General features: G+C 47.8%; 328 protein-coding genes across 328 annotated transcripts; 177 read left to right on the top strand and 151 right to left on the bottom strand.

The window, feature by feature from the left end:
* Positions 1–6,927: 6,927 nt before the first annotated feature.
* N7487_010364 (MBL fold metallo-hydrolase) lies at positions 6,928–8,256 on the bottom strand (the record flags this gene model as incomplete). The annotated part of the gene is made up of 5 exons (XM_056878094.1): positions 6,928–7,220; positions 7,275–7,640; positions 7,710–7,857; positions 7,919–8,159; positions 8,213–8,256. 5 exons carry the CDS (start codon positions 8,254–8,256, stop codon positions 6,928–6,930), a joined length of 1,092 nt encoding a protein of 363 aa, XP_056726674.1.
* Positions 8,257–8,436: 180 nt separating this feature from the next.
* N7487_010365 (uncharacterized protein) lies at positions 8,437–9,012 on the top strand (the record flags this gene model as incomplete). Its single annotated transcript, XM_056878095.1, has 1 exon — positions 8,437–9,012. One exon carries the CDS (start codon positions 8,437–8,439, stop codon positions 9,010–9,012), a length of 576 nt encoding a protein of 191 aa, XP_056726675.1.
* Positions 9,013–9,111: 99 nt separating this feature from the next.
* N7487_010366 (ABC1 kinase family protein) lies at positions 9,112–11,397 on the top strand (the record flags this gene model as incomplete). Its single annotated transcript, XM_056878096.1, has 3 exons — positions 9,112–9,117; positions 9,378–10,138; positions 10,197–11,397. The coding sequence occupies 3 exons, from the start codon at positions 9,112–9,114 to the stop codon at positions 11,395–11,397; spliced, it is 1,968 nt and encodes a 655-aa protein (XP_056726676.1).
* A 148-nt stretch (positions 11,398–11,545) lies between these two features.
* Positions 11,546–12,097, bottom strand: N7487_010367 (uncharacterized protein; the record flags this gene model as incomplete). Its single annotated transcript, XM_056878097.1, has 1 exon — positions 11,546–12,097. One exon carries the CDS (start codon positions 12,095–12,097, stop codon positions 11,546–11,548), a length of 552 nt encoding a protein of 183 aa, XP_056726677.1.
* A 476-nt stretch (positions 12,098–12,573) lies between these two features.
* Positions 12,574–13,494, bottom strand: N7487_010368 (transcription elongation factor DST1; the record flags this gene model as incomplete). The annotated part of the gene is made up of 1 exon (XM_056878098.1): positions 12,574–13,494. The coding sequence occupies one exon, from the start codon at positions 13,492–13,494 to the stop codon at positions 12,574–12,576; it is 921 nt and encodes a 306-aa protein (XP_056726678.1).
* A 1,145-nt stretch (positions 13,495–14,639) lies between these two features.
* On the bottom strand, positions 14,640–15,896 carry N7487_010369 (GTPase-activating protein RNA1; the record flags this gene model as incomplete). Its single annotated transcript, XM_056878099.1, has 1 exon — positions 14,640–15,896. One exon carries the CDS (start codon positions 15,894–15,896, stop codon positions 14,640–14,642), a length of 1,257 nt encoding a protein of 418 aa, XP_056726679.1.
* Positions 15,897–16,277: 381 nt separating this feature from the next.
* N7487_010370 (copper metallochaperone COX17) lies at positions 16,278–16,675 on the top strand (the record flags this gene model as incomplete). Its single annotated transcript, XM_056878100.1, has 3 exons — positions 16,278–16,305; positions 16,414–16,475; positions 16,535–16,675. 3 exons carry the CDS (start codon positions 16,278–16,280, stop codon positions 16,673–16,675), a joined length of 231 nt encoding a protein of 76 aa, XP_056726680.1.
* Positions 16,676–17,004: 329 nt separating this feature from the next.
* N7487_010371 (dolichyl-P-Glc:Man(9)GlcNAc(2)-PP-dolichol alpha-1,3-glucosyltransferase ALG6) lies at positions 17,005–18,911 on the bottom strand (the record flags this gene model as incomplete). The annotated part of the gene is made up of 3 exons (XM_056878101.1): positions 17,005–18,388; positions 18,458–18,620; positions 18,674–18,911. The coding sequence occupies 3 exons, from the start codon at positions 18,909–18,911 to the stop codon at positions 17,005–17,007; spliced, it is 1,785 nt and encodes a 594-aa protein (XP_056726681.1).
* Positions 18,912–19,806: 895 nt separating this feature from the next.
* N7487_010372 (putative nucleolin protein Nsr1) lies at positions 19,807–21,309 on the top strand (the record flags this gene model as incomplete). The annotated part of the gene is made up of 1 exon (XM_056878102.1): positions 19,807–21,309. One exon carries the CDS (start codon positions 19,807–19,809, stop codon positions 21,307–21,309), a length of 1,503 nt encoding a protein of 500 aa, XP_056726682.1.
* Positions 21,310–22,084: 775 nt separating this feature from the next.
* N7487_010373 (uncharacterized protein) lies at positions 22,085–23,574 on the top strand (the record flags this gene model as incomplete). The annotated part of the gene is made up of 2 exons (XM_056878103.1): positions 22,085–22,223; positions 22,337–23,574. The coding sequence occupies 2 exons, from the start codon at positions 22,085–22,087 to the stop codon at positions 23,572–23,574; spliced, it is 1,377 nt and encodes a 458-aa protein (XP_056726683.1).
* Positions 23,575–25,679: 2,105 nt separating this feature from the next.
* On the top strand, positions 25,680–26,447 carry N7487_010374 (FMN-binding negative transcriptional regulator; the record flags this gene model as incomplete). Its single annotated transcript, XM_056878104.1, has 1 exon — positions 25,680–26,447. One exon carries the CDS (start codon positions 25,680–25,682, stop codon positions 26,445–26,447), a length of 768 nt encoding a protein of 255 aa, XP_056726684.1.
* Positions 26,448–26,564: 117 nt separating this feature from the next.
* On the bottom strand, positions 26,565–27,260 carry N7487_010375 (O-methyltransferase; the record flags this gene model as incomplete). The annotated part of the gene is made up of 1 exon (XM_056878105.1): positions 26,565–27,260. One exon carries the CDS (start codon positions 27,258–27,260, stop codon positions 26,565–26,567), a length of 696 nt encoding a protein of 231 aa, XP_056726685.1.
* A 1,261-nt stretch (positions 27,261–28,521) lies between these two features.
* On the top strand, positions 28,522–29,817 carry N7487_010376 (aromatic ring-hydroxylating oxygenase subunit alpha; the record flags this gene model as incomplete). Its single annotated transcript, XM_056878106.1, has 2 exons — positions 28,522–29,348; positions 29,403–29,817. 2 exons carry the CDS (start codon positions 28,522–28,524, stop codon positions 29,815–29,817), a joined length of 1,242 nt encoding a protein of 413 aa, XP_056726686.1.
* Positions 29,818–30,644: 827 nt separating this feature from the next.
* Positions 30,645–31,222, top strand: N7487_010377 (uncharacterized protein; the record flags this gene model as incomplete). Its single annotated transcript, XM_056878107.1, has 3 exons — positions 30,645–30,764; positions 30,840–30,890; positions 30,947–31,222. 3 exons carry the CDS (start codon positions 30,645–30,647, stop codon positions 31,220–31,222), a joined length of 447 nt encoding a protein of 148 aa, XP_056726687.1.
* Positions 31,223–31,966: 744 nt separating this feature from the next.
* Positions 31,967–33,025, top strand: N7487_010378 (putative catechol dioxygenase; the record flags this gene model as incomplete). Its single annotated transcript, XM_056878108.1, has 2 exons — positions 31,967–32,217; positions 32,320–33,025. The coding sequence occupies 2 exons, from the start codon at positions 31,967–31,969 to the stop codon at positions 33,023–33,025; spliced, it is 957 nt and encodes a 318-aa protein (XP_056726688.1).
* Positions 33,026–33,591: 566 nt separating this feature from the next.
* N7487_010379 (uncharacterized protein) lies at positions 33,592–33,951 on the bottom strand (the record flags this gene model as incomplete). Its single annotated transcript, XM_056878109.1, has 2 exons — positions 33,592–33,755; positions 33,840–33,951. 2 exons carry the CDS (start codon positions 33,949–33,951, stop codon positions 33,592–33,594), a joined length of 276 nt encoding a protein of 91 aa, XP_056726689.1.
* An 829-nt stretch (positions 33,952–34,780) lies between these two features.
* Positions 34,781–35,522, bottom strand: N7487_010380 (uncharacterized protein; the record flags this gene model as incomplete). Its single annotated transcript, XM_056878110.1, has 3 exons — positions 34,781–34,975; positions 35,035–35,239; positions 35,299–35,522. The coding sequence occupies 3 exons, from the start codon at positions 35,520–35,522 to the stop codon at positions 34,781–34,783; spliced, it is 624 nt and encodes a 207-aa protein (XP_056726690.1).
* Positions 35,523–36,319: 797 nt separating this feature from the next.
* On the top strand, positions 36,320–37,230 carry N7487_010381 (uncharacterized protein; the record flags this gene model as incomplete). The annotated part of the gene is made up of 2 exons (XM_056878111.1): positions 36,320–36,876; positions 37,041–37,230. The coding sequence occupies 2 exons, from the start codon at positions 36,320–36,322 to the stop codon at positions 37,228–37,230; spliced, it is 747 nt and encodes a 248-aa protein (XP_056726691.1).
* A 910-nt stretch (positions 37,231–38,140) lies between these two features.
* On the top strand, positions 38,141–41,007 carry N7487_010382 (beta-glucosidase; the record flags this gene model as incomplete). Its single annotated transcript, XM_056878112.1, has 10 exons — positions 38,141–38,570; positions 38,628–38,676; positions 38,727–38,843; positions 38,897–39,156; positions 39,208–40,155; positions 40,209–40,343; positions 40,401–40,609; positions 40,661–40,764; positions 40,818–40,929; positions 40,981–41,007. The coding sequence occupies 10 exons, from the start codon at positions 38,141–38,143 to the stop codon at positions 41,005–41,007; spliced, it is 2,391 nt and encodes a 796-aa protein (XP_056726692.1).
* A 1,041-nt stretch (positions 41,008–42,048) lies between these two features.
* On the bottom strand, positions 42,049–43,740 carry N7487_010383 (uncharacterized protein; the record flags this gene model as incomplete). The annotated part of the gene is made up of 5 exons (XM_056878113.1): positions 42,049–42,610; positions 42,666–43,194; positions 43,251–43,408; positions 43,467–43,661; positions 43,727–43,740. 5 exons carry the CDS (start codon positions 43,738–43,740, stop codon positions 42,049–42,051), a joined length of 1,458 nt encoding a protein of 485 aa, XP_056726693.1.
* A 378-nt stretch (positions 43,741–44,118) lies between these two features.
* On the top strand, positions 44,119–44,936 carry N7487_010384 (alpha/beta hydrolase; the record flags this gene model as incomplete). The annotated part of the gene is made up of 3 exons (XM_056878114.1): positions 44,119–44,196; positions 44,257–44,692; positions 44,746–44,936. 3 exons carry the CDS (start codon positions 44,119–44,121, stop codon positions 44,934–44,936), a joined length of 705 nt encoding a protein of 234 aa, XP_056726694.1.
* A 1,431-nt stretch (positions 44,937–46,367) lies between these two features.
* Positions 46,368–48,184, bottom strand: N7487_010385 (uncharacterized protein; the record flags this gene model as incomplete). Its single annotated transcript, XM_056878115.1, has 6 exons — positions 46,368–46,447; positions 46,515–46,635; positions 46,690–46,853; positions 46,913–47,152; positions 47,221–47,822; positions 47,886–48,184. The coding sequence occupies 6 exons, from the start codon at positions 48,182–48,184 to the stop codon at positions 46,368–46,370; spliced, it is 1,506 nt and encodes a 501-aa protein (XP_056726695.1).
* A 593-nt stretch (positions 48,185–48,777) lies between these two features.
* On the top strand, positions 48,778–49,977 carry N7487_010386 (uncharacterized protein; the record flags this gene model as incomplete). Its single annotated transcript, XM_056878116.1, has 6 exons — positions 48,778–48,814; positions 48,867–49,072; positions 49,129–49,282; positions 49,353–49,664; positions 49,734–49,875; positions 49,932–49,977. The coding sequence occupies 6 exons, from the start codon at positions 48,778–48,780 to the stop codon at positions 49,975–49,977; spliced, it is 897 nt and encodes a 298-aa protein (XP_056726696.1).
* Positions 49,978–50,457: 480 nt separating this feature from the next.
* Positions 50,458–52,828, top strand: N7487_010387 (uncharacterized protein; the record flags this gene model as incomplete). The annotated part of the gene is made up of 4 exons (XM_056878117.1): positions 50,458–50,842; positions 50,902–51,101; positions 51,159–51,565; positions 51,628–52,828. 4 exons carry the CDS (start codon positions 50,458–50,460, stop codon positions 52,826–52,828), a joined length of 2,193 nt encoding a protein of 730 aa, XP_056726697.1.
* A 353-nt stretch (positions 52,829–53,181) lies between these two features.
* Positions 53,182–53,406, top strand: N7487_010388 (uncharacterized protein; the record flags this gene model as incomplete). The annotated part of the gene is made up of 1 exon (XM_056878118.1): positions 53,182–53,406. One exon carries the CDS (start codon positions 53,182–53,184, stop codon positions 53,404–53,406), a length of 225 nt encoding a protein of 74 aa, XP_056726698.1.
* A 1,881-nt stretch (positions 53,407–55,287) lies between these two features.
* On the top strand, positions 55,288–57,304 carry N7487_010389 (Zn(II)2Cys6 transcription factor; the record flags this gene model as incomplete). Its single annotated transcript, XM_056878119.1, has 5 exons — positions 55,288–55,317; positions 55,371–55,527; positions 55,578–55,827; positions 55,878–56,394; positions 56,459–57,304. The coding sequence occupies 5 exons, from the start codon at positions 55,288–55,290 to the stop codon at positions 57,302–57,304; spliced, it is 1,800 nt and encodes a 599-aa protein (XP_056726699.1).
* Positions 57,305–58,678: 1,374 nt separating this feature from the next.
* Positions 58,679–59,121, bottom strand: N7487_010390 (uncharacterized protein; the record flags this gene model as incomplete). Its single annotated transcript, XM_056878120.1, has 2 exons — positions 58,679–58,819; positions 58,888–59,121. The coding sequence occupies 2 exons, from the start codon at positions 59,119–59,121 to the stop codon at positions 58,679–58,681; spliced, it is 375 nt and encodes a 124-aa protein (XP_056726700.1).
* Positions 59,122–61,135: 2,014 nt separating this feature from the next.
* N7487_010391 (uncharacterized protein) lies at positions 61,136–62,841 on the top strand (the record flags this gene model as incomplete). Its single annotated transcript, XM_056878121.1, has 3 exons — positions 61,136–61,225; positions 61,288–61,791; positions 61,849–62,841. 3 exons carry the CDS (start codon positions 61,136–61,138, stop codon positions 62,839–62,841), a joined length of 1,587 nt encoding a protein of 528 aa, XP_056726701.1.
* A 124-nt stretch (positions 62,842–62,965) lies between these two features.
* N7487_010392 (uncharacterized protein) lies at positions 62,966–64,467 on the bottom strand (the record flags this gene model as incomplete). The annotated part of the gene is made up of 2 exons (XM_056878122.1): positions 62,966–64,204; positions 64,255–64,467. 2 exons carry the CDS (start codon positions 64,465–64,467, stop codon positions 62,966–62,968), a joined length of 1,452 nt encoding a protein of 483 aa, XP_056726702.1.
* Positions 64,468–64,820: 353 nt separating this feature from the next.
* Positions 64,821–66,358, top strand: N7487_010393 (uncharacterized protein; the record flags this gene model as incomplete). The annotated part of the gene is made up of 3 exons (XM_056878123.1): positions 64,821–64,879; positions 64,937–65,510; positions 65,561–66,358. 3 exons carry the CDS (start codon positions 64,821–64,823, stop codon positions 66,356–66,358), a joined length of 1,431 nt encoding a protein of 476 aa, XP_056726703.1.
* Positions 66,359–66,459: 101 nt separating this feature from the next.
* N7487_010394 (uncharacterized protein) lies at positions 66,460–68,421 on the bottom strand (the record flags this gene model as incomplete). The annotated part of the gene is made up of 1 exon (XM_056878124.1): positions 66,460–68,421. One exon carries the CDS (start codon positions 68,419–68,421, stop codon positions 66,460–66,462), a length of 1,962 nt encoding a protein of 653 aa, XP_056726704.1.
* Positions 68,422–68,604: 183 nt separating this feature from the next.
* On the top strand, positions 68,605–69,603 carry N7487_010395 (uncharacterized protein; the record flags this gene model as incomplete). The annotated part of the gene is made up of 1 exon (XM_056878125.1): positions 68,605–69,603. One exon carries the CDS (start codon positions 68,605–68,607, stop codon positions 69,601–69,603), a length of 999 nt encoding a protein of 332 aa, XP_056726705.1.
* A 201-nt stretch (positions 69,604–69,804) lies between these two features.
* On the bottom strand, positions 69,805–73,672 carry N7487_010396 (uncharacterized protein; the record flags this gene model as incomplete). Its single annotated transcript, XM_056878126.1, has 2 exons — positions 69,805–73,583; positions 73,639–73,672. 2 exons carry the CDS (start codon positions 73,670–73,672, stop codon positions 69,805–69,807), a joined length of 3,813 nt encoding a protein of 1,270 aa, XP_056726706.1.
* A 573-nt stretch (positions 73,673–74,245) lies between these two features.
* N7487_010397 (alpha/beta fold hydrolase) lies at positions 74,246–75,288 on the bottom strand (the record flags this gene model as incomplete). Its single annotated transcript, XM_056878127.1, has 4 exons — positions 74,246–74,484; positions 74,531–74,746; positions 74,832–75,116; positions 75,186–75,288. 4 exons carry the CDS (start codon positions 75,286–75,288, stop codon positions 74,246–74,248), a joined length of 843 nt encoding a protein of 280 aa, XP_056726707.1.
* Positions 75,289–75,721: 433 nt separating this feature from the next.
* On the top strand, positions 75,722–77,260 carry N7487_010398 (uncharacterized protein; the record flags this gene model as incomplete). Its single annotated transcript, XM_056878128.1, has 1 exon — positions 75,722–77,260. The coding sequence occupies one exon, from the start codon at positions 75,722–75,724 to the stop codon at positions 77,258–77,260; it is 1,539 nt and encodes a 512-aa protein (XP_056726708.1).
* A 465-nt stretch (positions 77,261–77,725) lies between these two features.
* Positions 77,726–79,119, top strand: N7487_010399 (uncharacterized protein; the record flags this gene model as incomplete). The annotated part of the gene is made up of 3 exons (XM_056878129.1): positions 77,726–78,261; positions 78,296–78,424; positions 78,492–79,119. The coding sequence occupies 3 exons, from the start codon at positions 77,726–77,728 to the stop codon at positions 79,117–79,119; spliced, it is 1,293 nt and encodes a 430-aa protein (XP_056726709.1).
* A 1,069-nt stretch (positions 79,120–80,188) lies between these two features.
* Positions 80,189–81,196, top strand: N7487_010400 (uncharacterized protein; the record flags this gene model as incomplete). Its single annotated transcript, XM_056878130.1, has 1 exon — positions 80,189–81,196. One exon carries the CDS (start codon positions 80,189–80,191, stop codon positions 81,194–81,196), a length of 1,008 nt encoding a protein of 335 aa, XP_056726710.1.
* A 763-nt stretch (positions 81,197–81,959) lies between these two features.
* N7487_010401 (TauD/TfdA dioxygenase family protein) lies at positions 81,960–83,690 on the top strand (the record flags this gene model as incomplete). The annotated part of the gene is made up of 10 exons (XM_056878131.1): positions 81,960–82,188; positions 82,261–82,370; positions 82,431–82,523; positions 82,575–82,648; positions 82,709–82,877; positions 82,956–83,053; positions 83,152–83,273; positions 83,358–83,436; positions 83,503–83,529; positions 83,582–83,690. The coding sequence occupies 10 exons, from the start codon at positions 81,960–81,962 to the stop codon at positions 83,688–83,690; spliced, it is 1,110 nt and encodes a 369-aa protein (XP_056726711.1).
* Positions 83,691–83,993: 303 nt separating this feature from the next.
* Positions 83,994–85,373, bottom strand: gel1 (1,3-beta-glucanosyltransferase gel1; the record flags this gene model as incomplete). The annotated part of the gene is made up of 1 exon (XM_056878132.1): positions 83,994–85,373. The coding sequence occupies one exon, from the start codon at positions 85,371–85,373 to the stop codon at positions 83,994–83,996; it is 1,380 nt and encodes a 459-aa protein (XP_056726712.1).
* Positions 85,374–86,876: 1,503 nt separating this feature from the next.
* N7487_010403 (sterol desaturase family protein) lies at positions 86,877–87,662 on the bottom strand (the record flags this gene model as incomplete). The annotated part of the gene is made up of 1 exon (XM_056878133.1): positions 86,877–87,662. One exon carries the CDS (start codon positions 87,660–87,662, stop codon positions 86,877–86,879), a length of 786 nt encoding a protein of 261 aa, XP_056726713.1.
* A 2,180-nt stretch (positions 87,663–89,842) lies between these two features.
* On the top strand, positions 89,843–91,117 carry N7487_010404 (tyrosinase family protein; the record flags this gene model as incomplete). Its single annotated transcript, XM_056878134.1, has 4 exons — positions 89,843–89,988; positions 90,046–90,171; positions 90,231–90,353; positions 90,409–91,117. 4 exons carry the CDS (start codon positions 89,843–89,845, stop codon positions 91,115–91,117), a joined length of 1,104 nt encoding a protein of 367 aa, XP_056726714.1.
* A 644-nt stretch (positions 91,118–91,761) lies between these two features.
* N7487_010405 (putative GPI anchored cell wall protein (Dan4)) lies at positions 91,762–92,730 on the top strand (the record flags this gene model as incomplete). Its single annotated transcript, XM_056878135.1, has 1 exon — positions 91,762–92,730. One exon carries the CDS (start codon positions 91,762–91,764, stop codon positions 92,728–92,730), a length of 969 nt encoding a protein of 322 aa, XP_056726715.1.
* A 472-nt stretch (positions 92,731–93,202) lies between these two features.
* Positions 93,203–93,762, bottom strand: pex4 (putative ubiquitin conjugating enzyme (UbcJ); the record flags this gene model as incomplete). The annotated part of the gene is made up of 2 exons (XM_056878136.1): positions 93,203–93,537; positions 93,600–93,762. The coding sequence occupies 2 exons, from the start codon at positions 93,760–93,762 to the stop codon at positions 93,203–93,205; spliced, it is 498 nt and encodes a 165-aa protein (XP_056726716.1).
* Positions 93,763–94,003: 241 nt separating this feature from the next.
* On the top strand, positions 94,004–95,279 carry N7487_010407 (endonuclease III domain-containing protein; the record flags this gene model as incomplete). The annotated part of the gene is made up of 2 exons (XM_056878137.1): positions 94,004–94,280; positions 94,348–95,279. 2 exons carry the CDS (start codon positions 94,004–94,006, stop codon positions 95,277–95,279), a joined length of 1,209 nt encoding a protein of 402 aa, XP_056726717.1.
* A 1,126-nt stretch (positions 95,280–96,405) lies between these two features.
* Positions 96,406–98,809, top strand: N7487_010408 (putative DNA helicase; the record flags this gene model as incomplete). The annotated part of the gene is made up of 4 exons (XM_056878138.1): positions 96,406–96,968; positions 97,046–98,526; positions 98,579–98,639; positions 98,725–98,809. The coding sequence occupies 4 exons, from the start codon at positions 96,406–96,408 to the stop codon at positions 98,807–98,809; spliced, it is 2,190 nt and encodes a 729-aa protein (XP_056726718.1).
* Positions 98,810–99,976: 1,167 nt separating this feature from the next.
* On the top strand, positions 99,977–101,629 carry N7487_010409 (uncharacterized protein; the record flags this gene model as incomplete). Its single annotated transcript, XM_056878139.1, has 1 exon — positions 99,977–101,629. The coding sequence occupies one exon, from the start codon at positions 99,977–99,979 to the stop codon at positions 101,627–101,629; it is 1,653 nt and encodes a 550-aa protein (XP_056726719.1).
* Positions 101,630–102,433: 804 nt separating this feature from the next.
* Positions 102,434–103,785, top strand: N7487_010410 (uncharacterized protein; the record flags this gene model as incomplete). Its single annotated transcript, XM_056878140.1, has 2 exons — positions 102,434–103,273; positions 103,336–103,785. 2 exons carry the CDS (start codon positions 102,434–102,436, stop codon positions 103,783–103,785), a joined length of 1,290 nt encoding a protein of 429 aa, XP_056726720.1.
* A 680-nt stretch (positions 103,786–104,465) lies between these two features.
* Positions 104,466–106,527, top strand: N7487_010411 (uncharacterized protein; the record flags this gene model as incomplete). The annotated part of the gene is made up of 8 exons (XM_056878141.1): positions 104,466–104,805; positions 104,852–104,956; positions 105,017–105,133; positions 105,183–105,306; positions 105,368–105,383; positions 105,433–105,600; positions 105,656–105,809; positions 105,872–106,527. The coding sequence occupies 8 exons, from the start codon at positions 104,466–104,468 to the stop codon at positions 106,525–106,527; spliced, it is 1,680 nt and encodes a 559-aa protein (XP_056726721.1).
* A 414-nt stretch (positions 106,528–106,941) lies between these two features.
* Positions 106,942–108,102, bottom strand: N7487_010412 (uncharacterized protein; the record flags this gene model as incomplete). The annotated part of the gene is made up of 1 exon (XM_056878142.1): positions 106,942–108,102. One exon carries the CDS (start codon positions 108,100–108,102, stop codon positions 106,942–106,944), a length of 1,161 nt encoding a protein of 386 aa, XP_056726722.1.
* A 3,247-nt stretch (positions 108,103–111,349) lies between these two features.
* N7487_010413 (uncharacterized protein) lies at positions 111,350–112,566 on the top strand (the record flags this gene model as incomplete). Its single annotated transcript, XM_056878143.1, has 2 exons — positions 111,350–111,837; positions 111,918–112,566. The coding sequence occupies 2 exons, from the start codon at positions 111,350–111,352 to the stop codon at positions 112,564–112,566; spliced, it is 1,137 nt and encodes a 378-aa protein (XP_056726723.1).
* A 928-nt stretch (positions 112,567–113,494) lies between these two features.
* On the bottom strand, positions 113,495–118,633 carry N7487_010414 (ABC multidrug transporter; the record flags this gene model as incomplete). Its single annotated transcript, XM_056878144.1, has 13 exons — positions 113,495–114,662; positions 114,719–114,844; positions 114,899–114,938; positions 114,992–115,056; positions 115,179–115,229; positions 115,289–115,360; positions 115,414–115,537; positions 115,592–115,921; positions 115,975–116,137; positions 116,204–116,958; positions 117,019–117,168; positions 117,236–118,346; positions 118,403–118,633. The coding sequence occupies 13 exons, from the start codon at positions 118,631–118,633 to the stop codon at positions 113,495–113,497; spliced, it is 4,386 nt and encodes a 1,461-aa protein (XP_056726724.1).
* Positions 118,634–120,242: 1,609 nt separating this feature from the next.
* N7487_010415 (oxidase ustYa family protein) lies at positions 120,243–121,405 on the bottom strand (the record flags this gene model as incomplete). The annotated part of the gene is made up of 6 exons (XM_056878145.1): positions 120,243–120,346; positions 120,404–120,565; positions 120,679–120,763; positions 120,811–120,926; positions 120,987–121,112; positions 121,168–121,405. The coding sequence occupies 6 exons, from the start codon at positions 121,403–121,405 to the stop codon at positions 120,243–120,245; spliced, it is 831 nt and encodes a 276-aa protein (XP_056726725.1).
* An 876-nt stretch (positions 121,406–122,281) lies between these two features.
* Positions 122,282–123,198, top strand: N7487_010416 (oxidase ustYa family protein; the record flags this gene model as incomplete). Its single annotated transcript, XM_056878146.1, has 5 exons — positions 122,282–122,435; positions 122,506–122,627; positions 122,725–122,809; positions 122,872–123,078; positions 123,131–123,198. 5 exons carry the CDS (start codon positions 122,282–122,284, stop codon positions 123,196–123,198), a joined length of 636 nt encoding a protein of 211 aa, XP_056726726.1.
* A 2,693-nt stretch (positions 123,199–125,891) lies between these two features.
* Positions 125,892–126,321, top strand: N7487_010417 (uncharacterized protein; the record flags this gene model as incomplete). Its single annotated transcript, XM_056878147.1, has 2 exons — positions 125,892–125,973; positions 126,029–126,321. 2 exons carry the CDS (start codon positions 125,892–125,894, stop codon positions 126,319–126,321), a joined length of 375 nt encoding a protein of 124 aa, XP_056726727.1.
* Positions 126,322–134,256: 7,935 nt separating this feature from the next.
* N7487_010418 (GFA family protein) lies at positions 134,257–134,720 on the top strand (the record flags this gene model as incomplete). The annotated part of the gene is made up of 2 exons (XM_056878148.1): positions 134,257–134,322; positions 134,379–134,720. 2 exons carry the CDS (start codon positions 134,257–134,259, stop codon positions 134,718–134,720), a joined length of 408 nt encoding a protein of 135 aa, XP_056726728.1.
* A 475-nt stretch (positions 134,721–135,195) lies between these two features.
* On the bottom strand, positions 135,196–136,315 carry N7487_010419 (glycosyltransferase family 2 protein; the record flags this gene model as incomplete). The annotated part of the gene is made up of 4 exons (XM_056878149.1): positions 135,196–135,384; positions 135,444–135,674; positions 135,725–136,039; positions 136,106–136,315. The coding sequence occupies 4 exons, from the start codon at positions 136,313–136,315 to the stop codon at positions 135,196–135,198; spliced, it is 945 nt and encodes a 314-aa protein (XP_056726729.1).
* A 713-nt stretch (positions 136,316–137,028) lies between these two features.
* N7487_010420 (putative glycosyl transferase family 8 family) lies at positions 137,029–138,021 on the top strand (the record flags this gene model as incomplete). The annotated part of the gene is made up of 1 exon (XM_056878150.1): positions 137,029–138,021. One exon carries the CDS (start codon positions 137,029–137,031, stop codon positions 138,019–138,021), a length of 993 nt encoding a protein of 330 aa, XP_056726730.1.
* A 259-nt stretch (positions 138,022–138,280) lies between these two features.
* On the top strand, positions 138,281–139,018 carry N7487_010421 (uncharacterized protein; the record flags this gene model as incomplete). Its single annotated transcript, XM_056878151.1, has 1 exon — positions 138,281–139,018. One exon carries the CDS (start codon positions 138,281–138,283, stop codon positions 139,016–139,018), a length of 738 nt encoding a protein of 245 aa, XP_056726731.1.
* A 132-nt stretch (positions 139,019–139,150) lies between these two features.
* Positions 139,151–141,457, bottom strand: N7487_010422 (Zn(II)2Cys6 transcription factor; the record flags this gene model as incomplete). Its single annotated transcript, XM_056878152.1, has 3 exons — positions 139,151–139,410; positions 139,478–139,959; positions 140,010–141,457. 3 exons carry the CDS (start codon positions 141,455–141,457, stop codon positions 139,151–139,153), a joined length of 2,190 nt encoding a protein of 729 aa, XP_056726732.1.
* Positions 141,458–141,929: 472 nt separating this feature from the next.
* N7487_010423 (uncharacterized protein) lies at positions 141,930–144,166 on the bottom strand (the record flags this gene model as incomplete). Its single annotated transcript, XM_056878153.1, has 13 exons — positions 141,930–142,129; positions 142,182–142,248; positions 142,305–142,364; positions 142,420–142,723; positions 142,776–142,870; positions 142,929–143,024; positions 143,078–143,196; positions 143,247–143,273; positions 143,325–143,367; positions 143,414–143,781; positions 143,834–143,898; positions 143,959–144,054; positions 144,105–144,166. 13 exons carry the CDS (start codon positions 144,164–144,166, stop codon positions 141,930–141,932), a joined length of 1,602 nt encoding a protein of 533 aa, XP_056726733.1.
* A 459-nt stretch (positions 144,167–144,625) lies between these two features.
* Positions 144,626–146,875, bottom strand: N7487_010424 (nucleobase cation symporter-1 family protein; the record flags this gene model as incomplete). The annotated part of the gene is made up of 10 exons (XM_056878154.1): positions 144,626–145,091; positions 145,148–145,238; positions 145,299–145,431; positions 145,489–145,584; positions 145,647–145,907; positions 145,959–146,128; positions 146,178–146,283; positions 146,339–146,417; positions 146,473–146,530; positions 146,584–146,875. The coding sequence occupies 10 exons, from the start codon at positions 146,873–146,875 to the stop codon at positions 144,626–144,628; spliced, it is 1,752 nt and encodes a 583-aa protein (XP_056726734.1).
* Positions 146,876–147,277: 402 nt separating this feature from the next.
* Positions 147,278–148,006, top strand: N7487_010425 (maleate cis-trans isomerase family protein; the record flags this gene model as incomplete). The annotated part of the gene is made up of 1 exon (XM_056878155.1): positions 147,278–148,006. One exon carries the CDS (start codon positions 147,278–147,280, stop codon positions 148,004–148,006), a length of 729 nt encoding a protein of 242 aa, XP_056726735.1.
* Positions 148,007–149,892: 1,886 nt separating this feature from the next.
* Positions 149,893–150,831, top strand: N7487_010426 (uncharacterized protein; the record flags this gene model as incomplete). The annotated part of the gene is made up of 1 exon (XM_056878156.1): positions 149,893–150,831. One exon carries the CDS (start codon positions 149,893–149,895, stop codon positions 150,829–150,831), a length of 939 nt encoding a protein of 312 aa, XP_056726736.1.
* A 1,059-nt stretch (positions 150,832–151,890) lies between these two features.
* Positions 151,891–152,162, top strand: N7487_010427 (uncharacterized protein; the record flags this gene model as incomplete). The annotated part of the gene is made up of 2 exons (XM_056878157.1): positions 151,891–151,989; positions 152,079–152,162. The coding sequence occupies 2 exons, from the start codon at positions 151,891–151,893 to the stop codon at positions 152,160–152,162; spliced, it is 183 nt and encodes a 60-aa protein (XP_056726737.1).
* Positions 152,163–162,772: 10,610 nt separating this feature from the next.
* Positions 162,773–164,038, bottom strand: N7487_010428 (DUF3712 domain-containing protein; the record flags this gene model as incomplete). The annotated part of the gene is made up of 4 exons (XM_056878158.1): positions 162,773–163,093; positions 163,157–163,278; positions 163,357–163,772; positions 163,878–164,038. The coding sequence occupies 4 exons, from the start codon at positions 164,036–164,038 to the stop codon at positions 162,773–162,775; spliced, it is 1,020 nt and encodes a 339-aa protein (XP_056726738.1).
* Positions 164,039–165,693: 1,655 nt separating this feature from the next.
* Positions 165,694–168,012, bottom strand: N7487_010429 (tetratricopeptide repeat protein; the record flags this gene model as incomplete). Its single annotated transcript, XM_056878159.1, has 3 exons — positions 165,694–165,862; positions 165,918–166,612; positions 166,735–168,012. 3 exons carry the CDS (start codon positions 168,010–168,012, stop codon positions 165,694–165,696), a joined length of 2,142 nt encoding a protein of 713 aa, XP_056726739.1.
* A 3,846-nt stretch (positions 168,013–171,858) lies between these two features.
* On the bottom strand, positions 171,859–172,088 carry N7487_010430 (uncharacterized protein; the record flags this gene model as incomplete). The annotated part of the gene is made up of 2 exons (XM_056878160.1): positions 171,859–171,932; positions 171,959–172,088. The coding sequence occupies 2 exons, from the start codon at positions 172,086–172,088 to the stop codon at positions 171,859–171,861; spliced, it is 204 nt and encodes a 67-aa protein (XP_056726740.1).
* A 132-nt stretch (positions 172,089–172,220) lies between these two features.
* Positions 172,221–173,322, top strand: N7487_010431 (uncharacterized protein; the record flags this gene model as incomplete). Its single annotated transcript, XM_056878161.1, has 2 exons — positions 172,221–172,670; positions 172,921–173,322. The coding sequence occupies 2 exons, from the start codon at positions 172,221–172,223 to the stop codon at positions 173,320–173,322; spliced, it is 852 nt and encodes a 283-aa protein (XP_056726741.1).
* Positions 173,323–173,617: 295 nt separating this feature from the next.
* Positions 173,618–175,175, bottom strand: N7487_010432 (DUF1776 domain-containing protein; the record flags this gene model as incomplete). The annotated part of the gene is made up of 4 exons (XM_056878162.1): positions 173,618–174,460; positions 174,518–174,681; positions 174,746–175,085; positions 175,143–175,175. 4 exons carry the CDS (start codon positions 175,173–175,175, stop codon positions 173,618–173,620), a joined length of 1,380 nt encoding a protein of 459 aa, XP_056726742.1.
* Positions 175,176–175,949: 774 nt separating this feature from the next.
* On the top strand, positions 175,950–177,314 carry N7487_010433 (metalloendopeptidase WSS1; the record flags this gene model as incomplete). The annotated part of the gene is made up of 3 exons (XM_056878163.1): positions 175,950–176,233; positions 176,287–176,621; positions 176,770–177,314. 3 exons carry the CDS (start codon positions 175,950–175,952, stop codon positions 177,312–177,314), a joined length of 1,164 nt encoding a protein of 387 aa, XP_056726743.1.
* Positions 177,315–178,265: 951 nt separating this feature from the next.
* On the bottom strand, positions 178,266–181,257 carry N7487_010434 (snoRNA-binding rRNA-processing protein DIP2; the record flags this gene model as incomplete). The annotated part of the gene is made up of 3 exons (XM_056878164.1): positions 178,266–180,867; positions 180,931–181,182; positions 181,241–181,257. 3 exons carry the CDS (start codon positions 181,255–181,257, stop codon positions 178,266–178,268), a joined length of 2,871 nt encoding a protein of 956 aa, XP_056726744.1.
* Positions 181,258–181,360: 103 nt separating this feature from the next.
* N7487_010435 (actin-related protein 2/3 complex subunit 2) lies at positions 181,361–182,729 on the top strand (the record flags this gene model as incomplete). The annotated part of the gene is made up of 6 exons (XM_056878165.1): positions 181,361–181,491; positions 181,583–182,111; positions 182,172–182,310; positions 182,376–182,476; positions 182,551–182,599; positions 182,650–182,729. 6 exons carry the CDS (start codon positions 181,361–181,363, stop codon positions 182,727–182,729), a joined length of 1,029 nt encoding a protein of 342 aa, XP_056726745.1.
* Positions 182,730–183,583: 854 nt separating this feature from the next.
* N7487_010436 (uncharacterized protein) lies at positions 183,584–185,644 on the top strand (the record flags this gene model as incomplete). Its single annotated transcript, XM_056878166.1, has 3 exons — positions 183,584–184,219; positions 184,283–184,510; positions 184,604–185,644. 3 exons carry the CDS (start codon positions 183,584–183,586, stop codon positions 185,642–185,644), a joined length of 1,905 nt encoding a protein of 634 aa, XP_056726746.1.
* A 1,348-nt stretch (positions 185,645–186,992) lies between these two features.
* Positions 186,993–188,384, top strand: N7487_010437 (PP2C family serine/threonine-protein phosphatase; the record flags this gene model as incomplete). Its single annotated transcript, XM_056878167.1, has 2 exons — positions 186,993–187,598; positions 187,667–188,384. The coding sequence occupies exons 1-2, from the start codon at positions 187,123–187,125 to the stop codon at positions 188,382–188,384; spliced, it is 1,194 nt and encodes a 397-aa protein (XP_056726747.1). The 5' UTR covers positions 186,993–187,122.
* An 899-nt stretch (positions 188,385–189,283) lies between these two features.
* On the top strand, positions 189,284–190,375 carry N7487_010438 (rRNA-binding ribosome biosynthesis protein UTP23; the record flags this gene model as incomplete). Its single annotated transcript, XM_056878168.1, has 3 exons — positions 189,284–189,371; positions 189,428–189,517; positions 189,582–190,375. The coding sequence occupies 3 exons, from the start codon at positions 189,284–189,286 to the stop codon at positions 190,373–190,375; spliced, it is 972 nt and encodes a 323-aa protein (XP_056726748.1).
* A 529-nt stretch (positions 190,376–190,904) lies between these two features.
* Positions 190,905–191,277, bottom strand: N7487_010439 (COX assembly mitochondrial protein; the record flags this gene model as incomplete). The annotated part of the gene is made up of 2 exons (XM_056878169.1): positions 190,905–191,158; positions 191,244–191,277. 2 exons carry the CDS (start codon positions 191,275–191,277, stop codon positions 190,905–190,907), a joined length of 288 nt encoding a protein of 95 aa, XP_056726749.1.
* Positions 191,278–191,508: 231 nt separating this feature from the next.
* Positions 191,509–193,163, top strand: N7487_010440 (rRNA-processing protein PWP1; the record flags this gene model as incomplete). Its single annotated transcript, XM_056878170.1, has 2 exons — positions 191,509–191,747; positions 191,801–193,163. 2 exons carry the CDS (start codon positions 191,509–191,511, stop codon positions 193,161–193,163), a joined length of 1,602 nt encoding a protein of 533 aa, XP_056726750.1.
* Positions 193,164–195,060: 1,897 nt separating this feature from the next.
* Positions 195,061–196,260, top strand: N7487_010441 (serine hydrolase domain-containing protein; the record flags this gene model as incomplete). The annotated part of the gene is made up of 1 exon (XM_056878171.1): positions 195,061–196,260. One exon carries the CDS (start codon positions 195,061–195,063, stop codon positions 196,258–196,260), a length of 1,200 nt encoding a protein of 399 aa, XP_056726751.1.
* Positions 196,261–196,572: 312 nt separating this feature from the next.
* Positions 196,573–198,709, bottom strand: alg10 (dolichyl-P-Glc:Glc(2)Man(9)GlcNAc(2)-PP-dolichol alpha-1,2- glucosyltransferase; the record flags this gene model as incomplete). The annotated part of the gene is made up of 3 exons (XM_056878172.1): positions 196,573–197,657; positions 197,720–197,857; positions 197,911–198,709. The coding sequence occupies 3 exons, from the start codon at positions 198,707–198,709 to the stop codon at positions 196,573–196,575; spliced, it is 2,022 nt and encodes a 673-aa protein (XP_056726752.1).
* Positions 198,710–199,081: 372 nt separating this feature from the next.
* Positions 199,082–200,028, top strand: psf2 (DNA replication protein PSF2; the record flags this gene model as incomplete). The annotated part of the gene is given in 4 exon segments (XM_056878173.1): positions 199,082–199,195; positions 199,252–199,496; positions 199,508–199,837; positions 199,911–200,028. The coding sequence occupies 4 exon segments, from the start codon at positions 199,082–199,084 to the stop codon at positions 200,026–200,028; spliced, it is 807 nt and encodes a 268-aa protein (XP_056726753.1).
* A 360-nt stretch (positions 200,029–200,388) lies between these two features.
* N7487_010444 (uncharacterized protein) lies at positions 200,389–201,091 on the bottom strand (the record flags this gene model as incomplete). The annotated part of the gene is made up of 2 exons (XM_056878174.1): positions 200,389–200,682; positions 200,813–201,091. 2 exons carry the CDS (start codon positions 201,089–201,091, stop codon positions 200,389–200,391), a joined length of 573 nt encoding a protein of 190 aa, XP_056726754.1.
* A 481-nt stretch (positions 201,092–201,572) lies between these two features.
* On the bottom strand, positions 201,573–205,357 carry N7487_010445 (condensin subunit SMC2; the record flags this gene model as incomplete). The annotated part of the gene is made up of 5 exons (XM_056878175.1): positions 201,573–202,511; positions 202,565–202,939; positions 202,992–205,149; positions 205,238–205,278; positions 205,331–205,357. 5 exons carry the CDS (start codon positions 205,355–205,357, stop codon positions 201,573–201,575), a joined length of 3,540 nt encoding a protein of 1,179 aa, XP_056726755.1.
* Positions 205,358–206,127: 770 nt separating this feature from the next.
* On the top strand, positions 206,128–207,183 carry gtmA (gliotoxin thiomethyltransferase; the record flags this gene model as incomplete). Its single annotated transcript, XM_056878176.1, has 4 exons — positions 206,128–206,521; positions 206,589–206,627; positions 206,687–206,743; positions 206,795–207,183. The coding sequence occupies 4 exons, from the start codon at positions 206,128–206,130 to the stop codon at positions 207,181–207,183; spliced, it is 879 nt and encodes a 292-aa protein (XP_056726756.1).
* Positions 207,184–207,456: 273 nt separating this feature from the next.
* N7487_010447 (NOT2/NOT3/NOT5 family protein) lies at positions 207,457–209,556 on the bottom strand (the record flags this gene model as incomplete). The annotated part of the gene is made up of 7 exons (XM_056878177.1): positions 207,457–207,552; positions 207,614–207,968; positions 208,029–208,294; positions 208,347–208,827; positions 208,917–209,058; positions 209,139–209,246; positions 209,544–209,556. The coding sequence occupies 7 exons, from the start codon at positions 209,554–209,556 to the stop codon at positions 207,457–207,459; spliced, it is 1,461 nt and encodes a 486-aa protein (XP_056726757.1).
* Positions 209,557–210,042: 486 nt separating this feature from the next.
* Positions 210,043–210,942, top strand: mrpl4 (mitochondrial 54S ribosomal protein uL29m; the record flags this gene model as incomplete). The annotated part of the gene is made up of 3 exons (XM_056878178.1): positions 210,043–210,405; positions 210,482–210,640; positions 210,787–210,942. The coding sequence occupies 3 exons, from the start codon at positions 210,043–210,045 to the stop codon at positions 210,940–210,942; spliced, it is 678 nt and encodes a 225-aa protein (XP_056726758.1).
* A 452-nt stretch (positions 210,943–211,394) lies between these two features.
* On the top strand, positions 211,395–213,393 carry N7487_010449 (secretory pathway gdp dissociation inhibitor). Its single transcript, XM_056878179.1, has 8 exons — positions 211,395–211,449; positions 211,507–211,531; positions 211,592–211,651; positions 211,712–211,739; positions 211,790–212,135; positions 212,199–212,750; positions 212,800–213,057; positions 213,113–213,393. The coding sequence occupies exons 1-8, from the start codon at positions 211,404–211,406 to the stop codon at positions 213,199–213,201; spliced, it is 1,404 nt and encodes a 467-aa protein (XP_056726759.1). The 5' UTR covers positions 211,395–211,403; the 3' UTR covers positions 213,202–213,393.
* Positions 213,394–213,476: 83 nt separating this feature from the next.
* On the bottom strand, positions 213,477–214,109 carry N7487_010450 (PaaI family thioesterase; the record flags this gene model as incomplete). Its single annotated transcript, XM_056878180.1, has 2 exons — positions 213,477–213,890; positions 214,011–214,109. The coding sequence occupies 2 exons, from the start codon at positions 214,107–214,109 to the stop codon at positions 213,477–213,479; spliced, it is 513 nt and encodes a 170-aa protein (XP_056726760.1).
* Positions 214,110–215,487: 1,378 nt separating this feature from the next.
* On the top strand, positions 215,488–217,160 carry N7487_010451 (uncharacterized protein; the record flags this gene model as incomplete). The annotated part of the gene is made up of 3 exons (XM_056878181.1): positions 215,488–215,987; positions 216,041–216,557; positions 216,642–217,160. 3 exons carry the CDS (start codon positions 215,488–215,490, stop codon positions 217,158–217,160), a joined length of 1,536 nt encoding a protein of 511 aa, XP_056726761.1.
* Positions 217,161–218,268: 1,108 nt separating this feature from the next.
* N7487_010452 (opsin family protein) lies at positions 218,269–219,965 on the top strand (the record flags this gene model as incomplete). The annotated part of the gene is made up of 4 exons (XM_056878182.1): positions 218,269–218,394; positions 218,473–219,152; positions 219,589–219,805; positions 219,879–219,965. The coding sequence occupies 4 exons, from the start codon at positions 218,269–218,271 to the stop codon at positions 219,963–219,965; spliced, it is 1,110 nt and encodes a 369-aa protein (XP_056726762.1).
* A 42-nt stretch (positions 219,966–220,007) lies between these two features.
* On the top strand, positions 220,008–222,244 carry N7487_010453 (origin recognition complex subunit 4; the record flags this gene model as incomplete). The annotated part of the gene is made up of 2 exons (XM_056878183.1): positions 220,008–221,555; positions 221,624–222,244. The coding sequence occupies 2 exons, from the start codon at positions 220,008–220,010 to the stop codon at positions 222,242–222,244; spliced, it is 2,169 nt and encodes a 722-aa protein (XP_056726763.1).
* Positions 222,245–231,339: 9,095 nt separating this feature from the next.
* Positions 231,340–231,700, top strand: N7487_010454 (uncharacterized protein; the record flags this gene model as incomplete). Its single annotated transcript, XM_056878184.1, has 2 exons — positions 231,340–231,361; positions 231,486–231,700. 2 exons carry the CDS (start codon positions 231,340–231,342, stop codon positions 231,698–231,700), a joined length of 237 nt encoding a protein of 78 aa, XP_056726764.1.
* A 208-nt stretch (positions 231,701–231,908) lies between these two features.
* Positions 231,909–232,114, top strand: N7487_010455 (uncharacterized protein; the record flags this gene model as incomplete). Its single annotated transcript, XM_056878185.1, has 2 exons — positions 231,909–231,921; positions 231,972–232,114. The coding sequence occupies 2 exons, from the start codon at positions 231,909–231,911 to the stop codon at positions 232,112–232,114; spliced, it is 156 nt and encodes a 51-aa protein (XP_056726765.1).
* A 2,308-nt stretch (positions 232,115–234,422) lies between these two features.
* Positions 234,423–236,488, top strand: flbA (developmental regulator FlbA; the record flags this gene model as incomplete). Its single annotated transcript, XM_056878186.1, has 2 exons — positions 234,423–234,956; positions 235,016–236,488. The coding sequence occupies exons 1-2, from the start codon at positions 234,513–234,515 to the stop codon at positions 236,486–236,488; spliced, it is 1,917 nt and encodes a 638-aa protein (XP_056726766.1). The 5' UTR covers positions 234,423–234,512.
* A 1,351-nt stretch (positions 236,489–237,839) lies between these two features.
* N7487_010457 (RNA polymerase II accessory factor CDC73 family protein) lies at positions 237,840–239,315 on the bottom strand (the record flags this gene model as incomplete). Its single annotated transcript, XM_056878187.1, has 2 exons — positions 237,840–238,574; positions 238,629–239,315. The coding sequence occupies 2 exons, from the start codon at positions 239,313–239,315 to the stop codon at positions 237,840–237,842; spliced, it is 1,422 nt and encodes a 473-aa protein (XP_056726767.1).
* A 307-nt stretch (positions 239,316–239,622) lies between these two features.
* N7487_010458 (putative MFS monocarboxylate transporter) lies at positions 239,623–241,265 on the bottom strand (the record flags this gene model as incomplete). Its single annotated transcript, XM_056878188.1, has 4 exons — positions 239,623–240,372; positions 240,521–240,883; positions 240,941–241,041; positions 241,103–241,265. The coding sequence occupies 4 exons, from the start codon at positions 241,263–241,265 to the stop codon at positions 239,623–239,625; spliced, it is 1,377 nt and encodes a 458-aa protein (XP_056726768.1).
* A 12-nt stretch (positions 241,266–241,277) lies between these two features.
* Positions 241,278–241,590, bottom strand: N7487_010459 (uncharacterized protein; the record flags this gene model as incomplete). Its single annotated transcript, XM_056878189.1, has 2 exons — positions 241,278–241,439; positions 241,549–241,590. 2 exons carry the CDS (start codon positions 241,588–241,590, stop codon positions 241,278–241,280), a joined length of 204 nt encoding a protein of 67 aa, XP_056726769.1.
* Positions 241,591–241,977: 387 nt separating this feature from the next.
* N7487_010460 (putative PHD finger and SET domain protein) lies at positions 241,978–244,881 on the bottom strand (the record flags this gene model as incomplete). Its single annotated transcript, XM_056878190.1, has 1 exon — positions 241,978–244,881. One exon carries the CDS (start codon positions 244,879–244,881, stop codon positions 241,978–241,980), a length of 2,904 nt encoding a protein of 967 aa, XP_056726770.1.
* Positions 244,882–246,771: 1,890 nt separating this feature from the next.
* On the bottom strand, positions 246,772–248,373 carry N7487_010461 (putative proline permease; the record flags this gene model as incomplete). The annotated part of the gene is made up of 1 exon (XM_056878191.1): positions 246,772–248,373. One exon carries the CDS (start codon positions 248,371–248,373, stop codon positions 246,772–246,774), a length of 1,602 nt encoding a protein of 533 aa, XP_056726771.1.
* Positions 248,374–248,759: 386 nt separating this feature from the next.
* Positions 248,760–250,064, bottom strand: N7487_010462 (putative nuclear pore protein (SEH1); the record flags this gene model as incomplete). Its single annotated transcript, XM_056878192.1, has 3 exons — positions 248,760–248,866; positions 248,926–249,781; positions 249,855–250,064. The coding sequence occupies 3 exons, from the start codon at positions 250,062–250,064 to the stop codon at positions 248,760–248,762; spliced, it is 1,173 nt and encodes a 390-aa protein (XP_056726772.1).
* A 332-nt stretch (positions 250,065–250,396) lies between these two features.
* On the top strand, positions 250,397–251,910 carry N7487_010463 (UDP-N-acetylglucosamine--dolichyl-phosphate N-acetylglucosaminephosphotransferase; the record flags this gene model as incomplete). The annotated part of the gene is made up of 4 exons (XM_056878193.1): positions 250,397–250,635; positions 250,692–250,872; positions 250,931–251,458; positions 251,482–251,910. 4 exons carry the CDS (start codon positions 250,397–250,399, stop codon positions 251,908–251,910), a joined length of 1,377 nt encoding a protein of 458 aa, XP_056726773.1.
* Positions 251,911–252,096: 186 nt separating this feature from the next.
* On the bottom strand, positions 252,097–253,653 carry N7487_010464 (DUF895 domain membrane protein; the record flags this gene model as incomplete). Its single annotated transcript, XM_056878194.1, has 4 exons — positions 252,097–252,276; positions 252,335–252,431; positions 252,486–253,555; positions 253,606–253,653. The coding sequence occupies 4 exons, from the start codon at positions 253,651–253,653 to the stop codon at positions 252,097–252,099; spliced, it is 1,395 nt and encodes a 464-aa protein (XP_056726774.1).
* A 1,314-nt stretch (positions 253,654–254,967) lies between these two features.
* Positions 254,968–256,457, top strand: N7487_010465 (zinc-binding alcohol dehydrogenase family protein; the record flags this gene model as incomplete). Its single annotated transcript, XM_056878195.1, is given in 5 exon segments — positions 254,968–255,178; positions 255,193–255,242; positions 255,305–255,345; positions 255,423–255,868; positions 255,925–256,457. 5 exon segments carry the CDS (start codon positions 254,968–254,970, stop codon positions 256,455–256,457), a joined length of 1,281 nt encoding a protein of 426 aa, XP_056726775.1.
* Positions 256,458–257,219: 762 nt separating this feature from the next.
* Positions 257,220–259,540, top strand: luA (3-isopropylmalate dehydratase LEU1; the record flags this gene model as incomplete). The annotated part of the gene is made up of 3 exons (XM_056878196.1): positions 257,220–257,446; positions 257,508–258,884; positions 258,908–259,540. The coding sequence occupies exons 1-3, from the start codon at positions 257,240–257,242 to the stop codon at positions 259,538–259,540; spliced, it is 2,217 nt and encodes a 738-aa protein (XP_056726776.1). The 5' UTR covers positions 257,220–257,239.
* A 921-nt stretch (positions 259,541–260,461) lies between these two features.
* Positions 260,462–261,702, bottom strand: N7487_010467 (uncharacterized protein; the record flags this gene model as incomplete). Its single annotated transcript, XM_056878197.1, has 2 exons — positions 260,462–261,518; positions 261,569–261,702. 2 exons carry the CDS (start codon positions 261,700–261,702, stop codon positions 260,462–260,464), a joined length of 1,191 nt encoding a protein of 396 aa, XP_056726777.1.
* Positions 261,703–263,394: 1,692 nt separating this feature from the next.
* ags2 (alpha-1,3-glucan synthase Ags2) lies at positions 263,395–270,949 on the bottom strand (the record flags this gene model as incomplete). The annotated part of the gene is given in 7 exon segments (XM_056878198.1): positions 263,395–263,443; positions 263,497–263,639; positions 263,656–264,008; positions 264,088–264,293; positions 264,355–270,312; positions 270,362–270,537; positions 270,599–270,949. The coding sequence occupies 7 exon segments, from the start codon at positions 270,947–270,949 to the stop codon at positions 263,395–263,397; spliced, it is 7,236 nt and encodes a 2,411-aa protein (XP_056726778.1).
* Positions 270,950–274,642: 3,693 nt separating this feature from the next.
* On the bottom strand, positions 274,643–275,380 carry N7487_010469 (orotate phosphoribosyltransferase; the record flags this gene model as incomplete). The annotated part of the gene is made up of 1 exon (XM_056878199.1): positions 274,643–275,380. One exon carries the CDS (start codon positions 275,378–275,380, stop codon positions 274,643–274,645), a length of 738 nt encoding a protein of 245 aa, XP_056726779.1.
* Positions 275,381–275,979: 599 nt separating this feature from the next.
* On the top strand, positions 275,980–277,992 carry N7487_010470 (methylenetetrahydrofolate reductase (NAD(P)H) MET13; the record flags this gene model as incomplete). Its single annotated transcript, XM_056878200.1, has 3 exons — positions 275,980–275,998; positions 276,083–276,921; positions 276,984–277,992. Exons 2-3 carry the CDS (start codon positions 276,098–276,100, stop codon positions 277,990–277,992), a joined length of 1,833 nt encoding a protein of 610 aa, XP_056726780.1. The 5' UTR covers positions 275,980–275,998; positions 276,083–276,097.
* A 1,314-nt stretch (positions 277,993–279,306) lies between these two features.
* N7487_010471 (putative NTP binding protein) lies at positions 279,307–282,555 on the bottom strand (the record flags this gene model as incomplete). The annotated part of the gene is made up of 1 exon (XM_056878201.1): positions 279,307–282,555. The coding sequence occupies one exon, from the start codon at positions 282,553–282,555 to the stop codon at positions 279,307–279,309; it is 3,249 nt and encodes a 1,082-aa protein (XP_056726781.1).
* An 859-nt stretch (positions 282,556–283,414) lies between these two features.
* Positions 283,415–284,891, bottom strand: N7487_010472 (Nur1/Mug154 family protein; the record flags this gene model as incomplete). Its single annotated transcript, XM_056878202.1, has 2 exons — positions 284,619–284,891; positions 283,415–284,521 (listed from the first exon to the last, which is right to left on the bottom strand). The coding sequence occupies exons 1-2, from the start codon at positions 284,874–284,876 to the stop codon at positions 283,415–283,417; spliced, it is 1,365 nt and encodes a 454-aa protein (XP_056726782.1). The 5' UTR covers positions 284,877–284,891.
* Positions 284,892–285,200: 309 nt separating this feature from the next.
* On the top strand, positions 285,201–285,883 carry N7487_010473 (H(+)-transporting V1 sector ATPase subunit F; the record flags this gene model as incomplete). Its single annotated transcript, XM_056878203.1, has 5 exons — positions 285,201–285,227; positions 285,285–285,319; positions 285,394–285,427; positions 285,515–285,652; positions 285,743–285,883. The coding sequence occupies 5 exons, from the start codon at positions 285,201–285,203 to the stop codon at positions 285,881–285,883; spliced, it is 375 nt and encodes a 124-aa protein (XP_056726783.1).
* A 602-nt stretch (positions 285,884–286,485) lies between these two features.
* On the bottom strand, positions 286,486–287,136 carry N7487_010474 (ML domain-containing protein; the record flags this gene model as incomplete). The annotated part of the gene is made up of 3 exons (XM_056878204.1): positions 286,486–286,575; positions 286,633–286,849; positions 286,919–287,136. 3 exons carry the CDS (start codon positions 287,134–287,136, stop codon positions 286,486–286,488), a joined length of 525 nt encoding a protein of 174 aa, XP_056726784.1.
* A 4,278-nt stretch (positions 287,137–291,414) lies between these two features.
* N7487_010475 (putative bifunctional fatty acid transporter/acyl-CoA synthetase (FAT1)) lies at positions 291,415–293,561 on the bottom strand (the record flags this gene model as incomplete). Its single annotated transcript, XM_056878205.1, has 6 exons — positions 291,415–291,586; positions 291,646–291,789; positions 291,855–292,537; positions 292,648–293,000; positions 293,057–293,212; positions 293,276–293,561. The coding sequence occupies 6 exons, from the start codon at positions 293,559–293,561 to the stop codon at positions 291,415–291,417; spliced, it is 1,794 nt and encodes a 597-aa protein (XP_056726785.1).
* A 769-nt stretch (positions 293,562–294,330) lies between these two features.
* N7487_010476 (putative peroxisomal 3-ketoacyl-coA thiolase (Kat1)) lies at positions 294,331–295,873 on the top strand (the record flags this gene model as incomplete). The annotated part of the gene is made up of 6 exons (XM_056878206.1): positions 294,331–294,429; positions 294,488–294,583; positions 294,643–295,491; positions 295,549–295,613; positions 295,664–295,775; positions 295,835–295,873. The coding sequence occupies 6 exons, from the start codon at positions 294,331–294,333 to the stop codon at positions 295,871–295,873; spliced, it is 1,260 nt and encodes a 419-aa protein (XP_056726786.1).
* Positions 295,874–296,773: 900 nt separating this feature from the next.
* On the bottom strand, positions 296,774–297,216 carry N7487_010477 (uncharacterized protein; the record flags this gene model as incomplete). Its single annotated transcript, XM_056878207.1, has 3 exons — positions 296,774–296,913; positions 296,967–297,027; positions 297,097–297,216. The coding sequence occupies 3 exons, from the start codon at positions 297,214–297,216 to the stop codon at positions 296,774–296,776; spliced, it is 321 nt and encodes a 106-aa protein (XP_056726787.1).
* Positions 297,217–299,409: 2,193 nt separating this feature from the next.
* Positions 299,410–300,459, top strand: N7487_010478 (SDR family oxidoreductase; the record flags this gene model as incomplete). Its single annotated transcript, XM_056878208.1, has 1 exon — positions 299,410–300,459. One exon carries the CDS (start codon positions 299,410–299,412, stop codon positions 300,457–300,459), a length of 1,050 nt encoding a protein of 349 aa, XP_056726788.1.
* A 1,304-nt stretch (positions 300,460–301,763) lies between these two features.
* bgt2 (GPI-anchored beta-1,3-endoglucanase EglC) lies at positions 301,764–303,269 on the bottom strand (the record flags this gene model as incomplete). Its single annotated transcript, XM_056878209.1, has 1 exon — positions 301,764–303,269. The coding sequence occupies one exon, from the start codon at positions 303,267–303,269 to the stop codon at positions 301,764–301,766; it is 1,506 nt and encodes a 501-aa protein (XP_056726789.1).
* Positions 303,270–304,976: 1,707 nt separating this feature from the next.
* On the top strand, positions 304,977–306,593 carry N7487_010480 (uncharacterized protein; the record flags this gene model as incomplete). The annotated part of the gene is made up of 1 exon (XM_056878210.1): positions 304,977–306,593. One exon carries the CDS (start codon positions 304,977–304,979, stop codon positions 306,591–306,593), a length of 1,617 nt encoding a protein of 538 aa, XP_056726790.1.
* Positions 306,594–306,905: 312 nt separating this feature from the next.
* On the top strand, positions 306,906–307,501 carry N7487_010481 (uncharacterized protein; the record flags this gene model as incomplete). Its single annotated transcript, XM_056878211.1, has 3 exons — positions 306,906–307,046; positions 307,116–307,194; positions 307,248–307,501. The coding sequence occupies 3 exons, from the start codon at positions 306,906–306,908 to the stop codon at positions 307,499–307,501; spliced, it is 474 nt and encodes a 157-aa protein (XP_056726791.1).
* Positions 307,502–308,319: 818 nt separating this feature from the next.
* On the top strand, positions 308,320–310,204 carry N7487_010482 (putative autophagy protein (Atg22); the record flags this gene model as incomplete). Its single annotated transcript, XM_056878212.1, has 6 exons — positions 308,320–308,465; positions 308,519–308,553; positions 308,625–309,380; positions 309,445–309,569; positions 309,623–309,784; positions 309,842–310,204. 6 exons carry the CDS (start codon positions 308,320–308,322, stop codon positions 310,202–310,204), a joined length of 1,587 nt encoding a protein of 528 aa, XP_056726792.1.
* A 403-nt stretch (positions 310,205–310,607) lies between these two features.
* N7487_010483 (KRR1 small subunit processome component) lies at positions 310,608–311,802 on the bottom strand (the record flags this gene model as incomplete). Its single annotated transcript, XM_056878213.1, has 2 exons — positions 310,608–311,669; positions 311,743–311,802. The coding sequence occupies 2 exons, from the start codon at positions 311,800–311,802 to the stop codon at positions 310,608–310,610; spliced, it is 1,122 nt and encodes a 373-aa protein (XP_056726793.1).
* A 2,170-nt stretch (positions 311,803–313,972) lies between these two features.
* Positions 313,973–315,370, bottom strand: N7487_010484 (class I SAM-dependent methyltransferase; the record flags this gene model as incomplete). The annotated part of the gene is made up of 7 exons (XM_056878214.1): positions 313,973–314,154; positions 314,210–314,448; positions 314,544–314,665; positions 314,851–314,916; positions 314,972–315,133; positions 315,184–315,304; positions 315,366–315,370. 7 exons carry the CDS (start codon positions 315,368–315,370, stop codon positions 313,973–313,975), a joined length of 897 nt encoding a protein of 298 aa, XP_056726794.1.
* A 414-nt stretch (positions 315,371–315,784) lies between these two features.
* N7487_010485 (uncharacterized protein) lies at positions 315,785–315,967 on the top strand (the record flags this gene model as incomplete). The annotated part of the gene is made up of 1 exon (XM_056878215.1): positions 315,785–315,967. One exon carries the CDS (start codon positions 315,785–315,787, stop codon positions 315,965–315,967), a length of 183 nt encoding a protein of 60 aa, XP_056726795.1.
* Positions 315,968–319,284: 3,317 nt separating this feature from the next.
* N7487_010486 (uncharacterized protein) lies at positions 319,285–320,290 on the bottom strand (the record flags this gene model as incomplete). The annotated part of the gene is made up of 3 exons (XM_056878216.1): positions 319,285–319,493; positions 319,550–319,757; positions 319,871–320,290. The coding sequence occupies 3 exons, from the start codon at positions 320,288–320,290 to the stop codon at positions 319,285–319,287; spliced, it is 837 nt and encodes a 278-aa protein (XP_056726796.1).
* A 658-nt stretch (positions 320,291–320,948) lies between these two features.
* On the bottom strand, positions 320,949–323,794 carry N7487_010487 (gamma-tubulin-complex subunit SPC97; the record flags this gene model as incomplete). The annotated part of the gene is made up of 4 exons (XM_056878217.1): positions 320,949–321,042; positions 321,103–321,320; positions 321,369–323,353; positions 323,428–323,794. The coding sequence occupies 4 exons, from the start codon at positions 323,792–323,794 to the stop codon at positions 320,949–320,951; spliced, it is 2,664 nt and encodes an 887-aa protein (XP_056726797.1).
* Positions 323,795–324,016: 222 nt separating this feature from the next.
* Positions 324,017–325,305, top strand: pup2 (proteasome core particle subunit alpha 5). Its single transcript, XM_056878218.1, has 5 exons — positions 324,017–324,161; positions 324,217–324,229; positions 324,296–324,374; positions 324,520–324,863; positions 324,921–325,305. The coding sequence occupies exons 1-5, from the start codon at positions 324,137–324,139 to the stop codon at positions 325,198–325,200; spliced, it is 741 nt and encodes a 246-aa protein (XP_056726798.1). The 5' UTR covers positions 324,017–324,136; the 3' UTR covers positions 325,201–325,305.
* Positions 325,306–325,449: 144 nt separating this feature from the next.
* On the bottom strand, positions 325,450–326,955 carry N7487_010489 (25S rRNA (adenine645-N1)-methyltransferase; the record flags this gene model as incomplete). The annotated part of the gene is made up of 1 exon (XM_056878219.1): positions 325,450–326,955. The coding sequence occupies one exon, from the start codon at positions 326,953–326,955 to the stop codon at positions 325,450–325,452; it is 1,506 nt and encodes a 501-aa protein (XP_056726799.1).
* A 481-nt stretch (positions 326,956–327,436) lies between these two features.
* Positions 327,437–330,966, top strand: N7487_010490 (uncharacterized protein; the record flags this gene model as incomplete). Its single annotated transcript, XM_056878220.1, is given in 7 exon segments — positions 327,437–327,566; positions 327,618–328,279; positions 328,340–329,442; positions 329,499–329,824; positions 329,836–330,611; positions 330,672–330,749; positions 330,922–330,966. The coding sequence occupies 7 exon segments, from the start codon at positions 327,437–327,439 to the stop codon at positions 330,964–330,966; spliced, it is 3,120 nt and encodes a 1,039-aa protein (XP_056726800.1).
* Positions 330,967–331,244: 278 nt separating this feature from the next.
* On the top strand, positions 331,245–331,442 carry N7487_010491 (uncharacterized protein; the record flags this gene model as incomplete). Its single annotated transcript, XM_056878221.1, has 1 exon — positions 331,245–331,442. The coding sequence occupies one exon, from the start codon at positions 331,245–331,247 to the stop codon at positions 331,440–331,442; it is 198 nt and encodes a 65-aa protein (XP_056726801.1).
* Positions 331,443–331,459: 17 nt separating this feature from the next.
* On the top strand, positions 331,460–332,721 carry N7487_010492 (uncharacterized protein; the record flags this gene model as incomplete). The annotated part of the gene is made up of 4 exons (XM_056878222.1): positions 331,460–331,906; positions 331,958–332,054; positions 332,123–332,623; positions 332,675–332,721. 4 exons carry the CDS (start codon positions 331,460–331,462, stop codon positions 332,719–332,721), a joined length of 1,092 nt encoding a protein of 363 aa, XP_056726802.1.
* Positions 332,722–333,173: 452 nt separating this feature from the next.
* N7487_010493 (BAR domain-containing protein) lies at positions 333,174–334,408 on the top strand (the record flags this gene model as incomplete). The annotated part of the gene is made up of 5 exons (XM_056878223.1): positions 333,174–333,208; positions 333,320–333,475; positions 333,556–334,117; positions 334,184–334,315; positions 334,376–334,408. The coding sequence occupies 5 exons, from the start codon at positions 333,174–333,176 to the stop codon at positions 334,406–334,408; spliced, it is 918 nt and encodes a 305-aa protein (XP_056726803.1).
* Positions 334,409–335,134: 726 nt separating this feature from the next.
* N7487_010494 (uncharacterized protein) lies at positions 335,135–335,723 on the top strand (the record flags this gene model as incomplete). Its single annotated transcript, XM_056878224.1, has 4 exons — positions 335,135–335,145; positions 335,327–335,410; positions 335,509–335,561; positions 335,644–335,723. The coding sequence occupies 4 exons, from the start codon at positions 335,135–335,137 to the stop codon at positions 335,721–335,723; spliced, it is 228 nt and encodes a 75-aa protein (XP_056726804.1).
* Positions 335,724–336,300: 577 nt separating this feature from the next.
* Positions 336,301–337,744, bottom strand: N7487_010495 (sterol homeostasis protein ARV1; the record flags this gene model as incomplete). The annotated part of the gene is made up of 3 exons (XM_056878225.1): positions 336,301–337,389; positions 337,446–337,499; positions 337,556–337,744. The coding sequence occupies 3 exons, from the start codon at positions 337,742–337,744 to the stop codon at positions 336,301–336,303; spliced, it is 1,332 nt and encodes a 443-aa protein (XP_056726805.1).
* Positions 337,745–339,462: 1,718 nt separating this feature from the next.
* On the bottom strand, positions 339,463–342,296 carry N7487_010496 (uncharacterized protein; the record flags this gene model as incomplete). Its single annotated transcript, XM_056878226.1, has 4 exons — positions 339,463–340,888; positions 340,936–341,701; positions 341,762–341,838; positions 341,890–342,296. 4 exons carry the CDS (start codon positions 342,294–342,296, stop codon positions 339,463–339,465), a joined length of 2,676 nt encoding a protein of 891 aa, XP_056726806.1.
* Position 342,297: 1 nt separating this feature from the next.
* Positions 342,298–342,525, top strand: N7487_010497 (uncharacterized protein; the record flags this gene model as incomplete). The annotated part of the gene is made up of 1 exon (XM_056878227.1): positions 342,298–342,525. The coding sequence occupies one exon, from the start codon at positions 342,298–342,300 to the stop codon at positions 342,523–342,525; it is 228 nt and encodes a 75-aa protein (XP_056726807.1).
* A 1,518-nt stretch (positions 342,526–344,043) lies between these two features.
* On the bottom strand, positions 344,044–348,811 carry N7487_010498 (uncharacterized protein; the record flags this gene model as incomplete). Its single annotated transcript, XM_056878228.1, has 4 exons — positions 344,044–344,106; positions 344,180–348,052; positions 348,113–348,319; positions 348,380–348,811. The coding sequence occupies 4 exons, from the start codon at positions 348,809–348,811 to the stop codon at positions 344,044–344,046; spliced, it is 4,575 nt and encodes a 1,524-aa protein (XP_056726808.1).
* Positions 348,812–348,822: 11 nt separating this feature from the next.
* Positions 348,823–349,945, bottom strand: N7487_010499 (beta-ketoacyl [acyl carrier protein] synthase domain-containing protein; the record flags this gene model as incomplete). Its single annotated transcript, XM_056878229.1, has 2 exons — positions 348,823–349,311; positions 349,373–349,945. 2 exons carry the CDS (start codon positions 349,943–349,945, stop codon positions 348,823–348,825), a joined length of 1,062 nt encoding a protein of 353 aa, XP_056726809.1.
* Positions 349,946–351,362: 1,417 nt separating this feature from the next.
* Positions 351,363–351,764, top strand: N7487_010500 (uncharacterized protein; the record flags this gene model as incomplete). Its single annotated transcript, XM_056878230.1, has 2 exons — positions 351,363–351,623; positions 351,678–351,764. The coding sequence occupies 2 exons, from the start codon at positions 351,363–351,365 to the stop codon at positions 351,762–351,764; spliced, it is 348 nt and encodes a 115-aa protein (XP_056726810.1).
* A 704-nt stretch (positions 351,765–352,468) lies between these two features.
* On the top strand, positions 352,469–353,458 carry N7487_010501 (major facilitator superfamily domain-containing protein; the record flags this gene model as incomplete). The annotated part of the gene is made up of 5 exons (XM_056878231.1): positions 352,469–352,524; positions 352,668–352,998; positions 353,053–353,157; positions 353,223–353,328; positions 353,424–353,458. The coding sequence occupies 5 exons, from the start codon at positions 352,469–352,471 to the stop codon at positions 353,456–353,458; spliced, it is 633 nt and encodes a 210-aa protein (XP_056726811.1).
* A 1,096-nt stretch (positions 353,459–354,554) lies between these two features.
* Positions 354,555–356,115, top strand: N7487_010502 (aminotransferase classes I and II family protein; the record flags this gene model as incomplete). Its single annotated transcript, XM_056878232.1, has 5 exons — positions 354,555–354,710; positions 354,777–355,306; positions 355,377–355,770; positions 355,836–355,941; positions 356,012–356,115. The coding sequence occupies 5 exons, from the start codon at positions 354,555–354,557 to the stop codon at positions 356,113–356,115; spliced, it is 1,290 nt and encodes a 429-aa protein (XP_056726812.1).
* Positions 356,116–357,110: 995 nt separating this feature from the next.
* Positions 357,111–358,043, bottom strand: N7487_010503 (HpcH/HpaI aldolase family protein; the record flags this gene model as incomplete). Its single annotated transcript, XM_056878233.1, has 4 exons — positions 357,111–357,296; positions 357,354–357,562; positions 357,640–357,713; positions 357,850–358,043. 4 exons carry the CDS (start codon positions 358,041–358,043, stop codon positions 357,111–357,113), a joined length of 663 nt encoding a protein of 220 aa, XP_056726813.1.
* A 1,282-nt stretch (positions 358,044–359,325) lies between these two features.
* Positions 359,326–360,946, top strand: N7487_010504 (aminotransferase-like domain-containing protein; the record flags this gene model as incomplete). The annotated part of the gene is made up of 4 exons (XM_056878234.1): positions 359,326–359,395; positions 359,461–359,610; positions 359,684–360,639; positions 360,695–360,946. 4 exons carry the CDS (start codon positions 359,326–359,328, stop codon positions 360,944–360,946), a joined length of 1,428 nt encoding a protein of 475 aa, XP_056726814.1.
* Positions 360,947–361,683: 737 nt separating this feature from the next.
* N7487_010505 (fungal specific transcription factor domain-containing protein) lies at positions 361,684–363,147 on the bottom strand (the record flags this gene model as incomplete). The annotated part of the gene is made up of 1 exon (XM_056878235.1): positions 361,684–363,147. The coding sequence occupies one exon, from the start codon at positions 363,145–363,147 to the stop codon at positions 361,684–361,686; it is 1,464 nt and encodes a 487-aa protein (XP_056726815.1).
* Positions 363,148–364,263: 1,116 nt separating this feature from the next.
* N7487_010506 (uncharacterized protein) lies at positions 364,264–365,862 on the bottom strand (the record flags this gene model as incomplete). The annotated part of the gene is made up of 1 exon (XM_056878236.1): positions 364,264–365,862. The coding sequence occupies one exon, from the start codon at positions 365,860–365,862 to the stop codon at positions 364,264–364,266; it is 1,599 nt and encodes a 532-aa protein (XP_056726816.1).
* Positions 365,863–366,413: 551 nt separating this feature from the next.
* On the top strand, positions 366,414–367,611 carry N7487_010507 (isoflavone reductase family protein; the record flags this gene model as incomplete). The annotated part of the gene is made up of 4 exons (XM_056878237.1): positions 366,414–366,565; positions 366,598–366,841; positions 366,910–367,239; positions 367,306–367,611. The coding sequence occupies 4 exons, from the start codon at positions 366,414–366,416 to the stop codon at positions 367,609–367,611; spliced, it is 1,032 nt and encodes a 343-aa protein (XP_056726817.1).
* Positions 367,612–369,502: 1,891 nt separating this feature from the next.
* Positions 369,503–370,886, bottom strand: N7487_010508 (uncharacterized protein; the record flags this gene model as incomplete). Its single annotated transcript, XM_056878238.1, has 6 exons — positions 369,503–369,941; positions 370,004–370,084; positions 370,144–370,266; positions 370,322–370,512; positions 370,565–370,681; positions 370,737–370,886. The coding sequence occupies 6 exons, from the start codon at positions 370,884–370,886 to the stop codon at positions 369,503–369,505; spliced, it is 1,101 nt and encodes a 366-aa protein (XP_056726818.1).
* Positions 370,887–372,959: 2,073 nt separating this feature from the next.
* On the bottom strand, positions 372,960–373,215 carry N7487_010509 (uncharacterized protein; the record flags this gene model as incomplete). The annotated part of the gene is made up of 2 exons (XM_056878239.1): positions 372,960–373,140; positions 373,199–373,215. 2 exons carry the CDS (start codon positions 373,213–373,215, stop codon positions 372,960–372,962), a joined length of 198 nt encoding a protein of 65 aa, XP_056726819.1.
* Positions 373,216–373,430: 215 nt separating this feature from the next.
* N7487_010510 (uncharacterized protein) lies at positions 373,431–373,751 on the bottom strand (the record flags this gene model as incomplete). Its single annotated transcript, XM_056878240.1, has 1 exon — positions 373,431–373,751. The coding sequence occupies one exon, from the start codon at positions 373,749–373,751 to the stop codon at positions 373,431–373,433; it is 321 nt and encodes a 106-aa protein (XP_056726820.1).
* Positions 373,752–374,193: 442 nt separating this feature from the next.
* Positions 374,194–374,655, top strand: N7487_010511 (uncharacterized protein; the record flags this gene model as incomplete). The annotated part of the gene is made up of 1 exon (XM_056878241.1): positions 374,194–374,655. One exon carries the CDS (start codon positions 374,194–374,196, stop codon positions 374,653–374,655), a length of 462 nt encoding a protein of 153 aa, XP_056726821.1.
* A 1,086-nt stretch (positions 374,656–375,741) lies between these two features.
* Positions 375,742–376,884, top strand: N7487_010512 (uncharacterized protein; the record flags this gene model as incomplete). Its single annotated transcript, XM_056878242.1, has 3 exons — positions 375,742–375,890; positions 375,950–376,267; positions 376,332–376,884. 3 exons carry the CDS (start codon positions 375,742–375,744, stop codon positions 376,882–376,884), a joined length of 1,020 nt encoding a protein of 339 aa, XP_056726822.1.
* A 639-nt stretch (positions 376,885–377,523) lies between these two features.
* Positions 377,524–378,025, bottom strand: N7487_010513 (uncharacterized protein; the record flags this gene model as incomplete). The annotated part of the gene is made up of 3 exons (XM_056878243.1): positions 377,524–377,554; positions 377,589–377,965; positions 378,020–378,025. The coding sequence occupies 3 exons, from the start codon at positions 378,023–378,025 to the stop codon at positions 377,524–377,526; spliced, it is 414 nt and encodes a 137-aa protein (XP_056726823.1).
* Positions 378,026–381,679: 3,654 nt separating this feature from the next.
* N7487_010514 (uncharacterized protein) lies at positions 381,680–382,090 on the top strand (the record flags this gene model as incomplete). Its single annotated transcript, XM_056878244.1, has 2 exons — positions 381,680–382,021; positions 382,064–382,090. 2 exons carry the CDS (start codon positions 381,680–381,682, stop codon positions 382,088–382,090), a joined length of 369 nt encoding a protein of 122 aa, XP_056726824.1.
* Positions 382,091–383,219: 1,129 nt separating this feature from the next.
* On the bottom strand, positions 383,220–384,975 carry N7487_010515 (fungal specific transcription factor domain-containing protein; the record flags this gene model as incomplete). The annotated part of the gene is made up of 2 exons (XM_056878245.1): positions 383,220–383,300; positions 383,356–384,975. The coding sequence occupies 2 exons, from the start codon at positions 384,973–384,975 to the stop codon at positions 383,220–383,222; spliced, it is 1,701 nt and encodes a 566-aa protein (XP_056726825.1).
* A 1,073-nt stretch (positions 384,976–386,048) lies between these two features.
* On the top strand, positions 386,049–387,395 carry N7487_010516 (MCT family MFS transporter; the record flags this gene model as incomplete). Its single annotated transcript, XM_056878246.1, has 2 exons — positions 386,049–386,381; positions 386,436–387,395. 2 exons carry the CDS (start codon positions 386,049–386,051, stop codon positions 387,393–387,395), a joined length of 1,293 nt encoding a protein of 430 aa, XP_056726826.1.
* Positions 387,396–387,744: 349 nt separating this feature from the next.
* On the bottom strand, positions 387,745–388,529 carry N7487_010517 (uncharacterized protein; the record flags this gene model as incomplete). The annotated part of the gene is made up of 3 exons (XM_056878247.1): positions 387,745–388,039; positions 388,098–388,342; positions 388,392–388,529. The coding sequence occupies 3 exons, from the start codon at positions 388,527–388,529 to the stop codon at positions 387,745–387,747; spliced, it is 678 nt and encodes a 225-aa protein (XP_056726827.1).
* Positions 388,530–390,222: 1,693 nt separating this feature from the next.
* Positions 390,223–390,459, top strand: N7487_010518 (glutamyl-tRNA amidotransferase subunit A; the record flags this gene model as incomplete). Its single annotated transcript, XM_056878248.1, has 2 exons — positions 390,223–390,391; positions 390,449–390,459. 2 exons carry the CDS (start codon positions 390,223–390,225, stop codon positions 390,457–390,459), a joined length of 180 nt encoding a protein of 59 aa, XP_056726828.1.
* A 662-nt stretch (positions 390,460–391,121) lies between these two features.
* On the top strand, positions 391,122–392,580 carry N7487_010519 (class I SAM-dependent methyltransferase; the record flags this gene model as incomplete). Its single annotated transcript, XM_056878249.1, has 8 exons — positions 391,122–391,253; positions 391,304–391,408; positions 391,475–391,485; positions 391,538–391,577; positions 391,639–391,658; positions 391,705–391,812; positions 391,873–392,028; positions 392,094–392,580. The coding sequence occupies 8 exons, from the start codon at positions 391,122–391,124 to the stop codon at positions 392,578–392,580; spliced, it is 1,059 nt and encodes a 352-aa protein (XP_056726829.1).
* A 346-nt stretch (positions 392,581–392,926) lies between these two features.
* N7487_010520 (SDR family NAD(P)-dependent oxidoreductase) lies at positions 392,927–393,980 on the bottom strand (the record flags this gene model as incomplete). The annotated part of the gene is made up of 2 exons (XM_056878250.1): positions 392,927–393,412; positions 393,525–393,980. 2 exons carry the CDS (start codon positions 393,978–393,980, stop codon positions 392,927–392,929), a joined length of 942 nt encoding a protein of 313 aa, XP_056726830.1.
* Positions 393,981–394,487: 507 nt separating this feature from the next.
* Positions 394,488–396,741, top strand: N7487_010521 (uncharacterized protein; the record flags this gene model as incomplete). Its single annotated transcript, XM_056878251.1, has 3 exons — positions 394,488–394,566; positions 394,613–395,541; positions 395,590–396,741. The coding sequence occupies 3 exons, from the start codon at positions 394,488–394,490 to the stop codon at positions 396,739–396,741; spliced, it is 2,160 nt and encodes a 719-aa protein (XP_056726831.1).
* Positions 396,742–397,043: 302 nt separating this feature from the next.
* Positions 397,044–399,866, bottom strand: N7487_010522 (uncharacterized protein; the record flags this gene model as incomplete). The annotated part of the gene is made up of 3 exons (XM_056878252.1): positions 397,044–398,068; positions 398,175–399,520; positions 399,619–399,866. 3 exons carry the CDS (start codon positions 399,864–399,866, stop codon positions 397,044–397,046), a joined length of 2,619 nt encoding a protein of 872 aa, XP_056726832.1.
* Positions 399,867–401,088: 1,222 nt separating this feature from the next.
* N7487_010523 (homocysteine S-methyltransferase family protein) lies at positions 401,089–402,048 on the bottom strand (the record flags this gene model as incomplete). Its single annotated transcript, XM_056878253.1, has 1 exon — positions 401,089–402,048. One exon carries the CDS (start codon positions 402,046–402,048, stop codon positions 401,089–401,091), a length of 960 nt encoding a protein of 319 aa, XP_056726833.1.
* Positions 402,049–403,118: 1,070 nt separating this feature from the next.
* On the bottom strand, positions 403,119–404,632 carry N7487_010524 (beta-xylosidase; the record flags this gene model as incomplete). The annotated part of the gene is made up of 3 exons (XM_056878254.1): positions 403,119–403,849; positions 403,902–404,309; positions 404,362–404,632. The coding sequence occupies 3 exons, from the start codon at positions 404,630–404,632 to the stop codon at positions 403,119–403,121; spliced, it is 1,410 nt and encodes a 469-aa protein (XP_056726834.1).
* A 731-nt stretch (positions 404,633–405,363) lies between these two features.
* On the top strand, positions 405,364–406,713 carry N7487_010525 (putative endo-polygalacturonase; the record flags this gene model as incomplete). The annotated part of the gene is made up of 1 exon (XM_056878255.1): positions 405,364–406,713. The coding sequence occupies one exon, from the start codon at positions 405,364–405,366 to the stop codon at positions 406,711–406,713; it is 1,350 nt and encodes a 449-aa protein (XP_056726835.1).
* A 3,228-nt stretch (positions 406,714–409,941) lies between these two features.
* On the top strand, positions 409,942–411,567 carry mfsA (glucose-inactivated glycerol proton symporter STL1; the record flags this gene model as incomplete). The annotated part of the gene is made up of 1 exon (XM_056878256.1): positions 409,942–411,567. The coding sequence occupies one exon, from the start codon at positions 409,942–409,944 to the stop codon at positions 411,565–411,567; it is 1,626 nt and encodes a 541-aa protein (XP_056726836.1).
* A 789-nt stretch (positions 411,568–412,356) lies between these two features.
* On the bottom strand, positions 412,357–412,814 carry N7487_010527 (uncharacterized protein; the record flags this gene model as incomplete). The annotated part of the gene is made up of 2 exons (XM_056878257.1): positions 412,357–412,586; positions 412,640–412,814. The coding sequence occupies 2 exons, from the start codon at positions 412,812–412,814 to the stop codon at positions 412,357–412,359; spliced, it is 405 nt and encodes a 134-aa protein (XP_056726837.1).
* Positions 412,815–413,805: 991 nt separating this feature from the next.
* Positions 413,806–414,646, bottom strand: N7487_010528 (type 1 glutamine amidotransferase; the record flags this gene model as incomplete). The annotated part of the gene is made up of 3 exons (XM_056878258.1): positions 413,806–414,090; positions 414,149–414,217; positions 414,281–414,646. The coding sequence occupies 3 exons, from the start codon at positions 414,644–414,646 to the stop codon at positions 413,806–413,808; spliced, it is 720 nt and encodes a 239-aa protein (XP_056726838.1).
* A 1,015-nt stretch (positions 414,647–415,661) lies between these two features.
* Positions 415,662–415,890, top strand: N7487_010529 (uncharacterized protein; the record flags this gene model as incomplete). The annotated part of the gene is made up of 2 exons (XM_056878259.1): positions 415,662–415,790; positions 415,813–415,890. 2 exons carry the CDS (start codon positions 415,662–415,664, stop codon positions 415,888–415,890), a joined length of 207 nt encoding a protein of 68 aa, XP_056726839.1.
* A 192-nt stretch (positions 415,891–416,082) lies between these two features.
* N7487_010530 (uncharacterized protein) lies at positions 416,083–418,418 on the top strand (the record flags this gene model as incomplete). The annotated part of the gene is made up of 2 exons (XM_056878260.1): positions 416,083–416,174; positions 416,231–418,418. 2 exons carry the CDS (start codon positions 416,083–416,085, stop codon positions 418,416–418,418), a joined length of 2,280 nt encoding a protein of 759 aa, XP_056726840.1.
* Positions 418,419–418,583: 165 nt separating this feature from the next.
* N7487_010531 (uncharacterized protein) lies at positions 418,584–418,976 on the bottom strand (the record flags this gene model as incomplete). The annotated part of the gene is made up of 1 exon (XM_056878261.1): positions 418,584–418,976. One exon carries the CDS (start codon positions 418,974–418,976, stop codon positions 418,584–418,586), a length of 393 nt encoding a protein of 130 aa, XP_056726841.1.
* A 1,569-nt stretch (positions 418,977–420,545) lies between these two features.
* On the bottom strand, positions 420,546–421,785 carry N7487_010532 (zinc-dependent alcohol dehydrogenase; the record flags this gene model as incomplete). Its single annotated transcript, XM_056878262.1, has 3 exons — positions 420,546–421,124; positions 421,185–421,634; positions 421,714–421,785. Coding segments are annotated over 3 exons (1,101 nt in total), but the record flags the coding sequence as incomplete, so codon positions are not given.
* A 550-nt stretch (positions 421,786–422,335) lies between these two features.
* Positions 422,336–427,282, top strand: N7487_010533 (uncharacterized protein; the record flags this gene model as incomplete). Its single annotated transcript, XM_056878263.1, has 1 exon — positions 422,336–427,282. One exon carries the CDS (start codon positions 422,336–422,338, stop codon positions 427,280–427,282), a length of 4,947 nt encoding a protein of 1,648 aa, XP_056726843.1.
* Positions 427,283–429,363: 2,081 nt separating this feature from the next.
* N7487_010534 (Major facilitator superfamily domain general substrate transporter) lies at positions 429,364–431,275 on the top strand (the record flags this gene model as incomplete). Its single annotated transcript, XM_056878264.1, has 7 exons — positions 429,364–429,654; positions 429,703–429,778; positions 429,835–430,121; positions 430,180–430,401; positions 430,457–430,754; positions 430,815–430,892; positions 430,950–431,275. The coding sequence occupies 7 exons, from the start codon at positions 429,364–429,366 to the stop codon at positions 431,273–431,275; spliced, it is 1,578 nt and encodes a 525-aa protein (XP_056726844.1).
* Positions 431,276–431,523: 248 nt separating this feature from the next.
* Positions 431,524–431,902, bottom strand: N7487_010535 (uncharacterized protein; the record flags this gene model as incomplete). Its single annotated transcript, XM_056878265.1, has 3 exons — positions 431,524–431,682; positions 431,703–431,752; positions 431,830–431,902. The coding sequence occupies 3 exons, from the start codon at positions 431,900–431,902 to the stop codon at positions 431,524–431,526; spliced, it is 282 nt and encodes a 93-aa protein (XP_056726845.1).
* A 739-nt stretch (positions 431,903–432,641) lies between these two features.
* On the top strand, positions 432,642–437,457 carry N7487_010536 (ABC transporter; the record flags this gene model as incomplete). The annotated part of the gene is made up of 15 exons (XM_056878266.1): positions 432,642–432,668; positions 432,843–432,900; positions 432,972–433,294; positions 433,369–433,594; positions 433,676–433,740; positions 433,915–434,121; positions 434,179–434,462; positions 434,521–434,759; positions 434,837–434,939; positions 435,233–435,662; positions 435,768–435,930; positions 436,004–436,339; positions 436,404–436,527; positions 436,733–436,848; positions 436,904–437,457. The coding sequence occupies 15 exons, from the start codon at positions 432,642–432,644 to the stop codon at positions 437,455–437,457; spliced, it is 3,255 nt and encodes a 1,084-aa protein (XP_056726846.1).
* Positions 437,458–438,798: 1,341 nt separating this feature from the next.
* N7487_010537 (uncharacterized protein) lies at positions 438,799–439,116 on the top strand (the record flags this gene model as incomplete). The annotated part of the gene is made up of 1 exon (XM_056878267.1): positions 438,799–439,116. The coding sequence occupies one exon, from the start codon at positions 438,799–438,801 to the stop codon at positions 439,114–439,116; it is 318 nt and encodes a 105-aa protein (XP_056726847.1).
* Positions 439,117–439,790: 674 nt separating this feature from the next.
* N7487_010538 (putative alpha-glucosidase) lies at positions 439,791–442,331 on the bottom strand (the record flags this gene model as incomplete). Its single annotated transcript, XM_056878268.1, has 1 exon — positions 439,791–442,331. The coding sequence occupies one exon, from the start codon at positions 442,329–442,331 to the stop codon at positions 439,791–439,793; it is 2,541 nt and encodes an 846-aa protein (XP_056726848.1).
* Positions 442,332–443,269: 938 nt separating this feature from the next.
* Positions 443,270–445,266, top strand: N7487_010539 (uncharacterized protein; the record flags this gene model as incomplete). The annotated part of the gene is made up of 9 exons (XM_056878269.1): positions 443,270–443,609; positions 443,665–443,762; positions 443,817–443,879; positions 443,934–443,986; positions 444,041–444,226; positions 444,289–444,639; positions 444,689–444,907; positions 444,961–444,996; positions 445,053–445,266. Coding segments are annotated over 9 exons (1,560 nt in total), but the record flags the coding sequence as incomplete, so codon positions are not given.
* Positions 445,267–445,557: 291 nt separating this feature from the next.
* Positions 445,558–448,371, top strand: N7487_010540 (uncharacterized protein; the record flags this gene model as incomplete). The annotated part of the gene is made up of 13 exons (XM_056878270.1): positions 445,558–445,653; positions 445,820–445,851; positions 445,914–445,973; positions 446,022–446,495; positions 446,557–446,572; positions 446,636–446,747; positions 446,813–447,143; positions 447,201–447,324; positions 447,377–447,392; positions 447,444–447,543; positions 447,594–447,613; positions 447,663–447,786; positions 447,840–448,371. 13 exons carry the CDS (start codon positions 445,558–445,560, stop codon positions 448,369–448,371), a joined length of 2,037 nt encoding a protein of 678 aa, XP_056726850.1.
* A 1,805-nt stretch (positions 448,372–450,176) lies between these two features.
* On the bottom strand, positions 450,177–451,632 carry N7487_010541 (uncharacterized protein; the record flags this gene model as incomplete). Its single annotated transcript, XM_056878271.1, has 5 exons — positions 450,177–450,708; positions 450,784–450,926; positions 451,003–451,227; positions 451,281–451,385; positions 451,438–451,632. The coding sequence occupies 5 exons, from the start codon at positions 451,630–451,632 to the stop codon at positions 450,177–450,179; spliced, it is 1,200 nt and encodes a 399-aa protein (XP_056726851.1).
* A 1,241-nt stretch (positions 451,633–452,873) lies between these two features.
* N7487_010542 (uncharacterized protein) lies at positions 452,874–454,707 on the bottom strand (the record flags this gene model as incomplete). Its single annotated transcript, XM_056878272.1, has 7 exons — positions 452,874–453,308; positions 453,357–453,682; positions 453,732–454,133; positions 454,181–454,263; positions 454,315–454,428; positions 454,475–454,545; positions 454,597–454,707. The coding sequence occupies 7 exons, from the start codon at positions 454,705–454,707 to the stop codon at positions 452,874–452,876; spliced, it is 1,542 nt and encodes a 513-aa protein (XP_056726852.1).
* A 1,543-nt stretch (positions 454,708–456,250) lies between these two features.
* Positions 456,251–457,796, top strand: N7487_010543 (cytochrome P450; the record flags this gene model as incomplete). The annotated part of the gene is made up of 2 exons (XM_056878273.1): positions 456,251–457,607; positions 457,654–457,796. 2 exons carry the CDS (start codon positions 456,251–456,253, stop codon positions 457,794–457,796), a joined length of 1,500 nt encoding a protein of 499 aa, XP_056726853.1.
* A 438-nt stretch (positions 457,797–458,234) lies between these two features.
* Positions 458,235–459,422, top strand: N7487_010544 (uncharacterized protein; the record flags this gene model as incomplete). The annotated part of the gene is made up of 3 exons (XM_056878274.1): positions 458,235–458,748; positions 458,815–458,952; positions 459,076–459,422. The coding sequence occupies 3 exons, from the start codon at positions 458,235–458,237 to the stop codon at positions 459,420–459,422; spliced, it is 999 nt and encodes a 332-aa protein (XP_056726854.1).
* Positions 459,423–459,996: 574 nt separating this feature from the next.
* Positions 459,997–462,468, bottom strand: N7487_010545 (Zn(II)2Cys6 transcription factor domain-containing protein; the record flags this gene model as incomplete). The annotated part of the gene is made up of 2 exons (XM_056878275.1): positions 459,997–462,339; positions 462,394–462,468. 2 exons carry the CDS (start codon positions 462,466–462,468, stop codon positions 459,997–459,999), a joined length of 2,418 nt encoding a protein of 805 aa, XP_056726855.1.
* Positions 462,469–463,324: 856 nt separating this feature from the next.
* N7487_010546 (aldehyde dehydrogenase family protein) lies at positions 463,325–465,004 on the bottom strand (the record flags this gene model as incomplete). The annotated part of the gene is made up of 4 exons (XM_056878276.1): positions 463,325–463,475; positions 463,544–463,613; positions 463,679–464,880; positions 464,946–465,004. The coding sequence occupies 4 exons, from the start codon at positions 465,002–465,004 to the stop codon at positions 463,325–463,327; spliced, it is 1,482 nt and encodes a 493-aa protein (XP_056726856.1).
* Positions 465,005–465,954: 950 nt separating this feature from the next.
* Positions 465,955–467,135, bottom strand: N7487_010547 (zinc-dependent alcohol dehydrogenase; the record flags this gene model as incomplete). The annotated part of the gene is made up of 3 exons (XM_056878277.1): positions 465,955–466,001; positions 466,057–466,411; positions 466,485–467,135. The coding sequence occupies 3 exons, from the start codon at positions 467,133–467,135 to the stop codon at positions 465,955–465,957; spliced, it is 1,053 nt and encodes a 350-aa protein (XP_056726857.1).
* Positions 467,136–467,942: 807 nt separating this feature from the next.
* On the bottom strand, positions 467,943–468,567 carry N7487_010548 (uncharacterized protein; the record flags this gene model as incomplete). The annotated part of the gene is made up of 2 exons (XM_056878278.1): positions 467,943–468,357; positions 468,413–468,567. 2 exons carry the CDS (start codon positions 468,565–468,567, stop codon positions 467,943–467,945), a joined length of 570 nt encoding a protein of 189 aa, XP_056726858.1.
* Positions 468,568–469,809: 1,242 nt separating this feature from the next.
* N7487_010549 (uncharacterized protein) lies at positions 469,810–471,009 on the top strand (the record flags this gene model as incomplete). The annotated part of the gene is made up of 7 exons (XM_056878279.1): positions 469,810–470,000; positions 470,067–470,135; positions 470,210–470,310; positions 470,376–470,429; positions 470,498–470,566; positions 470,619–470,794; positions 470,869–471,009. The coding sequence occupies 7 exons, from the start codon at positions 469,810–469,812 to the stop codon at positions 471,007–471,009; spliced, it is 801 nt and encodes a 266-aa protein (XP_056726859.1).
* Positions 471,010–472,092: 1,083 nt separating this feature from the next.
* On the top strand, positions 472,093–474,237 carry N7487_010550 (uncharacterized protein; the record flags this gene model as incomplete). Its single annotated transcript, XM_056878280.1, has 1 exon — positions 472,093–474,237. One exon carries the CDS (start codon positions 472,093–472,095, stop codon positions 474,235–474,237), a length of 2,145 nt encoding a protein of 714 aa, XP_056726860.1.
* A 1,459-nt stretch (positions 474,238–475,696) lies between these two features.
* Positions 475,697–478,170, top strand: N7487_010551 (uncharacterized protein; the record flags this gene model as incomplete). Its single annotated transcript, XM_056878281.1, has 3 exons — positions 475,697–476,415; positions 476,488–477,384; positions 477,453–478,170. 3 exons carry the CDS (start codon positions 475,697–475,699, stop codon positions 478,168–478,170), a joined length of 2,334 nt encoding a protein of 777 aa, XP_056726861.1.
* Positions 478,171–479,109: 939 nt separating this feature from the next.
* Positions 479,110–480,231, top strand: N7487_010552 (uncharacterized protein; the record flags this gene model as incomplete). The annotated part of the gene is made up of 2 exons (XM_056878282.1): positions 479,110–479,125; positions 479,198–480,231. The coding sequence occupies 2 exons, from the start codon at positions 479,110–479,112 to the stop codon at positions 480,229–480,231; spliced, it is 1,050 nt and encodes a 349-aa protein (XP_056726862.1).
* Positions 480,232–481,616: 1,385 nt separating this feature from the next.
* On the top strand, positions 481,617–482,450 carry N7487_010553 (glutathione S-transferase family protein; the record flags this gene model as incomplete). The annotated part of the gene is made up of 1 exon (XM_056878283.1): positions 481,617–482,450. One exon carries the CDS (start codon positions 481,617–481,619, stop codon positions 482,448–482,450), a length of 834 nt encoding a protein of 277 aa, XP_056726863.1.
* Positions 482,451–486,801: 4,351 nt separating this feature from the next.
* On the top strand, positions 486,802–490,911 carry N7487_010554 (uncharacterized protein; the record flags this gene model as incomplete). The annotated part of the gene is made up of 5 exons (XM_056878284.1): positions 486,802–487,057; positions 487,108–487,463; positions 487,518–487,752; positions 487,806–489,111; positions 489,189–490,911. 5 exons carry the CDS (start codon positions 486,802–486,804, stop codon positions 490,909–490,911), a joined length of 3,876 nt encoding a protein of 1,291 aa, XP_056726864.1.
* Positions 490,912–492,933: 2,022 nt separating this feature from the next.
* N7487_010555 (alpha/beta hydrolase) lies at positions 492,934–493,823 on the top strand (the record flags this gene model as incomplete). The annotated part of the gene is made up of 2 exons (XM_056878285.1): positions 492,934–493,390; positions 493,441–493,823. The coding sequence occupies 2 exons, from the start codon at positions 492,934–492,936 to the stop codon at positions 493,821–493,823; spliced, it is 840 nt and encodes a 279-aa protein (XP_056726865.1).
* Positions 493,824–495,235: 1,412 nt separating this feature from the next.
* On the bottom strand, positions 495,236–499,942 carry N7487_010556 (uncharacterized protein; the record flags this gene model as incomplete). The annotated part of the gene is made up of 6 exons (XM_056878286.1): positions 495,236–495,532; positions 495,588–496,486; positions 496,579–498,207; positions 498,293–498,410; positions 498,485–499,636; positions 499,766–499,942. The coding sequence occupies 6 exons, from the start codon at positions 499,940–499,942 to the stop codon at positions 495,236–495,238; spliced, it is 4,272 nt and encodes a 1,423-aa protein (XP_056726866.1).
* A 1,586-nt stretch (positions 499,943–501,528) lies between these two features.
* Positions 501,529–503,094, top strand: N7487_010557 (Aminoglycoside phosphotransferase; the record flags this gene model as incomplete). Its single annotated transcript, XM_056878287.1, has 1 exon — positions 501,529–503,094. One exon carries the CDS (start codon positions 501,529–501,531, stop codon positions 503,092–503,094), a length of 1,566 nt encoding a protein of 521 aa, XP_056726867.1.
* Positions 503,095–503,519: 425 nt separating this feature from the next.
* Positions 503,520–504,081, top strand: N7487_010558 (40S ribosomal protein eS25; the record flags this gene model as incomplete). The annotated part of the gene is made up of 4 exons (XM_056878288.1): positions 503,520–503,522; positions 503,589–503,643; positions 503,786–503,995; positions 504,059–504,081. 4 exons carry the CDS (start codon positions 503,520–503,522, stop codon positions 504,079–504,081), a joined length of 291 nt encoding a protein of 96 aa, XP_056726868.1.
* A 288-nt stretch (positions 504,082–504,369) lies between these two features.
* On the bottom strand, positions 504,370–505,204 carry N7487_010559 (putative heme/steroid binding domain protein; the record flags this gene model as incomplete). Its single annotated transcript, XM_056878289.1, has 2 exons — positions 504,370–504,867; positions 504,950–505,204. 2 exons carry the CDS (start codon positions 505,202–505,204, stop codon positions 504,370–504,372), a joined length of 753 nt encoding a protein of 250 aa, XP_056726869.1.
* Positions 505,205–505,502: 298 nt separating this feature from the next.
* N7487_010560 (GTR/RAG family Ras-related GTP-binding protein) lies at positions 505,503–506,859 on the bottom strand (the record flags this gene model as incomplete). The annotated part of the gene is made up of 4 exons (XM_056878290.1): positions 505,503–505,671; positions 505,723–506,406; positions 506,464–506,555; positions 506,653–506,859. The coding sequence occupies 4 exons, from the start codon at positions 506,857–506,859 to the stop codon at positions 505,503–505,505; spliced, it is 1,152 nt and encodes a 383-aa protein (XP_056726870.1).
* A 1,368-nt stretch (positions 506,860–508,227) lies between these two features.
* N7487_010561 (uncharacterized protein) lies at positions 508,228–510,184 on the bottom strand (the record flags this gene model as incomplete). The annotated part of the gene is made up of 5 exons (XM_056878291.1): positions 508,228–509,008; positions 509,057–509,506; positions 509,571–509,864; positions 509,923–510,011; positions 510,077–510,184. The coding sequence occupies 5 exons, from the start codon at positions 510,182–510,184 to the stop codon at positions 508,228–508,230; spliced, it is 1,722 nt and encodes a 573-aa protein (XP_056726871.1).
* Positions 510,185–510,376: 192 nt separating this feature from the next.
* On the bottom strand, positions 510,377–510,723 carry N7487_010562 (uncharacterized protein; the record flags this gene model as incomplete). Its single annotated transcript, XM_056878292.1, has 2 exons — positions 510,377–510,631; positions 510,691–510,723. The coding sequence occupies 2 exons, from the start codon at positions 510,721–510,723 to the stop codon at positions 510,377–510,379; spliced, it is 288 nt and encodes a 95-aa protein (XP_056726872.1).
* A 324-nt stretch (positions 510,724–511,047) lies between these two features.
* N7487_010563 (putative short chain dehydrogenase/reductase) lies at positions 511,048–512,019 on the top strand (the record flags this gene model as incomplete). Its single annotated transcript, XM_056878293.1, has 1 exon — positions 511,048–512,019. One exon carries the CDS (start codon positions 511,048–511,050, stop codon positions 512,017–512,019), a length of 972 nt encoding a protein of 323 aa, XP_056726873.1.
* Positions 512,020–512,159: 140 nt separating this feature from the next.
* N7487_010564 (putative acid phosphatase) lies at positions 512,160–514,087 on the bottom strand (the record flags this gene model as incomplete). The annotated part of the gene is made up of 7 exons (XM_056878294.1): positions 512,160–513,073; positions 513,132–513,466; positions 513,527–513,692; positions 513,754–513,769; positions 513,842–513,876; positions 513,930–513,942; positions 513,998–514,087. The coding sequence occupies 7 exons, from the start codon at positions 514,085–514,087 to the stop codon at positions 512,160–512,162; spliced, it is 1,569 nt and encodes a 522-aa protein (XP_056726874.1).
* Positions 514,088–514,499: 412 nt separating this feature from the next.
* N7487_010565 (ribonuclease Z) lies at positions 514,500–517,603 on the bottom strand (the record flags this gene model as incomplete). The annotated part of the gene is made up of 2 exons (XM_056878295.1): positions 514,500–515,333; positions 515,441–517,603. 2 exons carry the CDS (start codon positions 517,601–517,603, stop codon positions 514,500–514,502), a joined length of 2,997 nt encoding a protein of 998 aa, XP_056726875.1.
* Positions 517,604–518,721: 1,118 nt separating this feature from the next.
* N7487_010566 (bZIP transcription factor) lies at positions 518,722–520,557 on the bottom strand (the record flags this gene model as incomplete). The annotated part of the gene is made up of 2 exons (XM_056878296.1): positions 518,722–519,545; positions 519,606–520,557. The coding sequence occupies 2 exons, from the start codon at positions 520,555–520,557 to the stop codon at positions 518,722–518,724; spliced, it is 1,776 nt and encodes a 591-aa protein (XP_056726876.1).
* A 3,469-nt stretch (positions 520,558–524,026) lies between these two features.
* On the top strand, positions 524,027–526,571 carry N7487_010567 (ABC-F family ATP-binding cassette domain-containing protein; the record flags this gene model as incomplete). The annotated part of the gene is made up of 6 exons (XM_056878297.1): positions 524,027–524,104; positions 524,167–524,359; positions 524,416–524,608; positions 524,892–524,991; positions 525,042–526,136; positions 526,200–526,571. The coding sequence occupies 6 exons, from the start codon at positions 524,027–524,029 to the stop codon at positions 526,569–526,571; spliced, it is 2,031 nt and encodes a 676-aa protein (XP_056726877.1).
* Positions 526,572–526,747: 176 nt separating this feature from the next.
* Positions 526,748–528,892, top strand: N7487_010568 (molybdopterin cofactor biosynthetic protein; the record flags this gene model as incomplete). The annotated part of the gene is made up of 2 exons (XM_056878298.1): positions 526,748–528,035; positions 528,219–528,892. The coding sequence occupies 2 exons, from the start codon at positions 526,748–526,750 to the stop codon at positions 528,890–528,892; spliced, it is 1,962 nt and encodes a 653-aa protein (XP_056726878.1).
* Positions 528,893–529,701: 809 nt separating this feature from the next.
* On the top strand, positions 529,702–531,501 carry N7487_010569 (uncharacterized protein; the record flags this gene model as incomplete). Its single annotated transcript, XM_056878299.1, has 1 exon — positions 529,702–531,501. One exon carries the CDS (start codon positions 529,702–529,704, stop codon positions 531,499–531,501), a length of 1,800 nt encoding a protein of 599 aa, XP_056726879.1.
* A 908-nt stretch (positions 531,502–532,409) lies between these two features.
* Positions 532,410–533,714, top strand: N7487_010570 (uncharacterized protein; the record flags this gene model as incomplete). The annotated part of the gene is made up of 2 exons (XM_056878300.1): positions 532,410–532,479; positions 532,552–533,714. 2 exons carry the CDS (start codon positions 532,410–532,412, stop codon positions 533,712–533,714), a joined length of 1,233 nt encoding a protein of 410 aa, XP_056726880.1.
* An 824-nt stretch (positions 533,715–534,538) lies between these two features.
* On the bottom strand, positions 534,539–535,794 carry N7487_010571 (Norsolorinic acid reductase B; the record flags this gene model as incomplete). The annotated part of the gene is made up of 5 exons (XM_056878301.1): positions 534,539–534,984; positions 535,041–535,179; positions 535,242–535,464; positions 535,519–535,605; positions 535,676–535,794. 5 exons carry the CDS (start codon positions 535,792–535,794, stop codon positions 534,539–534,541), a joined length of 1,014 nt encoding a protein of 337 aa, XP_056726881.1.
* A 754-nt stretch (positions 535,795–536,548) lies between these two features.
* Positions 536,549–537,357, top strand: N7487_010572 (sugar O-acetyltransferase; the record flags this gene model as incomplete). The annotated part of the gene is made up of 3 exons (XM_056878302.1): positions 536,549–536,709; positions 536,803–537,202; positions 537,259–537,357. The coding sequence occupies 3 exons, from the start codon at positions 536,549–536,551 to the stop codon at positions 537,355–537,357; spliced, it is 660 nt and encodes a 219-aa protein (XP_056726882.1).
* A 213-nt stretch (positions 537,358–537,570) lies between these two features.
* N7487_010573 (uncharacterized protein) lies at positions 537,571–537,906 on the bottom strand (the record flags this gene model as incomplete). Its single annotated transcript, XM_056878303.1, has 1 exon — positions 537,571–537,906. The coding sequence occupies one exon, from the start codon at positions 537,904–537,906 to the stop codon at positions 537,571–537,573; it is 336 nt and encodes a 111-aa protein (XP_056726883.1).
* A 48-nt stretch (positions 537,907–537,954) lies between these two features.
* N7487_010574 (alpha glucosidase II alpha subunit) lies at positions 537,955–538,515 on the bottom strand (the record flags this gene model as incomplete). The annotated part of the gene is made up of 1 exon (XM_056878304.1): positions 537,955–538,515. One exon carries the CDS (start codon positions 538,513–538,515, stop codon positions 537,955–537,957), a length of 561 nt encoding a protein of 186 aa, XP_056726884.1.
* A 21-nt stretch (positions 538,516–538,536) lies between these two features.
* On the bottom strand, positions 538,537–539,250 carry N7487_010575 (uncharacterized protein; the record flags this gene model as incomplete). The annotated part of the gene is made up of 1 exon (XM_056878305.1): positions 538,537–539,250. The coding sequence occupies one exon, from the start codon at positions 539,248–539,250 to the stop codon at positions 538,537–538,539; it is 714 nt and encodes a 237-aa protein (XP_056726885.1).
* A 1,901-nt stretch (positions 539,251–541,151) lies between these two features.
* On the top strand, positions 541,152–543,706 carry N7487_010576 (uncharacterized protein; the record flags this gene model as incomplete). The annotated part of the gene is made up of 8 exons (XM_056878306.1): positions 541,152–541,170; positions 541,232–541,440; positions 541,496–542,328; positions 542,384–542,549; positions 542,609–542,777; positions 542,844–542,912; positions 542,997–543,084; positions 543,145–543,706. 8 exons carry the CDS (start codon positions 541,152–541,154, stop codon positions 543,704–543,706), a joined length of 2,115 nt encoding a protein of 704 aa, XP_056726886.1.
* A 263-nt stretch (positions 543,707–543,969) lies between these two features.
* Positions 543,970–546,267, bottom strand: N7487_010577 (mRNA-binding ribosome synthesis protein NOC2; the record flags this gene model as incomplete). Its single annotated transcript, XM_056878307.1, has 1 exon — positions 543,970–546,267. One exon carries the CDS (start codon positions 546,265–546,267, stop codon positions 543,970–543,972), a length of 2,298 nt encoding a protein of 765 aa, XP_056726887.1.
* Positions 546,268–546,489: 222 nt separating this feature from the next.
* Positions 546,490–547,344, top strand: N7487_010578 (ESCRT-I subunit protein VPS28; the record flags this gene model as incomplete). The annotated part of the gene is made up of 3 exons (XM_056878308.1): positions 546,490–546,579; positions 546,636–546,872; positions 546,937–547,344. 3 exons carry the CDS (start codon positions 546,490–546,492, stop codon positions 547,342–547,344), a joined length of 735 nt encoding a protein of 244 aa, XP_056726888.1.
* Positions 547,345–547,716: 372 nt separating this feature from the next.
* Positions 547,717–548,887, top strand: N7487_010579 (S-adenosylmethionine-dependent methyltransferase; the record flags this gene model as incomplete). Its single annotated transcript, XM_056878309.1, has 3 exons — positions 547,717–547,747; positions 547,814–548,071; positions 548,139–548,887. 3 exons carry the CDS (start codon positions 547,717–547,719, stop codon positions 548,885–548,887), a joined length of 1,038 nt encoding a protein of 345 aa, XP_056726889.1.
* A 644-nt stretch (positions 548,888–549,531) lies between these two features.
* On the top strand, positions 549,532–550,354 carry N7487_010580 (uncharacterized protein; the record flags this gene model as incomplete). The annotated part of the gene is made up of 2 exons (XM_056878310.1): positions 549,532–549,729; positions 549,842–550,354. 2 exons carry the CDS (start codon positions 549,532–549,534, stop codon positions 550,352–550,354), a joined length of 711 nt encoding a protein of 236 aa, XP_056726890.1.
* A 161-nt stretch (positions 550,355–550,515) lies between these two features.
* rok1 (RNA-dependent ATPase ROK1) lies at positions 550,516–553,985 on the bottom strand (the record flags this gene model as incomplete). The annotated part of the gene is made up of 4 exons (XM_056878311.1): positions 550,516–552,635; positions 553,191–553,399; positions 553,455–553,558; positions 553,758–553,985. The coding sequence occupies 4 exons, from the start codon at positions 553,983–553,985 to the stop codon at positions 550,516–550,518; spliced, it is 2,661 nt and encodes an 886-aa protein (XP_056726891.1).
* Positions 553,986–555,701: 1,716 nt separating this feature from the next.
* N7487_010582 (NAD(P)-dependent alcohol dehydrogenase) lies at positions 555,702–556,859 on the top strand (the record flags this gene model as incomplete). The annotated part of the gene is made up of 1 exon (XM_056878312.1): positions 555,702–556,859. The coding sequence occupies one exon, from the start codon at positions 555,702–555,704 to the stop codon at positions 556,857–556,859; it is 1,158 nt and encodes a 385-aa protein (XP_056726892.1).
* A 665-nt stretch (positions 556,860–557,524) lies between these two features.
* agdC (putative alpha-glucosidase) lies at positions 557,525–560,585 on the top strand (the record flags this gene model as incomplete). The annotated part of the gene is made up of 7 exons (XM_056878313.1): positions 557,525–557,735; positions 557,795–558,402; positions 558,459–558,702; positions 558,763–558,840; positions 558,894–559,424; positions 559,473–559,581; positions 559,658–560,585. The coding sequence occupies 7 exons, from the start codon at positions 557,525–557,527 to the stop codon at positions 560,583–560,585; spliced, it is 2,709 nt and encodes a 902-aa protein (XP_056726893.1).
* A 1,992-nt stretch (positions 560,586–562,577) lies between these two features.
* On the top strand, positions 562,578–563,937 carry N7487_010584 (glycoside hydrolase family 16 protein; the record flags this gene model as incomplete). The annotated part of the gene is made up of 2 exons (XM_056878314.1): positions 562,578–562,949; positions 563,008–563,937. The coding sequence occupies 2 exons, from the start codon at positions 562,578–562,580 to the stop codon at positions 563,935–563,937; spliced, it is 1,302 nt and encodes a 433-aa protein (XP_056726894.1).
* Positions 563,938–565,091: 1,154 nt separating this feature from the next.
* On the bottom strand, positions 565,092–566,558 carry N7487_010585 (uncharacterized protein; the record flags this gene model as incomplete). The annotated part of the gene is made up of 1 exon (XM_056878315.1): positions 565,092–566,558. The coding sequence occupies one exon, from the start codon at positions 566,556–566,558 to the stop codon at positions 565,092–565,094; it is 1,467 nt and encodes a 488-aa protein (XP_056726895.1).
* A 194-nt stretch (positions 566,559–566,752) lies between these two features.
* On the top strand, positions 566,753–568,300 carry N7487_010586 (threonine--tRNA ligase MST1; the record flags this gene model as incomplete). The annotated part of the gene is made up of 1 exon (XM_056878316.1): positions 566,753–568,300. The coding sequence occupies one exon, from the start codon at positions 566,753–566,755 to the stop codon at positions 568,298–568,300; it is 1,548 nt and encodes a 515-aa protein (XP_056726896.1).
* Positions 568,301–568,865: 565 nt separating this feature from the next.
* N7487_010587 (2-isopropylmalate synthase) lies at positions 568,866–571,122 on the top strand. Its single transcript, XM_056878317.1, has 6 exons — positions 568,866–568,940; positions 569,001–569,145; positions 569,205–570,079; positions 570,138–570,487; positions 570,511–570,842; positions 570,896–571,122. Exons 1-6 carry the CDS (start codon positions 568,933–568,935, stop codon positions 571,076–571,078), a joined length of 1,893 nt encoding a protein of 630 aa, XP_056726897.1. The 5' UTR covers positions 568,866–568,932; the 3' UTR covers positions 571,079–571,122.
* A 185-nt stretch (positions 571,123–571,307) lies between these two features.
* On the bottom strand, positions 571,308–573,257 carry N7487_010588 (sulfatase family protein; the record flags this gene model as incomplete). The annotated part of the gene is made up of 5 exons (XM_056878318.1): positions 571,308–571,670; positions 571,732–571,893; positions 571,950–572,167; positions 572,221–573,070; positions 573,132–573,257. The coding sequence occupies 5 exons, from the start codon at positions 573,255–573,257 to the stop codon at positions 571,308–571,310; spliced, it is 1,719 nt and encodes a 572-aa protein (XP_056726898.1).
* Positions 573,258–573,800: 543 nt separating this feature from the next.
* Positions 573,801–579,877, bottom strand: N7487_010589 (putative AMP binding domain protein; the record flags this gene model as incomplete). The annotated part of the gene is made up of 6 exons (XM_056878319.1): positions 573,801–574,755; positions 574,812–575,415; positions 575,468–575,677; positions 575,729–579,603; positions 579,739–579,761; positions 579,818–579,877. 6 exons carry the CDS (start codon positions 579,875–579,877, stop codon positions 573,801–573,803), a joined length of 5,727 nt encoding a protein of 1,908 aa, XP_056726899.1.
* An 801-nt stretch (positions 579,878–580,678) lies between these two features.
* Positions 580,679–582,036, top strand: N7487_010590 (40S ribosomal protein uS7). The gene is made up of 4 exons (XM_056878320.1): positions 580,679–580,896; positions 581,150–581,333; positions 581,403–581,517; positions 581,575–582,036. Exons 1-4 carry the CDS (start codon positions 580,763–580,765, stop codon positions 581,775–581,777), a joined length of 636 nt encoding a protein of 211 aa, XP_056726900.1. The 5' UTR covers positions 580,679–580,762; the 3' UTR covers positions 581,778–582,036.
* Positions 582,037–582,282: 246 nt separating this feature from the next.
* On the top strand, positions 582,283–584,748 carry N7487_010591 (SDA1 family protein; the record flags this gene model as incomplete). The annotated part of the gene is made up of 4 exons (XM_056878321.1): positions 582,283–582,329; positions 582,423–582,458; positions 582,533–582,820; positions 582,876–584,748. 4 exons carry the CDS (start codon positions 582,283–582,285, stop codon positions 584,746–584,748), a joined length of 2,244 nt encoding a protein of 747 aa, XP_056726901.1.
* Positions 584,749–585,209: 461 nt separating this feature from the next.
* N7487_010592 (uncharacterized protein) lies at positions 585,210–585,935 on the top strand (the record flags this gene model as incomplete). The annotated part of the gene is made up of 1 exon (XM_056878322.1): positions 585,210–585,935. One exon carries the CDS (start codon positions 585,210–585,212, stop codon positions 585,933–585,935), a length of 726 nt encoding a protein of 241 aa, XP_056726902.1.
* A 1,558-nt stretch (positions 585,936–587,493) lies between these two features.
* On the top strand, positions 587,494–588,171 carry N7487_010593 (glutathione S-transferase family protein; the record flags this gene model as incomplete). Its single annotated transcript, XM_056878323.1, has 1 exon — positions 587,494–588,171. The coding sequence occupies one exon, from the start codon at positions 587,494–587,496 to the stop codon at positions 588,169–588,171; it is 678 nt and encodes a 225-aa protein (XP_056726903.1).
* Positions 588,172–588,809: 638 nt separating this feature from the next.
* Positions 588,810–589,203, bottom strand: N7487_010594 (uncharacterized protein; the record flags this gene model as incomplete). Its single annotated transcript, XM_056878324.1, has 2 exons — positions 588,810–589,076; positions 589,198–589,203. 2 exons carry the CDS (start codon positions 589,201–589,203, stop codon positions 588,810–588,812), a joined length of 273 nt encoding a protein of 90 aa, XP_056726904.1.
* Positions 589,204–590,419: 1,216 nt separating this feature from the next.
* Positions 590,420–592,360, bottom strand: N7487_010595 (flavin-containing monooxygenase; the record flags this gene model as incomplete). The annotated part of the gene is made up of 1 exon (XM_056878325.1): positions 590,420–592,360. One exon carries the CDS (start codon positions 592,358–592,360, stop codon positions 590,420–590,422), a length of 1,941 nt encoding a protein of 646 aa, XP_056726905.1.
* Positions 592,361–595,105: 2,745 nt separating this feature from the next.
* On the bottom strand, positions 595,106–596,392 carry N7487_010596 (uncharacterized protein; the record flags this gene model as incomplete). The annotated part of the gene is made up of 2 exons (XM_056878326.1): positions 595,106–595,945; positions 596,027–596,392. The coding sequence occupies 2 exons, from the start codon at positions 596,390–596,392 to the stop codon at positions 595,106–595,108; spliced, it is 1,206 nt and encodes a 401-aa protein (XP_056726906.1).
* Positions 596,393–597,270: 878 nt separating this feature from the next.
* On the top strand, positions 597,271–597,909 carry N7487_010597 (uncharacterized protein; the record flags this gene model as incomplete). The annotated part of the gene is made up of 1 exon (XM_056878327.1): positions 597,271–597,909. The coding sequence occupies one exon, from the start codon at positions 597,271–597,273 to the stop codon at positions 597,907–597,909; it is 639 nt and encodes a 212-aa protein (XP_056726907.1).
* A 476-nt stretch (positions 597,910–598,385) lies between these two features.
* Positions 598,386–599,283, bottom strand: N7487_010598 (DUF2293 domain-containing protein; the record flags this gene model as incomplete). Its single annotated transcript, XM_056878328.1, has 3 exons — positions 598,386–598,835; positions 598,895–599,017; positions 599,095–599,283. 3 exons carry the CDS (start codon positions 599,281–599,283, stop codon positions 598,386–598,388), a joined length of 762 nt encoding a protein of 253 aa, XP_056726908.1.
* A 1,913-nt stretch (positions 599,284–601,196) lies between these two features.
* Positions 601,197–603,479, top strand: N7487_010599 (PHD finger domain protein; the record flags this gene model as incomplete). Its single annotated transcript, XM_056878329.1, has 2 exons — positions 601,197–603,235; positions 603,293–603,479. The coding sequence occupies 2 exons, from the start codon at positions 601,197–601,199 to the stop codon at positions 603,477–603,479; spliced, it is 2,226 nt and encodes a 741-aa protein (XP_056726909.1).
* Positions 603,480–604,580: 1,101 nt separating this feature from the next.
* On the top strand, positions 604,581–606,569 carry N7487_010600 (S9 family peptidase; the record flags this gene model as incomplete). The annotated part of the gene is made up of 1 exon (XM_056878330.1): positions 604,581–606,569. The coding sequence occupies one exon, from the start codon at positions 604,581–604,583 to the stop codon at positions 606,567–606,569; it is 1,989 nt and encodes a 662-aa protein (XP_056726910.1).
* Positions 606,570–607,183: 614 nt separating this feature from the next.
* N7487_010601 (uncharacterized protein) lies at positions 607,184–608,485 on the bottom strand (the record flags this gene model as incomplete). Its single annotated transcript, XM_056878331.1, has 1 exon — positions 607,184–608,485. One exon carries the CDS (start codon positions 608,483–608,485, stop codon positions 607,184–607,186), a length of 1,302 nt encoding a protein of 433 aa, XP_056726911.1.
* A 1,190-nt stretch (positions 608,486–609,675) lies between these two features.
* Positions 609,676–610,885, top strand: N7487_010602 (sideroflexin family transporter; the record flags this gene model as incomplete). The annotated part of the gene is made up of 4 exons (XM_056878332.1): positions 609,676–609,779; positions 609,853–609,986; positions 610,042–610,136; positions 610,199–610,885. 4 exons carry the CDS (start codon positions 609,676–609,678, stop codon positions 610,883–610,885), a joined length of 1,020 nt encoding a protein of 339 aa, XP_056726912.1.
* A 116-nt stretch (positions 610,886–611,001) lies between these two features.
* Positions 611,002–612,575, bottom strand: N7487_010603 (amidase; the record flags this gene model as incomplete). The annotated part of the gene is made up of 2 exons (XM_056878333.1): positions 611,002–611,153; positions 611,204–612,575. 2 exons carry the CDS (start codon positions 612,573–612,575, stop codon positions 611,002–611,004), a joined length of 1,524 nt encoding a protein of 507 aa, XP_056726913.1.
* Positions 612,576–613,516: 941 nt separating this feature from the next.
* N7487_010604 (putative protein kinase (Lkh1)) lies at positions 613,517–615,774 on the bottom strand (the record flags this gene model as incomplete). Its single annotated transcript, XM_056878334.1, has 6 exons — positions 613,517–613,711; positions 613,774–613,861; positions 613,911–614,370; positions 614,421–614,768; positions 614,824–614,905; positions 614,968–615,774. 6 exons carry the CDS (start codon positions 615,772–615,774, stop codon positions 613,517–613,519), a joined length of 1,980 nt encoding a protein of 659 aa, XP_056726914.1.
* A 70-nt stretch (positions 615,775–615,844) lies between these two features.
* On the top strand, positions 615,845–616,063 carry N7487_010605 (uncharacterized protein; the record flags this gene model as incomplete). Its single annotated transcript, XM_056878335.1, has 1 exon — positions 615,845–616,063. The coding sequence occupies one exon, from the start codon at positions 615,845–615,847 to the stop codon at positions 616,061–616,063; it is 219 nt and encodes a 72-aa protein (XP_056726915.1).
* A 1,668-nt stretch (positions 616,064–617,731) lies between these two features.
* N7487_010606 (uncharacterized protein) lies at positions 617,732–619,503 on the bottom strand (the record flags this gene model as incomplete). The annotated part of the gene is made up of 2 exons (XM_056878336.1): positions 617,732–618,369; positions 618,426–619,503. 2 exons carry the CDS (start codon positions 619,501–619,503, stop codon positions 617,732–617,734), a joined length of 1,716 nt encoding a protein of 571 aa, XP_056726916.1.
* Positions 619,504–620,108: 605 nt separating this feature from the next.
* Positions 620,109–623,247, top strand: ysh1 (cleavage polyadenylation factor subunit YSH1; the record flags this gene model as incomplete). The annotated part of the gene is made up of 6 exons (XM_056878337.1): positions 620,109–620,261; positions 620,335–620,432; positions 620,725–621,059; positions 621,134–621,945; positions 621,996–622,644; positions 622,700–623,247. The coding sequence occupies 6 exons, from the start codon at positions 620,109–620,111 to the stop codon at positions 623,245–623,247; spliced, it is 2,595 nt and encodes an 864-aa protein (XP_056726917.1).
* Positions 623,248–623,434: 187 nt separating this feature from the next.
* On the bottom strand, positions 623,435–625,042 carry N7487_010608 (aminotransferase, class III; the record flags this gene model as incomplete). Its single annotated transcript, XM_056878338.1, has 5 exons — positions 623,435–623,683; positions 623,755–624,207; positions 624,260–624,606; positions 624,674–624,976; positions 625,033–625,042. The coding sequence occupies 5 exons, from the start codon at positions 625,040–625,042 to the stop codon at positions 623,435–623,437; spliced, it is 1,362 nt and encodes a 453-aa protein (XP_056726918.1).
* A 621-nt stretch (positions 625,043–625,663) lies between these two features.
* On the top strand, positions 625,664–626,608 carry N7487_010609 (RNA-binding signal recognition particle subunit SEC65; the record flags this gene model as incomplete). The annotated part of the gene is made up of 2 exons (XM_056878339.1): positions 625,664–626,120; positions 626,193–626,608. 2 exons carry the CDS (start codon positions 625,664–625,666, stop codon positions 626,606–626,608), a joined length of 873 nt encoding a protein of 290 aa, XP_056726919.1.
* Positions 626,609–627,025: 417 nt separating this feature from the next.
* On the bottom strand, positions 627,026–627,854 carry N7487_010610 (Cytochrome P450 E-class group I; the record flags this gene model as incomplete). Its single annotated transcript, XM_056878340.1, has 4 exons — positions 627,026–627,209; positions 627,231–627,397; positions 627,468–627,674; positions 627,708–627,854. 4 exons carry the CDS (start codon positions 627,852–627,854, stop codon positions 627,026–627,028), a joined length of 705 nt encoding a protein of 234 aa, XP_056726920.1.
* A 2-nt stretch (positions 627,855–627,856) lies between these two features.
* On the bottom strand, positions 627,857–628,075 carry N7487_010611 (uncharacterized protein; the record flags this gene model as incomplete). Its single annotated transcript, XM_056878341.1, has 1 exon — positions 627,857–628,075. One exon carries the CDS (start codon positions 628,073–628,075, stop codon positions 627,857–627,859), a length of 219 nt encoding a protein of 72 aa, XP_056726921.1.
* A 655-nt stretch (positions 628,076–628,730) lies between these two features.
* Positions 628,731–630,147, bottom strand: N7487_010612 (uncharacterized protein; the record flags this gene model as incomplete). The annotated part of the gene is made up of 3 exons (XM_056878342.1): positions 628,731–629,529; positions 629,578–629,655; positions 629,714–630,147. The coding sequence occupies 3 exons, from the start codon at positions 630,145–630,147 to the stop codon at positions 628,731–628,733; spliced, it is 1,311 nt and encodes a 436-aa protein (XP_056726922.1).
* Positions 630,148–630,561: 414 nt separating this feature from the next.
* On the bottom strand, positions 630,562–631,014 carry N7487_010613 (uncharacterized protein; the record flags this gene model as incomplete). The annotated part of the gene is made up of 1 exon (XM_056878343.1): positions 630,562–631,014. The coding sequence occupies one exon, from the start codon at positions 631,012–631,014 to the stop codon at positions 630,562–630,564; it is 453 nt and encodes a 150-aa protein (XP_056726923.1).
* Positions 631,015–631,620: 606 nt separating this feature from the next.
* On the top strand, positions 631,621–633,056 carry N7487_010614 (uncharacterized protein; the record flags this gene model as incomplete). The annotated part of the gene is made up of 3 exons (XM_056878344.1): positions 631,621–631,696; positions 631,756–632,521; positions 632,582–633,056. 3 exons carry the CDS (start codon positions 631,621–631,623, stop codon positions 633,054–633,056), a joined length of 1,317 nt encoding a protein of 438 aa, XP_056726924.1.
* Positions 633,057–633,263: 207 nt separating this feature from the next.
* Positions 633,264–634,884, bottom strand: sur2 (sphingosine hydroxylase). Its single transcript, XM_056878345.1, has 2 exons — positions 634,133–634,884; positions 633,264–634,079 (listed from the first exon to the last, which is right to left on the bottom strand). The coding sequence occupies exons 1-2, from the start codon at positions 634,821–634,823 to the stop codon at positions 633,502–633,504; spliced, it is 1,269 nt and encodes a 422-aa protein (XP_056726925.1). The 5' UTR covers positions 634,824–634,884; the 3' UTR covers positions 633,264–633,501.
* A 756-nt stretch (positions 634,885–635,640) lies between these two features.
* N7487_010616 (translationally-controlled tumor protein) lies at positions 635,641–636,702 on the top strand. Its single transcript, XM_056878346.1, has 4 exons — positions 635,641–635,740; positions 635,816–636,098; positions 636,170–636,341; positions 636,393–636,702. The coding sequence occupies exons 1-4, from the start codon at positions 635,726–635,728 to the stop codon at positions 636,475–636,477; spliced, it is 555 nt and encodes a 184-aa protein (XP_056726926.1). The 5' UTR covers positions 635,641–635,725; the 3' UTR covers positions 636,478–636,702.
* Positions 636,703–636,920: 218 nt separating this feature from the next.
* On the bottom strand, positions 636,921–640,649 carry N7487_010617 (putative C6 transcription factor; the record flags this gene model as incomplete). The annotated part of the gene is made up of 8 exons (XM_056878347.1): positions 636,921–637,941; positions 638,086–638,175; positions 638,223–638,293; positions 638,345–638,664; positions 638,712–639,729; positions 639,787–639,826; positions 639,878–640,419; positions 640,488–640,649. 8 exons carry the CDS (start codon positions 640,647–640,649, stop codon positions 636,921–636,923), a joined length of 3,264 nt encoding a protein of 1,087 aa, XP_056726927.1.
* Positions 640,650–642,082: 1,433 nt separating this feature from the next.
* On the top strand, positions 642,083–644,625 carry N7487_010618 (ankyrin repeat domain-containing protein; the record flags this gene model as incomplete). The annotated part of the gene is made up of 2 exons (XM_056878348.1): positions 642,083–642,885; positions 642,948–644,625. 2 exons carry the CDS (start codon positions 642,083–642,085, stop codon positions 644,623–644,625), a joined length of 2,481 nt encoding a protein of 826 aa, XP_056726928.1.
* A 256-nt stretch (positions 644,626–644,881) lies between these two features.
* N7487_010619 (uncharacterized protein) lies at positions 644,882–646,204 on the top strand (the record flags this gene model as incomplete). Its single annotated transcript, XM_056878349.1, has 3 exons — positions 644,882–645,025; positions 645,101–645,230; positions 645,381–646,204. 3 exons carry the CDS (start codon positions 644,882–644,884, stop codon positions 646,202–646,204), a joined length of 1,098 nt encoding a protein of 365 aa, XP_056726929.1.
* A 423-nt stretch (positions 646,205–646,627) lies between these two features.
* Positions 646,628–649,006, bottom strand: xlnD (beta-xylosidase XylA; the record flags this gene model as incomplete). Its single annotated transcript, XM_056878350.1, has 1 exon — positions 646,628–649,006. One exon carries the CDS (start codon positions 649,004–649,006, stop codon positions 646,628–646,630), a length of 2,379 nt encoding a protein of 792 aa, XP_056726930.1.
* Positions 649,007–650,021: 1,015 nt separating this feature from the next.
* Positions 650,022–652,505, bottom strand: N7487_010621 (putative ATP-dependent RNA helicase DBP6; the record flags this gene model as incomplete). Its single annotated transcript, XM_056878351.1, has 1 exon — positions 650,022–652,505. The coding sequence occupies one exon, from the start codon at positions 652,503–652,505 to the stop codon at positions 650,022–650,024; it is 2,484 nt and encodes an 827-aa protein (XP_056726931.1).
* A 290-nt stretch (positions 652,506–652,795) lies between these two features.
* N7487_010622 (phosphatidylinositol N-acetylglucosaminyltransferase subunit A/GPI3) lies at positions 652,796–654,463 on the top strand (the record flags this gene model as incomplete). Its single annotated transcript, XM_056878352.1, has 5 exons — positions 652,796–652,812; positions 652,871–652,902; positions 652,955–652,989; positions 653,042–653,430; positions 653,479–654,463. The coding sequence occupies 5 exons, from the start codon at positions 652,796–652,798 to the stop codon at positions 654,461–654,463; spliced, it is 1,458 nt and encodes a 485-aa protein (XP_056726932.1).
* Positions 654,464–654,877: 414 nt separating this feature from the next.
* Positions 654,878–655,694, bottom strand: N7487_010623 (ADP-ribosylation factor family protein; the record flags this gene model as incomplete). The annotated part of the gene is made up of 2 exons (XM_056878353.1): positions 654,878–655,590; positions 655,646–655,694. The coding sequence occupies 2 exons, from the start codon at positions 655,692–655,694 to the stop codon at positions 654,878–654,880; spliced, it is 762 nt and encodes a 253-aa protein (XP_056726933.1).
* A 609-nt stretch (positions 655,695–656,303) lies between these two features.
* Positions 656,304–658,154, top strand: N7487_010624 (uncharacterized protein; the record flags this gene model as incomplete). The annotated part of the gene is made up of 2 exons (XM_056878354.1): positions 656,304–656,413; positions 656,578–658,154. The coding sequence occupies exons 1-2, from the start codon at positions 656,389–656,391 to the stop codon at positions 658,152–658,154; spliced, it is 1,602 nt and encodes a 533-aa protein (XP_056726934.1). The 5' UTR covers positions 656,304–656,388.
* A 284-nt stretch (positions 658,155–658,438) lies between these two features.
* On the bottom strand, positions 658,439–660,196 carry N7487_010625 (FAD-binding oxidoreductase; the record flags this gene model as incomplete). The annotated part of the gene is made up of 1 exon (XM_056878355.1): positions 658,439–660,196. One exon carries the CDS (start codon positions 660,194–660,196, stop codon positions 658,439–658,441), a length of 1,758 nt encoding a protein of 585 aa, XP_056726935.1.
* Positions 660,197–660,957: 761 nt separating this feature from the next.
* Positions 660,958–662,018, top strand: N7487_010626 (uncharacterized protein; the record flags this gene model as incomplete). The annotated part of the gene is made up of 3 exons (XM_056878356.1): positions 660,958–661,163; positions 661,225–661,320; positions 661,388–662,018. 3 exons carry the CDS (start codon positions 660,958–660,960, stop codon positions 662,016–662,018), a joined length of 933 nt encoding a protein of 310 aa, XP_056726936.1.
* A 540-nt stretch (positions 662,019–662,558) lies between these two features.
* Positions 662,559–664,503, bottom strand: N7487_010627 (Zn(II)2Cys6 transcription factor; the record flags this gene model as incomplete). The annotated part of the gene is made up of 4 exons (XM_056878357.1): positions 662,559–663,611; positions 663,636–663,779; positions 663,843–664,391; positions 664,444–664,503. 4 exons carry the CDS (start codon positions 664,501–664,503, stop codon positions 662,559–662,561), a joined length of 1,806 nt encoding a protein of 601 aa, XP_056726937.1.
* Positions 664,504–665,538: 1,035 nt separating this feature from the next.
* On the top strand, positions 665,539–666,474 carry N7487_010628 (alpha/beta hydrolase; the record flags this gene model as incomplete). The annotated part of the gene is made up of 2 exons (XM_056878358.1): positions 665,539–666,285; positions 666,445–666,474. 2 exons carry the CDS (start codon positions 665,539–665,541, stop codon positions 666,472–666,474), a joined length of 777 nt encoding a protein of 258 aa, XP_056726938.1.
* A 378-nt stretch (positions 666,475–666,852) lies between these two features.
* Positions 666,853–667,686, top strand: N7487_010629 (cyanamide hydratase; the record flags this gene model as incomplete). Its single annotated transcript, XM_056878359.1, has 2 exons — positions 666,853–667,393; positions 667,478–667,686. 2 exons carry the CDS (start codon positions 666,853–666,855, stop codon positions 667,684–667,686), a joined length of 750 nt encoding a protein of 249 aa, XP_056726939.1.
* A 264-nt stretch (positions 667,687–667,950) lies between these two features.
* N7487_010630 (chitin deacetylase CDA4) lies at positions 667,951–668,673 on the top strand (the record flags this gene model as incomplete). The annotated part of the gene is made up of 1 exon (XM_056878360.1): positions 667,951–668,673. One exon carries the CDS (start codon positions 667,951–667,953, stop codon positions 668,671–668,673), a length of 723 nt encoding a protein of 240 aa, XP_056726940.1.
* Positions 668,674–668,773: 100 nt separating this feature from the next.
* On the bottom strand, positions 668,774–669,938 carry N7487_010631 (mRNA splicing protein PRP18; the record flags this gene model as incomplete). The annotated part of the gene is made up of 2 exons (XM_056878361.1): positions 668,774–668,966; positions 669,022–669,938. 2 exons carry the CDS (start codon positions 669,936–669,938, stop codon positions 668,774–668,776), a joined length of 1,110 nt encoding a protein of 369 aa, XP_056726941.1.
* A 342-nt stretch (positions 669,939–670,280) lies between these two features.
* N7487_010632 (SAP18 family protein) lies at positions 670,281–671,108 on the top strand (the record flags this gene model as incomplete). Its single annotated transcript, XM_056878362.1, has 1 exon — positions 670,281–671,108. One exon carries the CDS (start codon positions 670,281–670,283, stop codon positions 671,106–671,108), a length of 828 nt encoding a protein of 275 aa, XP_056726942.1.
* A 723-nt stretch (positions 671,109–671,831) lies between these two features.
* On the bottom strand, positions 671,832–672,354 carry N7487_010633 (uncharacterized protein; the record flags this gene model as incomplete). Its single annotated transcript, XM_056878363.1, has 4 exons — positions 671,832–671,885; positions 671,962–672,077; positions 672,243–672,278; positions 672,336–672,354. 4 exons carry the CDS (start codon positions 672,352–672,354, stop codon positions 671,832–671,834), a joined length of 225 nt encoding a protein of 74 aa, XP_056726943.1.
* Positions 672,355–672,758: 404 nt separating this feature from the next.
* On the bottom strand, positions 672,759–673,681 carry N7487_010634 (glutathione S-transferase; the record flags this gene model as incomplete). Its single annotated transcript, XM_056878364.1, has 3 exons — positions 672,759–673,114; positions 673,209–673,594; positions 673,644–673,681. 3 exons carry the CDS (start codon positions 673,679–673,681, stop codon positions 672,759–672,761), a joined length of 780 nt encoding a protein of 259 aa, XP_056726944.1.
* A 1,213-nt stretch (positions 673,682–674,894) lies between these two features.
* N7487_010635 (glycosyltransferase family 4 protein) lies at positions 674,895–676,355 on the top strand (the record flags this gene model as incomplete). Its single annotated transcript, XM_056878365.1, has 1 exon — positions 674,895–676,355. One exon carries the CDS (start codon positions 674,895–674,897, stop codon positions 676,353–676,355), a length of 1,461 nt encoding a protein of 486 aa, XP_056726945.1.
* Positions 676,356–676,513: 158 nt separating this feature from the next.
* N7487_010636 (2-hydroxyacid dehydrogenase) lies at positions 676,514–677,557 on the bottom strand (the record flags this gene model as incomplete). Its single annotated transcript, XM_056878366.1, has 1 exon — positions 676,514–677,557. The coding sequence occupies one exon, from the start codon at positions 677,555–677,557 to the stop codon at positions 676,514–676,516; it is 1,044 nt and encodes a 347-aa protein (XP_056726946.1).
* A 1,917-nt stretch (positions 677,558–679,474) lies between these two features.
* N7487_010637 (FYVE zinc finger domain-containing protein) lies at positions 679,475–680,640 on the top strand. The gene is made up of 2 exons (XM_056878367.1): positions 679,475–679,917; positions 680,154–680,640. The coding sequence occupies exons 1-2, from the start codon at positions 679,492–679,494 to the stop codon at positions 680,532–680,534; spliced, it is 807 nt and encodes a 268-aa protein (XP_056726947.1). The 5' UTR covers positions 679,475–679,491; the 3' UTR covers positions 680,535–680,640.
* Positions 680,641–681,140: 500 nt separating this feature from the next.
* Positions 681,141–681,812, bottom strand: N7487_010638 (GNAT family N-acetyltransferase; the record flags this gene model as incomplete). The annotated part of the gene is made up of 1 exon (XM_056878368.1): positions 681,141–681,812. One exon carries the CDS (start codon positions 681,810–681,812, stop codon positions 681,141–681,143), a length of 672 nt encoding a protein of 223 aa, XP_056726948.1.
* A 384-nt stretch (positions 681,813–682,196) lies between these two features.
* On the top strand, positions 682,197–683,999 carry N7487_010639 (rRNA (cytosine-C5-)-methyltransferase RCM1; the record flags this gene model as incomplete). Its single annotated transcript, XM_056878369.1, has 2 exons — positions 682,197–682,394; positions 682,458–683,999. 2 exons carry the CDS (start codon positions 682,197–682,199, stop codon positions 683,997–683,999), a joined length of 1,740 nt encoding a protein of 579 aa, XP_056726949.1.
* A 124-nt stretch (positions 684,000–684,123) lies between these two features.
* Positions 684,124–684,456, bottom strand: N7487_010640 (uncharacterized protein; the record flags this gene model as incomplete). Its single annotated transcript, XM_056878370.1, has 1 exon — positions 684,124–684,456. The coding sequence occupies one exon, from the start codon at positions 684,454–684,456 to the stop codon at positions 684,124–684,126; it is 333 nt and encodes a 110-aa protein (XP_056726950.1).
* Positions 684,457–684,506: 50 nt separating this feature from the next.
* N7487_010641 (uncharacterized protein) lies at positions 684,507–685,581 on the bottom strand (the record flags this gene model as incomplete). The annotated part of the gene is made up of 4 exons (XM_056878371.1): positions 684,507–685,105; positions 685,155–685,223; positions 685,284–685,409; positions 685,464–685,581. 4 exons carry the CDS (start codon positions 685,579–685,581, stop codon positions 684,507–684,509), a joined length of 912 nt encoding a protein of 303 aa, XP_056726951.1.
* An 812-nt stretch (positions 685,582–686,393) lies between these two features.
* On the top strand, positions 686,394–688,710 carry N7487_010642 (GMC family oxidoreductase; the record flags this gene model as incomplete). Its single annotated transcript, XM_056878372.1, has 2 exons — positions 686,394–687,879; positions 687,941–688,710. 2 exons carry the CDS (start codon positions 686,394–686,396, stop codon positions 688,708–688,710), a joined length of 2,256 nt encoding a protein of 751 aa, XP_056726952.1.
* Positions 688,711–688,931: 221 nt separating this feature from the next.
* Positions 688,932–689,656, bottom strand: N7487_010643 (glutathione S-transferase family protein; the record flags this gene model as incomplete). The annotated part of the gene is made up of 2 exons (XM_056878373.1): positions 688,932–689,543; positions 689,603–689,656. 2 exons carry the CDS (start codon positions 689,654–689,656, stop codon positions 688,932–688,934), a joined length of 666 nt encoding a protein of 221 aa, XP_056726953.1.
* A 787-nt stretch (positions 689,657–690,443) lies between these two features.
* N7487_010644 (putative pyridine nucleotide-disulfide oxidoreductase AMID-like) lies at positions 690,444–691,930 on the bottom strand (the record flags this gene model as incomplete). The annotated part of the gene is made up of 5 exons (XM_056878374.1): positions 690,444–690,481; positions 690,537–690,844; positions 690,900–691,257; positions 691,322–691,663; positions 691,723–691,930. 5 exons carry the CDS (start codon positions 691,928–691,930, stop codon positions 690,444–690,446), a joined length of 1,254 nt encoding a protein of 417 aa, XP_056726954.1.
* Positions 691,931–692,950: 1,020 nt separating this feature from the next.
* sidI (putative long-chain-fatty-acid-CoA ligase) lies at positions 692,951–694,939 on the bottom strand (the record flags this gene model as incomplete). The annotated part of the gene is made up of 5 exons (XM_056878375.1): positions 692,951–693,285; positions 693,345–693,674; positions 693,725–694,104; positions 694,160–694,457; positions 694,528–694,939. 5 exons carry the CDS (start codon positions 694,937–694,939, stop codon positions 692,951–692,953), a joined length of 1,755 nt encoding a protein of 584 aa, XP_056726955.1.
* A 1,566-nt stretch (positions 694,940–696,505) lies between these two features.
* On the bottom strand, positions 696,506–699,274 carry N7487_010646 (uncharacterized protein; the record flags this gene model as incomplete). Its single annotated transcript, XM_056878376.1, has 10 exons — positions 696,506–696,574; positions 696,621–697,196; positions 697,247–697,429; positions 697,488–697,820; positions 697,887–697,984; positions 698,040–698,198; positions 698,249–698,451; positions 698,504–698,778; positions 698,807–699,126; positions 699,187–699,274. 10 exons carry the CDS (start codon positions 699,272–699,274, stop codon positions 696,506–696,508), a joined length of 2,304 nt encoding a protein of 767 aa, XP_056726956.1.
* A 1,257-nt stretch (positions 699,275–700,531) lies between these two features.
* Positions 700,532–702,271, top strand: N7487_010647 (sialidase family protein; the record flags this gene model as incomplete). The annotated part of the gene is made up of 1 exon (XM_056878377.1): positions 700,532–702,271. The coding sequence occupies one exon, from the start codon at positions 700,532–700,534 to the stop codon at positions 702,269–702,271; it is 1,740 nt and encodes a 579-aa protein (XP_056726957.1).
* A 421-nt stretch (positions 702,272–702,692) lies between these two features.
* Positions 702,693–704,578, bottom strand: N7487_010648 (putative transcription regulator (RTG2); the record flags this gene model as incomplete). The annotated part of the gene is made up of 2 exons (XM_056878378.1): positions 704,463–704,578; positions 702,693–704,382 (listed from the first exon to the last, which is right to left on the bottom strand). The coding sequence occupies exons 1-2, from the start codon at positions 704,558–704,560 to the stop codon at positions 702,693–702,695; spliced, it is 1,788 nt and encodes a 595-aa protein (XP_056726958.1). The 5' UTR covers positions 704,561–704,578.
* A 1,045-nt stretch (positions 704,579–705,623) lies between these two features.
* N7487_010649 (ferric reductase family protein) lies at positions 705,624–708,271 on the top strand (the record flags this gene model as incomplete). The annotated part of the gene is made up of 7 exons (XM_056878379.1): positions 705,624–706,049; positions 706,108–706,148; positions 706,199–706,540; positions 706,595–706,824; positions 706,886–706,938; positions 706,999–707,120; positions 707,173–708,271. The coding sequence occupies 7 exons, from the start codon at positions 705,624–705,626 to the stop codon at positions 708,269–708,271; spliced, it is 2,313 nt and encodes a 770-aa protein (XP_056726959.1).
* A 1,066-nt stretch (positions 708,272–709,337) lies between these two features.
* N7487_010650 (hydrophobin family protein) lies at positions 709,338–709,867 on the top strand (the record flags this gene model as incomplete). The annotated part of the gene is made up of 3 exons (XM_056878380.1): positions 709,338–709,617; positions 709,672–709,757; positions 709,811–709,867. 3 exons carry the CDS (start codon positions 709,338–709,340, stop codon positions 709,865–709,867), a joined length of 423 nt encoding a protein of 140 aa, XP_056726960.1.
* A 585-nt stretch (positions 709,868–710,452) lies between these two features.
* Positions 710,453–712,611, bottom strand: rglB (polysaccharide lyase family 4 protein; the record flags this gene model as incomplete). The annotated part of the gene is made up of 4 exons (XM_056878381.1): positions 710,453–711,670; positions 711,718–711,732; positions 711,793–711,884; positions 711,954–712,611. 4 exons carry the CDS (start codon positions 712,609–712,611, stop codon positions 710,453–710,455), a joined length of 1,983 nt encoding a protein of 660 aa, XP_056726961.1.
* Positions 712,612–714,024: 1,413 nt separating this feature from the next.
* Positions 714,025–714,316, top strand: N7487_010652 (Major facilitator superfamily domain general substrate transporter; the record flags this gene model as incomplete). The annotated part of the gene is made up of 2 exons (XM_056878382.1): positions 714,025–714,090; positions 714,173–714,316. The coding sequence occupies 2 exons, from the start codon at positions 714,025–714,027 to the stop codon at positions 714,314–714,316; spliced, it is 210 nt and encodes a 69-aa protein (XP_056726962.1).
* A 196-nt stretch (positions 714,317–714,512) lies between these two features.
* Positions 714,513–716,192, bottom strand: N7487_010653 (transcription factor domain-containing protein; the record flags this gene model as incomplete). Its single annotated transcript, XM_056878383.1, has 4 exons — positions 714,513–714,877; positions 714,929–715,167; positions 715,231–715,644; positions 715,711–716,192. The coding sequence occupies 4 exons, from the start codon at positions 716,190–716,192 to the stop codon at positions 714,513–714,515; spliced, it is 1,500 nt and encodes a 499-aa protein (XP_056726963.1).
* An 11,288-nt stretch (positions 716,193–727,480) lies between these two features.
* Positions 727,481–729,861, bottom strand: N7487_010654 (uncharacterized protein; the record flags this gene model as incomplete). Its single annotated transcript, XM_056878384.1, has 5 exons — positions 727,481–727,885; positions 727,952–728,240; positions 728,295–728,712; positions 728,763–729,725; positions 729,753–729,861. Coding segments are annotated over 5 exons (2,184 nt in total), but the record flags the coding sequence as incomplete, so codon positions are not given.
* Positions 729,862–730,561: 700 nt separating this feature from the next.
* N7487_010655 (CRAL-TRIO domain-containing protein) lies at positions 730,562–732,232 on the bottom strand (the record flags this gene model as incomplete). Its single annotated transcript, XM_056878385.1, has 3 exons — positions 730,562–731,293; positions 731,374–731,415; positions 731,471–732,232. 3 exons carry the CDS (start codon positions 732,230–732,232, stop codon positions 730,562–730,564), a joined length of 1,536 nt encoding a protein of 511 aa, XP_056726965.1.
* A 988-nt stretch (positions 732,233–733,220) lies between these two features.
* N7487_010656 (uncharacterized protein) lies at positions 733,221–735,435 on the top strand (the record flags this gene model as incomplete). Its single annotated transcript, XM_056878386.1, has 6 exons — positions 733,221–733,351; positions 733,505–733,523; positions 733,735–734,008; positions 734,070–734,331; positions 734,386–735,030; positions 735,084–735,435. The coding sequence occupies 6 exons, from the start codon at positions 733,221–733,223 to the stop codon at positions 735,433–735,435; spliced, it is 1,683 nt and encodes a 560-aa protein (XP_056726966.1).
* A 127-nt stretch (positions 735,436–735,562) lies between these two features.
* N7487_010657 (uncharacterized protein) lies at positions 735,563–736,309 on the bottom strand (the record flags this gene model as incomplete). The annotated part of the gene is made up of 2 exons (XM_056878387.1): positions 735,563–735,831; positions 735,913–736,309. 2 exons carry the CDS (start codon positions 736,307–736,309, stop codon positions 735,563–735,565), a joined length of 666 nt encoding a protein of 221 aa, XP_056726967.1.
* A 2,141-nt stretch (positions 736,310–738,450) lies between these two features.
* On the bottom strand, positions 738,451–738,946 carry N7487_010658 (uncharacterized protein; the record flags this gene model as incomplete). Its single annotated transcript, XM_056878388.1, has 2 exons — positions 738,451–738,819; positions 738,893–738,946. The coding sequence occupies 2 exons, from the start codon at positions 738,944–738,946 to the stop codon at positions 738,451–738,453; spliced, it is 423 nt and encodes a 140-aa protein (XP_056726968.1).
* Positions 738,947–739,825: 879 nt separating this feature from the next.
* Positions 739,826–741,869, bottom strand: N7487_010659 (uncharacterized protein; the record flags this gene model as incomplete). The annotated part of the gene is made up of 2 exons (XM_056878389.1): positions 739,826–741,684; positions 741,848–741,869. 2 exons carry the CDS (start codon positions 741,867–741,869, stop codon positions 739,826–739,828), a joined length of 1,881 nt encoding a protein of 626 aa, XP_056726969.1.
* A 1,095-nt stretch (positions 741,870–742,964) lies between these two features.
* On the top strand, positions 742,965–747,457 carry N7487_010660 (ABC transporter ATP-binding protein; the record flags this gene model as incomplete). The annotated part of the gene is made up of 8 exons (XM_056878390.1): positions 742,965–743,189; positions 743,275–744,343; positions 744,388–744,823; positions 744,873–745,289; positions 745,345–746,652; positions 746,757–747,004; positions 747,055–747,118; positions 747,445–747,457. The coding sequence occupies 8 exons, from the start codon at positions 742,965–742,967 to the stop codon at positions 747,455–747,457; spliced, it is 3,780 nt and encodes a 1,259-aa protein (XP_056726970.1).
* Positions 747,458–748,469: 1,012 nt separating this feature from the next.
* N7487_010661 (uncharacterized protein) lies at positions 748,470–750,622 on the top strand (the record flags this gene model as incomplete). The annotated part of the gene is made up of 2 exons (XM_056878391.1): positions 748,470–748,776; positions 748,836–750,622. The coding sequence occupies 2 exons, from the start codon at positions 748,470–748,472 to the stop codon at positions 750,620–750,622; spliced, it is 2,094 nt and encodes a 697-aa protein (XP_056726971.1).
* Positions 750,623–751,738: 1,116 nt separating this feature from the next.
* Positions 751,739–753,349, top strand: N7487_010662 (Zn(II)2Cys6 transcription factor domain-containing protein; the record flags this gene model as incomplete). Its single annotated transcript, XM_056878392.1, has 3 exons — positions 751,739–751,806; positions 751,856–751,861; positions 751,921–753,349. The coding sequence occupies 3 exons, from the start codon at positions 751,739–751,741 to the stop codon at positions 753,347–753,349; spliced, it is 1,503 nt and encodes a 500-aa protein (XP_056726972.1).
* A 2,337-nt stretch (positions 753,350–755,686) lies between these two features.
* On the top strand, positions 755,687–757,054 carry N7487_010663 (putative MFS monocarboxylate transporter; the record flags this gene model as incomplete). Its single annotated transcript, XM_056878393.1, has 2 exons — positions 755,687–755,867; positions 755,934–757,054. 2 exons carry the CDS (start codon positions 755,687–755,689, stop codon positions 757,052–757,054), a joined length of 1,302 nt encoding a protein of 433 aa, XP_056726973.1.
* Positions 757,055–758,620: 1,566 nt separating this feature from the next.
* On the bottom strand, positions 758,621–759,112 carry N7487_010664 (uncharacterized protein; the record flags this gene model as incomplete). Its single annotated transcript, XM_056878394.1, has 2 exons — positions 758,621–758,925; positions 758,998–759,112. The coding sequence occupies 2 exons, from the start codon at positions 759,110–759,112 to the stop codon at positions 758,621–758,623; spliced, it is 420 nt and encodes a 139-aa protein (XP_056726974.1).
* Positions 759,113–759,807: 695 nt separating this feature from the next.
* On the top strand, positions 759,808–760,743 carry N7487_010665 (PEX11 family protein; the record flags this gene model as incomplete). The annotated part of the gene is made up of 3 exons (XM_056878395.1): positions 759,808–759,874; positions 760,024–760,501; positions 760,563–760,743. The coding sequence occupies 3 exons, from the start codon at positions 759,808–759,810 to the stop codon at positions 760,741–760,743; spliced, it is 726 nt and encodes a 241-aa protein (XP_056726975.1).
* A 1,102-nt stretch (positions 760,744–761,845) lies between these two features.
* On the top strand, positions 761,846–762,746 carry N7487_010666 (superoxide dismutase; the record flags this gene model as incomplete). The annotated part of the gene is made up of 4 exons (XM_056878396.1): positions 761,846–761,858; positions 762,026–762,205; positions 762,256–762,407; positions 762,471–762,746. 4 exons carry the CDS (start codon positions 761,846–761,848, stop codon positions 762,744–762,746), a joined length of 621 nt encoding a protein of 206 aa, XP_056726976.1.
* A 2,395-nt stretch (positions 762,747–765,141) lies between these two features.
* N7487_010667 (carbonic anhydrase) lies at positions 765,142–766,017 on the top strand (the record flags this gene model as incomplete). The annotated part of the gene is made up of 3 exons (XM_056878397.1): positions 765,142–765,310; positions 765,380–765,390; positions 765,427–766,017. The coding sequence occupies 3 exons, from the start codon at positions 765,142–765,144 to the stop codon at positions 766,015–766,017; spliced, it is 771 nt and encodes a 256-aa protein (XP_056726977.1).
* A 3,505-nt stretch (positions 766,018–769,522) lies between these two features.
* On the bottom strand, positions 769,523–770,069 carry N7487_010668 (uncharacterized protein; the record flags this gene model as incomplete). Its single annotated transcript, XM_056878398.1, has 3 exons — positions 769,523–769,693; positions 769,773–769,958; positions 769,980–770,069. 3 exons carry the CDS (start codon positions 770,067–770,069, stop codon positions 769,523–769,525), a joined length of 447 nt encoding a protein of 148 aa, XP_056726978.1.
* Positions 770,070–773,805: 3,736 nt separating this feature from the next.
* N7487_010669 (uncharacterized protein) lies at positions 773,806–775,882 on the top strand (the record flags this gene model as incomplete). The annotated part of the gene is made up of 8 exons (XM_056878399.1): positions 773,806–773,832; positions 773,961–774,059; positions 774,238–774,249; positions 774,450–774,606; positions 774,718–774,752; positions 774,774–775,227; positions 775,484–775,494; positions 775,607–775,882. The coding sequence occupies 8 exons, from the start codon at positions 773,806–773,808 to the stop codon at positions 775,880–775,882; spliced, it is 1,071 nt and encodes a 356-aa protein (XP_056726979.1).
* A 3,029-nt stretch (positions 775,883–778,911) lies between these two features.
* Positions 778,912–779,458, bottom strand: N7487_010670 (uncharacterized protein; the record flags this gene model as incomplete). Its single annotated transcript, XM_056878400.1, has 3 exons — positions 778,912–779,082; positions 779,162–779,347; positions 779,369–779,458. 3 exons carry the CDS (start codon positions 779,456–779,458, stop codon positions 778,912–778,914), a joined length of 447 nt encoding a protein of 148 aa, XP_056726980.1.
* Positions 779,459–783,197: 3,739 nt separating this feature from the next.
* On the top strand, positions 783,198–785,275 carry N7487_010671 (uncharacterized protein; the record flags this gene model as incomplete). Its single annotated transcript, XM_056878401.1, has 8 exons — positions 783,198–783,224; positions 783,353–783,451; positions 783,630–783,641; positions 783,842–783,998; positions 784,110–784,144; positions 784,166–784,555; positions 784,802–784,972; positions 785,000–785,275. The coding sequence occupies 8 exons, from the start codon at positions 783,198–783,200 to the stop codon at positions 785,273–785,275; spliced, it is 1,167 nt and encodes a 388-aa protein (XP_056726981.1).
* A 3,028-nt stretch (positions 785,276–788,303) lies between these two features.
* On the bottom strand, positions 788,304–788,850 carry N7487_010672 (uncharacterized protein; the record flags this gene model as incomplete). The annotated part of the gene is made up of 3 exons (XM_056878402.1): positions 788,304–788,474; positions 788,554–788,739; positions 788,761–788,850. 3 exons carry the CDS (start codon positions 788,848–788,850, stop codon positions 788,304–788,306), a joined length of 447 nt encoding a protein of 148 aa, XP_056726982.1.
* Positions 788,851–792,588: 3,738 nt separating this feature from the next.
* Positions 792,589–794,666, top strand: N7487_010673 (uncharacterized protein; the record flags this gene model as incomplete). Its single annotated transcript, XM_056878403.1, has 8 exons — positions 792,589–792,615; positions 792,744–792,842; positions 793,021–793,032; positions 793,233–793,389; positions 793,501–793,535; positions 793,557–793,946; positions 794,193–794,363; positions 794,391–794,666. The coding sequence occupies 8 exons, from the start codon at positions 792,589–792,591 to the stop codon at positions 794,664–794,666; spliced, it is 1,167 nt and encodes a 388-aa protein (XP_056726983.1).
* A 1,620-nt stretch (positions 794,667–796,286) lies between these two features.
* Positions 796,287–799,051, bottom strand: N7487_010674 (uncharacterized protein; the record flags this gene model as incomplete). The annotated part of the gene is made up of 2 exons (XM_056878404.1): positions 796,287–797,170; positions 797,197–799,051. The coding sequence occupies 2 exons, from the start codon at positions 799,049–799,051 to the stop codon at positions 796,287–796,289; spliced, it is 2,739 nt and encodes a 912-aa protein (XP_056726984.1).
* A 1,965-nt stretch (positions 799,052–801,016) lies between these two features.
* N7487_010675 (uncharacterized protein) lies at positions 801,017–801,385 on the top strand (the record flags this gene model as incomplete). The annotated part of the gene is made up of 2 exons (XM_056878405.1): positions 801,017–801,124; positions 801,176–801,385. 2 exons carry the CDS (start codon positions 801,017–801,019, stop codon positions 801,383–801,385), a joined length of 318 nt encoding a protein of 105 aa, XP_056726985.1.
* Positions 801,386–801,779: 394 nt separating this feature from the next.
* N7487_010676 (uncharacterized protein) lies at positions 801,780–802,949 on the top strand (the record flags this gene model as incomplete). Its single annotated transcript, XM_056878406.1, has 3 exons — positions 801,780–801,968; positions 802,317–802,592; positions 802,674–802,949. 3 exons carry the CDS (start codon positions 801,780–801,782, stop codon positions 802,947–802,949), a joined length of 741 nt encoding a protein of 246 aa, XP_056726986.1.
* A 474-nt stretch (positions 802,950–803,423) lies between these two features.
* On the bottom strand, positions 803,424–803,642 carry N7487_010677 (uncharacterized protein; the record flags this gene model as incomplete). Its single annotated transcript, XM_056878407.1, has 1 exon — positions 803,424–803,642. One exon carries the CDS (start codon positions 803,640–803,642, stop codon positions 803,424–803,426), a length of 219 nt encoding a protein of 72 aa, XP_056726987.1.
* Positions 803,643–804,007: 365 nt separating this feature from the next.
* On the top strand, positions 804,008–804,256 carry N7487_010678 (uncharacterized protein; the record flags this gene model as incomplete). The annotated part of the gene is made up of 1 exon (XM_056878408.1): positions 804,008–804,256. One exon carries the CDS (start codon positions 804,008–804,010, stop codon positions 804,254–804,256), a length of 249 nt encoding a protein of 82 aa, XP_056726988.1.
* A 965-nt stretch (positions 804,257–805,221) lies between these two features.
* On the top strand, positions 805,222–805,591 carry N7487_010679 (uncharacterized protein; the record flags this gene model as incomplete). The annotated part of the gene is made up of 2 exons (XM_056878409.1): positions 805,222–805,225; positions 805,383–805,591. The coding sequence occupies 2 exons, from the start codon at positions 805,222–805,224 to the stop codon at positions 805,589–805,591; spliced, it is 213 nt and encodes a 70-aa protein (XP_056726989.1).
* Positions 805,592–806,312: 721 nt separating this feature from the next.
* Positions 806,313–806,927, bottom strand: N7487_010680 (uncharacterized protein; the record flags this gene model as incomplete). Its single annotated transcript, XM_056878410.1, has 2 exons — positions 806,313–806,571; positions 806,629–806,927. 2 exons carry the CDS (start codon positions 806,925–806,927, stop codon positions 806,313–806,315), a joined length of 558 nt encoding a protein of 185 aa, XP_056726990.1.
* A 234-nt stretch (positions 806,928–807,161) lies between these two features.
* Positions 807,162–807,800, top strand: N7487_010681 (uncharacterized protein; the record flags this gene model as incomplete). The annotated part of the gene is made up of 3 exons (XM_056878411.1): positions 807,162–807,236; positions 807,330–807,538; positions 807,680–807,800. 3 exons carry the CDS (start codon positions 807,162–807,164, stop codon positions 807,798–807,800), a joined length of 405 nt encoding a protein of 134 aa, XP_056726991.1.
* Positions 807,801–809,393: 1,593 nt separating this feature from the next.
* N7487_010682 (uncharacterized protein) lies at positions 809,394–812,160 on the top strand (the record flags this gene model as incomplete). The annotated part of the gene is made up of 7 exons (XM_056878412.1): positions 809,394–809,537; positions 809,639–809,796; positions 809,857–810,022; positions 810,064–810,070; positions 810,126–810,253; positions 811,393–811,904; positions 811,959–812,160. The coding sequence occupies 7 exons, from the start codon at positions 809,394–809,396 to the stop codon at positions 812,158–812,160; spliced, it is 1,317 nt and encodes a 438-aa protein (XP_056726992.1).
* Positions 812,161–815,608: 3,448 nt separating this feature from the next.
* N7487_010683 (uncharacterized protein) lies at positions 815,609–816,118 on the top strand (the record flags this gene model as incomplete). The annotated part of the gene is made up of 1 exon (XM_056878413.1): positions 815,609–816,118. The coding sequence occupies one exon, from the start codon at positions 815,609–815,611 to the stop codon at positions 816,116–816,118; it is 510 nt and encodes a 169-aa protein (XP_056726993.1).
* Positions 816,119–817,747: 1,629 nt separating this feature from the next.
* N7487_010684 (uncharacterized protein) lies at positions 817,748–819,163 on the top strand (the record flags this gene model as incomplete). Its single annotated transcript, XM_056878414.1, has 1 exon — positions 817,748–819,163. One exon carries the CDS (start codon positions 817,748–817,750, stop codon positions 819,161–819,163), a length of 1,416 nt encoding a protein of 471 aa, XP_056726994.1.
* Positions 819,164–821,509: 2,346 nt separating this feature from the next.
* Positions 821,510–821,953, top strand: N7487_010685 (uncharacterized protein; the record flags this gene model as incomplete). The annotated part of the gene is made up of 2 exons (XM_056878415.1): positions 821,510–821,662; positions 821,777–821,953. 2 exons carry the CDS (start codon positions 821,510–821,512, stop codon positions 821,951–821,953), a joined length of 330 nt encoding a protein of 109 aa, XP_056726995.1.
* A 621-nt stretch (positions 821,954–822,574) lies between these two features.
* Positions 822,575–823,655, bottom strand: N7487_010686 (uncharacterized protein; the record flags this gene model as incomplete). The annotated part of the gene is given in 3 exon segments (XM_056878416.1): positions 822,575–823,198; positions 823,212–823,476; positions 823,624–823,655. 3 exon segments carry the CDS (start codon positions 823,653–823,655, stop codon positions 822,575–822,577), a joined length of 921 nt encoding a protein of 306 aa, XP_056726996.1.
* A 400-nt stretch (positions 823,656–824,055) lies between these two features.
* Positions 824,056–824,910, top strand: N7487_010687 (uncharacterized protein; the record flags this gene model as incomplete). The annotated part of the gene is made up of 3 exons (XM_056878417.1): positions 824,056–824,262; positions 824,320–824,499; positions 824,596–824,910. The coding sequence occupies 3 exons, from the start codon at positions 824,056–824,058 to the stop codon at positions 824,908–824,910; spliced, it is 702 nt and encodes a 233-aa protein (XP_056726997.1).
* Positions 824,911–825,651: 741 nt separating this feature from the next.
* Positions 825,652–826,014, top strand: N7487_010688 (uncharacterized protein; the record flags this gene model as incomplete). Its single annotated transcript, XM_056878418.1, has 1 exon — positions 825,652–826,014. One exon carries the CDS (start codon positions 825,652–825,654, stop codon positions 826,012–826,014), a length of 363 nt encoding a protein of 120 aa, XP_056726998.1.
* A 143-nt stretch (positions 826,015–826,157) lies between these two features.
* Positions 826,158–827,486, bottom strand: N7487_010689 (uncharacterized protein; the record flags this gene model as incomplete). Its single annotated transcript, XM_056878419.1, has 1 exon — positions 826,158–827,486. The coding sequence occupies one exon, from the start codon at positions 827,484–827,486 to the stop codon at positions 826,158–826,160; it is 1,329 nt and encodes a 442-aa protein (XP_056726999.1).
* A 256-nt stretch (positions 827,487–827,742) lies between these two features.
* Positions 827,743–829,095, top strand: N7487_010690 (uncharacterized protein; the record flags this gene model as incomplete). The annotated part of the gene is made up of 1 exon (XM_056878420.1): positions 827,743–829,095. The coding sequence occupies one exon, from the start codon at positions 827,743–827,745 to the stop codon at positions 829,093–829,095; it is 1,353 nt and encodes a 450-aa protein (XP_056727000.1).
* A 35-nt stretch (positions 829,096–829,130) lies between these two features.
* Positions 829,131–833,169, top strand: N7487_010691 (uncharacterized protein; the record flags this gene model as incomplete). The annotated part of the gene is made up of 3 exons (XM_056878421.1): positions 829,131–830,050; positions 830,134–830,959; positions 831,016–833,169. The coding sequence occupies 3 exons, from the start codon at positions 829,131–829,133 to the stop codon at positions 833,167–833,169; spliced, it is 3,900 nt and encodes a 1,299-aa protein (XP_056727001.1).
* Positions 833,170–833,262: the final 93 nt, after the last annotated feature.

Below are 833,262 nucleotides of genomic sequence, written 5' to 3' on the forward strand. Positions count from 1 at the left end.
GTAATAGCCAACTCGACTTGTTCCAATAATATAACAGACGTAATGATAATCGGGGATTCACGGTATGTCCGCATGTGGTTGCAATTTTTGGGGGCTGGGAACATGTTTCACGATCTCTCCCATCCCATCGGATGCTACTCCGTACAACAAACACAATTACCGCAACAACAAGTACCTACAACTAAATCCTATTGTTCAAGACTATTTTAATCTACATTTGCCTGTGACCAACCGCTCATCTCTCCTCGGTCGGACATGTGCTCAATCGTAGCCGCCAGGAATCCCTTCTACACGTGAAGCACGATACCACATACCCAAGCGGGAGAGACAGGAGGATCGGACATTCCTCGCATTTTCGGGCGATCGTGCCGCTGATGCCGTCTGGCTTGGAGGGGTTGATCTGGGGAAGTACCAAAGGATCAGTATTCAGTGTGCTGACGGCGAGAAGCACGGACTTTTTCGATCGTGTTGTTTTTTTTCCTGCGTCATGCAACAAAATGCCTCAAATTTTGCTTCTCGTTTTCCGAGTTGATGAAGTTGCCACTCCGGATCGGACCGGGCAAACCCAGGGGGAAAAAATTGAGGCTTGTTAGCTATCGTAAAAGGACGGTGAGCACGGTGAAGCCGTGTTTTCTCCGATATCAAAACTGCTGCGTGTAGAGTAAACTGGAGGCTGGCCCTAATGGGGTTTCGGTGCCGAGTTGATCATCTCCATTTGGAAGGGCATTTCTCGGAGTGGACCCAGCGAGTTCGGTGCGTGTGGTTATAGATTTAGGGTGTTCTGGACGTCTTCTAGAAGGCTTCCTTGGAGGTCACCGTACCATGGATGCAATGCAGCTTACTGCGTGAAATTTTTATTTTTCATATTTTCCTTACCTTTTTTTTTATCCATTTGACGGATGTCGGCACAAACAATAATGTTCATAATATGGATGATAAGAATAACAGTATCACGTCATGACTCTTATCATGCCGCTTTCGCTATGCCTTTGTTAGACTAACCCAATTGTTCCTAATATTACGCACATACCACATTGAAAATACTAGTACTCCGTACTCTGTATCCGAAAACGAATACTAAATGAAACCTCCCATTCGGGTAAAGTCCGAATAGCGAGATTACCCCAGTCTATCCACCAATCACAGTCCTTATAAACCGCTGAGTCAGTTAATTACCGCCGCCCAAGCTCAGGTGCATGGCTTATTGAAATACGTAAAATACGTACGAACTTGTAACTCACACCCAGCTTGGACAAGCCGTGTTCTCCCTAGCCCTAAGAGAAAAAGAAAAGTCTGCATATTGTAGAAGCATGAATATAAATGTCACCACATGTGATGATGAGGACAACACAACCTAATCTCCCTCCCCGTCTAAATGATCTAAATCCAGATCCCGAATCCACAGTAATTACATTGGCATTACTTTTATCGGCATCTACTGGTCAGGTATCGACCAAATATCCTAGCCCGGTCTTGGCTTTCACCTCGCAGCCGTGTACCTACAGTAGCGCAAGTAGCGCGATGGGGGGAGACATAGCTCCATCCAGCAATCAGAAGTCCCCAAATACGCTTAGAAGAGCTCCTACCATCTGAATCAAACCCTCACCGGTGGGCGGACCCACTGAATGATCGCCCGCCTGCCAAAATCGTTCCTTGATTACGGAGTATACGCTTACCACATACGGTGTATAATAGTACGCCTAGCTCCGCGTACCTTGTACGGTCAGAACTGGGACTGGTCTCCGAGGACTTTTGCCGATCTCAGATCGTGAGGCATTTTCCTGTCGTTTTGCTAGTTTTCTAGCTCATTTCACGCACACACCGACAAGGGTTCACTTTATTATCATCCTTTGACCTAAACTGCTAGCTGTCCGCGGAGGACCCCTCGTCTGACGACGCTACTGTCAATTTTTGGTCACTTCTCCTAATGCGTATGCATCCATGGATTTAATGAACGAAAACCAAAGTACCACCGTAAACTGTTCTTAGACAAAGCGCGGTTCGCCAAGCCATCCCAGCTTTTGGTCACCCCAGAATTGACTGCCCATGGAGAAACAAAGACCGAGGAGAAACACCAAAAAAAAAGAAAAAAACGCGGGTTGAAGAGACAGTCAATCCCCCGTGCACGGGGGTACCTCACCCCAAGGCCGATTTAGGAATAGTCTCATGTGGTTCCCGCACCTGCAGGAGAGCTTTAAGTCTTTTTCTTTTTTGAAACGAGAAATATCGTGTCTACCCGTGTTGGAATGGAAATTGAGCATAGTCTAGATGCAGTATATTAAAAATATCCTTTTGAACTGTACGGAGTAATCTCCAGATTTGGCGGCTATATGGAGGTACATATGATGGAGGTTTCCCGGGGCGTGGGATGGTGGTGGTCATAGCTTGAGAAATGATTATCACCGGGGTGCTCTTTCACCTTCTAGCTACGTAGCACTCTGTATTATTCCATTTGAACAGCCAATTCGAACCCCATGGAATCAATAACTACTTACTCCGTATACAACATACGTACCTTGGAAACTAGCCCCGCGTGTCTGTGCTTTCGAGACTACTGCCCGTTCAGGATTGAATTACTGCCCGTCCAGGATTGAATGTCTCGATGTTACCTTAACCAGTTAATCCCCCGAATATTGAGGTTTCTCGTTCAGGACACATCATTGGATCAGTGATTTTGGATTATATCGGACCCCTCTCGGTCTTGGCTCGTGTGCATTTCTCGCCGAGGTGCAAAAATCGGCCAGCCTCGGTGATCCCGTGTCGAATGTGCCCCGACTCGGGCGACGCGGCACGCGGGAATTCGGCACGTCACGGTTTCACATCCAGTTTTTTGAAATTTGTACTCCATAGATGTCTATACAACATACTATGGTTATGTACCATATCAAAAATTAATTTCTCATCCTTTAACTCTGGATTCCTGGTTCACCTTTCCCTGGATCTTCATCTTCATTTCAGCCGAAATATCGGGTAATTTGTCCCTTTCTTTGTTTATTCATCATTAATTTTATGGATGAATCAATTCCTGCACGCCACCAAGTAATAGTGGGAAAAAAAAATTATTTGCCCTAATCAGCCCTATCCATCATGCTGAATCGTGCAAGCTGAATTATTTACCCAGCTATCCTCGACTGAATCGTGCGCATCGTACATATTATATGTCGAGATCGAATGCTATCTTCCACCTTTCTCTTGGCTGCATACGAACCCTGTGTCGATCAGATCCTAGTAATCACATGCGGACACGCCTCCCAATACGCACAGTCCGCTATGAAAAGCGAAGGTGAACAATGAGCAATATCCTGGAACAACTCTTTGTCTCTAGCTTCGGAGTTTAACACTTTTAGTCGAGATAACTGCCAATCCGAATCCTTTTGAATGGTGTTTGAGATTGACCGTGGAGATTACACGGAGAAATATACTATACAGGGTAGCTCGTGTGATAACGCACAAAATCACTCTATCTAAACCTTTTCAAGATAGCTATGATGACATACATTATATTATACTCCCTAGTTACCACACGATACCTAAATAAGCAATAAACAAACAACACTCATCATACAACCTCAAATGATAATCCAGGGCCTATAAGAGACCAGATTACCCCATCCAAGACAGACCACATGCTTAGCTAGTCTTCCCCTTCCGGTCGCGATCGACAGGAGAAACAAACACCCCACACGCGCTGGACGCGAACCGTCACAACAGACAAGTGATATTCTCGGGGGGCTCATACAAAGGGATATTTCCCGCGCTTACTACTGGTCCCCGTATACAGCAATTGCACATCATTATTTAATTAAAAAACCGGGATTAGCGCGACCTGTGTCCGGTGTCGGGAAGGCTTTGTGCTATCTATGTTATATCTAACCATATTAGATTGGAAAATAACAAATCACTACTTAAAGACATACGCGCGCTTTGTTGTTCTTCCTTTCCCCCCTGTGACGCAAGGCAAGTATGCACGTACAACATAATTACCCCGTTTAGTATGGCTCCGGGGTAATACACCCGGTCAAGTAGTTTCGTGGGATATGTACGGATAGTGTTTCCTGTCCCCTGTCCCCTGTCCCCTGTGCAGAGAGAGAGAGAGAGAGAGAGAGAGAGACGTTATGGGTAGGGTAAGTATCCCGAACTTTGACCCTGTACGCGAAAAAAAAAAATACAGTCCGATTTGCAATGCACACGCTCCCTGTCTCCCCGTGCTGCACTGACGATGTACTCAATAATTGTACTCCGGATGGAGTATTGATATTCCTCTTTTCCTCTTGGCTGTGTTATATTGATACAATATTGAAATACAGAGTGTAGACTGCTTCTCGAGACCGAATTAAACGTTACAGTATTTTGTCTCGGACTGGCTGTAACTGCCACTCGGGCACAATTGATCGGCGGTGTTCACGATACCTGCTGGTTTTCTCCAGGATCGGAGGTTATTATGATGAGTATGACGAATTGGATACAGTAGAGCTGTTGCTATTTGCTTCTCTGTTACTATTGTTAGAAGAAATATATGAGACTGCCTGCTAGGCTACGAGATATCTCTCTTTCTTTGTATGCACCTGTCGGCAGATCTGCATAGCCACCGTTAAACTCCCCGATCAGTACCGGATATCAATATCTACCGGTGCCTGGTGAAATCTGGGGGCGCAGTCGAGGCTGCATAATATAGCTCAAACACTGTTTTGGTATAATTTTTGTTGCTATGTTCTAAATCTTACAGATACCGTATACCTGGGGTACTCCTGGGATACTGTACCAGGTCCGGGTATGCCAAGCAAGACAGGGATGGATTCGTGGGGGATGCTGGGGGATCGACATGCTGCCTGGCGTGCAGTGTGTTATTGTCTATACATAGATAACATTCGTCGCGGTGAGTGGATGGACAATGCTGTGATGGCACCAATGTGGGATTAAACTCTATGATCGACGATAGACAGGCAAAAGCCAAGATCCAACAACAGAAGGGGAGCGCACTCATGCTCGAGTTTCACTGCTCTGTTTCACTAGAGTTTCTTGGCTACGCTGTATCAACACTGGGCATTGCCCATTTATGAGAGTGAGAGGTTAGAACGGGATGAATGATCGACTTCGCATCCTTGTCTTCATTGTCTTGGACTGTCAATAGTCCGTTATGAATCGGAGGATCAATGACATGCATCGTCAAATACGACTTGCCCCATAAGGGAAGATTCTCTGATAGTACAGATCACACCTGCGCATGTATCCAAATAGCAAAAAGAGAACAGAAACTAGCGACCAGGAGCCATCAACAAGTCTCAAAAAATCAATGCGCGCAAATCATCCCGGCTATTGCGTTTCATCCCTGTTTCCTCTAAACATTCGATCTTGGCGCCGAGCGTCAAAAAAAGGAAGACTGACACTATTCAAATATAGTCTTGGCATGCTTCTACAATGTTATACGATAGACAACATGATAAAGTCATTGAATGATGTCAAGTCTTTTGCTTATCGCGTCAAACACCATGCGAGGAATTTTCCCCCTCCCTTGATCTGCTGATCGCCCTCATCCTGTACCTGTCCACCGACGCCAAGCCACGCTGTGCATCCCTTCCTCCCGCATTATCGTCTTGGCGAGCATTTGGTCTCTGACCAGCCCCTTTTTTTCTGTCGAGTCGGCGTGAGGTCATGGAGTCGGGCTTTGGTGATCGTGGGGCGGGGTGGAGAGGAGAGGGGAGTTGACAAGCGCAAGGGTCGTTGTCGGTAATGCTTGTTGTGCTTGCGTCTTGGCGGGGGCAGTGTGCATGCTTGTACGGAGTACTCCGTACAAGTACTCCATACGTGGAGTAATGCACATGAGTATGTAGCAATGTGAAATGTAGGGTCGTGTTTCTTATCAGAGGTGTCGTCTGTGAGGGGTGTGGTGCTGTCAGGGGGCGCATTTGGATCTGTTTGACGTCGATACGCCGATACTTGGGCTTACTCTATCACTGAGGTAATTTCTTGGGCCAAGACGGCGACTGACTGTTTTGCTCATATCTGTATGCTATATCTTAGGGATTCGGTGGATATTTACTACCAAGGGATCTTGGCTGTAGAACAATACACAACGGAGAGGTGGAGGATTGGTCCAGCTGACATCGGGCGTCCTTGGATGTAGTTGCTGCTTTGATGGTTACACTGTATCCTATCTGTATCTTGTGGATGGCGTGCTTTTTGACTAATCGGGATGTGGGTATGGGAGTAAATGTGCATGGAATTCAATACAAGTTTGTGAGACTTGATGAAGGTTTGATGTAGTGGATAGAAGTTATACATCCTTTGCATGGTATATAGAATACACACATATATATAATATTGACAATTCTTTAGACTACGCTGAATATTATAGATCAATCACAGTAAATTTGAACATCCAGGTCTAATCACCGAAAGGAAATATATATTAGTAGCATACAATTGCTGTTGAATATTGAAGATATATATCAGATTCGATCCTTCAACCACAAATCTCATGCTGCTCTAAATTTTCAAATTTTTAATTACAATTACAATTGCTATTCCGAAATATATAATATCCAAAAGTGCGATATAAGTTATGGCTACAACCAGGCTCAGAATCATCAACGCCTACGCTGCTTGACTGTATGAGTTTCAGTATTACTATTACCATTATCGCGTTTACTACCATACGTCTAGAAACAGTCATTCGCATCCATCCCGCATTGTTCCGATCGCAAGAAAATGCAGCAAGGAGATAGAGTGATGTCAGGAATCGGAATCCGATCAACGAAACCAGTCATGCCGAGCCGATGACGAGATAACCCCTTGATGAGATCCGTTGCTCGAGCAACCCATGCCATGCGGTTTCGCATCAAGACCCTGCATCCACGTGGGGAACAAGACTGTAAGGAACAGCTTCAGAAAGTATCAATGTCTCGGATGAAACCAATACGACAGGTATCAAAATGTGATTCTTGATCCGACAGTGCAGGGCACCAATGACCCGGGTATGTGTTTCTCAATCGCAAACTTGGCCCGCCAGCCCGAACAGTGACCCGGCATGAGCACGGCGGGATCGAGCCGTTTGAGATCGGCGACGGTGTTTTGGATTTGGTCCGCGTCGCTTGTGGCGAGATGAAACCCACCGACGACGGCATGGACGGGTACCGACCCACCGGTGAGTTCGACGGCGTGTTTGGTGGTGTTGACTACGCCAGCGTGACTACATCCAGTGAAGACAACAAGACCCTTTCCTAAAGAACATGTTAGCTCAATAAGGCTGTGAGCGGGTTTTAGGGAGCATATACCCTTGAGATTGCAGATGAGGGAACGCTCATCGAGGATGACTTCGTCAGAGAACCAGTCATTCTCATCAGGGTCATATCGCACTGAATTCTTCAGACCTGTCTCGTACGGTGTCACCCGTGGAATCTCCCCAGAGACAAGAAAGAAGTCATCAAGTACGGTGTGTGGCTCGCTTCGCTTGTCGACCACCGCACCCGCGCTTCTAATCTCCTCGAAGGTAGGATCAGCCTCGAGGGAGATGATATGCTCCGGGAGAGCAATGCCTCGGTAGGCGGGTCGATCTGGGTGCAAGTCCGCGACGAGGTCCTCGGCGTGGCTCTCCGCTTGTTTGGCATCTTTTATCATGCGGATTGCTTGTAGAAGCCCACCTACGTGAATGTCAGAACCGTTGAAGAGAATACGCGTCAATACGTCCATCTTTGCTCAGAATAACGAACCGGAGTGGTCTCGATGCCAATGTGATAGATGAATCACTTCCACGGAGGAGAGATTTGGTCGCAGCCGCTTCACGTTTCTCTCCCATGCCTCCTCTTCAGGACCAGCATCGAAGAGAATAGTGTGCTTCTTGTCACCTTTAGTGGCAGTCTATATGATAGGCTTAATACAAAACCATATCCAAGGGCCCAATGGCAGAGCATCGCCTTACCACCAGAATTGACAAGCCATGTGCAGCGCAGCAGACATCTTCCAGCCTCAATTCCTTGCAGGCTTCCCCACGATCTGTCAATGTATGCTTTGAGTTCATGGCAATTGATCCCAGATTCCCTGAGATTTGGACAGTACCCAGGGCTGGGGGTGAGAGCGGATCTAGCTCATTGTCGATGATAACAATGGCTTCGAGAGAGTCTACCTCTTCTATGTTTATGGGCATTTCCATAGAGTCATCACTAGATTGGTAATTAGAGGCTTTCGCGACTTGGGAAGGGGATATAGGAAATACCTGAAAGGATCATGGCGACTATCCAAATTCATTGCAGACGCCATGTTGTATACAAAGTACAACGTACAAACAATGAAGTTGAAGTTCCGAGTTCTCCACAAATGCGGGGGAATCACATTCACCTCTCCCCCTGAAACTACAAAACTACAAAACCTCAAAACTGCAATTAGAAGACTTCAATCGATCTCGGTCTTCTCGTCCTCATCCTCCCGTCTTCTCGCATGATGCGGTTTTCCCTCGATCGCCTCTTCCTCGTCCTTATCTTGTTATTCTCCCCCGTCACAGCACTCGGTACATCATGCTTCAAAGTCGTCTCCGCACTGGTTAGCCGACCGGCCTACCTCTTCGATAAATTCCAGAGTGAAATCTGTGATGTTGGATGCCAGCCGACCGTCCCGCATTGGGATCTATGGACGCGCAATAACACCTTTGTCCCCGCCGTTCGCAGTCTGGTGCAGCGCATGAATGTACCCCACAAAGAGGAGGCTCTGTTGAAAATGGGCGACGATGTTGCGCTCAACATCAAGGAAAGCTGTGGACCGATGCTGGGTGGTGGAGTACATATCTGCTCGGATTCGGAGACTCTGGCTGGGTTTGGGAACTGCTTCAAGCGCAATTTCCTCAAGGCTTCGATCAAACATCTTCCTGCTTTGATCCCAATGGCCTCAGAGGAATCGTGTAAGGAGCAACTAAGGTTCTTGGAGAGTGATGAACTGTGGGATATTACGATTCCTCAGAATATGAGGGATTATGCGAAAGCGTGTGACAGTTTGGGTCCTAATGACCATGATGAATTATGAATTATGTCTGGATTTAACTGTAAATAGTGTTAAACTTGTAATTAATACCACTTATATATACCGATTCCACTTCATATTTTCCCATATCACGGAAATTAGATGCGAGTATGGAGTTTAGTGTCGGAAATAAGGACATCGCTGAATTCCGTCTCCGTCTCCGCGCGGAGCTACCACGGATGACGACAAGCCCCGGGGCTATCTCCAGGGCTTACTTGATACTCAACACTCATCACTCATCACTCAACACACAACACACAACACACAACACACAACACACAACACACAACATTTCTACTTCTCACTAATCTACCTTGCACCTCAGATCAGACTCTATTTGATTGCCAACACCACCATGCAGTGATTAGGCATTCGCCTTTCCACAACTTCACATGGCGCACGCGACCTTCCTCCGCTCTCTGCGGCCCACCATCCGTCCCTCAATCTGGCGCCCGCACCGATATGCCCATTCAAGCCAATTCCAACCCTTTGTACCACCGTCACCAAGTTCCCTAGGGAAACCCACAGAAGCAAAGACCTATAAACGAACCATCAAATGGTTACGCCGAATCATCTACGTCTCACTGGCAACAGGCGTCGTCTACGGCATTGACAACCAGTTCTACGCCTCATCGCTGACCCGAACAGCCCGGACCTTTTCTCTCGGTCTCTTCGTCGCCCTCGACTACAAAATCAACTTTCGCCCAAACCCGCCACTGGCCAGCTCTATTGCTGCTGTGCACGCCCGAAATGCAGAACGCTTGTCGGATCTGTTGAGGCATAATGGCGGTCTCTACTTGAAGATGGGACAGGCGATTGCGATGCAATCTGCCATCCTGCCCCCTGAGTTCCAGCATATGTTCGCCCGCATGTTCGATGATGCGCCTCAGAATGACTGGAAGGACATCGAGAAGGTCATCCGTGAGGATTTTGGGAAGTCGCCTGAGGAGGTATTCGGTATCTCATTTACGGGTGCCCCCGACAAAGGTGTAATGGAGCGTAAAGCACGAGCCAGCGCCAGTGTTGCCCAGGTTCACTGGGCTCGTCTACAGGATGGCAGGGAGGTCGCCATCAAAATCCAAAAACGGGAGATCGTGCAGCAATTAGCATGGGATCTTTGGGCTTTCAAGTGAGTTTGTCCAAGTTCGAGCCGCGAGAGGACGTTATGCTGACATTGAAACCACTAGAGTCGTGACCTTTATCTACAGCAAATTGTTCGACATCCCCTTCTACAGTCTCGTTCCCTACATCAGTGAAAGACTATCGCTCGAAACAGACTTCGTAAATGAAGCAGATAACTCGGAAAATATGGCTAAGCTAGTGGCCGGTGAACCTCGTCTGCGCGATCGCGTGTACATTCCTCGTGTATACCGCGAACTGAGCTCGAAGCGCGTCATGACCGCTGAATGGGTAGAAGGCGTACGGCTCTGGGACAAAGACGCCATCACGCGGCCCTGGCGCGGCGGCTGGCGCCAGGGAAGTCCAGGCTGTCACGGCACACCCCTTGACCAACCGGAGACGAATTCTGCGGGGCGAAACCTGCGCGCGTCAAGGACCAAGCCAGAGCGCGACTACTGGCGAGGCCGCAATAACCGCGGCGGACTGGGACTATCTCTCAAGGACGTGATGACGACTATGGTAGACCTGTTCTCTGCTCAAATGTTCTTGTGGGGATACGTCCACTGCGATCCGCACCCGGGTAATATTTTCATCCGCCGCAAGCCGTCCGGAGAGCCAGAGCTGGTTCTGATCGACCACGGCCTGTACATCCACATGGAACCAGGATTCCGACATCAATACGCGCGCTTCTGGAAAGCCCTTCTCACCTTCGACAATCGCACGCTGAGCGAGATTGTCAAGGGCTGGGGCGTGAACAACCCAGATTTCTTCGCGTCCGCAACATTAATGCGTCCCTACACTGGCGGGGACAGGTCTACGCACCGCGGTCTCCAGGGCCTGAGCAAGTCACAGCGTGCAGAGCGACACTACGAGATGCAGCAGGCCATGCGCAAGGCGATCCGCGAGATGCTGGGTGATGAAACCAAGTGGCCGCAGGAGTTGATCTTCATCGGTCGCAATCTGCGCATCGTGCAAGGGAATAATCAGTTCCTGGGCTCGCCAGTAAACCGCGTTAAAATTACTGGTATCTGGGCTTCGCGTGCTCTTATTGAGTCACCGGATCTGCCGCTGGCCGAGAAGATCCGGAACATCGGTCGTCATTTTATCTTCCGCATGGTGCTGTTTAGTACTGATATCTTCTTCTATTTCACCAAGGTGCGACAGTTCTTGCATCTGGGTGGTGGTATGGAGGATGATATCGAGGCTCAGATGCAGAATATGGCGAAGGATATGGGGGTTGAGCTCAACCACAGCGTCTTCGAGGGATAGACTCCCTCTGGTTTTTTAGAATAATGTGGATGGAAGATTTGATGTAGAGTATGTGCATATCGTCTGCGTCTATCTAGAAAAATCTCCAAAATAATGATACTCTCCTTATGATTGACACTCCTCACTGTTGGCTGATATATATATCCTCCTACTCTTTTTTACCCTCTGCATCAAAATCAACATAAATCCCCTCACCACCGCCAGCGTCAACCCCAGACCCTATCAAATCCCCCAACTTCCCAAGCCTAGCAAGATACGCAGCCCCCGTATCTGCCCAAATCTGATACTCACAAACTGCCAACCTCCCCTCCCTGGATCCACTCTCGTCGAAAGCAAGCTTAATCCGATAAACGAACGTCTCATCCCACGCCTGCCGCGTCTCTTTCCAGACGAACGTGGCGGACCCGCGAAACGAAACAGCCATACAGCTCGCATCAACCACCCAGTTCTCTTCGGGCTCGAAGACCATGTTCTTGATAGAAAGTAGGGAGGAGATAAGTTCGAAGTATGTTGCTATTCCGTCTTGGCCGGTGAATGGTCGGCCAAGGAAGGGGGCTAGTTGGGGGAGACCATGTTCGTGGACTAGGGGGTTTGGGGAAGTTGTGAAGGTTGAGAGGATGTTGTCGGGGTTTGGGGATGGGTTTGTTAAAGCTTGTAGTAAAGCATGGATTGGTTTTATAAGGTCTGCGCGGGTGGCCATGATAGGGATATTTGTTTTGGAGGTGTAGATGTGGGATATATATAGATGCGGGTTTGATATCCTTCAGGTGATGGAGGTGAATATTGACATCAACATGACGTTGATATATATTTGTTGATATACCAATATGCTACTGTTTATTTATGTAGTATCAAAAACAACCATCTATACTTGGGTAATCTATACTTGTTTAAGAGTCGGGATCAATCATTGGGATATCTGAATTTTGGTAGATAGTTCACGACTGTTTTCCATCCATTTGCCCAGACGAGCTTCGCCCCCGAAAGGGAAACAGATGTAAAGGAAAACATAAATCAAAGGCCCACAGTAGAACTCCAGCGTTGGCTTTCATAGCCTTCGCTTGATGGGAAGGATGAAAACAGGAGAAAGAGAAAAGGAAAAAAAGAGAAAGAAAGAAACACCGAGTCCCCAAAGAATAATACATTTCCGCTCCAGCTCTCAAACGTTCCCCAAGCTCACTGTCGCCAGGACTTGCCGCAGTTCAGACACGTACAGAACAGAGTCATCGGTTCATCAGCTGCACGAGTCTGGGCCTCGGTGTAGGTAACCTTGCGCTGACCACACTTTCCGCACTGCAAGCTCTTACTGATACTGCGTTCCTGCTGGGCAACCATAGCCTTGTCCATATTCTCCTTCTGAATCTTGGCATCCGCCTCACGCTGCTCAACGGAGCGCAGCTCATCGTGCGTCATGCGCACAAATTGGTCAGCGGTAATTTCTCCCTCGACAACGCGCACCCGCAGCTTCGGGTTCGACTTGTTCTTCAGGTTCTGGAAAAGACTGCGGATCTTCGTGCGGTATTCCTCCTTCGTCTCCGGTCCAAGGTACTTGTAGGCGGAGATCTCCACTGCAATGGCGCGCGATAGAACAGTCTTTGGAGACTCGGTTGATCCAACACACAATCCATCGTACATCAGCCCCGTGCAGCTGTCACGCACTCGGTTTCCGGTATGATTGATCTCCGCCCCATCTGCCTTCCAGGTTCGCTTATCCGGAGGCACGGATAGCTTTGACGCCTTGTCTGAGGGTGTAGCAGCGGCTGGGGTGGACGCTCCTGTACCGTTTTGCGCTGGTCGTGGAGATCCGCTCGAGCCACGACTGGCTGCTGTACCACCGCCCTGTTTCTGCTTGTTCACCTCAGTCCGCCACTTGGAGACGATCTCACTGGAGAGCCGTGCGACTTCGGGAGACTTGCTTTGCTTGAACTTGTTGACGATGATTCCGATGCGCGTCTGTCGGAGGAGGTCTTCGGTTGCCCGGACGCCAGTTTGGATGTCCTTCAGGAGCCCCAGGATCACAGCTGGAGACTCGTTCGATGTCGCGGCTTTGCCCAGGGCCTTGGCCTTAGCTTCGATCTCTTTGGCGTCCATCGCCATGTTGTGCGGGGTAGAGGGATAGCGCGATCAGAGTGAGTAGCGAGGTCAATGGAGGACCGGGTGAGAAAGTTCTAGGAGACCTATAAGCCACAACTGTTAGCATGTTATCTCAAAAGCTTAGAGGCAGGGTCTTTATAAGCCCCGGATGCCGGCGCATTCTGCAGAACCACGCCATGCAAATTTGTCCCTCTGGGATCACAGAACATGGAGCACATATGCTTTCAGCAAAGGTCACACGAAACATCGTCCTCAAAATACCCCGCCATAGAGACTCATGCGGCGGAAGGTGGTACGCTGTCAATTTGCACGTGTCCACCTTCTCCCTCATTTGCTCTCGGAAACTTGACCAAAACAAACAAAAAAGCTTGGAAACAATGACATGAGAGCTGCTATACAAATTGCGCCTTAAAAAACAATGCGGAATTGCGCAGAAGTAAGATGTAGTGAGGGGTGTTTTGCGCGGGCACTCACCTAGAGATAATTCACGGTCGCGTCAACGGTATAGTGTTGCGAGATGGGACCGGTAAAGAAGACAAAGAGCGGAAAGGCGACGGCAATGGAAGCGCCAGTAGTGACATGTATGGTAGATGGGGTAATGTCAAAGCCGACGAGGTAAAGGGAATTTGATGAGCTGCGAAGTCCGAGGTTTGCGCCAAGCCTTGAATTCCATTTTCGGAAATTATTTTCCCTTCAATTTATGCAATTTTGTATATACAACTACTTGCCGCATTTTTCGCAAATTTATCATTATGTGAATGGTCCTGCTTGTCCAGATATGTATTCCATCTATAGGGTTGTGTAGTCCTCTGCAAGAAAACATGAAGAGTTCATGGCTATGCAAACAGAAAGTGGATCAAAGCAAGAGGAAATTATGTGCAGCTAGGGTTTCATCATTGTAGATTGGGGTATAACAAATGGGGGTCTTTTTTGAAGGTAAAGCGTAAGCGTCGTCAGTCAGATCCTCATACCCGAAGCTTGTGAGTGGCTGTGGACATAGAAAGGGATCATGGATAGCCAGGACACCAATAAGCCAACGGCGCGGGTCGCAGCCATTGGTGATATCAACGTGGCGTTGGATCCATGATCCGTCCGTGATGGAAGGCAGGTACTGATGGGAGTGACAATTGTCCAACAGCTCCAGAGGTTTAGATAGCCGTCTTGCCCAGAACATCGGCCAGGTCATCGACGTCCTGGTCCTCTCTCTGAGCAACCTTCTCTTCCTCAGCAAGCTCGGCATCCTTGAGGTCCTTCTCAGCCTTGGCCTCTTCCTCCTCTTCCTCGTCTTCTTCTTCATCCTCTTCTTCCGAATCTTCCTCCTCGAGTTCATCCAACTCATCAACACCCCAGCTATCCTCGGGGTCCTCGTCGGTGCCATGCTCCTCCTGTCGAGCCTCCAAGAGCTCACGCAGTTCAACGATGTTAGGGTCATCCTCGGAGAAGATGTTTCCGTTGAGCTCGATGCGACGGAGGCTGGGAAGCGCGGTCTTGGCTGCGTGGGTGAAGCCCTTGACGGCTTCCGCCTTCATCTCGTTGTACTGCAGACGCAGAGTCTGGAGCTTCTGGTTCTTGTTCGCGGCCAAAGCCTGGGCAACCTTCACACCACCACGGGCAGAGAGCAGACAGTCGCCGACACCAAGCTCGCGCAGAGAGGGCCAGCCAGACAAGGCGTTTGACAGAGCAGTGGAGCCCACATTGGTGAAAGTGTTGTCCTGCAGATCGAGAACCTCCAGGGAATGCGCGTGGTAGAGACCCTGGGTCAAGAGGTGAGAGATACCCTCCGATCGGATACCGTTCTGTGTCATCTTAACTGACTTCAGGCCGGCAGCGTGGGCCTTGTAGGCCCGAGCCCATGCCTCCATACTGCCGTTCTCCAAGCGGTTACGTCCGCAGACAACACTCTCCAGCAGCGCAACCTCCTCGCCACAGTTGCGAGCCTCCTCCTTGCGCTCAGCCAGCTTTGATAGCGCATCGGCGACCTGAGATCCGGCGGCAGGGCCGAGTCCATTGTTGTTCAGAATGAGGTGACGGAGGGGCACGTGGCGCGAGAGGAATTCGATAAGCGGGGCCTGAGTTCTGAGACCAAAAGCATTGTCGTTAAGGTTAACGGTGTGGACGGTCGAGATCTTGAGAATGGCGTTCAGGAGAGAGTTCAAAGCAGTGGGGATTTCAGTCAGGAGACGACCGGTGAAGATGTCATCGAGGTAGGCGGCTTCGAGGCACTTTTGAGTCTGCAAGACCTCGGCAAGGCGCTTGGAGGCCTCAATGCCCAGGGTGTTTCCACCGAGACGGATTTCAGTGTAGTCGGTGTTGTCAATCAAGGGCTGAATGTGCGCATTCATGTCCTCGGCGCTGTCGAGCTTGAGGACCTTGCCCTCGAGGGAGAAGACTTTGGGAGGGGCCATGGCGGGGTAGTTGTTGAAGTGGGATATTGAGATAAGAAAAAGAAATAAAATAGGATAAGCGTGAGGTCAATGGCAGACAATATCCCAACAATGAGGAGACCCAAATAGACCCAAGGATAGAAAGAAAGAAAACCGGAACAGTCTGTAGTGTAGCAGAAAAGGAGACGACCCCGAAGAGGCAAGTTTGTTGATAACAAAAAAAATAATAACTACGGCGCAGCATAGAGACCAGTTACGCCGCACGCGCCATTAATAATGTCCGATGGTGTCAGCCATGGAGGTCACCTGTAAGGACTTGTTCGCAACCCTTGTACTTAACACTCCCTTTCTGTCTTTCGTTTACCTCAAATATTCATCAAGCACATCTGCATATCCATCACAATGTCCTGGCTCTTCGGTTCCTCAAATGGTAAGCACCAATGTCTATTTCCATCTACCTAACCTGAATACTTGCGCAATGCGCCGGTCCTATATGTCGGAGAAAGACCTCGACCCTTGCTTACACATTGCTTCACAGAGAAAAGCGTCGCTGCCCCCGAGCAAGCGCCCGCTCAGCCTGCCCAGTCCGAGAAGCCCAAGGTACGACCCGATACTACCGGACCAACAAGCGCAAGCGATTAATAATGCTTTCATTCTAGCCCTGCTGCGTCTGCAAACCCGAGAAGACCGCTCGTGATGACTGCATGCTTTTCTCCAAGTCCGACAACCCCGAGCAGGAGTGCAAATCCACCATTGAGCAGTACAAGACTTGCATGGCCGGATTTGGTTTCAAGGTCTAGACTTGATCTCTGACCGAATGGCCTCGGTTGTACTATCACTATACAACATTGTACAATATAGCATTCATTGGCGGGAGTTTCTTGTTTTCTCTGGATATCGTCTGTTTTTAGGGCATGTTTGCTCGTGTTGTGACATATTGGAATCTAGAGTTTGGGCTCCAGATGAAATAAGTTTCCCAATACAACGTCTCACCTCTCATAAAGAACGAATTTCAAATCGAATCAATCATATTAATAAAGTAATCTAGCAGCTATACTGCCTCATTTTGGATAATCACATAATATGGGGTATCACTGAAACTCATACAGCCATCCACCTAGGCAAACAATCACTGCTTCTTTTTCTGGCTTTCCTCCTCGGTTGCCTGCCGACTGATCTGGCGACATTGGGTATATAGTTTCCACATACACCACAGATAGGCAATCCCGAACCCACCTGCTCCGATCAGGGCATTCAAGACTACCCAAAGATCTGGTTTTCCGGGCGGCGGAGGCACGTATGCCTCAAGGATATGCCAGGCAATCATGGCCAAATAGAAACCAGAGTGTAGGAGAGTTGTGAGAGTACCGGGCTCGAAGTGAGCATTGGAGTCTTCAGGGGATGCCCGATTTCGGTAGGTCTCGAAAGAGGTAGGAGGCAAGCCGAGGAGATACGCCCAAAGCAAAGTCATAACTATGTAAGGAACGCGGAGCTCGTCGCGCTTAAGGAGGGGGTACATGGTCCACGAGCCAAGCACATTGGCCCAGCCCACCCAGGCGCGTGTTTCTTTGCTCAGTCCACCGTTACCAGCAAGTAGTAGGGTCATTGGTAGCAGAGGCAGCAACACACTCTTTTCATGGACCTGGAAAGAGAACAAGAAGAATCCCCAGGAGACGGTAGAGAGGGCCGGAAGGAGAAGCGAGGCCCGGGGGTGGCGGAAGATGATAGCACAGGGAACAACGATTGACGCCAATGTGGCACCAAGCGATGCTCGCTGCAACAACGTAGCATCAAAGCGGGTAAGTTTGTAGAAAGTGTGAATGGCGCACCAAGCGTTGGCAACTTTGTCCTCGAAGAGCCCACGCGCAAAGGGGAACACCCGATGAATGATCTGCGTGAGTTGGAATAATAGGCCATATGTAACGGAGTTCTTGTCCATCTGGATAGGAAGTGCCTGCAACAGAGGTGGCACTGGAGAAGATGCAAATGCCTTTCGAGCTTCGGCATTGGAGCCACCAACTATAAGAGGGGCCAACAGCAAAGCAAAAGTAGCTAATGTGATGAGGGCTATGCTCACAAGGCGGGGGATGTTAATTCGAGGGAATGTGCAGACACCGAGAAGATAGGCGAACATGACTGGTGCATAGTACAGCGCCATCTGTTTGAATCCCAGTGCACCAACGAAGAAAATGCAAGCCCAGAGCATACGTCCCGCCAAGATGGCATCCAAGCTCGCAACTACCAATCCCAACATGACTGTGTTATACTGGAAATGGCCATGGTCAATGAGGATGTTCGCTGGTTGAAGGAGGATTGCCACGAGCGCAATTGAGGCGGACCATGCATGAACATCCTGCATCCGAGTGTAGCGGCGGAGGAAATTGACCACGGCCGGGATGAAGACGAAGTATTCAGATACAACAACGGTGGCGCGCATATATACCTTCAAACGGGGGTCTTCAACACCTCGGGAGGCATCCAAGGCGAACCAGGTTGGATCAAAGGCGGAGCCACTAGACAGGCCGATAGGTTAGCCGGAGGTCATGATAATTCCACAATGAATGGGATATAGGGATATATACATCTTTCCGAGTAGCCAGCTGTGATATGCAGTCAATGGTGGATAATCGAGACCCCAATATTGCAGATCGTATGTGTACCACTTCGCCAAAGGCAGATGTGTGGTAATTTCCATCCAATGTCTCTGTGCCTCAAAATCACCGTGCATCGGGGGAACCTGGAAGCCTAAATGGGGTCAATTATTGGATACACCTGGAAAGAGAGACAACGTCGCATACCAGAGTAACCCCATAAACTCACAGCCCATCGGAACAGGCCAACGGCCATAAGGACAAGTGGTAGGATCAGCCATTGAGACACACCGGCCCGAGCAGCCCACAGAAATGAGACCAGTGGAAATGCTGGAGATTGCTTCCCCTCGCCTAGATCCAAGATCAGATTATTGTTGGAGCCGGGAGAGATCGCAACCTTTCTCTTCTTGCGGGGGCGGTGCGAGGAGGGTGTCGGAGGGGCCATCACGATAAAGGCCAAAAGGGGAACTTATATTCCCATTGACCGAGTTAAAGAAAAGTTGGAATAGTGTCTGAAAGAGTAGAAGTGATAGTACTCCGTAGAAGAATTGACGTAGTACAACGTAGACAAAAGCAGAAGACACCGCCAATTGACACGCGATTGTGAGTCGTCAACAACCACTGGGCAGGTACCCACATCGTTTTGAGACTAAGTGCCTGGTCTAACTCTCTTTGGAAGGCGGAGTAGTTCTGCCAGCCTCTGAATTTTTTTTCAGAAAATTTTCCTTATCAGAGCTGCTGGTCCCCCAGCTCTTCACTTTTTTTTCTTCTTCTTCCCATCCTCTCTACTTCCTTTCCTCATTCCCCTTTCAAAAAAGCAGTCTGTTTCAGGTTGCTTTCTTTATCTCATCTCTTGAATACTCAAGAGATCTTTATACACACTAACTAACGCAGTCGCGTGGGTTTTATCTCGTAAGTTCGTTCGGATACTCTGAGGGCTTCTTATCACTCTGAGGGCTGTGGGCTTGATATACATCTATTCTGTGGGCTCTGTGGGACATTTTCCTCGTGGGTTACATATTCTAGACAGTATTGGCTGTCGGTTGCTTGTGGGCTTGAAAACTTGTCCGTCCGTGGGTAGTGGGTTAACGTCCAGCTGTGATTTAGTTCACTTCTGGCAGTTCTTCTGAGGGCTGTTGTTCCATTTTACACATCCAAAACACGGGTGCTTTGAGGGATCGTGGGCTTTGCCGCACATACTACAAGAATTTCACTTGTCACTACAGTATGTGCCACCCTACCCAAGCTACAAGCCTGCCTCCAAGCCCTCTCTACCAATGAGTCCCCTCAAATTTTGTCAAAGACCAAAGGCTAACATTTCATCTCGCCTCCAGTTCAAAATGTCCAAGACATCTACCAAGAGTGCCGATAAGGCCAGCAAGGCCAGCAAGGCCTTGAACAAGGTCAAGGATGCCGGTGTCACCAAGGCTTCCCAGTCCCCCGCCGCCAAGAGCAAGGCCGTTGCCAGCAAGGTCGCCGCTAAGGAGAAGGCCTCCAAGAAGAACAAGAAGAAGGAGCCTACTCCCAGCTCCTCCGAGTCTGAGTCCGAATCTGATGAGGACATGAAGGATGCTTCCTCCAGCTCCGAGTCCGAGTCCGAGTCTGAGGAGGAGAAGCCCGCCCCCAAGAAGGCCGAGAAGAAGGCCGCTGCCAAGGCTGAGTCCTCCGACTCTTCCGACTCTTCCGACTCTGAGTCTGACTCTTCTGAGTCCGAGGAGGAGAAGCCCGCTCCCAAGAAGGCCGAGAAGAAGGTCGCTGCCAAGGCTGAGTCCTCCGACTCCGAGTCCTCTGACTCTGACTCTTCCGAGTCTGAGGATGAGAAGCCCGCCACCAAGAAGACCGAGAAGAAGGCCGAGTCTTCCGACTCTTCCGACTCTGAGTCCTCTGAGTCCGAGTCCGAGGCCAAGAAGGCTTCTTCCGACTCCGAGTCTGGTTCCGACTCTGACAGCTCTGACTCTGACTCTTCTGACTCCGAGGAGACCCCTGTCTCCAAGAAGCGCAAGGCTGATGAGGAGCCTGCTGCCACTGCCAAGAAGTCCAAGACCGAGGAGGTCCCCGAGGGTGCTGTCGCCAACCTGTTCATTGGTAACCTGTCCTGGAACGTTGATGAGGAGTGGCTCCAGCGTGAGTTCTCCGAGTTCGGTGAGCTCGCCGGTGTCCGCATTGTCACCGACCGCGAGTCTGGCCGCTCCCGTGGTTTCGGCTACGTTGAGTACAACAGCGCCGCCGATGCCGCTAAGGCCATGGAGGCCAAGAAGGGTACCGATCTTGATGGCCGCACCATCAACCTTGACTACGCCGCTCCCCGTCAGGCCAACCCCCCTGCCGACCGCTCCCAGGATCGTGCTCGCTCCTACGGTGACCAGACCAGCCCCGAGAGTGACACTCTCTTCGTTGGCAACCTTCCCTTCAGCGCCACTGAGGATGCTCTCCACGAGGTCTTCGGCGCTCAGGGCTCCGTTCTCGGAATCCGTCTCCCCACTGAGCAGGAGACTGGCCGCCCCAAGGGCTTCGGTTACGTTCAGTTCTCTTCCATCGATGAGGCCAAGGCTGCCCACAGTGCTCTCAACGGACACGAGCTCGAGGGCCGTGCTATCCGTCTTGACTTCTCTACCCCCCGCCCTGCCGGTGGTGACCGTGGTGGCTTCGGCGGCCGTGGTGGTGGTCGTGGTGGTGGCCGTGGTGGCTTCGGTGGTCGCGGCGGCGGCGGTGGTTTCGGTGGACGCGGTGGTGGCCGTGGTGGTGGCCGTGGTGGCTTCGGCGACCGTGGCGGCCGTGGTGGTGCCCTCAACAAGGGTAAGGGCGCCATCCCCGAGTACAAGGGTACCAAGGTCACCTTCTAAGCTTGAGGTTCTTTCCTGCATACGTTTGATTTCCGCAACATATTGGTGTCCATGGGTCTCAGGTTTTCTTTGAGAGAAAAAAGTTCGTGTTTAATTACGTGTAATATGATCTTAGCTAGCTCAGGTATCTCTAATTTGATACATTTCAATTTTTAATTTTGGTCAACTTAATCTGCTTCTTTCATCTTTGTTTGTGTAGCCGTCGGTGAGTATATTGCCGCTGGATGCCGCCTTCCCCGCAATATTCTTTGTTTTGCCTACTAAGCACATTTAGATCATTGATCTATGCTTCTTTGATCGAACTATTGATGAAAGAAGGTCTCTTTGCAAGTGTCTTGAACCCCAAAATTCTACAATAAGAACCTCAATATTCGTCCTTCCTCACTGACAACCCCTCGCATCGTCTTTCACCCTCTGCCTCGTCACGGGCTGCAAATCACCTGTTCGGTCTGCTGATCACCTCATCATCTCGAACCTTTCCACCTGGGGGATCTCTTCATCTTTCACTTTTCACTCTTCTTTTCGATTCTGCAAGATTAATCTAACCGTTTTAATCTCCTTTTAACTCCTTTTATCTCCTGGTTTTTGTGAGCAGAAAGGAGTATAGACTCCCTTGGGCATCAGTGATCGTCGACTCCACATTTGATAAGATAATCTTCCCCCCACCCACGTTGACCGCTCTCTTGTACTCCAGGGTGGCCTGATCCCCTCTCTTTCTATATTTCTATTTCTATTCACATACTCCCTTCCCCCATATTATTGCAACTCTTCGGCTATGCAACCAAATCACTGCGACCTGCTGGGTCAGGTGCGCGAGCCTGGAGCCGCAAGTCGGATGACGCGCGATGGCCATCAGCCGCTTCGGGATAACGGTCAGCCTCAGCAATCCGGTGCGGCGCCCATGAGATCAGAGGGTATGTAGTCCTTTTTATAATCTGACTGGTACCTTCCCTGCCGATGAACTTTTCAATATGCATACAAAATCCCTCTCATATCTCCATAATGTACTCACTACGATACTACATAGATTCCTGGATCGACGTGTCCTCGCAACCGTCCTCTTCCTCCTTCTCCTCTGCTGCCACGAATGAAGACATAATCACCACAGGCTTGCAGGTCGAGCGTGGGGAAGCGGGCGCATATCAACGCCGTAATCGGCGACGCCGCCTACAGCATCTTGCTGCTATCACCGCAGCCCAGGTGGACTATGCATCGCGGGATGCTAGCCAAGCCAGTAGCAGTCAAGAGGAATACGAGGAGAGCGAAAGCGAGTCTGACCGCGTTCTCAGCAGCTCAAATGAAGATATAGCCCGCCCAACGCTCCCAGCTGCATTATCTGCGCGCTCTGCACCGCTATCATCAAGTTCAGACGCTGCCTCCAGCGATGATGAAGATGATAGTTCTACTGCCCTAGGAATGGGCATCAGCCCATCCCCTTTCGTACCTCAACCGAACATATTTACACACCCACCGGCCACGTCGGAACCTGGATGGACTGCACGGCGCCCTCAGCCCAGTGTCCCGTCTACCTCTACTCACCGTGCAGCTTCTCGAAGAGAATCATACCCTAGCCCACGATCATCGCGGAGAACTCAATACCAGCACAGCCCTTACAATATGATCTCCCCTTCCCATCATGCTGACCACGATGCTGCCCTTCGTGCTAGTCTATCCACACTTCTTTCATGTGCGGCTGCCGCCAGAGGTCTCCCGAAGAACGATAACCGACCACCATCCACCCCAGCTGCTCCCTCTGGAGGCGGACAACCCGCTTCATTTCGACTTGTAGGCCCTTCAGTTGCTATGGGAGAGGAGAGCAGCGACGAAGAGGACTTATCCTCGCCGCAGTATGCAGAACCAAGTCCGTCTATAGGGGCACCACAGAGGCATCTAAGAGCCCCAACGGTGCGATCTGATCCCACTGTCACCAAGGCAAAGCGCCGTTCAAGTTCCCCTAAAGAGCACGGTGCTGCCTCGAAGAAGAGTCGTCGTGTGAGCATGACAGATTCAACAATGGCTGTTAGCCCCACGATCATGACATGGGTCATCAGCGCTGGGGTTGTCGTTCTATTCTCTGCAATCAGCTTTTCTGCGGGGTACATGATCGGCCGTGAGGTCGGGCGAGCTGAGGTCGGAATGATGGGAGATGGTGTTCCTAGTCCTCGCCCCTCAGCAGCGTGTGGTCAGGAAGCGGTCCGCGGCGGACTTCGAAAACTGCGCTGGGGATCTGCGGCTGCAGGTTCTGCCAGTCTTGCATCAATGTAATGTTCTATGAAGAATGGCGATGATGATGATGCCAAAGAATTACGATACGTGACGCTCGAGTTACGTCCATGCTTCTGAACGTGGACACGTATGCCGGAACGTCCTCATGTTTCTCTGTTTGATTGATATTCTACTCTCGTCTCATTGACCGATTGTCATTGGGATTCGGTTGTTATATGCCGGGAGGTCTTGCGACCTTCTGACCATCAAAAATCGGCGCATCCTTATCTTTTACGCAAATGGCTTTTGTTTTGGAGCGATGGAGTCTTGGTTCTAGCCCCCCTTGGGGCTTTTGTGATGGTTTCTTTCCTATTTCTTGCCCCGTTCAGTCTATACCCTCTTTTTATCACCCCATATTATATACATGCGTCGAATGAATAATTCTCTTACAAAATTGGACTTCTATTGGTAGTATATCAAGTGGTGTCTCAAGTATTGTCTCACGTGCTGTCCAAAGCCGCCATTAGGATACCAAAAACTCATTTATCCTCGCTTTCTCTTTCATATCTCATCATCCCATACTGTAGAGATAGCGGGAGCTCCCTCAGCAGTGCTACCTTCCCAGGTCTGGACTTTGCCCCCCCTTTCATGCGCTGATCCTCTCACAAGTTCCCAAACTAAGTCGGATTGATCATTGGAAAAATCACACTGGCTCAAGTGATTAGAATGTATAGCGGACTTGTGGCTTTTTGCAATGTTAGCTCTACCTAATCTAACCCTCAGACATCTAGAATTGACTTTGCACCAGGCAAGCTCCCGTGGTATCCACCACGCTAGTGAGCCTCAAATCGTCGATCTTGGAGCATTTTAGAAAGGAATTATCTCATTTTTGTCTGTATGTATGTGCAAATGACAAAATCTGCATTTTTTGGATCAAAAATAAGAGAAACGGGCTGTAGGTTGATCTATGCATCTCCCTCCATGCTGGTACTTCCCGATGACTCGAATCGTATGAGTAACAGCTCCCCTGAACCATTCGCTACTGCTTCCCTATTCAAAAAAGCAGGGCTGAAAACCCGGACCTACAGCTTGCATTAGTGTGGCCATACTGAGAATCAAACTGGAAAATTCCAATTGGACAGCATGAGCCGAATCATGCGCCGCACTAGACCCAGAGGAATTGCGAGGGCAGCTAGGACATGCTGGCTCCAAGCCCAGGAACTACATGTGATTTGCCAAAGATATTAATCCTAAATCCTACATTCTACAATGGCATACAGCAGACTATTATAGATCATGGCTCCCTTAAGCCAGGCCGCAAGTGTGACCAACTGCTCTGAAATTGGCAACACAGAGTTGCACATTAACCTACAACTTCATTCCTAGACCTAGATATAAGGTGGGGCGTGAGCGTATTGATCTAAAAGAAAGTCTCCTGGATACTGAAATTGATAGGATATACACTTGCTGGACTTCTTTTTTCCGATACCTTGAGCTGTTAGTTCGACAAGCTTCGAGAAGGCAGCATCGAACAAATATAGGCGTAGACATCGCTCTGATAGGTCAAACTGGGTTAGGTGACTTCGATGTCACTGGCGAAAAGTTCCTCTATGTGAATGAACGAAGCAAATTAGAGTATCGTCCACTACCTAGGTATGTATAGAGTAAAGTAGGTTCCAAGGTTGTCAACAGAGCTAGCCAATAGCAGCCAGTAATCTTCCCCAATAAATTCCAAGATTGCGCTATACCTAACCCGGTTCAAGTGAAGGATACTAACCAGAATAGGTTAGACTGTCACTATCCACTATCCTTCCAGGACAACAGCTTTTCTCTTTTTTGGAGTGCGATCATGAATCTCAGGTGTTTCGTTGTCAATATTGAACGATGGATGTGATCTGAATTCATTTGAATTCTCTCCCTGGCCTTCGGGAATTTGATAATCCGGTGGGGAAAATGTCAAAGGCCAATGCGCCTTCTGGCCCCGCTGGGTCTCTGCAGCCGGTTGTACATGCCTTTAGTGGACGAATCCTTGGCTACGGATAACAAATCAGCAATAATGTGAGATTTTGGGGATCTTGACTTCGGTCATTATTTTGTTTCTACGCAATTGGCTTCACAACTCTCTCCTCCCTCCTCTGACACCTACCTTTCAGCTGCTATTCGACATGTTCTTTCAAAGCGCTCATGAGGAGAAAGACAAAGAGGTCTTGCTCCATTTCATCCGGCAAAATCCACTCGGTATTTTGATCACTGGAATGAACTCCTCTCAGCAAGACTTCCTACAATGCACCCATGCCCCATTCGTGGTAGATTTCCCAGAGGAAACAGGCAAGACGGATCCCTATCTTCGCGCCCACATCGCCAAGCAGAACCCACAAGTTAAGACTATGATGGAAGCCGTGGACGACAAGCCACCAAACGTTCTCGAACTCGACGATGACGTCCTAGTGCTATTCAATGGCAAACACGACCATTACGTGACTCCGAAATACTACGTCGAGACAAAGCCAGATACAGGGAAGGTCGTGCCCACATGGAATTACTCCGCCGTTCAAGCGTATGGCAAGATGTCGCTGTACTATGATTCCAAAACACCCGAGACCGGCGAATTCCTCGCCAAGCAACTGCATGATCTTTCGCAACATACCGAGAAGTCAATTATGGGATACACTGGTGGCGAGAAACCGGAGCCGTGGGAGGTTTCTGAGGCGCCTCAGTCATACACTGACCTGCTGAAGAAGAACATTGTTGGGATTGAGATTCGAATCACTAAGCTTCAGGGGAAGTTTAAGATGAGTCAAGAAATGCGGCCCGGGGACCGTGAGGGTGTGATCCAGGGTTTCGCGAAGCTTGGAGGTGATACTGCCACTGCGATTTCGAATTTAGTGAAGGAGCGAGGTGAATTGCGTGATGCGAAGAAGGGAGACTCTTGACAGTCTACTGAAGACCTCTTTCAACTCGCTTGATCTGGAATTTTCATAGCCATTGATACCATGATTCCTTTGCTTAAAGTTGTTCGCATAACCTAGAGGCACCTCCGAAACCCTCGACTATTTGACAACAGCCAACAAAAAGCCATCGTAGCCCTTTGCCCCAACAGTTTGCATAACTACGGAGTCGACTCTCCCATCCTTTCCTACCTCCCTGACCAAGTCAATTGCCTCGCCATTCCTTTTCTGTGACCCAACAATCCCACTCTCCAACATGCCCTTTACGGCGTTATCGACATAGATAACACTACCTTTCCCACCAGAGAGCTTTACCCCCCAGTCAAAATAATTCCATTGATTATTGCGATCGGCATCAATAAAAACAAAATCAAACCTCTCCCTCTTCCCTTCCTGTATCTCCATCTCAAGCATCGGCAGAACGTCCAATGCAACTCCGAGAGTCACATCCACTTCCTCTGGAACTTTCACGCCCGCAACACGGAGGTTGTCGACCGCAACATCGCGTCTATGTGCATCGATCTCGATGCTAGTGATTTTGCCCTTTCCTTGAACGCCTTTTGCGAACCAGATAGTGGAGTACCCGCCCAGCGTGCCGATTTCGAGCACGTTGCGCGCTCCGGTTGCGGCAGTGAGCAGAGAAGTGAAGCGGCCCAGTACAGGCGAGACGGCAATTGAGGGAAGGCCTTGCTTAGTGCTATTTTCGTAGGCATGTGTAAGACCGGCTTCGACGGGAATCAGGTGCGATTTCACGTGGGATTCAATTTCCTCGCAGTGCTCGATATTGTTGAGGGACATGATTGCTTCGTGAGTTTGAATATGCCCGGTTGTGATATCAATGTTAGGGAAAACATTGAAAAGATTAGCTTTGAACGGAGAACGGGAGATAGGTCCAGCACAATTCTACGAGGCTTAGGAGCTTTTATATCTTGTAGTGGCGAAGGACAAGTCTCGAGTGAGGAGACGGTTATTTGGCGTATACCCGAGAAGAAGCCGGAAGGGGGTTTTGACAATCAGCCGACTGCGTAACAGAATTCGTTTGGTCCACTGCACCACTCACTTACATACGTACGGGATTATATCACCCTCCTGACTTCCTCTATTGTCAGATTTTTCTGTATCAATGTCAATGAGGCTATTCTTTCCTCGCTACACCTAAGAATCTACTAGGACTTGCATGATAAGAGGAATTTTCCGGTGGACTGTTAAGATGGCTAATTCTCTACAACGTTCAGACGGAGCAGTCCATCCGTCAACAGAAGCCGCGTATAGTCAGATGGATAATTACTTACGCCATCTGGTCTGCAATCTGCAAGAGGTGCTGAAAGACAATCTGTTGGCTGTCTACCTCTTAGGCTCTGCTGGGGCCGGCGCATACCAGCCTGGTATCAGTGACGTTGACGTTTATGCGATTATCCACGAGTCAACACTGGACTATCAGAGGCTTTTTTTGCATCATAAGCTGGTTTTGTTAGACATTGGACATGATAAAGAAGCCAGGGCTATGCATAGCACTCCACTCCGATAGCAAGTGTTTGTTTTTTAATTGCAGAAGTCAGTTATCTCCACAACTCGAGGAATCCGAGGCCTCGTGATTTTATCAGTACTATATCTTGACAATTAGGGATTATGCAGCTTATTTATGCGAACTTCTATTGGCCACCGGATCCGATCGGCGTTCGAAGTATGTCTGCTCAGCTCCAAATAATGCGCTGTAGCGTGGACTACGGAATACCTGCCCGAGTATATGTCAGGTTTGATAACATTTTGGCCCAATAATATGATCATGGTGCCAAATCCCCCGCGTTGTAGTACGGATTGTAGTACTGTGGTGGCGGGTTGGCGGGTTGGCGGGTTCGATGTCTGTTTTTGGAAGATCCACCCGCCTCACGATGGGTTGCCCTACCAAACTAGAGCCAGGCCGTCCATATGATCGGAGTATAGACATGGCTGCCAGTCCGATATCAGACTGCCCCAGAGCATATAAAGGAGTCCTCCTGATCATGAGTACAGCAACAAACAGTCAAAGATCATTTCCATTGTACCTTCTTACTGCATCATGTCTTCAATGTTCAACTACTTTGGCTTCAATGCCCCTGCCTCCAAGGAGGATACCAAAGATTCCCCCGTTCGAGCCTTGCCTGCATCATGGTACACTTCACCAGAGATGTACGAGCTGGAGCGTCGAGCTATATTCTCAAAGAGATGGCTCTTCATCACCCACAGCATGCGGTTGAAGAAGACCGGCGACTGGCTTCGTTATGAGATTGCCGGTTTCGACTTCATCATCACTCGTGACCGACAGGGCGACATCAACGCATTCCACAACGTGTGCAGACACCGTGCGTACCCGGTCGTTGAGAAAGAGGGCTCAGGAAATTCCCAAATACTCGCCTGTCGATACCACGGCTGGTCTTACGGACTGAATGGCAAACTCGCCAAAGCTACGAAATACCAAGAGCTGAGCAACTTTGACAAGGAGCAGAACGGTCTTTTCAGAATCCACCTCAAGGTCGACGTTAATGGCTTTATCTGGGTCAATATGGATGCGAATGAAGTCCCAGAAGTGTCATGGGAGGAACATTTCCGGGACGTGGACAAGCAAGAACGCTACAAAGCCTACAACTTTGACGACTACGATCTTGACCACGATTATGCGCTCGAAGGCGAATACAACTGGAAGATCCTGGCTGATAATTTCAACGAATGCTACCACTGCCCTACGACACACGCCGATATTCCTGAATTCCTCAACCTCGAGTCGTTCGACAGCGATCTCAAGGATGGACATATCCAACACCACTGCGAGTCTACACCAGAGCAAATCGAAAAGGGTCTTTACACTGCCAGTACCTACTACTTCCCCATGTCTGCCATGGTTGTCTCGTAAGTGCTCCTAGTTCATAATTTCTAAAATAGATCATCCTCTAACATATATAGGCCACACTTCATCATGATCCAGAAATTCCTCCCTTCAAGCGCAAAGAGCTCCAGGATGGCCTACGAAGTCTACCGAAACCGAAACTCCTCCGATGCTGACTTCAAGCTTATCAGTGACATGTATGCGCGTGTCATGGGGGAAGATAAAGTCCTCTGCAACAACGCACAGAAGAACCTCGACCGGAATGTCTTCACGAGTGGCGAGCTTCACCCCAAGTACGAGAAGGCGCCGCTGTTCTTCCAGAGCACAGTCCGCGATGTCATCACTGAGCACTTTGAGCGTGAGAAATCCGCGGGGCGGGAGATCTGGCCGGCGAAACCGAAGGTGGCATGCAATGCAGATACTAATGAGAAGGATGAGCAGATTTGTGCTTCTCTGGCCTGTGGAGCGCAGAAGGAGGTTTTGGCTTGGTAATTGTTTTGAGAAGCGCTTTTGCTATTGCATTGGTTTCTTTGTGATTAGTATACGATTTTTGAACTTTCTTAAATTGAATTTAGCCTTGTTATTTGCTGAGATTATGGCTGTGATGATATTCGATTTAAAAGACGACCATAATGATTAACATTCGTTATGAGCATATATATCATGCTGACTCTTATCTTTCCTCGATCATATTTCTTGCTCCCTCCTCATGCCATGAACCCTTAACTAGCATAATAAAGGTCATCTGCGGCCTTTCTTAGCTGAGATTAAATTGTCTTCATTGTTTCATGATGTTCTTGAGAACTAAGGTGCAACCGTGGCGAAAGTAGACGTATCTATCACGTCAATATCCACATCTAGAGCTCACATTTGCAGTCATTACACTACTCGTCATGGTGTATGATGAGAAGTACTCTGATAAAGAAGGGAGATCTATGTGTGACACTGGCATATACCTACAGCAGAGCAAATGGAAGCCTTGCGGCCTGAGAAACCAGGCATTGAAGGCCCATTCGAGAATTGGCCAATAGGGCACGAACGTTTGCACAAAAAATCAGAACAAGCGAAATCACAGTTGATATGTGGGTTGATTTGAGGCCACCAAATCCGTGAAAGGAATCAAAAAGGGCAAAAATTGACTATCGGACAAATCTGAAAATATTGCGACATGTTGGAATTCTTCGACCCCTTCTGCCTAAAGATGCCTGGAAAACAGTGCCAAGAAAATGGTATCGGGTCTAGCATGTTGGACTCGAAGTTTCATAAGGCCGGACGCGCTATTTCCTGACTGACAATTATGTTTCTACGTAACTAAGAACATGACCTCATTCAATGTCCCTCCAGAGGTAATTGTGATCATCGCGTCTCTGTCGGACACGGAAACCCTCAAGGCCTTGAGGCTAACAAACCACATGCTATGCGCCTTCGCAACCAAGAGTGTGATCTCTACGGTCTCACTATACACTGATGATCAAAGCTGAGAAGCTTTCGAGTCTGTCATAACAGATCTGCAGTTAAAACAACACGTGCACAAGGTTCGCCTCAATACTGTCGAAGTCGACTATGTAAGTGATATATCGAACCGACGTGGAGCAATATGTACTCCGCGTACATTCGATAGTTGGTTGATGCCTGGTCCTACCATTATTCACGCCGGTGGAATGTCTATTTTGCTTCATTTAGGACAGGTCTTCCACACCTCCGTCGGTTTGCAATTGGTCGTAATGTAGGATCGGATTCGTATACATATGAGGTGCCTTTTGAGAAAGAACTGGACCTTGTGCCGGCTTTGATGCGTGACCGCTACATGGAATTTGATGGCGGTATGGGACATGCTCAGTTTATCCTCAGGCGGAGCATTGGCCATAATGCGATGACGAGGATCGTGAAGCTTTGAAGGCACTGTATCAGAAGATCAAGCAGCAGGTAGATTGTGGGGGGTTTGATGGAGGAGATTACGAGGTGAACGATTTGATAGAACTTCGCTTTTGACGATGTATCAAAACCAATAGTGAATGAGCCAAATGAGAACGAAACAAGTAACGATTCTGGATTTCTTCAATAAGCTATGAATTTTTGTGTCTTGTGGATTTCTATCAAGGAAAATCGCCCCGGATTTTCCAGATTCTACATATCCTGGAGACGTGGGTCTATCCTAATCCACAGTGAATGTTTTGCATCTATACTTATAAATATTTGTTGTATCATTGGCCTCTCCATGATAATCCATACCTCGTAGATAGAACAGTAAGCCGGCACGTGAGCCGGAAGTTCTGGAAAAGTCAAAGCCGAACCAATCAAAAGGCGGTGAAAGCGGGTATGTGAAAGGGGACTCACATACCGGGGCTTACCCGCGGATAAGAGCTACCCCGGGCTCCCCGCGCTGATATAATAGCGGACCAGCCGCCACTCGGCTGTTGAGGGCTGACCGATGCCAGAATGGAACCATCTTGCATTCACGCGATCGCAACATTCGGCAGGTGGCAACGGGATTTTTGGCGGTTTGGCACCGTCGCGGTTTCCCCACATTCATGACCAGCCGAACGATATGCCGTCGCGCGACATGTATATAGACCCTTGAAGGTCGCGCTGACCTTCTTGACTTCTTAACTTTTTTTACAACTCTCTTCAATAATACAAAATGTCTTCCACACGCCAGTTTGACCCCACTTTCACTGCCTCTGTCATCAATGGCATGGGCCCCAAGACCCCCGAGCGTGCTCGCGTGGTCTTGGGTTCTCTGATTAAGCACATCCACGATTTCGCTCGTGAGGTTGAGCTGACCTCCGCTGAGTGGATGCTCGGCGTTGAGTTCATCAACTCTATCGGTCAAATCAGCACTCCTATCCGCAACGAAGGTCACCGCATCTGCGACGTGATTGGCCTAGAGTCGTAAGTTTTTCACATCTGGCTTTATTTTTATTTTTTACTTTAAGAATAAAAAATAAAGCACCGCAAGAAAAGAAAAAAGTGAAAGCTAACTGATTTCATTAGTCTCGTCGATGAGATCGCCAACAAGATCGTCACTGAGGATGGTGTCTCCCCCACCTCCAACGTCATTCTCGGTCCCTTCTGGTCTCCCAACGCTCCCTTCCGCGCTCTCGGCGACAGCATCATTCAAGACCCGAAGCCCAATGGCCGCGTTACTTTCATGCACGGTGTGATCAGAGATATGGAGAGTGGCAAGCCGATCGTCGGCGCCGTCCTGGACATCTGGCAAGCCTCGGCCAACGGCCAATACGATTTCCAGGACCCCACCCAGACCGACAACAACCTCCGCGGCAAGTTCCGCTCGAACGAGAAGGGAGAATTCAACTGGTACTGCTACCACCCCACTCCCTACTCTCTGCCGACCGATGGCCCCGCCGGTGTCCTTCTCAACCTCATGGACCGCTCGCCCATGCGTCCCGCTCACATCCACCTCATGATCACCCACCCCGAATATGCGACCGTCATCAACCAGATCTACCCCAGCGACGACCCCCACCTCGCGATCGACTCCGTCTTCGCTGTCAAGGATGATCTCGTTGTGGACTTCAAGCCCAAGACCGACGACCCCAAGGCCACTCTCGACTTGGAGTACAACGTCAAGATGGCACTCAAGAAGCACCACCCCAACCCCAACTCCGCTCCCCCCGTGTCCTCCTTCGAGCGCCACGCCAAGGCGGCCAAGGAGGCCCAGGCCCAGGGAAAGCTTTGAGCGAGAGGGAAACGATTGCACAATTGGGACGGCGTTCGACATGACAAATGTATATAAGCATTTACTTGAATTTCCACGAGATACTCTCACGTTTTCACGATTTATTTGTCCCTCCAGCTGCATTTTCCCATATTAATGTCTCGTAGAAGGCCTGTGTTATCACCTTAAGGTTTCAAGGTTCGCACCCTGGTTCGGCGCGTGTAACGTTTTAGATCGCGTAGATCTCCCGATATGCAGGCGAAATCTTAATCTGCATGTCCCCGCCTGCATGATGACGCTGGCTTGGAATCCGGGGTCAGAACATCTGGACCAGTAGGATTTAACGTCGATTTGGCCACTAAACATTCTCCCTCCAATTAATATATGGAGGCTATGTCATTACACCCTTCTTACTAGGATCAAGTGCCCTACAACTAGTCCCACAATAGTCTAGGGCTATGGAGACTCCCGAGTATTCAGCTGTCTACCCCCCCCATACGACGATGCCAACAGACGTAAAACGAGAAATATGTCGTTCATTCCCTAGTATCAACGGAGAAGGAACCAACAAAACTCTTGTACAGCTACTAGAAAGTCCTCCGCGGATGTCCCGATGGATCAGGCCGCCAAGAAATATCAATTTCTTCTTCGGACGGTTGGCGGTAGGCTGTGGAGGACTGGGGTACCACGCGGCGAAGACGTTCTTCGTTGATGATGTTGGTTTTATCAATGGCCTCCTTATAATCTCGGGCTAGGGTTGGTGTTAGCAGGTTTGGAAAGGATAGCCCCAAAATATAGGGAATATGTGAGGAATGGTGTGAGGAAAGCTGCGTACTCATTCTTTCATCGAGGTCAGAGGAACCGGCCTGAACGGGATCTTTCATCTCTGGAGCATCATCCGGATCGGCCTCGGGATAGAAGTTTTTGGATTGCGAGCGGTTGGCCATTTTGAGAACTTGAATTATCGTCAGATGCAGAATATGGAATATGGGTTCAGCAATGTACAATGATGGTGTTGTTCAGAATTATCTGGTGTTTGGAGATGTGGCTATAGTTATATGCTTGGATGGTTCTACGTCGTCATCATGACTATTCATGACATTTTGTAGGTCGCCCGCGTGAAATTCGCCTCTCAGTAGGGAACGTTGTTTGAACTAGAAATTGATTCATGGGTTGGCTTTGTTGTTATAATGTGGTCTTGGGTTTAGGTGAAATATAGGTCGAACAGCGTGTCTGTGGTCGATGTTGGAAACCTTGCAACATACAAAAGGCTAATACTGTCATCAAATTCCATCTCCAGGGAGATTTGCCTCAAATACCATTGGATCAGGATTGGCCACTCGTGGTGAGTTCATAAAATACGTCCACTTGTTTACTTATGCTCTGGGTATGTCTAGGTACAAGGAGTAGATAAATCGCGGAACAATTAGGTTCGATTAGAGCCTCCATACCTCATAATAGGTTGTGCTCTCCAAAACGAGACCAACCGCGATAGGAAAGGATTGGCCGTGTGGGTTGCCACTAACGCCTCCTTTGGGGTAGGGAATAGTGATACTTCAAGCCACAAAAGGTAGAGACAAAGTCACACTCTATCAATGCAAGTTGAGCCTCCCGGTAAAGGGGAGGCCCACTCCGATCCCTGCTGAAGTGATTGATCTTTCCCAGGAATGATTTATGAAAGCCGAGGCATACTGCGAAATTTCAGCTCCCTTCGGCCCAGTCGAACGAGATCAGCGTTCAGGAGAGTTCTCTTCTCTAATCCATCCATGGCCTGGTTTAGCACTGCCGCTGCGAGTTCACTTCGTTGTATAGTTGGAAGGGTCCGTCCAAATCGATTGATGATACGAAAAGTTTGGCCACCAAGGTGTTTGACCAAGTCGTGGAGTTAGCAATAACACCAGGCCGAGCGATGCAAACCTCAACTCCTTGCTTTCCCCGGGGAAACTTTTGAACCATGAGCTCTGTATTGCGCTAACCAAAAGACAAATCAGTGTACGATCCACAAAAAATTATAGGGATCCGATTATTACCCGCATGAGGAAGAAGTCTGGTAGGATTACTGGATCCTTTGTTGGCTCTTGAGGTGTTCCCTCCGCACTTAGGTATATGAAGCGAAAGGGACGCGCTGGTCCAGCCTCGCACATGGCCTCAAACCCGAGCTTGGTGTAGTCATGGCATACGCGCTTGACCTCAGCAAAGTCAACGCCGGGTTCGAGGGGTGTGAGGGTCACAGTCCTAGAGTACCACAATGTTATTGTCACCCTTTAGAAGACAACAAGGGTGTTGAAACATACCAAATACAAGCGTCAGCCCCGGCAAACTCCGCCGTCACGTCGTCAGGGTATTCGCCATAATTGTCAATCACAACGCTTCTCACCTTTGATGAGTCGATACTTTCGTCAAGGTGCACCGTCTCGTGAGCCAAAGCAACCACCTGAGTGATCTCGGGGATCTGCAAGCTTTGCCTTACGATCTCGGCACCCAAGAGGCCGGTTGCGCCAGCTATGATGACCTTCATGCTTGCCTTGTTAGATGCTGGTGTAGAAGAAATTTTGTGTGCGGGGCAGAGAAGACCTGTGGTGCATTCTTGGAAGGTTTGGAGTTGGGATAAGTGTCGGGATCTGGGGACCGCAATGAGTTGAGATCGATGGTGACTTCCCTAAAGCATAACTACGCTCCTTCCCCGCATACCCGTACTCGTCTCTCTCACATTCAACATTAACCTCCAGACTGTTCAGTCTTGACAACCTTGGAACTCTTTGCAACGTTCTAACCTTGGAAGGTTGTATATGCGGATCCACCTGCAGACCATCGGCCCATGAGCCTATTTGCCGGCCCCACTTCCCGAGGTCGGTATGCTGTTAGATCTTCGGGTAATACATATAAGAAGCGTGATGGAGGCTAGAAGCGCTATTTCTTGCCGGGTTTGCTAAAAAATATATTACCTCGAAAGAAGGGAGAGGAAAATGTGTGACTTCATAGAAACGCATTCAGTCATGGGCTAGAAAAGGCTAATATGACAAATGAGTGTCTGACTAAAAAGCAATTGTGCCGGCGAATGATAAGTCTGCGCAGAATCCCACATGAACAACTCAATTAGTGAAATATACATATATACCCCATCGGGAGGTATGGGTGACACCGAGACATCATTCTGAATTCTGAACAACCTTCTTCACGTTAACATAGGTAGGCCATGCATGCTATTAATGTTCGAATGCTGAGCAATTGGAACATATTGACATCAATTGAATACGATGAGGTGGTTCTCGAATGATGTATTTGTGAGAATTCCTGCCCGTAATCGCGTGTTGGATGGTCGTGGCAGTCCCTACCAATGTGTTTGACCCCGAGAATTATGCAAAAGTAGATGTAATATTCTCCGATGTTGTCGTGGCTGGATTATACCTGGAAAATCCTGCAGCCTATTGCTTCAGATCTGCTCCAGCCACTGGGACACTTTCTTTCAAATATGACTTCTCCGATGCTGCTTTCAACCTTTCTTTCGGCTCCCAGGGAATTTCAAATCCACTACAGCAGTCAACAGTCAACGTGATGAAGATGGTAGACCCTGCACACCTGCGTGAAGTATTAGGTGCTGTGCTCAGAACCGCGAATAACAGCAACTCTGAGATATATACCAAGGCTCTTACCGAACTGGGATTAAATGCCTTGGTCTCCTCGACTGTGACGGCTGCTGCAAGGCCACAAGAAGGCCGAGGCATCTCAATGGTCGTCAAGACGCCCATGGGATCTAAACTCGTTGAAGCGTCCAAGCTTCTAATTACCGTTTCCCCAACTTTAGACAATATGAGGCCGTTTAACTTGAACCTAGAGGAACTTCAAATTTTCTCGCAGTGGACCTCTATGGGGTACTATATAGTACCCTGGTAGTCAATAATACCGGCTGATCTGAAGGATGCCAGTGGATCAACGTGAACGACTCATTTGCGACATACCACATTCCTCAGTAACCAGGAGCTTCTGGGATTGCGCGCACCCGAATTCCAGAAGTATTCTACGTCTGGTACCGTAGCCCGTCACATATGACGCAGTTGGCAGTCGAGCAAGCGGCTATTCGGGCCATTCAGAACCTACAGAAAGCACAGAACTTTACAATTACAACCCCCAGCTTTATAAAATTCAAATCTCACACGCCTTTCAAGCTGGGTGCGTCAGCCCAGGCTATCCGAGATGGTTTCTACCGTGACCTATATGCGCTATAGGGGAAACATAGCACTTGGTACACTGGCGCTGCAATTATCTCTCATAACGGAGGGGTTCTTTGGAAATTTACGCAGGCATTATTGCCCCGGATTGTTATAGCCTGATATGGAAGTGCCCTAGGCTGGGTATGAGGTGGTGCCGATGAATATAATTTGCAAGGGCTGAAATATACCTTAGAGTTGCCGACAAATCCAATCCATCTATGCCACATTAGAAGATAAGCGAGCATGATAGGCATTCATCTAAAGGATTTCTTTACACGCTATAACCCGAGACACTACTTAGCGTCTTACAATATCCGAGAGTGTTATAGCATCGGCGATGATAACTATGGAGGTGATAAACATGATGAATTAGGTGGCTGAACTTTCCATAAATACATTTCAAACCATACATACATATATAGGTATCGGAAATGTACTCATGTACCTGTCGGCTATCCACCGTTTCGGCAAGACCCCTGTAGTGCATCGTAATATCTGTATTACCCCGCACAAGTGCCTCGTCTACCTAGGTACGCATTACATTACTCACCTCTAAATATAAAATCGCAATAATATATACTGAATATTAGTTCTACGAATTATTTCGCTGTAAGAAAGGTAGAGTGCAACAATTCCGAAAGGCAGTATGTAATCAATGAATGCAAGATCATCATAGATACGCCAGGATAGGCTATCTTACCTATCTCGGCAAAAGTAACGGGCTTATGAATCAAGGTTTATTTAATTAAATGAAGCTTCTTTTAGGGTTTCTACCATTCTGCATTGGATAGAGAATCGACCGAAAGAGATAAAGTCTAGTAGCTATAAGTAATGAGCTTCACCGTGAGGTCTAGTAGCTAAAAAGTCCTTAAAACACCATCAGAACTTTCTGTCGCAGTATCCCGAATCTACATGTCATTGCGCGATGGTCAAAATATCGCTGTTCGTATCGACATGCCTCTCGTTGGCCTTTCCATGTAGTGCATTGGCACCGGCTGCAACGGGCTTGTCCTATGTCGTTCCGCCTCCTGCCGGAGATGGGGGAAAGGCATGGAAGGCAGCCCATTCACGTGCACAAGGGCTGATTGCCCAAATGACATTACAAGATAAGGTGGACCTTGTAACTGGCCAGGAAGGAGATTGTGCAGGTCAAACAGGAAACATCACACGGCTTGGAATTCCACAGATGTGTTTTCAGGATGGTCCTGCAGGACCTCGACCTGGAACTATCCAATTTCCTTCCGGTGTGACTACAGCTGCTACCTGGGATGTGGATTTGATTTACGCAAGGTCCTTGGCCATGGGTAAAGAATTCTACGACCTGGGAATCCACGTGGCTATGGGTATCATTACTGGTGAGTGCGACAGTCACGTTCCTCCTTGGTTGCAATGCCAGTTGCTAATTTCACAAGGTGGACCGCTTGGCCGTTCTCCGAGAGGTGGTCGGAACTGGGAAGGATGGTAGGTTACTATTCCCAGTGAGATATTCCTAAGCTAATGTTTTATGGTAGGTATGCTGATCCGTATGGTACCGGAATCGCATCTTGGCATGGCGTTAAAGGCATGCGAGACTCGGGTGTCCAGACCCTAGCAAAGCATTTCATTGGATACGAACAGGAGACTTACAGGTATTGTTCTCAGCATTCTCCTGTTTGAAGTTTGTTACACTAATACCACAAAGGAACCCGTTCAATTTCACAGAACCATATAGCATCTACAACGCATCTGAACAGGTCCCTATCTCCAGCAACATCGACGATAAGACAACCCACGAGATATACATGTGGTCATTTGCCGAGGCTATTCGTGCTGGTGTAACACATATCATGTGCGGGTATAATGCTGTCAACGGGACTCATTCGTGTGCCAATTCCGAGTCTAATAACAAGCTGTTGAAGACGGAATTGAATTTCCAAGGGGCTCTCGTCAGTGATTGGGGAGGTGAGTAAATCCTAGTATTCCAAGAAAAAGAAACTGACTTACCCGATTAAGCCACCTGGGGAACCCAAGGATTTGTTGAAGGCGGACTCGACGCTAATATGCCAGGCTCGGGCTTTGGTAGCATTCTTGGGAAATTCTACGACAAGGAGCTCTACAATATGGTCCAGAATGGAACAATCAAACAAGCTCGCTTAGATGATATGGTTACTCGAATGCTCATTCCATTTATCGTGTCGGGTCAGATCGACAAACCTCTTCCATCCACTATCACCACAATTCCAGGGATGATCAACCGCCCGGTTACTGCATCTGCTGAGGTTGATGGAAAGACGTTATCAGCCGTTGAAATAGCGCGGAAGATCTCTGCTGATGGAACTGTTATGCTGAAAAATACTGGCGCACTGCCTCTCCGCAGCCCTCGGAACATTGCAATCATTGGCCAAGATGCGGGACCGAATCCTCTTGGTATCCAAGGGTGTGGTGCATTATACCGTAACTGTGGCATCCTGCAGAATAACGGAACACTTAGCCTTGGTGGCGGATCTGGATACACTTGGGCAATCAACCTGGTCACACCCCTGGAGGCAATCCAAGCCAAAGCACGAGAAACCAACACTTTCCTCCAATATGTGATTGATAATACTGCTGAGGATCTAGTATATGACACCTTGACTGGCAATGGGCTTGCGATAACTCCTCCCGATGTTTGCCTTGTCTTCGCCGACAGATATCAACGGGAGAATATGGATCGCAACGATCTTGGCCTGAACATCGGAAACTGGACACGGTCGGAAGATATTATTCTGGAAACCGCGGCCAATTGCAACAACACGATTGTGGTGCTTCATGTTGGCGGCCCGGTGATCATGGAAGCCTGGATCGACAACCCCAATGTAACTGCTGTGCTTGCTCCTCTCTATCCTGGCGAGCAAACGGGACCTGGCTTGGTTGATATTCTCTGGGGTGATGTTTCTCCAAGTGCCAAGTTGCCCTTTACAGGTATGAATGTCATCAAATTGCTCTATGTGCACATTTCATCTGACCATATATAGTGGGCAAAAGCGAGTCAGATTATCCTCCACACACCATATCGGAAGATCACAGCATTGCACCCCAGGCAGACTTTACTGAAAAGCTGAAGATAGACTATCGGTGGTTTGATACGTACAACATTACCCCTCGCTTTGGTGAGTCGACTTTCTATCATGTGTTTGAATGCTATGAGCATTATACTGACTGAGCAGAATTTGGCTTTGGTCTGTCTTACACTGCATTTAAGTACTCCAACATCAACATCGATTCGAAGGAATCTCCGGATAAACACTCTATCCAGGCCACCAACGAAGAGTTCGTCGGTCAAACCGCTGGCCAATCTATTTACGATGTTATTGCTACGGTGACAGCTGATATCACTAATACTGGAAAGCATACTGGCTCCGAGGTAGCCCAACTGGTAAGTTTATAGCCCCCTATAACGCATGCTTAGATACTCACCACATCGCAGTACGTGGAGTTCCCCGAGAGCGAAGAGGAACCTCCGAAACAGCTTCGAGGTTTCACGAAGATCAAGAATATGGAACCTGGCCATCGTCGGAAGGCATCATTCCCGTAAGAATACAAGATCAGAGATACTTGGTATTGAACTAACTTGTATCTTGCAGTATCCGCCGGAAGGATGTTATGATCTGGGACGTGACAGAACAGAAATGGCGGTTCCCGAAAGGTGAAACTGTCAAGTTCTATGTCGGCGCTTCCTCGCGCAACCTGCCCCTTGTGAGTCGATTACCCCCGTCATCTGAAGCTAACTCGGCTAATATCTTGTAGGAAATTGCACACAGTCTGAGTGGTTGATAGTGACCGATATTTAGGGAGGGCTTTTGGTGTGTGGTTTATAGTGTTTAGTCAAATGCATCTCACTCACTTTTATCTTTGAGTAACGATTGACATAAGGCTCCTGAGCCATAGTATTCATTGTGTCTGGGATAGAGAGAGGATCGTATGCTTTTTTAAAGAACTCGAGGCATCGAGTATGGGCCACGGTCGCTGATGAGGGCGAGAAGTATTCGTGTGAGAACAAAATGAACGTAGTTGACTAAACCTCGGGGTACCGATATACAATCGCGCCCTTAGAAGTAGACTTATGACAGTGCAATGAGAGTGCGACATTTTTAATTTTTTAAATCATACGAAGTAGATAGGACAGGAATATATATAATCATCATAGCAAGGTCAATGGTGTTTCCTAAGTTCGGGCACTCGGGCACTCGGGCCGATGGCCGAACCCCGGCCCTTTCCCTATCCGGCACGTAGTAGCGATAGAAGATACAGAGGATAGTTAGAAGATAGCACATGTCCACGGATAATATGTGGTGACAACTGAGAATGACAAAGAATAACACGCTATCGAGATTTATATGGTGGAAAATGGCTTCTTGATATATGTGGTCTAGATATGAGCCACTTTCCTACTTCATTCATGAATATTGAGGTAATGTTATGAAGACAGTCCGAACACCCAACCTCAGATACTAATAATATGTACCTAAACGTATGTAAAAGGGCTGTCATATTTTGGGTCATTTGAAAGACCGAGGAGGTCGCTAAATCCTTGATTGTAAGACTTGGGCGTTGAAAGCATGTATCGAATAGTTCAGAAGGAGGTGCTAGGTGGAGAGAGAATACAATGCTGCATATATGAATACAGTATATCGCCCTAGACCATTGTAATAAATCGGATCATCTGGGGGACTTCACAACTCCTAATATTACAGATTAAACTGGATGATGGGAAAATCCGATGATCACTTTTCACACTTTGAAAAAAGGCTTATTGTAAAATACACAGAATATATCTTCACCAAAGAGGGGTTTTATTGACTAGAGTAACATAAATCACAAGACTGATCGTGCATATGAATATAGTGACGAAGTTTCAACCTGTGATAGCACCAACATTAGCTTCCACTCTTCTGTAATAGTTGATTTCAGAAATTCATCACTCACATAAGACGGATTTAATTGATCAAGGGATGTAACGCCCAACAATGCCATGGTAGTCTCAATCTCATGCTTCAAAATTCGGATAGCTTTGCTTGCTCCAGCCTCGCCAAATACGAGAGAGTACAAGAATGGCCTTCCAAGGCCAACGCCCTTTGCTCCGAGTGCAAGAGCCTTGACTACATCGGAGCCTCGGGTAACACCACCATCGACGATGACCTCACATTTGTCGAAGACCTCAGGGCAATTCTTTCGGATGGACAAAAGAGTGTCCATGGCAGATGGTGCTGAGTCCAATTGACGACCACCGTGGTTAGAGAGCCACGGGTGGACTCCATATTCCATGCATAACAATGCATCCTCCCAACATTGAATACCCTTGATGGCAATAGGTAGATTCGTCATTTTCCGGAGCCACTCGATAGAAGACTTCCAGTCGAAACTCGACCAGACGGGTCTATAGGTATATTAGTTTCACGAACATTCCACAAATGGGGGTAGGAATCATTTACGGTCGCTGCACACTTGGCTCCTTTGCAAAGCTCTCTTCGGCTTCCAGGTCATCGCCTTCATCTTCCTCTGTATCCACAATCGCCATCCGTAAATCCCGTTCTCGCTTTCCGGCTCGGATTGCATCAACAGTCAATGCGAAACCCTTGTATCCTAGTCTGACAGCCTCCTTGATTTGCTTTTCAGTAACTTCCAAATCAGTCATGGGATATATCTGCCAATATAAAGTTTGATCTGGCGCACGTGCATTGGCCATATCTTGCTGAGAAATGGCCGAATTGTTACAAACCCAGTGTAGGATTCCATGACGAGCAGCAGCTTTGACTAAACACAGGTCGCCCTTGGTGTTGGCTAGCTTTGCACCGCCTGCTGGGCAAATGAAGAAAGGTGCTGAAAGCTTAGTGCCCAAAAGAGTACATGAGATATCAACACTGTCAATTGGTCGTAGGACACGCGGGCGGAATCGAAGTGCTTTCCAGCTATCACGATTCCAGTTGGATGCATACTCATCCTCGGCGCCAGATTTTAGGACTAGTATGGCTTGTCAGAGAATGGAAATCCTAATTTATGATGGGAGCAGTGCTTACATGCAAATGAACTGCCGGGAAGACTCTTTGAAGCCGCATGTTCGAAGTCAGAAAGACTAATGACAGATGATAGCTTAGGCTTTGGCCGAGGTGGCTCAATCATTGCGTCAGATTGGCTGGTGGCAGAGTCGTCTTGGGTGACGGTGCCTAGGATTTTACTTTGGTTTTAATTAGTTAGGCTGTTGGCATTGAGTGCATCAGAGGGGGTGTGTGTACTCTGGGCCAAGGTTCTGATCGATTATCTCTGCTTGATGAAAGGATTCAAATGCTTTCGTGGCATCACGACCTGCATGTGCAAGAATGATTTTTGCTCCTCCAGGATGCTTCTTGAGAAACTCTGAAACATCATAAACATTATCGTTGATGATTACCCAACAGTTATTGATGGTGGTATGCTTTGCAACCTCGGATCTGGTCAATATTAGTATCACAAGAAGTTTACAATTTGAGCATAGTAATGGCACAGGTGGTTTTACCTATCGAGCTTCATAATGAATGAGAGGAGGGAATGAGGAATCTCTCTTGGCACGTGAGGGTGTAGCGTAGTGTAGAGTATTTACCCCAGGTTCAACCAATAGCAAAAATTAACCTTAAGCAGCCTCAAGGTTTAATAGATCAAAGGTTCGAAGACTATAATGGCCTTCCCCGCTTATCGGCTATGACATTACTTAACTGTAAGTACATATCCTTCCGATTCGAGCGATCTCGGCTATGGGCCTCAGCTTATCCGGCTATGTTCCTCTGTTGCCGAAGAGCACGGAGTGACTGAAGATATCCAATTTCAGTTCAAGTGGTTTATTTTCCCCTCTCTGTGTATTGGATCATTATCTACAGTATCCGTACGTTTGCAATTTTCAAACTCAACACTATGTCGCCCAATCGCATGGATACGGTTTTTGCTAAGATCGCGGAAGAGACTTCAAAATTTCAACTTGGCGACGAAGAGGTAAGTGAAACTAGCCTGCTCTCAATTGTTTTCAGTTATAATACTGATATTATTCAATAGATTTGGCGCAAGCTATATGACCCTTTGTATCCCGAGCCACCACAGAATGTAACGGTCATCCGTGATGAGCGATATGGACCTTCGGACAGAAACCTCTTGGATGTCTTTGTGCCACATGGAAATGAATCAAACCGACCAGTCATGATGTATGTCCACGGAGGAGGATTCTTCTCTGGAGATAAATTGTGGACCGAGCAGGTCTATTCCAATATTGGGTGGTTTTTCGCTCAACGGGGCATCATCACGGTGGTGATAAACCATCGTCTTGTGCCACACGTGCAGTACCCTGGAGGTGCAGATGATATACAGTTGGCGCGCGAATGGATTTTCAATCATATCTCCTCTACTAAATATGGTTGTGGGTCGGTCGATAAGGTTATACTGTTTGGTCACTCGTCTGGCGGTGCGCATATCGCGATGAACCTTTATGCTGCCGGTAAGAAAATCCTATTTCTACGACAACCTTCGATATTAAACTAAAATAAACAGGCGATCCGGAACGCGCCTCTCAGTCCCCTCTTTTTCCTCCAGTGGCCGGAGTGATGTATCTTAGTGTGCCATTTTGGTATGACCGGACGAAGCCAGTCCGCCAAAAGACCATTCGTTCCTATTATGGATCTGATGCTGAAGATGTCTGGGGGGTAATATCAATCCGTGCCTTTGGACGCGTATCCAAATAATCCAGATTGCTGACGCTTATTGGCAGCCGAAATCTGCTTTGGGGTTATTTGAAAGATTACCCGACGACTCACCACTACTGTAAGTGTTGTGAATATCTTTTGAAATAACCCATTTAACCAAGATTACGCTTTCATAGAAACTCTCAGAAGATACCCGTGTACTTGGGATCCGTCGAGTGGGAAGTGTAAGTACAAGCATGTCCTCTCTAAAGAATTCTTTTGCTTATAATTACACCAATGGTAGACCGGAAACAATCGACGCAACCATGAAGTTTTTCAATGCATACAGATCACGAAGCAAACCTTCTGGGACACTCCCTGTGTTCCATGTGCTGAAAAGGCACAACCATCTAAGGTGAGATTCAATTCAACCTAATCTATCTTATTAAGTTCCAGCATCTAAAAGTTTCCTCTACTATAGCAATATTTTGTCAATTGGGACAGAGGACACCGTACAAGGTGACCATCTGGTCAGCTTTATTCAGTCATGTGTGGGGTTACAGGAAGGAAATAGTAAGCTCCAGGTGCAATCACTCATTTGTGGCTAGGTGCACTAATAAGGATCGAAGCAGGGCCGAAAGAACGACTATAATGTACATAAATTGGAGCTAGCGGGCAGAAAATGTGAGCCCGTAACCTATATATCAGATATATTTAAATAAAACCAATCTTCTTGGATTTATTCGCATTTCTTTGGCGTATGACCAATGCTCTCCTAATCATTTTTGCCATCTTCCCTCTTGTTTAGGCATCTACTAATAGTATGAGACCAGAAGTGGGGAGGGAGAGGGTTCATTGCTACTGAGCTATATCTACCGACTACTAATACCCGCGTGGGGTTGGCGCCTAAAACACCACCTATGTGGCCTTAGGCCACCCCGACACCTTTGACGTGACTAAGACGAAGCTTGGTAACAAGCTGTGGTAAGAGAGGCCGTAGAGGGGAAGGCATGTGTTACTTTCCTATATCTGCCGCCTTTCACAAACCCTCCTACCAAACATAGGATATCGCTGTTTGACTCGTGTTGTAGTCGAGTACTACGTATAGTAAAAATAGTAGAAGAAGAATAAGAAGTTGTTTAATTGTAAAAACTGATAATTGAGGGTTTAAACACCATATTCATCAAACTCCATCCGAAGGTCGTCCAGTCTGCAAACAAACATGTATGGCTTCATACCTGCATGTACAACAACTCTTACAGCCGACAGAATCAGCGAACAGACAAGCAGCTAAGATAGGATCAAGTCAACACATTTTGATTATTAATCTCCATTGCATGCTATCTGAATATTGTGTACATAACATTTGGACAAACAATTCCTGCCATATCTCCAACCAAAAACGAACAAAATGAAAAGTATAGATTTCTTGAAAACTTTGAGTAACAGCTGATTCCGATCCCCTAAGATCTGTGCATATCAATATAGAGCCTAAATCGGATACCGGAAGGACTTCAACTGGAAGTCAGTGAAGTCGGCAAATTCTTCGTTCTCCGTAGTGTCGGCTGGGTCTAACAAGTAATAAATCAGCCAAACTGTTTTCCTGAATGATAAATACTATCAACGAAGGTTGATTACCTTGTGGCTGAGTGGAAATTTCCTTCTCTCTCTTCTGGTTCCAGGTGTGATGGATCCAGCCGTAAATGCCGATCAAAACCGCAGTGACAACGAAAAATGCAAGCATAGTGTATTTTGCGGTCTGGAAAATAATCATATTAACACAATACAAACGCAAAAGATTCGATGTACCCACATAATAATTTGGTGCATCGTTGGCCCTGTAAGTTTGGGGGCCAATGATGTTGCCAACAGCATATCCCAATTGATAGACACAGCCGAAAGCGAACTTCTTTGTCGAACCAGCCACACCTGCAGTTAAAAAGGTGATGATAAAAAGAATACAGATTGGGACTGTTACTGTCAGTATATCGCTGCTGGTGTAAGGGTAGTGGAGATTAGAAGTATGGGCCACGAACATTGATAGACCAGGACATATCCGCCATACCGAGCACTGTTATTGGAGCTCGGAATTCCAAGCATCATAGCGCAACCGACACATGCAAGCAAAAGTGTGCATATACCAGCAAAGGTACGATTGGTCCATTTGGCAAGGTAGAGAGCAAGGAAAGTGCCAACAACCTGAGCCGCACCGGAGCCCATATTCAAAAGTTGGGTAGTAGGGACATCATAGCCAAAGCCATCCACAATAGTTGGGCCTATACGAAATGTCAGTTCAGTATAATTGGTTGGAAATGACAGGTGAGCTGTAGATTGCTCTACATACCGAAGGCAGTCAAGCCGCCATTAGGCATTCCAGTCGAGACCAACATGAAAAATAGCAGGTATAGGCGAACGTCGAGGAGCGCCTCTCGAAGCTGAGGCCAGCTAAAGTTCCAAACTTCAGTGCCTGTTTTATTTCCCCGAACGCGTTCGAGGGCAATTATTTTTTCCTCTTCCGTCAGCCACTTGGCATCTGTCGGAGACGAGGCAAGGAAAAAGAAGAGGAAAACTCCAGTCGCAAATGTCATGGCGCCATATAAAACGAACAGACCTTGCCAGCGGAAGTTCTCAGCATGATACATGCACCATGCAAGGAAGCCACCGAAGATAGCTGCCCAGCCGGATGTAGTGTACCACAATGCCACTCGTGTGAGTTGCTCTTCCTTTGTATAAAATGCGCCAGTGATGTATATAGCTACAGGCACTGTTGAGACTTCAATGGCACCCAGGAAAAATCGCACTGCAGCTAGACTAGAAAAGTCATGGCAGACTGCATGTAACGCGACGATAACTCCCCATACCATACACATGACAGCGAGATATTTAGACAGAGGGAACCGTTGCATAAGGTATGTCGCCGGGATATCACCCCCGAGATATCCAAAGCTAGGGAAATATTTTTGTCAGTTCACATATTTTGCGACACTTGATTATTAAATGTCATCTTACTAAACAAGTGATCCAAGCCAAGAATACTCTGCAGATGAAAGATTGGTTTCTTGCTTGATGCCCATAATCGCAGCGAACGACAGACTATTTTTGTCCATGAGTTGAAGGCAGTATACGACGAAGATCATCGGCATAATTCGCATGTCGATCTTCCATCTGACCCGTCTTGCCTCTGGTGAGTTGGGGTCAAAGGTAGTGTGGCGATTCGCAAGCAAATTCAGAGCTTTGTCTCTGCTTGCCGTTTCAATGTATTTACCAGGGAGTTGCTCGCCCGCGCCCTCAAGCTTGGTGTCCTCCATCTAGCATGTTACTGTCAGCGGTCGCCTCTTTTTTTCCAAACAGGCATAGGAGTGTTGTCTAATTTTTACCTTCGCCGATTTCATATCGTACTCAGTCATGATGCTGTGTCAAACTGAACAGCAGAACGATGGCTTTACTAATAGGCAATATTTCAATGGCTCTGATGTCAACGCTGATTGTACCTCTGGGCATCTTGAATAAGGATAAACTCATATCGTGCACTCCCGGAGCTGATAGTATGTGGGGTACATTTCCGAGCACATGGAAGATAAGGAGATTGAATAAACGGCTTAGATTGGACACCATTCGGCTATTCCACTTTTCTTGTCTAAACTTTGTTTCTCACCCGACAAATTAGTTTGTAATATCTTGATATCCCATTTGCTGTAAGATGAGGGGAATCCCACCCGATCCGAGTCAATTATTCATGTTTCTCTTAGAACGGTACATTTCCGACAGTAAGCTTCATCCGATAGAATTGATAAACAAGCACTCCATGGCTAGAAAAGGCGAATGGAAATTACCACAGAAATCAGGAAAACACTAAAAACGCCCACTACGATCGAGAACCCAATCTTCAAAGTGAACAGATATGGCGGAAAGAATTGTTCCTGTTATCTCCCTCAAAGGTGAGCACAGTCAGTAGTTGAAATCGCAATAGTCTACTAATAGAGTTTCAAGACTTTGATAAACGCAAAGAGGAAATCATTGTGCAGCTACTCAATGCGGCGGAGAATGCTGGATTCTTTACCTTGGTAGACCACGGTATCTCAAAGGAGGAGATCGAAGCCCAGTTTGCCATTTCAAAGGCATTCTTTGACCTCCCGGCTGAGGACAAAGCTAAGACACCTCATAACCCCAAAACCAATAATGGGTGGGAGTACAAGGTGGGTGGACACTGGCTTACTGGAGAAGTGAATGTCATATTGATTTTACTATATAGGCTCAATTGCGCGCCAGCACTGGCACCTACGACCAGAAGGAATCCCTTTGGCTGCAGCGTAACTCGGAATGGCCAAGTGATGGTGATGTTCCCCAATTTAGGGAATCCACGACTCAATTCATGACTAAGTGTGCTGGTATTTCAGACCAAGTTTGTATGTTTGCCTTTCAACCTGAAAATAACGAAAGGATTGTTACCCAGATTGCGACTAACATGGAGTTAAGTGTCTTGTTTCGCCATTGCCCTCGGATTTGGGGAGGATTATTTCAGGACCGCGAACGATCCAAACCAAGCCGACTGTCTGACGCAGCTCCGCCTGATTCACTATCCCGCATCTGAAAATGCCGTCGGCACCTGGAGAGCGGGAAGCCATACCGATATCGGCTGTCTCACACTTCTATTCCAGCGAGATGGAGAAGATGGACTGGAAATTTGCCCAGGCAGAGAGACCCATTCTAGCTTTGCTAGCGGCGATGTCTTCACACCCCTTCCTGCCGAGACCGGACCCATTGTTGTCAACATTGGCGACATGCTCAGTACGTATTATAAGAGGACAAATTGCTCGTCTTCCCATTCCAGTCGTCAGTATCTAACATAATCTTTAGTGGCTTGGTCGGATGATCGCTTGAAATCCAACTATCACCGAGTACGCGCCAAGGATGTTGGAAAGTCACCTTCTAGATACTCAATTGCATATTTCAACCAAGCTAGGCGTGACATTTTGCTGCAGGGCCCATTGAAGAAATAGTACGTCACCGCTTCCATTTCCCTTTGTGACTGGACTTGACTAACTCTTGTTCCAGCCCCCCCGATGACTGTGGGAGAGTGGTTTGCCCAGTCTGTGGCTAGAAACTTTAGCCAACAGGCGGCAATCAAGGCCTAAGAGGTTATGTTTGATTGATTTGAAAGCACGAGAAATGTAGTGTTACTTCAAAGAAGAGTGTTAGGAATATTTTACAAAGAGTATTTTTGAGCAAGTGTCGTATATATTTGCTATATGAGCCACATAATGCACATGGAATTCATTTAGGTTGAAATAAAAAAGAAGGAAAACCCTAATTTATTAAAATTTCACCTCCACAATGCGATCAGATCTTGAGTTTCCTCATTTGCTCACCAATGTCTCGTATTCCTCCACCACAGGGCTGGACAGTTTCTTCCGAGCTCCCCCGGGGCCCAAGAGAAAGCCTGAGATAAGGAGGACGTATCAGCTCCGCTCCGATTACCATTCCCCGCACTTTTGCTTCCAATTTCACTGATTCTGTCTCTGTAAACCCTTTCAATCAAGCTTAATTTTCTTCCTAAACATCTCTATGAGCCATTTTCTCAATGCCACGGCCTAAAGTACGCCCCGAAAACCGCCAAAGATCTTATCGCGCTTGTGTCGCGTGCAAATCCTCAAAGATAAGATGCGATGCACAGCGCCCCTGCGGGTCATGCGTTAGACGCGACCAGGCCAGTACATGCGTATATTCCGGAGTTGATCGTCGACGGAAAGTGAAAGGCGATGGTTTTCATGTCCGTTCCAATTCGGACGCATCGTTGCCGTCTAATGTAGTTGCGAGTTCCCCGACATCCCCGAATGACTATGCTGTCCCAATCAGGGCTTCATCTTATGTGAATCCACCCACTACTGCTCCTAGCTGCAGCGAAGATCTAAGTATCCCTACGGCAGCTAGCCGGGTAACTTCCCGATCAGAAACTCGTGAAAAATGTTAGGATATTGTTTCATAGCATGCCACTTATCAACGCGCTGACCACCATTCTTTCTAGTGTATGTGGGAGAAACATCTTCACGCTCATTTCTTCATTTCTTGAGAAGAACGATAAAAGGCTACATTGGATCGGTTCCCTTCACTGATGAGGAGCGACACCATGTCGCCATTGAACCACAATCGCCTACTTCAGAAATGAGTCCCCCGCATCCATCGCCAGAACAGGCATACTTGCTGCTCAGTTCTTATCTCGAGGCAGTACGTGAATCAATTAGTGAATGAAAATGCACATTTCAAAATTAACATTTATTCCAGACCAGTGGCGTGTTGGATTTGTTCACCCCAGACGAGCTAGACAGGCTTATGGTCGAGAGAACATCATCAGAGAATGGCACCGCTCAATATTCTTCGAAAGTCGACATAGAAGCTGCTTTCAATCTTGCTCTCGCGATTGGTGCTCAAGTTCGAGGCCAGGCCGAAGATTTGCAACTTTCGAAGGCTTATTTTCTTCGCGCCCGCGAAATTGCTTTCGACGGCATGCTGATGTCACAAAACCTCAACACAGTGCGACATTTTGTTCTTTTGGCATTCTACACACTTGGTGCCTGTAATCGAAATGCAGCATCGATGTTCCTCACGATTGCAGCCAAGGCTGCTGTTATACTAGGGCTTCATAGCTCGGAGAATGACACAGACCTCTCCGAAGAAGAGCAGTCCACCAGGTGAGAGCTTCATTCATATTTCCGTCTTCAAACCCACCGAGGATACTAAAACGCCTTTCTAGATTCCGGGTATGGAACAGTGTTCAGAATCTTGATGTTTTAAGCAGCTTTCTTCACGGCAGACTCAGAAGTTCACCAGTGATACGCCAGAACATAAGTGATACCGCGCTATTTAGTGGGGATAACCATAATGCACAGTCTCTCTTTACGGCCATGGCGAGGGCATGCATTCTTCTGGAAGAAACCGTCGACACGCTTGGAAAAAGTAATAATATACTTCACGTCCCCACTGCAGAAACCGTGCTTGAAAGGCTCCGCCAATGGAGCCGGGGATTGCCTCAGAATATACGACGATTTGTGTGTCCTCCTGGAACTAATCGACCTCTCGATGCAGAAAATCGACGAGGGCTTCTTGGGAGCATACATGTCTCATGCGTGTATTATTTCGCAGTGATACTGATTACTCGACCATTCCTTGTCGCCTACCTGATGTCTAGACTTCGTGGCAAAGCTCCGGATCACCTCATCAGTGACCCCGACGAAGCATCGGATATCAACATCAAAAATAACAAAGTGTCAAGGTTAGCTCAAGTTTGTGTCAGCTCAGCTATCACAATGGTTGAGATGTGTGTCAAAGCAAAAGCTTTGAATTTTAGTTTCGGGAACCTCTGTCTCCTTGAGTATGTGACTTCAGCTTTCCAACAGACTGGGATAAAAATGACTTGGACATTTAAGCTAACAGTGGGTTTTAACAGAGCATGGATATTTGGCGCAGGTCTGGTTCTCGGATTTTCAATGTTCGCGGGCGAACCTCGAAAAGACATTCAGGCAGCTTTCGCAGATGCTCAAGATATCCTGGGTGACATCGCTTTAGCAAGCCCACAAGCCCAACTCTACTATAACATGCTCACCGACTTCGCCGAGGCTATTACCAAATACCGCCAACGTGTGTCTGACGAGACGCATTACACTGTTCAACACTACATGGACCGAATTCTGACTTTTGAGCCGCCAACCCACAGGAATGATCTTGGCCAACCAGATGACTATGATGGTCGAAATGTTGATGAGAACTGGGGATTTTCTCTATCTAATCCTGCGCAGCCGAGTCCCCTTGTGTTTCCGATGGGCCTCCCCACGGCTAATGCAGACGAAATTATGCGAGATCAACATGATGGTTGGTTGGATGGTAGCATTCCCTTTCCGGAGTTCTTTGTACCTGAGCTTGAGCCTTTCGATCAGCTATTTTACACTGTCGAATGAGATTAATGTATTATCACTTCCTTCACGTATCAGATGTGCAAATAAATCTTACATCCAGCGAGGTTGACCAGAAGTATAGATCAGTAGCATGGGCTACCGTCACGCGATAAAAACAGATTTGGCAACCCCAAACTTCCCCCAGTTTGGTAACTCCGGGCGTACTTACCAACAGTCCGGCGCTAGCAGGCTCAAAACGTTGGTTATCGGAGGTTATCCCAAAACTTATTCAGTCTGTGGTGAGATATCAGATACGAGTGGCAAGCTTGGCCTCCAAATTCCGCGCCTGAGAATGGGACATAATGTTTTGAAAAGCTATATAAACTGAGTCTGTCGCCGTGTTGATCAGCCATAAGATGACTGCATTCGTTGCTGGTTGTTTCGAGCCAGACATGCTACGGGACCCTTTACGCCTAGTATTTGTGAAAATTGGTACACCTCTCATTGCCCCTGGAACTTGCCGTTTGACCGAACTCCAAAATCGCAATGGTGTGGCTGGATCACCCCTATTGGGACACTCCATATCGACGGAGATCCTGCAGAAACCGAATCTGGCCAGTCAAGATCCCAATAATGACTGATGAGTAAGCGTTATGTTACTGCTCCGATGCACGTTGGGGAGCAGAGCCGCGTTCCGGAAGTCACATGGCGGTCAGGCACTATAACCGTTTAACAATTCCAAATACAATACAACCTTGTTCGGCCCGGGGAGAGATAGTGAGCCTATCAATATCGCAATCTCGCAATATTTACAGCCCTGGCCAGCTGCCGTGAGTAGCTGCCGTGTACCAGCCCTGGAGATAAGCCCCACCTAGTCATGGTGCTGGCAGCATGATGACGCAGGAGGTCTGGCAGGCTGATGCATGTAGATGTAGCCCATAACGCTTAGCACTTAATTACCTTTATGGTTAATTCAGCCCCTGGATAAATGGTGTATTGAAATGAATAAACTGTCAACTACTACCTAGGATGGCATGATTACATCTTTATGCCACGCTGTTGAAGTTACTATATTTGGTTAGTGTAGCCCCCAGTGTATGCGACAGTCTCGCGTGGTTCTTTCAGGGGATTATTAACCAATAATAGAAGAGTTGAATTTGCAATGTGGGGCGAAGGGAGTACAATGTACGCATATTTCTTGTTACTATGGTCAGTCGACCCGGCTAAGTCACATCCAAGCTTTCCCCCTGGAAGGCACAATGGGCCGATGTTGCTGGTTGCAACGATATCAAGTGCTGTCTTCTATGGCTGCGAAGGGAATGTACTAGGTTCCATTGGGTTTACAACAAGAAACTCTTTTGATCGAGTTCAAGCTATCACATCGCCGAGGTGCAGGTCAATGTGTGAGATTTCCGGATGTTCGGCTCTACCTGGTCTATCTGTAACCCAACCCATTTGCTGATAAGTTCTAGCCACGGATCTAGATCCCCATCCTGTGTATTTACTTTTATAAAGTCAATGAGTTTCAAATAAAGATACAATATCCTCTAAGCATGTATCTCAGTCATGGAAGATATAACGATTTTACCAAACACTGTATATATACTTCTTCGTACTAGGTATTGAAGGCATTCTGAAACCAGGCAATGACACAATTAATGCCCCGTACATTCTGGCTTGGCAAAGCACGGATCAAAACTCCTTTGTGCTACACTCCTGGCTCCACTAGACCGAGAAGAAGTTCTAGCTCGAGTTCAGCTTGCCTTGTAGGAGGTGTTATTTGGAATCCCAATTCCAAATAATTGTCCACGTGCTGCATGTGCCGCGGTTGACAACAATATGTAGCAGCCATTCGGTGTACCATATCCACACGACAACCTGCCACACTTTGAACAATTTAAGGATCCAAGCCTCAATCTTGATCAGCAACTAACCGATTTGGCAAATAAACCCAACATCGGAATGACAGCCCATTCAACTTCTGCTCAGCAATTGACAAATATGGCTAACAGACTGGTACATTCTACCACCATCCAGCTTATCTATACTACCCAAATGGCGTGATAAAAATGGTAACGGTGCAGCCAACGCAGGGACAGAAGTTTATTCCAAGCTATAAAGATATATAGGCGTTTAGCCTTGACAACCCACTATCTTGGCTACCTCGAAATAGCAAGAGAGTCGTGACTATAGGATCATTTAGGATGTAGTGCTGATCACACCATGCGCATGTTGTCCTTGTTGGGCTTTGTCGGGGAACAAGGGTGGACTTTCGACAAGTACACATTGCTAGAGGTGGAAGATCGTGAAAGAACCTTTCTACAAGGGAGGGTGTCTGGCGAAACAAACAGTTAATTTGTAATTGCCGATGCTTGAGCGACACTAGCTCGAGTGCGCTGAATGGTCTTAGTTAATGGGTATAAATACCCCCTACAAATACCTGTCTCATTATTTCGGGTAGCTTTGTTCTTCCTGGAGACGTAGGGGTATCAAAATATCAGCACTTTGTTCCACTCTTCAATATGTCAGCTTCACGACAGCAACCCGGACTGGTGAGACAATGGCCATCTAGCTCATAAAATGACGCTTGGCGCTGATCACTCAGGCTTGCGAGGAATGCCGCAAAAAGAAACTTCGATGCGATAGACGACGGCCTCAATGTGATCAGTGCGAAGACTCTGGGACAACATGCCTTGTAAATCAGGTTCGCTCACCACGGGGGCCTAAGAAGGGACATCTCAAGGCTTTGCGCAATCGCATTGGTTTGTTGAATATATGATTTATATATCTTCTTTGCTAATCCAATTTCTAGCCACACTGGAAAGCATAATCAATTGTGATCAGGGCAATCCCGACCCCAAGGAAGTGCTGGACAGCAGCGAGAAATATAACTCTGACGAGACAGCGCAAATGCTCAGCCCACCTCAAGAATGTATCCCCAGTGTCATGAAGACTGAATATCGTGACATTCCCTACTCCATTGAGACATCAGCAATAATCTCACCTATTACACCAATGACTCCACCTGATATTGAAAGCTTGGATATAATCGAGGCAGACCTGTACGTAAATCGCATTGTCCGAATCTAGACATATCTAACACCCAGTGAAGCGACCAATTATATTTCGACAGAGTACATCCCGTAGCACCGATGCTCCATCAGGGCCGGTATTTCTCCTGGGCACAGAGCTTTAATAAATCAGCTTCTCACATCTGCTTGCAATTTTCAATGTGGGCGCTGGCAGCAGCCTCATCCGCCCATTTACAGCACATGCGGCAATCTCTTTACATCCGTGCGCGGTCCGCGATTGACGCTTTAGATCAAGATATCGAATCCAGCAGTGCGGCCTGTCCCCAGATAGCCCAAGCATGGCTTCTTCTAACTCACTACGAGTTCCGCTACATGAGCTACCGAAGAGCATGGCTTACTGCCGGACGTGCCTTTCGAATTATCCAACTCGCCAAATTACACGAGATTGATAGGCTCAATGACGTTAGTATTAACATGGCGCACCCCGAAGGATGGGCCGAGGCCGAGGAAAAACGTCGGACATACTGGCTCGCATATTGTCTAGACCGGTTCCTCAATATCTCTGACGAGTGGCCTCTAAGTCTACACGAGGAAGCAGTGAGCAGTTACTTTTTTTTTTTTTTTGACAGAATGCTCCGAGTAATGCTGATATCTACTCCAGCTCTACATCTATCTTCCCGTTTCAGAGTCGGACTTCCAGCATAGCAGGCCCGTCCTTATGAACTCCTTATATGACGAGATCGAGGCCTCCGGACAGAAAATGTTACCGCCTTTCGCGGAGACAATCGTCCTGATCACGATGTGCTGGCACAGCGTTGCATTCCAGCGCGCCACACACGGCGACATAACATCTCCGACAGACGGAGATACCTGGAAACGCCATGCCCGACTATACCAAATGGTACAACAGCGGTTGTTGCTGGTCTCACTACCCCCATCCTCGCCGGAACTCCAAGATCCCATGCGTCTGTTTACAAACATGTTCGCCAATGCCGCGGTGATATGGCTCTACAATATCATGGAGACCCTGCATGTAGTGATTGACGAGGAGATTATCTTGGTTCCTCTCTACTCCGCGTACGAGATAGTAGGTTTGGCAAAGCCGCTCACCCGAGCCAGCTTTTTCAAGGTGAGACCACCCGCTTTCCCTCCCCGCGAATTGGCGGTGGCTTGTGTGTCTCACGATGTTACACAGGCGCATGCGTTTTCTCCCATGCTACTCTATCTCTCGGCAAAGTTTCTCAAGACACATGCCGATCAAGTCAGTACGTGTGTCTCCGCATCGGAGGATAAACATCAGAAGTTGGAGGATTTGAAGAAGGCTTTGCGGGTTTTGCAGGGTGGGAATAATTTAGCTATGAGCTATTTGGAGCTGCTTGGCTCGGACTCGGACTCGGACTCGTTCGACAAATTGTGCAACTTGGCGACTGCTCAGGGGTGTACTATGTCTGATGTCACAGGTCAGCCGGAGCCATCTTTCTTTTTGGACATGATGAATCTCTTCTAGTGCGCCGTATTATGGGATACTTCTCCTTTAATTTTCTGTATTGAGTCTTGTATGCGTGTAAATGTGTAGTATTCGAGTGCAAACGGTCGGTGCGTTTGAATGAAGTGCCTTCCAATATGTTTTTATCATAAGGCGGGTTTTCCTTGACATCGGATTCACTTCTCTATAGATACGGCCTCAGACTTTAATGTTACTCACTTTACATCCATTACCAAAGGGTTAACTGATTAGTTAGATTGAAATTGGGGTTTCATTGGTCGTTCTGTGCCCGCGCGGGCACAGGCTGGAGGAAACAAAACCAGGACCTGGAGGCACGCTCACCTTCTCCCTAACAAGATCCTTCTGCAGCCCATCAACGGACTGTAGAAATCGGCTCAAAAACAAATTCAAAGTGAGACAACAACTTTTTGGGCCGATGAGAATCATGGGTTCAACACAGCGGCTGCAAAATCCCAAGATATTCGTAAGTTGTTACAAGTGCAATTGGCAATTAAACACTCAATTATATTCCGGGATAAAGAGCCCCGTTTGTAGGGATGCATGATCCTGGTTAAACGGGCTGTATGGGTACCTGCCTACATAGTAGGTGTAGGAAAGGACTATAAGAGCGGGGTTATATGAAGTATTCTTTGGCGAAGATCTACTTTCCAACTCCTAGATAGTAGGGGCCTCCCGGTGGTTGCCAAACTCCATTAAATGGACCAAGTTCTCGAGGCATTGATATAGTCGTTGCTCTTTTAACCATCTCCGCTAAAGACAGTTGGCCATTGGTTGGTTCGACTTGTAAAGAGTAAAGATCTGGCCGAGGATGGAAATGAGCGAGACAGGAGCTGCAGAGTCCAATCGAAAGGGAAATCACACATTTGGACTCGAAGAAAGCCAGAATGTAAGCGTGAAGACTTGGGGAAGATAAGAATGACGTTATATTGTAGCTTACCTGGGCCTATCTAAGGCTCCGCAATTGCGGCAAAGACACTTGGCGACAAGAGAACGAGACCACGTAACAGGGCCTACTCCGGGTCGACCCTGACTAGCCTGGCTAAATGTAAATACAACTCACAGGAAATTAGAATAATAGAAGGTTAATGATCTAACTACAAGCAGACCGTCCAGACTCCGATATATATAGTGCGTGTCATGACATTATCTCCCTTTTTCTCCAGGGTATGACCCCATACCCAATTAGATATGGTATAACTCAGAGGTATTTTTAACATGTTCAGATCAAAAACTATGTAAATGTATCTATCATACCGTTGGCCCCAAAGGGTAATGTTGATTAATTAAACAGAGCACGCCTTGTCAGCCAGGCGAGCGAAAAAGGACTCCCATGAGCAGATTCGAACATCCCACCGGTAATGCTCAGATATATTGTTACAACCTGCACCTGGGCTCGCGAGATCTAACCTCGTTTGCCAATTTCTCCCAGTCGTGGGCCGAAGATGGCAAGGCAGCAGGTTGGACCACCAACGAAGCGCAAGTGGAAACCCATTGTGCATAGACATCGAGGGTCGCCTAAAAATCAAGAAAAATCAGTAATGAAACACTACCGATAAGGACCCGAGTCAAGAAGGAAAACCAACCTGGGGCACGTACGTTCCGGTAAGGGAGTGGGCACGTCGGTGCGACTTGACAAAATTATCGAAGCTCGCGACTAGGTGGCGAAACGCCGCTGCAACGGCCATCACAAGGCCATAGCTCAGCGTGAAAGCGGTCGACTCGTCATCTGCATCGATTCCAAGCCTGTCATCAGTGTTCGTCCAGAACTGCTCCACCCAAATCTGGACAGCGAAGAACCCATAACGGTTCCCTTCCATCCCCTTAGGGACCTAAGAAACAGACGAGATTAGCCCGAATCACCCTGGGGCCATTATATTAGCCGATGGACGGCTAAACAGAAGATGAAAGTCGTCAAAAAACTCGGAAATACCAGACTGGATGGTAGTTGAAACCTATAGCTGCCCCGTGTCAAGCGTAGATTGATTCCTCTGAACGAACAAGGTGAAGCCAGTCCGAGACATCAACAGCCCACTCATCCCATTCGTTGAAGACGGTACGGATATCGTGCAAAATGGGAGAACGACAAGAAGACACCGGCTAAGTTTAGGAATCGTGCATGGCCCAAGGAACGCGCAAAGCATTAGCAGATACTCAACGAATGATGGCGTTCTGGAGGAAGCCGAGACGCTTCATGGATAATCACCAAGAGGGAGGTATGGTTTTTGAAAGATGAAATATTGTCGAAACTGGCGACGAACCCCCCCCCTCCCATCAACCAGCTTCTGTAGGCCCCTTCGATTCATTTGCTTGGCTCTGATTTGGCTCTGATAGAGTCCGAGTCCGAGTTGGTTCTCCAATCCTTATACAGCAGGGACGATCGATCCGCTTGGCCCATGAATTTATTCAACGAAGTCCAGTATCATGGCTGCTTCCTCCAAAATTTTCCCGACTGGATGGGAACTGTCCGCAATCCTTCTGTGTAGGTTTGAAAGGGTTTCACATTCTTCTTTCCTGAATTAAGGACCGGTGTCACTCATGTCTTCTTGGATAGGTGACTGCCGATGTAGTTATATAATTCATAATATGAATTAAATATATAAGCTCGGGGCGAAATATTCAAATAACTATATATAGTCATAATTGAATGAAATCTCAAGTGCAAATGAAATCGAAATGAAATGACAGTTAAGTGAAGTGAGGCAACACCTGGTGTGATATTTAAAAGAAAATAAAAGCCCGAGAGAGGCAATATAATGAGCCAAGTCTAAATTCAGATGGTTTCATCACCGCCTAAAGTATTTTCTATACTAGAGGGTCTATATCCTATCACCCAACACCGAGGGACGTTCACTGATCGTGGATCGGTACCTGCTTCAAGCTGGGGCTGGATACTATTTACACCTGGCGTAGTACATTTTGAATTTTTTGTTGGTAGCAGGGAGTATATATTCATCGTCACATTCTTCTTTCCTCGTTGTCAGGGTTTTTAATATTACCAATTAAGATGGATGGCTCAGGTTCAATGAGATGTCTGAAACCATGTCCCTTCGCACCCTTGAACTGTGACACAAAGCCGATAAGCCCTCAGCTAATCTTGTTACTCCAATTCCCAGGGATTTGTTATTTGACTCAGTGCACGCACTGAACTCGTTGGTGATATAATTCACGATATTCTCTGATGTTCAAGGTGCCTAAAGATATGGTGTTGAACTCCCAAGAATGAGCGCTATTCTTTGGTGACATCCGCCCTATACAAGCAATATTTTGAGGTTAACTTAGAAAGAAATTCTAGATGGTCGCAAAATCTCTATCTTGCTCTCATTGGGTCATTCTTTTATTCCTTTGTTTTGGTTGCATGAAACCCCAACAACCGGTGGCTTTGATGCGGGTATCTGCCACCCCAGCAGCCTAGACCCGTAGCCGCACGATGTGTTGGATCGGTTGTTGAAAGAAAAAATGTCATGCCAACTCCGAATAGGAAAGAGATATACTCGAACAAAGGTCATTCGGGGTCACATTTGCACTGGGAGGGGTACAACTTTCTTTGTTGGCTGTGGCAGAGGAGACACTTTGGCTTGTTCTTTACAACAATCCAAAATGGTGTCCTCGACAACGAATGTTTTTAAGTGGCTCTTCAGATACTCTCAGATCCTATATGTTACTGTAAAGAGCATATATGAGTTTCACATGATTCACTGGCTGCATGAATGTATATTGCCTCCGCAGTGCTACTCTCAAGTGTGACATTCATGATAGAGTACTTTGGTGATATATATAAAGCCGCACGTTGTTCTTCAAAGACTGTCATCCCCTCAGCCAAATCAACACAAGATGGGGTCTTTTCAGAAGGGTGTCTTCATCGTCCTGTGCGGTCTCTGTTTGATTCATGGGACAGTTGCGTTGTCAGTATCTGAATCTGAGGTTAGTGCCTACTTCCCCTAACCCCTGACATTGCCGGTAGCTCAAATTTTAACCCAAGATAGTACAACCGACTTGAGGACCGGTCCCAGTACACTTACCCCTACACCTGTCCTTCTATTCTTGTCGGCACTGGGGATACATGCGACAATTTGGCTTCCAGGTGTAGTATCTCGAAAGAATTGTTCACTTCCTTCAACCCGAACACTGCGTGCTCCTCTTTGTCTCACGGAACACCTGTATGCTGCGGGGCGGGAACAACTCTCTTTCCACCGGACAGTGGTGGTTACTGCTACGCTTATACTATCCGCGATAGCGATACTTGCGCGAAGATTGCCGAGGGGTACAAGATCACTGAAGCCAAGATCGAGACTTGGAACACCCATACCACGGCATGGTACGGGTGTAACAAGCTCCAGATTGGTGGCCAGATGTGTCTTAGCGAGGGTCAACCCCCAATGCCAGTTGCAATCAGTGATGCAATCTGTGGTCCCCAGGTGCCTGGAACGGCACGTCCCAAGTTGTGGACCGAGATTGCTTCTTTGAACCCGTGCCCTGCGGGTCAATGTGTGAGTTTAATCAAGATTCAATTTCAATCCCGCGGCTAAGACTAACCATATCTTCAGTGCTCTACAAAGGGTAAATGTGGTACTGGGGCAGACTTCTGTGGCTCATCCGCACCCGCCGCCGTTGTGCCTCCTGCGTCTGCAACTAAACCTACATCTGCTAAATCCAAAGCTACATCTAAAGCCACATCTGCCACGTCTGCCACATCTATAGCTACATCCGCGAAGACCAAATCCACAGCTAAGGTTACGTCAGCTACAACTGAAACAAAAGGCATACCGTTATCAGCTAGAAGTGTTGTAACAATGACAGCCGAGGCTGTGACAGTTACAGCTAAAGCTCAAGCTGCAAAGAACGCGGATCCACACGCTTTCACGACAGATATACCTTTGGTAGATGTGCCCTTGACATTCCAACACTCAGAAGATACCATGTCCACGACAGCCGCAGCTCCAACCAAGGTTACTACTGGTTCTGGTGACTTCCTGAAACCGGCCGAGAAGATCAGTGCTTTGGCGAGCCAACTTCGGAATACAATAGTCTCCACCACCACAACCACTACCAAGGCCAAACCTGCTACAACGGCTAAGACGTCAGCCAAAAGCACCACAACCAAAGCTGCCGCTACCAAGACTGTGAATGGTGTTGTCACCGTACCCGGCGGGTGGTCACTGAAAATGTTCGATGGCATAGGTTGCACTGGCAGCTACGTATTGCTTCAAGGCCACAACAAGAATTTAGAGGACAGTGACTGTATGAAGTTTCGCAGCGCGAGCAAGCTCAAGACTGATGTTACCGACACGTCCGTTTCGTGTCGTTGGTGGACTATACCATCAAGCGGTAATTGGGAGTGGAGGGACTGTAAAAGTGATTCTCTCAATAAACCCAAATCATGGATTATGTCGAATGGTCTGTGTACTGTCTCTCCTAATACACAGTGCGACCTTGTCAGCGATCTTTCCCAAACTTATGGCTGGCGCGGTCCTGGTTTATGCCATGAGCGCCAAACGGTGGATCCAACATTTGGATCTTTGAAGTGTTATGTTGGATAAGGTGGACATTTCTGTAAATATACTTTCTGTTTCAAATTAGACACGCAAGGCTTTATGACTTTTTTCCTAATTTTTGAACTTTGCAATCAAATTATCATAAGCAGCTACCAACTGGCCGAACTTATTATACAGTACTAGATGCTTGCTTGTCTTTTACCAGACTCCGAGCTGGCCATCGTTTCTCAACCGCGGCAATAACGACCGTCAAAACAAGCTCGACTGCAAAGAACATGGCAGCAATCTGGTACCCCACTTTGAAATGCGGCGCTTGGCTGCTATTATAGGCCAACAGAGGCACCCAAGCATTGAATGTGAAAGCAACCGCCTCCATCACTCCAATAACAACAATACGATGCTCAGCCGAGAAACCGCACGTCTCACTAACCCAAGAAGTGAAAATGATTCCCGCGCCAGTCTCAACATAAGTCAACAACCAGCCCGCCATCATCGCTGCGGTGTTGTGTGCTGGCCAAACAGAGAGAATGATAGTCCCAACCAATGCTGGAACACAAGCAAACACAATCACTGGCCAACGCATCTGCAGATAATCACTCGTCCACGCATAGAGGAGTGTGAAAATAATCTGCAGCCCATATCCGGCAGAGGGGATAACATTGACCTGTTCAACTGTGTATCTTTTAGTTGACTTCAGCCACACGTTGAAATATGAGTAGATTCGTAAACCGCAAACATGTGCAATGAAGACTGTAGAAAATAGGTAGACTGGCCATGAGCGAAAGACATCCACAAATGTTCTCCATGTGAGCTTGGCCGCTGGCGCACGCCCAACGGCCTTCATTCTTCGCTCGGCATATTCAGTGTCCTCTTTGCTGAGCCATCGGGTCTTCGAGTCGCTGGGAGAATCAGGGATAGCCCAGAAGCCATACAAAGCAATGGGAATACCGAGAATTCCATCAAAAATAAACAGCCACCGCCAAGCGGCCAGGCCTGCACGGCCATCCATGCCAGAGTACAGCGCCGCTTGGAGATAGCCTGAAAACATGTTTGCCGCGCTAGAAGAGGCCTGGAAGATGGCGCTTCGTTTTGCGAGTTCTTGTGGCGTATACCAGTTTCCGAGCAGCGTAATGATTCCTGGATACGCGGAGGCTTCGAAGAGGCCGATGAAAAACCGGAGTGCAAATATGGTTTTGGGGCCCTTTGCGCCCGCAAGAGCCATGACGAGAATACTCCACAGGATTTCAAGAACTGGTAGCCAGATTGACGGGCGGATTTTGGTGAGGATCAACTGCGATGGGATCTGTCCGACAATGTAGCCGATGTTCCAGTATGTTGTCAAGTAATTCAGGTCATTTCCTTTCAGGTCGAGTGCCTCTTTCATCCCTGAAACGTAGGCATTGGAGGTCTGTATATGTCAGTCCACAAATTCATTTTCACAACTTGTGGCTTCCTTACATTGGATTGATCCAAAGACTTGATGAAGTATGCGGTACAGGCATAGCTCAGGAGCCACCAGTCTACTTTCTGAACAAGCTTGCGCTCTCGAGGCGACTTATCCCAGGTGTCCCATATTGAAGCCTTGAGGCGAGCTCGTCTGGTCTGCTGTATCGGCCCCACCTCCGACTGTTCACTTGGGGCATCGAGCTCCTGGCCCTTGACCTCAGGCATCGGTTTTGGTTGATCAGCGTGGTCGAACACCATGGTCGCTCAAATCAGCAGTGACTATGGGAAACGGACCAGTTCATAAATCTAACATACTCTAATATTTATATACTTACTAAACTTGGAAGGATGTATCAATTCTTCGAGCCAAGCACATCATCCAGCCCTATATCGGGGCGACACCGCTCGCTTTTACCCGATCGGGACTAACCTACGCGTTATCATGGGCTGATATGGCGTGAGCGGTTTCTGCCGCGTAGATTATCTTAACAACTTCACATTCCAAATTTCAAATCTTAAAAGAGCCCTGGTAGTCGATACATTTTTGCTATATTTTCGATTTGTTTATACGAATCACCATGCAAGTTGAACGGGTGGCTGTTATCGGCGCAGGGCCTTGTGGCCTGGGAGTCGCAAAGTACGTTTGTCTACGCCTTGTAGGACAGAACATGCATAATTGATGGATTATATGCAGATATCTTCTTGCCGAACAAAAATTTAAGACCATCACCATCTTTGAACAGCGCGACAAACCTGGAGGTGTATGGAATTACACTGGCGATCAAGGCGTCAGCAATGCATCGGTGCTTTCTCATTCTAAGCCAAGCCAGGAGCCTCAACAGCCCGTGAACGGGACATTTATTTCCCCTGTATATGACTCTCTCGAAACAAACATTCCAAATTCGATGATGCAGTTCACCGAGTGTCCGTTCCCTAAAGGAACCGCGCTATTTCCAAGCCATGTCGTTGTCAAAGACTATCTCCATCAATATGCAGAGGAGTTGAAGCCGCTCATACGTTTGCAATCCTTAATTTTGGATGTGGTACTATCGAAGAAGCACCCAAATCCAGAATGGACTGTGACGTGGCGCGATTTGAAGACTGGCGGTACCTTGGTGGAGCAGTTCGATGCAGTTGTAGTCGCGAATGGACACCACAATGACCCTTATATCCCTGAGATCACTGGATTAGCTGAGTGGAATCGAGCCTACCCCGGCTCCATCATTCATTCTTCCTCTTATAGGCGTCCTGAATCGTTTGCGAACAAGGTATGTCACCCTCCGCCCACAAAGCACTCCATGTACTCAGACAGCAACAGAAAGTGATTGTCGTTGGCCACTCCGCCTCGGGAATTGACATCGCCACTCAAATTGGTCGTGTGTCAAAACATCCGCTGCTAATTTCCGAACGAACAGCAACAACAACTCTCTCCCCAGAACAAGCTGCCGTTGCCCAAACCCTCCCGGAAATCAGCCAAATCAGTGCCGAAGGGGGTCGTGTGGAATTTGTGGACGGTCACGAGGAGCGAGATGTCGATCACATTATCTTCTGCACAGGCTATCACTTTTCCATTCCATTCTTATCATCTCTCCAGCCGCCTCTTATCACGGATGGTGTACGCCCTCATCATTTGTACCAGCATGTCTTCTTCAGCAAAGAGCCCACCCTCGCTCTAATCGGCTTCCCTCAACGGATTGTCCCATTCCCTTTTAGTCAGGCACAAGGAGCCTGGGTTGCCCGGGTACTCTCGGGGCGAGTAGCGCTGCCTTCTGAGGCCGAAATGGAGCGGTGGATTGGGGAGTGGACTGTCGAGCGTGGCGAAGGACATAGCTTCAATATCCTCGCTTTCCCGCTTGATGCAACTTACATCAACTCCCTGTATGAGTTAAGTTCACATGCGACGCGAAAGGATGGGTTGGAAAACGATGGGCAGGGTAGAAGACCACCCTTCTGGGGCGAGAAAGAGAAGTGGACGCGTGCAAGATTCCCGTTGATCAAGAAGGCGGCGCAGGCACTTGGTGATCGGCGAGCTCAGGTTAAGAGTTTGGAACAGCTTGGGTTCGACTTTGAGAAGGAGATTTCTCAGGAAGCTGAGGTTGGGAATCCGCGTCTATAGACGAACATGGGGGTATCGCATATAGAAGATCGATATTCCGATACATTTCGATCAAAAATAGGAAAGAAGCAAAATGACTCTCATTCAGAGCATTTCAGATCCTACATTACCCAAAGATTCGTCCACTGCGTGTCTAATAGGCTTTCGCCCATCTCGTTCTCTGCTGGGGTCAAAGTTCCGTCGTTTGTAACGCTGATCCGATTGACTGGGATTCCACTCTCTAGTCCAGCATTCAAACCATCCATAGTAAAGGATTGATGCGAAACCCTTCGCTCCCCAACCTTTGACCTCAGGGGCCAGATATAAAAGCTTGCCTCGCCCATCGTTTGGCTGAGCAATGCTTCCAGTTCATCTTGAACAGATTGTAGCCTCATTTCAGTATCCAAGGCTGAAGTGTCTATGACAGAAGACCCGGACAATTGACTTCGTGCTATCAACGGGCTATTTTGTTTTGTAATGATATCTGCAAGGCGCCGCAGAATTCGAGACGCGTCATGTGCAGCGACCCAGGAGGATGGAAAGAATTCAAGCAAGGTTGCGAGAAGGGAAATCTCGGGGATATCGTCAAAGGACGGGGCCCATTGACGAGTACAGTAGAGAAATATTGCAGCCAATGAAAGCAGGCGACAGAGCGTAATCCAGTTCATGGGCAGATGTCGGTGGTCATGTAATATAAGGCTCAACCGGATATACTGCTGCGCGGCACCCTGCAGATTCGGCACATTTTCTTCTGTTGCAGAATCCCCTTGTGCAGGAGCGTACAATAGGAGGAGTAGATTCTGGTAGCGGACATTAAGCCAGGTGATGGTGGTATGAAAGGGAAGCTGGTCTGGTTCGCACAAAGTGGAGCTGGATAATAGACAGCCCTGTGTATACCAGTCTTCGATTTGGATTCGGAGCTCTTGGGGACTTGTAGAGGGGTTGGGATCATAAATCGCGTTGATAATTCGTGTCTCGAGTTGTCGCAGAGAAATCACATGCCGGCTGACCTGCAAGGCTATTGCGTATTGATGTCCTTCCTCAGAGCCGTATTCGTGAATCATGATGCTGGGTAGTGGGACTTTCATTATATTGTCGGGAAAAGCAAATGGTAGTCCGTAGGATATGCTTATCATTCGTGTAAACACATATACTGACCAACCGAGCCGGCGACGGAGCTCCAGTGCCCGAGGGGAAAGAGTCCTGCAACTGGGAGACTCATTCATTAGTCCGACTGCCAGAGCATGATTGGTGAGAACACCGGCGATGGCTCGTGGATCTTGGTCGCCGGGTTTGAACAAGAGATACAACCCAAGGAGAAGCAAAGTGCCGGCTGATTCCTCGTCTACTCGAGAGACACACTCACAGAGTACCCCCTTGAGACACGGTTGTAAATCTTGCTCCTCAATGTTTTCCACTTCTCCAGCCCGCTGCAGGGTTGTGAAACCGATAGCCATTATCATATAGAGACGGTTTGGCACAGCCGATTGTGGAAGAAGGTCATTATCTGCCTCTTTATTGCAAAGGGTATTGAAATCTTGAAGAACGAACTCGCTATCCATAAATGGGTAGCTTCGATGAACGTGTCGAAAATAGGCCTGTAAGCATTTGCGACTCGCTGCAACAGAAAGGCACACGTTCTCTTCAGGTTTGAGAGTACGGCTCTCTTCAAAGCCACTCTCGCTACAATCAATCTCTATGGTCGCCTCAGCTGATGGAGATTGTATTGGACTGTCCAGGGCCATATCCCGACCAGTCTCGATAGACTCGATCGGCGATCTCCCAACGGGAAGTGCATCATTCACAAGCCGGCTCAGCCAGTCAATACGCGATCGCAACTCGCGCTCACGCGTGTGTGGACTGACAGATTCCTCCATCAAAGAGCAAGGCACCCAAGCAATCTGGCATTGCTCGCAGGATCCGTCAGCAGTTCGGGAGCACCGCTTCTTGTGTTGGCGACAACGGCGACACGCCGGCATAGAGGATCGTCGACCATTGGCAATTGTGGGTTTGCCCTGTCGGGTTATTCTCTCCGGTTTTGAATTATTTCGATGGACCCGGAATCGATGCACGGCGCCCTCCATGGTTGTTGGATGGAAAGGGTCATCGGGGAGATAGCGCGATAATCAACCAACGGAGCACGTCATTTCTCCCCCAAACTGGAAATATCCATCGGTGCCGCACCGCGTTGTATATTCAAAAGGACATGAAGGGTTCTTCAAAATGGCTTCTCAAAATCACGTCTCTCATTCAGAAGGAATCTCATCATGGTATCGGAAACCGAAGCGCTGGAAATCTATCGCACCGCGATCCACTTTGACGGGCTGAACATCGCCAACTGGTCACGCGAGATCTTCGAAGCCTGGCAACAAGGCGGCATCACCGGTGTGTCATGCACATGCGGTATCTGGGAAGGGTTTCGCGGTGCCATTGCCAACGTGGTACAATGGAAAAAATGGTTCGAAGAGCACTCCGACCTCATCGTACAAGCGCATTCTGTCCGTGATATTCGCCAGGCAAAGCGCGATGGAAGAACGGCAGTTCTACTCTCCTGGCAAAATACAGCCGGCATCGAAGACCAAATCGACTATCTACGCGTTTTCCGTGATCTAGGCGTGCGCAAGATGCAACTCACCTACAACACGCAGAATTACTCTGGAGCTGGATACACCGAGATCCGCGACTCGGGTCTCACTGGCTTCGGTCGACAGGTTGTTGATGAGATGGGTCGATTGGGTATTGTCGTTGATTTATCGCATGTCGGACCAGTCACTAGCGAAGATGTTATCGAATATGCGACTAAACCCCCTTGCTTCAGCCATGTGTTGCCGGGTGGTCTACGCGATCATCCGCGCAACAAATCGAACCATCTTCTCCAGCTCATTGGTAAGAAGGGAGGTTTTGTTGGAATCAGTCAATTTGGACCGCACATGGCCAAGGGGAATGAGTCGACTATTGACGATTACGTTTCCGCGATGGACTTCGTTATCGACTTGGTTGGTGAGGACCTGGTCGGCGTGGGTTCAGATGCCAGTGAAGGTCATGCTCGACCAAGTGATTTCATGGCCTGGTGCAATCTCGACAAGGGTTATGCGCGTCAGCTTACACCCTGGGGCAGTCAGACTGTTGTCAAGCCTCTAGGTCCATTGAAGGAACGCCCGGAACTGGCCAAGGCTATGGCTCGGGCAGGGTGGTCGAAATCAAAGATAGAGAAAGTGTTGGGAGAGAACTGGCTAAATTACTTGGAGAAGATTATCGGGGAGTAATGGACAGAAATACCAGGGAGTTTTGTGTGAACAATTAATAGTCCATTTCATCAATCTTTAATGAACCCCTAGTCCTCGGGAGCGTTTATGTTTCATAAGACCTTCTTAAACATCTAAAAAGAATATCCAAAATTCATGATAGGCCACATAAGGGAATATTCTTATTTCTATATATTAGAAGCTCTTTTATATCATATTTCATCACTCAGTGGCGCCCCAACCTCCTCCACCAGGACTGTTTATTTGCATCATTTCCCCAGCCTGGAGGGCGAGAGCTGCTTTTCCAGTCAGGGAAAGTCTCTCCAAAGCTGTTTTATCATCATTCCACTTGAACGCGTAGTTCTTACCCACAGAACCAGGCTGACCCCCACTCATTCCATAGGGAGAAAAGACTCGTCGATCACTGAGAATGCTGAATTTGAGTGGAATCCTAGCCTCAATCTCACGGACCGCACCATTCCCCCCTTTATACCTGCCATCTCCTCCGGTATTGGGATTGATTGCGTGTTTGCGGATGATGACAGGAGTTCTCTTTTCAACAACCTCTGCATCTGTAATTTTCGTATTCGTGGAATGAGCCTGAACGGCATGTTCACCGTGCCAGCTAGGACCGGCACCGCAACCGCCCCCTACTGTTTCACCATAGTTCCATCCAGGTTCAATGATCCCAGTAGCAGGGTTTCTGCCTCCCATACCCCAGCCGAAGCTGTTTGCACAACCAGAGAAAGCTGCGCAACACTCGAATGCTCGCAGGATTGTGTCGATAACGCGCTGGCTTGCTAACGTACTGCCACATATGGCCACGGAAGCACTGGGTCGTAGAATTGATCCTTTGGGGATACGAATGTCTATCGGCGATAGACAGCCATCATTTAGAGGGATATCTGCATCGAGTAGACACCTGATACTGTAGATGACGGCGGAATGGGTGATGGATATTGGGCAATTATAATTTCCCCACATTTGAGGACCAGTTCCCGCGAAATCAAATACTGCTCCACCGGCTTCGTCGATTGAAATTGACACTTTGAGGACAGTCCCATCGTCGAAGTAGTCACTGGCCGCCAAGGGCAGGGCCCGGGTTCGGGAAATATTCTTGAGGTATTCTCTGACAGCGGTTTCCGAACTCATCTGGATGGCATTCATGTAACGGTGCACAGAGGTGAAACTGAATTCGGCACACATCTTCTGCAGAAGAAGAATACCACGCTGGTTGGCTGAGATTTGCGCCTTAATGTCGGAGATGTTATCGTCCAATCGGCGAGTTGGGCTGCAGCCAGGGAGATCACCCGCGGCCAAGAAAGCTTTTCGCACATCGTTCTCGAGGAAAACACCATTGTCAACTATTTTCATCGAGCGAACGTTGAATCCTTCTTGCCATAGCTCCTTAGAGTCTGGCATCATAGATGTGATTCCCTGGCCACCGATGTCAGTGTGGTGGCCACGGGCTGCGACATAGAAAGCAACAGTGGACTCGCCATCTACGAAGACCGGGGTGATGATAGTCAGGTCCGGAAGATGGGTTCCACCGCATTCAGGGTGATTACTGAGAAGGACATCACCGGCCTTTAATTTTCCTTCCCATAGACGGTGCTGATATTGGATTGCGTATTGCATGCTTCCAAGATGAATTGGAATATGCGGGGCGTTGGCCACTAACTTTCCTTCTCTTGAAAATATCGCACAAGAAAAGTCCAGTCGCTCTTTGATACTGGTTGAAATAGACGTGCGCTGCAGTGTGTGGCCCATCTGCTCGGCAATTGCCATGAACCGATGAGATAGAATAGAAAGTTGGATTGGGTCAACAGTTTCAGAAGAATGAGAGATTTCGGTACTTAAAATGCCAGTCTGCGACTTCTCGAGTACTAAATGATTCGATAGGAGGTAGGCATCGAAGCCAGGCTCCACGAAGATCGTCTGGGTCGCATCGATCAGCAGGGCAGGACCTTGCACCTGACCGGTACGCTTGAATGAATCAAGCTCAAAGATCGGAACGTCACACCACTTGGTCCCGAAAAATACAGGCTGAGTCTGATCAGACTGCAGGTATTCCTTTCGAGACTTGACTTCTTCTAGCATAGCATATGGGGATGCTGTCTGGGTAGGAACACCACTTCGCCCAACGCCACGGACCTTGATCGAGTCGATGTGTATTTTTCTTTCGAGGACAAAAGCAAACTCTCGTAGATGAGTGGCTATGAAGGAGGCTCCGTAGTCCTCATCCTCTGGTTTGGGGATAACAATGTTGGTGTCTGTGCCTGCGTATCTCAAACTCAGAGATTCTTCGAAAACGACAGTAGAGGGATCCGCGCCCTGTGATAAGAGTGAAGATTCCACTTGGGACTTGAGCTTGTTAATCTGAGCTCGAACGTCGTCTAGCACTTCAAAATCAAAGAAACCAACGAAAGGAACTGTGTTCTCAACCTGCAGGTCCGCCTGAGAAATCCCGACAGCTGATAGCAGTGAAGAGTGCTTGTGGATGAGAACCCGCGTAATACCGAGCTTATTGGCAATAGAGCAAGCATGTTGGCCACCAGCGCCTCCAAAACTGACCAAAGTATGGCTGCTTGGGGCGAACCCTCGTACTTCTGTAGCGTTACGCATCGGCCGGGTCATAGTCTCGTTTGCAACATCAAGGAACCCGAAAGCGACCTCTTCTGCGGTGAGCATTTGGCCAGTCTGTTCATTGATCTCGCGAGTGATATCATGGAACTTTTGCTTGGTGATATCGAGATCCAGGTGTTGGTCTGCGTTCGGCCCGAAGATGGCTGGAAAAGAAGAGCGGACCAGTCTTCCCAGGAACAAATTTGCGTCTGTCACGGTAAGAGGTCCTCCCTTTCGGTAGCATGCAGGACCCGGGTGAGCGCCCGCACTCTCAGGCCCGACAACAAACAATCCATGACGAGCAAACAGCATCGAACCTCCGCCGGCCGCGACAGTCGCAATATTCAACATCGGCGCTGTAATCTTTCGGCCGGCAACCGTTGTCTCGGTCAAGTAATCATACTTGCCGTCATAGCGACAAACATCTGTGCTGGTTCCTCCCATATCGAATCCGAGAACAGGGGTCCCTTCCGCAGCATCGAAGCAAGTTCGAGCGATTCCAACAACACCGCCAGCCGGTCCACTCAGAAGAGCTTCATTGCCACGGAACTTGTCAGCTTGTCTCAAGCCTCCGTCGGATCCCATGAACTCCACACGTTGAGGGAGTACACTAAACCCGGCCTGGAATGCTGTGACATAATCTCTGACAATTGGGTACAGATATGCTTCGGAAGAAGCCGATGTGCTGCGTTGCAAGAATTTGATAACGGGGCTGACATCGGAAGCTTTGATCACGGTTTCAAAGCCCATCTCTTGTGCGATCTGCGCTACCTGCTCCTCATGGGCAGGGTACAGATATGAATGCACGAAGGAAATAACCAAAGATGTATAGCCTGCTGATTGCAGCCCGCTCAATACATCTCGAACCTCGACCGGATCGAGGGCCTTTAAGATCCTTATCACTTCCCCGCTAGGCGTTCGTACCAGTGCGGGATCTGTGATTTCGGCTGTCTTGTCCAAAGGGAATGGATTGAGATCGTAGTCCTCGATCGTGATGCGTTCGTCAATTTCTGCTGAAATTGCATATAATGCAGGAGGTTTTCGGACATTCAACGCGAACAATTTCGGTCGTGTCTGGTCATCGATAACGCAGACATCTTTGAAGCCTTTGGTCGTGACAAATGCAAATTCTCGACCTTTGCCTTCCAGCAATGCATTTGTCGCAATCGTTGTCCCGATACGACAGGATGCTATCTGGGACCCGTCTAGCTGTTCGCCAACGGGTATTTGGCGTCCTTCTATAATCTCTAGCGCCCTTCTGATTGCCTCTGTGGGGGCATCACGATAGTTCTGCGGATCTTCTGATAGCAGTTTGAATACAAGGTCATCGCGACCGGGTACTTGTACTAGGACATCGCAAAATGTGCCCCCGCGATCTGAATAAACAATTAACTTGTGTCTTTAGTTTAATGGCATAGCGAAAGTACGTACCGATAGAGATGTTTATGCCTGGGTTGGTTGCCATTGCTGGGTATGTGTGACAGACCTCAGCAGTAAATGTCAATACCAAAAGGAATCGATCTTCGATATCTTCATCACAAATTAATATCGCTACATATGTACGATACTTCAAAATGACATTTAAATCACGCATTATTTACGGGTTGTTAGGTGATGCGACTCAACGGCCACCAGTCCCAAAGTGGAAATTATTTTCGGAAGTTCGCCGAGCATCATCGCGATTTCTTTCACCCATGCGAAATGCCGAACAGTCTCAACGTGGAAATCCTTTTCGGAAACTTGCCGAGCATTATCTCAATGTATCTCTTCCTAGATGGGAAAAAGCTACCGAGAAATGGTGTATCATCTACTTTTTCTACAGCACATCATAATTTGTGAACATTTCGAGTTATTTTTACGAGAATAGTCGCCCATGTCTTGCGGGTTGTCTTTTTGGATGCTCTCTTTAGGTGTTTCCTTGGATGCCTCTTTTCTATGTATAACTAGGGACCATAAAACTACTATAAAAACAATTAGGAGTACAGGCGTACAGAGACATAATCAGAGTGGAATGTATATCTGACTAGTTAACTAAATCTCATGAAACATGTTTCTTAATGAGCTCAATCACTTCCGCATTTTTTTCTAGATGCACGCCATGATTGGCATTCTCAATAACCTTCAGGTCCGCACCAGGAATCTTCGAAGCAATGGTTTTGGATTGCTCCGGCGGGCAAATCCAGTCACGATCACCTACAATAACCAGAGTATTCGCTGTGATTGAGTGAAGTTGATCTCTGTAATCGAAGTATTTTTCCTGTTCGGAATAAAGATCATCTTTTGGTGGTCAGTTTGAATTCGTGGCAATCGGATAGCCACTCACTATGGGACTTTGCATAAAACACGGTTTCAATGTTGTGTTTCAAGGCTATATTGGGATCGAAGTGCTCGCTATATAGCGGTGCAGCTGCGTACATAACGAGTCGGAATTCGAGATCGCTTTCAAATCGACCAAATATCTTGTCTTTCAGAAATGTGATGGAAAGACCCGGGGCTTTAGATGCTCTTTGCTCCAGAGTCTGAATAGCCGTTTCTTCATCTAAGTTCAGTTAGCATAAATATCATGTTAATATTTGAAATTCATCCTGAAAATCCCACGAGATCAAATCCAAGATGGTACTTACGGTGGTGCGAAGGAGCCGTTCCTCGAAGAATCAAATGTGAAAGTCGAGATGGATACGTGATTGCATACTGTTGAGCCAGGAATCCACCGAAGCTACCACCGCATACAATACAGGGTTGATCGGCTCCAAGGAAATGCCGCCGTATTCCCTCAATATCTTCAACTAGTTGATGAAAGGTAAAAGGCTCTGTTCGTGAACTTTGACCATGTCCTCGAAAGTCGAAGGAAAGTACCCGATAGGAAGAGGAGAGTGGTGAGTATGCTTTGAAGTCTGATTTATGGTCTCCTGTTACAGTTGTAAAGCAGCTTATCAGCGATCCATAGACATTTACAGGTGGATGTTATGGAGGCTCACCAAACCCTCGGCCGCCGTGCAGGGTGATTATCAGAGGTGCATTCTCAGGACCGATCAAACGGTATGCTAACTGGGCACCATTGATAGAAACAAATTCAACCATACTGTGTTGGTATACAAAGATATTTGAAAAAAAAGGAAGTTAAATCGGATCGAGAGGAATGAGCAAACCAGTGACAAAGTGTATGTATTGATCCCAATTCAGGACAAAATACTGCAAGGACAGGATGTACAACTTTCAAATTCCAGGAACAAAATCCCAGAGAGAGAAGAACGTGTCAAACAAGCTCCTGTCGCGATGTCGCGATCTCGCGATGTCGGCCCCGCACCGAGAAATGTTTCCGTTTGAGGAAGAGAATCCACACTCCCCCTGATGTTTAAAGAGGAGAATCTACGCAACTGTTGTCACAAATGTCGTAATAACCTTATTTGGACTTTTTTCTTTGCTATCGTTCTAGATTGTTAGTTTCTTATAGTTGCTATCTCGCTCGTAATTATTCTCAGCATGGACTCTTGCGCATCGGATTTTGTTCGTAATGCCTATCTCAACCGAAGAGACAGAGGTTCAAAAGCCAACTCCAATTCCTAGAGAGTTGAATAACGCCTCAGATGTACAAGATCGCAAAAATACCATGACGGGTTCATCTCACAGCTTGGAGAGGTCGACAGTCCAAACTGAGAATGTTCAGGAGCCTCAGCGTTGGTTCCATTGGCATGAACCGGGTACTTCCAAAGCCGACAAAAAACTCATCTTCAAACTCGACTTCTTTCTTCTCAGCTACAGTTGTTTATGCTTTTTCATCAAGCAGCTAGATGGCAACAATGTGTCCAATGCCTACGTCTCCGGCATGAAAGAAGAACTTGGATTCGGACCAGGCAATGAATTGAGCTGGATGAACACATACTTCAGTATTGGTGCAATCCTCGGAGGACCAATTTCCAATCTCGCCTTAACTGTTGTTCGACCGAGGATCTTGCTCCCTAGTGTTTTGTTCACCTGGTCGCTCTTCGTACTTTTCATGTACAAGTGCAACCACGCATCTCAGCTCTACGGTCTTCGATTTTGTATTGGATTTTTCGAGTCCGCCGCATGGCCTGGAATTCAGTATGTTCTTGGATGTTGGTATCGCAAGTCTGAACTCTCGCGTCGAAGTGGTCTTTTCGTGATGTCCGGAGTCCTGGGACAGATGTTTTCAGGATACTTGCAAGCAGCACTGTTCAAAGACATGGATGGAAAAGGTGGATTATCCGCATGGAGATGGCTCTTCATTTTTGATTTCATCCTTGCCATTCCAGTCGCCCTCTACGGTTTTATATTTTACCCCGATACGCCTCAGAACACTACCGCATTCTATCTCTCCGAATGGGAAAGAAATCGGGCGAGAGAGAGAATCGACGAAGAAGGTCGCACGCCCGTTGGAAAACTGGACACCACTGTTTTCAAACGCGTCCTGCTATCCTGGCAATTCTATACTTTTTCCCTCGCCTACGCCTTCTGGTCTCTCACCTGCGGGTCCTATGTGATGCAGTACTTCGGGATTTGGCTCAAGTCTCTGAAAGTATACTCCGTACCTCAAATCAACAACATTCCCACATCCATGGGCGCGATCAATTTTACTTTCATGGTTGGGACGGGATATGTCGCCGATAAGCTCGGCCGACGAGGACCCGTCTGTTTCGCAGTTGGATGTCTCCTCACCTTCTGCTATGCTATCTTCACGGCCTGGCCTGAATCAAGAGGGTTGAAGATGGCTGCGTTCATTATCACGGGATGTTATGGATGTTATACACCCCTTCTGGCAGGTTGGGTCAACGCGTCATGCGGTGGAGATCAACAGTTACGAGCATTTGTTCTGGCGTTCATGGTCAGTCTTGGATCGGCTGTTGTCATCCCCTTCCAACAGCTGCAATTTCCTAGCGGACAAGCGCCAACATTCACAAAAACACACGGCTGGGTCAGCGGGTTGTGTTTTGTTTTGGCATTGACTCTCTGGACTGGGTTCGGAATCGATATCGTTGAACGGGTTTTCACCCGGAAGCGCAAGGAGCATCTACCCAAAGAAACTGATGTTTAGTGTTTGATGCCATACGACATTGGAGAAATTCATCTCGAGCTGTATATAGATCGATAATTTGACTATAAAGACCATTTTACTTGTTACACTAGCTTTTCCTGGAATAGGTCTTCCAACGCCATTATATTCGAGTAGATAGTCCAGTATATAAGCAAGTTGCTATATATTTCATCATAGCTTGGAGTTAGTACCTGTTTCAATGTACTATATGATCCGATGGGTCTTTATAACACAACAAGGCAGAAACTCCCAAAAGAGGCCCGACTGTTGCCTTCACCAAGCCCCCGATGTTTAGCGCCAAAGAGCAATAGGCCTGAGAGCCTCAAAACCTTGAAAATCTGGAAATCCCTCTTTCCCATCTCAACATCTTTGTTTTCGTTTCTTCTTTTTATTTTCTTTTTTTAAATCTTTTCTCTCTTTACTTATTTTGATCACTTTCATTACTTTCCCCAAACTATCAAAGTCATGGGTCGCCTCCACCAGGCCGATCCCCCTGCGTCATCATCGCACTCCCTCCACTCTCTCGACGACGCGCCGCCTCCATACACAGATGACCCCGAACCCATTCTTGCCCCTGTCCAACATGCCCAACCTATCCGACCAGTCCAGCCCCCCACAAGCATCCGACCCCTCCGTCTAATCGACTCAGCCTATGTCCTCCCCGGCAGCAAAGACATCAGACCCACCGACAAGGTCTCTCTCACCCTCGAACCATCACTCTCAAGCGACCCCGAGGAGCTCTACGATGTAATCCGCCGGCAAGTTAAGCTGCCACCACGGCCGCTGCTCTACGTCCACGGCACCCACACCGAATCTAGCAATGACAAAAAGAAAGAGAGAAGCAACACTCACACAGACTTCAAGTTCAAGCTGGATCTGGCCGAGACCATGCTGACCGGCTGGGAAGGCGTCCCCCTGGAAACAAACTGGAGGGAAATAGAAATCCTCACAGATGAGGACCTCAAACCCGCGTATCGGGGAGGAATCCTCCGCTCACGCACGTACAAACCCCCCCAAGTCGCGTGCTGCTATTAGTCTCACGGCGGACACCGATGCCCTCCTATCCCGCGATGACGCCGACGAGAGGTATAACACCTCTCCGGAAGCGAAAAACTTGAGGATGTGGTGCGAGCGGTTCTGTCGTGACCCCGCCTCGGTGAAATCGTATGCTTTAAATACTCCCCCTACTCGCACACAAATTACCCTGCTAATCTCAATCATCATCATATAGATTCACTCTGCACCGCGAACTTGCCGGGTTCGACTGTAACGCCATGCGCAACGTCCTCTCCTCCCATATCCGCGAACTCAACTACCGCGGCTCCATAGGCTTCAAGCTATTCATCGCTCAACGCTCTGTCACAATCTACTCGCCTCACTGGATTAACCGGCTCCGCGCGAACCGCTACGTCTGGTGGGCTGTTGTCCTTCTCCAGCTCTGGATCATCGCGTGGCCGGTTATCTTCTTTATGGAGAAGAGGTACGAACTCGTCCACACACGCTGGAATGCATCGCTTAGACCCGAGTCTGACTCTGCACTGGATAAATGCTACGCGTTTAATCGCGATGAGTCTTCTTTGGCGGAGTACTGGGCTCCGGCTGTTAAGCAGGCGGCGTGGACTCGGCGACAGGGTGAAGGTGATGTTTTGACGAGGATGGATGCGGATCGTTTGCAGGGGTATAGTACGCAGCAGTTGCTTGGTCTTCGTGGTGCTGCTTCGGATGCTGAGCTCGAGCGTCGAGGGAGGGTTAATAATGGCGAGGCTGGGTTTGTTGATAATGTTGTAGGTCTGGTGAGAGGGATTGGAGAGGTTAGCCAGGATTGGAGGTTTTCTGCGGGATGGGGTGCTAACTCTTAATTTGTGAGTCTGTTCTCGTTGGCCTTTGATGCTGCAGTGTGGCCGACAGACTAATCAAGTCGTCTACGTACAGTCCTCCAGGGCTAACGAGATGTCTGTCAATCTTTTTATAATTTTCCTTTTTCTCAATATGATATCCGTCACGAATTCGATTTACCTACTTCTACCCATGCACATTACCTACATAGGCATCTATGAGTTCGTGAACTTCCGTTCTGGGGCACTTTGTCCTACTTGAAATAGGGTTTCTTCTCCAGGTGACACCATTGGCCTCGAGGGGGGTCGAGCTCTTTCATCTCAGGTTCATTGTTATAGTAGACTCTTGGCTTCAAACTAAATTTAGCCATGCACTTAGGGTCGAGGGATTTATCTCCCGTCCATTTGATCCAAATGCTCTACTTCGGTTCCATTTTGTTATACCTGCAGGCAATGTTTGACAGACTGAGCGATCTTCGGATGGATTTTGATGGAGTTTGATAGAGTAGTTGACCCCTGAATTACCAGTTCTAACAATCAAGAACTTCAAGGTTCTTCTTCTACTTTTACCCCTCGTAGTACTTCATTGCAACAGATTATGAAGCCCCCTCTCTACCCCTGATTCATCATTTTCCATCATGGCGACTTCAGAGTCGCAGGCACAACTGCCGCCAGATGACAACAAATAGTATGATGAAGATCTTCTTGTATCTGACCGATCGGTTGGTCTCCCAGAAGTTGGGACATTTAATCTGTATAAGATTACCCCACCTCTCAAAGAGAGGGTCTCTTTGTTCTATTGTTAAATCACTTGTTCAAACCGACCCATTCTCCCCATCTATATTTGAATCCCCTTGTTGTTCGAGTTTCTATACATATCCATTGCATTATCTGTTTCATTTTAATATAGACCCCTGACTCGGTCAAGGGCCTGGCTCTCTTACATGGCCCTTTGTACAAAACTATATAATATCTGCTTGGTCCAGTATCTAGCTAAGCCAGTCAAGTATATCAATTCCTGAATCACAAGATCAGAACCCCTCCAGGACTTCCGAATCCACATCTATTACTTTCATTCGAAATTTTTCACGCGATGTCTGAATCTACACCTTCCCCCATCAAGCAGAAAATCAAAAGTTTCTTTGGTATTGGTAACGCTGACGGTGGAGATGATCCCAAAGAACCTCCCTCTACTCCCAAGGCCTCAAAACGGAAACGTACAAGTAGCGTCGATCTCCGCCTAGCTAAAAGGCTCAACCGTGCTCGAGAAAGATATCCCAATCCAGACACCCTCGACTTACCTGAGAGTCCCAGGACAATGCGGATGTACGCGAGTAATGCTTCTGCGTTCATAAACCCAGACAAAATTCACATAGTAGAGAAAACACCTCCAAGGGAAACAGTCAACCGTTATCAAGCGACAGGGGCTCAGTTCGAAGACTGGATGGCCAACACCAACCCAACTGGTCCTGCATGTCCAGTGGTCCAGTCCACACTAACCCTTGACGATCTAGTCAGGGATAATCCCCCAAGGAAGGCTATATTTGATCTATGGGAAGTCGGCTTCGTTGCCCCACCGGCTGAAATCAGGGGGACTCTAAAATCGGCAGGCCTCCCACATGATACGAGAGTGAAGAATTACCGCTATTCAAAAATGAACAGCAGTGAGGCAATGAGGAAGGTGCCCAGTTACGAGCATTATATTGTAGAGGGTGCTATCATTGTTAAAGCGGTTTACAGAAAGGAACGGGGACCCCAATGGAATGACGTTGCTCTAGCTTTATACAAACATGAGGCCGCGATCGACACTCTTCGGTATGTTTACTACACGACGGTTGAGAATACGGAGACACAACCCTTGGTGGGGAAGGTGCTTTACAAAAATATTCCCGGTCCTGGTAGTGAAACCGAATCAACATTTCGAATTTGGCGCATGCATACTCCGGAGGTCCAGCAAATCTTAGGAACAAAGCTGGGGAGGGCAACATCTCGTCTTGTTCTAGCCGCTTGGCCCAGAGGTACTCGTCAGATCCCTAGAATCAATACTTGGTTTTTGTCAGGTAACCTACATATGCGTTTTGATATTGAGCCGATTGGCTGAGCCAGTTCTCATCCCTCTCAGTCGTCTCAGGCTTCTCCCCACTCCTAGTTCTCGTCGTGTTCATCGTTCGGGTTTAGGGGCAGCTTGATTTGCTTTCCTGGGTTTTTATCTAATATCCGAGTATATAGATCACACTGGTGAGCTCCCTGATGGCTGATTTGCAGATTTATATATCTATTTCTATAGCGTTGTGGTGGATAGGAGTTGGCTTTGTCTATCGAGTCTATATAGTTGATGTTTTAGTCACAACGATATGTGGATTTTTATACAACAAAAGATGGACTATCAATAAATATGTTTCGCGCACAATCCTCCAAACAACTTTTGTCTGTAAACTATAAACTCGCTGGGTTACCCGTAACATTATTAAGCCTGTCAATAGTATGAAGTGAAATCCGGATTTTGCACTAGGTCCAACCCTCTCATACGCCATATCCGACGCAAATTGCTACACATATACACGGATAGGAACCCTCAATTGACCAACTCAACGGCATGGATATCACACCATCCCACCACAACAATATCCAAAGTGTCAGTGCTGTGTCGTGATCACGAGATAGGCCAATCCGTGCCTCGAAGATGAAACTTTAGAGGCGATGATGCAAGATCACAGCCCGGGATAGACAACCGTATTTACGGATTCTGAGGGGAAATATGGGAAGTATACTTGGCGTATCGCACATATAAGGAGCATATACTCCTGGAGATAGGCGATACAATTCATTCTGTAACACACATAAGATATATCATAAACAGCACAATGTCACCAGCTCTCGATACTCAGAACGTTTCCGAGGTTCTAGATCTCAAAGCCAAGAACATCAATACCCCGCAAGCCAGTCTTCTCCGGGAGCCACTCAAGTCATCGGGAAGCTTGAAAGAGTATGAGAACTTCGATTCGACACCCATTATTGGGACAGAATTCCCCCATGTGCAACTGACCGAGATTCTGAAAGATGAGACCAAAGTTCGGGACTTGGCAATTCTTGGTGAGTTCAATTCACTATACCTCATACTGATCCGAAGTTCACTAGAACAAAACAAACATTAACGCTACCTAGTCTCCCAACGAGGAGTCGTTTTCTTCCGCGACCAGGATATCTCTTCCGAGGAGCAAAAGGTTCTTGGACAGAAGCTGGGCGAATTGAGTGGGAAGCCGAGTACATCAAAGGTGATTAGACCCTCCCATTGTCCTTGATATATATTGGAAAGCATATACTAAAACCAACAGCTTCACCGTCACGCGGTCTCAAACAGCAAGAGAGGAATTGCCGTCGACGAGAACGGCCGTCTAGACGATGAAATCTCCGTCATTTCATCCGAGGTATGACCTCTCCCCCAATTTCCTCTCGGTAAATCTAACCAACCACTATAGTCCTACCGCAAACTATACGGCGACAGGTACAAGCCAAATAGCGGTCGTCTGGCAAGCGAAGGATGGCACGCAGAGTATGTCATCCTCCAATTTCCAACCCTGAATTTTTATCAAAAAGCTAACCATTTTTAAAGTATAACATTCGAACACGTCCCATCCGACTACGCTTTACTGAAGATCACAGAGCTCCCCGAAGACCAATCTGGCGGTGATACCCTCTGGGCTTCGGGATATGAGCTGTATGATAGACTGTCGCCGACTATCCAGAAGTTAGCGGAGGAGTTGAAGGTCGTGCATCACCAGGTACGCAGAAGCACTCTATTCTCCCGACTTTCCCAAAACAATATATAGAAAGACAGCAAATGTACTGACAACACCCAGCCTTCGTTCAACAAGATCGCCAAAGAACAAGGTATAGAGCTCATCGAGGGTGATAGAGGCGCACCGGAGAATACAGGATTTGATTTCAAGGCGACGCAGTAAGATACACTACTCACCCATGCGCTAACTATTTTGTGTCCTTTCTAATCCACCAATTGCAATTGCAATTGGTTTAACTGACCATTATATCAAATAGTCCCCTCATCAGAACAAACCCCGTAACAGGCTGGAAGAGTCTCTTCGGTGCGGGACAGCAGGTCGAGCACGGCTGGATTGAAGGTGTGACGCAGCTCGAAAGTCAGGTTTTGAAGAAACTATGTGAGTTCATCTATATCCTGGAGACTGGAAACTGGAAACTGGAAACTGGAAAATAGTTCGCTAACGAATCTTTGAAATATATAGTCAACAAGCTTCTCTTCGAGAACCATGATTTGCAGGTTCGGTTTAGATGGGGGAAGAATGATCTTGCTATTTGGGATAAGTATGATACTTCTTGAAGATTACACCAGTAATCATACTAGTAATATACTGACGTTTATGTGTTTAGTCGGTCAGTTTATCATACTGCTACCAAGTGAGTACTAGTTTCTGCTTTGTTTTATAGCTACAATGCTAATTGAGGACAGTGACTACGGCGGGAAGCGTCAGGGTAATCGGGTTGTTTCACTTGGGGAGATCCCATACTTTGATCCGTTGTCCAAGTCGCGGAGAGAAGCTCTTGCGGAGGCTGTTTGAAGGTTGGAATTACTGAGTGGAATACGGATTGAAAAGGAGGGGTTGTTCTTCTACCACATCTGACTAGCAAGTATGAGAATATATGAGCAGTTCAGCTCCGTTTCATTTAACACTAGGCGTAGATACTAAGGACTGCTATACACCAACTAGAAAGCATCTCGCCATCCTCCAATTTGCAAAGCCCAAGCGATAATCATCACAGGGTAAAAGATGAAAGCCAGTTTAAAAAAAGATACATGTCAGGGAGAATCGAAAAAGACGTGAAGCCCCTTCAAAAAAAAAAAAAAAATAAAGGTAGGAGCATTACAGGAGGATGAAGCTGGCACCGAAGACGGTGGACAGGACAGTGACGAGGCCGACGGTGGCGGGAGCGAAGCTGAACTGGAAAGGCTTGAGGCTAGGGGCGGCACCGGTGGAGCTGGTGCCGGAGGCAGCAGAGCTGCTGCCAGTAGCAGCGGCGACCTCACCAGAGCCCTGGGTGGCAGTGCCGGAGGACTTGGTGCCGGAGTTCTGGCTACCCTTGCCGGCGAAACCAACACCCTTGCCGGCACCCTCGGTCAGGTACTTCTTGGCGGGGGCGGGCATGGCAGGGAGAGAGTCGGAGTCGACATCCCAGTTGGGCTTCTGCATCTTGGGGCAGCCGGAGGCACCGCCGGTGGAGTTGTAGCCGCCGTTGCCGGTGGGGTTCTTGGTGCCCTCGAAGGCGGTCTTGAGAGCATCGTAGTCCTTGTTGGTGGTGACCTTGTCACCGCTGATCTTGACCAGACCGTACTTGTTGCCAGCCTCGGTGTACTCGTAGACGAGACCGCCGGAGTAGACGGGGGTCATCTCGGTGGAGTAGAGGGCCTTGACCTCCTGGAACTTGCGGGTGTTGATGTTGCAACCGTACTCGGAGAGGAAGAGGGGGAGACCGTAACCGGTGAAGTTCTTAACCTTCTGGTCCCAGCCGGAGGTGGTGAAGGAAGAGGGGTCGCACCAGGAGTAGTCGTTGAAGGCGAAGAAGTCACTGCGCTCATCATCGGTACCGCAGTTCATGTACTCGGCCATCTCGAGACGGTTGGTGTCGACATCAGCGGCAGAGTAACCGACGGGGACCTCACGGAGCTTGCGAGCGCGGAGGTAAGTACGCATGTCACGGGTGACGGCCTTGACGTAAGGAGCGGCCTTGGAGGAGGGACCGTCGTTGATGACCTCGTTACCGGAGAAGAAGGCCAGGGTGTTGTCGTACTTGGCGAACTTCTCCATGGTGGCGAAGATGTACTGGAGGTAGACATCGTTGTAGGACATCTCGGGCTCGGCACGGTTGATGGAGTACTTGGGGGTGTTGACATCGAGAACAAGGTAGATGCCGGCCTCAGCGAGGGCAGTCATGCACTCATCGTGGTCCTTGGAGTTATCGACAGAGTACACACGGATGGTGTTCAGGCCCAATTCCTTGAAGTTCTCGATGTCACGCTTGCAACCATCGGCATCAGCAATCGGATCGCTGAGGTCGGAAGAACCACCGGGCTGGTAGTCGACACCACGCATGTAGAAGCGGTCGCTGCCCTTGAAGAAGGCGTTACCCTTGACAGTGATGGGGGTGATATCGCTGGCGCGGGCCTTGATGTTGGTTGCGGCACCGAGGACGGTCGAGGCGCCCAGGGTAATGGCCGTGGCCATGGAGGCTACGGAAGACTTCATTGTGAGAATAAGTGAAAACGAGCGAAAATTGGGATGAACGAGAGTGGGAAAAAATAGATGCGCTCAGAGTATTAAAAGAGAGTGAATGACAGACTGAGAAACGAAAGTGAGGTCAGAAAGAATGAAAAGAAAGAGAGAAAAGGCAAGGGATGAAAGGGTTATGAGGCCAAGGCCCCCTCCAAGCGGCAAAGGGCTGGGCTGTGCTACCGCCAAGGGACCGGCAGGGTACTATGTACATTGGCTGTCTGCTTTGTCCTGATCAGCAAGGGTCATTATTGCAGTGGATTTAATGTGGATTTTATGTGGGGATGACCCTGAATCAATGCCTTTGATTGGTTCGTTTGGGCTTGTTATTTATTTATTCGATTCTTTGGATCGTCAGGTCCCTTGGTATTTAACATATGATGGAAAGATACATTAACTATGTATAAATGTACGGACATTTATATAATAAGAGGTATGTATCACTACCTTGGTATATCAAACATGTTCAATGTACTCCGTAGATATAACCTATATACATCTTATACTACTAACACACACTAACTATAACCCCGAATTATCCTGCTGCCTCCATGAAACCCTGAGTGGACCCTGGCTTGGCAATGACGCGCTTCTGGGCAAGTCGATCGCACTTCAGGGGTCTTTTTTATTATTTCTAAGGGTCTAAGGGGGCAAGACTATAGGGGTTCAACGTCAAACGCGTTCAAATTCTAGAAATCCAATCAAAACTCAATTCGATCCGGGTCTTTTTTAATTCGCTAAATCCCTTTGTCTGGGCGCCAACCCACCTAGATGCCCATGGCTCTCACTTTCAAACGGTCTATACATAGACCTGAGACACTGCCAAAACTTCCCATACATCAAACTGATCTATTATTTCCCGCGTACTTTGTACAACGCATCCCCGTGGCATGGTTGGATGTACATGGTACATCGTACATGGTACGCACCACAACAATAACTTCGACCAGATCGACAAATCATGATGAATCCTGTAGATCTGGCCCATATTCTAAAGTTCCGACGGTCTCATTAATTCGGCATTCTTGCCATTGTTAGACGCGGTATGGAGTACATAAACTCCATCCGCCCCCAGACTTGACCGCTATGCTGTATATCTCTAGACAGTGACCAGTTCAGCAGCATCTGAATGAGCTTGAATAATATTTTGGGTGCCCAAATGAACCTGAGCCTTGCCAAGACTAAGATAATTGAAATGCGACTGCGATCTTTTTCTGTAATTGTCTTACCCGGGTATTTATAGTCGGATTTGTTTTCTCTTGGCTTTTTCAGGTTTTTGGGACTTGGGGTGTTTATAACCGAGTATTCCCTCACCGCCTTACAACCATGGAACACCATCGTATTCGTGTGTCTTCGGAGACCCCGGAACATCACAAGAAAGTTATATATGAGACAACCCCACGATGTACCATTGGCCGCAACTGTCGATACGGTCTCCAGATTTATGTACACAATTGGACCCAAAACAATAACCGAGGTTTACCCAGTACGACGCTTCTTCAATTGATCCGTTCCATGCACCCAATCCAACAACCCCAACGATCCATAATTCAAATTGAACTTCTCATGATGAAGATCATGCGCTCTAGCCTTGTGACAAAAGAAATCATATCCACTGTGAACCGTCGCCGTATTGACAAGCTCATAAGCCAAGAATACCCAGAAGGTCACAACATGGCTTCCCAACAACTGCGGCGGCAGGGAGATAGGCAATGTATTAGCGAAGATGTGTTCAATCGGATGGGCGAACTGCGCAGCCAGAGCGATCGGAGCAGTGAATCGGTGATGTTTCTTATGGATGCGGATGTAGAGAGTGGGTATATGTAAGATTCGGTGACTGTAGTAGAATAAAGCTTCCCGCATCAACAGACTGAGAAAGACATCCCGGATGATCTCGACTGGACCTGGCAGAGAGGTTTCGATTCGATATGTTGATTTAAGGCCAGCGTAGCTGGCTGCGGACAGCAATGTCAGATGAAGTATCGACGATATGATCTGGTTTTGTACCACGACCGTAAAGCAGCGTGCGATGTCACGACGGCTTGGTTGTCTGGGTGCCGGTTGAATTTTGTGGCGCTGGGAGAATGAAGGCGCTACCACCTCAAGGAGCATGTAGCATATTGATGGTAGCCAGAAGGTAAGCACCTGGGCGAGAAGTGTACCCACAAACTCGATTCTCTGAGGCGAGTATTTGGTCACGATGTGAGCCCAGGAGGCTGTGGCTTGAGGTAGAACCTGATCCAGAAGGCTTTTTGGGACATCCATGGTGGTTTGTGCATGTAGAAGTTTTGTCTGAGAACAGGATCTGGGGTCGATTAAATCTGCATTCTTCACACCCTTGATATATCTGCCTCGGTTAGTTCCCCACAATATTTCCCCCGCACGCGGTATCGCCACCAATGATCGTTCTGCTATATACCATGTGAAAAAAGCTTAAAGCTCGGGTATCTGTAGCTCGTGAAGGCCTCCTGAACTAGCTCAAAGGCACAGGAGGATAATGCACTAAAAAAAGGGAAAACAGAGTGGAAGATAACCAGAGAGGAAGGATCTATGAAGCCGTGAACGTATGAGGGACCAGGTTGAGAAATTTAGAAATCTACACTGCAAGTGGACACGAGAGATCAACCTTCCAAGGTTGGCATGCAGTTCCAGGGTCGGTTTTCGAAATAAACATCAAAAATACACCCCACGAGTTCCCCATAGCGCCATCGATATCCGAATCACCCACAAAGATATCCAACTACCCAGAACACAGCCCGAGTTCTCTTCTCCAAAGCTGCAGCATTTTTCAAATTCCTCAAACCCACCATCGAGCTCCAGTATCAAAGAGTGGGCCCATCCGGATCGCAACTAGACGCACAGCGCAGAGCACAAGCAGAAGAGGTAGGCCGCTTCTCAATGCTAATTAGCCATCTACCTCACCAGAGATCAAGCGTTATCTTCTCGCCAGTGCAGGTCTGGGAGCACTTCTCCCTAGCACAATCATCCATGAGGGCTAGTATGGCATTCGCACCACATAGACAGGGTAGACTCGTGCAAATCTCGAGGGTATCCGGTGCTCCGAAGGATATTTCTCGATATGGGCCGACACGTAAAAGTGCTGTTTATATCTTGCCTAGACCGTTGCTTGGCCACGGGCCACAAGGGTACTTTTTCACGCTGATGCTCTTACCGCATGCGTACGACCTAGTGACCATTCGGGACATAGAGGGGCAGAGTGGTGAGATAGGGGGGATAGTTCAGATTTTACGAGAGAAAATGGAGTTGGCTCCCCTTTCGGGGTTTGGTGATGCTTGCTTGCTGGGATAGTGGCAGGGTTTGTTGTGGACTGTGGACACACCCTTTTGAGTGCTGTCACATGCTTACATTGATTGCTGAAGCTACGCTTATACCCAACTAGTTTGGATAGGAGCTATGCACTTATAACTAACCATATCTGCCTTGGGGTATGGATGGATTTGCACTTGGTGGTACATATTGAGCATGTATACGAGCGTTGTCATTGTCTAATACAAAAAATGGGTTCAATCCTGTGTAAAAAGTTCACGTACTTCTTGACTTTCTACGACATATAGAGCAATGCATGTTTCACACACTCTATGTGGACTTATAATTGTGGAGAGAACTGGTCTAACGCGGTACGGCGTAGTTCCCACTACAACGTACCTCGGTCCAGGTTAATTGATCACTCACATTGACTTGACAAGAGTGAAAATAGCTGATTACCTAAAGAGATAATAATGTCATGCTACTACTTTATCTGAGTGCCTGCTTGTGTAGGTACGATGTACGTCGTCGGTCGCTTACGAACATAATCAAAGTCTTCCCTCGAGGGCCCGGAACCATTGGCCGTGGCCCTGCAGACGGTTCCATAACAAATGCAGCTATAATTTCAAGATCAACTAGAACACCCCTCTCCCCCACTGCTCAAAGACGGGGCCAAGGACGGACAATGCACTCCAAATCTAGACAGAGTTCGTCTGGGTACGACATAGTAGATTACCTGGGTGCAACATATATCTCGCCGATAAACTCCCTCGTAAACAAGTAGATTCATTTGGTTGGAGCTCTGCATCGCTAAGCTTTGGGAACGGTCTATGTCTAGAACATTTATCGCCCCATGTCATGCAGGGGAAAACACGCACCGCCACTAATGGAGTATAATGGAGGCACTTGGACCCCCGTAAAGTGACAGCTCACACACCGACAGGCTTGGAACCTGCATAGCCAAGTTTTTTTTTTTCGGAGTTCACCAAAATAGGCTAATCTAAAATGCTCCGTCTACTTACAGATCATACAAGGGATGCCATCAAGATTTATTCGCTTGTTAGTGGGGGGTCGGTGGTTACCTATAAACAGTGTTCATGGACCAGGAAGGGAGGGAGATTCTGCGGGAATTTTATTAACTCCTGCTAATCGGGATTTTGTTCATTGGAATTGATAGGATGGTTGGGTTTTATCGGTCTTTCTTGGTCATTGCCTTGGGGGTTTTGGGTTCGACAGCCGATTCCTCCTTATTCGATATCAACGTCGACATTGCCCTGCCCGAGCAATTGTGTGGAACTCGTAATACTACTGTCCGGAAGGAATGGTCTGTATTTTTTTTCCTTAAGTTTCCTAGGGCCAATTGAGAACTGACATTACATAGGGGAGAGTTGAAGAAGGCTGAGCGGATCGACTATATTGATGCGGTGTTGTGCATGCAGGGGAAGCCTCAGCAACTTTCAAGAAAAGAGTACCCAGGAGTGCAGAACCGGTTTGACGATTTTGTGGCGTAGGTTCCCTATACCCTCATTTTATATATTAAGGACTGGGTGCTAACATAGGATGTAGAACCCATATCAACTACACACTCAATGTCCACCTTAGTGGTCTGTTCCTTCCGTGGCACCGTCACTTCCTCTGGCTCTGGGAGACAGCCCTGCGAGACGAGTGTGGTTACTCTGGCCATCTCCCGTAAGTGCCATTCATTTATTACCCCGAACCATAATAACACGAACCACTTGTGCAGGTACTGGAACTGGCCATTATGGTCAGAAAACCTAAAAGCCAGCCCTCTCTTCGACTGCAGCGACAGCTCCCTTTCCGGTGATGGAAATTACAACCCAGGCGAACAAAGCCTCTCCGGCGGCACAGTGACCATACCACGAGGATCGGGCGGCGGCTGTGTGCGCTGCGGACCCTTCAAAGACATGGAAATCCACATGGGACCATTCGACCGCAACATTGTCTCATTTGACAAACTCCCCGCCCCAGGCTTCGACTACAACCCGCGCTGTTTCAACCGAAGTCTGAATAATTTCGTCAGCAGCAACTACGATAATGAGACCATTGTCGACCGACTCCTGTCCGCGGCTAATATCTCCGATTTTCAGACCGTCATGGACTATTGGCCCGCACGGCCCGGCGGAGTGTTAGGCGTGCATGGCGGCGGGCATTTCAGCCTCGGAGCCACCCTCCAAGACCTGTTCACGTCGCCGCAAGACCCGGCTTTCATGCTACACCATAGTATGATCGATCGGCTATGGAGTATGTGGCAGGCCAATGATGAGGACCGTCGTCGGTTCGCACTTAATGGTACGAATAGGCTCTCTAATCCGCCAAATGCGCCGCTTGTCACGGTCGATATGGAGATGGAATTTGGTGTTCTGGATCGGCCTCGACCGGTCGGCGAAGTTATGGATCCGACTAGATACCAGTATTGTTATTCATACACCTGAGGTTTATTGCTTCAGTGAACCGGTGAAGTTATGAATTTGGGATATTTATACAGTAACAATTAATGATATAGAACCATGGAAGTTCCAGGGGAAGTACAGCCCCTTTCTCCTTTTTACCAAATGGAGTTAAAAAGCAATAATGCATGACAACACGACTCTGACCATTTCCAAGGTTACTATTGTTAGCCCTGAGACCGGGCCAATAAGAGATGAGAATGAACTTTTCTTACTTTTTTTGATTTTGTGGCCCAGTTCGTTTACTCCATAGACTTACCTAAATAGATGATTACTATGTACATAAGGTCTAAAATAGTTCATGGATGGATATATCAAGCCTTGTTTTAGGCCGATCCGAGACATTTAAGTGGCCGTAAAAAATCAGCCACGCCGATGATTCTCGGCATTATGTTGGTATCTTTGTACTAGTGTGGAAAAATCAAGAAAAACGCATCCAAAAAAAAATACGAAGAGAAATAAAAAAAGATTAGAATTGCCACTCTGGGACTTGTGTGGTGCCTTCCAGTTATCTTTCACCTTTTCTTTAATAATCTCACCTGCTTTGTTGTTCTTCCTCCCCTCTCTTCATCGTCTTTACCCAACTCCTCACCTTATCAGCAAGCTCCGCCGATCGCCAACCTATCATAATGTTGCGTATCAGCTTTCTTCAATTGCTCTTTGTGACACTGTTCGCTCTGTCTGCGGTCTTCGCAGCAGACGCAGTGCAGGGGACTTCGTCAAGTGAGTCTTTCCAAGATGCGCTCGCCGACATCAAGGCAGTCAAGCTCCATGATGCTTTGCATGCTCTCTCCGCCAAATTCCGTCATGGAATCTTCCCGACTGACCTTCAAGCCGCCGAGGCTCTGCAAGCTGAAGAACCCACTATTGCCAGCCTTATCAAGCTCGCCAAGCGTCAGGATAATGCCACTGCCAGCACCCCAGCAACGGTTCCTACTGTGACTACTGCCAGTACCGAATCAACCTCTGAGCCCGCCACCACCTCAGCTGCCGAGACCAGTCAGACCAGTGAGACTACCTCGGCCTCTAGCGCTGAGCCGACTACCACCACTCAGCCAACCGTCACCTCTGCCACATCGGCTAGTGAGACCAGCACCAGCGAGACGACCAGTGAAACGACCAGTGAGACTACCAGCGAGACCAGCTCTGCCACCTCTGCATCTGTCCCAACCGAGACCTCTAGCACGGTCTCGACCCAGACTACTGCTCAGCCGACCACTACCACTACCGAATCTTCGACTGCTGAGACCACTCAGACTACTCAAACGACCACTAGTGTTCCTTCGACCCTCTCGACTACCCGGAGCACTTCGTCCACCTCGTCTGCCTCAACCACCAGTGAGCAATCAACTACCTCTACCCGCGCCACCAGCTTGAGCACTTCCACCTTCGAGAGCACGACCACCATGCCCGACGGCAGTCTGAGCACCATCACCTCTATCACGGTGATCACCCCCTCAGCAACCGGCGGAGCCGCATCCGCAACCACCGCTGGCAAGCCCGGTCTGCAGACCAACGTCGCGGCCATGGCTACCGGTATGGCCCGTGAGGTTGTCGCCATCGTCGGTGGCGCCGTCGTGGTCGCAATGGCTCTGTAATGGATGATCAGTTTTGCCTCATCGCCTGCTTGCATTTTTATCTTTTTGATCGGCGTTCTTCAGCACATCGCATTGGCTCTGCATCTTCATGACATTCGTCATTGTACTATCTTTTCCGCATGACCCGTGACGACCCTACTCATGTCTCTCCTTATCTCTCTTGGGCGTTCAATCCGGCATTCATTACTGCCTCATTAGGCCTTTTAATCGCGTTTTACACAGCGGTTTTGAACATTTATGGCGCGAAGCACACGCTAATATTTTCATGTGATTAACTTTTAGTCCATGTTTACTCTTCACTTTGAAGATAATGCAAAAATTGTGCTCCATTATTAGACTTCTTGGCTTATTGGCCGTAGAGATTCGTGGATTCGTATATATAGTATGTACAAGGTATCTTAGATGATCGGAATGTGCACAGTGGTATGGTATGCGTGGTCCGAATGTCTCAGCTGGCTCCGAGAAACCATCATCACCGCACAAGGTTCTGAGCATCTTCCAAGCGCATCTCCTCGGTCAAGTACCGGACAACACTCTCATAACCAGCCATATCCCCTTTACGCAGTAGAACCGATATTTCAACATTCAGCGGCGAATCCGGATTCGGATACCTCAAAAGCCACTGAATAGACTTGAGTGTGGTCTGGAGAGTCATAACCGCAGACCATTCCTCATCCAAGAGTGAAAAACAGAGTTTGCCATTCTCGAAGTCGATGTTTGGGTGGATTATCTTAGTGGTGAAGTGGATGGTCGGCGGCTTGAGGGGGTATTCTGGCGGGATTGCAATGTTAAGGTGCCAAAGTCCACCTGTTGCCGCATTAGATTGACTGGAATAACCACAGCAGGCAAGTTGGGGTTCGTGAGCATACCCTCGTATGGTGTATCATCTGGCCCCTTCAATACGGCTTCCCAGAGCAGAATGTCATCTCCATCGACCGGCCGGAGGTACAGGTAGGTTTCATTTTCCGGTTCCTTAATAGAAGCCTTCAACTCTGCCCTGAGTCGGGACATCGCAGAAACAGAAGAGGCCATGTAGAATGTAGTAGATTCTATAGATTAGATGTGTATGCTGTAGTTGAAGTGCACCCCCCTCACGGAGTTGGGAAAGTCGGTCGGCACTGCGATCGCCGAGGTTGGGGAAATTCTGCCCGACCCACCACCCATGGATCGATCATCCTCTCACGTGAAATTGCTTTTGGATTGGCTCTCCTGCTCTCCTGGTCCCGAGGTCATTTTCAGTTTTGTCTGTTTGTTTAGTCTCTGTTAATTGATCATGCGCACTTCTCGCACTTCCAGGGACACTGCCAAGGTGCTGGAGGCACTCACACCCCCTATCCGACGACAGACGCGTAACTCCAATGTGAACGCTCTGAAAAGTTTCACCTACGACGAAAATGCAACTCCGACCGTCAAGGCAGAGCCGAAGACAGAAGATGTCTCCGTAGCGCCCAGTCTGTGTCCCGTCAAAAGCGACGATGAATCTTCCCTTTCCGAGGCCGACACGGCCGATATCGAAGACCTCCTTGAACCGCCATCGAAGCGCCGAAAACGTAACGCGAGCCCCCCTAAATCCGCGATCCCTCAAGCAAAGCGCAAGTCCTCGCATACCCCGCAAAGTCATTGTGAAGGATGAGCCCGACCAAAAGCCGCCAGCGGCACCTAAACAAAGACGACTCCCGGCCCGAACAACCCGCGACATCGACGGCTCTGTTAAGGTCGAGCCCCCGTCCAACTGGGAAACAATGTATGACATCGTGAAAAGGATGAGGGCAGCCAACCCGACTGCACCGGTAGATACAATGGGCTGCTCGGAGCTATACTGGCGTGCCTCGTCACCAAAAGACCGTCGATTCCAGACCCTCATCGCATTGATGCTCTCATCCCAGACGAAAGATACAGTCACCGCGGTAGCGATGCAACGCCTTCACACAGAACTCGGAGATGGCACTGCGCCGGCTGAAGATATCAAAATCAAACAAGAAGACCAAGATTCAAAACCTGTCGACAGTACCCTCAACCTAGCCAACATTTTAGCGGTGGATCCAACGCGACTAAACGAATTAATCCGCACAGTCGGCTTCCACAACAACAAAACAAAATACATCAAAGCGGCCGCGCTGATATTGCGAGACCAGCACGGCGGAGATATCCCCTCAACCCCGGATGGCCTCATGGCGCTTCCGGGTGTCGGACCGAAAATGGCTTACCTCTGTATGAGCGCAGCATGGGGGAAACACCTGGGGATCGGTGTTGATGTGCATGTTCATCGCATTACCAACCTCTGGGGTTGGAATAAAACCAAGACACCGGAGGAGACGAGGAAAGCGCTGCAGTCGTGGTTGCCAATTGAAAAGTGGCATGAGATTAATAAGTTGCTTGTTGGGCTCGGGCAGACAGTTTGTTTGCCCGTCAAGCGTCGCTGCGGAGATTGCGATCTGGCTGGCTTAAGGCTTTGCAAGAGTGAGATTCGGGGCCTTGAGCCGACAATGCCGAAGGTTAAGAAAAGTCCTGAGATTGATGAGCCCAAGGTCAAGATTGAGGCTCTTTGATTCCAATTTGTCTGCCTATGGATTACTGGTCGAATTTATACAGTCCATCCTTCCCTGGATGAGAGAACGTGGCTCCGGCGCACCTGCTTAATATGGTTTTCCTATAATGGTCCGATATAATTATTCTTCGTCACATAAACTCCGGCCTCTGGAAAGGTGTGGCTTGGATCATAATTATCTCCAAGGCGCACGGGCCAAACACCGCTAATCTCTCTTTGATGCGACCTTCTATGATTTCTTTGTTTGGAGGGTTTTGTCTACTTGGGTAATCACTGGCTGGAGGTGCTCTATTCCTGAATTATCGTTGCCGCCATTGGCCCTCAGGCACAATTTTCGGCGGCTCACCATCGCCTGTCACAGGCGATAATAAGCCAAGACAAATTCGATTTTTCGAGTGCTAGGACTGACCCCCTTCTCGCTCGCCAGTAGCGGCTTGCTTGAATGTGATTCTCTATACGGACGCTCTAACGACCGGGTATATGTCGGAAGATCTGTTGCGAAGCATTATTGAGCGTTTCCTTTTGACTTAGGGACATTTCACTGTAAGATCTTTTAGAGACTGATTGATTGAGGGTAAAGGACTTACTATAGTCTGTTGCAGATGGCTGTCTTTCACCCTTGTTTGATATTGACTTTTGCATTTAACTCACGTTAAAGGGTGGGCTTCAATCCACCTGGAGGCATTTTAGATGCGAAGTGATAGGAGACTAGTTCTAGAAGGTCGCAGCAGGAGATATCTACTAGGTTAAAAATTTATTCGCAGCGGTTATAGATATCTGTTATATATCCAAGTAGCATACCAAATCCGACAGAGCATTGGAAGCGCATCCAAGCCTATTCATTTTGCCAGTAAATCAGGACGATAATATTTGAATATATCGGATGCTAGTACACCTGAGGATAGCATTGAAGCCTGCAAATCTACAGCCAATCAAATACTGACATCGGCGATAAGCGACTTGAAGCTTCTTTATCCCCGGTCCCTCCCCGAACCAAGCTCCAACCACCAACCCGTGGAAGTCCATCGGCATCAACCAAACGGAGAACCTCCAATCCATTTATCAGACCACCCATTTACTCTCCAAATATCTCAACTCTAAGCTCCACACATCACGCGCCGCTCAAAATGCCCCCTCCAACCCCAATCCCAATCCCCCTCTTCGCCTCAACCCAACTCACCCTCCTCCACGAAGAACACGCCGCCGAAGTCTCCTCCTCAAAACTTGCCAGCACAGCTGCATCGGTCTCCCCCGCAACCCGTCGAACCCTTCAAGCGACCGGCTACGCCCTCACAGGCCTCATCCTCTCACAATGCCGAACTGGTCTCGGCGGCCGCGTCGTCGGCGAGTTCGCCCCGGACCCAGCAGTCGCGTCAGAAGAGTCCCGAGCTGCAGATGGAACGCCTCGTCTTGGGTCACATGGGATTCGCGTCGGGGATGTTGTGAGAGTTAGTGATGTGGCGGGGGCGGGGAAGAAGATCGGCGGGAAAGACAAAGATAAGGAGAAAGACAAAGATGCGGAGAAGGGGGTTGAGGGCGTTGTTACGCGTACCGGTGATCGCGCTGTGTGGATTGCGTTTGGGCGGCAGGGTGGTGGGGGGATGTCGAAGGAGGATGATGAGGCTGTTGAGGAGCTTTGGGGGAAGAAGGTGTGGGCTATTAAGCTTGCTAATGATGTTACGTACAGGAGGTATGTTGGTCGGAGTTTTGGATTTGGAGTTCGATTTTGATTTAGGATTACTGGATGAGCTACTGACTTCGGACTAGGATGAGACAAACTATGGAGAAGATGGTCAAGATCATTCCGACTGAGTACTCGCATTTCATGCGCGTTGCGTTTGGGTATACGACGCCGCTGCAGCCGGATGCTGAGGCTTGTGGGCCTGTGGAGTTTACTGACCCCACGCTAAATGATTCACAGAAGGATGCTATTCGGTTTGCATTGGCTTCGCGCGATATTGCTTTGATTCATGGTCCGCCTGGGACGGGAAAGACGCATACGCTCATTGAATTGATTTTGCAATTTGTTCAGCGGAACAAGCGGGTTCTTGTCTGTGGACCATCAAACGTTTCTGTTGATAATATTGTGGAACGACTGGCCCCCAAGAAGGTTCCCGTTGTGCGCATCGGGCATCCGGCTCGTTTGCTTCCTTCTGTCCTTGAGCATTCCCTTGAAGTTCTTACACAGACCTCCGATGCTGGGGGTATTGTGAAGGATATTCGCAAGGAGATTGATGAAAAACAGGCCAGTATTCGCAAGACTAGGTCTGGTCGCGAACGTCGGGGTATTTATGACGAGTTGAAGCTGCTCCGGAAGGAGTTCCGGCAGCGCGAGTCTAAATGCGTGGATAACCTAGTGCGCGAGAGTAGCGTGGTATTAGCTACTCTTCACGGGGCTGGAGGCCACCAACTTAAGAACCAGAAGTTCGATGTTGTGATTATTGACGAGGCGAGTCAAGCCCTCGAAGCACAATGTTGGATTTCACTTCTAGGTGCAGAGAAAGTGGTCCTTGCCGGTGACCATCTGCAATTACCACCTACCGTCAAATCTACTGGACATAAGTCTAAGGATGAAGCTTCCAAAGGCACCGATGAAAGGACAGACAGTGACACTGAGACATTAAAAGGTGTCTCTCTTGAACGCACATTATTCGATCGTTTATTGGCCCTGCACGGACCGGGGATCAAACGCATGTTAACCACCCAATATCGCATGCATGAGAAGATCATGCGATTCCCCTCTGACGAATTATATGAGGGCAAGCTGATCGCCAGCGACGCGGTCAAAGCCCGTCTACTGATCGACCTACCATACGAGGTAGAAGGCACAGACGACACGCAGGAACCCCTGGTATTCTGGGACACGCAAGGCGGGGATTTCCCCGAAAAGGCAGAGGATGAGATCAGCAAGAAGGGCGCCTTGCTTAGCGACAGCAAAAGCAACGAGATGGAAGCCATGGTCGTTGCTAGGCACGTGGACAATCTGATTGACGCGGGTGTCAGACCCGAGAGCATTGCCGTGATCACCCCTTACAATGGGCAATTGGCGCTACTGTCGCGGATGTTACGGGAGAAATACCCCGGCCTTGAACTTGGCAGTGTGGATGGATTCCAGGGCCGCGAGAAAGAGGCCGTTGTGGTGAGCTTAGTGCGCAGCAATGGGGAACACGAAGTGGGGTTCCTTGGCGAGAAGCGACGATTAAATGGCATGCTTTCCCCCTTTTTTCTTCTTGCGGGTGTTGTCCTCTGTACGGAGTACCTGCAGGGCATTTGATATATTGCTAACTATGCTGCATGTAGTTGCCATGACGCGGCCTAAGCGGCATTTGTGTATTTGCGGAGATTCGGAGACGATCAGTCAGTAAGTGCGGGATGAGCCATTGAGCCATTGAGCCATTGAGTTTGAGAGTTTAATGCTGATCAATTTCCTTTTTTTGTTTTTATAGTGGGAGTAGCTTCTTGAAACACTGGATGGATTTCCTGGAAGAACACGCCGACTTACGATACCCCGACGCTGGAGATTTGCTATAGACCTCGGGAATTTTCGGTGCAGATCGAGAAGCCCCATTTGCTTGTTCCAGAACCATGTCGATCTCTTAGAAGCGGCATAGAACGGGATATTCTCCAAGGTTAAATTTAGTCCCGGGTGCACGGCCTATGTAAGGGATGACCAGGGGGATAGACCTAACTTAAACAACTCAAATACTTTTCCCTCCCCCAAAACCATTTGGGAGACGCAGATAAGGTATTTTGAAACGTCCAGTTAGACGATCATTTCTGCAAATGAAGTGTCGGAGATGCATTTCCCAAAACAGAATAGGGCGGACTCTTTTTCTTTCTCCCGCCAATCCAGGAATGAGGGACAGCCACGGCTGAGGGGTTGTGTTGGCACAAAACAAAACAGACGTGGGCTAATGGGGCAACTGATGAGCTGATGGGCTGCTAGACTCATGGGCTAATCGAAGTTGAAACTGTTGAAACTGTGTCGTGTCACTTTGAGTTAGTGCGGATAATAGCATCTGTGTTTCAGAAACATTCCACTTTCCTTCGTTTCGGTGTGTGGAAGGTGAAGTAGAAAGTAGAACATAGGTAGAAGGTAGAAGGTACAACATATAAACAATATACATAACAAATCATTCTATGTTTGAATATCCGATTCCACTTGTTCCCTTTGCCTACAAAAGTCGGCTGTGGCGTGAAGAACTCCCGCTGTGGGGATAATAGCTTTCTCTCTCTTTCGCTCTCCTCTCCTCTTTTCCTCTCCTCTCTTGTTTCTCCCTAATCTCCAACTTCTCTCCCCTTTGTTTTTTTTTCTCCCCACTCAACCTTTGTCCTTTTTTTTTCTCCATTCTCTCTTTGTTTCTTATGAGACTGGCAAACCGGAACAACTGTGATCATTATGTTCTTGATCATATCCGACACTGTATGTTCCGTTTGTATCACCTTGGTTCTTCAGCTAACATGCGTTTGATAGCTTTCTACAGTCTCAGTCGACTAAATCCAGCCTTTATTCGAATTCGTTAATACCCTCTGATACCCTTGGATATTTATTTTCCGACACTCGCTTGAAATCTCTCTTTTTTTTTCCTTTTCTTTTGCGCCATATACCCATATTGCTTGTAATGATCAGACTCGATATCTTACCCGTACCTTCTATGCCCACTAGTTGTCCATTGCGACTTTCAATACCCCGTCGCCATGTCAAGACAACCACAATCCATAGCGAGCGCTGGCAGCGAGTCTGTTCGGAGTATTCCACAACGATCTTCTCCCCGCGAAGAGCGCTCCGGCTCGAACCCTGCATCTTACATGGGAGACAATGATGATACGGCGCTGCCATCAATGGAATTCCACTCGCAATGCCACTCCCAGCCGTCTATTGCCCATCGCCGAACGGGGAGCACCTTGAAAACGGTCATGCGCAAGATCTTCAACCGCAAAAGACAAAGTCAGGCCGATGAACTGGAGGAGAACCCATACGAATCCACTTTTGCGATGCCACCGATGCGAAAATCAGGACCAGCGAAGGGAAAAGCATTGTTGGCGGTTCCGCCTCCTCTGAATTTGAATTCACACCGGGGCAGTCCACTCTCGGCGGAGAACCTGCAGCTCGCAGAAACACATCTGTCTCCGCTTCTGTCTCCACTATCTCCCCTTTCCTCTGCAACGCTGCGCGATTCAATGCCGGGTAGCATGCAGCCACGCCGAAGACGAGCGACTCTTCCTAGCGTGGTTTTTTCAGACGATGAATCACGGTTTGCCGTGGCGTCAATAGCAGTATCCGATCCGCAAGAGGATAGGAGCCATATCCCAGAGCGCAGACACAGCTTGCTCTCCCACCGCCTATCAAGGAGCACAGATGCATTGCGCGAAATGACAGATAACGTGCCAGAGATCATGACAGCTTGGCCACAGCGCACATCATCCGCGCCTAGGCCAGCTTCGGTTCCTGACTCGCAATCCCCGCCGTTAGATGAAAGCTCTAATAGTGGACACTCGGGGCGGCCCTCATCGGGGACAACGGTAACCAGTGTGACCCGAATGTCCGCCGAACCATCTTTGATGGAAGTCGACCCAGCACCACAACAACCCAGCCTCCCATCGAACCTCGCAAGTCTAGTCAACACGATGCAGCAAGATGACAGCGTCACCCTGGAACAGCGGTTGACTACACTCGAAGTGAAACTAATTGATTTGGAATTCGCCATTGCGCGAATGCAAACCAACGGCCCCGAAAACCCCACCGAAAAACCATCACGCCCCCGACACCCTCCTTCAGCAGACTCCTTCCCTCCTCACATGCGCAACAAACCCACCGCATTCTTATCCTCAATCGACCGTGACGATTCCCCAAGCCCCCTCCCAAACGTCTCCACCCGCCCCTCCAGCACAAACACAATCCGCGCAGACACAATGGCCCCGCGCACCCTCCGCCCCGCCCCATCCGCCTCATCCCTGTCTGACTACCAAGGCGTTTCAATCGAGCAATACAGCACGCTAGTTACGCTCCTGCGTCGTGAACAAACGGCCCGCAGAAACCTCGAGACACAAGTCGGCAGTTTGCGCGATGACATCCGTGATCTGCAGCGCGCAGCTCTTGGGTCCATGCAGTCGGGTATAAGTGTGGGCATGGTGCAGCCCGCGCATTCCACGCAGTCGCAGCAGTTCCTGCGCTTCCGTCGCGCACTAGATGACTCTGATAACTCTTCAGCGCTGAGATCAGATGATAAGCGCACCGGTATTGATGACACCGACTCCGATTGGGATCGGTCAGATATCTATTCCCGTGATGATCCGTTCGGTCCTCCGAAGTGGGAGCGTCAGCGGGTTGTCACCGCCCCTATGATTTGATTTCATTTTTATGTTGCACAATATGCAATTTTTTTTCTACCGTATTCTTTCTAGCGGGTTTCATTTTTTTCTCCATATATTCTAGACTGCCTAAATGGGTATGTACCCTAGGCTTGTCGATTCTTTTACACATGTCAATGCACCATTTCGGATTCCCAGGGGCATCCCCGCGACAGGATCGCGACTTTGACCAAGGCCACTGCGCTGAGCTACATGTGAAGTGCATGTCCGCTCTCTCGTCTCATGGAAAGGGACAGATATGACAGATTTAGAGTTGCACATGCAAACGCACAATTTGTGACGATTGGCGCTATCTCGTACCCTACCAACTTTAATGTCAATATACTATATTTCTCTATTCAAGACGATCCCTGTAACTACCGTGGATATCAATGCGTACCCCACGATGTAGGACGCCTTATCCATGCCGTGCATTTCTCAGCAAACTATACCCACGCCGCTAACAGTGCAGATCAAGGACCACCGCGGGATGCCTGATAGCCCACTTCGCTGACGCCTGTCCAATCACCCATCTTCCATTCCAAAGCTCCCGTATTTGTAGGTTTGTACCCCTCTGTCTGACTCCCCGACGTCGGACAAACAGTCATTGTCGTACTAATCACCGGGGTTCCATGCCACCACATACGCCCATGTGGCTGCTTGATGCATGCATACACTACACCCCGCAGCCTTATCGACATACAATCAGTAAAAGTATCTGACAAATAAAGAAAACTATTTAAACTCGAACCCCAATCATCAATCTAATCCTATCCCATCCCATCCCAACTCCAATCACCAAACATGTCACCCAAACCAACAATAACAATAATCGGTGGCGGAATAGGCGGCCTAACCCTCGCAGCCGGCCTCCACCTCCGCAAAATCCCAGTCCAAATCTACGAAGCAGCCCCAACCTTCAAAGAAATTGGCCTAGGAATCTCCCTAGGCCCAGCAGCCTACCGCGCAATACCCCTAATCCACCCCTCCATCCAAAAAATCTACAACTCCCTCATAACAACCCACGCAGACAGTCCAGGCTACGAAGAATACCTCCAAACCTGGTTCGAGCTCGTCTGGGCAACAGGCGCACAAGAAGGTGATGTCCTAATGGATCTGAAAGCATTACCATCCGGCCAGACGGCGCTGCGAAGAGCCGATTTCTTAAATGCGCTTGTTGAGCTTGTCCCTGCTGACATCGTGCATTTCGGGAAGAGGTTGAGTAGTCTTGTTGAGAATGAGAATGGGGTCGTGTTGGGGTTTGAGGATGGGGAAGTTGTTAATGCTGATGTTGTTGTTGGTTGTGATGGTATTCGGTCGAGAGTCAAGGAGTGTATGATTCCGATTGAATCGTTGCGCACGAAGCCTGTTTATAGTGGGATGTATGGGTATCGGGCGGTTTTGGAGATGGGGGATATGATTGAGGCGGTTGGGGAGAAGAGGGCGCGTGTTGCGACGATTTATGTTGGACGAGGCGTTTATGCTATTTCGTATCCTATTATGCGGGCTCGATTGGTCAATGTTGGGATTTACGTTTTGAGTGATGAGGATTGGGGATATGATTCTTGGGTTAGGCCTGCGAGGAGGGAGGATATTGAACGGGATACGAGGGATATGGGGCGGTATGTGAAGGCCCTTGTTGAGGTATGTTTTACCATTCTAGTTTCTTTTTTTCTGGGTGTCGAGTTACTTACCTTGTGTCTTAGCGTATGCCTGACCCTTCTCAATGGGCCATCTTCGAGCACCCACATATCTCAACCTACACTCGCTCCAAGGTAGCTATACTCGGCGATGCGGCGCATGCATCTACGCCGCACCAGGGTGCTGGAGCTGGTCAGGCTATTGAGGATGCACATGTTCTCGCGGAACTATTGAGTGATTCCCGTATTAGCTCTGCTGACCATGTTGTTGCGGCTTTCAAGGCATACGATGATATTCGTCGGCCTCGGAGCCAGAGGGTTGTTACTAGCAGTAAGGAGAATGCGGATATCTTTTGTCTATGTTTTGATGGGGTTCGCGATGATCCGGTGAAACTGAAGGAAACGCTTAATCAACGTCTGAAGTGGCTTTGGGATCTCGATGTGCAGGATCAGGTTGAGCGTGCCAGGGACAAGATGGTTGAGTATTTGGGTATCCCAGTAACATTCAAGGATTGATTATATCGAAATAATGAAATCTTCACTTGGTGCGATCTTTGTTCCGTTGTATCTATCAAATGACAGTTGATACCTTCCAATGAGCAGCTTGGCAGAGTCCGTCTCCGTATAGTTCATTGGTATTTGAGCCAAGCACGCCACGTATTGGGCTCTGGAGCGAGGAAATATCTGCCCGGCATAAGAAATACATATCGTGCCTCAAATATTGTACTTCCGTTCAAAAAAACATTCACGCCCCTTCAAAGTACAAGAACTCTAACATCTAAGCCTCCTAGTCTAATTTAAAACGTTCACTAAGCCCATATTACATCTGGCGCATAGTTATTCTAAATCTGGGATCAATCAACATGCAGCCCATAATCTTGGCATCGTGGCTTATTCGCATCGCCTCCATGGGGCCGGCGCACGATATTACCCGATTAGGTTATGGATCGCCAGCCAAGAGCGGCGTTGGCACTTATTATACTTCAACATCGATTTTCATTTTCAGCTATTCAGACACCGCCATACTCCCTTCTCGTATGCGACAATCACTGCTAATTCATTAGCTGGGCTTTATTTCAGCCTGACTCAATGGCGTCTTTGGCTTATTGGAGACGAATATATAAGTAGACAATGTAGGTCAACCTATTTGTTTCCATCACATCCGACTCACCCAGCACCCAATCCACCGAAACAAGATGTACTTAACAGCTTGGATCCCGCTTTTGCTCCCACTTCTTGGAACAAGCGAGGCATCAAACCCGGATCTGAATTTCTTCAACCGCCGCCAGCTGCCCGATGAACCCACGGGTGTGAAGACCATCCAGACTGGAAATAATGTTACTATTCGCTACAAGGAGCCTAATATCTGCGAGACTACCAAAGGTGTCAAGTCGTACTCGGGCTATGTGGATCTTGCACCAGACTCGCATACTTTCTTCTGGTTCTTTGAGGCCCGGCATGAACCAGAGAATGCACCGATTACCCTGTGGCTTAATGGGGGACCTGGTAGTGACTCTTTGATTGGATTGTTCCAAGGTATATCGTACTTGAATATATGGGAAGCTAAGCTAATTGAGTATAGAACTAGGACCATGTTTTATCAACGAGGAGCTGGAGACATACCTTAATCCCCACTCGTGGAATGAACTTTCGAATGTTCTCTTTATATCCCAGCCCGTGGGTGTCGGTATGATTCATATTCCCTGTTTAAATCTCAAGGAATCACTTCGCTAATATTGCTACACAGGGTTCTCGTATGCCGAGAAAGCACCGGGCTCTTTTGACCCTATTACCGGATCTTATAAGAATGCTTCTTATGGGGATGTCGTCGGCCGCTACCCCGTGATAGACGCTTCAGATATCAGTAAGTGATCCAGTTTTGATCCCATGGCCCGCTATCTAATATTGTCAAGCTACGACCGATCTCGCCGCTGAAGCCACTTGGGAGGTAGTTCAAGGGTTCCTTTCTGGTCTACCAAAAATTGACTCAAAGATCAACTCGCGAAGTTTTAACCTCTGGACTGAGAGCTATGGAGGGTAAGTTTATCTTGAACAGTACAGCGGAAGCCTGATCTAACATCTTTCTTGTTGCGTTCAGTCATTGGGGTCCTGCTGTAAGTGTGACCAACTTGGAATGATACTTTACCTATCTGACTAGTATAGTTCTTCGACCACTTCTATGAAGAAAACCAGAAGATTGCAAACGGTACCATCGACGGTGTTCAGCTCGAGTTCAATACCCTTGGGATAATCAATGGCCTCATCGACCTGGGTATCCAATCGAGTTTCTATCCCGAATTTGCCGTCAACAACACCTATGGAATCCAAAGTGTAAGGGCTCATATAGTTCAAGTGAGACATCCGCTTACAAAAGAATCATGCATAGGTTAACGACACGGTATACAATTACATGAAATTCGCTAATGAAATGCCAAAGGGCTGCCAGACTTTGATCGCAGTGTGCAAAGCCACGAAACGAGCTTCAATCGCAGACCTCTCGCTTTGTTCCGAGGCTACAAACATGTGTCGCGATAACGTTGGTATGTCTCGACTCACATCGCTCTTTCCTTTCTTTTCATAGCTTTCTCACACTTTCCTACAGAGGGTCCGTACCATTTCCTCAGCGGACGTGGAAGCTACGATATCCGTCACCCTACCAACGACCCAACCCCTCCAAAATACTACCTTGAATACCTCAACCAAGCTTCCGTACTAGACGCCATCGGTGTCGACGTAAACTACACCAACTCCAACGCCGATATCCTCTACTCATTCACACAAACCGGAGACTTCGCATACCCCAATTTCCTTGAAGACCTAGAAGCCATCCTCTCACGACCTGTACGCGTTGCACTGATCTACGGTGACGCAGACTATGTCTGTAATTGGTTTGGTGGCGAGGCAGTCTCCCTCGCGACGGAATACGAACATTCAAAACAGTTCCGCTCCGCTGGATACACACCATTTGTTGTGGATGGGAAGGAGTACGGTGTGACTCGCGAATATGGTAATTTCTCGTTTACTCGCGTCTATGATGCCGGTCATATGGTGCCGTTTTATCATCCTGCAGCATCGTTGCAGCTGTTCAATCGTACTTTGAATGGTTGGGAGATTGCGACTGGTGAGGAGAGGATCAAACCGGGTGCTGGGAGTCACGGTCCGGCTAGTGCTACGCATACGCAGTCTTCTGTGGCGCTTCCTTCTTCGACGGTGAGACCTTCAGCTTCGGCTTCGGTGGCGAGGCGACGGTGGTCTTGAGTGCCCTTTTAAAACGAATATATGTCTATTTTGTGGTTGAGAGGAATTCAGTATTGTATTGTGTTGGAATGCAATATCTTATGAAGGATACATACTTCTAGTTGATACCGTCATGGATAAGAACTATATTTCTTCCTAAAATTCGAGGTCAACCTAGGCTATACAAGGAATTATTTGTCTTTAATACCGTACAATGAGCAGCTGCGTGTGTAACGTCTGTCCTTCTCTGTCTTCGGCGATACAAGACTGTAATGATGAGCTCTAACTTTTCTGGCTACTGAAATTTTCGCGAACTATGTCTATTTACTAGCTATTAAAAAGAGAAGAAAGAAGCAATTTAAGATGGCGGAAATCTGGCGGTACGACAACATGTGGTATTGTATGGTATGCTTTGTACAAGCTATCTTACAACACTCAGTTATCGCTGGTGTGTCCATTGTCGACGAAATACTCATAGTTCCAATAATCGCCCTGAGTCCCCTGTCCCCCAATAGTATCATTTCCACCGAACTTCCAAGACCAGTAGGATGAGCCCTGGCCATAGTGGTGGAAAGCCTTCAATCCATAGTTCAGATTTTGCGCACGCAGTGAAAATGTATTGTTGTACAAAGCTTGGATAGACCATTCTCCAACAAATACGGGGAACTTCTTGTCACCAGTCATCGTCCTGGCATCGGAATGCAAGAACGATGGAAGATTTAAAGAGGTGGTGTTTCGGCCGGCGAAGTAGTAGTTGTGCACGTCGAAAATCAGATTCTCGTGGCCAGTGAAGTTGCCGGACCAATACTTCTCGTTCTTGAAACTTCCCTGGAACATGACCGGAATTTTGCTATTCACACTAGCCACACGATCAAGCACAGCATGGATATACTTCAAGATCCACGCGGCGCCCTTATCAGAAAGAGCAGCAGGGGTTCCAAAAACCGCCTGGTTTCGGTTATCGGTTGGTTCGTTGATCGGTTCGAGAGTGTAAGACTCTGGGTGACCGGAGTTTTGGATGAATGAAATCATAGCGTCAATGACTTGCATCGAGTAGTCGAAATTGGTCTGATTATGGAACCAACCCCAATGACCCTCAGCTTCGCCCATGGTATGTCCATTGATGCCACCAGGAAGCCCATGCACATCGACAATAATATGCATTCCATGCTTTTCAATGGCGTATGTGGCGATGTCATTCAGGTATGAAGTCTGGTTGCCCGAGTAAAGCTGGGAGCCCGGGAGTTGGATCCATGCCGAATAGGTGGTAGGAATCCGTAACAATGTGATTCCTGAGCGGGCTAGCTTGTCGATCTCAGATGTTGTGATCCAGGTCGCGTAACGCTCCTCCAAGACTGGCCCACATTGGGAGCCTAGGTTCTTGCAGAAAGTCCATTCGTCTGAAGCCCCTCCAGAATAGGTATTCCACCAAGTAGGATCGATGTTGGGTTCTTGGACGAGCCAGCCTCCGAGGTTCACGCCATTTGCTTTGAAGGTCTTCCAATCAACATAATCGGAGGCCTCTACCTGACGGCTTGGTTTGCCCCAGGCACGAGAAGCAAAAATCGACACAAGAGCAGCTGTCTTCCAGAGCATGATGAAGGAGTGGTGACAGAGAAACAAAAATGATGCTGTTGTTTTCTTTCACAAAATGTCCGTGCGGGATCGAGATTTTATATCTCGCAGGCCTCCATTTTTACCAACTACGCTACCGAGTTCAGGGTTTATCTGTGTACGCTCCACCACACCCGTGGAGTTTTACATAAATTGCTAGTTTCGATCTACCGCCACTGCCGTTCTAATTTCCCTGAGAATTCATTCTAGCTCCTCAATCTGAAAACTACTGCGGTCTGCCCTCGGGTTGACCGAAACCTAAAACGCATCGCTCGGATTTTCCGAGACTCTTGAGATCAGCACTAATCCCCATAAATTAGGTATAGACTTAGGTGCTTCCAAGGTTCATAGTTCATCATCATTTTACGATAGACTATATGAAACAAGCAGGCTCCGCCCAAGGATAATCTATGATTTCCACTGTTATCCAAAAACATATAGACATTTCACCGCAGCCCTCGATTTGATACGAGTCATCCAAAAACAAACAGACATTTCATCGCAGCCCTCGATTTGACACGACTCGTACAAACTCAGCACTTTGCTTCTTCAGTACCCCGGATGTGAGAAAATAGCACGCGCACCCCGCACCCGCACTCTGCAGGGATGTTGTTAGTTTTGACCCTGCATGACCCCACATCTTGACTGCCCAAAAACGTGGAGTCATTCTGCTACAATGCCAAGACTTATCTATACGCAATAGCTTAAAAGGCTAATTACTTTTACATAATCATGTTGGGTCAACCTTGGAAGGTTAAATTGCGGAACGCCTACCTAGGTACAGGTGATATCATAGTCTAGAGTAGCTATATCAGAAATAGACGGGTACGACAATGTATGGTAAAAAATGACATATGTAAAATTCTCTAACGTATTTCACCAGTGAATGGGCTGCTACTAGTGAGTGAGCCACCCAAAACACCATAGTAAATGCGATATATTCCACATTTATATCTCAACAACTATATATTTATTCTATCTCCCCGTTTGTCGATAGCTACTGATAAGGATTGTTGGCACTATATATTAATTTTAAAGAGAGTAGAATACTATAATACTGTCATTTCAAAAATTATCGAAAATTACATTCTAAAACTCTAGAAATATATATATCGCTGCCATAAAGATATGAACTTTCCCCAAACTCCCCAGTTATACTAGATATCACCTATAAAGTAGTATACTATAAGGCAAAGTCCCTATAGACCACGGTTGTCCAGGTATCAAGCTATAATATATCGCATTTACTATGGTGTTTTTGGTGGCCCATTCACTGGTGAAATACGTTAACTAACTAAATTGACAAATTCCGCTCTTTTTTCAATTTGTGCGGACATAGCTGATTAAGCAATGTATGTACTATTGTATGGTACCGTTATCATGACGGTCCATTGATTTTCCGGTTTGTAAAGACTTGGTAATTTCATTCTCGACAGATATCATAGTCTAGATTAGCTATATCACGTATACAGATTAACTTTTTCAACACGTGCGGTTTAGATCCTATGGAAGCCCCACTAAGGAACCAACAGTTACACTTACATGTTATAATAGCCCTAACTTAAGTGAAGGTGGTGGGTCTAAATGGGTGGTGGATTCGGGGTCTATTTCACCGAAAGCCGAAAAAGATCATCACTGTTTGAATATGCTCCATCCAGTATTCAACGGCATAGTTGATGTTACCCATTGATTTATAGCTCACAAGCAGTCCTAGCACAGTACACGCATTAATAGATCGATGCCCTCTTTGTACTCTAGTGGTGTCTATATAGCGGGACATTGGTATCACCCACCTTATTTCATAGCCTTGTCTGAAGATATATACCGTTATACTGCAAAGTGAGACATTAGAGGCCTATTAGACTTTCTGCTCGGAATCTTTCTTCAATCTCCGACAGTCGCTCTCACGCGGTTTCGTAATATCATTCTTTTAACTTTAAAATTTGGCTGGGCAGGTTTTGGTAGTTGGTCTTCGGGCATTTCAGATCAATATATTCATCATTTCATCTCTTGTTATCAGGATATCCAATTCATTTATCCACACACTGATCATACCAATTAACCTAACGTTGGTAACATCGATTTACGGTTCCCCTTAGAAAGGAAGGCTCCAGGGAGCTTCGGCATCGGGCTTATCAAGGCCCGAGGTCGCAGAGCTAAGCGCCGAACACCGGTGAGATCGACAATCAGATACTTAAAGACAATCTATCAAATGGGCTTGACACTTCATACTACCCTCCCTAGGCAGAATTCTGTCAATGTGTATCTGCCAAGTCCACGCTAAATTTCGCTAGTGTGGTGTATTGCGTATACTATCTACACCAATCTGCAAGTGATTTAGTAGCAAAAACACGGTATGCGGATGTAATAAAATGCTAACTCTATAGTTAGTGGATATATATGTTTTGGCCCCACATCCCTATAATTATATAATATACTGCCGGTCAGAAACCTCATGAATTCAAATTTAGTATGGTGAGTGTCACCGTGTTATGTAAGCGGTATGTATTTGTCATGGCGGTGAGCTGGGTGGGGCTAGGGGTGCAGAAACTCATCTCACTGTACTAGTGTAAAGATAGATGTAGGTTCCACATTGACAGAATTCTGACTAGGGAGGGTAAACAATCCAAGCCATTTGGTAAGTGTTCTGTAGCAATTTCTGGGTAATCTTTTTGCTTCTGTGAACTTTTGTAATCTTTGGGCAACCTTCGTTTTGACAGTTTGAAGCTAGATGGGGCGATATTTCCCTGAAACCCCCTGTCGGAATTTCCGGGCCATGACATATTGGTAGCACGCCTCCAGTATTTTGTATGATTCCCTGGTCCAAAATATATGGAAGGGGGGGATACCCATCAGCAAAATCTCCGAAGCGCATCCAATCCTGAACTTTAACATTGTGAAAATTAACATCTAGCGTCACTCTGGCCCCTCCTGGAGGATATCGAGATATCGAGTAATCGAGTCGGCATTCGTAGTCCACCCTCATGCCGCTGAGTCAGCTCAGTGAAGACGAATGTGGCAAGTCAGCGACAAATTATGTGGGCCAAAGGCATTCAGTGACTTCAAGGACAAATTACGAATATAATTAAAACGTACTAGGGAATATATCTAGCGGCTCACGGGTCCCGATCACGGCAAAATTCCGGCTTCTGCAGTCCCTTTATAGTTATATAAAACCCACCTTCCCTCCCTAAATGTGATCAATCTATCCTCTGCAATACACTTCACCATGTACTTTCTCTTGGCCATTTTTATAACCTTTGCTGCTGGAATTCCCCATGGTCAATCTTCGACCTCTCCAGGCAAACTCAGCACGGGATCACTTTCCGATCTCTATGTTGAAAACGCCCCCGACTATCTTCGACCATATGTGATTCCGCACTATGCGAACTCTCATGCAGTCTCCGTTGGCAGCCAAGTGTACAGATTCATGGTAACGGGTCCATCCTCCGACAATGCCTTCACTCTGATGAGCACAAGCGCTCCCGTGAGCACAGAACTGGGTGTCCTACCGCATATCCACCAGAGGCACTATGAAAACTTCTATAACTTGAAGGGCCGCTTTCAACTGTGGGCGGAGAAAGGAGATAGTGGGCAACAAGCTCGTCTTTTGTCTCAAGGAGATTACGGCTCGGTGCCTCGTAATACGACCCATACCTTCCAAGTGTTGGATCCAGATACTGAAATGATCGGTGCTATTGTTCCCGGAGGCTTCGAGTGAGTACCAACCCGTTACCGCGTATTCCCTAGCTGGGAAAACAAGCCAGTAGTGAACCTTAAAGTTGACACTTGAATAGGGATTTGTTCTACGCACTGGGCACTAATTTCACTTCGTCAACAAACACTCCTTATGTTCCGGCAGCTAGCGATGCTTCGACCTCTGGCGGTAACGATGCTAGCACCATCTCCGCCCTTGAACAGTTTGACGTCTATTCGCAACTGGATTTCGTCCCTCGCCGCGATTTGATTAATGGAACCGCACCTTCTGGAACCGAATGGCACACTGGCTCGAACTCATTGGGAGCTCCCGCTACACCATATTTCATTGCCAATGGGTATGGGCAAAAGTATCTCAACTCTCAATATGGGTACCAAATTGTGCAACCGCTTGTCACACCCACTCAGGCTCAGGATGTCAATTTCACTCAGTCCACGATCACGATTTCCAGATTGCAAAGCAATATCACCGCACCAGTTTACCGCCAGTCTGGCTCCAGCGCATTCCAGGTTGTTGAAGGAATCCTCAAAATAAAGATTGGGAACTACCCAACTGCAACTTTGACCACGGGTGATGTGGCCTTCATCCCCGGAAACGTGTCTTACAGCTACTGGAGCGATGTCTTCTTCACCAAGGTACTCTATGTGAGCCGTGGAACTGATGGATTGGACCGGAAGCTGATCAAAGGCGGCAAACAATGGGATTTCGTTACATTTCCCAAGGAGTGAGCCAGGTGGTATAGAGGAAGGTAGAATGGGCTAGTGCCGGCGAGGAGAGTTTGGAATGCCGATTGACCCTTCGTCGAAAAATTTGGATAGTCACAATCTACATTGTCACATGCTTTGCATAGGGAACCATGTACATACACACCGGATTTTAGGCCGCGCGATATGGCTTTCCCTTTCCGTTTTAGTGCTCACTCCTTGCCGCTTTTTGCTCACTGAGTAAAGCTGAGCACTCCCCTGGGTATTACGTAATCGTTAAACCCGACCTCTCGATCTTTGCAGCTCGAGACCAGTAGTTCTGGTCAAACAGACCTGAAGGGTTCCATTCTTTGTGGGCAAAAAGAATGTCGCGCTCGACATTGACTTTTCTTTTCTTCAACACCTTGATCGTATCGGACCCAGAGGTTCCGAGTGACTCTACCGAGTTGCAGAGGTCTGCAATTAGTGGATGTGAAGTCATCTTGATGAGTATAGAAGGGGTTGGGCTTGATGGATGGATGGTTAAAGAATAAACATTCTAATGTTGCTATATTTACTATACGATGCAACTTTGGCAAGGTACGGGTATGACTGAGAACTAAACCACATACGGAGTAGATCCCGTCATTATTATCTAATACTCGAGACCAGCTGCCCAGATGCCACCCATCGAACCGTGGACCCGTGGAAGTTTATTTACCGGCTATACCATGGATGTACATGTATATATTCAAGCTCACTAGGTGGACAACCTGCCATCAAGGGCTATTTGATGCTGTTGCGACGAGTCATGAACAAAACTGAAGCCCTGACATGCCGCCGGAAACATGCGCCATGCGTCAAAAGCACGCATACAAGTTATCACGCAAAGCCAGCCAGAAACATATTTCCTTCATCTTACATTTCTTCCAGTACACGACAAAAGCGACACTAGGATTTCCATCTGATACCTTCACGTAGAATCCAGCATTGTCCCAAATATGCCGTCTTGTTCACGTAACTCTTCTGGTGTGCCCATCTGCACGACCCGACCTTCCTCCAGTACCACAACAAGATCCAAGTCCAAAATGGATTGGATATCATGCATCACAACTATCACCGTCCGTTCCCGAAAATTGTCCGTAATGACCCGTCGGACCACCTTCGTCGTTTCCACCGTGAGATGGCTCGTCGGCTCATCTAGGACAACAACAGAGCCCGTACGAAGGAGGGCACGCGCGCATGCAAATAGTTGACTCTGCCCTGCGGATAAGCTCTGGCTTTGGTCGTCAAGCACGGCAGATAGCCCTCCACGTTCCTCGATCGCGTCCCACAGCTGTACAGTCTGCAGAGCATCAATGAGCTGGATATCATCGTCGCACAGATCCTGCTGCTGCCGCTGACACCCCAGCAGAAGGTTTTCACGCACAGTCAGCCCGGGGACAATGTAGCTTTCTTGGGCAATACCAATGAGCGCAGCGCGTAGGGTATCTGGATGCAGATGAGCAAGGTTCAGCCCATCGATTGTCACGGTGCCGTCTGTGACGGACACCATGCCGAATAGCGTCGCCAAGAGTGTGCTCTTCCCACTACCCGTGCGGCCACAAATGCCAAGTTTTGCGCCAGGCGGGATTGTAAAAGAAATGTCTTGCAGAGCTGCAGGGCCATCGGCCGTATACCTAGCGGTCAAATGCGTGATCTCGATGTGTCCCTGTGTGGGCCAGGACGATTGAGACTGGGGCAGCGTAGTAAGGGAGTCCTTGGAAGAAGCCTCCGACTGTGCAGCCATAGCATGATGATTAAAAGCCTCCAGCCGACTTATAGATCCTAGAGAAATTTCCATGACTGCCCACTGAAGTACCAGGAGCTGTAGACTCTCACTTAACGAAATCACATTTACAAGGGCAAGGCCGATCAATGCTGAGCGCGTGCGTAGGGCGATCGCAGTACCCACAACGAGGACCGCCAATCCCGCAGCAATCATGTCCAGTACTAGGGTAAGCCAGCGTTGCAGCATAAAGCGCTGGTAGTATGGTCGCTGTGATGCGCTGAGGTGGCTTTGGTATACTGCTTGTGTCCTATGCTGCCAGCCAAATGCACGAATCGTCTGAAGGCCGTCAATAGTTTCTAAAAAGTGGTTTCTGCACTCAGTTAGATGTGGATTGGGTTAGAACGTTGTGAGAGGGCTGAGGCATACAGGAGGGGAGATTTAGCCTCAATATCCATAGAACGTAGTTGCCGTGATGTGCGAAGATAGAACCGCTGGACAGCAATGACGGTGGCGAATATGAACGGGAACGCTATGAGGAGATAAGGAGAAGCACTAGAGAAGGTTAGTGGATGTTGATACTCTCATAGCGCAAGTCGCAGCCCGTACCTGGAAATGATTAATACTTGAGCCAGTGTCCCCAATGCACCTGGACTGGTCAGTTATTTGCTGCACATCTGGATCTAGCATTCAATAACTTACCCTCAGACGCGTTGAGAAAAGTCAAAGGCAGTGTCCAGTCAACCAACTGTAAATCTTGGCTGAAACTACTCTGGATGTTAGTTTTGATTAAGCCAATGGATGAGCGGTAGCGAAGGGAATCCATCTGTCCCTTATCCCCAACCGTATAGTCAAGGACAGGAAGGAGACACGAAGGAACATATCTTACCGGTTTGCAATGGACCCTGTGCTCATTATGCTGAAACAGGGAAAGGGGAGACTGTTCAAATGTTGCCATTAGCTCGAATTTTGAAAATGATGTGGAGTACAGGTTCTTACGACATCACCGCGCTTAGGAGACGCGTATGGAAATAGCGACTCGCGTGGGGCATAGTGACTCGAAACTGCTGGCTAAATGTTTCGTTAGACACGATCCTCAGTATCCCGTTGTTAAATATACTCACAACGCAGCAACCAACGTAAAACTCAAACCCAGAGCTTGGAAGACACTGTATATCCCGATATACCTTGCATATAGCCGTCCCATCTCCTGCGAGTTACCATCGAGCCACCACTGGAGCCACACAGCTATATCTTTGTAAGTTATTCTGTCTCATATTTGGGGAATAGGACCCAACAGACTCGGAAATTTGGAGAAGAAGGTCTGAAGAGTGAGTAGTGCACCCAGAGTCAATCCCTTGCAGAGACCTATAGATTTGAAATACGATCTATAAGGTGATCCTTTCGCTGAAGAGATTTCAAGGTCATTGCTCTTGGATTGCGTCGATAGCTCTTTCGATGCGACAGGCTCCAATGGGGAGGTGCCCTCTAATGTAGGTTCAAATTTCTCTTCTTCGACAGCGCTGAGACTATCAGGAAGCAGATGTGACATTTGTCGCATTGGTCCATGCGCTTTTAAGGCTCCATTATCATCGAGAATGATTAAAAAGTCGGCATAAGGCACCAAGCGGTCTATAGTTCACATGTTGTTAATCAAGTGACTATAGAACCATGACTGGACGTACCTGTGCTTGAAGTAATAACCACAGTCTGGTCATTACTTCTCATCAAACCATTTGGGCCCAGGAGACGTCGAACGACGGTTTGCTCGGTTCGAGAATCAAGGGCACAGAAACTATCATCCAGTATGATAACTTTTTGCTGAGAATATGCGGCCCGTGCTAGAGACTATTTGCATCAAGAATGTGAGTCCTGCATTCTTAGTAGAGCCATGTTGTCAATAATTGCACATACGATCCTCTGCTTCTGTCCTCCACTCAGTGTAGCGCCACCACTTCCAACATTGGTAAGATCATGCTCCAGCATAGACTCGAGGTCACGTTCCAATTCACAAGCCCAAACCGTTTCATCGTATAATCTCTTTTGATAATCTTCGAGGTGGCCGGCAATATTAGCTCGGATAGATTGATTGCCGATCCACGGCGTTTGATCACAGTAAGCACAGCAATCGAACCCTCTAGTGGAGACCCCTTGAGAAATATTCAATTCACCAAGTATTGCCTTCACTAAAGCTGACTTTCCACTACCGGTCGGCCCCATTACCAAAGTCACCTTGGACCACGGGATATTGATAGTCAAGCTCTGGAGGGTAGGGAAAGAAGAACCTGGGTAAGAAAAGGTTGCATTGTGAGATGTGAATGCAAAGTGAGGCTTTGAATTGCTTTGGTATTCCACCAAGGGAATACTCAAAGCAATTGGTTGTTTTTCTGGGCCCATTGTGAGCTGTGTCTCAGATTCTCTGTCCATGATGGCTTTCCGATCCGTCATATTTGGCTGTTTGAGGAAGTTCTCCACCCGATTTAGACAGCTAAAAGCTGCGATGATAGCAGGTATTTGTTGAAAAACAGCCGCAAGAGGCGATGTGACAAGGCCAATTAGCGACAAAGCTGTGAATATTCTGGCAGTACTGGAACTGTCCCAAATATTATGTTGAGTGGCAGCATAGATCACCAGGGTAATAACGGGAGATATCGCGGATGGAGCATATGCTTATGCAAATCGTCAAACCAGTACTCTGTGAATTTGCCCAGGGTGGAGCTCATGCTCACCTAAACCCATGACCCACACAAGTAAGCCTCGATAGCTCTTGGCAGAATCCAGCTCGGCATCTCGAAATTTGAAGATCATATCGAAGATAGGTCTACCTAATCCGGACATCTGAATGATCTTCATGTTCGATAACATTGACGTGGTAGCATCTATGGCGATACGCAAGACGAGATCAGAGATGCCAGATGGAGATTAACCACCTTGATCATGACTTACTTAGACGTGTCTGGACACTTTCTAGCCATCCCTTCTGACATATCCCAACGCGCTGGGATATCTTATAGGTGGCCACCGCACAAACAGCCGCGACAATCATAGGAGCTATACAAGCTACCCCTACCTGCTGCTCCAGGAGCCAGGTCCCGATCCCAATTTGAAGCAAACTTGAATACAGTTCGTGCAGCTGATCCAGCCCCGTACATGCCATTTCAATATCTGTGCTGACAAGTGACACGGGTGTCTTTTTCGCATCCATTGGATGGATTGAAAGGGTTTTTTGGAAGACAGCAGAGAGGAGGACACCGCGAAGCAGGGTGATGAATTGCAGCTGAAAGCGCCAGTAGGCGCCAGTTGCAATTGCTAGACCGATGTAAATAATGCCGTATCCACCCAATATACCATAGCCGAGATCTTCTGCTGATGTGTCTTCCAGCCACCGAAGAAGCTTGAGCATTAGAATTGGTTGAAGTAAGGTGAATGTCAAAACACACAATCGCGGGATAACTGGGCACATCAGCCTGTGCCAGAAGGATTTAAGGATTGTCCTCACAAGACTGTGTCGATGTGCTTTCTCTTTTTCGAAGATCTGTGTAAATTGTGACTCCATGTTCGTAACAGTACAGCTTTTCGGCAACTGGTTAAGATCACTCAGTGTGAGGACATTCTTGAAGCCGGTCCAAAGGAATGGAAGAAGCCAAGAAAAAAGACCATTGCTGAATATCCCACCAGTTTCTTCCGGCGACCGAGTTTTATCCTCCTTGTTGATGAAGTATTTTGCCTTCCTTGAAGATTCGACAGTCAACAAAGCCAGCTTTACGGCAAGACTCGACGACGAAACAATTTTAAGTACAAGCTTTTCAGACTTGAGTAGCCAGAGGGTCCGAAGAGATGTTGCATCAAGCAAGACTGATGTAGAGAGGTAGGTGAGCAGGAGACTAGATGGACGAATGGTTTTGGTGTGTTCCAGGTGAGAGAGCACGCATATCAAAAGTACATCTGCTACAGAAAGGGATAAGGAGGCAATTGAACTCGGCCGGCTGTTACTTCCCAGTGTAATGGATAACACAAGCAAACACAGCTGCAAGATGCCCAGAATCGCCCCGAGTGACTAGCTGGACGTTAACATGCGCAATTTTATTGCCCGATGCTGGGCAAGAGACTTACCTGCTTGACCCAGCGAAGCGACGTCGCTGAGACTCGATACCTTGCATGATAAAGATGAACAATGCGAGCAGCAGCACATAAAATGAATAACGATGAGGGTAGAATGGAGAAAATGCTTTGTTCGAATTCGACGGTAAAGTCAAAGTTGCGGCACTGAGCCTTGACACGAGGTCCGAACTGGTCATCCGCCGATAGGCAATCACTATCATTCAGGAAAGTGAAGGTCTCCATTGTAGCTATTCTGTCCTCTGAAAATATTAACAAGCTAGTTAGGTAAAAGGGGGTGAACGGTAACCATTTAATTTGAGGTTCACGTGTTTTGGACACGCTAACCGAGATTCTGACTAGCTAATAAGCTATTTGGATACATATCGTGTCAATCCAATCACAAATCTGTCAGTTATCTTCCATTCAGGTTTAAGGATGAACCAATCACTGGTGCTATCTGCTCACGACCTAAAGATCCCTGCAAACTAACTAGGGTGGTAGCTTCCTACCCACACCGTGTTTAATTATACTACCTTAGCGTCGGGGTTAGGGGTTAGTTTGCCCGATAAAAAAAAAAAAAAAAACAAATTCCCCGCCCATAAGACGGGACGGGACGGGACGGGACGGGGCGGATAATCCCTTTCAACTTTTGGTGTCTGAAAATGTTGAAATCTAAAGGGATATAAGCGGCTATTTACACCCAACTGATTGTTTCAGGGAGTGGAAGCTGGGAATAAAGCGGAGAATATACTCATATATATAGATGAGGTTGTCGTCGGTAGGATCAAGTCATCGGGTACGGTAATGTGGCCGTAGATAGCAGACGCAGATCCCGCATTCGCTAAGAAACGCCATATTTAGCGAAAGGTAAGACACTGAATCAGCCAGTAAATATAACTACGGAGTAGAGTGGCAATTAATATCATTCGATTGCGGAAAGCAGGCTTTGCCACGGTCGTTTAATTAAAACCTAACCAATTAGTATCACGTACGCTTGATGGAATTGCTCGATCAAACTCCAACCAATCTATACTAAGAGCGGTCGGCATGATCTGTTAATACCGGATATATTACATTTCTCTTCTGTGAGACTCACTTTTCAGGGTTAAAGGGGGTTACCGCATTCCATTGTTGCATATCTGTTTTTATTTACCGCACCGCAAGATCCCTAATCTCAGGCACTATGGACGATCATCCTCCCCTAGCGGAACCACTATTATAATGGGAAGCTGTGACGAACTGTTTGGGTGAACAGACAGGTCCAATTATATAGGGATATGAGCAGCAATTTCCGAGCAGTACATCTTACCAGCTAACAAACGAAGGGTAGTAAGGAGGATCCTAAGAAGAACCGTAGTAAACGGGATTGTTTTTTGAATAGTGTTTATTGTTGTGTCTAATTCTCTGGATATTTCCTGGGAGGTCCATCGTAAATAGTATAGAGTGTTTGGTCATCTAACAAAACCATTCTATTTCCGTATATGTCAACATGTAGGAGGCTACTGGTTAACGTTCCCACTATAACATGTAAGTACTAAATAACTAGTTATCATAAGGAACGCTCCCCATGTCATCTTTCACCAGGGTAGGGCTCCTTTCCACAAGAAAATGGGATTTATTTTCAATACGTAGGCGGTTTTAAAATTGTCAAAAGGCTTTCAACTAGGAAGATTTATCATTTAAAATTGAAATAAACTAACATAATATGATAAACTGGCTCTGCACTAGTGAGGTGATACCCCTTACCGATGAGGCGGCATACAGTGCTTCGAGGTCATCTACTTCCGCTGTTATCGTCGCTATCAGGGTGATCTGAAAGGACCGCTTTTGATGAGATAAGAAACATCAGGCACTATGGCAGTCGACTAGGGCCCTCGAACGGAACGAACGGTAAGGTTTCAGGGATCCGGCCTTGGTCGTCTTCGACCTTTCTGTGTCCATTCGGGTAGGTTTGGCCTAGTCTCACTTGTCAGAAGTACACCGACGTTAGTTTGCGATAGACCGTGGACATACCGTATTTGGGATGGTTTAAAATGCCGGTCTCATAGACATTGACATAACGCTCCTTGAACCATGTCATCAAGAGATCCCAATTCACGCACTGATGATAGCCGAAAAAGTCGGTCTCGGGAACTCGGCTCACATCCGTCCACCAATATGTAATCATGGAGGTATCTGCTCGGCAAATAGTAGCTTGGCGTAGAATATCGATACAGTGTTCTGCCAGTGGGTATGAGATTCTTGGGTCATTCTCATTAAGAATACACATGCTACCAGTGAACACTTACCAACATGGGCATCCAGATCAATCAAATCCTGTTGTGACCATCTGTCCTGGTACTCATCGCGATGATAGCCCCATCGAATTTGTTTCTGATTCTCCGTTAGAACTACCTTGATGATTGAGGGGCTGGTCTTACCAGACAATGAAGCTCATGGTACACGGTTGGCATGGCCAAATATCCACCATCCCCGAGCTCCACTGATGTCTGATTCATTGCCAACATCTCCTCTGGTGTCAATCGCACATTGTTATCTAAGAGGTAGTCATTATTTGTAGGCTCTTAGATCCATAACGGGACTGGAAAATACTTACATTCCATCATATCATGCCATGCTTTGTCGACTTCAGGCGTTCGGTGAGTACTCATGTACTTGTTCAAATGTCGGCCGGAGGTGTCCATCTGAACCTTTTGGTATTCCAGATAATCACTTGTCGGGGCTCCAGACAATTTAGCATCAATTGGATTCAAGGGCGGAAGCGAGGAAAGACATACTGTAAATCAAACTATGCGGTTTACTCAAAACTCCCAGGCGACTTCCATGATTGAATAGCAATAGCGCTACAAAAATGAGGGTTGTCGAACAGTTGAAGGCAATACTTTTCCAATTGCGGTAAAACCATGTTGTCCTCTTATAGGAAGATTGGTAAACTTCGAAATCTTCACTTACCTTTGGCGACTCATCATCAACCAAAGGCGAAACCTCTTGATCTTTGTGCTCAATGTTTATCATTTTTCAGGCTCTCGAGATGTAAGACGAAGAAGAGAAAATTGAATACAGAACACTGGAATGTAGCAGTCATAAGAAATTTAGATAAGGGGGTAACAGGCGACACCGGGTCAGAAAGCCATTTCTTTGGAGAGGTGGCTGTATCATGGTCCAACGGAGATACCCCTCATCTTTTACTAGGCATGGTAATAGTGTCCCTATCATGATGTGGGTGAATGTTACATCAGATTCATTAACACAAGCCCCTTTCGGTAGCCTAGACCTCCAGTAAGTAGAAAAATTGACCTACTATTTCCGCATATCTATTTTTGAATGAATTCATTGGTGAAGTATTGGGCGGGGATAACACTAACGTACTATATGCACATGGGTGCCTGCATGAAGACCCTGGTCCCCGACCCCGGTATGGGTCACATCGGCTTAGCGAACGGCTAATTAAAAAGAACAAAAGAACCCCGTGGTAAGTTACGCGACATTGAAAAATACGCTTCGACGTACTAGTAATATACTAATACGTTCCGTGGCACATTCCCGTGTGTCTTGTTTCCGAGTACCATCTTCTTCTCCTTTTCTCTTCATCTCCAAATCTCGGTAGCCAAAACTCGGCCATCTGTCCGATTTAGTGTGACGATGAGGTTTCTACAGTTTCTTACTTCGAAAGAGATTCGATTTGAACAGCTTCCCTCGATAGAGAACCCCCCAATTCCGATGAAGGCACTGTTTATCTTAACCAAACTCGACGGAAGTATCACTTCGCGTCATGGTGGGCTCATCTGGTGCTTTTTACGTTCAACATTTTTCTCTTCTTGTTCATCGTCTTGAAAGGCCAGACCGATCAATATACTATTTGTTAGTGAACTTCTGATAAACGCTACAGATATGAAGAACTCTTTATCTAATCCCAATTCAGCACCCGCGAACGATGCCATCTCGTACGAAGATGTATACTACAACGCATCGTTAATCATCAAAAGCCCATTTACTGGCAAGCCTCGTGCAGAACTGGACCATGCCTGGTCAGATTTACTCCAATGTGAGACTCTTCCCTGTGTTGCCACACAATGCCATAGGAAAAAAAAAGCCTAACCAAATATCTCATCTAGATTCCAGTATTATCGTATCTGAAGCAGATCTAAAAAATGTGAATAAAACATCCATTCCAATTCCAGGCATGGATGATGCCTATTGGGTCGATCTCAGTGTCACTCACGAATTGCACTGCATTGTATGTGGTTCATCCCAACAAAGTCGAGTATAATTGCCAGATGGTGGCAAGTTTTACAGCAGTTCTGTCTTACTTACATTTGTCATTTTTTTGTTAGAAACGACTCTACCAGTATTTTCACAAAGAAACTTACTTTGCTAGTCTTTCTCCCGAGGATGAAGAACTGAACTTCATGCACACCGGTACGCCGAAGCTACATCGCCCAGAAGTGATGATGAATAAAGTACTGACATTAAGCTCTCAGATCACTGTTTGGAGATCCTCCGACAAGCAGCTATGTGCCATGCCGATACCTCGCTGATCCCAATGCGGTGGAGTGCCCACTCGCCTGTTCCGGAAGCAGACTTCTCGGTTCCACACAAGTGTGTCAACTGGGAAAAGTTGCGTATGTGGACCCGCGACCACTCGATCGATGTTATGAAGCCCGGTTTCTTACAACATCCAACCTTGGGTAGGTTTTCTTTCATCTTAGTGCAGGGTTCCTGATTAACTAACATATATAGGTCCTGCATTCCCAGATGGCAGTAATAAGGGAATAGGCGTAGAGCATAATCATACCCATGGTAATTGATTATTATAAGAGAATTAATATTGGAATTGTATATTCCCATCCTAGGTAGATGAGTTGCAATGCAAAGTTTGCCTCTTGCCGAGAAATCTTTATGACACGTCATATTTGTTAGTTTGTTAGTAGTATAACTATAGACTGACCATGGAATCCGACAATTCTTTTCAGTTCTAATATTTCAGAAATATTAGAGTTTCTGGTTAGAAATAAATTGTCATCAGTAGACTCGTTGGCAGGAACTACGTAATATTGAAAACCGGGGGGTAAAAGTCGACGGCTTGCTGTTTTAATTTGCTTGTATACAATTAACTACCCGGGAATTGAAGTTCTTCTAATAGACCTAGAAAGGCCAGGGACCATTTCATGAAAGATTTACCGTTGACATATGTATATATGTTAACTAGTATGGACCTACATACATAGTAGGAGATTCTCCAGCGAGCTATGAGATGTAAAGAGAAATATATCTCACTCGGTATACCTATAGCACAGAAAGTCCGATTCAGTATTCATGATGTCCATCACCCGCAGTGGTTCCACGAAATCCGACATTGGCAGCAGATCATAAACGCTCGCTTTTTGATCACTACCCATGGCTTTAGGACCGGTATATTCGAAATGTCTTTGCCGCGGACTGCGCTCCTGCCACAGCCACCACAGACGGTCCAGCTGAGTGTGATGGAGGTAGAAGACTGGATCTAGAACAAGGAGTCAGGCGAGCCATTATCACCTCCCTCACGGGGCACCAAGAAAAAACATAAATTAGCAGCGACTAACCATATGGAGCTGTGAAGCTGAAAAAAATCCCCTCGGACACCGTTTGGAATCAGATCATGTGGGCCCTTCTCTAACGCCCAGAAGAAGGATTCGAAGTCTTCCTGTGAGAGGATATCTTCTAATTGTTCGGGATGAACTCCATCTCCGGAGATAGAGCCGTTGTGGCCGTGGCCATCAGTGAACCCTCGTGAGAGACAGTGAGGCCGGCTCTTGGCCCCATAAAACAGGTTGGTGTGTCCAGCAAAAGGCCCATCTGTGACACACCTTCCTTCGCCAACCCCCTCCTCACCATTCACAAGCCCGTCCCCCCCCAAAGCCAGTCTCAGGACTCCAGACAGGAGACCCAGTCAGGTTAGCCCAGTCCAGAGACCAGTCCCAATACCTGAAGTTTAAAAATGTGAGAGATCAGTTTGGCCATTATATCTTGATGGTGTTGCCTACTCACGCTAATGCTCCATGATATCCACATTCAATTTTGAGTGTATTCTCATAAGTGTGGATGAAGTATCGATGCCACGATAGAAAAGCGGCCGAGTGATGGGCTGGGCATTATTTCACGCTTATTAGCAACAGATTGTTTCAAAGTAACGAGTATTCACGTAGAAATAAGAAATTAGCATACTGGCCGAGCCCGAGGTTGTATGGATCCAAGGAAAATCATCGTACAGGGTCCCATTTGTGCGAATCTTTGAAGGCCGCTGCATGAGGCATTTCACTGCCTGAATATAGTGTTGCTGCTCAGCCGTAGTCAACGTGCGCCATTCCTGTCGCACGGACGGCTCCTTACATGCTTTGGCAGGTTGAAAAGGATTCGCAGTTAAAACCACTTTTTGGCCTAGTTTTGTCACATCCCATGTGTGAAAAAGATTTCCTGCTGCATAGATCAACAGGCCAGTCAAAGTAAGAATAGGTATTCCCGACACGATAAATGGCAAATAACGCTTCACCCGGAACCTCTTGGTCGCTTTTTCCCATTGATGTCCGTCAACCAAATCATCGGTAAGAATTGAGGAATATTCCTCACTTTGTTGCCAGAATCGTATCCAGCTGACTTTAGCTGAAATACTTTTGATCTGTTTGGGAAGCTTCATTGGAAACGCTGAGGATGCACGCTTGGGGGAGGATTGGATTTGCAAATCGATACACAAAATAATTGAATGATCAACGGATATGTCGTGGTTACAGGGCTAGGATAGGAAATCAAGATGATAGAAATGTGTAGGTTCGACGCATGAGAAGGAGAGATGGGGTTGAAGATACATTCAATAGATTAGTACATATAGAAATTTGCAAAATACAAGATAAAATAACCTAAAATGGAAAATACGAGCAATTATTACATACGGTACATGATCAACATCCCAAGTGGGTTCCAAAGCGAAGCATTGCCAAGAAAACCAAAATTTTTGCCTGCACGATCTCCGCCTGCCCCGAAAAAAATCCCACGAATCGCAAGAGCTCTAATAGAGAAGACTCAATCTCGATTGCGTGCAGTGACTGCTTTGCTTGCACCATTTCCCTGGCATGAAAGCTGCCCCGGCGGACCTCCGCACAGACAGTCCAATATTTGTGCCGAAGTTTTGCCGTGATGCTACAGCGCCTCAGGGGACATGGTCAAGGGAGCAACTTCAGAGATAGGCGTGTTACATTGACAGCTCGCGTACCGGCAACGATGTCTCAGTAACCCTGCAAGGCAGAATAATTGTTTTCGTGAACTAACATGCATATGCAGGCCACGTATTCGAGGAGGAAGGGTTTGATCTTGAACACTGTGAGGGTAGCTGAAGATCAAGGTATAAGTATGCCATCATGAATTGCTTCCCATCAAGGAGAATAGTCAATATCGGTTCTATCTCGTTTGAGCCACTAAAAGTACACTTTCGATCCAGTCAAACTCCCTCCCCTCTTCTACCTACAAGATGATTTCTAAGAAGATCCTCCTTGGATTGGCCTTGTGTCTCTTAGGTGCAAGCTCTGCTCCCACTCCTTCGTCCGAGGGCGGTACATATTCCTGGTCTTTCCCACTGCGAATGTATTATTCTAACTAGCTCCTTAGGTGCTACACAGGCGAAACGGGATGACGCCGATGCCGCCTACGGAATTGGCTATCCTGCCAAGCGGGACGACGCCGATGCCGCCTACGGAATTGGCTATCCTGCCAAGCGGGATGACGCCGATGCTGCCTACTTGATAGGCTATCCTGCCAAGCGGGACGACGCCGATGCTGCCTACTTGATAGGCTATCCTGCCAAGCGGGATGACGCCGATGCTGCCTACTTGATAGGCTATCCTGCCAAGCGGGATGATGCCGATGCTGCCTACGGAATAGGGTATCCTTCTAAGGCCTAGAGTTGTCAGAATTTTGAGTTCTATGTGGTGGTAGCTGCTAGTAGTCTTGAAATTGATACGTCCATATTTTCTGTTCATGCTGCGTACCTCCGACCTACGGTTACTTTCTGAGAAGGACAACAGGCAAAACTAGCTTAGGCAGGAACTAATAGACTAATTAATTGAACTTTGACTGATTGATTGATAGTAAATTACGTATAATTCTCTAAGATGTGAAGCCCCACTATGCAGGGGCCCCGGTTTAATCGATCAGAGTGACAGGGTGCATACAATACTACTGCGAAGGTCAATACATATAGTACTGCCTATATTCAAACTGAACTCTGAGCTTCTAATATGTTCCGAGTTCCACTATATATAGTAGTGTTCATTAAACGAGATCATATAACTATGATCTTTATCTATATATATGCCTCCGGGGGTTATATAGATCCACTTCGAGTCCTACGACTAGACCTTGCCAACTCCCATGGGACCACTCCCATGGGAGTGCTAAGAATGGGACTAAGCGGTCCAGTCCGCTCCCATGGGACTTTGATGGGACTCCTATGGGACTGTAAACAGTGCAAACATGTAGAAAAATGTGACCTGCATAACTTATGAAGAATGCCACTGTTTTTTTGGGTATTTTAATTACTCAAAGAATAGAGATAATAATACTTTGGGCTTGGTATTAGGACAAAAATAGTAGATTTGCAGTGCTATATCTAGAGCGCAATTTCTGATAGACAGTAGAATTTGATATTTTAACAGCTGTTAAAAAATTCTATACTAATCTATCTCTATTATGTATAAGTATACAAATCATTATCTCTTCGTCGCTTACGTTCTCTTTGGGGACGTTGTTGACTGAACGGAATCACTGGTAATTGGTGGCGTATAGAATAATCTGGCTCTGCCTCTTCTGTGGCGGTATCTATATTGTCTAGATTAACGTTGTCGGCTTTATCGTCTATTAGACTGCGACATCGCCCATGGACGGGCGGGTGGGCAGTGCCCACGGGCCTTATGTAAGCGGGCGATGGGCACTATGTAAGCGGGCGATGGGCACTATCAATACGCCCATGGACGGGCCCTACCCTTAGGGCCCATTGTCCATGGACACCGTGGGCGCCCGTGGGCCTTTTTAGTAAGCAAAATTAGCGCAACACGTGATTTTAATTGACAGATTTCAAAATATTTCAACTAAATTTATATTTTTTATATATTTACAATCATAATTCCGGATTTTTAATAAGATATATATAAATATATATACTATAATTTACTATATATCTAATTTTTATATATATTTAAGACAACTTTATATAATGGTGGGCATCGTGGGCATGCCCGCCGTGGGCATGCCCGTGGGCCTTGGGCGTTATGGACGGGCACTCGAAAATCCAAATAGCCCAAGGCCCACCGTGGACGGGCCTTGGGCACCTCCTAGGTGCCCATGGACGGGCGATGTCGCAGTCTATTAGCGATGATAAGGAACTTGATTCTGAAACCGAATACGTATCTGAAGCCGATAATATGGACGCCTATGATCATAATGCTTCACCTGGTCTCTAGGACCCAGACCTACCTCTGGATCAGGAGACTCTGGATCAAGAGATTGACTCAGTTGAACTTCTAAATCATCACCCAATAGTTAGAATTGTACAAAGCGATAGCCAGCGTCCACATAGGGAACGGAAGCGTCGGAGAGATGATGATGAATATGTATATACTAAGAGGACCAAATAAAGCGCAAATAATCGAACAAATATAATAATGATCTTTTCCAGATTTCCAGATTATTGTAAATAAAATACCCCAAAATTACTGGCTTTTCTACATAACTTATGCATGTCACGAGGTTAGTCGTGTTTGCACTGTTTACAGTGCTGCAGCACCGAACCAAAGGCCTAGTGCTGCCGCAGCACTGGTGCTGCAGGACTTGTCAAGGCCTAAGAGGGCCGGGGGCTGCTCCACGAGAATCCATAAAGATAATCTATTTTTGAAGTGATTCCTCTTCAATTTCTATCAATTTCTAACTATTAGCGCGGGTTTCAGCACGAAAGGTAGTCCCACGAAGACACGCCCGGAGGGTTCATTGGGGCACGTTAAAACAGCGCGCTGCTTCGCGAATAGCGCTGATTTCTTGCTTCTTAATAGCCTGGATAGCTAATAAGACCCTACCCTCTTGCTCTATTGAATTTTTAGAGCTTCGGGAGCGTATTGGTGGCATGGTAGGTGGTTGAAGAAGAAAGGGTTAAATTAATTGACGCGTTTTGGGTGGGGTGCGCAGCTCGCCCGGGAAATACGTTAGTTATTTAAGACAACTTTATATAACGGTGGGTATAGTGGGCATGCCCGCGATAGGTATGCCTATAGGCGGTGGGCGTTATGGACAGGCACTCGAAAATCCAAATAGCCCACCGTCCACCGTGGACGGGCGATGTCGTAGTCTACCCCGAGCGCTCACTGAGTAAACCTGAGTGCTCACTGAGCATACCCTGAACTTTCACTGAGTAATATTTGAGAAATACTAGACAATATTTTTTTATATTACTAAGCATACATGTGCTGTGAAATACTCAGTGAGCAGGACCCTGAGCGCCCTCATAAAGCGGCGGCACCCCGATCGGGAAATTCGCATTCGCGGCCTAAATTCCGGTACATACAGGTGTATGTATTATTCATATTTATTTTAGTAAATAATTTAATAGGATTAGTACCACATATGCACCCGATTTTAGGCCGCGCAAGTTGGATTTCCCTGTCCGTTTTAATGGTCACCCCTTGCCGCTATTTGTTCACTGGAGGGTTTTAAGTTATTAGTTTTTAAGTTTAATTTAAGGAATCTTTAATTAAACGTATCTCTCTCATCCTTTTTATTTAGTTCATAACCTAGTTTAGGGCCCTAAACCTAGTACTAGGTTACCTAGTCCGATCCAGACCTACTACTAGGTCGAAGTAGACCTGGCTTTGAACCTCCGCATGGGTCCCTACCCCGGAACCTCGAACCTCACCTCTTGAGGTGAGGTTCCAACCTTACTAACCTCCAACCGCCCATTAACCTCCAGAGGTTCTTTGAGGTTCAACCTCCATCGACCCGCATGAACCTGCATATACATAATTTCTTGACGCCTTTCCTCTTTTGGCTGGATAAAATTGATGATTCATCTCTGTTTTTTACAGCTGTTCCGTTAAACTATAGACTTTCCACTGAATACTCTATCAATATAATGAATTATAAAGATATAGTCATTGAAAAGTAAATAGGAGGCGTGGTCACCTATAAATTATAGGTAATATCCGATGATATCGACGTGGTGGGTGGTCAATAGAGGTCATCGATAAAATAGCATGTAAAGTTGTAGATATATATATCGCAGACACTGTAAAGTATGTGTATCTTTATTAGTAGAACTACAGTTCTTTAAGAAAACTATAAAGATGCAGTTTAATTCCCCCTCATTTTAATATCATTCAAACCATTATATCTTCTTCTATTACTTTGTCTTTTAGAATTCATGTTAATTGGTCTAGATATACCGTGAATCCGGATTAAATGTCCCAATTGTTAGACTTAGACATTCTATTTTTCCTACATTGAGGTTCTCGTTGAGGTTCGTTGAGGTTCATTGAGGTTCGTTGAGGTTCGTTGAGGTTTATTGAGGTTTATTGAGGTTCGTTGAGGTTTATTGAGGTTCGTTGAGGTTTATTGAGGTTCGTTTCTATAGTGATCCACTATACTAGCGAATCAGATATAGATAGGGCTTTATAAAAGTTGATATATCAATTTAAGCATTATGGAACAGGGATAAACAGATGCCCCAAGAAGACCCCGTAACTTCTACAGAATAACTAGTGAGTTCCTTATTATCTTCCCTAAGTTGTACTGGTTTACTAAAGTTATCATGTCTCAGATTACCGACGGCTACGGCTACGCATCATCTAGCTTCGAAGGGTTACCGCTAGACGCGCTACAGTACCTTACCCCTGACGATACGCTATACCAACGCGAAAGCCAGTTTGATTCAGTTCTGGACCTTCCAGACCTTCTAGACAACCAAGTCCGATCTCGTGCAGGACCTCGGGCCCTAGACACCCTTACGCGAATCAAGCCAGATAGTATTAACGAGTATATCGTCTTTACTACCGACATGTCCGCGGAATTCGTTAAGTGGTGGCTTCAAACTGATTTTGGTAAGAAGAAGCGGCTAAACTGGGAGGTCAGCCGTCGCGCAGACTGCTGGACTGGGTTTCAACAAGTTGCACATACTAAAGATGGAAAGCCTGGCGTTATGTGCAATCGGTGCCGTACAGTTCTTACGCATCCAGCTACAAATCATACTGGAAACTCATCGATGCAGAAGCATCTTGATGGGCCAAGGTGTCGACAGCGAATTACGAAGAAGGGTAATATCCAGCAACTACTTAGCGACGCGGTATGTTCGAAATAGCCTATACTCAATATCAATACTAATAATAAATTCACTATATTTTAGGCCGAGAGAAGACCAGCGCCTCTCTTTACCCAACAAACATGGGAACAGAAGATTCTAAACCTAATCACTGTATCACATTTACCCTTTCTCTTCGTCGAGCACCAAGAATTCCATGATCTCATTTCCTACGCACGGCTAGCACCTACACTACCGAGCGTTCCATCAAGAAAGGTGATTCGCGACCGCCTCCGGGGTTTCGTTACAGAGTATCAACAAGAGACACTACAACAGCTGCCATCTGGTGCAAAAATGTCGATTGCGCTTGACTGCTGGACTTCACCATTCAAGCACGCATTTATGGCTATCACAGGATACTTTCTAGACCAGGAATGGGAGTATCGTGAGGTCCTACTTGGGTTTGAGCCAATTTCTGGATCTCATACTGGCGTGAACCTCGGGGACGTAGTTATCCAGATCCTACAAAAGCACCAAATCGCTGACCGAGTGCTGGCGGTGACAACTGATAATGCGTCTAACAATAAGACACTTATCGCAGCAGTGAATGATTCAATCAAGAAGCTACATATGGAGACGGATTCTACGATTGTCCAAGTGCCTTGCCTTGCGCATGTTATTCAATTAAGTCTAGTTGATTTACTTGGTAAAATCAAGGCTTCGCCAAAGAATGATAACGCCGAGATAGAATGGTCTGATGATCGTGTACGTTTACTTCGTGCGCGCCAGCAGAAACATGAGATCGCCGATACTCTGAACAAGGTATGCTTCTATTTAGAAATCATGAATTATGATTCAATAACACTAACTATTCTGATTTCTAATAGGTCCGAGGTCTTGCGGTTTATATCAACGGAAGCCCTCAACGTAAGGAAGCCTTCCTAAATACCCAGCCTAGTAATACGCTCCGGCTTCTTCTAATCCAAGATGTTCGTACACGGTGGAATTCGACATTTCTAATGCTCCGACGGGCGAAGAGGCTTCATATCGCATTCAACAAGTTCTGTTCCGACTATGATCAACACCATTTTACATTAAGTGCAGAGGGGTGGCGACAGATTGACTATTTACTTTGCATTCTTCAGCCCTTTTTCACGCTCACTACGCTAGTTTGTCGTACTAAAGACTCGAGTATCCACCTTGTCTTTAGGATTTACAATAAGCTCTTCGATCATCTTGAAAGATCAATGGGTCAGCTTCGTCGAAAGAAGGTTCCCTGGAAACAGCTAATGCTTTCCTCCCTCGATGCTGCGAAAGAGAAACTGAAGAAATACTACGGCGAGACAGATGGTATCGAAGGCAATCTCTATGCAATTGGGACGATCTTAGCGCCGTCGAGCAAGATGGAGTTCTTTTCAACAAGTGATTGGGACCCAGATCCTAAGACAGGAAAGGACTATAGAAAAGAATACCGCGAGAGTCTTCAGTCTTTTTTTGAGAGATACAGCCAACGTATACCATCAGAGATGATGCAATCTGATAGCCAGTTATTCACAACTGAATCGGAGCTTGAGAAGGCTCTTGACGGCGATTCTTCACAACGATTAACTGCTCCGCAGTACGACGAGCTCACCAAATATCTCCAGAGTGGTAAGTAAGTAAGCCTACTTTATAAATCATATAACTAACCTTACCTAATTAGAAACTATTAAAGGATCTATTCGGATCTTCTGGAAAGATCATCAGAGGGAATTCCCTATTCTTGCAAGCATTGCCCGTGATATCATGTCAATTCCAGCGACTGGTGCCGGAGTTGAGCGTCTTTTTAACTCTGCCCGCGATGTATGCCACTACCGCCGGGGGTCGTTAAACCCAGAGACTGTTCGCGATATTATGTTATACATGTGTACAACAAGATTCGATATCAAGGAGGAGCAGCGGCTGATTCTCCAAGAGTATCTTTTAGACCATGAGATAGCCGCTTCGACCGAAGCACTTGATGTCCAGACACATGCTTTCGAGGCTATTAGTGATGATGAGGAGGATGTCGAGATATGTCTTGATGCAACCCCGGACGCACCGCTACTCTCAGTAGTCGCCGCTGGAAAGCGGCCTGCGGTTAATTCTGACGATGAGGAAGAATCTGATGCCGATGAATTTGCGGATCTAGATAAGAATAGGGCATCACCCTTACCTGACTTCCCTGATACGCAGCATCGTGCATCCGGTAGAATAAGGAAGAAGTCGAGACTACTAGATGGGTATATAGCTTGATTACTTGAATCTTGACTCTTGAGAACTATAACCCGACACTGAACTATAGATATAATATAAACCATTGATGATTGAAAGTTGAAACCCTAATTCGACGCTGAGCCAGTGAACCCATAATATGCACTAAATCCTCCTGCAAGGGCATACATTAATGAAGTGTTGTTTTATAATTACGAGAGAATACAGCCTATTTCTACATAATTTATGTAGTTGACCCTAAGTCACGTTTTTTACCTATTTGTCATGCTTGTTGAACCTCAGGTTCACCCGCGGGTAACCTCCATGAGGTTCGGTCCAAGATAGAACCGCCCGGAGGTTCTAGGTCATGGAACCTTAACCTCCGGGTGGGTGAACCTCCTTGAGGTTCGTGAGGTTCACCCGTGGTTCCTGGCCAGGTCTAGGTCGAAGGTATCGACAACCCAGACTGGATTAGGCCTGGGTTGGGTCTGGGTTTTACTGGGTCGTGCGGAAGACTAATTATCCGATATCACCGGTATTAGATTATTGATTCGTTGATTAGTCTAGTCTATAGTTAATCTAGACCCTCGATGATTAATTAAATAGACCCGATAATTACAGATTGGAATGAATATTGTACGTATAATAAAAAAAGGGTGTGCAGTACTAATTAGGTTGTAGACATCCATAGTTACAGGTCGATGTCTATGGATTGAAGCATAAATCGCATTGCCAGCTATTTTCGAACATACATACATATATATGTTTACATTGGATTTTAGGCCGCGATCCACGGTTATACCTTTCCGGTTTATTGCCCACCCATAATGCAATTTTGAGGCTACCATAAGACAAATATGTATAATTTCGGTCAAAATAACATTATTTAAGGGTATGATTTTTTTTAAAGAAAAGAATTCCTACCACACGTTACCCTAGATACAAGTCGTCTGCGTAATAGATGCGGCTAGCCCTCAGGGCTGAAATAAGGTTGCACGATACGATGCGATCCATGGCTCCAACTTCGTCTCTTCCAACTTATCCCTATAACTGTGCCTTTGTCTAGAACTCATACTTCTCGTATTCAAACGGACTGCGATAGCAGCATGATACAAAATGATCAGGTGAGTGTCACTTGCCACAATTTGCCACGGGTATTCAATGTGTAATGACGCAAGGATTACGCTGTCTGTTATTTACTAGGTATGAGAAAGCCTTAAATATTTACATATATCTTCCAAGAATATATGATCATATTCGAGGTTTTATAATTAAGCCGATCGACCTTAAGCTTGCCCTAGTATAAGTATAACTATTCACAGTCACAATGCCTACAGGATCATGTCTATGTCAGACCCTCAAGTATGATTATACCTCAGAGCCTATAATGAAGGTAAGCAGCTTGACTATTTCTCAAAGGTTCTATAATTAAACTATGTTTTTATTTAGGCAACATGCCACTGTCTATCCTGTCGAAAGATTAGCGGTGGAACACACACATTGAATTTATTGATTCCAGAGGACAAATTCCGTGTCACGGATGGCCCTGCCACGCAATATACCCAGATGCACGAAAGTGGCATGAAATTGACAATCAACTTCTGCAGCAAATGTGGCTGTGCTATCTATAAGACGCATGAGAAGTTCCCAGGGATGGTTGTTATCCTGGCAGGAACGCTCGATGGGCCCGATCCACTTGAACAATCTAAGCCACAGGCAGAGTTGTATTCTCAACATCGTGTTGGATGGCTACCAACTTTTGGTTGGGCGGAAGAGAGAGTGGAGTTTTAAAAGTTAAGCTTAGCTCGCCCTGCTTCTTTTATGATGAAATTGGTCTCTATATGCTTGGCACTTTCTGGTATGCATACTTTTAGTCCGCTATACTCATAATTTTCATCAACACGAAATTCTTCGACATATTATCGGTGCCTAGTCCACAATGCTATACCTTTTGGATCACCACAAAATTCCTTGCAGGCCAAATCAATGCCGATATAAAGATTATTGAATGCGCGAATTGCACAAATGGTGCCCAAAGCAATGTCAAAATGATATGCAAAATCATGGAAACCAGAGGGGTGTCACCAAGGTGTAAGTCCTGGAACACACTCCCCACAATAAGACCATGCGTGTCCACGGCGATGTTACACAGATTCCACACGAAGAACCAATGTGAAACGGATATGTTCCACCCGATAACCAATGTATATAGATTGCTAAATGCGGTCGATATTAGTGTCAGAACTAGCAAGACTTTTCGAAATACTTACACGCTTCCATAAGCTAACGGTCCCATCATGGGGATCGCGAGAACCAATTTAACCAACCAGCTATCCATTGACATGATCCCCGTGTACCACCTTCTACGTTGCTTAATCAAGTCCGAAACACTAACGGGAGGCTGTTCTCGTGCGATTGCGTGAATCCAACCGAACTTGACTCCTCGGCGTGCAGCCTGCTCGGTAAGATATTCTATATTAGCAACTGACTTCTTGATGTAATCGGATCACATACGTGGAATGCAAACCAAAAGTCTTCAGCAAGACATCTAGTATCCCAGGTGACCTTGTTCTCTACACCACCATTGATCAATATAAAGGAGCCATGCATCCAGCCAAGGAAAGGGCGTTTGAAAAGTCGGATTGGAAGTTGAAATCGGCCAAAATCCTCTGCCACTCTGAAAATCTCAGCAGTGGTCAAGAATGGATTCTTCCAATAATTATGCGATGTGTAGTAGATTGTTCCCTGCATATGTTTTAGCGTGTGTAAGATAATAATTCAAGCAGAACATATACCATTCCGACGTCTTCTGTTCCTCGCTCGATGAAGTCAAGGCAGGATTGTACCAGGTACTCATCAATCTCGGTCTCTTCGTCTAGATGAAGTACCCAATCAAGATCGGATAGTTTCCAATGCAGGCGGCACCATTCCAATGCCCGTCCTTTATATTTTGCATGGGTGGGTTGAAATGAGACTGGCACACTCACCACATTGACAAAATCAGGAAGTGCAGCCTGGAAATTATCATCGGCGGAATCTAACGCCACATGAAATGTGACATTCGGATATTGCCTGCAATTTTTCCATGGCCTGATAGAGTTTACCACGGTCTATCACTAATGCATGAGCTTTGATATAGTGTTAAAGAATGTCAAGGGGAGACAAAGGTAGCTTACCTGAACATTTGTTCCCTTCGTAACCAAGCATACTTTGAGTTCGCGGAAATATCGTCCCTTAGGTAACTTTTTATATGCAAACGGCCGCATCGGTAGACAAAGACCCCATAATATCGAGTATGGTGGAAGCTGCCCTAGCACGAATGGAGCGTAGATAATGGCTAGAATGGTGCAGTCGGGAGTCCAGAGCACCCCTGGCTTGACAACCATGTCATAAAAGCCAGCCCAAGTACTTACTCGATATAAAGCTGTGTCGTTTAGGTACATATATTTTGCAATGTGCTAATGGGGAAAGACGTACCAACGAAGCAGATAGGAGCTGTTAGAGGAAAGATTGCCCAATTATATTTTAGACGGTCGTAGAAAATTCTAGTATGTTTCGCAGAAGAGTGAATGTTTCGGGGGTTGACGTGATGTCTGTTATTGTGGTAATGGCCGTTCATCGCCATACCGAAGATGTAGAAACGTGTGTGTGTATAAAGAGCAGGAAAGAGACAAAACAAGCTCTAGAGCCATCTCAACTTTAAGGTCCTTAGTTTATATTCAATTAATCCTTTGGTGTACAGTCATCCGTGCAACTGGATGTATTAGTTGTTATAGATATATCGCATTCAGCAATGACCAGGGACCCTTATCCTACTGGGATTGTCCTTACAAGATGAACAGCATCAGCCTTGAATTGATAAAAGTCCAGCAAATAGGTTGGAATTATCTCTTTACCAAGGATTGAACGACTAGGTATTGATTGCTCTTTATTTAGACAAATCTAAAAGGAAACTGAGACAAACAGCGATATTGGGTTGTGCAGAGAGAACAATGAGAGGAGCTCACACTCTCTCCAGGTACTCTAGTTTGATTTATATAAAGATGCGCCCGTGACCGACCATGGGTATTACCGTTCAATAATCCCGACTGTGATGAGAATGAAGCACCTAGTCGGCTCCATTGGGCTTTTCGGTGGCTTTATGCTGTTTCTGTCGTGGTTTTGGAATGTTTACCTGCCTCGAAGTGAAAGACTAGGAGTCACTAAAAACCAACAAATAATTTACGCGACATATCTGAGCGCGCCCACCGAACAGAAAGATCATTTCATCTCCGAATTCCGCAACACCAGCGATCCATATTTTGACGCGGCTCGAATCCTCACATACCAGTTCCTCCACGCACCGGAAACGCGAACCAGGTTGGCCATCCCTTTCGTGGTCTTTGTTCACCAGAATGTCGACCAAGAAAAGAGAGACCGTCTCCGATCCGACGGTGCACAAGTCATCGAGTGGTCCGATTTCCGAGTGGGCTGGGTTCGACCGACGGATTCTCGATGGGCCGATGTTCTGACGAAACTGCGGCTGTGGGAGATGGTCCAGTACGACTTGATTGTGTTTTTGGATGGTGATTCCGTGCTGACAAGATGTCTTGACGGAATTCTCAGCGCCCCTGTGACTTGGCTTTCAACATCCACACAAACCTCATTATCCATTAACGGGGTTGAAATATCCCTACCAGAGACTTACATTGCTGCTGGCTTGCCGCAACTCAGGACAAATCACTCGTCGCATCCTTCGCGTGTTCCAGAGGACTTTTGGGACTGGGACACCTTGAATGCTGGCTTTATGATTCTGCAGCCGTCACTGAAGTTGTTCCGCTACTTCGAGGCGTTGTTGGCAGTCGAGGATAGTTTTGATACCAGCGTGGCTGACCAGAATGTCCTGAACGTTGCCCTTTCTCATGAAGGCCCCACCCCATGGACTGCCGTGGACTTCTCATGGAATATTCAGTGGCCATGGCCGGAGGATATAAAGACGGGTTATGCGGTTCTTCATGAGAAATGGTGGGCACCTATGCACTGGGAATCCAGGGAGTATTTACTCTCTTGGTACTGGCGAATGATTGGGTATTATTCGGCTTCTGGATTATGATTCCCACGAAATTGGAGAATACGAGAATTTCCTATTTTGGCACTTCTTGGCGTTGCTTACTCTGAAACTGAGATGTGCCGCACAGACTGGCCGCTATCGATTGGGTCATCCGGCGCTATTTTTGCGCCCTTCGGTTTACTCCATGTCTATCACGCCCTTCCCCTGACAAGTTACATTCTTTTGGATTCTCCAAGAACTAAAATATTATCTATATCAATTGTTGAATGTTGGTTTTTTATGTATTTTTTTCATCCTCAAAATGTCTACTACCACCATGGAAGGCCCACTACAGGCTCCGGAGGTTATAACAATCATCCCGTCTTCACAAGCTCCCTCCTACAGAATTGAAACCTACACTCAAAGCGATCTTCTCAGGCAGCCTTTCCTGCCAGAGCTCCGGGACATCATCAACGTCAGCTACTATGATACCACTGGCACTTCTTTCGTAAAAAGCGGACCCCGGCTCATGAGCGACACGCAACTTGCGGAAGAACTTGAGGAAACTGGCTTCACTGCGATTGCATTCGCTGAAAATGCGATCATCGGTACTGCGAGTTTGAAAGTCTGCTTGTCAGATTCCGAAGGATCCCCGTGGAAGCTACCGGGCCATTTTGAGCAATTCAGTGCGGAGGAGATCTTCTCCGGCAGCTCTACGGTACTCGATAGCCTCCATGAGAAATCTCAAAATACGCACTGCGAGGGAGGTTTCGAACTTGTAGCTGTCGCAATCACGCCCGATCCTCGGTATAGGAGGAAAGGCATTGGGGAAGCCTTGGCCAAGGCGTGTGAAAACGAACTGAAGAGGAGAGTGTCTCTTGCGGGTTGCACTGAATTATCTCGCTCGTGCATGATGCTCAGGTCTGTTCGCGAGCTCCGAGGTGCTTATTGGCTGAAAAGGGGGTTCCGCGTCGTAGGGGAACAATATTGCCCTCCTTTGACCTGGGGTTATAGCAAAGGGTTTGTTCTATGGGCTATGGAGAGAGAGTTATCTGTTTAAATGTACATATTATCTGTTGCATCTCTCAGGCAAAAGTCGTTTCATCATGCTTTGGCCGCCCCCAAACCGCGGAGTAGCTTGCCGGTCTTGTCATCCTTTTTATTTTACATCCTATATCCGAAAGCCATACCCCTAATTATGCTGTTTATCCCTTAAAATATCGGATACATGCGCAGGCAAATTGAAAATGTTCTCCAGTCCTTCGATCTGCATCTGATTTAGCCGCACTAGACCGAGCTTCATTAGGCTCTCATGGCTCCGGTGCTGGTAACGAAGCGTATGTGACCACAGATCAAGCAAATCCTTCGATCTCAATGCATGTTGCCTGGTGGGTGCTTGGACAAGAAGCAGAGTGATAAAGTTGGATACTGCGGCAAAACAGATTCGATTCCCTGACGGGCAGACTTGTCAATATCCTGTTCGAAAATTGGTTTCAAACCACAGGAACAGATGACTTACAGGGATGCCAGAATGATCCAAATTCATGCGGCACTAACGCCCCTACAAAATTGACGATGATGGCCGCACACTTTTCAGCAGCCTTGAGGGTAGCCTCTTCAGCCTCGCCAAGCTGCATGGAATTCATGAGTGGGAGTTGATCGAAGACATGTCTATCGAATGTCAAGTCTTCAACAAGCCAGGAAGAGCCCATCGAAGTTGGGTCTGTGTCATCTGATATCGGTGGCGGTGGTGGTGATCTGGCAAGAGGACGCAGAATAGCACGATAAAGGAACATCTCAAGAACCAAGTATGAAAAATGAAGGTCAGCGGCACCCTCAACTGGGTTAGACGCTGGGTGGCTATTTCCCCCAGAGCTGCGCTTGAGTCTAAGATTATCAGGAAGCGATAAGTACCATTGCTGAAGCTGGGCGCGGATCGGTCTTGCAGCATCGATAGATGCACGAAAGTCATCTGAAAGTCTCTGCGAGGCTTTTATGGTGCTGTATAATCAATAGCAGAATTAACCTGATTGGGGGAGAACTTTGCTTACTAAAATGTCCGATGCAGATTCTCTACGATACGAGCCAAGCCTGTGCCATAGTAGAAAAATGGCTGGCAATCAAGGTCGTGTTCTTGTGGTTTCTCATCTTGGATGAAATCATTGGCGCTAAGCTCAAAGATGTCAAACTCCTCAGGGTGGATAAATGAAGGCCGACCCGTAAGAAGACTCCGCCATTTGTCTTCGACGTAAACTGCCCACCACAGTCTTCTCCGTAGGCGCTTCTCCCACGGAGGGATCCCCCATGGCCGGGGTTCAACATGTATACCGAGAGAAACAGCCAGGGCCACCGTAGACCCAAGGAAAGACCAAATGAATGGGCCATCTGGGAGTGCTTCCAGGCTTCCGGCGGGGATTTGCTGCAGATATAGCAACGATGCTTGCAGAACCGCCAGCTTTGGCGTGTGAGTCTCCTTGAGAATGAGCTCGTAGACCATACCCCACAATTTATCGCACAAGAGCTCCCCATATGCAGCAGAAATACACAGCACTGGGTCATGAACCGCAAATGGGGTGGCGGAGGCATAAATTGCAGCAAGCAAATGAACGGGGATCTTCTCCAAAGCCGCAGTCGACACTGATGAACAAATACCCAGCTGTGACCTGGATATTATTGGAATTGCTGGGAACACAAATCGAAGAAATAAAGATAGAAGCCGCTCGCCATGTGTAGGCGAGACCATGGCATCGAGCTCGTTCCGGTAATGCATGGTGTCCTTCCGGGAGCAGGTATCCATCTCTGGGCTTTGGGGGAGCATGAGATCCCTCTCGGTCTCGAGAAAATGAACCGGTACCAACCCGTCAACTGGGACGCCACCGACATTACGAATCTGAGTCCGATGCATGCTGCGCATGCCATATTCATCGTATCGGCAATGTCGAAGCAGCCACGGATCGGATTCTGAAGACATGCCGTAAAACTGCGCGATTGATCCTTCAATGAGATCTAGGGACCGAATGCGCTGAACCGGTTGCGATGCAGGACTGGTAATGGCCCCAAGCTGCTGTAATGAATCTACATCCGGACTGATAGGGTGGTCATCCATATATTCCATTGAAGGATGACGGCCCATCAGCTCAGATTGAGGGTCATTCCGAGTGCTGTGCCCCGGCCCCACTTGGTTTGGATCATTGTAGGAGTATTCCATGTCTCGGTCCAATGGTTCGTGGTGCAACTGGCTATTACCAGGGCTAAATCCCATTGTCGTCATTGGAATCTCCTGAGAGGTAGTAGTGTGGGAAGCCTGATTTTCTGCACTCATGCGCCGCGTCTTCAATCTGGGACGCAAATTGAAGGAGCATTCTTTGCCATTATTCAAGCAACTCCTGCAAGGTGGGCCCTCTGGAAGGACGCATGCTGTCTTTCTGACTCGACAGCGATCGCACGGCCGGTTGACCTTCGATCTATATGCACGCCCGGTTGGACTAGGGTGATTCATTTGGACGGGCCATAGACAACACGAATGAAGACGGGAGATCCGATGGTCTAGGGACTGCTACGCAATCAAGAATCTCTGTTGGGAGAAAGACTGTGTATCGCAATCGCTACCTATGTAGTAGAGCGGACGAACGGGAAGAAAAGCAAGAAACTACGGGAGCCTGAGGCTACCAAACAGTTGTGCAGCCGGCATAAACGTATTTAGTAAGCGAGCTGGCCACCCGTGGACATGACACGACACGCGTCTAATTTTGAGCGTTTTGGAGCTCGCATCAGTGGAAGTATCGCGACTAATTCATACTAGTAAGATATTCAATTGAATGACGCTTCCCTTTTTTGACGAGTTGCTAACTATTATTACGGGTGCGGGTAAAATGATCGGGCGATAGGCTTTTATGTTTCGGGCGATATGGATCGGGCGATGGCCTTTCTATCTCCATATATACATATTTATCGCAGCCCACCACATCATTTCATTCATATAACCAAGCTGCAACGCGTCGTGGATCCCGATCGGCCCCGGGAAGACCCTGGCTTAGTTGGCTCGGCCCACGCTTCACGTAACGGCCATCTCGGACCTTGCCAACTATCTTACCGTTGGCCCACATCACTTTGCCTCGAAGAATCGTATAGCGAGGCCAATTGGTCATCTTAAATCCTTCGTATGGTGTATCTGTGGGAAAACAGTCAACTAAATGTAGAATTGCATTGGGTGTATCTCTTACAATCGACATTGTGGTGGAGTTGGGCATTAGTGAGATGGAATGGCTCAAACGTCTTCTGTGGGTGCCACTGATTTTCACAATGTTAAAAGCTTGGCTTGCTTGTAGCAGGAAATAGAAACTCACAATAACCAAATCGGCGTCAGATCCCGGCATCAATGTGCCCTTCTTGGGATATAACCCGTACTATATTGAATTAGTGATGCTCATATGTTGACAGACCAAGTTGAAGAATATTCACCAGTTTCGCTGGATTTGTAGATGTAAGCTCCACAAATCGTTGTGGCGATATGCGACCAGTTGCTAGTGCGCCAGTGTAGAGTAGTGGGAGTCGGGTTTCAACTCCCGGAATGCCGTTTGGAATCAATTTAAATGACCCTTCCTTGCGTGTCAAGAGGGCATGAAGATCCTCGCAGGCATCTGGCGACTCCCCTTCCATGCTCTTAGCATGCTCAAGCACACCAGAAGCCTTGCCGTGGGGGTCGTCATAACGGAAAGGGCAGTGATCGGATGAGTAGATCGTAAAGGTTCCATTGTGGAGACCACTATTCAAATTAGATGGCTTTCATTGATCAGGTCCTTGTAGACGAAACTTACACAAATAGATCTTCCTGGTCAGAAGCATCCGGTGGAGGGGGAGGCGAGCAAATCATTTTGCTGTTTTCGAAACAAGTCGGCGAATGGAACCGTTTCTAGAGAAGTACATTCTCTTAGGACTTGTGAATAGTCGATTGATGTAGGAGGACTTACCAGGTCGTTCCATGTCAGATGGAAATATTGAGGACATGTTTCTGCGTACACTGGCAATCCTATATTTTGAGCCCGTCGTACATTGGCCGCCCCAAGCTGATGAAATTCCAACGTTAGTTTCAGCCTTAGATAAGAAGAGGTAGACATACTGCAGATCCGACATGCACGAAAAGGATTGGATTTTGAATCAATTGCGCTAGGGCAATGGCGCGATTAGTTGCTTCCCCCTCGACAAGAGGTGGGCGAGACAAAGCGTGGTAGTACGGAGCTACAACAAGTCAGCAGCTGTGAAGTAGATCAGAGTATCAACAGACATACCATTCATCCCCTTCTCCTCGAGTTTCTCTGTTACTCAATTAGCTTTCATCGTCCCTTGGCGTGCTCGATCACTCGTACTTGTAAGCCACCCAATCATGTCCCCATTCTCTGCATGAATCATCTATAAAATCAGCCTTTGATCGTCTTCTCCGAAGGAATTTACTTACCGTGGTGATCGAATTTTTCCTGGCAGCCCACATGACATCCAAAAGTTGCGAATCCGTCAATCGCTGTGTTTCATACGTCAGAAAGAGCTTGCAGCTGCTAATGCCCCAGTCATTGATCAAAACCGGGAGTTCGCTCTCCAGCACGTCGGCATCATTGCGAACAATAATGATATGGAACCCATAGTCCACGTAGCTGCCCGTCTCTTCGGCCCGTGCATTATAAGACTCAACGACCTTGATAAGACTTCGATCTTCATCTGCTCTGGTCTGCGTCGCAAAAGTAATAATGGTAGTTGTACCACCGGCCACTGCACTCCGTGAGCCTGTTTCAAAATTATCGGCACATTCGCCTCCCAGACCGTGTGGTCCTGTAGATAAAATTGTCAGCGCAGCTCGAGTATAACTGAGTTACTGACTCACCAGTTTTTAGGTCTTGACATAAATGGACGTGAGCGTCGATTCCTCCAGGCATCACATATGCTCCTCTATAGATGCAGTGGTTAGACTTCCATATCCACATCTAATGAAACATACTTGGCACGGACTCAGCATCGATCACCTCGGCCCCTGCTATCTCCTCTTCCGAAAAGCTCTCGGCGAGGGCTTGGATTTTCCCATTTTTAATGCCAATGCAATAGTCGCTTTCGTTTTATTAGTATTTTATGGACAGTCTGAGGAGAGAACAACATACTTGATATCACTAGCAGTGACTACCTTCCCATTGAGGACCACCAGGTCGAATTTGTTAGTCATTTTGCTCAATGAAGGTTGTTTTTGGAACATTGAAAGAGTACTTGGCTTTTTGGTCTTATTAATGCTAAATGCCCCTCAAATCCGATATCGACACAATTATCTACACGATTATCAATTTACTCCGGGTTTCCCCAGTCGGTCGCCCGATCGCCCGATCGTCCACCAAGGACCAAGCTCGGATGTCTTATCTCCACGAAAACGCCCGATTACTACATGCGGGCGTGGTAATTAGTCATTTCATTTGGCGGCCTCAAGACATTCTTACCATCAGAACGGGCAGAGTGAAGTCGATGGAAATTCGTAACAACATGAGGATGCCTCAGACCCCGAAAATCAGATTAATAAACAAGTAAACTATGTATGAAGGAAACGCGACTGACTCTTATTATTGCATACTGATTCAAAGCGTAGAGCTATACAAAAAATTATTTCTAAACACAGAAAATCACTTTCAAAGTCTCAAATCATTCCTTCCTTTCGCATGTTCACAGTGTCTTCCAAAGAACATTTTGGCGGCTTCACTGTCACTCCCTCGATAACAGTTTCTTGCAAATAGTCCGGCACAATTTCATCTTCTGGGAAAAAGCCCTCCGTATACCTCATAACCTCCCAACTCGCGTCTTTCGTCCCAAGCTCGGTAGGATAAATCTGAACTGGCCAGATCCTGCAAGATATGTAGTAGGCCAGCGCCGCGAAAGCGGTAGAAATAAGGAAGCCCATGTTGTATATCTTGACGGCGGCATCTGCGACTGATCCGGGGTTAAGAGCTCCAGAGACACCGGGGATGACAAGAGCGATTGCTCCGAGCCAGGCGGCAAACGCACGTAGATTGAATCCACCGGTGTAGAAGTACGGAGAGCCCGCTTGTGTGTTGTAGAGGGAAGGAACATGAATGTTTCCTTTGCGAGCGATCCAGTAATCGACACTGATTGTAGTAATGCATTAGTGATTGGATTTTTCAGGGCAAATATTGGAACTTACATCATCATGGCTACAATGGGGCACATGAAACACAGGTATGAGTTGAGGAAGGTCAGGAAGGATGAGGCGGAATAAGTCAATTTCCATGGAACTGTAAGGTATTATTAGCTTGAGCCGGATGGATTTAGATGGTGAAAGTCTGATTTCTTACCCACTACCCATGCTAATAACAGGCAGAGGATCTGGCCACGGACGATTGTCATGTACCGTGGGAATAGACCAGCGAGATCGCATCCGACTGGAATCGAGTTACTACTGAGGTTTGTGGCAATGGTAGCAAACGCCTATCAAATTCATTGTCAGTAGGTGGCATTGGATCTTGCTGGCTTGGAATTACAAACCTGAATACCCGCAGCAAGGAACACAACTGCTCGGGTTCCTGGGCCCCAGTAATGGTCTAGAATACTGGAATAGAGATCCCACATGTTCCAATATGCCTGTTATCAAAGTCAGCATTAGACGTTCCTGAAGCACGCACTGCCGGGTGTATAGAAATTACCTCTCCAAACTGCTTGTATCCAGCGGCTGTGATAACCATCCCCAGAAACACGACAAGTGGTTTGCTCAAGACTAACCCAATTGGCAAGGGCAACGTGTCTCGTGGACACTTTGCATATCTCGTCAAATCAGAACTGTTGACCAATGGAGGAATCACATTAGAAACAATACTGTTGATAGCTTTCATGAAAGACCAGCCTAGGACAGCCCCAGATACATTGCTAGGCCCTAGTCCCTGAAAATCAACGCCATGGCTGGAGACCTAGTAAATGGTAAGCCACGACACTATTAGTAAGACCCGAAATATACTTACAATTGCCCAGATCATTGTTGCAATCATCCCAATTGGTGCAAGAATTGACTTCACCATGAACACGGTTGACATTTTGCTCGGGTGGACAAATGCAAACGGGAACTGCATGAGCCAAATAATAAGGAACGAAGTCAGTTTGCCTGAGGTAATACCGGCTGACTCGGGGAGGTCTGAGGAGATAGTTAGCTCTGTAACGAATGACAAGATGGACAAGCGTACGATTGGGAAGTTCAGTCCAGTCATGACCGAAAACACAACGAAGCATCACGTTCACAAAATAACTGGCGTATAGCGTCTGGATTCCCATGTATAAAATAGCGACCACCTGCCGATTGGAATCAGATATGCTCTCAAGTCTCGCTAGTGCTCCAACAACGTACCCCTCGGAGGAAGATGAACACGAGTGATCCATATATACCGGCGGAAAGCCGAACGAAAGTCGGATACCCCAAATGATACCTGTAGAAACCATCGTTAGACATGGAATACTGGACTTAGATGTAAAATCACATACAAGGCGGCTGCACGAGAGTTCAACAAAAGCAGTCCACCCACTAAGAAAGATACGATGACTGTTTCTGAGTTAGCGACCTTTACCAACATGACAGGCGGAAAATAGGCTCACAGGAAGCTATCAAAATGGTCCACCAATTCAGACCCGTAGCGTAGAGGCTAGCCCCGACATTGTATGTGGTTGGCGAAAAGGCGATGCTAAACTGAAAAGCAAAAAAGGACCAAGGTGTCCATACTCGCTGGGAAGGAGGAGACGGATCCAAATCCTTGTTTGACCAGCTCCCAAATAGTCCTGTCTCCTCTTGGGTCTCCTTGTCGTTTTCTAATCGAACGGATTCCAGCAAGGTGCGCGGGCTGGAGATGGCCTGCTTAGCACCTGTGAAGCGCTGCTTTATTGTTGACATGTTGGTAACTTGTTCAATTCAATAAACCGTAAGTCTCCCGACAGAGGAGGGGGTGATTCTTATAAAATCATTCCTAGAACTCATTATCACCACACCTTCTAAAAGAACGATTGGTGCCACTCTGAAAACTTTGTGGTTTGACTGTGGTTTGAGTACCGATAGTAGCATGGAGAGACCAATCAGAGTAGAGGGAAATTGATATCTCGCCTAAAAACGAAGATTAAAAGATCGGGCGATAGACATCGCCCGATCGTAGGGAATGCGCCAATCCAGCGAAATATTTTAGCTTATCGGTGACAAGATCTTGTTTTGATTACAATCGTATTTATATTTCTTCTTCTTTTTCTACATTCTTAAACACCAATAGAGTTGCAACTACATTCATACAATCATCACTTCACAATGTCCAAACGTATCCGTCTTGGCATTCTCACGCCTTCTTCCAATACCAGCCTTGAGCCATTGTCGCAAGCAATCATCGCTCAACTTCCCAATGTCTCCGTCCACTTTTCTCGGTTTACTGTTTTGAAGATCAGCCTCGAGCAGGATGCCCTCCAACAATTTCAAAATGAAGCAATCTTAACCGCGGCCAAGCTACTGGCGGACGCCAACGTCGACATCATTGGTTGGAGTGGCACTTCGTCTGGGTGGCTAGGCTTTCCCGCCGACAAAGAGCTGTGTGAAATCATTACTGCAGCGACGGGTATCCCCGCTACGACGTCCGTGTTGGCCTTGAATAAAGCTCTTAAGCTGGTCTCTGCTACAGAACTAGGGCTTGTGACACCATACATGGACAACGTACAGGAAGCCATTATAAAGACATACCAGACAATTGGCGTTGACTGCAGCAAGGAACGACATCTACAATTGTCGAAGAACTCTTCATTTGCCGATGTCGAAGAGTCTACGCTCGATGAAATGGTGGCTGACCTGGCGGGCCGCCAGGTGCAGGTGATTTCTACTTTCTGTACCAACCTTCGAGCTGCTCAGAGGGTGGAATACTGGGAAAAGACGCACGGCATCACGGTGTTAGATACGGTGAACACAGTCATTTGGGACATGTTGTTATTGTGTGAGATAGATCCAACCGCAGTTCAGGGGTGGGGACGGCTGTTCCAATTGAAAGGATGAGTAGTGGGCGACTACATATACAACAGATTTTACCCTGCCATGCTAGTCCGGTCGCGAACTACGCTAATGTACATGCACGTACTTGCTTTTTTGGTAATACCAATACTAATAATTATTCGTAATCAACCGTCAGTATGTTTCTCGTAGCTTATTTTGTAATTAATCACTTGTATACATTTGAAAGAAACTCGTATTTATTACTCGTGGCGTGCATGCATTAGCGTATGTAGTTCTGACACTTGAGAATCAAAATACAACATAGGTGCCTGGTGTCCGGAACTCCCCCGACTTTTTTAATTTAGTAGAGGCCTGGTTCAACCGAATGATACCAGAAACGGGTCCTGTTTTATGCGACTGTAACGATGTGTCGCTTCTGCATTGGCGGGTATCCTTGCGTTTGGTCTGAGGCAATTGAACGGAAAGCATGGGTTGACCGGCTGGAGATGGATTTTCATCCTTGAGGGAGTGGTATGCAGAGTTGGGTCGACCAAAACAAAACCACCGAGCTAACAAGCAATATAGATCACCGGATTTATCGGCATCCTGTGATTATTCTTCCTCGTCGACTTCCCTGACCGCGCACACCAGTCATGCTTCAATTTTAAGGCCGTGAGTGATCCTTTGTGTGAGATTCCAAATCATAGTCGACAAAGTCAAGAGGAAACTTTTCCAAGTTGGTTTAAAGTCCAAGTAGCTTCGTATTCTAGTCCTGGTAAACATGGCATCGCCAACTCGCCAACAACCTTTCGGCCAATTTGCATCATCACACAGAACGTTGCAAAGTTGACAGACGAAAGTTGATAGGGCAGAAATTTGAATGAACCATCGCCGGCGCAAGGCCATGTGATTCGTTAAGTTATTATGATTCACCAAGGAGCCCCGAAAGGGCGTTGGTTTTCCATCTAATAAATACACCCTCTCCTGAACAAGTGGTTATACAGTTTCCTGGTCTAGCGGTTATGATTTTCCGTTAACAAATGCGATTAGCATATGTTCCGGAAAGGTTCTGGGTTCGATTCCCAGGGAAACTATTTTTTTTGTGTTTTTGGTCTTTTTTTATTTTAGGCAAAACAAGCTTTAATTCCTGTTAAACCACAATGTTGAATAAGTGAGGTTAAAACACTCTTACAATCGGATAAATTGAACATCTTCCCCTATTCTGTTGAGGCTATTTTCCCTTCTTTACACTTCTGTACTTCTTGATCTTCAAAGTAATGCAAATGCAGCTAATTGCGGTGGGATAACCCCGGAGTACGATATACTCTTTTTAAAAAAAATCAACTTCAATTATTGACAGAAGGGACTTATAAACGAGAGCGACTCGCACAGCAACAGTAGTTTCCGTTACTGCGCCGTACTTTTCTGATATGGGATAACGGCTGATCGATTGTTCATTGTCATCCGCTGACTTTTTATATAAAATTGCAGGACTTAGCGTACACTTCTGGTATCGGCGGCTGTTGTGAATAGCGAATTTGTCTCACCAAAAGAACTGGGGAGCCTCTCTTGGTCCTGTTCTGGTTTTACGTAATGCTTTTGTTTGTTTCTTTTCTAAATTTGGTGTTTCAATCTTATAAATAGCAAATTAGCTAAGTCAAGGACGTAGTATAACTACCTAGTTAACTAAATGGTGGGGGCCTGAAGGCCTGGTATATTAGGTAGACATCAAGGCTTTAAGGCAGATGACCTGATTCAACAGAGCTAAGCCTCGCCCCGGCCCGTGTATGATCCTCCACGAAATGACCCCTCATCCTTTTGAGAGGTGAGGGGTCGTATATAGGAGTGGAAGCAAAATCTATAAATATGGAGTTCTATTCCCACAATGAAGAGACTACACAGCTTTACTACGTATTTACTTCTGATACATTCACCACATATCTTTAACCATGGCGGCCATACAAATCTCCGACGATATCTTCGAGGAAATGAAGGATAAAGTAATTTTCATCACTGGTATGCATGTTTCACATTCTATCGCCACAAATAATAAGCCAGAAATGTTGATAAAATCAGGCGGTGCGTCGGGAATCGGAAAGGCAACTGCAGAGTTGTGTCTGAAACACGGCGCCATTGTAATCATCGGCGACGTAAACCACCTACCCTCCGATCTCGAGATCTCAGAAAAGCTCAAATTTATACAACTGGACGTCTCCTCATGGGAAAATCAACGCGATGCTTTTATTCAGGTTGAAGAATGGTTTGGTCGTATTGACCATGTCTTCGCCAATGCAGGCATCGGACCAACGACTAATTTCCTGGACGACAACCTTGACGAAAATGGCCAACTTACCCCTCCTGATCTGCGGACGATCAATGTCAACCTTCTCGGTGTTATCTTCACGGTTCGTCTAGCCGCATATTACATACAGAAGCACTCGGCACATCGTGCATCTGGTGAACTTGGCAGTATTGTGGTCACTGCTTCTACGGCTTCGTTCCAAAACTTCAGTGCTGGTGATTACACGGTCACAAAACATGGTGTTCTGGGGCTTATCCGCGGGATCGGGTATCAACTTGAGGGGAAGGTACGACTGAATGCTGTTGCGCCTTCTTGGACCGCAACTGGCGTGGTTCCTACTCCTTTTATTGAGGATCTTGGTGTCGCTGTCCAAGGGCCGGAGGCTGTAGCCAACAGTGTGGGGCTTCTTTTTAGCGACCAGCAGCGTCATCAAGATGTTATATACAGCTGGGACTGGAAGTATCTGGAGGTTAACAATGCAAAAGGTGGATTGCTGGCAGCTACCAATGGGATCCTTGTGAATTCAGCTAATGAGGAATCTGTTATGAGGAAAATGGTGGAAGAGAGTGCACTAGACAAGATCTAGTCCTTTATAGCTACCCTCAATAGCATATCAATGACCATTTCAAATTCCTTTCTACATTCGGGCTACTATACTGTTGTACATGACGTCATCTCACTCCCCAGTTGGGCGTCTTTCACCGCAGATATCTTCACTCCCCCGCTCTTCTTCCCAGTTTGGGTGTGGTGCATGGTTTATACTATCCGAGGCATTGTAAGATCGAACGATGCGGTGGCCAAAGGATTGCATAATGCAGTCAGTCGCCAAATTTTCGCGCATCAGCGACATTTAAAACACTGTCTCCCGGCTTCAGACTCAGGACTTGACCGTTGACCGAGAGCCTTGTCATCTTATCACCTTGCAGTAGTCAAATATGATACATTGCTTTGTGTAATCCTGGCAAAAGAGCGGCTATCTAGTTTTCCAGCTCAAATAATTAAATTCGAACCTCTTGCTCCCTATGCATAGTGGATATTCTTTGTTGTAGAGCCAATTGTCTCTTCTAGCGCGCCCAATAAAGAGAAAATGATTCTGTAGACAACTACTGATTCTTGCCTAAGCACTTTGAAACTGTCTAATAGAAATTACTATGTCTCCACTAACTTTACTGAAAATCTAAGACGCCAACCCATGCTGGTCCAACATCTAGAGCGTACAGCATTTAGTGTTGAAAATCAGAGAACTGAATACTGGGGTCACCGTCTTTCGGGCGTAACCATAAGTGATGCGATGAACAGTTCAAATAATTCAGCGCCGCCCTGAATATGCAGGCTACCATGGAATACCAAACTTCCGCGGACAACTACATATGATCCAGATCACCCCTAATTTACCTGGGTTTCACATTGCCCATGTGAAAGAAAAACGACACTTAAGATAATGTCATGTTTGCCTGGTTTCCCAGATGCCCTCCGCCATATGAACACCTTCTCCCTGGGTTTGAATTTCTTCATCTTTCACATCATCATCATTCCCTTCCTTTCCTATTTTGCCGTTGATGCCGTTATATTTCATCTCCAAGGGACACTGTTCAGCCTTTGCCTAAAGCCACGTGGTGTGCTTTTAAAGTTGTATAAAGGAATCATGGTACCTAGAGACAGCGGGAATTCGAGCCTTTCCTCCGTCCCTGCTGGAGTTCAAGGATGGTCGACTAGCACCTGGCCTGGAACTCCCATGGACATGGTACGTTATCACTAACTATACCAGTCAAGAGATAAGTGCTAATATGTTGATTATTAAAAGACCTATAGCACTATACACAATTGTGAAAGACTATTGTCGACAACCTTGCCTTGAACAACACTTTTCTGTACTACATCCTCGTTCTACCTACAGGAACAACCATGGAAGAGTGAGAAAAAGTGAGGATTAGTTGCAGGTTCATGACTCGTTGATTTATCGCTCTTAGCTCACTCCTGTTTTTACACACTCAAAATTTCTCCTCGAGGTTCGCCTCACAAGTTGGAGGGTTCCAATTTTTGTGGAAACACACCTAGTGTATGACCTATCTTCGGGTAAAAGGGAGGAACACTGGACCGAGGGCGATTCGGCTGCGTTGGACCCCATTGTCGTGCAATGTTATGCAGAGACCCACGGCGGCAAAAATCTCAAGGACTCCATAGGCCTTGCGAATCCGTACTTTGCCGCTATGGATTATATCTGCTTTCGGTGTTGATTGGTTCTAATATCGCTTGCCCTAGGTCCCTGAGAGTGTTGGAAGGAACCGATACAAACTCCTCGCTTGCCTATCTTGGGCTGAACAGTTAACAGAAGTGTTATCCCAGAGTCAACAAGGGTGATACTCGGATCTACTAATCTCACACCTAAACACATTCTGGCTCTGTGCCCAAAGGTCATTTTCTATTGCGCATACGACTCGAATGGATAAAAGACATGAGACATGACTCTCGGCTTGTAGGGTACGTCAAAGGAAACTTAACAAGGAAGCCAAGCAGAACAACTATCCAAATCTGATATGTTTAAGCTTTGAAAGTCTAGTTCTAACTAGACCTGGCCCGGACTTTCTGCAACTTTAACATGTTAAAATTGGATAGTTATTTTGTTCAGTTTCCTTGCTTTGGATTTCTTTCATGCATTGCGCAGGATGATCCCACTTTTCCTGGTTTTTGTTTCCGTTTGAGTTGTACACGCAAGATAATGTCCTTGGAGGTCGGGGTTGTATATGATTATACCATGAGGGGAGGAATAACGCGAACAACGCCACCTCCCTCTCTGACAACTTCCGGATGAGAGCATTGATTATAATTATAATTTTGTACCAGAGTTACCAGAAAGTCTTAGATAATCCATTCCATGCTGTCTGCTTCTCACTGTACAGCTGAGTCTTCGTGTGAACTCCGACATGGTCAGGAACTCAATCTGCCCGATTATCAAAGCCATTGTACTCCAGGAGTTGATTTACAAGCCGGGAATTTTTGGATCTCCAAGTTTTTGAGATTTCCACGTATACTTTGTGCCATTCATCGAAGAGTCGGGGGTTGTCTGTGGTCAAATGAAAGCCCCACAAAAAGCTGTCAAGACGACGTGTCTGGCTGGCCAGCCTGTATACTTTCAGTGTCCTGAACACCACCAGCCAATATCTCACTTGTAATCCACCCCATGACCTGGTATGTCTTCTTCCATTGGTGGTATGAATAGGAGTCCCCGAGCACCGACTCAAAGCCTCATCAATGGCAGTCGGCTCCAGATAATCCCATACGGTGATAGGTCCAAAAATGTCACGTTTCCCAGTACTAAAGACTCATTATCCCAAGTTGACACTACGCCGTGTGGGATATTATGCACGGATTCATGTTAATCAATGAAAGATCCTGCAAATCTATTGTAGTAGAATACTACGAGATAGGGAGAGATGATGAAGAAGGAAGAAGTTGTTGAATTGTCAAACTAGTAAATCGGGGTATAAATACCCTGTACAATAAACACCACCGAAGGTTGCTCAGTCTGTCAACAAACATGTAGCTTCATGCCTAAAGTGTACAACAAAACCTTTATTCGTACACTCAAACCCCAAAAGTAATCAATGAATGAAATGAAATCAATGCAGAGAAGAGTGGAAGGTAAAAATACGATTAAAAATTAATTTTGACAGAGTTCTACATTTTACTAGGAGTGGTTAGTTTGGGGTCTGAACGCGGCTATAATGAAGATTAGATGATCAAGATACCAAAGGTAAAGAAAATGCAAGTCGTAATTAAGGTAAAATGTAGGAATCTCAATCGGAGGAGAGGCAGAAGTAGAGTTGAGAAAGATAGATGAAACGAGACATCTACCGAGAAGGTATTACTGCACAGAAGAGCGGGATAATATTCTCACCAGATGGCCACAAGATAACAATTCTTGAAAATTCTCCAAGCAAGAAAATCTTGAACCGGTAAACATATAGTCCTGCGTGATCTGCGAATAATTCGCCGACATGAAATCTCCGCACTCAGCGTCCAACTCAACCATTGCGAGGTAATAAAATTTCGAGGCCAGAGCGCCGGCAGATCAAACCGTACTTACTAATCTCTGATTGAAGGATATACCACGTTGGTGGCAAGACCGAACCCGTAGAAGCTTGTCCAATTCCGTTTGGTTAAGTAGCCAGTTTTCAGGATGTCGATGTGGGATCCTGTGAAGGGTGGCTCCGTTGGCGATTAGGAGGGCGCTGGTGTCATTGGTCTTGGCGGAATAGGAGATGTGTGGGGTGCGGTCACACTCTTGTTCTCGATTATGGTGACGGCTAGGACTTGGTGGCTATTAGTACTGCGTCATTGAGCATGAAGAGAGATGCACGTACTGACTCCTGGCTGCACCGAGCTAAAGGCAATGCTGTAGTTTGCAACCAGCGCATCGTCCAATTTCCAAAATATGGGGTTGATCATATTGAATAGATCATCTATTATGAGTGAGACCATAAAGGCAGCTGGCCAGAGGAGGAATAGTTACTTATTGAGCATATTGGAGATTGCTGGAATTATCGAGTTGAGAGAATTGCTTTCCTTCTTGCTGTCACGGTTCCCAATAGGTCATCGAAATCATCGAAGCTTTATACCTCATAGCTCAATGATTAACAGAGGGCGCGCAATGCTTTCTCTTGCATGAAGCTCTCAAGGCGAAGGATCGGGATGATGTGAAGAAGAATAGGCAAGGGATCGGGCCTCGGGAACTTTCTGGGGAAATAAACCAAATCTGGGGAAGCGGGCCTGTGGGTCCACATCATCCATATTAACGACAACTTGGAAGTTGGTTTCTCATTTTTTATTTGATATAAATGCTATTTTTGCATGTATGAGTTGAGTGACGTTTCGAATTTCTACAAAATTCAGTATACAGCTTCGGTGGACGGTAGTTCACCTTCCGACTTTGAAGATTCGACAGAATCAATACATCTTAATTTCTTTTTCTTTCTTCAAAAGAAGATTTTTTTTAAAAAAAACGTATTGGCCTAACCCCGTTTGTATCACAGGCGAGGGCCCCGAAGGGATAGCTCAAACCCGTCTTCACCGGCTGGGAAGCAGATATTTACGGTGTGTTGTTAGCGAACCTCAATCGCTCCTACCCCCTCGGGCCAGGCGGGCCAAACGCCTGTTAGGAATGCTATGTTCAGAGAGATCTCGCCCTTGGCTCGAACACACACGCTCTGCTCTCCCAGTCAATCGGAAGGTGTCTCGCCTAGTAACCGTTTTCCAGTCTGACACCAACGGATGCTTGTTTCCACCGAGCTAAGTGGGGCTTGGAGTTGAAAACCGGTTCAGGATCTTCATGGTAACACCCCTTTTTGGCTCTTTCTAGTGATCTGATTGGCTAGATTCCATGTGTCTCAATTAGGTGATCATGAAGCTATTCAGAGTCCCGAGATCCACTTTTTCCAGATACCTTCTGAAGCTATTCCTTGCTACACTGTGAATTTATATATTGATCCTTTCCCCGTATTCCCTTGAAATCACCACTCCGTTTATGAGGTTATCCCCACCTGCCTCTCTGAGGTAACTCGCATCTCACCCACTCCTACGGTTCATGGTTGGACCTATTCCCAACTTCCTGACCCTTCCTCGATTATCCGATCCTTCTTGGATCTTCCTCTTTATTCTCACAACGGCGCTTTTGAAATTATCCACGTCTCTTCTTCCCCCCAATTCAATTCCAACCATTTTGACCCTATTCCCTCCTTCCCTTTCCTTCCTTCTCATCTTCGCCAACCCCATTATTTTCCTTTCCCCTTTCTCGTCTTATTCCTATTGATGATTTACACAGTTCTCTCTTGTCCTTTTGATTTTCTTCTTTCTCAGGGGAAGCAGTTTTTCCTATCACATCATCTCCTGGTCCTCCTTATTTGATTTTTTTCTACTCCTCCTCCAAACCCTTTCTCCCCTCGATCAATAACACATAAATAAATCCCATATACATACATATATACACACACACACATAGCTAACCTCCCATATCTAATAAAAAAGACTTGAAACTCGAAACAATAGCATTGGGGGTAGTTATACTTCGGACGGCCGCTAGCCGAAAAGGGAATGTTAATGCCTGAGGCTCAGAACACAAGACCCACTTCCAAGGTTGTTTGTTGCCTTGGCTGCCCAACTTTATCCGTGGAGTTTCTTCGCACTACACGATTCCTGTGTGTCCCTTACGACTTCCGGATGACCCATTTTGAGTTAAAAGTCTCGACCCAGAGCCCCAGTTTAAGCCCAGTTCGACCCAGTTCGACCCAGTTTTTGCATAACAGGAGGTCTTGGCGGTCATAAACCAGCTAAATCAGCTAAATTATGTACATAATTAGCATGTTTGTATAATTTGTTACTCAGTTTGGGGCCCCAGACCCAAAACCCAACCCAGTCTGGGTTGGGTCTGGGTTTTACTGGGTCGAGCGGAAGACTACTTACTCCCTTATCAGTCATTCTTGTTCTTTTCTCAGCACCACCTACAATATCCCCCTGTCTAGACTTATTGACAGAAATAGACGGATACGACAATGTATGGTAAATCTGACATATGTAAATTCTCTAACTAACTAAAATGACAAGATCCGCTCTTTTCCAATCTCGGCGGACATAGCTGATTAAGCAATGTATGTATTTTTGTATGGTACCGTTATCATGACGGTCCATTGATTTTCCGGTTTGTAAAGACCTGGTAATTTCAGCATGCATAAATGCATAGTACTTGACACACCCCCCCAGTTCTTGAAGCTATTCAAAGCTCTCAAGGACTGCCTTTCTTCCAACTGTTTCGCAGCTGCTTCGCAACCGCTTCGCAAATGATTCGCAAGTGATTCCAACTTACCTCACCTGTCTCCTCACTGATCTCGGCTCAAATCGTCGATTTATGCAGTTTCCGCAAAACAGCCTCTGTTCTCAGAGGTCATGTGACGAATCATGTGACCTACGTCCCTCATTCCAACCAACTCTCTGAAGTGTCCCTGCTTCTGCTTCGTCAGAGCTTTGGTGAGCCCATCTGCTGGCATCGCAGCAGTTGGTACCCAGTCCACATATACTCGACCTGCGCTAACTTCTTGCTTCATCCAGCATCGATTGATGTCAACATGCCGGAGCTTCGTATGCATCGCGGCCCCTTCCTTCGTCAATAAATCGACAGTTTGCTGGTTGTCACACATGATGGATAGTGGGTGATCTGGTTCGAAGCCTAGTGCATTAAGCACTCGTCGCCACCACTGTACGGTTTTTCCTGCCTCTGCTAAAGCTAGTAGTTCGGCCTCGGTAGTCGATGTGGTGACAGTCTTCTGCTTAGTGGCCTTCCAATCGATTGGGCCACCATATAACTTGCAGATATACCCTTCGGAGCTCTTTCGATCTTTATGGTCTCCGAACGACGCATCGCTTGCAAATTCAACCGATTTCGCCGCCATCGTCAGGGTCGTATCTCGATTTCTAGGTTGTTTGTTTGGTGTTCTGATGCTGTTTGGTGTTCTGATGCCGTATTCAATGGCCCAAAAGCGTGTCTCATAGATACTGTATGATGCGATCGACTGCATCTATATGCTTTGGTCCTGGATTTATAAGGAATTCAGCCACTTTGGAGGTTGCTTTTGCAGCATCTACCCGGGTAATGGTGGTGGCATACTGCGCAGATCCAACCTTGGCCTGGAAACCATGAATCTGTTGCGGTGATGCCACCCCATCATAGGGTACTAGAGGCTCAATGCTCAGTGGGGACCCTATTTTTCTCTCTGTGACGAGATTGTATTTGTGTGCCATGCTCTCGATGTAGCTATCTTGGCATAACCAGAGCTTCTTCTGCTCTCTATCACGTATAATACGTATATTCAAGAACCAGCTTGCATCCAGTTCTCGAAGCTCCCATTGCTTCTTTAGATTTTGATCTAGTAAAGCGGCTTCTTTAGCCTGTTTGGGGTGATTGACGATGATGATATCGTCCACGTAGAAAAAGACAATAATGCCTTTGGTTGTAAAGATGCATGGATCTTCTTCCACTGGGGTAAGGCCTAGTTTTACTAGCACCTTTGTAGCTTCTTGCTGCCAAAGCCTTGGTGACATGCGCAATCCGTAGAGGGCTCTATGCAGGAGCCAGCACTGATTTAGTGCTTCGAAGCCTGGTGGACACTTGGTATAAACCTCGCTTTCTAGCATTGAATTCAGGAATGCGGTAACCACATCTCTCTGAATCATATCTAGATCAAAGGCGGCAACTAGTGCGAATACTGCTCTCGCTGTTTTGACAGCTAGTGTAGCAGCTCTCTTTTCTTCAGTTGACATCCACTGTAGATCTCCTCTCACGCAGATTCTTGCTTTGAACTTCTCGAGCATACCATCTGCATCAAATTTGTATGTAAATACCCACTTCAATGGCAAGATCTGGGTGCTCTTTTTGTTCGGTAATGCAACCTGAGAGAAGGTCTCTTTAGCCTTTAAGGTCTCAATTTCAAACTCCGCAGCTGCCTTCAATTGCGTGGCAAAGGGATGGATTTTTAGCTGCTTCCAGTTCTCTAGTGGTGGAGGCATCTGATCTCTATGCAGTCTGTTTTGCATATTGAGCTTCTTCGTAATACCTGTTGTAAAGGCATATAGAAGGCTTAGTGGCTCGGCTAGCTGTTTCTCGTCTAGCGATAGATATGCAGTGTAGTCTGGATCTGCCTTTGGCTTCCGTATTCTGGGGCCTGAGATGATGTTAGATTCATCAATTGACGCAGAGATCTCTCTAGTAGGCCGATCTTCTGGCTCTGGAGTAGGCGTATACTGCATCTCTTATTGCAATTGACGCTCTATCTCTGCTTCATCTTCATCATATTGATCTCCCTCTCCCCCTTCAGCTTCGATCGACTGTATGACATTGATCGGATCTGGCGAAGATAGCGAGGTAGGAGATCTCTCATGTGGCGTACTCTCAATCGTAGCAATCGACGATAGTGCTCTTTGTGGTGAGGCTCTCTGTGGTGACATAGGGAAGCTCCCAGGGATCTGTTCTTAATCCCTTACCTCTATCATTGAGATATGTTCTACCACTGAAGCAGGGCCTGCCATTGAAGCCGGTGTTAAAGGTAAAACAGGTGTTTCCTTTAAAGGGGGGACCCTTGGTGTCTCCTCCCTACTATCTAGAGTTTGAGCTTGCTCCACAACTCTAGATTCCTGGATTTCTTCATTTACCGCCTCTGGTGCAGTACCTTGTTCTCGGTTTTCGACGTCATCATTGAGAGTTATGCGAGCAATTGACATCGGCATACGCATCTCTATGCTCAATTCTGACTGCGCTTCTTCCATTGAGAGCACTTAGGGCCAGTTCTTAGCGCTTAGTCCATTTGTCATAGTACTAATTGCATCTTCTTCTTGCGGTAAAGGCTTCGTTTTAGAGTACTGTCTCGATTCATCGAATACAGCATCTCTTACAACTTCAACTCTGCCTATGCCTGCTCGCCCTTTGTATGGAAACCAGATCTTGTATAGGCTCTTTGAAACATAGCCTACAAGATAGCCGATCTCTGCTCTCGGAGCCATCTTGTTAGATTGTACTCTCTTCAGAAGCCTTGAGTACGTTAAGCACCCATATAGCCTCATATTCGACAGGTTGACAATTTGATCTTTTAAGCCATCTGGAGCCGCATAGCGCATCAATTCCTTCCATGGTATGATCCACTTGCCATCCATCTTTGTAGGGGTACGATTCATCATATATGCAGATGCATACATCGTCTCTGGCCATAGATTGTGGGGTAGGTTCGTACCATTGAGCAATGCTCTGCCGTTCCTTACTATCATGCCTCCAGATCTCTCTGCTGGTCTATTCATCTCTGGCAAGCCAGGTGGTGCATGCTCAATGGTACACCCTTCGTCTTCAATCATAGATTCAACCTCATTGCCGGCGCTTCTCTCATTATCATAATGAAATACCCTGATCTCGATTTTCAACCAGTTTCGGATCAATGCTAAGAATTTACGAACTGCCATCTGACACTCGCTCTTCTTTATATGGGTAAATACGAAGTGACACCTTATTCCATCGAGATAGAAGTGCGTCATCCATATATGACCGTTGTAGGCAGGCTGGTTTTGTACTAGATCGAAGTGTACTCTCCCTAATATACCATATGCCTGGCCTATCTTCCGGCGAGAGATTTGCCTAGGTGCATCTGCCAATTGACAAGCTTCACATACCTGCATTTCTTTGCCTGGGTTGCTTGCAATAGTGATTCCTTCAGTTATCTCTGCCAGTTTGACAATTCGCGCCTTGCCAATGTGGCCTAATCGACGATGCCAGAGCTCAATTGAAGCCTCAGATTTTGGCTCCTGATTGGATTTCTTAGTGGCAAACGTCATTTCAGGCTTCAAATCTGATGCCTTTTGGGTTATAAAACCCCTTATCTGGGTGAGCCATAATAGCTTCTGATCGTGGTAGATCTTATAGATCTGACGATGGCCATCAATTGTCTCAATGCAGTTTGCTCTGAGATTCATTAATAGGCCCCCCTTCATCATCAATCCATGAGATATCAGATTACTATGGAAGTTTGGCGAGTACCTAGTTTGAAATAGGTTCATCTTAACGGCGCTTCCAGTGGTAGGGTTTACACCATAGATGACCACAGTGCCTATACCGGCCACCTTCGTCTCTGTATCTCCCACTTTGACGTTGCTCTGTACGCTTTTAAAGGTGCTAAACAAGCTCCGATTGTTGCATACGTGGATTTGAGCACCTGTATCAACTACCCATCTGTCTTCTGTAGGTGTAGTTGTGGCTTCAAAATCCTTGATTTTTGTTGACATAACGGTGTCAATTTTGACTGCGTTGGTTGTCAAGAAGCCAAAGGCTTCATCGTCGAGGGTTGTATTCGCTTGCTCTTTAGCAAGGGTCCCCCTTGGCCTTCTGCATATGCAGCTCGCTTCTTGTCGACAATTGCCTTCCATCTAGGATTAGCCTTCATGGCCTTCTCCCACTTCTGTTTCAATGCCGGTGAGGGCTGGTAATTAGCAGGCCTTCTATCTTCATAGATTTCCCAGCAGGCCCAAGGCATATAAACTCTCGATTTTACCCTGCCACATGGACATAGCCTTCTTTCTAGGCCATCATTCCTTGCCTCTATAGGCTTTGCTTCTTCATTGCCTTGCCATGTCGAGAAAGCAGCCTTTGAGATGCCTCTTTGCGCAGCCGGCCTGCCATGGGTAATCTTCCAGTGGGCTTTGTACCGAGTCATGATTTCGAAGAAAGGGATATCCTGATTATCCTGTACTCTGAGAGCCCATGTTTCATAGAATCCAGGCGACATTATAGAGATTGCTTCAAGGAATTGATTCGTGGCATCCTCTGCTTCTGGCATCCTTGCCTTCTTACACGATTGGTAAAGCGATTCCCAGTTTAGAAGCCATTTCTCGATGTCGGTGTTCCGATCTAGGCCTCTATCTAGGTTCCGCCACTGTTGACGGAGCTTAGTTTTGTATGTAGGATCGCTCTCTGGTGCAAATCGTTTGTGGAGATTGAGCATCAGCTCCAAAGGTGATAGTATATCAATGATAAAGGGCTGGTAGGGAGTATCAACTGACTGCCTAATTGCCACCGCCACTAGATCTAATGCCTGTAGTTTCGACTGATAGGCTCTGTTCTCTGCATCCCAATCTGCTTTTAGGGATAGCCTCACATTGAACCAGTGTTCTGGGTATTCTTTTATGGCATCTTTGACAGAGATGATCTCTTCAGGTGGTTCCAATTTAGGACGTTCTTCCTCCTTAAGAGACGGATTGCATTGATCCCATACTTTATATGCAACTGCAATTGCTTTAATATATGAGAGCCATGCATCCCATGATTCTGTATCCTTCAAAATGACGCGGGAGGAGGCCGCGGAGAGGCTTGACATGATATTCATTATTGTCGATTTTCGTCGATGAATCTGATCTTCTTCGAAGGAGATAGGGGTGCTTCGACGATTCAGGGGTTGACCGTTGTCAAAACCACTGTGAATCGGCGACAGCTAGGTAAAAGATGGTCTATATGTTGTAGACAGATCTTAATTGGAACGAAGCCGGGCTCATAACTGACAGAAATAGACGGATACGACAATGTATGGTAAATCTGACATATGTAAATTCTCTAACTAACTAAAATGACAAGATCCGCTCTTTTCCAATCTCGGCGGACATAGCTGATTAAGCAATGTATGTATTTTTGTATGGTACCGTTATCATGACGGTCCATTGATTTTCCGGTTTGTAAAGACCTGGTAATTTCAGCATGCATAAATGCATAGTACTTGACACTTATTATAGAACCAAATCCATAGATAGTGGAAATTATATTCATCCCGCAACCTTATAACAAAAAAAGGGTATTAAAGACACACAAAAGTGGACCACCAAACAGCAACATAGAAATCACCGAATCCCATTACCGGTGATGGTAATAAAATATAGAAATGTCGAACGTCGAGCATAAACCATGAGCATAAACAGAAACGGTATAACCACCCACAAAACATAAAACCCCACTACAGGGACAGATTAACACCAGCCTCGCTCAGTGCAGACTTAACATCCAGCTTGATAGACAGCTTGTTCGCAGCCAGCGCCTTGCTGAAATACGGCAGTTCCTTGCCGTTGTATGTTGATGTCGCGTTTCCGGTGATGTCGAAGGGCATGATGCCGTCTTTGTAAGGGCTAGACTTTGATGCGAGCAGAGTAATGATAGTGGCTTGGTCGACCTTGCCGATCATTGGCACGGTGTTGTTGCCTGGCTTGAGAGTTAGGTCGGTCAGGTAGGTTGTTCCCACTGATTTGCCAGCTAGCTCGAGGTTCAGGGTTACGTTGCCCTATTTGTTTGCATTAGCATTGTGGGGGATGGGGATGTGATATATAGAAAGAGGAATAATTACCAATGGGATCGTCATGACGGAGGCATTGGGGATGATGACGGTGCCGTTCATCCCGTATCCGTTGACTGGTGGGTACATGATGTAGAACTTGGATACGGTAAAGCCCTTAAGTTTGTTCAGGCCTGGTTTATCGAGTTAGTACATCTTGCTCTTTCAATCATACACTGTGTGTATTCAAGAAACCAGGTACAGAGACATACCCTTCATAACAACAGTCTTGTTATAAGTAACCGTGGTCTTAGGCAAACCACCCTGCTTCAAACCGGGTCTTCCGTAGATATTCATCGAAATCTCCTCGTTCAACATAACAGCGGTAGTAAAGTCCGCAAATGCAGAAGCATCAGTCAAAGCAACATCCTGCTTGAAGTGAATCTCCGCCCCATCCTTTGACTTCACAGCCGGGACGGTAACATAAGCGAAAGGATCATTTCCGGCCAGCGAGACCGAGGAATTGAAAGCGTAGATCTGGGGGTGATAAGAGCTATCCGAGCCGAGGACCTGGTTCTGCTCGAGACGGAATGATTCGGGTGTGGGGTTGCTGAGGATCATCTCTGTGATCTTGAGGGTTGAGTCGTTGACAGCATCTTGTGCGATCTTGGGATAGGCGACGTAGACACTAGATGATGCAATGCAGGGTGAGTGGAATGTTCATGTTGCGGTCCGGACCGTGTGGCGTCCGCGTGGTCAAGACGGATTTAAAATAAGGATGGAGTGGACTTACACCGGCAGTAGGATAATGAGGAAACAGGCGATGAATATAATCAAGTGCACCCACCACCATTTCTTGAAATGAGCGCCAACACGCGCGCCGAAGCTCTTCTTGGTTGGGATTGGGGTTATGTGGGATTCCTCCTCGACGAATTCGGGCTTTGCGGACGACATTTTGGTACTGTGGTTTATATTAGGGATTAGGGGCTGGAAGATGGTTCTGGACCAGACATATACATACCGAGTGGAACAAACACCTAGGGAAAAGAGAAGAGCCTCGAAGCCAGAAAGAAAATGGGAATGAATGAAAGTAATACAAGCACAGGCTCTAGAAGGGTGTGGGTAGTACTCGATACTTTATATTAAAAATCCAAAAATCCACCTTTTGGAAAAAGAATATTTGGGACCTTGGAAAATGAAGAAGCCGACAAGGTATATTCTAGCGTCACATGTTATGCAGGCAAAAAGCCACCAAAATGCAATCCGAAAAAGAAAGGGGAAATATAATGCACCTAGGTACGATATACGGAGTAGCCCTCATCTCATTTCCTTTTTATTTTTAGTTACTTTTAGTGCTTTTAGCTCTTTTTTTTTGTCATTTGACTAATTCAATATGTAGATTATAGTAACTCCATGTCTCATTTTAGCGTCTGGGGAACTCCGGATTTCCGGGGAGATACGATCAATCAGTCTGGGGTGTATAGAACGTTTCAAATTAAGAGTGTATAAGTCTAATCATCATCGCCACATGAAAGAGAAGAGCCGAGGTGGACCAAAATACCAAGAATGACTGTTCTAATAAGCGGCATGCGTCGGAGCGGGTGCATTCGTCCTACCAAAGCCTTTTCCTAAATGATGTATGAGAGATTTGGGGGCACCATTTCAAGAGATACTCATATGGAGCACGGTTGCACTAGATTGTCGAATAACAGGCTGCTTATTGGTGGACGATGAGACTAGCAAGATAGCGTGTTGCCAAGGAGGGGCGACCCTGGATGCAAGGAGTGTGCACCCCCGTATTCAGAGGTGCTATACGTCTATACGCAAAAGGCGAAAGCCAGAAAAGCCGAACTGGTTCTGTCAATCCCCGCTAAATCCCCCGCTAAACCAAAAGATGCCAATAGATTTTGGGGGGCAAGGCCGGAGATGTAGCCATTTTAGGCAATTGAGAGACATTCGGGTTAATGCTCCGAGACAAAAGCCGGGGAACAAATGCGGGGGTCTAGAACTTCCAAGGGTATTACTTTGTCTTTATATATTGGAATGGAAAAAACTGGAGAATATCAAGGAAATGATCCTACAAGTCCAAAAAGATACAGATCAACGCTGTCTTGATTCTGTCATGAGTTCATGAATCGCCACACTGAGGCATCAAGCAAATATGGGTCAAAATAGGAGTCAAAATATGAACAAAATTGTTCAGGGGATCATATCCAATAAATATGACCAAGAAAAGAAATGAAAAAAGAGGGTGCCATGAAAATAAAGAAAAAAAAATTTGGCGAAATGATGGGAAGAAATGAAAAGGGTATACACGAAGAATTGAAGTATTAAGCGAGACACGTGAACCAGACTAGGTCCATGCTCGATAACAGCTGCCCAGGCGGCTCGGGAAAGGAGAAACGAGAACAAGAAAAAGTTTAGACATGAGAAAGTGAAGGAATGTAAGTCGAAGAATCGAGTTGAAAAAAAAAAAAAAGCGAATAAATCAAAGATCGGGGCTCAGAACGCTCCAAGCATAATGCAAAATGCAAAATGGATGGTTCTTCCACAACTCCAAGGGGAACGCGTTGAGACGGAAAGCAAAGTGAATAAAACAGACAGATAGTCTATGCCTCTGACACGTTGGACTTCTTGCGTTGGAAGATACTGCGAGTGCGGGACTTGCTGCGCGGCTTCTTGTCCTTCTCTCCTCCGCTGGCATTTCGGCCACGGGAGCGTCCAGTGGAGGTGGACGTGGATGTGGACTCAACCTCGTTGTATTTGTCCTTGTAGATCCTGCAGATACTCGTTAGTACGGTCGAATGGAATGTAACGACTAAGAAAAACGTACCAGCTGTTTCCAACCATACTCATACCCTTGGCTTCAGCCTGGCGATAAAAGCGTGCCGCCTTCTTCATATCCTTTTTACAGCCAACACCCTCCGCATAGCAGAATCCGGCTTCGGCCATGGCGTCAACATCACCCCATTGACCGGCGATCTCGAAGCAGCGCAGGGCAAGAGACTTGTCCTGCTCGATACCCCAGCCATTCAAGTAGCTGACGCCCAGTTCATAAATGCTCAAAGCAAATTGAGCTCGGTATGCCTTTTGCAATTCCTTCGCCTTCGACGCACCGGGAGCATCCGGATCAGCCAACATTTCCAATCCGACGGAATCCACAGCTTTGCGTAACCATCGTACACCCTCCTTCTCATTGGATCGCATGCCCCAACCGTGCCGACAGGCCAGCGCATAAAGCAGCATTCCCGTCGGGTGGTCCTGCTTCGCGGCAACTCGCAGATGATACGTCGATTCGCTCAGGGATCCTCGCTCGTGACACTCAATGCCCTTAGCGACATGGTCATCAGCCGTGAGGCCGGAAGCTGTCACCTGAGCGGCAGTGGTTTGGGGTCGCATGGTGCTGGCCGAATCCGCAGAAGAGACGGGTTCATCCTTGTCGCTAGTCGTCTGGCGGGTGTTCTCAACAGAGGGCCGTGGTGCGGGCTCCACTGGCGAGTCGGGCACAGGAGGGGGTTGTGGGACTCGCTGAGACTTGGGGGTTTGAGGTTGAAGTTGAGGTTGGGGTTGAGGCTGAGGGGGGATTGAGGTGGAGATTGGGGTTGGAATGTCGGCATCGGGGTCGGGATTTCAGGATTAGAAGCTGGAACTTCGTGCATCGAGTGAGGCTTCGGTGAGTGCTCAAATTGACGGTGGTGAGTAGGAGATGGTGTTCGTGCCATCCGCGGCGGCTCCTCTGAGTGCCGAGGAGGGGTTTTCTCAAATAGGGGCTCCTCCCACTCGAAATGGGGCGTTTGCAAGCCCGCAAAAACCACAGAATCCCGTGAAAGGAAGCGTCCGCGCGGAAGCGCATACTTGGCATAAACATAAGACGAGACGGCGGACGACGGCTCACCCTCCATGGCTGCCGCGGCAGCAGCATCTTCGGTAGAAAGTTGCAAGAGGAGTGGAGTCGGCCTGCTGCGGCGATACATCTGGTTCGATCCAGAAGCAAGGATCGGTTCTGTAGGCGTCGAAGCTCCAGGAGCAGACAGGCTCGTACTGGACCGACTCAGCGGTCGAGAGAAATTGAACGAAGGGCGGGGGAGGTGGTTCGTTCCTGTTCCTGATGTCTCCGAACTCAAGGATGGCGATCGAGGGTGTGGTCGTGCAGGGAATGTCGACATAGGAGAATATGGCAATGACACAGCACTTCCAGAGGACAGCTTTCGGGGTTGGGAGAATGTCGACCCACCATTAGAGCTGCTGTAGTCATCATCAGAACTCTCGGGGTGTGTCACTTTGGCACTACTGGATGGGCGCGACCGCGGTGACACTGGTGGTGCCAAGGTGCGTGGGATGTCCAGTCGCGAAGCTGAGTCGATCGATGAACCTTGCGGCTTAGCAACCGCCACACCAGCAGGCGCATCCTCCGCTCCACTTGCGTGTGATGTAACCTCCTCTGGTGACTCGGCGCGCGGCATCCCATACGTCTCCGGACCAGTGTTATACATCGTTGTCCGAGGTGTCGCATTGTCATCATCCTCGTAATAGCTAGCTTCGGTGCTAGCATGGGAAATTGAGCTCAAGCGGGGATGTTCGGAGACAGGACGGTACTTGGGGTCTTCGAACTCCGGCAATCCCTTCTGCGTGGGTTTCCGAGTCAGTTCTGTGCGGGATTCAGTCGATGATTTGGAACGGTAGAAGCCCGGGCGGCCTTGCGAAAGCGATCGAGCCACACTCGCCGGCGGTAACCGACTCATGCGGCGGTCTCCTCGTCGAGACTCATCGAGTTGTCGGGCGAGAAATCGGCTTTGAGCAGCGAATGCATCGAGGGGGGAGAGTGCGGGAGGAACCTCGCCGTCAAAATGCGCCACCCGTGGCGAGCCACTCCGCAGGGTGTCGTGGGATATGGAGCGGCATTCGCTCAGTTTCCCTCGCATGTCCATGATAGATAGGTGAATATGAAATGGTCGGCTATTGAATCATTTATCCTGAGTCGGTTGGATCTTTCGAGATTTGCGCAGGAAGCATCGGAGTAGTCTTTGAAGTTCTGAGTTGAGGGCGGAGGGCGGAGTTGCGGATAACACACAAAGGGGGGTTCGGGCGGGGAGGCGAGATTATAGAGCCAAAGGAATGACAGCCCTACAGACAGTATTGAAGCAAGGAATAAGGAGTTTCAGGGCATTGGAAAGGAGGAGAGTATACTCCGTAGAGAGATGAGAAAGGAGAAAGGAGAAAAACGGAGGGCACTGACGATCACAATTGCAAACCTTGGAACGAGACTATGACAAGGTGTAAATAGAAGCGTCCCGTGCACTAAAATAAAACAGTCGCTCCACCGGGTCTCGACGTTTGACAAGGGATCGTCTCAGGGGGAGAGAACTGCTCAGGGGGTCGCCAAGAATACAGGAATAACATCAAGCATACTATGTATTGTTATTGGCTATAACTATTCTTTAATTGAATATATAACCCTTGGGAATCTACTATTGATTTCACTAAACATTTCACTATAACTGACCTCGGGAGTGTTTTCTTTGACCCGCTATCTTCTAGAATTCTAGTTCCAGTCCTAGTTCCTCTGCCGTCTCTCCCCACACGGGTGGTTTCACCATTTGCTGATCTGAAGAAACCACATGCATGAGCGATTGCGTTTTATGTTTAGAATTTATGACAGCCTTGGAAGCAGCTGGTGCCTAGTTACGGAGTATATAAAGCTAGGATGGGCCAGATTTCCAGATTCGCACCAATAGCCGAGAGCAGTGAAACCACCCCCTACTTATATTGCAAGCCACGAGAGCGGATACCACAGTCCGAAAAGGGTTGAAAATATGTCATAATGGGATAAATATATAACCCGGTGGAATCTCTCCAGGGAACCGTTGTATAATGATTTGTTTTATATCTTAGTAGTAAAATCACTAAATTGAAGGTCTCTTGGGAGATGAAAGGACAAATATACATACGCGGCCTTTTGAGTCAACTCAACCATGGTTTGTGATTTGCACTATCCCTAGTTGGGAATAGTATCACATGTTACTCAGCATGCACTTCCGGGTCCACGGTTAGACTGAACCTTGCGCTATACATAGGCCCTGGGGAACATTAAACTCGACCTTGGAAGAAGAGTATATCAAGAGTCCTTAAGAAGAGCGCATCTCCCTCATTACTTCTCTTTTGAATACAATTTCTTCAAAATATATTCGCTCTAGATTCTCCTAGCTTTCTATTTTCACAGTCTGTCTCCGAGCATGATGAAGCACATGTGATCTCGATGAGCTCGATTGGAATGTTTTTCTCATTAACTACACGCGGCAGCTAATAGTGGATTTCGGATTTACTGATGTTGCAAGATGTATCTAAATGACATGATACATCGCTTTGGACGAAAGTTGGTGCCCATGTCCTGATAGCACTTACGCATGTGGCCTACGAATCGGATAACGAAGTGGCTCTTCGGGCAACGGCATTCGTCCTTCTAATTGGGAATATCCTGACTACTGACTACCTCTACAAAGACAGTCTGCGCGCTGGAACCGTACGGAAACACTTGGGATAACTGGATAAAATCCAGCGGCTAGGCAGGGCTCTGGGCAGTCACTGCTCGCACGCCCTTGGCCACGACCATTTTTTTATATAGAATGCCATGTGCGCTTAACAAATATAAAGTGTGGTCTTTCTTCAGATTGGGCCTCGGTTTGAGGTACTATCCTTTTCGTTGCCCAAAGGCTAGACACCAGACTACATAAGGTCAGCTCTATAGGTAAGAGGGCACGCACCTATTATTAAAATTCATACTCCGTAACTACTCCGTAATGATTACGCAAATCACTATGTGGGTTTTTACCTAAGTCAAGAAGGGTACCTAACTAGGTACACTAAAAATATTACACACACACACACACATCACCCATCAATACGGAGCTAGTAAGACATGTTTTGATGCGATTTAGAAACTGCGTCTTGGCAATACTTGGCAACACTTAGCAACGCTTAGCAAACTACGAAAAAAAAACACTTGTTTTGACTCTCTTTCTCTTCGGATATTTGCAGGCTCTTCTATCCTTTCGCAAATATATACCATTGGGCTGCAAAGACTGCAATGCCTAAGCAGAATGAATCATCTTCTACCGGAACTCTTGCACCAGATGTCTCAGTGTATGTCACATCGCGCTCTCTTTTCTCGTAAGACACTAAAACCTTTAGCTTCATGCTGATGGTCTGGATTCACGCACGGCCCTCTCAACTTTCAGTCGGCCTAATCGCACTTGTTATGGAATAGCAGCCCCCTCTTTTTACCAAGACCTTCCCGTCATCTGCTAGGGCCTTCAAATCCTCCGAGAAACCGTCTCAGATTTGACAGGGGAGGGCTTGGGACGTCAGTTCGTAAAGGATGCTAGGGAATTATCTATGATATATCTCAAACCAGCATTCCGGCAATCCAACACAAGACCGTCTTTAACAATTGGACGGCTGCGAGTTAGGGTTATCTCGTTATAAGCAAGACGAGCTAGCTGCAAATGACAGCTTTCTCAAGTCTCACTTAGCAGATCCTAGTTTATATCTTACTATATAGTTTGATACCATGCAGGATTAGTCGAGCTATACGAAATAGGAAAGAGACCAGACACCACTTGCTAAATTTTTAGTAGCCGCAGAACGTAAGTGCATCCTACAAAGTTTAAACAAGCAGACTAGTCCTCGAGTGAAGGATCAAATTCTTGCCATTGCTTATAGTCTCTCGGCGGATACAGCTGAGAGTATGACACGAGATCAAATCCTCATGAAATCAGTTCTATGGGCTACATTTACAAATCGATGGATAACATATTAGTTTATCCTACAGCGTATATGACTGCAGATTGCTACATGTATCTACATACTGAATCTTTTTTTTTTTTTTTTTAACTTGCTTAGCAGCCGGCATCAAAAATATTAAGCATCATCTGGTTGCAAAGGGAGGCTGCTGCGAGTCAACTCCTAGTACTTCTCTCCAGGCTCTGGCGGCCATATATCAGAAAGAAACCATGCTAGTCTCTCGGGGATGCATCTTTTATGTGAGCTTTTATGGAGCGACTGATGCCGTATCTCTATTGTCGTATTTACGAATATCTCTAGAAGAATAGATGTCTCGAATACTAGAATCGGCCCCGTTACCTTACTCTTATCCTAGGTACATGGCATAATAATAAGACCCTTTAGAGAAGAGCCGTAGCGCCAGATAATTCGATAGAAAGACAAGACGCTGCGAAAGCCGCGAAGATGGAGGTATTGTAAGGGATTAAATGTCCTTATTACGGCTATTCTAACATTGTCGTTAGTACTAATATTAGGATAGTACCAACCGAATCTATTTATCAAGATAAAAAGCGGTTTGAGATCGGGGGAAAGCGTCCACTAACTACCCGTATAAGCGAAGCTGAATCGAATAAATAATCAATTTAAAAGGGTCGGAGTTAGAAGACATCTATGATATCCGCTAGACTTAGTAGGGTATCTTTATATGCCCTTATTTTATTAACTGAAATTGATTGTACAGGGGATATTGGAATTGGCTGGGTGGCAGTAGCGAGATTGTGCTATTCTTTAATGTGGTGATTGGGAATCGGTAGCATGTGTCATTTTTCTGTGGGAGGGATATTTCAATTAAGAGCTAGAATAAAAAGAAGGTAACATCTCGTCCAGCTCTATCTAACTGGATTTATGATCGAATTTACCGAGAACTGGGACGGCAATGTATGCAGCGACTGGTGACGTAGAAGATTGAAATCGATACCGATTCAACGTTACCTTCAACCACAAGCCTTCAAACTCTTCTCCTTCAAATTCTTCTCCTTCAAACTCTTCTCGTTCTGTAGAGCCATTGCTTGTGGGAGGAAAAATGAATCGAACATGAGACTGAAAGCAAAGCTGCCTGCATGACTGGCTCTGGTCCTCCTAATCGATCCGTAAGGGCGCAGAACGGCTTGCGAGTTCGCTCTATATCACGGTGGAGAATCAGGCATCCAATGCCCCAGTCCATTTTTAGTCTAGCTAGCGACTAACTGCCCGTTTGAGCTAGTATATACACAGCTGAATTTTCTTTTTCTTGCTTTTTAGCCTCTTTGGCTTCAATTCTCCGGAGATACAACGAAAGCATAAGGCACAAACCAACATGCCACGACTCTCACTAACCACTCTCTTCGGAGTCGACCCGACTACCGATGACAAGCACCACTTCGAAACGTCTTGGATCTTACCCCCCGCCATCCTCGCCGGTCTTCGCGCTCTGATCTCACTATACATTTTCACCTCCATCTTCGTCTTTTGGGGCTGGTTTGGCACCCACAATGACCACGCTTCGATTGGCCACTCCTTCAGCTACTTCACCTGGCTGACTTACTGGGGTATTGGCTTCTATATGCTATTCGCTGCGATCCACACAGCCTTCTATGCACGAACAGGCCACTCGGTTCTCTTCGACCGCTGGCCGCGAGCCTTTCGAGTGCTACACAGCCTGTTGTATGTGACAATTACGACGTACCCGTTTCTCGTTACAATTGTCTTCTGGGCTGTACTGTTCACTCCGCCTTGGTACAAGAAGACATTCACCGGCTGGCAAAATGTATGTGTCTGACTTTTTTTTTTTTTTTTTCTTTTTTTTTTTATCTATACTTTCTTTCCGACCCACCACAAAGATATGGATCAGCCCTCTTATTAAAGCTTATTAATCCAAAACAAAAACCTTCCTGAGCATCGACATTGTCATATCACAAGCTCTACCCTCCATTCCGCAGATATAGAGCGAAAAAGCGAAAAAAAAAAAAAAAACACTTGCGAAAATCCACAGTTCAAGCTAACCCACCAACCTCCAGATCTCCCAACACTCCCTAAACTCTGTCTACGCCCTACTGGAAATTATTATCACAGCCACAGCGCCGCACCCATTCATTGCAATCCCATTCCTAATCTTCATGCTCCTGTTATATCTCTGTGTCGCATACATCACCCATGAAACTGAGGGCTGGTACCCATACTCCTTTCTCGACGTCGGCGAGCACGGAGAGAAGAGCAAGCGTGTGGTGGGGTACTGCTTTGGCATCTTGGCTGCGGTTCTGGTTATCTTTCTCCTTTCCTGGGTGCTGATTTATTTGCGTCGCCGATTGACGCATGGCAAGATTAAGCGAGCGAGACGGGATCCGCTGTGCGCGCATGATGCTTTTGCTGAGCAGTGTGGTGGTGAGCAATCGAATGAAATGAAGGATGTGCCAGTTTAGGGGAAGGTGATGGGTCGATTTTCTTCTTCTGGGGGGAAATCTCTAGGTGTATAGGGAGGGGATGGTGCCGCGTAAGCCTAATGATATCCTAGTAGGTAACTGCTAATCTAATAATTGTATCGCTTTGAGACTATGTCTTGGTATGTGATGGTTTGAACAAAACAGTGCTATTAAGAGTGAAGAGTATTTCCAATGAAATTATGTACAGAAAAAACATTATTCAAAGCGAGTGCTTTTGATATATTAAAAATGAGAATTTCATGAAGGGAGATGTGTCAGAACATAGTGCACGAGCTTAAACTCTCTCCCAGCTGGTTTCACTGCCACTGCCACTCGGGGTCTCCGAGTTCATCCCATTCCCACTGCGGTACCCCATCATCAGCGCCACGAGTCCACTGGGAACCCAGGCCCCGATCAGGCTGTACGATCGAGCTCCCCGGCCCACATACATGACACGTTTCTTGGACACTTTTCGGCCGAACATATCCCGCGATGTGGGCTCCAAAGCATCCAAAATAGCGTAGTGGAGATTCCGCGCCGGAGACCCGCGTACTGTGCTAGGACCAGCAGAGGCAACTGGGCGCTGCTCAACACTGGACAGATACTGTGAGGCATAAAGGGCTCGCTGCTGGGTACTCCATGCGAGGACTTCTGTGCCTGCTATCTGATTCTGACCATTTCGGTATGTAGGTCCTAAGTCGATATTTCCCAGCTGCAGCTCAACGACGTCAACATTGCCTTGTTCGAGGAGACGAAGTTCCTGGCGAAGCGAGGCTGCGAAGCCTGAGATTGCTCGGGTTGTGGCAACTTCAGGTCCGGCAAATGGCGCGGAAAGGGAAGATGATATGGAAGGATTGGCAAAGACAATAGTGCTATTATTGCTGCGGAGGGTCAGCAGGGGGAGGAAGGCCTGCACTGTGAGGATAGGCGAAAGGAGGCGGGTGTTGACCGTGTCGGCCCACGATGACGGCGGGATGGTTGCGACAGGGCCTGCGCTATAGTTGGGTGACGGGACCACGATAAGGCCACTCAATATGCAGGTGTGCGGAGGCACTCCGGCGATAGGCGACTGTGGTTGAGTGATCAAGGAGCGAAGCTCTTGCAGCGAGGGATGGATTTCGGACGGCGAGGAGGTTGTCTAGTGTACAATGTTAGTTGGGTTCTCCCGTATAAGAGATACACGGACAACACTTACAGTTGTAAGGTCCAACCAGAGAGCCTTGATGTCAACACGGTTCTCGGACTTGACGATATGCTCTTCATCCGCGGAAGAAACGGTCACATATACGATATATCCTCGACGTTCCAAATCCATGGCAATAGCCCTTGTCATCGGCTCATGGGGCGATCCAGCAACGACTATAATCGCAGAATCAGCACTCAGATCCTAGTACAGATTAAATGCGGGCATTATGACACATACCAACAATCTCTTTCCTTGCACCGTTGCTCGCCCTTCTGGCCTTTCTCCGTTTTCCGTGTAATTTCTTGTTTCCATAGTATAAGACAACGCCGGTTCCAATAAAGGCGAGCATGGCCGCCGTCCACGCGCGATTCCGAGCCATCCAGCTTTGGATCCGGTCCGTCAGGCCTTGCGATGACCGCATTCTCGGGGAAACACGAGCCGGGCGAACAGTGGGTGGTAGCCATGATTGCTGGGCCAGCGTATCCTTGATCGCGTGCGCGGCATAGTCGACTTGCCGGTCGATGGAGTCTGCGACTTCGAGGGAATACCGCCTTACGTCATGGGGTATAGACGCAAGCTAGATGAGAAAGTATCAGCACCGAGGGTATTCTTTGTCTCCTTCCATGATACTTACGTAGTCAAAAAAGAACAGGTCGTCGCTCGTCATTTTGTTTGTTTGGGAAGTAGCTGGAAAGAAGAAGAAGAGCGAAAGTTCGATAAGATGGATGCTGATAACACCGAGAGTGTTATCGGAAAGGTCACATGAGCAGCGCTTTGTACCTATAAAACATCCAAGGGCGGGGAGTATGCAGGATTACTTAGGCTGTTTATGATTTTTCATTTTATTCCTCTAGGATCTATATGTATTTCTGTGACCAGAAACAGGGAGAAACTAGCAAGATATTGTTTTTAACAACTTGGCTATTGTATTAACGTAGGTTACTGTGAATATATATCTTGACCCGGTATGATACTATAAGCATAAAATTAAACGAAAATCATCTCTTTGGGTAATATTAATATTACCCAGGATATACTGTTCCAATTACCTCCTCCCTACCACCATTGTACATTATTGACAAAACACTATTCCGCTACAACTAGTTGTGTAGAACCAAGACACGTGATTGTATTGGAGGCCTTAAATATCAGGCGTCAGTTTGTGCCTTGCTTGATTATCAATGCCAAAAGGCCATCCATGGATGCTCCGAACTTGGATTGATTCTGGAATTTCCATCACTGGCTATGTTCCCTTGACTGTTCCTAGCTACCCGCGCGGTTATCTGTGTAATGCCATTGTTTTATCATGTTCTGATGTGAAATCCTCTTGCTTAGACCCTGGCCTCGGAGGAGGCCATCCAAACGAAGACAGTAACATCTCACCTGTTCGTGCCATCCTGTTTTACCGTGCAGTGGAAGTTCTTGATCAAAAATCTCGAAAATGCGGGAGCTAGACCCTCTGATCTCAGAATACCGCCATGAAAAGAAACGCCCCCGAGAAGCAGAGGCCTTGCTGATCCTGCGCAAGGTCGCATCGTTGGTCAAACCGATCATGCGACAGCGCGCCTGGAGAGTTGGCGCGCTCTGTGAATTTTATCCGCAGCAGCGAAACCTGCTGGGGCTGAATGTCAACTCGGGCCAGAAGATCTGTCTAAGATTACGGTATCCCTCCGATCAACGGCAATTTCTCCCCATCGAGGAGGTTTTGGATACTATGCTTCACGAGTGAGTGATTTTACGTCTAAATATCCCAAAATACAAACTCTGATAAAGTTTAGACTCGCCCACAATGTGATTGGTCCTCACAACCAACAGTTTCATGCACTGTGGAATCAACTTCGTGATGAGCATGAGGAACTAGCCCGAAAAGGCTACACCGGAGAGGGCTTCTTATCCCAAGGAAAGCGTCTGGGTGGCCAAAGAATTCCGCTGGATGAAGCTCGACGTCAAGCTCGTGCGGCTGCTGAAAAGCGAAGGGTTCTTACTAAAAATTCTGGCAAAAAGCTCGGCGGTACCCGCGTGCTCCGCGGAACAGATATACGGAAGCTCCGGGCTGACGCTGCCCAGCGGCGTATTGAAGTGACCCAGGGTTGTGCTTCTGGCACAGACCGAAGTACTGAGCTTGCGGAAGAGGCCTCGCATGGGTTCAGAACCCAAGCCGAGGAAGATGACGCAAACGAGAGGGCCATCATGGAGGCATTTATCGAAATGATACAAGAAGAAGAAAGGGAGAAATATGAGTCGTCTTATGTTCCGCCAAGTCAAGAAAACCCAGCAGGACCTCGAACAAAATCGACACTGCCATCTACTACTTCCGACATCTCGCCTGTTATCCCCGAAACTCTGCCTGTGCTTCAAAAAAGAAGCTCCTTCACCGACTCGCAATGAAACTGTTGATCTTACAGCCGATAACAGCTCATACGAGACACCCTGGATCTGCCCAATGTGCACTCTCGAGAACCCATCTACCTTCTTATGTTGTGATGTTTGTGCAGCAGAACGACCGCCTCCGACCAACACGCTATCCACATCTACCTCTGCCCGAAACAATAGCCAACCAGTGCGTTCAGAGTCACGAAACTCGAAGAAAAGGCCTTTAACTCTTGATCGAAAGGAAGAGAAGGACGTGAATCCTGGTGATCCATTTCTTTTCAAGAACCGCACCCGTGCACTGGATACCCTTAAGTCCTTGGATCGGGGTGCAGATAAGAAGCCCCTTGGATGGGTTTGCACCTCGTGTAGTAGTTTTATGGAGACTCAGTGGTGGACATGTTCTTGCTGTGGGACAATGAAGCCATCCTCTTGATCAAATCTGGAGATGTTTCACCCCACATGCTTTAAACAGCACCGAGAGAATCATGACCGTTATGAAATTGATACCAGTATGAAAATGAACATTGATTGAATATTAAATATTATACAGAATTTTTATACAAATCCCGTACCTATTACCCAGGGGTAGACTCGAGCCCCATACAAAAACAACACGTGACTTAAATGACTAATAGAGCTCCACCGGGCCAAATTTTCTCACAAAACTCCAACCTGAATTCTTTCCTCTTCTCCAGCTCCAACCAACACCAATGTCCAGTGTGGACCAAGGCCAATAAATGAGATTGATTTTTGGTCCATGCTGGAACAAAACACTAATAGGTATGTTGCACTAAGCTCCCCTGACAGGACCACAAGTGAGGAAACAACAAACATCCACCAAACAGACTCTATCATGATGAGATTCGCATTAGAACCGGAATTTTAATAGGAAGAGCCGGAAGAGGTATGACAGGGGCTGAAATCCCTGTCGTCGATGCTTACATTGGTTCTCCTGAGTAGAGTCTTCGGATGCTTGTTGTTTCTTTTCTTGGTTCTGGTCTTGGAAAGATCAATGTGTCGTTGCTAGGAGTAAATCGCTAACGATGTCTCTTTGCAATACAGATTCTATATTTTTTATCGGTATCGTCGACTGCTTGGATTGTTGCATATGGAAGGGTATAATAGCTAGACCACTCGAATGAATTATTCTGTTCTATTACTTTGATACATTTCGCTTTGTGAAAATTCAGTAAACAATTATCCCAGGGAAAAGATTATATTTTACTTCGAAATTGAACTATCATACATTCCTTATATTCTCTTCAACTCCCAAGGATATAAAACTTTTATATGGAAAACAAGATAGAGAAGACCTCCAAGGTAACAAGGTCGAAAATGATCATAACGCCAATAGACATGCTTGTACACAAACCTAATCTTAAACTCAGGCAACGCTGACGAACTGGCGCTTCTTGCCCGTACCCTTGGAGGTCTGCTGCTCCTCCCAGGTATCCTCATCAACGTAGTCCGTGGTACTCTGCTCGCGGATCTGGTTGCCGATGAACTGCAGCGCGGAAAGGTTGAAGCCCATCTCGTCCTTCTGGCGGGCAAGAACCCGACGCAGAGATACCCGAATGCTGTCAAGCATAGGGCGCATCATCTTGCTGCTAACAATCTGGCGGTGGTGGGTCTTCAGAATGAAGAACAACACGCGGCAGGTGAGGGGCACGTTCCATTCGCGATCGGCCCAGATGTTGAGGAAGGTGAAGAGAGCGGAGAGTTTGGAGAATGGCAGAACCAAGAGAGCGTCCTGGAGGGCAGCTGCGGGGATCTTCTGGACGGTGTTCAGAACGTGCTGCTCGGCGGAAATGTTGTTGAGAGCCAGGTAGACGGGGTTACGATCGGGCGCGGCGGCATTGGGGTTGGCGGCCTTAACCTTACGCCAGTCGCGTACGACTTCGAGATCCTCGAGGCCTAGTTCCAGAGCTTCCATGATCTTTTCTCCGGCCATGAGAGTGCCGGTCGTCTGCTTGCCAGCATCGACGGCCTCGGCCTTCTCGCCATCTTCACCATCCTCCTCCTGCTCGAGAGACGCGGTGAGTGTGTTGTCGTAGGCCTCTTCCATCTCCTTCTCACGTTCTTCCTCCAGGAACAACGGCTCGTCGGTTTGTTGCCAGATGCGGATGCTCTTGTCGTGACTGGCACTGACAATGAAATCACCAGTGTGACTCATGGCAAGTGCCCAGATCTCACCGTGGTGACCAACGAGGCGCTGGATTTGCTCGAACTTGTCACCGTCCCAGTATTTGATGATACGGTCCTTGCTTGCGCTGAAGAAGTTGTGACCGTTTCCATCCTTGTTGTGGGGAACGAATGCCACTGCCATGATACTGTCCTCGTGGGCCAAGAAAGCCTTGTGGCAGTCACCAAAGTCCAAGCCCCAGAGTCGAACAGTCTTATCAGCTGAGCAGGTGACAATGAGTTTGCTGTCGTAGGAAATATCCATGCTCAAGACAGGAAGCTTGTGTCCGTAAAGGTTGAGGAATAGCTTCAGCGAGTCGACGAAGAAGACCTTCACGGTGTTGTCCAAGAGGGAAACTGCTAGAAGCCGTGCATCCGGGGAGAAACGAAGGTTGAGGATATCGTCGTTAACCTTCAGAGTCCTTGTGTGTGCCAGCTTGAGGCGGGGAGTGGTACGTTTGGTTCCTGGGATCTCCTCCTGGACAACCTGGAAATTCCAAAACTTGGCTGTCTTGTCTGCACTTCCACTGACCATAGACTTGCCATCTGGGTGCACGTGAAGTGACCACACGGGTCCATCGTGGGCTTTGATGGTGTCGAGCAATGTTGAGGATGCGATATCAAACACCTCGAGTTCTCCGTTCTTGTTACCAACAACGACAATCTTATCACCAGGAAGGAATGCGGAACACAGGGAATATCCACACTCGAGTGTTCGTAGACAACTCTCGGTGCGAACGTTCCAGATCTTGAGAGTGCCATTCGAAGCAGAGGCAAGCATTCGGTCGTCGGAGCTCAATGCAATCGACCGGATATCTGTTCGGTGACCAGGAATGTCCACTGCCAAGCTCCGAGTGTAGTCCGGATCCTCGCTGTCGGTGTTCTTCTTGTTCGCTGGCACAACGTTGTAGGCCTCAAGCTGGTTGTTTGTTGTTGCCACAAGCAGGTTCAGGCCAGTTGATTTGTTGGTCATCCAGTCGAATGAACGGACCTTTCCACCAGTGCGCACGATAACATGTTGGACAAAGACTTCAGATACAGGAGCGGCGGAAACATCCTCAGGCTTGTCGTTATCCTCTTCCGCTCCGTTTTCCTCGGTGCGAGCCTCCTTCTCCTTTCTTCTCTTCTTCTTCCGGGCCATACTCTTTTGTACCTCCGACTGAGAGCGAATGCGCCAAACTTCGACCGACTTGTCGGAACCGTGGAATCCAACGTAGTCTGAACGGGGGTGGAATCGGATGCCAAGTGTGCGGTCCTTGCCATGTCGGTAGAAAGTTCCTCGTTCTGTGAGGATTCGGCGACCATCGGCGCCCACCTTCTCCTTGGAAATCTCCATCATAGCCGCCTCGTCGATCGACCAGACTCTGAGCTCACCATCGTTGCCGGCTGTGATACATCCGCCCTGGTCAGGTGAAAGACCCAAGCTCCAGCACTCGCCATTTGACTGTGCCACATGTGTTTCAATGCAGTGCTGAGAGGCAAGATCCCAGACTTTGATCAATGCATCCTTTCCGGTGGTCAATAGGAATCCTGGGTGTTCATTCAATCCGGAAGCAGTAAGCAATTCTGGGGAAGGGAATAGGAAATGTAGCGATGTGATCTGATCGGTGTGTCCGCGAAGTCTGAAAAGACCGGTCTCAGTGATCAAATCCCAGAGGATGATATCGGTATCTTTTGAACCACTGGCGAGGCGTACGCCTGCGTTGTCGAAAGCCAACTTGGTGACGGCGGATTTGTGACCGTTGAAAGAAATAATGACCGTGGCGGTCCGGGAATCCCAAAGACGAATACTTCCATCCTCGTAGCTGAGAAGGTACATAATAGTTAGAGGAAAATCATCCCACTAGGTCACACCGGAGGACACTCACCCAACTGCGAAGATATCTTCATCTGTCATGCTCTGAGTGACCACACTAACCTGCGCTCTGCAGGCAGAATCGCGCCATCTTCCAAGGAGTTCGCCCTTTTTCACATCCCAACACAGAACTTCCTCACTTGCGCCGACAATGGCTCGCCCAGCGCCCGTCTGGCGCGCAATGTTGGCCTGGTCATCTTTAGCCCAAACCGCATTCGAGGACGCCGAGGCGACGAGCCCGAATGTATTCGAATGCTCGAATTTACTGTATAGGAGTTAGCGCCCAGATCAGAGGATCCCAAATCACAAAAATTCGCACGTACAAGTATGATTTCACCATCGTTGAGGGTGGATGGGAAAATTTTTGGAATCTCCGATTGCTATCGATAGGACAAAATTAATACGGGCGGTGACAGCGACCTCTACGGCTCCCCCCACCGCCCATGACGATCACGGGCAACCTCACAACAGCCACCCACCTGCACTGCATACCATCCATTGTCCTGCCCGTCATGCTTCTCTTAGATTATCAGAATGCTTTGATCCAGTCGCTCCTTACGGAGCGTTTTTCTGGGTACGATTCGTTCCTCTCCCCCGCACTGCCATCCCGCGCATTGTATACACATACCCCCGAAGCAGGCACCCGGCTAACAAGCTGAATTCAGAGCACCCCCCGCCTCCATTGACCAAGTGGTTTCCGACTTCGACGGTGTGACATTCCACCTCTCCACTCCCGAGTCTAAGACGAAGATCCTTATCTCGATCAATGTGAAGTGCTACAAGGAACTGGTGCAGTACGGAGCCCAGGAGGTGTTGGAGAGAGAATACGGTCCCTACATTGTATCTCCAGAGCCGGGATATGATTTCTCAGTACAAGTCGATCTCGAAAACCTGCCCGCAGAGGAGGAGGCCCGGAATGACCTGATTATGAAGCTTGCCCTCCTGAAACGGAACGCAATGGCTGCTCCTTTCGAGAAGGCATTCGATGAGTTCAACAAGCTCGCCGAGGAGGCTTCCAGATACACCTCAGAATCAGCACCGCAGGGTATCCAAGAAGGCGGTGAAGTTATGGCAATTCACTACCGTGAAGAAGAGGCCATCTATATCAAAGCCAACTGGGACCGAGTCACAGTGATCTTCAGCACCGTGTTCCGTGAAGAGACAGACCGGATCTTTGGCAAGGTCTTCCTGCAGGTTCGTACTTTGCCACGATTGGCCCGCGCATCACGGGGAGCCCCTACTAACAGCCTATAGGAATTTGTGGACGCCCGGCGACGTGTCTTGACGCTCCAGAATGCCCCTCAAGTCCTGTTCCGTAACGACCCTCCCCTTGAGCTTGCAAATGTTCCTGGTCTGAACGCTTCTGGGGGCGAAGTTAGCTATGTCACCTTTGGTATGAATGCACAATGCGCTATCAACCTCTATCTTGCATAAGTACTGACTCGACTCGGCTTGTAGTTCTGTTCCCTCGACACTTGACCCCGCAGCGTCGTTATGAAAACATCTCTCATATCCAAACCTTCCGCGATTATTTCCATTACCACATCAAAGCTTCAAAGGTATGTGGTTCCTCTGAGTCTTGTTTACATTCATGGATGATTGCAAAACAGCAATGGCTAACCGTGCATCGCAGGCCTACATCCACACTCGAATGAGGAAGAGAACAGCGGACTTCCTCCAGGGTATGAATCTTCCAATTCAACAAAGTATACTTATCGCTAACTCACGACAGTGCTCAACCGAGCCCGTCCGGAGAATGAAGAACGAGAGCGCAAGACTGCTAGTGGTCGCACATTCCGAGTGCAGGGGTAGAGCTTCGGATTTCTTTGTTTGTATGAGCCAATTCAAGTCTATTGTTGATATGCCTTTTCTTTGGCGACATGCTCCAGGCATCCGTTCATGGATGTATATAGCAAACACTCTTCAGCCACCTAGGTATGTAAGTACTTGCCCAGGTGCAGGTAGACCCAGGTAGCAAGCCATCCGTCCGTTTAGCTCGTTAACTGTCCTGTTGAACATTGTGGTACGCTACCTTTATAAACTGAAAACCTAGTGGGCACAGGTTTGATTCCCGTTACTGGCTCGACGTATCTACCAACCGACTATCCTAGACTTCGTCTCGAAATAAATTGTCGTGACGCATGTCATGTGGGTACAGGTTTGACAGCCGTACCTACCTAGGTATATATGAATGAACCAATTTTACCCAATTTTACCCAACGAATCCCCAGCCGCTCCCAATATTGTTTTCTCAACGCGCGTGATAAAGTAATAACCTTATATAGATCAGGTAGATGAATGAACCAATGATTCGCAACGAATCCCCAGCCGCTTTTAATATTTGTTTGCTCAACGCGCGAGCAATAAGTGATACAACTACTTTACCTAACTAGGTGCTTGGGTTTCTTAGAAGGTTAGTACTGTACACTAGCGGATTGGTCTATTTACATTTTAAAGTATCCGCGGTCTGCGTCGCACCTTCCAAATGTGGAGCGTTATACTTCGATTGTTATATGAAAGATTATATGAAAGAAACGAAGACTCTAGGAATTGAAATAAATCATATAAATGCTCTTATTCCTGTTTGTCGCCTTTCTTTTCTTTCTTCTTTCTACAATAATCTCATACTTCGGATCATCTTGCGATGAAAATACGTGAAGCACAACATGGCACCAAAAACCGGCTTATGGGGGGCTGCCCTGTCCAAACTACGAAAGGCACACACACAGTCTGCCCAACCTACACATGAGCCAGAGCTTCCCCATGAGTCGACCCAGGACGAGGTGGTCTATCCTCGTTTCAAACGGCCCGTGTCGAATGAGTCCCCCATTTATTCTGAATTCATGTTCCCACCCACTCCCCTCCCAACTCTCCCCATGGCATCCGATTCCAACCTGAATCCTCTGGCAATGGCTTCTACCATTTCCCAGGCCCGCCTGGATGCTCTGCGCTCAGGAAAGGACTTGGACTTGTTTTTCCAACGGGGTAAGGACTGTATTGATGCCTATGCCCAGGCCACCAAGGCTATGATGGAAGATGCTTGTGCCCGCGTCAAAGAGGGAGAGGATCCTCCGTATGAAGAGATTGAACAGATGAAACAACGATTCTTCAAATACTGCCAGTCAATCGTGGAGGAAGCATTGTCCCTGATATCAGGCGGTGCCACCAGTCAGCCCCGGCAGGTCAGCAACTCGACCATGCCTTCCATGGTCTCCTCAACTTCTGCTGCCACTGAGTCTGAGCCGAAAACGCCCCAGGAGTTTGGCTCGTTTGGCGACAGATGGGAGTTTTCTGAGGCATTGGTAAGTGACTCGACTCTATGCATGGCTTTGAATTTTCAAAAATCTGACCCTAACCTGTGATAGCTCGCGTCTAGCGGCCAGCGCCACCTTCGTCTCTACACTGTCAGCAGCGACGACTGGGTCATGGTCCCATCGATGCCCTCGCCCACCTCTCCAACCAAGGTTGTGGCCCCCGAGAACATGGACCCTGTGGAAGAATCAATTCATCTCGGTGTCATCGTGCGCATTTTCGGCAAGTTGTACACTGTGTCGAAGATGATGGAGACAATCATCTTGTATTACGGTGCTGAGGTATGTCTTTAGATTATAACTTTCCTCTTTCTCCATACTTCTATCGCCTGATTCTTGGGGATATAACTGCTAACACTGCCTTTCTTCTCTTAGTCTGACAACTCCGAGACCAGCCTGCGATACTGGATCAAACGTAGCGAGCAAAACTTGCGCACCCAGAAGATTGCTGTGCTGATTGACACTGTCGAAAATCTCTATTACGCCCTCTACGCCTGCATTACAATTGAGCTGGCCAGCATTGAGCTCTGCGGTTCCTTCCGAATCAACACTAGTGCATTGCGAATCGAGCTTCCATTCCTTATGCCAGAGGCTGATCATCTCTACCGCATCGTCATGGCGTTCAAGGATGTACTGGACTCTCCGGAGATTTGCGCAATCCGTCGCAGAGACGTCATTGACCACTTTCAGCAAGGATACATCAAACAGGTTGTTGCGAAAAAGCCAAATCCGGATGATCTCCCCTTCGACGCCCTCGGATATCGCCCATTTGCGAAGAGAACTGTTGCTTATCGACACGGATCCTATTGTCAGAAATGGAAAGGACTGATTCCATGCTTTGACTCTATCCCAGCAGAGACCATGGCAGCGATGTCGGAGAAGTATTTCACCATGTGTCCAGTCACTATTCTGCGTGCCGACATTCTAGTCGAAGAGCTTCCATGGATCTACCCGGAAGATATTGGCATGGCTGTCTGGGACACACATATTGTGGCGGATAAGCGTTTGTCTAAGCGTGCCCAAGAACTGGGAACATGCATCGGAGAAGAGCGCAAGAAGTCATCCACCCCTGGTCTTTACCACCTTGTCAGACAGCAAAAGTGCATTTGCAACTCCATCTGTTCATGCTCCTTGGAGTGTACCCTAGAGGTGCAGCGCTCTTGCCCTTGTGCAGAACGTCTTGTACGCATCATGTCAACCAAGCGTGGTCTTGCATACAGAAAGAATGGACCTACTTTCGCCGCTACTGCTTCTACTACTGCTCGCATGTTCTTCGATGGCTTAGCTCAGCTCAACCGTGATGTTAAGGCCACCGATATTGCCACTGAATTGGGCAATGCTTTCGATTTGTTCTCTCTGTTAATCTCCACGGAACGCGAGATGATTCCCAGGGATGGCACCCAGGAAAATCTCTAAAATCGCAGTCCTATGACCCCCGCCACGACTTACGATTACGATTACGGCTACACTTACGGCTACGATTCACGACTCACGAGTTCTAGTTCAGTCGATGAACTAAAACGATAATCCAAGTGGAGGAGGGATATCCAGAACAGTGGGTATTCTGTCATCCAAGTCTCATGAGGATTATCCAAAAGGAATTCAACTTGCAACTCGAAAATGACCCCCCCCCAAAAAAACAACAGAGGAAAAAGCGAGAATGACAAAAAAAACGTGACAATGAAAAGGAGGAAAGGTTCGTCAACTCCACAGGAAAAGTGAAAGGTGCTCGATGAGGAGAAACCATCGAAGGGAAGTAATAATGGGAGGAAGCCGAAGGGCGAATAACATCATTTGACAGATATCGGAAGCTGATCATGAGCCATGTCATTTATTTGATGGAAGCCACCACGAGAGGTCTACATATCCAGTCTCCAAATGAAATTAGTTCAGCCCCAGCTGCTACCTAATGTTTCGTACAGACTCGCCTATCCCATATCCGATAGCCCGAGCTCATCAACAACAAGAACAGATAGCTGCACCTTCAGGAACCCATCATAAGTGATATATTTTGGATCACCTGGCTTCATGGGGCCCCTACCTTGGTAATAATACCTCCACATGCATCGATATATCCAACCACCACCGCATTAACTAGCAACCCATCTTCGCCAGTATCTCGGAGTATTTTAAAGTATTCCCCAGCTCGGCGATTGGTGCCAGGCCGGCTAACATTATTTTCACTCTAATAATCCCATAGTGGACATATCAATCAGATTCCGCTCTCTAGACTCCTTGCTAACCATGTGCTTTTTGCAGTATGTTTTGAGGGCATTTTGCATCTCCTCGCTAGCTTAGCTAATAGCTTTTAAACAAACCTTGGAGGAGATTGTTCTAGTTTGTCTTTTGGAACAATACATGTAAATAGAGCCACATCAATAACTGTAATTTAGAGGGAAATATCATCTTCAGGGATATAGACATGTTATGAGAGAGGATCATGAGATCGACAAGGATATAGATAAGTAAACATAGCCCTAAGAGCCGCGGGGTTTTTGTATTATCGACTATTCTTTTTAATAAAACAGATGGATGGACAAATTAAACAAAATAAACAAAAATAAGGAAATATAGAAGTATTTTTGAAAAAGGGATAAATGTCAGGAATAGCGAGTTGAATGATTTTCATATTCTCAAAGATACTCCGTAGTGTTAGGTACAGTGTAAGGTACAGTCGGCGGCGCAGACCAGTGAAATCTTCGAGACATTCTCGGCCTTTATCGGTGAGTCGCACTTTTTCTTTTCTCGGTGCTCTCAAGCCCAAGTCTGAGTCAACACTTCGTTTTCTTCTCTCTTCTCGTATTCTGTCTCATTCATTTCTTCACTTTTCATGTCTTAATGCCCCAGAACCCATTCGCCGAGCCCATCTTGGTGCACAGAGAGCCAAGTTAGGGATGGTGACCAAACCAGCGGCCGTGTCACATTCATTATCATCATCATGGATGTCCATTAGCAAGTGGATCGCAAACATAAGCATAAATCAAGCCCCGATCCAGGGTGCCCGCCTCCGACAACCGAGTACCGCACGGCCATATCACGCGGCAGTGTGGCCCTCCTACGGCATCACCACTCCCGTCCCCGATCAGCCATTCCTTTCCCCCAAATCGCCCTTTCGATTCGAGACTGGCTACGCTTTATGTGCCAAACGACCCTCACGACCCTTCCCTCCACCTTTCCTTTCCCCTCCGTCTTCGTCCTTCTCCGATCCCTTGACAACACACGGGCTAAGCCAGGATAAGAGATTATCCGTCAAGGGCGAGCTAGTCCGCGGCTTGAATAACGGAGACGATGCGATTATCGTTGCGGAGAACTTCATAGGCGTCGACGATGGAGTAGGCGCATGGGCTACCAAACCTCGTGGTCATGCTGCGTGAGTGGTCTCAATCTCAATTTGCACATCATGCCACCCTCGCTAACTTTTTTAATTGCCAAATACAGACTCTGGTCTAGACTCCTATTACATTTCTGGGCCCTCGAAGTTGAAAAGAATGTCGACCACTGCATATCTACCCTCGACCCAGTCGGATACTTGCAGTATGCATACGAGGAGACCTTGCGGGCAACCACATCTCCTACCGAGTGGCTGGGAACGACAACCTCGGCCACTGCCATACTACACTGGACCAAGGAACAAGACGGTGCACAGAAGCCATTGCTTTACGTTACGAACCTCGGTGATTGTAAGATCCTCGTGATTCGACCAAGCGAGAAAAAAGTCATTTTCCGCACTGCTGAACAGTGGCATTGGTTCGATTGTCCCATGCAGCTTGGGACAAACAGTATCGACACCCCCCGGAAAGATGCAGTTCTGTCAAAAATCGCGGTACAGGAAGATGACGTGGTCCTGGCCCTCTCAGATGGCGTTATGGATAACCTCTGGGAGCATGAAGTCTTGAAAATCATTATGGACAGTATTGGCAAATGGGAGGAAGCGCGTGCGGCACCAGAAGATGTTGCGCAACATGATAATCTGTCTGACGAGCGCAATGTCTATATCGCCAGGGAACTGCTTAATGCTGCTCTGACGATCGCCCGGGATCCCTTTGCGGAGAGTCCCTTCATGGAGAAGGCAGTGGAAGAGGGTCTGGCTATTGAAGGAGGCAAAATGGACGATATTTCTGTCGTGGTCGCATCCTGCAAGAAACGTGACGGATGAGACGCAGCCACTGGGTTTCGATCAGATTCTCCTTCATAAGATATCCGCCGATCTTGAATTCCGCACCTGTCTCAGACTTGCTCCAATCTTCATTGATATCGAGTCTTGGGCCACGAGGCAGGCTTCTATTCTTGGTCTAGCATCAATGCTAGATGCTCATATCTACCGCCAAAGGTTTGTCCAACTACATCGCTATTGCGCAGCTATGATGCCTTGCAAGTGTCAAATCAGGAGCCAGATGTGCATTGCAGTCAGACACTCACCCCACCGAGGATCGGCAAATGACTTCTACCTCGGCTGGATTTCTTCATATCTTTTCCCCGGTCCTTCAGTACAATTTGACTGCTTGGCCTAGCCTCGCCTGGTCATCATCATACTCCCCATCCATTCGTGTCTTCCACCCACTCAGACAACTCTATGGCCAGCGCAGAATGCGCATTTGTGGCTTACCAACACATGAAATCCCTCCTGTCAACCTATAAAGCTGGTGATTCCTACATGCCTACACCCAAATATCCCATCTACCATATTTGAGACCTTTTCCCTTCTGCATTCGCCCTATGATGGATTCCATCACTGGCACGGTGTCGCTTGTCTGTCCATGGTTTAATAGTCATCCTCAGTCTAAACAGAACAATTAATGTAATATCTTCAACTCAATACATAGTATGCTGTATTCTCATCTTCAAGCCTACGGATATCAGTAAATGCGAAGTATAGGGTACATAATTTCAAGGCTAGACGCCCCACTTGAAGAAAGTACTGGGTACCTCACCCTCAGCACAGACCACAACACCGCCTGCTCCCGCCCGGCAGAATGAAAAAAAGTTTCGGTCGACATACAAGCTCATGTCTATTGCTGCATTCAATCTTCAAATACTTGACATTCACCATTCACAATGAGGGCCAAACGTTCAAAGAAGTATCGCAAGCTTATGCACCAGTATGAGCTTACTTTCGGTTTCCGAGAGGCCTACCAGGTCCTGGGTATGTTCCATTCAATGCATTACTCTGATGTACAGTACTGACTTGCGCTCGAACAGTTGACTCGAATTTCCTTCGCGCCACCGACTCCTTCAAAATGGAACTAATTCCTGCACTTGAACGAACAGTCCAAGGCAAGGTCAAGCCTCGTGAGTCGCACCGAACACCAAAGTCCCCATCCGCCAAGACGCATCCAATCTAACCATCTCACAGTATTGACAAAGTGCTCTCTCGCCGCTATTATGGCCGCACAGCCCATCAACCCCAAAACAGAAAAGCCATACAGACCTCTCTTCCTTCCCCCTCCCACAGAACTCCCGCTCCGCCACTGCTCGCACAATGCGGACTCCACGCCCATCGACGAAATCGAGTGTCTCCTCTCACTGCTTTCACCAAACGCAGACCAGAAGAAGAACAAGGAGCACTACATTCTCGCAAGCGCTGATCCAATCTTGAGAAAGACGAACAATAGCGAGAACCAGCCCCGCAGACGGAAGACGGAGGAGGATCGTAAAGAAGAGGAAGCTATGCGCCGTTCTCACGCACTGCGCTCCGCTGCCCGCTCTATACCCGGTGTGCCTATCATCTACGTTAAGCGCTCGGTTATGGTCCTCGAGCCGATGAGCGGTCCCTCCGAGATGGTGCGGGACGGCCATGAGCGTGGGAAGTTCCGCGCTGGATTGGACGTGGATCCTATGCTTGGCAAGCGCAAGAGAGATGGCGAGGCTGATGACCAAAGTGCTGATGAGGAGGAACCTAAGAAGAAGCGCGGTCCTAAGGTCAAGGCGCCTAATCCTCTCAGTGTGAAGAAGAAGAAGAAGGTTGATACGCCTGCACCGAAGAAGGATAAGGCTGTTCGGAAGGAGGTTGATGCTACTGAGCAACATGATGGCGAGGATACTGCCGCGGCCAAGCCCAAGAGGAAACGTCGTCATGCTAAGAGTGGTCCTCGTGAAGACTTCGAGGAGACTGCCGAGCCGAATGAGGCTATGGAGGTTGACGCTTGATTGAATCTTTACGGCACAGGCGACTCATGATGCTGGTTATCATTGCATGCATTCTCAACCTTATTTCACTCTTAGGGTGCGGCGTTCAGATCGGATGGGTTATATCTAAAAGTTCAGCTGATGTATAGAATAGTAATGTACATCTGATATCATTCAAGAGATACTATAATCCTCATTACATCGTAGATTAAACGTTCCGCATTGGTGCCATGTGAAACGCAGGAAAGATGAAAGAGTAAAGGCCAGTCGGTCGTATATATATTTACATGTGCAGATATCGTACAAGTTTTCTTCCCCGATGAAATGAGAGGAGATAATTTGACCTCGGTTTGCTTGTCCCCGTGCATTCTCATGAGAACATCTCCCAGTCGAATTGCAATATCGAGGCCATGTGGAGATGCTGCCACTCATTCCAAGCAGCAGTGCTGTCTTTTCGGGTATGAGCCAAATCAAAGAATAGCCATAGAAAGCACACCCCAAACTCCAGTCCCAAATATGATGGCATATGCTCATCTCACGGCACGGTCTATTACTTCGCAGCATTCGCAGCTGCTGCTGCTGCCACCGCGGGCCCTTGGTCAAGCTCGCGCTCTTTAGCCCAGATCTCCTCGATACGTCGGCGGTTGCTGCGCGCCTCTTCTCGGTTGCGCTTTGCGCGGTCGAATCGCTCCGCGGAGAGACATTTGTTCACTTCGACTTTGATATCGTTGCAGCTTCCAATAGCTTTGTGTATGAATCCCTTGGCATGACACTCATCGAGAGCAGTCATGATCTCTTCGCAATCTGTGTGATATGCGTCAGTATTGGCAGTTATAAAGCGGGATGGGATGGCTGGATAGATCTTCCGGGTATGGGGGATTCGACGTACTGACGTTGTAAGAGGTGTGGAGGTGAGAATGCATGATTGCGGTGGTATTAGGCTGAAAATCAGAACAACTTGAAAGACAATTTGCAGGTTCAATCGTACGATCAACTCAAAGGAAGAACATGGCGGTTCCGCAAAACGCCCGGGCGGTAAGGAGATCGGCCAGATTTTGCCGGGCGGACAGCCCCTCAGGCACACCGATAAAAAAAAATATCGCCCGATAAAAAAAGTGGACGGGTGTGATCAGTTTTGTCACAACACTTTCACAATGTCTTCCATGATTACGACTACGACATGGGTGAAGCGCGGTGTCGCTGCCCAGTTCCCTACCAAATATGAGATTGACGAGGCCGAGATGGGTCGTATATCCAAGCTTGCGCGCATGCAGCTTGAGGATGCGAAGGACGATATGAATGCTGCCCAGGAAGGATCTGGAGATGAGGCTGATGATGCTATGGAGGATGATACTGAGGAGAAGCCCTCTGCCAATGGTACCGAGGCAAAGGAGTGAGTAGTGTTGAGCGCCGTGAGGATTTAACTCGTGCTAATCGGATTTACAGCGATGATGATGTGTTGAAGGAATTCGACATGGATAACTACGACAAGGAGGATGTTGATGAGGATGGCGAGAAGGTCACCATGTTCGGCAATGTCCAATCCCTGGCCTACCACCAGCCCAACGAGGAGGACCCATACCTTGTGATCCCCGAGGACGAGGATGATGAAGAACGCGAGGAGCTCCAGATTATGCCCCACGACAACCTTCTATTGGCCGGAAAGGTGGAAGACGAAGTTGCGCACTTGGAGGTCTACGTCTACGAAGACAAGGCAGACAACCTCTATGTGCACCACGACATCATGCTGCCCGGAATCCCGCTTTGCACCGAGTGGATTGATCTCCCCGTTGGCAAGAACCCAGAAGGTCGGACACAAGGAAACTTCGTAGCTATCGGAACCATGGAGCCCGATATCGAGATCTGGGATCTGGATGTCGTGGACTGCATGTACCCCAACGCCATTCTCGGACAGGGTGGCCAGGACGCCGAGAAGCCCAAGAAGAAGCAAAAGAAGAAGGCCAAGGCCAACGACGAGTACCACATCGATGCCGTCCTGGCGCTGGCCGCCAACCGTCAGCACCGCAACCTGCTTGCCTCCGCCTCCGCTGATAAGACCGTCAAGCTCTGGGATCTCAACACCGCCACCTGCGCCAAGTCCTACTCCAACCACAAGGACAAGGTCTGCTCACTAGACTGGCACCCAACCGAGTCCACCATCCTGCTGAGCGGCAGTTACGACCGCACCGTCGTGGCAGCAGATATGCGTGCACCGGACGCACAGGCCCGCTGGGGCGTCGACGCAGACGTCGAGTGTGTCCGCTGGGACTCGCACGACTCCAACTACTTCTACGTGACTACCGACGGCGGTATGGTCTACCGCTACGATATGCGCAATGTCCCCGCCACCCCCGCCGAGTCCAAGCCCGTCTGGTCTCTGCAAGCACACGACTCCTCCGTTTCATCCTTCGACATCAACCGCTCCATCCCCGGCTTCCTGGTGACCGGTTCAACAGACAAGACCGTTAAGCTGTGGAGCGTCGAGAATGACAAGCCCACTCTTGTTGTTACGCGCAAGCTTGAGGTCGGAAAGGTGTTCTCTACTACCTTCGCCCCCGACCAGGAGGTCAGCTTCCGGTTGGCGGTTGCTGGTAGCAAGGGTAATGTACAGATCTGGGATGCTTCGACTAACGGTGCTGTTCGTCGTGCGTTTGTGTCTCGTCTCCCTGACCTTGCTGGTGATGTCCAGGAGCGCACTATTGGTATCAACGCTGATGATGATGATGAGTCTGATGATGACGAGGAGGTGGATGGTGATGAGGGCGAGCCTCGTGGTGGTGATGGATGGGAATCGATGGATGAGGACTAGATGGACACAGATACCCGTGGATCCTTCCGTTTCATATGCGTCAAAAAATAGATTTACTGGGGGGTTTTGCATGTTAATGACTAGTCTGTTATGAGGTTTTGGAAATATGAGAACAATTTCTATGACATTTAAGGGAGTGTAGAAGTCTTTTTTGGGATAACTAGCAAGTACAAATACTGTCGTGAGAGAATATTCAATATATATTCTATGATAGTCTAACTATTTCACGCAATGCACTTGTGACTCTACCATGACGCGGTACCTGGTCATTGCTTTTACCTTGCTACTACCTCTACCTGGCTATACGTATTACCCTTTCCTGGGGAATACCCGTGGACCTTCCGATGTTAACTTCATGGAAATCGAGGTACCACATGATCCTAGGTAGATAGCTTGGTTCGATCCTTTTTAGCGGACCCACATACACAACCTTATATTAAAAGAGACCCCATGTGGCATACATCGTATCACACCAAAAGAGAGACAAACAGGTCGTTACCGCTCCGCGTCATGGTAGCCCCCAGTATAAAGAGTCCAAACCTCACTATGCGCCTCGCATGTTCAAGTCACCCTAACCTCTGCCGACTGACATCCGGCCTTGATCCCGCAGGTGCATACTTTGATTGCATCTCGCAACGCTATCGATTTTATCATCTATCAGGCTTGCCACCGAACGACCCTCTAGTCACCATACCCTCCTTTGAGATTCTGAACGAACTTACGCACTCTGAGAAGGTTATCTCTTAGGTTCCTGCCCCTGTGTTGGATTGTATGAGAAATGGGACACGATTTCCTTCATCAAGTGGATTGACGAGCTCCAGTTTTCCCTCCGATAGCTTCTAGCAGTGTTCCCTTTGCCAGGACGGTAGTATAGGGCTGACCTATAACTGACCCTCACGTGTGCTTTTTGTTAATTCCTGAATTCAATCAACTTAATTCAGCTTTAAAAAATAATAATAACACTCAAGTAGATCCTGTTTAGTCACGAGCGAGTACTATCCGAAGGGTTTCACTTAGAATATATATAATCGCGACTTAGGGCTACGGCACCCGTTGACTCGAGGAAACCAAAAAAAATGGACTCGCGGGGAATCGAACCCCGGACCACTCCCATGCTAAGGGAGTATTATACCACTAAACCACAAGCCCAGTTGATTGGTTGTTGGACCAGAATAGTGCATTAATAGCCAAAAGACAAGGTCAGGGCAAACCGAATTCTATTCAAATCAGCATTAAAAAAAATATAGCTTGGTTGATTGTTGCTTGCTCTGATATTATATTCTTCGTGATTTCATAATAAAACATCTACATATAAATTTATATTCTAAATACATTATGACTTGTAAATTTATATCAAATTCAGGAGGGTTAAGGTACATATGCTCTCCAAAAAAACAACCGCACAACCACAACGCGCAAGGGTTGAACGGCGACAGCACGTGACCTATATACAACTGCATTATGTAGAAAGCCGATACTTTATCATCTTATATGAGGTCGCGTGAATTTTTTTTAAAAAAATGGGTATCTTCTCTTTGATCATGCATGTCAACCTAGTGCACGGGACATGCTAATCTTCTCTGTATATTTTCATTTGACCAGTATGCCCCGAAGGGCGACAAATGATGCGTTTGGTTCATTTTAACCTCACTTTACGGCAGAAAGATACCGCTTTCCCATTTAGGACAATATAGTTGGCGGGTGGGGGAGGATAAGACCGCCTACTGTTCTAGTCTGTGATGCCCCAGGCCCGACCCCGAGTATCCAAAAAGAGACCCCGAACTAACTAGTTACTCGGATTTTATGTATTCCGTACATAGCCTAACTACTATTTAAACCTCCCTCCTGCTAACCAAATAACCCCTCTGAATCAGTATTATTTTCTCCAAAAACAAACATGGAAGCTAGCTTTCAATCCGCTATCGACGCTGGCAAGATCAACGGCGCTGTAGTATGTGCCACTGATGCCGAAGGCCACTTCGTGTACAACAAGGCATCCGGAGAGCGCACTCTACTCTCAGGTGAGAAGAAGCCACAGCAGCTCGACGATGTGCTATACACAGCCTCGGCCACCAAATTGTTTGCAACCATCGCCGCCCTACAGTGCGTCGAAGATGGCCTTCTAACCCTAGACGGCGACCTGTCATCCATCGCCCCAGAACTCGCGGCTAAGCATGTTCTCACCGGCTTTGCCGATGATGGAAGTCCTCAGTTCGACCCACCAGCCCGTCCCATCACCCTCAAAATGCTGCTCACACACACCTCCGGCACTACCTACTTCTTCCTGAACCCGATGATCGCCAAGTGGCGTGCGCAGTTCGGTAATTCCGAGAATCAAGAACCTCGTCCCGTCGAGGAACTATTCAACTACCCGCTCAGCTTCCAGCCCGGTACTGGCTGGATGTACGGGCCTGGTCTTGACTGGGCTGGTCGTATCGTGGAGCGAGTCACTGGCGGCACGTTGTTGGAATTCATGCAGAAGCGTATCTTTGACCCGCTCGGTATCTCAGATGCCCAGTTCTATCCTGTTACCCGTGAGGATCTGCGCGCCCGTCTCGTCGATCTTAACCCCAGTGACCCCGGTGCTCTTGGTAGTGCCGTGCTCGGTGGTGGTGGCGATATGAACTTGCGTGGCCGTGGTGACTTTGGTGGCCATGGGTTGTTCATGACCGGGTTGGATTTTGTCAAGGTTCTGCGCTCGCTGTTGGCTAATGATGGCAAGTTGCTCAATACTGCTACCGTCGACAATATGTTCCAGCAACACCTTGGCCCCGAAGCGGCGGCTAGTCATAAGGCTGCGCTTGCTGGTCCTATCGGGCCCTCCTTCCGCGTTGGGACTGATCTGGAATCGAAGGTTGGGTATGGTTTGGGCGGTTTGCTGACGCTTGAGGATGTTGATGGTTGGTATGGCGAGGGCACGTTGACCTGGGGTGGTGGCTTGACGCTCACTTGGTTTATTGACCGGAAGAACAACCTCTGTGGTGTTGGTGCTATCCAGGCTGCGCTGCCGGTCGATGGGGACTTCATGGCCGAACTGAAGCAAACCTTCCGCCGTGATATTTACACCAAATATACCACGTGGAAGGAGCAGCAGTAGATATGATTGACGATGGGAGAAGGAAGGGTGTCTCGTTTCGCACTTGGCACATATGTATAATTTATTGCAATACGGGATATGTACGTATCGCTCTTTCTTCGTCGAGGATGAGATCTACAGTCTACGGTCCCCTCGAGCGATGATGAAGCTCGCCTTGGGTACATGATATACCAAATCTAGGTTCAATAACACACTACATAAAAGTCATTGGCTTTTCAAAGATTACTCGAGCAAATTTCTATTTCTATTATACAAGCGACCAAACCAAGGCAGGTCAAAAGAAATATTATAATGAAACAAAAGGTAGAAGGATCACCACATGAAGCGCTGAGTCTTGCCAGGCTCCTGTGGCCACTCAAAACCCTTGTACAGGAAGACATACCCAGTGATGAAATTAATGGTCAAGAACCAAACCGTCTCCACAAACTTTGGGGTGTTGATAATGAGGTCGGAGCGGCGCTTAGCTTCCTCTGTCCGGGGACGAGTCTCCCGGTCCCTGAGCAGACACGGCAGAGGAGGAAGATGAACACGCCACATAACCCACGGGATGATGAAGTAGCGGGGTTCGACAAGGGGTGCTGTGATGAGCGAAAGAGAAGTAGCGGCCAGCCAAATAAGGACGAAGCTAACGCGCGGTGCCTCTAGTAATTCTCTCTGCCGCGTGAAGATGTGTTGCTGGACCCTAGCCAGGACCGCGGGATCATTTGGATCCGTAACCGCTGCTGGTAGCTGAGATGGATCACTGTTCTTGGTCCCTGATACCGGCTCAGCCATCTTGGTCTCTGCTGGTGGATCGGCCTTTTTGGTCTTCTTATTAATGGGTCGGTTGGGTTTCTTTGTTCCCTTTGGTGGTTGTTGGTGCGCCTCTAAAGGCTTGCGCACAGAAGGCTTGGTGGGTTTAGGCTCTTGAGCTGCTGGAGCTGCTGGGGTTGGAACTGGAGCCGGAGTTGGAGCCGGGGGCACAGCTGGGGCAGATCTCTGAACTCGTAGGGTTTTGGGTGGACGTTGGATGGTGGTAAATCCAAAGGCGGAGATCACGACCCATCCGCAGAGGAAATAGACTGGCACTGCAGCATACTTGACTGCTGGGTGAAGCAAAAGAATCCGGAACACGTAGAATACATAGTGGCGGTTATCAGCAAGGGTGAAGGGGTGCACAATGGTGTTGAAATGGACCACGGCAAGCATAAGCGGAATCACAATCAGGGCTGCCATGAGCTTGGGATATTTTCTCTGTTTCGGCGGGAAGCCGAGGTTCAAATATTGAGGAAGTGGCTTTGGGGCTAAAATGTTGATCAGGGGAATGACGAAAAGCGGCCATGAGAAGAAGGTGAAATACGGCCAGATGTAGAGCATCTGAGCCAGGTGGATACCTGCGGTATGGAATTCCTTGTGGCCTATTGAATAACAGGTGTCAGTAAAAAACCGCATTTGATGTAATAAGACAAGTCGCTCTTACCTAGGACGACTCCGTTGTTCCAAAGTACAAATGCACCAAAGGCCGCAAGGACGATGATGTGAGGGATGAGAGAAACGAGGAGAGAGAAAGGCTGTCTCAGGCCGACAGTCGCAAGTGAAATAGCGGTCTTCAGGTAATCTAGATGTTAGGTTAGCATAATTCCCTGATTGCTTCATATCAGATCAATTTACCTTCCAAGGAAGCCTCCGAAACGAGAGGATCATACACCTCATTCTGCATGCCTTGCTTCACGATAGTTGCCACTTTGGATGACATGCAGGGCGTGGAAGACTTTCGAATCTTGCGGACCACCTGAAGTCCACCTAGGAAAACCGAGACCCAGAAGATATTGGTTTGTCGGAAAACCAGTGCAGCCAGCGCGAAAGCCAGGAATCCCAATGTCTCCAAAAACTCATTGCGAGGCGGTTTTTTCGTGTCTTCACCAGAATCGGTTTGCTGATCTCTCTCTGCATCTCTTTTCAAGTCCCAATTGTATGCCTCCACGACAACCAGCAAAGCAAGAACATCGGTGTAGTAGAGGCCAGAGAAGAAGAACAGCGGGGGGAACAAGCAGATGTTCAGCACGGTATGAGACACGTTCGCTCCCAATGGCCGAGTATTGGTTGTTTTCTGTAGGGTATCAAGCAACTTTTGTAGTCTCCAAGGGAAAACAACTGTTGTTGCACCAACATTCGTCATGCGCAGGACATCCGGGGTGAGCTTTGTCGGGGATCCGCGTAGCAGCAGCACAATAGCGAAGATGATATACGAGCACAAATACAGGCCCGGCGGTGTCGTGAGCTTCGGATCCCATTGCGTCCACTTATGCGACCAGTATGCTTGTGCTTGCGGGACATGAAAGACTTCGTCGAGGTAGGGTTCGGGGACAGCCTTATTGACAAGACTCACCCAGAGAGGAATCAAGACCAAGCAAAACGGAACCAACCATCGAGCACTCCGGCTGCGATCCGATTCTGGAGGATTGGCCATGCTATCCAAATAATCATCCGCAGCAAACAAGTGAAGTTGCCAGACGATCTGCAGTTCGTCGGCCTCGGAGTCCTAGTCGGAGGTTGCGGAGCTCGACCGATGCAAACGTTTCAAACCTTTTGAACGTTTCGAAGTGACCATCTCGACGCGACTTGAAAGAAGACATTTAATAAAATCCAATTGAGCATTTGAGAAGCAGAAACATAATCATCAAATAAGAAGGAACAGAAAAAAAAAAGCCGAAACGAAAGGAAACGCAAAGCAAACAGTCAAGACCACGATCAAGACGACCTATATCATCCCAAGAAAAACGATGAGATCGCGACTCTCATAACAATTTAAATCGCCTTTACCTCCTTATACACACCATCAATGGCTTTCCCTCTTCCTCGGGGCGTCACAGCCTCAGAAATCGCCTTCCTGGCAGAGATGGAAACAGTGACAATTGTGCCCCGCCAGCGTCTAGAAGGCCTCGAACTATTAGGAGTGAATGCGCCCCCCAACTACTTCATCTGAACTCCCCCAAAGCTAACATTGCCCAGGGACCTATTGAACCTCTCCTCCCACCCCGACGCGCGTCCCTCCCTCTCTGGCTCGCCCTCCTCCTCAAACGCCAACGCCGCGCAAACATTATCCCACCAACATGGCTACACCCAGAGCCATTAGCCCTCATCCTCGAAGTAGAGTCCCAGCACCAAGACTACAAAAACGCTTTCTCCCCGCCTCCGCCCCTGCCCGGCCAACCTAGCATTTTGGACCGCGATGCCCTGCCATCTGCTCGGCCGCAGTATACCCCAGATGGCAATCGATACTATCCCGCGCCGCCTTTCCTACCTCAAAACACAGCCCAGACAGTGACCTCTTCGCGGGATCCCCCTCACTACCGTTTCACTGGGTTGAGGTTGGGAATATGCTGCTTGACGCCGCGAGTGATGATCTCGTGGATCCGGATCAGATTCGGAGACTGCTAAAGGACCTGCGTGAGGTGCGCATGGCGAAAATGAGGTCTGGTGTTGATGTGCTAGATGCTGCGGCGACCGGTGGCGGTGGTGTTGCTTTGACGGGTGTCGGTTCTATGGAGCTGGGAGAAGAGCGAGGATTTATCACTGGCGTGGTGGATGGCCTTCGGTATGTTTGGTCTCTTTCTCGGATACTTATATATTCGAGTATATAGGGAAATTTTTTGCTAACTGGCTCATAGGAGAATTGGGTCCTCCAAGGAACAGGCTCGACGTGAACAGATGGCCGAGCAGAGAGCAAACGGTGGTTACGATGGCACCCAGGACGACGACGAAGAAGAAGATTATATGGAGTTCTAAGCATTTGAGACCATTTTTGTTTTTTTTTTTCCTGTTTTGGGGGTATCTTTCATTTGGAGTTATTCGGTGCATATGTGACGCAGACCAATGCCCAAAACGACTTTCATGTATATAATCCAATATACCCTCCGGATCCAATGACCAACGGTTATAATCGAAACTGTTCCAATTTGAACTAACACCATACAGCATGCGAACGCTTTAATACAATAATGATGCCGCGAAATCAAATCGAAAGAATGGAGAGGGTATATCAGCCTCGAGGAAACACTGGTGCCGAGTTTGGCCAGGTTTATCGACGTCAAAAAGCAGTGTACAGAAAGTCACATTGTCGAACAGGCGAGCATAATAATTCTCATATCATTGAACATCGCCCTGGTTCTTTTGCATCATCTTCCTCCGCGCTGCTAAGATCATATCATCCCGACGCTTCTGCAGGATCCGCTGGCGCTCTTCCTTATTCTGAGACCAGGAGGACTTGGAAGGTGTCTCGGGTTGTGACTCTGTAGGAGGGCTCTCGGCCTTTGCACTCAGATTATACCGAGATATCAAGTCTTGTGCGTCTGCTTTGGGCACGGGTGCGGCCGTGGCGGTCTGCGTCGGCGGGATGTTGGTGGGGGGAATTGCGACCTGAGGCTGGAAGGAAGGAGGGGGCTAAGAGATTGGATTAGCTACTGTTTATTTATCAATTCAAAGTTGATGTTTGAGGCCTGCAACCAAATCGCCTTGTCTTGGAGAAGACCGAGGCGGGGAAGATTAATGACAGCATCAGCGTAGCACGTACCGTTTCCAGGCCCCGTCCAGTCAGAACCCGCTCTGTCGTTGCGGCAACACTTCCCCCATTACGCTGCAGATCCCACATTATATCCCGTGTGCTCAGTTGAGGGAACATCTGCGCGATCTGTTCCACCTGTGCCGGATCGACAACATTGCCACGCCCCCGACCTCGGTTTCCTCCCGCGGAGCTATCATCGCGGTTAAAGAACCACCGGAGAACAAAGTACGATACAACCGCTAGAGTGAGAAGCGACGGTATGTTCAGCGAAGGTTCCTCGTCTGTCATCTTGTGTCTTGGGTTGGCGGAGCGCAAGTTGAGTCAGGCGTTCAGGGTCCCCGATGTTGGTATCTGACTGTAGAGAGTCTGCGAGAGTCAAGACCTCGAGTTGGATATGATTTAATATAAGTGATGCCCAGGTGAGATACTTAGGTATGGGCGCAATGGGGGGAAGTTTCAACAAAATCGCAATGCGCGTTGGAAGGTGGCACGGATCAGGTCGAGAATCGGGCACGTGCCGGTTATCGGGGTTTCCGAGTTTGGAAGCTTGTCTTCCACGACTAGTTATTATATTAACAATGGCACTTACTTTGTACGCTTATATTGTATATTCATGAACAAATCGAAATAGTCTTTACCATGCGTTATTCATAAGACAGAGATCCATTCCCATCCAAAAACAACCAAACACCAAAGGCCAGACATAATCATCTCACACTCCACCGGCACCAAGAAAGAAACTATAGACAAACCAACCTCATGTGCATGCTTATTTCAAATCCGCAGGAGTCAACGCTTGAACAATACTGGTACCCTCACTGAACCGTGTGCGGAAGATGCGGTTGGCGTTTTGGAACATGCCATCCTTCAACGAGACAACGATGAACTGAGAACCCTTGAAACGGGTCTTGATCAGTCGACCAATGTTTTGTGTGTGTGACAGATCGAGCGCGGCATCGACCTCGTCTAGAATGTACATTGGCGCGGGCTTGAATTGCAAGAGCGCCATGATCAACGAGAGAGCAATGAGTGATCGTTGGCCTCCACTCAGTTCTGTCAGACTCTGCTTCCAGACCTTGCCCAGGGACACCTTGACCTCGAGACCGTCTGTGATGTCTTTGCCCTCGGGAGGGTCGAGCTTGGCAAAACTTCCCGGTAGGAGCTCGTTGAAGATCTGTCCGAAGTCGCCATTCACCTTGACCCACGTCTTGTGGAGAGCTTCCTTTTTGTATTCGTTCAGGTTCATGATGGTTTCCTCGATCTTTCGCTTGTCGCGGATGACTGTCTTCATCATGTTCTTCAAAGCAGCCTCCTTCTTCTCGACGCTGTCAATCATGTTCATGACCTTCGGGTTGATTTTCTTTTTCATGCCTTGGGATCGCTCTGTCAAGTTGCGTAGGGTAGATTTGCACTCGGCAATGTTCTGGTTCTGGAAATCGTAGGGAGTGTTGGCACGTCCGAAATTTTCCCTCTCATCCGCAATCCACTCATGTTCCTGCTCCATGTATGTCACGGCCTGGCTAGCAGTGTGCTGATCCTTTTGGAGCTTTTCGAGCTGATGGCCGAGCTTCTGCGCCTCGAGTCCATCTTCGGTGATCTGAGAGGACTTGCTCTTCATGGCTTGTTCTAATTCTCGCAACTCCTCGTCAAAGCCGGTCAGCTTGGCCCTCTCGTCGTCAAGCTGAGCCTGTGCAATGTCATGGGCATCCTAGAATTGTCAATTATATGGTTATCAAGTAGTGCTGGAAGGGCATCACATACCTTCAGTCGCGCTTGCTCTCGTTTTTGTGATTCAATCTCTTCTATTTGAGCACTGAGGGTGTTGTCTGACTCGACCAATTGCTCTTCGGCCGCGGATAAGTCGCTTCCAACTTGTTCAGAGTCTAATCTGGAAGTCTGCAATTCTTTCTGCAGCTCTTTGACCGAGCTAGAATTTTTGGTGTAGCTCTTCTTGAGTTTATCGAGCGTTGTCTGTAGCTCCTCCAACTTGCTATCCTTGTTGTTGCTGAATTCACTCATGTCTTTCTCAATTTGCTTGATATCCTTGGATGCCTCAGCCTGGCGAGACTTGGCGTCGGCGATGTCTTTCTTGAGTTGTTCAATGTTTGCTCTCATCTCCTCAACAGCTTGAATGATCTAGTTCGGGTTAGTTGCAAGTTGCGAGGAACAGGTTAGGAGGAAGACATACCGAAGACGAAGAGTTGCTATTAATTTGCTCCTCGGTGAGCTTAATCTCGTGGTTCTTGAGATCAAGGTGTTGTTTGATAGAGCGAACGGAATCGAGCTTCTTCTTTTCCCTCTTCATGTGATCTTCTAAAGTCGCGAGCTGTCGTTCTTTGGTCCGTAGCTCCTTGGTGATATCATTGAGCTTTTGCAAAGTAACGAGAACACCGCTGGAATTAGGGGAGCTTCCACCAGAAAGTGTTCCCGACGGATCATACACATCTCCCTCTAGCGTGACACTCTTCATCCGAACTGACGGATCAAATGTTACCTTCTTAGCTGTGTCGGCATCCTGGCAGATAAGGGTGTTGCCGAAGACATAGTTCATCGCCGCTAGAACTTCCTCGTCGTATCCAACCAAGGATAGAGCGAGGTCAACCTTTCCAGGGGCAAGGTTCTGTGCAGCTCCGATCTTTTCCACAGAGGCCTTGAAGGCAGAGATCTTATTAAGGGGAATGATAGTCACACGCTTACGCAGCTTTCCTCTCTGAAGGAGCTGGGTACCGGTTTCTGCGCTGTCCACAACCACGTTGTAAAGACGACCACCGGCGCAGATCTCCAGAGCGGTCGCAGCCGGGACTTGATCCTTGTTGAGGGTGAAAAGCTGGGCAACCAAACCCTTGACCTTTGACCGGTCAAAGTTGGGGTGAGGGTCTGCGTAGTTGAAATCGATGTTCGCTGCCTGCCGCTTGAGGCCATCAGCCCGCTGGCGGAGTTCGCGAATTTCCCGTTGAAGCTCAGTCTGCTCCTGGTATATTTGCTCTTCCTTCCCAGGCTCAAATCCAAGCCGGGTCAACTCTGACTCCAGCTTGCTAGCTTGAGACTTTAACCCTTCGAGATCACGCAAAAGCCCCAAGTTTTGCTCCTTTGCCTTCTTTGCGCGAGGCTCCTCTTCTTTGATTCGCTTCTCAAGATGGTTGATTTTGAGTTTTCCTTGCTCTTGTTCTGTGGCGGCATTGCTTGCACGATTACGGGCATCTTGCAGTTGACCCTGGTAACCACTCTCTTGGCCCTCCTTTGATGCGACACCAGTCTGCAATGTCTGAAGCAGTTCCTCTTTTTGCTCCACTTCCACATTCTGTGCATCCAACTCGGCCTTGGCCATATCGTACTGGGCCTGTAGCTTCTCGTAGATCTTGCGCTTTTCCTTCAAGACTTTCTCAAGATCAGTGACAGTATTTTGAATGGTCTGTCGTTTCTCTTTCTCTTCGTCCATGCTTGCATTCTTCAGATCAAAGACCGTGGTCAGTCGGACCAACTCGTGCGAGTAGTTCTTGACCTCATCTTCAAGCCCCTGGAATTTTCCGCCTTTTCGGAGTTCCTTGTCGCGAGCTGTGCGCACCCGTTTCACGTCCTCCTCCAAATGAGCAATTTCACTCTTCAGTTTGTTCGCGTTATCTTCGAGTGCTTGTGCTTTGTTGCGTTTGTTTTCGCACTCTTCGCCCGCAATTCTCAACCGCTCGCCGCCACGAACATAGTCATGGGCAACAACAAGTCGGGTCAAGCGCTCGAGGTCATTTTGCGTCTGTTGAAAGTCGAGGAAGGCGCGCTTCTCTGACCGAAGCTTCTCGAGCTTAGGCTCAATCTCTTCCTTCAGCAGCTCTTCGATCTCGCGCAGCTTCAGCTCTTTCTTTCCCATTGTCCTGTTCGCCTTCTCTCTTCGATCCTCGAACATTCGTGTACCAGCTGCCTCCTCGATCATCGACAAGATCTCGACCGATTTCATATTCAAGACTTTCGTAATGCGGCCTTGCATAATGAGGAAGTTGGGGTTATTGATGTTCAACTGGACACTCTGGAACAGGTTCTGAACAGTCTGCTGTTGCGCACGGTGGCCGTTAATCAAGTATTTGCTTGTGCCGCCTAGTACAATCTGTCGAGTGACAGAGATATTCGCATATTCCTCGAATCCGATCGGCGACTTCGCGGTATCCCGGTTGTCGAAAACGATTGTAACACTGGCTTTCGTGACACCGGCTTGGCCGCGCTTGTAGATGAGATCTTGGAGGTTTTGCGCGCGAACTGTGGTCATGTTGGTGATACCAAGCACGAAGCAAATAGCATCGAGAATGTTAGATTTACCACTACCGTTCAGGCCGGTGATCGAGTTGAAGGCTTCGTCCCTGCATTGCGCAATTAGTAAATCCGATCACCCCAAGACTGCATCAAAGCCATGGTTTAACTCATGCTTTGACGCGGAGGATTGCATACCATCCCGAAATCACCGTACGCACAGCGTACGATTTGAAGCCCTGACAATCTAGTTAGCGCAGTTAATAGCCAGGGAACAATGTTGAGACTCACATCTATGACAATTTCGGTAATCCTCATGGTTGCGACTCCGAAACGGCGTTCTGCGCGCTAGCAGAGTGCATAGGTCGGCCAGGTGTGAAGTGGAGGGGATTGATTGTTTTGCCGCAGCCGCTGTTGATGGTTTGCCCATTTGGGTCTGGCGTCGTGTTGCTGATGTCAGCGCGGGGGCTTTATTCTCACGTGATATCGAAGTATGGAAAAATGACACTCGGCGACTTGAGATTAAATCTCTCCGATAGCCAAGATTTGTTCATTGGCTGACATTCAGAAGCTTGATTCTGTATATTTGAGATGGAATGTCAGCCAAGGAATTTGTCACGTTCATATTGACTCTGCAAGGCTCCTTTTTTTGCCAATTCACTCATAATGATCAGGAACCACCACAAGAGAACCTTGGAAGTTTCAACTGCATAAAGCCCACCCCTAGCCAATCATTACCATTAATAGCGCTTAAATACGATGTAGCAGGACGTGTGTTTGCAGCTACTGTCTCCCCCTTGAAGGGGCATTTTTTTAGAAATTGACTCAACTGAAACCCACCCTCGGAGATATTCTCGGACACTTTCTATGGTTATCGTACAGCACTTGATAGTACCATATTAGGCGAGCCATGGGAGCTCCATCGTAACTCCAGTCTATTTAAAGGGCCGTTTTTACCTGGCAAAAACATCTATTTTTCTATCATCTCAGCTTTGTGTCGCTCCACTCAAGGTTTCTTTCTATACAGATATATACACCCATCAACTTCAATCATCACGACACCCAACAACCTTACACCTTTACCAACCATGGCTAACAAACTCGACCTCGAAGCTCACTTTAAGAGTGAAGCCTATGCTAGCTCATTCAAGCGCGGAGAGATGGTCACCCGCCCATTCGCTGAAATGCTAGTTGACCAGAGCAAGGTGGCAGTCGAGTCCAAGGCCAACCCCGACAAGCCTCTAGTGGTCCTTGACAATGCTTGCGGCACTGGTGTCATCTCCAGCTCCCTCAATAACAAGCTCGATGACGCTGTCAAGAAGACGTGGAAGCTGACTTGCGGGGACATCTCGTCGGCAATGATCGAGTATACTACACGCCGTATACAAGAAGAGGGTTGGCAGAACGCGGAGACAAAGATCGTGGATGCACAGAAGCCTGAGTTAGCTAGTGCTCAGTTCTCTCACATCTTTACTGCTTTCGGTGAGATCCTCTCTCGATGCACTTTGATTTTATTTGACTGTGGCTAACTACTATATTCCTTCTACAGCCTATATGGCACTCCCTGAGTCTGTTAAGGCTCTCGATGGTAAGGATACCATAGCTTCCTTTCTGATTATATCCCAGACTAATAGAGACTACCGCTAGAAACCGTCCGAATGCTGCAACCTGGCGGTACTATTGCTTTCTCAACCTGGATCGAGCGTGAGTATCGAAACAATTATCACAGCAACAAATTTACTGACATTGAAACAGCCGGCTGGATCGCCATCGCCCGAGAAGCAATTAAAAGAATGCCAGGCAACCTGCCATTTTTTGAGCCCGAACAGTTCCTGACGGCCGTGACTGATGGGAAATGGCACTCGAAGCCTTGGATCGAGTCCCAGCTCGAGGAGCGTGGGTTTCAGGACATCGATGTCCGCCCAACGACAATAAAGCTGGCCCTCGCATGCCCTGTATTTGTTGAGATGACTATGTTGGCTCTTCCCATGGTGATGAAGTCCTTCTGGAATGAGAAGCAACAGGAGGAAAACCAGGATAAGCTTCGTCCCGCCCTCGAGAAGTACGTGGAAGACACCTACGGGAATGGGACCATGGACACCGATTGGGTTGCTATTCTGTCGACTGCACGCAAGTCTTCATAGATGGAGAATTCATTCAGACGGTGAATAGAGGGAGCTACAGAAATCTATAGCATTTTACAACATTGTGACAAGATCATCCAGGGCATTGATTTTCAAATATCGTATCCTGGTTTCCCACATAGCTCGTTTAATACCAAAGAAATCAAACGCGCCTTGCTCCCGAAGGTTAATGTACTATCGGCCATCCCCGAGCAATATAACACAGACCAGTAAACCGAACGCCATGGTTGATTGATTGTATTCTGCGTGCGCCTAGGTCGTATTAACTTCAAATCATGAGGCATGATGCACCACGCCAGGTGGGCGGGCGGCGCCTCGGTTAGGATCCAACCGGTTGTCCAAGTCTTCATATCGAAGGATGAATTCACGCTGCGATCACAGTTAGCTTGACCAGTTCTTAAAACCCCAAAAAAAGATGAAAGTCACTTACTCGAACCTTCTTCCAGGCGGACGAATCCCACAGAAGATACACTCCGCGTTCTGTCACACCACGCTCCACATCAACGGGCCCAGGATATGTCTCATCACGAGTTAGCCAGCACCGTTCGAGCTTGTGGTACCGCCATTTGCGGCCCATCAATTCCTCGGCTACCAGTTCCTGCATGATATCCCGAGGCATACTGTAGAAGATGAAAAAGAGAGTCTCATCGCTGAACCCAGGAATGCGAGACTGGAGGGGTTGGATATTGGCGACATTATAACAACCCGGCAAGGAGAAGTCTTGTTCCAAAGGGACTGCTGACATTGAGGACACGAATGGTGAAGCAAACGATGTGTGCAAAGGCCTATGCAGAGAAGAATATTATTAGTATGTGTCAATAGTGTGGGAACAAAGGAAGTCATACTCCGCCTGGTTTAAATCCAACCCTAGTGTCATCAAATCTTGGCCAACAGCGAGACTTGCGACATCAGGACTCTCGCTGTGAATCATACGCAGAAGACCCGCCAACCCAAACCTGTCAAGTTCACTCATCTGTGCGAGGGGCGGTTGCTCAGTGCTCTGAGGCGCATTAGAAACATCTTGTCCATCGTTATTTTCTGGCTGTCTTTGCTGTAGCTGTTGAGGGTCGCTAAAGTTACGCTGGCCTGGAAGCACACCGTTGTTCAAGTCCTGCTGCAAAGTTAGTACTGCCTAAAAAGTGAGTATGATTGCAGGGACGTACGTCTTTCTCTTGTCCCAAAATGCCATTAGGCACTTGGCTGACTGGTGACCTCGGTCCCCCCAGACCAGCTCCATAACCCCCAAACCCTGCACCTTGCATCAACGAACCAGTTCGACCGAGAGGAAGCTCAGCAGCAGCATTACGACCCAAAGGGGGAAACTCTTCAATATTGCCTGTCTGGGGCTGGCCACCCGCACCGAGTTGGCTACTAATACCCTGGCCACCATTTCTGAAGTCATCAAGTCGATTGGCAAACTGCGAACCAGAAGGGAACATGTCATCATGCGGTGGTTGAGATTGTTGAGGTGTAGGAAGACCCTGGGGTTGGGAGGAACGGGAGGGGGTTTGTGATGGCTGAGGGAGCTGCTGTCTTTGCACAGGTGTTTGCTGAGCAGCGCGTTGACTTGCGTTGGCCCACATTAGCTGACCGGGAGTTTGTGACTGTGATTGCTGTGATGCTCCTGATAGCGAAGGGAACTCCCTAGAATCACCGACTTCGTCAGTTCGGAGACAAATTGGAAGGCCTAAAGACACAGGAGACCACCGCGAACCATGGCAAAGAGTACTTACGAGAGATCAAGTGGTGCCGCAGATTGAGATCCTCCAAGACTTTGCGCAAAACTTCCCATGGTGCCCATGGTGCGCTGCTGAGTGCCCGGTAGGCCAGATGTTCCGTTAACAGGTAGATTGAAGCTCCAATTCGCACCGGCGCCTGTTGATACTCCTACGTTAGCATGCCTTTCATAAGAATAATATTGAGTGTCCAGAAGGTATGACTCGAGACAATCGCACCCAGTTTCCCGTTCGACAATCGCGCGGAGGCTAATGATGCAGTTCGAGCTTGTGCTTGCTGTTGTGTGGGGAATCCGGACATGCCTTTCAGCGGCTGTGGGCCAGGTCCTGACACAAGCGTGACAAGTCAGCACGATCGTCGCATCAAGAGCTGCTCAGATCAACACCACAGGAATGTGAGGGCATGTCCTCGCAAATGTCTCGGTCGCAAATGTAAAACCATCTGCACCAAGGCTTGCCATTGGATCCCCCGATGCTTCCACAGTTTTGGGGCAACTCTCACTTGCGAATGAGAGTATAGCCAAGCGCAACAGCAAGTCCGACTGTATCAAGTAGTCCGCGGAGGTAGGTGAAAGATAAGAAAGGCACAAGGGTTCGCGAAGGCATTGAAGGAAAATGACGAACCTGGCCTATTCATAGTCGATATTTCTTAAAAAAGAAGGTAATTTCCGATATCCCGGGATATGTCAAAAATCAAAAGCAGACTGCCCGAGTAATAGACCGGAGGTGAATCTGTGGAGGGGAGAGCAATCCACAAGGCCTCTTGGTCACGCTTGATGCGGCACTCCTCCGCCGAGTAATCGATTGGTGGTTAGACGCGCGGGTGCGAAAGAATGCACAGGCCAAGTCCGCAATTAGCCGCGGTGGAAGGTGTAAGAGGTAAAGATAAGATATATCTCTAATGATACGTATTTGGGATTGTCGATTACTGAATTAAAGAAAAAAAAGTAGAAGAGACAAGATGGCTTGAAAAAAAGAAGATGTAGAACCCGATGAACCCGAGGCTGGAAGCATCTCAGCTCATCTCGAGTTGGTCGTGGCACGTGACCACCCTTGCCGCCTTTGCGAAAAGAAAGACCATCAATCTCCGACTCCGACCATCCTGGGGAAAGCCATCACAATAATGCAGCAGGTTCCACGCATTGCTAGCCGCCTGAGAGGGCTGGCTATGGCCGAATTGCCTCCTACCTACCTCGCGCCATCACTTCACCCTTCCGTGACCCTGTCAGCCATCCAGTCTTCAAGCTTTTCTTCCACTGCCTCCGTCGGCGCCAACCCTCGACGCGACAAGAGCAAAAACCGTGGTGTATCGGCCATTAATCGAACCGGTCCCCGAACCCCATTCGCCGTGTCAAGATGGCCATTGCCCAAGCCTGTGTCGCCAAAAGATATGCAGCCACGTGAAACAAACCCCAACCATGGACTCTGGGCCTTCTTCCCCCTAACCGGGAAGCATTGCCTACCCCATCTTATGACAACACTCATGGTTAGTTTCATGGCTCTCTAATCTACAGAATGAATGTTCGATGAGCAATGCTGATGTTGGCAATCTAGGTCGTCAGTGGGGTATCCAGGAACTCCGTGAAAGGAGTTGGGAGGACCTCCACGGTCTGTGGCATGTATGCGTTCGGGAACGAAACCGCATTGCCACGTCGGATTTCGAGAGAGAAAGAATTCAGGCTGGTTACGGTGGATTTGAATCCCAGGAACGGGACAAGGTGGTGAGTTTTCCCCCGGCTGTATAAGCCGTCTCGTTTATCTATATCTCTTGGAAAGCTGCGTGGGGACTTTTTTTCTTCGTTACTTCTGAGACGACAATCAATGATTGAAATTGTCTGAACCCGACTGACCCGTTTGATCTTGTTAGATTCGAGGCACCATGAAGAACATCAAGCACGTTCTACGTGAACGCTGGTATGCTTGGGAGGACGCCTCACGAATGTACAAGCGTGGATACCGCCCTGAGAACTTTTACGGACTCGATGACGTGGAGGTCGAGCAAGAGGGCAAGGGAGCAGCCTAAGTCAAGGAACAATAAGCATGAGAAGAGGTTTTAGACAAACCCGGTCGAGTGAGACTTCCGACAAGTCTCCAAGGGTCAATTAAGTATGTAACATTAGCTTTTCAAGGTGATTTTAGTAGTGCGCATGTCAAATTATACATTGGATATATAAGAGATGGTTCATCATCCGACACAAACCTCCTTTAATTTAACCCTGTAGCTAAAAAAAATTGTTGGGAACTGATCATATTTTACCCCTGAGATGAAAGAACCCAAGCATGTACATATTCAGGGGCTCATTGAAGCCAAATTGTCCATGTCATTAATATCGTGAGGTAACTCACTAGTGGCGGATCCGTCAAATAGTTCCCCTTTCTTACCGCTTCGTTGATCCGCGGGGAGGTAGTCAACTTTCTTTTCTTCCTCATTTTCTTGAATCTTCTTCCTATCTTTTTCTACACCTAGAACTTTCGATATTCATTATGGACGAGATTGCCCCAGAGTACGATGTTGTGGTGCTGGGCACTGGTATGTTGCTACCCCGCCATCCCCCCCAAACGTCAACAACTGACCATTTTCTTTTAGGCCTGACCGAGTGTGTTTTGTCTGGGTAGGTCTTTGAGCTTGGATTTTAATAATTCTACCGTTTTCTCATTGTTTTCGACTACAGTGTCCTTAGTGTCAAGGGCAACAAGGTCCTTCACATCGATCGCAATGATCACTATGGAGGGTAAGTCGGAGAAGCTCACGATGACGGCACCAAGAGCAAAATAGCTAACATTAGCCACAGAGAAGCAGCTTCCGTCAACATCGAAGCAGTATGTGCACCGATTCATTTCCACCTTACAATATTGACACCATTTTGCAGCTGTTCAAGAAATACGGCAACGTCAGCCCCGGCGAGGAGCCATGGAAGAAATACGGGAGGGTCAATGACTGGAACATCGACTTGGTCCCCAAGCTGCTCATGTCCAACGGAGAGTTGACCAACATTTTGGTGTCCACCGATGTTACCCGGTACCTCGAGTTCAAGCAGATTGCTGGCAGCTATGTCCAGCAAGGCAAGGGCCCCAAGGCGACCGTGGCTAAGGTGCCTTCGGATGCTGGTGAAGCTCTCCGCTCATCGCTCATGGGCTTGTTCGAGAAGCGACGTGCCAAGAAGTTCCTCGAGTGGGTTGGTGAATTCAAGGAGGACGACCCAGCCAGTCACCAGGGTGAGTATTTGCAGCCTGAGTCAGTTTGGCGGTTTGTCAAAGCGGATAGCTAATAGAGACCAGGATTGAACATCCACACTTGCACTATGAAGGAGGTCTACGACAAGTTCGGCCTCGAGGATAACACCCGCGATTTTGTCGGTCACTCTATGGCTTTGTACCCCTCCGACGAATATATCAACCAGAACGGTGCCGCCGTCGAAACCATTAACCGCATCCGCCTGTATGTCAACTCTATGGCACGCTACGGAAAATCGCCTTACATCTACCCTCTCTACGGTCTCGGCGAGCTGCCCCAGGGCTTCGCTCGTCTGTCTGCCATCTACGGCGGTACCTACATGTTGAACACCGACGTTGACGAGGTGCTTTACGAGAATGGCAAGGTTTCCGGCATCAAGGCGACCATGAAGGACCGTGATGACCAATCCGAGGCCATGAAGTTTGAGACCAAGACCAAGAAGATCATCGCTGATCCTTCCTACTTCCCAAGCAAGTCTAAGGTCACCGGATACTTGCTCAAGGCCATCTGCATTCTGAACCACCCCATCGATAAGACCGACGGCAGCGACTCTGTGCAGCTGATCATCCCCCAGTCCCAGGTTGGACGCAAGCACGGTAAGTTCTATACTGTCCCGATGTATTAACAGGGCACTAACCTCTTCAGATATTTACATTGCTATGGTCTCATCCGCGCATAACGTCTGCCCCAAGGGTTACTACGTCGCCATTGTGTCCACCATCGCCGAGAACGATGCCAACCACCACCTTGAGCTTGAGGCTGGCTTCGAGCGTCTGGGCAAGATTGAGGAGAAGTTCATGGGACCTCCTATTCCTCTCTACGAGCCCATCGACAATGGCGAGGAGTCCAACATCTTCATCTCTAAGAGCTATGACGCGACATCACACTTCGAGACTACGACCGGTAAGCTGTCTTATGATTGAAAGTTTATAAATTGTCAACTAATCATTTCTCCCAGACGATGTCCGTGATGTGTACCGCCGTGCCACTGGCGAGGAGTTGAAGGTTGAGGGTCTCCGGGAAGACCAGCAACTAGCCGCCGAGTAAAAAGGCGTCGCCTTGACAATCGGATAATCTAGTACTACTTAGATTGCTTATATTTCTCTTGGACATGTGCGATAGTCTCTCTGTTCATTGTCCGCTCTTCCCTATCATAACAAACGAAGCACAATATCTCTGGTCAATACCATGCTCTTCGCTCGTACGATGGATAGAATTTGCCAACTTTATTGATGCAAATTGAGATCTATACAACTTGATCTTCAAGTACCTTCTAAAACCCTGAGAATATATATGGTCTCTTCCTTCTACACATACCCAAATCAAATCCTCTGCGTCACCTCCGGATCGGTATTTGCCTTCTCATGTTCGCCAATCACACAAACGTCCCGACTCTCTGCCCTCTGAATCTCCGCCCGAAGCAAAGCCAACCTCTTCCCAACATGAATAACCTCACAAACAAGCCGCACTTCAGTTCCCGTCGGTACAGGCCGCAGATAAGTCACCTTGAGATTGCGACTAACGCCACCGAAAGAGAACTTCCCCGGCTCGGAAATGCCCAACAAGATAGTCGTTGATAGAACATCGATCAAAGTAGCAGCACAGCCTCCGTGGAGATTACCCATGTAATTACTCAGCGCGGGAGTAATCGTCAACAGGAACGAGACTGTAGCCGGAGGACCACGGGTCGCGGATTCGAAGCGGAGGTTACAGCTGCGGGCGTCGACGTCCCAGTGCTTTATTGAAATAAGAGGTAAGCGCTGGATTCCCCTGGGCAATTATGCGTAATCGGTGGTGTGTAGGGGAAATGTAATTCATATGTAATATTGCGGCATGTGGGTACGGAGTGTACTTACTGCTTCGTTCCCTAGGCCCATTCGCGCCGTATACTCGTAGACGAGTTCCTCGAACTCGTCCAGTTTCCTGGACGGTGCGCCTATTGCGTTCCCTGACATTGTATCTAAAAGAAATGACAAATGCGAAAGTCAAAATGGGATGGAAAGAAGTGTTGGAAGTAGAGGTAGCTTAGGCTAAGTATCACAGCCGTAGCTCGGATCGCCCATATTGGACCTCGGCTGTGGTGAAGCCGACCATGTTACTTACTATTGAATCAGAATAATGCTTAAATCCGAGGAATATGTTCATCTTTCTATCTCTTATATTTTATGTTATATAGTACCACATATATAATATTCAACCATTTTTCATTGAAAGTGTGATATTATTGACGGTGGCTGCTTTGGGTTGTCACACCTAGAGCCCCCTGGGTTACCCACGAAGGCTGATGCTTGAGATGATATGGGTTAACATATTCATTCCATCAGTATCAATTTCTGCACAAGTGGGCATGCTTGTTACTTTATCTCTTTCAAGCTCTTTACTTAAGTATTTTCTAATCCCTAGACGTCAAACAGTCAGGGAATACTGCAAATGGCTGGGGTAATATGCTCACAAGGCAAACAAAGCGGATTTCACAGATGTTCGTTCTTTGTTTTCCCAATTTCTCTCTTCAATATACCCACTTTTTCCGAGGAATTCACTTCGTGTTTTTGACTGAAATAAAAATTATATAACCTCTATTCCCTGCCATATAAACAAATTAATATTTCAATCTTGCATCAAACAGCCCGGCTGGCGCAATGGCTAGCGCGCAAGACTTCTACTTTGAAATTAAGTAATCTTGAGGTTGCCGGTTCGACCCCGGCGTTGGGCTTTAATTTTTTTTTTTTTGCACGGATTAGATAGCCAGACCATTTCTCTTCAATTTATACCCAAAAGCGAAGCAATTGGTCCAGGACTGGTGGGGTTACGGTTGTTTTTAAAAGAGCGGAAAACAAGGGATTTAATTGGACACTCGAGGGACTCGACCTTGGGAAAGTGATGGCGTCACCTTTCTACCTTAAGCACTTTTGTGGCCGAGTATTCTCTAGTCGTGATCCACTCTCGTGCTGAAATTCTTTAGGTTTATACATACAGAGTACGGGGTAGTTGGTGCTCAATCATCCTTAGATATTTCTTTAGGCCGAGTGCCGGGGTTATTACGGAGTATTTATTGTGGTCATCGGAGTATATATTTACACTCTGCACGGGCGGTACTGTGCCGATTAGTAGAACATATCAAACAAGATCGCTAAGTTGTTTATCGTGTCATTCGTTGTACTGGTTCAATGAGTTGGAATTATGCAGGAAGCCTAAAGGATTGTGGCTTTCTCTCTACCCTGCTGCCTATCAACCCACTGGCTCTAGCCCATAGTCATCTCAAAGAGGGGAAAGAAAAAGAAACTCCGTCACTTCAAATTCATATCCATGTCATTCAATATCGATACAGAAGTAATGTCAAGTATAACACGCGGGCGCCAGCGCCCGGGTTCAGCGTGTGACGAGTGTCGGCGCCGCAAGCTGCGCTGCGATGGGCAGCAACCGCAATGCGGGGTCTGCCAGGAGACAGACATTGTATGTGAAGTCACACCGCGTGGGACCAGAGGACCAAAAAAGGGACACCTAAAGGCCCTGAAGAACCGAGTCGAACAACTGGAGGCTATGCTGGAGAGCAGTCTCTCGGCCCAGGAACCAGATGACCTCCATATCCAAAACCGAAGCAACGCCCAAAGCAGTAGCGAGGGGACTGTCACAGCATCACCTGTAGATGCGATACGACCTACTACACTCAATATCGCGGAGCCATGGCAGCCGACGGTGACGTCTTCTGTTCCGGAGCCAGGGGCTTTCGGATTCCTGTCTGACTCCCCTTCTCTTTCCCATGGATTGTCATCATCGTCGACCCTGTCAATTAACATCTGTCTGCCTCCCACGGATATCGTGCGGGCAGAATTGTAAGTAACAGATTCGCGGGACATGTACATGGACTCTAACAAATCTTCACTAGAGACCAGCTCTACTTAGACCGTGTGCACCATTCGATCCCCATTCTCCATCAGCGACGGTATCTATCCTGGTCCAAATCTACTACCAAATGTGCATCCCGTACATGTTTACAGTATGCCATGTGGGCATTGGCTTCCCTTCTGTCAACCCAGTTCCGCCATATGATCGAGCCACTGTACCAGAAGACAAAGCAGATGCTGGAGCATCTCAGCCTGGAAGCCAATGAAAAGATCAACTTGACTACAGAGCTTGCTCAAGCGTGGGTGCTTGTTGTAATATTCGAGTCCATGCGAACATATCATCAACAGGCGTGGATGAGTGTCGGTCGAGCTTTTCGCTTAGTCCAAGCCATGCGGTATCATGAAATCGACAGCCCTCATGATAGAAAAGGGTCTTCTTCTCAGATGGGCGACTTTACTGAGATCGAAGAGAAACGTCGGGTATTTTGGATGGCCTACTTCCTTGATCATGTTATCAGCATACGCGATGACTGGCCAATCACGTTAAATGAACATGTGGTAAGGAGTCCAATCTGAGATGAAAGAATGCCAGAGATTCTCCAAGTCATGAACTAACCGAGGAACCCGCTCTATAATTGTCAGATCTGCACCCGACTTCCAGCTCCAGATGCAGAGTTTCAAGCCGGGCACCATCAGCTGGGACCTTTCCTATCGGAAGCTATGACAGACCCTGATCTCAAAGTCCGCTCACCATTCAACGAATGTCTCATTTTAGTTACTATTTGTGGACGTAGTCTGCTCCAGAGTCAGCAGCACCATATATCTAAGGCCTACGGAGGAATGACAATAAACTACATGGAGCAGCGTCTATGGTTGGAAACCCTCCTGACGACAAGACTTCAGGTCTTGTCTCAGTGTTATCCATCCCCTACAGAGGCCTATGATCCCCTGCTATTATTCGCCAGCATCCTTGGCCAAGCTACCGTTATCTACTTCTGCAAAATGATAATGGACTCAACCATAATTCCCAACAGCGAGTCGGAGGTCAATGTTGATCTATTTGATCCTCAAAATCGGGCCCTTGATGCTTCTACGAACATCATCCGTCTCGCCTCGACATTGCACGACTTACCATTTGCTAAGGTAGGTCTTTTTCTCTGATCATACATAGCCTGCTAATTATTTACGGCTAGGTTCATCCACTGATGCCTATTCCACTCTTCTTGTGCGCTGAGTTTCTCTACGATGGCATGCATACTGGTGAACCCTTTCAAAGCCGTCTCCAGGAGCTATTCCATATTCTCCGAGAACTGAAAAATGTCAATAACCATGAGCAAAGCTATTTGGATTTGCTGCCACGGTCTTGTATATCTAAAACAAATGATTTATTTAGTCACAGTGGTGAAGGGACCGCTGCAAACTAACGTATAATAATTATGAGTCTGTTGGCGCTTGTCAGGTTAATGGCACTATAATACACGCGGGAGGGGAGAATAGAGAGCAAAGCAAAGAATCAATGATAGGGCTATCCTTTTAGGCTCGGTTCAAATATATTATGTATTTTCTCTCTTCTAAAATGTACACTATAAGCATAGCAGCTTTGCTATCTATTACGCCGACCTATAGTCTGCAAGCTCGAGACAAGAGGTCCACGGCATAATATATCCTACAATACACTATGTTAAGCACGGGCGTTGATTTATTAGTCTATATCCCCGATATTGACTTAATTGAGAATTCCAGCTCACCGCAGAAGTAGAGTCGTGTTAGTTTACTGCAACATCAAATGCCTCGGAACAATAGTCGGAGAAAAGTTTCTATAGGCCCAACCCGCGACAAGAAACAATTCGCCGATCAATCAGCTAAGAAATAAGATAGGCGACCAATGATAAAGCTGTATCTCTAGGCTGTAGTATATAGTTTCACTCCTATAGAGCACAATAAATTTAGAAGCTCCACCACAAATATGCCAGCTCGGTGTTAGGACCATCATCCACGGCACAATAGATCCCACACACAAGCATGGGCATCGGTCAATCGGTCTCCGTGTTCCCGATAATATTACTTAGTTCAGATTTGACGCATACAGAGCCAGGTCATGCTGGTGCCATCCTTATAAGAAGCACCCCTTTGCTCGCCGAAATACTCACTCATCCATCTTTATATCTTTCCTGAGAACATTCTCACATCTTTGATATACACGGCTAAGGGAAGGGGTTTATTCTTTTCGTAAAGAGGTCACGAGGCCAAATCCCTTGAAAATCCCAAGATGAGTCTCATTGGGCGAGCAAACACCGCTCTCGACATCAATACCGTCACAGGTGTCGATGAAGCTCTTTCCGTGCACGGGTCCGACTGGCTCTGGGCTGTCACAGCCATCTATGTTCTATCATTTGTGAGTTTATTGTAACTCCCAGCACTAATACTGACATTGTTGCACCTGACTACTTTACTCACACATCGAATTCCACAGATTATACTTCTAGTACTCTCCTTCGCAGCAAAGGAAAGTGAACGAGTCTTCCACTACCTCTTCACCTTCGCCCTTCTAGTCGGCGCCATAACCTACTACGCCCAGGCATCCGATCTTGGCTGGAGTGCTGTTGAGCAAACCGAACATCTCAGCAATGGCGTCGTCCGTCAGATGTTCTACGCCAAATATATAAACTGGGTCGTTGCCTTCCCGTCCCTCGTACTCGGCCTTGGTCTGATATCAGGTGTCTCCTGGACTACTATCTTCTGCAATATCGCTCTCGCCTGGTATTGGGTTATAAGCTACCTTGTATCGGCCTACACAACTACAGCTTACAAATGGGGGTTCTTTGCCTTCGGCACGTTCTCGTGGCTCATTCTCGCTATGAGCACTATCAACGAAAGTCGTGAGGCTGCTGCTTTGCTTGGTATTGAGAGGGATTATCTTTTCCTTGCTGGGTGGCTGAATCTATTATGGTTGTTGTATCCAATCGCCTTTGGTCTGACTGATGGTGGTAATTTGATTGGCGTTACCGGGGGATTCATCTTCTTTGGTGTACTCGATCTGCTGATGGTACCAGTTTTGACATTTGCTGTGTTGTTTTTCGCTCGTAACTGGGATTATCGCAAGTTGAATATCGCTTTCAGTGATAGTCGTCCTAGTCGAGAGAGTGGGGATGTGTGGAAGGGAGCTCCTCCGGCTTCTGCTGATGTTTCTATGGCTTCCTAGAGATTATCTAGAATGCTTTAATCGTGGGGGACGACATTGGTCTTAAATGACTCGGCCATTTAGATCGATCTGCTTTTTTGGTCTTGTCTTGTTTTGTCTTGTTTTGTCTTTCTTCTTTCCTTTTTCTTTTGTTTTCCGATTTTTTTTTACTTGAATCTTTATATCTACAGCAGGATACTTTATTTTGCAAAGTCGGTATTATGTACCTGTTAATTCCCTTTTCAGTTACTACATAGTGCGCAACATTCCACTCAATCGTACAGCTCGGCGAGGACTATTAAAGCCCACTCCAGTTCTTCATGTTTGTCTTGTTTGAACTCCGACTGAAAGTTCCGGCAATTCCATACAGTAAGACGATATTAAAGGATAATTCCAAGTCTTTGCAAGTCAAGGGAGAACTCCTTGTCAAAGTGACCTCGGGAAGCACCTGACTTCGCGTCACGCGTCTCGGCCTGAGGCGAAAATCGGCCAATTGTTGTCCAGCCGACCCTTTGAGCGATTGAACCAACAATTGAACCACGCAGGACTTCTGTTCAAATTGGAATTGGATGGGTTGCGCTTGTTGGCCTTGATTAGTGACAGACGCGCCATTGATTTTCTAATTGTAAGTCCATGTATTCGGGGCGAAAGCTCCTAGGCTCAAGCTCGTCGGCAATCAACAATTCTAATTGACACAGGCGCAAACACTTATCCAACAGGGCAACCACGAGGAATTCCTGTTTGAGATCCTTTGCCCTGACGAAATTCCCTTTTCGTCGAATTGAAATCTCCCGGACACCAGCGATTCTATTCTTCAAACTACAGCCATGGCCCCAGCATCCAAGAGGAGAAGGGTCTCCGAGGACGTTGATGGGGACATCGAGATGGGAAATGATAACCAAGATGTATTCTCCGTCCCATCATCTCCCGACAACAACAGAACTTCCCCCACACCGGTGAAAAGCGCATCACGGCGTCGACCTACCCACGGAGACAATGCAGACCCCGAAACGACAGGCCAAGATGGCGAGGACAAGAAAGAGGAGACACAAACCCCCGCACGGGTTGGGACACGAACAAGTGGGCGGCAGCGCAAAACACCAAAGAGATACGAGGAGGAAGCCGTGACACCCTCATCGAGAAGGAAACCAGCTGCCACTCCTTCGCGAAGTGCGCGTGCCACCCGAAGCGCGAAAAAGCCGCCACAATCTCCGGTGGAAGACGAAGATGAGCCTGAATTTGAAGAAGAAGAGGAGGAGGATGATGACGATGACGATGATGATGACATGGACCTCGATGAGCCGTCCCCGGAACCCGCCCCTCGGACAATCACAAGGACTAGATCGAAGCGAAGCATCGCGAAACCCAGATCCAGGAAAGCTGCGGCTGCAGAGCCGAAAGAGAAGTCTCCTTCGCCTGAATATCAGGACGGTTTGGATGACCTCGTTACGATGCAACTCCAGCAAGACCTTTATCATGACCCGCCGGAGGCGCATGAGACCGCTGATGTCTCCGAGCCGTTACCGGAATATGCTGAAAATTTCCAAGCGCTCTGTCAGACGGGCCTTGGAGACGAAATGCGTATTCTCTCGACTATTCTTCTCGAAAAGCTGTCAGGGAAACGACAGATTCCAGTTCGAGGACTCGAACCCGAATACCAAAAAGTTCATCAGCTCATTGAACAGACCGTCTCTATGGGTGAGGGTAACTCCATGCTTCTTCTTGGATCTAGAGGATGCGGCAAGACTGCGATTGTGGAATCTATCATTTCCTCCCTTAGAAAGGAGCACAGCAACGATTTCCACGTCGTTCGTCTCAATGGATTCTTGCACACAGACGACCGTCTCGCGTTGCGCGAGATGTGGCGTCAACTTGGCCGTGAAATGAATACCGAGGACGATGCGGCCAAGGTCAGTTCTTATGCGGATACGATGGCGACGCTCTTGGCTTTATTGTCGCACCCAGAGGAGCTCTTTGGGGCTTCTGGGGACCCGGGATCAAAGACTGCTGCGAAATCCATTGTGATCTTGTTGGATGAGTTCGACCTATTCGTCACCCACCCCCGGCAGACTCTGTTGTATAATCTTTTTGATATTGCCCAGGCCCGCAAAGCCCCCATCGCGGTCATTGGGCTCACGACAAAGGTCGATGTAACCGAAATGCTCGAGAAGCGTGTCAAGAGTCGATTTAGTCATCGTTATACTTACGTTCCTCTACCTCGATCCTTCGAGACCTTTTCAGATATCTGCTTAGGGAGTCTGGATCTCAGCGACGCTGAAATAGTCGATATTGCAGATGAACTTGGGTCCGAACGCACTCTAGTAGAGTCAGGCAAATGGAATACCCTGCTTGGGGGATGGAAGGAATATTTGAAGGTAAGATCTATCCTATTTCCCTTTATCCAGTCCATTGAATCTTTGCTAACCCTTGCTCTTGAAAATAGCATATGTGGAACGACAAAGAATTCCAATTCCATCTCAAGCGTATCTACAACCAAACCAAATCAGCAAAGGAGTTCTTCAACAGCGCACTTATCCCCATCAGCGACTTGCTACAAAGTGTATCGACGCCTGACACACCCATACCCGAAGTTCCAACCCCGAAAACCTTCGCTTCCCAATCCCTCGATTGCCCTGACCCAGCACCTCTCCCCTTCTCCACATCCATCACATCATCCAGTCCCTCATCACTGCCACTGGCTTTGCTGGTAGCCGCAACTCGCTTGTCAGCCCTATTCGACCCCGGAAACGACGGTTCTCAGTCACAGAGCATGTCGCCCCTTGCGCTTTCTTTCCCTGCCGCATACGCAGAATACGTTCGGCTCCTGACCTCTGCAAAGATATCCGCCTCGGTGTCCGGAGCTGCTGCCACCCCTGGTCGTGTCTGGGGCCGAGATGTGGCCCGAGAGTCCTGGGAGAAGCTGCTCAGCTGGGGACTCGTGACTCCCGTCGGCAGTGGGAACGGCACTGCTGACGGACAGATGTTCCGTGTGGAAATCAGTTTCGAGGAAGTCATTGAAATGGCGGGCTCTGGTGGTGCTTTGGGTCAGTGGTGGCGTGAATAGACCTGTCAGCAAATTGGATATATTGCGAGCATGTCTTACTGTGTTGCTTTTTTTGCGCCGGTGGCGAGCACATCATTTGGCTTTCTTGACTATCCTGTTTATCATGTATCATGATAGAAGCTGCTAGTTGGAATACATCTTAATTTATTTCCAGTCATTCTCATTCGTTATCGAATCATTTTGGAATTGGTATACTCCATACTGTCAGAATATACAAGAAAGAAACCAGCATATCACGCACAACAGTCCTTGGAATGCTATACAAGGAAATAAACACCTCTCAACACAGACCCAGCCCTAGGGATTCATACCCTTCCCACCGACATATGCCCCGAACTAAACCCGGCATCCGGTATCGGATATATCACAAAACATGCACCCAGAAGAGTATACATGTATACATGTACATAACCACATGTAAAAACAAATAAGCAAGCACCCTCCGGCTCTCTCTTTTAAGTTATTAGCAAACTTCACTAGTCCCAAACCTACCTGACCTCCATTTAACCTTGGAAATCTGCCGATCATTTTTTTTTCCCATCGTCTATCCTAGTTGCTGAGTATGATTAATCACGCCATCCTTGTCTTCCAAGGTTTACTCCGATGGGGCATGCACACTCCCGCGCCTGGATACGGAACACCGGAGTTCTACTGGATCCTCCATAATTTGAGCTAGACGATAGGCGGTGGGATGGATGTCATTTGATTAGAATTCGATGATCTGCATAGGGTTAAAACATGTATAAGAGACGGTGGCGATATCGGGGTCTTGTTGGATACCTATGGATCCCATGTAGGTAGTTTCCAAACTGGTCCGTTGATTCTTCAGGAAAGACAGATCTTGTATATTCTTTCTTTGCTTGCTAGTATTCTGTGTTATGTGCTTCTAATGGATAATTATGGCAATGGTAATACTGGCAGCTTTTTAAATCTCGCTGCCTTGCGTGAATCTCCTTGCTCACACTACTACGTACAGTCATTCAAAAAGGTAAAATATATTTGTACTCCGTACAGGAATATGCAAATGCTGTGCTTCTAGATTGTCATTATGTACTCTGTTTGATTGGCCCCTTCAAAACACGCGGCATTTCGACATATGCATGTAGGCTGCCATGTGTTGAAAATGACAGGTCTGATTCTCACATCTTTACCCACAAATGGTAAAACGAGGGGCTGGTGTATCATGGCAAGTTGTGCGTTGAGCATATTACTCTGCATGCAGGACACCGATCACCGGGGTACCATGCGAAACCTGCATGTAGGGCAAATTCACATGGCTGGAGGCTGTATGTTTATTTACTTCTGTTACATTGATTTACATCGATTCATTGGATGTGTGTATGAGTTGAGAAGTAAAAATGATATCCTTATAATTCCTTATAATGACCATAACATGTTATTTCCTCTCCAGCGTGACAACAACAAGAATGGAGCTAATCCAAACAAGAGATGTTGAGAAAATCGACTCCACAATCCTGCAATACTCGCATGGCTTTCATGCACTCTGATGTGTAATACCCCCATTCTTTCCCTGTTAGTCCTAGCCCCATAACCCGATTAGCCGTTAGCAATCCAGCGCATGATGCAACTTGCAGATCGATATTCTCATTTCTGCTTCCGTGTAAGGATGGCTACATGACCATGTGTCGGGTCGTGCATATGCGCAAAGCCCTAGCGCATTCGACCATGCAGTAGCCCGGAATAACCCCCCACACTTCTGAGTCTGCAGCTCTTGTACGGAGTAGGGGCCGGATAACTGCGGTTTCGAGAGAAATAGGAGACCTGGGTTTCAGGAGAGTGGGGTAAATCCAGACCTGGCACGACGTAATAAATATAAACGGAGATTTTGTGTAACGTGGTGTTGCGGATTTGTTTATCCATACATATCCATATATATCCATATATATCCATATATATGTTTCAAGGTTGTAGGTAAATGTGTCTACCTTTGATCGGGCCGCAGCCTTCCGCGTAGGCCGCAGTAGGTTCAATGACAAACTAAAGATTTATACTATTATACTATGTATTAGAAAAGGATAATAAAATGCATAATTTCGCTGCAATGCTGTACGGGGAGAAAAGCGACCGCCAAGGATCTTCCTATCACCGGCTTCGCTCTGATTACCCCGCTTTGATGCAATAGAAGACAAGAAGGTAGAGTATTGTTTTCGCATTTCTTCAGGCTTCGTGGCTTGCATGATTTGACCCGCCAAGCCGGCTAGTCTCTAGGATTGCAAGGTTAGTCGTAGTGAGTGACCGGAGGGTTATCTCTAGTCGGATAGTTACTTCTTCGAATGGGAGTCTGGCCTTGATTATTAGGCTTTGGGGGTAATTGGGGAGATATCGAATGATCTTGGCATGGAGTAATTCCGAATTCAACAAAGTGTATGATTTCATTTCATTTGATTTTCCTTGCGATGATCAATGTCAATCGGACAACTTCCGTCTTCACATGCCGTAGCGGATAATTAAGAAAGACCAAGGTACTTCCAAGGTTTGTACCTATGTAAGTAGGTCAAATAGACTGATGTCACTGATAAGAATCTTACCATGAATGAGCCGGCATTTCTATCTCAATAATAAGATTAACCTTCAAATTAGACCATGTATGGTGTACTCGTACTCGGGTAGATCCCTATGCCTCAAATCGGCGCAAGTACCATATGCACCTCCTCGATTCCCGGTTCCCGTTGCGAGGTGCATGATCCTCGACATGGTTATCTGCATAAAGGTTGTTCAAGGGTTGTTCAAAGGTTGTCCGTAGAACTGCCGAGGTCATACCAGAGTGACCGACTAAGGCGAAGTCATGATAGGAAGAGATTATCTGCGTAACACAGTCAACCAATTAAATATATCATACATGAAACAAAACCCGATTTGGATTCTTCAGGTCCACGTGGGCGTCCATGAGTAGAAGCTCCACAGTCAAGATTATGATGCAAGTCATTTAGTTATGTCGGCACCTACAGTCCTACTCATTTACCGTCGCGATAAGCTTGATGATCCCAAAAAACTTCGAGCCATGATCGTGTCCAGGGGCCCATCTGATCATGAAAATGATAGTAATATGTAATGTCTAGAAGAGGCCTTGTCATATATCTTTATCTTAGTGATCATTTAGGTGGTCTTTTTAGATGTCTTGGAACTTTTTTTATTTTTTACAGATATTCTCTCCCGTTATCAGTACTACAGCTAAACGAATACGAAGAATTAGCGGTAAGCCATAATATATAGAGATTAAAAAGACTGAAAAGACTAAAAAGGCTAAATAAGGCTAAAATATCTAGACCGACTTTTCCAAGGTGCTATATTAATATATAAATATAGGATAAAGATAAGTACAAACTTTGTGAAGAATCCCACGGCTCCATAAAACATTGGGCCCCAAACTCTCAAATTTCAAGGACCAAAACAAGTTTACTCAAGAAGGCATGGCTTTGCAAATAACCTGAGCTTCTAAACAGCCCATGACCAAACCAAAACCAAGTGGTCTTTTTATGTCTTCGGTAACTATTCCGTACAGTGTACCCACTTATACCTTATCAAGTGCTATTTTGAAAAAAACAAAAACAAAACAAAAAAACAAAACACTTGTCTAATACTCTATCATTTTGGTAGCATCGACCCTAGCGCATGAAAAGACAATGGGTGAAGGTAGCTCAACATCCAGGATCAGTTTTGTCACTCAGGACTAGTTGGTTGGGATCGTGAGATTCAACATATCGATCAGCGGTAGAAATCACAGGTGGCCATTTGATTTACCGTCGACAAACATAGTCTTGGGTTTGTGCGAATTGGGGGTGGGGTGCAAGGCATGGTAGTCTATATTATCCAAAAATCCGTCAGTACTTGTCTCTGTGTAATATTTGAGAGAGCAAGGAATCTCACGTTGGTCGTACTCTGCCAAAATACGTCAACTCGCGTGGTCAAACTGGGGTCTGCAGCAATTCCAATGGCTTGCTCCACCGATATTCTACTATAGAAATTGCTGATCAATAACTGCTTCCAGGTTGATTCCACCTGGTGAGAGACAGACCAGGAAGACTTACTGTCGCTCCCTCCGCTTTACATTGAACACGATCAACCCAACGATCACGAACGTGAGGGGGCACATGAGTGCTCAGAATCCGAGGGTAGCTCGTTCCTCATTTTGATGAGTGAAAACAAGGAAGAAAGAGCTCTTTCTGAGGAAGTTGTGTATTTCATTTTGTATGTCGAAAGGCTCAACTGGAAATCCATTTCCATGAGAGAAAAGGGGTACCATGCGTGCCTTCCTAAATTACTTCATACTATCACTTTCTCCTTACACTTCTCTTGTTTTTCTCCCTTTGATTTTACATTTCCATCAAATATATTATGTATTCTTGGATAATGAGCTAATCAGAGTAGATATACCTAGGAAGTCCTGATATTTAAAGGATTATTTAGCCTTCCGATATAAGATCTGGTACCCGACTAGGGCCTGTAGATGTGACTACGAGATCAACTAACCCCAGTGAAGTAATAGTCCGATGCGCTAATAAACCGTCCATGTTTAGCACCGGAATTAGCTACTCTCATCTTTCGAAGATTTGACTTATAATTTCGACGTTATCCATACCTCGAAACTTTCAGAATATTTGAGGAGTATAAAACTTTGTCTCCCAAGCTAGCTTATAGCTATACCAATATATATGGGTGGGTTTATCATGGCCTCTCACAAATTAGTTGCGACTTGGTCATCGGTATCATTTTGGCTGAAACCTCACTCCGGTCAACCGTTCAACGAGAAGATACGTTGAATAACAAGATTAGAGCTGTGGAAAAGCTTACAGACATCGATAGTAACTCTTCACAACTTAAGCAACTCAAGCAACTCGAAAAGTAGTTGGAGAAACTCAAAAAAAAAAAAAATACGTTCCCATCAAGTACGAACACTCTACGAATGGGAGTGTATGATCCGTGTGGGATCATCGAGAAGAGGCTACATTTCAGTGAAGAGCAATCCTGCTTTGTATCTCCGAGAAGAGCTTATTGAAGACTGCGTTAGCAGAGAGGGTTGCTGTAGCCGGGACTGTGGATGCTGCGAGAGACGTCGATTAACCGCCAAAAATGGGAAAGATATCGGACATTGTACCGTTGAATGTATGTGTTGTATATATGACCGAGAGTCTGAGTTTACGGTGGAAGAGAAGAAGGATTTGAATGACCGGTTCGTTAACATGCTTCGGTCTAACAATGCTGCCTTTTTTCTAAGGATTGCAAATGGGTACTTTTCGAAACCTCTGTTCTGGAAAATCAAGACCAAGCACAAGTAACAAGACCTAGTTTTGGCGATGATTGCTCGATATTTGGTTGCTCTGCGTTTTCTTGCTGTTTGATAGCATCTTCTCAATATGATACTTGGTCTAGTTGTCTTCTCTTGGTGTCTACGATATACATACAATATGCATACATACGAGTGGACCGGGCGTTTCGGGGGAAAAAAAACGAGGATTGGATGGATGTTTCTTGTTTCTTTCAAAAAAAAAAAAAAACACATGGCTTTATTTCCTATTCTTTGAATGCTCTACCAGAATATAGCACATGAGATCCTGAAGGAAGGGAAGGAAGGGAAGGAAGGGAAGGAAGGAAGGAAGGAAGAAAGAAAGAAAGAGAGAAAGGAATAAATGAGTTTCTCCAACAATTTAGCTAATCGGATAATGTCTCACACGCTAACCAGGTAGGAGTGTAGCTGCATATGTAAGTCGGCTGTACTCTGTCACCGATGTTTTGCCGATCTGCCACGTGGACTTGAAGGTCCTTTTGTTCCCGTGTGGCTCCTCTGCCGTGTCTACCGTGAAGGTGGAGTTGTCTGCCTGGTGGGTATACAAAGTACATACATACATCGTATGGTGACCCATCGGAGTTTTCTTTGTTTCTCTTTTTTGGCCTTATTTTTACGTACATCGTAGATCAGATACGTAGTACAAGTAGTTGGACCTAGTTAATATTTTGCTTACAAACATGTTTTATATAAAACAAGATAGTTGGCCGTATATGGGGGATTTTCACGTCTTTTTAGTAGCCTTTTTAGTAGTCTTTTATTTAACCCTTGATATACTTTGTGAGTGTGTGTGTGTGTGTGTACACTCGTTCTCGTCAAGTATACCTAATTAGGTTGTCTAACATTTTAAGTAATCCCTAGCGTGGATATACCTGCAAAATTGAAAATTGACACTTGCCAAGCCTTAGTCTTCCCAAAATCAGTAGAAATTTCAGGAACAGGAGAAAAACAACAAAGCACCGACATCAGAACCAAAATTTTTCCAGGATGTTGCCCCTTAATCAAGAAAAACAGGAGAAATAGGCGAAACAGACACTCATCTAGGTATATAGTGGCCCGCCGAACCATGGAACTACCCGAAACAGGCTTCTTAGCGTCTTCCAGAATCCTTCTAGAAGGCTTCTAGCGTTTCCAAGTGATTTTGCCACACCGGAGTTCTCCGTTAACCCCCGTTCGACCGTGACTACCTAGGTATGGATGACTCCATGCATGATTCAGGTCATTTTTCAAAGTCTGGTTCGACAATCCATAATCTAAAATCATTTAAAGTCTATGACGTGGTTCCCTACTACACTCCCATCCTGCACTATCTGTTTTCAGCAAGTGGAGTCGACCATGAACGGGTACAATCCACCGTATTTTATGTCAGTATACGGTATAATATACGGGTATAATACACACGGGCAAAAGGGTCATATTACTATAAACGGCCTATACGGAGTAGAGACCTCGGGTATATGATGTGTACACCTCAACCACTTCCACTCCCGTTTGTGTGAACAAAGTTCAACTTCGCAACATTGAAGATCATCTCTTATCTACTCCGTATATGCCCGCAGATCGGAACATTGATGATTACGTATATGGGAAAAGACCCACTCGGCATTTCTCACAAGCAATCGGGATGTCCGAGAACAACTGATATTCGAGTCCAGCGAGTCCAAAGTACACGACTAAAGCCGTAAATCCGATTAGGGCTTCAAACATGAATATCAGCACGGCAGCTCCGTACCAAGCGCCCAGAGATGGTCCATATGTACTATGTACCCGTCTCCCCCAGCGTGCCATTGAATAGGCAACAGATCCGATGAGGCTCTGTTCACCCAGTGCTGCGTGCACGGAATTCTACTAGTGTGTTCACTAGTCTTGCAAGGAGAGTTTCTGTCAATCAGGACTCTTTCTTTGTCAGGATCGTCATCCTGGCAGGATTGGACATGTGGCTGAATAACAAAGTACGGAGGAGAGGTCGTTGCGCAAGCCACATGGTCCCAATACGGGGATCATCACTAGGCACCTTGCTTACGAGTCGTGGCCTACTGTAACTAGGGGATGATCAGATCTGTGCTCGAGGTCTAAATTATCGACCTCTCTGGTATTCCACGTGGCAACCTCAGCTATACATCCCCCACATGTGTGCAGCTCCCGACAGATTCGACCCCTGCAATGTGATAGGTAGTTTCGGGATTTTCTTAGCCGTTCTAAATCTGGACTATTGATGGGGCTTCGGGAACGAAGATCGATCCTGCAATTGAAGATTGAGATGATGTGGCGATCTAGAACATCTAAAGGTACTTTAGGATATCAAGGGGTAGTGAAAGGTGAACACCGAGATTCATCTAGGCCTTCTCTATCCCCGGCCTGGCCCAAATCTAAATATGTACTTCACCCAGCAACTACCCCGAGGCTAGGGCTCACTAGGTGTTTAGAGTTTAGCATGGCTAGCTCGTCTAGGGAGCATCAGAGCATAGTTGGAATCCCAACCGCGCAAGCCACATTCCTACAGAAAAGGAAACTAGTCCTCGGATGTTGGTTCCCTGAATTCCGGAGAGATCTGCGTACAACCATGCAGTTCGGGGTATGTATGAAGTACACCTGCTACATGCAGGGACCCTCGAATAGGCAAGGAGGTGTAATATGTGGCTAGGAAAGTAAGTTGCCTGCACTCCGTATGGAGTACTAATTACAAAGTATAGAATATGAGAATTGTTCTATGTATCTTTTCGGCAAGGTATGTCCCATAGCTAACTCCTGTACATAAGCTTTCCATTTGTGCTGATCGACATCTAGGGACAACCCTGACCCTGAAATGAGGGTTGTTAACTTTTGTCCTAAATGGGTAGGATTGGAATCTTGGCAGCTTATGTCTGATGATTTGGGTCTTTGATTTATTTGACTTTTCATGACTCGAGTCGAAACGTGTATCTGGTGCAATCCACATTATATTTATATCATATGCATCTGGGTGGTGACTATTACCCCTGAATATTCAAGCCTGCAGGAATCCCTTGTCGCGTGGCCACCAGGGATGTTGACAGCTGGAGAAATACAATACCATGTGGCATAAGTTACATGTATGTAATAATCAATACAATATTACATACCGTACTGCTTCCAGAGATCAACCAAAAGACCACTGAAGCCCTGAAGTCTCATTCGGCTCAGTCATATCTTTCTGCTTACCGTTGAAATGTCTGACCGCAACTTTAGACTCTTAATAGGAAAACCTCCGTGAGCCAATCTGTTAGCGGGGCTCAATATTGGATAGCTTCAATCCACTTTAACTTACTAGGCGGAACAAACCGACAGGGATAGTTTCCACTAGTTTCCTTTTAGGACTAGCGCGTCACAATAATGGATCTGATGTGCAAGACTAATTGTATTGAAAATAATCTACTCGTATAGATATATGAAGTACGGAGTACAAGGGTATAGAGTACGGAGTTATCGAATTATTCGCTAACCCACCCCTTGAATTGTTCACTTTGTTTTATCAAGACTCCTTGAAACTAGCTTAAACCCCATCCCTCTTAATATAGAGCCGCACGGAAGTAATTCGAGCCACATCGGCATTGCTCATACAGGGCTGAGCCGAAATGGTGCGGCCGGAAAACCCCCAACCCCCTTTTGGCCCCCAATGTCATCACATAAGCAGGCACCCCTCCCCGGGCCCCTTTGGGGACCTCGGGATGAGAAACTGTTTTGCCTGGATTATCTGCCCATCTCCCCTGCTTCAATCTCCACGTGGCACCGTTCGATCCTACTGGATAGATCTCAACAGTTTACAGTAGATATGACACGTCGCCTATTCGAATGTTCTTATCGCCTTCCAAGTTTCGTGATGTACTGTGTCATATCCGATCTGCGCTATCCAATTTAACTTCCGTTGGCTAATCTCGTCTTGTGGGGGAAGCCAATCCCGTATCATATACTCCGTAGTATGCAATCACCGTGTATCTTTGCTTAATCTGTCTTTTCTGGCTAGGTCTGAGCGGTCTAGTCTAAACCTTTTAGTTGAAGATCTAGGTACTTGTGTTGTGTCTACTCCAGAGTACTCTGTATACTGTACGCAGAATACACCTTGTTTAGGCATGGCTGGCCGGCACCTGGCGGATGAAACTCGCACTGACATCTTGCATTGCCGTTTCGCGTGACCTGTTCCGGGAGGTCTAGTTGGTCAGCCCTGTTTCTCCGCAAGCACTGACTCTTAAAGGGGTCTTTGCTGACGTGTCTGATAGCTTGATCCAGACAGGATCGTTGACTAGCTTTTCTGAAACTCCCAATTGGGAGCGTGGTTCATGCAACTGAAATCCTTGGGGCCATATCTGTGCCCTCGTGTTGGGGGCGTTGGGCGCTATCTCAATGAGAATCAAGGGTAAGATGAGGCTCTCGGGGTGACCGTTGGCGTTAGCTCGCTAACGTCAGTCCCCGACCGCGGAGAAAGTGAGATTACCAACCCCTGCATTCGCTGCGCATTGGTCACCTCGTATTTCCAAGAACTGATAGATGATAACAAAATTGACGATCATGATCTGACCCTCCAGAACTTGGCGGGTAGGCAACACTAGGGCGTCTCCGGTTTGAAAGCGTCAATTGTTTCGCCAAGGCGGTAAAATCCCGTGCTTTTCGCGAAACCTGAACGGAGACGAAGCTGAAACACGGTCTTCAGGAACCGGGATACATACGGAGTACGGAGTACACGAACCGAAACCGTTGAAGGGTAGTAATCTACGCTTGTGATTATATGGAATTTATTAGCGAAACATCCCCATATCGCGACCCGTAACTCAGACCTCAGGGCAATGATTCGCGAGACTGCGCCTCCCTCTAAGCGCAAAACAGTAAAAGGGGATTTGGCGGTCAGACGCTAAGCATATCTCTCCACGTGTGCCCACGTGGGACCACATGGGTTATGCACACGAAATGAAAAGAAGACGCTTGGAATCGCCATGGAAGCCTGGAGAATAGGACTTTTTTTTCCCTTGACCGCCTTGATATATTTTCAGATTACACGCAAGGTCCTCAAAAGGGAAATACCCCTCCCCCCACTATGACTATTTAATCTTGTATACATTTTCCGGTACAATAACGGGATCATATATTAATTATCGTGTCTCCCTTTCGCGCTGTGTAATATAGTGTAGTTTCAGGATCAAAGCCTATATGCGACCCGCCAAATTAGGATTAGCGACGAGACGAAACACTCGCAGCGTTTGGTTCAATATACGAAAAGCGTTCCAAGGTTCCTATTATCCCCACCATTGGACGATCGAGTGGAAGTGGGGGGGGCTTGGTCCGATGGCGACATGTGATGCTCACTGTAGGAGGAAGTTTCTGAATTTCTGGAGACAGTGTAATTAGGTAAATGATGCCCACTCTTCGGCAAGATTCCGGACTTAGTGTACGGAGTACAATATCGATAATAACGTCTCTTGATCTATTTTCCGACCATGCTTGAGGTGGCTTGGAGTGGGCCGATTTCTAGGAATAAGCACAAAAAAGCCCCGTTGTCATATCTAGGTAGATTAGTCCAGGGTTTGCCACTCGATAAGGTTAACAGGACTCCCATGGTAGTTATGATGATAATATCAACATCATATCCCATCAATATAACGTTAGTATTTCGGGAAGTGTAAGGATTCCCACGTGGGCTCAAGCTTTACATCATTACCTGTTTTGTCAGCATACAGCTTACGAATCATAAATGGTGAAATGGCGTATATTTTATCAAAGCGGAGAGTAGATCATTCAAAAGACAACCCCAAATCAGGGTACTATAATATACGTTATTATAGATAGCATATAGGTAACACTGAAGATTCAGATCTGGATTTTCCCGTTAATACTCCGAAGCTTCAGGTGTTTATCCAAAAAACAAAAAAAGAACCCAGAGAACTAGTCCCAAGTCAGTAAGGTAGTAGTGACTCAGACAGGGGGAATTTAAGAACAATGAAACGGGTTGGGTATGCAACATTCAAATGTTTCAATGTTGAATGTTCAGGTTACCTGTATTACCAATACGGCCGTATTACGATCTAGCGGATCTGTTCGGTCGGCCTTGGAACATCGGTAAAAAAAATCAATGAAATCATTGGAACAGATTTTGGGGGATCCATTCTTTTTAATTAATTCTTTGGCTCCATCGGTTGATTTGGAATTCATCCAAACTATGAGAATAGACTATCAGTGGACTATACTCCGTAGAATCCAATATTCACATTATCCCAGCCATTTGGTTAAGGTATACTTCAACCTTCCCCTTACATTCAAAATGCAACCTGGCAGAATCTATTAAACAGAAATTTGAAAGACCAAGTATGTACTCCGTACTATGCAGGTATGGTATTGTACATATGTAATACCAGACCCCGGAACCCACCGATCTTCATGGCCCACGTTGTTTGGATGCATCAGGCCAAACTCTTTCGGGGCTCACGCGTGGGCTGTGGATCATAGGCTGACAGGCCGAATGGTGCTTCTCTTCCTTTTTATTTGCTTTTTATTTTCTTTTTTATTTCCCATTTTTATTTTCCACTTTTCTCATTTATTTTTCCTATTTCTTTTTTTTTAAATTTTTTTAAAAAAATATATTATTTTCCCTTCGATCCCGCTCCTCTCCCCCCTTTAGACCCATCTTTCTTCTACTCCTCCTTTTCTTTTCTATTGGAATTGATTCGAGAGAAAAAAGGAAAATAATAAGAGGAAATTGTCATAGTGTATAATTTCCTTACTCTCCCACTTCTTACCCATATTTTTTTTTTTTTTTTTTTTTTTTTTTACATTTTTTACCTTTGAGAATTAGCAAGTCCACTTCTTAATTTTTTCTTTTTCTTTTTTTTTTTACCCAATTCTTTTTTTTTTGCAAAAAAAAAAAAAAAAAATTCCATGTTTTTTTCCGGTATCAGGTGTTTGGCATAACCCACTTTTCCCTCCCTCTGGTTCAACCCGAAGACTCAAAACCATTCAATGCCAACCCAAACCGGGAGCCACACCCGAGAAGATTCTCTCCCTTCAGTTCCTGATTTTGATTTTGGCGGTACTATCTCCCGCAATCGTCGCTCTTTCGCTGCCTTAGCACAGAAAACTTCCAACGCTCTTGCTAGTTTATCTGGAAGTACACTACGTTCTTCAACTTCATACGGTAGCCTATCGAAACCGCATAAGCTCTCCGCAACCCCTGTGACCCCACCATTCGACAGCGACACCTACGTGCAATTGACGGGAACTTCGCGCCCTTCTTCTCCGGCCTTGGTCGACAATCCTCCTAGTTCGCTTCCAAAGCGTCGCTTGACTATTCAGCGTCTTCCTACTCCGCCCCACGAAACCCGCCCTCCCCCGCCCGCACCCAAAATGCATCAGACGTCGTCAAGGTTACTGCGCATGACCGAGGATGAGCGACCATTCACCAAGGTAGGTTGAAACTATGAATGGGAAAGGAAATATTGGAACAATTGGGCTGATTTGCGTAGGATTTCATGGACTTGTTCTCCACATTGATGGTCAGCTTGAAGTTGGATTCGCACCGCGTTCGTTTCACAAGATATGACCACACATTCACCTCAGAAGAGGCCATCAACAACTTGGGCTCCCTCAAGTTCTCCCAGTCCAACCGCATGCCCGACCCAAAGGACCCATCCCGCATCGTCACGACTACAACGACCACTACTTTCTCCATGGCCAAGGAAATGGCCCGATCCGTTTGTCAGCGGTTCGTCGATGCGCGCTTCATTGAATCTGTCGACGGCAAAGCGCTTTTGATCTTCCCGCTCAAGGGCGCCCTCTTCCAGCTCACCCCGAAGGGTATCAACATCCTGCAGCGTTTCTGCCAGCGGAATGGCATCACCGCTCGTCACGTGATGGATGTACTAGAGTCGCCACGCAACACCATGCAGCTGGTGAACCTAGAGCGTGACACGGAAAGCGACAAGCTATCCCATGATCGCGCGACGATCGAGGTCATTTTCCGCCGCTTTGCTGGTCAGGATGGCCCGAATATTAAGAGCAGTATTTCAACATCGGATTCCGACTCGCTCAGTGATTACACCAACGGCGTTGGTGTGAAGGTTGCTCGGGAGCGCAAGCTTCTCGATGGAAAGGTTTATAGCAACACATTCACCGGGAAAGCATCGGTGGACTGGTTGATGGATTGTTCAACTACTATTGAGCGTCGGGAAACCTGCTTGATTTCCGAGTTGTTCCTCAAGTACGGTCTGATCACGATGATTCAAGACGACAAACAATACCCTGATGTTGGGACCAACGCTCATTTCCAGCCTTCCAAGTATGCCATTTACGGCATTACTGAGCGTGGACAGCGCGTATGTGGATGGATTGCCCGCGAGAAGACCCGCGAGGTTGCGACGACATACGACAGCCGTGGTATGCCACGCGACTCCAATAATGCCCGATTGACCCACATCCTGCAGGACCCCGCTCTGCGTCTGCTTTTCCGTGAATTCCTTCGCTACTCGTTGTGTGAGGAGAACCTGTCTTTCTATCTCGATGTCTCGGAATTCACTACGAACTACCACAAGGCCGAGAAGATGGGTACATTTAATAAGGTTGATTCGGTGCGGGAAACTTTGGCGGCAGCATATGGATTGTACAACGCGTTTTTGGCTCCCGGCTCACCCTGTGAGCTGAACATCGACCACGCGCTCCGCAACAGCCTCGCCAGCCGCATGACCAAGGCTGTGGGAGACGACGAGTCCATGTTCAAGAGTCTCCAAGAAGTGGTGCACCTGTTCGAGCTTGCTCAAACTTCTGTGTTCAAACTGATGTCAAGCGACTCCGTCCCCAAGTTCCTGCGCGACCCCAAATACTCCGTTGTTCTACAAGAACACGATGTAGACATCCTGGGAGGCCCACGTTCATACTCGCCCACGCCAGCCAATGCGCCTTCAATTCCAGAACGCAGCATGAGTCGCTCTGCGCGTGCCTGACAACCACCGCCCACAAGCATTGACATAGTCCGCAACCCATTCGAAGACGATTCGTATCACTGCGATTCCGACTCCGACTCATCATGAGCTCCCCCTTTCGGTGTATTACTGCCCGAACCATTCAACACACGCAGTCTGGAAATCAGCATTCGAATGCCATCCCAAGGCACAGATCGAATCCAACCACCCTGCAAACCTGCACTCATGCTTGTGGCCCCAACACGGAAACCCCCGTCGCCTTATACAAAAGGGGGATACGAAACCGGTCGACCTTGACACCCGATTTCATCAATCTCGTCATGATCGTTTCCGACCACGAAGTTCTTTACTCTCCCTCTCTCCCCCGCATGCAGTCCAGTCACACCCTCTTGACGAGAGTGTCTCTGGCTGCCATATCCATTTTTCCTTTTTTTAATCCACTCGTCACGAGATTCTCCCACTCCGAACGAAAGAAGTTATGATCGATGGCTCATGTTATAGAGAAGTCCGGAACTGGAAAATATTTGTAATATTTGGATGGCATTGCTTTTGTTTTTCTTTTTTTTATATTCCCTTACTCTTCGCATTTCCCTCCATCTCTCTCCCTCCGGGGGAAGTGTTGAAAGGGAAGACTTCAGAAGAATCAGAAAAAACAAAAAAAACAAAACATTGAAAACATGAAAGATTGGAGAGGTTGTTTCTTTTCCTTTTTGAGCATCAGACCCGGCGTTCCTTGCATGTCCTTTTTCTTATTCTATTCTCTGTTCTCTTCCATACAGTTGAACTCACCATCCTTCCTGCATTTTGTTTTTTTTTGATCTCTTCATTTGAGCATGTCATATGATTCCATATTTCTTTTTTTCTGCTTTTCTTTCTATCTCCATTTCCATTTCCCGAGTCGTTTTCCCCCTCAAGTTCCCTGCATCGTTCTACCCGGGCACAGCGAGTGAGTTCTGGTCTGCTTGTGTATGTCATATTATTCTTTAATTGGGAATTCCAATGAACATGATCTTATATTCTCATATCTTCCAAGTAAATATTCAACGGAGTTTGTGTTTTAGTTGTAGACAGGGCTATTTTGACACGGGGGAGTAGGACCTTTAGAGTGTGCTATAAACTACTTTTATATCAAACAGAAGTCCAAATTACATACTGAAATTCAAATGCATTTTGAGCCTAGGTCAAACTATACATACACAGAAACATGATAGGAACAAATAGGAAAAAGAAAAGACAACCACAACGCCTAGAACTGCGCCTTGAATGCCAACGGTCATCATATTCTTGGAAAATGGAGGGTATTGAGAGAACAAGATGACAGGAAATCGAGAAAAGAGAACAGAGACCCCAAAAAAGAAGAAGCAAAAAAGTTCTACTTAGTTCCCCATCCACGAAGTCTCATTCCCTCCTCAATAGCAGTCCAAATACCCTCAACAACCTCCCGATCCCGCCACCGTCCACCACCATGAACACCATTCTTCTCGTCCCAGCGCTCAACAGCATAAGTCGAAACACCACGACCCCATCCCTTAACCTGGCTAGGGACATCCTCACCCCGCCATCCGACATACACACCGGTAGCATGCTTGAACAGCTCCGGCGGCGAAGACCACTTGTAAGACTTGAACTGCCAGGTCTGGCCGGTAGTAAAGACAGCGACGAGTCGGTTCCAGTACTCGGGCTTGAAGTTGGTTGTTCCGTCGACGACAATGAACTTGGTTGGACGGGTGGGCTTTCCGGGGCGGGAACCTGCGCTTGCGCCGGGGTTCGAGGCGTCGCCGTTCAGACGAAGTGGTCGCTCGAGCTTCACGAGATTGGCGTCGGTGGCGCTGGAGAGTGTTGGGTGGTCCGGGGGTACGAAGATTCCTTCTTCGAGGAAGGATTTCACGTTCGACATGCGGATGAGGGATGAGGCGGAGGGGGAGATTAGGATGATTGGGTCGGGGCGGGAGTGGGAGGAGCTCGATTTGCGCGATGATGACATCGAGAGACCGGCTGATGGGGCCGGGATGGTGCCCTTGCTGCCTGGTTTGGCGTTTGGTTGGCCCGGGCGACTGCGGTTGCGGTCAAGGAATAATTCGGCGCTCTTGCGGACGTGTGAGAAATCCTTGGGGAGTTGGTTAGCTTGACGTCTATCGCATCTTGTCTATAGTAAACTCACTGTCGGCTTGATTCCCCGCAGCACTGTGTTGCGGTCACCGGTCTTGCGCTCCCCATTGTAAATCTCCTGTAGTCGAGGGTCAATCTGCTTTTGTGGGCGGCCAACTTGAGTGCCAGGCTGGGCTGCTCCTGTGGTTCCACTGGGGACGGAGGTGACGCCACCAATTGCACCGGCGGCAATTCCGGCGGCGTTATCGGCCTGCGCAACACCTGCAGCCGCCGCGGCGGCCTCAGCAGCGGCAGCGGCACCCTCGAGGGGTTTGATATGTTCGCTGTCGTCGGAGGCACCCTCTAGCCAGGTGAAAAGGTCAAGGCGCTCGAGGAAGATAAGAATCTGGACACTTTCTTCCTTGGCACCCTCTTTCGTCTGCTGCTTCAATGCTTCATTGAACTCCTGCGCCTTGGCGATGTACTCGGGAATGGCGACATCTTTGTTCTGCCAGGCGAAAAGGATACTGCGCAGGTCAACAGGGGATTTGGTAGACGCTGAGATAAATCGTGTGAGAGTTGACAAAGCGATTGTTTGAGGAGCTGGTTGGGCGAAGTAGAGATGTGTGGCTTTGGCCAGGTCGTCTGTGGCAGGTTGGTCGGAGAGCTCGGACGAGGTTGTCGGTGTTGGGAGGTTGCCAGAGGCAATCGCACGTCGCAGTGCCAGGAGAGGATCTTGGAGTGCGGCCTCGGATGCCATTGTTGTAGATAGGGCAGTGGCCCTTGGTTGCAGCAGGTATATGTAAAAAAGTTGTCGGGGCTGGGATTGAAGAACGCGCATTTGGAGTCGAAGCTCCGTAGACTGCACGTGACGCGGTATTCCAGTACATTTCAAGTAGGACCTTTGACATTCTACACAAAGAATAATTTGAGTAAAATATTTTCATAAAGAGATAGCTACCATTTGATTCTATTCATCCGCCTTTTCTTTGCCATCCATTCCTTACTATGCACCGACAATCACTGTCTATTCTCTGCTCATGTACTTCACGACTGTTCCGAACAAATCAACGAAGACAGCGCAGTGCAGGGCTGATATACCTCCACATCCAGCTCCATGCACCGAAAAACGCCGTGATACCAGTGAAAAGAATGAGCGTTCCATACTGGGTCTCGTAACCAGTATTACCATTCAGACCACCCGACTCCCCCAAAGACCCCGACTTAAGCAGCACTGTACTCAACGGCCCACTAATAACATTTCCAATTCCTCGTCCACCAGCAAGAAGCCCAAAGACAAGTCCAGTATCCAGAGATGGCGACGAGTCACGCTTGATCTGAGTAATGACTCCAGACCAGGTGGAGCTGAACCCACCAGCAAAGAAGCCATACGTGATAGAGAAGATAGTAAGAAGGGCAATGGCTGTCTGTGATGAATCTGCGCTTGACGATGATGCCATACCCCAGAAAAGAAGTACCGATAATGCCGATCCAACTGAGGATACCAGCATGATGTTTGTGACTGAGAAGCGGTCACAGAGTGCTCCCAGGGCTATCCCACCAAAGACAGATGTTGCGTTGAATAATGAGACAAGCATTGTACCGGTGTTCTGGGATAGCCCGACAGTCCTTGTCGAATAAGAAGGGAGGAATGTAGTTGGTAAGAAATATCCAAAACTCTGGATAATATTCCCCGTTTGCAGCATCCAGAAAGTGGGTTGTTTGAGGAAGCTCAGATCCAAGCGGCGTGCTGAAGAAGATGGCGAGATTGGGATACGGGGTTTCATGAATGGCAAGGCCATAAGGGTGGTTAACAACTGTATTCCGACAATTCAGATTTGTGTCAGCCGTAGGTTGAGAATGTGAAGATCATTGGTAGCCCGATGGTTCGGTATCAAACCCAAGACACGTCTTATACTTCAATTCACAAAAATAAAGATACCGAGGAGAGGATCTGGTTCATACCGTAACGACAGTCCAAGCCCTTAGTGTATTACTGGAGCCAAACCTATTCAAACAAGCACTAGCAGTGAAAGGCAAGGCGACTCCAACAATACTCTTTGCAGCCCACATAGTCCCAAGAGCAAGGCCCTTCCGACGCAAGAACCACTGGTCAAGGTACAAAGAGGACGGACTGAACAAGAGCCCATTCCCAATGGCACACATGACACCCTGGGTGGCAATCAAATGCCATACCTGCTCCGAAAATGAGGATAATAGAGATCCTATGACGGTGATAACCAGGCCGGCGGGTGCGGAATAGTATTGTAGATGCGGATATCTTGTTAGAAGGGTGAAAGTGATAGGCGAGAGAAGATAAAGGAGTCCCTAGAATAAAGCATTAGACTAGACTGAAGACAATGTCCTAGCTTATCTTTTGCATACGGTGGAAGTAGTTCCAACGGTTGCCAGGTCATTCTTGTTTCCCTGGAGGACGTCATGTGTTGAGTAGAACTCTTGAAAAACACCAAAGACAGTGGAGAACCCTGGATGCTTCGTTAGTATCTACATGCTGTTTTTGTTTTGTTTTTTTCAGTCACAACAGACCCCAGACTGGTATCTGAATGAAGCAGCACGAAGCTAACATCAGCCATGCAGCCTTACCTCCATCTGCTGGAGGAAGCGTGGGCTGCTCGATCTCAGAGACCTCTGTAGATCTGTGAGGATCAATCTCGTTCAGCACGAGGATATCATGATTAGAATTGTTCATTTTGATTTGGAATCAATGCATATGAGTTGTAGATGAGATCAAAGGTAATAAAAGAAGAAACGAGGGGTCGCGTGAGGAGTTTCCCCTCGCAACGATTGAGTCATCTTGTGCTTTCAGCCTATCATCTCGCATAGTCAAATCGAGCAAGCTTGACCTTGTTTCGAAAAGAAAGGGCTATAACCTGGCTTTGAGATTAGAAACAACCTCTTGACACAGAGAGATATCAGAGAATAAAACATGCTATGTGGGAGATATACCGATCTATACTCCCCTACCAACCTACAACAGTGAGACCAATCAAATAGGACAAAGTTACATTGTTCATACAAGCTATCTAGCCTCGAAAAGAGGCCATACATATCCAGGATTAAACTGGACAAATCGTAAAAGATCAAGTGCTGCAACTCAGGCAGACACAATTCTCAAAGACCCTGACCCCAATGGTATTTCCCATAACCGAGAACCGATCCCAAACCACGCCATACGCCATCCACAGCCCGAAAAGTAGGAGGGGAAAAAAAGAGAAGCCGGCACAGAAAACATAAAAAGAAAAGTTGAAACAAGTAGTCCGAACGCCCGTGCCCGCCTCGCTGTAAGGTATCGAAATGAAATCACACGAGAAAAGAAATTTTGGGTCGTAAAAAACGTTAAATCCACGGCGGAATTTTCCTTTTATCACAGGCCCACCATTACTACCACGCGGATGGTCGTATTACGAAGAGATAGACGGGTTTTTGGTGGGCGTTGTCTCCCGTGCATCCTCCATAGAGATATCGTGAGAGTCGGAGGGCTCGTTCTTGTCACCTCCAGCTTCGGTCCTGCGCGGAGGAGGTTGATGATTATCACCGAAGACCGTCGTGATGGCTAGAAAATGTTGGGTGCGCATACGAGTTTCGCTATGAAGCGGACCAGGAGCTGGGGGAGGAGCTGGGGCAGGAGTTGGTTCCGAAGTTGGGGTAGTCGTCATGGTGCCACGTCGAATCAGATAATCACCCAGACTGAGTTTCTTCTTGGCAGGTGTGGCTGCGAGTGCAGAGCCAGAAGATGGCACGAGAGAGATTGGGGAAGCCGTGTCATGAGAACTAGGTGATGCGAGACTCCCTGTCGACATGGAACTAGGACTAAGCGCTGACTGGAGGTTCGAGGCCCGTGGTGGTGGCATGGAACCATGCAAATTGCCGCGCTTGCCAGGCCCAGGAATCCTAAAGGTATGCGCCGCAGTAGATGGCCAATAAGGCAGAACTGACGACTTAGATGGATCACTGGTAGACACAGATGCGGGTGATTCCAGTTTGTATGAGATAGCGCCCCGAATGTCAACGTCGCCTTCGACGCGTCGCGCGGGAGGGTCAATGTGGATTCCTCTCAACGGGATCCCATTGTATTTGAGTTCGGGCTGGGGATACTTGGACTGGTGGAAAGACCACCGAAGGGGCACCGCGATGGGGCCGTTACCAGGAACTATTCCCATCAATTCGCAATCTTGGCTGAGCACCTCAATATGAGACCTGTCGTCGATTGGGAGCGGGAAAAAAGTGTACCACCAGGGGAGAACTCCAGGGGGCACGACACTGAAGTCACCGGCATACCATGCATCTCGCTGATCACAGTCCAGTCTGACGTGAAGTCCCGCACACCACCGAGCCTTAAGCATAACCATATGAGAGATCTGGCCGAGTTCGTATCCTCGCTTCCGACGTGCTTCAAGCAAAAAATCGATTTCAATGTCACCCTCGTCAAGTTGGATTTCAGCGTCGACATAAGCAACATCACGCCGGGATGATGATCCTGCCATCTCAGAGGATCGAGACGGGCCAGGCTCGTGATAAGGTTTGAAGTCGTAACCAGTTTGGGTGGAGCTTGAGACCGTTGCAGGGGTGGAATGTGCCGCAGGGCCACTAGAACGCTTTTTCCTTTTGGGATTGACGGGTTTAGACTGCTCTAGCTGCTGGAACTGCTTTTCGGCATCCGCTATCTTGCGTCTTTCGCGACTAGAGAGCTCTGGCAGTGTTAGCTGCTGCGACGCCGTGGGGCTGAGATCACGACTGCCAGTGTGTCGACCACGCGCAGAACCAGAAGTTGATCGGGCGTCGGCTGCGGGGTCATTCTCGTCAGGATGCTTGGTAGTCTCGCTACCGGCGCGACCGCTGTCAGTGGGAAGACCGAGGGATTTTGGCTTCTTGCCCTTGCCCTTGCCCTTCGGTTTCGGCTTGGCGTGTTTGTTGGTAGGGCCCCCTGGCTTCGCGCGACGATCAAGCTTGTTCAGTACGCAGGCTTGAGGGTTTCTGCAAGCACATCCACCGAAGTTGGCCAATGTGGTACTAATGCAAATAGCGGCGTCCTTCGGATCGACCACCCTATCTTTAAGCTCCTCCTTAGCTGTTGCGTCGGCGGGAAAGAAAGAGTGGTCGAAATACCACATGGTGGTAATTTCTGAGTTTGCAGGGATTTGCTTTTTAGCAACGAAACAAAAATGGTACTCCCGGCCATTGGTGATGTAGATCTTCAAGTTCACGTTGGCCTCACATGCCCGCCTGACGTAGCGGAGCTCGTTTCCCTCCTGACGACTGTCGATGTACAAGTCCAGCTGCCGGTTGAAGAACACAAAAGGCATGGCGTGCCCCAATTCCTCCCATCGGCTGCTGTCGAGCTTTTTGTAATCTTTGACGTGGCCTAATTTGCCAAAGATTTCACCGACAATATCGTCCTTTTCAATTTGATCTCGTGTCTTCAAGATCTTGTGGACGGGGTGTTTACCGTTGATCTCAATTGTCGAGTCCGTAATGGTTTCTGTCATCAACGAGGGCCAGCGAGACCGATCCATGGCCTCTTCGGACCGTTTGGCGAAGTCTTCCACACTGAGTCCATCGGCAACTCGCGCTAAGATCTGAGGGTCCTTCAGCCATGCCACAATTTCATTGACAAAATCCACGCCGTAATTGAGAATACTCTTCGATTCAATAAATTGATCATCGTGGTCGTAAAGAGAGAGAAATTCGTCCGAGTAGTAAGGGATAGAAGGACCAGGGGTGCTTGTCGGGCTCATTGCAACTGAGGTGGAGGACCGACGGTTTCGCGATTCAGCCGATAGACCCGGGGGAGCCGATATACCACTCATTGAAGTCGATGGGCGGCGAGACATCCTTGCTCTCTTGGCTGGTGGCTGTTCACGGGAACTCGAATCATGTCGCCTATGACCGAAGGCATTCCCATCGGCATCATTGGACTTTCTCTTGTTTGTTTTGGGGCCAGAGCGTCTTGGTTTCCGGTCACCGTCCTCGCTTTTCTCTCGGATCCGCCGCAGCCGTTGTCGTTCGTGGGCACGACGGTTGTCAAGGGGCCGTGGCTCGCAGTCGACACAGTTGTGCACATCTGGTACTTTCTTGTCCGGGTAGTAGCACAGAATATGCTGCCATGTCTCGCACCCTTCGCAGAAAACCGTATTACCATCATCTTCATCGAACGAGCAAATGCATTTGATGGTGTAAGGTTCTTCATCGGGTGCGCCGGAGTCGGAGGCGGCGCCGTCGACGGCGGCGGGGGACCCGCGATGGGCGTGGACCGGATAGGAATCCGTTGTGGCGTGCGTGATGGCGAGGGAGGAGGTATCTGTCATCGCCGACAGATAACCCCCTCTCAGGCGAAGACAAAATGATGTTTTCTCGACAGAGACGTAGCCAAGCTGTCACTGTTCAAATCGCATATCAATTTTTCTCGTGATCGTGTATGTTTCCAATCTCGTCTCGTTGGAGAGTGGACGCGTTGGAAAGTTGAAGATGGTGCGGTCACAAGAAGGAAGCGAAAGGGGGGAAGAAGTCGTAGAACCGATGATCGGAAGAGATGAGAAGAGGTTGGCGCAAAAGTTAAATGAGAGAAAGGAATAAAGAAAGGAAGAAAAGCGCGAAGAAAAGAGGGTAGAGGAAAGGAGAGGAAAAAGAAGAGAGTGAGTTTGAGGAACTGGAGACAGAGGAAGGAGGAGGCTACGGGGGCCTAAGGCAGAGAATGGGCCGTCCGGGTAGGCAGAGAGACCAAGTGTGTAAGGATGAAAGGGGGAGAGGTTGAGACTTGAGGGAAGGAGCGGGAGGACTTCGAGGAAGGAACGACTCGACCTGAAACCAACCATCCAAAGTGTCTCTCTCTCTCTCTTTCTCTTTCTTGGATTTCATTGTGAAAACTGACTGGACAGATTCCTGTTAATTTTGCAAAATTCCAAGGTTACCGGTACGGTAATTTGGTAATCTGCAAAACCGACTGTTCTCAGTAAGCCATGGAAATACACTAGCCCCAATATGGACTAGCGTTGTCCAATGTAGTGGGGAAAGTCACGGGAATGTCATTGGATGCCTAGGGCATCCCGGAGGTAGTCAATGGGGCAATCCATAGCTGACGGTTAGCATCTAGATGGATGAGAAGGAAACTGATATGGAGAAGGTAAAAAAGAACCATAGCTATACCCTCAGTCCAAAATGAGTCATGGGGCAGCCCTATTGGCCTTTCCAACGGGCTATAATAAAAGCCAGGCCTATCATGCAGTAAAGCAAGCGAGATATCACCATCAAAGTGAGCAAGAACCCCCCAAAAATAGTATAGATCTTGAGTGTGCTGGAAAGGGTTGTGATTTGGTTGTCCTTAAAACCTCTTAGGAAAACGGGGATTTTCTTGAGGAAGACAACGGAATTCCTACGAACTCGGCTCGGGAACGAAATCCGTGAGAACGCAAGGGAGAATAGGAGGCGATAAGGGTTACCTACGGGGAGTATTAGATGTTCAAAGAAGTGTTTAGGTAGGCCGATGAAGTATCCAGGCAGTATGACGGAGTATAAGGAAGTATGAAGAAGCAGGTAAAAAGTAACATGGGGAAAGGCGGGTAGAAAATGCTTAGGAGAGATAGGAGGGAAAGGATATCAAAGAGGGGCAAAAAAAGGTCATCTGCTCTTGTACGACAAGGTTTCAGGCATATATATACGGAGTAAGTATAAAATATATGAAAACCGGAAGAGAGAAAAGGGAAAAGAAGGAGGTTTTCGGGGGTTCCGACCCAAGTGGTAAAAGGGGGGCTTGTTAGAATTCCCATTATTATGATTTGGCGCCATTTCGCCACAAAGTACGGAGCACAAAGGAAGAAAAAAAAGAAAAAGAAAAAGATCAAATTGTCCGGTCAGTTTCGGTATCATAGATGGAAAACTTACTGTATTTTATATTATTTGGTACCTACATGTGTAGGTATTTTCACTTCTTTCTCTTTGGCACGACTTTATACATCGATGTATACGGAGTACCTAGATAGTACTGAATTACATATGTACATAGTTATTCAGATTTGTGCATGTTCTTCTATTTGGCAATCGCTATTATACAAACAGAAAAAAAAGCTCTTGAACTTGAAAGAAACGACAATTAATCTCTAACAATAACAGGCAATTCTGGGTCGCAGACATGCCGACTCCACAATTCCAATTCTATACCATCTCGCATGTTTCCTCGCATCAATCTCTCCATCGGTGTATTAGGAAGGCTCGGTGAACATGGTCTGACTGAGTCGCAACTCAAATGTCCCGGAACTCTCTGGGATCACATCAAGTTTACCCCGATGCGGGTACATCTTCGGTGCCCGAGGTTTTCTTGGTTCTTCGCGGTCGCCATGTCCGCGTCCACCCATCTCCAAGTGTCTTTCAATTTTGACAACGGGCAAAAAGTCTTGGAATCGATGGAATAAAAACAACAGGACGAATACAGCGATATTGACATATGGGGTGATCAGTCTGGCTGCTCGGGACCCGATCAGATTTCCCTTGGGTGCTGCCCACAAACCGCCGCTCAACAGCAGTAGGACACTGATCACCATCCCCAAATATGAGCCCAATGGCTGTGAAGAGAAACTATGCCGCCTGGCGATTCCGTTCACCTTGAGCCGTCGATCAAAGTGGCGATGGATGGTGCATGACACAAGCGAGGAAATGAAACCGGCGCTCGTGACAAGACGGAGGAGATAAATGTTCATGATTGTACTTGGAACTTTCACTGCAATAAAGGCAAGACAGCAGAATACGGCGGATGCTGTAACGGCCAAATATGGGACATTCCAACGGTTGCGGGTGGAAAATATCGAAGGTGCATGGCCGAGCTCCGACATTGCACAAAGTGTGCGAGAAGAGAGATACAAAAAGGATCGCCCAGAGGCCACTGCAGAGAGTAGGATTGCAACCATCGCGATCGTGGGTATAATTTGAATATTTGCATCTTTGAGTCCGATCAGGTAAGGAGAAAACCCGGAGCCCGTTCCGTTGTTTGTCAATCGTGTCTCATTGAAAGGAGCCATAACACCCATAGCCAAGGAACTCAGGATATACGGAAAAGCTGTTTGAGCAACGTCAGATATAACTATACTCGGGATGCTGGCGCTAAAAAGCGCTGTTTCGCCAAGTGATTCTGGCACAAGTGATTCTGGCACAAGTGATGCTGGCATTTCCGCTTGGTGCACAATCAACTCAGGGGCAAACGTGAAAGCGATGGAGCCATCGAGAAGACATTGGAGGAAAGCCAGGAATCGTCCCCATACACCTCGAACTAAATACTCATTCATGGCGCCTGGATGTTTCCAGTATTTGAATCCCCATGAGGGCTGCGAATCTATACCCCCAAGACCCAGGGCCAGAGTGAGGACGAAGAGGGTCGCCATTGTGCCAATCTTTATCGCAGTGAACAATCGCTCAGAACTTTTGAAGAGCTTTTCCGGCAGGAAGTTGAATCCAACAACGATGATCGTGATGATAGCCAATCTGATTGCGATCGTGGACCCCGGTTTCCACAGGCCAAGGTTGACCATCGCTGATGTGATTTCGTATGGGACGAATAAAGCGAGGGTGTACCAGCGGAGGTATGCTGAAGCAAATGCCAGACTGCTTGATATGTACAAGTAGCCGTTGGTGACTAGTGTCCCGTGCTGGAATGGCATGTGAGTGGATACCTCGGCCAGGCTCGTGGTCATGACAAAGGTCAGGAAGGATAGGACTATATACGACAGGAGTAGCGAGGCAGGTCCGCCAACTGCGAGCGCCTGGCCAGCGCCGATGAACAAGCCAGTGCCAATGGTCGGACCGACAGCCATGATGAACTAACAATGAATATAGATAATAAAGGGGTTATAGGTGACGAGGGGAGAAGGTTGAGGATGGTTTTGGCTCGAGAAGAAATTCGTCAACGGAGTAACCACGGCATCTCCGAGCATCGCTCTTTCCTCGTGTAATGGAAATAGTTTGAGAAAGATTTGAAAAAAAAAAAAAAAAAAAAAAAAAAAAAAAAAAAAAAAAAAAACAACCTCGAATTTAACTAGTTAGTTCCAGAAATACTACCAAGTGCGATCACAAGAGTATGCAGAAATCAAATGTAAAGGGTATCATTGATTGTGAAGGAAAATAAACGGGGTGATGGCCATGAGGTTGGGAAGAGACCAGTATTGGGCATTTTCAAGAATTTCCAATGATGTCTTGGAGATCACTGAGAAGCCATGTCTGTTTCAGCGAACTCGAGCCATTCTCCAGACAAAGATCTTTTCCAGAACCGAACTGTCCCATCGTCTCCAGAGGAAATCAACGAGTCACCTGACAGTGCATTAGCGAACAGATTTAGGGTTGGAGACAACAAGGATATATATACTCACCAGAGAAGGAGAATTGAACCTGCCACACATCGAGGTGTTTGCTGTCAATGCAAGCCACCTGTTTGAACGAGTGCCTAAATTGTGAATCCCCGTTGGGTTGGCGATCAGTCACCGATGCAGGCACACGGCTTGCCAGAGCGGAGCCAATCCCGGACTGCGATGTCGCCCGAAGTGACGGTGACTGGGACTGAGGCTGGGACTGCATGCGAATCTCCGCCTTACGGCCATTGGAGCTCTGTGGTGCCTGGCCAGCTGGCATCGTGTACACTTCAAAGATGCGGACTAAACCATCCTTGCTGCCGCTCGCAATAAGGTCGTAACCACGCACCGAACCATTGGCCCAGGAAATGTCTCTCACAAGACTGTTGTGTCCATTTAGTTCAATTGCATGGTAGAATCGTCGGTTTGCATCAGTGCGGTAGATTTTGACGGTGTCCATGGCAGCCACAATTAGCGACAGGCTCTTCCGATCAGAATCAGGTGATATAGTGTGAGTGATGTCGGTGGGATCATGATGAAACTGGACTTTGAAACTTGTTTCCTCGCCGCGCTCTGGGGCGGTGCACACCCGAAACTGGTCAACAGGCTGCCAATCTGCAAGGCTATCAGGGCTGACGGGCTCCATAACCATGAGGTAGCCATCGCGTGTTATCACGGCTAACCATGACTCCAGGTCAATGTTGCGAAAGTCGAGTGATACAAAGGGATGTCTTTGGGGTGCGGTCATGCGAAAGACCGATTTGAAACGCCGTCCTGAGTTTGGTGGCTGAGTTACATCTTCTTGCCAAATTTTCAACTTCATATCCTCTCCGACACTGCCAATATGTTGGCCCGTAAAAGGACCATTCCACGTGGCCTGGAATAGTAGTTTAGTACATGCGTTGCAATGGCAGCCTTAGAATTGCGCCCTGGCTTGTTTGGGGACATACATCGCGAATCTCAGCATCGTGCGCGCGCCAGGTGTCTATCAGTTGCCATTGGCCATCCTTGAGATCCCAAACTTTCATGCGGTGATCAGACGAAGCGGTGACAATACGGTTGCCATAGAAGTTAAATCTGGTGACGGTGACGAGATCCCGATGACCAGCGTCGAAGTCGGCAAATCCAGCCGTTATCTCGGGACGCTCCACTCCCCCCATCGGAACGGACTGGGCTATGAGATTGACTAATTAGACAGCTGGGCCAATGACGATTTAAATTTCATGCATCTGCACGTATGGGGTATGAAACAGTTGGTTGACGTCGCCTTACCTTTCTTGGTCGCAAGCATCACGGGATACTCTCTCACCGCTAAATTTAGCGGTCAGATAAGTCTGGCAGAACACGATAAGCTTATCGAATATTTGGAGAATGAAGACAGATTGCGCGTCGCCGACGTGGACTTTTACTCTTGTTACATAGGTCAATTCCTTGTGAATTTCTCTTCGCAGTAGAGGGACCTCGTTCCTACCATCTCGGTCGTCTGTCCGCCATGCATCCCTCAAGCAAGCTCTCCCGCAAGGAGACTTGGCGTCTACTAGCCCTCGTGGGGGCCGGCTTAGCGATACTCAACACCACGTTCCAAGGCGATGGGGCGCCTTTAGTGGCTTCAATTGCACTATGTGGCATAGTGTTTGCGGTGGCTTTCAGCCTTATCAGGTGGCTCGGGCCTGTATTTTTGAAGGCAGGACTTAAGGGCAAAGACATGGCAAAGCCTAGCCGGCCCGAAATGTATGTATATGGCTCTTGAACTTGAGACCATAGCCAGTACTGATATTTTGATCTAGACCTGAAACCATGGGCGCAGTCTGCGCAGTTGTGTATCTGATGTCACTCATTATGTTCATTCCGTTTGCCTTCTACAAGGATATCGTTGCGGCCACATCCGGCGGTGGAAACCGTGACGTTGTGATTGAATCGCAACATATTGAAAATGGTCGATTCCTTCATCGATTCCCACATGGCAAAGTCAGTTTTTATTTTAGATCCAGTGAGGCAGGTCTTAAGCTAACGCGCAATTGAATAGCTCGCCTCTTACCTTTCTGGTCTTTTGTCTTTGCAATCTGTCGTGATTCTCGGAATCGGTGATGATCTATTCGATATTCGTTGGAGACACAAAGTCCTGATCCCTGCTTTCTCCGCAATTCCAATGCTGATTGTGTACTTTGTTGACTTTGGCGTCACGCAAGTCGTCGTGCCGATGCCGCTGCAACCCTACCTGGGTGATGTTGTTGATCTTGGATGGCTGTACTACATATACATGGCGGCGGTGGCAATCTTCTGTCCAAATGCGATCAACATGTTGGCAGGTATTAACGGTATCGAGGTCGCTCAGTCACTAGTGATTGCGATGCAATTGCTATTCAATGATGCCATGTACCTTGCACCCATGACACCATACCCGCACCCTGCCACGGACTCGCACTTATTATCGATATACTTCCTGCTCCCATTCATTGGTGTATCAGCAGCCCTTCTGTTCCATAATTGGTATCCGTCGAAGGTGTTCGTGGGCGATACGTACTGCTATTTTGCAGGAATGGTGTTTGCCGTGGTTGGTATCCTAGGGCATTTCAGCAAAACCTTGTTGCTGCTGTTCATTCCGCAAATCTTCAATTTTCTGTACTCAACCCCCAGCTATTTAAGCTCATTCCTTGTCCTCGCCATCGATTGCCAAAATTCAGCGCTTCCACGGGGTTGCTGGACGCTTCTGTCACGGAATGGACGAATCCCCCGTCGCCTCTGATCGATACCGCACTCCGCTTACTACGCAGCTTGAGATTGGTGCGGATTACCCAAGATGAGAATGGTCGGATTACTGAATCAAGTAATCTTACTATCTTGAATCTTTGGCTGGTGTGGATGGGTCCAATGCGAGAAGACCAACTTGCGTGGCACATGGTTGCAGTACAAACTGTCTGTGGAATGCTCGGTCTGTTTGTACGACATCGCCTCGCGTTGCTCGTATTCCCCCACGATAACAGGGAATTCGGTTTCATCGTATAGCTTTAAAAGTGTCCTGGGTTGCGAGAATCCTGGACCAGGCCCATCATAGGAGCATCACCTTTTCAATGTATATATTTTCAACGCGGAGAGGATACACCAAAAATTCTGGATTGACATTTATATTATTCTACCATACCAATTCTTTCCTAGACTTGCGCCAAAAATTTGATTCCTTGCTTTAACCATTTATTCATGATCCTCGGTCTCGCGCAAACCAGGAGCCTCTCTAGCGATCTTTTTATCCCTGAAGGCTTCTCCAACCTCCTTGACAATGAGCCAGGCGGGAAATATCGCGATAGCCCACAAGCCAAAGTTTAGGTACACACTACCCACTGCGGCCATGATGCTCACGCTACTTAGGCCATACTGCAGACACTTTGTTAGTATTCATGTCGCACAGAAGCGAGATACGAGGTGTACGTACGCTAACACACTGAGCAGCGGATTCAGTCCCACGCAACAAGCCCGCAATCCGGACGACCTCTTCATGATCATCCGCAAGGTTGCCCACCAAGAAAAACCTGATCAATCAGCATCATTCCAACTGAGCCATCACCCATCGAGGTTCAACTTACAGATACATATAGTTGAGCTGGAAGCTAGCAACCCAGAACAGGAAGAGGGCGAAGGCTCTTCCGAAACCCGGGTCGTTCCAGTCATATGTCGGATGTGTCTTGTTGAACTCCGTTGTCACCACTGAAGCCCATATCCAGCACATGCCTTGCCACCCGACGACCAAGAAGAATGCGTACCGGGTTCTCTTTTTCAGAGATATCCGCTTGTTGTCAAGGAAGGCTCCTAGAAGGTTGCCGATGGTCAAAGCAATCACACCAGAAAGGAATGACCCAAGGGCTCTGGCCCGTACTGTGAACCACAATCCCTCGTAGGAAAACATCACAGCCTCTGTATACACAGCCTGGCAAATAAATGGAACGATGTACAGAAACTTGCGACTGATCCAAAGCTTCGACATGCTCTTTAGTTCGTATCCAATGCTGTTCGTCACCTGAAGTTGAACGGGGACTCCATCCTTTCGCTGCACCTGAGATGGATTGTTCAGAAGAAGTCCAGCAAAAGGACCAAGAGCTTGCAGTGCGATGAAAATCAAGTACACAGTGTATGAGATGGAGCCCGAGGTCGATCGATGGGCATTGATGCCCAGACTGATGACACCGCCGAGAATTTGCCCTCCAACACGAAAGCTGAGCCAGAATCCCAAGAAGCGTCCTTGATTGTATGGCTCGGGATATGAGAGTGCAATTGCTGCCTCTGCCATCCAAAAGATGCCCGCTGATATCCCGCAAAGTGCCGCGCCTAGGATCACCAGCCATTCTTTGCCAAATCGGTTGTTTGTGTACAACCCTGCCGCGTAAGGTGCGTATCCCATTGTTCCCACGATGAGTGTCCATTTGATGCCGATAAATCGCACGATGACACTACCGAAGAAGCAAGAGACTACCATAAGCCCGAAGGTCAAGGCGTTCGCTGCGTTGACGAGATAGGGTTCCTCTTCGCCTCCTCCGCCCAAAGAGTTCATGGCGCCCCAAATGCCGGGGGCAAGAAAATTGCAGAGACCGAGGATGAAAGCATTGTAAAATGTCGAACGGTACCATTTGACTTTCAGCGTTATGGTCAGCTTCGTCGGCTTCATACAGTAGCAGTATCCCCAATGTCACCTTTATGTGGACCACCAACCGGCAACACCTCATCACTCGGCGTGACATCTTTTTCAAAGTTCGTCATAATAAAGTAGAATGAATAATTGCGTAGTCAATTTATTTTAACAGGGGGTTATGCTTATTTATAACCATAGCGCCCGCGCGAGATCTACGTATACTTGATATATGGTTGTCGGTTGTACTGCTCGAACCATCTGTCCCGCGCGATGCCAATACCGGGAAGGATTCGTTGTTTTGTGGTCTTTCAGACCCCTGCCTAGCTTCCAAGATATTTCAGCATTAGTGCCCAGTTAATGTTGTCGATCTGCGGTGAAATTACGTGCTCGCACGGGACTTCCAGGAAGCGGCACAAACCCTACCGGTGAATCTGAATTGGAAAACGGTTAGAATGTTCAGATTTAGTGAGAAAGAAGTTTGCCTATGAAGGTACGGAGTACTATCCAAGGGATTGATTATCAATGGGATTTTGAGCATCCGGATATATGGGAACATGGCGATACACTATGAACCCCGGATTTTTATTTTATACAATATGTGGAGTACGTAAAGAATAACTTTTGGTTCAAGGGATATCTGGGGCTTATATTGTACTAATCACTAGTTATAAAAAGGTTTGTTTTGTGTTACAGTTAGTATAGCAAAAGGAACCACATATATATTTCCGATATATCCATAGTTATGAACAATCTAAGTAGATTAATAATTCAAATCAAATGGAATTACTCCATACTATTTGATTATCATTACTTTTAGATCTTACCAAGCAGATATTCGCGATTTCGGTCCAAGGTGTTGAAATCCTAGGGTTGCAAGTTTCGTCATCACAACCCGGGATCACATCAGTTTGGAGATAAACTTCGAGATTTGAGATTTGAGACTGAAATTTTCGAATTTGCACTTGAAAAAAGTAGAGAATATTCAATTTATATTGAATTATTCCGTGTATTCCCATAATAAGATCGCTATCCGTTCCCTTTGGTCATTCTAGTCCTCATGGTCCCCCATCTCTCGGCAAATATAAGAGCGTTGATCGACCCTCGGTCATCGAGTTCATCACGCCATTTATGCCCCGCCATGAGCAATGGACAACGACTACGAATAGACCTCGGAAGTACGGAAACGCTCTCATTCCGCCAATGTGAGACGAAATTATCCCATTGATCTTGCTAGGACGTCCCAGAGCCAAGCGATTAGTGGAGGTGCTCCAACCCTATGTACGTGCTTATGGGATGGATTTGGTATCACTGCCCCGCGCCCTAAAATGAGGCGTGCTTTGGCTTTATCTTCTCGCCCGAGAGATTATATAGACTGGTACCAAGGGCAATATAGATAGAGCCTAAGAGTTGAACTGGCGTTTCTCTGATCCAAGCTTCAAGTCATGCCATTACTACCTCCAAGCACCATGTCAACTACCTCTACTTGCCTCCAACTCGAAGAGTTGCAGAAGACTCCAACCACTTTCCACCAATACCTGTCCTCGGATTCTCTCTCAGATTACTCCAATGAATCAAGATCTGAGAGTGAACCCCCTCGCCGCGGTCTGAGGAGTCAAGACAAAGAGTTTTGCTTCTCAAGGGGGCCCGTGAACAGTATGCATTGGTAGATGATCATGCTATTCCTTCTGTCTTGCATGAGGGAGAGATTCTTGTCAAGGTATGTCATATCCCCGCCGACTGGATCTTGTGTAACATGCGATGCTGACTATTGATTCACAGGTTCTTACAATCGGCCTCAACCCAGTCGACTGGAAGGGACCGTAAGTATTACTCTTCTGTAGCTGGAAATCAGCGTTACCAAATATTATCATTGATGACTAACTCATGAATCGATTAGGGCATTCAACTTTGGTATCCCCAGCCTGCCATGGATCAACGGGCGGGATCTGGCTGGCCTTGTACTACAAGTTCCCAAAGGGTCATCACGTCTTCGTGTAGGAGATGTTGTGTTAGTACCATCAACAGATTACCGGGACATTAGGAAAGCAGCATTCCAAGAATACGCCATCGCCACCGACTTCAATGCTGCCCGAATTCCTTCTTCAACATCTATCCACGCTTCAGCTTCTGTCGGAGTCGCATTTGTCGCTGCTACGTTGGCTTTGGGTGTCTCATTTGGACTAGACTTCTCGCTCATCACCCAAGTCCCTGGCCCTAATTTGCCCAAAATCATCGAAAAACTCGATAGAAATGATATACCCGCCGATATACATGAAGAATGCTTCGCATCATTATTGGACTCAGAAAAGCCACAACGTGGAGACTGGGTTGCTATCTGGGGAGGTAGGACAGCCAATGACTCCATTACTATGATGTGATCACTAACATTTGTACTATAGCCTCAACAACTACTGGCCTGATAACTCTTCAACTGGCAAAACTTGCCGGGTTACGCGTGATATGTGTAGCCGATGCAGCACGGCACGGTGCCAAGCTTGTGAAGTCCGGTGCAGATCTGCTAGTCGATCGACATGACCCTGATCGTGCAGTGGAAATTATTCGCGGTGTCACCGAGGGCAAGCTGCGATATGCCATTGATATAGTCGGAAGAGAGACGGCAACACAGCTTGAAAAGGCTCTTAATCCTGATGGGCATGCCCATCTCCTTGGATTATCCGGTCTGCCTAAAGAGAAAACCCCCGGGGTACAATATCACACTGTGCCCATTAAGCTCTTCCACACGGCTCCCACCGTGGGTGAAGCCATGGTGTGCTGGTTGGAAGATCTTCTGCACACGACAAATCTCACATTACCAGAAATTGTTCATGCAGAGGGTGGACTAGAAGGTATTAATGCGGCCCTTGAGACGTTGCGGAGTGGTTCTGTGTCTGGAAAGAGGATCGTGGTCGACCTGGGGTCTGCGCCTCGGTAGCCTCGTGCGTTTTTACTACACTTTATGAAAATTTGCTTTAGAGAGACATGGGCATTGGCGTTTTGGTATTACTTTAGGTAGATTGGGTTTTAGACCATGAAACAAGTTCAAAATTTGATAGTTCTTTTGCTAAGAACATATGAATGCATCTTCTTCGATATTGTGGAATGAGAGCCGAGGGAGAGAGTAGATCAATATATACAACCTACAGCCAGCTAGACCATGGGGAACTCCAAAGGCTATAATATATGGGTTAGTGAGGTTCCCCAGATGATCCCCATCTCCACTTGGTGTATGCCACAACACCCTGTTCGCAGTGCTAAGCGTATAAGCGTTGAGTCAAAAATTGGCGAGCCGATCGGAGGGAAACCTTGCAAGCGACCAGCCAATCAGCGGCTCTGAATTACTTTGGTCCGGAGCGGTCGACGAGTATCCGCCGGGAGCCGTGATTAGCCGCGATCCCCTTTTTGGATTATGCAGCGAAGACCGATATCGGCCTACCCCTGTGTTGCCACCTCGGCCAATAAAATTCGTACCATTCGCCGCTGACCGGCCGAAACCGGCGTTGCCCCTCGAGAAGCTCTCCAGCGACATCGCGGATGCTTCAGAGCAGAAAAATATAACAGTCATTCCCATTCCAGTTCCCTAGTTCTTGGTACTTACTACTTACATACTATATTGCTTCATTGGAGCTTCCACCTATTACCCTCCTTTCCTATCTCATCTTCAAACCCCCTACCTTTACATCCTCTCTTCCTAGCCGTTTTTTACCCACCCCCACCATGCCTTCCGCCGAGTCGAAACCCAGGACCCTGTACGACAAGGTGTTCCAGGACCACATCGTCAATGAGCAAGATGATGGAACTTGCCTGATCTACATTGACCGACACCTCGTTCACGAGGTTACATCCCCACAGGCTTTCGAGGGCCTCAAAAACGCTAGCCGCAAGGTCCGCCGGCCGGATTGCACTCTGGTTACAGTTGATCACGTATGTTAAGTCCCATATCCGTTAGCAGCTCACGACTAATCGGACTGTTTTTACCGTATAGAACATTCCTACCTCTTCACGGAAAAGTTTTAAAAATGCCGCGGACTTCATCAAGGAGAATGATTCGCGTCTCCAATGCACAACCCTGGAGGAGAACGTGAAGGATTTCGGCCTCACCTACTTCGGTATGGGCGACAAGCGCCAGGGTATTGTCCACATTATTGGCCCGGAGCAGGGTTTCACTCTGCCCGGCACGACTGTTGTCTGCGGTGACAGCCACACCTCCACACACGGTGCTTTCGGTGCCCTCGCGTTCGGTATCGGAACCAGTGAAGTCGAGCACGTCCTCGCAACCCAGACCCTTATTACCCGCCGCAGCAAGAACATGCGCATCCAGGTTGATGGTGAGCTGCCCGCTGGTGTCACCAGTAAGGACGTCGTTCTCCACATCATCGGTGTCATTGGTACTGCTGGTGGTAACGGTGCCGTTATTGAGTTCTGCGGATCCGTCATCCGTGGACTGAGCATGGAGGCACGTATGTCAATGTGTAACATGTCCATTGAGGGTGGTGCCCGTGCCGGTATGATCGCACCCGACGAGATCACTTTCGAATACCTCAAGGGTCGTCCTCTGGCCCCCAAGTACGGCAGTGCAGAGTGGAACAAGGCCACCAGCTACTGGTCCAGTCTGAAGTCGGATGCTGGAGCCAAGTACGATAGCGAGGTCTTCATTGACGGCAAGGATATTATCCCCACCATCTCATGGGGTACCTCCCCCCAGGACGTGATCCCAATCACTGGTGTTGTCCCCGGCCCCGATGACTTCGAGGATGAGAACCGCAAGACCTCTTGCATCCGTGCTCTCGAATACATGGGCCTTGTCCCTGGTACACCCATGAAGGATGTTGTGGTTGACAAGGTCTTCATCGGATCTTGCACCAACGCCCGTATTGAGGATCTGCGTGCCGCAGCCAAGGTCGTCAAGGGCCGTAAAATTGCCTCCAACATCAAGCGTGCTATGATCGTCCCTGGATCCGGTCTCGTCAAGGAGCAGGCTGAGTCCGAGGGCCTCGACAAGATCTTCACTGATTCCGGTTTCGAATGGCGTGAGGCTGGGTGCTCTATGTGCCTGGGTATGAACCCAGATATCCTCTCCCCCAAGGAGCGCTGTGCCAGTACCTCCAACCGTAACTTCGAGGGTCGCCAGGGTGCTCAGGGTCGTACTCATCTCATGTCTCCCGCCATGGCTGCCACTGCTGCCATTGTTGGCAAGCTGGCCGATGTTCGTGAGCACGTCGTTGCCAGTCCCGTTCTCGGCAAGGCCTCCCCCAAGATCGACGTCCAGCCCGTCTTCGAATCCCCCGCGACCGAGGACGAACTCGACCGTGTCCTGGACTACCCTGCCGACAACGAGCCCCACGCCAACTCCTCAGCCCCTGCTAGCGGCGCTGACAAGAGCAGCGGTCTTCCCCCTTCACTACCCTGAAGGGTATCGCCGCGCCTCTGGATCGCGCTAACGTCGACACCGACGCCATCATCCCCAAGCAATTCCTCAAGACCATCAAGCGCACTGGTCTCGGTACCGCGCTGTTCTACGAGCTCCGTTACACCGATGACAAGGAGAATCCCGATTTCGTCCTGAACCAGGGCATTTACCGTGACTCCAAGATCCTGGTTGTTACCGGTCCTAACTTCGGATGCGGTAGCTCCCGCGAGCACGCCCCCTGGGCTCTGCTCGACTTCGGTATCAAGTGCATCATCGCCCCCTCCTTCGCCGATATCTTCTTCAACAACACCTTCAAGAACGGCATGCTGCCCGTCGTCGTCTCCGATGAGGTTGCTCTGCAGAAGATCGCCGATGAGGCCCGCGCCGGCCGTGAGGTTGAAGTCGACCTTGTCAACCAGGAGATCAAGGATGCCCAGGGTAACAAGATCACTGCCTTCGAGGTCGAGGAATTCCGCAAGCACTGCCTTGTCAACGGCCTGGATGATATTGGTCTCACTCTCCAGATGGAGTCTAAGATCCGCACTTTCGAGTCCAAGCGTACCCTTGATACCCCCCTGGTTGGATGGCAGTGCCTACCTCCGTCGTGACCGCCGTGGCGCGACTATGGTTGAGGCTGCTCCCGTTCCCAAGACCAACCGCGGTGATGTGGTGAACGAGCCTCTTGAGTGGTAAAAGTTGTTCTTTGTGTTTGTCAAGTCCCCGTGTCTGGTTATTGGCACTGCATGAATTCATTTTTCTGTCACGTTGTTTTGATTTCAGAATCATATTCCCCTACTTGTTGCGGCTACTATTTGTGTTTTGTTTTGCCTTGGATTAATCATGGGCTATATTATAATTTAGGTAGCCTACGAATTTCAACGAGAATGAATTATGATCATCGATTTGTAATTCTATATAACAATTTCCTCTTGTATTCCTCCCTCTCTTCCCTCCCCATTTTTATTGTATATCAATCTGTAGGCTATACACACCCCTTCAAAGAGCACATTTGACCATTATCCTCCCTTGCTTGTCCTCGACCCAACATAATCCTCGAGCTGCAATGTCATTGGGCGTTCTATGCCGTCGACGACCAGGTGTCTGACATCCGAAGGCCCAACAAAACGGTTTGTTGCGGTGGTAAACCAGGTGACGAGGCTGAGCAGTATCACCAGCCCGATAGCTGCACTAGTATAATTCATCGACCCAGAGGTGACCGGGGCATCGGAGGGAAAATTGAACGTGATAGAAGCAAATAACAAAAATAGAAGGCCAATCGAACTGAAACCGAGTGACAGCGGAAGCGGCAATGAATGTGGTCCATCGAAGGAGCATTGGTGGCGAAAGAAATAGCCAAGTAATCTAGCAAGAAGGACAAGACTGTAAGAAACATCTAAATTAAATCCACATTAGCTGCTTAGTCCTAGTGGTCAACCGGAGTCAAATATGTCAACGTACAGAACCCCGTAGTAGCTATTGAAATCACCGTTTCAAACCCCGTCTCCGTACCGAAATAAATCGCATTCAGGCTAAGCTGAACTGCGACAGTGAGAAAAAATAGCGTACAGAGGTATCTTTTTCTTTGGGTCGACTTCAGACCACAACCCTGAAAATGGTAGCCCGTGGTCTCGTGCAAAGGCATATACTGATCGTGATCCTTCAGCGACAAGACTGATAGACGTGACCATGATGATGACGGTGATCATACTGGCCAGAATGCAGGTCCCGACTTTGCTTTGCGTCGAGTCGTAGAAGATCTGGATGACTGGAACCCCGGTGCTTGAGTTGGCTGTTGCTTCGATATCACCCATGCAAAAGCACAGTGTCAGCAGGAAGAGTAGTCCAGTTACACCCCCCATGATGACCGACAAGATGATTGCCTTCGGTGCATCTCGACTGGCGTGGGTCATCTCTTCTGTCATATGGCTCGGCGCGTCGTAGCAGCACATGCCGAAAAAGCTTTGTAGGATCCCAATTATAGTAGCCATTGAAGCGCCAAAGCCGGTCATATTCCGGAACTCGTGGAATACGAAATCTGTGTCTTGCTTCTGGTGATTCATTGCTAAGAGTGTGGTGATCACAATGATGAAAGAGGCGATGTTCCACACCAGGATGATGCGAGATAGACGATGCAAAGCGTGCGGTGCGAATACATTCATGACGAGAGCAAATAGCCCTACGGCCCAGGCAACCAGGACGGTATGCCACCGCTCAATAAGGAAGCCTGGGAAGACCAGGTTGACTTGGCCCAGGATATAATTCGATCCAAAGGAATTGTTAACCGCGCCCATGGCGAGAATTCCTAGGAAACAAGTCAGCAAGTACGCACCACCAAATATCGACGGACACGAACCGGTCAGCATAAACCACCCAGTGATATAAGAAAGCTGTCGGGAAACTTGAGGTGGTGCTAGCATGGCAACCCACGAGTACTGGCCTCCAGCTACTGGCCAGCGCGAGCACATCTCAGCCATTGCCAGGGCAATGAACATGGTGAACACACAAACTCCGATCCAGCCAAAGATCATGACAGGTGGGCCACCTGCCTGGATTCCAATGATGAAGACACCGCTTAAGGCTGTCCAGCTGTTCGAGGTTAGACATGGCCCCTGTGCTCGGTTGAGGGATATGCCCACCAGGTCACAATACTGAAACTGAACCCCACCATATCTAACAGACCGAACGATCGTTTGAATTCTTGCGGGTACCCCATATTCCCGAGAGCGACGTCCTCATCTGTCGAGGCACCGAATATCTCCTTGGGAGCCATGTTGATGAGAAGCCGACAATGCTTTGGAGGTGCTTATCGTTGATCAATGCTGCCGCGAAGCAAGGGGTATGTCCACCGATTTCGCATATAAACATATTTGAGGATTGTATCACGACAAATAAGAGGTGCACTTACTGCTGAAGATGCTGGGGATTCTTTTCGGCTTCTGATGGAGCATGACAGAAAGTTCGAACTAGATTTGACGATCACCAGGAATTAGTCGGGTGTTTTTGCATCGAACTGCGCGATGTTTCTCGACGGTAACTTCCCGATAGTAGATATTAAGAGCCAAAAGTAGATATATTGCTCCTGGATACCGCACTGCGATACTCAGGGGAAGTCTTGTTGTAGGCCTTGGATAATTTTGTCAAGTGAGTGCATAGAATCGAGGTGGGCACATGAGGGATTTCTCAACTTGTGATGCCCTCAGCACAACTAGTATTGGAATTCAGGTCTGCCAGCAAGGTCTCCCAGCTTATATAAATGCAAATATCCACATTGGGCGAAACATTCTATGCCTTAGATCTAAAATAGAGTAGATGTGCTTTTTTTGACCACATGGTAATGATGCGGGATTTATATGAAGTTAAGGTTCTGCCGGGCAAAAACCTGGGTAGTGCAGTAGTTAAGAGCGATGTCAAACTTGCAAGATTGCCATCTTAACGAAGCATAGGCCTGAGTTCGATCCCCCTTGGAACCAGAGTTCGCGGTCTGATGGCTATCTTAGTGATGTACTGCTGGGAATCTTCCTTTATTTTTTATAATTAATTAAAATGTTAAAATGAGGGGAGAACTATTTGTCGAAAATTCTGACTTCGTGTCTATGCTTCTCTCGGTACCCTGTTATCATTAATAACCATCGGGCCTACGTATATTAATCCTCGACTGGCCACTATGAACACCACAAACTCGATATATTAACGAACTGTTCGAGGTTTCCTGTGAGAATAAGGTTGTAGTAGGTGGGTCCAATAGGTGGGTCCAGAACATCCACCTGAGCACGGATTTATGATAACAATAGTGGGGGCGGGGATTTATATGAAGTTAAGGTTTTGCTAGGCAATAACCTGGGTACTGTAGTAGTTAAGAGCAATGCCAACTTGCAAGATTGCTCTTAGCGAGGCGTAGGCCTGAGTTCGATCCCCCTTGGAACCAGAGTTCGCGGTCTGATGGCCATCTTGGCGATGTACTGCTGGGAATCCCCCTCTCTTCTTTTTTTCAATGCGACCAGAAGGGTATGTATCTCCCTCAGGTCAGACTTATTTTGCTTTACTACATACTTACCGACTTGCCTTTCACTGACTGCTTCTTATGCATCTCGGTCTCTCCCCCTTAAGTACAGATCTTGGTTGACTGTATCATGGGCTCGCTTGAATGCATCATGGGCGGTTGCCAGGAAAGGTACTAGGTTCTGTTTTTCAAAGTGACCTTCAGAAAAAGGAGACCGATCGAATACTGGGTATTATGAATAGCCAGCCATAATCTGGCTTGTCCGTTGTTTACTGACATTATATCATTATATTAGACACTAAATACTTAGCCAGTTTCTGTCTGACAACGAATAAGCCACACGAACAAACAACATGCAAGTATTTCATCAATGTACGCACGGAAACTCGAAAAGGTCACAATATCAGGGCTCGAATCACCATTCCATTTCGCGCACTTCCAACAAAACAAGTCCACATTTGTTCACGGCTTCGATAGTTGCTCCCTTCGGAAGAAAAGAAGAAAGCCACCACTTGAATTGAGGCGTCAGATGGGATTGAAAATATTCTCATAAGGACCACATACCAGATCGAAAGCTGCAACAAAAGAGCAATCCAAAACCAAGCGTTACCCAACGCACCCGCACCAGCCGTGATATCCGGTGAGATAGGCCCTGGTCCAATGTTGTTTGGTGCGAAGGCTCTTGCACAAATCGTAGCAAAGGGAGCCTAGGACCTGTGATACCAGAAGGGTGAAGCATATATGCATACGTGTCAGTGTTTGTAGCAGGATCATACCAAAACCGAGACCTTGTAATGCGTCCAAGACCCCGAGCCACAGCCAGAGACTCCGGGATACAAGAGCTCCTGAGGCATAACCTCCAGCCCAGGGGAGGTACAGGCCGGATCCAGATGTTCCCCACCAGATTTGGGCCCAACGAGGTGCACCCAGACCACATGCGAGAACTGGGAGGATCCAACTATGTGACTTGGATAGTCTAGCTAGCAGGAAGAGAACTGCTATCCACACAAAGCCAAAGAATGCAACACAGAGAAGTAGGATTTGCCACGGGCTAGCGTGCTGGGTCATCCAGAGGACTGTCGTAATAATTAGTGTAATCCAAGGTATAGGAAGGGGGAATAGATAGCAGGGGCCTTCTGGAAAATGGAGACTCACAATTCCAGTTTCGACCATATGGGGCACTTAAAAAGAAGTTTTGGATAATGACGACCACCCAGTTCCAAAGTACAATCTTGCGTCGGAAGACAGATTTGTAGAATGATGGCACTTTGCCGGGAGTTTGGCGATAGTAGTTTGGCAAGCCGAAATAGACGATGAGGCCGATTGCCCATAGAAACAGGGTGATTGGTGTACATATCGCTCTATGGTAATGTGTTAAAAAGTCTCCGGCTTTTGTGATGAAGATTTCGATGTTATACGCACGTCATTCTCCAGGTGTTGGTGACACTGCCCTGCACATCGGTGATTCCAGTGTTCGTAGCTTTAGTCAAAGTTGAACCCCAGTACCAAAGAGCAATGACATAGGCTTGCTGTGTGCCCTGGATAAGACAGGCACGGAACACCCACTGCTTGACCGGTGCACCGCTCTCATCGCCGAAATTGAGGGCAAAGAAGATAGAACCACTAGATGATGCAGCAGCATAGATGCTACTTCCAACATTTTGAATCCATCCGCGATTGTATGAGTTGGGCTCAAAGTGTGCCATTCCGATGATCAAGAATGCCGTTCCGTATAGGAACCATGGCACGCTAAGAACGATCACGGATTTGCAGTATCGGAAGAAAAACCACCATAGAATAGAAGTAATAAGATAAACTGTCGCGATTCCATACAGCTTCGTAGCGGTCTGGCCCACCTCTCCGGTGAGAAGGGTAACCTGGTAAGAGTTGGCAGCAATGATTTGGCCTAGTCCGAGGAAGAGGGAATACACGGGCCATTCACCGATGCGCATTTGCATCCATTTCTTCAGTCCTGTCGGTGGAACGTAGCCATCCCCAAGAAGGAATTCATCCCGCGCAGCTTCTTTTCTCTCGCGCTCACCACTTTCATGGGATGTCGCATCGTCGTTGGTAACTGACCCAGTTGGGGATACTCCTGTTTTGACCCGATGTACTGAGCCAGCCGGGGAGCCTTGGTTGATACCAAGGCGTGCATCACGGAATCTGTTGAACCATTTCTTTTCGCTCTTTTCGAGGTATTGTTCAATGCAGAGTTGGGTATCTGAGTTCGCCCCATTGAGGTCCTTGAGTCTTTTTTCAAACACTCTGTAGTACTCGCCGTTGCTGTCAGTGAAAAAAGGGTCAATCTTTTGAAGTTTGAAGTCTTTCTTCTCTCCAATAACCGAATCCACAGACAGGACTGAAGTGTTACTGAGACGATTTCCTGGTTCCGCCCAGGGACGAGAAGGAGGGATAAGGGTGTCATCTGTCCCGACAGTACTTGGTGCCGTTGAACTAGATGGTGTGTTGCTGCATCGAGCCAATAGGGAGCCTTGACTTGCGCGTTGGGCTGAGAGAGCCTCTTTGGTGAGTGCCACACCCATAGGCTGGGCAGTTTGTGCACGTCCTGGGTCCGTTCCTTCAGGTGATATGGAATAGTCATCATCACCGTAGCAAGTGGCCATCATTTCATCATCGCTATTTTCTTCGGCCTCTGGAGAGGCTCTACCAGCACTCTCATCACCCTCGACAACACTGCCTTTCCGGAAGTCGGATCGACCACGAGGCTCTATGGTGCCAGATAACGGCCGCACACCTTGAGATATCTGGCAACTGAGTCCCGACCGAGGTCTCCCATCAAATCCAGGGCTTGCGTTACGACTGTATATTATAGAACTTCGCTGGAATGATCCTGTCGTACCCGGACGGTTTGAGGGTTGTAATGGAAGCGTTGACGCTCCCGATCTTGTCGACGCAGCCTGCGGCGTCATAATCCCGTAGATAGAGTTATATGCCCCAGACGCAGTGAACTGGCTCTGGGATTTAGCTAGTTCCTTTTGATGGACTCGAATCGATGTGGACTGTAAGATCTCAAGATCTTCGACCCACTGAGCAACTGGAAATCGTTGCTTGGCAGATCTCGCGCGCATCATTGCCCTCACCTCGGGCCTAGAGTTTAATGCACTGTCGATGGCCAACTTGAACTGTTTCAACAGATGGGAGGTAGTGGTGGACTCAACCGTATACCACCAGCCAGGCATCTGCCCGAGTCCCCCTACTCTGGCCCCAATGCCAAGGGCACCCTTCCTACCAAATTCAACAGCGACAAGGCCGAAGGGTTCATCGCGTGATGGAATGAGCGCAAAGTCTGCGCCAGAGAAGATGAACTGTGGTAGGACCGTGAACTGAGGTTTGGAGCACACCCGACCAGGGTAAAGCTTCATCATTCGATCCAATTTTAACGCGGCAAATTTGCCATATAAGTCAATAATGGGGCCGATGCAAATCATCTGGACATGTTCTCGACTCTCTAGTACCCCAGGCAAGACATCGGCGATCAAGTCGATACCCTTTTGCATTGACCATCTTCCAACAAAGACTAACAAATCAGCGTCAGGTCTTTGCTTAAGACCAGCCCATTCTTGAGCTTGACGCTTCAGCTCTGCTCTGCGAATTTCGAAGTCATTGTCGACATTAATATCACTTTCCTTAGGCAAGGCTCTATCCCACTCGCCTGTGTCGGAGGGGTCGGGATTTGGTAGGTTTCCAACTTTTCTTAAGCCCCAAAAGATTGGATATCGAGCATATGACCGTTTTCCATACTTCTTAGACACACCAACAGCACCGAAGCCTTGTTGATGAAGGCGAAGATAGCTTGCACCGGCATGAAGAAGATTGAAGATCTCGCCGAACTGAACATAGCGTGTTACAACATCCAAATCAAGGTTGAAAACAGAACAGACTTCGATTTTCTCTTTCTGTGTCCGCATAGGCCATAGGCCTTGGAATTCGGCGTTGTGAAGCGACAAGCAAATAGGAATAGTCTCTGGTAAAAGATATAATGGAGCCACCGAACCGTGATAGTCATTGATGTGGTACATATCAACAGGGAACCGCTTCATTGCCTGAGCAATGCATTGATTCCAGGCAGAGTAGTAGATAGCGCTGTCGAGGTCGTCCATACGGGCTGGGTAGGGCCCTGTGACGGATTGTTGGCGGAAAACAGGCGCATCCAGCAAAACATATGTGATATTCCTCAATTGGTGGTACTGGATCTTGATTTCGTATGAATTCCCCAGAATCATGACAAACATCGAGTCCGCTTGTTTATCGAGAGGATACTTCACTCCTCCGACACAGGGAATAACCCAGACAAGATCCTCATGTCCGAGCTGTTTGCCCATCAACTGTGCCATGACCCCCAAGCCACCGATTTTGATCTTGATAGCCCAGTCGTCGATCTCATATTCCATGGTTGCAATGAGCACCTTTCGTCTGTGCACATTTCGATTGCCAAAGGCAGAGTTACTCTGAAGGAAGTTTGACCTGTTTGCTAGGCGTCGAAAGGGATTTCTGGACTGTCCATCCTCCATGTGGCTGATTTTGAATTTGTTGACGAAATCCATTGAAATAAGCGTCTTCTTTTCACTTACCCCGACTTGGTTGAACTTGATCCGGTAGAATGTTTTCATGAACATATAAGCGCAGGCCGACGCTGTAATGACGGGAACAATGCAAAGAATGAAAAATAGAGCCATTTGAACATATTTGGAGCCTGTAGGAACAAGCTTAAACTGCAAGTTCGAGTCATCTAGTTGAAGGGTCCAAGCCAGGTGCGGTTTCGGTGGATGCTGAGTGATATTTATGGATGTCACACTGAGCGAAGAGGGCGGTAGACGATCTAAGATCGAATCTCCATCAGAATCTCCGTAGATATAGCTTTGATCTGGTTGGTTATCAGGGTTGATACCCCAGACGTTCAGCTGGCCCTGGGCAGGCCATTCAGCCATGAAGCGGAATTTCCAGAGGCCATCGGTATCCTGTCTCACGATGTTATCCAAGCCGGCATCATATCCGTATCTATTGAAAGGCCCATTAAAGAAGAGATGAGGGAAGCGACGTTGGATACCAGGACTCCAGTCGGGTCCGTCACCCTCTTGGATGTAGTCACTACTACCCGTAAGACGACTCCAGTACTCAACCCGAACGTGTTTCCCATCCCATCTCTGTTTCTTCGTTCCAGACCAAGGCAGTTCTTTGACGCTGTGGTTCCCTCCTTCATATTGGAGCCATTCAGTGAAAGTGCTTCCCCAATTGGTAGAGTACCGATATTTGTCTGCCCCTGCTGCGTGTTGTGAAATGAAAAGAGTTCCATCTTCGCGCTTGTGGAGCAGGCTGCTTGAATAATTTGCCGATGTAAAGATCATGGGATTATCATACTGCCCGACTCGGATTAAGAAATTGTCGATGGCGTTGGTTGCTCTTCCGTCAGTACTTGTCGCATTGTTCACCGTGACTTTATGCACGCCATTGTAGACGTCGGTCAGGGTAGCCCTCCAAGCCCAGGTAGATGGGATTTGACCGGTCCAAGATGTACTCTCTGACTCAACACTCTCACAACTGACGCTGTCGGGGTCCACAGAAGGCCATTCTCCAATTTCAGTGGACGATTCAAGCGAAATTGACTCGGTTATCATGGAGCAATTCATCTCCGTGGAGAAGAAGAAACTAATATCCACCGACTCACTCTCATTTGGCGCGACAGCAGATAGCAACGGAGCATCGTGGCCGGGTAAGAACTTGGTTATCATAGGACGAGGAGAGAGGAATTTTTCTTTTCGTATGTAGGCTCTAAATTCGTATGGTTGAAGTGTCATACTGTCAAGGCAACCGTTGTAATTGTCGGAGCCGTTCAAAGCAAGCTTTACCGGACTCTCTTGCAGCGTCAACTCATCGTGAGGATAGAACAGGTTCTTCACCGTAGTGTTGATGTCGAATGGAGCAATCAATCCCGCAGTTTGGTCAGAACAGTCGAACTCATAGTTCACGGTCCGGTTCTCATTCTGGTACACAAACCAGACCGTTTGGTTGCCCATTTCTCCCAGATCCTGCAATTGGTAATATGGACTGCGCAGCACAGACCACATGCCAGTTTCTGTGGGGACTCCGTCAGAGCCTGGGAGATAGATGTTGTGCGTTTGGTTTGAGAGCAGCTGAATCCACCATCCATCATTGAGAGCACCGAAGTCTTGTCGCATTTGATACATGTGTTTGATAATGTTTCTCACAGGGTGAGCGGGATCACGGTGATCATACGTGACTGTGTCATCGTAGCATCCTAGACGTCCTGATTTGATAGGCCACTGGAAATATTGAGTCGAATTCAACTGGAAACATCCGTGATTTTTCCAAGCTGCAGCGGGAGACATTGCTTGACGGCCATAGATATAGTTAGCAGCCGAAGCATCTAAAACATAAAATGCTTGTTCCTCGCCCCACAGAAGCATAGGAATGCCGGGCATGTGCAACGTGGTGATAAAAAGAGCTAGAAGTTGCCTTTCGATGCCATATTCAACCGTCGGCCATCGGAACACATCCTGGTTTGTTGCCCCATACATATGACGTGGATCAAATTTGCCGGTGTTGGCATTGACCATATCATTGGTGAGCACCATTTGATACCAGGCCTCTGTCCAATTCACTGGAACGTCGTAGCCAGCAGCCAAGTTACCATCCATACCCAGGAACCGGGTTAGAGAGCGATAGACGGAGTAGTGAAATGCGGCAGCATCGGTGGCCTGCTTATTTTGGTCACGAATAAAGTAATCCGGATCAGATTCATTCGTCATCATAAACGCCTCCTCCAGCGTTTGTGACTGCATATCAGGTTGACGTCCTCGCCCATGAAAGATAGAGCCAAGGGTATTGCCACTGGTAATTTCACCAGGAAGGAAAAAGTTATGTTTTCCCACACGGTGGGCACAATCTCGGTACGCCCCGGAGATATCCCCAAGAGCATCGACGGTAGCCTGTATAGCTTTGTCGTAGCGAAAGCCGTCGATGTCGAAAGAGGCGATGATCATACAGGAATGACGAATAAGTCTCTCTCTGACACTAGGCACCCATTCACGTAACCGATCTTGCACGGAGGCAAATTTAGCGAGCTCTCGTTGCCAATCAGGATAGACACCAAATGCCTCAATGTCACCATATTGATCAAAGTCACTGTCGTAGCACCCTTCAAGCTCATAGTTGACCCACTCGTCCACGGGGTACCCGGTCTCATTCCAAAACCGAGGATATTCACATGTCTCATTGTAGGAGTTTCCATATCGGAAATCAACATATTGACGATCAGATTTCCAGGAAGCCTTGTGCTCTTTGATTGAAAATGGGGTGGTTGTATTCATGTACCCTTCAAAACCAATGAGGTCTCCCATGCTAGTGCTGTTAGATACTTGTGACACACTGAGAGAAGATGGAGACTTACGTTGAGACAGTGTTGTCAAAAATGACATACATGCCGCGGTTGTGAATCTCCGTGATAGCTGCTCTCCATGTTTGAATTGTCCCAAAATGCTGGTCGAGCAGAGTAGTGTCAAGCGCCGAGTAGCCATCAGATCCCCATGGCTGGTTCATCAATACCAAACCTGCGAGATAAAGCCCCTAAGGATTCGATTTTTAGTTAACATCTGATATACATTCAAGGTCCACTTGTAAAGCCAACCTTGATGCCCATTCCTTGTAGGTAGTCCAAAGTGTCCAGTAGGCCAGCCACATCACCTCCGTGTCGCATTTGGTTTGAATTGATGTCATGTTCAAAGAGTGTCGCATTTACATTGTCGTTTGTTGGATCACCGTTCACAAATCGGTCAAGGAAAAGGGTATATACAGGAAAACGCCAATTTTCTGGAGAAGGAAAATAGGTGTGGTCGGGCCATTCTCCCCAGTAGTCCAAGGGATTGGTCGCTGTTTGGTTCTCGTTGATGTTATAAGCAGCCAGAGTCTCATCGTAGGGCCAACTAATTCCTGTGGCTGCGAGAAAAGCGAGCACTGGGATTGTATATTTCCAATTCATGGTCGACAAACAATGTGGTAAGCCGCTTCAAAGAAACTTAGGATGGTAGCATGTGTCGAATATGACGAAGAGCGAGGGAAAGACCGTTGATCCGACTGGAGCTCCTGGTAAACAGCCACTATGTCTCACCGTTTCCAATTAGCAGGTTTGATAACTTTTTTTTGAAAGGATACGAGGAAGATGCTCGTGTACCAGACTGGTACCGATGGCAAACCAAGTCCTCTCATCCAGGTATTCCGAAAAGTAAATATACTAACAGGGCAAAGATAAGCAACAGTCTGCTTTTTCGGAAAGTCACAGGGGCTGAGAAAGGGTGGTGAATTGACGACGAGTGAAAAGGACTAGTATTAAAGACACACTTCAAGCATTTTCTGTCAAGTATAATATGGTCAATAGTCATCCGATCTATGGGAGCTCTCCTAAGTAAAAAAAGGGGGAGAAGAATGGAAACCGAGAGTCGCGGAATGGTTAATAGAAATAAGAGAAACCTGGAAATGTTTGAGAGATAGTAGAGCACTACCAACGGTGGTAAGATCACTCGATGTAGTTCAAAGTGAGTATGATACTCCACAATCTACTTCTTCCAATAAAGTCTCCTGATGGTCTTTCTAGTTCCCAAGACAAGTCATGAGCTACTTGGTCATTCAGCCTTGAGGCTCGGAATGAACGGTCGAAGCCGAAGACGCAGCTGATAGGAGGCAAAGAGACGCAAGTACACGGATCTATGTCCGCGCGTTGATTGACATGCTATTTACCGCTGTGTGCTATTTACAGAAACTATATGAACTCAGGTAACGAAGATCTATGTCTTACGAGGAGTCACCATCGCTCAGGTTTCAAGCAATACCCATATTTCTTTGCATGGGACGGCCGTCATGGAATGGTCGTGGCTCGACGAGGCTAAGGAGCAATCCATGCATTGCAGGTATCACGGCAATTAGGTGAGACTACCTTGCGGATGGTGTGCAGAGGAGCGGGGAGCCCGAGCAGCATGAAATACACATCCAGTCTTATATCGGCCCAATTGAAACTTCGACGGTAGACAAACTAGGCTAATTTTTCTCCCAGAGTACTTTAGTTCAAGTAAATACCCGAGTCATATATCATTGATATCGAACCATCGACGCGGTCTCGACCATTGCTCCCAGGGTTCTGGGTGTATGATGGAGGTAACAGTTGCAGCAGATATTCCGTCTAACGCGCACCAACTCTAAAATCATGTCTATCAGGGAGATTGAAGGTTAGATCGGCGGTGAATGTATACAAAAACAGTTATTTTCATTTCCTATTGGGGTAGGCGTACATTTCCAAAGTTGTTATTCGGCCTGCATAGAGGTATGGAGTACACACGTATACAAGATCCGAGCCTCCCTGTACCCTGTACTTTGCACTGATTTATATGGACTGCCATTTTTTGTTACTATCACTAGTCTATCCTAAAAAAAAGGTTGAGTCGCTTTAACAGGTGTTCAAGTCACTACCAGGAGACCTTGGCCGTTGAAACTTCTGAAACACTAATCGTCCTAAACAAGGAAAAATGAATACATACTGCATTTACCAAATGTAACCTAACGTCCATCGTGGACACCGGGGTCACCGGTTGTTCTAGAATTAGCCTGCTATCCTAGCTTTTTCTAGGAGGACAGCAGTTAAAGCAATATAGGATTGATGTACTTACTAACTGTGTGTTTATCATTGATAGATCTACCGCTCTGCCAATGTATCACAAGTAGTATGTCACGCTACTGAGATTTGATATGAATTTGAGATAATTAAGTGGCTGATTAGAACCTGGTTAATTGAAAGATGATATGTGAAGCTGGATTAGGGCCACATAGTGATGTTCCTATGTAGTAGAGTCAAAGAGCACACAGGGTAACACCATGTCACCTGTAATTCACGGTGTGAAAAGGGTCGTGGGTTTAGGTGTATTCACTAACTACACCAACAAGCTCTACAGAGGATTATGCTTGCTCTAGTGTACAAAATGGAACAATATGGTGAGTTTTTATTAAATAATGTCATGGTTTTATACTTAGGTGACATACCCTCTACAAACATAGAGAAGGTTGCAATATAAAATACTCCAAACCCTAACTTTACTAAAAGCTGCCATACAATGGCCCTAAACTTACTAATCAGATATCAAAAGATGTTATGTTTAGTCACTTGGTTTATTATACAATTGATCTTTGAATCATGTTCCAAATGTATTTCCTTGTTTCAGAGGCAAGATGGCTGCCTTGAAGAAACTAATGCTATGTCGCTGGGAGCAGTAATATTAATTCCCTTTCGTTAATAATTGAGGGGAAAAATGCCATAAATGGATCTTCGTGCTCTATAGAGACATATAAGAACGAGACCCTTCGCTATTTAATTTGTTGGTTACTTGGAGGGTTGGCATTGCTGGGGTTTGAAGGCTTCTGCCACTCGAATAGAACCTGGGCATTGGTTGGAAATATATACCCTCAAAATCGGAGCTAGCTGAGCAATAATTGTTTTTGCTCTCAAATGAGATGGAATAACCGAGTAGCCTCGATTCTACCTCCGGTCCCACGCTGCTACTCTTTGTGGAACGCAGGCAGCCATTGGGATATCACCGGAAGCTGCCGTGTATTAGGGGTATACACAGCACACACTAGATGTCTCATCTAGGATCTGAGGGAATCTTGGAAGATTGCGTAGATAAACCTGAGTATTTCGAGATTATCCAGATTCAATTTAGCGTATAGATCTGATGCTTATGAGTCCAAACTTAGATATATACATATACTCGGTGATTGTCCTCAATCTTGTTCTAGATTATAGCTGTGTAAAACAAACAAACAACTAACCCATTACATGCCTATTGAATTTTCTACCTTTCGGAATTACTATACACTGTGCTAGAGTATGTCCCACTAGGTACTGATCAAGTGATGAACTTGATAGATAAATATTGCTCGAGCGCAGCATCTGCTATATACATCTCTCTACATATATACTGCCAAATTCGTTCTGAATGAGGTACTTGTGCTGCTTTTTGTGCGCAGTGTCAAACACAATCTAGCACCGGCACCGTCTGCCGTGCTGTGTGTCGCTTCCCGCGCCATATCGATTACCACTACTGGCTTGCCAAGGTACCTAAATCCAGACTATCCATCTTTTCGATTTCATGTGGAACATTGTTTTGCTCACAGGGCTTCCAGCGTCGAAGTAAAACTAGTCAGTTCAGGGGGTGTGGTGGAATACAACATAGGCAGAAGTACTCAGAGGGTGAAAAATGCACTTGGTTATCAATACGTTCAACTAGATAATCAGCAAGATCGGAGGCCTACGCAGCTCCGTGTCTCCCGATTGGGGTATATATCAAATTTTCTATTGTCGGATTGAGCACCGGTCTCGCCTGTTTGCTAGGAACCTTCGTGGGCGATCCCAAAAACAAAAATGCAAGTATATTTGCTTGCCTATTATATCATGTTGTTTCAAGATGGGCAAATGGGGAAGCCATTTGCTAGCTGGTCTAAAGTGGATGGTTGCATCAATTATCGAGGACAAATCAAATAGTCCCTGTAAGAATGTGTCCATTTCCTGTGTGGATATGGGTATTGTTTAAGTAATAATATTTTCAGGGTAACTCCAAAATATCCTGGTATCCATCCTGTCTTTCTTCATACATCATGTCTTGATTTGGCGAATTTCACAAGCCGATGTCTACTGGGCACCGTAGCGCTCACGGTAATCCTTCAAGCGCTGGATCTCACCAGCGCCAATGCTATCACCCAGCTTCTCAATCAAGTCGTGGAGACCAATGACAGACCGAATGGGGATCTTACCACCGAGATCACGTTGGGCAACACCGATGGCGCTCTTGGACTCGGTATCGCTAACGCGTTCCTCCCGATCCAGCAGGACAACGACACCAGCGACGATACCACCTTCCTTCTCAATGATACCGACAGCCTCACGGAGTGCAGTGCCAGCAGTGATGACATCGTCCACAATGACGACCCGCTTGCCCTTGAGCGGGGCACCGACAATGTTTCCACCCTCGCCGTGGGCCTTGGCCTCCTTGCGGTTGAAGGAGTAGCTCACATTGTCCCAGGTGTTCTTCCCAGATAGGGAGTCCCGCACAGCGAGCTCGTTGGTGACAGATGCGCAAATGGGGATACCCTTGTATGCGGGTCCGAAGATAATGTCGAAGTTGGGCTGAGCGGTGCCGTCGGCGTTGGTGGTGACAAAAGGCTCGGCGGAGAGAACACTAGCGTAGGCTGCAGAGGATGCGCGCAGCAAAGGTGCAGTGTGCAGGAGGGAAGAGGTGAAGAAGTAGGGCGATTCACGGCCGGACTTCAAGACGTAGGTGCCGAACGAGAGGACATTGTTGGAGATGAGGAGGGGAAGGAGGGTGGACTTGTAGTCCTGATCAGCAGATGGAGGAGGAACAGTCGACATTTTGGTGAAGTGGAGGGATTGTAAGGTAATTATCCAAGAGTGGTCCAAGAGTGTCCAAGGTCAAAGTGCAAATCCCAGCCAAGTCGGGAAAATTTTGCCGGAACTTTCTTTCCCATGGAGGGGCAGGCGGTAAGGCTTCAATTATTGCGCCATAGAAGGTCTAAGCAAGTCATTTCCACTATAAAAGTACCATTGGCAGTCATTTTCTAATATCAAAAGAGATAAAAATGAAGATATCACATATAATTTCCTATACTGCGTACTTTTACTTCACTTTTCCACTTAAATTTCCTATAACTCCCCTTTTAAGAAACAAAACACGTGCCTCCGATGGCCGGCCTTCCCCGCCAAATGTTGTCCCCCAAAATGTTCCGCTCACCGGATTTCTCAATTCCTCTCCTTCACTCTCCTTGGAGCCTCACAATTCCTTTTCGCACTTTTTTTTTAATTTCATTTTTGTGTGTTTTATCCATTTGTTCCCCTTCATTCCTAGGTTCTGGACATTTAGGTGTCACAGTACACAGGGATTGTGCCCAGGTTCTCAGCAGAAGTGGCCTGTCTCATCTGCACAGATATTCCAGTTTCACAAACAATCTAATTAATTATTGCCAGCCCTCGGTATGTTTGTTCCAGAGCCCAAATACAAGTCTTTGATGGAATCGATGGCCCCTTAGCACACTGTGGTATGCTTACAAAGACTAGATTTAACCCGACAAGATGCATATCCGAGAGAAGCTTGCTAAAAATGAGGCGGAGGGAAAGACGGGAATCTCCTTTGAGTTCTTCCCTCCCAAAACTGCCCAGGGTGTACAGAATCTTTACGACCGAATGGACCGCATGCATGGATTGGGTCCTTCATTCATCGATATCACCTGGGGTGCTGGTGGTCGCTTATCGGATCTGACTTGCGAGATGGTCAGTGTGGCACAATCGGTATATGGCTTGGAGACCTGCATGCACTTGACTTGCACGGATATGCCCTTGGAGAAAGTTGACCAAGCGCTCCAAGCCGCCTACAAAGCTGGCTGCACCAATATTTTGGCTCTTCGAGGAGACCCACCGCGAGACAAGGAGACATGGGAGGCTGCAGAAAATGGATTCCGCTATGCGAAGGATCTAGTGAAATATATCCGGAACAAATATGGCAACCACTTCGATATTGGTGTGGGTGGCTACCCCGAGGGTGCCGATGACAACACCGATGTGGACCAATTGATCGATCACTTGAAGGAGAAGGTTGATGCTGGCAGCTCTTTTGTGGTCACTCAAATGTTCTACGATGCGGAGAACTTCATCGAATGGTTGAAGAAGTGCCGCGCCAAGGGCATCACTGTCCCCATCATTCCCGGTATCATGCCCATTCAGACATACGCTTCTTTCATTCGTCGATCCAACTGGACCAAGGTCAAAGTGCCCCCTCAGTGGATGGAGGCCCTTGAGCCGGTCAAGAACGACGATTCCGCAGTTCGCGATATCGGAAAAACTCTGATCGCGGATATGTGTAGAAAGCTGGTCGCTGCTGGTATCAAGCACTTGCATTTGTAAGTTTGCTCCACTAATCCCTCAATCCTACTATCCCGACATATCCTAACAAATTGCTTAGCTATACTATGAACCTGGCTCAGGCGACTCAGTTGGTTCTCAAAGAGCTCGACCTTTCCCCGTCGGATGAGTCCCCAATTCAACGCGCGCTTCCTTGGCGGCCCTCCCTTGGCCTCGGCCGAAGGACAGAAGATGTGCGACCGGTGTTCTGGCGCAACCGGAACTCATCATACGTTGCTCGTACCCAGACATGGGATGAGTACCCTAACGGTCGCTGGACCGATTCCCGGTCACCTGCGTTTGGTGAACTCGACGCTTACGGTGTGGGCCTGAAGGGAACAAACGAGCAGAACATCAAACTCTGGGGCGAGCCAAAATCGATCAAGGATATATCAGATATCTTTGTGAGTTTCTTGACTGGCAAGCTTGACCGACTGCCGTGGAGTGACTCGCCAATCACGACCGAAGCAAATGATATTCAGGAGGACTTGCTCAAACTAAACCAGCGCGGATTCCTGACAATCAACTCTCAGCCCGCTGTTAATGGAGTCAAGTCGTCTCATCCTGTGTACGGATGGGGCCCCAAGAACGGTTTCGTCTACCAGAAAGCCTACCTTGAGCTTCTTGTCCCCTCCAACTTGGTCGATGAGCTCATCACTCGCATCGAGAAGAACGATGACTTGACCTACCACGCCACCAACAAGAAGGGTGAGCTCAAGACCAACACACGTGATAGCCCCAACGCCCTCACCTGGGGTATCTTCGCTGGACGAGAGATCATCCAGCCCACAATTGTCGAGACAGTCAGTTTCCTCGCCTGGAAGGATGAGGCATACCTCTTGGGCGAGCACTGGTCTAAGTGTCACGATGCAGCCAGCCCTAGTCGCAAGCTGATTCAGCAAGTGATGGACGACTGGTATCTTGTCAATATCGTCGACAACGACTTCCACAGATCTAACGCTGTCTTCGAATTATTCAATGGCCTCGAGATCAAAGATCTCAATGTTGAGGTGGCCGGGAAGCCCTTGACCAACGGCCACGCCGAACAAAATGGCGTTGCTGCCAACTAAACCAGTTTTCCTCAACTCAGAACTGGTCGCTTATCCATTCACACCCTCGACCACCTACCTCGGTCGTATGCCATCTTTGCACACCTCTCATAAAACCAACTCAACACCCTACCTAATTCAACATCACTCATCTCAACGATACCACAGCCCAAACAAACAATTACTCCAACACATCTCGGGCCCCCCTGCAATGTCTTATGGCGTCACGACTGAAGACCTCTCAACGATTTCTTCCTCAGCGTTTTCATTTCAACATAATGTACCGATACCCCGTCTCTTTTAACAATGGCGCTTCGTCGATCGGATTCTCTTTTATTTTCTCGGGTGTCCTCCTTCCAGGCCCGGTGCTTCTCTTCTGAACTATGTCATGTTTTCTGTTTGGTCTAGTACGACCCAGAACAATAACCCAGAAGAATGGAAGAATGAAAAAAATGAAAGAAGAACAAAAATTCAACATAATTTTGCCTTTGAGGCCTATTCCATTCTTATCGTCTTTGTTTTGTTTCTCTTCATGTTCAATTCTTAGAGCGCTGGCAGTGGCTGTAGCCCAGCCCTGCTTTTTCCTTTCCCCTTTTCTTTCTGCTTTCTTTTTCTCTTCCCTTGCTTTCTGCCTTTCCCCCGTTTCTTGAATGCTGCCTTTATCCCACAAAACGCCGGGCGACACCTCGGCTGCGTGGATACCCCCTTCGCATGAACTCAAAATAAAGGATTGCTCAACGCACATCCGGACATGAAAAATGTTTGAGAAGGGAACCTTTCATGTTTAAATTCCTTATCTTTTCTCTACTTTTGCATTGCTTTTGCAAGATTATCCCGGAGCTAGCATACAGGACCATTCAACACCAGGATGACGGAGTTGGGTCTGTTTTTCATCATACACAAGATTGAATTCTGGATTTGGGGGACATGACAAAAGTTGGGTGTTATTTTATTTTCTCTCTTCAACATGGGAGAGTCGACGCTAGATCATACACATCATTGTGTGTTCGGTGTCTTCAGCTTTTGTGTCTCGGTTTCAAGTCAAGAAGATCAATTTCAATGCAATTTCTTGTCTACTACTACGTACAACTACGTACATTGACATACCAAGGGATAAATGGTTCCATATAGAATATTCAAGTTTGAGACCTATTTAATGATAAGCTAGAAATACAGCCAAAAGACAAAATGAGGTAGGGTAGGTGAGTAGATAGAACCGCTCGAGACCAGGACAAAGACCCGAAAGCACCAAAAACGACGAAGGTGCTCCTTCCAAACTCGAGACTTCCAATGAAACAATCTTGTACAAGCAAACAGCTAATGGTTGGGGTAATTTTACATTATCAGGGCACGGCCAACACATTGGAAGATCCACGCGAAAGGCCTGGCAAACCATACGATCCAACTGCTCACGAGAACGACGTAGCCAACAGTACGTGTTATCAGCATCGCTGCGAACCCAAGAATCAGGAGATACACAATGGCTTGAAGAAGCTCCAACATGAACTGACTGATAGATTGGTCACTGCGAGGCTTGGGCCAGGCGCCTGTGGCCTGGTAGTGAGATATCACGGTGTAGATGCATTCGAACACACGCCAGCAGTGACTGGCCATGTTCAGGGTGTTACTGGCCACAAATCTGGCGTAAGGACTGTCGATACCTATCCGGAGAGTTTTGTTCACTTGGGTGACGGCAACAACAAGAATATTGAAAAGAAGTGAAAGAGCCAAGGGATTGAGTCCCTGGTCATCGGAATCATCATCGTCTTGGGAGTGCATGTCACCTAGATCAGCGGAGACGTCCGTGATGTTGGACTGAAGAGACTCTTTGGGGCTTGCAACCTGAAGCCCATCGAGCTCGGCGATTTCCAAAACTTTATCAGAGGTACGGAGACGAGGTAGGGGCTTCACGTGCGCTTCCTTTTTTGGCGGAGTATCAGGCTTCGCTGCCATAGGGGGAGGAGATCTTTCAGACACGGCTGATTTTATAGAACCGGAGGCTTCATCCAACTTAGAGGTTTTATCCAACTTGGAGGTCTCCTTCAACTTGGAAGTTTGGCTCAACTTGGACGGTTTTGCTAGTACGGAAATTTTTCTGGTTGATGTAGGGGGCTTGTCCGGTTTTATCGACGAAGGACGTTCCTCTGATAAGGTCACTTTTTTCGTCACTGGTTTTTTGGGTGCGGGTGCAGGTGGTTGTGAGGAAGATTGTTTGCTTTCATTAGGCTCCTTTTCCATCGTGGCCATTTTTGGCGGCGAGACGGGTCGATTTGCTGTGATAGGTGTGGTTTCTTCGGTGGACCGAAACGACCGTTCCGACCGCGATGATTCCGAATTATCCCTGGACGGAAGAGTTGGTTGAGGACTTGTCGATCGCTTCTGATTTCCACGCTGGAGTGACCCTGAACCATTCCGCAGAGATTCCGCACGTGCGCGGAGAGACTCAGTCCTGTTGCGCAACATCGTAGCAATGCTATCCGTAGGTGATCTGGCCAGCCCTGAAGGTTTTGCCATCCCGGAGGTACGGATGAAGCCACGGATAGTATTCGATGTCGTACCTGCTGCTCGTTCTGGAGTGCGATCTTGCGCGTGATCTTTGTTTTGACCCTCGTCGTCTTGGTCTTTCAGCGTAGTGGAGGTGCTGGTGAGTGGCAACGTTTGGGAAGTTGTCAAGGTACGCTCTGTTAGGTTCATATTCATATTGGGTCCCCCGGGGCGTAACCCCGATGGTGTGGAAATCATCTGAGCCCTTGCCCGGACGGCTTTGGTAGCCTCGGCGGTAACTGTATGATTTGTGCCACCAGGACGACGCAGCCCTTGCGGCTTTGGCGAAGATGCTTTCTTGTCGGGCGTGGGAATCATAGTGCGCGTGATAGTGGGTGTGATAATGTACACATCGTCGTCCCCCCGATTTTCTTCCAGACTTCCGGATCGCTCCGGTGTATTGCTGGTAGGATAGTAATTCTCCTTGCTCGAGTCTTGGGACCTCGTCCGCGGAATTGTGGATGCGTTCTGGGAGTAACTCCGATCCTGGTACATAGCCGACGGCTTCGAGCATTGGGCACGTCTCGAATTCTGAGAAATTTGTGGTTGCTCTTCCTGAAGGACTGCCGTCTCCTCGAGTTTGGGGGTGGTTTGCTGCTCCGTCGCTTTCCTCACTTCCTTCGGCGCATTTTGCTTGTTCTTCTTGTTCTTGGAACCCAGGGACAATGGGGGTGGATGCAGACTGGCATCGTCTGGGGAAGCGAACCTGAGAATTTCGTCTGGATTCTTCTCCCCGGATATTTCCCTGCACCCTAAAAAAGATCCGTCGGCGTTTTGCGGGTATCGCTTCTCCTTGGGTTTTGTGGGCGATTCTTCCCAAATTGTGCTAATCCGGTTGTACCCTATTTCATCTGGGCTGTAGTAGTGGCTCGCCGGTTGACGTTGCGACGCAGTTGTGGGCTGGAGCTGCTGAGGTTGAGGCTGTGAGTGTTGCTCCAGGTGAGCATTTTGATGAGGCGGCGGCGATGGGCGATGTCCCTCTTGCGACAAGCTCGGCGCTTGGCGCCTCTCGCATGTTCCGTCGTATGTGTTAAACCCCCTTGGGCTCTGAATTCTCTGTTCGCTGGGGTTGAATCTGATCTCGGGAGACACGTTACGACTAGGCACTGTGCTCGGGTCTACCATTTTCCCACCTTCCCGGTGTACCCGTTCAATGCTTTTTTGATACTCGGCAATCTGTTGAGCCGTCATCGTTGGCGGATTGGGGTCTTTTGCAGTTGGCATATTCACAACGAAACGATCTTCCCAGTCGGTGATAGAACTATCCTCAGCGGAGACTGGCGAGACGGAAGGATGAGATCGAGGGCTTGAATCAGTCGTCTCGTCTGTTCTCACTGATTTCTGAGGTGTGGTTTCGGTAACATCCATGATGACCCATTGGTCGTCTTTCTTCTGCCATTTGCTTTGAATGTCCACAGGAATGGTTATGGGAGCATCATTCCTCGACCCCCGAGCGGGACTGCTGTGGACAGTACTCGGGCTCGGGATGCTGGGCGGTGCATTGCCTGCCCGGTAACTTGTTTCATCGTGGCTAGTGCTGGTAGGAAGTCTGCTACGGTGGTAGGAGATGCGCGAGTTAAGCGATTGGTTCTTGTCGCTATCCTTGCTCTTGGTACGTCGTGTTAACAATGGCGAGTCTTCCAATTTATCCCTTATTTTCCTCCAATATTGGTCGTGAGCTTTGTCCACTGGCCCAGACTGGTCACCGAGCCGTCCCAAGGAACGGCTTGACGGGGTCAGTTTGGGAAGTGCAGTGGGACTGGGCGTTTGATTCGAACCATCGTTACGACTTTCAGCGAGACTCCTCGGGATCGGTAGCTTGGTGGGTTTTGGCAGTTGAGATATATTCCCCGGTGTACCTCCTGCGATGGCATACTCTGTTGATCTTTCTTCTTGTGTGTGTCGGGGTGAAGGTGTCGCCGAGAGCTCTGCTGAGGGCTCGTACTCGACTCGGTACGCTTTGTAGGCACTTGGGCGTACAGGTCGCGGTGAGAGATTCACGAGGTGTCCATCGGGCAATTTGACATGAGCTTCGTCCATGTTGGAATGAGACTGACAGCGATTGTGGTCGGGGTTGCCAATGCTACGGGCACAGCACAATGAATAGTTGTCCTAGCCCATGCCGTGTATGAGCGAAGAGAGAGTAGTCGAGTAGTCTTTCCCTGTGCGAATTTTCCGGGGCAAAGGTCTATGTTGGTTGGCGGCTGTTGGTGGAAGGATACGATAGACTCAAGAGGAGCGGGGCGATCCAAAAAAGACTGGCTATTGAGTGATCTTCACAGGTGTTCGTGCTGATAACGCGTAAGGATAATGTGGTCCCCTTTGTCGGAATGCCAGGTCGGTAATGAGGAATGCCAACCCCTGGGGTGAATGCTATTTGAAATGTCCCGCCGCCATCTGGAATGGCACTTTCCTTTTCAGTCCCACATTTTGGAAACTGAATTGCATCACTTATGCATGGAAATTGCGGGCGCTGAGTGTTGAACAGAAAGTGCGATCCAGATATCTAAATCACAGCGTGAACGTAGTGTACTGCTAACTTAAGAACTCCAAGCCCAGCTGACCGCCAATTGGATTGAATACAATGACCAAGTGAATCAGATCAAAGACCAGGGCCGAGCAGTCGGAAGCAAAAGAATTGCCATGGGTCCTAATTTCGTTGGGCTGCCCTAGATGAGCAGCTTGCATTCCTGAGCGTGGCGAACATGCATGAGTGCCATGAGACAAACGTCAAATGTATAGCTATACTGGGCATAGCTTCAATTAAGGATGGGATGGATGTATGTACGAAGGGTGTTGCTATCGCGTCATTACGGCGCATGTCTTGGAGCACATCGGACGCCATTTGGGCCAGCAACATTGCATGCTTGTGGAAATGGAATTTGATCATTCATTCGTCTTAGAACCGCCCTTTTTCTCGGCGAGTGTTGATGTTATCTGATCTATTGACGGTGGCTGGGCCACCTGGGTTCATTCCTCCCGGAACACTGCTTCTTTTCAGAGGACTGGAGCTCCGCATCAAGGGAGTTGTACCACGCTCCTTGTAAACAAAGTCTCCGTTGTTTTGTAAGCGGCGGTCAAATGATGTTGTCGCAGATTTCCTTAGTGGAGAGTTTGCGTGGCTGTAAACACCGAGGCTTCCGCCATCGCCTCCTGTTGTTGCAGTAGACCGGAACTGTGGTTGTCGCATTGTTGTGCGGCTGGTACCTCGAGCCATCGGCGAGCCATCTCGGGACATGCTTGGGGTGTTGGTTGGCGGGCCTTGGAATATAGAAGAGATCGGAGTAGATGCAGTCGACTGGCGAACCGGGGTGAAACCTTCTGGGTCGACGTGCTTCAGGTAGTTGGGGTTGGGACTGGTCTTGAAACCACGGTTGATGATGTGGGCCGGGCTGTAAGTCTCAACCCTGTTGCATTCGTCCTCGGTTTTTGGTGGTCCACCATACGGGTCCGAGAATTGTGTGCCAACATCTCTCATCAAGGGATGTGTTCGGGGTTGGACATATTTAGTGTCATATTCTTTGAAAACCTCTTTGTGTATAACCTTTTGGTCCTTGGCTTGCTGTGTGTAAGAAGAAGAGATGAAGGACATCTGCACAGACAGGAGAGCCGTCAAAACTATCGTTGTAACAATCGTCACACTGGGGCGTGGATCGGAAAGCTGGGTCGGGAGGAACAGCCAGTACACCAAGACGTGCCCTGGGCTGAACAAGCAAAAGAGCCGGAGGCAAAGTGGCGAAGGATCCCAAATCGCAAGCTCCCAGACATCGCGTTGAGCATCGGGATGTGCTCTCGAGTGTGCCGATTCTGTTGAAAGCGCTTTGGCAATGTATCGCAGGGGAGACGGCATCATGGGGCTTGAATCAACGCGTACACGATGTGCTGACGGTGTCGCCGGGTTGTTATCAATAGAGTTTTCGAACAGTCGGTAGTGTCTCTTTTTCTGGAAAGTGTAGAGAGCATTGGCCGTAGAGGCGACGGCCATTAAATGGACGATGAATGATGCCTAAATAGAACGTCATGGCACATTAGCTTTCTATCCATTAATATCGGGAACAGGTAGGAAACATGAGCGGTATAAAACCAGGAGAAGAGTAACGTACAAGCCACCCACGCAGGGATGTGCCATCCCCGTCGCCAAAAACATCGTCAAAAGCCTTGCTACCACCGGATCGACTATTTGCTCGCGCAATAAGGAATATCACGTTGAGCGCAATACCGATAGGCAAAGCCCAGTTTTTCTCCAGCTGATCCCAGTCACCGGCTTCAAATTCCTCAGAAATCCAAAGCAGAAAGTCATACGGATTCAGGTGTGAGAGTATACGCTCGGAGAGCGGGCGGCGGCGTACCAGTCGAGGCATGATGTCAGAGGACGGGAGTGTCGTAGTAGACGGAAGCTGTTCCTCAGCAGCTTCGTCCTAATCAAGATGATAATACAATGGCATCAAAGGTGAGGGGCAGTTCAGTGAAAGACCATTACAAGATTGTTTTGCGGACGATGGAGCCTTGGAGTAAACAAATCTGAGAAATTGCATCAGCTTATGTAATCTGCAGCTCCCGGCGATAACCAAGGTGATCAACGGACAGCTGGACCAGATCTGTCATTTACTTGATCCATCTCGAGCTGCCAGTTCGAAGATTGTGTATCTCGGAAATCTCAGGTCGATCTTTTCTTTTCCCTCATCATGGCGGCATCGGCCGCAACGTACAAGGTACTTGACATCGAGTCAATGGAATAACCCCTCCGATCGCTAACTCAGTGCCCCCAGGAGCGGCAATTCCTTGCTGTCATTGGTGATGAAGAGTAAAGACCCGTCTTCCAAGTTGCTTATCCCCAAAAGATCGGGCCCAGCTAACCTAGCTCAAACTATTATGCAGCTCTGTCACTGGTCTTTTGCTCGCAGGCATCGGGGTATGATATTGTTCACTACCCCATCTACGTCACGTCTCTGTGACATCTATATGGAACCCAATTCTAACATGCTGTCTCTTTTTAAAGCATGTCACCCAACCACCAGACTCTCAGAGAAACTTCCTCGTCGTTGATTCCAAGACCGAGACCTCGGAGATTGAACGGGCCTTCCAGAACTTCACCCAGGAGAGAAAAGACATTGCTGTGCTCTTGATTAACCAGCATGTGAGTTGCTCCTCTATATCCTACGCTAAAGAGTTACAGCGCTCGCATCTTATCATCTACATATTCGCTGACGGCTGTCTCAAACCTAAGATCGCAGAGCGCATCCGCCATAGCGTCGACGCATTCGCCGACCCCTTTCCAGCTGTCCTCGAAATCCCTAGCAAAGACCACCCCTACGACCCGGAGAAGGATAGTGTCCTCAAGCGTGTCCGCCGTCTGTTTGGAGAGTAGGCTTGGTCTACATTTATTTTTGTCTCTGTCATTTAGCCGGGAAATGGTGAATTGGTTTCGCCGTTCCGCTTCGAGGGTCTACACAACACCTTCAGTCCCGTCGTTGATGATCTCGGTGCTTGAGTATAATTGGAAGAAAACATGGAAATATCAGATAGGGAAGATACCCAACGCAACTAGAACGAGTTCATACACCCTACCCTTCACATATACTCTCTTCGCGGCTATACGGCATTTATTTGACATACGTTACGTGGTCGGCGGAGATGATATAGTTATATATTACAATCACAGACAGGTGTAGCTGCCAGGTTTACAGTCATACTTGTGGTGGTTTACATAGATGGTTGTAAAACAAAGCTAGCAGATGCAACGAGCGTAACATGAGAAAGTCCAAATGATATCCGAATGTACTGCAAAGCGTTACAAAACTTGAAACAACGGATGCGAATATTGAAGTAGTCGTGAGAAGGGCATGGAAAAGAGCATTGCGGATGCTTGATCACCGAGTCAAGCACATAAGCCAATGGTGTTGACAGTTCAGCAAAACGAGAGATGCCACCTGGTGAGTGGATGCATAGCAATGTCTAAGATAGACAGAATTAGAAGTGGAACACAATGTCATCCGCCTTGAGGCAGGTGACCTGTTTCTGCTCCTTGTTGTAAACATCGGCGAGAACAGCGTATTTGCCCTGGAGAAAAGAAATTAGCTACTTCCCTGGCTCTAAATAGTTGTAAAGACGACGTACCGGGGGAATCTGCTTGGGCAATTCCACCTCCTTCTTCAAGATCATCTCGCCCTTCTCTAGGGGGCACTCCAGATCCACATTCTTAAGCTCATCGCATAGGTCGACGGTCTGTTTAATCAAAGTGATAAGACCCCACTTCACTTCCAGGTTCACGGTAGCGCCCTTCTCGATTCTCTCGAGCAGGGTACCTTTGGCGGAGATTGTCAACTTCTGTCCTCTGTTATCATCAATATGTTAGCTAGTGAAATCTACTACGTTTATAAAACACCCTTCGTAGATGACATACGGTAGAGGGGGGTTAGGTGCCAGATCCACCGACTCGATCTCGAGCTTGTAATTGTCTGGTTTGGCGCAGTACTGCAAAGGATTGTCACCATTGACTGGGTACTTCTCATTATCGTTCACTTTCAGTGAGGCCTGCGTGGGATCGAAGACCGAGAATGCGGCTGCGTTTGCAAGAGGAGCGGTAAGAACCAAGAGGCTGGCGGCTGATAAGAACTTCATGGCTGTGACGGTTGTAGTTCAGTCGGGGAAATGGGCGCAGAAAGTAGATTTCTCGAGTACGAGCAGAGAAAAATCACGAAAAGAGGAGCTTTAGCTCAAACAACATATGGAGTTGGGATTAAGAGTCGGAGATAGAAGTTGGGGTGAGGAGAAAGCGATGTCACTTGATGACGCCTCCACACGTGATCCCAGGGGCAGATCTATACCGTTTCTGTCGCTCCCATGGTTCAACGCCTCATGTACCTGCAGGGTGTGGCTGGGAGATAGAAAATCCCTAATATCATCAGAGATAGCTTTTATATTCAGGGTTGTAGCTTCATGTTGTTCTATTAAGAAAATCCATCTCATGCTACAACATAGGTGGGGAGTTGATCTGACCCACTATACTCCAGTTCCTTATCAATGATCGACATCCGACCTCGCACCTGGGCATGCCAGAGATTTTTTTTTTTTCCTGATGTGTTGTTCGGTTGTTTTGATTGGAGGAATAAGAGAGAACCAGGAGGAAGAAGCAATACAATCTGGCGTTGGGCTGGCGAAACCTGGGGAAAGATGAGAGAAGGGAGAAAAACAGGAAGAGAAGGCCTGTTGCCTTAGATCATCTGGTGTATAACATATGCCCATTTCCCACAAGTCTGGCTATCTAACTATTTAAGTAACCAAATATCTGATATCTATTAGGTAAAACCTATTAGTAAAAGAGTCCTCTAAGAAAAGGAAGCGTGGGGTGGGGGGTGATTCTACTCACAATAACGACTACTACCGTGTAAAAACCATCGCCGTGCTGCGAAAAGTGCTCCGAAGTTTCGAGTACTTTTGACTGGAATCATACTATAGTACCTAGGGGGAAGTCGATCTTCCCCCAATTGGTGGCCTAGAGCAAAGTACATAAAAGTCTCAGGAAGAAAATTGACTTGACAAAACGCCGAAACCCAGAGCTGGCCATCGATATCAAGGAGAAAATGTGCTTTTTTAAGATCTGTATAACAGCATACCATTCTCTCATGCCTGAAATCAATATAGTCCAGCTCTTTGATACGCATTTCAAAGACCTCTAAAACCTAGGACATATTAGTACTAAAACTATTTCTTAAGGTCCAGGGGTACAAACACGATTAAGATGACCCTCTAGATCCTGTAAAGAAGGGTAGTCAACGTCCGATATCCGATCATCCCAAAATATTCTCATATGGATACGTCCCCCGTCGATAGGACCCGGTCCTATACCAAGGGGAAGCTCAATAGAAACAATATCAGAAATAGCTCTTGCTCTCTGTATATCGGATGCAATATGGTCGGTTTGAATAAATTCCATAATCAGATATAAGCTATGTGGTTCACCGAACACGGCATAAATTTTAGGAATACGAATAGCGGCCCTTGGCCCAACCCGATCCAATAAGAATTGTTGATTTTTCCATTCTACAACGAGGGACCTCATATTTGATGAAAAGCTTTTCGCCGTTATAGGTGTGGATAAGATGATTGTCCCTCCGACCATGTTTAGTGCAAAGCATTTTAACATGCTCTTTACTAGGCAGGTCTGGGGCGTTTGGAGAAACAAAATCCACAAAGTCACTCATATCGGGGATCGAGGGTGAAATATTTGATTCCAGATGTATTGAGGGGAGAGTAGGAGAAACGGGACACTGGAGTCCCAATATTTATGTAGATGGTAATAAAGACGTAGATAAAATAATAATGTTATATCTATCATCATGACCTGACGGTGATCACGGGTACCCAAGCTCGGCTGGGTGCCATATCCACATTCGTTATGAAAGGGTTTTACTGTATATGGTTTCCCACGCCATAATTACAATTATCACCCTTGTCATTCGGCCGTCCGGTGAATCATGGCTTTCAGATATGTGGGTTCTGATTTTCCGAGTAAATTTCTACCATGTATTCAACGATGGTATTTGACAAATAAGAGAACAGTGACCATGAGCCATATTCACCAATTACCAAGCCAGGTTATCATATCACCCACAAAGCGTAGGATGACTCCCGTTCAGGCCATCTATATATTGAAGAGTACGCGGTTTTAGAACACGGTTCTGGCATAATGAACCATTAGTATTGTTTGGGAGCCCGAGGTGGCTTTGCCTCGGGGTTGCCTATGGAACTTGGGAAATGGGCTTTCGCAGATATCACGAGAACAAAAGAAATAAATATGAGATTAAACCTCTTGATATCTACCTAGATATGCAAAAGAAAATCTTAGATAACTAAGGCTAGTTTCATTATCCCATTGTGAGGATTTCTATGAAGTTGAGGTTCTGCCAGGCAATAACCCAAGTAGTGCATTAGCTAAGAGCAACGAAAAACTTGCAAGGTTTGCATCTTAACGAGGTACAAGCCTAGGTTCGATCCCCCTTGGAACTATAGTTCGCGGTCTGATGGCCATCTTGGCGATGTACTGCTGGGAATCACCGCTTCCTTTTTTATTTCATGTATTTTTGTTTTATCCTCGTTATACTCTATCAACCATTAAGAGTTGTTGCATTGATCATGTTCTAGGCTAGTAATTTCACAAGATTTTACTTCGTTGATATCCCATATATATGTTTCTGCCCGTGAACGATACTGCTAGGCTGTATACTGCATATATTCCACGGCTTTAGAACAGTTAAAAGGTGCGTCAGTTTCTTCGTCTCGTAAGTTAGATTCTTCATCTCCTCAATCCGATCTCACATTCACCACGTAACGCGATGTCTACAACGTAGGTCCTCTTGACAGGACAAGTTATGCGCTCCCGGAATGTCTATTCAACGTTCCTCTTTACACTCCACAGTGCTTTCCATCGACGCCATGTTTATCCTCCCACTACCTCAGCATTGCCATCCTCGGTATCGTTATCATCCTCACTGGCGACTCCCTATAGGACCCGCTAACTGACTAGGCCACTCACCTACGACCTATCACCTGCTTAGTTCTCACACTCGCAAACGGTTTATCGACAAACATACACTTCCCTCCCTCCACCACTCAACGGCCACATCGAAGCGCGCAGTTTTCACACTCGTCACGGGCTATCATCCCACAATCAGCTTTTTGATGCGATTAGTACCTCCCCATTCGACACACTACACCTTTATATGCTTCGTACGCGGCAAAGTGTCTTTCAACGAGATGTCCAGTTTGGCAGAACCCAAGCTCTTAGAGCTCGTCCCAATTCTTACTGATGAATCCAACTTCGTGTCGTGGTCAACCTCACCTGAACTACACTTCTCACAACGTCTTTTACGACGTTATTTTAACCTTTACCCCCAGAAATGCTCCCGACAACGATACATCAGATAACACGGTTAACAACCTAGTTATCGACACTACAGTCTCAGCTCCGGCCACCACCATCATTCTTACTACAGCCAATACCATAACCAGCCACCCTATGATACATTAGAACAAGGCTCTCGCCATTCAGGTTTAACACGGGTCTAACCATTTGTCAGGGGCTCGGCGCTGTGATTGTATTTTTGTGGGGGTTGTCACCTTTTAGTCTTATAACTTAGCTTCTTCAACTCTTCAATTTGATTTTGACATTCACCATGCATCTCGACATCCTCCACGTAGACTTGTATTGAAAAAGTGCCTTTCCTGATTTGAATATCTCTATTATGCAGTTGGGAAGCCGTTGTAGAAATAAGAGGGCATTACTTTTTTATAAACGATTTGGTATGTGAAGGCGATCTACGATCACTCCAGTGCTATAGAAGCCTGACCCCTCTTACATGTTATGCGCTACCAAACGAGACCGAAATGCATCCTAAGTGAATGTTCGGAAATCTATATATGTTGTCTATCTTCTCTCTTTTTGACCATGTGTAGTTGAGGAGAAAAAGAAAAAAAGAAACAAGTGGGATTCCCAGCAGTACATCGCCAAGATGGCCATCAGACCGCGAACTTTGGTTCCAAGGGGATCGAACCCAGGCCTGTGTTTCGTTGAGAGCAACCTTGCAAGTTTGACATTGCTCTTGACTACTGCACTACCTGGGTTATTGCCTCTAGTAACTTTAACTTTATATATCCCCTGGCCCACTATTTCTACCATAGATTCATGAATGGTCTGGACCCACCTATTGGACCCACCTACTACAACCTTATCGGTGCAACTTCACACCTTGGAAGGTTGTTTACATTGACAGTGGGCGTTTATTGTCTCCCCTCTTAGGCTTCCAAGATGTGGGTTCTGATTATTCCGACACTCTGAATGTTTCTATACTAGCTACAGCATGACGCGCAAGTATCGGACGCACTATGACGAGTAAATACTCAGATTTTGGCTTTACCACTCTCAATCTCCGCCCAACTTTGTTCTTCCAACTTCTGATACTTTGTGCCGTCCAACCAATACAGAATGTCACCGCCACAGTCTTTGCGAGGGTTCCAGCCTTTCTTGGCTAGGTCACCTTTAGCTTGCTTAAAAGTGACACCCGTGGCAACTCTGTGGATCACAATTTCATTAGCGGCATGGTCAAATTATCCAATAAACAGAACGCTTACTTCTCAGTGAGTCTGACCAATCGAGGCAGAGCGTATGATGGAACACCCTTCTTCCTGAGCTTCTTGTACAAGGTCGACATCAATTCCGTCTCAGTTGCTGGTGATTCTAGCGTGATACCAGCGGCTCCAGCTTGGCCATCGTACCTAGTAAAGATCATCAGCAATGCGGTCTCACCGAATGAAAATATTAAGACAGCCACAATACATACCCGCCCAGCTTCACACCATATACCACAGCGTCATGTACACCCTCAATCCGGCAAATATGGTCCCGAATCTCTCCTGCGCTAACGTTCTCACCCTTCCAGCGGAAAGTGTCACCAACCCGATCTTGGAATCTCACCCATCCAGATTCATCTTGAACAACCAGATCGCCAGTCCGCTGGAACAAATCTCCCTTCTGAAATACATCACGCAGAAGCTTCTCTTCCGTCGCACCCTCATTACCCAGATACTCAATCAGCGTACCACGGTCCCGGACACGACCAATTGCCTCACCCTCCTGTCCAAGTGCAGCTCTTACACAGAACCCAGTGACAGGATCCCGATACGGCATCTCGGCATCAGTATCATACCTAACGATGAAAGTTTCGTCTTCCAAGAACCGGCGTATAGGTCCAGAAAATCCGACCTTACCAACACCCCAGGCTCCAACACCGTGGTTATCGAATTTGGCGACTCCCTCGGTTGAGCGGTAGAACTCGCGGATCTCAGGAACGTTGAATCTCTTGCGGAACTTCTCCCAGATTTCCCCGCGCAGCCCGTTCCCGCTTGCCACGATGCACTTGTGGTCTTGGTCGTAGGGGGATGCTGGGGTCGCGAGCAGGTACCGACATAACTCGCCGATGTACAGGATGCGGGTTGCGCCTGAGTCGTGCACCTCTTTCCAAAACTTTGAGGCGGAGAATTTTCGTCCTAGGCATAGTGTGCCTCCGTTGCCGACGGCGCCGCATAGGCCGACGAAGAAGGCTGTGCCGTGGAAGAGGGGGAGGGGGAGTATACGCGGAATGGGTGGTACTTTGAGGGATTGTTGAGGTCTGCTGAGAGTGGAGTGGATGTGATCAAGGTGAGCATATTGCGGATTGCGCATGCTTTGGGCCTTCCTGTTGTTCCTGATGTGTAGATTAAAACGCAGAGGTCTTTCGGGTTGCGCTTAGCTGCAGCAAGACCTGATGGGGAGAACTGCTGCAGGGTTTCCGAGGTGATGAGCTCGATTGTGCCTGTTTCGGTACTTTGGAATGACTCCATGTTCAATGTGAAGTGCGGTAGGTCGGTGCAGACATGCTGAGCCAGATCTGCGGTTGAGATGATTAATTTGGAGCTGGAAACGTTGAGGCAATGAATGAAAGTATCGTCTGTCGCGAGCGTCAGCGGTCTATTCTCGTGGACTGGAATTGAATGGTTCACAAACCTCGTAGGTTGGTGTTGATCATCGCTCCAACAGCGCCCAATTTTGACAGCGCATACACAGTCACGACCATCTCGGGAGAGTTGGTGGTGAAAACACCCACTGTATCACCGGGGTTGATATCACGGCTCTTCAAAAGAGCAGCCATTCTGTCGGCCACTGCAAACAGGTGCATCAGCAACCAAATACGAAAATTTCTCCCAACCGAGTGGCAACACTTACATTCCTTTAACTGGCTGTATGACCAGGCCTTCTGCTCAAACCAGAGCGCATCGGTAGCACCTCGTCCTTCAACCTCCACCGCCCGCTCGAGTATCTTGTAGATTGTTGTTGAGCCATCGAGCTCGGCGATGCGCTCGTTTAACCGCTTTTTCGCAGCCTTATCGCTGTGTATTGATTGCAAATCAGTGGAAATAGCAAGCTTCGCATTCAGATAAGCACCAGCCGCAACCGACAAGGCAGATGCCATGGCCACAGCAGGCGCACTGACGTTAGAGAAAATTTCCATTGCGACCGAGAAGGTTAAGGTCTTTCCAGTCAAGTGCTTCTTGTCAACCCAACCACAATAATTCAACGTGTTGACAAGATGAGTGATTCTTCTGCAACGACAAGAGTCCCGTGGAAATTCCGAAGCTTTCAGAAACCGGCATGACGACGGATATAAAGATCCCCAGGCCTCGGGGCCTCTGATGACGGAAGCCAGCCAGACTCGATCTGCCGTTCATAACAGGACCATTATCCCGGCCCTTTACATTGGCCGTAATTCGGAGTGGGGTCTACGGGAAATCCCCCATATTCCTCTCCCCGGGGAGGCTTAGCTGAGCTTTCCCCGGTTTTGGGTGTCAATGGCTATTCTAGGGTTTCAGAGCTTCTGGAGAGATGAGAGATTATGTTACCTGACAGTCAGACAGACATGCGAGTTCTCGACTTCTCTACGCCTTTCCTCAATATCCTCCAGATGTCCTTCCATGATCAAGCGTGCCAATATCCATGTGGGGCCATGAAACATCTTCGATACCACCAATTCACCAATCACAGCCATCTAACACAAGCCGAGGGAAGTGAAAAAAACGGTATCATACACCGTGTGACCACCGAAGTCCCGGCACTTCCAGTCGGCTCAAATTGTCGTCTCCCCAGGGGAGATGGTCCTCGGTGTGGAGAAGTTTGGAGAAGCCGCGGTTCTTTTTTAGCACATCTGAAAGAGATTCAAATATTAAAACCATCCTCCTTCTTTGTTTTTAGCTCATTTATATCATTCTTACTGACTCCCTACAATGTCTTCACCACAACAACGTCTAAGCTCCGTCGCCAACCAGCTGGCAGCTCCTGGCTCGGCCCGCCAAAAGATTCTGGCCAAGAACCCAGATGATGTTGTATGTCGCTAATTTTATAGCTATAATTTCGTCATGGCAATAATTAATCAATTGGCAGGTTATCACTTACCTGGCCCGCACACCGCTCACCAAGGCCCGCAAGGGTGGGTTGAAGGATACCACCGTGGATGACCTCCTCGTCTCACTGCTCACGGTACTTTTTCCCCCACGATTAATGGAGAAAAAAATCGCGGTAATTAATTCCCCAAACAGACCGTCCGCGAGAAGTCCAACCTGGACCCCAACCTTGTGGAGGATGTCTGCGTTGGTAACGTCCTCTGCCCCGGTTCGGCATATGTCGCCCGTTCCGCTGTGCTGGCAGCAGGCTTCCCAGTAACAGCAGCTGCCTCCATCGCCAACCGATTCTGCTCATCCGGTCTCCTGGCCATCCAAAACATCGCCAACCAAATCATCGCAGGATCCATCGATGTCGGAGTGGCTGTCGGAGCCGAGAGCATGAGCAAGAACGCCGACGGCGGCGCCCCCGAAATGTCCGAACGCATCCAAAATCACCCGATCGCATCCCAAAACTCTCAGCCCATGGGACAGACCTCAGAGAATGTAGCAAACCAGTTCAACATCTCACGCGAGCAGCACGACAGGTTCGCTGCCAACAGTTTCCAGAAGGCTGAGCGTGCCCAGAAGGCCGGCTGGCTCGAGGACGAGATTGTCCCCGTCAAGACTCAAATTAAGGACCCCAAGACCGGCGAGGTGAAAGATATCGTTGTTGACCGTGACGATGGAATCCGCTACGGTACTACCCCGGAGTCGCTCGGCAAGGTCCGCGCTGCCTTCCCCCAGTGGGCCCCTAGTGCTACTACCGGCGGTAACGCCAGTCAGATTACCGATGGTGCTGCTGCTTTGGTTCTCATGAAGCGCTCACGGGCCCAGGAGCTCGGTCAACCCATTGTTGCCAAGTTCTGTGGTGCTACCGTTTCTGGTCTGGAGCCCAGAATCATGGGTATTGGCCCATCCCTTGCCATCCCCAAGATTTTGAACAAGTTCAACTTGAGCAAGGATGATATTGATATTTTTGAGATTAACGAGGCCTTTGCCTCAATGGTAAGTCTATCAAGTATGCAATTATCTACTGTGCAAGTCTAATATATGCCATTATAGGGTGTGTACTGCGTCAACAAGCTGGGCTTGGATGAATCTAAGGTGAACCCTCGTGGTGGTGCTATGTAAGTGCTCTTGGACCTAGTTCGATTGATGCCATGCTGATGTTTCAAAGTGCTTTTGGTCACCCTCTCGGAGCCACTGGCGCTCGCCAGGCCGTCACTGCTCTGTCTGAGTTGCGTCGACAGGATAAGCGGGTCGCCGTGACCTCGATGTGTGTGGGCACTGTAAGTGACCTCTGACCATCATGACCAAATATTTGAGATTTGCTAATTGCTTTCAACAGGGCATGGGTATGGCCGGTATCTTTGTTTCTGAGCATTAAGCATTCAATAAATCATTTTATTGCCAGTAACTGTGTTGATATTGTACATATTATTCCATGGAGATGAACACCATTCTAAAATTTTGAACTATGCAGTGTGTTGGTATGATGAAATTCGAACCACATTTTGTCCTTTTCAACATGCCTGACTGATAGGAAAACAAATGAAAAAATGAAAAAAGAAAATAGAAGAGGGGGATCCCCAGCAGTACATCGCCAAGATGGCCATCAGACCGCGAACTATAGTTCCAAGGGGGATCGAACCTAGGCTTGTGCCTCGTTAAGATGCAAACCTTGCAAGTTTTTCATTGCTCTTAACCACCCACTGCACTACCCCGGGTTATTGCCAAGCATAACCTTAACTTTATATAAATCTCTATCACGTGAACATAAATCCGGACCCACTTCGTAGTACAGGTCTACGATTCATATACATCCATCGATGCATGCATCCATATGCCCAACAACCACAAATTTTGGTGAGGGGCACTCATAACTGGGGATTCTAAATCTACATAGGGAACTGGCAACTCTCCGGCACTACATTGCTCTACATTATTTAGAACTAATATCCAAATAGCAGATACAACCATCTCAACTCAACCCTTTGCAAGGCTCTTCATTGGCTTATAGTATGTACTGGGAAGTTTCCTGGCTGTTTATTCTTCTCTTCTGTTGCCAAGAGATGCCAAAGATAGGCTATCATTTACAATATAAGGAGAAACCTACAATAAACCAACCAGCTAGGCAAAGATTCTTAATATTATTCAAACCGACTCGGGGCGCCCTTATTGAATCGAGAAAAAAGAAATAGAAACTACCCTTAAACCCGGTCGTGCTTTAGCCTCAATGTCAGATTGAGAGTCTCAGAGGGAGACTCAGCAGCGGTGGTGATATTCTTTAGACGAATAGCGAAGGCTGTTGGAAGCTAGGGGCCTGGTCCCTATCATTCTTGGTCTCGGATTGGCCTTTGGTCGGGCAGTTGTCAATACCGGAAGAGGAAGCGGTGGCAGCAGGGGTGGTGGCGGCAGCAGCGGCAGCTGAATATGTTAGCTACGATCAGTTCTTCTCTGACTTTCCCGGCAAAACATACGTCTCATGTGCTTTTTGAGGCACCTCTTGGCCTTTGTCACATCCCCTTTGGGAAGCTCGGGCTATACGGCTCAAGTGTTAGTATAATCTAAGAGATATGTGACTGCCGAAGTAAGGTATATTAGACTCACGACTTCCGTGCGAAGTGTGAGGCCTGCGACCGACGCTGCGTGCGCCGTGTCGGTCACTCCTTGGTGGGTGCCACTTCGTCGTTTAGCAATCGACTCCTCGGCAGGTTGGTTTGATGCCATGGTGGGTAAGTTGGTGATGATAGAAGAGAGTAGAGAGCGCTGTGGATTGATGGGGTGGCAGTACTTAAACATTTTAGCCACAATCGGCCTTTTTCTGGCTTTCCTAGAAGAACATTCGTCTCGTGCGCTTGTCGTAACCCCTCTTAGCCTGAAGGCTATGTGTTGGCCCCTTCTTCTCACTCACTCCTATTGGGGGGATCCGGCTGTAAAACTTCAATGTTAGTATAATCTAAAAGATGTGTGACTGCGAAGTGAGGCATATTGGACTCACAGTTGGAAAGTCCGTATGACGCAACTTCCTCGCAAAATTTGTGGCCTGTGACCGACACTGTCTCCGTCGTGGTCGTGCCTTTTTTTGTGGGCGCTTCATTCGCGGCAATGGCTCCTCAAGTGAGTGTTGGGGTCACGCTTTCTTGGGAGATTAAGCTATAGGGTTCAAATGTTAGTATAAAATAAAAAGTATGTGACTATATAAGTAAGGTATGTTGGACTCACGACTGGCAACCCTGTACGGCGCAACTTCCTTGCAAAGTGGAATGCCTGCGACCGACGCTGCTTGTGCCGTGGTCGTGGCTTTTTAATGTGCCATTCATTGGAAGTAATGGGCTCTTCAACTAAGGTTTCACCACTGGGGATCCATGCCTTGTATATGTCCCTAGAACCGCAGCAATGGCGATAAGCTGTGGCTTAGACTAGCCAATAACAGAAGAGAAGGTGTAGGTTGTGCGAGAGAAGAGGAAGAGAAGGAAGCAAGGCTATAGCAGTTAAACGAGAGCTGCAGGTGGGGTTTCCGTCATGAGAAGCAAGCGAACGAGAACAGGTGTTGCTCTCATGAGAGACAGTCTGAAGAGAGCCAGGCATGCGAGAACAAGAATCGGCGACAATGGCCGTTGCACAAGACTAACCTTGTTCAGTGAAGGCGTTACCCCGCTTGCCATTTCGAAGACACGCAAGGATGGCGTTGCACATATCATCAATTTCGTATCCCAGGAAATAGGGCGTGATGTTAGGAGCTCGTCCATGACGTTTCCGTGCTACCAATAGCTCGATGTTGACGGGTATGTTGAACTCTTCGGGAAAGAATTGTCTATTTATCCATTAGAGTCGCGCCTTCCTCATGGGGTTGACAGGCACTTTCCTCTTTCTATTGAAGTTTCCCTGTCTGGGCATAGTGCCGATGTGCACCATCATTCCATGAATATGAAGCCTGAAGAACCAAGAGTAATGAAGTGAGAGATGGATGAGAGATGGGTGAGAGATGGATGAGCGACGAGAAGTGCTCAGTATAAATAGCCCTAGGTGAGCTTGCGGGATACCCTCCTATTATAGGATACCTACTAGGGTAGTAAAAGTCCGACACACGGAAACTTGGCCACCACTCCCTGGGGCCGGAATCCGCTAATACGATTACTTCGGTGTTCTTCGGAGAAATTGACTCAATCCAAGATTGCTCCGATGTATAACTTTTGGCATGAATTTCCCCGATAAAGGATACTGGACTCTATTAAAAAGACGAAGAGATACATATAATCTAATCTTTATGGGGTTTAAGACTAATGCTTGGTCGTGCTATTATAAAGTTGAATTATAAAGTCAAAGGTTGTATGTAGAAAAGTCTACGAAAGTCTACGAAAGTCTCTTATATAGAATGTAGTCGTATATATCTAAAAAGACATATAAAAAGCATTTAAAAAGATAGGTTAAGAGTCATTTAAAATGAATACAACAAGGCCGTATAAACAGCTGATCGCAATTCTTGCCTTGTATATGCGTCCAGCGATGAAGTGGTGAGGTAATATACAATGAGAAAGTTATGAACTGTACGCACAGGCCAAGAAAAACCTTGCCAAGAGAATGCTGACAGCAGACACCCGGCGTTAAGATCGGCTAAGTTGAGCTTAATTGAAGGAAGAAGATTTACCCACTTTGACTAGAATGGCTGAAATTATCCTAAATTTACATGATGTTGAAGGTTGTGAAGAGTGCGCGGGGATAAACTCCGGGGTTAAAGAGAATCTTCACACGGCTGACTATCGGCTTTAAACTACATGCGTTCATAGATATAATCTCCGGGTGGCAAACCCCCCACTTGCTCGTATAGATACGACCTGCCTACTTAAATACTAACCTGAATTCTGCTCATATTTTTATTGGCACATAATTTGCTATCATCATATACAAGTCTCCCTCGAAATGTCGCAAAAGCAAGACCAAGTTATCCTGATCACTGGCGCCTCTGGCTTCATTGCCACCCATATTGTGAAGGATTTCCTTAGTGCTGGCTATCATGTTCGCGGAACCGTCCGTTCATCCGCCACGGCCGAGCTGGTGCGCCAAAGCTTCTCTCAATTTACATCTCAATTGAGTCTCGTGATCGTGGAAGATATGGGCAAGCCTGGAGCATTTGATGAGGCGGTTCAAGGTGTTCATGGTGTGATTCACACCGCAACCCCATTCCAAATCTTCAATATCGAGGACAATGAGCGCGATCTGCTCCGGCCAGCCATTGACGGAACCACCAATATCCTCAACTCCGTGCTCAACCACGCCCCTGAAGTCAAGCGCGTTGTTATCACTTCTTCTTTCGCCGCCATGGCAGACTACAGTAAGGGCTCATGGCCAGGTCACGTTTACTCCGAAGCCGACTGGAATATGACACCATACGAAGTCGCAGCTGCTAAGGGCGCTCCGGGTGGTCTGGCATACTCTACTGCCAAGGCATTGGCTGAACGTGCTGCCTGGGATTTTGTCAAAACCAACAAGCCCAATTTCGATATCGCAACAATCATGCCTCCCATGGTGTACGGCCCTAACATCAATGCCACTGCCAGCCTAGCCAAGCTGAATACCTCTTCTTCTGATATCTACCGTCTGATTTCACCTCGAACCAAATCCTCCGATGAGGTCCCTCAAAACATGTTCTGGTCATTTGTGGATGTCCGTGACGTTTCAAAGGCCCATCTTCGTGCCTATGAGGTTCCTGAGGCCGGTGGCGAACGCTTTTTCCTTTGCACCGGCAACTTTACCTATCAACAGTTTGTTGACGCTTTGCGTGAGAAGATCCCTGAAATTCGTGACCGCGTGCCTGTTGGAAATCCGGGCACTGGAGCTGTCCCTGAGACAGTGTACACCATCGACAACTCGAAATCACAGAAGATTCTGGGAATTCAGTACCACGCGCTTGAGGATACCGTTGTTGATGCTGCACGTTCTCTTTTGGAGCTAGAGAGGAAATCTGCCTAGGTGATCGGAGCGGACCTTACTTCCTACCTAGTGTTTGATCTCTCTCTCTCTCTCTCTCTCTCTCTCGCATAGTTAGCCAGCTCAATGAAACCAATGGTTTTCCTTTCCTTACAAAAATGCACAATTAAGCCATGTTAAACCAATTGATTTCAGGGCCAGGCTTTGTTTTGGAATGCTTGCTCCGTAAAAGTGGCCAAGAACTATCCATGGCGCCTTACAATAACCAGTGGAATCTAAGAATACAGTATGGCTCGCATGTCTAATAATAGGTGCAAATAAACCCGTAGTGAGTTCCACTCTTTGTTTTCACAGGTAACAAATACTTCTTACTCAGATATAAAAACTTCTCATTTCCCTCCTACAAACTTCCTCCATTTCTACCTGGAACTCCACCATTATGTATATAGTAAAGTCTATCCTTCTCAGCCAACCTGGCAGTTGCGGTACCTCATTTCTGGTACCACCAAGCCATACCAATCTTCGTTTTTTTCACGCCTGTGATGTCGTTTCTGATGGGGAATCCAGGCCCTCTTCACCCTTTATTTGATGCGTTGGAGCGTCATTAGCTCCAGTTGGAATAGACGCAAGCCTCACCAAGCTGCTGGAAAGGACTCCATTGGATACCCGAATCTCCATACTCCGGTTTTTTATCTTCCGTGTTTATACACCTTCGCCTAGAAAGCGAGATACACTCGGGTAGCAGTGAGGTGTCAAAATGTGAGTACCCCCTTGTACCTTTATAGCAGGCCATCTGGATTCTAAGTCTCTAGTTCTATAGTAGCGGAAGACCGCATATCTAACACAACCTGCATGTATTCTACCTGGCCTTGCCACTCAACTTATGGGCGCCAAGGGACAAGGTGGTACGGCTGGACTGGATGTTGCAGATTTGTGAAGTGGGGATAAGAAGCAGTGAATAGCTGTGATGTGCCAAGCGATTGATCACATTGCCCTGGATCAGGACGCTGGTGATCGGCGTGACAGCGGTTTAAAAGGATTTACTACTTCTTATCGCATGGCGGGTGTCGTGAGTGAGAAGCTAGTCACTAAGCGAATGAAACAAAGACTACTCAAGACCCAAAGATATTGCGACTTAAGACTTGTAATTATTACTTTTCATATAATGTATAAGGAAACCGTGTGATAACTCATATAAGTATAATTTTTAACAGTGGTAAAAGTAAGTAAACAAAAGTAAGAAAATATTACACAAAAACCAGCCGATCACCGACCATCAAACGATAGACCAATGAGTGAGTATCATCCAACCAATCACTCCAAATCGCCCAGGGAAAATGACATGCTTAGAAAGTGAAAGCAAGGGCGAGAGCAACTACCAGGGCACCGGCAGCAGAGCCAGCGACACGGGTGGCAGAGCTGGAGGAAAGGGTGGAGGAGGGAGAGGCAGAGTCGGAGGAAGAAGAGCCGGAGCCGGAACCGGAGCCAGAGGCGGAAGATCCGGAGCCCTTGCTGCCAGAAGTGGCGGTAGCGGAGGATCCAGAGGCAGTGCTAGAGGCAAATCCGGAAGCGGAGGCGGAGGCAGAAGCGCTCTTAGACTTGGGCTTGGTGGAGGGGCGGACACCGGGGGTCACAGATGGGGAGGAAGCACCGGCGGAGGAGGAACCAGAGGCACCGGAGGCACCAGAGCCGGAGCCGGAGACACCAGAGCCAGAGCCGGAGCTGGAGCCAGAGCCGGAAGAAGAAGAGCCAGAGCTGGAGCCGGAGCTGGAGCTGGAACCGGAGGCATCAGAGCCGGAGGCAGAGCCGGAGGCAGAGCCAGTAGCGGAGGCAGAAGCGCCGGTAGCGACACCAGACTTCTCGGCGAAACCGGCACCAGAGGTGCTGGACGAAGAGGCGGCAGAGCTGGAAGATGTGGAGGCCTTGCAGCTCAGGTCATACAGAGGGGTGGTGTCGGTGGAGGAACCAGTGACACCGAAGCTGGGGGCGGTAGTACCGGCATCCTCGAGGATGTACCACCAGGTGTTGGTGACGCCCAACAGAGGGCAGGCAACTTCGTCCCAGTACTGCTTGGCGTTGGCGACGTTGGCGACAGCCAGGTTCTCGGTGGCGCCGGTAGTAGGCCAGCCAGTCTCGGTGATCCAAACCTCCTTACCGCCAGCGACAGCCTTGGTATTCGCAACGCCCTTGTTGAAGAGGGCCTTGGCGTCATCGATGGAGTTGGGGTCGGTGTTCTCGTAGTAGGGGTATCCATCGAAACCGAGCCAATCGACGGCCTCAATGACGGCAGAGTTGGAGCTGTTGGTCCACGAGTTCCAGGTGTCGACGTGGCCGATGGGGGCGCCGCTCAGGGAAGTACCGGAGATGGCGGAGCGGACCTGGTTGATGTAGTCGACAAGCTCGGTAGGCTCGACACCGAGACCGGCGTTGGCCTTGACACCAGTGACGGAGTTACGGTAAAGATCCTCACTGCCGACGGAGATACCGACGACCAGGTCTGTGAAGGCATCGCCGTAGGTGGAGATGGCGGTTGTGAGGGCAGCAATCTCGTTGCTCATGTCACCACCGGAAGCCCAGAGACCAAGGAGAAGAGTGGTCTTCTCCTTGATAGCGGCGGGGATGGCCTCAATGGGGCCGTTGGTAGTACCACCCTGGATCATGGTGTACAGACGGGCACTGGTGAAGGCATTGTCGGTTCCAACGAGGTTCTTAGCAGTAGCAAACTCGGTCTCGAAGTCGGATTGGGTCTTGAGGCTGCCATCAACCTTGAGAGCACCGTAGTTGAAACCCTGAGAGACGGCCTCGGAGGTAGCGACGGCCATCGCGAGGGCAAGGAACTGAGCGGAACGCATTTTGAAAGTTTTCTTTTAACGAGTGTTGGTAGTCAATGAGAATGAGAATGAGATGGAAAAAAGGGAACCTGGAATAAAAGAGTGTAGCCAGGGAAAATATGAAAAGAAAAGATGAAGAATAAAGGTGAAAGTGAAAGTGAAAGTGGAAAATGCAAACGGAAGAGAAGTAACCCTCTAAAGTCTTCTAAAGAACAAAAGCAAGGTTGGTTCTAGCCATGAAAATTCAGTCTAGATTCCGCCACAGTGTAGTTTTGTGGATTCTGTGGGTCAGAACACGTTTGCTTGTCCACTTTAACCCTGTTTTAAACCCTCCGATTGGTTGAGCCGAAAATTGATTGATTCCAAAAATATGCATGAGCTGTGGGTCCTGGTGAATCCATGGATCCCAAGGCTGCATTCGATGATTTTGCCCGATCTCCCCGGATACTTCCATCCGGTTTGGGGAGTGAAGCGTTACCCCGACCATTCACATTTTGAACCTGAATAAAATTCACACCCTTTTCATTTGTTGCAATTAATATGTATTCAATATAGTGGGTCGGAGACAACCTTGGAGTACTCCGTAGGGAGTAAACCCTAAGCACTAGAGGAATATGACAGAGACACCCTGGTGGAGAATCGGTGTCATTGCATGACCGAGCTCATCTCAAGGGTTCCATTAGGGGTTTACTAATCTCCCCTATACAACACTGCCCTGCTGGTCTATTATTAACCAACCCCTTTTAAGCTCAACCCTTGATAGATCAATGATCGGCCGGTAGGGGGGCATCGTGACGTTGTAATCTACGGTGTACTCCGTACTCTGTGCCTTTGTCGAGTCTAGATGTCAAACAATGGCATTTAAATAGATTTGTGTAATTACGGAGTATCATTCCAGCACATTCACATGACTCCTTACTCTATATTATAATTATTTCATCCAATCACGCTAATAATTAATATGTATCGTAGTTCGGGCTGCCCTTGGCCAAGTCGACACTTACTGATCATACCTAGGGAGCAGTACTCTCAAGATAAATATATTATAGTGTTTTATGGTTTACGCACACACTTTTGTTTTTGTAGTCGGCATAGCTTAATGTCTTACCCGGTGATTTTGGTCTTATCGATCTTGTCGAACTTGGAGTGTATTGATTAGAGGTGGAACGCTGCTAATAGGAAAATATTTCATAGTGAATAGTTATGATTATCTTTCGTGGCTAACACTTATGATTAGAAAGTAGCATGGGTGTACGGAGTACTCCGTAGTAATTATTCTAAGTAGACGCATTTAATTTTCACATCACCTATTCCTTTGACCGTGTGGGTCGACTCCATCTACTCCGTAGATATATTATTTCCCATCTTAAATAGATGGGTTATATTCTTTTAGAAAAAGGGGCCTTAATGTCCATGTTTAATGTTTAGGTGCCCAACACAAGCCTTTTAGGCTTACCCCCCCCCTTCCCTCTGTCATATCACGCCCTCTGTCAAAACTCACATTATAGTCTCACATTGAATCGACTGACTGGTAGCCCAACACCAATTTGTAGGTCATCAACGTTTGTTATATAAAATAATTATTTCTCTCTATGTATTTTTCACTGTGCTATATTTAGCAACTTGTCCTATCTGCGATAACCAACTGGAAGGTGGGGTAATTAATTGTCCACAGATGGAACATCGAGATGTGTCCTTAGTTCCTGTTCCCTACATTAATCCGAAAGTATGACAATCACAAAGGAAAAGGTTCAAGACATCTTGAACAAAACTGCGCTCCGCTTTCGAGGCCCAGGAGGTGCCATCGCCGTCGTCAAAGATGGCGAGGTCATCGGCCAACGTGTATGGGGATTCGCAGACCTGGACCAACGAATCCCCATGACATCTCGAACGCAACTACCCATCTGTTCAATTACCAAACAGTTTGTGTGTGCACTATTGATTGACCTGGAGCGCAACCCAACCCAAACACTAGCTGCAAAGGGCGATGTCCGGAAACAGCTGTCAGATCATCTCACGGAAATACTAAGCCCGGAGCTCACACGTGATGGCGAACTGACACTTGATCGGCTATGCGACATGCAATCCGGTATGCGCGACTACTGGGCTATGACCACACTGTGGGGATCCAAGCCCGACGACGAGTTCCTGATAGCCAGAGACTGTGGCCCACTGCTTGCCCGAACCAAGTCATTCCATTTCCAGCCGGGAACGGAATATTCTTACTGCAATGTCAACTTCCATGTACTTGCCCGAGTGATTGAACGTGCTACGGGGGAGTCTCTTGACAAATTGCTCGAAGAGCGAATTCTCCGACCGGCTGGTATGAGCACGGCATTCCTTTGCCCGAACACTGCACACCACCCACCGCCATGTGTTGGGTATGAGGGTGACGAGCAGCACGGCTTCACAGCGGCTGTTAACAGAATGGAATGGTCTGGCGATGCTGGATTAGTGGCCTCACTCACTGATATGATAGCGTACGAGAAGTATCTCGATCGCTGCTACGCTGATCCGCAAAGCTGGTACCACACCGCTATTGTTGCCCCGAAATTCAAAGATGGCACCCCTGCGAGGTATCGTTATGGGCTAGGTCACACTGATATTGGGGGCGTGGACACGATCGGACATGGTGGAGCGTTGCGAGGGTATCGACTGCACCGGCGACACGCACCACGCGAGCGTTTGTCCGTTGTCGTTATGTTTAACAGTGACGTCGGCGCATTCAGTCCCAACATTGATATCTTCCGAGAGCTGTTGGAAGTACCCAAGCCTGTGGCAGCGTCCGTTCAAGCTGATGCGAGTTGGGTTGGCGCGTTTCTTGATCAAGATACCCAGCTGTCGATTGTCATCACCAAGGGCGCACGGGACGGAGAGGTGGCCATCAGCTATGACGGCGCCGCCGATACTATTAAGCTTAGCGCACCGAATCATGGGAAGTCCGATTCGGCGGTCGCGACGATCGATGGAGATTCCTTGAGTATTCATCGTGTCGGAGACAACCGTATACTCAGTGCTCGGCGTATTGTCCCGAAAGAATCAACCCTTAAAGGGACTGCATTCCAGGGCATCTATCACTGTGACGAGATTGAATCTACCTTCCATTGCATTGGTGAAGATGGTGTGCTATACGGTGCATTTGATGGATACCTGGGTCAAGGAAATGCAACTCCCATGAAATATCTCGGAGATGACGTCTGGGTCTTGACTTGTCCACGTGGTTTGGATGCACCAGCCCCGGGAGACTGGACCATTGTCTTTTCTCGTGATGAGAATGATGCAATTCAAGGGTTTACTATTGGTTGCTGGTTGGCCAGGAAGGTTGAGTTTGTGAAGAAAGCATGAGGGTTCTATTTTAGTACGTGGGTGAGTCAAATATAGTCAATCATATTCAATACCAGGAATTATATAACACTTTTGAAATCGTGGGTAGAATGTTCAATTATTCATTAGCGAGTAGCGAGTAGCTGCTGCAGCTTGTACTTCTCAGCTTGGAGTACTGGGGATCGATTGTGGCATATTGACTAGAAAGAGGAAAGTGCCTGGCAGTCCTAGGAAGGTGCGACCCAACTAGACTGAAGACAAAATGAACAGTTCTCGACAACGCGTCTTCCTCTTCTCTTTCTCTCCTCCCCCATCAACAACAAAGTTCCCATAATGGAATCTGAGCAACCTACCGAAGAATCCATTACTAAAAAGGAAGTGGTGCCCAACAAGGAGCGACCAACCCGGCGCAAGCAGCGTCGGTCCGGCCTGAAGAACTTCAGGCGCATGTTCCAGCGGACGGGAGAACCAATGGTGAGTTTAATATGTCTTACTTCTGCAGTCAGATATCGTTTAGATTATACTAACATTTGAGCCCTATAGCCCGAGGTCCCTGAAGGGGACAAGCCGAAGGCCAAGATTAGCCGGCAGGCAAAGAGGCGCCTGAACAAGCGCACGAGACGTATGTTTTGCCGGAAAAGTCAGAGAAGAACTGACAATAACTAACATATTTAGGTGCTGCTGCCGCCGCCGCCGCCGCCACTACCCCCGCTGCCACTATCACCACCGCTGCCGCCGCGCCCTCCCCTCCCACCCCTAACGACAAAAGCCGAGTCATGGCTAGATCTCCCCAATCCAAGAAGGATGGGGACAAGCCCCTCGACTTCAAGCAGCCCCTCGCCTTCCGCCCTAAGAACAGCACCGCGGTTGCGGAGTCTCCCTCCGAGACTCTGAGCCTCACATTGAGGCCAAAGAACGACCGTGCCTAAGGGCAATTCTTCTTCTTGTTTTTTTTACTATTCAAAATAATGGTGCCCCAAATATGTTAGATTATTGAATTTTGTTTGGTTAATATTGATAATCGTTGCCTAGCTGGTTGGTTGTAATTTTCCGCGTTGTAAATTATAGCCCGGTATAGTGCCAGAGAGTTAATTTCCTTTGCGGATTAAGGATCCCTAGTTATGAGTTCCCCAGATTGGCAATTATGACTCTTGAACATATGTATATGCAGTGATGGGCTTACATGAATCGCAGATTGTACGTTAAGGTGGTACTTTGAAGTGGATCCGGATCTATGTTCATATCCAGGAAGTCGAGTGTTCCGGGTCCTAAGCAACAGGTGGAAATGGGTCACATTATCATCTAGGGCCTGTCCACGGATTCTGCTGGTATCTCACGATTAATGAATTTCTGGCTATTGGCTGCCCAGATGCAAAGTGACCAATATTCTCACGACAGTTCGTAATCGTATTGCTTCGAGCCCTATCTTTGGCCTGAATAATAAGGTGTCTATTTCCTAAAGCCACCCACTTAGGAAAACCACACCAAATGCGGAAGCTGAGAACCTCGACGATGTGATAGGACGAGATAAAGTAGTCAAGCACTGACTAGACCCGACTCGATATAGTCCAGTCCGACCACATCCAGTTTATCGGGATCGGCACTTTCATTGCAATGCAACTGGTTCCTCTCACGCTGAAGGTTTGACACGCGGGGCTAGGCCTGCTGCTCATTTACCCTGTCCTACTCCATCGCATTTTTTTTCTTCTTCACTTTCTGGTTCTTCCATCTTTTCTCTTCCTCAGACATGGACCAGGATCAGCACAAAGACGATGTCCACTCCACTGTGGAGGTGGATGGTCTTCCTCCAAACAAGATCGACCAGCCAATTGCACCAGATCAATTCGACGAGAGATACCGCACCACCCGGATGGAAATCTGGGCATATTATGCGTGCGTGGATCGTTGAATTGGCCATGTGCACAGACTAAACACCACGAATGCAGCTATTACATTGGAAATAATGGCTTGTCTCTGTTCAGTGGGTCTATCCGCACTCTCAAAAGATCATAATTCGGGGAAGTGGAAGAAGCAGAAGCTGACCCGTTCTAGACTTCGCGCCAACTGCTTTCCAAAACTTGCTCTACCAAGCAGCCCCTTCCGATGGACTACTCGACTTCATAGGCAGACCACGCACGGTCAACAGCATCGTCCTCCTCTCAAACGGAATCTCCTTCGCGATCCAAGTCGTGGTATTCCTCATAATTGGCAGTTTCGCCGACTTCGGCTACTGGCGACCCAACATCTTGATTGGGCTGTCAATTATTGCCTACGCCATCGGCTTTGGCTGGTTAGGTGTCCATACCTCGGACAAATGGCATGTCGCAGTTGGTCTGTACATGGTCGGTTTGATCGCCTATCAGACTACACTCACTTTCTGGACTGCTGCGTTCCCGGGCTTGGCGCGCAATTCCCTCGAACTGAAGGAAAAGGCCGACGCATATGTCGCGGGGACGATCACTCGTGATGAATACGACTATGCGGATACCATGATGCGCAGCAAACTTGCCAACGTCGCTTTCTATGTCCAGTCTGTCGCGGAGATCTTTATTCTGGCGATTATTGTGGGAATTATGTTCGGATTGAAAGTCAATGATAGCGAGAGCAATAACAACTGGGGACTGAGTGTGCTGATCGCTTTCGTCTCCGGTGTGTGGTTGCTTGTCTCGATTCCGTGGTTTGTTCTTGAGAAACGCCGTCCTGGTCAAGACCCTGGGAAACGGTCTATTCTTGCTGCAGGCATTTGGCAACTGTGGTACGCTATGAAGCAGATCTGGCATTTAAAGCAGAGTCTGATCTATCTTATTGGTAAGACTTTGTGTTCTACTATGTCTCTCGTTTGGTCATTGGGTGCTAACGGTGCTGGCAATAGGTTATTTCTTACTTGGAGACTCTCTTAACACCACTGTGACTGTTATTGGAACTTTGCAGAATAGCATCGTTGCTTATAACACACTGGAACTGACATATCTGCTTATTGTTGGTATTGCTGCACAGGTGACCTTTAATTTCCCAAGCAAATTTGTTACAAACTGACACATCTGTCTTAGGCGGTTGGCATATACGCATTCTGGACAATCCAGCAACGCTTCAAGCTCGGAACCAAAACAATGTTCAACGCCATCGCTGTTGGTATCATCCTACTCGATGGCTGGGGCATGATCGGTATCTGGACCAATAAGTTTGGCTTCCACAATACATGGGAAGTCTGGGTATGTCAATCTCTCTCTGCCATATGAGTAATGATACCTAATATGTTCATTGCATAGGTCTACCAAGCGTTCTATGGCCTTTTCATCTGCCCCTGGTACAGCTACTCGCAGATCATGATCTCAGAAGTCACACCCCGCGGCCACGAGTTCCTATTCTTCAGTCTCTTCAGCATCATTGGCAAGACCTCGTCTTTTATTGGTCCCCTCGTCTCAAGTGCAATTATCGATGCCAGTCCGTCGGGCAATGCCTCGATGCCATTCTACTTCTTATTTGGGTTGAGTGTTGCCAGCTTTTTGATTCTGTTCTGGGGTGTTGATTTAAAGAAGAGCCAGGTAGAGCAGGAGATGTTCTTGTTGGATAAGTTGCGTCAATTGGATGCTAGTGCGTCGTCTTCTGATGAGACTTCTGCGGCGGTATAAACTACTATCTTCATATGTCATGGGTGGTTGACTCTTTCTGGTGTTTCTATCTAGAGACACTGCGGCTTAGGGAGATACTCTGATGCCTTTGGTAAGTGCATGTCGCGACAGCAATGGGAAATATGATATAAAGCGCGCCTCCACCGCATACGGCGGACGTTAATTAGATGAATGAAGAAATTTACTATCATTTCAAAAATAGTGTGTGTAGGGTAGAAGAAGAATAGATCATTTATTGGTATTGAACAATATTTTTTGTAAATGTACACACCAGCTTGGGGCGTACACGGGTTGCAACGTTGCAACGGAGAACCAGGAGACAAGACATTTAAACGCCAGACCTATGCACTGCCATAAGCGCCAATTCCGATACAAGATACCGATACCACAATTAAAGAGCAGATCATTCCCCATCGGAAGAAACTTCCTTGGACTTGCTCTTCTTCTTTTTCTTCTTCTCTTTGCGCTCGGCAGCCTCGTCGGCGTCGACATCCTCTTCGGCTTCGCGTTTCCGCTTGCTCTTTTCCTTCTTCTCCTTCTTTTCTTTCTTCTCCTTCTTCTCCTTCTTCTTCTGCTTCTCCTCGAGATCGGCGGGTGTCACCTCCTCGGGCGCAACAAAATCTTTCTCGCGCTCGCGCATCTTCTCGTCCCGCTTGAGGCGTTGTCGCTCGACAACCTCCTCCTTGTGAACGCGTTCCTTGGCCTCCTTTGACAGGAAGTACTCTCCAGACTCGATCTGCAGATCGACCTTGCTCTTCTCCGGCGCAGGGGGGAACGGTGTGTACGTCTTCTTCTCCTTGTCGGTAACCTTGAACGGCACATGGCGCTTGGACAGCGTACGCTTCTTGAAGTTAGGCAAAAACCGGTCCCAGGACTCTTCCGCCAGCGTCGGGTCCTTGGCGAGCTCGCGCTTGATCATCAACTCCTTGATGTGGTAGATCGGGTGGATGTTGGCCATGCAGTCGTCGATAATACGTCGCACCTCTTTGAGTCCCTTGAACGGACCCATCACGGCGACCGTGTTACCCTGAACCAGGATGTATGTGCTGGTGAGCAGCTCGAGCGCTTTGAGGGTTGAACCGTTCGGGCCGAGAATGCGCTGTCGTCGTTTCACGAATCGCTCTTTGTTCCGCACTTGGTTGCGGATCTTGATCACGTCGCATGCCACGCCGTCTTCGAGAATCTTCATGGCTTGTGTCACCGGTACGCTTCTTGCAAGCAGCTTGATCAGATCGCGGGATTTGATGATCGCTGCCGGGTCGTAGGTCTTCCGCGTTGTCTTCACTGTCATGCTACCCTCGACCAAATCCAGTGTGCAAGCGATGCCCTGCTTCTCCAGCGCTCTTGTAACCACCGGCCATGCTTCCTTCAAGTACTGTTCACGGTATTTGGGGAAGAGTGTCATGAAAGACGACTCCTCAGCAAAACTGCCTGCGGCATTGTGTTCCGGTTTGAATTCTTCGATCTGGTGCGAGGATTCGTCAGTAAGGTTTTTTCGCCAGTGAAAAAAAAGACATCAGGGGTGTGTATTGACTTACCTTCCACTTATCGATATCATCTGTATCCCAGGCCTTCTCCTTATTGTGTGTTGAAGGCATCTTGTTGGTGGTGACTTGAATCAAGAAAAAGAATTGGCGACTGTTCCGGAGCTCAAATGAAAATCCGCGCCAACTTTTTTTCTCCCCGCTTTCCCCGATTGGGTAGTTTCTGATGCCTTTTATATCAGGCACCCACCACATCTAGATCGGGGTCAAGCCTGCGTATCTTCCTCTTGACTAGCTCTACGCTAATTCCTGTTGTGGACGAAGTACGGAGTACAACAATTGCTAAGAATAGTTCAAATTGGGGGCCACTAATTATCAGCATATAACAGGGGCAATTTGGTCTCAGTCCTCCGTACGGGAAATACAAATGAAATTGGACATGGATCATGGGGAAAGCATTCGGCGATTTCCACGTTTATAAATAGACCAGTATAGGATTTCCAAGCACCAATCTTCCATGAATGATCAGGTCCAATCGAAGTCACAAGCTGTCGCGCTAGATTCTCCCCTCCATGACTGTTTTAGCCCTGTTTTGTCCTCGAAGGCCACGGAGGAGATCAATCACAAGGACTGCGCGCGATAGGTACAATTCTCGGGTAGATCTGTGCCCAATGGTCGCCTCAAGGCCACTCCCCAACACACCCATAAAGAGGAGAGTATGTACCCAAGGCATTTCGAGCTCCTGTGGGTCTTTTCGGCAATCGAAATACCGCAACTCGTTGAGCTAGCGTCCCTCTCACACAGGGGCATTCCGGAGGAACTCTAATCGGACACTAAGAGGCGGCATGGCCTCTTCCCGAGTAAGGGAGAAGGAATCCAACAAATCAACAAGAACCGAGCGTTAGTTATATCCCGACATGCAGCTCTGCTCATGTAAACTCCCAATTGTTAGTTATTTGGAGGTTGTGATTGGGCACCAAATCCGTACGGTAAACACGGTAAAGAGTGTATTGGTTAACAGAGCTCCTGCCGCATATATAATACGGGTAAGACACGGGATTGGACGTTTCTTAATGTGTAACAGACGTTGTGGTAGCTCATTGAGACTTGAGGGAGCTCGCCTCCGCTTGGGGCCATCACTCTCGATATGAGACGAGAGTATGCTCCCAAGGCATGAAGGCATGATGGCACTGGTGCGAAGCGGTCAAATTGTCAATTCTGTATGAATATTGTTAACAGCTGGTATTGACATTGAGATCAGTCAAAGCGTATATACCGCCTGAGACGGGTGTAATCATGTGTTCCTGAAATTTGGTGGTTCCCTGGCTCTCCCGTCAGTTCGGTAAATCCCCTCCTGTTTCATCTTCCTCTGTGTTCTTCGTCTTTTGTCACTTCGCTGATCAGTTACGTCTTGGAGCATGATGGGATCGGAAACATCCTTCTCTAACGGGTAAGGTTAGATCGGGCCCAACGGTGTCGGGTATCGCGCACTGGGCACGATCTCAACAGCTTAATCTGCACCCCCAGGCCTCCTGCTCTCAAACCCTCTCGAGTCCTCTCCTGTTTCGTTTCACTCCCATTCTGCCTAGAAGAAGTCAACTAAAAGTTCAACTTACCCTATGCAGCGAAAGCGATGCCTCGTCCCCGAGTTTCGTTCAATGCACCTGGACTTTCCCACCGCGTTGGGCAGTAACCCAATACCGATGTCGAGTGGATACGAGGCTCTTTAAAGCCAAGACTTGATGCATATGGGAATTGTTGGCTTCTCCGGGAACCGTGATGCGCACGACTACGAGCATTCTCCGATTCCAATCACCATTGAGGTGTCCCATTCGTTTTCGGTGCGACCATGCAGTCATCTTTCAATGGACTATACCGAGATTCCCAAGGTCTCCACTGGACTTCAGCAAACATACAGCGACGGTGGGACACGGATCTCTATCCCATTACAAACGGCAAAAGGAAAGAACAGGTGCAATAAAAAAAACCTCATTCGACTAACCATCTTTCCGCTAATGCAATATGTTTATGCAAATGGGATGAGAAGGACAACACAACAAAAAGCTGTACAATATGCCGGGATATGCTGGATGCAGAATGCAGGAGTGTCGCCAGCGACAACGAGCCCATCGTACGAGCCAGTTGTTTTCTTCCGCAAGAGGTTGCCCCTATCGAGCCGTCGCACCTGCCGATTTGCCCAGATCGGTGCCTTTATGGCTTTCTGCCAATGCACACATATCTTCTTTGTCAGACTCTGTCTCTTGATTTCACATTGGAGCAATACCTACAGTGGGAAATATGCTTTCAGTGTGGGGTCGGCTGCCTCTTGCTGCGCTTGGTCCACCAAAGCATTAAAAGTATTCGGAGCCATATGCAGACGTTGAGTCAATGGGTATAGTGCGAGGGAGCGGAGCAGTTGCTGCATGTTTGCGCAACTGTGTCGGCCGATGTCTCGCATCCGCTGGTCTGCATTGAATCAAAATCAGTCTCGTTCGTTTATCTTGGGCACCCAAATACCAACCAGTCGACCACGCAGACAGGGGAAGAGGAATCATCTTCGTATCCACCTCGACAAACCCTGCCTCTGTCATGAGAGTTCTCAGCTTCGATCCGATCCGAAGATCTTTCCTATCCTCCAGAGCACGCAGGTATTGTGTGCTCCATCTCCTCAAGGCATGTTCATCAGTGATTGAGCCGTTGTCAGATTGAACATTGAAGTATATTTCCACCATCTGGACCCAACCTCCTGGCTTCAGGACCCTTGACGACCGCTGGTGTTAGCCCTTGGGTTTCGGTTGCAGGACTCTTGCCTCTTGGAGTGACGGCAAGGTCAACCAGCTCTGGAGAACTCGCACCTGACTATGTCATGAAGATAGGATGGCCATCGGGATCGATTAATGCCGGTCGCAAGGAGTCTAGAATGGACAAGATCGAAATGGTTTGCAGGAAAGGTGAAACGGCGGTTCAAGTCATCGACCTATTCGGCACAAGTTAGCGATTGTTTTCCAGGGGGATACACACCTAAGCAGAACTGTTGTTCAAGATTGACGGATCACACAGAGGCCACGAAGCACAAGCCATGGGTAAGAGGCAGTGTTACAACCCCCTCATGGTGTAAACCACACCGTCCTCGGTGGTGAGATGTGAGACGAGTTGGCTTACCTGGAGCCATAAATTGTCAGGCATGTCGTCTGGACTCATGTGAGGGGCAATGTCTACGCCGATGACCTATGGACCACCAAATGTTAGGATGTTGTCGGGCGCAATCAAAGGGACATCTCACTTCGCAATCAGGGTTCTGCTCAGCAACATCGACGGCCCAGGATGCGGCTCCATGACCACAGTCTAGAACTCTTTTCAATCGACGGATTGGTGGGAAGATCAGACGATTATCGAAAATTCTGTGGAAAAGTCGTTGCTGGTCTTCGAGTTGTTGTGCTTCTTCCTGCTCCAGCTGTCAGTGAGAAGACAACGATGAAAACCTGAACGTCTTACCTCATCGACCGGTCCAAAGTACGTACGATGATCGATCGAATATTTCTGATACTCACGGCCCTGGACCGTGATCGTATTGAGATATTCACGGTCTAATTCTACCGTTTGTGAATCGGGGCTCCTGGCGGCCATCAACGTCAGTTGCCCTTGGTCCGAAAGAACAACGGGGAGAACTAGCATACGCCATTGTAACTCCTGGATCAAGTGGTGTTGTGGACGAAGAGGAAAATCCGAGTTGGTATATCCTGATTTGTCTGGCCAGGGCGGGGTTGAATTCTCCGAGTGCAAGATCTTGCTTCAAATCACAATATCCGAAAAAGGAGTGAAATTTTATGTGCTGGGAGTTTCATGGGAGAGATCGGGTGCCGCTTGAAGACGTCGGCGGTACCCACGGAGAGGATGGCGGCTCGCGCGAGGATCATTCGCCCTTGGGCGTCTGCTCGCGAAGGCTGTATGGAGGGGCTTCCAATTATACGTACCAAAATGTACGAACGGGCAAGACCAAGCGGTCCACCCAATCGAATTACCTCTTTTAAAGATCACACCAGATGCACGACTTGATTTGTGAAGGCACGGGGTGCTTAACGGTCGAATATTTAGCATGGATGGGGCCTGCGTGGGTAGTAACCAAATACGATCAACGCGGACTCCTAACTTCCCTCCGGATCGTTCATGTGGTTCCTTTGGGGCCAACCCCGAAACGGTCCCTCACATCCTTGCTAGTGGAACTACTAAAGATGGCCTGAGACGCTCTGCGCAGGAGGCTCTTGTTGCTACTGGGTGACCCTGGTATGTCAACCAAGGCTTGACGAAAGAAAAAAATGCGGGTCGGTTGAGTGGCCGAAGAGTGGTTGACGAATAATCCCGGGCGATTGACACCAGAATGGGTAAGTATCAGAATAGATTCGACTCGGGTCTGCTGCTTAAAGTCAAGCTAATGAACCTTGAAACTAGGCGGCAGTGCCGTCAACTAATGCACAGTTCGCCGTCTCGCATAGTACCTACTTTCCTCGAGGGTCTAAGGGCGCCCGACGATGTGGATCGAGTACAAATCCGGCCACGCCGCTTAATCTGACTGGGATCTCGATACCCCTTCAAGTATCGTCGCAAAACTAAATACGGTGGGTAATTCCGCGACTGTCGTCAACGGTTAAACGGCAGGTCTACAGAAAATTGAATCGCACCTTACTTGGGCAGCCCACCATGACTCCACAAGTTTCTAGGATTTCACCAGCGAACAACAATGTAACAAGGACTTGGTGAAGAATGGAAGAAAACAAAACCCACCCACCAATTAAGCCAAATTGAGCAGCATCTCGCCATGAGGTTGAAACGAGGACAACCCAGCTGTTGTGCGTCGTGAGACACCATACGGAGAAAAGAAGAATTGAGGAATTGACCATGATAGAGCAGACCGAGAAGAGAAGGAAAAAAAATCCCGTGGGGTTAGAATTCACACCAACCCTTGCGTTGTACAGGCCAATTGAGTGAGCCCTGCATTGCCGATTCCAAAGGCATGACAAGGGATCACCGCCGGTTCCCGCTGTCACTTTAATGAAGAAATGAAACCAAAAAGTAACCCACGTTGGACGAAACAGCTTGGCGACAAATTTCCAACACCCTCTCGCCCACGCCGCGGAGTAAGGCCGTGTCCTCGGGCCAATGTGCAGTACTGTGGGTGCCAAGTGGCTTGTTCAGTCCCGGTCTCACGACCAAAATGCTCCAGTGGCCCCTCAACTTGAGTGGGGTTCGACGGGCAGGATCAGCGACTTCCTCGTTGGGGCATCCATCCCCTCGGGATTTCTAGTGGGTTGGATTTAGGACAGTGGATTTCATTCTTGCCCCTCATGTTTCGCTCTCGCTCTCACCGCTTGTCTGGAGGTTTTGTGTTCCAAGATTCCAATGTTGTTTGCGCAAGTGGCGGACATGGAGATTTGCTACAGGGATTTTTAGCCGTCTCCGGATCGCTCCCGAAACAATCTGACAGAAGTACGTCCGAGGCAATGGATTGACACTGCTGTTTTGCCCCTCTTCTTTGTTTGGGTACTTATCAAGTTTTCCTCGTTGGGATTTACCTTGGTTGCATGGTACTTGCTACTGGGGCTAGTGCTGGGCAGCGGGAAAGATATCCATCCCGTGTGGATGTGGATGTGGACATTCATTGCCTCGAGGAGAAGGTCCAGAGTATGCGATTACATTATTACATACAAAAATGTGGGCAGTATCCACTCTGGTCCGAATCCACTGGGAAAACACCTTTGAAATTATTCCCAACTTACCTGACACCTCCTAGGTGCACCTGGTTTTTCTTCACTCTGGGTCAATTCTCCGAGATAATCGGGTCCCACTTCATGACCGCGCCGGCAATCCATGCCAAATGCAAGGATCTGGTACTTGCGTCTGCGGTTGCAAGGTACAGATGTCCAAGACTGGTGCATACTTTGTAGAACCACGTCTCACATAACAGTTAATGGTCGATAATCATACGGTGGTGATATGTCAAAACAGGCAGGTTACTTCCATTCTGATTAGGCTTATAACCCCGAGTCCATTTTGGAAGAATATATAGTCCGACCACTGTTTTAAGTTCACACAAGTCAAAAAATACTCCTCAGTCCGAAGCCAAAGAGAGAAGAAAGAGAAAACCTAGTACAAATTACAATATACGAAGTTCCATAGTGTCGGGATTTCGACAGGGCCTACCCGTTCGGCTCCGCCGTTGGCCTCACCCAGCACCATGGTTCATCTCTCGGGTAAGGGGGCCGCCTACCCAACTTTTTGGGCTTCTGGGGGAAGTCTTATACTTTGTATATTCATTCCTCCGGCTATTTTCAAAGGTCTCTCCTATTTAACCAAAAAAAGAGGAATTTGGAATCTAGATCGGGACATAACGGGTAAATTTAAAAATAATAATTAAAAAAAAGATTCCCCCTTAATTAGCGTATTCATTCATAGCCCCAACGCGCTGGTTCGCCTTCCAAATCGGGCGTGATGACTTCTGCCAAGCCATGTCCTTTACGATGTTACGTTGTAAGATGAAACAAAAGATGGTGATTCGTATTCTCGCATACTCGGTGGATATGTGACTTTTTTTTGGTCTACTTAATACGAACTTGCCCATTCCCTCGGTCCCGCTAGCCATATGCGTGAAGTCGCTATAGATACACTTACGTATAGGTGTAGTGGTGGTACTATCTAAAGTGCTAGTACAACAGAAGAGAAAATATATTGCTACTAGGTACTCCCAACATTGCATGATGGTCAGCATTTCGCGGTATAGAAATTTGCGATGTGAGACCCACTATTAAATTATATATATTACGTCTAACATATCAATGAATACAAAAATGTAGTAAATATATATCTACCAGAACATCCTTTTATGAAGTATCATCCCTTCACGCTCTTACATCGCAATACTATTTAGGCTGTTGCGGGTGGGTTCTGATAAAATGCAATTTTACTACGTGCTCAGTCCTAATTGACACTAGTAGAGTAGATGATAGTGTCTTAATTTCATATCTATAGAGCCGACCTAAGGCATTTGCACTAATGATTAGCTTTGAGCATATTAAATACAGAAGCAAAGAAGCCTTTCATAGGTATCTGCTAGTTGATAGAAGTGGATGGGTGGGGGATATAAGGCTTGCCGGTTTTTACTTGCACAATGTACATGGAGAAATTATATACAGCAAGAACTCAAAGCGGTAAATCAAGAGTAGGACCATGAGATAGGCCAGGCTACGTAAAATATAGCAGAAGAAACGAGAAAGGCAACGGATCAGGAGCCTGAGGGAATATATATATAGACACTACTTCATACCTACAATATTAAACAGAGTGTACACATATTCTTTACGCTAGAGTGTGGTATGTAGTCTCAGTAGCGTGAGTATAATTGGATGCGTATCATTCATCGCAAAAGCACTGTCACTGCCATATATGCTCATATAAACAGCAGGTAAATCGAAGAGTGGGGTATATAAAGTTACAGAACAGGAAGAAACCAAGCACAACGCATACACCAGAAGAATGCATCCACCTCAGAACACCGCTAGTACGCTTTCAATCATAAGACCAGTACAAAAAGTACTCGTTGACCTACCGGACATCCTCCCTCCCCGTCATAAACTCGACACCCGCCGAAATAATCTGCATAACCGTCTTAATCTCCGCCTCTGTCCGTGGCGCATAAATCAAAACATACTCCGCCGGGATATCAGGCCTCGTACCAAGCGAAAGGAATGTCATCGCAGATGTACCGGAGAAAGCATGACGCTGGCCCCAGCCAGCCTCAATAACCTTGATACCTAGACAACAATGTTAACACACGAACACCAAACCAACAAATAGAAAAAAACCATACAATCAGCCGGCGCAAGAGTCACATGAACCGAGTGGTCATTTCCAGAATGAATATGCGCAATCTCCCGGTTCATAGTCTTCGCAATGCCAAAGACAGGAATATGATCCGCGACAAAGAGCCCATCAGCATGGCGTTCCAGATTCGACTTCTGGAATTTCACAAGGTGATGATTCTGATGGCCGAAGGCACTAAACGCAGAGCGGAATTTCTATTACAAAAGAACATAATCAGCAAATAGCTCTTCACTCATCGCCTTCTCTTCCCCAACACCCCAAGAGGACCGAAGAAAGGGACACACGACACATGATACACACAACATACCTCCATAACAGCCTCATCTGGCACCTGCGTCAACTGTCTCTGCGGTGCAACATGCGGTCCAACAACAGGCCGTTCTTCCCCGCGTCGACTCCCCAACTGCTCCTCGGATAAGAACAAAAACCCATCATTGCCCTTCCCGTGGCCATCAGCTGCCGCAACGCGTTGCACGTACTCGTCCGTGCTGAGCATCTCGCGCCCGAAGGGCTGGAATAGCGCGCGCACGACAATCCATCCTAGCGCGTTGTTCGGTGGGCCGCCCGGTCCGTAGGATTTGAAGATTTTGTAATCGCGGTAGGCGGCGGGGAGGATGAGGGTCGACACGAGGAGCGCTGCGGCGCCGAGGGCCAGGGTTAGGCGGTTCGGGGGTGTGTTGGGGTGTTGGAATGGGATGCGGAAGACGGAGGTGAAGGGTATTGGCATGTTTGTGGTGTTTGTGTCGATCGTATGCAGAGCTTGGAGCTTTGTTGGGTGTTTATTTGTTTATTTTTGGTGTTTATAAATATCCGAGAGATTGTCTTGAAATTAAATAGAACCTACCTTTACCCTGTAGGGCCAAATCCGGGGCTGACGTGAGAAGCCGCTTGCTGACGCGATCCCGAGGAATTCGCGTGCTCCGGTCCTTTTTCAGGAATTTGCTAGGACTATAGGGCTATAGGGCTATACGTAGTACACTGAACATTGTAAATCTGGGTTTCGTTTCGTTATGCTACTCGTATTATCATTAATCCCGATGTCTGGCATGACTCGGTTCATGGATCTAGGTACAGTGATTAGGTGGATTTCCACGGCCTCACAGATGAGGCTTGATTGAGTGCGATATAGCCCGTTTGGACCCCGTTTTGGAGGCTCTGGTGACTCATGCGGCGGCATTCGATGATCCAAAATCCGAAGTCCGTGCCATACGTCATATGTCTCGGTATCGCGGAGTTTCAGGTGACAGCTAGCAAACATCATGGGTCTGAAGCGCTTTGCTTCTTGCGCCCATAGCTAGAGCACCTAATCGCATCCCTGTCGGAGGTTGATTATGTTGATAACGATATCAAGGTGTAAAAGACACAGAGCAAGGCACTGCATGTTTTCAGTCCTCTTTACTCTCCTCTCGGCTGATAGAGGTCAGGGAGTGTGCAAGCTTCAGGAGCACCACACTCTCCGTTGCGGCGAAGTAATTTAAGCTGTATAGTCATGTTAGAACACATAGCCGAATAATATGAATGCCCAAGGGTGTTACCCACCTATCCATCAAAATGCGGAGGTGACGCGAGAAATGGTCCTCATATCGTTTCAGTGTGTCCTCGAGTTTTCCAATCCGCGTCGGATCATATCCTCTGGCATCAGCGCCGGGGACTTTCCCTCCAGCCAAGTCGGGATCGGCTGAAGCCAGGGCGCGTGAAAGTGATGCCGCAGTCCAGGAAGCAAACATAGTGCAGCAAGTCACCAGTTTCGAATGGATCTGTATACTTATTAGTACGTATGCCACCGCGAGTGGGGAGAAACATACCTTCAACAGCTTAGCCTGTGTGAGCATGCACTCTTTCAAACATGTATCCAAGAAATCAACATGATCCTGCATCAGCTCATCAACCGTCCGGTTGACCTGCTTCATATCATTTTCCTCCACCTCCGACGCATCGGCGTGAACGCTGTTGACACGATCCATCAGGCCAACCCAATTGGGCTCAATGACCTCAGCTGTGCAAAAGTACAAAAGCTGCTGAACAAACACCAACATCTTGGCGCGCAGGTTCCACGCCCGCCGTTTCCATATTTCAAGCCTTCGATCGGAGGATTTATGTCTCCAGCTGGTGGTCTTGTTCTGGTCTGCCCAGGACGTGACCAGCAACGTCTCGAGATGGCGCAGTGATAGAAGATGGCGGAAAATAAGTTGGTACCGCAGAACGGTTTTGCGGCTAATGACCAGTGACAGAGGGAACGGAACCGAATAGTCCAGCTCAAGCGCATCGAATCCAAGAATATCCTTGTCCTCGTCGGCGGAATGAACAGCAGAGACTTGCTGCTTCTCCGTTTCTGCACCGTCTTGGTTGACACCTGAAACATTGACGACTTGCATCAACCATTTCGTGAGGCCGATTTTGTTCATTCGCACCTTAACATCTTCCTTGAACGGGTCCAGTGCTGCAACACTGCCAGGCTGTCGAAGAACAATATCCAATAGTGACTGGAGCTTGCCCTCGTTGACGGCACGTGCCGGTTTTCGTAGCTCAGAAGCCCCAAGTTCGAGGAAGTAGGAAAAGAAATCTGAGCGATCCAGGAAGAAGTAATGTTTCAGGGAGCGGAATCGGGTAGTTAGGGAGTTTTTTGTGACAAGAAGATTCAACAAGGAGGCGTTGGCATAGGTATAGGCGGAATTTACGTTGTCCAGGAAGCGTGGATCATCAAGCGTCTTTGGGACATCTTTGACCTCTTTGCTGACGTCGACACCACCACATTCACGCACCACGTTGAGATATTTTCCAGCCAGCAGGACTTTATCCTGGACGCTCTTCAGTTGAGGCGGAACCTCGTTCTCTCGAATCGTGTATCGTTTCTCCCAATACTCGTCCGTGTAGTCCTCCTCAAGTTTCTCGCGCTTGATCCATTTTTGTTCCTTAACTAGGAACTCGGCGTGGGGATCTCTGATACCGCCATGGTGCAACCATTCATTCAACATGGCCATGTAAGGCCTACTGGCGTCACGCAGCAAGGTCTGAAGCAGATTCTTGGTTGTTGGATCGCCTGAGAATGAAGCCAGACGCCCCGTCAGGAGTCCGAGAATATTGCCTCCTTTGCACATTTTCTTGCGCGCCATAGACCCTGGTACTAAATCTCCCCCTTCTTTGAGTTGTTCAAGTATATTGTCAACATCCTCATCAAAGTCGTCAATCGATTCCTCGAGCTCTTCATCTAGAAGGCCATTTTTGAGCAATAGTTCCTGGCCCATTGAATATAATTGGGCCAGACATTGACTGGTCGGCATTGTGTGGAGGTGAAGAAGGTGCAAGGTAAATGTAGGATTGTTCAGCAGCTGGCCTTCCAGCTGGGCGATAAGGATCAGGTAATCTTTGAGGAGCTTTCGAATGGATGCGCATAACGAGTGACTAACAGCGCCACACTCAGCACGGCTTTGTATTTCCACAAATGCCTCCATGGCACTGTAGTGTGTCGCCATTTTCAACATGGACTGGATGAGGTCACGAAGAGTCGGATCCAGGCCCGGGGCTATCTGAAAGACTGGGCCCGTTAGGCGGTCTTTTTCGATTGATGGGTCATATGAGCTGGCGTAGTGAACATATTGGCCTTCGAATCCCATGAACACGAACAACAAGTCCTCCAAGATCGCTGCTTCCTGGGCATCGGATGAGAGCTCTCGAAGTGGCCGAGGATGAAGGGCCTGTGGGGCCGTCGAAGCTAGAGGGGGGACTGATACACGACATGCGAGAGGAGCTGTTGAGTGAGGAATCAATGAAGCTTGGGGATTCCATGGTGCTGGAAAGAAAAAAAAATCATGGTTAGCAAATCCATTGCTTTCCCCGACAAACTGCGACACAGGGATCACTCACAATCAGCCGGGCCCTTCTCTCCAGTCCGGGAACTGGGTCTTGCGTCATCAAGTTGAACAGGCTTCCTGGACCGAGTCTTATCCCAATCGCCTCTGTTGGCTGCACTGATAGATTCCTTAACAGGGTTCACAGGGTTCCTTCGCACTGCCTTTTCCCGTGATGCGATCACCATCCGCTCCGAGCGCTTATCGGACATACTCTTCTGATCCCGGGATGCTCTGTGTTTCTGACTCGAGGTGCTGTGGCGCAAGGGATCCTTGTTTTCGACTTGTAGCGGCGATGGTCCGCGAGTTTCGGAATCGACGCGATTGGAGACGGCGCGGGGTCGTGGAGCGCTCATATACGCGGCGCGGTCATTGGCAGACATAATCCCGCGAGGGCGACGAGTAAATCATGCAGCATAGGAGAGTGAAAGGCGCGAAATCGAAGAATCAGCAACAAAAATAGCAGAACCAATGTATATGGGGAGAAGATGCAAGTATCCAAACAACTCCACTTTTAGTTTGGGCAGATGAACGCCTCAGGCACCAAGGCAGTAACAGGCACCTCACCTCTTGCGTACGTCGAGAGCTTCCCTTCCCGAGCTTCACTCAGACACCCACCTCTGCTCCTCTTCCCTTCCAACTGATTCTCTCCTCCATCGTCATTCGATATTGCTTCATTGCTTCTCTTTTTGACAAGTCTCTCCCGTCCCATCAGATAATCCAATATGTTCATTGCACGATCAGAATATGGTAAGCTTCATGAAGGCCTCCCCTCACCGCGGAATCAACTAACAGCTTTGGACAGACCGTGGAATCAAGTACGTTCTCCGAGATTAATCCGTGTCCTTAGACAAACCCGCAGCCTGACAATGTTCCTTCCGCAGCACCTTCTCCCCCGAAGGTCGTTTGTTCCAAGTCGAATATTCTCTTGAAGCTATCAAACTAGGCTCCACAGCCATCGGAGTATGTCATACCACTCAGTTCCTCTGTGCTCTACGGTTCAAAGAATGGCCTCGAAACACTACAATGAGCGACCTTCGTACTGTTATCGGAGCGCAAAACCAAGGATAATGCGATGATGGGACCGTCCTTTCTAACACCCATCTAGGTAGCAACCTCCGAGGGTGTTATCCTCGGCGTTGAGAAGCGCGTCACATCCACGCTGCTCGAAGCGTCATCTGTCGAGAAGATCGTCGAAATTGATCAGCACATCGGCTGTGCCATGTCCGGTCTGCAGGCCGATGCCCGCAACCTGGTTGAGCACGCCCGCGTCGAGTGCCAAAATCACGCCTTCCACTATGCCGAGCCTCTGCGGGTTGAGAGCACCACACAGGCAATTTGCGATTTGGCTCTGCGATTCGGTGAGAGCGGTGATGATGAGGAGAGTGTCATGAGCAGACCGTTTGGTGTTGCGCTGTTAATCGCTGGTTATGACGAGGACGGGCCCCAACTGTAAGATATGCAGTTTTCTTTCGTCTGATAGATTTACTGACTTCTTTCCTTTGCTAGATACCACGCCGAACCGTCCGGCACATTCTACCGGTATGACGCCAAGGCCATCGGTTCAGGAAGCGAAGGCGCGCAGGCGGAGCTGCAGAATGAATACCACAAGTCTTTGACCCTTGCAGAGGCCGAGACGTTGGTACTCAAGACGCTGAAGCAGGTCATGGAGGAGAAGCTTGATTCCAAGAATGTCCAGTTGGCCAGTGTCACCAAGGAGAAGGGTTTCCGTATCTACAACGATGAGGAGATGGGCCACGCTGTTACACAGCTGGGTGGTAACCAATAAGTGCGATTAGTGTCGAAGATATCTCTTGACGAGGCTCCTCGGACTTGATTGGAGGCTAGTATCTATGTCGGGAGCAATAGAAAAATAATGACGATGCCGTCCAACGCTTACATGCTGGCCTAACTATGTCGCATTTCAGGTAGTTAGCAACTTGGAGATGGGGTGGTTCGTGAACACCTGTAGTGGTAATGTGTGGTAAATTTTGATTATGTACAATGACATGACATGTAAATAGATCCTTTGCAACGTCTAGCGGATCTTATAAACGCACGGCTTCAGCACCTTGGCCTCCTGCTCAGCCGACAAGCCAGACTCTGAGTCAGGCTTGCGGTCAACAAAGCGCTTCTTGTTACCAGGCGCAGGCGCACTGAGGGCCGAAGCGTGTTTCCCCTTGGTAGGCGCACCACCCTGCTTAACAAACACCATTCTCACAAACATCTTATTGGACTTATCCACGGATTCCCGACGAAGCATGAACCCACGAGACTGGAACACCTCCACAAACGCCGAGATATCAGTCTCGTCGGTATTGTCAGACGGCCGCACATCCTCAGCAAAAATGTCAGCGTCATCCTCGGAATCGTCACCGCCCTTCTTCTTGGGCTTCTTTTTGTCTGCCTTGCTGCCGGGCTTCTGCGCACCGATCTGAGACTTCTTGCGTTGGACCTTGCCAAATCGACTTTTGACCTCACTGACCCAGCATTCGCCCTTGCCGTCATTGCGCAAAATACGCCATGCCTCCTCGACGAACGAAACCCAGTTAGTTCCCATCAGACTCAGACAGAAAATAGCCACGTCCGCGGCGCCGTCCTCCAAGGGAAGATTCGAGATATCGGCTTTGGTGATCAATGGATCGGGCGCTGCTAGGTCGTAGCTGTTGAGCTTGATGTTCAGCTTCTTGGCGGAGGGAGTCAAGGCGCGCGCGAGCTGTGCATCACCACAGCCCAGATCGGCGAATGTGCATACTCCAGTAGGACGACGGGGGAGCGGGTAGCCCTTGGCAGGGTTGAGGGGCTTTCCTCGCCTTGGGAGCGGGATTGCACCGCGGGTGCGGATGGTCTTGATGTAGTCGTCGACCGGGTTTGAGGGCCATGACTCCTTGACCTGTCGTGCGAATCCGGCATGGTACTCGTCGAAGAGCTCAGGGTTGGTACTGAACATCTCGAGTGCTTTCTCGGAGGGGGTCGTGTAGAGGGTTTCGTTCAGGTGGCGGAACCGGGAGGATATCAGCTTCTGTCGCATAGCCTGCTGGAGAGGGGTCAGGTTCGCTGTTGGTGGGAGTGCAGGCGCAGCGGGGGCAGGGGCAGAAGCTTCTTTAGCCGGGGCAGTAGGCTCTGTCTCGGTCTTGTCTTCTGAGGCGTTGTCCTTGTTCTTCTTGTTTTTCCGCTGCTTCTTCTTGGGAGCTTTCTCCTCGGCTTGATCTGCGTCTACATCGGCGATGGTGACAGTTTCGCCTGTAGGCTCCTGGGTGGTGGCCGTCTCAGGTGTCTGCTTCTCCTTCTTTTCCTTCTTTTGCATCTTCTCTGGCTTCACGGAACCCTCTGGGCCGCGGTTTGAACCCTTCTCAATGTGCCTGCGGTACATCTCATCCACATTTCCGGCGGTGACACGGTCATTAGCACGCTTGCGCTTGTTATTCTTCGCATCGGCGTTGGGGGCATCCTTCTCCGGCTGGGATTCGTTCTTGGGCTGCACGGCCTGAGTCTGTGACTTCAGAGCAGAGCTCTCCACGGACCATCCTGGAACAGCGAACATGATCAATTTTGAAGGATTGGTTGAAAATTTCCAATGCCTTTGAAGTAGAGGAAATGGTACCTCAGAAAAAAAAAAACCTATCAAAATTTCGTTATCGGTAATTTTACTATCATATTACATACACATGGCTGCCTTAGGCATTAAGGCACTCAGCCGGGGTAAACCTCGCCTAAAAGCCTATGGCGTGACCTTGTTTGGGGCACAAAGGGAACGTTGTACGGTAGACTCCATACGCCCCTAAGCGCCCCGTAAGCCCTTGTAACCGTGAAAGTCAATGCCTGTGGGGACTTAGAAGTCTGGCTGTGCACTTAAGAGAGACCCTTGCAAATAAGTAGGTGACCATATCCCCCTTTGATGAACCACAGTGTATTGCGGGTGATCTGCGATCCTCGGCAGCTTTTACCTATCTAATCATTGTGCCTTTTAGCCCCACAATGTCCTCGCACATGTCTACTCTCCAATCTTGAGTCATTCGAAGGCCATGGCTGACAAGCCGATGGATCAGCTGGATATCCCAGCGGATCTTACTGTTGACGGTCCTGCGGAAGCCTCAACCACACGGTCAGGTCCCCGCAGACTCCCCAAGAAACGAACTAAGACCGGCTGTTTGAGTACGTTGCAGAACGCTGGAGATAGTTTCCCTCGTTGACCAAGCCTTATAGCTTGTCGGAAACGCCGGATCAAGTGCGGCGAAGAGAAGCCAATATGCACCAACTGCGTGAAATCCAAGCGAATCTGCGAGGGATATGCCCAACGGGTCGTGTTCAAGAACCCCATAGGAATCTTTGGATCTTTCAGTACTGGCCAGGGCCAAGATCCGCAGATAGAGCAACAACATATGAGGACTCCAATCCCCAACGACTATGGCTCTCAACTCCCTCCCCAACAAGCGGCAGCCGCTGCTCAGCATCCAATGTTAGCTCCGCGACCTGTTGATCCGGCAGCGATGGGATATCACTCCTTTTCGTCACAAATACCTTCGTCGAGTCAAATACAGCCGGCCAATGCAACTCAATTCTATTATCCAACAACCCAGGTGCAGCCACCAACTCATATGTGGCACAATCAGCCGATAGCTCAAATGGAGAGCACACTGGTACCGCCAAAAGCGAATGACTTCTCACAAGCACAGCAGCAGCAGCAGCCAGTTCAGTTGGGACAGACGAGCGCTGCACATAGGCCCCATTCAAGCGTACACAACGTAGGCCAAATCCCCAGCCCCATCGGCCAGACGGCTGAAGAATATGCCTTCAATCTCTCACCGGTACCTGGCCTCAACCCAATGGCGGGAAGCAGGGAGAGCGAGCTGAATCTGGTTCCTCAGGTATGCATTGCCGTGATCCCTCTGTTTCTTCCAGCCGGTATACTAAGTACTTTTTTTTAGATGATCCAGCCGCTACCAACGATATATCATTACCAGCCACCGCAAGGACAATTCCCGCAGCAATTACGACCTGATGACCAGTTTATACCCCATGAAATACCCCACCAGCCACAAGTCATATACATGGAGGATGAAAGCGAGGATTATTACGACATAGACTCGGACGATGAGATGGCAGATCAATCGCAGGCCGAAGGCTTTAACCAGTTGAGTCTCATCATGGCCTCTGCTAACCGTGACGAGCGACAACTCCGCTCCTTCACGACATACCTGAATGAGCCCAATGTGCTCGCCTCATACCGACCTACACTGGGCTCTTCTCCCTTAAACAACCCAAAGACCGCCCGCATATTTGCCCACTTCATTCACTCGACTGGTCCATCTTTGTCTATATTTGAACGGCACCCTACTGACTCCTCAATCGTTCTGGGGGCGGCTGTGCCATCTGCACAACAGGGTCTATGGGTTTATACACTTGCACTGAAAGCCTTGGAACATCCAGCCCTTCTCCAGGCGATACTTGCCGTCAGCAGCTTACACATTGCATATTTACAGCAAGTTCCCACAACAGTATCGCTGAAGCACTATCACTACGCCCTGAAACGAGTTGGTTCCGCAGTTGGCCTTCCCCTTCGACGCAAGCAAGTTGGTACCTTGGCTGCCACTCTTCTACTGGGCTACTATGAGGTGATATCTGCCGATCACTCGAAATGGAATAACCACCTGGGTGGGTCCACTCATCTTATCCGGGAGATCGACTTTGCCAAGACCACCAGAGACCTACGGGCCCATCGACGTAGAGCTCATGAGCAGCGACGTCAGTCTGGCTGGTCGGACTCGTGGTGGGGGATGCCTGGCGATGTCTCTGAGGATGATCCCTTCTCTGAGAAAGAGGGCAGCGTCGATGAAGATCTCGTAAGCGCCATTATAGGACAAGCAGTCAATTACGACGATTTTGGGTGTATTAATGATGAGAGTACGCTGCCCTCCAAAAAGCATTTTACACGCAAGGACATTGAGGTCTTCCGGATTCAATGCGATTTATACTGGTGGTATGCAAAGCAAGATGCATTCCAGAGTTTTATAGGCGGAAACAAACTACTGTAAGTCAACACCTACGGCTACTAGCAGACAACAGAGTTGCTTATCGTTAAACCAGAATGCCCTACTCTCAATGGGGTCAATGTCCGCCTCGAGCAGGCATTGGCCGTTTAGATGCCATCTACGGCTCTGCAGATCACCTGTGGCTGCTACTCGGTCGGGTCACAGACTTTGGCTTCCGTGATCGTAAGCGAAAATTGAGAACCCTGAAGGCAGGTGGGGTGGATTGGAGGCCTGGCCCTGAGATGTTCAAATTCATGGGTCGGTTCGCTGGTGGCCCACCTGGCCAAAGACCGGGACCACCTGGCGGCTTCGGTCCAGGGGGGCCCCTGGCCCTCCATCTGGCCCACCTAACATGCAGCCTCAAGGGGACCCCAGGGCTCCGTCCATGCCAGAGCCTACTGGAGGGTCTCCTTCAAGCTCTGGACCGGCTTCGGTCGACAGTCCACCCATGTACGGAATGATACCCCCTCAACCACCTCCACGCCTTCCCCGGGGATTCCAAGATAGACCGCATGAGCCTCGTTTGTCACCAGACGAGGATGACCCGGCTCACGAAATGAGTTACAAGGAAGCTGAACAGGAATGGGAAGATATCCTAGTCGCCATGGAAACATTTGCGCAAGCGCTGGGGCGCGATTTCCAACCTTTACCGGCAGATGTAGCGCCCCCAATCACTACACCGTTCGGTCCTGCCCTTCAGTACCGTACGCACACCATCGCCGTGATCTGGGGGTTTTATTATGCTATGCGTTTGCTGCTGAATCGGATTCATCCCTCCATGCCACCGGCCATCATGATGGCAGCTGGGGTCTCTGCTCCAACGACAACTGGATTCGCGCAGATTGTCGGGAAGATCATGGCAGGTATCTACTACCCGCAACGCTTTAACCTGGAAGCTGGAAGCTTGAGTCCGAACTTGGGTTCTTCGTTGACTGAAATGTCGGTACCTCTATTCTTCGCAGCTGTACAATATAATGATCACACGCAGCGAACTTGGACCATTTCAAAACTTCGCGACATCTCCCGCCTGACTGGATGGAAGACCGCGGATGCTATTGCAGGTGGCTGTGAGAAATCATGGATAGTCGCTGCAAAACAAGGTCGTGGGCCACCCTATCAACGATCATTCGCGACTGACCGAGAACGAGAAAGGGAACAAGAGCGTGAGGTAAGCATGTCGATTGGATATCCCTGGGCTAGAACATCCATGCTAATGTATACGCCACAGACTGAGGCTGTGCTGCAAGAGGTTGAGGATCGTCGATTTGTCACAGTCAAGTCCGATCGCGCGCATTGGGCTATGGGAGTCTTGGAAGAGAACATTGCGAATTTGGAAATTTAGGGTTGGATGAAGTGTACAATGCACCAGTACCTACATACATAGTACATTTATGTACATTAGGCACAACATACAGTCGCATCATACAGTAGTGCCCGTTGAAAGATGTGGCGCAGATAGGTACCTGGAAGGTACCTAGGTGTCCCCCACATTCAATATCCGACCGACCCAATGTCATCACTGATCAACTTCTGCCTGACGTTTTACCTATCCCGTACTTTTTGACGTTCACTTTTCTCCCAAGGCTGATTCTGAATTTCTGTTTTCTGTTCCTTTCCCCTCACTTTTGCCTCCCAGTGTTTCACCTCTTTTCTTTTTTTCCCATCGGTTTCCCGAGGTCACTATCAATCTCTCTCACCCGTGGTCCCTCGATAACCCCACCCTCGGTACGGAAGTCAGCCGCTCGCGTCATCCACGGTTCACCCTTCTTTTTTTTGTTGTGGAATCCGGTGATACTCCCAAATGTCTCGATACGATGATTACCGCTCTTCAACAGGGACCCTAGATTCTCACGATCGATACGATCGATACTCACGGGGTCCCCCGTGGCCGAACGACCCCGCCATGCCGAAGAGCGCTTTGAAGCGCGCCTCCGTGAGGAAGACCGATATGGCCCCCCTGCGCGTGCACGCGGGAGATTCTATGAGGATGACCATCTAGACCACCCACCCCCTGCCATGCCTCTTGTGGCGCATGACGGGCGTCGGCGCCGTGATGCTAGTCCGTCATTCCAACGTCCTCAACTTATTAGGCGGCAGTCTTCCTTGGACACTTTCGACCGCATACCCCGACGCAAAATGGAACACCTTGAGGCCCGGGACCATCGACCCCGCGCTCCCCGTGTGCCTGTCGTTGCTCCGCCTCGTCGCCATTTATCTCCGGGCCGTTATCGTGAGCGAGAAGTCTACGAGGATATTAGGATCGCAGAGCCCGACTACTATGGCGATGAAGAGTTCAGAGACATCCGTGACCGAGATATGACTGATCGTCGCCGCCGCTCCAGCAGTAATGTCCGCAGACACCGTGAGGAGAAGCCTTACCCGCGCAAAGGGAAGACTCGTGTTCCTCGTCACCTTGCTCATATCCATGCCATCATGGATCTAGGATATCCGTTCAAGGAAGAGGTGGGTGCTATTTTTCCTAGTAGTACTTTTATCGGCTACTGACCTAAGTAGGAGGATGTGATTGTCATCCAAAAGGCATTGTCGAAGGAACAGATAGATGAAGTGCTTAGCTTGAGCCGCGAGTTCAGGCGGCCTTCGCCCGTGGAAAGTGAGTAGCACCCACATCCGCATTCCCAATTATGATGAAGAGTAATATTAATTGCCTTCCTCGAACAGCCGAATACATCGGCTTATCCCCGTCTCCTCCCTTGAGGGAACGGCCACGTGAGCGGGTGACGACAGAGCACCTGCGTGTCGAGGCCTCTCCCCGCACAAGCCAGGCATTAATCGTGGAAGCATCACCCTCTAGACACAGGTCACGGTCGCGTCACCATGTGGACCAATATGAGGAGATTGTCGAGAGACCTCGAGTGCGTGGAGTCTCCCGGCGACGAGCTGTATCAGTCCATGATCATGCACCTCGTCTCTCATCTGCCGTGCAGTATATAGGGGAGCGAGAATCCGATACCGTTCGGACGGGCCCGATGGTTCTTGTTCGTCCACGGGAAAGTGACCACGACATAAGCAATTACATTCGTGATCTGGAAGAGGAGACAAGACTTCTTCGTCTAGAAAGGCAGGGTGGGATTGAGATCACTCAGCAGCGCGAAACAGATATCATTGACGATAGAGGCAATCAGGCGGAGGTTACTGAGATCCGGAGGCAGGAGCGCTCAGGTATGACGCCGCAGATTACAATCCCGATTTCATGATTCTAACATTCTCTAGAACCAAATTCTCGTATCATGCGTGCTATGATGGCAACCCTGACCTGATATGCTGTTTTCTTGCTTTTCTTCCGAAGCAGAGACTTATGATTCTATGATTTAATGTGATTCCAGTGGTTCTGGGTTGTATGAATTTCCGGATGTTTTCATGTATCTTTTTAGTCAATTTATAGGTTATTACTAGGTACAACATTGAAGTATTAACATTTAACACTCTATCCTGACAGGAGATGGCTCCTAAGAGGGAGCATGTGGTTGACATACATTTGGAGGTCTTCTAGTCGAAGGAGAGAAAGGAAAGATCGAAAATGCCCAGATGGTATACATACAAACTCATTTTATGGATGCCTGATAAGATATGTGGCGCAGGTGAGGCGGTGCAAGGTCGAGGCTTCGTCCCGCGTAGCACATGTGGTGATATCCTATCATCACTCTCATCCATTTCCTTCCATTCTCTCCTCCTTTTTCTTTCTAAATCACAAGTTCAAAATACACCAATCATGGATCGAATGCAGGCATTCGGAAAGAACTTCAGGTGAGTCCACCGTCACAGCCCCCTTACCCTGCGGATACCATTCCGCCCCCGTTGGCTTGTGATCGGTCGCTTTACTAACATCTTCTTGCCTTGTGGTTTTCTGACGGACAGTGCGAGCTTCACGCCTTTTGCGCAGCGTACTCAGCAAATGATCAAGGAGCAGCTGGGCCAGGCCGACGACAAGACCCAACTCCCCGATGAATACATCGAGCTTGAGAAGCGCGTCGATGCGCTCAAGCTTGTCCACCAGAAGCTGTTGCAGGTGACGTGAGTGATATCCCTGCTGCTTTCTGCGCCACTCATGGCTTTCTCCACAGGCGCTAACCGGCGCCACTTCTCGTGAACAGCTCCCAGTACTCCAACGAGGCCTACGACTACCCTCCCAACATCCGCGAGTCCTTCAATGATCTGGGCCGTACTATCAACGAGAAGGTCCAGCTCTTGTCCCAGGCAGCCTCCCCCGCTGAGGCACAAGCTGCCCTGACAGCCCCGCCTTCCGCTAAGCCCCAGCCCAAGACCTTCAACCACGCGATCGCCCGTGCCTCTCTCGCCGGCTCCCAGACACTCGCGCAGAGCACCGAGAGCGAGGACCCGCTTGCAACTGCCTTGGAGAAGTATGCTCTGGCCGAGGAGCAGGTTGGCGAGGCTCGTCTCGCCCAGGATGCTCAGATCCAGTCCCGCTTCTTGGCCGGCTGGAACACCACCCTCAACACCAACTTAATGTTCGCTGCTAAGGCGCGCAAGAATGTTGAGAATGCCCGCTTGATGCTTGACTCTATCAAGGCTAGCAAAAAGGCCGGTGCCCACGGCGACTTGGATAACCTGAGCGAGGATGCCCGTGCGGAGATCGAGCAGGCCGAAGATGAGTTTGTTGGCCAGACCGAGGAGGCTGTTAGCGTGATGAAGAACGTATGTTTTGTTCCCTTTTTTCTTGCTCTGGAATTCGTCTTGCAGTACTAACACTGCTTGCAACAGGTCCTTGATACCCCGGAGCCCCTGCGCAACCTGGCCGATCTGATCGCCGCTCAACTTGAGTTCCACAAGAAGTCATATGAGATTCTCAGCGAGCTTGCCCCGACTGTAGATGCTCTGCAAGTCGAGCAGGAGGTAAGTTCTCGGTGATCCTCTTTCTACATGTCCATCACATCTAACTATTTTTTTTCTTAGGCTAGCTACCGCAAGATCCGTGAGGGCGCTTAAGCGTTGTTTTGAATGCCGTGTTTCTTTTGTTATCCTTCTGCCTGGCTTTGATTTTGTCTGTTACTCCGAGCCATGGCCTTGTGTTTTGTATCTAAGCCGCTTTGCTTCTGCTGAGCGAACCCAACAGATCATTCAATCTGGATTTTTGGACCTGGAATTTGGTCATCCTATCTATATTTTCATAAAAAGCTCTATATTCTCATAAAAAGCCATATTGTAGTGAAAATGTAGAGTAGATGCCACCTTCGTTGGATGTATAGATGTCATATGGGACCTTGACCTTACGATCCACCGCCCGCTAATTCTGCCTCAGGCAGGCTAGCTCCAGGAGCTCCGACATCAACGGAGATACTCCAACTCACCAGGTCGCCTTTTTCTGCTCGCAACACACTTGACAGCTGCATACCGTCCGAGAAGGAACTCCAGATATTTGGTTCCCAGAATACGTACTCGAAATACCATCGAGCCGATCCCAATCGTGCCACGCTGCACCAAATAATCGATTACTTGTCCGTCCACCCGCGCCGTCAAAGGATCCGGACATTCAAAAACACTTTGCGCAGAGAATCTATACCATCAAATAAACGATCAGCCTCCTGCGCTCTCCGCCCTAGTTCGCCCGCTCTTCGCCCACATCGATATTCGCATAACACACCGAGTGATCCCCACTCACTCTGGGTTGTACTCTACTACGACGAACGAAGAGAATAACAAAATACCGATAAAATGGCAAACGGGTATGGTTCCCCTTCCCTCGGAGTGATGGAATAAACAATGCATACCTCCCTCGACCAATGGGTCGATGATCACCTGGTCATGGGTGTTCGCATTGTTCAATCTATCCCGCTAAGCCTCGACCTCCCGACCCTTTGCTCGGTGAGGATTATATGTTACAGTTGCTAACGCGAAATTTAACAGCTGGAGCTTGGTCATTGGCCTGATTATTATCATCGCCTTCTCGACAGCAGCATGGTTCCTAAGCCCGAAGGGCGATAACCAGACGTGAGTCCATGGTCCACTTCTTGCATGCTGGGCATCAGGCCCTGCAGCTATTCCTATAAAATTTGCAAGCTTGACAATACTGACTCTGCTATCCTCAGCCTCTTCCGCAGCACGCTCATCCTTACCTTCATTTCCTGTTACTTGATGTGGGGTATGTTTCTTGCCCATTCCCTCTATCTATCCATATCTATGATATGTGGGCTACATAAAAGATGCTAACTTATCTAATGTAGCAATCGTCTTCCTCGCACAGTGGCACCCCCTCATTGCACCAAAGCGGTCAGACATTCGACCCGATCGTGTACCGCAATAGAGGCATATCCTTTTCTAGTTCCTCATGTTTTGTCAATTCTGTCAACTGGCTTTTTGCGAGATTGTCGGTTGTGTCAATTGTCTCACCCTATTCTGTCGCAGGGTAGTATAAGATGAAGTCAAGTTTATCCTATCCCGCGGGTTAGATGGGAATGGGAACTGTTTTTTTTGCACCTGCTTAGGCTTGGTAGCGGCCTACCTGTGAAATTGGCATGCATTGCGAACTCGTGTCGGTTCGCAGCTGCTTTATGTTTTTGTATAGCTCTTCCTCTAGATGGCCTTTTCTTGGCAGCGTTTTATTTGTATGTTTTCGATTTGATCTATTTTTGTTTAGCAGTTGCTCGGTTTCCCTTTGTATGGAAAGCATTTATATCCTTTTCGGTCGCTTTTACTACATACGTAGCCCAGGACTCTGTACGGCTACGTCTATGCACTGATTGGGGATTTTGTCCAACGGATCTCTGCCCTAGAGAGGACCTAGATTTGGTGATGTATATATTTGAGCAACATGCACGCTAATAAGGATAGGTTGAGTTATTTTTATACCAGGGACCTAAGCATTCATCACAATAACTCCATTAACCAACCCCCACAGCACCAAGAATCACCTTCTGCACCGCCCACCGGGCGATTTGACCCGCAACAGCAACGGCAACAGCACGCAGATACCCACAGCCAAGTAAGATATACAAAGCCTCGATATTACTTAGAAGTACTAGGTGGGTATCAACGACACCGAGAGAAAGCAACGAAGCAAGCAAGTCAAAAAGCCCAGTCAGATAACTAGTCGGCATAGAAGTCCGAAGCATAGAAGCCGCGGTATCAAGCCATGATTCCAGGAAAGAAGAAGAAGGTGCCGAAGCCAACGGCGAAGATGACATAGCCGCTTTTGCAGAGAGAAGGGAAGAGGTTTTGGTGGCTGTAGCTAACAGACTCTGATGCACCGCGCTCGGCATCGTTGCCGCCTGCGTCAAGGGCAGGATCTGTGCTGCTGTCTGGCTGTGCTCCGGGTCGTCGGAGAGGCTACCGTTACCGTCAGACCCCCATATCACTAGCAGGATGGGGAAAAGCTTGGCGCAGCTGCTGACTAGCAGGGCGGTGCTGATCGCTGCTGGGCTTGCGGCGGTTGGAGGGGGTAGGGGCTGGATGTTCTGCAGCGGGGCCGTAGATGTCCGGCGCAGAGGCGGCGCGGGCCGGGGTGGTGGCCCCATTGATGGGCCTTGTGGTGGTGGGGAGAGGTCGGTTGGAGGGATGGCCTCGCTATGGGTTGGACTTAGAAGGGTTGCGGGTGGGTTGGCGGGGCTCTGGGCGTGTGTGATTGTTGGCACTCCGGATGGCGAGGAATGCAATGTTGGTGTTGGGGGGCCGGAGGGGAAGGGAGTGGCATCTCTTGTAGATTTTGTGCTAGGGTTGGTGTTCACATTGCTACCGCTGTCTGGGCCGCTGTATCGGCGCGACTTTGGTACCAGGATTGAGACCAGAAGGCGCACGGTAAGGTGGTGCGCGAGGGTTGCGGCGGCATTTAAGCTTAGGAAGAAGAGGTATTGGACAATGATAGGGGCGCGTGATAAGAAGGTTGTTGCGAGGGATGGATCCTTCTCGATGCGTGCCCAGGTTAGGTAGACGTCGAAGAGAAGCAGAAGAACCCCAAGGCGAATTATGGACCGCTACAAGGCCATATCATCAGCAAGTGGCTCGCGATTGTTTAAGACAGTATACCTACATCGAACTGGTTGTCGTCGCGTCCTAGCCGATTGAAGAGGAGATGTCGGTATACCTGTTTCAGGAAATGTCAGTCAGGTCGTGTCCCTGGAGACCACGCCAAATACTTACCTGAGGCTTAATGAGCACTAAGTCAATGAAGAGCACGACAAAGTCATATTCAACATATTTGTCGGCAAACCGTTGGCACCGGGGGCATTGCGTCAGGCGCACACCCTTGCCTTGGGATCGGTCATCGGCCCGACTGTAGGCGCTGTATAGGTGAGAGACCGGATAGGAACACTCAATGCAAATAGGCATTGTGTCGCATCCATAGATCTTTCGGGATGTCCAAGGGTCAAGATTGTAGCTCCCCTATCGCGATATCAAAGGCGGTGAACCTAAAGTTGGGGGGTATATGGAGTACCCCAAAGGGAAGGAGTCGTTGCAGCATAGGGAAGTGAAGTGTAGGGGATAGGGGGTTCTCAACCCACTACCATTAGCATTTCTCTAGACAATCTGCCACAATTCAGGAAGAAATACAACGCAGGTAAAAAGTAAAAATGTCGGGCAATCTCATTCATACATCATGGTTATTCATATATACATAGAACAGTAAATCTCCTGCAAAGTATGCCTTTTCTTTTACCATTATCGTATATACCTTATAAAAAAAACAGCTAAAAAGACATTGGAAGGCCGCATAACCAGTCGAATATTTCGAATATTCGTATTAGAAAAATACAAAAATTGAACTCCGATAGGGGGAATCGAACCCCCGGCTGCCGTGTGAGAGACGGCGATGTTAGCCACTACACCATATCGGATATTGGATAGAGATCTCTTTCCGGAGTAGCTTTATCAATTGGAGTTTAGCGCTCTTTAGCCTTATGTGCCTGTGCGTGGGTTCTATAAGATCCCCCTCCATCCAACAGTCCCAATTTTCTTTTTCACCTTCCTTTTCTGCTTCGTCTCGTAGGTGAAGCATTTGCTATTGACCTGGATCACCGAGCTCCTAGGCACCACCACTCACTTTTCCCCGTATGACTCGTCGGCTCCTCTGCCCCCACCCCCCCCGGCGGCCGTAATCCGAGCTGCCCTCCCTTTGTTTCCCCCTCAGCTCGACCATAGCACCGGATATCAATCAGCCGGCCTATATTTTGCCTCTACTTCTATAGGCGCATTTGAATTAAAGACTTTTAGGATAATCATCCCTATGTAGCGGGACTGCAAATCTGCCTCTCGGCCTATACACTCGGGCGAGAGCCCTGTCAACCCTAGCTGATAGCGCTCCCAATCTAGAACCGAAGATAACCAGGTCGGATCAATTGAATAGACTGATCAGACTATCTTAGCTGTGATTTGCATCAGCCGGTTCTGCTCTTCAGCGTAGTTAAGTGACTAAGGGAAAGTTTCTTTCTATACAGAACGGCGAGGCGGCGGCCCTGGCTATATACAAACATCCTCTCCTCTTGATTTACACCAGTGTATCGCGCAATCACTTCTAGGTATCTACGCCTCTCGGCTATCTTATTAAGGCACCCTGGGATTATATCCGTTGGTTCAATTGGAGATTGGTATGATCTCGGGGACGCGGTCGACTGTACATTTGAGAACCGCGTAGCCCCGACCAAGGGCGCCTTGTAACAGAAATCCTCGCTGGTGTCACGATTGCTTTGTGTAGAGGATGAGATAAACAGATAAAGTAAATTTTTTTCTGCTGGTGTAGGTGGCGCTTGTTACGGCGTATCCCGAGGTGATCGACTCCGCAGTTACGATAACAAACTTGTAGGCTTTCACACTCCGCTACCATTTGTCCTAGATACCTCGAGAAGTAACGATATACAGCATGCTAGAAATATGCATTCGTAAGACCGAGGTCATTATCCTAAGTCAACACTAATATTCGAAAAGATGTTTTCCTCCGATCCTGCTGTATAAATGTCACGGTCACCTTCGAGTGGCAGATTACCATCCAGCGCGACCTCTACCATGTCTTCCACATCCCTTTGAAGGTAACAAGGGCGGTCATATAAGTACTAGCGCGTGTCATTCGCTCCTCTCTCCAGGAGCAGTCTGACTGTGCTTTGATGGCCCCCGGCCGAGGCAGCTTGTAGCGCTGTTTTATAAACGCCCCCTTGGGCGTTAACATCAGCACCATGATCTATCAAAAGCTCCACAATGGAATCGAAACCTGCCCGTGATGCAGTTTGCAATGGATTACCGTAGCGGCCCCCCTTCGCATTGACGTCCGCCCCCCAAGCTATCAATAGCCGTACAACATCCTTGTGGCCTTGAAATGAGGCAGCAGCGAGTGAACTACCAGCAAGGATACTGTTGAGGGCCACTGAATCATTCCCTCGGAAATTGACGTCTGCGCCATGGTCCAAAAGTAACGTGACAATTTCTACTTTCCCCGAGGCGGCCGCCGCAACCAGGCTGCTGCCAACGATCTTAGAGTCATTGCATCTTCCTGCGAAGCCTAAATCCAACAGAATACGGAAGCTAGCTTCGCCACCGTTCACGGCGGCTGCATTCAGGGCCGAATAATGAAGGCCCTCATTGAGCTTAATCTCAGCGCCGTTCTGTAAGAGTAAATAGACAATTCGGTGGTGATTTTTGAACGCGGCTGCCTGGAGCGCGTTGCCAAAGAGTCCACCTCGTGCATTGACATCAATCCCTCGGTTTATGAGTGCTTCTGTGACAATGTATAGACCAAGGAGAGACGCATAATAGAGGCTGTTGGGGACATCTTGCTCTCTTTTTGATAGATCGCGCCGATTCCAGTTGTCCGGATCGGAGACGCGGAGCCAGTTAAGATAAGACGAACCTTGACTCTGATCCATAAGCTGCAAGATGTCATAAAGCAAATTTTTCGCTGACTCTTCCCGGTAGCCTGCCTGGAAAGCATCTTTTGCGTGGTCTTGCCAATGTGTCGCAGCGTAGACGAGAAGGGGGAGCTTTGTAAATGATTCGAGCGAAAGAAATTCAGGCTGATTTAACAGGAGTAGATAAGTGATGCATGCATGAGCCAGGTATTGATTTGCCGGTAGCTCCCCAATATGGAAGGAGGACAAAGCCGTTGATTTGAGCCGACTAGACATCAAATACTCTTTAACAGAGTAGTGTGCAAGCCGCACTTCACCGTTAGATATCCGAATAAGACTCGAGCATATAGTGAGAATATCCAATTCAGAAAATAGCCTGTCTTCCTCAGACAGAGCTAGGACACCAGGCTTGATAATCAGTGTCTCTGCAATTTCAGCTAATTGGAGATGTCGCACACTAAAGGCCAACCACTGAAGCACCTCGTATGCTTGTTTCTGGTATTGCGTATCTATACTCGCCAGTATCATATCGTAAGTCTTCGCCAACGTTTTTGGCATCGATCGCAAAGTTTCTCTAACACTTCTGAGGGTGAGACAGGATCTCAGATGCTGCAGTTGGCATTCCACCCAACGAAACCTAATGCCATGAGAGATAGCCTAGCAGGAGAGATAAATCAAACTTACATTCCATGAGAACCTGAAGTCAATGCGGCCTCTATTTCTGCTTTGACATGATTAGGCCGCTCTCGCAACATGGTATCCCTCGATAGAGAGTTGACCACATAGGTCCGAATGTCCATATTCACATCATCGAGAGACATGTAGATCACATTCTTTGAAACCTGTCCTAAAGCGGAACGACTGATCTCCGTAGTGTCACGACTTGTGGCCAGTATACTATATCCTGCGTGAGAGCGGAAAAGATTAGAAATCAAGCTTATGACCCCTTGCCGTTCGCCACATTCGTCTAATGCATCTATGATTAGATACACTCGGCGAAATTGTTCAGTAGCTGCATGAAGAACTTTCAACAATTTCTCTCCACGCAACCTGCCCCAGTACTCTTTGAAATCGTCACAAAGCGACCTGAACTGAATAGGGAGCTTCTCTTGTTGATACGCCAACTGAACGATGACCGAAAGCAGAAGTCCTTCCACGCTTTGTTTTTGCTCCTCGTGAAAATCAAAATAAAAGTACACAAGTCCAACGCCCGGTTTTCCGACCACGTGAGATTTTACGCGTTCGATTGCTGCAGAACAGAGGATAGTTTTACCGCACCCGGGGATTCCAGAAAGTAAGAGAGTAGAAGGCGAGTTGAGCCAGCGGTTGAAGCGTTCTGAGTCCACGAGCCACGAGCAGGTAGTCGGCTCATATAGTTCACATGCCGTTCTATGATTAGTCGACGGGTCAGGTGCGGAAAGCAACTGCAAGGCTTCATTGAATTGTAGTTCTGCGTATGTTAGAACTAACGTTCTATTAGAGAAATTTATGGTAGTTAGACTTGACCGACCGGTTTTTGCGATACCTAAATGATCAATACCGATCTGCAAACTCTTGATTCTCTCCGTGATTGCTCTAGATGTCCTCCTGTATAATCAACGTTAGGGTCTTATCAAGGGAAGGGATTCGTGAGCCCACAATTGAATATCTTGTAAGATAAGGCTAAGCGACATCTTATATCGCTCAACTGCCGCAAGGGTCTCGCGCACTTCCTTTTCGTGAAAGGGCCAAGCTAAGGCTCCTTTTACTTTCGATCTCCTATCGCTGTTCAACCTTGCCCTTAGAGGCACTAGCACCTTTTCAAGGCCAGCCATAATTCTGGCGAGAGCCTCAAGGCTTCCAGTCGGGGGAAGCAGATCTTCTTGGGCATGAGGTTGAACTAGCTCTTGCAGCGTTGCAAGGACAACGGTGGTATCGCGTATCTCGGCTGATAGCTTTTTTTTATCGTCCGATGCATTTACTGTATCATTGATATATTTCACTAATGAAGTAGTTAAGCTAAGAAGAGCAGTAATGCTAGCCGCAACACTTAAAGGGTCTGTCATGATGGAGCGTGCGAGGCTAGAAGTTACTGCTGCTGGTGAGTTGCACTCGCTGCTAAAAGACAAGGGGGAAAATATGTCTTCCTTGAAGGGCGAACGTCGACACTGGTTGTTGACGGAGTTTCATAAAGACCTGAGGATCGCACCACTATGGATGGTGCCGCCCCAAACGTTCACGGCTGAGGAAGACTTCCCGAAGTCCCACAACCGAATTCGAGATGTAAGATCGTAGTCACGAGGCTGGAATAGTGGGTTAATCAAAGATAGATTGGATGATTAGGGAATTAGGTTCTGGACTGGCAGTATGGAAGGTATTTCTGTGTCAGTTATCTGCCTAACAGTTTGGGGCCAAAGTATCTGTCAGCCTAAAATCAATCCGCGGCCCGTGGACCTCGTCAATGTGCCCCCGTCTATCTATCACCCCACCTTCACTCACTCAACCATCGGACTCATATCATCGCATCCTTTTACAACTTGCATTTCCTGTAAGTTCTCCCACTTCTGTCTTTGGGTAGGTACATCACAGAGATTAAACTTACATTAACCGGGCTCATCAATCACCATTATTAGACAATCAGTACATCTTTCCAACCGAGACCCATTCTTTCTTTCAGTCCCACACCCAATAATCAGATGAGCTGTTCAAAGTGCGGTTTCAACAATGTCTCGACGGCGGCCACATGCGAGAAATGCGGAGCTGGATTGGCGGTCCCAGGTTACCGACTATCCAATGACCCTAGAGAATAATAGCGCCTGGCTGTTTTAGCTGTGAAGGTGGATTATTGAATACGGATATGTGTTTAAGAGTGATAAATTAATACCATGGGAGAAGTAGGCCATCTTGGCTACTGACAGTTGAAATAGTGATTCTCAGATGAGTTTAACCTCCTGTGATTCCTCGTCCACCTGTCTGGTCTCAGAGAGAAACAGTGTGTCAACCCTTGGCTTGTTCTCGTCCGCTCTGACCCCCCCTTGCCCTATTATCACCTCTATCACTCTAGTCTCCAGGCTTCTCACTCATTTCACCTATACTCACCTATCACGGTGTGAGAGCGTACCGTTCTAGACAGTATAGATCTATCTGCCTTTGTTATTACTATCAAGAGACAAGGTCTCACATTGGTTCCCGTTTTCTTTTTGCCGCTGAGAAATGTGACTCTTTTACTTTACATTTTGCTTATGAATTAATTATACCCGACCAGGTTGCCGATTAAGTACACTCATACCCGATATCTCAGACATGAACCAGTCAGCGTAGATCCTTCTATGAAGAGTATACAGTTAGGTCACTAGTCACAACGGTAATTCGGTACAAAAATGTTCTACGAGCAGTTTGATAACTCCCCTTTTTATTTTTCATTCCACAAACCTCTCTGTACTTTGCCCCCAAACCGGCTTTGTATTATTAGTGGTTGTATCACAATTTCTTGAACATATAACTCTGCCGCTAAGCCAAGTGGAGGAGTCACCGGTGAGCTAGCCTGTAACCTGAAGTCAATCCATCAGGGAGGAATTCTCGCGCCGGTCTTGCATAGGGTAGACGGCAGCCTTACTCGACTGATGGAAACCTGTTGGTGAAATTGAAGGGGGAAAATAGCCGACATGGGAGGAAATTACGGTGCACCTTCCTGACCGGAAAAGGCCATCACTGCAGGTGCACATTTTACGAGCAATTAAGCCACCTGTTCACAATTGTATCGCGATTAACTATATTAGCTAGTATAAAATTACAAAAATAGGTAGATTGATTCTACCTTTCCATCGCCAAAATATTTCTGATTGCATCTTGTAGGTGCTTTCCAGTGATACCAATCTGTGTGTCGTCATAGCAAATAGTTAGTTTGATTATTTTTGAAATATTGGAAGGGGCCACAGGGCAAACATACTTGAGGAGGGCTCATAATTGATTCATGATCACCATCAACGACATGAATCACGACGTCACGAACAAGACGTTCCCATCCACATGGGCCGAAAGAGCTTCGGGGCGTGGTTTGCCAGTCTCTGGTGACCGACAGTGGCTTTCCATTTGGGACAGGATTTTTCTTTTGGGCCATCAAAAGCTGAGTAGCTTCTGCGACCTTAAGCGGCAGCTTATCGTATTCTCCTTTGCTGGCCCAGATCTGCATCACATAAGGCGGTTTTTGGGTCTGCTTCATCGGCTTGGGGACATAATTTTTCAACGCATTCAAAGAACCAACAGTATGTTCCTTGAGCTTCTGCGGCATGTCGATATCGGGCAATCCCTCTCGTTTGATGGGGGCATACAAGCCGGTGAGTTCAACCGCTTCCATAGTTGGCGATGGCATTCCAGGCATGCCATTGGGGCAGGGGCTGTCAATCAAAAGGATCCCTAGGATAGTTTCACCCTCTTCGAGCAACTGACGGGAAACTTCGTACGAATACATGCCCCCAATGGACCACCCGCCAAAGATGTATGGTCCTCGTGGTTGGATGCGGCGAATCTCCTTGATGTACACGGATGCTGCACGCTCCATAGTCCACCCACTCGGTGGGAGGTATTGCAGGAAGGGAGACTCAAGTGTATATACAGGCAAGTCACTGTAAAGTTGAGGAAGGTTGATGTATGATCCTGGATATCCTGACCCTGGGGCAATCAAGAAAAGTGTAGGTAGACCAGAAGTAGGATTGCCTTGTAGAAGCCGACCCATTTTGCTGTACTCGGGCCACGCTTCCAACTCAGGGGTGATCGTTTCGTGGCGCAGGGTGGGCTTAGGAGCCGAGCCGTTCAACATTTCGCACATGGAACTGACTGTCGGATGGTCACTGAATACCGAGGATGGCAGCCCCTTTCCAGTCATATTTTGAAAACTTGCCAGGATACCCATGGACATCAATGAGTCTACTCCCAGGTCCTTGAACTCAGTATCATGCTGCAAATCGGACATTTCGCATCCAGTTTCCTCAACTATGGCATTTAACATCATTTCAAATTCAGAAATTGTCGCATTAGATCCACCAATGGATGATCCAGAAGTTGATGAGGATGTTGTTGGGGTAGTATCATCCAGCGCTGGGGTGCTATCTCCGGAACTGGATGATGATTCCAACAGCATAAGATGCGCTCGGAGCTGGGACAAAGTGGAATCACCATCAAAAAGAGTTGCGGGAATCGGAAGACCGGTCTTGTTTTGAATGCTGCTCGTAATCGACACTGTGAGGAGGGAATCAATGCCAAGTTCGTCAAAGCGTGCTTCCTCCGGGATCGTAGACGTATCCATTCCAACTTCCTCTGCAATTATTTTGGCCACCCGGAGGAACATGTCATCAGAGGAACTCGTAGCTAACTTTGGAGGATATGTGATTTTTGACACGTTGGAATCCAGGCCCTCGGATTTTGCTCTGAGCTTCGCACCCACAGAGCCTCCAAGAAGGCGATGTAAGAGGTTGAGCTTGATCTGTTGGAATTTGAGACCAAAGCAGGTGGCAACAATTTCTTCTCCGTCAAGAAGATAAACATCACCAATCCACATGCCTTTCTTCTTAGATTCCTTCATACGAGAGTAGATTCCATAAGGTTTTGCCGTAAGGCGATGCTGAAGAAGTCGAAGATTTTCCCAGCCGCTTGAAATGTAGGCTGTGTCCGTTGTCCCGCTGAAGCCATTATTCAGCAAGAACCCAGCGAAGTGAATAATCCCATCAATGGCATACGGCGAAAACGTAAATTGCCCGTGATCTGACGCGGCTGGAAGATGTATTGTGCCGCAAGCCTCATTGCGCTGACAGTCAATGAAAATATCCGTGATGCTGTGGTACTTTTCATCGTAATCAACAATAGACGCAAATATCTTGTAAAGTACTTTGCCGGGAATGCGACAAATATCCTGGCTTTTTTCCATGTTCGCCAGCAGTTTCATTCGTTCTGAAATAATGTCTGCGTAGCGAGACCATTCACGCTCCCATCCTTCACAATCTCCAAACTGCACCTTGCAAGTAGAGTGACTGACAGGATTTCCCTCTATTTCCTGAGATCCGATAGATACATGTACTGCGTCACAGCCCAGTGAGATGCGAGACTGAACTGAGATCTGCATATCGGGACCAGAAGACGAGACGACCAACGGCCGGAAGATGTCGATGTCGGTCACCTCAATGGCAGACCCAGCTTCCACTTTGTTTCTGTTGCAATAGAGCAGCCTAGCCGATGTCACAGACATGTCGACGTACACTGAACTGGGGCAAAGATTGTAGCCATGAACACAATGACCCTCAATAGCTGCCAACAGCTGTTCCTGTTTTGGATCCGACACGAATAGCATTGTCGAATCTCCACGGGGATCAATCTTTTCCTGCTCCACAAATTGAACACAAGTGCTTAGAGGCTTCTGGAATCCTTCCTTTTTGAACGTGCCCTGAACCTCGGCATCTTTGAGATCAATGTAAAAATCTTGCGTATCAAAGGCGTAAGTGGGCAAGTCCAGTAATTGGAGATTCGGTTCCCACCCCTGATAGAATGCGGACCATCGGATCTCTTTTCCTATCCGATAGAATGTGGCAAGGCTTTCCGAGAGCGACTTCCAACAATCAGTTCCCCTTTTAAGACTTGACATGAAGTTTGTGTGGCAAGTGTTCGTTGAAGTTTTGATCATAACCTGGCATCCAGACCCAGGCCCACATTCAAGCCAAATATGTCTTTGATCATGCTGTAAGCTTTGCACAGCCCCAGCGAAATTGACTGGCCGCCTCACATGATGCATAAGATAGTCGGGCTCAATCAGATTTCCTGCCTCAATCACTTTCCCGAGCAGCGAAGATAGTACAGGGACTGCAAGCCGAGAGAAAGATACAGACGTGATAACTTCTTGCAGGGGTAGGAGAATTGGATCCATCTGAGCGGAATGAAAGGCATAAGGAACCGCCAAGAACTTCGCTTGGATGCCTTCTTTGTCCAGGCTGCATTGCAAATCTTTGAGATCTGCCTGAAGTCCACTGATAACCGTAGAGATTGGCCCGTTGATACAAGAAATTTCACACGATGCAAATGAAGCGCAGTATTCTTGGGCCTTTTCCAAGGACAAGGACGTGATAAGCATAGCATGGGTGTTCGTGGAGCACTTCGCCTGCATAAGTTCTGCCCGCATCCCCACAAGGAAGATAGTGTCGGCAACGGAAAGCGCTCCCGCGACACAGAGCGCTGAGTATTCACCCAGACTATGGCCTACCACCACGCTTGGAGTGATTCCCCAGCTTATCCAGAGCTCTGCCATTGCGATTTCAAATGCGACCAATGATAGTTGCTCAACCACTGGCAATACCGGGCTGCTTTTGTCCTCTTCCGTCAAGTATTCCAGGAAACACGGAAAGCCGAGCCCCGTGGAAATATTGTTGTAGGATATCAGAGAATTGCGAAAGTCGACACAGGAAGCGAATAGTGCTTTAGCGATTCCCCGAATGTCTGTGCCTTGGCCAGCAAAGCTGAAAACAATATTGGGAGGATGACGATTGTTTTGAGCCTCGGAATTATCTTCAGCAACCTGCTGCATCAAGTGTTTAATGCTTGTGGCAGAGTACGATGCTCGGAACGGATGATGCAGGCGCCTGGACGTCGTTGTGTACGAGAGATCAAGCAGAGAAATGTGATCCTCATTTTCTTGGAGGTAATGCAATAACCTGGTTTTATTCCCATTCAAAGACTTCAAGCTCTTGGCGGAGAGTACCACTGGAAAGGACGAATGAGACTGCGTGTTTGATTTTGAAATCTTTGGATATTCCTCCAACAGTAGACTTGTGTTTCCTCCCTATATCTCGTTAACTGAAACTCAAACAATGAACCAAGAAAATCAGTGGATGTGACGTACTGTTGCATTGAAGTTGTTGACCATAATCCGTCGCCTCCCTTGGCCAGATCGAGATTCAAATTCTACGTTTGATTCTGGAATGCGAATGTTCATCCCGTCAATGTAGTTGAGCTTATTATTTAGTCGGCTTTTGATGCCGACATGAGGAGGAATTTTGTTTCGTTGAAACATCATTAACGCCTTGATCAACGATGTAATTCCGGCAGCCTAAAGAAAACAAAGATATTAGCAAGGCCAAGAGTATTCGAAATGAAGCACCAAACATACAGCTTCACTATGTCCAAGGTTGGCTTTCACTGCGCCGATATAAAGGGGTCGCTCCGATTGCAAGCAGCTGCCAAACGTACTTGCTACTGAGGCTACCTCGATGGAATCTCCTGCCTGGGTTCCTGTGCCATGCAATTCCACATAGTCGACGGAAGACGGCGAGAGACCAGACTTGCTAAGCACTGTCGACAAGAGTTGCTCCTGAGCACCTTGATGCGGATGTGTGATGGATATCGCCTCTGCCGAGTGGTTTGTAGCTATACCTTTGACAGTGCCGTAGATTATATCATTGTCGGCTATTGCTTTATGCAGCGGCTTTAGAATGACGACACCCACGGCTTCCCCTCTGCAGTACCCATCTGCCTCATCATCAAATGTCTTGCAAGATCCAGTGGGAGACAAGAACCCCCCTTTGCTGAGCCCGCGAAACATGTTTGGTCCGGTCAAGATATTCCCCCTCCTGCGATGGCCATATCACAATCGCCAGGACGTAATGCATTGCAAGCAATTTCCACTGCGGCTAGACTCGAGGAGCAAGCAGTATCAATGCTGTAGGACGGTCCGTCCCATTTGAAAAAGTAATTCAAGCGGCCCGGACCAAACGCTCGGATGGTTCCTGGTACATAGTAAACATCCGGATTTTGGCCTGCATTTGACTCTCGCCAGTCATCTGTAGTCTGTCCAAAGAATGTCCCAACCTTCCCATCATAATCACGGCTGTATCCAGCCTTCTCCAGCGCTTCATAGGCTGTCATCATGAGCAGTCTCTGGGTGGGATCGGTTTGTTTTGCCTCCCGCGGAGACATAGAGAAGAGATTGGTGTCGAAGGAGCCAAGTTGATCAATCAAGCAGGCGTGTGGGGGAGAACCCTTGCCTTGGGTATCGCCGTACGGACCAAAATATTTGGAGGCATCGAACCTCGCATTGGGAATCTAGAACCAGAGCGTAAGCTACGAGCACTAGCATGGGCCATGTAAGGTAATGAATTCTCACCTGAGTGTGTAAATCTCTTCCTCCCTCTAAAGCGTTCCAGAATTCTTCCAGGCTACTTCCACCTGGGAACCGGCCGGACATACCAACGACGACTATGTCATCTTTGTATGCTGTCTCACATGTCGCATGTGACTGGGCGGAAAAATGATTTTCAAGGAGAGTGACCCCTTGAGCTACCAGCTCTTGACAGATAATTTTAGTTCCCCAATTAGGCCCTACAACTCGCATATTTGTTGTTGAACCCTTCAACTGCGTTGCTGTATGGCTGATGATGTTTTGGTATGAAATTGGCGCCTGGAGGATATCCTCGAGACCTTGGGATAGTATACTCATGACAGAGCGACCCATGTATGTCCTTTCAGTTGCTGGTGAAAGCATGAACATGCTGGGCCGCAATTGTCGGCTGCCAGTACTGGCAGGTGCAATGATACGGTCGATATCGGGAAAACTTAAATGTCCGGCATGGAACGCACCGTAGATAGGAAGAACAACCTTTTGAATATCTGCAAGCTCGTGCGACTGGGCCAAGAGCTGTTTGACTGTAGAGGGTGGGCCACTGATGGTGCAACCCATAGTTGAGCTGGCGCTGATGTACGAGTGTCGGGTGGGGGAATTTTCTGTTCATAGGACGGCACACATCAGCACTTGGAACCTAATATTCCACAATTCACGTACATTTGTTTTGTGGAATGAATCGATGACAGTAATCAAATCTCTTCTCGAGACACCTCGTATCAGTGTGGACCAACTCGCGGAGTTGTTCTCGATAACCTGAGACCGACGATGGACCTCCACGGCCAAACGCAAAGCCACGCAGACAATCTGAGTTCCGAACTCGACTGAGTCTTCCCAGCTGTTACAGGTGGCTGCAACAACAGCTGGTAAAAAGCCAGTACAAAGTCCTAGGAGATAAGTCCGGTTATTGGTATCAACTAGAAAATTCGAATTTTGGTTCAAGAATCTGTGAAAAACCATCAGTCCAGTTGACCCCATTGAATATAATTCCATATAACCAACAGTTGAAACGAACACAGTTGCGCTATGCAAAGCAGAACTGTGGAAGTCATTACATTCTTTTCCTCTGCCGGTACTTGGGCGATTAGACCCGTAATAGAATCTATAGTAGCAAAGGCTCTTTGCTCTGTCGGCCGCAAGTGCCTAACCTCGTACTTGAGAGCCGAGATGCTCGCTTGTAAGAAAGGGTATAGCAATTTTGCATGATGAGCATCCTGAAGAAGTGATCTGAGAAAATTCGCCGGCTCCTGCGATTGATCTGTAAAAAGGAGGAAGTTGTTGGACGCCATGGCAGATGTAGTGACAGTCACAAATTTCACACTGCCTTCCCAGGGTTCGGCAGATTAAGCATTGGGAACAATGAGTTTCGCAAATTCGTGCTTGTTTATGTACGATAGCTATTGACAGAGTAATAAAATAAGGATCTTCATATAGCGGATCCATTCCCTACTGAACAAACACTAATACGCACTTGTAATTTAAATATCCACTATATAGATTCCACCTTTGATCTACAGCACTAAAAGCCCAGCTAACCCTTCAGCTCAAAAGTTCATTCAAGCACAGAAGAGTCCACAGAGGAGTAAAGTCGAACTATCGATCGTGGGTCTAATCGGATATGCCATTTGGACAGCTCCACACCCTTCTGGATATTGTCCCGGGAAAATTGTTTACACAAACACAACACCCTTTTTTGTTATACGAGTAGCCTCTATGATGACTGCGTGTGGTGTCGAGATTACTTCGTAATAAAACAAAAACTCTCCCGAGCAAACCTTCTTTTATGAAAAGGGCCCAATTAAAGGAAGTAGCGGTTCCCGTGGAGATGGAGCAATGCAATCAATATGCCCCCACAGGGTATTTTAGGAAATTAATAATGATATTTTTCTGAAGTATAAGACACCAACTGACTTTTCTTCATTCTAACCCCCAACCCCCTTTTCACGAGTTTCCAATCAGCACAGAATACTTGAGAATGACGGTGAGCGAGCAACAGCCTCTCTTTGGAGAACGGCACGAAGATACCCACCATGAACAGGAGGCGCAAGAGCCACAGAGCACCGAGGTAGACAAGATGATCATGGGTGTTATGATCCTTGGGGTTTTTTTATCTTTGGCCTGTGAATCCTTTGTTGCGTCAACACACCAAGCAATTGGATCATATTTCAACGCTTTATCACTTAGTCCTTGGCTGCTCACAGCTTATAGCACGGGTTATTGCATGATGGTGCCGTTGGTAGGTGTTCCCTAACGAGCCTGTTAGACATATCTAATAATGACTTGGATTTAGTATGGAAGCTTTACGGATATTTATGGGGCGAAAAGAATGCTGCTCTCTGCATATGCCATCTTCGGTCTAGGCTGCACCATCACGTGAGTGTTATATAGCATCCTCATCCAGGGTTCAATGGCCAGTACAGCTGATTATTTAATTCTGTAGAGGGTGTGCGATTACAATGCCGATGGCAATAGTGGGAAGATTCATAACCAGCATAGGTGGTGCGGGAATGATTGATATGGTGTCAATAATTCTTCGAAGTGAGTTGCTAAAGGAAACTTAAGCCAACCAGCTGTTTGAAATTAATAAGAGCTTTAGATATGGTGCAACTTTCACAAGTCGGAATTTTACGGAGCTATGTATCTCTCGGTGTGAGCTTAGGGGTCAGCTGTGGCTCACCTCTTGGTGGCTTGTTGATGGACGCCGTTGGATGGAGATGGTATGGAGTTATATCTGAATAACAAGCTTCAAACTAAATTAAGATAGGTCATTTCTTTGCCAGGTGCCACTGGTGTTCGCATGCTTCATGATCACGACAGCTCGGCTTCCATCAGATTGTACAGGGGGAAGACATGGTGCCCAAAAAGGGACGTCTCGATTTGACATCCCAGGATATCTCTTCCTTACTATTACAATTGGCTGTCTAGTATTCATCCTGCATATGATTGGAGAGCCAGGTTCGTTTAGTCCTCCTCTCGTGGCATCGCTCACTGCAGCCTGCGCGCTATCAGGAGCTTTCTTCATTCTGGTAGAACTCTATACGGAGAGCAACCATGTGGTCCCTCTCCGTCTAATACCTAAAGATGGGATTGGCCTTATTTACCTGGGACAGATTCTACTTGGATGCTGTCAGTTCGCAGTAAGTATTGTCCTCCACCTCTCGCTCTTATGCTCTTTCGCATGTCTAAACTATAAATCCATTCTCTCCTGCCTTTCCGCACAGCGTGTCTGACACCAGAAACAGCTTATTTCCAATGTAACCGACTTTCTTATTTCCACGAGGAATATCCAACACGGCGTGGCTGGAATCCCTTTGGCCTTTTACGCTGCGGGTGTGACTATTGGGGCGCTGGCTGCCGGCCGTTTGGTAACAAGGTGGGAAAAAATCTGCCACATGGGACGCCGTACTGACTCCGATGTGCTAACTTATGTACACACCAGGGCCAAGAGATGCAAGAAGTTATCTTTGATAGCTACAGGTGTCCTCATCGCTAGCTGCACTCTGATGGTTATTCGTTGGCGATATGTTCCACAGTGGTGGGACTTCGCCTACGTCTTATTAGCTGGCAGTGGGATCGGTGCTCAGTTCTCGATCCAGTTTATTAGCTTGTCCGTAAGAACACCAGGATGCTCAGCTAATGTGATCACAACCTATTACCTGTGTCAGCAGCTTGGCGGCATCTTTGGAACTGCTACCTCCGCAGGTCTACTGCGTACTACTTTCCGTCGCCAGCTAAATAAGCACCTATTCAATATTCCTAACGCGCATAAGGTGAGTAACCAGAAATCATAACACCACCATTTTCTCAATGTTGCTAAAGACACCAATCCTACCAGATTATTGCCGGGGTTTTGAGAGATAGTCGTTTTATCTTTTCATTTCCGGAAACAATTCAGCTTCTGGTTCGGTCCAGTTATCTGAAGAGCTTCCAAGTTCTTCCAAGTGAGTGCATCATGTTCAATGCTATGAAAGTACAAAAAAACTATACTAACTGGAGTAAGTTTTTTGCCTATGTTGTTCATGTGCTCTTCTGCCAGCGATGTTGCTTGTGGATGATATCCCCATTCTGTAACCTACAACCAACCCCCTGCCACCCAGAACACAATATAGTTAAGCCTTCAAAATACCACAACATGGAATGGGCTACATTTATCTTCGTATATCGCCTCGGTAGAACAAAGCCAGAATGACAGATTCATACTCTCTCCCTCGGCGCCAAAGATAATTCATTACTTAAGGAATATTGCTCGGCTTCCTTATCCAAAGCACCATCTTGCACTATCTAGGCACTTGGTAACTTCTTCGATCCACTATATCCTCTGTGCTACTTATTTTTCTACAAAATTCTGGTACTCATGGACGGGCTTCCTTTGGTTTAACCCAATCTAAAATCGGGTCCATAAATATCATGACCTGTGAATATTTAGGTGGGTAATGCGACTCAAGGCAACCCAATCTATCTCCAGGGGCGGGGCCGCGTTTACCGAACATGAGACTTGGAGAGGGTGGATTAAAGTGGGGGTGACGAAAGTCTTGTCCAGATCGGTATGCAGCCATCGTAGCCCGAGACTGTCCGAGATCTGCAGTTCGTCACATAACCCGTGTTTATGCAACTCTCGCCGATCCTTTAAACTAGCTCAAGTAGTTAGATAAATAAACTTTGCATAGAAAGATTACTGAACTACCTACACCTAGTATCGATGTGTATGCTGGATACTAGTGCTAGACTAGCATTAGCGGTATTATCTCAAGGTTGGCAGAACGATACACATGAACCTACATTGGAACGTGGCTCGGAGTACTGTAGCTGGCTAAGGTGGCTGGCTGAGGTGAAGTCTCTGAGCTCCGCAGGCCCTAAACTTGATCACGCATATTGAATCTTAGAGTGGAGAGCAAAATATGCCATATAAAATACAATACAAAACAAAACGAAAAAGGAAAAGGAAACTTTTGCCGAACATGGAGAAGCTATGCACGCTGTATTCCGTCGTAACTATGGAAACTCCCGAGGTCGTGGCGAAGGGTGGAAGGAAGAAGGTAGAAGCGACGTTACTCTGTACAGAGTACTCGCTGCTATTGTTACTCGTGGAGTCTAACACCTTGTCACTCACGGGATTCTATCAAAACTTGAATTTCCCAGAAAATACTTTGCAAGCCCACTCGTCACTATGGCAGCATCGCGATTTGATGCGTTGGAGTCGACCCAAATAGACCCAACATTTGCGCTTATGACTTCTTTCAAAGGAGACCCTGCACCCGAGAAGGTTAATCTTGCAGTCGGTGCTTACCGCGACAGCCAGGGTAAGCCATGGGTACTGGACTCGGTCAGGCAGGCATGTAATTTCTCAAATGTGCCCAAAATTGGGAGCTGATTTCTGATGATATGACAGGCAAAAGAGCAGCTCTCAACTGATCCTCTTGATAATCACGATTATCTTCCGCCACCTGGGAATGCAGATTTTCTCCGCTGTGCCCGGGACCTACTCTTTCGTGGAGCTTCGTATGATGAACAGTGGCACAAAGACTCAAACAGGATTGCGTCCGTTCAGACAATATCCGGAACTGGTGCAAATCACCTTGGAGCCAGGTTTTTGGTAGATGCTCTTCGTCCCAAGAGAGTATGGGTTTCTGATCCAACGTGGTCTAACCACCACTTAATTTGGCAGTTGGTTGGATCACAGCTAGATGATTTGCGACCACTGGAGATACGATCATACCGGTATCACAACACCTCAACCCACACGTTGGATTTTGAAGGCATGATCTCGGACTTGGAGCATGAAGCAGAAGCGAATGATGTACTGCTACTACATGCTTGCGCACACAATCCAACAGGCCTGGATCCTTCCTCTCAGCAGTGGGAAAAAATTGCCGATATCTGCCAGAAAAAAGCACTATTTCCCTTCTTTGATTCAGCATAGTAAGATATCTCTGGCTATACTTTCACAAATACCATCACTACATGGACTTGTTCTAATGGTAATCCACAGTCAGGGGTTTGCAAGCAGCTCGCTCGAAAATGACGCATTTCCAATTCGACACTTTTTCGCTCGCAATCTAGAGCTATGTGTTGCGCAATCATTTTCAAAGAACATGGGCCTATATGGTGAGCGCGTGGGTGCGTTTCACCTTGTAACCTCGTCTGAGACAGCAAAGGATCAGTCTTTCAGAAGACTAGTCCGGATCCAGAGGGGAGAAATATCCTCTCCTCCAGCATTTGGTGCAAAGATCGCTACCAAGATTTTGTCTGAACCAACTTTGTTTCGGCAATGGGAGCAAGATTTGGCTAAGATGAATACTCGGCTGCAGGGTATAAGATATGAATTGTGGAAACAATTGACCCTTCTCGGAACTCCGGGAAACTGGGATCATCTTCGCACCCAGGTATGTGATTGATCCAAAGGCCGATAATTGAATGTATCAGATCGTATTCTAATATAATATTCAAGGTCGGTATGTTCTCTTACATAGACTTGAATGGAGTTGAAATGGAGTTGCTGAAGACGAAACACCACGTTTATGGTATGCCTTCGGGCAGAATATCAATGACTGGCGGTATGTGCTGCCTCTTACACCTTTCAAACTCAGAGTCTTGAGGACCATGTTGGACTGACTTTTTGGACAGTGACCGATGCCAATGTGGTATATGTTGCTAAAGCATTGGATGCAGTATGCCGCGCAAGTTTAAATAGTTCGTGCTCTTCAAGTTCGCCACAAATCAAGCGTTAAGGTACCTCTGTTAGAGAGTGTCTAGATGCGGCTCGGGCCCCACCGCGCCTTTATCTAAGAAGGAGAGAATGACTGATAGTCCATTTATTTCTTCGTTTCAGGAGATATTCTGTGTACCGAAGAGGGGGAATGTGCGGTGCCTACCAGTTGACCTGGTGTTTCGATGGGAGCAAGGGAAGCCACCCACCAAACAGAACTAGGAAGCCTGCGGTGGTAATGGCTGCGATGTGTTGATGGCAGATATAGATGCGAAGTTCTTAATAAAAGGGGGTCAACAATTCTTCATTCGTCGGGGATGCGTGTAAATTTAAGTCCAGCACTGGATGAGATGAGCCCAAGCCCCTTGATGGCGGTCAAGTTATAGATTCCGCATTAATCAGACATAAAAGCACAAGATCCTCTTTGGGAATTGTAATGTTGAATGGCAATCCCCACTCAGGGCAGATGTGGTGTGGTACCGCTCCATATATATATATATATATATATTCGAGCCATCACTTCCACAGGATGAAAGAGCAAATACCAATACTTTGTTACTTTGTCTTGTATATTTCTTCCGTTGGTAAAATAGTCACAGTAAGGAATCTCGCAAGGTACTCAATGCATTTTTCTTTGCTTTATGTCCCACCGGATTGGTTAAGTAGATGAGAACGACCAGGGCTGTTGTCATAAGTAACGCAAACAGTGGCAGATAGTATATACTAATACTCTATGAGTAAAAGGATGTATATGAAGGACCTTGCAATAGGCAAACCTTGGGTACCTAATATATGATGCGGTGTACAACCCACACCCGGAGCCGCGCGCTTGAGGAAATCCATTCTAGGCTACGTCACATAAACGCCGGCTGCCAATTCTTTGCAGTACGGTCTGAGTTTCTCTGAGCTGACGGATATGGTCAAGCATCACGCTGTAAAGGTCGGCACTCGTACACAAAATGGAGAAATTGCCCATCCACTCCTCAAGGGGCATTGTGACTTTGAACGAAACTGTCATCAAAGGCTTGAGACAATCCCTAGACACTTGCACAAGTTTTTCAAGTGCTTGGATGAAATGGGGGTCTTCCTTCCCCCAATTGGCTTTGAAGGCAGGCCAATCGATAGACGAAAATCACCAGGGCCCATCATCAATGAATCAACACCAGGTGTTCTCGCGATAGCCTCAGCATTTTCAAGACCAAGCTAATTGTTTTTCTTTTTAGTATATGTCTCTTTTTGGGTTCATGGAGGACTCCTTACGGGGCTCTCGATCTGACAAATTACGGCGATGTTGTTATCCGCAACTTGCTCGGGCGAGCTGCCAGGTGGTGCCATGTCGGTCTTGCCGGGGATTAAAGTGGCCGGGGCGAGTGAACGGTGGCCCCCAGAGCAAGGGTAACGGACCAGTTTGACAGCCTCCTCGGCTTGCTCGGCGGTATCCACATGCGGGAAAACAATACCAGCTGCCCCTGTATTGAATCTTGTCAGAATCTGATTACTTTTTTCCCATTTCATGTCCAACATAATAGTAGCAGATGCAACCTACCTGCATCAAGCGCGTGCGTAATCAGCTCAGAATGAAGATTCGGCACCCGTACTATCGTCACGGTTTTGCCCTGACTAGAAAGATGAATTGTTTGGATAATCTGCATCAGTAATAACGCATCAATGGGACTAAGTGACAACGTTAGATGATTTTGTATTACAAGGAAATAATCAGGCCAAGGAAGAAATGAATATCAACATTGCAACTTACGCGTGCTGGGCATCCACGAAAACAAAGTCAAATCCCAACAACCCCAAGTTCCGTGCCATGATGGTATGAGGGACACCCATCATTGTTCCCAAAAGGTGATATTTCATGCGTTTTGTAGTCTTATCCATGGACTCAGAAATTGCACGTCTTAAGTTAGACGGCTGAAACAGTGACATTGCCGCAAATCGTTCCATATTGATGGGAATCTTGAGGAGAATGGATGGTTGGCCTACTCTTCCTTGTGGATGGCGGATAATATTCAAGTAGCACTTGCAGTTAGAAACAATGGTTAGCAAACTGACCATGGGGGGTTTTTCTTTTTTGAGACAACCCACCATATAAGTACCTACGTAGGTAACCCACACAGCTTAGCTAAGACGTTATCTCAAGACGGAGGGAAATCATACGAATACCGCTGGGCGAACCTATTGGTACATGTTCATCGGGATACACCACATTACCTACGCTATATGTAATATTGATCGTTGCCCAAGTGACATTTGGCAATATATCCATTGTTTTGCAGTTACTAGTGATAGCAGGTGGAGCGGAATGATCGCAAAAATCAATCTCAAGTAGATTCCGAACCTCAATTGGTGACCCAAACGACCCGCATATCCATAAAATTTTCAACCATTTTTCACTATAATAGAAAAGAATCTTGAAAATCCATACTTTTTTGGTGATGATGGACAAATCTATATTCAAAGTGTAGGAAAGGGTGTGGGGGCGCTGAAAGGCACGGCTTGTGCCGTGTCCGAGATGCATTTTGGTGGGGCGGGTATCCACTTCCGATCGCCGTGAAGTAAAACCTAAAACAAGAGCAAACGGTAATTGATAGGGGTTTCCACTAACAAAGCCGGAAAGCTGTAATACAATGACAGTACACTAAGGGTTGAAATGGTAAGGTGGGTAATTGGTCAACGTGGGGAAAATATCTAGATATCGTGTCCTGCCCCAGTTAGGCATCCACAGCCCCATCCGGGTAGGTTCAGGTTCCCAAATCTCTGTAGTCCACTTTTCTCTTGAGCAGGAGATCCTGCAGATTCGTCAAGGTGCTAAGTCCCAATACCCGGTAGCGTATTCCGTACATAGCAAAAGAAATTACGCAATGTCTCCCGCTATTAATAATGCCATGAAATTATAAGAGTCCCGTATTACAATTGGCCCTTCCGGTTTCGAACATTCAAAAACATTCGCCTTGAAAAGGAAAGGTCTCGCATTTTAAATACTAGGCTTCAACCTTCTCGGTGAAATATTTTACACTGTCACTTTCACTAACGGAAGAGAACATTCCGGATTTTGTTATCTATATTTACGACCATGTTGGAAATCGTGAAGCCCAAGGCACGGAGATGGGATAGTACGATGAAATGCCTCACAGGATGAAGAAAAAATACTGATTGTGTCTTAGGCCTCTTGAGTACGGAAGCAGCTGGCAGAGTGGTAAGCAAGGATTAGAGGAAATCTCAATAAATGGCAAAATGGGTTGACATTACCAAGCCGTCAGTGATGCAGACATTGTTCAAAGCTCTCAACGACCCTGGTAGGTTTCGCCATCCGGAGCTTAGAAAGGTACACCTTTCACTGATGTCGGATTCTGCATGGTAGATATTCTATCACTGGGCGCTGGAGTAGTTCCAAAGCAGCTTTTCCCCTTGGACAATATCAGCTTCTCTGTCCCTCAGCCAGACAGGTCCGGTCAAATCACGGACATTTCAACGCAGAAATATGAGCACCTACCTGGGAGCTCCAAGCTTGGTAAGACTTCAAAATGGGTTAAAAGAGGAAATATTTCCATGCGCGACTATTATACTGAAACTTTACATCAAAGATCTATCCGCCGCTCTCGACTACGGTCAAGCAACTGGCGTAAAGCAACTGGTTGAATTTCTTACTCAACATGTGGAGGTATTCCAACCTGCCCTCCTGCCTTGCAATATTCAGATCATGCTAAAACGGCCCTCACAGATATACCATCAACCTCCATACTCTGACTGGAAATGCATCTTAACCGGTGGAAATACTTCAGCCTTGGATCTCGCCCTTCGCTCGTTTTTAGAACCTGGTGACTTTTTCTTGGCCGAAGAATACACCTATCCAACATCATATGAAACAGCCGGCCCGCTTGGCCGGAAAATTGTGACTCTTCCAATGGACAATGATGGAATTGACCCAAATGCAATGAATCATCTGCTCCAGAACTGGAATGAAGCAGAGCGTGGAGCGAAACGACCTCGGGTTCTATATACGATCTCGACGGGACAGAATCCAACAGGAGCTACACCATCATTGGAGCGACGAAAGGAAATCTATAACCTTGCTCAGAAATGGGATTTATATATCCTGGAGGACGACCCGTACTACTACTTCCAGTATGAGCCATTTGAGAGTAAGGGTGGAATGGCGAGGGACATTTTACCAGAGGAGTTCGTGAAGGGTTTGATCCCAAGCTACCTACAACTCGATATTGATGGTCGTGTTTATCGCATGGACACATTTTCCAAGATCATTTCGCCGGGGCTACGCGTCGGATGGTTGACGGCATCCGAGCAGATGATTGAGCGCATTGTCCGTGCTCATGAGACGTCGATACAGAACCCCAGTGGGCTCACACAAATGATACTCTACAAAATTCTGCAGGAAACCTGGTCTCAGGAAGGATTTACAAAGTGGCTAATCAGTCTTCAAAGCGAGTACATGCGCAAACGTGACTTGCTCTACGATCTCGCGCAGCTTTATCTCCCTCAACATTCTGTGGAATTGATTAAGCCCAAAGCTGGCTTCTTTGTATGTGCATGCGAAGATTCTTTGAGTTTCTTACAGCTGCTAACACAGTCAACAGATGTGGATCAAAGTCAAGTGGACACAGTTTCCAAACTCTCACCAACTGAGCGCGAAAATGGTTGAGTCCCAAATTTATGACGAGGCTATCAAGCAAGGAGTAATCCTTCTCCCCGGTAGTTGGTTCCGGCCGGATCAAGGTCGTGAGCTGTCTGAGGTCTTTTTCCGACTTTCGTTTGCCCCTTGTACTCGGGAGGTTATGGAGCCAGCACTGAAGAGAATTGCTTCCACATTGGCCACAATGACTTGCTAAATACCTCTCGGTCTTGGATATTGAGTTCTGTGGCTTGCAAAATCTAGGACCCTATCATCAATTTCTCCATCAGTGACTCGCGATCAAAATAGATACTGAAGAAGTTAGCTCCCAAAATGGCCACATTTATAAGGTTTTTTTTTTTGTCTCGATCAAATGGTTAGAGTATTTCCCCGATCTTTAGGGCACATGAGGGCTCTAGGTGGCGTCAGCATGTTGAAATTATGTGGAGATTTCTTCTCGCGGACTTTCATGTCGGTTCTAATGCAAGATGCGGCACTAATGTACATCTATAACGGTTGGGAGGTTACTCATTAAGCGATCTCAAGAATATTTGCTAAAGTGTGATACACTTCGGGCCTGCTTTTGAAACCATTCTTCCAGAGGAACGACTCGGCAATGAGTACGGTCGTCCACCCCCCCCATGGGATAGAAAGAAGACTAGTGACCTACATGGAAGAGGAACTGGTCTTTGTCCCAAGCGTCTACTGCCAGTCGTACGTGGGCAGCGATAGACTGTCCTAGGACAGAAAATATCCCACGACAGAGGGATCAGCGCTGATGATGTTACTATTTTATGTGTCGGTCAAGATCGTACCCACAGGCAATTTCGCTTGGCCAATTGGATGTCACTAGTCAAGCAGTATGGCGCAGCTTGATCAAGCTGTCGCCCCCTGACTGAGTTATATGGTGCTTTTAGGCCAAACGCGCCTGGATCCAAAATAGAGTGCCTAACTTCAAAGCCCGAATTCTGGAGTGAGATACTGACCCAAAACCACATTGGGTGAATCGAGACCAGCTTCCACAGATTGACTCGGCCAACATGACTCTTGCGGATGACTCTCCCAGGGGCCATGGTACGCGAAGAATATATCGTCAGCTACGGTCAATGAAGAGAAGACCTCATCATGCGGCTCATCGAAATCGAACCCAGCCGCGGTTGGATTGACCGTTGAATTTGCTTGTTCGACTCCATCATCTTCAAAAATCCCCAGAGAGTGCAGAGGAACGTGCTTCTCACGGGTGATTTCCACCAAGCCGAAATATGGGACCGTGATTTCGCGACTTTCGCCTTTGCCCAATATCCGGCTGCAGGAGATCAATTCCGTTAATGCAGTATAACACTGTCTACACAGAGACTGAGGTTCGCCTTCAGAGCATGCTTCGAATGCCGCAACAGTTCGGTTGATGAGGATTGTGTGAGACTCCAGCATCAGAGGCCTCGTCGGATCCGCTATGGGTTCCGTGGTAGGATGGGAACTAGCAAGAATGTTCAAGAACAAGACCACAGCGGCGGCCAGCGCAGTAAAGCTAGTTAATTTGATGCTGTTGTCCACGACCGCAGTGTTAGGTTGCATGTCATACAAAGCGAGATATGCCTCGAGCAGGGACTGGGCACTGCTGAGGCAGGCATTTCGCCCATGGCGCGAGTTCTGACTCTGGACCAACTCCTTGTGTCGATCACATTGTTGCAAGAAGAGAGGAAGGTATAAGAAGGTTTTCAGCTGAAATATCTCAATGATACGATACAGTCGGGCACTTTTTTCATCCGCGTCAAGGCATGCAGCGATATGTGGCATGCTCAAATAGTGCAGGGGAAGCTGCGTTGTCGCTTTATCGATCTCTTCGTCCACGCTGACGACAGTACTAAATGAGTAACCCACCGGGGATTGCAGGCAGTCAATAACTCGGCCGGTTAAGAGAACCATATGCCGGTGATGGAAGGTGACAGGGGTCGATTGATTGATAGGGGGAATCGACAGGTAGCACACATGGTCAGGTACCGAATAGGGGAGTCCGATGAGTAGACTGACCCAGCGATCGGCACCAAAGAGCTGCCAAAAGATCAGATCTAGGGATTCTGATCGCTGGTGCGATCGATGGATCCCCGCTAACTGCAGCAGGGCATTGGCTTTGCGATAGACCAGCCATGCACGGCGCGGCTGGAGGGCACTAAACAGACAGAGACCTAACCCCATGAGGCACTGAAAATCATACTCATGAGTCGTACAGGAGTTGTCGGCGAGCATCCAACGCTCCACTGGGCCAAGGTACCGGCTGTAATCGCCTGTACTCATGGCAAAGCATAGGAGTAAGCTGCCAAGTAAAGACGGATTCTCCACGCAAACGGCGCGCGTAGCAAATTGGGTGAGTGTGCTGTCTTCCACTTCCCCCAGGCGAGCCCGAACGACTGGCGCCATGTCACCCACCACTGGCTTCGTGTTGTGAGAATTTCTGCGATGTCGGAATCGGAGGGCAGGGCTGAACACATTTCATAGAGTGCAAAGAAATTCTTTGTAGGCTGCAGAGACTCGACGTGAATCTGGGGTTGTGGTGAGTCTCCGGATACTGGGTCTCGATGACTGGCCTGATTGCGCCGCGGCTCGGTACGTCGACAAATCTGCATTGTACTCCCGATCAGCTATCGCCCTACAAAAGCCGAATCTGCCGCAATTCGTACTAAGTGATGGTTAAGTAATTTCATCACCGGCGCGCAGTCGCTATGCACTATCTCGAGGTCTAAGAAAGGCTCCAAAAGCTCCCTCTGAATGTCAGCGTGGGACGAAGCACTGGCTCTCAATGAGACCTCGACGCGTCGTCGCAGTTGATACAAGGCCTTGAAGAAGGGGCCAAGATCCTGATCGCTGATAGTTGTCGCTTCCAGTGGAGGAGGCGAAATCGAGATAGGAGCATGTTGGATGTCACCCTGCGGAATGCAAGCAGTCTTTCGTCGGGCACAGTTGTCGCATGCGTTCACATGTGGGGAAGAAAACCAACAGCGAACTTTGCGGCGGCGGCCTAAACGCTACGGAGTCAGTCAGGTTATGGGGTTCTAGGGGTTTTTGCGTGTTTGACCACCGTAACCAATACTCACATGCAAGACAGCTATGCGTGCCTTTTCTCATATGCTTGGGCATCCTAGCCAGGCAACGAATCAGGCTCTAAGATTAGGAGGTTCTGATAAGCGAGTAGTGGTTGCTTGAGCGAGGCATCTTAGAAAGAACGCAATGACGTGCGCAGTACATAACAGATACAAAGAACCAAAAGAATAGTTTCGATTAAGCGCACGGTCGTGTCTCTTTCACCGCTTTGATTTCACCGCCTTGCGGCGGCTATTAGCGACATTTGCGGCCAAACTACTTCATCCCATTAATTGAATTCGCTGCTTTCTCCCCGCCTCCACCGCCTACCTCTATATACATAGATATACATACATATCATGAGCTACGCGAGTGCGATGGAATGAACAACTGTACTATAATACTGGTACCAGCAAAAAGTAGACGACATTCAAAAACATTTCTCTCACGCGTGGTCTAGAGATAATGCTTCCGAAAGTTTTCGTCTTCATCAAGGATCGGCCATAGCGGCGCGCTGAGTAAGAGGTTGACATTGATAGCATTTGGCATTTCGCCACCCGATTTTGCCGTCCGATTCAAGTCCTCATCTGTTGACAACATCATCGCTAGGGCATCCACGCGAGATACCTCCGTGAGAGGGGGGGTCACAAGGACAGGAGGGACCGGGTTGCCCTCTCCGTCAACGTCAAAGTTGACACCCTCGTACATGTTGAAACCTGACCACTGGCTGACGGTAAAGCTACCGTCCGCAAATGTGAAATTAATGCCGATGTGGCCCTTGTCAGGCTGCACAGCAATCCATCGCGTCGTTTGTTCCATCTGTTGCGCATCAGTGGCACGGATCAGATCATGCAGCGCTTTCGAAACCATCCAAAGTTCACCGTCCGCCAGCAGCTCGTGCGATAAGTTGTCGTAGCAAGGGTAAATAGCGTTCGGGAAATAATTTGGGCCCAGGTTCAGGCGACCACCGTCGCGCATGTTGATGGAGGCGAAAAATCCGCGGAAGATCTTTTCTGCCGCTTTGGTAGGCGACTCACACTGAGACGCAAGCAGCTGATGTCGTGCGCGGTAAACTAGCTGGTAAATGTATGCGCTCAGGGCTTCGAAGCTGGTCACCCACCCCTTTCCACTGGGATCGGTCGCCAGCTTCTTCAACTCCAGGAGCTGAATTCCAGAGAACCGCAAGACTCGTCCGATAATGGGTGTTTTCTCAGATTGCCTTGGCGGTACTGTTTCGATCGGCTTCTCAGAATCTACTGTGTTTGACGCTGCCGGGGCTCCCTGCTCTGGTGCGGCCAGATTAGCGCTCTCGGTCGGTTGCTTAACATAGTATGCAGTGGGCTTATAGTCAAGGGCCTCTTGTTTTTCTCTTGGGGACAGAACACTCAAGTCCCAAAGATATGATCGGGTCAGAGGCGCACACGCCAGAGTAGGGTGTGATGATGATGACATGTTCCGGTAAATCTCCGCCATGCCACGGACTAGCTGGAAAAATTCACCGGCGTCACACAGAATATGATGCAGCCGAATGCCAAGCACCACTCCTCCACAGGCAAATCGAGTATGCTGGATGGCCAGGACTGGGTCCCGACACACACCCTCCATCGATGAATCAAATGGGGCCGTCAATATGGTGCCACAGTCCGGCAAATCCGTCACCAGAAGATATTTAGTCCCGCGATCAGAGGGAATGAGATCATCCAACAGGAGGTCGCAAGTGGCTTCACGCAGCTCAGCGCCTCTCCCGATGCAAGTTATCTCGGGGCTATGTGTCTCTGGGTTGATCTGTAGGCGACCGGTCAGATGCGGATAGTAATTGAGGAGGTAAGGTAGTGCCTGTCGCAATCGCTTGATATCAAGGAGCTTATTTTTGAGACTCGAAGCAGGGTGGCGGTAGACAAAAAGACATTCGATGGGGACGAACGGATACACAAGCTCGTCCAATGGGCCCAGCTTGAAGGGCGACTCAAGTGCGGTCACTGAGACTTCATTGGCACATTGAAGGGGATACTGAGCAACGAAGTGTACTGAATTTTGGGAGGCAATTGGCGCCATCTTTGTTAGGGAGGGAAACGTGTAGTATTACTACAGACACAGGTGATTTGCAATGCAGGCCTTCGCTGAACCTAAAAAAGGATAGAGATCTTAAATTAAACAGGAACAGGCAGCATCTTGCTTACTTGGCAGGCCTAATGCGGCCGAGTTTTTCTGTGTCAAAGTGGGCTACCCTATCTAGTGATGATTCAGAATGAGTCGAAGGGGACACGAGCTGTCCCGTCGGAGCATGACGTCTTCGTCCGAGCTGTGGGGACACTCTCGGACGAAGTTAAAAGTGAAAGTGGGGCTTTTGTCTGGTCACTTCGGACAAACGTTCATGGATTCGGTCCTGAATCTGCACTAACACGTATATAAAAGCCATGTTGCAATCCGTTCAATCTTCAAATAAGTAGCATAAGCCAAGCAAGAGTCAATTGGTGGATTTCACGGTGTGCATCGGATTCTGTGCTGTATCAAAAGCCAACGTGCCCCACAGAAGACAGCGAACTACCTTTTACATTATACTCGTCATTCCAAGCCGCAACACGGAAGTGATTCTAGGACGAAGAATGACAATCACTGTCGGTGTGATCGGTGCGACCGGCACAGCAGGCGGGATGGTGGTTGAAGGCCTACTCTCTTCACTGACAGCTTTCGTAAGTCAACTAGTCCGCGAAATGAACTCCCAGATAGCATCTACTGACCGGTTACACATGCGGTCGTATCTTTCACACGAGAAACCTCCGTCAATAGTCCTGCCAACCGCCGACTGGAGGAGAAGGGCGTTCAAATAGTTGGGTATGAATTGAACGGTCCTCGAGAAAGACTAGTGGAGCTGCTAAAGGAGGTTGATGTCCTCATATCTTGCATTGCATGGGAACATCTCCATCTCCAAATTCCTTTCATTGAGGCCGCTAAGGCAGCCGGTGTGAAACGTTTCGTCCCGTCGGAATGGGTTGGACCGGCCCCTAAAGGGGTTATAGATATCAAAGATAAGGTTGGCTGCGAACCCTGTTGGAGGACCCTCCAACATAGCCGGCAAACATGATGAACTAATCTAGCCAGAAACTCGACATTCTCGGAGTGATCCAACGAAACCGTCTGCCATACACCATCATCGACGTGGGCTGTTGGTATCAGGTCTGGGTTCCCAAAGTCCCATCCGGCCGGTCCGATCACGCGCACTCAACATATATTGATCATCGGATTGTGGGTGACGGCAATGTGCGATTCGCCTTGACCGATATGTTGGATATTGGCAAGTATGTTGCTCAAATCATAGCGGAACCACGAACTATCAACCGACATGTGCTGGCATATACCGAGGTTCTGAGCATGAACGAAATCTGGGACGTCATGGCAAGGGCCAGTGGAGAAGAGCCTCCTAAAGACTATGTAAGGTCTTCTTAGACAAAGGAAAAAATACACATAGAAGTCAATTCTCACTAACATTCACCATAGGTGTCGGAGGAGGAACTCCACGATATCATTGCGGGGTGTCGGAAGAAGCTTGAGGCGAGCTCCAAACTCTTGTCGGACCCTAGCAATATCATGGATACGGCCAACTTCAACATGGGCCAATACCGACTCTCCTGGTGTGTCCTAGGCGATAATACCCCAGAATATGCCGATTACCTTGGATATTTGAATTTCTGGGAATTGTTTCCCGATTTCCCCAAAGGCAAACCCCTTGAGGCATTCTACCAGGAAGTTCTCTGTGGAACAGTGCTCGACCTCACAGCTACCGCTCCACCTGAAGATAAATAGAACAAACGACCACTGCCAATGTACCAAGTTATCTTAGGCTGAAAAGAGGCGATAATTCATTTCAATGAGTAGAACCCAAATCGTTTTAGTCTTTCAGCTACCGAAAAGCGCCGTTCATTCCAAGTAGTGACCAGCCGATCCGTCAAAGCCTAGTCCGCTTATCACATCCAGGTTTATTCGCTTTAACAATGAGCTATGATTCAAAATCAGACAGAATGTGAATATAAGACTGTCTAAACGAGGTGGTATTTCCATACCAGCCTTAATACGCGAGGACCTACCTGATACTAGAGAATGTTGCAAACATCTGGAACTCGTACCAAGAAGAAGTAGTCTATTAGCCGAATACAGGCACATATTAGAACCTCTATATAATGATATGTATATATTTCTTTTAAACTTACTGACAGCATATATCAACTTAAATGTAAGACCCGCTTATATTTAGGGAATTGTTGCTCGCACCCCCCCCCTGCCTGAAACCTAAGTAGGCCTTGATAAGTCCCGCAGCACCAAGGCAATTTTGGTGCTTTTGTATGGTACTACAGCACCGTCGCAGCACCAGTTTTAGTGCTACGCTAGTATAATTCTACTAAGGATTACCCAAAATAGATGGATAAAATACCAACTTATTTTGATAAATTACTATTTTTTACTTATATATTAGTATTAGGAGGTAGTTATAGTCACTCACTACTAAGATTCGTATCAACTTACATTCAAAAAATAGATTTAAAGTAAAATCAGCCTAAAACAGTATAGAATTAGTAGTTAATATTATAAGGAAGAGAATATACTTGTAATATATATATGTAACGGATAAAAGATCCTCACAACAGGGGAACAGAATTGTCGCTTAACCTTATCGGCTGGGCCACGAGAGTGGAGCACCACCGATTCGTTGCTGACCCCATGTGATCAAAACGGGGTATAGTGATAAATAACACAGGACTCCCCTGGATCCTGTTTCTCTTTGACAAGAGTTAGTCTTGTCACATTGAAGTCAATACAATATGTTCCTCTCTCCTACTATCGTATCTTACCCGGTTGACAGGCCGTACATCTGAAAACAATATACCTTTACAGTTACCTGTCAATGATATTTTTCATAAGTTGATGTTTGATTTTTGTATCTAGTGGGGCGCACCCCGTCAAATATATATCCCATACAATTTAGTAAATTCAATATACTAATTTTAAATAATTACTATACCCCCAGTTTAGATCGTAAAAATAACCAAAATATGGATTATGCAGGCAATCGATAGTGGTGTTTAATACGAATTTAATACTTGGTATAGTAGCCTAGCCTAGCTATAAATCTGACCCCAGAGGTAGGGAGATAGCTTACCTCCCTTCGTCCAGTTAGAATTAATAGGAGGTAGAGGTGTTCTTGGAACCATGGTAGATTTTTAAAAACTGATACAATACTTGTAAGAGAAAGCACTGTATGTATTGAGGCGGACAAAGACGAGAAAGAGAGGAAGAGAGAGAGCAGGCAAACTAGCTGGGTTCTATCTACATGTGATGCCTTAGGCATCCAACAAAAACAGTAGGTTGAATAAATGCGGTTCAGATTTGACATTATGCGCGAAAAAACGGAGGTGTGGGTTTGGCCGTACGGAGACTTTTGCGGTGCGATTGTACACGGAGTGTGTGTTAGGCGCTTGACACGATTAGGCCAGATACCTTCAGTCAGGCAAATGGATTTACTTTATACCTTGTTCTAACACAAATTTCTGTGACCAATGAAAACTATTACATTCCTGGGATCCTAACTCATGAATCTTAAAAAGTGTGTATATGTGACTCTTAATGTCTGTGAATGAATGATTAATTATTAAACGATCATGAACCTGAAGCCTAGAAGCGACTTGTGAATTTAGCAACACTAGTTGTACGCTACAACAATCTGTCGGCTGACGACAATATCTGCTTCGCCTGGCTGCTGGCCGTTCTCCAGAATATCCTTCTGGCTATCTCCATCGCTTAGGCTGCCGCGTGGGTTATGGTTTATCGTTGATGTGGTGGTAGTACGATTGGGGCCTTTCATATTTTCGGAAAGCTCGTAGTTTCGCGACCGCATTCCGCCCGCAGGGCGATGGGAGCTGTTCATCCCGGGTGATTGGTGATAAGTCCTATAGTCCGAGGACTTGCTATCGCGGAGGATGCGGAAGAGTGGGCGTAGGGTTGCAACATTGCCAACTATCATGCCGAGGCTGTTTTCCGCGAATCCCCAGATTACAACGTCTGCGACTCCGTAGAGGTAGTCTTCTTGGTTAGTTAAAGCGACTGTGTACTTTAGTCGAATGCATGCTGATAGGGATGCACTATAAGAATCGAAAATCAGCTTTGGGAGAAAAGCAAGCAAGGGTAATGTAGAGCCACGCACAAGACGCCGAGGCCCATCAGGGCAATAATCGAGATTTTGGTGTTGCGATTGATCTGAACGTTCCAAAGCAGAGGCACCGGCCTATGAATGAGGTAAGAAATTTGTCTTTCACAAAATATGGATGGGTCTTAGATCCGTACAGGAAAGCTGTCACCCAGTCGGTAGCAATGTTCACGGCGGTACACGCGTAGTACACATCAGCAAGGACATAGCTTGGTTGGCAATGGCCTCCATTTTTGAGAGCTTCTTCGCTCCAGGCGGCTCTGCAAGGAGGTCAGCGTTTATTTTCTGTGGGGACATTAATGTGGGGAGACTTACTCCACGGGTATACAATTGATCAAGATGAAGATCAAAGCGACGATGTTCATGATAACGAACATAGCAATCACGGCATATTGGGTATAAAGGTACGTCTTGCGCCCCTGTGCCACTCGAATCAACATCCAACTGATGCTAAGCTTGATTGGAATGATGGCAGCACAGTAGCCGACTTCAAAGATGAGGAAGAACTGGTCGATTCGTCAGTGCTATGTCGGCCAACGTGATCAAACCCGTGTTTACCTTCTTTCCTTCTGCTGCGTACTTCTCATTGCCGACCTTTTCGAGCGTCGAATTACGAGCGCCAATTCCATTGAATGCACCCCCAGCACACCCAGCTACAAGCACGGCAAATGGTATCTTTTGTTGGCTTGTTAGTCGAGATATCGGATTTTTATTCTTGTGCGGTACCAACCATTGCTACCGTCATGATCCAGTCCTCTATCCCCCATGACTTGCGAGTCAATCTGCAGTAAACCCGCAAGCCGTAGGTCAATAATGCCACTATCGTTAGCATTATCGTGCTGCCAGCCAGGGACGGAGCAGCATCAGCGTAGACGACCATGGCTCTAAGATGGAGAGTGATGTGATAGTCAACCTTGACTGTCGATGGCCTGCAGACTCGAGATATCAATGCGAATCACCGCGAGGTTATAGGCTCTTTGAGGGGAGCGACAACAACAATGGTCTAATAGGCCAAATCCTGGCTAGTGCTGATTACCAAGTTTCCAAGCATTCCGTGATGGATCGCCAATTATGTAGCTCATTTAGTTTAGTTCAACCCTATGGGTATTGCCAGTGGAGTTTCTGATTTGTTGTTTTAGTATGGTAAATTAAAAAAAAGAGTGGGTATAGTTAGCATCGGGTCTAACCATATAGCGGAAGTAAATTTTGCTAGAACCGGACTATTGGGTTCCGGGTCTTTGGGAGAATGAATCTTGGAAAAGGCCCAGGGAGGAAATGTTAGACCTATTATCATTATTGGAATTTTATTACCGGGGCGAGCTCGAGATTGTGCTAAAATTTGATTGGACCGGAGAGATATAATCTATTCTTGGATTGATCGATCTAGTTATTCCTTGACATCCCGTGATATTTACCCCTATTTACTTCTGGGAAAATCTAGAAACCCGTGTGTGGAGTCATGATTTCATGATTCAAGAAGCTTGCTCAGGCCTACTTAATTTCCCACTGCCGAGGAAGCCCATAGCCGAGTGACTTTCCTCCCCGGAAGTTTACTCCCCGTAGCCTTCCTCCCCGGTCTACATCTACATCTGTGTTATTGAACTTCTACAGCGCCAAAATATTTCCCTGAAGTGTTGGATAACTGCACGATTTGCTGTTGACTATTCACAGAATGCATATACCTATAGGATTTACATATGTCCATATGTATGTAGGTATCGTTGAAGTGAGAGAACCTTAGAACATTGGAGGTTATCGGAAAAGGGATCTTCCCTTTTTCTAATGATTTTTGGGCTCTCACCCATACGCCAAACCTTCAATGTTCGAAGGTTAGAAACCCCTGGGTGGGGGGGGGGCCCATTGTTCTAAGTTTTCAAGCAACCGTCCAACCCCACCCTCTTGACAAGCGTGCATGTTACCCGTCCGTTCAGGATCATTAGAGACTTCAGATGTCTTGTTCTGGTAATTTTCTTTTTTGCTTATTTTGCCTTTCCCGCCTCTTTTCCGTCGCTCAATTTTTTTTTTTTTTTTTACTGAAAAAAGCTAACACGAGGACAGCGCATTGGCCCCATAGCACATATTCTAGTCTCTAACCTACTTTAGTGGCTTTAGGGGGCGTATCTCGATTGCGGTAGGCTGAAAGGGAAAAGCTTGATTAAGACCTACGTAGAGGGGAGTATACAATATTTAACCACTGCGAGCCAAAATAATGTCAGTTAATTGGTGGTGAAAGTCCCAATTTAGCAATCAATCAATTATTGCCTTTGATAAAGCCGCCGGGCTCATAACAGACATATAGTAAGATCAGGATAACCATACGCTAAACCTAGTTGGACATATCGAACTAGTCCTAATCAGATCTATGAAACTGCGAATCACTACGATTATCCCCTGAAACACCACGTAAAACCGTGGTTTTCCCCTGTTCCCCTGGATTACACCGTACAAGATACTGGATGATGTCATCTTCCAGTTAAACGCTCTTGGCTTTGTGCGTCACCATGCCTGGTTTTATATAGTATTCTATCCTCTCCCCTGACCCACCATCTATATTTTCCCTACAGTCTCAACTCATTCACCTTTTCTAAATTCCTAATCTAGCTTTTCGTATCGAGCAGATCGATGGTAAGGAAATCCACCTTTTAAACGCCTCTGCATGACATACCCCACTGCCCCCTCTTCGTCCTGTATCGATTTCCATTTATCCCAGTTATAGACATCTTTATAGTCTTGACGGAAGTTACATAGCGCAAAATCAATCGTGGTCACCTTGAATCCATTCCCCGCGTCCTCACGCACAATGCCTCACGCACAATGAAGCTCCTTGTTTTAATATCCACATTAAGTATTCCCAGATCCGCCATCAAGGATAAATTGACGGTACTCAGTCTCTGTATCTGGGGCCCAGGGACGAATCTTTTCGTTTTTCCCAAGCTGCGTTGCAAATCGCCCATCAAAGAGTTTCAAAATCATATCGACTTCCAATCTTAAAGAGGAGCATGCCACCCAGATAAGGACCACAGAGGAAAGAATGAACGGCTCGAAGACTGATGATATTGGCACCTGCTGTTGCCTCCAATCCAACTGATGTCTTCAAGTGAATGTTGATCACATTGCCAACAGCATATGGATATCTGAAATTATCAGTATGAGTATATTCTATATTGTAGATCTGCAGGCGGGGGTACCTACTCGAATTCGTGGGTCATGGTGGTTAGATGTTATCGCTGTGAGAAATCCACTGGGATGATGAGAGAAAATGTGCCTTACTCTAGGCTTGACGTATCTTGCATAGTCCTGAGCTCTCTGGAGCAGGTCCTGACTACAACAGGAGCGGTTCGAGAGTGAAGTTGCAGACTTTATTTGGCGTTGACTAGGCGGTGTAAAAAGTGTCACTCGTATGTGCTGTTTTGACAGACTGAAATTACACTGCATGGTGCTCATTTTGCGTGGCATTTAAATCCTTATCCAATGTTCGTGAAACTAAAATTGATGAGGTTGGACCGATCAGTCCGCCCGTGGGCCAGACAATCCACTCGTTTTCACGGGCCATATCTGACCATGATTGATACTCCTCTGATAACATTGATATCATCATCAAAGATCGATGTTCTTCGGGCGTCAGTGTTCTCTTGAGCTTGTTGGTAAGCCCCTCCTCCACAGCAAGCACAGCAAGCCGCCTCGCGACTTCGGGGATACCCGCACTGCGTTCAACATCCACAAGATTAATTTCGGTCGGCTCCATCCCGTCTTGCAACCCATTTAAGACGGTGAAAAACAAAACGCCTGGCTGTGTGATAAATGATGATCTATCAAGAACCACGGCGAAGAATTTGTGTGCAATGGGCCCGTATGCGTAGTCGCCAATGCCTAAAGGCAATGTTCGTTCTCGGCGAGTACCAGCGTCGAAATTGTGCAAAGTACCGACGGCAAACTCGTTGCGATGAGAGAGCAGGCAGGACAATGATGGTGAGCTAGGAGTTTTGAATTTTAACTACCAAATTCGGAATTTCTCGGGACGACTGCGGCATCCTAAATCCCGAGATAAATATGAAGTATGTTTGAGTTGCTCGGGAATATGAATGAATTGTTTACTAACTGGAATCCTTTCAAGCTGCACCAATCTCCTTGCTAATAACAGCTACTGTGTTCAGCCAGTGGGAGATGGTAAGTACCTGCCTCGCCCAATGAGTAAAGGCTTTGGACAAATAACCAATAGCAAATGGTTAGTCAATTCCTATCCCAACGCTCTCAGATACACTGGGCCCTCGTCATCAATCTCCAAGGTTGCTTACGCCAGTCTGCCCGATGCCCCATATGCCTCTATTTTTAATGTCGCTCCTCTGGCCTCACAAACGTGCCAGGGCTGTGATGCATATGCATCGGGGGCTGATCTCCAATATGACTACTATGGTGTGTCCCAGTGTGATAATGCCAGCAAATTTTACGATGTGACCGTGGAAAGCTTGATACTGTGGAATCCGTCTCTACAGAGTGCCAGCACAAGCAGTAACTCGTCGACCAACTTGGAAGATGGTTCCTTTTCTAAGCAGTTCAGCTACTGTATGGACAATCCTACCATTAGCGCAACTGCGTCTGTTTCTGGAAGCCGTGCCTCTACGCCTTTGCCAACCGCTACCAAACATTGAGAACAGAGATAAAAGGCAATTTGACATTGGTTGTTTGAAGAACCGTCGATCTGTTTGTATCTAGTCTAGTCTGTACCTGATGAGAGATCAAATCGGCTGAATTTATGAAACCTAGTTTTTTCGAGAACTCTAATATCAAAATCGCAAACCCGGCTCTCAAGTGAGGTCACAACATTGTAATCGTTGGAATGACTCTGGGAATTCATTTCAAATTGGAGCGCAACTTTAGGCCCTCGCATCAACCTAATGAGATAAATAGAGAGATCTGTTGTACTGGTCATTGTTTCAATCCATAATTGGCCATGATGCAGTTGGTAAATTCTGCGCCTTCCTGCCGGTCAACCAACGGATGTTTCAAGGTCCAGGACTCTAGTCTTCAACTACACAATAGCAATAACATCGCTTTTCCTTATTCAATACTATATGAGGATGAAATAATAGAGTTGCGAATCCAGAACAGACTGCCCGTGCTGTCCGAGAATCGATGAATAACAATTGGGCCACCATATATCCGCTGTCGGAGACCTTCCGGAGCAATAATGAATTTCTACAATGGAAGATATCCATCGGTACAAAGTCCAAAAGTCAAGGGAGGCCGTTCTTGTGGTTTGGAATGCGACATCCTGGCAATTCAAGAAGCCTGGCGTAATTAATTCATTGCGTTTGGATACTGCAGAAACGCCGGACAGTTTAGATGGTGGCACACTTGTCCCTGCTTCAGCTTCCACCAACCAAACTTTATATGTACCCGAACTCAAATAAACGACCAGGAAGCAACAATACTGAATGCGCATATCCGCACTGGTCATACTAATGCAGATTTACCCATCGGGCGGACTCTGATTCTGCAAGGAACCGCCAAGAAAGCCAAGCCGCTGTCTCCCAGATACGAAGGGTCCCAGCACTCCTAGCGAATCAAAACAGGCTACCTAGGTCAAACCTCGTATCCAACCGAGCAGCCCAAAGAATTAAAAGGGGAGCGTGGCCCCCCGCAACATGGACCCCAGCTCTGGGATTCTTATTTGGCGCCTGCGACAAGTGACAATCCCCAGACCATTATTTGCGACAGCCTGAGCGACAATCGCAATGCGCCGCGCCGCAACGTTATTGCAGCTACCGCTGTTCCTCGCAGCACAGGCTCTAGGTAGCGAGGATGTTAATTACAGCCCAGAGGAGAACTACCGGCCACGGAACGTGACAGGTTTGGATTATTACTATTATCCATGGATTGGCTCGTACGCTCAACTCTGTATCCACATACTACACAGACTGTATACTAAAAATCTGCCTATAGGTACTACAATGGCAGTGCAGTATTCACCATCTCTAACGTCCAGCCTCGAGACAACCGCATCGAGTCCGAGATCGAAGAGGAGGGGGAGTTGGAACTCTGCGGGCAGTTGCAGAATATCACGTACACGTGGTCGTACCCAGCAATCCTAGCCATCACAGAGATAGAACCGGAAGATAAGCGACCAGAGAACACAAACCCAATCGATGTCTCGTTGTTCACTTCGTACTCGAACTTCACGCAGTATTTCAACGATTATATGGATTCCGGGAGCATGCAGGATTGGGATATGCCCTTTGTATTTGAGTCGATTGAGATGTCGTGAGTATATATACTCCTTTCTAATGCGAAGTCACTTTCCTGGCGGCTAGCTGATTGGCGACAGGCGTTATTCATACCCTATGGGCAGAGACACGAAGCCAGATTTTAACCTGACTGTCGCTGAGGAAACTGGAAATGGGCTCCCTTTTCGAGTGACAGGGAGCTCGGAACTAGAGCGGAACCCGCTTGGTAGTTTGCAGATGAATATGTCGACATGCTCCCGTACCGAGGGATGGTGGGGTGTCAGTCCCATTTCACTCGACAGTGACCTTGACGACGTTAGCGGCGTGACAAACCCGACTGTGCAGCTGACATTTGACGACTCCTCGACAAATTTTATTATCCGATCGTGGGTTGTCGCGAATACCTTGGGCGAAGGGGATGAGGAGACGCCAAGAATCTCCGCTAGGTTGACGATCGAGTTCTTGGGGAGGATTGATGCTGCGCGCTCGGATGTCTTAAATGAGGGAACTCCAGTGATGTGGATACCGAGCGTGGGGTTCGGGAATAATTCCCTGAGTTTGGATTATGAATCTGGTGCGCTTGCCGCAGCCGGAGTGAGCATTCGTCAAATTTGTAGTATCCTAGGGGTCGTTTTAGCATATATCCTCATATAAATAGCGCTTTCCATTTCACGGAAATCCCTTCGGTTGTTATTTTTTCCCTTCGAATGCTTATATGCATCCTTTGCAATGGGTCTGTTTCAACGACTTCCCGCCGAACTCATCAGTCAGGTCCTTCGAGATGCAGACTTTGTGGGCATGGATGGCCTAGTATCAGTGTCCCTGGCAACCAGAATGGTCTTCCAGGAAAAGTCTCGTGCGATCATTCCAGATCATATTTCTTCAAATTCCATTACGTCGCACGCTGAAATAAAAAAGCTACCCTCAAATATCGTCTTTATTCACAACCCTTCGATTTGCTGTACAAGTCTGGACGAGTATATGCAACTGACGAATGGAGGAAACGACAACGCACTTGAATCCACTATTTGCCGGTAGAACTCAGCTATGGCCTACCATATCCTTCCCATCACCGCCCAAACCCAGCGTTTGGCATGTATCTGCCTCTTGACTTTAAGGCAAGGATTGTTTACTACTTTAGGAACCTCGTCTATTCGAGTGCAAAAGGCAAACGACTTTGACCACAAGAAACGAGTCTGTAAGCTAGATCGGGTTAACGATATCTAACGATATACCTTTTCATCGCTAGAATCGTTTGCTCGATCGCTACGTTATCATTATCTAGGTGATAGGTCAAACCACCTCGATAATTATCAAGCTGAGCCTTTGTTTGTCGGAGTTCAAAGAACCTAACGTACCTTCCGATGCCTACCATTCCAAATAGACGAGGAAGATTCTCCGTTTGTTCCTCACGACGGGATAGCATATATCCCAACAGTTGCTCCTTTGCATGAGTCCAGGAACTAGACGGCGGAGAACCATTTTGTGACCTCGAGGCCCTCTTGCTCTCTATCATGATGACCTTGGATATTGAATTATGGACTAGGGTGCTCACACAAACGTTTGCCCTCGTCTGTGACCGGGATCGGATATAAGCTTCGCGTTCAACTCCGAAGTCTTCAGTGACCGGGAAATAGTATGCGAGGAGGTTCGTCCAAAGATGGTCCACATCAACCTCGAGGGTTCCTGGTACGATGTTCGTGATGTATGAAACTATGATTGGCTGTGCCTGGTACTGCACTTGTATATTAGTATGATGAACCGATCATTGAAGCTCCTGTAGGCTTACAGTCATGTCGCAGAGATTAGGCGGCTGTAGAGGAATGGATATTGAGGATTTTTCCGGAATTTGGTCTGGTCAAGGTTTGGAGAGTCGGATTTCGTGTATAGAGGTAGATAAATTGCGGATGTTGCGAGAGGTAGGGATTCAGTAATACGAAAAGAGAGAAATCGATGAGAATACCATGCGAGAGAAAGTAGAGGAGGAAATCTTGAAATTCAACCTATGGGAAAACAAGGTATTTATACCGTGAAGTTAGTAAAAAAGTGCTCAGTGCAAGCAAAAAGCATATATGGGATACTCCTGCGGTAGGAAGTAGAATAAGGTAGATGATCTGTATAGTTTCTAATACTATCGAGTAGACTGCGATATCGCCCGTCCATGGGCACCTCCTAGGTACCTATCGCCCGTCTACGGTGGGCGATAGGCTATTTGAAATTCCGAGTGCCCGTCTATAAGGCCTACGACTCGTAGGGATGCCCAAAGCGGGTATGCCTATAACGGATAAAGATCCTTACAATATGGAAACAGAATTGCTTCCTGACCTTACCAGTTAGATCACAGGAGTAGAGCACCACTGATTCGTTGCGGACCCCATTCCCCATTTGATCAAAGCGGGGTATAGCGATAGATAATAAAGGACTCCCCTAGATCCTGTTTTGCTCTGACAAGAATTAGTCTTGTCATGCTGAGACTACAATATGTTCCTGTTGAACATGCAGGCATGGATGTTTGACAGACTGAGCAGTCTTCAGATGATGTTTGGTGCTAAGGGTATTTAAACCCTTTATTTAATTAGTTCTTACAAATAACAACTCTTCTTCTTCCATCTATCTCCCCACTGTAGTGCCCCCATTACAACAGTTCCTCTCTTCTACCACTGTATCTCATCCGGTTGACAGGCAGTACACCTGAAAACAGTATACTCTCACAGCGTGGGACTGTATAAGAGTCCTATAGGACTAATAGGGTCATGGGACCAGCATTTCTTTGGTCCTATGGGAGTTTTCAAGGCCTACTTATAGACGGGTACTCAAAATCCAAATAGCCTACCGCATACTGTAGACGGGCGATGTCGTAGTCTAGATATACCCGAGGGCTCTGGCCTTCAACTATTTTAATAGACGATAGGTAGAATCCATGAACAACGAAGATGGATCGCGAGATGAGTATAAATCCGCCTAATGTAGTGAAACCTCTAAAAATAGACTTTTGTTTAGCATTTGAAGGAACAATTATGTATACTTTTCTTATAACTGTTATCTTCAATGTTATATAACTTTATTTCTACCTATGGATCTTAGATCTCAGTTGACACATACTGGGCTAACCCCTCTTTCCATTGCTTTCTTGATGGATCTATGGGATGGACTCAACGCAATAACAGTGCACCTGCCAAGTCTAGAGAATCAATTCGAGGAAGCGGTTTTAAGCAACATGCCTGAAGTTGTTTCCGGCATCCTTAGCGAGATGAACGAAATAGTGGAAGCCCCCGAGGTCTTTTTGGAGTCACTCCTCTTGAGGAATTATTGCCTTTGAAGTGCTAAAAGCTGTCATACTAGAAGGGAAGATTCTTCCAAGCCTCCTAATAGCCGGCGCCATAGCACGCAATCTCACCAAACATTGAAAATACGAGGTGTAGTACTGCAGGTCATTACCCCGGGCTTCAGCCCCGAGTATACGATGGCTATCTCTCGGTATATAGGCCATGTCAAATTCCCTCGCGCGATATGACCGGCGATGAGTAAGAACGTATTATTGCTTCCGAAGTATTGATTCAGTAAAAATAGTCTACTAGATATACCGATCACCGCTTTTGCCGCACGCCAGGGTGAAGTGGTAGTGTACCCGGACGAAGTCTCTACTTGGGGCATACATGTGAAGAGTTCAATCTTGTTGAGGTCGATGGAGATATTGGTTCTTGCATCGGAACCAATACATTGAAAGACACCTTGGCAGGGTGAGTGGATTAGACTTTTTGAGATACTAGGGGGGGGGTATAGCAGGCAATTGGACTGTATTGAATCTAACTGCGCTGTGTGTAGGGGAAAAGAAGAAATGGGAGAGGAAGTTATTTGTAGCTGCTAATGTTGTCAAACATGATCAGGTGACTTCAATAAGACTGTTCATAGTCCTTGTCCTTTTAGCGATAATACCAAAATATATTAAACTACTACGTAGAATAAACAGTAAGGGACATACAGCGAGTGTCAGGGCTGATAAATGGTGAAAGTGTGACGATATTATATGTAAGTAGACCTCCGTGGATAGAAGATAGCTCGTCTTAAGGGGAAGAACTCTCTGTCGTCTCTTCGTCCTCCGTATCTTTTGTTTCTACTGGATTACATTCATTTATTCATTACATCCCCTGGCTTTCTCTGATCCTAACGTCCGACAAATGTTTATCTCTTTCGTCGTATGACATTCATAACGAACTTGGTAAGGGTTCAAGGTTTTACAGAGATATATATGATCCAATGTCAATGATGCAATCATGATCGACACATTATAGGAATCACTTGCTGCAAATTTCCTACACTTTTAATCCTCTATCAGCTCCAACAAGTGCAATTTGAATTGAAGGAAGCTACTTCATCTTAATTATGCGGAAGAAACGGGTGTATTCTTATCGCAATCCCGATCCTCCATGTGCGTCTTGCGGAACTGCTATTGAGCCTGAAGATGTACAAGACAGTAAGTTCTAGCCAGTTGCAGCTTGGCCGGTATATCGAGATAGATCACTGAAGATCACCCTAATGCTAGTTCGACAATTGATCGATGAATGTTGTGGTGATAAAGAACGATACGAATGGTGCAGCGACTCGAAAAGCGGCCTTTCTAAATTCTGTGTATTTCATATAGGCTGCTTGAAATTGCTGATGCAACATTTCAAAAACGGAGTTCTCCCTCTCGATAGATTGGCCAAGGTAGTCCAAGAAGCACCTTGGCCACAGTATCGAGCTTGTAAGTCATTTCCCCGCTCCTCTTACGAAATTTCTGCATCCACGAGGAATCTCGAATAATTGATGAGAACCTTTAGACCATGTAATCCCGGAAACTGGGACGCCTAGCTCGAGATGCTTTCGATATATCGGGTTCCGGGCCGAGGCGAAGACCTTCCCACAGACAGCAAACATGGAATTTCAACACCCTCTTAAGAATGAGGCCCAAGTTACTGATTGCTTTCGTCTCCTTCCACTTGAAATTCGCTTCGAAATCGCCTATCTTCTCCCAACAGCCGAATATCTCAGCTTGAGACTTGTGTCAAAAGCCATGGTTCACATATTTCAATATCAGGAATTTTGGAAAACACGCTTTTTCATTCACCGCGAACGGGGATATCTCAACTATCTCTTGGAACAAGGTTGTGAAGATTGGCGATTAATGTACCGCTGCACTAGTAGACTGAAGCGTCTAACTAAGGCACTGCGTTTTCGAAGGCTACAGTGGCTTCATAACGAGTGGATTAAAGATAGGTGTATGATGGTTGGGGCTCCAATATCTACATCGTTTGAGGAAATGAGTCAATTTGATGGCCTACTATGGGACAGAGCCGGTGGGAAGGTCCAATGCGATAGGCCTTACAGATTCGACATCGATCCTCCATCTTCACTCAGTAATGATATCTGCAAGCGGTGCCGTGGAGTGCACAACCTATTACCGCCTCAGATGATCACCATCTCCAGCGAGCTTGTGGAAATTGTTGTCTCCGTTCTTGCCGAAGACGAACATTCATTCATCACTGGGTTCAAACTTGTCTACGGTGAAAGTTCATCAAGCACTAGTTTCGGTTATCAAATCCCCCAAAAGCAGATCACGATTGATCTTCGCAGTCAGCAGTTGACAGGCTTCGAAGTCTTCGCCGGAGAAGGGGGTATCCAGGCCATACGTCCAATATTTGACCAAGAAGATGGAATACGCCGTAGCGTGATTGGCACGCCGAATACAACTTGCGAATCAGTCCTAGTTACCCCTGACAGAGAGATAAAAGCCTTTGTGGGGGATTTCGATGTAAGTCAGATCTTGATGTCCTGTTTCGATTCACATACGCAGTTTTCTGACTCAATTATAGCACTGTAGGATGGTAGGATTTGCAGTAGGTTCACTACATTCAGGATCATAAAATGTATCCCAATTAGTGAATGACTCAATGGTTATTGTTAATGACTATTAATTTCGCTCTCTTGCTTTCGAATCCTATTGGGATTACTTCTAGGACTTCCTAGAATCACTCGCAAGTTATCAATCTTATTCCTCTAGGCAGAATTCGCAATATATTTGCTGGTAATTAATATTTCTGCTACCAAATAAATTGTATTTCTCTTATAATTTCTATGGGATTGACCTCGATTATTCCTCTAATTCTGATAAGATTGGGTCTTCCATAAGGCTTTATAGTCCTGCCAAAGTAGCAGCACGCACTGGCTAGCATATAAGAAGTGCCGAAATTCAAGATGGCACTCGCAAATGGGCTACAACAATTGAAAGAGTTAGTGCAGGTGGACAGTTGCTGCCTGCAATAGAAAATTCACAACAAAAGATCAGGCACTGATTCGCTATGTGATAAAGATGGAGAACTACATCGACGGGTAATATAAATTGGCAACATAAGAAATGCTCTCTAGGCTATGATTGGTCACGACCTGAAGTTCAGATGGCTCAATAGTATGAGTGATGGGATAAACTTAAACAAAAATATTATACCGCCATCCCAAGTTTTTTGGGTTCGAAACACCCATTTTAAATTACTTTTTATTTGCTTCATCAATTGTCTCAATAATGAGAGCTGTATGAACGTCTAAGAGATACTTGATTACAAGGGATGATAAAGGCGCCGGTTTAATATACCGCATATCGGGATAATCATACATACATGTACCCTACCTTGGTAGGTAGGTGTCACCATATTAACCTATAAAACTGCTTGTTAAGGAAACACCATGATTAACCCTTCAAACACCACGCATAACTCTAGTCTTCCGCTCCAGTCTCCCTAGACTAACTACATCATATCAGATATTAGATGCAAATTTAATGTTGTGCTGACTTTCAGATTTCATTCGTTGTCTATTTGCGTCGCCACGCGTGGCTCTATAAAGCCCTCCTATCACCCCGACAGACATGGACAACAAAATTCGAATGATTCCCCGCCATGACCCTGTTGTTACGCCAAGGGATCCTCGAATGGTGAATTACAAATGAAAGATTTTCATGGTATACCGTATGGTATACTATTCAACATCCAGCTCACAGGCTCCATGTCAGCCAAGTCGAAGTTCACATCAGTCATCTGAGACGTATTAAATCAGCACGAGACACGGAAAAACTGGGAGATTGAGGCTTACCATGGAATCCCAATCATCATTCATATCAGGAAGTGATGCCGTGGACTCCGGCTCAGTGACATCTCCGATTTTCCCATTCTGACCCTTAGCCGCCATGGGCTCGAGAATCGACAGACATTTATCTTCAGCCTCTTCGGCGGCCTTGGCTAACAACTTTGGAAGTTCGGCTTCTGAGACCCCTTGCATCAGGGCATCTAGCTGAGCGGAAACAAGTGCCATGAACAAATACCCCTTGATATTGGTCTCACCGATCTTGATACATTGCAAGCCCAAAGCTTTGGCATCTTGTATCACCGACAACAGATCGGGTCTTATGGAGACAGGTCCCAACCCCTCTTCTTCGAGAATTTGGCTTTTTAATTCGACGGCTATTATGAAACTGGAATGCAAGAATGGCGTGTGAAGGAATCCTGACCCGCACATTGTCAGTCGCCCGAAATCGATTTGATCTGGTGACGCGCTTTGGTTCGATGATGAGCCTGCCGTTGAAGGTAATGACATCCGGGAGCAGTTGAACAGTTTGACTGCAGTATCGATGACAGCATTCCTGGAGAAGGCGTAGGTCGTCCCGAGAAACGACGGTCCAAAAAATGGGATGTGGATTGAAATGAGGTAGCGACGGATGACGAAGTCTAGGATGAGGACCTCGAATTGAGAAGGTTGTATGGAATATCCCTGAATGGTCCGACGCATTTCTTTATAAGAGGCCCTCAGCCTTGCATCTAGGCGGATAGCTTCTTCATACGAGCCTTGACAGCCGAGGTCATTTAGGAATTTGGCAATGGCAAGTCGGACTGGAAATGTCTTCCGGAAAGCAATCGCTATTGACGATGAAGTCAACCGATTCTCCGGATGGGGTATAGGGTCTTCGGCGTCGATATCATGGTCATCGAAATTCCTCGGGGGCTCTGTGTCGAACTGGTCGACTGAGATCAGTGCAGGTCCTCCGGACTCCATACTAGATTGCAGGCAAACCTCCAAAATCGTATTCCACAACCTGCGGCGCATCTCCGATGCAAATCCAGATAGATTTGGTATCTGAACAGGATCTCTGTGTAGTCCCATATATACAGCTGTTCGGATCAATGTGCCTGCTGCGATCCAATTCATTCCTCCGTCCACACCCAGCAATTCCCGGGCCAGGAATAACAGGATGTGTGCTTGCAGGAATGGTATCCCAAGGCGTGCCTTATATTCAGGCTCAGCAAACCATGTTTGAGCTTCGTAAATTAATCGGACTCCCAAGGAACGTAGTGAGAATTCAGCATCATACGTTGTGCACCCAATGGCGAGCACCAATTTCAACTGTACTAAAAATATTGGATCATATCGGGTTGCAGAATCGAAGAACTTGTCATAGTCTCTTTTGAATGATGGGACGTGCAATACCCTGTAGAATCTTTCAGATGTTCGAAGATAACAATCAACAAGCGCGTCACAGATATCCTTCGAGGGCAAATCGGTGGTCATCGGTACTGGCCATTGAGGTGTCCGTAGTGCCTTGATCTTTTTCCCTAGATGCTTGCATTTTTGAAGGCCTAGAATAGCCTTGGACCCCTCAGTCATGAGATATGGCTCTATTATTTCGACAATATCACGAAGCTGGTGGTTTCTTAGCATATTTGAGTTTGAGTGCGATGGATGTGGAAAAAATTTTTACCAAGGACATGCTACCAATCCAATGGCTTTGGCCGAAAAATCGTTTCTTATGAATGAAGCTGCGTCTAACCATTTGGCCTTGATTTGAAGGAAGGCTTGCGTTGTGGAAATGGAATGTCCCAGCCAAGTGAGAATGTGTTGTCTCAATGTCAGAAACCGGGGTTGGTGCGCAAGTCTCAGTATGGCTTTTCGTTGATTTATCCAGTTGATTCTCGAGTTCTCTTATCTTGCTCTTTAGCATCTCAATTTCGTGTGTGGACGAGTGACTATTCGGAGTTGAAGGGGAAGTGGAACTGGTGGTTACCGTTCGTGACGGCCCACTTGACATCCCCGGGCTGCAATTAATAGGTGAAGGATCCACAAAACTATTCAAGCTTCGATTGATCTGCGGAGGCGCATGGATCCATCCAAGCTCACGTGTCTGTCCTTCTGCGTGTCCATTGCCATGTTGGGGAGGCGGCTGTGAGGACCGATAAACGCAATTCCCATTTTTGGTCCGCATACAATTATTGCAAGGGGTCTGCCTATTGCATTTAATCTTGCGCTGACGGCAAAGAGAACAAGATCTACGGTCTTGTTTAGAACGCGTGAATCAGATCGGTCGGATGTTGTTACTTACAGAGGCGGCCTTCTGCGCCGAGGGTTCAACCCGGATACCGATAAGGCGCCCGATGAAGTATTTGTTTCCGTAATATCCATCGCTTTCGCTAGTCACAGATCTCCGAGTTTGATTGAATGGATAATTTTCATTCGGGGCGGAAAATTGGAAGATGATCCTGATATTGTGAGTTAACTCCGTCGGACCTGCGCTTTTGGTCCGTCTCGTCTGCAATTCTCCGTCTCCGTCTCCGATTCCGCTCCGAATGTATACATCGTTAGAAAATAGCTTCTCTTGAAAAGATATATAAGCACAGGCGGATTCTAGGTATGATCGGTCTTGATATATTATATCTTCCCTCATAATTCCTCACTTGGTGGCATAACTACGTTTTATTTTAATCTTTGAATGCTCTCATTCTTTATATATTTCCACTATGGACAACCAACAGCCCCCAACTTCGGCATCAGAAAAGCTGACAGATGGTTCTTTCGAAACCAGTGAGAACAACAAGGAAAATTTCTCTCATTTCGATAAAGCACCGGATGGAGGTCTTCGAGCATGGCTTACAACGGCCGGAACTGCTTGCACTTTCTTCGCAGCCCTAGGTTTTGCAAACTCATTCGGTGTTTTCGAGGAATACTATCTTTCTCACCAACTGAAAGATGAACCAGCGGATAAGATTGCATGGATTGGATCATTATCAGCTTTCCTTCAGTTCGCAACAGGCGCCGTTGGGGGCCCATTATTTGATCGGTATGGAGCCTGGGTATGTTCCCCCACGATCTATCTTACCTCAAATACTAGCTAACAAGAAACCAAGGTTATTCGACCTGCGGCGATACTATATGTATTTTCCTTGATGATGACAAGCTTATGCGAGAAGTATTGGCAGTTCATGCTTGCACAAGGCGTTCTACTAGGCGTCTCTATGGGTCTCTTGCAATTTCCATCAATGGCAGCAGTGATGCAGTATTTTGACAAAAATATTGCGGCAGCTTTGGGGATAGCGGTCGCTGGATCATCTATTGGTGGTGTGGTTATTCCAATCGCTCTATCGAAGATGTTGAATAGCACATCGCTAGGATTTGGCTGGTCCGTCCGAATTATTGCATTCGTTGTGACCCCACTTCTAGCCTTTTCATGCCTCACAGTCAATGCCCGATTACCACCCCGAAAAACGTCATTCTACATTCCTTCTGCTTTCACGAAAGTTGATTTTTGCCTCCTTGTGTCAGCCATGTTCTTCATGTTCTTTGGGCTTTTCACGCCTCTGTTCTATATTCCGACATATGCAGTTTCTCGGGGTATGGATGCCACTCTCGCCTCATATCTACTTGCGATTCTCAACGCTGCTTCGACATTTGGTCGTGTGATTCCAGGTGTCCTAGCAGACAAATTCGGTCGATTGAATGTTTTGGCATTAGGTGGAACGATCACTGGCATCATCATATTTTGTATGAACAAAGCAGAGTCCAACCCAGCCTTGATAGTGTATTCGATTGCCTTTGGATTCTGGTCTGGGACAATCATTTCTGGGGCATCTGCTGCACTTTCCATCTTAATTCCAGATCCCAGAGTAGGCGGCACCTATCTGGGAATGGCATTGGGTGTTTCTTCAATGGCTGCTCTGATTGGACCCCCAGTTAATGGGGCACTTGTTAACAAGTACCATGGATTTTCTGAGGTTTCAATACTGAGCGGCACAACATGTGTGCTGGGTGCGCTTCTTGCCTTTGTTATAAAGTCTCAAACCCCTCAAGGCGTTTTGGGACGGGTGTGAGGGTGTCAAAGTGGAAAGAAGATAGGCGGATTTATGGCCGTTGATGTATGCACGTGAAAATCCTTGTGTTCATATGTACTATACTTATATACTTAGTGGGCAGGTATGATGGCGTGTAGTATCAAAATAATCAAACCACTCCATTCTACCATGGATGTCCTATCCCTTCGAACATAGTCTAGATCTGAATCCTCCTGATGTCCTAGATTGTACATAGCCACATAGCCGAAGCGTAGCAGCCCGACCACAATTCCGTCAATGCTAAGGAAGACAAAGAAGTATCACACTATCTCATTTCAATGCTTGTCATTACAAAGCGTCCGCACGAATGAATCTCCCAGTTAAAGGTTCAGTTATTGGTCACGATGCCAGTTGTCTGTTTACCCTCGTCGCCCGAGGAGGTCTCAGGTAGCAACGGCTGAGATTCAACATCTTCAGTGTACAAACACCGAAAGGTATCTGTCGAGACAGAGGATCTTTCCTGTTCCGCTGCCCTCGCGATAATATCCTCACCGTGGGTCATAGGAGCATCCACAGATCGGTCACAGGTTGCGCAAAGAGTGTAGTTAACACAGCCGGCATTGAGCATAGGCTTGATGAATCGGTGTAAGTACCCTAGAGCAAAGCAGCGCAAATATAACGGACTAGCGGGGTTAGTGTATTTGAAGGAGCAGGTTACATTGAATTGCGGAAACGACTTACCTGAGGATGATACATGAGAGGTTGGAGTAGACCTGCGGAATACCGACAGCAAGCCGATAGTCCCAGGGAGAAGCCCAGCTGCTAATGTCGTGAGAAGCAAGGATGGCTATTCCGGCAATGTATACCCCGATAAGGAATAACGCCATTGACCCATCAATAGCTATTTCGATGAGCGAATAAGATTGACTTCCGGATTTGCGATACATGAAGAGCATGAATACGGGTATAGTGCCAGAAATTGTGATCTTCGAATTGTTAGATGGTCTTCTATTATAGTAGGAGACGAAGACTCACTGCAGTAAACTGGACCCATGCGTGAGGGCTATGATGAGTCGTAAAGATGGTGGCGAGAGCGAACGGCCACGATATCACCGAGAGAAGGGCCTGTGCTTTGCGAGCTCTAGAGAACGGGTGTTTGTTGGAGGAACACATTCTTTGGCACATTTTGACTTGACTTTGATTTTTGTTTTCTTGGCTTTCCAAAAGAATAAGAAAAGGAGAGGTTTATGAAGATCTAGAAACCGAAGTCTTTTATTTATTAAGCATCTGGTTTGACGGCCCCCGGTCCCGCCAAGCATAAAATGGAGGGGAAACAACACTGCTGCCTTATTTAATTAATCTGCCTACAGATATTTAGTCCACAATGTATATAATTGAAAATACTCACCGACTTTTAATAGGCTGGTTTCAATTCACGAGGCTTGTTTGGGTTATCTTTGGGTTACCCTTGGAGACAATGTTGAGACCAAGAACAACATGATAGATCAGCAACGAAGAAAACTGTCAACAATTATCATCCTGTATTTCTAATTCGTTTAAAAGATCGTTCAGCCCCCTTCAGAAAATGGATCTTGATCATTTTTTTTTTGGCAGAAATTCTAGGAGAACACTCCAAGCTCTCAGGACAACTCACCATGTTTCTTCGAAACTCTCAACATCATTCATAGGACCAAGTAGGCGCGCAGTGAGAACCTCCAGCTCCCAAAAATGATGACCCGCATGTTTGAATTCTGCCATGATCCTTTCTCCCCTGCTCAGCTACGGAAACTAGTACAAGAGATCGAGCGATTTATCTTCATATTAGCAGATATCGAGGATATATCGTAAAATGCGAATTCCGCTCTGGGAAACAGCAAAAATGCAATGAAAAGGTTCGTGTATATACGTATCATGATTGCAGCGCCATGGCTCACGCAATTCTAAGTATTTTATGTCTTTGACGGAGGCATTTCTCATATACTATAGGATTTAGACATGTCAATACTTGAATACATGTTCCAATACAGCATCCTGGTTATTAGGGAACAAGGTGTACTGACTATCCTTGACTGCATGTAGATCCCCTTTGTATCATGATATTGTATATGAGCCAGGGGCAAGAAGTCAGCGCCCCAGGCGGGGTAATTCCAGATTCCTCTTTCTTTGTTCCCGTGGAGCGCACAAAGGTAGAACGTAGACCCAAGAATCTAAAACTCTATGTTTCTTCTCGTTGCAGTCTCAGCGTAGTCAGGTAAGAATCTAGGTGCATCAGATATTTATCTTTCCACTCCCAGGAACAGCTTCAGATAACAAGACGGAGCTTATGAAAACTTCACTATACAGCAGTTTTATTCGAAATTTGGTGGGCAGTGTGATACTGATGACTCTGTGTTTAGAACATTCCATTGGACCAGCTGTTGGATTATACTACAATTTGTAGAGGAACGGATTTGAGTGGAATCAGAATAGGTATCCCCCGCAACACCTTCGAGCCGGATAGCAATTCTCCTGCCAGCCCTGAATTTGAGACTGACTTGCAGTCTTTACACTCGGCTGGTGCAGCGGTGGTTGACAATGCAGAATTCAAGAAACGAAGCTAACAAGTCAATGGGATTGCTCGATCATCGGAATGTCAACGGGATATAGCTCGGTATGTATAAACACTTGAAACAAACGCTAACAACATCCACTCCGCGGAAGATCTTATTGGGTTTACCACAACATAGCCGGAGGAGAAGTACCCGGAGAGAAATATCGGGAAGTTCTTGTGGAGCAAGTAGAAGGAATTAAGGTGGACGGGGATAAATACGCTGAAATTGTGGGGTGGGAGCGTTTATTAGGCGGGCCAGGTGGTATCATCGGAGCAATGGAGAAGTATAACGTCGATCTCTTCGCCGTTCTATCGGACTGGGGTATAGCAAATGACATTGCGGCAAAGGTGGAGTTTCCTGTAATGTCTGTGACACTGGGGTACTTACCGGAAGAGACTCCTGTCGAACATGCGCAGTCTTTGTCATTCAAGCGCCCAGACTGCCGTAAGAATGCCCCGTATCGTTCTCGTGTTTTGTGTTTCTCACTAACCCAGAAACTAGATATGCTTTGACTCTTCTGATGAAGGCGTTTTCTGATAGGGTTATGGTTAGTGGCCAGCGTTGGTTAAATATTACTACGTTCCTAACTAACTTGAATCTTGATTCCCGGTTCCACATTTATCCTAAGTAACCTCTTCACTCTTCAATTATACATGAAGGTCTTACATTGTTCAACTACGCCAAATAATCTGATAACTGCTACCCCTTGCGGAAGGGAAATGGTGTAATGACCTCACCAGCTTTGATCAAACCTCGGTACCAAGTTGGTCGTAACTTATGTAGCTCGGGCTTGAGCTTCATTCTTTTCCGAAGACGATAGCGACCTTGAGGGGGAAAGATAAATCGAGACTAATTTGAACTAGAGGCTAAGTAACTTTGATAAGACTTTTCTATCGAGCTAACAGAGTGCAGCTAGGACTGTTTTTAATGAAGAAACATATGGAGTTAATTGCCTGGTTTTAGCCATTCTAATTGGCCCTCAGCCAATCCGAACGGCAATGCACAGACATGAAATGCCAAGTTTAGATACAAACCCCAAAAATTAGAGACTGGAGATTGGTTTTTGAGTTGACGACCCGGTTTTGAGAGGAGAAAATGGCTTATTTATTCGCCTGTGTTTCCCCCAGAAGTTTCCTCACTTTTTTCCCCCAAATCTTTTCCCCTTTGCGTCGCAATGTCGTCAAGTCCTCTTGTGCCATCCGATCGCCCATCCGATCGCCCATCCGAGCCCCGATCTGTAACCCCTGTCAACACGGAGGCCCGAGCCAACGCGCCCGGTCCAATTGCGATCGATAATTTTAGCGACGTATGGAGACTCAAGTGGCTTATTCTGACCCGGTAATTAAATCTCTTTAGGAAAGCGCTGAATTCAGTGATGATTTATCGGATCTCACTTCCCTGTCGGAGAGCGTGCTCGACTTTGAATATGAAAATGGTCGGCGGTATTGCAGTGCCCGCTCAGTAAGTTATCTTACTCGACCCATTGGCAAAGAGTTTCATTTCAATGACCAACTAACCTATGTCTAGGGAAATTATATGTATGTTCACATTTTCTTTTACAAGCTCCTGGGTGGACTGACAAAGTTATAGGATGCCAAATGATGAAGAGGAGCAGGATCGAATGGACATCGTAAGACACCAACCCCGACCATTAGACTGTCAAATGTTTGCATACTAAAATCTTCCTTCAGACTCATCACATGTCAGCGAAGTGAGACATTCCTGAGGAATAGCTGTGGCTAACCCGAGCGGTGTAGATGGCTGATGCTACTGGGAGGCGAGCTCCACAAGGCCCCTGTCACATCACCACAGAACATTCTTGACCTAGGAACCGGGACAGGCATTTGGTCTTTGGACATTGCCGAGTATGTGACATTATTTATCCTCCGTCTTTTATAACTATCAAGACTGACCGCGCATCAAAGAAAATTCCCCAACGCCCGCGTGATTGGGAATGACATCAGTCCAATCCAGCCCAGTTGGGTGGCCCCAAATATCGAGTTTGTCGTGGAGGATTTCGAAAGCGAATGGCAGTATAAACAAAACCATTTTGACTTTATCCATGCACGATGTTTAGCAGGGTATGTCTATCCCCCTGGGACCGGTCCTTTATCCTAACGAGAGCGACACTCCTAACACTAAGCAGATGCGTGGCCGACTGGCCTAGGTTTATCAGTCGGATCTTCGACCACGTTAAACCCGGCGGCTATTTCGAATCGCATGAGAGTGCCGTATGGGCCCAGAGCGACGATGGCTCCCTTAAGGAAGAATCCGCACTCATGGAATGGCAGAAGGCCGTTAATTTCGCCGGCGAGAAGCTCGGCCGGGAGCTAAATATTTACCACAAGTTAAAAGACTGGATGATCGATGCCGGTTTTGAGGATGTCAGATTGTCGGTTTACCCCCTACCTTTCTCGCCATGGCCGCGCGATCGCCATCTAAAGACACTAGGGAAGTATCAAGCAGTGCAGTTACAACAGGCCATCGATTCATATTCACTGCGCCTATATACGCAGGTGCTGGGTTGGAGCCCGGATGTGGCGAAGATGCATAATGCTGTCGTTAAGCATGAGTTGCGGGATAAGAGGTTGCATGCCTATGTTCAAACGTATAGTCTAACTCATCAGTTTTGATGGCCTGGGTACTTGTACTAACTATTAGCAGGGTCGCCGTTTATGGGAGAAAGCCTCTTCACTCATAACAGTTTCTTTGCAAAATGCGTAATCAATGACTGATGAATGATGTAAATTCAATTGTTGCGAATAATCTCCATATATTGTGCCAGGGGCTTCCATTAAGTCAGAAGATTTGCGAGAAAGGAGAGGCTGAACGAGGGCAAAGAGAATTCACGAGATTGTTTAATACTTCGTGGGACCAAGTACAATTACCATCGCTAGTTATTGTATAAAACGAACATGTAAATCTTGGTAGGTTCTCTACATATCATTGCACCCCTCTGGCCAGCCGTGGAAACAACGCTTAATCTGCAAACTGACCTTTCCCCAATACTGCATTGAGTTGCATAGTCAAGAGATTATTCTTCGTAATCTCTTCCTTCCTGGCCATCAGTTCCTCAACATCCCACTCAACCGTGACCACCCTTCCATTTAAAAACTGACTCCTCACTGGGTCCGCCGTCAGCCAAACCAAGGTAGCCCCTGTTAGGGCTGGGTCGTTGAAGTTGAATCCAGCCGCTCGAAGGGTTTGGGGGATAATATCGGTATCGTTAAGACCGGGATTGACTGCAATGGCGAGCACCATGCCTGGATAGGAGGCGGCAAGCGTCGTGGTGTAGTGGATCAGGGCAGCTTTGCTGTTAGAGTATGCGGCTAGGAAAGGCCAAGTTCCCCAGGCGCTCGAGCTGGACATGTTGATAACCCTGGCAGGGTTAGCGGTCGTGGCCCACGAAACCGCGGCTTTCAGAAACTGTTGTGTCATGATATGGGTGCCTTTGACATTGACTTCCTAAGGTCGGACGTTTTGTATTAGCCCACGAGCTGTTCATCGTACCAAATGTGTACTGGGGCAATATTATCCATCCCTGCGACGTGGCAAGGTATTGTTGGTGAAGACATACAAAGTTTCTGAAAAAGATATCCGGATCCTGCTCATGGGTCTTGTCACTGTCGGTACTTTCCACACCAGCGTTATTGACCAGGATATCAACCCTATGATATCTGGCTTTGATCCCAAGCCAGGCCTTAGCAACTTGGTCACGCGATGAGACATCCACACTCAGAGAAAGGGTTTCAAGATCCGGGTTGATCATCTTCAGTTCCTCCTCAACGTTCACCAGTTTGGCTGGATTTGTAGCTATGAGTACGATGGCTTTGACGCCGGCTTCGACAAAGGCCGGTGCAATGCCTCGAGCCCCAATCCCGCGACTGGCGCCGGTGACAACCACCGTCTTCCCTTTGAGAGAGTTATCCGCTTTTCCTGGATGAATGGCAGGGTAAACATTGGTGTGAGCCTTTCTGGTAAACTGGCTTGAGGTGAGGATCCAGTCTTTTGGGAGAGATGCTAGATCGGCCATGGTAGAGACACGGGCTGTGGCGTTTTGGGAAAGAGGCAGTGGGTGATCAATGTGCTTGCAGGGTTCAGTATGAATCATCACGAAGGAAAGGGTTCTGAAGTGGTATTTATCCTTTCAGTTGCACAGTAGCTGGGGGTACCGCTGTGTTGATTGAGAAGTATAGTGAAGCGGACGTTCGGCCGAAATGCGGTCAAATCGGTCGATGCACGGAGACATCATTTTGGAGTACCGGAAGGGATCACATGTACGATGACCCGATATTCTGGATCTGTCGGTCAAAAGATACCGTATGAAAATCGGGTGATGCAGATCCTCTGTTGTCTGGGGCTAGACGTGAGGTGAATTGGTATCTCCATAGCTGCAGATGTTTGCTATTGATACCTTAGAGATTAGGTGTACATCCACGCTAGTAAGAATCCAGGCACGGTCAGATTACGACCGTACTGCCCCTCTCCCCCAAAATGAAACAACAACTTCAAAACCAAGATTAACCAACGCGCTGTGATCATGTCGGCTAAGTCGATAACACCTGTTGGAGAACATCGTCGCAAGAGAGTCCGCAAGGGCACAAGAAGTTGCTGGGAGTGTACGTACTCAACAACATGACGGGCAAAAATATTGACATTTTTCAGGCAGGAGGAGAAAGGTCAAGTGTACATATCAATCGGAAGATGATAATGTTTGTGTCAGCTGCCTAGATAAAGGGACCTCATGTCTCAGTCAAGAGTTTGTCGAGGATCAACCGCCACGCCACGCGGAAGATTCAGCGCTAAGCCACCGGATGGAAAGGGTTGAAATTTTACTAGAGAAATTCATGCAAAAGGTTCCTCAGGGCACAGAAGATAACCGCCTGGCCTATGACCCAGTCGGTGTTTTCAATCCCTTATCAACGCCAGCGACGATGAACCACCCACGGCGTTCGTTTGTATCGACAGTCAACAGTGCTCTAAGACAGCAGCCCGAGGTTAATACTTCCACCTCATCTAATGGATCTCCGATGGAAGGAATTGAGGGGCTACAGCAGCGACTCGCTGCAATGCTGCCTTGTCAAGAGGATGTCGATTTTCTCTCCGGCATGAGTCATGGGTGGTGGCTAATTCAGCGACATATGATGCCACACCTTTTGAAGCAACCTGAACATGACACAGAAAGTCTGTTTGATGTCTTGTCTGCCTCAAGAAGTCACCCCATAGTCATTTCAAGGCTGCTTCTATGTGTGGCCATCTGTATTCAACAGCTTCCACCAAAGGTCGATCTGCGACGGCTGCACACCACAGTGCCACTTCGAGAAATGATGGAGAATAATATCACCTTCATCACCACAATGGTCACTTCTGACGATGAAATGACCGGAAGTATGGAAGGTGTTGAATCCCTTGCACTCCAAGGAATTTATCAGACCAATGCAGGTAACCTCAGAAGGTCATGGCTCACCTTCCGTCGAGCAATAAGTGTGGCCCAGCTTATGGGCCTACACAGAGTGTCTACAAAGACATCCCAGGGAGTGCCAGATTTGGAAAAGGCAAAGCGCCACTATATATGGTACCAGATAATGCAAGCGGTATGCGAATAACTGTTAATTGTCTTCACTTAGACTGATATCTACTAGGAGCGCTATCTCTCTCTTGTCCTCGGGGTGCCATCTGCTACAACCTCGGCACCAACTCAAGTCCATAACCAGGCTCCTTTTCTCTCAACCGAAGCCGTCTATCACCAAAAACTCTGTCATATCTCCGGCCTCATCCTCACTCGTAATCAAGGTGACTCCACGCACGCCTTCTCTGCTACTCAGGAGATCGACGAAAAACTCGACTCGCTTGCAAAACAGATGCCGCATGACTGGTGGGAAATTCCTTCCGCACCAATGACCAGCCGCACAGAGGAGACAGCCGCTCAATTTGAGCGGATTATGTGCCAAATATGGCACTTTGAGCTCGCCACACTACTCCACTTGCCCTTCATGCTGCGCGCGGCCACTGACCGACGATACGAGTATTCCCGAATTTCCTGCTTGAGTGCAACCAGAGGTTTGATCAGGAGGTGGATGTCTATTCGTGAAGTTCCAGGCAAGACCTTGTTCAGCAATCTCATCGAATTCCAAGCATTCGCGGCAGCGACAACGATCCTTTTAGGTCTTTTGGGGTCTACACATACCACCACGGATCAGGTCACCTTGCAAGAACGATACGAAGACTTGCAGCTCGTAGAGACGGTAGTTCAGACCCTTGAACGACTACGGGAGCATGGCACTGCGGTGCACCTCGCCGATCAAAGTATCACTGTCATTCGCACCCTCCAGGGCGTCATTCAAAACGAAGACGACTCATTCAGCAGCCTGCGCCTCGAAATACCTCACTTCGGCACTATCAGAGTTACGCGCAGCGGCGCCGTGCAATCGCTCGAAGGCGACCGGATCATAGGCGCAAACCCACATCCAAGGGCAACATTGAACGGTGCGAACCCGTCCCTTAGAACTCATGGATTTGACTCGGTACATCCGGAAACTAGTACGGGATCTGCATGGTCTTTGAGGTCTGCCTCTGGAGACGAAGGTCATCGAAGCCCCAATATGGCTGGCGATGTTATTGGTGACAACGCTATGGGAGTGGGTCACACTGTTTTGCAATTTACAAGCTGTCACTTTCCAGCGCTTACAAGCCCATCCATGAATGATCTTGCAGATTGGTGTTTCCAAGAGAGCGATACTTTATGTTTTGACAGCCTGCTTGATACCGATGTGGAGGGCAGTCGGGATTTCTAATATGGAATCGAGGGCGTCGAACCAACTCTCTCGGTTTTGTGTACACAAAGTTAGGTAAGAAAATATGGCTCCTAGGTCGATGCCAAGAGAATTCTGATCACGCGCGCTATCGCGTGCTCATGCCACGAAAGGATGAAAATAGAAGCTGGGATAAGAAGTCAGGATGAAGTCACAATTAACATACTTTACTGATAATAGAATAAAAGCGAGCATTGACTATTGTGAGGGTAGACAGCATGAACAACAGTGAGAACAACATTGCAGAAAGTAGATGAATCGTAATCATTTGCCCTCATATCTCATCACTTATATTCCCCTCTTAGGGCCGCTGCGATCTTGCGGCGTCTGGAATTAAGCACGCTCATTCCTTTCAATGTCACTCCGCTTGTGCTTGCATCTGCTTCCACGAGACTGGAAATGACCTGCAGGTACCCTGACTGAACTAGATCACCGTGTTTCTTAGCATTCTCGACAGCGAAGTAAAGAGCTGTTCTCCTGAATGGGTCATCCATGTGATATTTGTCAACACGTGCGCCATTGAGCAACAGGAAGTCCACGTTTGGTAAGCATCCGTTTATTGCTGCTTCCGCTAAAGGAAATTGACGTGGGGTATCTTGTTCATAATTCGGGCTTCCACCGAAGCTTAGCGCGACCTGGAGAACCTCGGTGTTATCGTATCTAGTCCAGCTACCTAGAAAGACTGCAACATGGGCATGTGAAGGATCAATGGACAGCAAGCGCCTTAACCCAGTTGCCCAACCAACTGAACATGCCTCGTGGACTATACGACGAGTAACATGCGCTCTCATTTTAAAGCACCATTGAAGCTTTTCAGATGACTGTGACTTGATGGCTAATATCGCTGCGCGTTGACACAACGTTTCGAATCTGGAGGAACGGAGGTATGCCGGATTGAGAGATTCGAAGTGCTTGATACCTGGCATCCATAAAGACAGGATAGCTAATTCCGCTGCATAAGACGAAATATGGACACTTTCCGTTACGAGCAATTTCAGCATTTTCAGGGATTCGTTCCTGACCGCAAAATGAACCGGGTCAAAGTTTGCAGTCATATTCGTATCGGACACGGGTTCCTTGGATATGGGATACAAGCATCGTGTTGCACCATATTGGAGTAGGAGGCTCGTCATCTTCAAATCTCCTTTGACCACTGCCCTCTGAAGGGGTAGGCATTTTGGCTTACTCTGTTCTCCACTATATCCCCGTGGAGGTATAATAGGATTGCCATCTTTTAGGTTCGCCTCGGCGAGGGATGGTGCTCCATGTTTCAACAGAAGCTCAGCCAACTCGTAATCACTGGACTCAACTGCTTGTCGAAGAATTGTATGATGCTTATCAAATCGAATATTAGTCATTGCGCCGTTCTCAAAGAGAAATCCGGCAATCTGAAAATGACGGGATGATAGGAATACTCATCATGCAGCCATTCCTTATGCCCTTGGCGCCCGAATGGTTCGGCATATGATCGAATATCAAGCGTAAAATCTCAATATCACGGGTTAAAATGACTTTCTCGAGATCCACAGGTGATAAATCCGTTGTAGCAGACTCCGGCGAGTACTCGAGAATGGTTGCAACCAGATATTTGTGTTTGAAATGGACGGCACAACTGAGCGCCGTGACTGTGTCAATTTCCCACTCCTTGATTTTAACTTTCGTATCCAGTGAGGCTCCACGGCTCAGCATCAACTGCACCAAAATGTTGTTCCCAGTTACCGCAAGGACGAGGAGAATATTCTCTTCAAAGAATTCGCTATCGAACGACAGCTTGCTCACAAATTGTCGATATTGTCGTATCGACTTAATATGATGTAACAATGCTGCCTCCTTCAATGCAAACTCGATGCACGCCTCTAGGTTCTTCTCTTGGAGCAGTTCCTTGAACTGACTTCTCATTTCGATATGTCTTTGGGGACGAAGCAGAGCTCGGACTTCGTTTGCTTCACTTTCGTCGCCGTACTCCTCATGGATGCCAGCGAGAAGCAAAATACCGTCTCGATAACCGGGGGAATTGGTTCCAGCGGTATATTCAGACTGATGAATAACCTTTCGGCATAATGCCTTAGCCGACTCAGGGCGGCCTGCGTCAGACAGATCTTGAGACTTTTGAAGCTCGGCCTTTGACCATTCCAAATGAGACAATGACTGGATAGAAGTATCATCGGTGGCCTTGGAAGGCACATTGGTCAGGGAAACAGAATGACCAATGGTGGATCTCTCATCTGCTTCTGAGATCCCAGTGAGAGCCAGATTGGAAATTGGAGGTTCGAAATTGTCGCTATTTCGCATCCACCCTTGGACCTTCTCCGATGGGGCCTCGGTCATGGCGTCAAGAATGGAATATTGCTTGTTGTCGACTGTTATGCTAGCGGACGTATCAAGTGCTATAGCAGCGTCTAGACACTGCTGAACCGTGGCTGGTAGACTTTCACTATCTGAGTCATTCTGTCGGACAATTTTTGTGAGTTTCTTGATCTGTCTCTGCAGTTGGTCAATCCCCTTTAGCACATCATCGTGTTGGCTTTCCTGGTTGATTTGAACATGCAGCATTATGCAGATATGGATCATTTGGAGGCTCATGTTCATCGCGGTATGGAAAGAGATAACCCGACCGCGCAGGAGCACCAGCTCTGGTTTCTTGTCCTTGAGCTTCCAATGCGTGGCTGGGCGGCAGAGGATATTGCCTACTCGGCCATGGGTTTGTGTTTCCTCGAGGATGTTTTCAATTCGCTCGACCGTTTCGCCACAGTCCTGTATACTAAGACCACAAGGATCTAATGTCAGACTCTTGAATGAAAGGCCCACCACGGAGGTTGAACAATACCAATATCACTATCAAGGATAATTGTCACTCACCATGCTTCCAGGGAATCTAGCAACTTAATATCACTCCCAAGGGTGGTAGTAAGTGCCACAGCGTTGTCCTTAAGGGCGGCATCCACGTTTTGTAAGGCTTGGGACAGAGTTTTCAAGTCCTTTCCAAAAAGCAATACAGCCTGGTCGACGTCTTTGACTTCCTCTACATACTCGTATATTGTATTTGCTAGCTTGAAGCATGTAACACTGATGGACGCAGCGGCGGCTGCGATTGAAAGGGGATCCATAGGAATCTCGCGTGACAAATGAAGCAGAAGATAAACAAAAACAGTTCGTCTGGAGAAGCGAATCACGCCCAATTCGGGCCGATTGTTCAGCAGAAGATTAGGGTGGTTGTTGGTTGGATGTATTGGGCGTTGCCTATCAAAGCTTTTCTCGTTTAGCGCTTTACTTGAATCCAACAGTTATGAAGTCAATAGTCTTGAAGTCGATGTGAACGATGAAAACTGGATAGAAGTAGAAAAGGCATGGGATGTAAGGCTGACACTCTCTCGGAGCAATCAACAGTTCACCCTATTGCAATGGTCAAGCACCGCCCCCGAAAACCAAAGGCGTTCATTGGTCCCCGTGATAACCCATGTTTAAAAACCCCTCATTAGTTGCAGATGGGTGCATGTATCCTCCATGGCTGAATCCCATATTTGTTTACTTCCCCGTGGACGCACGCCCGACCATATTTCCCATTCAGCAGTATGCCGTTCAGTCATGCTAATTTCCTACAATTTATTGTCGTTTTTGTCTGTCCCTATACCAGCTCTCCAACAAAGAATCTTATTGGGCAAAATGCACAGGCATGTGAGTGATCCAAGAAGGCGCTAGCCACCGACTTCTTATTGGCTAATTAGGAATCCATGCCTCGCCATCATCGTGCATTTCGACTCCGCCTTGGGCTCAGCCTCAAGGTCCCGTTTTTGCTTTTTTAAAAGGCCAGGCGTAATGAAATCATTGCCCTATCACTTCGCATTCTTGTATAAGCTCTATCCTCCATTTTTTCCCAAAGGTGCTAAGATGGGAGAACCTTTGGCCGTGGTTATGGCTATCGCGTCCGCAACCCAATTGATAGATTTCACCACTGAATGGTTAGATTAGCTAAATTACTATTTCCCCTATATCGACAACGTGCCACAAGCCCTTCCTGACCTACGACTGGGGGCGGAGCTTGCATCATCGCAGAGCAAATGTCACAGGGTATACGGAACTAGTATTTAATGTTAATGGACAGATATGTAATTTTCAAATATTACCTATGTGTAGAAGGAAAAGGGATTAAACTAGGTGGTTACAATACACTGGAAAGGAGTAAAATGAAGATTAACCGAGATATATGAAGATGATGAATCTTCAAACCGCCATGAAGCCCTTTAGTTATATGCTTCATGGGGACAAAGAGAGAGGTTCGACTAACTAGGGGCAGCAAGCAAAGCATCGCTCTCATACAGCCTGGATGCATCAAGCCATAAAAGAATGAATCCTCTTCGCAATAGCATCGATATGCTCTTCATCCGTGCCACAGCAGCCCCCTACTACTTTCAGTCTAGGTAAAATATTCAAAAGCCCATTGAAATCTTCAACCCACACGGAAATATCACCCCGATCTAGCACCACCGAGTTGTCAAGCTCATCATGGCACTTGAGACTTGAATTCCCTCGAATTGAGCCGATCCTCGACATCACATCTTCAGGGACACCCTGTAATGCTATCCTAATATGACGCGGATGTGCACAGTTAACCCCGAAATATGTTGTGTATTTATCCGTCAGGTGATCGACTACTCGAATCGCGTCTTCGAGGGTTCTTCCTCCTCGTAGCCGTCCGTCTGTCTCGATACTAAACGAGACATGAATGGGGAGATTATACTCCCGCGCCACGCTCACTGCAGCGGTGGCCTCATCTAGATTCGTTATAGTCATGATACACAACATGTCTACACCTTCTTCATCGAAGGTTCGAATCTGGGCACCATAATACTCCCGTGCCTGAGAGAATGAAGGCGTGTCCACTGAATCCTTGTAGGCATCTTGAAGAGGTCCCATAGCCCCACTGATGACGATAGGGGTAGATGGATTCTCGTTCTTGTGTCTCAGGTCACGGAGGATCTTGACTGCTGTGCGGTTCAGATCAATGACCTGTTGGGCGGAGAGGCCAATCGTGGAAGACCATGCCGGAGAGCCGCGCCAAGTTCGAGTTTCGAGGACGATGCCAGTTGAATGGGCCAGTGCAATATTTATATAGCCCTGGTAGATGGACAGGATAGTTTTTCTGCCCTCTTCCGTATCTAGAAGAGGAAGAGTGGAGAATTCAGGGAGATCAATACTCTTTTTGTAAATGAGAGTTGTTTCGATTCCGCCTTCGGTGACGAAGAGCTTGGAGGAAGCCAATTGCGGGAGGATCTTCGACAGCGAACCCATTCTGTGGACTTGTTATTGCGAATTTTCGTGATTGATGGCAACATTTTGGATAGGAATGAGTATAATATAATAAGGTTGCCGGTGTGGTACATAGGTAGATGTTTCCATTGCCCCGGGGGTTGCAAGCCCCGGGTGTTGCGCTCCTGACCTCATTAGGTATCAAGGAGGAGCATGGCGCTGTGGGGCATGGGAACGAACGATGAAGTGGTTTAGGTAGTTTAGTCTTACTGGCCATGATTGCCAGCAAAAGATTACCCATGTACTTACCATTTACCCTGATATCATAGCTGAGGACTCGTGTGTCGGGGCGTCTCAACCCCGGGGGTGAACGCCACCGTTACACATAAAGCTTTTTATGGCATAACAGTCTATACATCTCCATATGACAGAAACCAGGGTACACGGCAAAGTATGGTACGGTCGATGAATATGCGTAACCCTATCTAACTAAAATGACACAACCACCTATTTCAACAATCTCCACGGTGTCTTCAGTTATTTAATTCGACGACCCAAGAAAACCCGTGTATTTCCTTACAGTCATTTCATGACCCAATTATGGAATAAGTGAAACATGTACTCAGATATAGTGTCAATTATTTTGAAAGAACCTCGCTTGATTTTGAGAATACTGTACAAAAGCAGAGGGCGAGCACGTGATTAATGACAATTTGCGCATTCATACTATCGCTCTTCCCCCAGTCACCCCACCCTTAGTTGATTGTCTGCATACTCAGCCTGACCATACGTCGTGGTCTGGGATATTTTCATCGAAGCAGACTTCCCTCACTTTGCGAAAACCGACTTTTGGTGCGTTATGAGGCCATGGTCGTCCATTCCCACTCGCAAACAATGCGAACATTGCCCCTTCGAAGACAAGCCAGTCTGGTGGTGCACTTGCCATCCAGGAAGATGGAAACGAAGCTATCCATGAAACGGAAGCTTTATCAACACTGTACCCCAGTTCGTAGTGTAGAGGCTCCGCTCGGATATGAAACGTCATATTATCGAGGTTGGATGTTGGAAGAGGTCTTTCATCATACTGTATACCACACATTAGCCCCTAGATTCTACCAATAAGCCATTTGTAACAATACCTTCGTTGTCTCGTTATTTAGAAAGGAGGTGTATATGCACATGCCTGTGCTATTTTTGCAACCTGTGAGTCCAATGTCCTGATGCTGCAGCTCACTGAGGTAGCAACTGATTCCAACTGTTTGGTCAGGCTCTAGAATCCCATCAAACGGTAGTATGTCCGCAGAGAATGTCATGTTGAGCGACCTTTGCTTTCGCAAGATAGCGGCAGGAACATCGCGATCGCTAAGGGAAAAGACATTCGCATCGAATACCACACCACCGGATGGGTTTTCGTGGTCCAGAATATATGTCTGCCAGTACGGGGTGCGCAACTGATACCAAGATGGGTCTAAGGCCGGTTTATCGAAGTTATCCTGGAAAGGCGCTAGTGCGTTATTGGACGAACCCAGTTTCTGGGGATCATTGATGAGGATCGGTTTCCCTTCGTTCAAAATGGGCCAACCATCCTTCCAAGCTACCGGGCAAAGGAAAGTCTCTCGGCCCAAAGGAGAAGTGCCGTTCACATTTCGCCGAGCAAGGAAAACCGCGTGCCAGTCTCCTTCTTCAGTATCGAACAGGGTTGCGTGACCGGTCGATTGGACGGTGAGGTTATTGTGGCCATACGCGCCATTGTATAACAGTGGGTTGTTTGGATTTGATTCCCATGGGCCCTCTGGGGAAGTTGAACGCGCGATGGTGGCCCGATGAAGTTCGTCAGTGCCCCCTGCATTAGAAGTAAGAGATAAATCCACCAAAGAAAGGAAACAAAGACTTACCCTCAGCAATCAGCAAGTAATACCAGTCGCTGAATTTGAACATCTTTGGTCCTTCTGGTCGAGCTGTGGCGTTGACTGGCATTGTCCCGTTCCAAAGTGAGCGATATTCGCCTATACATCGACCGTTGTCTATGTCCACTTCACACTGATAAATCCCCCAAATCTTATCGATGTTATTATTAGGTGACATCAGATTAAGGTATACCTTGTTCGTCACTGGATCTTGATAGAGCTGGGGGTCAATACCCCAGGGGTCGGACCAGATCGGGTCGCTCCAGTTCTGCAGGTCATCCGAAAATATCCAGAAAACCCGCGGCCACACTTTGGCCACAGGATCGTAAGTCCATCGCACCATGGAAGTGAGGTAGAACTTGCCATTGATGCGGCCAAGGGATGGTGCCCAGGCACCTGCAGCCGTCAGATTCCAATATTCTTCAGGACAAAACATATGGGTTCTTACCTGCAGATGTGGGAACACCGTACAGGTGTAGTTGCCCAGGCCGTGTTAGAGCGTGTGTATATAGCTCCCAGTTCACAAGATCAACAGATCGGTAAATTGGTAATCCTGGCCAATATTCGAATGATGAGGTGGCTATAAAATACTCATTGCCCACTCGAATAATGGATGGATCCGGGTTCCAGCCCGAAATGATCGGGTTATGAATGACAACGTCTCCTTTGGTGCAGAAAACGCTGGTCACGAGGACACTTAGTAGATATATAATTTTCATTACGCGTGATGTATTATCTCTCCATAATGCCGGCTACTTCAACCTTAAATATTTTTTATTCCTGTGATGGAGGTTATCCGGTACTTATCCCGAGTCCGAACGAGCCTTTACCGTACAAAGGGTGCTGCAAAGGGATTGCGGGGAAATACTCGGAGAGTCTTCCGTAGGGAGCTTCCATTCCGTACCCAGGTACATACCCATAGAACCTCTCATTTTAAATTTCCCCTCGGTGTAAGCCGTCTTACCCAAAGTTGGAAGCTATGATGGGTGAAGTGCCGGGGAAGCTATCCCACTGATCCTTACGATACTTGAGTTTTAGTGACAGGGGCCCTCTGCTTGCAAGATTACACTACAAAGCCTGTAGGTTGCGAGGACAAGCTAGGGGAAGAAATTAATTTACCCGGAGTAATAGTCGGGTGTTTCCCGCCCTGTCTATGCGTTGCTAGTTCTTTTCTGGAAGGACTGCCATAGTATATAATAATTATAAACATTGACTGAAGTTGAAGGTCCTCTCTGTGACCATCTCCTTCTTTGGGAGTTCATTCATCCCCTCATCCACCGACACCCCCACATCCGTCATGTTTTTACAACATTTGATCAATAGCAGCACTCAATTACACCTCTGCATGGTGTATCTTGCTATTCTGAGTTGTTATCCCATTACTACGGCAGCATCATACTTTGGCCATGATGCTGTGAGAACCTATCCTGTTCCATCTGGGGTAGAGACTATGGATGCATATTCCATTAAGGTCACGCCGCCCCAAAGCTCACCGCACTGGGTCCAGCCCTTCCAAGCAAGAGTGGCCCAAATTGACGAAATTTCGGGCAATTCGATCGAGCATAACACTTCTGTTGGGGTGTTTGATTTTAGTGGTCCAATTGAAATTGCCATTACCTACCACCATGCACCTATTCGCACCGGCGTTGTCCGACCATACTCCTACGGAATCCGTCCTCAAATTATCAACAACACGATCCAATTCTCGCTACAGCAGCCTTGCAACCTCGTGATTCAAATCAATGACAATATTTTTGATACCATACAGCTCTTTATGAATCCCATCGAAACCAACGTCACGCGTGCCAATGACCCTGACGTGTTGTACTTCGGGCCTGGTGTCAATAATGGGACCGCTAACATCACAAATGGGACCTTGTATGTTCCATCGGACAAGACGGTATATGTGGCTGGAGGAGGGTTGCTCGATGCCCAAGTAGTGTTTCAGAATGTCTCGAATTCAGCAATCAAAGGCCGAGGAATCTTGGCGGCGAAATCATCAGGAGCTGTGCTTATCGAATCTTCATCGAATATTACGGTGGAGGATGTCGTTATTCTCAATCCCAATGGTTACGCATTGACTGCGGGAATGAGCCAGGGAATCAATATCCTAGGTATCCGCGCCTTCTCCTCCAAAGGCAATGGAGATGGAATCGATCTCTTCTGCTGTCGTGATGCTTTGATAGATGGAATCTTCATGCGCAACTCCGATGACAATATCGCGCTCTACCAGCATCGTTGGGATTATTATGGGGACTCAAGCAACATAACTGTGCAGAACTCCGCACTGTGGGCCGACTATGCGCATCCTATCAATGTGGGGACGCATGGGAACACGCCGCATCCGGAAGTCATGGACGGCGTTACGATCCGAAATATCGACATTCTCAATCACCACGAGCCTCAACTTGGGTACCAAGGCTGTATTGCCATTAATGCAGGTGATGGAAATCTCATTCAAAATGTCCACATCGAAAACATTCGTGTGGAAAATTTTCAGCTCGGCCAATTGGTAAATTTCCGTGTCATGTACAACACAAAGTACAACACTTCCCCTGGTCGGGGAATTCGAAATGTGGTGGTCAAGGACCTCACTTACGAAGGTAACCATGCCAATCCTTCTTTGCTCCTCGGATACGATCGACAGCGACCGATCACAAATATCACCTTCGTGAATCTCCAAATCAACGGGAAGATCATTGACGATAATATGAAGAAGCCATCGTGGTACTCCGCCGCTGACTTTGTCCCACTGTTTGCGAATGAACACGTACACAATTTGAGCTTTGTTTCTAATTAATGGCTACCTGCATCATGTTAATACCTTCGCTACACTTCGGATGATATGGTTAGACTCAAAAATTATTGTCGACTGTGCTGGATTTTCCAAAGACTTCTGTAATAATAGCTAACGATAATAAATGGATACCACTATGGATGAGTCCGGTGGATTACCGGGGATGGATAGCGGAAAATTAAGTGTCAACTCAGATGGGGTAAATTACCATGGATTCCCCTTTGTCAAGTTCTTTATTTTCCAGACCTAAAAGCACAATATGTGCCAATTGGTGATAGAAAGTTCCCACGCTTAAGGCCTCTTCGCGGCGCTGTTGACTAGTGACCCCTGTAAGGAGTGAGGCCAATACATGCTCAAAACTTTGAAGGTAAGGAGAAAATCCTTTGTACTCGCCGATAAGGTAAAGATTTTCGCCCGGGTAGCTCGGACTCGACATAGGCCGGAGTAAATACGTAGAAATCATACCACCTCGTCCCTACGTCTGATTTTGAAGTGATTGCTTTCTGATAATCTTCTCTGGGTTTTATGCAGAAAAAGCTATTTGCGTATGTTGATTTAATTGATTCCCAGCAAGAGAAGTTGTCTCTTTTGAGGGCGAAGAACTTGCGCAGGGGAAGGGTATAAAATAAGAATAGAACCGGATCATAAGGAGAGGACACTAAAATTACATTAACTCTATGGTTGACAATGCTCGAAATCGAGCCATATAAGAGGGACCTTTGTCATTTTGGGTATTATCAGTGTATGTTCCGATGATCAGATCAATGGGAATTGTGGCTTGGAAGTACCATCGTCCTAGAAATCCTATTACATAGAGGACTGGGACCGGAGAGGACAGGTGCAGTAATTGTTCTACACGCGGAGAAGGCGGAGCATCTGCCAAGCCGGCAGCGGGAAGGCAGGGGCTATTATTTTTAAAAAGGAAAATGGGCTGCGAACGGAATACATGCTCCCACGTGAGGTGAAAATGGGGTGTTTACAAAGGTACGTTACTCTTGCTGGTAGTCACGACTCTATAAGAAAGGAAGGTATCACGAGTTCACAAGAATGCGGGATGTTTCCCAATAGATGACCACTGTTCTACTGACACTCTACTCCATCCACTCTTTCATTGCACTTCGAACCTTAACAAAGGTGGTGTAGTCGACCCTCGCACTTGGATGATTTGCGAGTAGGAAATCATTCTCTTATGCTTAGCCCTTGAGGCTGGTATTGTGGACTGCACTTTTTGTCCACAGCATACATAATTGAAAGTCAAATATTTTGTATACAGCTACAATGTAGGAAGAGGACGCTTGGATTGTAAAGTGGAGATCACGACAGGACGACATATTCAACATATATTTCTATAAAGCTATAGTTCACATGGAGGTTAGCGTGAGGTCTGAATGAGCAGCACAGGATTCTCCAAGCAGCTAAACAACTCGCGAAAGGGTCAAAGATATAACTCATTGGAAGAAACTGTGGAGAAATATTCAAATTGGTAATTTGCCGCTCTCGGAGAGGTATTATTGCGCTTGCTCTAATCCCGGACCTCAATGTATATTGGCTAACTAGTTGATTGAAGCAAGTTCGGCGACTGCATGTTGTATGTATCCTGCAACCCTTATCTTTGCTTCAGATAATAAGGTCACAGTACCTCCTATCTAAAAAGTCTGGCGACATTTGAAATACAATCACTGCGACCGCATTATTCTATAGGACCCCTAGATGGCCAACTATCGGGAGTATTGTGGCTGCCCTAGTGTACTCCTGTCTGTAGCTTCATACTTTTTTCTTTGTCGCCCTACATGTTCGACATTTCTTGCCCTTTGTGCTTGACTTGGTGGTGAGGCATTTTACTATTCACCTGCACCCTGAGCGCCACTTTCGTCATTCTTGGCGCGCTAGTGCCCACCCGTAAAGATTGGAAAGTCTGCCGAGTCCCAATGTGATGTATAATAAATATTATGTAAGCCGGCTTGTTCCTGAAAGCGGAATATTCCATATTGCTTGTTCAAGTTTAACCGTTTGCATCCACCAAAGTATTCCGTATGGCAAACAAGTGAATCCATGGCACCAGGAAGTTTGTGGACCCTCGGGGGAATTCGGCTGTTTACATATTGAAAACCACATCTAAGTACGTCATAACCCTACTATTATCCATGGATATCTACTACGCGAGATTAAAAAGGGGCGGGATTGAGATTTTGCAATTCTTGGCGTGGAGAGAAGGTCAAAGCCGAGGCTGAAAACCATAGGCACTACCAGGAAGTCACAGTAGTATATATCACGGATATATGTACCCCCTGGTTAAGCACTGGCCCTGGGATGGCCCCCAAGATACCCCAGAAACCATGACCGAACGACTGTTCCCCGGAAAACGTTGGTTGAATATGAATTGATCTACTATGTAAATGATAATACTAATATATTCTCATGTGACAGGAGATAGCGATACCGAGTCGGCCCCGATTACACGTGCTACTTACTCCCACGGCGAGGTCGGAAAGCCGGCTTGAAACAAAGGAAAGTGAACCAGAGTGCACCGGTCCGTGTACCTTATCCCGCGCCGCAATGGATTTGAGTGTTGTTGGTCCGGAGCTTGATCCAACCTGGGCAAACCTTGTCTAGCGCCGAAAAGTTTTCGACGTCATGTGGGGGCCAAGAGGTTTCCGACGTCATGTGGGGGCGAAACAACCTTGGCGGCTGATGGTATATCATAACAGTAGAACGTGAGTATGCATAATATGTATATGATTTTAAAGACAGGGGATTGAAATGAACCACATAGATTAAAGTGTGCGTAGAATTTAACAACGGACACACAGCCCTAGCCTGTACCTATACTGGACACTGAAAATCGTCAGGGTTTCCGAATTAGTCATCTGCAACCGGTCGTGTGGATCTGCCAAGTGCCACCGCCAAGGCCCACCCGTGAGTGCCCCAGCCATGTGCCCCATGTAACCCCGCCAAGTCTCCCGCCAAGTGCCAAGTACAAAGAGTCCCGCGTCTCTCCGCTTCGGGAACCACATTGCCTTCGGTGGACTTTCCAGTTTCGGGTACCAAGGTTGAGTATAAATCCGAAAATTCACGTTGCCCTAAAATTCGCTATGGACGTGCTTGCTATAAGACGGCCAATTCCTCTACCCCAAGTTCATCCCCGTTATCTCTCCATACTAGTTCTTCCCCGACTTTTCTTTACCCCCGCCTCCCCACACTGACGGTTCTTACTTTGTTTGCACCGTCAACATGTGGACGACCACCAGCGGCTTGAGTGGTCGGCCGCTCCGCCTGAGCATCACCATCGCCGCTGTTATGGGTTTCTCGCTCTTTGGCTACAACCAAGGCATGATGGCCGGCCTGCTCAACGGCGACGAGTTCGTAAACTCCTTCCCGATCATTAGAATGCCCGAACCTGCGACTGCAGGACAAGAACACTACATCAACGTCATCCGCGGTGCTATCACATCCTGCTACGAGCTGGGCTGTTTCTTCGGCGCCTTGTTCTCCATGTTCTTCGGCGACAAACTCGGTCGCACTACCCTGATCTTTATCGGTGCCAATGTCCTGATCGTCGGTGCCTTGATTACAACGGTGTGCTTTACTGGCAAATGGGAAGTCGGTCAGTTCGTCATCGGCCGTGTTGTATCAGGCATTGGAAATGGAATGAACACGGCCACGATCCCTGTGTGGCAATCAGAATGCTCCGGAGCTCACAACCGTGGCTTCCTGGTTTGTTTCGAAGGTGCGATGATTGCTGGTGGCACTTTTATTGCTTACTGGGTGGTCTTTGGTCTCTCGCATGCCGCCGATACTGTTCAGTGGCGATTCCCTATTGCGCTCCAGATCTTCTTTGCTCTGATTGTGGCCACCGGTGCCTTGTTGCTTCCAGATTCACCCTCATGGTTTGTGAGCAGAGGACATGACAAGGAGGCCTGCGAGGTTCTCGCGAAGCTCAATGGCACCACTCCCGATTCCGATAAAGTCCTTAACGACTTCAACTTCTTGAAGACGGACGTGGAATCATCCAAGAACTCCCAGTCAAGCTGGAAGGCGGTATTCACTTTCGGCAAGACCCAGGAATTCCAGCGTCTTCTTATTGGTTGCTCCGGCCAGTTCTTCCAGCAGTTCACCGGTTGTAACGCCGCTATCTACTACTCAACCCTACTTTTCCAGGAAAATCTGCACATGGACAAATACCTATCTCTCATCATGGGTGGTGTTTTTGCTACCGTTTACGCCCTTGCAACTATCCCATCCTTCTTCATGATTGAGAGAGTTGGCCGTCGCAACCTATACTTGATTGGTTTCCTTGGTCAGGGTCTCAGTTTCGTTATCACCTTTGCTTGCTTGATCAAGGAGAACGAGAACAACGCCAAGGGTGCCGCCGTTGGTATCTTCCTCTTTATCGTTTTCTTCGCATTCACTCTCCTACCGCTGCCCTGGATCTATCCCCCCGAGATCAACCCCCTCCGTACCCGTACTGTGGGTGCGGCTGCGTCGACTTGCACCAACTGGATCTGCAACTTCGCCGTTGTCATGTTCACGCCCCTTTTCGCTGGCCAGAGTCCATGGGGTGTTTATCTCTTCTTCGCACTTTTCAACTTCATTGGCTTGATATTCGGCTTCTTCTTCTATGTTGAAACTGCCGGCCGTGAGCTTGAGGAGATCGACATTATCTACGCCAAAGCCCATGTCGAAGGCAAGATGCCGTTCAGGGTTGCCGGCACCATGCCCAAGCTCAGTTTCGAGGAGATTGTCCAGCAGTCTCGCGAGCTGGGCTTGGATACCAACGATCATGCTGCACCTGAGAAGAACGAGCTCGGTCTCAGCAGTGACAGTGGCCAGGAGATCGAGGAGGTCCGCGAGAAATAGTGGCCTTCTCTACGTAGATATGCTATAGCTATATCTATGGTTGAAGGTGGTGATGATATTTGAAACTGGATGTTGTCTAATTTTTTTTTAACGTTCTGTTCATGTTAATGTTTTTTGATGTGGATATGTCAATATTCCCGTGATAGAACTGATGGCACTGCTTCCGGCGTGTATATATATCCAAGACAAGGAAGGGATGCTGTTTTATATTGAAATCTGTTATTCTACTCTTCTGCTTCTGGCACCCTGAACCTCTCTAGTAGAGCAACCAAACTTAGTGGCTTCATACTTGATTGCTGTAACCTTCCACGCTGGGTCTGTTGAGGTCAGGGATGAACTGTAAAGCCATCATACTTCCTTGGCGTTTAGGTGCAGGCCATTGGGGACGTCAACTTGCCATGCACACTACGCTCTATCTTTGGCTGAACTCTAGTAACAACATGCAATATGAAATATCTCCATCTCTCTAACCGGCACGCTTTCAGCTTACGCAGTATATATAGGGGTTAAGGAGTAGATTAACATGCACTGTAGTATTATCTAACTAACTAGTCAGCTTGAAATGAACCACACAGAATATATAACACGGCTTCCACGGGGCCTCGTGGAACATCAGTTCCATTTAAAAAAACCCAGTAATCTCTCAAATGGCGGCCAAAGAATGAAGTAAACTACGGTGCTAGGTCATATATGTTGTATTCCCCACACGTCTGAGAGATATATATCTTAGGCCGAACTAAAATTTTTGCACATGTTCCCGTTCCTCTAAGATTTCCAGAACCTCGCTATTTACACAAACACTACCGTGTACTTCTGGATCTTCCATTCCCCGTCAACTTCAACAAAAGAGATCTCAGCTCCCCAATTTCCCTCATGAAAGCGGCCGTCTTGGAATTGATATTCGGTCGACCCTTTCACCATTACATCGTTGGTCCCCTTGCCGAGCACATAAACCATCCTAGGCTTGTGATGTCGCCATTCGACATTATCCCATGATCTCTCAATCATTTCTTGGATTTCTGGTTTTGTGTCAGAAACTGTGATTGAGCAGATTCAGAGCTGATGAACTTACCTTCGCGGCCATTAGACGTTTTGCCATTCCTGAATATCTGAGCGGTGGTGGTGAAGCACCCAACCCAATCTTGCGCACACTCCCGCTTGTCAGAAGTTTCCGTGAGACGCTCCAGGACAAGACGAAGGTGTTTGGGGAAGAGCGCTTGATCGTACGAAAAGTCAAGGACAGCCATTTTTGAGGTTATGATGTGTGCGTGGAAAAGAAAAGGAAGCTGAGTGAGGATGTGTTCGAATTGTTGAGTTGGTATGCCTTCCCTTTAATGGCTTCACGATCCTGGGATTGAGATTCATTCGACATATGAAAATACGCGTGGGGTCTTGATCTATACTGTGGAGAAGAAAAGAGTGCTTCGTTGATTCGTTGATTATGTGGAGAATAAAAGCGAGCGTTTAGGTCTTGATTTGTTATGTGGAGAATACTGAGAAGATGAGAGAGGGGAAGAGAGATAAGGATAGATACTGCATCGAGGAAATGGTATCTCGATGTGCCCAGATGAGCCTAGCAAAAATATAGGAAGGTTACTAAGGAGACAGATACAGCTGGGACTTCGCGCCCAGGAATCCCAGTGCCTTCCACAATAGTATGATTGCCTTTAGTGGGGCGTTTGATGTATATGACACTACTTCTTACGAAAGAAGATGTAGATAATGATCTGCCATGACTCAGTATCAACGTGCTACATATTGTCGTACGACTTTACCACTTGGCTGTGTAAATTTCCGATGCAGTGCGTTCTTTTAATTATTTAAAACAGTTTAGGATGTCCTAAGCCTCTTCAATTCAAATGCACACTAATAAACCCCTAGGCGGAAATTCTGGATTCTAATATTACAGATATTGCCGTAGCACCACTAGATATTTATGATATGCTCGTTATGTAGATTGCAATGCTTGTCGACACTCATGACAAAGAGGGTAGACCTACTCGCTTATGATACAAATTATCGTAGAAGACGAAGGCGATTAACAAGACGATAGAGTTGCAAGAGAGTAAGAATAAAGAGATCCCAATAAGTTCCGCGAAAGATGGAGAAAGATGTCATGATTATTTTCCTCGATAGACTAGATACATGAAAGCTAGACAGGCTTGATAGGGAAAAAGCATATATGCCTACTAAGCTGCATAAAGAGGGCGCACGCGCATCACATCGAAATTTTAACAGCTAGCCCCGAGCCCAGGTGGCAACCCGCGCAAAGAGGGCGTCTCCATCATGGGGCCTTTTGACGCTTTGGAACATGTCATCAAGCTCCTCCTTGCTGAAACCCGAGGTGAATGCACCTGTGTCCGCATCCAGAATTTCCTTGGCCATATCGGCAACCAGTTCGGGATGCCCTTGGAATGTAAGGACATTCTGGGCCTCAGATAGAAGAATCTCATTTTCCGTTGCTAATGAAATGTACCCAGGAGCTGGAATAGTCACTACCCTTTTATGGAACTTGTGGATTGACTGTGTCATCGTTGTAAGTCTAAAGCCAAATGATAAAAATCACCATTCCTTCACTTACGATATGTTCCTTGTCTAGTCCAAAGAAGGATTTTCCTTCTGGTGTGATGGCAATATCCTGGACACCAACCTATGAAGTTTGCCATTAGCGTTGATTAGTTGTAATAAAACACCTTCATATCGTAGTACTCACAGCTTGCTCTGTTTTAACAGTCCCAATCTTCCCACCGAGTGCACGTGCAACTACTTGATGCCCCCAGCAAATTCCCAAAATCTTTGTCTTCGGATGGTCTTTGTTCGCTGCCTGGATAAATTCGAAAGTGGCTTCAACCCACGGTTCCACTTTCTCTTGGGTGAGATTGAAAGTTCCACCTGTCAAAATGATCAAATTATAGTCTTGGGCGTTTGGAAATGGGGTTCCTTCAATGGGATGGAAAAGGTCAATTGCTGCGCCAGGGAAGAGTTTCTCGATGGTGCGATACCATGAGTCAACAACATCCTGGACCCATTTCTCACCAGAGACATAGTTTCTGCATAGAGCAACTTTGAATTGAGTCATTTTGTTGATGGTGGTTTGCGACAGCAAGCAATAATAATATGGATTGTAAGTGCCTCACTGAGATATAACAAAATAGAAAAGCGGTTTTTATACTCCAATACTAATATACCATGGATAATTATTACGACATTACGAAATTAAACGAGGTAGATAAATGGGAGTAGGTTTCCAAAAATTGTGGAGTCGTAAATCGCCGTTGGAGAATAAATACCCCAAGGGACATTGTTGATTGGAGACGTAATGAAAGGAGAGACCAGTGGAAATATCACGCCTCTGATAAGCCTCGCGGAAACCCTTGCCGATAACTGGAGACATAGCCTATCTAGGGCCACCTCAACCTTGGAGGTAGTTACACCGATTTTCCGATTTTCCGGATGATTTGGCAATCCTCATACGAGGAGTTTGTTGCGAGATGAACTTTAGAAATCAGAACAAGCACCTTCATTATCAAGGCTCATATACAATTACTTGCTGTGGAAACTTGTACATCTATCTGGCACTCCGTTGTGAAGAGAGGCAACTTTGTAAAGCCCTATGATTTACGCCCACAAGTAGTTAGTTATAAAAATGTAATTATATAACCAGGGAGGGTCAGGAACTAAATCTATCAAAAACAAATAATACTATCAGGTTTGAACAAGTGCGATTTTCGCAAGCGTTCTAGGGATTCCGACTTCAAGGGTTTCGTTTATCAGACTCCTGAGGCTAGCTTAGGTCCTTGTCGCCTTTATTGCGTCCTCGCCTACATATGGAGGCAATGCATAATGAATAAAACATAACCAATTTCAACAGACATTGAACGAGAAATAAAAAGATGCCCATGTGCATTGAAATGGCCTCGAGAGATAAAGACGTGATAAGAGACACGTGATTGGTTCGGCGTTCAACCGGTTCCCCTCCTTGAGGTCAACGTTTGGTCAACGGTAAATGTAGATATATGCACATATGCATAGGATTGAAAGGGCGTACTTGGACACTTCCAAATAAAAACACATTACCACGGTCATAGTTTACGATGCCTCGTGGAAGACCCAAGGTTCTCGTGTCTCCATGCAGGTTCTGCAAAATGGAGTTCAAGCGAGTGGAACATTTGCAGCGACATGAGCGCATTCGTGGGTTTTATCTCTATCCCCAATTGTTCCTTGTTTGTTGCTTATAAAGATTAGATACTCAGGAAAAGCCATTTTCTTGTGACTGTGGAAAGAAATTTTATAGACGGTGATTCATTAATTCCTCGGGGGTAGATGTGTGCTCTTGTCTCACAATAACTGCCCAGGGACCTTCTCATGCGCCATCGTCGACTTGACCATCACGAATCTCCTGCGCAAAGATTCGATCTAAATCTCCATCAAAACAGCGCGACCATAACGGAAGAAAGGTAGACCATCCTATCAATCCCGTGAAATTCAAGCCCACTTACCAAATCGATAATTAGTATGACAATCGAAAATCTCGATCCCAACTCATCACCTGTGGAGATGGTCACAGTGGATTTTAGTCAAAACGACACGCCCACAACAGAAGAAAGGTAGACTATATATCGGCTACACGAGATTTCCGCTAACTCGTGAAATCAATAATCAGACTGGTCACACCCCTTGACACTTATCAATCTTCTCCGAGGCCACTTCCACCAACCACGGAACCAGTAGAGCAGTGCTCCGAGATTCAGGATGCTTCTGCCCAAGGATTACTGTTCGATCAACCACCTTATACTGGGCTCATGCCTCATGATCCAACATCTAGCTTTGATTTTAGCTCTACATACGAGTTTGAGATGCTCTGGAACAATAGCAACGACATTGCTGATTTTTTACCTGCATCGTTCTTTGACACCGACTTTTCATTATCTGATATCTGGCAGACAGATAATAATAGAGTCAATAACTCGATGGCACCGGCTTCTCACATTGAGGAAATCGGACAAGACTCGGTTCCCAGCAACACAGATGAAACTCCGTCTTTCATCTCACTTCCTTCTCGGTTGCCACCTTTAGAGCCAGACTCTCTTTCCTCGCGCGATGAGAGGCTACCCCACAATGAGTTAGACTCATTGGGAAGAGTTGACCCTGTTACCGACACGGAACCTCCGTTGCCATGGAACATTTCCGCACTTGCATATGACCGAATCTCTGCTAGTATTCGAACATACGACGACATTTTACCCACCGGCTTTATCATTCCTTCTAGGCATACCATTTCGCGATACATTTCGGGATATTTCCGAGCCTTCCATGAGCATTTTCCTCTCATCCATCCTCCTACTCTCAAAATCGACAATTTATCACCGGAGCTTCTTCTTGCGATGGTCGCGATGGGCGCATTTTCTCGGGTAGAGAAGAGGAAGGGATATAAGCTTTACTTGGCCGCCAAAGCGATCATCATGCATCACCTTGAACTGCGTACCCGGCTATCTCTCTCAGGTCTTGCGAGGGGCCCATCTAATCATCCGAGAAACAAGATCCCTGGATCGAATTCCACCAATATCAATGGCCGGGAAGAGTGTGATCCCGACCCTATTGGTACCAAAACTACCACTTCTCCATTAGGGCTACAAACACTACAATCACTCATCATTTTGATAGCAATGGCGATGTGGGCAGACAAGCCTGCCGTGCAAGATGCTTTGTCAATGGGAAGCCAGCTTGCGATGCTTACTCGAGAAGCCGGGTTGGGACAGCCAGATGAGATAGTTGGAAGATGCGCGTGGTCTGATTGGATACATCGGGAAGAACGCCGACGCACTCTTTTCGTATCTTATACCCTTCTGAACCTCTGCAGTATCTCCTTCGATGTGCCCCCTTTGATCTTGAACCAGGAAATCCGACTTTCACTTCCCCACTGTAACACAGAATGGGTGAACACATCTGCAGCCGAGTGGCAACACACGAGGGAAACATACGGCCACACTGAGCGAGGGTTCCAGGAAACTCTCACGGAGATGATGGCCGGAAAGGACGTCCATCACGAAGAGCCACTTTCTGCGCTTGGAAATTATGCCCTCATAAATGCCCTGATCCAAAGCATATACTTCGAGCGACAGAGTACAACCAGCCACACGATCCGGCTGGATATTGTGAAGAAATTCGAATCTGCTCTCCAGACATGGCAAAGGTCCTGGGAAGCAACGTTGGAAACTTCGCTTGACCCTGAGTCTCCTCGGGGACCTCTCGGATTCAATTCGGCTGCCTTGTTGAGACTTGCATATCTCCGTCTCAATGTCAACCTCGGCCCATGTCGCAACCTGTTGTCACAGGACCCACAGTCAATCGCTCTTATTTTCACAAAAAACTCACCCCCATTATTTACGCGCTCCTTGCACGTCGATCGGGCTGTTCTTCAATGTATACATGCGCTTAGTATTCCGATTCGTGTCGGCGTCGCCTTTGCCGCGTGTACACAGTCCGTGAATGGGAGTATCCAACATCCTCTTTGTACACTGGAATGTGCCATTCTACTCAGTCGGTGGCTGGGTATTGTTTCCGATGTGGTAGAAGCGTCGGGGCTGGAGTCCCTACGAGAAGACGAGCGAAAGCTGCTTGGGATGATTGCTACCCTCATAAGAGAAACGGATTGGGCAGATACGCTGGAGAGCAAGGAGGCGGATAGTTACTGTATTCGGCGAATGGCAGCGACGGTCGTGAGGTTATGGGCTGAGACATTCCAAGGTGTGCATATATTCGAAATTGTTCGAGTCATTGGGGAGACACTGTCTATCGTGGCAGAAATCCTTGAAAACAGGCTAGAGTCACAAGAGAAACATCTTATGTAGGATGAATTGAAAAGATATTATGACAAAATATGTACATTATATTGGTTCCAACCGGCTGTCAACATTTGACCATAATCCCGGGAAGCAGTAAACCCTCATGTATTTCACGAGCTATCATTTCCCAGTGATAATCAACCAAAGCCTACACATTGATTAAACAAAACTTCATGCGTACTTGTGGAACACCTTGGCAATTACCTGCCATTGACCGTCGATTTTGATGAGAGTGAGGAAGTCGGTGTAGTCGGCACCCGAGGCGTCACCTTCCATGTCGATGCGAACGACGGCGGTGGTTTGAGTGATAGCAAGCACATCGTTGCGGGTCTTGATGTTGGGGGCACTGCCATTGTCACGAATAAAGGCGAAGAGATTGCCAATGGGGCCAGCGAGCATATCGGGCTTAGGAGGGTTTATGAAGCCGTACATGACAGCGTCCTTGTGGAACGCTTGGGCAACAGTCTCGGAACTGCCAGAGCGCAAGCCCTCAGTATACTTGTTGGCTGTCTGGATCACGGCATCGAACTCGGTGGTAGGAACGGTCTTCACGTTGGTAGACATTTTCTAGACTTGGAGGTTAGTTAGGGAAAGGTGATTGTTCAAAGGTTACGGACCGCGGAAGGGGAACGTACGAACGATTTTGGGGAGTGGATAGATGCAATTGCAGGAAGAGGATTCAAGTGTTGCTGTTAGAATGAGATATCGCTATTGAACTAGGTTGACTTCAGATTTTATATTGCTAGAATAGCTAATTATTTCTCCAACTTTCAACAGCTGGCCGACTGGGAGATCAACCAGATATGGAGAATTTTTAGGGACCCTCTCGTTTCACTCCATTTGCACAGAGTTGGTTACATCTTTTTGCCTAGTACAACAGGTTCTTAACTAGTTACCCCTTTAGCTTACCTAGGGTAGACCGTTGAAATGTGCCCAGGTCAGTACCCGGGCCTCGAGATTATAGATCCAATTACGTCATTGACAGGCCCTGGACGCATGTCTATCATGAACTCTAAGGTTCGGAATATTAGTCTTTCCATACACCGAGATCCACATTATTCCCTCCAACCCTCTTGGCCTACCTCCACAATCGCGACCTCCAACTGCACTTTGCTTATCTGCAAAGTTTGTTCCATTGGCCACCTGAACCGAGATCTCAATACTAGTTCTCAACGCGTCAACCGAGTAGTAATTGCTTTATGTTCGAATGTGAACGCCAACGCAGATAGCAAAGGGACCGCTACCTTTCCACCGACCTATCAACTGTAGTGTGTTGGTTCTAGCATTTTATTAGTCAATGATGTAGCTATATTATCTAATACTTCAAGAATACACTATATCGGAACATAAATCAACATTTGAAGATAATTGTATGAAAGCTTTGATATCCCTGGGTCCCCAGGGTCCTCAACTAGACCTCCGAAAAGCCCACAAATGGGCTCGAAACCCAGGCCCAAAGCCCAACCTGCAGTGGGCTATGGGCCGAACCTCCAAACCCATCTTCATTAGCCGCTATAATCTCTATATTCCGACTTTCTGCGGGTCATAAAAAGATCGAATCCATAATCTAGGTTTATAGTAGTTAGACAAATATATATTTTAGGTTTAAACAAATTCGGACCTGTGTAGGTCGAGAAATGGTTAATATTAAAATTTTGATCTGGATGTATATCTGTTTCCAATTTATACGGGAGTACTACTACAAATTCTAGTACACCTACGTAATTTTCGAAGTTTCTAAAGAAACGAGTTTTTTCACCCTTTTTTGACGTGATATAGAGACAGACCTGGTAATTTTTAATCAATAAAATTAATAAAATATTACCTTAAGAATATAGCTTAGAAACGGCGGTAAAACAAAGAGTAAATTCTCGGCATGTTTATACTGTTTGGGGCCTATTTAGGGCCCATTAAAGCGCAGCGGGCTTCCACCTTCGGCCCATAGCCCATCGGTGGGCCCGAGGCCGGACCCAAAACCCAACCCAGTTGGCTCGCGTTGGACTTTGGGCTTTGTGGGCTCGACGTATCCTCAATGCTAAAGCTCGTGATAAAGAATATTCTGGTATTTATCAAAGCTCTAACTTTGGGTTCATTCAACAGAGATTAACTTTATTGTATCAAGCAATTGGCTCACTAGATTTTTATGACCAGTCTTCCGGTAAATGAATGCGCAGCTGCCCTCTCGGGGATGTTCTCGCCCTCTTCTAGAGGAAGAAGGGTAAGATGGCTGACGACTCCATTCTCAACAACAGCTTCGATCATTTTTTTGGCTTCATCGACAGGGCAGTGCAATGATCCCTTGACGACGATTTCTCGGAATACAAGGTTAAACGCATCGAACTTGAAGCCAGATTCTGGCAGACCAAGAACGACACAGACGCCCCTAGGTTGAAGACGGTGCAGAGCCCAGTCACTGGCAGAAACGTCATCAGTGCAGACCACAGCGCCATTTAAACCAATACCGTCAGTGAACTGGGAGATCTTTTGGATGGCATCATGGCTATTGAAGTTGATGGTAAGGTCGGGTCGGAGATGAGCAGGGACTTCGGATGCAAGCTTCAGGCCAACGTCACGGTTGTCGATAGCGACAACTCGCAACCCTCGAGCTTTGGCAAACTGTATAGCCAGCACGCCAAGGCCACCGATCCCAACAATGGCTACCGAACCTCCCTTCTCCAACCCGGTTTCTTTGAGTGCATTCCATACGGTGGCCTATATGATTCTTGTGAGTCAAAATATTCCAATCGATATATAATAAAGGGGCAGACATACACCGGCACACATCAGGGGTGCCGCCTGTTCAAATGAGAGCTCATGCGGTAAGCGGACAAGTGCATAGTGGGAAGCAACCATATACTCAGCAAATCCACCGTCCGCCTTCAGGATACCGCTCATGGTCTTGTTCTCGCAGTAGCGGGCATCTAGAGTTCTGTACGTCTTCATCCTCCATCTGCATCCATTGCACGCGTTGCATGGCTCTCTGAAATTGATCACACCGACCCGATCATTTACCTTCCAATCGCCCGGTACATCAGAACCTAGTTTCACAACGGTTCCTGCGGGCTCATGTGAGCCCGTGAAGGGTAAGTGTGTGCCATATACACCTTGATAGACCTGATAATCGGTGTGGCAAAATCCCGCCGCAGCCACGCGGATTAGGAGCTCTCCTGGGCCAGGATCAGGGACTGGAACATCAGTGCGAAGTTGGTAATTTTCATTGTACTGGATTATTATTAGCTAAGAATCAGATTCGACGTATGCCATGTGCTTGGACATGTAAAATCCAGGAGGGCATGCATACATTGATCAACCTCAACGCCTTCATAGTCCGAGGGATATTCTTTTGGGCCATAGTTCGAGAATGAGCTCTGAGTTCTGCGTGTATGAATATGTGAAGAACAATGAAATACCTTGAAGATAGAGAGGAAGCAAAAAGACCTCGGGAAGAATCTGAAATGAATATCTCGTTGTCAAGCTACTCAAGGGTTACAGAGCCATGAGAGGCTCCACACTAGCCCCACTTGGAGTCGAAAGTCTCCAAGCTACTTTGATTTTTCCCTCCACACATATTGTTGGATGCCTGAGGCATCACCATGTTGTCGGAGCATGACGACCGGCATACCGGGGGATTTATTAATCCTACACATTTTTGTAATTAATGTTATGTAATCATGGCTCCATATAAATTGTACCAAGAGCCGATACAGAAATACAGAGAGTTGAATACCACTGATTGGACCCCTACATTTACAATACAGACCAATCCGACAGTTATGAGCCCGGTTCGCATCGAAGAAAGCATTACTATTTGAGATATAGTATCTAGTACACTACTAGAAGCCTGCTTTCTACCCCTTGAAACCTCCTAGCTACCCCTGAATTAGCAATTGTGAAGCTATTCCCAGCTACCCCTGAATCCAGCAATGGAGGCAGCATCAATTCTCTCCGCCATGAAGGGCGAAAAACTGAAGGACTCGCCGCAGTGGCTCACTTGGTTTGCAAAAGTGCAGCTATATGCCATGCAAAAGAACGTATGGGACCTTTGCAACCCAGATCCCCCGACGACAACCGAATCCCAAGCAATAAGATCTATACCTCTCCAAGAACCGGTGGAACCGGAATACCCAGAGGACGGCGATGACAAGGATCGAAGGATTTGGCGAGATCGAATGGACGTGTATAAAATGAAGTACACGAAGTGGGAGAAGCAAGCAAAAGGACTAAGTGATGTCAACGAGTACATCCTTACCTACCTCGACCCAATGCATCACCTTGCTCTGATCACATATCGTACTCCGTATGAGAGGCTTGTATACCTAAAGACTAGATTTGCTCGGTCAACGGCGTACGAAGAAGAAATCCGTATGAATTGGAAGGTCTTTGCCATGCAGAAACCAACCGGTGATATTGAGCAGTGGCTTCAAAAGTGGAATTCACTAAGAGAGCAAGCTATTAGCCTCGGCATTAGCGATGCAGATTCCAATCGAGACTTCCTACATGCAGTTAAAGAGGTACTGCCAATCTGGTGGCAAGGAAAATACCAAGAGATTGTTATGGATAAGAAGAAATATGACACTCGAGATCTTCTTGAATCATTCCGTGCAATGAATCGGGAGATAGGCGTCAAAACTGTGACCTCAACTAATGCTCCAAAAAGTGCTTTTTCAACCTGGCAAGGTCATCGAGAAGCAAAGCCGGAAGCGAAGCAAGAGAAGCTTCCATTCGAGAAGAGAAAATGTCCATGTGGCAATGGTCATCCACACCACAAGGTGGCCAACTGCTGGCTCATGAATGAAGCTATACGCCCAGAAGGATATACCCTAGACGAAGGGAAGCTAGAGAGAGCTAGAAAGAAGCTAGCAAATGATCCAGGGTGGAAGCAATGGGTCGACAAAGCTGTCAATGAAGCTAAATCAAAGCATCATGAATCTGCAAACCACGTTAGCTTCGCCACCACCTACCAGAGTAAGCAACAGGGCAGGCCTCAGAGCAGGCCTCAGAGCAAGCCTCAGGGCAAGCCCCAGGGCAAGCACCAAGGCAAGCTACTAAGTGAAGCTATACAGATTGGCAAGCATGCACTCTCAGCTGCAAAGACTGGCGAGCTCTCTCTCCGCAATCGATGGATTCTTGACACTGGGTCCAGTTCACATGTATGCAATAACAGAGCACTGTTTATTGATTTTACGCCGGAAGTCATAGATTTGACAACTGGTGACAGTACTACGCAGGTGCTAGGGAGAGGCAAAGTTCGACTAGTCGGCAAGCATCCACAGAAAGGGAGAATGGAAATCACATTGAGTGATGCTCTCTACTCGCCTAGCTTCCATACAAATCTAGTGTCGTACGCGATGCTAAAGAAGAAGGGGGGCACCTGGTGTCAACGTACAAACTGCATCCGAGATCCAAAGGATCTACCTGTTGTCAATGTACATCTATGGGACCAGTTTAACCTCTGGATTTTCGATGAACCAGGAGAGGTTCTACCGCAACAAGCATATGCCACACAGAGATCCTCAGTAAAGCCGCAGGAATCAAAGGCATCGGCTGACATCTGGCATCGGCGACTTGCTCACATTGAGCCCCGCGCCGTAGCTAAGCTTGCTACTATGGTAGATGGTATAGTCCTCCAGGAAGCAGAGCAAGAAGAAGCTTCATTATGCCAAACCTGTCATATTGGGAGAGCACCAAAACAGATCTCTCGCCGGCCAGTAGGACGTACTTTTGGACGATTTGGAAGGATCCACTTTGATCTCATACAACTGCCGCTAGCATACAATAGACACCGATGGATATCTCATTTCTATATGGAAGGAGTACGATTCCATTGGATAATGACACATGAAGTGAAGCCTGAATGCCAGCTGGCGATCAACCAGTTCGTACAGCTAGCAAGGAATCAGTGGAATCTACCTATCAAGGCATTTCACTATGACAATGAAGCTGCAGCAGGCAAAACAGCGGAGCACAGTTTGACAAGCGATGGTATCTTGATATATCATACTCCACCCGGCCACTCAGAGATGAATGGGTATGCCGAGAGATCTGGCGGGATGATCATTACCCGTATGCGTATGCTCTCTCTTGAAGGCAAGCTTCCGAAAGACCTATGGCCTGAATTCGCAAGCGCTGCAGTGTGGTTATTGAACCGTACCCCTACATACATTGCTTCTGAGAACAAGTGGTTAATACCATGGGAAGAAGTAAGAAGAGAATTTGCTCCAACAGCCCCGAAGATCAATCTAGCAAATGTTAGATTATATGGAAGTTTGGCGTACTGCCGCATTGAGAGGCAGATCCAGTCAGATAAGATGAATCCAAGAGCAGAGGTCGGCTTCCTAGTCGGATACTTGGCATCTAATATCTACAAAATCTGGTTTCCACACAGTGGGAAAGTGAGGTATATACGAGATGCAGTCATTGATGAAGCACGTAAATACTCGCCGGACTATGAGAAATCTCAGCCTATTCCACTACCATTAGTGAGAGAGCCAGAAGAGATTACGCCCGACGAAGTGGCGCAAATCATCAACCATCAGATCGCTAGCCAGGAAGCAACTAGTACGCCGGAAAGTGAGCATCAAAACCGACAAGATGAAACCGACGATGCTCTACCAGATGCTCTTCCAGATGCTCTACCAGATGCTCTTCTAGATGCTCTTCCAGATGCTCTACCAGATACTCTACCAGATACTTCACAAGATATTCAGCTAAGTGAGGTTGACTACCGAGAGATCACCCCACTTCAGGGGGTGAGCAGGCAGGCATTAATGCCTACCCCAATAAGCCTACCACCTATACTTCTGACCTCGGTCAGAAAAGAAGCCGGTGAGATCCAGGACATACAGAAGGATCAAGATCCATCACCATTAACCCCACCAAATGAAGAAACTGGCTTACAGCAAGGGGTGGAAACTGGCCCTGATCAGGGGGTGGATACGCATGATCTAGATGATCAACTGCTCAGTGAAGATCAGGCCCATGAAGAAGCCTATGAAGAAGCCAATGAAGAAGCCAATGGAGAACCTAATGAAGAACCCAATAGAGAGGTGGAAAATGAGCTAGAAAGACAGCTCCAGGCAGAACTGCTAGCACCAAGCAGAGAGATCTCCAGCAATATAGATGCCAGCAACATACTAAGTGGACGTCGAATACGCAAAGCAAAACAAGATGACGATTTTGCATATGCAACCACTATAGTACAGGGTATTGACGAAGAAGAGCCACCGGCTCTACTACATGCATTTGCAGCTGGTCTATACGCCGAGAAACCAAACGCTCGCCGCCATCGAGATGATCTCCCACCACCACCCAAGTACTGGAAGGATGTCATAAATCATCCTTTTCAGCAAGGTTTTCTCGCAGCAATGAAGAAAGAGATCCACTCTCTATCTGAAAAAGAGACATTCGAAGTCATTGAAAAGCCAAAGGATCGAGGGATACAAATCCTTCCCTTACTATGGGTTTTTGCATACAAATTCGACCAGGACGGTTACCTTTTGAAATTGAAGGCTCGAATCTGTGTTCGTGGGGATCTTGAGACGATTACCTATGAAGAAAAGAGAGCTGCTACGCTAGCAGCAAGAACAGCAAGAATGATCTTTGCACTAGTCGCTGCCTTTGACCTAGACCTCCGTCAGCGAGATGCTGTCACTGCATTTCTGAATAGCAAGCTAAGCCAAGAGAAACCGACGTATACGCAGATGCCAGAAGGGTTCCAGTCCCTAGGTAAATGCTGGAAGCTTCGTCGAGCATTGTACGGCTTACGGATCTCGCCACGTCTTTGGCAACAAGAAGCAGCTAGTGTACTCCGAAAACTAGGTCTGCAACAAGCACCAGAAGACCCTTGTGTCTTCGTCGGAGAAGGGCTAATAGTCTTCTTCTATGTGGATGATATCTTAATTGCTAGCCATGCAAATGCTAAGGCAAGAGCCATGCAATTGGAGCGAGATCTAGAAGCCCACTGGGAGCTGACAGATCATGGAGAAGCATCATGGTTTCTCAATATCCGAATCATTCGCGATAGGAAGCAGAAGAAGCTCTGGCTATGTCAAGATAGCTATATGACAAGCATTGCTACCCGCTACAATTTGACAGATCGACCACCTGTCTATACGCCACTACCAGTTGACGAATTGACGCCTTACCAAGGCGTAGCCACCCCGAAGGAGATCCTTCTCTATCAAAAGAAGGTTGGATCCGCAGGCTATGCCACCACTATCACTAGGCCAGATGCTGCAAAGGCCACCGCTCGACTAGCTCAGTTCTTGACGAATCCAGGGCCCCAGCACCACCAAGCAGCTGACCGGGTCATCAGTTACCTATATACTACCCGGAACCTAGCTATTGAATATAGTGCAGACGCAGTAAGCACTGGAATCGATTCCATACAGTTCGCAAGCGATGCTTCATACGGAGATCACCCAGATCGAAAGAGCTCTGCAGGCTACATCTGTCAAGCTTATGGTGGACCAGTTGACTGGAAAGCGAGCAAGCAACCCACCGTGACAACGTCAACCACTGAAGCAGAGCTGCTAGGCCTATCAGAGACAGGGAAGCAACTTCAATGGTGGCGTCGACTACTAAAAAGCCTCGGTTTTGAACCCTCCCACAATATGACGATCGACTGCGACAACGAGAGAACGATCAGCCTACTTACTAGTGAGGACACTGCCTTCGAAACGAAGCTTCGGCATGTCGATATTCATCATCATTGGCTTCGGCAAGAGGTTAGAGAAGGACGCATAATGGTGCGATGGGTGCCGACGGCGAGCATGGTCGCAGATGGACTCACAAAGATGCTATCTCGCCAGAAGCATGAGAGCTTCCTAAGGATGCTCAGGATGGTGGACATAGGCTATCTAATGGCCTAGTCAATTAAACCATGGAGATCAATATGCCGATCTAACAAGTCCAGCAATCCCATACTGGGATAGCTGAGGGGGTGTGTCGGAGCATGACGACCGGCATACCGGGGGATTTATTAATCCTACACATTTTTGTAATTAATGTTATGTAATCATGGCTCCATATAAATTGTACCAAGAGCCGATACAGAAATACAGAGAGTTGAATACCACTGATTGGACCCCTACATTTACAATACAGACCAATCCGACACATGTGATAGAACCCATAGTAGATAGTACACCTGCTCTCTCTCCTCCTTTCTCTCTCCTCTCTCGGTCCCACTCAATACATACGGTTTTACTCATATGAATGCGTACATCCTGTATTACATATTCCAACAATATTGTAGCTTTGGAGACGTTAACGAAATCGCACCAATCGCTCTACTTTAGCTTTAAATGATTTTAAATAGACTTATGTAAAATTTTAATTTATCCTGCACTTTCCATATCCAACTAACGATCATTGTGTATACCCAATTGGGAAAGAGTGTCAGTAGCCACAGATATCATGGGATTCTCTTTGAGCCTCAAGAATAGTCAATAAAGAGATAGCAACCTACCGAAGAGTGGAACTAAACCCAGACTAAGAATAGGGGGTTGATGCCTGAAACACCAGACACCCACAACAGATTCCATTCCTTAACTTCATCTTTACCATTGTGTGAATATATTTTCCTCGGATTTGTGAAAGCCACCTTCATACGTCCGGCAACATCCTGATTCACAGTAAGGTTGGCCAGCTCCTTGATGCTATTATGAAGCATAGATATATCTACCCCACCCGTCGTCAGGGTGACCTACTCCGATGTACTAGGAGGCGATGGACAAATCCTATCCCCAACGAATAGCTGCTTTCTTCCCAGCACGGTCTTCCTACCCCAGGAACACCCCCGCTCCCGCCGCTTCCAAAATAAACAAGAATAGATTTGCGGATAAAGCTTTTACGTAAAATCATAAAAATTGAGAGCCTAGTGAGATTAGACCTGGGAAGATTGTTATGCTGTAAAATTGGTTGTATGGCACGGTGATTTAATTTAGAAAGAAGAATGTAGATGATAAGGGAGAGGGGGTGGGGGGAATGGGGATTTCTTTTGTTGCATGCGTAATTATCAAATGTCGGAGCCGTTAAAATCTGAGACTATCACATCTAGAGTATTATGAAATATCAGAATCGGAAGTCGAAAGTCTGAAAAATGGATCAAATGCCTTGAGGGAGAAGGTGGAGAGAGAGAATCTCGGCAGAAATTGCTGATATCCGGCGATGAAGTAAAAGAGCGTTGGTAATTAATGCCTTATCTTTGTCCGTGGCACATAATAGGTAGGTCAACCCACTGAAAGGCTCGGAAATATACGCCTGCGGAGAGAGTTGCGGCGAGATGATATTTCTTTAGATAGACTGAAGGACTCTACGCACAGATGGGACCAACCAGAAATCACTATGCTGTACTAGAACGGGGTGGATGGGGGGAATGAATATGGAAAACCTATCTAACTATTCCGTACTTAGATAGTTTATGGGGAACTTCCCCACCTGGCTAGCCACAAGTACCCAATCAGTCTTTGGGCGTTTTTTTGGTGCAGTAACCAACGACCGATGAGCGTCAGATACACCGTACAGAGTCGATTGGCTCTATTGAAGAAATCCGTTGATTACTGAAAGCCATTGAATCCACTTGAAGTAAACCAACTAGTCAGATTGAGTCGGATTGCCTTGGCCACGCTGATGGCTGGCTTGGACAACTCCTGAACTTTCGCGAATGTAGAACGGCAATAGCGATAAGAGGTATCTCTAACTCCTCCAATATCCCGCAACCCAAGGCTCCGACTTCTTTTTGTCTCCAAATCCAATTGTTAAAAGTTGAAGATAGTCCGGCCCCCTTATGGCCACTTTTCTAATTCGACATTGCCTCCATCTCTGCAGATCATCTATGCACTAACATTTATTGAACTGGCACTCAAGACGTTCTCGGAGACTTTCGTCCTGCAATTGCTTTGATCTATATCGCAATACATTGCTTATTCCTCATCTCAGACTCGGAAATATGGGGACCAAGGATTCTTCAACAGCCGTGACTCTGGACACGCTTCCGAGACAATCCCAAGATGTCGAGATCGGCTCTGTTCGTGCCGTCTCCGCCAGTGATGTGGACCCAAAGCAGGGAGATCAGGGAGATAACCCCACAGATCAGACCAATGAGGCCGAGCTTTACCTCGCAGAGCACAGTTCTGAATGGGGCCAGTATACGGCACGCGAAGCCAAGAGTGTTCTTCGACGCATCGACTGGCGTATCCCCCCGCTTATCACCGTCACCATGACTCTAGCTGGTGTAGACGTGAGCAAGGACTTTTCTAGGCAGCCAAGTCACTGCTAACAAGGTTAGAAAATTCTCATCTCAAACGCAACCCTTTACGGAATGACGGAGGACACTGGTCTTCATGGACAACAGTACAATTGGGGTGTGTTTCGAGCGGAAAATCAGGTTATGGAGTAATAAGCTAACAGTGGTTTACAGTTGCATCGATTTTCTACTTTGGGTACATGGCCGCCACATTTCCTGCCAATGCAATGCTTCAAAGAGTGCCTGTAGGAAAGGCTCTGGGTGCTGCCACAATCGGCTGTGGGATTATCGCCATGTTAATGGCGGCGACTACAAACTTCGCAGGACTCTTGGTACTTCGCCTAATCATGGGGTGTTTTGAAGCACCGATATTTCCATGCATAACAACTCTGGTTGGTATGTGGTACACAAAAGCCGAGCAGCCAACTCGTACAGCCATCTGTTTTGCTGTATTCTCGACGGTACGTGCTATATGTTTACTATCATAACTATTCAGGTACATTTACTAATATACTGTAGCTGATCACTGGCACCGTCTCATACGGTATCGGGCACGCAAACACAAGTGTTGCTCCCTGGCGACTACTATTTCTCACCTTTGGACCTGCTACAATTGTATGGGGTGGGGTTTTACTCGTTTTCCTCCCAGATTCTCCGCTGAAGGATGGCTTCATGAAAGGGAAGTCAAGATTCATCGCGATTTCCAGAGTTAAGGGAAACTCGACTGGCATAGAGAACAAGGTTCGAAACCTGTCACCTCAGACTTCTTGTTTTTTACCTAACGACCTACTGATAGGAACTAAAATGGGAGCAAGTGCGAGAAGCTTTCTCCGACTACAAAACTTATGCGCTCTTTCTATTCTACTTGTCCAGTAATGTCCCCCTTGGTGGTCTCTCAACATTTGCTGCCCAGATCGTCTCAGGTCTGGGGTATTCCTCCCTCGAGACAACTTTACTTGGAATGCCTACAGGGATGTTCCAGACCCTTGCCGGCCTTATGGTTGCAGTTCCACAGCGTTGGCTCGTGAACAAACGTTGTCTTACCTCTGGACTGTGTTGTTTGGTACCGTTGGTCTGTTCTATCATCATACGAAGTAGGTGATTGCTACCAATTCGAATCCATTGTTGTCATAACTAACAGCTGAACTGACTAGAATTGCCGGAATCGAACATGACTGGGAAACTTGTGTCTTACTATTTTTTCTTCTTCTTTTGGGGCCCTTATGCGACAGGTGCGTTTAAATCTTAGCGAAAAGGTTACTGGATGCTAAATCAATATATATATATAGTGCTATCACTACCCATGGCCAACGTTTCCGGACATACAAAGAGGCTCACAGTGAATGGTTGCATCTTCGTGGCATATTGCATGGCCATGATAATTGGGCCCCAACTTTTCATTGAGAAAGAGGCACCCGAATATGCAACAGGTTATAATTGTATACTGGGATTTGAAATTTGTGCTGTTGTTTCCTTAGCTGTATATGCGTTTGGATGCATGATTGAGAACAAACGTCGTGATCAGCGGGAAGGAAAGGATATCCAGATGTCAACAGCCCATCAGTTGAGTGACCTCACAGATTGGCAAAAGAAGGGGTTCAGATATATATATTAGATATGCATATCAGGGGGATTGAATGGCAGCTCTTGTGGGGGGTCAAATGTCAGATCAGCAACTGGATATCCTTTGATAGCCAATGAAAATTGTGCTTTAAATACACACCACAGTAGATATAGACATTTTCGATTGTACTCTCCATCACCAGCGTTATTCACACGATTGTCGACCTTTATGGCAACAGCTTTGCAATTGCGCCGCAGCCTGCATTAAGCGGCTTTCGTGTTCACGGACCGTCTTCATCACTATTTCGATTGCGTTATTTTCGCTAGATAGAGAGTGTTGCTGTCATCGAACTCGAATGTGCCACTGAAACGGACCTTCTGAAGTTCGATAGCCGTTTGTACAGATTCTAGAGAATAATCAGTCTTGTGTTTCCAAAAGGACTGTACCCAAAGACCCGACTATAGACTGTTTTACTTACGTAGCTCGTGGGAACAACACTGGAGAGAGCCTCGCAACCCTGCCTCTGTGCTGAGATGTAGGTTGCAATGAAAATCTAGATAATCCATGCTGTGGCAAGCAAAACACATTTTACCCAGAGCATATACCGTTGTCTCGAGCATGCTTGCGTCGACCTTTGTCGTTTCTCCTCTCAGATGAACCCATCTTCTTCAGATGCATCAGTGTGGACTGCGAGATCCCTCCCTTTATCTTTCAAACAATAATGCACTGATTCGCTTTTGTCTCGCATTTGGAACATAAGGTTGGGCAGTCGCGGAGATAGGAAGGAGTCAATAGGATGGAATAGGATGAAATGAAATTGAGAAGCGGAATCCAACTCAGTGATTGGAATCCGACGACTAGATGAGGATATACGATATCTTTTCGAGACCTTGCACAATTCGTATAATCTCATACGACTCCTGTATCGACTCATTCTAGGCTCGCCCCCTTCCGAGATAGCTACACTTAAGATGAAAGGGGAAAATATTGGAAGCATATTATCTCAATCCTGGACGATGCAGTAGCCGACAATTGAGATATAACATGAGTACGCAAACATTATGTCGGTCATGTCTCATGACCGCAGTCAACATACCTGTATGCATTGGTTTTCATAGGTCGACTATAGCCACTTCTCTCGGAAATGGCACCGTAGCGTTATTGCCTTGAATTGTCTTGGTATAGCAACGTGATAGACTGTGTCTATCTTGCATATCCTGTCTCACGATCCTTGTTATAGATTGACCTACAGGCGCGCCCTCACCCCTCCGGTATGCCGCGGCGTCACATCACCCTGCGATAGTCGTGTCAAAACCTCGGAACTAGTTTCAGATGTCGTGATAAACTTGCATGATCTTGTCACCGCTGGCCTCAAGATTGTTGTCCCTTTCGGATTAGCACCAAAAGCAGGGTGAGGATGAGACTACAGACGATTCTCGCCTGGGTAAGGCCAGCATCCTGACTACTACCTTGGGTAGGTCTAAATTATCCAAATATCGATAAATCAAGGCCAACCGTTCGCAACTACTTGGAGAAATCCCAGAATTCCTACCTCAACCTACTCAGTTCGACGCACTTCCAATTTGGATCTTCGCTACAAAATGTAATGTAACTCAAGCTATTTACCGCCACTGTTGCTATCGCTGCCGGCCTTTCTCTGGCTGCTCCTGTCCAACGTACTATATTACTCCGACTCTCGAAATGCATCATTGGCTTGCTATGCCTTACTAATCGAGCTTATCACTAGACTCTACCCATGACCCGGATTCCACCGTTGGCCAGGCCTTCTACAGCAAATATGACGAGAAACACGATGTTGCGGATACCGATTCTTCCGTAGGTCAGGCCTTCTACAACAAGAAGTACACCCAGAAGCATGCGGACGACGTGGAAGATTCGGCAGTTGGCCAGTCCTTCTACAGCAAGTACACTTTCACGGTGGCTTTCGAATCCGGTATTTTGAACATATTACCAGCGGCTTGCTTCCTTTTGCCGGCAACCTATCGCCTGTTTCAGTTGTCTAGGCAGTCGCCGAAGGTGCTCTCTTCCGCATTCCGTGTGATCACTTTAGTAAGTATTCTTACTTCCATTTGGCGTTCGGTTCGTATGAAAAGGACCAACATCTAAGCATTATTCTCATACAGACTGTCTCTGTAACCTTTGCAGCCATTCAGGTTGGACTCCTGGCACTTGTTACGATGCAGCACCTTGCCGGAGGGCGCATCTTACTTGCGAGTGCTATTTTCGATTTTATATCGGCCCTGGTCGTTATAATCCTAGTTGACATGGAGTATCTCCGGTCCATCCGGCCATCATTTCTTGCCTCTGCTTACTTGTTCGTCACGTTGCTTCTGGACCTTGCGCGCGTGCGTACGTCCTGGCTGCTACCCGGCTATCAGGCCTACTCAGCATGCCTCTCTACGTCTCTAGCCGTTAAGCTACTTCTCTTAGTTTTCGTTTATACTGAAAAACGGAAATGGTTTATGCATACTGAAAAGGACCACTCTACCGAAATTGTGAGCGGCCCTTTTAGTCGAGGCTTATTTATTTGGTTGAATGGCCTGTTGTGGAAAGGGCACTCCGTGTTACTGACCGGAGATGCTCTGCCTACTGTTCATAGAAAGCTCTTATCTTCAGAATTGTCTACTCGATTCGCAGACTCGTGGACTCGCTGCACGTACAATGGATAGAACGTGTTGCTCTTGGCGGTGATCAAGTGTCTGCGATGGGAAATCGCGACGATTGCTTTCCCATGGCTTTGTGTCGTGGGATTTAGTATCGCGCAGCCCTTTCTGATTGGGAAATTTGTCGCTGTCTTACAACAGACCAGCTTGTTGTCGCAAGACATGGGCTATGCCTTAATTGCAGCAACCGCAATTGTCTTTACCGGGATCGCTGTAAGCTACTTGATGTCTATTCGCAGCGTGAAGAGTAAAACTTACATTTTATTCTAGGTCTCTAGAGCCTCTTACGAACACCTGGGATATCGTGCCACAACCATGCTTCGTGGCGGTCTGATGGCTCTTGTCTTCCGGCATATGATGGATCTGCCACTAGGGAGCACTGACGAATCTAGTGCCATGGCCCTTCTGGGCTCTGATATAGAAATGGTCGCCGAATATTTCTATTCCGTAGTTTGCGAGACTTGGGCTAATGTGCTACAATTAGCACTAGCTACATGGTTGCTACAAACCCAAGTCGGTGTTGTCTGTATCGCTCCTATTTTGGTGGTGATAAGGTAGTCTGCCCGTTTCCCAAATCATTGCCTCGCTGTGTTCATTGTCTAACAGCGCTAGTCTAGTCTTCATGGGTTCTTCGTTTGCCATGGGCAATGCCGTTTCCGCTAGACAAGAAAGTTGGCTTCGGGCTACCGAGAAGCGTATCAACTTCACCACTTCCATCCTAGGCTCTATTCGCAACGTCAAAGTTCTCCGGTTGACCGAGGTGATGAGTTCTATGATTGAAGGATTGCGCACGGAAGAGCTTGAAATTTCTAAAAAGTTCCGCCAGCTCCAGTCAATCCGTGTATGCATGGGTGCGTGCTTTAATCCTTATTACAACTCAACTATATTATGTTACCAGGCTCACCAATGAACTGACACCGACCTTTAGTCAATTCTCCTATAATTGTTGGACAACTTGTGACTCTCGCTGCCTATGCGATATTAGCATTGCTACAGGGCTCGGGAGGTCTTGCCGTCAACGAAGCCATCACGTCATTGTCGCTTATAAGCTTGATGATTACTCCGCTGAGCTACCTTTTAATGGCAATTCCCGACACATATGCATCAGTAGGCTGCCTGAATAGGATACAAGACTTCCTCATGATCCAAGCCGTCTGGATAAGTACTCCAGTTCTCTCTCCATGTTCCTTTGCACCACGTTTCACTATATCTAGATCCCAAATCACTCATTTTATCCCTCAGTGAGGTCTAATAAAACAATGTTATACACAGATCAGAGACGGCTCCCTCAGCTGGTATCGGCTCACTCAATTTCGACCAATAGTATTTCCGGTCTCGAGCTATGCCCGCTTCCAAAAAGCCCCCAAACGCAGAAAGAAGTGGTTCTCTCACTCCAAAATGTTCGATTTGGCTGGATTTCTCCCTCTCCCTCAGAGACACCCGGTATCACACTTAAGCTTGAATCCTCTTCCGCCGGTACTGTCGTTATCCTTATCGGTCCAGTAGGCTGCGGTAAATCCACCTTTCTGAAGGGTCTCGCAGGTGAAACGCCCGTATTGGAAGGTGAGATTTTTATCAAGTACCCGTATCTGGCATTTTGTGATCAAACTCCATGGTTATGCAATGCATCAATACAGAATAATATTGTGGGCGAAGGCTTATCTACGTTTGATCCGAACTGGTATCATATCGTTGTGCGCGCATGTGCGCTGGATCTGGACTTCAAGAAGATGACGGCAGGCGACAAGACATCCGTGGGTAGTAAAGGGTCGAAACTTAGCGGAGGACAAAGACAAAGAATTGTTGGTCCCTTGCCTCCTTTGTGTGTTGGTCATCCACTAACAGCTTCGCCTGTATAGGCTATCGCGAGAGCCGTTTATGCTCGCGAACGAATCGCTTGCTTCGACGATGTTCTCAGTGGCCTTGACAATGCAACCGCCCGACATGTTTCCAATAATATCTTTGGTCCGGCTGGACTGTTACGTCAGCTGGGATGTACGGTGTTCTTATCAACACATACCAGTACGTGCTTTCCTGCCGCCAGATAGCTCGCTTGATCGATCAAAATTTAGATCTCACCCTGATTATGACCTAGTCCATCACTTGCCGCAAGCTGACCTGATCATGGTTCTCGGGGCGAATGGCCAAGCCATCAAGCAAGGCACTTATACCGAACTTCGAGACTACGCTGACAACCTCTCTGAGATACATGGAATCAAACCCACGCGAACAGATGAAATGGAGAGAATCGATGATCTAGAGAGCCCTTCTAATTACACCGCAGACCCTATTAGTGCTCCTTCCCCAGATGTCCATCGGCAGACGACAGACCTTGCTGTATACAAGTATTATTTCTCTGCGCTGGGGTGGTTCAGAATTGTAGCCTTGCTTCTCTTCCTGATTACCGAGGCCGGTATAAGCGCATTCCGCTGTAAGTTGCAACTATATCGACAATGACTTATTGATGAAACAGCGTATAACTCACTTTTCTATAGACGTATGGGTCGATCTTTGGTCCTCCAGCAGCGACAACATTACAGCCTCACACCTAGGCTATTGGCTTGGACTATATGGACCATTCTCTGTTATTCAAGCCCTTTCTCTGACACTTGCCGTGTTGTAAGTTTCAGAAGTATAGTCCTTGATCCCATGCCTTGGCTGACGTCTCTGGTCTGGTACTAGCTGGACCTGGGTCATCATCGTCCCCGCGGCTTCTAAGAATCTTCATTCAATTGTGCTGCACATTCAATTGTGCTGCACACTTGCATGAGGTGGGTTTATTGCAATTAAAATGCCCGCATTGGTAATTGACTAACGACTACAGTGCCCCATTGTCCTTCTTGTCGAATGTTGACACTGGAGTACTGGTAACCCGCTTTAGCCAGGACATGAGGCTGGTCGACATGATCCTACCTCGAGGTTTTATATCTACGGGATTCCGTAAGTAAATTCCGGATGAATACTGGGTCAATAATCCAACTAAATCAACTTTCAGTGTTTTTTGGAGCCATTGCCCAAGGCGCCACTGCTATAGCTTCGCTGCCCTACTTGGCAGTAGCTCTGCCGCTTCTCCTTGGAGCCCTGGTTCTGATCCAGCGGTTCTATCTCAAGACATCTCGCCAACTGCGGCTATTGGAGTGCGTCGTTACTTTTTATATCTTTTCCGCCTTGATCTACCCTGCCTACTTTAATTTCGCATTCATGGAGCTAATCCACATCACCTACAGAATCGAGCTCAAGAGTCCTCTTTACACCCACTTCATCGAGTCACTAGCAGGGATCGCGACTATCCGTGCCTTTTCCTGGACCCACACCGCAATGTCTCGAATGATCTCCACACTGGATACCGCCCAAAGGCCCTACTACCTTCTCTTATGCATCCAACGCTGGCTGAGTCTCGTACTGAATCTGATCGTAGCCGCTATAACAGTGCTTCTTGTTGGGATCTCTTTCGCTCTCCGCAATCGTGTTGACTCAGGCCTTTTAGGTATTGCCCTTGTCATGATGATGGATTTGGGACTTGGTCTATCGGAGCTGATTCAGAATTAGACGTTGCTTGAAACATCATTGGGGGCAATTTCACGCATCAAGGACTTTGCTGAAGAAACCTGTGATGAAGAGAGCAACGCAGTCATTCAGACTCAAAGCGAACTCCCAGAATGGCCGACTGAAGGGGAGATTATGTTTGTGGGTACGAGTATTTCTTGGAATTTATCCGAGACAACGCCTTTACTCAACAGTATTAATCAAGAAGTTTGGCCTTTGTGGCAGAACAGGGAGGTGAATCTTACTCTTATCGACTCCTGATTTACGCGCTTCTCCTAGGCAGGGCTAACCAATTACTATAAAATAGTGGCAAAAGTACATTGGCACTATCACTGCTCCGTCTCAACGAGATTACTTCGGGACAAATCTTCATCGACGGACAAGATATTTCCCTCATGTCCCGATGATCAATCCGACAGCGTATCAGCTGCCTTAGCCAAGAGCCTTTTCTTTTCCCCGACACTATTAGGCAGAATGCCGATCCACTTAACGTAGTTTCGAGCACGCAGAAATCGATGCACTACAATCTGTCGGTATTTGGGACTCTGTTGTGGCAGGCCGCCGTAGTACGGACGAAGAGATTCTGGATTCAATCCTAGACGATAGCATTCTATCACAGGGCCAGAAGCAGCTATTCTGTCTAGCCCGGGCTCTGCTAAAGAGGAGCAAAATCTTGATCTTAGACAAGCCAACAAGCAGGTATGTTCATGAGTTATTGGTTTCCATTTTATTCCATCAGTGTTCGTGGTAGCAGAAACAGATGCTAAAGTGCAAAGGGTGATACGGGAGTCATTCCTTGGCTGCACCGTGATTATGGTGGCACATCGAATCCACAGTCTGCTTGACTTTGACCAAGTTGCCGTCATGGCTAGTGGCCGACTGGTAGAAGTTGGACATCCACAGAGTTTACTGAATAAGGCGGATGGGGAATTTGCAAAATTGCTGGCTTTTGAGTCATAACCTACTAGGTCAGCCTGTTAGGGTCTATATCAGACCCTAAAGCATCGAGGTCATTACACAATTGTTGCCAATATGTCGTCTACGTAACTGATAATATTATTCCTTCCAAGTTGTTCCAGTAATAGTAACCCGGAGACTGTGCATTCCTGTCTGCATGGATATAGCACCGGATTATGACATGGCTAACTCCGATATATCCGGATACTGCATCACTTCGTTGTCCAAGCCAAGTCTACTGAGGTGACATTGAAACCAGAGCAGAGAGAAATATAAAGGACGACATGGAACACCACATTTTGCTCGAAACTGTCAGTACTATTTTCTTATCCAAATTTCGCCATTTAACCGGTGTTATGCCTCCAAGCCATCGCTCGCACCGTCAACATGTCCAAGGAGCTTCTCACCGTCTTTGGGCTCACTGGAAAGCAGGGCAGCCCCGTTGCCAACTACGTCCTTGGCGATGAAGAGCTCAGCCAACAGTACTCAGTTCGCGGCGTCACGCACTCACCCTCAATTTCCAAGGTCCGAGCACTCAAATCTAAAGGCGCCTTAATCATTAAAGCAGATCTGGACAAGCTATCTAGGTTTTTCCATGCTCTAAATGGCACCTACGTGCTCTTCTTTCTTACAAACGCGCAAGCCGGCGCGGAGGGGCGCGAGATTAAATACGACAGGCCAATGACCTGTTTGATGAAGCACTGAAGCAACATTTCAGGGTGGCTGGAAAGCGGAACATTGAATATTTTTATGAACCAACTTGCATAGGAGAGAGAGGGGAGTAATAATTCGAGGGGCAATCAACCTGGTCAATTGATTTCTATGGAAACCACTGAACTACGTCTGGTTTGTCAACTCCTTCTTGACGAGGTAAGTCACATACCATCTTTCAACCCGAGTCAATGAAGAAAATACATTAAAAATACATCCAATGGCAAGTACTTGCTTTCAGCCCCTTTTCGGACAGACTACAAATTTCTTTGGTCGACGATGGTTGATGATCGGCTCGGTGGCCCCCTATACCGCTTCATAGTTCATAGTGTGCTGCCCCTAGGCCGGCCCCGGACCTAATCCATGAAACCATTTAACCTTTTAAAGGCTCCAGGGTAAGAACGGTGGAATACTTTCCTTGGTTGCACTAATCCGATAGATTCTTGGCATAGACGAGAAACCAAAATAATTCCCCCGCAGTATGCGCAATTCAAAAGCAAAGGTCTTTAAATATATACCTCTCTCCTATCTTGTACGTATTTTGTTCCGGTTGCTTCAACAATATATAGTAATATCTACATAGAAACATTAAAAACTCGTGTAAATTCATCTATTCTCAATCTAACTAGGTATACCCATACCCATGTCTATATGCAAAACCCAGAGACCTAAGCCTTAAGTGTATACACAACACGACCACGCGAGTCTGTACCCTTAAGCACGATCTCATCACCAGTGCTCGAGATAACCCGACGCTGATCCCCGTTGTGCAAAATAATATCCAAATCCTTCCAAGCAGGGGCAAAGCCAGCTTCATCACGCTCAAACTTAACAAGGACCTTCTCTTCGGTAGAGCTGTAGCTAATCGTGTATGTAGCAGTACCAGGTTGGACTGAGATACCATCATCTTCATACCAAGTCGTAGCAAAGACAGTACCGTGCGAAGTTCCCTTGGGCGGGAACACTTCCACGCCACGGTAATCATCGATATCTTGGACAGCCACTGAGGCAGCAGTCTCATCGCCAGGAACACGGGTGTGAACGCTCTTGCCGACTGGAATGGCACCACCGACACGAGCAATGAGAGCAATACTCTTCTGCCATTCTGACGAGATCTCAGTCCACTGCCCAGATGAAAGGTACTGGTACGGCGCGTTCATGTTGACGTAGCCATAGTCGAAGACGCCAGATTTGCGGGGAAGGTAGACGTTGGCCACATCGATGCCTGTTTTGTAGACTCCACCAACGAGCACGGTCTCTCCGAACCAGAACTGATCCTCCCCTGCCTTGATTGTTTTGGTCCACACCTCAGGATCGGACTCGTAGCCCCAGCCGGTCCAGCGCTGCGGCGGTGTTGCGAACCTGTGGCTCTCCAGACCAAGGGAGTAGATGTAGGGCAACATTTCGTAGCGACGCTTGATGGCGGCGCGGACCTGGGGCGTGATCTCGGGGTACATGAAAGGCTCGATGACGTCACCGACGGCGGAGTCCTTGGGGGAAGTCTTGAAGCAGTTGATTGCGAAACGGGGAGCGTGGCAGCCGAGTTGAATCCAGCGGAGGAGGAGCTCTGGGGAGGGTTGGGGACCTTCGAACCCGCCAATATCGTGGCCTTCGCATTGAAGAAGGGACATGCCAGCGTTAAGAGATAGGGCATTGGCACCCTTCATGTTCTCCCAGCTGGTCACGTTGTCACCACTCCAGGATGATGCGGCGTAGCGGAGAGTTCCAGCGGTAGCGCTGCGGGTCAACACGAAAGGACGCAGCTTGGGTTCCATATCTTGCAGAGCATCGTGGGAAGATTTGCCCATCAACTCGGTGTGGAGAGCACGACCCCAGAGACCAACAGAGTTCTTGACGTTCTTCGCTGCGGCGTCGGATACGGTGGGCTCATTCAGAGACATGGTCCAGTCATCGTCGGGTAGGGTGTATTCGTTGTTGTCGTTCCACATACCATCAATGCCAACCTTCTTAAGGCTCTGAACACCGTCGTACCACCACTTGAAGGCCTCCGCTGAGGTGAAGTCAATATGCGCACCGTCGCCGCCAGTAGCACCACCGGCACTCCACAGACGCATGTAACCAGGCTCCTTTTCGGCATCTTTGAAGAACCCACCGGCATCAACGAGCTTCTGAAAGTCGGGGTGAGAAGCCAACAGGAAGGGCTTGATGTTGGTGAGAAGTCGGATACCGTACTGGTGCATCTTGGCAATCCAGTCTTCGGGATCCGGGAAGCGCTCCCGGTTCCATGTAAAGACATTCCGAACCTTGGGCTCGGTCGCAGCAATGGAATATCCCGAGCTCATTTGGTGTGCCGAGCAGGGAATACCATGCTCCTTCAGTTTCTCTGCAAACTCCAGCAAGGCCAAATGGGCCTTTTGCGGCTCATCTAGCATGGTGTACTTGTAGCCACCGGAAATATAACCGTACGCCCAGCGGGGCACTAGAATGGGGAAGCCCACCAACTCGGCATATGAGCGGACAACATCCTTAATGGTTCTGCCAACAATGTAATATTGCTCAATGCCACCATAGTCCTGGCGGTACACCTTGAAGTGTCCCCACAGACCATCAATCTCGGCTCCTACAGACCACAAACCGCGGCCATGGGTTGTCGAGAAGATGGCCACACATCCTTCTGCAGAAGCCTTGATCAGGAGCGGGATGTGTTTGTAAAGGGGATCGGTGTTGTATACATCGTATCCAAAAGAGTCGGTGGCCGAGAGTTGAAATTGACGGCCAGTCAAATCCATGGGAGCTGCCTTCTCGCCCAGTCCAACATGGAGACATTCGCGGTCATGCACAGAGTAGTTGGCGACACCCTCGCCATCGGCGACATAGGACCGCAGCGGCAAATCCTCATGTAAAGGCTTCTCAGAGCCGGCCCATGACAATTTCACCACCGGGGTGTGTTCCCAGTTTACGGAAGCAGTGACACCGGCGACATCGATTGTTTTGGAGGAGGCTCCCTCCTTGGTGAAGACGTTGGCGCCTTGTAGGTTGGTATCGGGCTTGGTCACACTAGGGTAGGGAGGGATAGGGTGCTCTGTGGAGGAGAAAGTAGCTCGGAATAGGTTGGGACGAACAGCCTCGAAGGTGAAATCAAAGACACTCTTGGTCTTTGTACTGCTTCGAACGTGGACGGAAGCTTCTTGGTTGGTAGGCTGAGGTACTTGCGAGTAGCCCTTGGGGCAGCTTTCCTTCTGAGGCATGATGAATGTGAAAGGCGATGCAATTGATTCAGGGGAACTGGAGAGAATACCACGATAGTCCCTGGCATGGTGGCATATTTGAATGATTGCGGAGCTCTCCTTGTTCCCATCTCAACGTGTACCCCGCGCTGTTCCAATGATGCATTGTAGCAGTATAGAATCGGAGATCGGAGATAATCACCGAGAAGCGGAGACGCGAAGGTTGTGCAAGGGCCAGTCCCGACTTAGTTCTGCCGCAACTCTCCGAATTGCCGTGTTTTTCCCCACAAAAAGACATCCCGGGGCCCCAGATGGTCGATCCTACGCTAATTTTTCTCTCGGTTTTGCTCACCGAAACCCGATACTAACGATTCTCGGCATTTCTCATAACTCATCTTCTTCTCATCGCCCCTCTCCCGTTACTTGTTGTAGCGAAATGATTGGATAAAATATCCGACGTCGGCCACGGGTAGCAATGTGCCTTGCCGTTTGTTTCCAGATCAACTGACCGCGTGGACCGTAGAAAGTTTCATCAAAAACTATGTTAATGGCTAAAAAGGATAAATTCCTAGCGTATGTGGTATGACACTTCGGGTTTGATTATCTTGTCCGGGGAATGTATTATACTTTCTTCCCCACGGGGTTTTCTACATATATACCCCCTGCACTGCATATATCCAAGCTTTATTCGTTCTTTGCCTTTCAGCTCAACTCATGTTCATCCTATAGCCACTTGGTCTGTCATTCTTTCTCATTGTGCCTCTGTGAGTGATTAGCAATGTCACAGCCAAAGGGCCAGCAGGAGGAGTTCGTGGAGACAATTGAGCCTGAACTGTCGCCGGCAGTGGCTCCTCCTAATAATATTACACTGAACCAACCCAAAGGAGATCAGGCTTTGCAACTCATCGAAGATGCAGGGCATTCAAACATTCTGACCCCCTGAGAACAACGCCAAAGTTCTTCGAAAGATTGATCTGCGTCTTCTTCCAATTCTCCTCGGAATATATTTCCTCCAGCAACTCGACAAGTCGACCATCTCATACGCCTCGGTTTTTGGAATCGTCGAGAAAGCTCATCTCCATGGCCAACAGTACTCCTGGCTGGGAGGTTCGATATACCTCGCTCAGTTGGTGTTCCAGCCCCTGGTCGCATATCTTTTGGTGAAAGTGCCCCTAGCAAAATTTCTGGCTGTGTCTTGCCTCCTATGGGGTATTGCTTTAACATGCATGACTGCAGCTACAAATTTTGGAGAGCTGCTTGCTTGCCGAATCTTTCTTGGCATCTTTGAGGCTGGAATTGGTTTGTTGTCACCAGGTTATACTTTATTGTCCCTACTAATGATGCGCTTTGTCAGCACCGGCCTTTATTGCAGTTACGCAAATGTGGTACCGCCGTCGGGAGCAGCCTGTGAGGTTGAGTTCTTGGTATGCGATGAATGGAGTCGTAAATATGGTGGGTTTTCTCCCATGTTGCTTTCTTACCACTTAAGTTGACACCGAAGGAAAGTTTGGAAGCTTGATTGCCTTTGGACTGGGTCATATCAGTTCATCTATATTTGCACCCTATCAGGTGAGTTACAGCATGAGATTGCCTGTCGAGGTATGAACACCTAACAGTGACCAGGTAATCTTCCTATTTTTCGGTCTAGTTACTGTTGGGTTCTCAGCCGTTATTTTGTAAGATTCCACTCTGTCCCCTTTGTTTGTATATCCTAACATGGTTTCACGCAGTGTTTTCATGCCTGATTCCCCTGTGTCAGCCAAGTTTCTTGGAGAGGAGGACAAACTGTTATCTATTGAAAGACAGCGAATGAACCAACAGGGTGTCGAGAGCCAAGAGTGGAAATGGGACCACGCAAAAGAAGCCTTGCTGGACCCCAAATCATGGTTTTGGTTTGCGTTAATGTTCTCAATTTCGTGAGTTGGCCCATGGAAAAGGAGTATTGTGGATTGAAATTACATTACTAACTGAACTTTAGTGTTCCAAGTGGCGGCATCACTACTTTCGGGCCTTTGATTATCAAGTCCTTCGGCCTCAGTGAATATGATACCATGCTTTTCAACATTCCCTTCGGTGCAGTCCAGCTTGTCGCCACAATGGGAGGAGCTTGGCTAGCGACCGTCTGGAAAATGAAGGGTCCAGTCTTAGCATTGCTCTGTCTCCCACCCATCGCGGGTTGTGTGATGCTGTTGCAAATTACGCATGACAATGCCCGCAAGGGGCCTCTACTTGCAGGATACTACATTGTACGTATTACATCTAAATGGAAACACGAGCGTGGAAACAATACTAATCAGTCCTATCCAGATCTCTGTGTACCCAGCTATCAGTAAGGGTTTACTTAGTTTCGGAAGTTGAATCTAGCTGACCTCATCTAGCACCATTAATCTACTCCTGGTCTGCAGGAAATACAGCTGGGGAGACAAAAAGAAGGTTACTACCGCCATCCTGTATGTTGGACAATGCGCTGGTAATGTATGTAGCACCTCGAGTCCCTACATCGGGTCTTCTACTGATATTCCTCCTATCCAGGTCCTTGGACCCAACCTTTATACGACAAATGAAGCCCCCCTTTACCGCCGTGGCCTATTTTCCAAGTAAGTTTACAAATGTACAAGTTGTGCGCATGAAATAACTAACGATCGACTAGCCTGGCCATGTTTTGTGTCTTGATAAGTCTAACCGGGTAGGTTTCACAAAATTTAATGTGATCGACATTTTTTGCTAATTGTGACTCATTAGGGCAAACACTGCATACCTATACTTCCTAAACAAGAAACATGAGAAGAGACGCGTGGCTCTTGGAAAGAACGCTAAAATTGTAGACCAATCGATGCGGACCATTCAAGCTGTCTCTGACGACGTCAAAGAAGATTTGCCTCAACCAGCAGCAGATGACAATGCGTGGAAAGATCTGACTGACCTGAAAAATGAGGACTTTGTCTATGTTTTCTAAGATTTGGTCGGTTTAGTGAGTCTGTGTTATAGTCGGCAAGACTAGTGATTTTGTTTTATTTGAATTGGCTTAACTTGGAATATATCGTATTTATTATTAAATAAATTTTCAAAGCAACACTAGCGAAATCCCCTAAGACTTGACTTTTCCTTTATTGCACTAATTCATCGTGGGACCTGGCTGATTGTATAGCCGGCTCGGAGAAAATGCCGAACCCCGCGTTTCTCCAGGTTTTCCCCTTCCCGTCAACCCCGACAGTCATCGGTGCAAGCAGAAAACGTTTGGTTCTACATGGCCGACCAACCTGGGCATAGTCCGCACAGCCCGGTGATAGAGGATACCACCTTGCACTTTATCCCACCAACAACAGGGAAAAAACGAATTCCGGTACGTCGCTATTCAACTGACTGAGACCCTATAACTGCAGACAAACCCTAACAATGTATGGCGTTTTTGATGCATAGAAAGCCTGTGGTGCTTGTCGACAATCGAAGGTCTGTGCTCAAGCCTTTGGAGTCTAAACGTTGCGGGGGCTTTGGCTGATCGTTTCAAGGTGAAATGCGATGGAGAGAGGCCATGCACAAGGTGCGTTACATTCCTTGACAACAGATATACACGAAGCCCAGACACTAATACTAGTAAAACAGGTGTCAAAAATTGGAAAAACAATGTGTCTTCTTCGAAATACCAAAAGACCCCGTCTCAGAGTACGAACGTGCCTTACGCAGTTATCAATCAATACTAACATCCCCTAGAAGGATCGAAGGCATCGAGTCCGAGGTTCAGTGTCTCCAAAAGCAGCTGGATGAAATGCGCGAGTTGCTTCAACAAAACCGCTCGCAGCCCACCCCAAAATCACAACTAACACAATCTCCCACCCACCTCGGTGACCAGCAGCAGCAGCAGGTACACCGCGAGAGCGCTGGTGGCTCCTCGGGCTCTCATTATGCTCATCTACAGGATCATCCTCAAGACGAACTTTTAAACATACCTGTGACGAACTCCGCTGGCTATGCAAATAGTCACCGATACCAAAGGTCTATGCCAGCATCTATACCAACCCTTTCTCCGAATGAGACTTCGGCTCAACCTCTCTACCAATCCAATCAGATAATCACCAGACCTCCCAAGAGAAAGCGATCTGGGTTTGAGATTCGAGATGAGTCCATTGCCGATTTTATTGATAAAGGACTCATCTCGCTTGAATGTGCCGTTTCATACTTCAATACGTATGTATGAACCGAGAATTATGGAGCGATTGGCGGTTATGGCTGACTGAAACGACTGCAGTTTCTTCTCAGGATGTGTATGTATCATCACACCCTACTAGTCCTGTTCTTGAAATACTCATGGTTGGCCAATCGTACAGGACAGATATATCCCGATCTTCGACCCTCAATATGACACTTTCGATTCTATTCGATCTCGAAGTAGTATTCTTCTCAACGCAATATGTACAATTGGATGCATGGTCGAGACAAGTGAATTTCCTTCCCTGGTGTGTAATTTTATGCACAATGGCCTTGTACTAAATGACTTTTTTCAGGATCGGGAGGTTCAATGTCCGACCTTCTCCACGCCGAACTCAAGAAATGGATCAACGTCATAATCCAGAATAAGGAACTGAACTGCCTTGAATCAGTGCAAGCAATGCTTGTAGTTGCGTGTTATTCCTCAGAGCGCTCGCTGATCTTATCCTTTGCCACTCGCATGGCCCTGGATCTGGAATTACATGAGGCCTTTGATGAATTAATCCAGCGACTTGCTCTTCGGGATGAAGATATGGCCTATGCCTTACCCCATCAGATGTTTGAAGAGGAGAGAACTCTTATGTGGAATGCTCGGACTTGGTTCGGGCTTTTGGTTCTCGAGCATATGTAAGATGACCTGAAAATTTCTTGTTGGGATTATTAGGCTAATGGCATTCAATGTAGATTCCGTGTTGATGGAGGAAAGCCACCTGGTATTCGGCTCAAAGGTAATGCTCGACGCTGCCGAGTTTTACTTAGCCAGCCATCGTCAACAATTTTGGATTTACGGTTGTTCTCTCAGGTTGAGGTATGTCAGGTACGTATAATAGACTCGGAGAAGTACTAATCTTTGCTGTTAGTTAAACATCCTCAGAGGTATGGCCTATTTCATGAATCTAGATGTGACTTCTAAGCTGATTTCTATAGCCAATGTCGGCGATGCTCTAGGAGGAAACACATCGCTTGATGGGCAAAGCATCGCGGATTACGTGCATGATATGAAAATTGAGCTAGATTTGTGGTTTGAGTAAATTTCCACCTCTGTCGTATCTTATCAAACTTGCTAACCGTGGGCAGTGACTGGCTGCGAATCATCGGTATTATATAAATTGGCATCATTTGCTAAAACTTACTAACAATTCGCAGAAAGTTGTGTTGCCGCCGCCGAAGAGAAGCCATCTCTATTAGTCGCCCTCCGGGTACAGAAATGCTGGGCAGAAATGATGCTCAACTGTAAAGCCTTACGCTCCATGGGCGTTGAGAACGTAGCGTGTGTGCTACTTCACCTGATATGCTTCCATTTTTGTTAACACAAATATGTAGCGCCATGTCCACCACGGAAAGAACAATACTCCTCACAGCCAAAGCAAGTGCCCGCCGTCATCTCCGACTCATAATTGTCGATCCAGACTTCTATCTCGCCAAACTGAAATACGCAATGGATTTCGTGTGGGCGAAGTGCGCATTCTCCTTCCTATTGCTTCTTAAATTATCCCGCCTCATCCCTGAGCGCGACGAGGAGCATCAAGAACTGCTGGAACAAGGCAATCGACTAGTCGATGAGCTAAGCAAAGCTGGAGCTAGTGGAACTCAGTCTGGAGCTGGGAATATTTACCTCCAGATCTTGAAGGTCAGTATTGAAAAATATGGGCGTGCATTGATGGAAACGCAACAACCCAGCTCGGATGGCCCCACGGCTACGTCACCGTTCTGGGAGTTGTTTGATGCTCAGACGGATCTTCAGTGGTTTGTCCCTGAGCAGTTTGTCTCCGAGTGGGACTTTCCGGGGCTTAATCTGTTTTATTTTCCTACTGCTTGGCAGGATTTCTTTGGAGATTTTTCGTTGGCGATGTAATTGCACAGACTATATCGTAACTTCCCAGTCGTTTAATGTCAGATAGGTTCAAAAATCCCATCAGTCTCCATTATCTTACTCCAGTCAGGTTGAAGCATTCCTATTGCATGAAATAGGTCAAGATAGGGTAACCACATGTATCGTTGATTTGAGCGAGGGTGGGGTCGGGGCTATCTTGGCGAAAGCTAAATTCTTGGCCCTCGAGGCGCTGAATGGAGTGTAGACTAGAACCTGACCTACTCGAACCTGATCTGGTATGGAACCTAGTCTGGTATGGAACCTAGTTTGGTATGGAACCTAGTTTGGTATGGAACCTAGTTTGGCATGGAGCCTGATCTACTAGAACTTGATCAGCAAGCCAAACAAGATTAAAAGACCTACAAAGAGACCACCAAGGAGACACAAGGCCGCATGAGCGGCCGACTATTTTTGTTGATATATGAGGCAGTATCCAACAAGATATTTATGTCCCACGTGGCATGACACACTTATTCGCCCGTACTCGTGACCCCACGACACTGAACTTGCTATACTGATCCGACCGTCTTCTTTAGCGGATCCGAGAACCAGGCTGAGTATAATATCAAGGCATGCGCGAATTGCGCTTCGGGTTTGATGGAGCCATCCTGAGCGAGTTCCAGGTACTCAAGTGCTCCCTAGTTAAGTTAATAAGTAAACAAACAGCCCATTTGTAAGAGGTGAGGCACTTACCGAGAAAGCAAATTCCATTTATCGCCAGGCTGCTCGTTTTCGAAGTCAAAGTCTCAAGGCTGAAAATGGGCTCTACCCCCTTCAGCGCCAGATCGCTTATGGCGATTCCAGGTAGTTTGCGGTCGCGAGCAGCTGCCTTCTTGGCTTGCTCAAGTATTTCATCTCATCGACCTCCACCTTCGAAACGCTGCTGCTTGGTGAAGGCCACTTCAGGGTTGCTTCAGTGGCCCCAAGAGCATGCTTGCGGAACATCTTCTTGGCGGCTATGATAGTGGTGGTATTTTGAGGCTTGTCGGGGATGTCTCGAGGTATTAGGCCGAGGGGTGGGATGGACGACAAGTGACAAGTTGTCAGATTCCCTGGTCTCTGTACCTTAATTTTGACAACAATTCAATCCAACAATCTCAGATTGCACCATGCACTCTGACGTGGACCCAGCAGTCTCTACTGACACAAGTGACGCGGGTGAGAGGTACATATAGGAGAGTGTATGTGAGGTAAGGGCGGGCCCGTTAGGCCCAATTAGGAAATATTTTAAAAAATCAATTACCTTATGTTTACCCAACGTTTCTAGCCCTGATCTTAGGGTAATGTTTTATTACTTTAATAAATGTAGAGTTACTTATTAGCTCAATTTACATATCACGTTTAAAACCGCGAGAAAGCGCGTTATTTAGATAAGTTTTAAATTATAGAGGTTCATTTAGAAGGTGGTAGTACACCAGACTGAAGTAAATATATATCTCAATCTCTACGAGTTAGACTTTCTTTAAAATAGAAATATATACTTATCTACCTATTATAACTCTATATTCCGAATTTGTACTCCATAAAATCAGCATAAGGCTATGATAAAGCGATTATAAGCGCCAAAACCCCATTAATGGGCTATGGATAGCCGATCATAGCCCATAGCCCACTACTGGTTGGGCCTAGGGCCCCAATTTATGGGCGGTGCGGAGGTCTAATGTAAACCAGGAAGTCAACTAACCAAAAAGCCAAAGACTCAAGAAGAACTTAGGTTGGTATAGAGTCTTATATAGCGGACAATAGGGTATAAACAGGATATATTTCATCCAAACAAAAGAAAAGGTCTATGAATGCCCCACAGAAACAGAATATTCCACATCCTTCCGAATAATCATTTTCGTACTTCCATCACTTCCACTGCGCATACTGCCCCTATCCCCTTCGGACCTCTCTTCCCCCGAACGCGATGGTCCCGCAACCTCACACACAACCGTCCCGTTCTCCGTCCCGTCGCCTAGATTCGGCCTCTCCTTAAACAAGCCACTCGCCCGGTGCCCAGGCCTTCCTTTCACGGTTCCCATCTCGTAATCCCGCGACCGCCCTGACGCGTAGGGGTCTGTATCCCCCCGTCTCCTGGACCCATACCCGTACCCGTAGCCGCCACTGCTACTACCGAGGTTGGAGTCACCGGCTGTGCCATAGTGGGTTGTGAGGGCGTTCATAAATGGACGTAGGCAGAAGACTGTGCATGCTACCAGGGCGAAGTTGAGGTGGAGCTGGGTGAAGATTGTATGGCGGATTGCGGTGAAAGTGGGGTTTTTGATGGTTGTGTACTCTTTGAGGGTGGAGAGGTGAAGGCCAGAGAATATTATTAATCTATGGGTTAGAAGTGTGTTAGTTTGGTGCAATGGGGTCTGGGAAGGGCATTCAGGAAGTGGAAGAGGGACGTACGGTAATCTCGCTGCGAAGGATACCATGATCACGATTTTATGTGAAATATGCATCTGTAGACCCCATACCAGGGCAATGCAGAAGGTGAATAATAATATTTCGGTTGAGATATCGAGCGCTGCGATTGCTTGCCAGCGGGGAAACTTGTCACTGTCAGTATATTCCATTCCATATCTGTATATTTTGCTTGCAGTGGATTTCGTGCAGCTGTAGACATACCAGGTTATGACATTGCTCGCCAGGTATCACCCATGGTTTGTTTCCCTCGCAGTTTACTGCAATAACTAGCACTGAGACGATGATCCACGCTGTGCTGAGCCCGAACGGCATCCAGAGGATGCTCTTGTGGCGCTTGCGGGGCGTCAAGCGTAAGTAGATGGCGATGATGCAGCATTTTGAGAGGTAGAGAGTCAAAAGGTAGAGAATGTCGGCACCAAGGAGGGACTGTTATGTCAGTTATCTATATCCAATTGAGTGTGGTGTTGGATAATGAATACATTTTGTATGCGATCAACGGCCTTCTCAGTGAGTAGCGATATATCTGTCCCGAAGCCGATGCTCGAAGCATGGAAGATGATGATTGACTCAACAATGGCAGATATCTATACTGTTAGCACCATTTAAAGAAGAGGTTAATCTCTCTTAGTTACATACCGTCGCGCCCAATAGGATGATATCGTCTGGTCCCCATGGTGGATTGAGAAATAGCCGCACGTACACCCTGATCAGCAAGCAGACCAGGGAGATCACCAGGCAGATTGCAGAGGTGATAATAATTATACCGGCATGGTGCTTGTCGTCTATCGTCTCGAAAGGCGGCGACTGGCCGGGGGGCACTTTGATGGCCATTGCCACACAGAGACCAGATCGTGGTCTGTGGGCTGGAAATCTTAGGGAAGGAATGCTCTAAAATGAAATAGAAAAGAACAAGAATCGACAATCATGACGCTAAATTCATGGATCGTGGCCAGGCAACTCCGGCAACTAAAATGCAGGGATCTAGCATGGATCGGAAATTTAGGGTTAGCAGTTCGGGTAGACTTGAGATACTTGATCTCAGGGAGGCCAGAAATTTCAACCTCATTAAATGAAAACTAGAACCCATATCTCCCCTAATATGCTAATTCTGATAGACCTCTAATATAGAATATATGGCTAGAGAGCTGATATAAAACAGATCCACGCGTGCTTCTTCCCGATTGAGTAAGTCGATTTTTTCGGGTCTTCCGAAGCTGGAACACGATACAACGCAACAGGATTGATTAGGTTTAATTGAGCTATTTATTAGCTGAGTGCGATCCTCCCGGCAGCCAGCCATGTCGACATATGTGGGTATATAGGGCCGCGCGGGGGCCGAAAGCCTTCCGCTTAAGGTAGCTGTACCGAGCTGCCCCTCTGCCACCTTAATATGGAATAAATTAAATAATTCATTGTTAGTAGCTGGCCCTAACCTAACTACAACTAGCATCCAATTAGGATAGTGGCAAGACCAACCGGACCACCTTGCAAATTTTGTCAACACACGATCGGCGGGAGAGAGTTCACTATGTGGGGCCATATGGGAGCTGAAACCTTGGGACACTTCCGCTTAAAGTACCTAATCACCGTCGAGCTTTTGCTCCACCACTTTGATATCTAATAAATTAAATAATTCGACCTTATGCCCACAACCTTATAATTCTGATTTAATGGATATAGAGTGTGCCTAACTCAGCGATGCCAAGTCGGAAAGGCCCGGTGCACGATGTTATATGTATGTAATGCATACTACCGTGTTTCAAATGAATCAAATCAATCCATGAGATATATGCCCTGCCAAGCCCTCTCTTCTCCTTAGCCTTTGCTTGTTAGGTAATATCTAGGCTTTGCGAGATTTTTAACTCCTTAGTTAACTTTGTCGCCTAAATATATCCGACGAAGAAGCTTTCAAGGAACTTTAGAAGCTACGAACGTTCACCGACCCGACACTATGTTGATCGACCAAACACTCTGCATTTTCATAGTCCGAATATGTGATTATTCCTAACTGTAGATATATCAAATTACTTTTCAACCCTGCTTAACGTGGCAATTATACAGGTGGATATAGATTACATCTCTCGCTTCACCAGCGCCACGGGTGGGATGTAATGGTGCCGCCCCCGCAACACATAATACACGACCGCGATGATCAGAATTCCACCGTACATCACTGCGCACCAGTTCATAGTATCTGGCTCCACTGTCGAAGTGAGCGGGAAGAAAGCGAACACAAACACCGGGAACAGGAAGCATAGAGCCCCAATATTGATTGCCATTCCAAAACGGCCAAGCGTCCATTTACGGGGTGGGAGTGGTTGTCCTCTGATACGCTTGAGGAGCACACATCCAATCGTAATGATGTACGAGGACATCATTGCGCCGATGGTCAGGGTCACGATGGCGAGAAGCGCGGTGGTGGAGCCGATGTTGATGAGCGACAAGAGGATCGTCACTACTAGTGAGACCATCACGGCGTTTAACGGAATGTTCCAGCTAGGGTTTACCTGGTCCTGTTAGTGTTGTCAAATCTGAAGGAAGGGGGAGGGACATACATATCCAAAGAATTCGGAGAATGGCAGGCCACGATCACGCGCGAAAGACCACAACTGGCGCGATGCTGTTGCTACTTCTGTTATTGTGCTCGCCGTGAGGGTCAGCACTATAATGGCGGTCATGGTATTCGTTCCTGGCAGACTCTCCGTCGCGTTGTAGAATACCTGCATGAATGGATATCCTGTTGGAGTGGCCAGGATGTCGTCAATGTCGCCTAGCGTGAAGCAGACGGTCACCAGCATCAGGAAACCGGAGGCGGCGTTGACACAAACAGAAGTGATCATCGCCTTTGGCAGGGTCTCAGACGCATCTTTGATCTCCTCCGCTGTAAACTGTTAGCGAAGTTCGTCGGTTTTAGAAAGAGAGAGACGTACACATGTGGACCGCGCAATCATATCCAATCAGCGCCGTGATAGTGGTCGAGAATCCAACAAGTGTGGCAGTCCCGGAGCTGTTCCAGTCACCGCCGTTATTGAATTCGGTAAAAACCTGCTTCGCGCTGCGGCGAGGGCCAAGAACCCACAGCGGAATTATGATAGCGAACAGGCCACACACATGCAGAATCAGAATCAACACTTCCACGAAGGGCAGCCGTTTTGCCAGGAAGGTGTTGAATACGATCGAAAACAAGGTGATGGCGATCACAAGTAGGGTGCCGTGCCAGCGCTGGCCGTCGTAGTCCGGGTTGTTCAGCACCAGCAGTCCTTGAATAATAGTTCCAGCCAGATATGCAATCGACACGATGGCGCATTGCCACCCCATAGCGCACAGCCAGCCTGCATAATTAGCTTAGTCAAGCGTGGGAAGGGGTAGGAGAACTTACCAGTGATGTAGCTGAGGAATTTCTGGCAGCTAGGAGGAGCAAACTCGGATACCCAATGGTATTGTCCGCCGGATGTGGGAGCCCTGGGCAGTCAGAATGGAAACAAGAATTAAATGAGGAATGGGTAAACTCACATAGATGCCATCTCGGCCAGACTCAGGAACACCAGAAGGAAACCAAAAGCGACGATCACGAACCCCCAAATCAGACCAGCAGTTCCTCCATCGGTCAAGCCTTGTGCAAGCAAACTAGACAGTCAGTCATGCGACCAAGGACTAAGAATGAATAGCATACGTCAAAACAACCTCCCACGTGGCGATCAGCGTGCAGCCAAATCCTACGATTGAGATGTATCGGAAGTTACGCTGCAGGGTCAGCACAGATGAACTAGTCACGGTAATGCTTAGGAGACATACTCGCAAGACCTGCTCTCTTCCCAGAGCGCTCATATCAGCCTGGTCGGCGTGAGTGCCACGCCATTTCGCCGCGACGCGGCCTTTAGATGGGGCTTCGTCCGCTAGAGTCATGGTGACTGTTGAAGGGTCCTTATCCCAGGGCATACCGACATGCAGACAGAGAATACAAGGAAGGACCAATACAAAGACAGGGGTAACGGTAGGTTACGTTGGTACTTTGTATAAAAGAAGGGTGTCAATCGTTAGAATATTCTCCGGTGCTCGCGGAATCCACCCGGCGCATCTGGCCGACAGTGGAGCATCTCGCCTCGAACAGAATCTGCGTTCTTGCCGAGGGAAGGTGTGGCACTCTGGAGCAGGACACAAGTATGGTTTCAGCACCCTGCAGGTTAGTCTGAACTAGGGATGCCTCGTGTTGATAGTGGCTCCACTGTTTGTTGGTATTGCCACGTCCGGAGTGGGGTCGAGCATTATGTCGACCTATAGGGTGGTACAATCAAATCCGGTTGATTTGGACCTTTGATCTCCTTAATAATGGATTATGTTCCTTCGAGGGTTGGTCCAATTTGCTCGCCAAAATTAATTAACTTACGTGCATTGCATTGCCTTGGTACGTATGTATAGTGGGACCAAGGCTACCAATTATGTTACCTGAGTGGGGAGGCGGTACTTTTCTGCCATCGGGCGAGGTTAAAATGAACCGAACGCATCCATCTGTCGCCTCTTCGGGGCATACTGGTCAAATGAAAATATACAGAGAAGACTAGCATGTCCCGTGCACTAGGTTGACATGCATGATCAAAGAGAAGCACCAATTTTTTTTTTAAATTCACGCAGCCTCATATAAGATAATAAAGTGTCGGCTTTCTACATATGCATGTTGCATGCTGCATAGGTCACGTGCCGTTGCCGTTCGACTCTGCGCGTTTTCCGCTTTTTTTTCCATTTGATAGAAATTAACGAGTCATAATACATATGCAGCATAAGATTATATTTTACATTTACGACTTTTATTATGAAAACACGAAGAATAGGATATTAGAGCAAGCAAAAAACAAGCCAAACAACATTTGTTTTATTCTGGTCCCGGTCAACCAACCAATCAACTGGTACCAAGCCATTCTACCTAGGTAGTTTTTAGCCCCCCGGGCCTACCGCCCACACGATCTAATTAATATACTGCCGATATTTCTGAACAAAAGTCCGAACAAAAAATTGCCTTTGTCCTAAGGTTTACTCGGCAATTCAAACCAACGGCATTTGACTGTAGGTTACCGCGCGGAACCCGCTCAGCGGATAAACCTCGATAGTCATCAACGAGACACGGACACACATTCCGTCCAGTACATCGGAGCACCTACCTATGCAGGTGCTCGGAATATCAGGTTGATCAACATGCCAAGACTCCAGAATCCCCTTTAACAGAGTTCTCCGTTTGGAGTACCCCCTAGATCGCTTTTTTTAGCTTAATCAATTCAGAAATCAATGATTGGCTTCCTCAATACTAGCCCGTATGGATATCCTGCTATCCAACATGCTTTGGTGGGGGCCAGACTCCTTGCATGAGAACAAAGGATGATTGAGAGACATCGATTGAAATAACCGTCGTCTGATTGGCATTTTGTCCTCTTTTTCTTTACCCTCGCCCATCACCATGATCCCCCTCATTCCTGTCGCCCTCCTCATACTCACCTCCTACCTGATATACCACCATGTAATAAACCCCTACTTCCTCTCTCCACTATCTTCTATCCCCAATGCCCACTTCACCTCCCCACTCTCTAGCCGCTGGATCGACCGCAAGCGCAGCACAGGTACAGAAGTGCTTGCCATCTACGCCTTGCACCAAAAGCACGGCCCTATCGTTCGTCTCGGCCCGAAGGAGCTGAGCGTCAATTCTCTCCATGGGTTGAGAGTAATATATACGGGCGCGTTTGAAAAACACGCCTTCTACAATGATGTCTTTGTCAACTTCAACACCGAAAACTTGGTCGGTATGACGCACAATGCGCCGCACGCGCACCAGAAGCGCATGCTGAGTAAGACCTACTCCAAGTCGTTCCTCCAGGAATCTAGTGATCTCCGCGTCATGTCGAAGGTGATACTGTGGGAGAGGCTGATGCCTATTCTCAAGAAGGCTGGAGAGGGTGGAGAAGTGTTGAATGTGCTGCCGCTGTTTCAAGCCGTTGGAATGGATTTTACCTCGTCTTTCCTGTTTGGGTTGAGAGAAGGAACAAGATATCTGTTTAATATTCCCGAGTGGAAAATATGGTTGGATGAGTATGAGCGGTTCAAGTATTTGAGTCGGGATGACCGGTATATGGGTTTTATTGAGGGGTGGTGCTTGGGGTTCTGCGATCGGTTGGAGGCGTCTAAAGAACAAGACATGCTTAAGGATGAGGACAACCTACCGTTCACGAACCCAGTCGTCTATGACCAGTTGCGCCAGAGTCTCCTCGCTCAGAAAGAGCACGACCCACGTCCGCTAAAGCTAGCAATCGCATCTGAACTGCTTGACCACCTGGTTGCAGGTCACGAAACGTCAGGTATCACCTTCACGTACATGATGTGGGAGCTGTCGCAACATCCAGAACTTCAGGCTGAGCTGCGAAAAGAACTACTCACTTTGTCCCCTTCTCTCCGATACCCAGAGACAGACGGAGAGAATCCCCTTCCCTCTCCTTCTGCCATCGACGCCCTTCCCCTGCTGGACGCGATGGTCCGCGAGACCCTCCGTGTACACTCCCCAGCTCCAGCCCAACTCCCCCGCATCACCCCCAACACAGAAAAAGGAACTACCCTGCACGGGTACGACCACATCCCGGGTGGCGTCAGGGTCAGTTCAACGTCCTACTCCCTCCACCGCATCAGTGATGTGTACCCGCGCCCACTGGAATGGTTGCCACGACGGTGGATTGACCCAGGCGACAAGATCCACGACATGAGGCGGTTGTTCTGGCCGTTCGGGAGTGGTGGACGCATGTGTCTGGGGAGTAATTTCGCACTGCAAGGTATGTCTCCCATGTATGAGATTTAGAGATGAGACTAATTTTGTAGAAATCAAATTGGTCATGGCGGCTGTGTATTCAAATTACACGACGTCGATCGTGGATGATGAAGGCATCGAGCAGGACTACGCCTTTATCTCGCTGCCGCGCGGGAGGAAGCTCATGTTGAAGTTTACCCCCGTCGATGAATGAATGATTCATGATAATATCAAAAGAATGAAATTTGATACTTTGGTCATCTCTTCCCGAGGATCTTGGCCACAATATCGACTTCTTTTTCCACAACAGCCAATCGATTAAGCAGTAGGAATCCATGCTGGCATAGGCCTGGTCGAACCGATCCATGCCATAGCAGTCACCCAGAAATGAGGAACACACTGTGCAATACAATTTAACCATCAGCCCTGTAGATTATGTAAGGAAGTCACCGGCCCCGGGGGCGCATCGGCTCAATAATCCAGCCGACGCATAGCATGATTGGCTAAGCTCTCTTTGTTCTTCGGAGACATCCTCCTTACATTTGTCACGCATCGAAAACGTAGTTCTATATAATTTCCAGCATAAGAGGCCTCATACTTTTAAATTTCAAGCCATTCTACTCCCTTGGTCCTGCGATTGTTGATCTTCGGAATGCAGCCAGAAGAGCAGCCTCGAACGATTGTCGTCCTAGGATCTACAGGTAATCAAGGCAGAGGCGTGGTCGAATATCTTCTTCGTGAGCCTGGTTTGGAAACATGTCTCGTCCGTGCCGTTACACGGGACACCACATCCCCCGCTGCTAGACAATTACTGCAAAACTACCAAACCCCGGATGAGCGTCTTAGTCTCGTCACAGGCGATGTTTATGACCCCGAGAGCCTTAAAAATGCCTTTTCGGGGGCATACGGTGTGTTTGCAGTAACTAGCGAACACGGTCACAAGAGAATTGACACGGAAGAAGATATGAAGCATGAACTTCAAGCTGGTTTGAATATCATCTCTGTTGCGAAGCTCTGCGAGATACAACACTTCGTTTTCAGCAGCTTGCCCAATATGAAACAAGTTACAGGAGGCCGATTTGAGAAATTGTTTCATATGGATCACAAATATATAATTGAACAATGGGCAAAGCGGGACTTAGCTGCTGTCACTTGTCTTCTTCCAGGTTGGTCTAGTCTAAGACAAAGTAACCTTTAACATGCAACTGATACTTATGTGAATTAACTGACAGGGTTCTTTCTTACAAACCTAAACTGGCCCCAGTACTGTCGACACGAAAATGGGGTTGTCCGTTTTTGTCCGCCGATCCCTGGGGACAAGCTTGTTCAATGGTTAGATCCGGTACATGACATGGGTGTTTTTGCAGCAAGTAGGTTGCTCTTTTTTCTAAAACTTACCACTTTTCAATTACCCTCGTCATCGACTTTGTAGGCCGAGTAATGGCACTGATATAGCTTCGAAAATGAGTGACCGAAAGCTGACAACCCTCTAGGGGTTTTTGCCCTCGGAGTTTCGAAAACGAAGAATAAGAACTATGTTGTGGCAGCGCCCAAAATGCGCATGCAAGATTTTGCAACTAGTTTCTCACGTGTCACGGGTCATCAGGCCATCTATTCACCGACAAGTTTGGATGAGTGGGCTGATATGGCATCGGGAGCAGTCGGGCCTGGATTCAAAGAAGACATTCGGCAAATGATGGAATGGGCGTCTATCATGCCTGATGACAAGATTTGCTACGGGGCCCTTGATCCGACGGAGGACCCTACTTGGGAAGATCTTGGTCTTAGTGCCAGTAGCTTTGAAGACTGGCTAAAGCGAACAGGGTGGACTGGGCCTTAAGAGTATTTGTCAGACTTCATTAGCGGTACTACCTAGGTAGGCACTTGTCTGGAACTTTGCTTCAGGTAAGACATGCAGTATGTTTAACACATAGAATATAGAGTATGATGGCTTCAGGTTGACTTGGCCAACATACAAGTGAAATATATCCTCCACCAGTAACATGAATAGTACCCAAAAAATGTTACAATACATTGAAAGATAATGGGCGGGTGTGTCCAATGTGTCAGTGGGGACGCCTGGGAGGTTATGGTATCGGGTGGTTCCGGTTAGGCAGGACCCGCTCCGCCAAGTTTGGACGATCGATCGGACGACGGGATCGATTCGCAGTAGACATTTGTTTTGATAAGTCCATGTCACAATGGGCATGCCCAACATTGGGGGATCTCAAATGTGGACTAATCTAGAGCTGAATCTCAGCCAGCTTGGAGGATGCACATATGTCACTCTGTGGAAAATCGCTGTTGCCAACAGAACCTGTAGGACAGGCTGGATCGCCATTTGAGAGTCTCATGATCTTCTGCGTAAAATACCCCGCATTCGACATAGAAGTGGTTTGTACCAAATGGATCTCTCAAGACGTTGAGGCAAGCTTTGATTCCAAAGACTTTAACAGATTCCGACCCGCCAAAAAAGCCATATCGGATTTTCTTCCGAGGTATTGCAACGCACGGATTAAGAACTCACAATTCTGCCGTAAGCACTCAGTATACACATTTTGATCTCCCGAAGTACCCAAGCTTTCTACCAAGATAGATCCCGCCTTGGCAAAGCAATGGACTAACACAGCCGTCCACGGTTCAACTAGGAAGGCCACTTCGCTGAGGGAATCGTGGAAATGACGATTCATGAACGAGTCCTGCCCTTGTATTGAAGCTCTGGCGAGTCCGCCGACTGCCAACGCATTATTCATTCGAAGCGTGGCAACCAAGTGCGTGGTTTGCCGAGCCTCACACGCAATATCAGAGCCGAGCCTGCACTTGTCAATGCTCTCGAGCACGTCCGCCAAAAGCATCACCGCGAGGTGCCAGTGGCCGTCAAGGATGACGTACCACGACTGTATGCGAGAAGGAAGTAGTTCATGGTTATTGACGCAATCGACCATGAAATTCTGATATGTGGAATCCCAGTGTTGGCAGACTGACAGCGTTTTCTGGATGACCTTTTCAATATGATCAGGGCTTGCGCCTCGGTAAACCAGGGTTTGGAGCTGTGTCACTCGACGATAGAGCAGCACTTTCACGGGAGTCGCCTCCGAAAGGACGGATGCGGCTTCTTCGTATGAGCATGGCCACCTCGGCTGATCTTGGCTCGATCCTTGACGTTCTGTCGCAGAACGAAGGAATAAATCACCCCACACATCCTGTTTCCCACGTGTATTGCTTGCTGTAACATCCCAGTGATCAAGGTCAATTTGATCTCGAGGGTCAGGTATTGACGGCGAGGCCGATGTAATTTGACTATCCTCATCCGATACCACCAATGGACGCTGATACATTGCGGAACTTAGGGTATCAAACATAACGCCTAACCAAAACATGAGATCTAGCGTTGTGCGGTGTTCTTGGCTAGTCAGAAGTGGATCGAGCTGCGGAGGTTCGGAAATTTGTGGCATTTCCAGAACCCTTCCCGTTGTAGAGGAACCCATCCCAAGCTCTCGCACCTTGGGAGCAGCCTCTCGCTGCAGTCGTGTGAACTTGCGCCGAAAATTGAAAATTTGACGGTTGGCCGTTTCGAGAAATATTGGTGCACGATCATTCTCCAAAAGCTCGCCCAAGGTTGTGTCCTGTCCTTTGTCCAGCGGACTTTGTGTCAAAGAGAAAATGATGTTCGCGAAGGCGATGCGAAAAGAGGGAATGTGGCTCGAATGCTCCAAAGCCTGCCGTGCTTCGTTCCACACTTTCTCTCGTATTGATCGCTCATCATGGTCGATTCCCGAGGGAACCGTCGCACCGGTGCCCTTCTGTGCATGTTGAGTCCACTGGGATGCAAAAGACATAATCGCTAGATGAAGTGCCCGAGCCGCCTTCCTATCTTCCTCTGCACTTAAAGCTCTGCCGCGTATTGAGGACGACACCCGATCCAACTGGCACACCCGAATACACATTCTATTTGACCAATTCGGTCCCCATGCTTTCATCTCTCGGTGCGGAACCACCTGGCTAATTGAGTCGCTGTAAGGGCAGTTGTGCTCTGTCAACCAACATGACAAAGCATTCTCCATGCTGTCGTGGTATATGCGGACTAGGTTGCGTGACATTGTTGCACGAGCGTTTTGCTTGGCTGTATTTTCGGAAGCGATGCAGAAGTTCCATTGTAACTCTGGAATTGAACTGCGGTCAGACGCAGGCTCTGATGGTTCTTTGTCCCGATTATGTTTCCAGGCTGGAACCGTTGGTATGAGATGGGAGCTGGGTGCATATTTCTGTTGCGGTGATAAGTCGTAGGTGCTCTCGACAAGGGTTGGTGCTAAATTCAAAATGTCACACTGGCCGTCGGATTCCACGGAAGAATCCGGAGATGCAAGTGGATTTGAGCTAGTAAGTTGCAAATCGTATGGGATATCCATCGTCCAAGGAGATACTTGAGGCTGATTACTACTTGGATTATTGAGCTGGAATGACTCGAGAAAGTGACGTTCCGGGTGCGAAGAGGATGAGGACGAGGCATAATCCGAGGTTTCGGGGGGGCTAAGCAATCCTCCGAGATTAGCAGGATGCGTTTGCACAGAGCGTAGTATATCATCAAGAGCTTCATCGTCAGAGCGTATAATCGTTGCACTTGTGGTGTTGGTCTTGATTCGTTTTCGAGCCCCTCTCGAGTCCACGCGTTTTGAAGAGATCCAATTAAATGTACATTCTTTTTTCCATCGTGTGCAGTTGGAGCAAGAACTGAATGCGCCCTGTTGGCGTTCTTTCTAAGTACCGAAGTCAGCATCGGGCGTTGATAACACGGGAATATATTAACGAACAGGTGCGTCGCAGCCTCTTTTGCCCTTGCGACAAGGATCACAGCTATGAAGCTGACGTCGACGAGAGTCTTCCATAGTAGGCGATCATATGTACTACTGGTGACCAGTTGTACTTGCCAAAATGACGAAAGCTGTGTCACCCCAATATGTAGAAAAGTACGAAAAGAGTCTTCAGGCCAGGATATTTCGAATTTCCCCGGGGACCACGTGAACTCTGCGGAGTGCGGAGTGAGTTTGGGTGGGGGAAAAGTGGAGAAGCTAGCGCATCATCCGTCCACAGGTCGACACGATTCATTTTCGGTCCAGTGGAACTATAATTCAAGTCTACTTAGGTGTTGTATTTGATCAAATGCTAGCTTTAACAGATATTGCAACGTGTTCCATCTTATGAAATGATTATATTGAAGGATGAAGAATTCAATCGCATGTACCTAGGTATATATGAACGGTTAAGGTTACACGACAGGTCAGAACTTGGCGCATTCTTGAGATGACGCAAAATGCTGAAAGCGGATCGGAGGATTGTCATGCCGAGCCCGAACCAATCACACGAAACCCCCAAGTATGTGGTCACGGGCGCGACCGCCGCAGAGTTACCCTACTATCTCACCGCAGATCCATCTACAATATGATCGCCCAATTGAATGTGCTAGGCAGGCAAGGGGTTGCGATCGACATACAGGTGTACCAGTGGAATTTCTCCTTATCTCGATCTAGTAATGAACAAGCTCTCCAACCAATTGATTCGTATGTGTTTCGCTGGTTGGTCTAGTGACTGTCAACGATGGCTTCTTTTACCATAGGCAAAACCCCCGCAAATTGAAATGTACGCTTTTTGTGGACTTGATATGTTTGTAGAGTTGATTTTCCATGGTATGTACAAATTGGAAACGTAAAATAGCAGTTAGAATTCTTTCTGGCGATCTGACGCTCATGACTTGGAAAGGTGGATGCGGACGGTCTTCACCTCAGTGTAGTTCTCTAGGGCGTATGACCCAAGCTCTCGGCCAATTCCCGATTCTTTGAAACCACCGAACGGCATCTGGTAGTGAAGGGTGTTGTAGTTGTTAACCCAGACGGTTCTGTTAGGAAAAATATGTCAGCAAATCCATGCTTCCTGGGGAACCGCTCCTCAATTTAATGGACTCACCCGGCTTTGACGGCGTTAGATACCCTGATGGCTGTGTTGATGTTTGTGGTGTGGACAGCTGCGGCCAATCCTATTTTTTATTAATCGTCAGACCTTGGGAACCAGATTGAATGTGAGACATTGAGCAGTACTTACCGTAGTTTGTGTCATTGGCGACTTGGATAGCCTCCTCCTCACTCTGAACCTTTTGCACTGTGCAGACAGGTCCGAAGATCTCTTCTTTAACAATCGTCATGTTCTCAGTGACATCGGCAAAGATAGTGGGTTGAATGTAGTATCCTTCGGTGCCATGGCGATCGCCACCCGTGACAACTGTGGCACCTGCACCTTTTCCATCCTGAATATAACCCATGATCCGGTCATATTGGATCTGAGACACCTGTGGTCCCTGGAAGGTCTCAGAATGGAATGGGTCTCCGACCTTGTTTTGCTCAGCGCGCTTCTTGAAAAGCTCGAGGAACTTCTCATAAACAGCTTCGTGAACAAGAATGCGAGAGCCTGCGCAGCAACACTGTCCGTGGTTGAAGAAAATGCCCAGATTGACCCATTCGATTGCTTCCTCCAGGTTTGCATCAGGAAGAACGATGTTCGGCGACTTACCACCTAGTTCGAGGGTCACCTTCTTCAAGTTGCTGTCAGCCGCAGATTTCATGATCTGACGTCCGACCAGAGTCGATCCAGTAAAAGCGACCTTGTCGATATCCATGTGAGAGGCAATTGCTGCGCCTGCAGTTCTTCCAAATCCTGAGATAACGTTGACCACTCCGGGAGGGAATCCCGCTTCTTTGATAAGCTTAGCCACGTAGAGGCCAGACAGGGGTGTTTGTTCAGCCGTTTTCATAACAATTGTATTTCCAGTAGCCAGGGCAGGGCCGATCTTCCAAGCAAACATCAAGAGCGGGAAGTTCCAGGGAATAATTTGGCCACACACACCCACCGGTTCGTGGCGTGTGTATGTCAAGCTGTTGGTATCGGTGTCGATCGTTTGGCCGTAAATCTTGTCGGCCCAGCCACCGTAGTAGCGTAGACATCCAGCAGAGGCGGTAACATCGCCTTTAGCCATTGACACACCCTTGCCATTGTCAAGGGCTTCAATAGCGGCCAACGTGTCGATGTCGCGTTCCAAGAAGTCTGCGAGACGAGTAAGGAGGCGACCACGTTCGGACGGAGTGACTTGTTTCCATTCTCCGTTCAATGCAGTGCGAGCAGCTTTCACGGCAATGTTGACATCATCTGCTGTGCCTTCGTGGACGGCTACAATAGGCTTTTCGTTGTGAGGGTTGATTGTCTCAAAGGTTTTGCCGTCCACACCCTTGACAAATTCGTTGTTGATGAATCTGATGACTTATGTTAGATCATTGAATAGATGCAGTGAGCTTTATTGTTGTTCGGGCAAACTTACAGCCCCAAAGGCTGCTCATAGGTGAGCACAGGAGTCTCGACGGTTTGAGAAAGCGCCATGTTTGAAGAAGAGTCTGATGAGAGGTGTTTAATAAATTGTGAGATATGTGAGGAAGCTAGAATATGAGATATCAAAGGCACTCTTATATGATTACTGAGAAGGACCCGGGTGGCATGAATTGTCGGATCCGCACAGGGCGGGGGGTAGCATTGAGATCGATAAACGCCGGCCCGATGTTTCTCGCTGTGTGGGGGTGCGGCTCCGCTCCCGTACCCCAGCTTTCTCTTTAATTCACCTGGGTACACTTCCATTCGTCCGGACCAATTACGTTACCTACCTAGTCAGGGGCTAAAAGCGGGGAATCAATAAACCCCGTATTTTTGGAAGTGTCCTGTGACGGGAAAGAATGTGGGGAACTGGCGACGGAGGAAGTGAGGTCATTTCATATCACCCTCTGGCTCTACGGGGTCAACTATTTCCACAAACCAAAATACATAGAATTTTAACATTTGATTTTAATATACACCAACTATTTATTTTGTATTGGTATCATGCTTCAATATCCAGTAGTATTTCTAATCTAGCTGGCCCGTCCACAGTGAATCGCACCCGGTCTCTGGCTGGTATTTCTTAATCTAACATATGGCAGTTACAACATAGTCTCGTTGGATCCCAAATGCTAGGTCCCTGGCTGGGGCGTCAGAGTGCGGTGACTAACCGATGACAAGCTTGTAGTTCCCGAAGGTGTGTGGAGACCGGGGCGATGCAGAGAAGATCTCTAAAAACTCAAAGTCAACGTCTGTCCTATCTTGAATGGGAGAGATGGCAAAGTAAGAAGATACGGTATTGAATCCTTTCTGGTGCATGAATCATTGGAAGTGAGTCAATTTCGGAATCTCAATTTATATATATCACACAAACTCGCACGCAAGTCTCCACACCTATATACAACATAATCCTAGCGGAAAATCTGTCCCTGTAGCACGAGTCATCAATCGTCAATCAATATTTACTCTGGCAACTCGAGCACATAGCGCCCGGCAATCTTGCCTTGTTCTATTTCAAGTTAGTTTGAGCCTCGTATATATATAAGTGAGAGAGTGTGACATACCCATGAGCTCAAAGATCTTAGGAAGATCCTTCAGAGGTGCCAGCTTGAACGGAGCTTTGATCAGGCCCCGGGCGAAGAAGTCGAGAGCTTCAACGCCATCCTGCTGGTTTCCAACATAGCTTCCCTTGATAGTGATCATACGAACGACGGTATTAATCACAGGGGCCTTGAGGAATGCATCGGGGGGTAGTCCAATCGCAACAATTGTTCCTCGGGAGCGAACGTATTCTGAGGCTTGCTGGAAAGGTTTCTCTGAAACAGCCAACAAGATCACGGCATGAGCGCCAAGACCACCGGGGGTTGCCGCCTTCACGTCGGCAACCAGGTCTTTGGACTTGGTGAAGTCGACATAAGTCTGTTTAGTTGTTTTTGTTAGTAAACCGTTTGGCGGAGAGGAATATGTGGGTATGGAGGATTTGCGATCATACCTCAGTGCCAAGCTGCTCACACATCTCTCTCTTCTCGTCACCTCCATCGATAGCAACTACTCTAAGACCCATGGCCTTTGCGTACTGCTGTGCGAGTGATCCAAGACCACCGCCTGCTCCAACAATAGCAACTGTCTGGCCAGGACGAACACCGGATTCCTTCAATCCTTTGTAAACAGTGATACCGGCGCAGAGTACAGGAGCCGCTGCATCAAGAGGAACACCCTTGGGGATCTTAGAAGCGTGTGTGGCCTTTCCGACGGCATATTGCTGGAAGGTACCATCGACGGTGTATCCAGAAAGTTGCGCGTGAGCGCACAGAGGGGTATCGGATTGTCTGCAGAATTCACACTCCGAGCACGAGCCGTTGAGCCACTTAATTCCAGCGTGGTCACCGATCTCGAAGGTGCTCACGAGATCACCCTTGGCCACGACGACTCCAGCTCCTTCGTGGCCACCGACCAGAGGCATCTTAACTGGGATGGGCCAGTGACCCATCATCGCATGGTAATCGGTGTGGCAAACTCCTGAGTAGCGAATCTTGACGAGAATCTGATCAGGGCCTGGCTTGGGGACGGGAATTTGCTTGAGGACAAGTGGCCCTCCGATCTTCTCCGCCACCTGCGCCCATTGAGTCTCGGGGATGGACATCTTGATGAGATGAAAATGAAGTTTGAGAAGAGTTGGAAGTGTGTAGAATGAAGATGTGCTCTTTGGTGAGTTGATGATTATTTTCTGGGCTTCAATTGCAGCTTTATAGCTGGATGGGTTGCGTGGGGATGTCCGGGGTAACAGAAGGCGAGGTGGGGCCTGTCGCTTCCATTCCCAGATTTCCTTCCATCTAGTGAAATTAGGTCGGCCCACCGGAATGTATCAATGGTTGGGAAGACCCGGAATATGCAGTGGGTACAAAGTAGATTGATTGGGAAGAAATGTGTTTGACCTAGACCTCAAACGTCATGCACCTGGATTTGGAACGCAGCAAGGTTCGAAGGTTAATGCGGGGAAGATTTGCGGGGATCCCGCACGGCCCCCATGCGGAGCCGCACAGGTAGCGAATGTGATTGGATGTAATGTTTTCACCGAAATGCTCTCTTGTCCGGATTCGGGGCGATCTTTGGGCTTGAAAACCCGCTTAAGGGTATTCCGGAGCCTGAACAAATGAGTGGACATGGTTCATGGAGAAATCAACCGTCCAAAAGGGGTGCAAATTACTAGAGCAGCTGGGGGTTGGCGCTTGACCTTCAAGGTAATACAACTGATAAATTGAAATTTTTTGACAAGGCACAAAAGTTAGCCTTAGCGACCGTAGTTTTTCAACAATATTGCTATAATTACATTTTTTTAGTTCAAATTGCTAGTTATACACGAAAAAAAGGAAGATGGCGAGCTGGAAAATTCTGGCAAAGACAAATCCCCGCAAATCGAACACCTAAAAGCCGTTTGTCTCTGCCATATTCAGCAACCGTTGGGTTCTTCTTCAACTTCATGCGGAAAGAATGTGCTTGACCAGCCACTGCTGATAGCAAATCCGGAATATGGTTCATCTCTTGCATGTCTTCGTGACTCGGCCAAGCTTGCTCCCAAGCCGTCCTCCGGAGCTTGGTATGACGTCCCTAGCTCACTATCTTCAGATACGCTGGAAGATCTCTCCGACCACGTCGCAAATGCAGCATCTGAGAAGAAAGTTACGAAATTATCATTTCCTTTAACAATGGCTCCCTCAGAAGGTTGATTTCCGAAGTTGAAACTCGATCTTTCGGTGTAGAAAGAGTTTGAATCAATAACTTCATCGAAGACTTCCTCAAATGAGTCGCTTCTGTAGTATTTTATATGTCGCTCATCGTTGGCTTCTTCTTCAATGATCCCGTTGCTACACTCGACATTAATATAATGATTCAATATCACTGGAGGAGAATTAAACTGACCTATATCTTGTGGTATTGGGAATACCTTGTTGTTGAAACTGGGTTTGCTGCGGAGAAGTAACACCGTGACACAAGCTAGCCTTCCGTGATTTCTTCGTATTTTCATTGAGATATTTTGGCGGTTTCCGGATTCCATCGACACATTGCGATGGCATGTTGCGCTTCACACATTGCCCACAGGGGCGTTCATTTCCTACCACATCTTGTCAGTTTTTTACTCTCGAAATATAATTGCTCGAGACAACAAGGCAGGATCCCCGAGCTTACCGCATGTTTTATGGGCCTTTTGGCAATACAAGCAGGATCTTCTAGCCTTTTTGCGGGGAAGTGGGATCTGAAATTCGTTTCGGGATGCCATGCTCAAACTCGTCATCTTGAATATGCGTAGAGTGGGATTTTCAAGGAAAGCGAGATAGTGTCACGGCTATTGTTACGCGTAACTTGGCACCAGGTTTTATATATACCAAGGTGAATTGTTTTTTATGAAAGTCGCTAACACCAAGGGTCCCCAAAAGCTACATTCACCAAGGTGCTCATCATAAGCAATATGTATATCTAATGTCATGTGGAATTTGAGACGCCATTTTGAGCGGCTCCGCATCATGACCAGCCTAGTTGGAATTTACCATGGATGGGCTTGTTTCTCAGATTAGAATATCTGAGCTGTCTTCCACTTCAAAATACTGCGGGGTAGATCACTAACCTTGGAAAATGCTTTGATTAGCTTCCAAGGATTGATTTTAGCTGTGCGGCTCCGCATGAAATTTCGGATCCGCATGGGCCGAACCATACGCGTCAGCGCTTGGCAAATGGTGATCCTTCGACTCCATCCAAGATCCCTGATCTACATTCCCCACACAAAGGAAAGTCAAATATGAAACTCTTCCGCATCTCTGGGGATCCGAAGCCCCGACACGAGAGTTTCAATGGCAACGTTGCGGGCGGGAAGAAATGCAACCCAGCCAAGGTAACGATCACCATGGTTAGAATCCTGGTGCATACGGGATACAGTTAATCGATATGCCTTATTGGTCAACCCCGGGCCCGCTTGCCAGTGGATCCACTATCTATGCTGACCATTTATTGGGTTCACTTCGCGTTCTGGGCTCATCCGGCCTTGCTGCAAATCAATATATCCCACGTCAACCGTCTGATTGGACGCGGTGGAAAGGAGTATGGTTATGCTTTCCCCCTTTCAACAGTAGAATGAGCCAAGATCAATTACCCCATAGTTCACCCCAGCCGCAAAGTCTGGGGAAGGGTTAAAAGTCCCACAGTCCCCGAATGTTGAAGACCTACAAGCCTCGTTTCTCAGAGCTTCCATTCTTTTTACCTCCTACGGTGTATTCTTCCGCATTTCGGTACTAGACATATATATCCATCTCAGCGAGAACAAGATGGACAGTGACATGAGTCAAAATGAGGAGTCAAAGGGGATGTATCACAACAGGGAGAACACTCACAATGGTCTTACTACAGTGCCAACATCGGTGACACTGTCATCTGAACAATTTGAAAGGCTTTATTTGACTCCCATGACGGTTCGCCAATCACCACTAGCCAGGAAAGTTGGAAATCCGACACCATTGTGAGTTTTCAAACATTATCCTCTTAAGCAAGGCATCGTCGTCTAACTTCATGGTTCAATATCCAGAGCACTGGGAGGTTTCGTTATCACCACCACCCCCCCTTTCATGCTGTCTGATGGCCTGGAGAGGAGCTAGTGGAAATGGAGTCGCTTTCATGTGAGGCATCCAATAAATTGGCCCAGGAAGCTTCATCTAATGAACTAAACAGTGGACCTATCGTCTTCCTTGGTGGTCTGTTGTTGCTCATCACGAGCATTCTTGAGTTCATCATCGGAAATACATTCCCCTGTGTTGTGTTTGGCACTATTGGTATGTTTTCTTACCTCATGTGAGAAGTCTCGATCACTCGTTCGTGTTGCTAATACTTCACGAAGGCGGCTTTTGGTTTGCGTTCGCAGCCACGATGATTCCCGCATTCAATGCAGCCGGTCAGTTTGCCTCAATCAAATATATCGTTCCATCAAAATGGAGCCATCAGTTTGCTGATATTTATTAGCCCCGTATTCCTCCTCGACCACCAACACAGCTGCCGGGCTAGCCAGTGAAAGCTTCATGAATACATACGGTAAGTGCAAGCAAAGCCGCTGGAATTCTATGAAAGGCTCTAACAATACCAGCGTTTCTATTTATAACAATGGCTGTTCTCATGTTAATTTTCATGATTTGTGCAACGCGCATCAATGTGGTATACACACTCATTTTCCTCTGCCTGCTCTTGGTTTTCCTTCTTCTGTCGTCAGCCTATTGGGAACTAGGCCAAGCGAATGCAGCAGTTGGTGATCGATGTGTAAAAGTGAGTATCCATCCGTATCTTTATGATTGAGTTGCCATTTTGACTGGATTCTAACCTGGCCTTTTCTTTTCTAGGGTGCTGGGGCTTCGCTCTTTGTTGCTAGTTTACTCGGCTTCTACCTGTTAATTGTTCAGCTGTTTGAGTCCATAGGATTTCCATGCTCTTTGCCGGTTGGAGACTTGGCGACATTCTGGACTCGCAATCAAAACAAGTGAGCCTCCTCAAAGCTATCCAGTGCTTCCCGATTCTAACATAGTACAAGGGGAGAGCGAAGTGATGTTGAACAGCAAGCCACCCTTCGCTAGGGTTCAATCTTATTTGATGGATCCAGTCTTACTTTTTGGTATAACCGGTCGTCTGGGGTGTGCGGAACGGCTTCTAGCTCGCTGCCGTGGGCGAGATCTGGTACTGGCCGTCCCACTTTCTGTTCATTTCGATGTTATTTTGCTAGTTTTTTTATTGTGGAGCGTAACCGAGGCGATGTTAAAAGCCTAAGGGATACCCATCTTTACTGTAGGGTCCTAGTTCAGCTTTCCAAACCTGCGCACATGAACTTGCGCAGACATGCGACCACTAAAATTAATATATTCTTTCTTAATGGTTGGAATTGTGGATTTGCATAAGAATTCGGAAAGCCAAAGTGCGTAAATGAATTGCCCGAGCTATAAATTGAAAAGGGGGAAACAGCTGTAGACAGAGCGACGCTTCTTCCTATGTGGGGAAATTGGCACGCACGGTCTAACATTCACCTTCCGCCACCTCTGGGAATTGCCTATTCGGGCAGTATGTATAACATCAGGATCGCGAGTTGTTTTAGCCATCGGACGTCCTACAGAGTCAGGTATCTCTGCAAGCAGATGCTTTCTCCAGGCTGTCACCTTGGGGCCAAGACAATAATTAGGTGGCATACAACCTTGAGTTTGCTGACTATCTGCGGGCTACTGCTACAATTTAAGACCACGCAAACGGAGCCTTGCATCCTTCAACATCTCTATGCGCCTCTATATACCCTCCCTCTATTATCTACCCCATTTATTGATCAATTTCGAGCTTGTTTAATCGTGGTCGCCATCATCTGAAGGTAGGCTTACAATGTGACATTTGAATCCGGTGGTTGTAGGTCGATCGACACCTATTGCCACGACTTCACTCTTCTGGGAACCAACTGTACCTCTTCTGCCTAAGAGACGTGGCACACATGTGACCTGTCTGTCCTTCTTACGTCCCAAACACCCTACCCCTCCAACGATCGGCATACCGCTTAGACAACTACATTGGGACTGTTTTATTTCTTCAACATGCACATATTGGATTTTCCAACGGAGATTTTGATATTGATATCCGAATTTCTCGATGACGAGTATTGCATCAACGCACTCGTTCAAACATGTAGACGATTTTACCTACTGCTGAATCATTCCCTATACCAATTTAACGTGTGCTACTCGAACGCCTGTGCTCTGGAGTGGGCCGCGATCAAAGGCTCGGAAGCAACTGCGCGATATGCACTAGAAGCTGGTGCTTCTCCTCACGCCACTCACTACGAAGAGTGGCTTCCGACGGCGCTCGCTTGTATTTATGGACATGAACCTATTGTGCGGCTGTTACTGGAATACGGAGTCGATCCAAATTCAGGTGGAAGCTGGCTTCGATCCACTGCTAGGGATATCAATAGGGATGATGAAGGCTGTCCGTTGATACTGGCGGCTGGTCGTGGCCATGAAGATATCGTTCAGCTCTTGCTTGATTATGGGGTCCCCCCTGGTGTCGAATTTGTACGCATTGATGGTCTTGATATCTCACCACTTTCAGTGGCTGTCAGGTATGGCCATTTATCCCTTGTCAAACTCTTCGTCTCCCTTGGCTCTGATGTCCACATTGGGGCGTGGTTGGGGGCGAATATTCTCACTACCGCGGCCGAGAGGGGCCACTATGAAGTTGTTCGGTTCTTACTGGAGCCGAATCCTGATCTAAAGCAGTCTCCTCAAGAGGCTAGTTATGCCCTACGCTGGGCGGCTAGTGAAGGTTACTTAGAGATAGTCGAGCTTCTCCTAGGAGAGCATGGGATGATTCCAATACCCACCATGATCGCCTGGCCTATAGGTCCATTGGTCGAGGCTACACAACGTGAATACCATGCAGTAGTTGATATGCTTCGGAAGTCTATGGATCTTCTCGCCTTTATCACACATGGTGAGCCTGATGATGATACCCATAGAGAGCTACTATTGGTTAGTGCTGCATGTGGCTGGGATGATATGATTAAAGAGTTACTTGACCGAGGCTGCTCGTCTGATTGTCTTGACTGTACGGCTCAGGAATGGGGCATGGAAAGAAGGCTCCGGGGACCGAGGTATCTTTCTATTGAAGGATACCCATTACCTCTAGCGTTGGCAGCCCATCGAGGCCATTACAGCGCTTTCGAGCTACTACTCGACCATGCAATTAAGTCAGACAAGTCATTGCTACATAGAAGACACCCAATCCCGCTCCTATCAGCAATTGACGGCTCCCAGAAACAGATTGTTAGTATGCTCCTTGACCACGGGGCAGATCCGAATCATCGAATCCCCCCACATAATGAGCCGGTCTTTTTTGAAGCTGTCCAAGTGCCGGATATACTTGAACTATTGCTCGATCATGGAGCAGATCCTGGACTAACTGCAGATTATGGCGCTGAGGGGGTTTACTCCGAATCAGTGTTCATGAGAGCGTTGAGCACTGGAAGTCTGGCCGCAGCGCATATTCTACAGGAGAGGGCTTCATTCATAGAGCCCCGCTTGGGTACGGGCTTTTACCCTACGTCATTCCTTGAGGCGGCCGCCCAGGGTGGAGAATTGATGATAAAATATCTTCTTGACACCGACTATGAGGTTATGCCTGGGAGTCACCAAGTTGGGATGGCCCTATACACTGTACTATCTCGATCAGATACGTCGTCCTTGACTCTTCTGTTCGAAAGAGGACTAATCGGCAACTTGACCACAATCGACAACAAATATTTGATGGCAGTGGTAGATTCACCAAGCGAAGACTGGGATGCTGTGGCTGCTACTCTGGACACACTGATCGCATATGGAATTGATATCGAAGGGGCGTCCTACTCCCCTCTGCATGATGTTGTTCATAGGAAAACGTCCAATCTATCCCAGTTATTATTGGATCGAGGAGCTGACCCTCTCCGAACTCATGCACAGCTTGGCATCACCCCTTTGGGACAGGCAGCGAGGAGGGGGTCGATGAATTTGGTGCGAATGATGCTGAAAGCTCTAGAGCAGCGGATTGTTCCACTTGGGGAATTGAAAGAAAAGTTGGTTGGGGCAGAGAAGCAGGCAGAGTTGGGCCAACAAGAACGTTTGGCAGAAGACGATGTGCGACCACTTTTACGTCGTTTCTACTGGCGAAAGAAGTTCCAAGACCAGGCTGAGGAGACTGAAAAATAGATGTTCCAAGATGCAAAAATACCAATCTCATTATTAAATGAATATTCTATTTGGCCGTAGATGAGAATAAGAAGGCTAGTACGTACAAACATATGAATGTGCTTTTGCTTGTTCTTTTCAGATGGTCTTCCCAAACATAATTCAAGGTGATACAAAAGCATGAACCGTCTCAAAGCCCTTTCTATGTATAATATCAGGGATTTGCCCTAGTCAATCCTTCATCTGCCTAAAGCAGAAACTCCCAAAAGGCAACCGCATGACCTTCAGTCACGGGTCGCAGCATCCCCAGGAACAGCACCTATAATATTTCAACTGCAGGCTCCCCACTCTTCTCTTATCTTTCCTCCATCGACCATTGTCATCTGCAAATCCATATTCATGAACTTCCATCTACTTTTTACTTCGTGGCCGGAGTGGCCGGGGGATTCCGTCTGATGACCGCGGGGCATGCTCACTGGGTATGTTTTCAAGATCGCCACGGATGACCTTAAGGCCCGACCATTGCCTTCAGTGGAACTACTATAGCCGAAGTGGAACTACTATAGCCGAAGTGGAACTACTATAGCCGAAGTGGAACCTATCACGTGTTGCTGCAATTCAGGGAGGTGGTGAGGAGCGATGATGACCCCGATGGGGATTCGATTTCTGCTCGTACAGGTCCCCGAACACCAAGCAGGGGACGAAACATGTCTCGTGGAAATATCCCACCATTACAATCGAATACTCCCTCACCGCCTTTATCAACAATCAAGATTCTGGCAGTGGAGGGCGAGATATCAAGTCACGTCACTTCGTTCGGGAATAGGATGCCTTTTTTTTCTCAGCATTGCATTTCAATAATGGTGTCACTCTAATTATGGACTTGATCTGGTAACGGGCTTTGGCTCGGCATTTCTGATCTGGCTTTCACTGGAATGAGTTTGACTTTATTTGTATGGTTGGTGAATGAGAAAAGCCTTGATTTGTATGACAGTAGCGAATCCTTACCAACTTAGTGCATGTTTTTTGTTTCTTTCTTAACACCCATTATGTATAGAGCACGTCATTTTGGGGCCGTAAAACTTTCTTACGAGTACTCCGTGCTCCTAAAATAAATTCATGTTAGAGATCTACGGAGTACGAGGATATTATGAAATACACGGACCTGCACTTAAGATGGGCGCTTGGCACAGTTAATGGCCCTTACGCTAACGACTAACCGAATGAATATCGTTACTGCCAAAAGAAATGATGCGCGCCATGTGCTAACTTGTACTAATATTATCTCTCAGTCGCAGACAGCTCCATACCCCAGCCTAATGGTCTTTTGTATATCCACACCCCCACCCGGGGCCCTTAAATCTGGTGAATTCCCCCGGTCAGTACTTGCCTTCGAGGTATTTCGCATTTTGCTAGATATCCGGCCCCCAGCTCCTTTTGCATATTATCAAACTTCCAATGAAATAGATTGAGCCTCGAAATGGGAAAGTCTTGGGTCCGTCTGTTGTGGGGCTACCCTCGATCCTCACTTTCTCGGCATCGCTATTATGGAGTCACGGATAACCATCAAAACAGCCAGACCGAGCTCAGCGAAATTCGTGCTCAACCATCCGTATTTCCAGTGGCTTCTTTGTCCTCCTTATCGACAATTCCACAGGAAAGCCATCCATCGATCGCGAAAACCGCCCCGGTTGCTGAGAACGATACCCTGCTAGAACTACCCGTGGGCGATGAAGAAACGATAACAAGAACGAGAGCGGGGATCGTTGACCCGACATCACACACGCGGAATACAGCATGGATTGATGGTGTCTACCTCTGCGCCAGAGCTGGGGTCTTCATACTCCTCATGAACCTAGTCCTTGTCTCAATTGCGGCTGGACTGGCTAGTAAATACCCAGAAAATGGTAGCTATTCGACCACCGCAGTGATTTATCAAGGGAGTTGCGGTTTGACAAAACGATGGAACACTGCTCTGCATTTGATTATCAACGTGCTGAGCACGTGCATCCTTGCTGCAAGCAACTACTGCATGCAGACGCTTGTCGCCCCGGCCCGGGAGGAGGTCGACGCCCATCACGCTCAAAAGAAGTCGCTTTATATTGGGAGTGCGAGTGTCAAGAACCTTTTGGTGATCGGTTGCGATCGACTAGCCTTGTGGGTAGTATTGATGCTTACAGCAACTCCGTTTCATTTAATGTACGTACGGAACAACAGACTCATGAATCAGCCAGCTCGCTGCTGAATATTGAAAACTAATACCACTTATAGGTACAACTCGATGATATTTGAGTCTTTATCGATAAATCAATTTGACGTAGTGGTTGGACCTTATGATTTGGATTCATCAAATATCTGGAACCTTACGACCCCGGCATTGGATAAATGCTTCTCGAGTCCTCAATCTATACAGCTGGGCTGGCATGAGTTCGCCTCCCAGATCGCCCACAGGAATTATGAGCGAATCTCTACTGAGCAATGTACCGAGACTTCCCAGATATCCCACCCTGGAATTAAGGGGATCGTCGCGCTTGCAGACAACTTGACCGTCAGCGACGGGGGAGACAACTCCATTCTTCTGACAGGAATCACCAGTTCGATCAGTGAACGCAGGCCCTACGTGTCAGATGGCATTCCCCTGCCAGCTGCGCCGTCCGCCAATGAAACTGCTGGCCTGGATTCTAATATCACCTGTCAGTCTGATGATACTTTCTTGCAGAGTCTGTTCTCTTATGAACCAGACAAAATGGCAAGAATTGGCGCAAAGCGGTATAATATTACAGGATGCCTCGCGATCAAGGCCCCGGAGCACTGCCAATTGCTCTATAGCCCGCCGATCTGCATCATTATCATGTTGACTGGTTGTGCAAAAGTAGCGGCAATGTTTATAGCGGCTAGAATTGGTCGTGGTCGTTCGCCACCGCTTTTGACCATTGGCGATGCAGTAGCATCATTCTTAACTAATCCCGATCCTACCACGAAGGGCTTGTGCTGGCTCACAGCTACCGATACCCATAAGGATCAGTGGACATGTGGTAGCAGAACAGGTGGTTTTACGGCAATCCCGCAAAATAGCCAAGACGAGTCTATCACCTACAAACGCCTCTCAAAGCGGAAGTTCTGGATGAGAGCAGCAAGCGGCTGGCGTTGGACAGCAACTCTTTTCATGTAGGCTTTTGACAGCATACCTGACCAGCCTAATCACCACTTGCGCGATGCTTACCAATCTAATTTAGGTGCTTTTCGTCCATAATAACAGGAATAGTCCTCTTCAGGATGGCTATTTCTTATATGCCTCCCGAACTCTCCATAATTTCGGCACACGACATGAAACAATGGTTCAGCTCTGATGTCGATATTAGCAATTACAGTATCATCGGAGGAAGAATCGAGTGGAGTATGCTGAGCGCGGTAGTGTTTGCCAACATCCCACAACTGATCATCACCGTCAGCTATTACTGCTACAATGCCGTGTTGACAAGCATTCTGGCCGCTGCTGAATACAGCTCGTACGGAGCCAAACGTAAGGCGCTTCGCGTCACTTGGCCCATCAAGGACAGTCAGCAGCGATCGACTTACTGGTTGAGTGTCCCGTATCGATATGTCATCCCAATTTTGGTGCTTTATATGGTTCTCCACTGGCTCGTGTCGCAGAGCATCTTTTATCTTATGTTGGTCACATACCTGCCGGACGACCAACCAAATCCTGCAAATACGATGAGCTCTGTTGGCTTCTCATCTACACCAATCTTTCTCTCCATTCTGGTTGGAAGCATCATGATGCTTATATTGTTCACGCTAGCGTTCCGGAAATTCAAATCCAGGATGCCGGTGGCGGCATCTTCTAGTGCTGCTATTAGTGCTGCGTGTCATCCGTCCAAGGATGAGGACTTGGACACGGCGGCGTTGGGTTTGGTAAAGTGGGGGAGACGATATCACCACCAGCTTGGGTGATGGAAAGATTTCACGGCATTGACGACCAGCATGGACACTGTGGCTTCACATCGTTGGATACATTGAGCCCTAGTTTGACAAAATTGTATGCATAAACAGAAATTTAAATGCTAGATAATGGGCAGTCTTTATAACGTATAGTCATTTTTTCTTTTTTCTGAGACACAACTAGATACGTACGAACAGGGGGTGAAAAACATGGCTTCCCGTCTGTTCAGCCGTGCTTAAGAGCCGAATTAGAGTCAGCGACCATAAGGGACAACGAGAGACTCCGGAAGCATCATAGATCACCACCTCACCCTTGCGTACACGCATTTTTGGCCATATCACACAATGTCCCTGACACCATATCCATATCTTCTGCACAGAGAATCCAGTGAAGGGCGGCCTCATACCGAACATTTTTCCTTCCCCTACTTTCTATGGCAGATGTGAAGGAAACCTAGAAAGTCAATTAGCATTGGGACGATTCCGAGAATTATACCAGTAAATTACAGTATGTTACAGTATGTTACGATAAGTCATTGGAAAATAAGCTTTGAGACATTTGTAATTTAGATAAATTGCCATTTACATACAATATAATACGTAGGTACTACAATTTTGGCTAGAAGTTTAGTTTCATGGATAGCTTCAGTCACCAGAGCTGACAGATGGAATAATGGCATCTTCGCTAAGAGTTCTTTGTCGCTCTACTCTGTACGGAGGAATTGCTTGAGGATTCGGGCTAAGCGCCTGTGGCGCGCCCGAATGTATCGATTTTGGCATTAGCTTGTTCAGCCGCAAACCCCACCGAGGAATATTTGATTCGATCAATCCCCCTGATAGTTTTAATTCTGATGTTCTCGGCCCCCTGTGAAATTTATACGCCTGGGGAAAGACCCTGATTTCAGTGGATCCTATTGTGGGTTGTGGGTCACAGTCAAACACTCAAACACTATGCGGTGGCTACCAGGTAATTAATTATGCCTGGACAACACATACTATGTAGTGAACTTCGGGAGTATTTCACTAACAGTCCTCCTAGTTCTCTTGAGTGTCATAAGTTTGTTCCTCCATGGATGTAACGCCAGGCAATTCGAGCACTGGTATCCGTTCTACGAATGGACCCTGACACAAGAGGAAGGGGCCCCCACCTGCCTCAAAGATTATGCGGACGCCGTCGAGAGATTGGGAGCAGAGCAGTCAATGACATGCAAAAACTTGGTTAGCTGCATTTACAACAACACCAAAGAAATCGACAAGGCGGATATGTCATCTGCGCTGGTTCTACTCGGTCTTGCACCAACGGTCCTGGGACAGATGGGCCCGACCCTGAACCAGAAAGCTCAACTGTGCGTTCAGAGCCCCATCCTTGGGCTTTTGTGTGTCCTAGGCGCGCCTTCAATCGCTTTCGGGATGCCGTGGGCAAGGACGACTCCTATCACGCCTACTGACGCAAACGCCTTTGCTTCTGGGGAGATGTGGTTTTTTAATTGGATTATTTGGGCCTTTAATCGCATTTTTTGCGGCCGTATGGAAAAGCCTGCGCAACAAACGAAGCCGATGACACAGTCAATATGGATTATTTTAGCAAAATATTCGCTCGCGGTCGGTGCGGCGGTCAACCTTTTTCTCAACGTTTGGACTCTAAGCCGTCAAACTGTTGTCAGCTGGAAATGCACCTCTGTATATCTTGAGTTTTTGTGGGTTAGCCTCACATTGGTTCCGATTTTCTTGGCGGTAGTGGCTACGTCGGTCGAGCGAACTGAGAGTACTCGGAGCGGGTCGAAAGGCCGGCCTTTATGGTCCAGAATCTTCTATTCTCTATCAAATATCGCTGGCGCTGTCCATGTTCTTTTCGGGACGGTGATGTTTTCTTCGGTCCTTTTCATTGGAACATTAGATGCATTGGGAGTCGTCGGACGGTTAACAGCGTCCACGCTTGTCTGTCAATTTATCACAGCGTTGGAGTTGGAGCGTACGGAGGATACAGAACAGGAGTTAAAGAATGGGCAGGGTACAGAGCATGAGTTACAGGATGTAGGGAATTTGGGCGCCGGATCTAACTTGAGCAAGTGAAAGAGAGATACAGAGAGCGAAGACCCCATTATTGTGGACGGAATGCCGTGCTGGAGCTTTTGAGGGACCGAGGACCTGAGAGGACTGCGAGCGCGAGTGAAATGAGAGATGGTGCAACAGCGAATCAAACAAAATGTTTCCCAGTAACTTCAAACTGGAGAATTTTTCTCGTTCTCGGCAGCCTCAACTTGCCCCTTGCATGCATCTCTGGGCCTAGGCGGGTTTCTGTAAACCTGCGTGATAGAGAAAAGACAAATAATACCAGCATGCTTGCAATACTCCGCACCATCGGGCATTGCTCCTTGATTTTCATGTAATCATCAATCTTATTAGCGCCGAATAGGGCTACCCATAGCTCTTTCGGCGGCTTGTCTATAAACACTGGCACTGTCGGGCGGTAGCGGAGGCTAGTTGGCGTGTTCAATTGAGATAAATCTGTAAATTTCCAAACGGAAGGATATAACAGAGATGAAAATCAGCAACAGAAAGAAGATTCCAAGGTCACAGGACGGAAATTATAAAATCGACCCGAACGCAGCTCTGGGGGGGCGCCTTTATAGCTTCTGCACTGAGTCCACTGACAGTCGAACATCATTTTGGGCTATTCCCCTAACCATAGTACGATCCAGCTCCACCCGTCACAACAGGGGTCGGATACTAGCCCCGGACTGAGAATGGGGGTGCACTTATCCACTAACTTGTCAGTGTCACTGATCATTGAGTGTCAAAACAAGCGGCTTGCCCCATTTTCAGGGGCTCTGGGGCGCCCAGGGCTGGAGTTAAGGACGATTTGGCTTTTCAGCCTGCAAATCACATGGAAATTGTACTCCGATAATGCAGAACCTCAAAACGGAATCTCACGGTTATGTGATTTTGTGATTTTGTGATACGAGATACGGACTGTGCCATGGTTCTGGTGAGGTTCTGTTGTGGTTCGAATCTTGTACTATAACAGATAGGGAAGGCGGTGTATCTGGTTCTAAATCCCACCGTTCACCACTGGAGCCACCAACTGATGAATATCCTTCCTCTTGGCTATGGTCTATCCCTCGTCGATTTCTTCATACTAGAATGACATTCGCCTGGATTGGACAAATTTTTGTACAATCTTTTCAACGTAGCAGACAAAATATTTGAGTCACTATGTATACATGGGGTACATCGTGTTGCATATCCACATGCGGGCCACCATTCCCCACATTCCGCATGATTCTTCATGACTCAACCAACCCCGCCCTCCATATATAGCTGATGCTGCGGTGATCAATTAACCGCTCAGAACAGTGCGATCCATTCGACAAAATATAGCGAACTCCACAAACACCTCCGACTCCAATTTCTCTAAAATTCTACGCACCGTGACACCCACAACCTCAACCACAACCATGTCACCCACTACGACCCCAATGACGTTCTACGACATCGCCCTGGCACCCCCAGTTACAGAAAATGCTTGCTCCCCAAATCCCTGGAAAAGCCGGTTCGCCCTGAACTTCAAAAACATCCCCTACAAAACAACATGGGTACCCCTACTTGATATCGGCTCCGTCCGCGCCCCTCTCAACATCCCCGCCTCGCGCAAATTCGCCGACGGATCCCCCTACCACACCCTCCCCATTCTCTCCGACCCTGCAACCGGACGCATAGTGGGCGACTCCTTTGAAATCGCCACCTACCTGCAGGAACAATATCCGTCATCGGGGGCGGGAGACTTGTTCCCAGCACAGGAGCTGGACTTTGTATTTGCGCACGACATGGGAAATTACCCGCCGATTGCAGAGGCTCAGGGAGTGGATGGAGCTGCTGCTGCGTATGCAAAGTTTAATACGAATGTCGATGCTGTGTTCAGTGCGAATGCGCGTGTGATAGCGCAAGGTTTCCCTTTTGATCCTGCTGTTGCCGAAGAGTGTAAGGCAATGTTCTCGAAGAGAGTGGGAGTGCCGTGGGAGGCTATGGCGGTTAGTGCGGAGGAGAGGGGGAAGTTATGGAAGGACTTTGAGGAGGCCCTAGGTGGACTTGCGAAGTTGTATACGACCGATCTGAGTGGGCCGTTTTTGTTGGGTAGTAGGGCAAGTTATGCGGATTTTATTGTGGGGGGGTGGTTGCGTATGAGTCGAGGCATGTTGTTGGGAGAGGAGTGGGAAGCACTGAAGGGGTGGCATGGTGGTGTGTTTGGAAGATTAGATGATGCGCTCGAGGCTTTTTCACAGATGGACTAGGTAGTGGGTGATGCTATGACATTATTGCTGTAGTGGAGTACTACATGGGGTAGAAGTAGAAGACGAAGAAGAAGTTGTTATTCTAAGAACTAAGAAATGATGGTTTATATACCCTATTCAATAAACACCATCCGAAGGTTGCTCAGTCTGTCAAACATATGTGGCTTCATGCCTACATGTACAACGATTATATTTGCAGATGCAAAAAGAAAGAAACAGGTTATTCCTCAGCACCGATATCACGGCTACGTATTTGGCCCGATGTAGTGTCATGCACTGTAGTACAAATTACTAAAGCTACTGCATCGAATTCTGCATATAGTGTTAGTTAATATCAAATCTATACCTCGCTCCTGTTTACTAGTATATATGATGTCGAAGATTCAAGTTAATTCGTCATTGTTAACATGCTTTGGATTTTTCATGGAATTTGTTCATCCCTAAACCCCAATTGATTTCATGCATGTGTTGCGCCATGTCAATTCTTGCATACCAAGAATTCAGAACTCCTACAGAATTGAGACTAGCGGCGTTGATGCAGTTTGACGCCTTTATCAACTATTCCACCATACAAATCTGAGGATACTGAAATCATGACTCGACATTGCAATATGGACTGCTCACCATGCATCATCACCTTCATTAATCCATGTACGAATTATGATAACAGGAAAGAAGACAGCGCTTAGATATGACACCGCTCATTACCTATGATTCTTTCTGATTCTCACTACAAAAAGCAAGTTTCATGGGAATGAATAGATGATTCTCCAGGAGCAAGGAAAAGACACGAATAAGGGCTCATTTCCATATATGAAGATACCAGACATTCTTTCGGTTTATTTTACACCTTTGTGAAAGATTCCCATTCCGTTATTACATTTTACTATATTATTCAACACATGAAATATCATGGCAATATAATGTGGTAGTGGTCGTTTGCATCATACGTAACAATTAAGATCTTGGATATATATATCTAGGTACATACTAGGCAAATAGCCGAGGTAGGTGCTCTAGAGCGGCTTTAATCTATAAATTGAGTCTCATACGGGCTCCATGTGACATTCGAGCGGTTCCAGCGCCGAGAAACCAACACCAGTGTTGCTTGACAAGACCTCCAAGTTTTTTTTCCCATCTAGCTACCAAGCCTCCATTTTATTTTACCATGGATCGCAGAATATCGCCATCGGACTTGACCGACTCAAACCATCTCGTTGTGGATACCATGATCAATACCTTTCGTGTGGATGATAACACGGTAGTCGAATTATGCGACCCAAACCGCCTCGCTGAGGCAGAACCTTTTGAGGTTCATCCGCTCTAAAACTTCCCTTCCCGTTCCAGAGCCCTGGAGTTCCACAAGGCTTATGTTGATGAAACCATCGACGGTGCAGTCATACAAAAGATACCTAATTTCTAGATATTGCATCATGTGAAAATATTGCACCCTCTGGGGGCACCGATACCCGGTAGGTGCATTGGGCGCTTGGCACGGCTATAGTCGCGAATAGATCATTGATGGTCCCAGTGTATTTAATTCTACTAACATCATGTAACATCCCTTGAAGCTAATCATAAGGGGTTGCAATTATAGAGCCTTTCGTGAAGAAGGAATATGTTTCTTAGCTTAGCTGAAACGCTCAAAGTATGGAGGCTCGTGAAATTTCACAATTCAAATTCTATCGCAGATAATTTGCCCTCCATGAAGCAAACTCTCTCCGACAAACATCAATATTTGCTAGTGCCTAATGTTGCGCCCGGGTGAAAGAGCAATGATAGTGCATGGATGTGATGTGGCAGAGCTCTCATTCGATCGATAATAGGTCAATGCGTGTTCATCTGATAGGGGGCCAACACTGGAGAAACATATAGTTTTCAACTATCGATGACTATTAGGCAACCACTTTGTTGGAGGATTCATATTCTACTTGAAAAAGGTATCACAAGGTGGTTTAAATTTATTATGGACTGCTTTACAGAGAAAGAAGAAAGAGAGAAGCTCTCGGGATCTAACTAAATATGGAGTACTCCGCATTATTTTAAAGAAACTCAGCCAACTAACCTAACCAACCTACCTGCGGCTCATTTGCATTGCTAAGAAGCAAACTAGGGTGCACTTACGCAGTGAGAAAAATGCGCCTGGTAGCCAACACAACACTACGCCTTGGGAAATGTAATTTCTCTACCACCACAGAGTAGAATGACTGTAGTTTGTATTCTCAAATTATCTGTATCAATGGCGGGAAAGCAAATTTTTCACCAGCACCTGATAGAAACTCGGACAAAAATCTGGGATAGATACTATATACAACTAGCGTCACTCCCACCTGGAATAGGAAATAGTACCTATGCAGGTAGCCCTCCAGCTGTCGGTACCAAGTCGCAAGCTAGTTCTTTGTAGAAACGTGTAATATGCAGATTGGCCAGCCTCAACAGCCTGCCAGCAAAACATGCATATGAACAGGTCACTGGTATTCCGAAATGAGCAACATACATACCTAATAGCTGCAATGTGAACTTTGCTATGATATGCTTGGGGCTCTTATGTTTGTCTGCTTTGTAAGGCTATCACCTGTTATCAAGTCAGAAATTCGATCTCATTGCATGAAAAGACATAAAAGGAACAGGATATCACCCTCTTTTGCTCTAAGTGCTTTCACTTTCAGTTTCACCTTCAATACTCTTGCTATATTTACCCCGTCCTTCAACCACAGCCAATCCGGTGATTAGATATGGCTAGAGAGTTTGTCGTTCAAGCTCCACTCCCAGCGGCTGCTGCATGGATAGGCGGTAGCGGAAGGTCTTACACTGACCTCGTGATTGAGGTATGATTATAACCAAATATGAGGCATTTATCTTGGAGAGAGTCCATAAATAGCTGACACTCCGTAATCAGTTGAATCAGAATCAGTGGGCTTTACAGGGGAACCCTTGTGGCATTACCTGCACCCTCGCAAACAACGTTAGGGTCCAGATGCGCTATGACTATGATGCAACAAATGGCTTTCATGTGGATGCTTATAAGAATGGAGAACACCACGTCTATGTTATGGGAAGTCCTTCAGGTGCGAAAACTGGACCGGGGAATGTGGGAATAGGACAGTATACTACATCTTTGGGCTTTATGAACAATCGGTACAGAACCCAAGATCAGCAGGGTATGGTTGCTACTTTTCTGTCGGGGGTAATTTAGGTATTTTCAAGGAGGTTCAGCTAAGAATTGATGATCCTTTAATCCTCCTAGCTCCCAATATGTTATTTCACAAAGCAAAGTCTTCCATTTTGTAATACAAACAGCTGCTCTAGAAAGGGAGAGGAGGTTAACCGAGGGTTTTTGAAATCAGGTATGCCAATTCTATGAGAGGAAGGACTACTTGAGTAAACAGAAAAACCTCTAGGAACTGTATTGAATTGCGCAACTAGCTAGAAAAGAAGGAGGTGAGGGAGCCCTGGAGGCAACCTTGGAACCTTGGAAGATACCTAGGTAGGTGGGGGAGCACCCGCCCATTCCGAATGTTTGTTTCAGCCGCACGCTTTGACCTCCAACTATTGGCTGCCTCACAGAGCTTTTATACCTGTAGCTCTTTATTATGGGGCATGGCACTAAAGTATTCTCTCTGCCAAGTCCACGCTAAACTTTGCTAGCGTAGTGTATTGTATATACCTAGGTACTATCTACACCAATCTGCAAGTGATTTAGTAGCAAAAACACAGTATGCTGATGTAATAAAACGCCAACTTTACTAGTGTAAAGACATATGCAGGCTCCACGTTGACAGAATTCTGACTAGGCAGGGTACTAAATCATAGATATCGATAAACTAAAGTATTAAATGATCTTTATAATTAAAGCGCCTAGCCGGACCTAGCTATAAATCTAACCTCTAAGATAGGGAGATAGCTTATTTCCCTTCATGCTATTACAATTAATAGGACGTAGGGGTATCCTTAGAGCTATGCTTGATTTTAAAGACTGTAGGTTGAATAAAACGCGGTTCAATTTGACATTATGTGGGCCAGGCCGCACGGAGACTTTTGCGGTGCGACTGTACTTTGCCAGTTCACTCTAGTTATTTGTGACTCACCATTTCACTAATGGTCTTGAAGGTTGCTATGTTTTACGACTACCTGGGTGACTCATGGGATTTAGGAAAACAAAAGTACCTATATATGTAAATGTATTCCTTGGGTGACATGTATATTTGGTAACTCATTGATCAGCCCGCTAGCTAGCTAAGCTTAGGCCCCGTTCGTCATATATAAACACTCGGTTCCTATGCCTTCTCCTCCCCTTGATTTCCTATTAAACCTTCAACCTCTCAACTAGCGGCCACATTTCGTATTGGCCATGGAACGAGTAAGGAAGACCTTTTTCGACCCGCTCGCAACATCGAAAGTTAGGATTCGAGAGATCCTAGATGAACTTCCAGTCGGCTCAGCACACCCTTTCAGCCCTGAGCGCCTCCTTCTTTGTCGGACAGAGGCCGGCGTTGATGAAATCGATATCTCCTCCTATCCAGATGACTTTTTCTTCAATGCTGTGGACATAGGCGAGATGGGCGAGATCCTTCTGAGGCGTATGGCTGCCTTCCAGTCTCACCTAGGTATGTCTTCCGTTCTACTTTGCCAAAGAGTAAATGCTAATCATTTGTAGGAATATTTGAAAACTTCCAAATCCTGCAAGCGCCAGCCTCAACGTTCAAAGTCCCGATAGTGTCTGAAGAAATTATAATCCTGGCAGTTTCTGAAAGGACACCAACTTATTACGATTTCTGCGTCGCGGATGCATCATACAACGCTTGCTGCTGGATTGCAAAAGATACCTTTCCAGGAATTACCCATAGCGGCGATATTACCAACGGACGGGATCTCGCACAGTATCTCAAGATGAAAAGGGGGACTGCGACAGAGGAAGAACTCTGCGTGTTCATATCTGGCTACGAGTTGACGCCTATAACAAAATTCCTAGGAACACACCCTGCGTTGCTCGTTGCCGACCATGTGGATAAGGTATGTTTCTAGAGCTTTTTCTTTTATCGGCATTAGGCTAATCGTTATTGGTAGGTCCTTTATATTGTCCCGGTGCCCTTGGATGCAGCAACAATTGGAGACGCAACTATATGTTGCCCACTGGTAATCAAACGTGATGCGGACTCACTGATCTGTTCTGTTTTGCCAACAGCAACGACAGACATAAATAAAAGCTGCTACGGTAAAAGATTGGAAAGCGATTCCTTCCAGGAAGCGATAGACCGCGCTGGTTTCAACATCTCCACTACTTCTCTAACGGCCACACAAAGTAAGTCTTATCAGTATCAAGCATGCAGGCTCATAGAAGCTAAAATTATACAGATATAGCTACAAGAGGTGATGCAACCGAAGAGAAAGCTACCTCGAGTTTGGAAAGCACGCCCAGGATCACCAAAGAAAATGCTGTGTTTGCGACCGATCTTGCTGCGCTGCCTTCTTTCCTTGATTTTAAAAAGACCCAAGTTATACGTTTCGGGACTGGTATTGAATTCGAGCTACCAGGAGAACAGCTTCCCGTAAAGACTGAGCCATCTACCGTTGTTTTGCCATGCATCTTTGGTTCCCAGCTTCAAGGCCCATTCCTATTGGCAACAGGAACAGTCCCTTCAAACGTTCCCTTTTTTGACGAAATTGCCATGCGGAACTATTACAAGCAGCTCAAGAATGTCGTGGTAATTGTCGACGATCGAATGACAGATAACGCCCGCAATCTCGCAACTATCTACAGAATCAATGCACTCTTCATCGTGCAGCTTTGTTCGCAAACCAAGCCCAAGAATACCGGCGACATCATGTCGCTGTTGGACTCAGCAAATATCAACGCGGTGACAGCACTCGCTGGGCCACAATCCTTGGTTTTAATTCAAATCTCCGACAGGTATTACTTCTACCGAGGCATTGCTAATCGGGCACACCTCAACACGTCCAAAATCGAATTTGGCACCGATGTGACCTCCGTACTCGAATCTGCCGGCATGGAATCCATGCTCGATCCCAGAATTGAGCGTATTATTACCCTCGGCGATGCAATTCCGATCATCTTGCCCAATTCAGGTCAGTTGGTCCAACCTCGACATCTTCAGAACATGTTCGAAGAACTTTCGGTCGACCAGCTCAAAGAGATGGAAGAAGACATCATGTCAGCGGTTCCTCAACTCCAAATGCTTTTGGACGAGAAGGACCTACGAGAACTCTCCAAAAGTTTGGTATTTGCACTCTCATCAAAGATCAACAATGCGACAGCTGCATTGAGAAAGACCTACACCAACTATATAACCCAGGAGTACAAGATCACAGATGCAGATTCCACTAAGAAGAAGAATTATATGCTTGGAACATTAAGAAAACTCACAAGGGAGATACAGATTGCGCTTGAGCCGCTCATTTCAAGCTTGTCAAACATAATGTCTTGTCAGACGACTTCAAAGAGGACGCATGATTTGAAGAGACTTGTTCGCCAAACTCAGATTCAGGCTAATGTCGATGCTGTCAAGTCAATGAATTTCGATACTCTGGCCGGATACCTTGAGACATATGCGGGGGATATGGGAGTCATGCTATTGAATATTGACACATCATCCTATTCCCAGCTCTTGGGCGGTCTGAAAAACACTACCATCGATGCCAGGTATGTTACCCACCAATTCGAATATTCTTTACATGGAAGTCACTCTATATCGCATAATTCTAACCCACCTTTTATAGTCCATGCTGCGATCTTGATCCGAGAGTTCTACATCTCGAGGGATTCGACGCCGGAATTATTATCGAGCAGTCACAGTCCAAGCACAACGGCCCACTCCAAAGTCAGGATGGACCCTTCCACCCAATCCTGGCGTTACCCTACCTAAGCCAAGAATCAGGAACCGGATCAATGCTGGCTTGGGTCTGTTGGGACGAATTCGTTAACCTCGAAAATCCCTACAGCATCAGATGGATGGAGAAGTGCAATGAGCCTCACATTGCCGCGCTAAGGATCATAATGAGGTCCACTCTGAGCCAAGCAGTGTCTGCCAGGGAACATCACATTGGACCTAACAGCGTAGAAACTACCCATCTCATGAGCGCTTTGTTAATGGCGGCTATGTCGAAGCTCGCAGCTATGAGAACAACTGCACCGGTTGTGACACAGCAGGCTGGGGATACTGTCACCAGATTAATGCGAGGGCTCTTTGGCAATCTGTTGACAATAGCAGGTGCGGGAGTTCGTCCTCATAGCATGGTCTGGCAGTTGTTCGGTCTGAGCCCCCAATACGACGTTCCCAAAACCGATGTCGAGTGGATTTGGTACGAAACTGTTGTCGCCTTGTATCCTTACACCGGATGGCCTCTAGAGCAGTTCCACAAAAATCTAGAAAAGCTCCTCGACAAGGCGATTGTCCGTGTGGTGACCAAGAATGAAAAGGTGGAGTCGGTTAGAGCGAGCCGGACAGATGAGATGATCAGATTTTCCAAACTTCGGAACATTCAGCTTCACCATTCTCGGACGATCATTACCGCCTTTATGCGAATGCTTACAGTGGAAGGGTCCAACATTGCTGCTATAGCAACTCGTCTGCTAGAGCAGCTTCCACGGCAATTAAAACGACAGAGTTCGGGCTATACCCACACGATCCATTATCTTGATCACCTCTCGAAGGGAGGTGAACGACGCACCCACGACGACCTCATTGCTGCCAGTACCTACACCTCGCGTTCAGCAGCCTTTGGCTCGCTCAAGACCCAAGTGTCTGAAGCGTGTAAGAACAAAGAATGGGCCAAGATGAAGCACTCCTGCCAGGCAATTATGGACAAACATGCTGAGATTGCTTCTCTCTGGCACGTCAGTGCTGATATCTTGAAGGTTCAAAATATACAGGTGTACAAGGATCTCCTAGACGCAGATTTTGGAGACGACATTGACGAGGCTACCAATACCAAGAATCTCGAGCTGATCAACAAGGCCCTTGGCGACGCAGAGAAACAGCGTCTTCCTTGGCAAGTTGGGAAGAAAGGCGAATTTGGCAATAATATCGAGCCTTTGGATGAAGTATTCCTTCACGAAATCCTGACAGGAGACAAGCCAGAATTCACCCCTGCCGTCGAGCCAGCCGAGAAATTGGCAACAGAGACAACTGCCGTGATTGAAATCAAACCAGGAGATGAATTCGCACCATTTAAATCGTCTATGCAGTCTAGCTTCATCACTACGATGCAGAAAGACCTTTCGGCCGAGATTGTCTGCCGTATGCTTGGTGTTCCTGTTACCGCAATGCGCGTCTTTGCTAAAGCTCTTAATCCGAAATTCGTGTGGGAAGACTTGTGGAAGAACTATAGGAGCACCATTCTGGGGTTGTTGAATGATCGCTCCAATCGGTTGGAGAGCTGTCCTACTAGCAAGCTATTGGAGTTAGTGGGTGACAAGTCGAAGCTTCAAATCGACGGGTAAAGTATATTTTGCTTTAGATAGGAGAGGGGTGTTACGGAGAGAGGTGTATACTTAGTTAGTTTACAATTGAAGGGATTATCCTATTTATAGTTTGAATGGCTGGCTTTTATGGTTCAGAATACTCTTCCTCATTTCTCTATAAAGGTCTGCAACTTAGCAAAATATATATGTTCTATATCTGATATCCTTATCCGCAACGCTACCTAGTATCTTTGTTTCCCCGGCTGATTTAACTGATAATGGATATAAGGTCCCATTTCGCACAAACTATACGTGATTGGCCCTAGTAATTCGACTACTGATAGCCCTATCACCAATATTCTAATTATGAAGGTCAGCACCGAGATACATGAAAAAAAAACCCCCAAAAGCAGGTTTACCTCGTCGCCAATTTAATCTCATTTTTCATCTTTCATTTGTTCTGCTTCAAGCTATGGGCCCGGCGGGAAATTTTATGAAGCCTCTCCACTTCTCTTCCAAGTTGCTATATATCGCTGCTTGTACTCTCTGATTCCATGGAGAAACCCACCATTGCTCGGGGATACGATGAAAAATAGCACAGTAATGCGCCAAGATCACGAGAGCAAACGGCCTCAGCTCCCTAACAAGCTCAAAAAATCGAGGAGGAGTATAAGAAATCCATAATGATCCTGCTATCAACACTTCTCCTCCCCCGTCTATTGTCCCAAATAGGGTCTCCAATCCATCGATCGTATATTGGAATAACCGTGTCTCCGCATCTCCTTGTAGATGCCGCATTTCTAGATTCAATATAGAAAGAGAGGTAATCACCTCTCGGGATCGATTTGACAGCGTTGGAATGAAACTTGGCACACTGATTAACGGGGCGAATCTGCCGTTTTGGATCCACGGCGTAATTATTCCCGTCAGATGCACCATCTTACGGACCAGGAGAAAAATCTGATATATCTCTTCCAAGGATTGGTCCTGTGTAACATGAGCAATCAACGGAAACCCCCATGCACATATTACCAGAATATTTGACAAACAGAACGTCGCATTGCAGTTTGAAGGGTTCAGGTTGCCAATTACATATGCTAGCATGCTAATTGCTCGACCTTGATACCGTTCTGCTGCTTTTATCAGAGCCGTACGACGAGGCTCATCTCCCGTTTTGGTCACCAGGTGCATTGCTGAAAGTGCGAGTACACCATTGAGAAGACATGGGTGAGATAGGGACTCTTCTGGAACTAGATGTTGCCAGATCCATTCCACACTGCTGTGTCCGGTAATTGCTTGATAAGTTGAGGTACGCCAGTGTGATAGCAAAAGTGACTGCTGTTCATCGTATTGCTCGATCCCAGTCACTTGGAGGCTCTGTTGTGGAGACCCAATTTGGCTCATCCAGTGTACATCTCCTTCAGCAGAGTTGGGTGACTGGCGGGTGGTCCTTGGAAAGCTAGAAGATGCAGATACTTCGGATAGACACTTCCATGTGAAAGAACCCGATGTAGCATATTGACAATCGGTAGCGCGAGAAATACAATTGGTGCATACAGGACGCAATTCATCGCACTGTTCACAGTTCAGTTGGAGATAGGCAGTGTAGTCCATATAGCAATAATAGCCCTACCTTGACACTTCTTCGTTTGCATTGTGAGCATCCGTGATGCGAATTTGTACCTACTTTTCGGGGCCCCATTGTGAATCTCTATGAGTGATGATGTACTGTGTGTTCCGGCCTCAGACAAAGTTCAATATTCGGGAACCATTTCTTCCGATCCGGTTTGGCCGCTCCGATCATCGGACCCACTAGGCTAAACCGAATAAAGTATTTATTACGAGCGTTACACAGAGGCCGTTTTCATATGTAATTATCTATGTAGGTATAGGGTTTGTTCAAGGTAGAAAATACCAAAATACCTACGTAGTACTCCATATGTAGGTACCTAGGTAGGTACTCATACTCGGACCAGAGTACCCCAAAATTTATAAATGAGCCTTCTTGAATGTTGGAATTGTTCCATCATTTCTTCATCCTTCATCTTCATCTCCTCCATCATGTCCCTCTTGTCATCAATTACTCTCCGAATTGCCGCTTTTGTCCTGAGAGCCTGGGCGAGGTTCCAGGGACGCATTACTTCTCATCCAGACGAGATAATCTTTATTCAATCTAGAGAACATGGACGTTCTATCAAGGTTCACATCTATCGGTCACCGGTCACCGAGACACTCAAAACGCCCTCTCCCGTTCTTCTCAACTTCCATGGAAGTGGATTCGTGATTCCTGCCCACGGCAGCGACGATCAATTCTGCCGTCAAATGAGTCAACAGACAAGCTACACCGTCCTCGACGTGCAATATCGTCTTTCCCCCGAGCATCCCTTTCCAGCAGCATTGAACGACACCGAAGACGCCATCAAATGGGTTTTAGGGCAACCGAAAACTTTCGATATCTCGAAATTTGCCATCTCCGGTTTTAGTGCAGGTGCAACTCTTGCACTGGCTGTTTCCTCCTGTATCTTCCCCCGGAAACTTTCTCTTCTGTCTTGGCCTTCTATCCGGCAGTCAAAGCGTTCGTTGATCCCGAGGTTATGGCTGCACCTGACCCAAATGGTCAACCTATTCCAGCATTTATGCTACGGTTTTTTGCTAGTTGCTATATACTACCCGGGTATGATACTAAAGACCCCCGTATCTCCCCTGGCTACGCCGAAGTCGACCGTTTCCCGCGCCGAGTTTTGATCGTGACGGCTGGCTATGACAGTCTAGCGTTAGAAGGGGAAAGTCTGGCGACTCGGCTACGGGGAGGCTCTGGCCGTATTGTTGTTTCTGAGAGGATGGAAAGGTGCAATCATGCTTGGGATAAGATGGCCAAGAAAGGAACGTTTGAATGGGAAGCAAAGGAAAAGGCTTATGAGCTAGCCGTTAATATGTTGACATGTGCTTAGGTCGTGACTTGCTACTCTCAAAGTCCTCTACCTCGTATTCACTTTCCCTAAATGACTGAATTCTTCTACTCAGGCTTTTACAAATTCAGTCAAAGCCCCCGTAAATTCATCACTGCTTTATTCAACCTAGCCAATAGAAGAGTATATTAAATCTTCCTAGATCTAGTTCCCACTAGGGTATTGACGCCGAGCACCCTAAAACTTTGATGTGGTAAATAAAGGGGTATATCTCAGGGATCCATTTCAGAATGTTCTGTGTGTCATAAGACAGCAAGCAAAGAAGAAGCCAAAAGATTACGGCTCCGAGTACGACTCGAGAAATTGTTAACGAGTCTCAGCATGGTTTGGGGTGAGATTTATCAACCTTTGAACAGTACACCCAAAATCTCTTATGTGACATAGGATCTTCAACAGTAAACAAAAGATTTCGATTTCGTTAGTTGAATTCAAAAACTTAGAGAAATATAACCAAGAAAAGGTAGGATATCACAAACTTTAAAAAGAGAGCCGATCAAACAAATCGAACAGCCAATTGGCGAAAAAAGAAACGCAAACTGAAACAAAAACGAAGACGACAAGCAATAACAAAAGAGACAACATTGTGATTGACAACCCTTGGCCTCCCTTGCACGTCGATGATCAACGCTGGCCCAGTCCCTTGCCATTCCGTATTCAGAGCCACATCTAACATCAGGAGTTCAAGGTTCCTACTATATCTATTGTGAAAGTTTCTGAGCTTTCTCTATTTGGGCAATCCAACGGGAGTGCTTCTCAGCCAGGAATTTTGACTTGGCTCGATACCCTTCTGCTCTCGGTTCCTCTTATTTACCCTGCAGATCGGCACGCAGTTCAAGATTATGAGCCTCTTTGGTCGACATTGCCATACATCGAGCAACCTAACCTTGGGTGGAGAAAGATGCATTTGCTGCCTGAAACACCAAAACAAATATTTGAAGATGCTATTGATCTGGAAGGTAAGGATGAAGCATTATGGAGCTGGAGTTTTGCTATATTTGATGATGAACGATTGACAGCATGCAAAGCGCCTTTATTGGAATATCGTTTAGCCCAGTTTTCTCACGTTCCAGTTTAGTGCATTCAGAGATGCTGCTCTTTCACAATCACTTCTTTTATGACCATCTGTATCCTATCGTTCCCATAGGTCCCAGCTAATTTTTCCAACTACTTATTCATGCTGTCTTCTAGTATCTACTTGTTGAGAGCGGCGAGGATGCTATTAACTGGACGCGCTTAGTGTGGAAATACATATGTACTTGCGGTAGATAAATATATGGTCCTAAACCTACGCCCACTATATACACCTGGCGCGATGTTGGTAGTTGAGGCAGGCATCTTAGCCTTGGGCTTAGAAAAGACCAGAGACACAAAGCCTATAGATCTGACGCCTCCCTCTAACTCGCCCCAAGATCCCAAAGCCTCTTAAACTCGCTATCTCGCTTCAGAAGAGTGCGAGGATTATCCCATTCTAAGAGCCGACCACCGCCCATGACAGCAACATGATCGAAGTCGACGACAGCACCGAGGCGATGGGCAACAGCAATGACAGTGCAGCTGGCGAATTGCTCGCGCATGACTTCCCGGATTAGCTGCTCGGATCGCTCGTCGACATTGCTGCTCGCCTCGTCGATTAGAATGATCCGCTTTCCAGCCAGCATGGCCCGGGCGATACACAGGAGCTGTCGCTGGCCCTGCGAGAGCCGTTCGGCGTCCAGTGGGCTGTCTAGGCCCCCCCAGACGATCTACGAGATCGTCTATCTTGAGCCGGCGTAGGACCAGTAGGATCTTGTCGTCGTTGGTTTGCTGCTGCTCTTCGTTCTCCTGTCCATCCTGCTTTCGGTGAAGGACGATAAGGTTGTCGCGGAGGCTCGTATGCTTTAGGAAGAAAGGGTTCTGCGGCACAACGGCCACTGCAGCGCGCACTGTCTGCCGTGGCAGCGTTGTGATGTCGACGCCGTCGATCGTGATACTCGAACCGGGACCCACTTCGAGGAGACGTAGGATACAGCCCAAGAGCGAGCTCTTGCCGCTGCCGCTGCGGCCACATATGCCAACCTTGCTACCGGCGGGGATGTCGAGGCTCACGCCACGCAGGACGGGTTCGCCGCCGCCGCCCACCTCGTACGAGGCTACCAGATCCTTGATGGTGACACGGCCGTGCGCTGGCCAGTTCTTGGGCACGGTACCTGTCTCGGCGGGTCGGTTCTCCGACTCGGTGTCGGTGCAAAACGTTTTGACGCGCGCGACAGCGCCAAACGACGTCTCGAGTTGCGTCCAGTCCTGAATAACGTGGGCCAACGACTGGCCAAATGACATGATCTGAACGAATGCCAGGGCCACGTACTGCGGTGACAGCTGCACCCGCAGCTTCACGACTAGAACCATCATGACGGTCACGAGGACGGCGGTCATCAGGTCGAGTACGAGACCCAGCCAGCGCTGGATGCAGAAGAGTAGGTAAAATGGCCTTTGGGAGGCATCGAGAAGGTCTAGGTACTGCTCGATGAAGCGCGGCCCCCACGCGAATGCCCGCACCGTGGAAAGGCCCTGGAGGAGGTCAAGAAACTGCGTGAAGAGGGGAGATTTGGCTTCAAGATCAAACAGTCGGATCTGCCGAGACGTCCGCACGTAGAACTTTTGCAGCACTGTTGACCCATAATAATATTAGCTTATGTGTCAGTGCCCTGATCTCTTTCGTCTCAAATCAAGTGGGTTGGGGTGGGCTGTCAAAACTTACACCAGCAGAAAGCGACGAAGGGCACAAGTGCCGCTGCAAAATACCCGGAAAAGACGCACATCAGGATGACTGACATGATTATGAGGGCGAAGTTAACACAGAAATCCACGAGGGCAAAGGGCAGCTCGGTGTCGACAACCGACATGTCCTGGCTGAAGCGATTCGTGGTGACTCCGACGTCGGTTCGCGAGAAGAAGGCCACAGGGGCATCCATAACGGAATGTAGAAGCCGAGCGTGGAGAACTTCGGAGCTTAAAGCCACCATGACGACCAGAAAGAAATAGGCGGCCCCTGTGATTCCCAAGACGGCGAAACCGGTGAGCATGCCAAAGAGCCCGAGGTAGTAGTCATTGTTGGCTTGGTCGGATTCTTCTGCAGTTTCCGTCCAGAAGCTGAGTACGAGCGCCGTCATCCGGAAACCTCCCGCATACATAATGGTGAGGGCAATGAACAGTATGGTGTGCCATACGGGGACGGAGCCAAAGTAATATCCATATGTAGCAAACTCGCCGAGGACTCGTCCGGGCGATTCTGCGTCGTCGCTATTCTGGTCAGCATTTTGTCCAGATCGACCATTGGGAACAGTCTCGTGGCGACGCTGCACAGGTGGTCCAGCTACGTCCCGAGCATCAATCACACCGTTCTGCTCTACTGCCAGCCCATGCAGATAATCCGTATCGTATTGAAGTTGGGCAAATGATCCTTGGTGCACGATATGCCCGCTCACATCTAGAGCGACCACATGATCAGCATAGGCGAGTCTATGTATGGCATTAGTGACACAGACAGCAGTTATACCCATCTGTCGGAAGAGACCCGTCTCGGCAAAAAGATTCTGGAAGACGTGCTCCTCGGTTGCCGCATCCTGCCCTGCAAAGACATCGTCCAACAATACAGTCTTCTCCCTGGAGTAGACAGCGCGGGCCAAGGCGAGCCGCTGCTTTTGGCCGCCACTCAAGGAGAAACCTGCGCTGCCCGCCTTTGTCGCATCTCCGTCGGCAAGCTCACCGATATCATGCTCCAGCCCGCACGCATGGACAACTTTGCTATACCATTCCGCATCATAGCTGGCACTGCCTAGGATATTCTGGCGTATCGTCAGGTTCTGGATCCAGGGCTCCTGGCCAACAAACGCAATGTTGCCAAGATCGGCATGGATGGAGCCCGCTCGGAGAGGGACTTCTCCCAGTATAGCTCGCATGAGAGTACTCTTTCCCGAGCCCACAGGTCCGATGATGAAGGTGAAGCAAGACCTGCGGATGTTGACGGTGATGTCGTTAAGGATGTCCGGCCTTGCAGGAACCCAGCTAAAACTGGCTCCCGATATCGCGATAAGCGTGTCTCCCTTCTCGTTCTTTTGACTTGGGTGATGATCCTGCTTGCTCAAGGGCAGTCTGTAATCGGTACAACTTTCTGATGACAAATAGTTTTGAATGCGAGAAAAGCACGCGAGAGCGGCACTGACGAATGGGATAGTACGAAACATTACAACCATGGGGTCCGACAAGAGATATATCAATGAGAGCGAGGTATAGGCAGACTCCGTGTTCAATGGTTGGCCAGTGCTCTTGGAAATAATCACAAAAGTTACAAAGGTCGCTAACGGGGCAATGGTCGCCGTGTTCATTGCTGTTCGGCCAAAGCAGTCAGCACCAGCGATATGACGACACGTTGAAAACGCGGCATAGCAAGGGTCTATAACTCAGGTACTTACCAATGAAAGTCTGTATAGCCAACAATTTACGATACTGCTTAGACAAGTCCAGCTCTGATATGCGGAGGTTTTGGATCATATTCGCGACAATATCTGACAGGCCAAGCATTTTGACTTCCTGCACCGAGCCGATTAGTGATGTATCTTATTATCAAGAATAGGTATTTTCAGGCGCCTTCGCTGGATACTAACCTTCATGGATGCGAGGACGGAAGCCGTTACATCGACCCGCGTTTGGATGCCCTTCATCCATCTCTTCTTGGCCAAGCCAATGAACTGGGCAAGCTGCAACATGCCAGTAGTGGCAATCATTGCTACAACAATCGGGGCCAGCGCAGCAAGTCCAAGCTGTCTGTACAGGAGATATATGGCGACTACGGACTCGATTGGCGAGGCCCAAAGCTCGTGCAAGGTTGCAGCGCTGTGGCAGATACTTTCGGTGTCCGTGGACATGAGTGATACCGCCACGGACTCGTCGAGGGCTGTACTGCTGAGATCCAACGTCTTGGTGTAGATTAAACTACACAGACTGCCGCGAATCGAAGTGACAAATCGATATGTCATCTGGTAATAAAAGCCGTTCGAGATTGCTTGCCCAAGGAAGACCAGCAGCCATGCTCCCGTCAGTCCCCATCCAATTGCATCCGACTGCGACGAATCGGCTGTCCAAGAAGTTGTCCTGGTAATGAGAAAGGGCAGCGTGTACTTGAAAGCTGCCAATGCAAGCCGGGGTGCCACACCAGCCAGAAAGATATACTTGGTGGCCCACAACGTGGAGAAAGCCAAGGCATGGCGGTTAGACTGGTTTGATGAACCAAGTGAGTTTCGAGCTTTGGGGAGTAGTGTTCGTGCCGCTAGACTGTCATGAATGGGGAGCATATCATTATCGGTGAGAGAGCGAGCGAACCCAGTACGCATCAATGAGTTTAGCCACCAAAAGACACTCCGGGCCAGTATACCACTTGTTGCCTCTGGAGAGAGATTCTGGTATTGTGACAGAAGTATAGGTCTCTTTTCCCAGGTCTCCGAGCTCAAGACTAAGAATTTGATCGCAACAGTTGAGGTGAAGAGGCGCGAAATAGTAGAGTCATGGTCGGCAAGCCATAGAGTTCTAGCTACGACACAGTCAAAGAGCAAAGTAAAGAGTAAATAAACGTTGATGATGGTCGATGGTCGCACCGAGCGCGCATGCTCAGCGTGCGACAGGAACAAGAGCAAAAATCCATCAACGAAAGCCAGCACGGCAGCTGACGTCCGCAACTGAGAGAAAGGCCACTTCCCTGCATTCAGGGCCCAGTATATCAAGACCCCAAGTTGTAAAGCTGTGTAGGCTCCGATCAATCCCTGCAGTTACTGAACCAGTCAGCAATCGTTTTTCTTTTTTCTTTTTTTTTTTTTTTTTTTTTTTTTGCGGACACAATGGGCCCAAAAAGCATCTATAGTTTGGAGGAGGTTATTACGTGCCACTTTCACTATTGGTCGGTGGCTTTTGGCGACCTTGTGAGGCTGTCTCGCGAGCCAGAAGAGACGCTGTAGGGCCACAATCAGAAAGAGTGCCGAAGGTATGATGCCGAGAACGGCATCCTCAAAGGCGGGCGTAAAGTCGAAAGCGCCGGTGCTAACAACGGCAAACCGAGCTTCGTCTGCCATTTCTAAACTCCCGAGAGTCAGGAGAACCAATTAGTTATATGTATCCCCTTGAAGCTTTAGGGAAAACACTTCAGCACTTACATACTGGGAGAGGTGTTCATATTTATGCTACGGGGGATACTAGGCTGGGTTGCGCGATGCGAAGGAATCTGGTGCAATATTACGCCTTACCAGCTACGCAAGTTCTGCGTCCAGCGCGATAAAAGCGCTTGGTAGCTCAGCATGAGAAAATTACCACGAATTCCGCGAGCAATGAGCGATCTTTTTCTCAGAGCAATAACAATCAAGATCAAGAGAACAACAAGTATCCATCGAAATGTATGTACGTTGGGCGGCCTTGGCTTCGGCCAAGAGCGGGGCCAGGCCCGCAAGGCCCCCGGGGCCGGACCTGGCAAGCTTGGGCCAATCTCTGGCCCCTGAGCCATATCCGAGGTCGAGCTCTTCAGGGATTCTTCCTCTCTTTTCTTTCCTTATGATATCTTCGTGAAATGACCTGGCTAGGTCCCACATTTGTTCTAGACTACAGACGACATAACCTTTTATGTCACTGGTTCATAACTGTCTCATTGGATATTACCTCACCGCTTCTTTCATCGCCAGAGGCATAATACCATAGCTCTAACAACTCTACCCTTCTGATCCGCAACGGGCCCCTTCGCTCAGTTCAGACTCAGTAGGCACCTGGGGCCAGATCAGCGTGTTTATGTAATACTCAGTGATGCCCAGGTGGAGTAGATCAGAGCGCTCAGGGGTGTACTCATCTCTACGGAATACTCAGTGGACAACAAGCGACAATACCCGAGCACTAAAACGGGAAAAGAAGGGAAGTGGCAAACTTCGCCTGGGTCGGTATCAAAGATGGCAGGTCTGGCATCATGTCAATACACCCATTGTTCCAGTATTTTTAGCATAGATACCTGGCATCAAGCCATTTGGATCATTATCACCCTCAAAGGAAATCCAGTCATACAATATACAGGTAAGGTCCTAGCTTCCGTTTTATTTTAGAATCCGGTTTCACGTCTTAAATCTCATACTCTAACACTGGATAACCTCCACGGAATCCATTGTTTACTGCGACTCGAATTTCTTTGTCCACGCTTGCTTATCCATCCGTACCTACTAGTCACTCCTTAAGTGTATGTCCGCCCAGGATTTGAGCACAAAGAATCATTAAAGAGTAATCGAAGTTAAAGAAAGGCCCTCGCTTATAAATATGACTCTCTTTGTAAATAGCGGGTTTTGACAAGTGTTCTTCTTCTTGCACACAGAGTAATCCACAATCTATTCCTGGAACACGTTCATTGAAGATACAACAACGCTCAATTTCTTTCACAGAGCCCCTTACCATTCAAATCATTGCTTCTATGTGAGTGACATGTGGCTTGGGAAAAGAAGAAGACTTATGGAAAGAAAGTCCCCTATATAATGCCTGACTTCGCCCGGCATCTTCCACATCCCTCGACTTCGACTTGGAAAGCCCTCTCTTCATAACATCTTACCAATTCCCAATTTCACTCCGAGTTCTTGAAGTTACAAATCACATCTACACGGACATTCCCTGGCAGCGTCCAACAACGGTGACTATGGGGCATCTTTCGTCTGTTGCCGAATGCGTTCGGGGAATCGCTCAGGCAATCGCTTCAATCTCGTCCTCAATCGTGGATCATGTCACTCTGAAACGACGGCGTGGAAATGATGATTCTGACGATGAGGAGGAGGATGATGATGATTCCCTCGACATAAAATACGAGGCAGTATTGGAAAGAGTGAAAGTGAAGTATATCGGTAAACACGTGGCCGCGATTCGCGCGAGGATTCAACCAAATCACAAGAAGATTCCTGTCGTTGAGGTTGGGCCTCCCACGCTCTATGAGGAGGACATTTTATATAAGGTAAAGTTTGCTGATGGGGTTCAATGGATGCTCAAAGTCCCAGCTATCGGAACCCCTGATCAATTCGAGAAAAGCGATGCCGAGGCCCTTCGCTCAGAAGCATTGACAATGATCATGTTGCGACGTGAAACAACTATCCCAGTCCCCGAGGTCTTTTCATACGACAATACATGCAAAAGCAAGCTCAAAGTTCCTTATATTCTCATAGAGTTCATCGACGGTCGGCCTTTGATGGATGCATGGCACGACCAGGAATCTCCAAAAGAAGTTGTACAGGCGCGGCGTACACGCTGTCTGCAGGACATTGCTGCTGCATATCTTCAACTTTCCAAGTACACATTCAACGAACAAAAGCCCTTGAGATTTGACGATCAAGATCGCCTTATCGGTGTTGTGCCTATAAAGGAAGACCCATTCTCGGGCCTTAAGGCGGCTTTCACTTACCATCTGGACCAGTGGGGGAAAGATGAGTTTATACTTCAAAATGAGTTGCTGAAGCTCCTTCGGATGTTTACCGACTGGACCCCAGAGCCAATTGCTGGAAAGTCATTCGTTATGAACCATCCAAACCGCAACATCTTCAACTTCATTGTCTCAGATGATGGTTCTGTGCGGGGAATCCTCAACTGGCACAACACACAAGCCGAACCGCCAAGTGTAGGGAATGAGGTGTATCCACTATGGCTGATGCGCGACTGGGATCCGACTGTATACAATTGGACTGAAGAGATGGAACACGGAGTCAAGGACGAGGATGAGGTATGGGAAGACTCACCGGACACGCTGGAGTTCTATCGAAATGTCTATGCGCAATGTATCGCGAATCTGCGGCCAGAAAGCGAGAACGCCAAATTGACCCGGAATTCCCCTCAATTCATCCATCTTATGATAACAATGCAAGGGTCAATTTTTAGTATGGGCACGGCCAGTAAAATCTTGAACGAAGTTATGAAGCGAGTGGAGAAGAACGACGGTGATCACAGCTGGCCATTCAACCCACCCAACAACGATAAAAAGCACGACAATGACAACGAAAATAATGCTTCTTCCAAGGAAACGGATGCGACAGGCCAGGATAATCCACCCAACGAGACCGAGGACAAAGCGGAACATGGTGGTACCGAAGCAGACATTGATGAACAAGATGAAGAAGATGAAGTTGATATTTTTGAATTTCTCGCCGCTTTGGACAGATATGGTCTGTGTGAGCATCAAGAAAAGCTTCTCAGGGCGGGTTTTGACGCATTATTTTCCTAATTAGCTTCGAGGTTGTGCCTGGGTGGTGTTCGATGTATGTAGTAGTGATGCACAATGACTTCGAAGACTGAAGTTGTCAAGCATCATTATTGATTTTGGAGAAGAAACGAGGGTAGTTGCTTGAAAACTATAGAAAAACAAAGATTGGGTGCTTTCCCTTCTTCCCATATCGTCTCTTCTGTTCTCCAGTAGCATCTGAAAATTGATATATTGTTTGTCGTAAAATGTAACAGACACCTCAGGCAGAACATATCTGGGAATGATGTCAGCGATATTATGTAATCAAATACGTCAGCCAATAACAACATCCAGACTAACCGATCAAGGGCTTAGGGCTCACCTCAGTCACGCCCCACTGCCTTTTCGCACTTGAGCGGCTTCTGGACGTCGCCCTCTTCCTTTGAACATCCACCTCATCCGACAAAATGGTGAGTTCCCAAGAACCCCAATATACAACCGAAAAACACCAATACTAATCGAAATGTGACAAACAGGCGCCCGCAGCAACCGGAGGCAAGAAGCAAAAGAAGAAGTGGTCGAAGGGCAAGGGTACGCAATCACCACCAACCATGCGATCGTGACGATTTCCGCCGAGTTCCCACAAGACACGAAAGAAATCGTTGGACGAGCTGGGGATACGAAATAAAACACCGAGAAGCAACACTTTGCTAACATGTCTTTCGCCCTACAGTCAAGGACAAGGCCCAGCACGCCGTCGTTCTCGACAAGGCCACCAACGACAAGCTTCAGAAGGATGTCCAGTCTTACCGTCTGGTCACCGTCGCCACCCTTGTCGATCGTCTCAAGATCAACGGCAGCCTTGCCCGCCAGGCTCTCGCCGACCTTGAGGCTAACGGCCAGATCAAGAAGGTCGTCGGTCACTCCAGCCTGAGCATCTACAGTGCGTTACTCTTCAGCATCTCCTCCATCTCGAATCTGCAATACTGATTACCTTTCTCATTAGCCCGTGCCGTCACCGCCGAGTAAACGTCTCGTCTCTCGTCTTTTCTCGCGGTTTTCTTTTCCTTGCTACGAATGATATCATTTACCATGGGAAGCCCGGCTGGGCATGATGCATAGTGGATTAACGTCTGACTCTTGAAGAGTGTGGAACATTCGCACTCTTGGACTACGTCAGGTAGTGCGAACTGAATCAAAAAATCTACAAAACTTCATGAAAAGGACATGCGTCATAGTTCCGTAGACTTTCTCTCGGCATCTACCTGCTGCACTATCCACACCAACACCGCACAAAAAAAAACACAGAAAGTAGCCCTACGACTTCTCCACCATCGCACTCCTCTTCGGTCGCTGCTTCTGCGCACTCTCACAAAGTGGCCACGGCTCTCCTTCAACACCTCCATCCTCAACCACAACCCTTCCAGCCTCGAAATACTTGGCGTGGTTCGCAAAGAATTCACTCCATCTCTTCACAGTCGCTTGAACCCGCGCTTTGGCAGCTCGTAACTCCTTCTCGCGGCGGATTTTCTTCTCCGCAGACGTCACGGCTTCTTCCTCAATATCTTCAACAGGAAGGAACATAATCTCGACACCGCGCATGTCGTTCGTAAGATCCTCTTTAAAGCATCCTGTGACAAAAGCGCGTGTTGCATCCCGCCCCGCGAAGAAGTTGTAGCTCCCGCCCGGTCCGTAGATCATACGGTTTGCTGAGACGTCGAATACGGTCCCGTTCACGGCGACGTAGAGGGGGAGTGTGGTGTCTGTACCGTTGTAGAGGGATAATTGGGTTGGTGTCAGGGTAACAGGGCCTTGCTTTAATTTTGAAATTTATGTGTTAGCTTGAATTGTGGCATGACTTTTCTTTTTCTAAACTCGAGGATTGGGAGTCGCATACCACCCACTGCTTCACCACCGGCCACCGTGTATACCATGGTCTGTAACCAAACAGTACAGACTCGGAGGAAGTCATGTAATAGGAGAAGCCGCCGCAGGCAATCAGTAGGGTTACAATCACGCGGATGACGTCCAGCACGCTTATGCGGTCTTGACCGGTTTCATCGTTGCCGGAGTGCGGTTTGGAAGTTGGTTCTTTGTCCGGCCCATTGCTGGACTTTGACGCCACTGTTGGTCGCTGGCGGAGTTCTGACATTTCTCCTGGATGTGTGTCGATTGAGGAGTTGTAAGATCATACGATGACCATTTGGATTGTTGTTATTGGAGTTGCACAGGTGGAGGACTTGGCTGACAAAACCCGAAGTCCAGCCCCGAGTGGACTATCCACAACTTCACATTTACAATGGAATCCGATGTGCATTATCAATCCAATTTCTAACCATTTCTCCGATCTGCATTCGCTAAAGATACAAGAGGCTTGAATTCATAACGTAGCCAAGAAAAACACCCAGCTTTTTAGTTCTAACGTCAAATTTGCCTCCATTTAATTTCCATCATTTGCTTGCAGTTGTGGATTCCCCTTCTTGGGCCGCAGACCCTTCTTCCCAGCTACGCGAGAAGACTTCGTTCAGGGCGTCTTGGAAGGTACGACAGTTCATGTCAATCAGACCTCGCTTGTCCTTGGCTTCGGGGTTGCGAATCACCGACACCAGACAGAGGTACCTGTAGAATAAGGTCAGTATATATAGTCAAAACACTCGTTGAGAGACATACTTGTTCATCTCCATCAAATGGATCATGGTCTGATCATGCAACACCACATGGCTTTCAGCTTCTTGGATCTGGTCGCCCAATCGCTTGCGAACTGGGTGATCCCAAGAATACAACTCGGAGATATCGACAATCACATCGATATAATCAGAGCACATCTCATAGCAAGCCATGTCCACAGGTCGGGTGTCGGAAGCGATATAAATTTTACTCAGAACATCGAAGAGGTATGTCTTTTCAAACCCACAGTTGTTTGCGAGGGTGTTGATGAGGTTCTCGAGTGTAGATAAGTTGGGGATCAGCTTCTGGATCACTTTGCTGAAGGCTTCAAAGACTGAATAATCGTAGATGGAAGTCAGATAGTAATGCACGGGCGCATTTTCATATCCAGCGTCACTGAGCTCATCGGAGATACGCTGCACAATGTCCTGAAATGTGTCGGTGCGGTACTCGTCTGACAGTCCATCGACCTTGTGGATGAAGACTTCAATGTTGATCCCGGGATAGAATTGCTGGACAGTCAATATGGTGCGGTTGAGCCGCGCCACCGAGTCCAGGTAGTCATCCTGTGCGTCGATCACCCAGACCAGGGCGCCCAGGCTGCCGAATATATCCTCGAGGTCGAAGGCGGACTCAAAGTATTCCAGTTGACCCGGGAAATCCCAGACTTGAAAATCCATAAAAGAGCTGCAGACTCCAGGTCAGCGGAAAGCGGATTCATTATGTCCTGTCTGTGGAACTTACTGGATCGAGTCCTTCTGAATCCGGGTCGTAGACTCCAAGAAGAGTGTCTCGTTTGGCGGCATTTTATGGAATACCACGCTAGCAATGGATGACTTACCACTCCTAGTACATAGTTAATACCTCCGCTGTGTGAGAGGGGGTGGAGAAATCTTGCCGGCGGAGTCCCATTAGAAGAAGACGAGGTTTAACATCGGGGCCTTTGGTGTTAGGCACAGAGGCCGATTTGGCCCGATTTGGCGCAGTCACTTGGCTGTTTCCCTGTAAAATATCCAGAAGGCTTAGCTCGGCTTCAGTCTTGTGGAATGGAATTTCACGCCGTCGCTTCCAAAAATAAAACTCACGTCCTATAAAAGGACCATGAGGCCGGCTCACGCAGGCCATCAGTGAGTCGGACATTTAATCAAACAAAAGGGGCATGCATTTTGGGATTGGTGAAGCAAGAGACAGCTTATGGTTATCAGGATGAAAGATTGATGAACTAGGGGCAGGGTAGAATAAATCCACACATCACATGTTTGGGAGAAATAAGGCATTGGGCAGTCAGCGAACCCAACCAGGCTACTATCCCTTAACAAGGAAAGGCCCGAGGCTGAAGACGAGACGCGTAGATGGTATTATCTTGCAACGGTCCACTGTGACAGCAGCCGTGACTGACCAAAATTGGAATTCCATATTCCTTGCCTATTCTGGGCCCATTTGGCTGCCTAGAAAGGTCTGTGGTGCTTCTTCATCCCCTGGGAGATAGCAAAAAAGGTCCGGAACCAAGCAGCTGTCTCACAACGGCCCGTGCATGGATGCAGCGAAACGCGGTAACTAACCGAGCTTCACCGGATGACCCAGCCGTAGTTCGAGGCAATATAGGGAGGAAGATTCGAGGATATATGTTTGGGAAGGGGGGGGGGGAGTTTCTTACCTCCATTGAACGGGCAGACATCTAGATATGGGGTGTTAGACTCTGGGGTATGCATTAAGAATGGATTGGGTGCACTTACTACACAATTTATTTTGTATTAGACAGAGATAGTCAGGCCAATGCAAGGTCAAAATTCTTCCGTTATCACGAAGAAGAATGGTAAAAGGAACCGGTTGAGCTCAATTTAACGGCAAAGAGCGACTGTTGACATCTGCATGTGCTAATCTCGCCTAGGACGGAAGCCGCAAAGGTTCCCAGATTTTGCCTGGGATGGTGATACAGAGTCGGATGTCTGCAGTCAGACCTGTATCATTGTCTCAGGGTTGGGAAATTCAATTCACGGCGGAGGAGGGTGGGTCGAGGCGATCGTTGAGTAACCGTTGTGCTGTCCGAGGAGTGCGGGGGTTGGAGTAGCTCGGAGCTAGGAAGCGAGGCGAAGCGCGATCGGGCCGGATATGCAATGCGCACGATAGCGCAGCAAGTAATCTAAAAGAGTTTGTTCAAAATATGGAGGGCTTTCTTTGATTTGAAGGAGTATTTCTTATGGAATTGTGGTAAAGAGGAGAGGATGGGGGAAGAGGAAGAGCAGGACCAAGGAGCCGTTATCTTTGAGCTTCTATCTTATCGGCTCTAATCTGTTACAGACCGCCTGTTGTATTCTGCCGCCATATTACTTACGTACCGCTTCATCCAGAACTATCAACCTCTACGGAGTAACTCCAATTATGATGCTTGGCCACGGCCGCAGCAGACGGCTCAATGGGCTACTCCAAAATTGAGGGTTGATCCTTAAACACATTGATGGGATTGAATAGGAATAACTTTTTTTTTTATCATTAACCTCGACAAGTTCATGCGGCAACCATCCGGCGGCTGTGTCCATGAGCATGTTTAGTCCCATGCTGATGACCCAGGTAATCGCTGATTCGATGCTTCCCCTGCTCCGGCTTCTCTTCCTCTTCTTCTTCCTCTTCATCGGCCTCAAGTGCAGGCCACTCTTCCCAACCATCTTCCCACATTTTGGCTAACTTATCGGACTTCTCGTCTCTGCTCATTTTCTTGTTCTTCATCACCTTCTCCCACTTCTTCATATCCTTATCATCTAGAAGACATTCATCCAACAAGGCACTGATCTTGACAGTATCAATACCTTCCCCAATAAACACTAGTTCCTGGCGACGATCACCCCAGGGGCCTTGGAAATCATTCTGGATGGATTCCCGCACGTCGTGGTCTTCTGGCCAATCCGCATCGGGGACTTCAGCAAACCAAGGTCCACCGCATCCAAGAGTCAGCATACCGCCTGCTTGACTCCATTCGCCAAATTGCCAGGGCCTGGTTGTGAGCCAGAAGAAGCCCTTGGAGCGGAGAACTGGACCAAAGGCCGGGTTGATACGTTTGTTGTTCAGAATGACCGCCGGGTCAGGCTGCTCAAAGTCTTCCATTGACCCGGAGTCGGAGTCTGTGTCCATTGCATCTTCAGTTTCCTCGTCTTCCTCATCTTCCTCGTCGCCTTCTTCTTCTTCCACTTCATTGTTCTGGAGAATTATGAACTTGTCGTGGAGAAGAGCGAAGAGGCGGCGCGGATGGAAGGGTCGACGAGCAGTGTAGACGAAGTTGTTGATACCGTATCTATATCGGTGAGTAAATTATTCATGAATAACGAATTGGCAAACTTACTCCAGGGTCTCTGGTTTTGGTGCCATCCGGTCACCGTTTCCTGTCGTCTGTACCGTCATTTCGTGCAGACTCTGCAACCACCCAGGCCCAGAAGCGGCACGGATAAAATCGAATTTGTTTGTGTTGATGATTTCCCGGACATCTATTTGAGAGTAACTTGACTCGATAATCTTTGCGACGGGGTTCAATAGCTTCAGCAAATGCATGAGCTTATCGCGTGTTGCTTGGTCAACTGTCTCGACCTTGTTGAGAATCAACACATCAGCGAACTCAATCTGATCCACCATAAGATCAGATATTGTGCGCTCATCCTCGGGGATGATCTCTTCTTTCCCATAGCGGTCAGAGAGGAACTCTGCTGTGTCGAAGCTGGAAAGCAAGTTGAAGGCATCAATGACGGTGACAGTCGTGTCTAACCGAGCCATTGTGTGCAAGCCACCTAGTTCCACGCTATGTCCAAGACATGTTAGCAAGTCCAGCATAAGAGGAGGTGTGTGTGGTGGAGAGACAATACATTTCATTCAGGATCTTCTTTGCGTCGGCATCATCATTGGCAATCTGATCTTCAGCCTCCAGCATGGCCGAACTAAACTCAGCTGTGAAAGTCTCGGCCACTTGCATAGGCTCGCTGATACCAGTTGATTCAATGATGACATAGTCAACTTCATTTCGTTTGGTCAAAGCCGCCAGTTCAGCCAGCAAGTCTCCACGAAGAGTGCAGCAGATGCATCCATTTTGAAGTTTGATGAGCTTCTCAGTTGTCTGAGAGACTTTGTGATTTTGGATGAGGGTAGCATCGATGTTCAGCCTAATGGAACAAAGCAATTAGCTTGCATCCTATGTTCTACATTCGATTTGAAACTCACTGGCTCATATCGTTGACGATGACAGCAACCCGTAACCCATGATCAGGGGACTTGAGGATGTGTTTGAGGAGTGTTGTCTTGCCGCTTCCCTATACATGGATGTCAGTATCCCTGTACATTATTCAAAGTTGTTACAATTGCTATTGTTCCATACCAGGAAGCCTGAAAGCAAGGTGACAGGCATCTGCCGTGTTTTGGGCTGTTGCTCCACTGGAGCCGGGACATTGTAAGAGACCGAGTCTCTTCCGGAATCGATGACCATAGTGAAGGTAGGTAACTTTTGGGGTTGGTTATACAAAGCAAGAAAGAAGAAAGAGAAGGAATATAGGCTAAGCCTCTATGAGTTCTACAGTATCACATTATATAGCATCCTCTTTCCTAGACCACCGTCTCCAAGTTCCTCACGCCCTGACGCTCTAACGCTGCCGGTTGCATTTCTGATGTAGTACAAATGTCAATACAGGTCCTCCAAGGTTGATAGTATACCAGTGGAGCCATAGCTTGTCCAATGAAGTGTATGATTTGAAATGACGATGATAATTACTGTGTTATAAGTGGCCAGCGTGGATCGTCCGCAAGGTACCTGGATGGCGCCGTTGACTTTCACGGTCCTCATTTGACGGGCATTGGTTTTGAAAATCGGTATTAGACGACTTGTGATTGGGCTTTGATTGGTTTCTCGATTTCTTGACTGCTCATTCCTGGGGAACTAGCGGTGGAACTAGGGTTGGACCAGGATATAGAGCTGGGATTGGATAAATGACATACTTGGATCTCAAGATAATTCACACGAAATAACATTAATCAGTTAAAGCTTCAATTATTCTACCCAAGAGATATTTAATATTAATTCATTCGCACAGATATAACCTCCGATATAACCTCCAACCTACTCCAATTTCAATCGGTGCTCGGCTGGAAGAGCGGGCCGATAAACCTGCCAAATCCCCGATCGAAGAATGATACAACGTCAACCTCGAGCCTATAAATAGGGGGAGTTACACTGACAGCAAAGACTACAGAACTAAGAAATAACCTCATCTATCAATCACCACACATTGAACCTCCGTTGATACCATAACTCATCCAAAAAACAACCAAAACCCCACTCCAACCACCCCCAAAATGACCGACCTCCTGGGAACATACACCAAGCCCCTAGCCTACCTCGGCCTCTTCGCCCTGGGAAAAACAGCCTTCTCCCTAACCCGCCAGGCAACAACCTACCTCCTCCCAAGTAACCTCCAACGCTACAACACCACAAAAACAAACTGGGCCCTCGTTACTGGCGCAACAGACGGAATAGGTTTCGGCTTCGGTCAGGAGCTCTGCGCGCGCGGGTTCAATGTCATTCTACACGGCCGGAACCCCGAGAAACTGGACCGTCGTCGTCGCGAATTACAGACCCTGTTTCCCGCTGTCTGTGTTGCTGTGCTTGTGCGCGATGCGCAGGATTTGACAGCCGATATCGATGACGTCGATGCGGAGGTCCGCGATATTATTCGTCGCAGTAATAGCACTGCTAGTAATCCCGGCCGATTGACTGTTCTTATTAATAATGTTGGTGGTGAGACGAAACCTTCAACACTCCTTAAGGAATATACCTTTGAGGATGTGCAGGCGACGGTTTCGCGGAATGCCACGTTCGCTATTCAGATTACACGTGTTCTGGCCGCACAGCTGGAAGAGAATGCGCCTGGTCTTGTGATGAATGTTTCTTCGCTTGCGGCGTTTGGTTTGCCGTATATCAGTATTTATAGCTCGACCAAGGGATTTGTCGATTCTTTTACGAAGTCGCTGCGCGCAGAGTTTGCTGCCGAAGGGAAGAAGGTTGAGGTTATGGGGCTGCGAGTTGCGGAAGTCAGCACCCCTGGGTATGATGTTAAAAGTAACTTGTTCATTCCCGAGGCCAGAGTGCTGGCTGCTGCTGCCTTGGATCGGGTTGGGTGTGGGCAGGAGATTGTATGGGCTTATTTCTGGCATTGGTTGCAGGGCTTGTCGTTTGAGTATCTACCGCGCGGGGTGTTGATGAAGATTGCTGCGATGAAGCTGAAGGCAATCAGAGCGGATCAAGAGGCCAAGGCGAAGAGCAGCTAAGATAACTCCTAATGTATAATACCTCCGACTATACCTCTCTACTCCTCACTCATAATGAACACGATGCACATCATATGAAGATACAAGGGGGGAAAGGATATTTGCAATTAGAAATAACAGCATTACAGTCTATAAAATGTCTAGAAGCCAGCCGGTGCCTTCTCACGATCGTCTGGGCCGTGGAGCCCTGCGCCAAGGTTCGCTGTGCACTCCATTTGCCAGTCCTTGGGCGTGAACTTATCGACAATTTCCTTAAAGGCATCCAAGGTGCAGAATGTCTCATCACCAGGCAGGTGGTTCTCAGGCTTAGCAGCACAACCGGGGATAAGGACCGGTTGGTCATTGTAACGAATACGGACATAGTGCTTCTGGAGAGACTCGCGAGCGCCTTCGGAGAGGGATTCGAGAGGTGCGCGTGCGGTATCGGAGGTGGCGGGCTGCTTCGGTGCGGACTTACCGAAAAGCTGGGAGAGGACGCCAGGCTTCTTGGATGCGACGGGTGGGTTGGAGAACTCCTCGAGCATGATCCCAGCGTCGGCATCGGACCGGGGCGCTTGGGAGAAGAGTTCAACTGCAATAGAGGAAGTAAATGGAGGCCATGACTGGTTCTGGAATCCACCAACACTGGACAGGATCGCTGCCAGGGTGGTGTCGTGGCAACCGCTCATAGCAAACTTAATAGCCTTGCCAGTCTCCGGGTTTCCTGACCCGGACGCAGCGGTCTCACTGCGCCAGCCACCTTCCACCGCGGTGCTGACCATGCGGTCAACCACGTCACCCATGAGAGCACCAATGCCCAGCTTACGGTACTCGCTGCTCTCGCCGTAGCCAGCAAACCACTCCTCGACCGCAATTCGGTCCACGACAGCACGACCCTTCTTGTCATAGAACTCGGACGGGAGCTTAGTGCCTGGGCCATGGGCATCGGTTGCGTTGATGGTGTCCATGATTCCAGAAAGACGAGGGTGGGCATCGACGGCAACCTTGGGAGATTCTTCGGGCATATGCTTTGACCAGAGGCTGTTCAAGTACGCCATTTGTTCAGAGTCGTTCCCTGCATGAAAATCATTAGTCGTAACCCTTATCTTCATATCCTACTGATAAGCCCATACATCGTGTAGCGGCGCGGTCGGCAAAAAGCCGTGCCAGCTGTCGGAATCGTTTACAATTCCCCTCGTTGGGGAATAGTGTCTCCTCATTAACCTGGCGGGCCACAATCACCGGCGGTGGGAAGTCGAGAGTGCGCGCGCTAGCCGGGTACATGCCCCAAAAGGCTTCCTGGAGCGACTCCAGAGCGCGGGGGATGGGCGTAGCGCGCAGATACATATCCTCAGCATCGCTCTTGATCTGGGGCATGAACCCAAGCTGGTCGACGTATAGATGGCGTAGTCGTTGTCCGAGCGCATATGTTGTCTCACGGCCCTTGTCTGTGAGCTCGCCATGCAAGCTTCAAATGGCATGATTTAGCTCTTGTTCACGTGCCTATCAGAGCTCCACGGCAACTTACCACATCGCCTCGACTGGTCCTCCCGGTGCTGTGGCGATCACCGACTGGTCATTACTCCCGAATGACTCCATTTTCCGGCGCCATTGAAATCCGTTCCATTCCGAGAGGTCTTTGCTGTTCGATACCATCTGCACCATACGTCTTGCGACGCCGCAATACGGCCAGTCTTATCAAGGGAAAATGTTAGCATATGATCGGCCGATATCGATAACAGAAGATTATCGTACATGGACTTAGGCCTGTCTTTCGGGGGTGTTAGCGGAAACCGTCGGAGAGCGGGTTTAAGGGAATGGGGGTTGTCAATTGCAAACATACATTTGTGAATCGCGATGAGACGGGTGTGCGTTCGCCTAGGAACAATTAGAAATGCTCTCCGGGGTAGCATTGTAAATGAATCTCTCACCATGACGAAGGAACTGTACTGGTTAGCTATGTTGCATCTTGGTCGATGTGGGGGACTAAAACGCTTACCACTTGGACGAGCTGCAGCTTCAGAGCTGCCGGGTACAGGCGAGCGAGCTCATCCTGTGTATAGGGATCACGGGGAATGAGAGTGGTCATCTCGAATCAATTGAGAGATATCCAGAGATATCTACGGAGTAGGAATCTATAAAATGGAATTGAGTCAAGGAAATGAATGGCCCCCCACGGGGGCGGTGAGGGGAGTGGATTTGTTGGGGTAGAGCCGATAAGCCGTTTATGTCAACATTGAATCGGACTCTGTACTATGATTAAATAGGTTAGGTGCATCAGTTATTAGAGTTGGAGATTTGTTCTCTTTATACTCATCAGCATCTAGGATAACATTAGAAAAAGCTAGGGAAAGCTGGCAACCCACAAGAATACAACAGCAGATATATGGTCTCCGCACCTCGGCAAGTTCGCCGAGAGGTACTGGCCTCGGGCTAGTATTCTCTGAGATGGGAAAAGCTCTTCCAAGCTATGCATATTTGACATGGTATAATATATACAATTAGGAACACTCCTCGTAGTCACTCGTCTCCCATCCCTCCTCACTTTCACTGGCACTCCAGATAGATCGAGCGGGCGCCGTCTGGGCATCGCTAGTCTCAGTTGCTGCGGCTGCAACTGCCGCGGCCGTAGCAGTAGCCATTTGCTTGGCCCACTTCTTATTATTCTTCGCCTTGCGAGCATTCTCCTCTTGCTGACGCGTCTGTTTCACGCGCTCGGTTTCCTCATTCGCCGCTCGCTCCAATAGCTCGATGAGCTTCTCCAATGCTGGTGCGTATGCTTGCGCAAGGGCGAAGTCCCCGACCTTGATACGCATGTAGTCCATCGCTCCGGCGACAGGGCCGGTATAAACGCCGAGCCTTTGTCGAGATGTCACCGTGTTGATGTCGTCGGACAGTAAGACGTCGTTGGAGCCCGCTGGTTCGTCTTGAGGGTCGTCGAATGGAATATCCGCATCTGCAGGCTCCTTTGCAGCTGCGTCCCGGTTGAATTCGAATTTGCGTGGGTTTCGCTTGTCTACAAAGGCTACCTTCTGGTAGCGCTGACTGAAATGAGTGAGCAGGACAGCGCGCGCTTGCATGCGACGGCCGACCTCAATCGCCTCGGATGAGGTCGAGTGCCGCTTGGCCCTAGCCGACCCGACCATGTCGGGTTGGAAGGTGGCCTCGTGGATGAGCACAGTCGAATCCTGTCCAATGACGGCAAATTTGTCTGATGGCCTACAGTCCCCAGAGTAGGAAACCTTAAATCCATTTGAGAAGACAAGGGATACGGCGAGTGCACCCTTGCAGTGTTTGACGCGGCAAGTGAGTAGGTCTGCAAGACCAGTGGCAGACTTGAGGAGAGGAGTGAGGGGGAAGATTGGTCCGTGAAGGTAACAGTATGACGAGGATGACCAGATGGCTGGTGTGAGAAAGAGGTAGTGATTTTAGACCCATTTACTTCAGGATGAGCGGAAAGAGTAAGCAGTTTGTCAAATCCGAAGTCCTCGACCTGTGAATATTCTTCCAACCAGGAAATCATCGCATCATCAGACACAATAGCCAGGCGCTTCTCCTGGAGGATCTTGGCCATATTGGTTTCAGGTCTAGCAGCAGAGCCGGATCCATTCTGGAAATTCTCCTTGTGCCAGGCCTTGATCACAGAGACCGTGCCTAGGTGGTGATCAGCGTGCAAATGACTGATCCAGATCATTCGCAGGTTCTGAAGCACTTCACGAAGTTCTTCGGGCTCGAAAACTCGCTTCAGTTGACCAAGGGTATTCTCGCCACAATCAAGCAAGTAGTAGCCATATCCAGGCACCTTCAGCAGTGTGGCAGAGACATTGCGGTATTTGGAGGGAACAGAAGAACCAGTACCCAGCGCGATGATCTCTGCATCCGCTCCGGGCCATTGTGTCCGTTGCTCGTGCAACTTTTTCTGGAATTCAGGCTTAGCGACGCGGCGGCGAATGACTTCCATCCGGTGCTGGACAGAACGCGGGATGTTATTCAATACGCTGGATGGGTTGAAGCGGGACATCACTTCGTCACTGTTGAACCCGAAATTGGGCTCCATGTTGATGATGAATCCGGGTTCAAGGGGCTGCAGTGGAGAATTCTGGCGAGCAGCAATCGCAGATTCCGAATTGGCGTTGGGGGTGCCGGGTTGGGGAAGGGACACATTGTCGTGAACAGGAATCGCATAGCTATCGGCTTTCAGACGGGCAAGTCGAACAGTTGAGCTAGCAGAACTGGTGAACGCCAGGTAGTTCGGGCAGTGGTCTGGGCTCGACACAGTGTGCTTGCAGTGGGACATGCTAGCAACGAATTCCTGGAATTTAGGATGCTCGGCCACACCTGGTCCAAGAATCCAGATGAACGCTTGCAACTCGGTCGTTACAGCTGGTGACTTCCATTCGGCCCGAGTGACCAGGTCCTCGACGTACTCGGAGGATGGCACTTCCATAATAGCAGTGCCTTTTCCAGCTCGGGTCGGTCCCAAAACCATTTCCGGGGTAATAGTCTTCCCATCCAGAGACTCAACGCTCTGGCCCTTCGTCAAATTTGCGTACTTAACGCCCTTCTCGACGTTCAATTCTTGGGCCTTTTTTGGGTCGAACTTTCCACGGATATCGTGGTTCCGCACGATATAGCAGACTGCCTCCTTCGAGGGAGAAGTGGTCGGGAGACTCTCGACGGTCGCACCGGGCCAGGGCTTTCTAACAAGCACCTTGATATCTGGAAGCGCATCTGGGCCGCCCGGCACCGGACCCTTGTATTGCTCCAGGTCCTTGGTTTCCGGGTTGCGGATGAATATAGCAGCCGGCATCTTGACTTGGGCCAATGGGGTTTCATGGAGGGCGTCCATCTTCCAAGTTGAGTTAAACATATCCTGCACAATGGACTGCGTCACGAGCAGGTTCTTAGTACGCTGGCTCATATGATCTTCAGGCTGTTCAGATTCCCGGAATTCATCCAAGCTCCGCTTTCGTGGACTCTTTGACCGCGGCTGCGTAACTTGAGGACGAGCTGATGGGCTAGGGCTAAGGGGCAAGGCCCAGACTTTGATGTTAGAGTCTGACCATGAGGGCTTCTCAAAGGGATCATCGGCGCCGATAGAAATTTGCTTGGCCAGTGTCTCCGAGTCATATTCATTCAAATACACCGGCATGCCCTTCCGGAAAACAAACCGCCGAGACGTAGCCAGTGTATGTGTAAGGTTCGCAGGACCATGAATCGTCAGGTTACCTCTCTGCGAGACCCCCTCGCCTTCCTGTTCCTTAGGTTCACGGGGTTTGGATTTTTTGCCTTCTTCGGCCTCCCTTTGCGCCTTGCGGGCAGCTTTCTTCTGGTTTTCTTCCTCGATAGCTGCCATAGAGGTTGACACCGTATCAGCCAGGGTCAAAACAATCCCAATCAACCCGCCAGTGTTGGCCCATTCCGTCCGTCCAGTGACAAACACATCGGTGAGGAGAGAGAGCTTAACCCCGCGCTCTGTGCATGCGCGCTGTGTACCTTCCGATAGCTGTCCAAAAAAGTATCGCTTGTCCGGGAAGTTGAGGCAAACGGACGTGCCAGGGGTATCGGCCGTTGGGGTCGAGATGACCTGGTAGAAGAATTTCATTGGGGCAGTTCCTACTACAGGTACAGGCCGTGAATGGAGCTCGAGTCTGGATGGTTCACAAATCAAGTAGTCGTCGCTATTAGGCCGTCGTTTGGTCGAGAGCGGAAGAAAGTATGCGTTAGGTTTGATTGTAGGTTGTCTGATTCGAAGTGGCAAGGGTTTCTGTTGGGATTTCTTTTTGTCTGCTAGTTTCGACAATGATTTAGGGTAGTTGAAGCTCCTCAAACTCGGTTTTGAGTCAACGGCGTTTCGTGAGTCACGGTTTATGGCGCTGCGATACGATCGTAGGGTGAATGGCGAAATCGAGGTTTTAGGGAACGCGCTCCAGGCGACTGCGCGAGTGGTTGCGGTTGACAAGGCACCGCGCACGCAAGAAGAAGCCAGCGTGTCTAGAAGGAAGTATATTAAAGGGGAAATGAATGATAGAAAGCCCCTAGGCGTAGTAATGTCAAGGAGTAGGAGATTGGTGGATCCCCACGTTGATAAAAAAAAGTGACGGTTGATTTTTGCGGCAGAAAATCGATTTGGACCGCCATGGAGTGACGTTTTTTCAAATAAATAGCACAATAGAGAGCTAAGGTGTTTGTAAATCCCAAGGTTCATTTCATACATATTTGGACTATTCAAATAAGTTCCCCAAAGTCCCTGAGGTTCAACAAATTTACATGTTTTGGTTACCTATGCTCCACGCATGATGTACAGAAGGAAATGCAACGCACTACAGTAGCATTATTTCGATAAATTGACAAGCATTCTATTTGGCTAAACTACATCCACAGTACAGGCTATGCAATAAAATAAGATAATCATATGGCCATAAATATCAAGATTGGGCTTTTACTCCACAGATCCTTCAGATACACCACTAAAGCTCCAAAATTCCATCGAGAAGGTCCTTCGTGGGAGATAGACGATATAGTAAGAGACAGGCGCCTTGAACTCCCCAGGGCATCTGGAAAAACAAAAGAAAGAACACCTCCCCATGGTTCGCAAAATATAGCAGGAGGTTTCACCGCGGGTGTATAGTCACAAGGCGGTGGCAATGGGAATAGCAAAAAAAAAAAGGAATCACATGTACAAAGAAAAGGAGGCCGAAAGGGCAAGACGCTAATGGGGAATCACAGAAGGTGGGATGTGACAGCCGAGACACGCTCGAAGGCAGCGTCAATGCTGTTGCAGAGGGCGTTGAAGGTTCTCTTAGCCGAATCGCTAACTTCAGAGTTGTCAACGACGAGAGTGAACTGAGCAGTCTTCTCGGTCGAGACACCTTCAAACGTGATGTCAGCAGCGGGAGCAGGAGCATCAACAAAGAGAGCAAAGGCAGGATCGGACTCATCAATCTCGACATCGGGGTTGGCAACGCCGATGTCAGACTGGCTGGGTGAGTCGCTAATAGGACGGTCGACAACAGGGGCCTCATTCTTGGAGCTCTCGGGGATGCTGAAGGAAGAAGAGGATTTTCCGGACAGAACCTCGGCATCAAGGGCCGGGCCCTCGGGAACCTCCATGACAGCAAAGACGGGAGTGTTGCCGTAGTTCATATCGATTCCCGAGTTCCAGCCGGCGCTGTTCATGCCCATGCTGGAGTGATCCATACCCTGGTTAGGGACCATAACCATATTGGCTTGGGGGTTTTGCTGCATCTGGAACTCTTGGCCACGGTTGGCGTTCGTCTCCTTGGGCATAGCCTGCATGCTAGGCTGGGGTGCAGCCTGCTGGGCTTGTTGCTGCTGAGGTTGCTGTTGAGATTGCTGCTGAGGTTGAGCGGGCATAGTGTCACCCATATCGTTGAGGAAGTTGGAGAAGTGGGGAGATCCCAGAAGCATGCGGGCCAAGTCGTTCAGGCGGGCATTTTCTTCGTAAAGAGCGCGGTTCTGGAGGCGAACCTCGTGGGCCTCGCTGGTTCTAGCAGCCACCTCGCTTTCGAGCTGACCAATGTATTCTAGTAGGAGGCATTAGCGAAACGAACATTACACATGTATTCAAGTGTTCAGAGTCATACCCTTGCGGCGAGATCGGAAAGCGCGAGCGGAAACCTTGTTTCGCAACTGGCGGCGCTCTTTGCTGCTGAGCTTCTTGCCCTCCTCACTAGCGAGAAGGCGCTCATCTTCATCCATATCGGCCTCGTCCTTCCGGGCCTTAGCCATCTGCGGCATACCGTTGGAGGGGCTGGGGGAGCCCTCGCCATTGGCCATGGCATTCTGTCGCATCTGCTGAAGTAGGCGAGAGATACGCTCCTCAACCACGGGGTCAGGGTTGCGGGGACCGCGAGCCTGGGGCATAGCATCGGGCACCTGATCCGGACGCTGCTGTATCTGAGGGCGGACCATCTCACTTTGCTTTTGTTGCTGGGCCTTGGCCATCGCAGCCTGCTGCTGATGCATGCCGGGGTACATGCGACCGACTTGTGTAGACGGACCAGCCTGAGCCAGCTCATGGCCGCCGAGAGCGTTGGGATCGACATATTGGTTCTTGTTTCCAGGGTTTGCCGGGTAGAAGTATGGCGAGGGGTTCATGTTTTCGGGGTCAATCTCCATCTCCGAGTTCCGGCCCGGTGCAGTGTTGAAATCGAATGGGGCGTCCTCGCGCTTCATGTGATGACCAGCATACATGTCGGCGCTGACTGGAAATCCTTGACCATTGTTGAAGCCCATCGGAACCTGGCTGTAGGACATGGCCAAAGCACCGGGTGGGAGACCAGTCTGCTGTCTGTGTTCATCGTACTGGTGGCTTGGGGCCTGGAATGCCAGGGGAGACTGGCCACTTGAGGCAAAGCTGGCACTGCGGGCGTCGCTGGTGCTGAACTCGGTACTTGCGACCGACGGTTGGCTGACCATAACCTTTGAGCGGGAGGGATCGGATGTGTAGGTGAGTTGATCGAAGTTGATGAATGAGTCGAGATCCTGGTCATAGTTGGCAACCGGTTGCATCGGGTGTTCTGCGAGAGTCGCCATAGTGATCTGGATAAGGCTGTCTCTCGACTGTGTACGGAGTAGGGATAGCGTAAATGGAATAGGGTAAATATAGCGTGAGATATGGCGTGAGATAGGGATGCGGGTGGGTATAAATGAGATAGATTGATGTGATAAAAAAAAAAGAGGGAAAATATGAGGACAAAAAGGATCCTAAAAACGAAGGTCTAATAGAATATGGATTTGGATCTAGATGGATAAGGTGAAATTGGATGGAAATGGGGAAAGGGACAAAGTGTTCCGGAATAGCAACAGAGGCTTGCGCGTCCTTTCTGAGTCAGCGGGGGACTCAGGAATGCAACCCCGTGATTGGTTGACTTGCCACTCGACGGGAATTGTTTACCATACCGTATCCCGGGAATGTTTTCATGATTTTCAGATCTATACTCGAGATGTCCGGACCAAATTTATGAATGCCACATTACTCTCTACTAGTGATAAATCAATTGCTTGAAACCTATATTTATTCAAAGTCTATAGCCGATAGTTTGTTGGACATTCAATAGTCACAGTACTCCGTACTCCGTACTCCCCTATTATACCTAGGTACTCTTTTGCCGGTCAAAACATTGGAAGTGGGGTAATCTTAGGGCATGAGCCATTTGATCCCATTGGCCCTCCGGGAAAACTTACCAGGGCTCGGGGTTACTACAACCGTATGGTATTGTAATTGTACCTTTTTTTGTCCCTTTCATGACGCAAGTGGCTGTGCCATGTATCTCCAGGTCTGTTTATCGAAGATTGCCCCCTTTAGTAAATTTTACATTCCTGGTGACTTCAGTGTTGGATTATGTTGTAGACCACCTAAAGATACGCGAGAATATTCCAGTGGATTTAGGACTTGCAGGTTCAACCTTTAAGAAAATAACCTACCAACCTTGTTCGGACTAGAAGTGACTATCACCGCAGCTAGCGGCTTTCGGGGTTGAGCCAATTATTTCAAGTGGCTTCGCCCCTAAGCAGTGGGTTCTCGTAAACAGTTTTCTGTACGGAGTACGGAGTACTTTCTGCAAAAAACTTCGTACAACATACGATATAGGTTGAGTCCCTGACCCATAATACCAATACTTATATAATATAAACATATGCCAAACAGATTGTGATCCAGGGTGCATTTTCCATATTCCCATGTATCGACTAGAATCCCTTGTTTCATCCAAACTAGGATGTACGTACGCCGGCGTCTCGCCAGGCCGCCAGGCCCCCTGTACCGGAAAAACCAGGGTGAACCAGTCAGAGAAGTAGATTCGGGAGTTGGTCCTCTCGTGCTCCCGTGTGAGAATTACAATAAGCTTTTCTAAAGTTCAAGCGGGTCGGCAAGAAAGGATCCTAAAGGAAAACGATTCAGGCTCTCGGTGGACTTCCGTGCACGTGATGTGGCAATCTATTCCAAATATGGCTAGTTGGCCCGTCTCTATAACGCTAAATCTCTTCCAGTCGATCTCCGAGGTCCTTCGCCCGAAGTCTCATTCTCAAGTGCCCACATTACTCCGTACACCGTACTGTGTCTATGGATTCCAAGATTGGCACTTTAGAACCTTCCTTTTTTTCTATAGACTTGCCTATTTTGATTGCCCCTGAACCTTAACAAGGCGAAACACAGGGCAGACATGGTGGACCTCGTAACTTATTCCCTCTTTCCTTTTCCCCCGAAGAACCAACTCTCCCCTGAGTCTGGACTCTTCATTAGCCTGCTTCTTTATTTTTTTTTTTTGTGACCAGCGATCAGCTCGATGGTAGGGCTGACTCGGATTACCATTGATCCCCGATCCAGTCCAGTGACCGCGTGCAAAGAGGCTGAGTTAGTTCTGCGCCTACAACCTCACTATTAAAAATAGACACTAGAAAAAAATACTTCAACTACGGCACTTCACTAGGGTCCATCATGCCGATACACAAAGGGTGATCACAGAATTCGAATCGAACTACCTTATTTTTGAAGTTTCTGTAAGAACGCCTCTTGTGCGGAACCTTGATGAAACTGTCCCAAGCCTCGAACAGTGGATCTAGACCATTGTCAAGGATGATATTTCCCCCGATGGTAGCTACATACAACCCATACTCGTGACATGGGTCGGTATGAAAACTGAGCCTCTGGCATATTTGCCCCCGAGCATTACTTACGTGTGCTTTCTGCACCTCTTTTTTTTTCCTAATGCAATCACATAGGTCTAGACTAGACCAAACCCCTTCCTCCATTGTCTAGTTGTCTAACGCCTCCTACTATTAAGACCCGCCATGCCCTGATCTCCAGGCCTAGCCTTAAGACCCTACAAACCCTGGCAACGAGTCTGTTTTCTGGTTGTCTGACGACTCGGCCCAGGCCCGCTCAAATTTCAAATAAGCATGGGCGTGTTCGAGACTCTTTAACGCTCCGGTGGAGATGGAGAAATTAAAATCTAGATCTAGATTACACCTTATCGTAGACAATGAGTAAGTAGAATTTCGGTTGTGTCCCGACTCCGGTACCTGACTAGAGATCTCGATCCGTCAGTCTGGGCTTTGCTTATTTGGCTGTTCAAGGACTGGACCTGGTCTTCCCCGGTCTATCTCGAATCTGGAGCAGAATGGAGCACAGCCACGTGTCGCTAGAGAATCTTACTATTCATGTTGCTGGCATTTGGGCGAGAGCACATTAATAACATAGTATTCATCTTCTAGTACCTGGCCTCGAGAGTCTAGATGCCGATATTATCCAAGATGCCTGGTGGACTAACACAACATAGATGGTATAAACGATAGCATATTATTTGTTAAGACTCTGGATGCCAATGCTGCTTTCTATATGCATGATTGTACTGCGTCCTGGCGTCCTGTCTCAAATTTAACTTAGAAAAGGAAGCATTACATCTTGTATAATAGTATGAATTGGCTTTTTTTGTTTAGTTTTGAGTGGAATTCCACCTATCGATTTCTTGTGACGCAGAGAGACACTATTCCTTCAATATATATATTTAGTTTCGATGAATTAACCACAACGCACAGAATCCAAAAACCATGACTCACAGTGAGACCATGGATATCTCCTACACACATAAAGGTACGACCTCTCATAATTTACTGAATAACCCATGTAGCAAAATACGAGCACAATGATGCAAATAGCGACTCCGCCAAGGAATGTGAGTAATCGCCTCAGGCAGGGAACCATTCCTCTTTCGGACCCCGACCCCAGAATGTTCGTCAAACAGCATCCCATTTGTTCACATTTGTCCACACTTGTCCACATTTGATTCCATGACTCGAGAAATAATAAGTCTAATGCGATCATAGTGGCGCATTTTGATTCTGTAAAGGGGCTTGAGGACTGTGACTGCCCTTGCTAGTTACTCTACATATGAACCCGCCCGAACCGACCTCGGTTACTATTTTACTTCAGATACATATCTAACACTTGGATCTTGGCGAAAAACACACAAAGACCAAGAATTCCAACTCATCTGCTGAAGCCATGACATCCGCCCCGACAATTCTGGCAACCCGTAAGCAGACACGGTTTCATCTGCTAGATGATAATCCTTCGCAGGAGGTATGGGTAGCCACAACAATGACCCAGGTGACCACTGACGCTCAAATTTATCCCATTATCAGATTGATGTGGATGGACTCAATATTATAGTCACATCGTCTGCACCTGAATCCACGGAAGATGTATCAAAATCAAAGACCAAAGGGAAATCAAAGGCCAAGGCTGCCGGGCGAGAGCTCATTTCAGACGCGCACCTACGACTCAAGGCAGGTGTGCACTATGGACTGTTAGGTCGCAACGGAACTGGGAAGTCAAGTGAGACAGACCCTCGCAAGTACCATTTGCAAAGCTCGGTATATTAATGTTACCAGCGCTCCTCCGGGCAATGGCTGAGAAACTCATCCCTGGCATCCCGCATGCGACTCGCATGGCAATTTTGCAGCAGACGGACGAACAGGATGACAAAACTTTTGGCGAAGACCCTAACCAGGACAAAACGGTGTTGGAAGCTGTTCTCAGCAGCGATGAAACTAGGAACGAGGCTGTTCGGGTGGCGGAATGTTCGTATGTCTATTTAATTGAAATTACACTTGACTGACCTTCCAAGTCCTATCCAAGAGTTTTGAAACCGAAGATCCAATGCAACCCGTGCGGGCGATTCGCAAAATTCGACACCAGAAAGCAGAAAAGCATCTCTTCCTGGCGCAAAAAAACGCAAGCCTGAAAAGCGGTGCTCGGGGTCTACAAGCACGGAAAGACTTGAAGGCTGCCGAAGGGAAGCTCGAAACCACATCGGAGATGTCAGTAGTATTGATTCGCCCTAGCGGGTATATCTAACTTCTCCCAGGATGGCCCAGGATGTAGACGCCATCGATGCGGAGACAGTCCAGTCGGATACTCAAGCTGCCGTCGAGACGCTACAAAATTTACAGTCTCAACTCGAAGATGTAAGTATTTTTACGATGGCCATTCACCTACTCCATTAACCTGAAACCAGATGAAACTTGCCGATATGGAGCAACAAGCTCGTCGTATTCTCCTCGGTCTTGGTTTCAAAGAAGACGGATTCGCGAAGAAAGTCTCTACACTCTCAGGTGGTTGGCGTATGCGATGTATGCTAGCCAGCGTTCTAGTCCAAGATCCCGACATCATGATCCTCGACGAGCCAACCAACTTCCTGGATCTTCTTGGGGTAGTGTGGTTGGAGAACTACCTGAAACAACTTCGCGACACATCAGAGACAACCATCGTCTTAGTCTCACACGACAGGGATTTCATCAATGCTGTCTGTGAGGAGATTGTCATCCTCCGAGACCAGAAATTGACGTATTTCCGAGGGAACCTGTCTGCATACGAACAAGATTTCGAGGAACAGAAGCTCTACCTGGGGCGCATGAAGGAGGCACAAGAGCGACAGGTTGCGCATATGGAAGCTAGCATCCGGGAGAATATGAAAATTGGGAAGAAAACCAATGACGAAAATAAGCTGCGACAAGCTAAGTCGCGGCAGAAGAAGGTTGATGATCGGATGGGTCTTCAAGTCAGCGCGAACGGGGGCCGTTTCAAGCTGAACCGTGATTTAGTCGGATACCATTTCCACAATCGAGCTGAGATCGAGGTTCCAACAGATGAAAAGGGCGCGACTATGAGTTTGCCCGATGCGACCGAGTTGCGGTTCCCCGGACCGTTGGTATCACTTGAGGGTATAGTTTTCCAGTACAAGAAGACCGATCGCGTCATCTTGGACGACGTGAACTTGGTCATTCACTTGGGTGATCGTGTCGGGATTATGGGTCTCAATGGTTCGGGGAAGACTACTCTGCTTCGTGTCCTGACTGGACAGGTATCTCCTTCAAGGGGCAAGGTTTCGACTCACTCGCGGTTGAAGGTGGGCTACTACAGCCAACACTCTGTGGAAGAGCTGCAAGAGCGTGGCCGAGGCGAGCCTAGTTTAACTGCACTGGGGTTATTGACGATTGAAACCGAAGGATCTATGAATGAGGGCGCTATCAGAGGTCTACTTTCTTCGATGGGGTTAGCAGGTCGTATTGCATCTGATGTCCCTGTTGCCAAACTATCAGGTGGACAACTGGTATGTGAAATGTGAAAGATCAATAGAACATTCGACACAAGCTAATAATATTGTCGAATCCAGGTTCGCCTTGCATTGGCTCGAATTGTCTGGAGTGCACCACAGCTTCTCATTCTTGATGAAATCACAACTCATTTGGATTTCTACACTGTCACTGCATTAGCTACGGCTCTCTCCTCCTTCAACGGCGCTGTGCTTCTAATTTCACACGACCGTTTCCTTGTTCGTTCTGTAATCGAGGGCAAGCGAGACACCGAGCACAAACTTGATGAAGATTTCGAAGGACTGGAGGAGGAAGAGACCCAAGAAACGCCAAGACGCCGGTCGGTCTATGTGATTAAACAAGGCAAGATGAACGAACAGAAAAATGGGGTGGAGCAGTTCGAAAAGAGCCTGGTGAAACGGGTTCAAAAGTTGTTACCGAGTATAGATTAGTTGACGTAGTTGACTCCATGACCAATTGAAATGATGAAGATGTTATGACTCAGCACGGAGCCCGCCGAGAGCCAAGTGCGATAAGAGAACGTTCCCCTCATTCCTCCGCGGAGTACCTCCTGCAATATATATTTGCTTCCAACATGCAACATTTTACTCCTTGAAACAACTTCCTCATGGCTGGCTTGTGCAAGCGGTTCTGGTCTTGCCCTAGGGCTGCCCGCCAGTGGAACCTACAAACTCGACCCCAGAGCACGCGCGCCGCATCAAGACCTAACGCCACCGTCGCCGTTCCTGATTTACCTCCTTCACATCCCTTGACTAAACCCTCTAAACTCTCAACACTCAAGTCTGCGAAGCCCTTCTCCGAATTCCTCACTGATACCTTCAATCGCCAACATGACTACCTCCGAATTAGCGTCACGGAACGCTGCAATCTTCGGTGTCTGTACTGCATGCCCGAGGAAGGCATAGACCTCTCGCCCTCTGCGAAACTCCTTACGTCCCCGGAAATTCTATACCTGTCCTCGTTATTCGTCTCACAGGGAGTAACCAAAATCCGATTGACGGGTGGCGAACCGACGGTCCGCAAAGACATCGTGCCGTTGATGCAGGATATTGGCAAGCTGCGACAGAATGGGCTTCGGGAACTGTGTCTGACAACTAATGGAATATCATTACATCGGAAATTGGACTCGATGGTAGAGGCTGGGCTGACGGGTGTCAATCTCAGTCTCGACACCCTGGATCCGTTCCAGTTCCAGATTATGACAAGACGCAAGGGATTTGACGCTGTGATGAAGAGCATCGACCGAATTCTGGAAATGAATAAGGTCGGCGCAGGGATCAAGCTGAAGATCAATTGTGTTGTTATGAGGGGCATGAACGATCGAGAGATCCTCCCGTTCGTAGAACTGGGCCGCGAGAAACCGATTGAAGTGCGCTTTATCGAGTACATGCCTTTTGGCGGGAACAAATGGAACCAGGGAAAGATGTTCTCATATCAGGAGATGCTGGATGTTATCCGAGAGAAGTATCCCACATTCGAAAAAGTGGCCGACCACAAGAATGACACGAGTAAGACATACCGTGTTCCTGGCTTCGAAGGCCGCGTGGGATTTATCACGAGCATGACGCACAACTTCTGTGGTACCTGCAACCGGTTACGCATTACTAGTGACGGGAATCTCAAAGTCTGTCTGTTCGGTAACTCCGAGGTCTCCTTGCGGGATATTATTCGCAAGGAGAATGGTGGGAGCCCAATTGACGTGGATGCAATGAACAACCTGCAGCTGTTGGAAACAGTACAAAACGCAGCGCGTCTTAGTGACGAAGGCGGCTTGGTGAATGAGCGCGAACGTGAAATTCTCGACATCATTGGAATGGCAGTGAAACGAAAGAAGGCGAAGCACGCCGGCATGGCGCAACTAAAGGACATGAAGAACCGCCCTATGATTTTGATTGGTGGGTAGCCATTTTCATCTTTTTTTCATGATTGGAAACGCTTTATGACCTGTAAATCATCTCAGATGATCATTTCTTTTGGTTTTTCATGAAATCGGCGAGATCTTACTTGATACCATGTACACATGAAATTGATATATTTGGACATTGTTTATCGAATTATCAAGCTGATAGATGAACTAGATAATAAGCCGAAACCATGGGGATCACGGTCTCACCCTTGGTCAACCATACCCGTACATATGCTTTCGCATCTCCCTACAGCTTCCCAAATTCGTCTCTACCACTCCGGGCGCTCTAAACCAGAGACCAAAGACTGTATTCCTCGCCCATCCCTCTCTCTACCTACAACCTCAGACGCCGACCTCCCTCATCTCACACCATCCAAAACCGTCCACATGACCCAGATCACCGAAAAGCCCGAAACAAAACGCGTCGCCACAGCCGCCTGCACCGTCTCCTTCTCGAACTCCCGACCCTGGGATATCCTCCGCGAAGGCAAAACCACACATAAAGGCGACGTCTTCAGCGTTGCCCGGATCGCGGGTATCATGGCTGCCAAAAGAACACCTGATATTGTGCCTCTTTGCCATCCCGGAATTGGAATTACTGGGGTCGAGGTTAGCGTGGAGTTGATTGAGCCTGGACCGAACAGGGATCATGGTGCTATGGATGTCGTGGCATCGGTCAGCTGTTTTGGTCGTACAGGCGTGGAAATGGAGGCTATGACAGCTACTATGGGTGCGGCTTTGACGGTTTATGATATGCTCAAGGCTGTAGATAAGGGGATGGTTATTGATTCTGTTCGATTGTTGGAGAAACAGGGGGGGAAGAGTGGGCATTGGGTGCGGGAATAAGTACACATATGTATACATACATATGTAGTTAGTATCGAAGGCGTTCGACTGCTATATCTACATCGTGGCTTGCCCTTTCCGTTTTGGTGCTCACCTCTTGCCGCTTTTTTACAACCGAGTAAAATTGAGCACGCTGTGTATTTTACATACTCACCAAACCCACCTGGCCTACTCCGTACTTGGAGCAGGGATTCTAAGTCCGATCTCTGGCCATGTCAAAGGTCATCAAAGGTTATAGAAATGTCTCGTATACACCTAAAAAAAGGCATATAAAAGCACATCTAAAAAGACCATTAAAAAGACATGACTGGGCCGCATAAGCGGCTATCTATTCTTGTTATTTATAAAATGGGAAAAGGATGAAAGCAACTAGGTTTGACCCTGATTAATACCACGAGTATACCAGGCTGGATGATCTCATAAGTTGTGGGGGGGGGTAAGGCGGATGACTTCAGGACGATACATAAGGCTCAGCTGATAAGACCTCGATTAGAAACAAACCGCATTGGCCTTCAGTTGAATTGATATTTCCCCTTTTTCGAGATTATCGGCAGAGGGTTCCGACTGTTCTCGTCAATCTATTGGTTCGTGTGGCTCTATTAGTAAATAAAACACTTTAACTAGTTAGTTTGTGACATAAAAGATGCCAGTAAGTTGGCTGCCACTTACTATCACCCTAGCAGTGCTTCTTAACATAACAATTCTATAATTCAGATCGTTGAATATCCTTCCATTTCTCACCTATTTCCATTCATTCACTCGTTTTGCATCGTCCGTTCCCGTGGGGTTATTTAGTGCAGGCAATCGGCATGGTAGCCGGCGACTTCGACACGACTCGTGTCTTCCAAGGCACTCCATATGTCAACGGTCAGGCTTCAGGGAAGCTTATCACAAGCGAGTTGGAGTTGAGCTTCTGGGGCGGTGTTAATCCTCGGACGAGCGAGGTTATCGATCAACACCATCCATTGAGCGGACAGCATCTTCAAGAAGCCATCCTCGCTATCCCCGGTGGACGTGGCTCATGTACCGGTAGTACAGTCATCCTGGAGCTTCTACTGAATGGCAGAGCACCTGCCGCGCTGATCTTTGAGCGGAGGGAAGACATTCTCACCCTGGGGGTGATTGTTGCGGAAGAGATATTTGGAAAGGCCATTCCAGTCGTGACGCTTGATCCGATTGAATTTCAAGACCTTATCAAGTTCAACGGGCGCGATTTTCATGTCCTCAACGGCCAGGTATCCACACACAAGCTTCTGGATACAACAGCCAAGGACCCACTAGTGGTTGGCGCAACTGAGCCCAGCATTTCGACTAAGAGCATCAAGCTCACAGAGCTTGACAATGCGTTTCTCAATAACGTGTACGGAGATGCCGCCCGTGCAGCAATGCGGATCACTTTGAGACTAGCAGAAGTTCTGGGTGTCAGCGAATTAATGGATGTCACGCAAGTTCATATCGATGGCTGCGGCTACACGGGTCCAGGTTCTCTCGCGTTTGCAGAGAATCTTCGGGATCGTGGTGGAAAGGTTCGAGTCCCGACATCGATGAATTCCATTTCGGTTGATAAGAATCTTCGACGCGTTCAAGGTATCAGTGAAGAGTTTAACAATGCGGCTGTAAAGCTAGCTGACGCATACACCGACATGGGAGCTCAACCAACATTTACATGTGCACCTTATCAACTTGATAGTGCGCCAAAGTATGGAGATCAAATAGCCTGGGCCGAGTCGAATGCGGTTGTTTACGCCAATAGTGTGCTCGGTGCAAGAACCATGAAATATCCTGACTTCTTGGATATCGCAATTGCTTTAACTGGTCGTGCTCCTAAAGGAGGCCCGCACGTTCAAATCAACAGATTAGCCTCGGTGATTGTGGAGATTCCTAAAATTTCACCCGCAGAAATTGATGATTCATTTTACCCTCTGCTGGGATACCAAGTCGGAACATTGTCCACGAGCGAAATTCCCGTCGTGATCGGACTCGAGTCCTTCGCCCCAACTCAAGACGATTTGAAGGCGTTTGGAGCAGCATTTGCGACTGTTTCTAGTGCTCCAATGTTTCATATTGTCGGAGTGACCCCCGAGGCACCCAACCTCGAGGCTGCGATAGTAAAGGGGTCAACTGTGCGTTCCATACATGTACAGCATGGTGATTTGATCAACTGCTGGGACTCTCTAAACAGTGCGCCAAGAGATCAATCAGTTGATTTGATATCTCTGGGTAATCCACACTTCTCACTGTCTGAAATCGAGACCCTCGCGGAACTCTGTAGAGGCCGCACCAAAGACAGCCGAGTTGCCGTCATGATAACGTGTGGGCGATCGACATATGCCTCGGCTTGTCGAGCTGGCCTGGTAAATGAATTGGAGATATTTGGAGTTCAATTTATTACGGACACCTGTTGGTGTATGATCACTGAACCGACCATTCCCCAATCTACGAATGCTATCATGACAAATTCGGGGAAATATGCACACTACGGCCCTGGTCTCACTGGGAAGAGCTTTTATTTTGGAGGTCTTGTTAGATGTGTTGAGGCAGCGTGTGGAGATAACTATGCTGAAGTTAAACCACGTTGGATGAAATCTGGACCTTGCGAGGCTGCCTAGGGATTCGGTTCCTTGTGCCGAGGGTCTTTGGCGGTAAAATATCGAAGGCTTTCGTTTCAAGCATATGATGTACGGTCCTTGTATCTCATGGATAACTAATCGTTGCATTTGCAACCTAAAATCCCCATTGAAGTTATACTGGTAATAGTGGCGGCTATTATATCCCTAGATTAGGTCTAGTGCACTTGAAATCTGGAGTCTGTGGACCCTGATCTTGATACCATTGCGATTTTACAACCTTTCTCGGCTAAAAAGACAGCTTTCTGTATTTTCTGCATGACGCTTTATCCTGATAAAATGTAGGTCTTCACCGACTCTGACTATTGTATGACACAAATGGTGAGCTACATACAAGTGCATCAGTCATTCCTGATTTAGTGGCACCATCGATTTACAAGGATACTAATCTACATGAGATAAACTAGGAAGGATTTCGATGGTGTGATGTTGGGCCAGCCAGTCAATCTCCCGCCCTGTGACTAGGATTCACTATCTCAAGTAAGGTCACGCGGATGGCCTTTCAAATGTTGCATCCATCTATGATATCACCCAAGTCCTATGCTGACATTGAATCCATGCAGCCCAATTGTATTCTTGTCTGCTCAAGTGTAGTGGAGGGTAAACTTGGGGGTAAAGTTGCCGTAGCTTCCTATAAAACCAACTTTCAACTAGAGGAGAGTATTCTAAATGTACATATTAAAGAATCTTGAATCTAAACACATCCGCCCATACCGCCGGTGGCGCAGAATCTGCCGCCAGCAAAAAGTGAGATTCGCTATGATCCCATTATTCAAGTTTCTGGGAGATATAAAGCCTGCTTGGTAGCAAATGAAACTATCTTAGAAGAAACCAAAGACCTTATTCAATTCACACCTGCCTCTTTGAAAAAGAAAGTAGCCGACGACGCAATGACTCTCGCTAATGATCATTTCGATTCGAGCAAGATTCAGACTTCTCCTTCTGAACATGTGGCGAGTGGTAAGTTAAGCATCTCTGCTTTTTTTGAAGAATTGAACTACTGATCAAAATATGACTGACTAGTTTCTCCAGACTCAGACGGGAGTAGATGCGCCTCACCATTTGGTGCCGAGATTCTGTCCCAAGTGTTAGAAAAAGAGCTACTTGATTCTATCGACGATGAACTTGTTCAGGTGTTGCAGAGCCAAGCGTTTCTCGGATCCAATTCAAATATTCAACCAGAGAAGCAATTTTTCTTCCACTTTGTCAATACCGTGTCCTACTGCATTCCACTGCCCTATGACGAGAGACGAAGATCGCTCATCGCGTTTGCCGTGCGAGAGAGCCTGAAGGATCGGCTTGTGATGGGTGTGATTCTCGCCTTAGGCGCTTCTCATTTTATAAACACAGTGCCATCGGAGGGAGCAGAAATAAAATCCCTCATACTTGCCAAGAAAGAACTGGTTCGGGCAGCAAGAAAAGAGCAGTATTTGCGCTTTTCATCACAGCTCTCCCAATGGAAAGATGCTGCAGGTAATTCAATTGACCTTGAGAGATTCCTCTTAATATTTGTTCTATGCCATGTCTTCGAGATGTCAGAAGGGGTGTCAGAAGAGTCATGGCTCTGGATGGAAGAGACAAAGACAGTCTTTCTACGTGCTTTAAGACCATCTCTTGAGGCTAGTGGAATAAACCAAACTGCTTTTGCCAATGAGGGCCAGTCACAAGAGTCGATTCAAAACAAGAATGATCTTCTGCATGTGTTTATCTACATGGATGTCTTAGGATGCGCTACTTCTTCTCAAAGATATGTGTGTCAGCCTCAGGCCATTTACATCTTGCATTGGACGTCTAAATCTTCAGATGATGGGAGAATTGCCAGTGTTCAATATGAGGTCATTGAATTGGTTTCGCAGATTACCGATCTCCAGCTTCAAGTGACGAGCACATCGATTCTCTCTGCTCCACTTATTTCCCAGTCCATCCATATCTCAAAAACTATTAACGAAAAATTGGGACTTGGTTGCGACAACAACCTTTCGGTTGAAGAGTGGCCCATCCTTCGGGCTTACATTTCTTCGGCATTTATTTGGCTCCATTCTATTGTTCACCCAAAAGAAATTTCGAGTGAGAAAATACAGGGAGAGGCTCGCAGTGGCTTAGATAGCCTTTCCGCAATACCTTTTTCATCCTGGTATTCACTCTCTCTGTTCCCCTTTTTTCCTGATAGGAGTGAACTGTGTGACGAGGACTGATCGGCAATCCATCGACACACTACTGGCTAAATTTGAGAGAGTGCGCCGGCTCAAGTACATTGGTCAGTCAATTAGAGTGATCCATAGCGCATGGCAATTGTACGATGAACGAAAAGGAGAAGGCTGGAACTGGAACCACATTGTGGCATCGGGAGTATTTCAAATACCATTGTTTTGAGTCGAACACGGTATTTCAAACTCGAATATCTATATAATACCTCATTTGAGTAATATATCATGCGAATAGGCAATGACCTTGGAACGTACTATTGGTAATATAGTCCCTCACAATCACCAAAAAGTCGGCATAAGCTACCGAAAGTGGGCCTTGGCGATATGCATCAGATGTGCGCTATACCTGATTTAGGAATTTACCCAGCGCGCTTATCTTATCTTATCTATATCCCCCATATTGGGTGAAGGCGAGTAGGTAGACGTATGCTTGACCTTATACCTGATTATCTAGAGACCACATTCTATCAAGTAATTTTACAAGTAAACATCAATGGATATACCACGAATCTTGTGATCCAAGACGCGTGATTTGTTCAATCTCACTCACGGCTATGGCTGAATAACCGAAAAAAGAATGACAATGCACTAAGGTAACTATCTACCCATTCTTCCTGTCTAGCTAAGTTTGAGCTAGTATTTCCCCACTCAAACACCACAAGAGCCCTTCATTGGCTTGACGCACTTGAGGACTTGGGAATGATAGGCCGTGGCAGGTCCACAAAATCAAAATCAGCCGCAATATTCAAAAAAGTAGAGTTCCCCGGATGTGCCTCTTTACTTTCCCCCTGGAAAATGTAGGTCGTTGGAAATCATGGGTCGAATTCATAACCAGATTCAATGTCTCGCATATCTTTTTCTGAAAGAACCAACCCCAAAGCGTCTATGTTAGCAAGAAGTTGATCAACCAGTCGTCCTCCAACAATTGGATAAACATATCGGACCTTGTGCATCACATATGCTAGTGCCACGCTCGTGACCACTGTGGAATGCCGGGCTGCAATATCTTCCAGAATGTGTGATACCTGGACTTCGATCGGACGTGGTTGACATTTCCGACCCGTATTGCTCTGCGACTTTGATAATTGCTCGCGTTCCGAGGCAGATTTGAAGCTACCACTCCCGAGTGCACCCCAGGGACATATGCCCATCCCTTCGGCATGACACATTGGGATTATATCGCGCTCAAAATCACGCTTCGCTGCGTTCCACTGTCCTTGGTAGACAGAAAAAGTTCGCATTCCGTGATCGCGGGCATCTTTCAAGCAGGCTGTTAGCCCGACAATTTCTACGGAGGAATGAATGTCTTCTTACACTGATTTGCCCTGCTGACGACCCAGGCAGGAGTGTCGCTGATACCCAGGTAGAGTACTTTTCCCGCAAGGACAAGCTGATTGAGTGAGGTCATTACCTCTTCGATGGAAGTCCCAAAGTCCCACCAATGGACGTAAAACTGTATTTAATTGTCAGTCTCAATTGGATTCAGGGGCATTTTCGCATATGGGGTAGACCTACCAGGTCAATATAGTCTGTGCGTAACTTTCGCAAGCTTGCTTCCTCGGAAACCCTCAAGCTCTTGGTGTTATTGCCAACGAAGTTGGCCTGGATCTTTGACTGGTTGTATAGGCGATGGGCCGACGAATACTTTGTTGCCAGCACAATCTGATCGCGCACTCCTCGAGTCTCCATCCATTCACCCAGCCATATTTCGGAAACCTCATCTTGGTAGTTGTTTGCCCTGGCGAGTAATTGTCAAATGATTGAAATAAAAACTGTATTAGAAAAGACTCACGTATCAATAAAGTTTCCTCCGTTTTTATAGAATGCGTCCAGGACTGAGAACGTCGTATCTTTGGTACATTCACCCAGAGTTTCCTTCCTATTGGACTCGGGTCAGATCTGAGTGGATTTCCTTCATGTTGTGCATATTAAACAAATACAGAACCTACCATGCGTTCCCAAAGTTCATGGTGCCTAGGCACAATGGGCTTACTTTGACGCCGGCTGTTGGGGCAAGCAAGCGGTAGCGACCAAGCCGGGACTTGGTATGTGGATTGATCGTGGGCATCTTGATGAATAATTACTTCCTCTTTGTGAATATCTCAAAAATAGATACGTTCTTATCAAGAGTGAAGTGGAAGAAGTTTTAAAAGCGTTGCAATGGTATGAACTCATAAAACCTGCCTCGCCCAAGAGGGATGCCCTCTCCGGATTTCTTGCCCCCACCGACCAGCTAGTGTCTCAACGCGGCTACTATTTCACCAAGAGAGGTAATCTCGGAGTAATATCTCATTTTTTTGCGAATACTTTCTCGGATATCTAACTAGTACTAGTGCTGCATGCACTTGTTCTGTGCCGGCACTTGAAGCGCCCCGAGGGTATTCCATACGGTACTAACGCTAGCTTCCAATATTGACTTGACCATTTGGAAAGACCATGTCCTCCGTTATGCCTCGTTTGAAGGAGACAATAAACTAGACCTTCCTATAGTTAAAGGGCTGAATACTTAATTAGATCTGCCGTACTAACTACCATCGAAAGGTGGCCCATTACCATTTCAGATGGACCGGATATGTGTACCGAGTATATAGTCATTCGTTGAAATTTTGCAAGGGCGATATACTTCGTAGTGTATGCCTCCATAGCAGAGCTGTGGACGATACACTGTGTTTAACCCCACTTTTCTGCTCTCACACCCCCTCTTACGCACCCACCTCCACTGTTTTAACAGATAATTTCCCGTTTTCTCAACGTCTGATCACTTTGATTTCTCTATTACCTTGAACACTTCGCCTACTCAAGATTTTGTGCTAAAAGTCAGAATGACGTCGTCGCCAGAATGGGATAAGATGCTTCGAGGGGAGTGGTATAATCCAGGTTGTGAGATCCTTCAACAGAATAGAGTCCGTTGCAAGAAGGCCTGTCAAGCGTTTAACACCGCCAGTTATGCATCACGCCGAGAGAAGGTCAGGCTTTGGCGGAGGTAAGTGATTTTTGGGAACGTCAACTCGGATGATGGTTGATGGTCTTCGGGATGATGTTGGCGATGACCTAAACCTAACTCTTGACCAACTAGCGTGGTTGGTGATACTCGGCCCCTTCCTCTGCAACTCTCAGATCCAAAGGCGGATGAGGCACTGTTCGATGAAACCGATCCTTTTGTCGATGAACCAATCTCCATTGACCACGGCTTGAATTTCAAGGTCGGGAAGGGAAGTTTCTTGAACTTCAATCTTGTCGTCCTAGATACATGTCTGATCACTGTTGGTGAGAATGTTCTTTTCGGACCTAATGTATCCCTTTATGGTGCCCTCCATCCCATGGATCCGGCAAAGCGACGTGGACTTAAGGGTCCGGAGAGCGGAAAGGAGATTCATATTGAGGACGATGTCTGGATTGGAGGCGGTGCCACAATTCTGGCCGGAGTTCGAGTAGGGCGAGGCAGTACAGTAGGCGCGGGCTCCGTTGTCACAAAGGTAATCCATGCTCTTAGAAACGCATGAGCCGAATCCTTGACTAACAACACGATCAGGACGTTCCACCTTTTTATTTTGTTGCTGGAAACCCTGCCAGAATCATTGCACAGATAGAGACTACCATGGATCCCAGGCAAGACATCAAACCGGCTTGAGGGCGTTGATCCAACGAGGCAGTGAGAGAGTAGGAGGACAGAGAGAGAAGGTGTGGGTACCATCTAATAGCCGGTAGGAAATCAACAATATTAGATAGAACATACACAAAGCATCGGTAAATTTGGACATCGGCACATCTTCTCTAGCTCAACACGCGTATGGATTTTTCAAAATTCTATCTTCCAAGTCTGCGTAATACCCACATTGGGTTTCTAAACAACTGCGTACGATGCTCTCCCATTTTCTTGCTCATAAAACCTGATGGAGGCAAATGAAACTTCTCCAGAATGATGCGAGATTTTCACCGAGTCTTTCTTCTTCCAATTGGGTGGGAAATAAATCACCACAATTTTCCCTATTGTGATATTTTCCATGCTCTTCAAGTATTGAGCTGTTTGTGGACCGTCTATCCCGATATTCTGTGATGATAGAGTGGATTCTTCAAAGACGAAATGGCGGTGGATGAAAGCGCCATCTTGGTAGTCAAATGTCTCGCCGTCGTCGATATACAACGACCCTTCGGCTTCACCGTCCCGATTCAAGGCCATTATGAAAGTAAACGGATCATACCTCATGCCGGCGCTGCTGCGACAAATTCACTCTCGCCGCGGAACAATGTGACCACTATGGAGGAACAAGGGGATTTTTCCAATAGGTGCAGGGACAGAGTGGCGACTGGCGCCCTGGTAAATGGTAAAGTCGAAGTAGTCGTAGTACTTCTCATCGCCTGCCAAGTAGATATCCGTCACATCCATTTGCTCTACTACAGGTCGTATGAGGAGACCACTTCCACCTAGCCAGAATTGAGAGTCAAGCGGAAAGCCTTGCTCCTCGTTCGGAAATGCATAGTATTGAGGGCGTATTATAGGCATTCCGGTGACTGAAGCTTCTTGGAACGCGGTATACCACACTGGAAGAAGTTGATATCTCAAGCGAATTGCCTGGATGATGATCGTTCGGAAAGGTTCCGCAATCAGGTAGGGTTCCCGACGCCGTGTGTCAATGTGTGAATGCGCACGGAAAAATGGATACCAGATTCCAGCTTGATACCATCTCGTGAGAAGATCTTCTGGTGGGTCATTGAAGAAACCGCCAACATCAGCGCCTGCGAACGGGAACCCAGCAACACCGTTAGTTAATATCATAGGCAATGACATTGCGAGGTGCTCCCAGGTGGCTTAGTTGTCGCCAGTCCACATAGCAGTCATCCGCTGGGATCCAGAGTAAAACGACCGGGTCAGGATGAATGGCCGTCGATTATTCTCACGATCTAACATAGCCTGGAACGTCGCATTCACCATTGTAAGACCGTTAGCGTTGTGGATATCACGATGCTCCCAATTATCAAAGTGGAGGTTATCCCTAGGCATGGTAGCTTCGGGTCCATCAAACACTGAAGGCTCATTCATATCATTCTCAATATAGAGATTTGGTAGAGAGCCCTGGAATCGATCATACTGATGAAGAGAGCTCCACCAATGATGTGTGGCAGGATTAAAGGTATCGATCCAATTTGAAAGACCGGGCCAACAATCAGCATCGTAGATTTCGCCCTTCTTATCCAAGACAGCCAAGCCCTGTGTTCTAAGTTCTCGAGAGACAAAGTAACTATCTTCTGCCTTTTTGATATGCGGGTCAATCAAAACGACCAATTTTCGCTCTGGCTCCATCAGTGCCTCTTGCATCCCTTCCGGGTTGGTAAATGAGAGAGGATCCCACGTAAAGTATTTTCGCCCATCCGTATACTCTATATCGAGCCATATTGCGTCGTATGGGATTTGGTATTTGTCGAGATTTTCAAAGAGGACGTACCGAGTTTCCTTCAGCAGAAGGGCATCTGCGTGCTCGGGAATCCCAAATACATGGTTATAGCCAGGGAAACTAACGTCCATTCCAACACTCTCTGGACCGCGAGGCTTGGAGTCTGTGTGTCCATCGAATGATTCTTCCCACCATGTGCTCTCGTCTTCCTCGGTTTTCGCTTCATGGGTGTGTTTCCTTGGCCTCCAATGTTCCAAATTCAATAGACCTCGAGAATTCAGCTGCACATGCGTCTCTCCTTCAATCTGGAAGTCCACCGCGAATGGCGCATGTTGTATTATTGCCCTGAATTTGTTTTCTAGGCCGAACAAGACTCTCGTGGTAGTCTTAACGGAATTCACCTCTATCTAAGGATCCAGTATGGCCGATTTACTCAATTCTAACCCTCCCACGATCGTCCATTTTTCGGCCTCATGATAGCGCTTCTTGTTGACTTTATCGCTTTGGATTTCAGTTTCTTCCGCCATGCGCTTTGCTTCATCAATGGTTATGCGCGTTGCACCGGACTCGAGGAAAGAGACAATTATGGGTAATTCGACACTCGTGCCCGCTGCAAGCTTTTTCAACAAGATCCCCGTCAATTGACCATTCCCGAAGTGCAAGGTACTCGGATCCAGCTCGTAGGGAGACCCTGAGACGAGGTCAAGTCTTGTTAGCACCTGCGAATCGCGGGTTATCTCACTACCGAGGCGGGGTTAAACGCCCTTCCGGTCATTCTCCGGATGACAACGTTAGCTCGAGAGCCTGGGTTTGCGATGGCTGGTAAGAACATCAAGAGCATCACCATTGGGGCAGATATCCCCGACCTAGCTACCACTACGGTGGAGTTACCCTGAATGGTACGACTACCGTCTTCCTGACTATAACTGTGGCGCGATGGGACTCAATGTATATCCCGAATGTAGCTGCGTGGTGTTGACAGAAGCTGCGCAGAACTATAATAGCATCTTCCAGACCTCTCGACCGCGATCCAGGCCGCCACCAAGTTGTCCTTTGTCCCGCCCACTGCCCCGCTTGGTCCAACGCCATTGGTATCCAGCACGCTTTCAGGCCAGTCCAATGGTAGATAGACTGAACATGAGACAGGGGATCACAGGAAGAGGCGGGACAGAAAAAAAATGACATGCTGGGGGGTTAGGATGCCGAATTTGGGCAAATAAATGTTCAAAACAGACGAGTTAGAAATTAATTGGGGTTTAATTGTGTTGTGTTCTCTCTTTGGGTCTTCCTAAATCCTCTATACGGAGTACTACAGTTACATTTCCTACAAAAATAAAAAGATACCTCAGGCTGGGATACCATCACGTGACCCACAGCAAACTACAATATTCTAATATAAAGAAAGGATAGGATACGATGTAGTATTGACTGATTGTGGTAGTGTAGCTACCTACGTATACTACATAATTTGTAGTACATATTATATATATTATATATAATATATTATACATATATAGGTAGGAAAGGTCTTCAACCCTAATGGGGTATTGTCTCTATACAGGATCAGCCCTATAGGCCAAGCCCTTGGAATTCTCCGTTCACCGTACTTTCATTTCTTTTTTTACCTTTGACCAATGATCTTTTTATATTTATTTATGAATTATGAATTTATGAATTTATATCTTATTGATATACTTGGTTTGTGCCTAGGCACATTCCTATCTGGCCTAAACTGAGCCCACATAACTCGAATTGGCTTAGCTTTTCGACCGTTGAGCTTTTTTGACATTTTCCCTTGTCTTTGTCTGAGATTCTAATTTTTTTTTTTTTTTTACAAATTCTTCATTTGGAGGTTAATAGTGTTCGAGATATCTTGATTCTCGAGTTGGGTGGGGTTTTGCTTGAAAAATCCTGCCTCCCCCAAAAAAAGAAAAACTATTACATTGACAGCGCCTCAACGACAGATAATTCACCACACAGCAAGGACTGCGCGTTATCAACGACCCCTGGCGAATTTTGTCGCCAAATAAAAATGCATGCACTGCCGATCTGTAGGTGCCCCTGGTCTACTAGTCTACTTACCCATCGGATTTCCCTAACCACTTTACATAGTCGGCAAGTGGTGGAGGCACATCGGGAACGCCATAATGGCAGTCCTTCCACCCTTGAATTTTTTGACTCTACACTATTTCTATTTCATTGTTACATGCATGATAACCAGTATCATTTTCTATTTGACCTCAACTCCACGGCAGAGCGTTGCCTATGCAGACTCCATTTTCATGTGTGTCAGCGCCATGACCGGGGCTGGATTGAATACGGTATGAACTGTATCTCATGGCGATATCGTCCTGAAACTAACAACCCAATGCTCAGGTGGATCTGTCAACTCTAAACACCTTCCAGCAAGCAGTTTTGTTCACCTTGCTTATCCTGGGCCATGCCATTCTCATTTCTCTCACCGTACTTGTAGTACGTAAGAGGGCCTTCGAGGCAAAGTTCAAAGGTGTCTCCGATGAACGAGAAAGGGAACGATCTACTCGTAACCCCTCGCAAGTTGAGCTGCAGGTCCAGGAACCCGCTCAGGGAAGCACCGGAACTGATCTCTCTGGCGAGAACGGCGAAGGACATAGCTGTAAACCACGCCCAAAGTCATCCGTGCTGGTCCAAATGAAACCGGGAGAGTCATCATCCCGTGAAGAACAGTTGTGGGTGGATGATGACCAAAAAACCATCGGCGGAACACCCCGTCATCATCACCACCGAGTCTTCCCTATGGCTGGTATCGGGGCGAGACCCGATCTGCATAACCACCCCCGCGACGCAGTCCCCAATGTACCCTTGGTTGTAAAGGATTCGGTGTCTGGTTTCAAGGGAATGCTCCGCGGCACACAGAAATACATGGCCTCCAAGGGTCTTGTTTCCCGCAACTCTCAATTCCACGATCTCACTCCTGCCGAGCGTGACGAACTAGGTGGTGTGGAGTACAAGGCCGTCTCGTTTCTGTCTGTGGTTGTATTCCTTTACTTCATCTTGTTCATTATCTTCGGCATGATCGGTGTTGGTAGTTGGTTGGAAGCCAATGATCCCGCCGTGACGCGCACAAATGGCCTCTCGCCTTTTTGGACGGGTGCTTTCTTTGCTGTTTCTGCTTTCGTGAACAGTGGCATGTCGCTCTTGGATGCTAATATGACTGCTTTGCAGTTGAAGTAGGTGGCCTTGACCCCTCATGTTTCATTGTCAAACGTTACTAACCACCTCTAGTGCTTACCCACTTCTCACAATGGGTTTGCTGATTCTCGCGGGAAACACCCTCTTCCCATGTTTCCTGCGGTTCATCATCTGGACTATGAGGATCATGCTTCCGGATCGACCGAAGTGGCAGTCGTGGCGCATAACCCTTGATTTCATCTTGGAGCATCCTCGAAGGGTACGTCGAGTTGCATTGCCTTGGTAGCTTGCAGAGATAGACACTTATCATGAATCCAGGTCTATACGAATCTCTTCCCCGCTCGCCATACATGGTATCTACTCGGCACGATCATCATTTTGAACGGTATCGACTGGGCGGCATTTGAGCTGCTGTCTATTGGAAACAAGGACATTGAGAGTCTTCCCACCGAGTACCGTGTGTTGGATGGACTCTTCCAAGCCCTAGGTTTGTCAATCAATATTACCAACACCGCTATATCTGAATCAAGCTAACAAATTATCTCGGATAAAGCGGTACGCGCTGGTGGATTCTACGTTGTAACCATTGCCGATCTTCGCCAGGGTCTCTTGGTTCTCTATGGTAAGTGCTTTCAAAATCCTTGCCCGACTCAAATATAATCATGCTAACACAACCTCTAGTACTCATGATGGTAAGATATTGTAGTCTCATATCCTATCCACCAAAAATCCGAACCTAAAACTAACAAACTCACTCAGTACGTCTCCGCGTACCCAGTAACGCTCACAATGCGGTAAGTAACCCATGAACACCACCCACACCAAACCAACCCCCAATCTAACACCCCACACAGCAACACAAACGTCTATGAAGAACGCTCGCTAGGAATCTACGCGCACGACGAATCCCCAGACTCTCCAGCAAACACAAGCCGCAGCAACGTAGTAATGGACCTAATCCGCCACCACCTCGGCCGTCCAGGCCTATCCGAGACTTCACGCGGCTACTTCGTGCACCAACAGCTCCGCTCCCAGCTCAGCCATGACCTGTGGTGGATCGCGTTGGCCGTATTCTTCATCGCCATCCGCGAGTCGGACCACTATGAATCCCAGCCTGTGGCTTTCTCCACCTTCAATATCATCTTCGAAGTCGTCTCTGCTTACGGCTGTGTGGGTGTCAGTCTTGGGTTCCCTGGGAAGAATTACTCGTTCTGTGGTGCCTGGCATACTATTAGCAAGTTGATCCTTGCGGCTGTGGCGTTGCGTGGTAGACATCGTGGTTTGCCCGTGGCGATTGATAAGGCTATTATGTTGCCTAGTGAGTCTTTGGCTTGGGCTGAGGAGGAGGATGCTGCTATGCGGAGGGATAGGTCTAGGGCTTGGGCTCAGGAGCATGGGCCTATTGGGTCTGTTTAGATGGTGCATTCTTTTTGATATATACCCCCCCCCCTCTGCTTTTCTTTGCTAGCTGATTTATTGGGCTGTTTTACAGAGCGTAGATTTATGAGACCTATGATGATATGAAGCTTGTTAAGATAAATGATTTCTTTTGTAGGACTGAGTTAGCTACCCATGGTGTATCCTGGTAAACAAAGTAGACATATGCAATAACCGTGTGAAGTAGATGGACATGGACGTGGACAAGGAGATATACAAATTAAAAACAGAAACTAGACGATCTACTCGTCCTCCATCTCCAACTCGTCTTCATCTTCACTCTCGATCTCGGCTTCCTCCTCGCTCTCCAATTCCTCCTCATCCTCCTCCTCGTCCTCGCTGCCATCATCACTACCAGCAAAACCACCCATATCCTCATCCTCTCCACCGTTCTTCTTCGCCTCCTGTCTCCGCTTCTCTTCCTCAATACGACCTTCTTCAAGGACAGCCGCACGCTCTGCACGCAGCTTACGCTGCGTCTTAACGAACGCACCGACGGGGGTAGACTCCCAGTCAACATCCTTAAGGAAAGACTCGACACCAGAGCGGTTGCGGGGAGCGTACGAAACGTTTAGACGGCGCTCCTCGATCCAGCGGGCATTAGCCTCAACCTTCTGCACGAGCAGCAGGATCATCTGGTTGATCTTGGCGTTCTTGTTTCCACCGCTGCGGGCAGAGACCTGCTTCAGCCAGCGCTTGAGGGAGACAATGACGGGCACGGACAGTTCAGGGAAGGCAATGTGCTTGGACCACAGAACAAAGAACTCGGAGAGGAGCTCGGCGACCTGCTCACCGACGCCGTCTTGGTAAGTGCGAGAGCGCAGGTAGGATTTGGGCGCGCGGATCGCTGTGTTGAAGTCCAGGGGCTTGAGCGTGCTGGACTTGGGGTGCTTGCGCATCTCAGCTGAGGTCAGGACCTCGAGAAGCGAAGCGGAGAGCGGGATATAAGTGCCTGTGGCGCGGGAGATGCGAAGCAGGGAGCGCGTCAATTGGAAGCGCAGAGGGAAGTACGTGGCAGTTGGGATGAGGCGCATGGCGCCCAGGGTGATTTGCACGACGGGGTAGATGAGGGGACGCAGAGCGGACTGCTTGCCGATTTGAGCTTCGACAAGGCCATCGCAGTGCTGTGAAAGCACACGGGACCAGAAGTCCAGCGAGTGAACGTATTGCCAGTTGTAGATGGTCTTGTAGGACTCCTTGGAGGTGTTGGTAATGCTCTTTCGCAGATGCATGGCCAGCTGACGGATAAAGGAGAATCCTGCTGTGTATGAGACGTTCTGGTCAATGCCCCAGATCTCGGCTGCGGAGTTCTTCATCAAGTTCACGCCGGCTAGCGTGTGCACCGTTGTGTTGCGGCTACCCTTGACAACACCCTCGTAGGTGGCCTTGAGCACACTCTCCCTGATACCTGCGTCTCCCAGAACCATAAGGCGGCGCAGAATCAAGAAACCTGTGATACGGGTGGCATCGGCCGTGGACACATCAGCCCAAATTCCGACGACAATCTTAACGAGTGTCTTCAGCACCTTGCGGAACTGAAGAAGGTAAGGCAGCATGGGCTCAATTGACGCGAGGGTCAACTTGAGTGTCGATGCATCGGACAAGTTGATCAGAAGCTGGTGAACTGAAGCAGTGTGCGATTTGATCAGAGGGGTGAGGGTCTTGAACTTCTTGGAATCCAATGACACTCTAATCTTGCCGGAAGCGCTCTCCTTGACGGGGAGGTGGTGGGCCAGGACCTTGGGGATGGTGTTGAGGGCCGTGACGAGAACCTGGTGGTACACATTCTTATCGGAGATGGTGTATTTTTGCTCGGGGGCATCGGGGTCATTGACGTAGGCGGCCGCACGGAAAGCGAGCACAGCCTGGCGCATGGCTCGGATCGAGTTCTGCTCCTCCATCAATTTCTGCCACTTCTTGACCATCTCAATGGTCAAGGTCTCATCCTCGGGCTCCTCCTCTTCCTTCTTGGACTTCTTCTTCTTCTTCTTGGCGGGCTCCTCATCTTCGGGTTCTTCGCTTTCGCTCAGAGCGTCGACCTCGGAAAGATCGCCTTGATCACCGAAATCAAGCAGTTCGGAATCGTTCTCCTTGAGATATTTATAGAACTCGGGGTCCTTTTCCTTCAATGACTCCAGCTGATCCTTGTGCTCGTCGTAAGCATCGACACTGTCGTCATCACTCTCGCCCTCAGAGGCCTCAGCGTCCACCTGTTCCTTATCTTCTGAGCGCTTGCGCTTGCCGATCTTGGGGGTGGTATCCTTCTTGCTGGCCTTCTTTCCCTTCTCTTCGGGAATATCAAAGCCGCCAGCGAAGAAGTCGTCGACGTTCATTTCGGAAAAGGCATTTTCTTTCTTCGCTTGCTCCGGGTTCGCTGCGGCGGCGGCTTCGGCTTCGGCGCGGCGAGCAGCACTTTTTTCCTTGCGCTTGTCGTTCAGTTGGTGTCTCTGCTTGATTTTGGCATTGGCCTTGCGTCGCTCAAGGACATCCGGCAGACGGTTCTGCACGAACTTCTTGGTCGATTTTTTGCCTCCAACCATTTTGAGATATTAATGCAGAAAAGAGTCTGCAAATGTAGCTTGGTCGGGAAATGGCTGGTCCAAAAAAAAATTTGGGGAGAAAATCGGCGGGTCCGCCTTTCAGACCGCCTTTGGCATTGGGCGATAACGTCCAGACAATCTATAAGACAACAAGACAACCTTCAATTACAATTGACACCTAACAACTTGACGATTATTGTACATATCGAGAATTTACCAAAAATGTACTCCCAACGCCCACTTTCTTATGCGCCTACCCCCTACAGCTACACACCTAATCCCGCCCGGTCAGCCACAATCAACCTCGATGAAGTATGGATCCTTGTCTCCGCATTCATAGTCATATTGACTAATGCCACTTGTCTTAGGAAGTCAAACTAGCATCCAGCTCAGCCGAACGTGACTTATACGAATCACTAGCCGAAATCTACAGCATCATCGTCACCCTCGATGGACTCGAGAAAGCATACATCAAGGACGTGGTCACCGAGGCAGAATATACCGAGACATGCACACGGCTATTGAAGCAATACAAGTCCAGCCTTGGAGATGAGACAGTATCGCGGGAGTTCGTGGATCTGGAAACCTTCAAACGGACGTGGGGTGTGAGTGTTCTTCGTTTTACCCCGCAAAACCCTAGGCATTTCTAACGCCAGGTGGACAATATAGCTAGAATGCCCACGAGCCACAGAGAGATTGCGCATTGGTCTCCCAGCCACAGTCGAGCAAGCTTCTCATGGCGCACCAACATCTAATATGGGCGCAGCAACAGCGGGACCCGCTGGCGGTGCCTCGGGTAGTCTTATTCTGGCTGCAACTGAGAACTTCATCACCTTCCTCGATGCATTGAAACTTAACATGGTATCCAAGGATGCACTGCATCCACTTTTATCGGAGGTGATTCAGTCTGTGAACAAGGTAACAGATACCGATTTTGAAGACCGCGGCAAGATCATTCAGTGGTTGATCGCATTGAATCAAATGCGAGCTACTGAGGAATTGAGCGAAGACCAAGCGCGTGAACTTGCATTTGATATTGAACAAGCTTATCAGGGCTTCAAAGCGACGTTGAACTGATTTGGGGGATCATTTACTTGGTGCGCCGGCGTTCATCTGGACAGAGATACCATTATATTTTTTACGTATTAACATGATCATTAGTGATTGCTAGCTTAATATACCCACTCTGGCTTGTGTTTAATTGGGTCTTCTTGTACAGGTACAGCGATTAGGCTCTTTCTTATTCGAGATCATCCTGCTCTTATGTTGATATCTTGATGCCTGATAATCTAGGCGACAATCAACCCGCGGAACGGCAGCGCCAGCCTTTCCTCTTTGGGAATATTTTCTTTTTTTCTCCGCCACATTTCGCGATTCTCCGGGCAGTGAGGCCAATTCGTTGCTTTAAATTCCTCTCTAGCAATACCTAGAGGATATACAGTTATCACCATGATCACCGCTACAGATGAGCCTCTACATGGTTAGTCCACAATCTACCCCTCTAGTCTATTCGGTCCACAAAAGATAATGGAACTGATAAGCGCAGTGCTTGACCTCCCGCAACTCTACCAGAAGCCCTCGGGAACCGATCTCGTGAAAGCTTTAGCTCTGTTGAGCTTGCAGCCACGCACATTTGGCACGACCGCTGATGTCGTCAAGGGCCCCGCAGTCCAGCCTGCCGGGGTGACTCGGTATCTCACATCCATCATCGCCAGTCCACTAGCATGGCTCGATACCGAGGAACTCCGGGAGGCAATCTGGGATGCGGCCGCTGCACGGCTTAGTGAACGGTCTGGTCGAACCGGTAAGCAGACCACCATCTATCCAGCTGTGTTATGTTATCCCGCTGACCGTGACTCATATGCCACCAGCTATGCCGGCAATGTCTCGAATCTTCAACATCCCCACCGGCTCCGGCGACGAAGAATACACACTGACCCTCCACGAGCCGTCAATCACGGCGGACAACCTTGGTATGAAGACTTGGGTATCTTCCTATCTTCTCTCACGTCGGCTTCACAACCTTGGATCGCCACCAGCACTTGTTCCCTCGGCGTCGGCTACTCCCTCCACATCGAACCCCCAAAAGCCTCTGCGGGCACTCGAGCTCGGTGCTGGAACAGGATTGGTCGGACTTTCCTTTGCGGCCCTGCAGGGTGAATCTGCCACCGTCCACCTCACCGACTTGCCCGAGATTGTCCCCAACCTTGCCCATAACGCTGCCTTGAACATAGAACTCCTCGACAGAACTGGGGCGAATGTGACCACCGGTTTACTTGACTGGTCGGTCACGCCATCGCCCCTTCCAACTGCGGAGGAACAGTTTGATGTGATTCTCGCAGCGGATCCATTGTACTCGCCCAGCCATCCCAAATGGTTGGTGGATACCATTAATCCCTGGCTTAGCCGTGGGCTTGGTGCCCGAGTCGTGGTGGAGATGCCGCTACGAGATGCATATCTGCCGCAGGTGAAGGAGTTCCGGCAGCGGATGGGCGAGTTGGGGCTGGCTGTGGTTGAGGAGGGCGAGGAAGTCGGTTATGATGACTGGGAGAGTGCAGATGGAGGCGCATTGGCCGTTAAATGCTGGTGGTCGATTTGGGGATGGAGTGAAAAGGTATAATGGCAGTACCGCCAGGTCATATTGGGAATGGTGACCAAACGAAATGACGAATAATAACGATACACGATAGATTAGAATAGGGATCCCTAGATGTTGGTTATTGAGCAATGCAAGCAATCTCTCAAGGTCAAATCTTGAGAATGAATCTCTATCGTTTTTTTTCTCCCGTAAAAATCAACTTGATGAATGAGGAAACATTGTTGGTCGACAGAAAAGAGGAGCAGGCCCATCACGTGGCGATGACGTCGGTGTAACCATTTCGATGGATCTTGGATTTCTGTTGTCCTTTATTTCTAAGATTCACGAATCCTAAGAAGAAGAATGACTTGTGTCTATATCGATTTCCTGAAAACAGATATTCTCTATCTCCGTGTGGTACGTCAACAGCTCAACATCGTTCAAGTATCAAGCAAATCATCCTAATGCGACAACAGACCTGAGTCCAGACCAAAACGTCAGAATACCTACTGATAGATCGAAGTGCTATTCATAACCAGCCAGATCCAAGGACATAAACCGCAATATAATTGCATATCCTGCCCTCCATATACGGAGTGTGGTTCATTCATTCGCCCTTGGCCTTTGGACCCTGCAGGACGGAAATATCGCATACCTAATATCACATACCACCAAACACCTACACAATGATCGGACTTCTAGCCCTGACTTCCATCCCAACGGTGACGGGTGTATCCCTCGCGTCCAGCGAGCAGCGCAAAGCAAACCAGCGCAAAGAAGAGGCCCGTCGCATGGTGAAGTTCAACATAGTAGCAGAATGCGATGGGGACACAGACGATGATCGCGAGTTGAACGGGATGACTGTTGTTGTAAGAGACGGAAAGGTAAGGAACCCCAATGCAGGCCAGACCACGAGTTTAGAGACGCCACAATCCCTCTGAACATCATAATTCAGAGCCCAACCCACAGATTGGACTAACACTATTACCCCCGCAGGTCTACCTCGCCGACCCAGATCCCTCCAAACGATCCCCACCAGCTTTCACAGCCCTGGCCTTCTATATCGAATATCCAGAACCGGAAGAATTGAAATATCTCAAGCGTGAGCGTGGCCTCGGCCTCCCGACTTACGTCCAAGATAACCCGCCCCTTCTCAATTGGATCTATGCAGATAACGAAACATATGAACTACGGTACGGGAATCGGTCGCAGAGTGTGGAGCAGCTGGTCGAACCGTGGGATTGGTGTAAGAATGAGAAGTTCATTTCACTGGCAGGGAAGCAGAATTCTTTTATTGCCGTTGAAGAGGAAGAGGGTGAATGGGCGCTTCATTATGATCGTGATGGCGATGAGCTTGCGCGCGTTCTTGAGGAGCAGGGATTATTGGATTGTCCTTTTGTGCCTGTCAAGTTGGTGAGGAAGGTTGTTGAGGAAAAGCCGCCGCCGCCACCACCACCTGCTCAGGCTGCAGCTCCTCAAAGTCAAGGGAATGGTCAGAGTCAGAAGTAGATGGATGGGAAAGCAGAATTAATGTCATGATTAAGACGAAGGATTTTATGTGTATATACTTCATGGGACGAGTTAATTCGTTTATGATATGATCGTGATTATAGGAATACCGCGATAGCAACTTTGGGAATAGTGTATTGTACAGTAGAAACTTTGAGCATTTAATCATCCAATCCACCCCAGCTACCAGCATCGCTGACGTTTCCGCTAGCCGCCGCTGCAGCCTTCCTGTTGCGACTGGCCTCGATAGCACCCCTTTTGTTATTCTCCAAGCGACGTTCAAAGCCGCTCTTGGTACTGATTCTCATACCGCGAGCGCCCTTTCCATCATCCTCCTTATCAGTCAATCTCGGAGCCTGGCGCGCCTTGACACCGTGCCTCTTCATATCCTTCTTGCTGTTCTTGCTCAGATTCGGCAGGGCATCGAGCAGCCATTTCTGGATGGATTTTTCACCTTCTTCCCCGCCGCGCAGCTTCTCGCTGACGTCGATGATGTTGGCAATGCTCTTCACGTAGGGAATGTCTTCCTTGGTGTAGTAGGTGACAGCGATACCGCCCTCGCGACCAGCACGACCGGTTCGTCCCACGCGGTGGACGTAGACGGCGGCCGAGTTGGGGATATCGTAATTGACTACGCCGTTGATACCGCGGAAGTCAACGCCACGGGCGAGCAAATCTGTTGTGACCAAAATCCAGATCTCGCCTTTGCGGAAGTCGCGCATAATGTCGGAACGTTGGCCGTCTGAGAGATCGGAGTGGAGAACTGCAATACGGGAGGATCCACCTGCTTCGGCGGGGATATCATATTTGAGTTCGGAGTGCAGGGCCACCGCACGGGGGATGGTTTGTGTGAAAATGAGGAAGGGAGGGCGAAGGCGGATATCTGATGCTGAGGCTGCAGCGGGGCGAAGAAGTTGGCGAAGTCCCATCAGTTTACCCTGTTCTGTTGCTGCGTACACGAGTTTGTGGTCGATGTTGGGGATTGCAGAGTCTTTCAATCCTACAACCAGACGAAGGAGCGCATGTGGCTCGCTAGGCTTTTGTCCGAGATCTTCCAGTCGCTCTCTGATGGTTGACTTGGTGAGATCCTCAATATTCGATCCCATGGTGGCTGACCAAAGGCCGACACGCAAGTCGGGGTGTGAGCATGATTTCCAGATATCGAGGGTCTGTTCCCGGAACAACGGGTCCAGGAGGACATCGGCTTCGTCCATAACCAAACTCCGTACTAGAGGTAATGTTGCCATGGTGGTTGTCCGATTCGCGGATAGAGCATTGACCAGCATCAGAGGTGTAGTGACAAGAATATCACTCTTAGTGACCGGGATGTTGGCGCGCTCCTTTGCTGGCTTGCTTTCGGCCTCGTCATCTTCCGATCCCGATGATTCTTCGTTGTTCTCTTCAAGAACATTGGCACCAGCATCTCCATTATCTCCAACACGCATACCCTTTCTCATCAGTGTGATCTTCACGCCAGTTCCAGCCACTAACTTGCGGCCCTCGTTGACGATCTGGCTTGCAAGTTCCCTGGTGGGTGCCACAACCACAGACAAAATACCATGCTCGTCGGGGTTTGAGTGGTGGTGTCGAACAATTTTATTGATCACGGGAATCAAGAATGACAACGTCTTTCCGCTACCAGTGGGCGCAACAACCAAAAGATCTGGCTCGGAAGACTTTCCAAGAAGCAATGGTAGTGTCCCAAGCTGAACCTCTGTAGGTACGGTAAATCCTTGCTCTGCAACGTTCTCTGCGAGTCGCGAGGAGATCTTGTATTTAGAGCGAAGTTGCTTGAAATTAAGCAAGGGTTCCGGGAACAAGCGTCTGGCGCGCTTCTGCTCCTTCTTACTGAGAGTCGGCACCTCTTCTTTCTTTGACTTCTTCTTTTTCTTCTTGGAATCTGTGGTAGATGTAGGCTGGACTTGGATCTCTTCCAAGTCGCGCATATCTGTAACCTTGATCTTGTGTGAATTCAAGATAGTGCGACGCTCCACTTCATCCATGGAATCATCGTCATCGGATACAGCATCTTGAGCAGACACTTTCTCATCGTCCGCGGTCGCATCAGTGGTTTCCGTCACACTGGCTGCAGGACGCTTGTTTGAACTGAAAAAGTCGAGATCAGGGACATCCTCCTCATCCTGTTGAACAGCAGCGCTTCTTTTTCTTTTTTGCCATTCTTGGCAGACTCGAGCTTGTCGGTCTCCGCGGTCCGGAATAGCTGCGGGTTGGCTGCTTTCCCAGTGGACGGCAGACGAGAGTCTGAAGCCGACGAAGCGGGCTTTAATTTTGTTGATCTAGTCAACAATTTGAACGCATCCATATCTTTTGTTGGTTGAGTCGAAAATGGTCGTTGATATTTCGAAAAGAAAAAAAGTGGTCCGCCGATTTTCCTCCCGGGCCAATCAGCGTTGTGCATCCGATATCACCGCCGAGGTGGAGGACAGAACAACGAAAGAAGAATAATTTCAACCGATTAAATAGTCTGAACATAATAAATATACCATATCAGAACTACTATTCGTGCCCAGGGAATCCGCTTGATTACAGAGAGGTTTTGAGGAGGGGCGGAAGGGAATAATAACAAGAACAAGGATAAACCAGTCGAGAACAATGGTCCTTTAGATTACAATTGACCAGACAAACAATAGATTTTACACTTTTGGAGAGCACAAACAGCACAGGGAATGAAATTGCAGTAACAAGGTCTATCTCAGAGACAACAGTTTAAATTCCATCGTCTATCATACACAGCGCGGGAAGATTAACATAGGAAAAAAAGGAAAGGACGATTCTCTTCTATCCACATCCACTTAGTGCGCGTGCGCAACCTCACCACGGTAGCCAACAATGTTCATGCGACCGATCATCTCGCCAACAGTGAAGAAGCCAATGACCTCAGCGGCAGTGACACCGGCGAGGGCCAGCTGCTTGGGGCTGGCGTTGCGGATAGAGGCGAGGACAGTCGAGGGGGAGGGGAGAGTCTTGAGGGCGGCAGGGTTGCTGATGAAGGGCTGGAAGTAGGACTGGAAGGTGGCCAGGTTGCTAGGAGGAATTGTTAGATTGGGAGTAAAAGGGTCGAGGACCGAGTCCGACTTACGGAGGAGCCATGTTCTGGCCACGGACCACCAGTCTGCCGAGCTCAATTCCGACCTTGGAGTAGTAGAGGGTAGGGGGATCAGAGCTAGATTGGTTGATGGTTAGCTATGCAGCTTATGCAAATGTAATCCGCGGATTGAAGTCAACAAGGAGGTTGAGATTGGGTGGGCACAATTCCAACCGGATCGATCGGTCAATCATTGGCATTCTCTTTAGATGAGTACCCAATGCCCAACACTCCATTGTAGCCATCCAAACAGGAGAAAAATCAAGAGTGTCCCTTACAATCGACGAAAGAGATGACCTTGCCGGCGGGTCCACCGATCTTGCGCAGGGCACCAGCGGCGTTGGAGATGGCAGGACCAGCGGAGGCAGAGACCTTGGAGAGACCTTCAGAGGCCTTGGAGGCAGCTGAGGAAGCAGTCTCACCAGCCTTGGTGGCAGCCTCCGAGGTGGACGAGGCGTGTCTGACGACGGTTCTCCGGGTCAGGAACTGCGATTGCCGCAGGACGGCACGGGTGGCGGCGGGCATTTTGTATACTGCGGAGGAAATGAGTGGAAAAGAGGGAGTAAGCAAAAGACACCCGAAGCAATCGCTAATAGGAGGGCAGTATGATCTAATGATCTGGAGTTTCGCGCAACGGCAGAACCAGATGAAGATTTGACGCTCGGGAACTTCAGGAATTGCTGGTCACGTGAGTCGCCTTTCCAAATAAACAATATATTTTCTACAGATTTTAACAGGAGTTTAGATAATTTAAAAGATTTAAGAAATTTATCGGCTTAATGTTTACATATTAAATCTCATCTTGCTTGGAGGTGTGAATCTGAAAGCGAATAGGAATCGTAACACCTTGCTATAGCATTATACCTGCATCCGGCCCCATTAATTGAATCACAACCTGGAACTATACTCCGGATAGTAGGAATAAGATAATATACTTTTCCCCTTTTAATGGGACTAATAGACATAATGGCTTCTTTGTCTTGAGAAATACTCTGCGAAAATTGACCTACAGAGGATTTCCATGTTGAAACTGTCAGGAGCCAAAATATATATCATGTAATCTACCGTAAAGCTGCACTATTTGTTTTCTGTTTTCTGTTATCAACAAAATTGAGTTGAAAAAAGTAAAATATGACCCAGAATATGCACCAAGAATAATTCATTAATGACATATCGAGAAACAAAGACAGGGTACGGTCGAATTTACTATACAAAGGCGGCTGGCGATTTTCTATGTTATATATAGGCCAGAAAGAACGGCTTGAGTCTTGACCAACGTAGAAATTGCCTAGGGAGAGATCTATATAAGGAGCAATCCAATTCAGGTGGTTATGAATGACGCTACAGTACGGAGTAGATAATATCCAATTAGATAGATAGATGCACAAATTTCCTTTAGGTATTTATCATCAGCTCACAACTGTGACACTACCAAACAACTGTAGCAGCCAACCCAATGGACAATCACACAGGATGAAACTGGGCCTAGAATTTGTCTGACACAGTCCTACCTACAGCCTTGGATGTAAGTACGGAGTAGTCAGATGACCATAATTGTTACACGGCTTCTCGTTCTGCCTTGAAATATCCGAGAGTTTGGTTGCTGGATTCCGACAGACTTGTAACAGGGAACAGAGTAGCCATGCATGGTAAGACAGATCAAATCTATGTTGTACATTTAAGTATCATATATGCTCCGTATAGTAAAGAGATACCCATCCCAGGGGTGAATAAGTGAATGGTGCCTGAGGCTATCAAGCCAGTTTGCACTGTTTGTCTCGGAAAAAAGCATTTGCTCCACTTGAAATTCACCTCCACCGGAGAATTCCCTCTCTTGACATAATTCTCACACGGTATATACAGATATACAAAGTACCAATCTTGACTGGAATCAGAATCACTTCTCAGATTGTCCATGAACCTGAAATAGGACATGAGGAAATAACCAAGGAAATTGAGAGATCACAATATTAACCGATAGCCGATCAAAGAATTCGGCCCGAGACTGAGAGCGGGCAGGGGTTTCCTAATTCAGACGGCAAAAAGCAGTTGAATCCCCCCGGTTAAATCGAAAGGGCCCCTCCACTCCACTTTTTCGTTACTCCATCTATCAACGTGGGGTTGAACAATATGAGATCACAGGACACGGAATTTTTTGGGGGTTAAGTATTAAAGTGGCTGTTCCCTCGTATTAATGCATTTATCATCCATTTCCCTTCTCTCCCTCTCTTACACTATACAATGTCTTCCGCAACCGTCACCAAGACCAACATCGGTGTCTACACCAACCCTAAACATGACCTTTGGATCGCCGAGTCCACCCCGACAGTAGAGGACATCAATGCTGGCAAGGGCCTAAAGGCTGGCGAGGTCACAATCGAGGTGCGCAGCACCGGTATTTGCGGATCCGATGTGCACTTCTGGCATGCCGGCTGCATTGGTCCCATGATCGTCACGGGAGACCATGTCCTCGGTCACGAATCTGCCGGTCAGATTCTCGCTGTCGCCCCTGATGTCACCCACCTCAAGGTCGGCGACCGCGTTGCCATCGAGCCCAACGTTATTTGCAACGCCTGCGAGCCCTGTCTGACCGGTCGCTACAACGGTTGCGTCAATGTCGCTTTCCTCTCCACACCGCCTGTCGATGGCCTGCTCCGGCGATACGTCAACCACCCCGCCATCTGGTGCCACAAGATCGGTGATATGAGCTATGAGGACGGTGCTATGTTGGAGCCTCTCAGTGTGACTTTGGCGGCTGTCGAGCGCAGTGGTCTGCGTCTCGGTGACCCTTTGCTTATCACCGGTGCCGGGCCTATCGGTCTGATCAGTTTGCTGAGTGCACGCGCTGCTGGTGCCTGTCCTATTGTCATCACTGACATTGACGAGGGCCGTTTGGCTTTTGCCAAGTCTCTGGTCCCTGAAGTGCGCACCTACAAGGTGGAGATTGGCAAGTCGGCCGAAGAGTGTGCCGACGGTATCATTAATGCCCTGAATGACGGTCAGGGCTCTGGCCCTGACGCCCTGCGCCCCAAGCTGGCCCTGGAGTGCACCGGTGTCGAGAGCAGTGTCAACTCCGCCATCTGGAGTGTCAAGTTCGGTGGTAAGGTGTTTGTCATCGGTGTCGGCAAGAACGAGATGACCATCCCCTTCATGCGTCTCAGCACCCAAGAGATCGACTTGCAGTACCAGTACCGTTACTGCAACACCTGGCCCCGGGCCATTCGCCTGGTTCAGAACGGTGTGATCGATTTGCGCAAGCTAGTTACTCACCGCTACTCTATCGATGACGCTCTCAAGGCCTTCGAGACCGCCGCTAATCCCAAGACTGGCGCTATCAAGGTGCAGATTATGAGCTCGGAGGAGGATGTCAAGGCTGCTACCGCTGGGCAGAAGTTTTGAGCAAAGAAAGTGAAAAGGATAAGCGGTATTTGAGAACATCAGCGGGTTTCTGGTTGGGATCAAGAGCTGTTGGCGTTGACGATTTTCTTTTTATATTCATGAATGATGCCTAGAGGATGCCCTTGGGCTGAATAGAAAGCCCATGCAATGGCTATTTTATTTAAAATTTTTTGGTTGAACGTAGGTCGAGAAACTGCAGACAATCATTAAGGTAACAAATGGCAGCCTTTGGGGACCCTGCAAGTCAAAAAACTTCCCACGTCATTCTCAGAATTGAAAAAAAAGCAACTGAACTAAAAATAGGACCCTGCAGGATGAATCTGGAGCTATTGGAGCTACTGTACGGAGCACCTACAGACCCGAAATCAGGCCGACCACAGCTGATTGGGAGCATCCGAATTTCCCGTTCTCCCTGCACAACAACCTTGGAATAATTGTGACAGAGAAATTGTCAATGCACTTATCATGTGGCCAAGAAATGAATCTCACTCTAGCATCCCCTTGATCCATTTCGTATCACCCCTCAGTTCCCCTCAATTTTGATCTGGGCCAGTGCATCCCTTAAAAGGGTGCACTATCCCTCTTGTCAATCTACGATATTCAGTGTACCCTGCTGTGTGCATGCGGTGTTTGTTCTGTGCTTCAATGCCCGCCCGATTTTAAACATGAAAGGCGCATTGTTTCTCCTGGCTCCCCTCGTGGGTGCTGCTGTCCTGGGATCGACATCACAGCTTAACAGTTGTCCTGGCTATAAAGCTTCTAATGTGAAGCAGTTGGGTCAGAAATTAACGGCGGACCTTGATCTTGCCGGGGATGCCTGTAATACCTATGGCACGGATCTTCCAAACTTGAAGCTTCTTGTAGAGGCACAAACTGGTATACTATATCCCCATACTTCATTCTTAACTATGAACCTATACTCACCATTCTACTAGAAACACGCCTCCATGTCATTATCTACGATGCCGATGAGGATGTCTATCAAGTACCAGACTCTGTTCTTCCAAGACCCGAGAGCGCAACGGATCATCAAAAGGTGTCCGCTCTTCGCTTCGACTACAAAGAGAATCCTTTTTCGTTCCGAGTTCTGCGCGGGGATGAAGTGCTCTTCGACACCTCTGGCACCAACATCATCTTCCAGTCTCAATACGTGAATCTGCGTACTTGGCTTCCCAATGATCCCAACCTGTATGGTCTAGGCGAACACAGTGATTCGCTCCGTCTGCCTACCACTAACTATACTCGCACTATCTGGAACCGTGATGCATATAGCATCCCTTCCAACTCGAACCTCTACGGCACTCATCCTATCTATGTTGATCACCGCGGAGAGAACGGCACCCATGGGGTTTTCTTTTTGAACTCGAACGGCATGGACATCAAGATTGATAAGACTGCCGATGGCAAGCAATATCTTGAGTATAACACCCTCGGCGGAGTCCTAGACTTCTACTTCATGGCTGGTCCGACTCCCAAGGAAGTCAGCGAGCAGTATTCCGAGGTCGTTGGTCTTCCTGCTATGCAAAGCTACTGGACTTTCGGAGTATGTTATTTCGACATCAGCTTCTTGGAATTGAATTCTAATTAACATTCCTCTAGTATCACAACTGCCGATATGGCTATCAGGATGTCTTCGACGTCGCCGAGGTAGTTTATAACTACAGCCGTGCTGGAATCCCACTCGAGACTATGTGGACCGATATTGATTATATGAGTGCTCGACGGGTATTTACTCTAGACGATGAGCGGTTCCCTGTCGACAAGATGCGCGAGTTGGTTTCGTATCTTCATAAGCATGACCAGCACTACATTGTCATGGTCGATCCAGCCGTCAGTAACTCTGGTAAGTGTTATACTTACTTGCTCCCCTTATATTCTGCTCTAACAAAGAGTGTGATACTAGATAACGGTGCCTTCAAGAGGGGTCACGACCAGGGCGTCTTCCTGTACCGTGACAATGAACAGAACGAACTCTACGAAGGTAAGTCCACCAACAGAAGCGCAATACTCAGATTACTAACAGAATATCTCCAGGCGCCGTCTGGCCCGGCCTAACTGTCTTCCCAGACTGGTTCAACAACAACACTCAGAGATACTGGAACTCAGAATTCAAGCGATTCTTCAGCGCAAGAGACGGTGTCGACATTGACGGTCTATGGATTGACATGAATGAAGCTTCAAACTTCTGCCCGTACCCCTGCAAGGACCCAGCAGAGTACGCCAAGGAGAACGACTTACCCCCGACGCCTCCGCCAGTCCGAGCACCTCCCCGCCATATCCCCGGTTTCCCAGCTGATTTCCAGCCTGGGTCTTCTTCATCCGGGGCTTCTTTGTCACGCCATGCGAAGAGAGGTGATGCTGTTATCGAGACACGCAGCGTCGGCGAGAAACGGAGCCGCGGTGGAAAGGGAAAGAAGGTCGGCTTGTCTGGTCGAGACCTCATTAACCCGCCTTATCAGATCGCAAACGAGGCTGGTTCAATTAGCAATAAGACCATTGATACAGATATCATCCATGCCGGTGATGGTTATGCTGAGTATGACACACACAATCTCTACGGAACTAGTAAGTCCCCCTTATTCATTATTGGAACCTTTCTAACACCACTCCTAGTGATGAGCTCGGCTTCTCGCCAAGCAATGTTGGAGCGTCGACCCGACGTTCGACCTTTGATTATCACGCGTAGTACCTTCGCCGGAGCAGGCTCTCATGTCGGTCACTGGTAAGATGCCAAAAAAGAAACCCCCAAACCAGCCTACCAGATCCACCTATACTAACCCAATTTCCTTCCTCAACAGGCTCGGCGACAATTTCAGCCAATGGGATAAATACCGTGTGTCAATCGCGCAGATGCTAGCCTTCGCCTCAATTTTCCAGATCCCAATGGTCGGGAGCGACGTCTGCGGCTTCGGTGGAAATACGACTGAAGAGCTCTGCGCGCGCTGGGCAATGCTAGGCGGCTTCTATCCGTTCTATCGGAATCACAACGAATTCGGTACCATACCACAGGAATTCTACCGCTGGCCGACTGTGACAAAGGCCGCGAAGAAGATCATCGATATCAGATACCGTCTTCTCGATTACCTGTATACTTCCTTCCATCGTCAGACCTTGACGGGCAGTCCGTTCCTCCAGCCGCTTTTCTATGTCTATCCCGAGGATAGCAAGACCTTCGACAAAGAGCTGCAGTTCTTCTACGGTGATTCCATTCTCGTCTCGCCTGTCTCGGAAGAGGGCGCTACATCTGTCGACGCCTATTTCCCTGATGATATCTTCTATGATTGGTTCACTGGTGTTGTTGTGCACGGCGATGGATCTGTGAAGACGATTACTGATCTCGCTGTTACCGATATCCCGATTCATATCCGTGGTGGGAGTATCATTCCTCTGCGTACACAAAGTGCTAACACAACGACGGATCTGCGCAAGCGTGGCTTTGAGGTTCTTATTGCGCCGGGTGTTGATGGTTCTGCGGAGGGTGAGCTTTACATCGATGATGGCGAGTCGATTCAGCCGGATAGTGCGGCGGATATTCAGTTCAAGTACCGGGATGGCAAGCTTCAGATCCAGGGTCGGTTTGGGTATCGCCCCAATGTGGTTGTTGAGGCTGTTACGCTGCTTGGGCAGAAGGATAAGCGTCGGGATGTTGGGTATGATGCTCAGAGACAGAGCGTTACGAAGAAGGTTCGGATTGAGTTAACTGGACCTTCTGAGGTGACTCTGTGAGTTTGCGATATGGGAGTGTTAGGGCTATGGGGGTTGGATTATGGTCGAGTTAGTTTGAAGGCTGTTTTTAGATTGCGGGATTCCATGGATGCCTGAAGGGTTATTCCAAGGTTTTTTCCGGGGAACACTAGTGGACATTCTTTAGGTAAAGTCTGAACGCCACGCCACGTTCTTTTTTAATTTACTCCATACTTGATTTCTGATCCATCTATGGATGGTCCATGGATATGAGCGAGTATTTTTACTCGGGGTAAAATGAATCAAAACGGTGATTGGATGCACCAACTAATGTTCCTGCATCTGGGCTCCATAGCCAAGCAGGCGAGTTAGCAATTACATATATAAATACGTGATGTATTATGTATGTTGTACTTTATATGTTGTATGTTAGATAAATGTATAAATAATGATAACTCATTGAGCCTTTGGAAAGAAACCTGAACACAATACCCCCCTTGCATGGCCTTGCATAAGAGGGGGGCCAGGAGGGGGAGAAAGACACTGTCCTTGAGATAACAAAGAAAATTTCAACTCTTGCAAGGACAAGAATAACTCCATCAGACTGAGACTACGGAGTAAAAGAGCACTATTCTACACCCAGTCAGGTACTAGCGAGCTATTCTAAGGAAAAAAGTCTTACCCAGCCCCGAGTGAGGTGGTATTGGCGCTAGTTCAGGCACAGGCCGCTAGTTCCTGAGTCATCTGCCAGTGAGAAACCCGTGGGCCCGTGAAGTTCGTATTAAAAATTGGTTATTATTAGTATCGAGTTGGGGTAATTTTATGCGAGTTGTTCTAAAGAGTTGTATTTGGTAGAACATAATATGCACTCCGTATATTGTACAAGAAAGGGACTTGGATAAAACCCTCATACTGTAGACTACAGTGGCCTAAGTAGGACTGTGATCGAGTGGCCCGTGTTTCATCAATGCATGGATTGTGATAGCGATGATAGACATTAATTTAATTAACTGGGCCCCGGATTTCCAGGATGATTCATACAAATAATGTTATCCAATAATGAAGCTATATCCGTGGATTGATGTTAGGGTGTAATACTCCGTACATGGCATGGTTGGCATTGTAATATAAAAATCAGACCTCGGGAAAAGCAAAGTAAAAAGTTTAAAAAATACACCCCATAATAAGGCAATAAGCTTGGCGGTCGCTTAGGTTTCGCTAGGGCCCAGTTCACCTATTTTCAAAGGGTGTCAGATACAATACAACAAAGTACTTTGTACAGCAGTATGGAGTAGTATGATGTATGTTATGCTATTGAATTTTCTTTTATGGACCCTGATGTAACAGTATGGAGTATGGAGTACAGTACTTTGTATGTGATCATAAATACGCTCTGTAACACATGATCGCCCGGGTCGGCTGATCAACTACTCCGTACAGAGTCACCCTATATTGTACTCCGTACTCCCTATTATTCTGTGTACAATATATGGTGACTCGATTATATACCTAGGGAGGGACCTATCTAGGTAGTAGGGATGAATATATTGGATGCACGGAGTACTCCGTACTCCATATACAACCCATGGGTATTTCCAGCCTCATCCTTGTCTCACCACCCGCACATCCAAGGTGCATAATCTTTAAGCTCCACTTTTCCCTCCCCTCATGGGCCATCAAAGGGGATCCACTTGACTGCCCAGGTGGGCAGTCTGACCTTTTTTGTCTCAGCGTGTCCGGCCTTGTCACCCGAGATCCAATCACAGCCCATCTCCAGTCACTCCCGCCTCCCTTTTTTTAGGTAGCGTGGCAGTGTAATATATTTCTGTATATTCTGTATGCTATTGTGGAGAAGGCACGATAGATAAAGTGGTGCCTCCCAGTCGTTCTTGCCCAAGGTTCCTCAACTTTCGTTTCTACTTTCCTCATTAACTTGAGATATATATTTATAACAGGGTCGTTCCCTTTTGACTTCCCTTTCTTCTCTTGTTTACATATTTCACTCTCTTTGATCGCGCGCGTATTATACCCAAAATGCCGTCTTTCATGAAGTTTGCTGCTGCGGCTCTCGCCGTGGCCACCCCTCTCGTTTCGGCTCAGACCTACTCTGACTGCAACCCCATGAAGGCAACATGCCCTGCCAACAAGGGTACCACTGAGTCCAGTCTTCACTTTGACTTCACCCAGGCCAGTGCCCTCGACCAGTTCAAGGTCAGCGGTGGCAGTGTCCCCACCGGCTCCAATGGTGCCGAGTTCACTATCAACAAGGAAGGAGATGCTCCTACCATTGTCAGCGACTTCTACTTCTTCTACGGCGAATTGTCTATTGAGATGAAGGCTGCTCCTGGCCAAGGCATTGTCAGCTCCGCCTTTTTGCAATCGGATGACTTGGATGAGGTTGACTGGGTACGTGATATATTACTCCCAACTACACACAAGTGAATAATTACTAACTGAAATATAGGAGGCACTGGGTGGAAAGCAGAACACCATTGAGACCAACTACTTCGGAAAGGGCGATACCACGACCTATGACCGTGAGACTTGGGTCGACGTCAGCGACCCCCAGAACTCTTTCCACACCTACACCATCCAATGGTCCAAGGATACCATCAACTGGCTGATTGATGGTGCCAATGTCCGCACTCTCAACTATAAGGATGCCCAAGGTGGCGCTCGCTTCCCCCAGACCCCTATGAACATTCACATTGGTATCTGGGCCGGTGGTGCTCCCACCAACGGACAGGGTACCATTGACTGGGCTGGTGGCCTGACCGACTACTCCAAGGGTCCCTACTCCATGTACATTAAGAGTATCAGCGTCAAGAACGCCAACCCCGCCGAGTCCTACACTTGGTCCGATCAGTCTGGCTCCTCTGAGAGCATCCAGTTCACCGGCTCCAAGGCCGTGAGCTCGCGCAGCACCACTACCTCTGACGCTGCCACCAGCTCCTCTTCCGAGGCTACCTCCACTGAGTCTCCTTCTACCACCACCGAGGCTACTTCCGCCGCTGCCACTACTCTGGCTACCAAGACTTCCAGCTCCTCGTCTGCCGAGTCCACCACCGAGACCACTGCCGGCTCCAGCTCCGGTGCCGTCACTGCTTCTAGCTCCGGTGCCTCCCCCAGCGGCTCTAGTACCCCCAGCTCTGGCTCCAGCTCTGGCTCCAGCTCCAGCTCTGGATCTAGCTCTGAATCTGGATCCGCCTCGGGTTCCGGTTCCGGCTCTAGCACCGAGACTGGCTCCAGCTCCACCTCCCCCTCGGGTTCTGGCTCGTCCACTAGTGCCAGCGCTAGCGCCAGCCCTAGCTTCAACGCAGCTGCCTCTGTCGCTGCCAGCTACTTGGCACCCGTGTCCCTTCTGGGTCTGTTGACCGCCATGCTCCAGCTGTAAATGTCCCTTTCAGCGCAATGATTTTTGACGCATCATTTATGAAACGCGCCTCGAAAGAGGATACTTGGCTGGACCGGGTATGGTAATGGTTGATGGATTGCGATTTTCTTTTTTTTTCTGGCTGTACCATTTTTCCCCTTTGCGTTGTCCTTGGTGCCCTATGTCTGCAATCTATTCTTTAGGTTGCCCGGATGTGTTTATTTGGCATAATCCGGTGGGCAGTTTTATTTGGGCGGACATCATGTATCTATCAGCGTCCCACATAGCTTTGCTATTGAGCAAATATGCAATAATATCGAGTCCATTGACTCTACTGAATACTTCAAATCATTTCCAATTCCATTGTAGTCTACGATCTAGATTCTCTTCACCGCTTATTTCTTGTTGCTGCGCAACATATGTCTCTCCGCTTCCCATTTCCATCATGTTCGTATACCAGAACCCTATCCTACATCTGCATCGTATCCACATCGATCATATGCATGTTTGTTTCTGTTTTATTTATATTCGGGTTACATGCACATCCACTAGGTGTAATCCACCCGTGGACCATCGGCTTCCCGGATAAGAATACCAAGAATACCGAGAATATCTATATTAAACCTTCACACCGGAAAAATGGATTTTCTGTGAACCGTGGTTCGGGCAGTTGATTGAACTTGATTGTAATGAGCCTGTACTTGGATTGGTCGATGATGAATTGTACCTCATAAGATGTCTGTAGTCGGATTGGTTGATCGGACGACGATTGTGTTGCTGAACCGTGGATGATCAAAAATAGGTCGGATCCATCCATACATACAGGTATGTATATATAATTTACATTACTCCGTAATCAGTACTGGGTTCCAAGGTTTGCTTTGGATATGAATTGTGTATATTTATGCTGTATATTGTAGTGTATAAGGAACTTGGTAAAATACTGTCATGGCTCATTATTGCATCTAACTCATCTCATCTTCTCGGATAGAAACGCCCAAAAGTCAAAGAAAGAAAAAAAAAAAAAAACATCGACTCCCCAACCCAGCCTGCAAGTAGGTAACCACAGTAACAGCTTAAAGAAAACCCTCCAAATTCAAAATCAAAACTTTCGGACCCTGATCAAAATCCGAGCTTCCCCTCATCGCCCCCAGCCCCCCTGTGGAGACCTCAATTCACCAAGTGGACCCAGCCCCAGTCGCACGCCGCACATCCCTCAATTGGCGTGATAACCGTAACACCGAGTCAGCAACGGGACGATGGTGCGTGGCCGCGACCCGGAGCAGAGCAAGGGTTGCCGCAGGCCGGGGTGTGTGAGTGGGTTCAGTGGATGCAGTGGAGGCCACGGCAGAAGATGACGACTCTGTCAATGCAACCGTATTCGCATCTGCATCTCCTGACGATCGTCCGCGGAACAAATATGCCCCGAACGGTCCTAGCGGGAGCGAGTCAAGCACGGAATATAGTCGGTCGCTGCTGCTGTCGTCGGACGAAGAGCGGTATTTGTGGAATGCTGGGCTTCGTCGTTCTTCGCGCGCTACGATCCCGTCTACCGCTTCGAGGTGGTCGTCTAGTGTTGTGAATCGCGTGTTGAGCGAGTCGGCTTTGCTGCGGATTTGTGAGCGCAGTCGGCCGAGGTACTCTTCGCGTCGTCGCATTTGGACTGCGAGTCGGGTGTCTAGTGCTGCTGTGCCGCTTATTTCGGTTGTTGGTCGTGAGGCGAGGAGGCTGTCGATTGCGGAACGCAGGTCTGCGCGTAGAGAGTCGAATTCCCATACTGCTGTTTGCACAGCTTGATTGCTGCCGGTGAATTCCAGGTCTAGTGCGTTGCGAGCGTCTGGGAAGGTTGATTTCAGTTGTGATTCTAGGTCGGCCAGCATGCTTTCGCTTTGTTTGAGGATTGCGGATAGAGGCGTGAGGGTTTCGAGGGCGGTATCGAATATGGATTCCAGTTGGCGCTGGGAAGTTGCCAGGGTTTCTTCTGGGGGTGTTGCAGATGGGTGGAAGGTGCTGCGGGGTGGGTATGTCGTGGGGAAAGTAATGCAGCTGCTGGGGTATAGAGTCTTGATGCTTGGGATTTGGCAGAGGTCTTTGGCTTGGTAGACTACCTCGGGGAGAACCAGGAGGTGAAGGATGATGGCAATCAAGACCGCGTTGATTGCTTTGCGGACAAGGGCAGTATGGCCACGAAAGATGGACTTGGATTTCACAACCAGGCCTGCTTGTTTGGCTGTTGTCTCTGCAGACGAACCAGCGTCTGCATCTCCAGCTTTAGCGCCGGTCCGGTCCTTCTCTCGCTGCTTTGCACTGTTCGGCATGGAAACTTTGCGTCGTTTTCTCATGATTTCGGAGCCTTGCTGCTTCGGACTCCGTACATATTCTACCCATGACCCTTCTACATTGGGCGTTTCGCAGATAGAGGGCATGATGAGTTCCGGGCCTGATATGGTCCATGATGATGACGATGAGGATGTCAGCGACTGCGATGCCGGGTCGGTCGTCTTTGTGGTTGCTTTGCTGCTTTCATGCCGGGCATTTGGAGTTTTGGTGGGGTCTTCTTTTTCCTTCAGAGAAGCAGTTGATGCCATCACCCAGGATTCGCCAAGAGTCGGGCGATCTGGGGTAGGCTGTTCTGTAGACATGGCGTAAACATTTCAAGACATGCACTTTGTGTAATAGTTAATATGTTCTGTAGTTAATATCTCACTCGGACTCGAGTGTTTCAACAAATGTTTTGAATGCGACTGGCTCAAGCAGACCGATGCGCGCGTAAAGCGGTGGGGAAGAAAGATCGGAGAAACCACCGCGGCCGAGGACTTGAGAATCTTCAGCAACCATGCGCTCACTGCTTCGCCTGAGACCGTCCCTAACGCCTGGCGTTAAATCCCTGCCATGGCAATTTATACGATCGCGACCGCTGTCATACACAGCGATTCGCCATTGCTCGTGTTCTGACAAACCCGAAGCTCCAACGCTACCTCCCACCGACCACCGAGCTCTCGGAACAGCCCAAGAGCTCTTCACATCTTCAGTCTACAGTCCTGGATCTCCTCTGTTCCTCCCAAATGGTACACACGTCTTCAACAAACTCATCTCTTTCCTCCGCACCCAATACCTACAATACGGCTTCCGTGAAGTCTTGACCCCAACCATCTACAAAAAGTCGCTCTGGGAGATATCGGGCCACTGGCAGAACTACAAGGATGATATGTATGAGGTCACTGGCCGTGGAGCTAGTGGTGAGACTGAGGGTGAAGTGGGTGAAGACGAATCCTACGGTCTGAAGCCAATGAACTGTCCCGGCCACTGCCTACTCTTCAAGTCGCAAAATCACTCCTACCGCGACATGCCGGTTCGCTATGCAGACTTTAGCCCGCTGCACCGCAACGAAGTATCCGGTTCGCTTACAGGCCTCACGCGCGTACGCCGCTTCCATCAGGATGATGGTCATGTATTCAGTCGACCGCAGCAGATTAAATCGGAGATCAAATCCGCATTAGGATTTGTGGACATGGCTATGAAGACCTTCGGACTCGGCCCGTACCGATTAGTGTTGTCGACTCGACCTGAGCAGGATTATATTGGGACTTTGGAGATGTGGGACAATGCCGAGATGCAATTGCGCGAAGCTCTGGATAGCACTGGACGCGAATGGGCGCTAAATGAAGGCGATGGTGCGTTTTACGGCCCCAAGATCGACATTCAACTCCAGGATCAAGCTGGAAAATACCACCAGCTGTCTACTATTCAATTGGACATGAACCTCCCACAGCGCTTTGAGCTGGAGTATCAAGTTGCAGAGGGTGAGCCAGACTACAATCCTGCCACACCCGGAGTTGCAACTCCAGTTTTGATCCACCGTGCCATCTTCGGCTCATTGGAGCGATTTCTGGCGTTGCTGATTGAACAGCACGGTGGTCACTGGCCATTCTGGCTTTCTCCGCGCCAGGCCATTGTCCTGACAGTTAATCAAGATGATGCCGTGGTGCGCCAGGCTCAGGAAGCGGCAGCCAAGTTCGCTGGTTTCCGCGCATTGGTGAATGATGGTACCACCGAGTCACCTCGTCCACTGTCCTCTGTCGACTCTACGTTCTTGGTTGACGTCGATACCAGCGCGCAGACCCTGGGCAAGAAGATTCAGCGAGCCAAACAGATGAAGTATAACCTCATCTTCATTCTCGGATCCCGAGACCTAACCGAAGGCGGTATCACCGTTGATATCACTGGTCAGATGCAGAGCAAAACAGATAAAGACGCTCAGACATTGCAGGCGCTGATCAAAGCCAGACTAGGTGATGATGCGCTCCAGAATCCTCGAGCTGTTAAACTTAGTTTGGACGAGGTTCATCCGCTATTGGTTGAACTCGAGAAGAACTTTGTGTAACTTTGTATGTTGTATAACATGTGTGTTGGCATTTTGAGCGTGCCTGACTATTTTTACTCCTATTATTGTATATTAAACCGATCTTTCGCCGAATTCCAGTTCTCATTCCAACCGATGCACATCAATCGATTGCCACAAAACAATGCCTGCGGCTATCCTCGGAGTTGATGCCTTAAGGCAGAAATATCTCCGATGTTCGGGGTCCCCCTATGGAGACAGGGAGAGTAGATACTTGTCGCAAATGGCTGTAAAGTGAAAGGAAAGGGGAGATAAATGAGATAAATAAGACAAATAGACACTGGGAATCTACCAGCAGTATTTCCAGCTCATCATCAAGTTAATAATTGTAGATCCATCGCGCCCTTCGAGTAATGTACATATCACGTGACTCCGCTGTCGGCGCCGAAAAAACTCGGCGTCATTGACGGGCCCATTTGAGTCACAGCATATTCCCCATTCTTAATTGGCCTTCTTTTTCTTTTTGGCTATAAAAGAATCCCCGTGTCCATATTTTGAAAGCCAATTTTTGCATTTAATCAAATCTATCTTGAATCTGCTTGGCCTTCTTACAACGAACACTTTACCTTTTATCGTCTCTTATCCACTCGCCCCCGCGGTACCCCGCCAACACCATGCCGATGTATGTTGGAATGACTCTTGGCTCGAAATTTGGTGTTTATATATACTAATCTTTTAAAAGGCTCAAGGATCCCTCAAGAAAGTATAAGCCTTTCAAGCCGCTGAATCTGCCAAATCGCCAATGGCCCAACAAAGTTATTGATAAGCCTCCTCGCTGGCTGGCGACCGATCTGCGTGATGGCAACCAGTCTCTGCCCGACCCAATGGTATGATCTGATGTTCTGTTCGCCGCTATTTTCCCATGTTAATTGGATTGGTTCTATAGGATGGCGAACAAAAATACCGTTTCTTCAAGATGCTCGTGGATATCGGCTACAAGGAAATTGAAGTGTCCTTCCCGTCCGCATCCCAGACGGATTTCGATTTCACCCGCCGTCTAGTCGAAGAGCCCGGTCTCACACCCGATGATGTCGCCCTGCAGGTCCTAGCGCCCTGCCGTGAGGACCTCATCCGTCGCACAGTCGATTCCCTGAAGGGCGCCAAGAAGGCTATTCTCCACATCTACCTCGCAACGAGTCCCTGTTTCCGTCGGATCATCTTCAACATGGATCACAAGCAGAGTCTGGATCTGGCTGTTAAGTGCACAAAGTACGCCCGCTCTATCACCAAGGACGACCCTTCCCAGGCTGGCACAGATTGGCAATTCGAGTTCTCCCCCGAGACTTTCTCCGATACTGAGCCCGAGTTCGCCGTGGAGGTCTGCCAGGCTGTTAAGGCTGCTTGGGGACCCACGGAGGATAAGCCCATTATTTTCAACCTGCCCGCTACGGTAGAGATGGCCACCCCCAATGTCTTTGCTGATCAGATTGAGTACTTCTGCACAAACATGACTGAGCGCGAGAAGTTCGTTGTTTCAGTTCACCCGCATAACGATCGTGGCTGTGCTGTTGCTGCAGCTGAACTGGCACAGATGGCTGGTGCTGAGCGTGTAGAGGGAACTCTGTTCGGTAACGGTGAGCGTACTGGAAACGTGGACCTGGTCACTCTCGCCCTGAACCTGTACACACAAGGTGTCTCACCAGGCGTCGACTTCTCAGACATCAACTCTGTCATCAAGGTGGTAGAGGAGAGCAATAAGATTCCCGTCAATGAGCGTGCGCCATATGGTGGTCAGCTCGTGGTGTGCGCATTCTCTGGAAGGTTTGTTTTCTTTTCCCCCTTAAGTTCATTAATTTCGCTAACCTGGTTTGAAATTTAGCCACCAAGATGCAATCAAGAAGGGCTTCAAGCTGCGCGAAGAGGGCGAGGGTGCAGACGAGGACACCGAATGGACAGTCCCGTACCTGCCCCTGGACCCTCAAGATATCGGCCGTACCTACGAGGCAGTTATCCGCGTCAACTCCCAAAGTGGCAAGGGTGGTGCCGCCTGGGTTATCCTGCGCAGCCTGGAGCTGGATCTCCCTCGCGCGCTGCAGGTCGAGTTCAGCAAGATCGTGCAGGAGAAGACCGAGGCTGTCAGCCGGGAGCTGAAGCCTACCGAGATCGTCAACCTCTTCGAGGAGGCCTACCACCTCAAGTCAAACCCTCGCTTCACCCTTATCGACTACAGCATCACCACCGACCGCTCGCAGTCCCCTGCTCCCCCGAGCCCGGCAAGGCCCTCAACACCAAGAACCTCAAGCGTCGCTTCACCGGTGTTATCGAGATCGACAATATCCAGCACGCCATCACCGGTGTTGGCCCAGGTGCTATCTCCTCCCTGGCTACCGCACTTTCCTCCCTCGGTATCGATCTCGATGTCCGCGACTACAAGGAACACTCCATTGGTCGCGGTCGTGATACAAAGGCTGCTACATACATTCAGTGCACAGCAGCCGGCAGCAATCAACAGGTGTGGGGTGTTGGTATCCACCAAGATGTGGTCCAGGCCTCTCTGATTGCGCTGCTCAGCGCCGCCAGCTCGGTAAGATCTGATCTTTGAGATTTGTCTGCATTTCATCACTAACATGCGTTTAGTTCCTCGCCTCCCGTGCTGGCTCTCCTGCTCCTTTCCGTCCCATCCGCTCCAACACCCTTACAAACGAGGACATCCAGGCTCTCGAGCAGCTGGCCGGTACTCCCGAGGCTGCCACATCTAATGGCGGCCTGAGTGCCAAGGTTAACATCGAGCAGCTGACAACACAGGCTGGAAAGATGTAAATTAATTTTTTTGGAAAAAAAAGCCAATGCCTAAAAGTGATAGCAATAATGTGAATACCATGATCAATTCGAGAGTTTTCTTCAATAACGAAATCTACTCAGATGTAGCATCGACTTGGTTGAATATAGTCGTAAAGTGAGAGTCATGACTTTTCATTGCCGCTATTTACGCATATCAACAGATATCCCCAACACATGTCAAGCCATAAAAGACCAGAGACATCAAAGCTCACCACCTAAACAACTCATCCCATCCCCATCCCCTCTTCGTGCTGGCCCCATAAGAATTGAACGTCTGCGGCCCCTCCGCCGAAATAATATACCCATGCTCACAAGACGAGAACGATACCTTTGGCTGGTTCGCGTAGAAAGTATCAAACCCGGAATCCAGCGCATCGGCAAGACTGTTCACTTTACCGGCTGGGTGCAGCTGTCGCCAGGGGTATCGACATGCATCGCCTTCGCAGGACTTGAGCACGAGCATCAGTGCATCTAGCCGTGCTATTATTTGTGGCAGCTCGCGATTTGCGATCTTGTAGTTGGGGTGTTTGGCTGGGTGTGTGCCTAGATTCACGGTTTGATGGGGGTCACCCTGTTTTACGGTGTTAGGGCTTGTTGCTGGATACACTTTAGGACAACAGGGGATGACTTACTTTTAGATCGAAGAATTCTTTCTCGTTTGTGCACCATACTGCATAGTATAGACTATAGTCATTGGAAACTAGTCGGATTCCCTTGTAGGTGTTTCTCTGGTAGCTGTTATGTGGTTGGTCGAGCTTGTCGCTGGCATACCCGTAGATTCCTTCTGGTACAGCCTATATTCAATGTTAGCCGGTTCCTTTGATATGCTCTTGTTATAACAATTACTCACCAGTCCCCAGTACTCAATGGCAACATGCTCGGTCCTATTGTCCGCCGTGCTGGCGGCAATGGTAGTAGGAATCTTCTTACCATCCAATCCATCTCGAGTCGCCCCAGCTATATTCAAGAAAGTAGGAGCAAGGTCCGTATGCGAAGTGATAGCATCCAGAGTCTGATTCTTGCCAATACCAGGGCCTCGGACGATGAGAGGGACGTTGATATCGGTTTCTATAGAGTTAGCATCCGTAGCTACACAACTGAGACAATTTAGACCAACTCACCATAACCACAATTCTTGCCAGGCTGCATCCGATGCTGACCAAGATGATATCCATTATCCGTCGAAAAGAAGATATAAGTATTATCCAATTCCCCGACTTTCTCCAACTTCTCAACAAGCTTCCCAATCATCTCGTCAACAGCCTGCAAAGCCCGCAGTCGACACCGCTGGAACTCATCAATATAATCAATATGCGTCTGATTTAACTCAGGCACATTCTGCACCCAGCTAACCGCATTCTCAATCAACGTATTAAAGCTCTCATCGCGCGGCGCCTGCACATCCTTAAATAAATCCGCATGTCGCGGCGCAAACTCGGGCTCACCAAACCAGTTCGCGTTCCGCGTAGAATCATGAGACCCATTTGAGTGCGGCGCGTTCGGCGCAACCGTCAGCATCCAGGGTTGTTCGTGCTTAACTGCCTCGTCGATGAAACCCTCTGCTTTTTCGGCAATCACGTCTGTCGAGTACTGTCCGTCGTACTTAACTGGTGCTGCTCCATTGCGCGTCATCCGTGCGTACCAGTATCGGTATGTGTACGGATCTAGGAGGAAGTCTGAGCCGTTGAACCCTCGTACGTAGGGAGCGTTGTAGTTGTCTTCTGTGTGTGCGTTCCACATCTTGCCCACGTAGTAGGTGTTGTAGCCTGCTTCTTGCATCCATAGTGGGAGGTAGTTGTCGTTCCAACCGGCCGAGACTACTTTTGGGTAGCCGCCGTAGGGTAGTCCGACGTCAGTTACGTTGGTGTTGTGCGGCATGCGGCCGGTCCAGAGGTTGGCTCGGGAGGGACAGCATAGTGCGATTGAGCAGAAATGTTTGGAATAGCTTGTTCCTTGTTGAACGAGGGTTTCCTGGCTAAAGTTTTAGAATCGGGGAAAGTAGGGCGTGGATGGAATGTGAATATAGACTCACCTGCAGCTTGGGCATGTGCTCTAAACCGCCCACATATTTACCCTGATCGTCCGTTAGAACGAAGAGAATATTAGGCTGCTTGGCAACGACCAGAGTTGTCAACAGCAGTAATCTTAGTAAGTCCATGGCTGCAAAATTGATGTTATTCACTCAGCTTGAGAGCTGGGGGCAGCTATATACCTCGGTTTAGTTGTTCAGCGTCTCGAAGCACTGCGTCATGGGTAAAGATAAAAGAGCTGTTGTGTGATTTCTCCATAGAATGGCATATTATCGATCATCGAGATAGACATGGAAATGCTGTACAACGTACATGATCGGCAGGTCGGTGATAGGTTGGAAGTTATGGGGGAAGTCGATCAGTCGGAGTACAATACAACAGACAACAGACAGACGTGGAGTATAAAAAAGATCGGCGATTGCGAGCTTGCGGACGTCGATGGTGTTAGGGTGGGTCGAGGTAATAATGATCAACAAAAAGAATTTTATCTACAACATGCGAAGAAAAGATATACTGGGTATGTACAAATTGCAATCATAGAGCTAAGGTATTGGGGATAAACCGGATAAAGAAGACGCAATGCTGGAAAAATCATCAGAACTATCAAGCGAACACGCTATGGGCAGCGTTTTCAATGGCAACAAGTCATTTCAAATCTACAATGCATGCGCTCAATCCAAGTTCAAGCCTCGTAGTTGCCTATGAGGTGCAGCATTGTTGCTGCCCGTGCGGTGGAAGTCATGTCCGTTTTCTGCACCTAGTGCCGACTGGTACATGAGAGCTTCTTGGGGCCAATCGTCGACTCTCCCGCTGTCCTGTGTGCCTGGACGTGCTGGCTCAGCATGGGCTGTGCCAATAGGCTGGCCATTGTTTTGGTTCCATCCCTGATGGGTAGGAAGTGGCTCTCGTCCCGTCGAGGGGTGCTCACCACTAGGATATCCATACGATTGAGACTGGACCGGGGTGTCGGCCATATCAAAACTGAACCGGAAATCCCGGTCCGCATTGGCGGTGCTCGCGGTGGAATCCAATGTGTCATAGTGGTGATCGTCAAACTCGGTTACAATCGTGGCGGACTGTGGCTCCTTGATGTGAGGCACACCGGGGTTAGGCTTCGGGACAGGAGTGGCAGCCACACTATTGTCGGTGGCACTTCCAAGTTCATGCGGCATAGACCCAGCGCGGTCGCCGTGATAACTAGCCGCGGGATGACTGGTCTCTACCAGTGTCACCCCAGCTGGAGAGCGAGGGACACCCGCGTCGATGTCCGGATTCATTGTAGACTGTCGGATGCTGGTGCCCATGGTGCTTCCAGGCTTGGAAGCCCGGCTCATACGATGCTGAGGCAGGTCCGCAAATGGGCTATCACCCTCCAGGTCACGAATGCTGAACTGAGCAATGGTTCGTAGCTTCCGGGTAACCCACGACGCGAGGACCTTTCCGCGCTGCTTCTCGCCCAGACGGGAGCGGGGGAAGTCGCCGCGGGAGACGAATGCGACAATATCCGCAACAACCTGGTGCTCCATGAGGATAGCATCAACAATAACGGGGACAAGGGCGGCTAGATAGGCCTTGCGAGTAACCTCCACAACAACGACAACCAAGCCACCGGCTTGGAAAATAGCACTGAGAATGTCATGTTAGCCTCTATGTCTGATTTGAGAAGAATGCTATTTACTTACCATCCTCCAGTCACGATGTTGCGGTGGCAATTCTCTACGGAGTTTTCAATGTCCATAGGGAAGTGGTTGAGTCCATTGACTTCGAACGTCTCGCCGATGCTGCCAAGGAGGAACAGTACTTGCATATCAACTGGCTGGCCGCCAGGACCGATCGGCCGAGTAACAGTGTGAAGGAAACCAAGATCACCAGTACGGACATATGGCACGCTGGGATCGCCGTCTGCAACTCTGCCGTTCAACCGCTCCGAGTCAAATTCTTGCTTTGATTTGTAGAATCCCTGAGCGCAAGCGTCGGACTGGACCCAGATCTCGCCGTACTCTCCAACATGTGCAAGAGTGCAGGTCTCCGGGTTAACAATCGCAATCTGCGTGTTAACTGGTACCATACCCGAATCCTGCAGCAAAAGCGCGGTGGGATCGGCATCGGGGTCTACGGGGTAGATAAGACCTTGACGGAGGCTTCGCAAGTCGAGCCATAGCTCGATCGGTTCAATGCACATGTATGACCGTGTGGTAATCATCGGGTTGAGAACGTGCGAGTAAATGACGTTGATCGAAGTACGGTCCAAGCTGGCGTTGGCGAAATGTAGGCGTACCTTTCCATCTGTGTAATCGGATTAGCTTCTTTTCCTGGTAGTGAGAGTGATGACACGTACAGATATCTGTTCTAGGTCGGCCCTCTGCGGAAATCATGAGGTTCTTCAATTCTTGAAGCTGGAAGCCTTTTCCAGCCATAGCACTCATCGCATAGTCCAACATCTGACTGGTGGCGTAAGTGTCCTTGATCTTGTATCGAGCAAGTGTTACGAAGAGTGTCATTGGGTTTTGAGCGAAGTCGACTGGCGAAACAAGATATGTAGGTGCACCTGGGGTAGGACGTTAGAGTGGAAATCATTATAGGTTAACAGCAAACTTACCGACGAAAATACCCATCAGGCAAGTGTGTAAAAATCCTAGACCCAGGGTACTTCGGACGCTTCCAAGCACTGGCCTCGAGCTTGTCATTTGGCATGTTTCTTTTTGAACCTTGCACATGCCCATGATGGTTTCATGGGAAATCTGGACCGAGATTCTTCGCTGATCTGGGGTCCAATACGTCCAAACCAGAGCGGGCTGGTTGGCTTGGAGCCAGGTATCCTTCACAGTATAGCCGAGCTCGCGACATCCGTGGGACTGCTTCGAGGGCTTTGTGGTGTTGTAAATAGCAGGTACACCAATGCGAAGAACTTGGGCGGACTGCTTGATATGTTGTGACACAAGCTTCTGCCTCATGACATGGTCAACCTCGGTATTGACGATGATGGCCTTGACGTTGAAATCGCTGATGATGTGCAAGAATGCGGGGGCATCCTCCGAAAGACGGTTTTGATCGATAGGAGCCATCGGGATGACAACGGCACCTAAGCACAGACAAGCATGAATGGCATAGATGTACTCTTCCGAGTGGGTGTACATCAGCACAAGATGATCACCTGGTCGTACTTTCACCTTGTTCTTGAGGTAGGTCGCCACTGCAGAGACCTTTAGGTCAAACTTCTTCCAGGTGACGCCCTTTCCTTCCTTTCCGCGACCATCGATAGAGCAGTAAGCCAGTTCTTCGGCTTGACGGGAAACTCGCCATTGAAGAAGGTCGACAATGGTTTTGAAGTTATTCAATGGAGTGGAAGTTCGGTCATCCATCACCACATCGCGATAATCCACACCCGAGTATTGCTTTTCTTGATAGGCAAGTAAGTCTTGTCTTGATGCCAGAGCAGTAGGGGACCAGATTCCACCCTCGGGGTCAACGCCGACGGGCAGATTCAGCACTGATCGTTCAACTCCAAACTTGACATGCACCGCTTGCAGCATGCCAGCCTCGAAATCTTTGCGACAGAGCATGTTACCAATTTCTTGTCTGCCGTTCTTGGTGACGCGCGGCAGACTGTTTGGGGCTGTAAGTAGAACACAGTACACCCGCAGATGATGCTCTTGATACAATACCTCCATACACCTTTCGGCGAGCGAATCAAGGAGAACCGAGTCGAGCTGCCTTGGCGGACCACCAGAAGTTGTTGGCGCCGTCGAGGCCGAGTAGGACTCCAAAACAATAACCGGAAGATGTTCTTCATTGACAAACACATCAAACGCAGTGCAATCATGAATCTTCGGCACCTTCTTAAGAATGCTAACAGTTAAATGTTGAACGAAGAAGTATCGATGTTCCACAATCTCTTGGCCGTGTTCAACCCACTCCACTTTTTGGCGGAGACGATCCTCGTAGAGACCAAGTATGAAAAGTCTACCCTCAATCACACATCCGAGCAGACCAGTGCGCAGGAACTCAGGCTCCACGAGTATCGGGGTCGGGTTAGGGTCTTCGAATTTGTAGGGACGAGCGTGGAAAATGGCCTCTGTGTGTTTTGGCAATGCCCAGAAGCCACCAGAAAGAGAGGGTGAATCAACCCAGATCTCACCAATAACATTTGGTGTACAGAGGAGATTAGTCTCCGGATCAACGACGGCGAGAGTTGCATCGGGAATTGGGTAGCCGAAAGCGCCAACGCGTACAGCATGCAGCATGCTGCTGGCGTACTTTCGCGCATCCTCACCCATGGCCAGTACAACCACTTCATTGCTCTTCAAGGCCTCTTTGTCTAAAAGAACCTCACTAAGCTCGTTCTTGGGGCTCTGCTTGATCGTGGAAACTCGTGATCCACCGCCCAGGAGACTACTTCCGAAGCCAGTTTTAGTTTCAGATTTGGTAAGGCTCTCGTCTTCTTTTTTAGCGTCGTCACGACTGGCTGGGTCCATTTCATGGGTCAAAGCACATCCCATTCGCTCTTCACCACCGAGCCAATCACGCATACTAATAACCATACCTCCATGTTCTGGCAAGCAGAGCATCGGAGCCACGATTTCTCTAGCCCGTGGGTTCCTCATTGGACGAAGCCATCTGTCTGCCAGGATTTCATGGAACTCAGGGTCGAGAGTAAGGGTATCGATGAGACAAAGTTTGACGCTGCTGAAATTGGGCTCCGAGTTCTTCTTGAAATGTCTGGTTGACATCGGATCTTGCTGGTAGTTGTAGGTGGCGATCTTCAAGCCAGAGTAATCGGTCGCCATGACTGATGCCTTGTACTTCGTGATGAGATGGGCATACAAACCGGGTGTTTCTACCGCCCGGTCCTCGTGCCAAACGGTCGTATGGCCACCGTAAACGGTCAAAAGAATGGCTATGATCATACCAATTCCTTGCCTTGGATCAAGGTAACTGATGATAGTCTCTCCCTTAGTGCCATATTGCCTGGCGTTTGACTCCGCAGGAACTGTAGAAATGATCGCACTCAGACATGCCATTTGGTGCATGATAGTTCGGTGGCTCATCACAACACCTCGCATATCACCCGTCGGGGCTCTTGCAAACTCGATATAGGCCAGATCAGGGACCTGCAGCGCAGGCGTATCGTCCTTCTTCTTTGGATTGAAACTGCCGAACTCATTCGTCTTCCACCACTCAACTCCTCGTGGCCAACTGAGCTTTTGTGCTGTGATATCGCGTTGGAAGTTCTTCAAGTTGTTCTCGGTTGTCAAAGCCAGGTGTGCCTGGGTCGAGGTGAGCACTATATTCAGGCTTGTGTAGTCATCCAAACTGTTAATAGGCACGGCGACGACTCCTGCAATAAAGCAGCCTAAGAGTGCGACAGCGAACTCAATAATTTCAGTTTCGCGATAGATGAGAGCGACGCGATCTCCACGATATAGATTACTCTTATCACGAATGACTTGAGCAACTTTCTCTGCGCGGCTAGACAGCTTTTCCCACGTTATCGACGCAACTTCCTTGCCCTTTGCGTCCAGCACCCAATATGCGGCCTGCTTGGGGTGAGCTCGAGCACGGTGCCGTAAGACCGTGGGAAGGTTGTCGAAGTTGGACATGGGGATATTTTTGTCGTGCGGATCGTTCAATGCGAAAGGAATCTCCCGAGGTTCGAGGGGGAGTAAATGCTCAATAGCCGGTCCATGGTGAAGATCCGCCCCGGCGGGCATCAATGGCGGAGCCATGTTTGCTGTGGGCGAAAATGCTTCCCCGGACTGAGAATAGCGGTGGAAACCACCGCCATAGCTATCCCTATAATCATCGTGCTGTTGCCCCGCAAAGTCGGAAAAGTAGCCTTGTTGGGAATCAAGCATTGTTGACTGTCGCGTGGGTCCTCCAGATGCTGGGTCGTAAGGTGCCACGCCCTCGTCCGCATACTCGGGTTGAGCGTGTTCGGCGGGGGCATACTCCTGAGGGTATTCCTGAGCGTACCCCTCGGCATACTCCTGAGTATACTCGGGCTGAGACATATACTCGGGCTGAGAATTCGGGTTGAACGCGTAGTTCTGACTCATCAAGGTTGCCGTTCTGGAGCCATCCTGGCCTTGCGACACTGGGACTGGGGGTTTAGGAAGGAATAGGGAGTCGTAAGAGCTTCCTGAAGGCGCGCGGTCATGGGCTTGGAGCATGCCTTCTCTGCTATGAGACCCTAGCGATGCCTGCGACTGATCTTGCGTATGTATACCGGCAGCTTGAGTATATCCGACGCCTCCGCTGCCCTGCGAGCCGTTGTAACTCCCTGCGTAAATGGGGGAAGCGATGTGTGGCAGGGAAGAATCGGCAGTTGGTGGGCGAACGCTCAAAATGGCTGGCGGGGCCCTTCCAGGGCTGGCTGGGGATGCATCGTAGCCAAGACCGGCCTGTTGATTTATCTCAAGGGGCTTGTTGGGACCGAAATATTGAGAGAGTAGGATTGTACGTCGCTTCTGGTATCTTCTTGTTGTTAGTTTTCCACTGTATCTGCTGGTCCAAACAGCCCCTGTCGAAAGAGCCGTGTCTATGACACGGAACAATTGGCTTGTGATACCGCTTGCGGTCTGGGATGGTGTATCTAGGCAAGTCGCTTACCCTTTCTCGGTGATATCGCCCTCCTGTCATGGGTCATGCATGAGCAAAAGGACACAATAAGTGCACAGAGTGTACATACCTCCAATTCGCGATCTAGGTTCCGCAAAGCGGCCTGGATCTCGGGAGACTCTTCCGCCATTTGGAAGGAGGGTCGGAAAGCCTCAATTCGGGGAAACGTATCAAAAGCGCGGGGGAGGGATGGGGGGTACGAAGTCAAGAACACCTCATCGCAATGTGCGTCTCGAGGGCGCAGGATAGAGGTGGCGGATTTGCCAAGTGCAGCCCTGATAGCCGCAGATTGAATTTACCGGGGTGTAAGTCGAACAACAGTCAATCCGTCGTGTCTCTAGTATCCGCGCAAGACACCCGCAACGTCACCCGCTAAGGCGGTCAGGCGAGCCGAGACATGCGACGGAGAGACTATAACTCCATACAGGTAGGTCTGTCTCAGTTATATATAGAACAGGAGGACCACATACTATGTTGTACATCTATAGTACGAAGGCGTATTAAATTGAGTTCCGATGAAAATTGTGGCTGGTCAGGTACTGTCTGACTTGGGTGTATCGCGTGTCTTATGCAGGCTCGGAACTACTAGAAATGAGACACCAATTTACACCAATTCGGGACTAGGTTTGTGCATTCAGACGGAGAATTTGATCTCGAATTGTACATACATAGGATTTACATTGAATCAAATCCTAGTAGTGTTCGATAGCATCAGTAGAAAAGCAATGTGATCAATATAAGGCTGTGAGTATTTGATTTTCCCCGGTGTCAAGTGCTGATCATAGTTAATAAAGTTTGATTCCTCAGGCAGGAAGGCATCAAGGCAGCAGGGCCACAAGGCCCACAAGATAAAAATCAGGTGATCTCCACTCTCAGCCTACCCTAATCACATGACCCCCGCACAACCTAAGCGAGTCACACCAATTTCTTTCTTGGATACCCGGAACCTCATCGACGTTCAACCACCAAACGACAACCCGGTCATTTTCCCACGAACCCCTCCCGCACAGTCAACATGTCCGACAACGGGGACGTCGAGGTCGCCGCCTTCCCTGTCCTGCCCAAGGAGGTTCTGGCCGAGCAGGGCAGCATCAAGCTGTTCAACAAGTGGAGCTACGATGATGTCGAGATCCGGGACATTTCCCTGACGTGAGTCTTTCTATCAGGTCCTCTATGCGCCGAGTGAATTCCTGTTGTGTGCGAGATAAAAGCGAGTTAAATTGGTGGAAGGGCAAGAGTTTTTCGACAACTTGAAGGGGATATCGAAATTCTGTATCGGAGGAAACACAACACGACATGGGACTGGTTTTCTCTTTGCACACAGCAGGAAATCAACAGCGCACACAAGGACCGGCAATTGCGCGACTATCAGGTTTACAGAGGTGCTGACCCGCCATCATAGCGACTACATCCAGATCCGCTCCCCCGTCTACCTCTCCCACTCTGCCGGTCGCTATGCCGCCAAGCGTTTCCGCAAGGCTCAGTGCCCCATCATCGAGCGTCTCACCAACTCCCTCATGATGAACGGCCGCAACAACGGAAAGAAGCTCCTCGCTGTCCGCATCGTCGCTCACGCTTTCGAGATTGTATGTTGCCACTCCGACCAATTCAACCTTACAACTATCCAATTCAGGCACTAATCTTCAATTCTACAGGTCCACATCATGACCGACCAGAACCCTCTCCAGGTTGCCGTTGACGCCATTGTCAACTGCGGTCCCCGTGAGGACTCCACCCGTATCGGTAGCCAGGGTACCGTCCGTCGCCAGGGTATGTGAAAAAAAAGTCTTATCTCGCCACTGATATCAAATACTAACTTCGTTCCAGCCGTCGATGTGTCTCCCCTCCGTCGCGTGAACCAGTCCATCTCTCTGCTCACCATCGGTGCCCGCGAGGCCTCTTTCCGCAACATCAAGAGCATTGCTGAGTGCCTTGCTGAGGAGCTGATCAACGCCGCCAAGGGTTCTTCCAACTCCTACGCTATCAAGAAGAAGGACGAGCTCGAGCGTGTTGCCAAGAGCAACCGGTAAAGGGGTTGTGTTGGATTTGTTCTCCGTTTGGTCCTCTGTTTGCGTATACTGGAGTGGACGGGGTTTTAACCGGGATTCAGTGGATTCGCATGCATCTGCAAGGCTGTACATAATGTGATACAGTCAAGGAGGAAGCACGATCTTAAAAGGGAACGCATTCGGACGGCTTTCTTTGTAGTTGTGATGCGATCATGAAGACCTTGGGTCGTAAAGGCCCATTTCCTAAAAAGAAAAAATTTCTTTTATTCTCGTTTTTGAATGGATCTGGCAATATAGTCGAACGTGGATCAAAATGTAGAATGTAATAAATGATCAAATATCTAATGTCTTAATATTTTCAATTTGATATTTTGATATTTTGATATTTTGATAGTTCTAGCCAAATCAGATATTGCCAAGGTTGAGATTTTCCATCGCTTATCGATACGGAGAATACGGAGAAAAAAAAGTTCGGACCTCCAACATACCCTTTCCCAACCACCACATTCTTATTACCACCGTCAAAATGGTGAAAAGAAAGCTTGGAGCCTTGGAAAAGGTCGAGGCTGACCTGTATGTCCACCTGGTCTAAACCCATGCGCCCATGATCAATCGATCAGAGGCTTCAGTCCCATGATACTAACATCTTTTCTTTGCGATTTGCAGGCCCAATTTACAGCACAAGATTCGCAGGGATCCCAAGTAAGTTATAGGCAGAGATTTTCCATGATATATTACACTCGATCGGGGACTAATTACCGCTTTGCGATATTCAGGTCTTATATCGAGGATTTCCGCGCCCAACACTACCAATATGAATCCCACCGTGAGATTTTCATGGCGGCACCCTCATCCGCTACGGATACCGGTGTGATCTCTCTTCGGGATCTTATTGACTTCATTTCCCATGTGGCCGACTGCTACCCAGGGATCTGCAAGGACTTCCCGCAACAGCTCATTGACATGCTCATGCAACACCACTTGGTGTTGGAGACAGAGTTGCGGGAGAAGCTGGTTGGAAGTTTGGTGCTCTTGAAAAAGAAGGATCTTATGGATTCAGCAACGTATGAAGACCCACTTGTCCTTGCTTCCCTACTATCATTCTAATTGCTACTCCAGCCTACTCCACACTCTCTTCCCCATCCTCATCTCTACACCTAGCAAGACCCTTCGCGCTCTACTCTTCCAGAAGATTCTGTCTGAGCTGCGGACCGCAAACTCAAAGACCACTAACCACAAGCTGAACCGAACTATGCAAACCGTTCTATTCAACTTGGTCACATCAGACCGCACATCGGCTAAAGGCCTGTGGGCAATCAAGATCACCAGAGAGTTATGGAAGCGCCAAATCTGGACCGAGGCTAAGGCCGTTGAAATCATGAAGGAGGCAGCCTTGTCGCAAAATGAGAAGGTCATCATCGGTGGAGTCCGTTTCTTCCTTGGTGGCGATAAGGAGCGCGAGGAACTGGAGGACGAAGATAGTGACGAAGAGGTCAATGTTGGTCAGGTTAAGCACCAACTTACCATCAACAAGAAGACCAGAAAGAAGGCCCGTGTCGCCGAAAAGGCCATCAAAGCGGTCAGGAACAAGGAGCGCAAGAAGGGCAACCCTGCTCCCCTCAACTTCTCCGCGCTTCATTTGCTGCACGACCCCCAGGGATTCGCGGATAACATGTTCTTCAAGCATCTCCAGAACGGCAAGTCCAAGTTGAATTTGGAGCAAAAGCTCCAAGTGCTCCAGCTGGTCTCCCGTCTGGTCGGCTTGCACAAGTTGCACATCATGCCGCTCTACTCTTACTTCCAAAAGTTCCTTACCCCCCGCCAACCTTCCGTGACTTCATTCCTGGCATCCCTGGCCCAAGCCTCCCACGACTTGGTGCCCCCTGATGTTCTCGAGCCTCTGGTCCAGAAAATTGCAAACGAGTTCGTTTCCGAAGCATCTGCAGGTGAAGTTGCGACAGCTGGTCTGAATGCCATCCGTGAAATTTGTGCTAGACAGCCTTTGGCTATTGAAGAGACTCTGTTGCAGGATCTTGTCATGTACAAGAAGAGTAAGGATAAGGGTGTCATGATGGCCTCCAAGGGTCTCCTCAGTCTTTACCGCGATGTTGGTGCGCAGATGTTGAAGAAGCGTGACCGTGGCAAGGAGGCCGCAATGAGTCTTCGCGCTGGTGAGAGACAAGAGAGACGTTACGGTGAGCAAGCGGCTGGCGAAATCGAGGGCCTGGAACTCTTGGCCAAGTGGAAAGATGAGGAGCGCCGCAAGAGGAACATCGAGAACGGTCTTCCATCTGATGCCGAAGATAACGAAGAGGAAAACGATGAAGCCGACTGGGCAGCCTGGAACGTCGAAGATGACGAGGACAGTGATATCGATGGAGAATGGATCAATGTGGAGGACGATGTTGACATTGTACTGAGCGACTCCGAGGATGAAGGCAAGCCGGCATCCAAGAAGGCCAAGCAGGAAGAAGAGGCCAAGAAGGACACCGAAAAACAGGAGGAAGCCGACAAAGCCATTGACTTCATGAAACTGGCCACCACCCGCATTCTCACTCCCGCTGATCTCGCCAAACTTACGGAGCTTCGCGCCCAGGCAGCAGCTGAGGCCGCTCTTCCAGGCAACAAGGGCCGCGTCGCCGCCCCATGGACCTCCCGCCATACCGATGACCCATTGACCGCTGGCGAGATTGAGGGTCTTGCTGCCCTATCTGCCGCCAAGGCCACCCGTGAGGAACGTATTGCCCATGCCAGGGAGGGCAAGACCGATCGCTCTGAACACATGAGCAAGGAGGCTCGTCGCAAGGAGCGCAAGGAGGAGCAAGGAAAGAGTACTACCAACAAGGAGAAGGCTCGCAAGAAGAACTTCCTCATGACGCTGGGTAAAGCGCGTAGCAAGAACAAGAGAAGTTTGGTGGAGACCCGTGCTGTGCTTCGGGCTCATGTCGACCGTGGCAGGAGAGGCGGACGCAGAGGAAACGTTGGCCAGTGATAGGCCTCTTATGTCCTTTAAAAATAATGATTTGTTATATACAGTACATTACTTTTGTTGCAGGCTCGCAGGATAGATTATAAAGAGCATATACTACCCTCATGGCCATGGTTTTACTATATTTGAATCCTCTCAGTGATTATAGAAAGACTATGGAATACTCCGTACTTAGAAAGACTAAGACTGGTATCTTTGTAAAAGAAGTCCACTAATTAAAAGTAGTAGATTGGCTCCAAGACGCGATCTAAGTGGGGGTGGTAATATGCGATCAACGCGTACCGCGTTAAGTGGTCCCGTTGCCCGAGCAGCCCTCGATTTTCCTTTTTCCCATTTTCTTCCCTTTTACACCCCACTACGTCACTTCCTGGACATTTTTGAGAGAATACTACACTGAGATCTGAAATCACATACCTCATTCTATTCAAATCCATATCTCCCGTGTCCCAAACCCCTATTCCAAAATGCCGATCCCACCCAGCACCGACTTGTCGAAGCGTCGACGCTTCCAACCTCCTATCACAACCTTCTTCACATCTGCCTCGGAACCAGTGTCTTCAGATACACCCGCGGTATCGCATCATCACCATTACGCCGCGGCGACATTCTCTGCCCATCCCGTCGTGCCTGCCAAAGTTCAATCCTCACTTCTATCCGTCGGAATGCGGGTCCGGAAATCTGTCGCAGATGGATATAGAACCCACATGTCCAAGACAGAACAAAAGGCCCCACTCCCTACACCTATCGCTCAGATCCCTCGTGCTCAACCTTACCATGGCAGCAGACCTTCTGAGCTGTCGCCGTTTTCTGGCTCTGGCAAATCCTCTTTCGGCCACGATGACTACCTCGTCACTGACGATGGTGACGCATACTCGATCCCACCAAGCAGCCAGGACTCGACTGTGTCACTAGCCTTGGGCGGCCAAAAGCGGGCTTTGGAATTAGATGGTGATATTCTCGTCGATGAGGATGCTGATGAATCATTCAATAATTTCGGCGCATCCTGGCGCGAGAACTCTCATGGACGAGCCATCCTGTCTCCAAATCTGGGCCAAAGTCGACGTATTCTTGCGGTGCGTCACACCAAGATTGAACAGCCCACTATGGAGATGGATGATTTTGAGGAAGCCACGTTCCTCCGTCGCCGCGAGGAAGTTGATGCAGAGGATGTGCGGATGTACGGTGCTTAGACCGTTGGTTCTCGCTTCTCGTTTTCCTTCTGTTATGAGCCACTGCATGGCATGACCTTTTATTTTCTTGCTTGTTCCCGGGGCCTGGAATCGGCTTGGTCCCTTTTACCAGACTTTTATTATACCCCCTGTTGTTCTGTGCTGTACCATATTGTCTTGTATCATTATCTTTTTCCATCTGCAGAGCAGTGAATGTGACTTATCAAGATCGTTATTTCGTATTTTTAGATTACTGTGATCATGTTTTGTAGTTATGTAACTTCAGGGTCTACTCCAACAAGGGCATAGATGTCATGTTCCAAAATAATCAGTGCAATTGTTACCAGGCATCACTTGGACCAGCCGCCCTCGAACCAAGACCGAAATTAATAACACAAAAAATAAAGCAACCAGCCACATTTTGTACATAAAAGAACGATCACCCAATGTTGAATATATCCCTATGTCCCGTAATATAGTCCCCCATTATTTCAAATCACCAGCCTAGCAATCTTGCCCAATATACTCGAATCTTCAAAAATCTCGGAAGTTGGAGAGGAGGATTATTATCTGATAGTACCAAAACGGTTTTCTTTTTCTGAGTACGATGATCATCATTGTTGACAACGTTAGTGGTGTCCTTCAAGGTAGCGCCGAAATCAGTATTAACGTCGCCAAGCTCTCCTAACTCAATATCTGGATCTTCTTGCACATCTTGCCTGAGCGGGTCCCGATTTATTCGATACCGAACGAGGGGAATTATCCAAGTGTCTCTTGAGGCCATGGCTTAAACGTACAGGTGTTTTAGAGATGAAATGTGTTTGATAGAAAAGAGAGGTATGTAGGTAGTATGTCGTGGTTATATATATCTACATCCGTATATGTACTAGTAGCTAATTAACTTTCCACTTCCGTTGTATCACCGCTTCTGCTCACGGAGTAAAGTATATCATGTCGTGGTCAATAGGTTATATACCGGACTGCATTTTCATTCCAAGGTTATGCTGTCAATTGCCTACATATGTAGCAGGGTGTACCGGACTGTAGGCCGATGCCCGATTGGGATGCCCCCGCTTTATGTTTAGAATGACAGGCCATGCTTAATAATGCTCATATTATGCTCGGTGAAGGCCTAGCGTGTGTGCAGTCAGTACTCAGGTCACCGAGTGCTTAGACTGCAGTGTTGATGACCTCGGGACCAACCTTGGAATTCCCAGCCCTGGAGGTGGTTTCGCTCCGCCATTATTAATCCACTCCCGGGCAAACCAGTTTTGTTTGTATAGTTTGTTTCATACTTTACACTGTTTGCGCTGTTTGTGTCAGCTGCATAGTCCGTGGTTTGTACTCCGTATTGATTGATAACTTAGGGCCTAATAAACGCTGATGAAAACCATAAAGAGAATTAACTCTCCAGCTTACCAACCGTTCGGCCTTCCTGGGTGCCGAACTGAGTAATTCATATCTTGATGCTCCCGCCATTGGAGGATACAGGTACTTATAAGCAGACCAACCCTCGATCCTTGTTGTCTCTATATCAAACTATCTTCCTCCAAATCAATCAATCATTAATTCACTCGCCATGTCTCTTGAAAAACTCACTCTCTGGACCCTTAAGGGCCACGCCGGCACACCCAACCCTTGGAAGATCCTCATAATCCTGGAAGAGCTCAAGCTTCCCTACGAGCCCAAGTTGGTCGATCCCGCCGACCTAAAGAAGGAACCCTATGAATCTATTAACCCCAACGGTCGTGTCCCAGCCCTCGAGGACCCAAACACCGGAATCACCATCTGGGAATCCGGCGCCATCCTCGAGTACCTGGTGGATACATACGACAAGGAACACACCATCAGCTTCCCCACTGGCTCGAAGGAGTACTATGAAAGCAAGCAGTGGCTACACTACCAGGTGTCCGGCCAGGGACCATACTTCGGGCAGGCTGCCTGGTTTACGATCTACCACCCCGAGAAGGTCCCCAGTGCGGTGGAGCGCTATGTTAACGAGATCCGTCGTGTTTCGGGTGTGCTGAACCGATCCCTCCAGAACAAGGAGTACCTCATTGGCGGCAAGTACAGCTTTGTCGATGCTGCTTTTGTGCCGTGGTTCGAGGTGGCCGGGCTTCTCTGGTCGAACGAAATAGATCTTGAGAAGAACTTCCCACATGTTAATTCCTGGCTGAACCGTATCAAGGCTCGTCCGGCTGTTGCCAAGACCATTGATGATAAGGCGAAGGCAGCGGCTGCTGCGGAAGGGAAATAAGGCAATGTGATGGAAGATGAAACTCGCAGAGAGTAGGCAAAGTTTTCAGTGTTTTGAATCCAAATATTGAAAAGTACATTTTTCTGCTTAGTGGACCGGCCATGCTCGTATTTTTTGCATGAATAACGCGCCTGGTAGAGTGGCCTATCCCGCTGAGGCCTTCAATGAATTGTAGCACAGTGGAGAAAGCGTCATGATATTCTCATCGCAGGTCGGCCCATCTAGCGGGTCTCTTCCAGGTTTCTATGCTTTCGATGATGATGGTAAGGGGTGTAATGGGTTAACCAACGTGGACTTTGTAATGGTGAACGTGTCACGTGAACACTCCCCAAATATAGGTAAATCACGCCCCACCCCAGGCCTGTAGACCGAGCCAATCATTGTGTTTGTTTCCAACTCGTCGTGTCGTCTACATCTTGTGGGTCTGGCGGATTTTAAACCATTCGGATGTCTTGTATAACATGAGAGTCTCACGCTATGCTGGCTCGAGGCAGAAGCCATGCAAGCAATGCTCAGATACTGACGTGTTAAGGCTAACTTTGAAGTAGCTCGTCAGATGTCCCATCCAGCCAGAAGACTTCTCTATCAAAAAAGCCCGCCTTAGAATTGTTCCGTTTTTTTCTTCCCTGCAATGTCTTTCACTTATTCTCTTTGGCTGGAGCATTCGATACTCCCACCGCGTTCACATTGCCGTCCCTATTGTTTCCACTTTCATCACTGGATGGACGGCTGTCTCTATGCAATCGGTCATCATAACCTACCTTCTCGATCTTTTCCCTAGTCAGAGTGCTGCGGATAGTGCTAGTCTTAATATCGCTAGATGCTTGTTTGCCGTTGGCGGTACCAGCTTCGTAATGCCGGTGATCAACGGCATCGGCATGGGCCTCTTGTACAGCGAAAATTTGCTGGTGGTTGGAAAAAAGAAGCCGAACAAAAGAGTGCCATAGATGGTTAGCGAGTAATAGACCCGTAATGTTATGTGATCACCTCATGTACCTACTAGTAAGTAAATAATTTGACCTACACATCCATGTAAGGGCTAACCTGAAATACAGTAGTTCTACATAGTACAGTCGTTAAATTATTTTCATGTAACCTCATTATATTAATTTCCTGGCAAAACTAGTTAATCTGTGTGTTGGTGCCTGGTAAATCAAGCCATCAAGTGAGGCTCCTGAAGAATGCAACTCTCTTTCCCACTCTCTCCGGACTTCATATAATAGACTTCACTACCTAAAACTCATAGTTTGTTTCTTCACCTATCGTCACCCATGCGCTTTCAACCCCCGGGACCTACCATGTCACGGAAACGGTGCGGTTTCTCCATCTCCTAACTTTCACTTTGATTTGATTTCTGTCGAAATGGACTCTGCGATATAGGAGCCCCATGGCCTTCTCAAACGCCCGTCAAGGCAATCCTAAGCCTTTGAACCCGACCATTCTTCCAATGATGACCTTCAGAGGCTTGGAATCCAAGTATCCCAAGTCTCGACGGTGAATGATGAAATCATCTTATTCAACCCATGCTTTTTCCGTCCACACCCAGACAAACTCCTCCAGAAATATCCAGTCAACCCCGACCCCGAAGAAAACGAGAAACCACCCAGGCTGAGACTCTTTCCAACTTTCGATGAAATTCTATAAGATTGCCAAGAGGAATATTCAGACCCAGAAGAAGTTCAACAAGCAGTGGAGTCTCAAATCGAGGCGCTTCGAGATTTATGATGTGATGAGGACTGGTACATGCAAGGCTTATCGATATACAACTATATAGGCTGGCAGCTTGATGCCTCCAGAACCATTGAGCCAGGAATATGTAAGAGTGTAGACACTACCTCCAGGATAGTGATAGCACATCAAACAATATCTCAGAGTATTCCTCCTCAATCCTCTTTCCACCATATAATCAATTCCTATTCACCCGCTAATTAGGTATCAGCCACAATGACTTGCCTGAGAATCTAGTTTAATAAATATCACCGTTTGGGATACTAGGGAATCAGTAGTTAATCATAGACGCCGTTCTAACTTATACCCATATAGGTAAGGCGGTTACTCATTATATACCATCAGAGGTCCGTTTCTCAACGCAGCACAACATGATAAACGTAAAGCAAGAGGAAGAAACAGAGAGATAGATGAAGGTATTGAATCTATCTACCGCCATAGGGCCCTTTTATACCCCATAAGGACAAAGAGAAATCTGACTAACTATAGGGAAGCAAGCAAAACCTCGCTACTTTGATGCTTATTGCATGTGCACCAAAATGCCCTTCATGTCACCTTTAGATCGCCAATCTTCAATAACTCCAAGCCAATGCTCGATTCCCGAGCCCCAAAGACCGGATCGCGCTAAGACCATCTGCTTCTCGGGCGGCACACGATCAAGGTCACCCTCCAGATTGAAGTATCCTGGTGTGCATCCAATTGCAACCCCCATCGGTGCAGAATGCATCATCACTTGCATACCCCAAGCCTCTGCTGCCTCCGTGGACGGTGCAACAACAAATTTTGCACCATTGGCCCTACGCTTCGCTTCTGTCAATATGTACGATATGTGCTTCGCGTACTCGTCCAGGTTGAACCGATAGTTCCCACTTGTAGACGCCTGTTGAGGCCCAGAGAGGAAGAGGTTGGGGAACTTGGCATCGATAACGCCGTGCAGCGTTGTGGGGCCCGAGCGAGGCCATTCCTCGCTCATGGTGACTCCATTCAAGCCTATGACTGACATGTTTGCTTTCTCAGATGGCGTACCAGCCGGAGGTGCGAGGAAGCCTGTCGCGAAAATAACTACATCGGCTTGGTAGGTCTTGTCACCGATAACCACAGAGTCTGCTGTCATCTGGTCGATACCCTTGCCATCGGTATCGACAAGAGTCACATTGTCTTGGTTGAACGTCTTGAGGTAGTCGTCGTGGAAAAGAGGTCGTTTACACCATACAGGATACCAGGGCTTTAGTTTCTCTGCGATGGCAGGATCCTGCACCTCTTCATGCACGCGAGCATGGATGCGGTGTTGACGGGGAGTGTCAATCTCAACTAATCTCGCCATATATGCGGGGATTTCTTCAGGTAATTTAGGCCCCTCTGTATAGCCAGTTAAACCAACTAAGCCAGGAGCGCGGGTCCATCCATCGTTGACCAGGTTGACTGCTGGCATTTCGCCAAGAGTGAAATGTTGGTGGAAGTTCCGCATTCGCTCCCGTTGCCATCCTTTCGATCCTGCAACCTCTTTATGGAACCATTCTTCATCTGTTTCTCGCTGGTCACGAACGTCAACTGACGCCGGCGTCCGCTGTACGACATAGAGGTGCTTGCACCATTGTGCGAGCTGCGGAACGATTTGTACTGCCGTCGCTCCTGTGCCGATAATCACGACCCGCTTATCCTTCAATTTGGAAAGCACTGGGTCTTTTGGAGACCCACCAGTGACATCGTATGCCCAACGAGCAGAATGGAACATATCACCTTGGTAATCCAGAATCCCCGGGATGTTCGGCAATTTGGGCCAGTTAAGGACACCAGCAGCAATGGTAACAAACCTGGAGCGAATCTGGAGAGTCTCCGGATATTGGCCCTTGCGATGCTGGATTAGATTGACTGACCATTCTTTGGCATCATCATCCCAAACGATCTTCTGTGCTTGAGTTTGGAAAACGGCACAATCTATCAGTCCCCATTTCTGCGCAACAAGATTGGCATAGTCCCGGATCTCTTCGCCTTGGGAATACCGATGCTTGGGTACGTATCCCGTCTCCTCCAGATATGGAAGATATGTATAGCTCTCAATGTCACACATAAGCCCTGGATATCGATTCCAGTACCAGGTGCCACCAAATCCACCAGCCGGGTCAATGATACGAATGTCTTCGGCTGGTATTCCAGCGTCTAGCATGCGGACAGCATTCTGTATCCCACCCCATCCGGCACCGATGATGAGTATTTCGCTTCGGTTATTGACGAACTTGTCTCGGAGGGGTTGGACTACTGCTGGATCAACCCACGGATCATCGGCGAAACGCTCATACTGGGCTGACTTTGCCACTTCAATGAACTGTGCGTTTCCGTCGTCGCGGAGACGTTTCTTTCTTTCTTCCTCGTAGCGGGCTTTCACCGGGGCCGATTGGGTTGGATCGACCTCCTCATTGGGGGTGGATAGAGTTGCATTGTCCTTACTGCCGTTGGACATGGTAACGATGTGTATTGATGAGTTCAAATTGGATTGAACGCTGTAGGTAAATAGGAGCCAAGCCACAAATGTTAAAGCTGAAGTCAGCTGCGTCAGCCAATTTCTTTGTTTACCCCGCGGCCCGCTGAGCAGCCACCAGGGGCTTAACGGGGGCTGAACTGTGATTATGGATGGATGGATTCATTTATCATCCTCGCGAGAAATATACTGGCTATAGCAACTACATGTATCAGAAAGGCGTATATGTAGAGTTGTTTGAGTCTACAAGCCCCAGATGCGACAACCAGCGTAGTACTGTCATGTCTGTGTTTATTCAGACACAGACGCATTTAAACATGAGAATGATAAGTATCGCTCCCCACTGTTCCATGTATTCTTACATCTTCAGGAACGGCAAAATTCGAGGTAGACGTAGCTTGAAGAGCCAGAGCTTCGTTTAGGATCGATGATTAATGGCGTGGGAGTTGAGAGTCTGTCTCAAAGGTACGAAATACATTCGGTCGTACTTGGCGGGCATCGGCCGGATTTCATGGTGACTTGTGAGATAAGGAAGTGCGTATAAAAGCCAGCAAAAGTGCAAGCATTCGACGGTGCGATCCGAAACCACTTACCAGGGCTTAGGCAGTTCACCCTGCCTTATACGTATATACATATTGAAAGGTGGAATACTCGAGGATATATGTGCTCTGACATACGGGTCGATTCCGCACTCACAATTTAGCATCATACCAAATCCTGCATATAAAATAATCTAAGCATTGAGCCCAAACAGTGAATTCAGAGAGGTGTAGAAGCGTGCATTCTCAATCTGCAACTAACCCCTACTTGTATCCTCCATATATCGACGAGTACATAATAAAATGTGCAAACATAAGAGGGTGGGTAAGGCCGATACGTACATAGTGAGGACCAGGTTGCCCGCTACAATGGGCAATCTGAGGTTTGTGATCAACTGTGATGGATGCCATCACTTTTTGAGCCAAGATCTTACTTCATGACTGTTACTTCATAACTAAGGATAAGGGGGAGCTATGGTGAAAGAAACTCCGGCTTTATTGATATTTGTCGAACTAGGACTATGGCCTAGTGATGAAATGGCTGCATTTTAAAACTTACTCCGGTACTGGCTATATTTATTCGAATATTAGTATTGCTCCTTAGCAGAACCTGCAACTCAAGGATATTATAGGAAGTCCAGCTATATAGGCTGATCTCCGCTATTATGGAGACATTTCCTCTCAAGAGAATAACCGAAGGGGGGCTGAGAATTTGGAATGCGCGGGTATTCAACTCACTGGTTCGGGGAGTGGAGGCAGCAGGAGGGGAAGAGGCGGGGCGGGCAACGACTTCTACTTGCGCGAGATTAGTATTCCTCTTGGTAATTGGAAGTAGACAACATTAACATGTCGTGGGATACTAACTGGTGCTGTCCACAGAGCCAGCCTCCGCAGCGGCAAGAAGGGCTTTTTCGGCCTCTTCGACTAGAAGCATATTAGTACCTGTCTTGCTCTCTCTTGGAATGCATGAGATGCATTGATCTAATCCCAAAACCGTGAGACTTACCTCAAATTTTCTTTCCCCTACGGGGATGTTGACGCCTGGTCACCTTTTGAGGCTGCATACATCAATATATCTCTTATACCATCTCATAGACTGATTGCTCACGTTGGAAGGGGGAAGGGGGGGCATAGTGGCCTGGGCACGGTTGTCAGTTGAGCGCATTGGCATGGGATAGCACACGAGACACAGCCATCGAAATAAGACTTACTGAAGTTTTAGTCTGCTCGGACATTTCGACTCAAGAAGAGGAGAATAAAATCAAAGAAAGAAGAGGTTCAGGTGAATGGAGATGGGTCTCTTTTACTTCTCGAGAGAAATGAAAGAGGAGGAGTAAGAAAAGGAAGAATAGGAAAAAAGAAAAGGAAAAAGAAGATGGAGAGGAAGAGAGGAAGAGAGAGAGAGGGAGAGAGAAAGGGAAAGGAGCGCTACACATCACCACACATTCACACTACTTCACACTACTTCGCACTACTTCGCACTACCACACTCAACCATACCACATACTACCTTGAGGGTTGTTAGTATGCCCATCTGCGAGTATTACTCCTCACTTATTCCTCAGTATATGCTCACCACGATGGCTTTCCTTGAAAGAAATACCCTTACTGACTCTTATAGATGCTTTCTTGTCTCACAAGTCTACCATGAAATCTGGCTCACGCTTGCCGAGTACGAGTATGAACATGTCCAGTATCTCATAATTCTCATATCGAAATGTGTCTGTGTCTGAATAAACGTAGACACCACCGACGATGCCTCCGGGGTGCCTATGCCCAACATAGATGTGGAGAAACGCCGGCTAAACCGCAGAGTTGAGAACTGGTCGTTGTAATTACCTAGATGTTTTAGAATTAAACAACAATGGCTCTTCATTATCCTTGGGTTTGAAGTAAAATATTGGTTCATCAAGTGATAGCATCCATGATACTTGGTCCAAGATGCATCAGGCTTCCAGTGGATAGGTGCTTCACTACATAATTAACAAAGGATTAACTTGGCTTTCATAGGCTGCTTGGCATTGAATGGTACATATTACCATGATGAAATACAATCTTGGATATCAGCATTAGAAAGAAAGACCTTGATATTATTGACACTCAAGATCAAATGAATTGGAAGATACCGTGAAACGCCATATACTGTACACCCCGGAACGCCATATGTAAACATTCAAGTCATATCCCCTCAACCAAAGAGATACTTCTGCCAGCTCTGTTTCCAAGGTTTCCAGGTTCCCCCAAACCGATGGTTAAGACAAGCATGCTGACTGTTGAAGCCCTCTGACCCAGAATGCCGCTGTCCATTACCCCAAGCGTTGACCGGTAGAACACACAGCCCTCCCAGCAGCTTACCAGCCTTGGCCTCGGGACCCTCGACACAAACCGGCTCTTGAATCCCGTGGAAAGGAGCCCACGTCACACGCTGTATAGACGAAGACGAAGAAGAGAACTTGGCGTCCGCATCCGCAGACTGCTGAACTAATGGATGCGTAGACGGCAATGAATCTGATAGCACATCGAGAATGGCATCTGTAAACACGCCCGGCCCGGTTATCTCCAGCGTATCCATTTCGTTGTATCTCCCGCTCCAGAAATGACTCCCGTCGACTCGCTTCTTCGTATGCGACAGGACACGGACGATGATCTCTCTCAGTAGCGGACTGAATCGTTGTGGCGCATACATCGTGTACTGGATGAAGCCGTATCGCCGCGCCCAGTGCCAGTCGCGCATCTTCTGTGGCGATGCGAAGGGTTCATCGATTTCGATTCCGACGACTAGCGAGACATTCGCATTGACGGTGTTGTCTTTGAAGAGGGAGTCGCGTAGTGAGGGACAGGACTTGATGCTTCGTGCGGGATAGACGTCAAGGTCTGCATAGTAGCCGCCGTAGTACCATAGAATCAGGTAGCGGAGGAGATCGCCCCGGTGGACGGAGTGTGGGTATGATTTGTAGAGTCGGGCGATGTCTGGGACGGATTCCAGAGTCTTGAAAATGAATTTGTCCGCCCAGTCGGCTTGGACGAGCTGTTAAATTATAAAGTCAGCCACGGTGGTTCAAGCTGGTATTTAATTATCAAGATATAAATTGTTCGTTGTTGGTCTGACCTTGTATTTCCATTCTGAGTTCTTTTGTTCGAATTGGATTGAATCGTCGCTTCGCTCGCTGACACCTGGTAGCATAATCTGCCACAGTGTGTCTGTCGCATCCTCGTCGTGTCGCATTTCCCTTTCTATCTCCATAGCGCGTAGCGCATTAGAGATTTTGATCTCATATTCATAGTCTGGGGTCGCGCGAAATGTAGACTGGTGAAGATATCGTGGTCGGTCTTCCCCGTGCGACTTCTCATTGCGGGGGTCAAGCCTGTATGTTGGCGTGGGCACGGACTTGAAAAGAATGAACAGGGTTAGTATCGCGGCTACCAGGACATATTTATGCCGGTTCGGAGAGCCTAGAAACACACGATTCCTCATGGTGAACGGTGAAAGGATGATCCATAACAAGTGCAAGATACGGTAGAGGGGTGAATTTTCTTTGGGCTGTCAGCTTTAGCCCCCAAACAAACCTCGGGACGGCTGCGTCTCATTGGTTTCAGCTGATTGGTGTAACTGCGATGGACCCTGAACAGTGGGCTTCAGAAGATTAGCTAGTGCTGATTGTGATATTTGTAATATTTGGAAATCTAGAGGTAGATAAGACTGTGAATAGGTATTATGGTTCTTCTCTTTGATTTTTCAGTTCATCAATCTCCAATATAAGAACATCACTAAGTATGTATAAGAACATGAATGGGAACATTTGAACACTGCATGTTTTTTTACTTGTGGGGGTCGACCCGTGTGGATGTCTTGGCACATTCTTGGCAATCTTAATCGGGAACTATGTAAACGTTAAGGCACGAGCAGGAACTCTTCTAAAAAAGCTTGGCTATACTTTGTATAGCATCATAATATTTCAGTCCATTAATAATCCGTGTCTACGGGTGAACCTTATGATTGCTGCCCTCTTAATTAGTCCAATTCTTCCAATTCTTTCCAATTCATTGAATAACAAACATGACCTGCATTGGTTTGATAATCCTCGATTTTTTTTTCCATCTGGCTAGTCCTCAACACTCAAAACACGTAAACTCCCAGCTTCGAAATCACGTGCCAAAACAACTAAGCAAGCATTGTTGACATCGAGCAAATGCCTCGAATCTTTCTTTCTCTTCGACGAGCCTTCATCCTCAGTCAACCCTCACCGTATGTGCTCTCTTCCATAAGGGAGACAGCAAAGCCTCTACGGGTACGCGTGACCTCCAATAAGCAAAATGTGAGACCGGCATGAGCTAACAATCTCATTTAGTGCGATGGCAAATAATCCAAGCATTCCCAGACAAGTCGCAAGACAAATTAGGCAACAAAACCAAACTCGAGGCCGTACAACCGGACGTTCCGGCGTCCCAAACTCCCAGAACAGTATCTACCAATCCGGCCAACACCACAGCCCTATCAGGCCTGGTATGGGCAGCAGCCGCTTCGCCACTGTTCAAGATGACGTGCAAGATCCTTCTGAACCTGACCCGATGGAACTTGATCCAATGGAAATCGACACTCCTGTTCAAGAACCTACAGCAACCACCACTGGAGCTCACACTAATGAGCAGTCTCGGGAGGCTGGAGCTCACAGCCACGTCTTCTACATTCCCATTCGCTCTCGCCCCATGCCGACTCTCGACCTGGACGTGTTGACCGCCGCTCGCGCTGAAGTAGCTCACATTCAGAGAGTGGGACTTCCAGTTATGCAAACCTTGCCCGAGCGACCTGGACCCCATCTCTACATTCGTATTGACACTGACCAGCCAAACCGTGAAAATGCACTTACGGATGTCAACCTCCGGATGGGTACCATGCAAGACATGATTCGCGATGGCTTCGGTTGGTTCTCGGGTTTGCCTTACCGCCACCCGCATTTCGAGGTTAAATTCCTCCGTGGTCGACGTCTCTAGGTTGAGGATTTATGACTGAATGAATTTCCCGGCGTTATGACCATTGTTTCAGGGTTAGAGGTGGGATTGATGAGCTTAGTATGGAAGGATCAGTGAGAGGGATTTGAGGTACTTTGACAACCAATGTGATCTTGGGTGAGCAAGATTCGTTAGTTAGATATCATTCCTGTCGTTCCTTCTCTACCGTCTCTTCTCTCGCTCTCCTACTTCTTCTCCCCATTCTTACATCAAGATAGCCACAAATGCTATTCTTAGTGATTTTACTTCATCCATGGACCATATAACCCTATCTACCTAGCCTACCGGATCGAGAGTAAAGTAAACGGTGACGCATTCCAGAGTTCGACAAACCTAACTGGTGAACTTCGAGTAATCCTAAACACCATACCCTCATAGCTTCATAGCTTCTAGAACGCCATGACAAACACCAGCAATGCAATTCCCATCCAATTCCACCGAAAACAAAATACAAATCTTCAATCATCCGCTGGACGCAACGTCAATGTAGTCTCCCTCTTCTCGCATCCCTGCCAAGCCCGTTCAACGGCCTGGACAGTAGGCCAGACCTGCTCACGAGCATCCTTCCGACTGACGCCCTCGTCGAGCAACTTCTCATAAGGCGTATGAACATGGCGAATATGCGCCTCAACAGCCAAGAGTGTCTTCTTCTCATCGCTGATCATCGCCGTCCGCCCTACACGCCCTGATCCCTTGAGGAAGGCGTGCTCTAGGACGATTTTGAGGGTTTCCTTGGGCATAAGCGGGAATTCGGACTTTAGGAGTTCTCGCGATTTGGACAGATCCTTGGCATCGCGTACTTGCACAGCATTTGCGCGTGACTCTTTGGTTGCGGCGGCTGATTTGAGAACTTCTGTGTGGATTTCTTCCGGTACTCGGATTCCCAGGGTTCTTTTGCCCGTGCGGTTCTGGGGCTGTTAGTAGTCCATTTCTTGCCTTGAAACTGATGGGTTGGATAAGGGCATACGTAGACGACATAGACAATTCGCTCGGACTCTTTGGTCTTACTGCGGCAGTGTCGAGTGATGTAAACATCGCCCTTGGGGACTAGAATGTAGCCATCTGGCATAGGTACTTGCTCAACAATGTTCTGGTTACATGTTTAGCATAGTGTTCTTCAATATTGCTACAACTAAAACTCGCCTTTTCGAGTGGATCATCAGAGACAGGAATGAGCCCTGCCCATGTTTTCTTGGGTTTGCGACGCTTCGTCTCGTTGAGTACTTCGGCGAGCGGTTGGACTGACGAGCCTGCATCTATCGGACGTGCATGGCCTTCGCGAGTGCGGACACCACGGTTCTTCTTTCTCAAGCGTGGCTTGCGCTTGCGAACTTTGGGTTTAGTTGTTGGTGCCATGTTGAGTGTTCATGGAGCCAAGGAGGCTGCTGAGTTGATGGATGACACGGTGGTGAGATGCCACTCGCACATCGATTCCATTTAGGGAGAAACTTTTTGGCAGCACTGAGATCTGATTGTCGTTCAATGTTATTTTTGGACCTGAAAGACTTCGAGGTCTTTGATACTTCCACCGTTTACGGTCAAAGCAGATCAGGAACAGTGGCTGTGGCTGTGTGGCTGTGTGGCTATGTGGAGCATCGCTTTGGTGCCTGGATAATCAGGCCCTTGACGTGCGCAAACTAACTAGTTACGACGGTTCGTCTTTCTGGCATTTACGGAGTATGAGAAATCAACGGTACTTACATATATAGATTATGATACCACAATTCTAGTGCGATATACTTGAACTACTACGGGGTACAAAATATAGATAACTATGTAGGTGATTTCGAGTCTCCACCTTAAGAACTCGGCTATTACTGTTTTAGACGAACTCGATACATCTACTCCATACTCTCTAAAAAGTACAGGTAGGATCCCGATTTATTGTCGTTGATCCCACGGAGTAGACCAGATGTGAATGGACTGGTCAAACATGGTGATATCACACATGAGATCAGCATAAACTGGAGAACCGAGTATCCAGAGCTCATTGGTCGGATCCTTCCCCTTAGAGACAGATTCTATGGAATAAGATTGGGATCAACAGATCTCTAGATTGTGAGATCGGAGTTGACTTTTTTGTCGAAGGTTTAATCCAAGACACTGTCGAATGTCCTCCATATGCTGTATCTACTATTGACATACGGAGTACTCCGTATTCCGTACAGACAATTGTCACCAGGGTCAAAGCAAAGTGAGTACCGGGGAAAGGCGTGGAGCACGGAGCAACTAATATGCTCTTTGGACAAAGAGACGCCAAGACGGTTTACTAGGGGCTTAGCTCAATTCTGATTACCCCAGCTGAACACGGGGTTGAATTTCCCCCTTTCATCCACGAGGGGTTTTCAAGGTGGAACATCCGGATAGTCTGATGTTCTGATGTTTTGAAGCTATGAAGCTTGAAGCTCCGGTGCCCCGAAGCTCCAATATTGGCTCCTCCATACCACATACAAAGTACAACATTAGACACAGCTTATATCGCATGTTCGGAGGCTCCACAGCTCACATGTCGTCATTGGTGAGATTGGTCTTTGATCTCACTGCCTAGAAAGGCTGGACCGGAATCCCCGACGGCTCTTGTCCTTGGAGTACTATTGCAGGTCTAGATCGACAGACAAGGGGAAAGTCTGACTCTTGACCTTTCAAGGTTGATAACTGAACTTAGATGAACTGAACACAGTATTCAATATTCTGTTCCTGCATGAAGCACAACATACTTCCAGATGTCGTACATACTAGGAACATTGAAGATCGGAAGATGAAAGAGCTTGTGGATCAGTGGATTCTGTTAGAAATAAAAAAAAGCCGAGTCCCCACGTAAAAGAAATAAAAAGATTAAAAGATAAAAAAACATTAAAAAGACAAAAAAGAATTTCAAAAAAAGGTATTTTTCATTTGAGCGAAAGAAAAAAAAAAGAAACCGACAAACAGAGCAAAAGGAAAACATCTCTCTCCCCTCCGACTCTCCTTCCAATACCCCATTCCTCCCTTTATAAACTCTACACACACACTCACACACACAATATGAATTAACTAATGATCTTACTCGCTATCTCCAATCTCTATCATTCTCAATCAATTAAAGTTGCCTGGCAGCTTGATCTTCAATGGTTACTGGGTCTGTGTTGCTGACATGAGTTGGGATCACCCTGTCCACAGGTATGCATTCTCCCTTGACAGACCCCCTTGTGTGGGGGTATCACATTTGTAGTCTTCTATTCTTTTTTTTTTTACCAATCTATACCACATGTCTATATGAAAAGACGCTCATGGATTCATTTATGTTTAGCTTCAGCTATCCCAACGGTGAACCTCAAACTCCCACGAGGACTCCGAACACCTTCGACTCGTTTCACACCCCAAAACTCGAATCCAGCTTTTTTGACCCCCGGGTGACCTGGGATACCTCCGATCCATATGCCTCCAGCCCGGAGCTCCTTCGCACACCCCAGAAGTTCGGTCTAGGCTCGTCAAATTCACTGAAAGGTCAGAATGGGGAGACAACTGGTTACAGGGGGAGGTCTTCGGACCAGACCGATACGGCCAGACGCATTCGCTCGGTGAAGCCTCTTCCGAGTATGAGCGAGGATTACCCTCGGCCAGTGGGGTCGGCCAAGTCAGCGGCCTCAATGCAAACCCCGCCGCCGACAAGTGCATCAAGACGAAAAATCCCCGAATTTGACCAACCCGATGGACATACACAAGGAGCAACGCCGGGCATGGGAGGACATTTGGAAACACCCAGTCGTCTTCTTGGAGCGTCCCCTCGAATGTTCGGCAACCTCCAATCTTCACCCGATCTTTTTCAACTGGCTTCATTGGATCCCACGGGCTCGCCTTTCTTCCCACAGCAACGACTATTTTGGGATCATGATCTAGACAATACAGCTAGCGAAGTTCCCTTACCTAGCAACGAGACCAATTTCAATGCTCGTCAAACTTCCGCCTTTACAAACGCACATCAAATCCCCCAATTACCAACCATTAGTGGTTCAATTCCCGACTATGGCAACGGTTTTGGAATTTCTGCACCACCACCCACTGATGCTGCCATATTTCCTGCGCCATTCTCGACCTCTCCCCGGCTTCCGGTCACCAAGGCTGAGGATCCGGCTCTGTTTCTCAGCTCCCCTGCTCGGAGATTCGGGGGCCCTCAAATGACACCAGAGACACGATCTCTTCGTGGCCTTCGACAGCCCTATCACCACCAGGCGGAAGAGTCAAGGCGGGAGGAGCTTATCCGTTTGCAGGCACCAAATGGCCACCGATCCGATCCTTTCACTACCTTCCAGAGCCAGAGTGAGAGCGATGAGGAGGATGACGATTACACACCGAGGGGAATACGACCAGCTCTAACCCGTAGTATGACCCATAACGGCCTGTCTAGCTCAGCCCGGCAGGTCAGTCAATCTGGGGGCTTGATGGCATCTACCAGCGGAATCCGAAAGAGCCCGTGTAAAGGGCGTTCGTCTCCAGCGAAGCCCATGCGTCCAGCCCCCTTAACACGATCTAGTTCGATAGCCACCGGGTCCTTGACGCGCTCGTCGTCTGTAGTGCTTCGCATCGGTCGAGATGGTCGTGCAAAGGCTGAAATGGAGCCACTCAATGAGGCTTCTACAGGCTTGACTGATCCCCTGACCGGGATTGATTTGGATGGCTCTACAACCGAGAGTGAATCAGATCCAGCCGAGTTCTCGGAATATCCCGTGTTGCATCGCGCTCAGTCGTCCTTTTCACTTTATGACAGCTCAAGGCGTCCACTATCCCGGAGTGATTCAGGTTCCCGGCCTCCTTCAAAGGGCTCCTATGCTTCCACCGTCGGCTCATCACACTCGGGTCGGATGTCACCCTGGGCTGGCTCTTCTAGGGGAGGCGGGCGAGCAACGTACCGTGGATCTCCTGATATTAAGCGGACACCCAAACGGCATTCCTCTCTGCTGCACTCGGACTCGACATATACTCGGAGTAGCGTAGCATCAGACTTGTTGCCCGGGGAGGAGGACGAAAGTGGTGATGCTCAATCTGCGCTCCGACAGGTTCTTAAAGAACGTGGCCGGGGACCAAGGCCTGCCACAAGCGCTTTTGGAAACCGACTTTCTCGGTCATCACATACCTTTACTCATCTCCGCTCATCACCACCCCGCCTTGGCAGTGATTTTGACATACATCCCCGTCACAATGCTTCTCCCACAACCTTGACCGACCCTGACCTGGCAACCCCCAGTACAGATCGTCACAGCAACCCCAGCAACGGTACACGATGTGTCTGCCGCTCGATGGATAATGGTGGCCATCTCATGATTCAATGGTGAGTCCCAGTCTCCATCGGCCTTGATTCCAAAGTTGATTGTGCTAACTTTCCCAGTGAATCATGTACACACTGGCTACATACCAGATGCGTTGGATTGGAGCGTGCAAACCTGCCCTCCGTCTATGTCTGCGTCTTTTGTGCTCAAACACCATCCCGCCAAAACCGTGCCCGAACAACTTACGTTCCCACGGGGCAAGCCCCTCCCTCTCCCTTGGCCCACAAGTCATTCCGCCTTCGGTAACCTCGATGCGTTGACTGCCGTCTTGGATGCATATATGTTTTGGAAAGACCGGTGCCTCTTGATTTCTTTTGTGTGATTCTTCCTCCATCCGGGCTTTTTTATACTCTGCATTAGCCGGGCCACCCTGCCCCATCTCATACTCGCCCTTCTCAGGACCCCCTCTGAGACCCCATTATCCCCCTTATGATACCTATGTACTATTCCCTCACAATCCTGGACAAAACCAGAATAGAATCATTTCTATAATTCTCCGCATATTTTCTTTTATCGTGATATGGTGTTGAGTGCTTAGCACGGTTACAATTCCAATTTACTCAAACAGATGTATTCCAGCCTACCTATAGCCCCCCCTTTTTGTCTCCCATACTAAGCGAGAATCCGAATTCCAGTCTACTAGACTGCGCCGCCACTGATTATTTATTTTCCATGTCCAAGATATTTCAACCAATCCGATAATCCACGACAGAACCCTTTAGCGACGGCCTCATTCAACGAATTGGGCTGCCACGAAGTCGAAATTTTGAATCTATCCGACATACAACACTGAGTGTCAACGGTGCCGAGCTCACCATCGCGTTCTGTGTGAAGGTCAACGGTCTCGCTCAATCATAGTCATCTGTAAACCATAAGCCGTCATGGTTTCAGCAAAGCACTAAGCACATCCTAGAATGAGTACCCGTGACAGACTTCTTCTCGTTATAAACTGATCTTATACCAGGGGAGTCAATCTAGAAAAAGGCGCTCATCATGGACCAAGTGGGGAACATGTTCGCTGTCCTACGGTTTCACATGCATCAGACCTGGGGTTTCGGGTCCTTCATAGAGGCCCATTAGGCCTAATTGGCACCAAATAATATATATCACGTTTAAAAACGCGTTATTTCGATGAGTTTTAGATTACAGAGTGCTCATGTACTCCGTAGATGAGAGAGCATCGGTAAAATCAAGCAACTGCCTAAGACCATTCAAGTATGGCTACTTCACCGGACTCCGGAGCTATTTCCGGTCAAGGCAGCGAAATTTGATCCTTTGTATCCCGTACCGTCTGGAGATTTCCTCTCTTGTGGATTTCTTTTGCTAATCCTCAAGACAAAAAAGAAAATGGGCCCTGATTACAAAAAGTCCGAGGTGCGCTTGGAGGCTCTCGCAGACCTTCAAGTTCCTCATGATCTTTGCATCTCCCCTGATGGGACCCAAATTGCCTATACGTTGCAAGCTTACAGCAAGAAGGGCAAGCATGCCACCTCCGCACTATGGATCGCCAAAGTTGGCGAAGAAAACAGCAGTCGCCAGTTCACTTCAGGCCTATTCAACGATGAACACCCCCAATGGTCTCCTACGGGAACAATGATTGCATTCAAATCAGATCGACACCAGGCGGGAAAAGGCTCGGCAATATATGTGTTGTCAGTCGAGGGTGGCGAAGCATATCCTATAACGCCAGTGGACCACGAGAAGCCAATTGAAGCCTTTCAATGGAACTCCACCGGTACCAGTATCGCCTTTACCAGCGCGGACGAGAAGACAGATGAGCAGGTTGCAAAGGAGAAAGCGAAAGATGACCCGACAGTCTGGGGGCAAGACCTGGAATACCACCGCCTGAGAATTGCTCATATAGCAACTAGCCAAATTGACACCGTCGTTGGAGGTCATAGACATGTCCATGACTTTACTTGGAGCCCTAACTCCCGACAGATTTGCTTCGTTGCAAATAGGGATCCCGATATCAACTCCGCTTCGTTTTACGGTACAGAGATCTGGACGATCTCTCAATCTGGAACGGATCCTAAGAGAATTGTCAAGTTCCCCGGGCCAGTCAGCCAGATCGTATGGGGAGACTCTGGCGTCTACTTTATTGCAGGTCATTCCCCGACTCACGTCTTGACCTCGCTTTCATTATATGAACTTGATATTGGGAACGGGTCGTATAGAGAGCATAGAGAGGACAATAAGGAGCACTGTTGCATCACTATTCGGAGGAATCAATCTTGTCTATCCTACCGTCTGCAGAGGTACCTAGCCGATGAGTTTTACTCAATCAGCAGTGACGGCACTCGTACAAAGGTGTATAGCGATGAGTGCGAGATGATTTCATTTGACGTCTTTAAGACTTCAGATGATACTATCGTTGCGGCCACGAAGGGTGATGGGTCAAATCCCGAAGAGGTTTTTACTATCTCCAAGTCAGCAGGTACAGTCAAACTGTCCGCTCACAACTCCTCTATCGCTGCCCTAAGCATATCCAAATCAAGGGCAATCTCAACCCGCGCGACAGATGGCTACCACCTCGACGGAATGATATATTTTCCCTCTAAATATAACCCTGAAGACGGTCCACTAGCCACGATTCTTATTCCGCACGGAGGGCCCTACTGGCGGATCACCACCGGCTTTGCCGTCTGCCATTGTCTCGAGGTTCCGGTACTAGTCTCTATGGGCTATGCTGTTCTTTGCCCTAACTACCGTGGTGGGAGTGGTCGAGGCGAGAGTCATGCGGCTTACGCTCGTGGAAGGGCCGGCACAGTCGACTATACGGACTGTATTGACATCCTCCGATACACTATCGCTAGGGGCTGGGTGGACCCTTTGCGCGTAGTAATCGACGGTTGGTCGCAGGGCGGATTCCTGTCCTATTTTGCGGTCACCCGCGATGATTTCCAGTTCCGAGGAGCTATATGTGGGGCAGGTATAACAGACTGGGACTCTATGGCGATGATGAGCGATGCTTACTCGATGCAAGCTGAAATAGCTAGCGGGGCTCCATGGGATGTGGATGTGGATGAGAACTCAAGGCCCCGGGAAGACTCGACAAGCCCTTCGAAGCAGTGGATCAGCGACACAAATGGCCGCAGGGCAAGTGCATTATGGCACATGCGTAATGTGAAGACCCCGGTCCTGATTCTTCATGGCGAGAACGACGTGCGTGTGCCTTTGGAACAAGCCATCGCGTTCTATCGTGCATGTGTTCGCAACAATGTGCCGGTTGACATGGTGACGTATCCTCGAGAAGGACACCTCATCGGTGAACGGAGACATCTCATAGACATGTGGGAGCGGCTGAGGAGGTTCTGTTCTCTGCATTTACAGTGATTTTGAGAGTTGTCCGGCATGTCATCTTCTTAGACGTGTGGTCTTGGTTATATGTGTAAGGACCATGATTATCGAATTTATAACCGAAAGCGTTTCCGTATACAAACTCGATTCAAATGTAATGAAGTGCATTTGTTTTAAAGATAATATTAGGAGAAGCTCTTGCAAGTAGTTCTCTTTCTGCTTCTTCAACCTTTATTTATCCGATGGCTCTGAAGTCTGTGCTTCTTTTTTGATCATTTGTCCTTTAGTTCATAGTCATTCACCTTTTTTCTGAAGCAGTTGAGATTAGCAAGGCACCCAGGGCATTAGCATTACCCAATTGAGTCAAGAAAAAAAGAGGGAAAATGCGTCGAGAGTCTAGCAGCGGAACCTGAATGACTGGGGGGCGACAGAAAACGAGTTTCGACGTACCCGTCAATATTCATGAGAGATATGTATACAGTATGGCTCAACTCATAAGTGGCAAAAATCGGTGGGTTTTCCAAATTAGACAGGCTTCGTAGCCATATGCATTTTTGTGTTATTTTTATTCTGTAATAGAGCTATACTCAACTATTTACACCGGAACGCCAACTACCAACAAGTTCAGAGATCGCTATCACCGAGGTACCCTAAAAGCTCCCTCCAGTGATCTGTACAGTATAGTCCAACCCAGACGTGGCCTCGCTAGACAACTTAAACGGATCATACTGGATCAACTCCGCTGGCGTATTCACAACAACAAGGCTGGCCTCCTCACTCCCACCAACAGTCACCTCACCACTGCCATTCTCTAGATCAACGTATCTCACCACCCCACTATCCTTGTTCCTCACGGCCAGTGTCGAGGTAAACGCCGAGTTCGACTTCACAGTGACACTCACACTCCCGTCACCAGAGACTTGAATTGGGTTAATATTCGCCCCAAAGTACTGCGGCTGCCGGGCAGCCTTCACAGTATAGCTCTGTCCACTGCCGTCCAGATTCTCATAGCTCAGAGTCTCCCTTTGTTCCAAGAACGCCCGGTTCGCAGCCTCATGTCCAATGTCCACATACGCCATATGCGCCCAGTATCTCCCGACAACCTGCTGAACCGTCGCCCGAGTCCCGAGCAGCCTCTGCAACGTGTGCAGCGGCGTCTCGTTACTCCCAACTTCATACTCCAGATTCAATCTGAGCACCGCATCCTGGCCCAACCCGGTAAAGTTATCCGGGTTATTCGTCAAGTAGGACAAGATAGGCCAGCTCTGGTAATAATTGCCGGAATCCACACTTCCATCCACAATGACCTGGTGGCTATCCCCAATGACCTTCTTAAGCTCGATGATACTATTCCCCGCTTGTTGGGAATACTTCTCTCGCGCACTCGCGCAAAGGTCAGACGTCATCCACGTATCTGCGAACCAATTCGCCAGTGGCTCCCACCAAGCCCCTGTGGCAGTCTGGTCGACCCAGTTCTGCGCGTGATACGTAAGGGCATGTCCGTATTCATGGACCGTAACCGACGGATCGGTAAGGTAGGTGTTCACGACCTGCACGAAGCTGAGGCCTGTCTCCGGGTCTGAGCCCATGACGCCTGCAGCGCTGCCGAGCGAATCAACGGAGTATATGTTCTCCTTATACCAGACATCCGCAGTGTCGGAGTCAGAGTTGTACGAGAGACCGGAGGAGCGCCATCCGAGGTCGGTGACGAAGCAAGTATATGCAGACTCGAGCATCTGGAGGGTTTTGTCTGCTTCGTCACCGGTTGCGCTGTAAACTCTAAACCGGTGCGAGTCGGTGAACGTGTTGCCACCGGCACCAACATTGGGGTTTGCTGTGAACTCTGAAGGTTCCGTGCTTGCAGCACTGGGAGTGGTGGAGGCTTGGGGGTTTGGGGTTGCGAGGGCGTTGGCGGCGAAGAGGGCCGCTGCCGCGTATTTGGATGGGGACATGGTGGTAATTGATGTTCACTGGTTACTGGTATGTAGTCTACTGGGCTTCATCGTGCATATATATATAGCGAGGGCCAAATTCGCCAAGACGGGCATATTATTGCGCAGGATTGTTTCAGTGTCGAACCGCGCCAAGAGTTTGTGATATATTGGCAACGCCAAGAGCTTTTGACAGACTACAGCTGGTCCCTGTGAAACGGGACTCACAGTGAAACGCACTAGGGTTGCCTGTGACCGAGCTCCGGTAGGGCTGCAGTATTGGTCTATCGAAGGGGTAATTACTCCGTAGTAATGCCGAACTGTTCGGAGGAATTACATCTGCCTCCTTTTAAGTTTGATCTTCTGCTGTGATGTCCAATGTTTCTACAGCATGCCCTTTCAAGAACGATGTTACATTAAGTCTTTCTGGTTCTTTGATAAACTCTTTATAGAACTTAGATCTGAGCTATGAGCCTAGCTATTTTTTACCAAATGTTATGCCTGATGCATTTAACATCCCCCTTATAGAACTTGTCTTATACCCCCTATTAAAATCTCTAATTTTGGCATATATAGTAAAACCCTCCAATTTCGAATAGATTTGAATTATACTAATTAGCCTAGTCTTTTATAAGAGCCTTAGTGTTAATTGTGGGGTTCTCCAGGAGAACCCTGATTAAGTAAGCGATGAAGCACCGACTCGTACAAAATTACGGGTGGAAAGCCGTTTCTGGCGTCAAAAGCTGTCATTTTCGTCGATTTCACAGGTCCTCATATTCTGTATGTAGAACTGCAGAACTCCCCGCATATCGGGGTAGCGAACCGGTCTCGGGAGAGGAGCCGGCCCGGGTTGTCTTCCTAACCCTGAGAAAACCCGGCTGATTTACTTTCACAATAACCCATCGCTCCCTCTTCCTTGATCGCTTGATTTTATGCTTAGCCTCCCACGTAGGTAATTGACTGAACCTCACTGTGCCTGGAGTAGTCCCTTTCTAAAAAAAACAGAGAAAGAAATCTCTTTCAGGTACCGGACATTGTATAGATCTGGCTGCACTCTGATTGGCCCACCCACACTTATCGGCTCACCGCCCTTTTTATCAAAAAGTGCTTTTCTCCCCCGCGGAGTCAGAGTGCCCTCCCTCTTTTTTGTTGCGCGCCGTTCATTCTCTTTGGTCTCATTCCAGTTTGTGCTTCGTCATCCAGTCGCTCCAATGTCTGCCTCTCTTCCTGGCAGCCGGGACCTTCCCCCATCGCAATATGACCTGAAGACCTATTGGGGTCGCGTGCGCCACGCCGCCGACATTTCTGATCCTCGGTAAGTTCACAGAGAAGAGATTGGTCATACTGAGAGGGTTGTCCAGCATATACTAATTATGCCATAATATTAGGACCCTATTTGTTTCGCCCACCGGTCTTGAAAGTGCCAAAAGCCTCATTGCTTCTTACAAGCAGAACCGCATCCCGGGCATGACTCCGGAGTTGTGGTCGGCGAAGAAAGTGGTCGATGCGACATTGCACCCTGGTATGGACTTGTTCAATCTGATCAAATAGCCATTAGCTAACTCATGACCGACCAGATACTGGAACGCCCGTTTTCTTGCCTTTCCGCATGTCATGCTACGTGCTCACAAACTTGGTCGTCACAGCAGGCATGTTGACCCCAGGATTGAAGGTGAGCGCCTCTCTACACATATCTAAAAATATATACTCCGGGACAATATACTGACAATATAGACAACCGGCACCCTGCTCTGGCAAATCGGTAACCAGTCCCTCAACGTCGCCGTCAACAACGCAAACGCAAACAAATCTACCCCCCTCTCCTTGTCGCAAATCGGCAAGTCTTACCTCATGGCCGTCTCGGCCTCCTGCTCCGTCGCTGTCGGCCTGAACGCCCTCGTCCCCCGCCTCAAGAGCATCACCCCAAACACTCGCCTCATCCTCTCCCGTCTCGTCCCCTTCGCCGCTGTCGCCTCCGCCTCCGCCCTGAACGTCTTCCTCATGCGCGGCGAGGAGATCCGTCAGGGTATTGATATCTACCCCGTCCTGTCAGAGGCCGAGCGTGCCAAGCGTGAGCTCAGCGAGGACGCTGAGCCAGTCCAGAGCATCGGAAAGAGCAAGAAGGCTGCTACCATCGCCGTCGGTGAGACGGCTATCTCCCGTGTCCTGAACGCTACACCTATCATGGTCCTACCGCCGCTGATCCTCGTTCGTCTCGAGAAGACGAACTGGCTCCGTGCCCGTCCCCGCATGGTCATGCCCATTAACTTGGCGCTGATTCTGGGTACTTCCATCTTTGCCCTGCCGCTTGCGCTCGCTGCGTTCCCGTCTCGCCAGGCTATCAGTGTCGATAGCCTTGAAGAGGAGTTCCGGGGTCGTGGCGGTGATCTCGGCATGGTGGAGTTCAATCGCGGGATGTAAGTTTGGGATTTTCGGCGTTTCGCAGCGTGCATATTACATTGTCTTTGCATAGGTCAGAGAATTATATAGACCCGGTTTCCGTTTAAATGTCAATACTGTTGTCCGTTATAAGCCACTCAATATAGAGCAGGTACCGCTCTACCCTTAAGAATCCTCTCAGCCCGCTCTGCAATATCAAGCAATTCATCATCCCCCCAACGCCGACCCATTAGCTCCAATCCAACAGGAACACCAAGCACAGCAGACGCAGTCGTAGGGCTCCGCCCAGCTGCATTCTCCACATTAGTCCAATTCTAAACATCGAATGGAATCACCTACCGGGAATGCAGATAGCAGGCCTCCCCGTCAACGCAGCCAAAACACCATTCCGCCCCAACTGCATCTTCGCGCCGATCTTCACAGGGAGCTGTCTCTGGTGTGGATATACCAGCACGTCGATATCATATCTATCGAAACATTGCTTTACAGACTGTTTGAGAGCAGAAATATACTCTAGCCGACTTCGATATGCCTCGCTCGTCAATGAAAATGTCTCGGGATCTTCCAGCGCTGCAGAGAAAACATGCGTCATGGCTTGTTGATCAATCTCGCCGCTCTGGGAAATAGATTTCAGTGATCGGTGCGGTGTCGACGAAACAAATGGCGACTGCAGGAATTCGTCGAGACAGTGCTTGAATTCAAAAGCCTGTGTATCCCCCTTCGCAAACATGGCTCCATAACTCCAGTCCGGGTGACTAGATGGGTCGATAGATACCAAGGTAATATTCACATCTTGTTCACATATCGAATCCAAACTCGACCGGATAATATCCTGCACGATCTGGTTCTCAGCGATATACTCCGATTCCGCACTTCCATCTCCATGAGCTTCAGGCTGGAAATAATCCTCTAAAATTCCAATTCGAACTTGACGACCGCTCCGTATCCGTTCAGGCACCACCTCCAAAGACCCTACCTCTCCCCCATCCGGCCCCTTCATAACCTCATACATAATCCTCACATCCCCAACACTCCTCCCCATCGGCCCAGCAACATCCTGCGTCCGCGAAACAGGTACAATCCCAGCACAGGATACCCTCCCCGTGGACGGTCTGAACCCCACAATCCCACACGCAGACGCAGGTGATCGCAGCGAGTTCATTGTGTCTGTCCCGCACCCCGCGAGCCCGAAATTCGCCGCTAGCGCTGCGCCTGTCCCGCCGGAGGATCCGCCTGGTGTGCGGGTCTTGTCGTATGGGTTCAGCGTTTGTCCGCCGAGCGAGGAGAGGGTTATTCCTTGTAAAGCGAATTCGTGGAGGTTGGCTTTTGCTAGGATTATTGCTCCTGCGGCGCGTAGCTTGGAGACGACTTCGCTGTCTTCTTTTGTTTGTAGGTTTTTGAGGGCTTGAACGCCTGCGCTTGTTGGTAGATCTGATGTGCTGTAGTTGTCTTTTAGGATTATGGGCACGCTGTGTAATGGTGGATATGACTTGTTGGTTTGGTTGAATGTGAGTGTTTCGGCGGCTTTTTCTATAGCGGTCTCTAGGGCTGCGCTGTTTATTACGATGAGGGATTTGAGGGCCCCGTCGTGTTGCTTGATTGCGGAGAGATATTTGTTCACCAGCTCCGGACCGACGGAGGGGTCTATACGGAGTAGTTCATGGAATTTGGTGATTGTCATCTCTTCTGTTTGCCACGCTGGAGAGTCCATGGTGTTGATGTTGAGTCATGGATTGGATAGAGAGAGGATAGAGGGGGAATTTGGTATTGAAGTTTGCTGAATGTTGATATGGTGATTGACTCAATCCACGCACCCCATCCATACATGGATTTGGTTGATGAAATCAAGTTTTGCTAATGCACATGTGTATGTCTTGGTCCTGGATTGGAAATGTTAAATGTAACAGAACAAGTGACCTTGTCACTTTGATATAGATGCATAACCCCTCTCAGTGGACACGGCTTCGGGTTATTCCGCTCCGATGTATACAAAAGAAACCGAGACGAATGGGGTAGCATCATGTACAGAGCTGAGCAGAATTAGGAAGTTGAAGCGAAAGAAACACATATATACACACACCATACGGTTAACAAATGGACGCCACAAACAATCAAATGGTATAATCATCCAGACTTAACCTAAACCCTCCAGGGCCCCCAAAGCCGGATTCCATAAACAGGACAAAGCAGAATAACATGTAACCGGCGCCTTTAAGAATGGGATAGAAGGATAGATAAAAGCAAATAAAAGTAAGACCGGGTGGCGTCAGGGGGATGGGTCCCTCAAGGATACATGCAGCGATTGCGGTTGCTCAAGGGTCAAGGGTCAAGGGTCCAATGCCCCTGCCATGTGGTGTCACAAAGACAGCCGAAGCCTGCATGAGGTACCACCTGCAGGAGTCGAGGTGGCGGAAAAAAAAGCCCAGGGACCGAAAAGAAATTAAAAAGAGAAAGAAAAAAAAACAAAACATCGTGATCATGATTTTCCGAAGTGCAAACACCATTCCGTCCCATTCGCGATAGAGAAAAAAATTACCCTCAACATATGAGCCTTCTATCCGTAGCTGGATCCTGTTCACGCCGGTGAATTCCCTCCTGATGCTGTTGAAAAAGCCGAGTATTGGCTGTAGCTGTGCAAATTGGATGTGAGGGTTAGGTGCGACCTTGGCGATGCAATCCTTGGCCGATCCGGTGAGCCTCTGTGCCGTCATCAACCAGTGTCTCCTTGAACCACGGGTGCTTCAATGCCTCCTTGGCAGTGATGCGGTTCTTAGGATCGTAGACAAAGATCTGTTGAAGCAAGTCCAGGAATGAACGGTTGAATGGTGTGTTGGTAGGGATGAACTCCTATAGTAGGCGAAATCGGTTAAAGAAAGTCCCACAGGCAGATAGATATGCGAAACACTTACTGTCAAAGATTTCATCGCACGCACATACTTCCGCGAAGCCCGAGTTGTTTCAGTGTTGGGATAGTCGATCTTGCTTCGGTTGAAATACCTAGTAAAGTTAGTCACTGTCACAGAAGAATTGGAGGGGCCATATTTACTTGGAAGCAGAGTTGCTACTACCACCTCGGCCTGCCATGACTTTCTTCACCAAAGCGGTGTCGATTCGATTGCCAATGACGGATTCCATCATCGCCAGGTGTTCCAGGTTGTCATGTGTCTGGAACAGGGCATCCCCAGTGAAGAATTCCACCAGGATACACCCAATACTCCAGATATCACATGGGAAACTCCAGCCCAGGTTTAATATAATTTCGGGGGCCCGGTAGTGACGAGTGGAGACGACAGATGAGTGGTATTCGTCATCGAAGGTCGCCGAACCGAAGTCAATGAGTCTTATTTCACCATCGAGGAGAACGCGGCGTTGCCGCGCGTTGCGAGCTGTGGCGTGAGAAGAGGATGGTATGGTGCGGTTGTAAGTGAAGGTTTGATAGGCGTTGCTGACGAGGAGGATGTTTTCGGGTTTGAGGTCGGTATGGATAAGGTTTAGGTCATGAAGGACTAATAGGTCAGTGGTCTGAGAGATAGGTATAAAGAGATGAAGAACATACAGGCAACACTTGTGAACAGCTGCCGGGCAAACTGTTGGATCTGACTGCTCGGGAACGGCACAAAGCCATTCCCCTTTAGGAAATCGAATACGCTTTGTCCTAGTAAGTCGGTGACAATGCAAATGTGATTCCGGAAGTCGAAGCAGTCCCGAAGGTGGATACATTTGTTGCGGTTGCTTTTGTCGTTAGAAGCCAGGGTTGACAGGACTCGCAGCTCGATTCGAGATGCGTCACGATACTTTTGGATCGAGCGAATGATTTTGACTGCACAGCGAGCCTTGCGCTGCTTGTCATAGGCTTCGACAACTTTGCCAAACGTGCCTTGCCCTAGAAGTTTGATCACAGAATCTCGAAAGAAGTTAGCATAGTCAACAAGATACTAGAGATATCTCTTGTTACTTACATCGATCTGTCAATGGGGTGTCGGGCGTGACAATGTAATGGCCATCGTCATCGTCAAACTTCTTGTTCTGGGAACTGGTGTACTGATCGAGCAAATCTTGTCAGTGGATTCGCACGAACGAAATGGATAAGACAAAACACTCACATCGCGAACAACCGGCACAGGTACATCCTTTGCTTTGATCGGCGGCTTCGGAGGTGGGACATAACTCAGGAAAGCGTCGCCTGCGGTCTCTAGCTCTCGTCGCTTCTGTTCGTCGCGGGTGGATTTCCGAGTGGCACGTTTCCGCTTCTGACCGACAGAGCCATCATCATAGTATACACCATTGCTCGCCGCCCCCGAACTGCCCTGTGAACCAAGCGAAGTTGGGGCTGTTGTGTGTAAAGATGCGGTTCGATCGGTCGATAAGGACGTGGCAGAGGATTCCTCGCCGTAATGTTGGGGATTGATTGAAAATGACGGGCGGTCATAGTGGCCCAGGTCATAGGCAGTTTCAATCCCCGTCCGTCTCCTCTTTCCAGCGGGCTGGGGAGCCGCAGGAGGTGGTCTGGCAGATGTAGTTGCAGGAGGAGCCGGGGCACCATTGGATGGTTCTGGACCGGGACTGTCATCGATCACAATGACTTCCTTGGGAAGACCATTCTTGTAGAACTCGGTCCAGTCTGGTTTCTTTCTCCGACTCCCAACAGAGGGAGCGGCGCTGGAGCCACTCTGGTGGGTCATAGCCGACGGAGTTGTTGTCGCGGGGGGCATTCTCGGCGGTTGCGTGTAGGGAAGGGTGGTCGTTGTCGGAGAGGCGACAGAAATGGCGTAGGGGTTCGCGAGGCGAGGTCCTGCGGCCGTAGTCGAAGTCGGGTAGGAGGTATTCGGTTGATACGAAGGGTGGTGAGGATATCCGTAACCCTGATGATGAGAAGGATGTGTTGCAGTAGCTGTGGACGGGGTGGACATTGTGCACGAAGGTATCCCGTCACACGAACGGTATGAAGGTTGTGGAGAGAAGAGAAGATTGGTCTAATTTATGACCGATAGTCGATTTCGCGCGTCACGCTTCCTCGGTGGAGATGGAGATCTCAAGGCAGGACTAGCCAGCCAGAGAGGAACCAAGCCGACAGAGATTGAGGTTGACAAGCGTGTCCGGAAGGAGATTCTCTGGAGACGTGAAGATGACGGGCTGAGGCGGTCGGTGAGAGAGGGGGATAGACAGTATCAAATGCGTTGCATTTCCTCGACAATTTGAAGACAAGGAAGTGAAGCAAAGATCATTGGAGGACTTGGCGACATCTGTGGTAAACGAGGTGGGGAGGGAAGGGCCTGGAGGCAAAGATGAGTGATGATGGAAGAGTCGGAGAGATGGGACCCGTTGCCGATCAACCTGGGATTTTACATTTTGGCCTATGAATTCTTATGATCTTCGTTATAATTCTAATTCGTTGCCTGGAATATACTTAATTAGTCTTATTAATTTTTATATTCTTCGTTTTGTAGACCTAATTCAACTCCCTAACTGATTAAATACACATGTTATACGCATGTTATGCGTTATTTGCCTAGTCTATACATGCGCAATGGGAAAACCTCAACCTAGAGAGGTCCATGCGCCTCTAGGGAGAAAGGATATGATCTCCTCATTCCAACACCTGAATGTAATAAAATATAAATTAAAGGATTTAGAGCCCTAGAGGGGCCTTGAGGGGGCCTTGAGGGGGCCCGCCACCGGAAATGGAGCATCGCGTCCAAGCCCTGGCTTAGCCGAAGTCCACAAGGAAGAGCCTCGATAGTTAAGAATATCGGGAATATCAAGAATACCGCAGTTCAAAAGTATATCAAACTTTATAACCTGGAAACCAGGAAACCAGGAAATCTTAGGAAAACCCAAGAAATCGCCGATATCAGGAGTCCGTCACCCGGGTATATCACCTGGGCACCTGACATTCCAACTGAGTCAGCATCCAGCTTGGTCTGGGGGAAATACGCAATAGGCTTGCGTATAGATGCTAATAGTAATAATACCTAGGCAATACTAAAAACTGATGGGTTGGTCTTCAATGGGCCATTGGTTTAAGTTTAATATAAGAGAAGGAAAGGAAACGGGAGAGAAGGGGTTTTATAGAGGCCATAGGACAATAGTAACGGGATATATATAGTATAAGTATATCAATTGGAGAAAACTAAATAATAATTATATGTATGGTTGTCTGGATATTTATAAGCTGTTAGGCTCCGGTTACTGGATTAATGTAATCAATAGGGGTCGGATTTCCGAGCAAGATATGTATATCTACAAGGCAGTTCAAAAGTAACCCTAAGTAGATACTAGTGTCTACTAATCACAGCCACTATACTCCCTATATTGATATCCAATTGATTTGACAGAATAATACTCCGTAAATAATACTCGAATACCTTTGACCGTTGCCTTGGCCCTAAATAATTCGTATTGCCTAAACAGGATATATCTACGCCGGCCTAGCGTGTGGCTGTGAGAACTAGAAAGTAGCGACTCCCACTAGAACCATGCCTCTGGAATTGGAATTTATAATCGAGAATCGGGTACATAGAAGATGGAAGAGCCGCAGTAGAGCTATTGACATGATCCAGTTACTAGTACGTGTGGCCAAGAAACTATAAACATATCCAAGAGCAACGGGAGAAGGATAATGTAATGAGGTACAAGAAAGTTGCTAGTTCCTCTATCCTCCCACGAGAGACATATGCTCATCCTGTAGTTGAATGGAATTAAAGATCATGGCTTGACAACCGGACAACCCCCATAAGCCAGCCAACGCCACCATACACAGAATGCAAGAACTCCAGATGCCCGGAGCCACAGGGCTCCCATGGGCCAAGAAAAAAAAAAAGAAATGAGGGGCACAAGAAAATAAGATTACAAACATTTATGACCCGGTCAGTTTCGATCCCGATCCTCTTTGGGGTCCTTCAGGTAACCCCTTTGCACATGCCGGGTCGCCCGTCCATCCGCCTCCAGCATGAACAAAATATCTCTGACCTGAATACCCAACCCCTTCTCTTGATCTTCACGCCATATTCCGAGGCGACGTTGGGTCTGACTGGGTGTGGATTCACCAGCACCGGACTTTTCAGGACCGGCGGTGGGCGTGGAAGGAGTCGGACGCGAGGGAGACGAGAATCCACTGGATTTGCCGCCAGGCTTCAGCCATGAGTATGACTTTTTGGCACCGAACATACTGCGGCCGCCTCCGGACAAAGCCATGCGGGCCGTCTCCACAGACTGTGCATGCTGTTGGGCCTCGGTTGCTTTGGAATCCTGCATTTTCTTCGCGTCTTTCTTGCTGACTGACTTTTTGTCAAGGCTAGGTGCCCTTTCGCCAAGGGGCGTCGAGGGCGCAGACCCTATTGGATCCACAGACTCAGCTCGACCAGCCTCATCAAGAATAGCATTGCTGTTGCGTTTGGCACGCTTTGCTGCGCGTCTTTCCTCTTGCGAGCTCTCCCGGTGGATGAATGCTCTGTATCTTGCCGCATTGGACTTTGTGTTGGAAGAATCAATGGTACCATGAGGACCTGCCGAAATAGTTAGTATAAAGTCAGTTGAGTGGGTGTGAGGAGAAAAATCGTACGTTTCACGGGAGTTTGAGTGCTCCCCGTGGCCTGCCCAAGGGGTTTTGCGACATCTTTCCACTCATTGGGAACTATGCCATGCGAATGTGCTCGGCGACTTCGAGCAAGAGTCGAGGCGTAGTCAATGACGCCCCTGAATCTTTCTTCGGTGGAAATAGATAGAAGATTCAGTATGTCCACGAGAGGAGCACCTTCCTGGTTGAGAATTGTCTGGCCGGTGCGCACCACAGAAGAGCCATCCGGACCAGTAACTTCAATCGGTTGTGGTCGGCCAGGGACGGGATGGAAGAGACCCTCCGAGGGGATTCGAACACCCAAGTCAAAGCCTCGCTTCTGAAGCTTCTGTTCGAGGAGTTTTGTGATCAAGAACGGTTCTTGGATGTGATACTGTGCTCGCCTTGCTGCAATAGTGTCCTCGCGAGTCGGTTCATTGGGGTCTTTGAAGGGAACATGTGCCTGGGTGGACGGGCCAGTGAACGAATCGTGCGTGGTTGCCGGTTTGATTTGAGGTAAATCACCGAAGCTGGTCGAAGCCGAGGGGGTTCCTGGCGTAGAGCCTTGAGACGTGAAGGAGGTGTTGATAGGTGGCGGGTATTGAGACTGTGGTCCACGATGGGAAGGCTGCGCCTGCGCATTCTGCCCTGAAAAGCTCTGTGTGAGAAATGCTTCTTCTTCCCTCACATCAATTCCAGATGACGCTAGGACATCCGTCAGCTCAGCAGCATCAGTTGTTTTGTCCACTGGGCGAGACGGAGGACCCATGGTTCCGGGGGGAGCGGGGGCAGACGTCGCAGACATGTTCATGTTCATGCTCATATTCATCGGGGCTCCGTTCATTGGAGAGGGATTTTGTGGTAGCTGCACCGCGTTGAAGCTCGGAGAACCGTAAGGAGACTGGGTTTGAGAAGGCGGCAGAGGAGAGAGGCGAGGTCGTTTGGATGGAGGAGGTGCAACGCCTCCATTCACAGGGGATGCTACCGAGTTTGGGGATGGCGACGAGACAGGTGGGGAGAAAGGTTGAGAGGAAAACTGCGGCGGCGGGGGTGCCTGCTGCTGTGGATGGCGAGCTTGTGCCATTGTGAATGCCGATTGAGACCAAAATTGAATGTCAAATGAGATATAGGCTATTGCGCCGAGCCGTCGTAGCCTTGCAGATGAATGGAGGTCCACGCGCGGTCGTTAAATTGAGCGGATTGCTCGCACCACCAGCTTCCACCACCTTTGACCATCTCAATATTGAATTTAAGCCATATACGCGACACTTGAATCGTAAAATAGTTGAGTCGAGCACAAAAACCAACAGTAATCGGGGAGACAGTGATGCGTGATGTGGTAAGGAGCTTTCTAGGTGGTCGAACTCTGCTCCGCGGATCGCGACACACGTGACTAAGCTTGACTAAGCTCTCCAAATCTGCGGGTGTCTCGTTGTGAAAGAGGTCACTCTTCTATTGAGACACATTGAAGTTGTCACAAGTGCATTGGCGGCCTGCTTCTATACCTGGACCAGCTGCATATATTATAGCCTTTGTTGCGCAAGTCATGGATGTTGCGCTAAGGTCATATTGAGATCTTAGGCTTTATCGTGCGACGCGCGGGTGCTAGTGCCATTCAACTAGGCTTCTCAAACTCATATTAAGAATCCGTCAATCTCCTAACATATTACCCAATTAATTCTCGACATCATGACGTCCAAACGCAAAGCTTCAGCAATGGGAACGGCTGTTGACGATGAGCCCGTTGACCCATCAGACGAACTGGCATTCTACTGTCTCGGCGGCGGCAATGAAGTTGGACGGAGTTGTCACATCCTGGAATATAAGGGCAAGACAGTGATGGTAAGTCTCAAGCTGGAACAAGGATTGAAACAAGGAGTGAACTCGCAGATACTGACCTCCTTGGCTTCTGTAGCTCGATGCGGGCATGCACCCAGCAAAAGAAGGCTTCTCCGCACTACCTTTCTTCGATGAGTTCGATCTGAGCACTGTGGATGTTCTTTTAATCAGCCAGTACGTGCATCTCTTTTATTTACACTATATACGGAATGATGGCAAGCACGATGGGAGATCATACTGCACTTGCCCATATGAGGCACCTGGGTTATTTGGCAGTCTACTGCCTCAGCTGCCTCAATGGAAGAACACATTCCTCTGCATATATATGAGAAAGCCCAATACAATTCAATGTCATGCCTATATTTCTTGTATCACTGTACCTTCTTGAGTCTTGAATTCGAGTGCTTTCTCCTTCGGCGTGTTTGTTCATGGTTATCCCATTTGACTAACAGTATGATCTGTATAGTTTCCACGTCGATCATTCTTCCGCCCTCCCATATGTTCTCAGCAAGACAAATTTCAAAGGAAGGGTCTTCATGACTCCGGCAACACGGGCAATCTACAAATGGCTCATTCAAGACAATGTCCGAGTCAGCAATACATCCTCTTCCTCCGATCAACGCACTACACTATACACCGAGCGTGATCACTTATCAACACTTCCCATGATTGAAACAATCGATTTTTACACAACACATACGATCAATGGCATCCGTATCACCCCGTATCCCGCAGGCCATGTTCTCGGAGCTGCCATGTTCAAAATTGATATTGCGGGACTTGTGACTTTGTTTACAGGAGGTGAGCTTGCCTTGTTGCACCTCTTCTCACCTATATTGAAGAATTATCAATCGAATTGCTAATCAACCGGCTAGACTACTCCCGCGAGGAAGATAGACACTTGATTCCCGCCGCGGTGCCCAGTGGCACAAAGATCGATGTTCTCATCACAGAATCTACATTCGGTATTTCATCCAATCCGCCTCGATTGGAACGCGAGGCTGCCTTGATGAAGTCAATCACAAGCGTTCTCAACCGCGGAGGTCGAGTATTGATGCCTGTGTTTGCTCTCGGACGTGCCCAAGAGCTCCTCCTTATCCTTGATGAATATTGGGAAACCCACCCAGAACTCCAGAAATTCCCTATCTACTACATCGGAAACATGGCACGGCGATGCATGGTCGTGTACCAAACATATATTGGTGCCATGAACGATAATATAAAGCGACTCTTCCGGCAGCGCATGGCCGAGGCCGAGGCCAGCGGTAATAAGAGCGTGAGTGTTGGACCATGGGATTTCCGATTCGTTCGAAGTCTCCGCAGCTTGGAGCGTTTCGACGATGTTGGAGGATGTGTCATGCTTGCTTCCCCTGGTATGTTGCAGACAGGAACAAGTCGTGAGCTGCTGGAAAGATGGGCACCAAGCGATCGCAACGGTGTCGTTATGACCGGTTACAGCGTTGAAGGAACCATGGCGAAGGGATTGCTCAATGAACCGGATCAGATCCCAGCTGTCATGTCCAAGGTTTCCACTGGGCATGGTCGCGGTCGCGTCCCCGGAGTGAATGACGAGGATCAAAAAGTCATGATCCCCCGCCGTTGCACGATTGACGAGGTCAGCTTTGCAGCTCACGTTGATGGTGTTGAAAATCGCACTTTCATCGAGGAGGTAGCAGCACCAGTTGTGGTAAGTGTGACATCTACTGGTATATTTGCAATTTTACTGACTACCCCAAGATCCTCGTTCACGGTGAGAAACATCAAATGATGAGGCTGAAGTCGAAACTGCTCAGCCTTAACGCAGATAAGGCCGTCAAAGTCAAAGTGTACACCCCAGCAAACTGCGACGAAGTTCGTATTCCTTTCAAAAAGGACAAGATTGCCAAGGTCGTCGGCAAGCTCGCAGAGCTTGCCCCTCCATCGGAGAATGATGATGCCCAGCTTATGGCTGGAGTCCTAGTTCAAAATGGGTTCAACTTATCGTTAATGGCCCCTGACGATTTACAGGAGTATGCAGGCTTGACAACTACGACTATTACTTGCAAGCAGCATATCACTCTCAGCTCCGCAAGTATGGATTTGATCCGATGGGCCCTCGAGGGAACTTTCGGGGCCATTGAAGAAGTTGGGAACAGCAAGAAGACTGAGCCCAATGGGAAGAAAGACATGGGTACTGACGACACCCCAAAGCAAGAGGATGCCGACGAGGAGATTCCACCCGACGAGACACAGACATTCCTTGTAATGGGATGTGTGTATCTTCGCCATCACTCACGCACTCGCGAAGTTGAGTTGGAATGGGAAGGTAACATGATGAACGACGGAGTGGCAGATGCAGTTATGGCTGTTCTGCTTACAGTCGAAAGCAGCCCAGCCTCCGTAAAGCGTACGAATTCCTATCATTTTTCACCTCTTACTTATGCTAACTACTACCGTTTTAGAATCGGCCAAAAACAAGCATCACCACCATCACCATGGCGATGATGGTGACGACACGGAAATCCCCTCGCTTCCAAACCCTCATTCTCAATCCGGACCCCAAGAGCGACTTGCTCGTATGTTGATGATGCTCGAGGCACAATTCGGCGGTGACAACATCGGCCCCATTGAGCGCCCTCGAGTTCCGGCTGATCTCGCACTCGGTCCACAAGAAGATGGCGAAGAGATGAACGAAGAACGCATTGCCGATATTGAGGCTGCAGAGCTGGATCGTCTTATCACAATGGGTGTTCCTGTCCCTGGTATTGAAATCAGGGTGGACAAGCATATCGCCCGTGTGTGGCTCGAGGACCTGGAAGTCGAGTGTGCAAACCCTGTTCTACGAGACCGCATTCGCGTAGTCGTCGAGCGGGCCATTGAGACTGTCGCTGGACTATGGGCGGAGAGCTCCATTCATCAGGACGCGGCGCTTAATGGCTCCGCCAACGGGCCAAAGGGGATTGAACTGGCTGATAGGAAGAAAGCGTCTGCCGTTGAGGCTCATGCTTGATCTCTCTCATGTACTTGTAAAATAATGAAATATCCCAGTATTCACATGATTTGCCTTGACTTTTCTACATCTGCTTCGCTATTTAATGATTCTTCTGGTAGTTGTTTTGTAAAAAAATGGAATTGATTAGATGATTGCATGTTCCAAGGCTATTAAAGTGGACTTTGAAATCAATGTCAAGTGCGCTCTATAGCGAAGCAAAAACCTCCTTCATAACTTTGTCCAGGGTGTTGACAATAATATCAATCTCCTCTTTCGACACGATGTAAGGTGGTGCGAGTATAAGATGATCTCCTTTAATTCCATCCACGGTACCAGAGCAGCCATACAGTGAGACGCTATGCTCCGACTCTAGACCCTTCTCCTGGAGCCGGTATGATACACGATCCTTGGGGTCAAATGGCTCTTTCGTGGCCTTGTCTTTGACAAATTCAAGCTGGAAAAAATTAGCAACACATTTTTCTTTTTTTGGTCGTGCAATATCGACGACAGGGACATGCAACTTACACCCCAGAACAATCCTTTCCCACGAATATCTCCCACATAAGGATGACTCTCGAATCGCTGTTTCAACTGTGCTTCAAGGTAAGCACCCATGGTCCGGACGTTGTCCACCAGGGACTGTTCTTGAATAGTCTTTTGCACAGCAAATGCAGCAGCACATGAGATTGGGTGACCTTGGTAGGTTTGTCCGTGACGGAACTGCCCGGTGCCTTTGTCCATCGTTTGTACAATAGAGTCATTAATCAAGATGGCTGACACAGGGGCATAGCCGCCACCCAGACCCTTTGCAATGGCCTGGATATCAGGAACAATACCCTCTTGCTCCCAGACATGCAAGGTTCCGCAACGGCCCATACCGCTCATAATTTCGTCAAGGATCAAGAGAGCACCGTACTTCTCGCAAACGGCTTTCATTGCACGGAAGTACCCTGGTACTGCGGGAACACAGCCGAGAGCCTAACGAGTATAAGTTGTGTGACCTGGTAGTATAGAAGATGGGAAGTCATACCGCGCCAACAACCGGCTCTGCAACGAATGCGCACACGGTTTCGGGTCCGACACGTTGGAATTCAGCGTCTAGCTCGGCTGCTAGACGTGCCACATAGTCTGCATCAGACTCGCCGTCCAGCTTCCCACGGTATGCATAGCATGGGGAAACATGTGATACATTCTTGGAGAGAAGTGGTTCAAATGGCTCCCGACGCTGAACATGGCCACCAACTGAAAGGGTCCCGAGCGTGGTGCCGTGGTAGGATGGAAGACGTGCAATGAACCTGGTACGCTCAGTTTGAGGAGTGGGAAGCTCCAGGAAATATTGGCGTGCTAGCTTAAGCGCAGCCTCGATAGCCTCCGACCCTGCATAGCATTAGCACTGTATGCGTGAACTGGATTTTCGGTTCTTGGAAGGGCTGCCTTGACTCACCCGAGCTGGTTATAAAGACCTTGGAAAGCTTTCCTCCAGTAGAGTCCACCAGGAGCTTGGCAAGGTCCTCGGCTACCTGAGTGCCGAAGAAGGCAGAATGACAGTAGGATATCTGGTCCATCTGATCCTTGATGATCCGAGTGACCTGCTCGTTACCGTGTCCTAGACAACATACAGCTGCGCCTCCCGTTGCATCAAGGAATTTGGTCCCATCTTCCAGAAAGATGTAGCACCCCTTGCCACCAATGGCTTTCTTTGGGACAAAGCGTGTGTCCCGGTGGAGAATAGCACTTGTCATGGTTTCTGGGAAGTATATCAGGATGATGAATATGCCAAGATATTGCATGCATTGGACATACCGTTGGTCATGATTGAAGTCTATAGAAATTTAATTGCAAGAAAGAAGGCTTAAACAGACGAAAAGCCTTATATATAGGCGTGGATATCTCCTCGACGTTTCACCCGAGGCAATGGCCCTGCGGGGCTAAGTGGGTTCGGCATGCCGAAAGGAAGAAGCCGAGCCCTTAATTGGTCCGGGGGCGGGGAGACGGACTTGTGGCCGATTCAATTTCCTATCGGGTCTATCTGGTCCATCTGGTCTATCTTGTTCGGGGTGAAGGTTTCAGATTGGTGTTGACTCATAGCTTAGGAATATATCTGGGAAAGATATCATTATACATTGCTGCGTGTTACAAGAATACACCTGGCTTTAGTCCAGCTTAGGTTCCTAAATAAGACATTACAAAGAGCATGAGGCTCCTATTTTTCATACAGATTGAAGCAATGGATTGAATATCAGATCCAAGAATTATTATTTCAAATTATAGACATAAGTGTACTATACTAACAATAATTGACGTGTAACTAGGTACGTTGAACATCCCCACGTCCCACCGCCCGCACACTCTGCATTCTGCCCCTCTGACTTGGCCACAATTCCCGCGGCCTTCCCCAGACAACTCCCCCATTCCACAAATTCAACCCTCCACAATGTCGCATCACGCCCAAATCGAGGAAGTCTCCGACTCCGACCCAGAAGAGATTGCCCCCTCTTACGACTCCGACGAGGACCTCCCCAGCAATGCCATCATCTCCCCCGTAAATATCCCAACCAGGGCTGCACCTCAACCCCAACAACAACAACAGATGCCCATGCCATCGATTCCGGTGCCTGAGCCCCAGCGCGAGATTCCCCGACACTTCTCATGCCTGTACCCCGTGTACTTCGACAAGACCCGATCGCGCGCCGAAGGCCGCAAAGTGGGCGCGGAGCTCGCAGTGGAGAACCCTCTTGCGCGAGATATCCTTGATGCCGTCCAGATGCTTGGTTTGAATGCGGGCTTGGAGCCTGAGAAGCTACATCCCAAGGATTGGGCGAACCCTGGTCGTGTGCGTGTGCAGGTTAAGAACGAGGATGGTCAATTGGCCAACCCGAAGATAAAGAACAGTACGTGGCTGATACCTTTAATGGAGTGAATGATTTTTTTTCTATTGGACTGGGACTGACATTGTTACTTAGAGCACCACCTCTATATCCTCGTCGCACAGTTCTTGAAGGCTAATCCTACTACCGAAAAATCACCCTACCGGCTACGAATCCGTGGTCTGCCTATGCCTGAGAAGCTTCCACCAGCTCCCGCTGCCCCACGGGGTTGGAAGATCGGGAAGATCTTACCTATCCATTCGCCTGCCTACAGCGGCGGTGGTGTCAGTGACAACCCCCTCAAGGACGCAATGGCCGAGATGCAGGGTATGCAGGGTATGGAGGGAATGCCTAACATGTCTGAAATGATGAGTCAAATGGGCGGAATGGGCGGATTGAGCAATATGTTGGGTGGACTCGGTGGATTAGGCGGAATGGGTGGAATGGGTGGTGAGCCCTCAGGGGCAGGTGAAAAGAAAAAGAAGGAAAAGAGAAAGGTAATCAGGGCATGATCTAGCATGTCCTTTGGCCTTTATTCCGTGTTCCACTTGCATTGTATGGCGATGGGCGTTGCTTTTTTCTCCCTAATGTTTGATGCACTCGAGAGAGGATACTTCCTTGATACCACAGACCTGCATCTGAATTGATCTCATTGTACATCCTCCAATCGTGTCCAACATCTACCTGGTAGTTGTATACATCCTATATTCTATCGAACTTAGATGGAATATGGGCTCGGAATGTAAACGCCACGAACATGTGCGTGTATGTTATGAAAATGCTCGACTGTATAATTCGAAGGAGAAACAGAGAAGCTGAGTCATGCAGTATCCCGTCGGGCCAAAATTGATTAGGGCTATGCAGACCACCATGAAATACTAGAGTCATCATCTATGCCTCATATGTATCAATGTATCCCCTTGCATAACTCAACTCGCAGGTGTCAAACGCACAAAGAGCGGCTTCTTCTCCCACAGCTTATAGTTCTTTTGATCCAACCAATTATCTGCATTGTCAACAAGACTGATATCAAATTCGAGGAGAATAGATGAAATGACAGAACGCATCTCGTGGTATGCAAGGCTTGGAGATATATCAGAAAGTAATCCAAGTCTATAGGAACCGGGAACTCACTTGCCTAGACAATTTCTAGGACCGAAAGAGAATGGCTGGAATACCGATTTCTGGTCATCCTTGAATCGCTCGGCATCGGGAAGCCAACGTTCAGGTAGGAATTTCATAGGGTCAATGAAATTCCCTGTTGAATGATAAGCTGCAAGATGGGGAATGCCAACTGTGACCTGGATATAGGGGGAAAGGGTCAATACATATGTATGTATTGGTATATCTGGCGAAACACCGGAAACTTACACCTTCAGGAACCATTTTATCACATACAATTGCACCACCTTTAGGAACTAATCTCATACTTGCAACCAAAACAGGTGGATACATTCTGAGACCCTCCTCGAGACAGGCGTTCAGGTATATCGATCGCTGCAATTTGGTAATAGTGAGACTTTCTCTACCCCCAAGGCCATGAATCTCATCCTTGAGCTTCTGCAACGTTTCAGGGTTCTTTCAAAGCAGCCAAGTCAAACCACCTAAAACAGTCGCTGTCGTTTCGGTTCCCGCAATCATGAATGTGCTCGCATTTGAATACATCTCACCTTTGGAAACATCCTTGCCGGCATTTTTGACAGCCAAACTCCAGATATCTGGTTTGCCTCCGGTCCGATGCCCAAAAATACTTTCCATGATTAACTCTCGATGTAACTCGGTTTGTTGGGTGAGACTCGAACGATAGGATCGTACTTTTCATGAAGTGCCGGAACTACTTTGGCCCCGAGACCACGGACTTGATAGTAGTAGACGGTGAAAGTAGATGCCGCAAAGATTTTCAGTCCGGGATTCTCTCGCAGTGGATGGAAAAGTAGACTGTAGATGACAGTCCACAGTGGGTCACCGATTATCTGCATGATATATCAACTTCGGTTAGTGAGACGTTTCTACTCCGTTGTCGGGGTAGCCATACGAGTAGCAATATGGCCACGCTATATTTGTATAGATTTACGTTGTCTTCCATGATAAACCTACAAAGACAAGATTTGTACTGTGATTTGGGGGCAAAGTAAAAGATTTAACAGGTTAACATTCCATTGGATCCTGCAAAAACAGCGAGACCTTATATTATAGTAGAATGAAAAATCCGTCATAAGTCGATTCTTGTCAAAATAATACATGATAATAAGGGTCACACAGGGAGGAAATGTTTAATGCAATTGACTTAGAACAAACTAATTCACCCGACTCCGAACATGTAGGTGTGCCCTCAAACTAGGTGCTGTCAATAGTGCCGAAGAACCTAAGTTGGAATCTCGGACATCCAGGCGTCCAAACTCCGGATTAACCAAGGGGACGTGGACCGTGCTTTGTGAATATATATAGACGCGTGTTTGATAAGTCTCCGAAGTACATCGCATGGGGGGATCCAGCCTACAGTCTGTCAAAAGGGCTTCACATGCTATTACTTTGGTAGTTCAGATTTGAGTGTGTAGGTTTGGATTTAGCGGGACTCATTTAGAAGAGAACAAAGAAAGACATGTCATATATCCTGCAAGGGGTCAATTTATACTAAAAATATACATGTTCGTGCGTGTCACCATTATGCTGTGCTTCTATCTCTTTCGGGAATCCTCCATTTCTATACTGCCAAAGGCGGCTGAAGTCCTTGACACGCAGTATTCGATCCACGCCATTCGTTTGTGACCGTTGCAGGCTCAATGCGGCAGGGAGAAATGCTTCGTCTCGAGCTATAGTGGGTTGATACCTGGCTCGGTGCGGAGGGCCATCATATCCATTTATACCGGCGGTTGCCCATGGTTCGACTTCCATATCCATAAATGGATTGGAGTCAAGAACCTTCATATCAGGGCCTAGGGTAAACATATTGCTCAGGTAATGCATGTTAAATAGGTGGCCTGAATTCGGGCGCACGAACAGCCGGCCCATGTATCGATTTGGGATGTCCACGAAGTGGAGCACCCCTCCCAGCGCCACGATATCACCCGCATTGGCATAATGCTCGATATGGCCGATGGATTGGTCAAATTGATGCACTAGATCAGGGGTTGGGATCCGTTGCGGCCTTGGTAGTTTTGTCCATCGCGGGTTGTTAAAGTGATTCGCAGCATTTCCGAAGGTATATACCTCCAAATGATGAAGAAGGTCGTGCGGTAGCTCATCCAGAAGCCAGTCCAAGACAAGTCCCCCTTCGATGCCGCCTTGGCTGTGAAGAAGCAGAACCACTTTGTCACATTCTGGGTCTAAGAGAGCTTCCTTGACCAAGGCATATGATCGTCGTATATCGTCCGTTGCGTAAGCGAAATCCCGTTGAATCAGACATTCTATGAGATCAAAAATAATGCCCGCGCTAATTATCATTAGAGTTTGCTACCCTGAGATCCAAGACGCCACTTACGTGCGATTATGCACACCTGTCACCTTTCGACCAAAGATATATGACAGTTGATCTATGTTCATCTGTACCCAATGATGCCTAGAGGTAATTTGAGTCAGTAATTGAAAACAAGCTACTGAGGAGATATTTCTCCTACCCAGCTGCTATTCCATTTATGTATAGCCAACGCTCCCGCTCATGACCTGGTTGCTCAACCACGGGCACTTGGGATACCAGAATCCGATCGAAGCCGTTCAACATCAACATAACAATCGCATAATTGATAGTGAAAGCAATAGTTGAATAAGCCAAGATCCACAGGCCTGGGAGCATACAGATAACCATGATCGGCAACGAGAGCAGGAAAACAAGTTGATAAGCCATGAGGAATATATGAATCAACAGCGTAGCCCCATTGCGTAACGATGGATAGAGCTCATCTAACTCACGGGTACGAGCTAAATTTAGGGGCAGTAAGATACCTGGAAGCGCCCATAGCTTGGAAACAAACAGGGATAAGTCACTCCAGAGTAACTTGATGGGTGAGGCAGTGTAGGGCAACGGAGTACCCTCCTTCCCCGGACAAGTCATTGTGAAACGTACAGGGGGAAGTGCGTAACGTCGAGAGATGAAAGATGAGAAATGAAAAAAACAAAAGATGAAGCCTGGTCTTGTCATGTGATACCGATGGCACCTGCTGTCTGAGATTCTATGACTTGTGACTTTTACATCCGCTGATTTACAAGGATGATCACTTTTTTTTGTATGCACATTCATGAATTAAAATAATATTATTGTTCACATTCTTTCATTGATTCCTTCATTGTGGAATGAAACATGTTTCTTGTCATCAAGGGAAGGCAACTGGGCTGACAAGCCCTGAGATGACAAGTTTGCAAGTATCAACGACTTTGCAAGTATCGTGAGGGATGGGAATGTTCTGCTAAAAGTCAAAAGAAATATTACATATAGATCAAGACAGTGGTAGAACAAGAACGGAGAATCTCAACGAAAAAATTGACGCTTCTTTCGACGCCTGTGATTATTACCACGGAAAAGATATTTTCGGTTGATCTTCATACTGGCATGGCGCATTTCACTCTGATTCCATTGCGCAACGACCTTGGCGGCGGCGGCAATCGAAGCATCGGTAGGATTCCAGTATCCTGGGATACGTAGGGATAGGCACCATTTAACATCGTGATGGACCGGTTCGGATGAAATGATACCGTCGCGGGAGTTGATGCGAGCCATAACAAGATCCATCAAGTCTTCATCATTATATTTGTGGTCGGCCCAGTTAAAGAAGACAGTCACCCAATGGTTTGCTCTGGTCGGATTGTATTCCTCGGGTATGTTTCGTCCGTTTGGATAATTAAACATTCCTCTAAGCATGGTGCGCTTCTTTGCTTTCTTTGTGACCCGAGAGGAGTCCATGGCCGAGGCTTGATTCCCCATGGTCGAATGTCTGGGATAGATGGAGATTGATCAGAGAGGAAAGGAAGAAAGAAATGAGACTAAGAGGATGGGATGATGAGACAGAGCAAGCCTAATATATTGAATGAGACAGAAAAAAAAAAAAAAAAACAAAGACCATTGAAGTTCATTAATAGCACAATTCATTGTATTCGCCGTAAATCGATCAATAGGATCACTCCCTTTGACAGTCACGGAAATAAACGCCAATAGATAATAAGGCGTTTGTTCTCTTTGAGAACTGAAAAGACATTGTTCAGTGGTCTTCACAGTATGAAAGCACACCGAGAACACCCCACTTCAATCGGAGTATATAAATATTCTTCTCAAGACGGAATTCTTCTCTCCAACGGAATATCAATACCAACCCCAGACGCAGTAAAGCGGCGGTGCATAAAATTTGTTACTTGAGTGAACGAAGACAATTTAGTGACTATATCCCATTCCCAGCAGGCATAGCTTGAAACTGACCTTCTAACCTGGTATTTGTTTCTTTTAGGACAAGCATATCTCTTCCAAAGTCTACCACGTAGCCACCTCCATCCAATCCTCCGCTAAATCCACGATAACCGAAAGCAATGGGAAAAGATGGAGGGTGGTTCGAAAATAGACGAGACGCAGTCGGTAGACATAGATCCCTTTTCTCAGGACAAAGAGACACCCGGTTTGTCACGGACCTGAGAAGGGATGAACTGAAAAAGCTAACAGAGATCCTGCACATAGATATCACAAAGGCGAAACACACTGATGAGGTCGTCAAGCGTATGATTCACGAGTTGCCAAAGAATATGCGCCGTGATCGCTGGTCAAGGACCAACAAGGATTTATGTGATGCCCATCAGGGTTTGGACGCATATCTCATGGACGATGTGTTCACTCTTATCCATAGAGAGGTCGGTCACCACCTTCGCAAGTTCGACGCCTACCCGGACTTGCTCAAGCCTCTCGATATATTGATCCTGCAGAAGCTACAGGCTATCCAGGGCATGTGGGAGAAACCTGACCTGAAAGACCAGACTATCTCAGAAGCTTGGCACTATGAGACCAGCGGCTGTCAGGGATGTATGGTTGCTCGGGTTGCGAGTGACAAGCATGCATTGCGCAATCTTCGAATCGCCCTGCTCTCTCGCACGCAGACTCGTTTGAACCATGCCCCACGAAGACTTATGAAGTTCGTCGACACTTGTATTGACCTGTTCCCTAATGACGTGGATGAGTTGTATGGCACATCTAGCCAGTTTGCATTCATCCTGAAGGATACCCGCAAAGCCTGTAGCAAGGCTTGGTTTAAAGACCCAGCACATGCGGATCTAAGACCCCCACAACGAAGGCACACCGATCATAACAAGATTGGAAAGACGGATAAGGGTGACAAAAACGAAAAGAGTGGCAAGAGTGCACGTAGCCAAGAACCGGCTAGTGAGTATAACCCAAGGAAGAAGTATCCCCAGCAGCCACCTCCAATCACATTATCCCACTCCGCAGAAAGGTATGTCTCCAAATCCTCCTCGTTATCCCAATGTACTGACACTGACACTAAAGGGCACAGAATGTATCATCCGACATCGAGCCCCTCCCAGAAGGCTTCGAGATCATCGTCCCACGTAAAGCGAGACCGACGCTCAGACCCGAACTCGGATCGCACCACTAGATTCATGGATTTCGCCGATGACAACTATCAAGGCTTAGGAATAAGCATGGAAATGCGGAGTGCAAGCACCGCCTATGGACCCGCAAAGAACCCCTCGTCACCTGGCGCTGCAAGCACTTTCGCTGGAACTATGGAGGAAATCGACGAATTGCTGGAGATGTACAAGGGGACGGGAATAGATCCTGACTCGAGAAGCACGGATTACTGCCCAATGCAAGGGAGTAGCAGCGCCCCATTACGCTGTCGCTCCCCGTCGATCTGTTCCACTGACGGTGAGTGGAGTTATGAAGATGAAGACCGGGGAAAGCCGGAAAATAGCGCAGCAGCGATGACTACTTGGAACCTGGTGTGTGAACAGTCGAATATGATTTGATCTCTCCTAGTCACTGTCATTTGTTTTTTCTTTGCATCTCGTCTGGGCGCTTTGGTTCTTGTGTACTTTGATTGTCATTTCCTTGACATGTCCTTTGGAATTGGCGCTTTTTGAAGGTCATTTTGTTTTTGTCTCTTTTTTTTGTTGTACGCCCAAGGTTTTTGAGAATAGTTCATGATATTTGCAAATGTATCGAGTACCGAATACCCAGAAGTGAATGTAAATGGCAAATAATAGACATTATTAACAGTAGGTCATAGAGCGAACCATGTACAAAGTATTGACTGGCGCGTTCTGAAGTATTAATACATTGGGCCATTGATCCCATATACAAGAAATGACGGAGAGCCCCACGGTCTGGCGGAGACGGCCAGCAGCTCCAGGGACGGGGTTGGGGGATGCATAAAAAAATCAACACATGCTCGGACTTCATTTCATCACGGCTTTAGTTGTGGAGAACACTTCCGGGAACCCCATGACTCGGGCCCTTGAGACTATCAACAGTCTTTCGGCGCAGCCGAGTGCGGGTTGCAGGTCCCTCGGGTGAGACCACTACCCGCTCATGTTCGCGTTCCTCGGTCACAGTCACAGCCGGAATTGTGCTAGGCGCCTGGGCAGCATCCAGATCCACCTGCTTCTGGGCATTCTCGCGGGCTCGCTCGTAGCGCAGCTTGACCTCACCAGTCCACTGAGTGCCAAGAAGGCGGTCCCAGAAGATAAAGAAAGGTTGGGAGAAGTTGGTCTTGATACCCCAGCTTTGGTGATGAATGTCGTGGTAGGCGGCGTTGTTGGATGTAAAATGCTGGAGTGGGTCCCAGGGGAAGGCATAGCCACAGTGATCGTCGACAGTTTTAATAGTCGACATTGTAAAGAACCACATGGCCTGGCGGGTGCTCATGCCGGAGACCAAGAATCCAACACCAGTGCCAGCCGTATCCAGGAGGAATCCCTCGACTGGGTGGTTGTAGAGGGCACCGAAAGCATATGGAACGTAAAGACGGTGGTGGCGGGAGTGGAAAGTCACTAATAGTTGGTAAGCATGGAACCATCAATCAACTTCGAAACGTCAGACATACCATAGAGCCACCGGTTCAGATGCATAGCGCGGTGGAGGAAGTACTGCCAAGTATCCACAATGGAAATCGCCAGGATGAACTGGAGGGTCGGTACAAAGTACCAATATATGAAACCGGCAACTGCAAGTTCCCAGCTCGCGAACGCGGGCGCTACGGCCTTGGCTCCGTTGTCGAGGATTATGGACTGGGTCACACCGGGGTATGATCCACCAGCTAGAGCTCCGGCCAACATGGTATAACCGTTTTGGGATACGGACTTTCCAAGACTGATAGCGTCGACTCCAACAAGAGCTAATAATGATGGAACGGCCTTTTGGGCGATTCGCAATCGCTGCGCCCACACGGCCACATCATATTCCTCTCTTCCAACAGTTTCCTCGGCATCAAAGTATACGAACGCAAAACCGGCCACGGTTTGAATCACTTGTTGTAAGACAACATCCCGTACCACTTCCCAGCGGGTCACTTTGTTTCTTTTTAGGACTTCTGCGGGGGTGTGGAGCCGGTATTCGACGAAGTAATCATTGACATCGAGGAAATGATAGATCATGGACAGGCCCCAATAAGCGACGACGGGCAATATGAGCGAAAGGATATTATCAGGAAGAGGAGCAAGTAAATGCTCTCGCGCAGTCAAGGTGTAGGTTGGTAGGGGAGGAAGGTCGAACGCGACGGATGCGTTCAGAGCCATGACGGAAGAATGGCGATGTGTTGAGTTAGTAGCACAAAGGATCCAGGAACGTCGATCGAAGGGATCTTAGAATCAATATCTTGGATATTGAAATGGCCCCAAGGTGAGAAAAATCAGGTAAAGAAAAGAGAGTGGATGTTCGCTACTGCCCACCACGCCTAAGTCCGGATGATGACGGGTAGGCGCGACGCAGAATGATTCCGATCAGTCAGAGACCTCTCGGCGCAGGCCGGTACATACAAAAGGAAGTATGTAAAGAAGAAAAAAAGAAAAGAGAATCCGATAATGATGAAGGAAAGAATAGGAACGTAGGAATGCTCGAAGATAAAAGATAAACGTTCAGATCAGGAGACGCCCGGATTCGGGTGGCGCGAGCCCGAAGCCAAGACGAAAGCATGATAATACATGTAATAACGGTATATTTGGATGTGATGGGTGATGATACTGAGAGATACGGTATGGTACGGTATGTCATATATTGATGCTGACTAAGGTATATACTTCGACCTGGATAGCCCTGAAAGGATGTGAATTGGTTGCAGCAGGGAAAGCAAACATCAATTGATCTTAATCGATTATTTTAATCTGCTTCTATTGACATAATTGAACATATTCCACTTCAGTTGGTCTTTATATATGCCATTTTCACCCCTCAAAATTGACATTTTACCTAGGAAGTACCTTGAAGTACCAAATACTGCGCTAACACAGAGCCAGTGGCGGTAGCCCAGACTCCCCGATACCCGTCGGGTACAAACTGAACAAACACAAGTCCCCCGCTCTATTTTTTTTTTTTTTTTAAGAAAAACCTCGTCCCCCCACCTTCAAAGTGTTTTTCTTCCCTTCCCGTGCCACCTTACTTTCTTACACCCTTCGTCTTCTTCACACATAATTCCGCCAAAATGATTATCTACACTGTATGTTTGTCAATATCAGATCCTTGGGTTTACCCCTCTTCGTTTTGCAGAATCTCAACTGACAAAACCCACTAGGACATCGTTTCCGGTGACGAGATCGTCGCCGATACCTTCAACCTTGTCCCCAACAAGGATTTCGATATCCTTTGGGAGTGTGACTGCCGCAAGTACCTGAAGCGTGCCAACGAGGACTTCCAGCTCGAGGGTGCCAACCCCTCCGCTGAGGACGCCGAGGAGGAGGGTGGCGAGGGTGAGGCCACCATGGTCCACGATATCGAGGACCAGTTCCGTCTGGTCTGGCTCAAGGTTGAGGATGGTGCCAAGCCCTCCAAGGAGAGCTACAAGACCCACATCAAGTGTATGCTTGCCCTTTGATCTCTGCTTGGTTTGCGCAGTATCACTGACTTGCTTTTTTTTTTTTTAATACAGCTTACCTCAAGAAGCTCCACAAGAACGCCGCCACCAAGTTCGCTCAGGCCGCGGATCCCGCAGAGGCTGAGAAGGAGTGGAAGACCAAGGCCGCTGGTGCTATGAAGAAGATCCTTGCCAACTGGGACAACTACGATGTCCTCATGGGCCAGTCCATGGACGGTGATGCCATGTATGTCCCCACATGACTTGACCCCTGAATTCTCAAACTGACTGTTTCTAGGCACGTCCTGATTGACTTCCGCGAGGATGGTGTTACCCCCTACGCTACCGTCTGGGCTGACGGTCTCAAGGAGATCAAGGTCTAAGCAACTCTTGTCATCCCAGATCAGGCGATAGTAAAAATACACGCACCCTATACGAACAAATACGTCTTGGAAGAATTGCGAGTTACAGCTCAGACGCAGCGGCTACTTATTCCCCTTTCCCGGGCCTGTCTGTTCTAATAACCCTCTCGCATTTTTCGTATCCCGAGTTAGTGATCCATTGGATCATCAAGAGTTACGCTTCATGAAATCATCTGTCATGTTATATTTTTTTTGGTTCCTGCTATGTAGTCTGTCTTCAGTTTTATTGATCCAGTAAAAGTCTCGACATGTTGGGGTGGTATTACGACACTTCTCGCCCCCATGTCAACCCCCTAAAATGACCAAAGCGCCACCAATCATTATGCTCATGTATATATTTGCGGATTTGACGGATATATCGCTCATAATCATATGACTGCATATACACTGCCCAGGTGAATGTATTAAGAATATCCCGGCCAATCAGGTCCACTGTTCCCATTCCATGACGGGAAATTCCCTTCCGGGGAGGCGGGTGGAGGTGGAAGACCATTGGCATATGAAGTAGACATGTCGATAGGGCTAATGCCATTAAACGTTGAGGCGGTTCCAGCATGGGTAAAATCAAGACCCGAAACGGGGTCCAATTCCATCAGATCATCTGCGACAGGAAGATGTTGTCCGAACACAGCATCCCACTGGTCCCAGTCGAAGTTGAGGTTGGGGTCAACCATTGACGGGGGTGTAGGAATTCCCAAGGGTAAAACATTAGGAGACGTAGAGTCCACGAAGGAAATGCCACCGGCAGCAGTAATATCAGGATCTGAATGCTGAGCATGTGGGGCGGGAGTGGATGTAGAAGGTTGTGTCGGTGGAGGTTCACCAAATAAGGAGTCCGTATTGGGCGAGGAGGCGCCAATGCGGGGAGGTATGGAGTTATCGGCGGGGGCAGGATGGAATTGGGAATGTGAAACTGGGGGAAAGGGTTTATCCTGTGGTTGGTATTGGTATCGGTCTTGTCGGGGACTTTTAGTAGTATCCGGGGTGGTAGGATTCGAGAACGTGTGGGAGCGGGTGAGGTGGTAAAATGTTTTGACGAAATCGTTGGGTTGGGGGTTGTGTGTTGAGGGGTGGTCTGGCGATGCTGAAACTTGCGATCCGGTCTGAGAGGGATCTGAGCAAGGAGAGTCAGAATCACCGGGAGTGTCAACTGACGAAGCGACCCCAGCCTGGATCTGGTCTTGTTCGGTCCAGAGCATTCGCGGATTGAGGCCAGCTTTTTGCCAGGCCTTCTGGCGAAGGCGGCGGATCATATCCCAGGCTTCACGGCCACCGTCCTTTAATGGCCGTTGGGTTGAGACACCGTCTTCACCACCGACGACACCTCCATCCGGGCCAGAAAGTGCGAGTATGCTGTCGATGAACGCGCGGGACCTGGATGCTTCAGGGCTGTAAGGTCGCTCATATAGGTCAATAAGCATGATCCTGTATCTCATTAGCATGGTTACTAACGCCTGATGATGGAGTCATACATAGTAGCATGCATTGGTTGATGATTGCTATAAAAAAAAAAGAAACATTAGTTGCCTACGATTCTTGGTCAACATACTACCTAGCGGGAAAGCTTACCCAGGCCAGCTCCAATGAAAAGGCTGGAAATCAGAATCCGTTGCGAGTTGGATGAATTTTTCCATGAAACCATGGCAATGACGAAGTGCGCTATCAATATTAGCATATAGACTCATTTCCAGATGGTGTGTGCTAACCTCTGGCGTGCCGCTGGCCAAATCCGGCTGCGAGCGTTCTTTAGAAAAGGCTGGTAGGCCACACAGAAGGCCTATAGGAAGGTTAGTTGGGTATGGAACCAGCAAACGTTGAAAAAGCATACCTTGTCAATATACAAAGAAAGAATGATCCTCGCCCACTTATGGAAGCAAACCAGAACCGGCGAGTGATACTGTTCTGGGCATCCGGTGGGACCTTCGCCTGGAAGCTCTGTGTCCGAAGAGCGGCCATCGGGAGATTTGGACATAGAAAAAGCTCGGCCTGGCGTTGATAGGTTATCAACATCTTTGCCTTCTGGAATCCTGTTGATGATGGAATTTAGTTTTAGCTGCAAGTCAAGAAGTATGGACCGGAGCTCCTCCATGTCCTGCCTGGTGAGAGGCTTTATTCCAAGCTGGATTTTCAATATTCGGCGGATAGCGCCTGGCAATAATTAGTGGGTGACTTTTGAAACGAAAAGGGGTACCCACGAGCCATGGTATATTTCCCTCTTGCGGTCAGGTAGTAGACGTTGACCATCGATGGTCCGCCGCAAACAGTCGGATCATCTGGATTATCAGGCAGCCGCTCCCGTGAAGCAACCTGTTTCATGTAGGACTCTGCAGCAGGTGTACCTAGCATCGTATCTTTTATTTCATTCGTCTCGCACACATCCCAATAATTTTCATCGTTGACAAGTGGAGGCAGACCGCTCGACATCGCAACGACACCATCCATGTGCATAATGTGCCACCATAAACGGCGCCGATACTCAGCTTCACATGGCTCTATTCCAAACTTAGCTGGATCGCGATGCAATCCCATGGTTTGCGCAACCCTCATAGCGAGGCTAACAAAGAGACTAGTGGTCAAAGGCTCTTCCTCTTTCGTGACAATTGTCTGCACGAGAAGATAAGCAGCGAGGCCTTGAAGTGAAGGGCTGCGTGGGAATTTGATCTTCGTAAGCCATCTGGTCACTTCCTCGGTATAAATTGTTGAAAGGGCCGACCGCGAGGACACATTGAATTCCGCCTTGATTGCTCGGATCGAAATCGTCACTGAGCCGCCATACCATATCGCGTACAACAATGGAATAAATGACGGACTGGGGCATGGCTCTCCTGAATAGCTGCTGTAGTCATACCAATCCCAGAAGGAATTGTAGAGCTTGAGGATAGTTGGAGGGTGAATGATAGGACTGATGGCGTGTATACCGGAAATGAACCCTTTGTAAAGAATATGGCTTTGCCGTCTCGTTGGAATATGATCGAGCATTTCTGGCTCCACCATTTTTTCATTGATCGAGGGAGAGTCACCCGAAGGGAAGATTACAGATTGCTGGAAGGAACGAGACCTGGGTGCGGTTGAAGGTGTCGAGCTACCTATTGATTCTCTCCAGGACTGTCGGCCATCGGCATGCGAATCTGTTGGGTGTTCATTATTCTTGTCAGAAGTAGACTGATCATGTGAGCTATTTTGGTCTCTCAACAATTGATTGAGCTCATTGATCTAGATGCGAGTTAGTCAAAATGATCTACCAGTAGAAAAGTCCAGTGTACAGCATACTTCGCCCGAGATATAAGCCCAATACGTGGTGCCAACATATCTAGTTATAGTTAGAGCCTTTTCCATTTTGAACGAAGCAATTCTGACCAACCTTGACCTTCCACCGTCCTCCAGGCTCAGATGGCCCAAGTTCAGACTGCCAACCGGGTCTACTAGATCGGTGGCCTGACCGGATGGAATCGGAAATTCATCACTGCTTGACTCTGCAGGATTGCGATGTGGGCTGGTAGGTCTTGACGGTGGTTTATTTCCGTTCGGGTCCTTGCTCTCTCGTGGGTCATCCAACTGTGTGGGTTCCACTTTCGCATCTAAGGCCGTTACCTGCATTCCCACGTCCTCAAGTGTTTGACCGCTCTCCCCCAGGCGCTCAATCATTGACATAAGCTTGTCGAGTCGCGATTCAATGGCGCTTGGGTCGGGCTTTTCGCCTGTCGACTCTGCCCGCCTCAACTGCCCGTAAAGTGACTGGAGCTCGTCGACATCCTGCTCTAATGTCCGGGGCATCTCTCTCCTTCGTTTGATGCCATGCGCATTTTGGGAAGACCCATCGCGCCCACCGTCATCTTTTTGGGATGACACATCATATATACACTCGGTGTTGTTTTTCACGCAGTTTCCACATATCGGATGTATCTAGAAGGAAATATACGTGTTAGCTTGGAACAGGAACTTCGATGTTGGTGGCGATCAGATCAATCTACCTTGTCGCATTTGACCTTCCGACGCCGACACGTGTGACAGCTGTAGCTTGCGCGGTTTCGGGTGATCTGGCGACCTCCAGCTAAAGGTCCCCTCGGAGCAAACGAGTTGCCAGGGATAGAAGGACCCGGTACGGGCTGAGCATTGGGCGAGCTCTGGTTCATAGTCCCTGGCGAGACATGAAAATAGATCAAATTGCTGTCAACATGGAAACAACATGCGCAAAAAAAAAGGCGCCTCAGCGACTGCGGGGGTTCTCTGACGTTATCGGAGATCTAAGGGGACGGCCAATGATATCACTCCATCGCGAGGTCATCATTAATGCCTGAATTATGCCTTATTTCTGCCTTAATTTGCGGGCATGAATCTGATTTGGTCTCGTTCACTTTCTTCTTGCTATCACCAGGACATGTTCCAATACTATATCAGCACATTTGCCCAGTCTTCACTGCATATTGTTGCGTCTATAAGGTTTCCAGCTACTATTACATGGACCCGGTATAGGATATTTTCAATATTGCTCGATTTTAATTACACAAGTCAAAAAAACCTCCATCAGATCAAGAAGCAAGCATTCGACCGATCACTACGGCTATCACATGTCCCCTTTTCCTTCAGGAAAAAAAAAAAAGAAATTTGAAAACATTTCGGCGGGGAACTAAAAATAGTCAAAACAAGAATTGTGCGCTGCTGTATCATCGCAACCAGCCACCCGCTATGGAGCACCAACTCGCTGCTATTGGACTCTCTGTTAGACGACCTCTTCCACACTAGACAGACCTATCCGCCACATAAATGAAAGTACATAGACAACTCACGCGCTAATGCAAGAATCATCTTGAAGCGGATATCTAATAACCAACCAATCCTAACAACTGAACGCAAGACAGCTGTACTTTGTACATACCCAGAAGGCGCTAACTAAGTAGTCCAGAAATTGGGGCTGTAAAACGATCGCAAGTCTGACATGTTTGAAATCCAACTCTTCTCACATAATTCCTCCAGGAAATATTGCATCGGAAGTCGAATAATATCCACGATGAGTTTCGGATTTAGTCTCGGGGACTTCGTTTCTGTTATTACTTTGGCTAATAAGCTCCGACGAGACTTTGTTGGTGCTCCAAGCCAGTTCAACAGTATTTCTAGAGAGTGCGCGCATGTTTTACATAGGTCATTGGCCAGGAACTGATCCTTTTCATTCATATAGAGTTAGAGGACTGACAATTATCCTTCAAGACGTCGATGTTCAACTACCGGGTTACGATATTGATGATCGCCAACGCAAAAAACTAGAAGAAATCAGTCACAGCTGCGGGACCCTGTTGAACGAGCTTCAAAATGCTATCGGGAAATATAAAGTTGTTGAATATAGCGGTACATCGATTCATAAGAAAGCTAGAAGTGTTTGGAAGAGGATCGCCTGGGAGCCAAAAGACATAGGCGAGCTTCGAGATCGGTTATTATCTAATGTGACACTCCTCCAGTCATTCTTGAGTGCTATATCAAGGTATCATATATCTCCCCCTTCTACCCCGCTTGGGACGTGGGTACACCTGGCTACTGAGTATGACCAAGATCTAACACCTATAGTCAAACGATGTCTGCGACAAAACAAACACTGGAACACCTCAATCAGCGACAAGAAAGCAGTGAACAATCCTGTATTCTCAACTGGCTATCTGCCGTTGATTACACATTACAGCAGAGCGATCTCCTCGCTCGACGGCAAGAAGGAACTGGACAATGGCTTCTCGCTTCGGGACAGTATACGCATTGGCTTCGCACACCCCGAGCCACCTTGCTTTGCCCAGGAATGCCGGGTGCGGGGAAGACCATATGTTCTGCGATCCTTGTCGATGATTTGACTATGCGATTCGAGGATAAGCCAGACGTCGGCATAGCTTACATTTATTGCAACTTTAATCGTCAAGATGAACAGAAGGCCCAAGACCTGCTTTTAAGTCTGTTGAAGCAATTGAGCCAGAAGAGGAAATCTACCCCAGACGCCGTGAAAGACCTCTACAAGCGCTACAAAACTACATCGAAGCGTCCGCGATTCGATGAAATATCGAAAGCTCTTCACACCGTTATCTCCTCGTATTCCCGTGTGTTCATTGTCATCGATGCCCTCGATGAGTGTGAGCATACTTGCCGTGTTAGGGTTTTGAGTGAGATCATGAAAATTCATGCTAGTGCTGGCGTAAATGTCCTCGCCACATCAAGGCCAATGGAGGTAAATGCTTTGTTTAAATCAGGCGACTTTTTAGAGATACGGGCTCATGAGGATGACGTTCGACGATATCTTGATGGTAATATGTTCCGACTCCCGGGATTTGTGAGTCGAAATACTGCATTGCAAGAGGAGATTATGACTGTAATCTCCCACCATGTCCAGGGAATGTGAGCCTACTTGATGGAATTTATTCTTTGGCTTAAGAACTAGATTGCTTATTTACACCCAGGTTCCTTCTTGCACAGCTTTATTTCGATTCATTGATTGGGAGAAGATCAGCCAAATCTACTCGAATCGCTCTTAAAGAGCTCTCGAAGGGGTTTGATGACTATCCATACGACAGGGCCTATGACAACGCAATGAGACGTATTCAAGGGCAGATAGGAGAACAGACTGACTTGGCGATGCAAACTCTGTCATGGCTCACATGCGCAAGAAGGCCACTCACTTCATTGGAGCTCCAGCATGCTCTGGCAATAGAGGAAGGAGAACCCACCATTGATGAAGAGAACATGCCAGAAGTTGAAGATATCCTTGCTGTGTGCTCTGGGCTCGTTACCATTGAAAATGAAAGTGGAATAATTCGACTCGTTCATTATACGACGCAAGAATACCTCGAGCGGAAGAAAGATTTACTCTTTCCCAGCGCCGAAAATGATATCAGTAGGTTATGTGTCACTTACATTTCATTTGACACATTTGGATCTGGGATCTGTGAAAGCGATGAAGCGTTCGAGGAGCGTTTACAATCCTACCCATTCTACCCTTATGCGGTATGGAATTGGGGCCACCATGTAAAGCTGACCGGAACTTTACAACCTGGTGTGATTGACTTTTTGAAAAATGAGCCAAAAGTTGATGCTTCAGAACAAGTAATCCATGTTAGGAGGTACTCAACCCCAAAAGATTGGAGCCAGAATTTTCCGAGGCAAAGAGCCGGGCTGCATCTCGCTGCATACCGTGGAATTGAAGAAGCAGTGTCTTACTTTCTTCAACAGGGATACCCCGTCGACATTTGCCATAATGGTGGCTGGACCGCATTGAGACATGCCATCTCAGGGGGTCATTTGAATATCACCAAGTTGCTTCTTTCTTATGGGGCTGATCCAAATGGAACAAGTCAGGACGCCTACACCCCGCTTTCATCTGCTGCCCAGTATGGCCGAGAGGCCATTACCAGACTTCTTCTTGAATGGGGTGCCGATGTTGACGCCCCGTGTGGATGGCATGGAAGCGCCCTGGTCGCAGCGTGTGACGAGGGCCAGCTGAAAATTTCGGAGATTCTCCTCAATAGCAAAGCAAAAATCAATATCGAGAGCGAGCTCTGTGGTACTCCCTTGGAAGCTGCCGCTAATGCAGGCCACTGGGAACTAGTAACCTTCTTGCTTGAGAAAGGCGCTGAGCCTAATTCTCAAGGGGATGAGGTTGATACCGCGTTGCAATCCGCGGCCTTCCAAGGCCAGGAAGACATCGTACGAATCTTGCTCAACCATCATGCGGATGTGAATCGACGGGCAGGGCGTCACGGAAACGCACTGATAGCGGCTTCAATGAACGGGAATCAGAAAATAGTGAAAATGCTTCTCGACAGCGGTGCCAACATAAACGCGGAGCATGAGGTCGGCACAGCCCTGATTGGTGCTGTTGCAAATGGGCAATTTCAAATAGCAAAGATGTTACTCGACAATGGCGCTGACATTCACGGGCGGGGAAGGCTACATGGTACTGCCTTACATACAGCTGCCTCGTTCGGAAATAGTCAAATGGTGCAAATGCTTCTTGATAGAGGCGCCGACAGCAGTATTCGTGCTGGTGCCTACAAAACACCCCTTCGGGCAGCTATTGCGCGAGGTCATCAGGATATTGCCTCGCTCCTCAGAAGCCAAGGGCAGAACATCAAGGTCTAAAACCTTTCTTGTGTTGAATAACAGCTCGTTTGAAGATAGAGCAGAATGATGGTACTTTGATGTTTGGTGATATTTAATGTTGCTTTTATTTCCTTCTGAATTAATAGCAAAGAAAATGTGCAATCCAAAGCGAGTAGAGGCGACACTAACCGACTATTATACTCTATACCAATCCATGGATACCCCCAGTATCCCTACCTCCTACTTATCTCAAGGCCATCAAAAGAGGGAAACCTTCTACAGGTGTATATTCACCATGACATCATTTTATGAGTACAGCAAGACCTGTACTATACATGAATTCGCCATTCAACTCGTTCTCTATTTCACACCCATCACTAGTGTCAACATGGTACTTCCACACCCCAATGCTAGTACTACTGGTGTTGATCCACCGCTAGTATGTCTCCTATGTGGAATGGAAGTCCCAGCCACGTATGATTCTGGGATTGCAAACATATATGAACATGACCAGATACTCAAACATGGTCAATGGAAAGGAATTTGGAAATCCAACCTAGACCATGTGATGGTGCCATCTCACGAGACAGAGGATGCATACTTCAGCGATTTGCCTCGGCTATGGGCATGCTTTTGTCGAGTCAGTAAGTTCTCAACAAGGGGCATTCGATCAAATCTTCCCAGATTCTCTAACTAGCACAGTAATCAAGTAGTCCGATACCAAGTATCGTCTGACTGGCATCAACATAGCGTGCTATCATGCAGGTTACCCTACTATACCCCAAATGATCCAGCAATGGCAAGAATCGGTGGAAGGAGAGGTCCAGATAATCAAACAGTCGGTAGGAGGAGAATTAACCAATACGACAATCTTAGTTTCACTGAATTCTATGCTGCAAACATTGGAAGACAGCCCAGTCAATATAAAGGGAAGTTGCTTGGATATCTCGTCCATGCCCATTGCTGGGTGCTCTTCGGTCGAGTCGAAGGGCTGAAGCTAAAAGAAGCTAAACTCGCAAAACTCGTCCAAGTCTGTCGGAAATACTGGCGCAACAACAAGTTGTGGCAATTAGCAGATTACGATGTGCGATTCATTGAACCTCGCCAGGTCCTATCGGAGTTTGAACATGATTTCGCTATATATCAGAATCCACTAGTCGTGTCCGAAGTTCAAAAAGCTATGAATTGCGCAGGTATCGAAGGTCTGCGAGAATCAAGAAGCCGCCATCTACCTTCTCATTTCAGGAGCATTCCATTAGAAGTTGCCGTTCTGATTGCTGAGTGGGTCTGTCCTATCAAGTATACCCTGGATGATATAAAGAACACAGGGAATATGCTTTTGGTGTTTGAGTGGAAATTACCTGATTGGTTTTGGAGAGGAAGATTGGACGAGCGCTTGTTCATTGAACTGGATAAACTCAAGAAGGCAAGATCTCCAGTGAGTTGGCAATTGCGGTTGAATTTGATGTGTCTTATTGTGGATCGAGCTAGGTTCAGTTCCAATGGTCTAGCAAGTCGTGAGCGAGTACTGGGAGTCATACTTGATCTTGAGGAAGCCTACTTGAATCAAGCTAGAGTCACCCAAGAGAAACTTGCTTTGAAAGGAATTGCTAATTGATCGAGAGCAGCGAAGTCAATAATTGCTTTACCCGCTTTTTGTTTTTCGTTTTTTTTTTTTTTTTTTTTGCCATCCAAATTAGGGACTTGTTCCAGACTTCCCCCTGTCCTATTACATATATGTATATAGTCAGTTTCGCTGTTTTGTCTCTTGAGAAACCCTAACATCCCAATCGGCTGTATTCCATCATGTGGGATCTGCAACTTCCGTGCGCCGGGTTATCTCAGGGCCACCGGCTCCCGAGGTCGATCACCAGTATGACCAGGTGCTAGGTATCTTTACCTTTGTTTTATTTCTCTTGTTGAGAGGGCTATATATGTGGTCATTTCTTAACCGAGCATTTTCTCATCGCTACTATTCACCAAAATAAAACATGAACATATATTTAACTATATATCATGTTACAGCGACAAAGGACACCTTTCACGAAGGAAGAACAAGTTGCTCCTCCTTGGGCCAAGTAGCAATAGTGGTCGCATCACCAGTTAAAGTAAATGAAAGCACGGCCGAACGTTCATTGTTCAGCGCAAGTTCATACTTGCCGGGATACACAATGCGGTTACCATTCTCATCGGTGCGAGCCACATTGTCCAGTGAGATGGGAATTGTCATGGTCTGAGTGGCTTGGGGCCCAATTCCACCAAGGCGATCAAAGCCAACCAGCCACTTAATGGGATGCGGGCTCGGCCCAGCTTTTGTGTTGACAAAGGCCATAGCGGTATAGTCAGACGTAACATCACCAGTGTTCTTAACTTCGACGGTGTAGTTCATGAACGGAACTTGTTCAACCACGTTGTATCCGGCATTTGAGCGTGAGAGAAGTTTTACAATATCGAAGGAAGCCCCATTATCGGTTCCGTGGGATTCGGGGAGTGATGCCTTGAATGTTGTGTAGAACAGCCCATGGCCAAATTCGTAAACTGGTTTGCCTGTATACCACATATAGGTTTGCCCGGGGTTGTTGCCCTTGGGGCGCAAGCTCATGTCCGTGGCAGGGAATTGCAGAGCATACTCAGCAGGGTATTGAGTAACTGTCAGACGACCAGCTGGTGCACGCTTTCCAGTGAGAATGTCCAGAATCGCAAGACCCCCGGATTGCCCCGGGTAGCCACCCCAAACCAGAGAGTTGACATTCTTGTTGTCCTTGAGCGATGAGGAGTCCACTTGGCCGCCACCCATCTGTAGAACAACTAACGGTTTGCCTAGCTCACTCAGCTGCTCAATCAGCTGGAGCTGGTTACCAGGCCAGGTGATGTTTGCGCGATCCACCCCCTCTGCCTCGACCGTGTTGTCAATTCCACCGGCGAAGATGATCACATCAGACTTCCTCGCAACCGATAGAGCAGATTCAAATCCAGAAGTGGACTCCGAGGAAATATTGGTGCCAAAAGCGTAGTTGACATCAAAGTCGGAGGCCTGTAGGGCAGCGAGGGGGCCGGTAAGATACGGGGCTGCACCATAGTAATTCCCCTGTAATGTAGTTGTCACATTTGCCCATGGTCCAATCAATGCAACACTTTGGGTATTCTTGGACAGCGGTAGAGTGCCATCATTCTTGAGAAGGACAATTCCTTCTACAGCAGCCTCGTATGAAATGTTCCATGCATCGGTGGCTACAACATCGGACCAATCAAGATCTCGGTATTTGCTGTTGTTGCCATCAAAGTAGCCCAAACTGGCGAGATTTGAATAGAAACGAGTGACAGAACGTTCAATTTCACTGCGAGAGATCTCGCCCCGGGAGACCGACTCATTCAGATAGAGTTGATATGTCGCCCCACAGTCAATATCTGTCCCTGCCTGTATACTTTTTGCCGCAGCGAGTGACACACTGGAGGCATATCCGTGGGGGTTGAATACATTGTAGATAGCGTCGCAGTCAGAAGAAACATAGCCATCCTCGACAAAGTTCCAGGTGTCGCGAAGCAGAGTTTGAAGCAAGAAAGAATTGGCCGATGAGGGAACGCCATTGACTGCGTTATACGACGACATCACGCTGTGGACTCTTGCATCCCTCACTGCCGTGACAAATTGAGGGGTGTAATAGCTAGCCAAGTCATATGAGCTGATGTTCATATCATTTCCTAGTCTTGAATGGTTGTCCCAATTCTCGAGGTCATAGCCAGCGTAATGCTTTGCTGTCGCAGCTAATTTCAGATCCTTGGGGTCCAAGCCACCCTGAATGCCTGTTATGTACTCAAGTCCGTAAACCGAGCAGAGTTGGGCATCCTCGCCTGGAGTTTCCTGCCCACGGCCCCACACTGGGTGGCGGAAGGAATTGATATTGGGCGCATACACATCGAGTCCATACCGACCCCCATTGTTGAATGCTCTCCCTTGAGTTGATATAATTTGACCGATCTGGTTGATCAAGGTGCGGTTCAGGGCAGCCATGGTGAGGATGGGGGATGGGAACGAGGTAGCCCAGCTGTAGTCCCCGGATTCGGTGAGGTTTGCTCGATCCAAACCATGTAGAGCTTCGCTCCAAACCTGGTACGGTGGAAGGCCCAGCCGGGGAATTGCGGGAATGACGTTTCCAGTACTATTCACGAGTTCTTCAAAGGTGAACATGGAAATGAGGGCAGCCGCTCTGTCATGTGGCTTTGCGGTGGTATCACAGACAATTGTCTTGCTAAGTGGACCATTGAAGCAGTCTGGGAAAGAGAAATCGACTACTGCCATCGTTTCGGGGTAAAGGTTCGGTTGTGGCTCAGTATTGTAGTCCACATAACTGGAGTTGTCCTGAGACAACACAGTTGGCGCGAAGGCCGCCAACAAGGCAAGTAGTGAAGTGATAGGCATTGTAGAAGGCTGCCTTCGTAAACTGATACTCCAACATTTTTGCGATGGAGGTAACAACTTATAGTCCGGGGTTAGAAATTCCCCCACACATTTGGACCAAGTTTGGAAACTTCATGGCCAATCCCAGGGGATCTCACGCGGGGCTTCGGCAGTTGCAGATACTTGAAGTGAACAATTTAGCCTGAGATTCTCTCCATTTACCGATCCCTGTCGATCAGGTCATCCGTTGGTTTCCGTTGGTTGTTTAGGGGTGCAAGGGGGTCAAGGGAGTGAAGGTGCATGGGTAACTCTACACCAGGGTTGACTTCAACCGGGTTTATCTTCCATGAACTTCATTTTAGCCTTATAATAACTTCAACAACCACTTGAGTATATGGATTAATGCCCTCTTCATAGAAAGCGGTGATATCTGAAAAGACTTGATACCTGAAGTCCCAATTAACCTCCAGAACAAGCTATTCAAGCCATAAGCCATCCGCTGACGAAATAATAGGATTCGGCCAGTTTAGCCTAAAATGACCCCTTCATATTAATGATGAACGCATCTCACGCATATTGTATTTCTCATCAGAGGCCCAACCCCCTCAGGGCCGGCTAATAGACAAGATATATCCGAGGTTTTGCCGTCTTGGCGAGGTCAATGGCCCAAAACCCTTTGGGGGATCACCTGCCTTGTAGTTAATTAGAAACATCTAAGTACACAATCTCCTCAACTTTTTTCGAGGATAAAAGCCAATAGATCCGGGTTGAATAAAAATAAATACCCAGAATTTCGTGGTTTTAATGAGATACGGAGTATCGGGTAGGCTCATAGCAGCCTTGTCATAGCTTAAAAAAGGGCTGGCCCATCCTACAACTAGCACGTTGATTTACAGGTAAGACAGGGACGGTAGTGCGTAAACCATGAGACTGCAAGACTTGTGAACATATTATGATACAAGAACACGCTATGAATGCAGACCAACACGTAACCACTCATAAAATACAATAAATCGCAAACACATATGAAGCCACACTAGCCACGCTTGACCTCTTGCTCAAGCTTATCCAGAGCCTTAGCATATTTAGGCTTGAGTGAGTCTAATGCGTTCGTCTTGATCTGGACACGCTCGATGTTCGAGGTACGCGTGATCCGGCCGTCCACACTGGCTGCGATCTCGTTGGCAAACCAGCGACCCTCGCGGTGAGCAACGAGGGACCACGCAGAGCCTGCGCGTCCAGCACGGGCGGTACGTCCCACTCGGTGGACGTAAGTGGTGATGCTGGTCGGGATATCGTAGTTGATGACATGAGTCAAAGATTCCAGGTCAAGACCACGGGAGGCACGATCAGTAGCCACAATCACCGAGATGCGACCTTGTCGGTAAGCCGTCAATGTCTTGCGAGACGCAGACGATTTGTTGGATTTAATGATTGTTCCCACGCGCTTGGCTAATGCGGGATGCAGAAGAGAGATGAGACGGGCAAGTCGGGATGCAGACTCGGATGATTTGGTGAAAATCAGAACAGTCTTACGCGAGGGCGAGGGAACGAGTTCCATAGCATCGGATTCCGAGTCAGATGAGTCCGAAGAATCAGAATCAGAATCAGAATCAGAATCAGAATCAGAATCCGAGTCTGAGTCTGAGTCTGACTCCGCATCTGACCCAGAGGATGAAGTGTCGTCATCAGATGATTCGTCAGAGCTAGTATCATCGTCAGAGCTAGTAGCGTCGTCAGAGCTAGTGTCATCATCTGAACTAGAGCTGTCAGAGTCGGATGAATCAGACACGCTCGGCGCTCGGTCCCCACTAATCTCAATGTGAGAAAGAAGAAGACGCAGCAGATAAAGCGGCTTGAGAGACCCATCGCCAACTTGAACAATATGCTCAGACAGAGTTGGTGGTAGGGCGAAGTGGGCATCTGGATGAATAGCAGAGGGGTCTTCTTCGTCTGCAGCATCCTCAGACCCGATGATAACCATCTTTGGGTTAGCGAGGCGCAGGGAGTTGAGTTTGGAAATGTCGCGGGTCATTGTTGCACTCAGAACCACCTTCCGAGGAGGCTTAGCATCAATCGGAAGTCCCAATTCAGACAAAAGCTTTCCACCCGGCCCAAAGGTCTCCGGGGCCTCCCGACTGTTTAGCGAGTTCATGACAACATCAACCCACTCTTGGAAGCTTTCGTTCAAGAGACGATCTGCTTCATCAATCACCAGCCATTCAAGATGCTTGAGGGTGAAGCCCTTGGTGTAGCGAATGTGGTCAACCAGGCGACCAGGAGTACAGATAAGGATGTCGACATTCGGTTCGGATCGCTGGATGTGTCCAGGAAGAGACCCGTTAGAGCCAATTGCTTCACTGACACAATCTTCCAGGCTCAAGTTCATCCAATCGTTTCCGTTCAATCCGTCACGTTGTTGCTTCTGGATAGCCGGGTTGTAAACCTGGTCCACTCGCATCAAGAGTTTCTGCTCATCTTTTATAGCCACATTACCGACTGCACTTCCGATATGAAGTCTGGATCCAGAAGCACATAGTTCACAGGACTCGCGAGCTTGCTTAACCAGCTCTCGTGTGGGAACTACAATCAATCCTCTAAGTCTGGAGGCAGGTCTCGGCGGCAGAGCGGTGACAAGAGGGAGAACATAGGAAAGTGTTTTTCCGGATCCAGTTGCCGCAGAGATACAAAGATCTCCTGGGTGGTTTTGCTCTCCTGGCAGAAGAAGTGGAATGACGGTAGACTGCACAGCAAAGGCTTCTTTGTAGTTATGTTGCTCCAGGATTTTGAGAAGATCTGGCTTGATTCCGAGCTCAGAAAATTTCTTGGTATCTTGAGCTGATTTGCGCAACGGATTGGCCAGCCACGGCGGTAGAGATGAATATGTTGGGAGTTGCTCTGGCTCGGGTGGGTTTTCGGGCTGAGGTAGTCGTTCAAGACCCTGTGCGTAGACAGCTTCGACAGCAGGTGTCTCGTCTTCAACGGCTTCGGGTTCGGCTTTTTTGGCCTTAGCACTGGAGACGGTTTTGGTGCGCTCGAACTTTGACATAATCCCAGAATGCTTGTTCTTCGATTTGCGCTGTTCAACTTCCGGCGCTTCAACTTCTTCATCATCATTTCCTGTAATCACAGATGCAGTCGCATCATCCAATGTGTCGTCCGTTCCAGAGATCTTTCGCTTGCTCTTTTTCGATTTCCCTGTCGTTTCACTGACGTCGTTGCGTGAGTCTGCAGCCGTCGCTTTTCTGCGGTCTGACGAGAGAGTACTTTCTTTCCGGGACGTTTCCGGGGAATTCGATCCTTGAAGCGCATCCTTGAGATGCTTGCGCTTTTTGGTGCTGCTATCATCTGTGACCTCTGCGATCGGCAAGCTTTCGCGTTTCTTGTGCTTCTTCGTCGGCGTGGGGGTCGCTGTAGGCTGCGAGCCATGGGGATCTCTCTTGCGCTTCTGAGACTTTGTGGATTTAGGAGTCACATCAACCCTCTTAGAGGACTCGAGTCCCGAGTTTTTTTCGACCATTCTCATGTAATTCCCCCAATGTCGGAGTTGGCGCTGGATACCTCGTGGGGATCAAATTCCTTTTCTCTGAATCTTTTATGCCGGCAGAAGACATAATAATATTACCGCCCGCAATACCGCCCTGCTTATCGGGACAGCTTCCAGATGTCCACAGGTGTGTCTCCAAGTCTCCTTATTTATTGGCTTGGATGGACTGGTGTTTTAAACAGCAGATCTATTAGCCATGGAAAGGAATTTGACACAAGCAAATTCATTACCTCGGAGTTCTCGTCCCGAGAATCACAGCCACGATGCCGTATAACATCGCGTTAGTATTCGTTCTATCTACAAGTCGCGATTACTTGCTAACATCGCTCTGGATATAGAATGGTCAGTGACTTCTTTTTTCCCCAGTCAGGTATGCCTCGTTCTTTCCCTTGCAGTTTACGCAATTACTTATACTTTTCTAGGTGGAATTGAGAGTCACATATACCAATTGTCGTCCGTAAGCACGCTACCTTGTCGCTCTGTCTGCGCTTCTCCTAATTGCTCCTCAGAAACTCATCGATCGAGGACATAAAGTCATTGTTATTACCCATGCATACAAAGGACGCACCGGAGTCCGATATCTCACCAATGGACTGAAGATCTACCATGTGCCATTCTTCGTCATCTACCGCGAAACGACATTCCCTACCGTCTTCTCTTTCTTCCCCATATTCCGCAATATCGTCATCAGAGAGGAGATTGACATCGTTCATGGCCATGCCAGTTTAAGCAGCTTCTGTGGAGAAGCTATTCTCCATGCTCGAACTATGGGACTGCGGACTGTGTTCACAGACCATTCGCTCTTCGGATTCGCTGACGCAGCATCAATTCTCACCAACAAATTACTCAAGTTTACTTTGAGTGATGTTGATCATGCGATTTGCGTTAGTCACACTTGGTAGGTCCCCCGCGAATGTACTGCGCAACTCAACTAACAAACTTGTAGCAAGGAAAACACAGTACTTCGGGCTTCGTTAGATCCATTAATGGTGTCGGTCATTCCAAACGCTGTGGTAGCGGAGAATTTCTGCCCTCTGTCTCATACTACTCGTGCGCCTGATCAAGGCCTGAGCTCACCTGCCGATGCTCCAATGTCCCCCAGACCAATCGGACCCGACGACACGATCACAATCGTTGTCATCTCGCGACTCTTTTACAACAAAGGCACTGATCTTCTCATCGCATCAATACCACGGATTCTTGCCTCTAATCCCAACACTCGCTTTATTATCGCAGGATCAGGTCCCAAAGCAATCGACCTGGAGCAGATGTTGGAACGCAATGTGCTTCAAGATAAAGTCGAACTTCTAGGTTCGGTTCGACACGAGGAGGTCCGAGATGTGATGGTGCGAGGTGACATTTACCTCCATCCTAGTCTGACAGAAGCATTTGGAACAGTCATTGTTGAAGCTGCCAGTTGTGGTCTTTACGTTGTCTGTACCCGTGTTGGAGGCATTCCAGAAGTTTTACCCCAGCATATGACAACGTTTGCGAAACCGGAAGAGGACGATATTGTGCTTGCGACTAGCAAGGCAATCGCGGCTTTGCGCTCGAACAAAGTACGAACGGACCGATTTCATGATCAAGTTAAGATGATGTATTCATGGCGGGACGTGGCTGCGCGCACAGAGCGTGTGTACGAAGGCATAATTGGTGACATTAGCCCAGAGGAGTTTTACGGTTACTACCCAGGCCAAGGTTGGGAAGCGAGTGGGGATCGTGTCCGCAGCTTTGCGCTTATTGACCGGTTGAAACGCTACTACGGCTGTGGTGTCTGGGCAGGCAAGCTGTTCTGCCTGTGTGTGGTGATTGACTTCTTGATCTATGTCTTCCTTGAGATGTGGTTTCCACGAGCCAACATTGATATCGCACGAAGCTGGCCAAAGAAGCCACCGGCGAGTAAAACCCAGACCACCAGAAGTGTTCGCTGAAAAAAAAAAAAGACAAGAAAACAATCCTCGGCGCAGAAAACACCGGCCTATCAATTCTTTCTGCAGGAAGGTCTACTCTCGGTTCTGCACCTCCTGCTTGTCTTGGACGGCTGCTAACCTCCTCTAACCACCCCCTTCATGTCCTCTCATCCTCCGCGGCCCATTTTTACATATTCTCATTCATAATACCACTTACATAATGTCTACCTAGCGGAATAAAATGCCTGAAATCGTTCCTGCAATAGTTTCACCCGCTTAAATAATACGGGTAGCTGATAGTTAACTAGACTTCATATCGAATAGACTCCATTGGTATATTAACAGAAAATGTAATTATCATGAACAAACACCATTATGCATCAGATGCTGCGCTCGACATCATGTACGAGAATTATCGGCAGCCCCAAGTTCGAATCAACGCATCACTGGAGGCCTGCCCTCTTTGTTCCACTTGACACGACTTTGTACCCACTCCACAGCGGCCTGTACGCCAGACCCAAGCAGCGCGCTGACCGGCAGCACACGGCTGTCACGGACGCCGCCTCCTGTTTCTCCTTCAAACACTTTCCGGACAAGCCCTTCCTTGATGCGAACCACTTCGACACAGTCCTCACGGTCCTGCTTATTTGCCAACACTAGGATAGGAACACCAGCCACGTCGGCACTTTGTAAGACCGACTCGAGCACTTGGCGGCACTCATCTAATCGCCCGAACTCACTGCTAGCGGCATTGATTCCGACGTTTTGCTCTGAAAAAGCCTCGGCACTTGTGCTCCCTCGTGTGCCGTTGCGCGCTGGACCTGCCACGGAGCTTGCGCGCCGAGCAAGCCGCGCGATATCGGGATCTTGACCAACGTCGGCACTATCGACCACGAAGATGATCGCGTGACAGCTAGTGTAATAACTCTGCCACAGTCCGCGCATGGAGATCTGGCCTCCGACATCCCAAATCTTCAAGTTCATGTCTGGTAGGGCTATCGTTGCGACATTCTGCCCGACGGTGGGGACCGTTTTCCCGGGGTTGGGTGCTGGGGCGCCGTCGGAACGGGGTTGGTACAGCGCCTTGATCTGGGAGAGGAGTGTTGTTTTGCCGGCGTTATCTAATCCAAGCAGGATAACAGAATACTCTGTAGTTCAGGGTAATCAGCGTGGAAGGTTATGCGATAGGAGAGAGTGAGTTACCTTCTTTGCTCGTGGCGGCTAAGTACAGCGACTTGGCCAGGTGATACATGATCGCGTTCCCTATGGGGAGCTCAAGGCCAAGCGCAATTGTAGTTATAGAAAAACAGAATCAGAAACCGAAATCATGACATCGCAGTTCTCTGACGTTGAAGTGCTCATGTTCCCGCGTTGCAGGCCTCATCCATTTTGGGAAGTTAGGGCTTAGGGCTGGATGTTATATCTGGGGATGTTTGAATGTGAACTACTCTGTTCAACATTGGAGATTTCCCTTTGTATATCATATGCAATTCAACATTCAACATTCAAATATGGTTGTATTCAATCTGTTAAACTTCCGAAATATGACGCTATAATGATAAACGTCACACTTCCGAATACTTTCGGGTTCGGTATCCAGGCCATTTGCGGCAAATAGAAAATCATCGACTTTCCCGATTCTCCTCTTCTTCTCCACTGGACACTCCACTTTCCAAGGGTTTGTCAGCTTTTGCTTATTGATCGGCCGATGCCGATACGAAGTGCCCCCCCTCTTGTCTGGGGCATTTACTTTCCTTGACTTTCCTTGAATTCCCTGACAAATGTCCACATTCCCTTATGGCCTTGCTCTCGACCTCTTATGAGAAGGCAGTGTGACAAGGATCTCATCCTGTTCTGATTGGATGTACCTTATTTTTTTTTCAACCCTGTCGCATGTCTATACCAGTATGCCATACGCTCCATCTCTTATTTGATATACATCGTCAATGGAGGTTGACACTATCATCGTCGGTATGTCTATCATGGTCGGCGTCCCATGTTGAGGCCATTCAGGACGTTCAGAATGTTCAGGACGTTCAGGACGTTCAGGACGTTTGCTCTTGAGCCCCACATCCCACCCCGCACTGTTGAAGATGTCCTTGGGAAGTAGCAACTGATTGAATCGATTTTACCAGGCAATGGGCCGTCGGCCATGATCCTTTCATACATCCTCCATGGACATATTCCTTTCTATTCATCCGATCCTCCACATCCCGATCATTTATTAGATGCCAAGTTGAAAGCTGCGCCAGAGATTTTGAATGCCGATGTGAATGCTCTCACGGCGCACTTTGATGCCTCACGCCTCTCATACTCGACTCAGGCTCTTCCTGTAAACGTCTTACTGGACACACTTGTACGGCCAAGTGTTGATGTGGATGAGCCTGGATGCATCTCAAATATTGATTGGCGCCCACAGCCTGAGAAGGCTGTCTCGCATTTGGTTTTTGGGAAGTCCTTGAAGCCTGGAGGCCAATGGACTGAAGATCCATGGGGCGCAAATTGGGATATACAGACATTGAGTTATGCGGCAATGCTATCATTGCCCGGATACTCCTTTGCCGACCATCACAAAAAGACCACGGGCAAGGACCTACCATCATATACAAGGCCCACCCGGCGCGAGATCGCCGATTATTTTGCTGCTTACCCGGAGGCTGCGCACATCGACGATGCTTTTCGGTGTGGGGAAGAATTGAAGGGCATTTCCCGCACCGCCACTGGATTTTATGTTCGTTCTCATAACCTCCACTGCAAACGCCTCGTCCTCGCGAGTGGAATTTTTTCCGAGATTCTCTCACCAGAGCCGGTATTACGTCCATTGGTTGAGACGAAGTCCTCACCTAATGTCCCCCTACTCGTCGTTGGATCTGGCTTCTCCGCTGCGGATGCCATCATCTCCGCCTCACCCAACCAAAAGATTTTGCACCTATACAAATGGTCTCCGAATGACCGCCCATCGCCTCTGCGGGCCTGTCATCAGCAAGCATATCCGGAATATGCCGGTGTCTACCGTCTTATGAAACGAGCTGCCCTCACAGCCGAGGCTGCTGCGAAAGACCAGCGCCCAAAGTACCGGCGCGCGGCTTCAACGCCATTCCTTGAAAGCCGGAATTGGGAAGATCTCTATGAAGGTCTTCCTAATGTTGAAGTGACAGCTGCCGAAGTTCACGGCGATCTGGCGACGGTCACATGCCGCCGCCAAGATGGAACTGTTTTCTCTCGAACCGTGGGCGGCCTCGTATATGCTGCCGGTCGGCGAGGCAAGCTAGATTATCTTGATTCCGAGCTCCGCTGTGAAGTGCTGGGGCAGGGCAATCAAGAGGATCCAGCAGTCACCGGCCAGACCCTCCGTGCGAAAGCAATCGAGGACCTCGAGGTCGCACCGGGAGTTTACATCATCGGCAGCCTGACTGGAGATTCTCTAGTCAGATTCTCATACGGCGGGTGTATCTACACTGCTGGGCATTTGATAGACGGTGAGCGGGACAGCCGCAGTGTCTGCAGTAGTTTCACGTCATCTGCTAAAATACATGGCTCTTCGCTTTCCGTGATGAACGGCATGGATGGTCACCATATCTATCCAAATAGCGATACATCGGACTTGACTCGTGAAGATACCTTCAGCAAAATGTCAACAGTCACAGACCAGTCTGCTGCACGTGGTTGGTGGAAGACATTTTCCCGCATGTGGGATGGTCTTACACGATGAGTGTCTCGACCAAAATATGTTGCATGTACATCATGATCCTCAATGTAAAATTCTAGAAATGCCATGAAAAGGCACATATCATATATATTGTTTCATCTACCTTATTTTCAACGATTTTGTCGCCTGCCTCCTCTCCCAAAACTGTTTTGTTGCAGTTCACAACCAACCCTCCAATCAACCCTTGAATTCCGAATTCAATATGCACTGAAACCGCTAATAGCAGGAGTAGAATGGGCTGACCAGCAGTTCGCGTTAGTTTCTCCCACTCCAATTGATCAGAGAACTTACTCGTGTTCACCTCTCCACCCAACACATTTCCAGCAATCAAACATATGAGTCGGGTCATATTGATTCTTAGCCTCCAAAAGCCTTGGATAGTTCGACCCAAAATATGTTTGCTCCCAATCTGGCTCGAGGTAATGTGCTTCATTAAAGTACGCACCGCCACCAGGGCTCAATTTCTTCAAAGGCTCGAGAGTTTGCAAAAAGGCCGCTGCCACACTTGCTTGCTCATCAGCCTCCAAAGGCTCTACCCATTCTCCAACATGAATGACATGCCAGAGCGCATCGCGCCAAGCTGGATGCACAGATGACATCCGGTTCTTATCGAGATTTGAGACTGGCGTTTCTAAGACTATTTGGGTTCCAGTGAGATTCAGGTGACTTCTAGCTGTTGCGATGCCTTGTATGACACCTTCCACAAGCTCATCGATAGTCTCAGAGGCATCGAAGACTGTGTGAGGGATCAAGCGCGATGCCAATATGGAGAAGATACCCGACGGTTCCGTGACCTTGGCATCGGCAGCAGTGACGGTGAGATAGTTGGCATAGTCAGGGTAAGATGTATATTCATTGGCAGAGACAGAAAGGTCGGTTCTGTTGCTTAAAAATTCGGCAAACGAAGCGCTGGCTGATCTCAACTTTGAGCCATTATCGCCATAGAGCAACACCATTGAGATGGCTATTTTCTCTGGGAAGTATTCCAGTTGGCCGGTAACAAGTTGGGCTGACCACTCAGCCTGATTCTCCGCATGAGCCGTCAGGATCTCGCGCAGAGCAATGTTCTGAGTTGCGTCGCTCGTATCACCGGTAAAGTTGGCAGTGAACGTGTATGTGTGAATGGGCAGAGAAGGATACAATTGAACTCGGTACTTGGTGAGTACAGCAAAAGTGCCGCCGCCTCCACCACGCATAGCCCAGAACAGCTCTGGTTCGTTACATTGATTGATGGTGCGAACTTCTCCATCTGCAGTCACCACCTCAAATTCAACGGCATTGTCAGCCATCAAACCATAGGTAGTGGTGAATGACCCAACACCACCACCTTGGGCGAAACCACCGGCCAGTCCGACTGATTGTTCGTACCCTCCTGTGATATCCATCCCTTTCGAGCTGAAGAAATGATATGCATCGGCTGCGATGACTCCAGCTCCCAGCTCCCCAACATTCTGACTGTTGGCCAGGGGGCAGTCGCTTGCAGTGAAGTTGGAACTGAATGCAATAGAATCGAGATTGTGAGTCCAAATAGCGAGTGAGTTGGGAACTGATGATCGTCCGAAAAAGTCGTGGCCAGTGTTCTTCACGCTGATGCGAATGTTGTGGGCATGTGCAAATCTTAGAGTTGCAGAGATGTGAGAGGCATCTAGAACTTCCACATAGTATGATGACAGTCTCCCAAGGGTGCATGTGCTATAGAGGAGCTCTGATGGATGAGTTTCCAGTAAAGCACATCCCGCATCGCCACAGGTCTCCCAATTCAACCAGTATGTCTGTCCGTAGTGTGTTCCTCTGGGGATACTATCACCATAATAGTTCTCCACGTCTCGACACGCGGCTTCGTCATAATGTAGGGAGTTTTCATAACAAGGGGCCGCGATTGGAACAGTTTCATACAAATGCCCATCGATGGTCGCATTGAACTTTTGCCATTCTTTCGATGATGGCCAACATTTTTGGCCTGGGCGACAATTATAACCGGGATCAATGGTAGCCGAGGCTCCCAAGGCCAAGCAAACCGGAATAAAATAAATCACGGATAACATACTCAAGAACTCTCAAAAGAAAGAAGCCAAAGTTCCTGGTAGACATTCACTAAATTAGAATTATTGGCTCTCCAGGTAGTTATATATCATTTACTCGAGATACACGGCTCATTCTGTGACATCTCTAGCTCGACTGTTCTAGTTTACCATAATCAGCCTCACAGCCTCTACCGTAAACATCCTCGAAGCGTCACCAAATCTGAACAAATGACGTATCCTGTATTATTTTTTTAAACGACTCAAGGGCTTTCAGATTAAGGCAACAGCATTAAGGGAGTGGATATTCTTTTGAGTCATCATGGCGTTCATACCAGCAACTTTGAAACTTATAGATTTCCGAAAAGGGTAAGTCTTTCGATGACCCACATAGTCATGGGCGCTAGTCCCAAATAGGAAAGGCGGGAGGTGTTTTGCATGGGACCCAGAAGACCCCGAAGCTTAGATTTGCTTATTTGCTTCCATGGCTTCTTTCTTTTCTTCGGGCATTCAAGAATGCGGCTGACCTCCAAATCGGGAATGGACTTCAACAGTGTTGCCTTGTCAGGTTGGAATTTTCGATTTTTTTTAATGGACCCAAGCGTTAGGAGAATCACAACTCCGTGTATAAAGAACCCCATATTTCTTTAGTCTTTCAACTCTACATTATACTCTTGATTACTTGACAAGACTCCTAGATATTTACTAGTCATGGCTGTCGTCACCACAGAGCACGTTGCCATCGCAGAGCTGATCATTTATATCCCAACGGCTTTGCTCACCATATGGGTCGTTCTCCGCCATGGTTTTCACAAGCAGTTGGGCTGGATTTACTTGAGTATCTTTTCAGGAATACGAGTTGGGGGGCCATTATGGAGATCTTGAGCACGAAGAACCCAAACAATGCAAATTACAAAGAATGGGCAGTGATTTTGCAATCTGTTGGACTATCCCCACTGCTTCTGTCAACACTGGGTCTGTTAAAACGAGTGTGAGTCTAAGTCCCAGCCACTAGCCTATCAAGTGAGCTTGTCTAACTAACCAGCTGATAGGTTTGACGAAACATCGCAACATGTGCCATCAAGTCCAGGCTCCAAGGGCAACATCCTGTTGCAAGGATTCGCATCATCTAGCATTACTGGCAAACTGTAAGTAGCCTTGCTGCTAAATTAGTACAAATCCCGAGTTTACACTGACCCATTCTATCTCCTCCAGGATGAACATATATTCGAAGAGGGCCACAGCTACGTCAAGACGCAGCAAGGCTGTTCAACTCTTGCATCTCCCTGCGCTTATTGCTCTGATCCTCGCTATCAGCGGTGGAACCGATCAGGCCTCCTCAAATATCTCGGACCATGCTAGTGGTAAAACCAAGACCCGTGTTGCGGTCATCCTCTTCCTAGCCATCTATGTTGCGGCCTGCGCATTATGGACCATCACAGTGCGGGATATCAGCCTCATGGTACCGAGTCAAAACCGAATCTTCTTCTGTGTATTCATCGCACTGCCTTTCATAGCGATCCGGATTCTCTACAGTCTGATCAGTGACTTTGGGAACAATCATCAATTTTCGCTGGTCGACGGTGACGCCAGGATTCAACTGGTAATGGCCACCCTGGAAGAATTTGTCGTTGTTTTGATGTACACGATCTTGGGTGTGATTACCCCAAAGTCGGTCACAAATTCTGGCATAACCGATTCCCGTCAACAAGAGATTTATCATGCGACCGATGATACTGAAGATGGCCGTCATCATAGACATGCTGATCGCCCTCCATATGAAGGAGTCACATATGCCCAGGCGGCGGCTCAAGACGCCTATAATCAACAATATGTGCGACGGTAATTCCAGATAGATGATCAAAGGCTGTTGTTATGTTTGGCAATATGATTGAATTGGAAAGCGGGATCTTGTCAATTCGAAGCGTTGGGCTATAGCTATCTCTTGTTACTACTTGTCAATTTTGATCCTTAAGTCGTCAAAATGTTTGTCTAGTCTTCCTTATAAATGCATTATGTTGAGAATTAATTAACCTCACCCTCTTCAACGATTCAATTCTTTCCTGTATATCCTTGGTAATTAAGTGAAAGGCACATCCATACCAAGTTAAGCTCTTGTATCGAGATCATCTTTATAGTGTTGTTGTTGGTTTATACTAGTCGCGTTGTTAGATGAAACTAGATTGTGGGCAATATACATGCTGCTACGATTATTTCATGTCCCTAGACTGTGTTTCTTATGGTTAAATCTGTTACATTCACCAGGTTTCCATCTAAAGTATCATCCAGTTGGTTGTTACCATGTAGATATAATTCCGAAAAAACAATAGGCATCGAAAATATAACAAGATACGTAATAACCATCCTCAATAGCACGAGTAGCATCTCACGAAGTCGCATGGATTGGAGAGCCCTCCGGCGATATCCAGGCCCGAGAATCCATCCCATCCCGCAATAACTGTGCCATAGCCAACGCTTGATTGATTCCCATAGCATGTCCAATTTTTTCCAGACAACCAATAATCCATTTACGCAGCTCAGGAGATGCAAATCCAGAGTTTGCAGCAATCAACAGAGGCCACACTAGAGTGACGCCTCCAGCCCCTGAGACCTCGAAACTAGGAGGGAGAGGCGCGGCACGATGGTTCTCTGAATTCATCATGTTCGTGCTGGGTAAAAAGGCTCCAAGGTGTGCTGCATCTGTTCCCAAAGATGAGCTTCCCTCGGCGGATGGAAATTCGGGCATTGGCATCCATGGAAATGGTGTGGTCGGAAATGAGCCCTCTGGATTTCCCGCCACAGGATAGGATTCATACGCAGCGTTTTGGCTGGAGGATTCCCACTCGTAGGTATCATCCATACCCATGCCCAGATGGAAGGGTACACTGGCGCAGATATCATCCACCAGTTGATGCGCAATCTGTTGACTTTGAGTCGTAATAATTTGCTGTTGATGGAGGCCACTGCTCCCCGGTGATGAATTCTCAAGTGCTTCCACAGCCTCGAGAAGCACTTCGTGCATTATGAGTCGCGCAGCGCGAGTATTGTTCCAAATGCCGCTCACAGAAAGATCGCGATACACATGATAACTATCGCCCCAAACGGTGCGGGTGATGGGCTCTCCGTCTACCAGCGGAACCTTGACTGTTTTATACCCCCACGAGGGAGGCATAGTAAGGAGTATTGACATGAGGTCTGCGTCAAGGTTCAGAGTACGGCGGATAATCTCGCTGGGCTGGGCGATACTGCCATCTTTAAGGGCTGCGCAAAAGTTGGTCAATTGGAGGACCACCCGGCTAATATCATCGACCATTCGGTCGTCTGGGTCTCGGTATTGCTTTGCCTCTTCCGTGAGCTGGGTCATAGTTGGAGAGCTGTATTTCTCTTGGTATATTTGGCTGATGCTCTGGGTAGTAATGTCAGAATATTGTTGATTAGCCTATCCAAATGGTGGGAAACATACAATTTGCGCCCGTAGATTCGTGAACAAACCTAAACCCTCCGGTCGAGTTAATTGTTCTGAGCCTCGATGTTCAATTATCTTTCTGGCTCCGTCCATGTGCTTGATCCATCGATACATAAAAGATCCATCGCTGCAGGTCATTACCTTTTTTTAAAAAGCACCCCGTTAGTAGAGCGGGATAAAAAAGAAAGGCAACTCAACACTTACCTCAAACATACCCAGTAATACCACAGCTGCCAATGTATCATCTCTCTTGGATAGAACATGGTCTCTGAGCGCATGATTGGTCTGAGATAGTGCGGTCGTATACTCTTTCCTAGCTTGGAGCATCATTCGTGGAGAAAGACGAATGTTCGACAGGGCCGCTAATCCCACCGCGGCCAGTGCGGTGGTCAAAACGGGTGAATTCCGAGAGTCTTTCATCAAAGGCAGCAGATAGGACATGTGGCCCCCGCTGGGGCCCCCAGACATGTAGTTCACGAAGAGATGGGCCCTTGCTAATTCTTGGATTGGGTAAATAAGACTGTTTCTTGGCGGAGTCACATCCTGAACGCTGCTAGTGGGTGTGGTGGAGATTGTGGAGGTGGTAGCGGTGCTAGAGCGGCTAGCGGTTGCGCGCTTTCTGCGTGGCTGCTGAGACTTGCGGATCACATCTTCACTCTGATCTCGAAAATTCCAGTCCAACGGATCTCGATATCCCGGACAATCCACTTGAGCCCGCATGCATTGGGTACATGATGGTGATCCTTGATCGCACTGGTGAGGCAATTTAGCGAAGGGCTTTCTCTTCTGGCCTCAATATTCATACTTTCAAGCGACGAGTGCGACAGCGCCCACAGGCAGGACTTGGCTTTCCACAATAAACCATATAATGACGATATACCAATCTTGGCTGCGTGAATGATAAAAGAAGAAATAGATACGTTGATGCGTTAAGATGGAGATGGAGATGAAAGAGAAGAATCGATTTTGGGTAAGCAACTCGTTTTTCCCAAAAGCTTGGAAGAGCTTATCTTATTAAGTTCCAAGGTTAGGTGGTTAACATTCTCCTCCAATAAGCACCATGGACAAGAACTACGCCATCACTAAGCCTAATAATTATTCATTAATAACCTATAGTCTTTAATATCACTAATTTAATTTTTATCTCTTCAAAGGTTTAGAGATTTAGTTTATTAACTACAAGCTAAAGCCGAAGCCTTCATAACGTACAGTAATCAACTATACTCCATAGGTCGCCTAGCATATTAAGGGAGGTATAAAAATAAAGAGTTAAAATCAGTACTCCATACTCCATACTCCGTATACATGAAACTCGAATGCTTCAAGACGGTGAGAAATACGAGAGTTGCCACACCACTTGACCCAATGCGGTCAGCAGCTCGTCAACCCAACTAGGGCTGCATGTACTAACTCCGATATCCCTATACTATAGTCTATAAATTCATATACAACATACTTCGTACTTCAATATTAACTATGATTTACACACTATCTGTTCCATGGTTTACTATATTCTAATTATATCATTCAGAACAAAACCGTTTTCTCAACCGTCTCCCCCCCTTTTTTTCCCACCGTTTCTTGGCTTACTCGCTTAGTGTAAACTGCCCCATACATACTAACGGGAACAGGACGGTTCTAACGGTTTTCCCCCCTCAGTTGCCGATAAAACTACCTTGACAGTCTTTTCTAAGAATTTAGCTCCATTTCCCTGTGTCGATCTCTGTTCGGAATGTCTTCCAAAGGGCATTATTCCCGTGTTTACCCCCGAGGATTACCCATGTATACATATATAGTGTAGTGTCTGTCCTCTTTCTACGCATCCCTGGCCAATTCATACCTTCTGATATATCTCATTTCTAAACACGCTAGTCTCTCACTATATTCTCTTCCTTAAAAGATGACTGAATCTACCACTATTCTCTTCGTTCCAGGCGCATGGCACAGCCCTGACTGCTATGATCCAGTGGTGCAACGCCTTGAAGCAGTAAACTACAAAACCGACAAAGTCCATTTGCCCTCAGTTGGTCCAGCCGAGCATCACTTGAGCTTTGATGCAGATGTTGCACAAATTCGCACCCAAATCGAGCGAGCAGCGGATGCCGGTCAAGAAGTCGTCGTGGTTGTTCACTCTTACGGTGGCTTGCCTGCAAACGAGGCAATCAAAGGTCTAGACATCAAGACACGCCAGCAGAATGGTTTGGTTGGAGGTGTCACTCATCTGTTCTTCTGCACTTCCTTTATCATTAAAGAAGGAGATTCGCTGATTGGCGCTTTCGGTGGAAATGACCTGCCATGGTTCATCGTTAGCGACGACAAGTTGGAAATCAATCCTGCCGATCCAGAGAAAACATTCTACCACGACTGTGGTGCCGACCAGATTGAGGCTTCCATTGCCACCTTGAAGCCTCACAGTTATCAGACTCTCCACAGTCCTTGCACCTATGCCGCGTGGAAAGATGTACCCAGTACTTACCTCTACTGTACTCAAGACGCTGCTATTCCCCTGGTGGTTCAACAGGCAATGGTTGAAGGAACCGCGAATGGAACTGGAATGAAGACAGAGTCGGTGGACGCATCGCACAGCCCATTCCTCAGTAAGCCTGATGAAGTCACTGCAGCGATTCGCCGGGCTGCTGGAGAGGTCGTTTGAGGTTTGGAGTGGTTTATAATTTATTGTGACTCCATGTTTGGATATTTATGAACGAATAGGATTATATTTTAGCATTGAAAAATTCTACCTGAATTGTCAAATTGATCTATAATGTGAATTCTGGCCATCATCATTAATATACTTGATGTATAGGCAGCTATCAAAGCAGGAACTATCCCGTAACGATATACAGCGATGCCCTACATGAAAACCATAGATCCTACACTGTTTAATAATAGTTGAATAGGTGACAAATACTCTTCTTGAATTCCACAAATTGTAGCCAACACGAGAAGATTTCCCTTTCCGGTCAACAATTCGGTGGCAAGTGAGTCATGGTTACATCTTCAGCCTTAAAGGCTACATAGTCTAGGGGCGATGTGCTTATCAATTTATTATGATAACGAATAATCTGGATTCATTTTATTTTTTGCCTAATATTGATGAGAAAGCAGAGAAAGAGAGAGGCAGAGTATAAAACCCCAATTATCCCCAGGCATTGACCAGAGAACTATTCTTCCTGACTCGACTTTCTCTCTCTTCAGCCTCAATATCAAAAAAATGTGGCCTTCCAATAACCCAATCTCAGCCTATGGTCTCACAGCTGTGCTATCATCAGCTACTACTCTTCTCGCAACAGATCCCCCAGCAACACCTGCTCCATTCATCACTGTGACTGAAGTCCCGACTCCAGAAACGCCCCTCGCCCAGCGGATCAACGAGTATGCAAAGTCTCATCTTCCTGAGCCGATATACAATCATTCCCTTCGCGTTTATCATTTTGGGCTTGCGATTAAGCGGTACAGGTTCCCTGAATGGGCCTTCACCGATGAAACATATTTTCTTGCCTGTCTGCTTCACGATATCGGGACAACCCAGGATAACTTAGAGGCTACTAAAATGAGCTTTGAGTTCTTCGGAGGCTTGAAAGCACTGGAGATTCTGCAGAACCTACAACCTTCCTTTGTAGGAGGCTCGGTCGCAGTTGCCCCGAAAGATCAGGCAGAGAGTGTGGCAGAAGCAGTCATCCGGCATCAAGACTTGTGTGAAAAAGGTAAAATCACAGCTCTCGGTCAACTGCTTCAGCTGGCAACGATCTTTGGTACGTTGGTCCTCTATCAGAGTTGATTGTCTTCACACAACATTTCCTTAAACCGTGACCAAATGCTAACTTATTGGAAAACAGACAATACTGGCTCATATGCCAATCTCATTCATCCCTCAACTATCCAAGATGTTTCCCGCCATTTCCCTCGTCTTAAATGGAGTGGGTGCTTCGCTAGTACCATTCATGAAGAGAATCGGCTTAAGCCTTGGGCACACACAACGACACTTGGCGAGGAAGAATTCGCCAATAAGGTGCTAGGAAATACTCTTATGGCACCCTATGAATGATGGTATCTCGAGGATTTCCGAGGACTGATTACGCGTATATGGTTGGTGCCTATCTAGGAGCTCGTGGGAGCTCCTAGCCACTGACAATAGACACTGACAACTGAAATGAATTGAAAAACACAATAAAAAATAAGTACTTTGCTTTATTTGAATCCCTAAATTAGCAAAACTGGCCAGTTGATGTAGAGATGGGGGAAGTCCGAACTAGATATCTCCCGCCAATTCAAACGAAACACCTTGCTGGATCCTCCAAAGAAGCCAAACATGCTTCAAGCCATCCTCACCACCTTCTTTCTCCTCGTACCATTTTATTTCATATACAAACCCCCAATTCTGCTTATTCGTTACTGTCAACGTCGCTGGCCCGATGTGCTCTTCCGCGTGGACACAAACAAAAAGGTGGTTGCGTTGACGATTGACGACGCGCCCTCCATACACACACCTGCAATCCTTCGTCTGTTGCAATCGCACAATACAGCTGCAACTTTCTTCGTGATAGGATCCCAGATCCCAGGACACGAATCCGTCTTGGCCGATCTCGTCCGAGCTGGCAACGAACTCGCCAACCATGCCATGTATGATGAGCCATCGCGTGCACTCGGCGACGACGTCTTGGCAGATCAGATCCGAGCAGTCCATGCCAGAATCCAGGAAGCATATGTCGCAGCTGGCAATACTTCACAGCCTGAGAATTGGCTTTTTCGCCCTGGCTCGGGATTTTTCAGCTCCCGGATGAGAACTCTTGTAAAGGAGCTGGGATATCGGCTGGTCCTTGGCAATGTGTATCCGCATGACCCGCAGGTGCCATTTTGGAAACTCAACGCGAGTCACATTTTGAGTATGGTCAAACCAGGGAGCATTATTATCTGCCACGATCGGAGAGAGTGGACAGTGCCGATGTTACAGAAGGTGTTGCCGGAGCTAAATCGCAGAGGGTACCGCGTTGTCACAGTCTCCGAGTTATTGAAAGAGAACGGTTCAGATTGAGGTTCAAATTGAAGGCGGAATGAATATCGCGGGCTATAAATTTACATGTTTTTTCCTTCTCGAAACGCTATGGGTATATTCGGACACTATTCTCGACAGGCTAACCCATCATCTGCAATTGATCCTCCGGTGGCCAGCGGACTTGAGCAAAGCTCAAGCAGCGCTTGATACTCTGTAGATACTTGCGGGTAATCTCGTCACTCAGAATGTGTGCCTGCTGGTCACTCTGATGCAGCTTCTCCCGTGCAGATCGCTCGTGAATACCAACCATGGTCACACCAATGGGCCAGGCTCTATAGAGATATTAGCATTATTCTCAAATTTACCAGGGTGGGGGGATAAACATACGCTTTACCAATGCTCACTCGTAGATAGGCATCATTTGCATCAACGTATCGCCGCTGCTGCGCCTTGTGCACAATCTCCACAATCGGTTCTAACAGTCCGTCCTCCAAGTCGGACTTCTCAAAGAGGCGGAACAACGGTGTCATGTTTTCGCGCGATTGGGTCATAGCGTTAAATGCTTGTTTTCCCTGGAAGCTTTCCCGCACCGAGACGTCACGCTTTGCTAGTGCCAGCTCCCATTCCGACAAAACCATGTTGAAGTAAGATCCCAACTGCCGGAAAAGGAACAGGCGGCTTTCTTGGTCTTTCGGAATCTTGGCCGGAATGATCATCTGTCCACCAGGCACGGGCTCCAAGGTGGTGGGGATAGGTCCGTCAGTCACCTTCTTCTTGGGGGCAGCGGCTCGTTGAACCAGGCGACGGTATCGTCGAAGACGGGCTCGATAATCTTCTCCGAATAATTTTATTGGCGCATTCATCTCTCGTAATTTTGCAACAAGCTCCTCTTCCTCGATATCTTCCTCTTCCTCTTCGTCGCCGTCAGCTGGGGTATCCTCAGGTAGATCAGGTAGACCGAGCCTGCGCCGCCGTTCACGTTCTTTGGCTCGTTCTTCCGCCTCTCTCCTCGCCTTGGACTCCTCCGCTAATCTTCGCTTCTTCTCCTCGCGTTCTCGGTTTCGATCCGCTTCTTCATCTTCGAGCTTGCGCTTATTCGCCATGCGCTCTTCACGTTCACGTGCGAGTCGCTCTTGCTCTTGGTTGTAAGCTTCAATGCGGGCAGCTTCGACATCGGCTCGTCGTAGATATTTCTTTGTTGGTACTGCGGGGGAGTCTTTCCCGGTATCTTTGGCAGATGGCTTGGAGGAATCGCTACCTTTAGCCTTGGAGATTTCCTTGGACATCAATGCGGCGAAATCCATGGTGGCGGGGTGATGCAGCGAGCTGCTTAAATAATGCGACTGTAGCTCAAGGTGAAAATTATGTAGACAATAAATAAAATCGAGTTGGGTCAAACGACGAAGATGGATGTGGAGGCAGATGGCAGGAAAAGACTGTTCGGCACGTCAGAGAACCCGCAGCTTTTCGACGCCGCATTTGTCTCTTCCAGTCAACTCCCCCTCAACCAAAATACCCCAAACATCCACCTTTGAGGACCTCTATCCTAGCTTTAATTTACATTCCACTCATCGCATCTTCCATTCTCTTCTGTTTTCTCCCCGTCCTCGGGTCTCCAACCTCTAATTTTCACCTTACCATCCATCATGGCCGCTCCGTCGCGAGATGGCCACAAACCCTCGATCAACCGCCAGACTACTGCACCTTTCCATTTGAAGCTCTTCTACCGAGTTAACAACTACAACCCTCTATCCGACTATAGCATCCCCGTGCAACCTCGTCGCGGAGGACCAGTTAGCGGACCAAATTCCATTCGTCCAACATCACCTGTCGCATCTGCAGCGCCGCTCCCACCACATCTAGAGATCTACACATGGCAATCATGCACACTTCGCGAGCTCTCACAGCTTCTCACCTCTGCTCTTCCATCATTACTCCCTGATCCGCCCGTTGGCACCCGTCTCTGCTTCCGGCTCATTTATCCCGACGCGCGCGGCGCGGCAATGGGCGGCCCCGATGCGCGTGGTCGATACTTAAGCAGGGATTTAGGCAGTGCTATTGTTGGCCCGAGAGATAGTACACTGCGCGCAGAAGATGACGAAAATAAGGAAGCACGACCTCGCCCTGGCCCGCTCCGTTTCCAGGGCTCCGAAGCCGACAGACCCCTACAGGATGCCCGTTTCATCGTTGGAGACTACATTGAATGTGCAATTCTCGCACCGCTCGAGGACGGATCCGTTGCGCCCGCGCTCAATGGCGCATCAGGCCCGATCACGGGACCCAGAGGTGGAGGTGGAGGCGGTATGCGTGCGTTCCGGGATAATGGCTACCCCCGTGGCCCTAGTCGTGGTGGACCTCGTGGAGGAGGAGGTGGCGGTGGTGGTCCTTCCCATATGCCTCGAGGTGATTGGCATCGTGGTGAGCGGTTGCCGGAAGGTGCACGCGGAGGCCGTCGTGGATGGGCACCATACTGAGAAGGGCGAGGAGAAATCCAGTTCAAAAGCAAGTTTGTCAAAAGGGCAATGAATACCCATGTTGAGACATTGTATGATTATCAAGTTTAGTACCAATGGAATGAGTGCCATCTACTACATGCAGTACCATCACAACATAAAAATGGTCTTCCTTCTTCCCCAGTGGGCTACCACTGCCAAACAGGTGCCTATAGCCTAAAGCATTTTGACATTATATACTCTAGGAGAAATCTACTTTCGGTATACAGCATCCCGATATTCTACTAGACAGGAGCATATCCAGTAAAAAAGCTTGCGTATGTACTAAATACCAGTAAATGCTTACCAGCCATTACCATGATCTCTAGACAGGTAGCCTGGCAAGTAGACGCCTATTTGAAGTCTCGAATAGCAACAGACAGTCACTTAAATGGATGATAACCGTTGTCTAGGTGGTGTACTCCGGGGCTTTTATGTTTGGCCTTGGAAGTAAACCCCAAGGTTCACGATCGTGAACGAAGCCAAGAAAGTAAAGAAATCCATGCGGTATATGCTTGTAATAAAGTACACGGCCCACGCAACGGGCACCGGCACAAAAGAAAAGAGTCGGGCAAAATCCCCTCAACACACGAGTATCCCCAACCTCTCAGTGTAGTTCCCCATGTCGTGTCATGTCACAGTCGCTGCTCGGTACGGGGTTGATAACAAAACAGGAATTGAATTATGGCATTCATTGCTAAATGTCTACCACTCGGAGATCGTATCTCCTCTGCGCTTGCCACGGAACTCGAACTTGCCCTGCATACTGTTAGCGCGTGTTTCTCCGCGGGATTGGGCCACAATCGCAACCCGGCCACAATGTGTCATTCCATACCTCGTACTTGTAGGCAAAGTAGCCCAGGACACCGGGGATCAGGCCCATGTAGACGAACGAGATCATGGCATGGCGCGGGGTCCAGCGCCAGTACTTGTAGCGGTTGGCATTGAGTTCTGTGGGTCTGTTAGTCAATGTTCAATTGAGAGTATATTTCGTGTCGCAGGGTGTTGAATTCGAGAGAGCTGCTCCAAGTAGCTTGTAGGTACGCTTGGGCTAGCGTAATGCGCGAGGTTCATCCGGAATCCTGGATCTTGGGAGATGGGGTTGGGGGTATGTACCATAGTATTTCTGGAGGGCCGGATCAAGGATCAGAGCTGGAACAATGGGTTAGCAATCCATGTAATTGTACTCATGGGAATTTCAAAACTCACACTTGCTAGGACCAGCCATTGTTGCGGAAAGCGTTGAAGCGTGGACACAGAATAGACAACGCTTGCAAGCGTCGCCGGGATTGAAGTTGAAGGTCACATGATGATGAATCAGCTGAATGATGTAATCATATTTGGGGTTCTCACTCTTTATACTACCTAGGTACGATGAGCTATAATTGTATCTTTCAAAGGTAAAAAAATTTGCATAATATTGCGTTCATATCTTCATTCATTCTTTCTGTACTTGCTGAATATTCTCATGGTCGATGCCTGTGGTTGCAAAGGTGTGCAAGGATATCCGAGATCATCCGCCAACCAAATGTCCTCCATATCTCAGCACCGACACAACAGGGTATAAACAAGACCTCAATAATAATTTACAAAAGTCCATTGCGCCGTTTCCTATTTCCCATGGCTTCTTACTTACATAGAAGCTGAGAACTTTCCCTCAACTTCCTCAATCTTCTTCACAGCACGCTGGTACCCCTCATTTCTCTCGAGGCGTTTGGCATACTCGACAAGAAGAGGGTATTTACCCTTGTTCTTCTCCTCCTTCAGCGATCGCGCGGTAACAGCAATGACTGGGAAACTCAGCAGAATATCGGCAGCCGTCAGCTCCTTGCCGCAAATGAACTCGCCACCTTCGGGAGATGTGCGGAGCTGCTCCTCCAGGAAGGAGAGGTTACCCTCCACGTTCCGGGTCAGGAACTGATTCTCAACTTGCGAGGCAACAATGTTGGTGATGGGCCGAACAAAGAATGGAGGGGCGTTCCGAATGGCTGTTGAGAATGTCAGCGGTGTGCCTCCAAGGTTGAGTTTATCAACGCCATGCGAGAGGTTACGGGTGGACGCTCTTAACTGAAAGTGACTTACAGTCGTTGACGAGGGTCATCACCAAGTAAGGCATCAGACTACCCTCCACGTAATGCATGAAGTAGCGATAGCGCATCCATTCCTCGCTCTCTCCGCCCACTTTGCCCTCGTTGCCGGGCGTGTACCGTTGTGGTACCAGCGTCGGTCGCGCGCTACTAAAGTGGTCACAGAGATATTCCACGATCGCCCCAGACTCCGCTAATACTAGCGGTTTGTCGGCGCCCGGTGCCTGGATTGTGATCACGGGTGACTTTCCCAGCGGGTGAATCTCCTTCAGCTCAGCAGGGGCGAGCTTGTCAGCGCGACGCTTGAAGATCTTGAGCTCATATTCCAACCGCAGTTCTTCCAAAAGCCAAAGGATTCGGTGACTTCTAGATTGCTCGAGCCTGGAATGTGAGTTAATATTATTCTGAAGAGACTGCGAGGGGAGCGTACCAATAGAGAGTAATCTTACAACCTTGATTGTTAGCCATATTGTTATAATCTTTATAATCTTATAGATATGAAAATGGAAAACTGCAAGTCAATAAAGAGGAAAACAAGACTTATAAGTACCCGCACGTGGATGATGTCAAAATGGCCCGAGGCTTCCCAGTTTATCTCCCAGAAGGGATAAAGCCCCGAGGCCTGCAGATCTTCAGTTCCTGAACAAGTCTATATTGTATACACGATAGTCTAGTCCTATAACAAAAGTAATCAGATTATTCTACAATGATTATATCGTATGAAAACATAATGCTTGGTATAGCGACTACCATCTATCTATCTCGATCAAGTTGATGACAATCATGGCTCCCCAAGCTGGCAGATAATACATACTTACTCCGTAACATCTCCGTTCACGAGGCCACCCTATACATGTTCTATAGAGCACCCGAATTGCCAAATTACACCTCTTCTACTCTATATAGATCTATATTGCATTACTCCTCCCACAATTTTCATCCTATGCTACTAGGGGTTTATGCACATGTCCATGTTGATCTTCCCCGCAATACCGAGGCCTGACCTTATATATATAAGCTATACGTATCGGCGGATAAATAGGCAATGATGCGAGAAAAACCCGAGGCCTCACATCTCTTATAGTCGCGCAAATTCCATCATAAAGGACCTAGGCTCTATTTGGAGAAGCGCAAGGCTAGTTTACAATCTGATCTGCATGAGCAGAGTCCTCAGAATCATCCATGATGGTCGAAAGTATATATCAGGCTTAAATCGCAGGCCTTGAAGGAGCCTAACCTATGGAGATATAATTATCCAAACTTATGATAAAGCTTTTACAACGTCCCTCTTCCAGAGTTGCGTCAGAAGTCATGATTAAAGGGGGGTTTATCAAAGGAGTATAATCAAAAGGCGAAGTAGATTTTCAAATGAAGACTTATCTTCATTTCGATGCCTCATGACCCTCAATAGTCACCTGTCTCTCGCATTCCACAAATTTAGATTGTTCGCACCAGAAGGCCCAGCTGGTGCACGCGGCACATCGCGAACTACGACTGGCCACCAAGCAACGATCCTCAGCGGGCGGTTAGGGCACGTGCATAGATCAGCGTATAGATCAGACCCCAGGGTATATGCACTCGGATGTGTAAAGGGGTTGTTCATTGTTCGTGACTTTAATCTGTTGGCTTCAAAACACCTTTGCATTCCCTCAATATTCGAACATTGTATTCATGTCTCACAATGGCCGAATACACGCCTCTCCTCTCCTCGGAGGGCGCGAAGAGCGAAGGGTTCCATCTCGACTTCCCTAATACCCTGCGTGGCAAGAAGATCCTCCTCACTACAGAATCATGGGGCCCTGTAAATGGAGTTAGTCGCACGACGCGCAGTCTGGTCGAGTATCTGCGCGACAACGGCGTGGACCTTATTCTCGTTGCGCCTACCTTCAAGGATCAATCTTCCGAGCAGAAGACCTGGCAGTACCGTCTTCCAGGCTGTGCGCTACCCTATAATCCAGATCTCACAGTCGTCTATCCGTTCCATCTGGATATTCTCTTCAACCAGTCTTTCAAGCCAGACATCATCTACCTCGCCAGCCCGGCCTCGCTTGGTTTCCAAATGCTGCTACAAATCCGCCAACTGCGCTGTCCTCCGCCGGTCTTACTCAACTTTCAGACTGACCTGTCCGCCTATGCAGAAATCATGTTGCCCGCACCGTTAGACAAATTCGGCGTGTGGCTCCTTGCAACAGTGCAGGGGTTTCTCTTCCGCACCCACGCTGTACACACCATATTCTATCCATGCTCTGCGATTCGCACATATTTAGAGAATTCGTGTGTGCCGGTCGATCGACTCGTTCAGCTAGGTCGTGGTGTTGATACGCTTCTCTTCTCACCCACACAGCGCGACGAGTCATACCGCCGTCACATTGCACCTCAAGGCGAAATCATCTTGATATGCGTTTGCCGCATCGCCCCAGAGAAAGGATTCGAGTTTCTCGCGCAGGTCGTCAAACGGCTAGCTACAGACAAGCTGCCCTTCAAGCTACTGGTTGTCGGCGGGAACCGCAACCTGGCTGTTGAGGATAAAGTCCAGCGCCTGTTTGACGGGGTTCGAGACCATGTCGTCTTCACTGGAGTTCTCACCGGGTCTGCATTGTCTCGTGCGTATGCTTCGGCTGATATATTCCTTCATTGCTCTATCACGGAAACTTTTGGGTTGGTGGTTCTCGAGGCCATGGCCAGTGGTATCCCCGTCATCGCGCGAGATCAGGGCGGGCCCTCTGATATTATACGGCACGGACAGACTGGTTATCTGGTTCCGCCGCGCGATTTAGAAAGTTTTGTTCATTTGGTCAAAGAGGTTTCCCTCGACCCAATCCGCCGAGTAAAACTGGCGGCGGCAGCCCGTCAGTACGCGGATGATACCACCTGGGAAAAGATCAACTGTCGGGCAGCGTGGCAAATGGCTGAGGCATTATCATGTACTGACCAGGAATCCCAGGGTGGTCGGCGAGTTATTCGACCAGGGGTGATTGGACGGGTCTTCGAGCAGCTCCGTTTGATGCTTGCTGTGGGGGTTATTTGTTTCATGTGGCTGATCTCTGTGGTCCCGCTGATCGTTCATGGGAACTGTTTCCTCCCCCGAGCCAGGCGAGCTGTTCAGGGTCAATTCCAAGGGACTCGTCCATTGCGCAGTTGAAATGTATATTGGTGCACGACTACACTCGAGCGCATACCTACATGCTTAATATTGAGGAATGATATATAGGTTGAAAGTGTTCGATTTGGTAGATTTCTCAATTATCAACGCATCCATGGATGGGTACTTCATATCCAGATATACCTCTTGGGCTTCCTTTAGAGCCTGACCGGCTCTTTATCGACGGGAGCTAATACATGTCCCTCCGTAACCAATGAGTTCTTGCACGAGCGGGCCGAGACCAAATCAGACAGATTGCCAAGTGTGACCTCGGCGATCTCTGCGAGAGCCTCGCGCGTGAAGAAACCCTGATGACCACAAATCAAGACATTGTGGAAGGTCATCAAGCGCATCAGCACGTCGTCGTCGATGATCTCCCCGGAGTGATCGTTGTAGAAAATCTCGCCTTCTGCTTCGTAGACATCCAATGCCAACCCGCCCAGCTGCTTCGTCTTCAGCGCCTGGATGACCGCCGTGGTATCGATAAGTCCACCGCGCGAGGTATTGACCAGTAGAGACCCCGGTCTAATGCGCGCCAACGTCTCTTCATTGATGAGATGCTTCGTGCTCTCCGTGAGGGGACAATGCAAACTAACGATGTGGCTCTCCTTTAGCAGGGTGTCGAGGTCAACTAGCGTCCCGTACTGGCGGAACTCTTCACCGGCAAAGGGGTCGTGCGCGAGTAATCGGCACCCGAAGCCGTGGAAGATGCGCGCGGCTGCAAGCCCGATGCGCCCCACGCCGACGATCCCAACGGTCTTACCATGTAAAGTATTCCCGAGGAGACCTTCGATGTTGAAGTTACCCTCGCGCACCCGATTGTATGCCCGGTGAGTCTTCCGATTCAAGGTTTGAATCAAGGCCACTGCGAACTCCGCCACGGCTTCGGGGGAATATGCCGGGACATTCGCCACGAAGAGGCCTAGTTCTTCGGCCGTTGCGAGATGGACATGATTAAACCCGGCGCAGCGGAGCAGGATGGCACGGATCCCGTAGGCGTGGAGTGCTCTCAGTACGAGCTCATCTAGGGTGTCGTTGACAAAGACGCAGACCGCATCGCAACCTTGGGCTAGTGGCACGGTCTCCTCCGACAGCGCGAAAGCATGGTATTCGATGGTGCACAGCTCGGGAAAGTGCTGCTCACGTACCTGGTCTAGATAGGTGCGGTCGTAGGATTTTGCGCTAAATACCGCCAACTTCATGATTGCGCAATAGTATGTGTTGTGATTTGGGGATTTGGATATTGAACTATAATTGAAAAGTCATGACGACATGGGTGTTTTCGTATGACGCCTGCAAACGGCCATTTTAGTTAGTACCTACCTACCTAGGTACTTAGATACTTCCCCAGGTTTCCTACTGCAACCTCCCGCATTCCAGTATAGACCTTATGTACATGGCCTATATAGGTCTTTTCAACCCCGAAATCTTAAAACCGGGATTTGACCTATACCACATTGGAATATACTACCTCCTACTTAATGAAGTAGTGATTTGTTCTTAGGTAGTATGCGTATGCATCAATGGAGAGTAGGCAAAATAGTAATGTAGTTCTAATGGTAACTTCCAGTTCTCTTCCAAGGTTCTAATTTTACCTTATTTTCTTAGGTATATTCTTCAGATTCAAGTGGACCATGAAGATCTAATGGACCACCTGGGCATTGACCTCGGTAAGATCAAAACCAAGATGCCCACAACTTCCCGAGGTCTTCTGGACGATTACTTTTTTCAGACATGCTGACCATCTATGGATGCAGATAATCTTCCATTTTTGATTTTATTTCTATTCCCTACGATTTGATTGGATACAATCGGGTCTCTGACTTCCGCGGGGCTCCGGTCGCCAATGGAGGGTAATCTTGGAAAGCCAATAGAATGACGGAGATCAAAATGGACCAATCAGCACTCGATGATAAGAAGAGACGCCACGAGCTATCTAATTGGTCATTAACTACACGCTAGTGAACCTAAGGATCCCCGAGGAAGGAGCGACATTTTCCCTTTCTTCCCTTGTTTTCCCTTTCGTTTTTCCAGTGTGTCTTAGATAAATGAACTGCATATTGCCGGCATGTCACATTGTTATTACTTGATTATTTACATGCATTATTCCATAATGTCTACAGAGTACGGAGTATACAGAGTATACAGAATATCCATGAGAATCGTAGAATCTTGAACACAATATAATTATGGGTACAAAGTAGATCGGAATATCCTTCCACAGGTTGACCCATTGCGGATTTAAGTGGAGAGGGACCGCAAAAGGAAAGCCGTCACTGGGGCATGGAAACCGGTCTCAATCCTGGGTCATCACAAAATAGCGGTCAAAAGAAAGTCGAGGTATTTCAGATCTCTTAGTCCAGATTATGATTTCATATCGGGGAAGTAGATTTGAATATGCGAACCAAACACCCTTGAAACCGAAAAAAAGTACGTACGGAGTACAAGAACGATGTACTCGATGTACGGAGTACGGGAAAAGACACACGGGCTACTTGGCCCCTGCGCATATGTAGTACCCGCCACCAAGTACCCAAAAGTAGAAGGCAGCCAAGTTCGTACTGTTTGTACTCTAATTACTCCAATATTACATACAAGATACAACATATAAAATACGATACCCCAAGAAGGTAACAGTATCACAGCAATGTACTCATAGAGTAGTACTTGATTATTCAATGTTGTTAGTAGCCCTAGACCTCGGGAGAGTACTATACCTACATATGTAGGTAGGTACTATATTAAATATATTAAATGTCCCGTTCTTCCTAGGCTTCCTTTTCCCCTTCTCAACACTGTTCACCCGTTCTCATCTCCAAAAATATCCACTTCAAATCCACTGCGTACGAAAGTACTCCGTACACAAATCTTAGCTCCAACGTTCCTGTCTCCACTGGATTGTGGCCACTTACAGTCGACCTTTTATTTCTTGCCTCTTTCCCCGGCTGAACGGCTGTGTACTTCAATTACCCTCCTTTTTGCCCCTCGGTATCTGGATACTTTTTTGCCGCTGAGCTTCAGATTACTTTAAACTCTACATTCCGCCACCATTTTTTTCCAATCCGTCATAACATCCTAATCTCCTAACATTCCACCATTCTTCCCCCAACCTCTCAACTTAATATTCTCTATCATCATGGCCACTCATGTTATGACCACCAACACGGCTACCAACCAGATTTCGGTTTATGGTCAGCCCTCCCCAACCAACTCCGCGACCAACACTCCCTCCAATAATTCCCCCACCTCCCCTCGCATGACGACCGCTTCACTGCACCAACTGCCTCTGCAGTCGCGCCAGCTGCGTCCTCTCAAGGGTCCCCTCTATGTCCCTGCAGCTCTCCGACCCACTGAACGACCCCAGAAATCGTCTCCTATTACCCCACCACGCAGTGTGCATGGCTCTCTTGACAGCTTGAACGAGGAATCGTCGGAACCTATCAGCCGCCGCTCCACCATGGAGAGCCAGTCCAGCGAAATTAGCCAGAGTGCCCAGCATGAGTGGTTGAAGAACGAACACCTGGGTGTGGTAACCGGCCTTCCGACCCGCACACACTGGAAAGTGAGTATCTCGAGAAACCGAAAAAAAAGGGTTCCTTCTTTTTCCTTCCTTTGGCGCCTTTATAGGAATTGGGCTTGGTTTGGATTGCGCAGTTGTCAAAGCAAATGTCGTGTGAGCTCGTCATTCCTCGGGAATGGCGTGCTGCAGTCCACCGCCTCAGCCCTGTCGCATCCCAGCCACATATCCTCTGATCACATTGGGCACTTTCAAGGATAAGAATTGCTAACTTTATCCAGGCTGACTCTGCCTCTTCCAACTGTGATTCGCCAACCTGCCGCTCCTCATTTGGCATCTTTCTGCGTCGCCACCACTGTCGTCACTGCGGTCATGTCTTCTGCGCCTCCCACACACCTCACCTCGTTCCCCTTGATCAGGATGCTCGCTTCCACCCTGATGGTGTCCCCTCCCGTGCCTGCGACCTATGCTGGAGCGCCCACCAACGCTGGGAAGAGAACCGCTCCGACCGTCTGAGTAAGATCCAGAACACCATGGATGCTCAGCAGATTGGCATGTCTGTTCCCGAGGGCATGAATGCAGAGGATTCTGAGTCCACTGTGGGCCAGACCGGCGAGGTCGCTGCCTCCGTTCCTCGTGACTGGAACTGGAGTACCTTCTAAACGCATTGCCATGTTTCCTTTGGTTACTGTGGCCAGCAGGACTGCTGCAGCTCGGCGTTTCACTTGATCTATTTTAATATTCTCACTTAAGTCATGCTCACGCATGATCAGTTTTTTTCTCTCTATTGGCGACCATGGCTTTGGCGTTTCTGAGCCCTGGGCCCTGGGCTTTGTTTCTTTGTTTTCTGCAGTCATGTTTATGACTTTGCATGTCTAGAGGGTTTTCATCGGTCCTTCGCGACCCGGTTTATTTGCGTTTTTTGTTTTTTCTTTTTTAACTTCGCGTTGATATCAGGATACTCATCGGTCCTTAAGCGGCCCGATTGATTTCTGTTCCTGTTCCTGTTCCTGCTTTTCTTTTTGTTCTTTGCGTTGATCAGGATACCCCGTCGGTTTTTATTGCGCGACGATCTCATTTGATGTTTCTTCTTTACTGGTCCCTGATCCATGAGGGAATGTGGCAAATCTGCAATTCTCTCAAGTTGATATCTAGTTCGATTTAGTTCGATCTAGTTGAATCCATTGATATTGAACCTTGAGCTTTTTCTCTCTACTCGTAGACTATATATGCTTGCCCCCTATTCTATTTTCTCTCTCTGTAGATCCTTATTTATCCAGAACCACCCGTCGGAACATACCCACATGCTCAATCCCTTCTTCGTCCCACCGACCCATCGATTGATCGGTTTCAAATCCAAGTCCAGCATACATCCTCTCCACATCCACCTGAGCATGCACGAGGACCAACCCCCGCCACGGAATCGGAGTAACAGGTGACTCCCCCCTCGCAGCGATCTGCGCCGCCGCCTCGTCTATTTCCGCCGCATGCACAGCCGCCCACCCCAAGGCGGTCTCCACTAATCGTCGCCCAAGTCCGAAACCGCGGAACGACGGCATAATCGCCACCCGAGTCAGCTTGATACAGGGTTCATGTGTCCAGTCGTACTCGGGCGCTCCCTGTGCGACTGCCGATGACGGTTCCGTGACATGGGCGTGTGGCACCTGTGGCGGGGGTACCAGGCGGATCACCCCCACGGGCGTAGAGCTCGCGGTGGAGTTATCGTAAAGTACCCAGTGCCAGCTGCGAGCATCGTCGCTGTCTATCTCAGAGTCTGCGGTGCAGTGCTGCTCGTCGATGAAGACGGACTTTCGGATTATCATTGCATCGTTGAAAATAGTGGGGTTGGTGTTGGTACTGGTGTCTGATGGAAGTACTAGCTTCGCGCTAGGCCCTGGAGGCGGCTGTATTGAAGTGCTGAACGTTGGTTTGGATGTCATTCTGGTTGAGAGTGTGATATTGAACACTAAGGGATTTCGATGGAAATGGTGGTGACGATGTGGAGTGGATGGAAGGTCATAACCGAAGGCGGATCTATATATTATAGTTATAATGTACGGATAATATAGATCTCGTTGAAATCAGCCTCAAAACATTGGACCCTAGCCCTTATTGATTTAGATATAATTACAGACGAATAATCTATAATCCTATCGTAATGAAACTATCACATATAGTAATCAATATAATACGCCAAATAACCGCGTTATATATACTATAATGGTTCAACCTATACAACTCAATGCAAACAGAACAAACAACGTCAAAATATCAATTCGATCGCGAAAATCCTCAATTTCTCCGACCAACATTCCATACCCCCAATGTCCCTCTACTTTGATGCGGTCGCTATCTTGACCGCACCCTCATCAGGGGGTTCGTTCAAGTCCCGGGTTTACAGCGCTCGGAACCTGCGCGCATCTCCAGCGCAGATCTATGCCTTGACCACCGAGGCTGCTAAATGGGACACCGTGCTAGCAGATGTCATCGACAAATCAGGCATTCTCGCCCTGGAGCGCAAGGTGAGATGACCCCAGAGAAACCACTGGAGATACCTACTGACTGACTAAGTGATTTTCATTTAGCTTTCTCCCCTCCTCGCTCTCCTCCTCGTCCATGATCATCTACTCGCGAAGAAGGGCATTGCCGCGCCGGCTACCCACACACTCCGCCAGACCGTAGAGCGTCACAAGGCCAGGCTAAAGGCCGAGTTTACCAAGGCCCGTGTCCGTCGTGGGTGCGCCTCCGTCGAGCAATTCAAGGCTGTTGTTATGCGTGAGAAACGACTGGCCGATGGAACTAGCCATTTCGTCTACCCGCGCTGGGTGCGGATAAATAATATTCGCACTACCCTCGAAGACCAGCTGAGCACTACGTTCAAGTCTTACCGTCGGGTAGACACCCTTGCAGAATTGGCCCCAGAAGACGAACTGGAAAGCCGAAAGCCAGAGCCTCGATTGTTCATCGATCCTAACATTCCAGATCTGGTGGCGGTGCCTTTCGGCGCAGACTTCACTGCCTCATCTGCATACAAGAACGGAGAAATCATTCTCCAGGACAAGGCGTCCTGCTTCCCAGCATATCTCCTGCTGGGTGACCGTGGGCCCAGTGACCCATGGGAGGGTGACTTGGTTGATGGTTGTGCTGCGCCAGGGAACAAGACTACGCACTTGGCTTCACTTCTGGCCAAACAACAAAAGGGCAACAACAACAGCAATCAGAGAATCTTTTCTATGGATGCATCTACCATGCGTTCCAGAACGCTGCAGAAAATGGTTGGTCTGGCTGGGGCTGACTCGGTCACTGTGCTACAAGGCCAGGACTTCCTCGCCCTTGACCCAGAAGATGAACAGTTTGAGAAGGTTACTGGGTTATTGTTGGATCCCAGTTGTTCTGGTAGCGGTATCATCGGCCGTGACGATGTCCCTCAGTTTACCCTTCCTGTCGCGGCGGCATACAAGGCGCCCAAGTCACATGGAAAGAAAAGGAAGCGTCCAGACAATGAGGATGAAGCAGATGGTGAGCAGTCGAAAGCCACCATGGGAACCCCGCAGGCAGCGCCTACAGATGAAAATGATATCGCGGATGGGGCGATTGACCCGGAGCGACTGACCAAACTATCAAGCATCCAAGCGCGGATCGTGGAACACGCTCTGCGTTTCTCGAATGCTACTCATGTGACATATAGTACTTGTTCTATTCACCTGATTGAGAATGAAGGCGTCGTGGCTCGCATTCTGAATTCCCAGGTTGCCAAAGAGCGCGGCTGGCGCCTCCTGCGCCGCGATGAGCAGCCCGAGGGCTTGCGTCGATGGTCCAAACGAGGCGTGCGAGAGGAGCGGCCAGCCGAGGGAGAGACAGGGCCATCGGGCACGGTAGATCTCTCTGACGAGGCTCTAGAGGCGTGCATCCGATCCTGGCAAGGTGATGCAGAAGGGCTTGGAGGATTTTTCGTCGCTGGATTCATCCGCGACCCTGCTTATGCCGTCCCGGTCGTCCCGGCGAAGGAACGTGGACATAATGAGCATGATAAGCATGGCGAACATGGCAAGCACGGCGAGAGAGATGAGAGTGACGAAGATGAAAAAGGGGAAGACGATGAAGAATGGGGAGGATTCTCCGATTAGACAAAATTATATTAATGCAAGTATGCACGGCCTCCAATAGTCCCCGAGGGCCTCTGTTTGATATCATACATCCAAGTCTTGTGGCGTATTATGCAATTTAAGACTTGAATAGACATATAGGCGACTAAAGGAATTTCCGTGACTTGTTTCGGACCCGCGAACTGGTATAGATGTCCAATTTGACAGCAACCAAGATAGCCTCGTATACCCCGGTAGATCCTCTCTGCACTTGCAATCGCCATTGCCCTGTCCGAACAACCCAGGGCCCATCGTCCCTATTATCGACTCGTGGGCGTTTAGCAGGAGGCACACCACCAGCACCAGATTCGGCCTGGGCTCTTGATATCGTCAAATGTTTAGGGTCTTGTTCTCCATCCACCGTGAGATCGGTTTCAAGGTCGACACGGACTTTGATTGGAAGTTGGCCCAATGGTGGATGTGAATCAGGCAGGTTCATTTTTTTGCCTACCGTCTGTAATAGACTGGTAATTCTTTGTTTTGAAAGGCCTAGGAAGTCAGCGCGCATGCTCCCCGGTGGATCAGACTAGTTTCGTCGCCGATCTCAACCACCAGATCGGCGGCGTTCTCGTCTACAAAGGGGCGCGTGTATGTGACCATTCCACCCAGTGAAGGTGATCCAGAAGCTTTATCAAAGGCAAACTGAATCCCAGACGGTCGCACATCTTCGAGCCGGATGACGATTTCCAACCGATGGGTGAAGGGATTCGTTGTTATCTGATGCGGTATCAACTTTTGTTCCAAGCCGCGCAGGTGAAAATAACGACAGTCGCGTAGGAGCGCAGCCCGATGATCCTCATTTCTAATGTGTAGCGGATACCCGCGCAACATATGCAGGAGCTCATCAAAGACATCCGCAGATCGGTTTGGAACGCTTGGGGGGACGATGGCCGGAGGTCGCAAAAGACCCTGACGGTCCAGGCCAGGGAACACTGCAGTCGGGCTAGCAAAGAAGGCGGCGAACCCGAGGGTAAAAAAGTTCGGGCTATCACCGGGACCTGAAAAGATATCGCGAGGGATCTGGAAGTGTCGGTCGCCGATTTGAATAAAGCATTCGGACTCAAACAGCTGGGACATCAGTCGAGGCACTGTTAGGTCAGCAATTACTTCCAGGGTGCCTGGAAAAGGGATGCTCACATGTATAAAATTGTGCATCTGCGAATAACTTCACGAATTGTGCGCCATCCTGGGGCCGGACATAGTAGCCTGGATGCACCCATCAGCCTCAGCCTCCTTCACGTTGTGTTTATCCATTGACTCTCATACCCTGTAGATGCCTAGCGATCTCGCGGAACGTCGCGGGGTCGCGATCGATATAGAGGGTCCTGACGTTGGCAGCATCTTGACTCTGAAGCAACTGATCCTCGAAGAACCGTGAAAAGTAGGATGGAGCTGTTGGAAGGGATCAGTTGAAGTTTGAACGGGGGGAAGAACATGCGCGTTTACCGTCAGAAGCAATTGAAGCACCTGAGAGACGAAAGATCTCAGAACCAATTTGGATAGAGAAGACTTTCTCCGAAGGTAGATTACATTTACTCGAGTGACTGACAGTGCGCAGATCCATTGTGTGATGAGACAGGTCGAGGTGTCGGAAGCGGAGAAATTACCATTTTGCCTATTCACAACAACACAACTACCCAACTCCCTTAGTACCTTAGTACCTCCTACCTACTTACTACTTACTACACAATACACACAGCAACTATCATGCCATGCCATGCCATGAAATCGAAATCGAAATTGAAATCAAAATCAAAATCGATTTGATCTGAAGTTTCTTATAACCAAGGTTAACTCGAGTCTCCCGCAAAACCGATTCTCTCACATGGCGCTGGAACTCGGCAAATTCCCCCGCAAATGAGCCCGGGAGCGCCCTTATTCGGAGAAAGAGGGGGATCTACCTCTCTAGGGCATTTAGGTGGGAACCTAGACCTTGAAATTGTTGGGCAATGAAGATTTGCACGGTCTTAACTGGTTGACAGGAGACTCAAAGACTCCACCGTCGCAAGAATCAAATAGCCATGCTCAACTACTTTCTCCACTCAACCGAGGCTTCACTCCCCGGATTATGGGTTGTGTTTGGCTTAGGATTGAAAGGGGCCGCGCACGACAGTCGCATGATAGAGAAGTTTATACTCTCTCCATGATCGTCCATGCGAAGGATGAACCACTTTAAATTCTGACTATTTGACCTCTTGTTACAGTGGAACCTTCCAAGGTTGTTGAGCTAGTATATTATAATCCGTCACCCGTGCCCAGGTGGACTTCTCTCTTTGCCCCACAATCTCGTTTCTTACTCTCATCTCTTATTCCCATTCCACCTATACCATTGGAGTGTGATCTACAAGAGCTTAATTTGCTCTGGTTCTTGCAAATATGTCAATCCACGCGGTGTCCACATATACCCCGAGGGATGTCCCTCTTCCGCCAGCGCCTTCAGCCAATTACTTCTCGGAGTTACAGTGGAAGACCTTATATGCGTTGGCCGACGCAATCGTACCCTCCATCCACACTGCGGCAACTACCAAATCATCAGATGACCGAGTTGTTTCAGATGCAGAGTGGAATTCTGCCGTCTCGAGCTTGTCAACGATCATTTCTGGACCCAATGCCGTAAACATTGCCACCCAGTATCTGCAAGAAAATGTCTCTTCGAACCCGCAATTCCGGGCCATAGTGGAGCGACTTATGGGTGACCAGGTGCATGACCAGGGAAGGAATGGGTTTGGGTTCATAATGACAGCGCTCAACACCCGTACAGGCTCGCTGATTATGACCGGCTCGACCACTCCTATCCAGGACCAACCGGTGGAGTTCCGAGAAAAGGTTTTACATGGATGGGAGACTTCTCGATTGCCCCCTCTCCGCGCCATTTACCGAGGACTCACGGCCATCGTTAAGAAATGTTGGGTTATCAGCAGTCCAACCATAGGCCCGGTTCTGGGGTTCCCACGCATTCCTGTTCATGGCAAGCCTGCCGACGGTTTCCAGTATGAGTTTTTGCAATTCCCTCCTGGCGACCAGCCAGAAACTATTGAAACCGACGTCGTTATCGTGGGGAGTGGCTGCGGCGGCAGTGTGACTGCAAAGAACCTAGCTGAAGCGGGCCATCGAGTGCTGGTTGTGGAAAAGTCCTATTCCTATCCATCCAACACGTTCCCCATGGGCCCGAATGAGGGGTTCCTCACTCTGTTTGAGAACGGGGGTGCTATCTCTAGCGATGATGGCTCGATGGCAATCCTAGCGGGCTCAACGTGGGGCGGTGGTGGTACCGTTAACTGGTCAGCGTCTCTACAGACCCAGGCATATGTCCGACAGCAATGGGCGGATACTGGTCTACCTTTCTTCACCTCCCTCGACTTCCAGAAAAGTTTGGACCGCGTCTGTGATCGTATGGGTGTTAACGAGGAGCACGTTGAGCATAATCGCCAGAATAGGGTGATTCTTGAAGGCGCAAGGAAACTCGGCTATGCAGCAAAAACAGTGCCCCAAAATACAGGCGACGGCGAGCACTACTGTGGGTATTGCACGTTGGGATGCGCCTCAGGTGGAAAGAAAGGTCCAATGGAGTCGTTCCTTGTGGACGCTGCTCAGGCTGGCGCGACATTCATGGAAGGATTCTGTGTCGAAAAAGTGCTATTCACCCAGATCAACGGCAGAAAGGTTGCTTCTGGCGTGCAAGGAACATGGAAGTCGCGGGATTCATACTTGGGCCTCGGTGGTATTGCGGCTGTGGAGCGTAAGGTGATTATCAAGGCCAAGAAAGTGATTGTATCAGCTGGCGCATTGCAGAGTCCTCTTCTGCTGCTGCGTAGTGGTTTAAAGAACCCCCAGATTGGCCGAAACCTTTATCTTCACCCAGGTAAGCACTTTTGACTACCCCCCACAGCGCATCTCACAGGCACTTACTCTTTTTTATACAGTTATGGGAGCTAGTGCTGTCTTCGACGAGGAGACCCACCCCTGGGAAGGCTCTGCATTGACAACGGTTGTTAACGAGTTTGAGGACCTTGATGGAGATGGACATGGTGTGAAGATTGAGTCTCTCTCAATGATGCCTCCCCTGTTCATTCCCCTGTTCCCCTGGCGAGACTCATTGGAGTACAAGCTATGGGCGGCCAAGATGCGTCGCAGCACGAGCTTCATCACTTTAACCAAAGACCGCGATTCTGGTCGTGTGTACCCGGATCCCGTTGATGGACGCTGCCGGATTTCTTACGCGGTCTCTGCCTTTGACCGAAAACACATCGTGGAGGCCCTCATTGCCAGTGCCAAGATTGCGTATATCACAGGCGCAAGAGAATTCCATACCGTTTACCGCGATATTCCCCCGTTCATCCGACCAGAGGCTTCAGACCCCGAGGGCCCTGAAGGTATCAACGACGCGGCCCTGCAGAGTTGGATTGCCGAACTTCGTCGGAAGTCACCTTTGAACCCGGAGCGTAGTTTATTTGCCAGTGCACACCAGATGGGCACCTGCCGCATGAGCAAGTCGCCTAAATTAGGTGTGGTGGACCCGGATTGTCAAGTCTGGGGCACTGACGGTTTATATGTTGTGGATGCATCTGTCTTCCCTAGCGCTAGCGGTGTGAACCCAATGGTCACCAACATGGCGATCGCTGATTGGGCCAGCCGAAACCTCGCGCGGACGATGGGAACGGTCCGAGGTGAGGGTAGGATGGCTCGTCTTTGATGGAATGGCCCGTTGGAGACTTCTTGAAATTTTGTCAGTATATACTGTTTTAGTTGGACTACTTGAAAGCTAGTTGTTTATATGTTAAAATGCCCCTAGCACTATTCTGCGGTCTTTTAGTTTTATATGATTCGGGTGCTTGAGGAAGCGGAATATGATTTAACTCTTTGCTAATTCATATTCTTCTTTTTTTTTTTTTTTGAGAAAAAACACGTTGAGCTTCAAGCCTGGGGACCCTGACGCTTCTCAATGAATTTCTTCTCACCAAAGGCCTGCTTGACGCCCTCGGCCTCGAGGATCCGCTCATACCAGGTGACCACAGAGGGGAACTTCTGACGCATCTCAGCGTCGATGGCCATGGAGAAACCCCAGACCAGGGCAGAGGCAACAGTGATATCAGCTAAGCTGAGCTTTTCGTTGCTTACGAACCAGGTGCGGTCCTTGAGGTGAGTCTCTAGGCATTCCAGCGAGCGTTCCAGACGCGCGAGGTTGGCCACCTCGATTTTCTCATCGTAGGGCCGGATACCGATACGCCACAGCGCCAACTGGGTGACAGGGTCCAGAATCTCACCCTGTGCATAGCAGATCCACTGCCGGATGGTGGCGCGCTCGGCGGGGGTAGCTCCAATGAGCTGCTCGGCAGCCGGGCCGCTCTCGGCAATGTATTGGGTGATGGCATCCGACTCAAACAGGGTTGTTCCATTGGCAGCCTCAAAGGCGGGCACCTTACCCAAAGGGAACTTGGACAGGAAGTCTGGGGTGCGATTGGTCTTTCCCATGGCGAATTCCGGAACCACTATCTCCAGGCCATTCAGGTTGGCCGCAGCCTGGGCCTAGCAGGAGGGTTAGCTCAGGGCTCAGGATTCTGGGGTATTGAACATGGTTTGTTTACCTTCATGACCCGAGGACTGGGCTGATAGGAGTAGATAGTGCCGAATGGTGCCATTGTGGATACAGATGAGGTGAGATATACAACCAGTGAACAATCTACATAGTAAAATAGAGGGGTGTTTTTTATATGAAGCCAAGGAATGGGGCAGAATCGAGTGGAACCCGGATTTCTAAGCAGATGGATTGACATTAACTAGGTAGGAATTGGACTAAGGTCATACAGAAGATTAATAAATGTATATTCGGAGTACATTCATATAAATTTAATCCTAGAGACCTCGGGAGATATAGAGATGTGACATGTATACTATTTGACTAAATATGTAGTTATTTATTGATACTTTGGTCTGAAAGTTCACCAAAATTTGATTTGCTGCAAATATTCTAAAATACTCTCAAATATTCTCAAACAACGTACAGAGTATATTCAACCTTTTTTTTATGAAACAAAATTCGTGAGCCACAAGTGGTAGGTAACTGGTTATGTGTCGAAGAGCCCTGGAGTGAAGCCCAGTTTATTATGACTCCAGTGAGATGATTATTACCTTTTCCTATTTCCTATTTCCTATTTCCTATTTTTTTTTTTTTTTTTTTTTTTTTTCATTCTCAATTCGAACCAAATGAGATAAGCATTGCCAGGAGAAAGAAAAAATAAAGAATTCCAATTGAGTGTCACAGATCGACTCATATTAAGGATCTCAACTTATACCAAACGCCAACCCATAATAGTCGAGGGTCGAGTTACTGTCCAAAAGGAAAAGAAAAAGGCAATTCCAATATTACACGAGATCAAAATCAAAATGCAATGACCCCTAACATATCGCAAACCTACTAGGCCACGCCTAGCACGCCTCACCGAGACGCATATAGTTCCAGCAAACTGCAATTCGGGTTAGCTTTTCAATTCACACAATTTTCGGATGATAAAATCGCACTGGTATGTCCCATATCTTTGCCAAACAAGGTCTTCATCAGGTCTTCGCCCTCACGTGTGCCCTCGCCCGGCGTATAGCTGACGGCCGTTTTGCCGAGAGCTAGACCCATTACAGCCGGGAATGGCTGTAAGGTCTGATAGTCTGGCTTTCCACCAGTGCACTCTGCCATCATGTGCTGATGGATATTAAGCGCCGCGTAATGGCCCATATGCATTGCACCGCCACAGCGTTTGATACCTTCCCACGCAGTAAGGTCTCCTACTGCCCAATGATGCTCTGGGTTAGGGATGGCACCGGAGAATTGTAGTCTGCACAGATATTAGGAACACTCCGAGAAAAAATTGGTCGAGGGAGTAGCCTTACGAGCGGTGCACCTTGATGTATCCCTCCTCATTCAATGCCTCTTTCGGCAGATATGTCGATGTCGGAACAGTTTGAGAGACAGCCTTTAGAACATGACCAGTTTTAATTTGTCGGCCATCGCTCAGAGTGAGGTTCCAGACCCGTGTTCCATTTTTCGTGTCCATCTCGGTCGTTTCTATAACGCGTTGTCCTAGGATGACCTCAACTCCTGTATCGCACAATATAGAATTTACGCGCTCGGCAAAGTTATCCGGCAATGGCTCCGAAGATAACAAGCGCTTTCGAGAGTGGACCAGGGTGACCTTCTGTTCTGGGTAAAGGATTTTCAATTCGGCAGCCATCTCCACGCCTACAGCGCCTATCCACGAAAAGCGGATGTTAGCCAGGGGTGAAAGTGACAGAGAGTGACAGATCACACATACCTCCACCGATAATAACGATGCCATCCTGGGCTTGTTTCACATCCGTCATATGTTCTCTGGCTTCCTTGAGGAACTCCTCTCGCCTCAAGGATTGGGGAACGGTGGGGAATGACCGACGCAGCCCTGAACTTGCAATCAAGTAGTCATAGGGCTCCGTGCGGCTATTCTTGGTCTCTGCATCGACAATATGAGCCTCTTTGGCATTGAAATCAACCGAACTGACGCTTCCCTGGATAAAGCTGAGACCCGGAGATTTGAGCCCAGGGATGTCTTGGAAACGAGTCCATGCTTCGGACGCGAATTTTTCAGAGGCCAGGGCCTTTGGAGATCCGATCAGATGATCTACGCATGTGAGCGGAGGAGTTATGGTGGAAGAAGGGTTGATCCTCTGGAGAGCTTACAATAGCCATCTCGCTTATCAACTACAGTTATCTGTATCGGAATGCGATGTGTAGGAGCTTTAGCATCGTCATTGTAGTTGAAACGGGTGAGACGGCCCTGTGAAAGATCAATGAGGGCTAATGCAGCAGATAGACCACCATAAGAGCCACCGATCACAAGTACTCGGAAGCTGCGAGATACAGTTCGGACAAAGTCGTTGGAGGGCATGATGAGCTGAGAAGGAGGGGCGCGACACGAGCAATAACCGAAGAAAGAGACCAAAAGGAAAGCGAAAAGGAGAATGAAGAAAAAAAAACCCCCGAGAAAAAAAGCCAAGGAACTGAGCTATGTAGCCGAACAAAAATAAAGAAACCATATCGTCACATCATGCGGGTCCGGATCTTATCAGATTGAAACCGACATCGGATATAGCGTATCCATGGTTGCTTCCTTGGCTTCTCCTTTCAGGGTCCTTGGCTCGGATTATCAGATCCGATGGGAGCCTAAGGTGAAACATCCCTCGGTTGTAATTGACTTGACATCAACTCCGATTACTCCGTGAGGGTCTTTCCGGGACAGTACAAAGCTCGAACTGGCGAGTCGCCTTTTTTGGTAGAACCGACATGGTGGCTGATACCTAGAATACACACGCAAAAGCCTTTTTTGCATCGGTGCATCTACAAGTCTCCTTTTGTGCTATTTAGAAGAGAGCCTCGGAGAAATGACAGAATTACATTAAACATTGAATATTTTGTGTGGACCAGGAATTCGTTTACGGTTGGACCCGACGACCGTAATCCGTGTAAATTACAATACGGAATTAATTCCATGGTTCAATACAGCCACCCCACCAAAGATGGCAACGATCATCGATCAGACAAGATGAGCATCTAATCTGATTCTTGGAAGTGCTCAGGCGGACTTCTAAAGCCGACGTAATAAAAAAAGAAAATGCCTCATTTCTCTGCAGGGTCCACTTTTCGTCATTACTCGGCGTTACAAGTGTTGGGCTGGGCGAATCACAATAGAATCTGATAAGATACGCCCCTCATTTAATTTCCTACATAAGTTACATAATGTATGTAATTTGTCTCAAATGAAGATTTCTGGTTTGCAATTATTATGTTTGGGCAATTAGGCAGTTGGCCAATGGGACAGATGGTATGGGGGTATTATTTCCTCTAGAGTTTCTATACTAGCCGAACACAAGGACTGTACAATTTGTGCTCCTCCTTCTTTTTCTTTTGTTCATGCCTTCTGGCGTTCGGCCAGAACCGCCATCGCCATTTGCCGGAGCTCCACCTTACGAACTTTGCCGCTCCCTGTCACAGGAACCGTGCTCGAAGCCCCCTCTTCTCCAAATACAAACACATGCTGCGGGGCTTTGTGTCTACCCAATGTCTCACGTGTCCATGTGCGCAATTCCTCGTCGGTCGGACGACCGGCGCCCGATGCGATCGCGATAAACACTCCGACAACCTCGCCATACTTGGGGTCGGGAATACCAATCACCGATGCCAACTCGATCGAGGGATGCGCGGTCAATCGTTCTTCGATCTCGAGAGGGTATATGTTCTCGCCGCCTATCAGATGCCATAATTAGAAATCGCCATCAATGTCCATGTCGTGGGTTCAAGCTTACCGCGAATGATGATATCTTTGAAGCGACCAGTGATAGTGCAGTACCCTTCGGCATTAAAGGAAGCCTCGTCACCAGTCTTCAGCCATTTGACACCCTCGGCATCGGTTATGAATGTCTCTGCTGTCTTTTCCGGGTTATGCCAGTATCCCTTGGTGAGCTGGTAGCCGGCCATGCAAAGCTCACCACGCTGACCGACGGGAACAATATTTCCCTGTGCATCGATGATCTTCGCACGAGCGTGGGGCATAACCTTTCCGACGGTGGTCAATCTTGTATGGATGCTGTCGGTGGTGAAAGCATTGAAGCAAGTGGGTGAGGCCTCCGTGAGACCTAGAACTTGGGTTAGCATTTGATCAGTAGACCAGTGGGAGGGAAAGTACCATAGCTACTAGTGTATTCGGTCATATTCAACTCCGCAAAGAGTCGCTTCATGAGTGGCCGCGGGACTGGGGCCCCAGCAATGATGCCTGTGCGGAGGTTTGAGGTATCAAAGTTGGAGGGCTTGGGAACGGCAAGGATTGCTTCAAACATGGTTGGAACACCGTGTAGAGCAGTGCACTTCTCGTCGGAGATGGCGTGTAAAACTGCCTTGGGGTCGAATGTTTCGCTGGGGAAGACAATCTTGGAGCCATGGGTGACCACTGCGAGCATACCCAGAACCAGCCCAAAGCAGTGGAACAAGGGCGGTGGGCAGCACAAAACGTCAAAAGACGTGAGGTTCATGCGATCACCGATGAAACGCGAGTTATTAACCAAATTGCTGCGGAGGAATTAGCTATATTCTCAAAACGAACTGTCGTACATGGTCCACATACTGATGTGTCAACATTGCAGCCTTAGGACTACCTGTTGAGCCGCTTGTGAATTGCAGATTGCAGACATCATCCGGCCGTAATTCGGCCTCGCGGTCTTGGAGCACATGCGCATCCTGCGACAGGCCGCGTTCCATGACATCATGATAGGTGGTGAAGTTGTTGTAGTTTTCGCGGAGAATGACAATTTCCTCCAATGATTCCGAGGTCGCAGCTTTTTTAGGGTTAGGACCGAGTTGGTTCAGGACTTCCTCGAGGTTATGACGTCCAATGCGTGGTGTCATGAAAAGCATTCGGCATTCTGAATGAAAATAGAACAAAAAGCCGAGGTTAGCAGGGAGTCAATAATACGGGAAGTGGATATCACCCACCACTGTGATTAAGAGCGTAATACAGTTCGGAGGGGGTGTACGTGTTGTTCAAAACGACCAAAATAGCCCCGACTCGTGCGGCCGCAAAGAACACTGAGATGTATTGCTCACAATTGCCTGCCATAATTCCGACGCGATCGCCCTTTTGAATACCCGAGGCCAACATTCCTCGAGCTAGACGATCGGTTTCATCTTTTAGCTGGCCGTACGTCCATCGCGCACCGGTCCAGGGGAAGACCAAGCACTCAATTCTCCCATATTGTAATGCTTGAAGTGTCAGCAGCTCGCCCAAGGTAATATCTAGCAGCTGCGGCTCCGTCGGACCTGCGACAAGAGACAGCTGCGGACTAACAGGAGGCTGTACATGCGACAGTGTCTGCTGCAAGCGCTGTACACTTCTTGGGGCCGCCATGGTAAGTAGATGAAGGTTGGGAGAAAAACGAAAACCAGGAAAGAAAAAAACACTTGGACAAAGCGGGTTTATAGATGTAGCCGACACTACCGCGACAAATTTCGCACAAGATAAATTGCATTAATTCCTTTTTTTTCATCAGATAGTCTGGGGCTCCACATCGGAAGTTCTGTATTGGTAATTTCACGGATTTGGCTTTTATGCTTGGTTGGCTCTAGATCTTGGCGTCTTACAAAACTCCACTCGAACTTCAAGCGAACCTTGGAACCTTGGCAGGATACGCAAGCTCCGTCTTTGAATTTGATGTACGGAGTACAGAGTATACGGAAAGTACATCGAATCTTGGTCCCTGCATATGCAATATTCAGTGTTAACATGTCGCTCTTGCATTTCACAGGCAGAACATACACAAGGTACTAGTAGTACATTTTGGAATGCTTCTTATACGGCACACATATTACGCGAATTTCGACTGTTTAAAAAGGCTGTAGAACTCTGGCCTGACTAACACTTCAGAGAATCTATTTTATAATGCCAATGTTGTTTCTTGGGGTGGACTGATACCGGAAATCGCGAATACCCAGCCATAATATGAGATATCTCAATCTTCTTTTACTTTTAGCAAAATGTCCGTTTCGAAATGCAAAATTTCTCTCGGTCCTCGGGGATCGTTCGGTAAGTTTCCCGTCACGGTAGTATAGTCTAAGGATTGGTTGTCAAAGTCTAACCGGCATTGAAGAAAAAAAATTACATCCTCGTGGCATTGGACCCCACTCAGGATCTGATACATAATTTGCCTGCAGAATCTACGGAGTAATGACAGGGGTTTATCAATCAGTTGGGAAGATGTCGAGTGGAGCCCATTGTCTACAATGTACAAAGTAGGTAATATTTTGGCAGCTCGGGACACTCTTCCGAGTGGGCGTGAATAATTGCAGGCACTGACGCTTGGCAGGTCTCGCCATTCCTAAAGTTGTACGGAGTAGTGTTCGCTTTTCGGAAGACGAGGGACAGTGCCCAGGTGGGCCACACATAACCTGGACCGTCTCTGCCAGGTACTGCAGCCCTAGAAGACCTGTCATGGCGTGCATAATGTAATGATTCAATGTTCAGCTTTGTTAATATTCTACTCACTTCAAAATACACCATCCTATCAACCATTTATTATGCGAATGTGCCGACCTCGCAAATCTAATCAATCGGGCTGATCTAATCAATCGTTCCCGACATCGGCGGCTTTCGTATTGGACCCACTTAAAAATACCGAAGATACTACAAATACCACAAATTCCATACCACTTGAAAGATTCAATGAATGTTCCAGCCTCGAGGGAACTGGAAGGAAATTATTTTATATTATAGGCTCATTCTCTCGTTGCGCTGTCTGTCCGGCTGTTAAGAGTGGACTGGTCTTATCAATGCTTGTCAACAAAACAAAGATTCCCCATACGATCAGATTAACAGATAACTAGGCGCAAAGCGCCCATCTTTCGCATACTCTCAATCGAAGCACCGATCAGAGACATGGATACATCTTAGGTAGACGACACATGAAGACATGGGATTCTACATGCCGAATATTTCACCCTTTGGTAGAGAAAGATGTGCACAGCCTTTCCAGTCGCAAGTGTTCTGCTATTAGTCAGTATGAGTGGGTGAATGCAAGAGAGCCCAAACACACCTTGTGAACATCTGTTCCCCACCACTTGAAATGTTTGCTGGCTCCCGTGAAATAAATTGTCAAGAAAATCAAGGCACCAGCGATTCCCACAGATGAGTCCATGGCAGAGCTTAGCACAAAGTTATACTTACTCCACCAGCTATGCAGGCGCCTTCGAACGAGCCAGCCAAAGGTGAGCCCGACAACTGCCCAACTGCCGTAATTCATTCCGGTCGCAGGGGGCAGGTAGTTCAGGCCGCCGAGGAATAGGGGAACATGAACCCTTCTCCACAGCGACTTGGGGTATCGGCGGGTCAGGTAATAGACGGGAATGGGTAAAATGGCACCGATGATGAAGAAATAAAGCAAAGCGGAGTATCCAATTTGGTTCGAGAAGTAGCGACGGGGGCCCACTGCGCCCCAGATCAATGAAGTATTGAAGTGGGTTCTGCTGTAAGGACAACTGAAGCCATTCACAGCAGTGCTAGTGCAGATGCCGGTGATGTGATTCATGGCCCAGTTAAGGACACCCAGTGAGGAGAGAGTGCCGACCAGCATTCCGACGCATTGAACCAAGAACAATTTTCGTTGAGGGATCTTCGGAGTATTAGCATGGTTTAACTATAGTAAAAAGGATGAGGGCATACATGACAATAGTAAGCTAGTTTCATATCTTGGGCAAAGTAAAGACCCTTGATGGTCGTGATGTATCCGATGTCAAAGAACCAGATATTGGCCAGGACCTTGCCCTCAAACACGAAGCCAGCCATGATACGGCAGAAAATGTCGATATTGATCTTGAGGTTAGAAGTGGCATAGACCAAAGCCAACTAGGATTGGTCAGAGAGACGTAGCAAATGTGCAAATCGGTACATTGGGTAGACTCACCGCAGGATAGAACACCAGTGCCACAGCACATGCCAGCAAAACACCGTACCATCTCAGTTCGACGTTCCACCACTCAACGGCGAACATTGACATAAACAAGGCTAAGACGCATGCAACCAAGTACCACCACAAGGGCACATCTGGGTCTCCTCTCTCGTCCTCGCTGTATGCCCTGGAACGACCGGGAAGGGAATCCAGAACCAGCCGAGGCACTCTTCTGGCTGCATCGGCCATGATATGACGCTTTTCAAGGACGACCCAAACAAGGAGAGCGCTTAGAGTCGCAAACGATAGCCCAAACATGTTCAACGCGTACGTAACTGGCATATAGACCTAATTTTTTCCCTGTAAGTTAGCTGAGTGGCAAGCTTTTTGATTTTATAGAACATGCAACAATACCGGTGAATAAGCCAGATACTTCTTGACATCGAGCTTGTAGCCCGAAGCTGCATTGACAATCTTTTTGACTTTGTAAACATTTCCAGTATTGTCGAATACTGTTTGCACAAGTCAGATGTGGGGGCCCCAAGAGCTTGAACGAGAGGGATGTACCTTGGGAGCTTTGAAAAGGCAGGTAGGCTGTGTTCCAAACATTGGTATAGTAAAGAGCCACAGCCACAACCCAAATCCAGAACACCAGGGAAATGAAGACATTGAGAACTGCCCACGAGGGGATGAGCAAGGGAGACCCAACGTAAGATATTTGGCTCCCTATGGGCCCCGTCAGCACGGTAGTTAACTTGCAAAGTCGTGACACTCACAATCAAAGGTAATCGGTAACAGTCCCATTCCGGAACTCATCCCGAAGACCTGGTTGACTACCTTGCTCTCAGGCTTAATCCAGCACGGAAAGCTGAAATAGCCAAGTGCCGGGAAGATGAAGTCTGGGAACCAGTACCAGCAGAACGAGACGCAAAATGTAATAGTGAAGAAGGCATAGCGAGACATTTTCCAAGTATTATAACTACCATCCATCAGATCCATTGTATTGAGGTAAACAAATCCAGGGGGCTTACCGCACTTGCACTTGTTCCTGGTTGACATGGTGCAGGGTTGAGGTCAACGCAGTAACCCCCAGAACTCCAGGCCAGATCAGCTCTCGGGGAACGACTACGATCGCCCGGAATAGCCCAGCAAGACAGAACCCGATGAGGAATGTGGAGAACGTAATGAGAATTTGGAATCCCCATCCTGCCTTGTAGCCGTAGAACATTTGCTGCTCTGTCAGAACATCAGCCCCGAGACGAACGTAAATACTGAGGTTGGACATTATGTAGATCAAGACGTGCTCCTGTAGCCATCATTGTTAGACTGATTACTATGAGCTTTTCCAGAGAACTTGCCTTTGTATTAAAAGGGCCCGGATTGAGATCAAATGCAAATCGCCCTAGTGGAACGGCCCAGTTTGGGATGGCTTTCTCCCAAAGCTTTCCCAGAGGATAAGCCAAAAAAAGTACCACTGAGCCCGAAATTGTCAAAGAAGGTGTACGGAGCGTGTAAAGTGTGTTCAACCCGCTAACGATCATACAAAAGCCAATTCCTAACACCCACATACGTAGAGTGAGAACGGGCTCAGTAGGATCATCTTTGGCTATGCCTATACCAGCAGCCCGCAAGATTTCGGTCTGTGAATCTGCATCTGTAGTGATATGAGAACCTCAAAACGAACAGGCAGGGAAAAAGTCAACATCGGGCTTACCGGAATCAGCATGGTTTCCATCTTGGACTTCTTTTTCTCGAATAGATTTCTCCAGGACATTAATGTCTTTGTTCTCGTTAGCCTCCATGATGAAGTAGGGACATGAGGAAGGGAAAAAAAAGGAGTAGAGGAAAAGATCAGATAAAAGGATCAGATAAATTGGGAGGAATTATCAGATAAGATGAATAGAAATAGAAATAGAAAGAACGTGTAATCCGGATGCAACCTCGGATTGAATCCGTGGGAAAAAAAAAAAACACCTGGGAATATCCATGGTTCTCAGCCCTATAGGGCTGTCAGGGGAGATCCCGGGTCCACCGAATCCTTTTTTTTATTTGTCTGCCTAGAAGTTCCAGTCTCTTTTAAGATTGTTTTTTTTTTTCCGTTTATTTCTTTTCAAGGTATATTACCCATGTACCTACCTAGATATGTACCTAGGCATGTACCGATGTTGTAGGTTATCAGTGATCAATCGAAATTATATCCCAGCCAAACCTTGGAAGGTTGTCTTCTGAGCTTGGCCATGGGATTTTGGGAAACAAGCTTTGCAGATAACCCCATTTTCCATCGGCATGACCGGGTTGAGAAACCCACAACTCCACGCATCTAGGTAGTAGGTGAGACTATTTCCGACTTTTCCCGAGACACAGCAAAATCATGGATCTAGTTAATGGATATTCATAGATGTTCATAGGCATATTCTCCCATGCGTACTCGTGAGACAATTCTAATCGTACAGCGAGGCATAAAACCGAACTCGGTATGGGAGATCTTATTGTTTCGCAGACGCGTGAGCAGTTCACAGAAACCATAGAGTTTTAAAGAACAACGTCAACTCTACCAGCCCTCTTTGTTTTTCACCTACAAAACTATTCTCATCCAATTTCTAATACTGTGATTTAACTATGCACCCTTCTTCATCCTTATATTCTTTGCAAACCCAACACAGCCCCATTATCAGGCACCCATTATCAGGCGCCCCATTAGACCAAGTAATACGTCGTTCTTATAGGCTGACCCGAGAAAATCTGCCACGGATTGACATGTGCAAGGGTCTTCCATTTGAGCCGAAATTGTCCCTAAGTAATGAAACATAAACATTTTCTTCACAGCATGCTGCATTACCGCTTGATGCTTGAATATTAGGCCTCCAGACTTAAAACCGCCTCATCACACTTAGCATTATCACATTGACACAGATGTCGATCTACACCCAATGGGGATGATCTGGGAAGCCTAACATACTGGAAATTTCTAAACAGGGCGACTGATAAATAGTCGCGGAAGGATCGGAAGAATGAAGATTTTGCATCCAATTCTTCTTCACAGACTGGCCTGACTCACTATGGCCAAATTGAGTGGCATCACAGCACGCACCCTCATTCCACTAGCCGTACTGTTTGCGAAACCCACCCTTGCAGCCCACGATTCGCTCTGGCAACCTGCGCAAAATGATGAAGCAGTTGGATATTCGCGAGTAATCGAGCTCCAGCATGCAGGTAGCGCAAATGGCAAGCTCCTCGCTACTTTTGAGCACTGGTACACCGATTTTATGCCGAGTAATTATATTATTCGGGAGAGCATCGATAACGGCACAACATGGGACACATTGAAAATTGTGACCGCCTCTGGTGACCTTCCCACTGAGAAATACTACCAACCGTTCCTCTTCGAGTTCCCCCGGCAACTTGGGAAGTATGCCGAAGGTACCATCCTCTTGGTTGGAAATTTGCAAGGCCCCAATGCCACCGACTTTTATTCCTGGCGATCTACAGATCATGGCAAGACATGGGATCCAGTGGGCGTTTGGCAGAAGGGGTGGGCTCCCGGCAATGTGAACGGTTCCCACGGTATTTGGGAGCCATTTTTGTTCTTGGATAGCCAGAGTAACCTCGTTGCGGTTTTTTCGGATGAACGCAAAAATGAAGTTCATTCTCAAAAGTTAGTCGAGGTTGTCTCCACAGACGGTGGTGACACCTGGGGCAATGCCACGGATATCGTCGTTGGCTCGAAACAGACCTTCCGGCCTGGAATGGCGACCGTCGCCAAAATGGATAATGGAGAGTATTTCATGAGTTATGAGTGGTGCGATACCCGAAACTATCCAAAGCCTTGCCCCGTTCATGGGAAAACATCCAAAGACGGCGTAACGTGGGATGCAAGTGACGAGGGGGTGCTTGTTTCTTCGCCTGACGGCGTCAAAGCGTACGGGAGCCCCTATAGTATCTGGGATCCTGTGGGGAAGCAGTTGATCGTATCTAGCCAGTCAAAACGGCGGGTCTCCAATGCTCCCTACTTCGACAAGCCTCCTTATCTCGTTGAAGATCGGCATGCCGTCCATATTAATCTGGATCACGGCAGTGGCGATTGGCACTGGGCATCAGCACCTTGGCATGTTCCGAAGGCAAATAACTGCAACGTTAATTACAGTCCCAACTTGTTGCCATTGCCAAATGGAACAGTTTTGTATTCCGCGAAGACACCGGCTCCTCAGGGTGAACAATGCGAACAAAGCACTGGCGCAGCGGCCATCGGAATTCTACCATATAACTCTGACTTTCCGGTCACCGGTGATGCTGGGTGGATTGACTTCGACGGGATCTGGTCCGTTTCAGATGATCAGTACAAGTTTCCACCCGTTACCGATCCAGCCACGATTGTTCTCACCGGTTCGTCGGGATGGACAGACTACGAGATCAGCGCAGATGCTATCGTGACGAGTTCATCCGGCGTAGTGGGTCTCCTGGCGCGGGCATCTCATCTATATACTGCTCCCAATAACATCACAAGATATACCGCTGCAATTGATATCAACCGAGGCGACTTCGCCTTGTATCGGGTGGGTGATAAAGGAGCAACTACTTTGAGCTCAAAGCCTGTTCCTGGTGGCATCAAGGCAAATCAAAAATACCACCTATCTCTTTCAGTGAAGTCTGCGACCCTTGTTTCCACCGTGACCGGAAGTGGAGGTGCAAAGACGAGCTTCTCCGTCACCGATGATGGCTTGGGACGGGGTATGGCGGGATTGTTTGGCAGCTACGGCAGTGGTGGTTTCAGCAATGTTCAAATTAAAAGTGTGACTTGAACTATGAGCCTGGGTATGCGAGTATACACGGTGATCACAAACCTCTAGTGTGCGAATGGCTAGAGTGTGCGAATGGCTAGAGCCTGCAGTGTTAATCAATACACCTACATATTGTACAAAGTATTTGTGTGAAGCTACTTTTTTCTACCATAATCTACACTTTAGCAAAACACTTCTGGTCAAACATGAGCTTCTAACGTATGGTTTTGGAGTATGACGTTATTCTCCGGGCCGGTGGGTTTATATAGGAAGATATCAGTCGCGGCGCCCGTAATCTGTCTAGTCTTTAAAGCTATTATCAAGGCCTCTTCGTTAACCAACCGTATGGACTGGAATGATTCCATGGTCACAGGGATGCCAATCGAAATCCTAGCAGTATGTAAAAGATAATGGGCCAACTCCACGTCATGTGCTTTTCCACTCACCGGGCCAATAAATCTTCTTCTACCACTGAGACACGCACTTTGATACCCCAGCCATTTCGTCCACCAATCCAATTCTTCCGCTTTCCGACCTTTTGGATCTTCTGCACGTCATTTTCGAGCTCTTCTTTCAGGTGAGACGGGTCATATGCAACTTCTTGAATGGCAATTGTCAAGTCGAGGCCTTCTTTCTCACCTCTCTTCCCTAACCCATTCTTCCATTCCGCCGAGGGAATAATCCGAGGCTTGGAGGTGTCGATAGACCCGGTTGGGTAGAGCTGGCTTAGGACAAGGCCGACCTTTCCGAGGTAACGGGTCCACCAAACCTCCTCCGGTGTCAAAATTCCCTGAAGGTGAGTCTTCAAATCCCTGTCTCTGGGCGGCAACTCTCCACCGTAGCGCTCCTGGAGCATCAGTGCCAAAAGAGCACGGTGGGCATGTGGAATACCATGCGTGGAGGCTAGGATCCCAGTGCTAGTGCTATATAGTGCGGCACTAGAAGAGAGTTCTTTGGACATTGTGGCGTGGTAATAGAGGGCATTGGCAAAAGCTTGAATCAGGTGAAGAGTGATGGAAGACGGGAACGATCGGCTAACGGATGGTCGAGGGAGGGCCGCCAACATTAAAGCGGCCAGCGCCTCAGCCGACGAGGGGGCATAACGGGCCGTGGCAACCTCCAAGGGATCCTGCTGGCGGATAACCGGGAGCATCTCACGGAACAGCACTCCTTCCCGTACTCCACCCTGGCAGAAATGGGCCTCTTTAATTCCATGTGGTAACGATTCAGCCAGGGTCTTGACTAAGAACGCCACCGAAGGCACTTGCTTCCGTCGCCGGTCGGAGACCCGGAAGATTTCGTGTGCCGTCCGAGCCACCTCTTTGAGAGCTTCTGTGTCCTCGAAGTCTTTCTTAGGTGCAGAATACCCATTAATAATCGAAATAGGATAACTTTGGCCTTTCGTCTGGTGCAGGTACAGCAGAAGGTAGCCCCATCCACGAAATCCTCCCCCTGAGAGGTATAGAGGAAATCCCCCTTGCTCTCGCGCCCTTTGAACGAGGTGTTCAGGAACATTGAGGGTGTCAAAAGCGGCGCGGAAGTTGCCGGCCATTTCCTCGCGGAACTGCTCCCGGGCTTTGTGTGCTTCCTCTTTATTTTTGCCCCGTTTTAAGTTTGCCAGTTTCTGGGTCAATGCAGCTGCTCCATAGGGAAAGCTGACTGATCCTTGGGAACTCATATGCACGTTGCCCGCATGCGACGTGATCCAAGTCATCTGCATGCTCCCGCCCCCCAAATCAAGGGCGAGCCCCTCCACATCCGAAAAGCTGCTGGCAATACCCCATGCTCCGATGATTCCCTCCTCCTCCTTTCGTAATGCCTTCACAGAAATCCCGGTTTTGTGGTGGATGGCGCCGATGAACTCAGAAGCATTGATAGCAGTTCGAGTTGCTTCGGTGGCGATGATCCGAATATTCTGAGCAGGAACTCCAATCTCCACGCAGACGATCTGAAAACGAACTATGGCACTGACGATTCGGTCAATGACATGCTGTGGAATGGGGATTCGGTTGCCTGAGTCGGGGTCCATCTGAGCCTCGTAAAGCGAGACGTTGACCCGATGAAAATGCACAGTAGGGATGATACGGGTGGTTGGGGGTGAGAGGTCTGAGATCGAACAACGGATACCATTGCTGTGATGCATTGAATCAGTGAACAGTTTTTACTCGGGCACATTGAAAGCGCAACGAAAAGGTAGATTTTGTCTGCCTACCTGCCCAAATCGACCACCGCGTGAAGGTATACATTCTGCCCTGGATCAGACGGCACCCTTTGGCCATTCATTGTTGGGATTTGGCTTCCTCCTCCCATTAAGGCGACCAGTTGAATTTGCTCGGTGTACGTTGTACATCTGCTGGGCTTCAGCTATAACTAGCTCTCTGCTCAGGTGGAAAAACCCCCTCTGCGTGACATCATCATTCTCGACCGCCCACTGTTCTGCCGCATAATGGTGGACAGATGTGTTGTATATATGGAGTGGCATTCAAGTACATTATGTTTGTTCAAAAATAATTCTGACGTTAGGTCTTTAAAAAGCATATTTCATCCCAGTATCTTCTATGTCCATTTAAATCGATTGTTGCCGGATATATCGAGTACCCAGGATAATGGAGTTCTTCTTGGGAGCGAGCAGTTAATTTCGGCCTTAGGTGTCAAGGCTTTACATCGCAAATCACATGATCTATTTTCGTAGTCAATTTATTTCAAGATTCTCTGATTTAATTTCAGATTTGGGACACGATGTACGCAAATAAGTTATTGGGGAGTTCTGCTACGAAAGCTTCAGTGGTCAACCTTTGACTGGTATTGCATTTGCTGACTTTGTGCCCCCTCAATAGTTAAATATATATCTCCAAAATTATCAACGTATATGCAAATTTATACAACTGAAAAAGATAATAAACACATTTAACAAGTAGAATAAATATGTATTTAAACCACTTTAAAGCAAAATTCAATGCCAACAGAGTACTCGGTAAATAGTAAATATACGGCTGTTCACTTGAAATTCCGACTGAAATGGGCTAAGCCAATCATGGTGTCACGTGGCTGTTGTCTAATCAATCAGATCAGATAAGACGTCCAAGTTTTGGGATTCCGAAATTCCCCACACATTCACTCGGTCTCTCTTTTTTCCTTTCTTCTTTCTTTCTAGTTCTATTGGGAAACTTTGTATTATAATCCAAACCATTTCTTCTGGTCTCCTTGGGAATTTTTGCCCGACAAAATCCAAGGGTCCAACGGCTCAGAGACTTCGCTGATCCACATGGGTCCACCTGATTAGTGCGATTATCGGTTTACAGCCGGTGCTCCGCGTTTCCTCTTCCACCGTTTCCTCTCACCCCCAGACCGGCCTGCGATCTGGGGACTCATCATGTTGCTCCGTTGGTTGGTAATAGCACTTGCCCATGGTGTCTGGGCCAACTCCCAGGACGAGCTGTGTGTGACAGCTGTCTATACAGCATACAACTACATATCTTTTGCTGGAATTCCCATAGCGGGCAAAGGGAAATGGGAATCGCAATGCCAGAATCCGCTCAAAGTTGCATCGATATACGCTGCATCCGAAATATATTGCAATGAGTGGGAGCGGGCCGTAGGCCTGACCCAGCTGGCTGAGCAGTGTCAAGAATTTGGGCACCTAAAGCTGTTGCCGAAAGAAGCCGTCGCCGAAAATCTGACAGAGGATGCGATAGCGAACATGAAAAGGGTTGACTATCAAGAGTTGTCCCGGGGCGAACCGGTGGATGCGCCTGTCCTTCTTTCTGCATCTTACTTTGACCTAATGTTCAATACACTTGTGAGACCCGCTGGAGTACCTAGGAATATAACAGTACTAAAGCTTATTGACGTCCTAGAAATCTTGGGAATTTGAAACTTGGTCACATCATGCATTTGGGTAAGTTTGCTCAAGCTGGCAAGGGAATAATCCATATACTGACTATTCAGTTACGCCGGCTATGCATATTGGGGTGGCATATTGTCACTGGGGATGGCCTATCGCCTGAGTGATTGGCTATTCCACCGCCGACAACGCCGTGCAGAACGTGTACTCGAATCCAATGTGTATCCTCTTATAAAGTCGTTAGAAAATATCCCGTTGGTGGGGGCATCTCTTCACTGGATCCAGACTCACCTGATGATTCCAGCGCCTTTAGCAACAACACATGGTCGACACTTGCTAGGCTTCACATTTTCCACCAGAGTTGAGGCGCTTATAGTCGTGGGATTTTGGATAATCAGCATCGTATTGAGTGTCGTGGGGTATCACACTTTTCCTGGAAATATTTAGTACGTACCGAGCCAGTGGGAGTGCGATGTGGAAAATGCTGACAGATAGTCAAGTTGGCCTGATGTCACGAGCCAGATCCTGCGTTATTCTGCAGACCGTACTGGGATCATGTCATTTGCGAATTTGCCCCTTTTATGGCTCTTTGGGGGACGGAATAATATTTTCCTGTGGGCCACTGGATGGAGCTTTGCGTCATTCAATATATTCCATCGTCATGTGGCTCGGGTGGCTACAGTACAGGCAATAGTGCACTCTATCCTTTACGTTGTCATGTTTATTCAAAGTAAGTCCTGGCCGCTTGACTTTTCAATTTAAGCCAGAATACTTACAGTTGAAAATTGCAGCGGGCAAAGCTTGGAGGGGCATGTCCAAGACCTATGTTCTATGGGGTATTTTGGTAGGCTTCCAATCTGGCTGATCTGAAGTTGATCGATCTCTAATGCTCGCGTCATATTAGGGCACATTCGTGATGATCCTGCTGTTGATCACCTCATTGGATCGGATTCGCATCGCGACATATGAGCTCTTCTTGATTGCTCATGTCGTGCTTTCGGTTCTCACTATTGTTGCGTGCTTCTAGTGAGTACTTACCCCTGACCAAACCTTCCCACATATTTCTAACATTTGGCAGCCACACGATTGTATTTGAAGGCAACGAGTACTGGAAGTACCTGTGGCCCTCCGTAGCTATATGGGTCATTGATCGCTTCCTCCGAATTGTGCGGTTGTGCTACTGCAACCTTCACGTGAGCATTTCGAACAAAAGCCTTGTGAAGGTCTCTGCGAGCCGCATGGTTTACGACGAAACGGCCGACGTGGTGCGATTGGAGGTCACACCAGGGATACCTTCGCTACAACCTTCACCAGGACAGTACTACTTCCTATACCAGCCATTCCGGCTTACCGGCTGGGAGAGTCATCCGTTTACCATTGGAGCTTGGTCTTACGAAATAGGGGATCAGACGTTATTGGTACCAAAATCTGAGCGAAAGCCGATCAACTCGCTCGATGTTTCGAATGTGCCACTTCTTGCAGGTGGTACCTCCGACCGAGATTATCAAGGCAACTCAGAAAGCGGCACTCTTCGTGAAGAAGAATTGAAGTTGAAATTGACTTTCTGGGTCCGCCCGTATGATGGTTGGACTAAACAGTTGCGCCAGCAATGTCTGAGCTCACCAGAGAAGACAAGCGAAACAACCATTCTTCTTGAAGGACCCTATGGAGAAACCTTTCCACTGTGGAGGTATGAATCAGTCTTGATCATCGTTGGTGGGACAGGAATAGCGTCGGCTGTGCCTTATATTCAAGATCATCTCCGCCGGTCTGGTGAAGATTGGGACGGAAGGCTTGAGAATGAGAAAACAAGAGTACGAGACATGGAGCTTGTTTGGACCACTAAACAGGCAGCGTTCATTCAAGATGTCTCTCGCCGGGAGTTGAAATACGCCCTTAAACGGGAGGACTTCAATGCCTCCTTCTACGCTACGCGTGATTCCACCGCATCCAGTGAATATTCTACCGAGTTTGGAGTCGATATCCAGTCGGGTCGACCCCACCTCCAATCCCTGATCATGAGCCGGGCGTGTGATGCATGTTCAGCTGGTACTAGCCTGGCGATCCTTGTATGTGGGCCATCCAAAATGGCGGATGAAGCACGCGCCGCCACACATCTTGCAATGCGACAAGGCTACCGCTCTATTAAATTTGTGGAGGAGTCTTTTACGTGGTAGGAAAGGGGCCATATGGGAACTTGGTGATGGATATACGACGCCATGCACCATGCGTATACTGATGAACTGTGTAGATACTTCTAAGGTCAGAAATTGACCTCTTCATTGTTAGATATGCATGTATAGAATACTTTGCCCGTACTGTTGTATGTGGCGACTCCAGACAGGGGTTTGATGGCTTTAGGTTTCCGCCAATGGGTTTCTCTAGACTCGAGAGATCACTGAGTTGTGATTTGACCTACCTATCTGGGGAAGCAGTTGTGGCCCCGGGGTTGTTGGTGGCTGACAAGGGTGTATCATGCACAACGCAGGAGATTCCTGCGCCATGCCTGCGACTATCGATTTTTAAATCGGAACCAACAGTGTTAAATTGATCTGTCAATTGTCCAAAAAAAAATATGGGGAATGGAACATCAAACAAACAATTCACCCAACAAAACGAACAAGATCGATGTGTTGGGGAAGTGATGAATCAGATTCATCAACTGAGCCATCTACTCCCCGGAAGAACCGAGACGTCACACGCAGGGTCATAAGCCAAAAATCAAATGACGCTACTCCAAATGCCGAAGATCAAAACTAGTGACCCCGACTTTTAGGTTGCCCCGACCTCAATATGCACCTATGCGCATCCCTCCCGTTAGCGTCTGGGGAACATACCGGCAGGGTCCGTTGATCGGCAGGGGAAAATTTATACACATTCATACATACTCCATATCCGGAGTACACGCCTATCTTTGAGGATGGATTGCCTGAAAGTCGATAATCTATGTTGGCCAAGCCCTACTCTGCTGGTTGAAAACAATAATTCATCGGGGCATCCACTTCCCTGCAGTGTTAGGAGCTTAGATGCTGGGAGACAATCGAGGGGTTTTTTTACCTTAGAAGCATCAAGGGAAAAAGCGAGGGGGCAAAAGGAGAACCAGAAAAGCTATAAAAGGCATGACCTTTACAGTGATCGTTCTTCATCCATTATTCAACTTTCTCGTCTTCAAAGCCTTCCACTCTCTCTCAATCTACCAACCTTCTTCAATCGCTTTTCGACTTCTTCAAAATCTCTATCAAAATGAAGTTCTTTGTCCCTGCCTTCCTTTTCGCTGCTACCGCTATGGCCTTGCCTGGCTCGGGCTCTGCCGCCGGCGTTGCTCCTCATTCCAGCAACGAGGTCGAGGATGCAGTGAACAAGTGTGGTGATGGTGCCAAGATGTCTTGCTGCAACAAGATCAACAAGAGCGAGGGCATCAGCCAGAACAACATTGGTGTCCTTTCCAACGTCCTCGGTGCCATTGGTAGCGAGGGTCTCGGTCTTGGCCAGGGCTGCACTCAGCTTGACATCCCCGTCTCTGGTAAGTGATATATCTACTCAGCTGAACTGAAGCGCGAGGCTGACCCTGTTATAGTCCTTGGTGCTGCTGGCCTGACCGACTTCCTCAAGAAGAACTGCCAACAGAACGTTGCCTGCTGCCAGAACTCGAACTCCCAGGCTGTATGTGCTCCCCCAAGACCATAGAAGAGGAACAGAGTCACTAATTTCAATAGAACGGCAACGTCGTCGGTGTTGCCGCCCCTTGTGTCAGCTTCGGCAGCCTTCTGTAAATTTTATTTCGTCGAGTACAGCCTTTTCCGCGATGGAAATATCAACGAGAACCACCAAACTTGTTAATTACGGCGGTCTCTGCGAGGAAGGCTCAAAATGGATACTAGTACGGAGCATATATGTACACTTGCATCTTCAAGGGCCTCTGTTATCCAGTCTTGTTAGGCCAGCGTTCTCAAATTTGCGAGATCGCTGTTCTCAAGAGCGGATTTTGCCATTCATTTGCCTTTCGTTTGTTACCAGTCTTTGGGGCTTTTAACCATATGTATTTATTTTTATTGAGGATAAAAGGTCCTTGTTTTAATTTATTCCGTGTAAAGTCTCTTTCAGGCTGAATTGTTCTCGAAAGAGGGAACTTGATCCTACTCATTCATCTCTGTGGGCCGAAAAAAGTTCTCTCGACCATTATTCCATTTGATGTATTAGACTTAATGTGAGAAAGTATCTCAGGTAGGACGGATTGTTTTGCTGAGCGATTGAGGCAAGAGTCCCAATGAAACCCTACTACCATGGCCGATGTAAAGAACGGATATGAGTTTGATTTGATTGATTTTGAAAGCGCGGCACGTCATGAAAGAGCTATATTAATTGAGCTCTAGCCGGATAGCATCATATTGCACATAAACAGTGGCCGGGAGAATGGCAGTCTCTGTATCCGTTGCGTTGAAAGGTAAATGCAATCGCAACACATTGTCTCCAACATGTAACCAATCCGCAGGAAACTCCATTCTTGACCCAACCTGGTAACAGCTTACGGCAGATCGCACAATACAGCTGCTGGATTGATTGAACCCAACGATGAGAGTCAAAGGATCCGCCTGATTGTTGATATAGCTTTCTAGTGACAAATTGTTGTATTCCTCGACGGGATTCCACACATCCGTGTTGCCTGCTGCAGTCTTTGCGGCGGCTAATTGTATCGTTAATGTGGCTGTTTTACGCTTGTTCAGTTGTTTCGAGTTGAGCTTGAAATGGATGTTCCAGTCGTTTGTCGTGTCATACTCGACGCGGGAATCATTCGCCGTTGGCCCGAAGACCGACCAATGGGCAGAATTAAGATCGGTCGCAGGGTCGCTCACACCGACAGTGTAGTTGATACCATCAGGGAAATCGGCCCGCCAGTCATAAGCTCCCCAATAGATAAGATACTCGGGAGGATGAAGCGTATGGGTTGGATCTCTCACATTGCCACGTCGGAACTCGCCTGAGGACTTGTCGGGAATCCCAATTCGCCAGACTTCGGTCCCTGCCGACTCCTGGTTCCAAATATCATGCAATGAAGTCTGCTTTCCTGCACGAATGGTGATTCCATCGCGTACAAAGTCACCAAAAATGCCCTCTGCGTAGACTGTGAGCCGGTATTTCCCTTCTTTAACCCGATCAATGCTGAAGCTTCCATCCGCATTGATATCCGTCCAGTACTGATAGGAGCTTGGAACGGCGCTATTATCTTGGAAGTATTGGCCATCGACAGTGAGAATAGCAATTGGGCGAACGGCACCCTTGGGAAGTTTCACGGTTCCCTTGACACTGCCTCGTTGGCTTGAGGGAGCATATCCAACGACATGCTTTGCAATTGAATCATAGAATGCAGCGTTCCAGTGGGGATTTGCGATTTTTTCTGCCTCAGATCTCAGTTCCTGCAGAGATGCCGAGCCCTTGCCGCCATTGAAGAGGTAGAATTGCGGACCGAAAGTTCGATCAAATCCATTTGTGATGTTCGGCGTACCCTCTCCATGATGGTTTGATACTATATAATTATACACAATACCGTCCACTGTCAAGTCAGAATGGAGTGGCCCCTAAGAGATGTCAGCTCCTGTGTCCCACCGTGCTCGATATCGCTTACACCATAATATGTATCCTAGAACAAATTTGTTAAATGGAATTCGATCTTGGTGAAGATTGGACCAATATGACCAACCTTGGTATTCATCACTAGCCATGCTCCATATGTTGCCCCATTTGAGGTGCTGCCATCAGCGTATAGACCGTGAACAGTGTTGTTTCTCCATTCTAAAAAGGTGAATATGATTTAGCCAATGTAATAATCAGTAACTGAAGACCACAGGATGTCGAGCATACGGTTTGAGAATGTATATTTAGTAAAGTACTCAGAGAACTGGGTGTAGTACGCATCGCCTGGCGTGTTGTTGAATGTCCACGTTGCATCTTGAACGACAATCTGCTTCGAAATGGCATCTTTGCTTGGTAGGGGCGCGGTCTGGATCTCGCTAGACGTCAGATGTGTCCAGAGATCACTATTTGGACGAAACAAGGTTCGAAACTCCTGCAAGTTGCGAAGGTAAGGTGTGGTCTCATTGTGGTAAGCCAATCGGCTGAACATATGCAATCCAGTCTCGCCATCACGCAAGAACCAGTACTGTTGGAATTTCTGACCCGTGGGAGTGTATGTGTCACTCAAAATCATGCCTCCATATTTGGTCCCCGTTGAATCTGTACCCTGGACTACCTCCATGCTCGCGGATGTGGCACCGGCTGTGTAGAAGCCCGAAGGGATACAGTAACAGTCAAGATAGGGCCCTATCCCCGTGGATCCTGACTGAGCGCCCAATAAGTCCTGGCCATCGAGAGTCAGATCAACGATCTGGCCAACACTCTTCTGAAGAACAGCCGTGAGACGATCATTGGCGAGGGTGATGTAGGTCTGGTTTTCTGCGACGTGTAGCGCTGTGGCAGCAGCAGCCCCCGCCGTCAAGGCTGTGAAAAAGGAAGCCCGCATGTGGGGTGTTGGAAATTGGTGTGCTTTTTTGAAACCGTTGTCGTCATGAATTGCTACCTTGTCTTTATAAATGATTCCAACATGTCGGGAAATAAATGCCCCGAACAAGCCGACTGCATATGGAAACAAAGAACAGTCTTATTTCAGTTTCATTTCTCTCTGCACACGGATTTTGATATCCGCCAATGGATTGGAAATCCCGTCATGAATCATACCAATCACCTTCAAGTTTAAGATGGGGAAAACTCTCTCCACATTAACCCCACCGGGGGAGATTATATGGGGAAGTCTGGGGATGCGGGGGGTTGACGGAGAACGGAAAAATAGCTCGGTCATCGTTCACCCGAGACTGTTCTTAAAGGAGATTAAAGGGGATATTCCCATTTGTGAAAATTTTTGGCAAGACACTGGGGGAGAGAAATGAGAGAAATGGGAAAAAGAAACGGATGAGAGGCCCGGAGGTCAAAAGACGATCTTGTTGCCTGAGACTTTAGGCATGAATTTCAGCTTGCTTAACTAACCAGCTGTCTGCCAAAGGATCGTTATTAACCTTGGAATCTTGATCAATGCGTTATTCACACTAATCTGTATCATTCACTCCACCACTCACTCACCAACCCATCACTCAGCCTTGAAAACTGCTGATTGAGCTCCCGAGTCCCGACCTCCTCCCCTGTTGACAATGGAAGTGGTATAGTAACGGAGCTATCTGAACCCGAGCATCGGGGGAAAAAGCTAGGCTAGTGGACTCTGATGACAATCATTGGTACACCAGCAGGCCCATTCTTTGTGGGATCCGTGATCAAACATATTGGTGTTTAGTGGATCTTTTGGATCTTTGCTAAACTTTTGCCAATTTTTGGTTTATCTTGCGATTGGCGACGAGACCATCTACAATTCCGACAACGAGCGCACATAAACTGGATTCTAGGGTAAGCTAATTCCACGGAAGATCAGCTCTCATTCTCTCAGACCTCTGGATTTCGTTGCACCGTTTTCTCTGGCGAAACATCCACGCATTCTGATTATAGCATGCACCTATGCTATTAACTTCTGCTATGGCAATATTGCCTTAATTTTTGAAATGCCTATCACGTTTGGCGAAAAGTTTCACTTCGATGCTCAGCAGATTGGATTACAGTTCATTGCTATTATTATCGGTTGTGTGTTGGGAGAACAAGTTAGTGGACCCATGTGCGATTGGTTCTTAGAGCTTAGTCGCAAATCTAGGGGCAAGTCATACCAGGCCGATCGTATATGGTTATCTTAAATTGCCTTTGCTACGGCTTTCGCTAGTCTTTTGACCTTGGGCTTCCAGCTACAGCATGCGACCACTTGGAATGTCACGCCCTGTGTTGGTGCTGTCATAACAAGTTTACCATAACAAATTTCGGTAATCAGATGCAGACGACAATGCTGACGACATCTGCCGTGGAGAGTAGACAAGAACGGGCTAGCCAGGTTGGTGTGTTTGTCAATGTTTGCCGACAATTATATGAATTTGTAAAACCATACCAAGATCTTGATACTTCATGTTTGATCACTAACATGCTACCTATAGGCTGGACCGTTTTATTTCCCAGACATGTTCACTGCGTTGGGCTTTGATGGAGCTGCGGGTGTGATGGTTGCGATTATCGGTGGATGTGCTCTACTTCCAATCATCGCAGTCCAATTCGTTTCGACACGCGCAGAGAAGCGCTAGTAGCAGTTGGTCCTGCATTTTATTAAATTGTTTCGGCATAATGCTGCTTGTCAGAATTGATGGTTCATTGCCCTGGACCGTAAAAGGAAAAGCCACCGGAATCGGCATCGTTTCAGCTAACTAGACAAAGTTGAGTGTATATCCTGAATCCTCACTTAATTCACTGTAGGCGTTGTAAATTCAAGGCTTTAGGTATCTAGAAAAGGTTGCTCGGAACACTGTTTAACCATGACATATCTTGAAAATCAGGAAACCCAAAGCCATCCAAGATAGCCGCATTCATTCCTTCGCCAAAGGACATATCATTCACTGCACTTGCGTTGGCTCCTATTTCATGACTAGGCATGTGATTTGTTGGCAGCAGACTTTCAGAGGCAACTTGCTCATAAAGAATTTCAAGGGCCGCTACACAGCGACGAGCGGATGTGCTATAACTTTGGTATTTTCGAAGAACTTCCAGTGCATAGTTCCAAGACTGCGTGATGGAGGTTTCTTTGACCTCGGCAAGGATTGCAGAGGATAAACGGCCAGCGATCAAGACAGTTGCAGAAGTATAAACATCTGGTTAAGTCAGAATCTCGAAGTAGCACACCGGGGAAAGTCTGTACGAACAAAGAATGTTATACCACCAAGCCGGCAGGGGGCCACCGGTCCCGTCAGCAGGGACATTATTGTAGATTAGTTGGATAGACTCTTGGGCAGCTTTGACACATATGATAGAGCACTGTAGCGCGACGCGATGGGGGAAGGAGTCGTTCGTCGAGATTAATGGGTCTGTTGTGGCATTATCTCGAACCGCACAGTATTTAGAGAGAGTTGGACGAAACAAGAGTATCCGCACGTGTAGAAATCTATAGGAACACATTGGTTAGTTATTGCAGACTACCTCGGACATATTAGTACAAATAACGAACCTTGCACGCAAGACAATGCTTTGCCGGTAAAATATAGGATTTGTGGATAACGTTGAGGAATCCCAACGCAGGTGTGGGAGAAGGCTTCGTGTCCATCGAGTGAGAGAGCGGTCGAGCTCAAAGATAGTCCGCTCTCCCTCGCTTGTAGCATTGTCGAAATAGAAGTTGTGGACATCTTCCGTATGATCGTCACAAATTGGTTTGTAAAGGCTAAGAAGCACATCGTTCATGATCTCATAAAGCTCTAACGACTTAGCGTAGAATGCCATCATTGAAGGTCGATCAGGAGGCTGGGAGACCTCTTTACTACACCCAGATGGAATATATTCATCGTCAACAGCGGCCGGTAGAGGAACCGCTCCACTAGAAGCCTTTGAGATCATCGCAGGGCGACCAAATGTCATAGATATCACCCTTTGAGAACATTGAAATAAGAACCACGCAAGAGATTAGCCGGGTAGGGTGTAGTTTTGAACATACCGATCCATTAGAATACAGCCATGCCATATTTTGCGCGCCAGTTGTTGCTCTTGGAAGCTTCGAAGGCGGGCAATGTTCTGGGGAAGATGGAGTCCCAAACTTTGAGCGTTACGGATCGCGAGCCCGGTGACAATCCAACACTGGTGTGCAGAATCGGTACTTTGCAGATACTGGGCCATGAGAAGTAAGCATTGAATTAAACCTGCTGATCCAGTATCCCAGAGGTTAAATTGAAACAGGCCTTTTGCCCGTGAGAAAAAAGCATCCGCCGACGCCTCACGCTCTTTTGGGGGGACAAAATCGGCCAACTGACTTGCCAAGGCGAAAATGACATTCAGCGTGCACATCAGCATATTTTCGTCATATTCTAGACTACCACCAGTCCAGATTTTCATATACTCAGTTTTCATCTCAGCGGGAATAAGAAACGGATACAACGGGAAGACATATTCCCAGTAAACCTCCATGAGGCTATCGGCCATTTTTCGAGGGGGAAGCACATAGTTTGCAACTGAAGACTGAGGTCTTTCGCTCCGAGTTGACACCAGGCTTGAAGGAACAGCCAGATGGGGAACTGAAGATCTTCGGTGAGGTGATGCAATTCTCCTGTCGACTGCGGTTCTGATTTGACGCATGAATCCTGCTGCGCTAGAGCTTCCAAAGAAACCTTGACTTGGGCGTGCTTCCTCTACAGCTCCCATCATAGCATTCACCCCGTCCCGCTGACCTGTGGGCGTGGATATGTCAGGCTGGCTGTGGGTGCTTCGTGCATAGTTCCCAGGCGTTTCCGGCTGGATATTACCAGGTGTTGGCGATAGCAGATTGGTCTGCTATAACCAGACCCGTTAGATAGTGAAACTAAAGCGGTATAATGCACCAACCGGCATCCATTCTGATCCATGACCCTTCTCTGAGTATTGTGGGCTTTCAAGCTGTTGGATCCGAGTTTCTAGCTTGGATATATAACTATAAAAAGAGAGATTAGCAACCAAAGGTTGATTTAGTCGTAGAATTTATAACGCTTACGTTTGCCTTGCTCGCTTTTTCTCTAACTCCCCTGTATAGACACACTGGAGCCCCCGGTCGGTCCTTTTGCTGCATGGCCCACACACTGCATTGAGTCAGCACGGGTCGCATTCCGTCCGCACCCATCGCAAGGAACATACCTGGTTGTTTCCCATCACAGCGAACTTTTCTTGCTCGACAATCATCACAGGCAACAGCAATCTTCCGACGTTTTGTTCTTGGTTGGGAATCGGACATTGAGTAGTCCATGATTACAGTCATAAAAGGGAGTTTGGAAACGAAGAGGCATACGGAGTAGACAGCTCGGGATTCCATCCGAGAGATTATGTGGCAGATACAGGAGACCAGGGAGACCTGAAGCGCATAGTACCACCCGTGGACCTCGGGACGTGCTTTGTCTTAGGTAAGCACTGGAGGCCGAAGATGCTATCCATACCATATATTATCATATAGTCAGATTTCTATCAGTTATAAGCCCGGAATCGTTCTATTAAGATCTATTTGAAAGATTACCCCTACTATAGCCGAAACTAAGGCTAAATTGATAAGATATTAACCGCCTAGCGCTGAAGCAATCCCTAAAAATCGAAGAAACCAGAGATATATATATATTAAATGTTAGCACTTTAGCAGATAATATAGTATAGCCTAAAGTAACTAGACTATAACTAATATTTGTATTAGGTAAGGTTTATAACGTTCAATGACCATATCAATGAATGGACAGGACGTTGAAACTGGAAGAGAGCTAAATACTAGCTGCACCGCTTATATCGTGAGCGGCGGTTCGAGCGGTATGCTATCATAATTTGGATGCCTAAGGGGTACCCCGAATTTGTAATTTCGGTGTATGATACGGAGTATATATCGCGTAGACCAGGATATATTTTGTGCAATAGGAAGAAACACGTAGACTGCGCCAAAACCCGAGAATGGGTAAGAGAAGTCGACCCGCAACCCGAACCCGCAACCCCGATGGGTAGACTCGACCAACCCGCAACCCGCCCCGCAACCCGCGCGGGTTACCCGCACGGGTTCCCGCAAAAACCCGCGGCTGCATAATTTTCCCAATTAAGCCATGGCGAAGTGTATAAAAATGCTGATTTATACTAATAAAATACAGTAATCTACGGCGGTTTTGTTTATACGTCTAAGGCACCCTTCGACTACTGCTATTCCTGACCGCGGTCAGAAATTATCTATGCATTGAAAACTCCCTTCAGACTACTGCTATCTCTGACCGCGGTCAGAAACTATCTATGCATTGAAAGATCCCTTAAGAATACTACTATTTTTGACCGCGGTTAGAAATTACGTCTTTATTAGGGTTATTGTACTGTAAGCTAGAAACTATAGGTAGAGTTAGAGATATATATTTTGTAGATATATATTTTGATAGGGTTTTGTAGTTTTCGTGATTTTCTTAGTTCTTGCGGGTTTTTATACGGGTTTATACGGGTTTATACGGGTTATTTCGCGGGTTATGTGGGTTTCTGCGGGTTTCTGCGGGTTATTTCGCGGGTTATTCGGGTTATACTACGGGGTTTGCGGGTTATTATAGGTATTAACGCGGGTTTCTGCGGTTTTATATGGGTTTCTGCGGGCTCTACCTACTAAAGCTAAATCAGATAAGCTAATTATTATTATGTAGAGGTTTAGTACTACGATATATTAACCCGTATTTAAGCACGATATAGTACCCTAGGATAGATTGCTAGGGTTTTTAAGATTCTTTATATACGTGAGGCCCTTCTGCTAAAATCTTTAGCTCTACCTTTCCCGATACTATATCTTAAAGCCAATATTCTGACGCGTTTTTATTATCTCTATATGATAGTGATATTAACCTTGCCTACCTTACGCCTAAGAACGAGTAGCTCGCTACTATTTCCGAACCCTCTACTAGCTAGCTTGCAATCGATTTATTTGATCCTAAGTTTCTACGCCTACTAATTCTACTCCTAGTCCCTAAAGGTCTTATACGTATAGGACCGGACCGCAGAAAGGTATTTGTTCTTTATAACGAAATGGTTGATAAAGAATTTATAGATTAGTAGATTAGAACACAATATAGGGGTCCTAGTAATACTAAGATTAAATAGGACTCGAAGTATTAGTTAAAATCCTAGGATGAATTCGATTAGGTTGTATATAGCTCCGATAGCGTACCTAAGGTAATATATAAGCGATATAGAGCAATCTTAGAGTATCCTCAATCCCTATTATTAGGGACAACAGCACGCTAAGGCACCTCTACGATAGGAAAGTACCTTAAAGGTACTAGCTGTACTAAGGCAGCTCGATACCGTACTCAGAAGTCGGGGATTACTCGGTTTATAAAGGCTATAGTATGCTTATACCTTTCTTATTTAGTACTTTACTATTACTAATATATCTACCTTCTAGAACCAGGATTCCTTAGTACGGATAACGTTTAACTAGATAGCCTAGAAGGACTAGCTACTACAATTTCTTATAGTCGCTCGCCTCCTATTCCGGTTAATTGAGTACCCTGAATTTTATATATTAGTCGTACTTATATAAGCTACGGATTCCCTACCTAAAATCCCCTCCGCGAAAACAATCAGATGCCGTCTTCAAAGCACTGTATAAGAGCGCTAGTAGAGTATCCTACAGAGGCTACCTCCTAATATAAAACTATCCGTTACACTTGATTACTAGACCTTACCGTTCGTATAGGCCTTTATGGCAATTACTGGTTATTTTATTAACGAGGACTAGTAGTACTGTAAGATCCTTCTTAGATTCGAACCTCTCTATAGAACCCACTCTAGTATAAACCTTAGTATTATACTTACGGATATTCTTAAGAGGTATAATATTAAACATAAGGTACTTACGATTATAACCGATAATACTTCGAACAATAAAATATTAGTCGAAAGTCTCTAGCAAGCAATACTAGAAGATACTACTATTATTAGAGTTCTATATATTACCTATATCCTCCAGCTATATCTCAATAAGTTACTTAGATATATAAAAGCGAGCCTAGTAAATAAGTTAATAGAGACTCGGTAGACGGAATAGCGGTCTTAGTCCGCCCGAACGAACGCGAGGCAGTATAAGTGAGAGATTATCAATACTTTAAGTAAGGTTAGTTATATCTAATTTTATAATATTAATACCGTTTCTTATACCTTACTAACTATTTTACTAGGTTCGAAACCTCGCTATATACGTAAATATAAGCCCCTAGCGACGGGATATATTTTACGCCCTTTAGACTAAATTAGCTAAACTCGCGCTAATATAAGATATTAAAACGCGATAGAACTCTACTTTTCTTATACTCCGGCGTATAAAGCGGCTTCGCCCTTATTTTACGCTATTTTGTGATAAGTATAAGCGATCGGACCTTACGTTAGATAACGATAAATAGCGACAGATCGAGTACCTTCTTTAGATCACCTAGCCTTTCTTTAAATTTACCCTTAAACTATTAAAGATAAAGGATGCTACTACCCACTATATATTTAAGATCTATAATAAACTCTTCGAGTACCTTAAGCAATCTATTATACAGCTCCGATGTAAAAGGGTCTCTTAGAAAAAAAATATATTATAGGCTCTTAAAGCTATATAGTAGAAACTTAAGGACTATTACGCCGAAATAGATAATATCCGAGATAATCTTTATATAATTGGAACTATACTTACTCCTACTAATAAGCTTCGGTTCTTTCAAACTGATAAATAGGAAGAGTAATAGGCTTAGAGGTATCGACGTAGCTTTTAAGACTACCTTATACTATATAAGATACGTCTTAAAAGTATATAGACGTCTCTACCGTCCTAGTCTTCGAAAAGGTTAGGGTCTCGCCTCGATATAATACTCGGAAGTCAGTAACCTAATAACCTATCGTATAATAAGCTCTTATAATATCTTGAAAGTGGTATATATAAAGTGTGACTACTAGAATTATAAAATATAGTACTAATATATAATAGATACTATCAATATATCCCCCCTTCTGTTCTGGAAGGATAACTAATATCGATTCCCAGCTCTTATAAGCCTAGCCCGAGATATGCTTTCGATTCTAGTAACCGGGGCGGGCGTCGAAAGGCTATTTAACTCTACTCGGGATATCTATTACTACCGCCGAGGTAGACTTAACACTAATACTATTTAGGATCTTATGATATACCTTTATACGTCGAGGTAGACCTTGCCAACTCCCATGGGAGTGGTCCCATGGGACTATCCCATGGGACCATATGGGAGTCCCATCAAGTCCCATGGGAGTGCCAAGAATGGGACTAAGCAGTCCAGTCCGCTCCCATGGGACTTTGATGGGACTCCCATGGGACTGTAAACAGTGCAAACATGTAGAAAAATGTGACCTGCATAACTTATGAAGAATGCCACTGTTTTTTTGGGTATTTTAATTACTCAAAGAATAGAGATAATAATACTTTGGGCTTGGTATTAGGACAAAAATAGTAGATTTGCAGTGCTATATCTAGAGCGCAATTTCTGATAGACAGTAGAATTTGATATTTTAACAGCTGTTAAAAAATTCTATACTAATCTATCTCTATTATGTATAAGTATACAAATCATCATCTCTTCGTCGCTTGCGTTCTCTTTGGGGACGTTGTTGACTGAACGGAATCACTGGTAATTGGTGGCGTATAGAATGATCTGGCTCTGCCTCTTCTGTGGCGGTATCCATATTGTCTGGATTAACGTTGTCGGCTTCATCGTCTACACTGTCTTCGCCATCTTCACCATCACTGATTGGCTCTGGCGTATAGTCAGGAAGTCCTACCTCCCTTTGTTCGTCAATCTCTGTTCTTTCGTCTTGGTTAAGAACGGATTCAGGTTGAACAGTATCCTCAGTTTCTTCATCTCTAATGTCAAACCTTGATAAACAACGGAGCATCATTAGATCTTGAATCGTCGATTCATTTAAAGAGCCCCGTCGGTAATGGCAAATATCGCGAGCAGTACTAAAGAGACGCTCAACACCTGCGCCTGTGGCTGGGATCGAAAAGACGTCCCGTGCAAGTCCTGCGAGTGTCGGAAAGTTACGCGCATTCTCCCTCCAGAAATGGCATGGATTCGTTGCGCTCCATTCTATAGAGAGTTAGTAACGTGGTTCGTAAAATAGTAAAAGGATAGTATAAACTTACCAAGATTGAGATATCCCTTAAGTTCTTCTTCCCAACCAGTGGCTTTTGATGGTAGTGGGGGCGGTGGCTGATCCTCAGCGAGAAGGCTTGCCATTTCATCCTCTGTATAATGTGCCGAAGGTATCGCTGTGGGTGGTACTTCCCTTTCTGGCTGATGTTTCGAATAGTCTTCAAGATGGCTATAAAGCGAAGACTTGTATATATCATGCCAAGAGGAAATAGTATCATTGAGCTGAACCTGACCTAACCATTCTGGGCCTTCAAAAAACTTGAGCTTATACTGGGGAGCAAGAATGGTACCTATGGCGTATAAGCTACCATGGGCTTCCTCTGTTAATTGGTAGTATACCGAAAGCTTTTCCCTTCCAGCTTCAAGAGCCGCTAGCATAGCCTTCTTCCAGGGCACCTTCTTACGACGAAGTCGGGCCTGGGATTGTTCAAAATGTGTGAATAGCCGGTTATATACCATAAAAACATTGTGAATGGTTGTTGTCTTGATCTTTGATAGACCGACCGTCCACTTGTAGAAAGGCTTTGTGATACAGAGTAGGTAATCGATTTGGCGCCACTCCCCTTTACTGATGTGGAACTCAGGGCGCTGGTGCTCTGTACAATACCGCTGGAATATTGTCTGAAGGCGCTTGGCACGCTGGAGCATAAGATATGTGGAATTCCACCGAGTGCGGACATCTTGGATTGGAGCCAGCTTTATTCCGTCGCTCTGGAGATTCAGAAAGGCCTCCCGTCGCTGTGGGCTAGCATTGATGAATACAGCAAAAGCGCGAACCTATAATCATGATTAATATAAGATACCTTTATAGAGGTTAGATATATACCTTTGCAAGTGTATAAATAATTCCCTTCTGTAGCTTTGCTTGCTGAAGGATGCTCCCATTTTCTTCTGACCATACGGTCGCGGTTTTATCATTCTTTGGATTGGCCTTCATCAAGCCAAGAAGATCTTTTAGACTCAGCTGAATCACATGGGCAAGGCATGGAACCCGTATAATCTCAGTGGAATCCGGGAGATCTATCTGTCGGATCGATTCACAAAGACTTTCAACCATGGTTTTGTTGTTTGACGCATTATCAGTAGTAATTGCAATCACCCTATCAACGATCCCATGGTCAGAAAGAACACCGAGGAGAACCTCTGCCAAGTGAGCGCCGGTATGCTGGCCATGAACCGGCATAAAGCCTAGAAGTATCTCATGATATACCCAATCGATATCCACAAAATACCCTGTGATCGCCATAAACGCTTGTTGGAATGGTGAGGTCCAGCAGTCAAGAGCAATCGAGAGCTTTGCCCCAGCGGGGAGGTGGGAGAGTAGCTTTTGCTGTTCTGCCTGGACAATCGATTGGAGTCGACGCCGCGCAGTTTTCGGTGAAAGAAGGCTCAAAGGTTGTGGTGAAAGCTGTGCCTCTGCTATAAGATCTTGGAATTCTTGGTGCCGGAGGATTTGAAATGGAAGGCGAGAGTTTGCGATAAATTTTACCTGGGCTCTCTCAAATCTTTGTAGATTAAAGGCCTTTCGAGTAGATACACGGTTTGACTAAGAATGATATAGAAGTTAGCCTTAGATAGATTATTTATAAGACCCTAGTCTTACCGAAAGTTCAAACGATTGTTGTATATCCTGTTGGGTTGAGTCCTTTTGTGCGCCAGTTTTGCATGCGCGGCTACTCAAGTGCGCAGTTAGGGATTTCGACCCATTCAAGGTTGATGATGGGTGCGATAGCACCTTTCCACATCTCCGACAGAGTGCCATTGGTTTTCCAGTTTGATAGTGTGCTACCTGGTCAAACTGATCCCAAGCAGAAGATGTATATCGTGCTTCGAAGTTCACTTTATAGAGTGGAGGGTATGGATGAGCACCAGTTGTATTCCTCCACCATTCAATAAACTCTGCCTTATTCTCCATAGTCCAGAGAACCCAGAACTTTTGATTTCGTGGACCGATTCGACGAAGACTAGGTGGAAGAGGTGTTGATTCAATTTCGGACTGAACGACTGAGGATGGTGGTACGCTATAAATCGGCTGCTGGCTAATCGAATGGTCTGGTGTAAGGGGTTCATCTATCAAATCAAGATTATAGAGTGAAGATGGTGGAGGTATCCCAATTTGCGAGGAGGCAATCTGGGACGAAGGGCTAGCCTCAGCATAAAGATCGTATTGAGACATGATATTCCAATAATCATTATATCGTAGAGGACTGGGGTAAAGAGGGGAGGGACTTAGGAGTATAATAAGGATAGAATAATCTTGACTTACCTCTCAAAAATCTTCTGATTAACGATCGCATCTATCCTCTATACCTTGAGTACTCTATAGTAGGCCGAGTAATAACTAGCGCGAAGATAGATCATAAGATAGTAAGACCTTCTATTTACAGCTCCCCGATTGGTTAAGCAAGCTTTATAATAGTGGGGGTCCCACGGGTGTCCCATAGGAGTCCCGCGGGAGTCCCGTGGGAGTCCCATGGGAGTCCCATCAAGTCAGGGGTATAGTCAGTTTTGAGGGTCAACCCGATCCCCTAGCATTTTGATGGAATTTCTTGTATAAAGGCTTCCAAAGCTCAATTTTCTGACCCCAGTCAAAAAACTGACAGTCGTATCAAATCATTGTATCTTCTACTGCCATTTTTCTGACCTCGGTCAGAAAATTGATAGTCGTATCAAGTCATTGTATAAAGGCTTCTAAAGCTCATTTTTCTGACCTCGGTCAGAAAATTGGCAGTAGTGTCAAATCATTATACTTCTAAACCTACTATATGCTAATGCTACTACTATGTACATATAATTAAATTACTTAAAAATATAAAGAAAAAATATACAAATAATGTAGGTCACGAGGTCAAGGAATTCTACTTAGTTACTAAAAAGGCCTTAAGGCCCGTGGGCAGTGCCCACCCGCCCGTCCATAGGCGATGTCGCAGTCCAGACATTGATTTCTATACCAATAATATGATATTAAGAGTAGTTTTGAAATAAAAGGATGAAATAAAGACCTATCTATAGTATCTAATGCTGTAAAAAAAAAGGATTTATTATATTTTGGTATAATTTTTAATATGTGTAGAGCTTAGTTGAAACTGGAGAGTATAGCATGTATGTGAATATATATATCTCTACTGACTGACCATGATACTAAGTCAACAACTTCTTCTTGATCTCCTACACCTAATTTTACATATTTGAGCTTACTTTTGCTTGAATATAATATTTAAATATATGGCTGAGATATTCATCTTCTATTTTTAATAGTATGCCATATAAAAAAGTTAGATTGCTACAAACTTGAAGTGAGAATGTTGATACACCTGTAAAAAACAGTATTTTATCTGCTGAGTTAGCATTTTTGTGCAACCAAAATAGGAAATGCTTGGCAAAAATATGTATGCCATGGGACCATATGGGAGTCCCATCACTCCCATGGGACTCCCATGGGACCACTATGGTAATGGGACCAAAATTTTGGCTAGTCCCATGGGAGTGATGGGACCAGGATATGGGACCAAAATTTTTCTAGTCCCATGGGAGTTGGCAAGGTCTACGTCGAGGTTTGACTTCGAGGAAGCCGAGTATACGTTTCTAAAGGAATTCTTCTCTCGCGATAAGGTCGAGACAGCTAACGAAGAGCAGAATAATAGTCTTTATATATACGAGTTTGATCCGATTAGCGATGATAAGGAAGATAGGATGATAGTAGAGATTAGTAATAGAAGGGAGGACGAGCAGCCTACTCTATTAACTAGTAACGAGGATTAAGTTCTAGAGTGTGATATCCCACTATCTATACCTAAGGAAGGGAATACTCAGGTACGTGGATTTGTTAGATCCCGGAAACGTACAAGGTAGGATAACGATAAATGGGAATACTATTAGCTTCAAATTGATAACTGTGTTATTTACAATCTAAGTATATATAGGAAATATAGTATAATAGTAGCAGTCGAAGAAGGTTTTAGGCACAATCTCTGACCGCGGTCAGAAATAGTATAGGCTAAAGTGGCTTTTCACGTATAAGTAATTTCTGACAGCCGTTAGAAATAGTAGTGGTGTATTGGAATTAGAGCGGGCTGTAGGAGCTTTTACCCCCTTGAGGTGAAAAGGAAATACAACAAGATACAGGTAAGAAATACATAATTTATATAGATACGACTCTTCCTATGTTTGCACTGTTTAGTAACCCGTATGGGTAACCCGCAAACCCGCGCGGGTTACCCAAGCAAACCCGAAACCTATTGCGGGTTATGAAAGTCGACCCGAAACCCGACCTATTTGCGGGTTGGGTTTTTTCGGGTTTGCGGGTTTGCGGGTTTTGGCGCAGTCTAGAAACACGTAGTATCAGAATTCTTCGAATCCTTCGAAGAATGTCAGATTCTATGAAATTAGACCCTAATGTCTACCCTGCTATAACGCCCGGCCGAGAACTACGCTAATGTATATGCACGTACTTATTTTTTATACTGGTAATACCAATATTATTGATCATTACTAATGGATGAATAGTATGTAGCTTATGCCTTTTTAGGTATTTAATTTGCTGTATACAATGGAATTTATTACTAGTGAGGTGTATGCATTAGCGTATTTCTCGGCCGGGCTGGAGGTGCCCATCGCCCGTCCACGGTGGGCCTTGGGCTATTTGGATTTTCGAGTGCCCGTCCATAACGCCCAAGGCCCACGGGCATGCCCACGGCGGGCATGCCCACGATGCCCACCATTATATAAAGTTGTCTTAAATATATATAAAAATTAGATATATAGTAAATTATAGTATATATATTTATATATATCTTATTAAAAATCCGGAATTATGATTGTAAATATATAAAAAATATAAATTTAGTTAAAATATTTTGAAATCTGTCAATTAAAATCACGTGTTGCGCTAATTTTGCTTACTAAAAAGGCCCACGGGCGCCCACGGTGTCCATGGACAATGGGCCCTAAGGGTAGGGCCCGTCCATGGGCGTATTGATAGTGCCCATCGCCCGCTTACATAAGGCCCGTGGGCACTGCCCACCCGCCCGTCCATGGGCGATGTCGCAGTCTACTAGGAGTACTATCTAGTTATCGGAGCCCTTGGAGATGACCTCAACTAGGTTCCTAGGCGGTGTCAGATGGCAGTACCCAGTACCAATTTTTATTACTATGCTAGCATACACTTTGTATGTACATGTTACTTGAGTTAAGCAATACCTATCAACAAATCAAATACGTGTTCGAGTCCCAACATACGCAGCAAGCTCAATACGTATTCTCTTCGCCAAAAACGTATTATGCCATGCAAATACGTATCGTTTAGTTTACTACACATTGACGTTTACTACGTATTAAATCACATACCGTATGAACACCGTTTGACTGACAACAATGCATGTTATACCGTTGTTCAACCATTTTCGGTATTACCACCGTGTTACTACCGTATTCTATTTTTTAGAAACCCCCGGATGGAGCCCTGAGGTCCACCTGAGCACCAGCAGCTTATGTATCTACAATATTTGAAATTCTACAGCCATGCCAGGAGCCATTATTTGTTAGAATGAGAATGTAATTAATGCTTGACAATATTTAGGTAAAATTGACCCATGCCAGCCAAGAGTCGGACATATGTTGCATATTGCCATCAAGCCAACCAAGGAATAAGTCATGATCGTCGAAATTCACACCGTCAAGAAAGCTGGAATCATCAATCAATTTGTCACTCATTCCAGTGTCTTCTACGACGGAGGTGAGACCATCAACGGAGAGAACCTGGTCCAAGACATGGCGGATTGCTTTCTGACCCTGCTGTGCGACACGGTAGTTACCGTCATGGGGTTTAACGATGGTGTCCAAATGTGCCGCGAAAAGGGTCAAATTTTGGATGATTTCCGAACGAGGAAAATCAAGCGAAGAGCTTACCACTGCCGATCGAGATCGGCGAAGTAATTCTGCACAGAGAACACCCGCAGAAGGAAGACCCGGTAAGCATACCTAATGGCCATTAGAGATTTCGACTTTTCGGCTTTTTGCCCACAATCCAAGATACGCTCCACTTACGTTAAACCCAGTATCTTTGACGGGATGCCCAGAGCGAATTTTCTCGGAAATCATAACGACCAATGCTTTGAGTATCTCTCGAGCGATTTCAATGATTGCCCCAGGTTGTGTCTGGGTACGTTTCCCTAGGGTCCGGTAGAGCAGGAAATCATTGTAGAGGAACTCTATATGAACATCGAAAAGGATGTCATATTCCACTCTAGAAACAACTCCCACGTCAATATCAGGTTTCCAACGGAGGTATTCCGGTAGTCCCTGTTTTAATTGACGAGATTCGCGTGAAAGTTCCCTGCAAACATTAGCTATGTCCTAGATGTGGCAGGAAATTGGACTGTCCGCATACTCGACCCTCTGGCTGAGATTCTCAAGTTGCCAACTCAGTGAAAGTTCTAAGACCTTCTCACGGAGAACGCTAGTGATCAAGGCAATTCGAGGCCACGTGCCCTTTGCTAAGCTTGACTCCAGATTCCATCCATCTTTTTCATCCAGTCGAGCGATTGCCGCATCACGGACGACTGGATCGGCGAATATTTCCTCAACGCTCAAGTCAAGCGGCATCTGAATATCACAATAGCGCCAGCTTATAAGCGGTGGGCGACCCAAGAAAGTGGCAAGCACTTTGTCCATTGAATACGCCGCCACCATAGTTCTTTTTCGCATCTCAGAAAGAAAGAAAGGAGCCTTTCCGCTAGAATCCTGATGAAGCCCGAGCGCAAACACCGTTGTTGATAACTCCCCCAACTTTCTCCATGGTCGAAAGTCTATGAACACCGTTAGGCAATGTTGGCAGGCAAAGAACGGAATAACAGACCACTTTCACCGTAAACTACTGCCAAAAGCGTAGTATGATGCAGTAGAAACCAGGCCACAATATCATTCACAATTCCAGTGCTATCGCAGAACTGGAGACATATGTCTCCCACAGCAGTAGCGGTTATGGCGAGACTCTTCGGATCCATCGTATTTGGACGCATGAAGATGCGGTCACTGTGAGGGATCCAGTCCGTGGCTAGGCCTGTCAGAGTAAATAATAGCCCAATCAACTCCCATCTCCCGGCAGCAGCGGATTGGAAGTCCTCCCAGGTCATTGAAGGGTGCACCTCAAGTGCCCGGTTATGGGTTTCAAAAAGTCTTTTTGACAAGAACAAGGCTCGTTGGTTTGTGTCCATGCCCTCAGTTTCTAGGGAGTTCCACATCTTTTCTGCGAGAGTAAAAACCATGTTGGTGACAGGCCAGCCAAGGCTCCATCCCGTCCATATCTTGAATCGAGCGGTGACTACTTCCCTATAAAATGGGAGGTTCTCCAGAAGCGCCAAGACCCGGGCACCGAGATTGATCCGCTTTTGGTCAACGGGGAAACTATCATGGCCTGTGACATATGGATTTCCTACGAGGAGTCCGGTTCTCGTATCTGTGAACGCATCGAAGTAGCTAGTTTGCCCCAAAAATCCAGGGGTCGAGACTGATGCCTTTTTCCGAGTCCATAAATCGTTCTCATTGTGTAGTCGATTGACGTTACTAGGGTGATCTGATTCGCAAACAACACGTCGCTTCTTTTTGGGGCGTATTCCAGTGAGGGGCTGCGTCAATGGTGCCGGGTGATAGGTACAATGAAGACTGCGGCGCTCGCATCGTCCACAAATGGGACTTACATGATCGCATCGCAACTTTGAGGTACGGCATGGCTCGCAGGATGATAATTGACCATTACGGCGGGGGGTCGCCATTGTACGAACACCTGATATTATCAGAGGATGACAGTCAAAAGGCAAACCTGGAAGTATTTGAAGGTGTTAGTTACATCTATCCATGGATGTAGTTGTCGGAGCTCGGCCCTCGGAACTCGGAGTTGGATGACTAAGGATCAGGTTGGAGGCCCCGGGCCGGCCCGGGGACTTGCTCTCACGGGCCTAAAATTACCAGAGGATGTCACTATGTAGGTACAGCTTTGGGCCATTATCAACCGATCACATAATTTGATGGATCAGCTTGGGCTCGAAACAATGGCGCACAGTTCTAAAGTGACAGTGAATCCACTCGTCTGTGAATCCAGTCTCTCGGGCTGTTTGTGGTCGGTGACGGTATTCAGTTGTCAGAGCAAGTCTCCATTGCTATGGTTACTGGTGTAGAACAGAAGGATTTCCTTTAACATTAGATATGACCCTCTGGTTCGCTGGGCAAGGTGAGGCGAGAGAAGAGCGAAGAAGGGAGAAGAAGAGAAAGAAGAAGAGAAAGAAGAAGAGAAAGAAGTCAAAATATAGTTTACACGTATAACAGTTGCTTAATGAGCGTGGTAGCGCACGCAGGAAAAGCTAGCATAAGCTTGGTGGCATAATTCGGGCCTGCATGTGCCAGGACATTGCGTCCGATATGGATGAGCCGAGTCTGCTCCGAGTCCGACAAGGAGCCACCGAGTAGACAATCAGCCTTGAAAAAAATTCCCTACACATGGAAGAGTAGCCTGGAAGCCCTAAGAAGGGGGAGAAAATGTCTAAGAAAGCATATAAACTAAAATCTAGCAAAAGGACATGACAAGGCCGCATCAATGGCCAACTGGACTTGGGAATATCTGAATTGTAAACGTATAACACCTAGAATTTATAAAGATATCTACGATAGCATGACGAGGGCAGCATCCCCAACCCGCTCTAAATGTTTCACGTCCAATGCCTTGGTTATTTCAACATCACGGTCCATAGGAGCTGTCTTAGGATAAAATTCAACTTTGCCACCATCCTGAATGACGTTTGTTCGGTCTAGGAGAAGACGGGCCCGGGCATAGGGATCAAGTTTCCAGTAATTGACACGCAGTCGCTCAGCTAGATAAGCTCTTTCGCTTTCGCTGGAATGGAGCTTCATCGCGTCCTCTGATTTAGTTGCATTGATCCACCCAGACGTAGCAGCCAAAAACTCTTCACCGATAGCTTGTCGCTCGCGTTTCAGGGCGTCCCGTATCGTAGTATTATCCATCTTTGAGTTTTCGGTAAAACTGGGCTCAATGTATTTATATGACCATTTCTCGTCGCCGCCCATCTCTTCCGCGATCTGATCACGGGGAATGAACTTCTCGAGGTCGGTGACACTATTTGTGAATTCAACCTTGGCTGCAATTTCGGGATCCATCAAGCCTCGAATAAGTCGCCAAATCCCTAAAACATAGAAATGATGAGTTTCAAGAGAACCAAAAAAGAAGCAAGATAGGCCAGTGGTATCCTTGGCCTCGGTCAAAATAATCCACTGACCTGAGAAAGCCCGCGGGGCATTATGAATAAGCATAATTCCCAAACATTCGGGATAATTAGCTTCGAAACATCTAAGAATAAATTTGACAGGTGGATATTCCTGCCCGCAAAGAAAAGCATTAGCTATATAAAGGTAAAGGAATGACGGTGATGCTACGTGCACTGGAAATAGTGACATACCATATTGGACAGCCCAAAGCCGGTCATATCAAATAACACAGCCTAACCTAGAGTCAGTGACACCGTGTTACCTCGCTATCAAAAACAACACACATACTGCAGTCTCAACCGGAGGAGCCATTGTAAGTCGGACCGATTCGATCAGATGGACAATATGTCGCTCCAAAGATTCTTCACTCTGAGCCCCAGGCTTGTGTAAGCGGACTCTCACCACCACAATCGGGCGACCAGCCCTATCAATACCATGCACGTAACTCTTTCCCATGCGCATTTGAGACATGAAGTCATTTCCGGCTTTCCATTCACTTATGCTGGATTTGTTTTGGGTCTGTTTGAGGGCATATAACTCTCCCTTTGCCATCACATCTTCATCTACGTGCATTTCCTTTAATCGCCAAACGATCGCTTCCATCATCATGGCAAATGACTTGGGCACATCCCATTTGCGAGCTCGGAGGAAACGTAAAAGCATGGCATCGGGGTGGTCGTGTTTGAGAGTGTCAAATACCCCCGTACGAAGCTCAATGGGTGTGATCTCCGAGAGGGCCTTCTTGATTGCATTGGATTCAGCCACACCAGCCCCCATTTCTCCTAGGCATTTCATAATGCTTTGGTGATATGGTGTATTCGGGATCGGCATGGGGTTTTCAGAGACATTGCTCTGTGTACGGCCAAGAAGCGACAACCTTCTCTGGGGTTGGATTGGACTCCAAGGCTCCTCGGAGAAGCCATTGATAGGTTCGTTGGTTAGGGATATTTGAGCTACCTTGAGTAGGACTGACCAAAGGCTTTGTAACTTGGCTTCCTGATCCCTGTTGAGGTTGCCCAAGAAGCCGGGTTTGGGACCATCGGCAGCCATTTTTCTTGGGAGGTTCGGACGTGACCTGTAACGAGTGGATCGAAGGTGAGATTGAAGGACGAGTTTAGATTGCGGAGTAGGCTGTGGTGTTTACGAATTAAAAGACCAAAAGCGCGTTGATGGTGGAAGTGATAAATTCAGTCAAACTAGCTCGTACAAAGTAGGTGATCGTCGGAAATCCACATGAAACCCCTCATACCCCAGACTCTGCCTCGGTCCCCAGAAACTGGGGGGTGGGGGATATTCGTTCATTCCTTCTGGAGTTCTGTCAAATCCCAGTGCATTCGTAGTGATTAATCCGTACTGCAATTTCATCTAGCAGATAGTCGCCAGTTCCCCCGGCTCTAACGATACACATGTAAAAGGACGCATTTTGAGATTTGGAGTGTCACTGGAGAACTCGGAAAAAAAGAATAACCGAAAACGCAAAATTAAGTATCCTTTATATGGTTTGCCTATACAAAAGGTACTTCGACACCCCGTAGGTATAACACCCAAACACTTTAAATGGGTCAATAGGCCAATAGCTACTTGGAAAGCGGCACACGACTGAGTACTCGCACTGGCAGACAGAGAGCGGGATGTCGTGAAGAATTAGAACCTGTCAAAGAAATTAGCTAGTCGAGGATTCAGACGAGGGGTTGCGATCGCTTCTAAATCGCTTCTAATTTTATCCAATTTCCGGCATTCCAGCTGTATCTGGAAATACTGAGGCGCACCAACACCCGGTGGTGTTGGGCGATTGGCACTGTTAAAAGGAAAAAAAGGAAGATTGATTTCGTACAAGATTAGAACATTAGAACATTACATATTTATCATATTAGAATAATAGAATAATAGAATAATAATAATAATAATGTACCCCCTCTGAGTGTACGGAGTACGGAGTAATGGGCGGGGAAACGGGGTTGACTACGGGGTTCACTACGGAGTACATCGACTTCCGGGGTTGGCTACGGAATACATCGACTCAAATACTATTCTATGAATGGAATATGATCTTCACGCTGATAACGATGTGTCACGGCCTCGAATAAAATCACTTTCAAAGATTGTGACCCGGTCGCAAGTACTAAAAACGTGCGTTTCCATCATTACCGTGTTCTCTCGATGTACAGGGTACGGAGTAGACAAAGTACCTCAGTTGGACATAGTTAACTATAGGCGTGTGTTTACTGCGAAGAGATCGACACTCTAGGTTTCCACCAATAACTAATATTCCTATACTTGTGTAACTGACTCTTATAATGTTAACTGTACTCCATAATGAAGCCGTAAGATCCCGACCCTGGTACGGAGTACTAATCCTTCGTACGTCTGTGGATATTCCACTCCAATTATAAAAAATTATAAGCGTTTTTCGTGTGTCATCAAGAGATAAGGAATGTGCCGTCTCCGTTGCTTATCAGCCAAGAACTGCCAAGGCATCCGGGTGGTTTAAGCTTGAATTTGTTATCTTTTGTGTCATGCTTATCGATATAGAACCATGGAGGTTTAAATAGAGTATGGAGTACGGAGTACGGAGTAGATATCGCTATATTGGAATCATTACATTCATTTGTGCTTGTAACCATGCCTACCGACTTCGAATCAAGTCACCCCCTTCAAAACAAGATGTACCAGTCACTATCGCGAGCGTCGACATCGACCCTCGAGCAGAGCGAGCATTGGTATGGAAGTTCGATCTTCGCCTACTTCCTGTGTTGGCCATCATGTATCTGTTCAACAGCCTGGACAAATCCAATTTGGGCAATGCCAAGACAGCTGGACTTGAAGGTACGCCGCCACCGGGATTGATGACTGAAAAGTACCGCATTGACATGAATGACAATGATAGAAACACTCTCCCTAAAGGGGAATCAATATAATCTTCTTCTAAGCATCTTTTTTGTCCCTTACGTTTTGACTGCACCTTTTCTCGGTCTTTTGGGAAAGAAATATGGTCCAAACATTGTGCTACCGAGCATGATGCTTGCCTTTGGTATTTGCACGATTCTTGTTGTCGCAGTCTACAACTTTAGCGGTCTCTTCGCTATTAGGTGGTTTTTGGGTATGGCAGAGAGCGCGTTTTTTCCGTTGGTGATCTATTACCAAACGACGTAAGCCCATCCTTTTAAGCCTTTAGAAGTGCATCATCTCTAATTCAAACTTAGCTTCTATCGTCGGGGTGAGCTAGCCCGCCGACTCGCTATCTTCTATGCAGCTCAAACCATAGCCTCTGCCTTCTCTGGATTGCTGGCATTTGGAATTTTCCGCATCCACACAGGACCACTGGCCCCTTGGAGGTATCTCTTTTTGATCGAAGGAGCAGGAACTGTTCTCTTCGCTCTCTTTGCACTTTGGTATCTACCTCGATCGGCCTCAGAGGCAAGCTTTCTGACACCCGAAGAGAAAGAACTCGCGTACCTTCGTTTGCAAATTGATAGTTCTTCTGTGGTCAATGAAAAGCTTGATATCCGCGATGCGTTCAAAGTGTTTAAACACGGAACTAGCTGGGTTATCTTGGGGATTCAGGTTTGTCTGGGTGTTCCCCTGCAAGCTGTTCAGCTATTCCTTCCAGTGATCATCCAGCGCCTTGGATATAGTACTGTGAAAACCAACCTATTCACTGTGGCTCCCAACATATCAGGCGCTGTAGTTCTCCTCATCCTAGCATTCAGTAGTGACTGGACGAGATGGAGATTCCCATTCATTGCACTTGGCTTTTTGTTCACCTTTGTTGGGTTCGTGATCTATGCGACTATTGATGTTGAGCACGATATAAATGTAGCATATTTTGCTTCATTTCTGATGACTTGGTTGGTTTCCCCCCTTCTTCACTCACGGGATAGAAGCTGACAAGGTTATATAGGGGAACCTCTGCGCCTTCCGTTCTTCTCGACACTTGGTATAACAACAACACTGCCAATGAAGGACGTCGTGTGGTATTGACGAGTATTGCAGTCCCATTGGCGAACTTGATGGGGGTTGTCAGCTCGAACATCTTTCGAAAGCAGGATGCACCCAAATATCTTCCTGCTCTAATCACCACGGCCTCATTTGGTGGAGTTGGGATTGTCTTAACACTCTGTCTTGGGCTTTGGATGATGGCGGATAATAAGAAAAGGGACCGATTGCAAGGTGTTCACATTAAGGCAAGGGATATCCCCACAGAATATCTTAAGGATGGGCCTGCTTGCGATGGCTTCCGCTGGTTTTATTAAGAGATTTTTTTTTAATAGATATATACATATAATTTGCGAGGAGGGATTTGTCTCCTGTTCTCGAGGTCAAGATTATCATCTAGCTATGACAAACAGCCCTTTAGGTAAAGAACCATTCTCTCTTTGATCAAGATCTACATCCGGTTGGAGCCGCCCCAACAGAGTCGGGATATACGGGTGTCTGCTCTGCGGACTCGCACTTGCAGTAGTTGGTCTCCAGGGGAGTATCTGAACACACACTTGCCGGCGCCGTTGCGCAGTATGTGTTGGTCGAGATTGAGGTTGTCATGCCCGCTGGACAGGAGCTTGAAGGCATGCAAAAAGTGTCGACAGTGGATGCGCCTGGGAGAATGGTCGCGCTATACCATTGGTCCCTGGCACAGGAGCAAGAAACCACTTTAAAAATATCGGGTACATTAGTTTCATTGTCTAGTGCTGGACAAATTGAAGAAGGAAAATGGGCCGGAAGGGACTTACCACTGATAATAGTCGACTGTCCTCCCGCCAAGGTGCCTTCATACAAGGTCGAGGTTGTCCAAGGAATTGCCCCATGCGAGCACTCAGTCGTGATCCAGGACGCATCAACGGGAAAACAGGTCGACTGCTCCATGCAATGACCTGGGTGCCAAACCGAGGGGAAGTACCCCTCCGAGCACTGGATGGGGGGCTCCGGTCTAGCGCAGTACGATGTAGGAGTTCCCATCGTGCAATCTGTCGTATATACAGCGGTCTGGCCATCCGAGCAGCTGAGCGACGCAGCCTTGGTGATTGTCGCCGGAATTGCGGTTGTTGTACCTGCGGCAGTCTGCTGGGGGAATGCCACGACGGCAGTGAACAAGAAAGAGAACAGAGCAAGGGCTCGAATAAAATCCATTTTGGCAGTATTTGAGCAAGAGCGAAAGAAGCTGTCAGGGGTTGTGAAGACTGTAAGAAGTGCTCTTGTAATCCCAAGAACTCGAGTCCAGGGCCAAACTTGGGTTTTATACCACAGGAGGTCTCACTACAGCTTAAGTCGTCCGATGTAGAACAATCAAATTTCGCAAACAATTCTGCTCCCACATACGTGTGCCCAGTCTTAGTGGGGCGGTTTCTGATAGCTCGAAAGAGAGACAAAGGGCTCAGCTCATAACGTTACCTAGGTAACTCTCCGCATGTAACCTTGAAACCGTCTAATAAATGGGGTCATTGGATGCCCTATTTTTTTTCCCTCTCGAAAAACGAGAATGAAAACGCAAATGTGTAAAAATAGCGTTATGCTTGAGACTTCCGAAGACCTCCCAGAAGCGAAGGCCCGCCCGTGGCGGGGTCGGGCAGCCCACTCTCGTATTCCAAGGTTATTGTTGGGATGTGTGTGAGACTTGGACAATATTATTTGTGATGCTGACACTTCGAGTGCTCGATTTAATAGCTGATTCCAATCTGTCATCACTACTGTACTGCTGCTACCTGGACCTCATTTTCCTGTCACAGATATGTTCCTGTCAGTGGTGGGGTTTGTTCATGTCCCATCGATTTTGGGATTACTTAACTAGTTATGACACATGTACAACATGACTACAGTTTTGTTGCTGATACGGCTAATACATGCTGATTGATCGCTTTGGATGCGGAAGATGGTGAGACATTCCCCGAAAAGCGAATTGGGGGTGAAACATTGTTTCACTATCGGGAGTCAGATCTATGTGAGACCGTCAGATAGGACCTTGGGGAGTTGGGGAAATAAGGGCAAAGGTATGCTATTGTCTAATGAACTACACCGTACTAGTTACTTCTTCGAAGATGTAGCCTGCAAAGGATAATGTCGAATGTCGGTGTAGGGTAAATAAGAGAGTTTCTAACTCTGGAAAGATCCAAATAATTCTAAGCAATGACATTACAATGACATTCAACTGATGAAACGAGCCTATATGATGAATTTTATATGAGAACTACCACCCAATTACATCCATATGTAGTTATAGTCATTAACTACCTAGGGATGTTATCAGTAACCCTAGAGTAGCGATACTGGGGCAGCCCAGGGTGGGGCAACCCCAGGGCCCCTGTGGGAAACGGCGGGTGCTTACTAAGTTTTGGTTGAACTTCCAAATTTGGAAGGTTCGGGGGCTTAGTTTGGAGAAACAGACGAAAAGATGATTAAAAGTCCATGACCACTGGCACTCTACTCCGTACTCCATATGTAATCATCATTTCATGCATTTTTCATTTAGATGATGTATGTTATATAAATTTGTACAGGGTGCCAACGCTCACTCCGCTTATGATTGGCCCTTGATCTTGCGCTATACTACAGAGTACAGCCTGAGGTAATGCGGCATTTCCCTTCTCACTCTGTCAATTAAATACGTCTTTCGGTGCCTTTCGCCTTTCGCTGCATATTCATTCACTTTGTTTACATTGGCCCTTTCCGTTTGCGCGACATGCGTCTGCGTACTATAAGGAAATATTGTGGAACGCTGTCAATTATTTGCTTATTGTCCTCCTGAAACCTCTAAATTAAATGGCAACTTTCTTTTCCCTGTGGACACTCTTCAACTTCCACCTGTGGCCCGGCATTTGGCCCCCACTTGACCTTTAGCACCTGATGTTGTAATTTACCAATTACCAGCAGCCTGTTACGCCGTTCACATTTTGGGCAAGAGGTCGGGCAGGCTAGGAGACTCGGAGCATCAAATCCCTTCTATTCATTACATCGCCCAAATCTAATACACATCATCTAGTGCATGCGCGTCCATCCAATACCCCGAAATTCGACGACTGCCGGATATTCTTGGCGCCTCTCGATTCCTTCCAAAATTCCGCAAGACTCCGACTCCAGCTCCACTATCAGATGCCCTATACGGTTGCCGCTACCCCTTCAGGCTACTAAACACCATATGGCGATCACCCGTCTTACTCTAGTGGGCCTAGGTAGTCATATACCAGCTTAGCCTTGAGGGTCTCGCCGCCCTTGCGAACCTCGATATGGCGGATATAGCGATACTCGCCGTTGAGCTGCTCAAAACCACCAGCCTGTTAAGTAACTCTGTCGATGTCAAGGTGCTCAGTGGTTATGATAATGGCCCTGGTAGTGCCCTGCTCCCAGCCATCCGCGAGCCATGCGGATGGAAGGTCGGCTAGGTTGACCCGGGCTGTGCAGCCTGTAATCTTACCAAATAACGGGTGGCTGGCGTGTCTGGTCTCGTTGTTGAGAAGGCGGTTTTCGATAGAGCCTGGTACACCGGATCCACTCTTGGAGTCGATGGTGAGGTGCGTAAAGCCGGCCTTGTCGGCATATTGCTTGATGGTCATGGTAATGTTGCCCACGTTGAGGACCTTACGGGTAAGCCAGTTAACGCCCTGGACCTTGAGGATGGAGTCATAGGATTCCGATAGCTGAAGGTTCTGGAGTGAAGAGCCAACCATTTTTGGATTATTTGGGACAGGAAGCTATTTGCAGCTTATGAACTGTACGTACCATGCTCCACCGGCCAGTGAGATCATCGATGGCGATATTTCCTGGGGCCGCCATTTTCATTTGATTTCAAGTTAATAGTTGGAAACCGAGAGAAATTTGTTGACTTGGAAAACACTGCCAAATTTTGAATCAATTGATGCTTGATATGATTGATTCTTGTTTGCCTAGCCTTGTATGTTATATAGATCCATCCTAAGTTGTTTCGTCTCAGCGCTTTCAGGATTGGTGTAAGTTAAGGCTCAGGATGGTTGGGATGAGTAGTGACAGGATTTCCACGATTCGAGAGCCTTGCCGAACGTGGCCTAACACGGTCTTCAAGAGGAAATGTGTGTTCGCCTTCTCACAATAACTCAAACCTCATGAAACGAAAAAGCTTCTGTCGACCTGCGTATGCCTGCCTAGTGCTGGGTAACACAAACCTAGTAAGGGACGGAGACCTGCATGCGACACCAGCAAACCATAGAGTACCGCATGGGGTAGGAGAATGTGGGAGTGAAATATGGCAGTAGCGATTATTGTCACACTTTTCCATTTGAGTAACCTGTACCGCAACCTGCTTTAGTGGCCGTAAGGCATGTGGGGGCGGTAGTGGAGGATTATTGGGTGTAGAGTACCTACCCGCTATGTAAATATATATAAAAGAGAGCCTATATGAAATATTACGATGATTTCAACTCGGTAACTCCCGGATGTTTTCTTCTTTGCTGCGCCACTAGATAGATATATATCGCACATAGGTCAATAACAAATCACAAAAATTATGGAATTTACCTCATAACGTCCACTATGCCCACAACATTATAGGTATTGTAACGTTCACTTTAAATCGTTTGATATCTACTAAATTCCCATCGCTATATACAAAATGACCAATTACCGCTACCTCCGTACAGTATAACATATGCAATAACCAAGAATATAACTTCAAATATATTAAAAGGCGGGAAGCAAACAGTCGCTCGTCGGCAGCATGGCAGTAAGACGGCCAGCATCGTTCTCTACCAAGTCGGCCAGATAGGCTGCTTTCTGAATGCCGGTCGTAGAGCGGATGGCACGCAGGCGGTCCGTGATCCATCCACGTATCTCTGGCGTGTTGATCGGGAGGCTCCCGGCAAGGTACAAGTACCAGACGACAAAATACGCGCCCGAGGCTGGGACCAAGCGTGTTGGGTCAGCGCCACTGCTACAGTCTATATACGAGGCGCCAGTTGTGGCCTCGTGTTGGATAAAGCCAAGCATCTGAGGCACCGACGCGAGGATACCGTCGCGCATCTCTGTCGTCGTGTCCGAGGTCCTCTGTAGCAGGCTCGTGTAAGCACCGCCGTCTGAGAATTCGTGTGGTGTCCATGCAAGTCCCTCGCGTAGCAGTAGGCAATAGATAACGTGGTTCAAGATAATGCGGCATGCACGCATCCCATCCCACACTTTGGCTATCCACGTGTTGTAGTAGATATGATATTTACCTTGGAAGACAAGGCGTGGATTTGCCGTAGGGTCACTGACAGTCTTGGAACGCCAGCCGATAGGCAACTCAGCGAAGAGATTCTCGACTCGCTGACTGAGCTCGGCGGCGTGAGAGAGCAGCGTCTCCCACTCCCCGGCCAGACAAGGTGTCTCCTGTTCTGGCTGCACTTGGTTGTACAAATTCATAACCTCGATGTGCGCAGTACTTAGTATCCAAGATGGACTCTTGCCATTGATGACATTACGCTCCATCTCGACACGCAAATAGCGCAGGCGCGGTGGAACAGGTTGGTCATATCGCGAGCATAGTGTGAGTACGTGGGAGATGGCCTCGCCGAAGATCTGTAGACCCTGCATTGTACGGAACTGGGACATGCCGCGAAGCATCAGTAGGCTAGCGGCGCCGTTTATGTGGCACTTCCATGCTTGAAGGGATTCTTCGCCCGAGCATGTGATGCTCTCAAAGAGTCCCAGGACCATTACAGCGAAGATGGTGCTGTCATTCCTGGCCATATTGGAATCCACCAACGCCACATTGACCCTCTCGATAGCTTCGGTGTAGCTGAGGCGCGCCTTGCGCATGAGGCTATCGGTGCCTGTGGTGCTGGCTAGCCCGGCGAGGCCTACTGCCCGGATGGCTACGCGTGCCAGCTCTGCGTCTCCGAACGGACCGGCGAGGATGTTGCTGGCATAGTTGAAGACGCCAGGGCACAGTCCGGAGTCTTTTATGACGTAGTTGGCCATGAAGTAGTTTATCCCCAGCTCGTCGAGACTATGAGATGGCATTATAGGAGATACCGGCATCGACAGAGACCGATGGTCAAAATCGAGGCCTGGCGTCGCGGATTGGACGGACGACAAAAATGATACGGGCATCAGTTGACCTGGCTCCCACAACATGCTCATGTCCTCTGGCCCAAGTGGGCTATTGTCTTCCATGATGCTATCCAGGAGATCGTCTGCGACACCTTTGCATTTGTGTGCTGCTCTCTGTTTCTTGTCCTGTTTATATTTAGCATCATCCTCTCGGTTTGAGATTTCTAGGATGTTCGGGTCATTGCCATTGTCGTTGTCGTTGTCCTTACCGTAATCGTATTGTGTGGACCTGGTCGCGAAGTCATGAGACAATGAAGCCGGGGGCCGCAACCCGACCAACGACAGCTCGAAGGAGGCGGGAGATGGTGTGGGAGATGTCCTTTGGCTAGAGGGTAAATTCGCACGTCGTGTCTTGCGAGTGCGAGCGCGGTCGATGACACGAGTCGTCTCGTCGCGGAAGATTAGGCTCGATGCATCGCGGTAGCCTGAGCAATTCTGGCCCGTCCGACGGCCTGGGATGCGGCGGGGCGTGGTGAGTTATGGGACTCGCATGTAATGGGGAAAGGGGGCATCGCAACGTACATTGTCCGCAGGATGGAACCACTTTGTCGCACTGGATGTAGTGGCTGGTCAGTGATGATAGAACAAGCTATATATGATGAGCAAAGTACGAACTCGTCTTTTGCTGGTGCGACATAAGCGCGCAACTTGCCGAAGGGCGCCCGCAGTAGACCATGCTTGAATGTGCTGGCTACGGCAGAGTCGAGCGAGGTCGACTCCCAATGCCTCCACAATTAGCCGAAGTCAGCAAGGTCGCTATTTTTTTTCTCTTTTCTCTTTTTTTCAGTATGGAAAAGTGGCAAGATCAGGCGGTGTTTGCCTAGTTGTGAAATCGGGGTCAGCTGCGGGATGGTGCGAAGGGACTATGATGAAATAATTTGGATAGGCTAAGATGGAAGACATCGGGGACCTTGCCCACGTAAGCTACATGACTTCCCAGGTGCCTTTGTTGCGCAGTTCACCGTCAACCATCCAATAGTCGGTGGATCATGTATCTAGGTAAGCTGTACTCCGCACGGAGTACGGAATACATCCTTTCCCATTTGCGTGGCTTATAATGCCTTGGCATCTGTATAACCGTAAACCTTATGTGTCGATCGCAGGATGTCAGGTTGACATATATTATTGGACCAATAGGATTAACCCAGTCTCAGGAAAGACCTCGTTTGATCAATGCACAGCCCCTAACAAGATGCTTCGGGATCCTCCGAGGTTGCCCACACCGGCTGACTCATCCTACTGGCCTGGGAATCCAGGCAACCAGCCAGCTGACTAAAAGGATTGACAACCCGGGGAGAATATCTCTTGGTGAACCCTTGCAATGTCGTGATAATTTAGAGGAACCTCACCATAATCTTAATAAGGACTCCAGTTTGGCTGCGGATTTGGGATTTAATCTTAATCCCTACGGATTGACAAACTTTTCCCTTGGTTGTCGCAACTCTCGCTGGCATTCTTGCATCCCATCGAGGCACATTACACAACCTTGTAATTTCTTGAGAGGTATGATAGGACAAAATGTACTATCCATACCCAGATGGGAATGGTGTAATATGAGTCATGATGAGTAGCTAGTGTTGCCTGTGATTGGACAGACAACTATGGCAAGAGAATGAACACAACAATACTTATACCTCACCTGGTTTACTATGCTGTTGTTGCAATCTTCCAGAGCAGCAATTGTGTTCACTGTCGAATACCCGCGTACTTGTTCGAGCGCCAGACTATCAAAATGTCCGACCAAGGCGCAGGCGCGGGCTCTCCTTCCCCTGTGGCGCCTAGTCTACAGCTAAAAGAACGCGAGAAAGAGATTCTCGAGCGCCAAATACACACTTCGGAATCGAACAGCAGCCGCTTAAAGCTTTTGTACACATGTGCAACAACCTATGAATTATTCGCTCTCATAATCAGCTCAATTGCAGCGATTGTTGGAGGGGCTCTTCAGCCCATATCTTTTGTAAGCTGCTCTTCATAGACATTCAATCTCCCAAGCTAATCTATACCATGCAGCTCTTTCTAGGGGGTTGGCCCAAGCATTCAAGGAGTTCTTTCTGGGAACTTCTTCCGGCTCTCACCTTTCATCTCTTGTTGCAAGATTCGCCTTGTATTATGTATACATCGCCATTGGACAGTTTGTTTCGGTATACATCTCGACCGCTGGATTCATGATAGGAGGGGAAAGTATAACTCAGCGACTTCGCGAGAAATATCTTGCCGCTATCCTCCGCCAAAACATGGCATTTTTTGATGTCCTGGGGGCTGGAGAAATCACAACCAGAATTACTGCTGATATGAATCTGATCCAGGATTCTTTGACGGGCAAGCTTTCTCTGACTTTGTACTCCTGTTCCAATTTTGGGACGGCTTTCATCATCAGCTTTGTGAAAAGCTGGCGCATGGCTCTTATTCTGATATCCGCAATCGTGGCAGAAACTGGATCTATGAGTGTATGCTCTTCGTTCATGGTCAAGTATACTCACATGTCTTTATCAGCATATGGAGACGGATCGACAGCTGCCGAAGAGGCCATCAGCTCAATCAAGCACGTCACTGCATTTGGGATCCAGGACAAGCTGGCCGATCGGTATCAGAAGTTTCTGACCAAGGCAGAGGCTTATGGTCTGAGAAGTCGCATTGCCCTTGCGATCATGATGGCCATAATGAATGGTGTCATATTCCTAACCTACGGACTGACATTTTGGCAAGGGTCTCGCTACCTTGTCGTTGGGGATATTGAATTAGGGGCTCTTATAACTATTCTTCTTGCTACGCTGACCGGAGCGTTCACGTTTGGTAATATATCACCCAATTTCCAAGCGTTTGCAACGGGCGTGGCAGCAACCGGAAAGATTCTTTCAACTGTGTCCAGGGAGTCACCACTGGATCCATCCTCCTCCACTGGAAACAAGCTACAAGCTGTGTCAGGGACAATAGAACTCAAAGAAATTCGGCACGTTTATCCCTCTAGACCAGACATACTGACTTTAGATGGGATAAATCTTATATTTGCAGCTGGAAAGACCACTGCCATCGTGGGTGCTTCTGGGTGTGGGAAAAGTACATTGGCAGGTCTGATTGAAAGGTTTTACGAGCCAATAAGTGGCCAAATATGTGAGTCCTCTTCACCTGAAAGATAGACTGTGCTAACATGATAGTGCTCGATGACCACGACATCACGTCCTTAAACTTGCAATGGTTACGCCAACAAATAGCGATTGTCACACAAGAGCCCACACTCTTCGCTACAACTGTATTCGAAAACATCAGATTTGGTCTGATCGGCACCGAATACGAAAATTTCCCCCATAGTGTGTTGGAAAAACTTGTGTTTGACGCTGCAAAGAAAGCGAACTGTTTTGAATTCATTTCCACCTTACCGGAAGGATTCCATACCAGTGTTGGTCAAATGGGCTCATTACTCTCGGGTGGACAAAAACAGCGAGTTGCCATTGCAAGGGCTATTATTGGCAATCCCAAGGTCTTGCTGCTGGATGAGGCTACTTCAGCTCTAGATGCCCAGGCCGAACGGCTGGTACAGGCGGCGCTTGATGTTGCCGCTAAAGGTCGGACAACGATCACAATCAGCCACCGGTATGTTTTCAATTACTCTTTAAGAGTCACCAAACTAATTATGACTCAGACTATCCACCATCACAGCCGCGGACAACATTGTTGTCATTTCTCACGGACGTGTTGTTGAGCAAGGAACCCACAACGAGCTGCTTGAGAAACGATCGATGTATTACGAGTTAGTGGAGAAGCAGCGCATGTCGACTGAAAGGAGTATCGTCACCCGCGAAGCAAATTCACCTCTCGACCTAGGTTCCAAGCTTCCTGACTTGGAAGATGAGGTCAATGAGTCTAATAAGTACATGTATGATATAGAGCGGCATCGGGGAACCAAAGACCCCGAGAGAGGCTTAGAGGGGGAGTCTGGTGGCTGTGAATATCCCTTATGGACGTTGATTAAGTTTGTCGCCAACTTCAACAAGGAAGAGACGGTTACCATGGTTTGTGGTCTGCTTTTCTCAATCATCACAGGCGCCGGAAATCCCACGTAAAACCCCACCCCCACACGCTGCGCAGAATATTGATGTTGACCATTACCGTAGACAGGCTGTGTTCTACGGTAAGACAATTGCAGCGATGTCGTTACCCCCTAACATGTATGGGAGGTTACGCCATGATGTCAACTTCTGGAGTGCGATGTATCTGATGCTGGGAGGTACTGCATTCCTGGGCTGGGGAGCATCGGGTCTCTGTTTCGCCTACTGCTCCGAGCGCCTGATTCACCGTGCCAGAGATCGTTCTTTCCGAGCAATTCTCCATCAAGATATTTCCATGTTCGACAAAGCTGGTTTCTCGGCCGGTTCGCTTACATCCTCGTTATCCATGGATGCAACCAATCTTGCGGGCATGAGTGGTGTGACACTAGGGTCTATCTTCATTGTCTCAACGACTTTGATTGCCGGCATTGCTGTATCAATTGCGATAGGTTGGAAGCTGGGTCTCGTTTGTACCGCAACCATTCCAATTGTTCTTACTTGTGGTCTCGTCCGACTCAAGATCCTTGGTGAGATAGCTCGACAGTCGAAGGGTGTATATGCAGCTTCAGCAACTTATGCATGTGAGGCAAGTTCTGCCATCAAGACGGTTGCATCATTGAATCTCGAAAGCCATGTACTGGAAGAGTATCATAACATATTGGAAGCACAACGACAAAAGTCGATTGTTTCAACGCTGAAATCGTCAACATTTTATGCAGCCTCACAGTCAGCCAACTTTCTCTGCATTGCGCTAGCCTTTTGGTATGGGGGAAGTCTCATCATCCACGAAGGCTATTCAATGGTGCAGTTTTTCATCGCTTATGCAGCTATTGTCGTAGGCGCATTCAGCGCCGGCGCCATTTTCTCCTTCGCGCCAGATATGAGCAAATCTCGCCAGGCAGCCCAGGATATCAAAAGGTTGTTGGACAGACCTGTCAACATTGATGCCCGTCAAGAAACTGGCGAACTATTAACCAAAGTTGATGGCAGCTTGGAAATGCGAAATATCTATTTCCGATACCCCAACAGACTGGAGAGGGTGGTTGTTAACGGCCTCAGCTTGAGTATTCAACCAGGACAATACATAGGTCTTGTGGGGGCGAGCGGGTGTGGGAAGAGCACTCTCATTGCCTTGCTGGAGCGGTTCTTTGATCCTGAAAAGGGGCAGATCTTGGTCGATGGGAAAGATATTTCGAAGTTGAATGTCAAAAGCTACCGGAGTCACCTCGCGCTCGTTAGCCAAGAACCGACCCTGTATCAAGGAACCATAAGGGAGAATATTACCCTGGGTACTGACGACGAGGATGTTTCCGAGGAGAGAATCACCAAAGCATGCAAGGATGCCAATATCTACGATTTCATTCAATCTCTGCCGTACGCCACCCCCTTTTCCCTTGTCCCTTGCACGCTCCTCTCGCCTATGTTGTTCTATATTTTCTAATTGTTTTGAGATGAATATCTACTGACACTCAGCTCAGTGATGGTTTCTCGACGCTTATAGGAGCGAGGGGCGGCATGCTCTCTGGCGGGCAGCAACAACGAATAGCCATCGCGCGCGCGCTTCTTCGCGATCCACGTATCCTCCTCCTAGATGAGGCCACTTCTGCACTCGACTCTGAGTCTGAAAAGGTTGTCCAGGATGCTTTGAATGCGGCGGCTCAAGGCCGAACGACGGTCGCTGTTGCGCATCGGATAAGCACGGTGCAGAAGGCCGATTGTATTTATGGTAAGAAAACGATATTCCATTTCATAGTGGTAGAGACTAACCTATTCTAGTGCTGCATGAAGGCAATGTTGTGGAGCAGGGGACGCACAAAGAGTTGATGCAGCTTGGAGGGAGGTATTTTGAGTTGGTGAAATTGCAGAGCTTGGAGAGGTTGGAATAGGTTTGGGGTTTGTGTGTATATTACAAAGGTTACCTACATATACATAGAAAAGTCTCTTGCAGAGAATATGCTTTTTTTTTTCCCCTACCGCCTTCGTATGCACCTAAAAAGGATATATAAAAATAACATCTAAAAAGACCACCAAAAAGACATGACAAGGCCGCATCAGTGGCCGACTGTGATTGTATATATATACAGTACAATGTGATTTCTGCAAAGGAAAATCCAATTAATGTGGTTGGTATTCTATGAACTAAAAATAGAGCATGAATACTTTCAGAAAGCGCTTGTAAAGGTATGATAAATTAAGGAAGGTTGATGGGTGAAATATTAAAACAAGTTGAGGGCAAGTTTTTAAAAAGAGGGGTAGTAAGCACTTATAATTGGAAGTCCAATAACGTAATATGCTATATCATATATTATTTACACTACCTAAAAATATGGATAAATGGATAATATTCACGACATTTGGATTCATAAAGGTAAAGCCATCCATCTTTTTGCTGTCCAGGTGGATGGATGGATCTTGACATTGATGACTAATCCAGGGTCCGCCTTCCAAGGCTGAAACACCTGGGCACCTGACCTCCAGGACTGCTCACAAGGGTAGGTGGGGCCGATCAATGGACCAATGGATGGGCTCCAGTCGGGACTCAAGATGGTTGAGTCAGCCGGAATAATCCTCCCGAGAGGTCCGAAGGTCCACCAGGGACTAGGGGCTCCAAGGTTGGATCATGGTTGAGAAACACCCCCTAGGGAGATGTTTAGGTGATCCATGTGTGCAGCATACCTAATGGCAGAGGCCGTGCACTGAGACCCCAATTGTGCACCAAGAGAGTGTGGTATGTATACAGATACGGAGTACTCTGTACGGAGTAGTATCGACAACTATGAGTACTTTGTATACCCCTTGGGACTGATTGAACCCCGTTGAGGGTCCCAGTTTTACCGAAATATCAACTTGACTCGTGGATAATTTTCTCTACCATTATAATTTACTCCGTATACCCTGGTGGGAGGGTCCAGCTTGATGAGAAATTAAAGACGTGGCGTTACAGGAGGTTAGGAATAACGAGGCTGAAACATTGTGTCCCGGATGAAGACCTCATTCCGTTTGGAACTACTATAAACCAGACAGGGGTGTGCTCAACTATCCACTTTCACCACCCACTTGGCATAAGGACGACACTCCTGATTTCTCACTTTGAATTGGCCTCAAAGAAGTTCCCCGAAGAAATGAGGTATTAAAGAGCGCCGATCCGTCATAAAACATGGCAGACAGACAGCAACACCGACCACCCCAACATGCGTGGGACTTTCATTCATTCTTTGCTTTCTGCGGCGCTGGGCGCCAGCGCTGCTATTTCTCAGTCTAACCTCAAGACTCATGTCGATGTGCTGGCACTCGACTACGCCTTTAACCCCGTCAAGGCGGCATATTGGACTGGATATCCTCATCACCGTCGTACCCCCTTTGCGGTGTCGCCCGATGGGAAATCAGCGTACATTGCCTATCTTGACTCCAGTGCCACAGATGTCCATGTGCAGCAGCTGGATCCCACCACCTTTGCTGCTACGGGTACAACCGTGACCGTCTCTGGTGGGAAGGAAGGTGTGTTGCCAGCTCACCTATAGCTAATGAAAAAGGGGAACCACTAATGCATGGTATAGCCGGAGGTCTTGTGGCTCACAACGATGGATTTGCCCTTCTGACCAACGAGGCCATGCCCTCTGGCACGACCAATGCACCACCAAGCGATACCCCTGTTCCCGTACTCTACCGTTACACCTCAGGAAAACAGACATGGAAGACCTGGCTGGGTGGACCCGGCGTACACGAGGCCGAAGGGCTTTCTGCCTCTCCCGACATGAACGGCGACCTTGTCTATTCCGAGAGTGCAGAGCTCTACGGCGCATACTTTGTCGTCACTGATTACTCCGGTGACGCATCGGGCCATTTCGGTGACAGCGTGGAGTATGTCTCGACCAGCGGAAAATTGGAAACAATCTCTGGTGCTAGTAGTGCGTGGGGTTGCAGTCACAACACCGGCATTGCATTCGAAGCAGCCGACGACGCCCCCTTCGCCGGTATTTGCGCCGAAGATCAGGGTGCGATCTGGTTGAACACCAAGACGCAAGGGATGTCGACTGACGGAGTCAAAATTTCCAACGAGAACACTACAAACGGTGCGTCTGGTGAGCCTATGGGTGGTATGTCTGGTAGCTATAGTGCGTTGGCTCGGTTTGCCGATACTACCAAGTATATCTTCGCATGGGTTTCCCGCGGCGCGATTGATGTGACAGAGAACGCCTGGATGGGAAGTGGCTACACGAACGTGCAGAACCGCACGAACGGTCGCAATGTTGCTATTTCACTTTTCTCTGATAAGTATACCAAGGTTGGCGCCCAGGCCACGTCTGAGGTCGGCAGCGAGGATGGAGATAGCCAGGTCAACTGGGTTACCTCTGGATCGAACGATTGCTCAAATGCTCACGCTGCCGCTTTTGGAAGTAGCAATGCCCTCGTCACCTGGGAGGAGATCTCGAATCCGACTTGTGACTTCATTGCCATGGGATGCCGTGGTACCTTTGCTGGAACTTACTTCCAGCAAGTTGACTCCACCGGCTCCAAGGTTGGTGAAGCTTTCAGCGCTGACGATGTTTACGTTGCTGGTGACATGGTGACTATGTCAGATGGTAGGATCTGCTGGCCCTATGTCAACATGACTTGGGACCTCTCGCAGTCCATTGATGACTCCTCGTCCTCTGCGACTAGCAAAAAGATGAGCATTGCTTGCCTAGGCCTTGATGGTACAACAGATTCCTCGACAACTACAGCTGCTAGTGTCACCACCAGCGCGACCGCAAAGATCGCCGTCAGCGAGAGTGCGAGTGCAGTCACCAAGGCCGCTTCAAGTGAGACCACCGTCAAAGCTCCAAGCCAGACTACCGGAGCCACTTCAAGTGCAACTACAATCGAAGCCATAAGCCAGACCACCGAAGCTGCTTCCAGCGCAACCACCACCGAACCTGCAGCCCAGGCTACAAATGGCAGTGTCGCCGCCATCCGAGGCGGATATGAGAACACATCGAGCAGTTCTGTGATCGGAATCGCAACGGCTGTTACTAGCTCCACGGCCAGTGACATTGTGGATGTGACCGCAAGTGGACTGGAGAGTGAACTTCCAGCTGCCACTACTGTTTATACTCCCGACACCCCCAGTGGGGTTCCCGCGGTGAGCGAAGTCCCCACTGATGTCGGGAGCGAAATCCCAAGCAGTGTTGCCAGTGCGATCCCGAGTGGCACTCCTACCGGAATCGCCAGGGGTCATGGGCGGAAACATGGCCACGGCTGGGGACACCATGGCACGGAACACCACAGTTCAGGACACCACAGTGCGAAATATGATGAGGTCCCTGAGAGCGAGCCCCAGGTCGGTGGGGCGTGCAAGTCCTAGTGGATTCTATGGTTTCCCACTAGAATTTCCTACTTAGGTATTCGGTCTTTCCTCCCGTGGCAATTGTATAGTCTTCTATGATGTTTTCTGGATATTCCAGATGGGAATTGTAACGACTGTAGACTAAGGTTTCCCTCACTGTTTCCAATAGTGAAACCCGCAGATCTCTATTGAGCTACATAGACTCCGTGGACCCCTAGTGGGCTCTCGAATCGATGCATCACATTTTCAGTTACAAGGACCAATCTTCGTATTCAATCAATTACTATGCCATTTAAGAGTAATATGAGTGGCGAGTATACTTGAATCATTCCAAGTAATGATCTCTAGGAAACAAGGACAAAGGTCTAAAGTTGTTGTTGTGCCTCAGGCACCAACACCTCAGATAGTTAGTATGTGGTCGGACGAACAACCCAGTTCATATACGAAATTAATAGAGAGAAGGTCAATTCTTAACTGACAAAAAACAATGGAGCATAAGCCTTTCTTCAGACAACCAAGTTGCATGGCTTACCCTCCACCCAGGGCACAAGCCGTGCTGAGCCCCAATACACCGCCACCGATAATGAGAATTTCAGAAGGACTAGAGGAGAATGCCGATATGATGAGAGCGGCTCTGGATGTTTGAAGTAAACAGACGTACCGGAGGTAGAGCTATGCAGGGGGGGGCTTATGTATGCGGGCATTGTTGGCAATCGATATGATGTCGCCAAGAGTTGCTTCCAACGGGGTTGATTCGTCGCTTCGCGACGGCACATTCCGGGCCAATGAGAAGCGTGGGATTCATAGCGATCTTTATCAACGGAGAAATTAAGTTCGCGCCTTGTGAACTACATTTGATGTCAACCCCAGAGCTAAGAATGCAGGGTTTGGAGCTGGGTCGTATTTCCCGTCTCGAGGTAGAATGCTCGTACTATCGAAGATAAACGGAAAAACAAATTATTGTCACTTGAACCATTTTGGAGTCAACCTTGGGAAGAAATCGTCGGTTTTATCGCTCCTTAGTCAGCACTGCTGCAGGCGTTTCACTACGGTGAACGTCGTTCGCTGCGCTGATCGCTCTCGACTTTCCTCTGCCTGCACGAACCCATCTGGACTCCGAGCATGCAAGTCGAAATGCCCGCCGCTGGCTCAGCCGTCGTGAGGTCTGGTCGTAAGACCCGGAGCGGCTGCTTCACCTGCAAGTACGCTATTCTGAATTAACCCGTTTGGCCTATCACTGACAGTCTTTAGATCCCGGTGCGTGTATTCATCGAATTGAGCGGCGGGAGGTCCGCACACTAACAATTTATTCCTAGGCACGTCAAATGTGATGAACAGAAGCCGTCCTGTCTGCGCTGCATAGCCACACAAAGGATCTGCGAGGGCTACCCAGCCCCCGTAAGCCGCAACCTGTCCCCCGATTGCCTTAGCGACGAAGAGCGCCGAGCCTTTTTGTATTTTCGCAGCCGCACTTCCCATCGGATTTTTGGCCATCGGGATGCCAGCGATTGGATTTCCATCCTTCTTCAGCTCGGCCATAGTGAAGCACCGGTCAAGCATGCCCTGACGGCGTTAGCTTCCTTCCATGAAAGTCAAGAACCAGTCGATGTTTGTGCTTCAATTCGCCGATCGGAAAAACAGGCCCAGATCATGGCCCAGATGCTGGCTCTGAAACATTATACAGCCGCGATCAAATCTGTTCAGACCGAGTCTCCCAACATGTCATCACGACCCGATATCACCATGACCCTCTGTCTCCTTTTCATCTGCTTCGAACAATTTCGAAGCGGCGATGCTGCATGTTTACTCCATCTCACAGCCGGTCTGAGGCTGCTATATTGGTGGAGGCATCGCACCAACGCCTACAACAAACTGCAGGAGTATTCTCACCCCACCTTAAATTTCATCAACAACCAAATAACGCCGATATTCCAACGCTTACGGGTGCAATTCTCTATATGTATGGATTCTCGCCACAAATTAATTAACCTTGGTGTTCCGCTATGTCTACCATCTCCTATAATCCCTTCATTATATCCTTCACTCGATTCTGCGCGGCACGATTTTGATCGAGAGATGAATTACGTCTTTTCCTACCTCGAGCGGGTGCCACAGACCTCAGATGGCCAGTTACCATCGCAGCCTCCTATCACCGGTTTACGTCAATGGAAGGCAGCTTTAGACGCCTCCGACTTCTCGGGCGAGTCCCCGTTCTTACGAGAATGCACACGAAAATTGCTAGATCTATACTTTTATACCTGTTCGATTATTGCCGAAACCTACCACTCAGAATTGGAGAGTGTTTTTGATTATTATACCGACCGTTTCCAAACCATTATCGACCTCGCCGAGAGCGTGACCGAGATGTGGAAGAGAGAATCGCAGACATTTAGCCTACTTTTTAGCTTCGATCTTGGAATCACACCCCCAATGTTCCTCGCGGCCTCTCGCTGCCGCCATCCCCTTATCCGCAGGAAGGCTGTTTCCTTGATGCTCCAGTCTCCATTCTACCACGGTGCTTGGCAGGACCGATATTCGGGACTCTGTGCGCAGCGAATGATCGAAATCGAAGAGCAAAATTTCGAGATAATTGTAAATAACATCAATGTAACTGAGAACCAACGGATACGGAAGGTTTCCGCGGACCTACAGGAGGAAGAATCCCAAATCATGATGCGATTCATTCGATGGCCGTTCGCACCAGATTCCCCGGTATGCACCACTTTTGTGCCGTTGACATCTTGAAGTCTGTCTGCCACCAGTGCAGACCAACATTGTGGCAGTGTTTGTGTGGCAGATTGTGGATAATAGGCGGGGGATGGATGCATGGTGCGGAAATCAGGATTGGACATGGGCAAAACCGGAATATGAAGATAGTATCAAGATAGAATCAAGATTGGAACGGTAAATTTACCATATTGTGCTATGAACTTGATGCTAGGAACTTGATCCATTGGATTGTTCGTCATGCTTGCAAATCTAATCAATAGAACGACATTGCGAGGTGTGGGTATGATCGGAGGCGAGATGAATGCCGCACTTCGGCGAATGTATTCTTAATTGCCTTGAGACTTGTTCGGCGATGATGGGATCGCATTACAGCAGAAAGTGATCCACGTTCGCAGATCAGCGATACGAGGATGGAGGGGGGAGCAAATGGAGGGCATCCCCATTCTGGGAGGTCATGATAGGCTGTATATTATGCATTGCGCATTGACCAATCGCAGTCCTCATTCACAGTAGAGTCACGTCCGGGGATGAAATACGGGGCAAAAACGAATAACTGTGCCACGGGATCAAAAGGTGGAGATTTCATATTCGAAACCTCTGGCGCCTACAACGTCATTCTCTAGCTACGCTAAGCGTCGGGACGTGCGATACGGTCATACTAAGATCGACCCACGGTAATTACCCCGTCACTCCGCTGACGATGGACCATAGTATGATAATCGGGCATATGGTTGCTGGCGGCTCACACGAAAGCTCGATAGAACCAATTAGGGGAGATTCAGATAGAACTCCACACTACACTCAGGGCTATATATTTAAAGAGCGTTGATTCTAGCGAGGTAGACATATCAATCAACACATAAACACCATCTCTTCTACTTTTTGAGAACCTTTCCACCAACATATTCATCATGTCTGTCGAGACTTTCTTCAACAAGGACGATGTCCACCTTAAGTCACGCATTGCCTTAGTTCAAGATCAAAGTTCGCTAACGATTGCATACCCACTGTCCCTTACGTGAGTTCTGATTTTGCAGCTATTGCAGCAGTTGTGATCTCCCAGAGGAACCACTAAAACCCTAAGGCTGCACTATGTGGGTTTCGTGAGTCGAGCTGGAGTCTTGTGCCGAGCGGCAAATGAGGTCTGATGGGCCAGAATTTGGTGGTTGGAGATTCTTTAGCCTCTTTTAGAGTTATTTCAGCAGTGACTGTACTTTTACGTGTCATTGGGCTATCCTGGATAAGCCGTCTTCATCCCCATTACCTCCGGTGGCACTCAAGGAGCTATTGGCGGCCGTGATAAACCGAGCCATCTCGACGGCAGGATAGGGATTGGGAGTATGTACTACTATGCGAACCCAGCTACGGTACCCGTAGAGTCATAAACACAAACAAGCATCGGAAAGTTCATCTAAACCTTGGAACTATATATCGCTTTTTAATCAGGTCAGACGCTATCTCGGCCACAGCATAAAGAGTGGTGGTCAAGTGGCCCAAAAGTTGGAAGGGCCACTCGAAAATTTTTAGTACCATAAACCCTAGGCACACGTCCGCCACAGTTTGCTTTGTCTGCAGAGAATTTATCGAACGAGGGATATTTATAGAGAAGAGTCTGTACGGTTTTACAGTATAACCCTGTCACATACGCCAGGTACAATACTGAAATAACGAGCTAAACTAACAGTAGACTAGTTTCCGAAAGTGGCGCGGAGAAGGAGCTTAGGAGCGCAACTTATGTAGAAGCCGAACATGACAGCTACTGTAGTTGAACCATGGTTGAATTCAATCATCCCAATCGAGTTGGAGGCTGTACGTCAACTTCACCGAGTGATGCGAAGGGGTCAAAAAAAAAAAACCTTGCGGAATCGAAATAATGCAAAGTGATGTAGCTCTAATGTGGGTGACATGGCAAGGAAATCTCGCTGCCTCCGTGAGACGTTGACCACCGCTCATTTCACCGCGCGACCATTCACCTCAACAGTGATGTTTCACCGCAACACACATCAACACTAATATCAACACTCACGGCAACGCTCACGGCTCATCACAACAAACATTTCACCAGGACGAGCGCTCAACAGCTCCAGCAAATGAACAAGGTCAAACTCGTTAGCCGTACACGAGTCCGGGGTTTGCGACGTGTAGAATGCAAATATTCGAATATAAACCGGTTCTGGCTTGTGATTGGTTGTGTCGCAGTTCTCACGCATTAACCAATTGGAAGTAAGATAAGAACTATAGAGGGCCCACCCAAGCCGCGTGGTGATGTGTAGAACCACGTGACGGGACAGCGACTTTCACTTCCCAAGATTTTTCTCATTCATCCACTTCACAAGTCTAAGTAATCTCAAAATGCGCCGATTGATCCAACCGACAAGCCGCAGCTCGAGTGATGACCATGAGCTTGAGGTTGTTCTTGATAACCCCGATGGCGACGTCAGCTTGGCCTTTCCCGAGGGCGGCCGAGAGGCATGGGTCTGTTTGCTAGGATCATGTCTCATGATGTTCCCCTCATTTGGGTTCCAGACTGCAGGTAAGGATGGATTATACCCCTTTCCAACATTCTCGCCGGGGCCTAAACGACTGATGCTATTCATAGTTGGATCGGTCCAGGATTATATCAGCACTCACCAGTTGTCCGAATATGGGGACCGAGATGTCGGCTGGATCACTGCAGTACTAGTATTTTTGACGTTGTTTCTTGGTGTCCAAGTTGGACCGCTCTTTGATCAATATGGACCCAAGGTCCTGTTGATCAGTGGATCACTTGGGAATTTCGCTTCGTACATACTCCTCGCAGAATGTACCAAATACTGGCACTTTATGCTTTGCCTTGGTGTTCTTGGTGGAATGTCAGCGGCAATTGTTACAACCGTCTCTATTGCGGTCCTCAGTCACTGGTTTAACCGAAGACGCGCCCTTGCCTCTGGAATCTGTATGGGAGGATCATCTGCAGGTGGTGCCATTATCCCCTTGATGCTACGAAGCTTGTTTGATAGATACGGGTGGATATGGGCTATACGGATCGTCGCTTTTATGGCCTTGGGATGCTACGCGGTGGGAGTTTTACTCATTAGAGGCCGTCTACCCACTGGCAGCAAGAGTAAAGCAACGATCGATCTTGCTGCTTTCAAGTCACCCCGTCTGTGCTTTCTTACCGTGGCCGTCTTTTGCTTCGAGTTCATTATTTTTGGATGTGCTGCACTTCTTCCATCATATGTGCGTTACAGCGGGTTCTCCGTGGATTTGCAGTTTTATTCCCTTACTGTGTTGAACAGTATGAGCCTTATCGGGAGGGTTCTTCCTGGCTTTGCTGCGGACCTATTTGGTCGATTCAATATTCTATTATTACTAGTTGTTATAACCATTATAATTATGGCAGCTGTTTGGCTACCATATGGGTCTCACGATGAAGGCACGCTTTACGCAGTTGTGGCGATTTTCGGATTCGGTTCTGGTGGGTGGCTCTCGCTTGCTCCAGTTTGTGCAGGCCAGCTTTGTGACACCAAAGATTATGGTCGATTTTATGGCACTGTTTACTCTGTGGCTTCATTTGGAGTTTTGCTCACTGTCCCAATTGGTGGACAGTTGCTACAGTCAGCCACACCACAGGTTCTTATTAGTTTCTATTCCACCATTTTGCTCGTAGGGCTAATAAGTATTATCCTGTCTCGATGGGCTCTTTTGAACTGGAGTTGGGAGTGGAAAGCCAAGGTATAAGCTAAGGACCTAGCCAAGAGGAAGTTTTCATTAGATTAGAAGACTCAAACCAAAGCAAGAACGGTGAGAATGTGACTCTATTTATATGCTTGAGGTCCTTGATCCTAGTATTTTAACTATAAGACTTCTTCCAGAACTTATACTTATGAATCCTATCCCATTGCGAGAGGTTAATGCAACGTGTTCTGACGAAAACCGATTATATCTAGCTTGTCATAGTGTAAAAAATGGATACATTACCATTACATAGCTACACTGCCATACTTAGACCTGATTAAAAACATTTAGAGGGCCGGCATCTACCGCCCTCCGCCCTCTAAGGGCCGCTCTCGAGCGGTTATTATTAATTATAAAAGTTAGTAATTTTAGATAATAGAGTTATTAGTCTGTGCCAAAACCCGAGAATGGGTAAGAGGTTCCAACTAGACTTCGGCAGAACTAGACTGCGACATCGCCCGTCCATGGGCACCTAGGAGGTGCCCATCGCCCGTCCACGGTGGGCCTGGGGCTATTTGGATTTTCGAGTGCCCGTCCATAACGCCCAAGGCCCACGGGCATGCCCACGATGCCCACCATTATATAAAGTTGTCTTAAATATATATAAAAATTAGATATATAGTAAATTATAGTATATATATTTATATATATCTTATTAAAAATCCGGAATTATGATTGTAAATATATAAAAAATATAAATTTAGTTGAAATATTTTGAAATCTGTCAATTAAAATCACGTGTTGCGCTAATTTTGCTTACTAAAAAGGCCCACGGGCGCCCACGGTGTCCATGGACAATGGGCCCTAAGAGTAGGGCCCGTCCATGGGCGTATTGATAGTGCCCATCGCCCGCTTACATAAGGCCCGTGGGCACTGCCCACCCGCCCGTCCATGGGCGATGTCGCAGTCTAGGCAGAACCCATTTTGGGTCGGACACTCCGACCCAAAACCCAACCCAATAACCCAATAATAACCCATTTGAATCTATTTTTGCATAAAAATCCATAGAATTCATAAAATCCAAGTCTTGGCATTTTTAAATATACTTTTTTAATAGTATAAAATGCTTTTATATAAATTTGTTTTTGTTTTGAAATTGAGTTACTATACTATATATATATATTCAAATCTTTGAATTTCAACCATATAATTTTTTGGTTTGTTTTGTTTGCACTATATTAGGGCCCCAATGGGTTACCCAATGGGTTCTGGGTTATTAGTTATAACCCAAAACCCATCGTTGGGTTGGGTCCGGGCTAGAATGGGTTGTGCCGAAGTCAAGTTTGAGTGATGACCTTTGCTGATGCAGTTGACATGATTTGTGCTAAGGACCCCATTCATGAAGATCAATTTAAATGAGCCCAATACATTTTCTTCCTCTAGAAATGGCGGAGCCAAACCCCGAAATCAAACCGAGCAACGTTAAGATGGAAAGCGGATATTTCTCGGCCGAAACCCGGCTGACGAACTCGAAATAAGCCCACACCACAAAAGGCAAAGATCATTGGATGGATACTATCACCTGTTAGGGTGTTACAATGTCCTAAAGCAGACAGCAAGTGTTCCTGATTAAGCATATCGTCGAAATGAAACACTAGATAAATGAAAAACTCCTTTCCACCGGTGAACGAAGTGAACGAAGGCAGGCCGTGACATGTGCGTAGCATTGTCGTCATCCGAACTGGGAGCGGTCGTGGGCGTGGGGACGGAAGCTGTCGAGCATAAATCATAGAAGGTTTTTCGACAAAGTGGACAGCTCGCATCTCGCTTGCACACCCATTTATCAATACATGGCTGATGGAAATAATGCTCGCATGGTAATCGCCGAAAGATCGATACGGAACTGAATTCCTCCAAGCACAGACTGCAGGTTTCTGGGATTTGGCAACCAAAAAGATGTCAGCGCTGGAGAATCAAAATCAGAATTTGTCTTTCAGCGGGCCTACCGTCACTTGTGTAATTTGCGCCCACGTAACAAGGCATTGTAGCTAGCTGTCGACTTCTCAACGGTCGCAGCGCCCCCTTATCGAAAGGAGACGAATTCAAATATGTGCTGGACATAATGTAAAATCTTTTCCACGACTGTCGTACAAAGTGAAATATTCGCTGCTAAAACAAGGATCGGAATGTCCAATTTGACATGAACTGGAGGTAAGGTCCACAAGTTATAATCAGTTATAGTCCATATACTCTAGATTATGCTTTCTCATTACGAAAAGATGAAATAATAAGACAGGTTCCGAAGCCTGACCGAGTATCTAGCGAATCCTCGGTTGCCCCGAATCTTAAAAGTGTCACTACAGCCGTTGCTCGACATTTGATTGGGTAATATAGCATTACTAGAACAGTTAATAGTGAGTGCTAATCTTTCCCCTCATGCGGAGTTGGGTGAAGTGCGGAGATTCCTTTTCTTTCCAGGCAACACCATGACAGAGACCACAGCGGTTGACTCACTTTTAAGGGTGCCACGAATTCTCCGCGGAACTTTACCTGATCTGAATAGACCAGTCGGCATTCTCGGAAGGGTACGGCATCCCAACGACGATTTACTTGACAATAAGATGCAGGTTATGATCCCACTATATCTCTGACCGTACTTTACCTTTCTATAACTTCTGAGAGTTTTCCGCCTGCTATCTAGAGCTTCACTTACCTTTTTGGGTCACAAATTCCTTTTAGAAGCAGTTGATTTGGCCTGCGAAGCCAGAACTCTCAGACAACAAGGCTGTCGAGAAAGGGACCGCCCAGAACGGGAAATGGCTTCCACTTTACCACTCGACCACTCTTCTTTTGCACATTTTTTGCGCTTTGTTGCAACCACAGGTATGTGAATGATTCGCCTAGTACGTTGCGTTCTATGGCACCGGTCGGAGGGGCATCACTGTCGCTTCTCCCATGTTCGAACCACCTGGAATGTTCTCACAGTATGATCCAATCAAGGGAAAATAATAACGGTTTATGGTAATTCACAGTGGGCCGTGACAAGATCTTACGTACTCTGCAATACTTCTCGCGCTTTTACTGTTGGTACCTTGACCGTGCCAATCAACCGCACTATGCCATCCGTCCCTTCGAAGTGATAATAAAGCAGTTTGAAATAACTCGCAAGATCCTGCGAGTCGGAAGTTTCGTTGAGAAGTTCAACGCTGCCTCCACCGTGCTGAGGAAAAAGAGTCCTGTGGATCCTGTGCTTCGCTACCTTACTGTCATCGGTCATCTTGGCTATGGCATCTATCTTGCCCTCGACACCATGACTGTCATGGACGCTATTGGGGTGCGAAAGATGGCCGCTGCGAAGAGAATGCAGAAGCTTGCCTACCGTGCATGGATGGCTGGGCTAACCTGCAATGCCCTGGCTAGTATCTACTCGCTGTGGAAACTGCAGCAGAAGGGGAAGACTGCCAACCGTAAAGAGGGCAAGGGAGCCATCGAGGTGAGGAAGATTCACAGGTACGTTCCTCGTCGATATAATATAATCTATACCCATCAAGCTAATCATTTCATTTTCAAGGGAACGCTTTAACACATGTGCTCAACTAATGGCGACCCTATGCGATTTAACCATACCCATTGCCAAGCTCGAATTCGCCAACATCAACGACGGAGTTGTTGGTATGACAGGTACAATAAGCAGCTTGATTGGTATATGGTTTCAGTGGCGAAAAACCGCAGTCCTGGAGCCGCAAAGATAATGCAGCAGAGATAAAAGTCGGGGTAAAGAATTTGTCAGAGCTTCCGGGAGCGCGCTTTAACACTTTCACTTTTGATTGCCCCTAACTCCAAGCAACAAGACTTGATCTTCCGTGTTAAAGTCGATAAAGATAGCGTTATTCGGATAGTATTGAACTTATTGGCTGATGTATCCCGTATGCCATACATGTCCATGTTCGTCAGAAATTACCCCTCCCCTTTGTAGGCTACGTGCTGCCTTATTCACCTCAGGTTTTCCTTTAAGGCAATCGTTGCTAGAGAGCTGAGCCTGGCGTTCTTGCCGGTCAGCATCCCCATATGTTGATTGTAGGGAGTTTTTCGAGAGAAAAGAACTTCTAGATATCGAAACAATCTATTCTGCGAACTCGAAGATTCTCCTGGTGCTGGGCATGTTTAAATGACAGGAATTCTTACCAGCATAGCAACATATCCCGACAAACACCCCGGAGGAAAATTCGATCGGTTTAGAAGCAAAGCCTCGCTTTTCAACAGGGACGACAAAATGCGGAGGGGACGATGGATCTTGGCCGCCATTCCTTAAAATAAATGAAATACTCGGGTGTTGGGAAGGGTCATACGAAAACTACCCCAGGAACTTGGTGCCAAGTGAGCCGCTCTGTGGCGTCGCGGAACTTGCCGGACCAATTGTGTAGTACTACCATGTCGGGGAATACTAAATGAATTGGCGAGATTTGGCACTGTCGCAAGATTGAGCCTAGATAATGATGTTCGTTCGTTTCCAAGCGGGAAGCTCTAGACCGCCCTGCAGCAGGCGCCAGCTGGAACGACCTTGGTGGCTATCTATTTTTCCAAAAGTGTAGTTTGGAAAAAATGGACCCCGCATTCATGCGCCAAATTTTGATATTTGATGAAACTTTGATAGATAAGACTGGTTTACAGTACTGTATCCGCTGTGCCGCGCACACGTAAATCAATGTCTACCCCAGTGACCCGTCTTTTTTTTCTTGTCCCCTCGAACTTGAGTCCACGTATCCAATACATTTAACGAGACCTCTCCCCTCTCGTCATTCCCTCTCCTCCCATGAGAAACAAATTCATTCTTCAATCGCCTTAGGACAAAAAATGGTGCGAGGCGGTAAGATCTCTCTTCTCGTTGCTTTCTCTTCTCCCGCGATGTCATCAGCTCTCCTCAGCTGTTGCTAATATACAATCTGATTTTCTCGGGCCTTCCTAGACTTCACATCAGCACTGGATGAGTGGAGAAGAGTTCAAGCTTTAGAATCACAGACTAATTTTGTGCAGTTGCTCTTGTTCGGGGCGACTCGAAAATTACCGGGGTAGTGAGCTTTGAGCAAATCGATGAGAAATCCTCTACAACCATTTCCTGGGACCTTACTGGAAATGATCCCAATACGCAGCGTGGGTTCCACATTCATCAATTTGGCGACAACACCAATGGATGTACATCTGCCGGCCCGCACTGTTCGTTGCACTTTGTCCTTCAGTTGGCTCTATTCCTAATGCGAGAACAGTCAATCCCTTCGGTAGAGCCCATGGTGGCCCCGGTGACTCTGAACGCCACGTCGGTGACTTAGGAAACTTTAAGACTGATAGAGCTGGCAACTCTAACGGCACAATGCAGGACCACTTCGTCAAGTTGATTGGTTTGGAAAGTGTGCTTGGTGTAAGGTATATCGTTAGCTGAATTAAAAAAGTGACACTAACGCAGCCGATAAGCGTACATTAGTCATTCATGCTGGTACGGATGATTTGGGCAAAGGCCATAATGCGGAGTCTAAAAGAACTGGCAACGCAGGACCTCGTCCTTCTTGTGGTAAGTGGTGGCCCCCATGAAAAGGCTCTCGCGTTTAATATTGTCGACAGGTGTGATAGGGCTTGCGGCAGAGTCGAGTGTTTCGGCCAGGCTGAACTTGCTGAAGTCGGTCTCGCCTTCCCATCTGTGAATGTGCGGCATATCGTGGCGGGCCAAGGCCGGGCATCTGTTTTATGTCTTGGGGACTAAGGGTAATCGACGCATTAGCGAACTATCCATCTTCAAACCTGCACCGAAGTTTCCATAGTACGTAGAATGACAGGACCGATCATTCAAAAATTTCCGTCCGTTTCGAGGAAAGAAGTATGCACTAGTACTACGATAGGCCAATGGGGACATTGCAAGGTACTTGAGATGTATTGTCCTATATAAATCTGAGAGCAAAATATTAGGGCCCCCAGTGATGATTTAGCACTTAGTACCTTGGGAATCAGGAAGCAATGGGTGTTGAATGAAACAAACAACGCTAGTGATATTCTCCCCCACTTTTACCGACATTTTCTTCTGTCCATCTACACAATACGGTTGTATGGTGTAATGCTAAGGCGACGCGATTCTCTGCCGCTATCATTGCCGATAAACTATTCGTGACTCTTTGCTGAGACGCTTCACTTGCGAGATGACTGTGCGGAAGCGTGTGGCCACCACACAGCAGTGAACCCTCATGACTACACCAGGCTATGGCTACAGTGGTAGCAGTTATGGAGCAAATTTGTGTACTTATTTAGCGTCGGCACTATGAGACTAGTGCAGATCAGGAGCAAAGCCGCACCACTAGAAATAATTCCCGAAGTGTCTATACCAAGAAGCAAGTTGATTTCTAATCAACTTGCTAAATCAACTTGGGGCCCAGGTTGTATGTATAGGCCCACGTGTTCCCTCTGGCATATAGGTCAATCTTCCTTCCGAATTACAACATAATATGCAGAAGGGGTACTGTAGAACTGACAATGAGCTATCGACCAGCCACAGTTAGAGATGGTATATACGAAACCGTCATCATATCGGGTGGTTAGCTGTGTGGAGTTCCCGAATTTTGAGCGAAAATACGGCGAGACAAGGTACCAGGAAAAGCTGCATTTTCGCCATGTGGGGTTAGTGACTGTCGATGGTCAGAGGTTTCTTCCCCTCATGAGGGGAAGCTGTGACGTCTGTATCTTCCGCGGCTTTTCAGTTATTATCGTTAGCATAAGGACTATGGACCCCAAAGCAAGTGGGACACAGTAATGACTCTATATTGAGCCCTCTCTCTATTCGTACAGCTCCCCTTTTAGGAATACTAAAGGGGGGGGATATCGCCATGAGGTGAACGGTAGGTAGCAAAGCTCTTCCAGCCAGACCAATAAACGCCTTTGGATTTTCATACCTCCCCATAAACGGAAAGACTATCTCTCTAAGAAACTACCGGGGGGGGCATTTACGAGTACGTTTAACATGACCAGAAGCTCGGGACCAGATTCAAGGACAATGAATTCACCGGATTCATAGACCAACTCCACGTCAGGGGTTAGCATTTAAGATATTACTTTCTGAATCCAATATACCTACCAAGACATTTTAATCACAGCCACGTATTTTATGGGGCTTCATATTGTCGAACTAGGACCGAATGTTCTAATAAGGTGACAATTAAGGGCACAGACAATATATTCCATGACATTCCTCAGATTGATTACGTCCCCGGGTCCCAGTCCCTCGAACACCGTGTCAACAATGGTGAGCGTGATGACAAGAATTCTCCGCAAGCAATTTAAGTCACTACACTGAATCTTCAAAGAAGCTTAAGCTAGCTTAAATGAAGCATGCCCCTATATTGTTTCATGGCTGTGGAACGTCATTCCAACATCAAGGCCCTTGAGCTTGATGATACAAACGCTGCTGCCGTGCTGAAGGCCGATGCCGCCTCTGCCGGTGCAGGTGTCACGGAAGAGCTGGTCTCTCTATAATCGTCCTACCTCTTGCATATTGGATTCCTTCCTGCCCAACTATTGCTGGAGTAAAACTTCTGCATTACTGAGGAGCAGAAGCAAGCCGTAATAAATATTAGGGGTCGTGGTGGAGCTGTGTAGGTCTTCGTTATGTGTGTTCATGTCCTGTTCTTTTGTGCGCCAACGCTGAAAAGTATATGGAATGAATCCACGCCAATGTATAGAAATACACCGTGAAGCCCCCGTATTCGGTCAACTAAAAGAAAAAGCGCAACCACAAAATTCCACCGGTTACCCGATTCCCGCTCGGAAAGGTCGACCCTCCCAAGTGGCAGCCACGGACTTCCATTCAACCACACGAGCGCCCAGATAACCCTTTCAACTCTTCAACTTCAATCATCGTTCTCAGCGTTCTTCATCTCCCTTTCAGGTTGATTCCATTTCTCATGGCCGAAGGTATGTGCGTCGTGAGCACGCTCTTCTTTTATGAGTTATTGGTTTCCCAATCTTTTCCTCAACATCTTTGTCTGGTCATCTTAACGGATCATGAACTTGGGGAGAGGAGCGAATGAAGAGTCATATTCGTTGACTTCCCCACTTGGGTTACTCCCAGTTGCTGTTTACTTTCCCCGAACACCTTTCCCCCCTCATTTGTCATGGACGCCGCACGACTGGCCATGCGACCAGCAATTGTCGTGCGCGTCACCCAGCTCGCACAAGACATCCCTAGTGGCCGATCATTTGTTTCCCTCTTTCTCTCAAAATATCTCCGCAGCCCCTTCTTCACATCGTTTGTCCCCTTCTTAAAATCTTCCTTCCTCTCCTGTGCGAGCCACAAGGCCCCTGCCCCGGAAGCATCCACTTCTTAGACTGACAGTGATGACTCGTCAACAGATAAGTACACCGTTAGCCTGCGTCGAAACCAGGAATGGGCCACCTAGACCACGCGTGAGCACCCTGACCTCTTTCCTACCCTCGCAACCGGCAAACAGCCCCAGATCCTCTGGCTTGGCTGCTCGGACTCGCGATGTCCCGAGACCTTCATGATGGGCCTCCAGCCCGGTGACGTCTTCGTTCATCGCAGTATTGCCAACATCCTTCACCCCGGTGACTTAAGCTCGGGTGCCGTCATCGAGTATGCTGTGCAGCACCTAGGCGTCGAGCACATTGTGGTCTGCGGACATACTTCCTGCGGTGGTGTCGCTGCAGCTATGGGTAACAAGCAGCTGGGTATCCTGGATCCCTGGCTATTGCCTCTGCGCCAGGTGCGTGAGCGTAACCTCGAGATGCTGCAGTCTCTTTCTGCCGAATCTGCCGGTGAAGCTGCGCTCAAGCTCGTAGAGTTGAAGGTGCGTGAGAGCTTGAACGTGGTGATCCAGAAGAGCGTCGTTCTCAACGCGATCCAGGAGCGTGACCTCGAAGTCTACAGTTTGATCTACGACGTTGCTTCCGGTGTTCTGCGTGAGTTGGATATTCAGGATTCGCAGGATGCCATTCGCGCCCGCTTGATAGCCTTCAAGGCCGAGGTTTGACTCGGTGCACATTTTGTGAATTGGAGAGGTTGGATGGGATGTAATAGTGGCAGGGCATAGACATTGATTTCAGTTGTGAAGCTTTTCAAGGTGATAATTTGACGACACGATTAATGCGCAAGCATTGTTAGCAATCTTGGTGGTTTTCCTAGCGTGACATTGTCCCCACATAAGAAGGATGTGGCATCTAGCTGGCCCGATCCTCGAATAGGAGAGGCTCTGCTGACGTGGGGCCAGCTGCTGATCGACTGTCATTTATTAGCAAGCTCCCATTTAGAACACGACAAAACCTGTAACGGGTCCAAGGTCAGGACATCTTGGACCCGTGGGGCGGAAACTTTTTGTCGAGTACTATGCATTTATGCATGCTGAAATTACCAGGTCTTTACAAACCGGAAAATCAATGGACCGTCATGATAACGGTACCATACAAAAATACATGCATTGCTTAATCAGCTATGTCCGCCGAGATTGGAAAAGAGCGGATTTTGTCATTTTTAGTTAGTTAGAGAATTTACATATGTCAGATTTACCATACATTGTCGTACCCGTCTATTTCTGTCACTTTTGTAAATTAGAGGTATCCACGTGATGTATAAATATATCATCTTGTCATAGCTGTATTAGTACTGTAATTTTCGCCCCCACCACGGGTTTTTGTTGTGATATGAGGCTAGTGCAGATCGTGAACCTAGCCGAACCATCGGAATTAATCCCGAGATATCTATACGAAGAACCAAGTTGATTGAAAATCAACTTGATCTTCTTGTTGTATATATAGCCTCGTTTTTCTCTCTGAATAACACATACAATTAAACTTCCTTTGAATTACAATAGTTTTGTCAAGGTCTACTTTTATGAGCCAAAGAATATTTAATAATTGGCCAGCAAGACATGAATAATGATACTGTATTTTGTCCAACCACTGCAGGCACCAGAACCATCATGTTTCTACGTTGTGGTTGGCTCGGATTGAAATATGTACATGTATACACTCCCACTTCTGGCACGCCCTTCCATGCTTCCAAATTTTAGTGTGCTTAATGAAAGTGTACCTATTAGGTTGCACTAGTCCTAACACAGTAATCACTAGTCCCAACTTGGTAAGGGCTGGTCTACTTCTGTCTAAAGTAGTCATGCACCTTCCTGTGTTTCCTTCCATCTACCACTTGTCAGAGATAGACCGAATAGATATACATATATCTACGAGGAAGTAGATGAGTCGCTTAACCTTACCTGGGCAAACTGAATGTCTATTAGCCGAATACAGGCACATATTAAAGCCTCTATTCTATGATATTTATATCTTTTATATTTTTTAGACAAACTCATAGTATATATAAACCTATATGTGAAGCCTGTATAATTTTATCTATTTTATTTAATTCTTTGGAAGGGGTTGAAGTTTGTCAACTGGATCGGTAGCTTTGGTTCAAAATTCCGAATCGGGTTAGCGTTTGGTCGAAAATTCCCAAAAGGGAAGCTTTGGTCTAAAATGCAGAAGTTATCATCTGAACTGAACTTCTGCATTTTGGACCAAACCGAACTTCTGCATTTCCGACCATCGCCTACTCCCACAAATTTGACCACGCTATATATCTGTTTTAAGATAAAAAAGATACCAATTGGTCCTTCTAATAGTTAATTACTACTATATAAGTATAATTTCTGCTTATTAAGGGAGAATATAGTCTGAAATGTAGTAGTTGGGTATAGTTAAAATGGATTATAATCCGATGGTCGAAAATGCAGAAGTTCGGGTTGGTCCAAAATGCAGAAGAAGTCGTCTAACCTAAACTTCTGCATTTTGGACCATCCCGAACTTCTGCATTTTAGACCAAACTGAACTTCTGTATTTTGGACCATTGCCTACTCCCAGAAATTTAACCACGCCATATATCTATTTTAAAATACTGTAGATACTAGTTAGTGCTTCTACTTATTAAGGGAGAATATAGTCTAAAATATAGTAGTTGGGTATAGTTAAAAATGGATTATAATCCGATGGTCGAAAATGCAGAAGTTCGGGTTGGTCCAAAATGCAGAAGAAGTCGTCTAAACTAAACTTCTGCATTTTCGACCATCCCGAACTTCTACATTTTGGACCAAACTAAACTTCTGTATTTCCGACCATCGCCCACTCCTAGATTTGGACCACGTCGAACTTCTATTTAAATAAAGTATAGATACTAGTTAGTGCTTCTAGTAGTTAAATACTACTATACGAGTGTAATCTCTGACCGCGGTCAGAAAATCTGGCTGGAAGGTCTAGTAGTACCTATAGTAGTATAATATAGTCCGAAGTATAGAAGTTGGCCGTAGTCGAAAATGCAGAAGTTCGGGTTGGTCCAAAATGCAGAAGAAGTCGTTCAAACTGAACTTCTACATTTTCGACCATCCCGAACTTCTGCATTTTGGACCAAACTAAACTTCTGCATTTCCGACCATCGCCTACTCCCAGATTTAGACTACGTCCAATTTCTATTTAAATCAACTTTAGATACTAGCTGGTGCTTCTAATAGTTAATTACTACTATACGAGTATAATTTCTGACCGCGGTCAGAAAATCTGGCTGGAAGGTCTCGTAGTGCTTATAGTAGTATAAGCTCTTCTGTATTATATTATTATAAGAAACAGACGATTCAATACTTAATTCACTAAATACTCCCGTACACTAAATGTCTAAGCTTTCATCCTGCCTAATACCAATACCAATATCCGTCGGTTTATCAGCTTCTATATATTCGGTACCCGCAGTAAGGCCACCTACTTCAGCATTAGGGGGTTCCGGGGTACCTAGGGGACGCTAGGACCTAGCATCTTCGATACTATCACGAACGAACTCCGGGATCGTAGACAGATTTCGTTCCCTCCGGTAGAAGTAGGAATTCTCCCTAAAGGTATCCTTCTCAGCTAACACGAGGTTTTCAAACGTATCACAGTAGAGCTGCTAGGCGTTACGTCTCTAGGACTGCACATAGCCCCAAGCTATATCATCGTCGTCCCCGAATAAAACATCCAGCTCCCTCCGTACATCTACTATATCCCATCGCGTCTGGCCCACTAGGGCATCTGAAATCGCCCCTAGGCGTCCCAGCCGCACGGTCGCGGGAAATACATAATCTACCCGACCACCGTACGTACTGTTCGGCAGACCGGACGGTGTCTTAGTACCCGAGTCGAAATCCCGATGGCAGCGCGAGAGGTCATCCTAGATACCCGACTCCGCGGTGTCCAAGGTTTGGTAATCATCGCCGATCGCAACGAACTAGGGCAGGATATTAACACGGTAGGCAGTCGCCGGGCCGGTAGACCCGTAAGGTAGGCTAGGTAAACTTAACCGGACATCCCCAAACCGGCAGACCTACTTAGTCTATCTATAGCCAAAGTGGGCCTTATCATCCTCGGTCTATATATCGGCGTCAATCCGCTGCACATACCTATTCTTAGCATACCCTCTGTCGACCAGCCGCCTATACCACGTAGCGATCTCGCGATACATCCCTAGGAGTAACTCGGTGCAGTTGCCGCTATCCTCGTCGGAGAGAGCGAGACTCCCTTAGAGCGCATTAACCCCCCGCCCACTACGGACAAAGTCGATAATATTAACGTCAATATAGCGAAAGAAGGTACGTTCTCCGGGGTATATCCGTTTGGTATAGTAGGGGAATAATACTAGCTTCTACGTATAATCCGGACGGTATCGGACGTAGAACGTATAGTATACGGGGTCCTATCGAACCATCTACTATACTAAGCTAAACCACATATTCCTAGCCCAGCTAATACGAGGTTTGGACGGGCGGGCTAGGTAATACCAGTCGTATATATTGAATTCCTCTATAATCAGATGCCGTAGGCTACCTAGGTGATTCCCGTCGAAATCCTCCCCCAGCCATTCAAACAGCCCTAGTAGCACAATACTTCCGTCTCGATCTAGCTACTGCCCGAGGTCCTAAACTATAGGGTCGGCGTCTCGGCCGCAGCAGCGCTTATATAGTCGAGCGAACGTTAGCGATTGTATCAGTACCGGGTTCGCAACCCTCGGCATACCCGAACCCGTAACCGGGAACCGCTATCCCGATTCTAGATTACTTATTACGTTTTTAAACCAACCCTTATACCGACCTTTTATCTAATCCCATTCCCTAAGATTTGTATATAGCTTACGCAACCGCCGGAGTAATTCTTCGTACGGGTTACGATAGTAAAGGCCTAAGCGTTTATATAGCCTATAGGTATAGAGATTATAGAGAGATAGTGATAGAGATATATATATAGCACTCCGGGTCGCTATTGCTTTTGCAACCTATCGGAGTAGCTGCTTCTTAAGGGTATCGGTAGGGAGCTCGGTCCCCCTTAGAAGACGCCGAATTGCGGCATTTATAAGAGCACAGCTATAGCTGGCAAGTGGGTTCTTAGGAGTTAGGCGTAATCACTTTTAAGGGCGAGGAAGAGGCTCCTTATCGTCCTACTTGTCGTCGTCGTTATCGTCCTAGTCGTCCTACTCCTAGTCGTCCTACTCCTAGTCGTCCTACTCCTAGTCGTCCTACTCCTAGTCGTCCTACTCCTAGTCGTCCTACTCCTAGTCGTCCTACTCCTTATCGTTATTGTCCTAGTCGTCCTATTCCTCGTCGTCTTACTCCTCGTCGTCCTACTCGTCGTCCTACTCGTTATTAGATAGAACAGAGGGGGTTGATAGTAAAGATAATAACGGTAATAATATTGATAATAGCGTCTCGTCGCGGGGTCTCTTCTCTAGAGACCCCGGAGGGTCTATAGCGTTCGCGGCCCCTGTAGGTTGTACTAGCGGTACTAGTAGTATTATACCCGTAGCCCGTATTTAGCAACCTAATCGAATTGAGCAGATAAATCTATCTATATCTACCCTAAGCGCGAGCGTATATAGGGTTTTAGGATTGAGAGGTTCGAAATTCCGCTACGCTAACGCTACGTCGAGATCAATTTATATAATTCGAGCATACTAGCGAATGTTACGGCCACGTCTAGACTTCCGGTACACAATCGCGTTATTAATAGCAGCTTAGAGCTTAGGATACGATAGCCCCTTACTAATAGTCTTACTAACCTTTCGGAGTATAGCGTAGCTTCCTATACGTATCAGAAGAGTATTAGCCTACTGCTCGCCCTACTAGAGGATCGCTCGCTTCCGTATATTCGCCTTAAACCGATCGAGCCCTTCCTAGACTTTTATCGTATCCCGTATGATCTACTATAAGTCTCGGAATGATTCCAGGCTTTTTTTATATATCCTCCAGAACTCTCTATATTCAACAAAGTTATATACCTCTTATAACGACCTTACAGCGTCCCCCATAACGCTATAGGCATAATCCTAGATTATCAACGCGGCCGGGTAAATATCCCGGGGCGATAGGGTTTTGATTATCGTAAGCCCTTCCGCAATTAACCTTACATACTATCCGTTGAGATTCAGTATTGCGGCGAAGGCAAAGGATTAGTCTATCGCCTTATATACGTTAGGGTCACTACTCACTATTGATATAGCGAAGTCAACCGATATTATTAAGTTTAAAATCCACGTAAATATACTAGTTTAAGTAGAAACTACGTAAGTTCTCTCCTCAATATCTTAATATAACTGTTTATACGTCTTAGTATTGCATAGCTAATAGTATTTTCGCGAAAAAAGACTATAAATAAACTTAAAGAGCGAGTTTCTTTAACGTATAGTTATTAAGCGCTACTATTAAGCGCTACCACGACATAGTCGGGAGTATTTTCACGAAAAAAGACTATAAATAATCTAAAAGGGCGAGTTTCTTTAGGCGAGTTTCTTTAGATATATAGCTATTAAGCCCAGCTATTGAGTGCTACTATTACGTAGTCGAGAGTATTTTCGCGAAAACACTATAAACAAACTAAAAGAGCGAGTTTCTTTTAAATATACCGGTAGTTATCAAATATCACTAAACGAGTATAATTTCTAACCGCGCTCAGAAAATCTGGCTAAAAGGTCTAGTAGCGCTTATAGTAGTATAATATAGTACGAAATAGAGCGGTTGACTGTGGTCTAAAATGCAATAGGTAGAGATAGTCAGAAATATAGAAGTTCGGCTTAGTCGAAAATATAGAAGTTCGGCTTAGTCGAAAATGCAGAAGTTCGGCTTGGTCGAAAATACAGAAGTTCGGCTTAGTCCAAAATACAGAAGTTCAGCTTGGTCTAAAATATAGAAGTTCGGCTTAGTCTAAAATATAGAAGTTCGGCTTAGTCCAAAATACAGAAGAAGTCATCTAAACTAAACTTCTGCATTTTGGACTATGTTTAACTTCTGCATTTCCGACCATCCCCTTCTTCTGCATTTTAGACCACGTTTAACTTCTGTATTTTGGACTACGTTAAAACTTCTACATTTCCGACCATCCCCTTCTTCTGCATTTTAGACTACGTTCAACTTCTGTATTTTGGACTACGTTCAACTTCTGTATTTTGGACCACGTTCAACTTCTGCATTTCCGACTATCCCCTTCTTCTACATTTTAGACCACGTTCAACTTCTACATTTCCGACTATCCCCTTCTTCTGTATTTTGGACCACGTTCAACTTCTATATTTTGGACCACGTTTAACTTCTGTATTTTAGACCACGTTCAACTTCTATATTTTGGACCACATTCAACTTCTATATTTCCGACCATCCCCTTCTTCTGTATTTTAGACTATATTCAACTTCTATATTTCCAACTATCCCCTTCTTCTATATTTTAGACTATATTTAACTTCTGTATTTTAGACCACGTTAAACTTCTGCATTTCCGACCATCCCCTTCTTCTGTATTTTGGACCACATTAAACTTCTGTATTTCCGACTATCCCCTTCTTCTATATTTTGGACTACGTTAAACTTCTACATTTTGAACTACGTTAAGCTTCTACATTTTAGACCACCTCGAACTTCTATATTTCCGACCATCTCTATCTCCTATATTTTGAACCACGTTAAACTCCTATATTTCCGATTACGTCAAATTGCTATATTTCTACTATACGCACGCAGTTATTAATTTTCCCTAAACTAGTCTAATTTCTGACCGCGGTTAGAAATTATAGCTAGAAGCTCTAGCACTACTTAAAGTAGTATAATATAACCCAAAATGTAGTAGTCCTCCCTATCGGACCAAAATGTAGTGGTCCTACATCCCGGACCACGTAGTCGTCCCGTATACCGAACCATATAGTCGTCCCGCATATCGGACTATATTGACCTTCTATATTTTGATATATCCTCATCACTGCTCAGTACTCCTAGATATTAAATCACACTATACAACTACAGTTTCTAACCTCGGTTAGAAATTAGGCCTTAGGGGGGTAAGTAGTGCCTATAGTATTCTAATATTTTATATCATACAATTTAACATCCTATATATATATATCTACCACAGTTATCACGATCATACATCCGCCTTCCTACACCTATTTTCTAACCTTAGTTAGAAACTACATCCTGATTTTAGTTGTTCTCTCCCTTTCCTTATATAAGCAACTCCCGGCTATAGATCTATTTAAGCTGCTGCCCCCCCTAGCAAACCTTCCTCTATATTTTCCCCAGACTATCCTACTTTCGGCCGTCGACTATCAGACAAACAACTTTATATCTACCAAGTATTTAAACCCCTATCAACCCCCTATAAACCTTCTCCTCCATTTTCCCTACCGTCCGAAAGACCCCGCCGCCTATAATCATAGGACTGATCGCGTCTCTTTAACCAAGGTCAGAAAGCTAGCCTTTATAGCTCGTGTTATGGCTTATCTTATCTCACTCCTTTCAGTTCCCTTCTAGTTTCACGTACCCCTATCTTCCCCTCGCCTACCTATTTTCCCTCTAGTTACTAACTAAGTTTCAGTTTACGCACTTTTCCCGTCGCGCCGTACCTACCATATCTAATCATAGCGTAGTCTCGGGCTAAAAAGGCGTCCCTAGAGAACGTCGGCACTATCAATATCTCTACTACCGCTATCCGCCGTATAGATAACTCTGCTCCCGCTATTATAGGCGTTATCGGCTATCCTAATACCTAAAACCTCTACCGTCTAATTAGTACCGAGTACAGTACGACCCGGGATATCATCATTGCCTTCTACCGAGATCGTAACAATAAATTTAGGTTTGCTAACTCGACCTAGGTCACTCTAGGCCTCCGCTTTATCTATAACTCCCTTATTCTCCTTACAGTTAACCATACCGGTAAATACGGTAATGTCCTACTATCCCTATCTCCCCCGGATCTATCTACCCTCTTTATAGAGCCCACTAATCTCTTTAACCTCCGTGCGCTATAGTACGTCCGCCGCCTTCTCCTCTCCCGCTCGTAGGATCTTAGCCGACGGAGCTAACTTCTTAAGACTCCCTTTTACTTCGACGCTAAGGAGACTCTAGTCTACTAGAAGATCCTGATCTACTTCTCCCGCCAAATCTCAAAGACTCACAGTCTCGAAGCCTACCTCACCGCCACTCCTTATATCCGCCCCGCCGTCCCGCCTAAGCTTACGAGCTCGCGGCCTAGTCCCGCTAGTCTAACCTCCACTCTTACCCCTAGCTATAGTACGTCTGCCCAGTCCCGCGATAAGACGTAAGCCCTTCTAGACCTCCTTAAGCTATATCCCTCGGACCTTCCTAACGATACTAACGAGGAGCCGCTTACTAGCTCTATAGATACCGTCCCTTCGGAGCCTAAGTACCGAGACCTAGTTATTAGACTCACTACCTAGCTCCTCAAGCCTACCACCGCTCGGTTAAACCGCGCGCCTCTTACGCTTACTAACGTCCACGAGCTCTACCGCTACCTCTATAGCCCCGAGTTCTTCAACAATTCGGTCCTTCGCGCTACTCCCGATAAGGTCCCTCCTAGCCTACAGCCCAATCCCTATCTACAGACCGCGATCTCGTCGAGCTCGGCGTTAGTCGCTCTCTCTATCCCCGATATATCTCTCGGCCCCTCTACTAGCTATACCGATAAGACTACCGACAATAAGCCAATTCTACTAGCTAACCTAGCCGCGCTCACTTACGCCCGGGATATATCCCTCGATCGTCTTACGTATCCCTTTAATCTCGCAACCCGCCATACACAAATTCCAGTCAACAGCGATAGGCAGCCGGTACTCACCCTACCCTCCTTATACCCGGTCTCCTCTACAATCCTTAAGCCGTGGCAGGTTACGGGTATATCCTAGATACTCTAGTAGGAGGCTAGCCCGCTCCACAGCGGGATCCTCGCTAACATATATAGCCTCGGGAAGACCCTAACCGCACTTACGCTTATCTACCAGGCGGCCCTCGTCTAACCCCGGCCCCTATACCGGCCTACCCTAATCCTAATACCCTCGGCCCTAATCGATATATAGCTCCTAAAGATCGAGCGCTACTTTAGGGACGCCCTAACAGTCCGGCTCTTCTACAGTACTAAAACCCGTACTAGCGATTCCGAGCGTAAGCTAATACTACTCGAGTCACTCGACAAGGTCCAAGCCTTCCTCGGCCGCTACCCCCCTATCAAACCTCCTCGGCGCGTACCGTAATCCTCTTATCATACAATACCTAGGCCACGCGTACTACCACCGAGATCGACAAGAATAGCGCGTCGACGCACCGCGCCCAGAAGGCCACGCGGAAGGAGACCGACCCTATAGCCCTTAATCTTACTACCGCCGAAGCCGACGTAGATAAGGATATACCCGACCCCGACGACGTCGTAACCCCGTCGGTCTCGGACGAGCCAGATTCCCCTAGTAGCGTATATACCCCGCCTACCGACAGCGTCAGCACCCCTTATCCCCCGGGCGTCGACGCCGCCGTCACTAAACTAAGCGAGCTCTAGGAGTAGGCGGCTAGCCCGTCCTCGGTAGGTAAAGCTACTATATACTAGCCCCGCCGGTTCCGCTCCGACCTCACTACCTCTTTCTACCGCGTGATCTACAATAAGGGCCACCGCCTAAAGACTATCTCCTCACGCTAGTACTAGTCGGTCGCCCTCCTTAACCGGCAGTATACCTAGTATCTAACCGCGACCCCTATATAGAACCGGGCGTTAGACTACTACGGCTACCTAGCGTTGCTATAGAAGGCGGAGTTTACTATCCCGGCTAATAGCCCGTAAAAGTTCCCTCCTAGTATCACGCCCTCCCCGGCTACCGCGAGCGACCCCCTAGAGCCGTATACCCAGTAGTCCGCGGTCGAGCAGCTTCCCCTTAAAGGTAAGCTATACTACTTACTAGATCCCCGTGGTCTAGTAGTCCTAGCCCGGCGTAGTAAACTCTCTACTACGAATAGGTTCCTAGCCCTTCCTATCGTCCTATATCTAAGCAGCCTAACCCGTAAGGCCGGTAACTAGATAATTAGGCCCCATAGTACTACGATCGTTATCAGCGACGACATCCCGCGCCTTCACATCTCGATCGTCGAGCTTCGGTATACCCGGTACACCTAGGACATCTATAACCGTATATTTAACATCCTTAGTAAAAGCCTTTATAGGCCCCCCAGCGATACTCCTACCGCGGCCTCCGCCGTATTAGCGGACAGCCCTACTACTATAAACTAGGCCACCTTCCGGATACTCTGCTACCTCTCGGTATCGCCTAAGCTTAATCGGTTTCTATTAGCCGAATACAGGCACATATTAAAGCCTCTATTCTATGATATTTATATCTTTTATATTTTTTAGACAAACTCATAGTATATATAAACCTATATGTGAAGCCTGTATAATTTTATCTATTTTATTTAATTCTTTGGAAGGGGTTGAAGTTTGTCAACTGGATCGGTAGCTTTGGTTCAAAATTCCGAATCGGGTTAGCGTTTGGTCGAAAATTCCCAAAAGGGAAGCTTTGGTCTAAAATGCAGAAGTTATCATCTGAACTGAACTTCTGCATTTTGGACCAAACCGAACTTCTGCATTTCCGACCATCGCCTACTCCCACAAATTTGACCACGCTATATATCTGTTTTAAGATAAAAAAGATACCAATTGGTCCTTCTAATAGTTAATTACTACTATATAAGTATAATTTCTGCTTATTAAGGGAGAATATAGTCTGAAATGTAGTAGTTGGGTATAGTTAAAATGGATTATAATCCGATGGTCGAAAATGCAGAAGTTCGGGTTGGTCCAAAATGCAGAAGAAGTCGTCTAACCTAAACTTCTGCATTTTGGACCATCCCGAACTTCTGCATTTTAGACCAAACTGAACTTCTGTATTTTGGACCATTGCCTACTCCCAGAAATTTAACCACGCCATATATCTATTTTAAAATACTGTAGATACTAGTTAGTGCTTCTACTTATTAAGGGAGAATATAGTCTAAAATATAGTAGTTGGGTATAGTTAAAAATGGATTATAATCCGATGGTCGAAAATGCAGAAGTTCGGGTTGGTCCAAAATGCAGAAGAAGTCGTCTAAACTAAACTTCTGCATTTTCGACCATCCCGAACTTCTACATTTTGGACCAAACTAAACTTCTGTATTTCCGACCATCGCCCACTCCTAGATTTGGACCACGTCGAACTTCTATTTAAATAAAGTATAGATACTAGTTAGTGCTTCTAGTAGTTAAATACTACTATACGAGTGTAATCTCTGACCGCGGTCAGAAAATCTGGCTGGAAGGTCTAGTAGTACCTATAGTAGTATAATATAGTCCGAAGTATAGAAGTTGGCCGTAGTCGAAAATGCAGAAGTTCGGGTTGGTCCAAAATGCAGAAGAAGTCGTTCAAACTGAACTTCTACATTTTCGACCATCCCGAACTTCTGCATTTTGGACCAAACTAAACTTCTGCATTTCCGACCATCGCCTACTCCCAGATTTAGACTACGTCCAATTTCTATTTAAATCAACTTTAGATACTAGCTGGTGCTTCTAATAGTTAATTACTACTATACGAGTATAATTTCTGACCGCGGTCAGAAAATCTGGCTGGAAGGTCTCGTAGTGCTTATAGTAGTATAAGCTCTTCTGTATTATATTATTATAAGAAACAGACGATTCAATACTTAATTCACTAAATACTCCCGTACACTAAATGTCTAAGCTTTCATCCTGCCTAATACCAATACCAATATCCGTCGGTTTATCAGCTTCTATATATTCGGTACCCGCAGTAAGGCCACCTACTTCAGCATTAGGGGGTTCCGGGGTACCTAGGGGACGCTAGGACCTAGCATCTTCGATACTATCACGAACGAACTCCGGGATCGTAGACAGATTTCGTTCCCTCCGGTAGAAGTAGGAATTCTCCCTAAAGGTATCCTTCTCAGCTAACACGAGGTTTTCAAACGTATCACAGTAGAGCTGCTAGGCGTTACGTCTCTAGGACTGCACATAGCCCCAAGCTATATCATCGTCGTCCCCGAATAAAACATCCAGCTCCCTCCGTACATCTACTATATCCCATCGCGTCTGGCCCACTAGGGCATCTGAAATCGCCCCTAGGCGTCCCAGCCGCACGGTCGCGGGAAATACATAATCTACCCGACCACCGTACGTACTGTTCGGCAGACCGGACGGTGTCTTAGTACCCGAGTCGAAATCCCGATGGCAGCGCGAGAGGTCATCCTAGATACCCGACTCCGCGGTGTCCAAGGTTTGGTAATCATCGCCGATCGCAACGAACTAGGGCAGGATATTAACACGGTAGGCAGTCGCCGGGCCGGTAGACCCGTAAGGTAGGCTAGGTAAACTTAACCGGACATCCCCAAACCGGCAGACCTACTTAGTCTATCTATAGCCAAAGTGGGCCTTATCATCCTCGGTCTATATATCGGCGTCAATCCGCTGCACATACCTATTCTTAGCATACCCTCTGTCGACCAGCCGCCTATACCACGTAGCGATCTCGCGATACATCCCTAGGAGTAACTCGGTGCAGTTGCCGCTATCCTCGTCGGAGAGAGCGAGACTCCCTTAGAGCGCATTAACCCCCCGCCCACTACGGACAAAGTCGATAATATTAACGTCAATATAGCGAAAGAAGGTACGTTCTCCGGGGTATATCCGTTTGGTATAGTAGGGGAATAATACTAGCTTCTACGTATAATCCGGACGGTATCGGACGTAGAACGTATAGTATACGGGGTCCTATCGAACCATCTACTATACTAAGCTAAACCACATATTCCTAGCCCAGCTAATACGAGGTTTGGACGGGCGGGCTAGGTAATACCAGTCGTATATATTGAATTCCTCTATAATCAGATGCCGTAGGCTACCTAGGTGATTCCCGTCGAAATCCTCCCCCAGCCATTCAAACAGCCCTAGTAGCACAATACTTCCGTCTCGATCTAGCTACTGCCCGAGGTCCTAAACTATAGGGTCGGCGTCTCGGCCGCAGCAGCGCTTATATAGTCGAGCGAACGTTAGCGATTGTATCAGTACCGGGTTCGCAACCCTCGGCATACCCGAACCCGTAACCGGGAACCGCTATCCCGATTCTAGATTACTTATTACGTTTTTAAACCAACCCTTATACCGACCTTTTATCTAATCCCATTCCCTAAGATTTGTATATAGCTTACGCAACCGCCGGAGTAATTCTTCGTACGGGTTACGATAGTAAAGGCCTAAGCGTTTATATAGCCTATAGGTATAGAGATTATAGAGAGATAGTGATAGAGATATATATATAGCACTCCGGGTCGCTATTGCTTTTGCAACCTATCGGAGTAGCTGCTTCTTAAGGGTATCGGTAGGGAGCTCGGTCCCCCTTAGAAGACGCCGAATTGCGGCATTTATAAGAGCACAGCTATAGCTGGCAAGTGGGTTCTTAGGAGTTAGGCGTAATCACTTTTAAGGGCGAGGAAGAGGCTCCTTATCGTCCTACTTGTCGTCGTCGTTATCGTCCTAGTCGTCCTACTCCTAGTCGTCCTACTCCTAGTCGTCCTACTCCTAGTCGTCCTACTCCTAGTCGTCCTACTCCTAGTCGTCCTACTCCTAGTCGTCCTACTCCTTATCGTTATTGTCCTAGTCGTCCTATTCCTCGTCGTCTTACTCCTCGTCGTCCTACTCGTCGTCCTACTCGTTATTAGATAGAACAGAGGGGGTTGATAGTAAAGATAATAACGGTAATAATATTGATAATAGCGTCTCGTCGCGGGGTCTCTTCTCTAGAGACCCCGGAGGGTCTATAGCGTTCGCGGCCCCTGTAGGTTGTACTAGCGGTACTAGTAGTATTATACCCGTAGCCCGTATTTAGCAACCTAATCGAATTGAGCAGATAAATCTATCTATATCTACCCTAAGCGCGAGCGTATATAGGGTTTTAGGATTGAGAGGTTCGAAATTCCGCTACGCTAACGCTACGTCGAGATCAATTTATATAATTCGAGCATACTAGCGAATGTTACGGCCACGTCTAGACTTCCGGTACACAATCGCGTTATTAATAGCAGCTTAGAGCTTAGGATACGATAGCCCCTTACTAATAGTCTTACTAACCTTTCGGAGTATAGCGTAGCTTCCTATACGTATCAGAAGAGTATTAGCCTACTGCTCGCCCTACTAGAGGATCGCTCGCTTCCGTATATTCGCCTTAAACCGATCGAGCCCTTCCTAGACTTTTATCGTATCCCGTATGATCTACTATAAGTCTCGGAATGATTCCAGGCTTTTTTTATATATCCTCCAGAACTCTCTATATTCAACAAAGTTATATACCTCTTATAACGACCTTACAGCGTCCCCCATAACGCTATAGGCATAATCCTAGATTATCAACGCGGCCGGGTAAATATCCCGGGGCGATAGGGTTTTGATTATCGTAAGCCCTTCCGCAATTAACCTTACATACTATCCGTTGAGATTCAGTATTGCGGCGAAGGCAAAGGATTAGTCTATCGCCTTATATACGTTAGGGTCACTACTCACTATTGATATAGCGAAGTCAACCGATATTATTAAGTTTAAAATCCACGTAAATATACTAGTTTAAGTAGAAACTACGTAAGTTCTCTCCTCAATATCTTAATATAACTGTTTATACGTCTTAGTATTGCATAGCTAATAGTATTTTCGCGAAAAAAGACTATAAATAAACTTAAAGAGCGAGTTTCTTTAACGTATAGTTATTAAGCGCTACTATTAAGCGCTACCACGACATAGTCGGGAGTATTTTCACGAAAAAAAGACTATAAATAATCTAAAAGGGCGAGTTTCTTTAGGCGAGTTTCTTTAGATATATAGCTATTAAGCCCAGCTATTGAGTGCTACTATTACGTAGTCGAGAGTATTTTCGCGAAAACACTATAAACAAACTAAAAGAGCGAGTTTCTTTTAAATATACCGGTAGTTATCAAATATCACTAAACGAGTATAATTTCTAACCGCGCTCAGAAAATCTGGCTAAAAGGTCTAGTAGCGCTTATAGTAGTATAATATAGTACGAAATAGAGCGGTTGACTGTGGTCTAAAATGCAATAGGTAGAGATAGTCAGAAATATAGAAGTTCGGCTTAGTCGAAAATATAGAAGTTCGGCTTAGTCGAAAATGCAGAAGTTCGGCTTGGTCGAAAATACAGAAGTTCGGCTTAGTCCAAAATACAGAAGTTCAGCTTGGTCTAAAATATAGAAGTTCGGCTTAGTCTAAAATATAGAAGTTCGGCTTAGTCCAAAATACAGAAGAAGTCATCTAAACTAAACTTCTGCATTTTGGACTATGTTTAACTTCTGCATTTCCGACCATCCCCTTCTTCTGCATTTTAGACCACGTTTAACTTCTGTATTTTGGACTACGTTAAAACTTCTACATTTCCGACCATCCCCTTCTTCTGCATTTTAGACTACGTTCAACTTCTGTATTTTGGACTACGTTCAACTTCTGTATTTTGGACCACGTTCAACTTCTGCATTTCCGACTATCCCCTTCTTCTACATTTTAGACCACGTTCAACTTCTACATTTCCGACTATCCCCTTCTTCTGTATTTTGGACCACGTTCAACTTCTATATTTTGGACCACGTTTAACTTCTGTATTTTAGACCACGTTCAACTTCTATATTTTGGACCACATTCAACTTCTATATTTCCGACCATCCCCTTCTTCTGTATTTTAGACTATATTCAACTTCTATATTTCCAACTATCCCCTTCTTCTATATTTTAGACTATATTTAACTTCTGTATTTTAGACCACGTTAAACTTCTGCATTTCCGACCATCCCCTTCTTCTGTATTTTGGACCACATTAAACTTCTGTATTTCCGACTATCCCCTTCTTCTATATTTTGGACTACGTTAAACTTCTACATTTTGAACTACGTTAAGCTTCTACATTTTAGACCACCTCGAACTTCTATATTTCCGACCATCTCTATCTCCTATATTTTGAACCACGTTAAACTCCTATATTTCCGATTACGTCAAATTGCTATATTTCTACTATACGCACGCAGTTATTAATTTTCCCTAAACTAGTCTAATTTCTGACCGCGGTTAGAAATTATAGCTAGAAGCTCTAGCACTACTTAAAGTAGTATAATATAACCCAAAATGTAGTAGTCCTCCCTATCGGACCAAAATGTAGTGGTCCTACATCCCGGACCACGTAGTCGTCCCGTATACCGAACCATATAGTCGTCCCGCATATCGGACTATATTGACCTTCTATATTTTGATATATCCTCATCACTGCTCAGTACTCCTAGATATTAAATCACACTATACAACTACAGTTTCTAACCTCGGTTAGAAATTAGGCCTTAGGGGGGTAAGTAGTGCCTATAGTATTCTAATATTTTATATCATACAATTTAACATCCTATATATATATATCTACCACAGTTATCACGATCATACATCCGCCTTCCTACACCTATTTTCTAACCTTAGTTAGAAACTACATCCTGATTTTAGTTGTTCTCTCCCTTTCCTTATATAAGCAACTCCCGGCTATAGATCTATTTAAGCTGCTGCCCCCCCCTAGCAAACCTTCCTCTATATTTTCCCCAGACTATCCTACTTTCGGCCGTCGACTATCAGACAAACAACTTTATATCTACCAAGTATTTAAACCCCTATCAACCCCCCTATAAACCTTCTCCTCCATTTTCCCTACCGTCCGAAAGACCCCGCCGCCTATAATCATAGGACTGATCGCGTCTCTTTAACCAAGGTCAGAAAGCTAGCCTTTATAGCTCGTGTTATGGCTTATCTTATCTCACTCCTTTCAGTTCCCTTCTAGTTTCACGTACCCCTATCTTCCCCTCGCCTACCTATTTTCCCTCTAGTTACTAACTAAGTTTCAGTTTACGCACTTTTCCCGTCGCGCCGTACCTACCATATCTAATCATAGCGTAGTCTCGGGCTAAAAAGGCGTCCCTAGAGAACGTCGGCACTATCAATATCTCTACTACCGCTATCCGCCGTATAGATAACTCTGCTCCCGCTATTATAGGCGTTATCGGCTATCCTAATACCTAAAACCTCTACCGTCTAATTAGTACCGAGTACAGTACGACCCGGGATATCATCATTGCCTTCTACCGAGATCGTAACAATAAATTTAGGTTTGCTAACTCGACCTAGGTCACTCTAGGCCTCCGCTTTATCTATAACTCCCTTATTCTCCTTACAGTTAACCATACCGGTAAATACGGTAATGTCCTACTATCCCTATCTCCCCCGGATCTATCTACCCTCTTTATAGAGCCCACTAATCTCTTTAACCTCCGTGCGCTATAGTACGTCCGCCGCCTTCTCCTCTCCCGCTCGTAGGATCTTAGCCGACGGAGCTAACTTCTTAAGACTCCCTTTTACTTCGACGCTAAGGAGACTCTAGTCTACTAGAAGATCCTGATCTACTTCTCCCGCCAAATCTCAAAGACTCACAGTCTCGAAGCCTACCTCACCGCCACTCCTTATATCCGCCCCGCCGTCCCGCCTAAGCTTACGAGCTCGCGGCCTAGTCCCGCTAGTCTAACCTCCACTCTTACCCCTAGCTATAGTACGTCTGCCCAGTCCCGCGATAAGACGTAAGCCCTTCTAGACCTCCTTAAGCTATATCCCTCGGACCTTCCTAACGATACTAACGAGGAGCCGCTTACTAGCTCTATAGATACCGTCCCTTCGGAGCCTAAGTACCGAGACCTAGTTATTAGACTCACTACCTAGCTCCTCAAGCCTACCACCGCTCGGTTAAACCGCGCGCCTCTTACGCTTACTAACGTCCACGAGCTCTACCGCTACCTCTATAGCCCCGAGTTCTTCAACAATTCGGTCCTTCGCGCTACTCCCGATAAGGTCCCTCCTAGCCTACAGCCCAATCCCTATCTACAGACCGCGATCTCGTCGAGCTCGGCGTTAGTCGCTCTCTCTATCCCCGATATATCTCTCGGCCCCTCTACTAGCTATACCGATAAGACTACCGACAATAAGCCAATTCTACTAGCTAACCTAGCCGCGCTCACTTACGCCCGGGATATATCCCTCGATCGTCTTACGTATCCCTTTAATCTCGCAACCCGCCATACACAAATTCCAGTCAACAGCGATAGGCAGCCGGTACTCACCCTACCCTCCTTATACCCGGTCTCCTCTACAATCCTTAAGCCGTGGCAGGTTACGGGTATATCCTAGATACTCTAGTAGGAGGCTAGCCCGCTCCACAGCGGGATCCTCGCTAACATATATAGCCTCGGGAAGACCCTAACCGCACTTACGCTTATCTACCAGGCGGCCCTCGTCTAACCCCGGCCCCTATACCGGCCTACCCTAATCCTAATACCCTCGGCCCTAATCGATATATAGCTCCTAAAGATCGAGCGCTACTTTAGGGACGCCCTAACAGTCCGGCTCTTCTACAGTACTAAAACCCGTACTAGCGATTCCGAGCGTAAGCTAATACTACTCGAGTCACTCGACAAGGTCCAAGCCTTCCTCGGCCGCTACCCCCCCTATCAAACCTCCTCGGCGCGTACCGTAATCCTCTTATCATACAATACCTAGGCCACGCGTACTACCACCGAGATCGACAAGAATAGCGCGTCGACGCACCGCGCCCAGAAGGCCACGCGGAAGGAGACCGACCCTATAGCCCTTAATCTTACTACCGCCGAAGCCGACGTAGATAAGGATATACCCGACCCCGACGACGTCGTAACCCCGTCGGTCTCGGACGAGCCAGATTCCCCTAGTAGCGTATATACCCCGCCTACCGACAGCGTCAGCACCCCTTATCCCCCGGGCGTCGACGCCGCCGTCACTAAACTAAGCGAGCTCTAGGAGTAGGCGGCTAGCCCGTCCTCGGTAGGTAAAGCTACTATATACTAGCCCCGCCGGTTCCGCTCCGACCTCACTACCTCTTTCTACCGCGTGATCTACAATAAGGGCCACCGCCTAAAGACTATCTCCTCACGCTAGTACTAGTCGGTCGCCCTCCTTAACCGGCAGTATACCTAGTATCTAACCGCGACCCCTATATAGAACCGGGCGTTAGACTACTACGGCTACCTAGCGTTGCTATAGAAGGCGGAGTTTACTATCCCGGCTAATAGCCCGTAAAAGTTCCTCCTCCTAGTATCACGCCCTCCCCGGCTACCGCGAGCGACCCCCTAGAGCCGTATACCCAGTAGTCCGCGGTCGAGCAGCTTCCCCTTAAAGGTAAGCTATACTACTTACTAGATCCCCGTGGTCTAGTAGTCCTAGCCCGGCGTAGTAAACTCTCTACTACGAATAGGTTCCTAGCCCTTCCTATCGTCCTATATCTAAGCAGCCTAACCCGTAAGGCCGGTAACTAGATAATTAGGCCCCATAGTACTACGATCGTTATCAGCGACGACATCCCGCGCCTTCACATCTCGATCGTCGAGCTTCGGTATACCCGGTACACCTAGGACATCTATAACCGTATATTTAACATCCTTAGTAAAAGCCTTTATAGGCCCCCCAGCGATACTCCTACCGCGGCCTCCGCCGTATTAGCGGACAGCCCTACTACTATAAACTAGGCCACCTTCCGGATACTCTGCTACCTCTCGGTATCGCCTAAGCTTAATCGGTTTCTATTAGCCGAATACAGGCACATATTAAAGCCTCTATTCTATGATATTTATATTTTTTATATTTTTTAGACAAACTCATAGTATATATAAACCTATATGTGAAGCCTGTATAATTTTATCTATTTTATTTAATTCTTTGGAAGGGGTTGAAGTTTGTCAACTGGATCGGTAGCTTTGGTTCAAAATTCCGAATCGGGTTAGCGTTTGGTCGAAAATTCCCAAAAGGGAAGCTTTGGTCTAAAATGCAGAAGTTATCATCTGAACTGAACTTCTGCATTTTGGACCAAACCGAACTTCTGCATTTCCGACCATCGCCTACTCCCACAAATTTGACCACGCTATATATCTGTTTTAAGATAAAAAAGATACCAATTGGTCCTTCTAATAGTTAATTACTACTATATAAGTATAATTTCTGCTTATTAAGGGAGAATATAGTCTGAAATGTAGTAGTTGGGTATAGTTAAAATGGATTATAATCCGATGGTCGAAAATGCAGAAGTTCGGGTTGGTCCAAAATGCAGAAAAGTCGTCTAACCTAAACTTCTGCATTTTGGACCATCCCGAACTTCTGCATTTTAGACCAAACTGAACTTCCTGTATTTTGGACCATTGCCTACTCCCAGAAATTTAACCACGCCATATATCTATTTTAAAATACTGTAGATACTAGTTAGTGCTTCTACTTATTAAGGGAGAATATAGTCTAAAATATATAGTTGGGTATAGTTAAAAATGGATTATAATCCGATGTCGAAAATGCAGAAGTTCGGGTTGGTCCAAAATGCAGAAGAATCGTCTAAACTAAACTTCTGCATTTTCGACCATCCCGAACTTCTACATTTTGGACCAAACTAAACTTCTGTATTTCCGACCATCGCCCACTCCTAGATTTGGACCACGTCGAACTTCTATTTAAATAAAGTATAGATACTAGTTAGTGCTTCTAGTAGTTAAATACTACTATACGAGTGTAATCTCTGACCGCGGTCAGAAAACTGGCTGAAGGTCTAGTAGTACCTATAGTAGTATAATATAGTCCGAAGTATAGAAGTTGGCCGTAGTCGAAAATGCAGAAGTTCGGGTTGGTCCAAAATGCAGAAGAAGTCGTTCAAACTGAACTTCTACATTTTCGACCATCCCGAACTTCTGCATTTTGGACCAAACTAAACTTCTGCATTTCCGACCATCGCCTACTCCCAGATTTAGACTACGTCCAATTTCTATTTAAATCAACTTTAGATACTAGCTGGTGCTTCTAATAGTTAATTACTACTATACGAGTATAATTTCTGACCGCGGTCAGAAAATCTGGCTGGAAGGTCTCGTAGTGCTTATAGTAGTATAAGCTCTCTTCTGTATTATATTATTATAAGAAACAGACGATTCAATACTTAATTCACTAAATACTCCCGTACACTAAATGTCTAAGCTTTCATCCTGCCTAATACCAATACCAATATCCGTCGGTTTATCAGCTTCTATATATTCGGTACCCGCAGTAAGGCCACCTACTTCAGCATTAGGGGGTTCCGGGGTACCTAGGGGACGCTGGGACCTAGCATCTTCGATACTATCACGAACGAACTCCGGGATCGTAGACAGATTTCGTTCCCTCCGGTAGAAGTAGGAATTCTCCCTAAAGGTATCCTTCTCAGCTAACACGAGGTTTTCAAACGTATCACAGTAGAGCTGCTAGGCGTTACGTCTCTAGGACTGCACATAGCCCCAAGCTATATCATCGTCGTCCCCGAATAAAACATCCAGCTCCCTCCGTACATCTACTATATCCCATCGCGTCTGGCCCACTAGGGCATCTGAAATCGCCCCTAGGCGTCCCAGCCGCACGGTCGCGGGAAATACATAATCTACCCGACCACCGTACGTACTGTTCGGCAGACCGGACGGTGTCTTAGTACCCGAGTCGAAATCCCGATGGCAGCGCGAGAGGTCATCCTAGATACCCGACTCCGCGGTGTCCAAGGTTTGGTAATCATCGCCGATCGCAACGAACTAGGGCAGGATATTAACACGGTAGGCAGTCGCCGGGCCGGTAGACCCGTAAGGTAGGCTAGGTAAACTTAACCGGACATCCCCAAACCGGCAGACCTACTTAGTCTATCTATAGCCAAAGTGGGCCTTATCATCCTCGGTCTATATATCGGCGTCAATCCGCTGCACATACCTATTCTTAGCATACCCTCTGTCGACCAGCCGCCTATACCACGTAGCGATCTCGCGATACATCCCTAGGAGTAACTCGGTGCAGTTGCCGCTATCCTCGTCGGAGAGAGCGAGACTCCCTTAGAGCGCATTAACCCCCCGCCCACTACGGACAAAGTCGATAATATTAACGTCAATATAGCGAAAGAAGGTACGTTCTCCGGGGTATATCCGTTTGGTATAGTAGGGGAATAATACTAGCTTCTACGTATAATCCGGACGGTATCGGACGTAGAACGTATAGTATACGGGGTCCTATCGAACCATCTACTATACTAAGCTAAACCACATATTCCTAGCCCAGCTAATACGAGGTTTGGACGGGCGGGCTAGGTAATACCAGTCGTATATATTGAATTCCTCTATAATCAGATGCCGTAGGCTACCTAGGTGATTCCCGTCGAAATCCTCCCCCAGCCATTCAAACAGCCCTAGTAGCACAATACTTCCGTCTCGATCTAGCTACTGCCCGAGGTCCTAAACTATAGGGTCGGCGTCTCGGCCGCAGCAGCGCTTATATAGTCGAGCGAACGTTAGCGATTGTATCAGTACCGGGTTCGCAACCCTCGGCATACCCGAACCCGTAACCGGGAACCGCTATCCCGATTCTAGATTACTTATTACGTTTTTAAACCAACCCTTATACCGACCTTTTATCTAATCCCATTCCCTAAGATTTGTATATAGCTTACGCAACCGCCGGAGTAATTCTTCGTACGGGTTACGATAGTAAAGGCCTAAGCGTTTATATAGCCTATAGGTATAGAGATTATAGAGAGATAGTGATAGAGATATATATATAGCACTCCGGGTCGCTATTGCTTTTGCAACCTATCGGAGTAGCTGCTTCTTAAGGGTATCGGTAGGGAGCTCGGTCCCCCTTAGAAGACGCCGAATTGCGGCATTTATAAGAGCACAGCTATAGCTGGCAAGTGGGTTCTTAGGAGTTAGGCGTAATCACTTTTAAGGGCGAGGAAGAGGCTCCTTATCGTCCTACTTGTCGTCGTCGTTATCGTCCTAGTCGTCCTACTCCTAGTCGTCCTACTCCTAGTCGTCCTACTCCTAGTCGTCCTACTCCTAGTCGTCCTACTCCCTAGTCGTCCTACTCCTAGTCGTCCTACTCCTTATCGTTATTGTCCTAGTCGTCCTATTCCTCGTCGTCTTACTCCTCGTCGTCCTACTCGTCGTCCTACTCGTTATTAGATAGAACAGAGGGGGTTGATAGTAAAGATAATAACGGTAATAATATTGATAATAGCGTCTCGTCGCGGGGTCTCTTCTCTAGAGACCCCGGAGGGTCTATAGCGTTCGCGGCCCCTGTAGGTTGTACTAGCGGTACTAGTAGTATTATACCCGTAGCCCGTATTTAGCAACCTAATCGAATTGAGCAGATAAATCTATCTATATCTACCCTAAGCGCGAGCGTATATAGGGTTTTAGGATTGAGAGGTTCGAAATTCCGCTACGCTAACGCTACGTCGAGATCAATTTATATAATTCGAGCATACTAGCGAATGTTACGGCCACGTCTAGACTTCCGGTACACAATCGCGTTATTAATAGCAGCTTAGAGCTTAGGATACGATAGCCCCTTACTAATAGTCTTACTAACCTTTCGGAGTATAGCGTAGCTTCCTATACGTATCAGAAGAGTATTAGCCTACTGCTCGCCCTACTAGAGGATCGCTCGCTTCCGTATATTCGCCTTAAACCGATCGAGCCCTTCCTAGACTTTTATCGTATCCCGTATGATCTACTATAAGTCTCGGAATGATTCCAGGCTTTTTTTATATATCCTCCAGAACTCTCTATATTCAACAAAGTTATATACCTCTTATAACGACCTTACAGCGTCCCCCATAACGCTATAGGCATAATCCTAGATTATCAACGCGGCCGGGTAAATATCCCGGGGCGATAGGGTTTTGATTATCGTAAGCCCTTCCGCAATTAACCTTACATACTATCCGTTGAGATTCAGTATTGCGGCGAAGGCAAAGGATTAGTCTATCGCCTTATATACGTTAGGGTCACTACTCACTATTGATATAGCGAAGTCAACCGATATTATTAAGTTTAAAATCCACGTAAATATACTAGTTTAAGTAGAAACTACGTAAGTTCTCTCCTCAATATCTTAATATAACTGTTTATACGTCTTAGTATTGCATAGCTAATAGTATTTTCGCGAAAAAAGACTATAAATAAACTTAAAGAGCGAGTTTCTTTAACGTATAGTTATTAAGCGCTACTATTAAGCGCTACCACGACATAGTCGGGAGTATTTTCACGAAAAAAAGACTATAAATAATCTAAAAGGGCGAGTTTCTTTAGGCGAGTTTCTTTAGATATATAGCTATTAAGCCCAGCTATTGAGTGCTACTATTACGTAGTCGAGAGTATTTTCGCGAAAACACTATAAACAAACTAAAAGAGCGAGTTTCTTTTAAATATACCGGTAGTTATCAAATATCACTAAACGAGTATAATTTCTAACCGCGCTCAGAAAATCTGGCTAAAAGGTCTAGTAGCGCTTATAGTAGTATAATATAGTACGAAATAGAGCGGTTGACTGTGGTCTAAAATGCAATAGGTAGAGATAGTCAGAAATATAGAAGTTCGGCTTAGTCGAAAATATAGAAGTTCGGCTTAGTCGAAAATGCAGAAGTTCGGCTTGGTCGAAAATACAGAAGTTCGGCTTAGTCCAAAATACAGAAGTTCAGCTTGGTCTAAAATATAGAAGTTCGGCTTAGTCTAAAATATAGAAGTTCGGCTTAGTCCAAAATACAGAAGAAGTCATCTAAACTAAACTTCTGCATTTTGGACTATGTTTAACTTCTGCATTTCCGACCATCCCCTTCTTCTGCATTTTAGACCACGTTTAACTTCTGTATTTTGGACTACGTTAAAACTTCTACATTTCCGACCATCCCCTTCTTCTGCATTTTAGACTACGTTCAACTTCTGTATTTTGGACTACGTTCAACTTCTGTATTTTGGACCACGTTCAACTTCTGCATTTCCGACTATCCCCTTCTTCTACATTTTAGACCACGTTCAACTTCTACATTTCCGACTATCCCCTTCTTCTGTATTTTGGACCACGTTCAACTTCTATATTTTGGACCACGTTTAACTTCTGTATTTTAGACCACGTTCAACTTCTATATTTTGGACCACATTCAACTTCTATATTTCCGACCATCCCCTTCTTCTGTATTTTAGACTATATTCAACTTCTATATTTCCAACTATCCCCTTCTTCTATATTTTAGACTATATTTAACTTCTGTATTTTAGACCACGTTAAACTTCTGCATTTCCGACCATCCCCTTCTTCTGTATTTTGGACCACATTAAACTTCTGTATTTCCGACTATCCCCTTCTTCTATATTTTGGACTACGTTAAACTTCTACATTTTGAACTACGTTAAGCTTCTACATTTTAGACCACCTCGAACTTCTATATTTCCGACCATCTCTATCTCCTATATTTTGAACCACGTTAAACTCCTATATTTCCGATTACGTCAAATTGCTATATTTCTACTATACGCACGCAGTTATTAATTTTCCCTAAACTAGTCTAATTTCTGACCGCGGTTAGAAATTATAGCTAGAAGCTCTAGCACTACTTAAAGTAGTATAATATAACCCAAAATGTAGTAGTCCTCCCTATCGGACCAAAATGTAGTGGTCCTACATCCCGGACCACGTAGTCGTCCCGTATACCGAACCATATAGTCGTCCCGCATATCGGACTATATTGACCTTCTATATTTTGATATATCCTCATCACTGCTCAGTACTCCTAGATATTAAATCACACTATACAACTACAGTTTCTAACCTCGGTTAGAAATTAGGCCTTAGGGGGTAAGTAGTGCCTATAGTATTCTAATATTTTATATCATACAATTTAACATCCTATATATATATATCTACCACAGTTATCACGATCATACATCCGCCTTCCTACACCTATTTTCTAACCTTAGTTAGAAACTACATCCTGATTTTAGTTGTTCTCTCCCTTTCCTTATATAAGCAACTCCCGGCTATAGATCTATTTAAGCTGCTGCCCCCCCTAGCAAACCTTCCTCTATATTTTCCCCAGACTATCCTACTTTCGGCCGTCGACTATCAGACAAACAACTTTATATCTACCAAGTATTTAAACCCCTATCAACCCCCCTATAAACCTTCTCCTCCATTTTCCCTACCGTCCGAAAGACCCCGCCGCCTATAATCATAGGACTGATCGCGTCTCTTTAACCAAGGTCAGAAAGCTAGCCTTTATAGCTCGTGTTATGGCTTATCTTATCTCACTCCTTTCAGTTCCCTTCTAGTTTCACGTACCCCTATCTTCCCCTCGCCTACCTATTTTCCCTCTAGTTACTAACTAAGTTTCAGTTTACGCACTTTTCCCGTCGCGCCGTACCTACCATATCTAATCATAGCGTAGTCTCGGGCTAAAAAGGCGTCCCTAGAGAACGTCGGCACTATCAATATCTCTACTACCGCTATCCGCCGTATAGATAACTCTGCTCCCGCTATTATAGGCGTTATCGGCTATCCTAATACCTAAAACCTCTACCGTCTAATTAGTACCGAGTACAGTACGACCCGGGATATCATCATTGCCTTCTACCGAGATCGTAACAATAAATTTAGGTTTGCTAACTCGACCTAGGTCACTCTAGGCCTCCGCTTTATCTATAACTCCCTTATTCTCCTTACAGTTAACCATACCGGTAAATACGGTAATGTCCTACTATCCCTATCTCCCCCGGATCTATCTACCCTCTTTATAGAGCCCACTAATCTCTTTAACCTCCGTGCGCTATAGTACGTCCGCCGCCTTCTCCTCTCCCGCTCGTAGGATCTTAGCCGACGGAGCTAACTTCTTAAGACTCCCTTTTACTTCGACGCTAAGGAGACTCTAGTCTACTAGAAGATCCTGATCTACTTCTCCCGCCAAATCTCAAAGACTCACAGTCTCGAAGCCTACCTCACCGCCACTCCTTATATCCGCCCCGCCGTCCCGCCTAAGCTTACGAGCTCGCGGCCTAGTCCCGCTAGTCTAACCTCCACTCTTACCCCTAGCTATAGTACGTCTGCCCAGTCCCGCGATAAGACGTAAGCCCTTCTAGACCTCCTTAAGCTATATCCCTCGGACCTTCCTAACGATACTAACGAGGAGCCGCTTACTAGCTCTATAGATACCGTCCCTTCGGAGCCTAAGTACCGAGACCTAGTTATTAGACTCACTACCTAGCTCCTCAAGCCTACCACCGCTCGGTTAAACCGCGCGCCTCTTACGCTTACTAACGTCCACGAGCTCTACCGCTACCTCTATAGCCCCGAGTTCTTCAACAATTCGGTCCTTCGCGCTACTCCCGATAAGGTCCCCCCTAGCCTACAGCCCAATCCCTATCTACAGACCGCGATCTCGTCGAGCTCGGCGTTAGTCGCTCTCTCTATCCCCGATATATCTCTCGGCCCCTCTACTAGCTATACCGATAAGACTACCGACAATAAGCCAATTCTACTAGCTAACCTAGCCGCGCTCACTTACGCCCGGGATATATCCCTCGATCGTCTTACGTATCCCTTTAATCTCGCAACCCGCCATACACAAATTCCAGTCAACAGCGATAGGCAGCCGGTACTCACCCTACCCTCCTTATACCCGGTCTCCTCTACAATCCTTAAGCCGTGGCAGGTTACGGGTATATCCTAGATACTCTAGTAGGAGGCTAGCCCGCTCCACAGCGGGATCCTCGCTAACATATATAGCCTCGGGAAGACCCTAACCGCACTTACGCTTATCTACCAGGCGGCCCTCGTCTAACCCCGGCCCCTATACCGGCCTACCCTAATCCTAATACCCTCGGCCCTAATCGATATATAGCTCCTAAAGATCGAGCGCTACTTTAGGGACGCCCTAACAGTCCGGCTCTTCTACAGTACTAAAACCCGTACTAGCGATTCCGAGCGTAAGCTAATACTACTCGAGTCACTCGACAAGGTCCAAGCCTTCCTCGGCCGCTACCCCCCCTATCAAACCTCCTCGGCGCGTACCGTAATCCTCTTATCATACAATACCTAGGCCACGCGTACTACCACCGAGATCGACAAGAATAGCGCGTCGACGCACCGCGCCCAGAAGGCCACGCGGAAGGAGACCGACCCTATAGCCCTTAATCTTACTACCGCCGAAGCCGACGTAGATAAGGATATACCCGACCCCGACGACGTCGTAACCCCGTCGGTCTCGGACGAGCCAGATTCCCCTAGTAGCGTATATACCCCGCCTACCGACAGCGTCAGCACCCCTTATCCCCCGGGCGTCGACGCCGCCGTCACTAAACTAAGCGAGCTCTAGGAGTAGGCGGCTAGCCCGTCCTCGGTAGGTAAAGCTACTATATACTAGCCCCGCCGGTTCCGCTCCGACCTCACTACCTCTTTCTACCGCGTGATCTACAATAAGGGCCACCGCCTAAAGACTATCTCCTCACGCTAGTACTAGTCGGTCGCCCTCCTTAACCGGCAGTATACCTAGTATCTAACCGCGACCCCTATATAGAACCGGGCGTTAGACTACTACGGCTACCTAGCGTTGCTATAGAAGGCGGAGTTTACTATCCCGGCTAATAGCCCGTAAAAGTTCCCTCCTAGTATCACGCCCTCCCCGGCTACCGCGAGCGACCCCCTAGAGCCGTATACCCAGTAGTCCGCGGTCGAGCAGCTTCCCCTTAAAGGTAAGCTATACTACTTACTAGATCCCCGTGGTCTAGTAGTCCTAGCCCGGCGTAGTAAACTCTCTACTACGAATAGGTTCCTAGCCCTTCCTATCGTCCTATATCTAAGCAGCCTAACCCGTAAGGCCGGTAACTAGATAATTAGGCCCCATAGTACTACGATCGTTATCAGCGACGACATCCCGCGCCTTCACATCTCGATCGTCGAGCTTCGGTATACCCGGTACACCTAGGACATCTATAACCGTATATTTAACATCCTTAGTAAAAGCCTTTATAGGCCCCCCAGCGATACTCCTACCGCGGCCTCCGCCGTATTAGCGGACAGCCCTACTACTATAAACTAGGCCACCTTCCGGATACTCTGCTACCTCTCGGTATCGCCTAAGCTTAATCGGTTCTATTAGCCGAATACAGGCACATATTAAAGCCTCTATTCTATGATATTTATATTTTTTATATTTTTTAGACAAACTCATAGTATATATAAACCTATATGTGAAGCCTGTATAATTTTATCTATTTTATTTAATTCTTTGGAAGGGGTTGAAGTTTGTTAACTGGATCGGTAGCTTTAGTTCAAAATTCCGAATCGGGTTAGCGTTTAGTCGAAAATTCCCAAAAGGGAAGCTTTGGTCTAAAATGCAGAAGTTATCATCTGAACTGAACTTCTGTATTTTAGACCAAACCGAACTTCTGCATTTCCGACCATCGCCTACTCCCACAAATTTGACCACGCCATATATCTGTTTTAAGATAAAAAAGATACCAATTGGTACTTCTAATAGTTAATTACTACTATATAAGTATAATTTCTGCTTATTAAGGGAGAATATAGTCTGAAATATAGTAGTTGGGTATAGTTAAAAATGGATTATAATCCGATGGTCGAAAATGCAGAAGTTCGGGTTGGTCCAAAATGCAGAAGAAGTCGTTCAAACTGAACTTCTGCATTTTCGACCATCCCATTCTCCTGCATTTTCGACTACGGCCAACTTCTGCATTTCCGACCATCGCCTACTCCTAGATTTAGACCACGTCCAATTTCTATTTAAATCAACTTTAGATACTAGTTGGTGCTTCTAATAGTTAATTACTACTATACGAGTATAATTTCTGACCGCGGTCAGAAAATCTGGCTGGAAGGTCTCGTAGTGCTTATAGTAGTACGAGCTCTTCTTCTGTATTATATTATCATAAGAAACAGACGATTCAATGCTTAATTCACTAAATAATCCCGCACACTAAATGTCTAAGCTTTCATCCTGCCTAATACCAATACCAATGTCCGTCGGTTTATCAGCTTCTATATATTCGGTACCCGCAGTAAGGCCACCTACTTCAGCATCAGGGGGTTCCGGGGTACCTAGGGGACGCTGGGACCTAGCATCTTCGATACCATCACGAACGAACTCCGGGATCGTAGACAGATTTCGTTCCCTCCGGTAGAAGTAGGAATTCTCCCCAAAGGCATCCTTCTCAGCTAACACGAGGTTTTCAAACGCATCACAGTAGAGCTGCTGGGCGTTACGTCTCCAGGACTGCACATAGCCCCAAGCCATATCATCGTCGTCCCCGAATAAAACATCCAGCTCCCTCCGTACATCTACTGTATCCCATCGCGTCTGGCCCACCAGGGCATCTGAAATCGCCCCCAGGCGTCCCAGCCGCACGGTCGCGGGAAATATATGATCCACCCGACCACCGTACGTGCTGTTCGGCAGACCGGAGGGTGTCTTGGTACCCGAGTCGAAATCCCGATGGCAGCGCGAGAGGTCATCCCAGGTACCCGACTCCGCGGTGTCCAAGGTTTGGTGATCATCGCCGATCGCAACGAACCAGGGCAGGATATTAACACGGTGGGCAGTCGCCGGGCCGGTAGACCCGTGAGGTAGGCCAGGTAAACTTAGCCGGACATCCCCAAACCGGCAGACCTGCTTAGTCCATCCATAGCCAAAGTGGGCCTCATCATCCTCGGTCCACATGTCGGCGTCAATCCGCTGCACATACCCATCCTTGGCATACCCTCTGTCGACCAGCCGCCTATGCCACGTAGCGATCTCGCGATGCATCCCTAGGAGTAACTCGGTGCAGTTGCCGCTATCCTCGTCGGAGAGAGCGAGACTCCCTTAGAGCGCATTGACCCCCGCCCACTGCGGACAAAGTCGATGATATTGACGTCAATATGGCGAAAGAAGGTACGTTCTCCGGGGTATATCCGTTTGGCATAGTAGGGGAATGATACCAGCTTCCACGCATGATCCGGACGGCATCGGACGTAGAACGCATAGTATGCGGGGTCCTGTCGAACCATCTGCTGTACTAAGCTAAACCACATATTCCTAGCCCAACCAATACGAGGCTTAGACGGGCGGGCCAGGTAATGCCAGTCGTACATATTGAATTCCTCCATGATCAGATGCCGTAGGCCACCCGGGTGATTCCCGTCGAAATCCTCCCCCAGCCATTCAAACAGCCCTGGTAGCACAATACTTCCGTCTCGATCTAGCTGCTGCCCGAGGTCCCAAACCGCAGGGTCGGCGTCTCGGCCGCAGCAGCGCTTATACAGTCGAGCGAACGTTAGCGATTGTATCAGCACCGGGTTCGCAACCCTCGGCATACCCGAACCCGCAACCGGGAACCGCCATCCCGATTCTAGATTACTTGTCACGTTTTTAAACCAACCCTTATACCGACCTTTCATCTGATCCCATTCCCCAAGATTTGCATATAGCTCACGCAACCGCCGGAGTAATTCTTTGTACGGGTTACGACAGTAAAGGCCTAAGCGTTTACATAGCCCGTGGGTATGGAGATTGCAGAGAGATAGTGATGGAGAGGTATATGCAGCACTCCGGGTCGCCATTGCTTTTCCAACCTGTCGGAGTAGCTGCTTCTTGAGGGTATCGGTAGGGAGCTCGGTCCCCCTTAGAAGACGCCGAATTGCGGCATTTGTAAGAGCACAGCCACAGCTGGCAAGTGGGTTCTTAGGAGTTAGGCGTAATCGCTTTTGAGGGCGAGGAAGAGGCTCCTCGTCGTCCTGCTCGTCGTCGTCGTTATCGTCCTGGTCGTCCTGCTCCTGGTCGTCCTGCTCCTCGTCGTCATCGTCCTGGTCGTCCTGCTCCTCGTCGTCTTGCTCCTCGTCGTCCTGCTCGTCGTCAGATAGAACAGAGGGGGTTGATGGCAAAGATGACAACGGTGATAATATTGATGATGGCGTCTCGTCGCGGGGTCTCTTCTCTAGGGACTCCGGGGGGTCTATAGCGTTCGCGGCCCCCGCAGGTTGTACTAGCGGTACTGGTGGTATTATGCCCGTAGCCCGTATTTGGCAACCTGGTCGAATTGAGCAGATAAATCCATCCATATCTACCCCAAGCGCGAGCGTGTATAGGGTTTCAGGATTGAGAGGTTCGAAATTCCGCTGCGCTAGCGCTACGTCGAGATCAATTTGCATGATTCGAGCATACTGGCGAATGCCACGGCCACGTCTAGACTTCCGGTACACAATCGCGTTGTTGATAGCAGCTTGGAGCTCAGGGTACGATAGCCCCTCACTGATAGTCTTACTGACCTTTCGGAGCATGGCGTAGCTTCCTATGCGTATCAGAAGAGTGTTGGCCCGCTGCTCGCCCCACTGGAGGATCGCTCGCTTCCGTACATTCGCCTTAAACCGATCGAGCCCTTCCTGGACTTTTATCGCATCCCGTGTGACCTGCCATGAGTCTCGGAATGATTCCAGGCTTTTTTCATGCATCCTCCAGAACTCTCCATGTTCAACAAAGTCATGTACCTCTTGTAACGACCTTACAGCGTCCCCCATGACGCCGTGGGCATGATCCTGGATCATCAACGCGGCCGGGTAAATATCCCGGGGCGACAGGGTTTTGATTATCGTGAGCCCTTCCGCAATTGACCTCACATACTGTCCGTTGAGATTTAGCGTTGCGGCGAAGGCAAAGGATTGGTCTATCGCCTCATATGCGTTGGGGTCACTGCTCACTGTTGACATGGCGAAGTCAACCGAGATTATCAAGTTTGAAATCCACGTAAATACGCTGGTTCAAGTAGAAACTACGTAAGTTCTCTCCTCAGTATCTTAATATAACTGTTTGTACGTCTTAGTATTGCATAGCTAATAGTATTTTCGCGAAAAAAGACTATAAATAAACTCAAAGAGCGAGTTTCTTTGACGCATAGCTATTAAGCGCTACCATTGAGCGCTGCCACTACGTAGTCGGGAGTATTTTCACGAAAAAAAGACTATAAATAATCTGAAAGGGCGAGTTTCTTTGGGCGAGTTTCTTTGGACGTATAGCTATTGAGCCCAGCCATTGAGTGCTGCTATTACGCAGTCGGGAGTATTTTCGCGAAAAAAAGACCATAAACAAACTGAAAGAGCGAGTTTCTTTCAAACATACCGGCAGTTGTCAAATATCACTAAACGAGTATAATTTCTGACCGCGCTCAGAAAATCTGGCTGAAAGGTCTAGTAGCGCTTATGGTAGTACAATATAGTACGAAATAGAGCGGTTGACTGTGGTCCAAAATGCAGTAGGTAGAGATGGTCAGAAATGCAGAAGTTCGGCTTGGTCGAAAATGCAGAAGTTCAGCCTTGGTCCAAAATGCAGAAGAAGTCATCTAAACTAAACTTCTGCATTTTGGACCACGTTCAACTTCTGCATTTCCGACCATCCCCTTCTTCTGCATTTTGGACCACGTTCAACTTCTGCATTTCCGACCATCCCCTTCTTCTGCATTTTGGACCACGTTTAACTTCTGTATTTTGGACCACGTTCAACTTCTGCATTTCCGACCATCCCCTTCTTCTGCATTTTGGACCACGTTCAACTTCTGCATTTCCGACCATCCCCTTCTTCTGCATTTTGGACCACGTTAAACTTCTGTATTTCCGACCATCCCCTTCTTCTGCATTTTGGACTACGTTCAACTTCTGCATTTTGGACCACCTCGAACTTCTGCATTTCCGACCATCTCTATCTCCTACATTTTGAACCACGTTAAACTCCTGCATTTCCGACCACGTCAAATTGCTATATTTCTACCATACGCACGCAGTTGTTAATTTTCCCTAAACTAGTCTAATTTCTGACCGCGGTTAGAAATTATGGCTAGAAGCTCCAGCACCACTTAAAGTAGCATAATATAACCCAAAATGTAGTAGTCCTCCCTATCGGACCAAAATGTAGTGGTCCTGCATCCCGGACCACGTGGTCGTCCCGCATACCGAACCACATAGTCGTCCCGCATATCGGACTATATTGACCTTCTACATTTTGATATATCCTTATCACTGCTCAGTACTCCTAGGTATTAAATCACACTATACAACTACAGTTTCTGACCTCGGTCAGAAATTAGGCCTTAGGGGGGTAAGTGGTGCCCATAGTATTCTAATATTTTATGTCATGCAGTTTAACATCCTATATATATATATCCACCACGGTTGTCACGATCATGCATCCGCCTTCCTACACCTATTTTCTGACCTTGGTCAGAAACTACATCCTGATTTATTTTAGTTATTCTCTCCCTTTCCTTATACAAGCAACTCCCGGCCATAGATCTATTTAAGCTGCTGCCCCCCCTGGCAAACCTTCCTCTGTATTTTCCCCAGACTATCCTGCTTTCGGCCGTCGACTATCAGACAAACAACTTCATATCTGCCAGGTATTTAAACCCCTGTCGACCCCCCTGCAAACCTTCTCCTCCATTTTCCCTACCGTCCGAGAGACCCTGCCGCCTATGATCATAGGACTGATCGCGTCTCTTTGACCAAGGTCAGAAAGCCAGCCTTTATGGCTCGTGTTGTGGCTTATCTTGTCTCGCTCCTTTCAGTTCCCTTCTAGTTTCACGTACCCCTATCTTCCCCTCGCCTACCTATTTTCCCTCCGGTTACTAACCAAGTTTCAGTTTACGCACTTTTCCCGTCGCGCCGTGCCTACCACGTCCAACCATGGCGCAGTCTCGGGCTAAGGAGGCGTCCCTAGAGAACGTCGGCACCATCAACATCTCTACTACCGCTATCCGCCGTATGGATGACTCTGCTCCCGCCATTGCAGGCGTCATCGGCTATCCCAATACCTAAAACCTCTACCGTCTGATCAGTGCTGAGTGCAATACGACCCGGGATATCATCATTGCCTTCTACCGAGATCGTGACAACAAATTTGGGTTTGCCAACTCGACCCAGGTCGCTCTAGGCCTCCGCTTTATCCGCAACTCCCTTGTTCTCCTTGCGGTTAACCATACCGGTAAATACGGCAGTGTCCTACTGTCCCTATCTCCCCCGGATCTGTCCACCCCCCTATATGGAGCCCAATAATCTCTTTGACCTCCGTGCGCTATGGTACGTCCGCCGCCTTCTCCTCTCCCGCTCGTAGGATCTTGGCCGACGGAGCCAACTTCTTAAGACCCCCTTTTACTTCGACGCTAAGGAGACTCTGGTCTGCTGGAAGATCCTGATCTACTTCTCCCGCTAAATCTCAAAGGCTCGTAGTCTCGAAGCCTACCTCACCGCTACTCCTTACATCCGCCCCGCCGTCCCGCCTGAGCTTACGAGCTCGCGGCCTGGTCCCGCTAGTCTAACCTCCACTCTTACCCCTAGCTATAGTACGTCTGCCTAGTCCCGCGATGAGACGTAAGCCCTCCTAGACCTCCTCAAGCTATACCCCTCGGACCTTCCTAACGATGCTGACGAGGAGCCGCTTACTAGCTCTATGGATACCGTCCCTTCGGAGCCTGAGTACCGAGACCTAGTTGTTGGACTCACCACCCAGCTCCTTAAGCCTACCACCGCTCGGTTGAACCGCGCGCCTCTTACGCTCACTGACGTCCACGAGCTCTACCGCCACCTCTGTAGCCCCGAGTTCTTCAACAATTCGGTCCTTCGCGCTGCTCCCGATGAGGTCCCTCCTAGCCTGCAGCCCAATCCCCACCTGTAGACCGCGATCTCGTCGAGCTCGGCGTTAGTCGCTCTCTCTGTCCCCGATGTATCTCTCGGCCCCTCTACTGGCCATGCCGATGAGACTGCCGACGATAAGCCAATTCCACTGGCTGACCTAGCCGCGCTCACTTGCGCCCGGGATGTGTCCCTCGATCGTCTCACGTATCCCTTTGATCTCGTAACCCGCTATACGCAAATTCTAGTTAATAGCGACGGGCAGCCGGTACTTACCCCACCCTCCTTATACCCGGTCTCCTCTACGATCCTTAAGCCGTGGCAGGTTACGGGTGTGTCCTGGATGCTCTAGTAGGAGGCCAGCCCGCTCCACGGCGGGATCCTCGCTGACGTATGTGGCCTCGGGAAGACCCTAACCGCACTCACGCTTATCTACCAGGCGGCCCTCGTCCAACCCCGGCCCCCATACCGGCCTACCCTGATCCTAGTGCCCTCGGCCCTGATTGATACATGGCTCCTGGAGATCGAGCGCCACTTTGGGGACGCCCTGATAGTCCGGCTCTTCTACAGTGCCAAAACCCGTACTGGCGATTCCGAGCGTAAGCTGATGCTGCTCGAGTCACTCGGCGAGGTCCAAGCCTTCCTCGGCCGCTGCCCCCCCCATCAAACCTCCTCGGCGCGTACCGTGATCCTCTTATCATACAATACCTAGGCCACGCGTACCACCACCGAGATCGACGAGAATGGCGCGCCGACGTACCGCGCCCGGAAGGCCACGCGGAAGGAGACCGACCCTATGGCCCTTGATCTTACTACCGCCGAAGCCGACGTAGATGAGGATATACCCGACCCCGACGACGTCGTGACCCCGTCGGTCTCGGACGAGCCAGGTTCCCCCAGTAGCGTACACACCCCGCCTACCGATAGCGTCGGCACCCCTTATCCCCCGGGCGTCAACGCCGCCGTCACTGAACTGAGCGAGCTCTAGGAGCAGGCGGCTAGCCCGTCCTCGGCAGGTAAGGCTACTGCGCACCAGCCCCGCCGGTTCCGCTCCGACCTCACTGCCTCTTTCCACCGCGTGATCTGCGATAAGGGCCACCGCCTGAAGACCATCTCCTTACGCCAGCACCAGTCGGTCGCCCTCCTCGACCGGCAGTATACCTAGTATCTGACCGCGACCCCCATATAGAACCGGGCGTTGGACTACTGCGGCTACCTGGCGTTGCTGTGGAAGGCGGAGTTTACCATCCCGGCTGATAGCCCGCAAAAGTTCCCTCCTAGTGTCACGCCCTCCCCGGCTGCCGCGAGCGACCCCCTGGAGCCGTATACCTAGTGGTCCGCGGTCGAGCAGCTTCCCCTCGAAGGTAAGCCATACTACTTGCTAGATCCCCGTGGTCTGGTGGTCCTAGCCCGGCGTGGTAAACTCTCCACTACGAACGGGTTCCTAGCCCTCCCTATCGTCCTACGTCTGAGCAGCCTGACCCGTAAGGCCGGTAACCAGATGATTGGGCCCCACGGTACTACGATCGTCATCGGCGACGACATCCCGCGCCTTCACATCTCGACCGTCGAGCTTCGGTACACCCGGTACACCCAGGATATCCATAACCGTGTGTTTAACATCCTCAGTGAAAGCCTTTACAGGCCCCCAGCGATACTCCTGCCGCGGCCTCCGCCGCATCAGCGGATAGCCCTACTACCATGAACTAGGCCACCTTCCGGATACTCTGCCACCTCTCGGTATCGCCTAAGCTTGATCGGTTTTTACAACGCTCGCCCTCCAGCGTCCTCTCCGCAGAGATCTCTCGATTCACGGAGCGCGGGGACGATCAGGGGTTTGGCTTATTCTAGTCCCGAACCACCGAGGATCCGTCGGCGTCGGTGCCCACCAACCTTATCGCCGTGGCCCGCTACCTCGCGCATCAGAGCCCCCGTCTCCGTTACCTCCTCCATATCCTAGTGTAGTAAGGCGTCTTCAACTCGGGGAGCTCGCAGCCCCGGTTCCTGATCTTCTGCCACTGGCCCCTTACCATATAGCTGGTCCAAATGTTTCTCGGCACCCTCCCCCTTGACTTTATGGTGGTCCGGGCCGGTATACCCAACAGTCTGCGCTCAAACGCCATTGCCCGCTTTAACGACCCTAGCTCGTCCACGCAGGTCCTCGTTACCACCTACAACTGCGGGGCTACCGGCCTCAACATACACTCACAATGCAGCCGTATCGTCCTGATAGAGTCAGCTCTCAACCACAACTCCCTGTTCCAGACGATCGGGCGTATCCACCGCCTCGGCTAGCGGGAGGAGCAACGGGCGTGGCTGCTATTCATAGACCATACCATCCAGCGGTATATGGAGTTCAACAACACGACTAAGGTGCTTCCATAGATTGCGGCCCAATACCGCCCCTTCCTCGAGCGATAGGTCCCCGAGTCCACCGAAGACCGTGACGCGACCATTGAGTAACTAGCCAACCAACTGCTCAGCCACATGCTTGGCATCGGCCCAGACTACGTAGATCGGCTATCGATAGAAGACTACCAGGACCTTAGGCTGAAAGGCAAGAGTAAAAGCGGGCGACAGTACTCCTTACGCGGCTCCTCTAAGCGCCCAGCGGGCGGTCCTGACCACCCCCCACGCCCAAGCGGATCGCCAAGTTCGGCGGGGACGGCGTGGACGATGAGGGTTACATAACTAGTTAGAGGGGCTATATCTCTGTCTCTCCGTCTCTCCTACCTAGTATAGGTTTTATGATTTGTCTCCCGGCGGTATATCTTTGCTTTTTCTCTTACTCGGTATGGGTTGATCTTTTAATCTCTAGCGGATCCCCTGAGCTGGTTACGTCTTTATTCTTTATTCATATGATAGGTTGTCTATCAGCCCTATAATATTCGAATTTCAAAAAAAGCACGTATTAGCCTACAGAACAAGGTTATCCCGCGTCATTGGTATATCGTAGGATATAGTGTAGAGTTTAGTATTCGCGTGATCGCGAAATCCCTAGAGGCGAAAGCTAGGTAGGCTCCCCTTTCTGACCGCGGTCAGAAAATCATACCGCGGCCAGAGGGTGATACGTCTACGGTGAAGTTAGAAGAAGAAATGAGCGGTTATGACTATTTGATATTACTATAATCGGCGATAGGGGCAGATACTAGAGTTGCTTTCTAGTAGTTTCTGACCTAGGTCAGAAAACGATACGTATTAGGCTAGGTAAGCACTGAGAAGTGAGAGATAGGTGAGAAGGGAGATAACTGAAGCGAGAGATGGGTGAGAGATAACTGAAGTGAGAGATGGGTGAGAGGGGAGAGATTATGTATACGTCGCGTCCTCTACTATCGTATACCTCGCAATTATTTAAGATCTGTAGATATAAAGATTCCTCCTAACTAATACCCTCTGATCTTCGCCGGTAAGCGGCTAGAAGATAGCCGTATATATTCCGACTACAACATTCAGAAGGAGTCCACATCGTCCTTCGCCTACAACCTCTCTGACTACAACATTCAGAAGGACGAGGTGGACCTCGACAATATCCAGAAGGAGTCCATATCGTCCTTCGCCTACAACCTCTCTGACTACAAAATTCAGAAGGAATCCACATCGTCCCTCGCCTACGCCGCAACTTATAGGTAGTAATTGATTTGCGATTCTCCCAAGGTCCTTTCTCAACTTCGATACCGGGGGAGATCCTATATAGCCTACATGGTGTTTGGTCGGTTTTCGAGGCTGATATGGTCGCGCTCGTTTACATTGCGTACACTATCCTCAACGATATGTGATAGATAGTTCTCTCCAATTCACTCGCGCTCGTTTGCATTACGCGTATTACTATCTCCATCTCCTATACCAGGACAGCTATAGATAGGAATACAATCATCTCCCCGTATCATGCCACGTAGCCTAATATATTTCAAGTTCCCTAGCCTAGTACGATCTCTGACCGCGGTCAGAAACCGTTATATGAACCATAGGCGTATCTTATTCTAGAAGTAATCTTTAGCTTAGATTGATATATATTGATTAGGCTTAGCTCAGTTAGATGACCCTGCCCCTCCCCCTTTTCCCCCTTAGCACTAAATAATCTCCTAGCCTCGTTTCTTTGGTATCTATGATGTCTATCTCTTTTTCTCGAGACTCTTACCCGTCTCCCCCCCGTCTCCGCCATACGCTCCCTTCTCGAGGCCACAAACAGTTCTATAGGAAATCGCTCCGGATCTAATTCGGTAAGGATCTCCTCGATCGGCCTTAAAAATTCCTCCCGCGCTAACGCTCTCTTTTCAGCGATTCTCGTATATTCCCGTCGGCCAATTACCCTGGTACCCTAAACGATCTTACCTTTCTTTATATCCTTCATTTACGTATCATACTTCCAGACCTTCCGGAGCGCCGTCTTTGCTCTCGCCGCCAGTTCGCGGTACCGGGCAGACTGCTCGATAGCGCGCTGTTCTTCCCTTCGGATCGAGTTTAGATCCGCAAGCTCGTCTAGCTCCTCGGCGTCTACTTGCTTCAACCTCGGGAACTTTTGCAGCCCGACGGCCTCGCAGCGGGCTTGGTCTACCGCCCGAATCCGGGTAAAGATATCGTCGCTGTAGCTCGTTACTAGCCACGGCTGCCTGATCAGGTTCTCTAGGCTCCACCTCGCCTACTAGGTCAGCTTCCGTAGCGCGTACCGCGGCGGGTACCGCGCCCAGATCCAGCGTGCAATATCCCCCTCCTCATCTAGCGGCGGTATCAGCGGTCCCCTATCGGCCGTCGTGGCCGAAGTGTCCTCGTATACCCAGTCCTCATATACCCAGTCCTCAATGTTGTCGGTCGGTAGCGAGGGCAGGACTACCTCGACCCGGCAGCCGACTGGTAATGTCGTCCCAAAGGCCTCTGTGCTCCTCTCCCACCCCGTGCGAGGTAACGTCGGTAGGTCTGTCGGCGTCCAGCGGAATACTACCGGTTCGTGGTAGAGCTGCCCCGCCATCTCCCGGCATACGTACTGGACGAGGCTCGGGTGGGTACTGCACCATAGCGGGAGCCGGCCCCCTCTCCCCTTAGGCCAGAATTCGCGTTGGCTTGGGTTCGGCAGTACCCAGTGGGTACGGATAAAGGTGGCGTGAACTAGCCCCCGCCACTCCTATACCGTCTCGTGGGAGTACGTCGCTGCGATCGCGTCGAAGCTCCGACGAAATAGCTCGCGGTACGGCTTGGACGCCCAATGCTATCGCTGGACGAGCTCTCCCTGCCTCCCGTCACCGTCCCACCCCTAGAGGAACGCGAACATGGTATCGATGTGCTTAATCTGGATCCCCCTAGCGCCTAGCGGGTATATATGGTCGGCCAGCCGCCCGCCCGGTAGGACGTCACAGAGCGCCTCTATAGTTAGCGGCTGGCGGCCCTCGAGCGCCGCGGCGGCACGAGGCCCTCGGAGACGCTCGACGCTCGACAGCCGCTAGAAGACCTCTCGTCGAAACGCTATAAGGTAGAGATCGGCCAGGAGGACGAGGATCTTCCGCGCCCGGGGGCGGTGCCCCCAACAGGCCTCCAGCTGGCGGAATACGTCGTGGAGGAATACCCAGTCGTCAAGCAGCTGCCGTACTGCCCCGTAGCGCGGGAGATAACTTCCTAGGAGCGAGGGCAGCCGGATAGCGAGCCTAGCCCGGTACGGCTCCCGGAACAGCATCAGTCCCCAGTCAAACTTATCTAGGAACCAGGCGAACCTATACCGCTGTATAGTCTCCCTCTAGCCGAGGCCCTCGATGATCGTGCCGGTATCCTCGCCCTCCCCCGGCGGCTAGGTCCGCTCACTGATCCAGAGCTCCCGGCAGTGGGAGGGGGAGGCCCCTTATCCCCCTAGCCCGTAGTGTAGTACACGGAGAAAGGCCATCGCCACCCTCGAATATTCCCAGTAGAGCTGTCTTACCGGACTAATACTGTAGACGAGCTCTACTGCGAGGCAGAGACGGTTAAGATTCCATCTGAGCTATTAGACTGCGTCGTCGGTCGTATGGCAGTAGAACGGCGGTAGTGCAACATCCCTCGGGGGGACATAGAGCACCCCGTTTCCTCCCTGTGCCTCTATCTCCCCGTTAAGCGCGGATAGCAGCGTCGCCGTTACCCGGTACTCCTCGCGGGTTCCGTACGATCGGCCCCGGGCCCCCTATAGAGCTAGGTGATACTGTGCCTTAGTATGGAGGTACCCACGGAGTAACGTGGCACGGGAGTAGGCACGGCCTCCGCCCGTATGCTGTAATACCTGGACGAGCGCTGCCGGGAGTGCGAGAGTATCCAGCGCCTCATTCCCAAACGGGTACTGCTTTCCTACCGCGAAGATCTCTTTGGAGGTATTGTATAGTTGTACGTATAGGAGGCCGGCCTGCCGGAGGGTCGATCGGCGTTTCGTCTCCACGGTTAGGCTCCCGGTATCTCGGAGGAGCGCCCAGGGCCAGAACTGTGACCGTACCGGCTTCGGTGACGGCGTAGTCGACTGAGTCGGAGCTGGAGATGGCGTGGAACTGTGTATAGGACTCTGCGTGGGACTCGGCGTAGGGGAAACTGGCTCGGTAGGCGATAGAGAGGGCGATAGAGAAGGTATGGTTGCTAGCTCGGTCTGGTTCTGAAGCGTCATCTCGGTCTGTACCAGCCATTCCTCGAACTGACTGAGGCAACAGCGGCGCCATGTGAGCTCTAAGGCATGCTGTGATCCGGTCGCTTCCTGGCCCAGGATCTGATTGGGAAGGCTTACCTCCTTTGCCACGTCGAAAAAGGAGCCTGTTATAAACCGATCATCTACCGCACCACGCCATATATTCCCCCACCCCTGGACCATCTGTGACCAGGTATCCCGCCGCGTCTCGCCCTTGAGGTTCTTTGACGTGAGGAGCAGCCTCGCCTGGCCGTACTCGTTGGCCGTGTGAGCCATAGGGGGAGGCGATCCTGGATCGCCGTCCATACGGCACCGAGAGCCGTAGGGCCGATAAAGTGCGTTAGGAGCTGGATCCGCGCTTGCTGGTAAGCCGAGGCTGTGGTACCCTCAGTTGCGGCTGCTGTTCCCCGTTTAATCGCCTCCTCCCCACTCCCCGGTAGCCGGCTGATGGTCTCTTGGGGTAGCGTCTGGACTAGAGCTGGGAGCATGATATGATCCATCCACTCCGAGTACTCCTCGTTGGTTAATACGAAGGCCTTCCGGGATGGCTGGTAGAGCCGAGGAAAGATGATAAAGATCTCCATAGCCTCAAAGCCGCGTAGCCGCCCGAGTGGGAGGTGTGGGACGTGGTGTACGGGGACGTGCCGGTGGTGTAGCCGCTGGGTATCGGTATCAGTCCACTCGACGAGGAGCGGGTCGAGGTGGAGGGAGCTGGTGAGGGTGCTTGTAGCTGGTCGGGTCGCTAGCCAATAGAGTCCCTGTCGCGCGACGGCGAGGCTCGTCGCCCACCCACCACTACTGTCGATGTCAAACGACACTGGTAGCGTTCGAGGCACCGCTGCGTTCGCGAGGCCTGGATCTACCGCCGGTGGCCCCGGGCTACCTAGGGACGCTGTCGCATTAGGACCTAGGCCGCAGAGCGGTGGCCCCGGGCTACCTGGGGACGCTGTCGCATTAGGACCTAGGCCGCAGAGCAGCTGCCGACGGACCATCGGCGCGAATTCATCGGCCCAGGGGGCAGGATGTTGCTGGAAGGTCGGGTTATCTAGTACACTTGGTACGACAGTCTGCTGGGTCGCCTCCCGGAGGCTGATGATCCGCTGTCCCGACGCCACGGTCGCCTCCGGCTCTATATGGCCGTTAGCCGGGCACCCGTGGTGCCGGAGGAGCTGTTGCGCGATTCTACAGGCGAGTTGCTGGACCTGAGGTGATACTACTTGACCCTCTGTCGACTGTACCGTATAGGGCTGCTCGGGACCTGGCGCAGGGGTGTTCTCGGCCTGGGGGGGATCAATTCCTCTGAAACCTCGTCGGTACCGACCATCCACTCGCCCGCTGTCGCGTCGAGATCGAAGTGGTTCCCGTCGCTTACTCCGAATCGCTCGTGGTCGATCTCGGCCCGAAGCGCGGTAAATGTATCCGGGACAGTCGAGGTAAGCGGCGTAGTCTCACTTGTATTCGCCTCTAACGGTAGGAGCGAGGTATGTTGGAAGTAGGTAATCTGCTGTAGCGGCTGCTGGAGCGGCTGCCTGGTAGCGTCATACGGGATTAGCTCCGCCTGGGAGATCGTATTCGCCTGCCGTCGCTGGGAATACCGCTGGCGCCGGGCCGCAAGCGCTGCAGCTCGATTCGGATACTTTCGTGGGCGGCCAACCATGATCGTGGTACGTGATCTTCTCAACCCTGTAGCCTAAGCGTTCAATTTGGAGGAAGCCGAGATGGTTAGAAATGGGTAGGATATATTGGCTAGAATAGGAGTAGATCAGATGGACATCTCGAAGATATAGAGATTGAGTATCCGTAAACCAACAATAGTCGAGCTATATCTAGTCAATTATATCTATATCTAGCGGGGAGGCCATCTAACCCTGAAAACGTGCGGCCCAAATCCCCGAAACCCCCGAAACCCCCTAAACCCCCTAAGCCCCCTGATTCTTACCTTCTTATGGCTCAGGATTCGATGTATCAGAAAGGTATAGCTATGAGCGAGATATTTACCGATTTCACCCGATTTACTAGGCTATATTCGAAACACGGGCGTAGAGGGTTGCGTTTCCCTTGGATCTATTATCCAACTCGAGTTTACCATAGACCGCTTTAAGTTAGAGTCGAATCCAATGTTTATTCGATAGTTATTTACTACTTCCCCTTAATCACTATCTCACTCTTAATCTAAATGGCTATTATTCTTCCACGGTCCCTTGCTAGCTCCGAGAGTCCCGAGTGGACTTCCCCAAGTACACAAGATAAAGGGAAGGGTCGTCTGAGGAGCCTCTCCAAGCCATCCACTCGTCGATCCAGCTCGAGTAGCCAGCGGCGAGCTAGTTCTATCAGCTCAAACCAGACCCGGCTCGACCAAATATGGAGCACCCAGCATCTAACTAAGCGTCCTCGGGATATACTACCTAGAGGTAGAGCCTCGGCATCTTGCAGAGATCCAACGCCAGTCGCATCTTCCAGAGTTCCGTCGTCTCCCAGAACTCCAGCACCGGTACCATGGTCTAGTGTTCCGTCATCCCCCAGAACCTTAGTACCGACCACACCGTCCAAAGTCCCGTCGTCTCCTAGCACTCCAGTACCGGTTGCACCCCCTCTTGTCACTTTATCGCCGTTCGTATCATCTACTAGGCCGTCTACTACCCACCAGGTAGAGCCATCCTCTCCTACCAGCATCCAATCGCCGCTTAGTCCATACCAACGTCCACAGAAGCGTCCGAGGACAGACCTATCCACAGCAGTCCAGCCTACAGACAAACGTACAAGGGTAGCACCGGCTACTCCACGACCAACTCATTGGTCACAGTCATCTCTACACCAGGCAGACCGTAGCCAGATACCCCTCTATGCCGTTGAGTTCCCCAATGCGGCACCGAGCGTTTACGGCAGTACTATCTCTAGTGCTCATACCGACACATATACTGACGCAGACTCTGAACATCGTCCGTCACGGTCCCGCTCACAGAGCAGCGCAGATCTAGATTATGCCGACCTCAGGGCCCGAATACACCAGGAGGAGCAAGCGGTTCAGGCTCTTATGGAACAGCCCGATCAGCGTCCAGCGCGGCGCGCTACAACGAACCCCCCGATGGCCGAGGTTCCGGTGCACCGATTCGGGACCCCATCGCGCCACTGGCGTCCGGCCGAAGTGGCGAAGCTCGAGGAGCTCCTCGGGGAGTTCGGCACCGCGTGGCAGGCAATCTGGAACGACAACTATATCGGATGGACCAAGGGCCCCAAATCCGACTGGATCCACCCTGGCCGAGACGCCAAAAAGTACCGCTACAAAGCGAGGAATATGAAGATTCAGATCATGAGGTCCGTCCCTCCAAACGCTTCGATCCACATTCGTTCTACTAATCGCCCGTCTAGTGCTCAGGAGGACGTACCGATCTACCTTGCGGACGTAAATCTCTCCCGCGCCGAGCTAAACCGAGTCGCCCAGGGACGGATATCACACGCGAGCGCTCGGGGTCCCCAGTCACGGCGTCCGCTCCCACAGTCTACTCGGCGAACAGGACACTATACCCGAAAGTTTGAGCAGAGCCTTTTCAGGATCCCTCCTAGCTACTAGATCGGCTAGCAAATCAAACCTCTCGATATATAACCCTTTTTCTGACCACGGTCATAACGATAAGATATGAAATCGTATATATTATATAGATATTACGATATTGGGGTAGATTTCTGACCGCGGTCAGAAGTTGTAGGGTTGTATAGAGTATATACAGTACGATAGTATAGTCTATTTCTGACCGCGGTCAGAAATTACTAGGTTAGGTAGAATATAGGGGAGAATATAAGAGAAAGCTATAGGTACAAATACAAAGGAGGAGATAGTCTAAAATACAGAAGTTCGGTTTGGACCAAAATGCAGAAGTTTACATTGGTCCAAAATACAGAAGTTCAGATTGGACCAAAATGCAGACGTTTGCATTGGTCCAAAATGCAGAAGTTTACATTGGTCTAAAATATAAAATCATTAGAATCTATAAATATATATATAGGGCTTAGTATAAGGATCCCCCTTTTAATAATATATACAATTTTAGTTTATATAATTAAAAACCGTATATTTCTCCCTAATTACTATGTGAATAATCTATATATTAATTACCGTATTTTGTTAACTATATCCCTACTTAGTTTTACTACTACTAATTCCCTATCTTTATTTATATCCCTATTCCGGGGTTTATCCTATACTATATACCGGACTATAGCACTTCCTATAATGATATATCCTAATAAATATAGCTATCTTATATTAGTAGATTAAAAGAAGACTCGGTATTCTAGATATTCTAGATATCTTAGATAATTATAACCTATTTCGGATTAGTTTTATATAACTTAATCAAATATATTCTTTATATTATTGTTCTTATAGATAAGGTTAAGAATATATTAAATAGTATAAGTTAATACTAATAATAGCTAAGAATAATATAAAAGGATCTTCATTATAAGATAGTAAAGATAAGTTTTAAGATATATATAAAGAGCTATAAAAAAGGGATTTTATAAACGATTAATATAATATTCTATTACTTTTATACTATAGACTAGGGCTTAATAAGTCGTATAGTACTAGGTAATTTTTAGTTCCGGTATTCTAGGACTAAATAGAATTCTAGTACTATAGTGGTGCGAGTATACCTATTTAGGCTAGAAAATTACGTAGATAGGAAAGTAGTCGGTATAATAATATTAAGGTAGTACTAAAACTAGGGCTTTAGCTCCTACTTAGCGCTAAGGCGGGACTTAATCGGCGGGAGTTATTAAGGCTTACTATAGACGAATGTTAATAAAGATTTAGGTTAATAGGTAATATAATTAAGAATATAATATTAAATCTAATAAGTAGAGATTTAGATATATGATAAGTTTAAAGGATATATATAGATATAAAATATAGATATAAAATAGTATAATAGATAAAGTATTATATTAATTTTATATAATCGTAGGGTTTATAGTTAAGTTTAAAAAGGGGTATAGACTCCGAATACTTCCTAAGCGGTATAGATTAGCGATAGTATTATATAATAAAGACTACGGATTTAACTTAGTAGATTAATATTTGTTAATTTAAAAGATATAGATTTATAGTATACTACTATAGTCGAGATAAAGATAATCTATCTATCTATCTATCTATATAAACCGGATATCTATTATAAGATAGGTAATAGAGTATCGGAGAGAGTATAAGTAATTCAGGGTGTGATAGGGGATTGAGAAGAGGACGACCTATCCCATGGGGGGTGGACGACCGAGCCTGAGTGCGGGTTTCAATACATTACTTACCGGTTTTAATTAGATCTGGTTGGTTCCCGCAAATGTGGATACCCTCCCATTCATGCAAAATGACAAGGCTGGGTTCACTCCGCAGCTTAGCCTCGATGTTCATGAAACTTGGCCAGACGATATTTAACCCTGCTCTCTAGGTGTCCTCCAAATTTCAAGATCGGAACCCAGGTAGGACGGTGAGCAATCCATGGCTGAAGTTATTATCCAGAACGGTGCTAGCGTATGTGGGGCGAAAAGCAAATGGTTGGACCAGAGCGTTCTACCCTGGGTTACGACCTATTATGAGGTCTAACAACTTTCAAATTTTTACAGATTATAGAGAGTATAGTTATATATCTGGTATCGAGGTAGCAACACTTTAACCCAGGTAGGTATTATATAGTATACTATTAAATATGGAGATAGTTTTGATGTAGTTGCGATGGTGGAGACTACCCGACCGACAGAGAGCGGCCGACCAACCACAGCACTTTAATGCAAAACCTGAATAGTTACCACAAACTTGATCAAATTCCTCTGTAACTTTGCTAGCACCTTTATAGTAAGAATTAGGATATACTGTAGAAATTATAGAGATAGAACCCAGGTAGAAAGTGTAGAATACAGCGTATGCCTTATAGGTCACCTTTACTATGGGAAACTTTAGGGAGTTAATACAAACTAAGACAGCCAAGTGGCTATTTTCCTACCCTGGGTCCTACCTGTAAACCGCGTCGGATCGATATAAAAATTTCAGAAGTTCTAAACGTGTATATAAACTGTCCACTGTGAGCTTCATTAATACTGAACCCAGGTAGAAAGGCTTTGAATCATAAATGAAAATCTAGACGTTTTTTGCTGGGGTGGTGGAGTTGCGACTATGGCAGCCGGATAGATAAGACCTTATCGTCACGGTGGATAATACCCGCCGCAGCACGCATGTTGACCTTCGTATTCCTTAATGCATACAACTAATAGATATAGAATTTTTTGTACTCAGTATTATATGAACACCACAGTCAAGTGAGGCCGAAGTGAATTGCTAGCGATTACAAAAGTCAGAGATTCCTGATTCTATTACAAAGTGCCGGTATATCAAGTACAACCACATTGGTATATGCATTATATATCTTGCTGTATCATACATCCAAACAGACTTTTAATTAAATTGATAAATACCGATCACAAACCAACCTTTCTTCTTCTATCATACCTCCGCTTCTGCGGCCCCTTCCCCGGCCAGAGGGCTAGAGAGGGGGTATGAACCAACCATGACCTTCGACTGGAAGGATCAAGGAATATCGACACCGAACGAACAGGAAGCAATCCGGCTGCTCTCAAATCTACACCATGCAGAGCAGGGAGCGTTAAGACAACTATCCCAGTTCGAAAGCTACTATAGTACAACATATAATCTACTAGTCCACAAATGCAGTCACCTACTCGCTCGAGACCCATCCAAAATTGATCTACTTCCCACAAAACCGACACCCAAACATTTCGGCAAATAAGACACCGTACCGAAACTTAGAAGCACCGAATGTAGCAAGAGCCAACTACACAGCCCAAACAAAGAAAATATGATAGCCAGTACGCCACCAAAAGTTCAGCTGGACCAGCACAATTAATCTACTAATACAGTTCATTCCTAACAGTAAACTGAATCCCCTACACACACCACTTACAATTTGTTCAATTCCTCCCAACTCAAATCCCTCAGCATCCGCACTATGCAACTAGCTACAGTATACCCTCCATACACCCGTTCCGCCATAGCCAGTGTCATTCGAGCCAGAACCCTTTCACAGGCATCTGGAATCGTTATTATCGACGAATATGATCGCAAACCCCTTCTTGACGCACTCGAGGATGCGGACCTCATCATCATAGACCCCGAGTCCCACCCCTACGTTACCGACGATGTCATACACAGATACATCAATGAATTCACATTCCTTTTCGACCTTATGACCCACTCGAACCTTCGCCTAGTCACAATGGATGTTCTCGATGCACTAGATGACATTGCATCTCTCCATGCTTCCTTGGATTTCGCCAATCTCCGCGAGGATGCTGGCCGACTCATCCACGGTTGGACGTGCCTTCTCATCAGTCCCGACTTTGGGGCCGTTCCTCCCATCATCCACACCATGAAACTCTGTCTCCTCCCACCGCTGTACGTCTTAAGGCAAGGCCGCAAGGCGAAGTTCACAGTGGTAACCCCTTTCCACAAACAGTGATATACGCCCGGTCGCATAGTATAGGAGTCTTTTTTTTTTTTGATATCTTCAAGGACATGTTAGAGTTGTGGGTTAGCAGGTTGACAATCAGCATATTTGACAGGCCTTGTAATATAATACTAGTATTCTCCGAACAAAATAATTGCAGCACCTTGGTAATACATAACCATAAGCCAAAGTCGGGTGATAATCATTCCAGGTAGTTAATTAGCCTTAAAGCCTAATACCAACATCTCCATATAAGCAAACAAGGTTTAAGACAGGTACTGTTAAGCATAAAACTCTAGATCTTTTTATCGGGGCTACCGTTACGACCGGGACCGCACGTGGACCGGGTAATAACTCTAGGCTACCTAATTGGACGAACAGTTCTTAGGCTTGGCGAGTAGAACCCCAGAACATAATGGATCGGGCAGCGGCATATACTGCAGCAGCTCCACCCATAAGGTTGATTTTTAGGCCGGATTTTAAAATCGTTTGCTAAATGTCAATTTTTTCATTCTCTCTCCAACTTAAGTCTGTAAGTTTATCAACTTCTATATATTAAGCACTAGCAGTAAGACCACTTGCTTCGGCACCTATATAGAAGCACTAAGCGCCTCCAGTTCAGGGCTTGGTTTCGTGTTCTTGCTTCGGTTAGAAGAAGCGTATGCATAGTCATACGTAACTGGCTAGACTGTAACAGGTTAATTGCACTTTGATTGATTGATCGCTATTGAGCGCTACTATACTACAGTCGAGATTTCTTTCGTGCAAAACTAAAAAAAGCTGGAATGCGAGTTTCTTTGGACGTAAAGCCACCAAGCCATGCCATGTTGCAGCCAGGTTTATTTTCGCGAGAAAGCCAAACAAAGACAACACTCCGAGTTTCTTTGGGTGTATAGCCATCGGGCCATACCTAAGCCTAGCCAGGTTATTTTCGTGAAAAGACTAAAAAAAGATAAAACCGCAAGTTTCTTTGGACGTAAGCCCCTAAGCAGAGTAATCCTTCATACACATAGTTTATCATCTATACCATATAACAAACAATCATACCTCAACCAATCATAAAGATCGTATTGAGTATCAGGATATAGTTACAACCCAATAAGTAATCGAAAGCTGGCCAGGGATTTAGACCAAGACGATGCAATATCAAAGAAGTAAAGTCTTCCCCGTTGCAACCATGAACAGTAACAATGAAACTCGTGGTGCAAACCATATCTATCCTTAAACCCAAAGCCAATTGGCACCTTTACACCATTCCTAGCCCGGGTCTTTGTCCACCATGTTATTTCAAGGATTGAACTTCTAAGAGTAGACCAAAATAGAAGCCTCCTAGTCTTAAGGACCTTAGAACCATTTGCTATTTATTTCGTCCTTTAAAGAAAATGAAACATACCAATGTACAAGTTAAATTAGAAACTAGTCTAGTATCCTAAGAATACTACTCGCGGTATTCTACACTTACAGAAACTCTACCCAGTACTTCAATAAAGCATAGAATAGTATACAAAGCAATATAGCGCCAGCTTGTAAACCTAAGTTCGAGTGCAAATTGGTTTCGACCTCCTATATATTATAGGAGTATCTAAGCCAAATCTTCCTAACTCTACATTTTCTTAACTACCTGCTTTCAAGACTCCAATCATGCCTCCCAAACGCGCTTTAAGTCAACCACCAGTACTTCCCCGCCTCACTCGAGCGACAGCCTGGAGGGACGAATACCATCGGATCACTACACGGTATCTAGGGTTTATTAACGGCTTCCCATCCATACCCGAAGAGCCCAATCTTATAGGGCCTCCGCAGGATTGGAATGCTGGGTATCGTCGAGGACTCTTAGCCACCCGCGCTTTCGTCCTAAATACCAATACCCCGCTTTCCGAGGTTAGCAACCTTATCGCCCAACTTTGGGACCTTTTTGAGACAATAATCAGGGCTCGCAACCGCATTGTGGGTGCAGAGACGGTAGCGGATATACGGCGTATCCATGCAGTACGCGACTCCTATGACCCAGCCAATCTACGGGAGCACGCTCTAAGTCTCATTAGCGCATGGGCTGCTCTTGCCCTAAACCCACACCTTAGGACTACCTCACTGGTACTCTACCGACTGGGTGTTACCCTTCGTTGGGAGTTATCTGAACGAATCGAACATTATTGGAATGAGCACAACTATCCCACGATCCTCGACGAAAATGACCATAGCCAGGTGGTCGGAAGCTTTCGGGCACAGCTGTCTTCTATCGCGGCCGATTGTCAACGTGCCGCCCCTAATATCCGGCCTGTGACCCCGGAAGTCCGCAACGCTCTCCTCGCAGGGCTCCGAGAATCATTAGAGTTCTACCGCGACTCACAAAACCCATTTCTAGACAGAGCGGCCCGAGCCCGCGCAGCTGGAGCGGTTAGCAACGCGACGCGGGATCTCTGGATGCTCCTGAATACCTTCTTCCAAAGCGGCGGTCCGAACAACACTGGCTTCCATCACGACGTAGTCACCTTCCTTAGGAGGCTCGTCGAGATCTATGAGACAACCCTTTCGTTTATGGATATAAACGAGACCTTCCGTGAGGTCTATCCCCTCTGGCTTCAGATACTCGGACTTCCTACTCTTGCGGTAGACGCCCAATTGGAATATAGTATGGGCGTGCTTCTGCACTGGCCTACAGTTCCACAAGGTGTCACACAGCCCCCTAACTGGCAGGGCCCTTATTCAGTTGTCACACCTTATGTAGCAATCTCGTCATCTGAGTCTGGCCAGGGCTCGGATATAAACCCCGGACTTGACGGTGCTGGTGATCAATTGACCGGGTGGAGTCTTATCCGGTCCGGCCTACACCAGCAGCCACTTACTACGGATATGGAAGGCGTTGTCGCTGCTACCAATGCTGGAAAGCTCAAGTGTATTATTTGTGCTAAGGCCGTCCAGCTAGGAGATCAGGTTGTCTCCCTCCGTCCGCACTGCCGCCACTGGTTCCACCCCCGTTGCCTTGATAGTCTAATGCCACAGTTTACCGAGCACTGCCCGGTATGCGGTATACATGTCAAGCCGGGTGGTAACTGATAAGAGGGGGTATAAGTGATAGGTATATGTTGCGTTTTTCTGGTTATTTTCTTTTTCTTTTTCAACTTGATAGATAGTATATGTCTCTCTTTTAGTTATACTCAGGTTGTACGATCCAGGCTGTCCTTTGTCCAGCCACTGTTATCTGATTACGTTGACTCTTATACGTGTGCTTCTGACTTTATATAAATTATTTGATCTGTTTTTATTATCGTCGCCTTTTGTACCATTATTATAAATCTCATATTGTCCATACCTAGCACGATCCGTTTTTAACCGCGGTCAGAAAGTAGGGCGGATATAAAAGTGTAGGTATCGATCAACATGTAAGAGGTCGATAAAGTCTAAAATATATTTTTGTCAACAATTTATGAAGTTTATCGAAACTCCGACAATTGGTTAGATTCCATCCAGTTTCACTATATAGAGTGTTTTACCTGGAACAAATCGATGAATTCCACGTCTTCTCAGATTGTCGCGGAACATCGAGAAGTTCCCTTTCTATTTCTTGTTGCATCAGAAAACCCGGTATAGAGCTTGGCGCATTGGAACGTCCTACCTTAGCTTCAGTTTTTTGCTCTCCATTTTAAATGGAAGATAAAGGTAGGTATAATATCGCAGAGGAGTCTGAAAACTGTAACAGGTCACGTATGTGAAGTTCGGACATTCAGAAAAAAAGTCTATACCCAAGGGACCATTTCGGACAAGATTGTTGGGGGTACTTTGTCTTGATTGTTGATACCCGTCTGTCCCGATATCCCGATTTCAATAGGATTCCTATGGCGATTGTAATGGGATTTTGACCCTTTCCAGCTTAGCCTTTGACGAAAAAAGACCATATGCGCATGACCATTTCGGACGTGATTGTTGGTGGTCCTTTGTCCTGATTGTTAGTAGAGATCTTAGATAGGGAAGAGAGAGAGAGAGGAGAGAGAGAGAGAAGTAAGATCCCAGGGATTCTTATAGTAAGAGAGAGAGAGCCTTGGACCATTTCGGACAAGATCGTTAGTAGTCCTTTGTCCTGATTGCAATGGGATCTGGACTGTTTTTGTGATATGTTTAAGTTCGCAATATCACCTCACGCTAACAAAACACATAGAGATCGGCTATTACTGACGACGAAGCATAGCGTCGTGATCCGAACCTATTTGTATACGACTTGCGGGTATGATGTATGATGCAGGATGCATAACTGGCGGTCCTGGTGATACAGGGACTCGGCGAATCGGGGAGCCAGGGGAAGCGAAGTGAGAGAAGTGACCGAAGTGAGAGCTGTATTGCAGAGAGAGGGGGCACTCTGCGATGAATTGACTTTCTTTACAATTTCTTTTGTATTGTTTGCACTAGTTAACTATGCCGGCCGGTTTGTCGCCTTACAATTCAGGTTGCAGCACCTCGGGAAAACTGAGTCTTGCATACAGGGTGGTTGGATACTGGGGATGCACTATCATTTGTCGTCGAAGAGGAGGCTCTAGGGACGCTACTTCCGCATAGCAGCATGTATGTAATAGCGAGTTAAATCGGGTTAGTGAATTAATCATCATCATCATCATCATCATCATTATGAAGTATAGCGTCGCGAGCCGAACCTGTTCGTATACGACCTGCCGATATGATATATGTTGTATGAAGCAAGAAGCAATATTAGAAAATATCAATTTAGGAAATTTTTAAAAATACAGGCAGAGTTATCGATTTAATTATAGGCCTCTCTACAATATTAAACATCTTATACTATAGTATCCAAGCTAAGCAATTTTCTCTTAGAGATTATGAGGTTCTACTAGGAACACATAAGCAGTAAGAACAGATTCTGTAGCATTGGATTGGAGCATAGCCGGATCCCCTATTAGAGGACCCGTATAAGCCTCTTATATCAGTATACCGACATTCTTAGCCACCATCAGAGCCTGCTCTACCTTTGATAATGAGTTCGATATGCAGCTCACAAAAACAACAACACCGGTCGCAAAACCGGAAGTCCGACATATATTGTATATACTTAGTCCATAGAAGCAGTTATATAGTTAAAGTTCGAGATAATCTCAAAATCACTCCGACAGTGACCTTCCGGCGAACACTCACGTCCAATAATTTGGGTAAATAGGGGTTGGTATTGAAGCACCCAGCATAGTATGTTCCAAACAAAAAAACCACGATAGATAGAGCGCCACTAAAAATTCACCCCTGCTAGTACAATTAATCTCCCAGCATAGTTCATCCCCAATAGAAAGACCAACCCCCCATAATTTGCGCTTTTATTCAATAAAATTCCTCCCAATTCAAATCCCATCGCATCGCACTATACTACCACCTACACCATACCCCCCATCCGACAATGTCTACATGTACAATGTATCTCGGACTCGGACTCTTCCGCCGGTACCTGATATCGTTATCTTCGAAGAACAGGATCGCCTGCGCTTCCTCGACGCACTCCAGACTGCACGTCTCTCCATCGTCGACCCACTGTCCTACCCGAACGTAACCGATCTGGCTGTATGTCTGTTCGCACGCGAACTGATATTCCTCTTCAACGTTATGACCATAACAGACCGTCGGGTGGTAACAGTCGATACATGTGACGCCCTAGACAACATTGTATCTGTCTAGGCCTTACTCGATATGGACTATCTTACATCACTCAATGTCGCATACAGCAACACCGATCTCTGCAACTATATCCTGCGACTCATCAACGGTTGGGATATACTTTTACGAAGTCACGGCACTGGGGCTAGTCCCATCATCATCGACTATATGAAAACCTGTCTCCTCCCAGAGTTATAAGTCGCGACACCACGAGCCAATGTGACTCCGACCGAGCCATCCTTATTGTACAAACAGTGTTATATACCGGCTGGCAGAAGATAGAGTTATTTTTGCTAAGATATTATAAGATTTCCTTTGTCGGTACATGTTGGTTGGTCGATAGATAGGTGACAACGGGTCTATACTTGAGGGGCAATATTCTAGAGTGGTAGCATACCCTCCAAATAGAAGAATTTCTAGTTAATCGGGTTTAGGGCTTTAAGTCGAAGTCAGGTAGATGTCAATTCGGATAGTAATTGGTATAAATATTAAAAGCCCAATGGTAATATATACAAATTCTACATTATCTATAATAACTAGAATACGATATACAACTACCCAATATAGAATATCAAACCACCGGTAATATGCATTTTGATAAAGCAGAGACAATCAGAAACCACCGAGTAAAAGTACGTCGAGGTAGCCAAACCGGGATTAAAGAAAAAATAAAAACTCAAAGATCAGGACCACAGCATATACCAGCATAGGGTATAACACATCAGGGTCCAGATACATTCCCCATAGTTGAAGAGGTTAAAGCAGAACGAATCATAGAACAGAACGAGGAACCACACTTTGTCTCCATATTCCAGGATACTAGTCTAGTTGAATGGCCGCACCTCTCTCCCGTGGCCGGAAGACTCGATTGTCCCAGTCCATCTGACGGCGAAGGGCGACTTCCTCCACACCAGCATTCTGCGCAATCAAACAGCAGGCTTCCTGCCATGCGTCGTATGAGATAGTAGGCCGACGCTTCAGTCCGTCCCTTAGGAGGGCCGAAGATGAACGCCGAGCGGTCTCCTGTGGTGCACGGAAGCAGGCCAAGTTACCCGCCACACAACGCTGGCAGGTCGTTCCAGGACCAGGCTTGCAGAAAGGCCGCTCAAACACCAGGGATCTCTTGTCATCAAAGGCGACACACAGAATACAATGTAGACACATCTCCTCTGTACCGAACATTGTCGATCGTAGCGCCGGGTTGATCAACGCGAGTGAGAACCCAGTCCTCAGGCAGTCCAGGAGGGGAATTTCGGCAGCCTCCTGATATCTCGCAACCCATGAGATATCGCCTACAGCTGGCTGTGAGGCTGGGAGTTCCTCAATGTCTGAGCTGCGTGTGGATGAGACCGAGATAATGGATGTGCGGCTATTGGTCTGCCGGTGGTGGCTCCGAGCCGAGGACGGGACACCACTGGGGTGAGTGGTAGCGGGGGGAGGGAGCTCGGGAAGATACAGGGGTTGAAACGGGCTTATCCAACCTCTCTAGCGATTGGCCGAATCGTGGAGACGCCATTGTGATGCGATGCGAGTTGGTGATTCGATGGTCGACTGAGTGAGTCGGCTTTGAGCTTGGCTGTGAGGATTCGATGGTCGACTGAGTGAGTCGGCTTTGAGCTTGGATGTAAGGATTCGGGATGTAGATCCGTAGTGCCAATGTCGGTGTAGCGTATGGTGGAATGTAGACTTCGCCGTATGAGCTTACAGTCTGTGCGAGGTGACTGGTCGAAGAGAGTTGGGTTTAAGCGGAGTGTGAGATGGAGCTTTGAACTGGAGGTGTTGAGATATATATTAGTATGTGACACACTGAAGGACTTAGACGGTAGAGGAATGGTCACCTGGATGTACGATGAAGTTCAGATATTCACGTATCAATCACGTCGGCCCTCTTACTATACATGATGTAACAGAGGGGCCACACCAGGGCGAGTTAGATAGGTGAGGTGGACAGGTAGCGAGAGAGTACTGCGTCTGCTTATGAACAGGGGTAAAGGAAGTTTATAAAGTGGAAGCAGAGGAGGTCAGGCAGTCAATGTAGGAGCGATCATATCCTGCACACTCCATAGATGTCGCACCTATCCCAACATCGACAAGAACCCACAACCTATGCACTGTGCCAGTAAGTGAAGGTTAATCTCGACGAGGATCCACTTCCTACACTGTGCATCAGTACGATAAGGTCAGTTTCAACGAGCATTCATATCCTATATGCTAACCCAGTGTCTGCAGGCCAGCATCGACCAGCTTCCACGTCGAGACACTTTCCTCGTACCACAAATCCCTCACTCTCCCACCTCACTATGGCTTCAACAAGCACCAGTCCACAAGATGAGCGCCCAACAGCCGTCCTCGAATTTCCTACTCCTGACACCACTACAATGCCAAGTCTCCCATGTATCCCCTACCTCAACCAGCAGCTCGACTCGTGGAATATGGATACTGCGTTCTGTCCCGTGAGATATCGCTATTACGAGGCCAACGAGCGGGAATACCTCGCTATCCACGCAGTATATATTGACCAGATCACATCCCCGTCACGTCACGCTAACATCTTCATCTCCTAGGTCCCTCCTGGCTGCGCCTATATGTTGTGTGAGCTCCTGGGTCTAGTCCAGTACACAAACATGCTCTGGCAGAATACCGGACCCCCTACGAACCCGAACTCCTTCGCGCGGTCGCCCTCAGGATCCGGTCCCTCGTCCAAGACTTTGTCCACGTGGTCACCGCACACCGGCGTATATGGCGTGTGTCTCCCACCGATATCACACCTATGAGTAGAATACATCCACCCGTCAAATATCAACATACTAACCAAGCCGCTCGAGAATACTATGCGCCAGTACCGCACCCGCTTCTTCGAGGCCCGAGGTCGGATACCAGATGAGTACAGCCAGATCAGTGCGAGACCCCACACCGGATACCCCGGCATTCTTTACGCCCGCTCATTCGCCCACCCCGGGGTGCGACGGTCATTGAACATTGCACGATCCTTCCAGCGTAACCAGCTTGCCTTTATGAATCGCATATGCGATCTGATCGACGAATTTGACGAGAACTTTGGGGATGGGTCGGAAGATAAGGACGAGGACGAGCGTTCCAGCAGCCAGTGGAGGCGCCTAGCCCCGTTCCTGGAACGTGATCTTCGCCGAGGATAGACAGACCACCGGTAGACGGTCATGACAAGTGGATTGATCGATAGTGAAGATGCCGAATGCAATGACAGTTTTCATCACACAATGAAAAAGCCTTAGATAAACTGCAAGCTTGCAGCCGAGTGTGTATACAGCCCAGTATACCGTCATAGGTTGACGCAGGGTTCGAATACGACGGCAAGCGGTACGGGCCGACCCGTCAATACCACGTGGGCCATACTCTATGTGATAAACCCGAGTCAACATTATATATTATCATTGACAGTGCGCGCGTTCATTATTGACAGTTTTCTACTGCGCGCGATCCCCTATTGATGGCATACACGCTTATTATTGTCAATTTTGCACTGCGTGCGTATCCTCCATTGATAGCACGCGCGCTCATTATTGACAGAGTTTTCTATTGCGCGATCCCCGACTGATGGTACGCGCGCTCGCTCATTATTGACAGAGTTTTCCATTGCGCGCGCGGAATCCCTCACCTACATATTCTACTCCAATTCCCTCCTCTTACTTACCACCTGCCACACTCCTACCCACGTTCGAAAGCTCCACTCAAGGTAAGCCCCACCACTCCGATTGCTGTTGCAGATACTGATCCCGTTGCTACCAGAGTCTCACCTGCTCAAACCTTACTCCACCCGATCTACTCTCGTCTGGGCCCACCATCGTGTTTGCGATGGTGAGTGGCCCACCCTATCCTCGACGTTGCTAGACTGACTGTCTTCTAAGCCTCTCCCGGAGATGTCCGACTCCATGGCTGAAGCCGTCGCACTCCTCGCCGCCACCAAGGACGTCCTGCTGGGAGTCTTGGGCGTTGTCGTCGTCGCCAAGGACTTCCTCGACAAGGTGAAGGAGATTGTTACGGCCGCCAAGGAAGTGGTCACCGCCATCGGAGAGCTGGTTGTCGCCGTTCGAGACCTTTTCCAGGACGTTCAATGGGCGCAATGGAACGAGAACCTTCGATGCGATCTCCAATGCGTTGAACAATCAATTCCCTTTGATATTGTTGATTTCTACTGGAGATTAGGAACAGCAAGACAGATTCAATCGATACGAAATATACTCGAATCTATAATGGTCTCCCTCCATGAGATAAAAAGATAGTATTCTTCCCCGTAACTCCGCAGTAGATACCGCCCGGCAGAGTCTATGCACCAATGCCGTAAACAAAGAGGCAGATTATCGTATCCCACCAACATCCATGTCCCCTCCCATCCTACCTAGAGTCTAGAACCGACTCAACATCATCAAGGCAGTTGCGTAAGATAGACATCTGGTCGATCGTCACTGAAAGGATGACCGTGAGTATTGACAAATATATCCTCCATCCAACCTGCAGTATCATCATAAAACAATTCACTCGAAGCCACAGACTGCCTCCTCCGAACTCCGTCGTCAACCCATCCGCCAATACAAGTACTATCCGGTCGGATCGCTGGTTGAACAGGTACGGTTGCCTCAGCCAAGAGGAAATCGGTCGGGTCGAACTGGGAGGAAGCAAAATGCGAGCTTCCATACTGGCAGGAAGCGACCGGCGACTGGCTATCCGGAGATATACGCTGGGCCGACACGACAGGCGATGATGGTGGGATACAGTGCAGAGTCCTAGGCGATTGTCGACTGCAGGACAATTGACTAGGACTCTGTACTGCTATCGTGATCTCGCCTTCTTCGGTAGAAGCAGAAATACCCAACCCTGCAGAAGGCGCCATATGAGACGCGAGCACATCCAAGTCCCACACCGGCGGACTTGAACGCCAGCATGATTCACCGGCCTCTTCCATATCCCCTATAGTAACATCTCGGTATGTCTCATACCCAGTCTCACACGCAGTCTCCACATCGGTACCATCACATCCAGGTAATGTTTTTCCTGCGCCACAGCCCGGATCGTTGCCTCGCGCTGGATTGGGATCCGATGAAGATCCAATCACAATTAAATTGTTACCAAGATCCCTCTGCGGTTTTAGATCGGGGCCGCCACCGTCGATTCTATCGGTCCACAAATCAAAACAATCCCAGTCAGCGGCCCCGCCAAGTACCACCCGATCGGTACTGAGAATCGCTCCGTCTGGCAGGTCTATATCAGCCACGAATCTGCTCGATTCAACCGGCTCCGGCGACCGATCACGTCTGGCGCTAGCGTTGAAGAACTTTAGGAGTAGTGGCTGACTGGACGGCACACGGGTATTCGGGTCTGGGATCCCCCGCGCCCTCCGCTCTGTACGCGCCTTGGCTTCTGCGTCGGCTTTTTCCTTTTTATTCGCGATTCGTCTCGCGTCTTTCTCCCGAATCTGCTTCGCCCGAGCCTCGCGCTGATCCTCGCGGTCCATCCGGGCGATCTGCGCGGGTGTAAACCGGAACGGTTTGCTTCTCTGGTGTCGTCGCTTTATATCTTTGGACTTTTCCATGACAATCCGCCGCTCGGGAGGCATCCTGACATGGGTGAGCCGTACAGCGGCAGGGGGATTCGATTTACGGCCAACGGAGGTGGGTGTTGCCGCTATATTATACCCCGTTTCAGCCGGTAGCTTGACAGGTCCAAGATGATTTCCACAGACTGCTGGCGATCGCATTTCATTTTATGCCGCTCGATACGTCCCAAAACCAATTCTATCTGTATGAGACGTGTCTAGACTTTTTCTTTTGAGAACGGGGTGACAGATAGTATATAGGTGATAGGTCATCTTCACAGCCCTATCTGGTATGCTCCTACCATGAATCCAAAAAAGCAACTGGATATGCAGCCGATATGGTGGAGGAAATTAATATATATATCCCCATGCATCCCTATTCACCGACATATCTTCGCTCACCCTCAAATCCCCGACTATGGCCGAGAATCCATTTATACCACCTCAACACCACCCGGTGGTCGTCTGTTCGCAATGTAAAATCGGAGTTCGGCCCAAAGAGACCAATGGTCACCTCAACCACCAGCATAAGAAGCTCAGCCCTGCCGTCCGCCAGCAGATCGCCAGTCGGGTCCAACAGTGGGACCGAGCGGCCGAGTGCGACTCCTATATCCCGCCAGCCAGTCTCCCTATGCCCATTGCCGGGATCGCCGAGTACCCAGACGCTCTGATGTGCACCATCCAGGATATCGACTACCAGGCAGCCCAGAACGCCGGCTCGGTCGATATGTGCCGGTATATCGCACGAACTCCGCAGACAATGAGGAAGCACTGGCGCCTCCACCATCCGGCGCTCCTTGAGAACGGCGTCCCTAGCACCGCACAGCCCACCACGCAGGTGGTATGCCAGAAGGTATTCACCTCGGGAACTGGATCGCATTATGTGATGATCGAGGCCCAGCCAGCCAAGCGCAGCGTCCAAGACACCCACCCGACGACACTGGATCCGCTCTATACGCAGTTCGACCGCCTGGCCGCACTTGGCGATCCGGCCACCGATAACCGCGATATCGATCCCGCCCAGGCTGACGAGGCCAACCCATGGCTCCGCCGTACCCAGTGGGCGGAGTATCTCCAGGGATCGGACCCAGACGACCTGATCCAGTGCGTACGACGACCGGAGCGTGGGGACCAGCTCGAGGCGGAGCGGACGGCTGCGGCCATCTGGGATGCGATGGAAGCGGTCACCCACCGTAGCCAGAGAGTCACCGCACTCACTGGCCACACCATCCGCATCGCCGCCATCCGCGTGCAGCGGGATCAACTCCCCCACAAACCACTGCAGGCGTATATGGACGCGGATAACATCCAACGCCACTGTCTCCCGTGGCAGCAGATCCTCATGTTCTTCGCTCGGACCCAGACCCCACACCAATGGAAGAGCCCGTCCTATCGCCTCACCCCTCGCCAGCGTCTATCATGGGAGCACCTCTGGCGGCAGGCTGGACTCTCCCTCCATGGACCAGACCCTGACGGTCCTCCCGTGCTCAGCCGCTGCGAGACGCAGGAAGATTGTGGGGTTGACGACGTCGCCAGCGAGTGCTCCAACGACAGTGACGATTCGATGGACGGCGAGCAGTACGCCACGGATATCAGCCGTCCACTGACCGAGCTCGACCGTGCATGCTTGGATTTCTGCATCGAACTCCTCAACCAGCAGATCCACGTCCAGGACTACGAGTGCGCGCTGCTCTGTGCCCTTGCTGTCCAGGGCCACGGACCTGGTGGATGGCGTACCGCAGATAGCTTCCCCCCATTTTATCCAAGGTAATCAAGATTGCTCGGTTTATGGTGGTCCACACGGCCATGCTGCTCGACCCAAACGCCGCCAGCGTGATGCAACAGATGCAGGATCCGAGCAATATCTCCGACTGGCACAGTGCGAGTCCCCTGAACGACCCCAGTTTCGTGACGTCTGGCCGCCATGCCACGGTACTAGCACCAACCACCCGTACCTTTGCACAGTGGGTCGATCATATGGTCGACCTGTTCATGGTACGTGGCTCCCGCAGTCCTCTCCAATGGATGCTCGACCTTCGATCGTACGGCCTCAAGGTACACTTCAACAGTACGGTGCCGGGCCACGTCAGCTGGATGGCCGAGGATCGCCTACTATACAAAGACCTGAACTTCACGATGACGGAGTTCCGGTCGTTCGTCCATCGGCGGGTGAGCGACGCGCACGAGTGTCTGTTCGACCAACTCCTTTTTGCCCCGGCCGAGGGTACGGCGGCAATCCCTACCATCCCATGGAGTCAGCTGTACGACGACCCCGTGGAGAGCAAGGACGGATGGAATTTCCTGCAGGACAAACGGACCCCGTGGCCGGTTGACGGATCCAACTGGCTGTTACTCCGCACCCGCAACACACCGAGTATCCAGAGCCAGTTCATCGACGACCGGCAGCTGACGACAAAGCGAATTGACATCTACCTCGACAAAGTGATCCGCTTCCGGGAGAAACTCTGCGTGATCGTCCACCTCTGCGGCGGCCAGCCAGCACGTGGCCGGGAGCTCCTCAGTATCCGACACCGCAATACCCCTGGTGGAGGGATTCGCGATCTGTTCATCGAGGATGGGATGGTCACGTTTGTGACCAAGTACCACAAGGGATTCTACGCGTCGAACGACGTTAAGGTCATCCATCGGTACCTACCCCGGGAGGTCGGCGAGTTGGTCGTCTGGTATCTCTGGCTGGTTCTGCCGTTTGTGGAAAAGCTCCAGGAGTATCGAGCCGAGCGAGGCCAGCAGGATCACCTACGGTAAGCCCTGTCCAATCCATCACGACCGCATCCCTAACCTTGTACAGTGATCGCCGTGCGTTCTTATGGCCACCAGACTACACTGGCAAGAGCTGGAACCGTGACCGACTGCGGGATCAGCTCAAGATGGCCAGCTTCCACGATCTCCAGGGACAGTCCCTCACACCGAGCGCATGGCGTGACATCTGTACCGCGATCAGTCGCCGTTTCCTCCGTGCTGTGCATCAATCGGTCCAAGCCCAGGATAGTGGACAGGATGAACCGGATGATCCAGACGACGAGAGCGGCATGGGATTGCCCGAGTGGCTGGCACACGCCTCCGACATGCAGGCCGGACACTCGTCCAACGTGGCTGGCACGACCTACGGCCGCCTGATCAACGAGCAGCCTGGCACGACGGCGTATCGACGGCAGATCTTCCGTGTTGTCAGCGAGGACCTCCACCGATGGCTCCTGTTCCCATCTGCCACGGCCCACCGAGACGAAAAGAGGCCACTCGGCCCACACTCGCCGTGGCAGGTGGAGGCGCAGCAGAATCGGGAGTACTGGCAGCTCCAGTTCCGAGAGGCGTCGTTGGAAAACCAACTCCGTGATATGACCGGAGATGAGCAGGCGCGGTTCCGTGGTATGCAGGGTCCTGCTCTCGAGGCCATCCAGGAGGGACGGAGTCCTGTGATCGCCGTTATGCCCACTGGTGGTGGCAAGAGCCTTCTCTTTATGCTGCCGGCGTGGATCTGCTCCCGTGGGACCACGGTGGTTGTGGTTCCCCTGCTGGCACTCCGAGGGGATATCCACCGTCGCTGTCAGGAACTCCAGCTGTCCAGTGTGGAGTGGGAGAGCCGGCGACCAGTCGACAGTGCGTCGATTGTGCTGGTAACGCCGGAGTCAGCGCTGACGGAAGACTTTTTGCATTCCTTAACCGCACCAAGGCGCTCTACCGCCTCGACCGGATCGTGATTGACGAGTGCCATGTCATCCTGAACAATCAGAAGCACTTTCGACCCGACCTGGCGCGACTGGGGCGTCTGACCAAGTTCCAGGTCCCGATGGTGTACCTCACCGCGACGCTTCCCCCTGAAGTCGAAGACGAGCTGTTCATGCGGATTCGTACGCAGCGTAAAGACGTACATCTTTTCCGCGACCGGACATCGCGGCCGAACGTTGCGTATCGTATGTACCAGCCAGTGGTCGAGCGGCAGTATCAGTACGGGAACCGCCCGGCACAGGCGCCCGAGGTGATTGATTTCATCCAGCAAAAGGTCCGCGATAGTCTGCCAGGCAAGGTGCTGGTGTATGCAAACTCCGTATCTGCCGTCAACGCACTTGCAGAAGTGCTCGAGTGTGATGGATACCACAGCTCCCAGAATGCCAAGGCCGCTATACTCGAACGGTTCCGTACTGGTGAGACCTCGGTGATCACTGCCACCAGTGCACTTGGTATGGGGGTTGACATCCCCGATATCCGCTGCATCATCCACCTTGGCGCTCCCTACTCCCTCCTCGAGTACGCACAGGAGAGTGGCCGCGCCGGACGGGATGGGTTACCCAGTGAGGCCATCATCATCCAACCAGTTGGAGCCCCGCGTATCCAGCAGGGGGGCAGCGTGGCCGAGTTCGAGCGGGTTGGGCGGTTTGTGGACTGTGCTGCTGGGGACTGTCGACGGTATATCCTGGACCAGTACCTCGACGGCTGTGTGGATGGATACTCCCGCCAGCGATGTGGAGACGGAGCTGCTGGTCGTCTCGAGCGGCGGTGTGACCGATGCGAGCCAGACCCAGAGGATCCGGATAGCGTCGATAAGAAGAGAACGGTTCGGGATCTTCGTACCACCGCATACAGTCCGTCCACCCAGTCCATCGATACGGACTTTTGGACGTCTGAACCCAGTGGGTTATCTAGTGCGACCGAACGCAGTCCCTCCTACCACGGTTGTCGGTGGCTAGAGGACGATCCATTGGATGACGAGGCGCCGGATGATATCGACATTGACTGCTACGTGGACCTCTTTGAAGACTTTCCCCCTGATCCTGCCGTGGACGATGACCATGTGGCCCAGCTTGCACAGGAGCACGAAGAGGCCGAGCGGTTGCAGATTGAAGCCGACATTGCGGTTGGCGAACAGATGCTGCTGGACGAGCGGTTCCGTGCTAAGGCGATGAGTCCTCCTCGGATAGCCAGTCTTGCCGCTGCACGTTCGCCCACCACTCCAGCGATTCTACCGCCGCGGAACTCTCCCCGTGACGTGAGCCACCTCAGTCCCCACACACCATCTGGGAAACGCGCTCGACCGATCTCCCATGACTTTACTGTCACAGATCCCCGGCCGTTTTCTGCACTGCTCGCGATATATACAAGACAGGCCAGAGCTCGTCCAGTCTCCCGCCGGCAACCAAGCGACCGTATGTCCCACGAACGCCCGTCCTCGCGCACCCTCCAGGGCATTCCACGCCTCGGTCCACCCCACCGCGCATCGAGCGTACCCCGTCCAAGGTCCGGTACACGGATCACTCCGGATCCCCCTGCCAGCGAGACCCTGATCGCGGAGGTCATCCGGTGGGGTCAGCAGTGCTGGTTCTGTACGCAGGATGGGATGGAGCTAGAGCAGGTCTCCCACGATCTCTGGCGGTGCCCTAACCCAGGGAACCAAGCGGCCAAGGAGTGGTGGACGTCCCGACGTGGTCATGTCAAGCTCGTACCTGGCACAGCATGTTTCAAGTGCTATATGCCACGACGGACGTGTGACCCTGGACACTTCCCTGGTACAATCACGGAGTGTAAGTACCGAGGGATGGTGTTCTCGATGGTAGCGATGATGGCGCACCGGACCCAGCCGGCACGACTAACAGCTCGGACAGGCAGTCGTGTCGCCGCACGCAGTATCCGAGATCGATGGCTTGAGGGGATCGTGCAGCGGTTGACAGGCCATTCGTATGGCGAGACCATTGATCCCCACAACCGCGATACGATGTGTGATTATCTGGGGATGGTAGACTATACCACCGGCTTCAATATGCTGTGTAGGGATTTTATTTGGTTGCGAGTACAGTGGCAGAAGGCTGGGGAGAAGGAGGCACGGATCTAAGCAACTCTAGCAAATTAAGTACTATATGAGAGTCGATATAAGGAATAAGTAACCTTTCACGCGTTCTCGTGTGTTTATGGCCAGCCTTCCGTG

This window comes from Penicillium crustosum, assembly GCF_028827405.1.
Source record: "Penicillium crustosum strain IBT 35664 chromosome Unknown utg000004l_segment0_segment0, whole genome shotgun sequence".
Classification (NCBI taxonomy): Eukaryota; Fungi; Ascomycota; class Eurotiomycetes; order Eurotiales; family Aspergillaceae; genus Penicillium; species Penicillium crustosum.

Bases quoted from the DNA above. Each gene is read 5' to 3' on its own strand.
- N7487_010449 (XM_056878179.1), top strand. From the start codon at position 211,404: ATGGACGAGATTGCCCCAGAGTACGATGTTGTGGTGCTGGGCACTG. The intron at 211,532-211,591 runs GTAGGTCTTTGA...TTTCGACTACAG, and splicing joins ACCGAGTGTGTTTTGTCTGG to TGTCCTTAGTGTCAAGGGCA. The intron at 212,751-212,799 runs GTAAGTTCTATA...TAACCTCTTCAG, and splicing joins CCAGGTTGGACGCAAGCACG to ATATTTACATTGCTATGGTC.
- N7487_010590 (XM_056878320.1), top strand. From the start codon at position 580,763: ATGTCCGACAACGGGGACGTCGAGGTCGCCGCCTTCCCTGTCCTGCCC. The intron at 580,897-581,149 runs GTGAGTCTTTCT...CCGCCATCATAG, and splicing joins ATCCGGGACATTTCCCTGAC to CGACTACATCCAGATCCGCT. The intron at 581,334-581,402 runs GTATGTTGCCAC...TCAATTCTACAG, and splicing joins TCGCTCACGCTTTCGAGATT to GTCCACATCATGACCGACCA.
- N7487_010587 (XM_056878317.1), top strand. The intron at 569,146-569,204 runs GTATGATCTGAT...TTGGTTCTATAG, and splicing joins AGTCTCTGCCCGACCCAATG to GATGGCGAACAAAAATACCG. The intron at 570,080-570,137 runs GTTTGTTTTCTT...TTTGAAATTTAG, and splicing joins GTGTGCGCATTCTCTGGAAG to CCACCAAGATGCAATCAAGA.
- pup2 (XM_056878218.1), top strand. From the start codon at position 324,137: ATGTTCATTGCACGATCAGAATATG. The intron at 324,375-324,519 runs GTATGTCATACC...ACACCCATCTAG, and splicing joins TAGGCTCCACAGCCATCGGA to GTAGCAACCTCCGAGGGTGT. The intron at 324,864-324,920 runs GTAAGATATGCA...TTCCTTTGCTAG, and splicing joins GACGAGGACGGGCCCCAACT to ATACCACGCCGAACCGTCCG.
- N7487_010637 (XM_056878367.1), top strand. From the start codon at position 679,492: ATGGCCACTCATGTTATGACCACCAACACGGCTACCAACCAGATTTCG. The intron at 679,918-680,153 runs GTGAGTATCTCG...AACTTTATCCAG, and splicing joins CGACCCGCACACACTGGAAA to GCTGACTCTGCCTCTTCCAA.
- N7487_010616 (XM_056878346.1), top strand. The intron at 636,099-636,169 runs GTATGCTTGCCC...TTTTTAATACAG, and splicing joins CTACAAGACCCACATCAAGT to CTTACCTCAAGAAGCTCCAC. The intron at 636,342-636,392 runs GTATGTCCCCAC...GACTGTTTCTAG, and splicing joins TCCATGGACGGTGATGCCAT to GCACGTCCTGATTGACTTCC.
- sur2 (XM_056878345.1), bottom strand. From the start codon at position 634,823: ATGGCTCTGAACGCATCCGTCGCGTTCGACCTTCCTCCCCTACCAACC. The intron at 634,080-634,132 runs GTATGTCTGACG...ACCAACTATTAG, and splicing joins TCTGAACCGGTGGCTCTATG to TGACTTTCCACTCCCGCCAC.